The 1,048,439-nt window shown below is 39.2% G+C and overlaps 6 protein-coding genes, 3 long non-coding RNA genes, 1 other non-coding gene and 3 pseudogenes across 12 annotated transcripts; 7 read left to right on the forward strand and 6 right to left on the reverse strand.

Annotated features, from left to right (window-relative positions):
- Positions 1-8,687: 8,687 nt before the first annotated feature.
- LOC100936490 (pre-mRNA-splicing regulator WTAP-like) lies at positions 8,688-10,371 on the reverse strand (annotated as a pseudogene).
- Positions 9,396-93,508, forward strand: LOC134761522 (uncharacterized). The gene is made up of 3 exons (XR_010140222.1): positions 9,396-9,531; positions 28,207-28,334; positions 92,474-93,508. It is a non-coding gene; the product is annotated as an uncharacterized LOC134761522 (long non-coding RNA).
- On the forward strand, positions 66,091-66,166 carry LOC112134064 (small nucleolar RNA SNORD66). The gene has a single exon (XR_002915647.1). It is a non-coding gene; the product is annotated as a small nucleolar RNA SNORD66 (small nucleolar RNA).
- Positions 93,509-139,664: 46,156 nt separating the features above from the next.
- LOC112133869 (small ribosomal subunit protein uS8-like) lies at positions 139,665-140,055 on the reverse strand (annotated as a pseudogene).
- Positions 140,056-224,562: 84,507 nt separating this feature from the next.
- PKHD1 (PKHD1 ciliary IPT domain containing fibrocystin/polyductin) lies at positions 224,563-709,734 on the reverse strand. 2 transcript variants are annotated; one of them, XM_024248417.3, is made up of 67 exons: positions 709,555-709,734; positions 706,953-707,088; positions 705,254-705,331; positions 704,468-704,618; positions 701,975-702,083; positions 696,812-696,869; positions 694,005-694,083; positions 692,655-692,729; positions 691,524-691,588; positions 690,937-690,976; positions 689,989-690,059; positions 686,494-686,595; positions 685,501-685,596; positions 683,101-683,242; positions 680,499-680,613; positions 678,896-679,174; positions 675,631-675,720; positions 675,439-675,529; positions 674,329-674,471; positions 672,779-672,906; positions 671,818-671,993; positions 668,902-669,040; positions 667,219-667,346; positions 664,736-664,920; positions 663,699-663,821; positions 662,359-662,464; positions 661,549-661,824; positions 654,245-654,375; positions 651,680-651,815; positions 646,741-646,936; positions 646,414-646,481; positions 643,160-644,767; positions 642,054-642,197; positions 636,653-636,872; positions 629,579-629,729; positions 576,866-577,022; positions 551,498-551,710; positions 528,601-528,811; positions 528,029-528,186; positions 525,517-525,708; positions 522,453-522,578; positions 520,217-520,273; positions 519,842-519,972; positions 503,356-503,468; positions 502,085-502,190; positions 499,322-499,456; positions 492,773-492,908; positions 490,124-490,370; positions 478,161-478,338; positions 470,052-470,247; positions 458,663-458,728; positions 453,099-453,227; positions 406,993-407,130; positions 391,682-391,795; positions 388,590-388,677; positions 371,345-371,499; positions 369,761-369,913; positions 364,361-365,239; positions 363,297-363,465; positions 360,963-361,120; positions 270,118-271,135; positions 258,521-258,656; positions 257,465-257,552; positions 248,247-248,354; positions 241,918-242,076; positions 236,217-236,336; positions 224,563-228,798 (listed from the first exon to the last, which is right to left on the reverse strand). In XM_024248417.3, exons 2-67 carry the CDS (start codon positions 707,002-707,004, stop codon positions 228,359-228,361), a joined length of 12,225 nt encoding a protein of 4,074 aa, XP_024104185.3. In that variant the 5' UTR covers positions 707,005-707,088; positions 709,555-709,734; the 3' UTR covers positions 224,563-228,358. The 2 variants fall into 2 exon arrangements, with proteins under 2 accessions (XP_024104185.3, XP_009240227.4); XM_009241952.4 differs by lacking the exons at positions 224,563-228,798; positions 236,217-236,336; positions 241,918-242,076; ... (2 more) ...; positions 258,521-258,656; positions 270,118-271,135 and adding an exon at positions 337,126-338,303.
- On the forward strand, positions 231,086-231,793 carry LOC103890909 (uncharacterized). Its single transcript, XR_655193.1, has 2 exons — positions 231,086-231,142; positions 231,563-231,793. It is a non-coding gene; the product is annotated as an uncharacterized LOC103890909 (long non-coding RNA).
- LOC129059955 (uncharacterized) lies at positions 275,966-290,845 on the forward strand. Its single transcript, XR_008526206.2, has 5 exons — positions 275,966-276,094; positions 276,764-276,820; positions 286,540-286,672; positions 286,787-286,919; positions 287,959-290,845. It is a non-coding gene; the product is annotated as an uncharacterized LOC129059955 (long non-coding RNA).
- A 56,093-nt stretch (positions 709,735-765,827) lies between the features above and the next one.
- Positions 765,828-770,452, reverse strand: LOC112133808 (uncharacterized). The gene is made up of 4 exons (XM_024248618.2): positions 770,307-770,452; positions 766,794-766,893; positions 766,157-766,363; positions 765,828-765,934 (listed from the first exon to the last, which is right to left on the reverse strand). The coding sequence occupies exons 1-4, from the start codon at positions 770,379-770,381 to the stop codon at positions 765,828-765,830; spliced, it is 489 nt and encodes a 162-aa protein (XP_024104386.2). The 5' UTR covers positions 770,382-770,452.
- Positions 770,453-815,546: 45,094 nt separating this feature from the next.
- On the forward strand, positions 815,547-819,820 carry IL17A (interleukin 17A). The gene is made up of 3 exons (XM_002816996.5): positions 815,547-815,627; positions 816,772-816,974; positions 818,225-819,820. The coding sequence occupies exons 1-3, from the start codon at positions 815,601-815,603 to the stop codon at positions 818,460-818,462; spliced, it is 468 nt and encodes a 155-aa protein (XP_002817042.3). The 5' UTR covers positions 815,547-815,600; the 3' UTR covers positions 818,463-819,820.
- A 43,880-nt stretch (positions 819,821-863,700) lies between these two features.
- Positions 863,701-871,488, reverse strand: IL17F (interleukin 17F). Its single transcript, XM_002816997.4, has 3 exons — positions 871,385-871,488; positions 865,738-865,958; positions 863,701-864,188 (listed from the first exon to the last, which is right to left on the reverse strand). The coding sequence occupies exons 1-3, from the start codon at positions 871,415-871,417 to the stop codon at positions 863,951-863,953; spliced, it is 492 nt and encodes a 163-aa protein (XP_002817043.2). The 5' UTR covers positions 871,418-871,488; the 3' UTR covers positions 863,701-863,950.
- A 2,004-nt stretch (positions 871,489-873,492) lies between these two features.
- LOC100446945 (mitochondrial carnitine/acylcarnitine carrier protein-like) lies at positions 873,493-874,328 on the forward strand (annotated as a pseudogene).
- Positions 874,329-890,958: 16,630 nt separating this feature from the next.
- On the reverse strand, positions 890,959-911,725 carry MCM3 (minichromosome maintenance complex component 3). Of its 2 annotated transcripts, NM_001132656.1 has the most exon segments (17): positions 890,959-891,733; positions 893,039-893,108; positions 893,576-893,661; positions 894,823-894,926; positions 896,040-896,180; positions 899,271-899,421; positions 900,212-900,338; positions 900,724-900,898; positions 903,241-903,449; positions 904,039-904,170; positions 904,497-904,650; positions 905,704-905,812; positions 906,322-906,560; positions 909,003-909,133; positions 909,612-909,820; positions 910,251-910,363; positions 911,547-911,725. In NM_001132656.1, coding segments are annotated over 17 exon segments (2,427 nt in total). In that variant the 5' UTR covers positions 911,625-911,725; the 3' UTR covers positions 890,959-891,534.
- An 81,427-nt stretch (positions 911,726-993,152) lies between these two features.
- Positions 993,153-1,038,474, forward strand: PAQR8 (progestin and adipoQ receptor family member 8). The gene is made up of 2 exons (XM_024248881.3): positions 993,153-993,317; positions 1,033,877-1,038,474. The coding sequence occupies exon 2, from the start codon at positions 1,033,929-1,033,931 to the stop codon at positions 1,034,991-1,034,993; it is 1,065 nt and encodes a 354-aa protein (XP_024104649.1). The 5' UTR covers positions 993,153-993,317; positions 1,033,877-1,033,928; the 3' UTR covers positions 1,034,994-1,038,474.
- Positions 1,038,475-1,048,439: the final 9,965 nt, after the last annotated feature.

Here is a 1,048,439-nt window from a genome sequence, read left to right on the forward strand (position 1 = left end):
ATTATTAGTAGTATTAGTAGTAGTGTTAGTATTTTAATATAGATAGCTTTGCTAACAGACTATTTTTCTCATTCCTTTCCTAGACTATTATTTTATTTGTCTCTTTCTTATTTTATTTATTCAATTTTCTTCAAATTGCACCATTTGTTACCTGGCCTGAGGGAGCACTGGCTATTAAAACTGCACTAATAATTTTAATTGACTTAAAATTATGTAAGAACAGCACAGCAACCAAGAAGTATGGGGCCTCCAAATAGGTGCAACAGCAGAGAGAATGTGTTGAACAAAGCAAGGTGGCTTTAGGTTCTGAACCCCCAAATTCAGCAGGACGTTACTGAAGAGGAGATGGTCTCATCGGGAAGCCCGTATGGGCCACATTGCAATGCAGTTATGCTTCTATTTTAGTACACATTATAGTGGAAAAATTAAGTTTCCAGAATGAATCATTGGGGCAAGAGTGCCATGAGGTGCAATTATTTACTGTATAAAAGTTGTCTCTGTTGAATATACCCTAAGAATATTTAAAATTTGATTTAAAAGCTATTTAAACTATTTATACGTAATTGTTTCAGACTGTACCTTCAGTACAGCATAAAATGCATCTATACATGTCTATACCTCTGACTAACCCTGTTCTAACATCAAATCTAACAAGAACTTTAAAACAGAAAAAAGAAAGTAAAGGTGGTGGAAGTACCTACTGTATGTCAGAAAGGTAATTTATATGTGGGCATTTGAAAAGTAGTGAAAAGACAATTACCTTTCAAATGATATTGGGTGGCTGTTGTAGTCTCAATTTTTCTCTTCTTAAAGTGGGAGAACACTGATACCTGATCCAGCAACCTTTGTAAGTGGAAAGAGATGATGCATGAAACAGCATTTTGACTGTCACAGTGCATGACATATTTATGAGGAATTACATGGCCATGCTTTATGGAAGGTATATGTGTTCTAGTGTCAGCTCCCAGAAAGTGGAGCCTAGTGGAGTAATTGCACCACACAGGCAATCTTAGCCATAACATGATGGCAGCCATTTACTCTCTCTTAAGATCAAGCTGGAGAAAAGTATAGTTATATAACATATTGGAAATCTTACGGATTATTAAATACAACTTGTATATTTTACAATGGAAGAGCTGAGAGTCAGAGAATAGTAAGTACTGGCCCAATGTCACCATCTAATTGCAGGCTGTGGCAATAATAGAACTCATATCTCTCAATGGTTCACCATATGGTTTTCTCTGCAATATCATTCTCACTACTTAGAAGTAGTGTGACATCTTCATTTCCTAGCACTACTCCTCATTTCCATTTTAGTCAGGACATATTACCTAACTGATTTTGGAGGGAGTTGTACATTCATGTGCAGTGCCACACAAATGGCATACAAATTATTTCATCTGAAATACAGGCTCAATTGCATATTATGCTAATAAATAACATATATCTCATCAAAAGCTATCATGTAGTAACATCAGTAGATAACTGATGTTATAGAAATGCAATACCTTCCCAGTAGATAACTGATGTTATAGAAGTGCAATAGAATTTAGGATTTAGTTCTGCCTTTGTAACTATTTCCTACTCTTAGCCATAGTGGAAAAGACCCACAGTCTCCTTCCAAAGACCTTGTAGTACTTAGAGCATACCTCTATTAGATCATACATTATCTCCAGCTGTCAGGATGGCAGCTGACAGCTATCAATTACTGTATCTCTAACAGTAAGCACAGTACCCGAGTACCTAATAAATGCTAAATTAAACTTTGATGAATGAAAGAGGAAAATGAGTGAATGGACAAATTTAGAAGTGATAGCCTGTTGGGCTGGGGTTGAGGCAAGATACAAGTCTTGGGAAGGTTATGATAAATCAGACAAAGTTCTTATTTCAGCAGGATCTTTTTCATTAGACTCCTCCCCATCTGGACCCTTCTTGAGTCTTGAGTACTGAGCTCTTGATTGGAACCTTGATAACAACTGGCTACTGCTATGTGACTTTAGAAATCTCTGCTTCTGTAGTATCCATCTTATTATCTTAAAAATAAAGTGCCTGAATCTGATCTGAATGTGAGTTGCTTGTTAGTCTAGGTTAAGGCTGGCGGATTAGTCACACATGACAAAATGATGAAATGGGCTGGGGAGACACAGATATGATGAATACAAGCATTGAGAAAAGTCTTACTGGAGGATGGGTACAAGAGATTTTATCATACTATTCTCCATACTTTCGGTATGTGTGAAATTGTCCATATAGAACATATAAATAAGTTTTGTTTTGTTTATGAGCAACTAGGCCTATGAGTAGAAGTTAGAGCTAGAGCAGCAAAATATTTTGAATTTGGGAATTGGGTCTGTGCTAAAGCAGCACCAAGAAGAATGTCCCATGGAGATATACTGGTGTCTGGAGGTGCCACTGACATTCTTTTCTGTTGACTCCTGTGCCTTTCAACGCAGTCTTCATTGGTGTTGGGAAGCTCGGGCTTGTTAGGGTAGATCCTGCTCTTTCACTCCAGTACTTTTGTCACCCTCCATCCCCTGTAACTTTAATAACCATGGACATTGACAGTGATAGAACCTTGGGTCAGGTTGGGGGCTCAAGTTGGGAGGCTTGGTTACTTCCGAGTTGGATGAGGATTTTTGCTTATTTCAGCAGGATCATTTTCATTAGACTCCTCCCCACTAGGGCCCTTCTAGGGTCTTGAGAACTAAGCTCTTGATTGGAATCTTGATAACAACTGGCTACTACTATGTGACTTTAGAAAGCTGACCCAGCCTCTGTGGTCTCCATCTCATGATTTTCAAAATAAAGTATCTGAATCTGATTGGATATTTCAAAGGTATGCCTCTACTCATCAACATTTTACTATTCTTTGTTGCTGAGCACAGATTTGGTCTGAACATTGTTCTCAATGTAGTATGACAACTGGCAATATCTGGCATCTCTATCAAATAATTTCTGAGTTCCTTTTAAATGAGCATGTTAAAATACTAAATGCCCACGTTCTGGTTTCTTGTATATTTTAGGTTGACCTCTGGTCACAAATTCAGGTGACTGAAATTAGATGATCTTCTCCATATAACTTTAGATCTTAGCTGATTATATTTTTGTTTACTACATTCAAAAATGAATTCATACCATGTAATCTCTCAAAGTTATCTATCCATTTATGTATATATTAAATAAATATGGAGTCCTCACCTTGCATCCTCTCATTTCCTGGGTAAATAAAAAGCTGAATTAGATGACCTTGTCCTCTGGGAGCTTTCAATCAAGTAGGAAAAATAAGGAAAGACATATGAATACTTAAAAAATGAAGCAAGCAAGATGTGATAAATGACAAAATTGAAACATAGATGAAGTGTTTGGGAGTTTGGGAAATAAGAAAATATTTCTCACTGGTGTAAATGTATACAAAATTTAAACATGAAAAATCTATTAGAAGCCCTTTTTGTCCATCTGATGCAAGAACTGGCTTCCACAAATGATGACCAAGAGCCTATCATTATCTAAAAGGAGTGATTTGATAGTCTATACCAAACCTGGATATGTTCTACTGACTTTTCTGTTGTTTTTCATAAACTCAAAGAGACAAAACTGCTCAGATATATTTTGCAAGGTTACTTGCTACAGCTTGAATTTTATAGGAGCTGGCATTAGATTACAGAGTAAGCCATACAGCTGAGGAGCAGTTAAATGTGGTACAGCTGAGGAGCAGTTAAATGTGGTACATCTGTCTTGGCTTCTAATAGACATGCACTGATGAAAGTGGTGGGCATTTGAAGGAGGAGTATCTGTACCCTTTCTGAAAGTGAAAGGATTAGTGCAAGATTTAGTCTGTAGTCTATAGTACACATTAAAACTTATTCCACTGTAGTATTTAAAAACTTGACACTAGTTCCATCTTTTCAATGAAGAAATATACGTGCAAAGAACTGAAGTGTATTTCTTAAGTAGCCACTTTCACTTCATAGAAAATCTTGGACCAGAAAGCACAATTCCTTGTTTTCCAAGCTACCACAAAATCATAATTTCTACTATTAATTAGGTCTGTTTTTCTTTCCATTGACTTAAATCATCCATCATCCCCCACCATCAACTGATCCAAATTTTGCAGACTGCAGAAAAACTTATCGTACAATTGTTCATCAATCTATATTGTGAAATAGCTGATAAACCTTGAAAGTGTTGCAAGCTTTGTAGGACAGCTAAGTCTGTCACTTTTTATTTGTGCTGTCTTTCCCACCTGGAAAACTTTGATTATTGGGCATTTCAAAGGGGCCACACACCAGGACAGTTAAAGAGGGTTAAATGACTGTGCTTAACTGAAGATTGTTTAGGTGCAATTCTAAATGCTCACTGTATGAAATGAACAAAATAAGGCTTAATTAGCTTGCTGGGAGACTGCTTTTATTTTCAGTCTTTTTCTTAAAAAAAAAAAAAGAGCCCACATTAGCAATGTTTTGGAAAGTATTTCATTTATATATTTAATCTCTTGCAATGTGGTATCAATATGTTCCCTTTAAAGTAAAAAAAAATATTGCCAATAACTTAGTTTCATGTATTGAGATAGCTATCACATCCAATTTCTATATACCTGTGAAAGATACCCTCCAAACTACACACAAATGATATAATTTCATAAATGTAGATGCACCTAAGTAGACATGAAAAGGAGGGAAATTTACAGTTATAAAAATACATAGCTAGAAATCCTCATTTATCAGAGATAACATTGAATTCTATAGAATACCCCGGTGCCTGCTTTCTGCACCTGCACCCAGTAGACTGAGCATGAAAATGCAAATGAACAGAAGGAGGAGTACAGAATATGACAAAAAAGCAGTGTAGAAAATGCTTGATTTCATGCCTGCCTTCTAAATAACTCTGAAGTTTTAATTTATTTTCTTAACATATTGAACAATGGTGACATTTCTAACAAAGCACATATAATTGGACCAGAGTAAAAATAAATTAGTGTGTATAAAAGGAAGATGAAGCCAACGTTTTCTTGGTTTCTTGACATTACCTACCACTGTCCAATTCCCTGTTGTTTTCCTCCTTTCCTTTGTTTCAATTTAATTCTATCCAGTTCCAGAAGTACTTATGGAGTATATGCTGTGTGCCAAGCACTAGACTTGGTACAAGAACTCTAGAAACAAATAAGATGATGCCCATGTTGCCAAAGAACTCAAAGGTGGAGGAGAGGAGCTGCACTTGCCTCACTGTACCATAGTTTACAACAAAAAAGTGAATCCAAAAAGGATTCGAAAATGGAAAGTGAAGATGGCTGTTAGGGTAAGTCTTTTCAAATGAATAGATAAATGAAACAAGTGTTCAGGGATAAAAGGTACTGAGCTGGAGGAATAAAGGAGGAAACAGCATTCCAGAAAGATATAGAGAGAGAATCCAGGTTTCCAAAAGAAATGTAAGTAGTCTAGTGAGATTATAATGTGATTTTAAGGTAACAAACACCAAATTATGAGCAGGGAAAAAAAAATATGGGATCCAGAAAATAAATAGGAAAAAATAATTTTGAAAGGTGTTGGGTAATCATAGGTAGAAGTGAATGCTGAATGAATTACACATAAGGCTCACATAATTTTTAAAGGATATTTAGGACATTTCTAATGATAACCAACTGAAAATAAAGCTCAGGCACAGTCATCAATTCAATGATATGGACTGGGTATCACTATGTACCAATACTGTTCCTGGTCCTGCAAGAATGGAAGTGAGCAAGATGAGTCGGATGCCTGCTCCAGTGGGGCTTATGGGCTGATAAGGGGAACTGACACTAAAACTAAACAGAAAGATGAACAAGGGAGTCTCAGATCATGAAGACATGAAGACAAGTAAGTGGCACAAGGCGAGTGATCACTGAAGAGGGTGCTTAAGGGATGCCGTTTCTGAAGAGACTTTTTGCACAGAAACTTGGATAAAGTGCAGAAATTAGATGTTGGAAGATCTGGGAGCAGAGTTTTCCAAAAGGAGATAGCATAATTGACAACACAATGAGCTTGGATTGTTGCAAGCAAAGCGAGAAAGGTAGCCTGACTAGAGCAAAGTAAGCAAGGGAAAGAGCGGGAGGACAAGAAGTCAGAGAAGTTGGAATGGAGCAAATCATAAAGGGCTTTGCAGGCCATGGTAAGAAATTTGAACTTTATTCTCAGTATAATGGAAATATTGATTAGTTTTCATTGGAGGGTCAATATGATCTTATTTGAATGCTCCCTTTGCTTTGTTCCAATATTTGTGGTCACATCATATGCATAGAATACACATCCATCATGAAGGATCTACAGATTGTTTCATGTGTTCAAGACAGAAACAATGCCTCTATGTGACTCTCCAAAGATTACTACTATCAATTCCTTTCCTTTCTATGTACACATGTTGCTCCTAATGTCAAGGGATAGAGCCCCATTTCCCTTTATTTGAATCTAAGCTGGATTTAGTGACTTGCTTGACCGATATAATGTGGCAGAAATGATGGTCTGATTTTCAGAGGCTAGGTCATTAGAATTTCTTACATTTTTCACTGGATCTCTTTGGAAGCTCCTTTTTGGAACTCTCCCCCTAAAATCCCAGCTAACTCACAATATAAAACCTAAGCTACATGGAGGGGTCATGTGTAGGGCACCTCAGTGGAAAGCTCCAGCTGAGCTCCCCGCTGACAGCCAGCATCAGCTGCCAGCCATGGCTGGACTGGATAAACATCAAGTCCAGTCAAGACTTGAGATGACTGTAGTCCCAGCCAACATCTGACTACAATTTTACAAAAGTCCCCAAGCAAGAACTTCTCAGGTGAGCCCATCAATTTATGAAATATGGGAGATGTTAACAAATAATTGTTTTAAATTTGGGGTGGTTTATAATGCAGTAGTAGCTGATCAGAATGGTCTCTTTTTTTAAAATAATTTAATTACAAGTAATTGTTTTTGAATAATTTTTTAAAATTACAAACAAAAAAATCAACCCATTCCTAAAATCAATTAACCCACAAACATAATAGAAAGCACTTTGAAAGATATACCTCTAAACACTCTAAAATGTGTACATTCTCACATAAATGAAATATTTTAACTGAACTGGACAGGTTATTTCTGGGAATCTTTCTTCCTCAAAATTAAAACAGAAAAACAGTAAAGCAAAGACACACAAACACACACGCGCGTGTGCGCAACCCAAAGCAAAACCCATTCCACTGCTGGAAATATTCCAGACAGGGGATTGCCTGAGCCATTATGTGTTTCAAATTAGTGATGTATTTATAGTACCTGATATACTCTGGCTTACAGCCAATTTTATGGAAAAAAAAAATCCATTTATAAGTGATTCAAATAAATCATGATTCCTTAATATAACGCAAATACATTATGTAACCATTAAAAATGCAGTTGTCTAGATACACTAAAAAATGGAAAAATGCCAAAGAGACCAAGTAAAAAAAAACAAGGTGCAATTCATCTGTGTTTATGGTGTTATCACATTTGTTTAAAACAATATACATAAAATGACCGTATATGCATAGAAATTATCTTCATGATACCCAAGAAAAAGTAATAGCAGTTACTGCTCCTGGAGAACAGAATGAGGATGTCAAGGTCACATCCAGGGGTGACACTCACTTTTCATCTCCCCCTTTCTCAACAGTATTTCAATTTTATACACAAGCATGTATTATCTTATTAAAAGAGAAAATTTTAACAATGACAAGAAAAAAACCATAGAACTCATGAGTGTTACCTAAGTGGCAAAGAAAGATGCCTGCTAAATTTGAGTACATGTTAATAATACATTTTATGGATTACTTTTCTACTAAAATCTACTAAAAAGATACTTAGGCCATTTCTACTCTGAACTTAAATGGCATAAAATATTTACAAAAGCCTTAATGCAAGCACATAAGCTAATTTCAAACAGATCTGGTTACTTACCCTCCAAACCTCACAAATAGTGAGAATTTTAGATGCAGATTTCTTGCTGAAAAGTCACACAAACCACTTCTTCAACCCACCCTCTGCCCCACAGTCAGTTCCCTAAAGCACAAACATATGATACTTACAATTGATTTGAATGATTAAGAGGGAACTTAAGTCACCCTTGTTAAAACTGCACTTCAACGTTGGGACAAACTGGAACATTTATCTTCCGTTCATCTTAGACTCCATTATCACCAAGTGAAAATTTGAATTGGTGACTTACAGAATGATCTGACAGAAAAAATTCACCTCCAGGATTGGATGGAAGCATGAAGAAAATAATGCCTCATTTATCTAAATGATTAAATGAATTTGCTAGAAATGATCAGTATACTTTTTTCAATTCATAAAATGTCTTACATAGGCCAGCCCACTGTTCCAACACATTATCTTCTGGCAGGCACCCTGTGAAGCTGTCCCACATTACTTTCTACTGCAATACCCAGGGACAAAGTGTCATAAAAGTAACAAGTGTCAAGTCTCCTTGTCTTTTATGTAGGTCTTTTAAAATTGAGGCACAGCGCCTTTTCCTTCACTTTGAAGAGCACAGCAACAGTATTTCCAAAATGAAATTGCTCTCCACAGGCCCTCCCAGCCCCAAATTAAAATGTTAAAGAGTACAACAAAATCACCATAATATTCTTTGAACTTAAAAAAAACAACAACTATTTCAAGGCACATTTAATTTAATATCAAAGCGCAATACAAAAGGCCCAAATACAATGAAGGAACACATTCCTCCATTAACACCAATGACAATGCTCTTTTAAACATGTGCCTGTTGAATGGAATGGGGATTTTATAAAATTCACTAAAAAAAATAATGCAGTGAGTCTCATCACAGCTAATATCCTTATACAATCTAGTTGTGAAATTAATGTTTATAATGCTTCAAATAGTTTCAACCTGAAGTTTGATACCACACCTTCATGTCTGCACAGTCCTCAGTAAGATTATCTACAGTTTTTGCAACCATTCAAAGAACAAACCATTGAATAAAACCACATTGATTAAGGCTCAAGCAAGTAATACAGAGCCCCAAACTAAATGGTTAAATATATGTGCTACTTATACGGACATCTATTATTTGATTCTCTCATGACTATTAAAAGTTGGTTCTCAGCAAATAAACCCTTTAAAGGCAAAATTCACCTCATTTGAGTTCTGACCCAGAAGTTCAACAACAATCATGAAGTCCACAGTCTTATTGGCAAAACTGATACACAGTGTCTCTAAGTCACTATGCTCAAGGTTAAGAATGATGCATATTTCATTTTTACATTTTACTGGAATTCTACATGTTCACTTCATGATTTAAAATCTCTAGGTTTTCATTCCTTCAAACTGTCTGAAGACACAGTGTGCCACAGACTTAAGACTTCTGTTTCTCCCTCTATTTTCTTCAAACAGAAACATTTCTCAAGTGTCTACATGTTCTAGAAGGGGAATTTTTCGGAGGTGGCCACTTCTTCGGAATAGTCCGACGCCATCAGGCCTCTGAAGCAAGGGGAAGGGGAAAAGAAAAAAGCTGAAACACAAAGTTCATCTGGTAAGTTTTACATTAACCATTACAAGCTGGACAGTGTAAGAATGTGGCTTTTTTTTTTTTTTTTTTTTTTTTTTTTTTTTTTTTTTTGGCTCAAAAGTCTGAGTCTTGGTGTGGAAACGAGTACTTGGCTGTCCCACCACAGCTTTCTCGTAGTGGGACTGTCAGGGAAGTCTTAACTGGGGAGTATGATTTGTTTACCTATCAGGTGTAAACTTCCAGGCACTCAGTTCATTTTAGGCTTGTTCCAGTTTGTCTTTAGTCTGTTGCAGTTCACCTTTCATTTTTAGGAAAAACAAGTTGATCGCTGGGTCTACCATTGTTGATCTCAGTTGGGCAATGCTCGGCTGCTGGACTTGCTTGAGGTACTGGATTTGAGTAGTACACTCTTGCATCTCTTGTTCCTTGGTTGCTAGTCGCATTACAAGGATGTTTTCCCTGTGTGCAGACTCCTGCTGTTGTTGCTTTAGTTTTTCTTCAGACTCTCTTAGGCCAGTTACATCATTAGAGTTTAAGATCTGTGTACTTGCCCTCCAAAGCTTGTACATATGCTTCATATTGTTTCCATCTTAGAATTAACTCATCTCTTGCCATAACTTTGAAGTCTGTTTCACTCAGTCGAACCTTCTTGGGAAGAGGTTCTTCGTTGGTCATCTTGAATCAGAAGAGTCGCCTTTCAGGCATGGCCGCAGTCACTCGCCCGCCGCCGGGCCCGCCAGGAGAGGAAAGGTGAAGGGAGGGAGGCCGCCGGCCCAGCCCGATCGGGGCCTCGAGGTGCAATGGAGCAGCTGCTCCCCGGTAACACTCCCCGTCCTTTCCCGGGAGCCTGGCGCGAGCTCCGCGGGAGCCGGAGCTCAGCAAGCCCAGAATGGTCTCTTTTGCTAAGAGTTCACAATCTATTCCAACCATTCTCCCGATGCCAAATTTGGCACTCCAGACATCACTTATCCCTCACTCTCTGTTTTCTCTTTCTCCTTGGTTTTTACTAAATTTCAGAGGTTTTCTTGTGAACTAGAAGCAGGTTGTTTCTTCACATACTCTTGGCTTAAATTCAGGAATAAGTCCGCCATCTAGTTCCAGATGTCCCAGAGCTGAGCTCAATGATCTCTCATAAGAGCCATGAAGAACACCTGATCATGAATTCTCTTCCACAGGGCATTCTGCTAATGCCTCCCCACCTCTTTCTTCTTGCAGTTTCAGGCATCTTCATTTAAGTATTTTATTGTTATTGTTAATCAACCAAATGATGTTCATCTTTATCGGCAGGCAGTTGGTGACTGCATTTTTAGGTCACCGTGATTCTGCAAATGTGTATATTTTATCCAGATTAGATAATCGTGACTGTAAAACACAGGACAGTCCATGGATTAATTGATCATCACAGAGTGAGATCTCTTCTTTTTAACATACCAAGGCAACCAAAGTCTGATTATGTCATTTGCCATCACATATTAGATTGGCAATAGTTTATAATTAGTATCTGTATATTACTTACTGCTTAAGTAACTGGTAACAAAAACTGTGTTCTTTAACCTTATTCTGAATCAACAAGTCAGTGAGCTTTAGATAAGGATGGCTATAAATGTAGCTCTTTCCACATCCATAAGCATGGATAAAGACAGGATTATGTAGAACAGAGAAAAATAAAACCCCTGACCTCACACAACATTAAGATCTTTTTAGGAAAAAAAAAAAAAGGAAAAAGTAGAGCAGATATCCTGTGGAACCTTCATGTCCTTCCATTCTTGGAGGTAAAAGGCTGAAGCCAATCTCAAACCACAGGAAACATTTTGACTTGGAGTTACACTGACTGAGTTTAAGTCAACAATTAGCGCCAGTCGTCTGTTGGCTCAGCAACCCATATGGAAATCAGTCATAATAAATTATTTTCTATGGTCTTTCTAATCTTACACAAAGTAATTCTTTATTGCCTTACTAGGTTTATTAAAAAAGGATTTTGATGGCTCTAAATAGCTATCAATTAACTTTCTATTTCCTGTTATAAAATGTGAACATTACAATAGTCTTGAGTCACCCATGAACCCAAGGGAAAAAATCACTTTCGTCATCTGACCTCCTTTACATGGGGCATAAATGTGGCCTTTATATATTGCTAATCATAACCACAATAGGACTAATCATGTTCTGATACCAAGTTAACTTGAGGAATTAGAAGAGTTCTTTCTAAGTCTTTAAAAATCTGAATGCAACCCAGAAGTTACCCAGAGGAAGTCTTTTTTGGAGGGCTTGGTTTTGGCAGAACCGAGTCTGAGGAAGGGGCTTTCTGTGATTGGTGGCACTCTGGTGTTGCTTCATATGTTGCTCTTAAAAAATATTGAAGTTTCTGTTGAATTATTTTTCCTAATGATGAAAAACAGCTGAAATTAATGAATGTTGTGAATTTAAATAACATCACACCATTAGTCATAAATATCTCAATAGTAAACAAGCATATTACCATTAACATTTGAAATGATCAACAGAGCTGCTCAAGCTACATTTTTTACTGGGCATATTTATCAGTTCAAGGTTGGCTCATATTATTGTGCCCTGTCAATTCATATTATTTGGCTGCAAGATACACCAACATATTTTGTTTTGAAAAACTGCTAGTTTTTCTAAAGTGATCTATTTGGGAAGGAGGTGGCCAGAGGGAGGACTGAGGAAATATAGTTAACCTAATTACAATATTGTGTTGTTTTTCCTTTTAGTAATTTGTACAGGATGTCTTGAAATGTCTTTCTGTAAAGAAAATGTAGGCTTTTCCTTTATCAGTCAAAGTAAATGAAAATGCTAATTGATTTTAAATGAAATTATTTAGGTTAACTTTAATTTTTTGATGTTTGAAGGCAAAGTATCCCTATTCACATATAAATGGTGCAAGTCTGACATATGTAAGACTATTTGGTCAGATCACCTAAGTTTTATGAAGAAGGCTGTGTGGTGGGAGCCCTCAAAGGAAAGGCAGGGACTAATGTTTCCCCCACGGCATGCTGCTCTGCCTTGCTGTATGGGAGTCCCAGCCTGCAATTCCTTTCCTCCATTTGATGCCTTAGGGAAGAGCATCCTATTTTCTGTCAGCATCTGCTCAGGAGTAACCTCCTTTATAAGACCTTCCCTAATTTTAATATTTTGAGGTTTTCTACCACTCAGCTTCCAGAGTCTCAGTAGCATCTCTAGTTGTGCTCATCTGATATTATGTACATATCTTTCCCCTATCCCCTTCTTCTGACTAAAAAATAAGGAAATATAATAAAAGTCTATGGCCCCCTTAGGGCAGAGATTATATCTTATTCCTGTTTCCCTCTTTATATCCCATGGATTTAGTACTGGCAGCTATAGATACTTCACAATGAAAAGGCTGTTCCTAAATGGAAGTCATTTTGTAGAAGTGTGATCTTCTTTCAAACACGGTTACTGTGCTGGGAAATACTGAAATTTCTTACCATTTAAACCAGTTACTTGTATGATTCTCTTATCTGTCACGGTTAACCTTGGTTCATAATGTTGAAAGGTTTAAATGCCCTATGAAAGGTGATATGGTTTGGCTGTGTCCCCACGAAAATCTCATCTTGAATTGTAGTTCTCATAATCCCCACGTCATGGGGGGGATCCAGTTGGAGGTAATTGAATCATGGGGGTGGTTACCTCCATGCTGTTCTCATGATAGTGAGTGAGTTCTCAAGAGATCTGATGGTTTTATAAGCGGCTTTTCCCCTTTTGCACTTCTCCATTCTGTCACCATGTGAAGAAGGACGTTTGCGTCCCCTTCCACCATGATTATAAGTTTCCTGAGGCCTCTAAAATCACGCTGAACTGTGAGTCAATTAAACCTCTTTCCTTTATAAATTACTCAGTCTCGGGTATGTCTTTATTAGCAGCATGAGAACAGAATAATATGAAAGGGATGAGGCATAAAAGTATAAGAATCATCCCTCCCTAAAGTTGAGGGAGTAGAATTTTTCCAAATAGATAATACTTCTTAGTTTGTTGATCATTGATGTACATAAACTGTGCATGCTTATTTAAAATAAGGGATGATGTAGATAGGTTGTTTTTTAACGTTAATGTGTTGTAGATTGGCTGAAATACTTATTAAAAATGCAGATTCTCATTCATCAGGGCTTAGTGGGGCTCAGCCATGTGCATGTTAAACAAGGATTCCATGTAAGTCTGATACTGGTGCCAGCCAACTGTACTTTGAAGACACACTACTGTGGATGAGAAGCTTATGTGCTTAGGAACTAGTTTTCACATATGTTATTATGTACTTCTGTATGACTTTTTTTTTTCTCTCATCCACTTAGAATACAACATCACCAGGACAAAGACCTGATCTTTTACTTTCTTCTCAACTCCATTGCACTGAATTCAGCACTCTGCCCTTATGGTACCCTCGGGGCAGGCATGGACGGAAGATCCTTTCAGTTCTTAGTTTATATGAGACTGGGAGAAAGGGTGAAATCTGAGGTGGGTAACAGAACACAGAGGGCTTCACTTTTCTCAGGTGTCATGTAAATATTTCTGGTTTTTAGTACCTGCACATACTAACAGGGCAGAGGAAAGACAGTACTTGTGAGTCAACACACATTTATGCCCATCTTCATAAAATGCCACTGCCTCAGACAGCATCAGGGCTGTTGATCCAATATCAATCTACTGGCACCCATCTATCACTGCCATGCTTAAAGGCTGTCATTCCTGGAGTCAGGCCTTACCTGACTCCAGGGATGAGCCTGAACTCTGATCCTCACTGATAGGCTCCTTGTGAGAGGCTCCTGCCTTTCTTTCCAGCCTCAACTATTTTACCTGCCCCAGATGCACTGCTGTCCAGCCATATGTGACTTCTTGGAGGTTCCCTAATATTGTAATGAGCTCTTTTGCAGTGTCCATGTACATGCCACCTTCTACCTCGAAGGACTTTATAACTTTGAGTTCCCTGTTAATGCCTACTCAGTCTTTAATGCTCAATTCCATTATCACCTCCAATGGGAAGCCTAAAGTGACAAAGCCAACTGTTCTGATGTGTTTAATTTCTCTCTTTTCAAATGCTCATCAGGCTATCATAAAAAGCTAACACTAACTAACCTCAAATATATTAGCTCATTTAATTGTTTTAACAATCCTATGAGGCATTTTTCCATTTTACAGATGAGTGAACTGATGCATTTAGAGGTGAGGTAACTTGCCCAAGTCTACACACAAGTAGTAACTAAAAGAGTTAGGATTCCAACTGATGTAGCCTCTCTCTTGCCCCAAGTTCTAAACATTTACACCACAACTAAATAGTCTTTTACTTGTGTGCCTTCTCTACTAGGTGAAGTATTCTTTAAATACAGGAGCCATGTCTTCTGTTTCCCAGGATTCCAATTTCCTAGAAAACTGCCTAGTCCACAGTAGATATTCAATTATGTGTGACTCGATAAGTCCTTTAACAAAATCACGTGACTTTCATCTTGGCCAGAATTGCAAGGGCAGTGGAAGCCACACACAAAAAAAGGCCTACTCGAATTATCCAACCGGAGCCCATTAAGACCACCTAGTTACAGCCTATGAGGACTTTGGAGAGACTTTCCATTTCTACATTGAAGCAAGAAATTAGTAAAATGCAATAAAACACAACAGTAACTTACTTGAAGTTGGCTTCTATAGCAGAGATGTCAGCTAGGAATGACTTGTTCTTTTGGACTCATAACTATTTCTGGATTTCTTTGTGACAAGGGACATTAGTTTCACCTCGTGTGATGTGAGGTAGTGATGGGCCTAATGATCAAAGTGCCAAAGATGCTTTGTGCTCAGAGGCCTCTGACTATCATTCCTTCCCGTCAATGTTCCCAGATAGCACAGCCCAGTGCAATTTCAGAACAATTCGGTCTTCCGAGCTTTTAGCTTTGACCTTTTAGCACATGCCTGAACTTGAAGATGGCTGTTAGTTGTTCCAAGTAACTGAGCAACTTCATTCCTAACCAAGCACATACTCCATGCTTTTGGGTCAGATAGACCTGAGTTTAAATTACAGTTTTACCATTTACCATGTTTGAGTTTAGACAATATGTAGGGGTTCTTTAAGCCTTAGTTTTCGTGTCTCTAAAATAGAATAAACAAAAATATTCACCTTATAGGGTCACTATGAGGATTAAATGACACAATTTGTATCAAGCATTTCTGTGCAAGGTCACATGTCTTATAAGGCTGGGTCCAGGAAGCAAGTTCAGTTCTTTTGATCCCAGAGCCTGAACTCACAGGCCTTAGTCCCAGAACACATGTTCAACTTGCTTACATGGATAAATGTAGGCTATCCTCATTGCTTTTCATGGTAAACCACTTTTTTATCCTGCTCCAACGGACTCTGCCTTCTGGCACCACCACACCACAGCAATGTCTCTCTAGGTGGTGAATGATGATAGTTGACTATGCTGACAGTTCATATGTCATCAGCTATTCTATTAATTTGCAGTGTTTAAACTGTTTGAGTTTCTGTCTTGTTTGCCTGATGTGCTGAGTGGTTTGGGTTGGCAAGATGACAATTCTCCACAAATTCATTTAGATTTAGCTCTCAAGCTGATGGTGCATTCTTTCATCACTTGGGGCTTTCACTTGGGGTGACTTTCATTCAGTTAGCCAAAAGAAAAGAGCATGGAAAAGTGTCAGGGTGAGGGTTCTATGGACATGACACCATAGTGGCACATAGCACTTCTACTCATGTTCCATTGTTAGAACATATACAGTGTGAACATATAATTGTGAGGCCAGGTAGGGGAGGAGAATGTTGACTTTCTTGAACACCTAAAACTCTTTGCAATATTTATATGAAAAAATAAAAATTATTATTAACTTTAATTTTTCTAATATCAGTTCTCAGTGTACCTTTACAGCCCCTTTGGAACTACCTCTGCACTTTCCCACCATGTTGTTTTTATCAGACTGTTTATTCTATTTTAAATGATTCAAATCACTTTCTTTCATCTAAAACCCTTTAAAGGAAAAGCACAGTGCCAACTCTTTCACTGTTTTCTTTCATGCTTTCTCTCAGAAGGTGGAGGACAAAGGTGAACAGCTAACTTTTTCTACCTTAGGTCACCTAAGATCAAATTATAGCAAGTTAGGGTAGGAAGAGGCCCTAATAATGCTTAGCTCAAAGTTTTGTTTGTTTGTTTGTTTTATGTTTTTGTTGTTGTTGTTGTCACTTTGCATGGAAGAAGAAGGTAAGACCCAGAGAGATAAAGGAGTTGCCCAGGGCTGAACCACAACTGGAGACCAAGTCCATTGGATTCCATTTTTAGTCTCTTCCTGACACCTCATGTTGTCCCCTCTTGCTGTAGGGCCAGCCCTATATGGGCAATTTTACTCATTAATGTTTCCAGAATTTCTCTAATTAACCTAAAGTGTGTATTAAAGCAATAAACTTTTGGAGTTTGTAAAAGATACTGCCAGTAAAATCTTCCTTGTGTAAACTGACTGATTAAAATATATTTTTTTCCTATTTCTGCTTCATAATTCCATACATTTTGAAAATCACTTAGTTTTTCCTGGTGATTTCTCAATTTCAGTGAGAATGAATATATATATATATATATAATCTTAATTCTTGGCAATTGCGTTTAGTGATAATTGTTTTTGTGCATTAGTCATAATCACTTTTTAAGCAGCAAAGCCTATTACTGTTACAGAGTGAGTTTCAGATGCCCTGCAGATTTGAGTAATTTGGGGTAATGCAGCTGTGTGTGGTAAAAAGATTTTACAATGCCTATAAAATGTTGCCTCATGACATGTTCAGCAGTGAATCTGTGGCACCATATAGCAATTTCAGTGCTTTTCATTAAATACCAGATACCATTTACATTGTGCAGTTTTTAAACAAGAGCCATCCTCTGAGATTAGGAGAATCTGCAAGTTGCAAGGCATTTGGGAGTCCTGAATACATGGAAGGGTCTTACAGATATTTTTCTAGAAACAAACGCAAAAACAACAAACAAAACCAAAAACATTCCACATGAGAGAATTGTATTTTGTCTACATTGTCCTCAGCTGCATTGAAGGGTATTAGCACTTCTTTTTCCTTTTCTCATCTCCCCAAAGACGATCAGAAGATCTGACTTGCAGCAAGTAGTTTGCCTGAAAATACAGTTTCCCATGAAAACAGAACAAGAAGAGAATGGGCAAACCACAGTGGATTGTATATTATTTCCTTTAAGTGTTTGGAATCACCTATCTTGGCTTCAACTACCTTTGTCGTTACTGGAAGTTAACAGATATAATTATTAAGTCAATTATTTATTCATTCAAATAATTTACACATATTTATTTAGTCACAATATGTGCCAGGCAAATGGTACAAGCCCAGGATAGACAATGACTATAAAAAATAAGATCAATTTTTAAAAAATTTTTTCTGTCCTCAGAAAAGATCAAAGAGTTGTAGCTATAAATCAGAAGCTCTGGCTTCTAACCTAAAGTCAAGACTCAACTGACCATTTTTACTTGGATGTTCTAACATTGACTTAAACTCAGTCCATTCAAATCAAAGTTCATTATTTTTGCTGAAACCATCTTTTATCTTTGACTAAAGAAAATTATTATATTCTATAACAGAAAAGCACCATATAAGTGTTTGCTTTTTATTAGTGTTATTAATACTAGCACTAGTACATTAATATTTAATACTAGCATGTTAATAATTATCTAAGACGCACAGAAAATAATATTTTTGTTTTTTTAAAGTATTTTCCTCCTTTCCTTTCTTTTTAATGATTTATTCATTTCAATAGGTTTTTGGAGGAACAGGTGGTGTTTGATTATATGAGTAAGTTCTTTAGTGGTGATTTCTGAGATTTTGGTGCACCCATCACCCAAGCAGTGTACACTGTACCCAATGTGTAGTCTTTTATCTCTCGTCCCCCTTCCACCCTTTACCCTGAGTCCCCAAAGTTCATTGTATCATTCTTATGCCTTCACATCCTCATTGTTTAGCTCCCACTTATGGGGGAGAACATACGATGTTTGGTTTTCCATTCGTGAGTTACTTCACTTAGAATAGTGGTTTCCAATTCCATCCAGGATGCTGCAAATGCCATTATTTTGTTCCTTTTTATGGCTGAGTAGTATTCCATAGTGTGTATATACATTTTCTCTATCCACTTGGTTGATGGACATTTGGGCTGATTCCATATTTTTGCAATTGCGAATTGTGCTGCTATAAACATGCGTGTACAAGTATCTTTTTTGTATAGTGACTTATTTTCCTCTGGGAAGAAACCCAGGAGTGGGATTGCTAGATCAAATGGTAGATCTACTTTTAGTCCTTTAAGGTATCTCCACACTGTTTTCCACAGTGGTTGTACTAGTTTACATTCCCAACAACAGTGTAGAAGTGTCAAAAAAATAACAGATGTTGATGTGGATATGGTGAAAAGAAGACAAGATTTTGAATTCATCAGTTTTCCAATTCCCAAGTTCTGTCAAATAGTGTGGCCTAAGCACATCCTTTCTGGTAGAGTGTATTCACCTCTCGATGTCTGCTGCCTCCAGTCTGCCTCCTTTACTAATCCATTCATTATTCTTTACCATGTAGTCTTTTTCCAAGCTTTGTGATATCATCATAACTAGGTCACAGACTCTTAGATTTCAGTTCATGCATCTTCAGCCTCTTCTCTTAGCTGTGATGAAGACTAATGTAAGTTAGGAACTGAAAAATGAGTTCAAGTTCAGGCCCTGATTCTAACCAACTGTGTAACCCAGTGAAAGTGGAACAGCTTTTGAACCTCAGAATACTCTTCTGTAAAATAAGGAGAATAATTCACAACTCAAGAAGTTGTACTGAGAATTAAAAAGAAAAGAGTATATTTAAAAGTCATTTATGAATGTAGACCTCACACAAATGTAAAGCTTAGTATTATGCCCCATAGTTTCTAGCTCAGCACAATAAACATTAGTAGATTAATTGATTGGTTGATTTTAAGGGAATCTCCCAAATATACTAAGGCCCTGGAAGCTTACAAGCAAATATTTGCTTTTATATTGAAGGATAAACCTTTGAAACTGGTCTTATGGCTCTCTGACCAATTTATTCTCTGAACAAAAATAATGGCGTACGTTCTTTCTTAATCCTGATGCAGATACCTCTGTGTGTTTTCTAGAGTTTTGCATTGTATGTCATACTTATAATACTGGGATTTTGTCTTGAAGCTCAGTTAGGTTTCCGCATATTTTAGAAAGGGAATTGAACTTTATTACTTTTTTGATCGATTTAACTAAAATTTATTGAAGATACGTGTAGGATATGCACATATATATTATCTGTGCCATGTAGCGATAAATTCTAGAAATACACAGACAATTTGAATGTATAAATTCTATCCTCCAGGAGCATCCAGTCTGGTAAGGGAGTTATATATGACCTCCTTGGACTCCAGAGACCTGCTCATATTATTTGCTGCGTTTCCATGTGCATATCACTTTACCTCTCTGAATCTAAATTTCCTTAATTATTAAATGTGATTACTTCATGGAACTATATTGAAAATTAAGTATGCTAGTATATATCTGACAGACACACAGAGAGATAATAAATGCTCAATTATTTTCCTTCCTTCATAATTTCATGTAAGTTAGGCCTTAACTAAACAAATAGGTGAATATTCCAGTTTGGAGAAAGAGTCTGACCAGCAGTCACAGACACCATCCTAACCAAGAAAGTTTTATGCTCTGTTCATCAGGCCCCCAGTAATATTAATATAATGCTTAGTAGTTTATTGACTGAATAGCATGTGGCAGGAGCTTTATATGCATTATCTTAAGTCTTTATGACAACTCCAACATGTAGAAAGTATCCGTATTTTCTCAGGTGACAAATTAGGATTGAGGCATAGGTACGAAGGGAGGGGGCTGTGGAAACAGACTGCTTTAACGGAATCCCAGAGTGACCTCTACTTGCTATGGGACTGACCTTGGGTAAGTTTTGAATTTTCAAAACTCGAACATAGCCACTTCAGTAGAATGACAGAAACTTACCTAAAAGGGATGCTGAGATTAATATGGCAGATGGGAGGCAAGACTGTCTGGCAGCTTCTACTCAGTCAGATAGAGTAGCATGTGGAGACTCACACCTTGAACTTTTGCTCCAAGAACTACCACAGAAACATACCAGGAAAGCCGAAAGAATCCACAGATCCTTTGAAGGAACTGGATCACCACTGCAGGCTCCCTGAGATGCCAAAAACTGTGAGTCTGCTTGGTTTCTCAATGGGGAGGCTCGTGGTCTGGGGCAAGTTCTCAGCCCTGGTCACCAGCTGCCTGGAAATATACTTGATGTTGTTTGTTAGGGGAGCACAGTGGTAGTGAGACTGGCCTTTAGGACTGTGAGCTGCGTGGGAGCAGAGTGAGGCCCACGACTGCCGGCTTTTGCTGGAGACCTGTATGATACAGCAGAGGCAGTCATAATACCCCTAGGAATATAACTCCATTGGACTGGGAACCACACTCCTATGCCCCATAGCAGCCACAGCAAGCCCTGCCCAAAAAGAGGCTGAGCTCAGACACGGCTATCCCTGCCCCCACCTGGTGGTCTCTCTCTACCCACCCTGGTAGTCAAAGACAAAGGTCTTAATCTTTTGGGAACTCCATGGCCCTGCCCACCACCTGACAAACCTCAATACTTAACCAGGTGTCCCTAGAGTGACAAAGATTATGCGCCACTTAAAAGACACAGAAAGGCAAAATGAATAAAAAATTCACCAACCAAGTTTCTGCTGTCTTCAAGAGACTTACCTAACACATAAGAATTCATATAAACTTAAAGTAAAAGGGTGGAAAGAGATATTCCATGCAAATAGACACCAAAAGCAAGCAGGATTAACTGTTCTTATATCAGACAAAACAAACTTTAAAGCAACAGCAGTTAAGAAAGACAGAGAGGGACATTATATCATAATAAAAAAGACCAGTCCAGCAGGAAAATATAATATCACAATTCTAAATATATACGCACCCAACACTGGAGCTCTTAAATTTATAAAAAAATTACTACTAGACCTAGGAAATGAGACAGATGGCAACACAATAATAGTGGGGGACTTTAATACTCCACTGACAGTACTAGACAGGTCATCAAGACACAAAGTTAACAAAGAAACAATGGACTTAAACTGTAGCCTACAACAAATGGACTTAATAGATATTTACAGAATATTCTACCCAACAACTGCAGAATATACATTCTATTATCAGCACATGGAACATTCTCCAAGATAGACCATATAATAGGCCTCAAAACAAATCTCAGTAAATTTAAGAAAATCAAAATTATATCAAATACTCTCTCAGAACACAGTAAAATAGAATTATAAATCAACTCCAGAAGGAACCTTCAAAATCATGCAAATACATAGAAATTAAATAACTTGCTCCTGAATGGTTGTTGGGTCAACAATGAAATCAAGATAGAAATTTAAACATTCTTTAAACGAAATGATAATAGTGACACAACCTATCAAAACCTCTGGGATACAGCAAAAGCAGTGCTAAGAGGAAAGTTCATAGACTTAAATGCCTTCATCAAAAAGTCTGAAAGAGCACAAATGAACAATCTAAGGTCACACCTCACAGAACTGGAGAAACAAGAACAAACCAAACTTAAACCCAGCAGAAGAAACAAATGACAAAGATCAGAGAACTAAATGAAATTGAAACAAAAAAAACAAAAGATAAATGAAACAAAAAGGTGGTTCTTTGTAAAGATAAATAAAATTGATAGAACATTAGCAAGATTAACCAAGAAAAGAAGAGAAAAGATGCAAATAAGCTCAATTAGAAATGAAACAGGAGATATTATATGAACACCTTTATGTGTAGAAGCTAAAAAACCTAGAGGAGATGAATAAATTCCTGGAAATATACAACCCTCCTAAATTAAACCAGGAAGATATAGAAACTCGGAACAGACCAATAACAAACAACGAGATTGAAATGGTAATTTAAAAATTGCCAATAACAACAAAAAAGTCCAGGACCAGAAAGATTCACAGCTGAATTCTATCAGACATTCAATGAATTGGTACTAATCCTATTGACACTATTTCAAAAGAAAGAAAAAGGGGGAATCCTCCCTACATTATTCTTTGACGCCATTATCACTCTAATACCAAAACTAGGGAAGGACATAACAAAAAGAGAAAACTACAGACCAATCTCCCTGATGAACATAGATGCAAAAATCTTGAACAAAATACTAGGGAATTGAATCCAACAGCATATCAAGAAGATAATCCACCGTGATCAAGTGGGTGTCATACCAAGGATGTGGGGATGGTTTAAGACACATTTACATTAACAGATATTTACAGAACATTCTACCCAACAACTGCAGAATATACATTTTCTTCATCAGCGCATGGAACATTCTCCAAGATAGACCATATGATAGGCCACAAAACAAATATCAGTAAATTAAGAAAATCAAAATTATATCAAATACTCTCTCGGACCACAGTAAAATAGAATTAGAAATCAACTCCAAAACGAAGTCAACTTATAAGTCAATAAATGCGATACACCACATAAACAGAATTAAAATCAAAAATCATATGATCATCTCAATAGATGCAGAAAAAGCATTTGACGAAATCCAGCATCGCTTTGTGATTAAAACCCTAGGCAAAATCAGCACACAAGGGACATACGTTAAGGTAATAACAGCTATCTATGACATACACACAGCCAACATTATTAAACAGACAAGGATGCACATGTTCACTACTTCTATTCATCATAGTACTGAGAGTTCTAGTCAGAGCAATCAGACAAGGGGAAGAAAGAAATAAAGGACATCCAAACCAGTAAAGATAAAATCAAACTGTCGCTTTTTGCTGATGCTATGATCGTACACCTAGAAAAACCCAAAGACTCACCCAAAAAAGCTCCTAGAACTGATAAATGAGTTCAGCAACGTTTTGGGATACAAAATTAATGTACACAAATCCGTAGCTCTGGTATACTCCAACAGTGACCAAGCTGAGAATCAATTCAAGAACTCAACCCCTTTCACAATAGCTGAAAAAAAAAAAAAAACACTTAGGAATACACCTAATCAAGGATGTGAAAGACCTCTACAAGGAAAACTGTAAAACACTGTTGAGATAAATTATAGACAACAAAATAGAAACATATCTCATGCTTATGGATAGGTAGGATCAATATTGTGAAAATGACCATGCTGCCAAAAGCAATCTACAAATTCTGTGCAATTCTTACCAAACTACCACTATCATTCTTCACAGACTAAGAAAAAACAATCCTAAAATTCATATGGACTAAAAAAGAGCCCTCATAGTCAAAGCACGTCTAAGCAAAAAGAACAAATCTGGAGGCATCACATTACCTGACTTCAAACTAAACTATAAGGCCATAGTTACCAAAACAGAATGGTACTGGCATAACAAAAGGCACATAGACCAATGGAAAAGAATAGAGAACCCAGAAATAAAGCCAAATACTTACAGTCAACTGATCTTTGAGAAAGCAAACAAAAACATAAGGTGAGGAAAGGACACCTTATTTAACAAAAGATGCTGGGATAATTGGCAAGCCACATGTAGAAGAATGAAATTGGATCCTCATCTCTCACCTTATTAAAAAATCAACTCAAGATGGTTCAAGGACTTAAATCTAAGACCCGAAACCATAAAGATCTAGAAGATAACAGCAGAAAAACCCTTGTAGATGTTGACTTAGGCAAAGACTTTATGACCAAGAACCCAAAAGCAAATGCAACAAAACAAAGATAAATAGATGAGACCTAATTAAACTAAAAAGCTTCTGCACAGCAAAAAAACAAGCAGGAGAGTAAACAGACAACCCAGAGTGTGGGAGAAAATCTTCACAATCTATATGTCTGACAAAGGACTAATATCCAGAATCTACAAGGAACTCAAACAAATCAGGAAGAAAAAAACAAACAATCCTCTCAAAAAGTGGGCTAAAGACATGAATAGACAATTCTCAAAACAAGATATACAAATGGCCAAAGACATATGGAAAAATGCTAAACATCACTAATTATCAGGGACATATAAATCAAAACCACAATGCAACACCACCTCACTCCTGCAAGAATGGCCATAATCAAAATATCAAAAAATAATAGATATAATCAAAATATCAAAAAATAATAGCATGGATGTGGTGAAAAGGGAACACTTTTTCACTGCTGATGGGAATGTAAACTAGTACAACCACTACGGAAAACAGTGTGAAGATTCCTTAAAGAACTAAAAGTAGACCTACAGTTTGGCCCAGAAATAACACTACTAGGCATCTACCCAGAGGGAAAGAAGGTGCTATATAAAAAAGATACTTGCACGCACCTTTAGAGCAGTACAATTTGCAATTGCAAAAATATGAAATCAGCCCAAATGCCCATCATTCAACTAGTGGATAAAGAAAATGTGCTGTATATACCACGGAATACTACTCAGCCATAAAAAGAAATGAAATAATGACATTTGTAGCAACCTGGATGGAACTGGAGACTATTATTCTAAGTGAAGTAACTCAGGAATGAAAAACCAAACACTATATGTTCTCAGTCATGTGTGGGAGCTAAGCTCTGAGGACACAAAGGCATAAGAATGATACATTGGACTTTTGGGACTTGGGGGAAAGGGTGAGGGATGGTGAGGAATAAAAGGCTGCACGTTGGGTAGAGTATACATTGCTTGGGTGATGAGTGCACCAAAATCTCAGAAATCACCACTAAAGAACTTATTTATGTAACCAAACACCACCTGTTCCACCAAAACCAAAATAGGAAACAAAATAATTTTAAAAATTGTTTTAAAGGGGATGATGATGATGATGATGATGAAAATGATGATGATGGAGAAGGAGGAGGTGTTTGCTGCAGTAACTAGTTAGAGAAGGGCTTTTTGACAAGTGGTTGCCCTGAGATTCTCATAACACATGGGAAAGCATATAGGTGACCCATATATATTTGGCTCACTCCAAAGCTCAACTTGGTCCACAGGTACACAAAGTTATACTTTGGCCACTGCAGATCAGCTAATTTTTTTCCTCTTGAAGCTAAGGCAATAAACTATATTTTTTCTTATTGTTAATGTTGAGCACTCCTCTTTATTGAGTAGTTCAAGCATCACCTATCTGGCTGACATTAAAACCTAAATTCATGCATTTTTTTTAAGTTCTGAGTGTTTGTAAAAAGAATTTCCCAACCAAAGTATTTACATTTATTGCAAGTAATTTTTATTTAATATTTTTAAGAAGTGGGCCAATCTGGTAATATAGTGATTTAGTTTTACAGATAATTAAAAGAGAAAAGCCTCCTTCTGCCTAAATGATCTGTGGAAACCAATAAAAGTCACTTTGGGGCCTGGATAATTATCTCAACCCTTTTAACTCTGCTGTTCTGGGCTCATAGTAGATGCTCAATGGAAACTTGTTGATTGATCTGCCTTTGACTATGAAGACTTGACCCAATAATTCTGAAGGCCAAATGCCCTGGGCACTCAGGAAAAATGTTTGTTTACTGCTGCTCATGTTAGAGTCATAAAACCCCATAGAGAGTAAAAATTTCTATAGTCATTAGAAAAATAAAATAAGGTAACACAAAATGATGGGAAAATACATGATAGTTTCTTTAGTAACAATTTATGTTGTCCTACAAGTCAATGAATCAAAAGTTATCTCTTACATCTTAACCCAAACCAAAGGTAATATTATCATTCTCTGATTGGTAAATTTAAGTTTTAACAATTTTTTCTCCATTGAAAAGATAGAAAGCAGTGAGTGTTCATATTTTTGTCTGTATGCTAGATTCAGCAACATTGAAATTCAGGATGATTCTTTATGCTTTGGTTTTTAAAGATGTAAAGAAAAGGTGATATCTATCTTGAATTAAATTAAAGGATACGTGTAAGGATCTGTACTCTCTCTGCAGAGGTCTAGTGGTGCATGAAGTGATTCCCTTGGAGCATTCATTTTGGACACTGGACTTCAACTCACTCCTAAGATAGTATAAATGGATATGAAGACTTATATTCAGTTTCTGAAAAAAGTTTAATAGAAATAATCATATCTTGTTTTTAGTGCAATTTTAAGGTATCATTTACATAAAATAAAGTGCACAGATTTTAAGTGCTCAACTTGATGAGTATTGACATTTAATATATAGCATTTCCATTAGCCTAGAAAGTTCTTTATGCCCCTTTCCAGTCAATTCTTAACCATTTGGAGGCAACCATATTTTAGTTTCTATTACCACAGGTTATTTTGCCTGTTCTTCAACTTCATGTAAATAGAATTGTACAGCATTAATACCTTACTTCTGGCCATAAAATTACAAAGCACTTTTAATTTTATTATTTCATTAGTTTTTTTTTTAATTTCCAATTTTTATTTTAAGTTCAGGGGTACATGTGCAGTATGTGCAGGTTTGTTACACAGGTAAACATGTGCCATGGTAGTTTGCTGCACATTTCATCCCATTAACCAGGCATTAAGCCCAGTATCCATCAGCTATTCTTCCTGACTCTCCCCCTCTTCCTCCCACCCCTGCCCTCTGACAGGGCCCAGTGTGTGTTGTTTTCCCCCATGTGTTCATGTTTTCTCATCATTTAGCTCCAACTTGTGAGTGAGAACATGTATTTGGTTTTCTGTTCCTGCATTAGTTTGCTAAGGATAATGGCCTCCAGCTCCATCCATGTCCCTGCAAAGGACATGATCTCATTCCTTTTTATGACTGAATAGTATTTCATGGTGTATATGTACCACATTTTCTTTATCTAGTCTATCACTGATGGGCATTTAGATTGACTCCACGTATTTGCTATTGTGAATAATGCTGCAGTGAACACATGCACACATGTGTCTTTATAATAGAAATATTTATATTCCTTTGTGTCTATACCCAGAGCAAAAATCCTCAACAAAATACTGGCAAACTAAATCAAGCAGCACATCAAAAAACTTATCCACCATGATCAAGTAGGCTTCATCCCCGAGATGCAAGCCTGGTTCAACATACGCAAATCAATAAATGTGATTCATCACATACACAGAACTAAAGACCACATGATTATCTCAATAGATGCAGAAAAGGCCTTTGATAAAATTCATCATCTCTTTATTTAAAAACTCTCAATAGACTATATATTAAAGGAACATACCTCAAGATAATAAGAGCCATATATGACTAACCCACAGCCAATAGCATACTGAATGGGCAAAAGCTGAAAGCATTCCCCTTGAAAACCGGAACAAGACAAGGTGGCCCTCTCTCACCACCCCTATTCAACATAGTATTGGAAGTTCTGGCCAGGGCAATTAGGCAACAGAAAGAAATGGTATTCCAATAGCAAGAGAGGAAATCAAACTATCTTCTTTGCAGATAGCATGATCCTGTATCTACAAAACCCCATTGTCTCAGTCCAAAAGCTTCTTAAGTTGATAAGCAATTTCATCAAAGTCTCAGGATACAAAATCAATGTGCAAAAATTGATAGCATTCCTATACATTATTAGATTCTTATGTCAACAGATAGTGCTAAAGGTACCAAGATACTAATTTTTACAGATGGAGCCGCTGAAACTCATTGAGTTTTCATGACTTGCTTAAAGTCATAGTAGAAGACTTCAGAGGCAGAATCAAACTTGGGTGTTCTGATTCCAGGTTCAGCACTCCTGTTGAATTCTACTGGATGCTGGAAAGGTATTTGGACTCATTATCATAACAGAACAGTGATAACAATACATGAGTCTGAATCTCAACTTTGCTCTTCTTTATGGATGTGATTTTTGGTAAGTTATTTTGTTCATTTCAGATTCAGTTACTTCCTCTATAAAATGAGAATAGTGATATTCTCATTCCTGGACCTGACACATTCTTGTTTGTACTCTAAGTCTTTCATTTCTTCATGATTTCTGCTAAAGACCCTGTTAAGACTCTAGTCAGCAGGCAGTTATAAAATAAATATTGAGGCGATTACACACTTGGTTTAAGTCTTTTGATCATGTGTTGTTTCCATTTTTCTCTCTCAACAAAATCAGGAGCTCCATGAAAACTGAGTCCATTTCTTGCTCACTTCCATTTATCAAGTGACTAGGAAAATATCTGGCCCAGAAGTGATGGTCATTATAAGTTCACTGAACCTGTAACAAGTAATGAGATATAAGGGCAGGCAAAGCTCTTTTGTCTCTACCTACCTACCTGAGTGGTTCTTGCCAGATGGAAGTTGCACATCTATGGCTCTTGTAAATATGATGATGCCATCCTGGGAAAAATTTGTGGGTTCTAATAAGAAGGCATAAAAAATTAGATGAGATAATTTTCATGGTCATGTTAAAAGTGTTAAATTATACTAACCTACAAATAATCAAATTTGTAAGTTGCATAAAATGCAAATCAGTTTAGGGGCAGAGAGTCAACCTACCTCTTAGAGATGGATGTCTGTAGGGCCAATGGAAGGACCACTTTGCCTACTGCTACACTTCCTCAGGTGGCCTCCTACTAATTCCCCAGCTCTGCTTTTTGCCAGCTACCTATTGTTAACTGCAGTGCTGTGGTGGTATTAAGGGAAACAATAATGTCTGTTAATGCTGTCAACACCTTGGCAATATCTGCCTTTCTTCAATTACTTTTGTTTACAAATTACTCCTAATTTTGTTCTTAAAAGCTAGTTAAGAACAAATGCTGCTAGGATTGATGGGAAGCTAACTGCATGATTAAGTAATTACGTTTTTAAAGCTTGCCTTACACTAGGACTAATGATATGTCACCGAGTAGCAGAAACCCCAGATAATGAATGAGAAATGTTTATATGTACTTAGTTGCTTTTAAATCTCCCTTCACGCTAGAGCTGGTGCTATGCATGGGGTACTGGGATGAAGAAAAGCAGTGACAGCTCAGCCTCCCCAGCCATTATGTGGAACTGCAAACTCCCATGAAGGCCTCTTTTCTGCTCCAGCCGATGCTTTATTTTTTGTAGGGTTGATTGTTCAGTTGGTCCACTGATGAAAATGCTACATCGTTTTGTTGAATAAAGAGCTGAATGAATTTAAATAGTAGGCGATTGTCCTTTCACTGCAGGGACCAGATTTAGAGTTGATCTTTTGCGTATATAGAATAGGATTAGAGTCAGGGCTGAAGGGTTCCTGTCACCCCTCCTCCACCTGTGGACTCTTGTGTGCTTATTAGGGGAGGTGGATGTTGGAGGAGAAAGACACAAGGGATGGGAGAATGAGGAAAGGAGGTCCTTCATACTGACATCCGAAGATTCTTAGATCATTCTTAGGGGTGCACGACCTCTAAACAGTAGAGAGAGGCATCAGCTCTTTTTGGGGGCTGCAATCCTGGAGGTGGAGTTAGAACTCATTACCCTCTACTCATTGTGAGGGTAATATTTCCTCAACTATGAAATAAGTTTTCCAATTGCACAGCAGTTTTATTTTTCTAGGTAAAGAAAGTGGGAACATAATTTTTTATGTGTATATGTATAAAATTACTATGTTTAAATATGTTTCATATATAATTTTATGTATAATTTTATATGCATATGCATTTACATATAATTTATATTCATATTTTATTGAATATCTATTTATATATGTATATATAGCAATACCTGCATATGAAAAGCATAGCACAATAAATATAAGTTCCTATATGTGTAAATTTATTATAATGAATGTTTATATATTTATATTACACATAAACTCATCAGTATATGATATGTGTAAATGCATACTATACCCACATAGACACATATTTACATATTGCATATCTATAAACACATTCTCAAAAGATATATACTTTAGCAATAATGTTAGAAAATGCATGAGCTAATGGGTGTGCTCTAATGTGATGTTTTCATCTATTGGCTTATACAGAATGTGGAGAGTAAAACAATTCTGGGTTTAAAAGTAGGTTCACATTGGCCAGTTGCTTATCTTACTTAAACTCTAGCAGATTTTCTTCCCATAAAATTTGGATTATAAATATCAATCACATGAAGTTGCTGTGAGGAGTAAGTGGGATTTATATGGAATTTATCCAACAGTTCTGCACGTAGTAGGCACTCAATAAATAATTTTCTTGCCTAAGAACTGTAATTTTACTCAAAAGTTGAGTAATAGTGACCCCTGAGAGAAGCAACAGACAATACAATTTTCTCTACTTGTGAAATTCAAACTAGTTATCTCTTACTGCTGAATAATAATGGCTGTAATAAACTGAGGAGATTTCCGTTTAAATAAGTGGATGATTTTAGCTGACTCTGGAAATGTAAATGTACCCTAATTAATGAATGCCTTAATCGTTCTTCCTGTTTCTTCTTTATAGACACATTGTTTCCTGCCTAGGGGTGAATACATTTGGTGTACATACGTTCAGATATGAATATACATATGCATATACATTTTCAATGTACTAGCTTTAATGGAGAAGAACAAAGGATATTCATTAATTGGAGCTACAAAAATCTCTTCAAGGACTTCCATTTGCATCAGAATAAAGTCTATCTTTCTTAGTCTGGCATTCAAGGCCTTCTGAATCTGACTTCAACTATGTTTCACCAGATATTTCATCTTCCCTGAGCAACTAGCTCTCTCTCTTTTGAATTTCCAGCAGACTTATTCTTTGTATCAATCATTTGACATTTATGGCTCTATTTAAAAGCCTCTTGATTCCTCAATTCCCAGAACAAAGAAACTAGGTTTTGAATTTAACTGATGAACACTTTCTATTACTTAAAAATATATAATTTTTTAGCATATAATATTACAGGTTTAAGTTAGAAAAATTTTAATATATAACACACTAGGAAAAAATTACCTTTGATCCTGTTACAAAAAGATAAAACTTCTAACATCATAAAAAGATATTAGTTGAGTTTCTTAGAAGATTTTTTCATGTTTTAAAAAAAATAACCATATCGGATTATTTATACACATATTCCGTGTCCATTTTTGAAAATTTAGAATTCTGTTAGGCATATATATTTTATATTATGCATTTTCAGTAATATTTTATAGGTGTTTTCACAATTTTATGAAACATTATTTGGAAACATTTTTAATAACATGTTAATAATGCTCCTATGAAAGAGTACTACAGTTAATTTATCACATCCATTTATTGTTGGTAATGTATGTTATTGTACTCTTATTCCTCTAATCAATACTGATGAAAGAAATTGCTTTTATTCCCAAATCTTCATTTCATGTCTGGTTCTACTCTCAGAATATATATTCTTTAAGTTGCATCATTGTCATCAAAAAATATAAATTTTTAAACACGTATGACTAAATCATTTTCCAAAACAATTCTATTCACTTACACCCTTCGCCAAACGATATTGAGTATCTCTCTCACTGCCTCTCAAAATATCGCATGGCCTTACTTTTTAAAAACACTTTTGGCACATAACTCAGTACAAATGTTCATATCTATGTTTACTACAAATACAAAATATTTTCAAATTGTAAACTTTTCCATTCTGGAAAAGAAATCTGAGATCAATCTTATTTCTTTAAAATTAGCTTTTTTTCCCCCTTATCTGGTACTTGACTTTTAAGAAATTTATTCCAGAAAATTGAAAGTTTGCATAAAATATATCTAGATATTGGTCTCTTTTACTTCTTGTTGCTTTTCTTGAACATGTTCAGTGATTTCACTGTGCAGATTATAATTCTGGGGAGGTTAATATATCCACTGATGTTTCAAAAAATAGCCTGCAGTCCTTTTGCTAGAGAGGCAGGTTGTTCTTCCTGCCTCTACCCATCTAATTCAGGATGAACATTCCAGGATGCTGGATATGAGTATTCACTGCTTGTCACTCCTGGCCACTGCATATTTGATGTCATCGTCTCTCAGAGGGACACCACAACAGAGGTCCTGATGGAATTGAAAACAGGGAACTTATGGAGGGAGTAGACACATCTGAGCACCTGAATCACTGGGGTCAAACCTAGAGTAAATAATTCATGATACAGCCCAATTTTTTGATATAAGAGAATTTGGGGATGGAGGCATTACAGAGGGGAGTGACTGAATTTGTTTAGTCCCTCTCTCTTTTTTTTTTTTAAACAATTTTTTACTAGTTTTTCTTAGTTGCTTTGTTTTGTGGGTTTTGACACGAGTTGGTGACTAAGATTTCCTGATTCATCCACCCATGCTATCCTACAGCTGAGGGCAATTCTTCCATGAAATTGACAAAGTTTTCAACTAACAGACCTTAGTTTTCAGGTCTGTTGAAACATTGCATGTTTTTCTGTTCTCCTGACTAGATGAAAATTAATCAAGCACATATTTCTAATTGCACATCATGCTCTGGGTGTATTTTAGAGACACTTACATGACTGGCAAATAACATCTCAATGACAGTTATAATTCTCAACCCTAGTCATTGGTCCTCACAACCAAGAAATGATATGACCGTTCTTCCTAGGACAAACAGGCTTTTTCAAAATTTGCTTTTTTCTTTTTTTAATTAAAAAATATAACCAGAAATTATAACTCGTTGAGTTGTTATTTAATGGATTGGTAAAAAATAATTTTTGAGTTATAATTTTTCTCTCAATTTCTAACACATTAATACCTAATTTTACCTTCATGTCCTAGTAGCAATTACTACCAGGCAAGTTACTTAATGTGGCAAGTTACTTAAGGCAACAGTTACAGTGATATAATTTGAAGTTTCTTAACCCAACCATACCTTGTGTACATAAATTTTCTCTCCTATCTTGTTGGGCTGCATAGAAAGAAAATGTAAAGATTAGTTTTCATATTCGTATCCTAATATGTTCACAGCTACTCAAGGGTAGATATCTACATTGTGGAATTCCATGGGTCATCTTCAAACAATGAAAACTCTTATCAATCCATCTATAATCTTTCATCATCTAGCAAGGTATTAATCTACCATCTATCATGTCTGTCTCACCAACCTATCTGTATTTATAACCTTTTCTCTGCATTATTTTTAGTCTACATTAGAGACAATGTTTCAAATGTAAATAACCCTAAGAACAGATACAAGTTGACAAAGTTAGGCTCAGAAAATGATATCTCTTGGATCCTTTTGAGGATACAGGTTTTGATGTGCGGATGGGAAACAGAGGAGTAGGAGAGCAGAGGATCAGCTCACTTTGGTTTCTGTCATAATCTCCATGCACCCTCCCCGACACATTCCCATGCCTGAGTTAGAATGCAAAAGAGTGTGGAAATTACTGCCTCGGCTAAAATGAAAATAAGGAAGTACCTACCTTTTCTACCACCTGTGGGTCTGCATCGCTGCCACATAAAAAGGGCAGCACATTTGTATTACTGAATAAATGGTTTTGGTGCACTTTTCCTCTCAATCCTTTAAGACTCAAAGTTCAGTTAGGGCTAGGGTCAAGCTATTAATAATACTTGTTTGTCTGGGGTTAACAATGAGCATTAACTTCTAGTTCACAGAAGTGAGGAGGGTAAGGAAGGGGATGAAACATGTCCCCAGAACCAAGTGACTTGCTGGGTTGGGTGAGCCAAGCTAATTCTTTTAACTTTGCTTAGATTCATGTGCCAACAAAGTTTAAAAATATAGTAATGAGGTAATAAAATAAGAAGAGGCTTGAGCTCCTTGGGCAATAGAGGTTCATTACATTATTATGATTGGAGAATTACGCCCATTAAATATGAAATAAAATAAAATATGAAAATCTATGAAGAAGAAAAGAAAATTATGCCCATTTTCCAGGACATTTATTTTTCATTTTTAATCATCTGACACATTGGTTCTCAACCATTGCTGCATATCGTGATCACTTGGAGGAGCTCGGAAGGCATGCCAATGCCTGAGTCTCATCCCAGGGCAATGAAATCAGAGCCCCCTGGGGCCATGTCATCAATGCTTAGGTGATTCTAATGTGAAGTCAGGGATCAGAAGCACTGTTCTAATGGCACATGAAGCCAGTTTTTGTGTGGCACAGATTAACTTGGGGTGGCAATGGCTGGAGATGGAGTGGTTTTCCTACTACATGATTAACTCTGCTAGCTGTCTCTGGCTCTTAGTACAAAGGACATCTTTAAACTGAAGTCAAGTAAAGTTAATGCCAGTCACCTGTCATTTCTCTGTCCATTATAAGTGACATATCTGCACCCGGTGTTTCAATCCCAAACATGTCACTGTTTTCATGTCATCGTTCCATTCCATGTTGCAGAGATCACTCTTGTCAGTTCCCATTCATCTGGAAGGGTCAGGCCCACACTTACAACCTGAGGTCCTGCTTGTGCTTCTGACAAGGTCTGTCATATAGCTGCTGTCACCAGGCCCAGTGCACATTGGCTTCAGTCAGCTGCCACTTCAAACCACAGTTGGTTGATTGTTAGGAGTTTGACTTACCAACTACACCATCTGACACTAGAACTGAAAGTCAATGGCAAAGGAAATTACTTGAGTGACACTATTGGATTTTTGGCTATGTCTCTCTGAGGTGATGTAAAAGTCTTAGTTCTTCCAAATCCCCTCCAAGGCATAAAGTATACAAACATAAGGGCTGATAGGGAATCTTTAAGGCAGTCTGCAGAAATGTTCAGAAAACTTAGCTGTTTATTCTCCCAGGTTGGTAGTAAAACTAGAAGTTAGGAATGAGTCCAAGGGTTGGAAGTGAAGTTGTGTCTAGAGGCAGGTACACTGGCATCCTGTTCTCCATTTTTTTCCCTTCATCAAGGGCAGAGGAGTGGAAGGTGAGGAAGAAGGTAAGCAATGGACCATTCATTGTTTTTCTACTTAATAATTTATATTTTCACAATGCCTATGGGTAGTGATATGGAATGGAAATTAGGAATATAGTATTGATATACATAGGTAAGAAGAGTATGATTTAATGCCTTGAAGTGTTTGTGGGTAATCTCATCTTACATGAAATTACTTGGGGAATATTGGGCCTCACTTTAAGAAGGAGGTCCAGTGCTATCTTTCAGAGCACATCACCCTAAGTCATCCATCCCAGAAGCTTGGAGAAGGGTGCCAGCAGTGATTCACTGGATTGTCCCCTACTAAGTTCATCCTTTACATCAAACCCAACAGTTTAGCAATATTCTGTTATCAATGAAATGAGTATTGATACCTGCCAATGTTTACAGAAAGCAGAGAGCCACATTGGGAGGAACTATAACAGTTTATAATATATAAGATATTACAAAATAAACATTTTCAATTGACTTTTTCATTTCAATATTGTCAAAGCTGCTGATTCAACAGACAAATCCCAGAAAGCACGTTAAGAATGCCTAATATATAGTAATGCTCCTGCGAGAGGATTTTGAGTTTATGTGGATTATCTATTCACCCATCTAATTCTTGGCAAAGTTATTAGAAAAGAAAACCATAAATGTAATGTATTAATAAATCAAAATGTATTTGGAATGGAAAGTTGAAAACATAATATTTTTTATTAATTTTCATTTTTGATAGTTTCTCTAAAATGACCATGAAAGTCAATAAAAACTTGTGATCTTATATATAACATATTCTCTTCATTTATTTTTTCAGAAAAAAACACACCCTGAGTGTGATGTTCTCTATAAGAATTTATTCCCTATCACAAAGAGGTTAACCTAAGTGAGGCCTGGATTCAAAGAGCAGGTACACAACAAACACTAATTAGTTGCTAAAGAAGAAATTCAGTTTTCAAAGGCTGGATTGATGTATTATTATTTAGCTTAATGATTACTTACATTGAAATTCCCATTTCCCTAACCCTCACTTCTTTTTCAGCGAGGCCACCCCTTGGGAGGGCACAGAGAATCTGCACATTCCCATGCAAAGTGCACACAAAGATTTACTTAAATTGCTACTCTTATTGTGACACATGCACAAATTCCATTTCCTTTTTCTTTAGTATAGCCAAATTAATAAAAACTGGAAATTTAGAGGTTTATTATTTAAACTTTATAAACACCAATGCCCAACATATGTAGAGTGTGAATGTCTAGCACAACAGGGTTTCTCAGCATAGAGAGAGCTGACACCTGCTGGCAGTTCTTCATGTTCTCTTGGTGATCACAACCCCCTCAGCTGTCACACAATGTTCAGAGACAATTAAACAAGTGTCTAGGCCGGGCGTGGTGGCTCATACCTGTAATCCCAACACTTTGGGAGGCCAAGGCAGGCAGATCACCTGAGGTCAGGACTTCCAGACCAGCCTGGCCAACATGGCGTAACCCTGTCTCTACTAAAAATACAAAAAATAGCTGGGTGTGGTGGTGTGCACCTGTAATCCCAGCTGCTAGGGAGGCCAAGGAATGAGAATCCCTTGAATCTGGGAGGTGGAGATTGCAGTGAGCCAAGATCATGCCACTGCACTCCAGCCTGGGTGACAGGGTGAGACTCTGTCTCAAATAATAATAATAATAAATAAAAATAAAACAAATAAGTGTCTAACCAAAGGCCAAGGAGCGCCATAAGTAAATACTTGAGTCTTGTCCACTATGCATATATGCCAGCCTATCTAGGGGAGAAGAGGGAGCTTGACTGAATCCAGAGTACAGTTGGGTAGTAGATAAATTAGGAGAAAAATATTAACTCTTTTGCAGTGTCTAGCAAGTAGGGCTAGACTCAGTAGCAGAGCCAGAGAGTGGGGGCATAGAAGAGATTCAGAATATGGGGAGAGACTACTTCTGACCCTCCCATATCCAGCCCCTTTGCTAGGAAATATGCACCCTGCTAAGGAGAAGACTGTATTGAACAGTCTTCTGATTTGATAGAGGCCCTAGAACTTCTACCATTGTTCTCCCTTCTGAAAGAGCTAGGTGCTATAAAAGGGTATTGTTTTCCTTTTGGCCAAAGAAAAGGTGAGCTTTGGAGACCTGGAGGCACACTAAAGATGACAAGAAACTCCCTATAGTGACAGCCAGCAGAGAGGGTGAGAAAGAACAAATGAGAGAAAGGAACAATGCTGCTGGCAAGCAGATTATGCAGCATTGGAGTTCTAGTTTGGGCCAACCCCATTGTGTGAGCAGGAAAAGTGGGCATTTAAGCCTCAGAAATCCATAGCAAGATGGCCTACACAAAGGCCTGAAATTGAACTGCAGTGGAGCTCTAATGATATTTGAAACAGCTTTTCTTTCCCATTTCTCTCCCTTTAATAGCCTAGAGATAGAGGACAAATGATGTTGGGCAAAACGGCTAAGATTTTACTATGTGGTTAATGGATATGTTGATCAGTACACCTGTGGGCAAACCCTGAAAGTGACCTTCTCTTGGAATTTAGAGGGTGAGGTTTAGGGAACACTTTTCTTAGATTGTTGGCATGGGAAACTTCTACAGGCCTAACAATAACACTTTTTATGTTTGTTTAGCAGCTTATTTTTCAGTGTCTCTAAAATATATGTAAAAATTCTTTGACTAAATAATATGCAAGAATTATATCTCCAGATTAGACTTTCTAAACTATGAACTGTTGGTACCCTGCTTTATTGGTCACTGTGTTCTCAGTCACAGGCATGACACCATGCACATGCGTACTCAATAAACGTTTGTCGAAAGAATGAATAAATTAATAGAATGGATGCATCTACCATCTTGTATGTAAAATTAAGATCTCTAGAGCTAATGAATGAAAATATACAATACTTAGCAAATGTATATGATATTATGCACTGTTTGCAGCACAGATTAAGGAGTGCATTTGATTAATTTCAAAATTACACACTTGCTTATGAATGGCTTTTCCAGTAATTATAAAGAATTTGTCTTAAATGCTTTATTGATAAGCTGTTTCTACTCAGCCAGAGCTAATGCATGTTAATATACGCAGGCTGTGTATGTTACCCGGAATTGTCAGTGGCTCATTAGGAATGTGCAAATGATGTAAAACCAGGAATCCTTCAGTCACCTTTGTCGAGATTCAAACTCAAGTACAATATGTTTGAAAACTATTTCTACCCTTCAGGCATATTGGTACAGAAATAAAAGCATTTAGTCTCTATTTCCAGTTTCATTTTAATATTCTCAATAGTGAAAATTGCTTACAACACAGGCTCTCAACTAGGAGGAGCCTGTGCATATACTAAATATCAGCAGATAAAAGATGACATTTTTATAGGAACCTAGAATGAGAGATGAAGCAGATTTGCAGTTGTTGGCTGTACCATCTTCTAGGTGTTCATTTTGCCTATGTTCTCAGTCATATATTCATTTGAGAAATGTAGAAAGAAGCCAAATGGTTTAAAGCTGTGTTGTCCAATATGGTAGCCACTAACCACACGTGATTATTGAGTACTTAAAATGTGGTTAATCTGAACTAATATATGCTCTAGGCATAAAGTGTATGCTGGATTTTGAAGAGTTTGAAAAGCAAAAAGTATGCAAAAAATGTGCTAAAATGATATTTTGGTTTAGATAAAATATATTATTAAAAGTAAGTTTACATTTTTTAACTTTTAAAATTATTTTTAATTGACTAATGTAAAATCGTATGTATTTAAGGTATACAATATGATGTTTTGAAACATGTATACTTTGTTGAATTGTTTAATCAAGATAATTAACATATCTATCACCTCACATATTTATTTTTATTATAAAAATATAAAGTCTACTCCATTAATAATTTTCAAGTATACAGTATATTATTATTTACTAGAGTAACCATGCTGTAAAATAGATCTGTGGCAGTTTTTCCTCATGTCTAACTGAAACTTTGTACACTTTCACAAATATCTTCCCATTCTCTGCCTCTCCTTCCCCACTCCCAGCCCCAGTTAACAACTATTCTATTCTTTGCATTTTGAGTTAAACTTTTTTAGATTCTCTATGTAAATGAAATCAGGTATTATTTGTCTTTCAGTTACTGGCTTATTTTTCTAAGCATAATGTTCTTCAGATTTGTCCAGTTTTTCACAAGCGACAGAATTTCCTTCTTTTTAAAAGCTGAATAGTATTCTATTATAGATACGTGCCACATATTATTTATCCATTCATCTGTTGACAGACACAAGTTGATGCCATATCTTGAATATTGTAAATAATGCTGCAGTGAACATGAAAGTTCAAATATCTCTTTGACATACTGATCTCCTTTGCTTTGGATAAATACCTAGAAGTGGAATTGCTGGATCCTATAGTAGTTTATTTTTAATTTTTTAAAGAAATTTCATGCTGTTTTCCACAATGGCTAAATTAATTTTTATTCCCACCAACAGTGTACAAGGGTTCCCTTTTGTCCACATCTTTACCAAAACTAATCTTTTGACTTTTTGATAAAGCCATTTTTATAGATATGAGGATATACCTCATTGTGGTTTCAATTTGCATTTCCTTGAGGATTAGTAATGTTGAGCACGTTTTTATGAACTTGTTTGCCTGTATGTCTTATCTTGAGAAGTGTCTGTTCAGGTCCTTTGCCCATTTTTAAATTGGGTTATTGGTTTTCTTGCTCTTGAGTTGAGCTCTATATATATTGTGCATCTTAGCCCTTTATCAGATTTATGGTTGCAAATATTTTCTCCCATTCTGTAGGTTGTGTCTTTATTCTGTTGATTGTTTCCTTGGCAGTGCAAATGTATTTTAGGTTGATGTACTCCCATTTGTCCAGTTTTGCTTTTGTTGTCTGTGCTTTTGGCATCACAGCCAAAAAATCTTTGCCCAGACCAATGTCAGGAAGCTTTTTTTCCCTATATTTTCTTTGAGTAGTTTAGCTGTTTCAGGTCTATAATCCATTTTGAGTTGATTTTCGTATATCATGGGAGATAAGGGTCCATTTAATTTTTCCACATGTGAATATCCAGTTTTTCCAAAATCATTTATTGAAGAGACTATCCTTTCTCATTGTGTGATCTTGGTAACTCTGTCAAAGATCAGTTGATCATAAATGTGTGGATTTATTTCTGGGCTACCTTTTCTGTTCCATTGGTCTATTTGTCTATTTTTATAAGAGTACAATGCTGTTTTCATTATTATAGCTTCATAGTAGATTGTGAGATCAAGCCATGTGATGCCTCCAGCTTTGCTCTTTTGTTCCAAGATTGCTTTGGTTACTCATTGTATTTTGTGGTTCTGTATAAATTTCGGGATTGTTTTTTCTGTTTCTCTGAAAAATGCCATTGGAATTTTGATCAGGATTGCATTGAATCTGTAGATTGCTTTAGATAGTATACACACTCATGAATATTGCATGAATTGCAATATTCTTCCAATTCATGAACAGTGAATATGTTCCATTTATTTGTGATTTCAATTTCTTTCATCAATATTTTATAGTTTTTAATATAAAAATCTTTCACCTCCTTGATAAAATTTGTTCCAAAGTATTTTAATTTTTTATGTTATTATAAGTGGAATTGTTTTCTTGATTTGTTTTCTGGGTAGTTTATTGTTTAGGGTATAGATATGCTTGATAGTGACTTTTGTATGTTAATGTAGTATCTTGCAACTTTACTAAACTAAATTGGTTTATTAGTTCTAGTTATTTTGTGTGTGTGTGTGTGTGTGTGTGTGTGTGTGGAGTCTTTAGGGTTTGTATTACACATAAAGATCACATATCTGCCAACAGATAATTTAACTTTTTCCTTACCAATTTGGATGTCTTTTATTTCTTTTTCTTGCCTAACTGCTCTGGTTAGGAATTTCAGTACTGTGTCGAATAGAAGTCCGTGAGAGTGGGCGTTCCTTATTGTTCCTGATCTTAGAGGGAAAGTCTTCAACTTTTTACCATTGAGTATGCTATTAGCTGTGGCCTTGTCATGTATGGCCTTCATTGTGTTGAGGGATGTTCCTGGTATACCTAATTTGTTGAGAGTTTTTAATCATAAGATGTTCAATTTTGTCAAATGCTTTTTCTGCACCTAGTGATAAGATCATATGGTTTTTGTCCATATTTTGAAAAATCCTTGTATTCCAGCAATAGATCCCACTGGATCATGGTGAATGGGCATTTTAAGGTGCTATTAAATTCATTTCTATAGTATTTTGTTAAGGATTTTTCACCTATGTTTATCAAGGATATGGGTCTGTAATTTTCCTTTCTTGTCGTGTAGTCTGGGTTTGGTATCTGGGTAACGCTGGCTTCATAAAATAAGTTTGAAAGTATTCCCGCTTCTTCAGTTTTTTAGACAAGTTTGAGAAAAATTGATACTAATTTTTCTTAATGTTTAGAAGAATTCAGCAGTAAAGCCATCAGGTCCTGGGCTTTTGTTTAATGGGAGACTTTTTATTACTGATCCAATCTCCTTGTTATGGTCTGTTCAGATTTTCTATTTCTTCATGATTCAGTCTTGATAGGTTTTATGTTTCTAGGAATTTATCCATTTCTTTTAGCTTATTCGATATGGTGGCAAATAAGTGTTCAGAGTAGAGTCTTATAATCCTTCATATTTCTTTTTCTTTTTTTTTTTTTTTTTGTTTTTGGAGATGGAGTCTCACTCTGTTGTCCAGGCTGGAGTGCAATGGTACAATCTTGGCTCATTGCAACCTCCGCCTACCGGGTTCAAGTAATTCTCCTGCCTCAGCCTTCCAAGTAGCTGGAATTACAGACATGCACCACCATGCCCGGCTAATTTTTTTGTATTTTAAGTAGAGACAAGGTTTCACCATGTTGGCCATGCTGGTCTCAAACTCCTGACCTCAGGTGATGCACCGCTTCTGCCTCCCAAAGTTCTGAGATTACAGACGTGGTCCACCATGTCCCTGGCCTCTATATTTCTGTGATATCATTTATAATGCTCCCTTTTTCAATTCTACTAATTTGAGCCTTCTCTCTTGTGCTCTGATCTTTATTATTTTCTTCCTTCTACTAACTTTGGGCTTAATTTATTCTTCTTTTTCTACTTCCTTGAGGTGTAATGTTATGTTGTTTTCTCAAAATCTTTCTTCTTTTTTGATATAGATGTTTATCACTATAAACTTCCCTCTTAGAATTGCTTTTGCTGTAGTACTCCATAAGTTTGAATATGCTGCATCTCCCTTTTTTTTGTTTAAAAATATTTTTAAATTTCCCTTTTGATTTCTTCTTTGACTCTCTGATTTTTCAGGAGCATGTCGTTTGAATTCCACATGTTTGTGATTTTTCTAAAACTCCTCCTGTTATTTATCGATTTGTAGTTTCATGTCATTCTGGTTGGAAAATATACTTGGTATGATTTCAATCTTTTTAAATTTGTTTACCTTTTTTATTGTCTAATATATGATCTATCTTGGAAAATGTTCCATATGCGCTTAAGAAGATGTGTATTCTGCTGCTGTTGGATGGAATGTTCTGCATATGTCTGTTAGGTCCATTTGGTCTAAAGTGTAGTTCAAATCTAATGTTTCTTTATGGATTTTATGTCTGAATAATCTATCCATTGTCAGTAGTGGAGTAATAAAGTCTGCTACTACTGTCATATTGCCCTGTATCTCTCCCTTCAGATCTATTAATATTTGCTTTCTCTATTTAGGTGCTATAATCTTGGGTGCCTATATACTTACAATTGTTATATCTTATTGATGAATTGACCCCCTTTATCATTATATAATGACTTTCTTTGCCTAAAGGAGAGTTTTTGACTTTCTATTGTATCTGATATAAATATGACCGCCCCTGTTCTCTTTCAATTCCATTTGCATGGAATATCCTTTTCCACCTCTTCACTTCAGTTTTTGTGTGATTAAGGCTGAAGTGAGTCTTTTGTAGGCAGCATATTGCTGGGTCTTGTTTTTTTGTTCACTTATTCTATATCTTTTAATTAGAGAAGTTACTCCATTTACATTTAACATGATTATTTATAGGAAATGACTTGCTATTGATATTTCATTAATTATTTGCTGACTATTTTGTAGTTGCCTTGTTCCTTTCTTCCAATTCTGCTGTCTTCCTGTTTGATTTGTTGAATGTTTGTAGTGGTATGCTTGGATTCCTTTCTTTTTATCTTTTGTGTATTGACTAGAGGGTTTTTTGTGTGAGTGTGATTGTCATGGGACTTATGTAAAATGTCTTATAATATTCTAATTTAAGCTGATTACAAGTCAACTTCAACTACTAGCAAGACTATACTTTTATTCCATACACACACATTTTATGCTATTGATGCCACGCTTTACATCTTTTTGTACTGTGCAGACATTAAAAACTTACTTTAGTTATTTTTAAATATTTTTGTTTTTTAACTTTTATACTAGAGTTAAATTAATTTACACACTACCATTACAGTATAGAGCATTCTGAATTTGACTATATATTTACCTTTGCTAGTGAATTTTATACTTTCATGTGTTTTCATGTTGTTACTTAGCATTATTTTGTTTTAACTTGGAAAACTTCCCTTAGCATTTCTTGTAAGGTAAGAAGGCAGGTCTCATGATGATAAACTCCTTTAGCTTTTGTCTTGCAATGTCTTTATCTCTCCTTCATGTTGGAAGAATAGCTTTTATGGGTATTAGGCTCTTGGTTGGCTGATTTTTTTTCTTTCAGCATTTTGATTATTTTATCTCAATCCCTCCGGGCTTGCTTATTATTAAGAAGTCCACTGAAAGCCTTATAAAAGAGGTTCCTCTATGTGTGATAGATCTCTTATCTCTTGATATTTTTAATATTCTGTTTTTGTCCTTGACTTTTGACAATTTGATTAAAATGTGTCTTGGAGCATTCTTCTTTGGATTGATCTTTCTAGAGATCCTTTGTGCTTCATGAAACTAGACGTTCAAATCCTTTCCAAGATATATGCAGTATTCAGCCAGCAGTTATTTAAATATGTTTTCTGCCTCTTTCTCCCTCACTTCTCCTTCTGGGACTTTCATAATCAAAATATTTGTATGTTTGATGTTGCTACATGGGTTCCTTACTTTTTCTTTACCCTCTTTTCAGTCTTCTTTCTTTTATTTCTCTGTTTCCCTAATTTCAAATAACCCATCTTCAAGCTTGCTAATTCTTTTTTTCTGCAGGATTGAGTCTTCTATTGAAGCTCTTTATGAAGTTTTTCCACTCCATCACTGTATTCCTGAGATTCAAAATTTCTATTTGGTTTCTATGTTTTTAATTTCTTCATTAAAATTCTAACATTTTCTTGCACTGTTTTTCTAACTTTTGCTGGGTTATTTTTGCATCTCATTGAGCTTCTTTAAGATTATTATTCTGAATTATTTATCAGGCAATTCATAGATCTCTGTTTCCTTGGGGTTGCTTACTGCAGCTCCATTGGTTATTTTTGCTAGTGCTATGTTTGCTTGATTATTTGTTATCTGTGTAGTCTTATATTGATCTGTACAATAGAAGGAACACATACCTCCTCCAGTCTTTATAGACTGGTTCTGGCAGGTCTTCTGCTATAATAGTTCTCTGGTTGATGGGATTGCCTCTGGTTGATGGGATCATGGTTGAGTGGGGTTGCAGCCAGGTCACATGGCTGTTTCTAGGTCCACAGTGGGGCCCAAGAAGTTGGTGGATCTTTTATCTAGTGTTTCTAGTGAGCGTGGAACCTGTCTGTCCCTGGGTGGACTAGATTGGTCCATTGAACTGGCACTAAGATAAGGATCTACAGACAGTGAATGTATTATAAGGTATGTGGACAGATGTGGCTTTCTCAAGTTCCCTGGGAAGGCACCTGCCAGACCACTCATTTGGGTTCACACATAGAAAAGTACTGTTCCAGCCTATGGCTTAGAGGGGCTGGAGCCAAGTCACAGGGCTGCTTCAAGGCTCACAAACAAGGATGCGGTCTTCAGATCTATCTCTGGGGTTATGGGTGTGTGTGTGTGTGTGTGTGTGTGTGTGCGTGTTTTCTTGAGCTCCTGGGTGGGCAGACCCATTCTCAGTCTGCAGTTAAGAGGGGATGTAATTGATTTATAGTGCCATTTTAAGATCCACATTGAAACTGAGGTCATCAGGTCAGTCTACAGGGACACTGACATACATGCTTCCCTCTGGGTCCCAGGACAGGCAGAACTGCTCTCAGATTACAACTGAGAGGGGTTGGGGCCAATGGCTGTTGCAGGAATTTCTAAGGGACCAAGCTTGGCAAGCCTGTCCCAGGGACCCAGATGAGCATGTCCTGGAAGGTGCCTGACTGGGTAGAACTACTGCCTGATCATAGCCAAGATGGGCTGGAGCCAAGATTTAAGGCCATTTCAGGAACTGATTTTGGCATGCCTGCCCCAGGACTCAGGAGGATGTATCAACCTCTGCATCCTTGTATGAGTAGGACTGATCTTAAACCACAGCTAAAGGATGCTAGAGCCCAGTTAGAGGATAGTTTTGGGTTGACAGCTGGGACCAGTATCAGCAGACCTGTGTTTTTGTTGTTGTTGTTGTTGTTGTTGTTGTTGTTTTAGATGGAGTCTCTCTCTGTTGCCCAGGCTGGAGTGCAGTGGTGCAATCTCGGCTCACTGCAAGCTCTGCCTCCCGGGTTCACGCCATTCTCTTGCCTCAGCCTCCTGAGTAGCTGGGACTACAGGCGCCCGCCACCATGCCCGGCTAATTTTTTGTATTTTTAGTAGAGACGGAGTTTCACCGTGTTAGCCAGGATGGTCTCAATCTCCTGACCTCGTGATCCGTCAGCCTCGGCCTCCCAAAATGCTGGGATTATAGGAGTGAGCCACCACGCCCAGCCCAGACCTGTGTTCTAAAGCACTAGTGTGTGTTACTCCTCCTGGGCCGCTTGGTGGATGGTTTTGGTAGCAGAATCAATGCTGAACAGGGCTAAAGAAAGTCTTTAAGGGGCTGGGACTGTTTCCAGGTTTGGAGCCTGAACCAGTAGTCAACGAGCCTGCCACCTGGGTGAGGGTTTTGCTCTCTCTTAGCTGCTACTGCAGAAAATTCTATTCTCTTGGCATCGTTGGCCTGCATTCAGGTGTCTGGTGCTCATCTTTCATTTGAGCCAGTAATTAAATAATATCATCTTTTAGCATCCAGCTCTTTGTTGAGGGGCTCAAGAGAGGAACCTGTAACAAAGGTACTGAAACCTTGAGTGCACAGTTCTTGGCTTCTACTTCTAAGTCAATCTTCACAAAGTCAGGAGTCACATTAACCAGATAATCACACAATATAAAAATGTGAACTCAAAGTGTTAACTGCCATGAAAGAAAATATAATCAGGCATCAGATCTGGTCTGAAGATAAACTGTAAGGGATGAATGTGAATAAACCAGGTACATGAGAATTGGGGTTGGAAAAAAGTGGGGACAGTTAAAAAACATCCTAGAGAAAGGAAATTACATATCCAGAGGCTTGAGTTGAGATGGAGCATGACAACATCAAATAATGAAGGCCACTGTGACTGGAGTACAGAGGACAACAGCAGAAGGACACCTGAAGGTGGTGGGCCAGACTGGTAAGGATCTTCCAGGACCTGAATATTTATAGTATCATCTTCAGACCACCAGCATTGGCATCAACAGGGAACTTGTCATAAATGTAGAATCTCAGGCCCTAGCCTGACCCACCAAGTCAAAATCTGCATTTTAGAAATATCTCCAGCTGATTTGTGTACACATTAAAATTTGATAGGCATTGATCTAAAGTTGATTAAAGATTTTTAGTTGTAATACTTAGAGTAATAGAAAGTCGTTGCAGGGTTTTTGCAGGTTGGTGAAATAATCAAATATATATATTTTAAAAAGATTATCCTGGTGAAGTGTGGAAGAACAGAGTAAAGTGGGTAGACAGAGTAGAACTACAGAGAACAGGTAGGAAACTGTATAGTGAGGCAAGAGACAAAAGTAGAATGGACGAGGGTAGAGTCGTTCTACATAGAAAGAGTGGAATGGAGAGATATTTAGATGGTAAAATCTCTAAACTTCCATAGTGCTAAATTGATCTGATGAGTGAGAGAGTTGCCCAGGGTAAATGTCAGACTTCCAAGTTTCACATTTTGATGAATGGGGACATTCTTTACCAAGTTAGAAAAGACTGGAGCAGCACCAGGTGTGAGGCTTTTTGGAAAACATAATAGTTCATCTTTGAATGCAATGAGTTTGATGTGCTTTTGAGACACCCAAGTGGAAATGGGAAGAAGAAGAGAGAGAAAGGCAGAGAATTGTCTAGATACACACACACACACACACGCACACACACACACACACACACGTAATCAGAAATCAGTTCTGAGTTGGCAATATAAATTTGACTTTTGGGAGTATGAAAGAGATTATCCAGGGAGAGATGGCCTAGAATACGAGTCTTGGTTCTGGCTCCACTGTGAACTGAGCAAGTGAACTTCTAAATGTTTACTAATCTAAAAAAATAAATAAATAAAAAAATAATAATAATAAATGTCTTACATTGCTACAATCATAGAAAAATCAATGTATATGAAAATTCTTTTGAAAACAGGAAGCGTATTAAATTGTGCTGATATTGATACTTTATCCAGCTACACAATGAAAAGATATAAAATTAAATCACTTATTACAGAGTCTCAGTTTCTCACTTGTTAAAAAGGGAGTTATAGGAGATTAGCTCTGAGATCTCTTGCAGCTCAGTGTAGGTCTAAGTCTGAAATATTTTCTCAATTTTGCAAAAGTACTATTCTTTCCATCAACCTTGGTTCTATGGTATATGGATTAGGCTTATGATCCTCTTGCAGAGATGTTCAATATCATATGTTTTCCCTTCTCTAATAGCAGTACACATTCATAAAATGAAATGACGATACTGAATGTGTTATTTTAAAGCAAATTATCAAACCTTTATTTAGTGTTTGCTTCATGCTAAGTACTGTGAAAGGCAAAAGAAAAGGAAAGCATATGATTTAGAGAAATAAAGCATTAGTGTGTAAAATAATGCTAGCAGAATAAAATAACAATAAATACAATAATTATAGAAATACAGAGATGTCTTGCAGAAAAATATGATATATTGTCCTGGTATTGGGAGTAGAGATTTTTAGCATGGTATAAATGCTAGGAGGAGGGAAGTCATAAAAAGGAGGCACCATGGTCAACTGGAACAGTTCATTAAACAAAAATAATATTTTCACACAATAATAAGATCTGAGGAGGGTATCCCTGGTGAAGAGAATGGTGTGTCTGCAAAGGCTCAGAAATGAGGATCTATAATACATGTCAGTAGGATGTAAGAACAGAAATCTAATTAGGAAAGAAGATCCATGTAGGGAAATAGTCAAAAATCAGGCTGAAAATAAATATTGCATAGAGAATATGGTGAGGCATTAATATTTGGGCAAGCCAGTTTGAACTGAGAGATATAAGGTGTTTTGGAGAACAACAACAACGAAAAACCCCAATGTCTAAACTATAAAATTCAAACAAAAAATGTAAAAAGTGTAGCCTTTAAAAATTTTGATCCAAGCTATTTTTTTTTTGTATTTACAGGACCTGCATTCACTTTTTTCTCTTGGATAAACATAGCAGATAATATTCTTCATGTATATTAAATTAAGAATGTGAGGATATTGCTACACTCAAAATCCCAATGACTATTTAAATGGGAGAACAACATATATAGGATCCAGATGCCCTCCAGTTGTTTGTATTAACTCTTTCCCACAATCAGCAGGTATAAGAGGATAGAAACATAACGGAATATGGTTCTGTAGGCTGCTCTTATAGAGAGACCGCCCTAGAAAACAAGACAAAGATTTCCTTTTAAAGGAGAAATCTCTTGATGTGAAAGAGTATCCTGATCTCCGACATGGATCTCATATTTCTGAAGCACGATGTGCCATTTTCTTTTCATGATGCCAGGGAAGATAAGATATCCTCTTTCCATTCAAATGAATACAAATTGGCAGAAACCATTTCTGATTAGTGTTCTATTTCTCCATATCTACCCCACCATCCTCTATCAACACCTGCCTCCACAATTATACAAGCCTATGACTTTAAAGAAACCTATACTGAAGTTACGTTTATTCACCTTTCCCAAAGCAAACTATAATTGGAAAGTAAAGTAACTGTTCTTCAAAAACAAAACAAAAAAAATTGCGTATGACTATATGAAAATTTGTTTCCAATGATTCATAATGTTTGCAGCCTATGAAATTCTGTTAGTGCTTAGACTAAAATTCTTCTAAGGAATTTTTCTCCTGACTGTTTTCTCGCAGTTACATATAACCTTCTTTCCTCTAGCATGTGAGTAAAGTTTCAGTATCCATTTTACAACTCACACTGGCAATCCTAATGACCCATTCAATTCAACAAATATGTATCAATAAACCAACTCTACAACATGGTTCTGGAAGCAAGAGAAAACCCCAAAAGTACCATTTTCCTCTAGAGATTTGCTGTCTAGTTGGAAACGCAAGACATTGATGCCCAGACTGTTAATTGATGGTAACGGTATATCTACCTGATGCCTTCCTAGGCCAGAGAGAGGACCGTAAGCCACATAGTCTGTAGAAGATGAATGGCAGGGTGAGCTGGGTGCGGAAGGCTTCATGGAAGAGCAGTACCTCAAAGAGTACAGAGTAGAATCTGAATAGACCAAGAAGAGCAAAGATAGTGATCAAGGTGAGAGTCAGGGGATGGCAATTTAGCAACGGCTAATAGACCAAGTCCTGGTATTAAGGTATTAAGTTTCCTTTATCCGAACTTTTCCACTCACCTGAAAGAAAAATCTCCTCTTCTGCTGTTTTGTTAAAGCTCACCACACTGCTTCCTTTAAGGTAAATTATCTTTCCAGTCACAGCAAGGTCCACCTAGGATGGCAATGAGAACACAATGCCTCTCTTCAGGGAAAGAACAGATAACTAAAAGAGACTAAAGTCAAAAGAGGAGGTTTTTACCTTGACTCTCCTTGATCTGCCTCCACATACTCACCACCAACATACACCTCCTCCAGGGAACAGCAATGAGTCCTAAAGTTTCCTGGACTTTACAGAGTCTTTTGGGTTTCACCAGGTGTTCGATCTCTAATTTGTATGTGACTCTATCACTTAAAATAAAAAGAGAGAGAAAACACAAGTCAAAATGAAAATTATTAGTTTTTTAAAAATCTTGTTGTTTGGCTTAATGCCAAAAAATGCTTTTCTCCTGCTATGCTATTGCTTATTTTCCTTTTCTCTCTTTTACAATAAGTGCCTATTGTAAATTACAAAGCACACGCAAGCATACACATGCACACACACACACACATACACACACCAAAATTTGGATTCTGCCCTTTCTAATTACAAATCACCACCTGTGGTAAAATTATTGAAAAACAGATGAGCTTTTCATTCCAGCAATAGCCTTAAAACAAGCAGCAGTTCCAACTGCCAGTGTGATGTATAGACACCACAGAGGGCAGATGAGGGATTAATTAGGTCTGTCCTTGCACATTGCCAGGGGAGCACTTCTGTAGAGGTGATTGAAAACTAGAAAGAGTGGCATTAGTCTTCATTGTTGGTTAAAGGCAACAAAAATAAAGATGCAATTGAGTTGACAAAGCTTCAAGGTATGTGGCTGAGTCATTTGGAGGTGTCAAAACGATCAAACTATAATTAATTAGCTAAAGTGCTATATTTAATCCCTCAACTTTAATGAAGAATTCTGCATCCAAGAACAAATAACAAAAGAGGTACCATCGGTTTCTGATATTTGTTAGATTTGGAGGGAGGGTAGTTGTTAGGGGAGAACTAAGCTTATTTTTTTCTGGGCTGTAATGATCAACACCCCCTGCTTTTAATCTTATTGTCATTTCCCTTTTTCTTATAGAAGAGTGGTGCTGTTCTCTGCATTTCTATGAGGGGAGCAATTATAGGCATACAACTCTCCCTGTCAGTGTGTGAAGTATTTTCAAGGAGGCATGGAAGACTGACTGTGGGTTCTTTGGCTTTTGACTACTTACAGATTCCTTGTAGGTTTTCTACTAAGTATTGGGTGTATTTCAGAGCTGCAGGGTTGTAGCTTGTGGCCATAAAATAATAAACAATTCATAATTATGATCAGGAAAACTTCACTGAATGCCTACTATGTGTAGAGTACTTCCCTCTCTTTAAAAGTCTTTATGCATGGGAACTATGATGATTTTATTGTATTTTTTCCTGTTTTCTGTAAAGTTTTTGCTCACATTATTATTTTTTAAATTGATTTTCTGAGCCTCAAGGGAGTAGCAAACAGGTGAGGGTTGCTCTCTTCCCATGGGGCCTAACTCAGGCACTTAGTGGTTCCTTGACGAGTCTCATGATTCAACTAGTTCTAAGTGAAGGCAGAACTGAAATGTATTAATATTTAGTATTTTAATACATTGGCTATAAATTAGCAAATTTCCTTTCTGCAATTATATAGAACTTGTGTTTCTTTGTATTAGTCATGGAGACTTGGGAAAACACCACCCTGTTATTAAAATAATAAAAAAAACAGTATTCAAAAAAGTCATTCTTTTTAGCTTTTCAATCTGCAAAATTATTAAAATATGTGAAAAATATGGGGATCCCCTCAGGTGTCAGGTAATATAGACTTCATATAAAAATAGTTTCTCCTCTCTTTTAAGGATCTATACTAAAATCTCTATTTTAGTAACTTTTTATATACAAACCACAATTAAAAAGGAAATAATTAAACCACATTGATAATTATGCCTAGGACAAGTATTATTATACCTCAAATATACTAATTAGTTAATTTAATTAAGTAGTTCACCTATTTATTCTCTACAAAGGTCTTCTTGCCTAGAGTAATAGCATAAAGTAGTATAACCAGAAATAACTAACTTATTTTCTCCCTCTCTTAACAAGCAAAATATGGAAGTTAAGCATTTTTTATCTGAAAGTTGAAAGTTTTCCCTTGGAGAAGAGCTATTGTCAAAGAAATGTAGCATCTGCCCTTACTACGAAAGAAAGAAACATTTTAGATTGAGAATGCTTCCAAAAAGAAATCGCTGGGAAGAGCAATCTTCCCATTCATTCCGCATGCTAGTCTTGCTCCAGTTCCCAAGATGTTTTAAGCATGTGACCTGTCACAAAATTGACTATGTATTTGTTTCTTTAATACTTGCACTTGGACTATTCATGTAATTTTATCTATCTTCGATATTAAGTTCCTTAGGGACTGGGATGATGTACATAAAAATGGCAATTGGAAAATGTCACAAAGCAAGCAAAAGTTATAACTAAGATGTGAATGTGGGCAGTGTTTTGTGATCATTCCACACACTATGAACTCTCTTGAGTGCCTTCCTTTGCTCATGTGACAAAGAAAAAAAAGCCCTGGGCCACAGTAACCTCAAGCATTTGTGGTGACAATGGTGGTGAAGGCTCCTTAAATGCAGAATGCAATCATCACAAACTTTAACAAAGTGAACAGGCAACAGTGGACAAACCTTCACCCGACTTGCCTTTATTTCACATCTATGATTTGCCAAAATAATGTACTAGACACTGAGCTGCTATTTAAATAAATAACAATTATATTACCATAATTAGACATCTTAATAAATAAACAAGATATCTATTGAAAGAAAGTTTTGGATTAAACATCTTGCTTTGTTTAAATCCCAAAGTACAACTTTGTCTTGTGGTTGTTGTCAAAACTATTGTTAGAGGTGAAATGTAGTTCGTGAATTTTTGATGTGTTTACAATATAATATTTGCTGCTCTTTAATTTTTGAAGGAGATGAGTCCAGCTATGACTATAACCTGTACATGGCTTAAAGTACCAAGGTTCTTCTCCTCTCTGCAAAGGCAGAACTCCAACTATCCTTTGGGGATGCCTTCATAGGCTCAACATGACTGTCTTTGCTTCAAAAAAATGAGCTTGTGCTATTCCTTATTAGTGAGCCACAGAGTGGGTATGCTAATGCTGGTGGTGTTTGAAGTATGGGAGAGGTTGGAAAAATGGGTATTTCTAGATGCTTTATAGGGAGCAAGGAAAAGGCATTGGAGAGGAACAGCTGACCAGTTAGCTGTAAATCTGAGAAATGTTTACACAAGGAGAGACTTACCCTGGGAACCAGCAGGTTGCTCTTAAGTTAATGCTAAAATAATGAACATTTTTATTTCCTTGCAAGAAGTAAGTTACTGACAAGTGAGGAGGAGAGATGGAAGCTTAGAAAGAGCTTTCAACAAATGGGTAGAAAATATTTGAATCTAGCCCATCTTTCTCATCTTCATCCTAATTTCGCTTGCTTTTTCCCAGACTGTTAGCACAGGCAAAGTGGGGGAATCTAAAGGCATACATTCCCAAATATATTATTCCTTAGTCTCTTCTGAGTTCAGTTCTTAAGAAAAATGTGACATGGTAAGGATAACTATAAATGTACTATTTCAGTGCATAGCACACAAGCAAAAAAAAAAAGTCAGTAGCATATTTTCGTAGCTGACATGTAACAGCACACACCTCTGCGGGGCTTGGGCAAGCTACCACAGTGTCCCACAAAGTTACCTGGCAATCAAGGCTCTTTACAAGACAACAGTTACATTTATATCCTTACATATGGTTCAAGACAGTGCCGGCATTTGAGGAGTGCCACGTGCCAGGCGGCTCTTGAGGCCAGTTAAACCAGTTTCACACTCGTGCGCACATCGTGTGGCTAGGCCACTTGTCATCTTTTTTCCCCCCGCCCCCCTGAGTTATGGAGGCTGTTGTGCAATAATTTTCTTTGCATATTCATAGTACTTTTCTGTTATTATCTTGACATACTCACTTATAATGCAGTTTAAGTGCCAGTCAATCTTAGGAGAACACTGAATCTATTTATTGTCCCAGAGTACTGAAAAGTACACAGCCTTGGTTGTCAGGCAGACATCCTTTATTTTTCTGATTTCCTCCTCAACGGCTATAGCTCTGTTATGCTACATCTCTGAAGTTACTACTTCCCATTGCAGTGGTTATCCTTTGTGGATGGATTTCTGCAACACCCTTTTTTTTTCCTGGAATTTTTTTGGGGGAGTAACTGCTGTATGATCCTTTTTAAAAAAATCAACAACTGGATTGTATGTCATTGTGTGTTCCATCTGGAAGACAACAAAGATCAATAGACACAGATCCTCAAAAACTGTCAAATAAAAACAAACACCATTCCTCCAGTTCCTGTTTCCAAATCCCAAGATAGTGCTAACTGCCAATAGACATACCTATAGCCCTACACAGGACTTGAAGAGACCAGGAGGCAAGCAAGGGCTGCAGGTAACTTGAAAGTGGAGTAAAGAACACAAACTGCAGCTTCTTTATTCTCTGGAAAAATGCCAATTATATATCTTCCATGGCTGTTATTTTTCCAGATGGCTTGGGGAGGGGATTGGAGCCTCTAGATCACCAGTTCTTTACTGGTGCAATTTTGCCACCCCAGGGGACATTTGACAAAGTCCAGTGACATTTTGGTTGTCACAACTGGGAGTGTGATATTAGCATTTGGTGTGTAGAGACCAGAGATGCTGCTAAACATCCTGAAATGCACAGAAAAGACCCCCCAACAAATATTATTCATCCTAAAATGTCAACAGTGCCAAGTTAAAAAACTCTGGCCGAGCGCGGTGGCTCAGGCCTGTAATCCCAGCACTTTGGGAGGCCGAGGCAGGCGGATCACGAGGTCAGTAGATCCAGACCACGGTGAAACCCCGTCTCTACCAAAAATACAAAAAGTTAGCCGGGCGTGGTGGCGAGCGCCTGTAGTCCCAGCTACTCGGGAGGCTGAGGCAGGAGAATGGCGTGAACCCGGGAGGCGGAGCTTGCAGTGAGCCGAGATCGCGCCACTGCACTCCAGCCTGGGCGACAGAGCGAGACTCCGTCTCAAAAGAAAAAAAAAAAAAAGAAACTCTGCTCTAGAAATATAGGTATGAAAATAATTTAGTAAGTCACTAGAAAGTTTCATTTATCTTTCATGGGATTTTCTCTTTTACCCATGAATTGTCAATTGATGAGCCATTGCAGTTAGCAGTTTAGGTTAATATAGTGGCAGAAAAGGCGAGAAGAGGAGATAGAGCTAGATAAACTGAGACTGAGTCCAGAAATGAACTGAACATGAATTGCAAAGCCATCTCCAATCACCCAAAGTTTCCCCTACGTTCCCCAGTAATTTCTCATTGAAAATGAAAAAAATCAAGTTTTGGAAATATATTAAATCTCTTTCTTTGTTTTAACTAAAGGCCTGCCCAAGCATGTTTGCATATTCAAAGTACTTTTTTTTTTGCAATGTCAGTCTGCAGACCTTCAAATTAAGGAGGATGTACATCCTCATTTTATTCAGAAGAAGTATGGTTGTGACAATAAACAGCTCACACTGATTAAATGAAGCTGAAAAAAGATAAGTTCACATTTCAGAATCTCTTGAGCGATTGAATAAGCAATAAGCAATCTTATTATGGTTCCTGGGGATAGAGGTGAAAGAGGTAATTGCTTAAGAAAGGTTTACCATTTATTGCATGTGTACTGTGTTCCAGGCACTGTACTAGGTTCTTTATTTATCTTCTTTAATGTATACTAACTTTGAGGTAGATATTATTTCCTCCTATTATGGGTGAGGAACCTGGAGTTCAGGAAGGGGAAGTTCCCTGCAGAAAGGCACACAGCTGGGAGTAGCAGAGTTAAAACTTCTGATCTGGTCCTGATTACCCTCAAGCCTGTGTATGTGTCTCATGTCAGAGAACTCAAATATACTGGGGGTATGGAGAGTGGTAATGCTTGTCCAATCAGGGGAGTGAAAAGCTATTTGGATACTAGAAATTAGAGCTCTTAGTCTGAGAATTAGACTCATGGAGCCTTAGAGATTGTTTTGCCCTAAACCCTTTATATTACTGATGAGGAAATAAGGTCCAGAGATGAGGTGTGATGGGTATTATTCTCCACCCCCAGATCCTTTGTCTTTCTATTTGTACCACTGATTATTGCACCATCTATTAGTGCCTGGAAGCATGTAAACAAGTCAATGCCAAGAAAGCGTTTTTCCCTGTCCACCACCGGAGCAGGAAAAATCAGCCAGCTCCTTTTGCTAATATTCCTGATTTGCATTTCAGGGAAGTGGAGTATTTTCTCTGGAATTCCCTTGCTCTCTGCTGAGACAAAGCCCCAGTTTATTTTACCTTTAGGCCACAGTACAAAGCAGCCAGTTTAGTATTAGGAGCACACACTTTGCAGACTTAAAAAAAAAAATTCTTTCCTTTCAACTTGGCTGGTTAAAACTCACTAAGTGTTAAATCATAATACCAATGGGTTAGGATTAATTGTGATGTTTATTTTGGTACATCTGCCTCGGGATCTGATGTGTGTTTTCACAAATCTAACAAATAATTTTGCCTAGAATACCAGACACTGTTCAGCCCCCATTAGCCACGGGTGGATTTGAACCAGTGACCTCAAGGTGAGAGGCCACACATCACATTACCGATGCCCCAGGCCACAGGGTTCACTTGCTGGCTGTTTCTTTAATGTAATTGCCAACAGCAAGATCAGCAGTGGGAATTCTCCCCATTACGTGGATCCTAAGGTCTTAGAAATTCAGCAGTTGAGACTCTTCTTTTTGCCTTGGATTTTGGACCTATTAACTAACAACATTGCTGGAGAAACTGCAGAGGGATAAAAGATGGTGTGTTTTCAGCATTGTTCTCCTAGAAAAGAAGCAGGATATCAGGTTATAAACATCTGATTTCCTGTCAGCCTGGTTGATGGCTCAAGTCACCAATGCCCATGTTAAAGGAAATATTCGAGAGCATTAATGATTTGCTGGTACCAACAGATGTGATGAACAGTTTAAAAATACTGCCCCTCGATGGGAGAAAATGTATTTCTATTAAGGGACCAGAATTGTGCTACGCTTGTTGGAATTTTTGCTTGTGCACAGGAATTTAGCTCGAGGTCTATGTCTGTCACTAAAATTGACAACTGCCTATGGCTCTGCACAATTGAAACGCAGATCTTAAATTTCACATCATTATCCAAATAAAATATATCTGCCAAGGGGGACTGGTATTACACAGTTAGAGACCTGTGATACCAGTTGTCTGATTAACATATTGAGAGGAATATAAAAATTTCTTAGCTGCTTTCCAGAGGGAGGCTGGCTGGGGAGCTCCTGTTAAATGGACTAATTGATCAGACTCCCTGTGCTAAGTACAGAGATGCCCAGTAACGTGTCTGGTCTGTGGAGGCAGGGTTTTCCTGTCACACATAATATCAGTAACAACAACAACAACAAAAAGGAATGGGGGCCAATTCAACATTTCCTTAATCCCATCTTCTAAATGGGAAAGATGAGAAACCACTAGCCCTTGATTACCTGGTCCAGAGTGATAGCTCTTGGGCCTCAGATTTACTCAGCAGTACTCAGAAGGAAGGCACACACCCAAACTTTCTCTTCTCAAAGCCTTATAATAAGAGCCAACACTCGGATAACTGTGACTTTGGAGTATTTATAAAAATATCAAAGCCATGTAATACTAAAAATTTCATGTTTGTTCCTATGAGGAAACAAATGCATATGAGATAAATTCTAGGTGACCCCAAATTATTGTGTCCCTAATTTACTGTTTTTAAAAATGAGGGGGCAGTGGTTTACTCTAAGAGATACATTAGCAGTCATTACTACATGGTAGGTCACGTGTTTTCTGGCTTAAGGCTCAATTCCAAACTCAGATGGGCAGGTGCATGTAACTCAGAAATTTAGATCACAAGAAGTTAGAGAATCACAGATACATTTGGTTTTTCCAAGCTGAAAGTAACTTTAATAATCAGTATTGTACAACTTTTTGTTTTCCCAGATGAGAAAACTGGGGGCCAGGAGTTGAAATGACTTATCACCTAATGAGCTAATGATATTTATAATTGCTTTAAGATCTAAAGATTAGCAAATAATTGTTATAATTATTCCCATGGCATCACAAGGATTCATTCTGCCTTAGTGTAGCCTTGGAGAGGGTTTCTAGAACTATCATCTTGTGATAATTTTCATCAGCCTATAATCTCTTCCTACACTTACAGGTATATTTGCGGTTTTCATTCAAAATCATCCAATGTCATTCTTTCAATTCTACTTAAATTCCTATCCCATTCCCATCCATCTACTTTTTTACATCAGTGTAATATGGTTTGAATCTTGATATTTCACATTGTGGGGTGTTCAGACATGCCTTAAAAATGTGAGCTGCAAACTCAAATCTGGCTTTTTAAAGTTACTGTGAGACCTGAGGTAACTCACTGAATCTCCCTCTCCCTCTCCTTCTTATTGACAGAGAGAAGAATTTCTCATTTACTTCTCCAAGTTGTTCAGAGGTACCAACACTCCTTCTGTATTAGCTACTATAACTCTAAATAAAAAGATTTAAAAGGATAAAAAATATTTTTGGATCAATCCATCCATTCTGAGTCTCAATTTCCTAATAGGAAAAAAAATGAAAATATCAAGACCCTTGTCTCAGATTAATTTTGAAGATTAAATGAGAAATGTATAAAACAAAAGTACCTAGCATACTAACTGGCACCTAGGAATACTTTAATTTCCTTTCTGCCTTAGCAATCACTTCTACTTTCTCTGGATTTATATATAATTCATTATCAATACTTTTACAGGTGACTTTTTCATACTCTATCTTGTCTTGCAGTTAGGGATTAGTCCCTTAAAATTCTAACCAGTCCGCACATTTTGGGGTGACCTAGAATTTATCTCATATGCATTTGTTTCCTCATAGGAAGAAGCACAATGCCTTACTCTATACATGTTCAAAATAGTCTTACTTTACTTACTGGTAAATGGGAAGATATTCAGGCTACTAGTCCTTCTAGGTAGTAATGTTACAGATGAAGAATTAACTAAATGGTTCTACTTCAGATTATATAAACTACAACACTGTGGAGACTTTCCTTTTGTATTAGTACCAAAAACTGATGAGACATTTTCCTCCATGCTATGCCCTGTAGACCACGGGTAGATAGGGTTGACAAATTATGGCCCAAGGATGTGTAGCCATCTTTTTTTTATAAATAAAGTTTTACTGAAACACAGTTACATTCATTTATTTATGTATTGTCTATGGTATCTTCTGCACTACAATGGCAGAGTTGAGTAGTTCAGATAGAGACCATATGACCTGCAAAGCCTATAAGTTTTATTATTTGGCCCTTTACTGAAAAACTTTGCTGACTCTGGTATAAACTCACACTATAGTATATACTATACTATACTATACTATACTATACTATACTATACTATACTATACTATACTATTCTTTACTATACTATACTATAGTATACTCAGTGAGCTTTCAGAGTAAACAAAAGCTGTGCTTGTGTACAAAATTTGTTTTATTGGCCCAATTTAACAATCTTCTTTCACATAGCAGGAATCAGGACATGGCTCCTGGAATCCAAGACTGTCTTGTGAAATCCTGACAAGGAAAGCAATTAGAACTTTCAATTCTATCTGGTTTCACCACATGCATATAGACATGGCAGTATCATAAAATTTTAAACTAGTTGATGTAAGGCTATAATACTATATATATATATGTAAGGCTATACTATATATGTAAGGCTATAATACTATAATATATATATAGTAGTAGTATTATATATATATAAAATACTATACTATACTATACCATACTATACTATACTATACTATACTATACTATACTATACTATATTGAGTTCCTTGCTGCCAAAGAAGAAAAAAATAAAACTAAAGTGAAGAAGTCATGCTTTAGCTTTTTAATCTCTTGTGGCCCATTCAAATTAATTAAGATTAATGTTTATCAATTTGTCCTCTGAAAGTGGCTATAAAAATAATATCAATATATACAGGCATATATTACAATTTATTATTCAACATTCCAGTTTTTTTAACAAAAAACAAGCATAACATAATTCCTTGTAATCCACAGTTCACCCTAAGTATGTATTTACATCTGTGTAGCCTTACATCAACTAGTTTACAATTTTATGATACTGCCACGTCTATATGCATGTGGTGAAACCAGATAGAATTGAAAGTTCTAATTGCTTTCCTTGCAGGATTTCACAAGACAATCTTGGATTCCAGGAGCCATGTCCTGATTTCTGCTATTCACAAGGCTATGTGAAAGAAGATTGTTAAATTGGTCCAATAAAACAAATTTTGTACACAAGCACAGCTTTTGTTTACTCTGAAAGCTCACTGAGTGTCATTTTTGTTTTTGCTATCACCTTGGGGATTGTGTATCTCCCTAGAGAAATGTTGCGTGAGTAGGGGCTATAAAGAGTTAAGAGAAAACAGAAAGTTAGAAATGAGAGGGAACTCCAGTCCCTGGGGCTTCCTATTTACTTTACTTTTAAAAAAATTCCCCTAGTCTTTACTGAGATTCATCAGTACTTTTTGAAATCATAAAGTGTGTTACCCTGTTCAGGACCCAGAGAATTTTATAGTACATACAACTTCCCTGTGGGTCTTAAATTTAGTCTGATCAGTATTCATCATTCCTGTGAAGAACAAACAAAAACATAGTCCCACTGGGAAGACAGAATATCAAGCATGAATTAGACTCCTTTTGTTCTTTTACTCTTTCCTTCCCTTGAATCCATAACCCAGCTCTGTCAAAGTCAAATAACTGGCAAGTAACGTGAAACAATAAAGCATCAGCCATGTGAAACTTCTCTAGGAAAAGAAAAGTAGTGGGATTCAGAACCATGTCAAATTACTTTCAGAGACCCTTGAAAGGTATTTTTTAAAGGCATATCATTGGGATGTAAAAGAAAGATAGAGCAAGAATGAACATAAAAACAAGAAAACAGATTAGGAATCTTAAATAGTTATAGATTTACCAACTGAATATGAATTTCGGCAACAGTGCCCTGCAACCATGTACATTTTCTTTTAAGAATAAGAGAGGGAGAGAAAGGAGAGAAACAAAGAGAGAGAGAGTGAGAAAGAGAGAGACGTTACTGACCAATGTACAAAGACTTTGGCAACACAATACTTTGCCCTGCCAACAAATTAATTGAAAGTTAGAAGGATGAGAGTCCAAAAAGTCTAATTTTCTTTTTGTGATTATGTTTTATCAAGTCATTTGCTTTCACCCAGAATTGGAGACTGAGACAGCTTGCATCTTCCTCTATCCCTCTTCACTCCTTCACCACCCATCACCAGTTAGGTGAGGAATTAAGTTGAACAAGATTGAATTCAAGGATTTAGAGAATGCAACAATCCTATAGCTATTTTAAGAACTCATTTTAATGGCAACAAAAGCCAAAATTGACAAATGGGATCTAATTAAACTCAAGAGCTTCTGCACAGCAAAAGAAACTACCATCAGAATGAACAGGCAACCTACAAAATGGGAGAAAATTTTCGCAACCTACTCATCTGACAAAGGGCTAATATCCAGAATCTACAATGAACTCCAACAAATTTACAAGAAAAAAACAAACAACCCCATCGAAAAGTGGGCGAAGGACATGAACAGACACTTCTCAAAAGAAGACATTTATGCAGCCAAAAAACATATGAAAAAATGCTCACCATCACTGGCCATCAGAGAAATGCAAATCAAAACCACAATGAGATACCATCTCACACCAGTTAGAATGGCAATCATTAAAAAGTCAGGAAACAACAGGTGCTGGAGAGGATGTGGAGAAATAGGAACACTTTTACACTGTTGGTGGGACTGTAAACTAGTTCAACCATTGTGGAAGTCAGTGTGGCGATTCCTCAGGGATCTAGAACTAGAAATTCCATTCGACCCAGCCATCCCATTACTGGGTATATACCCAAAGGACTATAAATCATGCTGCTATAAAGACACATGCACACGTATGTTTACTGCGGTATTATTCACAATAGCAAAGGCTTGGAACCAACCCAAATGTCCAACAATGATAGACTGGATTAAGAAAATGTGGCACATATACACCATGGAATACTATGCAGCCATAAAAAATGATGAGTTCACGTCATTTGTAGGGACATGGATGAAATTGGAAATCATCATTCTCAGTAAACTATCGCAAGAACAAAAAACCAAACACCGCATATTCTCACTCATAGGTGGGAATTGAACAATGAGAACACATGGACACAGGAAGGGGAACATCACACTTCGGGGACTGTTGTGGGGTGGGGGGAGGGGGGAGGGATAGCATTGGGAGATATACCTAATGCTAGATGACGAGTTGGTGGGTGCAGCGCACCAGCATGGCACATGTATACATATGTAACTTACCTGCACATTGCGCACATGTACCATAAAACCTAAAGTATAATAATAATAATAATAATAATAATAAAAGAAAAAAAAAAAAAGAACTCATTTTAGTCCATCAATTTTCCTTCAAAATTCTTAGGTAACTATTTGATTTTCTAAGACATCTTGGGGAAATTTCTTATCCTTCCTTAATTGACTAATTTATAATGCTAATGAGCTATATGGGTTCACAAATTTAGTTTTCATGTTTACATTCTTCCATGGCAGATTTGTATGTCTCCTTCCTCTCCTAGCTGATTGGGAACCAGAGCCCCTGTGAAAAATACCTCTAGCATTTTTAAGGGAGAAGAAAGATGGATTTTGCTGGGATCTTGGTATTCCTTACAGCACAGATTAAACATCCCAAAGTGCTCCAGAAACACAGCATGCTGTAGGTTGAAAGAAAACTTTGACACCATATAATTCAACTTATTAACTCAGTTTCTGTCATAGCTTTGTTCACACACTGTAGGAAGTAAAGTTAACTTCCACCAACATCAAGTACCTTGGCATGGCTTAGCGTGATGGAAAGTGGAACCAGTTATAGGCTCAGATGATCTGAGATCAAATCCTAACTCTGCCACTTGCAGAGCTGTAGGATGGTGGGCATCATTTGAATTTCCAGAACCTCAATTTCCTAATCTAACAAAGATAATAACAATCTCTTTTGTCTCTACCACATAAGGTTATCACGTTAATAATATGAAGAAATGAATGTAAAGGCACTTTGTAAACTGTATGTGAGGTACCACATGAAATCAAGGGATTATTCTATTCCATCTTATAAAGGAGCATGATGTATTAAACAAGGAAGTGGGGACAATGAGTCATGGCTACAAGTGATGCCATGACTTTCATATAGGATACCATCTCTAAATGTAGGCAACTTTCTTCTTCAGATAGAAAATACATTTTTTGTGCTATTTACTTGGAGATGGGTATGTGTGTGGGGGGTGAGGAGAGGATCAGAAGTGTTCTAAAATTAAGCTCCTTAAAGCCTTTTCTGATAATTCCAAACTTAATGTATCAAAAAATTTTGTGTTTTATTTTGTACCCATCTCTGAAATTATTAGATTCTTATCAATCTTACCTTAGAAGAATGTATCTCATGCCTGACTTACTTGAAATTAAGTGTAGAATGTGTATTCTGCAATAGCTCTACAGTGTATAAAATTACAATATCTCCCACATAGAAGAAGGATTATGAATACAGTAAGTGATGCAGTCATATAAAACTAAGCTGAATTAGGAGGTTATGCCACTCTTTCTCACAAAACTTTTCTTTAGAAAAAAATTCTGGAAATTGCAATTGACTTTATATGTAACCCATCAACACATAAAAATTAGGAAGGCTGGAGATAAAAGAAGAACATTGAAGAGCTGGGATGAATGGAGACATAAAATATAGAGTAGTCCTTTGGTATCTGTGGGGGATTGGCTCCACAACATCCACAGATACCAAAATTAGCAGATGCTCAATTCCGACAGTATTCACATATAACGTCTGCACATCTCCCCATGTACTTTAAATCATCTCTAAATTGCTTATAATACCTAATACAATGTAAATGCTATGTAAATTGTTGTTATACTGATTTTATTTGAATATTTTTATTGTATTTTTTTAATCCTCTTTTTCAACTTTTTTGAATCTACAGTTGGTTGAATCTATGGATAGAAACCCCGTGGATAGGTAGAGCTGGCTGTATATTCCTTGAGACACATTGCTCAAATATGTGAGAAATATAGCTTTTGTGATAAAAAAAAAAAAAAAAAGATTGCGCTTCTAAGTCCCCTATTTATCCTCAAATGGATGCTAGATAAGAGACCCACCTACTCTCTTTGTTTCACAGGCCTGATCTGGGCTATGAACATTTAAATGAAATAATAACTTTCCAGGGCTCTAAATAGGTCTGGCTTGATGATAAAGCTACATCAGATTTTGAACTTTGAGGCAATTATGCAATTGCTCCCCTAATTGCAACAGGAAGCTCAGCTTCCCAGGGCAAATCTGGGAAAAATAGGTAGAATTTTTGGTGATATGATAAAACCACCAAAAAACTCCAAACCAGCTAGAAAATGATGTAACATAATTTGTGGTTTTATTTGTTCTGGAAATTTTGTAAATTTTTAGTTAGTACAGATCACAAGAACAAAGAAAACAAATACCTCAGGACACCTAAACTAACAGATACTTCAACTGTAACATCTTCTAATGAGAGAACCATTGCCACAGCCACATAATCTGGGTCCCTATATTATCTTGAGCCTGAGACCGCCTATCTAATTACACTCTACTCTCCCACTCTTCCACTTGTTTTTATGACACAATTTACAAGTCCATAAATTTAGTGGAAAGAATGCCTATCTATAGTGAATGTGAGTACAGAGTATTCCTTTAGTGAGTTTCAGGTCAGGTGCTCACAAAATTAAAATTACATGGATTCTCTGTGTAATCTCCAGTCAAGTAGCAGAATGACAGTAACCTGATTAGAATGTTCAGGTTTGTCCCAGCTGAGGCTGATTTTGAATCTGAACCCTCGCTATATGTAACATTAAGCCCCTGAAATTTAAAAATGAGTTCAAATATTTTTAAGCAGGTGGAAATTGACAAAGGAACTCAGAAGCCTTCAAGTAATGTTTAGGGAAGAACCCTGCTTGCTGTTGCATTTCTTCATTGTATGACACTGGCTTTAAGATTTATTATAGTAATATAATATACAATGAGATCTAATCTCCAGCAAAATCCAGCATACACAATAATAAGCATAGGAGCTAAATCAAGGAATGGTCACAGCTATTTTTCTGGAAAGAACACCTTAAAAAAAAAGAATGCCATTGTGATGTCGTTTCAATCATGCAGTGTCAGGAAGCAACAAGTACAATAATAAGCTTATTGCCATATACTGAGATCCCATGCATGCTCTTTTATGAGGACTTCTCATTCATTGAGTTGCATTACCCTGAGAAATAAGGATTTCTATTCCCATTTTAAGAATGAGGAAACAAAACATATTAGTGAAGTTAAATAACATGCTCAAGTTCGTCCAGCTTGTGGATTGCTAAATTGGGGTCAAAATAAGGAACAAAGGGATCAAATGTACAGTGACACTTCAATGAGAATCAGCTTTGTTGAGAATAAATTTAAAATTATTTCATGTCTTAATTACATTCATTTCATTTATTTATTTATTTTTACCATTCATTCTCTTATTCATCCAACAGATGCCCTGAGTGCCAACTGTGCCTTTCACTTGCACTTGACTGAAAACACCCAGAAGACAGAAAGGCACAGTTTTTGCCCCCAAGAACTTAGAGTTTGGTGGGGAATCAAGCATAGGAACTATTGGTAATAAACAGAGGAACACTGCTTATCCTCTGAAATCATAAGTCAAATTCTTCCATATACCAAGAAAATAAGAAAAATGGGGATACTATTAGAGCATATAAAGAACATTTCTCCTTACTCTCTTCAGGCTGTGGCTTGATCATTAAGAGCTTGAAGGATCATGGTCCTCTAATGACTTCATGTTAGTGCCACCTGTCTGGGCCACTGAGAACCCATGATGGAACTGAGAATCTGAGGAAGGGAGAAAAAAAAGATTAAAAAAAAAAAAAGGATCATGGACAGGGGCAAAATAATGATGAACTGGAGAGGGAATTTCTTTATATTTCCTGGCAAAGGTGAGCTCTGAAACTGATATCGTAGACAGATCTTAGACCCCAGCTCCCAGTGGGAGTAAATTATCTTCCCATAAAACTCATCCATATGATAACTCTCTATTGATATTATCAGAGAGGAGTGTCTTCTATTAACAAAGATGCATACTCTTAACCATACCAAAAATACTTCAGGCTAATCAAAGGTAGACATTATGGAGGAAACAAGTCATTTTTCATGTCGTTGATAAAGAACTCTCAAGTATTCTTTTTTAAGAACACTTTGATAGTTGCCTTGGTGGTGGGCTTGGATCTGCATAGCATCAAGCCCTTCATTCATTGTCATTCCCTATATGGATGAGGGGAACTATTTTAGAGAGGCTGGCATTTCCAAGGGTACCTGGTTAACTTTAAGGTCTGTAAGAGTAGGACCAGGCTGTTTTTTGTTATCACTCTATTATCAAAATTTGTCACAGTCCCAGACCCATGACAGAAACAACATGTACATTGGTTAATGAAGAAGTAATTTAACCAAATGCAATGATTCTTTCCCAATTTGTGCTATTAAAAACAACAAATTAATATTCCGTTCTATTTTAATGATAGAAATATTTTTAGGCAGGTGAGAATCTGATAATGTTTATGGTTGAAAAAAATGTCATTAATAAATCAATTGGTTCTGAAATCAATTCCCCCTGAAATACTTCTATTGCTATACATAATGTAAATATTTATTATAATCCAATATGAAATAAACTCCTTCTTAAAATTTTGCCATTTCTTTGAAGAATTGGAACTAGACTTATTTTGAGAATAATTAAAAGCAAGGTTTCACCTTGGTTTATGTCAAATCATTACACCAGAAAATAGCTAAAAACATTGTCCTTTATAGAATCATGCTACAGTATTATTATTTATTTTGATTAGAAGGATTTGTTATTAGAAGCAATATTTTCTCTCATACCAATTACATGCAACCACTAGCTTTTGAAAGACAAAGTAAGTTGCCGCCAGAATGACCCACAATTTCCTATTTTCCTTTTTGTCTCAGGTCATGTTAAAAAACGTATTCAGCCTTGTATGGCTACTTTTGCTATTTTCTAGTGTTACTGTTCATATGTCCTTTCTCTAGTTTGGGCTGCTATAGTCCTTTGAAGGCTTGTTTTTGTTTTTTTGTTTGTTGTTGTTTTCTATCAACTTCAGATTGAACTGGCTTCCTTCTTTCAGATGGCATTCACCATGTCAACGATAACAATCAACAAAAGACACCCATACACCCAAAGCTTGCGCCTTACTCACCAAAACCTAATAATTTACTTATACTACCCGCCAATATTCTTAAAAATACACAACATACTCATCTCTATAAGCTCACAGCAGCATTTTCACTAAAGGATGAAATTCTGGAACATTTAATTATCTTGAAAGCAAATGGTAATTAAACACTTTTCCTAACACTGGGAAGCTGGGGTGGTGAAGGAAAGAAAGCTAGGGATTGGAATCCATTATGTGGCTGAGGCTTCTGTCTGGTCGATTTAAGCAGATTGGAGCCGAGGCAGTCGCACATAACCGCCTCAGGTAAGGGAGCGCAGTGTTCCTGTGGGGTTATCAAACCGGCCAGGCCTTGAAGGCAGAGCAAAGCCCTTCCAGTGGGAAGTTCTTCCTAAGTGCTTGCATGGCATCCGCGGGATTATCCCACCCCACTCACACATCATCTGGCTTTAAACTTTAGGCCCTCTGGCAAAGAAGAGACGAAACATCTATTCGTCCCCTCCTCCCGCTTATCCCTCCGTTCTGCCTTTCCCATCCTGTTTCCTAGCAGCCGCTGGCTGAGGCCTGCCCTTCTCTGCCAAGCACCAGGCTGGATTAGCTGCAAGCCAATAGCTGGGGGTCAGGATTAAGAGGCCAGCGTGCACTTTAATACAAGCTGCCTATAATTAATGGCATTATTAATAGCTTGACTGAAAAATTCATTAAAAAATCCATTAAAAATAAATACCCTTTTACAAAAGGCATTGCCTTGGGTAAGAAAAACAGAAAAAAAGATAAAGGAAAATTGATTGGTGGCTTTCAGCTCACAGAAAGACAGACCATAGTTCAAACTGATTAAAATTGAACATTTTAGATTAAGCACCCTTGCCAAAATATTCTCTGTAGTTACCCAATATGAAAATATTATGACATGTCACATATTTATATTTTTATGTATCAAGGGTTGGGATATAAGACACACATGTAGCTGTTTGAAGTAACTTTCTTCAAGTGAATACTCTTGACCCTCAGTAATAGCAGAATGTCCCGTGAAATGCTGGTTAACTGATTAACTCAGAGCCTCAAATGCAAAAGATCTGTTGAGAGGTGGAATATTCCCCATAAATTTATGACTTGGTCCAATTGTTTATCTACTTGAATATTTTCTGCATAAGTGCTAGCATTGGTCCTTTTTCTTTTTTTTTTTTTTTTTTGCATTCATACCACAGTTGTTCTCCGTATATCAGGCTCTGTAACTTGGAATCGATCTTATCGAGTTTTGCCTCAGCCCAAATAAACAGTGTAGAAGGTGACTGGAATGTCTGTGGTTCGGATGTTTGCTAGGAGAAAAGTGGTGATGGAAGGGGAAAGTCCTGTTGGGTACACAGACTCCCCTGCCCCGCTTCCCCTCTTCTCCCCATAAAGGTTTGTTTGTGTTGATACTAAATCTGATCTTTTGGGTCAACTTTTCTCTGAGTCTAATCTGCTCATTGGTGTGAGATGAACATTGTCTTCCAGAGGTACAGGCGACCATGCCCTCTGAAAAAAAGACCCCATTCATGAGAGTATTTGCTTGAAGAGAGCTTTTATTCACTTCACCTGTTATGTTGTGCCTATAGAGCACAAAGCCAAGTGGAGATTAGGCAATTATCTGGTTAATAGGATCAACATAGACAAGAAGTTCATTCAATAGGCATTTCTGACTGCACACCATGCACAGCACAGCCCTGGATGGGTTGAGAGGCACAGGGTGAAGAGAGAACATGCTGCTGCTTAGTTCCTAACACAATAAAGGAAATGAGACATAAACACAGTGAACAACTGACATGCAATTTACAAGCAAGGGAAGAATCATATGGGATTCTATGTACTAAAATGGGGAATATAGCAAGTTAAAAATTATAAGACGTGGTTAAGCTGGAGTATGTTTCTTGGAAAGGGAAATCAGTCTCTATATGTTCAGAACTCTCCAGTTCACCCCCTTTTAAACCTGGTAATTTCAGACAGTGGATGCATGCTCTTTTAAAATGAATTAAATTTCCTTTGTTGCCACTACACTAAGTTCTCACAATTTATACTTAAGATGGTATTTAATTCCTGGAAATACTGAGAAACTTTTTTAAAAAAAATCTGGGATTCACAGGGCACCCACGGATATTATATTAACACTCTGGCATTGTTTCAGCTCTCACTTTTCCCTCCTTGATACTTGCAGAAAGTTACTAGTGCAGTGTGGTAGGTATTAACTGAGCAATGAACTTCCCAGTAGAAAGATACTGATATTAAAATGCCTGTGCTCTGTGATTTCCACTTTTGTTTCTAATAAAATATGGCCCTAATTAGCAAAGTGTTGACTAACTTCCCAAGTAGGTTGTGTTAGTTTGTTCAACATTTTCCATTCTCTTTCATTCTCTTCCTATAATTTAGACTGATGATAGATTTTCCCTAAAGTACAACATTTGCAATTTTGTGAGGTTCTGAAAATTAAAAATAGGTGCTCTGGGGTGAGATCCTCTTGCCTACTACTCCTGGGCATGAAATTCTCAACTTACAGCTTTTACTTCTATGTTAATGTGGAAACCTACACTATTAGTTAAAATTTTTAAAATTACGTTGGTTGGCTGTTTTATCCATGTGTAACAAACACATTTAACTAATATGTTTCTGAAATATCTACTAATGGAATCAAATAGTTGTGTTGACACACTTTAGATAGAGGCTGCATGTAGGCAATAGAAACAGAAAGGTAAGAGGGGAGAGGAGAAAGCTCTGCAGGGCGGAGGCAGGATGTTGGATGAAAGGTACTTGAGGAGATGATATCACTGTTCAGCCTCGTCATTTAGCACCTGGCATGTCCTCCGTTAGGTAAATTAGGGGTAATAGAACACATTGATTTTGGAAAGGAAGATCTTGACAGTTAGGAAAACAAGATCAAGCAAAGGCTGATAAGGCTATTAGTTCTATATTTTATTCAAATACTGTAATCCCACCTGTCTGAGTAGGCTAGGAAATTTACCAAACTTCAAGCACTTGGTGACCAACTTCCATCAAAGAGGGATCAAATAATTACAGACATGGGATGGAAGGAATGTACCCAGGATGTGGTGAAAAATTAGCAAGCATTAGGAAATGAAAGAGGAAATTTTATTAATACAGTCATCCACCTTTTTCATCACTACCAAGGTCAAAAAAAACCTGGCATACATTATGTAAACAGATCTCAGTTCAGATGCTGGATCGTTCACTCATTCATTCAAGAAATCATTATTGAACAGCTACTAAATACTGAAGTTATCCCAAGAACTGGAGACAAAACACATAACAAAGCAAAGAATCTTGTCCTCATGAAGTTTGTATTCTAATGAAGGATATGAGTAGTAAAGCAGAAATATAAGTAAATATGTATTATGTTAGAAAAGGTGATCACTGGGATGAATGTGTTAGGGAAGTATGTTAGCAAGAGTCAGAAGAGGCCTTCTCACCGAGAAGATGACATTTCAGGAAAGACCTGAAGCAAATGAGGGAATGAGCTAGGTGGGCATCTGTAGGAAAGGCATTCCAGGTAGAGCAGACAGCAATATATTCCTTGAGGGTGTAGTATAAGGTGGAAGATAGTGATAATGCTTTTCCCAAAGTTAGACACATAAAGTCATAAATATTCAAAACGGTAAGCTGCTTCTGATGACAAAGTAGAAGCCAATGATGAGGGCATGTTGTAGATCCAACCAAGTACTGAGAATCATTGTTTTGACTCTTGTGCAAATAGGGTTTGCTATCATCTCTATTAGTCCATTTTCATGCTGCTGATAAAGACATACCAGAGACTGGGTAATTTTTTTTTAAAAGAGGTTTAATGGACTCACATTTCCACATGGCTGGGGAGGCCTCACAATCATGGCAGAAGGTGAAAGGCACTTCTTACATGGCAGCAGGCAAGAGAGAATGAATCAAGCAAAAGAGTAAACCCCTTACAAAATCATCAGATCTTGTGAGACTTATTCACTACCACAAGAACAGTATGGGGGAAACTGCCCCCATGACTCAATTATCTTCCAAAAGGTCCCTCCGACAACACATGGGAATTATGGGAGCTACAATTCAAGATGAGATTTGGGTAGGCAACAGTCATGTCACATTCCAAAAAAATATTGTTTTCTGAATTTAGCAAGATGAATGGAATAGGATTTGGGATTGCTAATTCTAAAGCCTACTCAGTTTCACTAAAAGTAGTTGCCAAAAATGTTTCATGCACTCAGTGCTAGTTTAAATTAAATTCTTTCTCAATGTCTTTTGGATCATTTTTACCACTATGACTTTTCCTTCAGAAAGAATCTGTTCTCCCAGAATATAGTGCTAGATAGCAACCACTGTGCCCTATGTCAGTAATTCATATATCTATATGATTATTCAACAAGTATGCATTGAGAGTCTACTAGGTAACAGTCACTCTTCATAAACCTAAATACACAAGATAAACGATACCTGGTCCTTGTCCTCAAAGAGTCACTACAGTTCAATTTAGGGCACAAACAAGTAATTTGTCATGTGTGGTACAGGGTAGTAAAATATGAAACCCAGGTAAGCTCAGAGCACCATAGGAACATATAGATGAGAATCTCTACCCAGTCTGCAGACAGGTAATTTTATCAAGAGAATATTCCTAAACTAATCCTTAAAAGATGAAGAGGATCTAGCCAGTTTAAGAAGTGGGGAAGGACGTTTCTTACAGAAGAAGGAGCAGGTAAAAATTCAAAAAAGTGAGAGATCAATTAATGAACAATGATTAAAAATGATTGGAAAGGAATTTATGGACAGTGGGACTGGACAGGTAGGCAGAGGACAGTGCAGAAAGGGCCTGGCTGTGTTATCTTGAAAGGAAGATATTATTTATAAATTCACCAGTTCAGTGATATGGTTGGCTCTACATCCTAGAACGACTGCTCTGAGATGCAGTATTAAAAGTGGGAGTGCTACTACAGAGATGTGGGAACAGGTTAATGGCTCATTTAATTTAGGAAAGAAATTATATGGGTTTGAAGTAAGGTCCTATGAATGACAGTAGTAGTAAAAATAACAAGTGAAGTAAAAATTATGAAGATTATGACTATAAGAGATATTTAACAGATAGAATGTTAGGATGTTTTTGAGAGAAAGGGAGGAGTCAAGATTGAACATAGATTCCTGTATTAGCCAAACTGAAAAAAATCACCAAAACAGAGAAGAATCAGGTTTGAGGGAACTAAAAACGTTGACTTTGAACAGCTTGACATTGAGGGATCTGTATGATGTCCTCATGAAAATGGCCAGTGGGTAGTATGTAGATATGTTGATCTGGCAAGCAAGATGTAAGTAAAGCTGACATTTCTGAAGTCTCATTAAACCTTGATCATATCTCAGCTTATGACTGACATCCTATATTTAAAATTGCTTGTTTGATGCCTGTACTCCTAAAGAGTAAGCTTCCTGAGGGTGATGACATATTTCCACCTTAGTGTTGCTCTTACAGGGATCCTCAGCCTGTTTTCCACCACCAGCTAATGACAGGTAATAACTCTCCCATGTAACATACTCGAATGGGAGAACATAGGGCAATAAATCTTTTCTTCTAAGTATATTGGAATGCAAATAAGTGAGAATGCTTTCTTTTGCAGGTTTTTTTTTTTTAATTCTTCATGGCAAAATAGTTTTGGGAATTCTTTGTAAAAAAAATGTTTTTATATTCGCTATAAATGTGTTACTAAATGGTTGTGTATAATCCAGGTATTTGCATGTAAAATATTTTCTTTCTCTGGTATCATATGCTTCACCAAAAAATCAGGCTCTCATATATAATAAAAATTGCTAAAAAGGAAAAAAAAAAAAAAAAAAAAAAAATGTTTAAGCCCTGCTACATGTAAGCAGGGACTTTGCCATCCTGACCACTGTTTTCACAGTGGTTAGAACAGTGCTTAGCATAAAGGGACTGCTCCACAGATATTTAATGACTATCTTAAGAAATACTGCAGTGTACTTGGAGACCATGGTTGATAGACACTGCCCCATGACTTATTAGAGTGCGTAGTCAGTAAAAACCTTCCATTTCTTCACAAAATGAATGAATGAGTGTTTTCTATAGGCAAGATATACGAACTTATGTGGTTATTGAGTCACTAAATCTGAATGTTGTGTTAAAATAAGGCCTCTGCTTACCTGTCTAGTCCCATCATCCACAAATTCCTTTCCAATCATTTTTAATCATTTGTTCATTAATTGATCTCTCACATTTTTTAATTTTTACCTGCTCCTTTTTCTGCAATAAATGTCCTTCCCCACTTCTTAAGCTGGCTAGATCCTCTTTATCCTTTAAGGATCAGTTTAGAAATATTTTAACACAAAATTCTGTATGAGAACATCATACAGATCCCTCAATGTCAAGCTGTTCAAAGTCAAATGAGTGTTTGTTATAGGCAAGATATAGGATCTTATGTGGTTAGTGAGTCACTAAATCTGAATTTTGTGTTAAAATAAGGGAATCTGGAGGATGACCTCTCTAATTTGATATGGAATTATTGAAATCTAAAGTGGCTGTTTGCATTACACCATTCTGTTAGAATGCTCTGATTCTCAGATAGTTCATTATATATTTTTCCATATTTATCATCTCCTTAAAGGTTAGAGCTAGGGAGAGAGGCTATTGCCTACCTTGTACCATGTTAGGGGTCTTGGTTAAAACTCTCTCCCTAACAGTATTCTTCTATGTTAACTCATGGAGTTCACAGTAACAGTTTCAATCTTTTCTCATATGTTTAAATATTATATATGTAATTCATATTCACCACACACAGCTGTTATTATGTGTTCCTTAGCATAAATTAATAGCTAATATTTAAATGAAGGTTTTGGGATATGGAATGGGGAGAAAAGATGAAAGGGAGAGAGAAAGAATGTAGAAACAGAATCTGAGAGAAGTGCCATTGAAAACAGGAAAAGTGCAGTATGGGGGAGTGAAAAGACTGAACTCTGAAACCTGACATTTCCCCTGCAGTAGAATAAAGGTGAATGATACTTTGGTATCCCCAAGTAATTAAACTGACTCTTCAAACACTAGACAACCCTCTGCCTATGACTTTGTTTTTTCCATTTTAACTCTTTAAGATAGTCCAAGCAAATATATCATCACTTCTCTAGGGACTTCTGCTGAAAATTTCAGAATGTCTCTCTGTACACAGAGTCCTGGGCCCTTTCTAATACCTCAGCTCAAGGAGTCCAGGCTGTGGAAAAAGGTAGGGTAAGGCTTTACCTAAAGCTGGGAGTGGTTTTCCCTCTGGGATGAGTCACCTCCAGGATAAAATTCCTAAGGGGTTGTTTACAACAAGTCAGTGAACAAGTTTTTCCTTTCACTGACTTCCATCACCTTAGGCCAGAGTTTCACGTCAAGTCTGTGTATCAGCAGCATAATCACATGCACATAGGTAATGCTGAGTGCCAAGCAGGCTTAGGGTAATCAAACCTGCACTGGGAATTCAAAGAGCTAATATAAAAGAGGTAATTCCTGGCACTCTCAAAGGTCTTGGATTTAACAGGGATATGATCCAATAGAGAAAAGGAAACAAATTAACAATAAAGTGGCAGCATATGGTGAATACAAAATGAGCAAAGCAAACATTATGACAGTAAAAGGTGGTGAGTGGAGATGAGTCTTGGTAGTTTTGGTTCCAGAACTCTTTTTTTTTTTTTTTTAATGGGTGCATTTAAATGTATATACCATTCTGAGAGCTGGAAAATTGTTGAATATTCCACAGGGGAACACTTTTTTTCCCCATCCAAATCAAAATTTATGTCAAGAAACTCTCATATGCCTCCATCAGTTTAGAATTTGGTCATATAAAATTTTGCTTAAAATCAGTGGGCCGAAAACTAGCATGTAGAACCATCTGTATACAGAATTCTGTTATAACAGGATGTGACAGGCAATCATACGGAGGTGGGAGAGCCTGGCCAGTGGACTTAAGGGTTAATGAACCATATTTCGATTTGAAGCTTGGAATACAGAAGGATTAATGACACTTTTAGTAGTCCAAGTAACCTGATTTTTCCAGCCATTGCGAAGGCATGTATATTAGATAGCTTTGTAAATGAAAATGATGCATTTCATATGTAAAGAAAGTGAGCTTCTTATTTATAATTGGGAGGATCAGGACATGTATTTATTGGGGACTCCCAGAAAGAAGATGAACAAAAGACATGCCCAGTGACTTGGCGAGAGCTCTAAAGAAAGCAAGAACGAGTGCTGTCTCAATTTAAACATGCTGAGACAAGAGGAGGAGGCCAAGAATGTTGACTTTCAAGTGAAACCAAGCCAGAAAGCTTCAGAAATATAAATAAAATAAACACTGCCTTGAAGGAACTTGATATGGATGAAAGCAAATGTTTTCTAATTATTACAAAATGGTCATGAAGTTGCTTTTTAGAGAATGTAGAGGAATACCTTATCTTGAGGTAAAAGCTTTCCAGCTGGTAGTCATAAGGAGATGGTCTTAAGACATGGGATATCAAGAGAGGCTCACAGAATGGGCATTTTTGTTGCACTTAGTTTAGGCAGCACATACCGTTCAGCTGTCCGCCTTCCTCTCTGTAATCGACTCCACTCCGCTCTGCACTTGCCAGAGAGACATGTCAATTTTGACAGCAGGTGCCCTGCTCTGTATGCAAAAGATATCCATGAGTATTAACTAAGTTTGCAAGAGGAATTAGGATCTGTAATAAATGCTTTAGCAAAGAGGCTTTTGGGAATAAAAATGTGTCTTCAGGCAAAATTCTCATAAACTAGACATCATCTTTGATTTACAGTTTATAGTATTTTCGTCACTGTATCCAATATCCCCAGCTTGAGGGCTCCTGCTCCATGTGGCATGATTGACTGCCAAGGTGGGAGGATAGTTCTGTGCACTGAAGTTAAGTCAATTGAATTAGAAAGTGAGGAAAACATAAAACAAGCAAAGCTGTAGCACTTTTGTGGTCTTTTTACTTTTTTTTTTTTTTGGCTTTTTTGTAGTTAAAAAAAACTGTTTATGTATTACTCCATTTACCATGCAGGAAACCTTTTCAAAAATTTGACAGCTGTTGTAGAGAAAAGCATTCTCCAGAATCTCTTTTGATAATAGGCACAAGATGAAGACCACAACCACAACCAACTAGGATACTTGGTACTACGGGATATCAGAGATTCCTTTACCTAGAGCTGTCAAACTTGGAAAGGAGGCCCCTTCAATGCAGATGGAAGATGAATCTTTCAGTTCCCCGAACTCTCCTTCAGATTTTAAGGGTAAACAAATAAGGGGAGAAAATGAGATATAATTAAACAAACTTGATTTAGCATCAATTTTGCTCGAGGTCCTGTGCTAGGCACATTGGCACATCATGTAAACCAGGTAATTTAATGGCATAAGGTATAAAAATGGCTCAATATCTTATAAATCTACAAGAGGGATTATAATCATTAGTTAACAAATATATAAAAGGATAAGAAAGAAATGAGTAGTTTACATAAAATTTTACCTTTTTTGAGCCATGTTTATTTTCAACATATAAGACTATCAGAATGATTACCTTAAAGGTAGCAGAATATTATTCTACAGAATTATATAAATGTATATAGAAATAGTTGGAAAACATATTTAAAGCTATCACTTTGGCAAATAAGTGCACGGGTATGCATGAGTTGTAAGTTCCTTTTTGCTCATTTATTCAAAGAGACAAAGACGGTTAAAAGCATCTCTGAGCATATTTTACACTGAGAATTCTAATGTTAGTGCTATTAAACAATTTAAAAGCTAATATCCAGTTTATGAGTAGGTTTCAGAATAATAATCTCCTTTTCCCTCTTTTCCGTACCTCAAAAGTTACTTATATTTGGCTGGAAGCCATGGAAAAATACATGGTTATTGCCAAGATGTCCTTGTATATCTATGTTATAAGCAATACTGGAAAAAAAGAGAGGGAAAGGTAGAAAATGTGCTGAAAACAGTAGTATTCTGAAAAATTAAAGGTTCTTCAAAGAAATCAATAAATAGTAGGAGGAGATAATCAGGCAATACTTGGGAACTTTGAGAAGTATAATCCAATAGCGTGAGTTAATGCAGATGGTCAGAATACAATGGTTCCATAAGGGAATTGCTTAAGCTAGCCCTTCCCAACACACTAAAGACTGAAAAATTTTTATGGTGGCTATGCACCGAGTTTGGAAAAGGCTTATGTGTCTTTAGTATGTATACTGGTTCCAGATCATCAGCTCTGTTTCTGGCTTTGAGTTTTTTCATCTGAAAGAAATGTTCATGAATTCCTGGGAAAATGTCTGCTCTCAGGAAATCTGGGTTTTCCGTGAAGTAGATATACCAATACCATGACCAAAACTTAATCTCTGTGTCTTCAGAGGACACTGAATAAGGCTATTTTTAACCTTTTTTTAAAATGGCACTTGAAATGATCAAATCTGAGACACTCAGTATTCACATTCAACAATTACTAATTTGACAACTTCATTTGGTTTTACTTCTCTTAACTACATTATATCTTTTGTCTCAATGGGTCACAAGTATCCTCTATTTTAATGAAAAGCTTGATGTTATCAAGAAAAAACAACAACATATTCTGAAGCAAATCTGAGCAAATTAAATGTCATTCAACACAAAATTTAACACCACAGTTTCACAAAAATGTATAAAACTAAAATTAATGAAACTAAGCAATAAAATCTGGGTAGAGGAAAAAAGACAAAATAACTTTACTTTTCACTTTCCATTTTCACATCCTACAATAATGACCCAAATGGATGCTATTGAGATTTTTCCCATTGATCCATTTTGGTATGAGACTGTGCAGAGGATATGCAAGAAATAAGAGATGTCAGATAAAGAAGATAAAGCCTAGTAAGGTGGGTGAGTTTCAGAGTGGGCCGTTGGGCTTTAGTGTTTAGACTTAGAGAGTACACGAACCTTTCGGAACAAATGCACATATTCATCTATTAGCCTAAGGGAAATAGTCTCTAAGCAACTTATTTTCATATCATTTTCTAAAGCTATTGTTCTTATGGCGGGTGGTGGGGTGGTAAAAATAACAGCAAGAAAGCCTTGCTAGATCATATGGATGCTTCATACTCCTCTGCCCTTATCTATGTGGTCTTCCTATCAGCAGAAACTATGGGGAATCATCCCTTACTGCAGCACACACTGAGACTAAAAAACATGATCGTGTGCTCACGGAGACTGGTTTCTCTGTTTCTTCCTGTAAGTTTCATGATACAACCAGGAGAGTAAAGGTATAGCATAATGAGGGTTATAAATTATAATATAAAGAGGATATATATAAATTTGAAAAATCTGCAAGGGTTTTGCTTTTATATCTGGAGTTATATTTGGGTTAACCCTGATCCCTTTCTTTTTTTTTAAACTTTTATTTTAGGTTCAGGGGTACATGTACAAGTTTGTTGTATAGGTAAATTGTGTGTTTACCTATACATGTGGGTTTGTTGTACAGATCATTTTGATCCCTTTCCATTTTTTTTTCTCCTTCCCACCAATGACTCCTGAATAACCTCCATGATTTAGCAAATAAAAAAAAATTCATACTTTGAAGATGATTGTTTACTCCTTCTTCCACAACAACAACAAACACACACACACACACCATCAATCTCATGTCTTTTCAAGAATATTTGCAAAGTTATGGAACTTCCTTCTCTTACAGTCCAAGTTGATCCCTAAAATAAAGACGGACAGAGTCAAGGATACAATTCTAGACTTTCCGAGCTGGCTTTTGGCCTACTGTGCAGCAGCTGACTCTGCGAACTCTGCATCAGTAAGGGAGGCGCTCTCCCTATTTGTATTGTGTGGGTGTGTTAATCTACCACCCATGTCAAATTGCCTCAGCACTAAGTGTGTTTGAAAGGTTCAGCTTGTGAGGTGGCTGAGGATTTGGGGGAAGGGTAGAAAAAGCTTGGCTTTTCTTATCTCATTCAAATTGGTTTGTCCATCTCTGCTACCATGTGTCTCACAAAAATCAAGATGGGTGATCTCCTGGGGGACTTTTAGTACATTCCCCTCTGTCAGTTGAGGATTATATCCTACAATCTGTCCCCTAGCACTTTATACACACCCATTTAAAATAACTCCAGTAACAGGATCTTTAATTGACTCAGGGGATGGTGGGGGGTGTCCCAGTATGATTGTCGTTTTGGTTCAAAGGAGAAGAATGAAGTTGATTCTGTGCCTTGTGTCCGAGTAACAATATGTGAAAAGATTCATTTAGTTCTTAATCCTTATGGAGGATCTGAAAGGAGCTGATCGTTTAACAGCCACACAGTGTTCTGCTTTCGAGCTGTTTTTCTTATTTATGTCTTGGTTGTTAAAGCTTTAACTGTTCCCTTTATTGTCCAGTAAAGGGAGAAAAAAAAAGAAAGAAAGAAAGAAAAAGAAAGACAAATTGGTATTAGCAATTCACAAAGCAAGGACACAACACTTAAAAATGAAATCTACTAAAGTCTTGAAGGAGGTAAAAGTTTGGTTTGGAATATTTCGTGAGTCGTTAGAGAACAGAGCCTCCGGCATGATAACTGCTTTCTTGTGGGGAAATGTGTGGGGAACAATGTAACTAGGCAAAGGAAAGCATCTACTTTGAGTAAACTGATGCAAATGAAAAGAGCATCTGACTTTACCCCAACTGGATCTGGTCCAGCCATACTGCCTTGCATAGACACAAATGAGTTTTGGACAGGTACGAGATTGCGTTGGTCTAGGTATTTATAGCAAAAATAGTGGACAGCTTGGCATTTCCATAATTAAAGATTGGGGGGTGGGGAGACACAGATAAGGGTTTTCTCTCAATTTACATGTTCCACCACATCTTCAGCAGTGAATTAAACTGAGAATATTTTATTACAAAATTGGAGGAGCAGGAGGTAAAGGGATTAGGCAGGCTAGTAACTGTAAGAAACAAAATGATTGGCAGGGTGCAATGGCTCACGTCTATAATCCCAGCACTTTGGGAGGCTGAGGCAGGCAGATCACCTGAGGTCAGGAGTTCGAGACAAGCCTGGCCGACATGGTGAAACCCTGTCTCTACTAAAAATACAAAAGTTAGCTGGACGTGGTGATGTGTGCCTGTAATCCCAGCTACTTGGGAGGCTGAAGCAGGAGAATCCCCTGAACCTGAGATGCAGAGCTTGCAGTGAGCTGAGATCGCACCACTGCACTCCTGCCTGGGTGATAGAGGGAGACTTCATCTCAAAAGAAAAAAAAAAAAAGATTATTATGTCTCTACAAACAATACTTGCATATCTCCATCTGTCCTTGCCAGGTCATGTTGTTGTTTATATCATTTGGTAAACTAGAGAGAACAAGCTAAACAAAGTTCCCCAAAGTTTCATGGATGGTTAAATGTAGGGGCTGAATAAAAGTATGCTAATAGATAGGTTTCCTAATTTCCTCTGGAGTGGTGAGTGGTTTACCTACTCATATTAATGTGACCTCAAATTTTAGTGCAATGTGAAACTCACATTGAGAAACCCAGTTTGGCTGAGATATGGATTTTTCTTGCCATGTTGGATCATGATTCCAGATATGTGCATATGAAAACATCCTGATGCAGAGCAGTCCAGGAAAGTAAATATATGAAACAAAGCAAACAGAAGGGGTATATTTTGTTAAAATAACACAAGGTCCAATAAGACAAGGGTCATAGTCCAAAGCACATACACATGAGCAACACCAGAATCACTAAAAGAACAAGAAATAACATCTAGTATCTACTTAAATCCTGATCTGGAATTTTTTCTCTTTTTTTCCCCATCTTTTCCTTTTTTATATTTTTGCAAGAATCAAAGGATTTGGATTTAGTATTGAAAGATGAAATTTCAAAGGAAATTGGCCATCTAGGAAGAAAATATTTACATATGAATATGGCCCTTAAGACTAAATGAAATGACTTGAAAATAAATCATCAGGTGAAGAAATTCTAAGTTATTATTGAAGTAATTTCTGGAGAGACAGTTTAGAAAGGAGCCCATGCTGAGCTGTAACCCACCATAGGAGTCTCCAGCTTTACTGCATAACTAAATATTTAGCCAAAAACAAAAACAGAGAACTACAAGCTCTTCATAGCCTTTAGTGAACAACTAAATGGCCACTTCATTCTTTCCCACAGTAAGATTTGGTAATTTAACCAATACTACAAAAATCAACAGTGTATCTTTCTCTAGTAGTAAGGGCTATTATCATAGAGTATAATGTAGAGAGAAAGTAATTCATATATGGTATCTTGCCTATCTTATCTCATGAGTCACCTCAGTTACTGTTCCAGGGTCCAAGGCCAGCCAGGCAAGAGTGTAGTAAGAGGACAGCTTTTATTCTGGGGTGCCTAAAGGAGACTCTTTGTAGTAAAGCATCTTCTTCAATGTGTTGGGTACCCCAAGCTTATGGCCCCTCTCTGGGATAATTTTTTTTATTATACTTTAAGTTCTAGGGTACATGTGCACAATGAGCAGGTTTGTTACATATGTATACATGTGGCGTGTTGGTTTGCTGCACCCATTATCTCATCATTTACATTAGGTATTTCTCCTAATGCTATCCCTCCCCCATCCCCCCACCCCACGACAAGCCCTGGTGTGTGATGTCCCCCGCCCTGTGTCCAAGTGTTCTCATTGTTCAATTGCTACCTATAAGTGAGAACATGCGGTGTTTGGTTTTCTGTCTTTGCGGTAGTTTGCTCAGAATGAGGGTTTCCAGCTTCATCCATGTCACTACAAAGGACATGAACTCATCATTTTTTATGGCTGCATAGTATTCCATGGTGTATATGTGCCACATTTTCTTAATCCAGTCTATCATTCCATGGTGTATATGTGCCACATTTTCTTAATCCAGTCTATCATTGAAGGACATTTGGGTTGGTTCCAAGTCTTTGCTATTGTGAATAGTGCTGCAATAAAAATACGTGTGCCTGTGTCTTTATAGTAGGATGATTTATAATCCTTGGGGTATATACCCAGTAATGGCATGGCTGGGTCAAATGGTATTTCTAGTTCTAGATCCTTGAGGAATCGCCACACTGTCTTCCACAATGGTTGAACTAGTTTACACTCCCACCAACAGGGTAAAAGAGTTCCTATTTCTCCACATCCTCTCCAGCACCTGTTGTTTCCTGACTTTTTAATGATCGCCATTCTAACTGGTGTGAGATGGTATCTCATTGTGGTTTGATTTGCATTGCTCTGATGACAAGTGATGATGAGCATTTTTTCATGTGTCTTTTGGCTGCATAAATGTCTTCTTTTGAGAAGTGTCTGTTCATGTTCTTTGCCCACTTTTTGATGGGGTTGTTTGATTTTTTTCTTGTAAATTTGTTTAAATTCTTTGTAGATTCTGGATATTAGCCCTTTGTCAGATGAGTGGATTGCAAAATTTTCTCCCATTCTGTAGGTTGCCTGTTCACTCTGATGGCAGTTTCTTTTGCTGTGCAGAAGCTTTTTAGTTTAATTAGATGCCATTTGTCAATTTTGGCTTTTGTTGCCATTGCTTTTGGTGTTTTAGTCATGAAGTCTTTGCCCATGCCTATGTCCTGAATGGTATTGCCTAGGTTTTCTTCTAGGGTTTTCATGGTTTTGGGTCTATCATTTAAGTCTTTAATCCATCTTGAATTAATTTTTGTATAAGGTGGAAAGAAGGGATCCAGTTTCAGCTTCCTACATATGGCTAGCCAGTTTTCCCAGCATCATGTATTAAATGGGAATCCTTTCCCCATTTCTTTTGTCAGGTTTGTCAAAGATCAGATGGTTGTAGGTGTGTGGTGTTATTTCTGAGGGCTCTGTTCTGTTCCATTGGTCTATATCTCTGTTTTTGTACCAGTACCATGCTGTTTTGGTTACTGTAGCCTTGTAGTGTAGTTTGAAGTCAGGTAGTGTGATGCCTCCGGCTTTGTTCTTTTTGCTTAGGATTGTCTTGGCAATGCAGGCTCTTTTTTGGTTCCATATCAGCTTTAAAGTAGTTTTTCCCAATTCTGTGAAGAAAGTCATTGGTAGCTTGATGGGAATGGCATTGAATCTACAAATTACCTTGGGCAGTATGGCCATTTTCACAATATTGATTCTTCCTAACCATGAGCATGGAATGTTCTTCCATTTGTTTGTGTCCTGTTTTCTTTTGTTGAGCAGTGGTTTGAAGTTCTCCTTGAAGAGGTCCTTCACATCCCTTGTAAGTTGGATTCCTAGGTATTTTATTCTCTTTGTAGTAATTGTGAATGGGAGTTCACTCATGATTTGTCTCTCTATTTGTCTGTTATTGGTGTATAAGAATGTTTGTGATTTTTGCACATTGATTTTGTATCCTGAGACTTTGCTGAAGTTGCTTATCAGCTTAAGGAGATTTGGGGCTGAGACGATGGGGTTTTCTAAATATACAATCATGTCATCTGCAAACAGGGACAATTTGGCTTCCTCCTTTTCTAACTGAATACTCTTTATTTCTTTCTCTTGCCTGATTGCCCTGGCCAGCACTTCCAACACTATGTTGAATAGGAGTGGAGAGAGAGGGCATCCCTGTCTTGTGCCAGTTTTCAAAGGGAATGCTTCCAGTTTTTGCCCATTCAGTATGATACTGGCTGTGGGTTTATCATAGATAGCTCTTATTATTTTGAGATACATTCCATCAATACCCAGTTTATTGAGAGTTTTTAGCATGAAGCGCTGTTGAATTTTTTCGAAGGCCTTTTCTGCATCTGTTGAGATAATCATGTGGTTTTTGTCTTTGGTTCTGTTTATGTGATGGATTACGTGTATTAATTTGCATATGTTGAACCAGCCTTGCATCCCAGGGATGAAACCAACTTGATCTTGGTGGATAAGCTTTTTGATGTGCTGCTGGATTCGGTTTGCCAGTATTTTAGTGTGGATTTTTGCATCAATGTTTATCAGGGATATTGGTCTAAAATTCTCTTTTTTTGTGTGTCTCTGCCAGGCTTTGTTATCAGAATGATGCTGGCCTCATAAAATGAGTTAGGGAGGACTCCCTCTTTTTCTATTGATTGGAATAGTTTCAGAAGGAATGGTACCAGCTCTTCTTTGTACCTCTGGTAGAATTCGGCTGTAAATCTGTCTGTTCCTGTACTTTTTTGGTTGGTAGGCTATTAGTTATTGCCTCAATTTCAGAGCCTGTTATTGGTCTATTCAGTGATTCAACTTCTTCCTGTTTTAGTCTTGGGAGGGTGTGTGTGTCCAGAAATTTATCCATTTCTTCTAGATTTTCTAGTTTATTTGCGTAGAGGTGTTTATAGTATTCTCTGATGGTAGTTTGTATTTCTGTAGGGTCGGTGGTGATATCCCCTTTATCACTTTTTATTGTATCTATTTGATTCTTCTCTCTTTTCTTCTTTGTTAGTCTTGCTAGGATTCTAGCAATTTTGTTGATCTTTTCAAAAAACGAACTCCTGGGTTCATTTATTTTTTGAAGGGTTTTTTCTGTCTCTCTCTCTCTCCTTCAGTTCTGCTCTGATCTTAGTGATTTTGTTCCTTTTGCTAGCTTTTGAATGTGTTTGCTCTTGCTTCTCTACGTCTTTTAATTTGTGATGTTAGGGTGTCAATTTTAGATGTTTCCTGCTTTCTCTTGTGGGCATTTAGTGCTATAAATTTTCCTCTACACACTGTTTTAAATATATCCCAGAGATTCTGGTACATTGTGTCTTTGTTCTCACTGGTTTCAAAGAACATCTTTATTTCTGCCTTCATTTTGTTATTTACCCAGTAGTCATTCAAGAGCAGTTGTTTAGTTCACATGTAGTTATGTGGTTTTGAGTGAGTTTCTTAATCCTGAGTTCTAGTTTGATGGCACTGTGGTCTGACAGACAGTTTGTTGTGATTTCTGTTCTTTTACATTTGCTGAGGAGTGCTTTACTGCCAACTATGTGGTCAATTTTGGAATAAGTGCGACGTGGTGCTGAGAAGAAGGTATATTCTGTTGATTTGTTGTGGAGAGTTCTTTAGATGTCTGTTAGGTCTGATTGGTGGAGAGCTGAATTCAAGTCCTGGATATCCTTTTGTCTCATTGATCTGTCTAATATTGACAGTGGCGTGTTAAAGTCTCCCATTATTATTGTGTGGGAGTCTAAGTCTCTTTGTAGCCCTCTCAGGACTTGCTTTATGAATCTGAGTCCTCCTGTATTGGATGCATATACATTTAGGATAGTTAGCTCTTCTTGTTTAATTGATCCCTTTACCATTATGTAATGGCCTTCTTTGTCTCTTTTGTTGGTTTGAAGTCTGTTCTTTGTTGTTTTGAAGTCTGTTTTATCAGAGACTAGGATTGCAGCCCCTGCTTTTTTTTGCTTCCCCTTTGCTTGGTAGACCTTCCTCCATCTCTTTATTTTGAGCCTATGTGTGTCTCTGCACGTGAGATGGGTCTCCTGAATACAGCACACTGATAGGTCTTGACCCTTTATCCAATTTGCCAGTCTGTGTCTTTAAATTGGGGCATTTAGCCTATTTATATTTAAGGTTAATATTGTTATGTGTGAATTTGAGTCTGTCATTATGATGTTAGCTGGTTATTTTGCCCGTAGTTGATGCAGTTTCTTCCTAGAATTGATGGTCTTCACAATTTGGCATGTTTTTGCAGTGGCTGATACCAGTTGTTCCTTTCCATGTTTAGTGTTTCCTTCAGGAGCTCCTGTAAGGCAGGCCTGGTGGTGACAAAATCTCTCAGCATTTGCTTGTCTGTAAAGGATTTTATTTCTCCTTTACTTATGAAGCTTAGTTTGGCTGGATATGAAATTCTGGGTTGAAAATTCTTTTCTTTAAGAATATTGAATATTGGCTCCCATTCTCTTCTGGCTTATAGGATTTCTGTTGAGAGATCCACTGTTAGTCTCATGGGCTTCCCATTGTGGGTAACGTGACCTTTCTCTCTGGCTGCCCTTAGCATTTTTTCCTTTGTTTCAGCCTTGTTGAATCTGACAGTTATGTGTCTTGGGGTTGCTTTTCTCGAAGAGTATCTTTGTGGTGTTCTCTGTATTTCCTGGATTTGAATGTTGGCCTGCCTTGCTAGGTTGGGGGAAGTTCCCCTGGATAATATCCTGAAGAGTGTTTTCCAACTTGGTTCCATTCTCATTGTCACTTTCAGGTACACCAATCAAATGTAGATTTGGTCTTTTCACATAGTCTCATATTTCTTGGAGGCCTTGTTCATTTCTTTTTACTCTTTTTTCTCTAAACTTCTCTTCTTGCTTCATTTCATTAATCTGATCTTCAATCACTGATACTCTTTCTTCTGCTTGATGGAATCAGCTACTGAAGCTTGTGCATGTGTCACGTAGTTCTCGTGCCGTGGTTTTCTGCTCCATCAGGTCATTTAAGGTCTTCTCTGCATTGGTTACTCTAATTAGCCATTCATCTAATCTTTTTACAAGGTTTTTAGGTTCCTTGCAATGGGTTCAAACATCCTCCTTTAGCTCGGAGAAGTTTGTTATTACCGACTTTCTGAAGCCTACTTCTGTCAACTCATCAAAGTCATTCTCTGTCCTGCTTTGTTCCATTGCTGGTGGGAAGCTGCAATCCTTTGGAGGAGAAGGGGCACTCTGGTTTTTAGAATTTTTAGCTTTTCTGCTCTGGTTTCTCCCCATCTTTGTGGTTTTATCTAACTCTGGTCTTTGATGATGGTGACCTACAGATGGGGTTTTGGTGTGGATGTCTTTTTTGTTGATGTTGATGCTTTTCCTATCTGTTTGTTAGTTTTCCTTCTAACATTTAGGTCCCTCACCTGCAGGTCTGTTGGAGTTTGCTGGAGGTTCACTCCAGACCCTGTTTGCCTGGGTATCACCAGCGGAGGCTGCAGAACAACAAATATTGCAGAACAGTAAATATTGCTGCCTGATGCTTCCTCTGTAAGCTTTGTCTCAGAGGGGCACCCAGTTGTATGAGGTGTCAGTTGGTCCCTACTGGGAGGTGTCTCCAAGTTGTGCTACACGGGGGTCAGGGACCCACTTGAGGAGGCAGTCTGTCCATTCTCAGAGCTCAAACACCATGCTGGGAGAACCACTGCTCTCTTCAGAGCTCTCAGACAGGGACGTTTAAGTCTGCAGAAGTTTCTGCTGCCTTTTGTGCAGTTATGCCCTGCCCCCAGAGGTGGAGTCTACAGAGGCAGGTGGGCCTAGTTGAGCTGCAGTGGGCGCCAGCAAGTTCGGGCTTCTTGGCCACTTTGTTTACCTACTCAAGCGTCAGAAACGGTGGACTCCCCTCCCCCAGCCAAGCTTGCCACCTCACAGTTGGATCTCGGATTAGCAGTGAGCAAGGCTCCCTGGGCGTCGGACCTGCTGGGCCAGGCACAGGATATAATCTCCTGGTGTGCCATTTGCTAAAACCGTTGGAAAAGCACAGTGTTTAGGTGGCAGTGTCCCGATTTAGCCTATTTTCCCAGTACAGTCTGTCACGGCTCCCCTTGGCTAGGAAAGGGAAATCCCCTGACCCCTTGTGCTTCCCAGATGAGGTGATGCCCCACCGTGCTTCGGCTTGCCCTCTGTGGGCTGTACCCACTTTCTGACCATTCCCAGTGAGATGAACCAGGTACCTCAGTTGGAAATGCAGAAATTACCCATCTTCTGTGTCAATCACTTTGGGAGCTGCAGACTGGAGCTGTTCCTATTCAGCCATCTTGGAACTGACCTCGATAATTCTTTAAGATGAAAATACTCCTGAGAATCATTGCTCTTCTTTCTCTAGCACTGTATGAAAGCTTTTTTATCTTTTTTTCCAAGTTAGAAAAAATTAGGATGAAATAACTGGTCTTGTAGAGATTCATTCTAAAATTAGTAGAGCTCAAGAGACAAAGGAGAGGAGTAGGGACAAGAAAGGTCTAACAATATAGAGTGCAAAATTTCCTCCACTTCACTATCTTTGCCTTAGAGTTCTGGCCAGGTCTTTTGGTTGTCAACAAAAATTTGGGTAGTGTCTTCCCAAAGGACAGTTCTGATATTTAATTTACCCAAAAATACTTTCATATGTGTAACCCATTTTTGATGGGCAGTGAATAAAAGATTTCCTTCATGGCAACCCTTCAACTGTCCAGATCACTTTGACAAGCAGGCCAAAGTCACCTTTGTTTTTCCTTTTAGAAATGCCATAAATGAATTCTTAAACATATGCAAATGAGTTATTTAAAACAATATCCTTCAGCATTCATTTCCCTGTGCATGCTGACAGTGCTCCACCCAAATATGCTCTATACACACTATGTGATACAATTTCCAGCAACTCTGAGCTTTATAGACATTTAGAATTGAATTTTTAAACGATGCATTTGTTTTTCTTCAAACTAGAATAACATTGACTTTGGCTCAGTTTGATCTTACTCTCAAATCTTAAGTCCCTAACCATGTACCTTTCCAGAGCCATCACCAGTTTCTAAAAATGTCTTTCATGTTAATGAAATGATAAAATAGATTTTTTAATTTCCCTAAAACTAAAGCTCTATCTCCTTATAACTTTACATGGCCCCTTTTATCATGCATTGCACATAGTAGGTTTTAAATATATTTGTTGATTTGTGGATTTAATATCAGTAGATAGCATAATAACAACAATAATAATATTATAGTATTTAGGTAGAAAGTCTTCTTCGTGGCTCTGACTAAAGCAATCTCATTATTCTTTGGGTTAGTTAATGCCTTCTAGTGAAACCAATGAAGAGAGGTAAGCCAAGCATTAGCAGGAAAATGATTAATTAGTTTTCATTACCTTTTGAAGATGCAAAGGGATGTATCAACATAATTCCACAACTAATAGAAACTTGCAAGCAAGGAAGCTTCAAGATGCCAAAGGAGTGAGGCATTGAATATTCAACACAAGCAGTCACAGCCAAAATATCTTCCATAGCTGTACAACTTCATATTCCCATTAACCATACAACCCATTTTAGACCTTGACCCAATGCTGCCCTGTTTTCTTTTGATTCTGTAGTTCTGACCTGGCGGTCACAGAAGAACGTTTTTCCACTGCCAACCTGAGACACTGCGCTAGTAGATACGATGTAATAACAACCAGTTTGGTCATTTAAGTAAAGGCGTGAAGAAAATTGGCTGCTTTTTTATAAATTATAAAAGCAAAACTAATTGGCTGACTCAGCAAACAAGAGCAGTTCATGTTGCCATAGTGTCAAAAAGGATCAAAGTGGGGATTGGAAAAGTTCTCAATGTTTATTTGCTCATTTTGTTAAGTTCTGTAAATAATAATTCCCTTTATTGTAGGGATGAACAGGATCACAGAAGTCCTTGGCTCTCCTCAATAGGCATTCTGAAGAGTCAAAAGCTGCTGAGCTAGTCACTTTCCCTCTTCCAGGTCTGTCATTAGTGCCAGTCATGGAAGTCAGCTCGGATTTTGGGTCAGAATTTGACTTTTAGTACAACATAATTGTTTCTTGCCAGGAGTGTCATTTATTTTAGTCTTAATCAAGCTTCATAAATAAACTTTCTTTTAAGTCTTGCTTGAACAAATAAACCTTTAGATTCTTTGAAAACTATGATAGATTGCATGGTTGGAGTGTGGGCTCTTCCTGAGAAAGATAATTAAAAGCTTGCTTTTTTTTCCCCCATGTATATCAAAGCACAAATCTAGATGTGGCTTCCTATCAATCAATATATAAATTGTTAAGACTTGAACCATATTTTATGCGTGTTAGTATTGAATAACAAAACAAAAACCTGGGATCTAATTAAACTAAAGAGCTTCTGCACAGCAAAAGAAACTACCATCAGAATGAACAGGCAACCTACAAAATGGGAGAAAATTTTCACAACCTACTCATCTGACAAAGGGCTAATATCCAGAATCTACAATGAACTCAAACAAATTTACAAGAAAAAAACAAACAACCTCATCAAAAAGTGGGTGAAGGACATGAACAGACACTTCTCAAAAGAAGACATTTATGCAGCCAAAAGACACAGGAAAAAACGTTCACCATCACTGGCCATCAGAGAAATGCAAATCAAAACCACAATGAGATACCATCTCACACCAGTTAGAATGGCAATCATTAAAAAGTCAGGAAACAACAGGTGCTGGAGAGGATGTGGAGAAATAGGAACACTTTTACACTGTTGGTGGGACCGTAAACTAGTTCAACCCTTGTGGAAGTCAGTGTTGTGATTCCTCAGGGATCTAGAACTAGAAATACCATTTGACCCAACCATCCCATTACTGGGTATATACACAAAGGACTATAAATCATGCTGCTATAAAGACACATGCACACGTATGTTGATTGTGGCACTATTCACAATAGCAAAGACTTGGAACCAACCCAAATGTCCAACAATGATAGACTGGATTAAGAAAATGTGGCACATATACACCATGGAATACTATGCAGCTATAAAAAATGATGAGTTCATGTCCTTTGTAGGGACATGGATGAAACTGGAAATCATCATTCTCAGTAAACTATCGCAAGAACAAAAAACCAAACACCGCATGTTCTCACTCATAGGTGGGAATTGAACAGTGAGAACACACGGATACAGGAAGGGGAATATCACACTCTGGGGACTGTTGTGGGGTGGGGGGAGGGGGAGGGATAGCTTTAGGAGATATACCTAATGCTAAATGACGAGTTAATGGGTGTAGCACACCAGCATGGCACATGTATACATATGTAACTAACCTGCACATTGTGCACATGTACCCTGAAACTTAAAGTATAATAATAATAAAATAAAATTTAAAAAAAAACACACAATAAAAAACAAAACCAAAAAATCAATAGTCATTGTTTATATTTGAGTATTATAGAGAGAAAAATAGGAGGAAACCAGATTTTATTTATCAAACATTTTAATCCTTATAATAACCTTGCAACATGTGTACTATTATTCCCATTTTCAGATATAAAATGTTAAACAATTTTTCCAAGAATTCAAACTAGTTATTTCTGGCCCCAAAGTCTAGTTTTTATTTAGTGGTTTTTGTTTTATTACCATAGAAGCATGGTAGAAGAGATTTATCCTGGTCCTACCTACCCCCTGACCCGACAGGGATGTGGCAATCAGATATTTATGTTTTCCTATATTCATCTTGAACCATTAATGGTGGGCAATAAAGACCCCCAGAGACATCCATTTCTAATCCCTGGAACCTGTGAATATGTTAGTTAATGTTGTTATGGTGAATTAGTTTGCTGACAGAATTAAGGTTGCTCATCAGCTGACTTTAAAAGAGATATTAAATATTTGTCTGGATTACCTGATTGGGTTTGCTGTAATCACAAGGTTTTTTTTTTTTTGAGTAGAAGAGAGAGATATGACTATAGACGAATGTTTAGAGAGATGCAATGTGGCTGGCTGTGAAGACATAGGAAGTGGGCAATGAGCCAAGAAATGTGGGTGGCCTTTAGAAGCTGAAAAAGGCAAGGAAATGAATTTTCTCTAAGAGCTCCAGAAAAGGAGTGTACCCTGCCAGCATCTTGATTTTAGCTCAGTGAGACCCATTTTGGATTTCTGATCTCCAGAATTGTAAGATAATGAATTTGCACTTTTTAAACCACTAAGTTTGTGATAATTTTTTACAGCAGCCATGGAAAATTAATACCGCTAGTATATACTATGTACCCCCTTCTTCATTCATCTCTGCTGGCTTTGTACTTAACCCACAGCTTCATCTTCTAATCTGGCTTGCTACTAACCTCAGACCCTGGGCCTTGAAGTTGGTAGAACATTGAAGACCATCTGTTTTAAATGACTCCAATGAACAACACTGAGGACCCTAACCTAGTAATCCTAGCTCCAATGTTGGACAAGTGAACACTAATAGTAGGACTCATTAGCATGTAATGCTATGTCATTCTAATGAACGTATTGTGAGTCAAATGAAATAAAAGTTATATGCTTTTAATATATCATAGTCTTAAGACTGGAAAGGATTTTTTTAGACTATCTGATGTAACAGTGTCATTTCAAATTCTTATCTTTCAGATGCGGAAACCAAGAAACTGAGAATCAAGAGGTTAAATGACTTGAGAAAGATTTCACCTCTAGTTAGAGGCAGAGACAAATCTAGAATTTTTCCTGATTCTGAGTGCAATGCACTTTCCTGACCTTCACTCAACCTGAGTTTGATTCTTACAGAGGAAGTCTTAGAAGACCTGCTGGGACAAATGTTTGTTTCCCACAGAATTCTGCGGCTAGCTTTATTTCCTTAATCCTGAAATTCCAGCTCAGTACTTATTTTCCAAACCTGTCACCATTAACTTGATTTTCTTCCTTTCCTTTTCCTTGCTCCCCATCATATATAAACTCTGATTTATATCTGACCAGGAAACACACTCAAAATATATTTCTCAAGTGTTTACCCAATGGTGCCCCAGGCAATACCAATAATGAAGAGCTAAACAATCACATATTATTGTCTGTGAATATTTACTTTGTGACAGAGTCCTAATCCTCTCCCAAATGGTTAGCAAATTCACTGAAATTATTTACTGGAAGAATTCTAATTTTTCAAATAATTCTTCTTTATCTAAGTCCCACAATTATCTTCTCTTATCCAGCTTCCCCCAAGCCCCACTTCAGACCTTACTTACTGAATTTTTTCTAGTTCTTTAACCTCTCTGTAGTACTTCATCCCTTAATGCTTTTGTTCTTACTGATTATTTTCTCCTAAAATATATCCATCATCCTATTTGTTTATACATTTATTATAGAATGCCTTTTCTAAACACTTGTGTTAGGAATAAGGCTAGGTGCTGGTGTGGTCATCAGCAAAGTACACAGTCCATGAACTCATAGCAGGTAGGATATAAATGAAATGGCAATTATAAAAGCACATGAAATAAGTACAACAATTAGATAAGTGTAGATACGTTGTTGGGAGAAACACCTAAGACAGCCTTTGTGGAGGGAATCTGTTTGCGTGTGAAATCATGGCTTGTCCATCATTGTATTGGCTGGGAATGATGAGCACATGATATGTAATACATACTCAATAAATGTTGGTAGAACTAATGAGAATGATCTGTGGTGAAATGACTCCTGAGACAGTGACTATGTTCTGTTTACTTCCAGGTCACTTTGCATCATAAACATTTAATGTCTCTCTAGATAGAATTAATCAGAGTGGTAGAAACTATTAACACCTGGATATTTCAGTTTTATAAACTAAAAGTTTTGACTTATTTTACCCATTGAATGATCTTTATTGCCTACTCAGACTGAGTAAATTCAAGCACCTGAAGGATAAATGAAACTTTATCCTTTAGATATAACAGGTTTGAATCCTGGCTCTGCCATTTATGAGTATTGACTTTAGGTTCATTAATTAAGCTCTCTAAGCCCTAGCTTTTAAACGGGCATAATCAGGATACGTTGAAAGAATTAAAAGTAATAACATGCAAAGGAACTGAAACAGTGACTACTACACAGTAAACACTCAATAAATGTTAATCCTCTTTGCATCCTCCTCTAAATCTTTGATAATATATATTTAGCATAATATTTTGGAATATCTGAAAGTAAATGAAATTATGCACAAGTAATTGAATTTCTATTCATATTTTTGCATAGTAGTTACTATCCGGATACTAGGCTGAAAAGAATAAAAAATTTGAACTCTTTAAGTAAATGCCCTTTTCTGTATTTTATATACATCCAGTTGGCTATTGAAACAACATGGGAGAAAGGCAGGCAGAAGCAAGATCCGCCATCCACTTACCTTATTTTTTCTCTACATGAAATAAATGATTTATATTGTGTTTCTGGATTTTTAAAGTTACCTTTTCTTTTTTTCCCAGAGTCTCGCTCTGTTGCCCAGGCTGGAGTGCAGTGGTGTGATCTTGGCTCACTGCAACTTCCACCTCCCGGGTTCAAGCAATTCTCCTGCCTCAGCTTCCCGAGTAGCTGGGACTACAGGTGCTTGCCACCACACCCAGCTAATTTTTGTATTTTTAGTAGAGACAGGGTTTCACCGTGTTAGCCAGGATGGTCTCGATCTCCTGACCTTGTGATCCGCCCTCCTCAGCCTCCCAAAGTACTGGGATTAGAGACGTGAGCCACTGTGCCCAGCATTACATCTATTTTTAAACAACATGTTTGTATCATTTGGAAATTCAATTACTTGCAAACTGGATGGTCTAGGAATATGTCATAGAGACCTCTGGGTCATCTCCTTTTCTTCCTGAGCCCACAGGGAGTCTACATTTCCAGGCCTCTCTTGCATCCAGGTGTGGTCCCACATGATTGGTTTCTAGTTAATGGAACGTAAGTGCATGTGACATATGCCACTTTCTAAGCCGACCCGTAAAATTATCCCACATATGATTCTTCATATCTTTACACTCTCAAGCTAATTGGAAAGCATGCACTCCCTAGTTTCCTTGGAGAAATGGCAGAAACACAGGATGGAAAGCACCTGAGTCCCTGAATCCCTGTTTGGAGAGCTACTGAAACAGGAATATCCTTTTGGATTATTTGTATTGTCGAGTGAGAAATAACTTCTATTATGCTAAGCCACTTAGATTTGGAAGTGCTTCTTTTGCAGTATCCAGCATTATTCCTTTCCAATACATGACTTAAAAGATCAAGATAGAGACTTTAGTTCTAGACCTCTCTTTACTAGCAATTGGTTTCATTTTAAATAATGGTTTCCCTTTCCAAGGTTTTAGATAGACTGTTTAAGAAGAGATGGAAGAGATGTTACTTCTTAGTTTTCTTTACATTCTCAACTCACAATATAATACCTAGAAAATAATAGTGGCTCAATAAAAATTTGATAAATAAAACAATTTCATTCAATAAGCCATTGTTTTTATACTGAGAAGAATCTGTCTGAAATGTTGTTTATGTGCATAAACTTTCCAGTCAAACTTCCTGGGTTCAAATCTTGGCTCAAACACTTAATGACTGACTGTGACCAAGTTAATTAACCTCTCTGTGTCTTAGTTCTCTTATTTGTAAAATGTGGATAAAAATGGAAACCTACTTTGAAGTTATCCCCACTATTATTATGGGGGTTAAGGAGCTAGTAGATTTCAAACCCTTAGAGCAGGGCATGGCCATAGTAAAGATTTCAGTAATATCAACCTGTATATAGTATTTCTTTGTGACAGATGATGTTCTAGTACCATTATTCTATCACAGGCCAAGCATATGTTCTTCATAGAGCCCACACCTGTATTTTGTGGTGATTTATTGGAATCCTATATGAGAGTGTGCTTTACTGAGAATGATTATGCTGGGTTTCTGAAATCAAGGTTTAGATGTAAGAATATTTGGTGGGAAAATTATGAATAACAGGGAGCTTCAAACTTCTAAAAATAAGTTTTTAAATGGTGAAAGCTAACAAGAAGCTGCAAAAATGTCTTTGCCTGAAATAATTGCCCTGGGATGGTGAGAGAGTCATGTTAATTCTCGAAAGCTAAGCTCAAATGTTACCTCTTCCGCAAAGCCTTAGCTGAGGGCTCCATGAAGCAATTATGAGTTCCTTCTCAGTGCATTTTAAATTGTTCACCTTTTTCTACCTTGAATTGTAGATATATATATATATGTTTTTGTTTTCTCTCACACTAAATATAAGCTTCTAGTGCCTAAGTCCACATCATTGTACTCATTTTTGCATCCAAAACATGAAGAACAATGGAAAATGGAACAAACTGGACAATTCTACTGTCCTTTAATTTTTAGGCTTTCCTGAAGTAACATCAGGGAAAAATGGCACCCAGTATCTGGTGGAAGAGGCAAATCTCTAAGAAAAAATTCTGTCTTTAAGAAAATTATTGAAGGTGATTTGATTTTAAAATAGAACATGGGAGTATTTTCATAGCCCTCTAAAGGTTGAAAAAAAGGCAAAACCAAAGAAAAAGCTGAATAGCCATTGCTTTAGGGACTCTGGGAGTAGCACTTGCTGGCTCAAAGCCCTGGGAAGCAACTTAAAGTCATCCCTTTCTAACTCTGCATCACACTTCCACACTTTACACATAAGCCAACTCTCAACTTCCAGACCAATGCCAGAGATCAATGATTCATATAAATGCAGCCAGCAGATAATTGGCCAGTTGGGTCAGAATCACCAGCCTTGTTTCAGTGATAGAAACACCTGCCTGAGATAGGAGATCTGATTCTCTTTAGCAGATTCTCGCCTGTCTAGCTCGGATGGGTTACATCAATACTGACCATGGAGCTGTGTCACAAAATCCAAATCTGGAAGTCGAAATCTGAGCTCTGTCCTTGACCTAGCAGAGGGACTGGCACACATTGAAGAGGCAAATGTCACTGACTGGCTCTGGACAAGCCATCTAAGTTATCTGGGCCTCAGTTCTCTACAATGAGAAATGAAGGAGTTGGACCACATTTGTTTTCAGCAGGTTGGCGTTTGAGGGTGACAGAATGAAAGTGTACGCCCTTTCATAATATCATAATATGAAAGACAAGAGGTAAGGTGTTATTACTTCCTCACTGGCTACCTTCTCCAATACAAGCATGCACACACACACATAGACACGCTTGCAACCACCTACGCATACACTTGCTCTGGTATTATTCATACAGGGAAACTAAAAACAGTTTACTGAATTTTCCTCTAGTGGCCTAACTGCATACTGCATCTCCCTAGGTGCTTGGTGATGCAGGCAGTGACCAGCTAACTTTGAATCAGTGACCCCCAAAAGTTGATACTACTGAACAGGTTATCACGGCTGTAAATATCACCTGAGTAGAAATCTTGGTATAGCCCAGAGATTTCTAAGGCCTGTGAATGCATACTTGGTAAAGCAATAATTTTGAGAAAAAAAAAATCCAGGTAATTAGAATATTTCGCTGTGCTCTTATAATTTATTATATTGACATTTGAGCCATGAACTCTTCGGATCAACCTTTTTCCTTGGGTTGAAAAACATCCAGAGAGGCCCTACCTAGCTCTAGAATTTGAATCCAAGTGTTTTTTTTTTTTTTTTTCACAGGCAAGCTGGCAAAACCAGAACACTTATGTATCTGCCAGCTAGAAAAACTGGCTATTCTTATTGGTAATTTATTGAGTAGAGAAAGCTGATTAAAAAGCAAAGAAAAAAGCCTTCATCTCACACACATATGCATACATAAATGCAACTGCCTCCCTGCCTCGCTTTGCAGCCCAACTGTGCAGGCCCCTGGACACATTAGCATTGAACAGGACAAATGGCCTATTTTCAATCAGCTGGAGTCAGCTGCCTCCCACGTGCCACTGCCTCTCTGGCTTCTCATTGTTTTTCAGGCCTCCAGCAGCAGGAGGTAGGGGACATGTGGAGCCACTCTCACCCTCTGGCCTTGAATCCAGTCCTTTTCATCACATCATAGACAGATACTTTCCAAGAACTTGAATGGGGATCCACAGCCTCTCCTCTGGCTGTGCATTAATCTGCTCGTTCAAACATTCCTCTGCCTTTTTGCTGGCCTGGCCAACTGCCCAAAATGATAATACTTAGAGTGGGACGACTTCTTGTGAACAATAAGTACAGTTCAGGAAGGCAGGGCCATCTAATAGCATCTGAGCCTAAAATAGAGCTGAGCTCCCTAAACGCCCATCTGGATCTGGAGTATGTGAATTGCCATAAAATATTAACTCTGGAAAGTGTGGGCATATAACCATTGGGAGGCTACCATGAGTAAAGCTCTGCTAGGTGCCTGGTGATGGATGATAAAGAGGAGGCATTTTATTGTTCATCCTTGTCTTTAAGGAGCTGCCTTTAAAGAGCTATCTCAGTCAGTCTTTGCCTTTAAGAAGCTGCCTTTCTAGTTGGGAAGATAAAACATAACCACATGAAGAGGAAGTAAATTATGAATGTAACAGTGTCAGAGAGAAGGTGAATTTCCAAGCTGGAAGGCTCATGAAAATCTTGAATGAGGAAGTGGGATTTGATTTGGGCCTTAAAAGATTGGCAAGATTTGCACAGAGAGATTGGAAGGAGGGATAATGATTTCAATAACAAGGCAGGGAAGTATGAAAGCATAGTGTGTGGTGCACTGGACAGGAACTACCCTGGGGTGACTAGGGCAGAGAATTGGTGACATGAATGATTGGTGGCAAATCTGGGAAGCTGAGCAGAGGAGGTATTCAAAAGACCTTTATTTTCTTCTATGACTGTTGTTGAATAGAGTCATTTGCCAGCTCTCTGCTATTTTTAAGATAACATACAAAAAAAAAAGATAACATAGGAATACCTCTAGTGCCTCGTGGTAATGTGGTGTGGGTGACTGAGAAGCTGTTTGTAAAGCACTTAGAAACAGGCAGCCCATTCAAAACAAAAAAGATATAGCCATATTATTTCAAACCGAGCCTTCTCTGTTCAATGAAGCAGCTTCTCACCTAAGCTTCTCCCTGGGTGTTCACCAGGCAGTTTAGGAAGCAGTGTGAAATCTCTGCTGGGCCCTAGGCTATCATTTAGCACTCAAGCAGTGACTTCTGGATGGTCCCGTAGCATCCTGCCAGGATCTCCTTCTCCAGTTCTCTGCAAGGTGTTCATTTGACCCCCAGGGAAGAGGCTGAGTCAACAGTTATCATGAAGCATGCACAACGTGTGAGCTGCTGAACAGAGCACAACTCAACCTTATTCGATTTATTGGAATCAAGAGTAACTGTGATTAGGGACACATTGCTGGAAATCAGGCTATCTCTGCACGCACTTCCTCTGGCACAGGGAATGCCTTCTGAAGTGGATGGAGTCCACGCACCACATACTCACTGTCATGACTTCAAGAGCCAAATGTGGATCTCAATTTGGACTCCTCCTTGTGCCACATCACCATTGTGAAGCCTCATACCACCTAGTGAAGCCCACTTGGTGGTGAGAAAAGCAAAGCAGATGTTATGTATTGAGATGCATGTATATACATACTATATCCACCTTGCTAGCTTTTATCTTTTAAAAAGAAATACATCTTAAAATGTGTTTTATGAGGTCACCTCTTCAATATTATTGTCCCATTCTATCCCAAGAACCATCACAGTTTCATGGTGTTAATGGGAATAAAATTTCACTTGTTAGTGCACCTGGGGAACAATTTTCATTCCTATTTTAAGAACATAGGTGTACTGTTTTAAAAAGCTTTCCTGTAAGTCTATGTGTCAGTGTATGTAAGAAGAGTAACAGTCTCTCTTTTTAAACTTTCAGATCCAGGAAATATAAGTTTACAGGGGGAGTTCTCTGTAGGAACAACTGAAAGAATAAATAGAGAGCTGCAGAGAGCATTTCAAATGAAGGCATCAGGCAACTTTCAGATGATGATCCCAACTTCCTTGACCAATGGTCCAAGAATGGCAGGTACAGAACCCTCTGTCCTTCCAAGCGGAAGAACCACTTCATCTTCCCTGCTTCCTGGATTCCAGACCACAGGGCTCATCCCAGGTGCCCCAAGAAATTCAGTGGCCTGATGATGAGAAACCTTAATCCAGCACTCACTGATTTTAGGATGAGTAAATCTCGGTTTAGGATGCTGGGGAGAGGATGAAAGATGAGGCTAGTGAAAATTATGTTATACAAACTTTGAAATGACGTCTTTCCTTAACTGCCTCCCTTCTCACATCTGGGCTAACAAAAACTATACAGTCCTAGAAATTCATAGATAGAACAGTTATTTAGGGAACTTTACTGACCTTCTTTCTTCTCCCATCCCCCTTCTTCACCAACCCACAAGACTAGAGAGAGAAGTATTCCTTTTGCTCATTTTTTTCAGACAGAAAGAAGGCCTCATTATTGATACCATTGATGGTTTAGAGGTGAGAATTACCACAAATAATACACAAGATTAAGAGGTTAGATTTGCATTCATCGTCAATCTCAGTTTCCACTGTCAAATCCCTATGCTTTTCCTCCACAAGGTTTTGCCACATCTTTTTAGACTCTTCTAAAAAGATATAGCACCACCTGGCCTGACACTCGAGCTTCTGCAATTGGGCTGCAGTTAGATTGAAGGCATCTTTTCTGTGGTTACCTTATGTGGCTTTTTGAAGAAAAACTTGTGGAGGTCACTATTAGTTGCCCAGAATTTCCAAATAGGCTTAAACTGTTCTGAAGTATTTTGAAATATCATGACTTCTTCTTGGGCAGCGCTTTTGAAATGACAGTGGCAACCCATCAAAGGGTCCTGATAAGAAATGGAAAAAAAAAAGGCAGAAGAAAAAAAATAAAGTACAGAAAAAATGTCAGAGTGTATTATATGTAAAGAGGGTGGGTGTTGTCTTTTAAAATTTGTTTTAATTATATGGACTTGAAAAGACACACATATGTGAGGACATGTGTGTATGTGAATACTGGGTCATTCTATAAAGATCTACTTAATAAAGAAAGTCTCACTCAAAAATTTTTGAAGACACTGCTGTAGGGTGAACAAAATGTTCCCAGCCCCCAGCTCCGTGACATACTCTTGTTGGGCCTCAGGGTACAATTTTGTACCCTACATTTATTCAACAAATGGTACCCCAATGACTGAACTATTTAATCACATGTATTTTATCCACCCTGACCCATGCCAAAATCAAGTATTCTCACTTCTACTCAGATTCCAAAAATGGGAACAAAACAATCCACATTGAATAAGTTGCCTTGATATCCCTTGTGATTAAAGTATTTGCATCAGGCTGGAGCATTGCCTAAGCACCCGCTCTGGGCTAAGCATCTTCATATGTGCCAGGTCACTTCATTTCATTTCAGGGGTTGCAGCATGAGCCTGCCCGCATATGCTATAAGCTGCCCAGACACTCTTGGAGAGGTAGCAGGGTAACCCACCAGACATTTATTTGCATAAGGGGCTGAGAAAATCTCTGGGAAAGAACACAACTCGAGTAAAAAGGGAGTTTGTCAAGACAAACTTGACTGAGGAACAAAGTTTTAGTTATCTGAGTACAACCTTATTGTCCTTAAGCCTTGCCTTTTGGCCAAAATGTCAACTGAGTCATGCTTAAATCCTGTGAAGCCAGAGTAGTGTGGGAGAACGAAGGAAAAATAACGACTAAGAGTTAGTTTAACTAAAATTCTGTACAAAGTGGCAGTACCCCTGGACTCCTTTAAGCAAAGTAGGTCATTGATAGTATAAGAAGAGTTTTCCCCACTTCCCCTTGTGTACTCGTGTGACTGTGACCAGATTTCCTGTCCTTCAACAGCAATGCCAAAGTAGGACTCTGTGGAGCCCAGCAGAAGACAACACTGCCTAGTGGACAAGGCAGTACCTAAGCAAGGCAGTACCTCAACAACCCCCTGGCATTAGCTGGGGGTGATCACTGATTGAACATTCCAGCACATGTGAAACACTCTGTGGAAATTCCCATGTTTTCTTTAAAGCTAGGACTTTGGAGTAATTTGGTGTTCTATATAGAATGATGAGAGAACTAGCCAAAGCAATATTGGCTACTCATAATTTTTATAGAGATATTTGCCCTACTCTCTTAGGCTGCTACAACAAAATACTGTATTCTGGGTGGGTTCTAAACAACAGAAATTTCTTTCTCACAGTTCTGGAGGCTGTTAAGTTCAAGATCAAGGCTCAGGCAAATTCTGTATTTGGTGAGGGCTTGCTTTCTATATTAGTTCATAGTTAGCACCTTCTTGCTGTGTTCTCACATGGTGGAAGAATTGACGGGTCTCTCTAGGGCCTCTTTTAGAAGGGTATATAATCCCATTCACGAGGCCTCTGTCTCCACGAACTAATCACCTTTCTCATAACATCACCTTGGGCATGAGGATTTCAACATATGAATTTTGAGGGGACACAAACATTCAGACCCTAGCAGTATTAAATGTCAAAAAAAATACCATAAATCAAATGTTTCCTTTAAGTATCCTTTGGAGAATTCAACCTGTGAAACTTTAGCTACTTCTTTTTCTAAGTTATTAATAAGGACTACACGGCATGTACAAGGAGATGCTCTACATAATCGGAAGCTGGATACAGACACACAGATCAGAGAATCTGGGTCACAAAGGAGAAAATGCTTCAGGCTTCCTGGACATGCACTAAGGTAGATACACTGCTTCAGGCAAGCTCTGATAAGAAGTTACTAAGGAAAGAAATAAGAATTGATCATTTCCAGATTCATTAGTTTACAACTGATTCCAAAGTTGTGGAGAGGTATCAGAGCATTTGAAAATTAAAATAACCAAATAATAGTTTTTAAACTTGCTGCAAGCTATTTCAGCAATGTAAGATATCAAAATGCATTATCTAGTTTGCTTGCTGGAGTGTTTTCTGTTTATCTACAAATGAGATGATATCTTAATATTAGATAATATTTTTAGTCTTTTTTTCTAGTTTTACTTTTGCATAATTTCTTAATTTTAAGTGAGGACTACTTTAATCTCATGGGGGGGCACAAATGCTATTTTTTGTTTTTTTTTACATCTTTTTCTATTTTATGATCTTACACTCTGAAATTATCAGTTTGGCAGTTTGAAGAAGTGGTACTTTGATATTAAGCTCATTCTCTGGTGTTACACTATGGTTTTTGATACATTCTTTTTTCACATGTAGACCAGCAGCTATCAAATAGAGATGTACATCAAAATAAGTATGGTTTTCAAAATTGTCAGGAAAGACAATGGCATTCAATAAACTTGAGAATGGCTCTTTAGGTTTATTACATATACGATTAATGCATCCAAGAATGTAGGTGGGTAAGCATTTGAAATATCAAGTCCACCTCTGTTCCACACCATTTATTGAAGAGCCTACCATATACAAGGTACTATGTTGACTGTAATACAGGCAAAGCTGTGTCAGTATAGGTGAGTTCTTAGGAACATGTGGTCAGCAGAGACTAAGTAAAATATACCAACCACTATTAAAAGAAAAAGTATAAGAGATGATGCAAAAAATTTACAAGGGCTTGATGGGGGAAGAGTATTGGTGGTAGAGAGGTGTTTGTGAGTGAGTGTGTGTGTGTGTGTGTGTGTAAAATTTATATCCTATTCAAGGAATCAAGGAAGACCAAGGATGATGGGTAATTTAAAATAGGGCACAAGAGTGGGTAAGAGTTAATAAGCAGAAGTATACAGAAGTATACTTCTTTCTGAGGGAAGAGCATCAGCAGATACATGAGAAAACTAAGTTTAGGGGGTCAAGCAGTAACATGGGTAGGTGGACTGGAGTGTGCAGGAGATGTTGAGGAATAGGATGCAGTCAGTATAGTTTGGAATCATATGGGGAAAAGACCTGAACTAGCATAGAGATGCTACACTTGGGTTGATAGGCGTGTCTTCGATGATCATTTGATGGAAATTTTTAGGATGAACTGATGGAAGTCAGGGACAGTATGGTATTGGAGTGGTTCAGGGGACAGAGCCTAAACTAAAACAGTGGAAGTAAAAATACAGAAGAGGTTAGAATTGGAGAAAGGGAGGCAGAATCTTAAGTATATGAAAACTTAAGTAAAAAAGAAAATCAAAATTTTAAAATGACTTACCTCAAGGTAGATTAGAGCATGGTGTTGCCACTACCAGAAACATGAGTTTTAGGGGGAGAAACTGAGGTAAGGGGTGAACCAAGAGTGAGCCCAGTTTAAACACATAGTGTGGGAAGTTGGCAGTTTTGCCAAAACATTTAGATGGAGACGTTCAATAAGATGCAATGGCCAGGCCTAATACCACCCCCTATTTCCCCTAGAGGGTCAGTTCTGAATTGGGACATAAAGGATTTTGAGAGCTCCTGATCCAAACTCTGAGACTCAGCATCAAATAAGTATTACTCCAAATCCATTGTTGCTGCCCTTGGGAACATGGTTCTAGTAACACAGTCTTAGCAATATGCTAAATACTAAGCTACTAACTTTTGCATCTATTATGCTTTCTTTTATTCTGTTTTTATCTGAGTGTCCAGTCTTGTGCATATTTTTCTCTAGCATTGAGGTCTCTCAAAATCCCTCCAGGTGGCTGGGATCCTTAAGGACTAGATTCCCAGAGATCAACTGTCATATGATTTCACATCATCATGCTCTACCCAGCTGTCGAGACAGCCTGGTTATTTCTCGTTAGATTTTCCTTTCCCTCAAGACACATACACACATACACATACATGAACACACACACACACACGGACATGCACACACACACCACCACCACCGCCACGACCAAGATACACACAAGTTCCTACTACTGATTTAGTATCTATTGACAGATGTTTGGACACAAGACCATGGTATACGTTTTGGGCTGAATTTCCTCTCAGCATCTGCAATAGTTTTCTTTAGAAAAAAATTGGCACAAATTGCATGCCCCACCTTTTTGTTTGCTTCATCCCATGTGATTGACTGTGTCATGTAGGGTTATGATATTCTGGTTTAAGGTGTCATAGATACACATGTAGATATGAGAACAAAAGTCATGGGAATGCATGAAGTGTCCGAAGAAGTGGTACAGAGAAAGAAAAGACTAAGAGAGGATGTTGTGGAATGTCCATCTTTGACAGGTGGGGAAAAGAAGAGGAACAAATGGAACAGGCTCAGAGCATAGGTCAAAGAACAAGGATAGTGCAGAGTTACAAAAAGTAAAAGAAGATTTCAACAGAAGAGGCTGTGACCAAAACAATTAAATGCTTCAAAAAGCTTCAACTAGAGAAAAATAAAGGAAACAGTGGTTTTGTGTTTTACGTTTTTGTTTTTGTTGAATTTCATCTCCCTTTTATGCATGAGGAAATATGCATAGGACTTAAATAATTTTTAAAACTTGCTTAGGTTCATTTTGCCAGTCATTTAAACATGAATTTACCTATAGTGTCTTGTACCTTTAAGTAACATTGAGAATAAGCTGAGGTTAACCAGTAAAAACTGCAGAGGATGAAATACTTTTTAATAGCTTCATGGATAAAGCAGAGAAAGTAATTAGGGAATTTACACAGGATTGAGAAACAGCACAAATCCAGAGATTGAAAAATCTAGTGGTGGAATTGGTTTAAACGGCTGATCCTGGGTTGCAAAATGAACAACTAGAAAAGGTGTGATGACAACATTAAGTGAATGTGTCCTGTGGTTGAAATTTTCCATGAAGGGTGAAGAACAAGCTTAGTAGGAGAGAGAGAGTGGAAGAGGTTTATTCAGAAAACAATTTCAGAGTTTAAGATCACAGAAGTGGAGCAGATGCAGAGTGATGGTGTGTGACACGTAGATATTCAGGCAGGCAACTGCTGAAACAGTAGGGGTGAGGTTACTGAGTTGAGGGAACTGAAGTCTGGACAACAGAAGTGATGTAATGGAAATCTTCAGGAGCCATTTAGAGATGTAGGTTAGCCATTACTCTCTTATCAATTAGCTAGGAAGTCTCTTATTTTGCTTGAAAGCAGCCATTAGGGTAGTTTTTGAAGCAAATTGCACACATATTTCTCCTTTCTCTGGTTAGATCATGTACCTATGACTGGATTGTGAGAATGAGGAAAACTATTAGCACCCATATATATATTGTTCTTCACCACTAAATTCTGAGTGACGTATTACACCATATTAGCTCACATGATTATCTTATATTTTCCAGGAATATATAGAGTAATTCAGGCACAGAGACAGAGAAGCTGCCTCTATCTTTGTTTCTGAACCTACCATTAGGGCAAAGTTCTTAAAATTATATACTAACGCACAGAAGAAAATATTGAGCACTTAGTCTACTAACTGCTGAGCTCACTACTTGACATGGTATGATAGACAGTTTCTAAAATGGCTTCCAGCGATCTTCACCTCCTAATATTAATGTCCATGTTTCATTCTTTCCCCTTTGAGAGTGGGATAGACCTAGTGACCTACTCTAACAAATACAAATGTGACAAAAGTGTGGAATGGCATTTCTGAGGTTAGGTTACAAAAGACTGTGACATCTGTATTAGTTGCCCACTCTCGGTCTTGATTCTCACTTGCTCACTCAGATAAACTGAGCTTCCATGTTGTAAATAGCCCTATGGAGAAGCCCACGTAGCAAGGAACTGAGGGTGGCTTCTGATCAACAGCCCTGAGTAGTGGAGGCACCCAGTCCAACAAATCTCCTAGCCATGTGAGTGAACTTAGAAGTAGATCCTTCTTCAGTCGAGTCTTAAGACAGCCATTGCCCCAGCCCACAGCTCAATTGCAGTGCTCAGGAGATTCTGAGTGAGGGAACACAGCTAAAACATACGTGGATACCTGACCTACAGAAACTGTTTTTAAATCACTAATTTTGGAGGTGGAGGTAATTCGTTATATAGCAGGAGATAATGAATACACATGGAGTATTTTAGTTTATGTTCCCAATAACCCTGTGTGGTAAGGGTCATTATATCTACTTTAGTGAAGAAACAAAGTAGTAGACCTGGAATATTAACCCAAAAGTGGAACTTTCCTCTTTAACACAGGACTGCACAACATAATGAAAAATAGGTAGATGGCTTATAAAATGAACATTTGTAGCAATTTTATTCTGATTTTATGTTATTGTTATTATGTAGCCAGTTATGACGCCAGTGCCCCAACAGGATTGAAGTAATTCATCTTAAGACAAACTCATAGTGCCAAATTTTATGGTCCTCAAAAGTCTTCATCTTCATTAAACCTATTTTGGGGCCTAAACTGCTATTTCTTTTAAAAGACCAGAGGATATGGTAATCTTTCATTTCAAAAGGTGGTGGAAAATATGTCACCTGATCGTTGAATGACCTCTGGTGGATGAATCTAATTGATGACAAATGCAGCTCACTGTAAAATGTTTTCTAAAGTCTTGTCCTATAGTGAAAATTTTTAACCTCAAAAACACCTAAAATCTTGGCTCTTTTTTCTGGTAACTCTTGAGACTCTTCTCTATGGCCTAATTTCAGAAATACCCAAGAAAAAGAGATCTGAATTATCTGTGTGTGCAGCCAAGGTTAAATGTTCTAGAATCCACTTTTTCTTCTAACCACTGTACTGAAGTATTTTCCAAAAAGCTATTTACATAGAAAATTGTGGTTGTTATATTTACAGAAAGGATTTTTATTTAAGAAACATAAGAAAATAAACCTCTATTTGCTATGAACAGCAGTTCCTTGGATGCTGGTGTCTGATGACCATCACACTAAGGTTTCCTCTGTAGATGATAAATGTTGATACCAACATGGAGGGCATATGCAAATGCATATGTGTATATGTGTGGTTGTGGTGTGTGAGTGTGGGTGTGTATGAATGTGTGCGTATTAACACTTATGTGCCTGTGCTCACCATATTTGCTATTTTTGTAATCTCCAGTCTTGACAAATCAGTTTCCCTATCACCCTCTCTTATTCTTTACAGCTCCTCCCATATCACCCATAAAATTATTTTAAAAATTAATGCTGTAAGGGATCTTAGATAGACTATTTTCTCTCAAATGCCATTTTACAAAAAATAAATGAGGCTCAGAAAGAATAGACTAGGGTAGAGGACCAGAAATATCCATTGTGATTCATTAAGCCAGGCACTGTTCTGAGAGCTTAATTTGAATGAACTTATGTACTCTTCAAGACAATACACAAATCAATAAATGTGACTCACCACCTAAACAGAACTAAGAACAAAATCCATATGATCTTCTCAATAGATCCAAGAAAAGCATTCAAGAAAATCCAACATTCCTTTATGATAGAAACCCTTAACAAATGGGGCAAAGAAGGAACATACCTCAAAATAATAAGAGCCATATATGACAAACCCACAGCCAACATCATACTGAACAGAGAAAAGTTGAAATCATTTCCCCCAAGAACTGGAACAAGACAAAGATTTCCACATTACTAGTCCCATTCAACATGCTCGTGATACTAGTGGAAGCTCTAGCCAGTGCAATCAGATAAGAGAAATACATAAAAAGAATCCAAATTAGGGGATTCTGTTTGCTGATGACATGAATGTATACCTAGAAAACCTCAAATACTCCTCCAGAGGGCTCCTAGATTAGATAGACAACTTCAGTAACGTCTTAGGATACAAAAGTAACATACAAAAATCAGTAGCATTTGTATACACCAATAACATTCAAGCTGAGAACCAAATGAATAACTCACTCCCATTTACAATAGCCACATACAAAAAAAAATACCTAGGAATACATTTAACCAAGGATGTGACAAATTTCTACAAGGAGAACTACACAACAAAACACTGATGAAAGAAATCATAGACAACACAAACAAATGGAAAAAGATTCATTTGTTAGTATCCTTAAAATCAACATCTACATATTGAACACAATTTCTATCAAATTACCAATGTCATTTTTCACAGAATTGGAAAAGACGATCCTAAAGTTCATATGGAACCAAGAAAAAGCTGAAATAGCCAAAGCATCCTTAAGTAAAAAGAACAAATACGGAGGCATTACATTGCCACCCTTCAAATTATACTACAAAGCTGCAGTAATTAAAACAGCATAGTACTGGTACAAAAATAGACACGTAAATCAGTAAAATAGAATACAGAACTCAGAAATAAAGCCGTATATCTATGCCAACTGATATTTGATAAAGTCAACAACAAAAAAATGGGGAAATGACACCATATTAAATAACTGGTACAGAAAAAATTGGCTAGCCAAATGCAGAAAAATAAAACTGGACCCCTATCTCTCACTATATACAGAAATTAACCACAATAAATTAAAGATCTAAACATAAGATGAAAAACTATGAAAATCATAGAAGAAAATCTAAAATAAACTCTTCTGGACATTGGCCTAGGCAAAGAATTTATAACAAAGACCCTAAAAGGAAATGCAACAACAGCAACAACAACAACAAAAAACAGGAAAGACAAATGTGATTTAATTAAACTAAAAATATTCTGCATAAAAGAAATAGCCAACAGAATGAACAATCAACCTATGGAATTGGAGGAAATATTTGCAGATTATCCCTCTGACAAAGGACTAATATCCAGAATCTGTAAGGAACTCACACAACTCATCAAGAAAGAGACAAACAACCCCATTAAAAACTGGGCAAAGGACATGAACAGACATTTCTCAAAAGAAGATATACATGGAGATGAGAAGCTTCTTTAAAAAATGCTGAACATCACTAATCATCAAAGAAATGCAAATTAAAACCACACTGAGATCATCTCACACCAGTCACAATGGCTATTACTAAGAAGTCAAAAAACAACAGATGTTGGCATGGATGTGGAGAAAAGGGAACGCTTATACACTGTTGGTGGGAATGTAAATGAGTTTAACCCCTATGGAAAACAGTATGGAGATACCTCAAAGAACTAAAAATAGAATTACCATTTGGCCCAGCCATCCCACTATTGAGTATCTACCCAAAGGAAAAGAAATCATTATATAAAAACACACCTGTACTTGTATGTTCATTGCAGCACTATTTTTTTTTTTTTCTGAGACAGGGTCTTGCTCTGTCACCCAGGCTGGAGTGCAGTGGCACAGTCTCGGCTCACTGCAAGTTCTGCCTCCAGGGCTCAGGTGATCCTCCCACCTCAGCCTCCTGAGTAGCTGGGACCACACGTGAACCACCATGCCCAGCTAATTTTTGTATTTTTTGTAGAGATAGGGTTTCACCATGTTGCCCAAGCTGGTCTTAAACTCCTGAACACAAACAATCCACTTGCCTTGGCCTTCCAAAGTGTTGGGATTATAGGCCTAAGCTACTGCTACCAGCCTGCAGCAATATTCACAATAGAAAAGTCATGGAACCAACCTAAGTGCCAAACAACAGTTAATTGGATAAAGAAATGGGGTATATATACACCATGGAATACTATGCAGTCATAAAACATTATGTCTTTTGCAGCAACATGGAAGGCCATTATCCTAACCAAATGAACTCAGAAGCAGAAAATCAAGTATCACGTGTTTTAACTTATAAGTGGGAGCTAAACAATAGGTACACACGGACATACAGTTGGGGATAACAGACTCTAGGGACTTCAAAGGCAGGGAGGGAGGAAGAGGGATGAGGGATGGAAAATTACTCATGGAGTACAATATTCAACATTCGGGTGATGGGTACCCCAAAAGCCCAACCCCCACCATTATGCAATATACCCATGTAACAAACAAACACATGTACCCCTTTAATCTAAAATAAAAATAATAATTATGAAAAGAAAACTGAAGTTAGCCACATGTTCATACATATACATTGTATTACATAAAAATTTAAACCCACCACTAAAATAGTTTGGTCTGAAGAAGAAAAAAAGGACAGTATTATCAGGAGGCACTATTAGTATCTTCATTAGTTTACTAATGAAACTAATAATATTGCCTTTTTTTTCTCCAATAACATGGAAGAAACCTTCCTTAAATATGAGGAAACTAAGGAACAAAAGTATTAATTAGTTTGTAAAAAGTCACGCATGGTCTGAGAGATGAAGCCAGGATGGAAGGTTAGCGTCTGAATACATGATTTCTAATCTCATGTGTATAACCTCTCCATTCAGAAACTATGCTGATAAAACCATGCTAAAATGGTTTGGGTTTTTTGTTTTGTTTTGTTTTGCTTTGCTTTTTTTGTTTTGGTTTGGTTTTTTGTTTGTTTTTTACTATATCAACTTCCTTTATGTAAATTCAGACAGGTCTGTAATCTTTAGTCCCAGGTATTGATTGTGTTTATTGAATCTTGAGGAGGATTCTGGAATATTGGCCACCTACTTCTTTTCTAACTCAACAAGTTCATTTGATGGGTTCACAACTGTATATTACAGATAAGAGCTTTTGTAGAATACCAACTAAAATGTCAATCTTAATACTTAACTGCATTCCATGTAGTATAAACATAGCTTATGTGTTTTCACCAAAGATGTATACGTGCTTTACCTGTGATATATAAAGCACAACCTGCAAAATCTAAAATTGTACCGTAAATGCCTTTGTAGAGTAAGAAACACAATCATATACAGTTTAACACTCCATTTTAAATTTCCATTTATCACTTTCAAAAGTCTGAGAACAATAGACATCATTTGGGGAAAAAACGATTATTTCATTATGATGAAAGGAAACGTGATTCTAGTAACATACACTATATATGCACGTATCATTAATTCCTTTATTTGTGTTCCCCAAACTAACCTTTCTTCACAGGTTCCGGAGTTATCCATATCTAGGCTAAGATGTCATAAAGATAAACATTTGTTATTAGATCTCATAACAGTTTATATACTGGTATCTCACTACAAAACTTGCTATGTCAGAGAATTAAATATGAGACAATTAGATTTTTCCTGAAAGCTGTCTAAGGAAGGAGATGCAAAAAGAAAGTGTATATTACTTGAGAGGCCAGAGGGACATATCATATCACTACACCACTTTTAGGTAAGGATCTATGCAAGGACGCTATGAGTAACTCCTGTTAATCACATTACTACTACTACAATTAATCTTAATTCTTTGATCAGAGGTGTAAGATCAGAACTCAACAGTTTGTGAGTTAATAATGTGTGAGTAGAGAAAAGAGGTCATCCAGTAAGTTAGGAGTTGACACGTGTTTTCTCTAATGGGCCAGATACTAAATATTTTAATATTTGCAGGCCATCACATCTCTGTTGCAATAACTCAGCTCTGCTACTATAGCACAAAAACAGTCATAGACAATATGTTAATAATGGGTGTGGTCATTTTCCCATAAAACTTTATTTGCAAAAATAGGTGGTAGGCCATCTTAGGCTAGTTTGCTGACCTTGGGTTAAGGTTCACTATTAATTTCATTTTAACATGCATTTAGTAAGTTCGTAAATTATGTAACACATGTATGGAATATAAGGAAAAATGTAGTTGTAGACAACTACACCCCACTCAATAATTTAATCATTTGTGGTGGGCTGTAAGCTGTGATACTTTGGGAGGATAATTAGGCAAAAAGCAATTGTAAGATCATATACAAAACAAAATAGTTTAGCTTATTTATGTATTTCTTAGAGCGTCAGAAGACCTTAGATCTAAAAAATGGTTGGCAACCTGAAGAGAGTTAATCCTCCATTTAGCTATTTATTAGATATTGGGGAATGCTTATGTGTCAGGCACTTTAGAAGAGTGAGGGAGATATGAATTAAACCTCATGGCATTGCAGAATACAGATGTACCAATGCCACAACACGATGTGACAAATTCTAAAGATACTATGTGCCCCCGCTTTCTTATAGACTTACTCTTCCCATTTTGCAGAAGAGAATGAGGTTCAGCGACATTTCCAGTGTCACCTATTTAAGGAAGTTATTCTAGATTATTCAAGTGTAAGGCAGTTTTCTTTTCTTTTTTTTTTTTTTTTTTTTTTTTTTTTTGAGACAGAGTCTCGCTCTGTCGCCCAGGCTGGAGCGCAGTGGCGCGATGTCGGCTCACTGCAAGCTCCACCTCCCAGGTTCACGCCATTCTCCTGCCTCAGTCTCCCGAGTAGTTGGGACTACAGGCGCCCGCCATCACGCCCGCTAATTTTGTGTGTGTGTGTTTTTAGTAGAGACGGGGTTTCATCGTGTTAGCCAGGATTATCTCGATGTCCTGACCTCGTGATCCGCCCACCTCGGCCTCCCAAAGTGCTGGGATTACAGGCATGAGCCACTGCGCCCGGCCGTGTAAGGCAGTTTTCTTACTGCCCCATACTACCTCTTTCCAGAATTATCTTCCTAACTCAGCTCTGACCTGCTCCAATCTGTGCTATCATTCAGATCTGCAAAATGAGAATAATGATATTTAATATCTTTCTACTTGCATTTTGAAATTGAAAGCTGTTTGTTCTGGAAATGCTTACCCCTTTACTATTCATGGTTTTTGTTTTTATTATTGTTGTTATTTTTATTGTGAAATTATTTACATACTGTTGGGGACAATAATCTCTAGCCTTTGTCTTCAGGATCAAGCCTTCAGACCTGTTTATTCACTTCTAATCCCACATAAAGACATAAGGCGATGCCAGTATCAACAATGCTCTCTGACTTTGCCGGAAAAAAGAGTAACCGGAACTCCCTAATGCATTTTCCTTCATATATATTTGATTTAGACACTTACTTTAATTTTTAAGCCTGTGGTTTAGGTAAAATTTATCAGCACATTTTTTGTACTTTATTCATTTTAATGTCATTGAGTGATACTTTAGTGTTGTAAGAGAAAAAGAAATAACTTGGAGTTAGGTACAAAAAATGTGCCCTATAAATAACAATCAGCTTATTCTGTGGGTTGTAAGGCTAAATCTCCTCCCCACTTCCTCCTCCTGGAATCTGAGAAATGGCCAGTTTGTAAGCCACCTGTTGGCCTTCACGGCTACCACATTAGCTAAAAGACAGTCCAGCTCATTTTACCTACCTATTGAAAAGGCAGTATTTATTTTTTAGTTGGAGAGGTAGGAAAGGATGGTGGGAAGTTCTAAAACCTCTCTTTCAACCTCTGACCTACAATCTACAGAAAGAAAAAGAAGCCCCCAGCCTACCATAAACAGTCAGGAAACCCAGAAGCTCTGATTTCCGGCTGTGAAACTCACTCCCATAAAGGCCTTGGAGCAAGACCTTACCTCTGCCAGAAGTCCCAAGGCCATTTCAGTCCCAAGACCCTCAAAGAAACAGAAAAAGATGAGAGGAGACGGTATCCATTCATTCACTATTAACAGTTTTCTCTCATTGCCTGTTTTGGAAATTTGATGTTCTCTTTCTCGGGCCATGGAAGCTGGACGTTCTTTTGGTCTGTAGTCTTATTCTAAGTGTAGGAGAGTTAATGAATACTGGGATGCCCTTTGAAGAGTGTGGATGCAGAAAATACTAAAGTAATTCAAAGTGCAGCCCACATTGATTGCAAAGCCTTAAGCTGACCACAGTCTCTTGTAGTGTGGCACATGTGATAAAAACGTAAAAAATGAAGGCAATATGTAAAAACTTATCCTCATGTTTGTTTAATGAAAATGTTAGATTAAAACTGAATGACTAGAAAACAGAAGCATTTAGGGCAGTTTTCACTTTTTGCTATTCTCAGCATATATCATTTGTTGTAACAAAGGGCAAAATCGAATGGAATCATATAGTGATTTAATCTCAGTCTTTAAGAAGGAAGGGGGACTACAGTAGAAAGAGATTTTGTTTTGTTTTGTTTTCTTGTTTCAGTTTCTGAAACTCCTGTAATTATGTGCAATTACCTATTATGTCGGAAATTGGTTCTCAAAGATGTAGAACCTACTTTGTGTTCTTTAAAAAAAAAAAACTGTACAAAATATGCAATTTAAAAGGAAACAGTTTCAGTGTGGAGAAAAATGAGGCTACATCTGTAGGATTTTGTTATGCTTTTAGTACCAAATCACAAAACCCATTAAATTATTTATCCTACAGGCAGGCGTTGTACTGCAAACGTTGAATACAATTGCAGATTCTAGGAAAAGAAACGTGTGCATTTTAATTGCCGCTGATTTAAACAACCTCTAATTTCATTAAGTCTTATTTTTTTCTTCAAAAAATACAAGAGTTTATTTTTAGTCCTAGGATGAAAATGACACTAATATTTTTTCTTTCCTTTAAAGAAGCAGGCTATTGAGGATCAAGCCATACAGAAGCACATGTCCACATATACATGCAAGAAAGCTGCATACACATGCATAACACGTTCTCCCATATATACAATCTGCGATATGCCCCCAAAGGATTCACGGTGCACCTACCATATTCTTTCCTCCTCATACATGCATATAGATTGGCTTACTATATTTCACTTCCATCATTTCTCCCGATACTATGTTACAAATGAAGATATCCTCCAGGAGTCCTGCTTACAAAGCAGACTATTGTTCCCAGGCAAAGAAGACATATAAATTTATCAAGGGTTGGGTAGCATGGGAGTGAGGGGAAAGCTCTCTCATGTCATACTTTTGGGTTCATTTGAAAAATCTTCGCTTTGCCATCCTCTGTAATTAAAACTCTTCTGTCTTAAGATTTATCGGTGCAGTAGTGAACGCATTTTCAAAATGTTTCTTTACAGCAGCTATTGGAAATCTCTAACTCTGCCTCAGGCAGGATGCTGCGGCTGCTGTACTTTTTGGGGTCTATTCTCCCCATGATAAATGAGCTTAACTTCAAAGATAAGTTACAACAACTCTCAGAGGGGAAACCCTTATTACTGTTAATATACGTTACTCTCTATCGTTGCATTTCAAATACTGTTGCATGGAAAAGGAACCATACAAAATTGCTTAAGTCTTGCTTTGTCAATAGAGTTAGGGTATGCATATGTAGACTTTAATTGAAATATAGGATAATTATTTCTCCCAAGCTATAGTTACTTGTGCTGTGTGTGTAGCAAAACCAGTAAATTGGATAATATACAATCCAGTGTTGCCTCCTATACATACAAGCAACACTTGTAGTAATGGCGATAACAGTATTATTTACTATCTTATTCAATAAATATCATGCAACTTGATAAAACTCAGAGATTTCTTAAAGTGAGATTTCACTCAAATGATACACGATCTCTAAAACAATATATGTGATTTTAGTGTGATTTTGACTATTTCAGATTTAATAGTATATTTTTTCTTTCCAGAGCCCACCTTATCTCCAGAAATGTTGTGCTCTAGCCATTTCCCTAAAAGTATGCTTTCTGAAGTTGTTTAAAGATGAAAATGTAAGAGAAATATTGACCCATCATTCCACTGTGTTCCTGCCCAGAGATTGAATTTGTTCTCCTGGCTGATGAATTTTTACTCCCCTTTCTAGTTTGTTAGCAGAGCAACATATAGATGGATGGGTGTGTGCAGATTGAAGCCTGGTCCTTTATCCTTTGAAAGGGTTAAAGTGAAAAGGGGGCTTTTTGAAACTGGGGAGTCAGTAGGGTGGGGGTATGAGGGAAGGAAAAAGGAGAAAGAAAAGGTTAGTGTTTTCTGTCCATTAAAGGGAGTATTCTGTTCTGAAACCAAATTGGTCATGCATTCCAGAAGCGTTTCCTGGTAGAGCGGAGTCTGACCAGAGCACCTGCCTTGCTATTGTACTGGGTCTGGGCTGCTGTCCTCCAGCCCTTTCCTTTATATGAGGCAGAATCTGTCACTTATTACAGACAGATTGCTCATGGGCCCAGAATGGCTGTGCGCCACTGAAGGGATGGGGGAAAATATTGTGACCGCGTGAATCACTGCCCAAGCCATCATGTACACACAGCTTTATTTTTCTTCTCTAAGTACTTAAAAAATAATGTCGTGAAACCCTAATGACATCATGTTGAAGTCTACCAAAAGATTAAACCATCTGAACCCAGGGTACAGATAGGTTAATATTCCAAGCTGAAGAGTAAGAAAATACAAAGAAAGGATGGACACTGGGTGCTCAGAGTTTCAGGAGCACAGAGGAAAAGAGAGTGTCAGTGGCCAGCATGCCGCAGGTGGAATCTATTAGCTCCGTAACACCGGAGGTAAATAATCGGACTTGCTCTGTGGATCCTGGAAGGAATTCCCGGTGTCCCAGCTGTGTTTTTTTGTACCCCACAGAGTACCTCCCTGGATTTATGCCCTGGACAACCTCAGCACTGAGGAGGGACACCTTATCCAGAAATGATGTCATAGTTCTGCTACTGCATGCTTCAACTAGTTATTTTTTAAAGCATGTTGCTTAACAGGCACAAACATTGTGAACATTTTTTTTTAAGTTGCATACTTTAAGGGATTAGTCGGTTTCTCTTTCATCTAGTCATTTTGTTTTCTTCTTCATTCAAGAAGTGAGTAATGAACAGAAGATTAAAAACAACCAAGTTTTTTTTGTATTGAATTCTTTTTAATGGGTGTACATCGAAGGAAACTTGTTGTGATAAAATCCAGTTGTGGAAGATTCACATTGCCCTGTGGCTATCTGTTCAGATTAATGAAAGGTGGCCTTTGTAACCAAATCTGCCAACCCTAGGGTCACTCTCTCTGGCCCTCTAGAACTATTAGACAGCAAGCCAGAGCTTAAATATGCTGGTCTTTGGTATCTTTCCTGACATTTCTGGACAGATGTTAATTATAAGAAAAATGATAGTGGAAATGTAGATAGTATAGAAAATATCTATTAAATATCTATTAAAATTAAATATTTTTTACTTTTTATTTTTTAGTTAAGAGATTTGGTTAGGAAGAGCGCATGGCAAAGACTTACACAGAGCACCCCTACCCCCTTGTGGCACAATGGCACTTGTAAAATGGAAATTTCATCATCTTTTTTAGAGCTGTTGAGACTTTTGAACTCAGAAACACCTGAATTAAACCCCTTGAAGCACTGTCCTGTTGAAGATCAAAACATAGAAAGGTAGACAATTTCTCAGCTCTAGAGAGAAGAAAAAAGATCTGAGGTATTTTTCTCTTGAAATATTTTAGTTTCTATTTTTATTGTAGATTACAGTTCATTAAAATATATGTCACCTATTTAATCATCAGGCAGCCTGGCTAAAGATAAGGCCCCATTATTTATTTAGCTATTCTTAAATATTTATGTTATCCTAATCAAAATAAATAAAAACTTCATCATTTATAAAAAGTTATTACAACTAATTTGATGCTCTCAATCACTCTAGGGAATAGTCTGTGGCTATTCTCATTTTGAAAATGAGAACATCGGAGCTCAGAAACGTTAAGGGTCTTGCCTAAGTTGGCAACATGGTTAACAGAAGCATCCCAGGGGAACACAGCTGGTCAAGGGGGAAGCAAGACCTGAACCCCGGTTTTCAAAAACTAAGGCTAGGACTTTGTTTTATACCACCCATGCCTGTATAGAATTAACTGCACAATTCTGCACATTAATCTCTCATACATGGTCCTCCACACTGGCCTCATCTCCAATGTCTTCATTCACTTCTCTGCCTAAACTCCTGTTCATCTTTGAAAACTCAGATAAAATGTTGTTTCCTCAATGAAGCCTTTTGTGATTTCCATAAGCAATGATTCATTTTTCCCTTCTATATTTCCTCTGCCCTCTGTTCATTCACCTATTTTGGCAGTTACCATGTTGCACTGGCATGATCATTTTATTCATTTATATCTCCCTCTAGACTGAGTTTTGTCAGGGAGAAATCTTGTCTTATTCATGCCTATATCCCAACATTTACTATGGACCTGGCAATGCCAGCTATTGGGAGATGTTTGGGGATCCATATGTGTAAGTTGGGGCTCCATGTGATAAGCTGAGTTACCCTCACTAAGCCTCTTGTCAGTAATGCTGACATCTGGCAACTCTAAAAGGGCCTTTCTGTGGAAAAGCTCCAAGAAGGATTCTTAGACCCTTCCTGGTTCTCCTTGTTTTTCTATCTTCTCTGTAGCAGACACCTATTACACAGGATGCCGTTGGCTTCTAGTCATTCATCCACACATTCATTCATTCACACATTCATTCATTCATTCATTCACACACTTATTCATTCATACATAAATTCATTAAACAGATATTGATTACTTGCTCCAGGGTAGGCACAATGCTAGGTCCTAGGAATATAGATGTTTAAAAGATAAAAGAAAGAGACAGCTTTTGATTCCAAGAAACTCAAAGGAAGATGGGAAAGATGGCAAGCGAATAAACATAATGATTGGGGTAAGCTGGGTCCTATGACTGTTCATGATTTTCTATGAAAGGTAATTCTAAGAGACAGGATGTAGGTGGAGGGATAAGCCTACAAAGTTTCCAGGAGGGGGTCATATCTGAATAGTACTTTCACTCATGAGTAGGCATCAACTAGAGAGAATAAGAGTGGAGCAAGGGGAGATATGGAAATAGTACTGTAATAGGAAAAATTACAGTGTGAAAAGGGTCTAGAGATGCTGAGAGACCACAGCACATTCAAGGTATTGCAAGAAGTTCCATATGGCAGTTATTGGATTAAGGAGGAAGATAGTGAGTGATGATTCTGGTGAAGGCAGCAGGAAATCCACCATAAAGTACATGATAAGTCACACAAAACTATTATCCTCAAAATATGAAAGCAATAAGGAGGAAAGTTCGCTTTGATAGAAGTATGAGGAATGTCAGAAAGGGCTAGACTTGGGGAAGAAGCTGTGGGAAAAGAACAACAGTGAATGTGAGGAAACAATTGGGATATTACACCAACTTGGGTAACGATCCAGGTAATAATTGATCATGAAAGAAATGAGAGCAAGGGTGCTCTGAAACATATTTATAAGATTTAATTCTATATAGGGGACTGAGAGGAAGAGCCTGAAAAAAATGCTGGCAGAAGAAATAGATTTAGAAGTAGAAGAGAGAAATTAGTAGAGAACTGAGCACTCAAAATAAGCATGCAAACCAAACTTTCAAGACATATGAAAAATCAAGCACTAAAAACAAAATTAAAATCAGATTAATTCATTTAATAGCGAATTCTCACAAAGACTATAAATATGTCTGTCTAAGATTTTTAAAGGGATAAATTAAAGTATAACACCCATTTAAAAATAATAAAATGAACCAGAAATAGATAAAAGTAAAATTAAAACAGATATAAAAAAGGACCAGTTGGAAAACTTACAAATAAAAAATAAAATTCAATAGATAAAAATATACTCTGGATTAGAATCATTGAAGAAGGCATAAATGTATTGAATTATTAACCCAGAACCCAGCATCAAGGGATAAAGAGATAAAAATATGAGAAAGTAGATTAATGTTTACTGAGGAAAGACTGAATGGATCCACAAGTATGTAATAAGACTTCCCATAGAAGAAAATGCAAGGAATGGCAGAGAAGTATTAAGTATCACAAAATTTTCCAAAATTAGAGAAAAATCAAAAGTGTATGCCAAATCACCAAGTAGTAAAAATAACAATAAAGCTGCATCTAGAAACTTCATAGTGAAAGCATAGTCCATCAAAAACAAGCAAAAACACTCAAAAGCCATCAGGAGGAAAGATAAATTAACAGGAAAAAAATAGATTAACTGTACACTTCCTATAAGCAACAATAAATGCCAAAGCCAATGGAACACCACCTTCAAAGCACTAAGGGAAACTAATTGCCAACCAAGTATTCTATATCCAGGTATATTTCCACGTAAGCTCAAGGACAAAATAAAACATTTAAAAACATACAGAACCAGAAGAGTTTACACAAAACTCACTAAACTCCATTAGATGATGTTTTTAAGCAAGAAGAATAGTGAATTCTGGAGGAAGGAAAAAGGTAATAACAATAACAGCTAATAATTAGAGTATTTACTTTCTGCTGGGCACAGTTCTAAGTGACTACATCATTAGGTCCTTTGGTCCCAATAACAACCCAATAAAATAGAGACCACTGTGAGGTTCATTTTACAACTGAGAAGATGTATATCATGAGAAAGACAAAGAACTTCCTCACAGCTGAAAACTGGTAGGTCTGAGGACTAAACCTCAGCAGACTGACTCTAGGACACACATGTTTTATCACTACACATTCTACCCCAATAGAAAAAACAAAGACGAACAAAGAACTTGATGAAACATTGCTAATGTAATTATTAGGTGTAAAAATAACTATTTTTTATTATTTATAAAACTGTTAATAGAAGTCCTCCAATAAAAGGCATAGAAGTGAAGGCTGATTCAGAACAGTTCTTGCTATACAGAGCAGTAGTTAGATACAGAGAGAAAAATTGACTTCAATATTTATATGCCGAGGGGTTGAGTTCTATGAGGGGGAATGGTAGAAGTGGAGGGGAGAATGTGGATAAACAAGGTTTCAGTGGCAGCAAAACAACCCCAGACCCAAGGCCTGGGAAGCCTTCTTATTAATAGATAATACCTCCACCCTCTGATTTCTTACACTCTTTAGAATCTTAATCACACACATTAGCAGGTAATTATAGACTGAAATTCTTTTGTTTGTATTCCATACATATTATCATCCTGTTGCCCCCAAGTAAAATGAGCTCCTTGAGATAAAAAAATTGCATTTTTTAGCTCCTTTATCCCCTTCAAGTGTCTAGCACAGTTCAGAAAATTTAAAAAGTAAATTATTATAATTGAATGATTGATCCATTATGAGGTTGTAATCCATTTGATAGGAATTATTAATACATGATTATCTATATGTTAGGTATCTCAAATAAGGAAGCAATATTTTTAAGTTATTTGTATTTTCATAGACTTTATATATTTTTCAAGAAGCTTAAATCATTTAATTACTTAAATAGTAGAAACCTTGGAAACACTGTTGTTGGGCTCATGTCACTATTCTTAACTCTTTGGGAGTAAAGTATCTACTTCCACTGATAAATGTCTCTATGAGCTATAAAAATATATAGTAGAAATTGTTTAAGAAGTAACATGTCTCGTTCTTGCACATTCTCTCACATCTGAACAGCTTCCACTAACCTGATATGAACCTAAATTTGAAGATCCCAGAAACGAGCCTGTGTAGAAAATCCCCCCTTTAAAAAGAGGATAGGCATTTCTCTCAGTTGAATCTCTTAGAAAATATTTTGAGAATTGTTCTAAGCTAATAGGCTCTTATTTCTCACTCTACATTCCACCAGATATATAAGCTGTCTTCAAACATTTAGTCAGTCCTACAATATTACTGTTGAGTTTGAGGTCAAGATAATCTTCTCTCGATGACTTAGTCCAAATCTCAAGGTTCCTCTCTCCTTTACTAACTTTAGCAAGATTACCTCTAGAGGGGATCTAATCATAAGGTCTCTAAGTTCTCTTTGGGACCTGCTGGGCATAGTGATCCCAAAGGGTCGGTCTGTCTTTCTTTCTTTCTTTCTTTCTTTCTTTCTTTCTTTCTTTCTTTCTTTCTTTCTTTCTTTCTTTCTTTCCTTCCTTCCTTCCTTCCTTCCTTCCTTCTTTCTTTCTTTCTTTCTTTCCTTCCTTCCTTCCTGCTTTCTTTCTTTCCTTCTTACTTTCTTTCTTTCTTTCTTTCTCTTTTCTTCTTCTCTGATGTCTTGGACCTGCTTGGGGTTGCTCAGCTTGCAGGAGCCCTGCGGACCATCTCTGGCTCCGTTGCCTATGGCAAGAAAACTGTTTCCTTAACTTTCTCCAAACCTCTCTGTGGGATATCCAATCTAACACACCAGGGGAGCTCAGGCAGGGGTTAGCGGCTAAAAGGACCATTGATCTTCTTCAGAACTAAAAAGTTTCTATAAACAATCCATACGCCCTCCAAGAATACCCTGCAGCTTCTGCTGGCACTTCTTGAGAAGTGCTATGGCTAGTGAAATGCCCCACAGGACCCACTAGCATTTCCAGATACCCACTGGTGAAGCACCCCCAAGGGACTCTCAGGCTCTGGGAAACAATCATCTTCACCCCTCTAGAATGTCCACAGACTTTACTAGCACCTTCTAAAAGTGCCCTGTGGGCTTTTCTGTCTTTTCATTTTTCCAGAATCGCACTGTGCTTAATCGACTACCCTGCCCACTGCATCAATTTGTCAGGAGCTCAGCTGAGCTGAAGAGAGCTGAGCTGCCAGGTGTTTGAGTAGCTGATTAAAACAAAAAGCCAAAATGGAATTAACAGGGAAGCCTTTAATCACCTTCTGCAAAAGTATGAAAAAGAGGCTAAACAAGAGGAAATGTCCACTCTGTTTTATTCTATTTTCTCCCCCACAGAATGGTACCAGTCAAAGGTGAGGTGAATCAGCAGAGCCAAGGAAGTTCCAAATAAAAAGATCCTGCAGTTTTATGAACCTGGGTCAGGGTGGGTGGAAGGCAGAGATGACAAAAGCGAAAAGACTAGGAGTGGGAAAGTATAGAGCACTGCATTGAAGTGGAGAAAAGTAGCCTCAAACCTGCCCCCACAATCCCATAAGGAGGTCTTGGCAGAGAGGCCTGAGAAAGGCCTTGGCCAAAAGCCCCATTAAAGGCCTCTGAATGAAGGCACCTGAGCTAGGAATGCAGCTATGCCCAAGAGCATGGCTAGTCAGGAGGACCTGAGTCCTTGACTGTAGCTGCCCTCGGAGGCTGCAGCCCACCAAGCCTGACGTGAGGATAGCAGCTTTCTCTCTGAGCCCTGTCAGGTAAAGCCTTTATTATTACCAACAGTTGGGCCTGAAAATTCCTTCAGAGGTTTGTGGTCAGAAGCCAGACTCCCCATCTAGCACACTTTCCTCTCCATGTGAACCTGGTGAATTTATAATCACCATCATCTTCCTCTCTCTCTAACCCCTATCCCAGCAAGTGGCCAGTACTGAGCCAATTAGGGTACTTTATTTTCCATTCTCATCCTTCAGCCTGGTCTGAAAGATGGAAATGGAGTCAAAGTTTAGCAAATGGGAGTGTTTGCTAAGGATGTTAAAAATTAGTATTGATGAGAGTAGTACTTAGCTCTTCCTTCTAGGTCATGAGGTCCTGGTGTTGCCAGAGCCATCTGCCATCTTCCCTGCCAGTGCAGAAAGCCTGCCTAAGAACAAAGCCCACACGGTGAGAAGGCAAGCTGACTGACAGAGGGAGAGCTAAAGCTCAGGTTGAACGGCCCCTGAACTTTTCAGTTATACCAACCATAATCTCCTTTCATCTTGTTTAGGGAGAGGGGGGTGAGTGTCTGTCACTTAAAGCTAACTATCCTGACTCATACTTTTCTATTTCAGTAGTCATTTCAACTATCAACATCCCCTTCACACTTCTACCCCAACCTCACACCTAAATATCACTAACACACCAGCCTCCCGATTCATTCCAAACACTAGACCTGTGTTCAACTATTCAAAGACTCACTGTAACTCTGCCTCCAACGAGTTCAGGCTAAGCCATTTATCTACTTATTATGTTAAATATCAGCTTCAAAACCTAGAGGAATATAGACTTAATTATGCTTTTGGAGTGGGAAGACTTTGGGTGGAGTGGTAGAAGCTTTTCCTAGTGTGCCTAAAATCACAAGAGAAAGGAGACTAGGATCTGTCATTTTATTTTTAGAAAACATCTGCCTATTGGTTATTTTGATTTTCATAAAAGCCCTTTGAAGTAGACAGGTTTTAATATGTGATTCAAAAGAGAATTATTGCATAAAATTAGGCATTTATAAGGTGAGTGTACAGACACCCAACAAAGTGACAAAGTTGACTTGCATTTTATTTCATTAAGTCACAGAACTATGACATACTAGCACAGATTAAACCATGAAGATGTGAGGATTGTAGGAAATTATGAGCTTACAATCACTACGTTCCTTTTGAATGAAAAGCTACTTGCAGATTCAAGTTTTCCACTAATCAATTTTGCTGAATTGTTCAGGTACAATAATTTTCTAAACCAATCTAATATTTCTTACATAATTTTTAAGCAAATGTTTAGCTGATTTTTTATCTCTTTAGGGAAATGCTTTCAAATTAGGAATACCTTTATTAAATCTATAATGTATGGTTAACTGTAGAAAAAAATAAAAAATATTACACATGTGCTATTAATAAAGTTGATAGTCACTATCTGAGATTGTGGGCTGTATATTTTTCTCATGTAAATAATAAAATCCCATTTTACCAACAAGGGGAGTCCCAGGGACATTCACAATAATCCTTGTATGTTAGGACATTGACTTGAGCTAAAGAGCCCACTTTTTCAAGCGATAGTTGAGGATACCAAATAGTTTGACTGGCCCATCTCTTTCTCCTGCTTTCTGACCCAGCTGTTCAGTAAAAACTGTTTCCATCTGGCATGAGACAATCTGAGAGTTCTTCATAAGGATGCTGCTATTCCCTGGAGCCACTTCCCCTAGGTCCAATAAAGGGGAGCCTCCCCTTGAAGCTCTGGGGTTTTAACTATGCTAACTCCATGTTCTAAATGCCTACAGAAAATCTTTTCTGACAAGTGTAATTAAAAACAAAGAGTTTAGAAACTACGTGAAATTTGTGATTGTAGAACTACTAACATTATCTCATGTACGGTTAAGTAATATTTATTGAATATATTATTTATCAAATTTATTTTGAGTCCTGAATGATTTTTTCTCTAACATCGATTACTATTCTTTGGAACTAGTGGAAAGTGGAAAAAACCATGCTCAGATAAATGGAGTAATAGATGTTTTCTATGAGCCACCTGCCCCGATGCTTCATCCTATTTAATTCTCACAGCAAACTATGAGGTTGATACTTTCATTATGTAAATTTTACAGCTGAAGAAACTGAGTCATAGGGAGTTTTAATATTGTGCAAAGCCACACAGCTTAGTTGTGCTTGGACATGCTTGGCTGCAGACCCAGAAGTCCAACTCTATGGATCACATTCTTAATTACTATACCATATGGCTTCTATTTAATATTTCCTGACTGCTGATTGTGCATTGTATACTCACCATGATGACCATATGTAATTGCTTGAATGTAAATCACTTTACAGTTTTGGAAATTTGTACAGAGCTTCTGCAGAGCCTGACTGCCAGGCCATTGCTAACTTACAGTGTGACTTTAAATATCATTTGGTCACCAGGGTCTCAGTATCATGTTCTGTAAAATGGCCACAGAAAGAAGCAGTGTCTCACAGGGAGGATAATGACAGTGAATTAGGTTATTTGGCCTCATAAGCTTCTCTCTAGGAATACACCAGATGCTTGTGGAAGCTGAATGGTTCTTTCAATCAGTTAAAACAACTGGGGGCATTATGGCTCCTATGCCCTAAATGTTCAACTTGTGGGCCAGAAGCCCCAAAACCTGCCCATTTCAGGTAGCACTTAAAGATCCCTTCCCTCCTGGCTTCCCATGGTTTATGTAGTGAGATACCAATTCCTCAGCAAGAAAGCTCACTCTTAATAAGTTTTTTTTTCTTTTTCTGATAACTTCTTAAAAGTTAAAATGGTCTAACAGAAAATCAAGTTCATGTTATGATCTGCTGGATTTACTGTGTCTTTAACTCATAGTTTTTAATACTGCAACACATTTTATACTTTACTCATCCACTCATTCATAAAATATGTGCTGAGAATATACCATGTGCATGGAACTGTGATAGTTAATGTGAGATACTAAAACCACTGATTTGTTGGAATTTGTTAGAGAGAGAAAGCATAATTTCTTCTTTTGCAGAAGTTATTAGATATCCAGTGTATATCTTATTTTTAAAGGGAGGGAAGGGTACTTACAGTTATCAAAAAACTACCATGAGCCATGATGGTAGGTCCTTTATATACATATGATCCTCACTTCAATCTTTTGAAATTCATATTATTTTTCCATTTTCATGTATTATGTACAAATAAAACGAAAGCTCAAGAAATTAAGATGGCAGTTCCACGTTCACACAGCTAGGGAGGTGAGCAGCCTGGCTCCAAAAGCCCATTTTCCTTTCACTAACCTAGTCTCTTCTTCATTACAGTATATCAGAGGATAGATAATAATAATTGTTGGGAAGAGCCAATGAGGAAGTAATGACTTTGAACCCTAATCCACAAAACCTGTGATTGTTAGAGATAACCTATAGGAAAATACAGAATGCATGTATTAGAATGGAGCATTGTATCTGAATTATCTTCCCAGTCCAAATTCAAAGGAAGGTGTTGGGGATTGCCTGAAAGATAGATAATCATATTAGAGAGGAATGGAAAGCGATGAGATGAGAAAATTGTGATTAAGTTTAGGAAAACAGTTGGATGTTTAGACTTAGGAAGACTTGGGGGTTTATCCACAGAACATTATCGAACATAGCACATACTCTCTAGAACATTCCAGCCAGGAACAAAGATGAAGCCATAGTAATTTTATCTCTTTAGTGATCATATGCATTTGATACAAGGGAAAAACAGCTCCACTGTTTCTGGAAGGTGCATTGAGATATCTTACCCTTATTATCAGAAGCCCTCTTTAAGGACTTTCAGTCTCCATTGATTCCAAGGGATCCACCCTCCCTGAAGCCTCATCAAGTTGCCTCCCGTCAACTCCTTGTGCATTCCCTCATAGCCAGGCTGCTTTCTGAGACTCTTTCTCAGGCAGAGTCTCGAGAATAACTTGCAACTCAACCCAGCAATAGGGGAGTGAGTCTGGCCTTTGATTCCTGAAGCCACAGTGTCCAGGGGCTGAGAGACTTCTAAGAAATGTATCCAGCTATGCCCAAGATTGTACCCTGAACTTCTTTAGTTTGTCTTTGACAAACAATTACTCGTGTTTTGGGGGACCCTAAGGGTCATGTTGAACACCAATATCAAAGCGGATTTCAGAACCCTGAAAGCCAACAGTAACTAGGCATGTGGTGTTTGTCTCTATAATGGTAGACATTAACTCCTCAAAGACAGGGCCCATGTCTTCTCTGTCTTTGTCTGCCCATGACCCAGCACCTGATCACAATATGTGCCCAATTAATGTTGAGCAGAAATTAAGTGCAAGAGTGTTTCCCAAGACACTTTCTCTGAAGCCTGCCTTGTTGTCAGTAGTCAACACTGTACACCTCTACTTACAATAATATTCCTCTTGTTGATTTTCCTAGTCATGAGTAGGATCTTCTTTTCATCATTTGGTAGCTGACTTTCCAAAGGCCCACTCTAGTAAGGGTAGCATTTGGAACTCAGAGTATGCTCTGGGAACATTTCACTCATGGCACCATGAGGGGCTAATGCAATTCAGAATGAGAAAGAGAAGGGGAGCTGTATGTGTATGCAGAGTCCATATTCCCAAAATTCTTCATCCCAAGGCCAGCCAAGTCAGGTGAAGACAAAAGTGGAGAGGGGACATGATATATTACACATAATGGTTTTGTCAAAGCTCTAAGAGAAAAGACTGTCTAATAGAGAAACCAACAGTCAGTAACTCTGGGGAAAGACTTATTAGACTCCTGGACAAAATACCTTCCATAGGATAACATTTCAACTCTTCCTTTTCTGTAAACAATAATTGGTTATAACAGAAAACTACAAGTTCTGACATCTGAACTTAGGGCTTGACTCACTGGGGCAGGTCAGCTGCAATTGTCTACAGATTATACAAGGTGGCCACAAATAGCCCCACAAGTTATGCCTGGGACAACTATGGAAGGTGCCATTTTATTCTAATGTTTGCTATTGTTTCTCTGAGATACCAGATTCTTTTCAGAGCCCTAGGAAAGTGGGAATCCCCAATATTACATGAGTTAAAATTCTAACTGAGATCTCTGTTTTTAAACTAGCCTGGTTAATATTTGGCAGGTGGCAGTGTTTGGATGCTGCCTTCTGAGAGTGAGTTTCCAAGAGCACCCCAGGCATACTCTACAGAAGTATTTGTGCTAAATTCACAATCGCTTTTTTTTTTTGTTTAGAGTCCAGTGTAGTTTACATCTGTTTGCCCCATGAGTCCACTCATAAAACAAGAATAGAATTAACAGTTTGTGAGGATTCTTAGGGACTTTATATGTTTGTGAAAATGAAACTAATTCAGCCTAACTCCAATATAAGTGCTGCTGCATGCCGCGCACAGCACCATGCAACTCAGTGGGTTCTGCTAACTGTTGTTGACTGACTGATAAACAAGTTCCAGATTCCTAATTGGCCACAGCCTCCCTGGCTGCTCTGATGATATATTGCTTTGGGTGGAAGATTCAGCCTGTATCACTCAGAAATAAGCAAAATTAAACTAAACTAAAACAATTGTTTTGCATAGAAAAGATAACATCTAATGTTTGAACCCCCACCAATACCTAACCCCCTCTTCTTTCTGGGTAACCCTGAGTCTGAGGCCCTTAGAAGGTGCAACTAGACCTCTTGAGGACATGTGAATAGTGTGAACCCAGAGGAAGTACTCAGGAGCCACCTGTGGAGTCAGGGGAGGACAAATTCAGTTCAGTACAAAGGCAAGCACTCCAGCTCAATAAACACTTATCCAGCAACTTTGTGGCTAACTGTACAATGGAAATGTGAAGACAAAAAGCACTCTTCCTGTTCAGAACCTCCCAGTCCAATGGGGTAATAGATAAATAATTATAGTACTATGTGATAAGTGCTATTTGAGAGGTTACATAAAGGGAAATGCCTTGGAGAGTCACCAAATACCTGGAGGAGTTTGGCATCAGGGAACGTTTCCTGAACTGAGATTTGAAGAAGGAATAGAAAGGATTCTGTTGAAGATGGTGGGTGGGGCCAAGTCGAGGGGGATGTAGGGGTGAGCCCACGGGAAGGCCAGAAGGGTGAGAATGGCTCCACACTGGCTAGCTTATATATGCATGGCACCATGCAGGTTGCAAAGGGCCTTCACTGAAGTATTTTATTTGACTTTCTCGCAAACTGGTGTGGCTGTGTAGTGGACAGGATGCTCTCTGGGTCAGCTGTAGCCACTTCCTTTTTGAACAGAGATGAAACTGGTTGACTCTCTCTGTCTTCACCTACTCAGACTCTCTGTAGTATTTAGAATGGCCTGTCACTACTCTTCCTGAAACTCTCTTCTCTCTTGGACACTGCGGCACCCCTCTTTCCAGGTTTCCTCCCTCTTTCAGATTTGCCATCTTGTCTCCCTTGTGGGCTACTCAAGCTTTATGCCTCTCTAGGGGTTAGTGTCCCTACAGATCTGTTCAGAACTTTTTCTTTATCTGCGACTTGTCCCTAGGTGGTCTCATCCAGAGCTACATTTTTTAATAGACTTTATTTTATAGAACATGGATTATATCTTTTAGTATTATCTTCTGATTGATGAATTCTGAGTCTGCTTCCAGCCTGACCACTTCCAGAATTCCATGCTGTATATCTTGCTGCGGATTACACATCTCTACTTAGACCTCAAGCCTCACATGCCAAAACAGAATTATTTATTGCCTTCCACTCTTCAATTTGTGCCTCCCATAGTCTCCCCCATTTCAATAAATAGCACTACTGATCACTTAGTTGCTTACATAAAAAACTAGGAGCCACCCTCAATTTCTATCTTTCCTTCATATTCTACTTCCAAGCCAAAAACAATTGCAGTTGGCTAACTTTCACAGTAAATCCTCATTTTAATTATTGTTTACCCTTTCACTTTTTTTTTTCTTTTTTTTTTTTTTTTTTTTTGAGATGGAGTCTTGCTCTGTTGCCCAAGCTGGAGTTCAGTGGTGTGATCTCGGCTCACTGCAACCTCGCCTCCCATTACCCCCTCAACTTCTAAAACCCTAGTTGAAGACCCATCATTTCTTATTTGAACCACTGCTATCTCTTCCTAACACGTTTTCATTCTTGATCCTTCAAGTCTTTTCTCATGTTTTATTCATTTTTACAAAGCAAAGTCAAATAAAATTTTCCTTTCTTAAACTACTCAATGGCTTCACATTGCAGTGAAAATAAAACCTAAGTTCTTTTTCACAGCCTGCAAGCCCCTTCGCATGCCATCCCCTTCTCTGCCTCATCCCATTCACCTTCCTTTCAATATTCTTAATATCCCAGAGCCTCTGATATTTCTTCTCTTCTTTAGTCATAGCAAGTCAGGGCCTCACATTCAACTGTTCCCTCTGCTTAGAATGCCGTTTAAGAACCAGCAATTCTGTCTCCCTCCTTCATGTTTCAGCTCAAATGCTTCCCTCTCAGAGTGCCATTCTCTGAAAATTTGAGGTGCAGGGGTCACAATCACCCCACTCTCCTCTTTATGTATGACTCTTTTTTACTTTCTTCATATATCTTCATATATTGTATTGCTATCTGAAATTATCTTGGTGATTTATTTGTCTACTGACTATTGTCTCTTCCCAACTGACTGGAAGGTAGGGACTTTGCTGGGCTCACCTCTGGATCCCTAATGCCTAGAGTAGAGCATGACACATAGCAAGGGCCCAATACATATTTGCAGGTGACCATATGAATGTCTGAACCAAGAGCAGTTAGCTGTGAGGGACTCCAAGTGAGAGCTCTGCCCAGCCAAGATTGTTGTCATTAGATTGTGAAAGGCTAGATGCATCACATCAGCTCTCTCAAGCATTGTGAACTAGAGACACAGAGTGAGGCAGTCAGTAGCAGCAGGGGCAATAGAAGCAGAGACAGAAGTGATGAGTCACAACACCGCTGGCCTGTGACTGGAGATGAACGGCAATGGATTGCTGAGGAGATAGCAAAATAACCAGATTGCCAAAATGCTGCAGAGCCCGGTGTCTCATTTGATTTGCTGGGAAGCCTCACTCTGCAGCTTCTGAGACTGTTTTCCATTCTTCCTTACTTCCTCATTAACCTACTTAGCCTGAGTATGCCTCTCTGTTCCTCCCACTTTACGAGAGTCTAACTAACATAAATATTTTTTTAATATATTCACTTTAGCCAAAAATATTCAGGGACAAGAGGAACTAAGTAACTTACCCAAGATTACAGAGCTGGTCATTGCTGAGTCCAAGCTTAAACTTTTCCACTATTGTAATCATCTGATGGGTTCATCTTGCCTGTGGCCCAGAAAAGCCAGTTTAATGAGACAGCATTATGGCAATAGAGAAAAACTTTAATAAACATAGAACTGGCCAAATGGGAGACCAGAGTTTTATTATTACTCAAATCAGCCTCCCCAAAATTTTAAAGGGTAGGATTTTTTAAGGATAGTTTGCCAGGTAGGGGGCTAGTGAATGGGGAATACTAGTCAGTCAGATTGAAGATGAAATCAGAAGGAGTGGAAGCTGTCCTCTTTTGCTGAGTCAGTTCCTGGGTAGAGGTCACAAAACCGGATGAGCCAGTTTACTGATCTGAGTGGCACCAGCTGGTCCATCCAAATGCAGGATCTGAAAAACTCCTTGAAAACCGATCTTAGGTTTTATAATAGTAATGTTTTCTATAGAAGCAATTGGGGAGGTTAGGAATCTTATGGCCTCTGGCTGCATGACTCCTGAGCCATAATTTCTAATCTTGTGGCTGATTCATTAGTTTTACAAAGGAAATCTGGTCCCCAAGCAATGAGGAGATTTGTTTTGAGGAAGGGGCTGTTATCATCTTTGTTTCAAAGTTACACTATAAACTAAATTCCTCTGATAGTTAGCTTGGCCTATTCCCAGGAATGAGCAAGGGCAGGTTGGAGGTTAGAAGCAAAATGGAGTCAGTTAGGTTAGATCTCTTTCACTGTTGTAAGTTTTGAAAAACACAATTTCACTATGTTGGTCACCTAATTTTATCTTCACAACTGACCTAGGAAGTAGGAAAGAATTGGACTACCTTGAGATAAAATCTCTATCCCTCAGAGAATGCACCTAGAGGCTGGATCACTAGTTATAGAGAATGCCACAGTGGAGGTCCAAGATTTAGATTCATGGAAACTGGGATAAATTGGCCTTTTATACAAATTTAAACCGTGAGACTCTATGATGTAATATTAGAGGATAGGGAAAGCATGGTGGGTTTTCTTCTACATCTCACAGTGGGTTTTCTGCTTCTCCACAGTGCTTGGGGACTCACATTAATTTGGTGATCTTGGTATGGTAATTTCTCTTCCAGAACTTAGGATACCAAACATTCTCCTCATTAAACTTCTGCTGGTATCTCAGATCCAAAGGTTTCTTTGCCATTTGGATTTTCTGCTGCCGCTCTCCTGGTCATTGAAGCTATGAATTTCGGGGCCACGATGCCATTAGTAACAAAGATAAATCACCAAGATAAATCACAGTGCCTGGGACATGCCTACCTTACTGATAATGGAATAGTCCACTGGTAAGGATACAGCAGCTACAGTACTGTTAGCATCACTCCTTGTGAATAAATTCTGTGTTTTCATGGTGCAGTGACCTAGCACCAAAAGAACGTGATTTGTCTTCACATATGCCACCACCAGCCTGGAGTTTAACCCACTACTTTAAAAGTTAAAGTGTTGTTATACTCACCTTTCTCAGAAAGAATAAACCATGCGTAAACCAATCTAGTGCTAACATTGTTCAAATATTCCCCATAGTGGAATAAAATATCCCTTCCATACTAAACTATATTCTTTAAAAGTCAAAAGAGTTGTTCCCAAGTAGTTTCTTCAATTAATCATTGAGAGTCATAGGCAAAATATCTGGGAATCTCAATGCCCTATTTCACAGTCCCCACCACTGACTGTGAAGGATCATATTCCAGGGGTACTTCTGCCTTCTGCTATCTAGGAGGATCAATGATCTGTAGAGACTGGCATCCCACCAGATATGGCAAGGTGTCTGGAGAGTTGCCCTTTGCAAATCTTTAAATATATAGGCCTATATTACCGGCATCTTTTCACAAAGTTCACATGCTAACCTGTGGAGGGCCCAGCAAGAGCCCATCACCAGGTAGGAGAAATCAGAGTGATAGGCCTGGCTATTCTGTATTTCTCCTGAGACCTAAACAAGAACAAATTCACTAACCAGGCTGTAGCTGAAATTACAGATCAGCTTCCTCTTTGAGGTCGGGTACCTCACAGAGCTATGTAAGAACTTCTTAACCTAAGTTAGAATATTCACAAAATGATTTTGAAGCCAGAGCACCTAAAGCTGATAGAAACCAGTCCAGCCCTCAAAGAAACCAGGCAACAGAACAATATAAACATAATTTTTAAAAGCTGTCACATGGGCCTTGGTGCACTAAAATCGTATTTCAAGATGATAATACTGTTCGATGCACTAGATTCTGTGTATTGGTAAGCATATTTACTGATCTAGATGGAAAGTTTTGGGTGGCATTTGGCCTGAGGGGACAATGAAAGGGGCTTAGAATATCTGTCCTCCTGGGATTCTTTCCAGACTGTACATTATTAGTTCATTGACATATATTGATTTAGTGCCACCAAGTCATCAGCCAAAAAAGGAGCCAAATGTGCTGTCCTCCCACCCTAACATGAACAGGAACACTAATATTCCTGCCCCCACCCCTCAGCATGTTTAAAAAAAAATGTTTCCCAGATAAGCACAGAGTGGAGACCTTGAATGCTGTGCAGTAGTCATTCAGTGAAAAATCAAATTAACACTAATTATATTCTGGCTTGCTGTGGTGCAGACAGTGTGACTTCACAAGGGGAAATGGCATTTGTGGCACTAGGTGGCATCATTCTGACACATTTACAGACCATTAGCCAGAGCTAATATCATTTCAAAGGGCTGGTGTCAGGACGGGTAGGGCACCCTGGGAGCACTTCGCTCAGCCCTGTGTGATCTGTGAGTGAAACTCCAGGCTCCCAAAGGAGGAGGGCTTGGGCAGGGGTTGGGCATCTACCACCTCCCTAAATGTAGGTCACTTGGAGCAGGTTGTGTCCTCAGGCATCTAAGAAACTTTGGGAAACTTTTGTTTTTTTGACAGGAAAAAGAATCTAATCAGGAAATGCCCTTGCCTCACTCATTCACAGAAAGATCTAAGTTTTTCCTCAGGATCTGTGACTAGTGGTCTCATGGTCCAGACATTTCTGAGGTAAAAGTGGGAGTCGGTTTCTATAATTGGGGTTTCAAAATGAGACTTTTGAGCCTCAGCAAGCCTCTAGCAGAGGGAAGTGGGCAAGATGACCCAGTGAACTGAGATGTTAGACTGGTGGGAAATTCAGGGAACAGTCATGGAATTCAGAGCACTAAGGCAGGAGGATCTCTCTAGAAGTTATCTAGCCTCTTGCCACTCTAAGTGTGATCTATGCACAAGTAGAAGGGTCACAGTTGGGTGGGTGAAAGGAGTACTTTCGGGAATGCAAACTCTCAGGCCCGCCCCAGCTTTTCTGAATCAGAATCTAGATTTTCATACAATCCCCACGTAATTCCTGAGCACATTAACACTTAAAAAGCACTGGTCTAGTCTATACCCCTAACTGCAAGAATGCTTTTCAAGAGAAGACAATTATCTTCTTTTTTCCCCGTCCCTTCTTCTTCCTCCCTTTTTTTTTTTTTTAAAGAAATTTACACTCCCTACTCTCAAAGCTCTTTTTTTGGATTCTGGACCAAACGTCCACCAAATTTTTCTCACATTCCCTTTCACTTGTACTCCCTTTCACCTCCTTTTTTTTCTCTGTATGTACCTCCCTTCTTCCATACTTCCAGCACGTAGATTCTGCTCTTGTGGCCATCTGGATCCTGCCAAGAGAAGGCCTATTTTGAAGTTAAAGCAGTTAAAGTGGAAAAAGCACTCGACTTTGAGCACAAAAACCAAACTCAAGCCTCAATTCTGCAGAGTCCTGAACATAAGTCTTTTCATTTTCCTGCTAACACCCATTTTCCTGAATACAGATATGAAATGTAATAGTGTATGTAAAATAACTTTATGAGCTATAAAACATTAAAGATATGTCTAAGATCTTGTTCCCCATGGGGCTGTTTCTGAACACATGCTATTCATAAAGGGGTCAGTACTGTGTAAATTTTAAGAACATGGGCTCAGAGCAGATTGCTGGGGTTCAGATCCCACTTAGCCATTTTCTGGCGATCGTGTTTGACTCAACTTCCCCATTTGTAATAGGACCCACCTGTTACCATGATAGGGCTGTCATAAGGACTAAAACTTTATGCATATGCCATACCCAAACATTCCTTGTCCTATAATGTGAACTGTGATTACTTCTTGTCCATAAATGTCTGTAATATCCATAAATTTCAACTATGACTAATTACTACAAAGTGCAGGTAACTTTACATCTGAGAACTGTATGTACATTATCTCTAAGCAAAACACAGAGACATGGAATAAATGAACAGGGAACACACTCAGGGGGCATTTGAGGGTGAGGATAAGAGGGAAAGAGAGAGATCCAGAGATACAAAGACATAGAATTTATGTCAGGCTAAGCAGCAAGCAGAGCTAGAAAGACAAAGGGGTAGACTTTATATTATTCAAGAAACATAAGCTTTTGTGGGGGGGTTATCTCTGCAAGAAAATCACTATTTGTCACAGAAAAGAGCCAAAGTGGACTAAAGTCCTAAGACAGGTGCTTGATCTCCTGCCCAGATGTAACTGTCATTATTGCACATGAAGGCTATTTCTACATATTAGATGAATAAGTCATTGCACCATGCCCTTAAATAAACCAGCTCATATTAATAAGAACATGATTTTTTGCAACACAATAAAAGTTTGAAGATGCCCTGAAATGCATTTATTTACCCTTGGTCTCCAGAAAGATCTCTATATGCCTGCATAGGTCATTATTCTTCTCTTTATGGAAGTTTTTAGTTACCAAGACAGAGCCCTGACCTTAATCGTTCCTCTGCTGGCCACATAGAAGACCATGAGCACTCTGTGAAATATAGCTATTCCCCTTTTCTGAAGCCCTGGAAATCCCCATTCCAGCCATTGCTCCAGGCCCATCTCCCATTCAGCCATTGATTAATGTCTCACATCCCTGTTTAGCCATGGTCGTCTTTGGTAGTCGTCTTTGGTAGGATCTTCTTCTGTCTAGTCATCTAGTCTTTTTTTGGGGAAGTGTTTGATGTTTGCCTGAATCATAACTTCTCAGATAGCTGACTCTGTCTCTGAAGCCTAGTACAGCTCCAGGACTTCTGCTTTTTGGAGTTTAGGTCACCTCTTCCAAGTTCCTTGTGCACTTGCCTGTACTCCTGCCATCAGATTAAAAATTGTGGTCTTGAAAGATGGTCTCTTGTACAGTATCAGGTAGGATCCTGCTACTTCACAAATGCGCCAAGATTAATAGAACAGGATCAATAGGAAAGTGAAAATGATGATGACAATCAAAGTTAATCTTAAGGAGAACTATCAACCAAATGAATTTTAAACTTTGTTCTTCTCTCCTTTACAGAACCTTCTTCTCTTCCAAGGTTCTCTTGCTTTCTCTCAATGTTCTCATTCTGTTTTATGTTGAGCACAAAACCTCACCATGCCACTCAACTCACCATTGGTCTGTCTCAGCATCCAGAAATTCCACTGTTATGTATCCATTTCTTAACATAAGTACCTCTCAAAGGAGTCTCAGGAATGAAGTTATTAGTAAACAACTGAGGGAGGTTAGGAAAAAAGGGTCCAACACCTTCAAGTGCTTAAGATTTGATTGGATGAAACAAAATTCTACAATGTGATGAAGTGCCTATTAGAACAAATTCCATCTAGTAGTGAGAGAATAAATGGGCTAGCTAGTCACTACTGGATCCTTAGGAGGCTGCATTTTGCAATCAATGAGGCAAAATGAGAAGAAATTCCAAGAATGCTCCATCCTGTGTTGGTTATTCTGAGATGTTAATTGAACCAGCAAGATCATTTTCAAAGTTCTCTAAAATAATTATACATATGAAACTTCATAGATTGGTGTTGGAAGCCATTAAATGTTTCTCGAATCCAAAAGATTCTACAGTTCCATTGAGAATTCAGTTACCAGTCTTGCCCACTGATAGCAGGATGCTGGGTCGAGTGATATTAAAAAATACATGCTTTGATAAAGAGTAATTTAGTAACATTTGCAGACACTTTCCTGTGGGAAAAAGGTGATTCTTTGGTTTTAAAATAATCTCCAATAGCTATTGATTACAAGCACATTCACACACACATTTCAAAGTATCAATGTGTTTTTTATTTCATTCAGGGGTGTACCCTCACTGTCTCTCTGCTATTCACTTCTCTGTCTCTGTCTCTTGAATTATTTAATGTTTTTTCCCAGTTAATCTAAATTAGAGTTGGTTCTTTTTTAAAGGGGGATGGGAGGAAACTAAAAATAGTCACTGAAGCCAGGATATATTACACCAACTGCTTTTGCCTCTGGTGGTTACTGGAGTTTCCTTTGTTGTCTTGTTTGATTGTTTCATTTATATGGCAGGTTAGACAGCAACAGACTTCTGTTATTGCCTTTTCTCAGTGGTGGATTTTTTAGGCTCAGATCCCCCTAAGGCAGCCACTCCCCATCCGCAGCTGGTGACAAGAGGTGCTGTTGCTCTCAGTACTTACACCTACCGGAGAAAGATCAACAGAGATGCTATTAAGTGACATAGAGTGTCTCCATTTTTAACTGTTTAGGCCTTTGTTGAGAGACACAGGGAAGGAGAAAAAATTGAGAGAAAGAGACTTAGAAAGGTTGAGAGAGAGAGAACATTGAACAAGTTTCATCTTCCAGATTCTTTATGAACTACTTTTGCAGATGTGATACTGCACTTTTCTTTATTCCTGCCTTCCCACCACCAGCTTCCACCCTCTCCTTTAAAAATGCTCTGTTTTTTCCTATTTTTCAGTAGTCAGAAATAATTTCTTAAATCAAATGGTAATAGAAGTACGTTAAAGTGGAGAAGACAATTTTTAGGGAACAGGGTTTTCACAATAGACTGAGAGTATAAGGATCAGTAATTCAGCACTTGGGGCTATTTTTTAAAGTTCTCCCAGGAAACTTTAGGTCATTAGTTACTTTCTAACTTTCCATTACTCTTTCAGCTAATGTGGCCACAGAGCATCATCCTTGGCATAAAACTGGGAATGGGGAGATTTATGGAGGAAAAGGAAGTGCAACTTTGTGAAATTAAACAGATTAGATGGCTCTGGTAATACTTAAGGCAATAAATTAGCACTGCGAATTGAGAAGAGATCCTAAAGAATCTTGGTCATTAGGAGAGGGTTTCTGCCCTCTTATCTTGTCTCCTTCAGGCATCTCAGCTGCCTTTTTATTTCCTTTTAGTTCATAGAGCAGAAAGCCAGGGGAAGGACCCTCCAGGTATTCACTGTTAAATTATTTGGTCTGTTTATTTTTCATTAAGGGCATAAAACACCAGGTAAGGAAATGTAAGGTTAAGGACATCATCTAATCTTCAGAGGAACTTTAAGACCAAGACCTCCTTGAGCACTTTCTATGTGCATACACTGAGGTCTATGCTACCACATGCCAAAAGAAAAATAAAGAATTTTATGAATGTGTTTTTTAAAAGGAAGGTGACCCTAGAGCCAGGTACCTGAATTTAAAACCATAACTGAGAAGACCTACTAAAGGAGATTACAACAGAAAAATTGGAGACTTTCTCTTATAATAATAATGCAAGACTCCAGGTGCCTAAGAGCCCACATTAATTCCTAAATAAGATCAAAAAGGCTGGGGTAGTGAGAGATGGCCTGCTTGTGGTGACCTTATAACTGGGAATTGAAAAATGAGTAGGATTTAGATAATTACTATAGATACCAGGCATTTTAAAATTTTCCCCTCCTTTCATAACCACACTTAGGAGTTAACGTTGGCTTTATCTTTCAGAAAATGCCCTAAGTTCTAGCTTTTTCCTCATTTGAATAAACCAGATGAACTTCAATAAATACATTGAACTTATCCTATGAGCAAAAATAGTGAATACATGATGATGTCATAACATAGAACATTAGCAGGAAAAAGGCCTTCGACATTCTGTGACTTCAGTCTCATTTCTCAATTAGTCTGTAATGGATGTTGTAGTATTTTAAAACTGTGAAACACGTTTACGGAAACATACAGTCTTGAGAAAAATATAACCATGAGTAATTTATAAACCACTGCATTGATTTTGCATGGTATGGAATAGGGGCTTTTTTTCCCCATGAGGCATTGTATTTGTAAATATGTATTACATCTCTAGAAAAAGAATCCCAGGATTTTCCCTCCTGTGTTTTTGACTCGCTTCTTCATGGTCCATGATGCTAGCTGCAGTTGTCAGTACAATGAAACCAAACTGGTGGGATGGAAGCAGATTATTCTGCCATTTTTCTAGATTTTTAAGTTGGACATCAAATCTGGGGCTGATCACTCCACACTTGTGTAGCCTGCCTGTGAGGTTCACAACAATTTTCTCAGCTCTGTTATCATCAATGATTTCAAATTCGCCAGTGTTATCATGCTTCGTCATCACAGTTAGAAACCAGATGATGACTTTGGAGCATGGCCCAATAAGAACCTAGCGTTTGCCTCTCTTTTCAGCATTGTTGGTGCTCTGGAGAGCAACAGCCAGGATGTCCATGCACACCATTGTGGCAGTGCAGAAAGATGACGGAAAGAGAATACAGGGACATTTAAAAAATAAAATCTATTTTATTCTAAGACAAAACAGGATTCAAAATTATATAATGAAGTACTTCTAATATGATAATAATATTGATTGCATACAGAAGTAAATTTTTACTTTTTCCCATTTAACAAACATATACAGCTTAACTTACTATTTTAATTATGTAAGAAAAAGCATTATTTACACACAAATAAATTTTTAATGTGTTGAATTTGAGAGGTATTATTTGTATTAAAATATGGATTGAGAATTAACTATGTTTTGCAGCATCAGAATCTTAAAAATACTATAGTCACGTATTATTTGGAATTATTGAACTTCGCACTAATTATTATTTTTTAAACTTTCATTCTGCTTCTAAGGACAAGATTAGAGAAATCTGGGGGCTGCTATTTACATTATGTCTCTACAAATAATGCATTTGGGCACGGGCAGTCTTTATTTGCAACAAATGAACAGCCAAATTGGCCATAATCATTGCTATATTTCCCATATTCATTTGGAAGGACTGAAGACACAGCAATCTATTTTAAGAACCCTGATCACAGGAGTGCACCAGACAGGTTCTGAGGCACCTTTGTAGAGCGCCAGCACAGTGTGATCCTTAGGAGAGGGACCCTGGAGCCAGGTACCTTAATTTAAACCCAACTTCCCTGTTTCCTTGCCTTCCTACCACTCAAATTTCTAGTTCTGTGACCTTTCTGCGCCTCAGGTTCCTCATCTGTAAAATGGGGATAACAACAGTGTCCATCCCATAAAATTGTTAGGGGGATTGAATGAAATAGTATTTTAAGGCAATTAGAACAGCACCTAGCACATAACACCTTCTATAGCTTTATTAAATAATCATTTATATTCTCCTTACTAACTCCAATTAAAATTAAAACATCAGTGCTTTTATGTCCATTACTTGTATAAATGATGCCCTGATTTCCAAGGGTAAAATGATTCTAAAATGTGTAATGATTACAATTACAATGTTTTCATTTTTGTTTTTTCTGCTAGATGTCCAAACCCTGAGTGGCTGAATCACATGCATGATTATAGAATCTATCAGCCAGCATGCAAATTCTGTCCTTATTTACATATGTTCAGATTCCTTCTACTTCAAGGGAAACTATTTAGATAATTATTTTTTAGTTAAAATTAAAACTGACATCATTACCACCTTATAAAACAGAACCTTTCTGGAACATCTTTACAAATTCCATAATTTGGAAAAGTGACCAACAGCATCTCTAGGTTTGAAGGCAGCTCATAGAATTTTGGAAAGCCTGATATGATTTTGGCTCAATATAGAGAAACATTTTCCATTCCTTGTGAGTCTATATACTCTGAGGCTTCCCTATACAGGTGTACAGGCTAGATACTGCACATCTCTAGGGCTCCTCATGTTTTCTAAGTGAATGCTGCCACCAGAATTGTGCAACTGAGCAGCCTGAACACAGCAGTCCCCAAAGGATCCCCTAGGCCATTAGGACCCACCTTGTCCTTCTGTCACATGCCAATCCTCCTTCCAATACTTGGAGATAGCGATCATATTATTCCAAGTCTTCTCTTTTCCAAGTTAAACATCATAACTTTCATCAGTCCTGCTTCATATGGCATGTTTCCCAAATCCTAAATTTGTTCATTCAACAAACATTTACTGCGTCCCTACACTGTGTCAGGTGGTGATACCCAGATGAATAAAGCACCACCTCTGCCCTCAAAGTCCGTACAGTCCATGCCCTAGCCTGGTGATATCCCCTTTATTTGCCTAGGATAAAACAACATGTTTGGTTGATGAAGTCAGAATTGCATCTACTTTTCTCGATTGCCACAGCATACTGCCAAGCTTTCTCAGTGCCAAAACTCACATAGCCTATGCTTAGCCATATCTTTCCGTGCCTAGGCTTTTGCAGTTTGGTTTGCAAAGCTTTACAATTTTTCCTGCTGCATTTTATTTTCAACAATTTAGACTACCAAGCCCCAGCTATCAACAATTTTTATACATTTAATATGTTTGCTTTTATTCCAAATGATATGGCATGTAGTTATCAAATAAAAATGTTGAGCAAGAGAGAGTCTACGATGGAGCCCTGCCATATTTACTCACATACAATCAGTGGTCCTCAAATCTGTCCACAAGGCTCTCACAAGGAGCTTTTTCAAATGTTTCCCCAAAGTCTCACTTCTATGTCAATTACATTTCCCTAATTATTGGTCTAAGGATCCTCTCAAAGGAAAAACGGAAGATGGAAGGAATTGCTTGTTTTTGATGACCCCTATGTTGGTTCTTAATGGTTGCTACTACATTCTCCAGGGATTGTTAAACCAGCCTTTCACTTAAAAAAAATCTGATTATTTTTGGGTGGAGGGAAGAGTACTAGAATTAAGAGCCTTGGTAACGTGTTTGGAACATCTCCTTTATTCCTCTTAGAAATCAGCCTGACAACTCCAAATTCTCAGGTTTTCTGTCGTCTCTCTTGCTTTCTCAAGATTTCTCCAAGATCAAGGATTACAGTTCAGCCATTTCAATTGCAAATCCCTTCTGCAGAAATAAAGGTCAGGGTAGAACTCTCTAAAGCTGACAGGAAACATCCCTTGCCTCAGACAAGATCATCCTAATTAATAATAATCACAATAATATTGTGCTCTGCATTTTATCCAGGGACACCTGAACAGCAGAATGCTTTATGAACATTATTTAATTAAGTCTTATGACAGTCCCGTGAGGGGAACTGGGAAACTGAGAGATTGGCTTAATCTCTGCCTAGGTAAGGAGACCTGTCAGAAGGAGCAGGGCAAACATGTAGGAAGAGACAGGCTGGGAGGTTAAGCAGAGAATGGGGATTGATAGCAGATGTGCATTTAAACCTTTCTAACCAGCTATGCACCTGGAGGAAATACCTACATCTGAATCCTTCTGAGGTGCTCCTGTGGAGTTTCATGTATGTCACTCCAAAATAATAGCAATATTCTATGTAATTCAGTGATTTTAAATTCACTAAAGCAAATGCTTGTTAAACAATGTTTGCATTTTCTCTCTCTTTACTCTCCTCCCTCCCTCTCTGTGGCCACCTCTCTGGGGCTGAAATTTGTCAGCCACAAGACTGACTGAAGTACAAGCAAGTAAAGCAAATGACCACATTCATTGTCCATGACAAACCCAAACCATATTCCATCACATCCCTGTGGTCTGGAACCTCAAGATCTGGCCTGGAGAAAGCTATTTCAGTGTCATCAAGGGCCATTCCATTCTTGCCCCAGAAGGACATGTGACACCTGGTATACTGCATGGACACAGGCTGGTCTGCCTTAGAAAACCAGATTATTTAAAGGACTCCCCTAAACATCTAAGATAAAACCAGAATAAACAGTCCAACCTTTTTGTGAAACTTCCTTGAGAAACAAAGTGTGTGTAATATTGGATAATGACAAAAAATAATAATTTGTATCTTATTATAGTTGACTTAAATATAACATATGGAGACTATTTTTTTCCATCATGGGGACTTTTGAAATACAACTATTACCTTCCTGAGAAGTACTTGGTAAACTAAATTGTCTAACTTAGCATACAACCACAAAATCAAGGTGTGTTGAATTGAATTAAAATAAGTTTGATGAAGTGTTCTTTCCCAACTTAGTTTTCTTCCCTGGCACTTTACCACCTCCTAGCACTCACACTTTTGAGAAGTCTCGTAACTTGTTTCCCTGGTTGTGGTTCTCTTCTCCTGTATTCACACCTCACACTTACACCTCTGTGGACACAATGATGTACAAGAGGAGAGCAGAGAGAGGAATAACTGGTTATTGAGATAAGCATCAACAAATGATCATTCAGATTACTGCATAATCTGTGTCAGACATAAGCCTGGGATGTCATCACCTGCACTTTGTGGGAAATTGCCATAATTCTCATTTTCACATTTTCACCATGGAAGGAAGTCAGTACAGCAGGCATCACTGGGCTCAGCACATTTAAAACATCTCACGCCTATTTTTCTGTTATGAATTCCTCATATACATATTCAAACATGGAGAGAAAAAATACATATACATTTAAATATATATTTTCAGACATATATATACATATGCATATATATACACACATGCATATATCTATACATACACACACACACACACCATACATATTCTCACCTCATCCATCCACTAGCAACACAGATTGCTTCAGAGATGAGGAAATGAAGTGCTATTTTTGGAGAAAAGACTGATCTTTCATACAGATTGTCCAGAAAATGACCCAGCCTGCCACCCATTCAGACCTCAAGGCATCCAAGTGCTGCTTTGTTCCAATGCTTACATCTATTCAAAGTTCATACTCCAAGATTAAATAAGCCTCCCTGAGCCAAAAGAAAAGGCTTCACTGGCATTGCTGCCGATGCCATTCTCCCTGTGTCTGCCGTACAGGAAAGAATGAACCTAGGCTTTTCAAAACGGGCTGCCCAATTATATTTTTAAAAAGATGTTTTGCTGACATCTAGAGGCATTTGGGTAATAACACTTATTAATAATGATTCTTCCCACTAATAGGGCGTCTTGCGTCGCGTGATCCCTCAGCTCTTTACACACATTAATTAATTACGCATCACAGCACCCCTGTGAGGTAGAGTAGGTAAGCATTATTATGTGCAAAGGATTTATTGATTTTTCAAAGCAATATATAGCTGAGGCACAGAGGGGAAAACCATAGGAGCATGAATTAAGGAAGGAAAAAAAAAGACATACAACGAATGTAAAAGAAAACAAATAGAAGTAAAAATTACCCCCACTGTGCTCTTTAGAAAGGAATGATTACTTCACAAGTTCTGAGGGCCTGAACATTAATTTGGTTGTTAGCAACTTATGCAAAGGCACATAGGAAATCGGAGGGAGAGAGTCATCGATAAAATTTCCAAGTCTTCCTTTGCAATCCTATTGACAGTGCTCCCAGCTCCCTGCATCCTAGGAAATCTCAGTAGTCACTGAGGAGCTGTGACATCAGGATGGCCCTTAAATTTATGATGGAGGCATATTACATGTTTATGGCAGAGGTGGGGATGGGGATGAGATGCGGGTGGAGTGTGTAGTAAAGGAGGGGGAGAACTACAGCCAAGTTTCTATGCAAAAATATGTTTGGAGGCTGTGGAATTTAACGTATGTCACTGAGTACAGCAATATAAACTGACTATCATTTTGAATTCTTCTAGTCTTGTTTTATGGTAGTGGCTCAGCTGCTCTTTTTTAAAGTAGTAACTATGCTAAGTTCTTATTTTAGGCATAGTTCTTATTTATTTTCATGGAACTAACACTTCTGGGGCTTACTATTTATTTCTAAACTGAAAGGTAATATTCTACTTAAAAAGAAGAGTGTCATAAAATCACTAGCTTGCAGACACCAAGACATGATTAAAAACTCAAGAAACGCATTATATTCTTTCTATAAGTTATTGTAATGCTGAGTTTTTATGAGGATAACAATAAGTTGCCTTTCAAACAACTTATTTTGCTCAAAACTTTTGTATTCATTGGGTTTGAAAAAATGTGACAAGAAAGTAAAGTGAACATAGATGGGCATACATGGCTCCCAGAGATTTGGAAGTGGCTTATCTTCTAAAGTTGGCACCAAAAAAATAAAATTACAACTTTGTCCTCAACTTCCCATTCACTATTACTCCTCCTGCACATTTTCAGGCCCATCAAAATATAAGTTTATCACCATAAACACTTACACCTTCATTGTGTCTTCATTGAAAATTAAACGTGCAACTGAGGCTCAAAATTAGAGAAAAAGCTGTGCTGATAAAATTGGAGCCAGTTATGAGAGCCAACCCCTGGGGTGTTTTTCTGGGTAGGGTCCCTTCTCCTACACTCTACTAATGATGCTTCTGTTTGTGTGTTTCACTTCATACCACCATACTGACAGAAAGTCTGCTGATCTAGATTTATTTGTGTAAAAGCTATTCTTTTTTTCTCTATTTCATATATGTCCGTTCTATTAGTCATTCACTCCTCAAAACAAAGGACTTGGATCAATTTTCCCCCAAACTTGTAGCTTGGACCAGATGTCCTGAGACAGAGAAAATTTTGTTTGAGATAGAGGTAAGTCATTTTGAATCATGGGTCACTCTTGGGAGAGGCAAGGACCCAGTGTTACATAACACTAGGCTTAAGGCCTTTGGGGCTAGGAAGGAGGGCTACTGATTAGATGGAAAAAGATGTGCACAGAAAGTGATGGAGAAGGTACCAGATCCAACAATCAATTTTGAAATGTTGCCTGGGTGTGTCTCAGGGACTCTGAAGCAGAGAAGAAACTCCTCCCTCTTTCTCTTCCTCCTTCTTTTCCTCCTGCTCTCGCTTCTGCCCTTGGCTTGTCCTGCTGAACCCAGACACCACATCTTTGCCACAACTCAACTATGCTTTGGATTGAGGATTCTTCAGGATCTCACCCAGGAACCCAAGCACTGTTAATAATCTTGTTTCTCAGGGAAAATGTTTTAAAGTTCCAAATCATGGTATAAAAAGACAATTTTGAAAACTGCCCACTTCAAAAATTGGAGACTGCTTCATCCTCAAACAGGTAGTGGCAAAACAGCCAAGGAATCATATACCAATCCATATGGCAGTAGGTTTCTTTTTGTCTCAGTACCTTGGCTCAGTTCATGAGTGTTGCAATTTATACATTCTATAATTTAAGACACTTTACCTTCAGGTTTCCTATGTACTCTTTTACTACAAACAGATATGCCACCACTTACCTAAGATGACAACAGTATATACCAGGTGAATGTTAACAAATATGTATTTCACGCTTTATAGTTATGTGCCTCCTGGGTGAAGAGCAAGCTGGAGAGTTAAAACATTGTCATGCACTAGTAATATATTCCCATTTGCAAAGAAGCTAGTGGTAGGAAAGAACATGTGTGGGTTCTAAACATTAAGAGATTTGCAAAAAGACTTTTACTTTTAGGACTTTCAGCCTTGGAGGGTCATTTTCAGTTCTGTGTTATTTTATGAAAGTTTATTTAATAAAACATTTGGATTTAGTGGGATCTAAATAGAGGTTTAAAAAGACTTTTTGCTGCTTGGCTTCATCTGCAGTTCAAGGGTTACATAGGGAAAGAGGAGACACAGTGTGGCGATGTGTTGTTGATTCCACATGTGCATCAGTGTTGAATGCAGACATCAGCAAGATTTCTTTCTCATCACTGCTGCCTCTTGCTAAATGTGGGACCCCCACTTTGTTTTTGTGATCACAGCTACACCCAGTTGGTTCACTTACCTGTCCCTGAGTAAGTACTAGTCTCTGGTTCAAACGATTAGGAGACCTTCTTAATTTAAGTGTCTCTCCTTTACCCAAAACCCTTTAATTATTTCACATCTCAACAGAGAAAAGCCAAAGTCCTCATCGTGGTTGCCATGGTCCTACCTGGTCTGTCCCTCTCACCCTCTGACCTCAGCTCCTACACTCTCCATCATTCACTTGAGAAGCACTCCTCCAGTGCCTTTGCACTTGCTGTGACTTCTCTCCTCTGATTCCCTGAATAGCTACAGGGCTCACCCCCTCAGTTACTTCAGGTCTTGACCTAAGTGTCACCTTCTCTGGGAGGTCTTCCCTTGCCTTCATCTAATTGTCCAATATTCCTTTTCATTCCCAAAGCCAGCATGCTTTCTATCACCCAGACTTGCTTTATTTTTCTTCTTGACACTCTTACAAACCTAATAGTGTTTATATTTTACCCCATTATCTTGATTGATCATTGGTATCCCCCAAAGTAGAATAAAAGTTTATAAGGTCAGGAACTGTTGCATTGTTCACTGCTGTATCTCCAGGATCTAGAACAGCATCTAGCGCTTAGTAGGTGCTTAATAAATATGTGTTGAATGAATCTTGGGGAAAGGCCTGGGGATCAAATGTAGAAATTGTTCATAGAGATCTGATGCATTAATGAGGGAGCACTGGGCAGTAAGTTTAAGCATAGGGAGAAATTAACTTTCTTTAAAGTGGCCAGTTGAACAAATTGAAATCACAGATGAAATTATGCCATTAAGCCTTTAACGAAACTGCCACCAGTTCATTTAAGGCCGCCCAGATGATTTCAAAAGCAATGTGGCAGAGTGTGTCTATTTCAGAGTGATAAATGTATGTTCAACTGCTAATGTTTCTTTCAGAAATCTTGTGTAGCTTCAGCAAAGCTAATTTATAAACCTTAACTACTGTAGCTAATTTAACTCACTAATTTTAGACATTGTGTTGAATTAAAATCTGCATTTTATTGTGCATCATTTTGTCTACCGCTAACATTAATATGCATTTTGTAATGTGGAACTACTAATGTTTTAAATATATGTTAAGGCTTTTGGAAGCATTTGTGTTAACTAGATTTTTTTTCTTTCATGCATTTTAGTGGATGTCCTGTCTGATCACACGTCATTAGACAAAGTTTTACATGCTTAAGGCCTGCATGTAGATACTAGACTAGACTACTTAAGTCTAGTATCCTTCTTGACTTTGAAAGTACCTTCCACTTCTGAAAGTCAGGAAGGATACTAGACTGAAGGCCTAAAAAGAATTCAGTAAACTCTTTCTTTCATTTCTCTCCCCTCATTGGGATGGCAAAAAAAAAAAAAAAAAATGTGGTTTGGGGAAGTATGCTGGTATAGTCAATTGACATCTACACGTGACCCTCAGACTAATGAGAAGAGAGCACTAAAGGGGCTGTGTTACCAAATACAAATTTTTAAAAGGTGTCATTGGCAAACTTAGCTGTCTGTAAGCATTTTTGAAGAGTTGGCTATGTTTTATAATTCTTATTTCTAAGACAATTTAAATTTTTTTACTACCTATAACCCTATCTATGTTGAGAACATGCTTTACATTTTTCTTCTGTGTTCAATGTATATTCATTCTTTCTCCCTTGCAAGCTTCTCAAATTCAGGTCAGAAATTTGTCTATATTTCTCAGTGTTTTACATATGTATATATTTTTATGTATTTTGTAGATTTGTTGGAATTATATATACAAAATATTGGGATTTTATATACACATATAATCCATATATATATATATAATCCCAATAAATCTATATGATATATTTATATATATACACATTATATAGAGAGACACAGATATACTCACATCACTACAAGACTACTATATCCCCACAGCAGACTGCTATGTTTCAAGCTGTTTCAACAACTCTTAAACTACCTACTTCTTCATGGAAGGGCAATATCTTTTCACAATTTATTTCCCCCAGCTGTGAGACTGCATGTATGCATTTGATGCTTATTAGTAATAAGGACTTGTACTGTATTATCCATAGTCACAAAAGACTCTTAGACTAAGTTTTGGAAAAGAGTAGCTCTGTTATTTGCAGGGAACCATAGTTCTCCATTTTTAAAACACAAGAAGGACAAAGAGTAACATTCCTCCCTCCACTTCTCTTAAGCATACGTAACATTTCCTTTGAGTTAATATCCATAAAGAATCTTGGAGGGACTGCTCCAAGTTTTAGTAAAGTAATGACGCCATAAAGGAAAAAATAATAATAAATAAAAGATATGGTTCACAATAGACTTTGCTGGAAGACAGGAGTATTGCAAAGAGCATGAATTTTGGTCAGATAAGCGTGGACTTAAATCTTACATCTGCTATTGACAAACTGTGTCACCTTTGCAAAGTTAACACTTAAGACCACTTTTTGAACTAAGTTCTAGCATACCTATTTTATAGATGAAGAAAAAAATACTCAGGGTTTACAAAAGAAAAATATATAAATAAAGTGTGTAACACACAGTAGAAGCTTGATAAATGTTAAGTCTCTCAAAATAACAACAAAAACAAAAATGTTACCCATACTTATGAAACCTTAGCCATGTTCCCACACTGTGTAGAGTGCTTTATCTGTGTTATCTCACTTAATCGTTACAATAATCCTGTGATTTAAACGTTAACTCCTTTTTGCAAGGGGGGAAACTAAGGCTTAGAAAGCTAACACTCACTCCTAACCACTATGCTTTTCCCTGGGAAAGACCACAGTAGCTGAGCATTTGCCAAGGGCTTCATTGCAGCGCCAACTTTGGGATTCAGTTTTCTTGATTCATTAATCCCAGTACAAACCTAAATCCTTAAATTCCCTTTCCACTTCAAAGGGCAATTGTGTATTGAGTCATCTTTTTAGATATTTCAAAATAAGCCCACTTTTCCTAAGCTTTCAAAATTAAGTGAGGCACATTTTGTTTTGGAGAATCTGAATCATTGGTATTTGCCTTCATTTGTAAGTTCACTTTCCACAGCCAAGGACATTTTTTCCTGAATTTTGTCTTTCCTCAAATGGCAAAGAAATAAGATCTTTGGCCTTATAGAAGTGACCCATTTAGGTACCTTCCTATGCTACCTATGTAAGACTGTCTAGAAGACCCCCATGTCCTCTCAGGAAGCATCCTCAGTGCCCCTTTCCAGATAAAATCCTGTCTCAATGCTTTGTAGCAATTCTGATATTCAAATATCCTCAATCATAATGTTGTAAATAGGGTTGGAACAAATGACAAATGCTGCTGGAGGAATTCATGATCTCTTCCTGGTCAGGACTGGGCATTGAGAAGTAGACATTAACAGATCATGCAGACTTATGAATTGGAAGCCCTACAATTTTGTGAGGATGGAAACAGCCCCACATGCCTCCAAGCTCAGCACAAAGTCAGGGTAATACCACTGATGTTTACCAGTGGAAGACTGAAGAAATTGAAATAAACAGCATTGTAAGTGACTAAGGAACAGTGGTGAGCATGGAAAGAGGAGAGGGACAAATTCTATCTTAGTTACCCATGAAAAGCTTGTTTCTACAAGGTATCACATGAGAATTAATATGTTTCTCTTTGGAACAAAAGGGACCTAGCAAGAATGGTTACGATTTTTACAGCAGCTAACAAATGTTTAGTACGTTATAGTTGACTAATATTTTTCAAATTAATTATCACTTTAGCAACTTGCAAATGCCCTGTGAGATAGCAGGAATCACGAGAGCAGGAATCATCTCCACTTTACAGATGAGAATGAAAGCTCAAAGTTAAGGGAATCCATGAGAAGGTTGGTGCTACTGGCAGGCATTATGCAAACATCATCTCCAACCATCATACTTTTGCAAGCTCAGATTCATGGTGGTGTCTGCTTTCTTGAGGAGGAGGCAGAGAAGTTAAGTGAACTGACTGGAAACGAAGTTGATGAGTGGCAGATGTGGAATCTTAGCACTACTCTGTCTGGCTCCAAGGCTATTGCATAGTGACAATGCCTTCCCTAGGCCTTTCCTTTCCCTCTCTCTGGTCTACTTAGCTTCTGTGGCTCATATGCCAACCCCAAGCAGGCCTCTGTAAGGCTCATACATGGAAACAGGTAATGTAAAGTACTTAGATGCACATCAAGTTGGGGTCCTCTTAGGTTGGTGCAAAAGTAATTGCGGCTTTTGCCATTAAAGTATGGCAAAATTACTCACCAGGAGTGGCTACCGATTCTTTGTGTCTGCACTTGCTTTTTTTATTTTTGCAAAAGTTAATTGTGGTTTTTGCCATACTTTAATGGCATAATTGCGGTTTTTGCCATACTTTAATGGCATACTTGAATGCCATACTTTAATGGCAAAAACTGCAATTACTTTTGCAAAAATAAAAAAAAAAGTGCAGACACAAAGAATCAGCAGCCACTCCTGGTGAGCAATTTTTCATGGAGAACAATAAAGTGGAATCTGTCTGAAACACGTAATAAATGTCCATAAAATTCAAAGGCATAGTACAAAATGATACACTTCTCTTATAAAACACGTCAGCAAGATCAAGAAGGCACATATGTCAGAAGAGCTGTGGACTCCTAGCCTCAGATGACCAATACACTATTTTGTGCTTGTGATTTCCTCTTACCCTCATGTAAAATGTAAGCCTTTTGTCAAATCCAAACAAGTGTTTATTGAGAGTCTACTGTGTATAAGGTATATGGAAATTAAGGTGTGAGCATTAGGAAAACCTGCCATGTCTTTCAGCTTCCCTTATATCTCATCAATGATCTCAAGTCACTTGAGAACATGTTTTGTTTCCCTTTTTAAAGCTTTCTAATGTTTTAGTGAAGAAACTTGATAAAAATCCACACAAGCTTGTCAAGACACTTCTCCCATAAAATGCAATAGTGTTGATATTTATCTATCTACCTCTGTATCTATGTATCTGCCTATATATTAGATATATTCAATATATTATACATTAAATATTACATATATGTTTTACATGTATGATACAAAATAGATTTAATATTTGTATATTAAATGTTTTAATATATTTTATGTGTATAGACACAAATATATATGTTGTATGTATATGTATATATTCACACATATACATACACGCATATGTATGTATAATTAAAACTTACTAAAGATGATAAGGGCCCCACAAAAGTCATTGCTTAGTAGAGACCTAGTCAAATACTCTTACAAGCCAAGAAGTTTAACCTTGTTGTACTTAAAGAGGGAGAAATACACATATACAAGTAATTCTTCAGTATCTTTTTTTATCCCACTATGTGCTCTGCCTTACACAACTCTCCCTTTTCTTTCTCCTGTTCTTCCTCTCCCATGTCTCCTTCCTTTCCTTCTTTTTGCCTTTATTAGGGAGTCTTTGTCCCCTAGCCAGAAGCAAGCCTCCAGGCGATACCCCATGTTCTAATAAAGCAGCCCTTTTGTCAATGGTGATAATGATTACCTCTTTTGCAGCTGCCCCTGGTGTTGCATTTTTGTAACACAATTTGGCCTCTTTGGCTCTGGTTAGTCCTATTTAACGTACTGCAGGGGTTCCCTTTTTGATCTCTAATTGATATAATTGACTGGGAATAATCAGGAAGGCTTTATAGATGTTTATTGATAGCTAATTTTCCTTCATCCATTGTTTAATTCAATAAGAGCATAACCTAATTTATTGTCACTCCAGTAGAGATCCATTACCCTTTTGATAAATGCTTCTGGGGCCAACTTGTCAGTAACTGATTTCAAAGAGCTGTTAAGCCCACAGAGTCCATCATTAGTTAATGGCAGTTTAGAAAGCTAATGATGTTATAAATTACAATCAATAAGAACATGGAAATTACAGTTGTTGAGCAAGATAATACTATATTATTAAACCAACACTAAGTCCTACCTTTGCTTACTATACTTTTGGAGGATTTCTAAATCCATTTAATAATATCCACGATTAACCAATAAACCCATGGATCAGGAAGCAAATTGTGGGAAAGAAGATACTCATACTTAAAAGAACATTTCAGAAGGATAGAGGAATTACATTACATTCTTTGATAATAAAAGGAATCTGGGGGACCAACACACCACCACAAACATGTACAGAGATCTCCATCATCTCATGTCTTGAATCTGATCCTATTGAAGGAACCTATCCTCAGATATACCACAACTTAGGGGTATCATACTTTGTAAGTCTTTACTTCCCAAGAATATATAAAACCTAGATGCATAGGTTCTCTGTGGCTGCCAGTTTCTGCCCTTTCTTCTTATAACTTATAATTATAATAGACAGATAGATGCATATAAAATTTCTTATACTTAGTGTTGGGCTAAGAAAGCAAAAATGGACAAAATTAGGACAAAGTTATTGGTTCCCAAAGATAAGATCAATATCTGATATAGGGGACTACATAAACAACTTAACAAACATTATTGCTCATGATGGGAAACATATTCCTTGTTTTATCCACTCTCCCTAGAAATGTAAGCTCTGTGAGGGCACCTATTTTTGTCTGTCTTTTCACTTAGAGTACTTAACACATAACAGATGCTCAGTAGTTTTTGACCATCTTTGTTAAATGGTTTATCCTGGAATTGTATGTATTTAAAGCAACTTCTACACAATCTCTGATTTTACAGGACTATACAATTCAATTTTTCATCTATTTATTCAATATTTATTGAACAATTGCTATACAGTCAATGAGAATATAATGGTGAGAAAGCCTAAAAGAGTGCCTGCTCTAATGAAGAATACAGTCTAATTGGAAAGACAAATATCAAGGAAATAATCAAGTAAATAAAATATAATGACAAACTGTATGGTAAGAACTGTGAAAGAAAAGTACAAGGTTCTATGAGTATACAGTATGATGTGAGTCACAAGGATGACCCCAGGGATTAAACAAATCTGAATTTATCATAAACCCTGAAAAGCAAGACTATTTTTTGTCTTTTAATACAGCATTTAGCTTAAGGTTTTAAACATAGTAGCTTATTAATAGATTTTTATTAAATAGAGTTATTTTAAAACTGATCATCCATATATTTTTATTCATTAATAAATGTCAATTCATTAGAATATTCTATTACCTGTCTAGTAATTATAGATAAACAGTACTTACTCTGACTTTTTTCCAAAAAAAAAAAAAACAAAAGATGCACCCTTCTCTTCATTTTATGACTTTGCATGGTGTAAAATTAAGTTCAAATCAAGGCATATGGAAATTAATTATTTCCTGTTCATGTTAGTTTATTTCCTTAACATACCAATTTAGTTAATGCTATGGAGAAGAGGCAACTCTATTCAATGATCATGTGTGAAGTGTGTGTAATGTGTCATGCCTACCATTTCTATGCCTTTGATTTTCACTGAACCACGGCATCAAAGAAACTTTTTAAACACGTTTTTGCTGTACAAAGCATGAACATACTACTGTGCATACTTCGCATTTCCCTCAGGACTTAAAATTGGGCCACATTTCACAGAACCTCCATTTGGGGGCAGAAGGAGGAGTATTGAGAGGAGCAGCACGTTTCCCCTGAAAGATTTGTCTCTCCTTTGTCTCAAGTTCTCTTCTCATCGTCTCCACTCCCTCATTGGTAGCATTGAAATCATGTTCATAGAAACCATTGGTAATCTTGCCAAAATGGATCATGATGTTGAGTTGAGGATAAACAGTAGAACGGATAAGATCTTTAAAAAATAAATGTGTAGGCATGGACCATTAACAATAAGCAAGGGACGCACCATGCAAGTCCCACAGAGGGAGCAAATCCGAGGAGACTATGCATCTGTCTTCTGTGAGCCATTGGCTGCTCTTCCACTGTGCACTCTTTGCTACTTTGAAAACACAGCAGACAGGCTAGCGCGTCGAAGGAGCTACTTGCAGATTGATTTCCTTGCTTCGATAGCTACTTGACATTGCAAAGTTTGGCTCCATTCTGTTTTCAAATTGAAAATTTATACAGAAATGAGAAAAACCACCACACCCAGCAATGAATTAATAATAGCTGCCAACTAGCTGCAAAAACCATTATATTTATAATGCTTCCCGATGCTGTTCGCATTGCCTGCGAAAGGGAATTTGTCCTTAAGCTGCTTATTTTCAAACTACATGTGAAGACAACAAATTGTTTGGCATGTTTATCCAATAAGGCATAGCAAGGAAACTAAAGAATCAGATGGGAGGGAGTGAAAAGAAATAGAAATTTAACAGCTAGACAGCCTGAAATAAAGCAGGCAAGATTAGGAGACACATGTACAATTCTCCACGGTCCCTAAAGTCTCTAGCGAAAAGGTAGAAATGAACTAATTTATTAGTAAAATCACATCAGGGGCAGTAATTTCATGTTAGTGAATTTACATGTAATAACATTAGGCTCCCAACCTCCATTTCACCAGTGTGGCCCTCTCCGATGATGAATGAGGCGCCTAAAGAAAGATGATAGTTTGATTGTTTTCACAGCAAACAGATCAGCATTTTAATTTCTTGCCTCTGTGTTTATTGCTTATTTGGCCCCTTGCTCGGCTTGTAAAAACTTGGCTAAATGGAAATGAATAAATGTAATTACTGCGGGTGACAGTGGTAATCTGTGTGGGTTTTTCATATTGGCTTTGCCAGCGTTAATCTAATCACCGGAGAATACGTGTCACCGCACAAATGCACTGACAGAAAGCAGAGTTTTCAGTCAGTGCCAAATATACACAGGCTGGGAAGCACAGACACAGACGGCAACTTCTGCACCAACAGCTTGTCTCTCCTCTGCTACAGGAGCAGAAGCCACCAGAGTATCCTGGAAGGTGAATGTGTGTGTATGAAATGGTTCATAGTTTGGGGGAACCCAAAGAAGGCTCGCAGATGACCCCGAATCCAACAGAAATGGCAACGAATGGGCCGGGCATGGTGGCTCACGCCTGTAATCCCAGCACTTTAGGAGGCCGAGGCCGGCAGATCACCTGTGGTCGGGAGTTCGAGACCAGCCGACCAACATAGAGAAATCCCGTCTCTACTAAAAATACAAAATTAGCCGGGCGTGGTGGCGCATGCCTATAATCCCAGCAACTAGGGAGGCTGAGGCAGGAGAATCGCTTGAACCCAGGAGGCGGAGGTTGCAGTGAGCTGAGATAGCCGCCACTGCACTCCAGCCCAGGTGACAAGAGCGAAACTCTATCTCGAAAAGAAAAGAAAAGAAAAAAGAAAACAAAAGAAAAGAAAAGGCAACCAATGTTTTCCCCAGTGCAGGAATGAGGTGTCCCAGGGCATAGGAAAGTGGAGACTGAAATTTTCCATTTCTCCCCAATAGAAAATGGCTGGGAGGACTGGTTAATGAGTGACTTCACCTTTCAGGGTTTGGTTTGCCATCTATAAGACAGGGATGGGACAAATCAGATTGTTTGATGTTTGCATTGCAGAAGTAGCAGCAGGGGGTGAACCAGGAAATCAGTGCAGGGTAGGAAGGATGAAATGAGATAATGTATGTTAAAGTGTCTTGCAAACTACAAAGCAAAGCTAAATGGAGCAGAAGAGAGTCCTCCAAAATAGAGTTTATTATATTTAAGATTTATTTTAACAAAGCAGCAGGGAAGCAAAGGATTATTCAATAAATGGCAATTGAATGACTGGTTAGTATTTTAGAAAGAAAAATAAATCAAGACCTGTAACTTAGAATATTGATCAAAAGGAATTCCAGATGGATAAAATCATTAAATATGAAAATAAAATGTTAGGAAAACCAGATGAGGAATTTAATATGCACTAGATTTGGGGGATTTGAGAGAGGGCTCCCTACACTGAAAAATAGTAAAAAAAAAAAAAAAAAAGAAAGAAAAGAAAAGAAAAAAAGTTATGAAAAAAGAATAAACAAGCTTGATGACATTAAGTTAGAAGCTTCTGCAGTCAAAATAAGGTAGCCCAAATGGGAAAGCAAATAGTATTTTCAGCAAATAAGGAAAAGGCCAATAACTATATTAAATAAAATGCTCACAAATACTTATTTTTTAAAATGACCCCATTAATAACTGATAGAAATAAAACAGATGAATAAGTGTCCAAAGAGAAATACCACTAGTAAATTCATGAAAAATGTTCAAACTTGATAAGAATCAAAGAAAAGCAAATTTGAACAAATTAGCAAAAATAGATAATGCCTAATATTTTCAAAGCTGTGGACAGACTAGACATTTCTAAACTTCTAATTGCAATTGAAGGTCAGTGTAAACTTTTTGGAAACCAATAGACATAAAAGTTGTCTAGTTTTGACCTAGTAATTCTACTTCTGGAAATATAATTTAAAGACTATTTTAAAAGAATGAAAGGATTGTATTTCTAAAAGTATATGTAGTAGTGAAATATTAGGAATAAACTGCAAGGCCGAGCGTGGTGGCTCACACCTGTAATCCCAGCACTTTAGGAGGCTAAGCTGGGTGGATCACCTGAGGTCAGAGTTCAAGACCAGCCTGGCCAACATGGTGAAACTCCGCCTCTACTACAAATACAGAAATTAGCCAGGCATGGTAGCACACGCCTGTAATCCCAGCTACTCGGGAGGCTGAGGCAGGAGAATCCCTTGAACCGGGAGGCAGAGGTTGCAGTGAGCTGAGATCTCGCCACTGTACTCCAGTCTGGGTGACAGAGTGAAACTTTGTCTCAAAAAAAAAAAAAAAAAAGAATGAAAAAGAAAAAAAAGCTGCAGGTATTGCTCAACATTTAAGTAATTAAGCAAATACTCTTCCTGCATAAATAAGATTTGTAAATAAAAATTATAAAGACTAACAATGTGGAAAGTATTTGGTAGGCTACTAAGCAAGAAAAAATTGTGCTTTCCTGGAAGCCTTCATTGGGTTTTTAAATCTCATGTGCCAGTATTGGGTCACATGTTTATCTCTAACACCATCATGAGGAAGAACAATGGGATAACTATGATGGACTTTGAACAATCATTTTGGGGAAAAAATAATGGGTGATACTGAAAAGCATAAAGGAATGAGGACCATCAAATGATGTTCTTAGCGAGAGAATAAGCACTAGACATGTGAGAGTAGGGAGAGATGGATGTTGTATATAAGACAATAAATAGAAATTATGTGTATTTAGAAAATTAGGGAATTAGAGGAATGATTGGTTACTTAAGTAAGATATAAAAAATCTTTCTCTCCAATCCCTAAGGAACAGAAAGGGAAGGAGGAAGGAAAGAAGAAAGACAGGAAGGAAGGAAGGAAAGGGGAAGGAAGGAAAACAAAAACAAAAACATGAGATGAAGAAAGGAAGGAGTGAGAACAAAGAAAGATAAAACATTACTTCCATAGATTATCAATCTTAGAAAAGGGGGTATCTAACCCCCCTCTATATAAAACAAAGACTTTTATCATCATGTTTTCAACTTAAAGATAGTATCAGGAATATAAGGCCTCAGACAATCTGCTGGGAAGGCAGCTGAAAGGCTTAGAACTTTCTTGTGAAGCTTAAAAAGCAAGAAAGAAAAAACAAACAACAACAATAAAAAAAGTGAGGCACTCTCCAAAGAAGGCAATACAAGATCCAATCTGATCCAAAGTACAGTAGGTAGACCTCTACTCTTTTAAGGTGCAGTGTGCAAACTAAGCCATGATAAGACACAAAAAACTGGGAAGGTGTAGCAGTCAACCAGAAGTCTCAACAAAGAGCACCTTTCCTCAAGAGAGTTGAACTTAAAAGGAAAAAAAAAAAAAAAAAAAGCTCAGGGAAGATCAATTCACAGCAGCCAACCTCTCTAACGATGGAACATCAGAGACGCGGGTAGACGTTGTTTGGAAAATGCCTCTTGTTGGCAGTTCATTTGCAAGGGAGATGATAATATACATTTTTATATTCCTCCACTAGCCCACATTTCTGGAGTGCTTTGTGATGAGTTTTAGGTAGGAAAGCAACAGATGTGTTGTAATCACTGGAAGAAAGAGTCTAGGTCTGGGAACAGGCATACTTCCCCGTTGACTCCACTGAGGCTGTGCAGCCATTTTTCCTGGAAGAGAGTTGATAGTTACTTTTATTGAGTATCTACACAAATTCCTTTCAGAACAAGGAAATATATCCATTAAATCTTCCAGAAATTGGATTTCCTGGTTCTTTAAGTCAATGACGTGAATTATCACTTTGTCTGGGCATCACAGAGATGGTTTCCCTCCATTGATACCCAGGAAGCTGTGACCAGGGGATCCTAGGGAGAGAATTCAGTTCACCCACCTGCCGCCCAACTTTACTTACAGTGATGATAGGAAATAAAGTGGTTTCACTGCCGCCAGTCTTGAATGTAAAAATTAAAGTACAAACTCAGTGCTCTCACTTGACAAAAAAATAAAGATGGGAGAAGTTTCTTTTATGTTTCAGGAAATTATTACATTTTGGTGAAACGCTTAGAGGTATAATATGAGCTGGATAATTTTCACAGCATTTGATGTACTGAATGTTGTGGGGCTTTTCCATGACACATAATCAGTATTAAGCCAACATTTATAAAATAAAAAATGAAACCAAGTTTCTCACCAGGAAAATTGGTTTCCATTCAACAAGATATCCTACGGCATCCTTATAATTTTTAGGTTTCAGTTCTCAGTAGTCCCTTTTACCACAAGGGATGACAGTTACAAAATAAAGAATTCTTGGTGTCCCCTCAAGGGAAGTGTACCAAAATATTAGGAGAGTATCTGACCCCAAGTAAATTAATATTTAATGATAACCATTGGTTTGCTACTTCTTCTTGCCTTTTTTTGATTATAAAAAACAACAAACATTGCTGTTGTATTTTATTTTTCTCTTCTAAGTAACTTTATAGGTGAATCCTCTTCCTAATATTGTATTTAGTATAATAAAATTGATTTTAACATGTCTGAGAACAACATAAATTAATGTTATTGATATTATATACATTTAAGGCATTGTATGAACCAAATAGGGTAAGATACAATCCCTGCCCTTTAATAGCATATAACTGAACAAGGGAACTAAAACATATACACTTATAAAACTAACAAATATATATATATATATATATATATATATATATAAAATGAAGGACTGAATGCTAATGGAGTAACAATAGGACTAAAAACAGTGATCAAAAAGGGTTAAGGACCACAGTATTTTCAGCATAAAACTAGGAGGTAGGTGCAACAATCATATATATATATATATATATATATATATATATATATGATTATATTGATGCTTGTCAAAAGCTAGTCTTCTACCTGCAATTCATATCAAATACATTTAGTAGCCTTGTTAAAATGCATGTGCCTAGGTCCCCTCTCAGACTGATTAAATAAAACATTCAGGAGAATGGGGCCTAGGAAGTTGGATTTTAGAGCCACTCCAAAGCTTGGAAAATTTTGCATGATATAAACCTACCAGAAAATATTAAGGACTAGAAGTTCTCTAAGGAATTAGTGGCAGGAGATTACCGCTCGTTGAGGCAATCAGGAAAGGTGACTGAATATGTGAGATTTGAACTTGGTTTTTGAATAACAATCCATATTTTGGCAGTGGTAAGAACACATTACAAAATTTCAGAAAGTAAAACATTAAAAATATGTCGATGAGAAAAGAAAGCCAATGACTTTTGCTAACATTGAGAAGTTCTTGTAGAAGAAACTAGAAAGATCATTTTAAAAGATTCTTGAATGCTAGCCACCATCCCTGGAATCTCTCTAATTTTCAAAACATTAGGTAGGTAAATATTTATTTATAAGTAATACAATTACACTAATAAAGTATGGCTTGTTTTAAGATTGCAAATGTTTCTGAGTTGCTGGGATACAGATGGCCTTAACAGAGCACCCACAATCCTAAAAAAAAAAAAAAAAAAAAGTAATGTTGAAATCTCTCTAAATCGCCTTTCCTAAGTACTGTGCCAGCCCCAAAGAAACCAGGAGTTTTGTGAGAATTACAAAAATAAATGTTCCTGCTCCCACGGTGGCCAGTAGATACTCTGCTTTCTATTTGTAATTCAAAGAAGCTGATGTGTGTTCTGAGTCCTCCCTCAAATGCATTTATTCTCTTTCATGAGAGGGGAAAGGGAGCACTGCAAGTCTATTCTTTGTTTCTTCTCTTTCAAATTGACACATAGTAATTGTACATATTTGTGGGGCACATGTGATATTTTCACGCATTTATACAATGTGTGATGACCATATCAGGATAATTAGAAAATCCATCACCTCAAACATTTATCGTTTCTTTGTGTCCTGCAAGTCTATTCTGATCCTGAAAGTCAAAACTCCCATCCCACTGGTTGCTGAGTAAGGGAAACAAGCTGAAAATTTAACTGTTGGAAAATCTAGCACAGTGTATCTACTTCCTACTTTGTATTTGTATTAATAGGTGAGTTCCTACCACTGCCTTTTTCTGTGAAGGTGAAACCTGATGTGAGCCACATCTCCATTCCTTCTAGTGCCCTGCTGGTGGCAGCAGGAGAGCGAGTACAGGTAATTCACAATTAGGTGTTGGACAGAACAAGGCTGTCAGATCCAGGTAAAAGCACACCATGCTGTTTGAAAGATCTGGTCCCTGGTTGGGAATGCCTCACTGTTTCTTTGAAGACTTCCTCCTCAAGGTGAAAGCCAAGATCTAAGTAAATAAAAGAGGAAAGAAAAAAGAAGGAGACTGCAAGAAACCAAAAGAACAGAACAGAATGCAATATTTGAATCTCGAGAATGCTGTAAGTTCTAAATTAATAGGACCATAATTAAAAATAGATCTTGCATAGTAAAGTTCTAGTAAGATCAAGGATCCAAGAGAAAAAAATTTATATGGGGGTTTAACTTACACTTTTGAGAATGTTTTTATGCAACTTTTTTCTTATATCCACAGGAAGCATAAAAGCCTAGAAGAACTCAAAGGGACATGGTACAAAACAAGAGACCAAAAATTGAAGTTTAAAGAAAGTGGTAAAATAAGTAAAGAATAAATATGGTTAGGAACTGAAGAGTACCAAAGAAAATGGAGTTGGTAAGAATGAGAATGTGGTGGAAAGGAGTAGGGTGGCAGAGGAGTCAAGAGATTTTAGTTAATGGCAAAACACACCTGAAGAAAATTTAAAAACCCACAAATAGAGAAGCAGCTTTTGAGATTTTCCTCTCTCTCCTATGATGATTATGCCATTTTTGCTGCACCAGAATGGGTGAACATCATCATAGCAAGCTCTTCTCCTTCTGCAGCTCCCAGGGTACATCCAGTTTCACCTCCTGCTAATCTTTGTTCTGCTTCCTTTTAGGACTTGAGATATATTTTGCAAAACTTCTGAACATAATTGTCATTCACAATACCAGAATTGCTGGGAGAAACTACTTTTCCAGGAAAAGTTCTGCATAGTTGTTGTTTTTCAGACATATCAGCTCTAGAGAGTGTTCACCATCATACTTTTTATTGAAACATGTTGCCCATACATAGGAGGCATGTTCAGAATAATCCTGTGCCTAGATTTTGTCCTATACTTCTTTCTGCTATTTTGTTCATGTACATATTCAAAGTAAACTCGAGTCTGCCTTTCCACTTAAGAGAGACTGCCTTTCTCAACACAATGGGATAAAAACCAAACAAAAACCTCTTGAGCTTGCTCCCAATTTCTCTCTGTGACAGAGTTAAATGAGAGATGCTGAGGTGATAGTAATCACTATATCCTGCATCATTATTATAATGATACTGGATCATTATTATATTATGCCTATATTATTATGCAAGTCAATTAAACTGATTATTAGAAGTAACTAATTGTTTTTAAGTCTTACTGTGAGCCAGGCACTATTCTAGGAGTTTTTCATGTATTAGTACATTTAGTTAAAATAAAACTAGGAGGTAGGGGTGATAATGAGCTTTGTTTTACAGATGCAAAAACTGATTCATAAAGAAATTAAGAAGTTTTCCCAAGATTACTTAGCTAGGAAGAGGTGGAGCAATAATTCTAACCCAAGTTTTACAGCCCTGAATCCTAATAACTTTTTTACTTTTACAAAATAAGTGGGATATATATATATGTACATATATATGTGTGTGTGTGTGTATATACATATATACACACACACACTTACACAACCAAAACACATAAGCAACACACACATAGAACTTTGATTTACGTACAATGAGCATCCTTCGTTCAGCCAAGTAAAAAGGTTATAGACAACAAATCCAATACACATCACCATGAGAGATTTAATAATAGTCTGGAAGGACTGAATGCTAATGGAGTAACAATAGGACTAAAAACAGTCACCAAAAAGGGTTAAGGACCACAGTATTTTCAGCAGCTTTGGTCTGAATGGGTGCCCTGAGTGTTTATCATGTAAGTAAACACTGGAAAGAAGAAAACACTCAAGAAACTTCATGAATATGGGGGAAGGAAGTCCACTGATACAGGAGGTATGAGTTGACAGGGGACCTCCCTACCTGAAATGCCTAGGGCAGCTTCATTGGAAAGGCTGGTAATGGGTTTCTAGGACACTAGAGCTGAGACTGAAGTATCTTTTGAGGTCTTCTGTTCAGTAGAGCCAATCACTTCTTGCCCATCTCTATGGCCCATCTATTTGTTACTTTGCATTCATGTATCAGAGGGTGACAAAATTGACTCTGAGGATAAACTCTTGTATTGGTATTCTGTGTCCATTGGCAATTGTCTCAAGTCTTCCTCCCTAAGGTTTCAATTACAAAAGATAGTGTTAACTTTTCAAAGGCTACAATTTAACATCTGCTCCCACCAGGTTTATTTCATCTGGCCTGGGAGAAATAACGTAAGTAACACTTCCCCTCTCCCCTGCTCTGCCTGATGAAATGGGATATGAAACACAGAATGGTGGCAAGGAGGAAAACATATTGAAGTTCCTTTACCTTTGCTGGATTAAGTATTCAGAGATCAAAGAGAGTATTAACAGAGCCTTAATTAGGTGATAGAGAAAAGAATATTGATGCACTTTTCTTTTCTTTGACGGGTTACAGAATATGGGTTATGTGTCATTATGTAACTATCATCAGTCCCCTCCTTTACAACTGGACTAAAAAGGCTGCATGGATAAGACTTGAAACAAGAAGTAAAAATAGTAACTAGAAATAATAATAGATGCAAGTAAATACGGTGTAAAAAGGCAATAACTATAGGATCTTTCATTAATCCTTACTCCCGTTTCTAATAAACTTAATGGGAAGTTGTAATATGTATCCTTTAGAAATACACAGCAGCAGCCCCATGGATGTGAGACAGAGGTGCATAGGAGGGAATCTTGCTGATTTTGCTGTCTAGACTAGGGCTTACATTGATTAGTTTTTATAAAAATAATGAAAGAAGACCTGGCCAATAAAAACAGAATTAACTAAAGGAAGGCTTTGGGACCCAAATGCAAGTTAAATGCCTGCAACTCCAGGAAGATAATTCGTTATTGGTTATTTGATTTTTGTAGTTGTTGTTGTCTGTGCATAAGTAACAGAAGATAGTTGGCCACATCCTGTGACTTTAAACTATCAAAGCTTTCCCCCAAATATTGTTTCTCAAACTGTACTTGTTGAGACAACAAACAGGTTCCTAGGATGTTTCCCTTAGCTAGAGAGATGAAAAGTGAAAGTGGAAATGGTAAATTAAGACAGAACACCTGGCATTTTTAAGAAAAATTACTAATAGAATCTTTTTAAAAAGTATCTCTTGAGGAAGTAAAATTTTAGGTTAAGGAAGAGCTTAACATTTCAAAGAAATACCATGTTCTTTCTCGATCTGGACTCATTCCCTATAATAAAATGCCAAACCAGAAAAGTCACAATTTCTTGTGAAATTCAAGTACACTCCTTCTTAAGAAGAGGCTTTAATTGTTATTAGATGAGACATAGCAAACAAATTGTTACCTAGTTTATAACAAAGCTATAAACATGACCCCAACGAGTCAATTAACCATAGTTGTTTAAATATATCAATACTAGTTCCTATATATCACTGCATATAAGACATTTATATGAGAATTGTGTTCCAAGTAGGGATGTCGCCCCCACAAAATGAAAAGAAAGTTTTCTGTGCAGGGTCGCACTGGTGAAACATATTCTGGATAACATAAAAGTTAGAGTACCTATTATTTGAAGCATGTTCAGCCTAAGAAATACCACCTGTGTAATATGACAGAACACATTGACTCAACATTATTTTAAGGTAGATAATAAATAAAATTATAACAAGGCAAGAGCTGATTATTTTCAGTATAATCAAGAGATTACACAATATCCATTGATTTTCCATATATACAAAATTTAAAATGTTGCATCATAATTACATTTCCCTAGATCAGTAACAGTTGGAAAATTTAAATTGAATCACTTATAACAGTATTCTAAAAATAACATGTCTAGGAATAAGTCTATGAAATATATGTAAGACTTATATGGAGAATATTATAAATTTTATTGTAAAACATTTTTGAGATCTAAATAAATGGATACACATACTCTGTTTGTAAAGTCTCAGTATCATAAGGTCAAATTTTCCCAAATTGATATATAAATTTATTGCAATTTCAGTCAAAATTCCAGAGTTCTTAAAACTGAGAATTGACTCAATGCTTCTAAAATTTAAAGGGAAAAGAAAAGCATTAAGAATAACTAAATACTTCTGAAAAAGAACAAAAGAAACAAATGTGTGGCATGAGGGGTGTATACCATACACTAAAAATGAGAGATAACAAATGAGAAAGCTACGCATAGGCCCATAACAAAGGAATGAAGAGACCAGGAGTTGGTTCACAAAACAGGTTGATGCATATATGCGATCTTGTCATATGACAAAGCTGCTATAACACATCAGTGGGTAAAGGATACACAACTTAACACAAGGTGTAGGGGAGGAAAAAACAATTATTCTTATTGGAAAAGAATAAAATTCCTGGAATTTTCACAAAAATCAATTTCAAATTTAAATCAATTTAAAGACTAAAATGTAAAAGACAAGACTTAAAAGTGTTTTCAAAATTACATAAGAAATACTTTTAAGAACTAGGATAGTAAAGGGGTTCATAAACAAGCTACTTTTAAAAAAAGATTGATAAATTATTTCATTAAATTTGAGATCTACAATTTAACAAAAGATTCCATGAAGAGACTGAAAAGACAATAAAATACTTGAAATATGCAGAACAAAAGGATTAGTATCCAGACTACATAAAGAATTCCTTCATATCAGTAAGAGAAAAATGCATAATAGCCAAGAACACGCGTTTCACCAAAAAGAAAACACAATTGAACAATAAACATGTGAAAAGATATTCAATTTCATTAGTTACAAAGGAAGTATGAATTAAAATCAAAGTAAAATATATTTTAAATTAGAAAACAAATAAAAACATGTCAATGCCTTAAAAAGGATTGTCAATGTAGAATGAGTAAATTGCTTGTGGTACATTTATTCACAAATGTTATTTCAATAAAGATGAATGCCTATTCATAAAATGAATAATTAGTGAAAATGAATAAAGTCAACTACACATTTCTACACGGAAAAATCACAAAAATATAATTTCCATGAGAAAAATGCAACTCACACAAAAATGTAGTCTGTATAATGTTGATATAAAGACCAAAAACAGGCAGAACTGAGGAGCCAAGATGGCCGAATAGGAACAGCTCCAGTCTGCAGCTCCCAGCGTGAGCGACGCGGAAGACGGGTGATTTCTGCATTTCCATCTGAGGTACCCTGTTCATCTCACTAGGGAGTGCCAGACAGTGGGCGCAGGTCAGTGGGCGAGTGCACCGTGCGCCAGCCAAAGCAGGGGCGAGGCATTCCCTCACTCAGGAAGTGCAAGGGGTCAGGGAGTTCCCTTTCCAGGGGTGACAGACGGCACCTGGAAAATCGGGCCACTCCCACTCAAATACTGTGCTTTTCCGATGGGCTTAGGAAACGGTGCCCCAGGAGATTATAGCCCGCACCTGGCTCAGAGGGTCCTACGCCCATGGAGTCTCGCTGATTGCTAGCACAGCAGTCTGAGATCATACAGCAAGTCCGCAGCGAGTCTGGGGGAGGGGCGCCCGCCATTGCCCAGGCTCGCTTAGGTAAACAAAGCAGCCTGGAAGCTTGAACTGGGTGGAGCCCACCACAGCTCAAGGAGGCCTGCCTGCCTCTGTAGGCTCCACCTCTGGGGGCAGGGCACAGGCAAACAAAAAGACAGCAGTAACCTCTGCAGACTTAAATGTCCCTCTCTGACAGCTTTGAGGAGAGCAGTGGTTCTCCCAGCACGCAGCTGGAGATCTGAGAACGGGCAGACTGCCTCCTCAAGTGGGTCCCTGATACCTGACCCCCGAGCAGCCTAACTGGGAGGCACCCCCCAGCAGGGGCAGACTGACACCTCACATGGCCGGCCAGGTACTCCAACAGACCTGCAGCTGAGGGTCCTGTCTGTTAGAAGGAAAACTAACAGAAAGGACATCCACACCAAAAACCCATCTGCACATCACCATCATCAAAGACCAAAAGTAGATAAAACCACAAAGATGGGGAAAAAACAGAGCAGAAAAACTGGAAACTCTAAAAAGCAGCGTACCTCTCCTCCTCCAAAGGAACGCAGTTCCTCACCAGAAACGGAACAAAGCTGGACGGAGAATGACTTTGACGAGCTGAGAGAAGAAGGCTTCAGATGATCAAATTACTCCGAGCTACGGGAGGATATTCAAACCAAAGGCAAAGAAGTTGAAAACTTTGAAAAAAATTTAGAAGAATGTATAACTAGAATAACCAATACAGAGAAGTGCTTAAAGGAGCTGATGGAGCCGAAAACCAAGGCTCGAGAACTACGTGAAGAATGCAGAAGCCTCAGGAGCCGATGCGATCAAATGGAAGAAAGGGTATCAGCCCTGGAAGATGAAATGAATGAAATGAAGCGAGAAGGGAAGTTTAGAGAAAAAAGAATAAAAAGAAACGAGCAAAGCCTCCAAGAAATATGGGACTATGTGAAAAGACCAAATCTACGTCTGATTGGTGTACCTGAAAGTGACGGGGAGAATGGAACCAAGTTGGAAAACACTCTGCAGGATATTATCAAGGAGAACTTCCTCAATCTAGCAAGACAGGCCAACATTCAGATTCAGGAAATACAGACAACGCCACAAAGATACTCCTCAAGAAGAGCAACTCCAAGACACATAATTGTCAGATTCACCAAAGTTGAAATGAAGGAAAAAATGTTAAGGGCAGCCAGAGAGAAAGGTCGGGTTACCATCAAACGGAAGCCCATTAGACTAACAGCAGATCTCTCGGCAGAAACCCTACAAGCCGGAAGAGCGTGGGGGCCAATATTCAACATTCTTAAAGAAAAGAATTTTCAACCCAGAATTTCATATCCAGCCAAACTAAGCTTCATAAGTGAAGGAGAAATAAAATACTTTACAGACAAGCAAATGCTGAGAGATTTTGTCACCACCCGGCCTGCCCTAAAAGAGCTCCTGAAGGAAGCGCTAAACATGGAAAGGCACAACTGGTACCAGCCACTGCAAAATCATGCCAAAATGTAAAGACCGTCGAGACTAGGAAGAGACTGCATCAACTAACGAGCAAAATAACCAGCTAACATCATAATGACAGGATCAAATTCACACATAACAATATTAACTTTAAATGTAAATGGACTAAATGCTCCGATTAAAAGACACAGACTGGCAAATTGGATAAGGAGTCAAGACCCATCAGTGTGCTGTATTCAGGAAACCCATCTCATGTGCAGAGACACACATAGGCTCAAAATAAAAGGATGGAGGAAGATCTACCAAGCAAATGGAAAACAAAAAAAGGCAGGGGTTGCAATCCTAGTCTCTGATAAAACAGACTTTAAACCAACAAAGATCAAAAGAGACAAAGAAGGTCATTACATAATGGTAAAGGGATTAATTCAACAAGAAGAGCTAACTATCCTAAATATATATGCACCCAATACAGGAGCACCCAGATTCATAAAGCAAGTACTGAGTGACCTACAAAGAGACTTAGACTCCCACACATTAATAATGGGAGACTTTAACACCCCACTGTCAACATTAGACAGATCAACGAAACAGAAAGTTAACAAGGATACCCAGGAATTGAACTCAGCTCTGCACCAAGCGGACCTAATAGACATCTACAGAACTCTCCACCCCAAATCAACAGAATATACATTTTTTTCAGCACCACACCACACCTATTCCAAAATTGACCACATACTTGGAAGTAAAGCTCTCATCAATAAATGTAAAAGAACAGAAATTATAACAAACTATCTCTCAGATCACAGTGCAATCAAGCTAGAACTCAGGATTAAGAATCTCACTCAAAACTGCTCAACTACATGGAAACTGAACAACCTGCTCCTGAATGACTACTGGGTACATAATGAAATGAAGGCAGAAATAAAGATGTTCTTTGAAACCAATGAGAACCAAGACATAACATACCAGAATCTCTGGGATGCATTCAAAGCAGTGTGTAGAGGGAAATTTATAGCACTAAATGCCCACAAGAGAAAGCAGGAAAGATCCAAAATTGACACCCTAACATCACAATTAAAAGAACTAGAAAAGCAAGAGCAAACACATTCAAAAGCTAGCAGAAGGCAAGAAATAACTAAAATCAGAGCAGAACTGAAGGAAATAGAGACACAAAAAACCCTTCAAAAAATTAATGAATCCAGGAGCTGGTTTTTTGAAAGGATCAACAAAATTGATAGACTGCTAGCAAGATTAATAAAGAAAAAAAGAAGAATCAAATAGATGCAATAAAAAATGATAAAGGGAATATCACCACCGATCCCACAGAAATACAAACTACCATCAGAGAATACTACAAACACCTCTACGCAAATAAACTAGAAAATCTAGAAGAAATGGATAAATTCCTCAACACATACACCCTCCCAAGACTAAACCAGGAAGAAGTTGAATCTCTGAATAGACCAATAACAGGATCTGAAATTGTGGCAATAATCAATAGCTTACCAACCAAAAAAGGTCCAGGACCAGACGGGTTCACAGCCGAATTCTACCAGAGGTACAAGGAGGAACTGGTACCATTCCTTCTGAAACTATTCCAATCAATAGAAAAAGAGGGAATCCTCCCTAACTCATTTTATGAGGCCAGCATCATCCTGATACCAAAGCCGGGCAGAGACACAACAAAAAAAGAGAATTTTAGACCAATATCCTTGATGAACATTGATGCAAAAATCCTCAATAAAATACTGGCAGACAGAATCCAGCAGCACATCAAAAAGCTTATCCACCATGATCAAGTGGGCTTCATCCCTGGGATGCAAGGCTGGTTCAATATACACAAATCAATAAATGTAATCCAGCATATAAACAGAACCAAAGACAAAAACCACATGATTATCTCAATAGATGCAGAAAAGGCCTTTGACAAAATTCAACAACACTTCTTGCTAAAAACTCTCAATAAATTAGGTATTGATGGGACGTATCTCAAAATAATAAGAGCTATCTATGACAAACCCACAGCCAATATCATACTGAATGGGCAAAAACTGGAAGCATTCCCTTTGAAAACTGGCAAAAGACAGGGATGCCCTCTCTCACCACTTCTATTCAACATAGTGTTGGAAGTTCTGGCCAGGGCAATTAGGCAGGAGAAGGAAATAAAGGGTATTCAATTAGGAAAAGAGGAAGTCAAATTGTCCCTGTTTGCAGATGACATGATTATATATCTAGAAAACCCCATTGTCTCAGCCCAAAATCTCCTTAAGCTGATAAGCAACTTCAGCAAAGTCTCAGGATACAAAATCAATGTACAAAAATCACAAGCATTCTTATACATCAATAACAGACAAACAGAGAGCCAAATCATGAGTGAACTGCCATTCACAATTGCTTCAAAGAGAATAAAATACCTAGGAATCCAACTTACAAGGGATGTGAAGGACCTCTTCAAGGAGAACTACAAACCACTGCTCAAGGAAATGAAAGAGGATACAAACAAATGGAAGAACATTCCATGCTCATGGGTAGGAAGAATCACTATCATGAAAATGGCCATCCTTCCCAAGGTAATTTACAGATTCAATGCCATCCCCATCAAGCTACCGATGACTTTCTTCACAGAATTGGAAAAACCTGCTTTAAAGTTCATATGGAACCAAAAAAGAGCCCACATTGCCAAGTCAATCCTAAGCCAAAAGAACAAAGCTGGAGGCATCACACTACCTGACTTCAAACTATACTACAAGGCTACAGTAACCAAAACAGCATGGTACTGGTACCAAAACAGAGATATAGATCAATGGAACAGAACAGAGCCATCAGAAATAATACCACATATCTACAACTATCTGATCTTTGACAAACCTGAGAAAAGCAAGAAATGGGGAAAGGATTCCCTATTTAATAAATGGTGCTGGGAAAACTGGCTAGCCATATGTAGTAAGCTGAAACTGGATCCCTTCCTTACATCTTATACAAAAATCAATTCAAGATGGATTAAAGACTTAAATGTTAGACCTAAAACCATAAAAACCCTAGAAGAAAACCTAGGCATTACCATTCAGGACATAGGCATGGGCAAGGACTTCATGTCTAAAACACCAAAAGCAATGGCAACAAAAGCCAAAATTGACAAATGGGATCTAATTAAACTAAAGAGCTTCTGCACAGCAAAAGAAACTACCATCAGAGTGAACAGGCAACCTACAAAATGGGAGAAAATTTTCACAACCTACTCATCTGACAAAGGGCTAATATCCAGAATCTACAATGAACTCAAACAAATTTACAAGAAAAAAACAAACAACCCCATCAAAAAGTGGATGAAGGATATCAACAGACACTTCTCAAAAGAAGACATTTATGCAGCCAAAAAACACATGAAAAAATGCTCACCATCACTGGCCATCAGAGAAATGCAAATCAAAACAACAATGAGATACCATCTCACACCAGTTAGAATGGCAATCATTAAAAAGTCAGGAAACAACAGGTGCTGGAGAGGATGTGGAGAAATAGGAACACTTTTACACTGTTGGTGGGACTGTAAACTAGTTCAACCATTGTGGAAGTCAGTGTGGCGATTCCTCAGGGATCTAGAACTAGAAATTCCATTTGACCCAGCCATCCCATTACTGGGTATATACCCAAAGGACTATAAATCATGCTGCTATAAAGACACATGCACACGTATGTTTATTGCGGCATTATTCACAATAGCAAAGACTTGGAACCAACCCAAATGTCCAACAATGATAGACTGGATTAAGAAAATGTGGCACATATACACCATGGAATACTATGTAGCCATAAAAAATGATGAGTTCACGTCCTTTGTAGGGACATGGATGAAATTGGAAATCATCATTCTCAGTAAACTATCGCAAGAACAAAAACCCAAACACCACATATTCTCACTCATAGGTGGGAATTGAACAATGAGAACACATGGACACAGGAAGGGGAACATCACACTTCGGGGACTCTTGTGGGGTGGGGGGAGGGGGAGGGATAGCATTGGGAGATATACCTAATGCTAGATGACGAGTTAGTGGGTGCAGCACACCAGCATGGCACATGTATACATATGTAACTTACCTGCACATTGCGCACATGTACCATAAAACCTAAAGTATAATAATGATAATAATATAAAAAAAAAGAAAATAATTATACACTAAAAAAAAAAAAAGAAGTAAAAGGAATGATATAAGATGCCTGATTATTAAAGAAGAGCTTCTTTATGTATGTTTAAATGGATGATGGTGGAAATTAAATTATGATGATTTTTTTTTCACTGAATATGTTTTGGAGTGATGCAACATTTGTAATACTCCAGGAGTTATGTTCTGTGCAACTATTTAAGCTTATAATGAAAAATTTTAGTGTCAACTTTAAAAAAAAAAAATCTTATTCAAACTAAAATAAAATATCAGTTCAAACTAAAAACCAAGCTACTTTATATATATGTGGTTTAGTTTTAGATTAACAATAAACTATTATTGCCCATGATCAAAATAAAAAAACTACAATCTATTCAATCAAAACAATCTTTAGCTTGACCTAAGATAAAATGCCTGAGTCTGGAATTCAATCCTGCCATATTTGTTGTAAGATTTGGGCAATAACTTGAACTCCTAATAAATTGTTTTATTATGGCAAAAAACAAACAAACAAACAAAAAAAAAAAAAACAGGCAGAACTAAACAATATATTATCAGAGAATACATGCAATTATAGTAAAAATACAACTTAAAGCCATGTAAAAGATTAGCATGAGTCAGGATTGTCATTACCAGCAGAAGGCAAAGAATCATGGGTGATTAGGGAGGACAATGCAGTTGTGGTGGGACACACAAGGTGACAGATGACTATTATTCCTTAAGCTGAGCTGCGGATGTATATGTCTACATTATTATTTCTTAAGTGATATATAAAAGTTATTGATAACTTATGTATAATATATTTTACACTTTTAAAAATTGTTCACATATAGTGAAATTTCAAATTGAGTCTAAGATACATCCATTACTGGGGCTAAGGTAAATTTGTGGATTTCTGGTAAACTGATTTATAGGGAACACCAGGGAATTCCTTTGGAAATAATGTAGTCTTGAAGCAAAGTGGTTGGGTATGTCACCTTTATTACTGAGAAAAATTAGAAAATACAGAAAGTATGTCCTTAATTTTACATAGGGTTGGAGCTCCTGTTAGAGTAGGGGGTTAACAGCCAGGAAATTTTAGGATATCCACATGTTTATCCTATAGTCCTTATCTAAGAACCCTTTAAATTAGGCATAATTTTCTCCATTTGGGAATGGGCTTTTCATGGGTTCCACAAGAAGATGGGCTCAATGATGCCATTTATTCTATGGTGAACAGATCTGAAGTCTGAATTCTAATCCAGGGCTTCAAGTACAGCCCATATTCTTTCCCCTTCCCTGGAATTTCTGACCTTCTTTACTGTTGACATTTAGGGCTGGATATTTCTTTGTTAGATCTTTCCTGTGCACTGTAGGATGTTTAGCTGCCTCTCTGGCTTCTATCTAATAGATACCAGTAGCACACCATACCCCTATCCCCAAGTTGTGACAGCTAAAATATCCCCAGACACTGCCAGATGTCCCTGCATGGCAAAAGTCCCTTTTGGAAACCATTGGCCTACACCATAATGACAAATGAGACCATGATTTTAAATATGTATGCTTATGCCCTTATGCATTCATATAAAAGTGAGATTCTGAAAGCAGCTTGTCTTACTTAGCTCTCCAACTCTGAAATCCACACCAAAATTACCTGTAGCAGGTGCTTATTAATGTTCAGAATCTAAGTAAAGATTCCCAGAAACATATCTAGATAGAGAGAGGTATGGTTATATACATGGAAGGAAAGAAAATACAAGATTGCATCATTTTTAGGTGCTGAGGTAGAGAGTCCTTTTATTTGCTTTCTTTTAATTTCCACCTCAAAAATTTCAAGTCAATAAATTCAATCAGCTGAAATAACTCCAGACAATATGAAGGCAAATCTAAAGAAATAAAAATGGTGACTGATACATAAATTTAATAGCTCAATCATTTTCATACCAATCTGGAGGCTTTCCCATATATATATATATATATATCCCCATTAATTGGTTGAAGGTTTCTTATAATTTGTTAAATTGAAAATTGGAAAATGTGCTTTCATTATGTTACAGGGGTATTTGGAAATTGAAAATTTATCTGTATATCTGTAAATTTAAAAAATGAGTCTTTAATTTATTAAAAAATATTAGGGCCTATTTAATACCTGAAACTATACTGGGTAGAAACGTGATGAAGAAATTTTTAAGATGAATTTCAGTGCTGCTTATGAAATACTAATCTATCATGAGTAGGAAAAATGGCATTATATGGCTGATTTTGTTATGGAAAAATGATGCCTTCTTGAGGAATTACAATAACGTACATGTGTTTTGAAGTCTAGAGGAAAAGAGACTTTGAAATCTCTTCATGATCTCCTTACACACTGTTCTTAATTAAAACTTCAGCATTGTCATTAAAAACAGAGAAAATATTATTAATACTCTTTCATCTACATCCCAGACCAATTTTCATCCCATCAAAAGGAGCAGAAAACTGAGAGAGATATCAAGCATAGTGACAATACTTTTATGTCAGTGACTTCTCTTCATCTGACATATCTTCAATATGCTTTATTGGCATTTCCACTTTATTAGTATATACACACATGGATACACACACATATAGAGTTTTCTGCAGGATTCAGAAACATAAGCTCAGTGCCTTATCTGAGGTCTTAAAGATAATCATAGTAATTAATTACCTTTATTTCGAGCATAAAATTGAGATAATGTAGCCATCTCATTCATGAATGTGCGACTGTGTGGATTAATGTGTTTGTTAAGACAGAGGTGCTATTTGTTTAACAAATTGGTGGGATTTTTTAAATATAACCTTATTATTACAAGCAGAATACATGTCTTCCCCTTTAAAAATTTTAGCACTTGTAACATAAGATAGGTTCTCTATTTTTCCAGTCTTCTAAAGATTGAAGACCTAGCTTAATTGTCAAAACTTATTTTGAATTGATAAGTGCACATTAATTGAGAAAACAATCTTGAAAACTAAAGTTTTATTAATGAAGTAGTGATTTAACTGAATTTACATTTTATTTATCACGACATCAATAATATTTAAAACTAATGTGAAACATATTATTTAGCTAATAGAAAATGCTTGGCAAGCAAAAGAGCTTCTCAAACACTCTGCAGTTGCTCAGATATCGTAAATATAAAATGGAAAATATTGAAAGAAACAGAGGAGATGCAAGAATAAAGAATATTTTTTCCCAGGATCTTGGGAAAGACAAAGCCAACTAGAAACAAAACCTGCAGGGTCCTTAGAAACTTTCAGACATCAATTTCCTTGTGTATAATCTGGGGACAATAATTCTCTTCAGCAAAACAAATGTTTGATAAAGCAGATATTAAATAGCTATAAAGTAACAGATTTTAAAACTGAAAAAAGAGTCATTGAGTGATATAGGAAGTCTTATTCTTCTGAATTATTTTAGCCTGTGTCACTCATTTGACAGAAATTTGTATAAAGTGCAGTGGTTTTTAGAAGTGCAAGACTTTTCTCTCCAAATCAGATTAAAAATTTCTGGAAGACTTTTCAGTATCCTCACACAGCCTTCTCCTGCAGAATCCTCCTAGCACATACTATTTGTAATTTAGATGTCAGCCAGAGGGTTTTTTGTTTTGTTTTGTTGGTTTGTTTGTTTTTTGCCCTTTGAGATCCAGGTAAATTTGGCTCAAACTTTATTCTTTTGCCTTATAGAAGCCATAAAACCTCATAAAGGGTTCTGTGACTTATTAGGGATCTTAATTATTTTTGTTTGATTGTTTGTTTGGTTTGGTTTCTGTGCGTGCACGTATATGAGTGCATGTGTACTTGCTGTTCTGCACTACCGCCACTTGGTTTTTACATTAAAATTCAGCGCTGGTCTTTCTGTGCCTTAACACAATGTCCTCCAGGTTTATCTATGTTGTTATAGATGATAAGATTTCCTTCCAAAGGCCGCATGGTATTCCATTATGTATATATACCACATTTTCTTTACCTATTCATTCACTAATGGACATTTAGACTGCTTTCATATCGTGGCTATTGTGAATCATACCACAATAAACAGGAATGAAGATATCTCTTCAACATACTGATTTCACTTCCTTTGGATATTTACCCAGTAGTGGGATTGCTGGATTATGTAGGAGCCCTACTTTTAGTTTTTAGAGGAATTTCCACACTGTTTTCCAAAATGGCTGTACTAATTTACATTCCCACCAACAGTGTACGAGAGTTCCTTTTTCTCCACATCCTCTCCAACACTTACGTTTCATTCTACATATATGCGGAATTTTAAAAAGTCAAACTCTTAAAATGAGAATGTAGAATACTGGTTACCAGAGACTGGGTGTGCCGGGGATGGGAGTGGCAGGGAGGGACAGATAAAAGGGAGATGTTGGTCAGAGGATAGAAAGTTTCAGTTAGATAAAAGGAATAATTTTAGTGATCTACTGCACAGTAGCTGATCATAGTTAATAATAATGTAATAATGTATTTCATATCTCAAAATTGCTAAAAGAGTAGATTTTAAATGTTCTCACCACACAAAAAAATGATAAGTGGGTAAGGTGGATGTGTTAGCTTGATTAACCTTTATATAATATACACATACATCAAAGCATCACATTGTACTTCATTAATATATACAATCATTAGTTGTCAATTCAGAATTAAATAATAAAATAATTTATTCATACAACATACTAATAAACATAACAGGCTTTTGCAAGAGGTATGAGTATAGAAAAAAATAGAGTAGGGGTCATATTACACACAAAAAATAACTATAAATTACCAAAACAATGATGATGGCATCATTGTTCTTATACTGTCCTTTGGCCACCTTACTATTTGGGAATTATTGCAGGACTTGCAGCCCCTATCTTCCAGCTTTTTTCAATTTGTTAATTATTCTCTTCCTCCCTTTTTCTCTGCTTTTATAGAGGACCCGATTGATTGCCTACCCAATATTCATTTCCCTTTTTCTCCTACTAACAGTCTCATTTGGATTAGGTATCTTCCCTTCCTTAAGGAAAGCAGACCACACCCAGCACGGAGGTTGCCCTGATCACAGTTGTAAGTGCACAGTGAGTCATACGGCCTCGGATGACCCAATCAAGCTAGAAGGAAAGATGCTTGAAGGAGGACTGTTCCTTCTCTTACTTGTCCAAGACAAGACCCAGCCATCACCCGCAGCTGGCTTGCCACCATGAACAAGCCACAGATGCAAGTAGCAGGGTGAAAAGATGTAAAGAACCTGGATTCTTCATGATGCGAGCCTCTGCCTTCACCGTCACTGGCAGCCATACTACCTCTGCATTTCTGAGAACACAATGTTTTACTATTTAATTTGTTAAATGTTTTGCTATTTAAACCTATCTGAATCAGGTTCTTGTTACTAAGAAGTAGAAGTATCCTAATTAACTATAGTTCTCTTTTCTTCTTCTCAGGAACAAAACATTGTTATTTATTTCTTTTATTTTAAGCTCATATAGAACACGTTAGTCCTTTAGAGACTAGTGACCCTTCCTTGTTGTTTAATCTCCTGTGAATTTCCCCAAGCTTGGAGTCCCACACTCTGCCCTAAGTAGATTATCAAAATAGGTTTCTAAACAAAGACAGTTCCCATTATAAGAAAAATGCTGGCAAGAGCTCTTAAGAAAATTACGATTTCCTCATTACATATCCTTTAACTATTATTTCTTCTCAGCTCTGCTACAGTGCTGAGTCAGTTCTTGTCTTCCTGTCCAGGTGAAATTACCACCACCCCACAGCCTGCCACATTATTCTGCTACAAGATAGAAGAGGTGCTCTACTTGCTCCAGCTGTGAAGGAGGAAATTTTCTTAAAATGCCCCAGTCTCCCATTCGCTGGTCTTACCACTGGCAGCTGCAGAGCATGGATATCCAGTAACTACACTGAATGCAGCTAGAGGGAGTTATCTGCTGTATTAGACACTGTGCTTTGCTGCCCAGATCTCCTTTCTGAATTGAAGGGCCTGTTTCTTACCTGTAGAAAATACTACTCACATTCCATCCTCTGTTTTCTGCACTTTCCAGGAATTGCCTTCTGCTGAAGAGAGCTGCCTGACTCAAAGTTAGGATGCAGCCTGGATCAATGATGGGCTAATGCAGAACAAAGGACCAGTCTCTCCTTATCTAAATTTGACCAACTCTGCAGGGCCACCTGAGCTTCAGAGCGCCCATACATTTTCCAAGACTGAATGATTATGCCTGTATTATACTTTGACTTTTCCTCTGCTGCCTGTGTTGTTTTCCCTTCTTTTATAGGTGTTTATCATACACCCAGGCACTTCCTAATAACCCTCCTGTATACAAATCTCCATCAGAGTTATTTTCTTTCTCTGATGGGGGAAGCTGATGGTAACAGTTGGTACCAGGAGTCTGAGAAAGCAGATGCTAACATGAGATTCTGAAGCTGCCTCACCTGTCACTCAACAAGCATCAAGTGACTCATCACTGGTGGAAGGTGGAGAATGAATAAACTGGCAAAAGGCAGCAGGGCTATTGTTAAAGCTTTCACCTGCGGGGAATTGTGATGGCATGCTGGTAGAAGGAAATGCACTTGTGGGTGTAATGCATCAGGTGTTTGAGAAATATAGAGAAAATAGTAATTAGGGGAACAATGAACTTGAATATGTTTTACTGTGGATATTTGATTCCTTAGAAAACAAATAATGGAAAGCTGAGAGTGATTAATTGGAAATTAAAAGCTAAATGTGAAAGCCAGAAGACCCCCTTGGCAACATATAAAGAGATATCCATCTCTTACAGGTGAAAGATGGAATGAGCTGAGGACCAGACAAGGGTTTAATCATAAGAATAGCAGAACTCCAGAGAACCTGAGCATGTCTGCTATGCCAAGGTCAGACACTTGATTAGGAAGAAGTGGAATACTGAGATAATTGATAGGGACATCTGGCATGATGTGCTTGAAAATTACAAATCCCCAAGTCCCCTAAACCAGAATTTCTCAACCTCTGCACTATTGCTACTTGAAGCTGGATAGTTCTTTGTTGTTGGGGGCTGTCCTGTGCATTGTAGAATGACTATTCAGCAGCATCCCTGGTCTCTACTAGATGCCAGCAGTAGGTAGCCCATCTGCTCCATTTATGAAGATCAAAAGTGTAAGTGTCTGCAGACATTGTCAAATACGCCCTTGGGACCAAAACTGCCCCAATTGGGAATCAGTGCCCTAAAAACCCTCTGTATTGGTGAGATTGGCCTAATCCTCCCTGTTAGAATCTAGTACTCCACTCTTACTTGAAGATAGCACAGAGAACTATATCTTTTGAAACAAAAAGGGCCCCACTTGTGATGTAATCTCATGGCTTATAAGCCAATGATTAAGTTTAAGTTACATTCTAACCCAGCTGGGGCAATATTGGGCCTGCTGAGGGAATTAAAGAATCATACTGTAAAGAAACTTTAGTACTTAGCAATCAACTTCAGCAGGACCTTGGAGAGTTCATATGAGACTGGACCCTAAGAACACCGGATTGAAGCTGGCAGAACATGAAGTTGGGAAAGGGGGAGTTTTTCAATATGAGAACATTCTCCCATGACATAGGACTCAACATTCTGGCAAGGACCCTGGGAAATGGTGCCAACACATTCCTAGGATGGCTTGTAAAAGCTTGGGGAAGACTAAAGCTGTGGTAAACACATAGTGAAGCATAAATGCCATAATTTCCATGGCTGATGGTCGAAGAATGAATTAAAAGGCATAGAAAAGTAAGCATGCTAGAGTACATATACTATGCAAGGCCAAGTAACTCATTAGATGACTATTACCACAAAGAAGGGTCTGGGAGATCCTTCAATTACAAAATGTTAGAGAATTTGCTGATGAGAGGGGCACCAAGATTACTGCGAGGCTTACAGTAGGAGATGAGATATGTCAAGTTAGAAGTGGGCTCAGTATAACAATGGGGATGATTGGCCCATAAATGATAGAGGCTACATGGTAACACAGTTATCACAATCAGACTTAGATTGCCTTGACGTCATACAGCACATCACACTGGTCCACTCATTAGTGACATCATGCTTATTGGACTATCTGAGCAGGAAGTGTCATATGAAGCACTACATATGTACTCTAGAGAGTAGGGGATAAAGCCTGAGGATTCGGAAGCCCATCATATCAGCAAAATGTTTAGGGATGCAGTGGTCTGGAACACACAGACACATCTTATCTAAAATGAAGCACAAATTATTGTATTTCACATCTCTCACCATGAAAACTAAGCGGAATGCCTGGCAGGGTTTTGGAGGCAGCATGCTCCCTACCTGGGAATCCTTCTCCGCTTCTCAGCGTATATACTGGGGACACAGTTTGAGTGGGTTTAGTGGGACACTGAGCAAAAATCGCTGTTGCATGGATCACATGACCCAGCAGTCCCTATAATCTTAGAAACACATATGGTGGGAAAGGTGACATGTAAAGTTTATAACAAGCCTTAATGGAATCACAATATAGGTCTCTAGGATTCCACAACAAGATAATGCAATCTACATTAGAAAATTATACACCTATCAAAAATTAGCTCCTGGTGTGCTGCTGGGCCCTGATTAAGGAAGAGCACATGACTTAAGCAATACCAAGTGACCATGCATCCAGAATTGCCCACTATGTGCCAGAGTCCATCAGAACCAAAAAGTCATATAGTTGCTTAGGACCAGTGGCAATCTACACTAATGTGAATGGTACATCTAGGATCAAATATCTAGTAGAACCAAAGGGCACAGGTGAGCCACACAGGGAGACAGCCCTGACTCTCCTATTATCTATCACCATTACATCATACCTTTCCCCTCAGCTCACTCCCGAATGGGGCGTGTTCCAGTATGACAAGCCAACAGGAGAGAAAAAGCCAATATTGGCTCATGGATGGTTTGGCTTGGTTTATGGGTACCAAATGAAAATGGACTGCATTGTACTATAGCCACCCATATCATGGCCTTAACTGAAGGTGGTGGAGAGAAATCCTTCTGATGGATGGTGCATCTAGCCATCTACTTTGTGTGGACCCTAAGGAAGCAGAGACCCTGTCTGCCTCCTTCGTCTCTGAATTCCTGAGTACATAGAAGGTAACAGGCAGAAAAGAGGTACTCCACAAACATTTGTCAAATGAATGAGTCAATTCAACAAATATTCTTTATTTTTTGTTTGTTTTTGTTTTTCTTTGTTTGTTTGGTTGGTTTTTGAGATAGAGTCTTGTTCTGTTGCCCAGGCTGGAATACAGTGGTATGATCTCAGCCCACTGCAACCTCCCCCTCCCAGGTTCCATCGATTGTCCTTCTCAGCCTCCCGAGTACCTGGGATTACAGGCACATGCCACCACGCCAGGCTAATTTTTGTATTTTTAGTAGAGACAGAGTTTCACCATGTTGGCCAGGCTGGTCTTGAACTCCTGACCTCAAGTGATCCATCCACCTTGGTCTCCCAAAGTGTTGGAATTACAGGCTCAACAAATATTCTTTAAGCACATACTCTAACCAAGGTACGTAATAAATATTTGACGGCTTACTGATTAAGACTCTCGGTGATTTTATACCTGGAACAACAGGTTGCCAAGACAGAAACTAGAAAATGTGCAGAATCCGTTAAACAACAAAAAAAGTAACGGGTAGATCTTAGTCTTTTCCTAGAGAGACAGTTCATGAATGAATAACTGAAATTGGGGAAGAATCACAATTAAGATATCCAGAGACAGAAACAGGGAAAAGGAGACACTATTTTCCACTTACATTTCCATAATTCTAAAAGTTAAAAACTGTTTTATTTATTTTGAGCCAGATGGACATATTGGCCTCCTACTTATTTCAGAAAGAAAATTATTATTTTTAGTCATTATTCCATTACAACTTCTTGTATGACCCAAGCAATTATAGATGTGCGCTGAAATCAATTGTTTAGTTCGATGAATATACAGAAAAGGTAATGAAACATGTGGCTTAAATCAGGTAATAGTCTGTGTAATGGTAAAATCTAAATCAGTTAGATTGGTTTATTTGTGGTAATTGTGTACAATAGTTCATACACTGCCAATAGATTATAAAATGGATAAGTGTACAAACATAGGTGCAGTAGATTATAAAATGTATAAGTGTACACACATAGGTGCAGTCCTGGCCCTTACAAAACTTCTGTTTAAAATTTGACATGTAGAAATGAGACTATAATCTAGAAATTGCACTCCTTAGAAATTACCCAAATGAGTTAAAAATGTATGTCCACACAAAAACCTGCACACAAATATTTATAGCAGCTTTATTCATGATTTCCCAAACTTCAAAGAAATCAAGATATCCTTCAGTAGGTAAGTGCTTAAATAAACCATGGTACATCCAGTCCATGGAGTACTATTCAACCCTAAATAGAAAAAAGCTATCAGGACATGAAGGAAACTTAAATCCATATTACTAAGTGAAAGAGGCCAGTCTGTAAAGTCTGCATACAATATAATTCCAACTATTTGACATTCTGGAAAAGGCAAAACTGTGGAGACAGTACAAAAGATCAGTATTTGTCAGAGTTTGTGAGGAGAGAGAGATAAATTGGTGGAACACAGGATTTTTAGGGCAATGAAACTACTCTGTATCGTGCTATAATGGTAGATGCATGTCATTATAAATTTGTCCAAAACTATAGAATATACAATTTTAAGAGTGAACCTTAACATAAACTATGGACTTTGAGTGTTTATTATGTGTCAATGTAAGTTCATCAGTTGTAACAAATTAAAGCAATGGCAAAAAAAACGCAATTACTTTTGCACCAACCTAATACCACTCTGGTGCAGGAAGTTGATAGTGGAGGAGGCTGTGCATGTGTGAGTGCAGGTAGTATATGGGAAATCTATGTACTTTCTGCACAATTTTGTTATGAACCTAAAACTGCTCTAAAAGAACGTTAAAAAACTATTAAAAAAAAAAACTTCACTGGTAGACCAATCTTTCTTTCTTATCTGCTTATAGGACCATTTTCTTAATAAGACCTTTTCTTCTCCCAAATAGTATAAAGCAACTTGATCTAGAGTAAGCAAGAAAAAAAAGGTGATTTTCTATAGGGACACTCATGGTTTATGAGCACAATGGTAGCCAGGCTTGATAAGGGACTGGAGCAGAAAACAAGAAAACAGAAAACTTAGTGGAAGCAGGCAGGCACTCTCCTATTCCCCTTCCCTTTAGATTACCCGATGCCAAGTCTATTTTTCTAACTAGTATCCACCCTACACTGGTGGTTTCTCATACAATGTCTATTCTCAGTATACTCTCCTTTTCTTCATTACTAAGAGAACTTCAATTTTGTTCAGAGAGATATGTTTAGCTTAAAGTTTTAGTTGCCCAGATACCTTTGAAACTAAATATTGACACAGTGACATTGTCTAGGCCAATGAGATGTAAGCAGTAGAAGTTGTAGGTGGTTACTTCAGGAAGCTGTTAATGGAGGCGTAGCCTTTCTCCCTGTCTGCCCAGAATATAGGTACCATGCTGGGAGACGAGTTCAGTATTTTGTAACCATGAGGTTGAGAGCTACATGGCAAGACTAGTGGAACAGAAAACTAAAAGTGGTGTTCGTGTTTTATCAGCCCAGGACTATTCATCTCTGCATTTCTTATCATATGGAAACATTTTAAAAAGTAAGCCACAGTAGTTGGGTTTCTGTTTCATGCAGCCTGTCCAATTCTTAACTAATACGACATCCACTCGATCTGTCTTTCTTGGCAGATGGACACTCTCTGTGCTGTAGTCACTAGAGAAAGACAGCTGCTCACATATTTTCAATTTATATTACCTCAGTTTATGCTAACAGTACAGATTATACTAGAATTTCTTAGATCCAAGATGAACTTTACTAGAGGAAGAATCTGATTAACCCAGCTAATCAATTATGTGCAGGGTCAGGATAACTTACACAAATATGGCTGACGGGTCCATATTGGAAGGATTTTAGGGAAAATTGTTCATGATGAATGAAGAACAAAGAAGGCAGCCCGATGATATGAACCACTCTTACTTTATTAAAACACAACTAATTCAGCCACAGAATCTGACTCTCCCAATCACTTTTACTGTACATACGCAGATGTGACTCTGCCCAATGGTTTAAGTTCTTCACAGCTGGAAACACTCCTGAATGAAAAGAATTCTTTAGGAAAACAATTTGAAATTAAATATGTGCATAGGAAGGTCCTTGGTGTGGCACCCAATTTTCAGAATTTCTGTGTGCAAGTGTTTTATTTATTTATTTACTTATTTGCTTATGTAAATTTCATCTTTTATTTTAGATACAAGTGGTGCATATGTAGGTTTGTCACATGGGTATATTGTGTGATGCTGAGGTTTGAAGAATGGATTCTGACACCCAGGTGGTAAGCATAGTAGCCAATAGGTAGTTTCTCAACCCGCACTCCTCTCCCCTACCAGTACTCTGAAGTGTCTATTGTACCCGTATTTATGTTTATATGTGACCAATGTTTAGCTCTCAGTTATAAGCGAGAATATATGGTATGTGGTTTTCTATTCCTGCATTAATTCACTGAGGGTAATGGCCTCCATCTGCCTCCATGTTGCTGTAAAAAAACATAAGTTCATTTTTTATGGCTGTATAGTATTCCATGGTGTATATGCACCACATTTTCTTTATCCAGTCCGCCACTAATTGGCACCTACACTGATTCCATGTCTTTGCTATTGTGAATAGTGCTGTGATGAACACACTGGTGCATGTGTCTTTTTGGTAGAATAATCTATTTTCCTACGGGTATATACCCAGGAATGGGATTGCTTGGTTGAATGGTAGTTCTAAGTTCTCTGAGAAATCTCTAAACTGCTCTCCACAGTGGCTGAATTAATTTACATTTCCACTAACAGTATATAAGCTTTCCCTTTTTTTGCAGCTTCACCAACATTTGTTGTTTTTTGACTTTGTAATAATAGCCATTCTGACTGGTGTGAGATGGTATCTCATTGTAGTTTTTATTTGCATTTCTCTTATGATTGGTGATGATGAGCATTTTTCATATGTTTGTTGGCCACTTGTATGCCTTCTTTCGAGAAGCGTCTGTTCATTTCTTTTGTCCACTTTTTAATGGGTTTGTTTTTTGCTTGTTGATTTGTTTAAGTTCCTTATAAATTCTGGATATTAGACATTTGCCAGGTGCATAGGTCAAGAATATTTTCTCGCATTTGATAGATTTTTTGTTTACTCTTATATTTTCTTTTGCTGTGCTGAAGATTTTTTGTTTAATTAGGTCCCATTTGTCAATTTTTGTTTTCATTGCAATTGCTTTAATATATACACAAGTGGAAGGGGAATTCAGCTAGGATACTGCCTATTCTGCATACTCTTCAGATATGTTCCACCCTGTGCAAGGATTTGAAAATATAGTGACAGGAAACTTAGTACCTTAGTACCTGCGCTTCGAGACTTAACAATTGACCTAGGGGGAAAGCTGTGAACATAAGTAATTCATAATGCAAGTTTCCAGTTTTTCTGCTGCAAATATGTAATTTACATTATAATTGTTATTAGATCAGAGGAAGAAGAAAAGATGGCCCCTTGTCATTAAAAAATATTTGGAAAATGACAAAATGAGTTCTTCCTCAAGGTTAAGCAAATACTACAATTAGACAAAGAAAACACAAAGCTACATGTTGTCCATTCAACTGCAGAGTGAGTGTCTGAACATTTACAGATGTAAAAAGAAGTAACCCCCTAAAATCTTTACAACACAGAGGGAAATGAGGTCTGGTACTCTGCAAGTATTTGATGTCACTATAATATGTAAGCATATACCTGACAATCTAAACTTGCTACCTGTCAATGAATATGTTAAACGAAATAATGCTACATGTCAGTTTCTCCTCATATTGGAGTCTCTTGGATTCACTCTGTGAGATATATTTTTATCACTGGTGTTTACAGAAACATAGTGGCAGTTAATCTGTACCTTATTTCCATAAATTTTAAAGACATCCTTTTTTTTTTGTAGAATCCAAAGACAATGAGCCTGCTAGATTCTTTTAAAATAAAAATTTTGATAGAAATACTGTAGCAATCATTGCTTAAAATTTAATAGCCCTCACAGTATTGTATCCCCTTGCTACTCAGTCATACTTTAGTCACACATTCAGTAAATATTTGTTGAGTGCTAGCAAACAGCAGACGCAGTGCTGGACACTAAGGAGGCAGTAGCAAATACTATACAAACAGGGGGTCCTGGCTTTATGGAGTTAAAAGATTAATGGGGAAGACTAGCATTAACTAAATACTTATAAATGTGAAAATGTGTGAGAGAATGCACACAGACTATGATAAATGGACCTACTGCTATTCATGAGAGAGAAATGTTACTAAACATCTACACTCTTTCTCCATAATCTAAATTTGAAGTACTGAGTTATCAACCTTTGAACACTATCTCAGACCAGGATAAGACCAGAAAATGCTAAATTCCAAAATCAATTTCATTTTGTGGAATGGTTGGATGTTTGCCAACATCACACCAAAAATAAATAAATAAGCAACGGGACCCATCTATATGCAGCTGTATTGAAAATTGTATTCCATATGTGACAACATATTATTAAAACAGCAAAATCTTAGCTTCCATCTGCCTTTTGAGTTGCACAGCATCACTCTTTTCCCTGTAATGTTAGACTTTATTGCATTTGTCAGCAGCATATTCCATTTTAATATTTGATAAATAGATATGGAAGGAATTGTTTCAAGCTACAATCCTGTACTGTTTCAGCTGTTCACGTTCTTTCTGAAGCAAACTCTCTATTCTCAAACTAATATCTCCCTAAAAAGAAAAATCAATTTAAAATAACTGTGAAAATATGTTTATTTTTCTACCCTCAGGATTAAAAAGCTGAGAAATGATTAATAATAATTTATCTAGAAAGATAATGCAGGCATTTTAGGGAGGTAGTGATTTTGCATCTTTAATTTTCATCAGTTCTAACATTTTATCATTAAAACTGCATGACTATATGTATATATATAGAGAGAGAGAGATAAAAGAAAACGAAAGAGGTGGTAATACCTCATATCTCTTAGGCGGTATTTTCTATGTTTCAGATTTCTACATTGTCTGACCCCATTTCAGTCAATTTTCCATAGCCTGCCTGTCTCATATCCGCTGAGGGAACACACTAGTGCTGTGTTTATGCTAATTTTATGCTCTCTGAGTTGTGTCTGTTATTCAAAGCAGTTGAAGCAGTTATTGCCAGTAATCTTATTTCTGTGGGAGCCCCAGGGCAGATGAGGCCTCAAAATCAGGCCTGCAGACCGAGGCAAAGCCATCACAGCCTGCTGGTAAATGGCAGTTCTTTCCCTCCGAATCTGATATCAGTTACTTCGCAAACACAGTAATAAAATGAAACAAATCAGATTTTCAAGTAAATAAACCAGACTTCAGTGGGAAGCAACAATGGTCAGGGCAACAGGAGTTTAATAAGTGATACATAGGGGGAAATACAAAAGCACCATGGCTTGCTCCTCTACTCTCTGTATTTCAAAGCGAAGCCTCCCCAACCTCCCAGCTCTGAAAAAGGAAGTTGTTTTAACCCAACAGCAAAAAAGAGGGGGAGACGTCAAGTAAAACAAGCAGCAAAGTAGATGTTAACTTTCTCTTATCTAAGATCAAGCAACAATACTGAAAATTCTATTACTCGCCTTTGAAGAGCATCTAGGGATGTAATATAAAACAAAAGATTCACGAAGACAAATTGACTCATCCATTCTTCTTATGACAAAAAAATAATGCCCACTTAGAAATCTCAAGCAAATGGATACAAAGCTAACCAGTTTCGTTTCCTGATGTAGAGACATTTTTCCTACTATAACATGGGGTAACAGGGGGATTTTGATGCAGCAAAAGCAGTGACCAAGTTCTCTTTGCCAAATCAGAGAATCATGGACTTATGGGATCATTCATTTCTGGCAAGTGCCCCTTGTTTTCCAATGTGTTCTTAATCCCAATTATTCTAAGCTGCTCTGCACTCCATCCCCCTCCACTCTATCATTCATTGGTTGGAACCAATTTTAATGTCTGACCAAAAATAAACAGTAAAATGAGAAGTGTCTAAATCTCAGTTAGCAGCATGACAGAGTTTTTCTAGCAACCAATGGCGAATATCTTTCATAAATTTGGATCCACTGCTATGTTGATAAACTTATATTTGTTCTCTTTAATCTGTAGCACCTTGCCCCAGTCCTTCCCAGCAGCAGGACTCATTCATTCAACAGAATGCTCATTCATTCAGCATACTTTACTATCTATTTTATGCCAGGCACTGTAGTCAGAGCAGGAAATATAGACTCAGATTCCAGCAGGGACAGAATTACATAGTATTAGAACCATATTTATTCATCCAACTGCTATGAGTAAGAGGGGTAGAAGACACTGTAGAGACACAGAGACCCACTGATGGTTAGAGATAGGCTTTTTGAGAAAGTGACTTCTGAGTTGAATTTTGTAAAAAAGAATAGAAATTTACAAGTCAGGAAAGCATTTACTAGGTAGAGGACTGAGAGAGTGCATTTGTAGAGTATTAAGAAGATCAGTATGAATGGGACAGCATTTGAAGAAGTGGCGAGGAAAAAGTCTAGGAACTCAGAGTCATAAAAGATTTCATATGTTCCCACTAGTAGTGCACTCAAGGGTTTTACATAGGGCACTAATGTGTTCAGAATCTGATTTTATAAAGACCATTTTTTCAATCAGTGTGGAAGATAGAAAATAGAGGCTTTTGCTAGAAATAGAGAGGCTAGTGGTGAAGAAAAAGGGAAGGATATGACTTACAGTAGAATCTGAGGAAAGAGGCAAAAGAGATGAGATATTTACGGTGAAGATGTCTACCTCAACATGGCACATTGAGCACATAATTTTATCTCTGCTTATTCCAGAAAAAAACAGTAAGATGACAGTAAAGGAAGAGGATAATTAAGGCCCCCACATAAATAAAAAGAACAGAAAAGGAGAATACAACGATGAAAAGTATCAAGAAAATGTTTAAATGGAAAGCAGATGCATGTATGTAAATGAATTAACAAAGAAAAGAAAGTTAAAATCTAACTTCTCTGGGGAAGCCACCTAATTCAATGTCTATTGCAGAACCCCAGAAAGATCTAGGAGTTGGAGGCATCAGTATCTCTGAAAGGTTAAGTGTAATACTTAGTTGAAAATAAAGAGGATAGGTTGTTAGTTTGTAAGGAAGTATTTAGAACCTTAGACCCATTTCCCAATCTCAACAGAAGAAAGAAAGTTTATTCCTCCACTGAGGTTAAATTACAAAAGTTTGGATTTAGGCGTACAAGTGGGTAAAATTAAAAGCTGTATCCCAGATGCTGAGAATTTCTTAGTATTCTTTCCCTGTTCAGCTTTCAGAACAATAGCAGATATGCTTACAAATCCCAGGCAAAGATCAGTAGTACTTTTTTAGAGAAACAGACCCCATTCAAAAGAGAAAACTGACAGACACTAATATAGTAGGACCTCTAATGTAATAGTCAAATCCTAGACCAATCAACGTACAGTAAGCCACACTAAACTCACCCATGCACACAGGGCTTCCAATCACCTTTTTCATGCCTTACTCAAAATCTAAATATACAGCCAGAGATTACCAGCATTTTAAGACAGATCTCCAACATATCAAAACAAACCAAAAATAAACAAATGGAACATGAAAAAAGAGAATCAAACCAAAACGTGTGTAATATGCATGTGTGTCTGCATGTTTGTCTCTGTATGTGTGTGTGTGTGTGCATGTGTGTGTGTGTATCTTAGTATCCTAGAAGAACTAAGAGAAGAAGATACTGCTTTCATAAAACAAGGACAGGATAAGTAAGAAACATTTCTTTTTCTTTTCTTTTCTTTTTTATTCTTTTTTCTTTTTCTTTTTCTTTTTTTTTTTTTTTTTGAGGCAGAGTCCTGCTCTGTCACCCAGGCTGGAGTGCAGTGGCGCGATCTTGGCTCACTGCAACCCCCCCACCACCCAGGTTCAAGCAATTCTCCCTGCCTCAGCCTCTCGAGCAGCTGGGACTACAGACACCTGCCACCATGCCTGGCCAATTTTTGTATTTTTATAGAGAAGGGGTTTCCCCATGTTGGCCAGGCTGATCTCAAACTCCTGACCTCAGGTGATCTTCCTGCCTTGGCCTCCCAAAGTGCTGAGATTACAGGTGTGAGCCACAATGCCTAGCCAGTAAGGAACATTCTAAGAATACAAAAGTGTTCTCATAACTAAAAATATATTTTAAAAAAAGTAAAACAAAAAATAGAAAAGTTTAATGGTAGAATGAAAGAATTATCGCAAAAGGCAAAGAAAGAAAACAAAGATATGGGCTTTAAAAAAGAAAAGCCAATAAAATTAGAGAATTTATATTGAATATTCAATATCTAACAAATGGAACTACCAGTAAGAGAGGACAGTGAAAACAGAGGGAAAGAAATCACAAAAGAAATAATTCAAGAAAATTTGTAAAACCTGAAATTCAAGAGTGTCATGGTTTAAAGAGTCTATTGAGTCTCCAGCATAATAAATGAAAAAAAAGTGCACTAATAAATATCAGAGTAACATTAATGAAGTGATTTTTAAAACCTTCTGAAAAGAAACAAGTGAGAATCGGAATAGCATCAGTTTCTAAACTTTAACAATGAAAGTTAGAAGGCAAGAGTTAAACAACTTTAAAACCCTGAGTGACCGGGCACTGAGGCTCACGCCTGTAATCCCAGCATTTTGGGAGGCCAAGGCAGGTGGATCACCTGAAGTCAGGAGTTTGCAACCAGCCTGACTAACATGGTGAAACCTCGTCTCTACTGAAAACACAAAAATAAGCTGGGTGTGGTGGTGAGCGCCTGCAATCCTAGCTACCTGGGAGGCTGAGGCATGAGAATTGCTTGAACCCAGGAGGCAGGAATTGCAGTGAGCCAAGATCGTGCCACTGCACTCCAGCCTGGGCGACAGAGTGAGACTGTCTAAAAAAAGAAAGTTCTGAGTAAACATGATTTCCAATACACTCTATACCCACTAAAATTATACACTAAGTGTGAGTGTAAAATAAATATATTTTCTGATATGTGAACTCTTAGAAAACTGACTTTCCCATACACTCTCAGAAAGTGATGAGAAAATATGCAAAACAAAGAATTGAACCAAGAAAGTAGAAGAGGTGGGATCCAAGAAACAGAGGTCAAACACAGGAAAGAAGAGGATATCATCATTCCAAGATAATAATGTAGACACATTCTGAGAACCATAGCGTGCAGGTCTATAAAATAACTAATTCAAACTGGAAGAAGACAAAGAGTGTTACAAAGTATGATTCCAAAATAATGTGGAAGTAAAATATATCTCAATGTTTGACAATAGTAAAGGTATTTTATAGTTTTATTGGAGAGTTTCGGGCTGGGTAGTGATCAAAAGATAAAAAACTGAGCAAATAAAGACAACTGTTAACTTTTAGATAAGTAATAGTAATACAACAAATATTTACTAGAAATTAGAATAATAAAGATGTCAGAGTGTTGGTATGACGAAAGGAAGTAATATAATAATAGCTAACACTTAAGTTCCATTCAAGTGCTTATTATGTGCCAAGCACTCTGTTACATACTTCATTTGAATTACTTTATTTAATCCTCACAGTAATTCTATAAAATGAGTACTGCTACTACTGTCCTCATTTTACAGGTAAGACAAGTAAGGTAAAACGCTTTCTCTGAATCACAATGCTAGTGTACATAAAAGCTGAGATTTAAATCTGACAATGTCCAGGGTAAAAGATTTTGCTCCTGACCACATAATTGTAGTCCTTCCCATCCCCTTTCACTGCCTACCCATTTCTGCAGATGAGATGAGAACTGGACCCTATTTCCAATATCTTCATATCCCACATATTTGATAACACGCTTGTTCTTAGGCTGCCCAGAGTCTCTGGTTTCCATGCTCCCCACCTATCACGTGGCTCTCTTGAATATTGGATTTGTGTCTGAATTGGACTCCAGTGGATTAAGCACCTTGAACTACTCTAATGAGCAGAGTTAGTACAGTTCATATTTCTCCTTACATCTAAAGAGGAAGGTAGATTGATCTATTAGATATTTGTTTTCTTCATTTCCTTTCATTCTCTTACATATATTTACAGTTACAGAATAGATTTTTTCACTGCATAATTTAGTATAAATACATAAGTCAACTCATTTGGTTATTTGTATTTTTCTCCATGAACAGCTTTATGACAATGGACAAGAAGATTTGAAAGTAAAACTTGAACAAATACATAGGAAAGTTTAGGCCGAGTATAGTGGCTCGTGCCTGTAATCCCAGCACTTTGGGAAGCTGAGGTGTGCCTATTGCTTGAGCCCAGGAATACAAAACCAGCCTAGGCAAAATAGCAAAACCCTACCTCTACAAATATATACGTGTGTGATATACGTGTGTGTGTGTGTGTGTGTGTGCATGCATGCTCAGTTTTGGAAAATTTAGGGATCCTTCTAGGGTGACTAACTGTCCTAATTTGCTCAAAACTGTTGAGTTTCCTGGGATGCAGGACTTCCTGTGTTAAAATTTGGAGAGTTCCAGTAAAACAAAATGATTGGTCACTTTTGTCAGAATCTTGATTTTAGTATTTAAGGTTTGTAGCCACTAAGCTCTGAAGTGCCCTCTTTTTCTGTGGGTCTGTAAGGTTGAGCTCCTACATCTTGTCAAGAGTGAAATATTCAGGGAGATTTGGAAGAAGCAGAGATGTGTAGAGGAAGGGATTTTGCTTTGAAATTTTTTAGATGGTGCTTAGAAAAACTAAAATTGTGGAGAAAACTCCTCATGTACTAGAGAAGAAAGCCCAGAGTCTAGCCTAGAGTAGTGTTAGGAAACAGAAAGTAGCCCCTGGGTGTCGAGACAACCAAAACCCTAGAGAATCCTTGAGAATAAAGAGTATTTGCTGGTGTTGAGCTGGATTCATGATCAATGCAAAATTATATGAAGTTAATCAGACTGATGTAGAGGACTGCTCAAATCAAATTGCCTTTACTAACTAGGATATGGCATAGACAGACCAGATAAAATAAGATAAATTCTGCAATGATGATGCCATCAGAGACTATTCAAAGATGAACAATGTGCATTCCAAAGTATTAGGAGGGTTGTTTGGAAAAATTTACAAGACATTTGATACTTTTTTTTTGCAAAAATTTTTATCCTTGTCACCATAAAACAAAATCTATATGTGAAGGATTTTGAATCATACTACTAAATAATTTTATCAAAATTTGCAATCAAACATAAGTCATTCATTCATTGTTTAAACTATCACAATTATATTTTGTGATCTATAAGATAGAATATCTTCATAAAGTAATAACTGCATTGTTAATTTAGTCCCAAATCAAGTTTACTTCTGTACTTCTGTTTCAGATCCTTAGTAATATTAGTCATTTAAACCTAACAGGGTCTTAAAAATAGACATCAGCTAGACTTGAAGACATATGGTGCTAAATACTCAAATCTAGCTCCCACCACCCAAGCAAAGCTAAATGATAAACATAGTTTTTTACTGAATGCTCAGTAATGCTCATTACTGCCAAATATGTTACTTTCATTACCTTAGTGAGTGGTAGACCACAAAGTAACAAAAAAAGTATGAGTTATTTGTTTGAAGGTTAGTACTATTGAATTAGTTCTCATAAAGGAGTTTATGTGTGAATGGTAAACTTTGAATAAAAGTTGTTGCCCATCAATAAGTCCTCATTTTTGAAGTAGAAGTAACAGAACTGAACTCTGAAAATAATCACAGGCTTGTGTGCTAATGTTATAAGACATTTTAAAATAGCTTATACATTAAATGCTGCTTTTAAAGGCAATTCACTTCATTGCCTTTTAAAATTTATTTTTTAAATTATTATAAAGTTAATATTTTTGAGCAATTCTATGACTTTTAAGACATCTATGTATCTGTGTAACCACCCATCGCAATCAGGATACAAAATGGTTCCATCATCCCAAAAACCTCCCTCTTGTTCTACCTTTATAGTCATATCTCCCACTACCTCCAACCTCTGGCAATTATTGATCTGTTCTCTATCACTATTGTTCTGCCTTTTGAGAATGTTATGTATGAAATCATATAGTATCATAGCTTTTAAGACTGGCTTCTCTTATTTAGTGTAATGCCTTTGAGATCCTTCCACACTGCATGCATTAATAGTTGGTTCCTTTTTATTCCTGAGTAATGTTTTGTTCTTTAGATGTACCACAGTTTGTTTGTTCATCCATTAAAGGACATTTAACTTTTTCCAGTTTGGAGCAATTATGAGTAGAGCTGCTATTAACATTCATGAACAGATTTTTGGGTATACATAAGCTTTCATATTTTGGGGATAAATACCCAGGAGAGAAATCACTGAATTGTATGGTAAATGTGCATTTAATTTAATAAGACACTACCTGTGTTTGTCCATTCTCATACTGCTATAAGGAACTACCTGAGATTGGGTAATTTATGAAGAAAAAAGGTTCAGTTGCCTCACAGTTCCGCAGGCTTAACAGGAAGCTGACTGGGAGGCCTCAGGTAACTTACAATCATTGTGGAAGGTGAAGGGAAAGCAAGCATGTCTTGCCATAGCAGAGTAAGAGAAAGAGAGAGAGTGCAAGGGGGGACGTGCCACACACTTTTAAACAGCCAGATCTCGTGAGAACTCACTCACTATCATGAGAACAGCATGATGGAAGTCCACCCCTATGATCCAATCACCTCCCACCAGCCCTCCTCTGACACATGGGGATTACAATTCAAGATGAGATTTGGGGGCGGACACAAAGCCAAACCATTCTATTCTCTTCCACCCCTGGCCCTCTCCAAATCTCACGTCATTTTCATATTTTAAAAGCAATCTTGCCTTCTCAACAGTCTCCCAAAGTCTTAACTCATTCCAACATTAACTCAAAAGTCCAAATCCAAAGTCCAAACACATCTTGAACACTTTGCTCCCTACAAATTTCTTCCACCAGATACCCTAAATCATCTCTCTCAAGTTCAAAGTTTCACAGATCTCTAGGGCAAGGGCAAAATGCCACCAGTCTCTTTGCTAATGCACAGCATGAGTGAACTTTACTCCAGTTCCCACTAAGTTTCTCATCTCCTTCTGAGATCACTTCAGCCTGGACTTCATTGTCCATATTCACTATCAACATTTTGGTCAAAACCGTTCACTCTAGGAAGTTGCAAACTTTCCCACATCTTTCTGTCTTCTGAGTCCTCCAAACTATTCTGTCTTCTGCACATTACCCAGTTCCAAAGTTGCTTCCACATTGTCAGGTATCTTTAAAGCAGTGCCCCACTCCTGATACCAAATTTCTGTATTAGTTTGTTCTCATACTGCAATAAGAGCTACCTGAGACTGGGTAATTTATGAAGAAAGGAGGTTTAATTGACTCACAGTTCCACAGGCTTAACAGGAAGCATGACTGGGGAGCCTCAGAAAACTTACAATTGTGGCAGAAAGCAACGGGGAAGTAAGTGCTTCTTACCATGCGGAGCAGGAGGTAGACAGAGAGCAAGGGAGGAGGTGCCACACACTTTTAAACCTTCAGATCTCATGAGAACTCACTATCATGAGAACAGCATGGGGGAAATCCGTCCCCCATGATTCAGTCACCTCCCACCAGGCCTATTCTCTGACATACAGGGATTCCAATTTGAGATGAGATTTGGGTGAGGACACAGAACAAAACCATATCACTGCCAAACCATTTTTATAATGGAGGAACCATTTTTTAATTCCTCCAGGAATGTATGAGGTTTTCATTTCCTCCACATATTTACTGGCACTTGGTATTATGCAAGCATTTTTTATTTTAGCCATCCAAAGAAATGAATAGTTGTTTCTCATAGTGATTTTAATTTGTATTTTCCTAATAGTCAATGATGCTAAACATCTTTTATGTGCTTTTTTACTACTACCTCTTTGTCCTTTTTATTGAAGTTCAATCAAACTCTTTGCCCATTTTAAAATTAGAGGGTTTTATTTTGCTTTAATATTATGGAGTTTTGAGAGTTCTCTATTACACGCTGAATACAAGAAAGTCTGTTCAATATATATGACTTGAAAATATCTTTTCTCAAGCTGCAGTTTGTCTTTTGATTCCGTTAATAGAGTCTTTCACAGAGCAAATGTGTAAACTTTTGATCAAGTCCAATTTATAAATATATTCTTTTATGAATTATGCTTTTGGTGTCATAGCTAAGCAATTTTCCTCTAATCGAGGTCATGAAGATTTTTTCAAGTTTTCTTCTAAAAGCATTATACACAGTTTTACATTTCACATTTGGCTCTGTGGTCCATTTGGTGTTACATTTTTTAAGTGGCATGAATTTCATGTCAAAGTTTGCCTTATCTTAACTTATAGATGCCAGATTATGTCAACATTATTTTTTGAAAACTCCGCATTTTTTCTTTTTAATTTATTTTTATTGTATATATTTAAGGTGTACAACACAATGTTTTGAAATACATACACATAGTGAAATGGTTACTACAGTCAAGCAAATTAATATATCCATTTTATCACACAGTCACTTTTTTGTGGGTGTTTGGTAAAAAGCACCAGAAATTTACTCTCTTGGCAAATTTCCAGTACAAAATACAATATTATTAACTATAGTTGCCATGTTGTACATTAGATCTCTAGATTTATTCATTTCATATAACTATAACTTTATACCCTTTGACCAATATCTCCCACATGTCTCCTCTCTCCATTGGTAACTACCATTCGATTCCCTATTTCTATGTGTTCAACTTTTATGGATTCCACATATAAAGGAGATCATGCAGTGTATTTTTTGTTTGTTTCTTTTTTGTTGTTGGTTTTTTTTTTTTATCTCTGGCTTGCCTCAACATAATGTCTTCTAGGTTTATCTATATTGTCACAAATGGCAGAATCTCCTCTTTTTTAGGGCTGAATAATATTCTGTTGTATGTATATCACAATTTCTTTATCCATTCATCCATTGACAGACACATAAATTGTCTATGTATCTTGGCTATTGTGAATTATGCTTCAATGATCATGGGAATGCAGATATCTCTGTGAGGTACTGGTTTCATTTCCTTTGGATATGTAACCAGAAAAAAGATTGCTAAATTATATGGTAGGTTTATTTTTATTTTTTCAAGAGAACTCCATACTATTTTCCATAAGGATTTTATAAATTTACGTTCCCAAGAACAGTGTACAAAGGTTTTATTTTCTACACTCTTACTAAAATTTATCTTATTTCTCTTTGATAATAATCATCCTCACAGGGATGAGATGATATCTCATTGTGGTTTTATCTTGCATTTCCTTGATGATTACTAATGTTGAGTACTTTCTTATATACTTGTTGGCACCCCTTTATAAACCTTTTGGTAATTTTTATGTCTTCTTTGCCAATATGTCTATCAGATTTTATTTTTTTATTTTTAATTCAGTTTATTTGTGGGTTTTTTTTTCTTTTTTTTTTTTTTTTTTTTGGTATTGAGCTATGTGAGTTCCTTATATATTTTGGATATGAGGCCCTTGTCAAATATATAGACTGTGAATATTTTCTCCCAATACATAAGCTGCCTTTTCATTTTGTGGAATGTTTCCTTTGCTGTGCAAAAGCTTTTTAGGTTGAGGTAGTCCCATTTGTTTATGCTTACTATTGTGGCCTGAGCTTTTGGTGCAGTATCCAAAAAATCATTACCAAAGCCAATGCCAGGGTTCTTTCCCTTGTGTTTTCTTTTAGCAGTTTTACAGTTTCAGATCTTGCATTTAAGTCTTTAATCCATTTCGAGTTGATTTTTGTGCATTTTATAAGATAAGGGTTCAATTTCATTCTTTTTCTTGTGGATGTTCAGTTTTTCCAACACCATATATTGAAGAGACTATCCTTTTCCCATTGTTTATTCTTGGTGTCCTTGTTGAAGATTAGTTAACTGTATATGTCTGGCTGACTTATGGTCTTTCTATTATATTCCATTTGTCTATTTACCTGCTCTCTCTCTCTCACTCTCTCTCTCTTTCTCACTCGCTCTCTCTTTCTCACTCTCTCTCTCTTTGTATATATATAGATATAGATATTTGCTCTATTATATATATCTATATAATATATATTCTATTATATGTATGTATATAATATATATATTCTATTATATTCCATTGGTCTATTTATACTAGTATCATATTGTTTTATTATTGCCGTGTAATACAATTTGAAAGCAGGAAATGTGATGTCTCCAACTTTGCTTTTCTTTCTCAAGACTGCTTTGGCTATTTGGGGTCTGGGGTCTTTTGTTGTTCCATATAATTTTAAAAATTCTTTACTATTTCTGTGAAAAATGCCATTGGAATTTCGATGGAGAAGGTGTTGAATCTATATATGACTTAGTTGAATGAACATTTTTATAATAATTATCTTCTACTCCATAAATATGGCATATCTATTTATTTATGTCTTTTTCAATTTATTTAATTAATGTTTTATAATTTTCAGCACACAGATTTTTCACCTCCTTGGTTAAATTTATTCTAAAGTATTGTATTCTTTTCACACTAATGTAAATGGGATTGTTTTCTTGACTTCCTTTCTGTATAGATTATAACTGATGTAAGTAAATACAACTGATATTTTTTACTTTTTATTTATTTATTTATTTATTTTGAGATGGAGTCTCGCTCTGTCACCCAGGCTGGAGTGCAGTGCCACGATCTCGGCTCACTGCAACCTCCACATCCCGAGTTCAAACAATTATCCTGCCTTAGCCTCCCAAGTTGCTGGGACTACAGGCGCGTGCCACCATACCTGGCTAATTTTTGTATTTTTAGTAGAGACACTGTTTCACCATATTGGACAGGCTGATCTCAAACTCCCAACCTTAGGTGATCCACCTGCCTCTGTCTCCCAAAGCGCTTGGATTATAGGTGTGAGCCACGTGCCCGTCCTACAACTGATATTTTTAGGTTGATTTTCGAATACTGAAACTTTATTGAATGTCTTCATTAGTTCTAACAGTTATTTTTTGGAGGCTTTAGGGTTTTCTACATATGAGATTATGTCATCTGCAAACAGAGACAATTTAATTTCTTCCTTTCCAATTTAGATTATTGTTATTTCTTTTTCTTGTCTGTTTGATCTTGCTAGTACTTCTTTACTATGCTGAGTAGAAGTAGTGAGAGTGGGCAGCCTTACCTTGGACCAGATCTTAGAGGAAATGATTGTAGTCTTTCCCCATTGAGTACAATGTTAGCTGTGGGCTTTTCATAACCGGCCTTTATTGTGCTGCAGACATTTACTTCTATACATATTTGACTGAAAGTTTTTATCACGAATGGACGTTGAACTTTATCAAATGCTTTTTCTGCATATATTAAGACAATCATGTGGTTTTTATCATTCATTCTATTAATATGTTGTGCCACATTGATTGATTTGTGTATGTTAAACTACCCTTGCATCCCAGAGATAAATCTCACCTGGTCACGTCGTACAGCCTTTTGATGTGTGACTGAATTCGGTTTGCTATTATTCTATTGAGGATTTTTACATCTATGTTCACCAGAGATATTGACCTGTAGTTTGTTTTTTTGTTTTTTTCCCCCATGATATATTTGTCTGGCTCTAGTATGAGAGTGATGTTGGTCTCATATAATAAGTTGGAAGTATTACCTCTACTTCAATTTTTTTGGAAAAGTTTAAGAAGTATTGGTATTACTTATTCTTTGAATGTTTGGTAGAATTCAGTCATAAAGCCATCCGGTCCTGAGCTTTTCTCTTTTTCTCTTTTCTTTCTTTTTTTCTTTTTCTTTTTAGAGATGGAGTCTAACTCTATTGCCCAGGCTGATGTGCAGTGGCAAGATCATGGCTTACTGCAGCCTCAAACTCTTGGGCTGAAGAGATCCTCGTGCCTTGGCTTCTCAAAGTGCTGGGATTACACATGTGAGCCACTGCACCTGGCTTTCTAGGAGGCTTTTTATTGCAATTTTAGTCTACTTATTTATTATTAGTCTATGTGAACTTTCTATTTCTTCTTGATTCAGTCTTAGTAGATTGTATGTTTTTAGAAATTTATTTATTTTTTCTAGGTTATCCAATTTGTAGGCATATAAAAATTCAAATAGTCTTATCATCCTGAAAAAGGAGATTGTCTCCTGTTTCATTTCTGATTTTATTTATTAGTGTCCCCCCTTTTTTATTTATTTGAGTCTTCTCTCTTTTTTTCCTTAAATCTAGGTAAGAGTTTGTCAATTTTGAGTATTTTTCAAAGAAATTTTTAAATTTTTTTTTATAGTTTTAAAATTCTCTATTAGATATATTTTTGCTCTGTATCTTATTACCTTATTCCTATGCTATTACTTCAGGCTTAATATCTTTTTATACTTCTTTAAGGTATAAAGTTAGGATGTTAACTTGAGATCTTCTTTTATAATGTTGACATTTATCATTATAAACTTCCTCTTAGTACTGTCTTTGCTGCATTCCATAAGTTTTAGTACATTGTGTTTTCATTTCGTCTCAATATATTTTTAAATTTTTCTTTTGCTTTTCTTTTTGACCCAGTGATGGTTCAATAGTGTGTTATTTTGTTTCCATATATTCGTAAATTTTCTCATTTTCTTAACTATTATTGGTTTCTAGTTCTATTCCATTGTGACAGGAAAAGTTACTTGGTATGATTTGGATCTTTCTAAATTTGTTAATATTTGTTTTGTGACCTAACATGTAATTCTATACTCGAGAATGTTCTGTGTGCACTTGAGAAAAATGTATAGTAGTCTGCGATTGAAGAGAAAGTTCTATACATGCTTGTTAGGTCCATTTGATTTATAGCATTATTCAAGTCTACTGTTACTTTATTGATTTTCTATGTAGATGTTCTATTCATTATTGTAAGTGGGGTATTAAAGTCTCATGCAATCACTGTATTACTGTCAGTGTCATCTTTCAGATCTGTCAATATTTATTTTGTATACTTAGATGCTCTGATGTTGGGTGCCTGTATATTTATAATCATTATATCTTAGTCTTGAATTGACCCTTTTATTATTATTCAATGATGATCTTTGTCTCTAGAGGCAGTTTTTGACTCAAGGTTTCCTTTATCTGATATAAACATAGCCACTCTTGCTTTCGTTTGGTTGCCACTGCATACAGTACATTTTTTCATCCCTTCACTTTTAGCTTATGTGTCCTTGGCTCTGAAGTGCTGGATGTAGTTGGATCTCAGTTTACTTATTTATCTATTCAGTACCTCTGTATCTTTTTATTGGAGAGTTCAGTCCATTTACATTTTATGTAATTATTGATAGAGAAGGATTTACTATTGGCATTTTGTCAACTGCTTTGTGTTTATCTTGTGATTCCTATGTCCCTTTATTCTCCCTTGCTGTCTTATTTTGTGTTTAATTGTTTGTTTTGTTTGTCTGTTTGGATGGGTTTTGATTCCTTTCTTTTTTTCTTTTGTGTAATTTTGATAGGTGTTTTCTTTGTGGTTACTAAGGGGCTTACATAAAATTTCTTATAACAATCTGTTTTAAACTGACTGTTTTACACAACTTTATCCACATACAAGAACTCTGCATGTTTACCTCTCTTCCACTCACATTATATGCTTTAGATGTCTAAATTTACATTTATTTATCTTATGTATCCATTAGCATAATCTAAATTATAGTTTTAAAAATAATATTGTCTTTTCCCTTTTATAGTAGAATTAAAAGCCATTTATCCACCACCTTTATATTAATGGAGTATTTTTTGTCTATATATTTGCCTTTACAGGCAATTTCATACTTTCTTATGCCCTCTTTTTGCTGTTTAGCATCCTTTTGTTTCACTTTAAAGAGTTTCTGTTAGTTACATTTCTTGTAAGACAAGTCTAGCAGTGATAAATTCGTTCAATTTGTGTTTGTCTGAGAACGTCTTTTTCTTCCCTTCATTTTAAAGAACAGTTTTGGCAGTTATAATATTCTTGGTTTATAGTGTTGTGTTTGTTTTTGCTTCAGCACTTTAAATATATAATCTCACTCCTTTCAGGTCTGCAAGGTTTCTGCTGAAAAATCCACTGATAGATGAGTTCCCTTCTATGTAACAAGTCTCTTTTTTATTGTTGCTTTCAAAATTCTCCTTTTGTCTCTAATTTTTAAAAATTTGATTATAATATATCTTCATGTAAGTCTGTTTAGATTCATCTTATTTTATGTTTTTTGGGCTGCCTAGATCTGGATGTTTTTTTCTCCCTGGTTTGGGAAGTTTTTAGCCATTATTTTTTGAGTACTTTCTTTTCCTTTCACTATTTTATTTCCTTTTGGGACTCTCATTATGTGTGTATTTGCCTGCTTGATGGTGTTCCATAAGTTACTTAAGCTATCTTTACTTTGTTCATTTTTCTTTTTGCTCCTCTGATTAGATTATTTCCAGTGACCTGTCATTGAGTTTGCTGATTCTTTCATTTGCTTTAGTCTGCTGCTGAATTCCTCTATTAAATTTTCAGTTCTGTTATTGTATTTTTCAACTCTATGATACCTATATGGTACCTTTTTATATTTTCTGTCTCCTTGTTAAAATTCTCACTTTGTATATGCATTGCTCTCCTGACCTTGGTAAGTATCTCTGTGATTATTGTTGTGAATTTTCTGTTAGGCAACACATGTTGACCAATTATGTTCAGTTCAGTAGAAACAGTCTCTGGAGATTTATTTTGGTGTTCTGTTTGAAACATGTTTCTCTTTTTTTTTTTTATTTCTGCATTTTCCTTGACTATCTGTGTTGGTTTCTGCACATTAAACAACCACATCTCTGTATCTTGACAGAATAGCCTTATGTAAGAGATAACCTTCCCCAATCAGCCCAGCCAGAGGTTACAAGTGCCTCTCCAACCTTTGTGTTTGTCCAAACTGCAATCTGTGTTCTTACTGGGCCCCCAGAAGATTAGGTTCTACCAAGTCCCATCAGTGCCCCAAGGCAGCTGAGATAGAAGCCAGTCCCTCAGGAAGCAGCTGCAGAAGTTGAGGTGTTAGAAGTATGACCTGGTTTCCTTTCTCCTTAGGGCAAAGTGGGGAACTGGTGTTTATCTCCCAATCACTCCACACTAAGTCAGGTAGACGATCTGTGGCAAACACTTATATTCATGTTCAGACCATACACTTTCAGCCCACTGCTTTGCTCTTTGTTGCCAGGCATCTAGTGAATGTCAGGTTCTTAACTCTCAAAGACAAGAAGGTTAGCTTGAGATTTGATTCTACCTCTAGGGTAAGCCAGGGAGAGAAGCGACAAGAAGTGCCTACGTGCCCATTCAGGCTTCCAGAGTACTAATAATTGCTTGCCCTTTCAGTTCCCAAATGTAGGCTAATTAAAAGCCTGACTCATGGTCAGAAGCTAGGAAAGTTAAGGCATTAGTGGGCAGTCAAACCTCTTCTAGCGAGAAACTGAGAGCTCGATGTTTTTGCCTGCTTCCTCTGCACTGAACTAGGGGAAATAGCCACTGATACCATTCCTGTGCCCATTTAAAGCCACTTTCGCTCTTTATGTTCCTGAAGACTCAAAAATGCTGAGCCCTGTTAACTCCTAAGTGATTTAACAGCCAATCTTTTTTATGTGAGCTGTAAAAGTTGGAGTGTTTGTTGTGTGGATAAACTGTCCAAAAAGTGGCTGGAAATTAAATTTACTTTTATTATTGGAGCAAGCCATGGGGGGAGGAGACACAGGAAACACCCAAACACCTGTTCAGGCTCTTGGAGCTCTCACTAATTCTCTACTCCATCAACTCCCAAATGCAAGCTACTTAAAAGTCCAATCCTTAAATAGCAACTGAAAATGTGTGCAGTCAAACCTCTTCCAAGGAGGAACTGGGGGCTCAAACTTACTGCCTATTCATCTGTGCTGAGCCCTGGGATAATGCAGACTGACTATTTGTTCTTTTTAGTCTTGGGGGACTGACAAATGCCAAGCCCCATTTACTCTCAGAGCTAGGTGGGAGCTTCAGAGTCCCTCCAGTGGGAGCTGTAGAAGTTGGGGTGATACATGTGTGTCTCAAGCCCTTCATTCCTTAGGCAGGAGCTGGAAATGAAGGGTTCCCTACAGATTGTAACACACGGTGACTGGGGTGGTATTTGTGGCTGAAGTGTGTCTCAAGGGGGGTTGGTTTGTTTTCTGTTTTGTTTTTCTACCTGTTTCAATGTGGATTATTTTTCATTTGTAGTATGGAGTCTCTCAACTAGCACCTAATTTCTCTCAGAGGGAATTATTCCATGTGTAGCCATTTAATTGTTGCATCTGTGGGAGGAGAAAAGTCAGGCTCCTCTTATTCTGCTACCTTGCTAACATTAAAAACCATTATTTCTTAATTGATTTTCTTTTGTATGTTTTCAAGGACAAATGGCTATATTCTGTAGATTTCTTTCTGGACTCTCTAATTTATTCCATTGATTTATATAGCATTACTTTTCACAATGCACACTGTCCTGACTATTGTAGCTTTATAGTACAGTAGGGTGATTTCTTCAACTTTATTCTTTTTAAAAATTGTTCTAGCTATTCTGTTTATTTTGCTCTTCCATAAACATTTAAAAATCATCTTGCCTATACCAATGCAAAATCCTTCTGAGAATTTTGACTGATATTGTGATAAATCTATGGATTAATTTGTGGAGAATTGACACTTTATTATAATGAGTGTTTCAAACCAAGAACATCCTATCTACCTCCATTGATTTATGTCTTTTTTATTACTTTCATCAGCATTATGTAGGTTTTAGCATAAAGCTTTTGTACATGCAATGTTAAAATTATACCTAAATATTTATTTTTATGGAATCTATTATATATAACATTGTTTTTATTCAATTTTGCTTTCAGACTGTGCATTGCTGGTATATAGAAATATAATATTCTTGTGTGCTAACCTTGTATCCAACAACCTCTAGGAATTTTGTAAAGCTACCATGGGTTTTATTACACAGGAAATCATGTTCCTGTATGTAGGAACAATTTGCTTATTCCTTTCTTTCCAAGTTGTATTTTTTTTTCTTGCCTTATACAATGGCTCAGATTCCAATATTATTTTGAGTAGAAGTTTTAAGAGTGGAGATGTTTGCCTTGTTCCCGCTATTCACAGGTAAATCACTTAGTCTTTCACCAATAAATATGTTTCCTATAGTTTTTTTGTAGATATCCTTTATCAAGTTGAGAAAGTTTCCTTTTATTTCTAGTTTAATACAAGCTTTATATAATAGATGAATGTTGTATGTTACAAAACGCTTTTTCTGCATCAGTTAATATAATCATATATTTTATACTGTTAATATGGTGAGTATGTTGATCTGCTATACACCAACAGTGACCAAGCTGAGACACAAATCAAGAGCTCGACCCCTTCATAACAGCTGCAAAATAATAAAATACTTAGAAATATACCTAACCAAGGAGGTGAAAGACCTCTACATGGAAAACTACAAAAGACAGCTGAAAGAAATCATAGAAAACACAAACAAATGGAAACACATACCATGCTCATGATTGGGTGGAATCAATGTTATGAAAATGACCATACTGCCAAAATTCCCAAGAAAATACTACCATCATCCTTCACAGAGCTATAAAAAAAAATCCTAAAATTTACATGGAACCAAAAAAGGGCCTGCATAGCCAAAGCAAGACTAAACAAAAAGAACAAATCCAGAGATATCACATTACCCAACTTCAAACTAAACTAAAAGGTCATAGTCACCAAAAATAGCATGGTACTGGTATAAAAATAGGCACATAAACCAATGGAACGGAATGGAGAACCCAGAAATAAAGCCAAATACATATAGCCAACTGATCTATGACAAAACAAACAAAAACATAAAGTAGGGAAAGGACACCCTATTCAGAAAATTGTACTGGGATAGTTGGCAAGCCACATGTAGAAGAATGAAACTGGATCCTCACCTCTCACTGTATTAGTCCATTTTCACACTGCTGATAAAGACATACCCGAGACTGGGGAGAAAAAGAGCTTTAATGGACTTACAGTTCCACATGGCTGGGGAGGGCTCACAATCATGGCAGAAGGCAAGGAGAAGCTAGTCACATCTTACATGGGTGGCAGCAGGCAAAGAGAGAGAGGTTGTGCAGGTAAACTCCCATTTTCAAAACTATCAGATCTCATGAAACGTATTCACTATCACAGGAACAGCATGGGAAAGACTCGACCCCATGATTCAATTATCTCCCACAGAGTCCCTCCCACAACACATGGGAATTATGGGAGCTACAAGATGAGATTTGGATGGGGGCACAGAGCCAAACCATATCACTCACTGAGAGGTGACAACGTGCTAGTAGCCCTCGCTCGCTCTTGGAGCTGCCTTGGCCTGGGCGTCTGCTCTGGCTGGGCTCAAAGAGCCCTTCAGCCGGCCACTGCACTGTGGGGGCCCCTGTCTGGGGCTGGCTGAGGCCGGAGCCAGCTCCCTCTGCTTGTGGGGAGGTGTGGAGGGGGAGGCACGGGTAGGAGCCAGGGCTGCACATGGGGCTTACGGGCTGGCGCGGGTTCTGGGTGGGCACCGGCTTGGCAGGCCCTGCACTCAGTGCTGCCTTCTGGCTCCTGTTGGGCTTGATCAGGGTACGAGCTCCCTCTAGGCTGCTGGAGTGCCCGGGCTAGGTGCCACAAAGTCTGGCGGCCAGTGCCATTGAGAGGTGAAGCTGGCTGGGCTTCTGGGTCAGGTGGGGATCTGGAGAAATTTTCTGTCTAGCTAAAGGTTTGTAAACGCACCAATCAGCACTCTGTGTCTAGCCAAAGGTTTGTAAATGCACCAATCAGCACAGTGTCTATCTAAAGGTTTGTAAACGCATCAATCAGCTCTCTGTAAAATGGACCAATCAGCGCTCTGTGTCTAGCTAAAGGTTTGTAAATGCACCAATCAGCACTCTGTCAAAACAGAACAATCCGCTCTCTGTAAAACAGACCAATCAGCTCTCTGTAAAATGACCAATCAGTAGGATGTGGGTAGGGCCAGGTAAGGGAATAAAATCAGGCCACCCGAGCCACTCAGGTCCCCTTCCGAAATGCTGTGGAAGGTTTTTTCTTTTGTTCTTCACAATAAATCTTGCTGCGGCTCACTCTTTGCGTATGGACCACCTTTATGAACTGTAACACTCAACGCGAAGGTCTGCAGCTTCACTCCTGAAGCCAGCAAGACCACGAACCCACCAGTAGGGACCAACAACTCCGGCCGCCACCTTTATGAACTGTTAACACTCACCGCAAAGGTCTGCAGCTTCACTCCTGAAGCCAGACAAACCACGAACCCACCAGGAGGGACGAACAACTCCGGGCGCACCACCTTTATGAACTGTTAATACTCACCGCGAAGGTCTGCAGCTTCACTCCTGAGGCCAGCGAGACCAAGAACCCACCGAAAGGAACGAACAACTCCAGACGCACTGCCTTTAAGAGCCTAACACTCACCACGAAGGTCTGCAGCTTCCCTCCTGAAGTCAGCGAGACCAAGAACCCACCACAACGAAAAAACTCCGACACATCTGAACATCTGAAGGAACAAACTCTGGACACACCATCTTTAAGAACTGTAACACTCACCGCGAGGGTTCGCGGCTTCATTCTTGAAGTCAGTGAGACCAAGAATCCACCAATTCCGGACACATCACCTTATACAAAAGTTACTCAAGATGGATCAAAGACTTAAATCTGAGACCTGAAACTATAAAAATTCTAGACTTATCGTCAGAAAAACTCTTCTAGACATTGGCTTAGGCAAAGACTTCATGACCAAGAACCCAAAAGCAAATACAACGAAAACAAAGATAAATAGATGAGACTTAGTTAAACTAAAAAGCTTCTGCACAGCAAAAGAAATAATCATCAGAATTAACAGACAACCCACAGAGTGGGAGAAAATCTTGACAATCTATACATCCAATAAAGGACTAATATCCAGAATTTACAAAGAGCTCAAACAAATCAGCAAGAAAAAAAACAAGAAATCCCATCAAAAAGTGGGCTAAGAGCATGAATAAAGAATTCTCAAACAAAGATATACAAATGGCCAACAGACATAAGAAAAAATGCAAAACAAAACCACAATGCAATACCACCTCACTCCTGCAAGAACGGCCATAATCAAAAATCAAAAAATAATTGATGTTGACGTGGATGTGGTGGAAAGGAACATTTCACACTGCTGGTGGGAATGTAAAGTGGTACAACCACTATGGATAACAGTGTGGGGATTCCTTAAAGGACTAAAAGTAGAACTATCATTTGATCCAGCAATCCCATAACTGGATATCTACCCAAAGGAAAAAAGTTATTATATGAAAAGGATACTTGGACACACATGTTTGTAGCAGCACAATTTGCAGTTGCAAAAATATAGAACCAGCCCAAATACCCATCAATCAACAAGTAAATAAAGAAATTGTGGTATATATACACCATGGAACGCTACTCACCCATAAAAAGAAATGAAATAATGGCATTCGCAGCAACCTGAATGAAATTGGAAACCATTATTCTAAGTGAAGTAACTCAGGAATGGAAAACCAAACATACGTTCTCGCTTATAGGTGGAGCTAAGGAATGAGGATGCAAAGGCGTAAGAACGATTCAATGAACTTTGGGGACTCTGGGGAAAGGATGCAAAAGTAAGTGAGGAATAAAAGAACATACATTGGGTGCAATGTACATTGCTTGGGGTATGGGTGCCCAAAAATCTCAAAAATTACTCCTAAATAATTTATTCATGGAACCAAACACCACCTGTTCCCCCAAAACTTATTGAAATAAATAAATAAATGTAAATAAATAAATAAATAAATAATGAAGGGAAAAAAGAAGTTATGCCAACTTACTCAAGGTTGCAGAGTAGGTAAGTGGTGAAGATTCAAACCCCAAAAGCTGACGGTAGAGCCCCCTCATCTAACCACAAAAGCTGACTTGACCCAACTACATAAAGCTAAGCATATGTGTAAAGGGCAAATTTATGGAAATGAGGAGGGAGATAATTAGCTTTATGTCCAAAATCCATATAAAATTTGGGAGCAGTCTAGTGATTTTTGAAAGCCACCAATAGGCTGTGTGAGTGGGTAAGTAAAAAGGCTTGATAAGGAATTTTTACATTGTCTCTTTGCTTCTTTGTGGAATTTGATAATTTAATCTATTTAGATTTTATTCCTTCTCTCTAAAACGAGGACATTAAATGGAAAGAAATTCTTAAGTTCCCTGCAATTGTATAAGTCCACTAGTCTTATGTGTGACTCTATGAAGGCAAATCAAGACAATGATAATCTCAAAACTTCCAATGAAAGGAAAACAGTATGCTTAGATAAAATAGAAAACATATGCGGCTACATAAATGGACAGTATGTATGTATTATATTGTAGAGCGAGGAGGTTGGTAGTTTCAAGCAAGAGTAAAATATTTTTTAGTTGAGACATGATCTTGTCCCAAATGGATATCGTTTTGGTAATATATTTGGATAATAAAATTCATGAAATTTTCCTCCAGAATAAATTTTGGATCACGTGGGAGTTGAGCACACAAATCAAAAAGATGAGAATGAGAGTTTAAGAGGCCCCAGGTTCTACAGCTTCAAGCAGGCTACAAGAACACCCCTGGCCTGACTTTCTACAGTGGAACAAAATGGATCATCATTACACCATCCACTTCAGAGGAGCTAGTCTTGAAAATGATTTGAGTTCTCTTTGTATCTGGAGGTTCATGACCTTAAAGCCAAGAGATCTAAGTTTATTCAAAACTCAGAGCTAGCTCTAATATGTCTTACGATGTCAGGCAAATCACTTTGCATTTCTGAGCTTCAATAGTCTCAAGAGCAAAAAAGGAATAACAATGCTGACAGTAATTATAGCTATAAAATACCTCACATTGTATAGTATAAGACTGATAACAGGCACTTTATCTGTTAAGTGGGTTTGATTTCATAGTGGATCAGTTCAGGTATTGTGATTTACAAAGCTTTAAAAATCATTTTATGATGACTTCTCTTTATAGAGTATAAAACGATGCTATACTTTTAAATAATGTACTTTCTTAAGACTATATAACATTCTAACAAGAAAGTGTAAACATTCTGATGCCCCACTGGAAAGGCAACAAAGTGAATATTAAGTGACGTAGTCATCTTAATTTTGTTTTTAAGAGGTATGACCTTTAGTTGACTCTATTAGCTTGCTTATCTGAGACACGGAAAACTATTTTTTACTGTATTTTCCTCACTACAAGCTATGATTGTTATTATTTTTACAATTTCTAATGCCATGCCTTTTTAAGAAAACTATATACATGTCAGTTTTCCTTTAACTTGTATGTTATTTCAAGAAACAAGTTTCTCAGTGTTTATATAAGCATTTTGAAGGAGTAACAAGGAAAAAAACTTCATGGGGCAATCTAATTATCACCAACAGCTGTAACCTGTTGCATTCAATGCTGAAACTACAAGTATGCTGCTTTAACCAAATGTTCAAGCATTTTAAAAGCTTCTTTTATCTTCTGACTTAAAAGGAGATTTGAGTAAAATGCCTACATAAGATACAAATGTTTTTCTACCACATAGAAAAAATATTAACCTGTCTTCAGTTAGCCTTGACACTTAAGAACTATGAGACCTCTTACCTCTTAAAAAATAAATTTCCTTTCCTAGAGATAGAGATGTCAAGAATTTAATACAATGTGATGTTGTTTTCTCTGCTCCATTACATATTGCTTTAAAGAGGTATCATTGCAGTTTGTCTTATTGATTGGAATAAATTGGTATGGTGTTTCATGAGAAAACGATCTCATTTTAACCAAACATAATTATTTTAAAAATTCAGATTTGGGCTGATTATTTGTTTTATTTGAAAATCAGAATTTAAAATACCAAGTTGTCCCAATTTACTTAGATGGTTTGGTTTTATATAAAACTTGCATTACATTTCTTATAACAATTATTTTCTGAAGCAATTTCTCTAACGAAGGGGAAATTAAGTTCTGTTTCATCTCCAGTTGAAATAGGTTGTATCTTTCCCTCTTCAGTACGTCCTCTTAAACTTACTTTATAGTATATGAGAGGCAAATAATCAAAGCTTCTTACAAAAAAATCTTGTACATTGTCAATGATGCTACACTCTCTTTAATAAAGGAGTTTTCTTCATTCATACAATGGGAAAGGGGTGAAGTGGAGAGAGATTAGGAAATTAGCTATAAAGAAAGGTATAAGAGACAGAAATGATTAGAACTTCCACAGATTATTCTCTAATAGGCAAGGCAAACATGTGAAAACCATAAGAAATCTTTCTTTAACTAAATTAATGGTAATTTCTTTTTCTAGTAGTCATTGGGTGGGGGTACCTTAATTATTTGTGTTATGAAATTTGATAATTTATATTGTTCCTTTCTGGTTCTCTGCAACTTTGCCAAGGGTGTGGAATGATAGTGTTTTGTTTAGTGACTTTTTCTTTTCCCTTCTTCCTTCCTTAAAATAAAGTTTATTGCCTTTCCTAAACAAAATAAAGCAGAGAAACATATATTATTGAATTTACTTTTTAAAAAAGAAACCCCAAATGTGTGTGTTCAAACATTTCTCCCCTCACATAGAGACTTGGGAAGAATTTAGTGCTAAATAAATGCTGCCTCAAACCAGGCAAGATAAAACATAAATCATTGCATTAAAACCTCTAACAAGTCTATCTGCTTTTTGAAATGACTGGGAGATGAAAGCGAGGAGTCTCATTTAAGAAGGCCCAGCGGATCAGTTCTGCATTTATATAGCTGTTATCAAAAGCAATTCATTTGGAGATCAAATAGACTGACAGATAGGACAAGCAGGGGATCACCACTGCCTTCAGGCAGCCCAAAGCTAGGATGGCTTCCCAGCACCTCACTAATATTGGGTCTAGTCAATGCTCGTGTTTATTACCACTTCCATCCTCTGTCGGCTGCACACTAACACATACTTCTGTCCCTTCCTAGCCAGACAACTGTCGGGAAAGCAGTAATAAGAATAATGTTTACCCAACTCGATTGGGTGGAAAAATTCCTTCATTGTACTTCAATGAGCAGACCACGTTCATCCAAACTTTGGACAAGCAGGACAATGATGTAGGGCAGTAAAAGCAGGAAATAAGAGAAACTTGCCAAGGGGCACGGGTGTCATGACCTCATCAAGATTGGTAGGTTCCCCAAGTCTTTTCCAGGTTGCAGATTGAGCTGAATGCCCTGCAGCTGATTTGCCCACAGTAGGTGGAAGGAAAGCATACCAGTTTGAAGTGAATTTGCACAGGTGAGCATTTCCAGGGTTAGCATTGAGGATGTTTATTTATCAGTGAAAAGTGTGGAGTTTCCAGTTCTCATTTAAAAATAACATACTGAATTTTGTTTTCTCATTAAAAGACAGCATGTTAAATTGTCGAAATTCTGAGTAATATAAAAACAAAGAAGAAAATAAAAAATAAAAATCAAATATTTCAGAGATAACTCCTGCTAATTACTATACATATCAATATAAATATGAACATAAATACACACACAAATTTAGATAAGATCACACTGTATGGATTCTATATGTTTCACTTAACATTAAAAAGTAAGTTTTCATGAAATTATTATTTGAAAGCAGAATTTTTAGTCAATCAAAATCTTTTAGTTATATGGATGTAGCAATCTTAATTACTTCTCTTTTGTCAATAATGCTTTTGTTGTTGTTGTTGCTTTGTCATGTGAGTGTCTAAACTTGTTTGACACTTAAAACACACACAATTTGGCATAGAATATTCTGGAAAAATAAACATAAACTGGCTAACGCCAGCAAAAAGTGAAACCCAGTATTATTTTCCTTCCATAGGACTTAAGGTAGCAATCAATCAACGAATATTTACTGAGCACTTACTCTCTTCTCATTGCCTAGGTGAATCATACATATTTAGAAATATTTATTTACAAATATGTTAAAAGCACAATTCTTGCCTTAAGTCTGAGTCAGGAAAACAATGTTTTCTTATACTCACTCATTTAACATTCACATCCACTCTGTTACTACATCACTGTATTAGAAATTAAGTAGAGAACCCAGTGATATGGGGGACATGGTCCTTGCTGTCAATATGTTTATAATCTACTTGAGGAAACTGCCATATTCTGTAAAGTGTTAACAGCTACTCATCACCTTGTATAATTGCAAAGGCAGCATAGACAATCTCAAGCAAGGGAAAGCTCACCTGGGCATGAGAGACCAGAGGTAGACCTGGTCCCAGGCTCAGAGCATATGTAGGACATGAATAGTGGAAGGACAAGAGGGAAAATTGTAACTTATGAAGGGAAAAACAAATGTTCCTTCTTATATTTTTAAGACAGGACATACCACATTTGCCTTGAGAACCAACAGGCCAGGGACTTTTACCTTTGTGTCTGTGGTTCTATCACTTAAATCCCTGTTCTATCACTTAAATTCTCAGCAGGACTGAAAGGAGACTTTGGAGAAGAGCTGACAGAAGAGATTTATTCTAGGATCTCTCCATTCTCACCACACCATGGACCAGGTATATGACAGTAGTGGAATACTATAATAGAGGACTCCATTCTTAATTCCTATATTATATGCTCAACTGCATTCATGGGTAGGGTTTGTCATTAATATAGATTTCCTTTCCAATCTTACCCATAGACATAAATTGCCAGAGAAGATATTATTTCTGGTAGGTTGAAAAATGGCCACTCCTAATATATCCTCATCCAAACCCTTGGAACCTGTGAATATCACCTCACATAGTAAAGGCAACTTGCAGATGTGATTAAGTAAGGGTTGTTGGAACAGGGATATTATCCAGGATCATCCAAGTGGACTCTAAATGTATTCACAGGGGTATTTATAAGAGAGAAAAAGATTCAGGAAAACAGTAGGAGACGTGAAATAAGAAGTTGGAGTGAAGTAGATGTTGGAATAATGACTTTGAAGATAGAGGAAGGAGTCACAAGACAATGAACACAGGCAGCCACTAGAAGCTGAAAAGGGAAAGGAACTGGCCTTGACTCCACCTTTATTTTAGACCAGTGAAACTGATTTTAGACTTCTGACCTCGAACATTTTAAGATAATAAATTTGTATTGTTTTAATCCATGAAGTTTGTGGCAACAGCAGCAATAGGACACTAGTGCATTATTTGAGGTACCTCTATAAAATAACCTCCATCTTTAGATATAAATCCTTTTGGGCTATGGATTGAGAAATACGTTAAAATGAAAATACTCCTAAAAGGTATGATATATTTAACATTACAACATTGGTGTGGATTATTCTGTAAAACTATCCATAAATTCTAGAAGAAATAGGTCACTGGATAGGTAAGTTTGAAGGGAAGGAGAGAGAAAGGGTAGGCCCAGTGCTTGAGATATATCTGGAATGAGCTGGTCAGAGCTCATGAGATTTGGTCAGTAAGGTTAGAAGAATAAGATAGGCCAAAGGTAAAAGAAACCCAAAATGCACACGTTAATAATAATTCTATAATTTTGCCTTGAGATAGCCTTGCTTTTCTTTTTTTTTTTTTGAGACGGAGTTTCGCTCTTGTTGCCCAGGCTGGAGGGCAATGGTGTGATCTTGGCTCACTGCAACCTCCACCTCCCAGGTTCAAACTATTTTCCTGCCTCAGCCTCCCAAGTAGCTGGGATTATAGGCACCCGCCACCACACTCAGTTAATTTTGTATTTTTAGTAGAGACAGGGTTTCTCCATGTTGGTCAGGCTGGTCTTGAACCTCAAGTGATCTGCCCACCTCAGCCTCCCAAAGTGCTGGGACTACAGACATGAGCCACCGTGCCCAGCAGCCTTGCTTTTATACTCTTTACGCATAGAATTTTTACACGTTCTCAAGCCAAGTACTCTAGTTTTAATTAATACATAAAAATACTAAGAAGAAAGAATAATTATGTAAATGAATGCAGCCACTATGGAGAACCGCATTGAGGTTCCTCAAAAAAACACAAATAGAACTCCATATGAGCCAGCAATCCCACTACTGCAAAAAGGAAAGGAAATCAGGAAGAGACATCTGGACCTCCATATTTATTGCAGCACAATTCACAATAGCCAAGTTATGGAATCAATCGAGGTGCCTAACAATAGATGAATGGATAAACAAATGTGGCGTATATACCATGGAATACTATTCAGCCAAAAAAAGAAGGAAATCATGTCATTTGTGGCAACATAAGTGGAACTGGAGGACATTATGTTAAGTGAAATAAGCCAGGAACAGAAATCTGAACACTGCAGGTTCTCACTCATATTTGGAAGCTTAAAAAAATGTTGATCTCATAAAAGTAGAAGAGAGGATAATAGAGTCTTGGAAGGGGGAAGAAAGGGATAGAGAAAGATTTGTCAAAGGATATAAAATTATAGCCAGATAGGAGGAATAAGTTCCAGTGTTCTCAGCACTGTAGAAGGAGTACAGCTAACAATAATATATAGTTTCAAATAGCTAGAAGTAGGACGGTGAATCTTCCCAACACAAAGAATTGAGAAATCTCTGAGACGATGGTAATTGCTAATTAACCTGATCTATTCACTATACATTGTACATATCCGAACCTCACTATATACTCCATAAATATATACAATTGTTATGTGTCAATTTAAAAAAAGAAAAACAAAAACCATGAATGTATATTGAGCTCTAAATAATAAAATGTGTGCTGAAATGTTTAGAAGTGACCTGTACCAGTGTCTGTAATTTACTTTAAAATGGATAAAACAATAAGCTGGACTGATAAATGGATAGAGGGATGGGTGAATGGATAGGTGTGAAATAAAGCTAATACAGAAAAATGTTAAAAAAAGAAAAATATATCTAGTTGAGCAATCAAGGATTATGGATTCCAAATACAATCATTCAAGTTAAAATGTCTACATTATAACCATATAAACTCTCTCCTTGTACAGAATCATGACTTTATTTCTAAATTCCAAACATGATGCTTTCTATCTCAGGGACGACTTCTGCTAGGTGAGAAATGATATAGCTCTTTTGGAAAGTGAATGCACTGTTTGGTCCAACACTTGTTTTACATTTTTGGATCTTAATTGTAGACATGCATCTAAACTGGGTTATGTCTTTTAACCAGACATTTGTTTATGAAATATCAGTCATGTTCTTTCAGCACATCCCTAAGTATCTGAAAAGCAAAACTCAGGTTCTTATATACTGACTACTTACAACCACATCATGAAGAATGTTTTTGTTTTTGTTTTTTGGTGACATAGCAAATATATTTATAAGAAGAGTCTTACCTAATCACATGGGAACTACATTTGATATTTGCTAGTTTATAAAAGGAACAAAGAATAGAACAGTAGTTACAAAGCAATTTTAATTATTTTTTAAAAGTAGACTATGCAGGTATAGAAGTCTGATGCTAGAAGAGAAAGAAAAAAAACACTTATTTTCTTATGCAGTGAAACATAATTCTAAAGCCAGTATTCAAAGCTCTTTAGAACTTGATTAAAAAAAAAAACTTAACCACAAGTCAAGAAAAAGGGAGAATAAGAATACCATTTCTGAAATAACAATAGTAATGTTTGAGTCCTTCCTCCCATCCCATTGGAGGTCTGAATTGTGTCTGCCAAGTTTGGAAAAATCAAGGAGAGTCCTTTCAGACACAGCTAAAACTTCATTTAACTTAAGACCATTTTATAAAAATATATAGTCTGTGATATTAATAATGTATTAATATATAAGGAATTACTATTTTAGTGTGACTCACCCTCATTTACATGGGATTTTTGGAGCTTTTTAGTTTACCAAGGAAAGTCCCATGTCCTCAGAAAACCCCCAGTCTCAGGCAAATCAAGACAAGTAGTCCAAATATAAATATATTTCTCCTGATAACATATCATTTCAAAAATGATTTTACCCACTTAAAATGAGCAAATTAAAAAATAGACTAGATAAATTATCTCCTTGTTAAACAAAGGCAGTATTTATGATTTTTATTTAAATGAGGTAGAATATAGATAGAGTATATATTTTAAGTCATAGTGGTATTGTAAATGTCAATCTAATTATTGGCTAAAATTTTAATTTATTTTTGTTGCAATGTGAAATTAAAATGTACTTTTTTCTTTTTAAGTTAATCATATTTTTAAAGCTCCAAATTAGGATTTTCTCTATGCACAGACACCACTTATCAAAACCCCAGACAAGTCAGCAATTGTGCATATATTCACACCCAGAATAAAGCATTTATATTTCTAATGCTATTTCAAGGCCATGTATCAGATTTAAGATCTTTATTATCTCTGAGACAGGACAGCATGCAGACAAATGTCCTAATGGTCTAAGCTTTCAAAGAATGTTGGCATTTATTCTATGGATCTGCATCTCTGCACAGCGACCAGACAGGACTGAGCATGACACAGCTAAATACAATTCCATCTTCCCAGTCCCTTCTCTTTCCCCTTTGCCCCCAATTCCTCCTTCTTCTCTTTTCTGCTCCCTCATTCGAATGTTCATTTTGAAGATATGCTTTTCACCGGGATTAAAACAGGGTTTGCGTTTAAAATTTTCATTTACCAAACAGAAAAATATTTTACTAGAAGGGAATGGTATTAAGGGGAAATGATTTTCCGTGTGCCCCGAGGCCTACCATAGACAGAATTTGATTTGCTATGTTCGGCTAGAATCTGGATTGATACGCAGAGATGAGAGGGGGTGTTTAATAAAATTTACATTTCATTTTCTCACTTGACACCAGTCTCCTGTCACTCATGGAACTGATGGGAATGCTGCAAATAACTTTTGTCAGAATCTAGTTGGGGAAACAGACTGAGAAATGAGAAGACAGAAAGGGGGAAAGGGAAGAGAGAACCGTCTAGCTTGTTTTTGTCTTGTGGCTTCAGTGATGGAAATAGACCCACTGAATCTGGGGGACATGACAGTTGGTCACCTCCACACTGGAAGGACCAGATGCACCAGTGAAAAACCCAGGGAAGGCACCTAGGAGTGGACATGATCCAGCTATGCACAAGGGCAGTCGTGCTTGGAGGGGAATCTATGGATTGAAGGAGGGGTTTAAGCTTATGGACGACTAGAAGTTGTTTGTGTCAGCTGAAAAAGAGATCAGAAGACATACAAGCAAAGGCAAGAGGAGAGGATTAAACTCTTCTTTTTTCAGTGAAACCATAGTGTCTGTAATTTTACACTTCATTCTAAACCAGAAATGTCTGTTTTCCACTTCTGTGTCACAAATTACCACAAACATAGTGACTTAAAACAACACCCATTTATTAGATCTTGGTCCTGTAGGTCAGAAGACTGGGCAGGCTCACCTGGATTTTGTTCTTAGGGTCTCATAAGGCTGTTATCTAGATGTTAGCTGGTCTGGGCTTTTATTGGGAGTCTCAGGAAGAATCAGCTTCCATGCTTATAAAGGTGGTTGGCATAATTCATTTCCCAGTGGAGATAGGACTATAGTTCCCTTTCCACACTGGCTGTCTTCTGTGGGCCACTCTTAGTTCTGAGAGGCCACCTGCATCTCTTGCCAAGTGGCCTGCTCCGTCTTCAAAGGAGCAAGGACACATGAAATCATTCCTAAGTTTGACATACCTCTGACTTCCTCTTCTGCCATCAGCCAGTAAACAAAAACTCTCTTCTTTTAAGACATTCCTGAGATGAGGTAAGGTCCACCAAAATAATTTTCCCACCTTAAGGTCAACTAATTAGTAAGCCTAATTTCATCTACAGTATCCCTTTGCTGTTTAGTCATGGGTGGGACATCAGGTGGCTGAGACCATGGGATCACCTTAAAATTCTGCGTATCACATTGTCCTTCCTATGTGTGATCCATGAGTGCCAGCCCAGGGGAGGTAGAAGAGCATGTTGCTGTAGCTAGCATAGCTGGTGACTTCTGAGAAGCCCGAGATCCAGAAGGCTAGAAAGCGAGGCGTTTAATGCGGTTCCCCTAACGGTGGAATCTGTGAACCAAAAAGGGATGTGTGGTCACTATGAGTTCCAGATAGAATCCCATTTGGGGCCTGTTTTTTTTTGTTGAACCTTAGAAATAATAAGGATTATTTGTCAAAGGGAACTAAGATATTATTAAGCAAGGAAGGGCCTACAGAATCAGAAGATATTTGAGTTACATATTTATAAATGTCTTAACCCGTGTCTTTCATAAGAACAAAATGAGACTCAAAAGTTAAAATTACTTTCTATTGACAAGAAAGTTAGTTATAATTACTTTCTATTGATGCCAACAATGGTGTGACATGTTTCTACATTCTAATTCAAAGTGTTTTTTCCTTCACTTGACTTGGTATAATAAACAAAGGAGGAATCTAACAACAACAACAACAAAAAAAACAGCCCTTTGGGAGGCCGAGGTGGGCAGATCATGAAGTCAAGAGATTGAGACCATCCTGATCAACACGATGAAACCCTGTGTGTACTAAAAATATGAAAATTATCTGGGCGTGTTGGCATGCACCTGTAGTCCCAGCTACTTGGGAGGCTGAGGCAGGAGAATCACTTAAACACGGGAGGTGGAGGTTGCAGTGATCCGAGATCAGACCACTGCACTCCAGCCTGGCAACAGAGCAAGACTTGGTCAAAAAAAAAAAAAAAAAAAAAAAGCCTCTGCAAGGTCCAGAGGGCTCAGGGCTGTTTGGGCAGGCAGTTCAGCCTTGAGCATGCAATGGATGGTCTAAAAGGAGTGGGCATGGTGTGTAAGTGGGCACATCCACTTGACTTCATGGATTCCCTCTGTGTGTGAGAAATGTAGCTAGGGGTGGGGTGATATCAAAGTGGAGCCCTCTAGAGCACAGAATTTAGGACAGAAACTTCTATTCACTAGGTCTAAAGGTACAGTATCAGCTGCGGTGTCATATATGTCTGATGCAAGTTTCATTCAGCATATCAAGAAAAGAGGAAATTTAGAGACCATTTACTCCGTGATCTCCCAGTGTATAAATTGGACTAGGGAAGAAGCATTTAATCATGCCTTAAAAATATCAACAGAGTAGGATGCTGAAATATTCATAATACTTGCACTTCTTTCCAAGTAAGTAGAATTCTTTCCTAATACCTAATCTCTTCAGTTACAGTGGATATTCTTCCGTCTGGCCCAATCTGAATTGAAACCATGCCTACCATCTTTTTAATATAATTTCACATGTTTAAAATGGTTATTAATTATTCATTCAGCCGTTTATTTCCTGTACTCTATAGCAATTCATCACTGATGAATCCATGATCTGGGAATCAGTAACTCCTCTAGTCACACTTATATATTTCCTCCTATCTGAAAGGTTCTCTTCTCTATCTACTTATACCTTACCTATTATTTTAAGTCATATTTAAGTTTTCCTTCCCTATGAATACTTCTTTTCTTATTACAAATATTATTTCCCTCTTTTTGCAATTATTATTGCCTAGTATACAAGAAGGATGGGCAATAGAATTACTTGGAGAGAACTGAATCTGTAGAAAGAATTGCCCAAATGTTTAAATAAAATAACATAAAAAAGATAGTATGATTTTCTAATTATTCCTACACAGAAACAACTCACACTGGTTTCTGACACCTTTTCTAAAACACTAAAGTTAGAAAATACTCGAATGATGTTTTCAGAATTTTACAGAGTAAAGATTCCATGTATGAAGCCATTTTTATGACAAAGGGGCTAAGGAATAATATATCCCATGTAACTCACTTGAAAAAAATTACTAGAAGATGTACTTCAACATATTAAGATATAACTGTGATTAATGGGTCATAAATTGGTAAGCCATGATAATAAAAGATTATCTAGTAACACAAGAGTAAATTCAATATAAAGATACATCCAAATAGTTGTCATACATTTGGTTATAAAACAAAACACAAACACTAAAATCATTTTTAAAAGAAAAAATACAAATATTAAAAGAATAACTTGAAATGGCTGTTAATATAATTTGTGGTTGATATTACCAATCTCACTATCCAATAAAAAAAATTGGACAGGTGAGACTGCATTGAGGCAGGAGTGTAAAATTATATTAAATTTAATGCATTAAAAAAATAAGATACCATTTCAAGCTTGCAAACCTTTAAAATATACACTTTCAAGAATATAGGGGAAAGCATATGCAATATTGATGATATGAAAAAATGTCTTAGTCATTTTGGGCCACTGTAACAATCTACCATAGACTGAGTGGCTTAAATAACAGACATTTATTTCTCACAGCTCTCGAGGCCGGAAAGCCCAAGATCGAGGTGCCAGCAGATTTGTGTCCTGGTGAGGGCCCTCTTCCTTATTCACAAACAGCCAGCTTCTCACTGTGTCCTCATATAGCAAAGAGAGAAAGAAAGAGAGAGATGAAGGAGACAGATGATGCATTGAAGTAGTTGGTAGAGTGAATGAAAACCAAGGAAGTAATAAAATGTGTGAACGAAAGTCTTTCAAACAAATTTGCTGGAGTGGAGGTAGAAAAATTGTAAAGAGATTCGAAGAAGCCTATTGAATCAAGGAATGTTTTCTTTTTCTTTCTTCCTTTCTTTCTTTTTTTTTTTTTTTTTTAATAGTGGGAGCTTTTTAACCATGTTGGATACTCACAGGAGTAAACCAATAGATTGGGAGAGATTAATGATCCTGGAAGGAGAGGATAATCGAAGCAGTGACATCCTTGAAAATACAAGAAAAATATATGGGTGGGAGAAACTCTTGATATTTGGTATTATCAGACTTATAGCCCAAATTTATAGCACTTCTAGAGTTCTCCAAACTACAGATAAGCACCTAGGATTACTTATTCATGCAACAATTTTTTAAAAATTTGGAGAATCTTATTTCTCAGGCCACATTCATTGTTTGCAAATTAAAGCCCACAACCTCTTGACTTCAGCTTCTATTACAGGAGTCTGAATCTCTGGAACCTCCCTGATAAGTATACTGTGACAGCTGCTACCAAGAGTCAGACCTTTGTGTTCAGGGTTATACACACATGAATTGTTTAACGACAGGGATACACTCTGAGAAGTACATCATTAGGTGATTTCATCATTGTGCAAACATCATAGAGCATACTTAAACAAACCTAAACGGTGTAGCCTACTGTACACTGAGGCTACATGATATAGCCTATTGCTCCTAGTCTACAAACCTGTACAGCATGTTACTGAACCAAATACTATAGTCAATTGTAACACAATGGTATGTATTCATATATCTAAACATATCTAATCATAGAAAATATACAGGAAAAATATGGTATAATCTTATGTGACCACCATTGTATTGTGGTCCATTGTTGACCAAAATGTTATGCAGCACTGAATATCAATATCACATAGTATAGGCTTAGAATAAGCTCATGGAGCTGAACTGGAAGAAATACACAAGGTGGCGCTAACATGGGGGAGGGAGGCATGCTATTCGGTGGGCACGTCTCAGTGCTGTGGGTATTATGTTGACTTGGGGTACACATCTGCTTCCACAGGGTCTCCTCCATAAGAGTGTGATGAGAAGGAGACTGTTTTATATCCGGATTTTAGCAGTGATACTGAGGCCATAACCATACATGATTTATCCTTATAGGCCCTTCACCCAAATGGAACCCTTGGTGGCATGCCTTGTATAATAACCCAGGGACACTGTGGTAGTAAAGCAGATCCAGTAACAATCTAACCACTATTGTCCATAGCACCTTCTCTTCCTCACCTATAGACTTCCCTTACTTTTCCTTTCATTCCTCCCTGGCCTCTTTTCTCAGTCCGTTCATCTTCCACTCAGACTCTTTTTCTTCTCCTTTGCATCTATTTTAGTTTTTCAAGGACTAACAGCATTTTCTATAAGCATTTCTGCAAGGACTAAGAGCATTTTCTGTAAGCATGTCCTACCCCTGGCTGAGATCTAAAGAGACTGCCAATCTCTGGTCAATCATAACTTGGAGAAGATATTTTTAAATTTATTTTAATAGTAAATGTATTTATAAAAGTATTGAAATACAAAAGGATATAAGATTCGAAGTGCAAATCAACCCATAATTTCTACTCCATTCCCCAGAGGTACCTATTACTTACAAAATTATCTTGACTATCTTTTCATAATTGTTCTATGTATAAGCAAACTATAGTAAAAGCATACTATACAGATGGTTTTGCTATTTGCTTTTTTTTTTTAATTAACAGCATAACTTGAATAATTTTCTACATGAGTCATTCTACTAAATGACATACCATTAACTTGAGGAAATGTTAAAAGAAAAAAATATAGTCCAAACAATTTTTGTAATTTGCCTTGGACCCTAACAAAGTTATGGCAACTGACTTTTTTATTTATAAAATGGAGAGAAGAGTGGGTATTTCCTTCGCCCTGTTATAGCTACTAATTTTGAAATAAAATGTAAAGTGATAATAAATAAGATTATCTTGAGACTGATAAGAGATAATGTATGGACAATTAATTATTTGAATCCCTTAAAATCTAGAAAGTCTTAAAAATGCATTAAATAAATTTTCTAAATTGTTCCGAGCAAAGAAATCACAAAATAAAAAAAAAACAAATGCTAGAAGAATATTTGTAAACATTCAAATCTCTGTATTCTGCCACTTAATCCACATTTAAGTTTGCAGAAATGTTTTATTTCTTTTTAAAAATTACCTTGTAGAAATGTGACTTTTCTCTCAAATATATCTGTAATTAGTCAAAGTGCTATAGTGTACGTTGAAATCAACAGTTCTATACTCAATAGTATTTAATTCCTTGTGCTTATAGTTTTTTCAAAATTGACATAGACTATAAGTTCTGAGAGCAAAATATGGAATGCATGAATTTGAAATGACAGAATTAATTAAAATTCTTTACTGTTATTGACACGTACAATTTTATAGAAGCTTGGTTGAATAATATTTGCATACGATTTACATTTGATTTCCTCATACTCATTTTTGCATATAGTTTGCATGCATTTCAATGTATAGTAATTTCATATATTTGGAAATTACTATACATTTCATATAGTTGGAAGGGAGTCATTCAACTAAATTGTTGAAAGGGGTGGGCCCTGAGAGAGCTCAACTGTTCTTGGTCCTTGGTGGCCTCACTGGGCAGTAACAAGGGCAAGTCTATTGAAGGGCAAGTCCACCTTGATCAGATAAGCTGAGTCTCTCACTCTGGAAGAGACTTGAAGTTCTGTTGGTCAGGTACTTTCCCTGAACACAGTCCCTGCCCCCCAAAAATGTCCCCCTCCCCAAACAAAAAGCATGGAGAGATGGTCAAAACAACTCTAGCTCCATATATACTTCTTTCTCAATTTTGACATCTATAAATATTTATAGACGTTCTTTATTTGACAAATAAAAATTGTATATATTTGTCATGTACAACTTGATAGTTTGAAATATGTATACATTGTGGAATGGATCAGTTGAACTAATTAACATAGGTATCACCTCACATACTAGCATTTTTTGTGGTGAGAACACTTAAAATGTACTTTCAAACACTTTTGAACTCTCTAGAATTTTAGCTTGTCCAATCTCTTGAGAGAAATGAGTCTATCAATACAGAAAATCACCAATGGGAGGCAAGAAGAGATTCTTTGAACTAACACAGGAATAAAGCACATCTCAATATTTATTTAGATAAAGGGTGTAGATTGTCACTGCTGGGAAATATTTGCTGGGTTACCCATGTTAACGATCTGCATAAATTTAGAGTTGGCCTACAATGGTGCTCAAATTGGCTCATCTCCAGACATGAATGAATATAGAGCTGCTCTCTTTGCTTTCGGTGTTTCCCCAATTCTCTCATTTTTTTTTTTTTTTTTTTTTTTTAGGAGAAAGAGGAGTAACTTAACTATGGGTTGAGGGATTTTAGCTGGATGCCAAAATTCCATGCCACATGCTAGAGCCTGGCAAGTTACTGAAGATGTTTATAGCTGCTATTTAGGCCCAAAGAGTCAATTCTGGCCTCAGGGATCACAGGCTTTTCTGGGATGGAATTAGTAAGATAATTATGGTTATTCCTACACAGAGGGATAGGATAAAACATGCCTCCCAGAAAGATTCGTCTTGTGACACATAGAGGATAAATTAGAAGATAATAAAAATTGGGAGAAGGGTAAAGAAGGGGCAGAAATAACAGAGCTGGCAGCTAACTCTTTGCGAAGGGTGAAATAGAATGAAGAGTCATGACTGACTTCTAGATTTCTGGTCTGAGTGCAGTGATGTCATTCATTGAGTTGGAAAAAAACACAAGGAGAAGTAGGTTTTTGGGCTGTGTTAACTTCATAGTAGCTATAGGATAACCTACTGGATATTCTCACTGGCAGCTAAATGCATGGTGTAGAGCTCAGGAAAAATACCTGTGGAAAAAAACTTAAAAAGTGGTGAAAGAATCCGCGGAAATGAAAGAAAGAATGTGCAGGTAAACTGAGGCAGGGCAAGGACTAAGACTGCTACCATTTTATAAACCTCAAAAGCCTTCACTTCTGAAATGTTTTTTTCCAAAAAGCTTACAGCTCTTTGAGGATCCAATGAGTGTACTAAAGTAGAGATTGCAAAGGCAAATGACTTCAAGACCGAGAATCTACAAAAAAAGATAAATAACTGGTTATAACAGGGACTAATTAAACTAGGGAAGGCATGTTCTGCCTAAGTCATTCGAGTTATTTTCTTTGTTCTTTGTTTTTAATTCTGTTGGTGCCCAAGCAAAATACATCATCTACGAAGAGGACTTACTCAGCAGGCAGCCAGCTTGTGCCTCCAGAGTAAATGTCTATAAACCAACTTTTTGCAAATCATTCCCTGAACACAGATAGCCTGGATTGAAATCTCTTGGGGAGCACTGACCTTAACATCTACTTATATTTTCTTCCAAATCCAACACAGTGACCACAGAGAAGGCTAACTACCTCCTTTTAGGGACAGCCTGAAGATCTGCAATACTCACCAGATGCCTAAAGCAGAGGTTAAAACATTTCTGCCAATTCATAGTAGGGTGAGACACACCTCCCCCTTGATGCCCTGCAGACATAACAGCTTTCTGCCAGTACTTCTCATAGAACAAATTCAGGGCATCATTATTCAGGATTCAGCAATGAAAGAGTGTGTTTCCTTTCTCTGTTCCAACTCAACCACACAACAACCCCTTAACGTTGTAGAGATTGGAAAATCCTGGTTTTCAGGATTTTCAGGAAAATCTGAGAGCAATCTCTTTTTGGAAGCTCTCCACATTCCTGCGATCTTTTCTTTACATGCTTGGAGCATAAGGCCTTCTGGATCCAGAGCCAAGGACACAGTCAGGCTGTTTAAAGTATTCTTCAGTTTGAAAAGAAATGGGCCCCGTACAAATGTGTGAATTTGGTGAAATTGCCTTTAACAACCTTACCAAATGTATCAATACCAGGTGAGCCTTTGTTCTGATCTCCATTTAAACCCCCTGCACAGCCTAGAGCAGTTGCACATGACAATATCTCCTCTCCTTCGTATCACAGCTTTATGCACCATCTTCTCCAAAAAGCAGCTTTTTGATAAAGGACTTGGCCACTTGGCTTTCTCTGATCTCCCAATGTAGTTCTTTTCCAGTTGTAAATGTGACCCAGCTACTAACAGAAAGAATCACTGAAAAATACAGCAGTGGTCATACAAAATTTCCTTTCCCAAATTTGGCATTTTTACATCTTTTTCCTTAACTAAACTCTCAGCAAAGCCCATGAGAATATCAATTTTCATGTGTAAATCCTCATGAAGTGCAAATTTGATATGCTCACACTACTGTAGGCTCTCAATAATGATTGAATTTAAACCATGAAATAAAATCCACTTGTAAAAAGCCAGGAAGTTGCCTTGTGGTTGGAAGGTAAGCTCTGACAGATCAGGGAGCAGGGTGTTGAACTGTCCCTTCAAATGTTACTACAGGATAAAGAAATGCTTTTCTGTAACAGTGTGGAATTAAACTGTAACTGACCAGACCTTTTCATGATCCCTTCTATAAGACAAGCTCAAAGCACTGTGGGTGGTCAATCCAGAGAATGCTTAATAATAACCCCTGCTGGTATAAGTCAGTATTACACCATTACCAAGTTGTTGAAATCAGGCTTAAGTTAAAAACTGGTAAATAATTAACAAGTGCCATCATTTGCCTAGCATTGAACTAGGATCGTGATAGCTGCAAAATATGCATCAGACATTTTTCAGTCTGTAAGCATTTATATGACTGTTTTCCATTTTAAAGTTGAAAAAGGGATTCAGAGTCCACATTCTCTCTTCTTAGTTGTCCCAGCAGGACAGTCCTCACTTCCCCTGCTTATTATCCAGAAATATTTGGAACAGTCTGCCTTTCAGGCCAAATGCCCGCAACTTCCCTGATTACAGTTGCTCCTGAATAGTTTCTGGGTGTACTGAATGAAGGCAGAATGCCTCAGTGGCCCCGCAGGAGGCTTTCTTCTCTTGGGAAAGCCCCAAGCTGCCACTTTGCTTACTCAGCCGACTTTGCCCCGGCAACTGCTGCCTCTCTTGTCTGAAGTCTGGGCATAGCAGCAGCAGCTGATCTTGGCCTGCCAGCTGGTATCTGAGCAACTGCTCTTGGCCCTCCTTCCAGTTCCCAGTCTCTTGCAGGTACATCTGCTGAGCAGGAGCACCTGGAGCACAGATGTGCCCATGGGATGTGATGCCGGTAGTACCAGGAGCAGGGACAGCAGCCTCTTCCTCTCGGACAATGTGGCGGCTAACTTTCCTTCTGGACACTCCATTCATCAACTGGTGGGGGGACTGGTTCACCTTGCCCAGCATGACCCTCATTCTCATATCTGGGGAGAAAAGAAATAGAAGAAATGGATTTAGTTTTCAACCAGTTAATTACACATTTTGCATAGTTAGCATTTCTGATAAGATATTATCAAATCAAAGATTGAATTTCATCAGCTCTTTGATTTCCAAATATCTTTTATCAGACACTCTAAATATGTAATAAAAAATTGGTAATACTTCTTCCTCAAAAAACACTTACATGATGTTGATAATTGAATGAGGATTTTTCATTGTAAGCGCTAGGCTTCAATGCAAAAGCCAGACCATGGTCAGGCCTTACCAGGGGCCAACTCACACCTGTGTTAAGAGATATGAACTATAAAAACCAGTCCTATCTAATACTTAGGCTTTTATGCCAAGTTCACAATTTAAATATCTTTGGTTTTATAAAAACATGAATATAAATATTTGTAGAAATAATCACGTAAACATCTATGTATATGAGTGTGTACATGTATGGTTGCATAACAGTAGAAGGAGAGATGGCACATTACGCTCAAGTCACAAAATTAGGCCCAAGTTCCCCTTCTCCTGCTATCTGGCTTCATGACTTTCATCCTTTCAGCCTCTCTGGGCTTTAGTTGCATAATTTTAATTTATTCTCAGGTGCCACTTCAAAATTTACTAAAATATATTTATTTTAGCAATGTTGTTTTAATTGATTTCCTCTTTGATGTTTTCTTTGTCTTTTATTTTTCTGTTAAACAGACCTAAACATCAACTCAGAAGAGTACAATATACATAAACAGATGATCTAGGCACCATATAATACTGTGTAAAGATAAAGACTGCAATGGAAAGTTAAGAATGTTCAGTGGGATACATGCATGGGAGTACACCAGGCATGCAAAGGTCACTATTCATATGCCTTACAGTGAGAAAAAGGTTGAACTTGTCCTAAACCCTGGCGGGGTAGGTGGTAATACTGTCATCTACTTTTACTACATTTACTGTCCCTGCTTTTCTCACGTCTCACCACCAAATACATTAACCACGCATTTGTATGTATTGAAGATGCTTAACTTATTAAGCTTTTTGTTATTTTTTTCCTGAGTTCACTGAGAGCTGTCTTGGTTTGTGTTAGGAGATAGTAATCCTGTCTGATTCATACTATAAGAGACAGTATCGGGATAAAGAATACCAATTTCCCACTTCAATTTAATCTGGAAAATGAAGTAAGGATGAGAGAAAGTAATAAGATTATATACATATATATATAAATCTATGTATATAATGCTTTAGATTTAGAGCAGTAAAATAAGATAATCATGTTGTTCCTATTATTTCCATGACACATCTATTAATATTATGATAAGCCCATGTTATTCATATTTTCTGTCTCCTGTTCCACAGTCCACTTGTCCAGCATGTATCTTCTACAGCCATCAAACTATGGGATGATTCTCTTGCTTAGAGCTATAAGAACTTTCAGGTTACCCTAGTTTTCCTATGAGACCTGCAGCTCCTTCCAGAAGTGTTTCTTCACAGCTCAAACTACATTGATTTATGCCTCAATACTTGTCTGGAGTTTCTCATTTGACCTGCACAGTTGCTTCTATTATTGGTCACCTTTCCTTATGTGACAGTCTCATCTTCCTCTTAGGAATCTGAGTTCCTTCAAGGAAGAAATGTTTGTGTGCCGTCAGCCTTGCTCCCTCATTATGCCCAGTCCTCTGCCAAGCACTGAGCTGGGCATCGTCTCCATAATTACTGCTCCCACCAGGTGGAAAAGACATAGTTTATCAGGATCAGCAAATAACCAAAGAACAAGAATAATAAATTATCAGGTAGAAGCAAACTTTAAAAAGACAAAAAAGGCTTTGAATTTTAATCCCTTGGTAAAACCAATAGTGCTTCATATAAGAGGAATCAAACACTGCAAGTCGCCTATTTTCAATCCATTGAAGATACTGTTATCTTGTTTTTGAGAGACCTTCATTGGAAATCTTTTCCCCCTTGTTCTTTAAGTCCGCATCTATTCATGAAAGACTAACACAAGCATAGCTTTCCTTTGCAGACCCCAAAACATTTAAAAATCTCCCATGAATTATTTACATGGCAGCTCCAATCAGCAACATACCTGACAGACTCCCCAGCCGAAATGAAAGTTCACTGTGTAAAGGTGCCCAGAGAGGCTGGCCGCCTCCTACTGTGAGGTTATAGACAGAACTAAGTCAGCACACATTATGTGTCAGCGCCAACATCAGAAGGAATCAAATCCTTTGATCTCGGACCTCCACAGGAAGCTTAGATCTCAGACAAATTAGATAAAAAATGAATTTATAGCAGATACGTGTCCTAAGGCATTCAGCTGAATGTTTGGGTTTTAGGGAAGGAAGGATAGTGAGTATCAAAACATATGAATTGGCATGCCTCCTTTCCACCTCTGCCTTGTTGATGAGTCCCCATTAAAATGAAAAGATGGGATTTTAAACTGTTCCTCCATGCCTCTTAGAATCCCAATGGTGGATTTGATCAAGTTTTAGGGAAAACAGGATACAATATGGGGAACCTATATCTCTTCTCTATGGAAAGGAAGACTCACTGGTTTTGGGTTCTTTCGGGTCCACCCGCAGTCAGCTACAGCTTTTCCAGCTATCCTTAGCCTCTTCCGACTTCCAAAACTTTCTTGCACTGTGCCTGTGACTTTTAAAATTTGTGTGGGTACTAGTCACTGGCTTCTTTTGCAATAAGAATATTAACAATGAATCTCCCCTCTCTCTCTCTACCTCCCCCTACCCTGTTCATATTTTTTGAGCCTAGTTCCATGTGCAAAATTCAGTGTTGGATGATCTGGATTCAGTACAGAAAGCCAAATATAATTGCCTGGACCTTTGAGCCTAAACAGGATCTGAAGCAGAGGGATGAACAACAGATCAACCAACAACAAGAATCAACCATCTTGGTTTCTCATTTGTCAATAATGGGCAATAGTCCTGCCCACATATCAGGGAATGTATATGCCATAATTAAATACTAATGCTTCTGTCTTCTCTAGAGAATTTGTTCCTTTATGTGAAAAAAAATTATTTCTTTTTAATAAGCAATGCATGACAAATGAGGAGGCATAAAAATTAGAGAAAAATAAAAAGGAAAATGTCTGTAGTTGCACATTATATCATAAGTGATCTGCATTTTATTGTTTTTGTGATACTCTAGAAATGGATGTGTTTTAGTAAACCTAATTTAACTCATTAATCCATCTGGAATTTCCTTTGTAACATTTTATAAAATGTGAATCTAGACTGATAAATGTTCTAAATAATCAAATTTGCTAAACCTTTTATAAACTGTTTTCCTTTATATTTACTTTTATTTTCTCGTTTATTATATATTTCATTTCTGTATCTATTAACTATATATGATATCTATATATACCTAATTGGGTCTATTTCCACTAATGTGCCCATATATTCTTGTAACAGAATCACATTATCTTAAGAATAGTGACATAAATATTATTTCCCTGATAGGGCTACCCATTTCCACTATCATAAAATCTATTTATTTTAGAAAATTGGCTCTGTATCATTAGCCTATATTTTCTGATGAACTTTGGAATCCATCTTATGCTATTCAACATTGCAAAGAATGATTGGAATTGCATTAATCTCATTTATTTGAGAAAAACTGAGGCATTTGCGATAATAGTCAATCTAATTAGAAACATACTATAATTCCCTATGTATTCAAGTCTTCTCTTTATACTATTTAATAAATTACAGTTTATTTTTATATAGTTCAACATAACACTGGTTAAGACTTTTTTCAGGGCAGTATATCCTTTGGTCTCTATTGCACATTTCTTTATTTTTTTTCTAAATATATACCATTGACCTATACAATTTTTTGGACTGACATTATATTTGAGTGAGTTATTCAAAATATTTATAAATCATGGTAGTTAATGGTTGAATCTTTTAAGTTATTCTTAAAAAAGTATATCATCTGCAAACAACTTCCATCATTGTCCTCTTAATTTGTTGTATTTTTATTTATCTATTTTTTTTTTTTTTTTTTTGAGATGGAGTCTCGCTCTGTCACCCAGGCTGGAATGCAGTGGCATGATCTTGGCTCACTGCACCCTCCACCTCCTGGGTTCAAGCAATTCTCCAGTCTCAGCCTCCCAAGTAGCTGTGACTACAGGCATGTGCCACCACACCCAGCTAATTTTTTTTGTATTTTTAGTAGAGACGGGGTTTCACCACATTGGCTAGGCTGGTATCAAACTCCTGACTTCAGGTGATCTGCCCACTTCGGCCTCCCAAAGTGCTGGGATTACAGGTGTGAGCCACCACACCTGGCCAATTTGTTTTATATATGCTGTGTTTCTTAGGATTCCAAAATATATGTTATAAAATTATGGTAAGAATAACTTATGTGTTTTCCTCATTTGAATATGAATTCCTCTAATATTCCATTGTTAATTATGATATTGGATCTTGATTGAAAATAGAATTGGAACTCTTCATTCTTTTTTAATTTTTTTTTAAGAGACTAGGGTTTTATTATGTTGCCCAGGTTGGAGTGCAGTGGATATTTTCATAGCTCACTGCAGCCTCAAACTCTTAGGCTCATGCAATCCTTCCACCTCAGCCTCCTGAATAGTTGGAAATACAAGTGCATACCACCATACCAGGCTCTTCATCTTATTCAGTGGGCATGCTGTTATTCCTGATTATTTTTTAAAGTTGTCTTGTGGGACAACTACTATATTTTATCCATGTTTTAAAATAGAAAATGTTCATTTTTTATTATATGACATGGACACGTTATTTATTAATAATTTCCAAACATAGTTTTGCTTTCCTGAGAACTTGAGACAATTTCTAGTTCTCAGCTCCTTTGCTTCCAGATGAAGCTATCTCTGTCCTTCCCTATCCCTGTCATTCTTATGAAGCTAAAGCAGCCAGCAGAAAACTGTTAGGACCCCAAAAAAATGTACATTCATCATCCTTTTGTATAGTTGGTGAACCTGGATAAAATTTCTATTAATACATTTCTTTTAGAAGGAGGCGGGGCGGGTCTTTTTTTTCCCAGCAGTTGTAGTAACTACTGGAATCCAAGAGACCCTTGGATGTGAACACATATATAGCACACATAGTATGCCTGAAATTGTTCTGTGCTCTTTACTGACAGTAATTCACTTATTCTGTATAATAACCATAACTATGGCCAGTATCACTAGGGCCATGTTACTGATGAGGACACTGAAACACACAGAGAAGTTAGTTCTCTTACTTGAGGCCACGAAGTCTGTCAACAGGGAGTCAGATTTAAACCCAGTCTGTTGGACTTCTGGGTTCTATGCTCTTAACTGTCACACTATCCTGATTCTCCAACTGACAATGAGAATTCATTAAATCTTATGAGTAGAAGAGTGACATGAGCAGACATGGATTTTAAAAGAGGGCTTAGATGGCTCTTGATATCAAAAACCCTGGCAACAGTAAAATAGGAGGGATGTATACTTTATTCTCTTCTTCCCCCATCACAACTTTCTAGCACCCGACTGTACCATGCAATTTTTGGTAAAAGCTGTAATGTGGTAAATTTATAATCTGAATCTAGTAGTCATGCTCAGTTCCAACAGTTCAATAATCCTAAGTGCTTAGTGAAGGCAAAGTGCTGGAGAGAGAGACAGCCAGTCACTTTATCAGCAAATGTTAAAAGTTTAAAAACACAGAGGGAAAAGGGAAACTAAAGTGCCATGGCAATAATGGAATAAAACAAAATTTATGTAAAGCTACCAATAATTAGGTGTTTCATAGCTGGTAATAATTTCCAAAGAAAAGCAGGAGATGCCTCATTATTTGTCTTCAAAACGATACTCTTCAGATTTGTACAAAGCTTAGAAGATAAGGAAACAAATCTGCTGTGATCCCCAGAGGAGGATTCAGATAACACATCTTTCTATTTTTAACTTGTATGTCCTAATAAAATGGCCTCTTTGATGCTCCCCTCTCTTCAATCTAAACTCTTCCACAGAGCCCTGTCCCTGTCTCATTCCTAATAATTTATTAATAAGCCACCACATAAAAAATGTTCCTTAATAAAACAGTTAGGCACTGTGGACTGCATAATGTAGTTAATTTAAGCGGGCCACTGAAGTTCACATAGATGGCCATATGAGATTAAGAGAGAGATTAGTACTACTCCTGCCATTCTCTGCAGATGGCAGCTGAATATGAAGAGCTATTCAGATGGCAGTGTTCAAACACCTGTCCTGAGTTTACATGCAATAATATGGTCAAGAGCCTTCTAAAAACCAAAATTAGAATAATCTTAGATGGAATCTTGAATAATTCCCATCCCCTTCTCTCTTTCTCTATTTTTTTCAATAGCACTCCCATCCACACCCCCATACCCTCTACCACCTTCTGGTGCAGGTCCAGGAACTGGAGTATGGCTAACTAATACGATGGGAAAATTGAAAAAAACAAACAAACCTTTATTTCCTTCATGGAAAAATATATAAACAATCAAACAAACTGATACACACTCATGCTTATGCGTGCGTGCACACACACACACACACACACACATAAACACACACGAAAGATCTCACTCAGCTACTTAGAGTCAGAATAACATTGGACTGCTATTTTTTGCTTAAACACACATTCAGAACCACTAAGATTGGTAAGCCTTTTCAAGCAGAAAATGTGATAATTGACTCTTTTGGAGTACATGTTTTAAAATGTTTCAGGCCCATGGAAATTATATGAATTTTTTCATGTATCATACCCATACTTGGCAAAGCCATCTTGTGCTCTGCCCAGTCTTCCTATTTGCAGCATTCTTAGTAGGACAAGGGCAAAGCATTCATCCCGGCAAATGCTTATCTTTTCTCTGTTTGTCACTAATTCTAATGGCAATTTAACAATATAACAAGTAATATCAGCTGGCATAACACACCATGGAGGCAAATACTACATTTTGCTAAAAGTACAACTAAACAACAAAGCACAGCTTAACAAAGCTGACTCATTTGTCGACGGTTCTGTACTCAATCTAATTTGCATAGTCGGTATTTGGCAACTGTACTCTTCTTTCCCAAGTTCAATAATGTTGCCAAATTGGCAGCTTTGCAATAGCTAAAGGAAAGATTATATGCCTATACTCTGGTTTCCCCTTTCCTCTGTGTAACGAACTCAAATGTTAAACCAGTAATCTTCTACTAAAAACAATATATAAATATCAATTCAAATAATTGGTGAATAGCTGAGTGAACCAGCCAGACCTGTGTATTTTTGTGCTGGGGTATAATTTCTTTGAAGGAAAGTAACAAAGACTAAGAAGGGGCTATAAACCAAATTGCTCAGACCATACACAATGCTCCCAAATTGCTCAGGGAGGCTCAGACCATACACAATGGGTCTCTTCTGTGGGGATCATCTCCACCCTCCAAGCTTACCTTCTCCCACCACAGTGTCTTCTTTTTTGGGCCCTTGTGATTCTCGGCATTTGGATGAGATGTGGATATGATTATTTTGATTATTAGTCTGGGATTCAGGAATCTCTTCAGGTTTTGTTTCTGTATTAATGGAGAAGAAGAAGGAATTTTTTGTTCAGATAAAAAGAACATTTTTATTTGTAAGTGGGACCATCAGCATTTAGGTGTTTCCCTTGTATGTACCCTTGTCCCAAAATTATCACATACATGCAATAGAAAGCATATAACATGTTCAGAGTTCAAGAAATAATGGCATAAAATCCTATATACTGACCACCAACTTTATGGTATAAAACTATACTGTCTGATACAAATAGCAGACACATGTGGCTACTGATCACTTAAAATGTTACTAGTTAAATTGAGATGTATTGTAAGTATAATGTACACACTCAATTTTGAAAAAAAGTGTAAACTACCTAATGTTTTTATATTCATTACATGTTGAAATAATATTCTTGATATATTATGTTAAATGGCTACTAGAGGATTACATATGTGCCTTGCATATGTGGCTCATGTTATACTTCTGTTGGACAGAACTGATTAGCTAGTGACAGAATATTACTAATACTTTTTTTAACCTTTAATTTTGAAATGAGTTTTGATTCACAGGCAGTTGTCAAGAAATATACAGGGAGGATTCAAGCATCTTCACCCAGCCTTCTCCATTGTCAACAACCTGTGTAACTACAGTATGATATCAATACCAAAGAATTGAGACCGGTACAAGCCACCAAATGCAAGATGAGGAGGGCTTTTAATAGAAGATTGTATATCTTCAGTCTATCCTTGGCTGAAGAGATACTTCATCTTCTATTCATTTATTTAATAAATTCATTCATTTAAAATATATTTACATTCCTCATGTCAGGCACTGTTTAAGACTCTGGGAATACTACGGTGAGTAAAAAAGATCTGATCCCTGCCCTCACTGAGCTTTTATTCTAGTTTGGATGGCAGAGGACAAACAAATAAATTTGTAATATGGCAAAGTAATGCCATAACATGGCATGAAAAGGAGATAGTTATGGGTGGGAAGTAGACCTTTTTTTTTCTTTTTCAACTTTTATTTTAGGTTCAGGGGGTACATGTACAGCTTTGTTACAGGTAAATTGCATGTCACTGAGGTTTGGTGTACAAATGATCACCCAAGTAGTGAACACAGTACCAAATAGGCAGTTTTTCAACCCTTACCCCCCTCCCACCTTCCCCACTCAAGTAGGTCCTAGTCTCTATTGTTCCTCTCTTTGTGTCCATGTGAACCCAGTGTTTAGCTCCCATTTATAAGTGACAACATGCAGTATTTGGTTTTCTGTTCCTGCATTAATTCACTTAGTTTAGCGGCCTCCAGCTGCATCAATGTTGCTGCAAAGGATGTGATTTCATTCTTTTTATGGCTGCATTCTATTCCATGGTATATATGTATCACATCTTCTTTATCCAGTGAGCTGTTGATGGGCATCTAGGTTGATTCCATGTCTTTGCTATTGTGAATAGTGCTGCAATAAACATTCAAATGCATGTGTCCTTTTGGTAGACTGATTTATATTCTTTTGGGTATATACCCAGTAATGGGATTACTGAGTTGAAAACTTCTGTTTTAAGTTCTTTGAGAAACCTCCAAACTGTTTTGCATAGTGGCTGAACTAATTTACATTCCCACCAACAGTGTATCAGCATTCCCTTTTCTCCACAACCTCGCCAACATCTGTTACTGTTTTAACTTTTTAATAATTGCCATTCTGACTGGTATGAGATGGTATCTTAACGTATACTAGATTTCAAACTATACTACAAAGGTACAGTAACCAAAACAGAATGCTACTGGCAAAATAATAGACACATAGACCAATGGAACAGGTGAGAGAACTCAATAATGAAGCTGCACACATACAACCATCTCATCTTCAACAAAGCCAACAATAACAAGCAATTGGGAAAGGACTCCTTTTCAATAAATGGTGCTGGGATAGCTGGACAGCCATATGCAGAAGAATGAAATTTGACCTTTTCCTTTCACTATATGCAAAATTCAACTTAAGTTAGATGAAAGATTAAATGTAAGACCCAAAACCATAAAAACTCTAGAAAAAAACCTAAGAAATACCATTCTGGACATAGGCCTTGGCAAAGTTTTCATGACGAAGTCTCCAAAAGCAAATGCAACAAAAACATAAATAAAAAAAGCAGGACCCAATTAAACTAAAGAGCTTCTTCACAGCAAAAGAAACTATCAACAGAGTAAACAAACAACCTACAGAATGAGAGAAAACATTCACAAACTACGCATCTGACAAAGGTCTAATATCCAGAATCTATAAGAACTTAAATCAAAAATCGAAAAAGCAAACAATCTCATTTAAAAAAAAAAATGGGCAAAGGACATGAACAGACACTTCTCAAAAGAAGACATACATGTGGCCAAAAGTATATGAAAAGAAATATTCATCATCACTAATCATTAGAGAAATGCTAGTAAAAACCACAAGGTATACATTTTTTGGATAGGCATGATCAGGAAGGATATACCCTGAAATAAAATCACAGTAAAACAAAACAAAACAAAAAACCAACAAGAAGAGAAAAAACAAAAGCCAATTGTACTTAAGATAAAGCAGTAAAGAAAATTAAATTTTATTTAAAATTCGTATGTGATTTTCCCAAGAAAAAGCAATTTTGCAATTGAATTTTGAGCTGAACTAGCTATTTTTTCATGGAACACCATTTTTACTTGAAAGAGCTTGAAATAATGATTGAGAAATTATGGTTATTCATACTTGTATGTTTGGCAGATTTTATTTTTTCTCAAATGAATGAAGTGAGCTTGTAAAACAGAAACAACTTACAGTGTTTGTTCCTAGTGATAAAATTCAAGCTTTCATGGGAAACTTGGAATTTGGGAAAACTCGTATCAACTACATGAGCTTCACAGGTTTCTAATTCTTAATGATTCATGTTATTAACAAATGTGATCTTTTTGAATAGTAGAATGAAATATGTCAACGTTGAGAAGATCTTCACGACTCCATGAAACAATATTTTCAAAATGATCAAAGCATAATGCATGGATAAAAGCTCCATTCAAAGTATGTGATGAGACTGGTGGATTTTCATGTAACAAAGTACAAAAAGGACATTGAGATGGCACTTTAAGTAACTACTTCTTGTCAAGTCTGGGTGCAATAGGAAAGAAGAATGTCCACTATTATCTGTAAAGGCTATTAAAATGCTCATCCCTTTTCTACAATGTATCTAACTGAGGCTGGTTTTCTTCATATACTTCAGCAAAAACAATACATTGCAATAGGTCGAATGCAGAAGCTGCCAAGAGATTCCAGCTGCCTATTAAGGAAGATATTAAAGAGGTTTGTAAGAATGCCACACTCTTTTCACTATATATTTTTTGAAAATACAACTTTTTAATTTAAAATGTTATGTTTACATGCAATGCATGTATTATTTTAAAATAAGTTAATGAATAAATTTAAAATTTTCTGTTTAAACTTCTAATTTGGAAATACTAATGGATATAGAACCCACATAGACAAAAGTTGTTTAGATTCTCAACAATTATTGAAAGCATAACAAGGTCCTTAGACCCAAATTGAAAATGACAGACACAGAGAGCATACAGCTTAACCAGAGAATCTTTTTTTATGAGTAAGTTGTGGAACAATATATTTTTCTGATTCTGAAGAAATGAATGTTAATTTTAGAAACTTAATAAATACAAAATACAGAAGGTATAAGGAAGAAAATACAAATCACTTATACAGATCTGACTACTGTAAAACTTTCATAAAGTTCCTTGCAATTTCTTTACATCTTTTTTGTTTGTTTAACATAGTTAGGAGTCTGTGCCCAGTCAAGAAAATATGGGGATATCGTACAACGTAATGTGTCCACAGATATTGAAAGGTTGAAAGAGCAAAAGGAAGACACTGAAGTAATAGATATATTTGTAAACGCAGGAAGAAGTCACGTCTAGAGCTGGGGGATCAAAAGTGGAGTTAGCAGAGCTTAGGATTTAAAAAAACCTTCTCTAGAGCTTAGGATTAAAAGTGAGGTTAGACCTTACGGAGAGACCCCTGCATGGCTACTAGGTTTAGATACAAAATGGAAGATGAGAATCAAATCACCTACTTCACGGGATTACATAAGATAAAAATTAATGAAAATTCTACTTACAAGCAGACAGCCCTACACACACCGAATGTAAATAGAACTTTAAGAAGGAAAAACAAAAAGCTGCAAATCACAGCAACATAAGGAAGAACGAGGTCAAGATCCCCTTCTTCTTCAGAAAGACAAGGAGCTGCCTTGTAGTTAGTCCAGTCCTGATCAACAGGATGAAGAGAGAAACAGGGATACCAGGCTGTAGCTCAGTTCAAATACAGAAAATGTATCCAGTGGAGCCTCCTTTCCTAAGCATCTCTCAGAGCTCCAAACCCAGTGAATGTTGTAGTAGTGGGACTATGCTACTTCCTCTCACCTTTATTTTGACTTTATCTCTTTGCCTTTCTTTATTTCTCCTCTTTTAAACTTCACTCTTGCTTTTACTTTGGTTTTGTAGGGCCTCCCAGTAACACAAGTATTTCTTTCACTCATTGGATGGTCTAGGGTTGGGGGAATGGGTGGAATAAGGAATTTGCCAATGCCTGATCTGCTCACCTATCTACTCCACTCTAAGATAGAAAGAAGCTTCATTTACAAAGCCTCTTTCCCTCAGTGACTAAAAGTCTCCAGCTTTAAAAAATTAAAAAATAGCATCCACTTCTGGGAAATATTTAGGAACCTACTTAATTCCTATGCTAAAAAACAAACAAACAAACAAACAGACCACTAAGCCCTCTCCCCTTTTAAAGGAGAAGAGGAGAGGATGACATTTCCGCTGATTCTTTTTTTTTTTTTTTTTTTTTTGAGACAGAATTTCACTGCTGTCACCCAGGCCGGAGTGCAATGGCGCAACCTCGGCTCACTGCAACCTCCACCACCTCCTAGATTCAAGCAATTCTCCTGCCTCAGCCTCCCGAGTAGCTGGGATTACAGGCACCTGCCACCATGCCCAGATAATTTTTATATTTTTAGTAGAGACAGGGTTTCACCATGTTGGCCAGGCTGGTCTCGAAATCCTAACCTCATGTGATCCACCCGCCTCGGCCTCCCAAAGTGCTGGTTTCCCCTGATTCTTTAACTCATTTTTTGAAGGCTCAGCTGGAAATGGAATATAGTGTTTCAGAGAATGCAATCTAGAGCCAAACTACCTGGCTTCTTCATGATTTTGAGACCTTGGGCAGGTGACTTACTCTTTTTGTCCCTCTTTCTCTACATACATAATACAGGCACAATATTTTTCACCCACCTCATTGGGTTGTTGTGCGGATTAAATAAATTTGTTTATCTGAAGTGCTCAGAATGTGTTCCATAGTGAGTATTTAGTAAACATAAGTTTTTATTATTATTGCTATTATTACTTAAGATTAGGCAATCCTTGTCTCTAATGTATTAATTGAACAATTTGGCTTTGTGTAAGTTTATATTTTAGAGGAGCTCACAAAAATTTGTCTTCGGGGAAAGAAAAAGAATCATTAACATGTTATGTATGATGACTTTTTTTTTCAGAAATTTTCATTCCAAAATAAAAAAAAAAACTACATACTTCTACTTTTGCTTCTTTTAAGCCAACAGCACACCAGACAGCTCAGAGCCAGCCATGAGGCCACAGAGGACAGGGAAGCAGCCAGGATGATGGTCGATTTCTCCTTCCTAGTCACAGGCAAGACAGCAAATGGCTTGGATCGAGCTGTAAAATTGACTCCTATGGCGGGGAAAAGAAGACATTTCAATGATATGTTAATAAGATGCTAATATAATTAAAATATGGTAAAAATAAATATATTCATAGTAGTATCTGGGACATAGTACGTGTTCAATATATATTCATTAAATTTAATAAATAAATAAATTATAAATCCAAGATTTATATTTCTAGAGAATCACAAGATTCCAACAATAACACATAATAGTTATTTCCAATTCTGTCAATTATTGACTGAGAATTCTTCCAATTCTCTCTTTTAATTTTCATACCTACCTTCCATACCAATGCAAAATTTCAGCTTCTTTCACTCATGTTTCACTAATTAGAATAAAAATATTCTCAGCTCCAGAATGTATGAAATTACTTGCTCTGATGTATGTATCTACTCAATACGGGCCATATAACACATCAAAACAGGGTCATAGGGACTCCTGCTGCAGCACCATATTGTCTTAGAGAGTTACGTTATCTGGAAAACTAGGACTAGAACAATGGCAGATAGAACCGCTGGCCATGAATGATGGGGCAAGATGGCATCCTCCTGTTGAGACAGTTCAACTCTGTAAGAATTCATCGGAAACTCCTCCCATTTTTGGAGACAGAAAAATTTCTTACCCCATTATTATTTATGAAATGAGGCATAAAATAATCTAAAAAAGAAAGTTACCTATCTGCATAAAAACCCATACATAAATGTTTTTAGCAGCTCTGTACATTGCAAAACCCAGGAACAATCCAAATGTCCTTTAGCAGGGGAATGGATAAACAAACTATGGTTTATCTAGACAATGGAAAACTACTCAACCAAAAAAGAAAGAAAGGAAAGAAAAAGGAAAAGAAACAAACACAGTTGATAACCTGTAACAACTAGAATGAGCACAAAAGGCATTATGCTGAGTAAGGGAAGCCCATCTCTGAATGGTACATACTTGTAGGATTCCATTTATATAACATTGTAGAAAAGACAAAACTATAGAGTTAAAGAACAGATCAGTGGTTGCCAAGGATGAATGCTGGAGAAGGGCTACATGTATGTGAGAACAGATTTTTGGGGTGTTGAAATGGCCCTTATCCTGACTGTGGGGATGGTTAGATGGATCTATACATGTATTTGAAGTAATAAAACCACATATAAAAATGTCAATTTTATAGTACATTCATTTTAAAAATAAATTGTTTGAAAACTTGCCTTTAATTTGGGGGGTGATGAATATATTCATTATTCTAATAATGAGGATGCTTTCATGGGAGTAGGCATTCATCAAAATGTATCAAATGGTATGCTTTAAATATGTTTATCATGTGTCAATCATATCTCAATACAAACAGGTTTATTTAAAAAAAAAAAAAAAAAACCTTGTTTATGAACAGTTACAGCCAGCATTTTTAAAGCAGCTCATTCAAAACAAACAAGCAAACTTCAAACTTCTGCTTTCATCCACATAACTAAGGCAAAAAGAGTTTTTATTTTATGTACTCAAGGAAACACCATGTTTTTCTTTGCTGTGCTTTCACTGGGCTGAACCTGACAATTTTACTGGCAGTCACGGTCAGATCTTCAATCTCTTGACTTCCGGCTGACTTGGTCCCAAAGCTACTATAACAAAATCTCCTCTGTATACATCATGTATCTGAGCCATATTTGGCTTGTTTGTTATCAATTAATTGCTTTTTATGGGCATCTGAATAAGCTCAATCAGGCCCAGAGATGGGGGAATAGATTTTACTTGGGATTTACAGAAGTAAAAACTAAATTCTTTATACTTTTATCCATTTTTCAATGATTGCTCAGTAATTGTTTACTGGGTCAAGTTGATAAGTTACCAGTTCCCATTCTTAAGATATTTACAAGCTAGTAAATGAAATAAGATACACATAACAAACATTTGTTAAACAAATTAGGATGTGACACATGCCACTAGAATAATGCAAATCAATTGCTTTGGATGTTTATTTTTCATTGATATGATTAGGGAAAGCATCCTGGAGGAGGAAGTATCTGAGGGGACTTTGAAGGCTGTGCAAATACATGAACAAAGACAGACAGGAGAAAATAGCTATTGATACTTGGGAGACTTATGCAGGAAAATACTGGAACTTAATGCTAGAAGAATTTGAGACAAATCTGGATGGGCATTAAATATCAGGCAAAAGGCCCTTGAGAACATTCTGAAGGCATGAAGTATCACAGAAGAAAAGATTCTTTTTTATTTTTATTTTGTTAATAGAGACAGGGTCTAGCTCTATCACCCAAACTTGAGTACAATGAGTGGCACAATTATAGCTCACTGTAGCCCTGAACACCTGGGCTCATATGATCCTCCTGCTTCAGCCTGCCAGGTGGTTGGGACTACAACCATGTGCCACCATGCCTGGCTAATTTTTTGTTAATTTATTGTAGAGATGGGGTATTGCTATGTTGTCCAGGCTAGTCTTGAACTCCTGGTCTCAAGTGATCCTTCAGCCTCAGCCTCCCAGAGTGCCAGAATTACAGGCATGAGCCACCCCGCCCAGCCTAGGGGGAGAGTCTAAACTGAAAAGTGACATGAGCCACATAAAATATAGTCAGTCAGTTTTTGTATAGAACACAAAAATGACAGAGAAGCTAAAGTCAGGGTGACCAGGCGAAATTAAATCCAAGGGTGGAGACCACTGGCTCTCAATTATTTTAGCAGCAGAAGATTTTTTAAAACTGCAGTCTTAAAAATAATCTCAATATATTCACTTATTCATAAACAAATATTTATTTGTGGCTATGATGCACCAGGCTTTTCTACACCCTTGGGATATAATGTCAAACTAAGCAGAATCTTTGTCCCTTTGGAACTTTGGTCTCAATGGAGGACCCAGCACACAGACAGTAGACAAACAAATAAATACGTAGATACTATAAAGCCAGGGAGTGATAAGTGCATAAAGAAAACTAAGTGAGTTTATAATACAGAATGGCTGGAGGTGTGGGGAGGATTGGGGATGGTATAGACTGAGTGATCCAAAAGAGGCCTCTTTGAGGAGGAGATATTTGAGAAGAAATCTGAATGAGCTGAGTGAGCCACGTGACTTTCTGAAGGGAGAATATTCCAACCAAGGAATTGGCAACCACAGGTAGAGTTTCTCTGGCTAAGTGTACGTGTGGTGAAGGTTGGGGGGTGTGTGGATTTGTGGGTGATACCTGGTTACATTAATCTCTTCTCAGCAGCAACCCCTGAGGGCCTCCCAAGAACCCCATGGCACCAAGAAATGGTCATAAAAGCCACAGCCTGCCTACCCATGGTAATGATAGTGAATGTGGAAAGGCTGGCTACGAAGTCAATACTACAAACTTACAGAAACCCTTATCTCTTGACAGTGTCTCAGGAAGTTTAGAAGTGATAAATGAGCTGGATTTGATAATATGTCAGACTTAAGAGGATTCCATAAATACTTGGGCAGATCTATTTTCTGTATTTCTGAAATAGGAAAAATAATTTGTTTTTCTCTCTAAGATATTGGAGAGATGAGGGAAAATAGTGGAAATGATTGCAAATTCTCTGCTTGATTCATGAATGAATGAAACAACAGACCAGGCACAGTGACTCATGCCTGTAATGCCAGCATGAGCCCAGGGGTTTAAGACCAGCCTGGGCAGCATAGTAAGATCCCATCTCTACCAAAAAATAAAATAAAATAAACTAACTGGGTGTGGTGGCACACACATCTGTAGTCCCAGTTACTTTGGAGGCTGAGGTAGGAGGATTGCTTGAGCCTGGGAGGTCGAGACTTCAGTGAGCCATGATTCAACCACTGCACTCCAGCCTGGGTGTTGGGTGACAGATTGAGACCCTCTCTAAAAATAACAACAACAACAACAAACACACACACACACACAACAACAACAACAGAACCAACAATAACATAAAACAATGCTTATCAGACCTATTATTTTGAAGCCTATTAGAAATAAGAAATTTCATTGATTGGTGAAAATGTGTGAATATATGCTGCTTTCCCAAACATTCTAGCACTTGAAATGGATATACTTGGAAACAAGGAGTTATTCTCTGGACGTGTACCATTACTCAGCGCGTCTGGACGTGTACCATTACTCAGCGTGATGTCAACAAGGGGTCAAAGAAGCGCAGATCTGTAATATTTTTCCTTTCTTTTTATCCTCCATCTATTCTCTCCAAATTTAAACTTTTATAAATCTTATTCTGAAAGAGTCTCACCTAATAGACTTGATCTTGAAAATTATGAAGAATAATTTAGTGAAAAACACTAAGGGAAAACTTTCCAGATGATTCTTCAGTTAGTTCTTTTTACAGGCTGTAAGTAGAAACTACAATAAAGCAGTAGTATACTAAGTGTGAACACCAAGGCCAGTTCAAAATCACAGGAGTTACCAAGAAGTTTCTGTCTACAATACATTTCGCATTTTGTTTTACAACCTATTCCTTAAAATAAACTTGATAACGTATTTGGTTAGTCTTAATTAATTACTGAGGTAATTAAAGGACAAAGGCCTTTTAAATGTCACACAAATCTGGAACAAAATATGCATTCCTGCCTGTCTTACCCTTTAAAACATATCCATTCAAAAACTCAAGCTTACGGCACAGTCCCTGGGAATTGGGAATCCTACAGTCAAGGACACTGCACGTTTGATATTAACCTGTACTTATATTAGGACACTTTGACACATAAAGTGTGTGTAAATTGCTCTTTTAACAAGTATTTAAGCAATCATCCTCTGAAGTATAAATGTGACTCTCATGAAAACATATAATGAGCACTTGTCAACAGGTTATTTATCTCATTAAGGAAAAAACCAGGAAGAACACAAAACTGGTTTAAATAGCATTTAAGAGATAATGATCACATAGCCAGGGAGCAATAATATTATCTGATCTCAGAAGATAGTCTTTTTGTTAAAAAAAAAAAAAAATCCAGGCTGGGCATGGTGACTGATGCCTGTAATCCCAGCACTTAGGGAGGCCAAGGCAGGCAAATCACGAGGTCACGAATTCGAGACCAGCCTGGCCAACATGGTGAAACCTCATTTCTACTAAAAACACAAAAATTAGCCAGGCGTGGTGGCGCATGCCTGTAATCCCAGCGACTCAGGAGGCTGAGGCAGAAGAATTGCTTGAACCTGGGAGGTGAAGGTTGCAGTGAGCCAAGACTGTGCCACTGCACTCCAGCCTGGGTGACAGAGTGAGATTCCATCTCAAAAAAAAAAAAAAAAAAAAAAAAAAATCCAAAACTTGGAATTAAAGGAAAAATGATTACGATTACAGATCTTATCAGTGTCATACCGGAACATTTTCAAAAGGCCCGTTGAAAGTTTATTAAGTTCTCTCAAACATACATTTGTTTCACTTACTATTTATTATTTATTTATTAGGACCCAGACATGTTTATTTGTAGAAGATTGACATGCTGAAACAATTTTTATACAGTTAAGGATGCAAATGATATCTGTAAACATTGGACTATCAAAATTTTGCTTTTATTGCCCTGTGTCCATTGCAAACTTATTTCAACATTTCTTCCCTGGCTATATGATCACTGTCTCCCAAATGCTATTTTAATTAGTTTTCTTATCTTCTGATTTCCTCATTAGTGAGTTAAATAACATGTTGACAAATGATCATTATATATTTTAATGAGAGTCACATTTAATATGCTGGAGGGCATTTTTTTACATGTTTTGTCAAAAAGAACTGGATCAAATATGCAATTTACACACCCCTTATTCTGAAGTGCCAGGACGTTGATGGGTACTGTCCCCATTTGGCAGGGGGTTAAGGAGGACAGGACCCAAAGTTAGAATTTCAACATCCCATGACTCTCTTTCTTATAAATTAACATTCTCCTATTAATATCTAACCAAATGTCATGTAAGCAAGTAAAGGAAAAAAACAAGTAGAACACTGAAAGTAAACTTCAATGTTGAGAAGGAAATGTACATTTGGTTTCTTGCTCACCAGGAGTAACCTGAGGTTTCCATTTCTACATGTGCTCTTTCTTCTCAAGCTTAATGATACAGTCAAGTGAATTTATTTTCTAAACTACGAAGACTTCTTATTCATGATAGTAGCTATTTCCATTGTAAGGGAGAAAGGATTATCTTCTCAAAAAAAAAAAAAACAAAAAACAGAGAATAAAAGCACACTGTATAAAATTACCTGGAGGAGAAGTGACAGTAAAAATAAAGTGCCAGTTTGACCCAGAGATCAAGACTGCCAAGTTGTAGAAGCTAACATAACCATCTTGAGTTTCTGCCTGGGTGCACCCTACAAAAAAGCACAAAACAAAAATTAGCTGTTTATTATCTAATCTCGAACAAAGTCTTCATGTCTTCTGTGAAGGCAGACATTTGGACAATAAAGGACAATTTTTTAAACTCAAAGAGGTTACCTAATCCATCAGGTTCTTCTTAGTCAAGACTTAGAACCAAATGATCCAAGACAGAATAATAACAGTTAACATATATTGAAAGCTCCACTATGCCAGACACTGTTCTTTATATACACGATTGCCTACAAACTACACAACAACCCTATAAAATACGCTATTATCTATATTCTAGCAATTAGGAAATAGGATCATGAAAGACTAAATTATGTGGTACTGGGGTTACAGCCCAAATCTACCTGATTTCAAAGTTTGCATTCTTAACCACTACAATATATTGGCTATATTATTATTAAATGTATAATATATAAAGAAAGAAATTCTATTATCTTTCTAGGTGGTCAGTTTCTACAGTCTGTCTTTCTTCTATTCAAGTTATCTATAGTTTATGTGGTACCAGAGTTAGGCCAAGAGATCAGGACCATGGCAATCTATCAAATAATGACTGATAAAGCTACTCTGATTTAGCAGCTTGAATTGCCTGAGCCTTGGCTTCCCTAACTAAAATTAAAAAAAAAAAAAAAGGAAAAAAAAAACCTTGCATCTTCTAACAGTAGATCATCCACTTATAAAGTGAAAAAAGGCAGCTTAACTCAGTATCACATTCACAATACCATTAATCATCTTTTGACTCCACCATCTCTAAATTATTTTCCTAATTAACAGCTGCTAGACTTTACTCTGGAAATGTCAATATGATTGGCATGGTGGACAAAGGGTTATGAAAGTGGTCTGAAAGTTTACAAGTTGGTTTGAGATCTCTAAGGCTGAAACATGTCATAAAGATATAATATGCTTAGTGTTACATTTTTCATTTCAATTGCTTAATCTTTTTGTGAAAACATTGTCTTTCTTCATCAATTTTGCAGAGCTAACTAAAACTTCTTTTTTGAGAAAGATCTTTTGCTTCATCTCTTCTGAGTTCCAAAATAAATAAAATGCCCAGTAAAATGAAAATAAATAAGCCAAGACTCAAATAAATGATAGGCGCCCAAGATAAATGTAGTTTGTACTCTTTAAAACCTATATGCATCAAAATTATGGTCAATAAACTGTTGCAAACAATGAACTGCAGAGTACAGATGTTCAACATGAAATCATTTGCTGCAGTTTTTCCTTTGACAAACGTCCTTATTGTTCCCATCTTTGGAAGAATACAAAGCAGCATTTAATCGAAATGTGTCCGTAGAGCACAGTGAGTTGGCCTCATAGAACAGCCGCCAAATTGCCTAATGGAAAGTGCTTTAGTTCTGAATGGGTTTGCTTTTGCGTTAAATACCAGCTTGCCTTAGAGATCTCTACAAAGATTCCCATATATATCTATGATATTCTCAGATTTGAAGCATATGTGCCCAAAAGCTGAGGCAGTTGCTGCCAAGTACAGCACATTACTCCAGGGTTCATCATATCTTCAGAATAGCTATGATGACATATACAAATGCAATTGACAGGCTCCCTGATCAAGCTGGTAAAAACAGTATACTGGCTGGGGGACTTGGGATGGGGTGGGGTGCTGGGCTTGAGCAACTTTGGAATTGATTACACAACTACCAGGGAATGATACCTGAATGGGTTTCTGCAGGATAGATACTTTCTAAAATACCTTTGCAGCCCAAATTATCCCCACAGCTATCCCATTCACTCCTAGGTATGCATACTATCAAACTGTTATATCGTTAATGTTGAGATGTTATCTTTAAAAGTATTAAGGACTTTTTTGTGCAACTATGATCCATAAATGCCAAAGGATATTGAAGACCTGTAAATAATTGTCCTTGAGTATATAAATTCACTTTTTATGATAATACGTTGTAACTGCCTTTTCACCGAGAAGGGTCTACTAAAGAAAACAGAATATGAAGTTAAATTGCAGAACAAAAGATTTAGAGGAGATATATAGATATGGTTTTGTTGTTGTTATTTTGTTTTTCTCCAGGAAATACTTATAGTAAGTTAGATAATCCATCCCAAATGCTTTTGGTGCATTCTTTCTGAAGTGAAAAAGTAGTATTTCACGATGGCTTCAAGAGAAACTTTCAATCATATAAAATAGGGTATTTTGGTGACATGGGTGTGCTAAAAACAGAAAATTACATGTGATTTCTTCCCTACTTCATGACTCACTCACATAAAAAATGTGTGTATATAAGACACACTCAAACTAGTCCTCACACATTCCCATTGGATCTCTTAAAAAAAGATAATAGTGACAATACTGATCCAAATGAGCTAGTTGGCTTCAGTGTGGCTTGGTGTCCATAGAATAAAAGAGTAAATGGTATCTCATCTCACACCAGTTAGAATGGCAATCATTAAAAAGCCAGGAAACAACAGATGCTAGAGAGGATGTGGAGAAATAGTAATGCTTTTACACTGTTGGTGGGAGTGTAAATTAGTTCAACCATTGTGGAAGACAGTGTGGTGATTCCTCAAGGATCTAGAACCAGAAATACCATCTGACGCCACAATCCCATTACTATGTATATATCCAAAGGATTATAAATCATGCTACTATAAAGACACATGTACACGTATGTTTATTGCAGCACATTCACAATAGAAAGGACTTGGAATCAACACAAATGCCCATCAACGATAGACTGGATAAAGAAAATGTGGCACTTATACACTATGGAATACTATGCAGCCATAAAAAGAATTAATGTCCTTTGCAGAGACATGGATGAAGCTGGAAACCATCATTTTCAGCAAACTAGCACAGGAACAGAAAACCAAACAGCATGTTCTCACATGGGAGAAGTGGGAGTTCAACAATGAGAACATATGGGCACAGGGAGGGGAACATCACACACCAGGGCCTGTCAGGGAGTGGGGAGCAAGGGGAGGGATAGCATTAAGAGAAATACCTAATGTAGATGACGGGCTGATGGGTGCAGCAAACCACCATGGCACATACACACCTGTGTAACAAACCTGCATGTTCTGCACATGTATCCCAAAACTTAAAGTATAATAAAAAATAAATAAATGATAGATAGATAGATTAGATAGATAGATAGATAGATAGATAGATAGATAAAGAGTAAATGCCTCATTCACTTTGCATGGCCACAACATGATTCTAAGCTGGTCGGGCATGACATCCTTAAGGTTATTGAAAGAAAAATAATGAAATATGAGGTGCAATAAGTGTCAGGACAAAGTAAAATATAAAGTCTCAGTAAGGTATGATATAGGAGAAGGTATGGAGAATAGGTAAGGCATGCAGCATGAGTAAGGTACTAGGTATAAATAATGTGCAAAGTGTGGCAAGGTACAGAATACGAGTAAGTAAGATATGGACTATGGGTTAGAAATGAAGTGTGAGTAAGGGTCTGGAGAATGTGTAAAGTATGTGTACTCAGTAAGGTACAGATGATGGGTAAGGTATGGAGTGTGAATAAGGCAGGAGTATGTGTAAGTTATAGAATATGGGTAAGGCATAGCATATGAGTAAGGTACTGGGCATGGTAATATATGAAGTATGGCAAGGTATGGGATATAAGTAAGGGATGGGCCAGGCACGGTGGCTCACGTCTGTAATCCCAACACTTTGGGAGGCCAATACGGGCGGACCACCTGAGGTCAGGAGTTTGAGACCAGCTTGGCCAACATGGCAAAACCCCGTCTCTACTAAAAATAGAAAAATTAGCCAGGCATGGTGGTGGGCACCTGTAATCTCAGCTACTGAGTAGGCTAAGACAGGAGAATCGCTTGAACCCGGGAGGCGGAGGTTGCAGTGAGCTGAGATCACACCACTGCACTCCAGCCTGGGTAATAGAGCCAGACTCTCCCTCAAAATAAAAGTAAGGTATGGACTATACATAGGGTATGGAGTATAAGTAGGGTCCTAGGTATGGATAAGCATATTGAGGAGCAATGTAAGGAGCAATGTAAGGCATGAGTGTGGGTATGGTTTGGAGTATGGGTAAGGAATAGAATATGGGTAACGTATGGAGTAGACAATGGGGAGGTGAGTTCCAGTAGTCATGTGAGAGTATCTGTTGTAAATATTACTAGAACATGAAAAAAAGCTAAAAATTAATATTTTTATGCTGCTGTATTATTTTAAGATCAGAAGGTGAGTGACTGTTACGTATCCTAAGCACTTTCTATACCAAAACACCAACAGTAGCAAAATGGCACTGAAAAATGAACAGAATGACAGCATTGAAACAGGCAGTTCAAAATGCAATTCTGAATGTTTCATCTTCACAGTGGGCAACGTTGGATAAATTCACTTAATTTTCTTACTTTCTTAATGACATGCCTTGTGTCTACAAATTTGTACAAGGACCATTCCAGTCTGTCCTCATTCCTTGGGATTTTAAACCCAAGAAGTTTCTAACTGAACTGCCCACATAAAAAAAAAAAAAAAAAAAAAAATGACCAGGAGCAAGAATATGAGTTAGCCACACAGGTGTTAACTTCAACAAAGTGAACAAAAGATAGATTGTGTAAGTGGAAGGGAAAGTCTGGAGAGTCTATGGGGAGATTCTGACAAAATATGCAACATTACCTGGGCCTTTAAATTTGGATTGTATAAAGAGAACGTGGAGAGGGTACTGAGGAGAGCAAGACCTCGAAGTTTGGTAGAAAATTATTTTTGTGGAGGCTGAAAACATTTAGAGTCTTGTTTTGTTTTGCTTTTTGTTTGTTTCAATTATTTTACTTTATGTTAAATTCCGGGATATATGTACAGAACATGCAGGTTTGTTACATAGGTAAACGTGTGCCGTGGTGGTTTGCTGCACCTATCAACTCATCACCTAGGTATTAAGCCCCACATGCATTAGCTATTCATCCTGATGCTCTCCTTCCCCCTACCCCTCCCCACAATCCCTGTGTTGTTCCCTGTGTCCATGTGTTCTCACTGGAAAACATTTGGCATCTTAATAAGTAAGTAGATAGGGTAAAAAAATTACAGGTCAAAATAGTAAAAAGTCAAACTGAAAAGAGAGTGGGAAAATTCATTGTTCCAATAAAACAATAAGATGAAGCAAGCTTTAAAAAGTAAGCGTTTTGGAGCTGTGAAGCTTTAATCAGGAGATGTCAATCGCCTCCTTAAGAGAATTTTTAGAAGGGGATAATTTCATTTTCTGGAATCGATGAGGTGTAGCTTTGCCAGAAACAAAAGGTATAAGCTAAATTAAATGGTTACATTAAAAAAAAAACTGAGATCTGAGATTAATTCATTGAAAACAACATCAAATGATTATTCATTAACTTGGAGACTTTATTACAACAATTTTATATGTTTCTTAAGAGACAAATAACAAAAAATTAAGGAACAATGTCATCAGAAAAGGTAGGCAATGTGTACCATATGATAGGAACGGTTTTAGGCCAATAATAAATGCAATTAGAAGACGAGGCACATCTATGATTGACTTATGCCTATCCATTTGAACATTCTGTATATTTTATGGGAAACATCTGAATGAGCTTAGACTCATAGCCAGAGTAGAGCAAGAAATAACTGTAAAATCATGGCCTATTCTTGGAACTCAGTGATTTTGCAGGTAGGCTGATGTTTGAGCTGGCACATGAGTCATTTCCAAGCCTGAAAAAAACATTTTGGACAACACAAAACCAACAGAAATGCCTTACCTGATTCATGAGGTGCACAGGAAAGTGGATAAGATGACTTTGTTTTGTTTTGCTTTGTTTTGTTTTGAGATGGAGTCTCACTCTGTCACCAGGCTGGAATGCAGTGGGCGATCTTGTCTCACTGCAACTTCCACCACCCGGGTTCAAGCAATTATCCTGCCTCAGCCTCCTGAGTAGCTGGGACTACAGGCATATACCATCATACCCAGCTAATTTTCATATTTTTAGTACAGACAGGGTTTCACCATGTTGGCCAAGATGGTCTTGATCTCTTGACCTTGTGATCTGCCCACCTTAGCCTCTCAAAGTGCTGGGATTACACGCGTGAGCCACCGAGCCTGGCCAATAAACTGAATTTTTAAAGAGTGGTAAACACATCCTCAAATTTGCATAAGAATGGGGATATTTGGCCAATTATAAAAAGATACATACACACCATATCAATTTATAATTTTCAGTGATTTATTGGTATGAAACTTCCTTTCAATATGTTACTGGCAAATCTCAAAGGATGCTTCATTATCATTACGATACTAACTGCATTAAAAGCCAGTGCTTGAAATCACACTTCTAGAAAGAAGGATTTGCAAAAGTTAACAAGATTTCCTACTTATTCCCCTATAATAATATGCAAATATCATGATAATAATAGATAATTGTGCTTAAAACAACCGTTATTTTTTTAAAAAATTTTTACCAGTATTGATATATATCTCTTTGTATAGTATGCGTATTTTGAAAACATTATTTTCTTTTTTCTTTTTTTCTTGAGACAGTCTTGCTCTGTCACCCAGGCTAGAGGGCAGTGGCACCATCTTGGCTCACCGCAACCTCTGCCTCCCAGGTTCAAGTGATACTCGTGCCTCAGCTTCCCAAGTAGCTGGGATTACAGGCGCGTGCCCACCATGCCCGGCTAATTTTTGTATTTTTAGTAGAGACGGGGTTTCACCATGTTGGCCAGGCTGGTCTCAAATGACTGACCTCAAGTGATACAGCCGCCTTAGCCTCCCAAAGTGCTGGATTACAGGCACGAGCCACCGTTCCCAGCCTGAAAACACTATTTTCAAATCACATTTGAAATCACAAAGAATTTATAAATTATTTCTCATCTAAAATAGCAACACAATATTTAGTGCAGAGATTTGCTTGAGTCCTAGCTCTTGGTCAGAATTATTCAACAATTCTGAATTCAAGGAGTCAAGATAAACCCATTGTCTCTATTCTTTTATTGGGACCCTGTAAGGATTTTTGAAAACTGTCTGACATAGAAGTTGTGGGGAAGGGAGTGAATGCTTTCCTTTCTGAGGATATTTTGCATCTACCTCAAAAATCATTTTTAATCCATTTGAATTCTTGGGACACTTTTTAAATTTTCTCATTGAAACTAGTGGGAGTGATTAAAGAAATTTAACAGATTCACTTTTTCAGACTATTATAATCTCCAGCTCCCTATCCAAATATATGAGATGATTTTTAAATGTTCCACTGAACCCTTCTATTCTAGGTTATATCAGGTTGACATAAAATGAATTTCTCTTCACCTCAAGGTGAAGCCCAGAATTGGACTGTGATATTGTGCATGATTGGGACTCCCTCCGATGAGAAGGAAATACACAATCCTACCCATAAGCAGAGGAAGAATTTCAAGGTGCTGTGGTAATTGTGAGGCCCCTTGTGCAGAGAAGAAACCCCTATGCATGAAGAGTTTGAGGCTGTCAGGCAAGATCTGTGTGTTGGGAGACTAACTGCACACAATAGGGAGAAGGCTCCGGGTAGGAAGCATGATTAATAACTTATGGGTTATGTTGGAGGGAGGCAGGTAAGAAGAAAAAAACTCTTGTGACACCCAGAACACAAACTATATTAATTGTAAAACACAACCTCTTGCTCTTACTGCCTTAAAACTGAAATCAAAAGGGCCTGCGTCTTAATTTGGCCCAGCAGCCAGGTTGTACTTACCTTTTCGTGTTTCTCATCATAAAAGCTCTTGCTTTTTGCTCCCAATCCAGTCTTCCCCATTTCAGTAAATAACACCAATATCCACCCAATATAACAAGATCAAAACCTAAAAGTTGTCCTTAAGTCCTTGCTTTCTTTACTCCCAGTAGATTCTGCTGATTCAACTTCCAAAAGACATTCTGAATCAATCCAGTTGTGATCTCCACCATCTCCTGCCTGGCCTTTTGCAATCACTTTCCAACTGGCTCAGGAGGTTCACTCTTGCCATTCTCCAATCCACCCTCCACAGAGCAGAGTGGTCCTCTAAACATGTGAGTCAGACCTTGGAACTGGCCTGCTTAAAGCCCTCCAATGGCTCTGCATCTCACTGAGAATGCAGCCCAAACTCCCCACCATGGTCCCCAAAGTCCTCTGTTGACTGTCTGGCTCCAGCACCTCTCTCACTTTTCCTCTTCCCTTGATCTCCCTTAGTCATGAGGCTCCTTTGCCTTAATTCTGTTTCTCAAACATATTCTCCTTAACATATTTTCTGTGGATAACATATTGTACCGTTTTACAACATAAAAACACAATGATTGAACTATTTCATAATAAATTAATATGTGCCTCTTTGAGTAGGTTGTATTTCAATGGTTTTGTGTGTGAGAGGGTTAAACAGGAATTTAGAACTCAGAAACTATTTTTCCCATAAAAATCATGTTATACCTGCTTGCTTCTCTCTAGATCAGGCTCTAAAATGCACATTCTTGGGTCCTTCCGCAGAATATGTTGCCAAACTATCTTGGGCCTAGTAGAAATCTGCATTTTAAATAGATTTTCGTATAAACAAGCTTCAAGGAAAGTAAGTGGAGCTGGCAGTGGTGCTGGGATAGAACAGGAAGGCAAAAGAGGGTAGACGAAGATAAAAAGGAGAAAAACTAGCTGAGGGCTGCTGTGGGTCAGGTGCTTTTGCCTTTATCATCACATTTATTCTTCATACCACTGAGAGCAAGTCTTTCTATTTGCCCATAGAAATCATATTGTACTTGGTAAATTGCTCCCTGGCCCAGTCCATGATACTATACCAAACAAGGGTATGTCATTGGGGCACTGAGTGGACTGTAGAAAACCTAGGATTTGACACTCACCCAAAGATGCCATGCACTTTTCCTTACACTACCTTAAGGATATGGACATGTTGAAAATGTTGCTTTATTGTGAAAGGGAAGGGAGAGAAAAAGTGGGACTTTAGGTTTGCTGCCAGCCTTATCTTCTTTTTCACAGACACTGACACTGTAGATTAGGGATGAAGGAGTTTCCCTCCAAATTACTGAAGAAATTCTGTATTACCAGTTTTGCTATGAATTCCTAATGGGTGCAAACATTTTCTGTGCAGGTAAAGTGGTAACAGATATCTGAAATTTACAGATACTTTACCTACCTTTTAGCACTGAGTCTGATGCTCCTTCCAGGGAAGCTGAAATTGTCCATGGCTCTGAAGGAGGTCCCAGGGACTCCACTCTTCGATTCTAGAAATGGGAATAGGAGGAGGGAGGAAGAAAAAGTTGGATTCAGAAGAGAATTTTGTGAAGTTAGAAAAGATGGTTCAGATATATGCTTTTATAAAGCACAAATTCAGTAGAAATAAAGGAAAGAAAGTAATAAATAAATGTTGTTTTTCTCATGTTAAGAATACATCAGAATTAACTTATTGTAAGAAGAGTGAGGAAATTATTGGAAGACAAGTTGGGGCAGGACAGTGAGGAGAGGAAAGGAAAACTATGTTTATAGAAAAGAATGGTACTATGTGCTGAAGGTTCGTAAGAAAGGAAAAGTAAAGAGAAGAAAACAGGAGAGAGCTGGGTGAGTGCCTGACCACATCAAAGTTGACAGGTTTCCAAGTGTGGACCTCAGTGCCACAGATTTCTCTCTGCAAACATGCCAGGGGGTGCATTTATAAACAGGAGAAAGCCAGTTCAACAATCATGGTCACTATGAATTTTGTAAAATACTGAAAAGATAAAATAGAATCAGGACACAAAGCCTGAAATTAGAATTAAGCACAGAAACTTCTTGTTTTACTTAATCACATATAAGAGAGATTATTTTAAAAAACATAAAACTGTAATGTATCTATAATGTCATAAGTTCCTTCATTAGCATGTGAAAAACTTCTTCATATATAGATCTACTTCTTTATGAAGGCTAGATTTCAGAGAAGATGTGACAGACCTACTTCAAGAATTTGGTTGGGGAGGAAAAGTATCAGAATTTTATTTTTACCCTTCATCAAGTTCTGAATGTTCAGAGAAAATAGAAGGAAGGCAGGCTGTGAAGTGGAAGGAAAATGTGAAAGTAATGAGAAGCTCTAAGTGCAACAAATTGCACACAGTGGGCACTCTGTAAATGTGTATCAATGATGACACACTCTAAAAGACAGGCTGAATGCTACATGCTACTTAGCTCTAAAGACAGATTGTTACCTGTGAAAAGTTACCTGCCCATCCAAAAATACCAACTGTGGCTGCACTGGAAGCTCATTTCCCACTTCTCCATCTGAAGGCTGGACTAGGATGGAAAGTGCATAGGGCCGAATATATATCAAGTTCCCAGTTTTAAAACTGCTTGTATTTCTGGCAGATATAAAAACAAACAAAATACATCCTTAGGATTACACATATCCCTATGGAAGCAATTTTCCACAATCCATTATTACCAGTGAAAATATTTGCATTTTCCTGTGTTTCTAGAAAATAATACATTGTGTAGTGAACACGGCTTTATAGCAAAGGTTAATTATGTATGTATTTGATATGTTTTCTTAGCTATAATAAAAATGGACTGGGGGTAGGGAAAATCACAAATTATGAGTGTATATTTTTATCATCATTTATTAAAATCAGCCAAAAAATAAAAGCCTCAGTGAAAATTAGCCTCTGACTAATATAGATAATAATAATAAAAGCCTCAGACTAAAGTGAGAGGACATGGACACGTCCAATAGTAAGCTATTAAATCAGCTTTCCAAATAATGCCCTGATTTGTGGGTGTGTTCCAATTCTGTGATATAAATACTACCACCATAGCTAATTCTGAGATGACAAGATAATATCACTGAGCAGAGCTGGGAAGAGATGCCCACAGCAAACTCCAGTACACCACTGTTTTACACAGAATAGCTCATTTAGTCGTCACAACAAGCCATATTTATATTTTCCGAGTGTGCTTGTACTAAATGGATTCAATAACTATTAATAGCATTAATGAATTAATGTACTTCAGTTGCATGAAGCATCTGAGGAGAATAGTACTTAGAATTGACATTTACTGAGCACGTACTCTATACCAAGTTCCATGATAAAGTGTTCATGTATAAATTCATTGCATCTTTAAAATGACACTATGTGATAGGTACTCTTACTTATATATGAAGAAATTGAGGTCCAAAAAGGCTTAAATAACTTGCCAAAGGTCCTACAAATAGTAAGTGTTGACCAAGATCTACAGTGGTTAACCAATGACCTATATTGCTTCTTAGTTCCTTCGAACATATTAAGTGCTGACATGACTTAGCAACAAAACGAAACACACAGAAAATAGTCATATAATTCATGACAGTGTAAAACATATTTCACTCAGAGTTTTGGTATTTTTGATGACAGAGCCTGCTTCATTAAAATAAAATTATACACCTATTGTCCCATTAAGCCTATTGTGTATTACGTATCATAGGCATGCAACAGATGTTTGGCAACTAAATGGAGACATCTGGACATCACATATCATATATGGGACCCTGACATAGAGCATCCCTTGGTGAGTTATCCTCAATAGCCTAGGCCAGATCTCATGAGGCATTTATTTATTTATTTATTTTTAAAGTAGCCTACTTCGCTTTCTCCCATTAAATGTTTGTAAGTCAACTATTCTATTTCCTAACTACCTCCCCTTCCCCACGTGAGAAGGAAAGGATAAAGTATTTATTTAACATGGAGGCTGCATGTCAGGAAAAAGTGAAGATTTGTTCTGAAAGAGGAAATAGTGGAAGAGCAAATACAATGGATCACTAAATATGAAGTTTCCATAGGAAGCAATTTTCTTCTCCCCTGGGAATCCTAGGAAATGCGGGCAGAGTGCAAATATGTGGTCCTAAGAAGCTCTTTAGTCATCTACCAGCTAAGACTCTGGCTTTTTGGCTGGAATCACTCCCTGGGAATTCAGCACACACTAGCCCCATGATCATTTCTTAGTTTGTTTAGCCTGAGTGGCTAGGGCTCTTTTCCTTTTTTAAAGGGAACAATTTAAACCAGATTTTTTAAATCCATGCTATTAATTCTATCCTTCTGTGGGTTCCAGGTTATTAGAAAATGCTAATGTTGTTATCAGATCCTATTTCTCCCCTAACCTTTTCCTTAAATTCTTTCTGATAGGGGCTAGGATGCAGGCAAGCAGTCTGGGTTAAAGAGACTGAAAGACCCCATCAAAGATTCTCACATAAGTACATTGACGTCTTGAGACGAAGGGAGGGAAACCAACTGCCTGAACACCCGCTAAAAGGCCCATTCCTGACACACTTTAAAGTTTATTGTGAGCAAACATGTCTTGTTAAATGTAAATAGCATCTCACTGGAGGTCACAGACTTGCTGCTGCAGCATATCCCAAGGTAATACCACTTTAAGCTCCACATAAACTCTTAAGCAGTTTCTATCCTAAAACCTGACTGTAGGTGGTACAGTTTTTTACGATATGTTATAATAGTGCAATAAATCTGTTAGCTTAAAATCGAATCTCCGTGGCCTTTTAGAGAAATCATCATTAAATGCAGGGTCCTGTTAATGATGCCATCGAAGTGAAATTGTTTAATCTGCTAAGGGGGTGAAAGGTCACCAAATGAATTTTTTATAATACATCAACTTGACACGCAATAGGGAAAACTGTAATAGATAAAAGCAAAGGAAAAGGGCACTGTCTTCTTCTGATAGGTCAATAGCAGCCAAGAGAGTCACTCATCCACTTTCCTTTCATGATGGGGCTCCTTCTGCATTTAATATGGACACCCAATTAATACCTCAGCATCACAGACAACCTCATTTTAGGTGACTTATAGCAATTTCTCCCCCTTCCCTGAAATGAAAGTGATCACAATACATCATAGCATTGTGCGAATTAACGTTAATTGATTCAAGTTACCAAGCAATGATGGGCCACTTATATAATCTAGGCGTTATTGGGTGCTAGAAGGGATGGAGGGAAGATTAGATTCCAGTGTCCGTTGCTGTGACGACGGGAGTCACCTGATGCCTTGTTAGACAGTTGTAAGGTTCTATTGCTGGCCCCAGTGGGGTCGTCAGTAAACTGGAGTGATGTCCAAACATCATTACATGCTGCTCCAATATTAAAGCAAAGGGATTAGCAACTTATTGCAAGCAACCTGGATTTGTCATTGTGCTGTCGTTATCCAATTTCCAACTGCTAATGTGACTATAGCCTGCAGGCAGAAGGACCTACAGCCAAACTTTAAAAAATGGGGGAGAAAAGTTCCCTCCATTCATCCCAGTTTTTACCATTATTTAATAGCTTCCAATACCCAGTTAGGTATGTGAAAGATTTTTTTTCCTGCAATGCTTAAATGCAGGCTAAAGGAGAAAAGTCAAGAAAATACAGAAATTTCCCAATTAAGAGATCACTCCTATTCCTGTCATTATTCTTGCTTTTCGATTTCACCAGATATGAAATGTTTACCCTGTAGAAGACGGAATTATTTCTATTTGCATGGAAAACTCAGAAAGCAAGTAAGTTTTATTAGTGAAAACTTGCTCTCAACAAGACCTGCTGTGGTGGGGTGAGGTGAAGTTGGGGTGGAAATCAGAGATACTCTCTCTTCAACCTTCTTCTCAAAGCTACTAAGCCGAGTTCCTATAAAAAGCCTCATGTTTTGATTGAATGCTTCATGATGTCCTGAGCATTTTTTATCTCTCTTGTTTTAAATAGGCTAGATAAGGCCAAATATTCTATATGTGCCACAAGGGGACTTGAAATATAAAATGATTTTGGACAATTTTGTACCCTGAAAGAAAAAAGTAAATTCTTTAGTCAATTCTAAAGAATTCTAAAATATATATATTATGTTAATATATATAGGGAAAATACAAATATAATATCAACATATTTCTATATAGTTAACAAATATATGTTAACCCTTCTACTATGTACAAACATTGTTCAAGGCACTGTGAGATATGCAAAGATATAGAACACTGTGATCTCTTCCCCTCAAGAATAACCTTCTATATACTCTGCATGACAAGAATGACTTTTCTGGTTATCCTTCTGAGTTGATAGGTACAATTTTCTTACCTTTCATGGTCCTGATGCTCCCTGTTAAGCCTATCTAGGCTTCCTTAGCAAATAGCCAATTCCTAAGAGGGAAGAAATGTCTTATGATCTGATGGTTTTTTTCTGGCACTGTGGTCTAGTAGTTCCAAGCCTGGCATGTTGTAAGCACCCAGTACATGTTGCTACAGTAACACTTGCCATATCAGTACCCATTATGCATCCCCTCTGTTCTTAGGTCACTAACTGCCTCTGAAAAACTACCACTCATCTTTGCCTTCAACTTCACATTCTGGGGCACTCCTCAAGCACTGTGCTTACTTCTATTCTGTGATACTTCTGATTAAACTCTTGTGATTCCATGGAATTATTCATTTAAAAATGAGATTCCAGTAACCTTAGGTATAACTTGCAGTGGATCAGAAGTATATAAAGACACAGAATAAACACGGTACATCTTCCAACAATTCAGGGAACAAATACACCTCTTAGGAGTTGACTAGCTGTTAAGTAAGCCTAGATGGGTTTAACACAGCATAAGGACAATGAAAGATAAGTAAAATCAATTAGAAGCAAAAATCAGGGGACAAAAACCTAAGTATTTTAATTGGTAAATCATTTAAAACAATATTTTATAATAAATCTAGCATGAGTATTTTATCTAGGAGAATGAAAACTCTGCATTTTTAAAGACCATACACAAAATAATCAAATTTTCCTGTTTAGCCTGGGGAGCTGTAGCAGTCATAAATCTGTCCAGTAAAACAGAAATCACTCAAGGTCTTTCTAATGGAAGAGATTTAATTCAAGATATTGGTTACACAGGAGTTTTAGAATAGTAGAAAAGTAAAACAGGCTACATTTCACTGTATGTGATATATTGAATGATAATTTATTGTGATTTACAATGTGCTTAGGCACACTAGAGAATATAATCATAAGTTGAAACCTTGACCACCTAATAAATTTTATAAAGATTAAAATTTTATACTCATGTTAATGTTACGAAAAACTGGATTAATGGCAAAGCAGCTTCATAGATAATGATTTATTTGTAATAGATACGGAATGAGATTTAGTATAACATCTTCTCATTAAATAGTTCAATAAATGTTGTTTTCCACATCCATTAATTTTCAACTCTCTAGATTCTTATGGGGACCATATGATATTTTGAACATAATAGCTGTTCGGTTAACACTGGGAAATAAAAAACATTGACATGTAAGCTTTCAAGAGTCAATTATATTTACCTATGAGTTCACCATGTGTACAAATAATTCTTAAATTAATTGATTTTAAGTTAGTGTCATCTGATTTTGGAATTAGAACTTTTCTGGATGTGGATATGTCAACAGCAACAATAGATCACAATTAGCATCCTTTTCACAGAAAAATAGCAGAAAAAATACGAACTGCAGGACAAGAATTAAAGATTTAGTGGTCTGGCACCATTCAGTATAAAAAAAATAGTACCCAAGGGCATCACAGCAAAAACAGGATTGTGAAGTAAATGATAGATTTAATGATGACCATGAATTGTCATAACAAATGTGAACAGTCTACATTATTTCCCACTTAATAAGCCTGAGTATTATGCAATCTTTGTCTTTTTTTTAACATTTAAGAGTTGAAGACTTTTAAAAATGCTTGTTATTAACGGAACAATTTTTAATTGTACGGAAAACTGGCTTATGTAGAACATCTCACTTTCCCACAAAGCCACACATATGAAATAAGATTACAATAATTTTGCCATCGAACCAATTAAACAAAGTAGTGCATTTGTACTGTAGTGAAAAGAAGAAATGATGTAAAAACACTCTTTAATGGCAAAGTTGTGGGTTTTGTCATGGGGAAGAAAAGAGACAAGCTGGTAATATAGGAATCTCTTCTAGGATGAACATTCCGCCGGTCTGGAAAAGAACATACTTCCTTGCTGATAGAAAGATTCTACTCTTTCATGCTCCAAACAGCTGTCTTCTAGAAAGCAGGTGCACAGGCAAGACAGGGATACCCTCTCTCACCACTCCTATTCAACATAGTGTTGGAAGTGCTGGCCAGGGCAATTAGGCAGGAGAAGAAAATAAAGGGTAGTCAATTAGGAAAAAAGGAAGTCAAATTGTCCCTGTTTGCAGATGACATGATTGTATATCTAGAAAACCCCATTGTCTCAGCCCAAAATCTCCTTAAGCTGATAAGCAACTTCAGCAAAGTCTCAGGATACAAAATCAATGTACAAAAATCACAAGCATTCTTACACACCAACAACAGACCAACAGAGAGCCAAATCATGAGTGAACTCTCATTCACAATTGCTTCAAAGAGAATAAAATACCTAGGAATCCAACTTACAAGGGACGTGAAGGACCTCTTCAAGGAGAATTACAAACCACTGCTCAATGAAATAAAAGAGGATACAAACAAATGGAAGAACATTCCATGCTCATGGGTAGGAAGAATCAATATCGTGAAAATGGCCATACTGCCCAAGGTAATTTATAGATTCAATGCCATCCCCATCAAGCTACCAATGACTTTCTTCACAGAATTGGAAAAAACTACTTCAAAGTTCATACGGAACCAAAAAATAGCCCGCATCGCCAAGTCAATCCTAAGCCAAAAGAACAAAGCTGGAGGCATCACGCTACCTGACTTCAAACTATACTACAAGGCTACAGTAACTAAAACAGCATGGTACTGGTATCAAAACAGAGATATAGATCAATGGAACAGAACAGAGCCCTCAGAAATAACGCCGCATATCTACAACCATCTGATCTTTGACAAACCTGAGAAAAACAAGCAATGGGGAAAGGATTCCCTATTTAATCAATGGTGCTGGGAAAACTGGCTAGCCATATGGAGAAAGCTGAAACTGGATCCCTTCCTTACATCTTATACAAAAATTAATTCAAGATGGATTAAAGACTTAAACATTAGACCTAGAACCATAAAAACCCTAAAAGAAAACCTAGGTATTACCATTCAGGACATAGGCATCGGCAAGGACTTCATGTCTAAAACACCAAAAGCAATGGCAACAAAAGCCAAAATTGACAAATGGGATCTAATTAAACTAAAGAGCTTCTGCACAGCAAAAGAAACTACCATCAGAGTGAACAGGCAACCTACAAAATGGGAGAATATTTTTGCAACCTATTCATCCGAGAAAGGGCTAACATCCAGAATCTACAATGAACTCAAACAAATTTACAAGAAAAAAATAAACAACCCCATCAAAAAGTGGGCGAAGGACATGAACAGACACTTCTCAAAAGAAGACATTTATGCAGCCAAAAGACACATGAAAAAATGCTCACCATCACTGGCCATCAGAGAAATGCAAATCAAAACCACAGTGAGATACCATCTCACACCAGTTAGAATGGCAATCATTAAAAAGTCAGGAAATAACAGGTGCTGGAGAGGATGTGGAGAAAAAGGAACGCTTTTACACTGTTGGTGGGACTGTAAACTAGTTCAACCATTGTGGAAGTCAGTGTGGCGATTCCTCAGGGATCTAGAACTAGAAATACCATTTGACCCAGCCATCCCATTACTGGGTATATACCCAAAGGACTATAAATCATGCTGCTATAAAGACACATGCACACATAGGTTGATTGCGGCACTATTCACAATAGCAAAGACTTGGAACCAACCCAAATGTCCAACAATGATAGACTGGATTAAGAAAATGTGGCTCATATACACCATGGAATACTATGCAGCCATAAAATGGATGAGTTCATGTCCTTTGTAGGGACATGGATGAAATTGGAAATCATCATTCTCAGTAAACTACTGCAAGGACAAAAAACCAAACACCGCATGTTCTCACTCATAGGTGGGAACTGAACAATGAGAACACATGGACACAGGAAGGGGAACATCACACTCTGGGGACTGTTGTGGGGTAGGGGGAGAGGGGAGGGATAGCATTAGGAGATATACCTAATGCTAAATGATGAGTTAATGGGTGCAGCACACCAGCATGACACATGTATACATATGCAACTAACCCTCACATTGTGCACATGTACCCCAAAACTTAAAGTACAATAATAATAAAATTTAAAAACAAAGAATGGGGGTGGTAACCTCCAGACACACATACACAAAAAAAAAAAAAAAAAAAAAAATAGAAAGCAGGTGCCCAGGATACATAAAGAGGAGAAGATGCAGAAAAGAAAATGTTAAAGGTGACTGAATGCCAAAAGACTTGTATAATTTATTGGCTTTCCTGGTTTTCTTCTCTATTCCAAAGCAACCTCATAGGGTGCTCCTTAAGCAGAATAGGGGGACTTAAAAAGCTACTAATATGATAAGTATATACACATTGCACACACCCAGACACACACTCCCACAGTGTCATGCTCACACTCATGGTAACTGTTTTCATAGCCCAAAATTCATGGCAATGTCACAAACAAAGAGCTTTATGTGATATGGCATATTACTTTCTGTGGCTGTATAACAAATTACCACAGTCAGTGGCTTACAGTAACACAAATGTGTTATCTCCAGGGAGTGGGCCAGGAGTCCAGACAGGCTTGGCTGGGTTTACTGAAGAGTTCACTTCCAAACAGATTGTTGGAAGAATGCATTTCCTATGACTACAGAACTGAGGTCCCTGCAAAACCACAATGAGATACTATCTCATGCCAGTCAGAAAGGCAATTATTAAAAAGTCAGGAAACAACAGATGCTGGTGAGCCTGTGGAGAAATAGGAACGCTTTTACACTGTTGGTGGGAGTGTAAATTAGTTCAACCATTGTGGAAGACAGTGTGGCAATTCCTCAAGAATCTAGAACAAGAAATACCATTTGACTCAGCAATCCCACTACTGGGGATATACCCAAAGGATTATAAATCATTCTACTATAAAGACACACGCACACATACGTTTATTGCAGCACTATTCACAATAGCAAAGACTTGGAACCAACCCAAATGCCCATCAATGATAGACTGGATAAAGAAAATGTGGCACATATATACCATGGAATACTATGCAGTCATAAAAAAGAATCAGTTCATGTCCTTTGCAGGGACATGGACAAAGCTGGAAACCATCATTCTCAGCAAACTAACACAGGAACAGAAAACCAAACACCGCATGTTCTCACTCATAAGTGGGAGTTGAATAATGACAATACATGGCCACAGTGAGGGGAACATCACACACCTGGGCCTGTTGAGGGGTGGGGAGCAAGGGAAGGGAGAGCATTGAGACAAATACCTAACGCATGTGGGGCTGAAAACGTAGATGGTGGGTTGATAGGTGCAGCAAACCACCATGCCACATGCAAGAAGACAACAAATGACAACAGAGGTCAACAAAGTTTTGGAAGTTGGAAAACATGGTGATGGAAACTTAGCTAAGCAGAGGATGCTTGAATCCAGATGCCTCTAGAGGAGAAGAAAGACCAGAAGAGGCGAGTTCACTGTGTATTATTTACTTTAAAAGTAGATGGCTACTCCGTTTCTTCCCACAAAACAGAGTTGGTAGCTTGTAGCTTTTCTTTCTTTTTTTTTTTTTTTTTTTGAGACAGTATCTGACTCTGTCACCCACGCTGGTGTGTAGTGGCACAATCTCAGCTCATTGCAACCTCCCTCTCCCAGGCTAAAACAATCCTCCCACCTCAGCCTTCCAAGTAGCTGGGACTACAGGCATGCACCATCACATCCCGCTAATTGTTGTGTTTTTGTACAGATGGGGTTTCACCATGTTGCCCAGGCCGGTCTCAAACTCCTGGGCTCAAGCTATCCACCTACCTCCACCTCCCAAAGTGCTGAGATTACAGGTGTGAGCCATCACACCTGGCCCAAAGTTGGTAGCTTTTGAAAGTAGCTAGTACTCTCTTAGAAAAATGTGTCCAATATGGCCTGAATTTGTTGAAATGCATTAAATTAACAAGAGCAAACCACTGGAGAACATCCTTGGTACTTTTCCATGAAAGAACTGCATTCTTAGACTCATTTCTGCTGGCTTAAGGTCAGTTCATTGGCTCGTCAATAGCTCTCCAGTGAGTTCAATGGAAGACCCAACTGACTGTGATCAACGCTGAAAGAAACAAGGCTGGCTCTGGAGACTGTGTCAGGCTTTAGGGTTTTGTTTTGTTTTGGTTTGGTTTTTTACCATACTATGCAACACTGAGAAACATGAGAAACCTTGCTAATTCTCATTGAATGCCATAGGATATGGCATTTCTCATTCGGGAGAGATTTGTTCAGATATACTTAAGAAGCAGCCCTTCCTTATCTTCAGAAGATTTACTCTTTGCCTTATGTCTAGAAAGTGTCTTTTAAAATACTAAAGAAAAAGAGAGAGCTAGGGGGATAGAACACATTCCAACACAAAATCAATGCTATATTATACACTTTCAACTGTTTCTTATTAGATCAGAAATAACTGAGTCAAAAGTAAAAAAACATGATGGCTATGACAAATGCTGAGTGATAAATAAAAGTGATCTTTTCTCTGAAGCTGTTTCACTTCCTCATGATAGAATGGCATGCCCCACATATATGTGTGTATATACCTAAACTTGTGCTGGATCCACTCTCTGCTGGTTTTCCTCTGATGTACCTCTATTGCTTCTACTCATTGACTTTTCTCTGTTTCTAGTTAAACGCAAAATATTAACTGAGTCTTCTTTTATATATAATATAAAATCAGTCATTTTGGAATTATGACCTATTAGAAAGCTCAGAACTGTAAAATCTAAATAAAATTAAGCAATAAACTGACTTTCTCGCTAGACAAAAATTATTCATGTATGTATACTTATACTTACAAGAACTCAGTGGGATCTAAATAAAATTGGGCTAAAGAAAAGATATTTAAATGTAAGCTAAGATGCATCAGCATCATTTCTTTAAGCATTCTAATTCTCATACCACCATACATAATATTATAATGTACTAACATAGTGAAGGGTTGGTAGTTGACAAAAATATCCAAAACTGAATAAATTTTGAATAATAATAAGCTATGAGTACCTTTTAATTTTAAGTTAACAATTCCCAAAAGCCTTAAATCAACCAGATCCATAAAAATTTGCTTGCATTTTTTCTCATCTTCTCTATACATCAATGTATAGCAGGAAAGAGGAATATCTATCTCTATTATAAACACAAAAATACTAGCTAAACTTTCACTTGGATATGTTGCTCTGTGTACAAAAAGACAATCAATGTATTAGCTGAATATTTCTCCAAGTGTGAGGACGTGGTTTTCTTTTTAGTTTTGCTTTTTACTTAAGTTCTACCGAATTCCACATCCATTGGAGATGGTTGTATAGAAGTAATCACTACCCATTAAATACTAATAGCTTATTAGCACTATCACAAATAAAATGATACAGTAGTAGCAACAGAATAACATCTATTTCACTTTACCAACCTTAGAACCTAGCCCATTGCTTAAATTCATTAAGTAAATAAACAAACGATCAAATGAACTAAAGTTGCTTCAAAAAAAATCTCTTCCTACATGCTTTTCACCTTAGGAATCAAAATATAATATTTTCTACCACCTTGGAAATAGAATAATCATGAAAAACATGAATTTAATACAGAATCTAAAAACTAAGAATTTAAGTCTTTAAATGACTCTTTGAATTTTTATTCTTATCTTAAAAAAGCAGACGAGTTATATGATTCAGTGTAAGTAGATTGACATTTGCAACATATGTCAATATGGACCTAAAAAATCAGCCCTCATTTGGATGTGAATATAATTGGTACTTACCCATAGCCAATGACTCCCTTTGACTGAGTAACTAGTAAGGCCCCAATAGTCATATTCAGAACATTCTCTAGTACCCCAGTCTGTTGAGCAGTGATGGCTTGATGAGCCAAATTCTGTAATTTGTTACTTGATAAGGATGAAATCGTTCCAGTGCTCCTTACTGTTGGCGAATCACCAATTTCAATGACAATCACTTTTGAGATAGTTTCCACAGTCGTTGGGGGTGAAGCCCTATATGAGTTCATTTCCATCATGAGAGGCCTACGTTGACCAACTCTTCTATAATGACTAGTGCAAGTCACAGTAGGGCAATTGCGCTTTCTTTTTGCTCTATTGTCAGCAATGGCCTTTAAGGTCTCTTCATGGCCAGGCATCTCATGAATAAACCTGATTTGGTTTCGGCCAATCTGTAAGAAGTTAGTTAGTCTTTCGAGTATTACTATTTCCCAGCCTTTTTCTAAGACTGAAACCATCACAGTGAGGGCCAAGTGAATGGAAACACCTGAGCGTATTTCAATGGGCTCCTCTCCTTGTAGGACAACATACAAGAGGTTATCCATGATGTTGAAATAGTTGGCACCAATAGATTCATTCAGCAATAAGGAAGCCGACTGAACCAGAGTGGGTGGAATAAAACTTTCCCCTAAGAAAACGTGGGGGCTCTGGAGCTCATGGTAGAATACAGCCAAGAGAAGCTTGGAGGTACTTTTGTTCCCCAATAGAAAAAAGCGCAAAACTTGAGGAGTTTGATCCATGAAGCAGACCTTGCTAATTTGCCTGGTGGGTAAGATAGAATAGAAAGTAGACACCGACCCAGAAGTAGAACAGGGAATATTGGCATTCACACTGCTAAAGACATCAACAAAACCACTAGTCACAGATACAACTGGATATAACTTCTGGATTGCCCAAATGGCATCAGTGCTATCAAGAATTAGGACCACTTGGTCAGTCTGTTTGCAGATGAATCCTTGCATCAGAAATCGGTATGTACATTTCTGTTCTTCTCTAAATGTACCTACAAAAGAAAAGAAGCAAAACAAGCGATATATGAATTACAATCTGTCAATGATTATTTGTAATCCATCAGTCTTGCTATCATCTATAACTGGATAAAATATTTATTAAACATCTAATTGTGCCAGATACTGAGAGTGTAAGGAAGATTGGGGCAAAATATTTTTAAAAAATTAAATAATAGTTCTTTAATACATTTTAAAAGTATATGTTACATAATATGTTATTTAAAGTTAATAATGGAGATAATAACTGAGAAAAGGAGTTGAAGAAGTAAAAGAATCAAGACAATGAAATAATCATTAAGGGCCCTTGAGAGAAAAACAAGATAAACTGTTTTTTACTACTCTCACACACTCCATATAACACAAAATACCTCACCTCTGGTCACCAAAATGTGTAGGCATTTCTCCACACCAACAACCAGTTCTCCAGTGGATACAAACTGGGTGTCACATAATTTAACCGAATTCTGATACTAAACAAAGTTAGTGCAGACTCCACAAGGTAAGGGCTCAGTCTTACAAGCATGCCCCTATTTCAGATGCCAATTGCAAGTCCTAGGCTGTGACCTGTGCTTCTGAACAACTGGCTATAAATCAGGGCTCTCACGGCTCCATCCTTGAATTCAATTAACTTGCTAGAGAGGCTTACAAAACTCAGGGAAACATTTACTTATGTTTTTTTCATTTATTATAAAGGATATTACAAAAGATGCAGATGAACAGTCAGATGGAAGAGACGCATAGGACAAGGCATGTGAGAAGGGGCATGGAGCTTCCATGCCCTCTGCATGTGCCACCCTCAAGACACTTCCATGTGTTCAGTCACCTGAAAGCTCTCCCAATCCTGTCCTTTCAGGCTTTCATGGAGGCTCCATTATGTAGGTGTGATTGACTAAGTTATTGGTTGTTGGTGATCGACTCAACCTTCAGACCCTCTCCCTTCCCCTGAGATGGGGATGGTGAGGAGATGAGGCTTGATGTTCCAACCCTCTAGTCGCATGGTTGGTTCCCCTGGCAATCAGCCCCCATCCTGAGGCTATCCAGTAGTTGAGGCATCAGCTCATTAGAAAAAAAAGACATTCCTATCATCCAGGAAATTCCAAGGGATTTAAGAACTGTGTATCCGATGTTTCTATCACTTAGGGAATTACAAATGTCTTAGGGTTTCTGTGTCAGCAACCAGAGTCAAAGATCAAATATTCGAACAAAAGAGTCTCCTAGCACTGCTGATTTTAGTAGCTCTGCCTCAGGAACCAGAAATATAGATATAGATATAGATATATAGATACAGATACAGATTTAGATAGATATAGAAAGAATCTCACAATATCATAGCTCCATAATAGAAATAGGGTACAAGAGAAGGGGTAGTAACATCCAAGCGAATGGGAGAAAAGGCAGATGGAGGGGAATGGTGGAACAGAGAAATTATGAAGGCATATTAAAATTGAAGAGGTGTGTCTGACCAGATTGTGAAAGAGTTTGGATGTCAAACTATATAATTTTCTCATACTCTATTTTTCCCTAAACATAAAAAGTAAAGAAATACAAGAAGAGGGAAAGAAGAAAGTAGTAACTTGGGAAGTTGTTGATATTAAAGAGTTCAAGTTGAGGATGGTGAGGGTTAATAAAACATTTAAAGGAACAGCGTTATTCATTATTCCCACCATTCTTAATACCTCCTATATGAACCTAGCATAGTTCTTGTTTTGAATCCACAGGGATATTTTATCTTTCAATAAAGAATTTCTTTGATTTAAAATTTATATTCACAAAATCATTCTGTACTGTCTTCTAGATTTTTAAAATTTGCCTTAGTGTAAGTTCATAAAAGTAGCCTAAGAAATGGAACAAAAAATCAAATTATTTTAAATGTAAGAAATACTAGATTTGCATATAATATAGTCTTTCCTATATTCTTCCATCCATATGATAGAATTATAAATCTGTGCTAAACCTGTCCATGGTGTTAATAAATTTAACTACCAAAATGTTGGTTCAGAAGTAGGGCACATGGTTTACTTTTTATTCAACAATAACAGCAAAAACAGGGATGATTAAAAGTAACAAGGAAAATTATAAAATATTTAAAACAATAATAATTATACTTTTACTATATTAAAATTTGGGGAATGAAGTTAAAACAGTACTTTTATGGGAAAATTTATAGTGTTAAATGCTCATATAAGCAAAGAAGAATTATCTAAAAGCAATGTCCTATGGTACTTCTCATCTAAGAGATATAATGTCTTAAAGTGACCTCTAGAGATGTACGGTTCTGTCAGAATTATAAATAAATAACTAAACTAAAACAATCACTTCCTTTGTTGATGATTCTCAATCATTCTCTGCTACCATCTAACTGTATGTAATTTGATAAATCACATGACATTAGTAGGCATCAGTGTTCTTAAGGGTTATCCTTCAGGCCAGGGACAATATCTTATCTCTAAATCACCACAAGGGTCAACATTCTACCTCAAGCACAGTAGATGCTTTTAATATATATTAGCTGATTGATATGTAATGTTCTTTTCAAAATTCCTATTCTTCAAATCACTTTATGTGTTCTTGTCAGGTGTCTAATTATAAGACTCTTACTCTACAGTACAAATATATTTTAAGTCAACTCAGCATAACAATAATTGAGTATATCACAAAAATTTATTGTATAATCCTCTAAATTGATTCTTAATATATGTTAGGCAATATTGTAATACATCTATTTCACATGTATCCATACGATTGAAATTATGGCTGACTATACTTTCATAAATTTTCTTCTGCTATTGTATCACATAGTTGATTTGTCTACAACAGGTTCTGTTGTAATAAAGCATTTTGGGAACAATTCATTTATTCATTAAGTAAATACACATGGGGGAAAATAAGTTTTTCTTTCATACCTCCATTCCTTATGACAGGTAACTTCCAAAGCCAAAATAATAAAAAATGGCCTTTTAAAATGTAATTTACATTTTTTGGGAGTAATAAGGTACAGAAGTTATACTAGTAGGATGTATACCTTCAAAGAGGCCCATTATTACTTATTTATTTATTTTTACATATTCCACCCAGAAGCCAATCTGTCATAAAGGCTGGTCACCCAAGCCACTTCTGCCCCAAGGATCCAAAGTTCCCCGTTCCACTATTCAGTGATGACACTGGATGAAAAAGAATATGACAAACTACCTAGGTAGAAGGCAGGAGCTTGAGAGGGTGAGAAGGAGACAGAAGGAGAGAAGGGTTTGAATTGTGCAGGGTTGGAGCCCGAGAGGGCACAATCTCTGCTGAAAGTGTGTGATGCAGAGCCCTTGCACACCCTGGAGAGTTTAGCTCAGGCCCAGTCCATGAGGAAACTCAGAAACAAGATGATAGAGAATGAAAAGTCACAAATCTTTATGACCCATTGGAATTTTGTATGAATTTAATTACAAACACTAGATTGTGGTAAGGAATTGAATAAACATTTATTTGGATTCCTTGTGCATGCAGTAAGATTTTGTTACTATGGCTCCTCCCTCTAGTTGCCATATTGTTATTATTAAGCACTGTGCTAAAACTAGAGATCAAATGCCAGGCTTCTCAACTATGTGTTAGTTATTTGCTTGTTTAAACTTAGCCAATTACCTTCCTGATTGCAAAGGAACTAGTGCAGTGCCAATTACATGCATTATTTTTATTCCTATTTTCTCCTATTTTTATGTTTTAAACCTTGCTATGAATACCTTGCTATGAATACCTTGCTATGAATACCTTGCTATGAATACCTTGCTATGAAAGGACCACATGGATTTTGATTTCTCATATCTGGTTGGAGATTTACCCCTATGACCTTCACAAAGTTAATAATTAGTATCTTCTTATTTAAATAAACAGTTTCATCAAACATTAGTTATTATAAAATATTCTCCTCATTCTTTCCTTTCTACACTCCCCAAAAATGAAAAATATACTCATTTTGATTCAAGATAAGAATAAAGAATATTTAAATTACTTCTTTGGTTCAGATCTTCTTGACAAAACATACAACAAACAAGATATCTTTTCTCCAGAATATACTCTTTACAATTTTTTCTACCCTAGGAAAAATACTGTACAAAAAAATCTGTAATAAATAACAAATTAGTTTTATTTTTAGGCTATATAGTCTTGTGACAGATATACTTTTTCTAGCCCAATGTTTCTTAGAAGTCAGAGCTGAGGTTTCTTTGTTAGTAATATGAGAATGATGATTGGGATGTGACTGCCCAAACTCTTTATAGAGATAAAGCTATATAGAAGTAGCTTTACCCACTGAGAGGAAAAATGATTTGTATATCAGATATATTATTGTGGATAAGTAGAAAATTTTCCTTTTATAAAGAAAGTTAAAACAGACCCCAAAAAAACCCACAAATTAAATAATCCCACCAAACAATTAGTCATCTCTGATAGTACAAGCCTATTTCAGCAAGAATTTTTACCTTAGAGTTTTGACAATAAGGATTCTGTACAAATGAAATGCCTTACATGAGCTGAAAAGTAGGTTCTTTTACCTTTAATGTTATTGGAATAAACCAGTCTAACACTTAACAATGAAATTGTGAGAAGCAGCTAATGCATAGATGTAATGATTCAGAGTCTCTTAAAATGTACATTTCAAAAAGGTAGATTGTTGTGTTTAGATGCAAGCTGAGGTGCTGTAGATAAGACAGAACTCATAAAAAGTGAGAGACTAATGTTGGAGGGAGTGGATGACTGAACAGTAAGCTCTCTGAGAGGCTAAGGAAGAACAGGGTCCATAGCCTTCTTAAAAGATGGGATTGGATAGGTTGAAAGACTTCATCTCCCGTGAAGCAGGAAGGAGGGCAGAGAGTGTAAGTGCAGGTGGAGGTGGGTGGGAGATTGAAGGCACTCCATCTGCTGAGAGGTGTGGGGCAAGCACAGTTATCAACAGGAAGTCAAGTATGACGGTGAGTATTGGGGGCTAAGATGAGGTGCAGGAAAGATGGGTCAAATGTTTGTGGACTGAGAAGATGGTATAAAACAGTCATTGTGAAAGAGGTGCAAACTCAGCCTTTCTGTTAATTTAGTGCTTATACAATGTGAGGGAATCATTCTATAAAAGTAGGTACAAAGTTATGAATTCAAAATTTGGAGTGGGAATGAATTATTTAAAATGAGAAAAAAAATCACAACAAAATTATGTTTTAAAAACCTCGTAAGTACCACAAACATGATAAAATCTAGGGAAAGGTAATACGTATACTACTCAGCTTACCTCTGTATCATCCTTCCTATATTTTATTGTAACTGTTGTATTGCTTCTTCATATAACAACAATGTTGTAATATTTTTTATAGAGAAGATAGAAAGATAATTTAGTTTTTTCTATAGCTTGGATGATTGACGTTTGTTTTCCATAATTTCATTGGTAGTTTAGAAGAATTTCTTTCAGCTTCGCAACTCATTGTTGGTATGTGTAAATGTTTAGAATTTTTGTCAAATGTGGGAAGTCTCTTAGAAAGGTTTTCTCATGTATGAGCTATAATACTTGAATAAATGTTCACAGAGTAGCTTTTATTGGACTTTTACCCCAATCCTACATCTCTTATACTTTTCACTTTCTCCTCATGTTTTAGGATATGTTCATAACACAGTGTAACCTAGGGTCTGGCTTCTGTGTGTTGCAACACTGGGTAAGTCGATATAGATGTCTAGTAATAATTTTATATAGAAGTGATTAGGAAGACATAGATGTCTAGTAATAATTTTATATAGAAGTGATTAGGAACCACACCCTACTAAGCCCAAATCAAATGCATGTCCAACTCAATTTCCCCTTAGCTAGATTTCAAAAACGCTGTAGCTAGTCCACTGTCACTCAACCCCACACCACTTATGATGAAGGAACATTTAGAGTGGAAAGAGAGAATTATTCTAATTCTGGTTAAAATATCTTAATTTTGAAAATTTTACAAAAGCATAGATCTATGCAAACACAAAGCTGAAATGTGTTTTGGAGCCTTGGAAGGGGCCCATGTAAGTGAAGAGCCTGAAATCTAGTCTTTATCATCTTCACAGAAAATTTAGTCTGCCTGTGTTGTGGAGAATGTATGAGTACATGCTTTGGCTATATCCAGTAAGATGGAATGGACAAACAGAATGGCTGAGTTTATTCAAGGTTGGGTTCATGCTTGGCTATGCCAAGGACAAAGAGTCATAGGTATTAAAGGTATATACAAAGAACTGATGATAAGAAAGCATAGCTCATTTCAGCTGCATAAGAAGGGAAATGAAGGGAAGGCACTCATGCATATTAGAAAAATGCACATGGCAATGAGTTTAATGCCCCAGGGAAGGGGCTCTTGAACAATTTGAGTTGGAAAGACCTGAATTATTCCTTGAAAGTATGGTACTTAAATTCATGATTTTGAAGTTCAGTCATCATGACAATTTCAATGTTATCACTGTGTCAGTGAGTAGTAAGGTACAGTGGGGGTAAGGTACAGATGGGGTAGTTTGTCAGTATCTTATTCATTTTCCTAGGTCACCTTTAATCAACCTTCATATTTTAATTTTGGCGTGAGGCAAAAATAAAGCACACGTAAGCAGGGTTCCAGAGCCACTAAATGGGTGTAGTTCTTAATTATGGCAGAGAATACACATTAACTACTTAAGAGGCTGACAGACCTCAGAGCTCAATCCCCAGCCGCTACTGGCAGGCGCCTGCAGTGACAGTTCAGCATCACTTCTATAGAGCGTTCCGTTTTTCCTTCCTCTGGATTTGTTTTCTTCCTGCTTCTGTCACTTGGGGAAGGTTTAGTTTTGAGTAATGATTATCTTTCTCCCTTGTTTTTGTCTTTTCTTTTCTCCCACTTCTCCAAATGGCCTATCTGCCAGTCACAATTTTTGTGGTCTGCAATTCTGATCACTTTTAAATGAAACCCATGCTGGCTTTGGTAATCATAATGTCATTTACAATTTACCACTAAACACGTTTATTCAGTTAGTAGCACACTGGAGAAAGAGAACTCCATATGAACTCACCGTGAAAGGCCTAATCTGATTATTTCCTCATGAAAATCCAGGCAGGGGTGCTTGTAAGAGGGGCTGAGAGAAGAAGGAAAAAAGCGAGATCTGGCCACAGCTGACTTTCATAATCAATGTGAATAGATAAGTGACACAGCCTGTCAGGGGCAGCCGCCCAGCCACCCCAGGGCATTCCTTTCCAAAAGGCTAGGGTGGACAGGGCTTAATAAATGCTGAGTGACCAGTGAGTATTGGCTTGGCATGTGCTATTGCATTCACGATGGACAAGAACATGATAAAGTCCAGAAGCTCTTAAGTGGGGAAAATTAGATTAAGCAGGTTGTATTTGTGTGTGCATGTGTGCCTATGAGTACTTGCTTTGCGTATACTTTAACTTCCTAAAATACCCTGGTCATTCAGTATGCTCTGTCCACCTTTCCCTAGACAGGAAGCTACAGACTTAGAAACCAAGGCAGTGAGTGAAATCTGTCTGGTGGCAGAGGAGGAGGAAGGAGGCGGGTGTGTATGTATGTGAGTGCGTGTGTAGATTCAGGTTGCTTCCAGGGTTCTAACATATATTAACTTTGTGTCAATATTTGTCCTTCCTGTCGTGAAATGAGGATTTTCCACCTCATTTCACGTTTGAAAAGAAAATATGCCAAAGGGGTCATCTTTGCTAGGGGAAAAAAAAAATAAAAAGAAAAGATAAAAAAAGACTTCTATTCTTTATTTAGAAAAATGGATCTGAAGGAAAGAAAAAAAATTTAAATAAATGTTCTGACTCAAAGGCACATAGTATCCTTCCATATTTCTGTTTTCAACAAAAAAGAAAAATTTGTATATTTAAAATTGAATGAAATACATCAACATTAATGATTTTTTCCTCGAGGTTAACACCACCATTTCCTTCAATAATTTTTTTAGCCATTTTGTAATATATTTCACAACTCATGGTAAAGTGTAGGAGATTTGACAAAAACAAAATATATACTCATTCTCTTATTTTCAAGAAATGAAATCATTTACAATTCTTTTCTGTCAAACAACATTTATACCTCATTTTATTTCTAATTTAACAAATATAAATGGTCCCAGATCAAATAAAGTGAGGACAGGTGGAATTTATCCCCATTTATATATGTTGTCACAGGCCCTCAGGCTATGAGGAGTGAAAGTCCAAAATCTCAAAGCTGTGCTCCTCAATACACAAAAGAAGTAACTGTGATCTTCCAAAGAATTATTAAAGATAATATGTTTTGGTCATAATAGAAATAATAGAGAAAAACAGTCTGCTTTTTTAGAATGGGCAATTCTGAGCAAAAAATCATTTGTTTAAACTTCAAAAAATGGGTGTACGTTATATTTATAAGGTGAAGGCATATTGAGAGTGATGTTCTTAAGCAGAATAGATTCAGTATAGGTGATAGGAAACACATCCTTGCTAATCTGGAGTCTAGAATTAGAGTTAGTTAAAGTCTATCGAGGGACCATAATATGGTAGTTCTAATTATTATGAAAAAGATATATATACTTGCACATATACACACTGATAGGAATTATTATAACCAAACTAAGCACAATTATAATAGTTATTATTACAAGTAATATGAGAAACTTAAAGTTCATTAGATTGAAGAAGTACAACATGTATTCACTCACTGCTTAGGTCCTAGAGCTTCAAAATTAATTCATTTTCAGATTGGCTTTCACAGTTTGTTAGACAGTGGCACTTCAGAGTACAATCACCTCTGGCACCATTTTCAATGAGGAGGACAGCACTGTAACAGCTAGTTACTGGTGTAGTGAAGTGGCTTTCAATGCTTGGGAGCCACAAAACGCCCAAGAGTGAAGACAGTTTGAAAGGACTGAAGATACTGCCTAAGAACAGGAAGCTGCTGTATGAGGAATATATGCATCTGCAGGTGTAAAATGGGCTGGTAGACTTCAGAAACCAAAGATCATAGGATCTGTCACAATTTTATGAGCAATCTCACCAAAGTTTTGTAGTTGGGCCTATTTTCCATAAGGACGCACTTCCAAATTAATACAAGAAAAATGGAAAACTACATAAAACCAGCTATTGCATGAAGCAAAAAATGTCTGTAAGACTTTCTGTTAAAGGCCTTTCTGTCTCTACAATCAGTTCTTTCAGGGAATATCTCAAAATATTTGTTCTCTTTTAATAAAAGTGTTGCATTGATAAAAAAGATCAAGAGATGAAGGTTAAGTGATGGCATGACAATAAATATGAGAGAGAAGGTCAGATCTATACCCAATAGACCCTTCTTCTGATTCAACCATTTTTCCTTTTTACTTTTTTAAATTAAAGAAACTCCTTATTTTTGTTAGTAGAAATCTGTTCAAACAAATTCAATAGACTATTTCATAATTCTTTTACTATGGTAAAATGTCATTATCTATACACTGCTTGAAAAAGTGGTTTAGAAAGTGTTTTTGTATTTTCGTTATTTTGTTGTAATATGATTTCACCTGAAAACATCAAAGAATATGGTCCCAATTATGATTTTATTATTTGAATATTACATTGAAAACAGCCCAGGCAAATCCAAACTCAGGAAGTACAGCTTAGCGAGTGGGAGATCAGATTTTAAAGTCAGAGAGATTTGCATTGCAAGCTGGCTCTGCCACTTTCTAGCTGCAAAACACAGACAAGTTACTTATCCTCTCTCTGACTCATTTTCTTCATTGTCAAAGGGATTGGAAATGGTACTTAATTCATAAGCTGATGGAGACAGCTAAGTTAGATGATGTATGCACAGAGTGAGAGAAAAACACATGTTAATAAATACAAGCTGTTAAATTCTTATAATTTTAAAAAGAGAATTTTTAAAGCTACCTTCCACTCTCCTTTTGCCTTTTATGACACTATCCTTATCGCAAACTGGTGTTGGTCTAGTATTCTGGAAAACCACCTGAAGTGTTGCAAACATTTATAATAAACACTGTTGAAAGAGACAAGTTACAGGTGAAGAAAATGCTAGAAGGTAGAAATGACAATCTATGTTTTCAAGAAAATATCAGCAAGAAAGAAATGCACATACATAAGTACATATACATCTGTGTGTGCCTGTGCACATGTGTCCATGAATAGAGTGCCTATATTTTCCACCAATCAAGAAAAAAACCCAACCTGAAAATCTAAGATTATTTTCCTGGTCATCTATTCTTAACTTTCTCTTCATTTCTTTTATAATATAATATTCGCCATCATCACCCTACACCTTCTCTCTACCTTCTTACTTTTTAATATTAATTTTATTTATTTATTTAGCTAGCTAGCAAACCTTGCCTGCCAGCTTTAAACAAACTGATATTCATGGGTTAAACACAGGAGCAGCCAACAGCATTCTTTGCAGATACAATTTCTGCCAAACTCTTTCCCCAGAATGATAAACTTATCACCTCTCCAGCCCTCAGTTTGAAGCTGCAGCAGTAATTTCTGCTGGGTGCCAAAACTAAAATGAATGTGACTGTGCCATGCCCTGCTCTGAGCTGTGGCTATAATGAGATTTGAATGGGAAGCCCCGGACACAATAAATCTGCGCCATATGTGACCATTTCCTGCGTCAGTTCCTTTCTCATAACCAGTGGAGACTTTTTTTCCCTCTCATGACCCCACACCATGACTCTGAAATCTTTCATGGCTGCTTATGGGCCTCAGGCTTTTTGCAGCAGTTGTATAAATAAATGAATTTGACAGCAAACATCATAACAGTTAGCAGTAATGTGTGTTCGGCACAAGTGCCTATACTACTCACTGGAGAAATGGCACAGGAAACAGCTTGTTTTGTTACCTAAACAAAAGTAGTTTCGTTTGACAAGTGGTGAAAGAATTAGTCAAATAAACTTGAAATCCACTAGGACTTATTTTTTTTTCCAACTCTCCCTGCCAGGGGAATGTTCCCAGCTCCTGAGTGCCCATGACTCACAGAAGGTAAATTTCTCCCTTTTTATTCTGAGATAAAGATCTGCACTGGGAATACAAAACCTTCGACTGATATTTTATATTAATCTTTTCAAGGCAAGAGTGTCATGTATGGGAACTCAGGTAGTCAAGAATTTCCAAGGAAGCCTGTGGTAGAAATGCCAAGCAGGATGTTTCGGGAGGAAAGGAAAGGTGGTAATAATGAACCAACTCACTGATTCCCATTGAAAGCAAACTGAAGCTTACAAGTGCTTCTTTTCTTTTCACACTGCCTTTATTCAGGAACAAAAAATCTCTACACAAGTTGCTGAAGGAAAGGAAATTAGCATTTTCTCTGTATCTCATTTCTCCACTCTTCCTCTGGCATCTTAATGCCAATCCTGTTGTCTCTGCTGTGAAGGATGTTATACTACAGTGATTATTCTCAGGACTCTGGTGCAAACTGCCTAGGTTCAAATCCTGGCTCTGTTTCTTACTCTCTGTGTAACTCTAGGCAAATAACTTGGCCTCATTGCATCTCAGTTTTCTCCTTTGCAAAGCAGCAATAATAACGCTATGGTATCAAGCTCCTAAGGTGTCTGTGCCAATTAAATGTATTTTAAAAGGCTCAGAACAGTATCTGAAACATAATATTATTATTATTATTATTATTATTCTGCCAAACAGAGAGATTTGGAAAATAGTCTCTCTAGCAGTACTAGAAATTTTTTTCCATGATGGCTTGATATTGGCAGCTAATCTCAGAAACGAAATTTAAAACTTTTTGGGGAAAATCATAATTGGAGCTTCATGTAAACCATTACAATTAATTTCAAGGTACAGTACAACACTACTTGAAATAAAAATATCACCTGGACCCTGAAATTTTTTCTTATATGAAGGTTATTTTCACACTTTCAAAGGTGGTTATACTTTATCATAAGTGGCCAAGTAACTATTGTCCCTAGAATCTTCTCATATTGCACAGAAGTATCACTGATTAGGAGAGCAAAACTCAAGAGTTATCACAAACTAATAAATCTTAGTCCAGGTATATGTTCTATTTTGGTTTTGGTTTTGGTTTTAATTTAATTATTAAAATGTGTTCATTGCAGTATTTTGCTTGTGTGACAATTACAAGAAAGTGCCATAAAATTTTAGAAGGTATAGACAGTAATCAACATGAACAATAATTTCCTATTACAGAGAGCCTGCTACCTACACTATAGATTCCCAGTGTCTTTATTTTAACTAAATAAAAAATCCACTTGAATATACATTTCTCCATATTTAAACTTCCAGACTATAGTGAAAAGTCACAAATATAAACGAATTAAACTATTGTAAAGACAAATGAATGGTAAACGTTTTGCTCTGAGAGCAATGCCAATAAAACTTGAAAGGGTGTTAAGTGAGGGTAAAAAAAACCACATGCCTTTATAAGACAATGAAGAATCAGTAGGGGGACAGAGTAAATATACAGTTAAAAAATGGGTTGGTTGTGAATTGGGGTTAGGGATTGACAGAAAACCAAATACATACGTGGCATCCTTCTATTGTAAAGCAAGTTTAAGTACAATTCCATTTCTAGTAAAATCAATGGAAAACCCCATTTTGTCACTGCTGCCCATGTATAGACTGCATTGCTACATCTAGGAAACCTCCCAGAAATTGATCTATGAGAAAATGACTTTTTCCCCAAGGCAATTTCACTGCTGTGGAATGTCATCTGATAAAATGGCTCCATTGCTACTTCCAAATCCTTTCCCGAGATCAGCTTCTAGGATGTATTTCCTAACTCACCTTAGGATTTCCAAAGGTGAAGATTTAATGCTGTGAATAACTCCAGCTCTTCAGACGAGACATTGCCACCAACAGCTGAATAAACACAGGCCTTAGCAATGTCATGTTTGGTTGACCAACCACTGCTATTGCCCCTTAACTAGCAAGTAAATACTGCCACCTTGTAAAGTCTGTTTTTCTGAGTTAAAGAGAACACTGAAGGGAACAGATGAACTTTAAAAGACCAGTAGCCTTAATCAAGCATTGTAGATCTGTGAAAATAACTGCTCAGCTATTTCTTCATTGTTTTCCTTGTATGTGTATGAATACATATAAGCCCAGCCTTGCGCTTCCCCATTATCTTATTGGTATCTTAATGACTAGTTAATAGGATCATTAACTAGTCATTAACCATTGAGCAGAGGTAACTAGTGTCCCTTTTGGGCCATACTATTTAATTGAAAGAGGTGGTGAACTACAAGCCACTGGCTAAATCAGGCCCACTGGCTATTGTTATAAATAAAATTTTATTGGAACACAGCCATACGCATTTGTTTATGTATTGCCTATGGCTACTTTGCACTACAACAGCAGGGTTGAGAAATTGTGACAGAAATTGTATGGCCTACAAAGTTAAAAATATTTGCCACCTGGCCCTTTACAGAACATGTTTGCCAGTCTCTGTTCTAAGAGTTCTGAGTTTGTCTCTTGAGACAGTGACCAGAAAAGTATAAGACGGAAGTTGATCTTTCAGCTTGAGTTCCTGCCAACCAGAGATGGACAAGAAGTACAAACGAGAAATAAGCTTTTGTTGTTTTAAGATGTTGAGATAGATACAGCATCAGGGTAGACTAGATTAGGATGTCAGTACCCTGATGGATGCAGCATCTATAATATTCTTAGATGTATCTTTTCCTCAGAACATATATATACTATCTCCTGCTTCGGGGAAGAGGATAAAGAACATAAGAGAACTCTTCTTTTGTCCCCAGGAGACCTAGGATGAAAACAGAAACATAACACAATTTTCTCTCTAAACACAAGTTTTCTTTACATAATTTTTCATACTATTCACTTTTTCTAATACCTGAGCATCAGTATTCTCTGTTAAAGCTCTCTGCAAAACTAGTTCTACGAATCTCTTCAGATTTGCCTTCTTTTCCAGTGTGATATAAAGATGAAATTTACTTGACATACTGCACACGGAAGATTACTGAAGTAATTAGGTAAAAATATTTTCATAAGCCCAGAGTTGGGATGTTCTAGTCTCTGAGAATGAGTTATTTTATTTGGGCTTTGCTTTAATATGGGTGAAGAATGCACACAGCTGGCTCTGCTTGCTCATTTTGCTATGTCCAGTTCTTCTCCTTTGGAGGAAAAAGAAACAGGGCAAGTTGAGTGAACAGCTTGCCTCTGCTTTTGCTTTTTTGGAGGCAGAAAGTGATGGAGACCAAAATGAGAGTGTAATGTTCCTTGTATCAGCTATAGAAGAGAAAGCCTATGGGAGTCTTACCAATAGAAGCTCTGTGACCTGAAGAATAGAAACACTAGATTGAAGTGTCAATTGCAGTTGATTTTCTTCCTAATCCTGGTGACTTTGAAAACAGACAGGCTACCATGCACCTCAGTTTCCTTATTATGCATACAAAGCAATATACCTGGATACTTATCTAATACAGGGAGAATACATAGAAGTTATTTGTACTAATGTCTGGGAGACATGGAAGGGGAAAATATATTGAAAAAGGAGGCTTTTACCCAAACAATCAGCTAACTAGCAGTAATAAATAGGATCCAGAAGAAAGAGTGAATAAGAAACATGGTGAGATCAATCAGATACCATTTAGTCAGTTGAACAAATCAACTATGAAGATTTTTTACAAACAAATTTGCTAGAGTTCTTACAAATAAGATTCTGGGTTGGAGGATTTCAGATAGATTACTTCTAAGTTATCCTTTAAGTTCAGCGACTCCTCCTGAAAACTGGTGTATCATAATTCAGCAAGGTGAGCAAATTTTAAAGACAATTCGGGATCCAATTTTGAGTCAGAAAACATAATTAGATTACGGAGATACACAATGGACACTAAACACTGGGAGACAGAATGGCTTACTTATACCAAAGGCGTTATTCAAACTTTGAGGCAAAGTAGTGGCTGGAACTATAAGAACAAGTACCAAAAAATATATTTACAGATGCCAATCAGACAACAAACACAATATATAGGCTCAGGAGGTGAAAGTATTCCTGATTAAGCAAAATTTTACCTTATTTTCAACCATATATAAGGTTAAAGAACTATAAGCAGCTGTGTACTATGGTCTGCATATAGAAATACTTCAGGATCATCTCTTCAATTTGGATGATGTATGGCATAGACTCAGGAAATCATAGTAATCCTAGGTTTTATTCCATCACATCAGATTTTGGTAAATTCCGGGGGCAGTGTGAGTAATACAGAGGAAAAAAAGAAAAGAATGTAATTTTCTAGCTCTTCCACTGTATAGTTGTGATATTGTAATCATTGATTTTATACTATTTATTGACCATTTGCCATTATCCTGATAATGAATTCAACTTTGAGATTATAATGGTTAAAAATTAAATGAGAGACAGTGCTTGCCTTCATGGAGCTTACTCAGCCATGTTTTCAGAAACAAATTTTCCCTCTCTTTTAGAGACAATGAGCTCATGAGCAACTTGAGTACAGATATCAGCCTTATTCACCTTTGCATATGTCCTTCCGCTCCCATATACTCAACCAGTGCCCGATTCACAAACCAAGAGAGAAGAAATATCAACATTTCCTGAGTATGTACCATGTTCCAGCTATTCTGAAAGTCTTTCAACCAACAGTTCTTATTTTATTTAATTATCACAGCAAACTGAGAGGTGTGTTTTTATTGCTTCCATTTTCCAAATAAGAAAGTTGAACTTGTAGCTGTACTTGAAGGACTGTGAGATAACAGAACTAAATGTTAGAAGCAGCCTGGTTCCCTGAGTCACCATCAGGAGGGCAGCTGCCAGGAGAGTCACCCAAACTTCTTCAGGCTGAGATGTGAGTAAAACAAAGTTTTTCTATTCTTAAACAACTGAGATTTGGAGATTATTTGTTAATTGGAGTAACTCTGTCTTGTACAATATCCATGTTTTATGTAAGTAAATTTTAAAAGTAAGTACGCACAGAGAGGCAATGAACAAATAATGCTGAGGTCCCAGTTAGCTTAGAAGCAAAAGGAAGAGAAAAATACAAGCAATCTGACATTGTGACCTACACTACAGCTACCATTTAAAGAGGCTCCAAGGGGATCTACAGGACATTGTTGTCTTCATTCTGTGTTCTTGGAAGTTCACTAAGAAATGACTGTGGATAAGCTTTGCCCTGCTAGATATTCCCCCACTTGATGGCCAGCTTAAAACTGATTTAGAAGCTTTTAGAGACTGCTAGGGATTCACGGCTTTACTAAGGTCTGAAAAGCAAGCACTTAAGCAGCATACTGCATGCCAAGAAACAAAATCAGAAGCTACAAGCAGCTGGTTTGACCTTTGAGAAAAGTTTGGCAAAAGGGCAAGAGCATATTTATAACTCCTATGGGACAGTTCATGTGCTTTCCATTGGACTTGCTCTGTGTCAAAGGCCAATTTCCATCCATTATGATTCACTAAGTTAGTTTTATGAATATTACGTTTAGAGAAAATCACACACTGGGTCAAAAGCAAAATTAGAGCATTTCCATCATTGGGGAGTTTATCATTTCACCAACTATAAAATTCTTTTTGCTTGAATTTAAGGCTGGTTTTCTCTGAAATACACGATTTTCCTGATGAAACTAGCCACTGATCTTTCAAGAATAGTTTTCTGGGTCAATAGAAGCTGCCTCCTGGGAAAATATTACACCCCATTACGCATCTGGCCAATTCTTTGAGGCCATTCAAACTGTTAGGAGTAAGAGTGGGAGAATTCCTTCCTGTCCTCTGAGACGATCATTTTGTACCCCAAAACTTCAACCTCATTATTCTTATCTTAGGGCTAATTACAATGTTATTATTGGTCATAAAATTAACCAGATTTTCCTCTCTTTTCTTTTCCTCTTCAGCATTTGACTCCCTGACCTTCTTCAACAGAAAAGTCTATGGGCTGATTATATGCTAAGAATAGAAGTATTTCCTCTTACTTGCTTTAAATTTTCCCACTGTTAATTTCGTTGAGAGCATACTTGTTCTCATATTATAAAACAGCATTAAAAAAATTTTTTTAAAGAATTTTTTACTACTTCTATAAAATCTGAAAATTTTTGCTCTTGTAACCCAGTGCTTCTGAGATTGGTCCCTTTTTTTATCTCACCATCCAGAGGTCCTAGCCTACATTTACATTGGCCTATAGGTACATGATTCAACTTATAACCTAAGGCCCCTTGCCAGTTTCTCCCTTGCACTTCACTTTACTATTTCCCGAAGCAACTTCTTTGTTTTAGTTGAGGAGGGTTGCTACCTTCCTGTGGCAGTGGTTGCCAAAGTATTGTTTTAAGAACCATTACCAGGCCATGTAAGGACTTGGTAGAAAAAATGGTTTTATAGGTTAGCAGTCTGCTGGTGTAAGGGATGGAAGATATGGTGAAGCCTTGGCAAAACTCACTGTCAGGAAAACACAGCTATACCTCCTATGCAAACGCTTTGCTCAACAGCGCTTACGCACAACTTAGCTGCTGTCTAACCCAGAACTCCATCCAAATTCCATTCCACTCATCCATGTCTGACACTTCTTAAGTTTCTATAAAGATTTTTCTAGCACTCTCTGCTGATCACTGGCTGACAAAATTCATTGTATAATTCACTCTAAAATTGACAGCGTTGTCCTAGATGGATGGCATGTTTGGATGACAGCAGCTAAATCTTACCTAGAGATTCAAGGTGAGAAGCTTTTTGAACCCCTAATTTATGTTCACCTTGTAAAGAAGGATGATCATCCTTCTGTTTATATTAAAATGATTAGACTTGGTAATCTTTAAAACCACAACAAAAGCTGGACTGCTTTCTAAAGAACCAGAATGCTTTACCTCTGACCTTGTCTTCTGCTAACTCCCCTCCTGGTCATTCTGCTCAGGCCACTCTGACTTCCTTGCTAATCCTCACACAGTGCAGGCACTCTCCCCACCTGGGGCCTCTGCCAAGGCAGATCGCTCTACTTTTCTCCCAGGTGTTCCTGTGGCTCAATCCCACGCCCTCTTCTCTGTCTCCTTCTCAGTGAGGGCTACTTTGGTCAGCCTATGTACAAGCATTCTTATTGCCTCCTATGATGCTCTACACTTTTTCTTTTGTCTATAGCACTTATAACTTTATAATCTACTAGAGAATTTACTTATTTATTATGTATATTACTTAGTCTCTCCTCTAAGTAAGGTAAGAAAGTAAGCTCTATGAGAGCAGAGTTATTTGTCTAGTTTTAACACTTTACAACTAGCCAGAAAAGTACCAGGCACATAGTAGACTCAGTAATATGTGTTAAATTGAATAAACTTAATGCATCCATTCGTTTTCAATAATTAACTCTAGAATTTTCCTGATTCACTCAGATTGAAATTGAACATTCAAGTTGAAACTATGATCTACTCACTTGTATGTTTGAAATCTACAAGGACAACTTTCTAACAATATTTTGCAAGGACTGTATATTTCATATGTCTTTCAGAGGCCAGATATGCAGTTACATTTTCTCAGGTACTCCACTTTGTCTTGGTTTTCAGAAAAGTTGATGTTCTTGCCCTTCTGAAATCATGGCACCAAAAACGGGGATGTAAGTTCTTTCATTGTCAAGAGTGAATGAGAAGGAAAGGGGAAAAGAGGAGCAGGGAAGAAATGGATAATACTATTTCTAGTATCCTTCCTTCCAGAGAAGAATGAATTAAACATGAGGCAAGAAGGTCACCAAGTTAGTTAGGCATATGAATTAAATCAGATTGTCTGAAGAAAGTACTCTATGAAGATAGGGCACAGAGAAAGAATACAACAAAAATCAGATGATAAAAAATGAAAAAATAGTTGCATTTGTATGGCACATTTTAATATGTTAAGTACTAATAATAACTCTTGCCATTATGTGTTAATAATAGATCCTTTTCTGTATCAGCTATATTGTATACATTATGTATAAGTGTTGACAACATGAAAGATAATTCCTGTATTTCTATTCTACAGATGACTAAACCTAAGCTCATGGTGTTAAATATCCATAGACACCCATCTATTCAGTGGCCAGCAGGGCCTGAAGCCATATGATAGCCACCATTCCACACATTTTGCCACCATGTCACCTGTTATCATTTGCCCTTCACAACAACTTTAAAAGGCAGAAATAAGAGGTGGCATTTCCATTTGCCTGATGAAAAAACTGAGTTTCTTAAAATGTAGTACTTGCCCAAAGACAAAGTGAATTAATTAAATAATGGTCTCTTGACATCTGTGTCTAATGTTCTTGTCATAACATGATGCTCTTGGTGTTGGTAATAAAACTAATGTTTCTCAAATAGAGGATGAATTCGTGAGTTAGTAAATCAGTTCAGTTTTGACACTGCAATCTCCAAAGAGATCCTAAAATTATTTTCATATTTTCATACCACGTGGATTAATACTCAGTAACAGATTGCATTCTACAAATAGTATTGCCTTGAGATCCATCCACTTGAATTAACCAAAAAAATACTACTAATTAACTAGACTTAAGAAATGGCTGGTACTAGGCAATGTGACTTTTTTATGTCATATGTCACCTGGATTACATTTTCACTCTGATGTACATGTCATTGATGGCAGTAGTCTGCTAGAATTTGACACCATGAATTTATCTGATGAAGTGCACAGAAAGAGATCAGTTTATTAATTCGTAAGCACAATCTAGAGCCATTTTATAATATAGTATTTCCCCCTTCACAGAATGATTCAGTACTTGACTGATTTAAGTATAAAATGCCTTGGTTTGTTAAACACAACCCCATATTGGGGAGAAGAGGACTTGGGTTCTACTAGCAGTTGTCCCAAAATTTGCTATTCTTAAACAAGTTGTCTTCCCTCTCAGGATTTCAAAGTCACCATCAAAAACTTAGAAACATCTCAAGTTAACAACCTAATGTCACAACTAAAACTACTAGAGAACCAAGAGCAAACAAATCTCAAAGCTAGCAGAAGACAAGAAATAACCAAGATCAGAGCTGAACTGAAAGAGATAGAAACACACACACAAAAAAAAATTCAAAAAATCAACACATCCAGGAGCTATTCTTTTTTTAATAAAAATCAATAATATAGATAGACCACTAGCTAAACTAACAAGGAAGAAAGAGAAGATTCAAATAAACACAATCAGAAACAACAAGGGGGATATCACCACAGACCCCACAGATATACAAACAACCATCAGAGAATATTATAAACACCTCCAGTGTTTTCTAGTTTATGCATACAAACTAGAAAATCTAGAAGAAATGGATAAATTCCTGGACACATACACCCTCCCAAGACTAAACCAGGAGGAAATTGAATCCCTGAACAGATCAATAACTACCTTGAAATTGAGTCAGTAATAAATAGCCTACTAACCAAAAAAAGCCCAGGACCAGTCAAATTCACAGCCGAATTCACCAGATGTACAAAGAAAAGCTAGCACAATTTCTACTGAAACAATTCCAAAAACTTGAGAAGGGACTCCGCAGTAACACATTCTATAAGGCCAGCATCATTCTGATACCAAAACCTGGCAGAGATACACAAAAAAGAAAACTTCAGGCCAATATCCCTGATGAACATCGATGCAAAAATCCTCAATAAAATACAGGTAAACCAAAACCAGCAGCACATCAAAAAGCTTACCCATCAAGATCAAGTAGGCTTCATCCTCAGGATGCAAGATTGGTTCAACATATGCAGATTAATAAATTTGATTCATCACATAAACAGAACCAAAGAGAAAAACCACATGATTATCTCAATCGATGCAGAAAAGGCTTTCAATAAAATTCAACATCCATTCATGTTAAAAGCTCTCAATAAACTAATTATTGAAGGAACATACCTCAAAATAATAAAAGTCATATATGATAAACTCACAGCAAACATCATACTGAATGAGCAAAAGCTGGAAGCATTCCCCTTGAAAACTGGCACAAGACAAGGATGTCCTCTCTCACCACTCCTATTCAAAATCGTACTGGAAGTTCTAGCCAGGGCAATTAGGCAAGAGAAAGAAATAAAGAGCATCCAAATAGGAAGAGAAGAAAGCAAACTATCTTGTTTGTAGAGGACATGATCCTATGTCTTGAAAACCCCATAGTCTCAGCCCAAAAGCTTCTTAAGCTGATAAACAACTTCAGCAAAGTCTTGGGATACAAAATCAATGTGCAAAAATCACTAGCATTCCTATACACCAACAATAGAGAAGCTGAAAGCCAAATCACAAATGAACTCCCATTCATAATTGCCACAAAAATAATAAAATACCTAGGAATACAGCTAATTATGGAGGTGAAAGATTTTTTATCAAAAACTAAAACAACTGCTCAAAGAAATCAGAGATGACCAAACAAATGGAAAAACATTCCACGCTTATGGAAGAAAGAATCAATATTGTTAATATGGCCATACTGCCCAAAGCAATTTATAGATTTAATGCTATTCCTATAAACTAACATTGAAATTCTTCACAGAACTAGGGAAAACTAGGCCAGGCACGGTGGCTCACGCCTGTAATCCCAACACTTTGGGAGGCAGAGGCGGGCGGATCACGGGGTCATGAGCTCGAGACCAGCTTGGTCAATATGATGAAACCCCGTCTCTACTAAAAATACAAAAATTAGCCAGGCATGGTGGCATGCACCTGTAGACCCAGCTACTTGGGAGGCTGAGGCAGAAGAATCACTTGAACTCAGGAGGCGGAAGTTGCAGTGAGCCGAGATCGTACCACTGCACTCCAGCCTGGGTGACAGAGTGAGACTCCATCTCGAAAAAAAAAAAAAAAAAAAAGAACTAGGGAAAACTATTTTTAAATATACTAAATGTACATGGAACCAAAAAAGAGATCGAATAGCCAAGACAATCCTAAGCAAAAAGAATAAAGCTGGAGGCATCATGCTATCCAACTTCAAACTATACTACAGGCCTATAGTAATCAAAACAGCATAGTACTGGTACGAGAACAAGATACATAGACCAATGAAACAGAAGAGAGAACCCAGAAATAAGACCACACACCTACAACTATCTGATATTTGACAAACCTGACAAAAACAAACAATGCAGAAGGGATTCCCTATTCAATAAATGGTTCTGGGAGAACTGGCTAGCGATAGGCAGAAGATTGAAACTGGACCCCTTCCTTCACCATATACAAAAATTAACTCAAGATGGACTAAAGACTTTAACGTGAAACCCACAACTGTAAAAACCCTAGAAGAAAACCTAGGCAATACCATTCAGGACATAGGCATGAGCAAAGATTTCATGACAAAGACACCAAAAGCAATTGCAACAAAAGCAAAAATTGACAAATGGGGTATAATTAAATAAATAGCTTCTGCACAGAAACAGAAAATACCAACAGAGTAAACAGTCAACCTATAGAATGGGAGAAAGTTTTTGCAAACTATACTTCTGACAAAGGTCTAATATCCAGCATCTATAAGAAACTTACATTTACAAGAAAAAAAAATCCCATTAAAAAGTGGACAAAGGACATGAACAGACACTTTTCAAAAGAAGACATACATGCAGCCAACAACCATATGAAAAAAAGATCACCATCACTGATCATTAGAGAAATGCAAATCAAAACCACAATGAGATACCATCTAACACCAGTCAGAATGGCTATTATTAAAAAGTCAAAAAATAACAGAAGCTGGCAAAGTTGTGGAGAAAAAGGAATGGTTATATATTGTTGGGGGGAGTGTAAATTAATCCAGCCATTGTGGAAGACAGTGTGGTGATTCCTCAAAGACCTAAAGACAGAAATACCATTTGACCCAGCAATCTCATTACTGGGTATATACCCAAAGGAATATAAATCATTCTATTATAGAGACACATGCATGAATATATTTGTTGCAGCACTATTCACAGTAGCAAAGACATAGAATCAACCTAAATGCCCATTAATTATAGCTTGGTTAAAGAAAATGTGGTACATATATACCATGGAATACTATGTAGCCACAAAAAAGAATGAGATCATGTGCTTTGCAGGGACATTGATGAAGCAGAAGGCCATTATCCTTAGCAGACTAACATGAGAAAAGGAAACCAAATACTGCATGTTCTCACTTATAAGTGGAAGCTAAATGAGGGGAACACACGGACACGTAGAGGGGAACAACAGGCATTGGGGCCTTTTGATGGGTAGAGGGTGGAAGAATTAAGAGGATCAGGAAAAATAACTAATGAGTACTAGGCTTAATACCTGGGTGACAAAATAATCTGTACAACGAACCCCCATGACATAAGTTTACCTGTGTAACAAACCTGCACTTGTACCCTTGAGCTTAAAAGTTTTAAAAAAGTGGGATTAGATTAAGTAAATTATCATTGATGTGCCTTTCAGCATTCACCACCAAAAGTATTTTATCACCTAGAGATCACCAAGCTACTACCCAATCTAATGGCAAACGCTGCCTCTTTTCATTTCTTAAGAAACCTCCATCTCCAACATACTAAACAAGGAAACTTGTCTCTCCAACCAAACCTCCTTCTTCTTCACATTCACTCTAGTCTTCGGTTGTTCAGCCCTCTCTGGGCTTCCTCCCATTTCATACCTAACAGCGACTTCTTTCTTCATCATTCACTTAATGCTCAAATAGGTATTCTCACTCCTCCCAATCTCTCAACCTTCATTCTTCTCCCATGTTCACATTGAAAATCCCCAGTTCTTGGCAAAGCTATGTATCCACTGCCATCACTTTTGCTTCTGGAAAGTTTAAGAATTCTGTAGAAAATCACATAATTCACACATACACACACACACACACACACCACTGAGTTCTGTGTCATTTGGTGCTATCACAAATGCTTTATTTCCAACCTTAATTGAGCCTTCAGTACTAATCAACTCATCTTCCATTCATCTCTAGTTAAAATTCTTTTCTGTTCAGTTTGACTTCTTGCTATTCTTCTACCTCCATGACTTAGTCACTGACTTCTCAAACAAATCTCGGGACTCTTTTACCAAAAACTTTTAAAAATATTCACTCTTCCTTACCTCCCTCCGACATGGTTATTCTTCCTTTTCCGTAGGTATAGTTTCTACACAAGTGACCTTGTCCCAGTCCACTCCTCCTTGAACATCAAAAGTTAGTCTCGTCCATATTTTTCCCATTTCTTAGATGTTCAAAATTCTTCCCATCAACTGACAGATGCATAAGTTTTCTATATAATAAACATCACCTATCTTTTTTCCACTTACTGTCAAAATCTTTGAAAAGCTAAGTTTTCTTATGATTTTGTTTTATATTAGTATTTATTGTTTAATTTTTCTCATGTTTTTGATAAATCTCAATCCACTGAAATCTAGATTTTGCCCCAATCACTCTGTCAACACTATTCTCAGTAATGTTATTAGAGGCCTTTATTTGCTGATTTAATCATTTTTACTTAATTATAACATTTTTTGCTGTTCTTGAAACGTTCTTTGGCTTTAACTCCTAGGGCATCATTATCTCCTTATTTCTCTCTTATCTTTTTTTCTCCTCAACTGTGGTATTTATTGTTGTTTTTTGCTCTTTTGGTGGCTTTCCTTCACCTGATAATTTATGAAGTGGTATTCTTCAAGGTTCAGTTATTTGTCAACACATATGCCCCCTGCACAAGTGCACATTCATACACACACATAGAAAGGGAGAGAGAGAGAGAGATTCATGTACTAATAGGCCCCAAAATCATCATCTGTCCTGAGTAACAGAACTGTATTCTCAGCCACTTTTCTCTATGAAGGCATTTCACACATGGCTCAAACATAACACTTTTCCATTGGCCCTCCATGCCTCCGTGTGAACCATATACTTACCATCTACTACTTAACAATGATTTGACTTAAGAGACCCAGAAAATAAATGGCTTATGCATTCCTTATTATACATGCATGTTTATACAAAAAGATTTCTTTAGAACAACTTCTAACATTTACCTAGAACTGACCATGTGCCTGGGACCTTGTGAAGTGGTTTACAAAGATTGTAGCAAATCTAAACATTACAATAAACCTAAATAGTCCATGTTATTTTTATCTCTATCAAGATGTAGAGATAGACAAAAGAGAAGTTCGGAAATTTGCTGAACAAATAAGTGATGGAGACAGAAAATCCATCCAGCCCAGCTGGTTCAGCGGATGAGATTGCCTCCAGAAGACAATATGGGCAGCTTCATTAAAAACATGGGATGGCAGTGGTATAGCCATTACCTCCTTTGCTCATTGAAAACAATAACAACAACAATAATAATACCAGATGACATGTACTGAGTTCTTACAATGAGACAACCACTGTTTTAAGTGCTTTATAAGCATTAATTCATTTAATCTCCACAATAAAAAGGTATTACTATTATTCCCATTTTACAGATGAGGGAAATGAGGCATATAGAGCTTAAGCATCTTTTTCACTTTTTTTATTATTATTATACTTTAAGTTTTAGGGTACATGTGCACAATGTGCAGGTTAGTTACATATGTATACATGTGCCATGCTGGTGTGCTGCACCCATTAACTCGCCATTTAGCATTAGGTATATCTCCTAAAGCTATCCCTCCCCCCTCCCCCCACCCCACAACAGTCCCCAGAGTGTGATGTTCCCCTTCCTGTGTACATGTGTTCTCATTGTTCAATTCCCATCTATGAGTGAGAACATGCAGTGTTTGGTTTTTTGTCCTTGCGATAGTTTACTGAGAATGATGATTTCCAATTTCATCCATGTCCCTACAAAGGACATGAACTCATCCTTTTTTATGGCTGCATAGTATTCCATGGTGTATATGTGCCACATTTTCTTAATCCACTCTATCATTGTTGGACATTTGGCTTTGTTCCAAGTCTTTGCTATTGTGAATAGTGCCACAATAAACATACGTGTGCATGTGTCTTTATAGCAGCATGATTTATAGTCCTTTGGGTATATACCCAGTAATGGGATGGCTGGGTCAAATGGAATTTCTAGTTCTAGATCCCTGAGGAATCGCCACACTGACTTTCACAAGGGTTGAACTAGTTTACAGTCCCACCAACAGTGTAAAAGTGTTCCTATTTCTCCACATCCTCTCCAGCACCTGTTGTTTCCTCACTTTTTAATGATTGCCATTCTAACTGGTGTGAGATGGTATCTCATTGTGGTTTTGATTTGCATTTCTCTGATGGCCAGTGATGATGAGCATTTTTTCATGTGTCTTTTGGCTGCATAAATGTCTTCTTTTGAGAAGTGTCTGTTCATATCCTTCACTCACTTTTTGATGGGGTTGTTTGTTTTTTTTCTTGAAAATTTGTTTGAGTTCATTTTAGATTCTGGATATTAGAGTTTTGTCAGATGAGCAGGTTGCGAAAATTTTCTCCCATTTTGTAGGTTGCCTGTTCACTCTGATGGTAGTTTCTTTTAAGTAGCTTGCAGAAAGTCAACCCAGGCAATCTGATTCAAACCCCCTGTCCTTGACCTCTACATTATATTATTTTACTATATAAACAATTAGTTAAGTTTCTTAAAGTAGCATTGAGTGCTGAGTCCTAGGTACCCCATTCCCCCCTCTCTCACCACCTCACCACCACCACCATGCCACGTGGCTTCATCTTAATAATTAATATTCTTGCTGTTATGATGCTTTTTTTAAACAATTTTCTCCCTCCTACCTGCTTTCGGCTTGTTAGTTGTTAACAATGCCTGCAAATGTTTTCTTTCTCAGTTCCAAAAAAATTCTACTACATTCTGGTCTCATCCTGGATAATCTAATTTTACTGATCTTTTTCACAAGCCACACCCCCACCACACCAGCAAAAAATGAACCACTTAAAACCACTACCACTCTTCCATATGGATTTCTTTTTTCAATTAATTCATTAAATTTATTTATTTATTTATTTATTTATTTATTTACTTATTTTGAGATGGAGTCTTGCTCTGTTGCCTAGGCTGGAATGCAGTGGCGTGATCTCGGCTCACTGCAACCTCTCCCTCCCTGGTTCAAGCAATTCTCCTGCCTTAGCCTCCCAAGTAGCTCAGATTACAGGTGCCTGCCACCACACCCAGCCTTTTTTTTGTTTTGGTTGAGACCAGGTTTTACCATGTTGGCCAGGCTGGTTTTGAACTCCTGACGTCAAGCAATCCATCTGCCTCAGCCTCCCAAAGTGCTAGAATTACAGGCATGAGCCACTGCGCCCAGCCTTCCATATAGATTTGTAAGTCGTGAGTAACCACAAAATTTTACTGTTTAAATCAAGAGTTAGTGCTATTACAATTATGCTGGGACAGTGTGTATAAACAGACTGTGCTGAGTAAACTGAGTGGTACAGTCACATCACTTCTGACCCACAGAAGACAACACAGCTGCACTGCCACATTGTCACTGCAGAGATTTCCTTGCTAACAGATTTCCCACTGACAATGATATTATGGTTTCTTCCAATGGCACTGACTACAAAAAAATTGGAAATTCTGCTGGGATCTATGAATAACAACAAGCACAAAGAAAACAATCTTGCCAAAATTTTAAAACAAAAAATGAGGAATAAAGGAATAAGATTTAAGGTTTTAAGTCTATTATAACCAATGGCAAGTAGACAAAGCTGAATAAAAATGGACTTAAAAGTATTTAATAATATTTCTTTAAATCAGCAGGATTTAAAGAACAGAGACCTTACTTCTTAAAGTCTTTTCAATAAAATCCACAGTATAATCTCATTGAAAACACTCATCTTGTTAAATAAACATTATCTAATGAACAAAGGATTTTCTCAAAATCTTTTCATATCTTGTTATTCTCAAGTATAAATTGAAGCTTTTAACTTGTCTTTATAATGCAACCTCAATCTCAACCCTCTAACCCTTCTCCATAGCACTTAATACTGTTATTTCTGAAACATAAATACCGCTTTGCCAGAGAAGAAGAAGAAGAAAAATGAAGAGGAGTAGGAGGAGAAGAGGAAGAAGAGGAGGAAGAAGAAGAGGAAGGAGAGGAGGAAGAAGAAGAAATCTTTAAGTCCATAGTTTATTAAATTGGTAGGAATCAGGACATAATTTGTATCTATGTAACATATTCCTAGGATTCATTTCTATAGCTATTCAGCTTGAAGCAGTGTTGTGTTTACCTGACTCTCAAAAACTGATACTCCTGACACTCTGAGAAAGTTATTTTATAGGTTGTGAAAATGATGACTGATGGCTGCCTTATATCCTTGGTTTAAAATAGTAACAACATGGATATATGTGAATATCTCTGAAAAATATATTAACAATAAATTTCTAGGTTTTGTAGAGGCTAAAAGGTGGAAAAAATTCTTTATGTAACAGTGGATTCTAAATGAAATTTTTAATTCCTTTTCTTCCGCCCTTTACTATCTTGTATCTGTTGTACATTTGAATACGAAGAGCAGAAGAAAAATGGCACAAGCCCAGAGTGAAATTTTGAGGTAAGAAAAGTTTGCCTTGATGGTCCTTTTGCTTCTTGAAAAATAACCTGTTCCACAATGGGGGTCCAAAAACTATATCTATTTTTTCAGAAGAAAGAATCTGTCATCTTTATTTGAATTGTAATAAAAACTTGTTCTAAGAAGCTAGCACTCAGTTTGCATCTACAAGTACGAACATTTAAAAAATCTCTAGTTGTGGACTGAAAGGAATTAAAGCACCAAGTTTCAAGCAGTGCTGTGGTTTTTAGAAAAGTCTCTTCTCAGTGTTTGCAAACCTGTAGCACTTGGAAGGCTACTCTGCAGCCAGTTCTGCTTTAAAGATTTGGACCTGCACATTGTGCACATGTACCCTAAAACTTAGAGTATAATAATAATAAAAAAAAATTTGGAAGTGATGGGCAGACACAAAGCCAGCAGAGAATGGTAGCTGATCTTTAATCGTAGATACATCAATGATCACTGGAAAGAAGAAAATGGGGCTGAAGCTTCCAGAAGGTTAGTTCTCAGAAGCAGCAGAGCAAGGTTCACGAGAGCCATCATGAATATCACCCAACTAAGCAAAAATCTGTCCAAATGTCTAGAAAGTGGCTATCTTAAGTCCCAAACCAAGGACTGAGAAACTCAACCCCTTCTGTGCACCCTCCCCTGATCCATTATGTAATCATCTCCTGCTCCAGAACTCTTACCCTACTGTTTTCTATCTCATTATAAAGAGTTTATTTTCAGAATTCAGAAAGAGACAAAGCAAATGGATATCTTGCTCTAAAATCCATGAAGTTTATTTAATAGGATCAACAGCTAAGGAGGGGATGAGCAAGCCAGGTTAGAGGTGGAGCACAGGGGACTATGGCCCTGGAGAACTGTGTGTGGGACTAGAGCCCCAGCTGATGGGATATGAGGTCCAGAAACTACGTGTGTCATTGATAGTGGGAGATGGAAAAAAAAAAACCCAAACTGATGACCAATCCTTGAAAATTAACTGCAAAAGAGAAGAGAGGAAAACAGTATTTAGTCTCACAGGTTTAAAAGGATACTCATAATTGGGCCTGGTGTGGTGGCTCACGCCTGCAATCCCGGCACTTTGGGAGGTTGAGGTGAGCAGATCACTTGAGGGCAAGAGTTTGAAACCAGCCTGGTCAGCATGGTGAAACCCCATCTCTACTAAAAATAGAAAAATTACCCAGGCATGGTGACACGCACCTGTTGTCCCAGCTACTCAGGAGGCTGAGGCAGGAGAGTCACTGAGGCAGAGGTTGCAGTGACGTGAGATCGTACCACTGCACTCCAGCCTGGGCAACAGAGTGAGACTCCATCTCAAATAAATAAATAAATATAAAGGATATTAGTAATTGTTCTCTTAATGAGCTGCTTTGGACGTGTGCCTAACCAAACACGCTGTGAGGTAATTGTAGCGCATGTCATGAAATTTGTGTTAGATTAGCATTTATTTGCAATTACTTTGATTACAATAATTGCAACCAAATCTGATTTGAGAGGTCTCTTGTGAAAATTCCATCAACACATATTCTGCACCTACCGTGTTCAAAGCATTATGCTCAATGCTGAAAACACATTCTCCTCACTTCAGAATGGGGGTTCTCAACCTTGGCACTTTTGAGATATTGAACTGGAAAATTGTAGGAGGCTGTTCTGTACATCATAGGATATTTAGCAGCCTCCCTGGCCTCCATCCACTAAACGCCCATAAGTACACCCCCGTGTCCCCAGTTGTGGCAACTGAAAATATCTGCAGACATTGCCAAATGTGCCTGAAGGGCAAAATCATCCTGGTTGAGAAGTCAGTGCTATAGAGAGGTTCTTCACATACCCTGTTCTTAGGTTTCCTACTGCTCTTGTAGCATGGCTGTCTCCTTATCATTTTAACACCTCAGCCAGAACTCTGACTATAAACAACAACAGCAAACATTCTTATTGAGTAGGATGCCCAAATTTCAACTCCCGGGCATTTGCAATATGGTTTGTCTCCTACCTGGCATTTACTTTTTTTAAATCCTCATTAAGAAGTTGTAAACACTAAATACGTTGCTGTTGGCACTAAAACAATGCTTATACATTCAACAAATACCTAGGAGATAGGAAGTAAGGAAAGGATCACATTATATTAGCCAATTAAATCATCCCTTTCTTAAGGAATCAAGTCATCTGTTAGAAAGTAAATGGTACAAAGTAACTGTGTTAAGAGTTATCAATTATCAATTATTTAGAAATAATTCACTCAGAGACCACTAAACAGCTCTGAACAGCCATATTACAAACAGGAAGAGGCTGATTTGCTTTTCTTATAAAATGTTGAGGTTCTAGAGGTATAAAACCCCTTAGACTAGACAGAATAATTGTGTTCCCATTCGTACAGACTCATTGCAGAGTAGAAAATCAAATCCTTGGGAATTAGATGAAGTATATCATAGCATCCTTAATTATTTGGGATCTAACCAGAATCATTAAAATGGTAAAAACAAAATTATATTTTAAAAGTACAAAAGAACTTAGTTATGATTATCATCAGCATGGGTTTCTCATCTACACTTCAACAATGAGATTAACACTACATGAAACAGTGGTCTAATGCTTTACAAGAAAGAGTTAAACGTCCCTCAAAAGCATCAGATAATTACCTAAGCCAGAAGCAAGATGTTAGACTAGGCAGACTAATGATCTGATCTAGGATGGTAATTCCCATGGTTCCTAAGGAGCACAAGCATCAATCATTTAATAAATACGTGGTTTCCAGTGGACTCCAGAGTGGGTGAAAAAAAATCTCAGCAGTAAGAAAATTGTCCGAATTTTCCTGGTGTATCAATATGTATGTCCCTTAAAGCAAGTCTATTTCTAACATAACACATTTCTAATCTTTCTTTCATATGCTATTATATTAATTAATGCAAGAATCAGTGCCAGAGGGGGAAGTCCACATAACTGGACAATAAAGTGATGGGTTTTAACAAGATCTCACAACTCTGCGTTTTGAATAATTATAGGCAAATATCCTTTTTGATCATAACTACTTTATTTCTTTTTAAAAAATTATACTGTAGCTGACTTTTCTACCTTTCCACCTCTCAGATAACTATATCATGGCTTTCAAAACCCATGGTCTCCAGTTATGAAACACCTAAGAAGATTCCACTTGACTCTAAGTAAGCCTCAGTTGGTTAAACAATTATCCAAATCTGAGAGATTTTTAATTTCATTTTTAAATTCTCATATGGTAATTTTTTTTCTTTTGGTGTAAAGTTCTATGAAGTTCAACAAATGTATATAGATTCATATAACTACCACCACAATCAGGACAAAAAACAATTCTCTCATCTCTCAAAAGTCCCTTGGGATACCCCTTACAGTAATACCCTCACCACACCCATATCTCTGGCCACCACTGATCTTTTTACTGTCTCTATAGTTTTTGCTTTTCCAGAACACTACACAGTTGCAGTCATACAGGATGTAGCCTTTCATACCGGCTTCTCTCACTCTGCATGTCTGAGAATCATCCAAGTTGTTGCATGTATCAATAGTTTGTCCCTTTTTACTTCTCGACACTGGTCCACAGTGTACTTATTCACACTCTTGATGAAGGATATCTGGGTTGTTTCCAGTTTTTGACTGTCACAAATGAAGCTACTATGAATGTTCATTCTTCTAAAAATTTTTGTTGAATATAACTTTTTATTTCTCTAAGGTAAACAACCTGGACCAGGGTTGCCAGGGTGTGTGTTAAGTATATATATAACTTTATAAGTAACTGCCAAACTGTTTTCCATAGTGTATGTATACTTTTGCACTCCTACCAGTAAAATTCTCTAAAATTGGGTTATATAATGTGACAGAGGAAGCTGTAATGGTCATAAATGATTTGTTTATTTCTTTTTGTATCTGTGCTAACTATAAAATGTGCTCCATGCTTTTTGGGCTATTACAAAGACCAGAATCACACTCATTAATTCAACAAATAGTTGGCGAGAACTATTATGCTGGGAATAGGATTAAATAGAACAAATTTGGCCTCTGGAATACATATATGGAGAGTGTGTGTGTGTGTGTGTGTGTGTGTAAAAACAGTAATAATAAATTACCTGAGTAATATTTCATTCTAAGGATGTGTATAGAGTATATTAGCTAAAGATATTTTAGGAGAACTTGGCCTTGTTTTGATCAATTCCAGGTACATCTCATAGGAAGCATAAACAAAAAATATTAACTATACTATAATTCTGATTTGATAACAAATAATGAAATTACCAAGTGTTCCTGAGAAATTGGTACAAATTAGAAACTAACTAAAATATAATGCAAATTTTAATAACTGAACAAGAAACTTTGATTCCAAGATCTAGAAAAAGCAAATTTATAAGGCAGACAGAATGAGAACTATGAAAGGTACTTTAAAATATCAAAATTCTTTTGATAAATGGAGAGAGTATTTGAATGTCATCAATGGCTAACACTCAATTCCCCTCTCTGGCTGCACAACCTCACCAAACTCAATCTCCTCCCCACCTTCTTTCTCTGAAAGTTCACCGTCTTGTCCAGATTCCCAGTATTCCATCTCCTTATTAAGGCTCATTCTAGGATTTTCATTCTCTAATTCCTCTGGATTGATGGGTCACTGCCTCGAGATCATACCTGCAGCTTCCAAACGGAAGACAATAGCCCCTGCAAGGATTGAATCTCTCCCCAGCTCAGAATACTAGTTTACTGCACCCCAGCCCTTCATTTGGGTCATCCAGAAGAGGAATCTGAGATTAATATCTAACTTGTGATTCACCAAGGAAGGGAAAATCAGCCAAAACCATTCTATCTGTGTGCACTTAACATTGCTTTCTTTGGTAAAATGCAGCCCATTACCTGAAAAGCCTCTGAAATTTGCAGAGAATTAAAAAACCTCATGCTTATATAAAAGGCTGAGTCATTTTCTAAGAGTTAGGCAAGCAACTCAAAGAGTTCAACTGCTAACAAGATTCTTCAGAAATGAAGCCGCCTGAACATAATCAGTTCACCCTAATTGATTGCATACAGTTTTATTACATAACTGATGGTTCTAAACCCCAGCCAATTAGTTTGTCAAACAAAGATTAAATTCTTGACTGGTTTATTCAAGTTAAATTTAGGCAGGATTCACAATAGAACCCACCTTATCCTGGCAGCTGAAAATGTACTCTTTAACAACTAAAATTATTATAGGACTTTCCTATAACTAAAAACAGAAAAAGAGAAAAGTTTCATTAAGATACAAATTTTGAATAACTAAAACATTAAATCTGGGTTGTATTTTATCTAATGCAATTTCCTTTGCCATATAGTTTCCTAATTTTGAGATCTTTTTAAAAAAATTTTGATATCACTGGTAATGCCATATTTGAAATTATTAAACTAGAATTAAGCAAAAAATTAGCCTATTTGGCCTGACATTGATTCCAAAGAATCTCTTAGGCTGCTTTAGCCATTATTGCCAGTCAATCATTCACAGATGTCACCAACTTCTAATGTTTGCTAAAGAGTTAAGTCTGTCCAAAGATTCTGACATTTATTTCTGAGCATATTCCTCATAGTAGAGCCAAGTCATTTAAAATAATCCTCATTATAAATGCTCGTTTACATTGCATTTTTAGTATGCCATTAATTAAATTCTAGTATGATAAAGCAAAATCTTTTCCTAAAACTGGGCAGCTAGAGAAATAAATCAATTAACCAGTTTTCATTAAGCACCTGTTATTCATTGAGCCCTATGCAAAGTAAAACAAGATACAAAAGAAGGATTAGAAATAGATATAGATGAGACACAGAATTCATGATTTCAATGTCCAGGCTAGTGTTAAATATTGCATTGGAAAAATTTTCAGAAACTAATTTTTTCTCCAACTTTATACAAGTTTATATTAGTATTTTATAGTGCAGTCAGCAAAATTTCCCTAAGAGACCAAAAAGTAAGAATTTCAGGCTTTGTGGCCAAGAGGAAAAATCAAGGACATTATGTACACACTTATTATAAAAGAGAAAATTAATTTCCACATTTTTATTGATAAAATTCAAAAATTATATCAGATTAATCATATCTCAAACAATAAAATTTGTGGAAGTAATTACTATGTTTTATTTTATAAGACCTCAATACAGAATAGAGAAGTCATTATACAAGAAAACTACTTGCAAACGCATGTTTATAGCAGCACAATTCACAATTGCAAAAATATGGAACTGGCCCAAATGCCCATCAATTGAATGGATAAAAATATATATATATATATGTCATGGAATACTATTCAACCATACAAAGGAATAAATTAATGGCATTTGCAGTAACCTGGATGGAATTGGAGACTATTATTTTAAGTGAAGTAACTCAGGAATGGAAAGCCAAACATTGTATGATCTCACTCATAAGTGGGAGCTAAGCTATGAGGATGCAAAGGCGTAAGAATTAAACAATGTACTTTGGCGACTCAGGGGAAAAGATAGGAGGCAGGTGAAAGATAAAAGACTACAAACTGGGTTCAGTGTACACTGCTCGGGTGATGGGTGCACCAAAATCTCACAAATCACCTCTAAAGGACTTACTCATGTAACCAAATACCAACCGTTCCTCCAAATAATGAAACTACCAAGTGTTTCTGAGAAATTGGTACAAATTAGAAACTAATTAAAATATAATACAAATTTTAATAACTGAACAAGAAACTTTGATTCCAAGATCTAGAAAAAGCAAATTTAGAATGCAGACAGAATGAGAACTATGAAAGGTACTTTAAAATATCAAAATTCTTTTGATAAATGGAGAGAGTATTTGAATGTCATCAAATAAGAAATTAAATAATAAACTAATAAATGCACTGTTAAAAGAGAAAGAAAAAGGAATAGATAATTCAAATGTACCAAATTTTTTCTGGAATTCAGAATTATCAGAAATCAATTTTTTTTTTTGCTTGCGGTTACCTTAATTAAATAGGTGTCAAATTTTCCTATAGTTTGTTCTAGATAACAAGGAAACAAAGATAAATGGCACCCTGCCCTCAAAGCACTAAAATGTAAGAGGAAAAGACAAATAGACAAAGCACAATGATGGCATGTAATGTGTGCTGCAATAAATGTCTGTATACAGAGTGCTCGATAAACATTTATAGAAAGTGCTACATAAACGAAGATGAAGGACTTATGAAAATATTGTTGAAGGTTTATCTAAAAAGGTACATTTCTCCCCTTGTGGTCTTAGTAATAAAAACACTGGGCCTTCAGAGTGTCTGATTGAGGATCCTTTTGTTGCTTCTGAATGATGGTTCTGATCTGTTTTCATTATATATTAATAGTTTTATAGTGGTGGGTGTTCCAGTAATTTGCTTGAATCAGAAGGGACTGTGAGTATACAGTCAAGAAGTACTTTATTTCTATGTTTTTACTAAGTCTATCACAGTGCATTTTCCTTTCTCCTGGCAATATGATTCTGGTTATTTGAGGGCTCTAGTTAATGGAGAACTTCCCCCTAGCAGTCTCAAGCACTAAAATGAGGATTGACAACAAACAAACAAGCAAAATCCAGATTATTCAATATAATTCCAAGCCGGAAGAAGGAGGGGAATAACTATAATTTTATTATCTTTTTTAAAACCAGTGTGCCATACAGTAGGCAATGAACTACCAAAGCCACATACTTATTATCTAAATTCAGAAGGAAACCAAAGTCTCAAGTCTCCTCTCTCCCAAGAAGGTCTGTTGTGAACTACGACCTAAAATGTAGCAACATGCCTGATTGATGACATATTAAAGAATCTTGCAACCTTTTCTCTTCAAATATCAACTAGATGATGACTTCAGCATCTCCCTGTACTACACCAAAAGGATGCAGATGGTCCACATTTTGTGTTTTAATTCCTGGAAAGCTCATCTGGAAATAAACATAAATACAAGTCAAGATGCCCTACTGTTTTGGAGGGAACACAGACCATTCACATTTCTGCTCCAGTGATCCTCATTTGAAGGGTACCTAGTTTATTTCCAGAAGTCTGTTTCTACCTCAGAGTCACATCAGCCATGCCAATACTGACAGGAGGCACTAATGAGATCAGAATAGCTACATCTTCTACCTTTCTTTATCCTCCCTCTGACAATTTTAGTCAATCAACACCTGTAGAAAGGGAGTTTACTCTGCAATCTCTTCTGGCATGCAATCTATTTTCTAGATTGGTAAATAAAGCATAGACACCCATCAAACTAAAGACAGAACCAGAATAACATATTGCCCAGAGGTACAGAGGCCTCAAGCAACAAGCAGTGTTTATCATACTGCAAAGGAGAGTGGTGCCTGAAAAGGAGACCAGAGTCTTGTGATGGAGATCAGATTACAAAGCACATCAAATGTTATACCAATGAACTGAGATTTTCTTCTATAAGATAAAGGGAAGCCAGTACAAGTTTTAACAGACACTTACATAATCAGATTAACATTTTAGAAAAGAGCACTTCTTTCTGTAGACTGTGGAATTATAGACATTTAGACTAGTAAAAGAAGAACAGTATTTACTGCTATAGCTCAGGTAAAAGCTCACACCAAAGCAGTAGCAAGAAAACTAAGAAGAAAGGATGGATTTAGCAGCTATTAAGAAGAAGAACTTTGCAAGTCTTTGTGACTCTGTGAAGGATGGAACTGAGGGAGGTGCAGTCAAGGGTGACTACTAATTTGGGAGACTGGGTGGAGAGTGGACTGTTGAAAATAAGGCATTCTAAAACAGGCGGAACAGAGATGTTGGCTAGGTATAATAGTTGGATATTCAGATCTGGGGGTAGTGGATAAAGGGTAAGACTAGGTTAGAGATGGGGATTTGGGATCTTCATCACAGACCTGATAGTTGAAGGCCTGGGCTTTGATAAGATCAGGAGGAGAAAAATTAAGAGGAAAAGGAGAAGGCAGTTAAAGACAAACTTTAGAGAATACTAACATTGGAGGTACAGGTAGAAGAGGATTCAGAGGGAGAATATGAAGAGGAGACAATGTCTGAGGTAGTGGTGGCTCCCAAACTCCTATTTCGAAAGGACTGAGATCAGCAATGAGGTCAGAAGAGGGCTTGAAGATTTGTTTGCATAGTACAATATTTAATCAAATAATTGAGAAAACTCAGTAGTCCATATCAAAGAATGAGGGCTGTTGTGGACATTATGTTCCCAACCCAGCTCCACCTTTCAGTTACTACAGTACTGAGAAGTAGAAGAACCAGGAGAGTGCATTGCCTTGAAAAATCAAAGGAGGATGGGATTTTAAGAACCAGGGAGTGGACTTGGTGTCAAATTCCCCAGAGATCATAAAGTAAGGACAAAATACCAGTCAATTTAGCAATGACTAATGTTTGCCAGTGCAATTTCAGTTGATGAGGGGAAAAGCCCATGGCAGTGAGGAGAGGGTGAGTAAGAGTCGATGTGGGCAGACCTCTTTAAGAAATTTGACTATGAAGCGATGAAGAAGCATATGACGGTAGCTCCAGGGAGATTCTGGGTCAAAGAGCCTCAAAAACAGTTTGACTGCACAAGTAGAGACCCTGTATTAGAGCTACTCCTCAGAACTCCATGATACACCTGCAATGCCAGCAGCACAGATTGATGACTGTTCTTCTCTGGAAAATGTCTCTCCCATAGGGCCCCATTTCCATCTAAAAGTCCACTAAGAAAGATTCATTTAGTTGGACCTTAAAGGCTTCTTACTGGCAGCAATTTTCTATTAAAGTGCAAATATCCAGTAACAACTGGAAATGAGGCTAGGATAGATGCTTGAAGTAGAAAGGGGAAATGATAAAGCAAAAGCCAAAAAATAAAAATTAAAAAAAATCTTTGCCTGCTTCATGGTCATGGGCAGAGAAGAGCAATTGTGATTAATCACAGGTGCTGGTTAGCTGAAGTTATTCTTTATGTCTTATATACAGACAGGCATCATACACAGAGTATCAATTTTTAGAATAAAAATTCAATTTAATAAACAATACTAATTTGGATCAAAATTAAGTCTATTAGGTGATACAGATAGCATTTACAGATATTAAATGCCCCAGGGTAAAACTTATGGAGATAATTTGTAATTTTCCCTAAATGTATAACCATAGAAGTAAAGGAAGGACTTGGGAAAATCAAAGCCTGATAATGATTACTAGGTGACTTTCCTCTCTCGAAATTTTTTTCACAATTGAAACAGCTCATTGATACCATTGCCTGTTATGTCTGCTGCTGTCTCCATCCCAATTTCTTTCTTCTGATCATTGGTCCACAGGAACAGTGTTGTTGGCTTATATATTGAATGCAGTCATTCACAATTTATGTATCTGCAATCTACACATGGCCCTTTATGCATGTAAGAAACTGAAAATAATGCTTCCAACCTATCTAAGAGATACTGCAGCCCAAGTAGGCCCTTCCTTTCTGCTTCAAATTGAACATCCTTTCCCCACCCTGTCAAGGATAACTTTATATATATATATATCATCTCTAATCCTCCCATGGTAAAAAAAAAAAAAATGGGTAACATGACTAATGAAAGAGGGAGGTGAAAGAGGAAAAGGAGGAGCAGCAGAAGGAGAAGGAGCAAGTGGAAGAGGGGTCAGTAAATGCCAAAACCATTTTCTATCCATTGAATCACTGATACTCCACTTCCATCCCTAAACTCTATCCCATTTTGTCATCTGTCCATTCATGCCTTTTCCCTACAGTCCCATCCCAAGCCAAATTCTTGTAATGAAATGCCTAGAAAAGTGTGAATCTGATTCTCCTCTGAAATATTTTGAATTTTACTTTAATTCTTTGGAAAGCCGATGAAGTACCATTAGCTTTTATATGTGAGGTTGCCTTTCTCTAAAGTTGAGCTCAGACCCTGGCTCTGAGGATCTGAGATGTGGCAGTGTTGCTATAAGTTGAACTCTCAAAATTATTGCAAAGGATTTGAGGATTCATATGCTAGCCAAGCATTGTGTAAACTGGAAAAATATTAATTTGATGCATAGATTTCTACCCTTTTTCTTTCAAATTTGATTATCTGTGTGGCGATTACTAAAACATGTTCACTTAAAAGAATTGCTGAATACATAAGAATTGCTTTATATAAATGTATATATTTATAATAATCAATAAATAAGAAATCATTTTTACTATGACAGCCTGATAAGTTTGTTGACATTAAGTATGCTGGGGAGTGATTTCCAAATTAAAAATGTGACACTGTCCCAAGAAAGAATGTTGAACTAAAAATGGTATCTGAAAATAAATCCATCAGCATCTTCACTCATACTTTCTGCTTTCTTTTGCCTCATTTGATGTTCCTATTCCTGTAAAAGGCCCTCTAGCCTACAGGGTGACTTTTTGCAACTGAGAACGAGGCACCTCCAGTATGATGCATCCCATACCAGGTGAACAGAGTACAGGCTGGCCTTATTGGCAAACTCAATTTCTTCCACCTGTGCTCTGAAACCCACATCCTCCCAATTTATCAAGTAATCTTGCTCCCGTACTTTTACTCTAAGTCTATTGACTTATCCTCATGAGCATTAAAACATGTCTAAGACCTCCTGGATCTTAACAGATCCTTTCCCCAACTCCAGCTACCACCCTGTCCTTTTTCCTCCAACCTTTCATACTCTCTAGACTTCTTGGTAAAATGTTTTACTCTCACCATCCCTACGTACTCCCACTTACCCCCAACCCATTCCTGTCTGACTTCCAGCCATGCCACTTCTCTGAAACTGCTTATATCAAGATTATCAATAAAGTCTGTATTATCACATCCAATAATTTCTTCTCAGGACTCATTTTTTCCCTAGTTGAAGGATTTGATACTGTGTCATCCCACCCACCTTGGAATGCTTTTATTCTGTGAATTTGGTGACTCTAAAATTACCCTGTATTCCTCCTATATGTCTTCTCTACTCCTTCTCAATATGCTTTGTGAGATCGTCCTTGTCTAGTCATTCCTTCAACACTGGGGGTTCTTATTCTGCAAACATAATTTTATTCTGTCCCTGAGCCTTGGTTCCATCTATAGGGTGATCCTCAAATCTTTGACCTGTCATGTAAACTTCAGAACTGCATATTTAATTCCTTACAGGGCATCACCACTTGGATGACTAGCATATACCTCATATTCAGTATGTCTAAAACTGAATTCTTCAAATCTGCTTCTCCTGCAGGATTCTCCCAGTACATGGCACCACCAGCCACTCAGTTGTTTAAGGAGCAACCTAAAAGTCATCCCTCCCTCCTCTCTTTTCCTCATCTTCTACCTCTAATCAATCAAGAAGTCCAGCTAATTTCACTTCACAAATCTCACTGGAATCCGTGTATTTCTCATGTCATCATCCTCATCATTTGCTGCCTCATTATCTCCTATGTCATTATTCTGTACTGAACTTGCTGCTTTCTCTCTTGCCCCTATCCAGTCTATTCTCTGCAACACAGTCAGAATACTCTTTTAAACATGCAGGTCTGATCATGATATTTCCTCATTTAAAATCCTTTATGAATGTGTCACTGCCCTTAGAATCAAGTCCTAACTCCTTAACATGGGTTATTATATATTCTGGGAACTGAGATTTCATGTTCCAATATCATCTTGGTGCATTCTCCAGCCAGGTTGGACTTCTTTTCATTTGTTAAAAATACAACACAGTGTCTAATCTATGGGCTTTTGCACAGATTCTCCCTCCATCTCATGTACTTTTTCCAGCAACTCTTTCTATACAATGATAACTTGTCTTTCAAATCTCAACTTCCATATCACTTACTCCAAGAAGCTTTCCCTTCTCTCCTAAATCAAATATTGACAAACTACAGCCCATAGGGCCAATTTGCCCATGGCCTGTTATGAAACAGCCCTCAGGTTAAGGATGGTTTTAAACTTCTAAAAGGATATTAAAAGAAAAAGAAGAAAGAGAAAAAGAACAGGAGGAGAAAGGGAAGAAAGAGCAGGAGAAGGAGAAATGAAGACCATTTATGGCCCTTCTAGCCTAAAACAGCTGCCTTTGAAAACTAAAATATTTACTATCTGACCCTTTACAGAAAAGTTTGCTAACTCCTGCCTTAGATCATAAGCATAGGTCCCCCTACTACGTGCTCCCTTGATGCCCTGAACTTTCCTGGTTATCACATTTGTGCTTTGTATTACAATCAGTTTTTTAATGTCTCATTTTCACACTAGACTATGAGCTCTTCAAAGTCAGGCACCATGTTCACCTTTATCACACTACATTCCAAGTATGTTGTACCTGGTAGAGTCTCAGTAAACACTTGTTGAATGAATCAAAATGAAAATGAAAACAAATGACAGCTTCCATATTGCTGGTGTCCACAAAAAAGCCATGGAAACACTTCCAGGGGTGTATGACTAGGACAACCACACATCCCCATGTTTTTCACGGCAGTGATGATTTATTCTTGTTGTCCCAGCAAAATTATTAACTGTTTTCCCTTTCCCTCTCAAGAGTATCTCACTTTGGAGGAAGTTAGGATACTCAGAAAAAGTTCTTAAGTCCAACCCCTGGGAAGACTTTCTAGAGACCATTGTTGCAGAAATGATAGTGACCTTTGTATCAAAAGACAGCACTCTTTCTATGGGAAAAAGAATCATTGTAATACATAATGTTCAGAATCCAGAAAAAATATGAGTAAAATCTGTTTATGGAATATTATGATTGAAATAAACTTTTGTTCACTGACCTAAAGGTTTTCCTATGATTTTTAACATAGTCATTGTGTGAAATATGTTGCAAATAACCAACTTTTATAAATCAGTCCATCTTGAGTTTGGAACAGTCAATATAATTACATTTAATGAATAAATACACAGTAAGTAAGTTTTTTTGTGTGTACCTGACATCTATGCTTTGGTCACTTTTTTTTTTTTTCTTTTTACATAACTGGCAAAACAGATGTTCTAGCTAGTCAATGTGCAGGACTGATTTAAAAAGAATTGGCTGGGCACGGTGGCTCATGCCTGTAATCCCAGCACTTTGGGAGGCTGAGGAGGGCGGATCACCTGAAGTCAGGAGATCAAGACCATCCTGGCCAACATGGTGAAACCACATCTCTACCAAAAATACAAAAAATTAGCCGGGCATGGTGGCGGATGTCTGTAATCCCAGCTACTCGGGAGGCTGAGGCGGGAGAATTGCTTGACCCTGGGAGGCAGAGGTTGCCATGAACCAAGATGGCACCACTGCACTCCAGCCTGAGCGACAGAGCAAGACTCCATCTCAAAAAAAAAAATATTTTCAGATATAGAATTGAATTAAAGTTAAGTTTGAGAATCTTCTGGCTCAACATTCCTATTTTATGGATATAAATGTGGATGAAAAGAGAGGCAAATATTCCTGCAGTGGATAAGTCTCCTTTGAAATCATCAATAGTCCTGGTTGAACATTTTTCCATAAATGTAAATAAAATTAAACATAATATCATATTTATATTACATTCCTTTTTTTTATTTTACAATGTGTTTATTTGATCAAAGTCCACATATTGTGATTGAGTGCTATGTCTTTTATTTATTATTGTTGTTATACTTTAAGTTTTAGGGTACATGAGCACAATGTGCAGATTAGTTACATACGTATACATGTGCCATGCTGGTGTGCTGCACCCATTCACTTGTCATTTAGCATTAGGTATAACTCTTAAAGCTATCCCTCCCTCCTCCCCCCACCCCACAACAATCCCCAGAGTGTGATGTTCCCCTTCCTGTGTCCATGTGTTCTCATTGTTCAATTCCCACCTATGAGTGAGAACATGCGGTGTTTGGTTTTTTGTTCTTGTGATAGTTTACCGAGAATGATGATTTCCAATTTCATCCATGTCCCTACAAAGGACATGAACTCATCCTTTTTTATGGCTGCATAGTATTCCATGGTGTATATGTGCCACATTTTCTTAATCCACTCTATCATTGTTGGACATTTGGCTTTGTTCCAAGTCTTTGCTATTGTGAATAGTGCCACAATAAACATACGTGTGCATGTGTCTTTATAGCAGCATGATTTATAGTCCTTTGGGTATATACCCAGTAATGGGATGGCTGGGTCAAATGGAATTTCTAGTTCTAGATCCCTGAGGAATCACCACACTGACTTCCACAATGGTTGAACTAGTTTACAGTCCCACCAACAGTGTAAAAGTGTTCCTATTTCTCCACATCCTCTCCAGCACCTGTTATTTCCTCACTTTTTAATGGATTGCCATTCTAACTGGTGTGAGATGGTATCTCATTGTGGTTTTGATTTGCATTTCTCTGATGGCCAGTGATGGTGAGCATTTTTTCATGTGTTTTTTGGCTGCATAAATGTCTTCTTTTGAGAAGTGTCTGTTGATATCCTTCACCCACTTTTTGATGGGGTTGTTTGTTTTTTTCTTGTAAATTTGTTTGAGTTCATTGTAGATTCTGGATATTAGCCCTTTGTCAGATGAGTAGGTTGTGAAAATTTTCTCCCATTTTGTAGGTTGCCTGTTCACTCTGATGGTAGTTTCTTTTGCTGTGTAGAAGCTCTTTAGTTTAATTAGATCCCATTTGTCAGTTTTGGCTTTTGTTGCCATTGCTTTTGGTGTTTTAAACATGAAGTCCTTGCCCATGCCTATGTCCTGAATGGTAATGCCTAGGTTTTCTTCTAGGGTTTTTATGGTTTTAGGTCTAACATTTAAGTCTTTAATCCATCTTGAATTAATTTTTGTATAAGGTGTAAGGAAGGGATCCAGTTTCAGCTTTCTCCATATGGCTAGCCAGTTTTCCCAGCACCATTGATTAAATAGGGAATCCTTTCCCCATTGCTTGTTTTTCTCAGGTTTGTCAAAGATCAGATAGTTGTAGATATGCGGCGTTCCTTTTTTTAATGACTTTGAAATCACTTTGGAATCTTCACGTCTCAGGTTCACCTAACAGAAATCTATATTGTACTTATTTATACATGAATCTTACCTATCCAATGGAAGATATGAGTTCTACATCTTTTAATTTCCTTTTCACTTCTCTAAATAGTGTTTTGCCACCACTATTCTGAGACCCAGGCCAAACTCATTAAATATATATATATATACATTACTAATAATAATTATATTATTTGAATATATGTTGAATATATACCCAATATTCAATACAAAATTTGAATACTTATTGAATATATGCAACATATTAGGCAGTAATCTTGTGTAATGTTTTTACTCATCACAAAAACCAAATGAGGTAAGCACCATCTATTTATAAAAATGAGAAGACTGAGGCTAGGAGCAGATAACTTGCCTAGAGACACACAGCTAGTATGTGCAACAGATGAGACCTCAATTCAGATCTTTCTGAGTTGACTATGAACAACTATCATAACTATTTCCTTAGGAGGCTGTATTAGGTACCTCTTGTGTGCTACTTCAAATCTTCTTGGTCTCATCTTTTACTTCAGCCACTGATAAGGCTCCCAGTTCCATGCAGGAGGAAGCTAACAGTGTCCTGCCTTCTGCCTCAGGCCTCTTTGATGCTACTGCATGAGATGAACCACTTGGCATTCATATGTGTGCAACCAAGAAGTGTTGATGTTGGGGATACTTTAACCAATCGGAGACATGAACCTGTCCCTTCCCCTTTTTCCCATGGGCAGTGGTGGGATATATTTCATAAGGATCCTGAGAAAGCCTCACAAGATCAGCATTTCCTGTAGGCATCCTGAGTTGCCTTCCCTCCTTCTTTGTTTCACTAATGCAGTCCCCCACTCCTGTTCCCTGGAACTATCACCCAAATAAATAACCTATACGCAAGCCTTTGTCCCAGGCTCTGTTTTCAGTGGCATTCAGGATAAGAAGAAGCCATTTCTCTCACCAGCTGAAATCATCTTGTCTCTATCCCTGAGCTTTATGGAACTAATATGCAACAGCTAATATATTTTATCTGAAGAGGAAATCCCCTGTCTCCGATGGACCTGACTTCTTCATTTCCTGTGAATAGCAGAGCTATCTGCATCTGTAGGGTCTCAGGACCATGTTGAGAATATTTGTCTACCTCTGCTGGAAGCCCTTCTGATTAGTCAGGCTCCTTGAGTTGGAAACATAAGGATTTATAATGAAAAAGAGTCACACAGTAAAAACAGAAAGAATGAAAAGAAAACAAACCAATAAAGAACCTATCCTATCATAACATTTGAGGTTCTGGTATTTGCTGGCTTTGGAGGGAGTTCAAAATAAATGAAAGAAATGTGTATTTTATTAAATGCTAATATTTAGAAGATGTGAGGGAAAAAAGAAAGATAAATGCTTCCAATCATATTTGCAAATATGAGGCATCTCCTACCCCTTTCACAATGGTTAGGTATTTTCCTTGCATTTGAGCAACCTACATGGTTTTGGAAGTAATGCCTGGAACTAGCCAAAAATATTGTACTAGGAGTAGCATGTGAATCTAACCAACAGAGATTGCACCACATTATGCTCTCAGCCTAGATCACAATAAAATAATAAGCTTTCTCTAGTTGAGTTGTAGCTGCCACCTGACTTCCTCCACAGAAACGGCCTATTGCTTCTGACTCCACATAGACCAGTCTATAATAAACTCTATCCTTTCCTTGCAACATCTGCTGTCGTTAACATGATCTCTGTTTGTCTTGAAGTATAAATAGGCCCCAAATTTCGAAAGTTCAGAACACACTGAACCGTAACCGCATAGCTTCTTCCTTTTCTTCTTGGTAAGAGCCTTATCCCTCTCTTGGGTTTTGGAATTCATTTTAAAAACAACAATGAAATAAAGTGGAGAGGAAGAAGATTTGGAGGGTCAGAAGTACTCAAGGGGGTCAGAAATGAAGACTTCCCTTTGTTTTTGTTTTTAGTATTTTTGTAATAATACAGGTTGACCATGAATTTAAACCATTTCTTGTATACCCTTCTATCCACACTAAAGTGAGGAGTTCATCATCAAGATAAGTCAAAAGAAGGAACTAATTTTAATATTGATTATTTTTATTCAGTACTCAAAGTGGTTTACAAGGTTCAGATATACCATTTTTTTTAATCTTGCTTGAACAAAACATTTGTAATTAATGCACTTTTTTCAAAAAGAGAAAACAGGTGATTCTTATCTTTCCTCTGATGTAGGGTATTGATAAAGGGCAAAGCACTGAAGCCTGACAGCGCTGTATTACCAGCCTAGCCCTGCGATCAAGCAAATTGACTTCACATCTCTGAAATTCAACTTACTCCTCTAAAACGTGGATGAAATCAGTAATATTTTCATAGTACTGTTAAAGTAGTAGATGCAACAATGCATGTGAAATGTTTGATATGTGTTTAATAAATAATAGATAATGACTTTCCAAAGGCATAATTGGATCTTCCAATGTGACTGGCAAAGCTTTATGATCCAGTTACCTAACTCAATCAGATATAGACAGAAATCAGTTTCATATGTATCTCCAACTGAGAGGTTAAAACAGATAAAATGATTAGAAGAGTGTCTAGTACGTTGTAAACACTTGATAAATGTTAGCTATTCATCACTATCATTATTAATATATCATTAATAATGTATAATTATTCATATTATTGTAATCAGTTTACTGAATGACCTGGGCTCAGCAGGTGCAAGAGAGGAAATTTAGTCTTTCTAATCAATTCGTATTTAACTCATACTGTCAAATGATTTTTCTTAGATCCTGGATAAAACTCTAAGCAGATGACATAACTTTTTTGAATACTTTCAAATATGAAAAATTCCAGTGCAATCTAATGCAATCTCAAATCCTTTTGAAAATTTCTTCCTTCCCTCAGCCCGAGCCTGCCTCAGGCTGGAAAATCTGTGATGAGGGAAAAAAGTTTGGTTGGCTTTGGATCATTTTCCTTGACTCCTACTCCTCCACTCACTATGAAGCCTCTGGTTCTCCAGGGTTGAGCATAGGGCCTGGAGTTGAGAGAGAGAGAAGGGCAATGTAAGACAGAAAAGATCTGCCATGAGTAAGAACATTGATAATCTGGCTTTGATTTTTGCAGATTTATATCTAGCTTTGATTTTTTGTGAGTTTTGCAGATATCTGAAACTGACTCCTTTTGGAGTCAGGCCCTTCTTTCCGCAGGTTCTGCAGAGATTTACACTTAAGATATGCAGTTGCTTGCCTGGCATGGACAATACCTGTTCCTTCTGGCTATTTAAGATTTCTCTGGTAGACTCTAGTGTCCAAGTTCAACCCTGCACTTGAGGTCACCTCACTCCTCTTGTATGGGTCTCTGTTAAAATGAGCCATGATACACTCCCCTACCGGACACATATCTGGTCTACAGTTGGCCAGGTATCTTTGCTCAGAAAGCTGAGCAAAGTGGAACCCTCTTTAGCACAAGTTGCTCCAACTAGTCTCTCACCTGTAGACTCTTCTTCTTCAGGAATTGTATCAGACAATTCCTGTCTATCTGTAAACTCCTTAGTGGTGCTTTAAAGAAAAATTCATTGGTGTGAGATATGAGGGCAAGCACTATGCTCTTCCTCATCAGAGAAGAGATGAAGAATTCATAACACATTGAGAAAAAAAAATTGGCCAGGAACAGTGGCTCACACCTGTAATCCCAGCACTTTGGGAGGCCAAGGTGGACGAATCACGAGATCAGGAGTTCGAGACCAGCCTGGCCAATATAGTGAAACCCCGTATCTATGAAAAATACAAAAATTAGCCAGGTGTGGTGGCACACGCCAGTAGTTCCACCTACTCAGGAGGCTGAGGCAGGAGAGTTGCTTGAACCCAGGAGGCGAAGGTTGCAGTGAGCTGAGATTGTGCCATTGCACTCCAGCCTGGGTGACAGAGTGAGACTCCATCTCAAAAAAAAAAAAATTGTCTACAGATGATTCTCATAACAGTCCTCTTCTACCTTCCAATGAACACTCAACTTTCTTATATACCACGGAAATGCATGACGGGCCAGATGAGCAGAAGCCACACTAAGTTTTAACCACTTCCTTTGCAAGATCATTATAAGTGGTCTTAGTTTACACTGTCCAACACAGTAGCCACTTACCATATATGGCTATGTAAATTTAAATTTTAATAAAAATAAAATAAATGATTCAGTTCCTCGATCTCATTGGTCCTATTTCACATGCTCAATACCTACCTGTGGCTAGCAGGCTACCATATTGGATAGAACCAATATAGAACATTCCATCACTGTAAAAAGATATATAGGCAGAGCCAGAACTCTGGAACCTCACTTCAGAAGGTGAATGTTTTGTTATCTATTTTTTTGTTCTCAGATCTTGAGCCCTCTGTTGAAGTTACAATACAAAAGGAAAAAAATCACATTTACCAATCTGTTACACAGTAAGTAAAGTTTTAGCATCTGAGTTCTGGCTAGGAATATGTCTGAACACATGAATACAAGACCACTTTCACAATTATTTCCAATATTTTATTGGAATTTGTGAAAATTCCAATAAAATATTGGAAATAATTAATTAGAATTATTAAGATTGAGCCTGGAGTCTAAAAAAAGTCCACTCCGGCACAGTAACCATCTCCATCCTTCCTAACCCCATGATGGAACACAGAAGAGCCCCTGCCAAAGCTAGTCTCCTTTATACTTATGGTCTTTCCTAGTTTAGGAATTGTCTCTCTTTTTTTTTTCTAAAAGCAACTTCCAAAAGTAGGCAGAACAGTTATTATCATGCCCATTTTTCCAATGAGGAAATGGACTCAGGGAGCATAAATGAACTTGCCCAAGTTTACAGAGCCAGTAACTGGGAAAGTCAGGTATTCCCAACTCGCCTCCTTCATTATGCTTCTTGCTGAAAAGCAGGAAAAATTCAAAATATAAATTCCTTCTAACATGCAGAGAAAGCAGGAATTCAAAATTGAACCACTGTCAAAGGCCACCGCAATTTTGATTTATCACTCATGTATATTCTTCCAGATACCTAGTATGCCTAGAATTAAAATTAAAGGCTATTTTATTAGCAAGATATTGAGAACAACCTGGTCTGATGAAGACCATGAAACACACACTAGAGCCTTTCCATGTCTCTTAACAAAATTGGGAACTGGGTTTTGGTCTTTTTGAGAACATTTCTGCTTTGCCTTTTTGTATCTTCATGTCATTTACTGAACAAAATTAACAGAGTCAGTGCCAACCACTTTGGAGGACATGGGAAGAAATGTAGCACCTACTAGAAAGAGACATTTAAACACAGATTAGGGTGATGAATGTCACTGACACTGATACTCATCTACACAGAGGAGCTGTTTGTTCATGTTTTGTAACCAGGCTTAACAAAGAAGAAAAGAAGAAATGCATAGGAATGAGAAACAGCAAATTCAAGACAGGTATATCTGAGAAAGGGCAGGGAAGGAAATTCAAATGGAGTCCAGAAGTCCAGAGTCCAGAAGTCCAAACTGTCTTCAGAATTTGGGAAAGTTTTACTTCTAGAGATGGATACTGGCTATGTGGGTGTTCATTATACTATTAAAAAGTGGAATTCTTCAAAATCAATTTAAAAAAATTTTGTACCCAGTAGTCATTCAGGAGCAGGTTGTTCAGTTTCCAATAGTTGAGCGGTTTTGAGTGAGTTTCTTCATCCTGAGTTCTAGTTTGATTGCACTGTGGTCTGAGAGACAGTTTGTTATAATTTCTGATCTTTTACATTTGCTGAGGAGAGCTTTACTTCCAACTATGTGGTCAATTTTGGAATAGGTGTGGTGTGGTGCTGAAAAAAATGTATATTCTGTTGATTTGGGGTGGAGAGTTCTGTAGATGTCTATTAGGTCTGCTTGGTGCAGAGCTGAGTTCAATTCCTGGGTATCCTTGTTGACTTTCTGTCTCATTGATCTGTCTAATGTTGACAGTGGGGTGTTAAAGTCTCCCATTGTTATTGTGTGGGAGTCTAAGTCTCTCTGTAGGTCACTCAGGACTTGCTTTATGAATCTGGGTGCTCCTGTATCGGGTGCATACATATTTAGGATAGTTAGCTCTTCTTGTTGAATTGATTCCTTTATCATTATGTAATGGCCTTCTTTGTCTCTTTTGATTTTTGTTGGTTTAAAGTCTGTTTCATCAGAGACTAGGATTGCAACTCCTGCCTTTTTTTGTTTTCCATTTGCTTGGTAGATCTTCCTCCATCCTTTTATTTTGAGCCTATGTGTGTCTCTGCACCTGAGATGGGTTTCCTGAATACAGCACACTGATGGGTCTTGACTCTTTATCCAATTTGCCTGCGTCTTTTAATTGGAGCATTTAGTCCATTTACATTTAAAGTTAATATTGTTACGTGTGAATTTGATCCTGTCATTATGATGTTAGCTGGTTATTTTGCTCGTTAGTTGATGCAGTTTCTTCCTAGTCTCGATGGTCTTTACATTTTGGCATGATTTTGCAGCGGCTGGTACCGGTTGTTCCTTTCCATGTTTACTGCTTCCTTCAGGAGCTCTTTTAGGGCAGGCCTGGTGGTGCAAAATCTCTCAGCATTTGCTTATCTATAAAGTATTTTATTTCTCCTTCACTTACGAAGCTTAGTTTGGCTGGATATGAAATTCTGGGTTGAAAATTCTTTTCTTTAAGAATGTTGAATATTGGCCCCCACTCTCTTCTGGCTTGTAGAGTTTCTGCTGAGATATCCGCTGTTAGTCTGATGGGCTCCCCTTTGTGGGTAACCCGACCTTTCTCTTTCGATGCCCTTAACATTTTTTCCTTCATTTCAACTTTGGTGAATCTGACAATAATGTGTCTTGGAGTTGCTCTTCTCGAGGAGTATCTTTGTGGTGTTCTCTGTATTTCCTGAATCTGAGTGGTGGCCTGCCTTGCTAGATTGGGGAAGTTCTCCTGGATAATATCCTGCAGAGTGTTTTCCAACTTGATTCCATTCTCCCCGTCACTTTCAGGTACACCAATCAGATAGATTTGGTCTTTTCACATAGTCCCAAATTTCTTGGAGGCTTTCTTCATTTCTTTTTATTCTTTTTTCTCTACACTTCCCTTCTCGCTTCATTTCATTCATACGTAACGAAATGAAGGCAGAAATAAAGATGTTCTTTGGAACCAACAAGAACAAAGACACAACATACCAGAATCTCTGGGACACATTCAAAGCAGTGTGTAGAGGGAAACTGATAGCACTAAATGCCCACAAGAGAAAGCAGGAAAGATCCAAAATTGAAACCCTAACATCACAATTAAAAGAACTAGAAAAGCAAGAGCAAACACATTCAAAAGCTAGCTGAAGGCAAGAAATAACTAAAATCAGAGCAGAACTGAAGGAAATAGAGACACAAAAAAAACCCTTCAAAAATTAACGAATCCAGGGCTGGTTTTTTGAAAGGATCAACAAAATTGATAGACCACTAGCAAGACTAATAAAGAAAAAAAGACAGAAGAATCAAATAGATGCAATAAAAAATGATAAAGGGGATATCACCAACGATCCCACAGAAATACAAACTACCATCAGAGAATACCACAAACACCTCTACGCAAATAAACTAGAAAATCTAGAAGAAATGGATAAATTCCTCGACACATACACCCTCCCAAGACTAAACCAGGAAGAAGTTGAATCTCTGAATACACCAATAACAGGATCTGAAATTGTGGCAATAATCAATAGCTTACCAACCAAAAAGAGTCCAGGACCAGATTGATTCATAGCCGAATTCTACCAGAGGTACAAGGAGGAACTGGTACCATACCTTCTGAAACTATTCCAATCAATAGAAAAAGAGGGAATCCTCCCTAACTCATTTTATGAGGCCAGCATCATCCTGATACCAAAGCCAGGCAGAGACACAACCAAAAAAGAGAATTTTAGACCAATATCCTTGATGAACATTGATGCAAAAATCCTCAATAAAATACTGGCAAACTGAATCCAGCAGCACATCAAAAAGCTTATCCACCATGATCAGCTGGGCTTCATCCCTGGGATGCAAGGCTGGTTCAATATATGCAAATCAATAAATGTAATCCAGCATATAAACAGAACCAGAGATAAAAACCACATCATTATCTCAATAGATGCAGAAAAGGCCTTTGACAAAATTCAACAACACTTCATGCTAAAAACTCTCAATAAATTAGGTATTGATGGGACATATCTCAAAATAATAAGAGCTATCTATGACAAACCCACAGCCAATATCATACTGAATGGGCAAAAACTGGAAGCATTCCCTTTGAAAACTGGCACAAGACAGGGATGCCCTCTCTCACCACTCCTATTCAACATAGTGTTGGAAGTTCTGGCCAGGGCAATCAGGCAGCAGAAGGAAATAAAGGGTATTCAGTTAGGAAAAGAGGAAGTCAAATTGTCCCTGTTTGCAGATGACATGATTGTATATCTAGAAAACCCCATTGTCTCAGCTCAAAGTCTCCTTAAGCTGATAAGCAACTTCAGCAAAGTCTCAGGATACAAAATCAATGTACAAAAATCACAAGCATTCTTACACAGACCAACAGAGAGCCAAATCATGAGTGAACTCCCATTCACAATTGCTTCAAAGAGAATAAAATACTTAGGAATCCAACTTACAAGGGACGTGAAGGACCTCTTCAAGGAGAATTACAAACCACTGCTCAGTGAAATAAAAGAGGATACAAACAAATGGAAGAACATTCCATGCTCATGGGTAGGAAGAATCAATATCATGAAAATGGCCATACTGCCCAAGGTAATTTATAGATTCAATGCCATCCCCATCAAGCTACCAATGACTTTCTTCACAGAATTGAAAAAACCTACTTTAAAGTTCATATGGAACCAAAAAAGAGCCCGCATCGCCAAGTCAATCCTAAGCCAAAAGAACAAAGCTGGAGGCATCACGCTACCTGACTTCAAACTATACTACAAGGCTACAGTAACCAAAACAGCATGGTACTGGTATCAAAACAGAGATATAGATCAATGGAACAGAACAGAGCCCTCAGAAATAACGCCACATATCTACAACTATCTGATCTTTGACAAACCTGAGAAAAACAAGCAATGGGGAAAGGATTCCCTATTTAATCAATGGTGCTGGGAAAACTGGCTAGCCATATGGAGAAAGCTGAAACTGGATCCCTTCCTTACACCTTATACAAAAATTGATTCAAGATGGATTAAAGACTTAAATGTTAGACCTAAAACCATAAAAACCCTAGCAGAAAACCTAGGCATTACCATTCAGGACATAGGCATGGGCAAGGACTTCATGTCTAAAACACCAAAAGCAATGGCAACAAAAGCCAAAATTGACAAACGGGATCTAATTAAACTAAAGAGCTTCTGCACAGCAAAAGAAACTACCATCAGAGTGAACAGGCAACCTACAAAATGGGAGAAAATTTTCACAACCTACTCATCTGACAAAGGGCTAATATCCAGAATCTACAATGAACTCAAACAAATTTACAAGAAAAAAACAAACAACCCCATCAAAAAGTGGGTGAAGGATATCAACAGACACTTCTCAAAAGAAGACATTTATGCAGCCAAAAAACACATGAAAAAATGCTCACCATCACTGGCCATCAGAGAAATGCAAATCAAAACCACAATGAGATACCATCTCACACCAGTTAGAATGGCAATCCATTAAAAAGTGAGGAAATAACAGGTGCTGGAGAGGATGTGGAGAAATAGGAACACTTTTACACTGTTGGTGGGACTGTAAACTAGTTCAACCATTGTGGAAGTCAGTGTGGCGATTCCTCAGGGATCTAGAACTAGAAATACCATTTGACCCAGCCATCCCATTACTGGATATATATCCAAAGGACTATAAATCATGCTGCTATAAAGACATATGCACACGTATGTTTATTGTGGCACTATTCACAATAGCAAAGACTTGGAACCAACCTAAATGTCCAACGATGATAGATTGGATTAAGAAAATATGGCACATATACACCATGGAATACTATGCAGCCATAAAAAAGGATGAGTTCATGTCCTTTGTAGGGACATGGATGAAATTGGAAATCATCATTCTCAGTAAACTATTGCAAGGACAAAAAACCAAACACCGCATGTTCTCACTCATAGATGGGAATTGAACAATGAGAACACATGGACACAGGAAGGGGAACATCACACTCTGGGGATTGTTGTGGGGTTTGGGGAGGGGGGAGGGATAGCATTAGGAGATATACCTAATGCTAAATGACGAGTTAATGGGTGCAGCACACCAGCATGGCACATGTATACATATGTAACTAACCTGCACATTGTGCACATGTACCCTAAAAGTTAAAGTATAATAATAAAAAAAAAGAAAAAAAAAAACATTACATTGTTTACCTTAAAAAAAAAATAAAATAAAAAAATAAAAAGTTTTTAAAAAGTTACTAAAGGCACATTTGCTAAAACAGATTATTTCTACAGTTCTTTTGGTCTCATTTGTTGAAAGAAAATTGTACTTGTAATGTTGGAAGTATTTTTGTATAATAAGGCCAACAGAAGACCAAAAGCTAGAATGTTCTGTGAATAAGGCTGGCTTTGCCTAGATGTGCTAATAAAAGAGAGATGTGAGATCAAAATAATATTCATTTAGCTTAACCCCAGCCTTCATATGAGTCATTAGCACACTCTTGATCTAGGCGGAGGAGCTAAGGGGAGATAAATCAGTTATCTGAAAGTATTACAAAAGCATCATCAACTTTAAAAAGCTTTCAAAATTGTAAATACACAAATGTAATACAATGGTTTATGTTCATTAATAGGCAGAGGCACAAAGAAGGGGTGCCCATTCTCACTTCAGTGTCACAAAAGGCTTCATAGAGTCCCTCCCTTAGTGGGCCTTAAGTGCTGATTAGAGTCCCACGTGTTGTGTAGCCACTGCTTGGCTGCCCCACATGTCTTTGCTCCCCTTCCTTCTGGTTATGGATCCTGACCTCTGGCCACAAGAGTAGATCTATAACTGAGTTCCAGCCAGTCATATTCCCTTATTCCATTGGACTCAGGGATTGGTCCTGAAGTGGGTGTAAAAGCCAAAGAGAAATTATCAGTATTTCCCTGGGCCTGATATATAGACATCAGGAGAAAAAAATTCTTTGCCACCTGAGATGACTAAACTGGGGTTACTGAGGCAGTACCATCACCCCCCTCCAACCACATGTAGGAAAAACCCTTTGGCAGCAGAAGGAAATAAGGCCAAGAGTCATAAGGAGCAGAGGCAAGCAGAAAAGAGAAAGAGAGAGGGCCAATAGCATTGAATCCTTGACACTAATCCTGGTAGTCCAAGGCCATGGTTCTTCTAGCTCCTTCTTCAACTGTGTTAGGTATTGCAGTATCCTTCCCAGAGGCAGAAGCCAAATACTTATGTGTTGCTTAAGGTTCTTAGAGTCGTGACTCTCTTCCTTGTCCTGATTAATACAGTCACTAACTACATTACGACATTCCAGTCAACAATGGACTCCAATGGCTCACACCTGTAATCCCAATATTTTGGGAGGCCGAGGCAGGCGGATCACTTGAGGTCAAGAGCTCGAGAACAGCCTGGCCAACATGGCAAAACCCCATCTTTACTAAAAATACAAAAATTAGCTGGGCATGGTGGCGTGTGCCTGTAATCCCAGCTACTCAGGAGGCTGAGGGAGAAGGATTTCTTGAACCCAGGAGGCAGAGGTTGCAGTGAGCTGAGATCGCACCACTGCATTCCAGTCTGGGGGACGAGAGCAAAACTCTGCCTCAAAAAAAAAAAAAAATGGACTGCATATATGACGATGGTCCCAAAAGATTAAAATACTGTAATTTTATAATACTATATTTACTGTGTTCTATGTTTAGATAAACAAATATCATTGTGTTATAGTTGCCTAGAGTATTCAGTACAGTAATATGCTGTGGTACAGGTTTGTAACCCAGGAGCAATAGCTATGCCATATAGCCCAGGTTTGGAGCAAGCTGCACCATCTAGGTTTGCCTAAGTACACTGTATGATGTTAACACAATGACTAAATAATCTAATGACACACTCCTCAGAACATATCACCATTGTTAAGCAATATATGACTGTATTTTGAGTAAGCAATCCCTCAATAGGCAGGGCAAGGAAGGAGACTGGGAAGAGTGGAAGGGACACAGGCATGAAGGTATGAAACAGTGTTAGAGAAGAAGGTAGCCTGAGTTCAAAAAGATGGGTCTCTTAAAAAATAAAGCCAGCGACGTAGGCAAAGGCCAAGCCAAGAAGACTTTGTTTTGCCTTGACCCTCATCACAAGTATCTGCCACGTGAGCCTCATTTCCAAAAGGCCTTTCTCTCAACAAAGTATTCCAGCATAGACACCTTTGGCTAAGGAAGCCTTGCTAAATGGTTTTATTCTAATGGTTGACAACTTTTGCTTCATCTCAGATCACTGACATTTTCATAATGGTCTGGTCAAGACAAAACAATTTTTTAATATACGTAATGGATCAATCTTTTCTGTTGGAACTTAAGGACTGAGGGCAGGTGAGCTGATTAGACATTGCAGGGGAAAAAGCACTTCCCTAATCCCTTCAAATCATGCCCTGTGGACCACGGTTTACTAGGCCTACAAGCCAGTCTCACTTTCTCTCTCTGACTGCTCTTTCACCATGTGCAATTTGCCACATTATCCCAATGAGCGGTGGCGTTCTCCTGTGTCCTAGAAACCATAAGCACACTTATTCTATCATGATTATTTCTCCTGGGAAAAGAAAATGTGGAAAATGTGTCTTACGTTTCAACTAAATCACAAAATATTGTCACAGCCTATAAATGTGAGTTAAGTCACTGTTGCTTAGGAGGTATAATTTCTAAAGGGTACATAGAAATATTTAGAACTCCTTTTCATTGTATCTACTTCAAGTTTAAGCAATCAGGATATTACTGATAAGATCTGAAGCTGAGCACAGAGAGATTATACCGCTATACTATGTCACATTCATTAAATAACTTGTACTATTTGTTATCTGATCTATAGATAAATAGAGATGGTCTCAATGAAAGTGATTTATGATATTTCCAGTTTCTTTCACATAAAATGGAACAACTATAAATGGAGATATAATCAAATAAAAAAGCATGGAAATGACATTTAAATTTGATAATGCAATTTGATGTGATCATATGTGCAAGTATACTGCATCAAGACAAAGGGAAATACAAGAGCAATCATCATGCGTTCAGAGTTTATTTCACATTTATGTTGTAAGAAATTATCATTTAAGTACCTATAATATGGCACAGGGGTGATACATTTTTGTACTTAAACTGTTTTGATATTTCATGACTTTATTTAATTCAGAATATAGTCCACACAGGCTTGGGAACAACATCCTAGCTGGCACTTGAGGTCACCTCACTCCTCTCGTATGGGTCTCTGTTAAAATGAGCCATGATACACTCCCCTAACAGACACATATCTGGCCTACAGTTGGCCAGGTGTCTTTGCTCAGAAAGCTGAGCAAAGTGGAACCCTCTTTAGCACAAATTGCTTCAACTAGTCTCTCACCTGTAGACTCTTTTTCTTCAGGAATTGTATCAGACAATTCTTGTCTATCTGTAAACTCCTTAGTGGTGCTTTAAACTCTTTAGTGGTGCTTTAAAGAAAAATTCATTGGTGTGAGATATGAGGGCAAGCACTATGCTCTTCCTCATCAGAGAAGAGGTGAAGAATTCATAACACATTGAGAAAAAAAATGGCCAGGAACAGTGGCTCACGCCTGTAATCCCAGCACTTTGGGAGCTGGCTAGGATGTCCGGATACTAATATATTAACATGACAGCTTCATGAAAATATACAAGAAACAGCCAATTTAAGTGCATATATAATATAAATCTATTTAGTTTGAATATCAACTATTAAAACTTCTAAAACGAAAGAAGGGTGGATCGGAGGAGCCAAGATGGCCGAATAGGAACAGCTCCGGTCTACAGCTCCCAGCGCGAGCGACGCAGAAGACGGGTGATTTCTGCATTTCCATCTGAGGTACCGTGTTCATCTCACTAGGGAGTGCCAGACAGTGGGCGCAGGTCAGTGGGTGAGCGCACCGTGCGCCAGCCGAAGCAGGGGCGAGGCATTGCCTCACTCGGGAAGCGCAAGGGGTCAGGGAGTTCCCCTTCCAGAGGTGACAGACGGCACCTGGAAAATCAGGCCACTCCCACCCGAATACTGTGCTTTTCCGACGGGCTTAGGAAACGGTGCCCCAGGAGAGTATAGCCCGCACCTGGCTCAGAGGGTCCTACGCCCACGGAGTCTCGCTGATTGCTAGCACAGCAGTCTGAGATCAAGCAGCAAGTCGGCAGCGAGGCTGGGGGAGGGGCGCCCGCCATTGCCCAGGCTCGCTTAGGTAAACAAAGCAGCCTGGAAGCTTGAACTGGGTGGAGCCCACCACAGCTCAAGGAGGCCTGCCTGCCTCTGTAGGCTCCACCTCTGGGGGCAGGGCACTGACAAACAAAAAGACAGCAGTAACCTCTGCAGACTTAAATGTCCCTGTCTGACAGCTGTGAGGAGAGCAGTGGTTCTCCCAGCACGCAGCTGGAGATCTGAGAACGGGCTGACTGCCTCCTCAAGTGGGTCCCTGACCCCTGACCCCCGAGCAGCCTAACTGGGAGGCACCCCCCAGCAGGGGCAGACTGACACCTCACACGGCCGGCCAGGTACTCCAACAGACCTGCAGCTGAGGGTTCTGTCTGTTAGAAGGAAAACTAACAGAAAGGACATCCACACCAAAAACCCATCTGTACATCACCATCATCAAAGACCAAAAGTAGATAAAACCACAAAGATGGGGAAAAAACAGAGCAGAAAAACTGGAAACTCTAAAAACCAGAGTACCTCTCCTCCTCCAAAGGAACGCAGTTCCTCACCAGCAACGGAACAAAGCTGGACGGAGAATGACTTTGACGAGCTGAGAGAAGAAGGCTTCAGACGATCAAATTACTCCGAGCTACGGGAGGATATTCAATCCAAAGGCAAAGAAGTTGAAAACTTTGAAAAAAATTTAGAAGAATGTATAACTAGAATAACCAATACAGAGAAGTGCTTAAAGGAGCTGATGGAGCTGAAAACCAAGGCTCGAGAACTACGTGAAGAATGCAGAAGCCTCAGGAGCCGATGCGATCAAATGGAAGAAAGGGTATCAGCCCTGGAAGATGAAATGAATGAAATGAAGCGAGAAGGGAAGTTTAGAGAAAAAAGAATAAAAAGAAATGAGCAAAGCCTCCAAGAAATGTGGGACTATGTGAAAAGACCAAATCTACGTCTGATTGGTGTACCTGAAAGTGATGGGGAGAATGGAAACAAGTTGGAAAACACTCTGCAGGATATTATCCAGGAGAACTTCCCCAATCTAGCAAGGCAGGCCAACATTCAGATTCAGGAAATACAGAGAACGCCACAAAGATACTCTTCGAGAAGAGCAACTCCAAGACACATAATTGTCAGATTCACCAAAGTTGAAATGAAGGAAAAAATGTTAAGGGCAGCCAGAGAGAAAGGACGGGTTACCATCAAAGGGAAGCCCATCAGACTAACAGCGGATCTCTCGGCAGAAACCCTACAAGCCAGAAGAGAGTGGGGGCCAATATTCAACATTCTTAAAGAAAAGAATTTTCAACCCAGAATTTCATATCCTGCCAAACTAAGCTTCATAAGTGAAGGAGAAATAAAATACTTTACAGACAAGCAAATGCTGAGAGATTTTGTCACCACCAGGCCTGCCCTAAAAGAGCTCTTGAAGGAAGCGCTAAACATGGAAAGGCACAACCGGTACCAGCCACTGCAAAATCATACCGAAATGTAAAGACCATTGAGACTAGGAAGAGACTGCATCAACTAACGAGCAAAACATCGAGCTAACATCATAATGACAGGATCAAATTCACACATAACAATATTAACTTTAAATGTAAATGGACTAAATGGTCCAATTAAAAGACACAGACTGGCAAATTGGATAAAGAGTCAAGACCCATCAGTGTGCTGTATTCAGGAAACCCATCTCACGTGCAGAGACACACATAGGCTCAAAATAAAAGGATGGAGGAAGATCTACCAAGCAAATGGAAAACAAAAAAAGGCAGGGGTTGCAATCCTAGTCTCTGATAAAACAGACTTTAAACCAACAAAGATCAAAAGAGACAAAGAAGGCCATTACATAATGGTAAAGGGATTAATTCAACAAGAAGAGCTAACTATCCTAAATATATATGCACCCAATACAGGAGCACCCAGATTCATAAAGCAAGTCCTGAGTGACCTACAAAGAGACTTAGACTCCCACACATTAATAATGGGAGACTTTAACACCCCACTGTCAACATTAGACAGATCAACGAGACAGAAAGTCAACAAGGATACCCAGGAATTGAACTCAGCTCTGCACCAAGCAGACCTAATAGACATCTACAGAACTCTCCACCCCAAATCAACAGAATATACATTTTTTTCAGCACCACACCACACCTATTCCAAAATTGACCATATCCTTGGAAGTAAAGCTCTCCTCAATAAATGTAAAAGAACAGAAATTGTAACAAACTGTCTCTCAGATCACAGTGCAATCAAGCTAGAACTCAGGATTAAGAATCTCACTCAAAACCGCTCAACTACGTGGAAACTGAACAACCTGCTCCTGAATGACTACTGGGTACATAACGAAATGAAGGCAGAAATAAAGATGTTCTTTGAAACCAACGAGAACCAAGACACAACATACCAGAATCTCTGGGATGCATTCAAAGCAGTGTGTAGAGGGAAATTTATAGCACTAAATGCCCACAAGAGAAAGCAGGAAAGATCCAAAATTGACACCCTAACATCACAATTAAAAGAACTAGAAAAGCAAGAGCAAACACATTCAAAAGCTAGCAGAAGGCAAGAAATAACTAAAATCAGAGCAGAACTGAAGGAAATAGAGACACAAAAAACCCTTCAAAAAATAAATGAATCCAGGAGCTGGTTTTTTGAAAGGATCAACAAAATTGATAGACCGCTAGCAAGATTAATAAAGAAAAAAAGAGAGAAGAATCAAATAGATGCAATAAAAAATGATAAAGGGGATATCACCACCGATCCCACAGAAATACAAACTACCATCAGAGAATATTACAAACACCTCTATGCAAATAAACTAGAAAATCTAGAAGAAATGGATAAATTCCTCAACACATACACCCTCCCAAGACTAAACCAAGAAGAAGTTCAATCTCTGAATAGACCAATAACAGGAGCTGAAATTATGGCAATAATCAATAGCTTACCAACCAAAAAAAGTCCAGGACCAGATGGGTTCACAGCCGAATTCTACCAGAGGTACAAGGAGGAGCTGGTACCATTCCTTCTGAAACTATTCCAATCAATAGAAAAAGAGGGAATCCTCCCTAACTCATTTTATGAGGCCAGCATCATCCTGATACCAAAGCCTGGCAGAGACACAACAAAAAAAGAGAATTTTAGACCAATATCCTTGATGAACATTGATGCAAAAATCCTCAATAAAATACTGGCAAACAGAATCCAGCAGCACATCAAAAAGCTTATCCACCATGATCAAGTGGGCTTCATCCCTGGGATGCAAGGCTGGTTCAATATACGCAAATCAATAAATGTAATCCAGCATATAAACAGAACCAAAGACAAAAACCACATGATTATCTCAATAGATGCAGAAAAGGCCTTTGACAAAATTCAACAACCCTTCATGCTAAAAACTCTCAATAAATTAGGAATTGATGGGACGTATCTCAAAATAATAAGAGCTATTTATGACAAACCCACAGCCAATATCATACTGAATGGGCAAAAACTGAAAGCATTCCCTTTGAAAACTGGCACAAGACAGGGATGCCCTCTCTCGCCACTTCTATTCAACATAGTGTTGGAAGTTCTGGCCAGGGCAATTAGGCAGGAGAAGGAAATCAAGGGTATTCAATTAGGAAAAGAGGAAGTCAAATTGTCCCTGTTTGCAGATGACATGATAGTATATCTAGAAAACCCCATTGTCTCAGCCCAAAATCTCCTTAAGCTGATAAGCAACTTCAGCAAAGTCTCAGGATACAAAATCAATGTGCAAAAATCACAAGCATTCTTATACATCAATAACAGACAAACAGAGAGCCAAATCATGAGTGAACTCCCATTCACAATTGCTTCAAAGAGAATAAAATACCTAGGAATCCAACTTACAAGGGATGTGAAAGACCTCTTCAAGGAGAACTACAAACCACTGCTCAAGGAAATAAAAGAGGATACAAACAAATGGAAGAACATTCCATGCTCATGGGTAGGAAGAATCAATATCATGAAAATGGCCATCCTTCCCAAGGTAATTTACAGATTCAATGCCATCCCCATCAAGCTACCAATGACTTTCTTCACAGAATTGGAAAAAACTACTTTAAAGTTCATATGGAACCAAAAAAGAGCCCGCATCGCCAAGTCAATCCTAAGCCAAAAGAACAAAGCTGGAGGCATCACGCTACCTGACTTCAAACTATACTACAAGGCTACAGTAACCAAAACAGCATGGTACTGGTACCAAAACAGAGATATAGATCAATGGAACAGAACAGAGCCGTCAGAAATAATGCCACATATCTACAACCATCTGATCTTTGACAAACCTGACAAAAACAAGAAATGGGGAAAGGATTCCCTATTTAACAAATGGTGCTGGGAAAACTGGCTAGCCATATGTAGAAAGCTGAAACTGGATCCCTTCCTTACACCTTATACAAAAATCAATTCAAGATGGATTAAAGACTTAAATGTTAGACCTAAAACCATAAAAACCCTAGAAGAAAACCTAGGCAATACCATTCAGGACATAGGCATGGGCAAGGACTTCATGTCTAAAACACCAAAAGCAATGGCAACAAAAGCCAAAATTGACAAATGGGATCTAATTAAACTAAAGAGCTTCTGCACAGCAAAGGAAACTACCATCAGAGTGAACAGGCAACCTACAAAATGGGAGAAAATTTTCGCAACCTACTCATCTGACAAAGGGCTAATATCCAGAATCTACAATGAACTCCAACAAATTTACAAGAAAAAAACAAACAACCCCATCAAAAAGTGGGCGAAGGACATGAACAGACACTTCTCAAAAGAAGACATTTATGCAGCCAAAAGACACATGAAAAAATGCTCACCATCACTGGCCATCAGAGAAATGCAAATCAAAACCACAATGAGATACCATCTCACACCAGTTAGAATGGCAATCATTAAAAAGTCAGGAAACAACAGGTGCTGGAGAGGATGTGGAGAAATAGGAACACTTTTACACTGTTGGTGGGACTGTAAACTAGTTCAACCCTTGTGGAAGTCAGTGTGGCGAGTCCTCAGGGATCTAGAACTAGAAATTCCATTCGACCCAGCCATCCCATTACTGGGTATATACCCAAAGGACTATAAATCATGCTGCTATAAAGACACATGCACACGTATGTTTATTGCCGCATTATTCACAATAGCAAAGACTTGGAACCAACCCAAATGTCCAACAATGATAGACTGGATTAAGAAAATGTGGCACATCTACACCATGGAATACTATGCAGCCATAAGAAATGATGAGTTCATGTCCTTTGTAGGGACATGGATGAAATTGGAAATCATCATTCTCAGTAAACTATCGCAAGAACAAAAAACCAAACACCGCATATTCTCACTCATAGGTGGGAATTGAACAATGAGAACACATGGACACAGGAAGGGGAACATCACACTTCAGGGACTGTTGTGGGTTGGGGGGAGGGGGGAGGGATAACATTGGGAGATATACCTAATGCTAGATGACGAGTTGGTGGGTGCAGTGCACCAGCATGGCACATGTATACATATGTAACTTACTGCACATTGGGCACATGTACCATAAAACCTAAAGTATAATAATAATAATAATAATAATAATTACAATAAAAGAAAAAAATAAATAAATAAATAAAATAAAAAAAAAAAAAAATAAAAAAAAAAAAAAAAAAAAAAAAAAAAAAACTTCTAAAACAAGTAGTGTAGTATAATAAAGAGTGTGCCAAATTAAGAGTTAGATCATGTTTTAGACAATTTTTTTTTTCTTGAGACAGGGTCTCACTCTGTTGCCCAGGCTAGAGTGCAGTGGCACGATCATGGCTCACTGCAGCCTTGACCTCCTGGGCTCCAGCAATCCTCTCACCTCAGGTAGGCAATCTTTCTTATGGTCAAAAAGGAAATCAGTACAGGGTTTCTCACTCTTGACTATTGACGTTTTGTACTGGATGATTACCGGTTGAAAGGTGCTATACTGTGCATTGTAGGATGTTTTACAGCCTCCCTGGTCTCTACCCACTACATGCCAGTAGCACCCCTCCAGTTGGGACAAACAAAAATGTCATCAAATATTGCCAAACTTCCCCTGGCAGCAAAATTAATCATTGACACCCTCTCCCCACATTGAGAAACACTGACTTGGAGAGGTTTTATGAGACCCCAAATGTGTTACTATTTTTATAAGTTGTAAATTATCTTACAAATACGCTATCTCTTTACACAATAACTAATTTTCCAAGCTATAATTGGACAAATTATATTATATATTGTACAATAAATGGCATTGCTTTCTAATAGCAAAAACTTTATTATGCTGTTGGCAAAATTTATAAACAAAGCAAGGCCTGGCAGCTCTTCAAAAACAGGATCATTCTTTATTCACATTTTTTTAGCCCCAGCACCTAATACATTTCCTGACATATATGGCATGTCTCCATAAATCTTTTGTGAATGAAAAAGAAAGTCTTAAAAGAGATTTTATTATGCATATTTTAAAGAATGCTTTAACTTTAATAGGTACCAATGAATTACACATAGTTGGCATTCTAACCACTAAAAAAGCTTTCAGATGTGTGTGCATGGAGGCAGGGTAAGGGAGGCACATTGCAAAATGGCAAAAATATCCTTAATCAATTCTATTATCCATTATACTTTTCTATCTTGTGTGAAATATTTTCAAAATTTCAGAAAATTAACAAAATCTTCACTGCCACCAGAGTAATCAACATCACCACCATGGATCACTGAGATAGAACTGCTAATTCATCTCTCTCTTACCCACTCTTGCAAACCTTCCAGAGTTTTAAAAATGAGAAGTAAATTACATCAGTCTCCTCTGCAAAGAAAAAAGGAAAATCTCGTTTTCTTCAAATGTCCCACAGGGCTCCTCAGGAACCAACTCTCACCCACATATCCAGCCTCATCTCAGGCTGCTCTTTTGCACGGCACCCTTGTTCAGTCCCTACAGCCTGCTTTCCTCCAGTGCCCAGGCTCTTTCTTATTTGGGGTTTCCACACAAACTGCTCACTCGGCTGTGAGTGGAAGTGGAAAGCGTTTCCCTCCATACTTTTTCTGGCCAACCCTTACTCAATTTTGGTTTCAGTTTAAATGCACTTCCAAGAGCCACCTGCCTTGACAACTCACATTGCCCCCACCACCACTATTCTAAATTTTGATGCACTTATAGCACTCCTATTTTTCTTCATTATATAGCATTTATCATATTTAGGATATTATTCATATATATCTATTTACCTATTTATAATTATACATTTGTGTGTGTATGTATATGTGTGTGTGTATGTGTGTGTGTGTGTGCATATATACATACATATATATACAATTTATCTTTTTGTTGACTCTCCCTAATAAGAAATGAGGGCAGAGATTATGTCATTTTGTACATACAGCATTTATTACAATACTTGGCATACAGTAAATGCCCGATAAATATCTGTTGAAGAAATGAGTTAATAAATGAGTAAATGTACACACTGACTTTATGAAGGAAAAGATCTGGCAGCAAAGGTAGCAATTTTAGGATAGAAAGGAAATGATAACATGGGTAAGGGAAGTATTTGAGGGTCAGTAAGGCTCTGGGGGAACCAATTCCTCAAATCACATTGTATCTGTACCTATTTCCTCCATCAGTGCACAAGAATGGCACACTATTCCAATAATGGAACACTGGGCACATGGGAGTTATGTATATCCTACTGCTCAAGATCATGGCCAAGGTCTGATTTTGCAATTCAAAAAATTGCAACCTCCGGCATAAATGGGTTATCTTTACCACACCAATATTATTGGTAATAAACTTACATTTATGTTCTTTCTTCTTTACCAATATTATTAACAATAACCCACTACTATTGGTATATTAGTATTAGTATATTATTGATAATATACCGATATTATTATATTAATATACAAATAATATTATATTAATAATAATATACCAATAATAATAATATATCAATATAATTGGTAAAGAAGAGAGAAATAAAATAAGGCTTCTCTACCATATTATTTCACCTATCACTTTATTCCAGACAATTTATGTCTAGCTGCAATTTATCTCCAAAGCTCTAATTCCAAAGATTTCAACCACCAACTTAATATCTGAATGGCTCCTCTCCCATATAGTGGATACCCCAAACTCACTAAAGGTAAGGCTTAAGCAACCATCCTCTTTTTTCCTATTCTCCCATATCTGCTATTGGAACTTCCATTCCCAAAGATATTCTGACTACGGACAATGGTGTCCCTGTTGACACCCTCTCCACAGTCCCCAAAGTCAGGAGTAAGCAAACTCTATTTCCTCTCTTTTGTATTTCTTTGATCTGTACCATCCTCTCCATTCTGGCTGCCATCAATCTCCTCCCAGTTTTCAGTCAATTTCTTCTCAATTTGAACAATTGAAACAGTGTCTTAACAAGTCTTTCCATTTGGTCCATGCTCCAACCCATTCTTCACCCTGCTTCCTGCTGCCTCATTAATCTTTCTAAAGTTCAGCTTCCTACAGGCTCCTCCTCTATTCTGAAATCTTCAAAGCCTGCTCAGTGGTTACTGAAGTAAATAGAAGTACTTTAGTCAGACATTGAAGGCTCTCCAAAAATATGTCTCCACCCTTCTTTTCTTCTCGGCATGCTTTCCACACTGCATCCAAATGAAAATACCCCACACCTTGTAATATCTGAGCTCTTTATTCATGCCTGCCCTCAGTGTGAAGGGTCCTTTTCTCCTTCTGCCAAAATCCCACTAACTTGGAACTCTCAGAGTACAGTGTATGCATTTCTAGGTGCTTATCTTACATTGCTTTATATTACAGTTGGTTACTTGGATTTTCCCTCTTACTGAATTGTTATTTCTTTGAGGTTCAAGGTTGCGTCTCACTTATGTCTAAACTCCCCAGAAAGCTTATATACATGAAAGTCTGCACATTAAGGAAAAGCACATTAAGGAAAGTCTGCACATTAAGGAAAAGGGCCCTGAATTCAGATAGACTTGAATGCAAAGCCTGGCTTTATCACTTGATATAAAAAAGCAAAGTCCCTAAACTCTGTGAGCATTGGTTTCATCATATTTAGAATTAATTAACCAGAGGCTTATTTTCCAAGTCATTGTAAAGATCTGATCCATAAAGCATATAACACAATGCAGGCATGTAGGAGGCACCCAGTAAATGGGAGCTATTGGAATAGTAGTAACTATTACCACATTGTAAAATATAGTCAATATATATTGGTTAAATTAAACTAAAATTAACATAATAAATCTTTCCTGCCCTCCAGGAGGATATAATCTAATTGAGGAAAGCCACATGCTAATGTAATTAACCATTCCAAGTAAAATGTAACATGAATGAATGGAATCAGCTGTAAGTTCCAAGGTTATGTGAAGAGAAAGACTGACTTCCTCCCAAGGTGGAGAAGACATCCCCTGAAAAATACACAGGACCTCTGCAAAGTCTCCTGCAACAGGGAACCACCACAGAAATAGGCCTGCTCTGAACAATAAAGGGTCATTCTCATTTGTTTTCATTTTTGTTTTCAAATTAGGCATGTTTTAAATGAGTCATTAATCATGTACTTACTTCACTAATTACTCATTTCTTTTGTAGCTAATTTTTTATTGAAAGGCATCCTAAAACAGGGAGAAAAGATATTGTCTTGAAAAAGAGAATAAAAGTCTGCTCAGAACCACATCTCAGTTTTTTCTCTAAGACCAAGTGTCAGAATCTGATGTGATAGTCTATATGATCTTAAAGGAGTCCTTTTGCTCTTGGGACCTCTGTGATGTCAGCTCCAAAATGGAAAATACAGGAAACAGCTTGGAAAGACTGCGGTGATGAGCCCCATTTTCAACAGATTCCAAATGCACACATATGGTCAGTCTAAATAGCTTTCTCCTTGACACAAACAGAGAAAACCTTTGTTAGTGCTCAACCTCCTGCACTATTCATTCCCCAACATGTGTGATCCTGTTTGGAGTGGGGAATGTAGGGAATCTGGCCTTTCTAATTACCTGGGTACTGTCACATAGATCAATGTCAGAGTATATACCATAAAACTATTGACTATTGAAGAACAATTCATGGTAAGTAAAGTAATTTTAAGAAAGCTGGGAAAACGAATTGTTGAAAATTTCAAAGTGTGATAACATAACTAACTCCAAAACAGGAAGTGAAAACAAGATTAAAATAAAAATTGATGGTGAAACGTTATTTTGGACCAGTTATGTGTGGGTGACCAAGAGTGATTTAAGATATTTTCTTTCCTCTTTCTCCATCTCTCTCAAAAGGAGAAAGGAGAAAGAAAACATCTTAAATCACCAGGTCTGGGCTTTCCAGATATAATTCCAGAGAGAGAGAAAGAGAGAGAGAGAGTTTGGGGACATAGAATGGTACCCCAAAGTATGGTATGATGCTTTGGCATACTGAGCACTTTTGAATTAAAATAAACTGAAAAGCCTTAGAAACTGCCTCAGATCCAGGGACTTTCTAAGCTTCTCTTATTTCTACCACCTCCCCAACAAGTGTAGAAAGGTATTCTCTCTGGTATCTGAGTGAAGAAAACTTCTTCCAAAAGAAATGCAATTGTCTTAAGATCCCCTTTCTAAGAATCTTATCAACTAATCAGGAAAAATTAACCACCAGAGAAGAGACTAAAAATTGTCATATGCCCACAAAAACTTTTCACCTATTCTTCTGAGGGCAGCTGCAAAAGATTACCTGAGAGACGGTATCTACATAATAAGACAACCTATGTTCACAGTGTGCTTTCTCCCCTCACCTTCTCATAACTTGTCCAAAGACTATTGTTTGTCCTTAGGTCCCATTCAGTGTTCAAAGGGAATAATTTGCAAACAATTATCTAGTCTTTGAGACCATTTACTCCCCCTAGAAATCATTTACTACTCCTCTAAACTGCCTACAGCCCCTCATACCACTCTCTCCTATAAAGAAGGTATTTCAGCCATAATCATCTGGCCCTTCTTTGAATCTGATATTCTCTATGGCTCCCACACTTACACACATTAATAAATTTGCATGCCATTTGTCCTGTTGATCTATTTATTGTCAGCTCACCTCAGTAGACTGGAGCCTTCAGAGGAGGAAGAAAAAAATCTCTGCACTCTACTATTTATATCTATCTATCTATCCATCTATCTAATCTATCTATATCTTGAAATCTTGGTATCACTGTGTATGTTAGTCTGAATAATGACCCTAAGATGGCCATGTCCTAAACATCAGTATCTATGAATGTTATCTTATATGGAAAAGGGGACTTTGCAGACATAATTAAGTTAAGGATCTTGAGTGAGGAATGTATCATGGATTATCTAGTTGGTAAATGTAATCACAAGTGTCCTTATAAGAAGGAGGCCTGGGGATATTTGACTACAGTAAACGAGAAGGCAATACAACCACAGAGACAGAAATTAAAGTGATACAGTGACCATGCTAACAGCAAGGGGTGAACTAGATAGCAAAAAATTTTAATCATGCAGTGAAGGAAGTTAGGACAACCCCTAGCTGTGAGATTGTAGGAAGAAAAGGGTCAAAGAGAGGAACTACTACAAATGCACCTTTATGCCATGTGGCTCGGATCTTCTTGGATGGAGCCTTTAGTAATAAAAAAGTTAAAGTAGGTCCAGAAATAAGGAGAAGCTGTTCAAAATGAGTCAGGCTGCTGGAAAACAGAGGGGGTTTCCTGTGATCCCTGTGTGTCCCTGCAGTGGGAAGGACCCTCGCCCCAGGCTAGTGAAGGTGCCTAGCTGTGTGACATGATTGGCATCCCCAATGTGGGACCATGTAAAACCTACGTATCTGGAATAGGCATCTGGATCTTTTTTAAACAGGGCTAAACAATTGCTCCTTGTTTTGAAAACCTTTTCTGTTGCTGTTGGTATTTTCATGTCCAAGACAAACAGAGAGTCATGTGGATGCTCAGCAATTGAAACCTTGCCCCTGTTTTGGAAGAGATGTGTTTCAGCCTGTCCTTCAAAGGGATGTCTCACCATGCAATCTATTATGTTCATATTTTATTTGGAAAAATGGAGAGAAAGAGAAGAGGAAATGCAAAGAAGAAGGAAAGGAAACAGAAGTATGGGAGCAAGAAAGTCCAAGAAAGAAAGAGACCATCGGGTGCTTGTGCAAGACTCTCTTTCATATGGAATTAATGGTGGTTTAATGGGGTATGAAAGGATGTTTTACTGGAAACAATGAGGAACAATTGTCTAGCTCACGTTTCATTTCACAGGTCATTATTGCATTAAGAATTAAATCGACCAAGTCCGGTAAATAACAGTCTGTGTATTGCCGAGAGCTTCAAACCAACAATTTTAGCCATCACAAACTAATATCTCTGTCATTTTAACCCTTGCAGGGTTGTGCTAGGGGGCTAAACAATTACAGTCTTCACCCAGTTCTAGAAGGTGAGCATAATTCATTGCCCTTCTAGTCCCTTCTTTTGCAAAATCCAGGAGGCCATATTTTAGCATTGTTGTTTTGTTGATGAGCCAGCCTTAGCCAAATGCAGCTCTGGTGGCCTTGAAAAACAACCCCCATTTTAGTGAGTGCTGCAGGCATCTTTAAACACACTGCTTCCTCTGCAAAATTAATTGCTGCAAAATGCAGTGCTCCCTCATCTAAGCTTTTGCAAGCTCAAACTCAGCTATTTGGGTAGGTCATAGATGTGTCTGAGAGATCCAGGGAAAATGAGCTGCTTTTCTTTATTATAGAAGTTCACGTTCATGTCACCAAACATCATCAGGCACTGGACATACAGGAGTTTCTACTGCTTAAATTCTGGTTCCATTAACTCAGGGGCAATTGGTGGATGAGGCTAATCCTGGCCGTATTTTGAAGCAATTGTGTAGTAAATAAACACATCAAAGAGAGTTTATTGTAAACAATCATACTTAAAATACATATGGTAAAATAAAGTGGATATTAAAATAAAATTTTCTTGCTTCAACTTGTGACAAAATGAGACAAAAGCCAGGTTAAGATTTATAATATTATATAATCATGTCAAAGACAAACCAGGCTATACTGGCCCCGCAGGAACTGGCCTCAATTGCCTCTTTCCTGCCATCCTATCCAGCCTTTTACATCTCTTGATATACCCCACATGAACTGACCTCTGCTCCCTCTAAGTTCCCATTACCGCTTCATCCCCCTCCAGCTTCCTGGGCCAGCCCCATATGAACTGTCAACATTTCCTCATAATTTTTCAATCAAAAACTGATGTTTATCCTAAAGAGTGGATATGGAATTCTCCACACTTCCACAGTACCTCTAAAACATGGTAAGTAAGGTCTAATTTCTTTCTTGAAAGAGAAAAAATCTTGCAGAGATGGCATCAGTATTCCAATGTCTTACTTTTATTATTTCAGCTAACACTAAGGTCTTACAGATAACTACGGTGTGCTGAATAACAGCCTCCCTAGGATGCTTATGCCCTAATCCTGATTATGTGAATATGGCAAAGGACTTTGAAGATATTATTAAGTGTATAGATCTTAAAGTAGGAAGACTATCCTGGACTATAAAACTTAGAAGCAGAGAACTTTCTCCTCTGGCTAGAATTAGAGAGTTTTAGTAAAGGAGAAGGTGGGAGAGATTCAAAGCATGAGAGGCACACAATTAGCTATTGCTGATTTTGAAGATGAAGACAGCCACAAGTCAGGGAATGCAGGCAGCCCTAGAAGTTGAGCATGAAGCCTGGCCTACAGTGAACAAGGACACAGCAACCATAACTGAGCAGCTTAGCAGCTGAGCCTCAAACTGCATTTTAAACTTTTTTTTTCTTATTTTCCTTTTCCTCTTTTCCCTTCCAGTCTCAAGATACAACTCTGAGACAAACTGCATATGTTACTGATGGCAGGTATCCGAGTTACCAGCAGTAAATCTGTGTGGGTCCGCAGCAATCTCAATTTCTGCCTCCTCAGATGAAAGAATTTGACAGAGGGGTATAAGGCAGAAAAAGAGACCGAGACAAGTTTCAGAGCAGGTGAGGAAGTATATTTTAAAAGCCTTTGGAACAGGAGAGAAAGCAAAGTACACTTGACAGAGATCCAAGTGGGTGACTTGAAGAACAAGTGCGGTGTTTAACTGTTAACTGTGATATTAGGACTTTATAGGGTGGCCCCCTTCTGGAGTCTTTAAACCCCTTCTCATGATTCTTCCCTTAGGGTGGTCTGCCCACATATGCAGTGCCCTCCTTACCCTTGGGAGGTGAGCATGCACAGTGTGTTTGGGAAATTGTATGCATGCCCATCTGAGGCTTTCTTCCCTTTGCTGCTGGTGTGCCCCTGGAAAGTCAAACTGCCATTTTTGTCTCTTAATGCATATGCCCAGGAAGTTGCTTCTCCTTGGCATCTCCATTCAATTAGCACTTTAGTGCAACAGGTGTGGCCCATCAGGAAATGGCCTCTTCCTGGCACCATCTGCCAATTTGTCACTTTTAGAGAGGCAATGTGATAACTGCCAAACCATCACTCAACATTCCTAGTGGGTAGAGGAGAGCCCTCTCCTGCCCTACTCTATGCCTGTCTAACAACCTATAACACATCTATGTAACCTCTCATATTAAAATACAGCCTCAGTATGTGCTGTGAATCTCAATTCCTTTTCCTTTCCCATACGATACTCCCATGCCTTATGCACATTTATTTACCTAAATGCTTGTTAAGCACATAACATGCTTTCTTATCTGGTCATATATTTCCTTATATACTTTAGGAGTCAGATCCTGATAGTGACAAGGCACCTCCGGAATTCTCTCTCCAACAAAAGATTGCTTAAAGATGGAACCCACTCCCAGATGATGAGTGACTACAAAATTGACTGAAAGTAATTTATAACCTGGCAGGGTCTACAATGGCAGCATCCCCTTTGCCAAATGGGACAACTGTTCAAGAGGGGCCACTGGAGCAAGTCACGCTACCTCGCACCACTCAGCCCCCACACTTCTTCTGCATTCCAAATCCTTACTTTAAAAACTTCTGTGGAATTGAAGAGGGGAACTGAAGAGTGGAATTGCTTTCTACTCTTCCCCCGCTAGCATGGATAATAAACAAATTTTGCTTCTTTTATCACAACTTATTATTTTGACTTCTTTTCATAAGCAGTGAGCAGCCGGAATCTTGCCAGTTACACGACCACAGGCCTACATGGAACTACATGGAACTACATGGAACTGAATCTGGCCAAGAACCTGAGTGAGACTGAAGGTGAAATCATCTCCAGAAACTCCAGAAAGAAACACAATCCTGCCATTACTTGAATTTTGGCCATCAGAGATCTGAAGCAGAGAAACCAGCCAAGTTCACCAGACTTCTGACTACAAAACTGTGAGATAATACTTAGGTGTTGTTTGAAGCCACTACGTTGTTAATAATTTGTTATAGCAGCAACAGAAAACTTGTACAAAAACCAGGATGTCATGCTCAAATGTTCATCATCATTCCAACCAGGATCATGATAAGTGGTGGCAGTGGTGGCCATGGAATGGAATAGTCAAATTATTTAGTGCTTATCCTATGACAGGCCTGGGGCCAAGTTTTTTATATGCATTTTGTCTACAAAGTTACAAAGCTCTAAGATTTCCTTTGTCTGTAAGGTGTTCAAACAGAAAGACAGTATACAGCCTACAGATATGGATAGGCTGGTTTCCACATGGGCAGTGCCCAAGAAAAGTTGCATATTACCAATATAACCCAAAAGGGAAGAGATTATTATTCATAGCCATATTTAAAAATGGCTTCAACTCCCTTCCTTCATGGCAATGACTTTCAAGAACTTACATTCAGTTTTTATTAATATTTCTCCTGTGAGGAAGCTAATCAAATTGAAATTGAGTCATACTGGAAGTCCTTAATCCTGTAGTAGAAAGATTGGCTTCTAGGTCTAGAAAAATTTCTTTTCTTTGGTGTTCTTTTCCTTGACACGCTTTACATAATAACCAACTCATTTTTCAAGATTCTAGTTTTCCATATAAATGAGTTATACTATCATTATTCTTACTATAAAAACTAAGTTATATATACATGTTTTTTTAATGGCAACCTTTTAGTTTTTCCCTCTGAGTAGTAGTGCTGAAGATCAAGATAGCAGAGGGGTAAGAGGCATGATATCTTTTCTTTTTCATTTTCTGTTTTATTGTTTTATTTATTCATTCAAGAAAAATCTCTAGGATAATGTCTTAAAAGTGAAGTTGCTAAGTCAGAAGTACAGGGCTTTAGGTGGTAGCCAGATGACAAAAAGCTAAGAAAAGTGATATTTGAGAGCGAAGTTTGAGAACTCTTTCTCCACATTTTCCCCAACACTGCAAATTATCACACTTTTTAATTATTGCAAATATGACTGGGAAAATAATTAATAATAATTATAGTAGCAGTAGTCATTATTGCCTCAGTAGTGGTGGACATCTTTATTAGGTTTATCTTTTTAATCCTTATAATAATCATTTGAGTACATAATATTAATATCTCCAGGTCCTAAATTTAAAAACTGAGAAATAAAGGAGATGAGCAACTTGCTTACAGTTGCACATCTGGTTAGTGGACACAATCCAAGCAGTTGGACTCAGTGCAAGAACTCTTAACCTGTGCTTTGACTGTGAGAAAACTTTGGCTTTTTGTATGTTTATTGATATTTGTTTCATTTCTCTGTAAAATGTTTCTTGGAATTCTTTGCATATTTTTTCAGTTGGTTTGTTCCTTTTTGTTCTTAAATATCAGTAAGTTGTTTTTACATTGATGAAATTAGCCCTTTGCTAGATGAGTTCCAAATTTATTTCTAGTTTTTTAGTTTTGCTTCTAATATTCTTTAAGAAGTTTTAATTCTTTTATATTCAAATTTTTAAATCTACCCATGTATTTTCTAGATTTTGATTCATGCAAAGAAGTATCCGTGTAACTCTAAATAACCTCATCAATATTTTCTAGTAATTCTATGGGGTTTTCCATCTTTAATCCATTTAAAATTTATTTTTGTAAAGAAAAAGATAAAAATTTCTGAATTGTTTTTTCTCCCTGTGTAATGAGTCAAATGGCTCAACATTTCTATTTGAATAATTTCTATTTTCCCATAATTTAAAATACTATTTTTGTTATAAACTAAATTGTCAAATGCATCTGAATCTATTTCTGACTTTAAGAAGTTTATTCCATCAACATATTTATTTCTAGAATATTTTTAATGAATGCTTCCAATTGTCAGAAACTAAGATTAGCTTTTACATCTCATGAAAATGTAAATACACAAAGAAAAAACTGTAAACCAGACAAATGAATTTTTCAGACCCATAATATTGAGATGAGAATTTGCTTAGTACTTATTTATGAGGTGGTTTGGTATCTATTGGCAAGGCACAAGCATTTTATTTATTGGAGGGACTGCTCAAGTATTCCCTTCCATTAAAATGTGCATATATGCATACACATGAAAATATAAAAATAATGAAACTGAAAATAGACAAACATTCATCCATTCGTCTTAGGCATAAAATAAGCTTAAGTTTGAGCTTATACCTTCTAAATTTTTGAGAGGTTGAAGGGAGGGAAGAGGGTCTCACTCTGTCACCCAGGCTGGAGGGCAGTGGCACAATCATGGCTCACTTCAGCCTTGACCTCTCAGGCTCAGGTGATCCTCTTACCTCAGCCTCCCAAGTAGCTGGTACTATAGGTGTGCACCACCACACCTGGCTAATACTTTTTGTTAAATTTTTCAATACTATTGTACTGAAAGGATTAAAGCAGCAATGCAGGGTTACTCCATTATTAAAATTTGAAGACTAGGAACACAGCTTACTAGTCAATGAAGTCCTTGAAATAATATGGGAAAAAAGAGAAAAAAGAAATAAACTAAAATAAAAAGAAATAGAAAATACAGAGCCAGTTTATTATTATGGCAGAAAATCAAGTAATTTCATTTAGAGATAGGTATTCAAAAATAGCTCCTCTTGTGGAACACTGATATTACTGCTTTTCAAACATACAATAAAACAGAGAAATGTGAATAGATTTCTCATAAAGGATTGTTAACTTGAGTAGTAAAATTCTCAGTCTCAGAAAATCTTGATGCTTTGGTTGGAGGCTTGAGTATTTAAATAATACCTCCTGCAAATGGCAGGTAATCCACGTCTAGACAAGCTTTGTTTTTTAATTGACTGAATTATATGCCCAGAATCAATTAGGTGCTCTCTAGATTGGTTTCTAATTCTGTGATTCATTTCTAATCCTAGGAACCCAGGCTACATCTGATGACCATTGACTTATAAAAATGTAATTTACCAGGGATAAATAGAGTCTAGTACATGTCTTAAAAAATCAATTCTCTTTAATGTGTATCCCTCAGAACAAAGGAAGAAAAATATCCATATGATGAATGCAGCTACATGTAGCTATTTAGTCTTTGAAATGTGACTAGTGCAACCAAGGAGCTAAGCTTTAAATTATGTATAATTTTAATTAATTATAATTTAAAATGTAAAACTGATAACAATTATTGGAAAATGTTTAGGTATATTTTAAACAATGTTTATATGTGATTCTACTTTTTCAATTGCAAAGTTTATAAAATATAGGCAAAGATCAAATACTTTTGATAAAAACACTTTTTTTTAATGTTTTTACTCTTTTATTATTATTATTATTATACTTTAAGTTTTAGGGTACATGTGCACAATGTGCAGGTTAGTTACGTATGTATACATGTGCCATGCTGGTGTGCTGCACCCATTAACTCGCCATTTAGCATTAGGTATATCTCCTAATGTTATCCCTCCCCCCTCCTCCCACCCCACAACACTTTATAAATTGACATGTAACAGTAAAAAGCACAACAGATTTTAAACACATAGTATAAGAAACAGAATGCAAAATATCTCAACTTTTACATTAATTACATATTAAAATGATGATTTTTAAATATATTGAGCAAAATTAAATGTATTACTGAATTTAACTTCATCTGTTTCTTTTTACTGCTTTTAGCCTGGATGCTAAGATATTAAGTCACACTTGTGCATTATATTTCTATTGAACAATACTGTTCTGGATGGGTAATGCTCAGTTCTTATTTCTAGATTTAGAAAAAATCATTGAAAACTAAAGATCACCAAAAATATGCCAGTCCTTCATAAAAATATCAAAAATTTGTGGATCAAAAAACTCTATCAACAGAGTGAAAAGGAAACCTGAAGTATGGGGGGAAATATTTGCAAATCATATGTCTAGTAAGGGATTAATATCCACAACATATAGAGAACTCCTAAGATTCAACAACAACAAAAAAACCCAAACAGCCCAATTCAAAAATTATTATGGGACTTGAATAGACCTTTCTCCAAAAAAAGATATTCAAATTAACAATGACTCCATGAAAAGATGTTCAACACTACTAATCATTTGGGAAATGCAAATCAAAATTACAATGACATATCACCTCACACCCATTAAAATAGTTACTATCAAAGTAGAAAATTTCAAGTGTCAACAAGGATGTGGAGAAACCATTGTGTACTGTTGGTGGGAATGTAAAATGGTACAGTTATTGTGGGAAACAATATTATGGTTCCACAAAAGGTTAAAAATAGAACTACCATATGACCTTGCTATTTCACTTCTGGATCTACACCCAATAGAATTGAAAGTAGAGTCTCTAAGAGATATTTGTATACCATATTCATAGTAGCATTATTTACAATAGCTAAGACATGAAAGCATTCCAGGTGTCCATGGGTGGATGAATGGATAAGCAAAATGTGGTAAGTTCATGCAATGGAATGAAATTCCATAATATGCTACAACATGGATGAACCCTGAGAACATTACGCTAAAAGAAATAAGTCAGTCCCAAAAGGTATTGTATGATTCTGCTTATATGAGGTACTTAAGGGTAGTCAAAATCATAGTGGAATGTTGGTTTTCAGGAACATGGGGTAGGGAAGAATGGGAAGTTACTGTTTAATGACATTAGAGTTTCAGTTTTAAGAGTTGAAAAGACTTATGGAGAAGTATGGTAGTGATGGTTGCACAATACTATGAATGTATTTAATACCACTGAACTGTACACTTAAAAATGGTTAAGATGGGCCGGACACAGTGACTCACACCTGTAATCTCAGCATTTTGGGAGAACGAGGTAGGCGGATCACAAGGTCAGGAGACCTAGATCATCCTGGCTAACACAATGAAACCCTGTCTCTACTAAAAATACAAAAAATTAGCCGGGCATGGTGGTGGGCACCTGTAGTCCCAGCTACTGAGGCTGAGGCAGGAGAATGGTGTGAACCCAGGAGGCAGAGCTTGCAGTGAGCTGAGATCACACCACTGCACTCCAGCCTGGGTGACAGAGGGAGACTCCCTCTCAAAAAAAAAAAAAAAAATGGTTAAATGGTAAATTTTATATTATATGTATTTTACCACAATAAAAACATAAGCCAGTCTAAAAAGTGAAGAACTAAAAAAATGTCATATGTTGGCTGATAGAAGGAATTTAGAATTCCTATGCTTGAAAAAGTCTTATTTGGCTTATTATAAAATCATCGTCTTACTGTCTTTTAATATGTAAAAGGCTGTAATACAGAAAGACTTATATGAAACATGGAAATACTTATACTCTGTCATGCCAAAAGGCAAACTAGGTCACTGGGTAGAAGTCATAGAAGGAAGAGCCTAACAATAACAGTTATTCAAAATACAATATAGGCAGCCTTAAAAGGGTGTGAACTCCCACTTCCTGGGAAAATGAAAGGTAAAGGGCACGTATGCATGTGAAGTGAAGCTGACTGATCTTCAAGGGACCATCCAAATCAAAGGCACTACAATCTTGTCATTTCTTTCCAGCTAGCATGTATTCCTGTAGACTAGTAGATTAACATGAGGCAATATTTCCCAAAATGTGTTCTGAAGTACACTAATTCCAAGGGACCCTAATGTGTAGTATGAACAGGTATTCTCTAGTCAAAAATCTTGGGAAATACCGGGTAACACAAAATTAAACAGTGTTTTTAAAAATTTAATTGCAGAACTTATCAGAATCTTTAGTATTTTAATACACATGGTGGTCTCCAAAATAGGAATAGTCAGCGTTTTCAAAATTTATTTGGCCATGTACTACATTTTTTACAATCTCCTGAAATTAGAAAATGGGGGAATATTCTTTGAAAATGCTAAAACAAATTATGCATTAATTAAATCTATTAAATTTACTTTGTGGAAGAGTTGACTGGCAAACTAAACTTAAATTCTTGACTTTCTTATTCACATTGTTCCCTCATTCAGCAAACATTAACAAAGCATATACTATGTTCCACAAATTGTACTAGAAATTCAAAGACGTTTACCTTGAAGTCACTCACAGTCTGGTAAGAAAGCAGACTTGTAAAACGATGACGGTAGCCCGCGAGAGGGGCTGTAATGGAGCTGAACAACAGGTGGAGAGTCACAAAGGTCCTCCATATTCCTGAGTTCTGCATCAGTGGATCTGACCAACTGCAGATCAAAAATATGTGGAGGAAAAAAAAAAAAAACTCTACAAAGTTCCAAACAGAAGTTTCACTTGATTTTGATTTTGCCACATGACGAGTACTATGTTGAATCCACACAAACGAAGTGATGCGTTAGCCATCTTATTAGGTATTATAAGTAATCTACACATGATTTAAAGTGTATGGGAGAATGAATGTAGATTAGATGCAAATACTACACCTTTTTAATATAAGACCTGAGCATCTGTGGATTTTGGTATCTGTAGGGGTCCTGGAACCAATGCCACATGGATATTTAGGAATAGCCGTATATATATTATGTATGAAGAAGAGGAACTAAATGAGTTTTTTTGTGGTTGTTATAACATCGCCCTTCAAAAATGTTAAAGTAGTCGACAGTTACTTGTTAAACTCTAAAAATCTATTTGCTACCAAGTAAAGTAAAAATATGTGAATGATCCAGTTAAATATATCTCTGTATAGAGTCCTACCAGATGATTCAGACCACACAATGATAATTATCCAGAAGTGGTTATGAACTCTGGCTTTGGAGTCAGACAAATATAGATTTAAATCTTGGTTCTGCACATTCTAACTGTGGGACTGTGAAAAATTAGTTAACTTCTCCAAACCTCTATTTTCCCAAATGCTGAAGGGGGATAACGATCCCTTCATGTTAAGGTTGTTGTAAGGATAAATGAGAGTATTTATAAACTACTTAGCATAATGCCTGGCACATGGAATGCACTAGATAATGGCAATTATTATTATTGCTAGTTTGTTTGGATAATTGCTAGAGTAATTGTACAATCTCAGTTTTCTTTGTTCTGTGTGGACAGAGCTTTGTATGCGATGAAAGCTGATAGATCTAAAACAGTTAACACTGAAGAATATAAAGAAAGAAGGAAGAAAACTTGGATAGAGGGTACTGGGTAGTATAGCATAGTCTTAAAAACACAGTTCGGGGCTGGGCGCAGTGACTCATGTGCATAATTGCAGCACTTTGGGAGGCCAAGGTAGGAGGATCGCTTGAGCCCAGGAGTTCAAGACCAGCCTGGACAATATAGTGAGACCTCATCTCCACTAAAAATTTTTTTTTAAAAAACTAGCCAGGTGTGGTGACATGTGCCTGTAGTCACATCTACTCAGAAGGCTGAGGTGGGAGGATCACTTGAGCCCGGGAGTTGGAGGTTGTAGTGAGCTATGATTGTACCACTGCACTCTGGCCTGGGTGACAGAGTGAGACCTTGTTTCTAAAAATAAAAAATAAAAATAAAAACACAGTTCAATCTGAACCTTGTTAATTAGCTTTATGACTTGGACAATTTACCTAATGTCTACATCAGTTCCCACACCTATAAAATGGAGGCAACAGGACTATCTCTTAGAGTAGATCCCGTTGATAGCATTAAATAAGGTAACTCATTGAAAGGTCACAGCACAGAGCCAGAAATATGGTGGACACTCAGCAAGTGTTAGATGCTGTTATTAATGGAAGATTTGAGGAGCAAGACAATCACAATAATAACATGTCTAGATTGAGGAAAGCAAAAGGAAATTGTCCCCATAGATCACATGCCTGTTCATCTCATCCTTTATAGATCACACATGAAAATCATTCCAACTCACAGCATGGACTACTTCAAAATGTAATCAAATATTGTTATGCCATTCACTGCCTGGAGACCAGGCAAGTCATGAGGGAATGAGAAAATAAGGTGAAGGAAAAGTACTCTTTGGGTCTGAACGATGTACCACTAGAAGCCGTATCCCCCTCTGCTTGGGATTAAAATCCCTTGCAGCCACGTACCCTAAAGAGTCTAATATTTTCTGAGACTCTGCTGTGCCTTTATATTTTAATACCCTGACATCTGGAATCCTAAAAGTCTCATGTTTAACCATAAATATCTGCTGAGATTAAAGAGCTATATACCAAGCTTCAATCTTTGGGGACTATAATTGCTTGGGAAAAGAGAATGGTATTTTCCCCTCTAGCTAGAAGAAAAAGACCTCTGCAAGCACAGATATTGGCAGACAAATTTTCTAACAACCGTTTCCTCTCTCCATTCTGTCCTCTCATTTTCTCCCTCCCTCTCCAATCTCCCATTTTATAATATCATCTTGCTGTCATTCTCAGGACAAATGGGAAAAAAGAGAAGCCTAGAAAGCTTAAAGAAAAGGCACATTTCAAGGTCTAGCAACAAAAAGTTGAGAAACTGCAAGCCACTCTCTGTTAAGCAGCTGAGCAGACGTCGCCACAATACCTGAGCTTTCCCCATTATTCAGTTAGAAACCACTTCATCACTCAATGGGCTGACAGTCAAATGCCAGCTTTATTTTCTTTTTTTTATCAACCTAATCTTTTATTTTTGATTTGAGCCCAGTCACTTTTAAGGTCTCCACAGTGGTTTATAACTTTCTTTCTTGAGAAGTGTCCAAGAAGTAACGCAATTGAAAAATGTTCCCTACTGTCTCATGGTAAAGAATGGGAAACTCACCTGCCCTGAAGGTGTATGTGGTCAGAAATCTTGGTCAGACCACAGTACTTTGCTGGAAATAATGTCAAGGAAAGTGTGGGAAAAGCTTATCGTGAGTTTATATTTTTAATATAACTATTCAATGTGGCATTTAAAACATAAACTTAGTATCAAACCCATTTTTACCCACTGATATATTATGAAAGTGACATTTTGAGGTCAGTTACCTCACTTCTAGGAAAAATGATCTATTTAAAAAGAGGTTTAATGTGTTGTTTTTATTCAAATACTTAGTTAAGATTGTAAATATTCCTGAATCTTTTTAGCTAATGTTCTTTTCCCTTGTGGAAATATATTCAGTGTGTTCATAAGCAAGAATGTTTATATCTGTTGGTATTTGGCACAGAGAGCTAATTCTTGATTCTTCATGAAAATTTGAAACTATCCACTTATTAAATTAAAAATATTGTCTTCTCAATATCTTGTTTATTTACTTCAAAAGGAACATATAACTCTATAGTGATGATTCTCAAGCCTAACACAGCGGAATCACTTATTGTTTGTGTATGTGTGTGTGTGTGTTTAACTCCAAAGTCTGGACTTTACACACATCTATTGATTCAAAATCTCCCTACATGCCAATGAATGTTTAATGTCCTAGATGATCCTAATGATAAGCCAGTTTTAGTAGCTAGTGTCCTGACCACATTATGAAAAAATATTGGCAGGAGAATGAGGGGGGTTGTTTTATTTTAAAATTTTCAGCCTACTGAAGAGTAATAATTTAAAAAAATACAAATTATCAGACAAATTAGATATACAAACTATAAGCCCCACGTTTACTTATTAGACTCAACAGACATAAAATTACTCTGCCAAATTGCTGTGTTTCTAAGTGGTAAATTTCTGTGAATACCTCACTGTAGACAGGTAGCCAATAGTTTGTGGGCCAGCACGCGCGGAGCAGCTACCTCCAAGCCCCACCTGCTCCCCTTCCACCTGCACAGCTTCCTGGCTGCACTGCCCGCCTCCAGACAGCTAGCGCACTCCAACACAGCTAGCACAATCTTTTCAGGGAGTGAGGAAAATCCTACTGCCACCTTTCTTAAAATCTCCCAAAATATATAGAAATAGAAAATAAAACTGTGGTTAACAGAGACAGGGGTTTGGGTGTGAGAGGAAATGACGGGATGTTGGTCAAAGGACACAGAGTTGCAGATATGTAAGGATATGTAAGGCGAATAAGTCCAGAGGTGTAATTCACAACGTAAGGACTCTAGGTTAATAATATTGTGTTTAGTCAAGATTTTTGCTAATATTATGAATTATAGGTGCTCTTGCCACAAAAAGTAGAGGTTGTTAACCATGTGAGATGATGGATATGTTCATTTGCTTCAGTATAGTAGTCATTTTACTATGTGTAAGAGTATCAAAACATCATACTGTACATCTGAAATGTACACTAAATAAATAAATAAATTGAAATAAAATCCAAACCTTTTACTCTGGCCAAGAAAGAGGCTGGCTCCTGTCTATCTGCAACTGCTTCTTCTCTCAAAAACTGCACATAGTGGTCTCCTTTCCACCCACCTCTCACACACGCTGAGGCCCTTTCAGGTCTCAGAGTCCCTGCCCTGGCTGCTCCCTCTGCCTGGAAGTCTCCTCCCTCTGCTCAGGGCAGGCACTCCTCGCTCCTCATTCAGGTCTCATTTGAAATGCAACTATTTCAAATAGCAATTCGCCTGCACACAAGACACACACACACACAGACAACTCAAACTACCTTTCTAGCCCAAAACAGTATTGTATTTTTTCCATCCTTCTCATCTCTCCTGGAATGTGTGTGCGTGTGTGTGTATGTGTGTGTGTATGTATTTTATATATATATTTTTTTATTTATATATATATGTATTTTATATATATTTTATATGTATTTCATGTATATATTTTATATATTTTTTTATATATATATAAAATACATACACACACATATATAAAATATACTCATGTTATATACATACACATACACATATATATGTGTGCACGTGTATGTATATGTATTATATATATAATATATATAATTGTTTTAGAGACAGGTCTCACTCTGTCAACCAGGCTGGAGTGCAGTGTTGTCATCTTGGCTCACTGTAACCCCCGCCTCCCGGGTTCAAGCGATTTTCATCCCTCAGCCTCCTGAGTAGCTGGGATCACAGGCATGTGCCATCACACCTGGCTAATTTTTCTATTTTTAGTAGAGACAGATTTTCATCACATTGGCCATGCTGGTCTCCAACTCCAAACTTTGGGTGATCTGCCTGCCTCAGCCTCCCAAAGTGCTGGGATTATAGGCATGAACCACCGATCCCAGAATATTTTTTATTTGGAATTTTGTTTATGTACCTCTGGAATTTTTATTTGTTTATGTACCTAACCCTACTGGAACATAAGCTTGACGCAGCAGAAATGTTGCTTTGTTCATTCCTATAGCTTCCATGCTTAGAGAGGCTCTGGTAGACAGAAAGTAGGCAAAATACACTTGCCAAATGAATGAAAATGCCAATTTCAGCGTGTAGCATATAAAAGGTGCTCATGCAATGCTAGTTTTCATTTTACCTCCCTTCCGCTTTTTTTGTCATGGCTGAGAAATTGTTAAATGCTGTTGAAACTAAAGTTCTGATTTCTTTCTGCTGCCTCCCGACACTGCTGGTGCCCCACATGTGTGAACCGGGTTGTGAGGTGATGCCATCCATCTGTAGTCTGGGACAGACAGAAACTTGAGTTTGGAGCCAGAATGGAAAGCTCTGGTATCTGCCTAATTCTACCTGAATAGGACATTAATTTCAATGCTTCGTTCTTCTAAATGATTTCGAATGTTCAGATCATCAGATGCCTCCATAATCAAAAGAAATCCTTTCGAGAATAAAATGTAAATGGTTCTCAGAAGATCACCTGCTTGGCATGAGCTGTCTTGCTCTCTACTGTTATACATTTTTGCAAGTTGGCTGCACATGCAAACTTACAGATAAGTATAAAACAAAATTAGCAGCTCTCGTCTCCCCTGGCTACACACCCTGCATTACACAGATAGCAAAACCCACTGGCAGAGTGTTCCTCAGAGCTGATTCACACGGATGGTTTTTGCTCCTAATGCCAGAATATATGACAATATGCTGGAACCTGTGGATATCTGTCTGGGTGAGTAGTTTTTGTGTGAACTTATATGTGCAAATAAAATCTGTTATTTTCCAAATTAAAAGTAAACCTCAAAGGCAATGGACTCCAAATGACTTGGAGAGATATGTTTTAAAAAATATGGAAAGGATATAAGGGTCTGTTAAACTCAATGACATTTGGAATAAATATAAAATTCCAGTGGTCTCCATCTTCACCTTAGCTGCATTGCTTTCTCTGGTTTACTGAAGATGATCATAGATTCTTGTCTTGAAGTGAAAAAATACAAAATGGTCATTAACTATCCTAAGATTAAATCTGTGCTTTTTTCATCCAACAGACTGTGGACAGTAACTGGAAAGTAGCTAAGAGAAAATGGTTTAAAAATGAAAAGAAATTTGCATTAAGGAAGAACGGATTTACTCATACTTTGGAAGTCAAAGAAAAATACTGCAATCCTGTCAGCACCCGGAAGGCACCATTTACTATGTGCTGCCTCTTTCATTGCAAAAGGACACAGATTGCATTTTTAGTGCAGTAAACAGCAGATTCCACTGTGGGAATCCTTGCAGTTGGTACCTATAGCAACCTCATTTAAAATGTTATAAAGCTCTAAAACATCAGAAGTATAGGCAATCAGTCATATATGCCTCCATACAGATATTCAGCCACTCACACACATACATGCTTGTCCACACACTGATAAGTAAATCATGTGTAATATGATATTACTCATGGAGTTTTACCATTGAATCTTGTTTGACAGCCATGGTAAAGAGCTGAGAAAAAGCAAATATTCTACCGTTGCAACCAGCAGCAAGAACATATTTGTGCCTAAATAGCGTATTACACCACCTGGTAAGCAACCACCTAAAAAGAACATTCTTATGATTTAAACATGGAGAATTTGACTGACATTTTAGAGTTTCTATTTGTAAGGGATGCTTTTGATGCCACACCCATGTATTTTTGGCACTCACTTTCATACACCAAAGGCTGCTACCACAAAACCTATGACTTCCTTCTGAAAAAGCTTTTTTTTCTTTTGATAACTTGGTATCAATGTTTTTCTCTCTCTTTTTTTTTCCTTCTGAGAGTTTTTGGTGGCCTCAAGGAAGAGCACAGTTAGCCTATGTTCAGAGAAAGCCAAAGGGCTGGAGAGTTAATGTCCCCAAAGCATCCCCCAAAGTCCTGACGGAAAAGAAAGGTAAGCTCCAAGACAGGGGAGCCAGGATTTGAAATATTAACACATGAGCTTCCCTGTGGCTTGGCTGGGATAATTTGGGGTGCTGTTGCCATGGTCTCCTGCAGTTCCCTATCAGACTTGAGCGCCAGGTTCCACAGTGGTAACCAGTTTGATAACACTTCCCTTATTGGCCTTATTTCTTTTCCTAGGATATTTCTTCACTTTCCTACTGGTGTTTTATGGGATCCCCCCCCCCATTAAACTACTTGGATTCTAAGCCTTGTATCAGGGTCTGCTTCTGGGACAACCCAAACTAAGACACTGTCTTCAGTCTTTATTCCCTTCTGTTAGGATAAAATATAATTTTCATCAAATACTCTGGAACATACATCCCTTATGGATTCCAAAGAAATGGGATCCTCACCAAAAGCTCAAGTCCAGAAAAGTTCCACAATTAGGCATGTGCTTATTTTAACATATCAGAATGCTTCCCCCATAGCATAAATACCTGTAATGGTGGAGTAATTCTTAAAACCAATAGAAAACTTACTATAGAACGCCATTTGAATAGATCTAGGGGTAAATAGGAGGGTAGCCCTTTATCTTTTTTTCTTTTGCTACTGTCTTTTTAGTGCTACTCACATATTTTCTCAGTATAAATGTGTCCCTGAATTTCATTCTTCTGTGCAAAAAAAAATGTATTTGCTGGTTCTATTCAACAAATGCAACCAACACATTAAAATGAACACTTATTCAGCATTTCCATGCACTTGGCACTGACTTTAAAACCAATACTGTAGGCCTTACAGCTTTTCAATGTATTCCAGAGATAAGCCTTCAACATATGGAAAAACATAAAATAAATGTTAAAAAGTATAAATATTCAAGCATGAAATTTTATGGTAATTAAAAGAATTATATGTAGAAACAGCTCCAAATGTCAAATACTGTACTGTAGCAGTAGTTCAGGTGAAAACAAGTAAAAAGATACCTAGAACTATCTGCATTTTAGGCTTTCATATTACAGATAAATTCTTAAACCAGTGACCTGAAGGCCCCAGTTCATTCTGCATGCTCTTGGATGATGTGAAACAGCAAACTATTCTGGCTGGTTACTTATAATCCGTTCATTTGATCAGTCAAGCAAAATTTATTGAGTATCCTCCCAAATACACATCAGTGAGCAAAAAAAAAAAAAAAAAAAAAAAATTCCTGCCCTCATGAAGTTTGTGTTCTAAAAAGGATAAACAGTACATTAACACAAGCAATTACATTTATAATATAATGTTAAGTACCACGACTCTAACGAACAATAAAGCAAGCATAGTAGAGCTACAGAAAAATGATCTCATGATTATTTTAGATAGGGTGGTCAAGGATGGCTTCTCTGAGGGTACCTTATTTGAACAGCAGGAACTAGCTCCCAAAGAAGTGAGAATAAAATATTCCAGGAAGGGGAAAAAGCCAGCACAAAGGCCCTGATGTAGGGATATGCTTACCATGTTAAACAAAAAATAAGAGACCAGGATAAGTAAGTAAAAGGCATGTCACAAGAGAGGAGGTGAGAGAGTGTGCAGGAACCAGGGGCTACAAGACTTACGGGCTTGTAGCTGGGACTTCATTCTGAATGGGTGGGAAGCTGAAAATATCCCTCTGGCGACTGTGTGAAGAATAGACTAGAGACTACAAAAGTAGAAGAAAGAAGACCAGCAAGGAGGCTATTCCCTCATCTAGTGAGAGACAATGGTGGCTAGTAGTAAAGGGAATGGTGAAAGTAGTAGTAGTGGAGGAAATGAGAAGTTTGAGTATTTGGGTTAGGAGAAAGAAAAATAAAAGATGACTCCCAGGTTTTTTACTTAAATAGCCCCATGAATGGTGGCACCAATTACTGAGGTAGGGACAGCTAGGCAAGAAGCAGGTTGTAGATGGGGGAAGAGATCAAGAATCTTTTTGAGGCATATTGAGTCTGAGATGTCTACTATCTTTCCAAGTAAAGTCAGTTGGCTATACTAGACCAAATTTCAGGGTCAAGTCTAGGCTGAGGATATAAATTGGAAGTCATCAGCATTTGATGGTATTTCAGTCTTGGTCCTGGGGAGCAAAATTAGAGAAAGAAGGAAAAAGGTCTCAGGACATAGTCCTGTGACAGTCACACATTCAAAAATTAAAAAGGACAAGGGAGACCAGAAAAGAAATCTAAAAAGAATCAACTAATGAGATAGGGAGAAAACAGAAAAACTTCTTTACGTTTGACCGCAGCAGGTTCCAGCTGAACACAAATGGGAATTCAGAGTCAGCTTGTTAGTGGAAATAAAAAGACAACGATCTCTCCAGGGGTCCAGCCATAAAAATTGATATAAAAGGGGGCTTTGTTTGCATAAGCAAGAAGAGGAAGAAGTTTGGATCACAGGCTTGTTTGGGGGAGAGTTGGAGAATGGAGAAAACGGAGACAAAACGCATGACATCTACCCTACCATTGAGAGAGCGCTTTAAGTCCTGACAGAAAAGAAAGGTAAGCTTAAAGAAAAAGGAGCTGGTTCCATGGCAGACCAGTATGAAACACTGAGCCTGACGGCTGCTTCAGGCCCAAGTGCCCAAGCTGGGCGAGGATTGTCCTCCCAGCTGTGCACTAAGTTGGGCATTGAGAATCTGCACTTTTGACATGGACACAGGCAATCTCATAGAGGGCACAGTAGTAAAGTTGTGAGATCACATAATGACTCAGCATTCCTTTAATACAGGTGAATTGGCAGCAGATTAGCACAGACTCCAACTCTAGAATTTAGGTCTTCACCAGTACATTTCATTCTCAATGAGCACAGCAAAACCAGCTCCTTCACAAGCACCGTTGCCTCTACCACAGGCACTGCATTCAGATATAGCTTACCTGCGTTGAAGAAGGATGCAGTCCATTCTGCCTCTGTTTTAGGAAATACAGAAACTGGTGGAGGCAGACCCAGGGCTCTCCCATCCAGATCCTTGAAGAGATATTTTCTTGGACTTACACAGTCTAATTCAGGACAGACTACTTTTCCTAAATCTTTCCTGTGAAGACAGTCAAAAAGCAACTCTTTCATTTCATGATAAGCAGCAAGAAGAAAATATACATTGGTAGTGCTAATGTTGTATAAAATAAATTCAACAGATTTTTATTATTGATAATGTGTTACATAGATATAAAATAAAACTCTTTATGAAATAATTTATTTCCCAATTATATGGTCAAGAAGAAAGACATTCTTACTAACCAAATATTTTGGATATCTTACTATGTAATCTTTATATAGATTGCTGATTTTTTAAGAAGCAAGATACAACAAAATGTTCCTCTCATAACAACTGAACATAATATAATTATTTTTAGGAATTTCAGGGGTTTGCAGCATTTCAGAATTATTATTATAAATGTCAATTTTATTTATGCTATATACAAAGAAAAATAGATATTCTCATTCAACAAATATCTATTGAAAACCTACAAATGACAGGCTGGGTAACATGACGGTAATAAAGACAAACGTGGCATCTGCACTTTCAGAATTTAGAGTCAAGTGGGCTATATAAACAATTAATAGATAATTATAATGTTGACTTACAGAGAACTTATTTTATTTCCCCTAATCTAATGCTTTGAAATACCATTAGTAATAATATTAAATATTTATTGTATACCAACAATGTATTGAGTATTATCGGCACAAAGATTCAGTTGTTAATATCACATGATTTGAATGATGGTTCTTTCAAATTTCATGTTGAAAGTTAATCTTTAATGGAACAGTATTTAGAAGTGTGGCCTTTGGGAAGTGATAAAGCTGTGAGGACTCAACTCTCATGAATAAGACAGTACCCTTATAAAAGGGCTTGAGGATGAAGAGAGTACTCTCTTGCCCTTCCATTTCTTCTCCTATATGAGAACACAGCATTTCTCCCCTCTGGAGGATGCACAAACAAGGCACCATCTTGGAAGGAGGGAGAAACCTTCACCAGATACCAATTATGCCAGTGTTTGATCTCGGACTCCCCAGCCTCCAGAACTATAAGAAATAAATTTATGTCCAGGTGCAGTGGTTCAGCCTGCAATCCCAAAACTTTGGGAGGCTGAGGCGGGAGGATCACTTGAGCCCAGGAGGTCAAGGCTGCAGTTAGCCATTGTGCCGTTGCACTTCAACCTGGGTGACAGAGTGAGACCCCATCTCCAAAAATAAAATAAATAAATTTCTGTTCTTCATAAATTATCCAGTCTGTGGTACTTTGTTATAGCAGCACAAACAGACTAAGACATGTAGCTTTACAGCTATATCAACCCGGGGTAAGACATGAACATAAGGAAAATCGGATAGTAAATTTTAAAAAGTGACAAAATAACACAAATTGCCTACCTAATCATCTTTAGGTACCTAATCATGATTCAGGGACAGGCATCAAAAAGAGATTCGTGTTAAGCCAAACACATGAATGTTCTAATTAGGGTGGCTTCTTTAGTTTTTTTTGTTGTTGTTTTGTTTTTTCTTCCAATAAAGGAGCTTGCCCCAGTGTTGTGGGAAAGAAAAAGTAATTCATTCTTCCTGTTTCTAACTTTCTACTCTCTTTCATGGCATAAAAAAATCCTATCTAATTTTCACATATTTGAATGAAACTCTTAGATCATATGCCAGAAAACAGTATTTACACCTGGTCTGAAATACCAATATCTGCTAGACCTCATAGTTCAGTTCAGAGATTCCTGTCAGCAGACACAATCTCCTTCTATCTACTAGTTCCTGCACAAAAGGCTCCCAAGGTCTCCTTCTGAAGACCACTGACACTTTACTCCAATGAAGAATGAAGAATTAGAGTCAATTTATTACCAGCAAGTTTGAAAACATCCCAAAGAAGTCTCTCTAATTGAGACAAAACAATAAAACAATATCAATAAAACTTGCACTTCATTACTTCTGCCTCTTTCATTAGCTAAAGAAAATCACATGGCTGAGTCCAGATTCAAGGGGGAGGGAAATAGCCCCTGCCTCTTTAGTGAGAGATATGTTAAAAATCATATATCACAAGGCATGAATATAGGAGGGGTAAACAATCGGTCATTAAGTTAATGTCCCTTACCATTCTAAGATTCATTTCTATTTCTTTGATGATTTTATTCCTTTTAAAAAACATGTTTAGGGTTTGAAGAATTGCCAAGTACTTCATAAATATGGCTTATTATAAATACTAGAAATTATACCTGGGTTGTAATGAAGGAAAGTAGAACTTGTTTTTATCTTTTATCTTTAGCATCCTGGTCCTCTCTGCTGTTATTGGGTGCATAATTCCACTGTTCTCTGCATTTGGTAGAATGCAGACATCCAGGTCATTGTTATAGCAACTCTTCACAAAACTAGAAAAGGTAACATCTGAAATTTTAAAAATATATATCATAACATTATATCATATAAACCACCAGCCATAAACATCGAATATACAACTAAATATTGTTATAATAATGTATACCCTAAGTTAGCTAAAGCTATCCAGGATAGCCTTAGGAGTTTACATACATCTTGATATAAAATATCTGTAGTTCTTCAATACATGGACATTGCGTGCGACAGAGAAGAGTATTTCAATACATTAAAGCTTTAAGAGCAATAAGGCTTTTCATTTGAGGCTTAATCAAAATCCATTCATTTTACAGAAAGACAAACCCACTGCCAGATAAACTAAGTAACAGGGGAGAGAGTACAATGGTACAAGAGATGTAATAGAAGATGAACTGCACCAGTCATGTCACAACTTTGATTTTAACCCTCACTGCTCAACCATCTACTAAGCAACTTCGGATGAGACACAACTTCTACATTTCAGTTTCCTCACTTGTATAATAGGAAAAATAACACCTAACCAAGACAGTTCTTATGTAATCAAGTTAAATAACTGCTGTGTTAGCCGGGAGTGGTGGCTTATGCCTGTAATCCCAACACTTTGGGAGGCTGAGATGGGATGACTGCTTGAGGCCAGGAGTTTGAGACCAGCCTGGTCAAGATAGCAAGATCCCATCTCATTATATTCAAATTTTAAAAATTTTTATTAAAAAATAATAGTTGTTGTAGAAAGCTCTTCAATATGTATAAAGCAGTGACTTTTGTAAGAAATTATAAACTACCATTGTGGCTATCAATACTCAGCAGGTTGGACAGCAAGCACTAGACCACAACGTACCTTTTTGTTGATAAAGTTTCAGAATGCTATTAAAAATTTTATTCATGGATGTATGAAATGGCACTGCCTAGATAAAATAAAACATCTTACCTTGAAGTTTCATGATTCCTGAAATTGAACGGTCATTCCTCACTTTGTGCCATGGCTCCTGAGGCCACTGATTTGGTTCTGAGGTGAATACAGGCCACAGAATACCAACTCGACCTCCCCTTGGATTGGAAGGAGCTCTATCTGTTGATGTCAAGTTGGCTGAGTGAGGCTTCACTTTGTCCTGAATGCAATCAAAAGAAGAGCTGGTGGCCACAATGACAGAATTCCTAAGCACAATCTGCACTTTTTTGATGGAATTTTGTGGAGCAGAAAATACATACACTACTGCCAAAAGACCAATAGTATTGTCTACCAGGGTAATGTTCTCTATCTCCACGCTGTTCTCTACATGTAACATGGCACCATAGTCAAAGTTCTTGAAAGCCAAGAAGCCAGAGATTCTGGTACAGTTGTCAAGTCCACTTTCCTTATAGAGATGAAGGCCATGAAGATTTGAATGCGCCACATTGTCAGACCAAAGCAGTTCACAAGAGGAGCACTTGTGGCCTCGGATGTGAAAGCCAAGTCTCTCTGATCCTGCCACAACGTTGCCATGGAGGTTGATGTCCTTTACCTGGTTCACTTTGATTCCTGCCACCCAAATGGTGGACCACGCTGGCTGTGTCATCAGAACCACAAGGTTATTAGTGACAGTATAGGCCTGACCCTCTAAATCTATGCCATGGCCAGTTGTGCCAAACACAATATTGTCATTTAAAAGTACCCCATGACTGGCAGCTGCATGAATGCCCCCGCCACAGCTCTGGTGCAGAGTAGATGATATGATCCAGGATCCTGCTGATACATTACTGAATTCAACAGATGAGTACAATGGTGACCCAAAGTTCTGAATTTCCACATTAAGAAGTTGAAGGACACCTATAAACAAATGCATGTCATCAGGTACTTTCCTCTTCCCCACAAAAGGCTGAAGAATGGCCCATTTTAGGGCATTAAGATATGAAGATTTTTAATGAAAATGTAAGTTTATTCTCAACACCAACATTATATTTCACACCATAGATTCTCAACTAAAAATGTAGGAATCATTACAAGTATCACATTAATGCCTGAATTGCATGTGCAGTCTGAAGAGTCTGGTGATAGGACAGGGAAAAATGAGAGGAGAAATAGGAAAGAGGCAAACTTTGGGGATGGGCATGGCTAAGTTTAACGATTCTGTGTATTTGTTGGGGGCCGGGTCAAAGAACTGGGTAAGAATAGATTCTGGGTTTCTGGCCCTTCACCTCAAAGTCAAGTCTCCCTCTCAGTGTCTCAGTGACACCACGTGAAAGGCCACAGCCATTCCCATGAAGACACTGTACAAATGCATATTAAGCATTTCTGAAGGAGAGTATGAGTGCAAAATTTCCTTCTGCTCAGTTGATGTCCAGAAGCATGATATTCAATACATGCTTCTGATTAAAACATGGTAGGAGCAATAACATGCTTTTAAAATCACTTTAAAGATTCTGTAAAACCTTTTCAATATTTTTATCCTGACTACACTTTATTCACTGTTTCATTTTTATAATAAGATTTTCTATATCTTTTATGTGAGGAGAAAATAGTGAATTATTTACTCTCATTTGTAGTTTTATTTGTACTGTTTTAAATAGATATTATTAAAACACACTATAAAATACAGCCAGTAGGTTGATTTAAAAATACAATGATTCAGCATACATACTCTTGGTAAAATTAATAATAACATGATTCTAGATGAATTAATATGAAATAATAATGAGGTGAATTAAAAACTTTAACTCTCATAGAACACTCATTATTTGCAGACACTGTTCTAATTCTTATTCATTTATTTATTCATACTCCTAATTTTCAAAAAAATCCTATGAGGTAGATAGAATTATTATCCCCATTTTACAGATAAGGAAACTGAGGCAGAGAAGAGTGAACTAACAAGCTAGGACTTAAACTTAGGCATATGGATGGGAAGCCGCACTATCAACCCCATGCAGGCATCCTGGAAAGACAGGAAGACTTGGTGGTACAAAGGTAGCATCTCTGCATTATGATTCAGATAACTGCCCTATAGCTATGAGCCCATAATTAGTTGTGTGTCCTTTGCTAGGTAGGTCACAACTTTGGCTCCTTTTATTTCATTTTTAAGGTACTGACTAAAGTAAACTACAAAGTTATTTATCTCATTAAAAATAAAGGAAGCAATACATTTGAAGTTTCTGTTTCACTGTTTTAATAATAGTATTAATAGTATTTAAGGTTCAAAGACAGTAGAGCCTAAACCCCTCATTTCTCCACTACCTTTTCAGAAATGAGAAACTAGAACCCTTGCAAATCGGCTGCCATGAAGAAGCGAGTCCTTTTGAGAAAGACAGGCTAAGTAGAGGACCTATACGTCTACTTGGGGCCAGGCAACAGGATTCCGACGTATCTAAATTTCTCAATGGGTGCTATTGAGGAGGCATTTGTAGATGGTGTGGACATATTCACAGAACAATAAAACATCCAAAAGCTATTTCTTGGGCAATATCCCTCACCAATAATACACAGCTGAAAGGGCTGGCAAACCTGCTTTGTAGAACTTTGGCACAAAGAACACCAAATGCAAGCATAAGTCCATACATAAATAGCTTATTTTTAGCATTTAATGTGATTTTAGGATCTCTGTCAAGGCAACATGTCAGTATTATTGTTATTTCCTAGGTTTCTTATAAAAGATATTACAGTGGAGATAAATAAAGAGATGGGTAGGGCACAGAATGAGGGAGGGGCATGCAGCTCCCATACGCTCCCTGGACATGCCACCTTAGTCTAGGAAGCTCCACAAGTTCAGCTATCCAGAAGCTCTCAGGATTATTTTAATTAACAGGTTTTTTCATGTCTTATACGTCCATGGATTTGATTCATAGTTTTAAACCGTACAAGGTCTTTTTACTTCTGTGCACGTTAACCAATGACTGAAAATTAATCAATTAGTAAAGACTTAAAATGTCTTGAGCATTAAATAAAGAATTATGCAATTTTTTTTGAGACAGAGTTTCACTCTGTCACCCAGGCTGGAATGCAGTGGCATGATCTCAGCTCCCTGCAACCTCCATCTCCAGGGTGCAAGTGATCCTACCACCTCAGCCTCCCAAGTAGCTGGGACTACAGGTGCACGCCACCATGCTTGGCTAATTTTTATATTTTTAGTAGAGACAGGGTTTCACCATGTTGGCCAAGCTGGTATCGAACTCCTGACCTCAAGTGATCTGCCCACTTCAGCCTCCCAAAGTGCTAGGATTATAGGCATGAGCCACCGTGCCCAGCCTGAATGAAGCAATTATTTTATTCACAACTATTTTCCTATTTTTCCTTTTGAAAATCACTACTGAAAAATATTCCAGCAAGTTAAGTACAACTTGCTGGGTATTATTCAGGAAGAGAAGAATGATGGAGCCCTCCAATATAAAAGTAGGACTTAAAATTTGTCTTAGCCTGCTTTTCTGGTCTATAACAAATCAGTACCCATATCTGGCATCCCTGACCTACACCTGCAGATCCCTTCTTATTCAGGCGCTGGACTATGTTATAGAAAAATGTAAGCATTCTTAATGCAGGGTATAAACCTGAATTGAATTCTGGAACAGAAAAAACTGATAAAATTTGAAGAAAGTCTTGAGTTTAGTTCATGGTCATGTACCAATGTTAATGTCTTTGTTTTGACAAATATACTAGTATTATATCAGCTATTAATGGAAGAAAATTGAGTGAAAGGTATACAGGATCTCTCTATACTACCTTTGCAGCTTTTCTATAAATCCAAAATTATTAGAAAATTAAAAGTTTAATTAACAAGAACCAGGCTTGAATCTACCACTTACTAGTTGAATGACTTTCCTTACTCTTCATTAATATTTTTCATTCATATTTATTAAGTACCTAATGTACAGCAGTTACCACACTAGGAAAACAGATGAAAGACCTATTTCTCACCTCAAGGAGTTTATAAGCTAATGAAGGAGCTACATAAATAAATAGGCAATTGTACTATAGACTCTATTTCCTGTAATAGGAATATAAAATTCTCCTATGAGGATTTTAGGATTAAATAAGATAAAATTTTCACTGTGTGAAAACCAGCACAGTTTCTGGTCCATAAGAAGCACAAAATAGAGTTTCTGTTTCCCTTCCCCAGGGGATGATTTAAGGATCAGCACTGTTAGAAGTTTAGGATCAGGTCAGTCTTGCTGCTGGTTCTGCTCTGGCTTGGTGCTCAGCTGTAAGAACTGGCCTTCTGTCCTGTTCCTGTGACCATGCTCCAGCTTGGCCTGTGGTTTCAGTTAACTGGGGCCTCATCTTACTCTCTCCTTCCTGATTCCCCATCTTCCTCAACCTTCGAATGGTCTATTCTTAAAAGATTTGAACCAGCCTTTGTCTCCATCATCTAGAGCAGGGTTCTCAACCTCAACACTATTGACATTTGGAGGCAGATACTCCTTTCTTGTGGGTGGCCGTCCTGTGCATGCTAGATGTTTGGTACTACCCATACATGCCAGAAGCTCCCTCAAGTTGTGACAAGTAAAAATGTCTCCAGATATTGCCAAATATCACCTGGGGTAGCGGGCAGAAATCACCACTGATAAGGGCTTATGGAGACAGAGCTTGTTCTATTAACTAGAAATCTTAAATGTTTGATTTAAGGTCCAAACACTGCCCTTTACAAAACTGGTAAAATAGTTGTGCCAACAAACAGTGTCCCATACTGAATATATTTGGGAAGTGTTTAGATCCTTTATTCTCGGCCTTCCCCAGGCCTTTATATATTCATGTACACAACGATTTTCTAAGTTGGAGCTACAGTGACAACCAAACTATTTGATCAGGAAAGAACTTTGGAATACTGTATAAGGAACACAAGTTTAAGAAATGAGGTCCTAATCAAATAATTTTGCAGCATTCCAAAAGGGCTAAAACTTGAAAGAAACAAGAAAGATTGAACTGATCCTTAAAGCAGTCTAGAATATGGAAATCATTTTTATTTAAATTTATGCTATTAATTTATAGCATGAACTGATGCCTGCCATCAGATATAGCATGCTACTGGGAAAGAGTAATAGAAATTCAGGAAAGAGATAAAATTGAAGTGGTCATTAAATCATCTATAATTTCAAAGCAGAGGAAATTTCACATCTGCTGAAGATGTTTTCTTTGAGGTAAAATGTGCATATGTGCTGATCGCTAGTATATTATTTTAACATCACACTGATAATTAAGCACAGATTAGGACTGAAAATTCATAGCTTCTCCAAGCACAAAGGAACTATCTCATTTGAACATTTTGTTTTATAAATGAAAATTCTCACAGTTGGGATTTCTGGGTGTCCCAGATGAACAGGCTCCAACTGGTAATGCCTAGTTACTTAAAATTTCATTTACCTGAAAATTCTTCTCCGCTGGACTTCCTGAAGGACCCCACAAACAGTCTCCCCCTACATGATACGTCAGGCTGAATTTGTATATTTCGGGTCAACAGTCCAACCTCAGCAGCCAAACGAATGTGTCGGCCATCCTCCGTGACATGTACACTTCCTGGGGCAATAGGAGTTGGGGAAAAAAAAAACTTTAAAAACCTATTTCAAAAATCACTAGCTGGGGACCCAGCAAACCTGAGAAATGAAAACATCCTTTCCCCTCGGAAGTTCTACCAACATTAAGGTCTGCTTTTCCTCGGGCATTCTCCACAAAGGTCAGCTGAGAAATAAAATAACCCATTCACTTGTCTCTCTTTGGGATCAGAGTCAGAGTGTTTGAGCAAGAATTCATTTCTTCTTAATAACTGTGGGTACTGGGACAGGTCACTGGTTCAGGGAAGTCAGGGCAGATCTGTCCAATTAGTGGGGTCCCCAACCTCCTGCCTTAAATCGGTCAGCGTGAGACTTCAATGTTGGGTTGTACATTGTCCGTGGACCTCTTTCATGAGAGTGAGGAGTCCCAGATCAACTGAGGCAGTGACAGAGCAAAAGCAGCTGTGTGTAAAAGGAAAGCGAGAAGCAGCACCAGGCAGCAGCAGCGCCCTCTCATGGTGGATCTTCCACTCATCACGGCCTGAACAGCTTCCATAGCAGTGGGAACTAAACATCTTGCTAGTTTGTTTCACTGTCTACCATTTGCATTTCACCTTGCATTTTACTGAAATCATTGCTGAAGATTTCTTTTCTCTTTGCCACTTATCAAAAAAGAAATCCTCCTGGGAACATTGATTTAGACAGAGCTTTAGACATTCCTGGTGAAACCGTGGATTTGCCTCTCACGTATCAGAGACAAAAAGACATTCTCCATCCCCTTTATTTCCACAGTTTATTACTGATTAGCTATATCTCCTGGATTAGATTTATTTATTAGACTGAATCAGGAAGGTTATTGTGATTTATTACTTATGTGTAGTACATTCTAACTGTGTATTGTGTATAAAAATATTTGGTACCTTTTTTATTTTAAAAAAGGTCTGGGCTTTTTTCTTTCATTTTTTGCAGTAATAGTAATAGTAGTAGTTAATACATAAAATGTACTTCATGTCAGGAAGGACACATTTCTAAGTATGGAAAATGAAATCATTATTTACAGTAACTACAATATTCTAAGGGATTATAATTCAATGTGTCAGGAAACAAACTGGAAACTCAGTGCCCATGAGTTTCATTCTGACTTAGCCAGAAAACCACCCAGTGACCTTGAACAAGACTCAACCCTTCTGCTCTTAGACTTGCCATTATAAATAAAGAGCAAAATGTGTGTGCATGTGTATGTGTGTATGTGTATAACATCCAAGTATTCTTTAAAAATAAAGCAACAAAATTAATGAAGGAATAGAGATAAGACCATGTAGCATGAGTCTAGGGCAACAGGAAGGCATTGTTCTTCCCCTCTGAATGGCAATCAGATCTAAGGTCCCCAGCTAGGTTACCAAACATGGTCTTCCTGGCTCATTCACTTACCTTAACCAACAAACCAAAGCCTTACCAATGTGCCGGTGTTTGAGCTGTTCATAGATCCTCACATGGTGGCCCTTGACTTCTTTCACAGTGAGGACCTCTGCTTCATGAGGCTCATAAGAAGAGGAGCTAAGGACGATTTTGTCATGGGGGCGCCAATCCACTGCATCTTCTACTATAATTCTGTAACAGCATAAAAATGGCATTGGATATACTAACAGTGCAGCACAAATCATCTATTAACTCCAGAGCAAGAAAAGGAAATCCACTGCGACCAACATATCCCACCAGAGAAACTGAAATAGAAATAAGACATGACAGTGGAAAAAGGCTTTTGCAAAGTTTAATTTAGCTAATGGAGTCAGTTTTCTGGCTTGAAAATGTATATGTTACAGAGACAGTGAAGATATTCCATGACCCCTGAAATACAACAAAGGAATAAGGAACAATAAAAGTTCCAGAGGTTAGTACACATGTCTACATCAGCAACCTTCCTTCTGGATTAGGGAACAGATTCAATAATAACAGCATTTCAGAAGAGAACTTTTCTCTAATTTTCTAAAGAAATATAATGCCATTTTTCGACAACTTTGAACATTTTGGACAACTTTTCATCATGTGTTACAAATCCTACCTTCATGATGAGACAGATGCAAGTGTGAATCGTAGAGGTGTCACTTACTAGCTGTGTGACCTTGAGAAGTCACTTCACTCCTCAGCTTCATATCCTCATCTGAAAAGTGCTATATTTGTTCTTTCTGTCTTCTCTTTCATCACATTATGAAACAATGAGGATTGTGTTCATTTTTGGTGTTTTTCAAGACACGCATTGAATACAGTTTCTGTTCAGTCTTTCAATGCCACCTAGCATTCCCTCTGAATATGACTGTTTTATTTTCTTCATAGTCATTACCAACTTCAACACCATGAATTTAATTGCCTGCTTCATTAGCTAATGCCCAAAGTTTAGCAAGCTTTGATAAAGAGTCTCCTCTATAGTGAATGTTCATTCAGACAACAGTGTCCATGTGCAGGGCATTCAATCATGCAACCTTTATTGACTGAGCAAATCTTATGCACCAGACAATATAGTAGATGCTAGAGACATACGATAAATAAGACGTATGTTATTTGTATTAAAATACATAACTTAAATTCTGCCTAGCACATATATTTAAAGAGTCTACTGTATGGGTGTGTATTACACAGTATTCCGTGTAATACTATGGGAGTACATATTAATAATACAGATGTTTAATATATAGTATTAAGCCCCCAAAAGGAAACATAAATTAAACCTAATCATTTGTAAGCCAATGGCATGAGTCTAATAAATGAAATATTATAATTAATTCATATCTACGTACCTAAGGTTGGAGAAAGAGTTATAGAGAAGACAAAAAACTACTATCAATTGATGCAACTTTAATGAAGGAATTTAGAGTCTTAGCTCTGTTCCCTGATTTGCTATGACTTCCTAGAAAACTCCCAGTTACAGAATATTCAAGCAACACAAGCTTTGAAAGGTAAGGAAACTAAGTTCCAAATAGATTTAAATAACTAAATGTAAGACTAGATAAATATATGGAGCCAGTGATTGAATTAGGACAAAGGAAGACTACCGATGAAGTCCAGCATTTTTTCCACTAAATAATCTCATTTTGCCTGTCTCATTTTTAGTTCTTCAGGTGCTAAATGGTATTAGAAAAAGAGTATTCCCACATTTCATGATCTATGAAATTACAAGAAGTCTATGATCCATACAATGGAATACTGTATAGCCATTTTGAAAGTATCTTGTTGAAAAGCACTGAATTACAAGAAATTTTGTTCATGATGTATTGATTTCAAAAAGCGGGACATAAAATAATATGCTCCATTTTTTAATAAAAATAATACATGCACAGAAAATAGGAAAGATGCATGTTAAAATGTTAGCCTACCTATGGATGGTAGGATTATTAGTGATTTTCACTTAAATCTCAATTTTCTAACTTATCAGGTAGTATATTGTAGTTAGGGGAAAAAAAAGTCAATCTGCTGTATAATTGAAATTAATCCTTTACTTCATAGTTAGTATTTCTCAGTAGTCCCCAAGCTTTTTGGCACCAGGGACCAGTTTTGTGAAGACAATTTTTCCACAAGGGAGATGGATTCGGGATGAAACTGTTCTACCTCAGATCAAGCATTAGATTCTCATAAGGAGCACGCAACCTAGATCCCTCACATACACAGTTCACAATAGGGTTTGCATTTTTATGAGAATCTAATGACCCCTGATCAGGCAGGAGGTGGAGCCCAGGCAGTAACGCTCCCTTGCCCACCACTCACTTCCTGCTGTGCGTCCTGGTTCCCGATAGGCTAAGGACCTGTACTGGTCTGTGGCCCTTCCTGCTGTGCGTCCTGGTTCCCGATAGGCTAAGGACCTGTACTGGTCTGTGGCCCTGGGGGTTGGGGACCCCTGACCTAGATAATCTTATTATTATTATGTATATTGTTGAATAAAGCTCTTCAAATAATAGGTCACTATAATATTCTGAAAAGCTTCATGTGAAAGTGAGATTAAAATTCATCCACATGAGATTTTTTAGGGCAGTATTCTGTGTAATACTATGGGAGTACATACACATGATCACACATTTGTAAAAATCCATAGAATTGTTTAACATTGAACACTAATGCAAATTTGAAACTCATAAAGCCTCATTTTCTAACTTCCTTATATAAGCCATCTGCTCCAGCCAGATGAATCCGTTCACTGTCCCCTACTTTGCTCTTCAGGTCTCTCATTCTTGAAAATTGACACAAGTCACTGTGGTCACTATGCCTTCAAGAAGTCTTCAATGGGAGTCTCTTTCCACTGAATGCCCAAAGCCTCCCCACTTTCTGTACCACCATCAATTTGACATAACACATGCTGTTTATTGCCTTGTGACTGATTTTGTACTCTTGTCTTCTGTGATCATTCAACTTTTATATTGTTCATTGATATTTAATAAAAATAAGACTATATAAGGCCAGGTAGAGTGCCTCTTGCCTTATAATTCCAGTACTTTGGGAGGCTGAGGCAGGAAGATCACTTGAACCCAGGAGTTCGAGACCAGCCTGGGCAACTAGAGTGATCCCATCTCTACAAAAGTGAAAAGAAAAAAAAAATTAGCCTAGCATGATGTCACGCACCTGTGGTCCCAGCTACTTGGGAGGCTGAGGTGGGAGGATGGCTTCGGCCCCTGAGGTTGAAATTGGAGTGAGCTATGATCATGCCACTGTACTCCAGCAGCCTAGGCAACAGAATGAGACCCTGCCTAAAAAGAAAGAGAGAGAGAGAGAAAGGAAGAAGGAAGGAAAGAAGGAAGGAAGGAAGGAAGGAAGGAAGGAAGGAAGGAAGAGAAAACAAAGCAAACCAAAAAAAACCCACTATCTAAACCCCATAGCACCTAACAATGTTCTAGGAATTATTAAAATTATTAGTTCAAACTTTACATTAAAAACATGAATGAACTTAGTCTGACCTTTTCTGTTTTGGCTTCCCAAACCTTATGAGTTCATTAAAATGTATCTTTCCTCTACACTCCTGAAGTCTTTCAGGTTCTATACATCATGAGAACCATACACAGATGTCAAAGGAGCATTGCCCCTTCCACTTCTATGTCCATACAGCAACAGTGGTAACTTCAGAGGAAATTGGGGTCTCAGTATCAATAGCCTAGTTGGTTCTGCTAGTCGAATGTCAGTTTTCCTTAAATTCCAACATCCACTTTTCCTAGTTCCAGTCTTCAAACATTATGGTTACCCTTCAATCATATGAAGAAATCTTAGCTTAATGACTGGCTCAAAATCCCAGCTGTATTCTATGCCTCTGATTAGTATGACTCCTAGAGCTTCAGGGAAGAGGGGAGACTTGCTTGTTGTTATGAGCAAAACATACCTCAAATAATAAATAAGCAAAAAATTAAAAGACTTTTTTTCAACATAATTGTACCTAAATGGAAACCATATGAGAAGAGAGAAGAAATTATGAATAATCACTGTGAAAGTCTTTTTAAAGATAACTCTAAGAAAATATAAACAAAATATCAGTACAGTTTCTTTATTTTGGCATAACTTTTGACCTAGTTCAGAGAAAAATAATATTTACTAGTCAAAAATATAATACTTTATTTACAGAGAATTTTAAAATGCTTCAAAATTTGATTTAAAAGTTTTTACAAAAATGTGTAAGACATTCACGTGTAAACACCTACGACTTAAATGAATTTGTTAACACTTGTAAGATCTTAATGATAATAACTGCATTTGACCACAGGCTCAGAGTGTACAGATCACAAAACATGCCCCGTCTCACCTGCACCCCCAGGAATAGGGATGGCCACAGATTTCTGAACTCTACTAACATTTAGTCTTTTTCATTTTGTAACTTCAGTTTAAAATTTTTCTATCAGTGCCATTAAAATGTAATGAGGATTCTCAGACTGTATTAGTCTAAGCTTGATAGTGAAGAAATCGAATTCTATAATGATGCTGGTAAAGATGGTGAGTGACAACAATTATAGCTATAGTCAATAGCAATTATTTGTCTACCTGACTTCCTCTCTGCTTCATTCCAGGAAATCCCTCACACCTCATCTGAGAACTGCTCCCATCCACTATACTGAAATCTGTGAGAGCTGCAGGTTAAAGTCCCACAAACCCTTCAACAAAGGCTGGGCATAGGATCCAACCTGCATTCATTCACCAAAATCCTTCCCCTGGAATTTTGAATGAAACTGAGGGGAATTAGTAGTAACCTCCTCACTGGTGGTAAAACTAGGAAAAGCCAAACAGATCTGAGTTCACTTGCACCATACAGAATGAAGAAAACTATTCTCCAGTAGAAAAAAAAAAAGAGGTTGAAATAAAGAAGTAAAAAAGTAGAGGAGGAGAGGAAGGGCTTGATACAGTCTTCAAAATGGCTTAAGAAGGGTTACTTTTACTTGTACTTTCCACTTAAAGAGTCCCGATTGCCACAATAGCTACCCTGTCTTAAGGCTTACACTGTGCCAGAAACTGGGCTTAACACTTTATATGCATTAACTTCCTCAATCCTTATAACTATTCTATTAGCTATGTATTGTTACTCACGTAATTAAAGAAAATAAAACTGAGGCTCAGAGAGAGTAATTTACTCAAAGTTACACCTTTAGCTAACTACCTAACTAGAATTAGTCTGCCTGCCCTCAAAGTTCAAACTCCTTTTCATTGCAGAATATATTTCCAACATACCTTCCAAACATATGCCTTTCACCAGCATCATAATAGTAGTGAATTTGGGAATAGGACCCAGTAGTTTATTGGACCTCTAACATATGAAAAAAAATCATCATCTTTTAGAGGTTACATATGTGATCCTGAACTCTTGCCAATGAATGCATAAGGCCACCAACTCTATATTCTAACACTTGAACTAAGTTGTTATAATAATAGTTTGAGGAATGAGCAAAATAAATTATAGTAGTATTTGAAATTAAATTCAAGATTCTCTCATTTGTTAGATAATATGCCATTGAATCAAGAAGCTCAATAAGTTCTGATTTCTAGAAAATACACATCAAGTCAATGTAGCATTTATTGGAGCCCTTCTTTATGTTCTGCTGTGCACTAGACACTAATATACCAAATCAACAATAACAAAAATATATCTCTCCCCTATAGAAGCCACTTGGAGGAACAGGACACACAAATGTTAAACATCTTAGTGCTATGTTTTTCTTAAAATTACAAATCATAAAATCATATCTTACGTTCAGATGATGTGAAAATTTGTAGAGCCGGGGATACCTAAAGTCCTGTGTCTGATGTAATGGAATCTTTAAGGATAAGTAGGAAGTTACAGAGTCAAGGTGGAGATGCAAGAATACTGCATCTGATACTCTTATTTCATTTATTAGGTACTTAAGGAGCCAGTACAAAAGTTATTGTAGAGAGCCATGGCTGAAGTGCTGAAATGAGAATGTAGCAGATGGGAAAGAAAAAAGAAATATTCCAAATAAAATATATACAAAGAACACATCATTAATTTAACATAGGAGATAAAGGAATAGATATAATCAATTATGACATTCAATTTAAAGGTTTAGGGCCTGGAGAAAAGGATGAGGTAACAAATGACTTGATTTCTTCTTCAGTTCACAGTTTCTTCCTTGTAAATAACAGACTATGTTAATAAATCACTTCAGACACCTCATACCTGTCAAAATTACCAAAACGGTGAAAGATAACAAAGGTTAGTGAGGATGGAAAGAGAAGAGAACCCTTGCATACTGTTAGTAGAAATGTAAATTAGTACAACCATTATAGAAAACAGTTTGGAGAGTCCTCAATAATTAAAAATAGAATATGATCCAGCAATCCATCTTCTAGATATATATTCCAAGGATATGAAATCAGTATGTCTGAGATATTTGCACTCCCGTGTTCACAGCAACACTATTTGCAAGAGCCAAAATATAGAGTCAATCTAGGTACCCATCAACAAATGAATGGATAAAGAAAATGCAGTATACACATACACTCTGGAATACTATTCAGCCTTTAAAAAGAAGAAAATCTGGTCATTAGCATCAACATAGATGAACCTGGAAGACATTATGTTAAGTGAAATGATCCAGGCCCAAGAAGACAAATACCACATGATCTCACTTGCATGCAGAATCGAAAAGAGTGGAACTCATTGACCAGAGAGTAGAATGCAGGTTACCAGAGGCTGCTGGTTTGGCTGGTGGTGGGGGGAAGCAAAGGTTGAAGAAATGTTGATAAAAGAATACAAAATCTCAAATAGGAAGACTAAGTTCAAGAGATCTATTGTGCAACATAGTGACTACAGATATTAATATATTGTATTCTTTAAAAATGCTGAGTGTGGATGTGAAGTATCCTTACCACAAAAAAGATAACTATATGAGATAATACATATGTTAATTACATAGATTTAGCCAATCCACAATGCAATACATGTATCAAAACATCATGTTGCACACCATAAATACATAAAATTTTTACTTGTCAGTTAAAAAATAAAACGAAATAAGTCAATCACTTGAGAAAGAAAGGATAACAGGACAAAGAGACTGGATGTCTTATATATTTTCTTGAAAATTTAATGAGATAAGAAATAAGAAAAAATAAGAATTTGGGGGAAGTTTCCTCATAATCTAGCTCTTCTCCGTTTTCCCCTTCTCAGTAAATGGCAGAACTCCTTACCTAGTTGCTTACGTCAAAAATTTTAGAGTGATCTTTGACTCTTCTCTCTTTTCCTCAATATTCAGTCCATCAGGAGTCATGTCACTTCTGTCTTCAACATATATTTAGCCACATCTTTACTCCTCCATCACTGCCATCCTAATCTAAGTCATCACCATGTGTTACCCAAAAAATTGCCATAGCAATGTCTTAACAGTTAGTGTCTCTATTTCCACTCTTATCTCTTCCTCATCACCACCACCAATAGTCAATTCTCCACACATCATAAATCAGATTAAAGTGTAAGTCAGGCTCTGTCCATGCCTTGTTTAAAATCTTCCAATGGCCAAGATAAAACCTAACCTTTATCATAAGATTGGTTGACAAAGTAACCATTTAATTTCAAAGATCACATGGCTACCCTTCAAAGACTCACAGTAAAAGATATGCATAACACTTGTAACGGGTAAAAGCAATTTTTTGTGTCTAAATCTAACTTGTCTTGATTTATTTACAATCCAAATAAAACCTCAACAGTTTTGTTCATCAGTCTTCACAAGTCAACTCAAGCAAGCAACAACAGAGAGTAATTTAGAGATAAATTGATAAAACACAGAACAAAAGAAAGTAATTTTTCTTCAAAATATCTTGCTAAGCTTACTTTGATTGATTGTGTAAGATACAAGCTTATAAAGTTAACATGAAACTTTTCCTCTGAAGTTTTCACACTACCATTATTCATATATATATATATTCAGGCATCAAATTCTGTTGGTGAAAATTCATGAAACAGTTCATCTGAAATATGCTTATATCACAATATATTAGAAAGACTTATTGAATTGACTTTTAAGATTGTAGAGCCATGTTTAAAAAGATGGCCTAAATAAGGTCTGTAGCTCAGTTAATACCGTACCAATATCAACTTGCCAGATTTGCTAATGTTCTATAGTTAGGTAATATGCTATCATCAGGGAACACTGAACGAAGGGTATATGTAAACTACTATTTTTGCAACTTATTTTGAGTCTGAAGTTATTTTTAACATTTTTAAAAAGGTTTTAAAAAGAAAGAATTCCATAAAATGAATATACTACATTAATTGCACATCATTTGTATAAACTCATTCAATTATTCCTCCTCAGGACTGATATTAAGAAATTTTGTTTTTAATATTTGTAATATGTAGAACACATGCAATGGAATCAGACAAATCAGGGTAAAAAATCCAGCCTCAGGAATTTCTAGCTTTATGAACTTGGAACATTTACTTAACTTCTCCAGCCTCAGTTTTCATATCCATAAAATGCAGATAATAATACCTAACTTGTAGCATTGAAAGATTTAAATGAGATAATGTATGTAAAATGCTTAGTAGAGGCCTGACATATAACAAGCTTACATGATAAGAACCAAATAAATGGTAGCTAGTTAATGACTATGGATGGTTTTAATTAATAAAATTGAGTTCCTTTCAAAATAGCCTGTAGCTCAGACTCTGAATGAGGTTTTTAACACATTCTTATAAGAAAAATCCATTCATATGGTTCCTGACAAATTCCAGCTTGCTAACCTTTTAATTATAATTAAAGTTTCTTATTGATCCTTGTTAGAAATGCTTACTTCACAAATCCTTTTGAATATCAGAAAAGCACTTTAAATTCAACATGACCTAATCTGAATTCACAATCTTTTCTCTAAACTTAGTCCTCCTCAAGTGAATGACACCACTATCCAGCTACACAAACCAGAAACCAAGAATGCACTTCATATTCAATGTGTCTTATAGAGTTTATCTCCTGCCTCTAAATCTGCCCACTTCATTGCTCCTGCAGCCCCTGACTACAATTACACTGTCTCTTGCTGGGTGTCTCTGGATCTACTTTCGACATCTCCTGCTGTCTACATTCTGCCTGCAATATTTTAGATGTACAAGTATGATAATAAGTGCTACCTCCTATCCATACTACCCCCTTAAAAACCTACAACAGCTTTACAATGCTCTTAGGGTAAAAACTAAAATTCTTGATATTGCCAATGTATGTGGCCTGACACTTAATCAACTCCTTGGAACCCTGTCATGATCAGCCCCTACTCTCCACATCAACCATCATGGTATTCTTTCAGACCCTCATGTTCTCCATTCTCCCTCCCACCACAGAATCACCTCTCCACCCCCTGCTTCTCAATCACCTGTGTTGACTCCTCAATATCTAAACGTCAGAATGCCCCCAATCTCAATCCCATGCTCCAAATCTCTCTTCTACCCATGTCTTCTTCAATAATGACATCACCTACTTCCAAGATGGCTGCTTCCAAGCCCTAAATTATGCATCTGATTTTCTTCTTGGCATCTACTCTTGGTGTCTCCAACTTCGCATGCCCCTGCTGCCTTCCATCCTGACAAACCTATTCCCCTCTCAGTCTTCCCATCTCAGTGCATGCTTCCACCATTCATCAGTGTGCTCCATCAAAACACCCGCAGCACTCTTTCCTTGCCTCCACATGCAGTCATCAGCAGGACCAGTTGTTCTCTCCATCTCCACTGCCTCTTCCAGAGTCCCAAATACATGATTTCTGGCCTCAACTGGCCTCCTAACTGATATCCCAGCTCTACTCTTATCTCCACAATCCATCGTCTACACAGCCAGAGAAGTTTTTTAAACAAAAATCAGATTCCGCCATCCTGCTGCATAAAACCCTTCAGTGATTTCCCCTTTGACCTCTCATACCTGAACAAGGTCCTGTATGACTTTGCACTTGCCATATCAGACAATGCTGCCCTCTGCTCACTCTGCCCTAGCTATAGTGACCTTCTTCCTGTTTCCCCCCTACCCCCCAGCCTAGGCCAGCTGGTTCCCTCCCATCCTTCAGGTATCAGCTCAAATTTCTCTTCCTCAAAGAGACTTTCCCTGTCCATTCAATCTAAAATGGTACCCTTCACATTTTCTGCCCCAGCTATTTTTGATCATACCACCATATTGACTTCCTTACCAGCATATTTTATAATCTCAACCACTTCATTTATATTTCTGTATTTGTTTGAGTATGGTCTTTCTCTCAACTAAGATCTGAGCTCCCAGAAGGCAGCAATCTCTTCTAATTTGCAATCTCTTCTATATGTCTAGTGCTTACAGTCTGACCTGGCACATAGTGAATATTCCTCAGATATTTGCTTAATAACTGAATGCTGTTTGCTCTGGCTAGAACACCGTTTCCACATATAACCCACTTTGCTTAATGAATGTCCATGCTTCTTTCAGATCCCACCTCTGAAATTATGCTTCAGGGAAGCCTTCTCCAACTTCCCATAAATGCCTCAAGTTGACATATTGGTGTTTTCAGAATCCTATATAACCCGCCCCTTCACAGAATCTATCATATATGTAATTTTACATTTACTATTTAATTAACGTTTGAGTTTTTACTTCATATTATATCTCCAGATCATAGCTCAATGTTTGACAAACATAAGCATTTGTGAAAATCATGTCAAATAAATAATTTTAAATAACTATGAACATAATACCTACTCTACAAAGAAATTCTGTACAGAGAAAAGCACACCAAAGCATACCTATCAAGATATAAGATAGCTACCTATCATTTCACCAGCAGGGATCCCTGCTGTGCTGTATGTCCTTCCAGGCATTTCCCTATTATGTATATGCATATATATTTTTATTTCTTTATCTACAAAACTAGGCTAGTATGTAATATTAATTCCCATGTGAATGTGAACCTCTGCTCTATTTTGTCAACTTGGAATTCACTATTTTCCATCTTTGCCAAATTAAAATTTAAAAATAGTATTCCATTACTGTTTTAATTAATATTCAATTCTAGTAAAGAAGACCATTTTTTCTATACGTTTATTAGCAAGATGTATTTTTTTTGTGGCTTACATATTCAAACCCTTTCACAAATATGTTTCTGGTGTATTCATATTTTTATTTTCATTCTTGACATAGAAAAATATTAGTCCTTCATCTGTACTATTGTATGCTGCAAATATTTTCCTTTTTCAATTTTATTATTATTATACTTTAAGTTTTAGGGTACATGTGCACAGGGAGGGATAGCATTAAGAGATATACCTAATGCTAAATGACGAGTTAATGGGTGCAAACATTTTCTAGTTGATCATTTGTCATCACATTTTGTAACTGACATGCAGAAATATTGACCTTGTTATATTGTCAAATCTATTATTTATTGCTATGGCTATTGTTTTGCTTGTTATGATCAGAGCAGTCTTTACTAGTTTAAATTACATGTTTACTTAAATTTTCTTCAAATAATTTTATGGTTTTAATTTTTTTACATTTTGCCTTCTAATCCACATATAATTTAGAGTAAAACATAAAGTGGGAATCTAATTTTATATTTTTCCAAAGGATTTACTAATTATTCCAGCCTGTCTTCAACTAAATTCAAATGCTAATTTATTCAAATTCTAAAAATAATGCATGACTGTGTTTATTTCTTGGTATTCTTTTTAGTTTTGGTGCCAACAACAGATTACTCATATTAGAGGCATACATTTAAAAAAATAACTGCTAATGTTTGGCTATTTTCTTTTTTTTTGGCCTTTTATTATATTTAGTTATATTTGATTTATCATATTTTGGTGTCCCTCAATATGTTCCTCTTATTCTTTTTATTTTATTTTATTACACTTTAAGTTTTAGGGTACATGTGCACAACATGCAGGTTTGTTACATATGTATACATGTGCCATGTTGGTGTGCTGCACCCATTAACTCGTCATTTAGCATTAGGTATATCTCCTAATGCTATCTCTCCCCTCTCTCCCGAACCCACAACAGTCCCCAGTGTGTGCTGTTCCCCTTCCCGTGTCCATGTGTTCTCATTGTTCAGTTCCCACCTACGAGTGAGAACATGCGGTGTTCGGTTTTTTGTCCTTGCAATAGTTTGCTGAGAATGATGGTTTCCAGTTTCATCCATGTCCCTACAAAGGACATGAACTCATCATTTTTATGGCTGCATAGTATTCCATGGTGTATATATGCCACATTTTCTTAATCCAGACTATCGTTGTTGGACATTTAGGTTGGTTCCAAGTCTTTGCTATTGTGAATAGTGCCACAATAAAAATACGTGTGCATGTGTCTTTATAGCAGCATGATTTATAAACCTTTGGTTATATACCCAGTAATTGGATGGCTGGGTCAAATGGTATTTCTAGTTCTAGATCCCTGAGGAATCACCACACTGACTTCCACAATGGTTGAACTAGTTTACAGTCCCACCAACAGTGTGAAAGTGTTCCTATTTCTCCACATCCTCTCCAGCACCTGTTGTTTCCTCACTTTTTAATGATCGCCATTCTAACTGGTGTGAGATGGTATCTCATTGTGGTTTTGATTTGCGTTTCTCTGATGGCCAGTGATGGTGAGCATTTTTTCATGTGTCTTTTGGCTGCATAAATGTCTTCTTTTGAGAAGTGTCTGTTGATATCCTTCACCCACTTTTTGATGGGGTTGTTTGTTTTTTTCTTGTAAATTTGTTTGAGTTCATTGTAGATTCTGGATATTAGCCCTTTTTCAGATGAGTAATGTTTGGCTATTTTCAAGTGTTTATTGTTCCAAAGAATTTAATGAGTCCGATTCTGATGCATATATTAGACCTGTGATTCAAGTTGTATTTGATTTGACACCTTTAAAATAGTGAACCATCAAATTTTTGTTATGCATCACCATTTATTCTAAACTCTTTTTATGCCATTGAATAGTGTTTTATAGTTTTGTTTTTATAGGTTCTGTAATTTTTCCTAAATTTACTTCTAGATATTTGCAGTTGAAATTTTAAATAAGCTTGTACATTATAATTTAAAAGTTTACTACTTGTATATTAAAAAGATGTTGATGTGCATTTATTGAAGGCAACTGAGAGTTTTTCAGAGAATTCTCTAGTTTTATAGGATGAACTATACATTTTATAAACCACATAAAAAGATAGTTTGGATTATTTTCAATAATTGGATCTAATGTATTTTTCTTGCCTGAATATATTGGCTAAAACTTTAATAATAATATTTAATGATTGTTGTAACAAACAATAATATTTAACGTCAGTTTTTCTCCTAAAATACAAAACTGTTTGAGAGGAATCCTTTAGTGTTTATTTTGTATTATTATTTAAACCAGTTCTTCTCAACTAATGGTTATACCATCCAAATAAATAGCATTAATTTAAAAGAAGTATCCTTGTAGTCTTCATTTACTGTTTATTCCAAGAATGTTTGCTGAATTTTATTAAACGTATTTCCTTTTTTTGCCAAATTGGTCATGTTCTTAATCTTCACATCTGGTATTAAGGTAAATTATATGAATGGATTATTTCATTTCAAATTATCTTTGTTCACTTGAATGAAACACATTCAAACATAGCTTGCTTTGTTTGTTGCTTTTTTATTTATGATTTTTACATTCTATTTGGATGTTTTCTCAGTTTTCTTTTTTGAGTTATTTTTAGTAGCTATAAACAAGTGTAAAGATTATTTTATGCCTGTTCCCTTAAATTAACTGAGAACAGATTATATAACATAGGAATTATTTGATATTCAACTGATTGGAAGAACATGGTATAAATTTATGTGAGCCAAATGTATTTTTGGAGATAAATCTTTGATAAATTTATATATTTCACTATTCCTTGTTCTTTATGTTTTATTCTTCTCTAGCCAATTATGATAATTCTAAATTACCATTAAAAATTCCTTTTTATAAAGTATTTTTCTCAAAAATGTTAAAGTTGCACTACATAGATTAATATTTTTTACATCATAACTCTAACCTATTCTGTACTTATATTTGAACTGTCATTTCTCATTTTATATATTGGGGTTTTCTTGGTATGATTAAAGTTATTAGAGATTAAACCACTACCTCTTTTTAAAAATTTAATCTTACTAATTTTCTACTTTCTATTTCACCAATTTCTGCCTTTTTCTTGCATTGATTGAGTTCATTAGACTTATGGGTTATTTTGTTTCTAATTTCTCATATTGACAGTTATTCTTCTTTGTTTAGAAGAATTCTTTGTTTAGAATAACTGTCAACATGAAAACTGTCAATAAGAAAAGTTTGTTTGCTTATTCAATCATGAAAGCATTTAATGTGATGACATGTTTTATAATATCTCGTACGCTATACTCTCATTATTGTTATTTCCCAGCTATTCTGTTGGTAAAGTTTTGATATTTTCTTGGATATAAAAGTTATTTAGAAAATAATTTATTATACTTTTTTCTTGTAAGAAATTAAGACTGTTGGTTTATACTTTATTTTAATCTCCATGTTTATTATATTGTGATCACATATTATTATTAAAATTTATTAAGGTTGTAATTATGGATATATATTTTTTAGGGTAAAGAGTAGTTTGATATATAAATTAAATTGCTTTTATTATATTATTCATGTTCTTCATGTTTTCTTTACCTTTTTTAACCTAATTAAAAGATTTGGAACTGAAAGAGATAAACACATGTCTTAGATTGTGATTTTTGTTTCTGTCAATTTCACCTTACGTTTCCTAGAGATTTGCTTTATATTTCTATATTGTATTATCTGCTGTAAAACTTTTCTGACTGTTAGTGTCTCGCTATGATTGAAGGCTTTACTAATGTAAAGTATAATTATTTAACCAATTTGAAACATTTATTTTGATTTTTACCTGTTTTGTTAATAATTTTGAGGCTCCTTTATTTTGTTTCAGATGTCAATGATTTATTCTTATCCAATATTTAACTTTAAATTTCTCCTAGTTGGTTTTAAGTTTTCCTCTGGTAAAAAAGTTATAATTACATTTTGACTTTTAACCCAATTTTTGTATATAGCATTATTTTTAACAAATATTTTGTTTTTGTAATTGGCAAATTTATACTTACTTTCTTATTTCTGTTTTTTTTAAATATACCTTTTTTGTTGCTTTTATTCTTTCACCATTTCATTTTCTTCTTTTTTTTTTTCTATTTTACTATTTATTTTATGGTTTCTTTCATTTTTTTCCCCACTGGTGATTTGGAAAGTATATATACCATTCAAAATTCTAATAAAACAAATTAACTCATATTTACCTCCTATGGCTATAGTTCCAGATTTTTATCTGATAATTTTGAATGGTGAAGATTCGTTTATGTGTCATATTTGCTAAGCTATTATACACAGTTACTCAATCAAACACTAATCTAGATGTTACTGTGAAGGTATTTTGTCAATGTGGTTAACACAGTTGAGTTTAAGGAGATTAGGCCACCCAATAATGTGGGTGGGCCTCATCGATCAGCTGGAAGACCTTAAAAGCAAAACTGAGATTTCTCTGGGGAAGAAGAAATTCTGCCTTAAGACTGCAAACCAGTTCTTCTGTACTTTACAACGTGCTGGCCTGCTTACAGATTTCAAACTCTCCAGCTCCCATAATTGTGTAAATCTATTCCTTGAAATACATCTCTTTATATATAAATGTATGTATATCAATATTTACTATAGCTATTGTATAATTTATATACATAGGTAGGATACAAACATACACACACACACACATGCACATAACCTACTGATTATGTATTTTTTGTATAAAGAGAACTCTAACTAATACATTAACTTTTCAAATGTTATGTCATTTCTTTTACAAGAACAATTATTCGAATTTGTTTTAGGTCGGGCATAGTGGCTCATGCCTGTAATCCCAGGCCTTTCGGAGGCCAAGACGTATGGATCACCTGAGGTCAGGAGTTCAATACCAGCCTGACTGACATGGTGAAACATCTCTACTAAAAATACAAAAATTAGCTGGGCTTGGTGGTGTGTGCCTGTAATCCCAGCTACTTGGGAGACTGAGGCAGGAAAATCACTTGAACCCAAGAGGTAAAGATTGCAATGAGCCAAGACTGTGCCATTGCAATCCATCCTGGCCAATAGACTGAGACCGTGTCAAAAAAAAAAAAAAAAAAAGGAATTTGTTTTGTTTTAATAACCATAGTTACACTATAATATTTAAATTATTTCAGTGCTTCTTAGTTATTTATATTATTCTCAAATTTTATTTCCGTTCCCAATTTTTAAATTTAGTTTAATCTCTTTATTTGAACACTGAATTTTCTTCCATTTTCCACATGAGCGTCTTAGCAGTGTGTCCAATTCTTTGGTCACAATATTTTTTTCCTTAAACATTTATAGATGTGGCATCACGATCTTCCCACATGTGATGGTGTAGAGGTGAATGCTAAGGCTAGAAAGCTTGATGTTCCTTTCCTTTACCTTTTGTTCACTCTATTTTTCTTATACTATGAAGATAATGTAATAAAGCAATCACCATCCTTGATATTAATCTTTTCTAATAAAATGTAACTATTCCCATATTTTCTATGTGTATTTCAGTTATAGTTTTTATTATTCTTTCTGTTGTAGTTATTCTGAGTTCTTACTAAAAAGACATATGACCCATAGATAGCTTTTAATTTTCTGATCTCTATTTCTAGTACTTTATCTTTTGTTATTTTTATTTCGTAGTCTTATCCTCTGTGTTCAGATAGGTCTCCATCAGTTTGTTCTTCATTTTACCTATTCAGTTTGAGGAAGCAATGATTCTGTTCTTCACTGCCTCCAATGCATTATTAAATTTCACAATATACTTCATATGTTTCATCTCCCTCTTATTTTATTTCTGTCTATATCTTAATGAGGTACCTTTTCAGCTTAGACATAGTATTCTTACCTCATACTTCATCTCTTATCTCATGGAATTCATATATTTTAAGATTTTATGGACAGCAATAATTACATATTATCTAAAATTTTCTCCTGAAATAAACTATGTTCCTCTACTACCTTTTGCATGTTTTGTTCTCCTTCTGTTATGTTATAGAGATATTTTTTAAATTCCCTATAATCGCTTATTTTTCTACTTGCTCATCCTTTAATTATAATGTTTAACCTAAAAATCAGTTTCATATTGTAACAAAATCTCAAGCAGAAGCAACCTAAACAACCACCAAGAAAAAGCTCTAAGTTACTCTCATTCCTTACCTCTCATTTCCTGAGGCAATATCAGCTCCAAGATGTGTCCAGGAGTTCTTAGGGTAAGCACTGCAAAGCTGAACTTTCCCATAAACCCCTGAAAATAAAAGGAGTAACAGTTGGACAGAAAAATCCTTCAGAGGAATGAAAGCCAGGTAAGTAAAAGTCATTCCAGAGGCTGTTGTGCAAAACATGTGATATAGAATCTCTATATGAAGGTTCCATATTATCAAAAGCATTATTTAAATGCTCTATTTTACAATACTAAGATATATCTCACATGGCTATGAAACTTATTCTCTCAAATGCTATAGAAGAAAGAATGCTACACCACATCACAATAATCTAAAAGGTGGGAAAATAGACCACTCTAATGACTAAAGTTGAAGAGGTACTCCTTTCCACTTTTATGTGACTCCAAACCATTTGCAATTCTTTTGGAAGTTAACCAGTTTTGATATTTTTTGTTATACACTAGGTTCTCCAAAAGCATGGTTAATTCTATTTCCTTAGGATAGAGTTTTGGAGCTATTAGCTTTATGTTTAGTGGCTGGACTTAATATTTTGTCTTATAAATATCAAGGGAGAGATTTCTAAGTCCTTTGTTTCAAAATGCAATTTATTTCAGACTAGCAAATTAAAGTCTTAGCAGAAATGTGCTTGATACAGCCCAGTTTTATTTTTTCATGTCTTTCTTCCTATATATTTTATTGCCATTTTCAATCATAATTCCTCATATTCTAGTGGTTTAAAGTGTTTTGACCACGAACCTCACCAGTAAAAGAAAAAACATGTGATTGTGTACTCTAAGCACATATATATTTATTTTATTTAGATAACTCAGATATTTATATTTAGATAAAAAATATACACATACATGAATATACTAATATATATTGGAATAGAAGTTCTAATATTTTATTCCTGCACCCAAATGTATTGTCTGCATATCCCTGGATTGATGCACTGTATTTTATTGCAAGTCACTAATCTAAAAATTTAAAAATTTTACAATTTTCTTCAGAAAACATAGAAATAAAAGAAGCAGGAAACCACTAAGGTACAAATCATATGCCTTTGGTGTTCATCTGATAAGGACCAAAAAAAAATCCCAGTTAATTAGAACTTAACCAACTGTTTATATCAACATCCACATTTTTTCCATATATCAACTATGAAAATGTCAGAAGATAAGAAAACTAAATCAGGATAAATGGATATAAAAAGAACCCCATTTTCAGGACGTGTCCTGAAACCAATCTTTCATAATAGCATTTATATATTTCATAAGACATCATCATCTAAAACCAAATCCATCTTTTTTCACTATGGGCTAAGTAAGCTAGGCTGAGAAGGATCCTGAAGTAATTTAAAGAGATTTCCAACCAAAGCATTTATAACAAAAAGCAGTTCATGTCCATAAATTTGAATTATCCAGAAAATTCAATTGACCAGAAAAGCAGATTTCTTGGTCATTTCCAATCATCAAAGGTTTACTGTAAAATGACACCATTTCTTAGTTGTTTCAAGAAGATTACAAATGATTTAATACGATTAAAATTTGTCATCTACTTATGATACTACAAAAATTTGAGCATGCAGTAAAAGAAATACTTCATTCTTTATTTCAATTTAGTATCAAAGAAAATTTCAAAGACACTAGTTTGACCGTACAGCCAGGATCGGGGATCAGAGCAGGTATCTGTGGATAGTCCTAACAGAAAGTTTGTTCCAGTGTTATCATGTTACAGAAAAGAGTGGATACCACAGGCAAAAGGAGATCAAACATTCTTATAATAATCCATCTAGTTTGTCAACTTGGAAAAATTAAAACATTCTTGAACCTCTTGTTATTAGAAAGATAAAATAAATAGCATGCATGGAAAAAGTCTTTGGAAACTATAAAGTGCTATCAAAGTATTATATGACAATAGTTATATATTATGGAACTAAGTTAAGAAACTTCATACTATCTTAACATTATTGTCTCCACTCTATTGAGTACTGAGATCCAGAGAGGGAGCCATTGACTGCTAATGAATATTAAATTTATATCTCATAGTGTTCAGAAACCTCAGAAATGATGGTCCTTGCTCTTTTTCCACAAGGAAAAATGGCTTACTTGAAAACCTCCAACATAGCAATGCATCTAAGGGAAAATCCAAGAAAATTAACAACCAATTTTCTTTAAAAATGTTCATATTTTTTCTTTTAGCTAATTTTTTCTCACTTATATAATAGTTGAAATAAGTTCACTATATTTTATTATTCTTTTAGATATTGTATTGTCACATAGCTTAAATATAACATATTCTTTTAGCTATTGTATTGTCATACAGCTTAAATATAATAACATATTTTTAAATATAATAACATATTTAAGCTGTGTGACAATACAATATCTAAAAGAGTAATAAAGTATAGTGAACTTATTTTAACTATTATATAAATGAGGGAAAAATAACTAAAAAAATGAACATTCTTGAAGAAAATTGCTTCATGCCAAGAGTTATCCCTCCTTACTTATAAAATTAATAATGCCCATATAGAAAAAGTGAGAAAATACTTTAAATCTGATGAACATTCTCCTATCCCTCAAAACTGAGTTAGTTGGGGATACATACATATGGTTATACAAGGCCAGTCCCCGTTTCTGTACTTTTACATACACCAATTTAAAATAGGATTTGGTATTGTGGCAATAGCAAATAAAGAAATTGTCAACAGTGAACGTTTCTTATTAATTTATAGATCTATCAGTTGTATAAATGTATCAATAATTAAGTAGTATTTATAGTTGATAATATTGACTCAGTTGAAACTTTAGTGTCTGACTAATCTGGATCTTAATCCAAATGCTGACACTATAAAGCTGTGTGGTTTTCTGCATGTCATTCATCATCTCTGAGTCTTAGTTTTGACATCTCTAAAATGGACACTGCTCACAAGAGAGCTGGTAAGTGAAATAATAAATATAAATTGCCTAAAAGGGTGTTTGGAATTTAACATATGTTCTATGAATAGTATTTCTCTATCAAACACAAGCACACAATACACACACATGCATTTTATTTTTAATAAAAACTATATTATACTCTTACCAATTGTTCCTGGGTCAATATGAATTCCATTCATACGGTCACAAAAGACTCCCTCTGAGGCTCTAAGGAGAATCAGAAGCTTTTGTTCCTTTTCTAAGGGATTTTCTAAAGTACCTGTTTACAAAGAAAAGTATATCATTCAAATCAATTTGAAATTAAAAGAAAGAGAGGGAGAAATTGTGGTATAATTTCAATAATGCAATGTAGATACTGTGAAGTAGACTATATGGAGGAGTCAATGGTTATGCAGATGAAATAAGAGTAGGAAAAAAAAGATTCAGTAAACTTCTTTGAAGGAGGCTCATGTATTATTCACCAGATATTCACTCTTCTTTCTTTATTAGGGCAGTGTAAACTTTCCTGACCTACTAATATTTATCCTGGTCGTATGACTTGCTTTGGCCACTGAAATTTGTGTGAAAGTGGTAGGAATATTAGTTTTCAGTTGATGCTTTAAGGGACTTGGCAAGTTGTTTTGTTTTGTTTTATTTCACTTTTTACCAGATCTCTTTCAATGTTGTTCTCTACCATGAACAGAGAATTCCTTAAATAGCCTGTGGTATCTGAATGAAGAGATATACAGAGCAAACCTGAATAGAACACACACGCTGGAGCCAAGTTCAACCAAGTCTAACACAAATATTTCTTGATGTAAACCACTGAGATTTGGGGATTATTTGTTACACACCATTATTACGGCAAAATCTGCCTGATACACTGTCTATGGCTAGATAACCTTCAAATCTCTTTATATGCATTTTAGCATTTACTCCTCAAAACAAACCTGAGAAGTCAGTATAATTATTACCCCAGTTTTAAATATTTGCACACAAAGAGGCTTACAGGTTAAGGGACTTGTCTAAATTGATCCAACTATTAAGTAACAGAATCTATTTGAACAAAGATCTGTTTATGCTAAGTGTTTATTTAACAAATAAGAGGTTATTTTCTAAAACTAAATTCTTTTAGCAGCATAAAGACTCATAAAGACATAAGGCTATGATACTCAGACAGCAGTTGGAATTGTTTCTGACCTAATTTTATTGATGTTAACAGTGGAGTTTGGTATGAAAATTCATACTTCTATGGTATGAGAATTGTTCAGGGAATTTGTCAAATTAGTGTTAGTGAGTATGGATCTAAGGAAGGTTAGTTTCAATGGAAAATATGTCTTAGAGTACAAAAATATTAAAGTTATTAAAGTCAGTTGCTCGAGAAATAACTGGTGGGAAGGTAATCCCAAAATTATATTCCAAATCAGACAGGTTAATAAAAACCACCGGCTATCAAATGCGACTTCCCAGTTTATACATTCCCGAAAAGATAACCAAAAATGACATTGCTAAATGCAATGTGAAATAACTAGTAAACTTACAATTGCCTGGTTTTCATCTTGGTTGCTGGTCTTTTGAGCAACATAAAATCATCCCCCCTAGCTGACACTTCCTATATACCTGGATAGCCAAAAGGCACAAGGTAAGTCTAAAGCTTGCTATGTACCTATTTTTATAGTTCAGCCTTCACAGCCATTACTCTAGTACTCTGCTGAAAGCAAGCAAGATTCAGACAGGTAAGTAAATCTGCCTAGAGGCATATAGTAGGTCAATGGGTGAGTAAGCCTACGTATTTCCAATCATATGCAAAGGTGTGTTGCTCCTCTGTGTAGGTAACGCCACTCCTCAGCTGAGAGCCTGATGCATCATCTTAGTGAAAATAAAGATGTGCTAGAGCAGAAAGAAGGGAAGCAGGGGAGGATGAAAATGTTTAGTAAATGTGTATGGCATAGCTGTTATCTTGCCATTACAAGTCTGTCCAGTAAGCTGTTTTCCAACTGTGATTTCATTTATTTCACGGAGGGTAGTTTAGAGTCTTTGGGAAAAAAAAAAAAAAAAATAGCCTAGCACTAAAGAGATACCAGAGAGAAAAAAGTAGGATAGTTTTTGCCCTAGAGAAATATATGCGGAATCCCACAAAAAGAGTTCGGCGTTCCTCTAAAATTAGAGATTAAATCAATTATGCAACCCAACACTGCAGCACATGTGGAGCTTTCGCAGAAAGTCTGGGCAAAATTAGTTAGCCTGCCGTGATCTTTTGCTATCTGCCGATGGCCAGAATTTGGCTTCCTTTTTGTAACTGAGAGAAAACGAAAGATGAAGAATAGGGACTAAGTAGAAAGAAGGCAAAGGTGACCTAAGAGAAGGAAGTACATGCTATTGTAACATTAAAATGAAATGCTTCTTGAATGTGTAAAAGCTGATAAATGGAAAGCTTTAAAGGCTGAGATCCTCATTTTCTTCTCAAATCTAGCAATCAAAGAAAGGTGAGGTGCTCTCTCCAGCATGGACTTTGCCCCTAAATGAGGGTAGCCACCTCTGAGACAGAAGATGCTCAGGATATGCAGCTCACCCTTGGTTTACCTTTGTAAAGCTTCTCTAAACTATAGTAAGAGGCATATTAAACCTGGGCAAATTTATGTATTCATAACGGGAGGGAAAATAATTGTCACTGTGCTGCAAAGACATTCCAGATATTTTCACATGCACAATTTAATTCTCACAATTTTATGATGAATACAGTTGAGGTTCTGATGAGGAAACTGAGGCAAAGAGAGGTTAAGTAGCTTGTCAGGAATCACACAGCTGTTAAATGGTGAAGTTGGGCCTTAGACTTAATAAGTACCATCCTAGGACATGTGGGTATGGAGGAATAGAAAAGAAGTAAAGGGAAGCAGACATTACTTAGTATGATGGTGGGCAGTGAAGGGGAAACAATGTGTTCCAGATACTAAAATCACCTGGAGAGATGGAAGAAAATGAGTTCTGGCATATGAAAGATAATCATTATAATTATTTGGGGAATATGGTACAAATGGGTTCCAGGAACTTCAAAAGGTAAGAATAAGAAAAAAAGACATTTCATTATTGTATTAACTAAAGCTCTTTGATGGAATCAAGTATAATCCTAGTTTGCACTTAAGCCCACTCTATCAACATGACTCACCAGACCTTGTACCAAGCCAACCCATAAGAAATTATTTACCCTTCCTTCAACTCACTCTCCTCTGTGCTCATGAGATTTCCCAGCGTTTATGTTTTACCCTCATCTTAACTAACTCTGATTCATCCCTCAAAACTTGGCTCCACCGTAATTTATTCCTAAAAGCCTTCTATGATCTTGAATTAGATGCCCCCTTTTGTGTGTAAAATCTTCTGTACCCCTTGCTAAAGTAATTCTACTTCAAGAAACTTGTCCTAAAGAACTAGTAGGGGACAAGGACAAAGAATAATGCTCAAAGTTCTCCACTGCAGTGTTCTTTATTTATAATTGGCAACATTTAAAAACACCTTGAAATAGCAAACAATTAGAAATATTTTTGCCCATTTTAAACTCCTTCCTTTCTTCCCAGACTTTCTGACATACTTAATAGCTGAAACGTACAAGTCCCCAAGCAACCATATACTCCCTTGACTCTGCCCCCCTCTGCCTTCATTCCTGTTTTTGTCACGGCCAACTCTTACATACTTTCAAACCCAGTTCAGATGCCACCTCTTCTGGAAATGCCCTTGTCAACTAAGTCTGGGTTAAGTGACCTTCTAAGGGCTATCACAGAATGCCATGTTTTGCCACAATACTTCTAAAACTATACTGTAAGGGCCATTTACCTGATTGCCTCCTTCTCTCAGTGAGCACAAGAAGAAACTATGTACTGCCAGCAGAGTTTATTTGAAGATATTTTATTCCATAAATGTTTAACTTGGTAATTTTTACCAACCCTCCTGGAGAAAACAATTGGAATAAAGAGAAATACCCCATAGTAATAAAAGATTAATTTCACCAGTAAATTACAACTTTTAAGCATTCATGTACCTACCATTAGCTTAAAAATATATACTGCAAAAATCAACAGAACTACAAGGACAAATGGATATACCTATAATACTTGTAGTAAAGCCAACACAACTGTTGCTAAAAAAAATACAATAATGATACAGCAGTTTTGAATAATGCAATTTGCATATTTGACATAACAGGCATAGATGGAAAACTAGACCCACAAAGAATGCACATTCTTTTAAAGCTTGCACAAGACATTTTAAAAAATTGATCATATGATGATGATAAAGCAGTTTAACAAATTTTAAAAAATTGGAATTATACAGCATTTGTTTTCTGACCATAGTTCCATCAAAATTTACAATTCATAATAAAAAAAATTTCAAAAGTGAGCTATATTAAAGATCTTTCCAATTATCAAAGAATACCATTAAGAAAGTAAAAAAGCAGCCAGACGTGGTGGCTCATGCCTGTAATCCCAGCACTTTGGGAGGCCAAGGCAGGCGGATCACAAAGTCAAGAGATCTAGACCATTCTGGCCAACATGGTGAAACCTTGTCTCTACTAAAAACACAAAAATTAGCTGGGCATGGTGCCACACACCTGTAGTACCAGCTACTCAAGAGGCTGAGGCAGGAGAATAGCTTGAATCCCAGTCGCGGAGGTTGCAGTGAGCTGAGATCGCGCCACACTGCACTCCAGCCTGGTGACAGAGCGAGACTCCATCTCAAAGAAAAAAAAGAAAAAAGAAAGTAAAAAAGCAAGCCACAGAATGGGAAAAGACATTTGTACTACATATAACCAACACAAGATACATTCCAAAATATATAAATGACTTTGATAAATCAATATAAAACAGGTACATTCGTCATTAAAAAAGTGTAAGAGAACAGCTATTTCACAAAACAAGATACTCTCAAATAAATAATAAATACATTCTACTATGCTCAATCATATCATAAAAAAGAAATAAAAATTAAAACAAGAATGAGATCTCACTACATATCCAGTAGACTGGATTTATAATGTTTAATTAAGCATATATTTTTCATTTTATAAAATTTGTTGTATATGTGTGTCATTTTCCACAATTAATAAAAATATATTAAATGACTATGTTCCAAGAATACTCTTCAATGAGTTTTGTTGATCAAAAGAGGAGAAACTGGCCAAAATTTTAGTCACATCTTCTGAATATACTATTTTCCAGGTGCTATTCACTGAATCCAAAGCAACAAATTGTATTTTTATATAATTTGTATTTTTATCTGAGTTAATCTTAAAACTCTATAAATATCATGACTGCACATGAAAGATAAAGAAATTATCCCCAAAATAAATTTTGTACATTTTTCCCTTGTCCTCAGAAGTGGGTTAAATGGTGATGACTTTGGAAGTTGAGCTTCCACCCAAAGCACAACTATTTTTCTCATGCCCTGCAATAGCGATTTTTCTCCAGACCAGAGCCTCTAGAACCTTCTTACTATCATATAAACCCAACCTGGTAAATAGCACTGAACCAAGTAAATTGCAGCACATATTTTTTTCTGAATTAGCTTTTAATTCCCAGTGTATATTTGACTCGCTTATTCCTAAAACATTCCTCCCCAGTAGAATCGATTCCATCTGAAAATAAATGTAGGGTAGAATGGGGCTTGCAGTCCAGTAAGATAAAAATTGGTTATAAAAATCAGTAGGCATTATCAAATTATAATGTCCAACCCCTCATACAGTGATTTTATTCAGGCTAACAAATTTTTATTTTTAATGAGGCCTCTCAATTTATCAATTAATGGAATATTAAAATAAACATGAAAATATGTTATTCATTCACTACTTGCAAAATGTACAAAAATTCTTAAAACTTCCTCCATAAGGTCGAGCAAATTACCTCATTTCTTTAAGACTTAGTTTCCTCAATGATAAAAAGGCACAATAATAGCATCCATTTTTTGTGAGGTTAAATGATTTAGTCCATGCTAATAGTACATGGCACAGTGTCTGTATATGATACATGTTTTTAAAAAATGTTGGCTCTTAGCAATATTAATAATAGTAGTAAAAAAACAGTAATAGTAACCATGGAGGTATCACACTTATTTAAAATTAACCTTTAAATTTGAAAACTTAAAAAAATAAGGCAAGCTCTTCCTAGCAAGTAATGTCTAATTCCTAAAGTACTAGCTAGACACTAGACATTTCAAAGCAAAAATATTAAGTGACTACTTATTTCAATGTCCAGCCCAAGGAACTTCAGAAAACACAAAGTTTACCTTAAACTGAAACATTCCTGTAAGTTTTCTGACTAAAAAAAAAAATCGTTCATTCATTCATTTATTCACTAGTTTTCCTAAAATTATTTTGTTTGTATGCAAAATTAAATAGTTTATAGTAAGTTTATTATATGATTATTTTAATAACTAAATAAATCCCTAAGAAATATTATATTACTGTTATATGGATTCATGAATCAAAAGTACAGTTTAAGAAAGACTGATTTAAAAATTATTAAAATAGGAAAGATGATTACTGCAAATGCCTTTAGTAGAGACTAACTGATGTCCCAATAGGACAGAAGAATCTTTATTTGTATTAGTGTTTGGCTTAAAAAATATACTAAAACTACACACACACATATAGATTTAAGGATAATGTGATGTTGTGAGAGAACTAATATCCATCAGAAAATAAACAGATCTTTCTATTCTTAATATCATTTTGAAATAAGTGTTATTTAACTGTTGGCTGCCAGCTTTATTAGGGACTCTCCAAGCACAGAAATGAGTTTTAGTGTTTCCTGTACCTCTAGGGGGCAAAGCTTTTACACTTTTGCTCCTATGGTTAAATAAGTAACAGCTTCAAAAGTCACATCCCTTTTATGTCACCTTTTTATTTTATCAAACAACTGTTAATTTGATTAGGGAACTGTGCATCTAAATAAACTGAACAAACCATCTATTTTGCAAGTATCTATGTACACTTATACACATTGCATATGTGGGTATTTGTGTCATTTTCTAATCATAGTTAAATTTGAAGGAGGACATACTTTTTTAACTTTATATATTTTTTTAAATGAACATCACATACAAGATTCTTTCTGGCTGCTCAATGGGTCTGACTACTGGGTATTGTGGCTTTAAGCTGAAGGATATTTTTTAATCTACGCTTTTCTCAGGTTTGTCTCCTTCTTATTACTTAATCATCCAATGAGCCTTACAGAACTGTCAGTTTGAAAGGCAATAAACTGTGTATGGATTTTTCTTCTTCTTTAGGATTGAGAAAGTCCCAATCATGGAAACAACGAAAGAAACTTCCATACACCTAGTACTTCATTTCCTGACAATCAAAGGCATGTGCTAATGATGACCTTAGGCTCCTGGCTACAAATGTGAGACAGAGCTGACAAATACCCATCACTGACCCTGAAAAACAATATGTGACAAGTTTTAGGATAAAAGCCCGAGTGCCTAGGATAATTACTGAGCAACTAGACAGTGCATCATGTGACCTGGTTGTGACAGGCCAAAGAAACAATGAACTGCTGTGCCCCCAGGGATACCAATAGTTGGGGCATATCTTGTTGACTAGGGATCGAGGAGGGTTCTATTAAACTTTAAATATCCATTAGGATATGTGTTTCAAAAATGTATTTTTACAATACAAATAAATTTTATAAAATTATATAAATTTATTATTTTATATTATTTAAATAATATATTTATTTTATATTATTTTAATAATTAATACAAATGTATTATTATTGGTAACTCCTATCTGAAGTCCTCCTAAAAATATTAAAAGAAGATTTTTCATTTGCAGTTTTAAAAGTACAAGATTAAAACAGTCTTTATTGAGTTGAATGTTTGGGTCAATAACAAGTTAACAGCACTGATATCTAGAACAACAAGGAACATATTTGTTAAAGCATGAGAACAATGTCTCACATAAGAGGAGACATTGATGAAAGGGATGGGCTCAGACAGCTATTCATGGGCAAAGCTTTTATATGTTTAAAAAAACATTTAAATCAAACAACAAACAAATGTTTATTGAACAAGCTTTGAGTTGGGGACATCTTTAAGTCAGTTTTCCTGTTCTAACAGATTGTAAAAATGAAAATACCTTGAATCCTACAACACACCAACTTTTTCAATTTGTTTTTGTAACTCCTTTTTTCCTTTCACATAGGGGATAAATACATTGTAGTCATTTAAACATTAACACCATAATTTCTTCCTCACAGATGTAGACATTTAAGTGTAAAGAGATTGAATGTTTTCCAAGAAAAAGGCAGTGAGCTGAAAGACAAACCTAAATATGCCCATTCATTTATGTATACATTATTAGTCATAACAGCATATTATCAGAATTCTACAATGCAGTAGGTACTAGGGTTATAAAATGTTCTGATTAAGTCTATCATATAATGGAGATAGGACACTAATTAAACATGCTATTCATATCATTACCGAATGCAGTAATGGCAACATGAATGAGTAGCACGGACCAGAAGGAAAGGTACACTGAAATCTACTGCATGGAGACAGGAGAGCATCATATGAGGTTGGTGCAAAAGTAATTGTGGTTTTTGCCATTAAATAGTCCTGTTTTTTGTCAGCTCTGAGACCTTGAAACAAATCAATTATCTCTCTGGATTTCAGTTTCCTTACCAATAAAACGAGACAGACGTTTCAAACAATCACAGAGATTTGCAACATCACAGTTATGAATCTTCTATTGGGGAATTTTCCAGAAATTGTACAATGAGTTACTAAACTAAAATCACAATTCATGTCTCTGGAATTTCCATATTTATGAAGCTAATTTCTGTCTTGTTAAAGCAATACTCAAGAGACTATCAATAAGTAGCAATTCTCAGCATAATTTGGACTCATTTAGAAAGCAACACTGTATATCTCAAAATCTAGCCCATGAAACTCATGATGTTCACTATAAACTCACTACTATTCACTATTCTTTAGCTACAGGGGCTGCCTTTCTGCCTCACGACTACCACACAAAGCACATTTCTCCCTCGGGACCTTTGCACTAGCTCTCCCTCAGCCTGAAATGCTCTTGTTCAAATCTTCGCAGGTCTAGCTTTTTCTTGTCTCTATAGTCTGATGTCACATTGACTTGTTAGAAAGGTCTTTACTAACTATCTAATATATGGTTGCCAGCATCCAACCTGGACCTCTCATTAATTACTTTTCCTATTTAATTTCTTTCGGAGAATGTACTACCATCTAAACTTATCTTCCTCATTTATTTTACTATTTAATTGTCTGTTTCCCCCAATAAAATAATGCAAGCAGGAATTGTTCACTATTGAATGTCTTGTTCACTGTGGAATATTCAAATGCCAGAAAGAATGCCTAGCACTGAGTTGGCATTCAACGAAAGAGGGAGGTGGGAGGAGGTAAAGGAGGAAGGGACAAATCTACAAAGGAAACTTTGGAAAATCACCATATCAGAGGAATTATTTTCTCTTTAGTATCGGTTTATTCATTTCATTTCACCATCCAAAAGAAAATCAGTTATTCATGAAAGCAATCCTATAAAGGTTTGATGCCATGACTCAATATGAACAACTATTCATTTTCAACCATGAAATTCAATATGTTCAATGACACCTCAGGCTATATACTAAAACCAAAAAATGAAGTTGTTAAAGAATAGATAAATGGTATTGAGCTTATGAAAAGTTATTGCTCCTGAAGCAGTAAGTGTTGAATTTTTATTTGTTTTACATGAAAAGTAATAATTTGTGGCAAAACTGTATCAGCCATTATAAAAAACAAAAAGCTGGAATAAGATGGTCAATTTTCTTTTCTATTTTCTTTGCCATTTCCACTGTATCTCATATTACTGACCACTTCCTCTTGTAAATTGCCTCTTTTGTTTCAAGATATTATTTTCGTGTCATTTCATTTTCTTTCCACCTATATAACTGTTTCTTTTTCATTCTTATTCCTGAACTCAGCTACCCCTACCACCCTTCAAAGACTTGCGCTCCTCAAAATTTCTATCCACAAAATCTGTTTGGCCAATTTTATCGCACCTTTAATTTCACATTTGAGCTGATGATCCTCAAATATGTACATTTAGCGCAGACCTCTCTCATTAGTTTCTTTATTCATAAATCTACTTGCCCTCTAGATATTATCACTTACATCTTTCATTGAAATCTAACTTTGAAATTCATGAGTCTGGGTACTTAACAAACCACTGTATAAAGTTTACTGTATACTCAACATTGTTCAAGCATTTTAATAAACATTAACTCATTTACTTTTTTAAAAACTCTATTAAATACGTACTATTATTATTTCTACTTTGGAGATAAGAGTACTGAGACACAGCTAGTTCATATAACTTGCCGAGGGCCATTCAACTAATGAGTGATGGAAAGGGCACTCATTCCCGGCATCCCCATTGGCCCAGATCTCCCAACCCGAAACCTTGGATGTATCCCAAATAACTCTTCCTTGCCTCAGATCAAAATTCTCACTAGGTTCTAGCGATTTTTAGCTCCTCAATGCTTCTCTAATTAATTATTTACTCTTTAACTCCCGTACCTTACTTCACTCCATTACAATTTCTTTCCTGAAACATCTCAGTAGGCTTCTCACTTTTCACTGTGTCCCTTTTAAGTGCATTCTCCACACTTCCAGCACTAATTTTTCTAAGAATAAATATAATCATGTCACTTCGTTGCTTAAAACTATCCAGTGACTACCCACTGCCTTCATAGGAAAATCCAAACTCCTTGGCATAGTATATCAGGTCAAGGTGCTTCATTTACTACCACCATTTCATACAAAGCCTACAATCCAGACATACCCATCCCCTACAGTTTCCTAAAAGTATAATGCTCATCTAAAATATGTACCTGTTCACATCTCTTCCTTTATCTTTAAGCTCCCTCTAGGTTGGAAGACATGATACTTCCAATCATGTTTTTACTCATTTGTCACACTATTTTATTGAGACACCTCTTGGAAGTTCAGGTTCATGATTTCTGTTTCTATATGCCCAGTATCCCCCATGGTACTTGGTACATGGCAGACACTGAGTAAACCCATGATAAATGAAAGAATGGACACACATGTTAAATTCTTTAAGCTTATCTTAAGTGTTTTATCAGACTAATGAGACAAGCACTGAACGAAGAATGAAATTGAGTTTGGCATTTGTGATGCAGCTATGGCCCTCTAAGCAAAGCTTTGATCTTGAGCTTCCTTTCTAATTCTAGCATTCTATGATTCAACTCTATTAAAAGTCCATTGATACCTTTGCCAGCACCAGTTGCCTTATAAGCAGGACCACCAGCTGGGCATGGTGGCTCATGCCTATAATCCCAGCACTTTGGGAGGCCAAGGCGGGCGGATCATGAGGTCAGGAGTTCAAGACGAGCCTGGCCAACATGGTGAAACCCTGTTTCTAATAAAAATACAAAAATTAGCCAGGCATGGTGGTGAGCAGCTGTAATCCCAGCTACTTGGGAGGCTGAGGCAGGAGAATTACTTAAAACTGGAAGGCAGAGGTTGCAATCAGCTGAGATGGCACCACTGCACTCCAGCCTGGGCAATAAGAGCAAAACTCCATCTCAAGAAAAAAAAAAAAAAAGCAGGATCACCAAAAAATATAATTCCACAATGTTGGGACTTGGATCAAATGGCATCAGATAGCAGGCATACTCTGGCAGCACTCTGTGCCAATGTCCAAATCTATTAAGTTTGTTTACTAACTAGTCTTATTATCTGTTTCATGTTGGGATTTCTTTAGGGTGTGGTAAAATTGGACAGATGGGTTGAAAATCTTCCTTCAGGCATAATACACATAGGATTGGGCAGATGGGTTCCAATAACCAACCTTTAGGCCTGGAACACATGGATGAAGCAAAGAGAAAAAGAATACACCACTATCCAGTGATGGGTAGAAAATAGAATTGGGAATGGAGAAATTTTTAAATGAGACCTGAAATATATAAAGTAAAACTGGAAAGTGGCACAGTGTCACTTACCTTCAAAGGTACAATTTTTTTAGGCAGCAAGCTATATATTATAGTAATGAGTGACCCTAGAAATCTAAATATAACTTACCAAAAAAAGAGATCAATCTTAGCAATAGAAGATATCAACTGGAAATAAGTTTTGTAGTAACAAGAACAGGGCTCAATTGTATTTAATATCTCTCAATTAATTGGGTGAGGATTTTACAGAATATTAAACAAACGGGCAAATGGTAGTAATCTGTGAGGAAAAGACCAGACTTCAAGAGAATATCTGCAGTGTAGAAAGATGAACTGAAATAATTAAATGAAGAGATAGGTAAAAAGTATTGCCCTTAGATTCCCTCAAAACCCAAGGGAAAGCAAAATCAGCCCAATACAACTGTACAATGTAGGGATATGTATTTGTGGCAGCACAAATATAAAGAGCAGGAATTAGAGCTGACAGTGTAGTTGGCAGGAGTAATGGCATGACTTGGCTGGAAAAAGAAGTCAGTTTAATATTTGACTGTATTAACAGAAGAATCATATCTGTTCTGATAGCTGGAGGCTGACTGTGCTGGAGAGCTTCTGTTGACACCTCCATTTCCAAACTCTGTGCTTCTCCACCCTTCCCAGTGCCCCAGGATGTGGCTGACCTATGTGTACTGCATCAGGGAGTTCTCCTTTACTCTGACTTCCAGTCGGATGTGGCCAAATGGTAGCACAAGCAGAAGACCGCAGGGAAACAAAAGAATGAGGTAAGAGTGTTTATTTCTATAGTTCCTTCCATGTACTGGTTGAATCCCAGCCATACAAAGGCCATGCCTCTGGGATGGTCTGACAACCATCTCTAAACCTCCCTCTTTATCTCTGGGTTCCTGTAACATTCTTTTCTCAATCCTTTATGGCAAGAGGTAGTAAGGATAACTGGCTTTATTAGCCCTAGGGTATACCTCATCCCATTTGGATCTTTTAAATCATTCCTTTATTTAAATCCCTTCAAACTGTCTAATGCATATGACATATATTTTCTGTGGGCACCCTGGCTGATAAACATTTATTGAACACCTACTACATACCAAGCACTTCCTATGAGTTGTTATGTTTAATATCCCTCTGAAGAAGGGTCTACTGTTATCCCACATATGTTGCAGATGAAGAAATGAAGGTGCCCAGAGGTTGACTTGCTTAAGGTCAAACAGCCAACAGGTGGCCAAGGTGGATGTGGTCCCCCCACCATCTGACTTAGAGCCCATTCTGTTAACTGCTATACTCATCTCACTCTGTTCAGAATAGTCAGATCCCACCCGGGAATAGTTCTTTCTCCCTGGCTTTCAGAGGAATTAAACAAAACAAAGTTGTGTTTAGAGGCAATGCCAGCAAGAAAGAGGGAATCTCATAACTATGGGAAATGGGGTGTACAAATTTGTAAAATTTTTCTGAAAAGCAATTTGGCAGCATGTATTAAAAATCTTAAAAAATGTTCTTATCCTTAGGCCCATTAATTTCATGTTTAAAAGCCCATCCTAAGGAAATGAAGACATGAATAATGATTTCATTATTGAATGTTCATTGCAGAGTGAGTTACAAGGACAAAAGTCTGAAATAACTTAGATGCTTAACAATAGAAACATGGCTAAATTATTATATATACATGTATATCTATATATTCCCATATATTATATAATGTTGAAATTATTGAAGTTGGGCCTTTGAAATATAATGAGCTGTGGAAATTCTTACATTGTTTATATAGGATCAAAAAAATCAAAGTATGTACCCTACATTTTGAAATACATGTGTGCATGTGTGTGTATGTGTAAGAAAAAAATGACTTTGAGATAAAACACCAAAATATTAATTGTGGTTATATTTGCACTTGGAAATATTTGCACTTGGAAACTTTGAGTGATCACTTCATTTCCATCACATAATTCTCTTTGTTTTTCTGTATTTGCAGTTTTGTACCATAGACTAAAAAGAAGTAGTTAAAACAGCAATAACTATGAACCATGGTTATAAACTGTATGACCTAAAACAGAAAAGACTCAAGAAGATGTGAATGAAGGGCTATAGAATTAAAAGGAGTAAGATACTTGTCCTGAATGGCTCAAGGGGAAGAGCCTGAACCTATAGAAATTGGAGGAAGATAGATTTTAGCTTAATAGAACAAGAAGAATTCTAATAGGATTTTAAACAATGGGAACAGTTTGCCTTGAAAGGTTTTGATTTTTTTGTCACTGGAAGTATTCAAGAAAAGGATTGACCATATTTTTTCAGAAATCTTTTTACAGTAACTTAACCTTTGTTCAGGTAATTAGACCTAGAATTTTCTCCCAACAGAGATTCTACAACTTTCATGCTACCTAACAAGGATATCTAAATATTTCCTTACCACCAGAGATATATTTCTTTGGAATACGATATGATTTTTTTCTGGGCATTCTCTTCCAATCTTCTTCATAGGGCAAAGTAAAACGCCTTACTAAAGTTCTAAAGTAGTTCCTTTGGAGACAGGGTACATGTCTTTTCAGCATTTATACCTATTACTTACAACAGTTCTAAGTATATAGTCTACCCATAACATTTCAGGTCTTTTTATTTAAGTAAGCCAAATCTGGTTAATACACTACCCTAGATCCATTCCACTCTGCCTGTCCTGTGGCCTCAACAACATGATCCACTTCCCAGCAAGAGGAGCCTCATCTCCTAGCACCTACTGATTCTCTGGTCCTTCCACTAGCTACCCAGGGAGCCACAAAAATAACAACGTCAGAGGAGTTAATGGCGTGGAATGGGCCAGGTGAGATGCTTGCCTTCTCCTCACTACCTCCCCCATATTGTCCCAAGATATGGTGGTTCTAATAAGGCTTCTCTCAAGATATGCCATATAACCAAGCAAACCAAGCATGCTTCTTTGAGAAGCTGTGGCTACCTTGTATTTGCTTTCCCTCCCTTCCCTCCTCACTTTTCTTTTCCCTTCACTCTCACGTCTTTGGGATTATTTGTCCCAGTAAAGTGCTAGCACATAGCTTTGCTTTCAAGTCTATTTTCCCAGGAAATTATGTTAAGACAACAATTGAAATTTTATTGTGAGTTAGTTGATCAGATGTTATCAAATCCATCCTATGATATCTTCTGAAAGAGTGAGTTAAAGGCATATTCTGATACAAAGAAAACCTAAAGGAAGAATTGATCTGTAGCCTGGAGGAGGTAAAAAAATCACCCCGGAATGAGCAGCAGCAGGCGGACCAGAAACAGCCTGATAGTACATGGGCATGAAAGAATGACCAGTACAAGCCACCTCTGACCACGTGTAAAGCTTGCCGAAGAGTAACTTTACTAGTGCACTCACTACTACCTCAACCCTCCCTAAACTCTGTTAAGCAACCTGCTTGATGATACCATCTGTTTCCCAGAGCCCCTTCTCACAGAGAATAATTCCCAACATGCTCGCAATCCTTGTGCCTTTACTCACCAACTTTCAGCTCCCCGCCTGCAATGACCATGCATGCCACACTCAGAACATTGCTTCTGTCCACAGGGAAGTCTAAGGTCCCCATCACATACAGCCCTTTGAAGAATGGAAGGTCTGTATCCACAAGGACAGTTCTGTCTGTGGAAGAAAAAGAAATTGCTCAGATGTGTCACAAAAACAAGAATTACGTGTTTATTCTGGGGTTCTCCCAGCAGTTTGGGAGCTGTGTACAGTGTTATCTAAACCAGGACAGGTATAGCAACTGGAAGAACAAATAGTCTGCCAAAAGCTAGGACTTACTGAACAGGAAAATAAGTTCTGATTGATAAATGCTGCCATTGCTTGACACACCACGTTCATGGACAAAATGCACTGCTTATGCACCAAATAGCTGCCCCAAGTCTACTGCAGTGGAAACACACAGATCAAATGAGCTCCCTACCCTTTGTCCTGTCTCTTCACCTTTGGCTCTAATTTCAGGGATGTACAGAACAGGATGTACAGAACATTGGCCTCTGAAGGCAGACTATTTGGATGTGAATACCAATTCTGCTACTTACTAGCTGTCTAGGCAGATAACTTGATCTCTCTGTGCCTCGGTTATCTCATCTGTGGAATGGGAATAATACTAAAAACAACTGTTTTGTTCACAGGACTTTTTGTGAGGGTTAACTCATTTAAATGAGTTAATAGATTGAAAATGGTTATACAATATTAGTAAGCTATCTCTAATTCCCTAAGTCCCATTGTGTAAGGTAAAGTACATGGTGCATGCTTAATAAACGCTTGATGTTATTATTTTTACTGTTGTCCCTTAGCTTCCCATGCTTATAGCACTTACTGGACAATTTAAAATCATTGTATTTTATTTCCCCTTTCATAAAAGCAGTCTTCATATAACTTCAGAAGAAATAATCATAGCTTTTGCCTGAGATTTACTATAGAGTAATATATAAACACAACACTTTCATTTAAAACAATAAGTATTTCATGTATGCCAAAGCATTAAGTGTTACTTTCTGAAATTTAGCAGTAATTCAACACTAATTAATGACATCAAATAAAGATTTTTGCTTAAATTTCTAGTACCATAATCACCAACACATGTAAAGATTTATAAGGAATTTTTTTGTTAGTATAATCTCATCTCTCATTCTAGGAAACAATGCGCTTGCTCTTCTTAAGGACATGCCCAAGCAAATTAACTTGTCATGAGTTGTCTTTCCTAGCCCCTCCCTGCTTCCTGCATTATAAGAATGGCCATGCCCTCCTGTGGCAGAGACTATAGGGTTGTAAATCAACCATTTCTCTTGTTTTCCTAAGTTCACAGTTAGACTACAGTTTCCACCTCCTTTGCAGGTTGATGAAGCCATGTGACTGAGTTGTAGCCAATAAAATGTGGGAAGAATTAAAGTATGACATCTCTAGGCCTGGTCCATAAATTCTGTATGCCTTTTCCCTCCCCTTTTCTCTCAGTTAGACATAGAGCAGTGGTTCTCAAAGTATGGTCCTATCCCATGGGGATGCAAAGCAAGCATTAGTTCTGCTAGCAAGCTATTCTCTCTCCTCACTGGCTCCACCACTCTCCCTAGGGAAACAACCTCTCTCTTTTACACTTCAGTGACACCCTGTACATACATCTATCAGAGTACTGAGACACACTATCCAAATTATATACATACACTATTGTACATGAGGAAGTAACTGTCACTGGGCTGGTCCTCAGTGTGATTATGACATCCTCTCCCACTCTGACTTCCTTAAGTGAAGAGATCATTCTTTTTCTTTTTAAATCCCTAGTGTTTTTGCAATACTGAAGATAAAGACACTAAATAAATGTCGTCCAGATCTGTTGAGTTTAATCCCCTACATACCTTAAATTCAAGAGCTCATTGATGACTGGTACAAAATGAATGATCAAGCTAAACGGACAAAAATAAATATATATCTTAATCTCATCTCTAGCACTTTTCAAAATATTCAAATAAGAGTGAAGTACCTAGAGAATGTTCTAGGTTTAGCATACATTTTATGGGTTCATGACTTTAAGAATTATTTGAAGCAAAATCTGTAAAAACAAGAGGGTTTTGCCTCTAATTTATTTACTTATTTATTTTATTTTCCTCTTTTATTTTAAATTCAGGGATACATGAGCAGGATATGCAGGTTTGTTAACACAGGTAAACTTGTGCCATGGTGGCCTGCTGCACAGATCATCCCATCACTAAGGTATTAAACTCAGCATCAATTGGCTATTCTTCCTGATCCTCTTCCTCCTCCCACCCCCTGCCCTCTGACAGGCCCCAGTGTGTGTTGTTCCCTGCCTTGTGTCCATGTGTTCTCATCACTTAGCTCCCACTTACAAGCAAGAACATGTGGTATTTCGTTTTCTGTTCCTGTGTTAGGTTGCTAAGGATAATGGCCTCCAGCTCCATCCATATCCCTGCAAAGGACATTATCTCATTCCTTTTTATGGCTGCATAGTATTCCATTGCATCTATGTACCACATTTTCTGTATCCAGTCTATCACTGATGGACATTTAAGTTGATTCCATGTCTTTGCTATTGTGAATAGTGCTGCAATGAACATATGTGTGCATGTGTCTTTAAAACAGAATGGTTTCTATTCCTTTGGTTATATACCCAGTAATGGGATTGCTAGGTCGAATGGTATTTCTGCCTCTAGGTCTTTGAGGAATCGCCACACTGTCTTCCACAATGATTGAACTAATTTACACTCTTACCAATAGTGTAAAAGCATTCCTTTTGCTCCACAACCTTACCAGCATCTGTTGCTTTTCGACTTTTTTTTTTTTTTTTTTTTTTTTGAGACAGAGTCTCGCTCCGTCGCGCAGGCTGGAGTGCAGTGGCACGATCTCGGCTCACTGCAAGCTCTGCCTCCTGGGTTCACGCCATTCTCCTGCCTCCAGCCTCCCAAGTAGCTGGGACTACAGGCGTCCGCCACCGTGCCTTTTTTGACTTTTTAATAATAGCCATTCTGACTGGTATGAGATGATACCTCATTATGGTTTTGATTTGCATTTCTCTAATGATCAGTGATGTTAAGCTTTTTTTCATATGTCTGTTGGCTGCATGTATGTCTTCTTTTGAGAGGTATCTGTTCGTGTTCTTTGCCCACTTTTTAATGGGGTTGTTTTTTTCCTGTAAATTTAAGATCCTTATAGATGCTGGATATTAGACGTTTGTCAGATGCATAGATTGCAAAATTTTTCTCTCATTCTGTAGCTGGATTACCCTAATGATAGTTTCTTTTGCTGTGCAGAAGCTTTTTAGTTTAATTATATCCCATTTGTCAATTTTTGCTTTTGTTGCAACAGCTTTTGGCATCTTCATCACGAAATCTTCACCTGTGCCTATGTCCTGAATGGTATTGCCTAGGTTTTCTTCCAGGGTTTTTATGGTTGTGGGCTTTACATTTAAGTCTTTATTCCATCTTGAGTTGATTTTTGTATATGGCTTAAGGAAGGGGTCTAGTTTCAGTTTTTTGGCATATGGCTAGCCAATTCTCCCAGCATCATTTATTAAACAGAAAATTCTTTCCCCACTGCTTGTTTTTTGAGGTTTGTCAAAGATGAGATGGTTGTAGTCGTGCAGTCTTATTTATGCCTTCTCTTTCTGTTCCATTGGTCTATGTGTCTGTTCTTGTACCAGTACCATGCTGTTTGGTTATGCTGTTTGGTTACTGTAGCCCTGCAGTATAAAGTTGGGTCACATGATGCCTTTAGCTTTTCTCTTTTTGCTTAGGATTGCCTTGGCTATTCGGGCTCTTGTTTGGTTTTATATGAATTTTGAAATAGTTTTTACTAATTCTGTGAAGAATCTTAATGATAGTTTAAGGGGAATAGCAATGAATCTATAAATTGCTTTAGATAGTATGGCCATTTTCATGATATTGATTCTTCCTATCCATGAGCATGGAATATTTTTCCATTTGTTTGTGTCATCTCTGATTTCTTTGAGCAGTGGTTTGTAGTTCTCCTTGAGGAGGTCTTTCACTTCCCTTGTTAGCTGTATTCACAGGTATTTTATTCTTCTTGTGGCAATTGTGAATGGGAGTTCATTTGCGAGTTGGCTCTTGGCTTGTCTATTGTTAGTGTATAGAAATGCTAGAGATTTTTGCACATTGATTTTGTATCCTGAGACTTTGCTGAAGTTGCTTATCAGCTTAAGAAGCTTTTGGGCTGAAACAATAGGGTTTTCAAGCTGTAGGATCATGTCGTCTGCAAACAAAGATAGTTTGACTTCCTCTCCTCCTATTTAAATATGCTTTATTTCCATCTCTTGCCTAATTGCCCTGGCCAGAACTTCCAATACTATGTTGAATGGGAGTGGTGACAAAGGGCATCCTTGTCTTGTGACAGTTTTCAAGAGGAGTGCTTCTGGCTTTTGCCCATTCAATAGAATATTGGCTATGAGTTTGTCATATATGGCTTTTATTATTTTGAGGTATATTTCTTCAATACTTAATTTATTGAGAGTTTTTAATTTGCATGTATGTTGAATTTATCAAAGGGCTTTTCTGCATCTATTGAGATAATCATGTGGTTTTGGTCTTTAGTTCTGTTTGTGTAGTGAATCACATTTACTGATTTGCATATATTAAACCAATCTTGCATTCCAGGGACGAAGCCTACTTGATCATGCTGGATAAGCTTTTTGATGTGCTGCTGGATTCAGTTTGCCAGTATTTTGTTGAGAATTTTTGCATTTGTATTCATCAATAATATTGGCCCGAATTTTTCTTTTTGTCAGGTTTTGGTGTCAGGATGATGCTGACCTCATAAAATGAGATAGGGAGGAGTCCTTCCTTTTTAATTCTTGGAATAGTTTCAGTAGGAATAGTACCAGCTCTTCCTTGTAACTCGTAGAATTCAGCTGTGAATCCACCTGGTCCTGGGCTTTCTTTGGTTGGTAGGCTATTTATTACTGCCCCATTTTCAGAACTCATTATTAATCTATTCAGGGATTCAATTTCTTCCTGGTTCAGTCTTGGGAGGGTGCATGTGTCCAGGAATTTATCCATTTCTCCTAAATTTTCTACTTTATGTGCAAGAGGTGTTTATAATATTCCCTGAGGGTTGTTTGTGTTTCTCTGGGGTCAGTGGTAATATCCCCCTTTTTGTTTCTGATTGTGTTTATTTCAATCTTCCTTCTTTTCTTCTTTATTAATCTAGCTAGCAGTCTATTTAGTTAGTTGTTTGTTTGTTTGTTTTTCAAAAAAATTCTAGATTTGTTGATTTTTTGAAGGCTTTCCATGTCTCTATGTCCTTCAGTTCAGCTCAGACCTTGGTTATTTCTTGTCTTCTGCTAGCTTTGAGGTTTGTTTGCTCTAGCTTCTCTAGTTCTTTTAGTTGTAATGTTAGATTGTTAACTTGAGATCTTTCTAGCTTTTAGATGTGGGCATTTAGTGCTATAAATTTCTGTCTTAATGCTGCTTTAGCTGTGTCCCAGATATTCTGGTATGGTTTATCTTTGTTCTCATGAGTTTCAAATAACTCTTTGATTTCTGCCTTAATTTCATTATTTACTCAAGAGTCATTTAGGAGGAGAAGGTTATTCATTTCCATGGTGTTGTGTGGTTTTGAATAGATTTCTTTTTTTTTGGGGGGGGGGACAGAGTCTCATCACTCTGTCGCCCAGGCTGGAGTGCAGGGGTGCGATATCAGCTCACTGCAGCCTCCTGGATTCAAATAGATTCCCTTGCCTCAGACTCCTGAGTAGCTGGGATTACAGGTGTCTTCCACCATACCTGGATAACATTTGTATTTTTAGTAAAGACAGGGTTTCACCATGTTGCCCAGGATGATCTTGAACTCCTGACCTCAGGCAATCCACCCACCTCAGCCTCCCAAAGTGCTGGGATGACAGCTGTGAGTCACTGTGCCTGGCCTTGAATAGATTTATTAATCTTAAGTTCTAATTTGATTGTTCTGTGGTATGAGAGACTGTTATTATTTCAGTTCTTCTGCATTTGCTGAGAGTGATTTACTTCCAATTATATGATCAATCTTTAAGTGCTGTGTGGTGATAAGAAGAATGTATATTCCTTTGTTTTTGGGTGGAGTGGTCTGTAGATACCTATCAGGCCCACTTTATCCAGAGTTGAGTTCTGGTCCTGAATATTTGTGTTAATTTTCTGTCTAAATTATCTGTCTAATATTGTCAGTGGGGTGTTAAAGTCTCACACTATTATTGTGTGGGAGTCTAAGTCTCTTAGAAGGTCTCTAAGAACTTGCTTTATGAATCTGGGTGCTACAGCATTGGGTGCATATATATTTAGGATAGTTAGCTCTTCCTGTTGAATTGAACCCTTTACCATTACGTAATGCCCTTCTCTGTCTTATTTGATTTTTGTTGGTTTAAAGTCCATTTTGTCAGAAACTAGGACTGTAACCCCTGCTTTTTTTCTGTTTTCCATTTGCTTGGTAAATTTTTCTTCATTCCTTTATTTTTAACCTATGTGTGTCTTTGCATGTGAGATAGGACTCTTGAAGACAGCACACTGGTGGGTCTTGGTTCTTTATCCAGCTTTAAAAGACTCTGTGTCTTTTAATTGGGGCATTTAGCCCATTTATATTTAATGTTAGTATTGATATTGTGTGTATTTGATCCTGTCATCATGATGCTAGCTAGTTATTTTGCAGACCTGTTTATGTGGTTGCTCCATAGTGTCACTGGTCTGTGTATTTCAGTGTGTTTTTGTACTGACTGGTAACAGCTTTTTGTTTTCATATTTAGGGCTTCCTTCAGTTCTTGTAAGGCAGATCTGGTGGTACCAAATTCCCTCAGCATTTGCTTATCTGAAATGGATCTTATTTCACTTTAAATTATGAAGCTTAGTTTGTCCAGATAAGAAATTCTAGGTTGGGGGCCAGGTGCAGTGGCTCATGCCTGTAATTTCAGCACTTTGGGAGGCCAAGGCAAGTGGATCACTTGAGGCTAGAAGTTCAAGACCAGCCTGGCCAACATGGCAAAACCCCATCTCTACTAAAAATACAAAAATTAGCCAGGCATGGTGTTGCATACCCGCAGTCCTGGCTATTTGGGAGGCTGAGGCACAAGAATTGCTTGAACCCAGGAGACAGAGTTGCAGTGAACCAAGATCACACCACTGTACTCCAGCCTGAGTGACAGAGCAAGACTCCATCTCAAAAAAAAATAAGACAGAAAGAAAAAGAAATTCTGTGTTGGAATGTCTTTTCTTTAAGAATGTTGAATATTTACCCCCAATCTCTTTTGGTTTACAGTGTTTCCATTAAGAGGTCTGCTGTTTGTCTGATGGGCTTCCTTTTGTAGGTCACCTGGCCTTTCTCTGGCTGCCTTTAACATTTTTGCCTTCATTTTGACCTTGGAGAATTTGATGATTATGTGTCTAGGGAATGATCTTCTCATGGAGTATCTTACTGGGGTTCTCTGCATTTCCTGAATTTGAATGTTGGCTTGCATAGCTAGATTGGGGAAGTTTTCCTGGATGATATCCTAAAATATGTTTTCCAAATTGGTTTCATTCTCCCTGTCTCAAAGCAAGAGTTTTATACAAATTGGATTATATCTGTTCCAACCTACAGCACACTCAACCAATATTCAGCTATTAAACTTGATTGTACAAAACAATAAAATTGGTTAACTAATGCTTTCTCTCATCCACAGAGTACTCACACATACACATAAAAGTATGATAGTAGGTGCTTTTAGACGTATTTCTCAGCTAAAATATGACAAGTACATGAACTTTAAATTATACCCCTTTTAGAAGAAATTTTCCCTTTTAATTGCCCTACCAACCCCAAATGTAACAACAAATTTCCCATGAATCACAGACAGACTATTATAACCACTTGAAAACAGGAACACAGCTGATGTTCTCACTTTTATTTTCTCAGGACCTAGAAGAATAATATTTAACCCATAATAGATGGTAAAAAATAACACCACACACACACACACACATAAGCACACGTGCGTGCACACACATAAATTCCAATAGTTATCGAAGGAAAAGTATAGAATGAAGACAATAATAGAAACATTAGTCTTATTTCTCCTGGTGCCACACTTTTCACTTTGAAATTCCCTGGATTCATCTCTCCATTTTTTTTTCTTTCTTTCTTTCCTTTCCCATAATGTGACAAATCTTGATGGGTGGTAGGAATTTAAACATGAGTGAGTCATGTTTCCCACCATCAGATGAAGACAGGTATATATACAAATAAATAATGTGATATACTTGAAATGATGACATACTTTTTAATTACATGGAGGTTGACTCTGTTTTTATTCCCAGCTGCTTCAAACTGGAGTCTATCAATGTGTCTATTATAAGAAAATTTTGCTAAAATAAAATAAGCACATGCCATATAGAGATTTTTATAAAGGCATTCTCCTTGTATCACAATAATAAAGATTTCAGCTAGTTATATGAGCAAAAGAATTCACCCTAATGTACCCTCCAGAGCAGATCATCTGCAGGTCTAAACTGACCAATCCTCAGCTACAATGACACTTGCAGAGGATTTCTCTCTTTTCCAGGAGTGGAAAGCTGGCATCTATGTGCCACATTCTCTAGAATTAACATCCTTTCCATAAAATTACTCAAGATATTTCAGAGCAATCACTCAGAAATAGTTATTTATACAACTTACTTAATAATATAAGTGATGGACCACCTCTAATTTAAGTGTGTTCCAGTGCTTTCCACCGTGTCCTGCCTTGGCTACAGATATTCCACCCTATTCTGTCAGTGACCAATCTATCCTACTTGAGAGAATGAGCACTGGCATATGGAGGGAACCATCTGGAATTTCTGTTGCTCAATGGGTGGCTGATGGGGGAGCTGATCTGGAAAGAGGCTCCAAAAAGAATTAATGAGTTCCAGATGTAATTAAAGACTGCTTTTCCCCCCAAAGGGGCTCAGGACTAGCCATGGGGTGGTGCTTCTTGGTTCCGAATTACACCCTTTAACCACTTGTTCATCTGTCAAGCACTAAACACCACCATCTTTATCCTAGTGTGTTTTGCCAAGCAGTGTTTTGGCTTTTTGGTCTTTTTTTCCTGAAAGTGTTCTACTTTTACAATTAGAACACTAAAGCTTTAAAAATAATATCTGGAAAGTTAACAATAAGGAGAAACCCCTGAATTTTTCCCTGCACCAAATGCAACAACAACAACAACAAAAAAGACTCAGTGTTTTATTAGAAATGCATTAACTAGCCTCAAGACCAGAAAACCTGAGCCAGACTGAAAGACAGATGTCTCTGAAAGAGGGCTGGGGCTTCTTTTGTATCAAGAACAATTTGACTACCACAGTTACAAAGCATTCCATATAAGTTCAACACTAGATTTAAACTCACTTTTTTTCCCAGCAAAGTAGGGAATCAAGGTCACTATTGTGTAGCATTCCAAGGGTCTGACACTTGTCTAAATCCTGTAGAAATGAGATCAAGGGCAAAGGGCACAGATCCTGGGAATAATGATGGGGTCACATGAACAGGCATAATTTAGGGCAGGCAGACCCACTGCTTGTATGGTATGCACTGTATCAGGCCCCATAACTTAGGTGGTAAGACAGTTTCCACTACAACCCTGCTATTGTCAGGAAAGCAGCCTATACTGACTTTGGACACAGCTCAGACTTCTGAGGGAGAGCAATGGCATGCCAGGCAGAGCAGGACATACAAGGACTATTTGTGGGCTTGTTATTTTCCTGTACCTTCCATAATTAATGGTTTTTTTCCTACATTCAGCCTTGGCCCCTATATTTTCTATTAAATATGTGAGCCAAAGGAAAAGTAAATTTTAAAGCCATTTGAATCACTATTAAATGATCTAATCTTTCTTTGTAGAAAGAAAATATTTTTAGCTCCAAAGTGACTACTTTAAATATACATTTTACACAATGATTGGTGATATTTTCTTTCTTTTGTGGTCTTGTTTAACTCTGGAGGCATCTAACAATTTATCTAAATAGTCTGTCATAACTTATAAAGATGAATGATACATCCAAGAAAAGTATTCCTAAAATAGAATGGAAACTCTTATACATAAATAGTTCACAGAGATGAAAGATGAACACGATTGAAAATTAGTGTCAAGTAGACTAATTTACTGAGATGATGGTATTCAGTTCTCTAGAGTTCATTCTTTTGTAGAAAAAGCTGAACAGAGACGTGCTAGAAGATAAGGATGCAGTCTTTCTATAACTAAACTCTTTTCAAAGAGTTGCTAGCTTTATAGTCTGCCTTTTTCATCAAATCCACACAGGTGGTTTCTTTGTTCTACTCTGCCTATCATTTTTTTTCAAACAGGTCTTAAAAATAGGCAGAAGAGGTAGTTTCAAAGTGCCCAGAGGCACACGATTCAAGACTAAAAGCCAGTTTCCTGACTCCTTGAAGAAAAACCATCTGCTGGCCTGATTTTGTGTGTGTGTGTGTGTGTGTGTGTGTGTGTGTGTGTGTGTGTGTGTGTGTGTGTGTGTGTGTGTGTGTGTGTGCATGAGAGAGAGACAGGATGGAAGGGGAGGAGAGAAAAATAGCTCTTCTCACTCTCACCTCATGAGAAGAGTCCCATTTAAACTTTGGACAATAAATCCCCATCCCACTCCCCACATTCTTTCTGTGTCTTTTTCAATCACACACAGACATGCATAATTCCCACAGTAGAATAAACATTTTAAATTATGATATTTTAATTGATCAATAAAATGTTTAACACACAATGTTTATTTCTTCCTCTAGTCTATACCATCTGTTCTTCAGAAATATTTTGAATCTATTTAATAGGAAGGTTTTTAAGTAAAATTACCAACTGTATCAGATCAGTCCTCTGCATCCCAAATTCTGAAAGGAAAATACCAGAAGGTGCTGCCGTTTTCATAAAAATAGAAAAGAATCTGTGCCTTCTCTCATCCCAGGCTTTATTATTATTGTTTTAAATCTAGAGACGGTGCTATGCTACTGTTCTCTTCATTAGACTTCAAAGAAATCAGAGTGGTCGACATGGCATTGCTATTTAAACCAAGGTCTATAGTTGTCACCTTGCTCAGATGGCTCAAGGCAAAAACAACAACAACAATCAAACAAACAAAAAACCTAGACCTTGCAATCCCCAGAAGACCTAAAAAGGAACAATATGCATTTTGATAAATTTTAGGTCTGATGTTAAACTACAGTTTGGCTTTATCCACATAATTCTATTACCTCTATATGTTGTTAATGAATTCTAACTAACATGAGGTTTGGGGATAAAATCCCTCTCCAATCCTGTAGCGAATAATGCTTAATATGTGAAAAGGCATAAACTGGCAACTCTCGGGTGATCCAATTATTAAATTTTTACATGTTACAGTTGGTGTTAAAGCCAAACTAGGCACCAAACTTATTTTCCTATGTGGATTTTTGTTTTGATTTGTTTCCTTAAGAATAACAATATGATCAACTTTTAGTAAATAAATATATTTTGTACTTTTACCCTGAATAGAAAAATATGAATATCTATGAAATAAGTGATTCACTCCTGAATGGTGCTGTTTAGGCAAAGGTCCAGATATCAAATATTGTATCAAATAAGTTTATTTCTCCCCATCAGGTCTTTTTTGAAAATATATCTTCTCTTTTTGTCTCTGCTTGACACTAGACAGGGCAATATATCCAAAAAACTATGAGATTCTTTAATTTTCCTCAATGTTATTGACTTTTTTTCTTAAGTTCTCAATTGTTTCTTCTGCAGGAAAAGAAACCCAAAAGATTATTAAAATTTTAAAAATAAGATGCTTGTATCCTATTTGTTTGTTAAATATACATATATTATATCAATTATAATTGATGTTTAAGAGAGAGTTTAAAATGTAGTATCTGAGTAACAAATATTTAGTAAATAATCTCTACTTTCTATTTTAATATGTTGTACCAAAATTTATATTTTCTGAGCAAACCAATCTATGTGTTGTGCTCCTAAATTAATAAAGTGCTTATATTTTATAAAGTACAAAATAACTTCTGTAGAAGTTGTCATTGTTCTCAATATTTTTATATTTTCCATATTTTTTGGAAAGCCCCAAAAAATTAAGTCCCTTAAAAGTCTTCTTGTAAATTCCAGTAAATTACATGTATTCAAAGCAAGGAGTTCTTGCTTGGGGTTTCCAAAATATGTTGTTTTCCACTTGAATTCAAATATTGTCCCAGAGATCATGAAGGTTCCTAGAATGTTTATTCACAATTCTAAGTATTCTAACAATAATATCTGGATTCTACAACCTCTATCAAAAGTCCCAATACTCTAAAATATCTTTGCATGGTAAACAGACTGAAATCCTTGTCCTTAGAGTTAATTCCTCTTTTTAATCCAAGGTGACTAGAAGACCCCAGGAGAAAAATGATATATAAAGAAAAGGTATTATCACTGACCAATACATTTGTTCATTCATCCATTCATTCACTTAGCAAATACTACCAAGTGCTTTGTCAGACACTGTGATATATGCCAAAGAAACAAACATAAATAAAACAAGGCTCCTCCTTCACATAGAGAAGAAATTTTTTTTTTTTTTTTTTTTTTTTTTTGAGACAGAGTTTCACTCTTGTCACCCAGGCTGGAGTGCAATGGCGCGATCTTGGCTCACTGTAATCTCCGCCACCTGGGTTCAAGCAATTCTCTTGCCTCAGCTTCCCTAGTAGCTGGGATTACAGGTGCCCACCACCACGCCTGGCTAAATTTTGGTATTATTAGTAGAGACGGGGTTTCACCATGTTGGCCAGGCTGGTCTCAAACTCCTGACCTCAGGTGATCCGCCCACCTCAGCCTCCCAAAGTGCTGGGATTACAGGTGTGAGCCACCAGGTAATTAAATTGATGGGATGAGTTTTGGAAGAATAAAGAAGTATATCTGAAGTCCTTTTAGTATTTGCTTCTGATACCCACCAAAATGATCATGGCAAAGCCCAGGCAACATTTCAAAGTAAAAAAGACTATGTCTGTTTCTTCTTTCTTTCGAGTGCCCATCCATCTCTGAGAAACTACTGACCTCATTTGCTCATAACTACCAAATGGCCAGAATCCCACTGATGCCCACCCACCAACAGCCCACACATATGAAGGGTCTCAGTAGTTCTATAGTTCCAGTAATTTCTCAGCTATGTCCCAATTCCCTCCAGGCTCAACTCACTTATACATGACTAAGTAGAGAAATACTACTTCATGGGGGTAACAGGAGAAATTAAGCGAAATGCCACATAAAAAATTATTACAGTGCCTGGCACATAAAAGGCATTCAATTATCAGCTATTGTTTTCATATGCCCAACATGTAGCTTGGAGTACTTGCTCTATACCTGTCACTTCACTATTGTGTGAACCAAAGAAATACAATTCCTGGCCTCATGAAATCTAAAATTTTGTGGAGGAAATAAGACATTAATACACAATTGCAAAATTTACTTCATAAGCACAAACTCTGCAAATTGGTAAAAAGAAAAATACATAATACTGTGAGAGTAACCGCGAGGGATCAAGGGTAAAACAGCTGAGACCTAAAGAGTGAGCAGCAGTTAACTAGGTGTAGAGTTGCTCCAGAGAAAGGAGGCAGGACAGATGAAAAGTCAGAAGCGGGAAAGAGCTCCATACCTCCAAAAGACTGAAAGATGAGAAATGCAAATCAAAATCACAATGAGACACCATCTCACACCAGTCAGAATGGCTATTATTAAAAAGTCAAAAAATAATAGATGCTGGTGAGGCTGTGAAGAAAAGGAATGCTTATACACTGTTAGTGGGAATCCAAATTAGTTCAGCCACTGTGGAAAAAAAGTTTGGTGATTTCTCAAAGAACTAAAAATAGAACTACCATTGAAACCAGCAATCACATTACTGGGTATATATCCAAAGGAAAATAAATCATTCTACCAAAAGACACATGCACTTGTAGGTTTATCACAGCACTGCTCTCAGTAGCAAAGACATGGAATCAACCTACCTGCCCATCAATGGTGGATTGGATAAAGAAACTGTGGTACATATACGCCATGGAACACTACACAGCCATAAAAAATAATAAAATCATGTTCTTTGCAGCGACATGGGTGCTGCTGGAGGCCATTATCTTAAACAAATTAACACAGGAACAGAAAACTAAATACTACATGTTCTCACTTATAAGTGGAGGTAAGCATTGGGTACACATGGACATAGAGATGAAAACAACAGACACTGGAGACTGCTAGAGAGGGAAAGAAGGGACGAAGGCAAGGGCTGAAAAGCTATCTGTTGGGTGCTATGCTCACTACCTGAGTGAAAGGATTCACTCATATCCCAAACCTCAGCGTTATGTAATACTTACATGTAACCAACCTGCACATATACCATCTGAATCTAAATGAAAAGTTGAAATTATATTTTTTAAAAAAGACTGAAAAGCAACAGGAATGCCCACATTGCTGAATCTGGAGGAGAGAGGTAAGAGGCAGGGCTAGAAAGGTGGGCAAGAGAGCAGATCAGGAAGGCTAAGTAAAAACCATGAGATTTTTGTCTTAATAATGAAAGTAAGCACTAAGGGGAAATTAAAGAGGGAAATTACACAGCCAACTCATATTTTTAAGAGTGCTCTGGCTGCAGCGGGGGCGAATGGAGTAGATGAGGGTAAGCATAGCAGGAGAAGAATAATTAAGAGGCATTCTATGGCTGCATGGTATTCCATGGTGTATATGTGCCACATTTTCTTAATCCAGTCTATCATTGTTGGACATTTGGCTTGGTTCCAAGTCTTTACTATTGTGAATAGTGCCACAATAAACATATGTGTGCATGTGTCTTTATAGAAGCATGATTTATAATCTTTTGGGCATATACCCAGTAATGGGATTGCTGGGTCAAATGGTATTTCTAGTTCTAGATCCCTGAGGAATCACCACACTGACGGGAGGGGGGAGGGATAGGATTAGGAGATATACCTAATGTTAAATGACGAGTTAATGGGTGCAGCATACCAACATGGCACATGTATACATATGCAACTAACCTGCACGTTGTGCACATGTACCCTAAAACTTAAAGTATAATAAAAAAAAAAAGAGGCATTCTAGTGGTTCACCCAAGAGGCCATAATGCATATATCAGGGTGGTGAGAGAGGAGATTAAAAAACACACATCTGAGTAACATTCAAGAAGCAGAATAGCCAGGATTGGACAAAGCGTTAAGAACAACCCTGAGCAATTGGGAGTGGAAGATGGTGCCAGGTACTGGAATGGGAAAGCTGGAAGAAGAGTAAGTTGGCCACTGGCAATGGCAGGCTTGGCAGGGAGAGAGCAGGAATAGAGGATTCTCTCTGAGTTATTTTAGTTTAAGATAACTGTACATCATCCCAGTGCAGATTTCAAGTGGACAATTAGACATATAGGTCTGATCCTTGGGAAAAGAAAAAACGTTTTTATGAGTTCAAGCACCATCAATAGCTTCACAACCAGAAAATGTATGTTCTCCAAAAATCACCAAGACAGAATGAGAAGAATCATTATCTAAAAATAGATGAGGGTTTTTTTTAAATTCAAGGGAGTTTTTAAAATCATATGGAGCACTCAAAAAATGTGTTTGGTAATAGGAGATGTCATATAGAGAGGGAAAGACTGCAGACAAGAAAGAGAAAGGAAGGAGACAAGTATGGACTGAGATATCTGAAAAGGAATAACAGCATTAAGATGCAGAGAACATCAGGTGGGATTATCTTTGGGAGAAGGTAAAACATTTTGTTACAACAGGAGGAAAGAAAGAGAAGAAAGGGGTGCTGCAATTTATATATACTTGTCTCCTTTAAAGAGGAGCCTGAGGATACCTAAAATACCCTGCAAAAGACTATGAACTTGGGACACACTTTCAGTTCACCTCTAAATCATATCATGTAAACATTAGACTCCATCTGCTAATAACCAATAGAGATCAGGAATGATCTCTACTATAAAACTCTGTGTGTAAAAATATATCTATCTAGCCAGGCATGGTGACTCATGCCTGTAATCCAAGCACTTTGGGAAGCCGAGGCAGGTTGATCACCTGAGGTCAGGAGTTCGAGACTAGTCTGGCAAACATGGTGAAACCCCATCTCTACTTCTGTACTAAAAAAATGAAAAATATTAGCCAGGCATGGTGGCACATGCCTGTAATCCCAGCTACTTGGGAGGCTGAGGCAGAATTACTTGAACCCGGGAGGCAGAGGTTGCAGTGAGCCAAAATCATGCCACTACACTCCAGCCTGAGCAACAGAGCGAGAGTCTGTCTCAAAAAATATATATATACATATATGTGTGTGTGTGTATATATATGTATGTGTGTATATATATGTGTGTGTATATATATGTGTATGTGTGTGTATATATATATCCATCTATATGAGCATTTGGCTTAATGTCTACTTAAAAAACTTTATTACCTTAACACCATCTGAACAGGATTCTTTTAAAAGTAACTAATGAGAATTAATAGGTAAGAATGAGTGACTGCTGTATAAATACATAAAATAGTTAATGAAATTAATGCACGTGCATCTAGACATCCATATATCAAGCTAAGCATGTATTGTACATATGGGGTCTTTGTAGCCATCCATTCATTCCCAAATAGAGACTAGTTCCATATTACAACATGGATGAAACTTGAGAACATTATGCAGGGTGAGAAACTTCACTGTATGATTCCTTTTACATGAAATGTCTAGAGTAGGAAAATCTGTAGAGATGGAAAGTAGATTAATGGTTGCCTGTGGCTGGGAAAGATTGCGGACTAGGGAGTTATAGCCTAAGGGGTATGGGGTTTCTTTGGGGGGTAATAAAATGTTCCAAAATTAATTACAGTAATTGCATGTCTCTGTAAAAACCAGGAATTGTACACTTTAAATGGACGAATTTTATGGTATGTGAATTATATCTCAATAAATCTCTTAAAAATTAAAGTACTTTTTGTACTAATATGGTAGAATGATATCTTTCTGTACTAATATGGAATAATTACATGGAATAATTATAGCTTTTAAAGCAAGGCACACATAGTGTACAATTTCTAATATTTATACAAAGGGAGTGAATAAAAATAAATGTAATGTGTGTTTTTTTTAATTTTTGCATATGCAGCATAAAATATCTTTGGAAAGATACCAAAGGAAGGAACCAGTAACACTGCCATCTTCAGGAAATGAAACTGGCTGGCTGGAAGACATGGGTGAAGGGAAAATTTTCAATGAGCAATCTTTTTCTCTTTGAATTTTGAACAAAGTAAATACACTACTTTAAAAGCTTTTTAAAAATTGAAATTAAAATTAAAAGTAGAGACTAGTCATAATTTTATTTGAAATACAAATTAAAAAAGAATCTCTCACACACACATACACATTTGCATGTGTGTGTGTGTATGTGTGTGTGTCTTTTAGTCTTTGTCAGACATGTAATTTTTTTCTGCTGACAGGAATATAAGAAATATGAGAAAGAGAATAAGCTGTGCAGACTTCTTATTTGACCTGGCTTTGACTTCCTGTTTCTAATGTCCCTTAATTTACATTTTGATATGTAATGTTCCCTTCTCATTTTATCTTCATATTTGCAATTTTTACATTTGGATATTTATGGAATGCTTCACACTGTTGAATGTCTGTGGATCTAGGCAAAATTTGACTCTGCCATTGGAATTGGAGTTCAGTATGATGTTTCAATTTACTCTGACTTCAGTTTTTGCTTCCTAAGTTAATATTAAGACAAGATCAAACTCCATTATCTTGCATAGATTACTCTCTAGAAAGTTTTCCCTATTGTCACTTTGCTGGTCCATAATCACTGGAGACAACTTCCTGAAATATGGATTTATGGGAAGGCAAACAAAGAATTATAAACACAAAGAAAATCAGAAAACTATGAAAGAGATATACTGAATAATCAATAATCAATTCAATATCCCAAAAACTAATACTCAAAGATACAAAATAAAGCAAATGGAAAATTTAGCTTAAGCATATTCCCAAACACACTTTAGAAACACAGAATATTTCAGAAGCATACAAAAATAGTTTCTTGTATTTTTTTTCTTTTTATTATTATTATTACTATTATTATTATTATTATTATATTTTAGGCTCTATGGTACATGTGCGCAACGTGCAGGTAAGTTACATATGTATACATGTGCCATGCTGGTGCGCTGCACCCACTAACTCATCATCTAGCATTAGGTATATCTCCCAGTGCTATCCCTCCCCCCTCCCCCCACCCCACAACAGTCCCCGAAGTGTGATGTTCCCCTTCCCGTGTCCATGTGTTCTCATTGTTCAATTCCCACCTATGAGTGAGAATATGCGGTGTTTGGTTTTTTGTTCTTGCGATAGTTTACTGAGAATGATGATTTCCAATTTCATCCATGTCCCTACAAAGGACATGAACTCATCATTTTTTATGGCTGCATAGTATTCCATGGTGTATATGTGCCATATTTTCTTAATCCAGTCTATCATTGTTGGACATGTGGGTTGGTTCCAAGTCATTGCTATTGTGAATAATGCTGCAATAAACATACGTGTGCATGTGTCTTTATAGCAACATGATTTATAGTCCTTTGGGTATATACCCAGTAATGGGATGGCTAGGTCAAATGGAATTTCTAGTTCTAGATCCCTGAGGAATCGCCACACTGACTTTCACAATGGTTGAACTAGTTTATAGTCCCACCAACAGTGTAAAAGTGTTCCTATTTCTCCACATCCTCTCCAGCACCTGTTGTTTCCTGACTTTTTAATGATTGCCATTCTAACTGGTGTGAGATGGTATCTCATTGTGGTTTTGATTTGCATTTCTCTGATGGCCAGTGATGGTGAGCATTTTTTCATGTGTTTTTTGGCTGCATAAATGTCTTCTTTTGAGAAGTGTCTGTTCATGTCCTTCGCCCACTTTTTGATGGGGTTGTTTTTTTCTTGTAAATTTGTTGGAGTTCATTGTAGATTCTGGATATTAGCCCTTTGTCAGATGAGTAGGTTGCGAAAATTTTCTCCCATTTTGTAGGTTGCCTGTTCACTCTGATGGTAGTTTCCTTTGCTGTGCAGAAGCTCTTTAGTTTAATTAGATCCCATTTGTCAATTTTGGCTTTTGTTACCATTGCTTTTGGTGTTTTAGACATGAAGTCCTTGCCCATGCCTATGTCCTGAATAGTATTGCCTAGGTTTTCTTCTAGGATTTTTATGGTTTTAGGTCTAACATTTAAGTCTTTAATCCATCTTGAATTGATTTTTGTATAAGGTGTAAGGAAGGGATCCAGTTTCAGCTTTCTCCATATGGCTAGCCAGTTTTCCCAGCACCATTTATTAAATAGGGAATCCTTTCCCCATTGCTTGTTTTTCTCAGGTTTGTCAAAGATCAGATAGTTGTAGATATGTGGCATTATTTCTGACGGCTCTGTTCTGTTCCATTGATCTATATCTCTGTTTTGGTACCAGTACCATGCTGTTTTGGTTACTGTAGCCTTGTAGTACAGTTTGAAGTCAGGTAGCGTGATGCCTCCAGCTTGTTCTTTTGGCTTAGGATTGACTTGGCGATGCGGGCTCTTTTTTGGTTCCATATGAACTTTAAAGCACTTTTTTCCAATTCTGTGAAGAAAGTCATTGGTAACTTGATGGAGATGGCATTGAATCTGTAAATTACCTTGGGAAGGATGGCCATTTTCATGATATTGATTCTTCCTACCCATGAGCATGGAATGTTCTTCCATTTGTTTGTATCCTCTTTTATTTCCTTGAGCAGTGGTTTGTAGTTCTCCTTGAAGAGGTCCTTCACATCCCTTGTAAGTTGGATTCCTAGGTATTTTATTCTCTTTGAAGCAATTGTGAATGGGAGTTCACTCATGATTTGGCTCTCTGTTTGTCTGTTATTGATGTATAAGAATGCTTGTGATTTTTGTACATTGATTTTGTATCCTGAGACTTTGCTGAAGTTGCTTATCAGCTTAAGGAGATTTTGGGCTGAGACAATGGGGTTTTCTAGATATACTATCATGTCATCTGCAAACAGGGACAATTTGACTTCCTCTTTTCCTAATTGAATACCCTTGATTTCCTTCTCTTGCCTAATTGCCCTGGCCAGAACTTCCAACACTATGTTGAATAGAAGTGGTGAGAGAGGGCATCCCTGTCTTGTGCCAGTTTTCAAAGGGAATGCTTCCAGTTTTTGCCCATTCAGTATGATATTGGCTGTGGGTTTGTCATAGATAGCTCTTATTATTTTGAGATACGTCCCATCAATACCTAATTTATTGAGAGTTTTTAGCATGAAGGGTTGTTGAATTTTGTCAAAGGCCTTTTCTGCATCTATTGAGATAATCATGTGGTTTTTGTCTTTGGTTCTGTTTATATGCTGGATTACATTTATTGATTTGCGTATATTGAACCAGCCTTGCATCCCAGGGATGAAGCCCACTTGATCATGGTGGATAAGCTTTTTGATGTGCTGCTGGATTCTGTTTGCCAGTATTTTATTGAGGATTTTTGCATCAATGTTCATCAAGGATATTGGTCTAAAATTCTCTTTTTTTGTTGTGTCTCTGCCCGGCTTTGGTATCAGGATGATGCTGGCCTCATAAAATGAGTTAGGGAGGATTCCCTCTTTTTCTATTGATTGGAATAGTTTCAGAAGGAATGGTACCAGCTCCTCCTTGTACCTCTGGTAGAATTTGGCTGTGAACCCATCTGGTCCTGGACTTTTTTGGTTGGTAAGCTATTGATTATTGCCACAATTTCAGCTCCTGTTATTGGTCTATTCAGAGATTCAACTTCTTCCTGGTTTAGTCTTGGGAAGGTGTATGTGTTGAGGAATTTATCCATTTCTTCTAGATTTTCTAGTTTATTTGCGTACAGGTGTTTGTAATATTCTCTGATGGTAGTTCGTATTTCTGTGGGATTGGTGGTGATATCCCCTTTATCATTTTTTATTGCATCTATTTGATTCTTCTCTCTTTTTTTCTTTATTAATCTTGCTAGCGGTCTATCAATTTTGTTGATCCTTTCAAAAAACCAGCTCCTGGATTCATTTATTTTTTGAAGGGTTTTTTGTGTCTCTATTTCCTTCAGTTCTGCTCTGATTTTAGTTATTTCTTGCCTTCTGCTAGCTTTTGAATGTGTTTGCTCTTGCTTTTCTAGTTCTTTTAATTGTGATGTTAGGGTGTCAATTTTGGATCTTTCCAGCTTTCTCTTGTGGGCATTTAGTGCTATAAATTTCCCTCTACACACTGCTTTGAATGCATCCCAGAGATTCTGGTATGTTGTGTCTTGGTTCTCGTTGGTTTCAAAGAACATCTTTATTTCTGCCTTCATTTCGTTATGTACCCAGTAGTCATTCAGGAGCAGGTTGTTCAGTTTCCACGTAGTTGAGCGGTTTTGAGTGAGATTCTTAATCCTGAGTTCTAGCTTGATTGCACTGTGATCTGAGAGATAGTTTGTTATAATTTCTGTTCTTTTACATTTATTGAGGAGAGCTTTACTTCCAAGTATATGGTCAATTTTGGAATAGGTGTGGTGTGGTGCTGAAAAAAATGTATATTCTGTTGATTTGGGGTGGAGAGTTCTGTAGATGTCTATTAGGTCCGCTTGGTGCAGAGCTGAGTTCAATTCCTGGGTATCCTTGTTGACTTTCTGTCTCATTGATCTGTCTAATGTTGACAGTGGGGTGTTAAAGTCTCCCATTATTAATGTATGGGAGTCTAAGTCTCTTTGTAGGTCACTCAGGACTTGCTTTATGAATCTGGGTGCTCCTGTATTGGGTGCATATATATTTAGGATAGTTAGCTCTTCTTGTTGAATTAATCCCTTTACCATTATGTAATGGCCTTCTTTGTCTCTTTTGATCTTTGTTGGTTTAAAGTCTGTTTTATCAGAGACTAGGATTGCAACCCCTGCCTTTTTGTGTTTTCCATTTGCTTGGTAGATCTTCCTCCATCCTTTTATTTTGAGCCTATGTGTGTCTCTGCACATGAGATGGGTTTCCTGAATACAGCACACTGATGGGTCTTGAGTCTTTATCCAATTTGCCAGTCTGTGTCTTTTAATTGGAGCATTTAGTCCATTTACATTTAAAGTTAATATTGTTATGTGTGCATCTGATCCTGTCATTATGATGTTAGCTGGTTATTTTGCTCGTTAGTTGATGCAGTCTCTTCCTAGTCTCGATGGTCTTTACATTTCGGTATGATTTTGCAGTGGCTGGTACCCGTTGTGCCTTTCCATGTTTAGCGCTTCCTTCAGGAGCTCTTTTAGGGCAGGCCTGGTGGTGACAAAATCTCTCAGCATTTGCTTGTCTGTAAAGTATTTTATTTCTCCTTCACTTATGAAGCTTAGTTTGGCTGGATATGAAATTCTGGGTTGAAAATTCTTTTCTTTAAGAATGTTGAATATTGGCCCCCACTCTCTTCTGGCTTGTAGGGTTTCTGCCGAGAGATCCGCTGTTAATCTGATGGGCTTCCCTTTGATGGTAACCCGACCTTTCTCTCTGGCTGCCCTTAACATTTTTTCCTTCATTTCAACTTTGGTGAATCTGACAATTATGTGTCTTGGAGTTGCTCTTCTCGAGGAGTATCTTTGTGGCGTTCTCTGTATTTCCTGAATCTGAATGTTGGCATGCCTTGCTAGATTGGGGAAGTTCTCCTGGATAATATCCTGCAGAGTGTTTTCCAACTTGGTTCCATTCTCCCTGTCACTTTCAGGTACACCAATCAGACGTAGATTTGGTCTTTTCACATAGTCCCACATTTCTTGGAGGCTTTGCTCGTTTCTTTTTATTCTTTTTTCTCTAAACTTCCCTCCTTGCTTCATTTCATTCATTTCATCTTCCAGGGCTGATACCCTTTCTTCCATTTGATCGCATCGGTTCCTGAGGCTTCTGCATTCTTCACGTAGTTCTCGAGCCTTGGTTTTCAGCTCCATCAGCTCCTTTAAGCACTTCTCTGTATTGGTTATTCTAGTTATACATTCTTCTAAATTTTTTTCAAAGTTTTCAACTTCTTTGCCTTTGGTTTGAATATCCTCCTGTAGCTTGGAGTAATGTGATCGTCTGAAGCCTTCTTCTCTCAGCTCGTCAAAGTCATTCTCCGTCCAGCTTTGTTCCGTTGCTGGTGAGGAACTGCGTTCCTTTGGAGGAGGAGAGGTACTCTGCTTTTTAGAGTTTCCAGTTTTTCTGCTCTGTTTTTTCCCCATCTTTGTGGTTTTATCTACTTTTGGTCTTTGATGATGGTGATGTACAGATGGGTTTTTGGTGTGGATGTCCTTTCTGTTAGTTTTCCTTCTAACAGACAGGACCCTCAGCTGCAGGTCTGTTGGAGTACCTGGCCGGCCATGTGAGGTGTCAGTCTGCCCCTGCTGGGGGGTGCCTCCCAGTTAGGCTGCTCGGGGGTCAGGGGTCAGGGACCCACTTGAGGAGGCAGTCAGCCCGTTCTCAGATCTCCAGTTGTGTGCTGGGAGAACCACTGCTCTCCTCAAAGCTGTCAGACAGAGACATTTAAGTCTGCAGAGGTTACTGCTGTCTTTTTGTTTGTCTGTGCCCTGCCCCCAGAGGTGGAGCCTACAAGAGGCAGGCAGGCCTCCTTGAGCTGTGGTGGGCTCCACCCAGTTCAAGCTTCCTGGCTGCTTTGTTTACCTAAGGGAGCCTGGGCAATGGCGGGCGCCCCTCCCCCAGCCTCGCTGCTGACTTGCTGTTTGATCTCAGACTGCTGTGCTAGCAATCAGCGAGACTCTGTGGGTGTAGGACCCTCTGAGCCAGGTGCGGGCTATACTCTCCTGGGGCACCGTTTCCTAAGCCCGTCGGAAAAGCACAGTATTCGGGTGGGAGTGGCCCAATTTTCCAGGTGCCGTCTGTCACCCCTGGAAAGGGAACTCCCTGACCCCTTGCGCTTCCCCAGTGAGGCAATGCCTGGCCCCTGCTTCAGCTGGCGCATGGTGCACTCACCCACTGACCTGCGCCCACTGTCTGGCACTCCCTAGTGAGATGAACACGGTACCTCAGATGGAAATGCAGAAATCACCCGTCTTCTGCGTCGCTCGCGCTGGGAGCTATAGACTGGAGCTGTTCCTATTCGGCCATCTTGGCTCCTCCCAGTTTCTTGTATTTCATTTTGATTCCTTTATATTTAATATAAGACTCTAGTTCATCTGGCATGGCATGACTTGGGAACACAATAGAATTTTTTTTAGCATGTGGGAAGACAACTATTCCAACATAATTTACTGAAATGTAGTATTTTCCCACTGTTTTGAAATGCCATCTTAATTACTAAGTACATTCTCTTATATCCATGGGTCTGTTTCTGGACTCTATTTTGTCTCATTCACTTTCCTCTCCTGCCTCTTCCTATGACAATATTATACCAGCTTTATCTAGACCAACCCTCCCCAAAATAATGTTTTTAAAATCCTTGCCAGTTGTATATTTGCTTTTCCTAAAAATATTAGAATCAGCTTCTCGCATTCTAATTTTTTTAAGTCTAAATGCAATTTTAACTAGGCTTACTTGAATTTATGAATCCATGTGGGGGAGAATCTTTTCATCATTGTGTCTTCCTGTATTTGTATGGCATTCCACCTATTTAGCAAGGTTTTCAGGGGGTTTTTCTTCACATGACATATGAATTTTTTGTTTATATCTAGGTATTTTACCTTTTTCCATCAAAAGGGGAATCTTTTGTCTATTGCATTTTCTAATTGGTGATTGCTATTATACAGGTGATTGCTATTGTTCCTTGCATGCTACTATTGTTGCCAGCCATTTTACTTAAATATCTTGTATTTTTTTCTAGAAAAGAAAAAAGTAGGCTTACCAGTAATTGTTTTCCTGCTTCTTTCAAGTGGCTGTGCTTTCTATCCTATTTTTTTCATGTACTATTGCATTGCTTGGTATCTCCAGTAATAGAAATAAGAGTAGGCATTCATGTTTTATTCTTGACACTAACAGGAATGAAATTAACCTTTCACACTTAATTATAATATTTCCTATGGACTTCTTGTAAACACCTTATATCCAGTTAAGAGAAATTCCCCTATTTCCATAATAATAAATTGTTGTTGAGTATTAACAGATAGAAATTTATCAAATGCTTTTAAAAAAATTGATTTGGGGTCTTGGAAAACACCCCACAAAATTCACTTGATACTACCATGTAAACACTTTTTCTTCTAATGGGAAGCAGATGAGTTTAACATACTGTAATTATTAACTCTTGCCCTTAACCAAGGGATACAACTACTCTATGCCACATTCAAGAGGAAGACAGCATATTTTCTACACCAAAAGAAAACAACAACAAAAAACATGAAATGCCTTCAAAAATCTTGTTTTAAATGTCTGCTTAGATTTCAGATTTCTTTACTTTAGATGCTTCTATAAAATAACAGAGAAATTTCACCCTCAGTATCCCAAGTTTTCCAAGACTTGTGATTGGGAACCATAATAAGCCTATTAATTTCTGTTTTGGTTCATCTTCTCCTTCTTCAACCCACTGATACCATCCTTCACTCTGCCCCACTGCCCTAGAAATAGTTTTCTCTGCTCACTCACCCTTAGCCGCCTAAAATATGTGACACTTCCCCATGGCCCTGATGTGCCCTGGAACCTTGGACAGTCTGAATATTTAAGAAGCCCTTACTCAGATAAAGAGACAGAGTAGTATAGGCAGAGGCTAGCACTGCACGTGACAAGGGGAAGAAAGACAATAAAACTTATTTAGTCATTCTTGGCTCTTTATATATGGAATATCGTGCCTCATTATTATAAAAAGAAAGTACAATCTTGGGGAAAGAGAGAGACTTCTAATTATGTCTTACTGAATTATGTTAGATTATTTTTCCTGATGTTCTAGAACTATCCTTGCATTCCTGGGATTAAACCCTATTTAACTATAATTTGTGATTCTTTGGAAGCACAGGTACATTGGATTTGGTAAGACTTCTCCTCAATATCAATGAGATTAGCCTTTAATTTTCTTCTTTGTGCGACCTTTATCTAATTATATAATCAATCCTATAGCCTTAAGAATGAATTAGGAAGATTTTTATTTTTCTCCAGGTTCTGAAAGAGTTTATAATATGGTGATTATGTGTTCCTTGAAGGTATGTTTTGCATTTTTAAAGAAGTAACCTGGGTGATCTCAGCTGTAGGTAGGCTAGGAATTCACTTTAAGATCAACTGACCTGAAAAAATTCTCCCACTTGTACAATGAGGCATAAATATTTTTGTTGTTGTATTGTTTATAAAAGTGAAAAAATTGGGGTGAAAATTTATGTTCATCAGTAAGATGTTAATTCAATAAATTATACCACATTCCTACTCTAGGTAACTACACTGTCATTTAAAAGGATGCAGGAGATTTGTCATTACTGATATGATAATATTTTGAATATAGACTTAACTTTTTTGAAAGTCACATATGAATACTTAGAACATATGTTTTTCATTGCTGAGTTAACGAACATCTTAGCATGGCATATAAGAGTTCTAGAGTCAAACTATTGGGTCCAAATATTGTCCCTCTACCAATCGGTTTTATGATCTGTATTTCTCAGCTTCCCGGCTACCTGATAAAGAGAGATGGTAATAGTGCTTCACAGGGTGTTGTGAGGATTCCAAAGTGAATTCATCCAAAATGCTAAGGATAGAAACTGATATGTAGTAAAATACTCAATTAATTAATATTTTTAAAGTTATTCGTTATATAAATAAATACACATATTTAAAAAAATGCAATCCCAAATGAGAATAGCAGTTATCCAGGGGAGGGCAAAAAGAAAGGGCTAAATGGTTCTTGATATTTTGCTTTGTATATTTTTACATTATTTTGAACAGAAAAAAATTATGTATTATGTTTAAAATTTTTTAAAGAACAAAGTTACAGAAGCCTAATACTAATTGTAAAGATGTCAGATAGTCATATAGAATTAGATGTCTAAGACAAGAAAGGTATTGAACCTTCATTCAGGTACAAAGCAACATGGAGGCCAGCATGGAGAGAGCAGCAGAAATGAGACACACCTGGATTTACATCCCGCTCAGTCCCTTTCTAGCTGTGGGACCCAGGAAATATTACTTATCCTCTAAGCTAGGGTTTTTCAAAAACCTAGCTAGTAGGTCCACAGACACCCTATTACAGTTTCAGTACCATTTGCAGACTTGGTTCAAAATATAGATCACTAGCAATTTAGAAACATTTCCATTGATTTTTATGCATGCTAAAGTTTAAGAAACAAAATAAAGTTAAGAAACCAAAATAAAATACAATAAAAATTCTAAGCCTCCCAACCAACTGAATGGATCCTCCTCTCAGCCAAGGGGATTCCAAAGAAACCTGAAAAACTAGCTCAGGCCATGATGGGAAGGCGTGGTCATCAGACATACCTCATTATACATTCCTGCCTTTGGAATTTAGGTACAACTGACCAGCATTAACATTAAAACAGAGATATTAAAACTGACAGACTATTTTGGAGCAATAAGTTACTGAATTCCAACCTGACTCTAGTAGAGCATCACATGACAGATAGCAGGTCCTAAAAGTATCAAAGTATTTTACCCCAAAATATATTTGTCTGTCATATTTTGAAATGGCTATGCAAAGCTGTCTCTTATGGGGGAAATTTACATTCTTTAGAGAATCGCATTCCATCTCCAGGTCTTTTTTAGATCCTGAAGAGATTAGCTGAGAGTCTAGCACCTTTTAAATGTCTGAATAGGAAATGTTTGCCATCTATTACCTCTAAGGATAGTCACCTAAAGACTTCATCTTCATAATAAGAACCTTGGTATCCACAACCCCTTAACCCAGACACTCCTTTCTATTGATTCCAGGTTTTTAGATAACTTAACTCTTTCAACCAATTGCCAATCAGAAAATCTTTGAATCCACCTATGACCTGTAAGCCTGCTTCCCACTTCAAGTTGTCCCACCTTTCCAGAGCAAACCAATGTATACCTGACATGCATTCATTGATGTCTCATGTCTCCCTAAAACATAAAAAAACAAGCTATAACCCAACCACCTTGAGCACAAGTTCTCAGGACCTCCTGAGGCTGTGTCACAGGACATGGTCCTCATATTCAGCTCAAAATAAAACTCTTCAAATATTTTGCAGGGTTTAACATTTTTATCAACAGAACTACTCTCAATCTTGATTTCTTAGTGTGTCAAACATGGTGCCAATGTCACACCATATTTACAAAGCTTTAGTGAGGTAAAAGAAATATTTAATACTGTGCCTGGAACATTAAAAAACTGAACTCATGTTATTATAATAATGGGTACATTGTTGCTAGTACTACCACTGTTATCACCATACTCTATAATAACTGTTCCTATTTTTAAATGAAGGATCTGATATTTCCTCAACATGCCATAGCCTTCTATGGCCTTATATTTATATAACTTATTACTTTTTCTGGCTCAAAAAATAAATGTGAATATCTCTATTATTTCCTACATTATTTTTTTACTGGTAATATTTTATGGCCTTCTGATTTTAACTTCTGACCACTATTATTCAAGTAACCTGGGATCTTGAAAAAATAAGTGCAGTGCTTGGAACTAAAATTCTGGTATGGTCCTTATTAACGCAATATGATTTGGGCTTGACTGTGATGGGAGATTGTAGAAATAGGATAGGAAAAGAAAAGATATCGGAATAGTAGAGCTTATAACAATTGTGGTTAAAGTTTTCCTCTCTGGGTGAGGCTTGTACTAAGCATGGGGTGGCAAAAACTATGTTATTAATAAAATACTATATTTTCTAAGAACAAACCAGCCTTTCCCTTCTCTTTGTTACCTGAAAAACCTAGGCATAAAGCTACATGAATCTTTGGTCCTGATTCTCCATTTCCTTTGGGGGGAAAAAAAAGTCCACATTTCTCACACAGCTTTGGGGGAAAGACTCATAACCATACTTAATGTATAAAAGCTGTGATTTCCATGCAAACTGCTGCTTTCCCAGAAAAACGTAAAAGCCCCCTTTAGCAATTTAAAAATCCTTTAACCATTTCCTTCCTGTTCCACTTGAACGAGGGGCCAGCTTGCTCTGCCTTAAAGCCTTCCCTCAGTGGCTTTCAGTTGAATAAGTTAATTTTAGAAGTGTTAGAAACATTTTTAATTCATTCAGACTTGTAAGATATCATTAAATATCAGGTACATACACTAGGAGCCAAGAAGAGTTACTCTACAATTCTCTCAGTCACAAATAATTTCCTTACCATACTGGGATTTAGGCCTAGCACTGCAAACAGCAAAACTTGGGCTTCCTCACAGTAGCCAATGTCATAGCTCTAAGCCTGCACCAATGTTTACTCATTTACACTCTTTCTTTTATAGTTTCATCAAAAAAGAAAACAAACAAAAACAGGTGCATCCACACTATACAAATGAGAAAAGGTAACCTCTGAAACCATTTCACAGCAAACAGAAGATCCACAAGCTGCTCACTAGCTAAAACCACAGGAGGTGTGTCAGGCACCTTGATGCTGAGCCACAGGAGGCCTGCAGGCTGGGAAAGCAGTAAATCCCCAGAGAGCTCTAAACTCCTGATTGGCAAGCCACACCAGGCCCATCAGCTCCTCAGGTGCTGAGCCACAGGAGGCCCGTCAACTGCTCAGGTGGAAGGTGCGGGAGGAGGGAGGAGGCAAGCTGTGTGAAGGAGCTTGAATGAAAGGCCACCAGCTCACCAAGGGAGATAGGAAATGAGAGGTGCCTACTGGGAATACTAGAGTTCAGAGAACTTCATCAAGAAAAGGAACGAACCCACCCCCTCCTTGCATAGTGCATCTTCTTACCTGCAGGGAAGCACATCTCACAGAGAGTACATTTCTGGCCCAGGGATTCTAAATAAATAAATGCTAATGTAGAATGATTCCCAGATTGAGTTCTGCAGCAGACCACCAGGTCTTCCAGAGAAAATCAGCACCTCCTTGTCAGTTGCTAAGATTCTTAGGGAATGGCCACCCTCCATCCATCCTTTGTTTGCCAAGATTCTCAGTATGACAGTGACACAGTGACATCTCCCCCTTTAGTTTCCAAAAGTCCTGGAAATACTTTAGTAGGGACTGACTAGTCAGTGACTGCATCTCACTCTTTCATTTATTTACTCTGGCGTTTGTTGTGGCTATAAGCCAAATCCTCTGCTTTGCATTAGAGATATAAAAAGTCAAATAAGACATAACCTCTGTTCTCAAGGTGACATAAAAGTAAGTAATATTTACAGAATAAGAGTATATGACAGAAATATATCCAAGTTGTTGTAGGAACCCAGCGGAAGGAGAATCAAATCAAATGAGGATTCAGGGACACTTTCTAGAAGAGGTGCCACCAAGTTGAGTGTTAAAGGACAAAAAGAAATAAGCTGAAAGAGAGGTTTAGGGTGGGGAGGGAGAGAAAGGAAAAGAAAGAAGTGGAAAAAGTTACAGGTAGTAAGAAGAGCAAGGAAAAATAACTGCAAAACAAATAGTCGATTCCATCCAAGAAGAGTGAGTAGATAAGTGGAACTGGACAACAATGCACGCAGGAGAACAGCAGATGATGAGGCCAGATCACAAAGGGCTCTGCAGTCCAAACAAATACGTTTGAAATCAACCCTGAAAGCTTCAGGAAGTCCCCAAGTATCGTGCAACATCGATATCCAAGACCAAGGCTTCAGGAAAATTAAAGCCTGCTGATCTTGAAAATTGGGTTTCTCAGGTTTCTGTAAAGGTTAACCTATTTCCAACAAAATAAGAAAAAAATAAGATTATTTCAAATTCATAGTCTAGCCTTAGCTCTGGTTCCTGAAGTAAAATTTCTCACTTCATATTTTGCCACTTGGTTTTTAAATCTTTTGTAAAACCATATACATATATGATCATGTATAGCAGACATAGCACATATTTTACTAACATGTCTTTAAAAAAGGATGCTTGCCATAGTAAATAAACACTAATATGATATTAAAACTCAAGTAAATGCCAAATATTCCTTTTCTGGAAGGGTAAAATTTTAACCATATATTCCCAATATGATTTACTTTCTCATAAATGCATTAATAAATTGCTAATTACATACATGTACTGCAATACTAATGTAATAAATATTATCTACATAATACAACATACAAAAAGAAAATTTTCAAAGAATAGAATAAAAATAAGGAAAAATAAAGGTTTTGATGTTTTCTATTTGTTCTTCAGTAAGTCATCATTCAAACCTATGTTGGAAGCCCCCTACTTACTTAGACAGCTAAGACAGATCTACACCCCCTTGCTTCTGTGCTCTGTGCAATTGCATGTAGATGTCAGTACACCTTTCATTAAACCAAATCAACTTTGTAGCCAATAAGAAGCTGAGGCAGTAGAGCTGGATGGGAGAATACACCTGTTAAATCAAGTTTAGCCTGAAGCTGCCTGCTTACATATTTTAAGTCTGGCTTAAAGGCTTCTCTGTACGTAGTGAATTGTAACCTATGTTCTGCAGCAGACCACCAGGTCTTCCAGAGGAAATCAGCACCTCCTTGTCAGTTGCTAAGGTTCTTAGGGAATGGCCACCCTCCATCCATCCTTTGTTTGCCAGGATTCTCAGTATGACAGTAACACAGTGACATCTCCCCCTTTAGTTTCCAAAAGTCCTGGAAATACTTTAGTAGGGGCTGACTAGTCAGTGACTGCATCTCACTCTTTCATTTATTTACTCTAGCACTTGTTGTGGCTATAAGCCAAATCCTCTGCTTTGCATTAGAGATATAAAAAGTCAAATAAGACACAACCCTCTGTTCTCAAGGTGACATAAAAGTCATTACATCACAAAAATATGTAAACAGACTGTAACCTACTCTTGTGCCAATCACAGAGTTTCAGCCAGTCAAAGGTGACCAACTGATCAAACTGTGTGCAAATAAGGCAAATGCTAAGCTGTAACCAATCTGGCCATCTCTGTACCTCATTCCTATTTTCTGTATATCACTTTCCTTTTTTTGTCCATAAATCCTCTGCCACATGGCTGCACGAGCGCCTCTTTGAGCCTACTGTGGCTCAGGAGGCTGCCCAATTTGCAAATGGTTCTTTGCTCAATTAAACTCTGTTAAATTTAATTTGTCTAAGGCTTTTCTTTGAAAATACCCTTCCCTCCACTCCCTGGGGTCAATGTGAGGGTGAAGGAAAACACAAATTATGAACCAAGCTCTTGATCCTCTTTGTAGTACATGAAAAGCAACCTTGGGTGAAGGCAGGGATAGATACAGGACATTTTATCCGAGGAGCAAGAGAGAGTCATGGGGCTTCCAGGATAGCCTTGGCCCCAGAAGTTCTTTCCCATATTACCAGAACTCTGGGATCTTAGGGACAGATTTGTTTTTTGAGGGGCTGATTTTCTCATTTTTCTCTAGGAGCATTTAGAAGTCAGCAATTTGGGAACCACTCTACATAAGGTATGTGCCTCTATTTCCTTACTACAGGTGATCTTGCTAAATGTAAACCCTATTCACAAAATGTGTGTCATCATAGGATCTTGCCCACTTCTCTTTTCCACAGGATTTAGTAAGGGAAAAAAAAATGCTATTGTGTTGGAGATTGGAATTATCAATACCTCAACCTATGGGAGGAAACTCTGCTCTAGACACCCATCCCCCTAGATTTCTCAAGAAGAAGGAGCTGCCACACACTACTTCCTGCCCTATGATATACTGAGGGAAGAGGGAAGGGGACTGGTGTGTCAGTTTCAGAGTTTTGATTCAGTACTACAGCCGTGTCCCCAGAGCAAACACCCCAAGGCATTCAGCCTCACTATGCCAACAGCAATCATTCCTGCTGATCCAACACACATTCACCGATTATGAATGAATGAGAGCAGCTGGGATTTAATCAGCATTCTATTCAATCTACCATGCCTCCATCCATTCATTCACTCACTCGCTCACTCCTCTAACAAATAAACAAAGAACTTCTACTCTTCTGGAGCTTCCCTGGACACAGGAAGCACAAAGATGAGAAGGCCCCATTGGTGCCAATAATACTCTGGAAGACAGCAGAGAAGTGCCTGCCATTTGCACTGCTGACCACAGCCCAGCCAGCCTGGGCACAGTGCAGAACATTCACCACCTCCGTGCGTGGGCTTTACAGACACCATCTCTCCACACACTAGTGCTGCCTGAAAAATGCAGTCAGATGGGTTGTCATTAAGCCTGACAAAAACCCAGCACCATCTAGGTAAGAGCAATGTTTTTTATCCAGACACTAAATTGCAATCAGGTGATATTATCATGTAAATAAACAGGCAAACAGATGGTTTCAAATGAGATCCAGGGCTTTCAGAGCATTGCCTATGTTACAAATGAAGAAAAGCAAGGACAAGCCATTAGACAGAGCGGGCCCTGGAGTGCACAGCAGCCCAACAAACAGAATCCTGGCCTGGATAATGCAGCCAAAACAAAAGGCAGCCACTTACTGCTTGCAATTGTTTGTTAATCAAATACCACTAATTTCCAAATCTGGGGAAATGCTCTGAGAAACATATATTCATACTTTTTCGGTAAAATACATTTTGCAACTGTGTCATCTGTGTATATCACCATGACCCTTACCAACACAGCTTTTGAAAGGCTCTGTTTTATTTCCTCCCACATGTTTAAATAGGAACAGTGTAATGAACTAGACAGACTCAAGGAATCCAGAGGCCTAGATTTTACTCTACTGTCTCTGTTATCTCTGAGCTCTTTCTTGGGCATGCCCTCTTGCGATCATTTCCCTCAACTGTAAAATGTGAAAACAAAAAATATGGCAGAGGCCATTAGCTGCTTCCCAATATTTATTCTATCCTCCCTTAGTAATAAGAACTCCAATTTTTAGCTGAATAGATTGTCACCTAGCCAAAAGACTACATTTCCCAGCTTCCTTTCTAGGTAGAAGTGGCCATGTGGCTAAGTTTACACCATTAAGATGTAAACAGAAGTGTCACGTGAGAAGTAAAAGAAGAATCCTTTCTCCTTTCCGCTGCCTGGAATGTGGCTGCAATGGCTGGTGCTCCAGCACATTGATGGACCATAGAGTGACTTTGGAAACAGAAAAAACACTGGAGGACAAAAATGTAGAAAGGGTCTAAGTCCCTGACACCATGGAACAGATTTTTACGTAAGAGAGATATAAACTGACATATCTATCAACCTCGTACTATAATAACAATTTTTAATAAAAATAATAATATTCAGGTTTTTTTAATTCACAGAAGACTTAATCTTCCTAATACCTAGATACCCAAACCCCTAATTCTTAATACCTGGACACCAAAACTCCCAGAATGGTTGTGAGTGTTAAATTAGGTGTGAGAACTCTTTGTACTCAAAATGTTTCCCTGAATCCTCAGCATGATAAGCTGCTCTGTGAATAAAAGTGTTATATGATCAAACATGCTGGAGAACAGCTCATACTATATCCCCCTCTGAAAGTTATACAACCCATATTGTCATATAAAAGGATTTGGAAAGACCAGAAACAAAAAAAAAGTATTTATCTGTGCTTAGTCCAAAATTTTTCAAATTTGTTTGACTTACTTTTTTTTCCATGTGATGCTTATAAGGAGCTAGTTTCGGAGGAGACACTTTGAGAAATCCTGGGTAAATTTCTTACTAGTAATAGTTAATATCTAAATTGTTGCTTTTAGCCTTCAAATATGAATTGTAATTGAATTTACTTCTATGCCAGTCCAGGTCCAGGTCCTACAGTATATGCTTTCATTACTCTCTGAATGTTTCCTATAGCACATTTGTTAGTTGTATTCATTTTTAACTACATGCAGTTACATTTCTATCTCACCAGCTAGGCAGTATGTTCCAGGTGGGTCTCAGAACTATTTTGCTCATCATTTTATCTCCAACATGAGTCAAACTGGCACATAATAAGTTATGCACCCAGTAAATAGTTGCTGAATAAAATGCATGATTTCTGAACTCTGTTTTCATATCACACATTATGCAAACAGCAGTGATGGAATAAATGTAAATCAATTTTGGCTTTGCGAGGGGTTTTAATTTCTTTTAGCTCTCTTGGATGGCATTTGGACCATTAGCTCCACCAGTGCCTATGTATATATTCTTAATGAACTGAACATTAGAATGTCCCTTCTAAGTATCATTATTTAGTAAACATAAGAAATCCTGAGTAACATTGACCTAAAAATAAAATAGGAGATTTTTAATTTACTTGCAGATAAAGAAAATATCAGAATTCTCACCAAGACCCATTATTGGGCTCAACTGGTATGGATATCCAAGATAGATAACTTACATAGCTGGAAGCTAAGATTGGCTCTTGGCTACAGCTTATCTCCATCTGGGGCTGCCAAGCAGTGCTACACAAATGACCTTTCCATATGATTTGGATTCCCATAGCCTAAGGGATGTGTTCCAAAAGGAAATACCCCAATGGCAAATGAGACTTCTAGGCAAAAGGATCTTCTAACGCAAGGGTTCTTGTGACCTAGCCTTCAAAATCCCAGAACATTATTCTATTAATACAGTCTGTCAGTCCATCTAGTCACAAAGGCCAGCGCAGATTCCAGGGAAGGGCAGGAAGCTCCATGTCTCTATAGAAAGAGCAGCAAGCATTCATAGGAAAGAACAAAATTTATGGTAGCCCTTTCTGGAGAATTTCTGCAATAACGACATTGAAATTATGATACCTATTAGAACCAGTGCTAGGTACTGTTACTCAACCTTCTAACAGAGGAGCATATTATTATATCACATTTTATTTTAATATTTTGATAACTATATCAATATAACTGATTTCTTTTATAATCCTACTTTATGTATCAAAAAAATTATTTACAGAACGGGTCTAGGCTTTACCAGACTGCCAAAGGGATCTAGGACATATAAAATGTTAAGAACCCTTGAGCTGCTTAATAGTGTGGTAACCTAAGGGTCAGCAATGAGCCAACTATGCCATTCCTGCCCCTGCTGGCCTGCCTGTACCTAGAAAGACCTTGTCACTTCAGCAAAGTTCTTATCTCTAAACCTCTGCACATGAGGAAACTCCAAAAGCTCCCTCAAGGGAGTATAATCAACTCAAGAAATGGCAACTGTACCTAAACCAATGATTGGGAAATCATGAATTATTTAATTTTACATTCCAAAAATATCTGCATGGAAAACAGACCATAAAGAGAAAAAAAGTAATTCAATGAGAACATGTGAAAAAAGCCCTGCTCTGCATTAAAAACTCCCATGGGCAGCTGCTCCTTGCTTGGCTTGTACTTCCCAACCCCAACCAGGGGGGTAAAATACATATGCAATCACTCAGTTTCCCTTCTTTTGTAAGAAAGGCCTTGGTAACACTCCTCAAAGAATATTAATTCCATGAGACAAAGTTCTTGGGGCAATAAAACTAGGTAAAATATGTTTATGCATTTTAATCAGGGGAAATTTTTATTAACCCTCAGCAAACTTGTTGCAGTGCAAATCATAGAATATGGGGTTGGTACAAACTGTAATGGTGATTTCTTAGTAGGGTGACCCACTCATTCTGGTTTGCCTCAGACTTTCCAGGTTTTATCACTGAAAGTCCTATGTCCCAGGAAACCCTCAGTCCTGGATAAACCAGGGTAGCAGGTCACTCTCTTTACCAATCATTTTAAAGACATTAGTTCCTGATATCAATGTCCCCAAATAAATATTAAAACCTATGGATGCCACTGTCAGTATTCCAGAACTGAAAGGAATTAACCAATTAGCTCTGATAGAGTAATGTTGACTGTTTTAAATAACATGGACTTCAATTCTTACCTCCAAATTGAACTCATTCTAAGAGTTATACATAATCTCCTAAATTTTAAAACAAAATATATTTTGTATTGTGTTGTGTTTTTGTAATACTCTACTTTTAGGAAATGACAGGGATTCAGTGATTTCATTTTTTGTTTGTTTTTGTTTTTTTGTTTTTTTTGAGACGGAGTCTCGCTCTGTCACCCAGGCTGGAGTGCTCCACCTCCTGGGTTCAAGTGATTCTCATGCCTCAGCCTCCCAAGTAGCTGGGATTACAGGCACACACCACCACACCAGGCTAACTTTTGTATTTTTAGTAGAGACAGGGTTTCACCATGTTGGCCAGGCTGGTCTCAAACTCCAGACCTCAAGTGGTCCGCCTGCCTCGGACTCCCAAAGTGCTGGGATTACAGGCATGAGCCACTCCACCTGTCTGACAGTAATTTTTTAAATGACATAACCTATTCTATTTTCCAAATCAAGCTGATTGAGCTATACCCATTAACCAGTTTGGTGGGACTGAACCTATTACCTGAGCCTATTAATTTAGAACACTTGGCAGTATTGTAACCAGAAAGTGACCAGCGACAACCTGGCTGCCACCTTAAAAGTCTGCTCATGGGCAGTAATGGCTTTTAATTTTAACAAAGATATGGGTATCCTTGAAGACACTGATACAACCCAGATGTGTGAAACTATAAAACAAGCAAGAGATGTTACATTAGATTTTGCATTTAATTAGTGGGAGCCTGCACAGAGGATATAGTTTATTCTCAAGCAATTTCCAAATTACCATCTTCCTTGTCCTCCTTGGAAAATTTACTGTTAACCACCTCCATCATCTTGGTATTGCTCCTTTCTTGCCTTGCCTTCTGCTGTCCTGGTTCTGATTTCATGACTACTCATTCTATGATATCTCTTCCTGCAACTTAAATTAGCATTGCCCTAAGATGCTGACTTCTACCCAATCCTTATATCTCTCTGCAATAGCTCTCATATGAGTCCTAACCCCCATTCAATACTCAAGGCTTCCTTAGTCAATTCTTCTGAGAATGACCAAATTGCAATCCAGATTCTCAATTGGCCTTCCTTTCAATCTTCTGGTCCACATTTCCTGTTACCATCTAAGCATCTGCACATGAACCTGAGCATATGTCTATAATGGAATTTATTATCCTCCCTGCTAAACCTACTCCTTTACATGCATCCTCTATTTCTATTGATGGTACCCCAGGCATTCACCTGTGTGCAAAAGTTCTGGTCATCTTCTCAGCTCCATTTTTCTTTATTTTTTTACAATCGATAAATTGCTAAGCCCTATCAATTCTGCTTTCCCATCAAGTTTATGATACTTATTATATTTTTCCATAGCAGCCATAATTGCATTTACTGCTACTATGTAGCTTGTAATTTGTATTGTTAAGGCCAAAGTATGCTTGAAATCCTGGGGAAAGTAATGCATAGCTTCTTTAAGAAATAGTTGTAAACTGCTGCTGAAAGTTTGTACAGGTTAAGTAAGAGAAAGAAGTTGCTATAGTAGCAAAACAAAAAAAATTACACCTATTGCAACTAAAGGAAAGCATCATAGGTGTTTTACAGGAATACCTGCTAGAATCATCTCAGGCTACAACAGAAGGTGCCCAATACGGTCACACCTCTGGGAGACTGAGGTGGAGTATTTGAAATCATAAAAGTAGTTATTCTCTAGGTGGGAGCACGTACCAAAATAAAATCCGAGTCTCTTATATACTTCATGCTTGCCAATTACCCCCACCCCATGATCTTTACATTCTGGGGACGTGTGCCCCTCCTAGAAAATTACTATGATCCATGATGCTAATGCTAATGGACCATGACAATGAGTGTGTTTCTCAGGTGAATGAAAACAAGAAAAGGTTTGTAAAAACCCTCTATTAGAGTAAAACTCGAATTAGTTCCAGCAAGTTAGCAAGCCATAAAGAGTGTCAAGGCCTACACGACTTTGGATCCCAAGAGTAGATCCTAAGTGAGTTCTAATTAGCCCAGAAACAAATGCCATGATTGATTCAAGCAGAGATGGACAAATTAAGATTAGAAAAAGAATCTCAACCTATTTCAATATATTTATATTTTTATGTTTATTTTGTCACAGGGAAAATGCACTGTTATTTTAATCGAAATTTCATTTTTATGAAGAAAAGCATATGTAGTTGGGGGAAAAATTCTTTTTAATTCCAACTCCTAGTTGTCCACCCTGGCAAAAGCACTGTGTCACAGGTCTTGGTCAGAAAGTTTAGGGGACTGCTGCTACTCATTTGGGAGCATCCATTTGAATCGCGGTCATTGCAACTAGAAGGAACTCCCTAGCCTCCAAGTGTTTTTTCGCAAAATTCAATCCTATTTTAGGAACAAAACAAATAAAGCAATAGTAGTCCCTCTAATAAATTTTAGAGGTCAACTTAAAACACTGGGTTGAAGCATGGGGACTAAAATTTCACTCAGCTTTGGTACAAAACATCATATAAGTTTGGGCAATAATCTTAACATATGTCATAGCATTTTACAATTTATAAAACACTTACATTATTATTTAGATTATTATTAGTTGGATTAGAAAGCCACTACATTTCCTACCAATTCAACAATTCTATGTGTCTATAATTTACATATATATTAATATTTATAAGTAAATCCACCTCAAAAGAAAACAAATAAATTACTGGTAATCAGTTCATCAAGGGACTCCATATAGCAAAGCACTTTATACTTAGACTGCTTTAAATTGTAAGTTTCTATAGTATATTTTTAAATGATCTGATATATGAAAAGTTTATTTACATTCATCATTTCAAAGATAAACTGCTTGGGGATGTTGGTGAGAACACCTGCTCTGTGGAGTCTGAAATCCTGGTTCTTCCTTCTAGTGGTGAGGACATGACTTTGACATCCTTAAAGCAAGGTTCACTAAGGTCTATGATTCTCTCTAAGAAATTGCCTAAAAGGAAGGAGAAATAGACAGTTTCCAAAGATCCTTTCATCTTTGACTTCAGGTTTTCTTTTTATTTATTTTTATTTGAAAATAACGTTGATTAAAGTTTTTAGGTCAAAAGTAGCTTAAAGAACAGCTTTTCCATTCACTTTCTAAACAAGGTCAAAGTAAAGTTCAACTGTTGTCTCCCTGGATCTTTAATGTCTGCCCTGAAAGAAAATGCTCAAAATATGTTTCCTTCATGTCTTTCCTCATCCCACCATATCCCTCTCTTCTAAGAAGAGGCTCTGGTCACACATGTAAAGATTTGACCACAAGTTGCAGTTCAACAACTATCGTCCATTCCCACTGCAAAGTGAGCAATTCCAAATTGGGGGCCCAATTATGTTTGGAGAGTTGACAAATAACACTTTCAGACAGAGAAGAGGTGGTGTAATTAACACTAAGCATTATAGGTAAAAATAAAATAAAATAAAGAAACTAAAACCCTTTGAATCGTCTGTCTCCTGGTGTTCTGTAATTTCTTACTCATGCAAGCCAACAGAGTCTAAATAAAGTCTGTCCAGACAGGGAAGACAGCACAAATTTAGCAGGCTCTAAAGCACTTTTTGAATTAAGTCAGGTACATCTGCTTTTAATTACATACATGCATATATACTTACACACATAAACACATACACAGAGGTAGATTAAAGACAGCTGCAAATTCTTAGCTATTCCTCCCATTGAGAGGTGGAACCTAATTCTCCTCTCCTAAATCTAGGTTGACCTCAGGACCTTGCTTGACCAAGAAGTTTATGGCCATGATATTCTGAGCTTGCCAGAGCCAGCTCAGAAGGCAGGTGGCTTCCACACAGGTCTCTTGGACCACTTACTTTTGGAACATCTTTTCTTAGGCTATTCTTTCTTGGAATCCAGCCATCATGCTGTGAGGAAGCCCAAGCAGCCCCATAACAAACCCATGAGGAGAGGAACTGAGGCCTCTTAGTTGATTATCCTAAGCTCCCAGCCAATAAACAGCATCAAGGCCCAGCCATATCAATGACCCACCTTAAAGGCATCTAAAGGCAGCCAAGGTGAGCCTTTCAATGACAACAGTCCAGCCACTATCTAACTATAATGCATGGAAGAACCCAAATTAGAACACCTCGGCCTCGCCTTTCCCCATAAAATTGTAAGCAAAATAAAATGTGTGTTTTATGCTGTTAGGTTTCTGGGTGGTTTGCCAGGTAATGATACAGTTTCAGAACACCCACTCCACTTGTCACCATTCTGATGCCACACATTACAAAAAGGACCCCAGTAGCTGAAGCCCAAATTTCTTCCCCTCCCACTTGCTAATCCAGAATAAGTGGGGAGGTGGGCTTTAGTGCTTTTATGTCCCATCCAAAAGGTACAAGACCAAAATTTGAGAACTACACAAGCTATAGAAACATCACCAGTATTTGTTTGGTTTCTAATTGGTGTTGTAGACCTACATCTCTGCTATAATTCAGTATGAAATACTGAATTACATATAATCTCAGATAAGAAAAAGGTGAATGAAGTCAATAGTTTTATAATCACAAGATTTTATAGAAGTTCCTCCCCTCAAAAATTACTTTCTGATTTATGATCATCTTGCTTCATATCACCAACCTATTATGATGTTTTGCAATTTAACAAGGAGGTGCATTACATATTGCCATCTTTGAACATCACATGACTTTGATAAGCTTCTCTGGCATTTAAGGTACTGAATACTAAAAATCAGAACAAACAGAAGAGCTATTATAAAAGAAAAACAGTACTCTTCCATTCATGTCTTCAAATAAGGACAGTTCAAAGTAATATACAAAATGTAACAGTGAATTCTACCACACACATAAACACACAAAGATGCTGGAGGCTACATGATATCATATTTGCACCCTTCAAAACAGAATCCTGAGAAAGCACTGGAGGCATCTTACACAAATCCACTCGGGTCAGTTTAGAACAAGGCATAGAGAAGAAACTAGAGGGATCTTTTGCCATTTGACCAGCTATTCTTTATGAAGGTTTGAGATTTGCACAGTAAGGCAGAACTTGTTCCTACTACTTAAGAAGTCAAGAATGCATTCAGGCCAATTTTTCCAATATTTAGAAAGCAAAGACAGTCAGATACACTTACTTGTTGAAGCAAAGTTATCATGAACTTAAACTGCGAGAGCAAATTCTTAATGATTACCTCAGCTTACTCCATATAATACCACAGAGAAGAATGTACAGCTCTTTCAAAATCCAATGTCCATAAAGATAGAATGCCTTGAAGGAAAATGGTACCATATTTAAGATAGTGATATCTTTTATTAGTACAGTAAAGTCCTATTTTTATGGAATAGGATGGGTCTGAGGTCATTCCATAAAATTGATTTCCCAGAAAATGGAAATAGGCAATTTACCCTAAGAATTTTATTGAAAAATTATGCTATTCTATTTGAATAATGATGGGAATGTTCTACACGTTTCCTTTATTAATGAATTAAAATACACAAAACACCATAAAATTATATTAGAGGTTCAAAAGTATCACTTAAATCTTTTTTACCAGTCACTTTCATTTTGTAAAATCAGCAGTTCCATTAAAATCGTATTATGTAAAAATGGGTTTTTACTGTAATAATAGTTATTACCTATTTAGCTCCCAAGGATGTTGTGAAAATTAAATAATAAGCCATTGGAAAGCAAATACAAAGCGTTGCTAATACCAGAGGCCAAGAGGGGCAGCCAGATGGAAAAATGAAGGAAAAGAGCACCTGATACATTACAAATCACAGCTTTCATCTGTAATTCCATTACCGCCAAAACTCTATGCGTTGGTCATGTGCACTGATGTTATCTCATTTCATCTTTCTTAACATGATGATATATTAATTATAGCCCTAATGTTATAAATAAGGGTCAGAAAGGTTTACAGCTTGTCCAATGTCACACCGTTGTAAATGTCAGAAGCCAAATATGAACCCCAGGTTTATCCTAGTCGATAGCTCATCCTATATCCTGAAGGATCCCCAATATACCCTTGTGTCTCATAACTGCCCCTCTAATTCTTATCTCATCTTTCAAAATTCACTTCAAATGCCTCTTCTTCCATGAAGCCACCTTTACCCCAGAGTTACTATGATTCTAAACACATTCAGTATTTATTATGGCTATTTGTTGTATTATTGTGCATGATGTGTTTTATTAACCCAGCAAAATCCCCTGGCTGTTTGAGGTCACAGTTGTATGGAACTTGACTTTGGGTTCCCAGATCATGAGCACCTGGAACTGTGCCTTGAACACAGTGTATGTTTGGTAAATATTTGCTAAACTGAACTAGAAAGTGGTGTTCATTTGAATTACAACTACATTTGCTACCAGATGCAAAGCAAATGCTTTTACTAATGGTTCATTGCATTAGAATGGTTCTAATGCAATGGTTCATTGCATTGCATACCTCTTTGGGAAGTATCTCCAGTTTTTCCAAGCATGTGTGATAAGATTAAATACCTCAAGCATTGTATCTGACATACAGGAGATACTCAACAAATAGTAGTTTTTTATTTTATTTTTGTTTTTTCAAGTTAAGGAAAGAATGAGGATGGTAAGAAAAGAACGTGGAGGGGCATGAATTCAGTATAATATATAGTCTAATTTGGAGATATCAGAGCAGGTATGGATGGTAAGTTTTTTTGAAAAAAGAAAGATACAATGAAGAGTTAGAACTCTTGATTTAAATTCTCTGATTTCCTGCCAAGCTTCTTTACTTACTGGCTGGGTAAAACTTGAGCAAGTTACCCTCTCTGCAACCCAGATTTTTCATCTGTAAAAACAGGGATAATAACAGAATCCACTTATAGAGTGGTTGTGAGAATTATATGGAAAAAAAATCCTTGTAAAATACTTAATATAGTGCATGTCACACACCAAGCACTCAAGTTATAGTTGCTACTATCACCATCATTACTATCATCATAAAAATCATTTCATAATTCTTAGGAATCTATTCAAAGGAGAAGACATTTTTTTCCACAGACTATAAAATCCTATAGTGGTATGTGTCAATGCTGTCAGACCCAAAGATTTATTTCTGCTATTGAATTATGGATGGGAGCAATGAGTTCACGCACTTCATCCAAATGATGCTTACTGAACGTCTACTTTGCGCCAGTCAGGTGGACAAATTTATTTGATTTAAAGAAGGCTAGGAATGAAAGAAACAAGGGGAGCCAGGAAAAGGTGAAGAGTTCAGAGAGAGACAAAACCACAAGCAGAAAACAAAGGTAGGTTCAATCCAGAGACCCATCAGAGGTCAAAATATCAGTCTGTCAAAAATCACAAGGGAAGAGTAAGGCCGAGCAGCTCCTGTGTAAGACCCCAATCCAAATGGCACAATGAATTCAATTGCTCATCAATCACAGATCATTTGTCGGACATAGAAGAGGGGTTATTAGACAACAGGAGAGGGACAATGAGCAAGGATTTTATTTTTTATATATTACACATCTGTTTTTCACTCACCTGTCTTTTCATGTGAAAGCCAGAAATAATGAAAAATAACTGTGTATGTTTTAAAAATCTTAACTTTTCTGATTATCACAATAACACTGAAAGGCCAACTGGAAAGTCTTTTCTACATCCAATGCCTGTGCCCGTGCCCCACCTCCTTTTCCCCACCCAGCACTGATTTGTGCTATTTAAGAGCAGCTTCATGGAGAATTCAGGCCCATCCTATGATCTTACGAGCTGACCATAGACAAAGGAATGAAGAATAGTGGAGAAAGCCAGGGATCCCGGGACCCAGGGCACACAGTGGACACAGTCAACTGCAGTGCCAAGCAAGATGGCCAAGATCACTCCTTGCTCAGCATAAAAACCCCAAAGGATACTAAAAGCTTGGCAACCTTCAAAAGCTTCTCTTGCTTCCTGCATGGGGTGGGGGAAGCAGCTTGCTTAGTGGGAAAAACCATAGCCCAGGGCGAATCCGCTGGCTAGATTCATCAAAGAGATGGCTGAAACAGAACAGATTTTTCCTTTTCATATAGGAATGACTCACGAGCTTGTTTATTCAAAAAGTTACATCCTCCATCGAAGAGAGGTGGTTTATTGGGAAGCGGGATGATAATAATAATCGACTTTTGTACTGGTCAGCCCACTCACACCTGTCCCTCGTGTCTCTGGGCACAGTCACACAAACACACCACCAATGATAAGAAGGTAGCCAGTATATCTTCTTTCATTCTTCCTTCGTTCTGCCACACAAATAAAGCAAACGATACAATGACCCTCTTTATTTTACTCGTAGTCATTTTAGAAAGGGAATGTGCGTTATGGGTTCAAGATGAGGACTGGAAGAAAGACTGCTTGGGTTCAAATTTTGACTCTGCAAATTGCAAACCATGGGACCCTGAACAAGTGACTTAATTGTCCTGGGCCTCTGCTTCTCTGTCTGTAAAAGTGGGGATAATAATATTACTTATTTCATAAGGTTATTGTGAGGATTAAATTAGTTGGTACATGGAAAACAGTTCCTGGCACATTGTTAGTTCTCAGTAAATGTTTGACATTATCATTATTATTACTTCACAGATGGTTAAATGTTCTTCCATTACGGATCTTCTTTTATTCACTATTATCTTAAGAGGTTCGAATTAAACCATAAATGTAACTAGGTCTTTGGGGAAAAATATAATTGTCCTGTGAAAAACATTTTCTTCTCGGGCTAGGGAGATATTCTGGAACTTTTGAAAACTCTCTTTTAAATAAGAAGAATTTTGTAAGTATGGCTGTGTGTTTCTGTATATCTAAGGAATCATCTTTTTTATAACATGTGTATACTGGAAGATAGGTCTAGACAAACAGATGAATAGATACACAGATAGGTATTTTTCTATTTTATTAACCTACTTCTAGGCAATTTTGAAAACTCATAGCAACCAAAGAGCTTGTCATTTTTCCTCAGTCCTGTATTTCAAAATTCCCAAAGGCAAACCATCAGAATGCATTAATAAATTGTTGTCTTCCACACCTTCTGTGTCTTTCAAACTTAAGGATACTAGAACCTGTAAATCCATTCTCTGACACATGAAGAAAATCAACCAGTTAGTGGATTATTTTAACTCCTTTCAGCATGACAATTACTTATTCCACTTTTAATGAAGATACACTAGGTTAATTTTGGGGGGATTTCACTGGTCTATGAAATTGTTCTCCTACATTAACCCCCTCCAAAAAGAGGAAGAATGAAACAACATTAAGTGCCTACTTATTTCCAAACTCTTTACTGTGTTGTACTATATAAATGAAACATAATCAGATCTGGCCAGGTTCAGCCTGTCTGTGATTCATCTCTTGGGTTGTTTTACTCACTGGGTAAAATGAGAACGTCATCCCCAGGGCCTGGAATGGTATTGTTGTATCCTCCCCAGCCTTCTTCAACACCTTGCCATGTTTCAGGGAGGGACCATTTTAAAGCTGATTCAGGTGCAGAGGTAGAAGCTAGAAAATAACAAAAAATTTTTAAAATATAATCCATTGTGATAACTTCCAAATTCTATCCTTATTTTAGGGTGCTAGTGGTATTTTCACCTCCCAAAGAAGCTGCCTATTAATATTTTATAAGTTTCTGTACAAATATTTATCGGCTAAAAAGCAAGTAATTATTCAATCCTTAGATTACCTTCACTTCTGAAAAAAATCCCACTTTTGTTATTATACATCTGTTTTGCCTTATAATAAATATGGCATGCTTATCATGAAATATTTAGAAAATGCAAATAAAGAAAGGTAATAATTGCCTATAATCTCACTACCTTGCAATAACTACCTTTTACTTCTGTTTCCTTCCAGAATTTCTCAGAATTTTTACATAATTGAGATTATATCAAATCCTGTTCTTATTTTTTACACCCAGTTCTACTTTTGCTTAGCTTAGCCTATTTTCCTATGCATTTTATAATATTATTTAAATGCCTTGTAAACATAATTTTAGTGGCTACATATTATATTTTAAAAATCCATAATTTACTTAATTCCTAATGTCTGACATTTAGACTCTTTCTATTCTCTGTTTAATTGTAAACAATGCAGTGTAAACTGTCTCTATGCAAATCTCTCAATAATCCTGATTATCTTCTTCAAATACATTCCTCAATGGAATGACTGAGTCAAAGGTTATGTTCTTCCCACAGCTCTCCCTAACATTAAAGGCGGGGTAATAATCTAAAAACTTCTCAGGGTGGTAACTTACAGACAGATCATACCTTCCAACCAGTTTCTATTGATTCTGCCTTTGATCATCAAATGGCATTTTATTTTCAACCATTCTGCTAGTATCTCATCGCATAATTGAAATGTAAATCTAATAATTCCCAATGGGGACTGTCCAACATCACATCACGCACAACATCATGCTGAACCATATCTACTTGTTCTTTCCTGGGATGTGATTACTGGTACAGAGTCAGAAGGGCAGAGAGATTGTCTCAAAAGGGTAGAATGAAAAGGCCTCCTCTTTTGAGGGGAGGGAGGGAATCATGTCCATGATTTGCTAATTTTACAACATAAATAGTGAGCACCTTCTCTATTAGAACTGCCCTTAAAAAGCAGGGATACAAAAAGAAATAACATGTCACCCTTGCCTCCAAGGAGCTGATAGTGTTATATCAGTATTAGGAGGATAAAAACTCTACACAGGCACTGAGGGGAGTTCTTTTAAATGGTACCTGATCACGAAAGGAAGCAAGATTTTGCCAGGAGAAGCTTCCCAAGGGAAGTAGTAACTCAGCTGCATTTTAAAGGCTTAGAAGTTATTCAGGTGAAGGGGAGGTTGTGATGAGTGTATGACAAGAGGGTTGCACTGCAGACAGAAGGATGAGCATGAGCCGAGGCAAAAAATGGGAAGTGAAGCGGAGGAATGATAAGAAATTTGGTGTTGCTGAACCACAGAGATAGAAGAGATAAGTGACAAGGTTGGTAAAATAAACAGAGGCCAGAGTATGAAGGATAACAAAGGTGGAGGGGCCAGAGACTTCCAGCACATTAAGATAGAAGTGGATGAATACAGTTTGTGCCATAGGGCATTCAGGGTATCTCTGTGGTCTCCAGATGGAGCTATATAGCAAGCAGTGGAAAAATATGAATTGGAAAGATGGGAAGAGCTCTGAGCCCAAAGATGAATTTGGCATCATCGGCCTAGAAGCTGTATTTGAAACTCTGAGGGTGGTTGTAATAGCTCCAGAGGATTTCAAGGTGACAAGGGAAAATACCTGATGTCAGAAACACGAGGAACACTTAAGTTATTTTTTCTACCAGACCCAGTTCCTCAGTAGTCATGGTTTAATCAGAGCCCCAGGATAACCTAAAAGTATATAGATTGTGGTCAAGCAGAAACCATAGGCAATGTAATTAGTACAAAATATATCACACACCTTGGGAATAAGGCAATGTCTTGGAATAAGGGTCACTCAGTAAGAGGCTTTATAAATATTTCATAAACTCCAATACTGTAATACCTTTCTAAGTTTTCTCCCAATGTTGCCTTCTTCCCAATATTAGACCCAAAATACTCAGTTGGGGGTAGAGTAAGGGGTATTTGTCAGGGTGACCCCTAGCTTGCCCCACAAAGTCCAGATAAAATGTCTCTGATGCCTCATTTCCAGTGATATTTCAAACAAGCAATGATTGTTCTCTAAAACCTCATGCCAAGCTTCAGGGATCTTTAGTTATTCCAATTTTATATCACGGATGATGGAAACAAATATTCTGTACTTTTTTCACCTTTACTCTTGCTTATAAGAGGGCTGACACAGTCTTTAGTTGGACAAATTAGGCCTTAAGGTAGCTATTCTAATGAAGGAATGTTATTATGCACAAACTTAATTATTCTATACCATCCTGCTTCAGATAAGAACACTAAGGGATAAGAAAACATGTTTCAGTCTCCTGTCAGAGTTATCAGATTTCTATACAACTAATACCAGGATTCTATATGACTATTATTGACAATCAAATTTGTAGAGAGAAAAAGAAGCCTATAAGAGTTAAAGAAGCAGCAGTCAGAGATCTACTGGGAGAATCAGAAGAGAGGAAGGTCTTGGAATCCTAAGTAATACAGCATCTCTAGAGAGCACAAGTGACCTTGTTAATAGTAGAGCTCTGGTAAGAGAGAGAATTAGAAGTGACTGTTAAACTTAGCAATCAAGGCATGGGTGATCCAGATGACAGTGGTCCCAGTTGAGTGGCTGAGATAGAAACCATATTACAGTGGATTGAGGAATGCACTGGAGGTAAGGAAGGAAAGATGTTGGGTCAGACCATCCAAAAAGCTCATTGAGGAATGGACAGTCTTAAGAGTTGAGAACCACAGCCTTTGATCTGTCTTCTGAATCTTTAGATAAATTAGACTAGTTTCAAAACTGGAACCCATGAATTTTGGTCTGGACCAACATTCCTGATGAGGCCTCTCCTTGTTTCCCTGTACAAATTTGTCACTCAACAAGCAACTAAGACTTTAGGTAGTCTCGAGTCTAATATATGAGCCAAATGTTGCCCTCCACACCTTCGCTCTTCATCAACCCAGGTCTTCATGGCTCTGCATGAAGAGGAGGCTAGGCTTTTGAGAAGTTTGCAGGACAGCTGTCTGCTAAAGGAAAATTCAGTATCCACAAATTTGTTTTGTGTTTAAATGGGAGGCACTGAACAGAAGAAGCCAGTAAGGAAAGAAAGGTTAACTACACAAGACAACGAGTTGTTCGCTGATGGGGGAAAGTGTGGAAGATGCAGGAAGGGATGAGTTCACTTTGAACAAGACTAGGGCTGCCGGATTCTCAGAGATCAAAGAAAGGGACAAAAATTTAGGTCTGTGGGAAAACTTAGGAAAAGAATACCCAATGATCTGGATGTTCTTATATGACCATGGACAATATGTGCACTTGGTATGGGTACATATTACATACTCATACGGGTTAACACGTAGATAGATGGTTAACTCATTCAAACATTGGATTGACCCATTCAAACAATAGAATGAATGAGTTAACACAGATAGATGTGTTAACTCATTTATTCATTCATTCTTAGTTTTGGCAAAAATGATATTGCAATAATTTTACTGTTTTACATAGAGCTACTCATTAAACAAAATACATTGCCATATTTAAATTTTGGCACTAACACAGATACTACATACATAAGAATCAGGCAATGTCTTGGAAGTATGTTATTTAAAATTTCTTCCTGATGAATGATATTGTACTAAATCTATAACTGTTTGTGTTTTGAAATGGTTTTCTGTCCCAAACTATATGAGGTAGGAAAATTGGCTAGATTGTAATATAACTCATAAGTTAATCTATGCTCAATAAGGCAATTTAAACACATTAGAGGCTGCATTGTATAGCACAAGGAACACTGGGCTGAGTTGAGACACCTGAGTTCTTATCTAGGCTCATGTGACTGACTACTGATATGACTAAGTTAAATATCTGGGCTTTACATCCCCATTTGCAAAATGAGGCAACTGGATAGGATAGCCTGTAAGGTCTCCCCCTTTGTTAAAACCCACAACTCTATGAAGTACGGGCTTTCTATTTATCAGCAGTTGTAACTGACAGTTGTAATTGAAGCATCTCCAGTTAAACTGACCCCTTCTAAAAAGCTTTGAATGCTAGACACCACGCCATCCTTCCAAAGAATCCTTAGTACAGAAATCATCATACTACGTGCTGAGTGACATGCCACCCTGACTACAGATGGTTGAACCAAGAATGGCCATTCATCGATGGTCCAGTATCCACAGAAGGGGGCCTGGCATGAGAGCTTCCCCAACAGGTATGTCCTCTACAGAATAGGCACTGACACAACAAATCAAATCTCTTCTTAGAGAATTTGAACATAGAAACTTTCAGAGAAGAGAGAACTATCCTTTTCCTTATAACAGTAATTTTTAAACAACTGTATTGATTGATTACTTAGTAGTTTGACTGACATCCCCAAGAGATCATAAGACCCCATAAAGTCAAAGTTCATTCCATCTTGCTCATCATGGTATCCCCCCACACCTTGCGTAAAAGGCATTCAATAAACAAGGCATTTTGAACCATCTAAAGGCAAAGAGAGATGAAGGACAAGGAACATCAAAAAACAAAGTGTGGTGGCAGCTCAGAAAACATTCTGAAAAAATCTTGAATCACATTCTTCATAGTCCAATAAGCATGGAGTAGTAACCTTCAGGATTATCATTTATAGTTTTAGTCCAGTCCTCTTACCTCATTTATCTATTAATTTAAATAGAGGAATTAGATCATTTTCTGATTAGCATGGGCTCTGCTCTGACATAGCACAAAAATGCCACTGAAAATTAAAAGAAATCTCTGCCTTTGAAAAGATTTATTCCTCCTGCAAATGTATAGTTAAATTGACTCAGAATAAACAAAAACAAACAATGAAATACATCAGAAGGTGCTTAGGAGACATTTAGTGTTTGAGAATTTGGCTTTTAGAGTTAGAAAGATTTCATAGAACCATCTGACTTTTGAGGAGGGTTTGTTTACCCTGATTTCCTGAAATTACCAGGAACAATTAAAGTTTAGAGATACCCTGAATTTTTCTTTCCATTTGGAGAGGGCCTAATAGCCCATCTGCAGATCTGGAGTCCTATGTGCACATATGGTCCATAATTTATGAAATGTGCTTATTTACATGTTTCAATTCTTACTTTCATTGCCCTGAAAAATAAATGCACCTTTATATCCTTTTTTGACATGCAGATACATATTTTAGTTACGGGGCAACACAATAGAGAGTTATCAGACATATAAGCTTTAGGACTGATATCTACCTGTTTATTAACAGTATGACAAGGTGGAATTTGTAGAACTACTGGAGGACATTCTGCTATACTAGACACTTCTATTTCGTGTGTTAATACTCACCTGAAATAGTTGGGGGCATACCTTCCTTCACCCGGAGAATGACTTGAACTTGGCCTTCACCTGAAACTAAATACCAAAAGCCACAACTTGCATGTGATACAAAGATCATCTTAATATTAAAGACAGTCACATGTGAGAAAAGAAGAATTTATGCTAAATTCTAGTTGCCTAAATTTTCAAAACAAAAAAAAATGAAATCCCTGTTAGTTAATCTAACAATTGATTTCCAACATTTGATTTTGATTGCTTTCATTTGATTAAATGTAATTGCAATGAGGTCTCCAAGAGAACTGGCACATACATAATTAGGAAAAACAAAAACAGAAACGAAACCTTTAGCCATATGTTCTAAGGAAGCCAATGGTGTCCAGCAGGGCATATACCTCATATCCTATATTCTCTTCATCATTTTGTAGGCTCAGCTTTTAGAATTCATGTGTTTTTCACCAATAGAGTTCAGATCATCCATGAAATGTATTTGGTTACCTTTATCCAAACAAATTGTCCTTTTAATGAAGCCTTTTCCCCATCCCCATCTTCCTCCTATCATCCAAGCCAACTGAGCACATTTAAAAGGCCTGGGGTTCATTAATTTTAAGTGTTCAATAAATTAGTGGAAATAATCAAAACGCCTGATTCTTTCTGATAATGACAATTTGATGTCAGTATAAACCAGTAGATTAAGCTGGGAACATATGCTCCTTTGCCAGGAGAGGCTGCTATAATTAAATAGTGAATGCATCTACAAGGTGCTCTCACGCCTGATTAATTAGTAATCAGGTGCACAAACTCCATTTTTCGGTCACACCTTGTCTCTTATTGGTTAATTACCTTTCTGCCTTATCGTTTGTCACATGAGCCACACCTCCCACCACGGGAGGGCCCCATGGTGCTGAAGGCTGCAGCCTTGGGGACTTGGCCAAACTCACACTCTCCACTTTTGTTTTCCTGGATCCCTAAACCCTTTCCTCCATCAGATGAAATCAACAGAGGATCATTCTTTCTAAATATAAAACATAAGCAGCCAGGCGCTGTGGCTCATGCCTATAATCCCAGCACTTTGGGAGGCTGAGGTGGGTGGATCACTTGAGGTCAGGAGTTTGAGACCAGCCTGGCCAACATGGTAAAACCCATCTCTACTAAAAACACAAAAACTAGCCATGCGTAGTGGTGCACTCCTGTAATCCCAGCTACTAGGGAAGCTGAGGCAGGAGAATTGCTTGAACCCTGCCATGTGGAGGTTGCAGTGAGCCGAGATCACGCCACTGCACTCCAGCCTGGGTGACAGAGCAAGACTCTGTCTTTAAAAATACTAAAAAATGAAAAATAAAAATAAAACATAAGCTTCAGAATATTACAAAGAAAATGATCCCCAAAGAGATCCATGATGAGACCTCTTCAATTCCTCTAATCTTATTTTGGTCATTTTCTCTTTTTAAAATTTTTCTAAGGATGTAAAGCACGAGTTTGTGTCTTTCTCCTTACACTGCCACATGATGAGACCGGGTGCAATGACAACATGCTCTTGACATGTTCTACCTTTATCATCACTTCCAAGACTTTGCTTAAATTGTTCCTTCACCCTGTTGCTTATTTCACGCATCTTTTTAACTTAATACTAATAATAAAGCCACCAGTCAAGGTGTCATTTCCTTTTTTTAAAATAAGGTCTAACTCATCCACTTCTGTTCACATTGATTTGTGCATTCTGTAAAGTTCAAAAGTACTTCTAAATCCATCCTGTGATATTCATCCCAAACTTGTTCTCAATTTAATAAATATTTATTGAGCATCAACTGATAATTTTAGATTACATCAATAATTAGCTTTGTCTTCGAATTTTTGAGAGAGAGACTTTTCTCATGCACCTTATGAGACCAGATATTGCTAGAAATGTAGATACTTCATTTTCGTGGGCCAATTTAGAAATCCTAGGTTTAATCTTGTATCTGTAGCTCTTTCCACTACACTGCACCCAATGGCTCCCGGACTGAGTGGTGACTGATTTTCTTAAACCTCTACACACGCACAAATGGTCCCTACCTCCAGGAGAACTCCCTACCAAAACAGACATTGCAAAACTAAAAAATATATTGAAAATCTATTGCTCACTTCATTAACGTTGAGTGTGTGAATGCCAGTCAGTGAAAAGAAGTAGTTTCAGGATCAGAACAGATAGAGAAAAGTTAACAAAAGCAGGAAAAATTAGAAGTCTGATTTCCTATACCACCATCTACATGACTCTGGGGGCAGTTGAGTACTAGTCAGAGGGCTATCTCTTCCCAAACACCATTTCCTGGTCATGGTCATGACAATAGTGAATGGTGGGAAGAATGTGGGTGCTGGAGCCCAACAGCCTGGATCTGAATCCTGGCTCTTCTGGTTCCTAGACATGGGCCACTGACAAGTTATTTGCCATTTCTAAACCTCATTCATTTCATCTAAAAGTGGGAATAATCATACTATCTATCTCATAGGGCTATTAGAAAGAAAAGATAGAATAGTCCATGGAACATGCTTAGAACAGTGCCTGGCACATTATGAACAATAAATGTTAACTATTATCAATACTGTCATTATGGCATGTTCATGATTCCAGGTGCCAGTCAACAAGGTTCAAGAAATATGCTTTTACTTTCTACTCTTTTTACAGCTGTATCTAATCATGACGAGCTGTAGTATTACAGAGTTGTAAGCAACTTAACCAGATCTGCTGAAGTTTGTTAAGTGTGTTGACTCTATAAAGAACTGTAAATGTGAAGTGTCATTTCCAATTTGAATAAATACAAAGAGGGATGAAAATCATTTGAGAACGAAGGTATTGACTTGGGAAGAGTTTAAAAACCTTACACAAGCTGTGATATTGTACATATGTTTTCTCAGTGCTTATGATTTCTGATTTTATATTTGTAATATGAGAATGGTTAATCTTCTGTGTTTATAAATGGAGCCCCATTGTAGTTGATCCTTCCCAGATTGTAAGAAGATCTGATGCTCAGAAAGACGAAAAAAGTGTCTTTGGGCCAATTATTGCCAACTTTTTCTCGCTAGTGCTATATGATCTAAACTTGCTATAAACATAGACATCTAGGGTGAAGAGGAAAATGTGCTAAGAAAATGGCTCCTGGTAAGAGAAAAGAGAGTTACTTAAGCAGATGTGATACGAGGTCCTACCAGGTTAATGTGTTGTGTCTGATGAATTCTGTCCTCACTTAAGGCTCTATGAAAGAGAAAAATTAATTAATTCTCTCCCTAAGCAGGTCTAATTCTCTCTTGAAATTTTAGAGGGAGAAATAAGCACCCATTTATTTAAAAATAAAAAACACATGGAATCTTAGTAGGTTATAGACTCCTTCCCTATTTCACTCTTTCATTCATATTCTCATTCTCACTTTGTCATTTTAGTTTATGCACATATTAGGACCTCTCACTCAGGCCACATTTATCTAGTGCGTCAGCCACTGACTACACAGTGAAAGAACATAAAATAGCAACTGCAATCGGTATCTGCAAATGTCATGCAGTCCCACCCTGACTCATGACTTCTCTTTCTGTCTCTGCCTGCCCTGGACCCAAGCCCCAGCTCTGTCTTCCTGAGCCGGCTGTTGGCTCTCTCTGCATTTTTACCTCTTACCTCCACATCCTCTCTGTTACCTCCTCTGTTGCCTCCACATCTTTTCCCTGTCCTGACTCACAAATCTGTACACTCCTTCTGTTCCTCCTGTCCTGCTCAGCGAACTTGACCTCATTCCCCAGAAGCTGACCTCTTTGGCTTAGCCACAGAGAAGGCTTGCTTGTCAGTTAGTCCCTGGCAGCTAAAGCTTGATTTACAGGACCACAATCCTGTCTGATTCCAGCCTCAGAGGCAGCCACGGAAGGCATCTTGGCCCTCAAAAAACGTGATCCTTTAAAGGCGTTCACAGAAATAGTACATGAAAATCCTGTGATTACCTTTGAGTCTTCTATTATCCCTGTATCATTCACTTATGAAACAGTGAATTTTGGGGGGGATAAAAGGAAAAGAACTTGATCAAGACACCAACACATATGTCTGCATTAGCCACAATCCTGAAAGTTAGCTCAATTAAATCTTCTTAATTAACTCAGAGAAGAATAACAATTGTTATTCTGACTCAGAGCAATGTTTTTCATACTTCTGTGGAGGTATTTGTGATTTCCCGGACCCTGACACAGACCTACACAGCCCAAACCTCTCAGGAGGGTCCTGGGAATAAGCACTTCAGCTGTTTACACAGGACGCAAAAAAACACAAATGTAAGGAACTAAACAAATTTTCTCATACTACACTCTTAAAATATTGTTTGTTCTCAGGAGCAGGTGTTCTTACCAAGTGAAGAGTGAGATCCAGATGGAAAAGATCCTTACTTCACAATTCGTACTTTTTATCAATTATACCAAACACTTACAGACAAAATCATATTCCCAAGATGTAAAATGCACAGTGGTTACTTTAGAGGCATAAAAAGTTTCATTTTAGTATCTATACATTGTAGCGTATTTTAGAAAAAACAACTAACCCATTAAACCCATGATTTCATGGATATTATTAAGAAAAGTTAGGTTTTAAAAATAAGGTAGTGTAGAAATTTATTTAAGAAAATATTAAGTAAATAATCAGACAAGAGATATAAGGATATGATACAATTATGAAAATGGTACTAAAATATCTAAAGTTCAGGAAGCACAGTGTTAACTAAGTATTGTTTTTTCTTATAAATTGAAAGAAGAAGAGTTGGTTTATAAGGTTAGGTACATAAGCTCAGATTTAAAAAAAGAAAAGATGGTATACTAGAAAAAGCACTGAACCTAGAGTCAGAAAAGCTATTTGAATACTGGTTGCACCACCTATGACCTGTGTGAATTAAGGCTAGCAACTCAGCATTGCAGAGCATGTATTTGATTCTAAGTTTCCTTTCCTTTCCTTTTCTTTCTCCTCCTCTCGTCTTCTCTCCTCTCCTCTCCTTTCCTCTCTCTCCTCTCCTTTCCTTTCCTTTCCATCCTTTTCTCCTTCTCTTCCTGCCTTTTCCTTTTGGAGTTGTTTCCAACCAAGAGGCAAAATCCCTTTTCACATCCCCAGCCTCTGTTCTGTTATCTATATTTTTGCCATAAAGGTTAGTGCAGTTCCCTGAAGTCAATTCTCTACACTACTAGTAAAAATCCTTGGGGATCTTTGGGAATGAGTTTTTCATAAGAATGTAAATTAATTTATTAACTAGAATGCTGTGGATTGCCTTAGAGGGGCTCAGCATGGGAATGACTGCAGAGTTGCAAAAAGATTCTGATTCCTCTCCGCCTACAAAATCTTCCCCAAGAGGTCACGGGAGCCAGCTGACACCATTCTCCTCCTTAGATCCTAAAGGAATTATTTTCCAGGATTTGCAGGGCGTCTTCTAGACCAGCTGAAGAAGAGAAGATCTATGCAAGCAGCCTGCTTGGCTCCAGGGCCCTTGTTGCATTGAGGAAAGGAAACCTGGGCAGTGGTAGACAGGATCAGGAGCCTAGGCTCCAACCCAGGAAAGCACTCCTGATTTTTTAGGCTCTCCCAAATTAACAGCATCTTTTCTGATCCATCTTTGTGATGAGACAGACCTCAGTTCTTCTAGGCAACTTGGCACACACAATAAAGTCCATCTGCCTTTCCATGCACAGCCTTCTTGCCCTTTATTCGTGGTGAGGCGGACATTTGGACACAAGTGTTGGCCAGCCTGGCTAGACATGTCCTTTTTTTCTCAGTCAGATCAGAAGGTGGTGGTGCAGTAGGAGCCTCAGCCTTACAGGCAGACCTTCTCAGCTGCCGCCTCACACAATGTCCCAGCTCGGCTGCATCTCTGCTGCAGGAGTGGGGGCTGTGTGAACTCGGGAGGGCAACTGTGAATCGCGCAGCATCTGATATGAATTTATCACCGGCTGCTGGTCGGGAGGGGGATCAAGCTAGGGGAAGGGGCTGTGAGTGTTTAATGCACCCTGCCACAACCCAACAGTTTGCCCTAAAGAGCCTTTTACCAATATAAAAGGACAGGGTCAAAAGTAAGTTGACCCCTGACAGAATGTACAATTATTAGAAGAAGGCTGTGTGCGAGCAGCTGCTGGAACCCCACTGACTCTGCATCGGGCTTCCAAGAGTCAGATTATGAATAATCAACTCAAGATTGTTTTCTCCACCCTTCTCAACCTCCCCCCACCTCCCTCCAATCTTCTCCTCCTGTTTTGGGCAAGTCCTATTCTATTTCTACAGGAAGAAGCATAGCCCTCCCTAGCAGCTGCAATAATTGTGTTCCTATTGTGATGAAGACCTCCTCCTGGCCACCCCCCTACAAGTGGCCATTGTGAGTGGAGAGTCAGTGATTATACGCTCCCTCTGATGCTTTGGGGGACCCAGCTGCCTAAGTGCTGACACAGGAGTGTGCAGAAGGCCAAGGAGGGGGCTGGTGGAGGTGCAGGCAAGAGGTGGGGGAAACCCGCGCCTGTGAGATTGGACTCTGACATACCAGACCTTTTGCATAAGTCAAGCCAAGAACAAATGAGGCATTATCAGGCCCCAGTGTTGAGAGGTCTCATCTCCCTTTGAAGTGGAGCTGAGCGTGGGGCCGAGCAGCTTTTCCTCCTTTGGACCAAGCAAACATCCTTCTTTTGATATGCTACATGCTCATTATCTCTGCCCCATTTAATGATTTTTGATTGAAGGGTGGCGGCTGGGATGCCGAGAGGATCGTTAGAGAGGCTCCATACAGCCAAGCCCATAAGAAAGGCTTTCCTTGTGCCTGGGCCTAAATTTGGAATTTCTTAACAGAGTGCGCTTGTTCTTAGAGGCAGATAAAGGCTGAGCGTGAAATTCTTAATTAAGCAATAAATAGAGAGTGGGGTGTCAGCAGATGTAGCCAGTAGCCATGGCAACAGGAATCACATGGGCAAGAGAGCTGAGACTCGATGTAGGCCTCAGGCCTGGGCCTGACTGACAGCTGAAGAATCCTACAAAGCTTGTAAACCAGATTAATTAGCTGACTAATTATTTCATAGCGTTAATGTAACTAAAAAATAAAAATAGTTCACCATGAACTGAAATATCCTTGGAAAAAAACAGCAGGGAAAGAGGCAGTGGGAAACTGGCTCTGTAAGGCAAAGACATGAGCAGTCAGGGCATCAAATCGCATGAAGGGAAAAATGGGCTTGCTGGATTTTTCTCCCAACTTTGCAAATATAAAAGAACACTTGTTCTATAGTCATACCCATTCCCAAGCATGGCATAGAAGCTACAGTTGGAATACGCAATAATAGTTCATCGTATTAATAATAGTTTATCACATCAAATATTGCTCCTGCAGCATCCTAACACAAACAATAGTGCGCACAAGGTACTTCACTTGTGGTCTGTTTCGTAAGTAGCTCCTTGGGCAAAATTCTCAGCAGCTTCTAGAAAGGCAACATGAACCAATCTCCCCAACAGATCTTTTTAAATGAGTGAGGTTATCTTATTCTGTGGCTAACAATTGCTTAAGTAGCATCACATTTCAATCACGGGAACAATATATCACATATGTCATATTATGGTGAATCCCATTTATCTCACAAAAATCTAGTAAAAGAAAATAGAGGGAGACCCTTCCAGAAAGGTTATAACATATACACTGAGCTCATGACACATGATATTGTTAATCTTCTAAAAAGAAAGAAAACTTCTAGAGAAATAGACTCTCAGGAAAACATTGGTGAAATAACATGGCACACTAACCACACTTGAATATATTTGGATGTTTTGTGTCACAATTCCAAGAGACAAGTATTTTCTTAACCTTTCTGTGTAAATAAAGCCACTGAGGCATGGAGCAATTATAACGCCATGCCCCAGGTAAAATAACCAGCCAGCCACTGATTAAAACCCTAAGCCCCAGGCGCTGGCCATGAGCTTTCCAAAAAAACTGCACTCCTTGAAGATGTTTGCTGAACAAAGGCAAAACTTGCCTTGGTAGAAAAGAAAAATGCAAGGGTCAAAACATATTGTATGTGTATGATTTCTTTCTTTGTCACTGGGAATCCTTGAGAAGGGTTCTCCCACAACCCTGCCTAGCACCCCCGCCATCCTTTCTGGTCAGTGATCCACGATTATTTAGTGGGCAGCACACTCTAGTGGAGAGAGCCACAGCCAGGAGCTAGAATGCCTGGGTTCAGGTTTTTTCCACTCTCAGCTGGGTCGAAGATGAGTCAGGTCTCTTAAATCACACATGCAGCAGCCAAACAGAGGAAATGAAGATAATTGTGATTTTTCTAAAACTTCCTATCCTGGGGGAAGTGGTAAAACAATACAAAAGATGGCCCACTTAGAAGTGGTCAACCAGTGAATGAAAATTCAGCCAGTTGTCAGTGAAGCAGCACTCTGGATGAAATGCCAGCCAACAAAAGGAGCCACACCCCCAAAAAAATCTAATATGGAATTCCGTGGCCATGATAGAGATCAAGCAGCTTCCCTACAATAAAATAAACTTCTGTATACACACATTTCCCATGTTTTTCATCCCAGGAATATGTCCACATAGACTATGTGGTCTTGACTTACACCATCTGCTTAGATTAAATGTATTTTATGTAAATTATCCCAGTCATGGTCCTATAAAGTCAAGTGGTCTGAAAAAAACAGTTAAGTGAAAGTTACAATCTAATCAGTATATAAAATGCATGGCACAGAACTGGAACTCTACTTCTTGGGCTCTTGCTCGGGTACCAACAACAGCAACTACCATTATGGCATTGGGAAATGCAGTCAGGTATACGGAAAACGTGGAAGCCTAATCACCACCTTGCTAAAGATCTTATAAACTTTACACAGATGATATCCAAAATTACAGCTAAATCTACACAACCCAGTATAGCTACATGGCGCACTGCCATGGAGGAGCAGGGTGAGCCTCAGTTCCTCCTAAGTCCTCATACCATCACTGTGACAGCCCAGAAATGAGAACAGAAGTGGCTCTAGCCAGCTGTCTACTCCATACACTCAGAGGATAAAGGAGGCACCAATGACCATAAAAGATCCTATGGGGAATCCCTTCAAGAAGCAAGGGTCTCCAAGTTTATTAAACATTCAACAAATCCTCTGTGACTTCTTATTCCTTTTCCAACTCATATTCGATGGAGGAGATACTAGGATATTCCAATACAAATAATTCTGAAAAATTAATAAAGGCTATCTACCTAATAGAAATGTTTTATACTAAGACATTCATTTACATCATACATATGCACAGATACAGATGTACATCTACATATAAGCACACATGCACATTCACACAGCTACTTACACAGATGTGCATTTATACCATATGTGTATATAAAATTGTATAACTTGCTACTAATTCAATTAATAATGCTATCATAAGAGAAGAAAATCTATAGCTGCATGATTTGATTTTTTTTCTTTGTATCATAAATGGTTTTTATTATGTTTAGCTTATTTGAGTATTCAAATTATTTTGCAGTTCATGAACAGAATATGACCTATGGACAAGACAGCCTCTTCAGAAGCAGGCTAAGTAATGGAAAGAGAGCAATTCAGATTAAAATTTTGTTCCAGAATACATATCAAGTGAATAGCCATAAAGTTAATGGTAACTATTTACTCTTATTTATGGCTGTATTCGGCTGAAGCGGTAAAACAATCTCAGGAATCTCTGTCCATCTCAAGTTTTTATAGTTTTAGGTTACATTTATGAATGGATCAAATCAGAAATAAAATTTGAATGGTATAATTCAGTGCAAATAAGATATACAACAATCCTTTTGGCAAAGACATAAAAAAAATACCAAGGGAGCACAGACTCTCCTCTCTGATGCTATTAAAATTTAACAGTTCTGGGGCTCACCTATAGGTCAGACTCACTGGACCTATGCTTAGGCACAAGTGAAAGAGGCAAAGGACGGACTCAGGACCATTGCCTCGCCCTCTAAATCCATGGCCACCTTGGGCTTGTGGCAGGGGCTAGAACTTGTTATGCTAATAAGATCCCCCGGATTTGACCAGGATCTACTAAGAGCAATTTAGAACAAAACTGTCACTCTTGAGACCTATTTAGCCAGATTCTCCTTTTTACTGTAAGAAGTGGCCTCGCAGTGAGCTGCGATTGGAACAAGCAGGTACCATGGTGCTCAGAATGACCAATGCTGACATGGTATAGAAAAGGAATATGAAACAAACTCCAGGAAATCAAAAGAAGTGGATGGTCCTGACACACTGGGATCCTGTGAAACATGCACAGTAAGAAGATAAGGAAAAACCTTTGGCCTCTGTCACTCTGCAGTCACAGTAGGATTCCTGATTCCCTCAACCTCATGTTAATCTTCACATAAAACAGACACAGCCCACCCCTAGTGCTCATATCAGCCCTCCATGCTACTCATCTTCCTGACCTCAGATTCTCATCGAAAGTTTTCCTTCTCACCTTCTACATAAACTTCCATCTTAATTCAGTCTCTCTCTGCATTGGTACTCTCTACCTTGGACTCTCTACTGTTCCTCATACCAATGGTCATAATCAGCCATCCATTTTTTTCTCTCTTTTTTTTTTTTATTTTTGAGATGGGGTCTCAATCTGTTGTCCAGGTTGAAGTGCAGTGCCATGCTCATGGCTCACTGCAGGCTCGACTTCCTGGGCTCAAGCTATCCTCCCACCTCAGCCTCCCAAGTAACTGAGACTACAGGCATGAGCCACCACACCCAGCTAATTTATTTAATTTTTTGTAGAGATTAGGTCTCACTCTGTTGTCTAGGCTGATCTCAAACTCCTGGCCTCAACTGATCCTCCCACCTTAGCCTCCCAAGTAGCTGGGACCAGAGGCACATGCCACCATGCCCAGCGTTTTTTTTGTTTGTTTTTTTTTTTTTTTTGGAGAGATGGGGTCTCACTTTGCTGCCCTGGCTGGTCTCAAACTCCTGAACTAAAGTACAGCCATCCATCTTTACATGTGCAGTTGTTCCACTACAAACAAATATGACACTGCCCTAAGATGAATTAAAGATATTATTAGTACTAACTACCAACCTCTAGTAAGCATTTTTTGTGGGCTAGGCCTTCTGCTCAAGAGTTTTACATGTTATTCTTTATTTAATTTCCTATCCTTTGAGGTAGGCCCTATGGTCAGACTTCTCTATAGAGGAGGAGGCTGAGGCTTAAAGAGGCTCTATGTATGCTAGCTGGTGAGTGTTGGAGCTGGGACTTAAACCCAGGCAATCGGACTTCAGGGCACATTCACTCAACCATAACACACAGCTGTCCCTTTCAGTTCCTCAGCACTTCACAGCGCAAATGTCTGGAATTGAAGGATGATTGGCGATTTCTGACTATGTGCTCTCAAAACATTCATCCAATTGGATACTTACCCAGATAGGTGAGTTGCCTCAGCTGGCTATTGAAGAACCAGTCACAGCCTTGGTTCTGACCTGGTGATGGAAGAAATGGAAAAGACAGACCCACTCGACTCCCACATCTTAGGAGGATGTCAGGGTAAGGTGGCAAATCTGTGTGCACCAGCAGTAGGTAATTACCAGGAGCAAAGTTGTCAAAGGTTGCTGAGTACTTGAAGTGAAAGAAAAACACAATAGTGCTCATTTAGTAAGGAACCCCATCATTCCACCTACTCCACCACACCACCCTGCCAAAACAACTACAGAGAATGCAGATGGAGTAGTTTAGAAATCGTACAGTTTAGACCCAGATTGTACTTTTCTTGTGGGAAATGGGAATACTTAAATCTACTTCACAAGAAATTCATAACTAGAGCTACAAAATCAGACTATGAAGACTGAAAGATGCCATAAGGTTCATCTCGTTTAACAATCTCAATTAACAGAGGAGAAAGCCAAGGCCCAGACATGTGAATTGACACATCTCAGGTCAAACAGCTAGAAGAGACAAGGCCAGGTCTAGAATTCCTTTCCAGCTTTTCCCACGACTTGAAGCGACAGGCAATGATAGGCATGTCATCCATTTATCACAGTAACAACTAACATTGCGGGAGCATTTACTATGCAATCAGCACTATTCAGTCCTCGAAAGGCACCCCCATCATTGTTACTCTTACTGTCCCATTTTTACAGTTGAGGAAACTGAGGCAGGCAGAGGTTCAGTAGCTTGCCCCATATCACAAAGCAGAAGAGTGCAGTGTCAGGACGTAAACCTAGGGTATCCACCTCCAGAGGCACACCCTACTGTTTTCACTGCATGAAAATTCTCCAGAATGCTCTCATAGCAATCTCAAGGCAAGAAAAGAGGCGTGCATCCTTTCTGAAAGCCATGGAGAGAAGATCAAAAGTGATTCTGTTCTGAATTCCTCATAACCATGGCAGGGCTTCTGTCTCCCTAAGATAGGCTCTCAGGACTGTTAGTAAGAATGTGTATGATAAGATAGGAAGAAATATATGTGTTGAAAGTATGAAAATAAGCTTAGGGAATTCCACTGGATTGCTGTTTAAAAATATGGAAAAATGTACCCACTTTCCTCACGGCCATTTCTTTTTTTTTTTTTTTAATTTTTTTTCTTTATTTCTTATAAAAAAAAAAATAGGATACAGGTGCAGAACGTGCAGGTTTGTTACACAGGTATACATGTGCCATGGTGGTTTGCTGCACCTATTGACCCATCCTCTAAGTTCCCTGCCCTCACCTCCTACCCCCCAACAGGCCCTGGTGAGTGTTGTTCCCTTCTCTGTGTCCATGTGTTCCCAATGTTCAATTCCCACTTATGAGTGAGAACATGTGGTGTTTGGTTTTCTGTTTCTGTGTTAGTTTGCTAAGAATGATGGCTTCTAGCTTCATCCATGTCCCTGAAAAGGACATGATCTCATTCCTTTTTATGGCTGCATAGTATTCCATGATGTGTATGTACCACATTTTCTTTATCCAGTCTATAATTGATGGGCATTTTCCATGTCTTTGCTATTGTAAATAGTGCTGCAATAAACATACATGTGCATGTGTCTTTACAGTAGAATAATTTATAATCCTTTGGGTACATACCCTGTAATGGGATTGCTGGGTCAAATGGTATTTCTGGTTCTAGGTCCTTGAGGAATTGCCATACTGTCTTCCACAATGGTTGAACTAATTTACATTCCCACCAACAGTGTAAAAGCGTTCCTATTTCTCCACAGCCTCACCAGCTTCCATTGTTTCCTGACTTTTTAATAATTGCCATTCTGACTGGCATGAGATGGTATCTCATAGTGGTTTTGATTTGCATTTCTCTGATGATCAGTGATGCTGAGCTTTTTTTCATGTTTGTTGGCCGCGTAAATGTCTTCTTTTGAGAAATGTCTGTTCATATCCTTTGCCCACTTTTTGATGGGGTTGTTTGTCTTTTTCTTGTAAATATGTTTAAGTTCCTTGTAAATTCTGGATATTAGACTTCTGTCAGATGGGTAGATTGCAGAAATGTTCTTCCATTCTGTAGGTTGCTTGTTCACTCTGATGATAGTTTCTTTTGCTGTGCAGAAGCTCTTTAATTAGATCCCGTTTGTCAATTTTTGCTTTTGTTGCAAATGCTTTTGGCATTTTCATCATGAAGTCTTTGCCCATGCCTATGTCCTGGATGGTATTGCCTAGGTTTTCTTCTAGGGTTTTTATGGTTTTGAGTTTTTCATGTAAGTCTTTAATCCATCTTGAGTTAATTTTTGTATAACGTGTAAGAAAGAGGTTCAGTTTCAGTTTTCTGCATATGGCTAGCCAGTTTTCCCAGCACCATTTACTGAATAAGAGATCCTTTCCCCATTGCTTGTTTTTGTGAGGTTTGTCAAAGATCTGATGGTTGTAGATGTGTGGTGTTATTTCTGAAGTCTCTGTTCTGCTCCATTGGTCTATATGTCTGTTTTGGTACTGGTACCATGCTGTTTTGGTTACTGTAGCCTTCCAGTATACTTTGAAGTCAGGTAGTGTGATGCCTCCAGCTTTGTTCTTTTGCTTAGGATTGTCTTGGCTATACAGGGTCTTCTTTGATTCCATGTGAAATTTAAAAGTTTTTTTCTAATTCTGTGAAGAATGTCAGTGGTAGTTTGATGGGAATAGCATTCGATCTATAAATTACTTTGGGCAGGATAGCCATTTTCACGACATTGATTCTTCCCATCCATGAGCATGGAATGTTTTTCCATTTGTTTGTGTCCTCTCTTATTTCCTTGAGCAGCGGTTTATAGTTCTTCTTGAAGAGGTCCTTCGCACTGCTTGTTAGCTGTATACGTAGGTATTTTATTCTCTTTGTAGCGATTGTGAATAGGAGTTCATTCATGATTTGGCTTGTCTATTGTTGGTGTAAAGGAATGCTTGTGATTTTTGAACGTTCATTTTGTATCCCGAGACTTTGAAGCTGAAGTTGCTTATCAGTTCAAGAAGTTTTTCTACTGAGATGATGTGGTTTTCTAAGTATAAAATCGTGTCGTCTGCAAAGAGAGACAACTTGACTTCCTCTCTTCCTATTTCAATGCTCTTTATTTCTTTCTCTTGCCTGATTACCCAACCAGAACTTCCAATACTATGTTGAATAACACTGGTGAGACAGGGCATCCTTGTCTTGTACTGGTTTTCAAAGGGAATGCTTCTAGCTTTTGCCCATTCAATATGACATTTGTTGTGGGTTGGTCATAAATAGCTCTTATTATTTTGAGATATGTTCCATCAATACCTAGCTTATTGAGAGTTTTTAACATGAAGGGATGTTGAATTTTATCAAAGGTCTTTTCTGCATCTGTTGAAAAAAAATCAAGTGGTTTTTGTCTTTGGTTCTGTTTATGTGACGGATTACGTTTATTGATTTGTGTATGTTGAACCAGCCTTGCATCCCAGGGATGAAGCCGACTTGATAATGGTGGATAAGTTTTTTGATGTGTTGCTGGATTTAGTTTGCCAGTATTTTATTGAGGATTTTCACATTGATGTTCATCAGGGATATTGGCCTGAAATTTTCTTTTTTTAATTGTGTCTCTTCCCAGTTTTGGTATCAGAATGATGCTGGCTTCATAAAATGAGTTAAGGAGGAGTCCCTCCTTTTCAATTGTTTGGAATAGTTTCAGAAGGAATGGTACCAGTTCCTCTTTGTACCTCTGGTAGAATTCAGCTGTGAATCCATCTAGTCCTGGGCTTTTTTTGGTTGTAGGCTATTAATTAGGCTATTAATTACTGCCTCAATTTCAAGGCTTGTTATTGGTCTATTCAGGGATTCAGCTTCTTCCTGGATTAGTCTTGGTAGGGTGTATGCAACCAGGAATTTATCCATTTCTCCTAGATTTTCTAGTTTATTTGCATAGACATGTTTATAGTATTCTCTGATGGTAGCTTGTATTTCTGTGGGGTCAGTGGTGATATCCCCTTTATCGTTTTTATTGTTTCTATTTGACCCTTTTCTCTTCTTCTTTGTTAATCTAGCTAGCGGTCTATCTATTTTGTTAATTTTTTCAAAAAACCAGCTCCTGGATTCGTTGATTTTTTTTGGAGGGTTTTTTGTGTCTATCTCCTTCAATTCTTCTCTGATCTTAGTTATTTCTTGTCTTCTGCTAGCTTTTGGATTAGTTTGCTCTTGACTCTCTAGCTCTTTTAATTGTGATGTTAAGGTATCGATTTGAGATCTTTCTAGCTTTCTGATGTGGGCATTTAGTGCTATAAATTTCCCTCTTAACACTACTTTAGCTGTGTCCCAGAGATTCTGATGCATTTTCTCTTTGTTCTCATTGGTTTCAAAGAACTTCTTTCTGTCTTAATTTCATTATTTACCCAGGAGTCATTCAGGAGCAGATTGTTCAATTTCCATGAAATTTTGTGGTTTTGAGTGAGTTTCTTAATCCTGAGTTATAATTTGATTATACTGTGGTCTGAGAGACTGTTTGTTACTATTTCAGTTATTTTGCATTTGCTGAGGAATGTTTTACTTCCAATTATGTGGTCGATTTTATAATAAGTGCCATGTGGCTCTGAGAAGAATGTATATTCTGTTGATTTGGGATAGAGAGTTCTGTAGACGTCTACTAGGTCCACTCGATCCAGAGCTGAGTTCAAGTCCTGAATATCCTTGTTAATTTTCTGTCTCATTGATCTAATACTGACAATGGGGTATTAAAGTCTCCCACTATTATTGTGCGGGAGTCTAAGTCTCTTTGTAGGTCTCTAAGAACTTGTTTTATGAATCTGGGTGCTCCTGTATTGGGGGCATGTATATTTAGATAGTTAGCGTTTCTTTTCTTTTTGCACTGTTCCCTTTACCATTATGTAATACCCTTCTTTGTCTTTTTTGATCATTGTTGGTTTAAAGTCTGTTTTATCAGAGACTAGGATTGCAAACCCTGTTATTTTTTTCTTTCCATTTGCTTGGTAAGTTTTCCTCCATCCCTTTATTTTGAGCCTGTGTGTGTCTTTGCACATAAGATGGGTCTCCTGAATACAGCACACTGATGGGTGCCTGACTCCTTATCCAATTTGCCAATCTGTGTCTTTTAATCATGGCATTTAGCCCATTTACATTTAAGGTTAGTATTGTTATGTGTGAATTTGATCCTGTCATCTTGATGTAATTTGGTTATTTTGCACACTTAGTCAATGCAGTTTCTTTGTAGTGTCATTGGTTTTTATATTTTGGTGTGTTTTTATAGTGGCTGGTACCAGTTTTTCCTTTCCATATTTAGTGCTTCTTTCAGGAGCTCTTGCAGGGCAGTTCTGGTGGTAACGAAATTCCTCAGGATTTGCTTATCTGGAAAAGATTTTATTTTTCTTTTGCTTATGAAACTTAGTTTAGCTGGATATGAAATTCTGGGTTGAAAATTCTTTTCTTTAAGAATGTTGAATATTGGCCCCCAATCTCCACTGGCTTATAGGGTTTCTCCTGAGAAGTCTGCTGTTAGTCTGATGGGCTTCCCTTTGTAGGTGACCTGGCCTTTATCTCTGGCTGCCTTTAACAGTTTTTCCTTCATTTTGACCTTGGACAATCTGATAATTATGTGTTGGTCTTCTCATGGAGTTGGGGTTGGTCTTCTCATGGAGTATCTTAATGGTGTTCTCTGTATTTCCTGAATTTGCATGTTGGCCTGTCTTGCTAGGTTGGGGAAGTTCTCCTGGATAATATCCTGAAGTGTGTTTTCCAGCTTTTTTCCATTCTCCCTGTCTCCTTCTGGTACTCCAATTAATCATAGGTTCAGTCTTTTTATGAAATCCCATATTTCTTGGAGACCTTGTTCATTCCTTTACATTCTTTTTTCTTGTCTGCATGTCTTATTTCAGTGAGGTGCTCTTCAAACTCTGATATCCTTTCTTTTACTTGGTCAATTCGGCTGTTGATACTTGTGTGTGCTTCACAAAATTCTTGTGCAGTGTTTTTTGGCTCCATCAGGTCGTTTATATCCCTCTCTAAACTGGATATTCTAGTTAGCAATTCCTCTAACCTTTTATCAAGGTTCTTAGCTTCTTTGCATTAGGTTAGAGCATGCTCCTTTCACGCATTATAGTTTTTTATTACCCATCTTCTGAAGCCTACTTCTCTTAATTTATCCATTTGATCCTCCATCCAGTTCTGTGCCCTTGATGGAGAAACGTTGCGATCATTTGGAGGAGAAGAGGCACTCTGGCCTTTTTGGTTTTCAGCATTTTTTCGTTGATTCTTTTTCATCCTTTTGAGCTTGTCTAGTTTTGGTCTTTGAGGCTGTTAACCCTTGGATAGGATTTTTGTGGGAGCCTTTTTGTTGTTGTTGTTGTTGTTGTTGATGCTGTTGTTGTTGCTTTCTGCTTGTTTGTTTTTCTTTCAGGTCCCTCTTCTGTAGGGCTGCTGCAGTTTGCTGGGGGTTCACTTCAGGCCCTATTCATCTGATTTGCTCCCGTGCCTGGAGATGTCACTCAAGGAGGCTGGAGTGCAGCAAAGATGGGTGTCTGTTCCTTCTGGGACCTCTGACCTCAAGGGGCACCAACCTGATGCCAGTAGGATCGCTCCTGCATAGGGTGTCTGACAACCTCTGTTGGAGGGTCTCACCCAGTTTGGTGGCACGAGGAGCAGGACCCGTTCAACAAAGCACTTTGTCCCTTGGTGGAGAGGGTGTGTTTCACTGAGGGGAAATCCACTCGTCTGGGCTGCCGGGATTCCTCAGAACTATCAGGAGGACAGGCCAAGTCTGCTGGTCCACGGAGACTGCAGCTACCCCCTCCCCCCAGGGCTCAGGCCCACGGAGATATGAATTCTGTCCCTGAGCCTCCGGCTGGAGTTATTGGAGATCCTGCGGGGAAGCCCTGCCCACTGAGGGAGGATGGGTCAGAGTTAGGCCCGAAGAGGCACTCTGGCTGCAGACAGCCACAGCTGGTATGTTGGGCTGTGGGGACAAGTCTTGGGACAAAGCCATCCAGCCTCCCTGGCTCCAACAGGGAAAAAGTGCAGCCTAGAGCTATAGAAATGGGTGCTGCCTTTCCCCCATCCACAGAGCTTAGCGTGTTAGGCAGTTGCAAGTCCCAGTGCTGGCTGCTGCCTCTCCTGAGCTCCAAACTGGGAGCTAAAATGGCTTAGACAGCAGGCAGCTGCAGCCAGTGCTGGTCGCCCCTCCCCCCCGGGAGTTTGGTAGGCTTAAGCAGATTCCAGCTGAGAGGCTGTAAGAATCTGCTTAGGGCGCTAGGCCCCGGTGGTGGTGTGGGTTCGCGAATGGGATCTTCCGACCCATGGGTTACACAATTCCGTGGAAAAAGCAATTTCCCCGGCTGGGTAGCGGCTCACTCACCGCCTCCCTTGGCTGTGGGGGACGGAGTTCCTTTTCCCCGTGTGGCTCTTAGGTGGGCCACCGCACCACACTGCTCTTCCTTCTCTCCGTGGGTCACGCCAGCCTTCTAGTCAATTTTGATAAGAGAACCTGGATACCTTGGTTGCCGATGAAGGCTTCACATGCTTATTATGTTTTTGTTTTGTTTTTTCGATGGTAACCTCCGAACGTCTCTGCTTCTAGTAGGCCATCTTGCCACATGGCCATTTCTATCTTCACTGCTGTTATTTGTCTCCCTTAACCCAATCCAGCCTGGGGACTCATACAGACTTCGATTTGCAAGTTAATCTTTGACCACAAGGTGGCAGTATGCAACGTATAAATGCTTTGGTAAGGCATTTTTCTCCGGCTACAAACACTTCTCTCTAGGGTAAATTGGCTATTAACCAATAAGTTTTAAAGAAATGCAATTCTATAAGATGTGTAGAGGTTGTTTCTCATTGTATTAATAAATTTAAATTTTCAGGCGGAACCATTCTGCATTCACAATAACACATAAATAGATACTAAAATTTTCAAGTTTAAAAAGCAACCAAATCTCATATTTAGCTTATATTCATCTGGCCAAAATACTACTGAAGTTTTCTTTATCTGCATCAGAATATGCCAAGACTTTCAATAACGAGATAACCTGCTCCTCTTTCAACCCATTATCTCAAACAAAGAAAGATAAGAACAAATGAGAATGGGGCATACCAACTAATGGATTCCTTGGGTTACCTGCAGAGATCTGTTGATCCAAAGGTTCTCAGATTGCAATGAGTAGGTCTCTTGGTCCACGAGCAGAGCCATCCAGCCATGAGGGTTAGACAATGTATCACATACATAATTGACAGTGGTTGTTTTATTTCTGCTGTCAGTCATGGTTAAATCATAATAAACTTCAGGAGTATGAGCTCTAGGGTGATTTTAAAAGGAAAAAAAAATGGGTTGCAAGATTATTTGCTCATTCTGAATCCAATACATTCCTCTTTCATCAATTGCAATCATCTTTCCTTTCTCTCCACATATGTCTTAGGCCCTCTTTAGTTATATGTCTAGGGACGTTTTAGCAGTCACTGTGTGAGTGAAAACAACCCAGTGGGAAGTTGCCATTGGATCATTTGCAAATTACAATGTCCTGGTGAACTGGAGGTGGTGACTCTCAGGTTTTTTGTTTGTTTTTTGTTTTTTGTTTTTTTCCTTGAGATGGAGTTTCGCTCTTGTTGCCCATGCTGGAGTGCAATGCGCAGTCTCGGCTTACTGCAACCTCCACCACTAATAAACGACACATTAATGATTTTGTATGAACCAAGACTATATACTACGATTTCAATAAAGAAATGTCTATGGCCAGAATTTTGCCTTGGACCAGATTTATCAACAGCAAAAAACATTATTATTGGTAATTGGATATTCACATGAGGAACAATTGACAGAGGCCTGGGACCTGACACGCCTAGGTGCTGAGACTCTCAGAAGTCCTGCTCAAAATGCTCAGCAGGAGTGGCTTCGGCATCCTTCTCTAGAATGATGAGGTAAATTGCTCCTCTCCTGCAGCCTTGTGTAATGCCTAGTACTCACTGCTATTACAGTACCTATGTGTTCTTGGCTTTGCCTTTTTAAAAGCATAGATTATAAGATCCATAAGTTAGAGGTCTTTTCCCCTTTCTTATTGGTATCCTCTGCCCTGGCACAGGGCCCAGCACACAATGGCACCCAAATCATGTTTGTTATATGAATGAAGAATGCATAGATGAGATCTTCCAAAAGCAGCCAGTGACATTTTCTAGTGTATATAAAGTGTTCTAGAAGAACTGCATTTTACCAAATGAGGAGACTGAGGCAGGGTAGAGCAAAAGCAATATGTGAGTATCACAAAGTAGAACTAGAAATTTGTGAATCAAGTTACCCAACTTATTCTATACAGCCATCCCAGAAAATGATTTTTAAGACTTCATTAAAACATAAGTAGATTTAGCCAATGATTAGACCCCTAAAAGAGAGTCAAAGTGGACCTAAAGAAATAAAGCAAAAGCCAAAAAAAAAAAAATCAATACACATTATGACTGTTCTTCCTCCTTTGGTTTAGTTTTCATGAGAATCTAACTGTGGCATTTTGCCGCAGGCAGATAATTAAATTCTCAAAGTAAGGGAAATGAGTCAAAAGAGGACATTGGGTTTTCACAGTGAGATGGGGCATGAGTATATCTAAGGCCAATTTATAAGCCCGTGGAATAATTCAAAAAGGAACTTTTTTAAGTGTTGCACACTTGGGCACTGGAACAAATGGGTATCAACTGAAATCTAGATTGGCACTCAGTAGGTGTGTAAACCTGGGCAAATTTCAGCACCTATTTAACCTTTAGATCATTTCTTTTTAAAATGGAGGCAACAACAGAATAGATCTCATATAGGTACTATGAAACATAAAGATAATCTACATAAAGCACTCACCAAGGCCAATAACATCTACTTAGGTCTCATTTAAGAACCTCAAATATGCCAGATTTACCATTCTGCACTACTTATTTGAATGCCTAGAGGTTTATTCAGGATATTTGGTCATTTAAAAACGTACCAAAAACTCTTCCATGGTACAGATCATTGACCCTGGCAATGTAGCACTTGACACATATTTCTTGCAAGATCAAATGTATTTGTTTCATCCATTAACTAATGAAATGAAAGGGATGAAAAATGCTCAGGGCATTTGGGAATGAAAGAACTACTCTTTTTTCAGATTTCCCTATGCAGCATTAACTGAACCTTTAGAAATCTTGGAGGAGGGGAAAATGTCTTCCTTTCTTTGGGTTTTAGGTACTTAGGTTTGTTGTCCACTCTTCCCCACCCACCCCTTCAGGATTTAAATTGGAACTAATGGACAATTCTCAACCTATATTCTTAGAATCACAATGAACACAAAGATCATCTGTTCTAATTTCCAATCCAGTGCAGAAATTCCCACCATATTTCATCCCTCCCCTTCTTTCAGTTATGGGGTGTTTACATCTTCGAATAGAAAACATTCCATATATGGAATTTAGTTTTAAATTGTAATCTTTAGAAAAGCTTTAGAATGTTAAATTTCCCTTCTTAGAATTTCTAGCCATTTGCCCTCAGTCATCATGACTCTCTCTTCCCCTGATGGAAACCATGAGTCTCATAATCCCAGGATATTGTCCAGGAACAATTTGGCCCAACTATATTTAGCAAATAAAAATAAGCTTTGGGTACATAAGTGTAAAAACAAATATGATAAGAAGAGGTAAGTTCAAACTAAGAAATATCAAAATTGGCTACAGTAGGTACTGTGGTCAGTAAATAAAACACACTAGAAATATCTAAATATCTAAATTTCCTCAAGTACGAGAATGATTATAAGTGTTTCAGGTTCCAAAAGTATATCCTTCCCATTTTTACTGAGATATATGGGCTTGGATTTATTTAAATAAGTCTTGTGATTTATTTAAATCACAAGACCTAAATCCAAGAGAGACTAATTGATAAATCAGAATTTTTAGTTAATGATTGACCATAAGAAATAAAAGTGCTTTTCATATAGTGGGAGTTTAACAAATATTTTCTGACTGAATAAACAAGTGTTATATGCACCACAACACTCCAGCTGGTTATGCAGTAACATTTCTCCCCAACTTGGAAGTCTACCTAGAAAACCACATGAGGGTCAAGAGATTTCCTGCAAACTTATTTTCAAAAGAAATCAGCAGTTGGGGGATCCTAAGTTATTAGAGCTTGATACAATCAACCCCATATCAGTAGGATATTTGCCAAGAGGACAAACATAGTTAGTGGTCAGAAAACCTCTCCTGGGCACATACAAGCAATGTGCACTAATAATGGTCTCTGGTCTAAGAAAATGCTATGATTTCCTTGAAAACTCATATTTCTGCAACCCTAGTCAAGTGCTGTCAATTAAACCACTTTTTAAAAATAGTTTTAACTACAAACCAAAAAAAGATCTCTGTTCAAAAGCATCCATCTGTTCACATTTAATTCCTCCTGCCTCACCTATCTTCTCATGCATACCACGTTGATCATTTAAAAAAATTACCTCGGCTGGGAGCGGTGGCTCATGCCTGTAATCCCAGCACTTTGGGACGCCAAGGCGGGTGGATCTTGAGATCAGGAGATCGAGACCATCCTGGCTAACATGGTGAAACCCTGTCTGTACTAAAAATACAAAAAATTAGGTGGGTGTGGCAGCATGCGCCTGTAGTCCCAGCTACTCGGGAGGCTGAGGCAGAAGAACGGCGTCAACCTGGGAGGCGGAGCTTGTAGTGAGCGGAGATCGCGCCACTGCACTCTAGCCTGGGTAACAGAGTGAGACTCCGTCTCAAAAAAAAAAAAAAAAAAACCTCAATATGTGATAGTATAATCAATTGGGTAGATATTTCTAGAAATATTTTTTAATTCCAGCAATGTGGTCCCAAGAATTCCCCTGGTCACCTTGACTGGACTTAATTACTCGTCAAATTTCAATTAACACCACATTTACAGACCAATTTTTAGGATGTTATTTCCCCTGACTCAGTTTCTATAGATTACAATTTCAATTATTGAAGGAAGCATTTTTCAGATAATCTCCCCAGTTTCTGAAGGCCCATACAAATGTGGTCCCTCTTCAAATAGTGTCAAACTGCTAAATGCTAGCAATAATTTGCTTCTATTTGTCTTTGGAAACATTGCACTTTCCTTTTGAGGTTCTTTTCCTTCTAGTCAGAATCCAATAATCTGATGCAAACTCCTTGGCCAACCAGAGACATACCATAGCACGCTGTGATCCTAAATTACTCTTTCTTATTTCTCCTTCATGCACTGCTCATTCTCTCAGAGCCTTGAGTCTATCAAGCTCCCCTCACCCATCTCAACCAAGGTTTATTAGGGATGCAATTTCACAGGCACTCATGTACAGCCTCAGCTTTCTGTAGTGCAATATAGGTAGAGAAGGAGGTTATCATATACACTACACTTTTATCACAGCTGGTAGTAGAGAGGGTCATATGGTAAGCATTCAGATATGCTTTCCACTCTGAAAAGCAACTCAAAAAGCAAAAGACCCATCTCCCATCAGGCAAGATGGCTTGTACTGACCATCACCAGGGGCCAAAAATTCAGTCAGATCATCTCCTGTCCTCTGAGGCCAAATGCCAGAATTAACCATGGAGGGGTCTTCTGAAAAGCACCAAAAAAACATCAAGAGTCAAAAAAACACCATGAAGAGAACTTACCAACCATAATTACTACAATTTTCACTTGCCCTAAATAGTCACCAATTTCCCCATGCCCTAAATAGCCACCAATGTCCCACTCTTTACTGTTAATGAAGCAAAGGAGCACAAAAGTATTTCTAATTTGGAGGAGCCAAGGGAGTCTGCATGGGCCATTAGCAGCAGAGAGCTTCATTACTAGGGGAAGAAGTCTCTCCCTGAACTTCTCATGGCTTTATGTGCAAGAAATCAGGAGGCAACCAGTCCATTTTAAATGTTAACCCTTACCTCTGCATCAGCAACAGCTCCTCCTGTCTATGATCAAAAAGACAAAAGGGCTATAAGCCTTACATGTTGTTTTTCTTTTCTGTGGGCTGCCTTAATGTTTGTTCTTTTTTAATTTATTTTATTTTTTATTTTATTATTATTATTATTTGAGATGGAGTTTCACTCTTGTTGCCCAGGCTGGAGTGCAGTGGCATGATCTTGGCTCACTGCAACCTCTGCCTCTCGGGTTCAAGCAATTCTCCTGCCTCAGACTCCTGAGTAGCTGGGATTACAGGCACCCACCACCACACTCAGCTGATTTTTTATATTTTTAGTACAGATGGGGTTTCACCATGTTGGCCAGGCTGGTCTCGAACTCCTGACCTCAGGTGATCCACCCGCCTCAGCTTCCCAAAGTGCTGAGATTACAGGCGTGAGCCACCATGCCTGGCCCAAACCTGTTTTTAATTCAGGGAAATGTTCCATTAGAAATATAACACTATCACTTGGTAAAACTCCCTGGTCAAAGTACCAATTTACCATACTAGTCACTTAAAGAGTTATGTGACTTAGTGCCCATGTACTGTGCAGAGCTGTTGAATCCCACAAAGGATTTGTTAGGCAATCAATAATACCAATGAGAGCAGATATTAACTCCCTGGTTTTTGTTTACCATTAGCTTACTTTTCCTGAGGGTCCATATCTGTGTATTAAAGACAAGCATTGCACTGAGCTCTAAATGCTCTTGATTTGGAACAGTTGTGAAATAAATCCTCTATAATTATCCATCTCCTAAGCCAGACACACCACAATACCTAACCTCAAATGGTGTTGCAAACATCTTCTGAGTATTTGTGCTTGTTGCTGTCACTCTCATCTTTTACTGCACAAAGGGGAAGAAAAATCAAAACTGTGAGCACAGCCAACAAATTTCTGTGGCATGGCTTTGCATGAGCATCCTTTAAAAATATACCATGCTCATAACAGTCCTTGTCACAGCACCACTATTCTATCTGCTAACCTGCCACCATTCAGTAATATTTCATTATCATTGTATCATTAAGTTTTTCCATCCACAGCCTTGTGGATTCAGAAACACTTAAATATTTCTCCTCTAAGGAAGTATCTACAGTTTTTGCAACATAGTTATCTGCTGTTATATTAGGACAATACTTTTTGCCCATTTTATCTTAATATATGAAGAAAAGCAATAGATGCCCATTATCCTACTTTAGGTGACCATATACCATTGCATCTCTACTTTTGATCTGCTGAGTCCAATTGGAATGGCTGTTTGAGAACATGAGAACACTGTCATTGAAGCTATGCAACCAGAAGGTAGATAGGTGGACAACTGCTTGTCAAGGATATTGAAAAATATTTTATCCAGCAGGTAGGAAGTTAGACTAAGAAGCTTGTCCTCCCATATTTATATGCATACCAGAGCTGTGATTGGGATGACTGACACTGGCTGTCAGAAGCCCATCATTGACCCTTCTTCCCAGCTTCATGTTCAGTGCTTTTAGGCTGGAAGCTTAAAATAAGGCACGTGAGAGTATTTTCACCATAGAATTAGGCAAATGAAATAAACCAGAGCTTTTTATTCCGGAGAGCTAGTTGTTAAACATTTACCAGCATACCACTGCAACCTTTCATTATTCATAAAACTTAATAACCATGTAATATTGTTGATGATATTCCTCAGTTTGGGGTCCATTGTGATTTTTAGATCTTTTTCTACTTTAATTCTGTAACCTTTGCTGCCAAGAAAAGATAATACATTTTTGAATTTTCTTGTCTCACAGGGTTGTTTTTTAAGGACTGAAAAGATACCATTAGTGATGCCATGCCTATTTATCCCTAGGAAGGAAAGTCAAGCGATTATTAGAGGAAAAGCTAGGCCAAAATTTCCATTTGAACTCTTCTTTACTTTTGCATTCACAGAGGCAGGGGGTGACTCGTACTTTGAACACTGACACCTTAAGAGTTGTTACATAGGTAAAAACTGAACGCAAGCACTACAGGAGAGGATACTAAGCAAGATCTAAGAATCAAGGTGATCAACAAGAACATTAACCTTTCATTTTCCAGGAGAGGTGGGAAGGAAGAAATAGAAGGTACTGGGGCACGATGAATCAAAGTCTACGCCCTGAATGACCTCAGGTTCTACAACCACCTGGGAGGTTTTGCTGGGTCAGTACAACGTCATGTGATTATTACAAATTATTCCCTATTTTTCAGGAATTGGATTAAGTTACATTACCTAATTCCCTTGCCAGGCATTTGTTTCTCAGAAACAAAAAATTCTGCAGTAACCTATTCAATTAGTATTATGCCTATGCATTGTTTTGTAAATCACAAATGTAAAATAGATATTCTTTAAAGAGTACCTACTACATGTCAAGCAATGACCCTGAGGGATAAATACCATTATACCCATTTTAGTGATGAAAGAACTGAAACAAAAAGAGGTAAAGTAACTTGTGCAAAGAAATATACCTAGGAAGTAGAGGGGATATGACTTGTACCCACAAAGGATTGTTAATTATTTCTCTATTCTTCAGTCTGAAAAATAATTTCAAACATGTACTGTATATATGTCCTGACTATTTTATGTACATCCTATAAAAACTCAGAAGGATTGGTCAGCCAACCTACAAAATCTTGCAAGCTCTTCTAGTCTCCCTCATACTCAATACAGTCAAAAATTCAAAGACAGAATCAAGGTCTGATCTGTTGATATCTCAATGAGTCTACGACAAGTGAAGAAGTTATAGATTGCTGTAAACAACAATGACAAAAATTTTCGAGAAAATAATTATAAGGGTTGAGCTTGCATCCTCTCTATCAGTTTTATGTATCTATTCCACCAGGACAAGAAAACAATTACAAATAAAGGCAAACTGATGACTGAATGTGGATAGAGTGGGGTTAGAAAGAGAAGGAATCAGCAATTAGAATAAATCCTCCAGTCAAATGATTGCCCCAGGAAAGTAAAAGCCCAGAGAAGATTATGAAAGAACATTCTTAAATACTAGATATTCCTAAGAATTTTAGAAGACTGGAGATAGCATTTTACTCCCGGGTCTTCTGAAGAAAAGCCGAATGCTGTGGACTCCTCATGAACATGCCCTAGGAGAGAAATAGACAATAACAACACGAAAGGAAGATTTGGGGGCAGTCCACTATTTTTTATTTATATTTTTTTACTCAACACCAATTTTGTTGAGTTGCTATGTGTTAAACAGAGTTTGGGGCATCAAAATACAAAGAAAATCCCTATTTGCCCTCCTTGCCATCTATGAGGAGAGATGGACAATTTAGAAAGCTATGCAGGTGCTATAAGTACTGATTAGAGCAAGTATAAAGAGCTAGCCCACAACACAGATATCAAAACCTGCGCAGTATACTCAGGGAAGCCTAGCAGAGAAAACGACCTCTATGCTGAGTTCATGGAAGCTGAACCTTATGAATGGAAGAGCACAAATAAGTTGAATGTGGCTAAGGGACAGAGTGCAGGAAAGGTAGAGCAGAGTGCCGAGAGATAATGCTGGAACCCAAAGCAGACAGCAGGACACGGAAGCTCCATGACACATTAGGAATGTCAGACTTTCCTTGGAAAGCACTGAGAATTCTTTAAAAGTTTCAAGCAAGGGAATGGATGACAAGATCAGATCTGCATTTAGAAAGCTCAGAGATTGAAATACCAAAAAATGGCAAGCTAAGCAGCTGTTGTGGTTCTACAGGTGAAAAGTAATGGTAGCCCAGACTGGAGAAGGATTTGGGGAAGGAGAGAAGTAGAAAGACTCAAGAGGGATTTGTTAAGGAGAGAAAATTGAGCTGATAGGTGATTAGTGTGGGAAATAAGGTACAAAGATGAGTCAAGGATGACTCCATGTTTCAGGTTTAGGCTAGCATTTGCCTCAGTGGGATTCTGAGCACCCAGAGAGAAACAGGTCTATAGAAAAAAATCATAAATCCCATTTTGGCAAGTTGAGTTTTAGAGCAGCCATACTAAAAAGCTCAAAATAAACAAGTTAAATTAATTTTAGTAATATATTTAGCCCAATCTATCCAAAATATTATTTCAACATGATCAATATAAACAAATTATTGAGATATTTTACATTCTTTTTTTCATATTAAGTCTTAGCTATATGGTGGGTAATTCACTCTTACGGCACATCACAATTTGGACTAGGGAGATCTAAAAAGAGCACACAAAATCCTGCTGATAATATTGTACTTGTTTCGTGTAATTATTTCTATACAGAAAAAAAAAATTGTTTACCTAAAGTTTGGGATAGATAAATCCAAGAACTATGTGGGACATTTTATAATTATGGGACCCTGGAGAAAAACTGTCACCGGCATGTATTTCTGATATAAGGCTGACTTACATTGGCAGAACTAACACTACCCCTGTCTCACCAGGAACACTGAGGTTCATTGGGGGAAGCTGGTAGAAACAGAAGCTGGGAAAGGAACGCTATCCAGAATACCTGCAGCTTCTACAGAAAGCATATTTTTAGAGCTGATGAGAGAGAAAACAATATAAGCAGCACTCTCGCAGATTAAGCATGCTGTCATTTTAACAAAACATAAACTAGACTCTGCCTTGTAGAGAGTGGCAGTTTTTTCTTCACCCAAATATTAAATAGTGTGGCCAACTTCAAATATTTAAATACTTCTGTCATCCCAACTGTTGGCTTTGAGTCATAGGAACCAATAAAGCAGGAAGTACCACAGAGGTAAGCACCGTCAGATTTAAGGCAGTGAGGGACAGGAATAGAAGGTTGCCAATGTCAAACAAATAACTTACAGTGAAAATGGACCAGAGAGGGGGCCTACCAAGGAAGAACTCACACTCCAAGAGCTTGGTTCTTAGCAGAACAGGAAGAGGATGTCTTGTTTATGCAGCTATGTAAAGCCTCACTCCCTGCCCTCTCTGGACCTCTTACTGAGGGAGGGAGTTAAGGGTTGAAAGTGAAGACAGCAGGGTGCTTATGCCGTATTAGATCTCCATCAACATGCAACCCCAAAAGATCATGACTGTGAGAGCTTTGTAAATCAACTCTTAGGGTGCTTGCCTCAGGGCAAATAGCACAACAAATTAATCCATTCTCCATGAAATGCAGCAAAGTTTGTATCTATGCTGAATTCAAATTGCTCATTAGCTCTGACATGTTCCTAATGAGGTTATAATGCTTTGGGACAAAGATCAAGCCACTGAGCACAAATAGCTAGGGATAGAATCATAGAAAGATAAAATTAGAAGGACCTTAGAGGAGTGCCTCTCAGACTTTAATACCAATCACCTGGGCATTGTAATTCAGGACACCTGGGGCCCAGTCTGAGCTTCCACATTTCTAAAAATAAATCCCTGGTGCTACTGCTGCTGCTGGTCCATGGACAACACTTTGAGCAGCAAGGCCTTAGAGATCATCTAATTCAGTTGCCTCTCCTAGAGGTGAGCGCATCAGGGCCAAGAGACTTATAACTGGAAGCATGCTGAGACTTCCAGGTGACTAATTAGGGTTAGTTGAGTATTTGTCCATAGACCTGAGAGTCAACCTGAAAATTTTAAATAGAATCTAAGGAGTAGAGTGACCAATCAGCCTAGATGACTGAGGAAGTTTCCAGAACATGGAATTTGCCTTTTTAAAACAAGAAAAAATCCAGGAAAACCAGGAAAAGTTTTTCATCCTGCTAGACCCTTTTGAATCTACTTAGAATACAGCATCAGTATTACATTTTTCTTGACCTTGTCAGTCCCCAAGTGGTGGGATCATGACCTGCTGCCAAGGCAAGCACCTTAATATCCTGTCCCAAAGATCTCAAAGAGCAAATGCTCAAACAAGTTTCAGGCACTACAGAGCCTTCTAACATCACATTGACAAGTGCCTCTCCAAGAGGCAGCCTACCAGTAGATCTCAAAGTAAAGCATGATAAAGCACTATCAAGAACACGCAGAAATAAATATTATAGAAGCATATAATGTTCTTTTTAAGTACACACATCTATTTTCCTCATTTGATAAAATGCATGTAAGAAATAAATCACTAATTTTTATAACTCTCAAAACACTCATTTAAAACATCCTTGGTAAAAACACTAAAATAATAAAAACCAGGCTGCATCCCTGAGAATGAAGAAAAAGTCATGCTCTGCACAATCAAAATGATTAGAAATAAAAATATATCCCTACATATTACTATTTTACTCACTGGAATTGGGCTCATTAACATTACGTAGGATAATGAATGTCTAGAAAGCAAAAATGAAAAATTTCCAGACTATTCAGTGCTACCAGTGCATTGCTAAGGCTTCCAAAACAGAATGCCAAAGTACTGATTCCATATGCATTCAAAATACAGAGTTAGTGCAATCCTAACCACAATGATTCTCACTCCCTGGAGTTTACTTGTTCAAGTAAGAGGCCAATGAGGTCTGACTGAATTACTTGACTTAATATTCATGGAGTTAGGACGCTTAAGACAAAGGAAGAAAATAAATGTGGCTAAATATATACAATCCATTTGGAATAAGTAAAAGACAGAACCCTAGACATTCAGCAATCATTACCTGGAAATTAAAGAGGGCAGGAGCAATCCTATTATGCATTATAAACAGCCCCGCTGCTGACTTAATGGTAGTTTGAGTAGCATAACCAAGGAGTCCTTGCTCCAATATTAATAGGAAATGTATTGTAGGAATCCAATAGTTCATGAAATTAACAAGGAAAATGACCTGGAGTGAAGCAAACTTGCAAGTAATAGGAGGCATCAGCAATTGCTTCCCTGGAGGATATTGAACACTTAAAAAGAGCTTGGGAAGAGTACATATATATAGATGAGAATGGACATTATTAGAATTTTTTAATAATACTTCTAATTTAAATATATCTCAAACTCTCTGTTGGTTGTAAGTCTTTTTAAGAAGAAGTTATTAGCCCAAAATGTCAATGAGAGGTCACAGACTATGAGATCTGGTCCAAATATATTGCAAGTTAGCTGCCATTTGAGTCAGCTTAAAACTACCATACACTCACAGTTCAGCAGCTGTCAAAATTATTCCCATTTCACTTCTTTAGAGCTAAATACTTCAAATAATCTAGAAAACAATTTCCCTTCTATAAGCCTCAACAGCCAGAATAACAGATGCATGCCCATCGGCAAGCTAAAAAGTATAGTTAATTTCACTTACAAACCAATAGACATACGATGAAAAAGAACACCTCTTCCACAGGCACTGCCATGGACAACCCGACCAAAGCTTGCATTGACCAAACAAGAAGGTGAAAGGGTTTCCATAGAAGCAAGAATGTGACTTCTGTTTTTCCCAGACAGAGACCCATCCAAGTCTTCCAAAATTGCTGCATGAGGAAATGGAAATGCCACTAAGTTTGAAGAGTTTGTAAACTTCAACTGGCTGGTCTTCACAGTAAATCCACCTATAAATTGGAAGATAGAAAGATTATTACACAATGGCACGAATAGCAACTAAATTCACTGGAGTGATGGTCTTAGGATTTAAATTGCATATTTATCTAGTTTTACAATTAACCTATTCATGCAAGAAAAAAAAGTGTTTTCTGTGGTTGTTTCACAGTGAGTGTTTACTGTCTACTAAGCTCTGGTGTGCTAGAGGTACTAAGAGGTATAACTGCAGCATTGGCCCTACCTTCATGCAGTCTGTAGTCCACATTGTAGGGCAAGGATTTTTCTATCAGGGTTGATTTTACCTTCCAAGAGACATGGCACTATTTTCAATCACTTTTGGCTGTCACAATTGGGGAGCTGGCAGTGCTACTGGCAGCTAGTAGGTAGAAACCAGAGATGCTGCTAAATATCCTACAATGCACAGGACAATCCCCACAACAAAGAATTATCTCACCCAAAATGCCAATAGTGCCAAGGGTAAGAAACTCTCATCTAGTGGGAAATAGAAGCAGAGAACATTAATTTATTAATTACTAAGCACCAAAGATGCTATGGTTTAGTCTTCCAGTCTTTCAGCTTTCATTCCTCTATGGTGAGTCTAACCCCTCCAATACCTCTTACTATAAGGTTTATTTAAACATTTACTTTCAAAAGCAAACTCAATTAATCACTTGGGCAAATAGTATTAGTAATACACTTTCTAAGTATTAGCTGTAGGGCCACACTTCTTGGCAGTCTTTCCCCAACACCACTGCCATGTGACTCATTGGTACTATCAGTCCAATTGCCTAAAAGGGAAGTATGGCAGTGGTCTTCTAATTCACACATCCATGTCATTAAAGGAAGAAAACTGAGTACACATCTCCCAGTACATATACTACCATACCATAATATATTATGTACATTATAAAATATACAAAAAAGAAAATAAAATGAAAAAGACACAAATAGAGGCTCTAATGTTTTCATTCTGCAGCCAAATAGAGTACAGGCAGTGAATTAATTCATACATGAAAGGCTACACAATTGCACCTCTTGCAACTTCTGTATTTCATTTAATACCACAAACCACCTGCAGCTCTACATTTCAGTCATACTGGACTTCTTTGTGATTTCCCAAGCACAACTTACTTCTTGGATTCTATTTTTTGTGTGTATACTGTTCCTAGAAATTCTTCCTTGCATATACCTTCTTGCAAACTTCTATTCACCTTCCTAAACCCTACTCAAGAATAACCTCTACGAGCTCTTGCCTGACCCCCTTCCTCGGCCCCTTCACTGACTTTGTTGAGTCCTCTATTACTGCGTTCATCATGCTCTCTTACAATAATGGGCTTGGACATTTATTTTAGTGCCTAGATCAAGAGTTCCTGGAGGACAGAAACAATGTGTTTTTTATATTTGTACCCCCTAGGTCCTTAAGCAGAGCCTGAAATAGATGGTATTTAAGCAAATGAAGAGAGGGGTTAGCCAATATTATTCAGTGAAAAGGGATTAGAGTTCATAGGAGTAGTGTGATTTTTTTTCACTGTCTCATGAATGATATGAAATAGTCAAGATATTAAAGAATTGAGGAATTGCGATTGCAAGCACTTGTTATGAGGCATTTTTATTTCTACTATTATTTCTACAATCCTAAACTCAGATGCCACCCAAATAAAAACAATCTTTCATGTTGCCTACTTAGGGGAAAAAAAAAAAAAGTAAAGTGGAGACTTGTTGATTATTCATTTAATTAAAAAAACAAACAATTATCTAAATTGGTGATTCAAACCACAAGAGCATATTTACTTAAATTACTTGGTTTGGCTGTTTACGATGATCAAATCAACTAGATTACTCTCTACCTCTTTCACCTTGGCCCATGAGTCCTCCAAGTTATTTCTTACCACCTCTGAGATGTGGTTAAAAAGTGAGCAAGAACTCCTATGATTCCCTTTGTGCGTACATCAAGCCCTGGACTGTTGAAAACATTAAGTACCTGAACGTCGGTTCTTTCAGGAAAGGTTGTATGCATGTTAGTTTATACCAGGTATCTACCCATCTAACTCCATTCTTTCATTTATTCAATAAACTGCCTACTAGGCATCTGGCTCTGTGCTAGCTACTAATAATTAAAACTCTGAGCAAGAAATACATGATTTCTGCCTTTATGAAGGTCAGAGTCCAGCAGAGACATAGGACCATAATGACAGAATGTGATAGGCACCGTAATAGGAGGAGGACAGGCAGCTGCAGAAGCTGCACTGGGAGAACTTCCAGGATGTCTTTTAGGAGATTTAAGCAACAGTTTCTACTGATGCAATCTTATAACTGAAAGAGATAATGATTCACAAAGTATTTGCCACTATTTATAATACTGACTTGAATATTGGCCTTATTTATCATCTGTCCTGTCTATTCAAATAATTACCTTGTCCTTGGGAACAGTCTGAACAGGTTCTAATGGCCACACAGTTGATGAGATCAAAATTAACAAAGGTTGTGTTAGACACCATCAGTTCCCATCTTTTAGGAGTTTTAATCCCAGATGACATACACAGACTTCCCTGTGATTTAAAAGAAAAAAAGATGAAAGCAAAATAAAACTGGACACATGAAATACAATTCATAATGCATGAATAAAAACAAAGATAAAAAAGCGAGCTATTGACTAAGAGAAAATATTTGCCAATCACACATATGACAAAGGACCTATATCCAGAATATAGAAAGAACTCTCAGGTTTCAACAGTAAGAAAACAGACAACGCAATTCAAAAATCAGGAAAAAAAAACCTTCAAAAGGTAACCCAGAAAAGAAAATATACAGATAGCAAATAAGCACAGGAATAAAAAAAGTTCAACATCATTATTCACCAGGGAAATGCAAATTAAGATCACACTAAAATATACTATGCACCTATTGAATGGATAAATAAAAATACAGTGACAATAGTAAGTGCTGATGAGGATGAGAAAGAATTAAAACTCTCCTATGTTTCTAGTGGAATGCAAAATGAGACAGCTACTGTGGAAAACTTTGGCAGTTTCTTATAAAGTTAAATATGCCCTTATCATATGACCTAGCAATTCAACTCCTAGGTATTTACCTTGGAGAAATGAAAACTTACATTTATATAAAAACCTGACACAAATGTTCACAACAGTTCCATTTATAATCACCAAATCTGGAAACAAGTCAAGTGCACCTCAATAAATGAATGGATAAACAAACTGTATTACATCTATCTAATGGAATACTATTTGTCGATAATAAGGAATGTAATATTGATACGTGCAACAAGTTATATGAATCCCAATGGCATTCAGGAGTGAAGGAAGCCAGTCTCAAAAGGTTACATACTATATGACTCCACTTATATGACTGTTGAAAAGGCAAAACTATAGTGACAGAGAATATATTAGTGATTGCCAGTGGTTTAAAGCAAGAGGAGGCTGTGGCCACAAAGATGGAGCAAGGAACTGGGGTGGATGCAACTGTTCTGTGTCTTGATTGTCGTGGTGGTTGTTACACAAATGTGTACATGTGTTAAAGCTCATAGAACTGTACATCAAAAAGTCAGTTTTGCTGTATATTAATTTATTTTGAAAACTTTAACAAAAAGTCTGAAAAGAAAGAAACAATAAGTGCTTTCATGATTTTCCACAAAATCTCTTTGACAAACACTATCCAATCAAGTTGCTAGTGCCTCACTGTTCCATTGTTAAAAATAGTCTTACATTTGAGGATTACCAGAATTTTTTCAATCGCTCTGAACATGAAAAATGATGAAACAATAAACAAATAGCAGAAAAGAAACCCAGTGGACACAAAGCTAGTCTAGAAATCAGAAGAACACAGAAACTATAATTAATGGCCTTGGAGAAATAAGTATATTATATCCATGAAACAAAGAGAAGCCTAAAATATTATTTTTAGAAAAAAAGGAAATAGAGTAGAAAAAAGAAATTCAATACCATAGAAAGTAGAACAAAAAGACAAAGAAATGGAAAGTGAGTAAGAACATTAAGATGAGAAAAACATTCCAGGAGGCCCAATATTTAAATAATCATAGTTTAAGGAAAAGAGGAAAATATAGGGGAAAGATTATCAAAGAAATAATTGAAGAAAACTGTACAGAAGGAAAGGATATAATTTTCCAGACTGAAAAGTCCCACTCAGTATCTAGCACAATGTTTAGAAAAAGAGCCACAGCAAAGTGCATCATATTGAAATTGCAAAATACCAGGGACAAGGACAAGTTCCTAAGAGCTTTCAGAGAGAAAAAAAATAAGTTACGTACAAAAATCCTGGAATCTGAGTATTTTTTTTTTTTTTTGAGACAGAGTCTCTCTCTGTTGCACAGTCTGCAGTGCAGTGGCATGATCTCGGCCTACTGCAACCTCCACTTCCTGAGTTGAATTGATTCTCCTACTTCAGCCTTCCGAGTAGCTGGGACTACAGGCGCACGCCACCACATCTGGCTAATTTTTGTACTTTTAGTATAGACAGGGTTTTGCCATGTTGGCCAGGCAGGTCTCGAACCCCTGACCTCAGATGATCTGCACACCTTGGCCTCCCAAACTGCTGGGATTACAGGTGTGAGCCACCGCATCTGGCCCTGAATCTGAGTATCTTAAAACTATTCAGCCTCAAGACCAGAAGGAGCTACAAGATGATGGAATATTGCCTTCAAAATTTCAATGCAAAATGAACTTCAACCTGGTATCCTATAACCAACAATCTACTAATAAACGGGTCTCCATATATAGCTCAGAACTTTTACCTTCCATCATTTCCTTTTTTTTTTTTTTTTTTCCCCAGAAAGTTACCTTACGGTATGTTCAAACAAAATGAGGAATTAAGCCAGAAAGGAAGAAGATGTACAAATCAGAAACAAGAGTTCCAATACTAGACAGACATGAAGGAAATCTCCAGGATAATGTTCAAGCGAGATTCTAAGATGGAGCTTTGAAACCCTTATTATACATTGCTGGTGTAACCATAAACTCTGGATTGTTGCTTGGCATTATCCACTAAAGCTACACAATGATTCAGCAATTTTACAACTTGGCTTATATTCAACCGAAATGCATGCACATGAAGACCAGAAGGCATATAGAATAATGCTTATAGCATTATTATTTGTAAATAACCAAACTTACAAATGATGAAAACAACCAGGTACAATAAGTTACATGCTTTATGATTCCATTTACACAAAGTTAAAAAACAGGAGAAATTAATCTATATCGATAGAAGGCTGAATAATGCTTGCCCTTTGGCTAGGGCGTGCGGAGTGGGGTTGAATGGGGGGACAAGAAGAGGCTTTAGAGGAGTTGATAATGTTCATTTATTTATTATTAGTTTTTATTTTTTAGAGACAGGATCTTGCTCTGGCAATGTTCTATTTCTTTTTCTCAGTTGTATACATATACATGGTTGGTTTGCTTTGTAAAAATCCACTGAGCTATTCCCCTGTGATTTGTGCACATTTTTCCATAAATGTTATATTTCCATGAAATATTTACCTTAAAAATAGGACAAATACTAGAGAAAGGTAACATAGAAGATGAGAGGGTAAGGAAAGAAGCTAAAGGAGTTTAATGTCCTTGCATTACTTATGTAAAGTTTAACAGTGCTGATGTAATTTAGACTTTGTTAAGACAAGCAGGCACATTAAAAACTTAAGGCCAACAGCTAAAATAATCATAACAGAATGGATAACTTTCAAATCAGTAAATATAAAAAGATACTATGCAACACAAGACAAATCAAAATAGAAAAGAAGAAAAAAACAGAAACCAAAAACGGATTGCAAATTGAAAGTGCAAAATAAGATGGTAAAATAAATGCAAATATATGGGAGACATCAGTATGTGGAAGGTAATTGAAACCACTAGAGAAAATGAGATTTCTCCCAGGGAGAGCTAGTATATTGAGAAGAAAAGGAGCCCTACAACAGAATTTAGGGAAACAAAAAGATGAAAGGTCTAAATTGAAGAAGACAAATCCACAAGTGAAAATGGGAAATCACCCCTAGAGAAATAGGAGGAAGAATGAAGCAACTCCATCAGCATCCGTCTGAATATGGTATTTTTTAAAGTAGCATCATCTGCTAAAATTAATTACAATAACAACAAAGACAGCCATCCTACAGATACTTCGATAAGTAGGGTGACTGTAATTTAAATTAAAATTAGACATTTTTTTAGTGTGAAAGGGTATGTTAATTAGACAGAATGCTGGGACAATAGGTATAAACAAACTACGCACTCAAACTAGGATATATCGTCATGCTATAGCACATGGCTTTCTTGTATATTTAAGTCATTCTTACTGAAAATTATTCTATTCATCTCAATACAAAGGTAACATTGGCTGTGAGAGTACCAACACATGTACAGGTATGCTTAAAGCAAAAAAATTCCTTCTGATGATAAAAAGTTCTTCCAGAAAGTAATGTTTATTTTAGGATGTGACTCACAGATAATTGTATGCCACCAATTATATGTGAGTGGAAAGTCTAACAATGGACAGGCCAAATTCTTTAAAAGTCTTAATTCCTGGCCAGGCGCAGTGGCTGACGCCTGTAATCCCAGCACTTTGGGAGGCCGAGGCGGGCAGATCACGAGGTCAGGAGATTGAGACCATCCTGGCTAACATGTTGAAACTCCGTCTGTACTAAAAATACAAAAAATTAGCCAGGCGTGATGGCGGGCGCCTGTGGTCCCAGCTACTCAGGAGGCTGAGGCAGAAGAATGGCGTGAACCCGGGAGGCGGAGCTTGCAGTGAGCCGAGATCGCGCCACTGCACTCCAGCCTGGGCGACAGAGCGAGACTCCGTCTCAAAAAAAAAAAAAAAAAAAAAAAAAAGAAAGTGTTAATCCCTAAAGGAATGGCAGGCACAAAAGACAGAGGCTAAAATCAGAGTCCCATAACCACAGAGGTCAGGTACCCTCTTTTTCTTTTTTTTTTTTTTTTGGAATAACTGTCACCTGGCAACATAGCGGTTCCCAAATAAATCTGAAAAATACTGTGCTAAGATTAATAGATGTTTTTTTGCTTGTTCACTTTAATGCTAGAATTTCTCAGAGCCTTTAGTATATTTTTTCAATGAATTTTATTCTGTATATTTGAGGTTTAGAACATATTACAGGGTACACATAGGTTATAGTAAAGCAAATTAACATATCTATCATCTCACATAGTTACTTTTCTGTGACAAGAGCAGCCAAAATCCACTTATTTAACAAAATTCCCTGACACAATACAATTTTATTATCTCTAATGCTTATGTTGTACATTATTACATCTCTGGATTTGTTGGAGATTTTGGGAAATAGAGGGTATGGTAAACAGCACAGCATAAATATAATTATAACCAAATAATCTTCTTTTTCCAGACACTATCTGAGGGCTAGCTTTTCATGAAAAACACTTCAGGGAACATTGGTATGAGCACTAATAAATGTCCTTTGCCAAAGCCATTTTCCTTGTGCAATTGAAGAATATTTGACCAGGAGTGGGAGGATATCAGGGTGGTCCTAGCTCCACAATACTAGGCATGAACCTTAAACTGCCATTCAGGTTTCCAAGCCTCCATTTTCCCCTAAATTCAAGAAGTTAACCAGATCATCTCTTAGGTAATAGTTGGCTCTTTAATTATGTGGTTTTATGATTTGGATAACTAACCAGCATCTAGACATCCCCTAGAACAAAACTGTTCAACATTTTACACCAGGGAACTCTTGTCCTGCACTTACTTAAGAGACTGAAAGGCCCTCAGCTGTACTATATTCCTAGTGAATTACACCTCAAGGGTGTGATTATTTTTCATCATCTCATGATAGGCACCCTTTTGTCATAATTTATATCTTAATTTTTGTCACTTTCCCATTAATTATGATGTCTATTTAACATCAATTAAGATATTGCAACATTAATTTACCAAGACAGTTACTCAGTTTGCTGGGAATTTTGTTTTTAACATCTACTCTAAGGTTATTCCTGGAAAAGTTAAGGACCTCTGATGTACGACAGCATCACAGAATCTAAATCTGGGTACCATCCTCTCTTGAAAACTACACAGTCTGAAAGGAAGAATCATCTCTCAAGGTGGTAATCCTTTTAGAGGGGAAAAAAAAAAAAACTGTCACTTATTTATCTCCTGAAAAGTATAGTTCAAAGGAGATTTTACTAAGAAAAGTTGAGAGTTAAATCCAGGAAAATGTAGCTCAGTAAGAAAATGACTTTTAAAATCTTCACATTTTTATCTATAGCTATGAAATAAATAATCTTCAATGGAAGTGTAAGAATCAAAACTTATCATTTAAATTTCAATTGAACTAAGCACTCAGGAACAAACTGAAGAGAATATTCTTCCTTGGCTCCCAAGAAATCTATGATTTCCATAACGATGTGATGACTAGTATGAATGTAGCTCTAATAAAAACAAGAACATAGGGGATCCATTATAGACCTGAAGCCTAAGAGACCAATGGCAGCCAGGAACGCCCCCTTACGAACTAGTGCTTCCCACCCGGAAGTACTCTTTGCCCCATCTGCATCCTTGTACCCTGAGAAGTCATCTAGAGTCTGATTTTTATCATGTGGCAATCCATACTTAGGCACATATTAGTGAATCACATACAAAATAATGAACTAGGCAAATTTCTATTTCATGATTTGACCTCTTTCTATGAGTAATAATTCTAAATTGCAACCAAATAAAATTCTGTAAGCTACTTATGACTTCTGTGATTTATGTGTACTCATAACACTAAAGCCCTGTGTATATATGAGTTCTATTATCAATATCACCACTATTACAAATAAAAAGGTCTTTTAACTTTTACTAATTAAATATGAGATTCACTAAAGAATGCTATTAAAATTGCATATCCTGAATCATCATGGGGCCCAGCACATGTAATTTTGTTGTGATTGACAGCCTAAAACAACCACACTAAGGCACTTACCTTGTGGGCAAAATGACCAAGTAATAAGCTGTCAGTAACTGAAGTATTTGCATCACTTTCCAAGATGTCAATTCCAAAATCTCTGCATGAATAAACTTGGAAGTTTTTCAGGCGAAGATTGCTACTTCTAAAAATCTATAAAATACAGCATGTTACAGCAAAAGTCTGAGGCTTGGTTTTTCTTGCAGACTTCCCGTAGCTTTTAAAATTATTGATTAAGTATAAAGAAGCATGCTATATTGTATAAAAGCACCTTTTGTCCATCAGTGTCAGTACAGGTATCCTAAAGTTGCTGTGAGGTCAGCACTATGAGTCTCCTTTGTTAACACCCCTTTGTACTTTTCATTTCTCCTCATGATAACCAATACATTAAAAAGATCAATGTGAATTCTCCACATATCTAAAATAAACTTGGAGTGGCCAAATCACACAAAGGTAACAGAGAAAAACATAGCATCCAAGAACTCTAGTGTTTAACATTTTCTTCAATGTATTATGTATTAACTCATATTGTCAGAAGATTGCAAATATGAAATAAGTAGCTCAGCATGACTACAGAGTCACTGTTTGTAATTTCAACATAAGCTATTTACATATATGTTTATGATAACCCAAACAGGGGTCATATAATAACAAAATTACTTGGTAGAGTTGTAAGCCTCCTACTTGCTATGGTTTAAGCCTGTCCCCCAAAAAGCATGTTTTGGAAACTTAATCCCTGATATAACAGTGTTAGCAGGTGTGTAGGTTATGAATGGATTAGTGCTGATTACAAAAACACTTGGGGCTGTGAGTTCTATCTCTTGCTCCTTCTTTGACTTCTTTGCCCTTCTGCTATAGACTGATGCAGCAAGAAGGTCCTCAGCAGATGCTGGCCTCTCAATCTTGGACTTCCAAGCCTCCAGAATCATGAGCTAATAAATTTCTGTTTATTATAATATACCCAAATTTTATTATTCTGTTATAGCAGCACAAAAGGGCTAAGACACCACTGGTCTGGGAGACAGAGTTGTGCTTATGTTTACGTCTTTGACCAATTTTTTGCTAATTTTATTTATTATTAATACATAATAACTCATTTTAAGTTAATTTTTGTAAGTAGTATAAATTAAGGTAGGATACAACTTAATTCTTTTGTGTGTGACTATCTAGTTGTACAAGCACCATTTGTTGAAAAGACTATATTTCTCACATTGAATGGTCTTGGCATCCTTTGTCAAAAATCATTTGTTTATAGATGTATGGGTTTATCTCCGGACTCTCACTTCTATTTCATTGACATATATGTCTATCTTTGTGCCCATATACCACACTGTCTTGATTATTGTTGCTTTGTAGCAAGTTTTAAAATAGGGAAGGATAAACCCTTTTACTTCAGTCTTCTTTTTTGGTATAGTTCGAGGGAAGTTTGAGTTTTAAATTTGCTGCTATTATGTTATTTAGTTTCCCCCTTATTCTTCACTATAAAAGTGCAATTCAAAGAATATTTTTATTATTTAAACTTCTTGATTGATCAAATTTGAGTGCACAAGAGTTCAAGTTGTAGTTCTGTATTTTTTTCCTTTACAGGTTTAGCATTTCTGATTGCAGAATTTCAAAAAATGGCTTTAATAGCATCTTTTAATATTTTCATTTTACTAGATTATTTATTCTAGAACAAGGCTATTCAAGAGCAGGGAGACAGAGTTTAAGCCCCTGCAGGTATAAATCACTTCTCTGCATAAGAGAGCACTCAACAAATGTTTCCACTAGATTTGTTACCCCTGTAATATTTATAGTGCTCGTGGGAAGCATTTTATAAAATTAAATGAGAACAAAATACTAAATACATTTCGGACTCCACCTGTTAGCTATCCTAATTGTACATTTTTGGGCTTTCTTCATCTACAATTATCTTTCTTTTATGGGATATATGAAACAAATGTTTTACTTTCTTATTGTGACATTATTATATGTTTGTATTCTATTTCCTGAAGCCTCTACAAACATATTTCTTCACCTATATATCTTATGCTCCAGATTTCTAGGTAGAGACAAAGTGTATGTAATTTTGTCTGTATTGCATCAAATAGTGGCCCTGAATAATTTTTATATGTTGCTGTTAGCAGTGAGCATGCAAAGCTTCCTTATAAGAAAATCACCGGGATAATGAAGAGTAAATGATTGAACATGAACCTTTTCTTTTCCTTTAAGAAAAAAATAGAAGAAAATTTAGCTTATTGACTAAAGTAAGAGTCATATCTTGAGCTAGAATGTTTGTGTTCCAATGACGAACAGTGCTTTTTCTTAAGACTGGGGCATGTATTGTTCAGGATATCGGGATATCAAATGCACAACATTTGGAGTCTAAATTCTGCACTTGGTTGTACTACTAACCAATTGTGTGATCTTTGACAAGTCCCTTCCCTTTCTTAGCCTTAATTTCTATCTCTAAGTAGGGATGGAAAGAAGGAATAGGGAACCTCTATGATCTCCCCTGATTATAAATCTTTATGATTCTGTTGTTCTCTTCTAGGGTTGCCAAAAACACCCAATGGAGAAAATGACCTAACTCTGGATTAGTGACTAGGAATTTCTTTAACAACTATTCTACAAGCACCTGTGATCCATTGGTGCTTTAAAATTGTGATAGCACAGCAATGCTCCTCTCAAGGGCAAGTCATTCCCATGTAAGTAGATATGCATAATGAATTGCTGTGAGGAAACAAGTGACAGTTTTAATTTTAAAAACAACAACAATAACAACAACAACAAAAAACTTACCTGGGCACCACCTGCACTTTCCCAAACTGTGAAGCTCTGGAACAGAGTGGTGCCAGTGACATTATCCCAAGGTGGCTGAAATTTAGGGTATACAAAGAGACCATACCTAAAAAGTGAAACAAAGAATGAAATTAAGCCAATTTTTATGTTTCTAACTTCCTACTTTTTCTTGTTGAAAAACACGAAGTAAAAGTAATGTATTAGGGAGAGTGAAAGTAGATAGAATCTGTGACCCTCCCCCTAACTGTTCTTGCTTACCCCTCAGCCCTCCCACTTTTACCCTCTGTGACCTGCTCCCAAATCACAACAAAATGCAGATTACTCCAGAGCCCAAGCCCACCAGCCTCCCAGGGGCTCTGCATATTTGGAAGTTTAATTGCTCTCTCTATTGAATTATCTCTGGCCACAAAAGGTACATTCTGTCCTTCTGCCTTTTCATGTGACTCTCTTCTCTTTACCATCAAACTGTTATGATCTAGAAAATAATGCTAACACAATTATATACAAAAGCCAAGACATGGAGGCAGCCAAGATGTCCATCAATAGGTTAATGGCTGGGGAAAATGTGGTATATACCTGCAATGGAATATTATTCAGCCTTTAAAGAGAAGGAAATCCTGCCATTTGTGACAATACAGATAAACCTCGGGGACACTGTGCTCGGTGAGGTAAGCCAGACACAGAAGGGCCATAGTACATCATATCACTTAAATGAGAAATCTAAAATATTCAAACTTATAGAAGCAGAGAGTAGAATGGTGGTTGGCAGGGGCTGGGAGGAGGGGAAAATGGAAAGTATTAGACAAAGAGTACAAAGTTTCAGCCACGCAAAATGAATAAGTCCTAGAGATATACTGTATGGCAAAATACCAAAGTATAGAATACAGCAAAATTAACAATACTATATTCTATACTTAAAAATTTGCTAAGAGGTCAGATTTTGCATCAAATGTTCTTACAGTAATAATAATAATTCAAATAAAGAGGGCTGGAGGAAAGCTTTTAGAGGTGATAGATATGTTTGTGACATAGATGGTGATGATGGTTGCAGGGGTGTATACTTATCTCCAAACTCATCAAGTTGCATACATTAAATATGGACAGCTTTTTGTATGTCAATTATACCTCAAAAAAGCAGTTTCAGAAAATGCACAGGAACATCACCCAATCTCCAACAAATGCCAAAAGTGCTCTCATTGTGAGCATTCTACAGAAAAATGTGAAATCATAAGACTTACAGCCAAAACGTAGATGAATTTCCCCAAAGTTACCTGGTACAAGAATGTGCAATGTTCTGAGTGAAGGAAAGAAGTGGAGCTTGTGATGTTTTGTTGGTCATGAGATGGAAAAAGTAGCCATAGCCAGCACCACACACTCTGTTCCCCTACAGAAATTAAGGAGAGTTAAAAAATAGTTACCCCCTGTATGATAAGGTTGCTGGAAAGAAAGACTCTCGTTTGTACTCATCGCAATTTTATATTCACTTTCTGCCAAAGTACATTAAAACTCTATTATAGACTCATTTATTCTTTTTTTTCCTTTTGGGAACAAAAATAGTGATATGGTTTGGATTTGTCCCCCTGCCCATATCTCAGGTTGAATTGTAATCCCCAGTATTGGAGGTAGGGCCTGGTGGGAGGTGATTGGATCACGGAGTCAGTTTCTCATGAATGGTTTAGCACTGTCCCCCTTGGTACTGTTCTCACCATAGTGAGTGAGTTCTCATGAGATCTGGTAGTTTAAAAGTGTACAGCACCTTGTGGCCCCCACCTTGTCTTGCCTCTGTTCCTGCCATGTAAGGTGCCTGCTCCTGCTTTGCCTTCTGCTGTGAGTAAAGGCTCCCTGAAACCTGAGACCTCCCCAGAAATTGATGCTTTCATGTTTCCTGTATAGCCTGCAGAACCGTGAGCCAATTAAACCTCTTTTCTTTATAAGTTACCCAGCCTCAGGTATTTCTTTATAGCAATGCGAGAATGAACTAATAAAAATATTGTCATTCTTCTTCCTCCAGCCAGCTCAACTAGACTGCAATTTGCCCATCTTAATAACTGGTATCTCATGTTCAAGCCTCTTTCTAAGCTCCCACAGTGAGTTTACTTATGACATCTAAAATTCTACTTTTTGCTGAATGCAAGAGTATATGGTGGCTCCCCTAGGCAAAAGTGTACCTTGAAGTCAAGCCTACACAATTGTGTTCTCTCTGGCTCTTTGAACAACTCAGTGATTTGTCTATTGGCTGAAGGCCACGTGATTGGACCAGTCATGACTTAGTTCCAAGACAAGGTGACCGAGTTCAACTACAGCTCAAATCTCTTCAAAGTGCTCTTGTCCTGAATAGACTATTAAGTCACCTTGATATTTCTTTATAGGTCTTACTATCTAAATAATTTCATGAATTTTATGTGTTCATATAAAATCTGACTTCTATCTCTTGGACCATATGAGTTTGGGGATCTAATTCTGATCAAACTGAACACAATGAGGTTATCTTTATAAATTCAAGGAAGTACCTACAATATGTTCATCCCTATGTAATATGGTCTTTTTTTTTTTTCTTTTATTATTATTATTATTATTATTATACTTTAGGTTTTATGGTACATGTGCGCAATGTGCAGGTAAGTTACATATGTATACATGTGCCATGCTGGTGCGCTGCACCCACTAACTCGTCATCTAGCATTAGGTATATCTCCCAATGCTATCCCTCACCCCTCCCCCCACCCCACAACAGTCCCCAGAGTGTGATGTTCCCCTTCCTGTGTCCATGTGTTCTCATTGTTCAATTCCCACCTATGAGTGAGAATATGCGGTGTTTGGTTTTTTGTTCTTGCGATAGTTTACTGAGAATGATGATTTCCAATTTCATCCATGTCCCTACAAAGGACGTGAACTCATCATTTTTTATGGCTGCATAGTATTCCATGGTGTATATGTGCCACATTTTCTTAATCCAGTCTATCATTGTTGGACATTTGGGTTGGTTCCAAGTCTTTGCTATTGTGAATAATGCGGCAATAAACATACGTGTGCATGTGTCTTTATAGCAGCATGATTTATAGTCCTTTGGGTATATACCCAGTAATGGGATGGCTGGGTCGAATGGAATTTCTAGTTCTAGATCCCTGAGGAATCGCCACACTGACTTCCACAAGGGTTGAACTAGTTTACAGTCCCACCAACAGTGTAAAAGTGTTCCTATTTCTCCACATCCTCTCCAGCACCTGTTGTTTCCTGACTTTTTAATGAATGCCATTCTAACTGGTGTGAGATGGTATCTCATTGTGGTTTTGATTTGCATTTCTCTGATGGCCAGTGATGGTGAGCATTTTTTCATGTGTTTTTTGGCTGCATAAATGTCTTCTTTTGAGAAGTGTCTGTTCATGTCCTTCGCCCACTTTTTGATGGGGTTGTTTGTTTTTTTCTTGTAAATTTGTTGGAGTTCATTGTAGATTCTGGATATTAGCCCTTTGTCAGATGAGTAGGTTGCGAAAATTTTCTCCCATTTTGTAGGTTGCCTGTTCACTCTGATGGTAGTTTCTTTTGCTGTGCAGAAGCTCTTGAGTTTAATTAGATCCCATTTGTCAATTTTGGCTTTTGTTGCCATCGCTTTTGGTGTTTTAGACATGAAGTCCTTGCCCATGCCTATGTCCTGAATGGTAATTCCTAGGTTTTCTTCTAGGGTTTTTATGGTTTTAGGTCTAACATTTAAGTCTTTAATCCATCTTGAATTGATTTTTGTATAAGGTGTAAGGAAGGGATCCAGTTTCAGCTTTCTACATATGGCTAGCCAGTTTTCCCAGCACCATTTATTAAATAGGGAATCCTTTCCCCCTTGCTTGTTTTTGTCAGGTTTGTCAAAGATCAGATACTTGTAGATATGTGGCATTATTTCTGATGGCTCTGTTCTGTTCCATTGATCTATATCTCTGTTTTGGTACCAGTACCATGCTGTTTTGGTTACTGTAGCCTTGTAGTATAGTTTGAAGTCAGGTAGTGTGATGCCTCCAGCTTTGTTCTTTTGGCTTAGGATTGACTTGGCGATGCGGGCTCTTTTTTGGTTCCATATGAACTTTAAAGTAGTTTTTTCCAATTCTGTGAAGAAAGTCATTGGTAGCTTGATGGGGATGGCATTGAATCTGTAAATTACCTTGGGAAGGATGGCCATTTTCATGATATTGATTCTTCCTACCCATGAGCATGGAATGTTCTTCCATTTGTTTGTATCCTCTTTTATTTCCTTGAGCAGTGGTTTGTAGTTCTCCTTGAAGAGGTCTTTCACATCCCTTGTAAGTTGGATTCCTAGGTATTTTATTCTCTTTGAAGCAATTGTGAATGGGAGTTCACTCATGATTTGGCTCTCTGTTTGTCTGTTATTGATGTATAAGAATGCTTGTGATTTTTGCACATTGATTTTGTATCCTGAGACTTTGCTGAAGTTGCTTATCAGCTTAAGGAGATTTTGGGCTGAGACAATGGGGTTTTCTAGATATACAATCATGTCATCTGCAAACAGGGACAATTTGACTTCCTCTTTTCCTAATTGAATACCCTTGATTTCCTTCTCCTGCCTAATTGCCCTGGCCAGAACTTCCAACACTATGTTGAATAGAAGTGGTGAGAGAGGGCATCCCTGTCTTGTGCCAGTTTTCAAAGGGAATGCTTCCAGTTTTTGCCCATTCAGTATGATATTGGCTGTGGGTTTGTCATAAATAGCTCTTATTATTTTGAGATACGTCCCATCAATTCCTAATTTATTGAGAGTTTTTAGCATGAAGCGTTGTTGAATTTTGTCAAAGGCCTTTTCTGCATCTATTGAGATAATCATGTGGTTTTTGTCTTTGGTTCTGTTTATGTGCTGGATTACATTTATTGATTTGCGTATATTGAACCAGCCTTGCATCCCAGGGATGAAGCCCACTTGATCATGGTGGATAAGCTTTTTGATGTGCTGCTGGATTCTGTTTGCCAGTATTTTATTGAGGATTTTTGCATCAATGTTCATCATGGATATTGGTCTAAAATTCTCTTTTTTGGTTGTGTCTCTGCCAGGCTTTGGTATCAGGATGATGCTGGCCTCATAAAATGAGTTAGGGAGGATTCCCTCTTTTTCTATTGAGTGGAATAGTTTCAGAAGGAATGGTACCAGCTCCTCCTTGTACCTCTGGTAGAATTCGGCTGTGAATCCATCTGGACCTGGACTTTTTTTGGTTGGTAAGCTATTGATTATTGCCACAATTTCAGCTCCTGTTATTGGTCTATTCAGAGATTCAACTTCTTCCTGGTTTAGTCTTGGGAGGGTGTATGTGTTGAGGAATTTATCCATTTCTTCTAGATTTTCTAGTTTATTTGCATAGAGGTGTTTGTAATATTCTCTGATGGTAGTTTGTATTTCTGTGGGATCGGTGGTGATATCCCCTTTATCATTTTTTATTGCATCTATTTGATTCTTCTCTCTTTTTTTCTTTATTAATCTTGCTAGCGGTCTATCAATTTTGTTGATCTTTTCAAAAAACCAGCTCCTGGATTCATTTATTTTTTGAAGGGTTTTTTGTGTCTCTATTTCCTTCAGTTCTGCTCTGATTTTAGTTATTTCTTGCCTTCTGCTAGCTTTTGAATGTGTTTGCTCTTTCTTTTCTAGTTCTTTTAATTGTGATGTTAGGGTGCCAATTTTGGATCTTTCCTGCTTTCTCTTGTGGGCATTTAGTGCTATAAATTTCCCTCTACACACTGCTTTGAATGCATCCCAGAGATTCTGGTATGTTGTGTCTTGGTTCTCGTTGGTTTCAAAGAACATCTTTATTTCTGCCTTCATTTCGTTATGTACCCAGTAGTCATTCAGGAGCAGGTTGTTCAGTTGCCATGTAGTTGAGTGGTTTTGAGTGAGATTCTTAATCCTGAGTTCTAGCTTGATTGCACTGTGATCTGAGAGACAGTTTGTTACAATTTCTGTTCTTTTACATTTATTGAGGAGAGCTTTACTTCCAAGTATATGGTCAATTTTGGAATAGGTGTGGTGTGGTGCTGAAAAAAATGTATATTCTGTTGATTTGGGGTGGAGAGTTCTGTAGATGTCTATTAGGTCCGCTTGGTGCAGAGCTGAGTTCAATTCCTGGGTATCCTTGTTGACTTTCTGTCTCGTTGATCTGTCTAATGTTGATAGTGGGGTGTTAAAGTCTCCCATTATTAATGTGTGGGAGTCTAAGTCTCTTTGTAGGTCACTCAGGACTTGCTTTATGAATCTGGGTGCTCCTGTATTGGGTGCATATATATTTAGGATAGTTAGCTCTTCTTGTTGAATTAATCCCTTTACCATTATGTAATGGCCTTCTTTGTCTCTTTTGATCTTTGTTGGTTTAAAGTCTGTTTTATCAGAGACTAGGATTGCAACCCCTGCCTTTTTTTGTTTTCCATTTGCTTGGTAGATCTTCCTCCATCCTTTTATTTTGAGCCTATGTGTGTCTCTGCACGTGAGATGGGTTTCCTGAATACAGCACACTGATGGGTCTTGAGTCTTTATCCAGTTTGCCAGTCTGTGTCTTTTAATTGGAGCATTTAGTCCATTTACATTTAAAGTTAATATTGTTATGTGTGAATTTGATCCTGTCATTATGATGTTAGCTGGATATTTTGCTCGTTAGTTGATGCAGTCTCTTCCTAGTCTCGATGTTCTTTACATTTCGGTATGATTTTGCAGTGGCTGGTACCGGTTGTGCCTTTCCATGTTTAGCGCTTCCTTCAGGAGCTCTTTTAGGGCAGGCCTGGTGGTGACAAAATCTCTCAGCATTTGCTTGTCTGTAAAGTATTTTATTTCTCCTTCACTTATGAAGCTTAGTTTGGCAGGATATGAAATTCTGGGTTGAAAATTCTTTTCTTTAAGAATGTTGAATATTGGCCCCCACTCTCTTCTGGCTTGTAGGGTTTCTGCCGAGAGATCCGCTGTTAGTCTGATGGGCTTCCCTTTGATGGTAACCCGACCTTTCTCTCTGGCTGCCCTTAACATTTTTTCCTTCATTTCAACTTTGGTGAATCTGACAATTATGTGTCTTGGAGTTGCTCTTCTCGAGGAGTATCTTTGTGGCGTTCTCTGTATTTCCTGAATCTGAATGTTGGCCTGCCTTGCTAGATTGGGGAAGTTCTCCTGGATAATATCCTGCAGAGTGTTTTCCAACTTGTTTCCATTCTCCCCGTCACTTTCAGGTACACCAATCAGACGTAGATTTGGTCTTTTCACATAGTCCCACATTTCTTGGAGGCTTTGCTCGTTTCTTTTTATTCTTTTTTCTCTAAACTTCCCTTCTCGCTTCATTTCATTCATTTCATCTTCCAGGGCTGATACCCTTTCTTCCATTTGATCGCATCGGCTCCTGAGGCTTCTGCATTCTTCACGTAGTTCTCAAGCCTTGGTTTTCAGCTCCATCAGCTCCTTTAAGCACTTCTCTGTATTGGTTATTCTAGTTATACATTCTTCTAAATTTTTTTCAAAGTTTTCAACTTCTTTGCCTTTGGTTTGAATATCCTCCCGTAGCTCGGAGTAATTTGATCGTCTGAAGCCTTCTTCTCTCAGCTCGTCAAAGTCATTCTCCGTCCAGCTTTGTTCCGTTACTGGTGAGGAACTGCGTTCCTTTGGAGGAGGAGAGGTACTCTGGTTTTTAGAGTTTCCAGTTTTTCTGCTCTGTTTTTTCCCCATCTTTGTGGTTTTATCTACTTTTGGTCTTTGATGATGGTGATGTACAGATGGGTTTTTGGTGTGGATGTCCTTTCTGTTAGTTTTCCTTCTAACAGACAGGACCCTCAGCTGCAGGTCTGTTGGAGTACCTGGCTGGCCATGTGAGGTGTCAGTCTGCCCCTGCTGGGGGGTGCCTCCCAGTTAGGCTGCTCGGGGGTCAGGGGTCAGGGACCCACTTGAGGAGGCAGTCAGCCCGTTCTCAGATCTCCAGCTGCGTGCTGGGAGAACCACTGCTCTCCTCACAGCTGTCAGACAGGAACATTTAAGTCTGCAGAGGTTACTGCTGTCTTTTTGTTTGTCTGTGTCCTGCCCCCAGAGGTGGAGCCTACAGAGGCAGGCAGGCCTCCTTGAGCTGTGGTGGGCTCCACCCAGTTCAAGCTTCCAGGCTGCTTTGTTTACCTAAGCGAGCCTGGGCAATGGCGGGCACCCCTCCCCCAGCCTCGCTGCCGACTTGCTGTTTGATCTCAGACTGCTGTGCTAGCAATCAGTGAGACTCCGTGGGCGTAGGACCCTCTGAGCCAGGTGCGGGCTATACTCTCCTGGGGCACCGTTTCCTAAGCCCGTCAGAAAAGCACAGTATTCGGGTGGGAGTGGCCCGATTTTCCAGGTGCCGTCTGTCACCCCTGGAAGGGGAACTCCCTGACCCCTTGAGCTTCCCGAGTGAGGCAATGCCTCGCCCCTGCTTCGGCTGGCGCACGGTGCACTCACCCACTGACCTGCGCCCACTGTCTGGCACTCCCTAGTGAGATGAACACGGTACCTCAGATGGAAATGCAGAAATCACCCGTCTTCTGCGTCGCTCGCGCTGGGAGCTGTAGACCGGAGCTGTTCCTATTCGGCCATCTTTGTAATATAGTCTTAAGACAAAGTAAAAAACTGACTTCCTAAAGGTTTAAGACTGTACACAGATTTTTTTTTTTTTTTTTTTGGACTACCCAGTGTTCACATTTTTTTGTTTCCAACATGTTCAAACCAACAGACTTAATAAAAAATTCAGACTTCAGCTTTTCTGAGCCCAAATTCCTGTGAGGTAGCCACGGGTCAGGTGAAGATAAGAAGGGCCTTCCTTCTTGGACTGTGGATCATTTTTCCACAGTCCTCACCCTTCCTGTCTCACTCATTTATGATGCCTGCCTAGTCTCTGCAGTATTTGAATTTGCAACCTCAACTACAGGCCACAAAGTAAATAACACGTTGGCTAGTCTATGAAAGTTTCTATTTCTGCTTTCCTGAATCACATCTGAGTTCTCTCAGTGTCACACTCTCACATCTTAAAGATCCCAAGCCCTCTCTTTACCATCAGGGAGAAAGAACTCTGAGAAAAATCAGGGGCCCTATCAGGCTGCTGCACTACAGTGATGCTACTAGTGGGAGGAACGAAGGGCCAATCGATCAAGCTATGAGACTACTTCCTATGTGCCCACGTGCATCTGACCTCTCTCAGCCTGAGTGGCTGTCCAAAGCCAAGATGCCCATGTCTACCTGGAGAACAGAAGTTAAGGAATAGGCTACTCAGGCGTAAGCCCTGTGCTACATGGATGAAGGGAGTCTTCAAGGCTCCAACATGATTCCATCCTGATCACCTGGGGGTTTTCCATGGCCTGGCTGGTGTGAGACAAGGAATGCCTGGAGTATCCTCCTTGGAAGTCACTCAATCCCGGGAAAACAAACTATGTGGCTTGGAGAGCTCATCCTGAATACTGGCAGCAGGGTAACAGTAAAGAGAATGGGGAGTCATGAGGACCATGACACTGTGCCACTCAACAAGACATTAAATGCCTTTCTTTAAAAAACAATACTTCAGTGCAGCCCTCTATGCAGGGCTCAGTGGGGACTATGCTGTGAGCATCCCCTTGGAACAGTTTCTTAAACTTTAGTGTGCAACCTGGTAGAGTTGTCATATTTAGCAAATAAAAACACAGAATGCTCAGTGAAATTTAAATTTCAGATAAAAAATAAAATATTTTAGTATAAGTGTGTCCCAAACACTATCTGAAATTTAAATTTGACCAGATATGCTGTATTTTATCTGGCAGGCTTTACCTGGGGGTATATTAGCCAAAGATTTTTAGATATTTTGATTTAGTAGGGGGGTGATGAGGAAGGGATGAGGGACAGTATTCTGTACTGTTGGCCATCACAAGGTGCTCTGATAGGTCTGCTGCAGGTGATATTTTGACCCCATTTTGAGAACTACTTCTCTACAGGTGATTGAAAGAGTAACGCTAAGGGTTACTAACGTTCCTAGGAGACACTCAAAGAGGAGAGAGACACTAGAAACACCAGTTCCTGGTGAAGTTTTTTGCCATGAGTTGCTTTGGGAACCCACTGCAAATGGAAGCCACTGCTGAAAACTGAAGGAGGATAGAGACCTAGAAATCAGGGGGAGAATCCATTGCTAGGTACCCAGCAAAAACACTGCCCAGCTCAGTGCAAGTTATATTTATGTTGGATTTTTTTTTCCTTAGAAGTATTTATTTTTCTAAGTAATGATGAGTAGAATAATAACACTCATAGTGAAAATCTACAGAGAAGGCACTACAGTCCAGGTACTGGATTTTAGAGTCTCATTTATTTTTACAATAGTTTTATGAGTTGTGTATTATTATTACAGTTTCATAGCAAAGAAACTGAAGCTCAGAGGTGTTGAGTAACTTTCCCAAAGTCACAGAGCAAAGAGTTGTCAGAGCCAGCTCCATCCAAGTCCAAGTCTGGAAAAGTTAGAGACTAGAGTAGAGAAATGAAGGTAGGACTCAAAGACAGGGTGCCCAATAATAGGGTGCAAGTGAAGAAACATAAACAAGAGAGTACAAAGCAAAGTCTTGTCACCCGGTCACGGACAGAACACGCATTTGCTGTGGCCTCCCCAATAGTGGAGACAATATATTGAACAACATCTTTGCAGAAGTCAATGTATCATGGACATTCATGCAAGGGAAATTCCAGAGAGAAATTAACTGTCCAAGTAAGCCAGCTCCTAGAGGTGTGCATCTATAGTCACCAGAAAAAAAAAAGTGAATTAATCCTTAAGGCACCGGTGGTAGTGTTTGATATTGCTATATATAAATATATAAGGCACCAGGGGTAGTGTTTGATTTCTCCAAATCTGGAGAGCATTTTGCAGGCCAGATTTAACTAAGGAGTTGCTCTTTTCACACCCCAAATCCAGAGAATGTAAAATCCTTCTCATTCTCACCACATGGGGAAAAAAGCATGCACAGCTTAGTGTGCACAGAGAGATACATGGGTAGGGGTGTGGGACATTTCCCAAGAGGAGGAAGAAGACATAACATTTTGAAGAGTACATTTAAGGAGGATGAGGGTTCTGGAATTTCAGCATTATGGAGATCAAGTGTTAGTAAGGCTCAGACATGTTGATGAGGACTGGCTTCTGACACAGGAATTTTGAGCAATGACAGATGAAAAGACTGAGATTATCTGCAGTTGTCATCTACTATCAGTGCAGACAGTAGGGCTATGGACTGGATGCAGACAAGGGTTAGAATTTAATGAGGAAGTTCTGACCTATCCAAGGACAGGGTCTTGCACTAGCCTTTCACACAGCTCAGGGAGTTTTACTACATTCTCAGTAAGGATGGATTGAGAGTGAGGACTCCATACCCTTTTACTTGTAGCTATTCTCCATTTCTTTATCCTTAGACTAAGTAAACTCATTTCATCCTATGGCTTCAGTCATTCTAGACTAATATTTTTATTGACTTTAATTTCCAAATGAAAGGAAAACTAGGTTTTTGGTTTTTGTTTTTGTTTTGTTTTGTTTTGTTTTGTTTTGAGATGGAGTTTCACTCTTGTTGCCCAGGCTGTGCAATGGCCCGATCTCGGCTCACCACAACCTCCACCTCCCAGATTCAAGCGATTCTCCTGCCTTAGCCTCCTGAGTAGCTGGGATTACAGGCATGCACCACCATGACTGGCTAATTTTGTATTTTTAGTAGAGATGGGGTTTCTCCATGTTGGTCAAGCTGGTCTCAAACTCCCAACCTCAGGTGATCCGCCCACCTTGGCCTCCCAAAGTGCTGGGATTATAGGCATGAGCCACCATGCCTGGCCAACTTTAGGTATTATTAAGGGTAACTCTCTGAACCTGGGTGATCCACTGGCAGTGATAATATAGCAGCACCCCAACAGGAGGAGAACTTAAAGACCCTATTCCTTCCTGAATGTACCACATGTTCCATAAGGAACACACACACACACACACACACACACACACACACACACATATTCAGCCAAGCAAAGACAGTATGGGGGAGAAAACTGAAACAGATTGCTCTTAACCCAATAACGCCCAATTCCCTGCCTTGTGTGACAGAAAGAACCAATGCCTCAACCCCGGGAGGCCTTCAGTTTTGGGGGAAGTGTGAGTCAGGGCCAGAGTTCCCCGATACTAGAAGCCTGACCAGCAGGCAGCAGCCAGGACCTGGTCAGCGAGGCCAGCACATACTGACACAATTGCCCCGGGCTGTTTATTTAACTTTAGCTTCAATTCACTGTGGGTCCCAAAGGTTCTTACCCTGGGTATTTGTAAATAGACAGCCATTTCTTCCTCATTTTTCATTCAGTTACAGGATGTTTTGTTCCTTTGTGGACTAACTGACGAAGTCTCTCCTGCACTTCATTATTTTGGAGTCTGAGCAATTCTCCAATTTCCTAAAAGCACTTAGAATTCTAATCACGTGTCTCACCTACCACAGGGTGCTCACCAAAAGTGACTTTTGGATATCACTGAATATCAAGATGAATCACTATCAAAGATGCTAACATGACTTCAAAGAATCAGGTCCATTTCTAAGACTTCAATGGTCTTAGGGTGGCCTAGTCTAGAGTGGTGGTTGTCAACCAGGGATGACTTTGTTCCCTAGGGAACATTTAACAACCTCTGGATACATTTTTTATTGTAACAACTTGGAGGATGAAGAAGAGAGAAGAGGGCTACTGGTATTCAGTGCATAGATACCAGGAATGCTGTTATACAGAGGATAGGCTCGACAACAAGGAATTACCCAGCCCAAAATGTCAATATTAACGTAGTAGAGAAACCTTGGTCTATAGTCTACACTAGAGTCACATATTAGCAAAATAACCCACACTCATTTTCCAGTATCCCATCTCCAAATTTTGATGGAAAGACAAGCCTAAATATGAAAACATGGTTAATTACAATAAGAATGCTTTAATAGTCTTTACTAAGAAACTATTCATATCGTTTGAAACCATTAGATGAGGCATCAGGCATTCCCATTAAAAAAACATTTATTAGCATTAAATAAGCTATCTCAATTTTTCTCTTGTGCTAGAAAACAGAGTATGCACTCCTGCTTCTTGGCCTCAAGAAGAATCACTGTCTATTAGTTGGCAAATACAAGTGCCCAGTGTATCTCTTCAGCCCTTGTAGATACACAAAGAAATACCACAGCTGTTGTTCTCAGTCATGATTACACAACACAAACTTTCCCCAGGGAAGTCAAACTCCACCTTCTCTAGGTGTGTCTCCCTATATCCATGAGCCTTGGGAAAGGTCAGAGGTACATAAGAACTGAGGGCCAGAGAAGGGGGTCTCTTAAACACCCACCTTGTCTGCAAGTATACAATGAGAAATGTGGACTGGAGGCTAAAAGTGATCATCTCACTTGTCCACACAGCTCTATTTCATTACCAAGGAAATGCTATTTCATTGCCAAGATTTTATGAGGAAAGAAAAGATTCTTAAATTTCAAAAATATATTCCAAGGACTGCATCCTTATTCATCACCTTTGCCAGCACAGATGCTCAGAAAGCACGTTTCCCTGAATAAATGGGTTTGTTGAATCATCTGCCCTAGTGCCATTAGCATTTATGGCACATCTGAGTGATCACATATAAACACTTTCCAAGTGCATTTATAGGTGGGCAGGAGACTGTAACTTTGGTCCTCTGTTAGCTGATAAGACTCACTTTTCTTACAAAAGAAGCACTTGAACAGTCAGATCACATTCCTTCCTGATCCTTCTTACTCTCAACTCCAATTGTGTATGCTACAAATGATTCATGAGGAAAAACCACATATTTATGCAGGCAGCTGGCAGCTTGCGGGGAAGGGTTTAAGGCAAGCAGGGAATTTTGTGTGGAAATCAATTCTTTGCGGAAGTCAATGTATTATGGACATTCAAGCAAGAGAAATTCCAGAGAGAAATTAACTGTCCAAGTAAGCCAGCTCCTTGAGGTGTACATCTATAGTCACTAGAAAAAAAGTGAGTTAACCCTTCAGGCAGCTCTTAAATATGCATTACCTATTGAGTGGGGAAAGCTTGAGAACTGAGGTTGGGCCTTTAAACACAGAATTCCTTACAAAATTGATTCACAAACCGGAACAAATTCTCCTCAAATTAAATGCATGTCTCCAAAGGGCTCTTCTTCAGAGTTTTTCCACGGACTATCCTAAACAGGGGTCTGGTCATAGGAAATTTCCAACACCTACATAAACATGGGAGACTCTGAGCTCTGGAAGTGAACAGTCCTTTGCTGTTTGAGAGCAAAGACTTCCCAACCAGAGAGAATGAGAACAGGTTCACATAGGTTATGTCTTCTGGAAAGATGCAGCCTCTTGACAGATAACAAGGAGCTCCTGTCAAAGAAGTCCTAGACTCCAGAGCTGGAGCTGCTGAGGGAAGACAGCCTGAGGGTGAAGAGCTCTAAGAAGCTACAGGTGATACACGAAAGAACCACCACCAACTTGCTTTTGGAAAGCATAGCAAATGCCTATTTAAGAAATGTACCAGGGAATGCCACAGGCCCCTGGAGACTCAAGCACATACCACTCATGGGTCATCACTGGCAAGAAGGTACAAAGCTCAGGTTTTGCTTCTCAATGAAACTGCCCTGGACTCACCTCAGCTGCAGGCTGGGCAGGGAGACAAGCAGACCACCTGTGGCTATCAAAACTAAAAAGGAATATCATATTTGAAATTTATTTGCATCATGCCGGGTTGAAGGTAAGTGAACTGCAAAGGTGACTGACTGCAAGCCCAGCTGAATTCCTTATGTTGTGGCTGAGAGTTTGGTCCCAGCTCTGCATCAGGGCAATTTGGGAATAATATAAAACCACAAACCATTGCACAGACTTAAGAATCACTTCCCCTGCCTACCTACCTGCCAGGTCAGAGATTTCAAGGTCAGACTCAGGTATGTGAGGAGAGAGAGTTTAGGCTTTCAGAGTTGGTTGCCCAAACAGGAAGATTAGGCCATCTTCTTCAAGTCTAAATAAATGCATTTGTTTAATTAATACTATCATACCAATGTCAATGTCCTGGCCTTGGTACAGCTCCATGACTATGGTTATGGTTATGTTATCATTGGAGGGAGCTAGATGAAGAGCACATAGGAATTCTCTTATTTATGCAGCTTCTCGTAAGTCTGAAATTATTTTAAAATTAAAAGTTTAAAATAACAACAAAGAAAAATCCTAATTAATCACAATTTTCTATCACATCTCTTTCTGTTCCACATATTATACACATACACACAAATACATGTACACACATACACACACACCTTGTTATTGTGGAAGCCTCCTTATTATCCCTCTGGAATAAAGGTATATTTCTAAAACATGTTCTTCAAAGTACTCTGTATATCATCCATACAGGACACAATTAACACTAACTCGGCCAAGGACGGTGGCTCACACCTGTAATCCCAATACTTTGGGAAGCCAAAGTGGGGAGATCACTTGAGACCAAGAGTTTGAGACTCACCTAGGGAACGTAGGTTTTTTTCACATATACCCAGTTATCACCTATGTCTTTAAGTAATGGCACATCACAGACAATAAAATGCAAAAAAAGACTGAATAACAGAAAGCCAATGGCACAACTGAAAAACTGGACTTGACTTTGCAAGATTTAATGCTGATAGCCCAACAGAATCTAAATGCTTCCACTGACTAAACTTATTTTTCAGTCATCAAAATGATTTTAGGACTTTGAAACTTGTTCTTTACTTTCCTTTTTCTTCCCCCATATAATTTGGTTATAGATTTATACCTTCATTTGTTATGTTAAATACATTTTTTTGAGCAACTACCATGTTTTAGACATTGTGCTAGCGTCTAAAAGCTAATGAAAATAGAGTTAGAACTTTAAGGTCACCAAGGATGAATATGTCAGGAATATACCTAATGAATCTACATTACCAGTTTAACCTAAAACTCCATTCTCAAAACATATACATTGTATTTTTTTTTTCTAATTTTGTAAAGCAGATACAAGAGTAAGAAAGTAAATGAAGGGAAATGGAAAGCATGGAGGGAGAGCAAGCAGCTAGTTGTAGACTCAATTTTTCCATTGCTGACTGGGTATTATTCTACAGGTCATTTTGCAAAGGCTCACACAACCCACAGCTTTGCAGATTACCCTCTGGTTCTCTGCACCTGCAGCCAGCTCAACCCTTCTTCTTGTCAGCCAGTGGCCAGCACTCCTGTCCAGCAGACCACATACTACCCAGTGAGACAAGGACATTCCAGCTTCACACAGCAGGGTGAGCTGGGCAACCCTGAGGGTTTACTTTCCTCTAAGCATTTGATGTAGTCAACATTATGCTACCCAGAAAAGTACACAAAAACATGGTTTCTTAAGCCCAAAAGCTTGCAGACATAGAAAGGGCACATAGGAACTCTTTTATTTATGCAGCTTCTTGTAAGTCTGAAATTATTTCAAAATTAAAAGTTTAAAATAACAACAAAAAAATCCTAATTATCATTAGGATTTTTGGCCTGTAGTGGCCAACAAGTTAAATGCAGCTCCAGCTGTCCTGGGTCTGGGGTCTGGGTTCCTACAGTCCATGTAGTTCTGCTTCCTTTGCTTACTGGCATATTAGCCACTCCCATTAGGCACCTAAAATGGTGTGTAAGTGCTGTGCTTGGAACAAACATAATAAAGAATCTAAGGAAGGTTGAAGAAATAACCACTACTTTTACTAGGGGTTATTCAGCTGAAGGTAATTAAAAACAGATGATCAGTGAGAAAGAAGCTCATCCTGTGAGTACCTTAGAAACTCAGCATAATGACATAGTGGATGCTCAGAGGAGTTCCCTGGAAGAGTGAGGCCCTTAACTCCTTTGATAGATGAGCCATGGGATAAAATAATTAGAAAAGGGGAAACGAAATGGCTTGCCACTACTCTGATGCACTTGTTCACTCAGGTCTACAGCTACATTGTCCCCTCAAAAATTAATTTCTTAAATGTTTAAACAGAAATGTGCCAAGAGAAACCAATGTTAACTTGTACTAAATAATGGGATTTTAAAAATCAAGGTCATTGAAGTGGACTTCATCCTCCTGGAATCTGACATGACCTTATACACCTCATGTCTCAGTTTTAGACAGTCTTAAAGGACAAAATATGGCCACATTAACATAGTAAGATAGTGAAGGTTTAATAAGAAATTGGTATTGGAATCAAGAGAGACAAAAATCAGCATCCAGAGTGGGTAGTTCAGGGAGATATTTTAGTTTGCATTACCTAAATGACCAGGAAATGATCAATATCTACTTTGTTTTGCTCCATTACCTATTGCTTCAAAAAAGTGTTTCCAGAAATCCTGAGAGGAATGCTTACATTTATCCTAAAGCACTTCTTTAATGCAAAATTATAATTATTTTCTTGATACTAATATGCAGCAAGTAAACATTTCATACCACACCACCACTAACGCTGCCACCTTAAAGAACTTTTGGAGCAAGCTTGTCCAACTGGCAGCCCACAGGTCTCATGCAGCCCAAGATGGCTTTGAATGTGGCCAAACACAAATTCATCAACTTTCTTAACACATTATGAGATTTGTTTTACAATTTTTTTCAGCTCATCAGCTGTCATTAGCGTTAGTGCATTTTATGTGTGACCCAATTCTTCCAATGGCAATTATTCTTCCAATGTGGCCCAGGGAAGCCAAAAGGTTGGACACCCCTGATGGAGAAAGAACTTTATGCCCTCTCGGTTCTGGTCTTCCTGGTAGAGCTGAAGATCTTACCTCTATAACATTGGTGGGACTGCGGATATAGATGCCAGATGGTGTCAACATTTCAGGATTGGAGAGTCCCTCGGCACCAGAAACCCGGATGATCACGTTGTTTCTTATTATATTTCCATGTCCTGACCAGTCTAATGTTTCAACAAACCCAGGGGATCCACAAACATAATTAAAATGTACTCAACTCAACACCCTTGATTCTACTAATACACATCAGAGTTCACATAATGCATTTCATATATATATATATTTAGAAAATATTTAGTGTGCACAATACACTTAAGAGACCTAACATTTTGCCATCAGGCTTGTCTATAAAATATATGACAATTTTAAATACACTGTAATAGATTTAAAATCAATTTACATATTTACCATCTTTCCTTCCATGAATTGCCTCCCATGAGATATATCTCATCTCCATGCATGTCCCTGAGAACAAAAGACCCCATTACTTGAGCATATTTTATGTCACTTAGGAAAACAAGAGATGCTGCAACACTACTTCTTTGGGTGTGGGTTGTTTTGATTTTGTTTTTGTGTTTTTATCTGTAAATCAGGGAAAGAGATACAGATCTTATGTACTCTTCAGTTCTAGAGTATCAGGAATCAGAAGTTCATTTTAAATAACAAGAACAGAAAAATAGATCTGTTTTACTTTTGAGGAGGAGTCTAAGTGACTATCTCCACTGTTAAGTGCCACATATCCTGTGTCAACACCCAACCCCATTCCTAGCTGTTCAAACTGGCCACCTGCTATCTGCATGCTCTCACCTTCCCTTGGAAAATCTGAAATGTCCTGTAGGAACAGGATGGACAACATCTAGGACCTTCTCACCCAAACCACTGAGGTTGGAATAGAAGAGCAAGCATGGGCCATGCTAATAGAGAAATTTGTCACTTAAGGGCTATCAATAAAGAGCAGCCCCAAAGAACCCTTCATTACAAAGTCTTTAAGTATCTGGGCTTCCTCATGCCATTTCATGGGTCTGGGTTTGCATACTTGTTATGTGTGAGATTGAGTGCTTTACCTACCACACATCAATAAACAAAAATTTTAATTCCCTCACTTGTAATACAATAGATGTCAAAAGCTTATAATTCACAACATTCAAGCACTAAAGGCTAAATTCCTCCTACAGGTTTTCTTCCTTGCGTAGTTAATATCTATTCCACATAATTGTTTTCTGCTAAGGTAATACTGTTAGGATACCTTTCTCAATTTCTCCTTGATGTTTCACCTTTTTCCTTGCACGGACAAACATAGGAACAAATAAAGTCAATCCTACATCTGTTAGTTGACTTCCCTGTGGCTGTCCTTTTCTAACCAAAAGATTTTTCTGCACCTGATCACCTCAGTTACCCTTAGTTTTTTGTCTTTTAGAGCTAGAGTATGTTTTAAAGCAAATGTATCTGATTCATATTTTCTCACTAGACAGTTTCCATCTCAGGATAGAACTTTTATAGCTTTTATCTCAACAGATTGTTCTTAAATGAAACATGTATTTTCCCACTGATGATACTATAGAATTAAATATCAAACAGTATTTAACAAATACAGTTATATTCTTACTTTCAGTGAAAACCTCTGATTTACTTTTTTATTCTGATAAAACTAGAGACCCTTTGTTCCTTAATTCATTCATTTCTTTCAACTAGTAGATCTACAGTGCACTAGTTAATATGCTAAGTGTTCAGGAGACAATGTCCTCAAGAAATCCGATGGTATAGAGACATTAATCAGATGACCAGAAATGTGGTATATAATTTTAAATCAAGAAGTACTGATTGGCGCTTAAAGAGCTTAAACAGAAGGACTTGTCTGGGAGAAAGAATCTTGCAAGAGAAGAGTAAGTGGCATGAACAGAGCCAGACAGCTTGTGCAAAGACCCTGAGGAAGGAAAAAGTGTGGTCTTTTGAAGGAACTAAAATAAAATATTTTAGTGTCACTAGAGTATGGAGGAAGAGAAAAAGAACAAGACAAGTTTACAGAAGTTAACAGAGACAAAATCATTGAAGGGATCTTTTAAGTCTGGTGAAAAGTTTGGGATTCTATTTTAAAAGCAATAAGAATCTCAAAGGAGAGAAGTGACATGATGCAATCTGAGATTTTTAAGGATAATTCTGAGTTTTGCAAGGGGAATGAACTTTAGGAAACAGAAGTAGATACAGTTGATCAGTTGAAGATTCTGAAACATGGGCTTCTTCAGCAAGCCACAGGAGCTTGAATTCTATTAAGAAGAGAATTCCAGATTTTTAAATCCTTGGCCAACATCCATCCAAGTTTGACAGTCTGTAAGACTATACAAAAACATATGTATGTGACTTAGAATTATTGTGAAAATTACTGGTAGTAAACTTTAAAACTTCCCATTATACACTTATTAACCTGAACTAACCTTTAAAAGATCAGTATCCTATAAGTAAAGTTTAGTAAGCCAATCAGTGATGACTACATTTAAATTTAGAATGTTTTACTGTAGCCCATTTCTAGTGATCATTAAGGCCAATTATTTTTATAAATTAGGAATTAGAAATTTGGGGAGAATTCATTGTGAAAAACTGTGTCCTACTCAAGAATGCAGAAACTAAACAAGCTTGTTTTACTTACCAACTAGCAGTGCATGACCTAAAATATTGTAGAATACATTACTGTCCACCTTCAGGCCCAAGGTCCCGCACATGCTGAGGCCTCTACTGAAGGAGTTCCTCACTGTGCAGCCCTGTATGAAAGACTCTGAATAGGAAAGAGTAAAGTAAAAATTAGATATGGCTGCTGAGATTCTGTTGACCATATTTAGAGCAAGCTACACTGTAGCTAAAGACATTCTCCCACACAATAATGAAACTCAGGAGATAAGAAGTTAGAAGCAGCAATCAAATTAAGAGAATGGGTAACTCAAACCAATGGGCCTCAATAATAAAAAGGGTGAAATTCAACAATCAAGTGTTAGAAAAAAAAAACAATCTGAGAAAGACAAAGTATGTCTAAACAATAAAAGAACTCATGGCTGTCAAGATTTCCAACTGGCTATCATCTTTAGTATCAGCTTTCATCACAATACAGCAGATGAGAAGTTAAGGATAACGTGAAGAGCACTGCTTATGGGCCAGCCTTGATCTTTGAAACCCGGAGCTGTGAATTAATATTTATAATTTATCAGGCAATAATATTCTTGGCCCAAAATAGACAGAGACTCATTCCTAACTGTAAGCAAGGTCAAAGGTTGGCCTGAGGATCATGACTGTCACATTTGAACTGGATAGGTTTATAAAACTAAAGAGGAAGCTATCCTCTACTATGCTAAAAAATTGACAATTAGGAAAATCATTACACTGGTTCCACAGGCATATTCTATGATCCCCAGATCTGCTTATGAGGCCTAGATGAGTCAATGAATACACAATTCTGAGTATTAACTATATGTTTCAGGAATTGTGCATTGCATTGTGCTGGAAACATAAAGAAGAATGAAACTAAGTAACCTCTGAATTCATGTATTTGCATTCTGATGGAGGAAACTGACATTAAAATAATACAAATCCATTATTTGAATAATTAAACTATAAATCCTAAGAAGGGAGCTTTGTATTATTACTAGGTAGTGAGAAAGATACAGATGCCAAGTGTTGGGATATTAGAAAAGTTACTTTAGTTTACAGAATAATTTGACTTTTAAAATTGGGACTATCCAAAAAATTCTCAACTTTAACATCACTATCGACACTGGATCTCCACATTCCCCTCAATCTCAGCTCTCCTACTACTAGATGTCCTCACATTGCTCATCAAGGATCCACCCCAATAAATTAACCCATCCATATCTACTTCTAGAAAACACTGCCCATGGTGCACAGAATCTTCACCATATCACCCAAACAGAATAGGCCTGACCATGTGAAAAACCAGTAAGTACTTATGTGTTTGTGCAGCTCTTATGGGCGGAATACTGGGATTGGTCAACCTTTAAAAAGTACTGTGCAACATTTACCTATGTAACAAACCTGCACATCCTGCACATGTATCCTAGAACTTAAAATTAAATTAAATTTTTTAAAAAGTACTGTTCAAAGATCCCAATGCTTTCTAACTCTGGTAGCTGGGAGTAATTAGCTGCATAGGACATGAGGGGTTTCTGGGTGTTAAACAATAAAAGATTCCTTGATGAGCATTCCACAAGTTTCTAGCCTCTGCATTTTAACAGGGCTTTAAAGGTAATAAATGTGTTAATGCAGTATTTTCAAACTTTTATTTTTTAAGCACTGAACTCTTTTTCAAATAAAACCTAAAATATAAAATATCTATAAAAATAGATGAATGTGCAGCTACTCTGATTGAAACGGAGGTGGGAGAGATAGGTTAGGTAAAATATGATCAAGGAAAGGCTTTGATTATGCTCAATTGATAACTTATTTGTGACAGCTACCCTCTTTTTTACTGAATTGGCCACATGTCAAATATCCTGCAGTACTATACACAGCTGACCAAAGAACCAGAGAGAAGGAAATAAAGATACTAATCAATCCAAAGCACTAGGGGAGAGGCCATATGAGGAGCCATCCTCTGAAATGACTCAAATAAATTTAAAAAGATTGGAAAAATGAGAATAAATAGACTTCCTTAGCATGCAGATAATTGAAAATGAAGGAAAATGTTGTTTCTGGCAGTTCAGAATCCTGCCCTCAATGACCTCAAGGATTACTCTGCAATTACCTGTTAGAATCCTAGCATCTCTCAAGAGCCACCTGAACCACAAAGTATGCCCTGATGTCCTTTGTCAGGCATCAACCTCTGAACCCCTGGGGCACAGCCTCTTTAAAGAAGGCAAAGCTTGAATGTGTGGGTGTTGAAAGTGCTGATGAATGGGGAGGATCACTCAGAAATGGAGCCTCTGTCCTCCTGACTTGGCATCTGCACCCCCATTCTGTGATTCTCTGCATATCAGCTTTTGGTAATGAGTTGTTCCCTGGATGTTCCTACATTCAACTTTGATTTTAGAACTTTTATCAGTGCATTGGGTCATATTCTCTTTTTCTGATTCTGATCTTGTTTTTCACCTAGTTGTTCTCACCTGAATTTGATGTTTCCTGCTCCCTTCTTATATCTTCATGTCTGGCCAAGATCTGCACATGTAACTGCTCCTCATTCCCAGAAAAAGCACCTGGGTTTCAGCCCATTCCCCCTCATTTCCCCAGGTAAAAGATTCCTCTGATTTAGGACAACTTTACATAGAAGTGCCTGGACTCCCACAGTGTTGATAATGTAATGCCAATTCACCTGTGGTCACAAAGCTAGTAAGTGGTAGAGACAGAATTCAAAACACAGGATTGTGTGGTTCACTCTCGTGTGCTGTATTATAGTGATACTTCTCAAAGTGGACTCCCTGGACTGCTTGTTCCAGAATCAAAAGGTTTGTATATTTAAAATACACATTTCTAAGCCTACCTTAGACCAGAATTTGTTGGGGTAAGGTCTGTAACTCTGAATTTTAATAAGCTCCACAAGTGATTTGTTTAGGCATACTAAAGTTTGGGAACCATAGACCTAGAATATAACAATTATCCATCTCTAAATCCCTCAAATCCTACATATCATCTATCATTCCCCCATGCATGTAGTGCCTTAAACATGGGAGAAAGAAACATGAGAAGGTCCTAGATTCGGACCCCCTTACCTCTCATAGCTCCCACCAGAGTGAGTGAGCTCAGATGCTTATGGAAGGCTTGCCCCAAGACTCGAAACTGCACTCCCTTCAACTGGACCTGGCTGGGCTCTTCTGGGAAGGACTGAACGATCACTCTGGCTCCCATATCCCTGGATCCCAGGATCTTCTCACTCATGGAATACAAACAGTGCTGCAGATTACCTGAAATGCAAAATAAAGTCCAGAGAACCTAAAGCATGTAGAACATGCTTCCAGACAAATCTCCCAGTTTGAAAGGTACTGTCAGTACCAAGGAAAAACCATTACTGTTTATTTCATTTAATAATCTTATTTCCCCTTTTCTTTGATTCTCCTCTGTAGATTATTAATTAAAAGATCTGATAAACAGGACATGATGTTGCCTTCATTCTATTTTTTCAAGAAACTCCCAAATCAATCACCTTAATTACTGTCACAAAGAGTCAGACTATAACCCACAAATCCAACCTAAATAGATGCTTATTTCAATCTAAAAGATCCTCTGGAGGAAATGTGCAATAAAATGACCTTCTTGTGGTTGATAATTGTAGGAAAGACATGTTAGCACTGAATATAATAACAGCACTTTTTAATCGTAAGCTGTCCAGTGAGGTTTCCCCATTACTGTGCTGTTTTATGGTTTGGGGACTTAGCAATAACGCTACCACAGAAATGTCAAAGGACTCCAGAGAAGCAACTGAGCAGCTCCTGCACCAACACCTACTTCCCCAGCTGTGCCACTAATGAGGACAGCAGCAACCTGAGCCTAACACACACAACTACAAATGCCAGTGAGGACAGCAACCACCTGAACTAACACACACAACTATGAATGCCAGGGAGGGCAGCAAACCACCTGGACCTAACACACACAACTACCATTGCTACCAAAATATTGTGACCTCAAGATCCAGGGCACCTTCTGTTGATACATGGCATTTGGTGGTACAAACTAATCTGGAGAATAAATCATCTCTCCAATGGATAATAAAGATTTTTCATGTTAATGATCCAAAGAAGCACCAATAATATAAAACACTGTATCATATCACAGTAAATTTCAGAATCCAGTCATTTGCTAATACCCAGAGAAGAGGTGAATGAAGAGATATTTATATTTGTATGCCTTATCACAATTTGATTATTTTGCCAGTGATCCATAAGATTTTCAAATGGACAGGCCTTGTGTTATTAAATTCAGCTACCTTGCTCCACACTCCAGCCCCACACAGAAAAGGAATGACTTACTTTGAGAATATTGTAGTTATATTTAAGATTTGTGATGAAATCAAGGATTTTTTCCATTTGGGGCTAACAGATTTATAATGGCTTAAACCTAGAAGCATGGTCTCACTTGCAGCATGATCAAATGCAACATTTGGCAAAATATGATCTCAGAATCCCAAGAAAGTTTGAATAGAATGTAGATCCCAATTCTGCAGAATTGATAAAGTTGGGCAGTTGATGGAAGTGAACCCACTGTTAACCAAACATTCTTTTTAGAATGACACATTTGTGAGTAGATGATTTGTAGGGAGGGAGGTGAGGCCAAACTGCCTCTCTACTTCTAACAACTCCCCACACCCAACCACATGGCAACATTTTACTCACATGCACCTATATTTAGACACAACTCAAATCTTTAACTCCAGCTCCCTTTGACCTTTTTTCCAGGCTCCACACATTACCAGACATCTCTACACAGTCGCTGGCCTGGCATCTCAGTTACGACATATACAAAATTAAACTCACGATTGCCACTCTCCCACCCCAAAACCTGCTCCCCTTCCCATCCCAGCAAATAGCCTCATCATCCATCCAGAGCTCATGCCTGGAAGTCATCCTTGACACCCACACCATCCTGGACCAAAGTTGACAAATGATGTCTTCACAACATGTGAAAGCCTCATAATCTACAGCCTGGGAAACCAAAACATGACCTACTAAACTAACCATCCCTGAAATAGATGCTTAATAGGCACATCAATGTGATTCAGTGCCTGCTATTCTACTAGAAGATAAATTGAATTTTTCCACCACTTACCTAAAGTATGTGGTAGTTCACTCAGAAAACAAATCCCAAAAAGGGGATGGGGGAGCCCTACGAGTCTAATCAGTAAGAATGTGCTGCCTGAGCCCAGAACTCTGGCATATGGCTTTCCTGAGAATCTTAGAAGTGGCCTGGAATTTTAACATTGAACCCAGAAATGTAATTCAACTCTTCAGATTTAGTTCTTTAATAGAAATATTTTCCCCAGAGAAATAATATTTTATTTCTTTTGTCTTTTGTTTATCTTTTTCACAAGGCTATTGGGCAGTGGGGCAGGGAGGAGGATGAAATGACAATCAAGAGCATTCTGAAAACTACAGAAAAGTATGGGCATCCAAAGGTTAAGGGCTTATTCTATTTTAAAAGAGGTCAACGACAGCAATGCCATCTATCATCAGACAGTAAGAATATTCTTTTTTGCTCATTGGACTTTCCAACAAAACACTCTTCTACCTTCTGGAGCATTGGCCTCCTGGCATGAAACAAGCAGCTTCTCCCTCTCATTAGTGAGATTTCCTTGTATGGTAATACTCCTGCTGAGCAGAGCCACAGTGGCCTTTAAAATATGCTGCTCTCCAGCCACCCAATTCTCTGTAAAGTTGTGAGAATATCTGGGGGAAAAAAAGAGGATGATAGAACTGAGGACATCACTCCAAATCTTACTAAGAATAATAAGCCACTAGATTAACATAATTCTTCCTTTGGGGATTTATTCATGTTTCTTTAGAAACTCAATACCAAATAGTGAACTATAGACACAAGTACATGAAAATTAGAAACTATGCTGATCATTGCCCTAATCATTTGTGGAAGACAGAAGTTCTAGAGACTCACAAGACAAACTAACTTACAAAGTCTAAATCTTCAAAACATTTCATGCTTTTTAATTTTCTTGTTAAAATGTCTACCATTATTTAAGCAGAAGAAATATATCATTGAAAGACCCCAATACAAATGTCCAGACCCCAACACAGTTAAGATCTCATCTTCTTCCATGTCAACTTAGCCAAGCTGACACTCAGTACCTCAAAGGTGACTTAAGATAGAGGTCTGTATCCTGCACAGTTTCCACAGTGACAATCTCTTCCATCGGTTTGGCACCTTCAACACCTGTTCCACTGATGATGACAACTTCATCCCCAGGGTGCCAGTCCACAGCATCTTCTAAAGCCAACACTGTGTCTTGGGCATGGGCAGTTGCTCGAAGACTGGTGACAATTACTTCTGGTAGTGAACCTAAAGCAGCCCGAGGAAAAGTTGTCCAGATAATTTAATCATTAATCAAAACATGATTAATTTAATCATTAATAAACGTGATGTTATTTAGCCAAAGAATCCCATAAAATATGACCTGGAAAAGCAAGCTTCAGGATAGGTAAGCACCAATTTTTTTATATTAGTTTTGTTTTATTTTGTTTGACATTAGTTTTCTTTTTATCTGTAAAAAGAAGTCAATAAAAGGAAGCCAGAATAGAGAATAGTAATGTGTAAAAAGCACAAGAATTGTGGTCAGATTACACTTATATTTGAATCATGGTCTTGTCATATTCTAACCCTGTTCTTTAGGGTAATAAACTTGATAAGTGGGCTTCAGTTTCCTCAGTTAAAAACAGAAGTAGCAGGGTCTTCCATCATAGGATTTTGGAAAGATTCAATGAAATAATACCTATGAAACATCTAGCTTGGATCTTACCACATAATAGACCCCAAGTATGTGTTAGTCCTTTCTCTTCCTTTTCTGTGTCACACTGTTTGAGGATGAAATTTTACCACCTCTTTTTTATTCCAAGTAAAAACAAGTGGTTATTAGACTTTCTGACATAGACCGCCATAACTACTTTCCAATATGAAGACTTCACAAATAACAAAAATAGAGGGGAAACCAAAAATTATCTCTTAGAGTTGTCATAAGTCTTGGTGTATTAAATGATCCCTTCAAACTCTAAAAACTAGACCTATCTAACATAGGACTGCTAAATGCAATTGAAGAAGGGGAACTTGTGGTTCAAGATAACTTCGTTTGTAGTACACTCCAGCCTACCCACCTGACCATCCCCATACCAGCATGCTAATATCTAATTATCAAAGATTCAAGAAAGTCATCTGTCTCACAGTTTATTCTAGTCTTTTCCAGCAAGGGTCAAGGCACAGATCTTTTCAAGGCATTATCTGAATACTTCAGAAAACACATGGCTTACTCCCTACTCCTTCCTCTTTCTGTAGTACATTTCCTTCCTCTTTTGCAATGGATGATAATTTACCTTTAGCCCACAGCAAGTTACTGTCCTCCCTTGTTGTACTAAAGTAAAGTAATAATACTTGAATCTCTAACTACAGAGGTGGCTGACAATAAATCATTTTCAAATTATTTTAAACTTTCCTCTTTATTTATTTGTCTCTCTGTGCATAAGCACTTGTACCAATAATGTTCTAGGTTCAGAAAGGTCTCTGGGTTAATATTGTAATTTCTGAAGTTTACTTGGGCAATAATTTTGTCTTAAAAAAATGTACAGAGTTCAAAATTTCTAATTATAGGGCAGGTGAAAATTAAGACATAAATCATCCCAAAAGAAAATAATTTTAATTTTATTTCTTGTTTGTATATCTTAACCCTTGGAAACAATAAAATGAAATAAAATTTATTTATATGTATATGCATATATATGTGAATTTTTATAACCCGTTCTTGAATGTCTACATAGAAAAATCTCTACCAAGCATAGAAAAATGTTTATCCAAGACAAAATGCCGTCAGACTCTGTGATCAATATTCACAATTCTCAATTAACATGCAACAAACACCTGCTATGTGACTGTCAACATGCAAGCTACACATGGCAGAACCAAGAGTAGAGACCACAAAGGTCTAGCTCAACTAATTACTCCTATAAATAATGGTCAACTCTGAATGGATGAAAAAATTCACAGATAATCTTTGAAGTACATTTTTAAACTATTAACAAAAAAGTTACATCTTTTTAAATATTGACAGAGCCTCTAGAAAGCAGTAAAACTATCTTACAACTTATGCACTCTCATTGCAAAAATAACATCTCTATGTGTATGGTTAAAACATCAAGCCTGGATGTTTAATGAGTGTTGGCCTCATATTTCTAGCTACACAGTAGATATTGACATTTAGATGAGCTACTACCATCTTAAAATTATCGTAATAATTATCTAAGCTAGACCCTCTTGCAAACAGCTTTTATTCCTTTAACTATTCCTCCTTATGTTCTTTTTTTAAACAAATTTTGTGCTAAGTTATTTTAATTACATCTCTTCTTTGTCCATTAACCTGCAGTATTTTCCTGCAATACTCAGTAACAAAGTCTCAAATTTCCTGCTTGACTTTACTTTCCATAATGTGACCCTACTTTATGGTCTCTGATTTCTTAATAAATTCTGTTCCAAGAAGCCCAGTCTCTTTACTTCTTCTCATTTAACAGGATCATCCTGCCTCTAATCTTTTGTCAATTTTGTCCTTTCCACTGGTGTCCTTGCTTCTTTCTCTTCATCTATCCTTTTAAAGCACAACTCAAGCCCGATCTTTTCAATGAATTTCAGAACATACTTCATCTTCACTTCCTCCTACAGACCTCGTAGTGATCAGTAACATCGTTCCTTCAGCAAAATCTGTGTGTACATCTGGGATTTAGGAATTCCCAAGCATGTCTGGGTAGCTTGTGGGCCATTTATTTGAGCTGCTTTGTGTGGGGGAGGAAGTTTGCACAAAGAAATAGATGGGAGAAAAGAAGATGACAGAGAAGATATGGGGTCAATCTCAGATATAGGCTCTCTCTCTTGACCACAAGGACCTATGACTGAACCTGAGGGAATAATTTGGAGGAACCCTCCAGGTGGCTTTGTCACCTGATGCTGCTCCACCTGAGATTCTCTCACCAACTCACTCTGCTGCATTCTTTAGAACTTAATCCTGAGAGAAGCCTCCAAGACTTGCTGAGTAGGCAAACCCTGTATATAATCTGTCATATCACCATGGCTGTCTCCTTTCTCACACTTAACACAACTGCAATTTGGCCTCTATTTCTGTACTTAGAATTTGTCTCCCCCACTAAACACAACAGCAAAAACCATACCTATGTTTGTTCACTGTCACAACATCAATGCCTTTCACAGTGTCTAGCATAAAATAAGTGTTCCATAAATACATCCTGAATGCACAAAATCACAAATGAGACAGAGAAACAAGCACCCCAATGTCTTGGTGTCCAGTTGATCAGGTGGGACTCTGAGCGGCATGCAGAGACAGTTGCCACATTTCATCACGGGACACAGTACACTCATACACCTTGGGGTTTTAAATGAAAGCCCACACCCTCAAATCCATGTGTTCAGTACTCTCATGGCAGGTACCAGCAGTAGATGCAGGGATGAGGCAGCCCCTACTACCTTCCTAAATGGAGAACAATGACCAAGAAGCCAAAGTAGGAGGAAAAGAACATGAAAGATGCCTCATGGTGACTAAGGCAGACAGATGAACTCACAGAAAACACATTGTGAGAACACCTAGAACAAGCAAGCAGAAATGCTAAAAAGGGGAGAAGGTTTTGTGAGAGTTGGGGGCCGCAGACAGTAAAATTTTTATCACTATTGAAATATCCACAGGCTGAGCAGGCTCAGGGAAGCCTGGGGAGACTTCAATTATATAAACAATAGTCAGTTCCATGTATCTCAGCACTAAATCATCCTGAAATTACTAAAGTGCATGTGTCTTTTCTCTCCACCTTACAGGGGGCACCATGACTGCTGTGCCACTGCCTCATGTCTCCTTTATATATGGCACAATTCCTAACACAGCACTGGACACCTAATTAACATTCAATTCATAGTGGTTTAAATGAGCTATTTTAAGTATTGCCTTCTGGGCAATCACTTGTAAACTCCCATCAGATATATACCCAAGTGAGTATATAATATTCAATATGCAAAAAGCAGAAAAAAATACAAACATTTATTGAAAACTTAGAATAACTGCAACCTATGCAAAGCAGTTTCATTGTCAAGTAAGAAATCTTTGGTTTTTTATTTTTGTTATTTATTTTAACAGATTGTACAGATAGGAAACTATGATTCTTAAAGGACAAGATTATATGGTAATAGATATCAGCACAAAGTTCTGAAACTAGTTCTTCTGAATCTAAGACCAAAGAACTAGACAAGTAAATGGAATTTGTAGCCTCTGGAAATAGCTGTAAATTAACTGTACCCAATTAGCTTTGATGTTCAAAAAATTATACTCATTACTTCATAAATGTTATTTAAATGTCATACAAGGTGGACCAACTGACTTCTCTGATGAAGAAGGCATTGCACACATTTTACATCTGAGTCATTTCTGTTCATAGAACTATTGAAACCCAGGTTGGGTAGCTCCCTTCCTTTCTGTACCACAAATCAAAAAACACATAAAACTACAGTACAAAAAGCTCAATAATTTATGAATATGCTAAATGAAAAAGGACTATGCTTTTAACTTGTAATTTAATACTATGTTTAATCACTTTGGGCTTTCGATGTTGACCTGTTAACCAACAAACTACTCATTTACTCCCACTAATGACTTCTACTCATAATTGTATTTCCTACAAATTATTGTTCAAGCATTTCAATGTCATTCATCCATAATTACACAGTCTCAGAGAACCATTCTTACTAAATGGGAATGGAGAAAAAGAAAATAATCTTTGTGGGTTAACACACTAAAATCACTAATTGTCCTCTGTTTGTTTATTTTGTAGGACTTAAATCTTTATTCTAAGAATAACTGCCAAGGCCTTTCAAAATCATTTAGGGTAGGGGAGGGAGAGAGGGAGAGAGGGAGAGAGGGAGAGAGGGAGAGGGAGAGAGGGAGAGGGAGAGAGGGAGAGGGAGAGGAGGGAGAGGGAGAGGGAGAGAGGGAGAGAAGGAAAGGGAGAGGAGGGAGAGGGAGAGGGGGAGAGGGAGAGGGAGAGAGGGAGAGGGAGAGAGGGAGAGGGAGAGGGAGAGAGGGAGAGGGAGAAAGGAGAAAGAAAAGGATAATTTATTAAAATAATGTTTGCATCAGAATAGAAATAAAGGAACTCATAAAAAAAACTAGAAATATTGTCCTCAAATATATACAAATTGTTTCCCCCTTATTTCTGGATGCAACATCACCATTATCCATAGCAAAACATTGAATGCTTTCTTGTATGTGGATGAACATTTGTCAAGCACTAGGAAGACAAACACAAAGAACAGAGTCCCTTTCCTCCAGGGCCCATGATCAGTACAAGAAATAGATAGACAAAAATCAGAAGTGCACTGTGCAAGGTGCAGAAAATCAGAAGTGCACTATGCAAGGTGCAGAGTGACACTCAGGGGTGTACAGACAGGGAGCACTGCAATCACACCAAGGGAGTCGTCCTTTCCAGGAATGCTTCCCAGAAGAGGTGATACCTGAGCTGGGTCTTGAAGAACAAGCCAAAGTGGGCCAGATGACAAAATGGGAAGCATACCCTAGGCAACAACAATGATGTATACGATGGTGGGGGACATTCGAATAACCGCTACATATGTGGCATGGCCAGAGTACAGGTATACAGAAGGTATAGGCACCTAGTGACTGTCCCTTCATTCTGAAGAGGTGAGCAGGACCCATCCAAAAATGACTCACAGGCTCTCCCATTGCACTTAGAATTTATCCTAAAAATTATTTGGAAATGACTAAATGAATATTTGGGATGAAATCTAAGAAATCATACTGTTGTGAAACTGTTTTAAGCCCATAGTACACATATCAAACTAAGAGAAGAAAATCCTTAGTGAGAAAATGGACTTACTGTATGTTGGGGAAAATGAGTCAAATCCTAAGACAAACAAGAGCCAGCCAGTAGGGAAACAGAGAGCCTGATGTGTTACTCTAGGAACTAGATATCAGACCTTTGGAGCAAATGAAGAGGACTGGGCAAAATAATGCAGGACTTTGTTGACCTGTTTTAAAGACCTCAAGTTGTATTTGAAATAGTTATAAAAACAAATATAAATATATATATATAAAAAATTTATTTTTATATATTTATTTTTAAGTTCTGGGATACATGCACAGAACGTCCAGGTTTGTTACATAGGTATACACGTGCCATGGTGGTTTGCTGCACCCATCAACCCATCATCTACATTAGGTATTTCTCCTCGTGTTCTCCTTCCCCTTGCTCCCCACCCACTAACAGGCCCTGGTGTGTGATGTTGCCCTCCCTGTGTCCATGTGTTCTCATTGTTCAACTCCTGCTTATGAGTGAGAACATGTGTTTGGTTTTCTGTTCTTGTCTTAGTTTGCTGAGAATGATGGTTTCCAGCTTCATCCATGTCCCTGCAAAGGACATGAACTCATCCTTTTTTATGGCTGCATAGTATTCCACAGTACAGATGTGCCACATTTTCTTTATCCAGTCTATCATTGATGGGCATTTGGGTTGGTTCCAAGTCTTTGCTATTGTGAACAGTGATTCAATAAACATACGTGTGCATGTGTCTTTATGGTAGAATGATTTATAATCCTTTGGGTATATACCCAGTAATGGGATTGCTGGGTCAAATGGTATTTCTGGTTCCTGATCCTTGAGGAATCACCACACTGTCTTCCAGTGTAAAAGTGTTACTATTTCTACACATCCTCTCCAGCATCTGTTATTTCCTGACTTTTTAATGATCACCATTCTCCTGGTGTGAGATGGTATATTGACCAGTAATGATGAGCTTTTATTCATATGTTTGTTGATCACATAAATATCTTCCTTTGAGATGTGTCTATTCATATCCTTCACCCACTTTTTGATGGGGTTGTTTTTTCTTGTAAATTTGTTTAAGTTCTTTATAGATTCTGGAAATTAGCCCTTTGTCAGATGGATAGATTGCAAAAATTTTCTCCCATTCTGTAGGTTGCCTGTTCACTCTAACGATAGTTTCTTTTGCTATGCAGAAGCTCTTTAGTTTAATTAGATCCCATTTGTCAATTTTGGCTTTTGTTGCCATTGCTTTTGATGTTTTAGTCATGAAGTCCTTACCCATGCCTATGTCCTGAATGGTATTGCCTAGGTTTTTTTCTAGGGTTTTTATGGTTTTAGGTCTAACATTTGAGACTTTAATCCAACTTGAATTAATTTTTGTATAAGGTGTAAGGAAAGGATCCAATTTCAGCTTTCTACATATGGCTAGCCAGTTTTCCCAGCACCATTTATTAAAGAGGGAATCCTTTCCCCATTGCTTGTTTCTGTCAGGTTTGTCAAAGATCAGATGGTTGCAGATGTGTGGTATTACTTCTGAGGGCTCTGTTCTGTTCCATTGGTCTATATGCCTGTTTTGGTACCAGTACCATGCTGTTTTGGTTACTGTAGCCTTGTAATATAGTTTGAAGTCAGGTAGCATGATGCCTCCAGCTTTGTTCTTTCGGCTTAGGATTGTCTTGGCAATGTGGGCTCTTTTTTGGTTCCATGTGAACTTTAAAGTAGTTTTTTTCCAATTCTGTGAAGAAAGTCATTGGTAGCTTGATGGGGATGGCATTGAATCTATAAATTACCTTGGGCAGTATGGCCATTTTCACGATATTCATTCTTCGTATCCATGAGCATGGAATGTTCTTCCATTTGTTTGTGTCCTCTTTTATTTCCTTGAGCAGTGGTTTGTAGTTCTCCTTAAAGAGGTCCTTCACATCCCTTGTAAGTTGGATTCCTAGGTATTTTATTCTCTTTGAAGCAATTGTGAATGGGAGTTCACTCATGATTTGATTCTCTGTTTGTCTCTTATTGGTGTATAAGAATGCTTGTGATTTTGCACACTGATTTTGTATCCTGAGACTTTGCTGAAGTTGCTTATCAGCTTAAGGAGATTCTGGGCTGAGAGGATTGGGTTTTCTAGATATACAATCATGTCATCTGCAAACAGGGACAATTTGACTTCCTCTTTTCCTAATTGAATACCCTTTATTTCCTTCTCCTGCCTGATTGCCCTGGCCAGAACTTCCAACACTATGTTGAATAGGAGTGGTGAGAGAAGGCATTCCTGTCTTTTGCCAGTTTTCAAAGGGAATGCTTCTGGTTTCTGCCCATTCAGTATGATATTGGCTGCGGGTTTGTCATAGATAGCTCTTATTATTTTGAGATACATCCCATCAATACCTAGTTTATTCAGAGTTTTTAGCATGAAGGGCTGTTGAATTTTTTCGAAGGCCTTTTCTGCATCTATTGAGATAATCATGTGCTTTTTGTCTTTGGTTCTGTTTATATGCTGGATTACATTTATTGATTTGCATATGTTAAACCAGCCTTGCATCCCAGGGATGAAGCCCACTTGATAATGGTGGATAAGCTTTTTGATGTGCTGCTGGATTCGGTTTGCCAGTATTTTATTGAGGATTTTTGCATTGATGTTCATCAGGGATATTGGTCTAAAATTCTCTTTTTTGGTTGTGTCTCTGCCAGGCTTTGGTATCAGGATGATGCTGGCCTCATAAAATGAGTTAGGGAGGATTCCCTCTTTTTCTATTGATTGGAATAGTTTCAGAAGGAATGGTACCAGCTCCTCTTTGTACCTCTGGTAGAATTTGGCTGTGAATCCATCTGGTCCTGGACTTCTTTTGCTTGGTAGGCTATTAATTATTGCCTCGATTTCAGAGCCTGTTATTGGTCTATTCAGGGATTCAACTTCTTCCTGGTTTAGTCTTGGGAGGGTGTATGTGTCCAGGAATTTATCCATTTCTTCTATATTTTCTAGTTTATTTGCATAGGGGTATTTATAGTATTCTCTGATGGCTGTTTATATTTCTGTGGGATCGGTGGTGGTATCCCCTTTATCATTTTTTATTGTGTCTATTTGATTCTTCTCTCTTTTCTTCTTTATTAGTCTTGCTAGTCTATCAATTTTGTTAGTCTTTTCAAAAAACCAGCTCCTGGATTCATTGATTTTTTGAAGGGTTTTTGTGTCTCTATCTCCTTCAGTTCTGCTCTGATCTTAGTTATTTCTTGCCTTCTGCTAGCTTTTGAATGTGTTTGCTCTTGCTTCTCTAGTTCTTTTAATTGTGATGTTAGGGTATTGATTTTAGGTCTTTCCTGCTTTCTCTTGTGGGCATTTAGTGTGATAAATTATAATTTAGTGCTATAAAGATCCGTTCTTAGTCTGATGGGCTTCCCTTTATGGGTAACCAGACCTTTCTCTCTGGCTGCCCTTAACATTTTTTCCTTCATTTCAACTTTGGTGAATCTGACAATTATGTGTCTTGGGGTTGCTCTTCTCAAGGAGTATCTTTGTGGCATTCTCTGTATTTCCTGAATTTGAATGTTGGCCTGCCTTGCTAGGTTGGGGAAATTCTCCTGGATAATATCCTGAAGAGTGTTTTCCAACTTGGTTCCCTTCTCCCCGTCACTTTCAGGTACACCAATCAGACGTAGATTTGGTCTTTTCACATAGTCCCATATTTCTTGGAGGCTTTGTTCGTTTCTTTTAACTCTTTTTTCTCTAAACTTCTCTTCTTGCTTCATATCATTCATTTGATCTTCAATCACTGATACCCTCTCTTCCACTTGATCGAATCAGCTACTGAAGCTTGTGCATGCATCACGTAGTTCTCATGCCATGGTTTTCAGCTCCATCAGGTCATCTAAGATCTTCTCTATGCTGTTTATTATAGTTAACCATTCATCTAATCTTTTTTCAAGGTTTTTAGCTTCTTCGTGAGGGGTTCGAACATCCTCCTTTAGCCTGGAGAAGTTTGTTATTACCGATCTTCTGAAGCCTCCTTCTGTCAACTCGTCAAAGTCATTCTCCATCCAGCTTTGTTCTATTGCTGGCAAGGAGCTGCGATCCTTTGGAGAAGAAGAGGAGCTCTGATTTTTAGAATTTTCAGCTTTTCTGCTCTGGTTTCTCCCCATCTTTGTGGTTTTATCTACCTTTGGTCTTTGATGATGGTGACCTACAGATGGGGTTTTGGTGTGGATGTCCTTTTTGTTGATGTTGATGCTGTTCCTTTTTGTTTGTTAGTTTTCCTTCTATCAGTCAGGACCCTCAGCTGCAGGTCTATTGGAGTTTGCTGGAGGTCCACTCTAGACCCTGTTTGCCTAGGCATCACCAGCAGAGGCTGAAGAACAGCAAATATTGCAGAACAGCAAATGTTGCTGCCTGATCCTTCTTCTGGAAGATTCATCTCAGAGGGGCACCCAGCTGTATGAAGTGTCAGCCAGCCCCTATTGGGAGGTGTCTCCCAGTTAGGCTACTGAGGCTCAGGGACCCACTGGAGTCTGTCCATTCTCAGATTTCAAACTCTGTGCTGGGAGAACCACTATTCTCTTCAAAGCTGTCAGACAGGGACATTTAAGTCTGCAGAAGTTTCTGCTGCCTTTTATTCAGCTATGCCCTGCCCCCAGAGGTGCAGTCTACAGAGGCAGGCAGGCCTAGTTGAGCTGCGGTGGGCTCCACTCAGTTCGAGTTTCCTGGCCACTTTGTTTACCTACTCAAGCCTCAGCAATGGCGGATGCCCCTCCCCCAGCCTCGCTGCCTCCTTGCAGTTCGATCTTGGACTGCTGTGCTAGCAGTGAGCAAGGCTCCATGGGCATGGGACCCTCTGAGCCAGGCACGGGATATAATCTCCTGGTGTGCCATTTTCTAAGACCACTGGAAAAGTGCAGCATTAGGGTGGGAGTGTCCCAATTTTCCAGGTACCGTCTGTCATGGCTTCCCTTGGCTAGAAAAGGGAATTCCACAACCCCTTGCACTTCCCTGGTGAGGTGATGCCCCGCCCTGCTTCGGCTCACACTCCATAGGCTGCACCCACTGTCCAACAAGTCCCATTGAGATGAAGCCAGTACCTCAGTTGGAAATGCAGAAATTACCCATCTTCTGTGTCACCCACACTAGGAGCTGTAGACTGGAGTTGTTGCTATTCAGCCATCTTGGAACCCAACCCCGTTTTGCCAAATTTTTAAGATAACATTCATGGGTTCCAAGGATTAGGACATGGATATACATGGGTGTCATTTTTTAGCCTATGGTTGAATAAACAGTGCTGTGAAAATTGGCTATTCATTTGAAAAAAACATAGATAACTGACAAACTATATCAGAATAAATTCTAGATTGATTAAAATAAGGGTCTGATAACTTTTTCTGTAAAAAGAACAGGGAGATAATAAAGAGTTTGGGGTTTGCAGACCATGTGGTCTCTGGCATAATGACTGAACTTTGCCATTATAGTGCAAAGCAGCCATAGATAATACCTACACAAATGGGTGTGGCTGTGCCTCAATAAAATTTTGTGTATAAAAGCAAGGAATGGACCAGATTTGGTCCATGGCTCATAGTTTGCTGACCCTAGTTAAAGACAGACACAAATGTGAAAAAAAAGAAAAAATAAAAAAATAAATAAAACTACCAAAAAACAAATAGGTAAATTTTTATATAGTCTTTGTACAGAAAAGAGTTGATAAACATAAAAGCAAAGGCAGAAACCATAAGAGAAAATATTTGTAGATTTGCCATCACAAAGATTGGAAAACCCCATAGAAGTACTAAAAGATAAATAACAAGGTGTAAAAGAAACCGGTTCTTTGTACCTCTATCAAGAATTTTACAAAGAGAGCTATAAGCCAGAAAGCCCCAATTGGGATCTCAAAATAAGCTGAAAAAGTTAAAATTGAGGAGACTGTTTCAGAAAGAGGTATATTCTGCCTTTCTGCCACAAGTAAATACCAGCTATGTGTACACAAAATAGAAGCGAGCCCATGTGCATCTTAAGTCCATGAAGAAAATGGAATGAGTTTTAGTTACATCCCCTTCCAGGCCCCAGTTTCATCATCTCTAAAATGAAAGTAACAATCCCAGTCTTTCATGCTTCACAGGGTGGTTGTGAGAGTTAAATGAGAGTAAAGAATGGGAAGCAGCTTTGAAAATTATAAAGTGCCAGGATCTAGGTAAAATCCAATTTGGACAAATACTAAATATAATACACAATTCAATGATACTCTTTTTCCATGACCAGGCTGAAAGCAATGCTATTAATAGTATTGCTTTGATGATACATATGGAAGAATTCTCTTTGAAGGAAAAATCACAAGCTTCTGCCTATGTAGCTTTCCACTTACTTAACAAAGTTGAGTTTCTTGTGGTACTCAAAAAGGTAAAAAATGAAAATCTAGACCACATTAACCATTTAGTAACCTAAAAGAAGATTACTACTGAAGCATGAGGGTGGCCAAGGGGGAGAGTTGAAAAACAGGACAGAAGGTGTTAGCAGGAACCTAAATAGCGCCTAATAGCCATGCTAGAAATTTCGGACTTTACCTTAGAAACAATGGAAAGCCACTGAAGAGTTTTGAGCAGCAGCACAACATAAACAGATTTGTATTTTTAAAAGATCAACTTGGCTCCAGGGCAAAGAATGAATTGGAAAGAACAAAACTGGCAACTAGAAAATAAGTTTAAAAGCTTACACAATAATCCAGGCATAAGTTGAAGGTACCATAAACTAAGGTGACAGTAATGGAGATAGAGAGAAGGATACGGGCTCACAAGTTATCCAAGAATTAAAATCAACAAGACTTAGTGATGGACATGATAAGAGGAATGATAAAGGAGGTATCAAGAATGACAACCAGGATTCTAGCTGAGAGATTAATGGAAAACAGTAAACACCATCCCATCCTTAGACTAATAATGGGACAACTTCACCAAATCAAAAGTGTAAACAAATAATAACAATGATAATAACTGACATTTATTGAGTACTTGCTCAACACCTGCCATTGTGATAAGTACATTGCATGTTTTATTTCATTTAAACCACATAACAAATATCATGAGAAATGTCTTAAAATAATGTCCATTTTATAGATGTGGGAACTGAAACACTGAGTTTTTTCAAGGTCCACTAGCCAGTTCATGGTAGAGATGGGATTTGGACCACGCAGTCCACTTCAAGAGCCCAGGCTCCTCACACTTACTCAGAGGAAGATGAGTGAGTGAGTACTCTATGATGGAGCAAAGTCAAGCTCATCTAGATAAGATGCAGAATGCCAGCAAAGATCCTCACAACCTAGCAGGAAAATGGAAACTATAGAAATTTTGAAAGGAAGAGATGAACTTTGGAGCTAGTTACTTTCCCTTGAGAAGCTTTGTGTCAAGATGAGAGGCTTGAAATCCTTGTGTGTCTAAAATATGATACAGAGTCAGTTATGAGGTTTGCTTTGGTGACTGTGATGGTTAATTTTGTGCATCAACTTGACTGGGCTATGGGGTACCCAGAACTTTAGCTAAATGTAAATTGTTCTTTGTGTGTGTGTGCGTGTGTGTGTGTGTGTGTGTGTGTGTGTAGGTATTTCTAATGTGATTAACATTTGAATCAGTAGACTAAGTAAAGAAGATTGCCTTCCTTAATGTAGATGAAAGGCATTCTCTTTCATCTGGAGCCACAGGACTGCCATTTCTGCCTCCATGAGGGCAGAGTTTGACTGAAAATGAAGCCAACTGAGGGGAAAGCAGAACCAAGAGTCTCAGAGAAACAAAATCTTAATGACTTCATTGGAGCACCTGGACTCAGCTGTGCCTCAAGTTTTTTCTTTTTGCCTCAAGTTTTTTCTTTTCAGTTATATAAGGCAATAAGTGCTCTTATTTTTTGTTTGAATTGGGTTTTCTGTCACTTGAAACCAAAAAAAGACCTGACTAATGCTGACACTTTTAAGTATATATAGAAACTTGAAGTACCTTACAATGTGTTTCTAAGTGGGGTTCCTGCTGTACTTGGATTATTGAATAGCTAGAACTCATTTCTAATTAGCAGTATACATTTACATGCAAACACCTAAAATTAAAAGACCTTAAAAACAGCATGTTCACTTAAATGTGTTTAAACAAGTTCCCTAAAGTGTGGTTTATACTATTAATTTAAGGAACCTTTCTTAAAGATTGTTCCAAGGTTACTCTTGTCCAGATCAATGAGATTTTAGCAGACACATATCTGTCACTATAAATAGAATGGTTATACAGTGTTTAGACTTTTTTGAAGTATTATTAGGCAGAACAGAAAAAAAAATACCTTATTTTTTTGTTGGTGGTGTTGGCTATATTTTAGAGGACACAGAGCCAAGGGTCAATCTTCATCTGCTCAAAAGAGAGGACCACTCATCAGTCACTGGCTGTCCTACCACGCTAGGGTTTCAAGTACGCCAGGACCATGCTCGCTGATGTTAACTCAACTGTGTAATTATGATCGGCCACAACACGCCAGCTGACCAGAACCCCAACACTGAATTAAAGCTCATTTAAATTTAAGAGTAGAAAAAGCAATAAATATGTTTTTAATTTTCCTCATCCTCCTTTCTCCATTCTTCCCCTCTATTTAATCTTCCTTCCTTCCCAGTCCTAAATAAAAACCAACAAAACAAAGCCAAATAACAACCGCAAAATGACAGTGGCTCTCCCCTTCAACCCCACATCCCTCTAGGGCACCCTTTTTAACATACATAGCAGGTTGTTGGGTGGGACTTCTGCTCCTCTAGAACCTACCAGGAGGACACATGCATGGGATCAGGAGATGATAAGCACCTCACATTATAGGGAAGCCACAGACAGGGAGAAAACATCTTCTTGGGGCTTACTAAAGAAAGCTAATCTAACTCTGCCACTTTTGCCATTCCTGGAGCAGAGTCCACTCCATAGTTTATGAATGACCAAAAACAAGGCGATTCAAAGAAATCCTGAGAGATGGGGATGAGCCATCAGCCTGGGTGAGCTAACCCTGGCCTTTCCTCCCCTTCCTGTAGAGCGAGGTGTGAAACTACTTCTCTCTTATTAAGCAAAGAAAGAGGGCTGCATAAGTATCAATCATAGAGTGACCTGTAAGAAGGGGAGACTGGCTTCTTTTCCCAGGTGGAATGTCTGCATATGCAGCCTATTTGCTCAGCTGCTCATGCTTATCTAAGCAGGGGAAACAATTAGAGAAAGAGCAGAGCAGAGAAAGAGGTGATAAGTGGAACATCTTTCATGTGGATTTGTAACTTTCCTCTGGATAGCTGAATTGTAGGGAAAATAGCTTGGTTTGAACCAACTTTCTAGTACTCCACCAAGACCAACCCCCAAGGTGGATGCCAAGGAATTGAAAACCCAGGTGGGGCTTCCACATTGAGAAACTGTGCAGTGGAAAGGCCTCCTACAAGACTCCAGTGATTTCATGCAGGCATCTTAGGAGGGAGACTCAACAGTCAGCAATTATTATTCAGAGAGAGAGCAACACCCAATAGAGGATATAGGTGCACAGTTAAGTATTAAGCTTGTTAAACCTCTCACCTTACCTCTTCCACCTGCCCCAATAGTCAGAACATGCAATAAGAAGGATTAGAGGAAGAGTGAGGGAGCAGACCCTACTATCCCAAGTGCCTCATGTTGAAGCTTTGTGGGTGAGGAAGGTAACATTAAATGAACAGGAGACTGAGCTTTTAAACTAGATTAATCAGGACTGGCATTTTCAAGATCTGAAATCAACTGGAAAGCTGTTGGTAAACAAGGTGTTGTTAAAGGACAAGAAAAAAGATCCATCAGAATACAGACGAAGGTAGTGACTAAAGAAAAATAAAATCTATTCTGAGTCAGACTTCTGTCTGGAAGGTTTGCATCTACCAAACATCCCTAAAAATGTGTCTCTTGCATTTGCTCAGCCCTGTGGCAAATTTACACACCACATCAGCTCAAGTTTCCCATGAAATCACAGGTAATATTTTGTGGTGATAAATGCAAGGGGAAAGCAGAGAACCTCTTCAGCAGAGAACCTCTTCAACATTGAGGAAATCCACAGTTCATGGGAAGAAAGAAGAAAATCCATAGCATATACTAGAAAATGAGATTTCCTAAGACCTTGGGATAAAGCTTTTAAAATTGGGAGCAACATTGAGATTTAAAATTTGGGGTTCAATCACAGCAAAAGTTTTCAATAATATATATAAATATAAAATATATATTATATAATCTAATATCTATTAGATTATATAATATATAATAAATATTATATTATATAATGTATATTATATATTATTATATTATATAATGTATATATTATTATATTATATAATGTATATATTATTATATTATATAATGTATATATTATTATGTTATATATAATGTATATTATATATTATTATGTTATATATAATGTATATTATATATTATTATGTTATATATAATGTATTTATTATGTTATATATAATGTATATATTATATTATATATAATGTATATATTATATTATATATAATGTATATATTATATTATATATAATGTATATATTATATTATATATAATGTATATATTATATTATATATAATGTATATATTATATTATATATAATGTGTATATATTATATTATATATAATGTATATATATTATATTATATATAATGTATATATATTATATTATATATAATGTATATATATTATATTATATATAATGTATATATATTATATTATATATAATGTATATTATATATTATTATATTATATATAATGTATATTATATATAATGTATATTATATTTATTATAATATATATAATGTATATTATATTTATTATAATATATATAATGTATATTATATTTATTATAATATATAATGTATATTACATATATTATAATATATAATTATATATATTATTATAATTATATATAATTATATATATAATTATATATATTACATATTATTATAATTATATATATTATATATAATATATATATTATATTATATATTATATATTATATATATTATATTATATATTATATATTATATATTATATATTATATATTATATATTATTTATATTATATATTATATATTACATTATATATATGTATATATATAATATACATATTATATATATCTTCTGTTTGATGGGATCCTTACTAGTAATTTAATGAGGATTTTTGTTTGCCTGATCTCACACACTTGTTTTATTCAGCCTAAATGCAGCCTAAATAACTGACATTAACTTTACATATTGAGTTTATACAACAGTATCGTACTATATTTGAATATTTTTGTCTATGAGTTTCAGTCACCTTGAGATTTCAGGCTGAACCAAAGTCAAAGCCTAAGGTTTTAGCTCAGAAGCCACCTATGGTTTTGTCTTCCCTGCATCCCTCCTTTCTGGATCTGGTTGCCATCCCCCCTTTTGGTGAACAGCTTCTCAAAATATACATGCACAAAAACACCCAAACATACACATGCATGCACAGTCATACACACACACACACACACACACACACACACACATCCCACACCACCCTGGCCTCCCTGGTCAAGGCAGAGCTGCATCTCTTCACGTGGCCTTGCATTCCTGGCCTTGACGGTTGGTAAAGAAGTGAAAAGGTGGCTTGAGCTTGGACAGTCACAGTGCACTTTCCCCCTGGGCACCATGTATAGTCCTTAGTCTGTTAGGTAACTCTAGCAGGACTTTGAGAGGCCTCCCCTGGTTATTTTTTTGAAAAGAATACAGAGTTCCTTTCTTTGGTAGAAGAAAATCAAAGTCCACATGAAATCAGGAAGTCCCAATAACCATAGAGAAGAAGGCAATAACGAGTAGGAGAGAGTGAAGTCAATACATGCAGAGACAGCCAGGGTAAGGGACTGAGGGGTGAGTCCTGTGGACATTTGGACCCCTGAAGACAGTCACGTCTAAGGCCGTTGTCTTTCTCTCCATCCTGCATTTTGATTACAAGAATTCATAAATCCTTGGTTCTAAGTTTGTTTCCAGTGGGCTTCTGTCCCCTAAAACCAAACAATTTCAGAGTAACAAAGCTACATATAAAAATGCCATGTCATAGCTCTGGTTTATATCTAGCTCAAGGGAATGAGAGACAGAAGAAAAGGGGGGAGTCTTGGTCTAGAAGAAATAGGTAAGGAAAGGGACAAGAGGAGACAGCATTGGAGACTATTAATCAGGTGACGAGAGAGTGGAGATTTAAAAATATATTGTTGGATAAGTGGAACTGTTATGACATGAAAATGGGCTCTAGTAAGTTTCACCCTACATCAAAGAACAGACTTTACAAAAAATGTCCCAGAGCTAAATCAGCCTTGGGGAAACAGGAATCATGCAGAAAGGCCCTGGACACCTCAAAAGGATCCATATGCCACAGCTATAAGAATGACCTAGTAGAGTTTTTTAATCACAGTTTTAACAGTGGAACTCTTTCTTCTAACAAACTGTTACTTAGAACACAAATATATAACCGATAAAAGCAATAAATCAATTACTTGAGCAACTTAAACCTTTATTACTTGACCTCCAATATTCATTGTTTAGGGAACCCCTAAATCCCCTCCAGGAAACATTTGGATTTTGTGGAGCATAATGTGAAAACCACTGACCGGAAACACACTCCCACACACGTGCCTGTTCCACGCACTTTATACCATGCTTAAAGACAGCCTGATACTCTAGCAACTATGAAAATAGTGCACATCACACAGTACTCATAGAAACCATGGAATTTACACGTAGATACTTGGTACTTTTAGAAGGAAAACAAACCATATCTAAGCTTGTTTATTTAGACCACTGCTTCTATTTATTCCTACCAAATTCTTATGTTCCTTGCAATTGCACTTGTGCTTTCTTCAATCATGCCCCCCATACTGCTTTTTCTCAGGAATTTCCATGTATATTTAATGCCTATATCTTGTAATTTCTTGAAAAGGACAAAGACAGAAGTCCAGCCAAGGCCATGAGACTGTTTTTCTCCTAAGAAACTGTCAGCCAAATTTCTCAGGGAGGAACTGGAAATGAAGTGAGAGACATTGATAAATTTCCCTGCTGAACAATCAATAAAAACTCCACCATTCTGCTCAGATTCCCACTGTGGAAGCAAGAGCCGTAATTACATTGTCAAAAATTTAAGTTGCCCAGGCTGACAGCAACCCACTTGAAAAGTGACAAGTGATTGGCACTCAGTTTGGAGTTGTGAACCTGGATTGGCAGACAGAGTGATGAAGGCAAAAGGCAAGAGTGAAATTTCCTTATTGACTACAGCTATCCAAATCCCAGACTGCCACTCAGGAGGAATCCTGAGACCCTTTAGTCATATTAACGCATCAAAGTGAGCAGCTGACAGAAGTTACTAAACAATCTGAACTCCACCAGCAATTCAGAACCTGTCCTCATCTACTCCCAAACAAACAGAAACAGAAACAGAAAAGATGGTGCTGTGTGTGGGTGTCTATGTGCAGGTGTGTGTATATGTGAGTGTATAAGGGTATGGGACTTTTCCTACATTCAAAGAAATACATGAAGCATGCTTTCAACTCCATCTTGCCTTGTGACAGCTGAACACCAAAGCCTGTTTGCTTAGCGATTTTAATCTAAGATAAAAATCAGCTGGAGCAGAAGGGTTTCAAAGCGCAATAATGAAGAATGAGATGGAGGGAGAACGTGGGAAAGTGATCGGACTGATATGCAGACCATTTGTGTGATTCTACATGACCTGAGCTGGAGTTAAATTAGAATCCATTCAGCATTGCTGCCGAATATTAGGAACCAAATGTCTGCCAAAGGCCTCATTCGCTGGGCAGTGCCCTGCTTCAGACTATACTGGGACCCATGCAAATAGTTTCTAAGAAGCCTTTTGTAACCACACCCGGGAATGGTGGTTATCCACAGCTGGGAAGCAGCTGCACCAAGAGAGATTAAAATCTAAAGGTGTTGACTGGGTGGTGGGAAGAGAACAGAAGATGCCTGGGAATGTTGTTACCGCATGATCTCCAAGGTTAAAACCCTTCTGTTACTCTGATGAAAAGAGATAGACAAGAAAATTAATATGTGTTTTGTGTGCCCAACACTCTGGAACACTTCATGAGCAATAAGTTTATGAAGTGGGAACTGTGATTTTCTGATTTTTTAGAGATCTGTTGAATGTCATAGCTGATCTGTGGCAGAACTGGGCCCATTTCTGATTCCAATTCGATTAACCACTAGAACCAGTGTTTCTCTGAGTGTAGTCAATGGGCCACCTGAGTCACATCACGTACATTTCCAGGCCCAGAAATCTAGATTTACAAAAACCTCCCCAAAAGGTTCTTCTGTGCACCAAAGTTGGTGAATCTCCTCATTATGTTATCCTGGGAAACTGAGTGAATGCTGGGTCATTAGGGACTTCCTGGCAAAGCAGTGAATCAAGTTGCTCACTATTTTGCATACTTGACAGTGAAAGAAAATTAGCTTTTTCCTAAAGCCCCAGTGTCACCAGACCAACCTCTGACCCTGGCAAAAGGCCAGTGAAATTATGTAATGACTTTAGCCATGATATACCACCATGCTGGAGGGGAAATCTGTCTGAGACCTCAGGTGGTGAGGGAGAAGTGACAGGAGAGAATTGATGAGCTGCACGTGGGGCTGCGATTCTCTGACAGATACATCAGGAAAGGAATCCCTGTCACCCAAATGGCTGAGCTCTTTTCTCCATAATATTTCTTTCAAATGCATGAGATGCTGCAGCATCACATCAGAGAGGAAATGGCTTGATCTTTGCCCGTGTTCAATGGGAAAGCTCTGTGATTCAGGTGAGATCCTAGTCAATTCTCTGTCCTAAATGCTTTGGGGAATGATTAACCAGTTTTGAAAACGGCCTAATCTGGGAATATAGGAAAAGGGGGAGAGAGAGAGAGAGAAAGGAGAAGGAGAATAAAGGAGAGGGAGGGAGGAGATGAAGGGAGGAAAAGGGGGAGAGAGAGGAGGGAGAAGGAGAATAAAGAAGAAAGAGGGAGAAGAGGAAGGGAGGAAGCATGGAGAGAGAGGAGGGAGAAGGAGAGGGAGAGAAGAGAAAGAGGAAGGAGGAGATGGAAATGAGGAAAGCAGAGGGAGAGGAGGTCTCATTCTCAATATCCAGTAACATCAGATGGCTGGAGTAGCAACATTTTTTCTGAACTTTCAGAATTTTCAAAACATATTAGAAGCATCTACTTTGCTTGAATTGCCCCATTGACTGTAAGCAATGGGACTAGGGATTTTCTTGACATTTGCTTAACCACAAAGGCTTACATGCACAACGTACATTTAAAATACAGGCACAAAAGGTATATTTATGAGTTCTTTCTTTGATTCTTCACAATAGAGCATGAGAATTAGATGAGCTTGGAATGAAAGAGGCAGAATAAAATAATTAGAGTTTTCATTTTTCCTCATTTGAATTCCTATTTTCAGGAAGAGCTGTGCTATCTGCATCATACAGGATAGTGGCTCTGAAATCTGAGGATTCCTCCTAAGCCTGGGGTCCTCTGGATGATCTATGGGCTGGCTGAACCACAAATATACACCAACTTATTCCCCAGATGCATTTTTTTACTGGTAAAAAGCAGCATATTGGGCTGGTGGCTTAAGAGGCCATTGAGCTAGTGCAAACATTTGAAAACCATGGCTGACGTGGGAATAGATCCTGGGCTACAAAATCAATGTAGTTGCTTGCTGATGAAGATAGGAGGTAAAAGGGTCCCCTTGGAAGTTGATCATGGAATCAACATAGCAAGCATTTTGAATTTTTATCCAGTGAGTTATGGGGCATTTTTAACCTCACAAAATTTGATCCCCAGTGTCTAGCACACTGGGTAGCCCACAGTCAACACTTAAATGCTTGAGGAAAAGATCTTGCTTCCTTTCATAGTAAGCCAAAAGAGACACAAGCGTGCTTTTTGATAGACAATGATTGGGGCCTGTGGTCGGTATGAGACAGTCTGGACAGAGAAAAATGGCAGATTCCTCAGCACAGCTCCATGCCCTCATCTAGAGCAATTATCCTATGACAAGTGGATTATTTTGTGATGCCAATATAGAAATATCAATGTGTAAATGACATTACGTTTTCTGGAGATTGAGTCACTATCTGGAGCCCACATTTTTGATCTGCCTTTGGCTCATGCTATGCAACCAAAAGCATATAAATACCCACAGAAATATGCTTACTCATTATTTTATACTGATATTTTACAGTTGATACTAAGGATTATCCTGGCATACCTGGTAATTTCCTGACTCTCAAGAGGGAAAAAAAATGTCCATTTTGCAAAGTGGAATTAGATGATCAGAAAGCAAATAAAGTTGGAGTGGAAACACACTGTAGCCTAATCTATTTTCTCCTAGGAATCCTTAAACACCCCACCTATCTGTAAGAGGATTCTAAGTAGAACTGTAATTAAACCCTGCTCATGGGGTAGGGGGTTTGGGGAGACAGGAAGAGGTTCAACAACTAAATGAGGTTGTCTGCATTTGATTTGGGATACCAGGCTACTGCATGTTGAGAGACATCAGTACATGCTAAGTAATTGTATCAGTCAGTTTTCACTAGGCTATGCTGCAATTACAAATGCAAATTTCAGTGGCTTATGACAAAGGCTTATTTCTCACTCACATACACGAGAGCAGTAGGTCAGCTGCAGCACTGCCCCATGTCATCTTCGTTCAGGTTCTAAGCAGAAGGAACTGCCCCTATCTGGGACAGGCTATTCTCAAGTGGCGGGAAGAAAACGAAATGGCTAAAGCATCGTAACAGGTCTTAAAACCTTCACTTGGCCGAGCAGTCCCCCATTTCTGCTCACATTCCACTGACCAAAGCGAGTATGAGGCTAAGTCTCCTCTTGCAAAGGGGCCGGGAAGTATGGTCCACCCACAAGGAGGCACTGAAAGTCACCTAACAGTAGGTGGAAGTATACACAATCCTCTTACAGAAAGGGGAGCAAACAATAGGGAACGGTAGTGTACTCTGCCACAGGAATCATAACAGTTTTACTTGTTATTTAAGGAAATAATGCCATGCTCTAACTGACCTGGTTGGCTCAGCAACTATAGTCAAGGACTTTTAAACAGTTTTATCAGTTTCCACTGCTAGACACAGCTCTACTTCATTTCCTCTGATCAATTGCCTCACTCACCGTGCAGAGAAAGAGTTCCATTCCTCACAGCCAGGAACTTGACTCCATAGGGAAAGAAGGGAGTTGAGTAGGAACTCCCGTAGAGTGTGATCTGAGCTCTGCCTTGGAAGGGCTTGTCTTCAGATCCAATCCGGAGCTCTCCACCGTCAGAAACAAGGATGGCGTGTGCCCTGAGCTCGATGGGTCCTGGGGCCATGAAAATCAGCTTGCCCCCTAATGGACAAAGGGAAAATTGTCAGTCCCTGGGAGGATAAGGCTTACCGTTTTGTCAGTTTCAATGCCTGATGAAATCCCCTTCATTTAAATACTTCTGCTGGAATGCAGACTTATTTTATCATGCTCTCTCTTGTAGAAACACAGTAGGATAGACCAGACATTCAGGAGTGAAAGCATTATTATTTAGCCAGTTTAGGTTAGCTATTACTATTCTCTGCTGCTTTATTTATTACATTTTCATGACAATAATCTAAATGTCCAGCAATTTAGGAATGGTTAAATAATGTATGAGAAGACCACTAACTTTACCATTTAACAATAGATAAAATTAAGAAAAAAAACCTGGGACATATACAAGAAATAGGGCTAGAAGAAGATGTGCCAAAATTGTAAGAATTATAGTAAAAGGAAATGTAACTAGGGCTAACACTGTGGCATTTGTAGCATTTTAGCTGACCAGCATCCATTATACTTTCTTTTGTTAACAGACCCTAATTTCCTTGAGGTATTGTTCTGCCCCATTGACTAGAGCTGAGTGGAACTGTCAAGCAAGACATCTTATCCTACCATGGCCAGAGTCACGTACTCGGGCTTTAAGAGAAATATGGAGCAAAAGGGAAAAGAGGTAGGAAATGTTTAGATCTCAGTTCCAGTGGTGGCATTCTAAGGAGCCTGGGAAGAACACCTGCTTCTGAGAGGCCCACCTGCCCATCTCCCTACCTGCCCCACTGCCTGCCACTTGCATCAAATGCTTTGATTCCTATGTATTTCTGTCCCTGATTTTTCAGACTGTTTTCCACTAATTAGTAGGTTACCCAATACCTTCCCAATACATTCCATTTTTAAAAGAAAAGTTGGGTTCTCTTATTGGCAACCAGATAACCTTAACTGATACATATATCATTTTGCTCTGATGTCCAAATTTTCAGTAACACAAGAATATTAGTTTGTAATATAATTCTTTTGCATTGTGAGATTAAATAATTTAAAAATTAAAAAGATATTTTCATTTTTATAATATCTTTCTTTAAAAGGCTTTAGAATGTTTACATTTTACATAGAATTTTCTCAATAATGTCAAAATAATTAAAGCATCCCATATGAATAAACACTTTAACCTCAATAAGCTATTTAGTCCATCTTTCTCCTGCAAGTGGTTTACAAAAACACCAGACTAGACCCTTCCATCCTGTAACAAAGTAGTCAGAGTTGTATCTTTATATCAGACACACCAGAGGTCCTCTTTTCTAAATCCAACAATGGTTTCCCATTTCACTCAGAATAGAAGTCAAAGTCCTTACATTGGGCTACAAAAGGTCCCTCATGATTTGCTACCCAACCTCCAATACCTCTCTAATATCATTTTCCAAAGCTCACCTGTTCACACATATGCTCCAAATATATTGGCCTGCCTGTTAGTTCTCAAACAGGCCTCAGGGCATAAGTTCTTCCCTCTGGAAGCTTCTTCTGATAGTCCCATGAATATCATGAATAAGAATTATCAGAAATATCGGAAATATCTAGAATGTTATTGGAATTATCGGAATGTTCTGATAGTCCCATGGCTCACTCTCCCTTGTTACTATTCAAATGTTAACTTCTCACCAAGGCCTTCCCTCTCCAGTCTATATAAAATAGCACACCCTAGCCCCTTGCCTAAATGTCTTTTTCTTTGTAATACTTGATACCAGGCATATTATATATTTACAGGTTTATTTTCTGCCCTCTCCCTACCAGAATACATGCTTCCTGAGGGGAATTATCTGTTTTGTTCACTTCTAAATTATTGGTGTCTAGAAAAGTGGCTGGTAGGTAGTTGGCACTCAATACACAACTAATAGTTGAGTGAATGAATGAATGGACATATCTTTTTTGGAGATTCTGATTTAAGTGCCTCTATTTCCTTATATACAAACACACACACACTCTCCCATTTTCTCAGAAAGGATGTTGTTCTTACACTTAATCTATAAGCCCACATAGTGTCTCAATGAGCAAAGGGGGGCAAAGGATGTAGAGAGAGCAAAGTATCAGAAATGCCTCAAAAGGCAGATTCTACTATAATAAGAAGAGTCTTGGTGAGAGGTAGTGGAGGGCAAAGACTCTTCATCTGCTAATGCAGTCATAAATCCAGAGTGCCAAGTTATTGAGTTGAGTTTTTGTTGCTTTCCAGAAATCACAGCTGGAAGTAGTTAAACATGCACTGGAGAAATGAGAGGAAGACAGGAAAAAGGCAAAAATGACTTTAGTCATTATCATGTAAACCAAAAATAAAATTTTAAGTCCCCCAAACCAACTGAATTGACTCCTCCTCTTAGGCAAGGGCATTCCAAAGTTAAACTGTAAAACTAGTTCAGGCCATGACGGAGAGTGTCAGAGATGCCTCATTATACCCTCCTCCCTTTGAAATTCAGACATAAGTAACCAGCATTAACATTAAAACAGAGACATTAAGACTGACAAAATAGACTCTGTAGCAGTAAGACACCAAATTCCAACCTGACTCCAGTATAGCACCACATGACAGCCGGCCCTGAAAGAAACTGAAGTATTTTACCCCAAAATATATTAAACGGCCCTGCAAAGCTGTCTCTTGTGGGGAAAATCTACATTCTGTAGAAAATTCCCTTCCTTTTCTGGATCTTTACCCTGAGCCAGGAGAGTGCTAACTTTCTGGAGTCTGGAACCTTTTTAGATCTGCTAAGAAACATCTACAGTCTATTCTCTCTGAAGCCTGCTACCTGGAGGCTTCATCTGCATAATAAGAACCTTGGACTCCACAACCACTTATCTTAACCCAGACACTCCCTTCTGTTGATTCCAGGTCTTTAGATAAGTTAATAAGTTAACTCTTTCAACCAACTGCCAATCAGAAAATCTTTGAATCCATCTACGACCTGGAAGCCCCCACTCCTACTTGTCTAACCTTTCCAGACCAAACCAATGTACATCTTATATGTATTGATTGATGTCTTACCTCTCCCTAAAACATATAAAACCAAGCTGTAGCCTGACCATCTTGGGCACATGTACTTACGACCTCTTAAGACTGTGCCCCAGGCCATGGTCACTGAAATTTGGCTCAGAATTAATCTCTTCAAATATTTTACAGAGTTTGACTCTTTTCATTGAATTGTTTACCTCCATCTTAGTGCAGAGACAGTGATCAATAAATGTTTGACTCAATAGTCAAACATGGAGGCCACTTCTTCCCTAACTTCTCTTCAGCTTTCCTCAGCTCCTTTCCTCAAGCCTCTTTTCTTCAATTCTAAAGCCCAAGCCATATGCCATCAGTAATAGTCACGGAATGTATACTTGGACCAGACCCCTTCAAGGGCCTTTTCTTTCAGTCACAATTTAGAACAACACACCCCGTGTAGGTATCCAGTTTCTCCATCTGTAAAATGGGCACGGTAAGAATTTCACCCTCAGAAGATTAAGGTGAGATTTATTGAAATAATTCTTATAGATCCCTGGTCTGGAATCTGACACCTATTCAACCCTTAATGCAATGGTCTCTGTGGCTATCATCACACTCACCATCTTCGCTTCCTCCATTATTGCTATGAAACCATCCTTGCAAAGATTCTGACAGTGAGAAAAATCTAACATGGCTTACTCCATCTTGCTCCTAGCCTCACAGGCTGGCTGGCTTCGCTCATTCCTAGGTGTAAGCCAAGCTAACTATGGGAGGAATTTAGTTTATAGTCTAACCTTAAACAAGGATGATAATAGCCCTTCCCAAAATTAAACTACCTTTGTAAAACTAATGAAAGGCCACAAGGCTAGGATTATAAGAGATGCCAAAATTCTGCTAAGATGCTTAGCATATTTAAATGATTACTAGCCATTGTTCAATAGGTCACAAGATTTGCAACTCTTCCAAATACTCCAATAGATAACATCACTATTTTAGAAACTGTCAGGCCTCTGAGCCCAAGCTAAGCCATCATATCCCCTGTGACCTGCACATATACATCCAGATGGCCTGAAGTAACTGAAGAATCACAAAAGAAGTGATATTTAAATGGCCTGTTCCTGTCTTAACTAATGACATTCTACCACAAAAGAAGTGAAAATGGCTGGTCCTTGCCTAACTGATGACGTTACCTTGTGAAATTCCTTCTCCTGGCTCATCCTGGCTCAAAAAGCTCCCCCACTGAGCACACTGTGACCCCCACTCCTGCCTGCCAGAGCACAACCCCCCTTTTTCCTTTACCTATCCAAATCTTATAAGATGGCCCCACCCTTATCTCCCTTCACTGACTCTCTTTTTGGACTCAGCCCACCTGCACCCAGGTGAAATAAACAGCCTTGTTGCTCACACAAAACCTGTTTGGTGGTCTTTTCACATGGACGCAAGTGAAATTTTGGTGCCATGACTCGGATCAGGGGACCTCCCTTGGGAGATCAATCCCCTGTCCTCCTGCTCTTTGTTCCGTGAGAAAGATCCACCTATGACCTCTGGTCCTCAGACCAAGAAACATCTCACCAATTTTAAATCCAGTAAGCAGCCTCTTTTTACTCTCTTCTCCAACCTCTCTCACTATCCCTCAGCCTCTTTCTCCTTTCAATCTTGGTGCCACACTTCAATCTCTCCCTTCTCTTAATTTCAGTTCCTTTCCTTTTCTGGTAGAGACAAAGGAGATGCATTTTATCCGTGGACCCAAAACTCCGGGGCCAGTCATGGACTCGGGAAGACAGTCTTCCCTTGGTGTTTAATCATGCGGGGACGCCTGCCTGATTATTCACCCACATTTCAGAGGTGTCTGACCACGTGGGGATGCCTGCCTTGGTCCTTCACCCTTAGCAGCAAGTACTGCTTTTCTGGGGAGCAAGGACCCCCCGACCCCTTCTCTCCATGTCTCTACCCCTTCTCCACTTTTCTGGGGGGCAAGAATGCCCAGACCCCTTCTCTCCGTGTCTCTACCCCTTCTCCGCTTTTCTAGGGGGCAAGAACCCCCCGACCCCTTCTCTCCGTGTCTCTACTCTCTCTTTTCTCTAGGCTTGCCTCCTTCACTATGGGCAGCCTTCCACCCTCCATTCCTCCTTCTCCCTTATCCTGTGTTCTCAAGAACTTAAAACCTCTTCAACTCACAACTGACCTAAACCTAAACGCCTTATTTTCTTCTACAATGCCACTTGACCCCATTACAAACTTGACAGTGGTTCCAAATAGCCAGAAAACAGCATTTTCGATTTTTCCACCCTACAAGATCTAGATAATTCTTATCATAAAATAGACAAACCGTCTGAGGTGCCTGACGTCCAGACATTCTTTTACACATTGTTCACTCCCTAGTCTCTGTTCCCAATGTGACTCGTCCCAAATCCTCCTTCTTTCCCTCCCTCCTGTTCTCTCAGTCCCAACCCCAAGCATCGCTGAGTCTTTCTAATCTTCCTTTTCTACAGACCCATCTGACTTCTCCCCTCCTCCCCAGGTCCCAGTTCTTCCTCAGCCTCTGCTCCCCAACCCTATAATCCTTTTATCACCTCCCTCATCACACCGGGCCAGCTTACAGTTTCATTCCACGACTAGCCCTCCCCCACCTGCGCAGCAATTTCCTCTTAAAAAGGTGGCTGGAGCTAAAGGCATAGTCAAGGTTAACGCTCCTTTTTCTTTATCCGACCTCTCCCAAAATCAGTTAGCATTTAGGCTCTTTTTTATCAAATATGAAAAACCCAGCCCAGTTCATGGTTCGTTCAGCAGCAACCCTGAGATGTTTTACAGCCCTAGACCCTAAAAGGTCAAAAGGCTGTCTTATTCTCAATATACATTTTATTACCCAATCCGCTCCTGGCATTAAATAAAACTCCAAAAATTAAATTCCGGCCCTCAAACCCCACAACAGGACTTAATTAACCTTGCCTTCAAGGTGTACTATAATAGAGTAGAGGCAGCCAAGTAGCAATGTATTTCTGAGTTGCAATTCCTTGCCTCCACTGTGAGACAAACCCCAGCCATATCTCCAGCACACAAGAACTCCAAACGCCTGAACCGCAGCTGCCAGGTGTTCCTCCAGAACCTCCTCTCCCAGGAGCTTACTACAAGTGCTGGAAATCTGGCCACTGGGCCAAGGAATGCCCACAGCCCGGGATTCCTCCTAAGCCATGCCCCATCTGTGTGGGACCCCACTGAAAATCTGACTGTTCAACTCACCTGGAAGCCACTTCCAGAGCCCCTGGAACTCTGGCCCAAGGCTCTCTGACTGACTCCTTCCCAGATCTTGGCTAAGCAACTGAAGACTAATACTGCCCGATCGCCTTGGAAGCCTACAGGACCATCACAGATGCTCTGGGTAACTCTCACAGTGGAAGGTAAGTCCGTACCCTTCTTAATCAATACAGAGGCTACCCACTCCACATTACCTTCTTTTCAAGGGCCTGTTTCCCTTGCCTCCATAACTGTTGTGGGTATTGATGGCCAAGCTTCTAAACCTCTTAAAACTCCCCAACTCTGGCGCCAACTTAGACAACGTTCTTTTATGCACTCCTTTTTAGTTATCCCCACCTGCCCAGTTCCCTTATTAGGCCGAGACATTTTAACTAAATTATCTGCTTCCCTCACTGTTCCTAGACAACAGCCACACCTCACTGCTGCCCTTTTCCCCAGTTCAAAGCCTCCTTCACATCCTCCTCTTGTATCCCCCCCACCTTAACCCACAAGTATAAGACACCTCTACTCCCTCCTTGGCGACTGATCATGCACCCCTTACCATCCCATTAAAACCTAATCACCCTTACCCCACTCAATGCCAATATCCCATCCCACAGCACGCTTTAAAAGGATTAAAGCCTGTTATCACTCGCCTGTTAACAGCATGGTCTTTTAAAGCCTATAAACTCTCTTTACAATTCCCCCATTTTACCTGTCCTAAACCAGACAAAGCTTACCGGTTAGTTCAGGATCTGTGCCTTATCAACCAAATTGTTTTGCCTATCCACCCCGTGGCGCCAAACCCATATACTCTCCTATCCTTACTACCTCCCTCCACAACCCATTATTCTGTTCTGGATCTCAAACATGCTTTCTTTACTATTCCTTTGCACCCTTCATCCCAGCCTCTCTTTGCTTTCACTTGGACTGACCCTGACACCCATCAGGCTCAGCAGATTACCTGGGCTGTACTGCTGCAAGGCTTCACAGACAGCCCCCATTACTTCAGTCAAGCCCAAATTTCTTCCTCATCTGTTACCTATCACGGCGTAATTCTCATAAAAACACACGTGCTTTCCCTGCCGATCGTGTCCCACTGATCTCTCAAACCCCAACACCTTCTACAAAACAACTCCTTTCCTTCCTAGGCATGGTTGGATACTTTTGACTTTAGATACCTAGTTTTGCCATCCTAACAAAGCCATTACATAAGTTCACAAAAGGAAACCTAGCTGACCCCATAGATCCTAAATCCTTTCCCCACTCCTCTTTCCAATCCTTGAAGACAGCTTTAGAGACTGCCCCAACCCTAGCTCTCCCTGACTCATCTCAACCCTTTATATTACCCACAGCCGAAGTGCAGGGCTGTGCAGTCAGAATTCTTACACAAGAACCAGGACCGTGCCCTGTAGCCTTTTTATCCAAACAACTTGACCTTACTGTTTTGCCTGGCCCTCAAGTCTGTGTGTGGTGGCCGCTGCTGCCCTAATACTTTTAGAGGCCCTTAAAACCATAAACTATGCTCAACTCACTCTCTATAGTTCTCATAACTTCCAAAATCTATTTCCTTCCTCACACCTGACACATATACTTTCTGTTCCCTGGCTCCTTCAGCTGTACTCACTCTCTGTTGAGTCTCCCACAATTACCACTATTCCTGGCCCGGATTTCAATCCGGTCTCCCACATTATTCCTGATACCACACCTGACCCCCATGACTGTATCTCTCTGATCCACCTGACACTCACCCCATTTCCCCGTATTTCCTTCTTTCCTGTTCCTCATCCTGATCACACTTGGTTTATTGATGGCAGTTCCACCAAGCCTAATCGCCACACACCAGCAAAGGCAGGCTATGCTATAGTACAAGCCACTAGCCTGCCTCTTAGAACCTCTCATTTACTTTCCATCGTGGAAATCCATCCTCAAGGAAATAACTTCTCAGTGTTCCATCTGCTATTCTACTACTCCTCAGGGATTATTCAGGCCCCCCTCCCCTCCCTACACATCAAGCTGGGGGATTTGCCCCTGCCCAGGACTGGCAAATTGGCTTTACTCAACATGCCCCAAGTCAGGAAACTAAAATACCTCTTGGTCTAGGTAGACACTTTCACTGGATAGGTAGAGGCCTTTCCCACAGGGTCTAAGAAGGCCACCACGGTCATTTCTTCCCTTCTGTCAGACATAATTCCTCGGTTTGGCCTTCCCACCTCTATACAGTCCAATAACGGACCAGCCTTTATTAGTCAAATCACCCAAGCAGTTTCTCAGGCTCTTAGTATTCAGTGAACTAATAGTCTTTTAAAAACACACCTCACCAAGCTCAGCCACCAACTTAAAAAGGACTGGACAATACTTTTACCACTTGTCCTTCTCAGAATTCAGGCCTGTCCTCGGAATGCTACAAGGTACAGCCCATCTGAGTTCCTGTATAGACGCTCCTTTTTATTAGGCCCCAGTCTCATTCCAGACACCAGACCAACTTGGACTGCATCCCTCCCGCCAAAAAAAAAAAAAAACTCATCATTCCTACTATTTTCTGTCTAGTCATACTCATATTCACTGTTCTCAACTACTCATAAATGCCCTGCTCTTGTTTACACTACCGGTTTACACTGTTTCTCCAAGCCATCACAGCTGATATCTCCTGGTGCTATCCCCAAATCACCACTCTTAACTCCCTCTTAAAGTAAATAAATAATCTTTGCTGGCAGGGCTATGCTGAACCTCCTTAAGCACTCTCTAGTTAGATGTCCTGGATCCTCCCAATTCTTAATCCTTCAATACCTGCTTTTCTCCTTGTCTTATTCCATTCTTTTTTCAATTCATACAAAACCATATCCAGGCCATCACCAATCATTCTATATGACAAATGTTTCTTCTAACAACCCCACAATATCACCCCTTACCACAAAATCTTCCTTCAGCTTAATCTCTCCCACTGTAGGTTTCCATGCCGCCACTAATCCCGCTCGAAGCAGCACTGAGAAACATCGCCCATTATCTCTCCGTACCACCCCCAAAAATTTTCACCATCCCAACACTTCAACACTGTTATGTTTTATTTTTCTTATTAATATAAGAAGACAGGAATGTCAGGCCTCTGAGCCCAAGCTAAGCCAACATATCCCCTGTGACCTGCACGTAGACATCCAGATGGCCTGAAGTAACTGAAGAATCACAAAATAAGTGATATTTAAATGGCCTGTTCCTGCCTTAACTGATGACATTCCACCACAAAAGAAGTGAAGTGGCCAGTCCTTGCCTAACTGACGACATTACCTTGTGAAATTCCTTCTCCTGGCTCATCCTGGCTCAAAAAGCTCCCCCACTGAGCACCTTGTGACCCCCACTCCTGCCCACCAGAGAACAACCCCCCTTTTTCCTTTACCTACCCAAATCTTATAAAACGGCCCCACCCCTATCTCCCTTCACTGACTCTCTTTTCGGACTCAGCCCGCCTGCACCCAGGTGAAATAAACAGCCTTGTTGCTCACACAAAGCCTGTTTGGTGGTCTCTTCACATGGATGCAAGTGAAAAAAACTAAGATTGGTCTTTTGAGATTTTTTTTTTTAGGCTTTTGTATTTCTGACCACCAGCTGACTTCACTCAGATTCATGACCCAAGACTCAATCAGTGCTGTGGCCCTTACCTAAAGACAGACTCAGTACACAAGGACTGTTTTCCATACCCCTATGATTTCATCCCCAACAAATCAATATTCCCCATACCCTAGTCCCCTGCCCAACAAACTATCCTTGAAAACCCCTAACCTCTGAGCCTCCAGGGAGATTGATTTGGGTAATAACCCCATCCCCCAAATGGTGTGGATGGCCTTGCATCAGTTACATGCTTTCTTTACTGCAATGCCATGGTCTTGACGAATTGATTTTGTCTGTGCAACTGGCAGGAAGAACCCACCGGGTGATTAGATCTACAACCTGCTCAATTTCTACAAGTGCCCTACCACTTGAGCACTGCTAGACCATCTGCATCCAACATCTCTCTGTTACTGGTCCTTTTGAAATATTTTGTCATATATAATATTTCATACTCTAAGGTAAAGCAGCAAGGTCAGTCTACAGGCTCCAGGCCAGAGCAGTACCACACTGCTTACCAGACTTCCAAAGGATTCCCTAACAATTTTGACTTTTTTCCTTTCATTGTCATTACATAGAAATGCAGTAATAATCACGAATACCAGTGTGAGCAACAAGGAACAAACATGACCTGTGCTACAGGTCAAATTTTATGTTAACTAAAATTTTTCCCTCACAGCCACATGTCATTAACATCCTAAATAATTATATTCAACTGGTAGAACATGGATTTGTATGACAGGACTGCCACATTGTAAATAGTCAGGAAATCCAAACTGGCCTTGATGAGCAAGTGGTAAAGGCAGGGAACAAAATCAAGGTTCCTGTCCTGAGTCTGCTATTGACCTCTGAATGAGCCTCAGTAAGTCCCATACAATTGCTGGGCCTCAGATTACTCAGGTCCCAAATCTCTCCTACTCAGTGCCTATCAATGGTCTATGGTTTCGTCCACAAAGTGGAAGGTAGAATTATGGGTTCCTTTCAACTCTAGAACACTTGACGTCTACATCTTTACGAATGCAGTCAGATGTGCATGGGACACTAATGGAGGCACAAGGCTCATGTTTTCCTGAAACTGCCTGTGCTGCAGTAATCAATGAATTTTCTCTTGAGCAAGATATGAGATGCACAGTCAGGAATTCACGTAAGACTACAGGGAAAACAAGAAAGCTAACATTTATTCAGCACCTACCATGTACCCAAATCTGTAGATATATTGTCTGAAATGACCTTCAAAACCAGTCTGTGAGATCAAGATCACATTCTTTATTTCACAGAGCAGAATGTGGCTAAGAGGCATTCATACCTATTCCAGCCCAGAATAGACAGAACCAAGCTAGAACCCAGGACTACCCAACCAAAAGGCTCAGATCCTATCCATTTCCACAAACCTTCCCCAGTAGCTCTCAATTCACTAGGGTTGTTCTCATAGTTAAATTTAAGGAAAAACATGTGTGAACCTAAGAAAGTTTGCCTATGGCTTGTTTATACATGATTTATTTTAATTTTGTTAATGAAGATATACCTTGTCTTATTCCAAAAAGGATTTGAAACAGATTACAAGGATTAGTGGGTAAATATATAAACATGGGCTTTGTCCCTTTTACCATGAAGCAAAATGTTAAATACACTGAAACAATTTGGTAGAAATTTTGAAACATCATTTACTGACAAGAACTAATAATGATGCTAATGAAGGGAGAAAAACTCATCCCAAAGAAAATGAATTATCTGTGTTGTCAGGAGTGTTATAAACAGGACTAATTAACTAATATGAACATCATTAACTCCTGCTAAAAAGCATCCCCACCCCACTTTATTAGTGGCAAATATAAGAAAATCTAGGTACATTTAGAAGAAAGTTTGATGAGGAATTCAGCTATTTTTGCCTGAAATAATTAGATAAACAAATGAAACCTTCTTTATGTGAAAGAAGATAAAGTTTATACTTAATCTATCTCTGTGCCAAGGCACCAAGATTTTCATTCTCACACTTTATTAGTTTAAAATAAATATACAGTGGGCTGCTTTAAAGGATAGTTACTTGAGTATGGGAGGGCTGTGGGAGGACTTTATTCTATACTTTATACAGCTTGACCCCATTTCTAAATGCTGAAATAAAGAGCAGGGCTGAAATCAGCCTTTGGCTGTGACCCTTAAATTGCTTGTTATGACTTTCATGAAAGCTGACTATGTCCCACAAGTAACCTTGGGTAATTTTATAAAAATCAATCAACCATCATTATTGTTACTTCCCTCTAAAATAAATAAATGAACACAACTTTTTGTATGTAATCACCTCTTTCCATTAAACATCTCTTTTGTTTCTTTTAAAGGGAAGTAAAAGAGACTTTTAGCAGCTAGCTAATGTTTGCAAAGTACATCAAAATCTGCTTTTGGCTAACCCAACAATTAGTCATCCTCTATAATAACCACAAAATAATTTGTTGTTTTTTTTTTAAGAAAACAAATACACAATTCTATTTTCCCCCTTACAGAAAAAATTAAAGTATAAATATTATGCCATACAATACTAGTCTTCAAAAGAGTGGCTATACCTACTATCTTCAACTCTTTTTCATGACTGTCTTTTGAACCCTCCCTGGTTAGGCCTTTACCTGACCAACCTGCAAAACTGCTCCTGTCAAGGCCACAGATGGCAACCACATTGGTGAATCTAAGGCTCAATGCTCAGTCCTTACCCTTCCCGAGTGACCAGCAGCATTTGACACACTTGGTCACTTCTTTCCTAAAACTCTCTCTCCTCACTTGCCCAGCCTCTTTGTTTTTCTTTCTTTCATTTTCTCATCTCTATTTAAAAAATCCAATGTTTCTATACTTCTATCAAATTTTCATCATGTGCTATATTCTATACATTGTATTGAATCGCTAAAGAAAACCTCACAAAATGCAAAAGTGCCAGTAACTCATAAAAGAACAGAAGAATAAACTCTTGATTTAGAACCTTTGTCTTTCGTTCACCTGGTATCTAATTTCATGTCTTCATTTTTAGCAAATCCTAAGAAAGCTCCCTATTGACTCAATGACAGTGAGCACATGGGACTTTTCTAATTAAGTAGGTTGGGTACAAACCCAGCTGGTTTTCCTCTTACTTCTTAGGCATCCCCTTCTCAGCCTCTTCTGCCTGATTCCTCCTGATCATCCCAACCACTGACACTTGGTGGGTCCCAAGCCTCAGCCCTCTAAACACATTTCTTATCCGTCTCTGTAGACCATGCCAGTTGTCCCATCTTGTCTTAAGGTTTTAAACACCATCGCACACTAATTGTCAATGACTCCCAAATTTATATCTCCAAGCTTGTGCCCTCAGCTCAAGATTCACATACCCAACTGCCTACTCAACATCTCTACTTGGGTGTCTCATAGTTTCTCAACTATGAGTATCCATGAACTCCTTTCCTTGTCTTGCCCCACAGATCTTCCCTCAGTCCTTCCCATTCCATGAATGGTAACTTCATCCTTGCAATTGCTAAGTCTGAAAACCATAGAGTTAACTTTCACTGTCTCTCACTCCATAATCAATACTTCAGGAAATTGTATGCATTCCACCTTCAAAACGTCCCCTATAACCCAACCACTTACTACCTCCACATCTACTTCTGGGGTCAAAGTCACTCTCACCTCACTCATAGATTATTGTAACAGCATCTTAACTCAGTTCTCTGTTTCTGCCCTTATCCTCTACCTCAGGGTTAATTCTCAAAACAACTCTCAGAGTTGTCATTCCTTCTTTTCATGTGAACCGTATCATGTTACCTCTCTGCCAAAATTCTTCGATGGCTCCCATCATATTTAGAGTCAAAGCCTATCAAACCCTACAGCGTTGGTTCTCTCTGGCCCCATCTGCCTCTGCTCTCCCCCTTGTTCCAATACTCCTTTTTGCTCCCTTGCCTCACAACCTTTGCTCTCGCTGTGTGCCAATATCCCCAACTACCACCTCCAATGTGTATTCCCTATTCACCTCTCCTGCTGCAGTTGTCTCCATGGTACTAAGCAAATTTAACAAAAACTATAATTTGCTTATTTTGTTTATTGACTGTTTTCCTTCTAGAATTAAACACCGTGAGAGCAAGATTTTGGCCAGTTTTGTTCACAGCCATAGTCCCTGTGCTTGGAACATGGGGAATGTGTTAAGTGATCACTCAATACTTGTCGAATAACGAGGAGTTGAAATTATCAAAGTAAATGAGGTCTCCCAGGGAGGACATGTAGAGTAAGAACAGAAGAAAGATAAGGTGGGTAAAGGTAGGGAAACAACTGTCAGCCATAAACATTTAAAGGCTAGAATAAGAAAAGGAAGTAGCAAGATTCTTGAGAGCGGATCAAAGAATTAGGTGAGTTAGAAGGATCATAAGGTTGTAGAGACATAGGCTCAAGGAAGAGCCTTAAGAACTGTTAAAGAGGTAGATGAGTGTGTCAAACCCTTAATGCCATTTTTAGGAAGATCAAGAGAGAAAGGGTGCACAGCCAGCGTGTACAGAGTTAGGATGTGAATGTCAGGTGATAAAATAAACCCAGGTAGAGTGATTCTATTTTTAAACGAGGACAAATGAGAGGTAAATGGAGGCAAGACCAGGGAGGGATCTGAGAACCCCAATTCATTAGATTAATCTGTATCACCAAGCTAGATAATTCATTTACTCAAAGCTTGAACTGTCTAAATTTTTAGATGTAAACTAATTTACTTGCCTACATTGATTAACCCCCAATTCACCATTTTTTCTTAAAAAGTTTAGCAGCCTATATATTCTTACCTTTCAATTATTAAATAGTCAAATGGATAGTCGAGGAAGCCTGTGGAATTCCCTTTCCCTGGAGAAAAGGAATCATCCATTCAAGATGGACAGATCCTGCTCTGCCTAGGTAAGGAGAGCTGGCTGAGTGATCTGGGCAGAGTTGGAGTATATCCCTGTACCTTATTGCACTGTGCTGTTCTGGGAGCAGGAGCCGGGAGAAGGTGAGGAAGAGGAGGAAAGAGGAGCGTTTAGAGAAGGCACCCACAGCCCAAAGAAACCTGCATTGTGACACGGATGCACACAGCTTCCTTTGTTGGCCAGATCCGGATTAGACTTGTGCCTGATCCACTGGAGCAGAGCCTGGGAAGCCTTCGAGGTGGGCTTGTCCCCGGCCAGAGAGGCGGAAAATCAATTTGGCTGGCAAACGAGAGCCCCCAAGAGCTTAGTCCACGCTCCATAATCCTATCCACTAGCAGCTCAGGAAATAGATGCGTGAGCCCTCACATATTCATGGGGGATGTGAGGCATAAATCAGGCTTTAAGGATTGGGGGCAAAGGGAATGGACTCTCTGGCTGGCTACTAATTAATCAAGCACAGAATACCTAAACCTAGCAACCTGGGATGGAGCCACACACACACAGAAGCAGAGGCTGCTGCTGCTGCTGTTTTTCCCATTTTTCAAAATTTCAATTAAAATAGATATCAGAAGAAATTTTCCCCTTTAGCTGATACTGCTTATGCATCCCCCTGTTCTTCCTTTAATTAAAAAACATGCTTATTGCAATACTTGCCAGAATCACTTTAACGGTATTTTAATTGTAATGTCTCTGCCTGATTAAAAAAAGAAAATATGAACTAGAAAGTGTTTGCAAAAATGTTCACGGGATGCAGGAAAAGAATCAGACACCTCCCCAGAATGGATGCCACATACTAATTCCTTAATTAGCCTGGTACTGCAGTCAAATGGGCAATATACAGAAAAAAAAAATGTATATATATATATATATATATATATATATATGAAATAAAATCACTGACTCAGAGCCGCAAACAATAGCATTTAGGAGAAACCGTTTTCATCAACTCAGATTTCCCTGGCAGGGTAGGGACCTGTGCATCCAACTAAAAATGCAATGCTCAAGATAAACCCATTCAATGTGGCCAGCCAAGTTTCCACTGTTCTTTGCTAAAGGTCTCACAGCCTTTGGGAAATGAGTAGTTGGGCCAGGCTAATTGGCTTCTAGTCCTCACAATTCTATAGGGTTTCTTTTATTGTTTTAGGCTAGTAGTTCTCAAACTTGAACCTGCGTCAGAATCACTTGGATGTCTTAAAACACAGACTACTGGGCCTTATTCCCAGAGTAGGTTTACTGTAGAGCTCCCAAATTTACAGTTTGTATAAGTTACCAGGTGATGCCTGTGCTGCTGACTGGGTGCTACACTTTGAGAATCACTACTATCAGTAAATTAAGTGATTGTTCTAGGTGTCCATAGGCTGGTGATGTTTGACATCATCTGAAACAGGCTGAGAAAATACAAGCCTGGAATTATAGAATCATTCCCTTAGTCACTCAACCAACATTTACCATTAGTTTCCAGCTCCTCTGCTAGGTACCGAAATAAAAATGTAAAATAGAGTCTCCAGTTCCTGAAGGTCACAGTGAACTTGAATTGCTCCTCCGGGTGAATGGAAATGTATTGGTTTTAGTGAATTGTCCCACTTTAGAGATGACTATAAGAGAATATAAAGACTATGACTCAGCTCTTTACTTTTTCTATAAAATATGAAACTCATTAAGGTAACCTTATAACTGTATTAACTCTGTACTAATTACAGAGTGTAAACATATCTGTAGAAGACAAACTATACAGAAATATTTAAAGGAACTCAAACACTAAGATATAAGTAAATGCCTTTGTTATTATAGCTACTGTTATCAATTACTACCTAACTAAACTTTGATTTCCTTTCTACATCCAGAAAACCATGACTTATTTTATCAACAAAGCTTCTAGCATTTAAGTGCTCAAGGCCTTCAGCTGTTCCACGGCTTTCTGAAAAGTCACTTAAAATCTCAAGAAGAAAGCTATTTCTAAGGAGAAATAGAAAAGACAAAAAAAAATCGTCTTTTTCCCAAGGTCTGTACCAAGCATGTAAAAATCCCCCTAGCTACTAAGTTCATTCAGATAATCTTCCTCTTTCTCTTTATCAAAGTTCAATTAGCACTGACCCAATCTCATTTTTGACCAGCCTGCAATTTGATACACTTCTCTAAGCAACCTTTTTTTTTAAAAGGTTCCAAATATAATTATTCTCTGAATATTATAAAAATGATTTGGCTACAGCATAATAGTATTGGAAATAAAAGCTAATAATACTTTTCTTATAGTATTTATTAATTTAAAAAATGAGAATACACTACTTCCTACCTATACCTGACCCCAGGAATATTGTATAGAAACTATAATAATGAAATGCTCAGTCTCCAGCATATTTTTATCTACACAAGAATCCCAAATACAAAAGTACTCCAGATTTCTAGCTCCACTTCCAGTCCAGGATGAATAGGATATAGGGATCATTAATGAACAAATGAGATGGAGAGGTAAAGACAGACCAAGTACTGCATGATCCTGTAAGCCATATTAAGTTTGGACTTGAACTTACAGGCTAATGGAAAGCCAATGAAAGGTTTTAAGTAAGGAAGCTTGAAACATTTATCTTTCATTACTGAAAATATTATAGCTTCTCTGCTAGGAAGGGACTGGTCCCTTTCAGTAGCATTTTTCATATTACAATATCCAAGTTGTCAAGACATAAAACTGTAAATTGTTTAATATCTATCTATCTGTCTGTCTGCCCATCTATGGAAAGCATGTCCTTTCTCATAGCAATGGCTTATCTTTCATTTAAGGCTAATCAAGTGTGTCTGGGACTGTTCTCTGGAGGTAAATAATGTAAGTCACTGTCTGATTGAAAAAATAAGGGGTCTCAGAGCCAAGTGTCCCCCACATTAAAAAGCCTTTGTCTCTGATCTCCTGATACACAAATAGTAAATAAAATTGGTCACTGTCTGGACTAATCCACTAACATTTGAGGGTACCAGGAAGGACTCTGATTATAGAGAAATTCTCAACAAACATGAATCTGACTCTTCAGGTCTGAAAGTCATTTATTAGCTTATTCATTCAGCAATTATTTGAGTACCTGTTTCATACCTGGAGATAAAATGGTGCTGGCAATACAAAGGTGAGCAAAAACAGATCTGGCTCCTCCTTTCTTCAGCTTACAGCCTAGACCTTTATAAGCCTCCAAAAAGGTAGAGGGAAGAAAAAATACACCTTGATATTCTATTTGTAAAGAATTAATATAAAAATGATTCAAGTTTTTAACCAATTAAAAATTCTATCTGTAATACACTTAGCTTTGAATATCAGCAAAGTCCCCCTCCCATAAAATAAGTAACACCTACTTGTCACCAAGAAAAGCCCAGCACATGAAGACACCCAAGAGTTAAGAGTGAACTTCAAAAAACCTCGGGCTAGTTCTGATGCTAACTTCTTCATCAGGCTTCCCTTCTGGATAATGGCACAGACCAGCCCCTTAGGGTACCATGCCTGCCAAATATAGGAAGAAAATTTACTCATTCCTATACTGCTCTTCCTCCACAGAGTTGCACACACACAAACAACATTAACATCCAGTAGAGGTTTATACAAGACATTTTCTCCCTACACAGGGAAGGGAATCACCATTATTTCCATTTTGGTGCATTGATTTGAGGATCAGAGCCTTACCCAAAACCATAAAAGAGTCTGTGACTGACTCAAATTTGAAGTCAGGCTCCAGTTTGCTGACCAAACTGGAATGAATCAACCTTGTTGTGTTGTCTGCACATAAGCATCCTATCTTCTGGCTTGAAGGGTAGCTATGTTTTGACTACAAAAGAGGGCAATTCAGTCCATCTTCTTTTACAGCCAACTTGCAGATAAACTATTTTGAATTTACTAATTTGCAACAATGTTTCCAGCCCACAAAACCCTCTCCTGTTGACCAAGATAGTCTACAGTTAGAGAAAAAAATAAATTATTGTTGAATATCATATTTTTATCAAAATTACTGCCTTCCTTCAGATTTTTTTTATCCTAACTGGTAGCTATGAAGTCTTGAAACTATAGGCACAGGGTAAAATGCCAAGTGACTCACACAGGCCTGATGCACAAAGAGATCACAAGCAACATCTCAGGAAAGCTCTGCATTGTAGCATTTCTAGATAACTGCATTGGAAAGCATTATCTGAAGCATGCATCTACTGAATATGAGGCTGGCTTAGTGCTAACTAGAAGCAACCAAGTACACAATCCCTGGGATTAAAAAAAAAAAAAAAAGGCTGTGCTAGGTTCATTATTTAATACCTCACTCTGAAATCCTCAAATGCTTGTCAAGGATGAAGGAATTCTACAATGGACCTGACAGTGAGTCAGAAGAAGATGCTTCACCTCAATAAACCAAGAATATGCATTTCCATGCCATAGAAACCCCAGATGTAACGGACTTAAAATGATCTGAATGTTCTCAAAACTGTGGACTAAAAAACAGTTGAGAGAAAATGAGATCATGTTCCAAGCTACACCAGAAAAACATGTTTCTGTGAAGTCAAAGTAACAAGGAGAATGCAGGCAAGCAAATGGATCCACTTCTCCATTCGTCCCTCCCTCGCAATAGAAGGAAAAACACTTCAATATGCATTCTGAAGATAACAGAAGAAAAAGCAATCCAAGGTCTTTATTACCCAGCTAATTCTCTCAGTAATCCAGTTTGCTTTGTATATAGAAGCAGCCACTATCTGTAAATAAAATTGTAACTTAAGCCTGATACTCAGCCATATCTCCTGTTTTCTCTGACAGTCCAAAAGTAACAAAAACTAGCATTAATTGAGTTCTTACTCTGGACCAGGCTGTGTGCTAATGGCTTTAAAAATATTCCCTCATTTAATACTCAAAACATCCATACGAGACAGGCAATACATTGTGATATTGCCATGCAACAATGATAAATGCTAGCTCTCATTGTTACTATTATTGTCATTATAACCAGGCGTCACCTTAGTGAGGAAAAACCTGAGACTTAGAGAAGGTCTGCAACTTGCCCAAGGTCACAGAGCTGGGAAGTAGTGGAGCCCAGATTCAGGCTCAGTTCTTTGTGGCTAGAAATACTTCCAAGCATTTAACTGCTTTAGTATACGCCAGTAGACCAAAAAATAGAAAATTACATTAAAGGAAACCAGTGCACTATTAAGCAGCAACAGAGACTGGAAACAAGTTTCTGCTCAGACACAAGCACTGGCATTGTGAGTAGTAAGAAACTACAAACTGTCTTCCTTTTTTATTGTGTATATTTAAGGCAAACAACAGGATGTTTTCATGTGTGTATGTGTGTGGATAAATATGTATTATATATAATGAAGTAATTACTACAATCCAACAAATTAGCATATCAATCACTTCACAAAGTTACCTTCTTTCGTGTTGTGTGTGTGATAAGAGTACCTAAACCTAACAGCCCAACACCAAGGAGAGAGTTCATTCTCCCCTAATTAACCCTTTCATTAATCATTATCATTACACTACTTCACATCAAGCTGCTTGATGACCAGATCAGAAAGAGATTCATTGCTTCATTCAGGAAATATGAATGTTTCCCCAACTACAGACCACAACCCAAGATCCTTGCCTGGGATGCAGAATGCTCTGACAAGAGGGTAACGTTCCTTCTTTGTGATTATGGCTCATCCATAATTACTTGGAATAAAAATAATAAATTTTAATTCAGCAATGCCTATGGCCGTTGGGCATCTTAACATAAAAGAATGAAAATATAATTAACTAAATCAAGGCAATATGCCTATTTCCATCCCAGCTCATTAGTATTAATTGATTGGGTTAATTCTCTTTTGTGTTTAATGGTACCCCTAAAAAATATTTTTTTTAAAAAAAAGGGAGGGAGGGCAGGAAGGAGGGAAGAAGTAGAGATAGGAAGTAGACAAAAGTTCTGGATCTTTTCCTAATTAAAATGAAATAATAAATGCAGCTGAAGCTCTTATCACGGTCACAAAAGAATCTGCTATTTTTTTAAGTTTGGGAGTCTGTACATATAGCATCATAAATAATGACACAAAACATTGGGGCCACTTCTCAATTGCCCCCCAAAAATTTATGACCTTCCCTTCTACTATGTAAGTCATATGTGTAAGAAAAAAATGTCAATTCTATTTTATAGATGAAAATATGAGTAAGGCACAGAGAGTTCAAGACTCTTGAGGGTCCATAAACTGTTGGTTTTCCTGGCGTACGAGCTTAGTTTTCTACATAACAGGATGTTGGTTTCCATGAATGGAAAAATAATATAAAGGATGTAATACCTTCATAAAGTAGTTCCAAATGTAGTTCTTAGGTGATCTAGTTTCACTGTTACTTAGCAGTAATCCTTTCAAAATATATCTACTTCATATAGAATGTATTCTTTGTAATATAGAAATGGCTGAGAAAGTACTTCCACTATAATACTTCATATTTTGTTGGTTAAAATCTTTTGAAGAAATTATTTTTTGGCTTGAAATTTCTCAGGCTTTATCTAAGCCTGCAGATGGTATCAGAAAAAGTAAAGAAAATTTCACCCAGCTGTTTTTCTATTTTTATGACACTGTGAATGTATATGAAAAAGATAGTCAGTAACTGATATTTGGAGAGTGAGTTACTGTTGTTGTTGTTGATGATGATTATGATTATTCAATCTTATATTTGAAGAGCTCTTTATTATCTTTCAAGTACTTTCACACATTACTTGTGTGATATACATTAAAAGAGGTTTACAGCTATGTTACATTGACCAGATATTTGAAAGTTGTAGTTCTTCACCAGTGAAGACTTCAGTCAAATGCCTTTTAGAAACATAAATATAACTTACCAACAGATTTTATATTCCTAACAATTCATCATAATATGCATATATATATAGACAGGTGTGTGTATGTACATATTGTGCATGTGTATATATGTATATGTGAATATGTAAGTGTATATGTGTGTACTTATACATACATACGTGTGTGTGTGTGTAATCAGTGAGAACAACTAAGGAGAGTGAAAGTAAATTAGTTGGGAAAAGTGGTATTTAAGAGAACAAGGGTTTAAAATATATACTTCTTAAATTTCACCCAGGACCACTTACTTGTCCATTCTTTCTACAATAAACATATAATTTTTGAGCCTTTGTCATGCATCAGGCACTGTTCTAGACCCTGAAGAGACAAGAGTAAATAAATTGATGAAATCCTTTGTCTTTTTTGAGCTTATTCTAGTAGAGGAGACAGACTATAAACAAGCAAGTAAATTGATAATATACCATGTGATGATAAGTACTATGAAGAAAAGTAAAGCAACATCAAAGGATAAAGAGTCCTGGGGGGTGGCTGTAATTTTAGAAATGATGGCCAGCAAGTCCTCCCACATTAGTTGATATTTTCTCAAAGAGCAAATGAAATAGGTGAGCCAGCCACATGAATGTGGAAGAAGAGCATTCCAGGCCACAGACATTATGGGCAAAGGTCCTGAGGCAGGTATATTCATAGAAGAGCTAGAGCAGAGTGAATGAGGAAGACAAGGTCAACAAGGGGATCAGAGGTTAAATAACGGTAAGGACCAGTGATTTGATTCCCAGTGACTTGAGATTCCACTGGAGGTTTTGAGGAGAAATTTGACTTAAATTTTAAAAGGAAATGGACTATAAACTGCTGGGGGTTTACTTTATCATATAGCATAAAAGCCAAATATCAATTACTTAAACCCATGAAGCCTTATTTTCCTATCACAAAAAGTTATTTCAGAGGTGGGTGGTTGAATGCCTTATCATGGCAACTCCAGAGTCATCAGGGTCCTGGGTTTCTCCTATTCTTCCGCTTTTCCATTCTAACTAACAAGTAGCATCATGGTCCAAAATAGTGGCTGAAAATGTTGCTATCACATTTACATACCAGCAAGTAGGAAAGAGAAAGAAGGAAGGGAAAATAGGGTGTACTTCCTACGGGGTCATCTCTACTTTTGGAAATTTCTCAGATGTTCTGCAGGGTACTTCTTCTATCTCATGGTAAGCCCTTAGCCACATGGCTATGTCTAGCTACAAAAGTGTTCAGGAAACAGAGCATTTCAGCTGAGTACATTGTTGCCACCAATGAAATTAGGGTTTTACTACTAATGAAAACAAGGAATCTGAAACATGGGAACAAAATAAGAGGCAATTTAAGATGGTCTAGGCCAAAAATGTGGTGGTTAAGACTAGGTTAGTACCAATGAAGTGTTGCTATATGGGACGCATGTTGAAGATCCAGCCGACAGGGTTCACTGATGGGGTGGTCATAGGAGGCGAAAGAAAGAAAGAAGTCATGGATGCCTCCATGGTTTTTGGTCTGAGCCACTGGATGTATACAATTCCAGTAAGTGAGATGGAGAATTTCCTCAAACTTTAATTTGTGTATATGTTAATATCTATGTGATTGCAATATGTCTCAGACACAAATGATCTGCCCTTCACCTCCTCTCCGCTCTCCAACTCTAATCTTACATAATTGACACCAAGATTACCCAGTATACATTCGGCCTCACTGCCAGCATCACTTATTTTAGAACCAGAAGTTTTAGTCTTTTATATTTACTTTCTAATTATTTTTCTTTGGTAATATTACATATTACTGCCAGTAAGTATTATTCTTCATTTTTTTCTTGTATTTCACACAGGAATCCTAGGCCACTCAATAAGCATTCACAAATTATCTCGAACAAAATTTGATCTGTGTCCTTGCCCTGTTCTCATTCTTTCTAGAAGTTATGACCTATATCTCTACGATAAAAACCTCAGCGTTTCACTCTAGGCAGCTCTGTCTTTTGCCAACAACTCCTGTATCTTATTCATGCAGAAACTGGAATCTACTACTTAGCCTTACATCCTACCTACTCCTCCTCCTCAAGAGAAAGAGGAGATCCTTCAGATGACTTACTCTCCCTGTCCACAGGATGAAGGTTTGCCCTTCCAAACCTAACTCACTTATCTAAATATGAGAGTGAAATATTACCTAAACCAGAAATACTAAGAAAAACCACTATTGGAGGTTGGGGCAAGTATTGGGATTGCTCAGATATTTAAATCCTTAAGAGTGGGTACTTATCCTGCCTTTCTCCTACACTTTTCTCTCCTTCTGATGCCTCCTCTCTATTTTCAGCCTCTGGTCCTGTCAGCACTATTCATGGTTTACCTGGAAGTAACAGTACATCCAGAGATTTAGTAATCCAAGACTTTCAGCTGGGAAACTTCTCCCAAATGGTAGTAGCAATATAAGGCCAAGACCTTTGAATGCCTGAAGGGGAGCCCATCCTCCTGCGGAATTTGATTCATATGGAGAAAGCCCTGGTTAAAGGCCTGCCAAGAGTATCTTTTCTCTGAAATGAGGCTTTAGGTCTGTAATTTTCCTTTGTCATTGCTGGCCCTTAGGTAGTTGATGACTGTCTATAGTGGCATTCCCATATCCACTAGCTACACACAAACACACACACATACAAACACACACACACAAAGACACGGCAAGAGCCCAAGCTGACAGACCATTTTATCCCCTAAAGGGCACTAATTAACTGATTTGACTGAAAACTTCTTCTTGCTATAGAAGAGAAAAAAAACAGCTTCCAGAATAATGACAAAATGCCTAAATCTTGATTCAGTCTAAAAGAGACAGGTATTAAAATTCCATTAGTTTATCCCCTTTAAAATATCTTATTTTTCCCCTCATGTAGCTATATTCTTATTTTAATAAGAATGAATGTTTGTGTGTTAAATATATTTATAGTAAAGAACAGTGTTTTAGTGCAGAGTTTCATAGATATCCATAACTAATCATATCTCCCAAGTAATTTTCATTTGCCAATGAACAGAGGCACTTTGATAACTATTCCTTATTTTCAGCCACTAAAGTAGGCCATGATTTTTATTCTCATTTAGCAGATAAGGAAAGAAATGCACAAAGAGGTGAAATAACTGACTTAGCCATTTGAAGATGTGGTAGTAGAGTTGAAATTCGAAATCTCAGCCTCTTCCAACTTCATAAACCCTAGAGCTATATAGCCGGTTTTGCAATAAGAAAGCCTATTTATATGACTTTCCATGGGACCAAGAAGGCAAAACCACAACAGGGTAAAAGCAGGAAGACATTGCTTTCTTGGCAGGGTATTTCAAAGGCAGCAACGTTAACCAATTTCAGGGCATTTTGCTATATTGTGGGGGCTGTCCTGGATGAGCATGACTAAAAAGTGCTTGAATAAAGAAGCATATTCTTTGAGAACACTGTTAACCTTCTTGTTTTTGAAAAATTAAAATAATCAAGCTCTGTGCTTATTATGAGTCCAAAGAAAGGCCTTTCACTTTGAACCCTCTGACCACTTCTTCCTTTACATAGTAAAATTTCAGTTTGGTCTGAGGATAAATTGTCAACTAAGTTCTGGAACTTATCCAAAAAGTTTCCCTCCTCCATCCCCCCTACAAGTGATATAATTATATAGAATAATATCACCAGCCTACAAACTCCACAGACCTTTAATGTGCAGTAAGTTGAGGATGCTTGTGTTAGTGTCCAGCAGAAGCAATTGGCCATTCTCCACTGTGACGTTGTCGCCATCTTGTGGCAGCCTTTCAGGAAACCAGCTGTGAGTCCTGGACCATCTCCAGCAGAACTGTAAAGAAAAGTTGCCCTGGAAAACAGAGAGCTGGGTTGGTGGGTTGGTTGGTTGGTTGGCTGGTCCGTTGCTTCGTTGGTTGGTTCGCTGGTTTGTTGGTTTGTTGTTTCATTCATTGTTTTTGGGCGGGATAGTATAAGTATTGAATCAAAACAGAAACTTCTCAAAGAAAGTAAAATTAATTTAAATACTTTAAATGTCTCCATAAAATTGGTTACCTCTCTCTTTTTCATACAACTAACCTAAGCAGAAAAAAATATGAGAGGCAAAATTATATTTGCAGTTCTTCTGTGCCCAGCCCCTGGAATTCTCCAATAACATGCTGGTAATGTTTTCTTACCTTTTTTTTTCCCTCTAGCACAGGCTCCATTCTACCTAACAGATGAGGTTGGTTCCATTTATTTTTACAGACATGTATTGAATCTTGGACAAAAAGTCATAAATAGCCTGGAATAGGGAGAATTAAAATGTTCTGCTTGATGGGTGGCATTTTGCTTTATGTAATTGGTATCATTTTTCACTGGCTCTACTGCCAAGAGTCCCTGTTTTATAGGAACATTCCTCTTCCCAAGTGCTCAGATCTATCCTCCCACTTGGCCTTTTTTGATATTATTGTTGCCTTTCCCCCTGTGCCTGGTGCATCAGGGCTGAACAAAGCCCATGCAGGCATAGGCAGAATGCCGACTGACTTCAGATGACAAGTAAATAGCCTGGAACATTTGAGTGAGGGGTAGGGAGCTGTACTGGCAGAAGAAGCCAGAAAAGGAAGCACTCCCTCTCCACCCCAGCCTTCAGTCCCTCTCTCAGAACTTTTGGCTTTCCTGTTAATTGTCACTCTGATGTCACACGTTTTTTAAAACAGGGACATAAAAATCACAGAACGCAATATTCAGCTCATGCAAGAGGCTGGGAACATGTCTAAATGCCTTGTGAAGTTGTGGAAGTATAATTATGATAAACATAGCAAAATCACAATAGAGAAGGTGATTCCTTCAAGGTAATACATATGACATGTGTAAGCCACTCTCTCCAGTCTTCTTCCCATTCAGATTCCAACAAATGTGAAGCCCGAGTTCCTATAAAAATAAACCACCTAGAAGGTCCTCTCGTGATGTGTTAGAGGCAAATGGGAGAAGATCATTAGAAGGGAAGGCATGTTTGTAATATCGACAGACAACTACACCTACACCTACACAGAGGATAGTGCTCTATAGTATTTCTGAGACAGAAAATGGAAAATTGTGTTGCCAGAAGAGCCATTACATTTTCCAGAAGAGGATACAAACCCCAAGGTCAACAGTGCTGAGTTGCAGACCCAACACAATCACTGAGAAGGCTTTGCAATTTATTCGTTTTCTACATCTGCAAAGAAATAAAACTCTATGACTCATCACGATTTAAGAGATGGAAAGAAATAAGGCACAGTGATAACCAGTTCCAGTATCACAGAAAAAAGAATAGGTGATACAGGAGCATCATTGTGAACTGCAGGAACCATGCCCCCATGGTGACTATCTGTAGGCTACAAACGTAGGAGAGAATTTTAACTCTAGATGATTTCACTATAGGACTAGCTTTAGGTTGGTAAAATAATAAGCAGTACTTCTTATAAGGCTACATATATTATACATTCTTATAACCTTTTAATTTACTCCCATAGAATATGGAAAGAGGAAAGGGAGGCAAATCAAAGGAAAATGGAATGAAAGAAGGTGGGAAAAACAGAGATGGTAAAGTAAACTGCAGAACCAGGTGAACCAGGTTATCTGTAGTGCCAGCTGAGAGTCCATGATAAAAGGACATTTGAAAAATCTTGGATTTCCAGAAGGCCAGAGATGGAAAGGACTCTAGCAAAATCTTATCCCATAATTTTACAGATGCTATTTTAGGCAGTGTTCCTTAGAGCTTAATAAAACGTAGATTTCTCTAGTGTCATCATATACCTATGAAATCAAAAGCTCAAGAAGTGGGACCAAGAGATCTACAATTTTAATGATCCCCTCAGATGACACTTCTGCATCAAAATTTAAGGATCAATTCAGGGCAAAGTCTGGAGGGGAAGGAGATATATCCTTAAAAGGAACCAAGAAGTTTTCTCCAAACCAACATCCAAAGCTTAGGGTCTTTGGCCAGGATCACCCAAAGACTAGCAAGCTAGGAAGGATGATGTGTTGATGAACTACAAGAAATATGAAGAATTCAGCAGCATAACGATTTCTGAGACATTAACCTGGTGGTCAGATCCATAACCCAGCCACAGAACTATGAAGAAAACCAGGGCTCATTACACACACAGTAAAATGATCTGGAACAACTAGACATTAGATATATAAATGGGTCAAAGGTAGACTATTTCATGGTGTTATCCATTAATTAATTTGAGAACATTTTTAAATTTTTATGATTAGCACAGATATCTGTTATCTAGCTCTCAATAAGTTTTAGAGACTTTCTTGCTCTGAAGCACTTGCTTATGCCATTTGCTGCCTTCCATGTGCTATAACCTCTTGGCCTAGCCTGTCAGCCTTCAAAGATTGCTATACTTGGTCCCAACCCAGTAGGTGGAAAGGTCAAATACTGTTATCTCTACTTTCCAGTGGAGAAAGCAAAGGCTCAAAGTAATGATGTGTCAAAGTTCATAGTGATGGAGGCAAACTGGAGTCACAAAAAGGAAGCTCCCATCTGAAGTTTTTCCTTTACCATGGCCTCTCCTGGGATGCTCTTTCCCAAAAGATCTGCATGGCTCACTCCCTTACTTAATTCATGCCTCTGCTCAAGTATCACCCTTTTACCTGTATTATTATTTTTAAAAAGTACCCCCAATCATTCCTTCATTCCTTCTCCCCTAATAATGCTTCATTCTGGTATTAAATAATACAATTCCTTGCATATTTGGTTATCACTTACTAAGCTTACTCAAATGAAGCAGGGACTTGGTTTGGGTCATTGCTATATTCCCACCTCCCTGAAAGATGTCTAGCACATAGTAGTTGCTCAATAAATGTTTTCAAATAATTTATTAAATGAATCTTATACCTGCTGATGCCATACATGCTTTTACAGATATCACACACGAACACACACACATCTCTTCCTAATGCAGTAGGTGAAGATACAGGTGCTAAGACCTTAAAAATGCTATATCCCCTAGGTCTTCTGAAACATTTACATCCCTTTTCGTGTTTTCAAGCTCCATTTAAACATAAACCAAATGATGAATAGTGCTACTTAATTGGAACCTGAGACTCAGATTCGATCTCATAAAATCTTCCACCAATTTTTTCTTTTGCCTTAAGTTTCTCTAGTCAACGCGGCCAATGTCAAATGAATACAGATGTTTAAGCATTCAGTTTCAAGAGACCTAAGCTTCTTTGTGCCCTGAATTCCCCTTAGCATAACAAAGATATCTTGAGATGTATAAATGTTTATTGATGTACTCATGCTTTTACACAAAATAATGACTAAATACTAAAAAATCTAAAAATTAGTGCAGCATCCACTGCTTACCAGCTACCTGGGGAAATAGAAGAGCAGCATATCTCTATGATTGCAAGTTATCAGTGTAATCCATGAATACATGCAAGTTGCCATAAGAATTTTAGCTCTCCTACATTTTCAGTTAACAGAGCTGGTGGTATCATTCCCTCCCAGGGAAATGCTCCATGAAACAGTGAGGATGGCTCACCTTCCAACATCTTCATCCTCCAATCTGTGTCACTTTGATCCAATCAAGAAAAAAAAAATGCCAACAGCATTGATTAAAGATTTTGTGAATATATTTGAGAATGTCTCTGTTGATACCAACATATTTTTGGTGAATGCCATGTTCCGTGTCAATAACCCAGCTTACTTTCACCTAATATAAGCTCTTTTCTCTATAGTTCCCATGATGCTCAGCCTTTAGCTTTAGTGTTCTTCCTGGAGATAAACACATCACTCATTCTTATTCTGCAGATGAAGAAAATCAATTCCTCATAGGCATATGGGGGCAGGTGTGAAAATAGAGATACAAGAATTGTCCAGAACATGACCTCATCTTTGTATCTAGCCCCAAATAAACCCCAAAAACAGCAAGAAAAAACTTTCCTGCCTCAGCTAAGAAGCTTATGCAATTTGTTTTCTTCTTACAGCATGTCAGCACTTCTCTGAACTTCAGGGAATGTGCAGTGTCTGCAAATCTTACATGTCACCTTAAATGTACTTGCAACACCACCAGAGTTATCTTGAAAGAAGTCATTGATCAGCAAGTTGGAACACCCGGCAAAGCAAAGACCTATTTGTGAGTGTATGCATTGAGCTGGGGTGGCAGAGGAGGGAATCTTCTAATCACAGCGTATGGGAATCTCTCTAATCACAGTGTCTCCTGGCTGACAAGAACAAGAAATAACTGTTCTGACACCTCACCAAAATGTCGTCCTCCTCAGCATCCAAATCCTGGAAATAGGAAAAGACAAGTCCCTGTAACCGTTTTCTCCACTCCGTATCCTTTTTTATTTTCTCCAAAGCACTCATCTCTACCTAATACAATGTATACTGGTTTATAATCAGTCAACCCCTAATAGAATATAAGCTTCACAAGAGTGTCTTGGTTTTCTGCTGTATCCCTAGAACCTACAACAATGCCTGGCATCTATTGGCTACCCCAAAAATATGTTTGAATGAATAAATGGTCAACTCTTATTTGGACTTATGATGCCATAATGAAAAACCTTTAATAACTGAAATAGTATGATATGAAGCTATAATTTAATTTTATTCAGTTCTTTACATTGAAATGTTTTCATTTTTACGAAACCAACTTTATTTACTTTTTTTGTGACATTCTTCATTATGTTATAGATAAAACATCCTCTTTCATCCTGACATAAATATCACTTATATGTCCTTCTTGATTGGTGGGTTTTATATTTGCATGTTACTCCTCAACTAACTTACAATTTATGTTGATAGGAAGTTTTATACTTTTTTCTTGTTTTTATTCCTTGCTTTTTTTCCCCCAAATAGCTAACTGATTGTCTTCATACCGTTCATTAAATAACATTTATTCTCCCAATTAATACTCTTGGCTATTTTAACAGTTGAATTATAATGTTCAATGACATTAAACCTATTGGCCAATTAAAATCCCAAATCCTTTTGTATGAGCTAACATAAAGGCGTTTCTCCCAAATAAATGTGACCTCATCCTTGTTCTTAAGGTACTTATATTATCATTTAGAAAAAATACAAATAGCCAGATAATTAAAGTGTGATTGATTCAATAATTAAAGGCATAACCAAGATGCTATGGGAGTTCAGAGGATTAGATGGCTGACCACAGTGGAGATGGCCTTGCAGGGGAAATCAAGTGCATTAAACATCGTTTTCTCTTTTTAATCTGGACACAACAGATGACACAGGCTGAGATTATTTCAGCTGATTATAAAACAAAAGATAGTGTAGAAAAGTCAACTATCTACAAATCCAGGATTATGAATAGAGCCCCTAACCTATAATCTAATAACTCTTTAGGGAACAAAAAGGAAATTGAATTAGTTTGGTATAATTTATTCTTACTGACCTCATGCAGGCTCTAAGTGATCACTTTCTTTTCTCAGTGGTTATAAACCCCTCATGATTACAAGATAACATGAGAATGTCCTTCCACACTGCAGTGTGTAGCACACTGACTACTCAAAGAAATGTCAACAGTACTTTTTGTCAGAGATTCCTGTCCAGTTCAAATTGACCCTTTCTCATCATTAGAAAACCAGGCGATTCATTGTCTTATCTCTTGGTTCTACACACTTCCTATCCTCTGCGATTTCTCAAAGATTGCTGACACTACCTCAGTGCTTCATATATCTAAGTTATTAGCACTCTTAAGCTTCAGAGGATTTTCAAAGTCTGCAGACAGGACAAATTTACAGTCTTCTTTTATCGTTTCCTCTATTTGAATCTTCAAATCTCCTCTAACAGCATCTCTTCTGAATTTTAAGTCCAAAGACCTTTCCACTTGTGGGAGAAAAAAATGATAATGATAGCTACTGATTACTGAATGTTTCTAATGTCCCAAGCACAATGCTATACATTTTACTTACAGTATCACTAATCTTTATGTAAACCCTGAATATCTGAGACAGGTCTCAGTTAATTTAGAAAGTTTATTTTGCCAAGGTTGAGGATGCATGCCCATGACACAGCCTCAGCAGGTCCTGATGACATGTGTCCAAGGTGGTTGGGACACAGCTTGGTTTTATACATTTTAGGGAGACATGAGACATCAATCAATATATGTAAGATGTACCTTGGTTCCATCTGGGACAACTTGAAGCAGGGAGGGGGACTTCCAGGTCACAGGTAGATGAGAGAGAAACGATTAAATTCTTTTAAGTTTCTGATTAGCTTTTACAAAGGAGGCAATCAGATCTGCATTTACCTCTGTGAGCAGAGGGATAACTTTGACTAGAACGGAAGGCAGGTTTGCCCTAAGCAGTTCCCAGCTTGACTTTTCCCCTGAGCTTAGTGATTTGGGAGGCCCCAAGATTTATTTTCCTTTCATACTCACAACTAAAAAATGTAGTTATTACTCTTTCCACTTAAAGTTTAATTAATAATAATGGCCAACACTTACTGGGTGCACTTAACAGGTATTATCTCATTTTGTTACAGACTCTTTTCAGACTACTTTCCAGGAACTACAGAGTAGATGGATCCCTGCCTTCAACAAATGTTTATTGAGCACCCACTACACACCAGGCACAAAACAAATTCCTGACCTCATAGAGCTTATATTTTAGGGAGATAACAGGTTAAATATATAAAACTAATAGTGTCCTCTGAAGTAAAAAAGAAACAGGGTAAAGTGGATCAGAAGTGCCAGGGTGGGAAGAGCTATTTGATATGGAGTGATCAGGGACTGCCCTCATTGGATTGGATTGGGAAAGGAGTGGAGAAGTAGAGTGTGAGCCAGAGGCTATCAAAGGAGGACCTTGAAAAAAGGGTGTGCTTGGAGCACTGCAGCTGCAGCCAGAAGGATCAGGCGGCTGGCCCTGGAGGAAGGAACGCTGTACGGCCAGATGGCCTTTCTAGTGATGCAATGAGAAACACTGCACAAAGACCTGGGTAGACATCAAGTTCTTCATATGTCATAGAAAAAAAAAAATCAAGTAAAACACTCAGTAACATATAATGAGGTCAGCAAACTACAGTCCACAACCCACAATTTGGTATTGGCACATGGCATGACAATTCATTCACATATTGTTTGTGGCTGCTTTCAGTTTGTGACAGAGGCAACATGGCCCACAAAGCCTAAAATATTTACTATCTGGCTCTTTATAGGAAAAGTTTGGGGACCCTGGTAAATTCTGTTTCATACTATACTATCAGTATAGTACCTATAATATGCTCAGTATAGTGTATCTATAGTACATCAGTATTAAAACATGTGCAAAATGGAACTTTCTGTAATTGAAAATAGGTAATTATAATACAGCTACCTGAGAGTTGAGGGACTGCAAGCAAAAACATCTTAGTAAAGGATATACATTAAAGTACTGGAAACTGATTCAATTCTTCCCATTTTTCAGTACACAATAAGCCAGATCTCAGAAAGCCACAGAAAGGCAAGTGGAAGTGTGGGAAGTTGTGTGTGCGTGTGTGTGTGTGTGTGTGTATGCCACTCACGCACTCACATGCATGCACATGAATACACACACACACACACAGAGCCAGATCAGAAGATTGACAGATACATGCTAGCCTTTTTCACAGAGCTGACACACTGCCATTTAACCAGCAAGCATGGAGCACGTGTTTGTGTTCCTAGTCACTATTAAGAGACAAGGTTAACATTTTAAGTGATGGACTACAACATGTTATTTCCCCATGCAATGGACCCATGACTGCACTGCCTTTGAAAACACTTAATTTCAGTGATTGAATACACAGGAGCGTACTTTCCCTGCTATGAACGTTTGACAGCTCCGCAGTTTCATACACCAGGAAACCTTTTTTTCCCTCGTTTGCTTTTTTTCCTCTCTTTACACCTGAAGGGAAGCAAAATGAATATGTGGTGGCAGAGGAAAAAGGAAGAAGCCCAGAGAACGAAAACCAGCTTATAAGCTTCAGTGTATTTTAAAATAAAAGTATTCACTGCCATCTGCTCTAATTACTTCTAATGTTTGGGCTACCATCTTCATACAATAGAAATAATGATCTCCTTAAGGGCAAAAAAAAAATTTTTTATGGAAACAAACAAAAGTTGATTACATTTAGCTCCCAGGCTAAAGAAGCATCAAGCTACTTTGTAGTGAACAATCAATTAGGAGAATGGGTAGGCCTCCGATTAACACTAACAAATTAGGTCCTTTTGGTGGTTCCTTCCCTTTTCTTCCTTTCCTGCCTCTTTAGAGGAGCTGTGCTCACAGCTCACAGAGGGCAAAGAGCTGACTAGGCATATTTCTGGATCTAGGGTTATTCCACACAAATTCCTTACATTTTGATCAGAACCAGATAAGGCCAAGTCTTCTCCCCGTCTTCTTGTTGACATCAGACATGTCCCAGCTTTAATACTGAATATCGGGCTGGGTATTCTACCAAGACTTCGGATTACTTCATGGAGTGAACTGCTTAGGGGCCACCCCAGACTTGAACTCCTCTAAGGAAGCTAAAGCCCACTTAGCCTCAGTAAAGCCTCCAGTAACAGAAATGATCCAGGCCAGGTCCACTCCTTAGACTTAAGTGAAATACATGGAGCCCAGAAAGACACGGAACAGACTTCTACAATGCCAGCAGGAGAAACGTTGCGTTCACAAAGGCTGAGTCTAGTGACCTTCTCAAATCCTCAAATTCAAACATACTACTTGTATGAAGCAGAATTCTGAGATGCCCTAGGATTCTGACCCCCTGGTGTACACACCCTGTGTAGTCCTCTCCCCTTCAGCAGAAGCAGAGCCTGTGAATATGATGGGCTATCACTCCCATGATTAGGTTATGTTATATGGTAATGATGATAGAATTATGCAGTTATAATTAAAGTGAGAGATCAGCTGATTTTGAGTTATTCAAAAGGGAGATGGCCTCTACCTAATCAGGTGAGTCCTTAAGAGAGAGATTCTCCCACTGGCATTGAAGGAGCAACCTGCCATGTGGCTTGGAGGAGACCACGTGGCTAGAACCCAAGAACAGCCTTTAATTGCTGAAAGTGGTCACAGCCAACAGCCAGCAAGAAAATGAGGACCTAAATCCTATATTCACAAGGAATTGACTTTCACTGACAACCTGAATGAACTTGGAGGAAGACTTTGAATTCCAGATGAGAACATAGCCATGTTGACACTTTGATTTCAGCCTTGAGAGACCTTGAGCAGAGAACCCATCTACTCTGTGCCCAGATTTTTTTTTAATTTTTAAATAGATTTAGAGGGTACAAGTGCAGTTTTGTTACATGGATAGATTGCACAGTGGTAAAGTCCGGGCTTTTAGTGTAACCAACACCTGAAGAGTGTACATTGTGCCCATTAAGTAATTTCTTGTCCCACCTTCTTCCCACCCTCCCACCCTTCTAAGCCTCCAGTGTCTATTATTCCACTATATCCACGTGTACACATTATTTAGCTCCCACTTATAAGTGAGAACATATGGAATTTGTCTTTCTGAGTTACTTCACTTAAGATAATGGTTCCATTCAGGTTACTGCAAAAGCCATGATTCACTTTTTTTTATTGCTGTAGAATTCCAATGTATGTGTGTATATATATGCGTACACACACACACACACACACACACATATATATAAAAATACATACACACCACATTTTCTTTATCCAATCATTTGTCAATGGAAACTTAGGTTGATTCCATACCTTTGCTATTGTGAACAGGGCTGAGATAATCACCTGAATGAAGGTATCTTTTTGATATAATAATTTCTTTTCTTTTGGGTGGATACCCAGTAATGGGATTGCTAGATCAAATGGTACTTCTATTTTTAGTTCTTTGAGAAATCATCATACTGTTTTCCATAATGGTTCTACTAATTTATATTCCCACCAACAGTGTATAAATGCTCCCCTTTCTCAGCATCCTTACCAATATCTGTTGTAGTCTGACTTTTTAATAAGAGCCATTCTGACTGGTATAAGACAGTATCCCACTGTGGTTTTAATTTTCATTTCTCTGATGATTACTAATGTTGAGCATTTTTTCACATGCTTATCTGCCATTTCTGTGTCTTCCTCTAAAAATGTCCGCTCGTGTCCTTTGCCTACTTTTTAATAGGGTTATTCTGGTGTTTTGTTTGTTTGTTTGTTCGTTTTTATTGAGTTGTTTGAGCTCCTTGCAGATACTGGATATTAGTCCTTTGTTGTATCTGTAGTTTGCAAATATTTTCTACTGTTCTGCAGGTTGTCTGTTCATTATGTTGATTACTTATTTTGCTGTGCAGAAGGTTTTTAGTTTTACTAGGTCCCATTTGTCTATTTTTGGTTTTGTTGCATTTGTTTTTGAGGTCTTGGTCATAAATATCTAGGCCTAGGCCAATATCCAAAAAAGTTTTTCCTAGGTTTTCTTCTAGGATTTTTATACTTTCGGGTATTACATTTAAGTCTTCAATCCATCTTGAGTTAATTTTTGTATAAGGTTAAAGATAGAGGTCCAGTTTCATGCACCTGCATATGGCAGTCCAATTTCCCCAGCACCACTTAATGAGTAGGGTGACTTTTCCCCACTGTATGTTTTTGTTGGCTTTGTCAAAGATTAGTTGGTTGTAGACATGTGACTTTATTTCTGGGTTGTCTATTATATTCCATTGATCTATGTGTCTATTTTAATACCAGTACCATGCTGTTTTGGTGACCATAGCCTTGTAGTATAATTCAAAGTCAGGTATTATGATACCTCCAGCTTTGTTCTTTTTGCTTAGGATTGCTTTGGCTAGTTGGGCAGTTTTTTGGTCCCATATGAATTTTAGGATGGTTCTTCTAACTCTGCAAAAAATGATGTTGATATTTTGATAGGAATTCCATAGAATCCATAGATTGCTTTCAATCCATAAGCATGAGATGTTTTTCCATTTGTTTGTGTCATCCACAATTTCTTTCATCAATGTTTTGTAGTTTTCCTTGTAGAGATCTTTCACCTCCTTGGTTAAATATATTAGTAAGTATTTTATTTGGTTTTGCCTGTGCCCAGACTTCTGATCTACGGGACCATAGATAATAAATCGGCATTGTTTTAGGCCACTAAGATGGTGGTGCAGCAACAGAAAATTAATATGCCACCATAAGGACCTTCTTGAGAGAACAGTTTTGACAGAGAACATGTTTAGATTTTTCCCTCTTTATTAAAGTTACTGCCCAAAAGCATAAATAACAGCAAGAAAGGCGGGATGCCAGTGCTAGGCAGAAGGACAGGTCATTCTCTCACTGCATAAACTCTCCTCACACAGGACATGCAACATGGAATTTTTCAATTTATGATACCAAAAAATGTAAAGTAAGACCTGATGCAGACCTTTCTTTTGCTCAGGAAGAATTATGACTACCAAAGATACACAGTAAATACCACAAGGACTTCTATGTAGTCACCAATACTCACTATCTAGGCTGAAGAAATGAAAACTTTCTGATCCTGAACACAGCCAGGATATGTGTGCCTAGGGGGATAATGAAGTTTTTTGTTTGTTTTTTGGGTTTTTTTGTTTTGTTTTGTTTTTTTGTTTTGTTTTGTTTTTTCAGACAGGGTTTTACTCTGCACCCAGGCTGGAATGAAGTGGTGCAGTCTCAAATCACTGCAGACTCGACCTCTTGGGCTCAAGCAATCCTCCCACCCCAGCCTCCTGAGTAGCTGGGACTAAGGCACGCACCACCACACCCAGCTAATTTTTGTATATTTCTGTAGAGACAAGGTTTTGCCATGTTTCCCTGGCTGGTCCCAAGCTCCTGAGCTCAAGCAATCCATCCAGCTCGGCCTCCCAAAGTGCTGGGATTACAGGTGTGAGCCAACCACACCCAGGCCAACATGAAGAATTTTTAAAGGCCCGTATTCTGGCTCTATGTCTGAGAATGATATTTGACTATAATTGATATTAAAAACACTACTCTTCCACTAGCATTGCTTCCTGAGAAAAGAGGATTTTCTTTTTTTATTTCTCACTTTAAAAAAAGAAAGATAAGGCAACGTATTTCAGGGAAAAACCAAGCTCAGGAAAAAGAGAAACTCATTCTGTACCTAATATCTTCACTAGCCTTGACTAAATAACTTTTTCCTAGTTCTTTAAGCTTCAGGTTTGAGGTACTTTTTAGAAAGAAAAAGAAATTCATTTGTTTATCCTCAAAGCAGCATCATGTGTTCTTAAGCTTTCTGCATGTATTGCCTGGTATTTGATAATGTGCAAGGTTATTTTTGTTAATGCTAATACCACAAAATTATCAATTGTACCTGAAGAATGAGGAAACCCAGAAAGATGTTTCAGAGGTGGGGATGAAATCTCAATAACCTAGAATTTGAGAAACTTGCCTGTGCCATCTGATGCAGATGCTTTCCTTGTACATGCAGATTTTGTAGAATAAAACCATCACCCGCATCTTTGTGAACATTTACTGGGTGCTCACTCTGAGCCAGGAACTGTGGGACCTAGCCTTGTCTGCATGAAGGCATAATTGAATTTCTAAGCTCTTAGAGCCCAGTTTCAAATGCATTGTTCCCTTTAGCCCAAACACATCCGTCACACATTGTCCCTTTTCTGCCAAACCCTGTTTATTGGTTCCAAATGCAATGAATCATTTACTGACTTGAGCAACATTAGAGGTAAACACCAAGGTTAAAACATAGAGATAATTGAATAACACACCAACTACCAGTAACAGCAGTCCAGGCAAAAGAGGAAATAGATCCAGAGATTTCAGAAAGGGCAATCTGATAGGAACCCTCCATGTCAGGATCAAAACCGCATGTCACTTTGACATGATAGAAAAAACATCTGCATTTTATTTTTTTCAAAATTGTATGTGCCAGTTATTAATATGGGAAGAAGCAGAAAGCAAGCAGGTGGTAACATAACTTAAATACCCCAATGATTAAAAATAAAACATCCAAAAATCAACGATCATGTATTTAGTATACCAAAACAGTGGTGTAAAGCTGGGTTTTTTAAAAAATATGTGTCTAATTTATTGCTTTCACTGTTGATGAAGAAGATAAATAAAATATATGCATTTCTTTTGCAGTACACTTTTCTTTGGAGAAAACTCCAGAAAGCAAACATTGTCCAAAGCCCTTCCAAAAAATCATAAAGCTCAATATAACTTCCACATAGCAAAATTTACTTTAATCATTTACTTTACAGTCACCTGGAATTCATTGTATACAATTCACATAATGTCTAAACTTGGGCATATAACATATACACATACATTTATTCCAAATTTCCTTTTTATGTGTCCTCAAAGGCAGAAAACTCAGAATCTTTGGTGAATACTAAGCAATCCACAGGCATAGTTTTTTCCCAGGAAGCCCCTCATAGTTTGGAAATCCAAAAGCCACAAAGACCCTCATGAAACAAGACTTCAAGCGCAATAGTTAACTACCTTGGGATTCAAGGCTGAATTTACTCAATAAACCATACTAAAGGTTTATCAAAGGCCACAACACCTCTCAGAAACATGTGCAAAATACATTTTCCAGAATTCTCCCAACTTTGGGGAATGATACCCTTGCCAAAAATGAATTTTTCAACTTGCTGAGTATTAACTATTTATGTGGCTCTGTTTTGCTTTAAGAAAATAAAGATTTCTTTTTTCCCCGTTTTCCCAACTAGAAGAAATATAGCTCCAAAGAAGCCTCTGTGTTATAGTTCAGGGTTAATGAAAGCTTAGTTATTGGTTCCAATATCTCATTTTATAAATGTGAAACTCAGTGACTAATACAAGATTACCCAACGAATTGAATAGGGGTAGGTCAGGACAAACACCAAATCGAAGTGATTTTTGGTCTTTTAAAATTTTCTTGATAGAGCAATCACTATTCATCCCAGTACGGGTGAATCACATCACAGACCCCATGAAAAAGGGGGCAAGCAAGAAGCACAGCTTTCTATTATTCTACCATTTCCCACTCATTGATAACCTTCTGATAGCCCCCCTCCAGAAGAAGTTTCCCTTACCTGGGATGTACCTAAAGTGGTGTTTGTTTGTTTGTTTGTTTTAGAAAATTGAGAAAGCAAGAAAAAAACACACTTTTTTAATCAATCACCATGAACCAGAAAGAATTAACTTACCTTCTTACTCCCTTCTTAGCCTCTCTGCAAGTCTTTAAGCTTCTCATCTGGGCAAACCAAAGCAAACTTAAACCATGCTTAGTTTAAAGAATTATTTTAAACTTTTTGAACAGTTTGAGAATATTTAATGACAATGTAATAGGCAAAGACTGTTGAAAGCTTGTCCTGTTCCCCAAGTAACCAAGATGATAAGAAGACACCCAAAGTATGTTTAGAAGATAGGAGGTCAATGTAGAAAATAAATGAAGCTTAGCCTGGATGGAGTTGGAGACCATTATTCTAAGTGAAGTAACTCAGGAATGGAAAACCAAACATTGTATGTTCTCACTCATACGTGGGAGCTAAGCTATGAGGACTCAAAGGCATAAGAATGACACAATGGACTTTGAGGACTTGGGGAAAAGGGTGGGAGGGGGTGAGGGATAAAAGACTATACACATTGGGTACAGTGCACACTGTTTGAGTGATTGGTGCACCAAAATCTCAGAAATCACCACTAAAGAATTTATTCATGTAACCAAACACCACCTGTTTCCCAAAAATCTATTGAAATAAAAAAGTAAAATAAAAGAAAGAAAAAGAGATTAGGACACAGATACAGAAGAAAGACCATGTGAAGATACAAAGAGAGGCAGTCATTGGCAAGCCAAGGAGAGAGGTTCAGAAGAAACCAACCTTACCAACACCTTGATGTTAGATTTCTAGCCTCCAGAATTGTGAGAAAATAAATTTTTATTGTTTAAACAACAGAAAACTAAAGAAATAAAATTTTAAAATAAAACATAAAAAATAAAATTAATGAAGCTTCATTACATTTTGCATATTAACCAAGAAAATTGAATTTTAAAGATAGAACTTAGGCTAATTTATAATTCACATAAAAGACGTTTCTTTGTTTTTACTTAGGAGAAATATTAATGATATTGTATTTGACAATGATTTCTTGGATATGACACCAAAAGCAGTACAAAAATAAATAAATAAATAAATAAATTGGACTTCATCAAAATTAAAATCTTTCGTGTATCAAAGGAAATCATCAATAGAGGGAAAAGGCAACCCAGGGAACTGGAGAAAATATTTGCAAATTATACAACTGATAAGAGATTAATATCCAGAATATACAAAGAACTTCCATAGCTCAACAACAACCATAACAACAAAACCTGATTTTTAAAATGGGCAAAGGACTTGAATGGACATTTCTTCAAAGAAGATATATGGATGGCCAATAAGCACATGAAGATGTTCAACATCACTAATTATGAGGAAAGCGTACCTCAAAACCACAAGATAATACTTTGCATCCATTAGGACAGCTATCAGCCATAAAAAAAAAAAAAAAAAAAAAAAAAAAGGAAAGAGAAAGCAAAGTGCCGTGTTGCCTGTAGTCCCAGCTACTCAGGAGGCTGGGGCAGGAGGATTGCTTGAATCTAGGAGTTCTGAGCTGTAGTACTGCGCTATGCACTAAGCATGTCTGCACTAAGTTCAGCATCTATATGGGACCTCTCCGGAGCAGGAGACCACCCCATTGCCTAAGGAGGGATGAATCGACCCAGGTTGGAAAGAGCCGGTCACAACTCCTGCGCTGATGACGAGAGTAGCTGGAGCCTGCCTGTGAATAGCCACGCACTCCAGCTGGGACAACATAATGAGACACTTTCTCTAAATGAAAAAAAAAAAAAAAAACAGACAACTGTTGGCAAGACTGTTGAGAAATTAGAAATTAGAACTCTTGTGAATTGCTGGTAGAAATGTAAAATGGTGCAATCACAGTGGAAAACAGTAGGACAATTCCTCAAAAAATTACATAGATTATAATTCAGCAATTCTGAGTATATGCCCAAAAGAATTGAAAGCAGGGTCTCAAAGAGATATGTGCACAGCTATGTTCATAGCAGCATTATTTACAATAGCCAAAAGGTGGAAGCAACTCATGTGCATTGACAGAGGAGTGGACAAACAAAATGTGATATATACATTCAATGAAATTTTATTCAGCCTTAAAAAGAAAGGAAATTCTGACACATGACACAGCATGGATAAATCTTAAGGACAATATTATGCTAAAAGAAATAAACCAAACACAAAAGAACAGATATTGTATAATTCCACTTGTATAAAGTGCATATTAGTCAAATACATAGGAACAGAAATTAGAGTGGTAGTTGCCAGGTGCTGGGGGAAGGAGGAATAGGGAGTCATTGTTTAACAGATTCCAGTTTGGGAAGACGAAAACATCCTGGAGATGGATGTTCATGACGGTTATGCAACAATCTAGATGTACTAAATGTACACTTAAAATTAGTTAAAATGGTAAATTTTATGTTGTGCATATTTTATCACAATTTTGAAAACTGAAAGGCCAGGCACGGTGGCTCACGCCTGTAATCCTAGCACTTTGGGAAGCCAAGGCGGGTGGATCACAAGGTCAAGGGATCGAGACCATCCTGGACAACATGGTGAAATCCCGTTTCTACTAAAAATACAAAAATTAGCTGAGTGTGGTGGTGCATGCCTGTAGTCCCAGCTACTTGGGAGACTGACGCAGGGGAATCACTTGAACCCGGGAGGCGGAGGTTGCAGTGAGCCGAGATTGCACCACTGCACTCCAGCCTGGGTGATAGAGTGAGACTCCATTAAAAAAAAAAAAAAAAAAAAAAAAACCTGAAAAAAGATGTTTCTCCATATTTAATAAAATCAATATTCTTGGATTCTGTAATTCTACAGATCAAACCCTCAGATTAAAAAATTAAACTTACTTTGTTTGTTCAGTGCTTCTCTGTAAAGCCTATTTGGAATTGGGGAATTTTAGAACATCTAACACCCTCTTTTTTCAGATGAGAACACTGAAGCCCAGAGAGGTAAAGTGTCTTTCTCAAGGCCCTAAACCCAGGTGAAAGAACGAGAAAACAGAAAAGAAGGCAACCCTCAGTATATATGCTTCCCTCATTGCTCTGTGAAGTGTGGGTCTGCACACCTTGTTTCTGTGTGTGTGCATGTGTGTATTCACAAGCCCTGTTTACCTGTCCACCCTACTCCCCTACTCCCAACCTGAAAACTTACAGAAATCACCTGTAGTCTTCAGATACACTCTGCTATTTCATGTCCCATGCCTTCATTTACAGAGCTTGCCTCCATTAGCTTCATCGAGAACAGCCTTTCACCCCTGTTCTACCAGACAAACTCATTCTTTCAAAGCCAGGTCATTCCTCTTTCTTCCAGAAGCTTTCGATAGTGTCCCCTCACCCCAAAGCAGAGCTACCCCCATCCTTCTTACTGCTTCCACCAGGCTTTGCACATACTGCTGTAGTCCTTACCCCACACTGCCTTACGAAGTTTAGTATATTGTAGTATTTTCTATTTCCACTCTCTAAGCCAGCTCCACTACCTAAGCCAGATGAGTGGAGCTGCAAGAGAACCTATGGGAGAGCTTAATGGAAAAGGCACTGGTATTTGATTCCCACCTGGAAAGTCTAAAGACAAGAGACTGGCTGGAGCTGCCCTTGCCCAGTGGCAGAGGGAAGAGGGGGCACTGGTTTGGGGGCAAGCTACATGTCACCTCTGGAGAGACAGGCAAATGTAGATCCCACCAAAGGGAACAAGCTGATATGACTTAAAGACATCTTTCCCAAGAGGCAGACTGGATTGGTGAGGGAGAAGCAAAGCTCCTCACCACCATCCTCCCTGCAAAAAAATGGGCCAGCCATTCAGAGAGAGTTGCAGACCTAAGATCCCAGCAGGAGGATCTCTAATGAAGCCACAGAAAATCCCCTAAGAGAGAGCTGCACCTGCCACACATGATGTCTCCTTTGGCCCTACTCATCTCTCCTCTCAGGCCAACTCCTAGAGGAAGGAAGGAAGGAGATGGAGAGAAGAGAGAAAGAGCCATTCCCCACCCCACCCCACACCAAGTTTTCCAAGCCATCTAGGGGTGAAGGAGCCTCTTAAAATTAGATAAATTTGGGGGTTTCAAAATTATATTGGACTGAATTGGAGTTAAGAATTATTAGAGCCCATCAAGATTAATGTGTTCAAAACACGTCGTAAGATAAGGACTTCAAAGTAGTCTTTGAAGACTACCTCAGCCAGGGGCATTTCAGTGTTCAGGGGCTGTCAAAGCCAAGGAACTTGCAGGGGATGGACTAGAGGTGAGGAACAGAAAATGCCCAATGTCACTAGGCTTTCAACAAACACGGGCTGTGAGGGAAGAAGAGACTCAGTCACATGCTAAAAGGGGCCATAAAGTCAACAGAGGGTTAGGGGAAGTTTGGGGTTCTTTATTTAAGGTTAAACAGTTTATGCACTGAGAGAAATGCAGAAAACAGATGAGGCCGTTTTGACATCAGGTGCTACCGAGAAGGAGAGGAGGTAATCTAGAATACGAGTAGGGATCAGCCCCCTTCTCTGCTCATCTCACAAACACTGTAAGTCCCAGGCATACATCCTCTTTTTCCTCATCTGCACATTCTTCCTGGATCCTGTCACCTCCTGTGGCTTCTATTATCACCTACCTCATAACAACTTTCAAATCTGTATCTCAAACTCTGAACTGAAAGGTTTGAACTGAAGGAGAAAGTGTCTCAACTCTCTCCTAAACTCTAAATGGATGGATATCTCCATTTGTACGTTACCTGGAGCACTCAGCCATAATATGTGTATAATGACATTCATTATTTTCCCCTTCCCACAAACTTATTTACTTAGCCATCAATATCAAGTTTACAGAGTTACCAAACACCAAAAATGTAATCATCTGACTTGTCCCATCCTTAATCCCCAGCGTCCAATAGGTAACCAAGTTGTATCCATGACCTCATAAATGCATCTTCATTCATTTTTTTCTTCTCTATGGATGCAGTTACATAGAGAAGAAAAGACCATACAGAACATACAGAGTGTGTCTGAAGACTACAGGTGATTTCTGTACATCCTCATGTAGGCCTTAGTTTAAGAGCTGCTCATCTCTCACCAGGATCTTCTTGACTGTAGGCTCCAGAGAGCATGTCTGTTTATGCATCTAGGGTTTATTGCAGCACTTGGTACACAGTAGGTTTTTAATAAATATTTATTAAATGAATGAATAAATGTTAAATGGATGACCATTGATTGATTGCAACAGCCATTCTGATCTGCTTCCAATCTCCCCACATCCTTTCATTCTCCTCTGCATTGCTAATATTCTCTTCCTAGGAAAATTAACCTCACTCATTCATTCTCTCTCTGTCTTTCTCCCTCTCTTTCTCCTCCTCCTCTCCCCCTGACACATAGTCACCCACACATACAGTCACCCACACATACAGTCACCCACCTGACCTGCCTCCCACACACTTAGAATACACAGAGGGTAGAGCTTAAAAAAGAGCTGACTCCAGTGCCTAGAGAACAAAGTCCAAATTCAAATAAGTATCTAATCCTCTACACTACAAGTGGTCTCCAGCCTCATCCCTCGCTTCTCCTCATAATTCTGCTGGATCATGTGCCATCCTCAAGCTATACCAAAAGCCACAGTGTCCCCTAACATACGATGACTTGTATGCACGTGTTTTTTCTCTCCTGAGTAGTCCAGTTGTTTTCCAAGGCCTGTCTCCATTTAAAATCTCCCCAGAATGATCTTCTTGGACCCTGGAGAAGCTATCTTCTCTCAGTGCTGCCCTGCGCTCAGGGCCCACTGCTTTTGTGCTCCATATTTACATCAATGTTTCACCTTGCTAGAGTGTGAGTTTTAAGGACAAGGACTATATGGTAGTCACATGTGTATTACAAGTCACTAGCACCTCTCCTGGTACATAATGGGCACTTGCCAAATTAATTAGACCAAATTCATGAATTAGACCCATTTATTACCCGTATGTAACAAGCAACCAACAAATGGGGGATGTCAGTGACACCAAAATGCTTTCTCTTGCCTGAAAGTTTATAATTTCTTTGCACTCTGTTAAAACTATTTCGTGGTTTTTTTTCAAATATTATAGAAAATATTCATCAAGGTATAACTCAAACTCCTGGCACCATGTCTGCCAGCAGAATGTCAGTAGACCTGCTTCAATAAATTGATAGCACTTATTTATAATTTGCAGCCCCCATTTGCATGCAAATAATGTGCTAGAGTTCATAAAATTGATTTTTCTCTTAAGTTAAATATTCTACCTACAATGTTGTTCATGTATCAATTAATGAAGTTTTACTATATTCAACCCATAAACATTTATTGAGCCAGGTACTGTGCTAGACCCTGAGGACAAAATGACAAATAACATAATTCCCTGCTCTCAAGAAGCTCACTGTTGAAAAGAAACCAACACACAAGCCAAGCATTACAATGAGACAGGCTTGTTTCTTTTCTTACAAGGGCAAAATCTGGATGTTTACAAGAGAAGGTAGAGAAAATGAAAGCTAAAAGTTAGCAGTTGTAGGAATACTTATCAGACTATGATCTTACTTGCAGAAATATCTCATTACTTGGCTTTTAAAAGAAATCATGCAAACTTTTGATACTCTGAACAGTACAGACTACTCAACATGATCCCTATTATAATCCTTTATCTGTGAGCCAAATATCACTGCAATCTATGAACAATAACTGAGTACAGTCCACTTGAAGAAAGTAACCAGATTCCTTTAAATATCAAGATGGTAGAATGTTTACAATTAACAGCCTTTAGTAGCATAGCAATATTTGTCCAAATCAGTCAGCTTCTTAAAATGTCTAAATAAACTGTTGGAGGAAAAAATTAAAAGTTAAGTTCCTATATTTTGGTCAAAAATGGGAAAAAGCTACAGCGTTTATAACCTATTTGGAACCCATGCCTGCCTCTAAAAAGGAATCATTATAAACCCTCACAAGAAACCTCTGACACAAGATCCCCTGATAAACACTCAACCTGCATGCTCTTCCCACTACGCTCTACCTCTGCTCCGATTTGAGTCTTGCAAAAACCTCTGTGCAAACCAAGCTCAAATTCTTCAAAGGCACTGTGGTACAGAGCCCTTTTAGAGAGGCTCCAAAGTATCCACATCTTAACCACATCGGACGCCTTTGCCCAGCCTCCCTGAGGCTCCCACAACACATTCTGAAATCTCAGACATTGCTTACGCAGAGCCCAGGAAGCCTTTGCAAGACAAAGGAAGGAAACACAGTTAAGTGTACCATTAACAAAACCCAAAATCAACAGGAAGGCCAAGTCATTGTCAAATTTGTAATTGGTAGTTCCATTATTAATTAATTTGTCAGAGAATTTAACACAGCAGGCCAATCCACAGTCATAACTGCAGAAGTAAATTGAGACTAGGTTAAACAAAATTTTTTAAAATTTAATTTTCTACGTATCTACAGAGGTGAGAACTGCCTAGACTACAAAAAATAAGGGGGCTTGCTTGTATTGATATTTTCATTTGAAACATCGTTATTGTGTAAACGGAATCTCCTTTTACATTTGTATTCAGAGACAAGACTGGAAACAGCATCTGAGCACATAATCATATCACAGTGTGTTTCTCTCTCAAAAGCCGAACCTTCTGCCTTAACACTTTCACAGACTCCTCCAAGCCTGCTTCAAACAGACAAAACACTCCTCCTAAAACTCAAAGAAACATCGCAACACCTTTGTAATAGGCCTATTTCCCAAGGGGGGGCAGATAAAAGGACAAAGCAAATTAAGGGAAATGCAGAATATAAACTTGAAACCTACTGTCAATAAAACCCAAAACAAACTCGAAGCGGAGGTGAAGAAAGCAGGGCGAGGAAAAGCAATGTTAAATGGTCATCTTTCTTCTCATTTTATTTGAGGAAGTTAAGTTTGCACAGCTCCTTACAAGCTGTCTTTGGCTAAAATCACTATTAATGAGCTTTGACGTTTGAAATTTAACTGAGCACAAGCTAACAGCTTCCAGCACTGCACCACCCATGAAGGCAACTGGAAATATTTTGCTAGGGCCTAACGGTGTGTTTATTGAAAAGGCACAGCTTTCAAGAGAAAGTGTTTATAGCAACCACTTTACCTGCTATCCCTGCTCTGTGATGTCTGTTTGGTTTTAGGGTTTGGGGGTCCTCTTTAACTCTTTCTAGTCACACTGTTCTAATTGTTTTCAAGTCTAGCAGGAGAATGTTAATGAAGTTCTTTGCTCGACAGCAACCTGGATTATAAGGACAGATTTGAAAACTCTGAGTTATGACAAAGGGGCAGGCCACAAGGCAAAAAGAAACAAGCCCATAGAGAGGCTTCAGCTCTAGCATTTGCTCATTAGAAAGACAAGATAAAAACACGTATTCTTTATGGGTAATGCCATTAAAATTATCCTTTCCCAAAAGAGAACACAGTGACTAGATCAATAAACCTGAAAGATTGCATGGATTCTTCTTAGCTAAAATCCTGGTTCATTGAATGAAAGTGAATTCATTATTAACCAAGTAGTTTCCCCAAGAGAAAGGCCTGGAAGGAAGCTATTCACTTTACTCCTCAACAAAGAAGGCTTTAGGCATTCTGACTTGTTTAAGAAGCAAAATGAAAAAGAGGGATTGAGTCTGAAAGAAAAGCATACTCACACATACCCTGCTCTTGCACAAAATTTACATGTTGTCAGTTTCTACCTCTATAATTTATTAAAACAAACAGGGAGCATTATTTTGAATCTCATGCCACAGTCCTAAGAACAATGGTCTGTGTTCAGTGATCCTGTACAGATTCTTGACCTTGAACACGCCTGGATGCCAATATCAGTATGAAATTCAGAACTGCTCCCCTTTCCCTGAAGCCAGTGTTACGCTGGAGAATGTAGGAGTATCCTTTGCCTGAGGCATTCCTGGACCAAGTAAAAGTAAAAGCAGAAATTATAACCTAATCTGGAATGCCTCTAAGGAATGGAGAGGAAATCTCAGTTACAAAGAAAAGGAAGTTCAGAATCTGCGAACTAGAAATAACATACAATTTCAAGGTTTTTATTCACCAAATTAAGGCTGGGTTACCCCTACAATACCAAGGAGAAAATGCCCAAGGATGGTGCTAAATCAATGAAGACAATTCAGAGGTTACAACTAGAGAATGAGGAGAATAAGGAGAAAGCAAGAAAGTTGGATTCTTTGTCCAAAGATATTTTTGTCATTACTAGATATTTTTCCATAGAAAAAACAAAAATTATTAGATTATCAATTATTTTAAAATTAAAATGAAATCTTCATATGTTCCTTTCTTAATGGAAATGTATAAACTGGTACAACTATATTATTTTGCAATATGCATGATCTGTGAAAAAAAATTAGAAAAAAAACTACATGCAATTGAAGGCTATCTCTGAGTTTCATATACTTTCTCAAAATATGTGGAAAGATAAATGTGGAAGATGTCTGTTGCAGTATTGTTTGTAGAAATCAACTTCTTGAAATATTTATTGCAAAACAATTAACACATGTTTATTGAATCTTTATTTTGGCCTATTTTGTATGAAAAATCCAATAGTGAATAAACAATAGTTTCTGGGTTTATGGAACATTGTTTAAGAAATATATAACAATCAAAAAATTAAGAGGAATGAATGTTATAAAAAAGAAAGCAGGCCGAGCGCGGTGGCTCATGCCTGTAGTCCCAGCACTTTAGAAGGCTGAGGCGGGCGGATCACTTGAGGCCAGGAGTTTGAGACCCACCTGGCCAACGTGGCAAAACCCTGTCTCTACTAAAAATGCAAAAATTAGCCAGGCATGGTGGCAGGTGCCGGTAATCCCAGCTACTCGGGAGGCTGAGGCAGGAGAATCACTTGAACCCAGGAGGTGGAGGTTGCAGTGAGCCGAGATCATGGCACTGCACTCCAGCCTGGGCAACAGAGTGAGACTCCATCTCAAAATAATAATAATAATAAAGCATATGCTACCCTAAATGATAAGACACAGGGATATCTTTTAAAATAGAAAGGTTTCTTTTTTACTGATACATAATAATTATACATATTTAAGGGATACATGTGATATTTTGATATTATATTCTCACATGCTATATGAGTTCTAGAAGTTATACAATGGAAAATAATTTTTAAAATAATTTATGTAACCATTTGTGAATAAGAATATATTTGTGATAGTTATTAATTCACAAGTGGTACCAGTCATATTAACAATTTATTTATAATCAGCATATTTCCAGTTAGCAAAGTGAGAATGTAAGGTAAAAACGTAATGGGACTAATAGGAATAATTTTGCTATGGGGATCTGTGTAGTTATAATGATTTCAAGTTAAAAAAACAGAAATGTAAGTAATATATAGCATTTGTCTCTAATATTATAGAAATGCCATATTCAGACCTGTCGTGGAGAGGGACATAGCTGATCTCTCACAATCTCAGTCATGAATATGACTAATGAGAAATGAAGGGGAGAGGTGGGGAATATATCACAATGTCCACACACCAAACCTCATGTACTTCTTCGAGAGGTGTCTTTCAAGACTGCACTCAGAATCGTATATATCTATTAAAATTTTGTTATCTTGTCAGTTGGTGAAGAAAACAGAAGGATCAATTAGAAGGAAGTAGGGGTTGCTGACAGCATCCAGATGTGAGACTTGCAGTCTGACAGCAAAGGAAGGGACAAAATACATCAATACAGTCATGGGCCATTTAGCAATTTCAATAGCACCACCTGGGATAGAGTTATTATTTTTTTAAAAAGTGAAACAACTGAAGTTTGTGCTGATGATCCACAGGTATCAACAAAATATTTGACACTACCACCTATGTTCAAGTAAAAGGACAGAAAAGCCTTCGCAATGTTTTAGAAGATAATATCAAAAATAAACATGGCTTGGTATTTTGATGGAAATGTTTCAGTTGCCTAGCAAATTAACTCCTGTGGTATTTCTCATTCCCCAAGCAAAATAGAAAAGTGAGATGTTAGGAAACTTTAAAACTGGAAAAATATATGACACCACCGGGAGTTTTGTCCAGAAATGAAATTTGGAAATGGCCTTCATCCAACAAATAGTGTGGCAGCATTTGCCAAACCCCAGGCACAGCAGTAGGTGCTCAGAATACCTCTGGCACATACATAATCTAGCAGGAAACAAGTATAATAGCCGATACTAGGTAGAGCATATAAATAGCATGGCTTTAAAGAAGGCGTGGGTACAGACGTGTAGAAATGCTAGGTGTGGTTGATTAATGCCGATTGTGACTACTATTAGGTACACAGGATATGAGGACATCAAGATAGAACACCAACCAGCAAGGCTGAGAGAGCCCTCCAGGGTTGAGGGCACAGCAGAGTCTCAGAGTACAGTTGTTTTCTCACTCACTTCAATACCCCCATTTTGGTAGCACATTAAATAAATTGATCTGGATTTGGAAAATAGCAAACTGAAAACCAGAACAACAATTAAAATATTCAAAGCTGAAGGTATGAGGCTGGGAGAAATGATAATAATAACAAGAATAATAATGATAAACACTGAATGAGCATTTATTAGATGTTGGACACTGCATAAAAACCTTTACTTCTATACCCTGTTTGAACTTCACAATGACCTCCCAAGAGTCTACCTTATTAGCCCTATTTACAGATGAGAAAACTGAGAAATGCAGAGGGAAAGTAACATGACCAAAAACAAAACGCTGGAAAGTGGTGGAACCAAGGCTTTGAGAATCTGTTTTCAGACTTTAGCAGCCCATGCCCTTAAGCAATATTAAAAACTTGTCTCAAAAATAATAAAAGTTTCATAAATCTGAAATGATGAGGAAAATATAGCCTCAGAAACAGAAAGGTTAAATCAGACTGAATCTCCAGTCAAAAGGTGAGCCCAATCAGTTTTCTCCTCTCAAGGGAAGAAGTTCTTTTTCTAAGACCTTTTTTTTTTTTTTTCTGAAACTGAAACTGTGAACTTTTGGTATTCTCTGATTCTCCAGAAGACCCTCAAGTTCCTAAGCCCTAGCAATTGTTTTATTTTACTAGTTGAATAAAATGGGCTCTGGAGGCAGTAACACAAATTCAAATCCTAACTCTACCACATAGTCTCTGTGTGACCTTTGGTAGTACCTAATTTCCCTGAAGCTCAATCTCTTATCTTAAAATGGAGATTTTTTGAGGGCTCTTAATGAGTTAATTAGTATACATAAAGGCTAACTCAGTGCCTGACATATAACAGGTGTTTGGTAAGTATCATTGTTCACTTCTTGCCTCTCTCAACTTTTCCTTAAACTAAAACAAGGAAAAGATAGATTTCTTAAGATCTACTTGTTGCATCACCATTTATGGAAAAACAAAGAGAAATGAAAACAAAATCAATTTTCTTTGGTGATGAAAACGCCCTATGTCTTCAATTTGATTCTGGGCTTCACAGTATATACATATATTAATAAGCTATACACTTAAGGTCTGTACATTTCATTATAGGTAATTTATGCCTCAATATATAAGACAAATTCTTGACGAAAAAATTTTTTATTTTAAATATAATATCTCAAACACAGTAATTAATTCTATTGGCAAGCCAAATTATCCAGCATATATTTTACGTTGCCAATTAGAAACTGTTAAAAGTACAAAAAACACATGCTACATATTTTTCATCTAGCTCTAATATTTCATTCCCCCACCTTGCTCCCACTTTAAACAATCCTAAGGAAATTTCCAAGAGCCACTGTTTTATTGCTGTACTCTGCAAGTAGCACATTCCAGTTTTCTATGCAAGCATTTTGGCCATATTACAGCCAACTACCACCACCATATGCCACTGGAGTCCACACTGATAAAAGATCTAAGAGTTGAATGGCACTTTCATGCTTAGAGAGGGCTTTACAGCTGTAGATCCATTTAAAACTCAAAAACCTTGCAGGAAGATATGGTTAAGCACTATCACCATCATTGAGGGGAAATGATGGCTCTGAGAAATGAAGTCAAGGACCCAGGACCTTGGTGTTGTTGGGGACAAGGACTTCCAGCATCAAGACTCACAGCTTTTCCATTACTCTTATACCTTTGACAGAGGAAGAGATGACAAGACAAGTCCTCCAACCTGTGCCAACTAACGATGACCCTGCACAGCACTAGCTAGAGAAAATCAACATAAGGCCAGGGGCTCACATTGTTAAAGTCTGTGGCTTTAGAAAAGGATGAAATCTGCCTAAAAAATATTTCTCTACTCTTCCCAGAGTTGCTTTTGGGAGCAATATTTTTATATCCAATATGATCCTTCTCAAAGGAGAGTATTCATGCTGCGAATCCACTCCAGTCTCCAGGGCCTTTGCCCTGGTACCGACATTTTACCTTCTACAAAAACTTCATGAGACAAAGGAAAAAAAACAAAAACTACATTTTTCCAGGTCAAATAAAAAGAAAAAACGTATCCTAATTAAAGCCACACTCTTTTAGACAAAAACACTATTTCAGTTCTCCCTTCTTTGCTTTTTCTGCTGCAAAACATGTTTCAAGGCTAAAAAGGAGCCAATTAAAGTTTCTATTATCATGAAATACAATTCTGTTGGTGCAGTGATACTGAGCAAAAGCAATTTTATTCCTGCCTTTCCAAAAATATCTATAGGTACATGTGAAAACAACTATGCATGCAGGCACACCTGCAGGGGTGTCTCTATGTGCACATGTATGTGTGTAGAAAGGAAGACCAGAGAGTTATCACAGAATTGAACCTGCACAATTCACCACAAATAAATTAATAATGGCATATTATGAAGATATATTTTCCCATTATCTAGAGGAACTTTGTTTTGCCTGTTTTTTTTATTATTTTTCACTTGAGTCATCATTATCCTACAGAGAGGAAGGCTAACTAAGGCCTTTGATTTCACCACTTCTAGAGATTTAAACAAAAGACTTAACAATCCCAATTAGACCATTAAAATACCTCAAGAGAAAAACAAAGAATATACAGCTATATCTGCTGAACTCCCAGTAATAACTCAAGGTCTATCTTAATTTGTTTAAGCCAGAGGAAATGAAGGGAGAGGGGGAGGGAGGAAACAAGGGAGAAAAGGAAGGAAGGAAGGAGGGAAGGAAGGAAGGAAGAAGGAAGGAAGGAAGGAAGGAAGGAAGGAAGGAAGGAAGGAAGGATGAAGGAAGGAAGGAAGGAAGGGAGAGAGACAGCAATTTCACTATTCCACCCATGCACCTAGCAGCTGCTTTTATTGTTATTTATTTATTTCCTCCCCTTTGAGCTAGATCCTTTTTTTCTCATTTAGTCCAACAGAGATTGTCCTCCTGGTGTGACCTTTTATTCTTCCCTTTTCCTTCACCCCTCCGGGCTATTGCCCTCATGCCAGTAACTAGATAACATACTCTATCAAAGATTTTTTTAAAAAATCATTGGGAAGGCACTAGGGCTGATAGTGGCATCAATCGTAGCCTGACACGAGCTGGGGTCAACAATTTATCTCTTTACATAGCCTGTGGTTACTGCAGTGGCCATCTTGACTTGCTACATCTTAACAACCTTGTGCAGATGTTGCCTCTCCCAACACTGATAATATCTGCTCCCCCAGTCCTTTTGCTTTCCTTGTTTGGCATATTTCTTTGTTTTATTCTGGTGGACATCTTTTCATAATAAATCAGGGCAAGAATAAGTGAAGCCCCTCCCATGTTTCAGAGCCCTTCCATATTTCAGGGCAAGGGAAATAATTATAGACTATACAAAGAATCTTGCTCTTTGTACCAATATTTTCAAACTAAAATCAAAATACTTTTGTTCCTTAGTAAATAGTCATATCCTTGAAGTTAAAGTGAACTCATGTAGCATTGCCCTTATTTCACTGGATATGAGATTTTATCAAAAGTTTTTTATGAACTCATTTATTTTCCATTCTATCCCACTCTTTTCCCATCTCTCTCTCTCTCTCCACCCCCAACATACCATTCACTAGCTTTTTTTTTTTTTTTTTGTAACTTATTCAGCAGGCAGCATCATGATTAAGAGAAAGTTTAAAGTTAGGCAGACTACATTTCAAACTCATAGCTCCAACATTATTAGCCATGGGGCCTAGGGCAAGTCTCCTAACATTTTGAAGCATTCGTTTCCTTATCTGCAAAATGGAGCTAATGCTATCTACTCAGAGTGCTATGAAAATAAGGTAGAAAAAATACTTAAATGCCATGTGTCTGTCACATATAAATGTCCAATGTATTTGAGTTGCCACTTACTGTCTTAAAGTTAATGAAGAGTTAGTTGCTCAGACAATGGAATTTGGTGCCAAGCATGGACAACCCTATATACAAAACTCATCTTTACTGCCACTTTTTCTACCACTGTAACTTCACTTATTTGGGTCTCCAAGAAATCTGTTTAAAAATGGAAATACACTTGGGAAGTTTTAGACCTTATAAACATAAATTTTAAATAAGACTGGAATGGAAGATAGAAACAAAAGAAAGAGAAAATAAAAGAGACTCAAAGGAAAACTTGGTTTATGTGTATTGTGTTCTAATTTTTAATACAAACCCTAGATGCCTCATGCCTTCTAGAAACTCAAAGAAATATAAAATATAGCCACCCTTTTTACACTAAACTATGAGAGATACCCAAGTTAAAACTCACCTTCACCCTTAAAATTCCCATTAGCAGATTCTTCTTTTCAAAGGATAACCTACCTAACATAGTCCTCACTTAAAAAAATAAAAGTAAATAAGTTGATAGCTGTTGAAGGTAGACAATGGGTACACAGGGCTCATTATGCTATTCTCTCTATTGTCACATATTTAAAATTGATTATTTTAAAAGTTAAATAAAATAGGTCCCAATAAATACATTGCCTTAAATATGCTAATTGTGATGTATTTCCAGTTGTGCCAAAGCCCAGTAAAGAATAGGGTCAATATCCCCTGATGCTGAAAGGGATTGTTTCTTAAGACTTCACAGAGAAATCTTAAATTGTACTTTAATGATGGACCTTATGGATAAATATATAGTCATAGAAATAAATATATCACTCCAAGCATTGCCAATGTTAATCTTATGACCATTCCAGATTTATTCACTCAACATACAGACAGTATTTTTAAATTATTTCATCATATTCCTATACTTCTATACCCAATGCCTGTAGATACTGAAATCAGGAGTTACTATCTCTAAACTCTCCAGCTTGAAGATTATGGGGCAAGAGTGCCAAAGAGCACAGGCTCTGGAATCATTATGTCTCAATTTGAGTCCCTGCTCTGCCACTTTCCAGCTGTGGGTCCTGAGACAAGCTTCTAAGCATTTCTGAATTGTTATCAACCTGTAAAATGGAGATGATAATAGTCATCACTTTAAAGTTTCATTCTGAGGATTAAATGGGCAGTTCAAGTAAAGGGTTTCACACAGTTCCTGACAAGAAGTAAGCATTCAATTAATGTTACCCCTTCCCATTATTATTATTAGTAGTAGTAGTTCTTTACAATAAAATACAGAAATATGCTTCTCTAGGTGGCATCATAGCAAGTATTGAATACCCTAATATGTTTTTCTTTCCATTTTTCTCTATCTTCCCAAAACAGCGATTACATACTTGGTTGTTTCATTTTAATGTTTGAAAAGTATCAATTTATCCAAGTGAAGCTATGAATTCTGTGAGCAGAAGAGATGAGGCAAAGAAATCAAGAATCACTCCCTGATTCAGTGGTGCCTGGATTTGAAAGGGTGCAATATGAAGATGAGTTTAAATGCTGGCATGGCTCTCCCAATTTCCACACAATTTCCTTGTGGAGAAGCCACCAGTACAGGGAAATTTTAGAACAATTTTACCAAGAGAAAAGAACCCAGACCCCTGCTTTCTTAGTCTCCCCTCAGGCGTGGGCACTGAAGGCTTCAATGAGAGGCTGGAAGACTCTAACTGTGGCCCAAATTTCATGCCACATGGCAGAGCGAGGCTTTTTTCCAGGAGCAGTGCATTGTTAACTTATCAGACACATTAATAAATTCCTATCTCAAATGTGCAGAAAACTCACACAAAAAGAAAAGCAAGCTTGTCCTCTTTCTGCCCCGTTCCAGCTCTGGGTTAAGAAGGTACAACCTTCAGTATTGCTGGTACAAGGGTCCTGGTTCAAACCTTCAGTCCCTGCCCCCATTAAAATGTAAAACTAGATTCAACCCATCATGGAGTGGCACCAGAGGATTGCAATTTCATCCAGCATGATTTTTATTAGCCTTGCAATTTCTTAATGGGCTCCCCTGAGGGCTGGCTGGTAGAATCCTGCACTACCAGTCCAGATTTGCTACAGGCAGCTTAATAAACATGGTATCTTCCCCGTGACAATTGTCATAACATCTGACCAGGGTGCAGAAGGCAGAGCTAAAGGTTAACAAAACCACTGCTCAGGTGGCAGGGAGGTGAGTGGGGAGAATGTTGGAAATTGTAATCTGAAGGCAAAGGCTTCCTGCTGGGTTGGTGATTCTTCCAGCCTGGCCAGAGCTCCCAGGAGCCGAGCAGGCAGCTTGCTGCCTTCTATAATCAGCATCTTTTACACATCTCATCGGTGTCACCATTCTTGACGTCTCATTATGCACCAGAGGTGGAAGTGGACAGGTACCGAACACTTGAACTTTTACTTTTCTTATCATTTCCATGGAGCACCATGAAGCTGGGAGTTAATTAAGTCCTGTGGGACAGGCAATCAGTGTCTTTTTTGCTAAGTTAAATTACATTATACACAGATGCAAAAAAGAGGAGAAAAAAATAATCCCTCAGCTGTTTCCTAGTTAATAGAGTAAGTTAGAAATATGATGATGCCAAACTGGAAGCTGAAGTTGATAGCTCCTTAGCATACGAGGTGTCTAATGAAGTCATATGACAAATCCACCAGGGATCTCCTTCCTTAAAGGATCTCAAAGCACTTTTACAAACACTTTTAAAGAACTTCCTGACTCAACTCTGACAGAAAGTTAATTGGGGGATGATAGTCAATCCGACAGTTTAGGGAAGAAATTGTACTCAGCCAGACTGGAGAAGAAAACTTCCTTGGATGTATAAGATGTCAGACTGAAAAGAAACCTTCAGAGGTAAGACAGAATCAGAGAGTGTCAAAGTGGAAAGGGAGCTAAAAATGACCTAGCCCAAAATTTCCCAAAGTGTTCCACAGAGAGCCAATAGGTGTTGTATGGAAGAAAAAAAAGTAAGATTCTTATGACCAAATAAGCTTAGGAAAGACTGGTTTCAACAGAGTAAAACTGCCTTCCTTCCTGCAGGACTCTCCAAGCTTTTAATGCCTGACTGGACATCGATAGAATCGAGTCTGCAGCATTCCCCAAACTTACTTGACTACAGAACACTTTTTTTCTTCTTTTTTTTTTTTTCCTTTTTTTTTTGAGACAGAGTCTCGCTCTTTTGCCCAGGCTGGAGTGCAGTGGCACTATCTCGGCTCACTGCAAGCTCCGCCTCCCGGGTTCACGCCATTCTCCTGCCTCAGCCTCCCGGATAGCTGGGACTACAGGCGTCCGCCACCATGCCCGGCTAATTTTTTGTATTTTTAATAGAGACGGGGTTTCACCGTGTTAGCCAGGATGGTCTCGATCTCCTGACCTCATGATCCGCCCGCCTTGGCCTCCCCAAGTGCTGGGGTTACAGGCATGAGCCACCGCACCCAGCCCAGAACACTTTTTTTTCTAATGAGACATGTTTCTTTACTAATTGCTTACAGAATTCACATTGGAACATGCTGATTTTGTCCAGTTACAGATGGGGAAACTAAGAGGTTCTTTGGTTTTGTTTTTTTGGGTTTGTTGTTGTTGTTGTTTGTTTTTTGCCTTGAGACAGAGTATTACTGTTGCCCAGGCTGGAATGCAGTGCAGTGGCGTAATCATGACTCACTGCAGTCTCCATCTCCTAGGGAGAGGCGATCCTCCCACCTCAGACTCCCGAGTAGCTAGGACCACAGGCACACACCACTATGCCCAGCTAATTTTTTGCATTATTTGTAGAAATGAGGTCTCCCTATGTTTCCCAGGCTGGTCTCAGACTCCTGGGCACAAGTGATCCAACTGCCTCAGCTTCCCAAAGTACTGGAATTACAGGCGTGAGCCACCTTGCCCAGCCATGAGGTTTTCCCCAGACGTGCCTCCAAGCACACAGGTAGGTAACACCCAAGCCTTGAATTAGGACTTAGATCACCCAATCTCAGACCACTACATCATACCGCCACCCTCTGTAACTTACCAGGAATCTAAAACACCCTACAAGAATCAGGTATGCTCTCTGGTCACCCTGCGTTTCTTTGTATTACTTTCAGAATACTTATCCTTCATCCTCTTTCACCTGCAGTCTTAAGACACCTCATTTCCTTATGTTCTCACCCCCCGTGGAAGCACTGCCCATCATGTAATGGCATCTGAGCTCCAAGAGAACAGCAGCTACATGTTTCAGAACTCACCTTACCTGCCATCAGGCCACAGCTCAGCAAGACTAGAGTTCTGACTCTGATATGGGATCTAAGGGGCCCTTTATGAGACACAGTGGTGGCAATAAAATTTATAAAGCCTCTAACAGTTTTATTTTCCTCCTGAACTAAATCTACACTCCTTAGTTTGGCACTCAAGATTGTACATGACATTTTCCAACCTTTGTTTCTAGTTACTGCCTTCCTGGTTACTTTCTTTCAAACTTTACACTCCAGCCAAATAAAATCACTTAAACATAAACCATGTTTTCCCATCTCTGGGACTCTGTAAGACTAGTCTCTTAGCTAGTAGACCTTTGTTCCTTATCTTCCCTTATCCACATCCTGGTCATCCTTTTAGGCCCTAATAAAATGCCACACTCTCCAGGGAGTTTCCAGGTAATTTTTCCACCCAGAAGATTTCTTTGGCTCACTGATTTTCCATAACAAAATACACATATCTTTATTATCACATGATTATATTTTGCTTATAGCACAGTCAGTGGGTTTTTATATCTCCCCTATTAAATAGTACATTCTACAAGGTAGGAGTCGTATTTTATTTCTCTGTAGACTTAAAGCAACCTTTTCAAAGTCCAAAGGGATGGACTAGTTCTAACATTCTAGATATTGAATGCATAATTTTATCTAGGCCCTTCATAACTTCATAGTTTTTGGTTGTCTCTCAAAACAATCATCTGAAAATCCCTGGGAGGGACTCAGACAATGCCTAGGACCCTCTGAGTGATCGTAAATCATGTTTCAGAAGGATTAAAGAATGGTAATTTTTTTTTTTTTTTTTTGAAATGGAGTCTCGCTCCGTCGCCCAGACTGGAGTGCAGTGGTGCAATCCTGGCTCACTGCAAGCTCCACCTCCTGGGTTCACGCCATTCTCCTGCCTCAGCCTCCCAAGTAGCTGGGACTACAGGCGACTGCCACGACACCTGGCTTTTTTTTTTTTTTTCAGTAGAGATGGGGTTTCACTGCATTGGCCAGGATAGTCTCGATCTCCTGACCTCATGATCCTCCCACCTCGGCCTCCCAAAGTGCTGGGATTACAGGTGTGAGCCACCACTCCCAGTCAGGAAGTTTAATTAATGTTTGTATAGTATTTGGGAAGATGAATTATGAGAAACCGACACTATAACAGACTATTTCTTTCTCTGGATTGCTCTTTTCTTTATTATTAGAGGAGGGTTCTCTTGCATAGAACTGAGTGATCAGCCATCCCCGTTGGGAGCTGGTACATCATAAAAACAGCTGCTGTCATTTTGAAACAGGAAGACGCACATCACAAAAGAAACACCTAACTGACTGAAGTCCTGCGGGCCACTGAAGATATGTGTGTTTCATGTAGTCATTATGCTTTCTCATTTGGTTGTTTGTTTGTTAAAAGCAGACATTCCTACTGAATTCTAAGGGAGACTTACCAAACTGTTTCCTTTTCATTTACCTGACTTATACAGAAAAGGTGACTTGTTTTCACCCCCTCAAAATCTCATGCAACAGCAAGGCCTTAAGTTAACAAAAGGAGAAGTGAGGAGCATCAGAGGAAGTGGCCTTAGTGTAGCTATAAAGAGAAAAGCAAGGTCACTGGGGTCAAGTGTTTGCTGACTACCCAATGTCCATTCTCCAGCTTTCCACTTATCAACAGCTTCAAGACTTACCTTCCAGGCATCACTGCTACCATATTTTTACCCAGGTATTTGGGATGGGATTAGCTCTATTCTATAAGTGCACAGTGATCACTTGTTGGCCAAAACCAATCAACAAAGCCCATTACCCTGAGCAGAGGGAAGTTTGCCCAATTAACTTAAGTTGGATCAATGAGTCATGAAGACATATTTGTTGGGGGGTTCTGGGGAAGAAACTTCCTTCTTCTGAACTGTGCTCATGAAAGACCCTTTCATTCCCATGTGATAGGAATAGGAAAGCAAGTAGGACTAGAAGCAACTGACAACCATATTGTGGCCACAGAGAAAGCAACCTTAGGTTGAATCTGACACTCTGCAAGGCAGGGAAGAGACGTGGAAAGAGCCATCTCATTAGTGAGCCCTGAGCTGCTGGATCAAGCCATTCCTATGACTCCTTAGTTTTCCTGTGCTGTGAGCCAGTATAACATCTTTATCATTGGTTCTGTGAGCCAATATAGTCTCTTTATCGAATGATTTGAGTCATTTTTCCCTTGTGATTTAAGTCTTCATAACAAATTTTTTTAAGTAAAATTTAAAGAGAAAAAAATGAGAGAGCGTAAGTTTGGAAGCTATCTATAAACAGATTATAGAGAGCTATGGAAATGGATGTAAAATATATTCTTTATTTGAGGAAAGTTTCTTGATGCATAATGTTCCAGTGTGTTTCTTAGAAGGAAATAAATAGAGACTTAGCACAGGCAGAAATGCCAAGAATAGTCATGTCTCCCCAGAAACTTCCACTGTTTGCAACAACATTGCAAAGAAAGTGATTAATTTCTCACTACTAGAAAATCCCACAGAGGATCTTCAGGGCATCATGACTGCAGATGAGGGTGGAAACACATCACCGATGACATGGGAGGAGAGTGGGAGTCCAGAGGATGGAAAGAGGCTGAATGATATCAAATGTCCAGCCACCTTTCCTCACTAAGTCCTGTCAGTCGTTTCTGCCTAATAGTTCCATCTCATAGCTTAACTTGTCATATTTGCCATCAAGAATGTAAACCCGGTTCTGATTCCCTGCAGACTCACAGAAAAACTAATTAAAGACACCATGTGGAATAGAGTGGGTCTGCCACAAGGCTGCAGAGCCACTTGTTAAAAATGGTGTCATCAGTTAAGTCTGGCTGGATTGCATGTGGCAATAAATAATCCCAAGTTTTCAGCGGAGCAATACAACAAAAGCTTATGTCTTGTTCACACAACATCCTCTACAGATGTTGGCAAATCTCTTGGACAGAACAACTGTCCCCCATACGTTGAGGACGTATGTTCAGCCCACACTCTGGGCTATTTAGTCAACACAGAAAAAAAAAAAAAAAAGCGGGGGGGCTAGAGATTTGAGCTCCAGAAATTCAGTGCTTCTACCCACATTCTACACAAGTCCTATGGCCCTATCAAACTTCAAAAGGCTGGGGAAGGGAAGTGCTTCCTTGATCTCAAAATAAAGAACTGGATATTGGAGATCACTGTCGCAGAGGGAATAACTGCAAAGCTGCTGTAAATTCTCTTAGGTAAAGGAGAAAAGGAGTCTAAAAAATCAACTAAGTATCCATTAATTTGAGGAGGTTACTAGCACTTAACTGGAAGTAAGGAAACTCTTCAAAATATTCCAAGTTATTCTGCATCTCCCATCAAAGGGAGAACCTGAGAAAACTAGTTTAGTGATTATCATATTCTAGAAAGGAGCTAGAGGTTTCTTTGTAAAACCTATAGAATCAAGGCACGCCTTTCCTGTTGTTTATTTGTTTTATTGTTTATTTTGTTTGTTTGTTTTTTTCCTTTTTTTAACGTATATACTCCTCAGGGCAGTTTATTCCCTCATTAAATGGCTATTTTTCTCTTTTCTCCTCTAGAAAAAACACATTTCCTTTCTTCTGGTGTAGCTGAAATGATCCATTGGTGTATATTTTATGGACAATATCTTCTATCTGCACTCTTCTGCTGATTTACATTTATGTTGGCTCCATGGAGAGATACAACGAGAAAGGGACTTTGTGGCATTGTTGGGGCATCCACAACCCTGCCACTAGCCTACCACCAGCTAACTTCAGCCAAGGACAGCCAGGGGACTAGAAGAGGTCTTGCCTAACCCTACTACCAGCAAAGCAATTCAAGAAGACAGTAACTAAAATAAGCTCTTAGAGGAGTTGTGCCTACACACCCTTATTTGACCTGCCCGAGGAGATTAGCTCAAAGCTGGAATGCACCAGTGGAAAAAGAACAGAAAGTGGAAAAAGCCTATGCCTGAAACTACCATTTTATAGAGTTAATGCAAGTTAACATCCACTCATACATACAGTAATACCATAAAGGTCATTTCTATCTCCAAGTAACAGCCTTTATCTAAAACCAGTTCAATATTCTTCATTCCTCCCAATGGTCCTGCCTCTCCCTTCTGGTTCCCCTTCTCTTCTCCTCTAACTCCCTGAGACACAGGAGGTTTTTTTTGTTTTGTTTTGCTTTGTTTTCTGAGCTGACTTTCAATTTGATGAAGTCAGTTTCCATCACACTTTTAATATCTGAATAACCCATTCATCTTTACCCAAATTTCTTCACCTTCCAGGCTCCAGCTGCTCTGCAACTATCTGGTCAAGGTTCCCTACATTTCCTAATAAAGATGTGCATGTTAGGAGCAGTTACTGTGGCTCTTTAAAAGCAGACTTCAGTGCTGTGGGAATAAAAGCAAGGTCTTTGGAGGGGAAGATTTATTGCTGAATCAACGAGATTTGAAAAGAGGACAACACTGAGGAGAAAACCCAAGTTCTCCAAATTGACTGAATTGCCTTTTGTATCTCAAGGCTGAGATGATTATTTGTTTTTGCAAATAGAAATGCTATGTATATTAGACTCAAAACTGATAACATCTTAGAGCTTTCAGCAAAATAAAAAATGTTTAATATGTCTAGTATAGAACCACATATCCAAACACTGATGAAACTCATATTACTCCTTACTCAACACAAATACACAATACATACCACAACCACCACCACTACCACACCACACTACATATACCACTGAAACCCATTCAACTACTATCTGAGACCCTTCATACCTGGGAAAGGAACCTACTCATAGTTGAGTGCCCTTAATTCTTCATCAGACTTCAGGGAGATGGTGGTTTACTACTATGCATTCAAGAAATGGACCTGTGGAAAAGCAAGCTTTTCTCGCACATGAAGAATTAAATATACTGATAAAATAACATATTCACATATCACAGTTTTCACATTCTGTTACTAAGGACTTCCATAAAATCTTTCCATGTTGCAGGTCGAGAAATAGAGACTTGAGATTACAAAACTGAGTTATCCAATGTCACCCAATGAGTCAGCAAGCAAACTAATTTGAACACTTCTGGTTCTTCAATTACCAAGACTCACCTCCCCCGTAGAATCCAAAGAATCCCCATGTGAGGCCATTGTACCATCTATAGCAATTTCATAGCAAGCAGGCCTCTCTGCAGGATAGCTAAAGTTTCATATTTGGAAAGGCTCAGAAAAAAAATGTAAGCATTATTCTCCTATAGTCAAAAACAAAATAATCCCATGACATATGGTTTCACTAAGAAAATTCCACACAGTATTTATTTAGAAAAAAATAATTTCAATTTATGAAGTTGTACTTTAGAAGGAAATAAATAATCACGTCATGTTCCAATGGGACTACCTTCTGCCTGTCATTAATAGGGACATTTTCACAGGGCTAATAAAGCTCACGGTTTTCCACTGAGCACAGAAACTGTTATTTTAAGATAAAAGTTAAGAGTAGTGTAGCTGAGATAATTCAAACTCCTATATGGTGATGTAATAATTACTCACTGATATTATAATAAATTAAACACATTATAAAGAAAAATAAGGACTTTGGGGAGCCAAAATATGACAAACGCTCATCAAAACCACAGCCTCATTTACTGATAACATACCTTGATATGAGAGGAGCAGGCTAATATCATAAACTCATTTGATACAAAGAGTCCCTGAGAAACAAGAGAGGCACAATTAACTTGTTCAGATGAGTTTAAGCTGTATTCAGGCTAATTTCCTGAATTCCCTCTTTTTTTCCAATTAGATATATTTTTATTTATGTGTTTGCAGAGTGTACAGTTTCAAACACACCAGCGGACTGTACCTAAATCATTTTTATAATATCATATTTAACGGGAAATTCAAAGTTGAATTATTTTAACATTGAATACAGAAACCCATTCATATGATTCTAAATACTTTTTGGCATGAAATATAACTGTGTCATTGCTGAATAGTTAAAGGTAACAGTTTATTTCATATTATTAGATATAGCAGACCTGCCATTCCATTTCTATAAAATAAAAATGCATTGTAATGCTTACATTGATTAATAATAATAACAACACATTAATAGCAGTAACAACATATTACCTAAAATCATTGGTAATAATGTCCTAGGGCAAGAAGATTGTACAAACTTAAGAACTAGATTTTCTTTCAAATCTTTCATCATACTCTTGAGAGAAAGACAGGGGAAAAGGCAGGAATTCCTTCTTTTTTTTTTTTTTTTTTGAGATGGAGTCTCGCTTTGTCACCCAGGCTGGAGTGCAGTGGCACAATCTCAGCTCACTGCAAGCTCCGCCTCCCGGGTTCAAGCCATTCTCCTGCCTCAGCCTCCTGGGTAGCTGGGACTACAGGTGCCCACCACCACGCCCAGCTAATTTTTTTTGTATTTTTAGCAGAGACGGGGTTTCACTGTGTTAGCCAGGATGGTCTTGATATCCTGACCTCGTGATCCGCCCACCTTGGCCTCCCAAAGTGCTGGGATTACAGGTGTGAGCCACCACGCCGGGCCTCCTTCTTTTTTAAAAAAAGAAAAAAACAGCAAGAAACAGAGGTATACAAAGTCTTAAGTTCAAATAATTGACAAAGCCTCTTTCACACAGCAAGTTCTGATTATGACAACACCACCATAAACAATTATATAAATTGTGACACCTTAACTTGGCATAATAATTTACAGAGTACTCACAGACTGATTATCTTTCATAATTGCATAGTCTCATTATGTATTTAACCAAAAATGATAATCCCTGGCACGTTTCGAGGGCTTTCTATGAATGAGACACTGCGTTAAGTGCACTACATGCATTATTTAATTCTTACAACCCTACAAGGTAGGAATTAACAGACTCAGTGAAGTTAAGAAAATTTGCCCACAGTTATATAACAAGTAAGTAGAAGGATCAGCCTCAAATCCAGTTTTATTTTAGAGTCCAAGCTCACAACTACTATATCATAATGCCTTTGTTGAACTTTTAGGTTTCTCCTACTATTATGCGTTTATAGGTACTGTTTTCCTCCCTCCAAAAGCTGGAAGTCAGCTAGTACCAATCAATTGAAAGGTTAAGTGAGTTGTTAAATAGTTGTAGTCAGACAGGGACATTGCTAGAATTAGAAGAGAGGCCCCAGGAGTCCTGTTCACTGTGCATCCTATTCTGACTAATTATCCTAAGAAGTCAAAGCCCTTTCCGATGTGAAACTGTCTGCCTTTCCAGCTTCTCCTCCCCCTGAAGTAGGTAATTCTCATACATTTGGAGCCTCATTTCACAGAGAAAATACAGGCACAACGGACTCAGTAAGTTTCCTCCAGGACAGCCAGGTCAGGGGTCAATGGTTGAGTTTCTATACCCCTTTTCCCTAATCTAATAACTAACTCAACCTTGCTTTCTGCAGCACCTCTCTCTGCAGGCACACAACCCTGAAGATGCACACTAAGTGGGTCTAAAAGTTAAAAAAGAAAGAAGGGAGAGAAGGAGAAGGCGAGGAGGGAAGGGGAGGGAAAACAAAAGGGACAAAATTGTTTTTTGATTTCTGTAATAGGAGAAACAAAATTAATTAGGGAATAAAAAGTATTTTCAAATTAGCCTCTAAATAGCTATGTATATTATAAAGAAAATATAAAATTTGTCACATAGCTGGATTGCATAAATTTCCTAGAAGAATCTCCTTAAACAAAAAGTGGGGATAAAAATAAGCAGTGTGGTTTGCCTTTTAAACAGTAATCCAGTACAGACATATATGCCTTCATCCATCCACTCATCAAAGAGGAATCCAATATGAAGCTCACTCTCAGAGAGTGTAATGTCTATTTGGGAGTTTAAATATTTAAATAAATACATGTAATTTAAATGTAAAAGAGATAAATTTCTTAAAACAAATATAATTAAGAACTATGGAATTTCCCAAGAGAAAAAAAATTCTTCAACTTTAAGAAAAGGAGAATCTTCCTAAGGGAGATATGCATTGAAGAGTCTAAATGAATTTTAAAATATAAATATTTTGGAAAAAAATATGATGACTTAAACATTACGGTTGTCTGAGAGCTATTTTGTAGTCCCTAGAAAAACAGACGAGATGAGAAACCTGTGGAGTCTTGGTCTTGTCAAATCAAGTAACACACTTAAAGACCACAGCTTTAATCAAAGTACCTTTAACTTAAGAAAATGATCTTAAGTTAAAGTACCTTTCTTAAGTTAAAGTACCTTTAACTTAAGAAAATTAGTACTAATGATAGTGAGCTGTGAACATGAGGAAGGTGCTACTCAACCACAATATTTATCTGCATCTCCCCTTTCCCTTCCTACTTGTGATCTATACCAGTTGCCTGCATTTCCTTGATACTCATATACTCCTTAACCCCCCAAAATCTGGTTTTTCTCCCCACCAATATTGTCCTGTGGCCTCAAATGTCACTAAGGACCTCTTTATTGCAGTACGTTTTGATAACTCTCAACACACATTCCTTCAAACTCTTCCTTCGCCTGGATTCTATGACACTACCACAAGAATTTTCAAACACACTGTTATCATGAGAACCTTTCTTTCATAAAAGATCTTGCCTAGAACTTCAACTGATTACCATAGCTTTATAGTAAGATTTAAAATCAGACAGTGTAAGTCCTCCAATTTTGTTCCTTTTCAAGATAGTTTTGGCTATTTTAGATTATTGCATTTCCATAATTTTTTAATCAGACTGGAAATTTCTACCAAAAAAACCTATTGAGATGTTCTATTGAAATTGGATTGACTTAAATGTTAATTTGGAATAATTGACATATTAACATTATTGAGAACTCCAATAATGGTTCTCTTTATGTTTCTTCTGCTTTGGATTCATTAAGCTTCTTAGATCAGTGAATTTGCAGTTTTCACCAAATGTAGAAAATCTTCGCCATTATTTATTTATTTAGATTTATTTTATTTTCTATCTCTTCTACCTCTCTTTTCCTTCTGCTACTCCAATGACACAAATATTAGACTACTTTATATTGACTCAGAGATTACTATCTATCCATTTTTTCCCTTTTCTTTCTGTTCTTCAGTTTGGATAGCTTTGATTGTTTCGTCTACAAGTTCACTGATCTTGTCTTCTGCAAGGTCCAATCTAATATTATCTAGTGAAATTTTCAGTACAGATATTATTTCTTTCAAGTCTATAATTTTTATTAATTTTTGAAATAGTTTTCATTTTCCTGCTGGAATTTCCTATAACTTCTCTTGTTGCATCTTTGTTTTCCTTTAAAACCTTTAATATGCTTATAACAGCTGTTTTAAAGTCCCTATCTAGTAAGTTTCAACATCTCTATCATCCATAGATCTGTTTCAGTTGATTGCATATTTCGCTTTTTTGCTCAGGTTCTTGATTGTATGCTGGACATTGTGGATGCCATGTTCTTGAAGGTGCAGATTTTTTATCTTCCTTCCTTTAAAGGGTGTTGAGCTTTGTTCTAGCAGGCAATTAATTTACTGAAATAACAGTTTAATTTTGTTAAGCCCTGTTTTCAGGATCCATTCAGTGGGTCTAGAGTAGCTTTACTCCAGAGCTAGAATATTTTATTCCTAAAGTGTGGCCTTTCTGAGGTCTCAACTCAATGCCCTGGTGTTGAGTGGGGTTTCTCCACTCTAATCAGTCAGCATTTGAAATCTTCTAGTACTGAGCTGTTCCAAAGTACTCCCAGTACCTTAGAGGCTATGTTCACTTCAAGCCTCCCAGTAGCTATAGTCTGCTAGACCTCACAGAAATATACTCACTACATGATTGGTTAACTATTTGGCAAAAGACTCAAGGGACCCCTGCAGACATCTAGAGTTCCTTTTCTGCACAGCTCCCTCCTCTCTGGTATCCTTCCCTGCAAATTCCACCAATATTAGCAGCCCTAAACTCTAATCTCTGATTGGAAACTGAGAGCACAGAGAGATGGAACCCAAAAATAGTTTTTTGGGTTTCCCTGAACTCAATCTCAGACAGAAAGCCACATTCCTTGTGTGTTTCCATTCGCTCAAGGATCACAGCCTTGTGCTGTATATTATCCAATGCCTGAAATGTATTTTGACTAGTTTTTATCTTTATATGGTGGTACTGACAGAAGGACAAGGCTGAGACTCACTGCCCTCTCATGGCCAAAACCAGAAGTCTTTCCATTTATGTTTAATAGCAATGCAATAAAATCTAAGTAGGTAATCAGTGTAAGTGGGACTTCATGAGGCTTCCAAATGCCGGAAGCTATGGGCCTTTACTTTGGTTTCATCTCTCCAGAGAAGTATCATGTAGTCCTCTTCCTGTGAGGAGTAAAATTTGGTTTGTCAGGATTCTGGAGTTCAGCAGAAGAAAGAATTTAGTGGGGAATGGATGGGCTGACTTCTCTTTAAAGAGAAAGCAGACATTTAATTCATCCTCCAGATTTCAGCTGCATTTCCCATCCCTACTCTCTCCCGTGCCTAATCAAGAACTTCATTAATTCCTCACTTTATTTTGCCCAGAAATTATGCATCTGCTTCCTGGAATGTGAGGTAGAAACAGATTTCTGACTTGGTCAGTGAGGAATAGTATCCTGGGGATACAGCTACTTTATATAGACATTAAACCACCCCTCATTTTAGCATCCTGCCTCATGCTCATTTTCTGGTACCTAAACTTCTCTAAATCCAAAGTTTTATGGAGTACTATGGGGCAAGTTGTCTTCTTTTTATCTAAAGTTCCCTTTTCAGGCAATTAATTTTGACTTTCCTTCACTCTGTTAAGTCATTTGCCATTCTCCCATTTATGTTTCATCTTCATATAATGAGGTTTGTGTTACAAATGACTTTTCATTTTATCAAAGAAGGAGATTATGCCTCTGTTTCTTGATCTTTCATTATACCTACTTGAAACAGGAGGCTCCTGTTTCTGTCTGGTTAAGGATCTATTCTTAACAACTATATTAAGCTTCACAACGACATTATCAACAATGTTTACTTTGCTGTTGCTGTTTTCCAAGTACTTTATTCATCCCTTTCTTGAATCCCATATCATCTTTTTTCTTGGATTCATTTACAGTTCACCAGAGTGCATTACTTTTTAGAGAGTGCACAAAGGAGAGAAACTTCCTAAATATTGTATAGCTTATATTTCTTTATTTAGTTCTTATTCCAAATAGTATTTTACTGGGTATAGAATTCTAGGTTCAAAATCATTTCCCAGAGAACTTTAGTAGCATTATTTCAGACTTTCTTTTCCACTGACAAGGCAGATTAGATGTTCAGAGAAACCTCTTCAACTCACCACAGCTGAAATTTCTGGGTAAGATATCTGGATGAGCAAAATAAAAGTAGAGGAATTTTTTTTTTTTTTTTTGGAGGCAGAAATGAAGAGAAGCTTCTTTCTTCTTCCTTTATTCCTTTCTCCTAGTCTGTCATGGAGGTCCAGGTTTCTCTTTGATTAACATCAGCCCTAACATCCACAATGGACTGAATCAATCTCCTGTCCCCAGATATTCCCTCTTTGTTTTATAAGCCATTCTTAACACTTCCTCTTGAGAGCCACAGATCCAAGCATATACACAGGGACAGAGAAAAAGAAATGGAAAGAGATATGGAAGGGAAATGTCTACATAGCAGTTCTTATTAATTTCCCTGATGTCTGTCCCCTCCTACTTGTGGAATTTCTCCCAGAGCTCCACTGAAAAGTGTAGCTATATTCTAATTTCCTCTAAACTTGCTTTGGGTTGCGTTTATTCTACTGTGGGTTCTCTATCCATCTAACTCAAACTGCTATTTGTGCTTCAGAAATCCCTCAAAACCTCTTATTGTTTTGGGGCACCCTATTGTGTTTTCCAGCACTCTTTAGGATTTTCTTCTTCGTTTTCTAATACCTTTTCTCTTGTTTCACTGAATCACAGTGTGTGATACCTAGTAGGTATAATCAATGTCTTCTGAAGGAAAAGAAAATGTTACATGTGCTAAACTAAAATGATAACCATGTTGTATTTTTATAAATCCATTTATGCATTCAATAATTTTAATTGAAACCTATAAAAACTTTACTGTATTATGCTATGTACTAGGCCTAGTTCTAAGTCTTGGGAAAATAGCAGTGACAAAAGAAAGCCCCTCTTTTCAAGGAGCTCATGTTATAGTGTGCTACTATATTTTTTAAACATACAAGTTGAAAAACAATATAAATAACACAATAACATCTTTGTGTACAAATGGGTCCATGTACATGTATGTGTACATGTGTATTTCCTTTCAGATGAAACTTTCAGGAGCTAATATTGAAGAAGTGGCATATGGGAAGACTTTTTAAACTTTCTGTATTTGTATTTCTGCATGTACTTCTGTTTGTTAGTATAGTTGGTTCAGGTTCTTGGGACATACCAGGGAACACAGTGGGCAAATCTTTCTGCCTTCTTGGAGATCATACTCTAGCAAGAAAAGTCAGACACCAAACAACAAACATAATAAATTAGTATCTTAAGTAGTATGTTAGCAGGTGATAAGAACTCTGTTAAAGCATGATATACGGGGTCAGTGGCAAAGGGTTGCCATTTTCAATAGGGCGGCAAGACTTCATAGAAGAAGTAACATTTCAGCAAAAAGTTCAAGTGGGAGACTGTACTTGAAAAAGAAGGGGGGAAAGAATTCTAAGCAGAGGAAACAGCAAATGCAAAGGCTTCAGTGTAGGAGCATGCCTGGTGTGTTGCAGGAATAGCAAGAAGCCAAAGTGCCCAGAACAGAGCAGGTGAAGGTGAGAGAAGTGAGAGATGAAGCTGGAGAGAGCATTGGGGTGGGAGGTGAGGGGTGCAGGGAATGGCCCTTGAGGTCAGTATAAGGACTGGATTCTTATACAGTTACTGTGAGAGAGTCTGGGAGCCCCTCTTTGAGGAGAAGAGGGAAATTAGCTGACATATTTTGAAAGGATCATTATGGCTCTATTATTAAATATAATAGACCAAACAGAGGCAGGGGTAGAAGCAGAGAGGAGGGCTGAGAGGCCTTGCAATAAACAGTAAGAGATGATGCCGATGATGACAGTAGCAGTAGAATTGCTGCAAGGTGGTCAAATGAAAGACAGAGCCAACAGAATTTCCTAATGAATCTGATGTGAGTTTTGGAAGGTCAAGGAGGCCTCCATGTCCTGAGCAGTAAAAGGACAGAGCTGCCACCAACTCAGTTCAGGACTATGGGGGAGGAAGTAGTGGAGATAAGTTGTTCAATTTAGAACCTGCTAAACTCGAGGTGTTGTTTTGATATCAAAGTGACAATAGCAGTAGACAGTGAGGTACAGGAATCTAACATTCAGAAGAGGTCGGGCACGGTGGCTCACGTCTATAATCCCAGCGCTTTGGTAGGCCAAGGTGAGAGGATTGCTTGAGGCCAGGAATTCAAGATCAACCTGTGGAACATAGCAAGACCCTCGCCTCCACAAAAAAATTTAAAATTAGTTGGGTGTGGTGACACACACCTGTGGTCCCAGTTACTGCAGAGGACGAGGCAGGGGAATTATTTGAGCCCAGGATTTCGAGGCTGCAGTGAGCCATGATCATGCCATTGCACTCGAGCCTGGGTGACAAGAGCAAGATCCTGTCTCAAAAAAATAAGTAAATACAATAAAAAACAAAGTTCAGGAGAGAATTCTGGATCAGCGATTCCAACCTGGAAGTCATGAGCACAGATATATAGCATTGAAATTTTTAAAAAGGTCTTTTTGAAAAGCCAGCACACAATTTTTCTTACCTACCACATTTAGTCTCCCACAAATTTGAACGCTTTGTCCAACACAAGTTATCAAGTATTGACTATTGAGTGTGTTGCCTCTCCATTCCCTCTGCCATTTCCCTGCCCCAGATATCTCTCACCTAGCTGAGATGCTTCTACCTCTCGTCGGTTTACCAATCAGTTCATCCATACCTCACTGCCAGATTAATGTGACTATAGCTCACCTTTGATCAAGCACTGACTCCTTGGGGATTACTTGTCACCTGCTGAATCAAAGGACCAAATGCTTAACTCTAGATCACAATCCAATCCCAGCCCACCTTTCCAAACCTACAACTCACCATTCCCCTTCACACACACCATGCTCCTTGCTATTCCTGTGGGTTCTAGCCTTGCTGCCTTGTGCATGCTGGTTCCCCCGCCAGAAATGCCTTTCCTCTGCATGCTGAATACCTAAACCCTGTCCTTCAAAGCATAGCACAAATGCCACTGGCGTTAATAGAGCTTAGTTGGCTGCCCCACCTGAAGATGACCTTTCCCACCTCAGAGCCCTTACTCTGTGAGAGGGGAAGAGCATGGCACACACGACACTTCCCAGAGTGAAGGCAGCAGGACAGATGCCAGCCCCAAGAGAAATTCTGGGAATAAAGAGTTCCACAGGCAAAGTTTAGGTAACAGTCCACACCACAGTACTCCCTAGAAATCCACATTACATATTCATGTATTGAAGGATCGCAAAAGTCCTTTGGTAGAAAAACCTACGTAACTTTTTTTTTAATTTGTTTTGGTTTAAACTTTTATTGCCAACCTTGAAAAGGAACATATTAACCAGTTATCTTGTGATAAGAGGACAACTTGCCGTTTTTCTTAGAATCTAGTAGGCAGTCCTGTGGCCCTAAAGCATGTGGGAGTGGCTTTTTGCTCGCTTGGCTGTACCCCTCAATGGGAGGAAGCAATGGAAAGAAACGTTTAGCTTACAAACACATCAGGACCTCAAATTAAGTTGTTGAGCCACTTTGATATTCTTTAACAAAGTAAGTACTGATCTTATCAGTCTTCCCACACTGCCTCATGCCCTCCCACCTAGGTCACTAAAAAATTATATATATATATATTTTAGACGAAGTTTTGCTCTTGTCACCCAGGCTGGAGTGCAATGGTGCAATCTTAGCTTACTGCAACCTCCACCTCCTGGGTTCAAGCAATTCTCCTGCCTCAGCCTCCCAAGCTGCTGGGATTACAGGCACCACCACGCCCGGCTAATTTTTTGGTTTGCTTTTTGTTGTTGTTGTTGTTGTTTGTTTGTTTTTGGTTTTTTTGTTTTTGTTTTTTGTTTTTGTTTTTTTTTTGAGACGGAGTCTTGCTGTGTCACCCAGGCTGGAGCACATTGGCAAAATCCTGGCTTGCTGCAACATCCGCCTCCAGGGTTCAAGCGATTCCCCTGTCTCAGCCTCCCAAGTAGCTGGGACTACAGGTACCTGCCACCATGCTCGGCTCATTTTTGTATTTTTAGTAGAGATGGGGTTTCACCATGTTGGCCAGGCTGGTCTCGAACTCCTGACCTCAGGTGATCTACCCACCTTGGCCTCCCAAAGTGCTGGGATTACAGGCATGAGCCACCGCACCGGCCAAAAAATATATATTTTTTATTTTTTATTTCCATAGGTTTTGGGGGAACAGATGGCATTTGGTTACATGAGTAAGTTCTTTAGTGGTGATTTGTGAGATTTTGGTGCATCCATCACCAGAGCAGTATACACTAAACCCAATTTGTAGTCTTTTATCCCTCACCCACCTCCCACCCTTTCCCCTGAGTCCCCAAAGTCCATTGTATCATTCTTATGCCTTTGCATCTTCATAGCTTAGCTCCCCCTTATGAGTAAGGACATACGATATTTGGTTTTCCATTCCTGAGTTACTTCACTTAGAATAATCGTCTCCAGTTCCATCCAGGTTGCTACAAATGCCATTAATTTGTTCCTTTTTATAGCTGAGTAGTATTCCATTGTATATACACACCACAATTTCTTTATCAACTCGTTTCCTGATGGGCATTTGGGCTGGTTTCATGTTTTTACAATTGCGAATTCTGCTGCTATAAACATGCGTGTGCAAGTATCTTTTTCGTCTAATAACTTCTTTTTCTCTGGATAGATACCCAGTAATGGGATTGCTGGATCAAATGGTAGTCTACTTTTAGTTCTTTAAGGAATCCCCACACTGTTATCCATAGTGGTTGTACTAGTTTACATTCCCACCAGCAGTGTAGAAATGTTTCCTTTTCTAGTGTTCCAAGGTTTTCACACAAGGAATTCTTGAATTTGGAACGGGGACCTGGATTGTAGTCCTGATTAAGCACTTGTTGGTGCTGGTCTTCCCCACGCCCAGATAACCATGCATCATAATACTGGTGGCATGTTTTTCCTAGGCCAAGGTAGGGAAATTGTACATCCCAACATGGGTAGGGTAACCATGCGTCACATATGTATGACAAGTTGTTCTGTTCCCAAGCCCAGGTAGGGTAATCACACACCCCAACAAGGGTGACACACTATCCCAGCATAATCATTCATTGTGAACCTTGCACTCTCACAAGCTTCCTGATTTGGGTGATAAATTATATAGTCACTTAGTTATAAGCCCTCCACATATAGACTTCATTATATCCAGTTCCTAAATCAAATCAAACCACCCTAACGAGAGCAGAACCTAGAATTAACAATTTTCCCATTACACAGAACGTTGTTTTTCTGGACTCCAGGCCACTGTGCGCCAGCCATCGTTATTTCCTAACTTCCACCATATTGATCCAGTCGATGTGACAGGACGTGTGCCTGAGACTCTTGTTCTATTCTTTAGGGTCCCATTGGAGCTAAATGCAGCCATAAGTTCAGATTGAGTTTGCCATAAATCCCTGCCATTGTTCCCCCATGTACTTCTGGCTACTTGATAGGGCCCTGCTCCCAATAGACCGTTCAAAACTATGACATTATCACTAACACTTGAGTGTAACACATCACATCTGAAACCTACAATGATGGTACCCATCTCCTCTTTACCCCCTCAGGACTGGAGTCCCCTACACACTGGCACTAGACACATTCCTAGTTCCTGAAGATTAAATGGCTTACTTCCCCCACAATGACTATAACCACATGGGTTATGAGGCCAGATAACCACCTGTGTGACCTTTATCAACCACCCCTCATTATGAATCTCAGTTAACTCATCTCTGAAATGAGCTGGCTGGTCTGTATGGCATCCAACATTCTACCCAGCTGTGATGAATTGACTCTATGTACCCTTTTTTGAAACTTAACTACTTCCACATAAGGTCTCACTTCCCAAATATCTCTTAAAAGTGGGGTCTCTTTCCATATATTTTTTAAATCTCCTTCAGAACAAGGTAGAAAACCTTGAACATGGTTGGAACTCAAATGTATGTCACATAAGGATTTTTAAATGAGTGAGGCATTTAAACCTAAAAAAAATCAAAATTAGACTTTGAGATGATGGGAAATTAAATAAATCTAAGAAGTGAAATGATCTGGTCAAAGCAGCAAGCACTATAGAAAAATAAATTCATATCATTTTCTAGCACTATGACTAGTGAACTAGCACTGCCAATAATGGCTAACACTGGACATTTACCATGTGTGAGATGCAGCTTTCAGTGACTCACACCAACCCTATGAAGTGGGAACTATTACTGTCCCTACTTTACAGATGAGAAAACTGAAGTACAGAGGGGTTAAAGAACCTGCCTAAAGTCCCCCAGGAAGCAAGTGATGTATTCAAACCCGGGCAGTCTAGCTCCAAAGTCCATGCATTTAAACACTAGGTCAGCCTGCCTCTCCCTCTCTTTCACAAGCATTTGCTCATCTAAGCATCCCAACAACACCAGGTTATTACGCACCCAGCAGCAACTGAGGCCCAGAGAGGCTTAAAGATCACCCAGTGTCCCACAGCCGTCTCAGCACACTACAATACACTTTTGAAATGTCACTGACAGCTGACTGCTGAGAAACAGGCACAGAATAAAGTGGAAGTGCCATTGGGGGTCAGCGGCTCTGGAGAGAATTAAAATTGGCAGTAAATTGAAAGGAAGAGGTGTTTGTTGGGGACACGATGAAGCGAGAAGTGACAGCCCTGGGCTATCACCTGAAGGGAAGGCCAAGGCGAGGGAGAAGCCTGCAGAGTCCACAGAGTGAATGGTGAGGACCCAGAAGCATGGCAAGGTAGGCACAGAACAGTTTAGGAAGGACAGAAAAAAAATGTTGTTTGCCATCGCATACATTTTCAGCACCAGTATGAAAGTTATAGAAAAACACACATTTTGAAGCCAGGAAGCTGACTTTTGGATTAGGACAGTTTGACTGAAGCAGCATTCACAAGAGAATCTGGTATGGCGAGTGCCACATAATAGGCACTCAATAAATGTTTGTTCCAAATAAAAGAGACAAAAAGAGAAAAATCTGAGAACTGCTTTCATAAAGAGAAAGGCACCTAAGGGAGTAGGTGCTCAATAAATATTATTTTTTATCTTTGTGCCGTGAGAAGCCTGGGGAGCTGTACAAGATTATCTGATCCATTTCCAAAGAGCCCTGAGCCTCTGATTGCAATTCTCGCAAATTCCCGGGGAAGGCTGTGGAATTCCTCTCTGGAGACTTACAAACATGCTTTTAGAAGAGCCACTTGGAAGGAGTGGTTTAGACAATTTCAAAATGGATGAAATGAGGCAGAGAGGCTAGACCGAATGACCCTGAGGTCCTTTTCGTTTCTGATGTCCACGTAATCCCCTCAGAAGCTAAAGTTTCCACTCTGCTCCCCCATGGCACAGAGATGAACCGAATGGACCTGCAGACATTGCTGTCCCACCAAGCTGAGGATGGCTGAGTGATTTGGAAGCCTTCTAGTAGGACCTGGTTAAATCGTAGGCCATTTATTTTGTGAAGAAATAAACCACAGAGAGCCCCTTTCAAACATGCATGCAGAAATCAGGACAAAATGCCAAGGAGATTATCTGTTCAGAATTTGCTTTGAAAGAGCCTGGGCAACACTCATTTATTTTTGAGAAAATATATGATTAACCAGAGTTAACTATGAATTCAGATATTGTGCATTAGACCAGCTTCTCAAAGTTTGAGCGCATTTAATATTATATATTGCTGCCATTTGGACTAAATTGTTTTTTTAATGTACACAATATTACAAATTTAATTTGAGCTGTTTGAATCAGTCTGTAAAAAAGATTTGATTATACCTGAGTGTTCTGGCCCCAGCGTTTCCGTATCTCAGTAATCTTGACGGTAATTGGCTGATTGGGCGTCTCACACTCCATCTCTGCCTCAGTTTCCATGGTAATGTTACAGGAGCTATTATAGATGAGAACTTCATCTCTTTCCACTTTAGGGCTGAAACGAGAGGGGAGGTTAAATGGGGTGTCATCAATCTTAATGAAATGCAATTATTTTTACTCTTATTAATCATTGCAAGCCATTAGCTTGTGGCAACTACAGGCCACCATTTGTCAAATTTTGCAAATTTCTGTAATTTTGTTTCCATTCTTTTATTGTTTATTTGTTTTTCCTTTTATCTGCACACCCTGCAATGAAAATGCACATGGTAAATATCTTTCACTGAGGCCTTTCTCTTTTTTGAATCTATTAAAAACATTAGCAAAAGCTACTCCTAGCCCAGCTTAACAAGAAATGCAGGGACAATACTTCCAGTTCCAAAAAGGGTAAAAAATGTTGGGGAGAGTTTTTGTTTTTATTTTTTTTCTTTTCCCCTTCCCTCTTCCTGCTCTTACTCATACTTAGTGTTGGGGGAGTAATTGCCTGAATCCCCCTAGGGCAGATGGAGAAATTGGAAAACCCACACAACTGGCTAACTGGTCCCTAATTCCAACTGTGAAAAAATGAGCTCATTTAGGCTTGCAATTCCCTCTCCCCAGCTGATGGCAATGAGGCTCTGTTGCTAGCAGTGGAACATTAACTTAGTAAATTAATTAAACTTACTTAACAGCCCAGACTAAGGAGATTCGATATATGTGCCAGTTATACTACCAGCCACTTGCTTTAAAAGTCCTCTTGCTTTAAGGGGAGAAGCCAGACTGGATTTAAAATAAAAAACAGCAGTGTAGCATTACAGAAAGTCTAAAAATATGCCATCTAGAGAAGGTGAGGACATGGATAGTGAAGGGTGTCGTCCTCAACAGGTGTGATATTTATTCAAGAATCATCCGGCTGTAGGCATTTTTGCAACTAACTCAAAAATTATCATAAATAATAATGCATGATGTTTCATATTTGTCAACAATTTCATATGTATGATCTCATTTCAGCCTATAAATTAGGAAGAGGTGTAAAAAGTGTAACCCAAAGAGATCAAGAGATTCTCAGAAAGTCAAACACAGAACTACGGTAGCTCTGAGGTCAAAACCAGATGGTCCTGTTCCCCAGAGCAGTGCTCTCAAGTTTTGAAATGCTGATTGAACATCAGCCAGGAAGATGGCAGATCCCATGGGAAAACCAGGAAGGGCGGACAGAAGGGCAAAAAGGTCACCACTTGAGAAACTGTACACCACGTCAAACCCTACCATCTTCTTTCAAATCAATGTTAAAATGTTTTCTTCCACAATTTGCTAGAAATAATGAGCAGGATAACTAGTACTTCTCACCACTTAATCTTCTCTTCTTCATGCTGAAATGTTCTCCACTCTGTATCTACCTAAGACATGACTTCCAAACCCACAGTCCTCTAGACCTAATAATGTAGATTGTCAATATGTTAACATCATGCCACCCATATCTGAAGGCAGATTGGGCTGACCACTGGGACTCTGGTCCACCTTTATCTGAGCCTCCTTCTCACGGTACCTGACACTGTGCTCATTTTGAAGGCCACCGTGCTTATACTTAGATAGTGGTCAATTCAAAGTCTCAGAGCTGCAGCTTTCTGAGGAGTTCACCATGCTGTGTTTGTTCAAATGATTTTCTGAGGAGCACTGGCATGTAAAGCTTAGGCTCAGAAGCAGATCAGCTGGATCTGAATCCCAGGGCAGATGGTTACCATCTACATGACATTGAAGACATTACTTCACTAAGCTTTGGTTTCCACATTTATAAAATGGAGTTGCCAATAATCAAGTACCTATTTTGTGGAGGTGTTGAAGAAACTGAACAAAATGAAGCATATAAATCGATTAGCATGGAACCTGGCACACAATACGAATCCAATAAAGGCAGCTCACGTTATAGCTATTGGAGGTAGTAGTTTTAGTAGCATTATTGTTAAAAATGTAAATGTGGAAATTTACATTTATTATTGTTACATTTCTCTCACTGGTTTAGACCCATTGCTCAAATTTGTTTTGAATATGTAGCCTGCGATCTAGCTGTAAATCCATTTGCTGATCCTTCGTCCACAGGACAGACAAAGTCACAGGATGAATCCATCCTTTGCTCCTGGAGCATCAGTCATATTCCAAGATTCAGAAAGGAAAAGCAAAGTAATTTAACTTTTAAATTAAAATGTAATGTAACATTTAGATCAATACAGAAACGTGATGGAATCAAATGCAAAATTCACGCAGACTTTTAAAACACCTCACTTCAGAGCAACTTGAGGCTTGCGTCAGGCCACTTTGGGCTTTGCACTTAGAATCTTTTTTTGTTACTGGGGGTGGAGAAGTGGTTGGAATAGTTTGTGAAGGTCTCCCTCTATGTTCATATCATAAGTCACTTATAAACCTATCAGAAAGGAAATGAAGTTGGTTTCCCACACCATCACATTCTTCGTAAATCGGTTTCCAGATGGCTACTTTCATTTCTGAAGGCTCACAAACTATCTGATGAATAGTTCATTCTAGAATTTTGTCAGGGATAACACCAAGCTTAGTTGTCTAAATTTCCAGAATTCCTCCTCCTTTTTTTAGGTTCATAGAATATCTGCCCATCACCTCTGTTATGTGACCCCTTCTCATGGTTCATTGCCAGCAATAAGTCCTCAATCATAAGAGTGAGTTTTTTGTACCCAGTTTATGAATGATCTGAGACTACAGACTTGAACTCAAGGAAAGTAGTGACCAACTTCCTTTTACAGCCTTTCTTGGCCTTGGGCTTCCACTTGCCTCATAAACCTTCTTATGCCCTTTCCTGACTCTTCGCTGGCAGAGGTACAAGTAAAATGGGCTGAGTCACTCTGCCCTCTGTTTGCCTGTTAGAAACACACTGTTTTCACTAAGCATGTTATTCTTGCTCTGAAGAGAATTAAACCCCTTTCTGATAGCTTGGACTTTTTGTTTACCAGCTTTAGCTTACACTTCTTTCCATATTTGTAACTACCTTGCTAGAAATTTTTTTCATTAAAAAGCCATCACCAAAATTAGCTGAGACACCAGGATATCCAAAATAGGTTAACATTTACAAAATTTCAAAGCTTCTAAATAGCTAACTACTCTTCCATGGTTTCTTCCACAATGATCCTATGAATTAAGAAGCACAGTTGGCCATATTTAAATATAAATATAAGCATATATATATGCAACATAAGCATATAGAGAGAGAGAGACAGAGAGATCAATATATATACAGATATAGATACAGATATACATGCATACACACTGCACACACACACAGATATTTATTTTGGGGGATGTGGTTAAAAATGCTGGGTAAAAATGGTGGCAAAGATTGTTCTAGAACCTAAGACTCCTGACTCCCAAACTATTGTTCTTTAGTTGATCTGATTAGATCCTAAAGTAAGCAAGTAACCTTGGCTGTGCTCCTTAGGATAGGGAGGGAAAACACTTTGCAGGTGTTTTCTCTCCCTCACTTCCCCTGAAATTGCTTCCTGTGGCTCTGAAACCTCACTGAACCCACAAAGCTCAGCCAGGGCTCTCACACTGAGGCTGCCAGCACAGCATTGCACTAAGCACACTGCGTCAGAAGCCTTGAGTTCCAGTCTCAACACTGCCATGGCTTGACTGTATGACTTTGGGAAGTTACTTAATCTTCACTTAGAAGAGAATCCAAACTCTTTACTTTGGCCTTCAATGCCTCACATATCTCTCCAAGCTCATCTGGGGCCACTTTTGCTCCTTCTCAGTCTACTCCCACCCTCCTAGCCTCTGAACAGTCATAAAACTCGACAGTTCTTTTGCATTTGCTGCTGCCACTGCCTGACCCTCCATAAAGACACCTGCTTCTCTTCCTAACATAAAAGACTTCTTCAGAGAAGCCTCCTCTGAGTACACACTCTAAAGTAGCCCCCCTTTATTTTTCTATCACTTTATAGCACTTATCACAACACCTGATCATCCTGTTTATTATCTGACTTTCTTCTCTACCCTTAAGGGGCAGGGACTTTCATGACATCCACGATTGAGCCATCAGTACCTGTCACAACACCTAGAACAGAGTAGGGATGTGATCAATACTGGATAGATGGATGGATCATTGATGGATGGATGGATGGAGAGATGGATGGATGGATGAATATACTGGATAAACAGATGGATCATGGATGGATGGATGAATGGATGGATGGATGGATAGATGAATATACTGGATAAATGGATGGATCATGGATGGATGAATGGATGGATGGATGGATGGATGGATGGATGGATGGATGGATGGATGGATGAATATACCGGATAAATGGATGGATGGATGGATGGATGGATGGATGGATGAATATACTGGATAGATGGATGGATCATGGATGGATGGGTGGATGGATGGATGGATGGACGGATGGAAGGATGGATGGATGAACGAATAGACAGGGTATAATTTTTTCCACAGATGCGCTTCTGCCTTTGTCAAATGACATCAAACCCCGTAGTTGTTGTGGATGGCAGGGAGATACACCATTGTGTTCCCTGGAAAAACACATAAAAACTCAATGAAGAAAATAAATATGATCAGTACTCCAGCCACCTAGAGATAGGCACCATCAGCATTCGTGGATACATCTTTCCAGCCTTTTCTCTAGTAACCTATGTGTGTACAAACATATACACTATGTACAACAGTAGGATCAAATTGATATACTCTTTTGAGACCTGTGATTTCCACTTCTCAATATATTATAAATATTTCCCTGTCTGGTTAAATATTCTACATCCTAATTTTTAAAGGTTACTTAGTATCATATCATTTGGATACATTCTTTATTACTAAAACTTGTTTCATTGCAAATTTTTTTTGATACCTGAAACTTCAAAGAACACGATTGTTATAAATATTACACATTTCTATGTACTTTCTTAAAATCCTAGAAGAGAAATTGCTGGGTCACAGAGTATAAAGAATTTAAGGTTATTCGTGAATCGGCAAATTGTCCTCTGACGATTGCACTACCTTACCTTCCCACTGGCAACAAAGACCGCTGCCAGTTTGCCCCACTCTCATCCCCACTAAACTTTGTTTGTTTAAATCATAGGGCACTTATTGTAATTCTTACTCAAGAAAACATACCCACTTTTGGCCAGGCGCGGTGGCTCACATGCCTGTAATCCCAGCACTTTGGGAGGCTGAGGTGGGCGGATCATGAGGTCAGGAGATCAAGACCATCCTGGCTAACACAGTGAAATCCCATCTCTACTAAAAATACAAAAAAATAGCTGGCGTGATGGTGGGCACCTGTAGTCCAGCTACTCGGGAAGCTGAGGCAGGAGAATGGCTTGAACCCGGGAGGCAGAGCTTGCAGTGAACCGAGATCTTGCCACTGCACTCCAGCCTGGGTGACAGAGCAAGACTTAGTCTCAAAAAAAAAAAAGAAAAAAGAAAACATACCCAATTTTGCCTACTGCAATAGCCAGAACATTGAGCAGCACTATTGAAATGATATTCATAGGTAAAGCTATACTGTCAATGGGGTCTGAGGCTCAGTTGCTTCAGCCATCCCATACAATGAAGAGGAAGAACATGGAAGAACTCCAAAGAAGAGTTTTGGGGATTCAGATGAAGTCCCTGAATTCAATGGAGCCAGGAACTACTGACATGTACTTCCTGGTGTTCAGCATCAGTAAGTTCTGAAATCCAGTCTCATCTGAGTACAATACCCAGCGCTCCATTTCCTGTGTGAGCTAAACAGAGTTCTTCTTGCCCTTTTAGAAAGCAACCAGCCAAGGAGGTTCCTCTTTTCCTCCAGCTAAACCTAAACCTCTGGTGCCAAATTCACACTAAAACACAAACTGTCTCAGGACATCACAAAGTCAGACTGCCATGAAAAGAGCTGGTTATCTCTTTCACTGTGGGGAAGTGGTCTTGTTTAGTTTCATATTTTATAAGAAAAGAGGCGGGGCACCGTGGCTCATGCCTATAATCCCAGCACTTTGGGAGACCAAGGCGGGTGGATTGCTTGAGCTCAGAAGTTTGAGACCAGCTTGGCCAACATGATGAAACCCTGTCTTTACTAAAAGTACAAAAATTAGCTGGGCGTGGTGGTATATACCTGCAATCCCAGCTACTGGAGAGGCTGAGGCATGAGAGTACCTTGAACCTGGGAGGCAGAGGTTGTGCCATTGCACTCCAGCCTTGGCGACAGAACAAGACTCTGTCTCAAAAAAAAAAAAAAAAAAAAGAAAAAGAGGCCTTCATTAGATAATCAAAGGTAGCCACTCTATCTACTAAGACAAGGAAGTTTACATGACAATGTTCAGTCATGAGACACCGCCCTGTATAGGAAAGGAGCTACTTGCTGAAATGAAAGCAATCCAGAATTACTAACATGGTCACACTTCTTTTTTATTTGTTTAGAAAAGGGGGGTTAACTTGGAAAGTTGTGGTGTTTATTTGTCAGGCTCTTTTTTAAGTTAAAAAAATGCTTATACGCTTATGGCTTCTAAATCCTAGATCTACAGTAATTCTGCCTATGCAACCCCCCTTCTTTTGAATAAACATTGTACAATCTGCTGGATTTCTCTATGACTTTTTTTCATACTTGTGAATCTGTTTGGAAAGAAAAGAAAAAGGAAAGCGGGGAAAAAGCCTTCTGTTTTTCATAACGTCTAATCTTTTTCCCCATTGGCATTCACCAGATGTTGCTTCGGATCGGAAGATAAATATTAAAATCTAAGCAAGAACAAAGCGAGCTGTTTACTGGGCAGATTTTTCAGATGTTCTCTTGAACAGTTGAAAAAGACAGGAGATGCTTTGATATGCAGGCTGGCTGGAATCCACAATGGAATGGGCCCTCCAAGAGAGTCGTTGCCTCTACCACGGCTGCCAGGCCACATCCACCCAGCCTACGCTCTCTGATGGCTCCATCGGTCCATTGGCCAAGCATTTGTGGGGAAGTTCGGGGAGAGAGAAGGTAAGGTTACCTGATAAAGAGGCCCGAGAACGATGGAGACATTGACTCTGCCCAATGATCTGGCACAAAGAGGCATTGGGAACTCTCCTCGCAAATGTAGAGGTAAGGCCACGATTCAAGCAGTTGCTCCGTCCCCACGGCAACTGTCAAATCACACTGCACATAGGTGTGTCTGGCAGCCTCACAGCTGTCCTCCTCATGCTTCAGGCCACACAGGAAAGCCAAGGACACTGCAGGAAACAGTCACCGTTAGGAAAGAACCACGGAGAAAACCGAAGGCCTCTAGTCGGTTTCACAAATGAAGTTCCTGTGTCCTCCTTTGACCAATAGGAATATGAAGTTAGCAGTTTACTTTTTTTAAAATGTATTGTATATGTGTAATGTACACAGAAAAATACAAGTATCATTTTTGTAAAATATGAATAATCATCATAAAAAAAACTCAGGTGAATTTCCCAGCCAACATAAGATATAAAACACTTGTAATACACTTAAATCTGTGTGTTTCTCCCCAAGTTTGTCCCTTTCCTCCTCATTCTCAGAAATAACCACTTGGCATTTTTTAAATAGTTTTATCACAAACATTTGTATTCCTAAACAACAGGTTGAGTTTTACTTGTTTTTGAACTTTATAAAATATGATACATGGTTAAACATTCTTGGGTCTGATTTTTTTGTTCCATATTATATTTTCAAGATTTATCCACATTACTATATATAATTATTGTTAATATATTTTCACTGCTGTTCAATATTGTATTGCATGAAACTACCACAATATATTTATCTATTCTCTTATCAATGAACTTTTTGGTATTTCCCAGTTTTTGCTACTAAAAATATGTACAAAATTTCATCTAGGGTGCATGCCTATCAAGAAAATTTCTTATTCAAAGAGTAGGTACAAGTTCAGCTTTACAAGACAGTGCCATATTGTTTTCCAAAGTAGTTGTGCCATTTTGTATTCCTACCAGCCATATTTGTAAGTTCCCATTACTCCATATAATTACAAGCACTTGAAATTATCAGACTCTTAATTTTTGCCAGTCAGGTGTGTAAAATGGCATTTCATTGTGGTCTTAATCTGCATTTCAATCATTACTTTTAGGTTGACCAATTATTATTATTATTATTTTTTTTTTTTTGAGACAGAGTTTCACTATGTTGCCCAGGCTTGTGGCACAATTTCACCTCACTGCAACTTCCGTCTCCCGGGTTCAAGCAATTCCCCTGCCTCAGCCTCCTGAGTAGCTGGGACTACAGGTGCACACCACCCTACCCTGGATGATTTTTTGTATTTTAGCAGAGACAGGGTTTCACCATGTTGCCCAGGCTGATCTTGAACTCCTGAGCTCAGGCAATCCACCTGCCTCAGCCTCACAAAGTGCTAGGATTACAGGCGTGAGTCACCGTGCCTGGCCAAGTTGACCAACTTTTTATGTTTGGTAACAACTCATGTTTTCTCTTCTGTGGAATTCCTGTTTCTCTCATTTGCCCATTCTTCTTGGGTTGTTTGTCTTATTGACTTGGATAAGTTTATGAATTTCTTGATTTTCACACAATTATAAACATTAGCGTATTGTAGAGATAAAAAGCAAGTATTTGAAGCACTCTGACTCTCAGGCCATTTTTTTCTGAGTCATGACACACATATAAAAAGCATCATGAGGCAGACTGGGAATGATCTTTAACTACAAGTTGAACAAAGCTCCACAAGAGATGGTTTAGGAGCAGCTCTGTCTGAAAACCTTAATAAAGAGGGAAAAAGAAAAAAAATCTCTGTAGCCTGCTTCCTCTGCAGCAAGCCTGACCATGTGGGTAATGCAACAAAGGTTATCAAGGGCCGTGGGCTTAGACCTGTGCTTCCCCACCTCATTACAGTGCTGCGGCAAGGGTTACATGAGATAAGTACATGGGAGAGGGTTTGTAGTTATGCAATCATGCCCAAATAGTACTATTGTTGCTGTTATATTCTAAAGCACCTGGCACCTAGGAGTTTGGCTGTGAATGTGTTTTGAATGAATTAGAGCAATAAAAATGACTGACAGTAGGACTCTTGTATGAACAGACAAAACATAAGAACTTTCTGGTTAGTAAGCCCTAAGGCAAATAAAAACAAGCTCCACACCTATAAAATAATGAATTCATTAAAGGTGATTAAGTAGATGCAAATTGACAAGCAGGATTATGAAAATCACTCAGGGCTGGGGATCAAAATCTATGGGTTTTACTCAAAGTTCTGCCACTAAATAGCTGTGTGACCTTAATCACTTTAGCTTTCCATGCCTTATGGAAAAGTTAAAGTTTCCATGAAAATGTCATGTGGTATAATTCAAGGTATAAATGCAAGAAAGCCAAAGATCAAAGATTTTGCTCATTTTAAACAAACACAAAGTATTAGTTTCACCTAACAGGATGTTTTGGCAACCCATTACAAGAAAAAGTAAATTTCTCCTATGGTTAGAAGTACAGTTTGTGGGGATGGTAAAAATGGGTGACCCCCAAAATAGCAAAAGCACATTTGTAGAGCCCCCTGCTTTAACTCCCCCTGCCCCACACATGTAAAGAAAACATATTAGTCCTGTGGCACAGGCATAAACAAAACAATAATTAGGAATGTTTGAGTTCAGGGTCATTATCTGTAACCTGGAATGTGAAACATCACTCTATTGTACAAAGTCAAACTGAAGAAAAAAACTCAAAGCACAGGTCAGAATTCAAAGCGACCTTGGTAAATGAGAGAAGTTAACAGAAATAAACAAAAGAACAAATGAAAAGAGTAAGATAGTAAACTACAAAAGAAAAAAAGAAATCATATAAATATGAGGAAAGTCCAGCTGTGCACAGCCATGGTAGAAACGCATGCGTGCACACACACACCCCGTGGGATAATAGTAGGTAACAGAGAACTTATTAACCAGCAAGACTGCAGTATAATCGTACAAACAAATATGGGATCAGACGATACACAGGCATCTTACGATGCTACCCAATTTGGCCAGAACTTGCTTGTATAGAACAGCTTCCTTGTTTGGGGCTTCAAATTAGGAAAGAATGTGGGATTTCAGAGAGGGCTGAAAAGTGAGATACTAAAATGTTTACTTGGAAAGTTTCTGATTCAGTAGGGCCCAAGAATTCACATTTCTAACAAGCTCCCAGGTGAGGCCCTTTGCAGCTACTGCTCTGGGAACCACACTTCCAGAACCGCCGCCATAGAGGAACTGAGATTACTCCACTTTCCAAAGAACCATCCGCTGATTAAGGTTGAAAAAATTAGAGTAGGGGAGCATCCATTAGGCAGAGGATGGATTTCTCAGAGAAGAGCAACTGTGAAACACTTATAAGGGTTGCTGCTGGGAAATCCTCCCCTGAAAAATCTTTAAAAATACAAGTGCTTCTTAGCTAACTTGGTTGTACTCAATCCTGTCTGAAAATGGAGAAATTAGTAGTAGTTTCTAGTAATGTCTAAGACATATCCCCTTTGACAATTTGATGTCCATTATAGACCTACTTCCTTGGGGAAAAAAAAATACACAATCATATACTCAAAATGCTTCTTCCAGTTTCAGCGGGTTAACAGAATCCCCAAATCCCATCTTGGATCTTAAGTAAGAAACCTCTGGAGTTGGCTCTCACAATTTCCTCTCAATCTTTAGACATTGTGATTGAAAGTCTTTTAAAAGACTTTTTTATGAAAGGAAAATTAGTTAAATTATGCATTCCTCTAGAGTAAAGGTGTGCCTTGCACAATCAATGAGTGTTTGGTGACACCTAGTGGCCATATAAATAGTTACAGTTTCCAACTAATTTTCCTCTTTAAAAAATCAAGGAATGTTGAGTTCTTTTCTAAATCTTTCTAAACAGAATAATTATTTTATTATTCTTCCCCTAGAAGTTACAAAACTTAAAATATCACAACCTACCTGACCCTGAAACATCATTGATTTTTATCTTATACTAGTTGAAATTAAGTGTTTTGAAATAATAACATGGGGCTTTTAAAAGTATATTAATTTGAGCAGTGTATATGTGAAAGCTTTTTTAAAAAATGTAGCAGTATTAGTTAAAAATTAGAGCCTATAAATGTGCAGTCTTAGCTTTCTGTTTACGCTGTCTCCCAATCTCTCATTTATTCCTCATCAAGCACTAATTTTGCACATACCCTCTGCAACACTGTTCCAAGCAGAGGAGGTAGAGCAGTGAATCAGACAATGTTTTGAACTTCAATCTTCTATTGTATCTTAAATTTCCCATTGTGGAATCTATCTCTCTTCCATAATGTGCTCATATACATGATGATAATAGGAAACTCAATTTCTAGCATTTTAAACAAAATTTTTTTTCTCCTCCTCTTCTTCTTCCTCTTCCCTCTTCCCCCTCCTCCCTCCCCTCCTTCTCCTCTTTGTATAAGACAACACAGCACAAATTTCCATCACAGTAGCATTATCCATCATTAAATTCTCATCCAAGCTCAGATGATGTGGTGCTTTTATCATTTTGTAAATCTTTAGCCCACATTCAAGTTGCAGACAAATAAATTAGGAATAAAACTTACAACACTACACAGAAAGGAGGTATGTAAACGGTTAAGTGCATATGTACGAGATTTAGGATTAGGCAAATAAGGTAATCACCTGGCTAAATGTGAGCTATCTCAGATGCAGTAAGGTCCTGTAGTAATAACAGTAATTTCTTCCTTTTGACTTTTTTTCCTGAAGTTCAGTGGGGTAATACCATGTGTTGTGAATCCCCAAGCTTTGCAACTTCCCCTCTCATTTCTTTCCCCACAAAGACATGGCTTCTCTTACCACAATTTATATGATCGCTACGCAGCTTAAAGTAGTGAGCAATTGTGTTTTACTGAATAAGAAATAAGTAATTATGTGAATATTGCAGAAAAAGAAGACAACATGAGTGTTGGCTCTTTTGCCTATAATAAGAAACCGAAAACTGAACACACAAAGCTAATTTTCAAGTGATATCCAGCTTGACAATCTCCATCCCTTTACTGATACCTCCAATAAGCAGATGTCTTCAGCAACCTCACCTCAGAACAAAGCCAAGAGCTTGTTTCCTCCATGACTCCTATAGCTGTCATTGAAACTAATATTCAGAATTCAGAATTACTTCCTCCGTCATCCTAAGACTGCAGTTAAGAACACAGGTGGTAAGTGTTTCAATATTCATCTAACATTGACATATTAATATGACAAAAGTTATGATGAATCATTGTAACAGGTGGCCTCAGATTCTAACTATCATTTTAGATGAGGAGTACAGAAATTCTTTTCCTAGGCACACATAGAGAAATTAGTAGTCAGTACAGCTTTAATCACAAAAATAAAATTAACCAAAGAATATCATTTCCATATATATGCTTTAAAATATATGTGTGTGGCATCTTTACTCACCATCCAGGGGCAGAACCAAGCAGCTGAAGGCAGACACTGTAGCATTAGCCAGGACTCGGCAGGGAGCACCACACACAGCAGCTGAGACATTCCCTGGAGAAAATCCCGCTCCAAACACATGCACCAGCCTTCCACCCAGGCAGCCTTTAAAGACAAAGGTACAAGTTCATGATCATACAGGCAAATCTCCCTTCTTCACTCAACTCAAAATTCAAACCTTTGCTTCCTCACTACCCATCCTTCTTTTCACATCCTCAGAATCCACACAACTGGCTTGAGGTGCCTGCTGGCCTCAGTTTCCTCTCCACTTAGGCTCTGGCCTTGTCTGACTCCAATCACATTCAATACCCTGTTGTGTTAAAGAGGTTTTTTTTTAAAATGTAACAATTTTTATATAGAAAATTAATGCTTATTTATAGTTTTTAAACTTTTTATTCAAAGAGCCATAAAATGAAAATAAAAATTCCCCCAACCACCTGACTCCCTCCCCGGAGGTATCCAGGTATAGAGTTTCTTATGGCTCCTTCCAGAATTTTTAAGCATCTATGTTTCTGATTCAAAGGATTATTCTATCCATATTATTCTAGGAAAGGCTAGGCAATTTTTGGTATATCTAAACGGAGAAAACAGTTCAACCGATTTAATTGTTCTGTGCATTTGGCTTATTACTGTTGAAAGATGAGTCCGCCTGTGAAATATTATAAAATGATAAAAAACTAATCATACTTAATAAATTTTAAACAATGCAAATTGGCAGATAGGGTCTAAAACTAGGTGAAGTCATTTATGTTCTTAAATGATCAAATTATGAGCTCTTACAAATGGTGTTATTTAATTTAAAATACAAATTCAGTTAATGCATCAAATTAAAATACAATCAAACATTTAGAGAATATGCACGGTTTCCTTGATAAAAATTTTAAAAATCTTCATAAACAGAGCATAACAAAGACAAGCCTCAGGAAAGAACTGGGATTATAAGAAGCCAGTGGGCTTCTCTTTCCTTCCATCAGGCAGATCGCGTTAATTTTCTACTTTCCAGAAGTGAAAGGAGCTACCAATTCATTTACATAAAGAAAGTGTGCTGTCTTATTTGCTTGACTTACCGAAGTTCTCCGTCACTGCTGTAATAATAACTCTTGAGGTAAACACCAGGGCAGATGAGGCCCACCCTCTGATGCAGTCATAGCCTCTGACATGGTACTCCCCGGCCGGAAGGGAAGGGACCACGCACTGAAGAACTGTGTGGTTACCAGAGACACCCATGCAGGGTGACATTCCTATAAAAATGTCAATGTTTGCAGCTCCTGAGATCTGGGCCACTGCAAAGGTTAAGATGTCATCGCTCTGAGAAATAGAGATCAATTCTGGGGTAAAGGCATTGTTGTAACCAATGACTCCTATGTGACGCCAGAGTCCATCTACCTCTATTTCCAGGGCAACAGAGCCATTCCCTGTGGGAACAATGCACCGGATGAGCTCAGCACCGATGTTCACTGTCAGGCAGGCCTGCTGGTCAATATAGACTGACGTGGTGTTCTGTCCTCTCAGGCCTGTGCCCTCTATGGTCAAGAGGCTTCCACCATGCATGCTGAAATTCTTAGGAAAATAATGAAACACTTGGGGCATAATGTAGAAGTGTCTGGAAACATTACCAGAACAAGCATACCCATTTCTTGTATAAAAAACTGACAGGTAGTGGGGTCCTGGGGCCAAGTCTCTTGTCTGGCACACAAGGTGGCTTGCATTAAAAAAAGTTACATTGCAAGGAAGTTGATCATCCACAAACACCATCGGCTCATCAGCTGTGGTGGCTAACCTCTGACCCCTAATCAGCACTGTGGTCAGAGACCCACTGGTGTTTGTGGACAAGGCATCCATGACAGGACTTGCCTCTTCCCGTATGAAGAGAGCGCAATTCCCCTGACACTCACTGGTTAGCCCATTGACCAGGACTGTGACGTTCAGGGAGAAGGAAGCTCCAGGCAAGGGGTCACCCTCCAGGCTAACCTGGCAGAGAATGGTGTGGTCTCCCAAACTCAAAATCACACAAGTAAAAGGACCCGAGAGGTCAACCCGAACTGACCTCCTTCTAGAGTTAAGAAGCAACCCCCTCACAGTAAGTATGGTCCCACCACATGCCGAGCCCTGCGATGGGAAGATGGCCATTATCCGAGGCATCACTGCAAATTGCTGGGGCACCACAGACATATTAGCAAATCCCATCTGCTTCTGACATACTTGGAGAGGATAGATGCCGGCCTCCAGACTGTGAAGAGGGACGGAGCATCCAGACAGGCTCGCGTTGCCCTGGAAGGACTGTGTCTCAACATCACAGTTCAGGTTCCCCAGAAGGATGACTGAATTGGAGAGGTTACTTCCTCCCACATGCAGGCTCAGGCTGCTATTTGTGATTTCTCCTTGCATGGCTGTGACTACTGGTGTTGCTGCCGCTTCATACATGAAGGTGAAGCCTTTCCCCACCAAGCTTGGTGAAGGACCATGGGCGAAGGACCTGTTGCCAGCCCAGACCTCCACGGCAGCTGGAACAGTGGGAGTGTCCGCATGGGGTATCTGGGGGGCCGGCAGGGTTTCACACCAGATGCTCACCTCCGTTAAGTTCACAATGTCACAGGACCGATTGCCCACAAGTACCCAAACCAAAGCTGGGTCCCTGCTGAAGCCTATTCCTGAGATGCTGAGGATGGTCCCTCCTAAAGTATGAATATGGAAAACAAAATATTACAGCTGATATTCTGAACTAAGAACTCATAGCACCTGTGGAAGTCCTAGGTCAATTAAGTGGAAGGTAGGGCATGTGTTAGTGAAACCTCAATTATTTTTTCTCACCCCCACCAAAGCTAAATTTGTGATTATTTAGACAGGAGTCAGATGTGGTAAATTCACATAACAGTAAAATAATATAAATTGTTATATAGGAAGGATGTCTTCAACACAAACTTTTCAAGTACCTTTGTATATCCTAGAAGCCACCACTTTGATCAACTTAGACACTAATGAAAAATCAAATTTCTTAGTCTTCTTATCATGTTATATTATTAGAAATATTATCCTGTATGCTATATATAGACTATTTGTACATTGTCCTGTATACATTCAACTTATATGCTAATGAAAAATCAAATTCATTGAAGTATTCTGTCATTTATATTGTTCTATATAATATTCCAATATTCCATATATTATACATTCTAATATATTCTATTTATTGTACCATATATTGTATATTCCATATACATGAGAGACATTAAAAGTCATTGAATCGTGCTGGTGAATTTGCTGCTACCTTCATAGAATCTTTGCCTTACTCTCCAGTAGAGAGGCCACCAAAGATCAAACCCCATCTTCAGGACAGGATTGGAGCAACATGACCCACAGCATAACCAAACTGTACAACGTGGCTTTTAAGAGGATTTTACTATACCCAAAAAGGATAATGTGCTATCTTACACATGATCACAACTATTATTGACATGCCACTAGATCACTTTCCATTCCTTCTGAAAATAGTTTTAGAGATTGGTCTATTTGTCTTGTTCTTCCATCTCCCATATCAGCATGTGTGTTTCTATTTCTGAGTCTTTCATCTGTCTCTCTCATGCAAAGTGAAGACCCACAGATTCAATCCTCCCCTCCTTGCATGCACAGCATCTAAATGGCGAATGCAGGACATGCTGCCCTTGTTTTTCTCATATCCACTCTAGAGTATCACCCATCAGATGTTTCATCCTCTTTTCATTAGAAAAGCAGGCACATCTCGGCCGGGCATGGTGGCTCATGCCTGTAATCCCAGCACTTTGGGAGGCCGAGGTGGGCAGATCACCTGAGGTCAGGAGTTCGAGACCAGCCTAGCCAACATGGTGAAACCCCATCTCTACTAAAAATACAAAAATTAGCCGGGCATGATGGTGGGTGCCTATAATCTCAGCTACTTAGGAGGCTGAGGCTGGATAATTACTTGAACCCGGGAGGCGGACATTGCAGTGAGCCGAGTCGGCACCATTGCACTCCAGACTGGGCAACAAGAGTGAAACTCCGTCTCAAAAAAAAAAAAAAAGAAGAAGGAGGAGGAGGAGAAGAAGAAGAAAAAGAAAAAAAAGAAAAAAGAAAAGTAGGCACATCTCCTTGTCATAAAAATTCCTTAATTTCCTGAGCAAATGAATCACCAAGTTTTAACACCCTTTTAAAAACACCCCTCAGTGCCTGGAGCCTGAGGAAAGTTTCTCTCCTGTTTCCCCTCTCTCTGACCTCAATGGCAAATTAATCCAGAAACAAAATCTGAATATCCAGCAAATAGAATTGCTGGATAATTGATAACAGTCACATAAGAGCCACTCACCCAGCAAGGACCCACAGCAAGGCTCGATGCTGAAAACTTCTGTGAGGTACTGGATGTGGAGATCAACCCTACAGAAGACAGGGAGATGTTTAGGAAATAACTGACAGAGAGAGATAAGAAAGAGTAAGCCAGAAGAGCCATATGTATTTTGAGGAGAAGAGCAAACTGTCTGTAAAGTCTCTAAGATTTGTTCCAGTGTTCTGATGTTCACGTCTTAAACCTCTAACTTCGAAGGGAAAAAGAAAATACCTAACTCAAAACTAGAATTACCTAGCTGAATGCTAGACCATCAAACAAATCCCAAATTAATGCAAGTGGCCACCTCACCCTTGTGAGCGAATGCTGACCCCATTGATAGAGACGGAAATTCTGTGGAGGCCAGCTGGCAGTGGGGGCAGTGCCACCTCCAGGCCCCAAGCCGACTGTGTGTGAACCGGAGCCAAGGCATCCTGGACGTGGACTTCCACATCCATATCCGTATAGTTCACCAGCCTCGCCACTCCAATGACCAGGGTCTCACCGCCTGTGTTGAGAAGAATCCAATAGCCTCTGAGATGTGGGGTTTGTGGGCTCAACCATCTATTCAATTCTAAAACTGTCTTTTTGGATTAAATTCACAGTCACCCCTATGCATAATACTCTAAGAGTTTCGATACCAACCTAAATTTTTCAAGAAACTTCTAACAACTTTGTTTTTTTTTTTTTTTTTTTTTTTTGAGACAGGTCTCATTCTGTCACCCAGGAGTGCTGTGGTGCTATCTTGTCTCACTGCAGCCTCAACCTCCAGGGCTCAAGCAATCCTCCCACCTCAGCCTCCCAAGCAGCTGGGATTATAGGCATGTGCCACCACACCCAGCTAATTTTTGTATTTTTTTCAGAGACAGGGTTTTGACATGTTGCCCAAGCTGGTCTCAACCTCTTGGGCTCAACCAATCTGCCTGCCTTGGCCTCCCACAGGTCTGGGATTACAGGGGTAAGCCACCTTGCCTGGCCTAATAACTCTTTTAACAGAGATATGGTCTGTAACCTCAATGGTATAAAAAGAAAAATTGGCAGGACAATTGTATTCAAGAGACACTAACTTATTTCCACGCAAACGCAAATCAAGAAGTTTGCAGAGCTAATGGTCTTTATAACCAGAAAAGAGCACCACATATTGGTTGCTTAACCTCCACTTTTCTACTGGCAGAAGTCTGAAGCTATATTTGAGTGTGCACTGAACCTTACAGTAATGCTGTATGTGAGTTTAGTAGCTCATAACTGACAGAGTACTTTCACGTATGTTATCCCACTTGGTCCACACACTATCCTGATGATTTATATGGGGCAACTAATATGACTGGCATTTTGCATTTGAGGAAACTAAGCTCAGCAGCCACAGCCTCATAGCTATTAATAATTACTAAAAAAAAAAAAAAAAAAAAAAAAAAAAAAAAAAAAAAAGGTCAAGACCTGAGCCCAGTCTTCTGTCTTGCATTTCAATGCCTTTTTAGTTTAATTAGCAACTCTATTAAAATGTGTACACTATGAACACTTTCATGAAATTTCTTTTAACTCAAATATTTATTGAGTACCATGAGGAAGATGCTGCAAGGGGCACAAAATAAGTTAAACACAGACCCTGCCCTCAAAGAAGCCTCAACGGTAGCAAAATAGGTGACAAAATTGCTTCAGTGAAAGACATACTATAAGAGAGGTGAAAATTAAGCACTGGGATTGCTCAAATCAGAGCAACATTATGAATATCAGGAAAGATGGAATGGGCAAGATGAGAATTGAATTGGAGCTTGAAAGATAAATCCAAAAAGAAAGTCATAGAGAAGAGGGGGCTTATCATTTACTTCTAGAAATTTTACGGTTTTTATCCAAAGCCTTTCATAGCAATTTCTCACTTAATCACCCAGTGGCTTGGAGAGAAAAAAGAGAATTGGGTGACGTTCTGGAAGGCACAGGTAGGGTTCTGTTTTGGGGATAGGCCAAGTTGATGGTGGTCCTAGGGCCAAAGACCAAGAAAGCCAAGCCAGAGGGATGTCTGCTTAACTCAGTGGACGGCAGTGACCGCCAAAGACTTTTAAGCAAGGAAAAGACATGATTAAAACTGTTCTTCCAGTCTTTAAGATAAATTGAAAAGATAGGGGAGGAGAAATCCAATCTGCAGACAATTGTAGTCTTAATCAAGTGGACCAAATCAAGTGGGCAACAGCAGGAGTGGAAATAAATGTCCTTACCTTTCCTGTGTCCCAGTGTGGCCACTGAGACATGGCTTGGGCTAAAGCATCTCTAGCTCCTTTAGCCTGTAACATTTGAGGACTACTGCAGAGCTGGTATCTATGGGATGCCATGGCCAATTAGATGAGGAGGAGAAAGAGGTTGCTTGAAAGAGAAAAGTCAAAGAAGAGGGATGTGGTGTGGTGGGAAGACACCTGCATTCAAATCCTTGATCTGCCATTTTACTACATTTGAAGTAAAATCCTTGATCTACCATTTTACTACCTCTCTGACTTTGGGTGATTTACTTACGGCTCCCAAAGCCTCGGATTTTTCATCAATAACATGGTTAATAAAGCCCATCCCATGTGGTTTGTTAGATATCCTGGGAAAGTATCTGGCATGATATAGCACACAAAAAGGCCTTAATTAACTTCATTTTCTTCCTCGCTCCCCATTCTCTTGACTGCATGTCTTCCCAATCTCTACTGGGAAGTCTGAAGCTTCAGTGTAGTGAGTTCAAGGGATTTCAGTGCTGATCAAAGAAAAGGACATGACTACGAGGCAGCAGTAGCAAAAAACAAGCATTATTTGGGTGGTATTTTGACAGATTCACAGAGGAGGAGGAAGTCTCCCAGCATGAGACCTTCCAGAGGCAACAGTATAGGGACACCATCCAGAAAGGGAAGAAGGCAAGGGAACTGGGAGGGGGTGGGAAGATGAGAGATGGGGGTTCTGTGTCCAGATGATGTCACTCAGCAGCCTGGTGAGTAGCCTCTGGGACAGAGAGCTCCAAAGGCATCAGCGGCTTAGGGTATTTTATAGCCCCAGGGTTTTCTTACCTATAGCTGACTGATGGGTGCAGTTTCATGGGGCATGCAAAGCAAGAGGACTTTAAATGGCTAAAAATATGCTTATTTTGGCTACACTGAAAACAAGTGGATGTGTAAAAGTTTGAATTTAGCATTAGTGGGCTTTTGAGCTAATGGATCCTGGGGTGCTATGAAGAAGTAAAAAAAAAATAGGACCAATAGGCAGGGCCTTTCTTTGGCTTGTTTATAAAGCATTCAATATCTGGCAGAATGATGGCATTCACTTCAACAAAGATTTATTGGTGCTTACTCTGTGTCAATTCCTGGACCAGGTACTTTTATCTGCTTTATCTCCTATTTTCATGATTACCTTTAAAGAATTATTCCCACCTATCAAACGAAGGAACTGAAGATAAAAGAAGTTAAATATCTTACCCAAGGAGTATGGTAAGTTCAATTAAGTTTGGCCTAAGGCTGTCTCTGTACCTTGAGTCTCTACATAAAGAACTGCAACCCAACTTTGTGATAAACTGAAAGCCTCAACTACCTAAGCCTCAGTTAATCACAGGCTGCCAACTGATCAGACCATGCTCCAATAAGGCAAACAGGGAGCTGTTTCTGGCCTCACTTCCATTTTCTGTCTATAAATGCTGCCTGCCCATGTGGCATAGTGCAGCTCTCTGAACCTTTTCTGGTTCTATAAGTTACTATGATTCTTCGTTCAAACAAACTCTGTTAAATTTAATTTCTTGAAAGTTATTCTTTTTAACAAGTGGTTGAGCTGGGATTCATGCAGATTCCATTTTTCCTGACTGCGGAAACCAACACTAATGGTCCTGCACATCAAATTCACCAGCACTCCCCATCCTTGGTCCCTCTTATGCTTTTATTTTCATTTCATCTCAGCCTCACAGTCATCATCAACATCATCTCTTGGATGGAGATGTGCCACACTCCAACTTAAAAGAGGCATTCCCAAAAGGCTACCACACTTTGTGGATTTTATAACATGTTCCTTTTTATTCTGCTTGTAGAAAGACTTAAATGCAAGTACAAATTCTGAAAAGAATGCATTGAATTGTATGTGTCAACAACATAACTTTTGGAGCTCTTGGTCAATTGTCAAGCTAATCCTAGATGCCTCCTTGGCACTGATATAATGTATTTATTCTTTTCATTACAGGTAAGAAATTTTATTAAAAGCCAAAATCACTGAAATCTGAATATAACATGGAGCTCCCCCTCCCTTTTCTACCTCACTGGGAAGAATCTATACCACTAAGGAATTTTACACACTTCAGTCGCCTGAGGCAGCAAATTCTTCTTCTGCACTATCTGAGCTGAATAATATTGGAAGCTAAAGGACACTTCTCTTTATTTATGTACTCTTGAGCTATGGAAAATGAAAGTAGTACCAGAAAAATTGAGTTCAGGCTTTTTCTTTGGGAAATATGATGGTCTTTTTACAATAAACCCTTAGATATGGCTACCACAAACCCTGTTATCTGGCATTCAGTTCACCAGAAAGGGAAGTTACCTGCTACTCTTCCAAATCTATATGGAATTACATGATAATAAATTATTATAATTCTACCTTGCCATATCCTCTGAATCATCAAAGAAAAATTCTTTCACGTAGTTGGTGCTAATGAATCCATTATTTTTATACATAGAATGTCTCAAGAAACAAGAATTCTAAGTTAATCAGAACATCCTATTCTCTAATCATATTAAATAACTGCTACAATAGAACCTGCTGTCAAAAAGCAGTATTTTACAGTTACCTACAAGTAGATAAGTACTTGGTATATACAAATAGATGACCTGTGTTCAAATCTTAGATAAATTACTTATTCTCTCCATTCCTTAATTTCCTGATCTGTAAATTGAAGCTAATAATCCTATAAATTTGGGGCAAGGATTAAATTACATCTATTATATGTTTATGCTATCATTATTGACACTTACTAAATGCTCAAGAAATATATTTTGAATTGTAACTTTTGAATTCCCACATCCTTTTCATGATAGAAATGGTCCCATCTGTACAATGGTTCCATTTTACAGATGGAAAAGCAGATATCAGGAGATTGATTTGATGATGGCTAAGATGTAAAAAGCAATCTCCTAGCTTTCAAGAAAAAACTTAAATCCAAAATACAATAAATTTCAGAGGACACTGATTGCCCTTTTTATAGGATCAATGCTCTAAGAAGAAAAAGATCTTGCAGTATCACATATTTTACCTGCTATATTGCTTGTGTTTCTGCTCAGAGTCACAATAACTGGATTTAAGGAAGAGACATATGTAAATGCTCTGGGAAGAACTGCAAAATGGTCCCCTCTGATCACAGTCACATTCACAATGTGTCCATCTTTCCCCTGAAAAATCAATTTTAAAAATTAAACCTCAGTTTTATTTTAAAGTAGGACTGACTAAGGGAAGATAACTCCATATAGAATTAGTTTTAAAAGTTAATTTTAAGAAAGTTGTTTTTAAAGGGTATATTTGCTACTTCCAAGTCTCTCTCTTCTCTACAATCCTACATACTCTCCCCATCCTGCCCCCACCCCCACAACCCAGAGTGATAAGTGCTTGGACTGGTAGGCAAATGCAGTGTTAGATGCATAACGACATGCTCTAAGGGGTAAATAAGAATTATTTGCAATTAACACACCAAATGTTTCTGCAAAAATATGGCAATTTCAAATAAATGTCTATACCTAGCTAAACTATCCATCAAGTATGAGAGTACTTTCAGACATGTGAGAACTCAGAAAATTTCTCTATGACACACTCTTTCATAGGATGTACTTATGGTTATTATCTCATAAAATAAATAATAATTTAAATATATATATATATGTCTGAAACCCAAGAAACAGTGACTACCCAAGAAAGCAATCAAAGTAAGTACTAGGATAAAATCTGTAGAATAAACCTAGAAAATAAGCAGGCTAGATTGAAACAGGAGAACAGAGATAGCTTCAAGGAAAATGAATGACTGATATGATGGAACCTTTTTTTAAAAGATGTTGGGTTTAACTTATAAGAAAGACATGTTAGCCAGGCACAGTGGCTCACACCTGTAATCCCAGCATTTTGGGAGGCCGAGGCGGGTGGATCACCTGAGATCGGGAGTTCGAGACCAACATGATCAACATGCGGAAACCCCATCTCTACTAAAATACAAAAAATTAGCTGGGCTTGGTGGTGCATGCCTGTAATCCAAGCTACTCAGGAAGCTGAGGCAGGAGAATCACTTGAACCTGGGAGGTGGAGGTTGAAGTGAGCCGTGATTGCACCACTCCAGCCTGGGCAACAAAAGCAAAACTCTGTCTCAAACAAACAAACAAACAAACAAACAAAAGACATGTTTAGAAAATAAAATAGGAACTCTAGGGGAAAAAAAAAAGAACTATAAAAGAAAAAAATATACTACCTGGTTCTGCCAGCATCATCTAAATAGTTAGAATAATATAAACAGGTTTTATTAATTTAAAATAAAAATGGTATTGTAACTATATTTGAAAGAATTAAAAGTTGTTTCAGGAGGGGGGCTTGAAGAAGGGAGGGGAGGGGCAGGAGAACATAATTTACTATTTTCCTTGTAACCTATGCATCTATCACTTGGATCAAAAGTAAAATTTACTTTTTATTAATGTTTATGTTCTCTGGTAAAAGAAATTAAGAGGTACATGTCTTACCCATTAAAATGGCAAATATATATTACAATAATAAAGTGATAACCCAGTACTGGCCAAAGTGCCAAAAATCAGACACTTGCACAATGATGGTGGGAGTATAATTTGAAAGGGAATTTCAGACAACTGGATACTACATATCAAAAGCTTTAGAATTTATATTAATTTATCCTGAGAAAAGAAATGTACCCCCAAAACATAGTTATTAGGATGATTAAAGCCCTGTTGTTTACAATAAGAAAAATTTAGAAATTATCTAAGTGTCTGGTAATAAGGAATAGTTAAACAAATTAGAGTACAACCACATATTGGAATTGAATGTAGTTTACATATAAAAGCTAGCTTTTCATAATATTTAAGGAACTAGATGAGATTAAAATGTAGGACTAGTGATCAAAGAATATTTTGAAACTTATCTCCCAGGGGATCTTTATTTTGGGGCCAAGGGTGTGCTAGGAATGTTGATGCTGCTTAAGTCAACTCTGAATAGAAAGTTCAGCGGCAGCTGTGCGTGTGACTCTCCCCAACAGTACCAGGGAAGGGCCCAGACTCAAATCCCCTAATAGGCCATGATATAGCACTAATTGAAAGGAAAGGAAGAGGTCAGGGACTTGTTTTTAAGGGGAAAAGGAAGCAATGGAGAATAACTAAGAAGATATTTCTTAGAAATCACACATTCTAGAAGTTTCTAAGTTCTACAATTCATACCCATACAGAAAACAAAATTGCTGATGAAAACTAAGTTATTTATTGTTTGCTTAATAGAGAAGGGAGACTTCAAAATATATAAGCCTTGCAAGCCAACACCCAGAATGTGCACTAGCTGAATTTATTTGTTATGTGTCACTAATACTTACTGACAGTACAGACCAGAACTGCCTGGTTGTCTTCTTTTTAACAAATTAATTGATGTTAATTACAAGCTCCATTGGTGGGGTCAGTTTCCCACTTCATAGCAAAACAGACAATATAACTACTACAAGCATATTATCATAATGAAAAGTTTACATCAGTTCATTTAGTTCTAAGAAGTGATTCACTGAAAATGTTATATTAATAGTGGTCACTCACCCAGAGAGAAAGAGATATGAAAGGAATCCACTTACCCTGGGTGGAACTTTGCACTGAATTCTGCTTGAATTGCTTGTAGTGACATTGATGGCACAAGAGTAAGATCCAAATAATATCAGGCTAACACCTTCCAAACTAGAGCCTCGGATGGTGGCCCAGAGCCCTCCTGTAACAAAAACAGCATATTGAAATGGGATCACCAACCATACAGGCAGACAAAAATTAATTACGCACAAGATGGATAAAATGAAATAAAAATATGAAACTCCTTAGTCAAAACAAAGGCAATGCTCAAACTGCAGGAAAAAAACTGGAGTTAAATATATAAACTATCATATAGAAAGGGAGAAATAGTGACAGGAGGGCAGAGAGAGGTAGCACTGCATCCTGAAGAACTTTAAGAGTAAAACCTAGGGACACAATCGTGCCACAAGTCAGAACAAGTAGTCTCTGAAAACTCTTTCTGGCCTAGATTTTGAATATCATTCCTGCAATCCTATAAAACATATTATTTTCCTAAGAAACCAAGTGCAACAGAGCATCATGGTGGAAGGAACAGTGGCTGAGAGTCAGGGTCAGGGCCACAGATTGCTCAGCTACTTTAAGCAGGTCATTGTATTATGGTCCCTGAGCTGAAGGGTCAACATTTTCCTCATCTTTAAATAATAATGTTAGCCCTTCCAGCTTTGTGATTTGACACTACACATACTAGGTTCAGGTCACTGTGAAAATATAGAAATGAGTGGCATCACTGCCCACCGCCATCAGAATTTCTCTACTGATCACTAAAGAGCAACCACAGAAACCCCCATTTCTTTCCTGCAGATGTTAGCAAGAAGAGAGTTGGCTCCAGTTCTGCTATCATGGCACACGTTTCCATGTGGAGGAGCAGCCTTTGATCTAGATGATGTATAATGATGATTCTGGTCTGCCATCTCCCAGATACAAGAGAGGCAGTGAGGCCACCAAACAGCCTTACCCGCCTTGAGGGTGGGGGGGATGCAGAAGCAAGACTACTTTCAGGCATGTTGGGGACAGAAAGGGGAATCTACAAAATCTGATGAAAACCTTTGAGGACAGTGTGACTTGGTGGACTAATACCCTGAAGTTAAGTGCATAACTAACAGCAATATGTAATCGTGATATAAAATATACAATATCTGGAAACAAACTTCAAAACACAAATTAAGAAGATGAAAAAATTGAAAAAAAATTTGAAATACTGTCGAAGAACTTAATGGATGGATTAAAACTTACGTAAGAAAACTAAAATAAATGGATCGAAAGAGTGAACGCCATAAAGGTGACATATCTTAATAAATTAAAGCATAAATGCAATTTCAATAGACATATAAACAGAATTTGTACTTAAATTAGACAAGCTGATTCTTAAGTTTAATGAAAACTAAACAAGAATAGCCAGAAAACAAAATTTCAAAAAGAAGTGTAAAGAGGTCTTCTGCCAATCTTATACGGTAACTATGGTATCAACTATGTGGTAAAATAAAATATAGTCCAGAAGAAATGCAGATTTCTTCTTTTATGAGGCTATAGGGTAGGATATAAGTGACATTTCACATAAGTGCAAAATAAATTATTTATTCAGTAAATAAAATGAGTAAATATCACTGAAAAAAAACTAAATCTGAATTTCTACCTTACATGCTTCGCCAAAATAAATTCCAATTTATCAAATATTTAAATATTAAAAAGAAAGTTTTTTGACTAGAAGGAAACATGGCAGAATTTTTATTTTCATATAATTTCAGAGCTGCAAAATCTATCCTAAGTATTTTACAAATCCTGAAGCCATAAAAGGAAGATATCTTTTATTACGTGAAAATTAAAAATATTTATGAATTTCCAAAATAAAAAACAAGGAGACAAATGACAATAAAGGGCAAATATCCTTAATACATAAAATGCTCTTTAAAATCAGTAAGAAAGAACAGTAACCCTATTAGAAAAAATGGGCTAAGGAGATAAACAGACACTTCACTGAAAAGGAAACACAATGCCCCTAAACACATGAAAAGATATTCAATTTCTCTCTCAATAAAATAAATGCAAATTAAAACTACAATGAAATATTCTTTTTCTCCTGTAAAATAGGTAAGTGTCAAAAGGGTTGGGAACTCACCGTGTTAGATAAATGAGTGGTACCATATGAGTGGTAAATAAACACTCATATGCATTGCTGCATAGGCAATAAATTATGCAACCTCTAAAGAGAATCTTTTGATATTTATCAAAATTTTTAATGCAAATAACCTCTTGACCCAGCAATTCAACTTCTAGGAAATTATGCTACTAATATTTTTGCACATGTACAAAATGGGACAACTCCATATATAAAATAATAAAGTTGGACCCTGTTTAGGGCTGAATTATGTCTCCCGCATCCCCACCAAAATTTATCTTATTACCCTAGCTCCCAATAACTCCAAATGTGATCTTATTCAGAAGTGGGATCTTAGCAGATGTAATTAAACTAAGATGAGGTCACACTAAAAAAAGACAAGCCCCTAATCCAATATGACTGGTATCTTTATAAAAAGGGGCATTTGGGCCGGGTGCAGTGGCTCACACCTGTAATCCTAGCACTTTGGGAGGCCGAGGCAGGCAGATCACAAGGTCAGGAGTTCGAGACCAGCCTGGCCAGCATAGTGAAACCCCATCTCTACTAAAATTACAAAAAATTAGTTGGGCATGGTGGCGTACACCTGTAGTCCCAGCTACTCAGGAGGCTGAGGCAGGAGAATTGCTTGAATCTGGCAGGCAAAAGTTGCAGTGAGCTGAGATCGCACCACTGCACTCCAGCCTGGGCAACAGAATGAGACTCAGTCTCAAAAAAAAAAAAAAAAAGTTGGCAGTGGGGTGCAAGGGGGAAATCTGGACACAAGCAAGACACAGGGAGAATACCATGTGAAGGTGAAGGCAGAGATTGGGGCGGTGTTCTATCAGCCAAGGAACATCAAAGATTGCCTATAAGACACCAGAACTTAAGAGAGAGACATGGAACAGAGTCTTCCTCAAAGTTTGGTTCAGAAGGAACCAACACTCCTGACACCTTCATCTTAGACTTCTGGCCCCCAGAATTATGAGACAATAAATTTTTGTTGTTTAAAACACTCAGTTTGTGGTACCTGATTGCAGCAGCCCTAACAAACTAATACAGACCCTTACCTCATACCATGTACAAAAATTAACTCAAAATGAATCAGGTACCTACATATAAGAGCCAAAACTATAAAACCCTCAGAGGAAAACATGGGCATAAATGTTTGTAACATTGGATTAGGCAATAGTTTCTTAGATATGACACTAAAAGCACAAGCAATAACAATAAATATAAACTGGACTTCAACAAAATTAAAAATTTGTGTGCTTCAAATAACACTATTTAAAAAAAAGTGAAAAGGCAACTCATACAATGGGAGAAAATGTTTGCAAATTATTTACTTGATAAGTGATTAGTACCCAAAATACTTTAAGAACTTACACCTCAACAATAAAATGACAAATAACTCAATTTAAAAATTGGCAAGATTTGAATAAGCATTTCTACAAAGATGTATAAATGGCCAATAGTCACATGAAAAGATATTCAACATCTTTAGTCATTAGGAAAATCAAAACCACAATGAGGTATCATCTCATGCTCATTAAGATGGCTACTGTGAAAAATAGTAATAATAATAACAAGCACTGTTGAGGGTGTGGAGATATTGTGATATGGTTTGGCTCTGCGTCCTCACCCAAATATCATATCAAATTGTAATTCCCAGTGTTGGGGAAGGGTCCTGGTGGGAGATGATTGCATCATGGGGGCAGATTTCCCCCTTGCTGTTCTTGTGATAGTGAGTGAATTCTCAGAAAACCTGGCTGTTTAAAAGTGCATCGTGTACCTCCCTTTGCTCTCTCTCTCCTGTCACTATGTGAAGACGTGCTTGCTTCCCCTTCACCTTCTGCCATGATTGTAAGTTTCCTGAGGCCTCTCCAGTCAAGCCTCCTGTACAGCCTGCTGAACTGTGAGTCAATTACACCTCTTTTCTTTATAAACTTTCCAGTCTCAGGTAGTTCTTTATAGCAGTGTAAGAATGTACTAATACACATTGGAACCCTCTTATATTGCTAGTAGGAATGTAAAATTATGCAGCCATTTTGGAAACAGTTTGGCAATTCTTCAAGAAGTTAAACATGGAGTTATTCCATTTTTAGGTATATATCCAAAAGAACTGAAAGCATATATTCCTGCAAATCATTGTACACAAATATTCATAGCAGCCTTATTCATAATAATCAAAAAATGGAAACAATCCAAGTGCACATGATGAGATGAATGGAAAACAAAATATAGTATACCCATACCATATAATATTGTTTAGTCATAAAATTGAATAAAGTACTGATATATGTTACAACATACATGAACCTTAAAAATATCATGCCAAGTAGAGAAGCCAGATGTAAAAGGTCACATGTTGCATTATTTTATTTATATTAAATGTCTAAAATAGGCAAATTCACTTAGACAGAAAATAGATCTGTGGGGTTACCAGGGATTGGGAAGAGGGAGAAACAGTGAGTTACTACTAATGTATACAGGTTCCTTTCCAAGATGATGAAAATGTTGTTGAATCAGGTGGTGATGAGGTATACAACTTTGTGAATATACTGAAGACTGCTAAGTTTATACTTTTTAAAAATGAGTTTTATGATATGGGAATTATATCTAAATTTTTTAAGTTAAAAAAGAGATCCTTGTGGTAAAGAAAAGAATAAAATATCCTACCTATTTCTAAGGTATACTACTCTAGGCCAAGCCAACATTATCTCTCCCCTGGATGTCTGTCATATCCTCCTAACCGGTCTTCCTGGTTCCATCTTTGCCTCCCTACTGTGAGTTCTCACACAGCAGCCTAAGTCAGATCATGTCACTTCGCTTGAAATCCTCCAATGGCCACCATCTCACTCAGAATAAAAGCTGAGTGAGCTGAGGGCCATTCATATCCCCCAAGGCCATATAACTTGCTTTGGGTCATCTTCTACTACTCTCCCCTCACTCAATCTACTCCAGCCATGGCAACCTCCATGGCATTCTGGAACAAGCCAGTCTCACTTCAACTCAAGACTTTTTGTTCCTTGATGTTCCTTGATGTTCCTTCTGACTTGAACTGTCTTCCCTAAGATTTCCCCAGAATTCATTCCTTCACTTCACCCATATCTCCCTTCTCTAAGGCCACTCATGTCATTCCTCCAATGCCAATGACCCTCCCATCACAACCATCTACTCCATCCCTCTTCATCCCCTTCCATTCTTGATTTTTATCCTATACACTTACTATCACTGCCCCAAGAACAGAGCATTTGTTTTTATTTACTGTATCCCCAGAATTAATAATGCCTGGTAATAAAAGCTAAATAAATTGTCATTATGATTATTGTTGATAGTAACAATTAAAGGTTGAAGAGGTGATGACATCTTGCCATTCTCATTTGAAAGTTGAGACTATGGCCACACAAGGGTCCGTACCTTAAAGAAGACAATGCTATCTTAGCGCAAAAATGAATGAAGAAAGTATGTAAAGCAAAGCCAAGATTTTCCTCAAAAAAATCCTTTCAAGGGTTTTGCTTCTGCAAATGGGTAGGTGGTGATTTATCACATTATTGTATCCATTCATTACATAAGCAAATATTCTGTAAATTTCTTGCTGACAGGCCCCAGCCTGGTTCTCTTTAAATCCCCTACAGCATCATTTCTCAAACTGTACTCTTCATAGAGATCGCCTGAGGACATGTTAAAATGCAGATTAATTCAGAAGGTCTGGGGTGGAGCCTGAGACTCTGCATCTCTAACAAGCTATTGGGTATTACAGATGCTGCTCATCCAGGACCACACTTTAAGGACCAAGGTCTTCAGCACCTCACACAGGGCTATATGGGATGGCCCAATAAGTGCTGAGTGAGTGAGTACTGATTAACTCATAGGTGGCGGGGCAAAGGAGGAATTAATAGAAAAAGTTTAAATCCAGTAATAAGGAAATCAGCAGCTAGAGCCTCTCTCTCTCCCTCTTCCTTTCCCCACAGTCTTAATAAAAGATAATTCCTACCCACTTGGCATATCACTTCTCAGAGTTTTCCATCTTTTGCTAAAATAATGTACAATCCTCCTAGAAATCCCTTCACTAAACAGCATGTTCTGATAGGGTAACCAACTCACTCCAATTTTCCTAGGACCAAGTTTTAGCACTAAGAGTTCTGCATTCCAGTTTTAAAACTGAGTTTTGTGTCCTGGGAACCCCCTCAGTCCCAAGCAAACTGGGAAAGTTGGCCACCCTACCTGTGCAAAGCACTTTGTCTAGGGGAAACAAAGATGACTGAGTCACCTGTTTGCCTTAAGGTGGAGGGAGCTAAAGAAGGTATGTGTGGCCTGAACAGCAAAGGTAACTTTGAAAGAAGATCAAAGCCCCTTATAAATCTATAGAGAAAACTACACTATGCCCTACACTCAAACCAATAATTACTGGGTTAATACAGAATGTGATCGTTCACTCTGAGCTCCATATATCATCTGACTTTCCTTAAATCATGGAGAAATAAATGCAAGTTATGCTTGCTTTGTTTTATGTGCAGAAACAAGGTGGGGTGGGCCTCATAATTCACTCTTCTAGGCAAAATAGGGTCAGAAAAAAATCTGTTCTTTTGAACAATGAGTTTGTGGCCAAACCACACTGCTTTTAAATATGTTCTAAGCTGCAGTCCTCTGGACTCCAGAATAAACCATGACAAAAATCCAAAGTATTAAAGAAAAGGGTTTTATGCTCTAATGTTTATTCGTTAACAAACATAACCATCAGTATTCCTGAGATTCTTGCAATCTGGCTGGGTTGTTTTTAACTGGCTGTGTCCCTCAGAAAGCAGAAAGTCATGGAGAAATATTTGATTTTCCAGAGAACTAACCCAATTCATAAGGCTATGTTGACAAGACCCACCACCCTCTGTATTGCCCACTATTCAAATGGCAATCGGTTTTGCATGCTAGCCAAGTATCCCAGTATGCATCAGTTCACAAACTTATGAAATATCAAACATGTATGAAAGTTATGTAGGACCCAATTATGCCTGATACCACCAGCCAAACTCTAATCCTTTATGTGTCAAGTGAGTTCATTTAAGGGCTCAAATGTTTGTTGCTCATTTAAATATTTATGTCAGTAAACAAAAGACAGTGAGTCACAGTGAATATGGAATTCATTACACAGAAGGACTAGATTCCTATCGGCAAGAACACTAGCTTCAGAGGGTCAGACATACTGTGAGACCCTCCCCAGATTACCAATATCCGCAGCTCTGGAAGGCTCCACCATATCCAGTCTAGGTTCCACATTTAGGAAGAGGTCTTCTCCAGTGGCACTGATGGCAAGACCAGAGGGTCTCACCAACATCAAGATCCGATGCATTCCAACAGGTAGCAAATCTGTCTGACAGACTACATTGGTCTGGTTTGAGAAAATAACTTTGCAATTCGTTTTGTTCACTGTAACCTGCAAGAACTGGGAGTCACCAGAGAAACCAGTTCCGGTAATGTATATCATTAGGTTGATGTCGCCATCTTAAAGGAGGAAAGAAATTTTAAAAAATAAATAAATAAATAAATAAATAAATAAATAAAAATAAAAATAAAAAATAAAATAATCTCTCAGTGATATTACTTCATTTGAGAGACCTCTCACTATCATCAAATGTTCCTTCTCTGCCCCCATCCCCTCCCAAAATTCAAGGAACTGAATGCTGAATTAAATATTGGCCATGTGTATTTGTTATTGTAGTATACAGCCCCATCTTAAATTTTCTCTAACTAGTGAGAAGTGATCACTGCTCAATTTTTTAAAAGAACATAATATTTCAAAATAAAGGACAAAGACAATAAAACATTTTTAGTCATCAAAAGTCCACCTCTCCCCATTTCAAATCATGACCATATCCCTTAGATGGACCAAAAGATATACTTTCTGCTGCGTTACTCAACCTCCGCCTAGTGAACTAATGTATCTTCTACCCACCCGTCACCAGCTACATGGCCTCTAACAAAATCACTGCAAGTCTCAGGCTTATGCCCATCTCAGAGCCAAGTCACAAATCATACCAATGGAGTACCACACAGAATGGACACAGGGAGTTGACCCTTGGAGGTACTGGAAAGAGCAGGAACCTGGGCAATGAGCTGGTACATCATTCACTCGCACAACCACCTGAAATGAGGCAAAATTTCTTTTCCATTTTATGCATTTCATATCTACCAGGGTATTCATAAAATATTTGTGAAGTGCTCCCAAGCTGAAACGTGTTCATGATTCGCTAATTCTTATTCCTTTTTTCTATTTTCCCAGTAATTAATCTTAAATTGCAATGAATGACTCAAAACACATGAAGCTTTCTTAAAATGATGGTGGACATGCTGAAACTCATTTCTGTAATTAAACATGATAAATATTGAGTAAATTTATCTCTGTCATATAGAAGTAAATTTCATAAATTTAAACTGCATAAGGACTTCTTATCACTCTGTATTTCCAACCAGGTACCTACTTTATGTGACAACCCCTTTATTTGCTAGTAAAGACCAACAAATTTGGTGCATTCCTTCCACCACTCTGTGAATACATAACTAAAGACTAGAGTGTATTTGGACACTTTATTTGCGGTCTCTTTTGTCACAGAATGGTAGATTCCTAAAGAGAGACTATATATCTTTCCCTTTCACTGAAACTAATGTTAATCTAATAGAACTCAAAAACTACTTGGAAATGAGAAAGGTAAAAAAGATGTGACCCCACTGATTCTCTATGTATAAAAAATGCATTAATAGCATACAAATCATATTTATGACAGTGTTTCCTTATTAAGGGAAGAGGTATTGGAATGGCATGGACAATAAAGAACACTTCAATTTTATCTGTACTGTTTCATTTTTTCCATAATGACAAAAAATATAAATATATCAAAATGTTGACAATGTCAATTTTCAGTTTGGGTACCCAGGTGTTGATAATATTATTCTTTATTGCTTTTGTATTTTAAAACTTTATCAAATTGAAAGCAGGTGACCTATAACAGAAATATGGGAAGATAGAAAAAAATAAAAGGACATTTTAAAGACAAAAAGAATGACTTAGCTCATTTACTTTTTGATACCACCAGGTAGAAGCATAAATCATATTTAGCTATAGAGACTCTCAATTTTTTGCACCATAACAATAGTATCAATAATTATAATAGAATATTGTGGTTACAAGGCATTTATATTTTCAGGGAACTGTACATACCCTGTGGGGGTAGAAAAAGGACAGCCATAAGTACCCCTGTTTTACACATCGGCAAAATGACCCTTAAGAGCTAAATCAATGGGTCCATGTTACAAATCAGTGAGGAGTGAGTTAGACTTGAAACTGGAGCTTGCACTTAGGGTGGCCCATTCAGTCTCACCTGACTATGCTGGTTGGCAGTAGCCAACATGTCTCCAAATATGGGTCCAAGAAAAACTCCACCATCATATACCACACGCATGGCTGCAGCAGGATTCACTCCAGTAAGGTTTCCATCAGAGACCTGAGATGGTTACATTTCTGGTAAATTCTGTCATGGAACCAAAATCTAATCTTGTCTAATCAAATAATAAAGAGTCTTTTCACATTGTGTTTCAGATAATCAGACAGCTAGAAAGTGAAAGCAGAGTGACATAGAATTGAAATATAGAAATGTAACAGTAAATAATGGCTAAGGAGAGTCCCAGTAGATTAGAGAAATATTCATTTGCAAGTGGATCGCCAAAAAAGGTACAATAAATCAATCTTCTCTCTAAGTCTTGAGACACTTTGCTTCTCCATGCTTTTCCCTTTTATATGTTTGCAATCCAAAATATTAAAATAAAGTGGAAAGAAACAGTGCCATGAGATAAGAGCAAGGTCTCCCATTCTTCCTCCATCTCCTTTCTAGAATTTCGATTGAAAACCAGATAACCCACAACACCATACAACTAGGAAAAATTTTCATCTTGGGCTTCATTTTATAATAACCAAATGCTAGATGATCATTAGATTATTTTTTAAAACCCTAAATATGCAAGAGCATCTGGTTTTGTCATTACCCAAAGACAGCAAATTCTTTTCTAAACTTCCTTCTGCTATGCCATCTGCTTCCACGATCATCTAAGTCAATCACATCTGCTTAAATTATCCAATAACAGATGTAGAATTATTGCATGGTGGACACTGACCAACAACTTCACTACCTACACTGAGTTAAGAAGGGAGATGTTGGGTTTAAATTGCTTTTTCAGGGATATGAGATATAAAATATGTGTTGAAAACTTCCAGAAAGAAAGTTCATAGAATCCCTTTACTCGAATATTCCAACAAAATTAATAATTCGTGACAGTTTCCATTCATATAATTCTGATTTTTTTTTTGCAGAATTTCTCCAGGGCAGCAAATCCATACCACTAGAAGGGATACTATACATACCCTGATAAAATTGGGCAAATCCCCAATCTGAGTGGACCAGGACAAGGTCCACACATGTTCGTAGCAAGTGTATAGATCCTCCTTCACAGTGAAGTCACTGGCATTGAGGTACCTGGATGTGAAGTCATTGGCATTATTCTGTAAGAGCTGCTGAAGGTGATGAGCAGAAATTTGTACAGGGACATCTGTGAGAGAAGGTTTTGATACAGAAAACACAGACACCAATTAATCCACCTTACAGAGTTTCATCCTCAAGGATAACACGATACATACCAGGATGCCTGTCAAATTTTCAGGAGACCCTTCTGTCAAAATAGAACTTCAGTAGAATCCCCAGCCCTAATTAAACCATTTTTTCCTAAGGTAAAGACAAGTAGATGCCCACTTTTTATATTACACTATCTTTCACTCATACCATATCACATAGCAATCAGAGAGCACAGCCATGTCAGATAAAACCACCTCAACTGTCAACTCAAAATGTAAACTCCACACACCCTTGTAATGCCTGAAAGCCTAATTAAATATTAGATCTTCCCCAGAAAAATTTAGCTGGCCCTGTGAACAGAGAAAAGTTGGCCACTTTTCACAGGGAGTGAGGGAGGCGTACAGCAGCTGACACCCATAAAAACTTGGCCAGCCCAGCTGAGGAATGTTGGCATTTAACTTCAGTTTCTCCATTAGAATTTTCTTTAAGCCCAACCACCTGCTTCCCCATTCCATCTCCCCACAGAGGAATAACAGCTCTCTGTGTTTGAACCCTGCTTTGTGCTCTACCAGAAGTTCCCATTTCATTAGCTGCTCCCAGCAGCCCTGTGAGGTGGGTCATTGGGTATCCTAATGCCTACTTTAGGGATGAAGAAAATGAAACCCAACCATACGCAGAAGTTTGCCAATGCCGAAAGACAGGTTTACATGAAAACCCAGGTTGCCTTCTACCTACCCAAAAGCATTTCTCTTGAATTCCACACTGCCCTAAAGGGTTAATAAAATATCACTGCATTTCTAAATTGTGAACGAAATTGTTATGCTTTTACAAAACATGTTTCTACATTTATACAGAGTTTCAGATCCATCATCATTCAAAAGGCCAGGCCAAGGCTGACTTTCCCAGTTGTTTTGCAGGTGGTGATCTGAGGATCATCAGTGATAGAAATCAGTAGCAGGAAGTCTCTACAGATGAGCTGTCGTCCATGAGAAGTAAAATCAAATATAAATAGCACAGTAACGGGCCTCATAAAGGCAGGGCACGATTGATGTTTATTCCCCCATTTACCAGAATCAACACCTAGGGATCTTCGACTTCTCCTGAGTCACCCTATTATAATAAAAACATCACTCTGTTCCTCCCACCCAAGAAGGTCCTGTGCAGGCCTAGGGACTTTCTGCTTGGGAGGGCAAAAGACTTTTGGACCATGTTCCAACTTTTATACAGCCCCTCTCAAGTTCTACTGAGCCTTGCTTCTGATTCCCCATGTTTCTACCAAATAAGTAACGTATCATTATCACTTCTAATCCTTCTTCTTTGTGCATTGTATGTATTCTTGAAGATTTACAAACACTACTCTAATTGCATCTGAAAGTTCTTTCTACATTTGTTGGGACCACTAAAATCCTCCACAGTATATGGTGTCACCATTAAGTCTAACTCTGACGGACCACGGCAACCATGTATCTTGGTCTATAAAACTCTAGAAAGAAGACGACTGACCCAGGAATCAAATACCTGGGTTCACAACTGGACCCTGTCATCAGCTATTTGTATGACCTTTTGGCAAGCCTCAGTGCAGGTGGCTGAATGGTGAACCCCCTAAAAGATGGCCTAATGGTCTAATCCCCAGAAAATATGAATGTTAACTTATAAAGCAAAATAATAAACGGCATATGGCAAAAGATGTGGCTAAGGGTCTTGAGAGGAAAAATCTGTCCGAGATTATCCCAGGTGGACCCTAAATACAATTATATAATAGGTACCCTTATAAGAGAGAGTCAGAGAAAATTTTGAGACAGAAGAGGAAGAAGCAACGTGACCACAGAGGAGGTGGTTGGCGTGATATGGCCACAGCCAAGACATGCTAGCCATGACCAGAAGCCAGAAGAGGTAGGAGCAAATACTTCACAGGAGTGTGGCCCTGCCGACAACTTGATTTTGGACTTCTGGCCCCAGAGCTGGGAGAGAATCATTTTTTGCTGTTTGAAGCCACCAAGTTTGTGGTTAACTTCTTACAACAGTCCCAGGAAGCTGATCCACTCAGTTTCCACATCTATACATCTTCCACATCTACAAAATGTAAAGGTTGGGTAGCATTAACAATAAGTCCCTTTCCAAATCTTTCATTTTAAGAATGTCACTTTCAGACACTGGAAAATAAACAAAATAGCTTTAATATTATCACCTGTCTGACAACCTCCCAGGACGTTGTTCCCTTGGGAATGTGAATGAGAATATGTGAGACTTGTTGCACCCCCAATCGCCCCTTTACCAGAAATCACTGTATTAGGAAGCTGGATGCGAAAGTGTCCTCCTAGAGGTGGACTTGTCCACTGTCGTCTCTGTGTTGTCACCAGGACCAGTCCAGATCCCTCTTCTGTTCCTTCAGTGGGCACAGAGCTGTGGCACATCAGAAACAAAGCATTAACGTCTGGGTTGGGGTGTGCACCTAGGAGGACCTTGTCTGAAGGGTGTCCTGTCTTGCTTAAGCTGTAGCCTTCCAGAAAGAGCTAAGGGACCTGAGGAAACTCAGAAAGGGAGTTTTCAGGACCACTTGACGTGAGAATCATTTTAGAGTAACTTAATTCGCCTCTATCATTTCAGAGTGAAAAATGTTGGCATTTAGAGCCCACCGATATGGTGGGCTTCCTCTTTGCCACTGAAGATGTCTCAACCCTTCATTTTCAGTTGATGGTTTTATTGCTTTTCCTGCCCAGAGGACCATGGAACAAACATTTAGTCAAGGAAAGTAAAGCACGGGTTCAAACTTTCTGCACCTGCCTTTAATACGCCATTGCAGCATGCTGTAAGTACAAGAACTCATTTTGGAACATAGTAGAAAAAGATGACAGAAAGAAACCTATACAGTTACGCATCACTTGACAGTGAGGATACATTTTAAGAAATGCATCCTTAGACAGTCTCATCATTGTGCAACCATCATACAGTTTACTTACACAAACCTAGATGGTACAGCCTACCACACACCTAGGCTATATAGTATAGCCTGTTGCTCCTAGGCTACAAGCCTGCTGCTGCACTGAATACTGTAGGCAATTGTAACACAATGCTACGTATTTGTGTATCCAAACATATCTAAACAGAGAAAAGGTACGGTAAAAATATGGTAGTATAATCTTATAGGACCACCATCATATATTTGGTCCATCACTCACAGATACATTGTTATGTGGCGCATGACTATGTATTTAGATATATATGTGTATACATATACAGTGTGACTATATATATATATATATACACACACACATATCCCTACACACCCGTATACATATACATACATCAAAGGCAGAGCACTCAATTCTTCCCATTCTACTGGGGTTTAGGTGAAAAATTAAAAGAACAAATTAGAATATACATGTGTTCCAGAAGCTTAGAAGAAGTCTGATCCTTAGTTACTGCTTTGTAAACTGTGGCTAGAAATGGTTATTATGAAGCAATGCTTATGGGGCTCTAGTGCCATCTGTTGGTGAGTTCTTAGAAATAGCTAGTTTTCTTCTCTAGACATTTCACTTCAAAGGATTTCAACAAGATTAATACATGAGGAATGCAATGAAAGGAACAACAACAAAACAAAACAGTGGTGATGTGAACCTCTGAACAGCACAAAATGCCACTATTTTTAAACTAACTGACTTGGAATTAGTTCTCAAAACATAGTCCCCAGACCAGCAGAACCAGCATCACCAAGGAACTTATTAAAAATGCAAATTGTCAGGTTTTTCCCCAAACCTACTGAATTAGAAACTCTGACAGTAGGCCCAGTAATTTTAACACTACTTCCAGGTGAATCTGGTGCTGCATTCTCAAGATTGAGAACATTGCTTTAAGCAACGAGACAGGTAGCTTTTCCTGAAAAAAGTCTCACCTGTGTCCCCCAAGGCCAACAAGCATTCTTAGAAGAAGGGACAGGTGTACAAAAGCCACTCCTTACCGTGCAGTGATGAGCGGGAGCTCCGTGCCACACCCCGCCAGCCAGGAGGTGACACTGTAGACTGGAGGGGATCCCACCACAGAGACTGATTCCACCAGATTCCCCCCTGGGCGAGCCGTTCCAGAATCAGCTTGAGAAACTAGAGACCAGTGATCTAATTACTATCAAGTGACTCAAGATGGGAGACTTGCTGTGTGGAAAATTCCAATTGGAAATGTGAGTTACTCAGATCTCAGCACACACCTAAAGCATAGATTCCTACTTATCTGCTGCCATAAAGAACACATGGAGAGGAGGCAGGAGGATAAGCCATTCAGTTTAGTACAAAAAGGAAAGTGCAAGGTCCTGATTTATGGAGATGAAGATTGATTCCATAGAAAAGTTCAATAACCCCGCAGCCAGTAAAATGTCACTCCCTATGCTCTTGGAGGCACTCCTACACAGTTAAGCTATTGCAGTGTAGCCTGCCACCCTTTCCTCCTTTCCTTCCCACAGCCCCTGGCAACTCTGGGGATGTTTAGCTGATCCTCTTAGGAGCACTAAACTCAGAGGCACACACAGGGGCACTTGGGTGTTTATCCACAGTGTGGAGCCAGCACGTGTGCAGAAAGAGTGCAAGCTTTAAGAGAGACCACTGGTCAAATCCTGATTTTTTTCACTTCTATTGGATTCCATCTCAGCTAATCCACACACACTCCATAAGACTCAGTTTTCTTATGTGTAAAGTGGGGATTATGACATGCATGATTGATAGCAATCAACCTGACAAGGAGAGTTTAGTAAGATTTAAGATTTAAAATGATCAGCACAATATCAATATCCTTTTAGCTTCTTCCCCAAGATTGGTTACAATGGAGACTTTAAAGAGTTTAAGGGCAACACCTTTGTCTAATTCATCTTCTCATGCTTGATGCTTAGCACATGCTAGGCATAGAGTAGGTGGTCATTAAATGATTACTTGCTCAGCTGGGTAGATCAGTTCGCGGGTCAGTGATCACTAGATTCCGATCTCCACAGCCCCGCTGTGTGAATTGGGGCAAAATACTCAACTCCTTTTAGCCTTGGTTTCCCCATCCATAGGTGGGGATAATAGGACCAACTCATGGGCTTCTGAGAACTAAATGAGAAATAAATGGAAGCTACCACTATCCAGTGGTAGTGGGAGATACAAAGAAGTTTCATAGAGGACATTAGTCGGGGTAATATCATCAAATATAAAATTGAGATCAGATAAATGATATACAATTAATTATGAATATTGAGCCCAATTGTGTAGTTTATGTTGCCATTAAATAATTCTGAAAACAAAGCCATTGCCAGCAGGGTTAATGTGATAAAGTGGGAGGCAGACCATTTCATGTATGCTACCCCCATCTTCCCTCTTGTCTCCGCCCTCTCCCTTCCTGCTCCCACCTCACCTCACCCCTGGATGATTCCAGATACACAGAGAATTTGGTGGCAAAGAGGTGAGGGCAGTAAGAAAAAGTTCTGAATCTTTGGCTTCAAGTGTTTGGAGAGGCAGAATGGCATTAAAGGGAGAGAAAAGAAAACTGAACAGCACCTATTATCCAGTCCTGAGTTTTCCAACTAGTGGACTCCAGTGTATGAAATATTGATTCCCTCAGCCTTCTGGAAATTGAGGCAGCACTTGAGGTCACCAAAGACCCCCAGCCAGTTGTCTTGGGCACCAAAAAATTCAGGCAGTCACCCAGCACATCGTTTGAGTAGTGTCATTTTCTAAGTGTGCCAGAGCACAAACAGGTTTGGAACAATAAGCAATGACCCAGATGTCCCCAAAACACTTAAACTATGGAAACAGAGGAGAGATGGGATTTTGATGAGAATCGAAGATGATGTAATTTCAAGGCTGATAAAGAGTCCTCTTGCCACCCAGCCCCAAGTTCCCCTGCCTTCAGTACTGCAATGTTTAGGCAAAAGACTGAAAAGTTGTACATTTTCTAAATCAAAATGTAAATGAAGGTATCATCTTTTTCTTCTTGGAGAGGGAAATAAACTATAAAAACTAGGCTAGCTGAGCCCCAAAGCCACAAGGGATTTGACAGAGGAGGAAACATGAGCAAAAGTTGGAAGCCTGAAGACACTGAGGGCAAACTGCACCATTCTGCCTTGGCTGTGGGCGCACATCACACACGGACACCTCAGCAGGGCCCCGGAGGAGGACTTTGTCCCTAAGACTAGCGGGCAAGAGCCAGGTGAGACCACTGTGCCCAAGAGTGGTCAAGGGAGACTTTGGGAAGGAAAAGCCAGGCCTGATCTCTAAATAATGAGTAGGAAGAGTCTGGAGAGACAGAAAGGACAAGGGCCTTCTCTCTGAAGAAGATGATTACCTTCTAACTCTCACTGCAACTGTCTTGAAGGTTGTAAATCAGACTCTTGGCCCATTTACAGAGACAGACACTGCTGTGTTCCTTCCAGCACCTGGTATGACATATTAACTCATGGAAAGGTGGAGAAATCCTGCTAGTCTAATGATAATAATAATAATAACAATAATTGCTTATATTTATTAGGCACCTTCTATGGACAAGACCAGTAAGGAGTGCTTTACATTAAACTTTAGTTAATCTTCACAGTAATCTAATGAAGTAGGATCCTTATTATACCCATTTTACAGATGAAGAAACCAAGACTTCCCAGCAAGAAAGTGGGAAAACTGGAGTAAGAGTACAGACACCAGAAGCAAGAGAAAATAGTGGGGAAAATAGGAAAGAAAAGGGACTAGAGAGACATAATACCAAAGGCACATAATCCCAGCCCCATCTGTTTTCTAGAGCCAAGGCAGGCAAAAAGGAGGATCACCTGTTCTCTCCTCATTAAAAAAAAAGTAACCCCTAGCAGGAAAGTTTGAGGTAGGCATTTGACAGGCTTGTGAAGGAGAGAGAATTTGATGATTACCTGTTACATTTGTGTCTGCAATAATAATTTCATCCACATAGAACAGGCCCGTCTCCTGGGCCAGAGGGAGAAGGTCGATCTGATGAACCAGCACTGGGGAGTTTGCCGGAGGGGGCTGGAGATCCCCGGAGCAACGCACACAAGTCTCCCAGAGGTCAGTGCAATGGAACTGCCAGCTGAAAAACAGCATGGAGCAGAACTGGGCTCTCAGGGAGCACTTGCAGTCGTCTCTGGTTAGAGCCCTTGTTCCCAAACTGGGGTGCCTGTGAGCTATGCAGCCAGGAGAAAGACCCCATGAACCCCTGCACCCAAGCAGTACTGGGTGCCATGGGTACAAACATCCCACCCAAGATGGGATCTGCTCAGCCTTGGATATAACGCTAGCAGTCACCTTTTAAGTCAATCATTCACCCATGACATGCAATGTCAGCAGCATTTTCAAATTACAGTTTAACTGTGTGTCTTAAGCAAATTATAATGTTAGGCTGTAACCACAGAGAAGATTGATACTTCTGGACATTACCAGTTTCATTTAGGTTTAAGACCATTTACAAGACCCATGAGAATTATGTGGAAAACACTGAATCAAGGGATCAAGACAGCTGAATTTTATTCCAGGGTCACTAGCTGAATGAATTTTGATGAATCACAAATTCTTGGGGCCCCAAATTTCCTCTTTCTGTCATGTCAAAGAATGTTCTCTAAGGTTTCCCCCAACTATGTTGTTCTACGATTCTATTCCTATGAGAAATGTCAGACTCCCCCTAGGGAGTAGTATATTCTTAACAACTAACTGCTCTGGCGTCAAATTTTTTGTTAAATAAAATATATTCAAATCCCCAAATTAGTATACGAGGCCCAAATATAAGACCATTGGTGCCTCAGGTGGGTCACTGTCCTGAAGAGAGCAAATCCTCCCGGCTGACTGAATTCCCACCGTGCCTCCCCACCGATTAGCTACCTCTCGGGGCTGGTCCTCGTGAGACTCCAGTCACAGGTGGTATTCTTTACCATGTTTTGAAAGCCGATTGTGAAGGACACAGTCATCTTCAGGATCTTGTTCATGTGGCCTTTGTATGCAAGACACAGCTATGGACACCAAATAAGTCCTTCAGTTTTATTAGTGCAAGAAGCAGTCATTCAAACAATATGTAGTGAGGAGCCCACATCCCTGGAACCCTGCCACAGGCTCTGAGAGAGTCAGCACAGTTCCTGCCCTTCCAGAGCTTACCAGTGTAGCCAGAGAGACAAATAACTTAAATTGTTATTTCCCTACCTAAATAAAGCTGAGGAAAAATACAATAAATACTTTTTCTGAGACCAAAAAAAAAGTCATTAAACAGAGTTTTTAAATGCTTAGCACTGTACTTGGCAGTGAGGATTTTAGAGTATCTCACTTAAGAAAACCCCTGTTCTAACCCAATTACCCGTGCAACCTCAAGCAAGTAACTCAACCTCTCTGAGCCTCAGTTCCTAAACTCTAACTCCCCAGCATCCTTGGTTTCTAACTCAGTTAGAGGCAAAGCTGTTGCCACAAGAAGACTTTAGAGCAGGAGTTTTCAGCCTCAGCACTATCAATATTTTAGGGGCTGGACAATTCTTTGTCATAGGGGCTGTTCTGTGCATTATAGGATGTTCAGCAGCTTCCCTTGCCTCCACCCACCAGATGCCAATAGCACTTCCCCAGTTGCGACAACGAAAACTGTCTCCATACATTGCCATCTCTTCCCTGGGGGGCAAAATCACCTCCATTGGGCGCCCCTGCAGAAGAGATGAGGCTGAAGAAGGGAGGAGCTCAACCCTGAACCATTTAGCCCCAGCTCCCACAGCAGCCCAACTAGGAAAAGACTAGAAACCACTGCCATGAGCTCCACCACTCCAGCAAAACTCACTCTGGTTCCCAAAGGGCAAATCAGCTGCACTTCTTTTACAAGGGTGGGGGAGCTATCGAAGCAAAGGATGTTAGAGATGTTTGCGAAATGCATCAGACAATTCAATCCATCAATAATGACAACAACTAGAGTAACAATAATTAGCCTTCATTGGATCCTAACTGTGCAGGCACTTTACTAGATTATCTCATTTAATCTATACCACAGTCCTGAGAGATAGACCACATTACTGTCCATTTTACAGATAAGTAAATGAAGGCATACTGTACTTAAGACAGACATGGAAGGCACATTGGGTGAGGAATCAGGATTTAAAACCAGATAGTCCAATGACACAGTCTGTACTCTTAGACATCAAAGAAAATATTGTAGCAAATAAAAACTTTCACAAGTCTCACAGCTAATACAAAGGCATTTCCAGGTAACAACACACAGGTGGGGGCCAGTGGTGTCCATTCATACCTGAAACAGCAGTCGAGAGACCTAAAACCTCAGCCTGAAACACCTTGGGCAGATCACAGCAATCACTCCTTTGTGCTTCTGAGTTTTCAGTCTCAAATCCAGAGAGCAATACCAATACCTACCCACCTGACCCGGAAGCACAAAGACTGCTACTCACGTGTGTATACTGATCTAGCCGATAGCCCTTCTGGGCAGCCGGGGGAGTTAGGACAAGGTGTCGAGGCTGACAGAGGCTGAACCTGCCACAGAAGGGCTCCGTCCCACTGGTGAGGTCCCCATCAGAGTTGGAAACTTCTGGGCCTGGATGCAGTTAGATAAAATAGAAACGTAGGCATAGATGTTAAACAAGACAGAGCTTCTCGACATGTGTGCATGAGGATTTTAGAGTATCTCACTTAAGAAAACGCCTGTTCTAACCCAATTACCCATGCAACCTTGAGAAAGTAACTCAACCTCTCTGAGCCTCAGTTCCTCAACTCTAACTCCCCAGCATCCTTGGTTTCTAACTCAGGGACTAAGTTGTTGGCACAAGAAGACTTTAGAGCAGGAGTTTTCAACCTCAGCACTATTAATATTTTAGGGGCTGGATAATTCTTTGTTGTAGGGGCTGTCCTGTTCACCATGATATGGGCCCCTCAGCCCTGGGAGAGATGGCCACAGCATGAGTGGTCAGCACCCCTGGCTTGAAGGCTCCACCTATAAGAAACTCATTCTGTGTTCCCTGGAGCCTTGAAAATCCTTTAGCATTTTCTCTGTGTAGCAGGATACGAAAAACTATTGAGAAGCAAAAAGACAAGGAATATCAAGATGGAAGAGGTGTTCAAAAATAACAAGAATTTAGTTCACCTTAGTAGTAGTTTTAAAAACAGACCCTCACATTTCAAGAATTTCTTAAGACTACTTTCGTAAGTAGTAATTCCTTTAGATGTAATTTGAAGAAGATTAGTATGGTTTTGGCTATGTTTGCATGTTTCTCATCTATGTCTTTGACCTTTTCCCACCATGTGGCATGGGGAGTATAGGAGGGTGCTGCACTCTACCTAACAGCCCTGGAGGAATGCCTTTCCTTTCTATTGACACCCACCGAGCATCACCCTCCCAAGCACCGTGCAGTGCCAGTCCCTCAGCCACTCAGTGTCCAAATCCAGGTTTCATATTTTTTTTACTCTGTTATCACCTTGGAGAGGAAATGGGGATTGTTCTCGTTTTACAGAAAGAAAGAAGAACATGATGAAAAAGACAATCAGAATGAAGCCAGGGACAGCACCTTGTTCAAATCCAAGCCGCAGAAGGATGTTAGCCCAAAGGGGTTCCAGTTTGCATTTTACTGCAAGTAACTCCTCAATGTTTGTTTGAATCTATTGCAAAGGAAAAAAATGCCAGGAATTTATATCAAGAGCATAAAGACCACCCCCAGTTCTCCCACCCCCATCCCTCATTTTTTGAAGAAGTCTCCCACCAGATGGGCTGTGGCATTTGCAGGGATTGGCTGACTAGAGACATTGTCCCAAGTAAGAAAGAAGTTTCCTCTGCCTGACACATTCAGCACCTAAAAAAGTCAAGAGAGACAAGACTAAATGATGGTGCTAATTAAGCAGAGAGACAATCTAAGAACATAGGACATTCCTCCTCAGCTTGCTATTTCCTTTTTATTATAATTTTAACTTTTCAATGCTTTAAAATTCAGAAATCTCTGAGGAACACAGCGTCATTGCCTAATGAGAACTTTTGTTGGAATAACAGAGATGTCAGTCTCCCTATTTATCTGTGACCCTTGATTGAGGGTATGAGATGTAACAGTTGCCATTGAATGCTGCACTTCCAGCCCCTCTCACCAATTGCTTTCTTTTTTTTATTTTATTTTATTTTATTTTTTATTATTATTTTTATTATTATTATTATTATTATTATTATTATTATACTTTAGGCTCTATGGTACATGTGCGCAACGTGCAGGTAAGTTACATATGTATACATGTGCCATGCTGGTGCGCTGCACCCACCAACTCGTCATCTAGCATTAGGTATATCTCCCAATGCTATCCCTCCCCCCTCCCCCCACCCCACAACAGTCCCCAAAGTGTGATGTTCCCCTTCCTGTGTCCATATGTTCTCATTGTTCAATTCCCACCTATGAGTGAGAATATGCGGTGTTTGGTTTTTTGTTCTTGCGATAGTTTACTGAGAATGATGATTTCCAATTTCATCCATGTCCCTACAAAGGACGTGAACTCATCATTTTTTATGGCTGCATAGTATTCCATGGTGTATATGTGCCACATTTTCTTAATCCAGTCTATCATTGTTGGACATTTGGGTTGGTTCCAAGTCTTTGCTATTGTGAATAATGCCGCAATAAACATACGTGTGCATGTGTCTTTATAGCAGCATGATTTATAGTCCTTTGGGTATATACCCAGTAATGAGATGGCTGGGTCAAATGGAATTTCTAGTTCTAGATCCCTGAGGAATCGCCACACTGACTTCCACAAGGGTTGAACTAGTTTACAGTCCCACCAACAGTGTAAAAGTGTTCCTATTTCTCCACATCCTCTCCAGCACCTGTTGTTTCCTGACTTTTTAATGATTGCCATTCTAACTGGTGTGAGATGGTATCTCATTGTGGTTTTGATTTGCATTTCTCTGATGGCCAGTGATGGTGAGCATTTTTTCATGTGTTTTTTGGCTGCATAAATGTCTTCTTTTGAGAAGTGTCTGTTCATGTCCTTTGCCCACTTTTTGATGGGGTTGTTTGTTTTTTTCTTGTAAATTTGTTGGAGTTCATTGTAGATTCTGGATATTAGCCCTTTGTCAGATGAGTAGGTTGCGAAAATGTTCTCCCATTTTGTAGGTTGCCTGTTCACTCTGATGGTAGTTTCCTTTGCTGTGCAGAAGCTCTTTAGTTTAATTAGATCCCATTTGTCAATTTTGGCTTTTGTTGCCATTGCTTTTGGAGTTTTAGACATGAAGTCCTTGCCCATGCCTATGTCCTGAATGGTATTGCCTAGGTTTTCTTCTAGGGTTTTTATGGTTTTAGGTCTAACATTTAAGTCTTTAATCCATCTTGAATTAATTTTTGTATAAGGTGTAAGGAAGGGATCCAGTTTCAGCTTTCTACATATGGCTAGCCAGTTTTCCCAGCACCATTTATTAAATAGGGAATCCTTTCCCCATTTCTTGTTTTTGTCAGGTTTGTCAAAGATCAGATAGTTGTAGATATGTGGCGTTATTTCTGAGGGCTCTGTTCTGTTCCATTGATCTATATCTCTGTTTTGGTACCAGTACCATGCTGTTTTGGTTACTGTAGCCTTGTAGTATAGTTTGAAGTCAGGTAGCGTGATGCCTCCAGCTTTGTTCTTTTGGCTTAGGATTGACTTGGCGATGCGGGCTCTTTTTTGGTTCAATATGAACTTTAAAGTAGTTTTTTCCAATTCTGTGAAGAAAGTCATTGGTAGCTTGATGGGGATGGCATTGAATCTGTAAATTACCTTGGGAAGGATGGCCATTTTCATGATATTGATTCTTCCTACCCATGAGCATGGAATGTTCTTCCATTTGTTTGTATCCTCTTTTATTTCCTTGAGCAGTGGTTTGTAGTTCTCCTTGAAGAGGTCCTTCACATCCCTTGTAAGTTGGATTCCTAGGTATTTTATTCTCTTTGAAGCAATTCACCAATTGCTTTCTCCCAAGGGTAGCTCGGCAGGCAGAAGCAGCTCCATGGCATGCACCCTCTCTTGGAGGCTTATGCAGTCTCTGCTTTGCTTCCAACACATCAACACATTCCCTGTAGGGCACATTATACTTTTGCTACTGAGTAAGTTCTATGCAGCCTTTTTTTTTTTTTTTAGATGGAGTCTCACTCTGTCACCAGGCTGGAATGCTGTGGCATGATGTCGGCTCACTGCAACCTCCGACTCCCTGGTTCAAGCAATTCTCCTGCCTCAGCCTCCCAATTAGCTGTGATTACAGGCACATGCCACCATGCCCAGCTAATTTTTGTATTTTTAGTAGAGACGGGGTTTCATCATGTTGGCCAGGATGGTCTCGATCACTTGACCTTGTGATCAGCCCGCCTTGGCCTCCCAAAGTGCTGGGATTACATGCGTGAGCCACCATACCCGGCCAGCTTTTAATCTCTTAAATCACTTGTTACTTTCTACTTTGTTCTATGGTTATTTGTGCACATGTTTTACTATTAGACTATAAGCTTTAGAGGGCAGAGTTCATATTGATTTGTCTTTGTACACCAAAAAGTGAACAACAAAAACTATAATACATAAAAACTCTTCAATGAAAATATGGGGCCCAGCTGAGAGACCCAAAGGACATGACCTTTTCAAAGTAGACTTAGAAAACACAGCCTATAGGGAAATAGGACCTCAATCAGTCAAAAATTATGGAATTTAATGTGTATATGCTCACATGCATGCATGCACACATGTCAGGCGTGTGTTTAGAGGACCTTGTCTCTTTTCTGGGAAATAAGTTTCTGAAAGAAGACTTACTTGGAACTTAAATTCCTAAAACTAACTCAATGAGTAAGATAATCTCAGGAATAAGACATCACATTTTTGTAAACATCTTCACAATGCTGTTAAAGAGATATCCTATTTCTTTGACAGCAATGACCCCTCAGGTCGCCAGGCTCCCAGTCAGTGCTCCTGCTACATGGGACTTTATTCCTTCCAGAATTCAGCTCCGTGGGACTGGGAAGAGACACAGACCTGTACTTCTGGAAGCCTCTGGGCTTGGACTCGGATCTGGTGCTTCTCCCGTAGGTAAGTGGTGACCACATCAGGATTCAGCCAGGTGTTGTGAATCTGGACACCAATCCTCATCCCCCTGCTTGGGGCTATCCCATGATGCTCTGCTTCCAGGTAGTACTTGGCTCCACCCAACAGCTCCAACTTGGGAGTCTTCTGCTGCCAGGTCCCTTCATCCCTATTCTGCTCCCAGGAGTCAAACCAGTCAGCAGTGCCAACACTGATGGAGGCCACTTTCACCTATGCCCAAATAAGCATATCATGATCAATACTACGAAGCTTCCAGGCATCTCTTTCTCAAACACTAAGTGTCTGAACTGCTACTATCAAGAGAGTTTTGAACTGGTCTGCCTTTTAACATATTAACCCAGTTACCTCGGCCCTGTGGTTATTTATGCTTCTCCAGCTCTCTATCTATCTATCTATCTATCTATCTATCTATCTATCTCTTTCAATCGAGTAGTACTCAAATGAGAATAGATGGGCCATGTTCAGAGAAGAAACAACCAACCTAAACCCTAGGATTACATGACACTATGGAGAAGGTAGTATTAAGCCCTTCAGAGACCTGGAATGACTTGATCACATCATAATCTATGACATTTCTCCAATAAACTAGCAAATCAATTTCAGACAAACATAGTAATAATTTGAAGAAAATATTGTGATTCTTTGTCAATAGCATAAGTGCATTTTGGCTGCTGTTAAAGGCATCTCTTCTTATCCTTCAATGTTGATGAGGAATTCCTACATATAGCTGCCTACATCTCCACCCAAAATTAGTAGAAAAGGCACAAATTTTTGGAGTCAGGTAAATTTGGGGTTGAATCCTGAATGTGCCTTTTGCTATCCAAGTGGATTGGGAACACAATCTTTCTTTTTTTCTTTTTCTTTTCTTTTTTTTTTTTTTTTTTTTTTTTGAGACAAGTTCTCACTCTGTTGCCCAGACTGGAGTGCAGTGGCAGCCACGACTGCCCAAGGCTCAGATGATCCTCCTGCCTCAGCCCCTCAAGTAGCTGGGACTACAGGCATGCGCCACCATGCCTGGCTAATTTTTGTATTTTTAATAGAGACAGGGTTTTATCATGTTGCCCAGGCTGGTCTCAAACTCCTGGGCTCAAGTGATCTGCCTACCTCAGCCTCCCAAAGCACTAGGATTACAGGCATGAGCCACCACACCTGGCCCACACAATCTTTCTAAGCCTCAATTTCTTCATGTGGAAAAGATACATACATATATCTTTATGTATATATGTGTATATACACACAAATACATACATAATATATATGCATATATACATACATACATACATTTTGCAGAGATGCAGTGAAAACTAGAGACAAGGTCTATAAAAGATGTAGCATAATATTTGGCTTACAGTAAATGCTCAATAAATAGTAGGTTCACATTCAAACAAGTTCTTTTTCAACAATTAAAGTTCCTGATCATCCAATGGCATGTTAAACTATCTGTAAAACATGAGAGCCTTAACTTTGATTCTTTCTTTCTTCATGGGTATAGGACTGGCAACAGAGAAAAGGAAAATGAGAAGACAGTGAATACCTTAGTCCTTGGTTCCTCTGACCAACTGAAATGCAAGGAAGCTTGGCTGTCTGCCTGAATCCAGAAAGTGTAATTATTTGTCTCTGGAGCCACAAAGAACCCACTAAGCCGTGCTCTGTAAAGCGGAAGAATATAGAGTCAAGCAAGAGTAACCAAGGCCTGAATCACTGAACCAACAAATGACTGCCCTTGTACTTTGTCTTCTTTTATGGTAATGAAGAAGAACAACCTGATTCTTATGCCACACAATTGTCCAGAATATTCTAGAAAGAGATATAGCACCTGACTAGTCTCAGTAGCCCAATACATCGCTACACTGGACACAAATCTCCTTGCTGTTGTGTCATGTTTGGGAAAGTTGTAGCCACAGCGCACAGCTATACGGAGGCTTAGCTGATAAAATCACCTAACACAGCTATTGCAGGCCCTGGATCATGGTAGAAGCTCAATCTATAGTAAATACTATTCTTATTATTAGAAATAAAGACAGATTGCTTATCAGAATTTGCTCTGAGCTTACCAGCTACCTCAACAACTGCAGACAGCATTTTTCTAATTAAAAATATTATGATCCACAGATAAGCGTCAATTCAAAATGTCAACAATTTCAAATTAAAACCCATCAAATGCAACTTTGAAGAAGATTACAGGCAATTTCATAAAACATTTTTTAAAAGATAATATTTTTAGTATTTAAATTCCAGCAACCTAATATTATAGGCAGATATAGTTAAAGAACTGATTAGACTGTGTAAATAAATACCAAGAATATTTTCTGATAATGCTATTTTCTTAAATCTTCAGATGATCAATATAAAGATGTTTTTAAATTTTGCTTTAATGTACATACATTATCTCTATTTTTGAGATAATTTTATACCTAAAAATAGCTTCAAAAATAACTATTTTAAAGGTCCACAATATAATTACATTAACTTACCATTAAATAAATATTTTAATTTTTTAATTTAAAATTTTTAGATTTTAAAGAGATTAATGAGAGAAGGAATGGAAAATTAGTCACTACCTGGCTTGTGGTTCCTCAAAATGGCAGTTAAAGGGACATACCTTGCAAGACCTACTATAGAAGTCAAAATGTTCTTTTGCCTTTTGGGGTAGGCTGACTCATTCCTCAACATTCCCAAATACACCAAATGTAGCTGAAAGATTTTCCTTTGAACATTACTAAATGGTCATTAACAACTATGATAAAGATGAATTATTAGGTGCTACAATGGACCACAAATTAATTGCCACATTTTTGTTTATTTGTTTCTTTGTTTAAAGACAGAGTCTCACTCTGTTGCCCAGGCTGGAGTGCAGTGGTGTGATCATGGCTCACTGTAGCCCCTAACTCCTGAGCTCAAACAATTCTCCACTTCAGCCTCTCAAGTAGCTACAGGTGCACACCACCACACCTGGCTAATTTTTTAGTTTTTACTTTTTAGAGACAGGGCCTAGTCCCAAACTCCTAGACTCAGGCAATCCTCCTGCCTCAGCCTCCCAGGTAGATGGGATTACAGGCTCAAGCCATAGCATCCAGCCTTAACTGCCACTTTAAAACCATAAACTCATGGTTAAGTACCTAGTAAGTAAGGCTTCAGGAGACATTTTCCTGCTCAAAGATTACCAACCCTACCTGGCTCATTAAATGACTAAAAATTCTCTAAGCTTTTCATTACACAATTGAGTTGAAATCTATTAGATTGGCGCAAAAGTAATTGCAGTTTTTGCCATTACTTTCAATGGTAAAAACCACAATTACTTTTGCACCAACCTAATAAAATGGTAAAATATTTGGAGGAGGTCACAAACTGTCTGAAATTCACACTCATGAGTCACAGCCATCCTCTCTAAGAAGGATTTCAAAGGGAAAAGAGATCTGTCATTCAGTAAAGGATCCAGGATCCATCCTTCAACATATACACTGAGAACACACTAAGGAAACAGTGTGTCTAAGCAATTTTCAAGCTTTTACATTTTTAAGTTTACTTTAGAATACTAGAAATTTTGGCTACATCCTTGAAGGGACTAAAAAGACTAAAGGAATTACACACCATTAAACAGGAAAATTAGAATCATGATGCCATCACTACTACTGAAAACAATGTCTCACAGAACCCGCAAGAGCTTCCCCTGCTATACAAGGGCCATCGGGTTGACCTTCAGCACTGGAAGGTTGTTCCTACAGTATGCTGCCTAGACTTTGCTCCCTCATGTACCCAAAGGGCAAATTCTTGGGTCTTTCTTTGGCATCAACCAGATGTTAGTTTTACCTCTTAACCATGTACCTAAAGCATGTTTTACTCTGCTGTCTTTCAAGTCTCCTGGCCTGCTCAGCTCAACGTTCTAGTTGATAATCATCTCCAAAACAGATTGTAAACTAAGTTGTGGAAAATATAAATTTTACATATTGATCAAAATTTGTCCCTGCACTAGCATGACCAACACTGATTGAGAATACTGTCAAACTCTGTTGTTGTTGAATTGGCTAGTGTTATAAATTCCTGGAAATCTCGATACCTTCCTTATTTGTCTCCTAGCCTCACCTAGGTTAGTAAAGGTGCTTTTGATGTGGGCTCCCACTTTTCCTACAACATACCTGAAAGGTTGTCCTTCCTGTGACCAAAACCCAAATGGAGAACTGGCATTAGGGACAATCTGCCACCTGTACCCTGGGGTGGCTTCAGTCAGTTCCAATCCCTCAACAGCATCTCCAACTTCAAAAAGAAGCCCTCGATTGCCTGTAAGACATGTAGATCGCATAAACATTACAGGGCACACCTTCCCAAATTGGGGAACTACTTTATTTCAAATTACAAGGTGAAAGATGACCCAGGTGCTACCTGTAAAGGTGAGTCAACCTAGAGCCAGATAGAGTAGTTATATGAAAGGTTCTGTAGTCAATATGAAATACAAATGTTCTGGAAAGTAATAAACATTCCATGGGTTAGGAGTTAGCCTTTTTAGCAAGAGCGCCTAGAGAAGAGAATCAAGTCCTGGAGAAAATGTGAATGAGCAAACAGAAGCTGAGGCTGAGTAAAAGGAGGACAATGTGACTGTGTGCTGGTGACGTGGCTTGGCTTTGTGCTTCCCAAAGCCGGAAGTGGGCTTCCGTATCTTTTAAGGCCCAGTTCTGCTCTGAAATTCAATTCTCTAAAGTCTTTTTTTTCCCATAACATTGGCAATTTGTGGACCTGCACACAGAGCCAAATATGTGGCATGCTGCTATTATGTGACATTTTAAATGATATTGTATTAATTTATATTTTGTATTAAGCAAACCCCGAGGCCAAAGGCACAGGTACAATCAATATTGAATGCTAACTTGGGCTGAGGGTAAAACTCTGGAATCACAGCTAGACGTGTAGCTTTGAGCAAATTCCTTGATGTCCTTGTGTCTTCATTTTCTCATGCATCCAAATGGGACCAATAATAAAATAGCAATAATACACTAGGACCAAGGGGAAATACATGCTCAAAGAGCCTGGAATACAGTAAGTGCTCAATAAAGGTAATTATGGTAATTATTATTTTAAACTAATACTGTTCTTCCTCAACAACTCCTAAAAGGGAGAGGTGGATAAGGAATAAACAGAAAAGTAAGAGCATATTTTGAAAATATTACTTTAAACCAGGGTTTCTCCACTCCAGCACTATTGATATTTTAGGCTGGGTAGCTGTTGTGAGGGGGTGTCCTACGCATTGCAGAATGTCTAGCAGCCTTCCCGGCCTCTGCCCACTAGATGTCAGTATCATCACTATCACCACCACTTCCGGTCTAACAGCCAAACATGTTTCTACACATTGCTACGTGTCCCCCGAGGAGCAACATTGCCCCTAGTTGAGAACAATTGGTTTCCGTAGTAATTCGCCCAGCTTCTGTGGAAGAAACTTCAAAAGCCCTTCATAAAGGACATCACTAACTGTCAAACCAGCTGCATTCAGGAAATTATCCTACCACTACCCAAGTAGCTAACGCAGGAAATACTCAAAAAGGGAGCAGACTCTCTATTTCCTGACAGGAAACACACATTATCTCGATTACTTGTTTCAGCAGTTTTGTTTCCTTGGATGGAAGCTTTCCCTGAGTAAAAACTGCAAATCTGGGAGCTGGAGAATTCTCAAGCCAAAACTTTGCATGCATTTTCACACCTGAATGCCCTTTCTTTAGAAAGGTTTCTTCCCCTGCTGGGCAACTTTCCTTGTAGGTGCTGTGCCTCTAGAGTTGACTCTCACTGCCTGTAGTTTAACCATTAAGTCAGCCCCTTGGGCACAGATGTGCAGCCTGTGGTTCTTGGCTGGGTAACATACCAACTGCCCTTCATCCCTGACTACACTTGAGCCTTCAGTTCTAATGCTCAGCAGAAAAGTGCTCCAGTGTTGTGCTCTTAATTTGCTGCTGTAGGGTGGATGCTTTAAACAGAGAAGGACAGCTGGAAGCTCCCTTGCCTCCTCCATTTCTGCCCACTTCAGGCATAACCTGGTGGCAACATCACAATATATCCCTGTTTCTCAAAGCAGCAGACAGATGTCCACAAGGGAGAAAAATTCATATTTAAATGCATCGCATTGTGCCCTACTCTCCGGCCTTGTCTAATGCTGTTGTTTTGAGCATAGCAGAGCACACTCTAATGCTCCTGTCTTCTCAGCCAGTGGACGTGCAACTGACCCATTGAATGAAGGCGGGCAGTTTGGGGGTTTCCTCCAGTAGCTATAACAATATCTTGAGGGAAGTTCTGCTTTCTAGACCATGGTCTCTTCTGGACTCCACTGGCCATACAGCTGGCTGGGGCTAGAAGTGCAATGTCACTAAGCACCTGAATAAAGCTAAGAGCCTTCCTGAAAGGAGAGCCTTGACAATGGTATCGTGGACCCAGGGCTCACTGAGTAAGCCAGTCAAATAGATAAGAAAGAATTCAAACACTTTTATTTCTACTCACCAGCCCATCATGATTAAAGATATTCAGAGTTTATTGAACAGCCCTGGTGGCTTCCTTACCTGGCTGAGGGGTGGTGAGCCTCACATCTTTTCCTGGAGCCCGAGTGGTGCACTCAATCTTCCTGGGAGACACGTGTCTAATATCACATGGAATGCCTAAAAGGAATTAAAGAAATTTATGTGTGTGTGTGTGTGTGTGTGTGTAGGTATACATATACATGTATAAGTGTGTGGGTATATGTATAATTATATATATATATAGACAGAGAGAGAGAGAGAAAAAGAGAGAGGCAGTGGGGAGATGTGCTGGCAAGACCAGACTGAAGTAGACAGGCTCCTATTCTAAGGCAAAGGGCTGAGTGTGGATGGAATAGCAAAAGTTGTCACCCCAATTGAAGGAGCAAAGAGAGAGTGCAGAGCAGCAGAGCATAGGGCAGCCTGGCGTATTCAGAAGGAAAGCCATGCAATGGAGTGTTCTTCATTGGGGACATACTGAACCACTTAGCTGAGCATGGGAGATAAGTGTGACATGACAGTGTGAGTACACCCTTGGTGTCACCAACTACAGAAGCATCCCACCTACTACAGGACCTGGCAAAACAAAAGGCTCTAGACAGGTCCACAAAAGGGTTTGACAAGGTTGGGGTGTGGGAGATTTCCAGAATAATCTGCATAGCAAATGCCCACCCACTCCTGCTTGTCTATATCAAGATAGCTAACAAGGGGGAGTGAAGAGGGCGGCTGTTTTTAGTAGAAGTAAACCTTTGTCAAGAAGGAGCTGTATTTCTTTCTTTCTCTTCACTCACAAGATAGGAGCACCTGAGGGAATTGCCTATGCATTGTGAGTGTGTCTGCAGGACATTCTGTTCCTGTGACCCATGTACTGTAGGACCGAAATCCCACCTGGTCTCAACCAAACACATGACTTATCAAACATGATAAGTCAAAAGGGGCAAAGCTTGCTTCCTCCTGCATCCCTCATGCCATACAGACACATAATCTCCTAGAGCATCTAAAACTATGAACTATTTTCAGCCATTTCAACATAGTTACCTGCAATGGTAACCTGGGCAGAACTGTCAAAAAAGTCTCCTGTAATTGTGATGTCTGTTCTTCCTCCAAGGCTCCCAGTTTCTGGAAACACAGATAATATTTCTGCAAGAGTTAAAAAAAAAAAAAAGTAAGCTTCCAAATATAGACCAGAATATGACCTAGATAATAATATAATAATAGGAGATATTAATAATTTCTTACTTTAACTTTCTAAGTCCAGCAACAGTTGAATTTTTTTCTAGTAATAACTGTTTAAAAATGCACATAATAAGAAAAAGACCAGAAGTATATATTATCGAGGATCAATATTTGAAAGGAAGGGGAAATGTGGAGTCGTTCATGGTATCAGCAAAAGCCCCTAGGTACCATGACATTTTCTCAGAAAATCTGTCTCCTGACCTCAAGGACAGTATTGACAAGTCAGGGAACAGTAAGTTACAACACAAGGAGGAATCAACTTTGGGTACACTGGGAAAGGCTTCAGTTCACCCATATGAATCTGTAATTTGCTCTAAGCAGAAGAATGAATTTCGCTGTCTTTAGGACCCTCCCACTCTTCCCCACACTGAATGCTCCTTTCCCCACATGCACCTCACACCTCATACCCAGTTCTTCCATGCTGCTCCTGATTGTTTAAAATCGCCTACAGTGGCTCAGGCCTGTAATCCCAGAACTTTGGGAGGCCGAAGCAAGTGGCAGGTGGATCACTTGAGGTCAGGAGTTTGAGACCAACCTGACCAATATGGTGAAACCCTGTCTCTATTAAAAATACAAAAATTAGCCGGGTTCCGTGGTGTGCACCTGTAATCCCAGCTGCTTGGGAGGCTGAGACAGGAGAATTGCTTGAACCCAGGAGGCGGAGGTTGCACTGAGCCGAGATGGTGCCACTGCACTCCAGCCTGAGTGACAGAGCAAGACCCTGTCTCAAGAAAAAATAAAATAAAAAATTTAAAAAAAGAAATTACCTACAGTAATATGACACATAGTCCCAAGAATTTAGCTTTATCTCATTCTTTCCTCTCCTATGATCAAGCTTTGACATTTCTAAGATTCATTCCCTCCAGAGAAAAGAGGAGTTGCATTTTGTGTAAACTGAAGGTACAAAAGCTAATGATGAATGGTTACCCCTGAAGAATAGACATTTTAGGAGGTTATTTTATAATGCTTTTTGCCCATGAGACAAAGCAAAGGAGACATATGGAGGCAAAGTTTGATCCCTTACACTCAGATGCCAAAATTCACCACTAAACCATAATAACCCCCTGCTTTTAACCCACTATTTTATAATTTCTTTTTTTTTTACACTAGCACTGGAATTTTGTATCAGCTTTACATAGAGATTAACACATTCTTTTGTTATGCATTCAAAATTACACAGATCAAAAACAAAACAATTTATGAAGTTCTTAAACTTTTAACATAGTTGTAGATATTTGATAATTTTTTTCAACATTCACAGAGCACCTGTTATATGGTACTAGGGATATAAAGATGAATACAAAACAGTTCCTGTCCTTGAGAAGATCAGCATGGTAAGGCAGGTATGCAAAACTATCATTTAATACCTTGGGACGGAGAAATTAGAGAGTATATGAAAGAACAGAGAAGTTTGGGAGTAGGATGGGAGTATTGAGGTGCAGAAGAAAATGTTTAGAGATGACACTAATCTGAGTCTTAAAGGATGAATTACAAGTGGCCTAGCAAAGAGGAGAAGGAGAGGGCATTTAAAGCAAAAGATAGCCTGAGTGTGGACAGAAGAAATTACACAGTGCATGTTAAGTGTGGCTGGAGTATGAGAGACAGAGAGAGCTGGAGAAACAGACAAGGAGGATGTCAGAAGTTTGGCCCATTTCCAATAGGGGATAGCAAGCCATAAGAGGATGGTGAATAGGAGGGAACCATGCATCAGATATATGCTTGATGTAGAGAAAGCAGGGGAGGGGCTTGAAGGGGCAGAGGGCAAGTCGGGGCCTCTAGAAACCACTGCAGCATGTAACACAAGAGGTGATGGGGTCCAGAAATGGACAGTTGCTGTACAGATACATCATAAATAAGAGATAAAACTGGCAGAAATTGGTGATTGAATGGATATGGAAAGGAGGAGGAAAGAGAAATTTTGGATGAATTCCAAGATTCTTGCTCCTCTACCTCTTTAGACGACTTTTGGAATAAGAAGGATAAGCACCACTTTCTCAATTTTAGAGATGCTTAATTAAGGCTCAAAAAGCTTAAAAGGCTTAACCACACTCAACTAGTGATTGAATGTCAGCCCCTGAGGAGCTCAGCCCAGGACTCTTCATGGCTGTCTACACCCTCTCTTCCTACAGCCTGCTCTGCTGTGAAGAAGTTCTGGCCTGTGAGTCCTGATCCCAAGAAGACATTGGCCCTGGAAATGTAAAAGAGCTGTGTCATCAGAGATACCTGTCAGCCTATCAATCATTCTAGGGTTTGATAGCGATGGACAGGCTCACAAAAACCTTGGAGTGGAGTGGCAAGAAGAGTGTGCTTCCCACCATATATTGACTATGGACATAAGATTTGGAATTAGAACTACACATTCTAGCACTAAGACCTTTGGCTTTGGACAAGATACTTTGTTTATCCGAGTCTGTTTCCTTATCTTAAAATGGGGCTAATGTTAATCCATCTCACAGTTAAGTGAAATAAATATTGAGATTGTACGTAAGACACTTAACAAGGTCTGACATTCTTCCTGTAGCAGCTATCGTTATCACCATCACCTTGGGCGCTTCTTCAAACTTACCCCAAACAGACTAGTAATACTGTTTAAAGAAAGGAAAAATCAGGGTCAAAATGCAGCTGTTGCAGGATTAGGCTATCTAGAGAGTAAATGACATTTTCTCCATGACCTGTGAATTATCTTGCACTTTTGACAAAGGTAGATTTTGATTGCTTCTGGAATCTGAACCTACCCCACAGACATTTCTTCAGTGACTGTGTGACGGTATTCCATTCTGGAATCTAAGTATTCTTTAGTAGCCAGCTTTCTACTACCAAATCGAGTTCACAGTTCCAAGAAAGCTTCCAATTTTCACATTCATTTTTTTAGTATGAGGGTTTACTCATCAGATGGCAAGAGAACAGCTTAATATCAATATTAGTCATAAATTATTGAATGAATGCTCAGAGATGGATGTTAAAGTAACTGGAAAGATGTACTTTAAGACTTTTTAAGTGCCACCTTTTTTCTTTTACTTTCAGAAGACAGAATAAGGCAAGACTCTCCTTTCTTTTATTCAGTTTATATCCATAGAATTTGTATAGAAGTTGATTATCAAGTCTCTTTTAATATATTAACTAAACTTGACATGGATACAAGCAATTTAATCTCAACCAAAAACACCAGGCTGTCTATGATTGTAGGGACAGCTTTGGGTGTTAATGGTCATCAAGAAATGGCCAAAAGATAGGGAAGGAGGGGCCAACACTGAGTGAGGCACAAGGGAAGGGGTACTTGGTGAAGGGGAATAGTACCTGAGTGTGTCTGGTATAGGAAAAGGTCCTGTTTAGCACTGATCAGCCATGCCTTCTTGTGGACCATTGACCTTCAAAAAAGACAAAGTTCTGTTTTGAATGAAAATATCAACTGGGATTGCATTTTTTTTAGTCGGCTGCCTGAAAGGAAGATTGGGAACTAACCTCTACTGATCTTTAGAACAGTTGAAATAGCAGTTCCCTTGGATGACTAAAGAACAATACCAACAGGACAAAGTTGTTTTCTGATATATAAAATTATCATATGGGAATAATGCCTGCTTCATAGGGTGTCCCAAATGTTCAATGAAATGATGAGTGTGAAAGGGCCTAGTCCTTAGTTGGCCTATAGTCAATACTCAATAGACATTAATTTTATTTCTTCCAAAATGAGAAAGAGAGAAAATCTCCATACTTTGGGCTGTATAGCTATAATTGTCACTGTCATTACAATGCAATTATTATCAGTTAGACCCTACGCTTTTAACAGAAACACCTGTCAAATTATGTAGGGGCAAAATATAAGGTAAGGATTCAGAATTCCAGAATGCTAATTTATCACTTCAAGTGTGATAAAATATGGACCCCTTCCATTTTCAAGAAGGCACTTCCTAGATGATACAATGTATTTCATGAAACCATGTTCCTTATAAGATACTTGTGACAGTTTTCAACCTACAGTACTTTGAAATTACTTAAGATTTAATTCCCAAAATTCTGCACCACCACCATATTGAAACACACATTGCCTACAAATTAGTGAAGAGGACACAATTTTATTCACCCAAGTAAAAAAGTCAAGGAGGTACACGTGGTCTCATTATATTATTCTGTTTGCATATGTTTAAAATTTTCCATCATAAAACGATAAAGAAAGTAAGCAAGATGAGAGAGATAGATAATATAAAATGAAGACAAATTTGCCTATTTCTATACCCAGTTACTTACTTTCCTTTGTTAAATACTGAGAAGCTAACATTCTGGGAGCCTGTAACACAAAGAAACACACATTAACTCAGGAATCTGCACAAATCTTCTGGGCCAGGCCATTGCTTTCATAAGCCCAAAGACTCCAATATCATCAAATTACCACCCAAACCTGTAATTTCTTTAGTGGTTCCCCCCCGCAAAAAAACAAAAAACAAACAAACAAAAAAACACCTCATAAGTTTAGCATCATTAGCAATGTGGACTTCTAGCAATAAAAGGGCAAATGTAGTATTGCATAGCAGGGAAGAGCCCAGGCTTGGAGTTAGATGGAGCATCATTTAAATATTGATTTACTGGTAACTAACTTCAATTTTTCTCACCTGCAAAGCCAAAATAATCTCACCAACTTCACAGGTGTATGTGAGCATTAAATTAGTTTCTATATGAGCTGTTTCATATAGTAGTGTTTTCCAGGGAATTCTTAACAAATAGTAATTATTGTTATTATTATTACCCTCATGAGAGCCAATCTTGCAATTGCTTTTGTCTGGATACAGAGAAAAAAATGGATAAGACTTTAAAATTATGTTACTTCTCTAACAGACCGATGTAATCGCCTTCCACACGGCACTGCAGAGTCCCAAGACCATGGTCCTCCTGAATAGGATAACTAAGGAAAAGACAAACTGAGGTAAGAATGACCAGACAACTCACTACCAGAAGATCTGACTCTTTAACCAGGAAAGTAGAAAGCAAAAGAAAACCAAATTTGCTAGAGAAAATGGTAGATACAGGGGGTATAATGAGTTCATTAGGGCAAATACTAGTTAGTATTACCCTATATATATACTAGTTAGTAATACCCTAAGCATTTGCCCTAGTGCTAACTAGTATTACCCTAAGCATTTGGTCCTTTCTTTTCAAATGTATCATATGACAAGTATAACTTGTCATATGACAAGTATAACAAAACCTTTATTTTTAAAAAATCTGTTATCAAGTATGAAACCCATAAAGGACAATTCTGAGCAAACAAAATGCAGACACAAGGAAGACTACACACAAGTGTAGATTTGGCTCTACTATACACCAGTCTGAAAAAGTGAAACCATAGAGTGTCATCCTTGTAATGACCTCAAAGGAGGGGCAACACTCCCTGTACAGAGTGAAGTAAAAATCCAGCAAAACATTGGGTATTTAAACTGGAGAGTGTAGAAACTTATTTCTAAATTTTTTAGTTATTTTTACCTTTGGCTAGTCACTGAAGTATAGTGGTTAAGATCATGAACTCTGGGGGCTGATTAGTTAGACAGGGTTCAAATCCCAGGTGTGCCACTTGCTCTCTGTGAGACCTTGTGCAAATTACTTAACTTTTCTGTGTCTCAAATTCCTCATCTATAATGTGAGACTAATAACCATACATACTTCCAAGATTATTGGGTGACTTCAATGTAAAGCATTCGAGCAGAGCTTGGCCTATAGTAAGCCCCTAACAAGTATTAACTATGTGTTTTCAAGGAAGGTTTTGGCATCCACTTCAATATGCACTTTGAATCAATCCCTGTGTCTTTTTCAGTAGTCTAAAGATAAGGTAGTAAATAGCTATGTGTGATTTATATTAAAAAAAAAGATATATGGGGAGTGGGGAGAGAAAGACAGAGAGAGAATGTGCGTGTGTTGTATCCATGTGGACGAACTTACAAGCATATGCATTGGCAAGATAATAAGACACTCACCATCTTCCCGTCTGCCTATTTATAAGAGAGCAAGGAGTAACCCATTTGTCTCCTTGAGCTTCCAAGATCACTGGGCTGGATTTTAAAAAAATGAAAACAAAAGACAAGAGATAATTGTGCAATACTCCCAATAAACATTCCTCACAAAACTCAGAGGAAACATGGCTATGAACACTCTCCTCTGGATTTTTCTGCACTATTGCCGGTGGCTGAGGGCGGATGTCAAGTCAAATTCTCAGCAGAGAGTAGGGATGCACTCATGGCTCATGCTTTCACACTAAACAGAAAATATTTCTCCCTTCCCAGAAAACCTTCATCATCTCCACACTGGCTATATTGGTTCTACACAGAGATAATATTGCATTTATGCCTTTATTCCCCCTTTCAAAGGCTGTATCCCAGACCAAGGCAGAGATGGGACCACCTAGCAAAATATGGCACATTCCCAAGGAGGTAGTAGGAGTTTCTACCCCCCACCAGAAGAGTAGTTTTCTCGTAAGGTAAGTTGACCCTTGCTTAATGCCAGAAATGTCAATCCTGAGAGTAATCAGATCATGTTCTCTTCAACAAGGGCAAAATCAGACAGATGGAGTAGAACAGAAGAGGATGCCCCCAACCCACCCAGAGTGAAGGAAAAATTAGACACCATGTATAGAATCTATGCAGCTGAGCATATAGTAAGATTATTTTCCTTCTACCTTATAAATGCTCAGTACAATTGCTTCATTTGTTGAAAGACTACAGTTGCTTAGAGCTTCCTACAGCCTCTACAATTTCAACACTTTTTGTCTTGTTCTCCTCTCTTTCTAGTGTAGATGATTTAATAGTAACACTTTCCACCACGTCTCCAGTGAAGAAAGCCATGCTGACATCCTAATCATTCCCAGAAAACATTAAAAGCTCTATGGCTTTTAATACCTGTGTCCATGTTTTCCTCTGATCCCACTAATACAATTTTTAAAGCACAAATGGATAACAACCAAATAAGAAAGTTATAATGGGCTTTTGGGTTTACACATCATTTTATAAAGAATCTATTTCAGGCTGAGAAACAAAGGAAGGAAGGGTGAGAATTCAAAAAGAAAATCCACAGATGCAATTACAGTTCATTTCACACTGAGCCCAGAGTGACTAGTTGTCAGTAAATAAATGGACCAACTTAATCGACCAGTTGCAATTACATTAACAAAGTTTGCTGAAGCCCAGCTCATGAGGGACCATAAACTGCAAAGAGGAAAATAGCAATTCTGTGCCAACTGCTTACAATTTATTGCCATCAGGGAAGCTGGTCCCAGGAAGCCATGCAGCATGTATGTAACTAGTTAAACACAAAAACAAACACACACTTACCTATCAATGTACTCAGCATCAAAATCAAAAGTTTCCAATCTTCCAGTGATAATCCAGCCATATACATGTATTAGTTTTCCTGTTTGAAGAAGAACTTTTTTAATGTAATGGACTTAGCTCAAACTCAATGTATAATAAAAAACTGTTTCTTTTTGGTTACATATACTCAATATGGCAAAGCAGGTCATGACCCAGAAAATTAATACTTTTAATAAATTGTACAACGGTAAGGTCAAGGGTATGATTTAGTGATCAATATTACACAATATAAAAGCTAAAATAAGCAATTGTTTCAATCACAGACTTAATCTTCTATGCATGGAGCATAGAAGGAATAAAGGGTCTTCTTCACAGTCCCAGAAAGTGTGAACATTTCAGAAAGGAGGGGCTCATCTCCACACACTGCCCTGTTCCATTCTCTTGGCTCTGTGGAGACCATCCACCCAACATGAGATTTAAGAACAATGTGCCTTGGGTGCTCCAGGCTTCATGAGACTTTCCCCTCGGCATTTGCTAAAATGAACATGTGATATGAAGAGGCTCATATCACACAATCTGATGGATCTTCAGGGATCCCAAGTATGTGCCTTCCAAATAATTAGAATACTTAACTGTGTATACTTAAACCATCACAGACAATGTTTAGAGATAAAAGAATGTTGGTTAGTGAGATAAACCTCAAGGAATAGAAGACAAAAGCATACTGAGGGACTCATGAGGTCATGAAATCCAGAAGACTGAGCCTCTTTATAGACACTGAATGCCACCAAAGAATGTGACAAAAAAGATGTTCCCTTCCTACTGCACTTGTGTGTTATTAGTAAGACGTGACTTTCATCTGCAGTCATTGGATGACTCTCACCAAAACAAGAGAAACCTTTCGGAAGGTATTACAGCCACAATTTTATAGGTGCATGGGTAGAATGACCTAATGACAGGCAAAGGTCACAGAGTTGGCAGAAATTCGGAGTCTCAAGTTTCCTGTTACTGCTAAAAAAATCTGGCAGAATAATTCTAATTTTAATAGGGCTAAATGATCGATTCCCTAGCCTTGGTGAGTATGACTTATAGCTTTGACAGGCACAATTTTAAAACTAACCAAGATTGTAGAAATTAGGAATTTCTGTGGGTTTTTGTTTTGTTTCTAAACGAAGATGGCCAGCAGAGGCTGACAAATGGCCACACCAGAGCACGGTGCTGGGGGATTCCATGTCGTAGTGAAGGATTGCTAACCACGTATAGAAACCCAACGGCTCAGAAAGCATCGTCTCTCTTGTCCCTACCACCTCCCCCATCTCCCTGGCTGCTACACTGGGCAGGCTTCCCAAATGAAATGAGAGTATTCATCTGAAAAGTGATTACAAAGATGCAGTCATATGGATCCTGCCCAGGGGGGACCACTCCAACCAGGCCAGCCACCAATCCTTTCCCCAGAAGGTGGAAGAGACACCGAGCAGAACTCCAGCTTGGTGGGAGAAACGAGCTTGGCAGATCTGGGTGCCAGCTGACATTCCATTTCACACCTCTAATGGCCGTCTGCTTCCTCATCCCTCACCCTAACAAGGCTTCTGCCATCTACACAGGAGTTTCTAACATCAGAGCAGCAGGGACCCACATGTCTGCGTGTGATTTTCACAGACCACATCCCTCTTTCATAAAATATCAGGTCCCAATGATTCAGACAAATGGAAAGGGGCAGATCTGTGAAAAACCCACATGAGTAAGAGCATGCCAAATTCATATTCTCTGAAATATAATTTAAATTCACTCATACATAATCTGTGTCTATACACACAAACACAGAAAATATAAAACGCTTTTCAATAACTTAGATCTTCATTTTGACATGCTTGAGGAGTTGAGCCAATCAAAACAACAAGATCTGTCTATGCATTTAGACACAACTATAATAAAAATTTAGCAACTTTTTAGCACACTCTTACTATTTTGGAAACCCTAACAAATGGAAAACCTTAAATAAAGGTAGGAATTTGGCAGGAATCAGACAGCAAATTATATATAATCCTAGTTGTGTTTACTACTTAGTTTTAATGCAGATTTAGCAATTCCTGAATCCACTTCTCAGTTGCAATCCCTTCTTTTATGTAAATCCCCCAGCTTTATATAATCTTCTTTTCTATCCTCCTGGCTTTTATATATTTGTGTGCTCTCTAACTTTATAAACAAAACCCCTAGATGAAGACTAGAGTTAATGACCTTCCAAGTGGCATCCAATGCTACTCAAAACATGACAGAATGGTGGATATATGGGCCACTCTGGATTCTGCTGTCTGGTTCAAATCTCAGCTGTGGTATTCATTATCTATATGACTTTCGGCAAATTTCTTAACCTTTTGCTACCTCATTTCTTCATCTGCAAAATGGGAATTAAAATAGCTCTTCTATTATCAGGTTTTGGCGAGGATCTAGTAAGATATCTGAAGAGCTTAGACTGGAGCCTGGCACACAGTTTAATAAAGGTTTATTATTATGGGAATGATTATAAAGTTAAAAGCAAGGATGACTCCTCTTTCCTCCAGTCTCCAACATCAACTCATTTGATTTTGCTGTCCTCTTTTTCTTTTCATGTTTGGATTCCTTTTGTTATCAGTGAAGTAATAGAGCAAAAGTGCCCAGAGGTAAAACCAAAGCACGTTAAAAATGAACCAGAGGTTGACTCTTATTTTCAAAACAGCATCAAAGAAGAAGCTAAATTTTCCCACTCATAAAAACCACTCACCTAGGTTTGCAACAAGCTTTGGCAAAGAGATTCACAATTATTCCTATTTTAATAGAAGATTTCTTACCTGGAACACCACTTGGTGGATAAACATGGTGAATGATGGGTGTCTGCGCCTTGGAAAACTGTTTAGAAAACAGTACCACAAGTGAGCATGTCATTAAAATATTCACAAACACAGGAGGCACAAGCCTTTCCTCAGACAGCATTACTTGAAGGTAATAAATGGTTACATTTACTCATGTCACCCTCACATCTATCTAGTTCTTTTTATCCTTGTAATATTTCTATGAAACAGAAATGATGGATATTATCATATTTCTCCTATAGATGAGGTAGAGGTAATTTGATTAAGGTCACATAGCCCTCTATTCTGTACCATATTGTCCAAACCTTGACAAGCCTGTTTCTACCTGCCCACTTTCCATTCCCAAGAACACATTTTACTAGAAGGAAAGGTAGACAGGTCTTTGTGCAGAATGTCAGTCTTTTCATTCCATTGTTGTAATTTGATGTTTTGGGGCCTTGAAGATTTTGATTTTTCTAGAAAGGAATGCACTTATTTAATTGAATCAAAACTTCAAATCATTATCAGCCAGCACCTTGGTAGGTATCAGTAAGTTACAAAAAATGAGAACCTGGATAGGCACACAACTGAGGTGCTTACTAGGGAAATTGAAGATACCTGCTGTGAGGGAAATGATTCAAAAGATTCAAGAAATGGGAAGCAACATTGTTCTTCAAGGAGGAGGAAAGCAGCCTCAATGGGAGCAGTGAGAACCTGAGAAAGCCTGGCGGTAGCACTCCAAATCATCTTACAATGCCGCCTGTCCCCAAAGCACACCCTCTGTTAACCATAAGCTCCATAAAGGCAGGGACAATGCTTGACTGAGTCGCTGCTGTGTCTCTGTGCATAGACTGGTATGCAGACGACATTCGAATTTTTTTTTTTTTTTTTTTTTATTATTATTATACTTTAGGTTTTATGGTACATGTGCGCAATGTGCAGGTAAGTTACATATGTATACATGTGCCATGCTGGTGCGCTGCACCCACCAACTCGTCATCTAGCATTAGGTATATCTCCCAATGCTATCCCTCCCCCCCTCCCCCCACCCCACAACAGTCCCCGAAGTGTGATGTTCCCCTTCCTGTGTCCATGTAATCTCATTGTTCAATTCCCACCTATGAGTGAGAATATGCGGTGTTTGGTTTTTTGTTCTTGCGATAGTTTACTGAGAATGATGATTTCCAATTTCATCCATGTCCCTACAAAGGACATGAACTCATCATTTTTTATGGCTGCATAGTATTCCATGGTGTATATGTGCCACATTTTCTTAATCCAGTCTATCATTGTTGGACATTTGGGTTGGTTCCAAGTCTTTGCTATTGTGAATAATGCGGCAATAAACATACGTGTGCATGTGTCTTTATAGCAGCATGATTTATAGTCCTTTGGGTATATACCCAGTAATGGGATGGCTGGGTCGAATGGAATTTCTAGTTCTAGATCCCTGAGGAATCGCCACACTGACTTCCACAAGGGTTGAACTAGTTTACAGTCCCACCAACAGTGTAAAAGTGTTCCTATTTCTCCACATCCTCTCCAGCACCTGTTGTTTCCTGACTTTTTAATGATTGCCATCCTAACTGGTGTGAGATGGTATCTCACTGTGGTTTTGATTTGCATTTCTCTGATGGCCAGTGATGGTGAGCATTTTTTCATGTGTTTTTTGGCTGCATAAATGTCTTCTTTTGAGAAGTGTCTGTTGGTATCCTTCACCCACTTTTTGATGGGGTTGTTTGTTTTTTTCTTGTAAATTTGTTGGAGTTCATTGTAGATTCTGGATATTAGCCCTTTGCCAGGTGAGTAGGTTGCAAAAATTTTCTCCCATTTTGTAGGTTGCCTGTTCACTCTGATGGTAGTTTCCTTTGCTGTGCAGAAGCTCTTTAGTTTAATTAGATCCCATTTGTCAATTTTGGCTTTTGTTGCCATTGCTTTTGGTGTTTTAGACATGAAGTCCTTGCCCATGCCTATGTCCTGAATGGTAATGCCTAGGTTTTCTTCTAGGGTTTTTATGGTTTTAGGTCTAACATTTAAGTCTTTAATCCATCTTGAATTGATTTTTGTATAAGATGTAAGGAAGGGATCCAGTTTCAGCTTTCTACATATGGCTAGCCAGTTTTCCCAGCGCCATTTATTAAATAGGGAATCCTTTCCCCATTTCTTGTTTTTGTCAGGTTTGTCAAAGGTCAGATACTTGTAGATATGTGGCATTATTTCTGACGGCTCTGTTCTGTTCCATTGATCTATATCTCTGTTTTGGTACCAGTACCATGCTGTTTTGGTTACTGTAGCCTTGTAGTATAGTTTGAAGTCAGGTAGTGTGATGCCTCCAGCTTTGTTCTTTTGGCTTAGGATTGACTTGGCGATGCGGGCTCTTTCGAATTTTTGTGAATGAAAAGAGTCGCCCAATCTGGAATGACTGATATACTGCCTGGAAGGAGAGGTGAGAATGAAGCAATCCCAGGAACTCCATCTCACCTGTAGGCATTTGTGTTAGGGCACATCTAAGATTAGTGCATTACTCCATCAGGAAATCACAGCAGGGCCAGTGTGAAGAAACGGGAAAGCTTAAGGATGAACTCGCCAGACCAAGGCTTGACCTGTGAACCAATTACTTACCTAGGAAGAGACCTAGTCTCCCCCTCCCTCCCCTCCCCCAATCCCTTCTAGATGCCTAGACTACCACCATTCCACACAACCTACAGTGCTTCCCATTTGCAAAACAAATTACAGCAGCAAATTGTTTTGTTTGGTCTGCTTCCAGCACCTCAGGAGTCTACCTTCCCAGAGAGAACATCACCAAAGAATAACTCGGTTGTTAATCAACAGCCTTAATCGGACATTGAGAATCAACAGACATTTCAACAAAGCTGATGGTGGCTTGCCAGGAGTAGGTTTTAAGTATTGATCCATATGCTGTACAGTCTGCCATGAAGGCTAGTTTCCTCACTGTCTAAATGAAAGGGTTAGAAAATAGTTCACAGAAAATATGTGGTGTCAGGGGGTCAAAATAACAATGTTGTTACTTCACGGCTTGGGAACTGGCTCTGATCTCACCAAAAGATAAAGATTAATACAGTTACACACACACCTGCCAAACATTCAGTCCCCACTGCACCCTCCCAGCCAACCACGGCCCCTAGGCCTTCATATCAACATTGTTTCAACTGGACTATATCATAGGAGCCTAGTGAAGTACAGTAGTGGTTATTGACCTATTTCACAGATGTTTAGAACCTGAGGCAGCTGGAACAACTGAGTCCAAACCAAATAAGGAAGCATACCTATTTCAACCTGAAATCTAAGAGCCACCACTCAGTCTGTAATCCTTCTACCAGACTTCCATGGGAAACAGAGCAACTCCTTTATTACTCCCTCCCAGCTCCTGAGATTGTGGTGGGGCAGGCTTGGGGTTAAACCTCAAAAAGGGCTTCACTTGTGATTCTCTCTGAGCTGACACAACATAACATGGTACGTTTCTAAGAGAAAACAGGCCCCTGGTCACCCACCAGGCTAGAGACATGACAAAGTGAAAAATTAATGAGCTTCCAAATCAAGCTTCCCACATGCTGATCCTCGGGCCCCAGTGTGGTCAGTAGAAGCAAGAGAGGGGAGAGGAAATGCAGCAGATTAGGATGAGAAAGCTGCAGCCACCAGCTGTGTGATCAACCTTCTGTGAGTTATTCAAACTTGTCAGCGCCCACAGCAGGCTCTTTGCAGTGGACTGGCAAGATGGGATTAATTTTTAATACTCATGGTTCCCCAGTCCCAGTCCCAAAACAAAGAGACACGCCGTGTTTTATTTAGCTTGGAATGCCTCTCATTAACTGCATCCCCTGGTGATTTTTCATCAACTTGCCAAGATAGTTGAACCACTGACGGACTTGTTTTCTTTCATGTGCAATTTTATGAAACGTTTCCCTTATTTCCCCCTCTCGCTCCTAACCAATCTTTTAATAAGCAGGAAAACTACCATCTGGGGTGAAAAGGATCATGGTGATTAAGAAGCATGCTTAGACTTCTCTCTTCTGTTATGTTCCCTGAGACAGGATAGAGGTGGTGGTGCGGCTCTTAGTAAAAAAGAATGATACAATGTTTTTTCTTTCTGCTGCATATGTGCAAAAGCAAAATTCCAGAAAACAAGATTCTCTTGGATTAAGAAACAAGTTATTAAACCTGAAAGAACAGCAAATTCCAAATTTCAAAACCAAATAGCCTATATGAAACACGGATCGTAGGAGAGACGAATTTACAAGGTGAAGCCTTATTCTGAAAGAGCATTCATTAGTGACTGCATTGTATGTTTTGAAACAGCTCTTAAAAAGAGGTACCCCATGTGAAGGGCAACCACATCGACAGGAGTACTGCCAAATCTCTGCCTTTCATAAACCATCTAGGACCTACCTTTTCAGAGATTGTTTAAAACTAATCTGAAATGAACAACAGACTGAACCAAATATAAATGAACTCCCAGTATAGGTATCAAGGCTGTAAAATAAGTCAGGCATGGCTTCCTAAACACTCTCTCCCTCTCTACTTCCTTTCTGATCTCCCTGAGCATGAAGGAGAATTCCAGCAGTAAATGCCCTTTTGGTTCAGTGTTGGAAGGACTTAGCAGAAATATACCAGGAAGCAGGGAGAGAGGTAGAAATTGGGTCTCCTCACCAAGGAACGTGGGCCAGCCTTGAGTCTCTTCAACATGCTGAGACTCAGCATGATCTGAGCTGTAAAATGAAACACTGATCCACAAAGGTAATCTTGGTGGCCCCTCTATGGGCTTCTATTTAGATGAGAATTTAGAGTCAGATGCAAGTTGAAGTCTTGGTTCTGCCATTTACTGCCTGATGACATGGGCAAATTATTTAATCACCCTGAGCCTCAGATCGTTTATTTGTAAAAACAGGACAGTAAATAGCTACCCCATAAAATTGTGAGCATTGAATTAAATGATGTACATAAAGCATTTAGCTAAAGGCTGACATACAAACGTTCAAAATTCATCTTTCATTAGTATAATCTAAGAAACTCTGTCATTACCATCCACCATTTTCTTTTAACCCAGTCAAGCAGACACTCTGGCTCATTTACAATTTGCCTTTCAATAACACAAGCACACCCTCAGACTATGTAAACATACCTTCCTCCAGCCTTAGAACCCACCTTGAAAGTACAGCTGTCTCGTGGTCCTGGATTTGGGCTGCTTACCAACTGTCCCCTGAAGTATGCTTCCAGGAAGTACAGACCCTCATGTGCTTCAGACAGCACAGATCTGAGGACAGAAAGTGGAAATCCTTATGAATCAAAAACCATGAATTCCCAAAGCTAGCAGCCCACTTGCCACTTCAAATTTCCTCCCTGCACTTGTAAAACAGAGCTAACCAAGGATTCCTATCAGTCACCTTTCACCTCTTTGATCCACTCATAATTATTAGACTTTAAGAACTGGGTCCTTCAGCAAAAAAAAGTTATGATTTTTTTGTGTTGAAACTCCCTGAAGTGTTTTTAATATGTCATGTTTCTCAAAATCATAGGTTCATCAGACTTTAAGAATTAGAAGAGACTTTGATAATCTATTCCCCATTTCCATGTTTCAAAAAATGTCAGAAAAACTAAGAGATTTATGTGTATGAGCTTCAAAGGTTAAGGGCAAAGTGGGGCTTGAATTTAGGCTCTTTCTGATAATTGTCCAAGCAGCCCATAAACACTTCATGTAGCCATCAAAACAGAGTCTTGGATCTTCTCTCCTCTTTATACAAGTATTGCAGTGGCTTCATTGCCACCTGATGCTGACATCCATGTTGATTTTTGTAAGAGGAAGAATATGACGAATAAGAAAGAAGCCATATTTAAGACATGCCTCCTCTCCAAACCTTCCCAACAAAATCTTTAGTATGACCTTAAATATTTAGATCTGAATTGTCCATTGTGTTAGCCACTAGTCTTATGTGCTTATCAAGCACTTGATATGTGGGTAGTCCCAATTAAGATATGCCATGCTTATAACATGCACACTAAATTTTGAAGACTTTGTATGCAAAAAAGATATAAAGTATCTCATTATTAATTTATATAGATTACATATTGGAATAATATTTTGGATATGTTGAGTTAAATAAAATACATTATTAAATTAATTTCACTTGTTTCTTTTGACTTTTTCAAGTGGCTAAATAGAAAATTTTAAATTACATCTGTGTTCACATTATATTTTGATTGTGAAGTGCTGCTTTTGATGCTGCAATGGCTGTTTTAGAGAAAACAATTATGTACATGTTTTTATGATAATGATGAATAAGACAGTATTTTGTTAATGATAAACTGTACATTTTTCACACTTAATTGAATCTGATATTTGTCTTCCAATCAATTAGTATATTTAATAGGATCATATTTCTTTTCTTTAAAAAGATGACATAAAATCAATGGTGCATCCAAAAATCATTAGTGTGTTGGGATAAAGGAGATAGGACATGTAAATCTCCAGAGCTTTGACTTATTTCATGGCAAGTCTTTGCAGAATGTCTATGCCCAAATGTGCCATAAAACCTAAGGGAAATATATAACCCAGTTTTAAAACCAATAGTAGTGGTATAAAAATGTTAAATTCAACAGACATTTATTGAACATCTTCTACTCATAACGTATTGTGCAATGCATCATGAGGACTACAATGGTGAGATTAAACACATCCCCTGCCCTCAAAGCACTTAATTCTATAAGGATGAGTCTGACAAGTGGGTAACTGACATATAAGTGTTATGAGAAACTCAAAGTTGAGGCACAGGGTCACTAAGGCTACATGTGCTGTACCTTTGTGTAAATTACAAAAAAAAAATCCCTTCAGGAGTGATGAATTGCACAAAAAAGTGTGGGTGCACACACATACACTCTGTGGATGAATTACTACAAGTTGTTCCTTCTCCTTTCAAAAAAGGGAAAGATAACTTAGTTGAATGTTCAGGGAAGAGGTGGCATTTGTGGTATGGTTGGTGATTTCCATAGCCAAACACGGAAGAGGGGGAGACTTTCTCAAAGAGAGAACAGAAAAGAAAAGGAAATAACAGTGTTTTTTTTCTCTTAACCAATCATCTACTTGCATGCACTTTATTTACTCATGCCTAAGACATGAGTAAATAAAAATGAACATGAACTAGTCTAAATTTCACAGGGCAACAAGAAGTTGAGTAGAAAACCAGATTCCCTGGAATCTTATAAAAGTATTTTCTAAATAGAGGTAATGTCAAACTCAGCAAACAGAGCCTAAAGCAAATTTCCTTTCTAACCAGTTTGGGGTTTATGTGCAATCATTGCAATTATGCCTATTCCAAAAGATGAGTATTTGCAATGGCAAAATGGCACCATGTATTAAAATCTTAATAGCCATAGAACTCCTTGCAAAAAAAAACAAATGGAAACACAATCCAGCCCCTCCTTACAAATATCTCAAAGTTCTTCCCCATACTCTCATCCTCCCTTAAGCTCTAGATCCCAGATAGGGACCTTTTAGAAAGCATATTCACGTGAAACTTTTTTTAACAACTATGGCTGGCAATTGAATCACAGCAAAAATTGCTCTAATATGTCACCAAAAGATACTGAGATAAGCAAAAATCCCTCATCCTGTCTGGTCTTCCTATTCCCAGACAGGTATACCTGGTCCGGCACGTCACCACAGGCAAATCCAAGAAAACAGGAAAGACATCACAGGGGATACTCCGCAGTGCGGGCACCACCATGTTCACGTTCACCAGGTGTATCTCCAATTGAGAGCCATTGTTGGGGTAAAGAACACCCAACTCCAAACCTAACGCAAGGGAAAGAAATCTCAGGCTGCATAGAATTGTCATCGACACAGGACAGTGTGAAACTGTGCTAAGATCCTGGGGGTAATGTAAGACATTAAATTTGACCAAGGATTAAATTAATACTCCTCATTTCCTCATAGCTGCTCTATAAAGGAGTTTTCTCATTTATGATTTTATGAAAGAGTTTTCTCTCTTCAGGTTCACCTAAATCCAGAAAAGAATTTTTCAGCCCTCAGATTTACTCTTTACTCTGCTGGGGATAGATATGCTAAGAAATGGTGCAGAAGCTCCCAAGTAGAGGACTGTCTTTAAGGAAGATAGCCAAGATTCTGGGAGATGCATTGCTGAGCACTATGCTACACACTTCCATATCATCTCATGTAGAAATCCCAGAGTCCCATCCCACAGCCTGGAATGGGAAAGTGGACACAGAGTTGTCATGGTATGTTGTGCTTTGCTTCTGTGACATTAGCAAGCCAGTATCTAGAAAGACAGAAGTTGGTCAGTCTGTTCATCTCCCTTCAGGCCCACTTTTACACCTGTCCTTAGACAAGGAAGAAAACCAAAGACTCATAGTCTTTAGGATTGTGGGTCAATACATAAGAAATGTGCACTTGGTAAAACCCCAACCTACCATCAAAAATGACTGTGATCCACGTTCCCCCTGCAAGGCTACCTTCCTCAGGTTCAATATGTAAACTCAGATGAGGTACTGTAAGTAAGTGAAAAAAAACATTGGTTTTGAAGGTCACATTCAAACCACTACCTTCCCCAATATTTTAAGCAATATTTAACCTGCATCAGAATCACCAGAAAGGCTTGATTAAGCACAGTTGGTTGCGTCACATCCCCAGAGTTTCTGGTTCCGTAGGTCTGGGGCAGGCCCAAGAATCTACATTTCTAACCAGGTGCTGCTGGTGTGGGAAACACATCATCAGAAGCCCCATTTTAAGGAAAATTTTGACCAATTCTTCTCATCTTAGACATTCAAAAACCCTGCAATCATCAGGACAATTCTGAATTTCTACTTCCTTTGGAAAGAGCCTCAAGGACATATCTGGATCCTAATCAAACCCATACTATCTCTCTCTGCTCTCTTTCCTACTCTTTAATCAGGTGGCCATATTTCCCTGTAAAGATCATCAGTTATTTCCAGTTCTGGAGAGAAAAAAGGACTTCCATTAGGTTGGTGCAAAAGCAATTGTTGTTTTGCATTCCTTTTAATGGCAAAACAGCGATTACTTTTGCACCAACCTAATAGAAGCTGTTCGTATTTCAATTCTCCTGCTTAATATACTGCTTAATATACTAGTTTCCCCTCGTGATCAGAATGACTTCCCAAATGAATACAAAATTCCCTAGATTTTTGCCTTGCCTGCTTAGAGAGGGGGTGAAGCATGGATCATTGCTGGAATTTCCTTTTGTTTAAAAAAAAAAAGCAATATAGAATTTATTTACTAGGCTAGATTGGATTCTCCTGTATAGATCACCAGCTAAGCATGGGCCTTAATCAATCCCTCCATCTTTGAAGATGTTCCTGGACATGCCTTGATGAAGGAAGGGCCAAGTTAAGGAAGCCAGCAAAAATCATTCAGCTGCTCAGTGAGGTAATAAACAAGGAAAGTGTTACCGACAGAATTATTTATAGTTTCTCTAGCAGGAACTGTGTCTAGCCCAGGACTTCCATGTACAGTTATTCTCATGATGCACTTCACATCTGAGGGTGGTGGGGAACCATATCACATTAGCACAACCATTTATGGCAGCCCCAGCCAGACTAGACCATCTTCCAAAGATGATTAGATACTTCTATCTAAAGAAGCCCCAAAACAAATGCCATAAAAAGATACAGAGGATAACCAAACTCACAGAGAAAATTGAACAGATGATTTGAGATAATACAAGCAGTCTAATGATTATGACAAGTTAATCTATTTGGGAAGGTCGGACAGCAAAATCTAAAAAGAATTACATCACATAGCCCAAAAGGAATTATAAAAGAAAGGTTATAAGTTATTATTAAAAGCTCTGCACTATACCAATAATCTTCACTGACCATTAAAAATTGAAGTATATAGTCATAACATTTCAGTATATAACCTCAGCTGTTAAACAGAAAAAAAAAATTATTCAACAGATAATTTAAATCCAAAAGCAAATACCTTAACACCTCCTCTGAAAACAGTATGTTTAACTCAATTTTTTGATTGGCAAGTTAAACACGCATATATTTATGGTATACAACCAAAATATTACTTTAAGTTCCAATAATAGTTCTCAAGGTAACCTATTGTGTTCTTACCTATAACTCCTTCAAAACACATTCTACTGACCTGCCAAAAGTAGTACTTCAATACTCATCAGAGAGATCAGCCAGGCAGTCATCTTGTCCACTTAAATCAATACTCTTAAGATTGCTCAGACATTAAAAGCATTTTCAGTTTTGATTGGAGCAGCATAGATTTTGTGCTTTATAAAAAAAAAAAGTAAAAAAAATATCATTTTGTTTACATACTATTATTTCACTGTACTGAAACCTGGGAAATTAAGGAGATGAGATAAACATGGCCTTAGTGTCTTCAAATGGACCCACCATTTTTCCAAGCTCAGGAGAAAAGGATCATCTGAGAACCTTGCATAAAATCATCCCCACTCTGCCCTCCTTGTCCCACCAACTTATTTTAAGCTGGATAAATAATAATAACCTCTTTCATTAACTCGTTATTGAACAGAAGCTGAGTTTTAAAAAGAATTCTAGAAATTAAAATTCTAGTTCGTGATAGGGTGAAGTCTGTTTTGCTTTGCCCTGTGCTGGCGTTCCAGCTTTCCCTCCTGCTGCTCTCCGGTTTGAACCCTGCACCGCAGCCACACGCCGTTCTCACCGTCACTCACACAAGCCTTCCACACATCAGACTCTGCCTTGGCCCCTGCTGGTCCCTTCCTGGATCCCCTCAATTCTCTCCGTGGCCTCAGGAGATCCTGGCGCACCTTCGTGGTGCTGCTCAGAAGCCCCTCCTCCGCTGATTCTTTCCTCCGCCATTCCAGTGCTCACCACCTTCCCCCTGAACCTCTAGCTTCCGTGCTGTAGAGCCTAGACTAGATAATGTGGCACACAGAGTCCTCTTCTTCCAGACGGCATGTTTCTTGAAGAGACCCAGGAACCAGTCTTCTATTTCCACAGACTTCCTAGTGTGAAAGTGTGAAGGTCCCACACAGGGCTCAGTACATTGGAGTGGATGAAGACATATTTAAATACCCTAAATCTGGGTTTACCTAATCTGAGATGAACAGCTTTCACTCTCATGTGGGACAGCAGAGTCCATGGAAGCCTGGCGGAAAACTCAACGCCTTCGCACCCTGACGCCTGCTCTAGGGAAAGTGCTGAGCTGCTCTCCAACACCTCATGGCAGAGGGCATCAACAAAATCCTCTTAAAAATAGTGCCTCTGAAATTTTCTGAAAGTTTGAAAATTACAGAAGTAAACACCCACACGTACTACTAAATACACGTTTAATATATATATATTTAATTATGTTTATGTTTATTACATATAAATATATAAATATATTTAATATATATACACATACCTACATACACACACACACACTTTGTGTGTGTATGTGTGTGTGTGTGGCAGGGTCTCATTCTGTCATTTGGGCTGGAGTGCAGTGGCATGATGTCAGTTCACTGCAACCTCCATCTCTCAGGTTCAAGTGATTCTTATGCCTCAGCCTCCCGAGTAGCTGGGATTACAGGTGTGCGCCACCACACCCGGCTAATTTTTGTATTTTTTGTAGAGACAGGTTTTCACCATGATAGCCAGGCTGGTCTTGAACGCCTGGCCTCAAGTGATCTCCCTGCCTCAGCCTCCCAAAGTGCTGGAATTACAGGCATGAGGCACCACACCTGGCCATTTAATTTATATTTTTAAGAAAACACTGAGATTAGCAGAAGCAGTTACATCATTTCTGAAAATATAAAAGCTACAATATACTCCCCCCCTCAAAAAAAAAAATCTGCAAAAACCTTGCAATAAACTCACCTTACGGGCATGTTCTGATTGAGACAGCTGGAAATCTATAATCATTTCTATTTAATTCAACACTGCAAACATTTATTTTATGCCCACTACATGCTAAGCACTATACTAAAAGTTGGCAAAACAAACAAATAATCTATGTACCTGCCCCCGAGTCATTACCAGATAGGGTAAGTGTGGAGGCTACTTGGATTTAAGAAAGGAATTCTAGTATTTTCAAGTGGATTCAGCAAGTGTTCCTTTTCGTTGCAAAATTCCCAAACTTTTACGTCTACTTGAAATAGAATTCAACTTATAAATATACAACTTTCAGAATACATCTACCACATAGGGAAAAGTACCCAAGCGTATTTTCTGCTTAGTCCAAAAGCACGAGATCTGACTTGCTTGTTACACAGACAAAATATACTCAGCACAGGAGAGTCTATTTTCAATCTGGCTACGTGATTTTAACATTTCTTCTTAATGCCTACTCCCAAGCTCAGAACAATAGAAATAAACATTCGCACATTGGTTTTCTTAAAACCCTACATTTGGAACTGCATCTTTTTCATGTCAATTACAAATGTAATTTTTTATTAGTCTATCCACTAATTCTTCCTAAAAATAGACTCTTTTTATTTCTCATAACTAAAATTTTTCAACCACACAGGAGAGCTGTGTGCATTTATTTAGTCACATTTTTGTTCTCCTCCTCTCTCTCGCCTCTCTCTGCTCTCACTCCCTCTTCCCTTCTTCCTCCCTTCCCTCTCAGCTTCTCCTTTGGGACATCGAGGGACAAAGCTGCAAGGCACTACTATAGATCTCCCATTTCTTCCTTTTGTTCACCAGAACGTTAACAAGAGATACAACACCTAGAAAACAGAGAGCAGAGACTTTTCTGGATCAAACAGTACCTTTTTTTTCTGTTTCTGTCTCCTTGTGACTCAAGGGAGAAATGATCCTTTCTTTCTAAGTGATCTTATTTCTCTCTGTCAAGAATCCGTGGCCACGTTATCTGGTTAGAGCTCATCCTGCAGCCACCACGCAGGTAACTCACTCACGTTGGACTATAACTCACCTAACTCGTTTCTGTCCCAGCCAATATGTACCAGAGTAAAAGTTCAGACCTGACCATGGGCAAGTTTAATGATTAACATAAGCCACTCAGGCTTTTTCCTCAGGGCTCGTTAGTAATGACCAAAGGAAAAGTGTCTTACATTTTTCTCCACTTACTGCATGTGCCCCAGATAAGAATTTTAAGTAAAAGTCCACCCAGTGAGACAAACAGGCATTCAACATTGAAAGAATTTGCCAGTAAATCAGTGATTGAACAGAGAGTTCAAGAGAAAGGACCACTAGAGGGCTGATCCCCATTCATGAACAGTCTCTCACTCTTCATCCCGAAGAGTGACTCGTAAATACCAGGTTATGGGCTGTTATTCATATACCCACTGTAGAGGTATGGGTCTAAAGAAGTACAGAAGGGAAGTGACTTGGTCAAAGTCTTGCTGAGAAAGTGTTGATTGATTCTCTTCATTTTTCTACTCCTCATCCTCCCTCTTGACCTTGCTTTTTTAACCAAGAGGAAGTCCTTAACGTGTGCTCATCACCCTCCAGTCGTACCCAGACCATGGGCCTCAGTCATCGGTTGAACTGGTGGGCCTAGGAAGGTCAACAACACCTTCTTACTTGGTCCGTGTCTGACTTCTCTGTTCCTGTCCCACTGCCCATTCTGAGTCACATCCCCCGATTCCTGATCATGTTTGTCTACGTCTGGCGATACCTGACCAGAAGACATCCTCATCTTCTATCCTCTCCCTTTCCTTTGAGGGAGAAGTCATTTTGGTAAAATTTGATAGCCCTGAGTCTCCACCTTCAAAGACCAGCAGTAGACCTGGAGAAGCATCTCCAGCAAAACCAGATTAAAGCCATGGAAATACGACCACAACTCTGATGACAGTAGTAAAACTATCCTCTAGAAAGTGTGGAAGTTTACATCAACTCTGCTGTATATCACAGTTTGGCCACCTGTGACAAGCTAAAAAATTTTTGTAGCCCTGAAGCTAGTGGTGTAGAGAGAGGGTGCTTGGCCAGATTGGGGCAGGTAGGGGGTCAGTCACCCCACCACCCTACCACCTGCCTGCCTGCTGAACCTCTCTCAGTTTCCACTCTGGATCTCTTCCATGCAGGTCAACAAGCATCATTTGAACCACATTTGTGTGCCTGGCATGTGGGTAATGGGAAGGAGGGGGCAGACTAGTTTGGGGGTGATAGTCAAAGGAGATTTCAACATTATTAGTAAATTTATTTTTATAAAAATAATATGACACTTAGATAATTCAAAGTTATATTTTTAAAGAGTATGACCAAGTTTCTGCCTTCAAACTGCTTACCATCTGGCAGAGGAGACAGAAATATAATCAGATTATTTTATTATATTGTTGTAGAGTCTCCTGATAAGTTTCCTAAGACTTATGTTGTATTTCTTGTTATTTCAACAAGAGGTTTCCATAAATTAGCCCCACATCTATCCTTGGCTAAATAGCCTATAATAAATATTTATAAGTATTTTTGGCAGCCTAGCTATCAAGGCCTCATCCTAAAATCACCCCAATTTTCTTATGAGGAGATAGCCACCTCTCTACTGTGGACTAAAAGAATCCTAATGACACCCAGGACTTTGGTTTCTGTGCTCTGTATTCTAGGTATTTCGTGATAGACAATCAAGCTCTATTGTAAAAGAAATAAAGGACAATGAGTCATTTCTTGCCTTGAGGCCTAAAAGAAAATGTTGTCGAACTCTAGAGAAAGTGGCTATACCACATGAAGCTTTGGGGAGCCTCCAGTATTCCTGTCATTGGGATATGTCCATGGAATATAAGCCCCTTATACTCCAAAGCCTTTTTCACGTAGAAATTCTAAAGCCTTGAGCTCAAGTCTCTGAAAATGCTTCTCAGGAGGCAGCCTGACTGCCGTTCCTCTGCTATTCCAAGGAGGGTAGCCATGCCCACCACCGACATTGACAATACTCTACAAGAAGTAATTTCTATGAGTGCTTATGAAATTCTCAGCACAAAAATTGTTACTCAGGCCTATGATGCAAACTCAGGGAGGTCAGGATAGAGGGCTAATCTCTGACCCCTTTCTCTTGGACTCTAACACTTCTCTGAATTCCTGGAAAACCGTGGGGGCCCATGAGAATGCACCTTGCAGATCTCCAATTACAAGAAGCATAAATGATCAAGGGCCTAGTTTCTTTGCCGTAAAATTCATCACTGCATTTGGACCAAGGCCACGCTTCTATAGGCTGCTCCCAGCCAAGGACTGAGTGTGGCAAGGATAGTAAGACAGGTCCATCCAGAGGAGACACAGGACTCCTCCAACAGCGACTTTGCCTTAAAGCCTGCCTGATGACCTTGCTGAACCTATCATCTAGAGTATGTGGCAACCTAGGATGCTTCCACCCCTCTCTCTTTCACTGTGGTCAGACTGGCAGCTTGCCCAGTGTTCTCCAGTTCCAACCCCATCTTTTCTCACAGGCACCACCTTAATAAAATCCTTGCACATTTCATCCTGTTTTAGCATCTGCTTCTCAGAGGACCCAGACTAACACAGGAATCCTGTGGTAGGAGAACACTATTGATAGGCACTTTGGACTTTGCATTAGTGGCCCCAGGAATGGTGTCAATTGTGAAGAGTCTTTAGAAGGGTTCACAGGCTATGGATATGAAACAAAGGAAGCCAGAATAGAAGAGGAAGGACAAAATGAGCATCATCTAAGAAACTCTGAAATTAGCATGCTGGATACCTTTCATTTAACCCTCCAGACCTACTCTCTACCCTTCTCCACCCTACTGTGTGCCCTTGGAAGGTGACCTGTGTGGGCTGCACCAATGCACTTCCTTGCCCATTGGTATCTGGTTGGTTTCACAAATGGAGGCCACAACCAGGAGCCCAGAGGAAGGGGCAGAGAGACAAGATGTGATAAGAGTATTTTCCTCCACTTCCATCCCTACTAGATCTCAGCTTCTGACAGAGGGGCCTTTCCATATAGCACCCTCACTCTCATTCTCTCACTCTCTCTGCAGGTTCTAGTGCCCCTCCTCTCTTTATTTCTTCAGACCTAAGGGTGGTAACAGGTCCTACTGTTCCTAGCTTGCATACACTGCACCATCCCTTCTTGCTCTTCCTGAACCTTGGCCACACCTCTTAGAAATAATTTCTTTATTAATTTTTCAGTCTACACATGCCATCTTTCTAGGTCCTAGTGAGATCCTAACTAGAATAGATAAGCTCTAAGAGATAGCTAAGTTCACACATGGGCCAATGTAGAGTTCAAAGCCATCAAAATGTGGGTGCAACTATAAATATGCCCCCATGTGTATGCATAGGCTGATGACGCCAGCCAACACTGAAGTTATACACATCATTCGCAAACAGGATGGTATGGTTCTTAAGGAAAAAAAATTATTTGTATCCCTTCATATCCCAAAACATTTTGCCCTGTACCTTATATAGAGTAGATACACAGTAACATGGATAGGAATGTCTTAGGAACCAATTTGAGGAAAAGCACTCTGGAGTGGATGAAGGCAACAAAAGTCAAATATAGGTTTTAAGTGGAAACAAAGAATGTTCAATGCATTTTTGCTCTTTTATCTTTCTCTTCATCAAACTTGTTTTATTATGTTCTCTTCAACTTATAGGCATTTCTGACAGAAGGCGGGTGGGTCATCCAGAGAGCAGAATACCAGGATGGCCCCTTTATCTAGGTGAGAGCTTCACTGGGCAGGAGGGGCCCTGAATTTCCTATTCTTCTGCAGGCTCATCCCATGGTGCTGTGGCCCAGCTATACCCTCATATTCTCTGCAGCATCAGAATCCTCACCAGGAAATTCCCCTTTTACCTGTCTGGGATTGACCCAACTCTTCCTCCTTCCTTTTTCTCAAATTTTCTCTGTCTCCTTTCTTAATGGAGACACAAAACTCAGGAAATTACATTCCCTGTGGTTTAATATCATATTTCTGATTAAATTGAGATCCTAAGATAATGAGTACATAGACTCAAATTTGTAGGGAAAATGCATTGGTTCCACCAGAAGGTCTAAGCTATGTGCAAAATATTTACTTTAGACAAGGTTTATTATTTAAGTTTCTTTAGACAAGTTTTCTTTCCCACTAAGTAAAACTACTCAAAAGTAATTTATCATTATTGCCTCTGTCCTAAGTCCTTTTTGCTCATTATCTTATTTTGAGAACAATGATTCCTCTTATCCAGAAGCCAAACAGTGGTGACCTCCATCCTGAAAAGTCCTGAAAACCTGATGAAAAGTCCTGAAAATCAAGGCCACTGGGCAGCACAGGTGCAAATAGCTCACAAAGCCCTAGTGGGTGGCATTGAAATACAGGGAGTTCCTCACTGGGACAAGTAGAGCAACTGGCTACTCTAATATGCCGTGGTCTGGGGTGCCAGGGCCATACACTGCAACCATCCTGAGGGCATCATTGGATTACAACACTCAGAAAACTGCAAAATTAAGGCCAGGTGCAGTGGCTTACACCTGTAATCCCAGCACTTTGGGAGGCTGAGGCAGGTGGATTGCTTGAGCTCAGGCATTCGAGACCAGCCTAGCCAACATGGCAAAACCCTGTATCTACTAAAAATACAAAAAATTAGCCAGGCATGGTGCTGTGCACGTATAATCCCAGCAACTCAGGAACTGAGGCGGGAGAATCACTTGAACCCGGGAGAGGGAGGCTGCAGTGAGCCGAGATTGCACCACTGCACTCCAGCCTGGGAGACAGAGTGAGACCCTGTCTCAAAAAAATAATAATAAAATAAAATAAAAAGAAAGCTATGAAATCAAGTTCACATTTAACTATAAGGTGACCAGCTGTCCCAGTCTGCCTGAGCCTGGGAGCTTTCCCAAGACCCAGAACTTTTAGTGCTAAAAGAGGGAAAGTCTCAGATGGTTAATCACCCTGCATCTGAGAAAGCAGGGAAATAAGTTCAATACACTTTAGACAGATCTTATTCCAGAAAAATTAAATATTTTCTAAAACACTTGGCACTCGAAGCTGGTAGACTTCAGTTGCTCACAAAATTCATTGAAGTGGAGTAACTTAATCTCTGCCATGTCAGATAAAATAGATGTTGCAATATCCAATGTTTTCCAAACCACAGAAACATTTTCTTTGAAATCGTTGCCTCTGTGAGAGATGTGGGCAAAACAACATATGTCAGTTTCTGAATTGCAGTACAACTCCTTCTCCCAGGGTTCAGCAGAATTTAAAATAAATCATACCAGCAGGGAGCAGCAGCACAAAAGCAATTAATTTTTTTCTAGTTTGATACCATCTTACTATCTGAGGTCCAGGAGCCCCACTGAGATTTCTGAAGTGCATCTCACACTTAGTTTTAAAATTATGAGTGACATTGAAGTCATACATTTCTGCAGCTCAGTGGAATGCTTGCTTTAGGAGCAGAATTTTATGATCCTGTCACATTTTTTTTATCTTAAAGAAGACTGTTTAAAAAATGGAAGAAACATTTGCCCCTTCTCTGGCAAATGTTGCACAGCTGACAAAACAGCATCGAGTCCAATACCTGATATGAGGGACATACAAACAATGAAATCCAGTGGACTCCAAAAATCTGGAGGTAAGACTGCCTTCACACCTAAATGATGAAAACAACAAGTAATGCATCAAATTGCTTAGTAAGACTTAAAGCTGTCCCTATAGTGTAGAAAACCATTAAATAGACTATTTGTGAAGATGAGGAGTATAGTGGTTTTAATTAAATGGTCACAAATTATTTGTCAATTATCTCATTGAAAGGTGGGATCTGTATCTCCCTCCTCCTGAACCTGGATGGACTCGAGACTCACTGAAAGCCAACAGAGGCCAGATGCAGTGGCTCACGCCTGTAATCCCAACACTTTGGGAGGCTGAGGCAGCCAGATTGCTTGAGCCAGGAGTTTGAGACCAGCCTGGGCAACATAATGAAACCCCTTATCTACCAAAAATACAATTAGCTGCACCTGGTGGTGCACACCTGTAGTCCCAGCTACTAAGGAGGCTGAGGAGGGAGGATCCCATGAGCCTGGGAGATGGAGGTTGCAGTGAGCTAAGATTGTTCCATTGCACTCCAGCCTGGGCAACAGAGTGAGACCCTGCCTTAAAAAAAAAAAAAAATTAATAGAAAGCAGCAGCCCCACATTTGGCTACTGAGACTGAAACCTAAGGACAAAAAAAGTGTCATATACTCACCACCACTGCCAAACTGCATCAAGCGCCTCCTCAGACTGAATTAAACATGGCTGAATAGGCTCCAGCAGTAGGGGGAGCACCCATATTGTTCATAGGCTAGCACATAATAGGTACTCAGCAAACATCTTTTGAATGAGTAAGTGAATGAATAGGACCAGTGTACACTCAAGACAGACATTTAATACTAATAATTAGTAATTATTAGCCTTTATTGAGCTCTCTGTTAACTGTTTTACTACTTCATTTATTCCTTACAACTGCCCTATTAGGTAGGCTCTACCTTTATCCTCATTTTACACAAAGGGAAAATGAGGCACAGAGAAGTTATGAAAAGTGTCCAAGGTCACCCCACTCGCTAGTGAGGGGTAGACCTGATGATTATGCTCCAGTTGCCACCCATTTGTGGAGAACGTGGCATTAGGTATGTAAGCTGGATGCCGTTAAACATTCAAATCCTGTCACCAGCCCCGACTTTTGATTCCATGCTGCCAAACAAGACTCTGATTACAGTCTGGCTCTCAGATGTATGTGTAAAGGGAAAGGATCCCCAGATCACAAACTAATGAACATTGGAGAATAACACTGTAGACTCTTAGAATTTGATGAGGAACTCATCTAAGCAATAGATATCCTTGTTCTGCTGGTGAATCAGTTTTCTGAAGGGGGCTTCATCACAGACTTGGGTAGTTTGCCCAAGAGATGACTGCCACCTGCAAGGACTTGTGTGACTGCCAGTCAGCTTTCCCCAGGTGGTAAATGCAGCTTCACCATATGCTGTATAAGCCTTTTAATGTTGGTATATAATAATTGGTACACTACAGGTGCCAATAATGGTAGATGGATGGACAGATGAATAGATGATAAAGATACAAATCATGAGCAAGATTAGAGCAACACATCTGCTGTATTCATTACGTATGAGACATTATGCTCGAGATATTCACATCCTATAATAATATAGTTGGGTTTTTCTTGCAGTGGGGGTGTTTGTTTTGCTTTCTCGGTTTGACTTTTTTTACACAGTAGCTGATGTAATCCTTATCCCAGCCCTGTGTGTTGTCATAGTATTTCACGGATGGAAAAACAGTGGCACCCAGAAAATATCAGACAACTCTTCTAAAGTCACAGCTAACTAGCGTGGAGTTAGCTTGTCTAACTAAAGAGTAGGTTGATATCTATGGATAAAACACAAAGTTTGTTTTAAAGAGGTGCAATTTGATCCAGTCCTCCTTTGGTGCCCTCCAAACCTAAGACTGAGGCTCCTGGCCCCCTCGGCTGAAGCTTCCCAGAATCTGCCCTCCTCAGTCTTCCAAACCTGTTCTCTTCATCTATCTGCCCCTGGTGGCAGATTTGCCCATTCAGAGCTGGTTTCCCTCAGCCCAGTTTTCCACTCCTGAGTAAACTGCCTTTCCACTGCTCCTGTAGCCCTGGGGCAGCATCTTGCACTCCCTTCTGAGCTTCACTCCCCGTGTCTCTCAATCAGCCCCACCCACTCCTGGCCAGGACTGCAGAAAAATAGTTATGATTGGCTGTTTATTTTGTTATTTCCTGTAAAGATGAGTAGCATCACCTTAAGAAATAATTGAAATAATTGCATCCCCAAAATAAGCCAAACCAAATGAGTTCAGTGTGGGGTAGGGAGCAGAGCCTGGACAGATTCAGAAGTGGCAAGACTGATCATTATAGAATAATCTCTGACCTTCTCAGGTTTCAAAGGCAAACAAACAAATAAACCTTAATCGGATAAGACACTAACTAGATTATTTTAAGTTAAAACAAGTGGAACATAAGAGAAACTGCAGTCCACACCTGGTAGTATGATTCAGATCTAAAATTAGAACCAGAGCTCCCACTCCCAGTATCTGAGTTTTTAGACAGTACTTCAGAAATAGACAATTTCTCCATATTAATCTGAAATGTAAACCTCAGCACAAAACCACCACTCTTCATTCATTAACTCATCAACAAAAACTCAGTGGGTATCTGAGAATGCATGAACATGTGGCTCTGAGAAGCACTAGGAGAATGAGAGAAATACTGACAGGCAGGTGGGATGGACCAACTTATGAAGAGTGTTTCTGACCATGCCATGGAAGGCATTATTTTATCCTATTGGCTTTGGAAAGCTGTCAGTGTTTTTAGGTCATCAACTGATATAAACAGTCACAAAAGGATGACTCTGGGGACTATGTGGATTGGTGGAGGGGAAAACAGAGGCAGAAAATGGCAGCGCTTTGGGAATGGTCCAAGGAAAATGGACTGATATAATGATAATGATTTGATAGATATGCATGAATAAAGTAATGATGATTCCCTCAATTCCAGCAGTAGCCAGAGGCATGGAGGAGAGCAAGTTTCTAGAATTCTGAAAGGAATTTCTAGCACAGATCAAGAGAAGTTGCCCCATGGTGTAATGTAACAGAAAGAGACACTGAAGATGAGTGAGGTTTCTAGTTTGGGCAGCAGGATAAATGGCAGTGTGATGATTAAGATCATGTGGCAGCAGCTGTGGATGCCCAGGTCAGATCCCTTTACCAGGCTGGTGTCCCCACCCCCTGGCTGCTATGAGTGTGGGTTCCCTTGCAGCCACACCCTCCTCCCGAGAATTACCCTCAGCCCTGGGAGCCACCTTGCCCAGGAATGCCTAGAAGGATTACATCCTTCCCCCAGAGCAGCACAAAGGCATGGACTGACTGCTGCGGAGGGCAAAAGGACAGCCTCCTTGCCTCAAAGAGGAACAACTCTGTGGTGCATTCACTCTCTGGAGCTCCCAGGGGGATCAGGCTCAGGCTATACTTGAGCTAAACCATATCTTGCTTGGCTTCCTCCCCTGCTCAGTCTCTTTACAAATTATCTCCTGAGGCTACTTCCTTAATAAACACCTTGACCAACAATGCCTGTCACAGGCTCTGATCTACGGAACCTAGCCTAATAGAGACAGCAAGACAACTAAGAAGAGCAGATGGTTTAGAAGCAAGATGATAACTTTAGTTTGAAATGCTTCCAGAGAAACTAGTATTTTAAAAAGTGTTAGGGACAGGGAACAGAATCTGAAATCAAGAATCAGAAAAACATGGCCTCAAATCTACAATTAGTCTTGTAGTCTTGGACAAGTTACTTAACCACGAATGGGTCACAGGTGTACTGAGGTCTTGCCATCTTCAGCACCACTGCTAGGTGGCACCTTGGGCAGTTGGAGATCAAGGCCAGTTACCTGCCTTGAGTGTCTCTCTCAGTTAACCTCAGGGTGAAGTTTAAATATGACCATCATTCATGTGTGCCTAGAAGTGAGAAATGAGAAGCATTGATTAACCTCTCTGTAACCCCAGTTCCCCATCTATGAAGTAGAAACTCTTATGCCCCAAATCCAGGATGTGGTCATGAGGATGAGATGAGATAGCCTAGCATAGTAGAGTCAAGGATAAGACAAAAGTAAACCCCAATCAATGGAGTTATCATTAGTGCTACCTCCCAGGGAGATACCCAGGAGGCATCACTGTGCAGGCAAAGTCTGAACTGATGTGGGCTACTGGGCTTTCATCCAAATGCTCATTTCTTTTTCCTTCCTTCTTGTTAAAGGGAAGCAAAAAAGAGACTACTGAGTGTGACAGAGCTTTGATTATTCTCCCTGGGGCCTTCATGTATTTTTTACACTAAGTTGGAGGTGGGAGGATTGAGGAGAGGTTGAGGAAGAAGAATGAAACCAGGATTCCTCTCTAACACCATCCTACACTTTCAGTGTTCTTGTAAGTGAGCTGTGCCCTTCATCTTGGGGCTTTGATGGCACTAGGCATGCCTTATTTATAGACAACAACTGGTACAGAACTTCAAAGGGGGCACATATCCAAGCCAGAGATGTGGAGGGAACACTCTGAAGTGCTAAGTTCTCAAATTTAGAATGGAAAAAACGCTCCACAACAACTTCTGAGACCTGGCTCTGAACCATGCCAAGAATGCCCAATTGTCCCCCAGTGTAGTAGACAGCCAAAGCTCTTTATGTCCATCCCAGAAGTCTAGCTTTCGGCCAAGGCAGGCAATCCAAGTGGGCTTTATTTGCCTTTCTGCCACCATCTGACAAACTGTCATGTTTACCAAATTAGCCCATGTCCATTAGAGACAATTACTCCCAGAAAATGAACAATTACTTTTCATCTTAAAATCTTTAAAAATAAATAAAAGCCAGTGTAGAGGACTGAATAATGGCTCTCCCAAATATGTTTATGTCCTAATCCCCGGAATCTGTGAATAGGTTACCTTACATGGTAAAAGCGGCCTTGCTGATGTGATAAAGTTGGGACAGGGAGATAATCCTAGGTTATCCGGTGGGCCCCATGTAATCGCAGGGTCCTCAGAAGAGGAGGGCAGGAGGATTTGAGTCAGTCATAGAAACTGTGATGATAGAAGCAAGAGGTTGATATGAATGGGAAAGGGGCCACAAGAATGCAGGTGCCTCTAGAAGCTACAAAAAAAAAAAAGACAAGAAAACAGATTTGCACCTCAGAGTCTTGAGAAGAAACAAGTCCTGCCAATACCTTGACACTAGCCCAGTAAGACTGATTTTGGTCTTCCATCCTCCAGAACCGTAACGGAATAAATCAACTTTGTTCTAATCCACTAAGTTCCTGGTACTTCGTTACAGCCACTACAGGAGTCCACCACATCCAAGAAAGATTGTCATTTGGTACCATTAGAAGTGCATATGTTCCTTTTAGAAGACATGGGTGCAATTATCCATAAAACATAGTGGGTTACTTAGCTCCTGCATTATCCTTGTAATATTTCACCCTCTCTCTCCTCCTACCCTCTCCAAATGACCAAAAATATCCAAGGAGCAGGTTCTTAACCGAGGTTCGAGTAAAATGTCCTCCCACAAAAGGCAAAAAAAAATCTTTTTAGTTTGGGGGATATAAACTTGTATGTACTTGTGTAGATGAAAGAAACTGAAAGGACACACACATCAAAATGGGGTTAGTTAATCATTCACTAATACGATGATGAGTTTTTAATTTCTTCATTTTCATATTCTCTCATTTTAAGATAAATGTATATATTCTGTGTCATAAGGGATTTTAAGTGACATCATGTACAATAACAGTATTATCTTTTGTGATTTAAAATATTTTATTTTGCAGACACTGCCACAGTCACTTCCCAAGTTTAGTATAATTGCATAGAAAACTCAGGATCTGACTGGACCCACTGGTAGACAATATTGAGCCCTTGAAGACGAACACAGAACCAGATTGCCATAAGTAAATACTAAGTAGGAAAAGATGATCGCCAAAAATATTTTCCCACCAAATCAACTTCACAGAGAGCATTAGAGCAAGTTCTTTCATTTGAGGTAGTCTTCAAAAGTATATTCTGTGCAACTCAGTAATTTAGAAGGGCAGTCCACAAAAAAATAAGTCTGTGGTCACATAAGTTTAGAAAATGATAAAAGTTATACTCTTCCCTAAAGATTTGCAGAGTGTACTGACTTATTAAAACCTCTGAGAAATACTGCATAATGGAATCCTATTTAAGTTTGTTCAAGTATTTCCCAAATACTTATTTCATCACAGAGCCATTGTTTTACTCGGATCTAGTGTTTTTAATATTCTTTAAGAAATTCTGATTTACAGACTTGGATGCAAAAAGCCCCAATATGTTTTCTGGGAGAAGCAATATATTCTACAAACACCAAATGGGATTTCGGAAATTGATTTTTCTGTAGACTGGTCGAGTTCGACCATTTCCAGAAGAACTAGCTACCTGGTCCATGCTGTTTATTCTTTTAATGCCAGCACACCCCTTATTCACGAAAGAACTTATGAGCTAGGAGCAAAGAGATTTTATCTCTAAAGTTCTGGCATGTAGAACCAATGAAAGACCTTAGAGACATCCTGGGAACTACGCAATAGCATCGTTGCTTCTCATGGAAATTTGAGCTGGGGAAACCCCTGGTATTTAAGCCTTTCTACAGAAAGGCTGATAGAATAAAAGTGTGCAGAATCCAGTGTTTCTCTTCAGATGGTCCTTCTCAGCTATGTGGAGGAAACTGAGGCACCTTAGCAAAGTCATCATCACCGGGTAGCCCCTGAGAAAGAATCATTCCAGGAGATAGTGGGGCATCAGAATGAAGGGGGTTAGGTCTGGAAGAGCAACAGGGTGTAGCTGCATAGATTAACACCAGCAGGGGCCGGGAGGGAAAAGGAATCTGAAGGGAGTCGCAAAGCAAAACATGGTCAAAGGTGTTTAAAAGCAGAGACATCCCACTGATCCATGGTCTTGCTGATCTCGTGGGCTGGAAGGCTTGACATTTGCATCAAGGGATATTAGAATTATCAATCTATTGATTATAAATGTCAATATTATCATATCAATCACCTCATCTAACTCCCTCATTTTAATGATGAGGAAACTGAGGCCCAGAGGCAGAAAATGGCTTGCCCAAGATTCCACAGCTGGCTAGGAGCAGAGGCAGACCCAGCACCTAGCTCAATGGCTTGCCCATTGTACATGAACTGCCTCAAATGGGCCTCTTTCCCTATCAGAGGCACTGAATGAATGGAAACCCTAAGGCATGTTGTATGTGATTTTTCTTGTGGCCTTAGCATTGGCTCCTTTTACAAATCTGGCCTCAGTTTACACCATGCTTTTAGAATAAGCTGTTTTCTCCATTTGTCTATCTCGGGGCAAAGAGAGTTAATTCTAGTAATTTACATATAAAGACAGGGAGCAGAATATGACGAATACCCAGCCAAACCTCAAAGGATGGGGTCCAGATAGGCTGGCCCCCTTTAATAAATATAAAGCTCAGAAACAGATCATTCTCTGAGTTTCACCCTCATTACACCAGAATTTCCCCAGCAGCATGCCTATGCAGGTGAAATATGGATAAAATGAGTTCCAAGTGCTGACTTACATAACTCAAGACATGTAACATAACACTTGAAGGGAATGGGAGGAAATGGAGAGGAGCTGTCCCACCGGGTTGTTTTGCCTTGATGGTAATGCACGAGGGAGTGAGGGAGGAAGAGTTGTGGTGTGGGATATGTATACCATTCCCCCCAGGTTTGCCTTTTTGTGTGCTGGGTTGTTTAGCACCAGCTGGCTATCTTCTTAAATCCCAGTCCATTCCTTGTTCACTAAATCAATGCACCATCACTCCCCACCCCCAGGTATGGGATCCGAGAAAGTCACCTGATTTGGGTGGAGTGCTGTTACAAAGAGGCTGGGCCAGGCTCAGGAGACATACCAAGCCTCTGGCAGGAATTGAAGGTTACTGAACTAAATTAGAAATGAGACCAGGTTTGCCTTCTGTCCTTTCACCTCCAGGAAGCCAGCTTCTCCCTCTTCCTCCACCCCCTTGTCCCATATTTGCTCTGGAAAAGTCTTCCAGCTGGAGCTGTTTTCCCAGGGTCTTTCAAAAGATTTACAGATATGCACCATTAGCTGAGAACACTTTCTAGTAAATGACCTCCTTTTGCTCTATCCCACTGTCAACGGGCCCCTCTTGGGGCTAAGATTCTCCTCCACTCTGTACACATAGTGAAGGGAAAGCCACTGTGGAGAGGTAGAAAGAGCCTGGTTTGACTGCTGCAATCCCTCAATCTCTGTCTTTCACATTCTTCCTTAGTCAGATGAAGGAGGTAATTGATCTGCTTCTTCTGGAGATTAGATGAGAGAACAATTATAAATATATTTTGTAGACACAAAGTGCCCTCAAATGCAAGACATTAGTGTTATTTGAAAATTTTACTAAGAGGATGTATTTCTACATAACGGGTGTGATTCAAAAAATAGAGATGAATGGTACTGAGAATGAAGGTAATGAAATGAATGAAGATAATGAATGACACTAACAATATGTTTCAGAGCCAAATGAGGATAAGAAAGAACATAAATACAATAATATTATTATGTGCTCAATTAATTTAAATAAATTACTGAATTTAAATTAGATTTCATAATACTATACTTCAAATTGGATGGGAAACTAAATTGAAATGAAATAGAAAAGTTTAAAAGGAAAGGTAAGATTAAATGAAACAAATAATTTTTAGAAGTGTGGGTTGCTATGATGCTCATCATTCACTTCCATGCACAGTTGAAGGGAACACAGGAAGTTTCTCGTCCACTCTGCCCACCGCTCTCCAGAAGGCCCTTCCCAGCCCAGGGCCCTGTGACTCATCACCCCCCTTTGGAGCCTTCTGATCCCCAGCACGCACTTCACAGCCATCCTCAAGGCTTTTCAAGGGCAATACGAGATTCCTGAAACGTGATCCCCAGCTCACTGTCCTGGGGACAGTTGTTCACAGTGGAAAAAAATCTCCCTGTGGTATTCAGCCTGGTTGGCAGTCTCTGCTGAGGAAGGGGGAAAATTTGCAAGGGATTTGGTGGCACATTGCTAGCTTGCCCCACCTGCTCCCTCGCCTCCTGAAGGGCAGCAGCTGCCTGTCCTCAGAGCATGCCATCTCTTGCCCAAGAATTAAAAGATCTGACTGTACTCCCAGGTGCTTTGGAGTCAAAAGCTGCCTGGAGAAGCCACGTAGAAGACCCCAGCACAAGCAAGATATTCATTCTAACAGCTGCTCCTAAGAAACCTGAGCAGAAGTAGAGTGAATCATGTCAAGTTGCTGAACCCAACCAAATTTGAATTTAATATAAAATTTAACAGGACAACCAATTGAACCAGTTTAAAAAGAGAAATCAGAAATGTAAAGAGGAGGAAAAGGGACTCATATTTTTCACTTATACCCTTTCACACTGAACATTTCCAGTAAATATGTAATGAATTTTTTAAAGTATTTTAAATAGAAAAAGGAAAAAAGCCAAAAATAAATGCATGATTTTCTACAACTGACTTAGGATAAAACAAAGATACTAAATATTCACAGAACTATATCAAAATCTTCTTTCCATTTAGGACACTTCCATTAGTCCTGCACTCCTTCATTCTTGAGCCATCTATTCTCTTGTTCCCTCATAACAATGAATAACAGGGGTCTGATCATAGGCACACACAAAAGCCCCAAAGGGAGAAAAGTGCTCCAATCCGCAGCAGGACTGGGTGACTGTCACCGTCCCTCACTCCTTCTTTATAGCCAGTTGGTAGATGGGTCAGGCTCTCGGGTGATGCAGAAGGAAGACCTGAAAAAAGAACTGAGTCTAACGACAGGGTTGCAATTGTGTCCACAGTAATCCTGATGGGAGGGTGACAGATAGGACTCAGTGGAAGGAAGAGGTTGACCTTTGAAGGTTCCAACTGAAGACTGAGTACTATAATATGACACTCAATATAGCAAATGAATCTCCCTAGAGAGAAATAGCCATGTTGGAACTGTAAAAATATTCAGTGACTTTTGGTCTCACAGGTGCAATCTGATACCAGTTTTTGTTTATCATTCACTTCCATGGCTTCACATACTATCTGTATGCCGATGACTCAAATCTTCTGAGCTCCTGACCTGAATATCCAACTGCCAACACAGTATTTCTACTCGGCTATCTCTTAGACAGCCAAAACTCAGCAAGTCCAAAGACTTTGAGCCCTTGATCTTCTGCCTGAAATCTCTTCCTCCTCCAGTGTTTTCTGTCTCCAGGAATAGAACAACTGTTCACATAGGTATTTGTACTAGAAACTTGAGATTTGTTATTAACACAGCATAGCTTCCCACTTCTTATCAATCACCATGTCTTACAGATTCAGCCTCTTAACTGTTTCAAATAAACCCTCTTCCCCATCCCCACTGCCACACCCCTAGTTAGGTTATTACTCTTTCTCCCCTGAACTTCTGCAAGATCCCCCTAACTTTTTTTTGTTTCTATAATTCTTTTATATAGACTTTTTTTTATTATACTTTAAGTTCTAGGGTACATGTGCACAACGTGCAGGTTTGTTACGTATGTATACATGTGCCATGTTGGTGTGCTGTACCCATTAACTCGTCATTTACATTAGGTATATCTCCTAATTCTATCCCTCCCCCCTCCCCCCACCCCACAACAGGCCCCAGTGTGTGATGTTCCCCTTCTTGTGTCCAAGTGTTCTCATTGTTCAATTCCCACCTATGAGTGAGAACATGCGATGTTTGGTTTTTAGTCCTTGCGATAGTTTGCTGAGAATGATGGTTTCTAGCTTCATCCATGTCCCTACAAAGGACACAAACTCATCGTTTTTTATGGCTGCATGGTATTCCATGGTGTATATGTGCTACGTTTTCTTAATCCAGTCTATCATTGTTGGACATTTGGGTTGGTTCCAAGTCTTTGCTATTGTGAGTAGTGCCACAATAAACATATGTGTGCATGTGTCTTTATAGCAGCATGATTTATATTATTTTGGGTATATACCCGGTAATGGGATGGCTGGGTCAAATGATATTTCTAGTTCTAGATCCCTGAGGAATTGTCATACTGACTTCCACAATGGTTGAACTAGTTTACAGTCCCACCAACAGTGTAAAAGTGTTCCTATTTCTCCACATCCTCTCCAGCACCTGTTGTTTCCTCACTTTTTAATGATCGCCATTCTAACTGGTGTGAGATGATATCTCATTGTGGTTTTTATTTGCGTTTCTCTGATGGCCAGTGATGATGAGCATTTTTTCATGCGTCTGTTGGCTGCATAAATGTCTTCTTTTGAGAAGTGTCTGTTCATATCCTTCGCCTACTTTTTGATGGGGTTGTTTTTTTCTTGTAAATTTGTTTGAATTCATTGTAGATTCTGGATATTAGCCCTTTGTCAGATGAGTAGGTTGCAAAAATTTCCTCCCATTCTGTAGGTTGCGTCTTCACTCTGATGGTAGTTTCTTTTGTTGTGCAGAAGCTCTTGAGTTTAATTAGATCCCATTTGTCAATTTTGGCTTTTGTTGCCATTGGTTTTGGTGTCTTAGACATGAAGTCCTTGCCCATGCCTATGTCCTGAATGGTATTGCCTAGGTTTTCTTCTAGGGTTTTTATGGTTTTAGGTCTAACATTTAAGTCTTTAATCCATCTTAAATTAATTTTCGTATAAGGTGTAAGGAAGGAAGATCCCCCTAACTTGTCACTCAATGTCTACACTCATTCTACCAATCCAAGTCACCAAAGCCATCATTTTTCAATGGAAAACTAATTGGCACTTTTCTCCTCAAAATTGTTCAATGGCTTTCCAATAAAGTCTAGAATTTGTAATGGAGCTGCCTGCCAGAATCTACCTAATTTTTTTTTTTTTTTTTTTTTTTTTTTGAGACGGGGTCTGGCTCTGTTACCCAGGCTGGAGTGTGATGATGCAATCTTGGATCACTGCAACCTCTACCTCCTGGGCTCAAACCATCCTCCCACCTCAGCCTCCTAAGTAGCTGGAACCACAGGTGCATGCCGCCACACCCAGCTAATTTTTTTTATTTTTGGCAAAGACAGGGTTTCACTATGTTGCCCAGGCTGATCTCAAACTCCTGGACTTAACTGGATCCGCCACCTCAGCCTCCTAAAGGGCTAGGATTACAGTCATGAGCTGCTGCACCTGGCCTGGAATCTGTCTAATTTTTCATTCACTCAGTAAATGTTTACTGAGAACTACCATGTACAGGGAGTGCACAGTCACTGAAATTCTGCAGTGAATAGAACTGACAAGAAGTCCTGCCCTCAGGAAGCTTACAGTTTAGTGGGAGAGAGAGATAGTAAACAAGAATAGTAAGTAAAATAAATAACAGGTTAGACTGTATGAAGTGCCAAGGAGAAAAATATAGAAAAGAAGAGAGGAGATCTCATGACAGGAACTAGAATTTATGATAAGGAAGTAAAGAAAGCCAAGAAAGAATGAAATAGCAAGCCCATAGATGTCTTGGGTGAGCGAGTTACTACCAGCAAACAGAGAGCAAGTGCAAAGACCCTGAGAAAGGAACGTGTTTGGCATGTTCAACATTTAGTGAGTAGGCCAGGGTGACCAGAGTAAGAAAGAAAGGAAACGAGCTCAGGGACAGTGGCTGGTATAGTACAGGAGATGTTTCATACAGGACCTTTTAAGTCATCAAAAGTACAGGCCTTTACTCAGCATAAGATGGGAAGAAGTGAAGGGTCGTGAGCAAGGGAGTGACTTATGATTACCCACCGTGCATTCTGGGGATTTGTCGCAGGCACTGGGGATTGAGTATTAAATGAGATAGTCAAGGTCTGTGTTCCCACCCAGGTCTCATCCTACTGGGGGAAGACAGACAATATGCAGTAAATAAAAAGTGAACAAGATAATCGCAGATCTTGAGAAACACTATCAATAAAAGAGTAAAATCTATAATGATGAGATGGGGGTAACAAGGTTGCCCAGCATTTTCAGACGTTCAGGGAAAGCCATTTCAAGGCAGTGTTTGCTGAGACTGAAATGTAAAGAAGGAAGTAGCCTTGTGAAGATCTGGGGGCAGAGATTCCACACAAAAGAACAAGTGCAGAGGGAGTAGAGTGGGCATGGGCAGGAGTATCTAAGGAATGGAAGGGAGGCCTGTGTGGCTGGAGAAGAGTTTGTGGATGCTGGCAGGGGCTGACATGAGAGAAGCCAGCAGGGTGTATGCAGTTTATGGAGGAGGTCATGGCAAAGCTTTTTTCACATTTTATTTTATTTTATTATTTATTTATTTTTATTTTTTATTTTTTATTTTTTGAGACAGAGTTTTGCTCTGTCACCCAGGCTGGAGTGCAGTGGCACTATCTCAGCTCACTGCAAGCTCCGCCTCCCGGGTTCTTGCCATTCTCCTGCCTCAGCCTCCCAAGTAGCTGTCATATTTTATTTTAAATAAAACGGAACGCTAGCCAGACACAGTGGCTCACATCTGTAATCCCAGCACTTTGGGTGGCCGAGGTGGGAGAGATTCTAACTAGGAAGCTTTAGACCAGGAGTTTGAGACCAGCCTGGGCCAAAAAAGTAAGACCCTCATCTCTACAGAAAAAAAAATTTTAATTAGCCAGGCATGATGGTGGCCTGTGGACCCAGCTACATGGAAGGCTGAGGCAGGATGATCACTTGGGCCCAGGAGGTTGAGAGTGCAGTGAGCCATGTTCGTACCACTACACTCCAGCCTGGGTAACAGAGTGAAACTGTCTCAAAAAAAAAAAATGCAAAAATTAATTCAAGATGGATTAAAGATTTAAATGTTAGACCTAAAACCATAAAAACCCTAGAAGGAAACCTAGGCAATACCATTCAGGACATAGGCATGGGCAAGGACTTCATGTCTAAAACACCAAAAGCAATGGCAACAAAAGCCAAAATTAACAAATGGGATCTAATTAAACTCAAGAGCTTCTGCACAGCAAAAGAAACTAACATCAGAGTGAACAGGCAAACTACAGAATGGAAGAAAATTTTTGCAACCTACTCATCTGACAAAGGGCTAATATCCAGAATCTACAATGAACTCAAACAAATTTACAAGAAAAAAACAAACAACCCCATCAAAAAGTGGGTGAAGGATACCAACAGACACTTCTCAAAAGAAGACATTTATGCAGCCAAAAAACACATGAAAAAATGCTCATCATCACTGGCCATCAGAGAAATGCAAATCAAAACCACAATGAGATACCATCTCACACCAGTTAGAATGGCAATCATTAAAAAGTCAGGAAACAACAGGTGCTGGAGAGGATGTGGAGAAACAGGAACACTTTTACACTGTTGGTGGGACTGTAAACTAGTTCAACCATTGTGGAAGTCAGTGTGGCGATTCCTTAGGGATGTAGAACTAGAAATACCATTTGACCCAGCCATCCCATTACCGGGTATATACTCCAAGGATTATAAATCATGCTGCTATAAAGACACATGCACATGTATGTTTATAGCGGCACTATTCACAATAGCAAAGACTTGGAACCAACCTAAATGTCCAACAATGATAGACTGGATTTAGAAAATGTGGCACATATACACCATGGAATACTATGCAGCCATAAAAAATGATGAGTTCATGTCCTTTATAGGGACATGGATGAAACTGGAAACCATCATTCTCAGCAAACTATCACAAGGACAAAAAACCAAACACCGCATGTTCTCACTCATAGGTGGGAATCGAACAATGAGAACACATGGACACAGGAAGGGGAACATCACACACTGGAGACTGTTGTGGGGTGGGGGGAGGGGGGAGGGATAGCATTAGGATATATACCTAATGCTAAATGGCGAGTTAATGGGTGCAGCACACCAACATGGCACATGTGTACATATGTAACAAACCTGCACGTTGTGCACATGTACCCTAAAACTTAAAGTATAATAATAATAAAATTTTAAAAAAGAAAATAAATAAAATGGTACCCATTAGAAAACTTTATAATAAAAAATCTGATTTGTGTAATCAAATTACTTATAATAAAACATATAAATAATCACATTATTTATAATAAAATAATCTGGTTTTAAAATATTATAGCTAATTTGGTACATTAATTAAAGGGAAGTAAAATCTGGCAAAAAATGCCAATGGCATGGAATAAGGTGGTGACAGATGGGAGGAGATAGATATGCACGCTATTTTGGAGGACTTGATCAAAGACTGGGTATACAGTGTGAAGAAAAAGAGCAATCAAAGATGCCACCACCATGAATATGGAGCCTGAGCTATTGAGTGTCATTTTCTGAGATACGGAAGAACATAAAGTAGGGGTGAGAATACAAAGTAATGATTTAGCCACATTAAATTAGAGATACTTCTTAGACTCCCAAATGGAGAATTCAGGTGGGAAATTGGATATATGAGGAGAAAGATTGAGGATAAATAACTCTGGAGTCATCTGCATGTGGATACTATGTGAAGCTTTGGGGCTGTGTAGAATCACCTAAGGAGAGATTCTAACTAGAAAGGTGTGAGAAGTCACCAGGGCACTCTAACATTTACAGGCCAAGCAAAGGGCCAAGAAAAAGTAACTGAGAAGATGCAGCAAGTGAGTTGAATGCTGCGGCTGAAATGCCAATACGGGACCAGAAAAACAATGGTTGAGCCTGGCAATCTGAGAGTCATTGGTGACCTTGCAAGAGTAATTTCACTGCAGGGAGGAACAGAAGCCCATCTGTTAAGAGGTGCAAATAAGATGAAAGCATGGATACAGAGACGATGAACAACTTTTTCGAGAAGTTTTACTACGACAGACTTTTGTGGTGCTGGGGGTTGTTTTTAGTGATGATCTTGAAGCATGCTTGTATGACAATGGAAAAGTTCCAGGAGAGAGAGGAAATGATTCTCAGTAAGGGGTGTAATCCTACTGCACTGTTCAGACTTTGTCCTAATTAATTCCAAGTTCCCAAAGGTGCATTCCAGTTGATGTTTCTAACCTTCCAGAACCATAGATTGTGCCTCCAGCTGTGGCCAGTCATTGGGGAAAAGATTGTCCTTAGTCATCAGGAGGCTGGATGATACAGCGTGAATGAATCAACTCAAATCCATTTACACAGCTGGGAAACAACTCCAAATGCAGGCCATAAAAAGAGTGCATCAGCAATGGCACCAAAGTTACATGCAGCTGATTGTCGTTGACTGACATACAGAACAAGCCTGCTTTTAAATTTGGGGATGTTCTCAATACCCAGCAAGGATAGACAGCACCTCAGGACAGAGAATGTCTCTAAATCATTCCAATATCCACAGCACCTAGTATAATAATGGGCACAGGAGCTTTGCAATAAAAGTTTGTTGGATGAATGATAGGAAAGAAGGAAGGAAGAAGGAAGGAAGAAGGAAGGAAGGAAGGAAGGAAGGAAGGCGGGCGGGAGGGAAGGAAGGAAGGGAGAGAGGAAAAGGAGGAAGGGTAGGGGAGGGTGAAGGGAGGATGATGGGAGGGAAGGAGGGAATTTTGTAAGATGTAAGATTACTGTCCAGATGCATAAGTCTAGAGATCTAAAATATAACATGAAGATGGCAGTTAATAAAATTGTATTATGGACTTTCGTTAAATTAATAAGTTTTACAAAAAAGGTAACTATGTGAGATGATAATATGTTAATCTACTTCACTATTGTAATCTTACTATCTATATGTATTCTATAATAGTATGTTGTAAACCTCAAATACACACAATAAAATTTATTTCAAAAAAAGATTACTGCCCCTATCATGGCTCTAATGACCCATGAGAGTTTCTGTTTGCCTTTTTTACTTAACACTCTTCACCAACACCAAGTAAACTAAAGCACCTGTTAAAATTTGAATTTGTTAGTAAGCCACTTCTCAATACACATGCACACTACCCACACAAAAGCACACAATTTATGTATGGTATATTACCCTCTCTTGGAGATAGGCAAAGGACCCCACTTGATCAGCCAAGTTTTTAACTTGCGATTAATCAGTAAGGGTAAAAAAAAAAAAGAAGCATAGACAAATTCACCAGGATCCCTTTCCCGCACCTGTAAAAAGACATTTATGATGCCATAAAGATCAAAATGATAAGAGGCCCGGGAAGACCCAGAGGAGGGCTGCCTTGTTATTTACTTTGCAAAGCAGAGGCTTATTTCAGTGCTTCTGTGGGAATGGGAGTCAGCCTCGTGGTAGAACCACCCATCAGTGCAGTAAAGCATGCCTGCCTCACCCTGATTAAGGGAATCCAAAGGAAAATATGGCCATGCATTTTTGTCTTCAAGAAAGAACCTGGATCCCTACACTTATGAGCTCTGAGCTGGATGAAGAAACCAAAGGGAAATCTATATCAACTATAGCTGCTCCCATTTCACTTCCTCCCCTTTGACAGCCACTGGGTCTGCTTCTACAAGCAATTTATGGTTTATGCAGCTGCTTTGACAACAGGTTTGGGGCTTCTTTGGTTTCAGCCAACAGCTCAGCTCCATGCAGCCCTCCTATATCTGCCAGGGCTTAGGAGGTGTGCTACCAGCCACCCCCATCACAGGGGCAGCAGATGTTCTGAGTGAGGGGAGGGGGAAAGTGAATGTGTCTTTCCCCCTCCACCCTTACCATCCAAACAGCGTAGAGTGTTAACTCTGACTTTCTACAGGTAAGGTCAGAAATAAGCTGGGAAGATGGACGTATACCACTCAGTAGCATGGCACAGTGTTCTCCACACATTTGTTTATTCAGTGACACAAATATATGGGAGGGGAAGAGAGGACCAGCCAACTTCCTTGCCTTATAAAGTAAAGCAAAGCTGTCACTGATGATGTTCAAAATTTCATCTTCAACCAAGTTCTCTCCCACCTCATGATTCAAACCATTTATCATGTATCCTACTAGATATCATCACAACATGCTTAAACTGAATTCATAATCTACCTTCATAACATTTCTGCCAAATGGACATCTTCCTAAACTTGTTCCTCCCCTCCAAGCCCCCTACAATAGCCAAGTCTATGAAGTCCTCATCTTATCTCTCAAACTCAGTTACCTCTCACCTTCCCCACAGCCATTACCCTCACTCTAGCACCCGATACCTTTTGCCTGAATTACCATTGCTGTCTCCTAACTGGCCTCACTTCCTCAAATCTTGGAAATCTCTGCATCTAACAGTATGTGACAACACACCCTAAGGTGACCCCACTGCACCATGCACTTGTATAACACCCTCCCCTTGAGTACGTGTGGGACCTGTGACTTGTTTTAGCTTAAATAGAATATGGCAAAGATGGTGGGCTGTCACTCCCTTGATTACGTTGCATTATGTAACAATCCATCTTAGCCAAAAGAAGTGAGAGATTCTCCTTCTGACTTTGAGAAAGCAAACAGCTATCTTGGGAACTGCCTATGGTGAGGGCCATGTGGAACAGAGCTGTGAGCAGCCTGTAGGAAATGAAGGGGGCTGACAGCCGACAGCCACTAAGAAGTCAGGACTCCCATCTATACAGCTGCAGGGAAATTAATTCTTTAAAAAAAAAAAAAACACTCATTGAACTTGAACTTGGAAGCAGATTTTTCCCCTAGTCAAGTCTCAAGTCTCAAGTCTCAAGTCTCTGGATGAGAATGCAGACCAGGAGACCCTTGATTGAAACCCTGTGAGACTGCGCAGAGGGCCCAGTTACATTGTGTTTGATCAGTCAGGTAAAAAACTGAGATGATCATTGTGTGTTGTTTTATGCCAGTTTGTGATATGTGTGTTGTTTTATGCCAGTAAGTTTGTGATAAATTGTTACTTAGCAATGACAACCAATAAAAGCACTAATACTTTATTCATGTTTAAACTCATGAAAAAGCAGTTTGATTATTTACTTCTTCAAACCCCTACTCCCTTGACTCCCATGTCCACTCCATTCTTTCTAAATCAGTGAGTGTTCCTTCTGCAGTGCACATCCCTTATACCCTGGCACTTCCCAGGGCTCCACTGTTGACCACTTCCCCACTAGCTCTTTGTAGTCTCCTTAGTCAGTGTCATCTACTCCCTCTGCCTCTGCACTGATAAGTCTCCAATTCAGACCTATCTCCTGAACTGCACAGGGGACAGATCCAGCTAGAGGACTCACAGGCCCCCAAAATTCAACCTGTCCAAAAGTAAAGCTATCATCCTTTCTGTTAAACTTGTTCTTACTCCTCTTCTCTCCTTATTTTATGGCCAGAACCTAGACTCACCCTAGACCCTTTCTCCCCTTCACACTGATGCCTTGTCAACCACCAAGACTCAATTGTTTGCCTTCTATTTCTCTATGTCTACTGCATCCCATTCTCTCCATACGTATCACCTTTGCCCTGAGTCAGGTCTTCATCCTCTCTCATGGTGTATATCACAAGGATCTCATAATAGGTCAGTCTACTTCAAGTCTTGCCACCCTAAAATTCACCCCCTGCATAACTGCCAGGGGGGCTATACAAAACATAATCTGACCACAATTCAAACTATTCAGTATAGCATCATGTCAAAGATATGCAAGATCCTCCACAACCTGGCCTTTGCCCATCTCCCCAATCTGAACTTCCATCACTTTACAAAGCCAACTTTAATAGCTTTACTGAAATATAACTAGCATATAATAAGCTATACTTATTTAAAATGTATCATTTGATAAGTTTGGGCATATGTATACATCCATGAAACTATCACCACTGTCAAGATAGTGAAAATATCTGTCATTCCCAAAGGCTTACTCATGCCCCTTTGCAATATCTCCCTCCCACCTTCCCCAACTCATCTTCCCAAGCAACCACCCATCTGCTGCCTGTCACTATACATTTATTTGCATGCTCTAGTTTTAAAATAAATAATTTATCTAGTATTTCTTATTTATGTCTGGATTATTTCACTCTGCATAGCTATTTTGATATGCATCCATATTGTTGCATGTATCAGTTAATAGTTAATTCCTTTTGTTACTTAGTAGTCTATCATGTGTCTATGTCATAATATGCTTATCCATTCACCTGTAGATAGATAATTGGTGGTTTCCAGCTTTTTGGTTTTTACAAATAAATGCACTGTGAATATTTGTGTATGCAAGTCTTTGTATGAATATATGCTTTCTTTTGTGGGGGTAAACGACCAGAAGTAGGATGGCTGGATCATATAGTAAGTATATGTTTAACTTTTTAAGAAACTACCAAACTGTTTTCCAAAGTGGTTGTACCAATTTACATTCCTACCAGCAGTATATGAGAGTTCTAGTTCCTCCACATGCTCACCAACACTTGGTATGATCACTTCTTTTTCTTTTAATTATTCTAGTGGTATCCCATTATGGCTTTAATTCTCATATCCTTAACAACTAATAAGTTTAACATGTTTTCATGTGCTTATTTGCCATCTATATATTTTCCTTGGTAAAGTGTCTGTTCAAATCTTTTGGTCACTTTTTTTGTCGGGGTAGACATTGTTTACTATTTATTATTGAATTTTGAGAGTCCTTTATATATTCTGGATTGAAGTTCTTTATGAGATATAAAATTCTGCAACTATTTCTCCCTAGTCTGTCTTTTTTTAAGCTCTCAACAAAAGATTTTAATTTTGATGAAGCCTAATTTGTCTTTTTTTTTGTGGATTAAGCTTAAGAAAATTTAGACATGAAGTCCTTGCCCATGCCTATGTCCTGAATGGTAATGCCTAGGTTTTCTTCTAGGGTTTTTATGGTTTCAGGTCTAACATTTAAGTCTTTAATCCATCTTGAATTGATTTTTGTATAAGGTGTAAGGAAGGGATACAGTTTCAGCTTTCTACATATGGCTAGCCAGTTTTCCCAGCACCATTTATTAAATAGGGAATCCTTTCCCCATTTCTTGTTTTTGTCAGGTTTGTCAAAGATCAGATACTTGTAGATATGTGGCATTATTTCTGACGGCTCTGTTCTGTTCCATTGATCTATATCTCTGTTTTGGTACCAGTACCATGCTGTTTTGGTTACTGTAGCCTTGTAGTATAGTTTGAAGTCAGGTAGTGTGATGCCTCCAGCTTTGTTCTTTTGGCTTAGGATTGACTTGGCGATGCGGGCTCTTTTTTGGTTCCATATGAACTTTAAAGTAGTTTTTTCCAATTCTGTGAAGAAAGTCATTGGTAGCTTGATGGGGATGGCATTGAATCTGTAAATTACCTTGGGAAGGATGGCCATTTTCATGATATTGATTCTTCCTACCCATGAGCATGGAATGTTCTTCCATTTGTTTGTATCCTCTTTTATTTCCTTGAGCAGTGGTGTGTAGTTCTCCTTGAAGAGGTCTTTCACATCCCTTGTAAGTTGGATTCCTAGGTATTTTATTCTCTTTGAAGCAATTGTGAATGGGAGTTCACTCATGATTTGGCTCTCTGTCTGTCTGTTATTGATGTATAAGAATGCTTGTGATTTTTGCACATTGATTTTGTATCCTGAGACTTTGCTGAAGTTGCTTATCAGCTTAAGGAGATTTTGGGCTGAGACAGTGGGGTTTTCTAGATATACTATCATGTCATCTGCAAACAGGGACAATTTGACTTCCTCTTTTCCTAATTGAATACCCTTGATTTCCTTCTCCTGCCTAATTGCCCTGGCCAGAACTTCCAACACTATGTTGAATAGAAGTGGTGAGAGAGGGCATCCCTGTCTTGTGCCTGTTTTCAAAGGGAATGCTTGCAGTTTTTGCCCATTCAGTATGATATTGGCTGTGGGTTTGTCATAAATAGCTCTTATTATTTTGAGATACGTCCCATCAATTCCTAATTTATTGAGAGTTTTTAGCATGAAGGGTTGTTGAATTTTGTCAAAGGCCTTTTCTGCATCTATTGAGATAATCATGTGGTTTTTGTCTTTGGTTCTGTTTATATGCTGGATTACATTTATTGATTTGCGTATATTGAACCAGCCTTGCATCCCAGGGATGAAGCCCACTTGATCATGGTGGATAAGCTTTTTGATGTGCTGCTGGATTCTGTTTGCCAGTATTTTATTGAGGATTTTTGCATCAATGTTCATCAAGGATATTGGTCTAAAATTCTCTTTTTTGGTTGTGTCTCTGCCAGGCTTTGGTATCAGGATGATGCTGGCCTCATAAAATGAGTTAGGGAGGATTCCATCTTTTTCTATTGATTGGAATAGTTTCAGAAGGAATGGTACCAGCTCATCCTTGTACCTCTGGTAGAATTCGGCTGTGAACCCATCTGGTCCTGGACTTTTTTTGGTTGGTAAGCTATTGATTATTGCCACAATTTCAGCTCCTGTTATTGGTCTATTCAGAGATTCAACTTCTTCCTGGTTTAGTCTTGGGAGGGTGTATGTGTTGAGGAATTTATCCATTTCTTCTAGATTTTCTTGTTTATTTGCATAGAGGTGTTTGTAATATTCTCTGATGGTAGTTTGTATTTCTGTGGGATCGGTGGTGATATCCCCTTTATCATTTTTTATTGCATCTATTTGATTCTTCTCTCTTTTTTTCTTTATTAATCTTGCTAGCGGTCTATCAATTTTGTTGATCCTTTCAAAAAACCAGCTCCTGGATTCATTGATTTTTTGAAGGGTTTTTTGTGTCTCTATTTCCTTCAGTTCTGCTCTGATTTTAGTTATTTCTTGCCTTCTGCTAGCTTTTGAATGTGTTTGCTCTTGCTTTTCTAGTTCTTTTAATTGTGATGTTAGGGTGTCAATTTTGGATCTTTCCTGCTTTCTCTTGTGGGCATTTAGTGCTATAAATTTCCCTCTACACACTGCTTTGAATGCATCCCAGAGATTCTGGTATGTTGTGTCTTGGTTCTCGTTGGTTTCAAAGAACATCTTTATTTCTGCCTTCATTTCGTTATGTACCCAGTAGTCATTCAGGAGCAGGTTGTTCAGTTTCCACGTAGTTGAGCGGTTTTGAGTGAGATTCTTAATCCTGAGTTCTAGCTTGATTGCACTGTGATCTGAGAGACAGTTTGTTACAATTTCTGTTCTTTTACATTTATTGAGGAGAGCTTTACTTCCAAGTATGTGGTCAAACACCAAAAGCAATGGCAACAAAAGCCAAAATTGACAAATGGGATCTAATTAAACTCAAGAGCTTCTGCACAGCAAAAGAAACTACCATCAGAGTGAACAGGCAACCTACAAAATGGGAGAAAATTTTCGCAACCTACTCATCTGACAAAGGGCTAATATCCAGAATCTACAATGAACTCAAACAAATTTACAAGAAAAAAACAAACAACCCCATCAAAAAGTGGGCGAAGGACATGAACAGACACTTCTCAAAAGAAGACATTTATGCAGCCAAAAAACACATGAAAAAATGCTCACCATCACTGGCCATCAGAGAAATGCAAATCAAAACCACAATGAGATACCATCTCACACCAGTTAGAATGGCAATCATTAAAAAGTCAGGAAACAACAGGTGCTGGAGAGGATGTGGAGAAATAGGAACACTTTTACACTGTTGGTGGGATTGTAAACTAGTTCAACCCTTGTGGAAGTCAGTGTGGCGATTCCTCAGGGATCTAGAACTAGAAATTCCATTCGACCCAGCCATCCCATTACTGGGTATATACCCAAAGGACTATAAATCATGCTGCTATAAAGACACATGCACACGTATGTTTGTTGCCGCATTATTCACAATAGCAAAGACTTGGAACCAACCCAAATGTCCAACAATGATAGACTGGATTAAGAAAATGTGGCACATATACACCATGGAATACTATGCAGCCATAAGAAAGGATGAGTTCATGTCCTTTGTAGGGACATGGATGAAATTGGAAATCATCATTCTCAGTAAACTATCGCAAGAACAAAAAACCAAACACTGCATATTCTCACTCATAGGTGGGAATTGAACAATGAGAACACATGGACACAGGAAGGGGAACATCACACTTCGGGGACTGTTGTGGGGTGGGGGGAGGGGGGAGGGATAGCATTGAGAGATATACCTAATGCTAGATGACGAGTTGGTGGGTGCAGCGCACTAGCATGGCACATGTATACATATGTAACTTACCTGCACATTGCGCACATGTACCATAAAACCTAAAGTATAATAATAATAATAATAATAATAAAAAAAGATAAAAAAAAAGAAAAAAATAAAAATAAAAATAAAAATAAAACCAAAAAAAAAAAAAAAAAAAAAAAAGAAAATTTAGGCTTGACCCATAAAATGTATTAGGCTTAAGAAATCTTTGTATAACCCTAGGCCACAGAGATTTCTTTCTATGTCTATTTCTAGACATTTTATAGTTTTAGGTATTGCATTTAGGACTATGATTAATTTTAAGTTGATTTTATTGATTAGACCATGAATCAAAGTTTTTGTTTTTGTTTTTGAGATGGAGTCTCGCTCTGTCACCAGGCTGGAGTGCAGTGGCGTGATCTCGGCTCACTGCAACCTCCACCTCCCGGGTTCAAGCAATTCTCCTGCCTCAGCCTCCTGAGTAGCTGGGACTACAGGCACATACTACCATGCCCAGCTAATTGTTTTTTACTTTTAGTAGAGACAGGGATTCACCATGTTAGCCAGGATGATCTCAATCTTTTGACCTTGTAATCTGCCTGCCTCGGCCTCCCAAAGTGCTGGGATTACAGACATGAGCCACTGTGCCCAGCCAAAGTTGTTGTTTTTGTTTTTTGTTTTTTGTTTTTTTAGCATGTGCATATCCAATTGTTCCAGCAACACTTGTTGAAAGATTCTTCTTTCTCTACTAAATTTCTTTTCGATCTTTGTTAAAAATTAGTTGTTCATATACATGTGAGATTATTTCTGCACCTCTATTCTGTTCCATTGTCTATGTTAATGCCAATACCAGGCTGTGTTAATTATTGTGGCTTTATAATAAGTCTTAAAATTAGATAGTATTAGACTTCCAAATTTATTCTATTTTAAAGTTGTTATGATTTTGTCCTTGTGAATTTTGGAATCAACTTGTCGTTTTCTACTGGGAATACCCATTTGCAGCGATTCTGTTTGAAATTGCATTGAATCTGTAGATCAACTGATATCTTAACATCACTGAGTCTTCCAACTCATGAACAAGGTATATTTCTCCATTATTTCATCTCCTTTAGTTTTTCTCAAAAGTGTTTTATAATTTTTTTTTTTTTTTGAGATAGAGTCTCACTCTGTTGCCCAGGATGGAGTGCAGTGGTGTAATCTCGGCTCACTACAACCTCCACCTCCCAGGTTCAAGTAATTCTCATGCCTCAGACTCCCAAGTAGCTAGGACTACAGGCATACGCCACCACACCCAGCTAATTTTTGTATATTTAGTAGAGACAGTGTCTCATCATGTTGGCCAAGCTGGTCTTGAACTCCCAACATCAGGTGATCCACCCATCTTGGCCTCCCAAAGTGCTGGGATTATAGGCGTGAGCCACTGAATCAGGCCGTGTCTTACAATTTTCAGTGAAATACAGCCACCTTGGTCTCCTCGGAACCTTAGCTTTGTGACCTTAATTCAGGAAGTCTACTTCTACTTGGTTTCCCTCCCTGTACCATAACCTGGAATCTATCTCAACGCAGCAATATGGGGATATCTTAGAGGTCATTCTAAAGGACCACTGTCCATTCCCTGATGTCCAGTTTCTTTAAAACTGTGTTTTACATTATTTCTCTGAGTTTTTTGGTTATTCCAGGCAGGAAGCTAAGCCTGCCTGTTACTCCTCTTAGCAGAAGCAATAGTCTCTGTAAGCTGATTGTCTTTCTCCCCAGCATGCCGTTCTGCTTCCTTCTCCCATGCTTTGCTCATGTTTTTTCTTCTATATCGAGTGCCTTTTCCCCCTTTTAACCTGGGTAACTCTTGCTTATCTCTCAAAACAAAACTCAAATCAAACATTAACTTCTCTAAGAACATCTCCCCTGTATCCCAAGGCTAAGTGATGCTCCCCCTCCTCTTTATCCCCATATTATTCCATGGATGTATCTGCTACTCTCATCTTTACCACTTTAATTTTCAAATTACCTGTTTATATAACCATCTATACACTTGATTAGAAGCCCTCAAAGAGAAGGGTCAAGGCTTATGTTTTTTCTAACTTTCTTTTTTTGGGGGGTTGGGGGGAACAGAGTAAGAGATTCTGTCACTCAGGCTGGAGTGCAGTGGCACAATGGTCACTCACTCTAGCCTCAAAGTCCTGGGTTCACGTGATCCTCCCATCTCAGCCTCCCAAGTAGCTGGGAACACAGGCACACACCACCATGCCAGGATAGTTTTGTTTTTTGTATTTTTGTTTTGGTAGAGACACAGTCTCGCCATGCTGCCCAGGCTGGTCTTGAACTCCTGGGCTCAAGCAATCCTCCTTGTCTCAGCCTCCCAAAGTGCTGAGATTACAGGCGTGAGCCATCATGCCAAGCATTCTTTCTAACCTTAATGTATTGTGAAGGCTTTGGCACATAGTATGCACTCCGTAAATATTAGTTGACCCACATCTTTGAAATACAAATTATGGACAATCATTAAGAGATGCCTTTCTTCCCTTATAGACTATAAATGCCAGGAAGGCAGGGATGGTGTCTCCTGAAAACAGCAGTCAATTCCACTAATTAAATTCCACTATTGCCCAGCGTAAGCTGAGTAAGCTGCTTCTAGAAGCCGAATTGCTGGTTTAAATAGTATTTTAAACATAAATAACTAATGGCAAATTATTCTCCAGAAAGCTATCAATAATGTATAAGAGTTCTCATTTCTACTCATCCTCAGCAACACTAAATATTATGCCTGTTTTTTCAGTGTTGCCAACCTAATGTGAGAAAATCTTTCTAAAAATTACAATTTAGTACTTATTTGTGAGGTTGAGGAGATTTTAAATGAATCTAATGTTTATTAGATACTAAGTTTTAAACTGTGGATTTCTATTTATCACTGTCCTGCTTATCCTCTGTTTGCTCCCAACCCCACCACATCCATTATTTACTCTCCTATGCTCTGTTCTATATCATGGGGGCTGACTTGTAAGAACTGCACCACTCAGGCTCAGACCCAGGAAGCAAGTCCCCTCATCCAGAACTCTAGCTCTCTCCAAGCTCCAATAAGCAACTCCTTCCCCTGATGCCTACAGATCTAGACATGGTAATGGTTTCTGGATTTTGCTAGTATTTTTGTTGTTTATTCTCACAACCTGGCCACAACTCTAAAGACTGTTCCTTTGTTAAACTCATCACTGAAATTCTTTGAGTAAGCCGTTGTTTCCTGCTGGGAAAGACAGACAAGAGACACAGACTTGGGGGAGGCATGAGGATAGAGCAATGCAATCGGACTGGAGTTTAGAAACTCAAGCCACATCTCTAAGTCATGATAAAGTTGAAACATGACCCAGAAGATACAATAACTTTTGCCTGTTTTGATATTGTAATTTCATTTTATATGTAATGATTTGTAGGAGCTCTTTATATATTGTAGATATATTTCTCTTTGCTAATATATACATTGCAAATATTTTCTCCCAATTTGTAGTTTGGTTTTTGAGGTAGTCTTTGTATTTTTTTTTCCTTTTTTTTCCCCCCTTGGTTCAACTTAACAGTTGCAACACTAAATCTGAAGGGGGTGGTGGGCAGGGAACACACTCTGGCTTACTCCCAGATTTTATTAGAAACTTATTTATATATCATTCTTAATTCATTTCCTGGAGTCAGGTTAGGTCTTTCCTGGAGTTAATACAACCTGGATTACATCAGGCTAATTTAGCATCCAAGTGCTCCCAGCCTTCTACTTAGAGATTCCTGTGGAAGAATTCAGATTGCCATAGGCCTCATAGCTGTCTAAGCTTCCTCTCTCTTCAGTTGTCCAATGGCATAAGTAGGAAAGATCTAACTTCTCTAATATACTAAGCTCCAAGAAGACGGGGATCTTGTTTCTATGTCACCACTGCATCCCCGGCTTCTAGCAACAGTGCCTAGCATGGAATCAGTGTGTAATAAATGTTGAATGAATGAGTGAATGAATGAATGAATGAATGACAGAGGAGAAGGAATAGCATTTCCTCTCTACCTTCCTGCTCCTCAATTCTGTATCACCATGACACAACCTCGCTGATGTTGGGCCAGTTATTATCCCTTATGAAATGCAGTTTTGTTGCTTCTTCTATCCCATTAGATAACCATAAATAGCATCTATGCTTCCTAAGAACTTTTATAAAGTCAATGAAAAGTGTGAGCCCAGAGGTGAGCAGTCAGATTTCACATGCAGATAATGTATTTGCCCTGTAGCAAAAATCTTGACAGACTATAAAGTTGTGTTTTTGTTTCCTTTTCTTCATCTTAGAACTGTAAAGGTAGCTCCCCTTTGGAGGGGATATATGTATGGATCAGGACAGCTATCCTAAGACTAGAAGAAGGAATGCTATCATTTGGATAAAAGAGTAGAATCAACATTTCGTTCATTTTTTTTGTGAGAAGGCTAAGATGAGGGGCAAGAGAGACATACTGGGGGGAGTTATGGAGATTGGGCATTGGAATTGCACTGGAGACTGGATACCTGGACCATATCCCTGAGTCATGATAAAGTTGAACCATGGCCCAGAAGATGCAAAAGCAGTGCATCCGGAAAGCAACCACTGTGTGAATCACCCAGGTGTCCGGAAGCTGGGCAAGTCTTAGCAGGCTGTTCCTGATGTGAGTAGAGCCTTTCATTCTACAAATACTCTTCTAATTACTTAGGATACATCAGTGAACAAAATATCAAATTTATATTTTAGCCATCATCTTTTCCGTGCAGTGAAACCTTACCTATTCACTCTCCAGATATTGCCTGTATGGAAGCATGACCTACAAGTAAAAGTTCTCTAATAGATATTCATTTGTCCACTAATGCCCCAGACACTTATAATCCCTGAGGCCAAAAATCACCTCTAGAGCCCTAGCAGAGTGGAGAAGCAAGGATGCCTATGTGGGGTCTGCTAGGACACTCCCCACAGGAAAGAAGGGATGTGGGTCCCCCTGGGACATGTTCTTTCATTCTTATCAAACAAATCAAAATAAAATACAGCTTATTCAATACAGTCTTCCATCACCTCTTATTCTCAAGAGCAGAGGCTGAATGTCAAATATTTACTTAGTTCTTTCTCTTGTTGCCAACATAAACCACATTTAATCAAAATTCCAAAATATTCTTCCAGGGTGGTTAGGAGAGGTTAATGATTGATTGCCTGTCACAAAAGAGCTGACAGGATGATCCTTCTCAGAAGCTGCTTGAACTGAGTCCTCCACTGAATATTTAGCTGTTCTGTGGACCCAACTCATGGCCAACCTTGTAGCTGTTTTGTGTTCAAAAAGTCCAAGATCCATACTGGCATCTAGGATCCACTGACCTTCTTAGTGCTACATGCTTGCCCTAAAATTCTAGGGTCTTCCTCAGAACTTTATTTTTCCTGACATAAACGCTAATAATATTTTCCCTGAGAAGCTGAACTGCCATCTCAGCAGGGATTATTTGAGATAATACATCTAGTGTTCTCTGACCAACAGAAATTCAGGAGGGGGGTTTCAGCATGAAAGGCTCTTGTGTTGAGGGGGGAGGGGTGGGAAATTCCTACTGTTCAACAGATTTTTGTTGTAAACATTAACTAGGTGACCTGCCAGCCTTGGGTTTGGAGGGCAGGGTGAAGCTGGGGAAACAGGTGGGAGGGAGTGCCACTTTCTGTCCCAGGAGGGAGGCCAGGCACCAGGCAGCCTGCATTCACCATTCTCCTGACGTCATGTGAGGACCACCCTCCCATTTCTCCTTCAAATGATTTTCAGGAAGACTGGTGATCTGTATTGATGTGTCCATCAGAGGGTTTAGACAGAAAATTCACTCTTGCTTTGGGAAAAAAAAGGAGAGAAAGGCTCGCTTCACCCAGAATTATTGCAAATGAGTAATTCCCAGCCCTAGCCTTTTCTGAAAGTGGGAAGGCACTGGGGATGGTAACTCAAGAGGCAACTAGTAGGGAAAAAGGAAGGGGTTTCACCAGTTGCTGCTCACCAAGAACTAAGGGTTTTTTATGTAACCTGAGTTTCCACTGGCCCCTGTCCCCCACATACATTGGAATGTAGTGGCAGATGGGGTGTCGTCATCAACCGGAATGTCACAGGAACTTGCTCTTTTCTACATGTTCGGCAGAACCTTAGCTTCCTACAATTCCGCCCAACATGTTAAAATTTCTGACTCTCCTCTGAGAGGTTTTACATGCTCACAAGTAAGTGCATCAGCTACCAATGGCCTCTGCTAGATGCTACTGGCAGTTCCTTGGGAACCGAAGATTGAAAAATGGATGCCACACTACTTTTTGTGCAATATAGTTAAACACCCCCTCTGACTCAATCATTCTACAAATTTAATTTATATACATTTTACATACACCAAATATTGATATAATAAGACTCACACGTAAGCCAGGCAAGGTGGCATGCACCCATAGTCCCAGCGACTTGGGATCCCTTGAGCCCAGGAGTTGCAATCCAGCCTAAGCAATATAGCAAGACTCTGTCTCAAAAAATAAAAAATAAAAATAAAGAGCAAGAGAGCAATGTGGCCCGTTTATTCTTGTATGATAATCTCCTCCTAGATGGAATTAGTGATATGTGAAACTATTGCTCCATTACAAAAGGAAAAAGCATAATTCAAAATGGTGGAATTCAACCTGGTACTCTGAAGAAAGTTGATTTTTCATTGTGGTTGAAAAATGTAAAAGGCAGTCACTTGGCTGTCTCTCCAGTTTGCCTGCTTTTGTACCCTTAGGCATTTTCCAATGGAGTAAGCTTATTTCACCATTTTATATGCAAGTATATTTAAATCTATAGAATCCATGACTGTCAAATATCATAGCCCCTGAGGATGACAAACACCTTCTTCACTCAGCTCCATGCCATAATAATGTAAAATCCTTAACTTGAAAGAAGTCAGCCCAGAGTGCCACAAAAACAGTCGCTTTTTTCCTCAGCTCTTCTCTGCTCTCACTCCAACCTCAAGCAAACATTTTTCAGCTGGTTAGGCTAGACATCTGAAAACTGGAGTAAACAGAGACCTTCTAACAGGTACAAGGACACAGACAGTTCTAGGGGAACCGCTTCCCAAATCCTTGGCTCCCACATATACTCTCTGCTGAAATTCATTTCTCACTACTTCAACCAGGTTGTCCATTTCTATTTCTCCTCTCACAGCCTTACTTTTTCCACTGTACAGAAAGAAATATACACCTTTAATTTCTCCTGATTCTTCCTGTGGTGCATTTTCCCAAGGTGTAATAAAAATTCTGGGGTGCCAAAAATGGGCAATTTGAAATGTTGGTGTCTGTAAAACCTGCTTCAATCAAGACAATGCAGCTACAATAGAGCTGCCTGTCTTTTCCTTCTTTGATGTATTTCTGTTACTACAAAGTCTGGCATTAGAAATGGGAATTTGAGCCAATATTAGGATGTTCTAAATTTAGATATGTAGAAGAATAGGGTGGCAGGAGTGATGACAATTTTAAATTAATGACTTTATCTCTTTAATTCCATATTATTAGAATAGACTTGGCTCCAGAGAGAAGTCGCATAAGATTAGATATAAACAATTCTATAGATCTCGCAGTATCTTTTATTTTCAAACATCTAGATTTGAAAAATAAAACTATTAAATTTTTGTTAATGAAAACTGAGGAGATTGGCAAAAATGTAAATAATTTTAATGTTTTCATGTAGTTATCAAAGTTGACTTTGGAAAATCTATTACAAATTAGCAACATTCATTGCAAAAAATGGAAAGTATTGTATGATTGTAGAAAAAGTTATAATTCATTATGCACTGTTGATAGCTACAATTATGCTAGACGCCAAGAGCAGCACTCATTAACTCAGTGATTCATTAATTCACTCATCCACCAACTGTTGTTGGATGAATTCATTCATCCAACAATTAATTCATTCATTAATTCATTAATCCAAGGGCATCACTCATTAACTCAGTGATTCATTAATTCATTCATCCAACAAATATAAGTAACTACTAAATTCCAAGCACTCTTCAGGGTAATCAGGATACATTAGTAACAAAATAGACATTTCTGCCCTCACGATGTTTATAAACTAGCAGGTAAAAGCATAGAGAAGTATTAGCTATCTATTATGGATATCAAATTGCCCCAAAACTTAATGGCTTAAAAGCACATACTTTTTTTGTACACAGTTTCTGTGGGTCAGAAATCCAGGCACAACTTGACAAGATCCTCTGCTTCGCAGTCTTTCACAAGATTGCAATTGGAGTGTCAGCCCAGGATTTGTGGTCTCATCTGAAAGCTCCAGTATGGAAGGATCCACTACTAATTTCATTCAGTGATTGTTGACACCGAGTCACAAGTTCCTTGTGGGTTGTTGGACTGAGAGCCTATGATTATCAGGCTTCTGGCCAGAGGGCCTCTCAGGTCCTTGAGACATGAGCTTCTCCCACATGGCAACTTGCTTCATCAAAGAGTGCAAGTTGAGAAGGCAACAGACAGAATCTGCTAGCAAAATAGAAGTCAAAGTCTCATGTAACCTAATCATGGAAGTGACATCCCTCAACTTTGTCATATTCTGTTAGTTTGAAATGAGTTACTCAAAGAGAAAGGATTACACAAGGCTGTGAATACCTGAAGGTGAACTGGGGGCCATCATAGAGGCTGCTTACCGCAGACGGTAAAGGGGAATTAGGAGTGTAAGCCAAGGAATATGGGTAGAAATTTTTAACATTAATAGCATTCCCAGAGTAGATCTTATTAAAAAGACAACTGAACAAAAACTTAAAGGAGGTAAAGTTGTCAGCCATAAGAATATTTGTGGAAAACATTTCAGGCAGAGGAAATAGTGACTGTGAAAACCTCAGAGTGGAAATACCTTTGGCATGCAGAAGAAACATCAAGGAGGCCAGTCAATGTTGTGAGGCGAGTGGGCAAAGGGGAAGAGTAATAGGGCATGAGCTCAGGGAATGGGGTGGGGAATTACATGGCCCATTGTAAAGACAATGCTTTTATTCTGAGTAAAAAGGGCATGCTGCAGGACACCCTGCAGAGAATGGGCATCATCTGACTTATGCTTTTAAATGATTGCTTCGGCTGATCTGTTGAAAATAAACTGTAAGAGGGACAGGCAGAAGCAAGGCTCTGCCTTCTTATGAGTTAGGAGGCTATTGCAGTAATTCAGACAGAAGAAGACAGTGCCTCAGGGTAAGGTAGGTATGGTGGAGGTGGTAGGGAATGATCAGATTCTGGATATATTTTGAAAGGGAGCCTACAGGATTATGTGATCAATTGGGTTTGAGGTGAAGATGAAGACAGGAGTCAGGGATGACTGACCTGAACAACAGGAAGGATGAAGTTGCCATCAACAGAGATTGGGAAGGCTGAAGATGAAATTATTTTAGAATTAAAGATTAGGAGTTCAGTTCTAGAGATGCTGAGTTTGAGAAATCTGTTGAAAATGATGGGGGAGATACCCAGCAGGTAGGTGAACATGACATTCAGGAATTCGGGAAACAGCATTTCTGTAATTAAAGGGATTCTCTAATCAGATACCTTGGTACCTCATTGAAAAGACAGTTGGCAGATTGTCGCAAAAATTGCAGTAGACAAAACATCTCCCTTACCTATTAATGAATCCAGGGATATTTTTAATCTCTCTCAATTAATAATCTATATCCACTATTACAGCAAAGGAAATAGCATTACTGTTTAAAAAAAAACTATAGCATGCAAAGACTTTTCTAGTCTTGCATTGGAGAAATTATTTTCAAATTTTCCTACTTTTATTTATGTTGATTTGGGCTTTCTTTGGAAAGAGTGAATAAGAACATCTATCATCTGGGGAGCTGCTTCAATGCCCAGGCATGGGAGAGGCTTCATTTTTCAGATCCATTCTTTTCATCTTAATGAAATGCTACTTTATTCATGAATAAACTTGAGTTGCCAAAAGGTTGAGTCTGAATTTGCCCAGAACATTAGATATTGCCTTTAAGATGGCAAAATGGTATAAAGCTAAGAGGACTGAATTCCATGTTTTTGAGGAGATACGTGAGGAAACTCATACCCATTCATTGTTTTCTTCAGAAATAAAATGGATGTCCCAAAAAGACATCTAACACATTTATTTGGATTGAAAAAGATAAAGGCAGACAAGTGACATCGAATAAGTTTATTTTGGCTGATTGTCTGACCAGTAGGGATCAGCTTTGCCAATCAGACATTCCCAAATATCGAATGAACTAAGTCTGTGGCTCCAAGTTTAGATGAATTTACTTTTAAAGAACATGACAATATTTTAAAGTGATTTTCAAAAATATCATATTGACAAAGGTATATCAAAGCTAACAAATTTAAATTTTGCCAACACTTTGATTTTATTATAGTAAACAGGGCATCTCCATGTGAAAGAGTAACTGGTACAATTAGCCATCATTCAGTGAGTTGGGGTAATGACTTCTTGGCATTCTTCCCAGAAATTAAAAATATAAATAAGTCAGGGTCTGTGAAGGATCTGGGATTTTTTTCTGCTTGCAAGCTAATAAGCTAGTCTGCTACAATTTCATGGATAGGACATGGAACTCCTGGCTCAGAGACTACAACCTCTGTTATTCTCAATACAGCAAGAAGCATGAGCATGATGTTGGCTCATGTCAGTTTCCCATGTTCCCCATGTTGGTTTCCCATGTCCCCCATGTCTAAATGGATACTGTGTACACTGTGGGTTTGTATCATACTGAGCTTGGGAGATTCACCACTTTCATAGCAAGCAGAGGCAACTCTGGTGTATGTGTCTGTTTGTTTGTTTGTTTGTTTGTTTGTTTTTGGTGTGGTGAGAGATGTAAACTCATCTCAATGTTGCTCGTTACTCTGAGAAATGTCCCTGGTAAAAAGCAATAAGAGCCTTGCATTCTTGGCATACTCAACAAGAATGTGCAGGAACACTCAGGGCCCATGGCAGAATGCCTCTCCCAAGAAAATACTCTCATGATTGGGTAACAAATTTCTCTACAAGTTGCATCATTTCCATTTCTTAACCTTGAACAAAACTGAAGGAGAACCTCATCAAGTTGTCAGTGATGGACCATTAATAATAATCTTCATAATAGAATACTACATGGTTTCTGGCAGAAAACTCAGATATAGTTAAGAGAATTTTGTGAAATTGCCATAATAAAATTCCTTCCATTCCCACCTTCCTATTTATGTGAGAGCAAACGCTCTCAGTGCTCACATCTGTAAATGGAAAAAAAGAATAGAGTCAATGCCAAACCTTCACGCAATTAGTAATATCCATTCTGGATATATGAACTCATGGAAAGATTAAAAGCCCTATCAATTTTTAAGATATATTTCCAATAAATGTTAATTTTAATATTTAGTAATTATTATTTGTAACATATTTATGCTATTTTGAGTAACCATGTACTAGTAATAATGATAATGATAATTCAGTCCAAAGGAAAAATGTTAATACTTAGCTCTATAGTTGCTAGAAATTAAAACTATTTTATTGATTGATTGATTGATTGAGATAGGGTCTCCCTCTGTCACCAGGCTGGAGTGCAGTGGCATGATCGCAGCTCACTTAACCTCTGCCTCCAAGGTTCAAGTGATCCTCTCATCTCAGCCTGCTGAGTAGCTGAGACCACAAGTGCACACCACCATGCCCAGCTAATTTTTGTAAAATTGGGTTTCGCCATGTTGCCCAGGCTTACTTTTATTTTTAATTACAAAGTTTAATTTTGAAGTTTAATTTCAAGTTTGTATATACATTTATCTGTTGAAGTGAAGTCTCTAATAGAGTAATAAATAACATACTTGCAAATATAATGCACTACATTAGGATAAAATTTGTCATGGGAAATAAAATGGGATAACACAGGTTCCAGAAGGAAAAGGAATGCTGCAAATTTCCAACTGTTTAAAAGAGCTTGCATTTATCTTTCTTTAATGAAACAGCGTGGGTGTCAAATTGCTATGGATTAGATTTCATTGCATATACTTGGAAGAATGAAAGAACATTTGAACTGAAATGTCAATATTTACAAGACACCAGAAATTAAGTCCCTTACATAATTATAATTTTAAAATTCAGATAAAAATTTTCAAATGTGTTAGAGGATATGTCATTTTTAAAAATTATTTTAAGTAGTATACAAACAGGACATAGGCTATATTTTTAAAAATAATAATCTGAAGGCAGTAGAATATGAGAGACAGGGAAAACCACCCCTATTCTTGAAGCTTAGCATACATTGGGGGCAAAGAGAAGCTTTGTAAAGATTAAATGAAAAAAGTGTATGAAAACACCCAGCTTGGAGCTGTCTCATACCAGGGATCTGATGCAACATAGTTTCCCTTATATTGAACTAAAATCCCTTTGTTGCATTGAAATCGCATGTTCTTCTCTTATATACAGAGGAAACAATCACACGACTGGTAATCAACCTTCACTAATATCTCTTCATAACCTAAAGAGAGTTAAATCACCTTTCCAGTTTCTCTTAAATAAGTTTTAAATGTTAATATTTTTAAAAGAAGAAGAAAGAAAGGACAAGGGAAAGGAGAAAAGAAGAAAGGGAGAGAGGAAAGGAGGGAGCTTTTAAACACTACAGCACTGCTTTCCAAAACCAAGCAACTGAGATAACTTTTGTGTTGATTTAAGCACACATTTAGCCAAATGAATTTTCCATTGTCCCCACCTGTTTCCCAAATAGTTTCAACTGTTTTGCCTTTGACCTGCTTTGGCCCAATCCTATATGAAGTCTGTGCTCTCGGAATATCCACTTCTGGACTCCTCCACTGCAGGGTTGCCCTTAGTAGCAGCTGGGAAAACCTCCTGGGGAACAGCTGATGTCCAAGGCCCCAAAGCTCTGCCATCACCCAGGGTGATTATCAGTTTTCTGCAATAATGGGCTTTGGGGGACACATTTCAATAAAATAACACTTCACATTTGTGTAGCATTCTACTGCTGATGGATAACTTTCACAATTATTATCTCATTTGTTCTCACTTGGTCATGAGAAAAACCTGGCAGACTCTGTAACATCGTAGCTTATTCCAAGACTGACAATGGGGAGAAAAATCACTTTAACTCTCAAGACCCCATTTCCTTACTACATAATGAGAAGCCCAGACTAGATGTCCCCTTGAAATGTATAATTGTGGGCAAATGCCTCATACTCCATCTACTGTTGAATCCACCTTCATGAAACCCAAACTGATCTCTGTGCCTTCATCACACTGCTTACTGTTTACCCACTCAAAGGACAACTAAAACAATCAACACACAAACCAAAGAAGTTACTTCACTTAAATCCTCCAAACAAGCTAGTAAGAGAGGTGGCTGGGTTATTATTACCTGTGGATTTTAGAAGAGGACATTAAGGTGAGAATCAATGACTTCGGCAATTACATAGTAGCAAAATCCTGCCTTCTAGTTCAAGGAAACTAAATCATCTTGGAAACAAAAAAAGTTAACAGAAGATTATTGCTGACACTATCTTCATGGATATCCAGCTCCACAACACTGACAACTGTCAACCATTTGGTTAGAGGCAGGATAATCAACTAGGGCACATGATACTTTAGTTTATCTCTGCTCTACACAAGCCAGTTCGTGGAGCCATACATGTCTCTACATCAAACTTGACATTCTGAGCACATTTTCAAATTGCTAATTCCTTAAAAGCAGAGATGGTGTCTAAATTGAAGCCTTCACCTCCAAGGGGCTCTGCCCTGTGTGTGCCCTGCAAACACTTGTTGATTTGTTTCTCCTGTATTGGGGTGGGTCTCTCCTTGACAACTGGGGGCCACATTTAGCCAAGCAGCTGCCCACTGGCATCTAAAGCCTGCGATATGTAGTTCTGGCAGCATCTGAAAGGATTTATTATTACCATCCCATGATTTCACTATTATTACTATCCCCCTTATGAAAGTCAGTGGCTGAGCCCACTATAAAGCATTAAAACAGTTTTTAACATGGAACAGTCTGTTTTCTGCATTCCCCCGCGCTCCCACAGTTATGGAGTTTTTTCACCTAGTTTCTGCTCACTATTGTAGGGCTCTAAGAGATGCGCCTCCAGCCACGAATAAGGCAACCTGAGTATTCCCTTTACTATTATCACCCTGTCCCAGTGGTGGCCTTGGGGAAGAGAAGGCTCTTCAAGAGGCTCATGACCAAACAGGAGGCAATCATGATGCCTGTGTGTGATACAAAGCACACTTACCAAGGAGTCAGGAGATGCGGGTTTTGTGACAGGGGCAAGACTCATTGCTAAACTGGGCCTTGGTTCCCTAACACACTAAGTAAGTAACTAAGTAAGATTTTCCTGAAGAATACTTTTTGCTCAGGACCAGCTCTAATTTAACCTTTTTCCTCGCTTCTGGAGATTTCCACAGGAAAGATCATCTCACTGGGAAAGATCTCAGGAAGAGTCCCCACTCCTCACGTTCACTTCTAATACTTCACTCATCAAGTTGCATCATTTTAAAACCAACCCGATTTACATAAGAATTTAGAGAAAACAAAAGTAGTTCTTTATCAGGAAGTCAAAATTTCTGACCTAAAAGGTGCTGAGGTAAAAAAAGATTTAATTAGGAATCCTAAGGCTTGAATTTGATCCCATGTTTTTCAATAAATGATCTCATCTTTTTCCATGTGGCCCTCAGCAAGTCTGCTGATTTTTCATCTTCCAAATTTCACTATCAATACCTTTGGCTTACCTAACCAAAATAGTGCATGAGACTCATAAGGATTTGTGACTTGAAAACCTAAAGTATAATCCTATATATAGATGAATTATTAAATTAACATCAGTTCCCTCTTTTGACCCTAGAAAAATCTCAGAAGAACTAAAGGCTTGACACAGTATTCAGAAGATGTTTAGTAATGTGGCCGTTGGGTTTGTATTTTGTACTCTCTTGGAGAGTTTTAGTGTTTTAGTGAACCTTTTGATCCAATTTGACTTTAGCAACCACTCATTGGGAGGCCACTGTGTCCTTATATTGTGCTGCAAACAAGAGAAGAAATCAAAATAAGTATAAACTTGACCTCCAGAAGTTTACAGTGCTGTGAATTCTAGACTTACATAAAAAGAAATTGTAAAAAAAAAATTAAACAAGAAAAAGACATGTTAAAGTGTATCTAGACCCATAAAAAATGCATAATCCAGCCAAGGTGGAATCAAGCTTTCAGTAAGTGGAAAAAGTGATGTTGAGTAGACTTTAGGGCCAACTGTGTGAGGGAGACAGAACCGGTGATAGACTGTGAATGAGTGGGGCTAGCAGTTTTCTACATTTATAACAGTAGACCTTCAGTAACAAATGCCAGAAAAAAATAATAATAAAAAGACTTAATATTCTAAGGATTGGAGAGAAATGTCTGTTTCTCTCTGAATATTCAATAGCAACAAATTTCAGACCATGATTATTCAGATAATAATTATCAAACTATCCAAATTCATATGCATTTATAGAAACCATATCAAAACAGAATAGCACTACTCTTTTTAAATATAGCTATCTGTAACTGTGTGGTCTAAAGGAACTCTTTAAAACATTGCCATCTCCTACCATGAGTATAGTTTCCCAGAAGGGCTCTTTGTGCCCGAGGCCTTCCCCAGGCTGACCCCTTCACAAAGCATTGGATCCAGCCACAGGTTAATTAGTATTTCCTGAACACACTCTGCACATTCCTGTCTCTATGTCTTTGCTCAAGCTGTTCCCACATCTGAGAGAGCCCTTCCCTCCCTCTCCATGTATATAAGCTGTCCCTATCATTCAGGACCTAGCTGAAACTCGTCTCCTCCATGAAGCGTTTACTACCTGGCCCACCACTTGTTAATCTCTGCTTCTGAAAACCAATAGTGCTTATTTGCCATTCTATCAGTCTGTAATTATTATATTTTATATATGTGTATATGTCTGTGCGTGTATTTCCCCCAGATTCAAGTCCTATACCCAAAAAAGCCTGTAAGTCTCTCAAGAGCAGGGAACATAAACAACTTATTTCTAGTGCTTAATATGGTGCACTGTGACTTGACAGGCAGTCACTAGACACATGTTATCGAGCATCCAGTCAAGCCCCATACCACCCATGTTTCCCATAACTCCACTATAACTACATCCCACTTGAAAAATGGCCCAAATAACTTATTAACAAGCTTAAAGAGCTGTATCTGAGGTCATACATACTGATACAACCTAAAAGAAACCCAGTATCAAGAGATAGGGATTCATTCATTTGAAAAAATTAATGTTCTTACTCTTTAAAATAACACATGCATCATTTCAGTATATTCCATCAACAGAGGCATTAATATAGATTTGCCTATCTGAAAAAGGATTTAGCAGAGATCCTTTCTCCTTGCAATGGGACAGCTGAAGAGGTGTAATTTAACAGCTTTCAGAGGCCCGTCACTGGGGTGATTGAGGTGGACAGAAGGCATGGACAGGACCAAGTCCCTTAAAAGACACAAACAGGTGGGAGAGTGTGCTGGGGGTGGGCAGAGGACTGGAGAGTACAAAAGGAGGAGGCTCCCCTTCGGAGAGCAGAGATAAGAGGAGGCAGGGAGTGAAACTGCCCGAGGAACAGAGAGGAGAGGGGAGGAGAGGAGAGGAGAGGAGAGGAGAGGAGAGGAGAGATCAGATCTGTAGCTAGGTCACATCTGGACAGGACCCAAGTCCAAGGTAAAGTGAGAACAAGTGACGGAACTAAAGAATGAAGGAGAAATGGGTGGACAGGGCACAAATTGGGGAACAACAGCGAGGAATGACAGCCTATTCAGTGAGGATAGGAAATGCACATAAAGGACAGATGAAGATGATTTCTCTGTGTGTGATTAAAAGGATAGCAATTACAAAGATAAGAGTGAAAGGAGAGGGAGGAAAGGGGAAAAGGGAATAAGTAAGAAGACGAAATAAGCAATGAGTGTCTAAGTACCGATCTGAATACTTAGAAAATCACCAGGCTGTTAGGCTGAGCCAAAAGAAGAGCCACAGCCGTACCCAAGAGGGGACCATCGGAAAGACAGAAGCAGGCAATTTAAGTAGCTAGCTACTGGGGTAAAATGAAAAAAAAGAAAAAATAGAAGATGGAAAAGGTGAGAAGCAAAAGAGGGAAAACCCAAAGGAGACACTGGCCCAGAAACCTTTTTAACTTTCTGTAAGAATCTTCAAGGCCCCAAACTAGGCCAAGATTCTGACTGACATTTCTGAGCTCACCAGCTGCCGTTTCCTTGAGAGAATTCTGACAGGAAGGCATAGAAATGCGAGCCAACACTGCCAGCTCTGGAAAATAAATAAATAAGTAAATAACTACCCACATCCTAAACACCTCAGTGGGGGCCGAAGCCTGCTGGGGAAGAAAGCCCAGCGAGGAGGAGGGACCCGCCTGAAACTTTTCCCCAGGTATGTGCTGAGCTTTCCCCGCGCGCTGCTTTCTCCTCTAATCGTCCTCTGGCCGTTCCTGCCTTGCCCATCTGTCTTTCTTTCTTTGTGAATTTTTGGGAAGCCCTGCAGGTGATCTGCTTCTGTCATCTGAAGCCAGCAAGGCAGCGTCTGTAGAAGCAGGTGAAGCTCCAAGTTCTGCATCTCAGACAGGCAGGGGAGGACAGCTGGAGTCCAGATCTGACAGGCAGAGCCAGGCATGGGGAAATAAATAGGAGAAAAGCCCCCAACCCCCAGGCTGAGTGCATGGGAATGACTTGTCCACCAGTACTGACAGTGGACTTGCTTCTGGGTGCTGGAGCTTGAAGCAAAGGCAGAGGGGGAGAATGGTGGGCCTGGAAGACAGAGGGACAATGAGGGGAGAGATTTCAAAGTAATCCCAGAAAGAGCTGGTCAGTTACTTAAAGAAGAGCTACCGGTGTTAGGAGAGATGGATGAGAACCTGACGGCATGTGGCCTTGGACTTGTGGCTTGCCCTTTGAATGCCTTGGCAAAGTATTTTGAATATCTATTAAATTTTGCTCTCAAGCAACTCAAAGGAATTTATTTTTAATATTTAATTTATCTCAAATATTCAATTGCTGCATGAGGATGGGTTTTTGGATGACCCATAGATGTCCCCACTAAGACAATTTAACTATTCCACTAAGAAATTAAGTCCCTGAGCAATGTATTTATTTGGAAAACTAGGACAAGAACCCCATACTCCTGACTTGGTCCCTGGACCTTGAGCAATTCTTAATCCTCACTCAATTTAATAGGTGCAGGTACAAATTTTTTTTTAAAAGTAAGAGCTTTGGGAGCTGTAATAAAAAGCTTCATCATTATTCTGTATTATTACATTGTATTATATTATCTTTATGATCCCTCTGCAAACGTGATATAAAGTCAAGTGAGTCAGTGGACTCTCTGCTGGGCTATCTTCTCAAGAAAAATACTCATCTCATTTTATACACATTCTTCACCAAAACACACAGAAAACTTATTGGTAAAATTTGGAAACCAATGAAATCATTGCTGGTGGCAAGCAACTGCTCAAGCCAAAAGCACTAAGTGACTTCCAGCAGTGTTTCCCTCTCTTTTGAGTGCTGACTGCCTGTCCGCACCCTCATCAGTGAAAGCACCTACAACCATGCCCTTGGAAAGGGCTCACACCTTCCTAACTTCTGTGTGGTTTCTATTCCTCTCCCTCATCTCTTTGCTTTTAGGAAGCTCAGAATATAAGGGCCAATTTTTTGCCCTCAAACGATGGAGTATCAGAAACATTGACCCAGAGCAGTGGTTCTCAGAGTGTGGGCCCCAGACCAGTAGCATCAGCATCACCTGGGAACGTGCTAGAAATGAACATTCTCAGTTCCTACCCCGGCTTCCTGAATCAGAAACTCTGGGGGTGAGACCCAGCAACCTGTGTTTCAGCAAGCCATTCACGTGATTCTGATGCACTAAATCAAAAGGTTAAGAGTTTTTAAGGACCTCTTCCCAGAAACCTCAGTATTCAGATCTCCTTACATGCTGATCATCTACAGAGCTAGAATTTGTAAAAGAGACCCATCCACAAAAAAACAACCTCTCAATTCCTTGTTCCCTCCACCTGTAAAATAGAAATATTTCTAATATACTTGTTACAATGCTTAAAAAAGGACCTGCACACTGTGCTCTGTAAGGGTGGTGGTAGCGGTGGTGGCTTTATCCGCTTGACCCTTACTGTGCAAAAGGCCTTTGGCAGATGGCTGAGAAATCAAACATGAAGCAGTTAGAGTGCTGGCCCTCTAGGAGAAGAGATGTAGATGCATTACAGGTACACGAGGAATTAGACTGCAAGATAACATGTGATTTATGCCCAATTACAGACATAGGAACTAAGAAGAGAAAGAGAATTGAGAGATAATTTTGGGAAGAAAGTGGTTTTTGAACTAAGCCTTAAAGAAAGGAATTTTAACTAGTGAAGATGGGCAAAGGAAAAGGAATATTCCTGGTGGAAACTGAGCCTAGGGAATATTGGGAAGGTTAGATATTAGTGGTCAACTCTAGCATTCCTGTCACTAAGATGTTGACTACTCATATTGTACAGAGGGATCACCCTGTTTCTGGATCTAACCATTTATCACCATGTTTGCAGAAATTCATCTTTTAATCCAAACTAAGTAATTTTCTTTGGACTGCTGTGAACTGAGTCCTTTCCAGGATTAATGATTTTATTACTATAGAATCCATATCCCTCTTTCTTGTTTATTTTTAGATCAATGTTTTTCAAAGTCTTCTGGCCACTTGTAACAGAATAAAATGGTGGGGGTGGGGAGGATGATGATGTGCAAAAATGCAGGTTCCTGGGCCCTGACCCAGATCACTTATGTCAGTGTCTGTCAGATCAAGTCAGAAGAATCTGCATAGAAACGTGGGATTCTAATGTTTCTTCAAGCATGAAAGCAACTGTCCTAGAGCTGTTATTTCCTAAATTTGCTGAGCATAGAAGTCACCTAGGAGTGATTGCTTTAAAAGTGGATCCCCAGCTATTAGCTTGGAGATTCTGATCCCGTGGCTCTGGAGTGGAGTGCTCCCCTACCAGGGAGCGGGGATATTAATAAGTGCCTCAGAGACACCAAGAATCAGGCAAGGTTTGGAATTACAGCATATTAGAACAAATGCGTGCTTTGGGTTAGAGAGTAACATCAAGTCATAAGTCTACCATTTACTTGCTGAATGATTTTGGCAAGTTTCTTAGCCACTCTGTCTCCAAATTACTTAGCCTGCTTGCGACAGTTTCATCAAATGCCTTTCACAAGATTGTTGTAAGCATGAATCCTCTAAACAAACGGCTTAGTATAATATTGGTTCCCTCTCCTCCCCTTACCCTACCCTCCCCTGAAGTTCCAGCTCCAATTCTCCTGGATGAGAAGCAGGGCAAGGACAACAGTGATGGTGAAATGCCACTGATACTCACCTCTTCTGGGGAAGGTGGCAGAATGCCAGCAGGAAGAGAAGGTGGGCTCTTGGAGCTGGCATTGCTCTTGGCTGCCCCTGGGAAGTTAAATGGGACTCCTGCCTGTGATCAAATCAACATTCAGAACTAGCCAGTTCTCTAAAAATAGCAAGACATTCTGGCTGAGCCCCAGAAAAAAGAAGGTCTTATCCCGACTTACTACCCCATGCTTGCCTTAAAAAGAGGGACGTCTACTTTATTTCCGACCTCCTCAGCCAGATGATGGTAAGCCCCAAATAATCTGGCTTTTACTTAGTGAGCAGCAGAATCACTTCTGCTTCACGGACAGCCACCAAGAACACCAGGAAGAGATACCAGTGTTTAAGGTCACAAGTCCTCAGACTTTGAAGTGGGTGCATCAGTGCAGGCCACGCCTTCTGCAGACACTAGTAGGGCTCTAATTCCCATAAAAGCATTCAATTCTGATTACATTTTAGCAAGCTAGTATCAGTTGTTTAAAACTTCCAAGCTTTACCAGGGGCAGAGAAGGAATAGGGAGAGCTAAAATACCTATGTTAGAAATTCAGAGTCACCTACAGATGATTTTTCTGCAGAGAATCCTGGTTTTCTACCCTCACCCAGCAAAGGGCAGACAAACTAAGATCAGATCTATCACCAGAGGGAAAATCCCCTGTGGTCAGTAAGGGGACAGTCTGAGCATCTCATCACATATATCCTTTCATAAAACTCCTAAAAATGAGGCTGGCATCCCAGACATTCGGAACCTGTAATGATTCTTGTCAGAAATGATACTGATTAATACCTTTTTTTAACAAATCTACTAAAATTGTAGAAGGAATATTTTGATAATATTTATGCTTTCTCAAGTATCTTTGAATAACCCCTTACATAAAAACAATTGCCATGTTAATGAAACCCTTTAAAGTAGATCAAATATAAGGATTTCTATGTAGTAAGTAGATTCACTAATTAATTTATCAATTACACATTAATTAATAATATAATACATATAATTATTAAGATCAATATTATGTTGATTGTATATTATTAACAGATAATGTTAATAATAGTAATAGAGATTATTTATTAAACTTCAAATATTATGCTCACGGCACACTACATAAATCTAATTCTTCCCATTGAGGAAGCACTGTTAGTCTCACTTTACAGATGAGGAAGCTGAGGCTGAAAGAGGTTAAATAGCTTGCTCAAGTCACAGATGTCCAAGCCATGCTGTTTCTCCCTCATCCCTCAGAGCCAATAACCTTGAAGATCACAACATTTGTCTTACTCAGACTTCTCTCAGTCTCAACCTGTCCTTGATTTTACCCAAATCCAATAGGCTTTCTAAGGACCATTAATGAGAAATAAGCATTCTTCTATCTCTTTAATGTGTTGAGTCATTTATGTTCAAATACTATCCTGCTCAGCAAAAGAAAGTGAAAAAGAACTGTGATTGCTGTTTATGCTTTTGAGGCTACTTTTTTACTGTTACTTAAGTCTGGAATGCTTTTAAATGGTACTTGCTTCTCAGGACAAGGGAAAGGACATGTTAGTAATTTAAGGGTTTTGAACAGTTGTCTGATCATGAGGCAGGGCTGGGGTGTGGAATAAATCTTGTTTTCAATAACCTGTTGAGCGACATTTTATATTGCCATTGGCCCATTCTCCTAAGCAACTCAAGATATTCACATGTGTTATCTCATTAATCTTCAACCCATTCTTTGGTGGGCAGCTGGAGTCACACAACTGCTATTTACAGATAAGTAGCATGGGATTTGGTATAGGAATGAGAACAGAAAGCTGGTAATTTGGCCAATATCTCAATTGGCCAAGTGACACACCACATCTCCTAATTCTTTCCATTAACAGTGCCTACTAAAGTCAAAAGATTTTGGTAGATAGGAAACTAGATAAATAATCTAGAAGAAAACTCATATCCAATTGTCATATAGATGCCCTTTGCCCTATGCAAAGCACAGAGAAACGTGTCTTTATGTTCTCCATCCCAGATTTTTTTACCTACTATTTTTGTCTTGTCTGAAATATGTTGGTTTTGTCGTAGTTGTTTCTCCAGTCTACCTTTCTCTCCATTTTCTAACCTGTTCTATGACTTTTCTTTCTTGTATCTTAAGCTAGATGTCCAGGAAAATGGGAAGAAGGTTTAAACAAGGTTTTCATCATAGATATTCCCATTTCAAACTCTCTCTCGACTTTCAAAATTCTCTATTCATTCTAAAGTGATAAGAATTTAGTTACCTGGACTCATGAATTGTCAAGTAATTGGTTATTAACAATTTGTTTTTCTCCTGCAGATTTTTCAGTGAACTTTTAAGTAATCTTTTCACCCTACAAGGTTGGGCTTGGCAAAGACAAAACAATACACACCCAAATGATGGGGACAGTCTAATGGGATAGTTTACACTCTCTTGGCTATCTGAAATCTTTTCCCTGGAAATCTTTTTCTTTTGTATTCCTACATAAATGTATGAAGCTCAGCCTGGCTCATGAATAGCAAGTCTCTTAAAGCTGGCTCTTTCTAGTTCTTTGAACATAAAACTCAACGGTTCCTCTCATCGGTGCAAACCCTCACTCCTCACAACTCAAATGCCAAACACTTTGGAGGATCTCCATCTGACAGATGTAACTAGTTAAAATGGACATTTATTCAGCTCTTAAGTTCCGTGGTTCTATGAAAGAAATGAGACATTTTTATTTTCTTAGAGGCACAGCCACATCTCCTTCCTCCTTTGACCAAGCTGCCTCCCTGCCATCAGCCCCTGATAGTGTGTTTTTGGTTGCCCACTGCCCCCAAACTTAGAGAAGGAAGGGTAGCCCCAAACTCTCACTTCTATGAAGCTCATTCTTGACTATGGGAGAAAACAGTGTTTTCAGAGCAGAAGCTTACATAGCCATTGGATGGAATTGGATGAGCCATTGGACGATTCCCAAGGTCAGCCCGAAAGATTTTGACTGGGATGCCAGAGACATTTTCCTATCTTCCTCAGAAACAGTATGGTTTCTAAGCCACCTCCATCAACAACACCCCAAGCGCAGAGTTACAGAAAGGATAAAGGTACACCAAGTCAAAAACCTATAGTGTTTCCCTTTCTTCCTTCTCAACATTTTTTTTTTACCTTCTAAGCCTCTCTCCATGGGTTCATCCAAAACTGTGCCTCCAATCTGATTAGCTTTTTTAAAAGAATTACCATTTACAAATATGATAATTAATACATTTCTACAATCCCCATTTTCCTCATCTGTAAAATCAGGTAAAATCGCTACATGTCGTAGAGTAGGTAGGATTCAAGGAGCTCCCATACGCAAAACACTGTAATGATTCTGTTATAGAAAGCATACTTATAAAAAGTTACCTCTTATTTTTTATTACTGTGATTAAATGTTTTTAACCACCCCAGCCAGTGCTGTGAGCCTCAAACCTTTTTTGGGGGCCAACTCTTCCTTTGGCATATGTTTCCCCATTTTCTGGCAGAGAATCAGATACCACAAAGTTCAAAACCCCATCTCCCTCCAGCCAGGGTGGCCATTCAGACCCTGAGTGGCTCAACAGCTGCCAATGTCCCTCATCCTTCTGAGGCTCAGGCCTCACAGACTGTCGGGCAGGTGATGGGCTAGGGGGAGCAGAAGCCCGACAAAAGGATCCTTCCCACAGTGAACAATGTGTGCTTGGAATGCTGCATGGGCAGCTGCTGCCCATCAACAAGCACCCAAGACAGATAGACATACAGTAGGAAGTACAGGAGGGTTGGTGTGTTTCTAAGCATGAGTGGCTCTCTGCGTGAATGTGGAAAATTTCTCTGTTGGATTCTCTCTTCTTTTTAATTTTCCCTTCACTGGATCCCAAACATTAAAAAAGAATCACATCAAAATGCACAAAAACAGCAGCAGTGAATTACTTAGTAGTAATAACAAAGGACTGGATAGACTGTAGCTGCATGAGAATAAGCCAGGGAAATGTGGTGCTGTTTACCTGTGAACAAACAGTAGGAAGGATTTGGTCCCAAGCAGCACTGCCATTCCTCACAACAGATTTATTTCAGGATGATTTGGTCGGGGGGGATTTAGGATGAGTTGAGATCCCAGTGATCCTTCTCGCTAAGCGTTTCCTGCCTGGGCAAGGAGGAAAGATGCTACAAGTGGCCCACGTCTGAGATGCGGGCTGCTTCTGGATGACACTGCTTCCCGAGGCCACATGCTTCTTTATATCCCCATATGGATTACTTTGCTATGGAATGTAAGGAAGTGTGTGGTTTCGGCAAGTGCCTCCTCGCTGGCCCCAGGGTACCACCCAGAGCACAGGCTCGGTGACCTTCTTCCTCATCAGGGCTTTCTGCCAGCAAATGTCTCCCTCACCAAGGAAGCAAGAGCCTCTGAATCCCATCTGGGCTCCCCCTGAACACCTCTATCTCCCCTTCTTGAGGCGTCCTCGCTCAGCCCAAGGTTTCAGGCACACTGACTGCTGTCCCACAGTCCCCACTGTGGCCAGCCTCCTAGACCTGGCTCCTCTGGCCAGCCTGGTGAGGAAAGGCCTTTCCCCCAAAGGTTTTTCACAGAATCAGCCCTCACCCTCCTAGCTCCTTCCTCTGGTCATATTGCTCCTGAAATGAGAGATTTCTATGAACCAAACTGAATCATAATCTCTTTCAAGCCATGTGTATTGCATGTGTTTCTCAGGGCTTGCATTGTACTGAGGCAGGTGCTGTGAGTGAGGTTCAGGAAACCATAATAAGTAGTTCATCCTGGGTCACAGTCCCCTGACTCTGCTCTGCTGTCCTTTCCACTTCGCACCAGAACCCTGTCACAAATGGACTCTGCAAGGCTGTTTGAGGAAACAACTTGAGATGCTAAAATAGCGATTAACTCAACTAACAGGCAAGTTCCTTTCTCCTCTGTTTCCTAAACCCCTGTGTTCCCAGCTCTGACTCCAAAGGGCTTGAACCCACACCAAGAAAGTGCTGAATCTACAGAGGGAAGCCTTGAGCAGGAGGGGAGGCTGCAGTCACCCAAGGCTCATGCCATCACCCCACGAAGAGTTTCAGAACAAGGGAGGAAGATGAAGGGGCCTCCTTCCCTCACTTAAACCCCCATTCCAGGATGGCTCCTGCATCCCACAGCTCTGACTCCTTGTTTTTAGGGTGAGTGCATGTAAGAAATTACAGCTGGGACCACACTACATTTATACCTTGAGTTCTTAAACAAAACCACAAAAGAAAACCGGAGAAGATTTGACCGAAGTGTGCCAAGATGCACAAGACAGGACTGTCAAATGAAACTGAGCAGCAGCAGAACAAGGACATGGGAGAGCAGAAAAGGGAGGGAAGAAGGGAGGATGCACCATGTTTGCACAGGAGATGGCAGAGGAGTGCAGAGCAGCTGGCGATGAGGGGCCCCCTGCCCAAGGAGGCGACAGCACCCAGAGCACTGGGCCAAGGCTCCCCTCTGCCCCAACTGGGCTCAGTAACACCTGTGACATAAGCCTCCCACCTCTTCCAGAAACCAGACAGTTATCTAATGGCCTTTAGGGGCATAAAACCTGTACTTTTTGGGGGGTGGAAGGAACTTGGAAGAACATGGTAAATTACTAGCGATGGGACAGCTACAGAACTGAGCACAGAGACTTCTCACTTTAGATTAGTGGTCCTTCAATTGGAGATGATGTCATTCCCCAGGGGCATTTGGCAATGTCTAGAGACATTCTCAATTGTCACAACTTGGGAGTTCCTGGCATCTAGGGGTTGGGGACCAGGGATGCTGCTGAACATCCTACGATGCACAGAACAGCCACTCCCCACCCTCCAACACGCAGCAAAGAAATATCCAGCCCAAAATATCAACATGCTAAGGTTGAGAAACCTGGTTTTTTTGATAGTGGTGCTTCGAAAAAATGAAGTCTCTGACATCAGCATATTATGGCACATTATATTTTGCAATGAAAATTACTGTCCTTCATTCTAAAAACTTTGGTCTTCATGTCTGTAAAATAGGCAGATAGCTCAAGATTGTGCTTCTTTCCAATGATGTTTTCCCTTTCCTAAATCATACCTGTTCTAATGATACACTTCCTTTTCCTACCCTGGAGATTAATTTCATGTCCTCTGCTCAGAAACTGGGGGTATGTTGTATGGGTGGCTGTGCTGCTGGGGGTGGGGCAGGACGTGAGTAAAGAAGAGAAGAGAGAGATGGTGGAGGAAAGTGTCCAGAATTGAAGAAACTGCACAAAAAGAGGTTTGTTATTCTGGCTGGCAAGCTGGACACATGTGCTTTTCAGTCCTGATTTCAGACCATCGGGCTGCCCTCTGCCCCCACAACTGCCTGCTCCCTTGCTCCCCAGGAGGAGCTAGAGAAGGAGCAGAGGTTAGCCAGAGGAAGAGCTGGCAGGCAGCAGCTTCAAGACAGCTATGTCACTGGCAGGGGGAGGGAGAAGGTAAGATGCCAGGACTACAGGGCCAGGAGGATGCACTCCAAGGAGGAGAGGACAAGCCAAGACAGAAGCTTCAACGTAACCCTGCACAGACCACTCTAGAACCAAGCCACGTTCTGTGGTGCCCTGCTTTCTCACCACCACCATCATTGTAGGCTTTCACCTTGTTGCCATTTCTACAGTGCCTTATTGAGTGCTTTGATGTCTGGGATATCTTATTTATTCCATACAGAGCACCCAAGCTGGAGTCCATCTTGCAGAAGTTGGCTTGGCTGGTTAAACTCATTCTGTGTTTCCTGATCAGCAGTTTCAACAACTTCAATGATGAAATGCAAACACTTGCAGCTGAGGAAGGGAAACATGTAAAGGACAGGCCGGAGTTGAGAGTGAAATTCTTGGCCTCCAAAACAGTCAGGATTGTCTCTAGGACTTTCCCACACCCCTGACACTGTCCATGGTTCCCACTAGGGACACAGTGCACCTTTCCTTCCTTGTCATTAAGCCTCGCGACAAGCAGGCAGAGTAGATACAACCTTCTCCTGCTGTGCAGATGTAGAAACTCAGGTTAAAAGATGTTCTGTAACTTCCTAGAAGCAAAAGAGCCAGGAAAGCACTGGTAGGATTTGAACCTAGATAAGTGTGACTCCAAGGTCACATGCATTCCACTTAGTTTTACTTGTCTTCATCAGGAAGAGAAAATAAAAGGGCTGCAATGCCTAGCCCCAAGGGAGAAGGACAATTTTCTAGCATCATTCAAACTATCCTTTCTGCCTACCTCTTTTCCCACCTGCTCCCATACATTGTGAAGACTGGCAGGCCACCTTTCTGGGGAGTTTCTTCTTCTTAGTCAGCTCTCTCCCACAGCTCATACCTCCCTAGAAACAGAGAGAAACCAGTGGGTACTCCTATTAGTTCAGTGGTTCTCAAACTTGAGCTGCATCGGAATCACCCAAGGGGCAGGTTATAGCACTAATTTCTGGGTCCTACTTCCAGATGTTTTGGGCTGGTAAGTGTTGTCATTCTTTTACAAGGCCAACATACAAATCCAGAGTTCTCCTTTAAAATCTGCAGGAATCAAAGATTTCTCCACCTCCTTTCAGAAACAGTTTAGTCAATGCTACCCCCTTGTTAAACCAAACAACCTCAATGTCTATGGCTGGGAGAATAAATAAATTATAGCATATTCACACAGTAGAAAACCGTAAAGCAATGAAAATTAATAAACTGCTGCTACCACATCAATATGGATGAATCTTGCAAATATCATTTTAAATGAAAATATCAAGTCACAAAACAGTACCTATGATATGATGCCATTATATACTAAAATATGCATATATATTGTTTAGAAATAGATGCATAAATGGTAAAAACTATAAAGAAAAATATTAAAATCATAAGAAAAAATAAATTCAGTGTGATTGTTACCTCCGGGGGGAAACATAAAGAAATAAATTGGAAAAAGCATTCAGTACAAAGAAAGCAATAGTACAAAACAGTAAAAAATAGTTCTTTTTAAAAGGTAGATCATTGGGCCAGGCATGATGGCTCACAGCTAAAATCCCAGCACTTTGAGAGGCCGAGATGGGTGGATCACCTGAGGTCAGGGGTTTGAGACCAGCCTGGCCAACATGGCAAAACCCCATTTCTACTCAAAATGCAAAAATAGCGGGGCGTGGTGGCAGGTGTCTGTAATTCCAGCTACTTAGGAGGCTGAGGCAGGAGAATCACTTGAAACAGGAGGCAGAGGTTGCAGTGAGCTGAGGTAGCGCCACTGCACTCCAGCCTGGGTGACAGAGCGAGACTCCATCTCAAAAAAGTAACAACAAAAAAAAGTAGATCGTTGTTCCTGGGTATTGGTTTTACCATTATGCACCATCACTTACATATTATAAATATTCTTTTATAAATATATCATATTTGAATTAAAAACATAATTTAAAGAAATTAAAATGTCAAGTATTCAAAGAATATATGCCAAAATGTTACATTTCTTTTGGAAAATGGGAAGAGGAAGCATTATGGCATACTGTCATTTTCCATATTCTATAATTCTGTATCATATTTGATCTTCATGATGTTTCTATTTGAAAAAACATTAAAGATTAAAGAAAAAATAAATTGAAGTCATGCAATGCGAAATACAAATTATGTATGATTTGTATGTACAAATTGTATGAGATGTATGTACAAATCATGTGAGAGGACATTCTGGACAAGGCAAGCTCCTGGCATTTGATAGATGCTAATGCTGCTTCTTTTTGCATTACAGGCTTAGACAACTGATGCTTGAGACACACCAAGGTACCTGCACACTAGAGGCTGCAGTCACCTCAGAAGAAAGATGCCCCCTGCTCTGGCTGGTCAAACGGAACCAAGTCCGTCTTCCTGAGAGGTTTGGTCCCCTTCAACCAGCTACAGCAGGGCTGGCAATGCCAAGTACTTGGAGAAACAGAAGAGATTCAACTGCGACTGAAACTACCTACTAAAACTTTCCTTGAGAAAACAATTCTGTTTTTTCCACCATACTCTTATGCTCCCAGGAAGGAAGAGAAGAGGAGTCCTGGAGTCAAAAGTGAGCAAGATTTTAATGCTCAACACACACCATTCTGTGCCTTTGCACTCGCAGCTACAGCCACTCACATGCTTTTGACAGACACACAGTCAAGAAAGAGTTTGAGGATGGAGTTTGTGCCAACCCTAAGCCAGCCAGGGGAAGAGCATGAGACATAGAAGACAGGGCTCCTGCTCACTAGGGGCTAACAGTCTAAGGAAAGAAATTAGACATGTATATATGGCGTGATCCAATTGAATTGCAAGTTATAGCATGGCTAGTTCCAAGGCATAATTCTTCTTACCTATCCCACCAAATATGCCTAGCACATTATGTATCATCAAGTCTCTATTGATCTATTCAGCCCAAGATATCTATTCACTAAGCAATCGTTTATCAGTTCCCTGATCTGTAGAATGGGGATAATAGTACCTGTCACACCAGGCACAGTGGCTTATGCCTAAAATCTCAGCATTTGGGGTGGCTAAGACAGGGGATCACTTGAGGCCAGGAGTTCCAGATCAGCCTGGTCAACATAGCAAGATGCTGTTTCTACCAAAAAATTTTTTTTTGTTTTAATTACCTGGATGTGGTAGTGCACACCTATAGTCCTAGCTACTTGGGAGGCTGAGGCAGGAAGATCACTTAAGTCCAGGAGATGGAGGCTGCAATGAGCTAAGTTCTCATAATTGCTACCTTTTACTAAGGGAGAATTCTGACCTGTCCTTCCAATTTATCTTTTAAGATTTGTATCTTTTATGGTGTGTGTCTGGAACTTAGAAAGTAATAAGTAAACATTTGGGTTTTAAATTCTATAGACATGTGTGTTCACATGCTATATTCTGACACAAATGGGGTAGTATAAGTGCCTAGAGCCCACCACAGTGACCTCAGAGGAGAACACAGAGCTTATTTGCACAAATCTTTGCATTCAGGAAGACCTGGGGTTGAATGCTGCCCCTCTAATTTATTAGCTGTGATATATCCTCTCTGCAGCTCAGTTAACATTGCACAAGTCTTAGTTCACTCATCTGTAAAATGGGGACAATGATACCAGCCTCAGTTACCGTAAGGTTTAAAACAGTGTTAATAAAGAGCCAAATATAAGCCCTTAAGAAATGGTAGCTGTTGTTTTACTGTTGTAAATGGTGACAGCACGAGAACAATGCTGTGTCCACAGGCACTTGTATGTGGAAGGAAAGAGCCAAATTAAAAAAAAAAAAAAAACAGGAGAAGAACTCAAAAAATACATAAAGGCTCACTGTAGGGTTTTTGTTGTTGTTGTTGTTGTTGTTTTGTTTTTGTTTTTGTTTATTTTTTGAGACAGGGTCTCACTCTGTTGCCCAGATAGGAGTGCAGTGGCATGATTTCGGCTCACTGCAACCTCTGCCTCCCAGGCTCAAGCGATTCTCCTGCCTCAGCCTCCCAAGTAGCTGGGATTACAGGCACGCACCACTACCACCCGACTAAGTTTTATATTTTTAGTAGAGACAGGGTTTCACCATGTTGGCCAGGCTGGTCTTGAACTCCTGACCTCAAGTGATCCACCCACCTTGGTCTCCCAAAGTGCTGGGATTATAAGTGTGAGCCACCATGCCCGGCCTATAGGGTATTTTTATATTCCAACTATTAATTCTACTAGCATGTAGCATACATGCATTCACCCTAGTACATATGACTAGTATATAATATGCTTTACTTTTTAAAAATGCTTTATACATGAGACGATCTTACCATCTTCAATATCCTGTCTGGAAAGCCTTCATTTGTGAGTGCTGTTGAGATCACATGTCCTCCCAAGTAGGACATGGAGTGTGAAAGCCATGGAGTGGGTGTTCCAAAGGGCAGCACAGAATGGAGTTTAGCTGTAGGTGCTGGGGACACACTAACTGGGCTCAACTCCCAGCTCCCCACTCTCCAGCTGTGCCACTTGAGCAAGTTGCTTGACCTCTCCGGGCCTGGGTTTCCTCATCTGTAGAGTAGGAATATTGATAATAATATCTACTTCATAGAGTTTTATAAGAATAAAATGAGAATACATGTAAAGGCCTGAAACCAGTATTGGGTACATAATACATTCTTAAGAGTCTTTATTTTTGACAATGTACCTGAAATGTTCCTGAAATTAAGTTGGTGTTCAATAAAAACTTGTTCATTGGAAGATCAGCTTCTTTGTTTATTTTAAGCACAAACTATGGGATCATGTAATTTTTGGTTCAGCTATTTCTACTTATCTCTTTCAATGCAGCACACTGGTTCAAAGCAGTAGTAAGGTGTGGGGGGTAGGATGGCAACAAGCTTCTCTCTGCTTCCCAGGTCTGTGATGAAATGGAACTTCCCTGCGAACTAGGTGTATGCCTCTGGGAGTAGAAGCAGGGTGATCTTGAAGCGCAGTCACAGAGCTGTCACCCGGAAGTCACCTGGCAGAACAGAAGACAAACATGATGTGGCCAAATACCAGCTGTCCTTAACAGGAGGGATCTTTTCCATCTGGAAGGGCAGAGGTCATGTAGGTAAAGATTAGATAAACAATGCCAGGTATAAATAAAAGGAGTGTAAAGAAAGAGTCACTTTCATATTTGGGATTTTATGGCTAAAATGCCTGATAAAACTGGACAAGACATATAAGGCTAAGACTAAATAATGTCTTCTCTCTGTTAGAAAGAAGCCAGCCAGGCCAGGCATGAGGGTTCATGTCTATAAATCCCAGCACTTTGGGAGGCCAAGGCTGGCGGATCACTTGAGCTCAGGAGTTCAAGACCAGCCTGAGCAAAACCCCATCTCTACAAAAAATACCAAAAATTAGCCGGGCACAGGGATGGGGACGCCGAGATGGGAGGATCGCTTGAGCCCAGGAGTTTGATTGAGGCTGCAGTGAGCTGCGATGGCACAACTGCACTCCAGCCTGGATGACAGAGTGAGACCCTGTCTCAAAAACAAAAGAAAAAACAAAGAAGGAAGGAAGACGGAGGGAGGGAAGAAGTGAGAGAGGGAGGGAAGGAAGGAAGGAAGGAGGGAAGGAAGGAAGGAAGTTAAGAAGGGAGGGAGGGAGAGAAAGAAGGTAAAGGAAAGGAAGGAAGGAGAGAGAAAGGAATAAAGAAAAAAAAGGAGAGGAGGGGAGAGGAGGTGAGCAATCTAGCACACTTCTGGCAAGGGTTGGAGAACACGAGTGAACACTGTGATCCAACTTTCTACCCATCCGCTTGCCCTCAAGGGTCTTTGCAGAACACATCTTTGAGGGCCACAGGATGGAAGGAGTTCTAGTCATAGCCTGCCTCCAAAGTCAAATATCGTACTGTCCCCCCTTATTCACTCCTGGAGAATTCAACTTCCATTCACACTTCTGTTTGATTTTCCTTAAACCAGGAGGGGAGCAAATGTATTCCTGCTCCCACTCACCACCATAAAAAGACAGACCCTTTAAGAAAACATGTTTTCTGGTAAGTTTGAATGACCTTGATATCCATGTTCAAAGGTCTCACAAGCCCAAACTCTCCATTTCAGTAAGAAATCAAGAGGAATCAGAGAATGGGGACTGCTGCCCACGGGCTGCGGTTGCTCATCCTGCCACAGCCCCTCTTCAGGGCAGAAATCTAGGTTAGGCCACCCAGTGGGGCGTGTGGTTTTGTGATAGCTGCTGTGTCCCTTTATGTGTGTTCCTGTATCATCATCAGTCCTGTGCCAGTAAGTGGCGGCCCGTGACGTCACACCAGTCAAACATGACGACTCTTGGTCACCCTCAGAATGGACCCCACCCCCACATCTGGTGAGTGTTATGAGGAAGAAAATGATAGCACAGGCATGCTGAAGGAGCTCTTCCCCAGAAGGAGTTGACGGAAAATAGTGTGGGGCTATCTAACTGGCAGGAATCCAGACAAACAAGAAAATCCCATTAGTGCAGTCCATCAAAGAATTTCTGATGGTAATTCCCGGGGCTGGCAAGGCTGCTAGACAACAGGCAGCTCATACATAGCTGGGAGTGAATATAGGTCTATACTCTTCAAAGCATCATTTATCAATACATATGCATCAAGGAGGCTATTATCTTCTCTGCCCAGAATCTTCTCTTTCTCTGTTAACAGCTCAGTCTCCCTCCCTTGGCTATTCCCTTTTTCTTTTTTTTTGTTTTTGAGATGGAGTCTTGCTCTGTTTCCAGGCTGGAGTGCAGTGGTGCAATCTCAGTTCACTGCAACCTCTGCCTCCCGGGTTCAAGTGATTCTCCTGCCTCAGCCTCCCAAGTAGCTAGGACTACAGGCACCCACCACCATGCCCAGCTAATTTTTGTATTTTTAGTAGAGACGGGGTTTCACTATGTTGGCCAGGATCGTCTCAATCTCTTGACCTCATGATCCACCCACCTCACCCTCCCAAAGTCCGGGGATTACAGGCATGAGCCACCGCGCCCAGCCCCCTTGGCTATTCTTAAAATTACCTCTCCCTCCCTCCATTCACCATGTTTCCCCGAGAACCTTTACAACCATGCACCTTTCTCTAACTTAAGCCATTCTAGTGAGCCCTTTCGTGGGAGTTTGGATTATTGGTCTATAAAAATTAAAGCTGTATTTCCTTGGAAAGTTAAAATAGAAAGATGTGAAGCTTCAAAACTATTCCTAGTATTTCTCAATAGTGCTCAGTAAGAGATAATGAACCAATTACATAAAAAGAAACCAAAGAGAGAATAGATACAGAGCCCCGGAGGTATTTCAGTCCTGGACGTGGTTGTTCCCAAGGCCCAGTTCCTATATTCTGTATTCCTTTTTACCTAAGGCACTAAACACTGAAATTACATCATTTGCACACAAAAGTGCCCTAACTCATATAGCATCAAGTATATACCCTTTGACACTCTGGAGACATATTGTTAACTCACAAAGGGAAACTAACACAATCCATTTCTGTTTTTAAGGAAAATACATGTACGTATATGTTAAGAAAAATATGGAAGAATCTAAACCAAAGGTCCAACAGTAAATATTTCTAAACAATGGATTTTTGGAGGAAGGCGTCTCTGAATTTTCTAAATTTTTCCCAACTAGCATCTATTACTTGTAACAAAAATTAAGCCAGAGATTTTTTTTTATGTTTTTTTATTTTTCCCAAAGCTAAACATGTACAAGGTTTAAATTTTTAAAGCCTATAATGTAAAATAGTAATCCCCTGCCCCACCCCCAATTTCCAACTCTCAGTGCTATCCAAATTTAAAACAATGAAAATATGTAAGGATAGAACACAGGTCACTATGGGAGATGAAGTTTGGCAGCCTGCTGTGAATCAGATCTCACCATCCTTGCTGTACATCTGGCCATTCCTTCACCTGATGGCACTTTCAAAAACAAGGCTGAGTTTTACCCTAACTCACCATTCACTAAATCACCATTCAGTGTCCCCCTAAATCCCTACAGACAGGGAGAGTTGGGGGAAGGGTCGGTGGCGTCACCTTAGACACTATGTCATCCAAGACCCCTTGTGGTCCCTGCTCTGACCATCCTCTATGCCAAGGAAACATGTTCCATGCACATTCTTGACAGAATTCTGGTCCGAACACGTTCCTTTACGCCCCACATAAATCCCCCCTACTGCGGTGTAAACCCATTTCCTCTTGAATTTTCCTCTAGGGAAACTAAGAATAGCTGCATTTTCATCCACCCCAAACTAATTTTCAGTCCTTTCTTCATAGAAGGCCAATAAGTGGGTCTCAGGTACTTAGAGTTTTCAACTGAAATATCAGGAATTATTGTTCTCTTAATAGAAAAAAGTATTATAAATAGGAATTACACTTATGAAACCACACTTCCAAGATACAGAAGCCAATGTACTCACATCCAAATTTCCTGACATTCCACACCTTGACTCACCGGACCACACCTAGGTATTAGGTTGGTGCAAAAGTAATTGCGTTGCTGCAGTTACAATTACTTTTGCACCAACCTAATAGTCTCTTCACAAAAAAATTAAATTATTTCATGGATAGAAACAGAACCAATATATATGAATATATAAGTACATATTCACATATTTGTGTATACACACACACACACACACACAGAGAGAGAGAGAGAGAGAGAAACAGAAACAGATTTATTGCAGGGAATTGGCTCATGTGACTATGGACGCTGACAAGTCCCAAAATCTGCAGGAAGCTGAAGACCCAGGAGATCCAATGATGTAATTCCAGCCCAACGTTAGTCAAGCAGGACGAATTTTCTCTTACTCAGGAGAGCGTCAACATTTTTTACCTGTTTGGGCCTTAAGCTTACTGGATGAGGCCCACACGCATTATGAGGGCAATCCGCATTACTCAGTTCACCAATTTAAACATTCATCTCGTCTCTCTCAGAAACACCCAGATTAACACTTGACCAAACATCGGTATACTCTGTAGCCAGTCACGTTAACACATTAATCATCACAACAGGCTTTTCTTCCAGTTAGTCCAAAAGACAGAATTGTTTCTGTTTTCTTGTAACTCCAAGAGGGGGAAAAAGTCTATGTGAGAGAATAAAAAACTTCATGTATCTTTAATGTTGCTATTTAAAATTTCTTTACCACTCTTTGCTCCTATTAGCCCGAGTATCTAAAATTTTATTGTGGCCATTTTGACACAGCTGTTCTGACCCCAGTGATTTGGACATTTATACCCATCTCATGTCTTTTTAAAAACAAACCACTAACTTTTCAACTTTTCCTTATTATCAAGTTACATACATGGCCACATTACCTCTCTCTGAGCCTCAATGCACTGCAGATCTCACTCCATCCCCAGACTTCCTCCAATCTCAAATTTTTACCTGCCTCTCTTGGTTGCGGAGGAGGCATGCAGTGAAGGTAGTGTCGGCAGATTACCTGAGCTTGCTTTTTATTAAAAAAGGTAAAGACCCATGCCTCCTTTTTCAGTTCTCGTTGATATAGACCAGTAGCAACATTACAATGGCTTTTAAAAATATCCCTTCAGTCATCACACACAAAACCGCAGGTACTCAGGAAGTGCCTAAAGGAACAGGTTTCAGTGGTGGTTGACAGCCCTTAGAGGGCGATCAAATTCCGACCAGTGGCATCCTCTAAGTAGTGTGCACGTTTCCTGCCTTTGTGGGCTTTGTGGTGAAGGGCCATTGGTCAAAGAGATTCCACCCAGTGGCCTAAGTTCACAACAATGCCCTTGTAACTGCTTGACCCTGCTTGCCTCAGCTGTTTCGCATATGTGAAAGCCCTCATGGCCTCTGTCTCCTCTTCCCACTTCCCCCAGCCCCCATCATTCCACATCGTCTTCCAGAACCAGCAACTGTGGGCACCTTGGAGAAATGGAAAAATGCCACCCCAATAAAACAACCACCTGTTGACCAGCTTTTCCTGGGCTTCAACCTCCCTAACCAAGGGCACTCAGTAAAACGTGTTGGCCAGAGTGACCCACTGTTCTGCTTGACTTACCCAAACTGGAATGTCCCACAGCAGCAAGGGGCACTCACAAGAATAAAGCACTTTCATTTACAATGAAGAAAAGCTCTCTTCCCTGCCTGTGGCAGTGGACGGCACTCACCCTGCCTGCAAACACACACACACACACACACACACACACACACACACACGCGTGTAGGGTAAAGAAAGAAAATCCAGAGAAGGAAAGAGAAAAGGAGTTCTTTTAAAACTAAGCTTCTTATATTACAGACATTCCTCTGGCTCCCGGCATTTCCAAGTGGCAAATGGCACTTCTCGGCACTCTCTACTGAAGCTCATAAATGTGTTTTATTCATCACCACACATACATGTGCAAGGAGTGGGTGTGCTGGGGCATGAGGGTATGAGAGGGGTTGCAAAAGAGTGGAGAAAGAAGGATGGAGGAGAGTATGGTGGAAAAAGAAAGGTTTTATTAAAAATACCGAAAGCAAATACTGCATTCCTGAACTGCATATTTTCCAAAAAACTAGCTGCATGTTGGCAAGTAGCATCTTTTTATTTAATCAACAGAATGCTTTTCAATGAAGAAAAAGGACTCCAAAAGAGTCCCAAGGGGAATTGGCTTGAACAATTATCAAGAAGCAAACATTTAGAAAACAAAACCCAATGGAGAGTGTAAACACTAAAAAAATTCTCTGTGTGTTACTAGTTTCAGGTATGTCTCTTTGTTATCTTATTTTCCTCTCTCACTTCTCTTTGTCCCTCCCTGCCTCCATCTCACTGGGTCTCCCTGGGAGGCCCTGCCTTCATTGTGTACATCATAATGAGTCACAATATCATCAGACTGGGCCGAATCTCTGAGCATCACCCCCCAGGAGGGAGCCTTGGTTCCCTCAGTCCCAGGGACCCCACCTAGCCCAGTCCTTCAATCATTTGCAAGAACGTCACTGAGTCCTTCCAGCCAGAGCTGCCAAGCTTCAAACTGCTCAAATAGTGGAGGAACTGAGCCAACAAACTTCCCTCTGCATCAGCTTTAGGTGGGAGTAGGGGGAGGTAAATAAAACCAGACTAGGAAAAAGCCGAGAGCATCCGGGAGAGCTGACATGACCATGAGCTGGAGCCTGTGTAGAGCACCCTATTTCCACGGAACTCACCCAGCATGTATTGGTCATCATTTATGCCACTCCTACTTCCCCCAAAGAACACAGACTGTAGACACTTGGTATTACAGTTTTGACTCTTCATCAGTGACTACAAAAGCCCATGACACAGTCATTTATAATTTAACTGAAACAGAAATCTGTGCTCCCTCTGGGGTTGTTGTGTAGAAGTGAGTCATTTAGGAAGTGAGTGAGTCCCAGCAGGCTGCCCCGCATCTGCCTCTCAGCTTTAAGGGTTCTCATTTCATTCATAATCTCATTTAAACCTGATAACAACCTAGCAGATGGCTGTCTTTATCTCCATGTTGAAGATGATGAGCTGGCAAAATCAAATGCTACAATCAGGTACGTGAGATTTAGATAGTCTCAGTGATTTTAGAGCTCTTAACAACAGAGAGTCAGAGTATGATCTGAAGTAGGTACATGAGAGAAGAACCCAGAACTTGGGAAAGCATGGTCACTGCTGTCAGGCATTAAACCTAGCCATGAGCTTCCTGGCAGCCAAGGCAAGGAGGAAATACAAAAACATTCAACCAACTAAGTAGCTTAGCATTTCAGTCTTTATGTTATTGCTTACTGAATCATCTATATTTGGTTGTTAGATAAAGACACACTGAAAGACACTTCTTCAAAGAGTCAGGGCCCATCAGAGTTTGAGCTTTTGTCTCATGGGTCAGTTCCCTCACTGGAATCCAAGTGACAAATCTCACCATTCACCTCATACTAACATATCAGTGCTACTAAAACATGTGTTGTCATCAGTGAAATTATTTACTTCAAAGGTTTATCAAAAAGGACTACTTCTTAGGGTTGTTTTTATTTTTTAAAAAATTACAAAATGGTGCTAAATGTACCCCAAAAAAATGCCTCAATGGATGGCCAAGAAAAGAAACAAGACAATTCATTACTAGCCAGCAGGCCAAATGATCATAAAAATTTCCAAGGACCATATTCTTCTTATTAATATGTTTTTCTTATAAATGTATCTGTGGTAAATATAATAATAAAACAAGAATATTCGATGAACATAAATGGTAATCTAAAACCACCAAGAACCCTCTACAGGTGAAAGCTACCAAAACAAAGTTAATACTCACTTTAAAGATTGTCCAGAAAATAGAAAAAGAGAAAATGCTACCCAATCCATTTTATGAGACTAGTGTAATCTTCATTCTGAAACCATTTACAAACTATACAAACAAGAAGATTTTTCTCTCATTTTTAGTTTTGAATATGAATGTGATCATCCTGGGTAAAATACTTGCTAATCAAATCCAAAGAGTAATAGAACAGTAATAATATATCATGATCAAGAAGACTTCCATATGACTGACTGGAGCCGCAGTGATGGCAGCCACCCATCCCTGTCCCCGAATCCAGTCTTCTTAGGCAGTCTCCAGCCTGCTGCATTGGCTGACAGGAATTCCAGCTATTTTTAGCCTCTGTGGACAGCTCCATAGGGAGAATGAACTATTCGTCAATGTCAACCATATTTTACTGAAGATTTTCAAGAAGATTGGCCAGTCTACAGCTCCCAGCGTGAGCGACACAGAAGATGGGTGATTTCTGCATTTCCATTTGAGGTACTGGGTTCATCTCACTAGGGAGTGCCAGACAGTGGGAGCAGGACAGTGGGGACAGCACACCATGCGCCAGCCGAAGCAGGGCGAGGCATTGCCTCACGCAGGAATCGCAAGGGGTCAGGGAGTTCCCTTTCCTGGTCAAGGAAAGGGGTGACAGACGGCACCTGGAAAATCGGGCCACTCCCACCCCAATACTGCGCTTTTCTGATGGGCTTAGGAAACGGCGCACCAGGAGATTATATCCTGCACCTGGCTCGGAGGGTCCTACGCCCACGGAGTCTCACTGGTTGCTAGCACAGCAGTCTGAGATCAAACTGCAAGGCAGCAGCGAGGCTGGGGGAGGGGCGCCCGCCATTGCCCAGGCTCACTTAGGTAAACAAAGCAGCCAGGAAGCTCGAACTGGGTGGAGCCCACCACAGCTCAAGGAGGACTGCCTGCCTCTTTAGGCTCCACCTCTGGGGGCAGGGCACAGACAAACAAAAAGACAGCAGTAACCTCTGCAGACTTAAATGTCCCTGTCTGACAGCTTTGAGGAGAGCAGTGGTTCTCCCAGCAGGCAGCTTGAGATCTGAGAATGGGCAGACTGCCTCCCCAAGTGGGTCCCTGACCCCTGACCCCCGAGCAGCCTAACTGGGAGGCACCCCCCAGCAGGGGCAGACTGACACCTCACACAGCCGGGTACTCTTCTGAGACAAAACTTCCAGAGGAAAGATCAGACAGCAGCATTTGCAGATCATGAAAATCCGTGGTTCTGCAGACACCCCTGCTGATACTCAGGCAAACACGGTCTGGAGTGGACCTCTAGCAAACTCCAACAGACCTGCAGCTGAGGGTCTTGTCTGTTAGAAGGAAAACTAACAAACAGAAAGGACATCCACACCAAAAACCCATCTGTACAACACCATCATCAAAGACCAAAAGTAGATAAAACCACAAAGATGGGGAAAAAACAGAGCAGAAAATCTGGAAACTCTAAAAAGCAGAGCACCTCTCCTCCTCCAAAGGAATGCAGTTCCTCACCAGCAATGGAACAAAGCTGGATGGAGAATGACATTGATGAGTTGAGAGAAGAAGGCTTCAGACGATCAAACTACTCTGAGCTACCGGAGGAAATTCAAACCAAAGGCAAAGAAGTTGAAAACTTTGAAAAAACTTTAGACAAATGTATAACTAGAATAACCAATACAGAGAAGTGCTTAAAGGAGCTGATGGAGCTGAAAGCCAAGGCTCGAGAACTACATGAAGAATGCAGAAGCCTCAGGAGCCGATGTGACCAACTGGAAGAAAGGGTATCAGTGATGGAAGATGAAATGAATGAAATGAAGTGAGAAGGAAAGTTTAGAGAAAAAAGAATAAAAAGAAGTGAACAAAGCCTCCAAGAAATGTGGGACTATGTGAAAAGACCAAATCTACGTCTGATTGGTGTACCTGAAAGTGACGGGGAGAATGGAACCAAGTTGGAAAACACTCTGCAGGATATTATCCAGGAAAACTTCCCCAATCTAGCAAGGCAGGCCAACACTCAGATTCAGGAAATACAGAGAACACCACAAAGATACTCCTCGAGAAGAGCAACTCCAAGACACATAATTGTCAGATTCACCAAAGTTGAAATGAAGGAAAAAATATTAAGGGCAGCCAGAGAGAAAGGTCGGGTTACCCACAAAGGGAAGCCCATCAGACTAACAGCAGATCTCTCAGCAGAACCTCTACAAGCCAGAAAAGAGTGGGGGCCAATAATTAACATTCTTAAAGAAAAGAATTTTCAACCCAGAATTTCATATCCAGCCAAACTAAGCTTCATAAGTGAAGGAGAAATAAAATACTTTACAGACAAGCAAATACTGAGAGATTTTGTCATCACCAGGCCTGCCCTAAAAGAGCTCCTGAAGGAAGCACTAAACATGGAAAGGCACAACCGGTACCAGCCACTGCAAAATCATGCCAAAATGTAAAGACCATTGAGACTAGGAAGAGACTGCATCAACTAATGAGCAAAATAACCAGCTAACATCATAATGACAGGATCAAATTCACATATAACAATATTAACTTTAAATGTAAATGGACTAAATGCTCCAATTAAAAGACACAGACTGGCAAATTGGATAAAGAGTCAAGACCCATCAGTGTGCTGTATTCAGGAAATCCATCTCACGTGCAGAGACACACATAGGCTCAAAATAAAAGGATGGAGGAAGATCTACCAAGCAAATGGAAAACAAAAAAAGGCAGGGGTTGCAATCCTAGTCTCTGATAAAACAGCCTTTAAACCAACAAAGATCAAAAGAGACAAAGAAGGCCATTACATAATGGTAAAGGGATTAATTCAACAAGAAGAGCTAACTATCCTAAACATATATGCACCCAATACAAGAGCACCCAGATTCCTAAAGCAAGTCCTGACTGACCTACAAAGAGACTTAGACTCCTACACAATAATAATGGGAGAATTTAACACCCCACTGTCAACATTAGACAGATCAACGAGACAGAAAGTTAACAAGGATATCCAGGAATTAAACTCAGCTCTGCACCAAGTGGACCTAATAGACATCTACAGAACTCTCCACCCCAAATCAACAGAATATACATTTTTTTCAGCACCACACCACACCTACTCCAAAATTCACCACATAGTTGGAAGTAAAGCTCTCCCCAGCAAATGTAAAACAACAGAAATTATAGCAAACTGTCTCTCAGACCACAGTGCAATCAAACTAGAACTCAGGATTAAGAAACTCACTCAAAACTGCTCAACTACATGTAAACTGAACAACCTGCTCCTGAATGACTACTGGGTACATAACGAAATGAAGGCAGAAATAAAGATGTTCTTTGAAACCAACGAGAACAAAGACACAATGTACCAGAATCTCTGGGACACATTCAAAGCAGTGTGTAGAGGGAAATTTATAGCACTAAATGCCCACAAGAGAAAGCAGGAAAGATCCAAAATTGACACCCTAACATCACAATTAAAAGAGCTAGAAAAGCAAGAGCAAACACATTCAAAAACTAGCAGAAGGCAAGAAATAACTAAAATCAGAGCAGAACTGAAGGAAATAGAGACACAAAAAACCCTTCAAAAAATTAATGAATCCAGGAGCTGGTTTTTTGAAAGGATCAACAAAATTGATAGACTGCTAGCAAGACTAATAAAGAAGAAAACAGAGAAGAATCAAATAGATGCAATAAAAAATGATAAAGGGGATATCACCACTGATCTCACAGAAATACAAACTACCATCAGAGAATACTACAAACACCTCTAGGCAAATAAACTAGAAAATCTAGAGGAAATGGATAAATTCCTGGACACATACACTCTCCAAAGACTAAACCAGGAAGAAGTTGAATCACTGAATAGACCAATAACAGGATCTGAAATTGTGGCAATAATCAATAGCTTACCAACCAAAAAGAGTCCAGGACCAGATGGATTCACAGCCGAATTCTACCAGAGGTACAAGGAGGAACTGGTACCATTCCTTCTGAAACTATTCCAATCAATAGAAAAAGAGGGAATCCTCTCTAACTCATCTTATGAGGCCAGCATCATCCTGATACCAAAGCCTGGCAGAGACACAACAAAAAAAGAGAATTTTAGACCAATATCCTTGATGAACATTGATGCAAAAATCCTCAATAAAATACTGGCAAACTGAATCCAGCAGCACATCAAAAAGCTTATCCACCATGATCAAGTGGGCTTCATCCCTGGGATGCAAGGCTGGTTCAATATACGCAAATCAATAAATGCAATCCAGCATATAAACAGAACCAAAGACAAAAACCACATGATTATCTCAATAGATGCAGAAAAGGCCTTTGACAAAATTCAACAACACTTCATGCTAAAAACTCTCAATAAATTAGGTATTGATGGGACGTATCTCAAAATCATAAGAGTTACCTATGACAAACCCACAGCCAATATCATACTGAATGGGAAAAAACTGGAAGCCTTCCCTTGAAAACTGGCACAAGACAGGGATGCCCTCTCTCACCACTCCTATTCAACATAGTGTTGGAAGTTCTGGCCAGGGCAATTAGGCAAGAGAAGGAAATAAAGGGTATTCAATTAGGAAAAGAGGAAGTCAAATTGTCCCTGTTTGCAGATGACATGATTGTATATCTAGAAAACCCCATTGTCTCAGCCTAAAATCTCCTTAAGCTGATAAGCAACTTCAGCAAAGTCTCAGGATACAAAATCAATGTACAAAAATCACAAGCATTCTTATACATCAAAAACAGACAAACAGAGAGCCAAATCATGAGTGAACTTCCATTCACAATTGCTTCAAAGAGAATAAAATACTTAGGAATCCAACTTACAAGGGATGTGAAGGACCTCTTCAAGGAGAACTACAAACCACTGCTCAATGAAATAAAAGAGGATACAAACAAATGGAAGAACATTCCATGCTCATGGGTAGGAAGAATCAATATCGTGAAAATGGCCATACTGCCCAAGGTAATTTATAGATTCAATGCCATCCCCATCAAGCTACCAATGACTTTCTTCACAGAATTGGAAAAAACTACCTTAAAGTTCATATGGAACCAAAAAAGAGCCCGCATCGCCAAGTCAATCCTAAGCCAAAAGAACAAAGCTGGAGGCATCACGCTACCTGACTTCAAACTATACTACAAGGCTACAGTAACCAAAACAGCATGGTACTGGTACCAAAACAGAGATATAGATCAATGGAACAGAACAGAGCCCTCAGAAATAATGCCACATATCTACAACTATCTGATCTTTGACAAACCTGAGAAAAACAAGCAATGGGCAAAGGATTCCCTATTTAATCAATGGTGCTGGGAAAACTGGCTAGCCATATGTAGAAAGCTGAAACTGGATCCCTTCCTTACACCTTATACAAAAATTAATTCAAGATGGATTAAAGACTTTAAACGTTAGACCTAAAACCATAAAAACCCTAGAAGAAAACCTAGGCATTACCATTCAGGACATAGGCATGGGCAAGGACTTCATGTCTAAAACACCAAAAGCAATGGCAACAAAAGCCAAAATTGACAAATGAGATGTAATCAAACTAAAGAGCTTCTGCACAGCAAAAGAAACTACCATCAGAGTGAACAGGCAACCTACAAATTGGGAGAAAATTTTCGCAACCTACTCATCTGACAAAGGGCTAATATCCAGAATCTACAATGAACTCCAACAAATTTACAAGAAAAAAAAAACAACTCCATCAAAAAGTGGGTGAAGGATATGAACAGACACTTCTCAAAAGAAGACATTTATGCAGCCAAAAGACACATGAAAAAATGCTCATCATCACTGGCCATCAGAGAAATGCAAATCAAAACCACAATGAGACACCATCTCACACCAGTTAGAATGGCAATCATTAAAAAGTCAGGAAACAACAGGTGCTGGAGAGGATGTGGAGAAATAGGAACACTTTTACACTGTTGGTGGGACTGTAAACTAGTTCAACCCTTGTGGAAGTCAGTATGGCGATTCCTCAGGGGTCTAGAACTAGAAATACCATTTGACCCAGCCATCCCATTACTGGGTATACACCCAAAGGACTATAAATCATGCTGTTATAAAGACACATGCACACGCATGTTTATTGCGGCACTATTCACAATAGCAAAGACTTGGAACCAACCCAAATGTCCAACAATGATAGAGTGGATTAAGGAAATGTGGCTCATATACACCATGGAATATTATGCAGCCATAAAAAATGATGAGTTCATGTCCTTTGTAGGGACATGGATGAAATTGGAAATCATCATTCTCAGTAAACTATCAAAGGACAAAAAACCAAACACCGCATGTTCTCACTCATAGGTGGGAATTGAACAATGAGAACACATGGACACAGGAAGGGGAACATCACACACTGGGGCCTGTTGTGGGGTGGGGGAAGGGGGGAGGAACAGCATTAGGAGATACACCTAATGCTAAATGGCAAGTTAATGGGTGCAGCACACCAGCATGGCACATGTATACATATGTAACTAACCTGCACATTGTGCACATGTACCCTAAAACTTAAAGTATAATAATAATAATAAATAAATAAATAAAAATAAAAGAAGATTGGTAATAAGGAAAAGGTCTCTGCAATGATAACATAACAGTCGCATATTCTAAGTAAGTAATAAAGATGACTATGATTACAGTAATAGAAAATGGTGGGAAGAGAAAATTGCAATACCCAAGAAAGAAGTAGATTCTTGTCTGTGCCTCCTCAAAAATTTTACACAATTTTAACAGATAACCAGTTATTATATATTTATCTTTTTTACCACTGTGCTAGGCATTTTGGGAGACATGGAGACAAAATCTCTTCTCAAATGGCTTATGTGTAGAAGTGAAATTATTGGTGTTAAGGATATATATTTGTTTAGGTTACAATTGTTAACTAACTCTACATCTACAGCATTGCAGTATCATTTTCAAGGTAGAGTGCCCTGCATGGCTCCATGTGTCAATCACTGTCGCCATCATATGTCATTTGGAGATATCCTATCTATTAGGACATTAGTATAGATTGGAGAGTACAATGATAGTTACCAGGAGTTGGGGTGGTTGGCTGGGGGGCAAGGGAGAGATGATGGTCAAAGGATATAAAATTTCAGCTAGGAAAAACGGTTTAATTCAAGAGATCTATTGTACAACATGGTGACCATAGCTAACAATAAATTATATTCTTGAAAATAAAAAAAAAGAAGACTTCCTCCCTCAAGAAATATGGTAGTTCATTTTTAAAATCTGTTAATGTAATCTACCACACTAATTGATTAAAAGAGCAAAATCATTTGACTATTTCAATAGGTGCAGAAATGGCATCTGATAAATTTCATCAACTATTTATAACTTTTAAAACAACTCTTAACAAACTAAGTTGATATTTCAAGTTGGTAAAAGTTATACACCAGAAATTAGCAGCAAACAACACTTCATAGAGAAACTTCTATACATTTTCTTTAAGATCAGGAATAAGGTAAATAATCCCCTCCCAACACATGCACCCACCCACTACTATTTCAAACATGGAATTAGAAGTCTCAAACAACATTGGGTAGGGGAGAAAAGGAGAAAAGACGTTTAAACATTGGAAAGGAAGACATAAAACTATCATTGTTTGCAGATGGTATGATTATCCCACAAATAAATACCAACAGAATCAACAGATAATCTATTAGAAAACAAAAAATAATTAAAAAGAGAATTCAGCAGAGTGGATGGATACAAGATTGGGCATTCAAAAAAAAAAGCAATAGCATTTCTTTAACATCAGCAATAACCAACTGCAAAATATGTTTTGAAAATTAGATACCATTTGGAGTTGTACCAAAACTATGCAGTGTTTTAATTGAGACATTCTCTTTAAAGAAAACTTGTAAACCCAATAAGGGACACAGAGAATGATCTGAATACATGGAGAGGCATTCTTTGGACTGGATGGTTGATATCATATAGCAGACAATTCTTCCCATTATCCTATACATTTAATGTAATCCCAAATGAAATTATATTTGGGTTACTTTTTTTAACAGACCAATTACATTTAGTCAGAAATTAATGAAAGAATAAATTTCAACAGCTGGTTAAGTCAACCTATAAAACAAGATAGGTATCTTGCCCTAATAGATATTAAAACCTACAATGAAACCATAGTTTAGTGCAGTATTAATATAAAACAGAACAATAATGAAAAATATTAGAAAGATTAGGGACAGTTCTGTATACATAGAAAAACTTAAGAGTTTTTAATAGTCCCATAAATCAATGCATGGAAAAACGCAGTATTATGAAGATGGTGTAGAAAAAATTGGCTCATTTTATGGAAAGCAATGAAACCAGATTTCCATCTAATATCATGTACAAAGGTAAACTCCAGGTGGAGTAGAGTTAAATGTGAAAAGTAAAGCTTTAAAGTTAATAGAAGAAAATGTAAAAGGACACCCTTGATGTCTAGTGGAGAAACACTTTTTAAAATCTCCAACCATGAAACAAAAGTATGGATGAGTTTTATTATATCAAAATTATGAATTTCCGTTCAATAAGGAACACCCATGCAAACACCAACAAATAGACTATTGATTCAGAGATCTTTTCAAAGTATAAAACAGGTACTGTAAGTCTAAACAACTAATATTTATAACATACAAGTAAATCCCACCATTCAGCAATAAAATGAAGAAATCCAAAAAGCTAACATGCCTAAAAAGAGATGTTCAAAGTTAGTTATAATCAGAGAAATACTGATGAAAACAACAGTGAGATATAACTTGACTAGTAGATTTGCATAACATCTAGAGCTGGCTATAAGAACCATCACGTACTTCTGGAGGGAAGAAAGACCAAAGAGAGCTCTGACACATCTCCCTAGAGTAGATATGACCTGACTTTGTGACTCAGAATTTCCACTCCCATGTATATAGCTTAAATAAGTGCCTATCAAGTCCGTAAGTGGCATGTACAAGGATATTTATTTGTAGTAAAAGCAGAGGGGGAGTTGGCAGCAACCTGAAATCCATCCCTGAAAGAAGGGCTGGCTGAAATGCACAGCATACACACCATGGGGTCAGAAACAATGGTCAAGGTGTTCATGGAGAAACTTGGATGGCCCTTATAACAATATCATTTGGGTAAGTTTAAAAAAATACATGTGCACAAAACAATATGCGTTTTGCAAAAAGGCATACAAGCAAAAGCATACATATTAAGCTCATTTTAATTCTTGCCTGGGATGAGGTGGCTGAAGAGGAGAAGAGGATATGGGAATGAGATGAAAGAGTGAGAGGGAGAAGGAAAGAAAAAGAGGCCTTGACCCAACCAATATTAATGTTTAAGAAATTGAGAATTAGTAGCTCAACCCTGTGATACAAAGGAGGGTAAAATAATATATTCATGAAGAACTTGAATGTACTCTTAAAAATGAAGTTTTCATATATGGTAGTCTTTTGTCTATGGGTGCCCATTACCACCCATGTGCCCTCGTTGGCATCCACATCTCTCTATCCTTCAATATCCAACTGCAGCAGCAGGCACTAGGCAAGAGGAAAGTTAACATCCCTTAAAATGCTGTTATGAAACCATAATGAAAATAGGTCACCAAAGCTGAATAGTTACAAATAAATAAATGTGGTGTATTGATCAATTACAAATTAGCTTTTGGGAAATTGATTTTGGAAATCTAACACAGAGTCGTCAAGAAACCTAGGTTCTGATTCTCTCTGTCTGACTTATACTTTGAAACAATGTAATTTTCCTAGCCTCAATTTCTATGTTTATAAAATGGGGGAAAACAGTAAATGAAAAATAATTAGCTTTATAAGCAAATAAATATTCATCAGGCTCAAAAGCCAAAGAATGGAATTAAATAGTTTCCATAAAGAATGTTTCCTCACTCAAGGACAGTAATATTCCTTCAATAGTTACAGGACATCTACTATGCACTATGTACTGTGGTAGGAATGGGTACAAATTTCAACATTTGAGATAAAACCTACTACCCAGGACCAAAACCTTCAAAGACTATATGCCCAGTAATTATCAAAAGTATGGCATAAGTGAAGTAATATAAAATTAAATGTAAATATATCTATAATTATTAATGCATTTTGATAGGCAAAAAAATGGCTGGGAACATTAAGACTAATACTGAATCATTTGTTTTGCTTCTATTGAATTAACTGCTTCTATTGAATTAACCACCACTCTATCCTGCCCACTAAAATAAAAGCTTTAAAAGATCATAAAGCAAAGGTTTTGCCTTTAAATGTGCATCCTATTTCAAATATAAAACAAATAGCCTTCAGAGATGGTTTGGCTCTGTGTCCCCACACAAATCTCATCTCAAATTGTAATTCCCATGTATTGAGGGAAGGACCTGGTGAGAGGTGATTGGATCATGGGGGCTCTTTCTCTCATGCTGTTCTCATGATAGTGAGTGAGTTCTCATTAGATATGATTATTTAAAAGTGTGGCACTTGCCCCCTCACTCTCTCTCTCTCCTGCCACCATGTAAGATGTGCCTTGCTTCCCTTTCACCTTCCACCATGATTGTCAGTTTCCTGAGGCCTCACCAGCCATGTGGAGCTGTGAGACAATTAAAACTCTTTTCCTTATACATTACCCAGTCTCAGATAGTTCTTTATAGCAGTATGAAACAGACTGATACAGAAAAGTGTTACTGGGAGAAGTGGGGCATTTCTATAAAGATACTTGAAAATGTGGAAGCGACTTTGGAACTGGGTAATGGGCAGAAGTTGGAACAGTTTGGAGGGGTCAGAAGAAGGTAGGCAGATGAGGGAAAGTCTGGAACTTCCTGGAGACTTGTTGAATGGTTGTGAGCAAAATGCTGATAGTGATATTGACAATGAAGTTCAAGCTGAGGTGGTTTCAGATGGAGATGAGAAACTTATTGGGAACTGGAGTAAAGGTCGCTCTTGCTATGCTTTAGCAAAGAGGCTGGTGGCATTTTGCCCCTGCCCTAGAGATCTGTGAAACTTTGAACTGAGAGAGATGATTTAGGATATGTGGTGGAAGAAATTTCTAAACAACAATGCATTCAAGTGGTAACCTGGCTGTTTCTGAAAGTATATAGTCATGTGCATTCACAAAGAGATAATCTGAAATTGCAACTTATGTTTAAAAGGGAAGCAGGGTATAAAAGTGGAAAATTTGCAGCCTGACCATGTGGTAGAAAAGAAAAACCCGTTTTCTGGGGAGAAATTCCAGCTGACAGCAGACATTTGCTAAGTAATGAGGAGCCAAATGTTAGTAGTCAAGATAATGGGGAAAATGTCTCCAGGGCATTTCAGAGATCCTCACTGCAGCCCCTCCCATCACAGGCCCAGAGACCTAGGAGGAAAAATGGTTTTGTGGGCCAGGCCCAGGGCCCTGCTGCCCTGTGCAGCCTTGGGACATGGCATCCTGAATCCCAGCTGCTCCAGCCTTAGCCATGGCTAAAAGGAGCAAAAGTAAAGCTTGGGCAGCAACTCCCAAGCCTTGGTGGCTTCCATGTGGTGTTGGGCCTGCAGGTACACAGAAGCCAAGAGTTGAGGTTTGGGAACCTCCACCTAGGTTTCAGAGGATGTATGGAAATGCCTGGATGTCCAGGCAGAAGTCTGCTGCAGGGGTAAAGCCCTCAAGGAGAGCCTCTATAGGGCAATGAAGAGGGGAAATGTGGAATTGGATCCCCCACACAGAGTCCCCACTGGGGCACTGCCTAGTGGAGCTGTGAGAAGAGGGTAACTGTCCTCTAGATGCCAGAATGGTAGATACACTGACAGCTTGCACCATGCACCTGGAAAAGCTGCAGACACCCAATGCCAGCCTGTGAAAGTAGCCACAGGGACTGTACCCTGCAGAGCCATAGGGGTGAAACTGCCCAAGGCCTTGGGAGCCCACCCCTTGGATCAGTGTGAACTGGATGTGAGACATGGAGTCAAAGGAGATTATTTTGGAGCTTTAAGATTTAATGACTGCACTGATGGCTTTTGGACTTGCATGGGGCCTGTAGCCCCTTTGTTTTGGCCAATTTTTCCCATTTGGTATGGGAGCATTTAACCAATGCCTGTACCCCCATTTTATAACACCTTGGAAATAACTAACTTGCTTTTGATTTTACAGACTCATAGGTGGAAGGGACTTCCCTTGTCTCAAATGAGACTTTGGACTTGGACTTTTGGGTTAATGCTGGAATTAGTTAAGATTTTGGGTAACTATTGGGAAGGCAAGATTGATTTTGAAATGTGAGAAAGACATGAGATTTGAGAGGGGCTGGGGCAGAATGATATGGTTTAGCTCTGTGTCCCCACCCAAATCTGATCTCGAATTGTAATCTCTGCATGTTGAGGGAGGGATCTGGTGGGAGGTGATTGGATTATGGGGGCAGTTTCCCCTGTGCTGTTCTTGTGATAGTGAGTTCTCACGAGATCTGATGGTTTAAAAGTGTAGCACTTCCCCCTTCACTCTCCTTTTCTCTCCTGCTGCCTTACTTCCCCCTTACCCTTCTACTGTGACTCTGAGTTTCCTGAGGTCTCCCCAACCTTGAGGAACTGTGAGTCAATTACACCTCTTTTCTTTATAAATTACTCAGTCTCAGGTAGTTCTTCATAGCAGTGTGAAAATGGACTAATACACTTTCCTTTTAGGTACTTTCCATAGACAAAGGTCTTCGCAATATTTTAAGCAAATTATAAATGCATATTATGAATATGCCATAGAAACAACTGTATTTCAAACTGTAAGGCTGGAGGCATTTAAATAAAATGGAGTTTCTACTGCTTCTCTCCTGAATATCAGTGGAACACTGTCCTAGTGACTCTCCCCACCTACTGTTGCTTAAGCATATTCTCTCCACCAAGTGTTTCTGACAGTCCCTCAAAGAGTTTGGCCCTACTGTTTCTGGATTCTCTTTTAGCCATTACAATGTTTGTAGAACCAAAACCTTAGTTAGAAGACTGTCATGCAAAAGAAGTGAAGGAGGTGGTATTGATAGGATTCTCAACCCCACCAGCCAAACACCTACTTCCTTCTCATCCCTGTCACATGTAGGTTGAACCTCTAGCTCATCATAAGGCCAGGCTTGAAGAACAATGATCCTGTCCAATCCCATGATTTTATATCAGAGAAAATGGGACCCAGAGAAGGGGAATATGACCAAGGCCAGACTAATGTAAGTCTCTTTTGAAACAAGAAAGTATTATTAACTAAGTAGCATTAGAGCTAAAACTCAAAACCAAATCTCCTACTTCTAGTTTATTCTCCTTGTTGGCCATCTTAGCTTAGTTGTTCATTGTAAAGCAGTGGTTAAGAGCACAGGCACAGGAATCAGATCTCTTGGAGTTACAATTCTGACTCTACCGTTTATCAGTGGTGTGATCTGTGCAAGTTACTCAACTTGTCAATGCCTCAATGGTATAAAAGGAAGATAATAATGATATCCACGTCATAGAAGTTTCATAAATACTAAATAAGATAATCCATGTGAAGCACTTAAAACAGATCCTGGTCTTTAGTACAGTTTCAATAAATATTGGTTATTGTTATTATTACCTGAAGAAAGATGACCTAAGGCATTATTTTATTATAAATCCTAGTTCTGTCAAGAACCTTAATAATATGAATCTTAATTTGATCATATGCTAGAGGCAAACACAGTCGGAATCCATTTTGCCAAATATCAAGAGAACGTTACTGTTCAATGTAGAAGATTTCTGCCATTCCTCAAATTTGCCACCAGATGACAGCAGTTGATAATAGGAAAGACAGCTCAGGTATGACTTGACTAATGCTTCCTCCTTTAAAATAAAAGCATCCTTTACAACCTTTGTAAAGCCCTGTTAAAGAGTCAATTTCCTTTCCTCACTGTAACTCTGTAGGGGAGAAAAAGTAATATTTTTTTCTCACTCCCACAAGGGTCATGGCTGACAGCCCTATAACAAAAGACACATTAAAAAAAGAAATGTATAACAAATTTAACAAAGTTTTACATGAGTCTTAAGAAATGAAGATCCAAAGACCCAGGGAAAATTGTGGATGTTTATGTTAAGTCTGATGAAAGAACTGGATGGTTGTGGAGAAGTATGATTGGACAAAAAGGAGTATGATGTAATGGTAATAAACAGGGGGAGCTCAACAAGGCCTGTTTGTTCATATTCTTTTCTGTGTCTCTGTAGGACATTCATTCCCTGCAGACACAGGGCAGGACACCTGTCACATAAGGACCAACTAATAAACAGATCTTTAATTCTATCAAACAGCACCCAAGAACCAGTGTTCTCTCTCTGAAGTCCCCAGGTCTGAGAATGATCCAGGGATGGCATCACCATTGCATCACATAATTCATGTTGTAATTCATGTGTTGGCATATGTTGTCTTTTCTACTATCTTATGAATGATTTTTATGTTACTGTATGTTGAAATGATAGCATTTTAGATACATTTGGTTAAATAAGATATATTGTTAAAATTAATTTCACCTGTTTCTTTTCACCTTTTTAAAAATTTGAAATAATGTATATGTCTCTCATTATATCTCTATTACACAGTGCTGTTCTAAAAGAACTACATTCAGAGAGTCACCTTATCAGGAAAGAGCCTGAAACAGAGGATTTGGCCCCTCACATACACGCCTTGGTGCTATGCCTTTGTGCTTTGAATATGTAAGTTGCTTGAGCTTGAACTAGAGCAAGACACAAAAATTGGCTCAACATTTCTTAGCTCAAAGGTGAAATCCATGTGTAGCAGATAAAAGATAACTGGCTAGAGAGTAAGATAGCAGGAAGCTCATCCGGTCATAAACTAACCTTAGCCTTGACCAAGTTGTTAAATTTCCTCACACCTGCTTCCTCGCCCAGGGTGAGCTAAGATACTTCCTAAGATGCATTGATATTGTAAGTTTCATGATTAAACCAAGCTACCAGGGTCCATTCTCTTCCAGGTTATTGAAAAGTCAGTCCATGCTTACAGATTCAGCAAGATAACATCAAGGCTTTGCCCTTTGTGACAAGGAGGAAGAGGGTGGACAGACTGTGGGAGGACCAGCACAGGGCCTTCACTCTCTGGGAAAGACAAGTTCTGCACACTCATTCATCATCTACAGCCGATCCACTTGGTTGTTTACACACCCCCTCCCCACCCACATCCCATTATCTGACCAAGCACAGATATGGACCTGGCCCCCAGCCAACACCCACTGAAAAGATGACACTAATCTCAAGAGCACTTATTCATCCACTGAGCAAATAGTGTGCATACACTTTTCACAAGGCACAAGATCAATGCTAGGAAGAGCATGGGAGCAAGTCTGAAATATTGCCTACCTTTAGGGAGCCTAAATTCCAGCAGGAGAAGAGACATGTAAGAAAGGGCTGGACAGATAATTACTTAGTGTGATACAAAATAGGAAGAAGAAACACTGAGTGTGAAGAGAGCTTAGAATAGGGTCACCCATGCTGTCTGGACAGTGTTTCTGACATGCATGGTAAGCCAATGTAGTTGAGTAGTGAAGAAATTGGATTCCACGTGCAGATGGTTGGGTTCAAAGTCCAAATGTGCAGCCCACTAGTGATGAGATTTTGGCCATACTGTTTTAGGCACTCTACTCTTTATTCTTCTCACCTGAAATATGAGGATGATACTAACAGTATCTACCTCCAAGGTAGTTAGAAAAAGTTAGTGGGTCAGTACAGAACACCAATGGGTCAGTTAGAAAATGCCTGGCAAGTAGTAACACTACTTCCCAAAGGTTTGTTAATTATCACTGGAGATTCCAATGGAGTTTGGAGATTCTCAGATATCCATTCGTAGTTGAGCCCCTTTTAGAGACTTTCTTTAGTCACAGTTAATAGAAGATTCTACTGGGGACCTGAGCCAGTCTCCCAAGTACAGGGTCCCCCCCTTACAAATGTTAGCCGCCCTCCAGATAGTCCCAGGTGTCAGCATAGAAACAATTCCCTCCATAAGTTTCCAGACCCAGAAAAATCGCTGATAATTCACAGAAGAGGAATAACCAAGAGCTAATAAACAAGAAAAATTGCCCAACTAACCAGCCTCCAAAGAAATGCAAATTAAACAGCTAAACACAATTCGTTGTGTATCGATTAATGAGATTTTTGCCTTTATCGATGTCAATGTTGTTTTTGTCTCATTTCAATTGGCTTTTATAATTCTATTTTTATTTTTTATATTTTAGAGACAAAGTCTTGCTCTGTCATCCAGGCTGGAGTGCAGCGGTGTGATCAAAACTCACCCCTGGGTTCAAAGGATTCTTCCGCCTCAGCCCCCTGAGTAGCTAGTAGTCTAGCAGTGGTGCACACCACCACACCCAGCTAAATTTTTTATTTTTTTGTAGAAATGGGGGTCTCTCTATGTTGCCCAGCCTGGTCTTGAACTTCTGACCTCAAGCAAACCTCCCAGCTCAGCTTCCCAAAGCACTGGGATTATAGGCATAAGCCACTGTGCCCAGCTTCGTTTAGATTGATTTTAATAATAACAATGCCAGGAAGGGTTCAATGAAACAGATAGTTATCATTCCTTTCATTCAATAATTAAATAATATGTATACTAGAAACTGTACTGTCTTTCTCAGCTAGTAGGAGTATAAATTAGAAACCAGGTGTTCCCGCATATTCTCACTCATAGGTGGGAATTGAACAATGAGAACACATGGACACAGGAAGGGGAACATCACACTTCGGGGACTGTTGTGGGTTGGGGGGAGGGGGGAGGGATAGCACTGGGAGATATACCTAATGCTAGATGACGAGTTGGTGGGTGCAGCGCACCAGCATGGCACATGTATACATATGTAACTTACCTGCACATTGGGCACATGTACCATAAAACCTAAAGTATAATAATAATAATAATAAAAGAAAAAAAAAAAAGAAAATAAGAAATGAAAAAAAAAAAAAAAAAAGAAACCAGGTGTTCAGAAAGCAATATGACAATATGTAACACAGCTCCCAAAAATGTTCATACCCTATACATTTCACTTTTAGGGATTTTTGTTTGTTTGTTTGTTTGTTGTTTTGAGACAGAAATCTCACTGTTGCCCAGGCTGGAGTGCAGTGGCGTGATCTTGGGTCACTGCAACCTCCACCTCCCGGGTTCAAGCAATTCTCCTGCCTCAGCCTCCCGAGTAGCTGGGACTACAGGCGCCCGCCACCACGCCTGGCTAATTTTCGTATTTTTAGTAGAGACGAGGTTTCACCATATTGGCCAGACTAGGGTCCTAAGAAAATAATCCAAAGTGGAGACAAAGATTTATGCACAGAGATATTTATTACAGTATCATAGTAGAATACTAGAAATAGTCTAATTATTCAATAATATGAAAATGTTAAACAAGTTATGGTGCAGACACACAAAGGTATTTTAGGTATCCATTAAAGATTTTTACAAAGATTTTTAACAATATGTGGAAATATATATCCCATAATTTTAAATTTTAAAAATGTCAGGAATAAAATTGCATATCCAGACTATCTCAGCCACTTAAGACAATTAGACATAAAAAGAGGGAAATACACCAGAAAATTAACAGCATTTATCTTGAGGTGATAAGTTATAGGTGGATTTTACTATTATATGAATATTTTTCTACAGGTTCCACTTTTTCAAAATGTGCATAGAAGCGTTGCTTGCTTTCATGTTACTCCGAGCCAATGGCAATAAGCATGGGCATGTGACTGCAGATGTCCAGGACTGCAACTGGAGCTGAATTTGGAAGAGTGGCTTCAGATCCTGGGGTCTCTAGTCAAGGCTACAAGCCCAGGATTTAAGAATAGCAAAGACTGTTCTCTGAACACACGATGAAGGAGGAAGATTTCTCTCCTTTGCCCTTTTGATGCTCTGTTCTGCACCCTTTTGTCATTCTACCTTTTCCGCAGTGCTTTCTCTCCTCAATTTCTAGGTGCTCGTAGAGTCACAAGAAAGACTTATCAAGTAACCCGCACCACCATGTGCACAATTTCACATCACTCTAATTTTTCTTTCTTTCTTTCCTTTTTTTTTTTAGACACCGTCTCTCTCGGTTGCCCAGGCCAGAGTGCAGTGACACTATCTCAGCTAACTGCAACCTTTGTCTTCCAGGCTCAAGTGATCCTCCCACCTCAGCCTCCGGAGTAGTTGAGACTACAGATGCACACCACCGTGTCCAGCTAATTTGGGGAGCTTTTTTTGTTTTTTGTTTTTTCTTTGTAGAGACAGGGTCTCACCATGTTGCCCAGGCTGTACTTTCATATTAATAAAAAGACAGTTTCAGGAAATGGCAAAGCTTGTCTGTAGGCAAAGAAATGTACCTTGGACAATGTCCTTTCTAGCACTGTAGGACCTCCTGGTGAGAAAAATATGACAATCTGACTATGTTTTGAAGATACTGTGGACCTAGCCCCGCCTAAGTGCAAATACAGCCTGGACTTTGGCAGCTGAAGTTTTAAACCTTCTATTTCAGAACAGAGAACCCAGAAATAAAGCTGCACACCTACAGCCATCTGATCTTCAACAAAGTTGACAAAAATAAGAATGGGAAAAGGACTTCCTATTCAATAAGTGGTGGTGGTGTAACTGGCTAGCCATATGTAGAATAATAATACTGAACCCCTATCTTTCACCATATACAAAAATTAACTCAAGATGGATTAAAGATTTAAATTTAAGACCTTAAACTATAAGAATCCTAGAAGAAAACCTAGGAAATACCATTCTAAACATCAACCTTGGGAAATAACTTATGACTAAGTCCTCAAAAGTGTTGAAACAAAAACAAGGATTAATAAGTGGGAGCTAATCAAACAGAAGGGTTTCTGCACAGCAAAAAGAAAACTATCAACAGAGGAAAGAGACAACTTAGAACAGGAGAAAGTATTGTAAACTATGCATCTGACAAAGTTCCAATATCCAGATTCTGTAAGAAACTTAAATCAATAAGCAAAAAGCAAATAACCCCATTAAGAGGTGGGCAAAAGACATGAACAGACATTTCTCAAAATAAAACATACAAATGGCCAATAAACATATGAAAAAAAATCTCAGCATCGCTAATCATCAGAGAAATGCAAATCAAAACCACAATGAGATACCACCTTACAACAGTCAGAATGGCTATTCTTAATATTAAAAAGTCAAAAACAACAGATGCTGGCAAGGCTTCAGAGAAAAGAAAATGCTTATACATTGTTGGTGGTAATGTAAATTAGTTCAGCCACTGTGGAAAACAGTTTGGAGATTTTTCAAACAACTTAAAGCAGAACTACCATTCAACCCAGCAATCCCATTACTAGGTATATACCCAAAAGAAAATAAATCATTCTACCAAAAAGGTACATGTACTCATATGTTTATTGCAGCACTATGCACAATAGCAAAGACATAGAATCAACCAAGATGCCCATCAACAGTGGATTGGATAAAGAAAATGTGGTACATATACACTATGGAATACTACACAGCCATGAAAAAGAACAAAATTATGTCATTTGCAGCAACATGGATGCAGCTGGAGGCCATCATCCTAAGTGAATTAACACAGGAATAAAAAATCAAATACTGCATTTTCTCACTTATAAGTGGGAGCTAAACATTGAACACACATGGACATAAAGATGGGAACAATAGACACTGAAGACTACTAGAGGGAGGAGGAAGGGAGTGGAGCAAGGGTGGAAAAACTAACTATTGGGTCCTATACTCAGTACTTGGTTGAAAAGATCAGTCACACCCCAAACCTCAGCATCACACAATACAGCCAGGTAACAAACCAGCAGGTGTATCCCCTGAATCTAAAATAAAAGTTGAAATTATTAAAAACAAAAGCAAAACCTTCTGTTCCCTTTCCCTGTGGGCACCAAAAAGTTTTCCCTCCCCTGCATCATCTTAATCAGTCTCTAGTCTCTAGTCCCAGAGACCCTTGGATGGGTCTCACCTCACCCAAATATGGAGTGAATCTCATTAAAGAAAAACGAACTGCATCAGTTTTCCTCAAACCCCACCTCACTTCAGTCTCTGTTACAGCATGCATTAGTTCATTTTCATGCTGCTGATAAAGACATACCTGAAACTGGGAACAAAAAGAGGTTTAATTGGATTTACAGTTCCACATGGCTGGGGAAGCCTCAGAATCATGGTGGGAGGTGAAAGGCACTTCTTACATGGTGGCAGCAAGAAAAAAATGAGGAAGAAGCAAAAGCATAAATCCCTGATAAACCCATCAGACCTTGTGAGACTTATTTACTATCACAAGATCAGCCCCCATGATTCCATTACGTCCCCGTTGGTCCCTCCTATAACACATGGGAATTCTGGGAGATACAATTCAAGCTGAGATTTGGGTGAGGACACAGCCAAACCATATCATTTCACCCCTGGCCACTCCAAATCTCACGTCCTCACCTTTCAAAACCAATCATGCCTTCCCAACAGTCCCCCAGTCTTAACTCATTTCAGCATTAACCCAAAGTCCACAGTCCAAAGTCTCATCTGAGACAAGGCAAGTCCCTTCTGCCTATGAGCCTGTAAAATCAAAAGCAAGCTAGTTACTTCCTAGATACAATGGTGTTACAGGTATTGGGTAAATACAGCCATTCCGAATGGGAGAAATTGGCCAAAGCAAAGGGGTTACAGGGCCCATGCAAGTCCAAAATCCAGTGGTGCAGTCAAATTTTAAAGCTCCAAAATGATCTCCTTTGACTCCAGGTCTCACATCCAAGTCACACTGATGCAAAAGGTAGGTTCCCATAGTCTTGGGCAGCTCCACCCCTGTGGCTTTGCAGGGTACAGCCTCCCTCCTTGCTGCTTTCACTGGCTAATGTTGAGTAACTGTGGCTTTTCCAAGTGCAAGGTGCAAGCTGCCAGTGGGTCTACCACTCTGGGGTCTGGAGGACGGTGGCCCTCTTCTCACAGCTGCACTAGGCAGTGCCCCAGTAGAGACTCTGCATGAGGGCTCCAACCCCATGTTTCCCTTCTGCACTGCCCCAGCAGAGGTTCTCCATGAGGGCCCCATCCCTGCAGCAAATTTTTGCCTGGGCATCCAGGCATTTCCATACATTTTCTGATATCTAGGCGGAGGTTCCCAAACCTCTGTTCTTGACTTCTGTGCACCCACAGGCTCAACATCATGTGGAAGCTTCAAGTCTTGGGGCTTCTACCCTTTGAAGTACCTTGGCCCCTTTCAACCTAGGCTAGAGCAGCTGGGACACAGGTCACCAAGCCCCTAGGCTGCACACAGCACGGGGACCCTGGGCCCCGCCAATGAAACCACTTTTTTCTCCTGGGTTCCAAGCCTGTGATGGGAGAGGCTTCCATGAAGGTCTCTGACATGGCCTGGAGACATTTTCCCTGTGGTCTTAGGGATTAACTTTAGGCTACTTGCTACTTATGCAAATTTATGCAGCTGCCTTGAATTTCTCCTAAAAAAAAATGGGTATTTCTTTTCTACTGCATTGTCAGGCTGCAAATTTTCTGAACTTTTATGCTCTGTTTTCCTTTTAAAACAGAATGCTCTAAACAGCACCCAAGTCACCTCTTGAATGCTTTGCTGCTGAGAAATTTCTTCCACCAGATACTCTAAATCGTCTCTCTCAAGTTCAAAGTTCCACAAATCTCTAGGGCAGGGGCAAAATGCCAACAGTCTCTTTGCTAAAACATAACAAGAGTCACTTTTACTCCAGTTCCCAACAAGTTCCTCACCTCCATCTGAGACCACCTCAGCCTGGACCTTGTTGTTCATATCACCGTCAGCATTTTTGTCAAAGCCATTCAACAAGTCTCTAGGAGGTTCCAAACTTTCCCACATTTTTCTGTCTTCTTCTGAGCTCTCCAAACTGTTTCAACTTCTGCCTGTTACCCAGTTCCAGAGTTGCTTCCGCATTTTCGGGTATCTTTTCGGCAACACCCCACTCTACTACTGGTACCAATTTACTGTATTAGTTCATTTTCGTGTTGCTGATAAAGACATACTCAAATCTGGGAACAAAAAGAGGTTTAATTGGCCTTACAGTTCCACACGGCTGGGGAGGCCTCAGAGTCATGGTAGAAGGAAAAATGCACTTCTTACATGGCGGCGGCAAGAGAAAAATGAGGAAGAGGCAGATGCAGAAACCCCTGATAAACCCATCAGATCTCATGAGACTTACTCACTGTCACAAGAATAACATGGGAAAAACAGGCCCCCATGATTCAATTACCTCCTCCTGGGTCCCTCCCACAACACATGGGAATTCTGGGAGATACAATTCAAGTTGAGATTTGAGTGGGACACAGCCAAACCATATCACAGCATCAGATCTAAGATCCACTTACCTAATCAAGCAGGTGCACAACAAACTCTTCACTCATCTGCAGCTACATGAGATTAACAATGCTGGAGTGTGGCTTTCTAAGGGGGTTCCCACAGTCTCAGGAGATAGTTTTTATTATGGAAGCATGTACTATTTCTAATGACCAGGAATGTGCCATGTAAACCACAGCCTATGGGGCCTGTTAGCCTGTGGCTCAGATACCTGAAAGGTATCCAAGGGCATCTGGGGCCTCTTAAAGTGTCGCATGCAAGAAAGAGGATTATTTCCTCCTCAGTTGTGCCAAGATGCTGGTATTCTGCAAACTCCTACATCAGAGACATCTGAAGAACAAAGGTCACAATTATATCCATTTTCAAAAGATCCTTAAAATTTTGAAAAAAAATTTGTATTTTCTGACCATTTTTCCTTTCCATTTGTATTAATTCACCTTAAAGAAATAGCTTTTTATGAAAGATAAAAAATTATAAAATATTTATTACCCTAACAGTGCAGATTTCATTTCAGTTACAATTTCATTCCTTCTTATATTTCCAATATTTAGCTTTGATACATTTTTGGGCTGTCTTTTTAATTGCCATGTTGTTTGAGGTAACAAATCAAAGTCATTATATTTTTATTCAATATATCTTTCATTACATGCTATTTTACTTATACTTCTAAGACCACGTTTCTATGCCATCTGCTAAATTTTCATCAATTTTTTTTCTTCTAGGGATTGTATTGTCAGATTATTAACTTCAATCAGAAAATCTTTTTGTAGGGAAAATACAACCCTTTTACTTCTCTCATCTTGTCGATTTCTCATCAGTAAGGTATGATCTCTTTTCATTTGCATAGTTTCTGTTAGTAAACTTGAAACTTTATTTTCTTAGAAAATAGGTCATAAGGGCCAGGCACAGTGGCTCACCCATGCAACCCTAGCACTTTGGGAGGCCAAGGCGGGCGGATCACTTGAAGACAGGAGTTTGAGACCAGCCTGGCCAACACAGTGAAACCCTGTCTCTACTAAAAATATATATATATACATATAAATTAGTCGGGCATGGTGGCGCATGCCTGTAGTCCCAGCTCCTAGGGAGGCTGAGGCATGAGAATCATTTGAACCCAGGAGGTGGAGGTTGCAGTGAGCCAAGATCGTGCCACTGCACTCCAGCCTTGGTGACAGAGCTAGACTCTGTCAAAAAGAAAGAAAGAAAGAAGAAAGAAAGAGAGAGAGAAGGAAAGAAAAAAAGAAAGAAAGAAAGAAAGAAAGAAAGAAAGAAAGAAAGAAAGAAAGAAAGAAAGAAAGAAGGAAAGAAAGAAAGAAAGAGAAAGAAAGAAAGGAAGGAAAAGAAAGAAGAAAAGGAAATAGGTCATAAAATAATCTTAACTATTAAGAATCCATCTATTTTTACTAACATCCAATGATCAGTAAGCTGCAACCCAGCAGTTTAAATTATAGTATTAACCTATTTTGTTAACTCAGCAACATTAGATCATTCTGCCAGTTGATATAAACTATGGATTCTTCTTCCCTTAATAATCTTAATAATATCTCTTAATAAAGAAACTACATACAATGAACTTCCTCCTCTTGCACTTATTTGTACTTGATTGCCTGAAACCTATTAGACATTCTCCTTTTATACCTCATAGTTGTAATACGGATCTAATTTACCATGAATTCTACTTAGTTAAATTTGAATTCATTTATTTCTGAAGTGTCTTTTTATTAAAAAGCTCTACTTTTATTATATTTAGCATATGGAATTTAAGATACATTGTTTTAGCTACTTTGCTTTTAAATATATCTTTCTGCCCTTAAATATGATCAATCTCAATTCTCAGTATCCAGCATTTTTAACTGACTGCAGTGAATTGATCACATCCTCATCAATTAGCAATTAATTGACTAAAGATGAAGAACCATGGTTTAGGAAGTTCGTATAGTTTATTTTAAACAGCTTAGATTGTAGAAGAGCCATGATTGCAACCCATGTATCTGACTCCAAACACCCTAAAAAGGCTTAGAATATTACTGGAAAAGATAAACACTCTCACAAAGAGAGAGAGACAGAAACAAATGTTAAAACCCCTTTTTTTAAACAAGTGGTACATGCAATATGTGTCCTCAACTGGAGTGTATGGTAGGGGGTTATTCAATGAAATCTGCTCAACCTCATCCCTAGCTAAGAGGACAGCTCCAGGAGGAAAGAGTGAAAGATTAGTCAAAGGTCAGCAGAGATAGCCCCATGGATTTGAATGTGATTACAAGACAGGTAGGTAGGCTATGGATATTGGGTGTGGGAGTGCTGTAAGTGAAAGACCCTTCTGGCAAACATCAATCAGAGCTGCAGAAAGGGAGTTCTCACTACCAGCTGCGCCATCTTGCTTTCCATCATTCAGCTAAGACAGACCCTATCACCCTCCCCCCATACCCTACCACTTTCCTAAGTTGCCTCTTCTTCAGAGTCACATCTTCAAAACATCTTTATCAAGTTGAAAGGAAAAATCACAACAAATAAATATGAAAGCAAAAAAACTGAACATACAAGATGGCAGATATGAAACTTAGATAGCTAAACTCTAGTCACAAATTTCTTAACCAAGAAAATATTCTAAAGACATACAGGTCCCTGCACGTCTTTTCATCTACAAGGATACCCCTGCCTGAAATTATTTTAGGGCGGCCTTGTTAAAAAGGAGATTAGTCTTTTCCAGAATTCAGTTTTTAGTCTCTCAAGGATGCCCCACATTCCCTTCCCCCCAACTAGTCAGTTGCATCCTACCCCCAAAGTCAGTGCTCTGAATCAGCCAAATCTGTGGTTTCCCTGATCTCTGGCCTCTTTTGGTGAGAAAAGTCCTTTTCCAATCTGGGCCTAAGAAGTCTTGGGGGACTCTGACCCTCTAGGGGTTCTCGGATCATCTTGTGTGTGTTCTTCTGACCTGTGATAGTGCTTGGCTTAGCATTTAGTGAGACGGCTTCTTCACCTTGAATTTCCCCAAGCGCAGCATCTAAGCAAAGACTCCATCACTATGGTATAGCATGAGATGGCAAGTTTCATGTTGGTCTGGCTCAGTCCCAACTTCCCACACTCTTTTGGCCAAATCCCTAATTAAAGCTGTTTGCCAAATGTCCTATGTCTTTTAATGAGAGCTGTGGATTCACCCCCTGAAAACAAATGCACACACACATGAATCTTTGCATGTGATTTTAGGAGGTTCACAGGTATTTGGAATCTCATTCATGGATTTTCTAGAGGTCTATGGACTCTACATTAAGAACCCCTGTCTCATAACCTCCCATCTTTCCCATTTTCTGGTCTAAGGAAACCATACAGTACCTAGCTTGTGTGTAAGCACAGATGTCTCATAGCTGCAAATTTCATGACATCAATCTATCCTCTCTCTATCCTCTCAACTCTGCTCTCCTACAATGGACTAATAACAAAAGTTGAAGCCTTTATCATTGCAGTTTTCAAATCATGTAGCCATACAACTGTCAAAAAGAGAGGGACTGTCTACTCTCTGAAGAAATAATTTACAGGAGAAAAGACATGGAGAAACAATGGGATCACTTTGAAAGACGGAAAACTAGCTGAGCAGAAGCAGAGCTGGAGATATAAAGGACGAGGCTGGGCAAGAAGGGCAGCCCCACATGCGGAGGCCTTGATGTAAAACTGAAAAGTCCAAGCTATCCTACAATGATTTTACTTAGGAAAACCTTTGAGGAGAGCAATGGCTTAGAAAGATGGATGTGGTTTTGAGGAGCAAGATGGACAGCAAGGACGAGGGTCTAGAAACCGGAAAGTCCATAGCAGGATGTGGTGACTAAGGTAAAAGCATGAGGGAGTGGGGGTCTGAACAAGGATAGAAAGAACTTCTCCAACTACATGGCAGAACTATAGAGAATCAATAGGACTCCGCAGCAAATTGAAATTGGTGACAAGACTCAGAGGGAGGTAGAAGGGGAAGAGGAAAAGATAATGAAAAAGTTTGAGCCTAGTTGATTTTGAAGATACTGCTTAAGGAGAAAACAAAACAAATTAATTGGGTTTGCAACTGGAATTAGTTCAGTTAGAAATTAAGATAAATTTCCACTGCAATTGTAGCATCTCTTTCACTGAATTGTTTAGATAAAGCATAGATCCTTAGCAAGTTTCTAACACCTAGCAAATTGACTGGATACGCTCTCAGAACAATTTCTGTTTTTCATTCTGTAAGTCCATGAGTCTAAAGCCATATAGACATGGTGACCAATGCTGCAGATGAAAAGTGAAAAATCAGCCCATCTGGATATTATGGTACATAACTAAGTTATATTTGTCAACTAGTAGGCAAGGCATTCCAATGAGCTGGATTTTTCTTTCTTCAGATGTCTTGTTATTTCACGAATCCACCCCATGTGAAGCAATCTCCTACTTACAGTGACAGCCTGGGCAGGTAGAACTTATTTCCTATATATTCTGCAATGCATTAAATTTTGGGCTTCATCAGAACTCATTATTGTAGATGATGCTTAAAAATAATAATACAGGCCGGGCCTGGTGGCTCACACCTGTAATCCCAGCACTTTGGGAGGCTGAGGCAGGTGGATCACCTGAGGTCAGGAGTTCGAGACCAGCCTGGCCAACATAGTGAAACCCCATCTCTACTAAAAGTATAAAAAATTAGCCAGGCTTGGTGGCAGACCCCTGTAATCCCAGCTACTCGGGAGGCTGAGACAGGAAAATCGCTTGAACCCGGGAGGCGGAGGTTGCAGTGAGCCGAGATCGCACCACTGCACTCCAGCCTGGGCAACAAGAGCAAAACCCCACCTCAAAAAATAAAATTAAATAAAATTAAATAAAATAATAATAATACATAATATTTATGATTCTCTCCAAAGAGCATTATACACAGTATCTACTCTAATCCTTATAGTAACTTTATGATGTAAGTGCTATTATTATTATTGCCATTTTAAAGATGAGGGGTTTGAGGCTTAGAGAACATTAAGTACCAAGGTCATGTAGCTACTAGGCAACAGAGTAAATCCAGGTGTGTTTAACTCCAAAGCTTTTCTATTAGTTTGTGAACAGTTTGAGTGTGTCTAAGCCAGTGGTCCTTGTAAAACTCTATATTCCCTGCTGCTTTTTTTAAAAGTAATTCTTCAATAAATGTTTATTAGATGGATAGATAGGATGGTTGAATGGATAGATAAATGGATGGGTGGGGATGTTTGATGAATTAGGACAACCAATGGACAATACATATCTGCTAAGAACCAGGATCCCAAACAAAAGCATTTGTAGAGCCTTCCTCTTTGTGTACCAGGTACTCAGCTGAAGTGCCTCTTATAGCAACAAGCATAAAGGCAGGAGATAAGTGTGTTTCTCACCTGTGTCAAGTGGTCTGTCAACCACTTCCCTGATGGCTATTAACTCATCATCTCCAGCAGATGTTTTGTTTAGCCCAGATAGGGCCCTGGCTCCCCATCTCTCACTTTCAAGTGTTAACCTCACTACATGTGGTTGCAATGCTCTATACAGTATATCTTACAAAAAAAAAAATCTAAAAACCACATAGGATCCACATAGACGTGTATAAAGCACATAATTATTTTTGAAGGTGACAGACAAAATGTCTACATCCAACATTTCCAGACAGGGAGAGCATCTTTAAAAGACAATAAATAGACATGTACTATACATCTATCATTTATGTTTTGCACAATACTAAGAACTACAACTTAATAAATTTAAGTGGAGATGGACCAAAAAATTTATAGATACAGATATACACACAAAAGTACACGTATGGATTATATAACACACATATACATGCACCTTATATATAAGCTATATATGTATGTATAAATAATTGAAATGTAATGCACCAAATAAAATAGAAGCAATTACAACACTCAGACTGATAAGAAATAATAGAGCTCAGAGCTGGAGGCATTCTTTGCCAAGACTCAATGGTACGAAGGAAAGAAACTATACCATCTACATACATTTTTCCTCTGTTGTGGAGAAAATTAACTTAGAGTGCACACCTTTTAGAATGTCTGCCCAGCCCACACCCCTCTTCTTTGAGAACAGGCCCCCCAGCATACCTGTGTGTACTACACAATCCTGTCCAACCATTGCTGATTAGACACATGACTCAAGTCAATCAGACTCTCCTGAAAATGTGGCTTGCAACTGAGAAATGCCTATCAAAGGGGACCTGAGAATGTGTGAACTTGGGAGAGCCAGAAGCATAAAGACATAGATGGTAGGAATCTGCAGAGAGGGAGGAATGATACAGTTCAGGAAAGAAGGATTTTGAGAGATTAAGAAAGTAGTTGCCTTGACACCTGTTAGTTTTTAGCTCTTGTTCCAGCACTTTCCTGAATCCCTGCTTTAATTCCTGCCTTTGTGTCTTTGAGGCATCTTTATATCCTTATAATTGATTTCTCATTTGTGCTTAAACTAGCTCTATTGACTTTCTATTACAGGCAAAGAAGGGAACTATATAATCTTCAAGATTCTTTAGCAAAACATAGGCTATAATATAAAAACCTTATATATCCTGTAGTATAACATATATTTGAGCACAAATCTGTCTAGTATGATTTTTATCACTGTATTAATAGTAAATAATTTAGAATGAATTTAAAATACATTAATAGATGAAATAAATTATGGTACATAAACACAATTGAATTCTAGTCAAACATTTTTAAATGATATGTACATCAGAGAGTTTTCAAAATTAGTTATTTTTTCCCTATTATCTTCTTATGCTTGGCATCAGGTTCATGAAGCAACTTAATACTGGTCAAATACTTAAAATGCTGACTACTGCAAAGTTTTTCAACAAAAACTGAATGCATAGCTAAATGCATTATGACTATAATGTCCTAGTTATTCAGAACAAAATGAAGACCAATCTGCTCACAGCCATCACATAAGATTACTCTGTGATTCTCATATGTAAATTATGCTTCCTTCAACCCCCTTTTTAAGAAAAAAAAGGAAAAGAAGGAAAAGTTTAATGATCTTCTAATCCAGCCAGGAAACTAAGCACAAATCCTGTTACCTCGATCTTCAGTAAAACATAGACATATATGCACCTCTCTTTTCACCTCCCTTATTTTTTTATGGAAATCTCTACTTCAATGGGATTACAAAATAAATAAATGTTGGGATTCTCATAGTCTAGACACAGGAATAGCCTAATCTAGTGCTAGACAGAGAGGGGTTGTCACTAAAGCAAAGATAATGGACAAGGGTAAATGAAAGAAGTGATACCACCAAATGGATAAACCAAAGATAATTTGATAATTTCTGAGACTTCAAAATATCAGAAAGTGAGATGCAAAATAATTTTTTAATTGGCTTTCAGTGTCAGTGTTTTTAGTGTGCCATAGTGGAAAAACCCATAGACCTGAAAGTCAGCAATATCTGTGACCAAACAGGACCACCACCTGCCTACTGGATGACTTCAGGCCAATCACTGAAACCTACCAAACCTTAGTTTTCTTCCCTGTATATTTGGACAATAGTATCCTAAGGAATTGTTGTAGAGATTAAATGAAATAAGAAAATGAATAATTTTTTTTAAGTCTTGCTCTTTGATGCCATACTGATTGCCATATAATGACATAAATACTATACGGTAATAGTATTTATGTCATTGACCTTTGGTGCCTACCATATGGCAAACCACTTTTTTGCATAGTCATTAGCCTTTGTCTTGTAAATATTTTCGTTGATATCTTTTTTTAGGACTATCGCCTCTGTAATAGCATTACTTAGAAGGTTTAACAAGCTTCACAGATCTCTGTCAATTTATCTTAAGCATTAAAATAGAAATTTGGGAGCAATCAAAATATTTAACAGTAGGCAACCAGTTAAACGGCCTATTTCTCATCTCTTTTTCAGGATGTTAGGTAATCAATCTGTTTCAAACACACACATACACATACACAAGCTTTAAAAAAAGGGTGAAGTGTTTAGAACATATTGTAAGACGAGAAAAAAGTTTACAAAACAGCATTATAATGTGGCCCAATTTTGTAAAAAAAAAATATGTTTAGTAGAACAATACACTTAAAATGATCCCAATTTTGTAAGATAACAGAAGGTGTACCTTGAAATCTTATTTCTAGCAACTAGGATTATGGATTAATTATGCTTTTTTTCTTTTGCATATGTGCATATGTGTGCAAATAGCTAGGTAGAAAAAAAGATAGGAGTTCTAAAATACACACAGAATGGCAGTTCTTGGTTAAATTTAATATAATCTGTGGTAAACCTTGAAATTCCTTAATTGCTGATGCAGTAATATATAAATCAGGAAGACAACTTCATAATTTGTAGCAAGGACTATTCCTTTCCAGTAACTAGAAAGCCTGCGTCTGCTATCCAGGGCCCTGGTTTCCAGGTTTCCTACCTGAGAAGCCTAATTCATTATAAGCAAATAGCCTGGTAAACTCAAAATATGAATAAAGGGACTATACTACCCTGGATGTCAGTTCTTAAAAGCGGAGCTTTGTCTGTTTGCCCTGCTCTATCCTGAGTCCAGCACAGTGCCTGGCACATAATAGGGGTTCAAGAAACATTTGTTTAATGAATGTCTATTTCATCTAGGACATGTGGAAGCCTGAAGATATCTCCCTACTTCCTCACAGAGTAGATATTCAAATGAGCAGATAACTAGTGTCCCTCAGACCCAATGTCTCCCTTTCCTCAAAAAGTTTCCTCTGACAGATTCTCACACACACACATTCCTGTTAATATTAACATTGAATCAATATTCATTGAGCATTTAATACATGCCAGGCCACATGTATTATTTCATTTACTACCTATAAAGCATGTTCTATTGTTATTTTCATGTTGTAGGTACGGAAACTGAAATGTAGATGGTGTAATTTTCCCAAGGGCACACAGCTATTAAGGTGGAACTGGGATGTGATCATGGGAATGTCTGAAGCAAAAAAATTGTCCTTAGCCAATATACTATATAGGACCATCTATAAGCCTCAGACAAAGATTTTATCTTAAAATGTAATGATAGGAAAAAAAATCTACCTCAGGAATTAGCTAGCTTTTTCCTTCTGAAAATGAGACTTATGTAATTGAGCATTTCTCCTTTTTCCTCTGGCTGCCAGGAAGCTCGGAGACAAATGTAAATATGTTGGCCCTTACAGACAATAACTTTGGATTTTCTTTTCCTAGATCTTGACTTTTGTCTCTGTTTCCACGTCCTCTGAGCTTGATTTATATTTCTACTTCTACTTTACTTTGCTGAATTTTTGCTATAATTACCTTAAATTCTCTGGAGGATTTCAGAATAAAAGAATCATTCATTTGGGATAGAGAAATACATCATTATGTGTTGATTTTTTCGTATTTCCAATTCACGAAGCTACCACCTCGCCATAGCAACCTCTACATTGCCTTAAAAAAAAAAAATTAGCAATTTGTTCCAGGTTCATATACTGTATCTTCCTTTTAAATATATTCTGTGGTTGTCTCTAAATCATATTAACTTCAAAATTGCTGAAAAGAAAATAAAGCTGATAACTTGATAGCCCAACCACAATGTGTGGTTTGGTTTTCTTGTTTAATTTTAGACCCTACTTTTCAGTGACATCCGTTCAGACTTGAAACTTCAGTCACTTGCTGACCTTAATTCTTAGAGTATCAGATGAAGTCAGCATTACCAAAGGGAAGTCCACCATAAAACAAATTTGCATGTGCCTGCTAACGTATAGGTGTATAATTCTACATGTATTGTTTGAAAAAAAATGGAAAGTTTTCTGACCCACTTTAAATTAGTATTTCAGTAAAAGACTAATGATAAACTCACCTAAAGAAGAGGCTTGGTTTCCATGAGGTTAGTGGTTATTACTCAAAGGAGAAATTGACATGCTCATATTATCTGCTTGATTGTGGATTTTAATGTAGGGATTGGGGAAACACTTGATGGTTTGCAGTTGTTTTAAGATGATGTGATATGACACATTTTCTTTCTTGCATGGCTTGGTCTCTAACACAGCTTTCAGTCATTATCTCAGTGCTTTGAGACTAGCAAAGAGGATGTGTTAAAGGCAAGCCCCATTTACTCAGGCAATAAAGGCACTACACGTTATTGGGAAGTCACCAGACACAGAATGCCTTTCTATCAAACACTTCATATGAATAATGGCTGTTCAATGTTCTTTTGACCATACAGATTGGATTTGTTTTTCACAGATGTCCAAACAGTTTTGTGATCTGGTTCCATCAGATAAAAACAGCCTGGTGTGCACTAGGTAGAGGAAACATCAAAAACCAATAGTAGAAAAAAGAAAATTAGTCACTCAGAGGAGCTGCACAGATGGTCTTCATCCGGTAAAAACGCCTACCAAGAGTTAGAATGACCAATGGTGAGGAAACAGGACCCAAATGTTGAAAAAGGATTCTGCCTGCCATCTCTGAGCACTCACCATTAACAATGACTCTATAAAAATGTCCTCATTGTTAATCATGCCTTTAATTCATCAAGTCATATAAAAAAAGAATTTTCTCCAGCAGGGAATCCAGCACAGGATGAAGCCTGTGCTCACCCCCAAAGTGTTCTCATCCATCAGCTCACTGTTCAGGACCGCCCTCAGGAGCACAGCCATGTGAATACAAACAAGCATTATGCTGGAGAGGAACAATGACGCTATCAGGCTGATACCAAGATTGATACTTCCTGTTTAAGAAACAATGTTAATTATATATGTATTAAGTTCTGGTTTTTGCAAGACAACATCGGTAACCTCAGAGATGAACTTCTAGTATGTAATAGTATTGATATCTTCAAATTCAGGGTAGATGATCTAGAGCTTGATAAACCGGGTCTAAATCTGAGTCTCAATTAAATCCTGACTTTATCAACTCCCCAAGGCCTTCCAGATGGCTCTGTATTGGAAATCTTCTCCTCTCTAAACATCATGTATTCCTTTTAAGTGTCTGTTTGACATTACTCCTTGTGTGCTGGCCCATTTGCAAAGTATCAGCCCCTACATTTAAAATCCAAGAGAATTCTCTCCAGCGACTCATTTATTCTCTCTATATTAAGTGAAGATTAAGAGAGTAGTCTTGCCTGGTAATGTGCACAGCATTAATCAAAATGGCTCCAATCTTTTTGAACAGCCACCGTCTTTTATTAACTTTAAGCAGAAACAATGGCATGATGCCTCCTCCTATACTGAGACCTTTGTTACTTTTTATAAAATGGCTATAGAATATAAATTTAAAATATATTAATCTCTCAATGGTAAACTTACTACCTAAGCAAAAATTAAAATTTATTTATTTTATCTTTTAGCAACCTTAATTTTCCACCACACTGAGACAAAAGACTCAAAAATACTCTCTCCAGGACACAAAAGGAAGAATTTTTCTTTCCATCCCTTACATTATTCTCTGTTGCAAGTAGAAAGAAATACTGTTTAATGGCCTAATAATTTCAAGGAACCTTGAAAATCATTTCTCTAAATCAAGAAGGACAGAAACATTTTACCACTATCATCCCTTCAAATGCACGTTTGTCTCCTGGAAATCTTTCCCTTTCTTCAGTTGCATACTTGCCCCCACCCATTGAAGCTCTGAACTCACAACATGCAGTTCCCCATTGCTTATGGTGATCTGTTTCAAGCCCTCAGAGAAGCAAGATTGATAAACCTGGAAGACAATCACTAACAAAATAATCATCCCTAATTTACTACTCCCATTTGTTCTTTACTATATTCATTCTCCAGAAAATCACAGATGATTAAAAGATTACTTGGTGCAAAACTCATTTTATAAGACAGGAAACTAAGCCTCAAAGAGGTGATGTACCCAAGGGTATGGGTAGTTAGTGGCAGATTCACAATGAAAACAAAGGTGTCCTCTCATTCAGTGTTCTAGGCACTCTAATGCCCAGTCCAGCGTGCACTCCACCTCAGCAGTCTCGGATTGAAACCTGAGCCAGCTGCCTCTGCAGACAAATGCAGAGGAAGAACCCTCTCCACTGTGAACACACTCTTACACTTCCAGCTGCTCCTCCAGGAGCCACAGGCTTCCAGCTCAGGCAAACGTCTGGGAAATCAGCCATACTCAAGGCTGGACACACCCAGCTCCAACCACCATGTCAAAATGATCATTTTTACACTCCTGTAAAAACCCATTTTGTTTCCCCATTTTATTTTAAAGTATTTCAAAGCATAGCACACAGGCTGAATTACATAGGCACAGGAGGCAAGACTAGGGAAAACAGCTAGGGTCAGCTTCTCCCCCTGCAACTTCAATCAAAATAGTTCACAGTAAGCACATTCTCCCCTCCTTCTTCCTTGCCAGAAAGCAACAACAAGGAATCCTCCACTCCAGGGTGATCCAGAATAGGCTATAGCCTCATCACACTACGTTCAAAAGGATCAGAATGCAGAGCCAAGGCACTAGACAACTCAGTAGGGTTATTGAGATGCAGGTAGGTTCTAAGAAGAATATAGAAAATTCTCAACTTCTCAAATAACATTACTCATACTGTCAATCAAAATGTTGAACAGCTACTATTTACTAGACACTATGCTAAGTGCTACAAAGACCAATAAGACTACTTGTCTTCAGGTAGCTTGTAGTCTAGCAAGAAATGAGCTACAAAGAAAACAAGAAAGTCGGTATGTAAATGAATGGCATGCAATACACTAGAAATATGCATGAACAGCCCTGTATCAGAGAAGAAAAAGCAACACAAAAGCAGTCTGTGAAGACCCATGTTGTATAAAGGGCCACATTAGGCACCACAGGAGTCACAAAGATGAAGAACATACTAGCCTTGAAGGCTGACAGTAAAATCTAAACATGGAAATAAACACATGTCTTACCCATAGCTTTTAAAGCCAAATAAAACACATTACAAAATGAAAGAAAAGTTACTAGAGAGGTAGGTGTAAGCTACATGTGATGGATGGAACTATTCATTTCAACTGAGGTAATCAGGCCAGACCTGGAAGATACATTTAAACAGGATTTTGAAGGACAAGTAGCATTTTGATAACCTGAGGATGGGGAAGGGCATTTCAGAAACAATACCTTAATAAAGCGTGGGTAAGCTTTGAAAGAAGTCCTGGAGAAAAATCAGGACCCCATCAGCCCAGGTCCTGGAGCATGGTGGGGAGTAAGGCTAAAAAGGAAGTTGTACGAACTCAAATATTAATTCAAATGCTAAGAGGCTTACACTTCATTCTGTATGCAAGCTAATGGCAGAAGAAAAGGCACAATTAGAGCCATGCTTTGAGAATCATTATTGAAAGCATGTCAAAGATGGTCTGAGGGAAGCAATTGGGAAAAGCAAGCATAGCTCATCCAAGTGGGTGAGAGTCTGAGTTAGAGGAAGCTTGGAAATAGATGATGTGAGAGATGCTGCAGCTTCTGGGATTGCTGCCTGGTCGTGTGTAGAGGAGGGGCAGTAGGGCTCATTCTGAATCTTGTCTTGAAAAGTACATAAATAGTGATGCCAAAACCAGGACTAGGGAAGTCACTTGAAGCTGTATCCTACCTCCTCCTCCATCTGTATCTGCTTTACCTATCAAGGATATCTACCATTACCACTAAAATTCAAGTGCTTCTGGCCTCCCTCATTCATCAGCCAGGGTTTATCTGGCCAGGAAACAGAAGCCCCTTCAGGCATTTGCAACAGAGGGAGTTTGAGTCAGAGAACTGGTCACCCTGGTAGTTGAGATTGCCATAAGCAAGAAGCTGTTACCATTCCAAGGCTGCAGGGACAAAGGGAGTGAGCAGTCCTCTGGGAGACTGAGGAAGGAAGCTCCTGGCTTCTCCCCACTTTCCACTTCCCACTTTTTACTCATCTGTCCTCCAATTCCCTTTTGGCTGAGCCTAGCTGAAACCCAGCTGACAGGAGAGTTTGAGCAAGCAGCCTCCAGGGTCAGCCCTCTGAGTTACAGGTAGAGCAGGACAGGGAGGAATGGATCTCAAGACAAACAGGTTCAGGATCCGGCAAACTAATTTTACACTCCAGCCATTGAGTTGGAACTACTGGCCAGCCTTCCCCGAGTTAGCATGTAGAATATGGGATACCAGCTGAGTGCCTGAGAGGTATCATTCACCTCAGTGGGGGTAGGGGTAGAGAAGGGTGACATATAGCCAGCCACATCTATATCCACTGGCCCTTCCTTATCCTAGTCCTCTGTATTCCTGAGAAGGAACTATTCTCAAGGACCTGAGTCCGAGTTCATCTTACTTAGAGTACAGAGAAAAGAACAGCTAACTCCTTCTCTCTTTCCTTGTTATCCCCCATCATGTCTCCTCTCCTTTCTAGTTCTCATCACTCTCTACTCCCCCCACCCTCCTTTTCTCCATCTTCATCACCTTTGTCCAGTCTCCATCCCCATTTTCAATTCCTTCCTCAAAACACCAAGTTGCTTGGTAGCATGCAGGGTTAGAACATGCCTTTAACAGAAAATCTCGTGTCTCTTGAACCTAGTTATTTATTCCTTGAGCAGAGCAGATATTCAACAAAAGAATTGCTGAATTCAATTAAATGGGATATATCTTATTATTAAATAATTTATTCATTTTTTGTTTACTTATATGATGGGAACTTGAGTAGTTTCCAGAATTGTCTCCACAACACCTGGCCAAGGAATCTGTGAGGAAAAGAAAGATCAAATGGAAAATCAAGGTACATGACACCAGAAGACCTACATGTTATGTCAAACTTTTTCTTCCTCATAAACCATTAAAATAGAGCATAACTCTTCTGGCAGCTGTGCATATGTTCATAAATACATGATATCGATCCATAGCATAGCAGCTCTGCTCAGCTTCTAACAAGTAAGAATGAAAAGAGGACATGGTCTTTAGGAACATGAATTTCTGCCCTTCCCATTTTCCTTCAGAAGAAGAGATTCTTCTATGACCTCATTGGGGGCGGAAATTTTAACCAAAATGGTGTCACCCCTGAACCCACTGCGACACGCCACGTAAGTGACCACAGAAGGAGAAAAGCCCTATAAAAAGAGCAATGATAGCGCTACATTTTGCCCATCTCATAGCAGGCACAAACTCATCCACCCCAGTTGATTGGAAGAAACAACGATGACTCCTGGGAAGACCTCATTGGTGGTGAGTCCTGCACTAACGTGCGATGCTCTTGTTGATTTGGACCAAATAGTATTTCTGGACCGTGGGCATGAAATGCTGGGTTCTGACTATGGAGATCCAGGAATACTGTATATGTAGGATAGGAAATGAAAGCTTTGGTAGATATTTAAGTCATTGTGCAGCATTTTCAAGAACTGATATACAGCAGTTTGAAAGATAAGATTAAAACTGAAAGATAGCTATATTGGGGCTAAACCACACAAGAAGTGTCACATGATGCTGTGCAGTAAGAAAGAAAATTTATTGAAAGTCTGTTTTTCTGAGTACAAAGGATTTAATATAATTCTCCCACGGCATTTTTCTTTAAAATGGGTCACTATCGTTGAGATTTTGAAAGCCGTAGCAGCAACAACCTTTGTTTCCATTATCTCGTACCATATTCTCAGCACATCGAAACTATGTATTCTAACTAAATATAGGTATAACTGTGTTTTAGAATAAGTAGGGTTTATATTTTTTAAATATTTAACTTCAAGTATCTTTTTTGAAATCTGATTTTATTACAGAATCAATACATGTTAAATTTAGAACAACTGGAAAATATACCTAAGAAAACATGAAGGAGATCGAGTTTTTAGTTGGATGCCTGCCAGTAGCACCAACAGCACTTCTAGCATGAATATTGATACCACATAGATTTTCTATAGCTCTTTCTTCCAACGTGAATGTTTGACTTCACAATGAGTTTCACAGAATATGGGACTGAGAACAATGGTGCAGGAGGATATTTCTACCTAGAAAATCAAGGTCATTATTCCTTCCCAGACCTGACAATGATGCATGTGCTGATAGGCTAATGACATGCCATGACTTGACATTTTTACTAAAATTATTGCCAACCAGTGGATAACATGTCTTTCCTAAGTCAAAAGGAGAATGTTGAAACTAGTTTTTTTAAAAAAATTTTAAAGCCATGGTGTTAACATTATGTTGGTCATCTATGTAGATTTTTCTCTAGCTGATCTGAAAAATGTAGTATAGATTGTCCTGGAACATTGTGTGTTCTCTATGATTAGCAATGCATCATCATCACAATTAATTTGTCAAAAAGAACCACATAGTAATCTAATCTCCAACCTCTCTCTCCTTTCCCATTCAATTCTAGTCACTGCTACTGCTGCTGAGCCTGGAGGCCATAGTGAAGGCAGGAATAGCAATCCCACGAAATCCAGGATGCCCAAATTCTGAGGACAAGAACTTCCCCCGGACTGTGATGGTCAACCTGAACATCCATAACCGGAATACCAATACCAATCCCAAAAGGTCCTCAGATTACTACAACCGATCCACCTCTCCTTGGAATCTCCAGTACGTAAAGCTTCCAGATAAAAATACTATATTCTTCTTCCCTCTTATGCATCAGACTGCCAGTTAAATCTCCCTGAGGGTGATTTTATTCATTTAGAATTACCAGTCAAACCTGGAAGGACCACTGTGAAGAGCAATCCTCAAACTTTCTACAGATTTCTTTAACAAAGCACAGGACAGCCTCCAATAATCCCTATCCTATTAGATCTAATTGTCACTGACACCAATGATCAACCCAAATTAATTATAATCATTATTCTAATATTTATGAGACCCCCAAGTCTATTCTTTATTTATTCAAAGAATAGACATTTATCAAAGGGGATTAATACTTTTATTATCTTAACCAGAGCTGCCATTGAGAAGATTTATTGCAAATAATTACTAATTAGGGTTTTTCACTTTTTTTCTTTTGCTTATTTTTGTTTTTGAATCCCAGTGGAATAAGTATCACTGGGGTATTTCTACCCCTTTGTGGGTTAGATAGTCTTGATCTACTTCCTAACATACCTATGCTTGCTGTGTCCTTAGTATACCCAGTATTTAGACCCCATCAAGGGTTAAATACCAAATGTATTTTGATCATTTGACTTTATACAAATAAGTCTCTGTTCTATGGAGCCTACAGATTGGTCTGATTGTAGGATTTCTTCTCTTCTTCCCATTACTAGGAAGAGTCAAAATAAATCAATTCAAAAATGCAAGCAAATCATTCACTGAGCTAAAAGAGAGAGAGAAGAGAAGGTTATAGAGACACTTAACCTTTTGCTTCCAGCCCTTTATCTCAGCTCTGGGCTCTGTCCCACGAATGTGATCTCAGATAAAATTTTGATGTATTCCCTCTTCAAAGACAGACTTCGTCAAGTCAGATAAACAGCTATCTTCTTCTAGATGGTTCCAAGTCTACTCTTCCTTTGGTCTTCTTCTGTCTGTCAAATATACCCTAAAAAAGCTATCATTTGTGTCAAACTTAAATTTTTTCTGTGGCCTCAGTCTATCTTATTTTATTCATTCTTCAAATAAATTGGAGAAAAACTGATCACTGTCTTCTTTTCTATAACAATTCATGTGCTTGAAAAAAAAATCCAATTTGTCCCCAAAGTTCTTCTTCAAACTAACATCATTTAAAGAATTTGCAATGCCTATAATTTGTCATCTTGTGAACTTGCCTCTCTTCATGTATTCCTGTTTTATTTCTTTCCCACTTTACCAGGAATTCACTTTCCTCTTGATTTTTCTCCCCTCTGCAGCCGCAATGAGGACCCTGAGAGATATCCCTCTGTGATCTGGGAGGCAAAGTGCCGCCACTTGGGCTGCGTCAACGCTGATGGAAACGTGGACTACCACATGAACTCTGTCCCCATCCAGCAAGAGATCCTGGTCCTGCGCAGGGAACCTCCGCACTGCCCCAACTCCTTCCGGCTGGAGAAGATACTGGTGTCCGTAGGCTGCACCTGTGTCACCCCGATTGTCCACCATGTGGCCTAAGAGCTCTGGGGAGCCCACACTCCCCAAAGCAGTTAGACTTTCTGGAGAGCCGGCCCAGCCCCTCAGGAACCCTCATCCTTCAAAGACAGCCTCATTTCGGACTAAACTCATTAGAGTTCTTAAGGCAGTTCATCCAATTAAAGCTTCAGAGGTAACACTTGGCCAAGAGATGAGATCTGAATTACCTTTCCCTCTTTCCAAGAAGGAAGGTTTGACTGAGTACCAATTTGCTTCTTGTTTACTTTTTTAAGGGCTTTAAGTTATTTATGTATTTAATATGCCCTGAGATAACTTTGGGGTATAAGATTCCATTTTAATGAATTACCTACTTTATTTTGTATGTCTTTTTAAAGAAGACAAGATTCTGGGCTTGGGAATTTTATTATTTAAAAGGTAAAACCTGTATTTATTTGAGCTATTTAAGGACCTATTTATGTTTAAGTATTTAGAAAAAGGTGAAAAAGCACGATTATCAGTTCTGCCTAGGTAAATGTGAGATAGAATTAAATGGCAGTGCAAAATTTCTGTCTTTACAACATACAGATATAGACGGATATAGTATTTCCTCCTCTTTGTCTTTTAAAAGTTATAACGTGGCTGAAAAGAAAAACTAAACTTACTTTCATATGTATTAATTTAAATTTTGTAATTTGTTGAGGTTTTACAAGATATACAGCAAGTCTAACTCTCTGTTCCATTAAACTCTTATAATAAAATCCTTCTGTAATAATAAAGTTTCAAAAGAAAATGTTTATTTGTTCTCATTAAATGTATTTTAGCAAACTCAGCTCTTCCCTATTGGGAAGAGTTATGCAAATTCTCCTATAAGCAAAACAAAGCATACCTTTGAGTAACAATGACCTGGAAATACCCAAAAATTCCAAGTTCTCGATTTCACAGGCCTTCAAGACTGATGACCGACTAAGGTTTTCATACTATTAGCCAATGCTGTAGACAGAAGCATTTTGACAGGAATAGAGCAAATAAAATAATGGCCCTGAGGAATGCCATGTCATTATTAAAGATCATATGGGGAAAATGAAACCCTCCCCAAAATACAAGAAGTTCTGGGAGGAGACATTGTCTTCAGACTACAATGTCCAGTTTCTCCCCTAGACTCAGGCTTCCTTTGGAGATTAAGGCCTCTCAGAGATCAACAGACCAACATTTTTCTCTTCCTCAAGCAACACTCCTAGGGCCTGGCTTCTGTCTGATCAAGGCACCCCACAACCCAGAAAGGAGCTGATGGGGCAGAACAAACTTTAAGTATGAGAAAAGTTCAGCCCAAGTAAAATAAAAACTCAATCACATTCAATTCCAGAGTAGTTTCAAGTTTCACATCATAACCATTTTCGCCCCCATGGCCCAGCGTGCTGTCTTGCCCTACTTCTGAAGGCCTCTAGAAATTCTCAGGCCACTCTGCAGGTTCCCTGCTTCTTGAAAGACCTTCCTCTTCACTCCATCCTGCTCCATCCAGCGTGCTCCAGCCCACCCAGAGGACCATGACTTTTCTAGGCCTCTTTCCCTATTCCAAATCCAGTGGTTGGCCTCTCCAGCCACCTCCTCTCAGTCATTTTGTGCTCACATCTTGATTCCTGTGACCGTCCCTGTCACCATTTTCCTACAGGAAATCCCCAGGCAGCTTCCAGAGACAGTTCCTCACAGCCTTTACGCTTTCAAGCTTCTCACTAAAAACCTGCTGCTCATTTTCAAGCTTTCCCTGAACGGTGATGATGAAAAGAAAAAATTGTTTTTGTTTTGTTGGGAGAGGGGGTTGTAAAAGGATGTATATGTCTATATGTGTGTGTGTGTGTCTGTGTGTGTGTGTGTGTGTGTGTGGTCCTGAACCATTATTTCCCACTAGATTTGGGATGGGGGGTATGGGGATGGGAAGAGGCAGTTGCTTTCCATGTACTCCTCCCCTGATACACTTTGTTTTTATTCTCTCTTCATTTTCCCCAGTTAGCACTACCATGTACCTAGTCATCCAAGCTAGAAATCTGTGTGGCTTCCCTGAATCTTTTTCCTTCTTCGTCTCCCTCATTCCTAACATCCACATATCACCAAATACTGTATTCTCACTTCCAAAAGTTCTCCAAGGAACCCCCACCTCCCCACCAATACCATACTACCCAGGTCCAGGACTGCATCTATTCTCATTTCTCTCCCCCATGATTGCTACAACCTTCCACCTGTTCTTGCTGCCATTGTTCCCTTCTCTCAATCCATCCTCCGACCTGTACCTATGACACAAATTCAAATATAACAGAAAGCGCCCCCCAGGAATTTGGCCTTGCTCCCTCTCCTGTTCTATCCCAGGGTGCTTCCTCCTTGACGTTTTACTCTCGAGTCATGGTGAAGTTGTTGCAGAGACCACCATGCTATTCTTGGCCTTGATGCCTATGCTATGTGGTCCCTACTGTGTGAATGCCCTTGCCACCTTCTCCCTGCTGTCCCTCCAGTCACACGCTGCCCTCCCCACTCTCCCCCACCTCTATGGCTCTACTCACATATTAAAACTTTCTTTAGGTCTCATCTTCTCTAAGGAGACTCCTGGACCCATCATTGCCTGTTATCCTAGATGAGGTCCCTCTCTTTCTTACGGGCTCCAAAAGCACTGTGCAGATCCTTTATCACTGACCTTACGTACTATATCAGCTTTACCTATTTAGCCAGTTTGTGGTTCCTCTAGAGCAGAAACATCAGCACCTGACATGGCAGGTAGTAGACAGTCAATACTCAGCTGAACTTTGAACCAATAGTCCACAGACACCTCAAAATCAACAGAGACAAAACTAAGCTCGCTAGCTTTACTGCCATACTGGCTCCTCCTACTGCTTTTTTATCTACTGGAACGGCATCATCTACTCATCTGAGCAAGAAACCTAGCTTTCTCTCCATCCCTCATTCCCCTCATCCAATCAATGACCAACTCTTCATCAATGTCTCACATGTCCTCCCCTTCCTTGCTACCTCCAAGTTTGCTATTATAGTTGCATTATATTATGACACTAACTGGCCTCTCTGCCTTGCTTCTTATATTTAATAATTCGGTATCTCTCAAACTTGTAGGGGAGTCTAGTCAGAGTAGGTAATTAATAGCTTCTGCAACAGACAAAGTCCAGATAAACAAAGGTTTGTTTCTTGTGCATGTTACAATCCAACAGGATCATTAGGGAGCTTTGCTCTACTTGGCCACTGAGAGACCCAGGCTGGCACAGAGGTTCTGACCTCCACAACACCATCTAGCACTGCAATGTCTAACACAGTAGCCACGAGGCATTTGTAGCTATTGAGCGCTTGGAATGTGGCTAGTTCCAGTTGAGTTGTCTTATAAGTGTAAAATGCATACTAGATTTCAAATACTTAAGTTTTTTTAATGTAAAATATCTTTTGTTACTTTTTATATTGATAAATGTTAAAATGTATTTGGTTAAACATATTAAATTTATTAAAAATTCACCTATTTCTTTTTACTTTTTTAAATGTACTTACAATAAATATATAATTAAAATGTGGCTAGCATTGTATTTCTGTTGGACATATAACCAATGAAAGAAAAGAGAAAGCTAAAAACTACACGTTCAGTGTTTAAGGTCCAGTCTTATTGACCAGGACTCAGTCACACAGACTCAAATTAAAACCAGTGGAGACTGGGAAATGAAATATTTCTATGGGTCCATGAAAAAGAAAATGAAATGAGATTTGGTGGACACATAGCATCACTTCTGCCATCACACGTATGATGAATGAAGGCTCGTGCATGACATATTCCCACAGTCACATAATTCTAAACAGCTGAGCTGTTACATGGCCACTTCCTGGTGGAAGAAGGTCTAGGGTGCAAGTAACAGTGACATTATTGTAAAAATAACCTTGAATCTACACTAATTTTTTTAAAAGAACATTTACAAACTTTGGCAATTAACACACTGTAAAACAATCCACATGGGACATGCCTCACAACTAACTGCTGCACACCTGTGTTTTGAAATTACGCAGCAATTGTCACTCTTTCATCTCTCCCCATGTTTCAAGAGGTCCTCTCTAAAATGTAAATCTGATCACATTAATCCCCTAATTACTCCCAGTACCTCCCCCATACCTATAAGACAAAGTACTGCCAATTCTCTTGCATGACATAGAAGGTACTCTATGACCTGGCCCAGTCCATCTCTCACAGTATTCCAACCCACCATCCTCCCTCCCTGTTACCAGTATCAATGTCATGCCTAACTGGTTCTCACAATCTGGGACTTTGCTTATGCTTCCTGCTTACCTGGAATAGCCTTAGTCTTCCCATTTCTCATCACCATTAAACTGATGAAAATATCAACACATTTTTAAAAATCAGATTAAGCAAAAAGACATCTCTGGAGATGGAATTTGAGGAACTATTCTTAACATGTTCCCCAGTTGATTTTGATGCACCCTCTCCAGCAGCCATCCATTGACCAGCCTCTGGGAACCACTGATGGAGAAGCAGCTAGAGATGCTATCTCGGAATACAGATGAAGATTAACAAAGAAATACATTGATAATAAATATGAATTGGGGCTGGGCACGGTGGCTCACACCTATAATCCCAACTCTTTGGGAGGCCAGGATGGGAGGATCACATGAGGCCAGGAGTTCAAGACCAGCCTGGCCAACATGGTGTAACACCATCTCTACTAAAAATACAGAAATTATTTGGGCGTGGCCGTGCACATCTGTAACTCCAGGTACTCAGGAGGCTGAGGCACAAAAATCTCTTGAACCTGGGAGGCGGAGGTTGCAATGAGCTGAGATCGCGCCACTGCACTCTAGCCTGGGTGACAGAGCAAGACTCCATCTAAAAATATATATATTATATATACTATTTTTTATATATAATATATGTTACATATTATACAATATATTTTATAAAATATAATATATTATATATTTTATAAATATATATTATACATTTTATATATTATATATTTTATATAATATATAACATACTTTATATAATATGTAATATGTAATACATATTATATATTTTATATAATATATATTTTTAAATAATATATTTATATGATATATTTTTATATATTACATATATAATTATATGTTTTATATTATATATTATTTAAATTATATATATAAATTGATCTTAGATAACAAAGATAGGGAACAGAGATAAAATTATGTGAAAAAAAGAAATTTCAAATAAGAAACCTGAACAAATTAAGGAGACAATAAGGAAAGTTTTAATGGGAAAAAAAAATTCCTGGGTTGGAATTTAAGTGCATCTGAAAACTAGGTTTAGACAAATTAATTTTAAAAGGCTATAACCAAAACACATTCAACAATTTTTTTAATTTTAAAAATAAAGAACATAAAAGACTCATATCCAGAAGGAATATATAAAATATCTCATCAGGAACCAAAATTATATTGACATAAGACTTTTTTACATAACACTGAGAGGTAATAAAGTAAAATTTTCAAAGCACTAAAAGGGAGAAAGTAAAGGTCAGGCAGCATCTGCTCAGGCAAGTCTTCCTTGACAACCCAATGAATGATAAATTTGTAATATTTTGTTGAGTTGCATACTTATGGATTGTGCATTTTTCTGTAGGTTTGTAATAGCTTAAATTCTGCTTACGTTTGACTGCTAGTTTCAGGTGTCAACTTGACTGGATTAAGGGATATCCAAAGAGCTGATGATATGGTTTTGCTCTGTGTCCTTACCCAAATCTCATCTCAAATTGTAAGCCCCATGTGTCGAGGGAGGGACCTGGTGAGGGGTGATTGGATCATGGGGGTGATTTTCCCCATGCTGTTCTCATGATAGTGAGTTCTCAAGAGATCTGATGGTTTAAAAGTGTCTGGCAGTTTCCCCTTCACTCTCTTTCTCTCCTGCCGCCATGTGAGATGTGGCTTGCTTCTCCTTAGCCTTCCACCATGATTGTAAGTTTCCTGAGGCCTCCCCAGTCATGCAGAACTGTGAGTCAATTCAATATCTTTCCTATAAAAACCACCCAGTTTCACATAGTTCTTTATAGCAGCATGAGAAAAGACTAATACAGCTGGTAAAGCATTACGTCTGAGTATGTCTGTGAATGTGTTTCCAGAAGACAGTGGCATTTAAATCACTGGTCTGAGTAAGAAAGATCCACCATCATCCAATGTGGATAGGGACCATCCAATCGGCTGAGGGTGCAGATAAAACAAAAAAGCAAAAGAGAGGCAAATTTGCTCTCTTTCTCTCTCTCTCACTCTCTCTCTCTGCCTCCCTCTCTCCGTCTCTTCTGGAGCAGGGATACCCATCTTCTCCTGCCCTTGGACATCAGAACCCCATGTCCTCTGGCCTTCAGACTCCAAGGTTTGTGCCAGTGAACTCTGAGGTCTCAGCCTCACACTGAGAGTTATACCATTGGCTTTCATGGTTCTCAGGCCTTGGGACTTGGACTGAGCCATGCTTCAGGATTCTCTGGATCTTCAGCATCTCTGAGAGCTTATTGTGGAACTTCTTAGCCTCCATAATTGTGTGAGCCAGTTCCCCACCTCTGACTGAGAGATGAATCAAAGCTGAGAATTTAAGATGAATCAGTCATGGGCCCTCTGTGAGCACTGAAACTGGGTCTACATTGAAATATATCTAAATAATGGTTATAAATTTTTTTACATGAATCTTAAAGTCAAATAAATTCTTTGCTAAAAAAGAATATCTAAATTATAGGTTAAATGATATTATTTAACCTATGCAATAATATTATATAACTTATACTTTAGATATTACCATCATTTAAGCCCATACTCTAGATAATAACCATCATCTAAGTCCATAATCCAAGACTCAGCAAAATAAGCAAAAAAAAAATAAGGGTGGAAAGGAGTGACAGGGTAGAAAAACACAAAATTCCTCTGCCTCAGTGGAGTAAAATCAAGTTATTGCTCTATTCTTGGCTTTGATAAGTAGACAATTTAAAAGTGACCTAATGTGATAAATAAGGCTAAAAATCTGAAGGTAACCATCAGTATATATATATAACAAAATTGGAATTCCTATAAACCTCAACACAGTATATAAAGAAACCAAATAATTCTCAAAAACCAAAACAAAAAAAAATCTGAAAAAAAGCACAGAAAACATAAACAAGAGACAATAAGAGTAAATATTTGTAATTCACCTCTTAAAGAACAGAGTCCAGCTGGGCGCAGTGGCTCATGCCTGTAATCCCAACACTTTGGGAGGCCAAGGTGGGCGGATCACCGGGCCAGGAGATAGAGACCATCCTGGCTAACATGGTGAAACCCCACCTCTACTAAAAATACAAAAAAATAGCCAGAGGTGGTGGTGGGCGCCTGTAGTCCCAGCTACTTGGGAGGCTGAGGCAGGAGAATGGTGTGAACCCAGGAGGCAGCGCTTGCAGTGAGCCGAGATCGCACCACCACACTCTAGCCTGGGCAACAGAGTGAGTGAGACTCCATCCCAAAAAAAAAAAAAAAAAAAAAAAAACAGAGTCCGAAATTTAAGTACTTTTTTTTTTTTTTTTTGAGATCAAGTCTCGCTCTGTCACCCAGGCTGGATTGCAGTGGTGTGATCTTGACTCGCTCCAACCTCTGCCTCCTGTTTCAAGTGATTCTCCTGCCTCAGCCTCTTAAGTAGCTGGAATTACAGGCATGCACCACCACGCCTGGCTAATCTTTTTTTTTTTTTTTTTGAGGTACAGTCTCACACCGTCACAGGGGCTGGTGTGCATGGCACAATCTCGGCTCACTGCAATCTCTGCCTTCCGGGTTCAAGCGATTCTCCTGCCTCAGCCTCCCGAGTAGCTGGGATTACAGGCGCTGGTCACCACGCCTCAGCTTCCCGAATAGCTGGGACTACAGGCACTCGCCACTACGCCCAGCTAATTTTTTGTATTTTTAGTAGAGACGGGGTTTCACTATGTTGGCCAGGCTGGTCTTGAACTCCTGACCTCGTGATCTGCCCGCCTCGGCCTCCCAAAGTGCTGGGATTACAAGCTTGAGCAACCGTGCTCAGCTAATTTTTGTACTTTTAGTAGAGACGGGGTTTCAGCATGTTGGTCAGGCTGGTCTCGAACTCCTGACCCTGTGATCCGCCCACCTCAGCCTCCCAGAGTGGTATCCTAAAAATACTGTGGTATTTTTAGATTTTTAAAAAATTAAGTGCTTAGGCCGGGCACAGTGGCTCATGCCTATAATCCCAGTACTAAGAAATATCCCAATTTCTTAACTCCACAGTATTTTTAGATTTTTAAAAATTAAGAAATATCCCAATTTCTTAACTCCACACTATCCTTAAAATAACATAGAAAGTTTAAAAATAAAGGGGTAGACAAAGAAATATATCAAGCAAATGCATACTAGCAGAAATCAAGATAACGTCAATATCAGAAAACATAAATTTAGAATCATTAAATGGGACAGAAACATTACATCATTTTGGTAAGATTTAGATTAGTAATGAAAAAAAGTTGATAAAATTTATGCACACGATAACTTTTAAATGTTTAAGTCAAAATATAGCAAAAAAATATTTTAATACAGGGACATTATTATTGTTTAACATTGTGTGGAAGTCCTGCCCAGCAATGAAACAAACAGTGGAGAGGAAGACACAAAATTATGATTATTTGCAGAGAATATCATTACATACCTAGAGAAAAAAAATGAGTAAATCAAGACGAAAACCATTAGGGAATGCTCAGAAACTGGCTAGCTACAAAATAAATATTTTTAAATCATTTGCCTGTATAGTGGTAATAACAAGTCTAAAAACATAATGAAGAAATTATCATCCATTATGGAAAAACAAAAGCCTGAAATACCTGGAAATAGCCTTATTAAAATATGAGAGAGTTGTATATAGAGAGAACTATGAAATAATGAATTACTTTAAATAACTTGAACAGTCAGAAATACAATGTTCACAGAAGGCAAGATTACATGCACAAGAAAGAAAACAATAATTTTCTCTTTTTTTTCTTTTTTAGAGACAAGTTCTTGCTATGTTGCCAAGGCTGGAGTGCAGTAGCTATTCACTTCACAATCACAGCTCATTACAGCCTAGACCTTCTAGTGTCAAGCAATCCTCCTGCCTCAGCCTCCTGAGTAGCTGGGACTACAGGCACACCCCACCATGCCAAGCTTCTAATTTGTTTCTATGTCTAATGCAATACCAAACAAATTCTTATTGGTAAGGCTTTATGTGGTAATGTAGCAAATTTCTAAAACTCTTCTGAGAAGATTTAAATCATCAGAGACCTGTCCTCAGGGAGTGAAACAGTTTAAAGTTGGCATTTTTAAAAAATAATGAGATGTGAGAATAGAAAACTCAATGAAAGAATTAAATAACTCAGAATATATCATGGGTATATATGAAGAATCTAAAATATAGTAAAAGTAAACTGTCATTACAAAATGGTATAATGGGGAATTATTTAGTGAATAGATTTGGGTTTCTTTATTGGTTAACTACATGGAAGAGAAATAAAATCAAAGTATAGCTGTCCATTACATCATGCATCCAAAAGAACTTCAGCTACATTACAGAAGTGAGAGAAAAATCCCAAACTGGCAGAGGGGAAGCTGAGAACCAGCCCATTTCATGCCACCAATTCTCCAAAGGCTAAGGCCCTAGCAGCACCAGGTCCTGCAGAGCAGGAGCTGGGAATACAGCAGGAAGAGGGAGATTTAGAGGGCCAATGTGAAAGTTGTTTGAGCAACAACTCAATCCCCAACTTTTCTTCCCAGCACTCCACTGCTAGGCAAATGCTCCTCCCAATTCTACAGAAAATTGGCAGTTTATCTCTGAAGAGCGTAAAACAGAGGGCCTTTGGATTGGGGTCTACCAGCATGGGTAAGGGTGTGGGACCACCAAAAACAGAAGGATCAAGTGGTCATATAGATTCTGAATGCCAAGGATGATCCCACCCTCAGGCCCCTTTACTCTTCAGTTTCCAGAACTCTAACAAGACCTTTTCCTTCTGGCAAGAGGTTGAAGAATCTGATCATCCCTAAAGGAAGGAAAAGCCTAAATATATTTAGAGGGGGCTTCCCACAAATGGCCCACCCAGATCACCCCATAGTGAAGGTCAGAATCCCCAAATTTCCCCACACACACTGAGCTTCCAATCAGCTTTTATTTTAATCTTGAGCAGACCCCTGAGAAAATCGAACATGAAGACAGATACGAAAATAAACAAACAGAAAAGGGCATTAGGAGGCCAGGTGCAGTGGCTCATGCCTATAATCCCAGTACTTTGGGAGGCTGAGGAGGTGGACCACCTGAGGTCAGGAGTTCAAGACCAGCCTGGCCAACATGGTGAGACCCCATCTCCACTAAAAATACAAAAATTAGCCGGGCGTGGTGGTGTGCTCCTGTAATCCCAGCTACTCGGGAGGCTGAGGCAAGAGAATTGCTTGAACCTGGGAGGCAGAGGTGTAGTGAGCCAAGATTGTGCCACTGCACTCCAGCCTGGCCAACAAAGTGAGACACTGTCTCAAAAAAGAAAAAAGAAAAGAAGAGAAAAGGAAAGGAAAGGTATCAGGGGAACCAGCCCCCAATATTTCAACGTAGCTTCTTTTCTATTTTCCCTATGTGTCGGCCGGTCTGAGAAATAAAGAGAAAGAGTACAAAAGAGAGAAATTTTACAGCTGGGCCTCCAGGGGTGACATCACCTATTGGTAAGTTCCGTAATGCCCCTTGAGCTGCAAAACCAGCAAGTTTTTATTAGGGATTTCAAAAGGGGAGAGGGGTACAAACAGGGAGTAAGTCACAAAGATCACATGCTTGAAAGGGCGATAAAAGATCACAAGGGCAGAGAAGCAGAGCAAGATCACAAGTCCAGGGCAAAATCAGAATTACTGATGAGGTTCCATGTCCCACTGGGCACGCATTGTCATTGATAAACATCTTAACAGGAAACAGGGTTTGAGAGCAGACAACCGTTCTGACTAGAATTCACCAGGCTGGAATTTCCTAATCCTAGCAAGCCTGAGGGCACTGCAGGAGACCAGGGCATATTTCATCCCTTATCTTCAACCTCATAAGACACACTCCCAGAGTGGCCATTTATAGACCTCCCCCTGGGAATGCATTCCTTTCCCAGGGTTATTCTTTGCTGGGAAAAGAATTCAGTGATATTTCTCCTATTCACTTTCTGCAAGAAGAGAAATATGACTCTATTCTGCCCAGCCCCACAGGCAGTCAGACCTTATGGTTATCTCCCTTGTTCCCTGAAAATCGCTGTTATCCTGTTCTTTTTTAGGATGCCCAGATTTCATATTGTGCAAACCCACGTTTTACAAACAATTTGTACAGATAACGCAGTCATCACAGGGTCCTGAGGCAACATACATCCTCAGCTTACGAAGATGACAGGATTAAGAGATTAAAGTAAAGACAAGCATAGGAAATTATAAAAGTATTAATTTGGGGAACTAATAAATGTCCACAAAATCTTCACAATTTATGTTCTTCTGCCGCGGCTTCAGCCATTCCCTCCATTCGGGGTCCCTGACTTCCCACAACATCCTGAATTCCCACAACAGAAAGGAAAGGAGGGGAGGGGAGGGGAAGGAGGAAAGGGGAGGGGAGAGGGGAGGGAAAAGGAAAGGAGAAGGGGAAGGGGAAGAGGAAGGGGAAGAGAAAAGGAAAGGGAAGGGCATTAGGAGGAAATAGAAAATATGCAAGAAAAAAAGCCCTCAAAAGTATAATTAACATCCTCAGATAGAGAAGATCCTTGAAATCAAAATAGGATACTACTTTAAAAAGGGAAATATCAAAAATAAAAAAAGATTATCTTGGAAATTAAAAATGTCATACCTGAAATGAAACAGTCAATAGAATCCTGGAAGAGAAAGTTCAAAACATATTCCAAAAAGCAGAGCAGAAAGATTAAAATATGGGATAAAAGATCAGGGGTCCTATCCAGGAAGAACTACTGTATATCAAAACAGAAAGTGAGTAATGGAGTAAAACAGTGAGTAGTGGAGGAGAGGAAATCAGTAACTAAACACATGAAAGAAAATCCCCAGAACTGAAGAATATGAGTTGCCAGAGAAAGACTCATCAACTGTCTAAATGAAGCACTCACACCAAGCCACATCTTAGTGAAATTTCAGAATACTGAAGGCAAACAGAAAATTCTACAGGCTTCTTGGGAGAAAAACAGAGCAGGTACAAAGGGCCAGGAATCAGAATACCTTCAGAATTCTCAACAGTGACCCTAGAACCTAGAACAGAGTGGAAAAATGTACTCAAAATTCCAGAGGAAAATTATTTCCAACATAAAACTCCAAACATGATGAAACTATATGACTAAGGAAGAAAAAAGACATTTTCAGATAAGCAAGATCTCAAATAATTTGCCTCCCATGCAACCTTTCTCACGAAACAACTTGAGGATGTACTCCATCAAAACAAGATAGTAAACCAAGACATAGGAAGATATGATGTACAGGAAACAGAGTCAACACAGGAAAGAGAATAAGGAATTTCCCTCCAGGATGGCAAAGGAGATCCCAGGGCGATAGCTGCACCAGGAGTTGAAAGTACCCAGTCTAGATTGGAGCTGTGTGATTCAAGAGACAGACATGTTAAAGGACGTTTGAGCAATACCCCTGAAGCCATGGAATGGTTTTGTGAATCTGAGGACAGAATGGCCAGGTAAGCCTATCCAAGGTTCTTACCTGTCCTTAGTTTCCCTTGGTTATAAGCTGATGAATTTCCTCTTATCTTCTCCTTGCCCCACTGCCTGGATTAAAGGCACTCATTTCCCCTTCAGCCACCAAAATGTCTGTGTAGACTTACCTTTGAAAACAGGAGATTAGCTAAGGTAGGTTCAGAAACGGAAAATGCAGAGCACCCTGCTCACTTTGACCCCATTTCGGGTGGAAATTAAGAACCTGCATTTTCGGTTAAGGTAGGCTAAAGAGCTGAAGGACAGACCCAGACAGAGGTTTCTTACTCACATAATAGTTCAAGTGAGGTGTTCCTAGTGGGCATGTCTCCTCCATGTGGGGATTCCAGAACTCAGTCTCCTTTTCATCTCACAGATGTAGGGGAGCTGGGAAAGGAGGTCCCTGGAAGAGCACATGCATCCCAAATACAACTTTACACTGGATTCTGGGTGAAGCCGGCCAGGTCTTCTTCACTGGCCCTGCCCCACAGCCCTCAGGGTTCCCCCAAGTCTTCCTCATTATCTCCCCAGAAAGTGCTCTTGTAAAATCTCAGAAAAGCTGAAGCCAGACTATGAGCAAGATAAAGGAAGCAGCTCGGCTCCTGGGAGCCTCCTCTAACAGTGGGAAAACTGTTGCCGTCTCCTAACCAGCTGGGTTTGTGCTTGCCCATTTGGTTCTTCAAAACTAAGCAACATATCATTTAAGGATGCAAACACAGGTGTGACACAGCTATAAAGAAAAGCAAGGAAAAGTTGGACACAAAAGTCAGGATAGTGGTTCCTCCTAGAGGAAAAATAGGGAGAAAAAAGGGGCACCAGGGCTTCAAGGTTCTGGCAAGGTTTCACTTCCTAACCCGCATGCTGTGCTGTCTGGTGTTTGGGTTTGTTGTTTTTCTCATTATTAAATCCCTTGTATATTTCAGTCATTTTTCGCATATATGAAATACTTAAAAATTAGAAGTTTTTAAAGCTAGGGAAGAAACCACAGAGAAAAAGAACAATAGATTTAGCTACACAAAACTGTAAATCGTCTGTATGTTAAACAGGAAGGCTAACAACAAATTGAAAAAATATTTGCCACAAGTGATTAATATCCAGGGTATGAACTATGAACCTGAATGCTAAACACAATCCCATCTCGCAGCCTTTGTTTTTTCTCCTTGCTGTTCCCTCTGCCGGGTACACTCTTCCACTGACAGCCTGATGAACAACTCCCTCCCTTCATTTGTGCAAATGTCACCTTCTCAGGGAGCTACCTCTGACTGGCCACCCTGGCACTCCCTTTCCAAATCCCCAAATTTATTTTTCTCTGTGACATTCATGTCCTTCTCATATCTATTTAATTTATTTATTCTGTTTTTGTCTATCTCTCTCCACCAGAATGAAAGCTCCATGCGGGCAGAAATTTTTGTCTGCTTTGTTCAATGCTGTGTCCCTAGTGCCCAGAACAGTATCTGGCACATGGTAGGTGCTCAATGAATATTTGTTGAATGAATAAACGAATATGAAAAGTCCATGATACTTGATAACACAAGCATTAAGAACACCTGCTAAAAGAACAAAAGATACAAATAAACGGTTTACGTAACATAAGGCATCAAAATATCTTAGAAGCACATGGATAAATATTATCACTAATAAACAATTTCACATGTAACAATCTTTTTTTTTTAGCTTCAATGTAACAATCTTTTGTCTATCAAATTAGTAAAACTTGTTTTTTAACTATAGTAAACGGCATTGGCAAGAATATGCCAAACTGAGCAATTACTCACTGCTAATAAGTATAAATGAGTGCAACATTCTGAAAAGCAATTTTATAACTTAATTCAAGAGCCTTAAAAGTGTTCATGCTTTCTGGCCCAGTGATTACACTTCTAGAAAGTTATCATAACAAAATAATTTAAAACAGACAGAGAGACAAAACTGTGAATAAAACTTCCATAGCATTTGAAATGACATTGAAAAAAACAGAAAACAAATATGTAAAATTCCAACAAGAGGAATGGACAATTTTTACTTTTTCTTTATAATTTCTTATTTTATATGATCATCTATTTCTTTTAAAATGGGGAGTGCTGTTCGTGATCCAAAAATTGGCAGCTTTAAAAATTATTGCTGGTGTGGTGGCTCACACCTGTAATCCCAGCACTTTGGGAGGCCAAGGTGGGTGGATCACCTGAGGGCAAGGGTTTGAGACCAGCCTGGCCAACACAGTGAAACTCCATCTCTACTAAAAATCCAAAAAATTAGCCAGGCATGGTTGACGGGCACCTGTAACTCCAGCTACTGGGGAGGCTGAGTCAGGAGAATTATTTGAACTCGGGAGGTGGAGGTTGCAGTGAGCCAAAATCCTGCCATTACACTCTAGCCTGGACAATAAAAGCATAACTCCATCTGAAATAAATAAATAAATAATAATTGTTTTTGGTTATTTCAATAAGTTATTTTCAGTTATTTTCTTTTTTTTCTTTTTCTTTTTTTTTTTTTTTTGAGACAGAGTCTTACTCTGGTGCCCAGGCTGGAGTGCAGTGGTACCATCTCGGCTCACTGCAAGCTCCACCTCCCAGGTTCATGGCATTCTCCTGCCTCAGCCTCCCGAGTAACTGGGACTACAGGCACCTGCCACCACACCCGGCTAATTTTTTGTATTTTTTAGTAGAGATGGGGTTTCACCGTGTTAGCCAGGATGGTCTCGATCTCCTGACCTCGTGATCCACCCACCTCGGCCTCCCAAAATGCTGGGATTACAGGTGTAAGCCACCGCTCCCGGCCAAGTTATTTTCATTCTTAAATAAGTTATTTTCATTTTCATTCCAATGAATGGAAAAAATGAGATTATTTAAAAATGGCTCCAAGGCAGAATCAACATTTGAAACCTAAAACCTCAGTCCAAATAACAAAGAGAAAACAAAAACAGGCCACCACGTCTATAGGCTATTGCATCCCCTGGTGGCAGCATACTCAAATAGAGAAACAGTAAAGTGAAAACCTAGTCAAACTGGAAGAAAACTATAAAATCTAGCAAATACTTTAAAAACAAAGCTTCATCTTCAGATATCAGGAAAAAGATCTCATACACACAAAGCAATGCTAAAACATATACTTTCATCTTTTTATGTTGTCAACATCAGCGCGCTAGGATTAAAGACCTGGAGCCACATATACTGTGTTCTATGTCACTATTAAGTAACCATTCGTGTTGAAAGATTCAACAAGTCTACTTTGAGACATAAATTTTCCAAATGAATTATTGATCAATTGAAATCACGACTGTCCCATCTCCATCATTTCCTGAGCCTTGAGGTGTCTCAAGTGACGAATAAATCCAACAGGATCAAAAAAAAGTTATGGTGGCATGGCAGAGGTGGGGACAAAGGAGGAAATTGGGTTCAGAAGATTTTAAATATCAAAATATCATGAATTGAAATGCTCAGATAGTAATAGTAATTTTCTACCTCTCAAATTGGGAAAGATTTTAAAATATCATTACTTACACCCACTCTAATCAAGCTTTCACCCTGTCATTACCTCAAAAGAGCTCCCACTATCATCACTAATGACTATCATATTGCCAAATTCTATGGTCATTTCTCAGTCCTCACCTTACTCTTCTCTCAGCAATGTTTGAAACCCATGAGCTCACCTTCCTTCTTTCTCTTATTTCCCCAGCTCTTATTCTATGGCTGACCTTTCTGCCAGCAAGTTTTCCTTGTGTTTGAAAGCACTATAATTGAAGCATAAAAGACAAATGGAAAGATGAAATACAGAAGCCCCACACTTACAAGCCCTTCCATATGCCAGGCATGTTCCTTAGGTTATCATATTTAGCCCTCATGGCCTCCCTCCCTTTGTCTTCAACATCAAGAAATGCATACAATGTTCTCACATATTTGTGGGACCTAAAAATTAAAACAATGGAACTTATGGACATAAAGAGTAAAATGTTTACCAGAGGCTGGGAAGGGAAGTAGAGTGGGATGGGGGGAGGTGGCGATGGTTAGTGGGTACTGAAAATCCAAAAAAGAGCAAATAAGACCTACTATTTGATAGCATAACAGACAACGGACAATAATAACTTAATTGTACATTTTCAAATAACTATAAGAGTATAATTCAAGTGTTTATAACGCAAAGGATAAATGCTTGAAGTGTTGGATACCCCATTCTCCATAATGTGATTATTATACATTGCATGCCTGTATCAAAACATCTCATATACCCCATAAATATATGTACCTACTATGTATCCACAAAAGTTAAAAATAAAATTTTAATAAAATTTTTTAATAAATAGATTTTGAAACAAAAAAATGGAAAAAAGAAATGCATACCTTTGATGGATTCCTGAGTTATGGACCTCACCAACTTTCCTCTCCGCCTTCTTCTTCAGGCTGCATGGTTGAAAGGCCATGTCTGCAGGCTTCTTCCAGGCTACCAGCGAGAAAGCCTGAACTAATTTCCTGGAGGGAAAACAAAGGCCCCACCTTGAACAAATCCCAAGACCAAGGGAAATCCTTGCTTCCGGCATTTCTACAGCCGCCCCACCTCCAAGTGTGGCTCATACCCCCACCTGTGAACCCAGTGCACCTGGCTGAATTTCACGGTGGGAGGATGACCTTTTTCCCTGAGTATCAATGTTTTGGGCTCTGAAAGATTCTCAAAATGTCCACCAAGAAGCCCTGTCTTATAGACCTACTGCAGTCCTGCCCTGGATAAACTTGTGAATGAGATGAAATCTGGCTTCTTTTGGCCCATTCAGTGATCCTTTTCCCCAGCATTTTGTCAACTGGCTGTTGACTGCAGTTTACCTCGCTAACTGAGACCATATTTCCAAAGGGAAAATACATTAAGACATGAGGGATCTATGGAGCTTGGGTACAGTGGCTTATGCTTGTAATCCAGCACTTTGGGAGGCCAAGGCAGGAGGATCGCTTGAGGCCAGAAGTTTGAGACCAGCCTAGGCAATATAGGGAGACCCCATCGCTACCAAAAAAAAAAAAATTAGTTAGCACACAACTGTAGTCCCAGCTACTCTGGAGGCTGAGGAAGGAGTATAGCTTGAGGCCAGAAGTTTGAGACCAGCCTAGGCAACATAGGGAGACCCCATCTCTACAAAAAATAAAAAATTAGCTGGCACACAACTGTAGTCCCAGCTACTCTGGAGACTGAGGCAGGAGTATAGCTTGAGCCCAGGAGTTTGAGACTACAGTGAGCTATGATCACATCACTGCACTCCAGCTGGGTGACAGAGTGACCCTGTCTCATAAAAAAAATAAAAGGGGTCTGTGGGCTACACTGGGAGAGGAGAACTTGAGATGAAGATGTATAAACTTCAAAGTTTGAAACTTTCAGGATAGATTCAGTGATGGAAAGAATATTTAAAATTCAATTATAAGACAAACAGAGGCTCTTCCTTCATTCCAAAAGCATCCCTTTATTTTCTTCTGCTCATCAAATCTAGCTTTCTATTCTCTCTGTATCTTTTCCTCAGCTGCCTTGCAGGAGAGTTTCTGATCATACTATGACATGAATGGTGTACATTAAATGTATCATCACTGTTCACACATTTTCATTTCCAGAGTGAAATGAAAGAATTACTGAGAAATATTAGAATTACTCTCATGGTGGGACATGCATCAGAAGCAGGTGAATTAGAAAAGCAAAGAAGCCTTTTCTAAATCACTAAAAACTTGAGGCAGCCGAGCATATGGTGAGTACATAAACTCATTTTCGAGTGTTTCAGAGCTGATCAAAATCTGGTGTTAGCTTTAGTAATTTTGTGACTTTAGGCAAATTATATGATGTCTCTGCACCTCTATTTTACATCATAAAAATAAAGATAGCAGTAGGGAAAAAAAGTAAGTTTATTTTGAGAATTAATTGAGGTAACATGATAGTGCCAGGGTGTACAAAATGCTCAATAAATGTGCCTTGTTACTGTGTTTTTTTATTGTATCAGCTAGGTAACTGGCTATACTATGCATAAAGTGACCACTAGGGAATTGTGACTTGCCACTAGTGTGGTGGTGAAGTATGAACAGGGAGAAGGTGACCCATCTGAGAGAGAGCTAAGATGACATCTGCTGCCTCACGTTTGAATTTGCTGCCGGGGTAGGTTTCCTCTTCTGGGTAAAGGGTAAAGGCCCCTCTACCCTTCTGCATGGATTTGCATCCCATTTGGAGGTCTGCCTGCACCATAGTTGCTGCCTTCTAGTTGGCCCTAATCAAACACCAGCACAAGGAACTGAAAAATTCAATGTAATAATGGTTTTTGCTGATTTGATGAGTTTTCTCATTATTTCAAGTATTCATTGGGTGCTAAATCTGTGCATGTTTTATATTAGCCGCTTATGGCAGTAAAAAAGAAACAAGGCCATCTCTCTAGGGTAGATAATACCTACCATTCCTTCTCCTCCTCTTCTTTCCCTTCTTCCCCCTTCTCTCCTCCTTCTTTTTCTCTTTCTCCTCCTTATTCCAGCTTGCTTGTTTGAGATAAAAGTTCACCAAAAAAGACAAAAGATACAACTTCTCCAGAAGTAGGGGTGCATAAATAGGTCCATTTTACAGCTTTCCAAAGCCTTGGGCACTCTTTTGAAGGCCCATGCACATTCAACCCAATCATAAAAATGCATTCACATCCAACAATTAGCATTACTCATAAATAATTATTTGAATTGAAAAAAATTGCAGTTGACTAACATGATATTTCATTCTGTAAAAGCATGTAGTTTAACTTCATTTTGATAATTGTTGGCTTACTTTGGCATTTTGAATCCAATTAGTTTCTTTTTCCAATCCTCAAGCATGTTTTGGGATCTGAAAAGCTTATAAACCCTGAACACTGTGCCCTAGGGCTTTAAGGACAAAACAGTTCTGGCTAAAGTTGGGTTAAATCCTAGCTCTGTTATTTAACCCTGTGAGTTTGAATAAATTACTTAAGCTCTCTCAGCCTCAATCACCCAATCCATCAATGAACCCATTCAGACACACTTAGCAAATGCCAAGGCCATTGCTTTTGAAACCACCTTTGCAAAAATTATAACTGAGGAAATTATGACAGTGAAAGAGATCAGACCTAACCAACTCCATCTTGCTTCTAACCTTTAAGCTGTCCTTGTTCATTCCTGGGCATAGGCTGGACTAACCTTGGGAAGGAATTTAGTTTATGGTTTGACTCTGAAACAAAATTGATAATAGCCCTTTCCCAAAAAAGACCCCCTTCTTGCGTTGGGACCAGTCTGCCTTTCTAGGACTAACAAATTAGCTACCAGACTAGAAATTATGGTTTAAGGGTCATGCAGCCTCTGGCTTCAAGAGTCTGAACCTCCCCCAGATTGCTCCTGGGGATAACATCACTATTGTAAAACCTAAGATTAGTGCTTGAGATATTTTGCAGACCCTCACTGGATGGATCAGCTGACACCACCCAGACCAGTAATCTGGCTCAAATAGTTATGTGTTCCCACCCAGGAACAGAGGACAGCAAGAAAACCTCACTTCAACCCCTTATGATTCCATCTCCAACCTGACCAATCAGCACTCCCCATTTCCCAAGCCCCTACCCGCTACACGCCAAATTATCTTTAAAAACTCCGATCCCCAGCATGCTGGGGGAGACTGATTTGAATAATAATAAAACTCCAGTCTCCAGCACAGCTGGTTCTATGTGAATTACTCCTTCCGCATTACAATTCCCCTGTCTTGATAAATTGGCTCTGTCTAGGCAGTGGGTAAGGTGAACCCATGGGGCAGTTACACTTTCCATAGAGAAACAGCTCAACAAATATTTCTTTTTATTTTCTTATTCAGAGTCTACAATGTAGAGTTCCCAACCAAGTTACTCAGAGCTAAATAGATTGAGGTTGAAGTTCCACGGCTTAATCACTAAAGATCTCAAGAGGACTGTGTGGAAGAAAAATTCTACAGGAATGACAGATTTTCTGAGAAATTCCTACTCTCACTCTTCAAGCCTCAGGCTTTGCATTCTGTGACAATAACAGCCCAACATTATTGGAGAGCAATACATCCTCAAACATTAATGGAGAGCAGCCATCCTTGAGATCCCAGCCTCAGGCATTTTACTTTCTTGTGTCTTTGTAGGGGGTTCTATGAGGAAACAGGAAGTGATAAGAGAAGCTTACAGGTGGACTCAGGCAGCAAGGACTGAAACCAAATGCAGGCATCTAAGAACACCAGTGGTGGTGGAGGGCGTGCAAAGAGGCAGACAGCACTTGGCTGCACCAACTGAACCAGCTTTTCTTGGTTGTTCAAAGCAAACACAAATGACAAAATGCAGTTTACTTTTTTCTCAGATGTTACAACTGTCATCGGCAGAGCCATGGATCAAATGCAATATGGATCAATCACTTTATTTTTTTAACTATGTTGAGCATTTATTTTGGGTAGACCACCATAGTAGGGGCTATGGATGAATGATGTGATTCCTGTCCTCAGAGAGACTACAGAGGGGAAAGCGGGAGTAGGGATGGATGATAAGTGCGAAGAAAGGATTGTGGTCTCACAGCAGGTATATGTAGGCTAAATTAGTGAGACAGATTATAAGTGTCAAGGACGTTCAGAAGAAAGGCATTTCACTGTTGGATGGAATGGTCAGAAAGAGCTTCATCCAGAAAAGGGAATTTGAGCTGTGCCTGGGAAACATTTCAGAGTAGCTGAAGAGAGAAGTTAGAAAAAGAATTGAAGGCTTAGGAAAAACAGAAAAAGAGAGAGTACACAGGGACATGATATGTGATTTTTCTGTTTCTTTAACTACAAAGGCATGTTTAAAATCCAGGTTCAGCAGTTCAGAGCCTGTCTCAAAAAGACCAAGTCAGAAAGTAGAGTATTAAGCACCCATAAGAGATGCCTAGAAACTTCAGTGGTGGTGGTTTATCCTCACATGTCCCCACGTCCTCAGACACCAACTCTCACCAGGTGAGGGCAGAGCTGACAAGGCTGGTTCTCAAAGCATGAAGCTCATTCTTGGTGATTAAGAGAAATCAATACATGTCTGTGGTTAAAAGCAAGCAGGCTTAAAAGGCTCAAGATCAAAGGTGACCTATACTTCACATGCCTCATGCCGGAACACCAACATAGGTTACTCTCATGAGTTCCTGAAAGGAGTAACAATGCACAGTGGTTTGCACGCACCCAGATGTGTGCCAAATATGGATAATAGTGGTGGTGATGATAATGATTGTTATGATAATGAAGATTCAATCATAAACATTTACTGAAGACACCTGTGACATTGGTCCTGTGTCAATTATTGGGAAGACAAAGGTAGGAAGGCTGACTCGTTCACTTTTGCCTGCCCAGTGCCTTCCCGGAGGAGTAGGTCTCGGCTTCCTGGATAATTATGGAATCACAATCTTGGAAGAGTTTAAATGGTCTTCCAGTCCATTTCTTTAACAAAAGATACCAGATACAAGAAAGTAATACTATGCACATGCAAAAATATTATCAAACCTACTTTTTAAGCACTTTAAATATAGAAATAATACAATCCAGTGTGATTCATTACCTCCCCCCCGCCAAAGAAAACAAAAAGTCCTTCTTAATATCCAGCTGAAATATTTCTGTCTTAAATTTGGATCATGTAGCTTTACACAAAAAATTTTTACAACTATTAGTTTGGGGAAGATGCAATGGGATATCAAAGAAGCCATAATAACCTTACTTTTTAATCAAGAAAAAAATGAACACACATCATGAATTCAGGAATAAAGCAGCATTGGTCATAATGGCATCATGTAAGGATGTAACACTATGTTCCAATTGTATTCAGTGAATTTCATATTGCAAAGTGGCACTACCATTTTGGGAAAGTCTGTGACAATGTGAATTAAGTAGTAACTACAGAGACACCTTTGTAGGGAAGAGTTCTGAAGCAAGAAACTTGAGTAGGGATGAGGGGATGGGAGCCCATGAACAAATGGAGAAGTCATCCTTAGCTGGGAGTAAAGTCAGGTCATCCAGAGTTAGAGGAGAATAAATGGGCCCAGAAATGTGGTTAGATGTATGGCACTTCTAGATGTTCTCTTCTGGGTTGCTTTTATTTTCTGCATGAAATAAGAGGCAAGGCCATCTACTGAGTGTAAAGATGGTGGAAGTTTGAGGAGTATATTAATATTGGAGATTTGAGGAGTATATTAATCAAGTACATCTGGAAATGAGAGGCAATAAATAGATAACTGGCATAAAGAGATAAGAGAAAATATAAAATAGGTAGGAGAGTGGGAGAGCAAATGGATGTTTGGGTAACATTACGGACCCAGTTGAAGTTAGTGGTCACACATTTAAAGTGAGACCAGTCAGTGTGGTTGCATGTTTTTCTCCAGTTACATTCAGCAGTGCAGCTTTAAGCACTGAATAAGTGAAGACTGGAATCTAACTGGAGTTGGGATTTTACCAGCTGACTATGGACCAAGTGAAAGCAGTAAAGGACTGAAAGCATGTGCAAAAAGAGTGCTTGAAAGAGGTAAAGAGCTGAAAATGTGCAAAAAGAGTGTTTGTAATGATTGGCCATGGGATGTATGCTGGGTTAGAAGGGAAATAAGAACGTGAGGACAAAGGACAGTAAATTGATTATAGGGTTTAATAAAGATGTGTTTAAAAGATTGTAGGAGTTGAGGTACTTGACTCTGATATCTAGTCACCAATAACTGTTTATGTTTCCATTCTACTTGCACCTCATTAGTTTAATCTTCTCTAATCAATGTGTCTGACTCCAAACCAGGCTGGAGAATGATGAATTTTATAATGTGTGGAATAACCAGTGTGGGGTGTGGGGTAAGGTGGGAATAAGGTAAGATCAGTTAAGGTTTAGTGAGGAAGCAGTCAAGAGGAAGTATCCATGGTAGAATAAAACACTTAACTAGAAGCTTATATTCCCCCTTTAATACTACCCTCCATATAATAAGTAGTTGCTGAACATGTTTGATGAATGAAATTGGATGGATGAATCCAGTTGAGAAGATATGATTTTCCTGAGGGAGAGAGTAATGACTATGGCAGTGGCAGTGAAAATGACTAGAAGAGATGGATTTGAGAAATATTAAGGATAAAATCAACAGGACTTGATGGAGTGGTTGGGAAGAAGCAAGCAGGAGTGCAAAGAGGCAAGGATGGCTCCTAGATTCTGACTTGGCTAATGGGGGTGGATGGCAATGTCTTTCAATAAGATAAGGAGTGGAAGAAAGAAGAATAATAGGTTTGGGGCCAATGAGAGTAGTGGATTAGCTTTGAGCATGTTGTAAGATATCTGTGGGACACCCAAATGGAGATGTCCAGTGGAAAAATGGAGAAATGAGCCTGGAACTCAGCAGAGGTCTGAGGATCTTAAGGTAGCAATGTCCGTTAGGCAAAAGCAGGTGGGATCCAAAGCATGGCATGGACCTGTTAGCAAGTACCACAAACCATGAGTTCCTTGGTGTCACCTTAAGGGAAATTACAGAGTGAAAGGATCTGACAGCCAAAGATTGAACCTTGCACAACTCTTGTATCTGAGGATCAAAAAGAAGAGAAGAGCCCACGAAAGAAAGAGCAACCAAAGATGTACACAAATAAAAATTGGAGAGAAAAGTGAACAGAATAGAGAACTTCAAGAAGGAAGTGGTCACCTGAATGAAATGTCAAGAAATGTCAAATAAGTTTTGACCTGAAAGGCATCTGTTAGCTATGGTGAACCAAGGCATTGAGCTCTACAAGAAGAAGGTAGAAGCCTTCTTTGGAGTGGTAGAGACCAAAATCAGATTAGAATAGATTGAGGAGTTAACAGAAAAGTAGGAAGTGGGAGACACAAGAAAAGGCTCTTTTTCGAGTAGCTTGGCTAAGAAAAGGAAGGAGATAGAGTAATGGCCATGGGAACCTATGAGTTATTCATAGTTATTTTTAATTTTGTTGTTTTGAAAACTGAAAATTATTGAGCATGTTGATAAACAGGGAGGAAATGATCAAAGTTTGAAGATGTAGGAGAAAGTCCAGGACAGTGAGAGTCTTTGGGCAAAGGCATATGGGGATCAAAAGCACAGAAAGATGTCCACTTCTTACCCTGTTGGAAGGCACAAAGGATGGTTTAGAGGGAGGTATGTTTATGTCTGCCTCACTTATTGAAAAATACAACTGTACTTATGCCCTCCACTTTCTCACTAACTATTTCTATGCATTCTGACTTCTTTTTTTTTTTTTTTTTTTTTTTTTTTTTTGAGATGGAGTCTCACTCTGTTGCCTGGCTAGAGTGCAATGGCATGATCTCCACTCGCTGCAATCTCTGCCTCCCGGGTTCAAGAGATTCTCCTGCCTCAGCATCCCGAGTAACTGGGACTACAGGTGCATGCCACCACGCCCAGCTAATTTTTGTATTTTTAGTGGAGAAGGGGTTTCACCATGTTGGCTAGGATGGTCTCGATCTCCTGACCTCAAGTGATCCACCCACCTTGGCCTCCCAAAGTGCTGGGATTACAGGCGTGAGCCACCATGCCCGGCCTGCATTCTGGCTTCTAACTCTACTATTTCACTGAAACTGAACTTCCCAAAGTGTCAAATAACCTCCCAATTTCAAATTCAGTGCCATCTTCCCAGCTCTTCTAAACCTTTGTGCAGCATTTACCCAATTGAACACTCTCTCTTTCCTAAAACTCTGTCTTACCTTAGTTTCTGTGATACTGTGACACTCTCTCTCACCTCCCTATTAATTTATTCGGTCTCTGCATTGGTTTCACTTCTTTGTCTCGAACCTTAAATGTAGGTGAGCTCCCAAGATCTGTGGTTTCAGCTCTTATCTTTATAAACATAGCATTCAAATTTACTTTCAGTCTCTCTGATGTGGCTTCTGCTGTCCAGGACTTTGTGGTTCAGATCTCTGACTCAAGACATTTGTTAAAAATGGGGTAGATCAATCAGAATCACTGGGCATTGTGAACAGCACCAAATCAGTAGGAGAATGGGAGTTATCAGTGATGACTGAACAAAGTTTCTGATATTTGACTATGATCAAGTGACTGTGGCATGAATATGAAAGGCAGTAAAACCCAGTGTCACCTGGGGTGGGTTCAGAACAAAGGTGAATGCCAATCCACTAGGAGATAAGAAAATGTCAAATGGTGGGCTCAGCACTAAGGAAAGATAAAACTGGAACCAGATTACTCATAAGGGACACGTGCACAATACTGTATGTTCTGTGAAGAGAGGCTCGTCAGTACAAGATCAAGACAAGGTGACAGAAAAAAACAGGTAGAAAATCAGTTTTTCTGATAAAGGCATCATCAAAGATGGACTTGCAATGGGGATTGGCCACTCGTACCTACAAGCCCCAAGCAGTCACGCCTAAACTAAAGGACAGATCTCTTTGGTGTAATGAATGTTTAGATCGCTTTATTGTAACACACAAATTAAAAGTACGTTGAGATACCTTTACACATCCACTAGATTGGCCAAAATTTAAAAACTGACAATACCAAGTTTTGGCAAGGATATGAGAGGAACTAGAACCCTCATACATTTCTGGCAGAAATGCAAAGTGACACAGTCTGTTAAAGTTTATGGGAGGTCATTGTTTTAGACTAGGCTCCTGCAGTAGGCCCCAACAGACCAGTCCAAACCAGAATGGAGTCACATGTGCTAAGTTGCACATAATTAAGCCGAACTTTGAAATGGGCCAGTTTTTCTTAAAAAAAAAAAAAAAAAGAAAGAAAAAAGGAGATTCCAATCAACCAGAGTCAACAAAATAAGAAAGTCCCCTCTGTTTTAACCCTAGCAGGAAAATAACTTTGAAATGACCAATCCACTTTTTGTTCTCTGTTTCTATTCTCTTCAGCCCTTTTCTACCTATAAAGCTAATCCCCTCTGCTCAGCTCACCATAGTACTCACTCTATTTCATAGAATGAGATGTTCCTCAATCTAGAATCACAAATAAAAGCCAATAAAATTTTTTAAATTACATGTGTTGTAATTTTGTCTTTTGACAAGTCACTTTGGAAAATAATTTGGCAATTAAATGTACCCTTACCATAAGCCCCAGCGATCCTACTTATAGGTATTTATCCAAGAAAAAATAAACGTAAGTTAACACAAGACCTATATGTAAAATGTTAGCCATAACAGCCAAAATTTGTAAATGATCTGCTGTAGCTTGAATATGTTCCCCAAATTTAATCTGTTGAAAACTTAATTGCCAAATTCATATGTTGATTGGAGGCATCAAATCCTCCAAGTCTTTAAGAGGTAGCCTTAAAGAGGTAACTAGCATTAGATAAGATCGTCAGGATGGGGACCCCCTGATGGTACTGGTGGCTTTATAAGAAGAGGACGAGAGACCTGAGTTGACAAGCCTGCTCTTGGCCTCTCGTCAGGTTTCCTCCTCCTTGTTATGATGCAGCAAAAAGGCCCTCACCAGATGCAGCCCCTCAACCCAGGACTTCCTAGCCTCCAGAAATTCAAGAAATACATTTCTTTTCTTTACAAATTACCTGGTCTGTGATATTCTGCTGTAGCAACAGAAAGCAGACTAAGACAAGAAAATGTATACCAAGAGTGGAGTCGTTGCTATAACAATACCTGGAAAATGTAGACTTGGCTTTAGAACTAGGTATTGGACAAAGGCTGGAAGAATTTGGAGGAGCAGGCTAGAAAAAGCCTCAGTGGCCAAGAACAGAGCATTAAGGGCAATTCTGTAGGGGCTCAGAGGACAAGAAGATGAGGGGAAGTCTGGAACTTCTTAGAGATTACTTAGGTGATCATGACTAGAATTCTGATAGAAATATAAACAGTAAAGACTCTTCTGATGATGTCTGAGATGAAAATGAGCAACAAGATATTGGAAACCAAAGTAAAGGCCATTCTTATTATAAACTGGAAAAGAATTTGGTTGGATTGTGTCCATGCCCAAGGGATTTTTGGAATACAGAACCTAAGAGCAATGAATTAGGATACCTAGTGGAAGAAATATCTAACCAGCAAAGCATTCATGCTGCTGCATGACTACTTTTACAGCTCACATTAAGCTACAAGAGGGGAAAATAATTTAAAGATGGAATTTATCCTCAAAAGGGAAGCAAGGCAGAAAGGTTGGAAAACTCTTACCCCGACCCTGTAAAGAGTTTAAAAAAAAAAAAAAAAAAAGCAGTTCAGGAGATGGAATCAAGGATATGACCCAGAGATCATTTTCTAAGGAGATTAGCACAGATAGAAGGAATCACCAAGACAATGGAAGAAAGGCCCTGAAGATATTTCAGAGATCTTCAAGGCTTCCCCTTCCATCAAAAGCCCAGGAGCCTAGGAAGGCAGAATGGTTTCAAGGGACAGGCCCAGGGCACCCTACATGGGCTTACTGCCCAGAGCCCCCTTTGGTCTTTGCTCCAGGCATTACAGTGCAGGAATCCACAGCCTCCTTAGCCATGTCTCAAGCAGGCCCAAGTACAGCTTCTGCCATAGCTCTGAAGGGCACAAGTGATAAGCCTTAGTGGCATGAACATGGTGCTAATTCTGCACACACCCAGAATGCAAGAGCTATGGAGGTATGGCAGCCTCTACCTGTATTTCAAAGAGTTTACACACAGCCTGGGGTCCCAGGCAGAAACCTGCCACAGGGATGAGGCTGCCACAAAGAGACCCCTCTAGGATAATGCCTAGTGAAGCCATGGGTGTGGGACTGCCACTGAGACCCCAGAAATGTAGGACCACCAGTGTGCAGTAACAGTCTGGGAGAGTTGCAGCTATGAGACTCCAGCATGAAAAGGCTGAAGTGTGAGCTGAGCCCAAGAAAGCTAAGGGAAGAGGACTTCTTGAGGTTTTTGGGGTTCATTCCCAACCCCAGTGTGTCCAGGAGGCAACACATAGAGTATAACATTATTCTACAGTCTTGAGATTTAATGTCTGCCCTTTTGGGGTTTCAGACTTGCTTGGGGCCCATTACCCCTTTTTTCCTGCCTGTCTCTACCTTTTGGAATGGAAATATTTACTCATGCCTCTTCCACCATTATATTTCAGAAGTAGATAATGTGTTTGATTTCACAGGCTCACATCTGGAAGGAGTTTGCCTTGAATTTGAGATGACTTTGGACTTTGGGTTTGGACTTTTGACTTGGTGCTGGAACAAGTTATGAAATTTGGAACTATAGGGATAAAGTGAATGTACTTTGCATGTGAGAAGGACATAAGTTTTGGAGACTAGGTGTGAAATGCACATTGTACCCTATAAATACGTATAATTATGTGTTAATTTTTTTAAACTGAAATATTATACTGCCATAAAAATATGCTTCCAATATGGTTTTCATAACTGAGAAATGTTTGAATTGTCTAGTAAAAGTTGTTTTAAAAAATGAAGAAGAAGAAGAGAAACTTGAGCTGGTATACACACTCTCGTCCTCTCCCCATGGGATGCCCCCACCATGTTATGATGTGACAAAGCCCTCACTAGATACAACCTCTCAACCTTAGACTTCCCAGCCTCTAGAACTGAAAGAAATAGATTTATTTTCTTCATAAATTACCCAGTCTGTGATGTTCTGTGATGGCGACAGAAAACAGACTAAGACAACCCAAATGCCATTAACTAGTGTATGAATAAATCAATTTTAGTATATCCATACAATGGGGTATATTCAACAATGAAAAAGAACAAACCGCTGGCACACAATGACATGAATGAATCTTAAAAGCATTATACTAAAGTGAAAGAGCTAATTACTAGAGAATACAATCTCAGACTACCTGCTGCCCAAATTTTAGCAAAAGCTCTGTTGTAAAAAAAAAATTGTATTTATATTTGAACCATACATTCAGTCTGCCATTTCGCTTATCAGTGACGAGCATACAATTTTGCCCAAGCACAAGTTCCAAAAAAGAAAAAGAAAAATATTTGTAGGCTACCATTTATTTTATAAATTGTATATTTTCTTTCTATCAGAAAGTTTAATATCTGCAACTGGCCTTAAGCATTCATTTAACATTTCTTTAACTGAGGATTTCAGATTATTTGCCAAAGTTTCTTAAATGACACACGGAGTACATAGTATAGTATCTGGTTTCAACATTTTGCCCTTGAATAGATGTTGTTGTTGGGTAAATTATTCACATGTCTTCACTGTCCCACATAACTTAGACTTTATCTCTGTATCACATCCAGTTGCTTCCCACAAGCCCCTGCCTCTCTCGCCTCAGTCCACCTTCTCTCTCAGCAAGCTCTGTGGTTAACCAAACTGTCTATAGCCCTCCTGATCAACTGATGGTTCACCATAGTGATGCTCACCACAATAATCTTATAACCCTGTTCTCAGTTCCAGACAGAAAAAAGGAAAAAAGGGTGCATTTGCTTTCTTCATTGCAGCCAAGTAGAAATCCTCATCTTGAATAATAATATGGGTGAATAATATGGGTGAACAATCAGAGAGAAAACCACTCCAAAGCCATTCTCTTTGGTGACTCTTCTCCTTCCTTCTAAGACTCTTTGTCTACCCTCAGCATCAGCCTGAAGATGAGGGCTAAAGAAAAATTAAACAGGACAAACTTTTCTCCACTTCTGGAAAAAGCGAAATATTCCACAGTCATTCATAACTCGATCTGGAATACTCCTGAATTGTTACCGTAGTTGCAATTTTTCTAAATCTCTTCAAACATTGCTAGATCAACAAGTCTAAATAAGTTCTAAACAAAATAAGAAAGAATAATTGGAAAAGGGAAAGAAGGAAGAAGGGACAGAGGGAGGGAGGGAGGGACAGAGGAAGGGAGGGAGGGAGATCCTACAAGGAAACTGTTGTTCCACATACATGACATTTCTAAGTGTTCATTTTGGATTACTCCTTAAATGCCTTGAAACGGGCTTTGAGTATTTTACAACTAAGAGAACTAAGGTAAGACAGGAGTCCATACATGTGCTAAGTACTCAGATGTGACTTAAAGAATCGATTATCTTAATCACTCATGTTTATGTAAGCAGCACATATTAGAAAATGGGTCCCAGTGCTTTGGGAGGCTGAGGCAGGAGAATTGCTTGAGGGCCAGGGGTTCAAGACCAACGTGAACAACAAAGCAAGATCCCCCCACCGTATCTAAAAAATATTTGTTTAAAAAATTAGCCAGGTGTGGTGACACACTTCTGTAACCCCAACTACTTGGGAGGCTTAAGTGGCGGAATCACTTGAGCTCAGGAGTTCAAAGTTACAGTGAGCTATGTTGCACCAATGCACTCCATCCTGGGTGACTAAATGAGACCCTATCTCAAAAAAAAAGAAAGAAAAAGAAAATTAAATTGATCCATCTTAAGAATAATCATTACTCAGCTACACTATTCTTCCACTTTCTCATCTCTATTCAGATCAGTTTCAATTAAAGGACAAATTTTAGAGACATGTATTGTGTCTCAGCTTACAGAGTGATTTTTAATGGACAAATGCATGTGATTGTATATTGTTTTTATTGCATGTAAACATAGCATGTCTAAACAATGTAAACATAAGACAGACAAATTATAAGGTTGAGGTAAATCCTGTTAAGGAGATATGTATTAAATTCATCAATATCTCTCAGCAGCTCACAAAAAGTCTATGATTCCTGGGTGCTCTGTTGCTTGAGTATGTTTAGGAACATCTGCCCCAATAATCCCTATGTCTACTCTGCCAATTTTTTTCATTCCCTTCCAGACCTTAAGGCCCACCCACACCACCCCCACATCATTCTCTTCTTGCTCCCCAGAGCACCTTTCTGAGCTGAAGGCCTCCAACATGCATCTTTTCCTCAGTTATAACCCTTCTTTCTGCCTCACAGGCGCTCATCCCCATGTCTGCCCTTTCACCCTCTGCCACCTCCTCCTTGAAACCATGCGTGATTCCCTTTTGCCTTGGCATCTTTCATCTCATTTTCTTCTTGGTGTCTTTCATCTCCTCTTCTCTGTGGGACCCTACTGCTGTAAAAGAGATTTGTCCATCTAAGATGCCTAGAAGTTAAACTCCCCAAGAACTCTTTATCCAGCACAAATGTGTACAACAATGTTTTGAGAAAAGTGACTCGAGGAATAATGCTCCTTGTCTTTGTTTAGCAACCTCTCCCACAACATCAAGCAGCAGCACACTTCAAGATGTGAGGACCAAGGGTGACCTGTCTGCCCCAATTCTTTTAGGCTATGCTGCTGTGAAAGGGTGTGCAGGCTAAGTCTTCTCAGGCCTCAAGAGACTCTTGAGAGCTACATCCTCAGTGCTCACATTGCCATGGTCACCTCATTGTGCAGATGAGGACAGCTGGGTCCTTTACCAAAACCAAAGAAAATACTTGTTTCCTTCAATGGCTGAGTCTCAGTGTTTTGTCGTAGAGCATCATTCCCAATCCTTATGGTAACTGCTACAGCCACGACTGCATCTCTCACAGCCAGATGTGATGAACAAGCAGTCAGAACCTGTCACTTCTACTTCCTCACCTCTCCTTGCCTCCTAAGCCTTTGTATTTGGCTTCTATGACAATAAAGCAATCAAACTTGATCTCTGCAAGATCATCTTCTAATCATTTTTTGAAAAACATCTCCACTCTTGGTTTCCCCAACATTTCACTCTTCTGGTCATTTACTTCCATCTTGGTCTCCTCTGAGACCCCTTTTTCCTTCCCCCAAGAAAATATCCCCCAAGGAGTTGTCTTCAAATCAGCTTTAGCAAAATGACACATATTGGCCCAAGTGACTGGGAAGGGGAAGGGGCTACAGGATCTAAGGCCCAGGAACTAGAACTGAACTCTCCAACTACCAGGACTCTCACCGTCTACATCCATCTCTCATCTCTGCTTGCCTCTGCCTCTGAGTGTTAGCCCCATCCCCTCCTACTGCAAAGAAACTTTGCTTATATTATGGGGAATGTGCCCAGGTGCAGCTCAGCTGTGAACTCCCAATGAAAAGAGAGCACTTTCTTCTCCTTTGTTGGCTGAGGCTCTAGGTAGTTCCAGCGTCTTGATGCTGTCACAGAAACTGGTGGCCTTAGTACAGAGTTCCTCCAATAAAAATGGTTTCTGTATGCTGACATATCTCTGAGAAAATCCTAGGAAAGCTGAATAGGTGACAAAACCTTGCAAGGTGCCCACTAGACACTGGAAGCAGCAATAACTCCTGATGGATGGGAGGGCTCAGCCCTTGCTAAATAATTTATCCTTCACACTCCCATGAGAATCTTATAAATAATTTATCCTTCACACTCCCATGAGAATCTTATCCCAGGCTTTCCAGAACAGTCGTTTTCCAAACTGGCATTGCCTGTACACTTGGAAACTTGCAGAAAAACCAGAGGAATGAGTGAGAGAATAAATAATAAAAGAATCATAACTTATGAAGATTTCCTTGTAGATACCAGTGATTGTTTGGGGGAGGTTCTTGCCCAAGAGAAGCCACAGGTAAAGTTGTGAAGTTGAGAAAGATGTTACTTGGTGTCCTACCCTCTTCTTTCTGTCTCTCTTTTCCTCATCCTCCAGACATCCAGTGACTCCATGGTACCTTTCATCATCAAAATCAAGGACTACACATCCGAGGTCTCTCTAATTTTTTTCCTAGAAGAAAATTCCCTTTTATGGTGAAATAATCTCAGTTGGCAGTAAGAAAAAAGAACCTCATAAAACTAATTCACATTAAGGTGTGCATACCTAATATACAATCTTTCCCTGGTTTGTGTTTCTGAATCACAGGTTATATAGACTGAGTCACCAACTATCCCAAGGACTCCACAATTTCTATTTTGGGACTTTACCTTCAGCTTCTTCCTATGAAACTGGATCAATATATCCAATTACCCATAGGCATCATATTTGACATCTAAACTCATTGTCTTCTCTACCTGGAAAATGCTTGTCTTTAAATAGCGTCATTTTGGTTTCGAGCCAAGGCCCCCACCCATTGGCACCATCAGACCCTGGAAAGTTTTCCCAAACTCCTCTGTCTCCTTAGCCTCTGCCCACCCCCAACCCCAATCAGAGATGAACAGTTACCAAATCCTACTGATTCGATATTTCCCTATCCTCCAGCCCCACTGACATTTCAGGACTTCATTATTTCTTGCTTGAGTTTTATCAATAACATTCAACCATAGCATCTCCACACAACACCAACCTGATCAAATCTGATCCAATCTCACCCTGTTACCAGAGGGAGCTCCCTAAAACGCAAAATTGATCATTTCACTCCCTTGCCTAAAACCTTGAAATAGCTCTCCATTATTTGGAGAAGAAAATCCGAATTTGTTAAAGGCCTTAAGTCCCTTCATATTTTGGTCCCCATTTATCTCTTTGGTCACATGTTCTTCTGCCCCTCTGCCCCAGAAACTGTACTTCATGTTTCTGGTTTGCCAACCATTCATATTTTCTGAGCATGGGATGCCATTCTGTGCCACCATGCCCATGCCCATGCACACACTGTGCTTTCCAACCAAAAACCCCTCTGCCTCCCAGTCTTCCTAGTAAACTTCTATTCATCCTTTATTTAATGTAATTATTTATTTACTTACTTATTTATTTATTTTGAAACAGAGTCTCGCTCTGTCACCCAGGCTGGAGGGCAGTGGCACGATCTCAGCTCACTGCAATCTTCGCCTCCCAGTTTCAAGTGATTCTCATGCCTCGGCCTCCTGAGTAGCTGGGATCACAGGTGCCAGCCACCACACTCAGCTAATTTTTGTATTTTTAGTAGAGATAGTGTTTCACCATGTTGGCCAGGCTGGTCTCAAATTCCCAGCCTCAAGTGATCCACCCGCCTTGGCCTCCCAAAGTGCTAGGATTACAGGTGTGAGGCACCACGCCCAGCCCAATCATCCTTTAGTTGGAACACCAATGTCATCTTCTTTGGCAACCCATATAGGACCAACCCTCTATTGAAAAACAACTTAGTGTCACTTTCTTTCATCTTGACTCTGTACTTCATATCTATTTATATTGTTATATTTGTCACACTGTGTTGGAATTATTTTTGTAGACATGTAAAAAAAAAGAAATTTCTATTTAAAACCACAACCAACTTAATTGCTTTTGCCCTCAGGGAGTGACGTTATTTTTCCCCTGAGTAGAAATGTTTGCAAAATACTTGGAAAGGCAGTATTTGGTGCAAGGGATAAGGTCTCCAGGACCTGCATTAGCAGACAACAGAGAAACAAAAAGCTAAACCAAATGCAAATGGAAGGTGGTAAGCAGGAAGGGGGACAAGGTGAGAGCTGAGGAAAGATGGAGTCAGGGGCAGAACTACCAGGAAACAGGCAAGGAGCCCATGGAGAAGTGTTAGCCTCTGACAATTCCTCAATGCCAGCGGTGGCTGAAGAATGTTTAAGAACAGGAATACCTGCTATTAAATGTGGAGTTAATTGCACCACAGTGCTGCTGAGTAGATCCTTCTGTCACTCTACATCTCTGGTGACATCTACCAGAGTAGATCCCTCTGTCACTCTACATCTCTGGTGACATCTACCACACACGCAAATGCCCAGTGTGCTTTTCCCACAAGACAAAGCATCTAGGTCAGCTCAGAGCAGTGCCATTTGCAGGAGGTGGGCCGTGAGTGCAGACGATCAACACTGCAGCACCTTAGGAAGCCAGCGCACTAAAGGAAGGCTAAGATTCCCTAAGGAATCCCCACAGGTATGGAGGGAGGGCCCACTGGGTGGTTTGAACCAATTATTGACTAAATTTCAATAGACATGATGACCCCAGCTGACAGGGGTTGAATTTGCTAACTTTTTTTCTGTCTCCCTTCTCAACCATGGGCATCATAACAGAAAGAATGGTGCCATATTGATGTTTGACTCCCCAGTGGGGAACATGGTGCTGCATGTTTAAAAGGAAGGTTTTCAGAGGATATCTAGAAAATGGAATCTACCTTATCAGGTTAATGTGTCAACCTTCTAGAAGTGCATATTTTTCAAAAAGCCCTCAAAAGTGATGTCTTAAAGAGAGTATTTCAGCAGTGCACAAAAATGTATTTTGGAGACAGAGTCTCCTCTCAGTGCCTCATAAATTACATCATGTAGAAAAATAGTCTGTTTTGCTAAGCTTGAGTTGCAGCCATAGCTGACATTCCTGGAGCCATACAGGGATAGGAACAAAGAGCAGAGGCACTGGAAGTGGAGGAGGCAAGTTTTCCTAAAGACATGAAACAGCACACCCACAAAGACAAATTGTTACCTGCTCAACTCTACTGCCCTTTCATGTATCAAATTCAAGAAGTTTGGTGAAGACAACGGATTTCAAATAATCTTTATATTAAATATGATTGTCATGCAATGTTAACTTTTATGCATTTAACCTTGAACCACTACGAGTAAAATGAGGGTCATTTTGGAGGCTAGAAATGTAGGTCAGACATCTCAGTTTAAGTTTGTGGAAGAAGCACTCCACCAACACTGACTTCCTTCTCTTGGGGTTACTGTAAGAAGTTGTCTGTTTGGGTCAGATGGTGAGAAGCCAACTTTGGGCCCCATAGTGCTCTTCGTTGTCTCCCACACAGGGCATGCAGCAGTCAAACCGAAACAGCATCCTTGCTGCTTGCTTGCTTTCAGACTCCACCACATGGGTGAGTCAGAGACATTTCCCACCCTGCATCTTCTGCTGTCATCAAACACATTGTTTAGCTGGGCTGGCCACTGGAGAAAGCAAATTGTCTGTAATAGACTAATTGAATTGAATTGGGGCCTAGACACAATGAACCTGAATTATGGCTTTGCAGAAGGAGACATTGACATAGAGATTACAAATGGGTAGATCATACCTAATAATTGCTAGAGTGAATGCTCTTCCAGCCTGGAAATAGAATGCTTAGGCTAATCAAATATCCAACTTGATGAAGAGTTACCCATGCAAGAAAGATTTTTCAAAGAAGAAGAAAGCACTCAGATACACGTAAGCATACTATTAGTTTTCTATCGCTACTTTAACAAATTACCACAAAGTTTTTGGCTTAAAACAGCACACATTTCTCTTACAGTTCACTGGGCCAAAATCAAAGTGTCAGCCAGAATTTTCATCCTCTGGAGGCTCTAGGAGAGAATCATGGTTTGCCTTTTCCAGCTTCCAAAGCTGCAGTCTTTGCATTCCTTGGCTTGTGGTCCCTTCCTCCATCTTCAAAGCCACCTCTGTAGCACCCTGTTTCCATCCTCACATTGCCTTATGTCTCTGCAGTCAAATCTCCCCTGCCTCCCTCTCATGCAGAGTCTAGTGATTACATTCAGGGCCCACCCGCATAATTCAGAATAATCTCCCCATCTCAAAATCCTTGATTAATTACATCTGCAAAGTCTCTCTGGCCATATAAGGGAATATTCGCAGGTTCCAAAGACTAGGACATAAATATCTTTGGTGAATGTTATTCAGCCTAGCATATCATGCAGGAAAGAATTTTTTTTTTTTTTTTTTTTTTTGAGATGGAGTCTCGCTTTGTCGCCCAGGCTGGAGGGCAGTGGCACGATGATCTCAGCTCACTGCAAGCTCTGCCTCCTAGGTTCACGCCATTCTCCTGCCTCAGCCTCCCAAGTAGCTGGGACTACAGGCGCCTGCCACCACGCCTGGCTAACTTTTTGTATTTTTAGTAGAGACGGGGTTTCACCGTGTTAGCCAGGATGGTCTCGATCTCCTGACCTCATGATCCGCCCACCTCATCCTCCCAAAGTGCTGGGATTACAGGCTTGAGCCACCATGCCCAGACAAAAAATTTTCAAATAAGAAGGTCAGATACACATGGGGCTGTAACACAACAGAACATTCTCTTGATTATGTAGAGTACAGTATCTAAGGTTGTTATTATGAACATCAATTCATCACCATATTCTAACATAAGTTTATCACCATATTCTATTCATATTCTATTCTAACACAGCAATGCTTGTTAATACAGAGTGCTGATAAATAACTGAAACCAGAGGTTCAGCTCTATTTTACTTCAGAATAAATTATGAAGTGTGGGCTTGTTTTTCATTCAGTATCTTGGGGAAAATAGTAGAATCTGAAAATCTGCATTTCCAGGAGACAAGCATTTTTCTGCCTTGCATAAAATATGTCTTGAAGCTCTTTATTTTTTTCTGAAAAATGCATGTATGTGGGCCCTTTAATTATGCAGATGTAAACAGACACTTGAAAAGCCATGGTTCCCAGGGACTAAATTGCTCTTTGTAAAAGGTGATGTAAAAGGTCATATATACTGTAGGCAGAGTTGCATTTCTTCAGACTATGCCCTTTGTAGAAAATAATTGTTAACTAATGTTAACAATTGTTAATAAAATAATTGTTAACTAGTGTTAACAATTGTTAATAAAATAATTGTTAATAAATAATTCTAACTAATAATATATACTGGGCTGTTGTGTACTGTTGCTGGGTATTATATAGAGGTGTGTATTTTCATGCTTTTCATTTTAGTTGTTGAGATAGCCAAAATTGCAGCAAAGATATAAAGGCACAACCTTGAACTCCTGCTGGATGATAAAACAAAAAATAGAATTGGGTTAGATATAATCCAGCTTCCTTAGACACAAATATCAACCTAAGTGAACATTTAGAAAATGTAGGCCAGGTGTGGTGGCTCATGCCTGTAATCCCAACAATTTGGGAGGCCAAGCTAGGAAGAATGTACGAGGCCAGGAGTTCAAGACCAGCCTAAGCCAAATAGTGAGATTTCGTCTCTACGAAAATAAATAATCAACCTACTGTGGTGGTGCACACCTGTAGTCCTATCTACTCAGGCTGAAGCAGGAAGATTGCTAGAGCCCAGGAGCTCAAGGCTGCTGTGAGCTGTGATTGGGCCACTGCATTCCAGCCTGGGCACTAGGGCAAGACTTTGTCTCTAAAACAAAAAGAAAGAAAAGAAAATGTAATAATATTGGGCTATGGCAGTCTAAAATAATTGTTCTTGGAACCTGATGTGATTACTAGTGCCATGTAATAAATCATCCCAAAAGTATATTATGTAAAACAAAAGCCATTTTATTTTGATCACAAAAATTCAGGAAGAGTTCAGCTGGGCAATTCTCTTCAGATCTCATGAGCAGGCAAGCATCATAGGCATGTAGGCTGTGTAGTAGTAGCACAGGGCCCTGCACTTAAAAGGGCCCCACAGTTGTTTTAATGCTCTGCGTGACAGTCTTAATTTTTTTAACAATAGGCCCCACACTTTGAGTTTTGCACTGGAATCCACAGATGATGTAGCTTGGCCTACTCATGATGTTGCATTCAGATATTGGCTGGAGTTTCATCGATTGAAGTCTCAGCTAGGCTGGATGTCCAAGATGGACTCTTCACATGGCTGGCAGTGGATACTGGCTGTTGGCTGGGAGCTCCTGTGAGACTGCCAACCAGAGCACCTACAAGTGGCCATTCCTGGAGGGAAAAGGTAGTTGGACTTCTTGCATGGCAGTTGGCTCCCCAAGAGTGAACATTTGCAGAGAATAAGGTGGAAGCTGCATAGACTTTTATGACCTAGGCTTGGAAATCATGGAGCCTGACAGAGGTTACCAGGCTTTTATCTGCAGGTGGCTGAGTGGCTGAATTGATGTCTAAAACCAGACAGTTGGTCAAAGTGGTGAACAATTTCAGGAAAAGTTTAGAGGAAATGAGGATGTTACTTAAAGCTTCCCAGAAAACCCTGGGGACAAGGGCTTGGCAAAGGACCGGACTTCCTATAGGCAAGCAAGATGAGGGCCATTATAATTTGAGATATTGATGGAAGCTGGCCAACCCAAGGATCTATTGGTTAGCTTTCTAATGAGCTTTCCACAAAGCTTAAAATGTCATAGTTGTATGACTAAGCAAATATTGTAGCTTGCTCTCCCTGACCATTCACAGAAAAAGTGATCCTCAGAAAAGATGCCATGGTTTAGAGCCTCTCACAAAGGGAAGTGATTTGTGGCGGATCTCCCACAAAAGGCAATGGAGCTTGGTAATGAAATGCAGAAGTCTATCACCATATCACTATTATAACCTTAAGAAAGATACTATCTCAATCTGTGCCGCAATTTTCTCATATGTACAATGGGCCTATTTAATATTTCCTACCTCACAGAGTTATGATGATGATTAATTAAGTGCATGCATGTGAAGTTAGAAGTGTGTTTTCTATTGTAACCAGTGAGCAAGTGTTAGCTTTTATCACAAAGCATTCTAGTACTAATGAGAATCATGGAGAATCCCCTGGTACTCATCTACTGTACAGTAGGAGTAATTATATCATTGCTTCACCCAGCAAAACTCATTTCCATATGGCAAGAACCACAATTCATTCCAATTCTTAAACCGAAATCATAGTTCTTAATAGATCTCACAAAGCTCAGCAACATAGATCCGAACAGAAAGATCTGTTTTCTTTTATATTTAATTCTATTTTTTCTGTACTTTCAAATACAGTAGCCAGAAGTTTGGCATCCCATATGTAGACACACTCAATATCAAAAGGCAGAAGCAAACCTTGCTTTCTTAATGGATCCCACTTGGGGTTTGAGGTGACCGCAGAAGACAAACAGGCTTTTGACAAGTGGTCTGTGGGAAGTCTGAGTGTTTTTTCCCTTAGAGGTTGAGAAGCCCAGGAACGTGAGATCAGCAGATGCCTGGGACCCTGGGGAACTCTTGCCTGATGGATTAGTATCTTAAGAATACTAAGCACTTTTCCATGAGCATGGTGTCCTTTACAAGGGGGACAGTCACACTTAGATCCCACTCCAACATTCAGCCTACACGCCCCATCCAAGCAGTGCCTCCCAGAGCTTATTTCTGTCAAAGCCATGAGAATGTGGTTGTGGGAAATGGTTACAGGGCTTCTGGTGTTGTCACCACTATAAACAAAGTCTGGTCCTCACCTCAGGCCATACAAAGGGCTGCGGTGTGTCACCTATAGATAGCATGTAACAAAACCACAGAGGTAAGCCAGTGGAATCAGAAGGCTCTGAATATGTTCACAGCCACAACCCCAGAACAACTCATAAACTCATTTTTGTCTAATGCATTGATTTCTTTGGCTTTGAAAACAAGAATTTAAAGGCAGAAACATTCATTCACAGGCTCTGCATAACCACTAAGACTAAAACAGCTCGTTGGAACTGGGAACTGCTCTAAAAGCTTTACGTGTATTGTTTCTCTTAATCCACTTTACAATCCTATGAGACAGACATTATCACCTCGCTTTATAGTTGAGGAAACTAAGACTCAGAGAAATTAACTAATTTGCCCCAAGGTAGGCTATAGATATGAAAACACACACACACACGTACAGAATTTTGATATTCAAGGCAACTATCCATATGCAAAGACATAAACTCTTTTGTTTGTATTACATAGTTTGTAATTTTAAAAAGTAATTAAAACAGTTACAAGCATTATTTAACTTTTTAAAGTTAATAGTTATTCTTTTATTTTTGGAGCTAAAGGTCCAAAAATAAAAGAATAACTAAATAAATTCTGGTTCATCAACTTGAAAGAATTACACAGCTACTAAAAATCATTGTGAATACTTTATGGAAACATTGGAAATACATAGAGTATAATGTGAAGTTAAAAATTACCAAATACAAATTGCATGTATCTTACAGTTACAGTGTTGTAAAATATATATCTGTGAGGCAAATGAGAAGAGAAAGAAAAATATTAACGTGATCTATTATTGTGGTAGAATAATAGATGAATTCTTTCTTAATAATACACTAAACAATACACCTACCATGCCAGTAACTATTCCAAGTACCTTATAGATTATTATTCTATTCTCTCAATAACTTTATGAAGTAGGCACTATTATCATCTCTATTTTACATTTGAGGAAAAAGAGACACAGAGAGGCTAGGTAACATGACCCAAATCATTAGCAACTAGTACAGCTAGTAAGGTCCAGAACTGATATTTTAACCCGGCATCTGGCTCCAATGTCCACACACTAAGTCATTAATGCCGTGCTCTCTGATATTGCCATGACATCTGTACCATTTAAGAGAAGAAATCAACATTTTTCCGGCAAGAACATCTTGATGCTCAAATCGTGATCATTTTTTATCTTAGTTTTGAAATATATTCTTCTTCACTACTGAACAAAATTCTCAAAATCAGTAGCCACTGAACTGGCAGGGAGCCAGATATAGGTCACAATTTTTAAAGCACACAGTTATCTAGCTGAACATGTATCACTCCTAAAACTAATTGAGCTAAAAATATTTTTCTTCCAATTTATACCAGTGCGTGGGATACGATAGACATTTGGGTCCGGGGGAATTTTTTAATGAATTGAATCTATAGCTTTCTTAACTTTTCACAGATGGAAAATTGATTTATACACAGGATCTATATACTACTATATACCTGCACTATATATACTATACTATATGAATATACGTATAGAAATTAAATAAAGCAAATTTGAAAACCATGAGGAACAATATCACTGTGGTTTTTTTTTCTTTTATGAATGTCTAATCTGTCAGCAAACTGTGGTATTTAGACATAAAAGTGGGTTCTGAGTTTCTTTGGGCCAAGCAAAATGGGAAACCTAAGTCCTCCTGTGCCTCTTGAAATAATGACTACCAGTTACCAAGCCTACTATTACCTGGTTACTGTATTAAGTAATTTACCTTTTTTTAATTTCGATTGCTTTACACAGAGCTCTTTAAAATAGATATTATATTGCATTTAACGTATGAAGAAGCTGAATCTCAGAAGAACAAAATTGACTAAATTCATACAAGCAGAAAATGGTAGAACCAGGATTCAAAGCCAAAAGCTGTCTACATATTAAATGCATATTTTCTATCTCTCCTTTTATGGAAGGGAGTCGGGGAAGAAAAACCAACTTTCTATTTTTCTCACTGCAACTTACAAGTAAAATTTCTCACACAGAGCTTTATATATATAGGTGACTTTTATCCAAATTTGGGGAGGTAGGGAACGGGAAAGGAAGAGAGAAACAGAGACAGAGAAAGAATATGTTGGTTTTTTTCCCCTTAGCCAAGCATTCATCAAAAAGAACTGGATGTTGAAAGAAAAGACTATATGCTTTCAAGTTTCCATGTGGAAAGAAAGGTTTCTCTCTCCACACATTATGAAGCAACGTTGTATTTGAACACCTAAACTGCTCAACTTCAGCCACTTCTCCTACAGGAAAAACAAAGGTGCTCCCAGAAAGCTGAGCGCAGAGCAGAAGAACACAGCCTACACACTCTGCCTCAGCAGTGGCTTCCAGTCACCAAATAAAACAAATTACCCATAAAGCAGTCATTTCTTTCCTTTCAACGTATACTGAGGAATCTGGGAACAACTGGACACAGTTCGCCACCTTGTGATCAGGAGAAGACATGCAGTTTCCTGAAGGACAGCCAACCCTCAGTGCAGAAGCCACAAAGGGAAGCTTTGTGACTCAGGGCCCCAGGCTCCAGAGCACCACATACAATGTATCTGGAGATGTGCGGTGCGGGGTTATTTCTGCACTCTCTCCCAGCGCCAGCCTGAGGCCACATAGAGAAATGACTGAAATCGGTCTTTATTGCACACACTACAGCATTGCTGCAAAACCCTTATCAAAGTCATGAACTTGGAGTCAATGAACCTGTTTCTGCTATTAACTACCAAGTGACCTTGAGCAAGTCGCCTAATTCCTGTGGGCCACGTTTGCAAATGAGAAAGGTTGACCAGGTGATCTATAGGGGCTCATCTAGCTCTAAAAATGTGAGTGTACTGTCAGAGTGAAATTGCTTTCTCTCTGATCTTCTCACTGGCCTTCAGATTTCTGATCTCTTTTGCGCTCTATCACCAAAGTTATCTTGTGAAATATAGCTATACTCCTGTCGTTCCTGTAACAGAGCTTACAAAACCATCCATGAGTGGCCCATTTGCCCACTGTTCTTTGTCTACTACCAAGTGAATTCATTCATTTATTCATTAAAGAAATATTTGTTATGTGTTCCCCACCGTGTCCCCACGTCCACACTATCCCGAGCACATAGAACTACTTTCAGTCCCCCAGCATACCAGGTTTTTTTGTATCTCTTGCCTTTGCTCATGCTGTTACATTTGCTTGGAATGCCTTTCCCACATCTTCCTCCAAACCAACTCATATTCATCTCAGTGTAAAAGTTATCTTGTTTCTGAAACTTTCCAGGAATTTCCTATATTTTCCTAACATTTCATACCTTGATTACAGTATTTGGCACACTGCCTTGAAAGTACATGTGTACATGTGTAATGAAATATGAAATAATGTCTTTTTTTTTGAGGCAAAGTCTTACTATCACTGAGGCTGGAGTGCAATGATGAGATCATAGCTCACTGCAGCCTCCAACTTCTAGCTCAAGCAATCCTCCCATCTCAGTCTCTTAAGTAGCTAGGACTACAGGTATGCGCCACCATGCCTGGCTAATTGTGTGTGTGTGTGTGTGTGTGTGTGTGTGTGTGTGTAGAGAGAGAGAGAGAGAGATGGGGTCTCTCTGTGTTGATTATACTGGTCTTGAACTCCTGGTCTCAAGCAATCCTCCCTCCTTGGCCTCCCAAAGTGTTGGGATTACAGGCATTAGCCACCCCACTGGGCTGAGATAATATCTTGATACACTCAGTGGTGCATTTCTTTTCCCCCTGAAATTTCCTTTATACTTCCCCCACTACTCAGACAGAGGGCTTTTTACATGCACTACCCCTAGGGTACAGCTATTACTGCCCAAATGAACAGAAAACTTTCTTCCACAGATGTGAGCATCACAATGAACTTGTGAAATTCACAGCAAAACTGTGAAGCTGATAGCTATGAGAGGAAGGTATTTTACATGTTAAGAACCTGAACATTTTAAGTACAAAAGTCAATATTTATATCCTAAGCACAAGATTCTGGAGCAAAGAGATAGAGAAAGAGTTAGCCTCCCCAACCACTCCAATTCCACACCCACCAACAGACTAAACAGTTCAAAATGGGAGCCAGGCTCCTGCTGACTGCCCAGCCTCAAGCCAAGTCCTAGGTGGGAGTGAGAACTTAGAGCCCACTTTCTCTCTGGTACCTGGGAGGCAGCAGCATTGCAGATGTGCTCTGAGTTAGTGGCATGGTGGAAGTAAAGGAGAAAATGTGGTGTGCAACAGAAGCTCCAGAAGACCTCTGAGTTTCCTCAGAGTGGCATGGAGATCAGAATCTGGAAGCTTGTGTGCCCCTAAGATGTGAAAGAGATGGACAAAAGACAAACAGTGACCCCTAAAGGGCCCAGAAGTCAGAGGAGGAAACAAAGTGGCCACCATGGCCGTTATGACCAGGGGCTCTTTGGATGGCCTCTATCAACACGTGGCCCTTCCATATGCATTTCTTACTTTTCTTTGTGTCTCCACTGGCTAGCACAGTGGCCAAGAAGTACTTGCTTTGTAAAATAATGTAGTTGGGATAATGAAGCAGGAAAGTGTCACTAGGGAACCTGAGTTCTGTTTGCCCCATTTTCCTTAACTTTCTATGTAACCAACCTCCAAGCACCATTAATAACAAAACAACTCTAACACTGGTGCTCTGATGAGGAAATATGAAAAACAAACGATAGGCATATAGAATTCCAAAATGTGTAGGGCTACACTGTCTGTGAGTACAAGCTGGGATTGCAAACAAACACCTGAAGTATTTTTAAATTATTAATACTTTATTATATTAGCACTGAATATATTAATTTTTCTCCTAACATTTTAGATATCAAATATAAAGTGTAGTACATACACACATACATTGTGAATATTTTCTGTTTCTATCCATGCAGGTCTTATTAAGAGTCCTGTGAAGTGGAGGGAATTGGGGGTCAGACAAGACTTGTTGCAGAGCACTGGGTAAGGAGTGGCATTTCTACAGCTTCTTCAGCTGAGTGGATATGCACCTCTTACTGCACATGGTGGATGACAGGGGTGACACAGGTGCAGCCAACAGTCACCAGCACCTTCTCCAACTGGAAAGAAACAGAGCAGCCTTGGTGCTTCCTCCGGACGACCAGGGTCTCTTGCTGGATGGGAACGGAATTCATGGAGATGTCTTCCTTTCCTTGAGCATTGATGCAGCCCAAGTTCCTACACTGGGCCTGTACAACTTCTGAGGGGTACCGGTTGGGGTCCCAAGTGACACTGCAGGAGGAGCAAGCCAAAGCACAATGGTGAGGCATGGGGGAGAAAGACAGCGAATGAGAGCCCCACAGCACTTGGTGTTCACCTGCAGGGAGGCAGTTCTGCAGGGCTGTGGCACAGGGTCTGGAGCCACACAGCCTGGAAGCATACACCAGCCTCTGGCAGTGGCTTACCTTTCTAAGTCTCAGTTTCCTTAACTATAAGATGGGGATTTTCATATTCCATTTTCTCATGTGACTGTTGAGAATACTCAGTGATACAAGTACATATAAAATACCCCACTGTACAAATGTTAGCATTCAATTAACATTAGATCTTTCATTGGCATTACTATTATTTCTTTATTCTCTGCCTGGAGATTGAACGTCACTAGTCAGTCTTCTGTCACTAGTTGGTCTACAGAGCCTGCTGCTTGGAAAGGAAAGCCACAGTCTCAGATGTCTGTGAATCTCAGACCTTCTCTCCATTTCTCCTTTAATAGGCCCCTCTGCCTGGAGGCATAAAGACCGCAACATTTATCCTGCCAGCTTGACATTGTACATACTCCACTTGTAGTGTGACAGGACTCCCACCAGGTTACTTGAGGGTGTGTGTCCACTATCTGAACCCTGAAGGATGGGCAGTGAGCCAAGGCCACCATGCACAGCCGAGGAGCAGGCCACTGAGAACCCAAACATCTCAGAGAGTATCTGAGGACCTACCAAGGAAAACAGTCCCATTGGACACACACAGTAGGCAAAGAGCCAGAAAATTCACTAAAGAGCAGCTTAGAGATGGGAGGCAGAGCGGATCTCTAGATCTGTCCTGCTGTGGCCCTAGGGCGCCCCATATGTAAGTCTTAATAAACTCATCCACTCGCTAAGCTGGACTTGTCCAAGTCATTCTTTGGTCTCTCCACATCTTCCCAGTTCGAGGCAGGGGGCACTACAGTCCCAAGGTTTTCTCATAACACACTCACATGAGAAGCTATGTGACAACCCCAGAAGCACTTCAATTGTCCCTGGAATCTACTTTTATATTTACATTTGGAGAGTATGAGGGAGTGCTTGGTGTTCCAAGAACCTGTATCTTAATGCCAAATTACAAGACTGTACCCTGAAGCTCTCCACCTAACATCCCATTTCCCAGACTGGCCTTTCTCCTCCACTTATTCCCACTCCTTAAAGGATAATGTCTAATCTGAGTGAATCTCCTTAAACTGACTTTTCTGTTTCCCGTTTATCCTCATGAGGAGATAATTATGCAATCTGCTTTAAAGAACCCTCTCTTCCAACACAGGAAAATTTGTGAATTCTATCCTAGAACTACATGAAGCAGAAAAAAGCACAAAGTCTATGAGAATGTGGAAGCAAAATATTAGGACCGTCAACCACAAAGGTGAACCTATTTCAAAACAAGAAAGATATGAGCTCCCAGATAGTGAAATTTTCATTGTTAAAAGGATTTTCCCTTTTATTTTTTCTATGTATTCTACATTTTCTACTTTATGATTAGAATGAATTAACATATTTTTCCAAAGAATGTGAAGATCAGTCTCGTTTGCACTTACGTGTAATTCCAGGGGGAGGTGGAGCGGCTCTCGATGTTACGTGACATGGAAACACGCTGGTTTTCGTTGATGATGCCAATGTCAAGCTTCATACTACCTCCTGGCACAGGCGGGCAACTCTCAGGCTTTTGGAAAAAAGTGTGTCCTACTTTGGGGGTTTTCCGAGCTGCTGCCTCACTCAGAAAGGCAAGCCCCAATATTGACAGCAGAAAGTACTTGACCTGGAAAATAGAAGACGCTGCAATCAGTTAGAGACTCGCCTCACCTACTAGCAAGAGATGCATGGTCTGGCGGAATTCAGCATTCCTGTCCTTTTATGGGATCAGGGCTTCTCATTGCACCTCAGTTCCTCACCTGGAAATAGGAACACTCACACCTAAAGGTATCAAGGTGCCAAACTGAGAACTAAACTCATTAGCCTAGCTAGTAACTGAAGCTCTCCATAGACTAAAAGCTCCCAAACAGTGAGACAGAAAGATACTAGGGTCTGAGATTGAGTTAAAATCCCATCTGGCTTCCTTGCTGAGCCTCCAGTTTCTCTTCCTTCCAGCTGGATAATAATGCTCACTTTATGAGACTACTAATGAGAGTAAATAGAATGTTCTATATAAAACACCTATAAATCTGTATAAGAAAAATAGAGGCTTAATAAACGATAGCTCTTGTTTTTATTTCCAACTTGATATCCCATGAATCTCCCACAAAATCCTTCTTCGGAGCCATCCCTCTACCTAGAATACACTGCCTAGAATACTCTGTCTGTCAAAATCCTACCCTTCCATTAAGGCCCAGCTCAGATGTGATCTCCTCTAAGAACAGTCCCTAAAATGGTTCAATCAGAAGTATGTTTATTATCCTTAAATTATAAAACGTTGGTCATCTAGCACTCAAGAGGCATTTTTTAATTGTCTGGAAATGTAGTATTTGTGTTCCTGTCAGATCTACACCCATTAGATTGTAAGTTCCTGCATATTACACATGTTCCATAAACACTTTTGGAATGAATGAAAGAGTGAGTGAGTGAATGAGTGAACAAAATGATACAGCTAAATTGAACTATATAGTGAAGCTCACTGCATTAAGAAAAACATTATGCAAAACCAACAATAGCAAAGTTCCAATTATCCATGCTAATTGAAAGAAACCGGGGCACTAATGATGCACGACAACAGAGAATATGGAAACTATTTCTCTTTAGCTCTGGAGCATTTTTTTTATACTTACGTTGAAATGCCAGTTTATCTGGTGTTATAGGAATGCGCAAAGAATGAAAGTGCACTGAAGACCTAATGAAAAGAAAAGCTAAAAATCTTGCCAGATTCCCTTTGTCACAACCATGCTTTGCTCACCCACCATTGCCACTGACCCTTACTGGGGATGAGCAAGGCCCATCACCAACTCTCAACATAATACAGAAGAAGAGCTGAAGGCTGAGTGTGGTGGCTCACGCCTGTAATCCCAGCATTTTGGGAGGCTGAGGTGGGCGGATCACCTGAAGTTGGGAGTTCAGGATCAGCCTAGCCAACATGGTGAAACCTCATCTCTACTAAAAATATAAAAATTAGCCAGGCGTGGTGGTGCACGCCTGTAATCCCAGCTACTCGGGAGGCTGAGGCAGGAGAATCCTTTGAACCCGGGAGGTAGAAGTTGCAGTGAGCCGAAATCACACCACTGCACTCCAGCTGGGGCGACAGTGCGAGACTCCTTCTTGGAAAAAAAAAAAAAAAGAAGAGCTGAAGATAAGTTGCTTTTATTCTCTAGGTTTAGCATTGTTCAGGCTCACACCTTCCATGAGTTAAGGTAGGGAAGGTGATTAGACTTGTTGGTTTCAAAGGCCCTCCTTTTCATATTTTGCAGATACTAGAGACAAAAAACAATAAGAGTAAACAAAAAGGTCATAGTGTCCATTTGCCATACTGAGGAAGCTGATACTAAAAGAAGCTGAAAGCAAGGTTGACCCAGAAAAGTCAGAATGAGGCTGATTTGCCTTTAGATAATCAGCAATCATCAACTTTCATCCCCCACAATCGTTCGTTCATTCAACAACTAGTTCTTGACTTTATAGTGTGGTAGCTCAGGGCATGGGCGTCAGAGTCAGAAGTCCAGGGTCTGTAACTCAATTCCAGGACTCTTAGAAGCTATGATTCTGTTTCCTCAAAAAAAAAAAAAAAAGTGAAGATTAAATGAGATGATCCATATAAATCATGAAGAACACTGGCAGCATATTTGATAAGTATCCAATACTGGCGACTCTTGCTAACTCTATATTGTGCTACACAGTGGACTAAATAGATGTGGAATTTACACTCATATACCTTCTGTCTTGACAAATTGCTATGGCGTTTGTTTGTTTGTTTGTTTGTTTGTTTTGATGGAGTCTCACTCTGTCGCCCAGGCTGGAGTACAGTGGCACAATCTCGGCTTACTGCAATCTCCGCCTCCCAGGTTCAAGTGATCCTCCTGCCTCAGCCTTCTGAGTAGCTGGGATTACATACATGCGCCACCACACCTGCTAATTTTTTGTATTTTTAGTAGAGACAGGCTTTCATCATGTGGTCAGGCTGGTCTTGAACTCCTGACCTCAAGTGATCTGCCCACCTCAGCCTCCCAAAATGCTGGGATTACAGGCCTGAGCTACTGCGCCTGGCCTGCTATGACTTTTTTTTTTTTTAAAGATGCCATCTTATATTAGAGGGCCTTAGGTAACTTCCCAAGCCTACCAATCACATCTTTAGGGTTCTTAAGTAAATTCCTCCTTTGTGTTTTCTCTTTCCTCCTCTGTGTCATACTCACTGAATCACTGTTAATCTTCATTATGAAAACTTTTAAATACATACATTGGAGTTATATGATTTAGCAATAATTACCATGCTTCTAACAAGTCATTATTACATTTGCTTAAATATTCTTAGAGTATATTAGAAAATTCTTTTACATCTCTTTAAACACTGGATTTTCACAACTACCTGGTGAGGTAATCAGAGCTAGTATTGATTATCCCAATTAGACAGATGAAAGAGTTCTGTCCCAGAGGGAATAAATAACTTGATTGGGTTCACCAGCCTATGAGTACCAGTCTGGGGACTCAAACCTAGGTGTCAGTAGTCAGTGCTATTGTCATTGAAGGTCATTTTTATTATTACCAACATTAATCTTAGTTTTGTCTCATTAGAAGAGCCAAGTATTTTAAGTAATGTGACAGCTGTACTAGATGTGCTTAAGTGTTGTAGGTCACATAGCTTGTTATCAGGAAATCAGATGATGTCTGCAAATTACTCCAATTTGCTCCACAAAGCTTTGATCTGAAACTGTAGATTTTAGTGGTTATGTAATACAGAGCAGGGGCTCTGAACCAGGCTGTTGCTGGTTCTTAAGAATGATTTAAACAGCACCTCTCAGAGAAATCCAGAGCATGACTTGAACTCTTATATGCCACCTGTAAAGCAGATGATAGATATCGCTCTCGATCTGTAGAATAGGGGACAGAGGCAAGGGAAAGCACCAGGTGAAGGTGAGGTGTAACAGGACACCAACCTTCTCAGCCTAGCTTTGCACCTCACTCTAATGTGAACCCACCTGAGCAACCTGAACATCCATCCTCTATACTCACCAGCAATGTGTGAACACATGTAAGCATGCACCTGGCCAACCTCTAGGTCCATGAGAATTTGCCTCAACTACTTATTGAGGATGTCCTATCTGCCTGCACCTCTCAACTTCTAATCCTATTCCAATGCTGCTTGAACTGTTATGTTTCTTGCTGACAACCCAACAGATTTATTTAAGGAAACTAGAAATAGAAATAGCTATGGAGCACAAAAAAGCTACCCAACAGAATTGCTTGGATGCAATGGCTTTAAATTCAGAAATCTTGCCTCTGAACCATTCAAAGGGAAGCATACTGTATGTGGAGACAGAAAGCTTAGATTGGTGTGCCAGTTCTTGTGCTTACAGTATCCAGCAATGTTAAATAAATAGCCTAATTGAGCTTTTGTTCATCTATATAAAGTGGAAAGCATTCACATCTACTTCAGTGGATTGATCAGAATTTCCAGAATAATAATAACAATATTAATATGAACAGTTAACACTTACTGAATGCTTTCTCTATCATTATCAGTCGTTGTTTATTAGAATGGCCAAATTAACTGAAAATTAAGCATACACAAATCTGCCAGTACAGACTCATTTATTCTCAAAGATATTAATTAATCCTCCCAATAAATTCCATGAGAAAGATGCCATTGTTATCCACACCATACTGTTGAGGAAATGGAGGAACAGAGAAGATAAATAACTTACCCAAAATCCTACATTTAGCAAGCAGTGGAGACAGGTCTGCCTGACATCAAAGCCTATGCCCCTAAATATGGCACTTTGCTGAGCTACATGTAATCTTTAAAATAACACATAAATATAAAATAAAACATACCATTGCTATATGCCATGAACCTTTTATGATATTCAAGCTCTTTTAAGTTGTACAGCTTGTAAAAGGAGAAAAAAAGGAAATTATCTAAGCCAATAATATGATGCAGGATTTCCTAACCCCTGTTTTCATGTACCTCTATAGTAAATTCTTCCCAGGCCTTATCTGACTAATGCCAGGCAAGATTCCGGACCTGCTGGGGCTAGATTTTCATTGCATTAACATCTCTCTTTCCTCCAAGAAGAATGAGATGGTGCAAAATAAATAAATAGCAATCAGAGACATGGGAAATCTCCCTTCTCTAGGAGCTGTCCAAAGTCAACACTGGGTGATTTCCTTTCTTCCATCCAGGGCAGTCCTGTAGTCTCAGGGGAATCATTAAACCTCTTGAGGCCCGTTTCCTTGGTTAAAATGTATATGTACGTAATCACTAAAGGGCTGGCCAAGCTCCCACCATGAGATAAGAATTTCAGGCCAACCTGACTCTATAATGGATGGCCACAGGAGAGAACATGCTAGTTGTCTGTGATGCCAAGGACTGTACACACTAACACCACCTGGGCAAAAGCCATTGGGTGAGGAGCTGCATTTTTTTTTCTTTGAGACAGAGTCTCGCTATGTCACCCAGGCTGGAGTGCAGTGGCGTGATCTTGGCTCATTGCAACCTCCGCCTCCCAGGTTCAAGCCATTCTCCTGCCTCAGCCTCCCAAGTAGCTGGGATTACAGGCAACTGCTCCACGCCCAGCTAATTTTTGTATTTTTAGTAGAGACCATGCTGCATGTTGGCCAGGCTGGTCTCGAACCCCTGACCTCAAGTGATCCACCCACCTCAGCCTCCCAAAGTGCTGGGATTACAGGCATGAGCCACCAGGCTCAACCTAATTTTTTTATTTTTAGTAGAGACCGGGTTTTGCTATGTTGGCCAGGCTGGTCTCGAACTCCTGAGCTCATGTGATCCGCCTGCCTTGGCCTCCTAAAGTGCTGGGATTACAGGCATGAGCCACCATGCCTGGCCAGGAACTGCATTTTTATGCCATTATAACTTTTCTAGTTATTTTTTTCTTTTTCTCCACCAGACAGGAGTCAAAATTAAAGTCATCTCTGTTTTTTAAAGAAGTAATTCCAAAAAGACCCCAATCAAACCTAATTCCTTAGGATTCTGTTTTCTGAAATCCTAGGCATGACTGTCCTTAAACCAGAATGATTGCTGCTACTCACCATGGCTGGGCCATGCAGGGTCCTCACTGTCATGTTGCGCTGGTGGCTTGCTTTGTGCAGGAAGCTCTTTCTGTGAATGTATCTTCCTGTGTATGCCTGTGTTCTATCAATGAGAGTACCTGTTAGTTTTATAGCAATCATTGCCCCTGTTTCGATTGACCTGCTTACTGTCTTTAAGTTGTGGTTGACCCAGAGTTACTGACGAATGCAGGGTTTTTTTTTTTATTCCATTTCCCGAAGGGGAACAAAAGGGGGACCCTAAAGAAAGGGATGACAGGAAAAGGACCAAATTTTTCTTTCCTTCTACCCTACTTCCACCCCCATTGCCCACAAATCAGAGCAAAATTTTTAATTTACTACGGAGATGAACCAAGTTAGAAATTGTTGTCAAATCTTTTTTGTTCTTCCACAAATTGCCAACACCCTTGTCACAGACCGTATGTTCTACTTTCTAGTCATGCAATATGAATCGTGATTTAAATGGGAGAAAACTCATCCTTAGAGGAGCCTTGGTACTAAACTATCTTTACCTCCATTTTATGAATGGGAAAACAAAACTAAAGAAAAGAATGACATCTGAAAAATTCAGAAATGATATACCCTCTTAGTTTTTTTATCTCCCTGAACTAATTATTTTTTGACCCCATGTTTAGACTCCTACTGGTGCTTAATAAATAATCATTATTCATTCTGTTGAAAAAACAAACTGTTTTCCTCTGCTGTTACACCACAACCAGCAACACAAGAGATTTCCATGACCATATATGTGGGGATTTATCTCCATCAACCAGCAAGCAATCAATACGGCATCCAATGCCAGCTAGGCATCTTCTAATCCAATTCAATTCTGACACTATCTCCAGGTAGGTAGAGTCAGATCCCACAGGCTGAGGGCTCAGTCCCACAAAACTGCTCCCACTTTAAGCAACAATCACAGGTCCAAGCCTCTGGGACTTCTGACCGACTGGCCTCAAGTTCAGGTTCCCACAAACCCCTTGAGTTTGATTAGGCTTGATTAATTTGTTAGAACAGCTCACAAAACTTAGGGAACACTAATTTATATTTACCAGTATATTCTAAAGGATATTTTTAAGGATAGAAGTCAATAGCCAGATGAAAAGATACATAGGGCAAGGTTTGAAAGGGTCACAAGCACAGAAGTGTTCCTTCCCATGGAGCTGGGGTGCACCACCCTCCCAGCACAGGAATGAGTTACTGTTTACCTTTCTTAGAACTTCCACAAGTTCAGCAGTCCAAAGGCTCTTTGTATCCCATCCTCTTGGGCCTTTTATGGAGTCTTCATTGGGCAACATGATTACAATATGGAAAACTGTAAACAAATGTGATTGGATAAAAAGGGTATAACCTGATATTAATAGGTTGAATGAGGAAACTCAGCCAGGCCTGTCTGTTCAGATTCTTCTTAGCCTCTCTGAGCAGCCTTCCGTCCTCCTGGGTAGAGGGGAGGACCCTTCCTGAATTGAGGGTCTTACAGCCTATGATTAGAACAAGGTAAATCAAAGAATTTCCTTATGACCAGCTCCAAGACAAAAGGTGTGGGGGTGACGTTAGATGACAGGATATTTTCCGTTTCTATGGTCTTGGGGAGAAAAGGTGGGCAGGAGAAGTTCAGAGAGGGAGATTCTTTTTTCTGAGGCCTATTTCTTAAGCCTAAAGTGCCCCAACATTACAATAAAAGACTGTCTTTTTCACCTTTATTGCTCTGAAGCTGTCTGAAGCTGCTTCAGGAACCAAAGACAAGAAAGCTAAATACCCTAACAAAAGATATGCTTATTATTTTTATCACTTAGGATATAATGAGGGCTGTGGGAGTTATGAACCAGGAGCCATGGACAAATATACATATATATAAAATCACATTTATACAACACTTAAATGCCCATTACCTTGGCTATCTCTAAGAATGATTTTTTTTAACCAAAATTAATTAGCAAGTAGAAGCCTTTAAATGCAAGATTGGCAGCCCTGGCGCTGCAGCTGGGGCAGCAGAGCCAGGACGGCCCAGGAACTGACAGACTTGAGGGATAGGCGGACTGACCATAGCCGACCAGCCAAAGCCCATCAGCCCGCTCAAGAACCTGCTGGCCAGCGGCTTTGGTGGCATGTGCCTGGTGTTCATGGGGCACCCTCTGGACACTGTCAAGGTCCGACTGCAGACACAGCCACCGAGTTTGCCTAGACAGCCTCCCATGTACTCTGGGACCTTTGACTCTCTCCCAAAGACTCTTAGAAGGGGCATCACAGGGCTATATCAGGGAACGGCTGCCCCTATCATCGGTGTCACCCCCATGTTTGCTGTGTGCTGTGTTTTCTATGACAGAAACACCTAGAGGATGTTCTCAGCTATCCCCAGCTGCTTGCAGCTGGGATGTTATCTGGTACATTCACCACAGGCATCATGACACCTGGAGAACCCATCAAGTGCTTGTTACACTTTCAGCCTTCTTCAGGGGAAACCAAGTACACTGGAACCTTGGACTGTGCAAAGAATTTGTACCAGGAGTTTCAGATCCAAGGCATCTACAAAGGGACCGTGCTTACCCTTATGTGAGATGTTCCAGCTAGCGAAACGTATTTCACGACATATGAATGGCTAAAAAATATCTTCACTCTGGAAGGAAAGAGGGTCCATGAGCTCAGTGTGCCTTGAATCCTGGTGGCTGGGTGCATTGCAGGGATCTTCAACTGGGCTATGGCAGTCCCCCAAGATGTGCTCAAGTCTCCCTTCCAGACTGCACCTCCTGGGAAATATCCTAATGGTTTTGGAGATGTGCTGAGGGAGCTGATCTGGGATGAAGGAATCACATCCTTGTCTAAAGGGTCTGATGCAGTGATGACCCAAGCCCTCCCAGCCAATGCGGCCTGTTTCCTTGGCCTTGAAGTTGCCATGAAGTTTCTTAATTGGGCCACCCCCGACTTGTGAGGCAGAAGGCTGCTCAAGACTTCTGGATGCTGGAACTGTCACTGAGAAGGTAGAGTAGTGGGCAGAACTAAGCAGACTTGGAGAGTGAAGGGAGGAGACAGTGGGATCAGAGCTCTGCACATGGACTTGGTGAGACTATTGCCTTAATGACATCCTTTACCTTGTATAACTTGGTGTGTCATTTCACAACTTGAATTCATTCTTGTCAATGTAAGGGACCTTAAGGGGATTTGGAAATCTAGTAGTTTCTAGACCAGATACTACCTGTGGCAAGAATACTGCCTACCAGTTGATGGTTGGCCCTACCATACCCAAAGTGTTTCTCATTAAAGAGGTAATCTCAGCTTCTCGCTGGAGGCACTTTGGATGTTTTCAACCAGCTGACCAGGGGCTGAGATCGTCTTCAATCCCTAGCCAGGAACACCCACTTGATTTCCAGGGTATCACCTAATCCTGGGCTACACATGGGGATTTGGACTTGAGCCCCTCTTCTGTGTCCAAGTGGACTGGGCATATATGCCCAGGAAGAGATAACCTATTAGCTATTGGATTTTGCCTTTTTTTTTTTTTTTACACAAGTAATCAAAAGTAAAACTAGAGTAGAGTAGCCTAATTTCCCAAGAATAGGTGAAAAACTTTCCTTTCTACACAGTGAGGACAGTCCCAGCCTGCTGGGATAAGTGAGAAAACCCAGGGTGAAGGAAGGCTCTTTCTGCACACTCTTTTCTCATGAAAGCGCCATATTTTAACAAGAAACAATAAATGTTGTTTCTAATTTTTGAAGGAAAAAAAGAAGGCTTTAAATGCTCTGACATGAAATTTAAATGACCTGCAAAAAGTTAATTTGTCTCAGTTCAGTTCAGGTTGTCAAACATTTGTTAAACACATTCTATATGTCAGGCATTGTGCCCTAGAGATACACAGACATTCCCCAAAAAACAGTAACTTATCTTTTTTTACATCCATTAAGATCGGGTTAAATTACACATCATCTTTTCACAAGGCAGGACACGTTCTAGCAAGGCAAAGTTATTTTCCTCTAGCGTAACATGTTCGAACAACTCTTTGCCATTTTCTTCACATGAAGAAAATGAAGAGAAAGTTGTTCTTAGGTTCATTGGAAGGCCCTCCAAGACTGATCAAAATTCTGTGATCACAGGCCTTCCATCCACCCTGCTCCCCTCCATGCCTGTGCAGTCCTCTGCACCTCTCTCTGGAACAACCAGAAGTGTAACTTCTACAAAAAGATTTCCTCAAATCACCCTTTCAGGCATTGTTCCCTTCCTCAACCTCTTGTGCCAATACTTGTGTATCTTGCCCTCACATACATGTTTTAGGATAGTTCCCTGGGGTCTTCATATATTTGGGTAACTTTACCCCTCTTCCCAATAATCTCTACCAGCCTCCTTCTCCAAATATACATCCTCAAATACACAATCTAGATTAAACAGTGTATTCTATGCAAAGACAGACTCAAGTCCCCTGGCCAACCCCTTCTAGCCAGACTGAACCCCCTAAGCCCATCTTATGGAGAATTTTCAAGGCCTCCCCAGGAGTGACCTTCCATGTGCACAGTGAAGCTAGCTCCATGAAATCAAGAGCCATGTTTTCATCTTTGCTTGTATCACTCATGCTCCCAAAGCAACATGTGCAATAGACCTTTAAATGTGTACTAAATGGAGTGGATTGAGTCACTCATTTTCTTCAGTGATCTCTTTTCCATTCAGAGCTGCACCTCAATGCATAGAAGAATATACCAGCTCTCTTGAAAGAAAGAACGAATAAATCAGTTGGAACCAAGAGTATCTAATTCAAAACAAGAGGATTTGCTAGATTGCAGGGGAGAACAAAATGGTTCTTTATGTAAGCAGGAGGAAACACTGACTTTGGTCACAGTTTTTCCCCTTGGGGTAAAAACAACTGTCTTATCAGGATGCCAAACTGGTAACTGGCTATCACTGAGTTCAAACTAAATCAACAGATCCAGATTCTTATCTCATCTAACATTCATTGAGCACTTCCTATAATGTAAATCATGTGCTAATACCAGGGACACAATGAACATATGATGGGCACACGGCTGACTATGGTGGAACCCTTCACTGACTGGCTCTATACCACTCATGATCTAAGCTGTCACCAGCTTTAAGAGTTTCAATAGTGCATTGGAGCCATTATTCAACACACTGACAGTGAGATGACTACAGTCAACTCCAAGAGCCCACAAAAAGAGATACCAAAAGACTCTGTTGTCTTAGCAATGAGTTACACACAGCCTCAAATGTGGTAAAATATTATAGTTCTTCAAAAATCCAAATCAGCAAGACGTTTTCATGCCCTCATATGTGCTTGGAGCCATGATACATTTTGTTGGGGCTACTAGCACAGGCAATAGACTATATTATTACAGTCTCTACCTTAATGAGCTTAAAATAGTCATGGAAAAAAGTGAACATGCACATATAAACCAGTAAGATAATAACATGAGATTGCTGGGAATAATGATAAAATAAATGTACACATTTAGTTTAACAAATCCAACTTTTAAAAGGTTTTATTCTCATTTTAAAAAGGGGTATCTAGCCAAGTGTGGTGGCTCACGCCTGTAATCCCAACACTTTGGGAGGCCAAGGAGGGCAGATCACTTGAGGCCAGGAGTTTGAGACCAGCCTGGGCAACATGGCAAAACCCACTACAAAAAATACAAAACTTAGCTGGGTGTAGTGATGCACACCTGTAGTCCCAGCTAATTGGGAGGCTGGGGCCAGAGGATCACTTGAGCCCAGCTACTCGGGAGGTTGAGGCTGCAGTGAGCAGAGATTGTGCCACTGCATTCCAGCCTGGGTTACAGAGTGAGACCCTCTCTCAAAAAGAAAAAAGAAAAAAAGTGCATCTAATCAAGATATACTACTGCAACATGACAGTATATCTGCAGTTACAGAAATTTATGCTTTGAAGTAAAGTGCTATCATAACAGAAAGCATGAAACAGTGGTCAGGTAGCATGCCATAATGGCAATAAAATTATAAGCTGGATAGATGATAATCCACACTCTACAATGGCAAAACATTTAGTTAAACCATTGCCTGCAATAACTTGAGAGGCAGATCTTGTACCTAATAAACTTGAAGCTCTAGAGAAAGAGATTAGAAAACAGAATGTTAGTTGCATGTGTTTGGATACTGTTGTCTGCATCTGGCAAAGTAACACATGAAAGAGATGAGCTCAGGAAAGAGTTGGCAGGTTGATAAATAAAAATGAAAGGAAATGAAGACAGTTCAGAAATTCAGAACCCTAATTACCCAGGCATGGCGGTGGGCATCTGTAATCCCAGCTACTGTGGAGGCTGAAGCAGGAGAATCACTTGAGCCTGGAGGCAAAGGTGAGCCGAGATTACGGCACTGCATTCCAGCCTGGGCAACAGAGCAATTGACTCTGTCTCAAAAAAAAAAAAAAAAGAAAAGAAATTAAGAAATTCAGAGCCATGTAAGGTTGCAATAGAAGACTGAAAAAGCCTTTGAAAGAGAAATGCACAATAAAACCTTTCAACCAAGTAAATTACCGAAGGGCAAGAATTAGAATGAAGCATCTGGAAAAAAATGTTTAACTGGATAAAAGGACTCAATTAAAAGTGTAAAAGTATAGTTCTAGTAATCTGCCATCAAATCAAGACAGAGTTATAGAAATGAAGAAACAAAGAAATAGAAACGTTCTAGGAATTATGCCTCAAAAAGAATTGACTCAGATTAGAAGTTCACTAAGTTTTTGAGAGAGCTCTAGAAATTAATCAGGAACCAATCCTCAGTCTCCCAACCATCAAAGAACAAGAACTAAAGCTCTAAGAAAGGTATATTCACCAACACCATGTCAGATGTGACCAAAGAGATTACAGGGAGAAAAAATAAAATTTTTAAACCTTCCAAGAAGTGGAGCCAGGGACCACAGAGTAAAAAGGAAGTGAGCCTCTCCCAAAAAGCAGAAAACTACAGACCCCACAAACTCTACATCATTCTTGGGGTTTTTTTTTTTTCCTTTTAATGCAAAAGATTTCCAGTTTCAGCCTTTTTTGAACCTACTAATTCAATGTTTCCTATTTGTTTGAGTCAAATATTCAAAACCATTATGCACTTTCTAGAATCTCCACAAAATCACAATTCATAGAAACTAACCCTTCTTTTTCAATGTAATGATTAGGTATGAGTGCGGTGGCTCACGCCTGTAATCCCAGCACTTTGGAAAGCCGAGGAGGGTAGATAGCTTGACCTCAGGAGTTGGAGACCAGCCTGGGCAACATGGTGAGACTTCGTCTCTACAAAAAAAATACAAAAATTAGCCAGGCATGGTGGTACACACTTGTAGTCCCAGCTACTCAGGAGGTTGAGATGAGGGGATCACTTTAGCTAGGAGGTCAAGGCTCCAGTGAGCTGTGATCGTGCCACTGCACTCCAGCCTGGACAACGGATCGAGATCTTATCTCAAAAAAAAAAAAAAAAAAAGAAAAGAAATGATTATTTGTCAGATGAAAACGCTGTGCTAGGGTCTTCATATGCCAATATTTGTGAGAATAGAAATTACTTGGGGTATAGGTAAACAAAACATAAAAAACACAGAAGTCTTCCTTTCCCTTCTGTCTCTGTAGTTGTCTCTCATTCATTCTCTCTCTCTTTCTCAAAGCATGCAATTTCTGATCTTCTGACGAAAAAAAAAAGCCGGGAGAGACAGCAGTGAGAGAAGGGGATCAGAGACAAAAGCTGAGAAAAGAAAAGTAAGGAGAAAAAAGACTTCGGAAAGGAGTTTCCCCAGAGGGCTGTGTGAGGATCCCGGACGGAATACAGTTTAAGTGGCTGGACAAAGTTCCAGATCGCATGAGGGACCTCTCAATTGTGAATCTATTCTGTGGACCTGTGAATGCTTTTGCATTCAAGTTTTATATACTTGTTAGCAGAAACATCATTTATTAAACACTCTGTACCAGTCTCTGTGCTGGGTAACAGGAAGAAAAAAGTGCTACCAAAAAAAAAAAATTGCCATAACAGTTTTCTCCTTCCAAGAGAGCTGCGAATTTTATATCAGACCAGATGGCACTTCTGTCTTGAAGAGAACTTACCTTTTTGGAAGTGCAAAGACAGAGCTTATTCCAGGGCAAAGACAGGGAAATTGCTACACATAAAAAATAATATGGTCAGGCACAGTGGCTCATGCCTATAATCCCAGCACTTTGGGAGGCTGAGGCGGGAGGATCACTTGAGACCAGCAGTTCAAGACCAGCCTGGGCAACACAGAGAGGCCTCCATCTCTACACAAAATAAAAAAAATGCTGGGCATGGTGGTGTGCACCTGTAGTCCCAGCTACTTGAGGGGCTGAGGTGGGAGAATTGCTTGAGCCTAGGCAGTCAGGGCTTCAGTGAGCCATGATCCTACCACTGCTCTCCAGCCTGGGTGACAGAGCAAGATCTTGTCTTCAAAATAATTATAATAATAGGAATTTTAGTTAACCCTAGAGAGAAGAGAAATGAGGAGAGCTGCCAGCCAGAAACTCCTAGTATCTGAGATGACCAGGGAACTAAGAGTCATGAGCCTTATATTCAAATTGTTTCAATGTGTATGTTGTGCTTTAATTATTTAATTAATTCTTTAGTTCTCTTCCATTATTTCCATGTCTAAGGTAAACCTCTTTATATACAGAACAGGTTTATGACGTCTACATGGAGCATATATATATATAGAGAGAGAGAGAGAGAGAGAGGCCAACAGCCTCAGAAGGAGAAGCAGCACGTATGGATAGAGCAAGATTTAGAATGAGAAATTTGGCTCTTTCTTACCCCTCAATCCTGCAATCTAGGAGAATCTTACTGCTCAAAATTTGGTCCTGGGAACAGCAGCATCTAGCTTGTTCGCACCTGGGGGCTTGTTAAAATTGGAGACTCTCCAGCCCCCATCCCAAACCTACTCAATCAGGCTGCATTTTCACAAGATGCCTAAATGATTCATATCACATGAAAGCCTGGGATGCACCTCGTTAGGGAACATTAGGGAAGGTGCTGAACTTCCCATAAAATTGCAGTGAGGTTCACGGAACACATTACGTTTTCTGAAACAGAAATTGAGACTCAAGTATCCTTGAAAGGCTATTGAGATTTGAAAAAAAAAAAAAGACATCTTAAATCTCAGAGCTTCACTCCCTCATAGCTAAGAACCATACCTATCTTCCTACTTTGGAAGGTTCTTTGGCAAGCGTGGGGATGAAGAGAATAATGGGAAACTGAGGCTGTTCTTTGTCAACGTTCCGCGGCAGCCTCCGTGGGCGTGGTCTGTCCTTGCAACCGCGGGCGGGCAGCAACTCCCCAGGGTTCCGTGCAGACTTCACTTACTCAGCAAGCAAGCTGATTTCCTGCGTTGAGGTGGATGGAATTAATCAACATGCTGCCAGAATGCAATGCCTGGGGAAAGCCCAGCTGAGCATCTGTCAAACGCTGTCACATTTTCCTGGCTTCCTCCCACCAAAATTTCTCCTCAGTTCGATGAACCTGGGATCAGCAACTTTTGTTCCTGTCCTTTCCCCGAGTCGTCATACTGACAACCAACAGAGTTTTGGGATGGTGGGTGGGGATGACAAGCCTGGGCCCGGAAAGATGACCTTTCACTCCATTTTTGCCCAGGATTAAATTTCCAAGCCTTTAGGCATTGGCCCAAATCTCATGCCTGCCCCCCAACCTCATTTATTAAAGCAAATTCCTTTCCCAAACCCTCACATGCGACACACTCAATTTTCTGCTTTTGCTCCACAAAATAGTTTGAATTTCTGAGTCTTCACCCTCTCCAGGCTAGTGTCTTGTTCCTGGAATGACCATTTCAGTTCTGCTCACCTGGGTTCTATCCAACCTCAATCTCCACGTCCTCAAACCCAAAACCCACTCATGTCTTTCCTTCTTCCAAACTCTCATTATACTTTCATGACACTTCATTTAGCAATTAACTAGAGACAATGAGAGACAACTTTTTAACTGTCTACTTGAACGGCTATTTGCATGTGCTTTGGCTATTTGTATGTGCTTTGGCTTTTTACATTTTAAAGTGTTTATTCCTAATCTGCTCTCTGGATCTTAAACTTGTTGAAGGAGACAACTGTGACTTCTTTCTGCCTTTTGCCCTTCCCACCATTCTCACACACCTAGCAAATTATTCTACCCATAGCTGTAGATATTTATTCACTTGATTTAATTTGATGTTAATACTAGCTTATTTCTTCTTCTACCTAATTTCTTGCTACCTTTAATTTCTAATATATCAGTACTCATAAAGTTGTCAACAAAATGATTAAAGTCGGAATGTTCTAGAGAAGAGAAAAGTTACACCACATATTTTCAAAACTTTAGAAATTTTTCACAAGGGAAAGAGATTGGACTGTCTCTAGAACACCAAAGCTTGATGAACATCTGGTAGTGATGTTCCAGAGTGGAGTTATGCATGGAGGGGCTGTTTGGATTGGACCACCTCCAAGGTCCCTTCCAAATTTGTGATCTTATGGAAATTCAACAAAAAATGGCATTTCATTTAAAGATACAATTTCAGTCTTGGAAGTAGGGGTGTGTGTGTCTGTGTATGTGTGTGTGCGTGCACGCGTATGGATGCACACATGTATATGGGGTGCGGTAATATATCTTCTACCCTTTTCATTTTTTTCCTCCTTCTGTGGAAAACAATCACATGACTCCAAATGCTAAAAATTCCAAGTGTCATAACTGTACGTTTCCCATGAAGATCCGGATTGAGAAGAGAATAAGAGGCAGCAGAGACCCAGTGAGAGCACTGAAACAACCACACTTCTGAGAAATGTGTTACTTTCACTCCTGCACGGAATTGACTCAGAATGACGATTCTCAGGTTCTCCTAATTTCAGTTGAAATGCCGTGGAAGGACACAATGAAATGGGTTTCCTGTGAGAGACAGTTCTTCATCTGTGCAGAGGTAAGGGCTTGAAGGATGTATGAAGGGCAAAGGAGAAAAAAAATGAACACGGGGAGGTACCTGGGAAGGAAAAGTGGAACCTGCCTGCTCTTCCTGTGTCTGCCCTCCGGGCTCCAGAGCAGAAGGCAGGAGCTCCTAAGTTAGCAGGGCTCATTCCACTGCTCTCTCTAATGCTTCTGGCCCTGAGAAGCACTGGGGGCAGGGTAGTGTCAAAGGAAGGTGGATGAGAAAGGACACCAAGGAAAAAATAAAGACTGAAAAAGTTCTTGGCTACGCAGAGCCCAGCACTTGTTTAAGCTGCAGAGAAGGCTTCTTGTAGATTGCACATTTATGTCGATTATACAGATTTTGCATTAAACAACTCAGGAGAATACCACTAGCAACTTTGTTATCCTGTGATATCTCTGATACCTTACAGGTCATCCCTAGACCTGGAAACCCATTAGTTTAGCCATTAAGTCAGGCAAGACATCTCCTTATCTTTGATATCTGCAGCTATCATAGAATTCAGGAGCCACACAGGTCTTTAGAAACAATCTGGTGCAACCCGCTCAGCTGATGATGGGGGTTGAATAGCTTTCCTACAGATAGCCAGTGGTGGAGAAGCTTGGCCTGGACCCAGGCCTCTTGACTCCCTCTAGACTCTGTCTACAAATAAAGGGATCCCTCTCTCCAGCTCTTTCAGGGCCATTTTTCCCTGGTCTAACACTATCAGCTCTTTAACAATGTGCTGACAAAGGAGGGAAATGATTATAATAGGAATAGCCCTGAGCTCTGCCTCCTGTCAGATCAGTGGGGCATTAGACTCTCATAGGAGAGGGAATCCTATTGTGAACTGCACATGTGAGGGATCTAGGTTGTGCGCTCCTTATGAGAATCTAATGCCTGATGATCTGAGGTGGAATAGTTTCACCCCAAAACCATCTGCTCTCCAGCCCCACATTCACCCTCGGACTGGGAAAAACTGTCTTCCATGAAACCAGTCCCTGGTACCAAAAAAGTTGGGGCGTTGTCAGAGGACCAAACTTATAAAGCAAGCAGCACCTTCTAAGTGATACCTAGGACTTGGGGTCAAGATACTTGAGCAATTCCGTTCTCTAAAAATGAGAAATGAAATTAGTCTTTGGACTTTTTATTCTGAACCCTTTTTAGCCTTTACACATTATCTTTTATACATTTATCTTTGTATGAGGAAGATTTTTTTTTTTTTTTTTTGAGATGGAGTTTCACTCTTGTTGCCCAGGCTGGAGTGCAATGGCACAATCTCAGCTCACCGCAACCTCTGCCTCCCTGGTTCAAGCGATGCTCCTGACTCAGCCCCCAAAGTAGCTGGGATTACAGGCATGTGCCACCACACCCAACTAATTTGTTTTGTATTTAGTAGAGATGGGGTTTCACCATGTTGGTCTGGCTGGTCTCAAATGCCTGACCTCAGGTGATCCACCCACCTCGGCCTCCCAAAGCACTGGGATTATAGGCATGAGCCACCACACCCAGCCTGTATTAGGAAGATTAATGGAAAAAGATCAGACCAGGTGATTTCAATAATAGTGGGTTTTTTTTGTTTTTGTTTTTGTTTTTTTTTTTTGGGACAAAATCTCGCTCTGTTGCCCAGGCTGGAGTGCAGTGGCATGATCTCAGCTCACTGCAACCTCTGCCTCCTGAGTTCAGGCAATCCTCCAGCCTCAGCCTCCCAAGAAGCGGGGACTACAGGCACGTGCCACCACACTGGCTAATTTTTTGTATTTTTAGTAGAGACGGGGTTCACCATGCTGCCCAGGCTGGTCACAAACTCCTGAGCTCAGGCAATCCACCCACCCCAGCCTTTCAAAGTGCTGGGATTACAGGCATGAGCCAGTGTGCCCAGCCAATGATAGTTCTTAAGATGCAATATTCCACCAACTTTTCACCTCAGGTTCTCAAAGCTTATACAGTGGTAAAAGTTGCCTTTTCTGCACTTTCTCTGTTAATAATAGGAAGAATTTTTAAACCACTTCCATAACTCTGAATTGCAGATATTACTGAAAGTATTATGTCATGAGAAGTCTATGTGTGAGATCTTAAAAATAAACTTGAAATCTCAACCAGACTAAATGTGGCAATTTTTAAAAGGTAGGGATGGGATTGAGGATTATACCCAGTGTCAGCAAAGACGTAGGACAATAAAAGCATCTTCATACATACATGTGGGATATATATAAATCAGCAAGTTAGTGAGGCATACCTAAAACTTTAATAATGTTCCTATTTTTGGTCCAGCAATTATACTTCTAGGAAATTGTCCTAAGTAAAATAAGCATGTGCACCAAAATTTGGCAACATGGTTTTTCATCACAGCATAATTTGTAATCTGAAAAACTGATAACAAATATCCAACGACAGGTATCTGAAAAAACATACCAGATAAGTTTTCTGTGGGTGACTAGATCATAAGTATCTTTTATTTATTTCTTATGGTTATTTATAGTGTTTCACCAATGAAACACTTGTAACAGGAAAAAAAATATATATGAGTTGTTCTTCGTTTAAGAATGTTAACAGGCTCCAGCAGGGCAGTTTCCTGGTAACTAGAGTGACTACACTAGCACAAGCTTTGTGAGACAATATGAAATAGCAAACACCAGTCACGCCAAATAGGCTCCTTTGCTCTCAGGGCAAATCCCTGAGATGGGTCAGACAGCATCACCAGCTATGGATGGTCTTCCACTTCATCTCTGAATGCCAGTACCCATACACCTCGTCACACTAGAATTCTGTCATCCCATCCACGAGATTCACTCATAGATGTAGCTCTGACCACCTCCAGCTCCCCAGAGCACTCCCAGCCCTTTGAAAGGAGCACACAGTATGCTGGTTAGAACACAGTAGTTGGCTGGGCGCAGTGGCTCACGCCTGTAATTCCAACACTTTGGGAGGCCAAGGTGGGTGGATCACCTGAGGTTGGGAGTTCACGACCAGCCTGACCAACAGAGAAACCTTGTCTCTATTAAAAATACAAAATTAGCCAGGCGTGGTGGCGCATGCCTGTAATTCCAGCCAGTCAGGAGGCTGAGGCAGGAGAATCACTTGAACCCGGAAGGCAGAGGTTGTGGCAAGCAGAGATCGTGCCATTGCACTCCAGCCTGGGCAACAAGAGCAAAACTCTGTCTCAAAAAAAAACCATAGTTAAGAATCAAGAGTGCCAGTAGGATCGCCACATTCTAGCTCTGAGACCCTGGGCAAATTATCTAATCTTTCTAGGCCTATTTCCTTCTCTATAAAATTGAGATAATAAAATCCATGTCACAGGGTAGATTTAATTATTATAATTTATATGGTGCCTAGTATATAGCAGCAGGGCCATCGCTTCTCATCTGCCCCAGTCACGAGTACATAAAGTTGTGCCTGGGAGCCAGTTTGGTTGGGAGTTTAGAACCTATATACATCATCCCTATGTTAAACTCTCATTTTCTTGGCTTTTTATTCTCCATTAGGGTTAAACATGACCTGTGAACATTTGCCTTTCTCCTGCAATCAGATTTTCAAACATCTGACTTTAAATTCAGTTTCAAAAACACTTTTTGTCCCTAAATTCCTAAACCAGTTTGTTAATCTCAAGTGCCTAATCTGAAACTTGCTTATACAACTGGATATACTATGAAGTGTCACTCTTAAAACTGGTTTTAAGATTCACCAAAAATGAGTTATAGCAGTTATATTAGGGTAGTAAGGTAATTTTTGTTCTCTAGCTTCCTGAATATTCCATGTTATATTCATAGTAATATTTTCTTTAAATAGGCCAGGTGCAGTGACTCATGCCTGTAATGCCAGCACTTTGGGAGGCTGAGATTGGAGGATTGTTTGAGGCCAGGAATTCCAGACCAGCCCGGGCAACATAGAGACCCCATCTCTACAAAAGATTTAAAAATTAGGCAGGCATGGTAGTCCCAGCTGTCTGGGAGGCTGAGGTGGAAAGACTGCTTAAGCCCAGGAGTTTGAGGCTGCAGTGAGCCGTGTTTGCACCATTGCACTCCAGCCTGGACAACAGAGCAAGACTGTCTCAAAGAGAAAAAAAAATAACCACACACTTTTGTTTTCGGAGGTTTTTATCAGGTTTTATTGTGGTTCCTATTCAAGACTACATGCACTGAAATTACTAGAAAAGCAGCACACATACGCAAGATTACAGGAGCTGACCTTTCTATTGCAAGGTTAAATAGTGGTACTTCAAGCTAGGAAGGTTTAGCTTGCTACAAAATGTACCTGCTGGGAGAGCTATTATCAGAATGGCAAATCTCAGCAGAGGCTAATATCCCCCTACAGGCTGTGGGAAAATACTTAGAACTTAATAGTAAAAATATTCACGAAAAGACTGAAGAGAATGAGCTAGGATTACACGCTGGTTAATAATGGACCAGCCAGAATCCAAGACACATCACTAAGGCGCCAGACCTGAAAAAGAAAGTAAACCAGGTTTGCTTTTCAGGAATTTAAAATGGAGTTAAAATTAATTTTGTTGTAAAGTGTTTCTAGGATGGCCAGGTGCGGCGGCTCATGCCTGTAATACCAGCACTTTGGGAGGCCAAGGCAAGCGGATCACCTGAGGTCAGGAGCTCGGGACCAGCCTGGCCAACATGGTAAAACCCCCATCTCTACTAAAAATACAAAAAGTAGCCAGACATGGTGGCAAGCACCTGTAATCCCAGTTACTTGGGAGGCTGAGGCAGGAGAATCAGTTGAACCCAAGAGCCAAGATCACGCCACTACACTCCAGCCTGGGCAACAAAGTGAGACTCTGTGTCAAAAAAAAAAGTGTTTCTAGAAATTCAATAAACTCTCTTGAAATAATTGGCAACATCCTGGGACACTACCTACAAAATAAGGAAGCATAGAAATCACCGTCCCTAAAAAGCATATTTAACATGGTGACCAACAACCCATTCTGACCTGCCTCTCCAAGCAGTCCAACCCAGGTTTTATCAAGTGGTGCCAGTGCTAACGTCTTGTGGGTGGAACTGGCACTGAATGTAAAGAAAATCATGGCCAGGCATGGTGGCTCATGCCTATAATCCCAACACTTTGGGAGGCTGAGGTGGGAAGCTCACTTGAGCTCAGGAGTTCAAGACCAGCCTGGGCAACATCAACACCATCCTTACAAAAAATGTAAAAATTAGCCGGGCAGAGTGATGTGCACCTGTGGTCCCAGCCACTCAGGAGGCTCAAGAGGGAAGATCACTTGAGCCCAGGAGGTGGAGGCTGCAGTGAGCCATGTTTGCACCACTGCACTCCAGCTTGGGCTACAGAGCAAGACTCTATCTCAATTTCAAAAAGAAAGAAAGAAAAGAAAATCACATGCATTACCAGAAGAGACCTCAGAAATCACGTAGTTCAACCACCTCCTTTTCCAGATGTAGAAACCATGCACTTTCCTCTAAGTGGCCAGCCTAGCTTGGCATGTTAACTCTGGTACCTAGTGTCAGAAAAGGAACTCAGATACACATGCCTTTGCTTACCAGTGCAGAGCTCATGTCACCCTGCCAACCTTTTGGCTCTCAGGTGAGATTTCCTATGCAACCACAGTTTAACGCTCCACCCTCCCCACTTCCCTACATGTACAGCAGACGTGGCATTACCTGGCTCTTGAGGAGCGGGGGAAGGAAAGGATGGCAAGGAAGGGAAAGAGCTTGCACAGAGCTCATTAGGGCTGAGCACCTGAGGCAGCCAGCACACAGGTGACTCTTATGCTTGCCATATTCTACTGACCAAACCCTCCAGGCAGAGCTCACTTCACAAGCTCAGAATCATTAGGACAACTGGTGTAGTCTGAAACCTCCTCAAGAGACATGAGAAAGAGAGGGCTGGCAGATTCACTGGATTCCGTGAACGTTTCTCCTCTTTATCCCCCTTGATGTTTTCCTACCATCCGGCCCTGTTGTGAGGTAACACTGTCCTCAGGAGAAAGCTGAAAAATGCATTGCCGAGCTAGCGCCGAGAGGGTCCTCTGGGGGAAGTGCTTGCCTCAGAGCCACACTGACCGGAATGTGGGAACCATCAGAGTGGAAAGGCAGAGAAGGGATGAGTTCAGGAATGCAGCCAGGGTGAAATCATTGTAAATGGTTTTGATTAAAGGATCATGTTTCATAAACATTTGTCAAAATGAATCACTTTGTTTTAATGGGCCCTCGAACTTGCAGTAATCAAACCACTGCCATGAAGTAGTAAGACGCCAGGCAGGAACCTGCCATCTGCTTTCCCAATTATGTCTCACAAGCATCCTACAAGGCAGGAATCATCCCCATTTTACAGCTGAAATAAAGAGTAGCATAAAACTTACCTGAAGTTATTTGGTAAATGGCGGAGAAGAGATTCAATCTCAGCAATCCTTACCAAATTGTCCTTTTTGAAAACCACCCTTTCATTTTGCCACTTCATTTATCCAGGGGAGTTAAGGAATAAGGTGCCATTTTTCAAGATACAACAACTTACTTAAGCTCCCCAAATTATTTTAACTACAGTGTTTCAGACCACAAACTTAAATGTAAACAGACTTCTCTTTTGGAATGAGGCACGTAGATAATTTAGTGGTTTTCTCTGGTGAATCTGGGTCAGAATCTCTGCAGGGTGGCAACAGTGATACCCTTGGGGGTGACTGGCCTTGAGACATGTCAGTCCACCTGAGCAGCCTCTTTCAGGTCCCCACAGTAGGTCCTGCAGTGGATCACCTGTCAACAAGCAAGAACCTATCCTGGAAAAGCTTACCAGTTCTTTTCTGTTCTTGTAAGCTGGGAACTACACACACGTTTCTTAAAACTCAATGTAAAGGTTGAATCATGCTATTTTAATATAATTAATATCTATTGTGGCTGCTATATAGTCTTCTACCTACTATTCTTTTGACTAGCTTGAAGAGTGATGAAATGGTCAGCAAAATAAACCTGATATTACAGCTATTATCACAATGGTAGGTGCACATATCCCCCAACTCTGTGCCTCAGTTTCCTCAGAGGTGAAGGACAGACTAAGAGTCCTATTGACAGAATGTTTGCCTTTCTAGAACAAATCACTTGAGGAGATCCCTGAGAACTCCTAGAACTGTTCTTCATAGCTGTACCCCATCAGTAGCACCTGACATCCTCATGGTCCTCCCTGGATTCCTATATCTCTGTGTGTGCCCTCATTTGGTATACAATCATACTTAATTTTTTTTTTTAATAAAGACAGGGTCTCGCCATGTTGCCTAGGCTGGCCTTAAACTCCTGGACTCAAGCAATCTGCCTGCCTCGGCCTCCCAAAGTGCTGAGATTACAGGCATGAGCCACCGTGCCCAGCTGTATACTTTATATTTTGAAATTTTCACCAACATATTGACATATCCCCAGCCTAGAGGCCTCAGAGCAGAAAGCACCACTTTTGCACCCACTGCTGTACCTAGCACAACTTCTGACTTATTGCCAATGCTCAACAAATGGCAAATTCCTCCTTCTGGTACCACTGCTCTCTTTTGAAACTGTGCTCTCTAGACCACTCCCAATAGGACTTGGATCTCGCATCAGTGAGGGGGAAAAAAAAAAAATCCCAGATAAAACAGAATTCCCAAAAAATTTTGTACTACTCCCTTTAAGAAAAAAATCCCTTTGTCCTAATGAACCAAAGAATATCTCCTGCTTTGTGGTAAAGGATCACCCCTCAGCAAAAACGGAGAAGAAAGTACCTCAGCAATCTTACAGCCAAGAACTGGCACAACTTCAGAGCCACATCTGCCACCAGAAAGCAGCTTCCGGTCCATGTGACCGAGGCCCCCCATAAAGTCACATGATTCTTTTTAAGTAACTTGAAAAATTCTTCAGAAGCTATTCAAACCATATAACGGTAGGACAGAAGTCCCGCCCTGGCCCCATCACAAGCTTCTGTGCAAACAGGCTAACCAACCCCAAAGAGTGGACACCCAGGTAGTTTCAAAAGCACCCTGTAGGCTAGGCACAGTGGCTCACGCCTATAATCTCACAGTTTAGGAGGCCGAGATGGGAGAATCACTTGAGTCCAGGAGTTCAAGGCCAGCCTGGGCAACAGAGAGACCTCATCTCTACTAAAAATTAAAAATAAAAACTTAGCTGGGCATGATGGCACGTGTCTGTGGTCTCAGCTATTTGGGAGGCTGAGGCAGGGGGATCACTTGAGCCCAGGAGGTCGAGGCTGTCGTGAGCTGTGACTGTACCACTGCACTCTAGTCTGGGCACAAAGCGAGACCCTGTCTCAAAAAAAAAAAAAAAAAAAAAAAAAGATCCTGTAACAAGATCTCATTATGGGCAAGAACTCCCAGGATTTTGAGGTATCTGACATATCAGGTATTCTATCTTTATGAAGGGTAAGTTTAGATTCAGGCAAAAAGCACCAGGCAGAGGGGCAATTCTTCTCCTGAACTTTTACTCACTGGCCTCCCGGGGCCATTTAGCTATTTTAAACTGGCAGGGTTTGGTCTATACTATCAATTTTGACTGATAAATGGTGGTGCTGCTGAGGAAGAAAACTGCCTCTAGAGAAAACATGACCCCCAGAGATCACAGCAGGCTGCTGCCACCTTGTGGTAGTTTGCTGCAAATGCGGGAGCAGCAAACCCTGCACGATTGCTCTCAAGGAAAACAATTCAATGTTATGTATAAAAAACACACTATGACTATTAAGACCATGTGTACAAAATGGCTAAGTTTATTCAACATCTCGGATATTCATCTGGATACTGGGTTTTTTTTGTGGTACAATACATATTCACCTTAACTGGTGCTACTGCAAAGAAAGCTTTCTTGACCTGCATGATGTGCCTCAGAGCTTCTCTCCACCAGTTGGAACCACCCAAAGCCTACTCTAGACCAAAGTGCTCTGGAGGAAAAAAAAAGAAAAAAAAAGAAGCAGCAAACAGAAAACAGCTGTGCCCCCAAAAGTACTCAGAAGTCATATGTTATTTACAGTTGGGTTTGTGTGGGATGGGAAGTAGGGCGGATGAGCCAGTGCTTTTGCAATGAAGATGCAATAGTCATTGTCCTCTCCCACTGTCTCCTCTTTCCTCACCCCATGGCAGCTTTCATGACCCATTCCCAAAGGGTCCACCGAGTCCTGAACTCAGCTTCATCACCAACATTCCTCGCCTTCAGTTCAATTCAACACTGTTATGGGAGTAGAGGCAAAGACTTGGGTCAGGGAGAGGGTGGGAAACACAGAACAAACTCTCTCGGCACAACCCAAGTTCAGAGACGAGGCCTCCTCAGATGAGGAAGATGATGCCCTCAGACACCATGACCTGATTGTCATCCTGCATCTTGCTCAGAGCAGCCTGGATCTCAACTGAAGAGAAGGGCTCTTCACTGTCCCGGTTGATGGATTCTGTGAGGCGATTCATGCCGATTGACTGCGCATGAGCTTCCCGGAACACATCCAAGAGGGCCACCTTGAATGCCTTCAACCTGCCCCAGACAGGAGAAAGGGGGAAGAGGAGTAAACAAACCCAAATGCTCTCAGGAAAGAGCTATACTAGGAAAATCCACAGTATTAATACAGTAGAGGCATCCCCTCGATATTCTTTCTCACACACACATCTGCCTCTCATGGCAGCATTACCCTTGAGGAGCCCCCTTTAAAGCTAAACTATTGTACTAGCGTATGGGAAATTGGCATTCCCATTCACTGTAAAATAGTAACCCGGTCAGTGTCAATGGGGGACAATTTAGCAGCACTTACTAAAGCCTTAAAAGCGTATATCCTTTGGCCCAGGGAGCCCATTTCTAGGAGCTCACCTTATAGCTATACTTGCATGAGTGCACACTGATAAATTTAATACTGTTTTACTGTAAACAAGGAACAACCCAAATGTCTATCATCAGAGAATTTCGTTAAATTTTTACCCATCCATACCATGGAAACCCTGCAGTCATTAAAAAGAATGAGATCAAACAAGCACAGTGGCTTATGCCTGTAATCCCAGCCCTTTGGGAGGCCCAGGTAGAAGGACTGCTTGAGGCCAGGAGTCCAAGACCAGCCTGGGCAACATGGTGAGATCCCATCTCTACAAAAAGTAAAAAGTAAAGAGTGTAAAAAAGTAAAAAATAAACACTGCACTCCGGTCTCCAAAAAAAAAAAAAAAAAAAAAGTGAGATCTATACGAGCTGATTCAAGAAGCATTTTAAGATACATTTGAATGGTTGTCCTTGAGGGATAGAGTTACAATTGATTTTAATTTTTTTTCTAAATACTTTTCAATGTTTTTCAAATTTTTTTCAGTAAATACATTGTGTTATGTGTTTAAAGTATAAAAAGAAAAAACGTAAAACTTGGCTATGGAGTTTCTTTGGTGTCCAGTAAACAAAATTCATAGATAAAAATGTTCCCTAAAACCTTGGTGGTAAAAATTCCTCATTTCAAAAACAAATGGCTAAAATGTCTCTATCCCACCAAGAAGAATCTGAGGTTACAGTAAGATACTAAGTTTTATCCTTATTATAAAACTCTTCTCTCTCAGAAAGAGAGAATTATTAATTTAAACAACTGAAGATTCTGGGTAAAGGACATCCAGAAGTTCTTCATGCTTTTCTCATAACTTTTCAATAAGTTTGAAATTAAATGAGAATATAAAATGTTAAAAGCCGCGGGCCTCTAGTTTTGAGTTCTATTGATGACCAGCAGTTTGTTTCCCATCCTCTCCAAGGGAACAAAGTCCCTTCCTCAGTGATACACAGAATTCTTGAAGGGGCAGGAGCAACATCCGTACTCACCTGGATTCACTCAACTCCACTTTCTGGGATTCCTTGGTCTCCTGTGAGTCTGCCGTCTTTGGAGTGTGTACTTCAGAGAGTTGATGGTTGTAGAGATGGGGAAGAAGGGCAAGGTGAAGCCATTTCCACAAACACTAGAGAAATCATCTCCACTCCCAATCCCTCACTCAGCCTGCTGAACACTCCTATTTCCTAGGGTTCTTATGGGGCCAGGCAGAACAATTAGGATAAAGGGAAATCTTCACTGGATGGTGAAGGAATTTAGTCAGGCAGGAGACCCTCAACATATATATTATCTGAAATGCTTACACCAGGTGAAACAGCACAGCACAGTTCATCAAGGAGGTGTACACAATATAGCAAAGCTTTTTCCAAAGTTTCCCCTGAAGCTCTCTTGGGACAAACCTCTTGGACACAGGCCCCAAGCAGGGAGCCAAACAAACAAGAGTCCACAAGAAAATAAAGTGCACAGAGCAACTGAAAAAGTCCAAGAGTCACAAGAACAACCTCTTTCATCAGTAAGTGGCGCTCACTCACCTTGAGGCATTTCCTCCTCTGTGTCACTGAAGTCATAGGGGTCGTATGAATCCCCATCTTTGGCATCTGACTGGCGAGTCTTCCTTCTAAAATACCCACAGCAGTTAAGAGAGAGAAAGAGTTTGGAGACAGAAAGGCAAGGGAGCCCCATCTTGTGCCTCTAACTACAGAGAAAAGGAAACAGAACCACTAAGTCAAAGTGAAGCACTAGGCTTAGGCCTTTGCAAACTGCTGCTTGTTCTAAACGAGACCAAGTTCCCAGACTAGAACACAAACAGGCGCTGCTTCCCAATGCTCTTTTCCACATCACTCACCCTTATAAATTCAACCATAAGCATGAAGGTTTTTCCCTTAGAGTTTTGAAGTATATATTCAAAACCCTCAGGGGTTGGGTTGCTGTTCCTACTATTTAGCATTTCTTCAGTAGAGGGGTCAAAAGCACACAAGAAAGACTCGCTCTCCTTCTCTCTTTTACCCAGGTTTTTTTTTTTTTTTTTTGAGATGGACAGAGTGTCGCTCTGTCACCCAGGCTGGAGTGCAGTGGTGTGATCTCCGCTCACTGCAAGCTCTGCCTCCTGGGTTCACGCCATTCTCCTGCCTCAGCCTCCCAAGTAGCTGGGACTACAGGCGCCTGCCACCACGCCAGGCTAATTTTTTGTGATTTTAGTAGAGACAGGGTTTCACTGTCAGCCAGGATGGTCTTGATCTCCTGACCTCATGATCCGCCTGCCTCGGCCTCCCAAAGTGCTGGGATTACAGGCATGAGCCACCGCGCCCAGCCTACCCAGGTTATCTTCATCCTCAAACCCTGCAGGTCTAGGAACACCCTCCATGAACCACCTGACATCAATAAGTAGCACTGGTTCCACCTTCTACCCTCTACTCCTCTCCCCAGTCCCACTGGAACTTACCACTTTTTTTTTTTTGAGATGGGATCTCTCTCTGTCGCCCAGGCTGGAGTGCAGTGGCACGATCCTGGTTCACTGCAACCTCTGCCTCCCAGGCTCAAGCAATCCTCCAACCCCAGCCTACCGAGCAGCTGGGACCACAGGTGTCCGCCACCACGCCCGGCTAATTTTTCTATTTTTTGTAGAGACAGAGTTTTGCCATATTTCCCAGGCTGGTCTCAAATTCCTGGACTCAAGTGACCCACCCGCCTCGGCCTCCCAAATTGCTGGGATTACAGGCGTGCACCACCAACTTTTTGGCCACCAACTTTTTAATCTCATTTGCTTGCCCCACCTTACCTCTTCCTCTTCTGCTCCTGGTCCTCTTGGCTTTTCTCCTCTTCATCTTCTGTCTCTGATTCATCCTCACTTCGCTTCTTACGTTTCTTCTCCTTCTCCAGAACCTAAGACCAAGGCAAGCGTGGCTGGGCTAGAGGGGTCACTGATGCAGGGGAACTGCATCAAGAACTCCCAGTCCCTTCTGCATCATAAGCAGGAATGACTTGCATGTTTCCAATGATTTACCTAGCTCCTCTTGTCCCTAAGTCCCAGGACCAGGGGCTGAAGTAGAGACTGCTACCCATCTTTTTAAAATGCTGGGAAGTACGTTAAATGCTATTCATATAGTAAGTACTCAATTAAATGTTTACTGAATAAAGAAACGAATGTCTAGCCCATAATGGTTAAGTGGAAAACAATCCATTTCCTTATAAATCAGGTGTCTAATTGAAATCCAAGACAACCGTTAACCTAGCAAAAAGCGAGGAAGAGTTTATCAGACTCACAACTCAACCTTTAACCTAGCAAAAAGCGAGGAAGAATTTATCAGACTTACAACTCAACCCTTAACCTAGCAGAAAGTGAGGAAGAGTTTATCTGACTCAAAACTCAATCCTTAACCTAGCGAAAAGCAAGGAAGAGTTTATCAGACTCACAACTCAACCCCAAAAGGCTAAAATTCACCAGACTGGGGCGGGAGTGGGCAACTAGGAAAAGGGAGTCTAGGCTTTGAGGCTTGATATCTAAAATGACAGAGATGCAACGTCACAAACAGAAATACGGAAACAGGATGAGTGGCAAGTTTGAGAGTTCAACTTTAAAAATGAGCTTCTGAGATGCCAATGGGACATTTGAAGAGACCAAGAGGAAAGGTACAGCGGGACAAGGAAGATTACCAAGGTAGCTCTTTTGAAAACACCTACTTTTTTTTTAAGATGCAAAGGAAGTAGGGGTAGACAGAAGCAGCTAACTGAAAGTACAGCACATCAACTAAACCAGAATCTCTAGGAGCCCTGGAATCAGCATTTTAAAGCTTTCCATCTCATTCTCCGGTACAGTCAGGGTTGAGAATCACTGAGTGTTTCAGAGGAAAGAGTGAGGCAGACTGATCACTGGAAGACAAATACTGCTTTCTGTTGACAATCCAAATGTAGCTGTCAGCCACGGAAGGCTGGGAAGTCCATGCATCTGTAATATATTCAGGAGAGCCTCTCATGCCCAGGCATCTGAATCCTCACCTTCTTAAAGTAAGCATACTGGACCAACTCCACAGCTTCCTCTGCATCCTGTAGGTCCACAGTCTTGCTCATGCGGGCCTTCGCATGGGCTGTGGCCAGTCGAATCAGAGTTTCCAGTGTTCGGGCTGTAACTGGAGATGTCTAGGGAAGAAAAGGGAGGATTGCTTATCCCAAGTCTTTTAGGCATGCCCATCAATCCTACTGCACAGAAAGGGAAATGACACGACCAGAAAAGCCCCAGGAGGCCCCAAGCAGAGAATTCAGAGCTGTGTTCTCTATAGATACCATATAAAAATGAGAAAGATGATAGCAATGATCAAGGAAATATACATAAGAGTGTTGCAGGAAGGAGGAGCAAGTTTACAGGGAAGAAAATTAGGCATCTAACAACTGGAAAGATAAAAGGCTACAGCGTAGAAAAGAGTAGGGAGAAAAATCATCAGTGATTGCAGGCCTGCAATGCAGCAGGAAGTTTGCCTTTATATACATTCTGTCATTTCACCCTCTTAATAACTTGGAGAAGTTTTATACATGAAGGAAATGGGACTCAAAGACCTTCAAGGAGATTTCCCAAAGTCACACTAAAGGAGGGACAGGAAAGAAGTAATCTGAGGACAAATATGTAACTTGAGTAAACTCAGTCTGGAGAAGGAGAACTCTGACACATTCCTAACAAATGTTTCTCACAGGGGCCGGTGAATACCAAACTGGGGTGCTTTTATCTTTTAAAATGTTATTGTCTGAATGGTCTTGACCTAATCAATCAGAATGAATTGGAAATGAATGAATCAGAAATCTCAGTGTTTAGGACTACATATGTGTACAAGTTTCAGGTGATTCTGATGTGTCCAATCCTCTCATTTTATGGATAAGGAAGCTGACCTGACAGGTGAAAGGATCTGTCCACAGTCCAAAAGCTAGCGGCAGAGCTGGGATCAGACATGAAACTACTTCCAGGCCGGACATGGTGGCTCACATCTGTAATCCTAGCACTTTGGGAGGCCAAGGCAGGCGGATCACAAGGTCAGGAGTTTGAGACCAGCCTGACCAACATGGTGAAACCCCATCTCTATTAAAAATACAAAAAAAAATTAGCCTGGTGTGGTGGCGCATGCCTGTAATCCCAGCTACTCAGGAGGCTGAGGCAGGAGAATTGCTTGAACACGGGAGGCAGAGGTTGCAGTGAGCCAAGATCACGCCACTACACTCCAGCCTGGGCGACAGAGTGAGACTCCATCTCAAAAACAAAAAGGAAACTACTTCCTTCTGTCACACCTCCCAGGTGTCCCATTATATGACCCATCACTGATGTATCCTGGTCACTTCTTGTTTCAAGTTTCCTAAATTACTATGTATATCCACAATGACATTCAAAAATAAATACATTCACATTTAAATTCATTCATCAAATATTGTAATAATTTAGAAAGCTACTGGATTTTGGAAGTCATACACTCCATGACAAGTTCTAATTCTTGAACCACCTAAAAAGCTGGTGAAATCCTGGCCTGCACTAGCAGACCTAGAGAATCCAAATTCTCTTGGAATTCACTTACAGACCCCACACACTAAGACAACTAAAATAGTGTATGACGCTCAGTTCTAGGTTCAATGAGAGGGCCTGGGACACACCAGAAGTCCGCATGTGGAAAGGAACAGTTAAAAAGAAAGTAAGCTGTTTAATGAGGAAGACAAGTGACACACAACCTCCAGAAAACAAGACTAACACCCACAGGTAAAAGTTGTGGGGAAATAGGTTTAAGCTTAATAAATACTCTAAAATTTCAAAACAGTAATGTTCTGAGCATGCTGTCACTGGGGGTATTAAAAAAGTCCGTCCGGGCGCTATGGCTCATGCCTATAATCCCAGCACTTTGGGAGGCCGAGGTGGGCGGATCACACGGTCAGGAGATCGAGACCAGCCTGGCCAACACAGTGAAACCCTGTCTCTACTAAAAATACAAAATTAGCCGGGCATGGTAGCACACACCTGTAGTCCCACCTACCTGGGAGGCTGAGGCAGGAGAATAGCTGGAACCCAGGAGGCGGAGGTTGCAGTGAGCCGAGACCATGCCACTGCACTCCAGCCTGGGCAACAGAGCAAGACTCCATCTCAAAAAAAAGTCCCAGCAGGGATTTGAGAAGACAGAGTGGGTGAGGCTGCAGTAGATGATCTGGGATCATGTCTAATCCAAGAATCTATGTCTATGTAACATAATAAGAGTTCTGGACTTGGGTCTTTCTGCTGTAAAATCCTATGTGAACTACACTGCCTCTAAAAGATTCAGACAAATTTGGGCCAGGTGTGGTGGCTCACGCCTGTAATCCCAGCACTTTGGGAGGCCAAGCCGGGCGGATCACCTGAGGTAGGAAGTTCCAGAGCAGCCTGACCAACATGGAGAAACCTGGTCTCTATTAAAAACACAAAATTAGCCAGTCGTAGTGGCACATGCCTGTAATCCCAGCTATTTGGGAGGCTGAGGCAGGAAAATCGCTTGAACTGGGGAGGTGGAGATTGCAGTGAGCTGAGATCGCGCCATTGCACTCCAGCCTAGCCAACAAGAGTGAAACTCCATCTCACCAAAACAAAACAAAACAAAACAAAAAAGACTTAAACAAATTCATGGACACCTATATTAGGTTATCAGAAATTGCTTTGAATAACCATCATGGTTGCCTGTTAGTCATTTTTTCAAAGTCCAGTCCAAATATCATACTCTCTGGGAATCCTTCCTTGACATTCATACCCCTTCAGGGAAGTCTAAAAGAAAATTAACAGTTTTCGTCTATACTCAAACAGCCTTTCACACTCATTCCTTTGTAAGTACCACACTGGGGTAAATTTTTATAAATATGCACGGATGTCTTTCTATCTACCTTTGTGCTTCCCCCTCCTGGATCTGAGCTCTTTGAAAACAGTGTTTATTAATTTTACATTGCTTGTAAGAGGAGAGACTAGGTCACTTCCCAGAAGTCACTCCTATATTTGCTGAATGAATCACAGCTTCTGGAGGCCAATGTCATTTTAACTAATGAGAGACATGTTATCTCTGGGGTCCTTATGTCATTTTCCTTTATAAAAGGAAATGATTAAAATTGTACAACAAGAAGCCCTTCAGACCAGGAAAAAAGTCACTAAGTTAAAATGCTTTCAAAGCTCCCAGATAGCAGGGACTACTGCCCAGCCATATACCTAAGGGACCCCAGGCCCAGGCTCCCCCAGGCACTCACCCTGGCGGTGTCTGAGCTCATGCTATCCTGGCTGCGCAGGCATGAATACTCTTCTGCAATGTAGGTGGCCGACTCCTGTGTCAGGACAGGCTTGATGATTTTGGCCACATGGATGTACTTCTTCATGAATGCTGCACTCACCATCTTCTCCCTGGAGCCACACACAGTGAATTGCATCTCCCTGCCACACCTTACCACCTGCCTGGATTAGTGGCTTTGCCTCTCAGAAAAGCCAGGGTCAAAATAGACAAAGCCTAGAACCCATTACCATAACTCCCATTTATATGGAACATGTACAAGATTCTTTCACATATTTTTATTTAATTATTACAGGTATTATTTGTAAGTTAGGTAGTTTAGGTAGAAAGTTTAGGTATTATTTGCTCTATTTTGTAGGTGGGAAAACTACAGCTCAGAGAAGCTAAAATAGACTAAAAGTTTTCTGACTCCAAATTCTACATTCTTAAACCAACAGCTTTGAAGATTATGCTATGCTTCTTACTGCATCATGGCCAAAAATAGAGGTGTAAGATCCCACATTTCATGCTTTGAGCACCTGATCACACGTCTCCTTCACCCAAGTCTACCTACAAAGTCTCAAATGTTATGCTATCTGCTGACCCTTCATCACAAATGGCTACATGACACTTGCCATCTTTCATGTATAAGGCACACCCACCATCAGTTAGGCATATCATCAAAACTCTATTTTAAGAAAAGACCTGAACCTGGGCTGAATCACCCAAACATTTACAAGGCAACTGGCCAGGATAAAGAATATATTGTGGACCCAGAAAAGAAGAAAATTAGTCCACATGGTTATGACTCCAGGCATGGCTTTGATCTGGGTACATAATACCTTAGCTAAGCTTAGATATACACATGCTCTAATATAACACAAATTTCAGGTTCCCTTGAGGAAGAGTTATGAGAATGCTCACTTTTTCTTCTTGGTCCCATGTAGAAGGTTGTCATGCTTCTCATAAATCTGGGTGTCCTGCTGATCTTCCTGGCTAAAGTTGGGATCATCTGTGGCCAGGATATCCACAGCACTACCCAAGGGCATAGCTGGTATACCCAAGTTAGGAGAAAGGAGAGTCATAAAGAGTTTAACCCAGGGGAAATTGCTTCTTCTATAGCACAAGAAGGGGAGACACCAAGATTCATAAAGAAAGGGCCCAAAAAGAATCAGACACATGGAACCCACAAATAAAGATGGTGGAACTACCTGGCCCACAGAAGATGCTTAGTTATTCCCAGACCCAGAAATGGACAAAAGACACACCTTAGGATAATCTCCAGTAAGCAAGAAGGGGAGGTGGCTAAACAGTTGAGGGCTCTTCAACATCAACCCAGACACTGAAACACCTACCACCACCTGGGTTGGGCCTGAAAAACTACCATCTGTTTAGCGCCTTTCCATTAGTTACTCTTACTATTCTCATGGCCTCACCATCGCCATCCTGCTCCCCGGGTGCTCTGTAACGGTGCATCCGAAGGACATGGTCTGAGATCTCCCGATCCTGCTCAGGATCCATCTGATCCAGCATGATGAAGAGCAAGTCAAATCGAGACAGCAGTGAGTCCTGTAGTCCAATGTTCTCCATTGGAGTCTTATACTGGTCATACTGGGGAATGCGAGGACAACAGAAGTGGACATGACATCAATAGGAAGAAAGAACAAGGCTGTTGCAGTTCTGGGAGTGGGAATGGAAGGCTTGATCTCAAAGAGCAAAACAGACAAAAAGCAGTGAAAAAGTGAAGTATTTTAAAGCCATTAAAAAATGTGAATCATCTCTTCTACCTGCAACCCTTCTTTAACTGAGCTTCCTAGGAAGCTCCACTTCCTACTACAGGAACCTCTAACAGGCTGAGTGTAGGTCTCAAAACCAGGCCCCTGCTTCCCAAACCTTATTCTGCTCTTCTCATTCCCAAGGCAGGACCTGACTCTGAAAGATGATCCCTTTCCCCTACCTGTCATAAAGACAGGGCAAGTTCATCAGGCTACAAGCACTTAAAACTTTTTGGAGTCCGTTACTCAGAAGATACGAGTAAAACCTCAACTAAAATGGTCAATGATCTATAAATCATAACGTCTTAGAAACTGGCCAGGCACATCCACTCACACCTGTAATCCCAGCACTTTGGGAGTCTGAGGCAGGTGGATTGCTTGAGCCCAAGAGTTCAAGACCAGCCTGGGCAACATGCAAAACCCTGTCCCTATAAAAATTAAAAAAGAAAAAAAAAATTGCCAGGCATGGTGGTGCGCATCTGTAGTCCAAGCTACTCAAGAGGCTGAGGTGGGAGGATCACCTGAGCCCAGGGAGGTCGAGGCTGCAGTGAGCCAGGATCACTCCACTGTACTCCAGCTTGGGTGGCAGGGTAAGACTATGTCTGAGAAAAAAAAAAAGAATCAAGGGAGTTTTTCCTTGGGATTCAAAAACCCCAATACTCTCCTTTCAATTCTGGGCCTACTGGACTGATACCTACCCATCCACATACACTTCACAGTCAGAGAACATAACAACCTTTAGGTAATAATGATTTTGACCATGTTCACGTTTCAGGTCCTGCCATTTTTCTTGTATTTCCCAATCACTCTTGAGAATGACATAAACATACATTATCATTTATTTTATTTTACTTTTAAAGATGAGGTCTCACTATATCGCCCAGGTTGGTCTCAAACTCCTGGGCTCAAGTGATCCTCCCACCTCAGCCTCCCAAAGTGCTAGAATTACAGGCATGAGATGCTGCACCCAGCCCTATCATTTATTTTAAAAGCTATGGTTTTCAACCTTGGCTACACATCAAAACCAAACCTGTGGAGCCTCTCTAAACCATAGCTACCAAGAGCTCCAACTCAAGAGATTTCAATTCAGAAACTCTGAGCTGGGGACCACGCAACTGTATGTATAAAAACACCATCGCATCGCAACAAGGTGTTCCCATACACTGTGGGATTGATTATAAACTGCCAGGACACAGCATGAGCTCTGGGCTCAAATCCTGGCTCTGCGATTTTCAAGTTTGTGGCTCTTGAGCAAGTTACATAATCTTTTGTACCTCCATTTTCTCATCTGTAAAGTAAAGATAACTACACATTGTGAGGTAGTTACTGATAGGATAAAAGGAGTTGGTAAATACAAAGCATTTATGAGCATTCATTAATAGAAGTATTAATATGGTACAATCTTTAAAGAGGGTAATTTTGCAATCTCTACCAAAAGCAAAACGCACATAACTCTTAATCCAGTAATTTCCTTGCCAGGTATTTATACTACAGATATATTCCCAAATCTATCCACACATATAAAGGGATGGCCACTACAGCTTCATTCAAAATAGAGAGGAAAAAAAGGAAACCACTAAATACCCATCAGATGGAGACTAGTTAAATACATCCCTACGATGGAATATTAGAAATGTTTTTTTAAAAGGAAAAACTCAACAAACCCCAGGCACAGACAAATATAAAAAATTATATCTAGCACATCACAGTCATGATAAAAACAAAGAGATAATTCTTAACAAGTAAATAGTGTATTTGCTGGTACATGCTTAAATTTTTGTTGCCTGAAACACTTCAAAGCTGTTACTTCTTGGCAAAGTGACAGTAGAGAGAAGCAAGTCTTTTCGTTTTCATTCTATATCCCTGTTCTGTTTAGAAATTCTCCCGCCACATGCAGTGTAGTCCTTTTATTTAATGGACTGTTAAATATGTTAAATGGACTGTTTAACTGTACTGTTAAAAAGTTACTTTTTAAATAAGGAACTTTCCAGGGGATTCTGCTGTGCAGGAATGGGTGAGGAACACTGCTCTAAACAAAGGACAATAACAAGAAAATGGCCTTACTTTTAGTCTTTGGCCTATTATTCCCCTGGGTCACCTAGAATACACTTCTCAGCCCACTCAGTCAGCAAAACCAAATGAAGGTGAGGACAATGGTTGGGGCCTGATTCCACTTACCCTGCCGTAGACGGGGTTGGCAGCTGCCAAAACACTGCAGCGGGCATTCAGCCGAGCATGGATGCCAGCCTTGGCAATGGTCACTCGACCCTGCTCCATCACTTCATGGATGGCTGTGCGATCCATGTCAGACATTTTGTCAAATTCATCAATGCAAACCACGCCTCGGTCAGCCAGGACCATGGCCCCTGCTTCCAGACGGCGCTCTCCTGGGAAGTGAGAAGGTAAAAATACGTGCTACAGTCTAGGTTATAGGGGCCAGAAGGGAAGGATTTCATCTCCTTCCTAGGAATCTCTCACTTTGCATGTGAGAATGCAGCAATGGTGTGTTGGCTCCGAGACACTTAGAGGAAACCCTGGTGGGTCACCTTTTCAGCTCCAATCTAAATATTAATAGTATCTCTTTGTCCCACTTTGACCCCTAAGTAACTAGCTTCTCACAAATTTCCTTTATAGATTCTCTCTTCGGACTCATCCTCAAGTAATATCCCAACTAGACCTCTGCCTTCTCTTCACTGGTCTCCAAATCCCTTCCTCTAGTTCATAAAATAGTACAATCTTCATTTTTATTTCCTTTCTAATGTGCTAAGACTTAATCTTTTAAATCGAAAACATTCCTGTAACTAGATGAACACCAAAGACTTAAATAATTCACCCACCATTGCTGAATACTCAGTCCTCTATAATCTGGCCCCAACTAACCTATCAACTGTATCTTCAGAACACAAGCCAGGGCACACAAAGAATCTATGCTCAGTCTCTCTGCTGGGCCTTTGCCAAGGACCCTTACACCCTTACCTGTTTCCTGGTCTGTGGTGACAGCAGCCGTCAGACCCACTCCAGAGGAGCCCCGGCCAGTGGTGGGGATAGCTCGGGGTGCAGTGCAAAGCACGTACCGCAGAAGCTGAGACTTGGCAACGGATGGGTCTCCTGTAGGGTGGGGGCAGTGATGACTCTCTAGGAAACTCCCCAGCACCCCCAGCAAGTTCTGCCTTTCTAGCACAGCTCTTGACACAACAGTCATACAGTAAGTGGATTTTAATATTTTTTCCTTCGCTTTTCCCTTCACCACTCACGGAAGAATATTTTATATACTATAAATCAGGAATTCCAGACATGATTAAAAAAAAGATTCATTTTAGCCTTTTGTCCTTTGATAGGACTGAAATACTGCTAAGTACAGAATATACAATATTATAGGTCTCCACAACCACTCAATAAGAACAACAGTGTAAAGCAAATCCCCAACATCATACCTATTAGAAGAATATTGATGTCCCCACGGATATGGCTGCCATTTTCTAGGTCTCGTTCCACCCCTCCCAAGAGCAAGCAGAGGATTGCTTTCTTGACATAGTCATGCCCATGGATACTAGGGGCCAATGACCTGGCCAGCTGGTCAAAGATATCCTACAGGAGAAATAACCAATGGCAAGCCTAGTGAGATTCAATGGGACTTTGTTGAGCTCCACTTTATATACTTTAGCCTATAGAAAATACTTGAAGAGGGCCAGGAGCAGTGGCTCACGCCTGCAATCCTAGCACTTTGGGAGGCCGAGGCGGGCAGATCACAAGGTCAGGAGTTCGAGATCAGCCTGGCCAACATGGTGAAACCCTATCTCTACTAAAAATACAAAAAATTAGCCAGGCGTGGTGGTGTGCACCTGTAATCCCAGCTACTTGGGAGGCTGAGGCAGGAGAATCGCTTAAATCCAAGAGGCGGAGGTTGCAGTGAGCAGAGATCGCACCATTGCACTCCAGCCTGGGTGACAGAGCAAGATTCCATCTCAAAAAAAAATACTTGAAGAAACATACAAACAGGTACATTGTTCCTAACTGCAAAAACTTCTTTTCTAAGACAAATCACACTATCAGGCCATTATCAGAGTAGGCACAGAAGCAGCCTGGATTCCAAAACTTGTTTAGAGGTTTAATCTTAAAGGGAAAAAAGTATCCCCAGGTTCAAAACATTTTAGATTTAATAAGAACATGTACTGTGCTTGAACAGTAACCTTTATCATCACACATTCATATACGTAGCTCAATTCTAAATGTGGATATACATCCTCTCTTAAAAAGAAAAAAATAAGAAAAACAAGTTGGAGAACTAAAACAAAGAAAAAATGTTTAAGTAGTAATGCATCACTAATGTCTTCAGTAATAAATAGACTTATTGGTACACTGATAAGTTAACACCTATCCTAATATTTGTACTAGGCTCATTTAGCAGCCCAGCAGGTAGCAGGTATTAAAATTCTGTTTAATAACAACAGAATTATTAAAGAACAAACAGCAAAAACACCCTTCACTTGTTGATGGAGACCAAAATAGAAAAAGCTAACACCAAACACTTTAGAGAAAGAAACCTCAACCCTTCCTTATCTAGTACAAAAATAGCCATGCACCAAAACACAACTCTTAGAAATCCATTCCCACCCTCAAATTTCTAAAGGATGCCCAGACCTTGGATCGGGTTTTACTGAACTTCTTGATCTTGGCTATATCCTCAGCAGAGAAAGAGGGCTGAGCATCCTTGCTCATCTGCTTAACATTACAGGCAATCAGGACAGTCCTGGGACAAAGAGAATAAAGAGGAAACCCGTTATATTCAATTCCTAGTATCAGTAGCTAGTACCCCTAGCAGGAGTAAGCCTTTTTAGGCTACCAAACTAGACCAGCCGATAAGAGTTGGGGGGGAGGGGGCAAGTAGCTGTTGTGAATTAAACAACTGGTTCTGTCTGTGATCCAAATATGCTGATCATGCCCCACCTCTGGAATTCACCCACAGAACTTCAGACAGAACTGTGTATGGGGACGAAGCATAATTAAATGAGAAACTCCCAGGAAAGCGATGAGGCTGTAATCACTGTCACCAATAACTCTCATTTTTGGTATATGATGGTAAGTATCACCAGCTTTATCTGATAGAAAAGAGGTATTGAAGGTATCCTGTCTCCCAGGCAGGTAGAGTGCTCCACCTATCAGATATAACTCTCTGAAATATGGCAAACTGAAGAAAGGATATTACCAGAAATGGAAGCTGTCAACAGCATTCCACACACTTTAAGGCAGACCCTTTACCTGAAGGTCCCAGAGGTGTAGCCTCCCTTCTTTCCAGGAAGGCAACGGTAGGTTCCCACCACCTGAACCCGGTCACCAGGCTTCGCTTTATCCACCAAGTCATCATCCAGAATGACATCCACAGAGCGGGGGAGCTGGCCGGCTGGGGCCTTCTCTGGCATCTCCTGGATGGTGATGGTCTGGTGATCCTTGTAGACAGAAAGGCCATATTCCGTCTCAAGGGGATTGTTCTCCTCATCCTAGAAAAAGGCACACAGAGGGACAGAGTGATCTCCGTCCTGTCTTAAAAATGCCACACTCACCTGTCATGGCAAATAAGATGACTTCATAAAATTTTATTATTCAAGAACAAAAAAAGCCAAGTACCTTCTCTAGCTTTTTGTGTTCCCGTCTGTTTTAGTAACAGCCATCGAATGGAAGGGGCAACCCATAGTCTGAATGGACTATGGTTATATTAACATCTAAATTAAGATTCTTACTTCTCCTCTAAAGCTGAATATATGCTTACATTCTGAAGCAGTTTTTCCACTCCTAGGTAATACCCAACAGAAACATTCACCCAAAGCCATGCATTGTAATGCTCATAGCAGCATTATGCCTAATGGTCAAAAATTTTAAAGTATAAAAATGCCATCAATAATGTAATGGTTAAATAAACACAGTATATTCACATAAATGAATACTATACAGCAATAAAAATGTATGAAACACACCTATACACAACATGGATAAATCTCATAAACACAATGTTGAGCATAAGAAGCCCAAAAGTATTTAAATAAAATAGAAAAACAGCAGAAAGTAATCCATACTGTTAGACATCAGGATAGTGGTTACCCCTAGGTAACATGGGCCCTCAAGAGGGACTTCTGAGTGCTAATATTTCCTCATTTGGAGCTGGTTACACAGGTGTACTCAGCTTGTAAAAATTCATCAAGCTATACACTTATGTGAGCTTTCCTGTATGTATATTAAAGTTTTACTTCCTTCACATTTGAATTTTCTAGAAACACAGTTGTCACTTATTGAGTGTTTGCTATGTGCCAGGCACTGTGCTATTACTTCACAAAATTATCTCATGTAATTATCACAACAACTTTGTAAAGAAGGTATTTTCACACGTCATGGACAAGGAAACCAGGAGACTAGGAGAGATTAAGTAAGTTCCCCCAGGTCACACAATTAAGTAGCAGAGTCTTGACTTGATACAGGTGTTAACTCTAAAGCCCACGCTCTTAGGCATCATCATAGACAACCTCCAGAAGATCTGGCCCAATGTATTTCACTTTTCAAGTAAAGAATCTTGGCCACAGTAATCAACAGAAGAGTACTTCCCAAGTACTTCCTGAAGAGGAAATTCTAAAAAAGTGGAGACCTTAAGGTCCGAAGAAGACAACAGAATGACTTAGAAAATACAACTGGCATGAACTAAAGAGACACAGGTCCTAGTCCTTAAGGCCGTCACTAACTGGGACCATAAGCAAATTGTTTAACTTCTCTGATCTCAGCATTTCATCTGGAGGTAGACTAAATGATGCTAAAGTATGTTTAAGTTATAATTCTAAGATACTCATTCTTGTTTTTATGTTTCATTTCTCCACCACTGTGAAGACTAATGACCAGGACTGGGTCTTATTTATATCCTTGTCCTCCATAGCGCCTAATAGTGCTTTGAATACAGTAGTTCTCAATTAAAATTTGATGAAGTGAGGAGAGGAATTCTTTGATAGAATCAGTTCAGACATCAAGTAATCAATATTAATGATCTTTTGTCTCCAGAGGAAAGCCTTGTATTGTCCTCAATCCTGATCTGAACACCAAGAAGAAAGCATTTTCCTATGTCAACCTGCTCCCAAACCCACAACGAAATATTTGTAAAGATTACATAACAGTCTAGCATTATTTTTCTACTTTTTAAAAAGCAGATTATAAAATTATAACGTTGTTAAAACATCTATGTAGATGACTTCTTCTTTTGACTATTCCTTAATTTTCTAAAATGAACAAGTGTTTTCTTAAAAAAAAAAAATAAGAGTTGTGGCTGGGCATGGTGGTTCATGTCTGTAATCTCAATACTTTGGAAGATGGAAACAGGAGGATCACTTGAGGCCAGGACTTCAAGTCCAGCCTGGGCAACATTGCAAGACCCTGTCTCTAGAAAAAAGTGAAAAAAAATTAGCGGACCTGGTGGTGCATGCCTATAATCCCAGGTACTCAGGAGGCTAAGGTGAGAAGATTCCTTGAGTTCAGGAGTTTCAGGCTGCAGTGTTCTATAATGGCACCACTGCACTCCAGCCTGAGAGAGACAGATCCTGTCTCTAAAAAAAAAAAATAAGAATTGTGAAGCCAGGTGGCGTAGCACATGCCTGCAATCCCAACTACTTGGGAGGATCACTTGAGCCCAGGAGTTTGCAAATTTAGTGCACCATGATTGCACCTGCGAATAGTCACTGCACTCCAACTTCGGCAACATAGGAGAACCTCATCTTTAAAAATAAATAAATAAGAATTGTGGGATTTTCATATTAAACTCTGGCCTGCAATCAATCTTTCCTTTGGATTAATCCTTATTTTTCACCCTTTACAGAAAAAAGACTTCAGATATTACACAATTCCTTGTCTTAAAACAGGTATCTTTGATTCCAACCTCCAAGACAGCTCAATTGATTTATCCCCCTTACCTTGGTGGGATAGACAGAGCTGGAAGGAAAGGCCACCAGGGTGGTGAGATCAGAATAACGTCGCTCTATGGTCTTCTTAGTAGCAGGACAGTAGTGGACACTGCGGACAACTTTGGGACGAACTAGAGAACCTAGGAATGGAAAATGTGCATATATAAACTCACCCAACTAGACGATGATACAGGTGGAACCCAAACCTATGCAAGCCTATGATGACTCCAAATTCTGTGTTTTTTTGACTAGGTTACGATATTTCAAAATTACCTTTTATTCGTTTTTTTATTTATATATAGACCACCACCATATCCGTGTAAAATTTTAAGTACCACCGATTTCAACTAATAAATAGGTGGAGTTAGGGGTTGGAATGAGAGATTGCCAGGAACCAAGACTCCTCCAGCTCTCAGCAGAATTCATCATTCTACTAACACATGTGATTACTCAAGGTCCCCCAATCATTGTACACCCTGAGCCCCTCCAAGTTTTACCACATAATTCCAATGCTCCACCTCTTTGAAGTCACAAGCTACCCAGATCTACTTTGCCTCTCCTGCTTTCCCCATCTCCCTGTCTATTCATTTCCTTAGTGGCCCCCTTTAACCCACTTACATTTAGTGACAATGCCCTCCACACAGACCACACAGCTGAGGAAGCAGGAGGTAAGAGTCCGTGGGGAGACGTGCTTGGAGCCAAAGCTGCCTTCCAGTCCTACGTAGAACTCCTCATACTGCTTGGCATAGGTAGCATCAATGGAGGCCACAAAATCCTTTAAGGCCCGCTGGAAGGCAACCAGCTCCTCAAAGGCATTGTTCAGAAGCCTGTACATAAGCAAGAGAAAGAAAAATTAGACAGGGCAGAACTCAAAAAAATGGATCCTCAAAACAGCAGACATTCTTAGATCATTAAAAACAATGAGAAAATCCAGCTTCTGCTTTCTCCTATAAGTCTCAGTAAAACACCATCCTATAAGACTCAGTAAAATACCAGCACTAAGGACCAACTTTAATTCAACTTATCAAAGCTATAAAAATCACATTCAGCTGAACATTGGAAGGAGGAGCATTTGGGAGGAAAATGCCAACCATCCGCTTTTTGGGGGAAAAAAAAAAAAAAAGGTGCAGGTGAGCTATGAGGGCTTCTAGATCAATCCTGTTTCATACAAGTCCTCTCCTGAGAGGCTGTTCCAATCTGGCCAAGAGGGAAGAGAGCCATTCTCACTGACAGCCAGTATATCCCCTTGCCACTCACCGGTTAGCCCTCTTCTCGTTTTTCCTGCGCAGGTCATTCACATTGACAATCAGCCGGTATTGGTTGTCACTGATCAGCTCCCGAACTTTGCTCTGATAAATTCCCTGGTCTTCCTGCAAAACAGCCACCACATATCACCATAGCCACAAATTTAAAAACAATGTTTCTAAACAGAAGTAGTTCTCACAGCCAGATAGCTAAGTCAATCTCTGCAGCAGAGCTGAATCCCCAGTATGTATGTGCTCATCAATTTCTCCCTTTCATTCACTATCTTTAGATTCGAAATAACACCCTAAGAGGGAACTGTAAGAATTATAATGACTTCCTCAAGGTCCATGCTGTTATTCCCATCATCATGGACAACTTTTCTGCATGCTGTAATTTCTGTCTTTAGTGGAGAATTAAAATGAGCTCATGAGAAGTCTAAATGGACAGTAAGTGCAAACTTTGTTAAAACGTTAAGTTAAACCTAGCAATGTGAATGTTAAAGGTAACAACGTGAGTAGATGGATATGTTGTTTCACTGTAGTAATCATTTCACCATGTATATCAAAAGATGTGCACTTCAAATATATACAGTAAAAATGTAAATTAAACAGACTCTTAAAGTCACATTAAAATGGCTTTTAAGAATTATGTTAAAAGTAATATTTTTCCCAATAATCTCTGTAATACGGAAAGGGTTCTCATACCCCGACCTAAAGGAATAGAGAATCTCAGCTATTTGGTCACATCATCAACCCTTCAAGATGGTTTTTCAACATTCTATGGCTTTAAGTCTTGGGTTGAACATAAAATCCCCTTGGCCTGCACACAAACCACTTTTTATCTGCATCTTAGTTGGTATTGAAAAAGAATGCAGCCGAATTAGGGAGTCTTTTCCTCCTGATAAAAAGTCAGTCCCTAAAATCTGAGCACTCTGCAACGCGGCTGGTCACTCTAGCCCTAGGGTAGCCCCTGCCCCACAGTCTCCCCAAATCAAGAGAGAGCAGTGAAATGCAAAAGGCCGAGGTGGGCTTTGCCAATCTGCTTGCACTTAATGGGAACCTGTCGCCTTTCGCGCGCCTGGACCACGGCTTGTACTTAGGAGAAACCTGGCTTCCTAAGAGTTCACTTATCGAACACAAACTAGCGAGTCCGGCGTTGAGAAGTTACAAGATTGGGGCGGGAGGCTCGGGCCCGGCTGGCTCCGCTGCGGCACACGGTCTGGAGGTCTGGCGGGCCTCTGGCTTCCCGGCCGGGCCGCGTCCGCAGGGGCTCCGAGCGCTAGAGCCCGCGCGCCGGCGCCTCCCTCACCTCGTCGTCCAGGAAGTCCAGGTAATCTCTCTGAGCTTCCCGCAGCTCCACATCGTCCAGCACCACGGTACCCGCCATGCCCGCTGCCAAAGAACTACCTCCACCAAATTAGCGCGGAGGTTCCCAAGATGACTCCACCCCGGCGCGAAAACTTCCGAACTTTTCCCGCCACCAAAGGTTACCTCGAGGAAGAGGCGGGGACCTTGAGAGCGTATAAGCATTATGATTGGCTGAGTTGTCTGAGGCCGAAATAGCGACTGTCCAATCAAAAGCTTCTTCTTCTTCGGGGTTTTCCGCTGCGCGCCCCACGGTGGCGGGAAATGTACCATCCGGGATTCTCTGTTCCTCCCCTCCCTCCACCTCCCTCACTGACGAGCAAACTGACCAATAGGACTGAGAGGAGGCTCACAGAGGCTGGTCATTGGGCAGCTGGAGGGGACAGGCTGGCGAGAGGGAAAGCGCTGCGTTCTGGGAGTTGTAGTGTTCTCCCTCGTTTCCGGATGTTTTGCAGGGTTTTTCAAGCTGCAGAACTTTTGACCCGATGCAACGACCAAATTCAGGCCGGCAGTAGGACTTTCCTTGAAAGTAGACTAAACGTCAGAGGATGATGCTTTATAAAGCAGGGAAATGAAAACATAAAAGCAAATCATTTTTAAGATATATCCAAATCAGAACTGCCCTCAAGTGGCATCCTAGTGTAAAAGTGGATTTTGAGAATCTATAGGATAGAATATAGAACTATAGTATCTTAGGGAAAGATTAGTTAAAAACCCATTTGCTATCTGATACCGTTGCCTGACGAACTCCATAAAGACATCGCCGCAGAGAAGGATGAAGTGAAAAAAAAAAATCTGTGTTTACCCTGCCCCCTAGAGACTTCATCGTGTGTTATACAAATTCTGGAAACAGTTACTACTCCATCTTACTTAATAACGGGTAAATTAAAGGTGGTAAATTAACGGCTTTCTGGTCTTATAAAAAGATCACAGGATCCTTTTAAGTAACTTAGCTTACTGAACGATCAACACAAGAGGAGAAAAAGTGTTTCATGTCGCTTTGATTAAATATCAATCAGCAACTAAGAGCAAATCTGAAACTATAAATGATTAAAAGATCATTGCACGTCCAAATTTGTATGTTTGTTTTCAGTCCGTCGTGGTTAGCTTTTTGTTATATTTCTAGTTTTATTTTGAGATATAATATATATACAGTAAAATGCACAAATCTTAAGTGTACAGCTCAGTGAATTTTTACCTGTGCTTACACCCATGTAACCACTTTGCACAATAAAGAGCAAGCCCATTGCCCCAGCATGTGTTTTTAATTTTACTGAACAAGAAGCTGAAATACTAGATTGCCCAACATCAGACATTTGATAACTCTTTATCTGAAATTTCAGCCAACTATTAGCTTATGTTTTAAAGTCTTCAGGACTCACTATGTACTGATAAATATTCTAAGAATAATCTGCCTAAACAAAATATATATGCCATCTATTTGTGTGGGTATATGTATTTCTAGTTATTATTCAGTTTATAGTTACTATATGTTTTGTGCCATCCTAGTGGGCAGATAAATCAATCCTTAGCCAAAGCAAAAAGGCTGTCATTTGACTGCTTGCTTTTGTGTTTATTAACGGGCAAAAAAAAAAAAAAAGAAAGAAAGAAAATTCTAGAATAAAGATACTGTTTGCAGTTATATAGCAAGAGGTAATTACTGATTTACTTAAGACTTTTTACTCATAACTCTTATTTTATGAATTTATTGGACCGAGTACTGAGATATCCTCTGCTCTGGAAACAATTTGAAATTAACACTAAAAGAACCAGGAAGCTTAGTTCAAACTAGCAAAGAAGTCGAGTCATTTGTAGTAGAAAGTCCAAAAGAGTGGAAATCTGAAAACCATATCTTTGATTCTCACACTTTTTTCTTGGCTTGTTTCCTTATGTACAGTATAAAATGAAGAAACTGAATTAGAATATCTCTGATAATCTGTCTTACTCTAACATTCCATGAGCTAATGGCAAATTTGGAAACTGTGTAAAGACAATTCTATTTAATGAATTAATCATGCCATGGTCTTTGATAAAGACTTGATTTGTCCCAATATAATCATCTTCAGCTGTGAAGGACACACCGCTATTTAATTGGTGTTTCTCCCTTCTTTCATTAGGGCATGAAATCTTTAAGCAGAGAAAATGTGTTTCCTTTGTTATCCCACCTGCAAACTGCCCAAAATCAATCAGGTTGTTGCTACAGAAAAATTAGGGGCATTTGTACATATTTCATAAAAAGTCCAGCTGAGCTTAGCCCATGGTCCTCCTCTATCCTGATTCAAAATTAAAAAGCACATATAAGCTAATAAAGTAGTGTATCTACAGTTTCCATACTTGGGTCACATTCCTGCTTTCCTCCATTTCAATTTTCTTTCCACCCTAGACTTTAATGGACTCAAGCCCATCTCCAAGGCTGCCTAAACGCTAGGGGGCTCCCTGGAGAGCAGAGTATACATGAAGAGAATGGAAAGAAAACAAGATTGCAAAGAGATTGCAAAATAGATGTAATACTGCCATTTTTCTATGTCCTCAGGGTCCAAAAAATACCCAAAGACACAGTACAAATCCACAATAAATATTATTACATGGAATTATATATACCTTTGTTCAAACTAATGAACATTATATGTTGCAAAACATTTCAAATAATACCCTGTAATTAATAACTTGTTTAGGCACTCAGGAAAGTGCCATAATTCATTAGTAGTCTTTGACATTTACTCAAAGGCCACCAAAGCTTGGAGGTGAGCAAATCTATGCCTCCAGGTGTCACAGCAGCTCAAGGAATCATCTGCAGGTGCAGGCTTGCCCTAACCTCACAGTTCTGCCGTGTGATGTCAGAATCTTCAGATGCTATAGCATCTAGAGTTTCAAGCACCAAGACAGGCAGATGTGGTTACTCTTTCTGGCTGCTCTGTATATTACCTGTGCGACTAGGCAACTTACTTAACCACTCTGTGCCTCAGTTTCTTCACCTTTCAAATTAGGTTAGTAGTATCTAACTCAAATAAAGGTTTAAGTATCCAGTGAAGTCATAACAGATGTAAACTACTGAAAAAAGCTTCTGGTATGTAGTAAGCATTAAATAAATGTTAACCATTGGTAGTAGTGGTGAATGGTAGTTGGAGAGGAGTCAAGGGATAGGAGAAGGGGAGGAAGCACTGTAGTGCATTCTGAAACAATTCAGACAACCAAATTCAAGCCCCCTTCCCACTTCCACCAAAAAACTTACAATACAACCAACCCAGACACTTCCTTGAGTGGGGACCTTTTTCTGCTGGAAGTCCAATTGGCTAAAAAAAATAACATAGGCAGGGTATTGTTTGGCTCGGATTCTGACAGTGTTGGAAGCCATCAGATGTGTTTACTCCATGCTCAAGGAACATTATGGAATACCAAATGGACTCCTTTAGAAGACTCTTTTAAAAGAGTCTGGTCAGCCAGCACAGTGGCTCACACCAGTAATCCTAGCAATTTGGGAGGCCGAGGCAGGTGGATCACCTGAGGTCAGGAGTTCGAGACCAGCCTGGCTAACATAGTGAAACCCCGTCTCTACCAAAAATACAAAAAAATTAGCTGGGCATGGTGGCTGGCACTTATAATCCCAGCTACTTGGAAGACAGAGGCAGGATAATCGCTTGAACCCGGGAGGCGGAGGTTGCAATAAGCCAAGATCACGCCATTGCACTCCAGCCTGGGTGACAAAAGTGAAACTCTGTCTCAAAAAATAAATAAATAAATAAATAAATAAATAAATAAATAAAAGAGTCTGATCATCTTTCTTGTCTCCCTTTTGCACTCTTTTGTTGCTTCCTGGAGTCCTTCCGGTTAGATATGCTAAAAAGAGCCGGAAAATCCAGGAGCCAGACAGAGAACATCAGTGATCCTGATTTTCCCATTAAATATAACAACACAGTTGGCTTGCCAACAATTAGTGATTCATTGGTATTTGCCAAGGTTAATTTCAATAATCTGATTTCTTAGTCCATAAGAAGTCATCTCCATTCTTTTTTTTTTTTTTCTTTCTGAGCGATAGGTTCACTATGCTGCCCAGAGTGGTCTTAAACTCCTGGCCTCAAATGATCCTACCACCTTGGCATGAGCCACCATGCCCAGCCCCCATTCTTTTTTTTTTTTTTTTTTTTGACGAAGTCTCGCTCTGTCACCCAGACTGGAGTGCAGTGGTGCCATCTCGGCTCACTGCCACCTCTACCTCTCAGGTTCAAGCAATTCTCCTGCCTCAGCCTTCTGAGTAGCTGGGATTACAGGCAGGCGCCACTATGCCTGGCTAATTTTTGTATTTTTAGTAGAGACGGGGTTTCACCATGTTGGTCAGGCTTGAACTCCTGACCTCATGATCCACCCACCTCGGCCTCTCAAAGTGCTGGAATTACAGGTGTGAGCCACTGCACCTGGCTGAGCCCCCATTCTTAATTGTACAAGTCTTTACTGATGCTCTGAAGAGCTTTGCTTCAATGCTTAGAGCCACAGATTTGCAGAAGGAAATGACTAAAAACAAATTGAGTGAATATGAATATAGCATATGAAATGCTCTAATAATAACTCCATTCTGTAAATCTGTCTAGATTTGTTGTAAGCATGCATTTTTAAAGATACAGTCCCTTAATGTAATAAAATGATGTACATTGGCATGGTAGGGGAAAAAAGAAATAAATGTTTTTAAAAATGATGAAGAGCTTTAGCTATACCAAACAATCAAATATTAGTAAAGCATCTGTAATCTGTATACCTAATTCTGTCCTGGAACAAAGACTTTTAGATCAGTACTGTTCGATAGAAATATAATGCAAGACACATACATAATTCTAAATTTTATAGTAGCCACATTTTAAAAAGTAAAAAAGAAACAGTTGAAATTAATTTAGTAATATATTTAACCTAACATATCCAAAATATTACCATTTCAACATGTAATCAATATTTAAAAGTGTTGAGAATTTTTTCTTTTTTCTTTCTTTTTTTTTTTTTTTTTTGACAGGATCTTGCTCTATCACGCAGGTTGGAGTGCAGTTTCTCAATCACAGCTCACTGCAGCCTCAACATCCCAGGCTCAAGCAATGCCTCAGGCTCCGAAGTAGCTGGGACCACAGGCATGTGCCACCATGCCCAGCTAATTCAATTTTTTGTAGAGTTGGGGGGTCTCGCTATGTTGCTCAGGCTGGTCTAGAACTCCTGGCCTCAAGCAATTCCCCCACTTAGGCCTCCCAAAGTGCTGGGATTACTTTTACTTTTTTTTTCCTTTTTGTTGTCTTAAAAATCCCATGTGTACTACCCCCATCTCAATTCAGACTAGCCATATTTCAAGTGTTTCATCACTACATGTGGATACTGACTGCTACATTAGACAGAAAACTTTAGAGTATAAAAATCTCTCTTGAAATAGTTTATGATTTAGCTTGAAATAATAGTAACCATTCATTGAGCAAGTACTATGTGCCAGACACTTTGCTAAGCACTTTATAAACCATAAAATCTCATTTAATTTTTACCTCACCTTGTGAAGTGGTCATTTTTAATCCTCATTTTACAAGTGAGAATACTAAAGTTTAAAAGATCTCAGAATTCTGTACTAGCAAGAGGCAGGGGTAGGATTTGAACCCAGATCTTTATTACTATATCAAATAGCATTTAAGAACAAATGAGGGCTGGGCACGGTGGCTACGCCTATAATCCCAACACTTTGAGAGGCCAAGGCAGGTGGATCACCTGAGGTCAAGAGTTCAAGACCAGCCTGGCTAACACAGCAAAACCTCATCTCTACAAAAAATTAGCCAGGCATGGTAGTCCCAGCTACTCCGGAGGCTGACACAGGAAAATTGCTTGAACCTGAGAGGCAGAAGTTGCAGTGAGCCAAGATCGCACTACTGCACTCCAAACTGGGCAACAGAGTGAGACTGTCTCGAAAAACAAAAAAACAAATGAATAGGTTAAGGTTCAAATGTAGAATCTAATCCTTTACACTCAGTAGAATTTACTTCAATATTAAGTGAACAGGTATTTCTTATTTTAAAATATTTTAATTGAGTTAAAAATACATGATATAGGCATAGTATAAAGCATCATATTTATTAAAAATAACATATAAATTTTCATTGATTGAGGGAAGGCTAATGAGAGGAGGGAGTATTTGATTTGAGGATCAAAAGTGGGCAATATTGCCTCTAGAGAGATGTGGCAGCAAGGACATCTTAAGTAAAGGCAGACATGGCCAAGCCTTTAGGAGATACTAATGTGACTAGAATGAAGGGTCCACAGGAAAGGTGAGTACAGGGTACGACTGAAAGCAGCTGGGTACATTAGGCCTGAGTCTAGAGGTCACAGCCAACAGAATAAGTACACTGCCTGATTTAGTAGGAAAAAGGGAGCTATTGATGGCTTTTGAGCAAAGGAGAGACTATCAAAGTTGTGCTTTAGGAACATTAATCTGGCCAGAGCATGTGTAGAATTAATTATTTCAATCAAATAAAAGGAAATGAGGCTGGGGCCAGGCTCACTGGCTCATGCCTGTAATTCCAGCACTTTGGGAGGCCGAGGTGGGCGGATCACCTGAGGTCAGGAGTTTGAGACCAACCTGGCCAACATGGTGAAACCCTGTCTCTACTAAAAATACCAAAAATTAGCCGGGTATAGTGGCGCACGCCTGGAATGCTAGCTACTCAGTAGGCTGAGACAGGAGAATCGCTTGAATCCAGAAGGCGGAGGTTGCAGTGAGCCAAGATTGAGCCATTGCATTCCAGCCTGGGCAACAAGAGTGAAACTCTGTCTCAAAAAAAAAACAAACAAAACAAAATAAAGCAAACAACAACAACGAAAAAGAAACGAGGCCAGGAAAAGATGTTCAAAAAGGGATCAGAAAGGAAACGATGAGGGCAAGACATTTCAGAGGGAAAACTGACAGACAGAAAAGTTATTTGGATAGAAGCAGGAATGAGGGTAAAGGAGGGTGACATGGTTTGGCTGTGTCCCCACCCCCGAATCAAATCTTGAATTGTAACTCCCATAATTCCCACGTGTTGTGGGAGGGACCTGGTGGGAGATAACTGAATTATGGGGGCAGTTTCCCCCATACTGTTCTGGTGGTAGTGAATAAGTCTCACGAAATCTGATGGCTTTATAAGAGATTTCAGCTTTTGCTTGGTTCTCATTTATCCCTTGTCTGCTACCATGTAAGATGTGCCTTTCACCTTCCACCATGATTGTGAGGCCTCCCAGCCACGTGGACCTGTGAAGCCTTTACACTTCTTTTTCTTTGTAAATTACCCAGTCTTGGGTATGTCTTTATCAGCAGTATGAAAACAGGCTAATACAGAGGGATAAAAATTATACGTAGGTAGCGTAAATTAGACACAGTGCCTCAAGGGCTTACAGAAAGCATACAAATGTTAAAGATCTTTATTTAGATCTTTAGTTAGAATGAACAGTTGTTTTATAGTTAACGCAAAGGAAAAGAAATTTTCCGAGACAGTCAAGTCTCCCAAAACGTCGGTAGTCAAAAGAAGAATTCAACCTTGACATTTAGTTTCAAAACTTTGTCTGGCGCCCGACGCGGTGGCTCACACCTGTAATCCCAGCACTTTGGGAGGCCGAGGCGGGCGGATCACGAGGTCAGGAGATCGAGACCATCCTGGCTAACACGGTGAAATTCCGTCTCCACTAAAAAATACAAAAAACAATGAGCCGGGCATGGTGGCAGGCGCCTGTAGTCCCAGCTACTCGGGAGGCTGAGGCAGGAGAATGGCGTGAACCTGGGAGGCGGAGCTTGCAGTGAGCCGAGATCGCGCCACTGCACTCCAGCCTGGGAGACAGAGTGAGACTCCGTCTCAAAAAACAAAAACAAGACAAAACAAAACAAAAAACTTTGTCTGGTTAACACGGTGAAACCCCGTCTCTACTAAGAAATACAAAAACTTAGCCGGGTGTGGTGGCGGGTGCCTGTAGTCCCAGCTACTTGGGAGGCTGAGGTAGGAGAATGGCGTGAACCCGGGAGGTGGAGCTTGCAGTGAGCCGAGATGGCACCCCTGCACTCCAGCCTGGGCAACAGAGCGAGACTCCATCTCAAAAAACAAAAAACTTTGTCTGGGACAGTATAGAAAAGGAAGGGAAGTTATATTTTGTTGAATTTTAAAACAAAGTACCATATACAAATTATGTCTCAATAAGGGAAAGTATACATAAAGTATGCCTTAATCAAGTTTATTCTAAAAACCTAGCAAAAGAAATAAATAAAATTATAAAAGCCTTATGACTGCATCTGGTTAGAAAGGGGGCTGGAGAGCCAATGCTCCTTGAAATGAGCTGAATATTTCTTTTAATTGGTTCTATGTTATTTTCCTGAGAAACTATATCTCCTATCCACAGCATTCACACCATCAGTGTGATAGGCTGATAGAAGCCAGGGCTTGGGACAACTGAATCTCATTGTATCCTTTACTCACCGAACATTTGACAACACAGGAGCAAAACCTGAAAGATGCTTGTGAGGCACTGTGAGATACAAGCTGCAGAAATGGTTGTATTGATCAATCACTTGCCCTTCAGAGAAATATAATAAAATCACCTCTCCTATCCCTCACCTCAAGTCATACCCACAGTTCCCTTCCAGCGTCTTACTACGTTCTTCCAGGTCAATTTCAGGAATCTTTAGATAAAAAGAAACACAGTCCTTTGTTACTGTTCTTCCAGCCCTCCTGTATTCTGCTGGTTTTAGAGAGTGTAGAAAAGCTGTTGGAACTCTAATTTTATGTTTTATGTACTATAAGGATCAAAACAAAAATATCTGAGAAGCTTAGAGATCTAATGTTCACCTCTTTTTCCCAGCCTTTCACTGGATTCTTTGATGAGCCTCCAAAAAATATCTCTGATCTGAAACCAAACCCAGATGGAAATTTTTCCTGGCCTCTGTCCATCTGGTCAGCCACCTGTTTCTCTCTATGTTAATACAGGAAGGGGATATGAGAAAACTGAAGGTGTTGGCTCAGAGCCTGTAGAGGTCTGGGGAAGGTGGCTTTTAAAATAATCATTCTTTATTCACTGGCATGCTTCAGTACCACCTTCATTACTTGGAAATGCAAAGTACTCCGACAATATTTATTAAAAAAATAAATGAATGTCGGAGTACATACTAAAATTTCAGAGCTGGAAGTCACCTTACAGGCCATTTAGTCTAAAGCTCCATTTCATAGTTTAGATAACTGAGGTCCAGAAAAATCGATTACACTCTAAAATTAACATATTTAAAATGAAATGTTTTTAAAAAGTAGAGAAATACTCAGGACAGAACAAGACCCTCAAAGAAAAGTAGATTTGAACAAATCATACTTTTAGGATTCAAAAATACATTATTGAAAGACTAAATTAATGGACTGGTTGAAAGCAGAGCATACCTATTTGAAAAGAGATAAACTAGGAGATTGAGCTGAGGAAATTGCTCATGAGATGGCAGAGTGGGAGAAATGGAGATATAATATGAAAAATAATTTAATATTCTTTGCTGAGGATTTATATTTTATATCCCTATAAATGCAAAAAACAACGGTAAGCAAATAAATTGATAAACACAAAGGTAAATCTAAGAAAGTCTTGACTCTAAAAATCAATACTAATAATAATGACTAGAAGGCCAGGTGCAGTGGCTCATGCCTATAATCCCAGCACTTTCGGAGGCCGAGGCGGGTGGATCACGAGGTCAGGAGATCGAGACCATCCTGGCTAACAAGGTGAAACCCCGTCTCTATTAAAAATAACAAAAAAAAATTAGCCGGTCGTGGTGGCAGGCGCCTGTAGTCCCAGCTACTCGGAAGGCTGAGGCAGGAGAATGGCGTGAACCCAGCAGGCGGAGTTTGCAGTGAGCCCAGATCACCCCGCTGCACTCCAGCCTGGGCGACAGAGTGAGACTCTATCTCAAAAATAAATAAGTAAGTAAATAAATAAATGAATAATGACTAGGCGGAGAGTTAAAAACTAGATGTAAATAACTAGGATTGTCCTGCAGTACTTTTTTTTTTTCAATGATGGAAAAGTTCTGTATCTGCTCTGTCCAATCTGGTAGCCATTAGCCACATGTAACTATTGTACATTTGAAATGTGGCTATGCAACTAAGGAAAATAATTTTTAATTTTATCTAACACTGATTAATTTAAATTTAAATAGCCACATATGGCTAGTAGCTATTGTATTAGCACAGCTTTAGACAATAACAATATGGCATGTGACTAGAGCTGATCAAAGTTAAAAATCTAAGGTCTTTGTATTATTTGGGAGGAGAATGCAGATTTTGAAGGCAGTTGTTTGTGTTAAAAATGTAAGGATAAAGGCTAGAAAAATAAAAATAGAACGTATCATTTCTAAAGTAATAGAGGAAAAGGAAACAAAGAAAACACTATAAATAAACAGAAGATAGTAAGAGAGGTGGAAAAAATAAATCAAAGAAAAGCATGGTAAGTAGAAAGCACAAGAAATACGATGGAAATAAATAAGCAATGAACTAGTTTATTTTTTGGTAGAATACAGAAGTTTAATGGAGCTACCATATGAGAACACTGGGTGAAAATATCAGGTAACAAAAGATATACACAGTATTAGGCCTTTTTATATAAAGTTTCAAAACATACAAACTTACTATTTATTTTGCTAACACAAAAATATAGCAAAATATAACAGTATTCCTGGGATGAATGACACAAACCCACTCATAGAAGAGGGATAAAAGAAGGGCAGGTCTTTGGTTGAGTATAAATATTTTATTTAAAAAAAAATTTGAAGCAAAATGTTAACATATACAAAACCTGGGTAGTGAGTGTGAGTTTCAAACTAGTTTCTGCTTGAAACTGATAGTAGTTTCAAGCGATTATCTTTTATAAATAAAAATTAAAATTCAAAAGGAACACATTAGGCCAAACCATCCAAATACTTTCCTCTTTTCTTTGTGTTGGGTTATTTCTATCTGACTGGTTTAGATCTTAGGAATTAAACTTGGTTTCTTGTTGATTAGGAAAGTTCTGTCCACAAAATAATAATCTAACATTATTATTAATACCCTCCCCACAGCAGAGGACTAAGGAGCTGGATATCCCATTTCCACAAGGAAGTTCTGTTTCCTTAGAATAGGGTGATGTGGTTTAGATGTTTGTCCCCTCCAAATCTCCTATTGAAATGTAATCCCCAGGCCGGGTGCAGTGCTCATGCCTGTAATCCTAGCACTTTGAAGGGCCAAGGCAAGTGGATCACTTGAGATCAGGAGCTCGAGACCAGCCTGGGCAACATGGTGAAACCCTGTCTCTACTAAAAATACAAAAATTAGCCAGGCGTGGTGGCACGTGCCTGTAATCCCAGCTACTCGGGAGGCTGAGGCAGGAGAATCACTTGAACACGGGAGGCAGAGGTTGCGGTGAGCCAAGAATGTACCACTGCACTCCAGCCTGGATGACAGAGCAAGATTCCATCTCAAAAAAAAAAAAGAAAGAAAGAAAAGAAAAGAAAAAAGAAATGTAATCCCCAGTGTTGGAGGTTGGAGGTGGGGCCTGGTAGGAGGTGTTTGGATCAAGAGGGCAGATCCTTCACCAAATGGCTTAGCACCATACTTCTGGTGATAAGTGAGTTCTTGCTGTGATCTGGTTGTTTAAAGTGTGTGGCACCTCCTATCTCTCTCTCTTGCTCCCACTCTCATCATGTGATGTGCCTGCTCCCCCTTTACCTTCTGCCATGATTGTAAGCTTCCTGAGGCTCTCACCAGAAGCCAAGTGGATATTTGTGCCATGCTTGTACAACCTGCAAAAGCATGAGCAAATTAAACCTCTTTTCTTTATAAATTACCCAGTCTCAGGTACTCCTTGATAGCAACTCAAAAATGGACTAATACACGAGGTTAGCAAAACCTTGCCACACCCCCAGTGGATATCTGAAATGGCAGATAGTACAAATCCTATATATACTACATTTCTTGCTATACATATGATAATGTTTAATTTAGAGATTAGGTTCAGTAAGCGATTAAAAACAATAACCAATAATAAAATAGAAAATTTTGTTATACCAGCATCACTACTCTTACATTTTGGGCCAGCATTAAATTTAATAAGGGTTGCTGTAGGGAAGTGTGGGGATCTTTGGTTCTTGTCTTCTTGACAAAAAGAATTCAGCCAAGAGACCAATTAGTGAAGCAAGCAAAAATGGTTTATTATGGAAATAAAAGTACACTGTAAGAGAGGAGTGGGCTGACCTGGCTGGGAACAGCCCTGAGAGTTCTGCAATGCAGTTTTTATTATGTTGGACTTTTTGTTTAAATTCTGGCCTCTGTCTCAACCCTTTGTCTTTGTCTAGTTTCCTGGCTTCTGTCTTAAGTCTCTGCCTTTGTCCCCATCTAGTTTCCCAACCAGGCTTGTGGGACCCTCCCTTACTGTTGGTTAATGTGCGTGATTGGAGCCCAGTGATCCATATGAATCCTACCTAATGGCAGTATGTCTCATAACCACCACCCCAGGAAGGTCAAATCTGTATTTATCGCTCCTGTGCATCTCTTAGGAATTCCCCTTTTGCCCTTTTTCCCCTCCTATTAGCATGTAGCTAGCTACATTCTGACAGTTTAATCGCAAAACGAACGATTACTGGGCTTTTTTTTTTTTTTTTTGACAGAGTCTCTCTCTATTGTGCCCAGGCTGGAGTGCAGTGGCACAATCTCGGCTCACTGCAACCTCTGCCTCCTGGGTTCAAGCGATTCTCCCGAGTAGCTGGGATTATAGGTGCCTGCCACCATGCCAGTCTAATTTTTTTTTTTTTTTTTTTTTTTGAGACGGAGTCTTGGCTGTGTCACCAGGATGGAGTGCGATCTCGGCTCACTGCAAACTCCACCTCCTGGGTTCAAGCGATTCTCCTGCCTCACCCTCCCGAGTAGCTGGGACAACAGGCACACACCACCATGCCCAGCTAATTTTTGTATTTTTAGTAGAGACAGGGTTTCACCATGTTGGCCAGGATGGTCTCGATCTCTTGCCCTTGTGATCCACCCGCCTCGGCCTCCCAAAGTGCTGAGATTACAGGCGTGAGCCACTGTGCCTGGCATAATTTTTTGTATTTTTAGTAGAGACGGAGTTTCACCATGTTGGTCAGGCTAGTCTTGAACTCCCAACCTCAAGTGATCCACCCGCCTCAGCCTCCCAAAGTGCTGGGATTACAGGCGATTACTGGGCATCTTAAGGGGCATTTCAGGGTATTCCTTTCTGCATACCTTGAGGAAGTAACATTTCTCAGTGTCCCCTCCTTGAGGGGACATTCCTTTCGGTATTTCCCCTCCTCTCTGCTCATATTTAGCATGCATGTTTCAGGCAGTCTCTGAGGTGCTAGATTTTCCAGCGCTTCCTCCTCCAGGGGCTCCCTCTCTTTCTCACGTCCAACTATCTGCCTGTTCTGACAGGATTACTTGAACACACACACTGCGATACCTCAACAGTTGATGTGATCACCAAGACCCTGTTAAGTGACTAATGGGAGGGTAGATACACTGGGCAAAGGGATGATTCACCTCCCAGGCAGAACAGAGGAAACAGCAAGAAACTTCATCATGCTGCTCAGAATGAAGGACAATTTATTATGAATTATTTCTAGACTTTTCCGTTGAATATGCTCAGGCCATAGTTGACTATATCTGAAACCAAGAAAAGCAACACTGCAGATGAGTGGGGACACTTGTATTCAACTCTGTTCTATTAATGGAATTAGTGAGTACCCTTAGGTGCCATTTTATGGCAGTAGAGGAGGAAGAAAGAAGAGACAGAAGAAAAGGATAAGGATAGAAAGGAGAGAAGGGGAAAGAAGGAGAAAGGGTTGTGGTAGAGGGCTCCCAATTGCCTTTGCTCACACAGAAGCCGCCAGCACCATATCCCTATAAAAGACAGTGGTATGGAACAACCTAGTCTTCTTGCTTTGACATTTTTCACTGGGCGCTTCTTTCATCATATTGCAATTAGTGTTTACATGCCTGTTTACTCCAGTGAACCATGTCTTGTTCTGCTTCTTACCCTGAGCGCTTAGCCTAGTGCCTGACACAGAGTAGGCCTTAATAATGTCTGTTGAATTAACACTGAATACACAGCTTCAGATCTTAATTGATTTCTTGCCCTCTTGTTTCCATTCATACAGCTTCCTTTTGTTTCATGAGCCCTCCCAGCCTTTCTCTTTTGCTTCATTGAATTCATGGTCCCCCTTTTAGGCCCTCAAAATTGGAAACTTTTATGCTTTTTCTTTTTTTCCTTTTTTTTTTTTTTTTTTTTGAGACTGAGTTTCATTCTTGTTGCCCAGGCTGGAGTGCAATGGCACCATCTTGGCTCATTGCAAACTCCGCCTCCTGAGTTCAAGTGATTCTCCTGCCTCAGCCTCCCGAGTAGCTGGAATTACAGGCATGCACCACCACACCCGGCTAATTTTGTATTTTTAGTAGAGACAGGGTTTCTCCATGTTGGTCAGGCTGCTTGCGAACTCCCGACCTCAGGTGATCCCCAAGCCTCGGCCTCCCAAACTGTTGGGATTACAGGCGTGAGCCACCGCATCCGGCACTTTTACGCTTTTTCCATTTTTGGCTCTAAGTTGGGACACTTAAACTAGTTCTAGGTGGCCCACAGAGTGCCTTCTTAGGAAGACAAAGGAAACAGGCTGGAGACAGTGCCTGGGAACAGGAACTTTCTGGGGCCCCAGAAGTATCAGTATCACCAATTCCTGAGCCTGACTTTTTTTACTTTGTGAGGGGTTTGACAGGGAGCTATGGTTGAGACGATAGAGGAGAGGAATGTGGCAGTTCCTGATACCAAGTTTTCATATCCTTCCCACCCCTTTGTCCCAGGCTGAAGCATGGAGCCCCACAAGCATTCCCTCACATCCAGCCCTGGCTTGCCAGAGCCAGCCCTGGTCTTTGTGGTAACAAACCTCTCTCTCTTTCCCTCTCTCCTTTTTTTTTTTTTTTTTTTTGAGACGGAGTTTTGTTCTCGTTGCCCAGGCTGGAGTGTAATGGTGCAAACTCGGCTCACTGCAACCTCCACCTCCCAGGTTCAAGTGATTCTCCTCCCTCAGCCTCCCAAGTGGCTGGGATTACAGGCATATGCCACCACGCCTGGCTAATTTTATATTTTTAAGTAGAGACCAGGTTTCACCATCTTGGTTAGGCTGGTCTCAAACTCCTGACCTCAGATGATCCACCTGCCTTGGCCTCCCAAAGTGCTGGGATTACAGGTGTGAGTCACCACGCCCAGCCACAATCCTCTCTTTTCAAAAGAAATCAGCTGTGCTTACAGCTGTGGGTGGGGTGGTGCTGTCTTACTAGAGCAAGAAGTCTAGCCTGACAAGATATTTCTGTCAACTGCACTGTGCAAACCAACCTGTTCTGTTAAGTTGTAGCTCAAGGGATTTTCTCACGAAGACATTGGGTGCAATGTCTCCTAGAGGCCAGCTGGCCCACCTTGGGCCCATTTCCTCGTTGGCCAACCAGCATACAAGACCTGCTCACCGGGCAGCAGTGAGCTGGTTGACAGCCATATTGAGGTGGAGGCAAGTAAGGAGGAAAGCTGAATGTCAGTGAGATATTGGCACAGTCTTTGTACACTACAGTGAGGCAGATACGTGTGGGCAGAGCCACCTGTGGCTTACTTAGAGGAAGCCTGCTATTTGCTTCAAGAGAGGACAAAACCAACAGATCCATACTTATCTCTCCCTGTCAGCAGATTTGGGTGGCTGTGGCTGGCCAAGGACACAGCCATGAGATAGACTCATGAGACAGCCAGTCTCACTGGGCTCTGGACAGGACTTGGGTCTCTGGATGGTTCAGCCTGGGTGAATGACAGCTAGGAGAACAACTCTCTGGTTCCATTCCTCCCTGCCTTAGGCTCTAGCTTGAGCAAAGTGGTGGCAGAGCACAGGGGTCTAGGACATTAGCAAGTTCAACTATCTTGGAGCCTTCACAGAAGCATCTGTTGTTCTAGGAGCATCCCTGATGAGCTCCAGCAGTTAAAGGAGGATGAAAACAATAGCCTCAGCAAATTCTGCAGCAGTTGGGGGCATCCTTGGGAGTCTTTTTTCAATAACATTGTCCCTCACTATTGCATGACCAGCCAAACTTCCCGACCCACAGCCTCCAAACTGCCCCAATAGGAAGGCTATGCAGCAGGAAGGAGTTGTGAACTGTGAACTTTCACATAGCACAAAAGACTTGCCCAAACACTGTGCTAAGAGACTTGACCAGACTTCAGCCTGGCTTCTGCCTATACTAGACTGTGTCCCTGTCTTAGTCTGTTTGTGCTGATAAGACAAAATATCTGAAACCAGGTCATTTATAAAAGAACAGAAATTTATTTCCACATAGTTCTGGGGGCTGAGAAGTCCAAGATCAAGGCATTAGCAGGTTCAGTGTCTGGTGAGGGCCTCTGTCTTTGCTTCCAAGATGGGGCCTAGAATGCTGTATCCTCACATGGCAGAAGAGCAGAACAGTGAAAGGGGGCTAGTTACCTCCAGCCACTAATAAGGTCACTAATCACATTTTATAAGGTCACTAATCACATTTATGAGAGCTCCACCATCATGACTTAATCACCCCCTGAAGGCCCCACTTGTTAGTGCTATCACATTGGTGATTAAGTTGCAACATGTGAATTTGGGGAGACATTCAGACCACAGCAGTCCCTAAAGGTGGCCCCACCCCTGTGCTAAGTCTTTGCTCAGAAAAACACAATGCTGCTAAGCTGCAAAATGTACTGTGTCCCAACCTACTTTGCCAAACAGTTTTCAGTAATTTTCCACTTACCCCTTCTGTAATTTTCCATTTTTCCCAGACTTTCTTTGTCCTCTCTTTTTTTTACTTCCCCATACTCCCTTTTAATTACCTCTATGATCTCCCTTTAAATATCCCATTTACCATTGTCTTAGTTGGAGGTGAGCTCAGTTTATACTAAAGTCTCTCTTCAATACTGCAGTGGTTCGAATAAAATATCTTTCTTTAAAAAGTGACTGATGCTGCTTCTCTTTAACAAGACCAATCTGGAATTTCCACCAATGGCCTCAGCCCTCATGCTCCCAGGCCAAGAAATAGTGGGACCATCCCGGGCACAACAGTGGGATCTATATGGGGTCTGCTGAGCCCCAGCAGAGATATGACACAGGCTCACTATCATGGAGAAGCCAACCATCAAGAGGCCCCTGAAGATAGCTGACCACAATACTGCCCTCCTGACCTAATCACCTCCCCAAAAGCCCCACCTCTTAATATCATCGCCTTGGGAGTTAGGTTTCAACACATGAATTTTGAGAGGACCCACACATTCAGATCATAGCACCATTAAACAACAACTTTGCCCCCTGCCCCTAACCCCTGGTAATCACCATTCTACTTTCTATACATACATATGAATTTGATTACTTTAGATACCTCATATTATTGGAATCATGCAGTATTTCTCCTTTTGCAATTTGTTTATTTCACTTAGCATAATGTCCTCAAGGTTCATCCATGTTATAGCATGTGACAGGATTTCCTTCATAATAGACAGGCCACATAATATTCCATCGTATGTATATACCACATCTTGTTTATCCATTCATCCATCAGTGAACATTTGGGTTGTTTCCACCTCTTGGCTATTGTGAATAATGCCACTGTGAACATTCTGTATCTCTTGACATTCTGTTTTCAGTTCTTTTTGATATATACCCAGAAGTGGATTGCTGATCATTCTATTTTTAATTTTTTGAGGACCCACCATACTGTTTTCCAAAGATGATGGACATTTTTATTATTGGTGAATACCCTGGACTTAATATAATGCCTGGGCATAAAGGAGACCTTCAAACACTTTTTGAACACATAAATAATACAGAAAAGACTAAGGGTAATAAAAACACAGACTTAGACCTCTCCACTGTGACCTTTTTTAGCTAAGGCCTAGCCATAATCATTAAAAGCCCTGATCCAGAGGCCTATCTATTCCATGCTTCAAAGCTGAGACAGAATGAAACACAAGAGCCAAGTGCAGTGGCACATGCCTGTAAATTCCAGCACTTTAGGAGGCTGAGACAAAAGGAACACTTGAGGCCCGGAGTTTGAGACCAGCATGGGCAACATAGCGAGATGCCCCGTCTCTACAAAAAAAAAAAAAAAAAAAAAACTTAGCCATGGGTAGTGGCACGTGCCAGTGATCCCAGCTACAGCTACTTGGGAGGCTGAGGCAGGAGAGTCACTTGAGCCCAGGAATTCAAGTTTACAGCGAGCTATGATCGCACCACTGCACCCCAGCCTGGGCAACAAAGCAAGAACTTGTCTTAAAAAAAAAAAAGAAACACAATCATTTAAGGATCTTTTAATTAAAATCCTACGTTTCTTTTCCTTTTGTTCACTTTGTTATCTATCCATTTCCTTTATTAAATTTTTAAATTTCTTCTAACAGAAAAAGTATTGATGCCAGTTCCAGTAGTTACTTTCCTGGCCTTTGGGGCAAGACAGTTCAATATATGTGCCTCCAGAAGCCCCAGCACACATTAGGAAGCCATCTTTGGTCCAGAACTTCTCTATCTGTGCTATCTTTCAGCACCTCCTCAAAGTCAGGCTGGTTTTCCAGGCGATAGCACAGATGGCATCCACAACCTCATAGAAGGCATGCTCAGCAATAGATCTGTCTACCCCAAGGAACTTAGCAGCAAGCCACAGAGGCACCAGGGAGGCCAGCAATGCAACCCAGTGGCTACTTTCTGAGACACAGACAGAGGCAGTTTTATGTGGATGGTTTTCCTTTGAAGATGTGTGGCCAGCTTTTCAAAGATAAAGTAAAATGTCTCCTAAGACATCAGGAAGGTTTGCCTCCAACTGTCAGGGATGTCTGCCCACTCAGAGGTCCTGCTGAAGATAGGACAATGTGGAGAGAGCTCTGGTCCTGTGGGCTCTAAGAGATCAGGCATCTGGCTCTATGAACAGAGAATAGATGACCTGCTTTTGTTCTCCAATATTGATTCAGTTTGACCTGCATGGTCTGGGCCAGGGAAGCCACCCGCTCAGCCTCTTCACTCTCAGCCACAAGCACAGCAGCAATGGCTTTCCTTTGCAGGACAGCTTGTGCAAGATGTTGCAGTCCCCCCTGAGCTTGATGCTGAAAGCATGCTTTGAGGGTGGTGGGGGTCTTTGAGCTGAGTTGGGTACAGTGATGTGTGAGTGTGTGTGACTTTCCTAATAAAAGTCAATGAAATTTTCCCCCAGGTAACTGTGGAAGCTCAGGGTTGAGATAGTTGATGAATATCAGGCCTTCCATTATGAAGTGACTGTGGGTATGAATGAAATATCTGTGTAACCACACATCAGTATATTCCATCCATGTTCTTACAGAATCAGTCAGCAATACAAGAGCCAAAGTAAAACAGCTCAGAGAAAATAAGACTCATTCTTAGTGTGGATATCAGTTTGCATTCTTTTCCTCACACAGACTTCCTCTCCTTAATGACCCCTTCTAAAGGACTTTTTATTTTTCCTGGCCTTCTTGTAGCAGGATGAGTCGCAGACAGAACTCCTCAGACACAGAGTTAAAGAAGGAAGGAATTTATTCGGCCGGGAGCATTGGCAAGACTCCTGTCTCAAGAGCCGAGCTCCCCAAGTGAGCAATTCCTGTCCCTTTTAAGGGCTCACAACTCTAAAGGGGTCCACGTGAGAGGGTTCTGATTGATTGAGCAAGCAGGGGGTATGTGACTGGGGGCTGCATGCACCGGTAATCAGAACAAGACAGAACAGGACAGGGATTTTTACAATGCTCTTCCATACAATGTCTGGAATCTAAAGATAACATAACCAGTTAGGTCAGGGGTCCATCTTTAACTACCAGGGCCAGGGCGCGGCGCCGGGCTGTCTGCCTGTGGATTTCATTTCTGCCTTTTAGTTTTTACTTCTTCTTTCTTTGGAGGCAGAAACTGGGCATAAGACAATATGAGGGGTGGTCTCCTCCCATATTCTGACTCTCTTCTCCAAGCAAACACATTGGCAAAATTCTACAGGAAGTCCCTCCCACACACTAAAATCAAGGAGTGCCCTGAAAAACCAAAATAAGGGCCGGGCACCAGTGGCTCATGCCTGTAATTCCAGCACTTTGGGAGGCCGAGGCGGGCGCATCACCTGAGGTCAGAAGTTGGAGACCAGCCTGATCAACATGAAGAAACCCTGTCTCTACTAAAAATACAAAAAAAAAAAAAATAGCCAGACATGGTGGCGCATGCCCATAATCCCAGCTACTAGGGAGGGCTGAGGCAGGAGAATCCCTTGAACCCGGGAGGCGGAGGTTGCAGTGAGCCAAGATTGCATCATTGCACTCCAGTCTGGGCAACAGAGTGAGGCTCCGTCTCAAAAATAAAAAATTTAAAAAAAAAAATTGGCAAAATTCTACAGGAAGTCCCTCCCACACACTACATTCAAAGAGTGCCCTGACAAACCAAACTGCTTCACCAGTTTTACTTGCCCTGATCATCTAGTGTCCCCCACAAGCAGGCACATGAAGATGGTTAGTTTTTTGTTTTGTTTTAAGACAAAAAGGCAAGACCTTTTTCAATCTCGGGTTTCTGCCTTTTAGTTAAACAATTCACTCTATATTTCAATCTTTTATGAGGAAGGACCTGCTTGACAGGAGTGAAAAAAAAATCAATTATTCCTTAAAGTTTTCAGAAAGAAAAACCACATGGAAGAATAGACTTCAACATTAGCATTGGATATTTCTAGATCTCAGAGCTCTCACATTGCCAAGTCACTTGGAATGTCTAATCAGCTGCCTGATGGAGGAACCGAGACTGCAAAGCATTCTTGACACACCACTGCAATGCTTTCTCTTTCATACTACAGTGCTTTCCTGCTGTTTCTTACTTAATGAAAATCTACTTCCATAATATCATGATGTGTTTTTTGAGCTGCTCCTTCTCTAAGAGCTGGTGTCCATCCTAGGCGGGCCTAGGAGTCAGAAGATGCATGCATATTCTAGCTCCAAAGGGTGTGTGACCTTAGGAAAGTTACCTTCCCTTTCTGTGTCTCAAGTGCTCTCCTTATAAAACAAGCATGTTGGACTCACCTAATCCTAACTAAGGCCTTTAGTTGCTGTAACATCTTAAAGTTAATTCAAAAGACCAGATCTCACAGGATGTCTGCTAAGATGGCTATAACTTGTCATCTTAGAGGTTATTTCTAAGGTAGTAAAATAAATACAATGTGGTAAATATTATGAACTCAACAATGCATTCCACAAATATTTATTGAGCCCTTTTAATGTGCTAGGAATTATGGTAGGCACAGGAGATGAAGTGAGACAGTCATTATAAATAATAAATCTCATGTTGGTTATCGGATCAGCAGCTTGGAGAAAGGATCAGTACTTTGTCATTTCTTTCTAGGTAGCTGTTTGTAACTGGAAAGTCTGTGCTTGTTGTTGATGGCAAATTCTTGACATGGGCAGGACTGCATATTCTGGCACTTAGGACTTTAATGATTTCCGAGAACCTTTTCATGTAGTAATTAAACATATTTCCTAAAATTCTATCTATGTGGGAGTCACTAACACCACCTTGATACTTACTGTAGTCTCATTGTAATAGTATGCTTCCTGTCTACCTGTCTGAAAAATTACTCTATTACTGGACTTTTTGGCATCTTCCACTTGAAAATGACAACTTAGCCAACAGCCAGTGATCAAGAGGAAATGAGAGTTTCCGTTCTCCTTTCTTTGCCTTATGATTTCTTTTGATGTAAGACATCTTCATGATCCGACTTTAGCAATACCGCCTCCTCATCAGGCTCACAACTCTGTGCTACATGAATTCCTTTGCTTCCTCCTTAGTTATTAACTCAAGTTACCATCTTAGATGGCAGGCCTTTTCATAAAGCCACTTAAAGTCCCTCCAAGCAGTGCTAGACTGCTCTCACTGGACCCCACCAGGAGAGGTGGTGGTAGAGGGGAGCCTCAGGCTGATACGTCCTCACCCCATTTTCTACCTAGGAGCAAGGCCTGCTGCTGCTTTCTATCTGTTCATTGGCTGAGACCTTTCCATCTGTTAATTGGTTGGAGAAAAGAGGAAGAAAAACAAGGGATCTTGGCCCCTGCCCTCCTCTCACATCGCCACCCCCCACCCCCAACACCTTAAAAAAAAAATAATAAAGTACATGAAGACAGTTTGAGAGCTTTAGGTTTCCCACTGAGGTTTGGAGCTTCTCTCACGGGAACCGGTCCCCAGGCTGCCTTCACGAATTGCTCTCATCTCCATTCTCCCACAGGTTTGTTCTCCACCCGCACCCCCCACCTCGCCCCCTATCTTATTCCCTGAAATTTCTATAGGAAAAAGTGTGTTCCCGGCAGGGCGCGGTGGCTCATGCCTGTAATCCCAACACTTTGGGAGGCCGAGGCAGGCGGATCACCTGAGGTCGGGAGTTCGAGACCAGCCTGACCAACATGGAGAAACCCTGTCTCTACTAAAAATACAAAAAATTAGCCAGGTGTGGTGGCGCGTGCCTGTAATCCCAGCTACTTGGGAGGCTGAGGCAGAAGAATCGCTTGAACCCGGGAGGCAGAGGTTGAGGTGAACCGAGATGGCCATGGCACTCCAGCCTAGGCAACAAGAGCGAAACTCCATCTTAAAAAAAAAGTGTGTTCTTAAACTGGAAAACCTTGGTATGTCAAGGCCTGCACTTCATGGGTCCGGGCCCAGATGAATGGAGGACTGACCTCAAATGCCTCGCTCACCTGGGAGAAGCGTTTCCGTTCGCGGAACCTGAACTTCAGTTTCGGGGACGAGGAGGTGGCCGTCCCCCGTCCCGCCCCCAACCCGACGAGGGCGTTGTCAGCCAGGGGGCCTGACAGGTGTTCACCCCCATCCCACGGACATCCTGCATCCCTGGCCGCTTGGCGCCCCACGGACCGATGGACAGACAGCACTGCAGCCACAGAGCGTCGCAGAGCAGCCATCGCACTGGCCCCGGGCCTCCGCTCACCTCCCTCCCTCTCCCGGCCTCCCCACTCTCACTCCTTCAGCTACCTTCCCCTAGCTTCCTCCAAGCCTCCTTCACTTTTTTAAGTAACTTCCTCCTCCTCCCCGCTTCTCTCCCTGCCCCTCCCCTCCCCCTCTTTCTATGATTTCCAGCTTAGAAAAGTTTCCAAAACGGTCCAAGGAACTCCCATCTGCCCTTTTCCCAGATTCACCAATTGTTTCCTTTCTCTCCATATTCAGACACTTTTAATAACTTCAGGGATGGTCCCTGTCTCACTCCCCGGGACACCTGAAGGATCTCTCCGCATCATCCGTTGTTGAGGGGCCTGCACTTCCAGAGACAGAAAGTTGACTTTAGAGTTAAAGAACGGTAAACTGTATTTACAGCTCTTGGGAACTTTTTAAAAAGAAGAAGAAAGTAAAAAGAATAGTCAACTGCAAATGTCCCCCAGAGGAGGTAACACATGACTGCAGGGTATCATTTTTGGACCTTAGATACCTGGGCTACCTTGTTGCTATTAACACCTAAAATGAATGAGTTTAGCAAACTTATTTCAAGCTGACTCTTAGCTGAAAGCATATCCTTGCAGCAAAGAAGTTGATCTGCAGGGATAGGTCAGGGGAAAGGAAGAGACCAGAGAAAGAAAGAAAAAAGTATCCAGTCTAAAAAACAAAAATAAAACAACAGCAAACCCTTAAAACCACATGTTCTGGCTTTCCACTTCCTCTCTTTGTAGTAAAGATTTCCCTGAGTGAATACAAAACAAAATTCACAGACCTGATAGTCTTTGGTGTGGGAAGTTGGCTGCTAGAAGACTTTGACTGGTAGAGAAATAAATGCTTAAATCCGACCTGCAACAATATTGTCCTGGCTATGTCAGCAGGCTTCTTGACCTGTTGCTTCTACAACCAGCTGTGTGGCCTCCAGAGTCCCTTCCATCTCTGTAAGGGAGGATGTGGACTGGAAGAGTATTGGCACCTGCAACACTGAATACTCACAGGGCAAGCTCATGGCTTGTGGACTCAATTCTGCCAGGGTAACTGTTTTGTTGTAATTTTTAAAATTAGTTGCTAACATTAAATTTTAGGAGATTGCTTATAAAAATCTGGATTTCTGGCCAGGTGCGGTGGCTCACGCAGGTAATCCCAGCACTTTGGGAGGCCGAGGCGGGTGGAAAACGAGCTCAGGAGTTTGAGACCAGCCTGGCCAAGATGGTGAAATCTTGTCTCTGCTAAAAATACAAAAATCAGCCAGGCGCGGTGGCGGGCGCCTGTAATCCCAGCTACTCAGGAGGCTGAGGCAGGAGAATCACTTGAACCCGGGAGGCAGAGGTTACAGTGAGTCAAGATCGCGCCACTGCACTCTAGCCTGGGCGACAGAGCAAGACTCCGTCTCAAAAAAAAAATCTGGATTTCCAGCCTTTTGAAAAAATATGCTTTTTGTCAACACTGGGCCGATATTTCCCACATATCAGCAAAAGACAGTTATTAGACACATAGACACAGTCCTTACCAAGCCAGATTCACACGTTGCTACCTGCCAGATCCCTCTAGGCATTTGGGGGTTAGGGGTTCTGCTCCTCCTCAGCTCTAACTCCGTGCAAGTAAACAAATTCATATGATTTTTTTAAAAAATGATAATAAATTCTATGGAAGAAATAAAGCAGGGAACTGAGGCAGAGGCAGCACTCTAGGATAGGTAGGATAGGTGATCAGGGAAGGCTTCCCTGTGGAGGTGACTTTTTTTTTTTTTTAGGCAGGGTCTTGCTCTGTCACCCAGGCTGGAGTGTGGTGGTACAGTCATAGCTCACTGTAGCCTTGAACTCCTGGGTTCAAGCAATCCTCCCACCTGAACCTCCCAAGTAGCTAGGACTACAGGTGCATGCCATTGCACATGGCTAATTTTATATTTTTTTGTAGAGATGGGGTCTTGATCTGTTTGTTGCCTAGGCTGGTCTCAAACTTCTGGCCTTAAGCAATCCCCTACCACCACCTCCCAAAGTGTTGGGATTACAGGTGTGAGCCACCGTGTCCAGCCTGGAGGTGACCTTTAAGCTGAGATCTGAATAGTGAGATGGACCTAGACTAAGTATACCTGGAGAAGAGTGCTCTATGCAGGAGGAACAGCAAGTGCCTTAATACTGATGACTCTTTGTACCATTAGGGATGAGTATCTGAACACCTTCTAAGAGTTAGGTGGTATACTGTTTTTTGTTTTTTAGTTTTTTTGAGACGGAGTTTTGCTCTTGTTGCTCAGGCTGGAGTGCAGTGGCATGGTCTCAGCTCATTGTAACCTACAGCTCCTGGGTTCAAGCGATTCTCCTGCCTCAGCTTCCCGAGTAGCTGGGACTACAAGCGCGTGCCACCATGCCCAACAAATTTTTTGTATTTTTAGTAGAGATGGGGTTGCACCATGTTAGTGAGGATGGTCTTGATCTCCTGACCTCATGATCCACCTCAGCCTCCCAAAGTGCTGGGATTACAGGCATGAGCCACCACGTCCAGCCTACTGTTTTTATATCTAAGTAGCATGGTCCATGATGGTCAAGGCCATTTATAATGGGGTTATACATCTTACCTAACTGACCCAATGACTATGTCTGTAATGTAGCAATCCTTTCCTTTAATAGAGCCGAGACCCTCTCCCCAATATCCAACATTCGTCCCTGCCTCTGATTTTCTTTTTGCTCTTCTCTCACCTAAAATACTATTTCTCTCTTTTGTCCTTCAAGGTTTAAAGTTCTATCTCCCCCATTAAGAAAGATTCTTTAGTTGGAGCTGTTTAGTACCTTGACTGCAATAGTGGATAGGTAATACTACATAAGTGATAAAATTGTATAAAACTTAATATATATACACACACATGAATACAAGTAAAACTGGGGAAATTGGAACAACATCAATGAGTGTGTCAACACCAATATCCTGATGGTACTATTATACTACAGTTTTACAAAATGTAACCACTGGGGACACTAAGCTAAGTGTACAGGGGAGCTCGCTGTATTATTTCTTTTTTTTTTTTTTTTGAGACGAAGTCTTGCTCTGTCGCCAGGCTAGAGTGCAATGGCACAATGATCTCGACTCACTGTAATTTCTGCCTCCCGGGTTCAAGCGCTTCTCCTGCCTCAGCCTCCTGGGTAGCCGGGATTACAGGTGCATGCCGCCACACTCAGCTAATTTTTCTATATTTAGTGGAGACAGGGTTTCACCATGTTGGCCAGGATGGTCTCGATCTCCTGACCTTGTAATCTGCCCACCTCGGCCTCCCAAAGTTCTGGGATTACAGGCATGAGCCACTGTGTCTGGCCTCTGTACTATTTCTTATAAGCATGTGTAAATCTATAATTATATCAAATTTTTAAAATGAATAACCAAAAAATTATATTTCTCATGGAAACAGTCTTATTTTTTATTAATTTTTTTACAAAATAGATTTTTCAACTGGTTCATGAAAATGAGCAAAATGTATTGTCTAAATAAAGCTATACCAATTTTTTACCTTATGAGAAATGGAAGTTAAGTTCATCTGGAATAATCTCTTCTCAGTGAAAACTTGCTGATGCCTAGCAATGACTTCCCTTTTTTTATGTTTATAGGATGCCCTTCAAGAACTTTGCCCAGGACTCTGGCATCTATGGTTTGCAGAATCAACCTTCTTCTCCTTTTCACAAAATGGAACAGTGTGTACCCAGCCAGTCTTCTGGCGTCTCTCCCCGGCCCCACAGTCCCTGAAAAGCTGCCAACAGTCTTCTCATATATAAATTCTGTTGGTACCCCAGCCGGAATTTGTCCAAGCTTAGAGACATAAGCTCATTGAAAGCTAGGCATTCTCGTATAATACCCCACTTATTTTGTGCCTCAATGTCTTCCTACTGATATTTGTATGAAGAACACTCAACTTTAGAAAAGTTGGAACAGGGAAGCTGGTGTTTAGAGGTGGAAGCCATTAAGTTCCGGGTGCAAATCCAGATTCTTTCATTCTCCAAAGATCTGATCTTGGGCTAGGTTATCCAATTCTTTGAACTTCAATTTGCTAACTGTAAGATGGGAATAATAATCACTATTATTCTTACTATTAGGTTTCAGGTTGTAGTGAAGATTGAATAAGATAATATTTGTAAAAATGCAGAGCACGAATGGATAGTAACAACAAAGCAGATGAGATGAACAGATCTGCTTCCTCATAGATATGGGGATTAATGGGATTTCAGAGTTGGAGAGCACTAGAGAAGTCACCCAGTCCTACCTCCTGCTCAGTGAGAGCGGTACTCATGAGCCAGCACATTTTAGCATGAACCAGCTTCTCCCTGTCACCTATCACCATCACATTCGCTCCTCAACAACATGCCTGTACCTTCCATCCCCCATCAAAACCTTTAGAAGGACTTTTCTCTGTGCCAGTACTTTAAACCCTTTATCTCATTAATCCTTAAAGCAACCCTGTGATACATTTTTAATGTTCTTTTTACAGCTATGGAAACTGAGGCTCAGAGATATTAAGTAACTTATCTAAGGCTACACAGTTAATAAACAGGATTCAGCCCAGGTCTGTCTGTAACCAATGCTCCTACTCTTTTCTGCAATATTACGTTGCCTTTAAAAAAAAAAAAAGTTCTTTTTCTAAAACAGCTCATTCTTGGCTTTATCCATTTTGACAGCTGTCCTGAAAGTCCCTCTTTTAGGTGTCCCTCTTTTAGGTGTATCCTTCTGCTATGCACTAAATAGTGTCCACGGAAAATTCATATGTTGAAGTGAACTTTAATCCCCAATGTGATGGTCTATGGAGATGGGGCCTTTGGGAGGTACTTAGGATTAGATGAGGTCTGACAGCAGGACTGTCACACTGAAGTCAGTGCCCTCATAAGAAGAGGCACCAGAGAGCTCACTCTGCCATAGCCCCAGCACACAAACAGGAGGTCATGTGAGTAAACAGTAATGGCAGCCTCCTACGAGCCAAAAGAAGAGGCCTCAGGATGAGACCTGCCTTGCCAGCACCTTGATCTTGGACTTCCCAGCCTACTGAACTGTAAGAAATAAATTTCTGTGCCTTAAGCCATCGAAAAGTCTATGGCATTTTGTTATGACAGCCTGAGCAGACTAAGCCACCTTCATTGCATCTATATTCTCTTTTCTCAATGTGGCATTTTTCAAATCTGAGCTGACTAATGAGTTTGCATTTCAGCTTGACGGGTCTCTCCAGCTCTCAATTTCCTGCCTTCCCCATTGTTCATGGTATCCTCAGTGTTCAGTTCTTGACAGTTCTCTTATTCTCTGGAGACATCCTCCTGTTTAGCGTCTCAGGCCATGTAATCAGATCTGTGATTTTTCCCTGAATGGTTTGACATTTGCCTTCATAACATCTGACAGTGTCCATTCTTGTGTACTCCAAACTTTGAAAAGATACAGGTCTGCTCAGTTCTGGGGCATAGTGAAAAAAAGAAAGAAGGCATGGATACTTTTACCTAGGCTTCTAGTCCTTCAAGTTGACCCCATTAGTTTCTGCTTGGAGAAACTTTGGGGTCCAAGTTATGCCCAGACTACAGTGTCCCCTTACTTCCTCTGCTTCCTAGGAGCTGCAGTTCTTGGCCAGGCAAATCAACGGGTTAACAGATATGACGCGTAAGCTTTCCTGCCCTTACTGATACCTCCTTTCCCTGAATTACTCTAGCATTTGTAGTTTATTCCTTCCAGTTTAGCCCTTGATTGCTGGGCCTTGTATCCATTAGGCAAAGTGCTCAGGACCTACAGTTCTTCTTCTATTTTTAATTGGCTCTTATTGGCAAATCTGGAATCAGGCAACATCTCATTCTACAAAATACGATGAGTGTTCCTGAACCTACAGTTCTTTCTAGGGTCCACAAAAATGTCTGAGACTTTCAGGGATGAGGGGAGAACGACATTAATAAAAAAGTTTGCAAAATCAAAATTAATATATGTATCTTTAAATGTCCATAAATTTAACATGATGAAAATTAATTAACTGCAACTCATTTCTACTCTAATTATGTGGTGATATACATGGTGTTTGATGTAAAATGTGGGTTCAATATATTTTGTACTATGTTGGGGTAGTAGAGCCTCTGAGATTAGAAATGCCTGGGACCTACTGGAGTCTTAAAACTGCTCTGCTTGACTGTTTTACTCTATACTTTGTTCTAATTTCTTACATCATTCTTGATGATGTAGTAGCATCATGCTACTAAATAGGTAGTCAAATCCTTTAACATATTGCTATACCATGTGTTAAGTACTGTGTTCAGTACTTAGGGTGGGAGTGAGGGGTGATTCACAAAAGATAAAATGGGGGCCCTGGGCTTAAGGAGTTCAAGGTCTAGTTGGTAAGAAGGGGCTTCATCTTTCCCCACTTTTCTTTGCCTCCCCTCGCTTCTTTCAGTTCCTCAAATTCACTGAGTTTCTTCCTTCCTACCCCAGGACCTTTGCAGATGCCGTTCCTTGGAATACTTTTCCTGCTACCATTTGCTCAACTTCCTAACTCCTATCCATTCTTCATTTTAAATGTCACTCCCACTGGGCACGGTGGCTCATGCCTGTAATCCCAGCACTTTGGGAGGCCGAGGCGGGCGGATCACAAGGTCAAGAGTTCGAGACGAACCTGGCCAATATGGTGAAACCCCCATCTCTACTAAAAATACAAAAAAAAAAAATTAGCCAGGCCTGGTGGCGGGTGCCTGTAGTCCCAGCTACGTGGGAGTCTAAGGCAGGAGAATCGCTTGAACCTGGGAGGTGGAGGTTGCAGTGAGCCAAAATCTTGCCACTGCACTCCAGTCTGGGTGACAGAGCAACGTTCTGTCTCAAAAATAAAATAAAATAAAATAAAAATAAATGCCACTCCCATAGAGACTTTCCCTGACCACACCCTGCCTTCACCCGCTAACCCATCTAATTTAGGTTCTATCTGCTATTCTTTCATAGCTTCCAAATGTTTTTGGTTTTGCCTTTGTAGCCCTTAGCATTTGGAATTACTTTACACTTGCTTATTTATTTACAGTTTATCCTGCCTCACTTAAGGGTAGAAAGAGGGTAGAGAAAAGGTTGGTTTTGTTCACTGCTGTCTATCAAGTGCTGATCACATCGTCTGGCAGACAGTAAGTGTTCATTAAGCATTTGTTTAATAAATAAAAAAGGAAGGGCACACACTCTTAAAGCAGTTAAATAGCAATGTGAAAATGCCTAGAATGAAAAGGAAATCAGAAGCAAGATATGGATATATAACGGAGGGGTTGGGAGAGTTTCAATGAAGAGGAAGGATGGCTGGGACCTGGATAGATGGAAAGGAGGAGGCTGGGCATGCTGAGTTGGGGGCAACAGCGTGAGGAAGAGCCTGGATTGCTGGTGTGGGAACAGTTGAAACACTGGCCTGGCTGCCTGATTCACTTTCCCAGGTGGTAGAAGACCACATCAGACAAGCAGGTTCAGGCCATATTGTGGAGGGCCTTGAAAGCTGTCCTAATAGAAATGGGAAGCCATTGACAATAGTGATGAGACATCATAAAAGCAGTGGGAGATTAACTGCAGAGTGGATGGTGAACTGGACAGAGAACAGAGACAGTGTTCAGGGAGATCAACTAGCAGATCCTTGCAGTTACTCATAGTTGAGATTATTTATTCATTCATTCATTTATTTATTTGAGACAGAGTCTCACTGTCATAAAGAATGGAATGCAGTGGCACGACCTCAGTTTATTGCAACCTCCCTCTCCCAAGTTCAAGCGATTCTCGTGCCTCAGGCTCCCGAGTAGCTGGGATTACAGGTGTGTGCCACCAGCCCAGTGAATTTTTGTATTTTTAGTACAGACAGAGTTTCGCCATGTTGGCCAGGATGGTCTTGAACTCCTGGATTCAAGTGATCTGCCCGCCTCGGCCTCCCAAAGTGCTGGGATTACAGGCATGAGCCACCGTGCCGGACCCTATAGTTGAGAGTCTAAGGGCTCTTTGAAAGCAGGGATCCTATTTTTTGTATTATTTTATATCCATCACTATCCCATATTGAATTCTATGTACTCTATGGTTTGAATCATAAGTGACATAGACAAGAAAACAAAATCTGATATTAATTCACCAAATAATACTTAGTTGGAAAAATGTGAAAACAGAAGCATAAATTTACTTGAAACTTCAGAACAATCTGAACCATGGGTTTATTTTGTTTTATATTTTATCATCAAGTATTTGAGATAATTAAAGCATGAGTTTACATTTTTTCTTTCTAAATAAAAAAAGAAACAATTATTCAATCTTCATTGCATAGATGGATAATAGGGACACAGACGGAGAAAATCAGGACTATGTTGTGTGTTTGTTGCCCTAATATTGCTGCCATTTTTCTCCCACTGCCCAATACAGCATCGTCTGCCCACTAAGCACAAATCTCTAATTATGGAGGCTGTGACTGCCACTGGGTTGACTATTGGCCTCTGTGACCGGGTGTCTCCATATATTTCCTCATCTTATCTAGTTATTTTCAAGTTTCTCTTTGAAATACAGACCTTATCAAGTGAGAAAAATGCTTACTCCATGTAAAATATAAAGCTGATACTAAAACAACATTGAATTAAAGGAGAATGTGAAATATAAATATCTATGCATTTGTTAAAAATGATAATGTTGTTTGTATTTTTTGCTGTGGAGGAAACCCATGTGGCAAAGACCCTCATGTCCATTCTTTCTTTGGTTCATATAGTAGAACCCCCATGATGAGCTGGTCCTGCCATTTCTTGCAGCTGGATGTGGACATGTGTCTAAGTCCTTTGTAGGTCTATAGTAACATGCTTAAATACGAATATCTTATATTTCATCTCATCATTCTTCCTAGAAGCTCAAAATGTTTTGTTTTCAAAAATAACACTTTTCATTAAGCAAAATTTCAATATTCATAATGTTCAAGGTATTATAATATTTCTATCACCAAGATACTTTACAGCTGTTTTAAAAACCAACCACTTTCCAGCCGGGCGTGGTGGCTCATGCCTGTAATCCCAGCACTTTGGGAGGCCAAGGTAGGTGGATCACGAGGTCAGGAGATCAAGAGCAGCCAGACCAACGTGGTGAAACCCCGTCTCTACTAAAAACACAACAAATTAGCTGGGCGTGGTGGCGGGCACCTGTAGTCCCAGCTACTCGGGAGGCTGAGGCAGGAGAATGGCGTGAACCTGGGAGGCGGACCTTGTAGTGAGCTGAGATCGCGCCACTGCACTCCAGCCTGGACGACAGAGCAAGACTCTGTCTCAAAAAAAAAAAGAAACACTTTCCAACACACTCAAGAACTTTTTTTTACTTATTTTAATACCTGTGTATGTCTTTGAAAGAAAATGGAATAATGAAGAAAAAAGCAAGTGGTATAATTGCATTTTTAAATGTGAAATAATTTTCTTGGGAATTATTTGCACAAAAAATATTTAGACTACTCATTTAACATTTTAATGCCCAGTTTTATAATATATAATTAATAATCCCAACATGTCACATGGAAAAACTGATGCACAGAAAGTGTATGTCAATCAGGGCTCTCTGCAGTAAGCAACGGAAGCCAACTCCAGCTAATTTAGCACAAAAAAGATTTATTTTAAAAGTATTGGGGGCCAGGCACAGTAGTTCACACCTGTAATCCCAGCATTTTGGGAGGCCAAGGCGGGCAGCTTGCTTGTGACCAGGAATTAGAAATCACCCTCGCCAACATGGTGAAACCCCGTCTCTACTAAAAATACAAAAATTAGCTGGGCGTGGCGGTGCGTGCCTGTGCCTATAATCCCAGCTACTCAGGAGGCTGAGGCAGGAGAATCACTTGAACCCAGGAGACGAAGGTTGCAGTGAGCTAAAATCATGCTACTGCACTCCAGCCAGGGTGACAGAGTGAGTGAGACTCTGTCTCAAATAGATAAATAAATAAATAAATAAATAAATAAATAAAGTATTGGGAAAATCATAGAATTTTCCAGGGTGTGAACACCATGACTTAGAGGCCACATTGCAAAACTGACATTCCTGAGGAAGTTTAAGTTCTGTAGTCTTAAAGTGGAAATATCTAGTGGAAACTAAACATCCTGGTTGAGCGAAGGCACAATTTGGTGACTTTGGCATGCCCATGAGGGCTGAAGGCATTCTTGATTATAAAATCAGGAAATCATGGCCTAAGGCTTAAGCTTAGTTTACATGACAGATGATGACCAATATTTCTAATTTAATTCAAGTGCAAATACATCCACCGTCTCACCAATCTTACAAAATTGAAACCACAGGACATTTTAAATAATGCATATATCTTATCTGTTGTATTACAAATACAGATTAACATACCCAATATTAAATAGCCACCTAATTTATTTGTGCATATTCAAGCCTCAAAAAGTTGCCTCCTTCAACCCCACCCCAAACTCTCACAGTCTTTGAAGCCACTATTCAGAATTTAAAAGGAGTTAAAATGGATTATTGGCGACAGTTCAGGCACAGGGCAAGAAGCCAGTCCTGGCATTCTGACTGAGAAGGTTGCAATACCAAATGGCTTGTTAATTCTTCCTCTGACCAGAGCAGAAAGTACTTTTCTCTACAGATGCTTGTTATGAGTCATCCAGATGCCTTAACTCTGGCCGATTTCAAGGTTAGAGAGACAGAGTGAGAAATAAAACGTCTTTCAACACCTGCACCTCGATTTTGGCCATGCCCTTTGGGACTAGCATTTCAGGACGATGTCCACAAGGAATGTAGACTTCACCTGGAAGTGTAGTCTGATAGTTATTTGCTGCTTGTGAAAGAGGAAATGCCCCACTGATGTTCTTTTATTGCACAATCTCACTACTTTCAAGACAAGAAGAAAGGATTGATAATAATAAAAATTTCTAGCATTTATTGTGCATACACTATGTGCCTGGGATTGTGCCAAGCACTTAGATACTTTATATACTTTCCTCCCTGCAATAATTTCTGTGCAGAAGATACTGCTATGTCTCCATTTTACAAATGAGGAAACTGAAGCTCTGAAGGTTATACAGCTTCTTCAAGGACAAACACACAAATAGTGAGAGGTAGCCTGGGACTGGAATCCAGTTTGTATAATGCCAAAGCTGGTGTTCTGAGCCACCATGCCACACCTCACATCTTTCCTGTAGGATGCTCTAGCTTTCTTTCCTTCTTTGCCCATTTTCTAATCAGGACTGCAGACTTTCAATATTCTCCACTCCTTACCTGTCAGTCCATGGCAAGACCACTCTTGCCTGTCAGTCCATGGCAAGACCCCAGGACTTTAATTATTAGTATGCTCTTACTAGACTCTCAAAGAATCAGCCACAGGATGATGAAATTATCATGCTAAACACTCTCTCTCTCTCTTTTTTTTTTTTTTTTTTTTGAGACAGAGTCTCACTGTGTTGCCCAGGCTGGAGTGCAGTGGCGCAATCTCGGCTCAATGCAATCTCCACCTCCTGGGTTCAAGTGATACTCATGCCTCAGCCTCCCGAGTAGCTGGGATTACAGGCGTGTGCCACCACACCCAGCTAATTTTTGTATTTTTAGTAGAGGCGGGGTTTCACCATGTTGGCCAGGCTGGTCTCGAACTCCTGACCTCAGGTGATCTGCCTGCCTCGGCCTCCCAAAGTGCTGGGATTACAACTGTGAGACACCGTGCCTGGCCTAAGCTAAGCACTCTCTTAGAGGTTGCTGTGCAACCTCCTGCTCCATCTGCTCTGAGTTTGTACCTCATAAATGGAGTGTAGCCTTAGTAGATCTGTCTGGTGTGGCTTTACCTCTGGTTGCTCGGGACTTGAGCCATTTCTTCCAGCCAACTCCGTGGCCTCCAGGAAGAAGACCAATAAAGAATAGAAACTTAACTCCAAAATATATTTGGAACTTACTTCTTGGCTTATCTGACAGAAGGAGCCCCACAGAGTTCCCTCTGACTCAGCTTGGGTTTATGCTTTCCCTCTGGGCCCTAAGTCCCTGAATGCTCTGCTTCTATCCCTAGGCCTGGCAGAGGAAGGGTCTTTCTTCTCAAGCCCAGGAGATTCCCCTCCTGGGCTCAGGCCATTCTGCACTAACTCTGCCCTTTCTAATGTCTCCTTCCGGAGCGGGAGAGTCTCCAACACTCCAGGTTCCCTGAAAGGCCTACCCTCTCTCCTTTTTCTGCATCCACCAGTCCTTCTTAAGGCTGTATTCTCTAATCATTGATAGTTTTTTAGTTGATTCTCTTACAGTTGTCAAATAGCAGTTATATCACTTGCAGTTACTAAAATTTTTGCCTCTTCTTTTCCAATTTTTAAGCCTCTAATTTTAAAATTTTGCTTAAATTGAGTACAAGATACTTTACAACACCAAAAATCTAAAACATGTAATTTACAACAAGAGAATAAAATCTTTTTTTTTTTTTTTTTTTTGAGACGGAGTCTTGCTCTGTCTCCAGCCAGGCTGGAGTACAGTGGCACAATCTCGGCTCACTGCAATCTCCGCCTCCCGGGGTCAAGGGATTCCCTCGGCTCAGCCCCCCAAGTAGCTGAGACTACAGGCATGCACCATCATGCCTGGCTAATTTTTTTTGTATTTTAGTAGAGACAGGGTTTCACCATGTTGGCCAGGATGGTCTTGATCTCCTGACCTCATGATCCGCCTGCCTTGGCCTCCCAAAGTGCTGGGATTACAGGCATGAGTCACCGCACCCGGCCAAGAAAGCCATTTTTACAGCAGAGGTTACTACATTGTTTTATAGTTATAATTATATGCTGTAGTTATAATCTTTCAAGTGGCTGTCTCGATTATTAAATTATGATCTTCCTGGATGGCAGGAACTGTTATTCACCTTCATGTCCCCAGCACTTAGCTTTGTAATCTTGACAAATGGTTTTTTGAAAAATTAAAGAAAAACCAATAATGCCACTGTAAATAGGTTAAAATAACTATCATTTATACGGTGTCTGCTAATGTCATCTGGTATTAATGTCAACAAGCCTTATTTCTCAAATTTTTTGAGACCATGGAACATAATATGGTTTTTAGGTCACAACACATTCTCACTTCAGCCTAGATCTCAGTTCTGCCAACAAAGTATCTGCTTTAGATACCCAACAACTTTTCTCTATCACCAAACACCGTCTGCCCAAGACCACATGAGCTGTGCTGGGCAGCTCCAGTGCGCTGGACAACACAGAGAGTTGAAGACTCCAACCTTCAGCTAGAGGGCAGAAGTAATGTGGATTTTTCTTTTTTGCTTTCTTTTTTTTTTTTTTTTTTTTTGAGATGGAGTCTCGCTTTGTCACCCAGGCTGGAGTGCAGTGGTGGCATCTCGGCTCACTGCAAGTTCCGCCTCCCGGGTTCATGCCATTCTCCTGCCTCAGCCTCCCGAGTAGCTGGGACTACAGGTGTCCGCCACCACGCCCAGCTAATTTTTTGTATTTTTAGTAGAGATGGGGTTTCACCATGTTAGCCAGGATGGTCTTGATCTCCTGACCTCGTGATCTGCCCGCCTCGGCCTCCCAAAGTGCTGGGATTACAGGTGTGAGCCACCGCGCCCAGCCAGCAATGTGGATTTTTCTGAGTACAGCTTGACACAGCATTTTGCAGGGCATGAAAGGGGACTGAAATCATTTTGACCATATATCCTTTCCTCCCTGCAAGAATTTCTGTGCAGAAGACACTGCTATGTCTCCATTTTACAAATGAGGAAACTGAAGCTCTGAAGGTTATGCAGCTTCTTCAAGGACAAACACATAAATAGCGAGAGGTAGACTGGGACTGGAATCCAGTTTGTATGATGCGAAAGCTGGTGTTCTGAGCCACCATGCCAGAACACAGATGGGGCTGGGAGCAGTGGCTCATGTCTGTAATCCCAGAACTGTGTGAGGCCGAGGCAGGTGGATCACCTGAGGTCAGGAGTTCAAGACCAGCCTAGCCAACATGGTGAAACCCTGTCTCTACTAAAAATACAAAAATCAGCCGAGTGTGGTAGCAGGCACCTGTAATCCTAGCTACTTGAGAGGCTGAGGCAGGAGAATTGCTTGAACCCGGTAGGTGGAGGGTGGAGATTGCAGTGAGCTGAGACTGCACCACTGTACTCCAGTCTGGGCAATGGAATGAGACTCCATCACAAAAAAAAAAAAAAAAAAAAAAAAAAAACCACACAGATGGTAACTGACCTCAGCCACAACTTGAGGCTACTTCCACTGACTCCAAGTCTCCAAGTCAAGTGTGCTTTCCATTAGGAATTCTTTTTTCTGAGCAGATCTCAACTGTTGGTTTAAAATATTCAGTAAACCATGCCATAAGCATACGTACTGTAATCTCAGCCCTGTTTTTCCATTTATAGAACAAATGCAGAGTAGATTTTGCATAATTCTTAAGGGCCTTTGGATTTTCAAAATGGTAAATGAGTGCTGGGCTTCAACTTCAAGTCACTGGCTGTATTATCTCCTAATAAGAGAGTTAGCCTGTCCTTTGAAGTTTGAAGCCAGGCACTGACTTCTCTCTAGCTATTAAAATCCTGGATGTCATCTTCATCCAACAGAAGACTGTTTTATCTACACTGAAAATCTCTTGTTTAGAGTAGCCACCATCATCAATGATCTTAGCTAGATCTTCTGGATAATTTGCTGCAGCTTCTAAATATATTAGCACTTGCTACTTCACCTTGCACTTTGAAGTTACGGAGATGGCTTTTTTTTCCTTAAACCTGATGCATCAACCTCTGCTAGCTTAAAATTTTTCTCCTGAAGCTTCCTCACCTCTCTCAGTTTTCACAGAATTAAAAAGAGTTAGGGTCTTCCTCTGGATGAGGCTTTGGCTTGAAGAAATGTTGTAGTTGGTTTGATCTTCTATCCAGACCACTCAAACTTTTTCCATACCAGCAATAAGGCTATTTCACTTTCTTATTATTTATGTGTTCACCAGAGTAGAACTTTTCATTTCCTTCAACAACTTTTCCTTTGCATTCCCAGCTTGGCTGTTTAGTGCAAAAGGTCCAGCTTTCTGCCCACCTCAGCTATAAATATGTCTTACTCACTAAACTTAATCATTTCTAGCTTTTGCTGTAAAGTGGGAGACATGCAAATCTTCCTTTCACTTGAACACTTAGAGGCCATTGTAGGGTTATTAATTGGTCTAATTGCAATATTGTTGTGTCTCAGAGAATAGGAAGGCTTAATCAGAGGAAGAGAGATGCGGAACAGCCAGTCATTAGAGCAGTCAGAACATATACAGCATTTACCAATTAAATTTACCGTCTTGTATGAACATGGCTCATGGCACCCCAAAATGACTGCAATAGTAACATCAAAGATTGCTGATCATAGATCACCACAAAAGATATAATGATAATGAAAAAGTTTGAAAAATTGCAAGAATTACCAAAATGTGACACAGACATGAAGTGAGTACATGCTGTTGGAAAAATGGAGCTGATAGACTTGCCGGACACAGGGTTGCCACAAACACTCAATTTGTAAAAACACAGTATCTGCTAAGTGCAATAAAACAAGATATACTTGTATTCACAATCTCCGTCTTCTATCCATGATAGAGTCCCCTCACCCTGTGGCTTTCCTGACTGGTATGACCCAGACACTTGTCCCTCAGGGGACTAAGCTCCTGATCACCTTGCCCTCCTCAGGCTCTGGCTGCTGCAAGGGAGTACCAAGTAGATCACCTGGGGTCAGAAATATTCTTTCCTTTCCCCATTTTATAACAACAGGGCTACCTCCTCCAGAAGATTAAAACTAGTTACCTCTTCATACCTGCTGATTTCTTGGCAGGAAGGACCTAAAGTAACACGGCAACAGACGATGCTTCAAATAGAATGGGACTCTCACTGTATACTCTGGTGGAACATCCTCTTCCCGGGAGTGGAGATCTCTAAACTCACAGGGCCCAGACTTGCAGGGACAGGATGCAAACATTCTCCAAGTGGGTCCCTGGCGGTGTGGGTAAGCAGGGCCACTCCTGCTCCTACCGCTTGGTTCTCAAAACCGTGTGTTCTACCTATTTAGGACACCACACCATATGATGATGTTGCTTTAGGATATACACTGTAAGGGTCGGGCCTGGTGGCTCACGCCTGTAATCCCAGCACTTTGAGAGGCTGAGGCAGGTGGATCACTTGAGGTCGGGAGTTTGAGACCAGCCTGGCCAACATGGCAAAACCCCGTCTCTACTGAAAATACAAAAAATAGCTGGGCGTGATGGCGGGCACATACAATCCCAGCTACTTGGGAGGCTGAGACAAGAGAATCACTTGAACTCTGGGGGCGGAGGGTGCAGTGAGCAGAGATCATGCCACTTCACTCCAGCCTGGGTGAAAAAGTGAAACTCCGTCTCAAAAAAAAAAAGGATATACATTGTAAAGTATCACCTTCAAGCTGGCCTCTGATTTGCACCTCTACAAGCCATTCCACTGCTCTATGTGGTGCAGTGTTGTTAGCGATGGAAGAGATCTGAGTTACCATGAATTACTGGCAGTGAATCCATACGGTCCACAGCAACTTAAGTCTGTGCCTCTTCAGAAGAAAGAATTTGACTGAGGGGCATAAAGCAGAAAAAAATACCCAGGCAAGTTTCAGAGCAGGAGTGGAAGTTTATGTAAAAGTCTTTGGAACAGGAAAGAATGGAAAATTCTCTTGAAAGAGATTCAGCCGGACACCTGAATGTCCAAGAAAGAAAAGGGTGCAAAAGAAGACAGAAAAAAGGGGGTCTTTAACCTTGAACCCAGGACTTACAGGCTCACCTCTTTCCCATAACTCTTCCCTTAGGGTGGGCTTTCCTCGTGTGTGGTACTTTCCTTACCCTTTGGAATTGAGCAGGCACCGTGTGTGTAGGGAGTTATATGCATGCCCATCTGAGGCTTTCTTCCCTTTTCCAGTGGAGTGTACCTGGAAGATCGTACGTCAACATTTTTGTCTCTTAAAACACATGCCGAGGAAGTTGCTTCTCCCTAGGGCCTGCATTCAATTAACATTTTGATGTTAAGAGGTGTGGACCTTCAGGAATTGGCCTCTCCCTGGTGCTTCCAAATTATCATTTTTAGAGAGGCAATGGGATAATTGCTGAGCCATCACTCGACATTTCTAGTGGGTGCGGGGAGAGCACTCTCCTGCCCCGCTCATGCCTATCTACCTGTAACAGTATGGATAGAGCCATTGAGTCCCATGCCCATGTACTCACTGTCACATCTTATGGGTTGTAAAGTGTGTCCTTTATTCCAGTTTGATCTTTTGTAGAATCTCCTCCCAGTGGATCAAACACTCTGTAAGCCTTGGACAGTGGTGCTGTCTGGGGCCTTGTAAACAGGAAAGACAGAGGCAAAGCTATAATATTTGTTGATTCCAGTCAAGATGAATTGTCCCTCTTATCAGAGCTTTCTTTATTGCTTTGGTAAATGAAATGTCCTCTGGACCCCACCATGGAAAATAGTCATCTGGTGGGTTTTCCAGCCTTACATAACAAATCCACTCAAACATGCCCCTTTCTATGAGATATTTGATTCCTTTTTCCACTGTTTGCAACAGATGTTCTGATATTTACTTCTTATAACATGGGCATCACTTTCTCCTAATATGTAAAGAGCCATCCCAGCAGTGTACTGGGGTCCATGCCAGGATATTAAATCCTATATCCCAGAAAAATGGTCCCATATCAATCAACTCTCCCTCAGCCCCTTCCTCTTGATCTTATAACCTCAGAATCTAAACCCATAATCATCTTATTAACAGTGGAGGGTCTTGACTACTAGTTGTCCAGGTCCTTGGTGTGTTTTTTGTTTGTTTTTTTGAGACCTTCTTGCTCTATCACCCAGGCTGGAGTGCAATGGCACAATCTTGGCTCACTGCAACCTCCACCTTCCGAGTTCAAGCGATTCTCCTGCCTCAGCCTTCTGAGTAGCTGGGATTACAGGTGCCCGCCACCACCCCCAGCTAATGTTTGTAACTTTAGTAGAGATGGGGTTTCACCATGTTGGTCAAGCTGGTCTCAAACTCCTGACCTCAGGTGATCCTCCCGCCTTGACCCCCTCAAAGTGCTGGGATTACAGGTGTGAGCCACTGTGCCTGGCCCCTGACAGCTGGAATTTATTAAAGCAAGAAAACACTCCGCAGGGTGGGAGTGGGCTCAAGCAAGCAGCTCAAGGGCCCAGTTACAAAGTTTTCTGGGCTTTAAGTACCCCATTTGAAGTTCTTGTCGGATACCCCTTACCTGGATGAAGGATTGGGTCTGTGGCTAATTAAAGGCTGAGGTGGGCCAGGCACGGTGGCTCACGCCTGTAATCCCAGCACTTTGGGAGGCTGAGGCGGACGGAACACGAGGTCAGGAGTTCGAGACCAGCCTGGCCGACATGGTAAAACCCCGTCTCTACTAAAAATACAAAAATTAGCCGGGCATGGTGGTGTGCTCCTGTAGTCCCAGCTATTCAGGAGGCTGAGGCAGAAGAATCACTTGAACCCAGGAGGCGGAGGTTGCAGTGAGCCAAGATCGCACCCCTGTACTCCAGCCTGGGAGACAGAGTGAGACTCTGCCTCAAAAAACAAAACAAAAAGAAAGAAAGGCTGAGGTGAATTGGGGCCCTATGAAGATAAAAGGGACAGCCCGTGCTGGGCCTGCAGCTAATCCAAGGCACTGTCCCTTTCCATCTGGTATGTGGTGGAAGGGGGAGGGTTGCAGGGAGAGTAGCCTTTGATCCTTTGTTACTCGGAGTGGGGTTATGGAGTTTTTCCCATTTGGTTTAGCCTTAGGAAGTTTGTGTTAATTGGCTTTAGGTTGCCTGCCTTCAGTCCCAGTTGTTTTCCTTTTGATCCAGCTTTGGGAAGTCAGCATGAATTGGCCTTAGATTTCCTGCTCTCAGACCTTGGTATTTTCTCTTTTAGGAAGTCAGCACAAATTGGCCTTAAGTTCCCTGTCTCTAGGCCCTATTCTCCTGCCTCAATCTCTTTCAGCTCTGCTGGTGCAGACTGACCAGGTCCTGCAGCTCCTATAGTCCTTTTCCTCCTTTAGCTGCTGAGAATTTAACCTTTTTTTTTGGAAGCTTGCTACTTTTGTGCTTCAGTGCCTAGCCTGATCTTCAACCTTGTCTGTTCTCCAGCTATAGGAGATGAGAGTCTCCTTGTACTGACAAGAAAGCCCTCTGACTTTTATGTTTAGCTGATTTAATTGCTGGGTTAATCACCCTCAGCCTTTTCTTGTCTTTCTCCAGAACATCCTTTGCCCTCAGCAACAGTCATCTGATCCTACTGTCCTTATAATTATGAATTTCCTCACGCCTCTCAAATACTGGTTCCATTGCCCCAGCCAGTGCATTCCCTTCCAAAGGCATGCCCTTCCAGAAAGTGTTAGCAATCATTCTGCTACTGTGTGCAAGGCTTTATCCATGCTCTACCAACCACCCGTGATGGGTCTGTCAACCAGAAAGTATCTGAGGCATGGCTCCATCAATTTAGAAGTTTATTTTGCCAAGGTTAAGGACATGCCCAGAAGAAAGGAACACAGAATGCCTTTCTCTAAAGATGAATTTGAGGTCTTCAATACTCAAAGAGGGAAAGTGGGCTGGAGGGGAAAGAAGGAGGGTATGGTAATCCACATGTTGCAAGGGAAAAGGAGTAGGTAGGGGGATAGTCAATGATGTATTCATATTGTGCTCAGTAAATTGGCACTTTATATAAGGTGAACATAGAGTGGAGGTATTTAGCCTTTTATTTAAATATCTCCTGTGGCGATATTTAGCCTTGTATTTGTAGTTATTTGCTTAGGAACAAAAGGAAAGGCAGTTTCTTCCATGACTCAGCTTTCAGCTTAATGTTTTTTTCTTTTGGCGTAGTGAATTGGGTCCCTAGATTTTCTTTTCGTTCTTTCCAGCCAGTTGGTGGATGACCAGCTTCAGTGCCTGCTTTCTTGCACCACATGGGTCTCTGGAAATGGGATGACCCTGAAGAGTTGTCCTCATGTTGGGGACATTGACTAGTCATTGAATGGAGCCTGCCCTGGGAGGGGGAACGAACCTTAGATAAAGTTGCTATCTTCATAGGAGGATAACTGCAAGAAAAAGGGCTTAGTGGCCGGGCACAGTGGCTCACGCCTGTAATCCCAGCACTTTGGGAGGCTGAAGCAGGCAGATCATGAGGTCAGGAGTTCAAGACCAGCCTGGCCAACATAGTGAAACCCCATTTCTACTAAAAAAAAAAAAATACAAAAATTAGCCGGGCTGTAGCAGGACAAGCCACGGACAAAACCCCTCAGACACCGAGTTAAAGAAGGAAGGGCTTTATTAGGCTGGGAGCTTCGGCAAGACTCACGTCTCCAACAACCGAGCTCCCCAAGTGAGCAATTCCTGTCCCTTTTAAGGGCTCACAACTCTAAGGGGATCCACGTGAGAGGGTTGTGATCGATTGAGCAAGCAGGGGGTACCTGACGGGGGGCTGCATGTTCTGGTAATTAGAACGGAATAGAACAGGACAAGGAATTTCAGTGCTTTTCTATACAATGTCTGTAATCTATAGATAACATAACCGATTAGGTCAGGGGTCTATCTTTAACTACCAGGCCCAGGGTGCGGCACCGGGCTGTCGGCCTGTGGATTTCATTTCTGCCTTTTAGTTTTTACTTCTTCTTTCTTGGGAGGCAGAAATTGGGCATAAGACAATATGAGGGGTGGTCTCCTCCCTTAGGCATGGTGGCACACGGCTATAATCTCAGCTACTCAGGAGGCTGAGGCAGAAGAATCACTTGAACCCAGGAGGCAGAGGGTGCCGTGGGCTGAAATCACATCACTGCACTCCAGCCTGGGCAAAATAGCAAGACTCTGTCAAAAAAAAAAAAACAAAAACAAAAAACCCACCAATTGTTCAGGAAAAAAATGGTAACACCTTTTGTGTTCCTTTGTTCAGAGACTTAGTAGCTTGTTCTGGGGAAGTTTCCCCACTTGATGACCCAGACCTCCCACAAAACAAATAAAAATCTGGGAGTGGCTTGGTTAATGAAACTACTGATAAGGGGTCAATTGGCCTCTTACCTTCCTCGTAAGCTACCCAACCCAGACCAAAAATAGGCTAGTGTGGGTGTGGACTCCAGGCTGTCCCATAGCAGAACAGGCAGGGAAGCTTGTGTAACCCCAACAAATAAATCAAGGCCTGTGTGCTTCTGCTTTGAGGCCTGTTGCCATGTGGAACCCACACCAATCAGACACACGAATCTGCCTCCCAAGACCTTGAAAGATAATTTATGTCTTTATGAAGGCTGGTGAAAAGGAAGTTTTATCCAGGCTGTCCCACAGCAGAACAGGCAGGGAAGCTTGTGTAACCCCAACAAATAAATCAAGGCCTGTGTGCATCTGCTTTGAGGCCTGTTGCCATGTGGAACCCACACTAATCAGACACACGAATCTACCTCCCAAGACCTTGAAAGATAATTTATGTCTTTAGGAAGCCTGGTGAAAAGGAAGTTTTATCACATTTAATAAAAAAAAAATACTTTAAAAAGTCCTACTTGGACAGCTCATTTCTGAGTTCCCTCCATCCAAGCTGCTGCTCTCTACATCTGTCTTATCTACTGCTGGCAAACCCTAAAAGCCCCTTACATCTACCTTCTGAATGTATTCCTTTCCTTTACAAGTATATATGCAGAAAATTTTTGTAAGTTAAATTTGTCTTTCTCTGCACTTTTCAAATCTCCTTCCCTTATAGTAAACATCACACAAAGGGCAAACACAGACTCCTTAATAGAGTGGAGTGTGGGGGGAGGGTAAAGTTTGATCCTGTCACACTTGGACTGGTAAATATATTTTTAATGCTGTATTTGACTGTGGCACACTTCACCAGGTGAGAACCCAATAATAAATTAAAATGTTTGAATTGTCCCTTCTTTGCAGCTGCCGTCTCATTCTTTGATCACCCACCCCATTCTCAGTCTCCTCATTGTCTATTAAAGTGTTTCCATGGTGCTTTGTCTGCAATAGACCTGGCTGCCTTCCACTCTTTCTTTCTTTTCTTTTTTCTTTTCTCTTTTTTTTTTTTGAGACAGAGTTTCGCTCTGTTGCCCAGGCTAGAGTCCAATGGCGCTATCTCGGCTCACTGCAACCTCTGCCTCCCGGGTTCAAGTGATTCTTCTGCCTCAGCCTCCCAAGTAGCTGGGAATACAGGCATGTGCCACCACGCCTGGCTAATTTTGTATTTTTAGTAGAGATGGGGTTTCTCTGTGTTGGTCAGGCTGGTCTTGAATTCCTGACCTCAGGTGATCCACCCACCTCGGCCTCCCATAGTGCTGGCATTACAGGCATGAGCCATCGCACCAGGCCCCACTCCTCCTTTCAAAGAAGCCTTGTTGACCTGCCCTATAAAGGAGAACACATGAATGTGAGGTGCAGGCTTATGCAAACACATAAATATAATTTTGCATATCATTTCAGGGAGTTCATGGACCACTGGATAAGCTCCAGTTAAAGACTACTTATTTAGTCTTCTTGCCTAACAAGCTCTCAGTTCCTGAAATTCTGATGCCAAGATTTTATTTATTTTTATTTTTTGAGACAGAATCTCGCTCTGTCTCCCAGGCTGGAGTGCAATGGCGTGATCTAAGCTCACTGCAACCTCTGCCTCCCAGGTTCAAGAGATCCTCCCGCCTCAGCCTCCCAAATAGCTGGGATTACAAGCATGCACCACCACTCCTGGCTAATTTTTGTATTTTTTAGTAGAGACAGGATTTCACCATGTTGGCCAGGCTGGTCTCAAACTCCTGACCTCAGTGATCCGCCCACTTTGGCCTCCCAAAGTGCCAGGATTACAGGCCTGAGCGACTGTACCTGATCTTTGAGGCCAAAATTTTAGCTAACCTAATACACACTTAGATGCCTGCAATAGGATGCAAAATCATTTTTTTTTTCTGTATTGGCAAGTGAATAGTCTTTATAAATTGCATAAAGCATATGTAGCTTGTGTACTAGAGAAGCCAACATTCAATCATTTGTTCAATCATTTGTTCATTTGCTGATTACTCATTCATTTTACAAATATTTGTTTAGGCACTACTATTTTGGAGTCATACATTTATGTAAAATCAACCTCCAACTTTAAAAATCAGACCAGTTAATGGGAAGAACCAATATGTAAATAGACAGTTAACGATAGTGTGCTATGGCTGAAGGTGCTGAGGGAGCCTTGGAGAAAGCTAAGGGTGAGGGGAGGAGGGTGGCGTGGAGAAGGCACCTAATTCAGCCTGGGAGTTGGGTATGGCCTGAGAGTGATTGCAGGCAGAGCTTCTGGGAGAAAGTGACACATAAACTGTATCTTGGGGGAATTCTTAGAGTTCTCAGAAGGCAAGAGTGGGAGAAAGATAATCTCTCTAGATGGAGTAGTACTTTCAAAGAGCCAGAGTCAGAAAAGAGCACGGTGCATTGGAAAGCTTGTCATTGGTTTGCTTCGGCTAGAATGGTGTGGATATGGAGACTTGGCAGGAGCTGGAGCAAGGGCCACTTCACACAGGGTGTGAAATGCTAGTTGGAGGAACTTACTCTTTATCTCAATGGAGTGTGGAGCCTCTGAAAGCTATTTAGCAAGGCATGATGTAATCAGATTTGCATGCAGAATGGCAAGGTACAGTGGTAATCACACCCATACATGGGGATTGTTTCTATATACATTGTATTTAAAATTGGAAAATTATAAAGAATTAAAATTTTGAATGACTTCCTTTTCATAAATTAAAATAGGTACCAGGCTATGCCTTTAATAACAGCACTCTCAGCTACCTGTTTTTTGCTTTTTTTTTTTGAGACGGAGTTTCACCCTTGTTGCCCAGGCTGGAGTGCAATGGTGCGATCTCAGCTCACCACAACCTCTGCCTCCCGGATTCAAGAGATTCTCCTGCCTCAGCCTCCTGAGTAGCTGGGATTACAGGCATGTGCCACCATGCCCGGCTAATTTTTTGTATTTTTAGTAGAGGCAAAGTTTCTCCATGTTGGTCAGGCTGATCTCAAACTCCCCACCTCAGGTGATCCACCTGCCTCGGCCTCCTAAAATGCTGGGATTACAGGCATGAGCCACCATGCCAGGCCTGCTACTTGCTTTTAAATAGTATTTTGAATGGTGTTAATGCCAGAGCTGAGGAAATAGCACATATAACTCACATTCCAGCTTGTCTTTGTCCTAGCTCTTAGAGAAGAACGCTATATAACCTCTAATACCAATGGAGATTTAAGTATTGTAGTGCTTCTTTATAACTTTATATTTATTTCCAATTCTCTTTATTTTTTCCAATAATTACATTTTTAGTTTAAAGAAGAGAAAAAGTAGAAAGGAAGAAAACATTCATAGGACAGGTATATCATTAAATTAATATTTTACTTACTCACCTGTTTATAAAATGTTTTTATGAATATAATACCCCTTCCCTGAGTAGTCTGTGGTCTATGCTTTACTTTCCAGCTAAATTTTAGGAAACTGCATCAGAATTTAAGTCAAGGGAGTGAGTAATGCATGTGAATATTATCTGTTATTGGTATATTGCAACAGGAAAAAAAATAAAACCTAACTGACCGAGTGACTCAATATCTATTTCAATCTCCTTTGAGTATGCCTTCCCATACTGCAGAATTGGAAAGCCAAAAACTACATTTTCCAAATTCCCCAGGTAGGGTTTCTAAGGATGTGACTTAGGTTGTGACAATTAGACACACTGACATAAGACTCCAATTTCAGAGTTGAATGAGTTGTTGGGGGACAAGGCGGACAGGGCAGGAAGCATCTATTCTGCTTGTGTGGAGCACAGCAACTCTAGGTTGTGAGTTTGCTAGCTCAGCTGACACTCCCTAACTGTGGCAGAAGCAGCAACTCCCCTGGCAACTCAGTTCTGAGTGTGACTTTGTTCCTAGTAATTCAGCCTCAAATCCACTTCTTCAGCTCTCCCACTGATTCTGTAAGCCAATTAATACCTTGCAATAATCCTTTTGGCTTAAACTAGCTAGGGCAGGCTATGCTTTCTGCACCTGAACCATGACCAATGTAGTCAGCGAAACCTGAGCCTTTGAGAAAAAGCTGAGAAGAAGCCAGAAAAGTAGCAGTAAAACCAGGACAGGCTGCTACCCTAAAATCAAAGCAGAAGAGAGTTTCAATAAGCAATGAAACACTGCAGAGAGGCCAAGACAGACACAAATATGAAGTAAAAACAATTCAGCCAGGAGGTCACAGATGATGTGGAGAGGAGCCATTTCATGGAGTGGCAGGGGAGGAAGCCATATTGCAGGTGGTTGAGGAGAGTCTTCCATTTTATTTGGACTTAATTTTTTTGAGACAGGTCTCTCTCTGTCGCCCAGGCTGGAGTGCAGTGGCGTGATCGCGGCTCACTGCAACCTCCACCTCCCGGGTTCAAGCAATTCTGTGCCTCAGCCTCCTGAGTAGCTGGGATTACAGGTGCATGCCACCACGCCCGGCTAATTTTTGTATTTTTAGTAGAGATGGTGTTTCACCATGTTGGCCAGGCTGGTCTTGATCTCCTGACCTCGTGATCCACCCGTCTTGGCCTCCCAAAGTGCTGGGATTACAGCAGTGAGCCACCACGCCCCGCCTGGACTCAATTTATGAAGTAAGAGTCAGATGCTGACTATATGATGTGAGAGGTACAGGAAGGTTTTTACATTTCCTATTACTGTGCCTAGAAGCCTACATGGTGGCCCAATCAGGAGGTAGGAATTTTTCTTCTGTCATCATCCATTAAAGGGGCTCTAGCCCCAACTCTGCCACTGGGAGTTCTGTGAAATAGTTCTCTGAACTTCCATTTTAAAGGAGAAAAAGTTATTTAGAAAATGGGCATATGGCTAGGTGCAGCTGCTCACACCTGCAATTCCGGCACTTTGGGAGGCCAAGGTAGGGGAATTGCTTGAGCCCAGGAGTTTGAGACCAGCCTGGGCAACATAGCAAGACGCCGTCTCTAAAAAAAACAAAAACAAAAATTAGCTGGGTATGGTGGTGTATACCTGTAGTCCCCACTACTCAGAAGGCTGAGGTGGGAGGATTGCTTGAGCTAAAGAGGTCGAGGCTGCAGTGAGCTAGGATTGAGCCACTGCACTCCAACCAGGGCAATGGAGTGAGACCCTGTTTCAAAAAAAAAAAAAAAAAGAAAGAAAGAAAGAAAGAAAGAAAAGACAAAGAAAACAGGCATACTACTACCTGTCCTGCCTTCTGCACAGGCAGAATGGTGAAAGAGATAAGAGCACAGGATTTGGACTTGGTCAGACCCAGGCCTTAATTCTGATTTTGCCCCTAGTTAGCTGTGTGACCTTGGCCAAGTTATGTATACCTAGCTTTCTCCTCTGGAAATTAGGGATAAGAGTATCAGCTTCACAGTGATTATGATGATTAGTTGAGGTATGTAAGGCATTCAGCACAGCGACTGGCAGGTAGCAAGCTCTCAGAAGATGACAGTTAATTTCATAAGTGGTCCAAAATACCTTTTGGGAGATAATGCTCACTAGTGTTTTATTCACAGGGTTGCTGGCCAAATGAGAAAATGCACAGGAAAGCAAAATGTAACAGGCCTATCAGGATGAAAACACACTGTGAGAAAGGTCACACCTCAAACCACAAATTTTCTGGGTTCCTTGACAACTAGATTGTGCTACAGAGTTGGTAGGGTAGGGAGGAAGAGGAGAAGCTGAACTTCAACTGCTGCAGTTTTTCCTGGGGCTGGCCCTTGTTAGAATAATAGACACTCTGCCATAGACAGGCAGTTGATTCATGTATACTTGTTGGATAAAAAAGAAAACCATGTGGCTGGTGGAGCTGAGAAAGTGGAAAGTATAAAGGGAGCAGAAGATACATTGCTTGAAATCAGGCAAAAGTTCCATATATCAAAAGCCTCATTCTGGCTGACTTCATCACCAAACTCCCCTCCCAGAGGCCTCTGCCTGGGCTTTTGCAGAAAACATGTACAAACTCTATGCAAAGAAAGAATCCAAAATAGCTTATTTAGAAATAAACCACCCGCTTGTACAAACAGGAAGATCTGAAATCCCTGGAGTTGGGCAAGTGAGTTCCTTGCTTCCCTGCCTAGCCCAGCCTCCTCCTGAACCCCCACTACCACAAAGGGGTGGAATTACACTCCTTTCTCTCCAGCCTCTTTGCTTTGCTTTTTCCTTTTATTTTTAGTTGTCATGTAATAATTGTACAAATTGATGGGATATGGAGTGCTATTTCTTTTTTTTTTTTTTTTTTTTTTTGAGATGGAGTCTCACTCTTTCACCCAGGCTGGAGTGCAGTGGTGCCATCTCAGCTCACTGCAACCTCCGCTTCCCAGGTTCAAGCGATTCTCCTGCCTCAGCCTCCTGAGTAGCTGGGACTACAGGCACACATCACCATGCCCAGCTAATTTTTTGCATTTTTAGTAGAGACCGGGTTTCACAATGTTAGCCAGGATGGTCTCAATCTCCTGACCTTGTGATCAGCCTGCCTCAGCCTCCCAAAGTGCTGGGATTACAGGCGTGAGCCACCGCCCCCGGCTGGAGTACTATTTTAATACATGCATACAATGAGTAATGATCAAATCAGGGTAATTAGCATATCATCACTTCAAACACTTACCATTTCTTTGTGTTGTGAACATTCAAAATCATCTTGTAGCTTTTTGAGAATATACAATAAATTATAGTTAACCACATTTGCAAAGCACCAGAACTCTCACCCCCCTCCCCTCCCTCACCCACCCTTCCTAGCCTCTGATACTCACAATTCTACTCTCTACTTCCATGGGCTCAAAAAATTTATTTTATCTCCCACATGAGTGAGATCATGCGGCATTTGTCTTTCGATGCTTGGTGTATTTCACTTAACATAATGTCCTCCAGGCTCATCTATGCCATGAATGACAGGATTTTCTTCTTTTTTATTCCAACCCCTTTTCTTTGTTCCTTCTCATGGGAACACATCAATAAAGGCACCTGCTGGTGGCCAAAGGGGGCCCCCTGATGCCACCACCCCATTCCCTACCCCACCCTTTATCCCATCCTTTATTCCTGTCAGAGACTAAACAGAGACAGGGGAATGAGTTTTCACTGTGGATTACTTAATTTTTTCAGGTCACAGTGTTCTAATCAGCAATCATCCATCTTTCTGTTACCTCATTCTGTGAGGCAAAGAATTTAAAGCCTGCTTGAATTCAAGGTCAGGCTGCCTTCTGCAGCTGGAGGCATCCCCAGCAGGCCAAGGCTTCACTCTCTCAGCTGGTGTCAGGGACCCTTAGGGAGTGGACAGAAGAGCATGTGGACAGAGGCAGTGTGACCAGCCTTGCCACCTGTTTCACAGGTGGCACTGCTGGCTGAGTCAGTCTGCTAAGAAGGACAGCTCTGGAACTGGTCAGAGAAGGCTTAGTAAATCTCTTCTGATTGCTAACCTCTGAGACCTCACAGCCTATAATTTCTCAAGACAGACCTGTTATTACAAACAGTCAACCTAGTAATCACTGCCCAAGCCCAGGTGTCCTGAAGAAGTAGGGTGGAAGTTTGCATTGAAAAAGGAAAATGATAAGGAGGTATTTGCCCAGCAAAGATATTCTGTAGAACAGATAACATGGGCACATTGTACTGCCTTCCTCCATCTTCCCACAGCACCTACCAAAGTCCTGGCAAGCCATCAAATTAGGCTTATAGGTAGCTGCCCTTTCTGAAGGCTACATTCAAATTTTTCTAAAAGATAATTTGATTTCATTCAATTCAACCCAGTGAGTTTATACATTTATTTTAGCATCTATTCTATGCTTGGCACTGTGAGGATGAGGCATGAATTAAAATATCAGGTCTGCGTATACTCGACAGAGTTGTAGAAATGAGAACCTTTACTTTTTCACAGTGAAGACCGAGGAAGCTGAAAAGAATGCTTTTGGTTTTCTTCCCTGTACCCCAGACTCTCCCAAGGCCATACTTTTCTCTCTCTCTCTCACTCTAGGGGAAGAAAAATTGAAAATTTTATCTAAGACTTTTTCCTAGAATTTGAACCGCACAGGGAACATTGCTTCATCATCAACATTTTCTTTCATTTTCAACCTCTTTCCACCTGCCCTAAAAACATGTTTGAATCTAACCCACCCCTACTGTTCTTTCTCTACCTTCATTTTTTCCTGGGATACAGTTTTTCATCTTTTGCTCATACAATTAATTATTCATTCATTAATTTAACAAATACTTAGTGATGAACAGTATGAGTAAGGCCCTTTCCTAGGCTGGAGACAAAAATGAATAAAGCCTTGTTCCTTTAATGAAGCAGTCCCTAACCTTTTTTGACACCAGGAACTGTGTGGCCTAAGTGAGTTACATATTCCCTCTGAGACTCAGTTTACCCTAAGATTCTGTTAACTGGGAATAACTATGTATTTGAGAGCTATTGTGAGGGTTAAATGATACATCGTGTGAAAAGCTCCTGTCACATGGTCAGTGCTAAACAAAGATTAGTCACCTTTCCTTGCATGACACTATACATTCTTAGCTCTTTGCCCATTTCTCAGACTGCTTAACCTAGAATTTCTTTGCTGGATCTGTGTCATCCCTATCCCCCTGAATTGTAGGCATTACTTAATAGAAATTTGTTTTTGAGGGTTACCCAGGATCCCCTCACCAAAATTCCAGGGAAAGTTCAGGACTGTAGTTTGGAGACCCCGCCCCTTCCCACTTCCAGCACCATCCCTCACCCCCAGCCTGAGTGGTCTTGGGACAGCTGAAATGGGGGTGACATGTGACCTAGGCTTGGCCAATCAGAGTCTTGCATTCTCCTGAAAGAACAACGATTGGTTCAATGATGGGCACGAGACTCCTCTAGACTTCTTTGCTTATATGAGCCGCGAATTCCTCTTTTTGCTTAAGCTCTTTGGATTGGGCTTTCTGACACTTAGAAGCAAAGGAGTTTGAACTGAGAGAGAAATAAGTTAACACTCACTCCTCATTCATTTAACAAATGCTTACTAAGCATCTTCCATTTACTAAAGACTGTGCTAAGAAAGTGGCTAGACACCATCCCTATCTTCAAGAAGCTTATAATTTCATAAGAGAAAAGTAAGTAGGTAATGACAATACAGTGCTATTGGAACTACAGAAAGGGGCTGTACCATACGCTCTTAAAGCCCATAGAGGGGACAATCTAAGTTGGTGTCATGGAAGGCTTTCCAGAGTATATAATCTACATGGAGACCCAAAAGATACATGGCCAGGCAATGATAAGGGGAGGGGCGAAGAGTGTTTCATGCAGTGAGAAATAGTAAGCAAAGGCTTAGAGAAAATAGCACAAGGCATTTTTGGAGACCTGTAAGAAGTGTAATAGTGTTCTAGGGAGAAGGTCAATCAAGAATCTAGAGAGGTAAGCAAGAGCTAAACCATGAAAGACTTTGTAAGCTTAAGGAGTTTCAGTGGCAATTTGAAAGGCTTTGAGCAGGCACGTAGGAGGAAATGGTCACCTATTGCTGCATACACAAATGTGTCATCCATTCCCATAGCTGTAAATCTCCTCTACTTCTAGGTAGATTAGGTCCCAATCTATGTCTCAGGCCTTGTCTTAAGCTCCAGGTAGGCAACTCCATGCGGATTTCCTATGAGAACTTCAGATAAATCTCCATCTTTCTCCTTTCTCTTCTTGTTCTGTTTAAGTCCTCAAATTCAATAATAGCATTGTCCTCTTTCCAGTCACTGACTGGCTTTGAGGCCCTGAGTCATCTTTATTTCCTCCCTTCCCTACACCATACTCAATGGCTGCCAAGTCACGGCAATTATATATTCAGAATGTCTCTTCCATTTTTATGTGAACTGAAGGAATTATATTTTTAATTTCCCAGAAAGCTTTTTCATCTTTCTTCTTCTGGTAACTGAGCTGGGTATATGACCCAGGCTTGGCTACTCATAGTGTATGCGGCAGATAGATGCTACGGTGACCCCCACAGGATCCCCAATTCCTGGCGTTCATGCCTTCATGTGACCCTCTCTCCTTAAGTGTGGGTAGAAACTATAACTTCTTTTTATGCAATAGACTATGGCAAAGGTGAGACGATGTCATGTTCATAATTACATTACATTGTATGAGATTCATCTTGCTAGGAGACTTGCTCTGGAGACTTTAATTGCTGTTCTGATGAAATTCGTAGCCATGTGGGGAAAGCCCACCTGACAAGGAACTGTGGGCAGCTTCTAGGAGGTGAAAACAGCCTCAAGCCAATAGCCAGCAAGAATCCACAGACCTCAGTTCTACAGCTACAAGGAAATAAATTCTGTCAACAACCTCAGTGAGCTTAGAATAAGATCTTTTGCAATTGAGCCTCCATGTAAAAACCCAGCATTGGCCAACCCCTTGATTTCAGCCTTGCAGAAAATCCAGGTAAGCTGTGCCAGGAGCCGTACTCCTGACTTATGGAAACTGTGAGATAAGAAATGCATCTTGGGTAGAAAAATTACCTATTGGTTACAATGTGCATTATTCAGGTGATGGGTACACTAAAAGCCCAGACTTCACCACTATTCAATATATGCATATAGGAAACCTGCACTTGTGCCCCCAAATATAGAAAAATACAGATAATAAAAAATAAAAAAGAAACGCATCTTGTTTTAAGTCACTAAGTTAGTGATAAATTTTTATGCAGCAATAGGAAACAAATACAATGTCCTATTCTCATTGCCTGGAAGATATGTTAGTTGCATACATACTGACCATTTTACTCTATGTTCTTTCTGTTAAATACTAATTATGTTTTAGATATTGGGAACCCATGTGCTTTGAGGGCACCTCTCCAACTCTAGGGGGTATAGGATTAATTGGTCCAAGCCAGCCATATTTTATCCAATTTGCCTCACCAACGACAGGATATGCCAACATGTGTATCCTATTCCATAAAATTTACGAGGATATTTCCTGGGACACTTTCCTCACCCTTAATATGGATGCAAGTCAAGGACTTGCTTCTTCCTGCCCTAGACTTTGATATGATTCTGGGATATGCAGGAGCCATCTTGCCCTTGAAGGGAAAGTTAAGAGAACAGCAGAGAAGCCTACCAGGGACCCTGAAGTTATTGAGTCTATATATACATATATATAGATATATAATATTTTTTTTATAGACAGAGTCTTGCTGTGTCGCCAGGCTGGAGTGCAGTGGTGGAATCTTGGCTTGCTGTAACCTCTGCCTCCTGGGTTCAAGCGATTCTCCTGCCTCAGCCTGACGAGTAGCTGGGATTATAGGCACGCACCACCACACCTGGCTAATTTTTGTATTTTTAGTAAAGATGGGGTTTGACCATGTTGGCCAGGATGGTCTTGATCTCTTTTTTAGTTTTTTTTTTTTTTTTTTTTGAGTTGGAGTCTCCCTCTGTACCCAGGCTGGAGTGCAGTGGCGCGATCTTGGCTCACTGCAGGCTCTACCTCCTGGGTTCATGCCATTCTCCTGCCTCAGTGTCCTGAGTATGTGGGACTACAGGCACCCGCCACCACACCCGGTTAATTTTTTGTATTTTTAGTAGAGACGGGGTTTCACCATGTTAACCATGATGGTTTCCATCTCCTGACTTTGTGATCTGCCCACCTCGGCCTCCCAAAGTGCTGGGATTGCAGGCATGAGCCACTGCGCCTAGCCTGAGTCACTATATTAACCTCATAACTTCTTGTAAGTAAAATATTATATCATCCTCATTATTTAAGCCATTTTTAAATGGGTATCAGTAGCTCCCAGCCAAAAGCACTCTAACTGAAACCTTGTAAAAGAATCAGAGCAAGGAATGGGCATGTCACCAAAGCAGGGCCTCTCAGAGCTGATTGATATCTGGATTCTGGACAAAGTTCTTTAGGCTTGCTAAGTTGGAGAAGGAAGTGAATCTCAGACTAATGGGCACTGTCTTTATTACCACATTCACAGGGCCTCTGTGCAGAAATTAATGAGGCCAAACTCATGGAGACAGGGAGGGACACAGCAGTAATAAGTTGCCATGCTGTCACTGAAGCTTCGGTGTCCTGAAGCTCATTTTGTTTGGTTCTTTTAAATTACCTCACATTCTTTCCAGTTATGTCAACTAATAAATGCATTCTTTTGCTTACCTGAGGTTGCGCTCTATTTCTATCAGTTGCACTGAAAGTAACCCAAGAATACACTTTCTTTTCTGCCCCTCTAGAGCCTGCAGCCCACTGACATAATTTGCTGCCCACTAGTTTGTCTCTCTCACCCTTTAGTCCATTGTTTCTGTGTATATGGTTAGCCATTTCCCTCCTGAAAAGCCCCCAGGGCTCCTCATGGAAGGCAGCTTGAAACCAGAATTCCACAGACTGACATTCACAATCTAGCCCCAGCCTACCTTTTCAACATTTTCTATTACAGTGTTTCTTAAAGGTTTCACTTTTGACTATCACTCACAATAGGAAATATTGTATATACAAGCATTTTAAACTTTTATTTTATTTTATTTGTGATGGAGTCTCGCTCTGTCGCCCAGGCTGGAGTGCAGTGGCACGATGCATTTTAAACTTTTATATTCAATTGTTACAAAAATATTAAGAGCTCCTACCTTACCTTGAGATGCATGATAGTAATAAGGTTTTCTTTCTGTCTTTAATTTTATTTATTTATTTATTTATTTTGAGAAGAGTCTCGCTCTTTCGCCCAGGCTGGAGTGCAGTGATCTCGGCTCACTGCAACCTCCACCTTCTGGGTTCAAGCGATTCTCCTGCCTCAGCCTTCCGAGTAGCTGAGATTACAGGTGTGCACCACCATGCCCAGCTAATTTTTGTATTTTTAGTAGAGAAAGGGTTTCACTGTGTTGGCAAGGCTGGTCTTCAACTCCTGACCTTAGGTGATCCACCTGCCTCGGCCTCCCAAAGTGCTGGGATTACCGCACCTGGCCTATTTCTGTCTTTAATTTTAAGAATCAGTTGTTTAGTGACATATTGAATATTTTAAGAAAAGTCTTTTTTTGTCGTTTACATATACGAATAGGAAATGAAGTAAGTAGCATTTTCAATATAAATCAAAGTGTTTATACATTCAAAGTTTCCCCCAAGAAGAGCTCATTTTTTAAAATTTAACTCAAGGGAAGCCAGTAGAAAATGTTCTGTCAAGTTACCTAAAATATAGCAGATCTTTAGTCACTTGAAATAGAATTAAGTGAGTAAAAAGGAAGTTTGCATTAGTGTTGATATAACAAGTTTCAGTTGAAAGGAGTTGGCTTGCTGCACATTGATATTCTCAGCACTCCCAATCTCTGTTATGAACATATTCCTCTATCTTTCAGTAACATCTTGTATCCTTTTCTCATAGACCTTGCCAACCTCCAGCCACCATGTTGTGTTTCATATATTTTTTAACTTTTTATTTTGAGATACTTGTAGACTCACAATTGTGAGAAATGTTACAGAGAAATCTCCCATACCCTTCACCAGTTTCCCTCAATGTAACATCTTGCGTAACTATAGTACAATATTACAACCAGGAAGTTGATGTTGATACAATACACTCATCTTGTTCAAATTTCACCAATCTTACATGCACCCAGTTGTGTGTGTGTGTATGCACATTTAGTTCTATATAGTTTATCACAGGTGTAGAATTGTATGACCACCACCACAGTCAGATATGGAAAAGTTTCATCCTGGGGATTACTCATGCTGCACTTTTAAAACCACAGCCACATCCTGCTCTTCCTCCTCCTCTAACCTTTGGCATCTACTAATCTAGGGGTCCCCAAACTCCGGCCACTTTCTGATACCAAGCTGCACAGCAGGAGGTGAGTGGCAGGTGAGCAAGCATTGCTGCCTGAGCTTCGCCTCCTGTCAGATCAGCTACTGCATATGATTCTCATAGGAGTGGAACCCTATTGTGAACTGCACATGCTAGGGATCTAGGCTGCATGGTCCTCCTGAGAACCTAATGCCTGATGATCTGAGGTGGAACAGTTTCATCTCGAAACCATACCCCTACTCCCCATCCATGGAAAAATTGTCTCCCATGAAACCGGTCTCTGGTGTAAAAAAGTTTGGGGACCATTGGACTAATCTGTTCTCCATTTTTATAATTTTGCTATTTCAATGATATTGTGAAAATGGACCATTTAGTAAGTAACCTTTTAATATTGTCTTTTTTGTTGTTGTTGTTGCTTAGCGTGATTCCCTTGAGATCCATTCAAGTTGTTTCCTGTATCAATGATTCATTCTTTTTTATTGCTGAGTAGTACTCCATGACATGGATGTAACACAGTTTAACTGTTTCCCAGTTGAAGGACATTTGGGTTGTTTCCACTTTGGTGCTGTGTCCGGAATTGGTGGGTTCTTGGTCTCACTGACTTCAAGAATGAAGCCGCGGACCCTCGCGGTGAGTGTTACACCTCTTAAGGTGGCACATCTGCAGTTCGTTCCTTCTGATGTTCGGATGTGTTCGGAGTTTCTTCCTTCTGGTGGGTTCGTAGTCTCGCTGGCTCAGGAGTGAAGCTGCAGACATTTGCGGTGAGTGTTACAGCTCTGAAGGCAGTGCGTCTGGAGTTATTCGTTCCTCCTGGTGGGCTCGTGGTCTGGCTGGGCTCAGGAGTGAAGCTGCAGATCTTTGCGGTGAGTGTTACAGCTCATAAAAGCAGCATGGACCTAAAGAGTAAGCAGTAGCAAGATTTATTGCAAAGAGTGAAAGAACAAAGCTTCCACAGTGTGGAAGGGGACCCTAACGGGTTGCCACTTCTGGCTCAGGCAGCCTGCTTTTATTCTCTTATCTGGCCCCACCCACATCCTGCTGATTGGTAGAGCCGAGTGGCCTGTTTTGACAGGGCGCTGATTGGTGCGTTTACAATCCTTGAGCTAGATACAAAGGTTCTCTAAATCGTCATCAGATTAGTTAGATACAGAGCTTCGACACAGGTTGTCCAAGGCCCCACCAGAGCAGCTAGATACAGAGTGTCGAGTGGTGCATTCACAAACCCTGAGCTAAACACAGGGTGCTGACTGGTGTGTTTACAAACCTTGAGCTAGATACAGAGTGCTGACTGGTGTGTTTACAATCCCTGAGCTAGACATAAAGGTTCTCCAAGGCCCCACCAGAGCAGCTAGATACAGAGTGTCCAGTGGTGCACTCACAAACCTTGAGCTAAACACAGGGTACTGATTGGTGTGTTTACAAACCTTGAGCTAGATATAGAGTGCCGATTGGTGCACTCACAATCCCTGAGCTAGACATAAAGGTTCTCCAAGGCCCCACCAGAGCAGCTAGATACAGAGTGTCGATTGGTGCACTCACAAACCTTGAGCTAAATACGGAGTGCCGATTGGTGCGTTTACAATCCCTGGGCTAGATATAAAGACTCTCCACGTCCTCACCAGACTCAGGAGCCCAGCTGGCTTCACCTAGTGGATCCCGCACCAGGGCTGCAGGTGGAGCTGCCTGCCAGTCCCCCGCCTTGGGCTCGCACTCCTCAGCCCTTGGGTGGTCGATGGGACTGGGCACGGTGGAGCAGGGGGCGGCGCTCGTCGGGGAGGCTCGGGCTGCACAGGAACCCACGGAGGTGGGGGAAGGCTCAGGCATGGTGGGCTGCAGTCCCGAGGCCTGCCCCGCGGGAAGGCAGCTAAGGCCCGGCGAGAAATCGAGCGCAGCGCTGGTGGGCTGGCACTGCTGGGGGACCAAGTATACCTTCCGCAGCCGCTGGCCCGGGTGCTAAGTCCCTCATTGCCCGGCGCCGGCAGGGCCCGCCGGGCCCGCCGGCTGCTCCAAGTGCGGGGCTGCTGAGCTCACGCCCACCTGGAACTCCAGCTGGCCCGCCAGCCCCGCCCGCAACCCCGGTTCCTGCTCCCACCTCTCCCTCCACACCTCCCTGCAAGTTGAGGGAGTGGGCTCCAGCCTTGGCCAGCCCAGAAAGGGGCTTCCACAGTGCAGTGGTGGGCTGAAGGGCTCCTCAAGTGCCGCCAAAATGGTAGCCCAGGCAGAGGAGGCACCGAGAGCGAGCGAGGGCTGTGAGGACTGCCAGCACGCTGTCACCTCTCAGTGCTATTATAAATAAAGCTATTAAAAATTCATGTAGATAACAAAACTAAACAAATGCTGGTTACAGCCCACCAAATTGATTTTATGGCCAATGAATGGGCATGACCTGCATTTTTGTTGTTGTTTTTTGAGACAAAGTCTCACTCTGTCACCCTGGCTGGAGTGCAGTGGGACAATCTCAGCTCACTGCAACCTCCACCTCCCAGGTTCAAGCAATTCTCATGCCTCAGTCTCCCAAGTAGCTGGGATTACAGGTGCCTGCCACCACACCCATCTAATTTTTGTATTTTTAGTAGAGATGGGGTTTTGCCATGTTGGCCAGGCTGGTCTCAAACTCCTGACCTCAGGCGATCTGCCTGCCTCGGCCTTCCAAAGTGCTGGGATTATAGGCATGAGTCACCACACCTGGCCTATGACTCGCAATTTTTAAAAAATGTTTTCAGTTACTTGGCCTTAGTAACCTTGTTCTCAAGCCACACTAGAGGTCTTGCTTTCCTCATACATGGCCCTTAGGCTCCCTGTTTCTGTACTCCTGTTCAGGCTGTGCTTTGTGCCAAAAATTCTCTCCCTGAAGCATCTTTGGCTATTGAAGTCTCACTTATTAATATAAGTTAGGAATGCTTTTGACTACAAACCACAGAAAAAGTTGACAAAAATATTTGATATCATTTGGATATTTGTCCCTGCCCAAATCTCATGTTGAGTTTTAATCCCCAATGCTGGAGGTGGGGCCTGGTGGGAGGTGTTTTGATTATGGGGGTGGATCCTTCATGGCTTGGTGCTCTCTTTGTGACAGTGAGTTCTCGTGAGATTTGGTTTTTTAAAGGTGTGTGGTACCTTCCCCCCACCACTCTCTCTCTTGCTCTGTCCTGTGACCTGCTTGCTCCCCCTTTGCCTTTCTGCCATGATTGTGAGCTTCCTGAGGCCTCCATGGAAGCCAAGCAGATGCTAGCACCATGCTTCCAGTAAAGCCTGCAAAACCATGAGCCAATCAAACCTCTTTTCTTTATAAATTACCTAGTCTCAAGTATTTCTTTCTTTTCTTCTTTTTGAGACAGAGGCTCGCTCTGTTCCCCAGGCTGGAGTGCAGTGGTGCAATCTCAGCTCACTGTAACCTCCGCTTTCTGAGTTCAAGCAATTCTCCTGCCTTAGCCTCCCGAGTAACTGGGATTACAGGTGCCCGCCACCACACCCGGCTAATTTTTTAATTTTTAGTAGAGACAGGGTTTCGTCATGTTAGCCAGGCTGGTCTTGAACTCCTGACCTCAGGTGATCCGCCCACCTCGGCCTCCCAAAGTGCTGGGATTACAGACGTGAGCCACTGTGCCCGGCTGTATTTCTTTATAGCATTGCAAGAACAACCTAATACAGGAAAGAAAGAAAAGAAGAAAGAAAGGAAAGACAGAAGAAAGGAAGAAAAGAAGAAAGGAAGAAAGAAAGAGGAAGGAAGGAAGGAAGGAGAAAGAGGGAGGGATGGTGGGAAAAGAAGAGATTTTTCTTTTGCCATAACAAGTATTGCCTAGAGCAAGGGTCGACAACCTTTTCTATATCCAGAGAGTAAATATTTTATACTTTGCAGACTAAGCGGCAAAATTGAAGATGTTGTGTAGGCACTTATATAACAGAAAATAAAATCCTCCCTGTCCTATTTGCTTGAGGTGGGCATGCTTTGCATCCAGTTGCCTTCTGCTGCAGACAGTCTTGGAAGAAACAGCTTATCAGTCCAAGGAGGGGCCTGGCCAGCCAGGTGTGTAATAAATATTGCCAACCCCCCATGATTAGTTTCACTCTCCACCCCGGTAACATCCAGTGCCCTGTGCACCCTTCTCTACTCCTGGCAAGCCCAGCCACATCAATTTGGGCAGCTAACCAGAGACAAGGTGGCTTGCAGGGTCACCAACTCCTGGAGTGAGATTCCAGCACTCAGTGCCCAACAGCTGTCAACAATGGAGTCCCCAATATGTTGGTGGCAACCAGCTGGGCCCTTAGGCACTGCAGTGCATACCTGCCTACTGGCCTGGGGGCAAGTGCTGGAAGCAGAAGGGAAAGTAGGGGCAGAGGATGCCTTGGCTTAGTCTCTTGGCTCCCAGTGCTAGCCTGCTCAGGTGCACCCTGAGGCATATAAACAGATTTGCCATGGGGGCTGCAGTTTGCCAATCCTTGTTTACAGCAAGTAATTGCTAGTTATTGTTTGGGTAGCTTGAAGATATCAGGACTAACATCTCTGTGATTCTGTGATTCTCTTGGTCTTTCCCTCATGGTCTCAAGATAACTGCTTCAAATCCAACCTTAACATTTGCATTCAATTCAGGAGGGAGGATAAAATAGAAGGGACCATAGACTGTTTCCTTTACTAACAGATGTTTTTCCAGAGCCATGACCAGCAGATTCTCTTTATGTCGCATGGGCCAGAACTCGGTCCATGGCTTAATTCTCAATGTCTCTCAGAATGGTGATCTGCATGCCACGGCAGCATTGGGCTTCTGTGTTCCTCATTTAGCAGATAAAGCAGAAAAAAAGTTTATCTCTTTACTAATGATTCCTGTCAGTCCTGGTGGTCCAGTTCAAATGGTCCAGTTTGAGTTACATTCCCATCCCTGTGGCCAAGGGGATAAGAAACAGTGCTTGGCCAGCCTGGGTCTATTCCTTCCCCATAAGCCAGGGGATGTGATTGTCAGTGCTGTGGTGTGAGGGAGGGTGTGTTTCTAAAGGAAAATGTGCCAGGCAGAAACAAATATGTACTCCAGAAGGCAGTCAATATGGTTTTGCCAAATTAAATTGAAGTATGATAATGAAGTAGTTATACGCAAGATTTTAATGGATTCTTAAATACTGCTATCCTGGCAGCATTCTGGGCTGTATACAAAATAATTGATAGTATTTGCCTTCAGGAAGTATACAGCCAGCTGGGCAAGGTGGCTCACACCTGTAATCCCAGCACTTTGGGTGGCTGAGGTGGGTGGATCACGAGGTCAGGAGATCGAGACCATCTTGGCTAACACAGTGAAACGCCATCTCTACTAAAAATACAAAAAACAAATTAGCCGGGCATGGTGGCACGCACCTGTAGTCCCAGTTACTTAGGAGGCTGAGGCAGGAGAATCACTTGAATCAAGGAAGCAGAGCTTGCAGTGAACTGAGATTGCACCACTGCACTCCAGCCTGGGCGACAGGGTGAGACTCCACCTCAAAAAAAAAAAAAAAGTACACAGCCTGGAATAAACAATGGTTATTTAGCTAGAAATAATTATTTTGGTGACAAATGAAAAATATATGGCCGGGCACAGTGGTTCATGCCTGTAATCCCAGCACTTTGGGAGGCCAAGGCAGGTGGATTGCTTGAGCTCAGGAGTTTGAGACCAGCCTGGGAAATGTGGCAAAACCCCATCTCTACAAAAAAACAAAAACAAAAAACAAAAATTAGTTGGGTGTGGTGGCATGTGCCTGTAGTCCCAGCTATTCAGGAGGCTGAGGTGGGATAGCACGAGCCCAGGAAGTTGAGGGTGCCATGAGCCATGATTGCGCCAGTGCACTCCAGCCTGGGCAACAAAGCAAGACCCTGTCTTAAAAAAGAAAAAGAAAAATATATAGCATAGACAAAGCCATGAGATTCTGAAAAACAGGAACTCAGAAGTCAAAAGTATATTTTGCATAAACAAACTGAAACAGAGAAGATTTAAATGATGTATCTATAGGTGCACTGAAAGTCGTGATTCAGGTTGGGTCAAAATACAGAGCTCTTACCTGGGAAGGATCAATTAAACTTCCTGAGTTCATCCAGTTTGGAGTTTTTCGAATAGGCCTTTAGATGAGAGGTACTCTATCCTGGCAGACATAGGGAGTACCTACAGACCGTGATCATGTTTCACCTTGGCATGCTCAAAGCATCTGGCTAGACATTAGACATTTTCTGTGCCGGGCAAGACACATGCTATCTGCAGCCTGTTTGGGACTCGGCCATGAAAGAACCATTTCACAACCAGTGATACAATACATCCTTGATGACTCAAGACATTCTAGGTTTCTTCTTTTTCCTTTGCCAAGTTTAGACTAGGACAGAGGATGGGGTAAGTGGCAGTGGAAACCATAAGACAAAGAGTAGATAGTTGCTGGGTATGTCACATTAAGGCGGGGTTATTAAGTAGAGATGGTCAGAGGACTTGGTAATAACAAAACAAACAGCAGAAAATCCTCCTAATGTGTCCTATCCAGTTCAATGTTGTCTTTATTTAACAATTACCAAATTAAACCACTATGCCACAGCATGTAGAAATTCTCACTTGTCAGCCACAGTCAAAATCTCCTAAAAATTCAACAAGATTTGATTCAAAAAAATCACACACACTCCCTAAAATGCGGTTATACCCTCCTTACTAGAGACAATAATCAGGGTAAATAGCACAAACACCAATTCATATTTGCCATTAAATAATGCAAGAATCTTCCAGATTTCCATGATGCTGGGGATATGAGACTAAGAAGGAGGGAGTATTGAAGGGAGAGGCCCCTAGAGTGAATATAAGAAGCCCTTCAGTCTTCACTCAGACACATCTGTGTGCTATCAGACCAGGTTCTTTAGCTTTCTGGATCTCAGTTTCCTCGTCTGTCAAATGACAAAGTGACTTCTAACATCTCTTCCGACTCTATTTTTAAAAATCTTTATGCCTATATTAAAAGCATTCTGAATGCTTTTAACTCTTTTGGTTATTGGCAACAGAAACTCGAGCTAGCTAAAGATCAAAAGAGATGTTTATTAGAAGCTCTAGTTTGCAAGGAATGGGACATTAGTAAATTTTCTTTGGCTCAAACAAGATCTAATTCTGTTCTTCCATCTCATTGTGCTGGGAGGAGCATGTAAGGTAGGGTGTGTGCAGGTGCAGGGGTCAAGGGTTGAGAAGGGATGCTATTCAAAGTATTTTTTTTTTATTTATGAAGTATTTATTGATCATTCTTGGGTGTTTCTCGGAGAGGGGGATATGGCAGGGTCATAGGATAATAGTGGAGAGAAGGTCAGGAGATAAACACATGAACAAAGGTCTCTGGTTTTCCTAGGCAGAGGTCCCTGCGGCCTTCCGCAGTGTTTGTGTCCCTGGGTACTTGAGATTAGGGAGTGGTGATGACTCTTAAAGAGCATGCTGCCTTCAAGCATCTGTTTAACAAAGCACATCTTGCACCGCCCTTAATCCATTTAACCCTGAGTTGACACAGCACATGTTTCAGAGAGCACGGGGCTGGGGGAAAGGCCATAGATCAACAGCATCCCAAGGCAGAAGAATTTCTCCTAGTCAGAACAAAATGGAGTCTCCTATGCCCACCTCTTTCTACACAGACACAGCAACAATCTGATCTCTCCTTCCTTTCCCCACACTTCCCCCCCTTCTTTTCAACAAAACCGCCATCGTCATCATGGCCCGCTCCCGATGGTCGCTGTCTCTTCGGAGCTGTTGGGTACACCTCCCAGACAGGGCGGCCGGGCAGAGGCGCTCCTCACCTCCCAGATGGGGCGGCTGGGCAGAGGAGCTCCTCACTTCCCAGAGGGGGCGGCCGGGCAGAGGCGCTCCTCACTTCCCAGAGGGGGCGGCCGGGCAGAGGCACTCCTCACTTCCCAGAGGGGGTGGCCGGGCAGAGGCGCTCCTCACTTCCCAGAGGGGGCGGCCGGGCAGAGACGCTCCTCACTTCCTCCCGGACGGGGTGGCAGCCAGGCAGAGGTGCTCCTCACCTCCCAGATGGGGCGGCCGGGCAGAGGCGCTCCTCACTTCCTCCCAGATGGGGTGGTGGCCAGGCAGAGGCGCTCCTCACCTCCCAGACGGGGCAGCCAGGCAGAGGTGCTCCTCATCTCCCAGACGGGGCAGCCGGGCATAGGTGCTCCTCACTTCCTCCCAGAAGGGGTGGCGGCCAGGCAGAGGCACTCCTCACCTCCCAGACGGGGCGGCCGGGCAGAGGCGCTCCTCACTTCCCAGACGTTGGACGACTGGGCAGAGGCGCTCCTCAATTCCCAGACGGGGCAGCCGGGCAGAGGCGCTCCTCACATCCCAGACGATGGGCGGCCGGGCAGAGACGTTCCTCACTTCCTATACAGGATGGCAGCCGGAGAGGGGCGCTCCTCACTTCCCAGATGGGGCGGCCGGGCAGAGGGGCTCCTCACATCCCAGACGATGGGCAGCCAGGCAGAGACGCTCCTCACTTCCTAGACGGGGTGGCGGCGGGGCAGAGGCTGTAATCTTAGCACTTTAAGAGGCCAAGGCAGGAGGCTGGTAGGTGGAGGTTGTAGCGAGCCAAGATCACGCCACTGCACTCCAGCCTGAGCACCATTGAGCATTGAGTGAGCGAGACTCCGTCTGCAATCCCAGCACCTCGGGAGGCCGAGGCAGGCAGATCACTTGAGGCCAGGAGCTGGAGACCAGCCCAGTCAACACGGCGAAACCCCGTCTCCACCAAAAATACAAAAACCATTCAGGCGTGGCGGCGCTCCTGCAATCCCAGGCACTCGGCAGGCCGAGGCAGGAGAGTCACAGGAGCCTGAGGCAGGGAGGTTGCAGCGAGCCCAGATCACGGCAGTACAGTCCAGCTTCGGCAACAGAGGGAAAGCAAAAAAAGAAGGAGATATTTCATGTGTCTGTTGGCTGCATAAATGTCTTCCTCATCATCACTGGCCATCAGAGAAATGCAAATCAAAACCACAATGAGATACCATCTCACACCAGTTACAATGGCAATCATTAAAAAGTCAGGAAACAACAGGTGCTGGAGAGGATATGGAGAAATAGGAACACTTTTACACTGTTGGTGGGACTGTAAACTAGTTCAACCATTGTGGAAGTCAGTGTGGTGATTCCTCAGGGATCTTGAACTAGAAATACCATTTGACCCACCCATCCCATTACTGGGTATATACCCAAAGGATTATAAATCATGCTGCTATAAAGACACACGCACACATATGTTTATTGCGGCACTATTCACAATAGCAAAGACTTGGAACCAACCCAAATGTCCAACAATGATAGAGTGGATTAAGAAAATGTGGCACATATACACCACGGAATACTATGCAGCCATTAAAAATGATGGGTTCATGTCCTCTTTAGGGACATGCATGAAGCTGGAAACCATAATTCTCAGCAAACTATCACAAGGACAAAAACCCAAACACTGCATGTTCTCACTCATAGGTGGGAATTGAACAATGAGAACATATGGACGCAGGAAGGGGAACATCACACACCCGGGCCTGTTGTGGGATGGGGGGAGGGGGAAGGGATTGCATTAGGAGATATACCTAATGTTAAATGATGAGTTGATGGGTGCAGCACACCAACATGGCACATGTATACGTATGTAACTAAGCTGCACATTGTGCACATGTACCCTAAAACTTAAAGTATAATTTAAAAAAAGAAAAAAGAAAAAAAAAAAAAGAAGGAGAGAGAGACCGAAGAAAGGAGGGAGAGGGAGAGGGGGAGGGGGAGGGGGAGGGGGAGGGAGAGGGAGAGGGAGAGGGAGAGGGAGAGGGAGACTATTCAAAGTATTTAACAACTGCTATAACTACAAAGATGCATACCAGGGGAACATTAGTCTGGGTGAAAGGGTTTGGGAGTTGGTGAAATGGTCAGAGGAGGCAGTGAAGGAGAATGGATAAAACAAATAGCTCTTCTCCTTTCTGGTTCTTTGCCTCCAATAAACAAGAATATGGGTACCTCAATACATTAGCTCAACACATAAAGATACATGGGCATGTAATGGAAGTCAAGGGCAGAGATACAGCCAGCTTGCCAGAATGAATGGAAGCAGGGCTTGAATGTCCCTAAGACTTTAGATTCATCTCTTGTAGCTGCTCTTCTCTTTAGAACTAGTTCACTCTCTTATCTCTGTCATCTGCTGAGACAAGTTTCACTTGGTTTTCCAGTTAGCATGCTGCCAACATCGCCTGAGTTTACTTTTTGTTGTTGTTGTTCAAAATATCACATAGCAAGGATGAACCTAATCCAAATTCCTCTTGAAGGGGATCTAATTGGCAAAGCTTGGGTCAGGTACACTTACTTGGACAGTCTAACTGTGACAAGGCTGGAATCCTATTGATATTACTATGTGGATGGTGGCATAGGAGGGATATTGACAGTTTTAACAATCGGTATGGTGTGAGCAGAACCATTGAGAATGGACACAAGCCATTAACAATCCACTGGTTCCAGAGCCAGACCAGGGCATTCTAGCTAAATATCAGCCTGGGATGAGGAAAAAAGAGGACCAATTTTCAGAAAATGGAGAATAATTGTTGTGAATTGAGCAGTAATCCAAGAGTATAGGAAAGAATCCAAGAGTACATTAGAGAGTATAAGAAAGAAACAGTCAACTCTTTTAAAAAATGAAGTAATAATGTTCCTGGAAACTTTTTAGCAATTAGAGGGATTAAGTGCCATTTTGGTTTTTATTTGATTATAGGTAAGAGTTCCATACAATAGTGTGCTATGCAAATAATAAAGGAAAAATACAGCATAAGATAACTCTTACACTCTGCCCCCAGTTTTCACACTGATTTGAGAAGTCAGACACAGTGAACATTTACAGAACTAAGCATTTAATTGTATAGCCTACATAGCGAGTGTCCTAGGAGTCAGAAAAAAGTTTCCTGTGGCTAGTCAGGGACGCCTTCAGGGAGCAGCTGAGGTTGCTTTCTACAGCTCCTTTCAGCATAAAGATTTTCCAAATTCTATGGATTAATAAAGAGACAATCCTCCATTTGGATTTTGAAGGATGTACTCTAAAGGTCTGGGAGAGTCTTCTAAGTCAAGGATGGGAATGCAAAAACTTTTGCTAAAAGTTAAACACCAGTCTTCTGAATAAAGTACGGATGCATCCTACAAAACGGATGAAGCTTGAAAACGTTATGCTAAGTGGAAACAGACACAAAAGCCACATATTATATGATTCCATTTGTATGAAATATCCATAATAGGCAAACTCACAGACACAGAAACATAGTGGTTCCCAGGAGCTAGGGGGAACAGGGAATGCAGAGTGACTGCTAATGGATGTGGGGTTTCTTTTGAGGATGACAAAAACATTCTGGAATTAGATAATGATGACCATTGTACAACCTTCTAATTATACCAAAACCCACTTGATTAGACGCTTAAAAAATGGTGAATTTTGGCTGGGCATGGTGGCTCATGCCTGTAATCCCAGTACTTTAGGAGGCCAAGGTGGGAGGATCACTTGACACAGGAGTTTAAGACCAGCCTGGTTAACACAGCAAGACTTCATCTCTGTGAACAAATTAGCTGGGTGTGGTAGTGTGCACCTCTAGTTCTAGGTACTCATGAGGCTAAGATGGGAGGATCCCTTGAGCCCCAGATGTCAAAGCTGCAGTGAGCTATGATTGTGCCACTGTACTCCAGCCTGGGCGACAAAGTGAGACTCTGTCTCTAAAAAGAAAAAAGACAGGTGAATTTTATGGTATGTGAATTATAACTCCATAGAAACCAACATGGGAAACCCCGTCTCTACTGAAAATACAAAATTAGCCGGGTGTGGTGGCACATGCCTGTAATCACAGCTACTCGGGAGGCTGAGGTGGTAGAATCGCTTGAACCCGAGAGGCAGAGGTTGCAGTGAGCCAAGATCGTGCCATTGCACTCCAACCTGGGCAACAAGAGTGAAATTCTGTTTCCAAAAAAAAAAATAATAATAGCTGGGCATGGTGGCTGAGACAGGAGAATCGCTTGTACCTAGGAGGCAGAGGTTGCAGTGAGCCAAGATCATGCCATTGCACTCCAGCCTGGGCAACAAGAGCAAAACTCCATCTCAAAAAAAAAGAAATAACTTCTTTGGGCTGGGCGCAGTGGCTCACACCTGTAATCCCAGTACTTTGGGAGGCTGAGGTAGGTGGATCACAAGGTCAGAAGATCGAGACCATATTGGCTAACACGGTGAAACCCCATCTTTACTAAAACTACAAAAAATTAGCCTGGCGTGGCTGCACACGCCTGTAGTCCTACCTACTCGGGAGGCTGAGGCAGGAGAATCGTTTGAACCTGGGAGGCAGAGGTTACAGTGAGCCGAGATCGCGCCACTGCACTCCAGCCTGGGCGACAGAGTGAGACTCTGTCTCAAAAAAAAAAAAAGAAATAACTTCTTTGTCATTTGTCCTCTTTTCTTACCCTCTATACCTGTACTTGTCCTACGCTATGCTATGAATGTCCACTAACAACCTCCTCATCTATCATACCAGACCAAAACTCGCCCCAGTCTTCAGTTGCAGCTGAGTGTTTTCCCTGGTGACCCCATAGATACCTCAAATAAAACACGACCAAAATGAAACTGCAATTTTTGAATCAAATCTCCTTTTCCTCCTCTACTTCCTCTGTTAGTTGGTAATTTCCCTAACCACCAGTCACTTAGTCCTTCTATGTGCAGGTAATTCTTCATCTCATTTATTCATTTGTTTGTTTATACATTTAGCTAACTTTTTAAAAGACTTGTATCTACCAGGCAGTGTGCTTTGTCCTGGGAGCATAGCCATGAACAAGATTCACATGGTTTTGGCTGTCATGGAGAAGGCGTTAATAAGAAATTCCAACATAGTGAGATGAAAAACTACAACATGGAAAATACGGAAATCTATGTGAATGCACAGCATAGGATCCAGCTTCCTACCTATAATTAGCCACCAAATGCTACTGACTTTGCCTTTAATTATGAATACCTCTTGGATCTGGTGTTTGCTCTTCAGCCGCAGTAACCTTGCCTTCCTTCAAGCTCTTAGCATCTCGCACCTACAACTGCTTTCTAACGAGTGTCCTTGTCCCAGTTTCTCATGCCTGGAGCCTTGCTAAGTCTCAGATCCTCCTCCCACACTGCTGCCAGAAAGGTTTTTCAAAAACAAAATATCTCTTCATGTGAATTCCCTGCTTATAATTTTTTATCTCCAATAGCAAGCAACCCAGCACCTGAGGGCTATAACTTGCTCCCATCAGAGCAGAGGTCCACATCAATAGAGCTTGAGGACATCAAGGGGGTTTATCCTTCTTCCCCAGCTCTGGTGGAAAATCAATGTGTAGTTCAAGTTCCTTCTCAGGATATGCAAAGTCCTTCAAAATGTGAGCCCTGCTTACTTCTCCAGTCTCATATCTTGCGATGGTTCCTCCCATTTGGTAGGATAGATTTTCTTTCTCTTTAACCTTCCCCAGCCTCCATGGTTTGCACATCACCAAGCTGAGAATGCTCTCTAAGGCAGAGAAGTTGACAGATTTTCTTTTAATATCATAAGTTATCAGGTGGCTAAACTAGACCACATGAAAGGCCTGATGATCTTTTTCAGATATTTGAGCCTAAGGCCAGTTCATGGGCTCTATCCCCGCACCTACTTGATTTGAATCTCCTGACCCAGTCCAGTAGTGGCAGTGGATGAAATTGAGTGACTTAAAATGTACCTAAGACTGAACATAAGAAGAGGCCAGGAGCAGTGGTTCACACTTGTAATTCCAGCACTTTAGGAGGCTGAGGTGAGAGGGTTGTTTGAGGCCAGGAGTTTGAACCCAGACTGGGCAACATATGGTGACCTCATTTGTACAAAAAGTTAACCAGATATGCTGGTATGTGCCTGTAGTCCTAGCTACTCGGGAGGCTGAGGCAGGAGGACTGCTTGAGCCCAGGAGTTCAAGGCTGTAGTGAGCTGTGATTGTGCCACTGCACCCCAGCCTGGGCAACAGAAAGAGATCCTATCTCTAAACAAAACAAAAAAAAGAGAGAGAGAGAGAGAAGAGAAGGGAAGGAAGGGGAAAGGGAATGGCAAGAGGAGGAAGAGGAAGAAAGAAGAAGAAGGAGGAGGAGGAGAAGGAGGAGGAGGACAACGACACACTGGGCAGAGCTGGGAGTGGAGGGAATGAAAACATTTAAATGGGCCAAAGAAATGGGGAAGGAGAGAGGAAGCAGAGAGCCCAGAGGGGAGATGACTCTCCTGTCCTTGCTTACACAAGGTGCTGACCACACAGCCACTGCGAAAGTTGATACTAAATCTTGGTGCTAGTTGGAGGAACTGGTAGGTTGAGTGAAACAGGAAGGGGAGCTGCTCCTAAATATCTATTCCCCTGAGGATTTTATATGAGTCAGAGCATGCCATGGGAACTCAAAGTAAAGGACTGTGTTTACTTTCTTTTATACTCCATGTGTGTGATGAAGTGACTAACAGTCAAACTATTTGGTCACGGACTGTATATCTCTCTCTTCCATGCTGAGGGGTATAAGTGGGTGTTGCACCCATGATTTTTTTCCTGTAAGTGTCATACTGCTGTGTGCCTCTGTGCTTTTGCACCTGCTATTCCTCAGCCCTGAATGCTTTCCTCCCCTGTTGTCTGCTTATTAGTCTCAGCCTTCATGACTCACCCTAAGCTTTTGCTGACCCTCCCAACACTAAAAAGCTTGGTAACTAGAGAGCTAGGTGCGCCTCTTCTGTTTTTTTCATAGTGTGTAGTGTACCTTTCTTGTAGCCCTTGTAACACTGCATTGTCATCATTTCTTTAAATATGTCTTCACCACTAGATCAGAGAGTGAAGGTTGCACCATGTTCATTTCTTTGTCCTGAGATCTTAGCAAAGTGCTTTTAGCACCTAGGTGGCTTTCAATAAATATATTCTGAATGGATGAAATAATTAATAATAGAATATTGCGTACTGAGCAATAGCCATGTGTCCCCTTTGTCCCCAGACTAAATTTTATTTAGTGTCTTCATGGCATTGTAATAAGGTACTTCCCTTCTGACCTAAACGATTTGCTGACCCCTTGTCAGAAATGTGGAGGGATCAGGGCTAATTGGATTTGTCCAAAGAGAAAGAGAGAGAGATTTAAAGCAGTCAGGCCTCATCCTGCTGCAGTGTTTGCTGGACTCAATCTCAATAGAATTGCATCCGCTGGCACAATTCTTTTCCAGTCCTGATTTAATAGAGGGGACAAGAGATGTCAAATGCACCATTAAAGAGAAGCATAGGTGGAAGGGAGACTGCTCAGATCTAACGCTGCTAGTCAAAGGACCAGATGTACCCATTAGTGGCTGTTAAAATGAGGCTCATTGCCTATTACATTTAGTGTCCCCTCCAAGAATCTCAGGTTCCTGGAAGTCTGAGCACGCCAAGACTGACCTCCCTGCCACCCACGCCTGCTGTACCACAGATGATGAACTGACTCTGACAGTTTTTGGTTGCCTGTAGCAGGTTACCTCTTTTAACATCTAATTTAAAAGAGAATAAATATTTGTTGTTGTTATGAGCTCAGAAGCACAGGGTGTTCACAAAGCACCCCACATATCACCATCACAATTGCTTTAATTAACTTTACTGTATTTTTGTTGTATAATAATCTATAACTAATTATAGCCCATTAGAATTGTATGTACATACTGAGCAATTAGCGACAGCCATTTACATATGTATTTATTTTATAAAGAATATTTGGAAAATATTGGAAATTATTTTTTAAATGTTCTCCTGGAAATGTCATTATAAATGTACAGCTTCTTTCTCTTTTCTTTATTTTTTTCTTTTTTTGCAGTGCAAAATAGGAAAAATAAAAAAATAAAAAAAAAGAAAAGATCACTTGGCTGGGCATGGTGGCTCACACCTGTAATCCCAGCACTATGGGAGGCCAAGGCAGGCAGATCACCCGAGGTCAGGAGTTCAAGAACAGCCTGGCTAACATGGTGAAACCCTGTTTCTACTAAAAATACAAAAGTTAGCTGGGCATGGTGGCACACTCTTGTAATTCTAGCTGCTTAGGAGGCTGAGGCAGGAGAATCACTTGAACCCAAGAGGCGGAGACTGCAGTGAGCCGAGATCGTGCCACTGCACTCCAGCCTGTGCGACAGTGAGACTCTGTCTCAAAGAAAAAAAAAATTGGATCACATTGCACTATAACCTGCTCTGTTTTACTAAATCACAGAACCACAGACTGCATATTTCTCTGTACCATACAGTCTATGTGATTTTTGAAGACTGCACAGTATTTCACATCATGCATAGACCCTAGTTAATTTAGTCAGTCCTCAGTCATCATACCTTATTGCAGGGAATACTTACTTTGTAAGCCTCCTGCTGGAACTTCCCCTTGACATTGCCAGGATTTGAAGGCTCTGGTCAAAACCCCCAGGCTGTCAGATGATTTTTGGAGGCTACCAGGAATGTTCAGGGAGAAAGACACAATAAAGCTGGCTTTCACACTCAGAGTAGCTTCCAGGGTTCTTCCTGGATGTCCTCAGGGCTGGAGGATCCCAGGCTAGTGGGAAGGATAATCAGAGAATTTTAATTTAATTGAGAGGGAGAACAAAGGAGAATTTTACTTTAGTTTGAACTATTCAGGATACTTCTTCAGTATGTCAAATTCTTGCAACTCAGTTTACTTCAGTTTTTTGTTTGCTTTTTAAGACAGTCTTACTCTGTCGCTCAGGCTGGAGTACAGTGGCGCAGTCTCGGCTGGCTGCAACATCTGCCTCCTGGGTTCAAGTGATTCTCCTGCCTCAGCCTCCTGAGGAGCTGGAATTACAGGCATGCCCCACCACGCCAGGCTAATTTTTTGTATTTTTAGTAGAGACGGGGTTTCACCATGTTGGTCAGGCTGGTCTTGAACTCCTGACCTTGTGCTCCACCCGCCTCGGCCTCCCAAAGTGCTGGGATTACAGGCATGAGCCACCACGCCTGGCCAGTTTACTTCAGTTTAATTCAATTTGACAATTTAAAAAATTGAGCGGTCCATTACTGTAGCACTGCTTGCTGGGACCAGAATTAACCCCTGCTCATTCTTTTCCCTTCTCTCTCCCTTCCTCTCAGATTGGAAGACATGCTTCTCCTTAACTGCTTCTTCTTGTCCTCCTTGTTTCCACCCCTGGGGCATGTTTTCTTCTTCTGGTACATTTGTAGGTAATTCTAGCCTTCCCTAAGGGTTCTATAGTAAATGATGATGGACTCCTGGACTAAGTGGATTCTCAATGTGCCAAGAATTTACATTATTTGGTTCATACATTTAACAAATATATTTTGAACACATACTATTTGCTATGTCATATGGGTAGGACAATGATTATCATGCATACAAACCTCTCTCCATAGGAGCTTACAGTCTAGTGGAGGAGCCAAAGAAGTAAAAAGAGATTTGCAAAATGAAAGTATCACAAGAGAGGTCAACTCAAGATGCTATTTCCCATCAGACCAGAAGTCACCCTTGACTAAAACCACAACTTTAAACTTGGCCCAACATCCAGTGCCTTGTCCCCAGGGGTGCAAATATGGACTGGAAAGGACCCCAATTTATCTGCCCTGCCCTGAGGTCTGGGCTGGGATATAGCCCAGGTCTCATCTATCCTGAGGAGCCTTCCAAATGGACACATGGGCAGCCAGTTCTGGCCCCCTGACTTACTCCTCTGTAGTGAAAACAGACTCAGTAAACACAAGCTGAATTAAACTGACCAATTGTTGCATTGATTTTTTTTTTCTTTTTAGATCATTAAAACCCTGAAACCAAGGCAGAGTCAAGCATGAATAATGCAATTGCTACTCATCTTGTCCAAGATTGCCGTTTTCACCATTTTAAATCCTATTTAAAGAAAGAGAGAGCTAAGTATCCCTGAGAAAGGCTTCAACTAAAGAGCTATGGACAGGGACACTCTGTCACTTCCTGGGATTTTGACCCCCAGCTGTCCAACAGAGGAGGGTCTGTGCCTTTGCTCATTAGCCTAACTTAGATGACAGGTGAGAGACTGAAATGAGCTATAGGGAGTTGTCCACTTCCAGGCTGCTATCAGTATACCAGCTGGGGTGTGGCAAAGTCCAGAGGTTCAAGCCTCAGTTTTTCATCCTGGGTGAGTTCACATGGCTTTCCTTTTCTAGTCCTAAGCCTGAGAAATTTCTCTCCAAAATCTTCTTTTAGAACACAGTCCAGATTGAATTGAAGTTGGGCAGAGTAAAAAATGCTTACTTCTGGTTGGGCACAGTGGCTCACACCTGTAATCCCAGCACTATGAGAGGCTGAGGTGGGTGGATCATTTGAGGTCAGGAGTTCAAGACCAGCCTGGCCAACACGGTGAAACCCCATCTCTACTAAAAATACAAAAATTAGCTGGGTGTGGTGACGGGCGTCTGTAATCCCAGCTGCTTGGGAGGCCAAAGGAGGAGAATTGTTTGAGCCTAGGAGGCAGAGGTTGTAGTGAGCTGAGATCGCACCACTGCACATCAGCCTGGTGACAGAGTGAGACCCTGTCTCAAAAAAATAAAAAAAAAAAAGAAAAGAAAAGAAAAAAAAATGTTAACTTCTCGAAACTTTTGATATCAGTCTGAAGTTCAATCTTTCTGATTTTCCCAGTGCTCAGGAATTGCCTACCTCCCTCTCTCCCCCAGGATAAAATGACTGAGAATCAGGAGCAAAGTGGATAGAAAAAACAAAATTGTCAGACCCTTTAAAGAGGAGGGAAACCAAGTCCACTTACCCTAAGGCTTTTTAGTTGCAAATTTCTGCTGGAGAATAAGGAAAGGCCTTGTGTTTTGATATCTATACTTTTATTTGCTGTTAAATTACCATGATCCAATTACACACTGTATTTCCTAAATCTGGGTTTTGTTTAGGAACAGGTGTTAAAACAAACACTTACACACATCAAATGTTGTTGAACTGTAGGAATTCATATTACTTTATTAATACTATTCAGCCATACAAAATGAAATCCTTTGCACCAACAGGGATGGAACTGGAGGTCATTATGTTAAGTAAAATAAACCAGGCACAGAGAGACAAATACCATATGATCTCATTCATGTGTGGGAACTTAAAAAGTTGATTTCATGGAGGTACGGAGTAGAATGATGGTTATCAGGGTCTGGAAAGGGAGGGGGAAGTGAAGAGAGGTTGGTTAATAAGTACAAACATACAGTTAGGTAGAAGGAGTGAGTTCCAGTGTTCAATAGTACAGAAGGGTGACTATAATGAACAACAATATATTATATATTTCAAAACAGCTGGAAGAGAATATTTGAAGTGTTCCCAACACCAATAAGTGATAATGGTGGCTCACGCCTATAATCCCAGCATTGTGGGAGGCCACAGCAGGAGGATCGCTTGAGCCTGGGAGTTTGAGACCAGCCTGGGCAACATCGTGAAACCCGGTCTCTACAAAAAAATACAAAAAATTAGTCAGGCATGGTGGTGTGCACCTGTAGTCCCAGCTACTTGAGAGGCTGAGGTGGGGGGATCACCTGAGCCCAGAAGGTTGAGGCTGCAGTGAGCTATGATCGTGCCACTGCACTCCAGCCTGGGGGACAGAGTGAGACCCTGTCTCAAAAAAATAAAAATAAAAAGTACATTGAAATAAAAAAATTAATTTAAAAATGTTTTTAAAAAGATAGATGTTTGAGGTGATGGGTACCCTAAATACCCTGATTTGATCATTACATATTGTATGCATATGTCAAAATTTACATGTACCTCATAAATACGTACCATTATTAGTATCAATTAAAATTTTTAAAATAAATAAATTAGATAAGACTTTTAAAATAATGCTCAGTCCTTTTATCATTTATTCTTATAGCTTGCCATCTGAAACTCTTCAACTAGGAACTAGTTACATTAGAGAATGAGAGATCAGATATAAGGCCTCAAAACCTCACATGTGCCCAGGGCTTACTGAGGGCCCAGGAGCAATTTCTACATCTTCTCTTTTTTGTCTACATGGGTTAATTTATTTGCTCCCTGAATTGTTATTATTATAAGTAAACAAAAAGGAAAAAATGACATGGGCAATTCCTAATGAAAATCAAATTAGCTTTAGTGAGCCCCTACCATTCCACCATTAAATGGATAAAATAGACAGACAGTACAAGAAAATCATGATTTTTATTTTTAATCTGACTCAACCACAGTTCTTTAGCATCCTGTATGTGAAATTAGTATCATGGTTACTTCTCCCAGTTGGCCATTTGGCAGGGGATCTAAATAGAAAAACTAAGTATGGATGGCTATCTGATCATGGAATGTCAAGGAATGATGGATTTGACTTTACGGTAAAAAAATACAGACATTCAAGTTTCCCCAAATTCTTCCTATGTAGTCCACTGGGATAGTATATCTTTGCTGCAAGTAGAAAGTATTGAAACAAAGATCCCATAAACAACCACCTAAGCTGGGCACAGTGGCTCACACCTGTAATCCCAGCACTCTGGGAGGCTGAAGAGGGCGGATCACCTGAGGTCAGGAGTTCGAGACCAGCCTGCCCAACATGGCGAAACCCCGTCTCTACTAAAAATACAAAAAAATAGCAGGGTGTGGTGGTGGGCGCCTGTAATCCCAGCTACTCAGGAGGCTGAGGCAGGGAGAATTGCTTGAACCCGGGAGGCGGAGGTTGTAGTGAGCCGAGATTGCGCCATCACACTCCAACCTGGGCAACAAGAGTGAAACTCCGTCTCAAAAAAAAACCCACTTAAATGAAGTCATTGTCTTTTCACCCATTTAATCAGGCCTTCATTATATGATATGTGGGTACAATTATTTTTGTGTTAGAGATAAGGATTCTGAAGTATAGAAAAGTTAAGTTACTGGCCAGGCATGGTGCCTCATGCCTGTAATCCCAGCACTTTGGGACCAACATGGCAAAACCGCATCTCTACTAAAAATACAAAAAATTAGCCGGGTGTGGCGGTGTGTGCCTGTAATTCCAGACACTTGAGAGGCTGAGGCACGAGAATCACTTAAACCCGAGAGGCCAAGGTTGCAGCGAGCCGAGATCATGCCACTGCACTCCAGCCTGGGCGACAGAGTGAGACTGTCTCCAAAAAAGAAAAAAAAAAAAAAGAAGGAAGAAGAAAAGTTAAGTTACCTACTGAACGCTCTTACTCCCAAGGCCACACTTTTAACCACTATGCAAAGTGCCTCTCCTTTTCTCTGCCAAGATAGTGAAGAAATTAATAGTCCTCAGTCCTTTCATAAGATGTAAAAAGAAAACAAAAATAGTAGAGCTTTTAAATAACTCTTCACTGTAGCAGTTTTCACAAATAGGTCTACTTTTAGTATAAACCAGTATGTATACCAGAATGTTCCAGGCAAGTGGTTTTAACTATTTCACACTTCCATTTCTCCATGTTACAATAAGACTACCAGTTTTTACCCCTTTCCTACTTCATTTAAGTGTATGAAGTTGAGTAATATGATGTCATCAAACATACTTTGAGCTTCTTGGAAAAGTGATACTATGTAAACACAAAGTGGAGGGTTTATAAAAACAGTGTCAGTGTGGTATGTATCCAACGTAAAATAGATCAAATTATTTTATTAGAGATTTGGACAAAAATAGCTCTTTAATCTTATCTATTTTTTTCATCATTTTGCATATTACCTGTGTCTGTGGCTTTCAAGGGCAACCTGAAAGGGAACTAGGTCTGATACGTGTTGATTGGATTCGCAGTTTAGCATTCTCCTTATTGAGGAAATACGGCAGTATCCAAGATCTTGGCTGTTTTCAGGTTTTGGAAAAATCTCAGGTCAAAATTTTGTTGCCAGATGGGATTATTACATAGAGGAAAGTTGGCTGTGAATTTCCATATACCAAAGGCCATCCTAACTGTCTTTTATGAAGGACCCAACAGGCTTTTATTATAATTCAAAAATAGCCAGGTCACCCTAGGACTTTTTTCAGTGTTACCAAAACATCACTTTTACGCCCAAACGGAAGTAGGCCATTACCTCACGGTAGAAAATAAAAGAAGCTAGCGTGAGACCAGGGTAGTTTTTTTAAAAGGCATGAAGGATGAGAACAACCATTCTTATCTAGTGGCTCTGGACAGCGTCACTTGCAAACAGAACTGCCTCATGCACAGATAACGATGCCTGACACCCATTACACTTTACATGCACGTTCACATCTGCCTTTTGGATAAAGGGCAAGAAGAAAGGAACATTTACCATTGAGAAAGAATTAGAAGACTTGTTAGTCTCCTTTTAAGGCTTCTTCACATTCCACATGGACTAACTCTTAGGGAGAAAAACACTGCAAAAATAATCAGCAATGCATTTCGGAGGCTCATCAGCTCCCGGCTGACAGCTCACGTTAGTTGGATGAAGGCTGTGGATAGGCTTTTAGATGTGCTAACCTGTAATTTTGTTTCTAGAGTGGCCCAAAGTGGAAGGAGTTTTCACTCCCTCTCAATAAGCCCTCTTGTACAGTTGTGACCTCTGGCCTATCATAGGTTTTTGAGGATAAAGGAGAGCCCAGGTTTTTGAGGATAAGGGAGAGTTCCCTGACATCTTTGGGGTGAAGAAGAGATGGAGGGAGCAAAGCTGCCAAAGACCTCCTGTGACATTTCCACTAGTATCCACCTATAAGTAAGTGCTGGACTGTGATTCCCTGGGGAGAGCAGTGGCTCTAAAGACAGGCCCCTGGGCTCTTTCCTGGCTCTGACTCAGCTTCAAACCTGACATGCAACTGCTCAGAGTCTAAATGTCTTCATTTATGGAACTGAAATAATCCTGCTAAGATCACTTTCTTTGCTTCATGATGTTTGCCTGAGAATAAGTAGCTGGGACTACAGGCGTGTGCCACCACGCCCATCTAATTTTTGTATTTTTTGCAGAGACAGGGTCTCACCTTGTTGCCCAGGCTGGTATCGAACTCCTGGGCTTAAGCAATCTGCCCACTTTGGCTTCCCAAAGTGTGGGATTACAGGTGTGAACCATCACACTCGGCTAAATGTTTTGAAAAATAGAAACAGTGTACAAATGTGAGATGTTGTGCGACATGTCACTGAAACACGGTGGTATAAGAGAAGTTTTGGGAACCAGCAGACCAGAATTAGGCCTGAGAAAATCTTACAGTAAGCAGACCAGAATTAGGCCGTCTGAGAAAATCTTACAGTAAGCAGGCCATCTTCCCAGGCCTTCTCTTTTCTCCAGATAATGAAGAAGGCTTTTTAAAAGCAAAGCCAACTTGATTTCTTAATTGATCATCCAACTTCTTAACTGTCTTTTTCTCATGGTAAAATACCGAGAACATTGTGGGTGAGGAGCAAGTCGGGAGGTGGACCCCACGCCCGCACCCTGCCTCCAATAGATTGTATGTGTGGGTCGCTATTGCTGGGACCTACGAGGGCTGTGGATTGAGGACACAGGGTAGAAGTGGGATCTTCTGCAGGGCAGTGTCAGATGTGTCTGTGTGATGCAGTCATGGGAGAGGCGCGAGTCTTGGGCGGGTGTATCTTAGGGGTGTGGAAGTGTCTGCAAGGGCCTCCGTGGTATGTCATCACATTATTTATATCATGGGCATGACCCTGAACGTTCACCCGAGAGTGGTGAGAGAAAGGCCAGGATTTAAATCAGTCTTGACAGCGCAGATGAAGTTTGTTATTGTTTTCCGCCCTTCCCGAGGGACTTTGGAAATGGCCCCCTGGGAGGTGAATTCTTGGAAAGAATACGAGGGCGGTTAGGCGTCTCTGTCTCAAACTCTCCGGTTTTTTTTGCAGCTACCAGGGACTGCGAGGGTCTGCGTCCTGGGTGGAAGGAAGCGGCGTCAGTCAACTTCCTCGCAGCGGCGGCAGCGGCGCGGGCTGCAGCGGAGCGCGCGGGTCTGCGCATCCCGCCCCTGGGTCGGGAAGGGGCGGAGCCGGGCGTCACCCGCCCCCGGCGGTCTCCTCCTCCCGGCCGCTCCCCCGAGCCGAGCCCGCCGCGGTCACAGCCGCCCGCGGGAAGCTCGTGGCCGGGACCCTGAGGCGGGAGCGCGGGCTGGGCCGGGCTGGGCTACGCGCACGGGCTCGGCCGCCGCCCCTGCCGGTGAGTCCCGCCGCGGGAGGCGCGGAACGGGTCGAGTTGGGTATCGGGACCGCGAGGTCGGGGAGCCCCGGGGCCCGAGCTTGGGAGGCGAGGACGTTAGGATCGCGGCGTTGGGGAGTCCTCGCACCCCGAGCTCAGAGGGGAGGTCCAGAGCCGCAGCGTTGGGAACCTGAGGCCAGGGGCCGGAGTTTAGGGCCCCGATGTTGAGTCTCCGAATCCAAGCCCGGAAGGGGGGACAACGGGTTGGGATGCTGGGGAGCCCTGGAGCTCTGAACGGCTGTAATGGGGTGGCCAAGACTACGATGCTGGGGAGTCATGGAGCCCGAGCCTGGAGAGCTGGCGGGGGTGTGGGGACCGCGATGTTGGGAAGGCTGAGCCCGGAGGGCGGGAGATTCAGGGCAGAACGAGGGGCTCCCTGTCCGCATTTTTGGGGCGCCCTCCGCAGGGCGGAGGGGAACGGAACCCGGGAGGGGAGTGCGGAGGAGAGGAAGCCCGGGGCGGTAGGGAGAGCCCGAGGAAGGGCAGCCCGAGGTAGGGGAGCCCCGGAAAGAGTAGGGTGGGTCTAGGCATGTGCTTTCGCCCGGGAAAGATGGAGGGGGCTTCTCTGAAAGGGTGGGCGCGAGGAGCCGAGTTGTGATGAGAACCGCAGGCAGCTGGCTAATGGGCGGATGCTGGGGCTTGGCTGGATGGGAACGCCGCGGTGGGGTGTCGGAGGTGGCTAGTGGGGCTGGAACGTTGGGAACGTCTGTCTAGGCTATGGGAACGCAGCGCCCTCGGTGGAACAGGGTCGTATACAACTCGGGAGGGAATCTAGTCTAGGGAGCAAGACCGGGCATCCCCAGACGGGGGCGGGTGGGGACCTCGCACTCAGCGCGCTTGGGGAATATTCGGAGCCAGGGTTTGGGGGGCTGCTGCACCTCGCCGACCCGGTGCGGGGACCTGGAGGTAGCCGGGGCCCGCAGCTTCCTGTGCAGCTGTGGGTGCTCCAGGCACTGGCAGACTAGCGGGAAGTCCAGGGGCCTTGGCAGGCTCATTGTCTTGACTCTTGACCTAAGTTGCATTCCGTATTTCTTAGCTGGGTTAGAAATGATTTTGTCCAGGAACCCGATGAGAAGAGCCTGGGCTAAAAAAATTAGTTATGGAGTGAGATTTCAAATGTACAGGTAATACCTACCTGTGTGTGTGCGCCTTAGGGATAACTCATATAATACACTGTATGTGTGACTTTTAGACCCACGTGTACTACTTGTTCCAGTACTCTGAGAAGCTGTTTCTGGGTAAAAACGAGGAAAATTCACAACCTGTACATACACCAAACAATGTCCACAAACGCACTGCATTCCAGTCGAGTTAAACATGAGAGTATTGTACAGTTTGGGAGTATTTGCTTGTCAGTGAAGACTCCTATTACTGAAGTTAATAGGAGTTGCCTGCATGGAAGGTAGACTGCCCTTGACTGCCCTGTTAAGGTCATCCACAGCGTGTACCCAGCCCTGAGCTGCTGCACCCTTGACCAGGTCAACTGGAACGGGGCCAGACTGCTTAGGACCTCAGTGGATGAGTATCCAAGTGTGTATCTAAAAACAAAGGACCAAGGTATGGCTTTGGTTTTGTTTTTGTTTTTTATTTCTATTCTTTGTCCTTGGGTGCATGTCCTTCAATTATTAGTTAAATGTTGACTATCTTACATTAACCCATCTTGTATTTTAATTATGTATGGTAATTATTTCAGTTATTTGGCGTAACAACCAATTCTGGAAGACCCAGAGTAGAGGAATCTTATTAAGTGGATATATCCATTGAAAGATATGTTTTTTTTTTTTTTTTGCGGGTGTGTGTGTGCACCAGATTTCCTTCTGGTGCATATAGGTCCATCTTCTGACACACACTGAGATTTGAGCTTCATTGGATAAACAAGGATTATTTTGGCAACTAGCATTTGTTGGGTCTGTTTTTCAATTCATGAAAAGGAAATCTTTAATAATTATGCAAGTTAACAGGATAGAAAGCGATTTATTCATTTTACAAGAACCATTTCAGGACAAGCATGTTTCCATTAAGGGTGTGTGTATACCTTATTGAGTGGTCAGGACCTTGCATCAAAATCTGCACTATCATTCCTGCAGCAGTGTACTTATTCACTTGGACGTAACACTTGCTGATGCTTCCAATTCTTTATCCAAATGTTAAAATAAATATGCCAGTATTTATACATTCAAATCAGTATTTCTCCCCTTCAAAAGCCTGCTCTTGGCAAGCTGTGTACTAATTCTAGTGATGCTGTCACTACTGAGAATAATTTTGGAGCTCCTGCTTTGGAGTTGCCTTCCGAGTTTGCAACACATTTCCTGATTGCCTCAGTGATGGCAAACCTTCCTCAGCTGGGAAACAGCCAGGCACTGTGCGGGGCCAACTTGATCTTCCAAGGTGGGGAATGGAGGTTGTCAATAAGAAGTATGCTTGTTAAAGTAATGAAAATTCTCTTGAAGGACCGGCAGTTCTAAAAGGGGCATTTAGTAATGGCATGGAGTATGTATTTAGGATTGGAAGGAATTACAGTTGGTCCCTGAACAACACTGGGGTTAGGGGCTCCCATCATCTCCACAGTGGAAATTTTGAATACAACATTTAACTCCTCAAAAACTTAACTACTTTGAAGCACAACCTTCATTCTGGTGTTTATGCTCTGTTATGTATGTAAAGTAATTGGTCCTGTCACTTTATTGTTATGGCATATTGGGCTAGAAAAAGTAAGCCTTTCTTTGCCCCTCCTGATACTTGTTACTAGGCAGTCTCTGTCATTGTGGATTTTTACAGAAAGCAAAACAAAAATACAAAAGACTTGTTGTCTCACCAAAAAAAAAAAGGTACCCAGAAAGCCATTTGCCCCAGCTGTAGGTAATGCCTGGTGCTTGGTTTTTGATGTGAAAGGATCCACAGAAGTAAAGGGAAGAGAATGATTTCTGAAAATTCATTTCAACTTTGGGATTTCATGGCACACAGTAAAAAATGTACTGAACATATCTCTTTTTAAAATCCGCATTTTTTTTCAGGTTGTGTAGCATAAAGCTTCATACAGCCACAGCTTGGATCTTGATCTAGCTGTGGTTTGGGGCAAGTTGTTTCATCTCTTTTGGCCTCAGTTTTCTTAAAATGAAGATATTAATGAGTATGTACCTCATGGGGCTGTGATGAAGATGAAATAACATTGATGCATGTAGAACACTTGAGTTCAGTGCCCAACACATCATGAGTGCTCAACAGAGTCTACTTGTTAGGAATATTATTTATTGATAGTCTTATGTTAAAATTCCTTTGAAGCCATGTGGAAATTTATCATTTCCCAGGTAATGATATTCCCTTCAGTTAGGTTTTGCAACTAACTACAAATAGAACATTTTGGTTTTTGCCCTCCTGGTCTTTTAAGAGTTTTTAAAGAGTAACCTGAAAAGCAACCACAATTAGTTATTTTTTATTTATTCAGAAACGAGGAAATACAGACTCCAAATAAGTGGAGTCAGTGCTCCCAGTTACTTTCTTTTGAATTCAGATTTTTTTTTTTTAAATGAGCATTTCTGTTATGATTGTATATTAGGTATAACCGTTTGGTGTGGTAAGGCAAATCTGAAAGAAAAAAGTTTAAAAGCCTCTCCTCTAATTTTTTTCCCTTCATCCAATGAAAATATTACTCTAACGAAACAGCTACAGTTCTCTTGGCACGTATTGAAAGAGACGATTCTGGTAAACATTCCCTTCATTCCAAATGTGAGTTTTGCTCTGCTGTGTTTTTTAAACAATAGGGAAGAATAGCCTGGCACTGAAATCTCAGCTCTTCTGTAAATGTCAACACTAGTTTTTTTTCAAGTTTATAAATTTTATTTAATATATATATGTACGTATATTAGAAAGATGGGAAAGTTTCATCTTAATTTTAATCAGATGATTAGGGGCTGCTATGAAATAGTTAATGTTTCATGAAATGTTGACCATTTAGTGAGAATTCTCTCTTCTAGGCAAGCAAGTGCTGGAGATGGAGAGGCTTGAGACACAGGCTCTGCCCTTCAGAAGTTCATTCACATCATGTGCTCTCTTACAATGATGCAGGAACAAAAGTTTCTTCTCCTAATGGCCTGTGGAGCTAAGAATTAATATGCATTTTACTACATGATCTTTTCTTTCAATTTCTCAAAGAAGGGTAAATAGGTGAATCTCTCAATAGTGTTCATATTTTTGAGGTGGATTAACTCTTTCAAAATTAGATCCCAATATGCACTCAGAGGCCATAAAAGGAGAAAATAGCTATAATTAGTGAATTACAAAGTATATCTGCAGGATAGGGTGGTATTATTGCTATACCAAACTTTCCTGGAATGTTGTGTTTGGTTCTTGCTCTGTCTTCTGAGTAGCGGTTTATGTACTTATAAAGGACGAGGAAACAATATACATTGTGGCTTAGACTGGAGCCGTAATTCTTTTTTTTTTTTGAGATGAAGTCTCACTCTGTCACTCAGGCTGGAGTGCAATGGCGCGATCTCGGCTCACTGCAACCTCCATCTCCTGGGTTCAAGCAATTCTCCTGCCTCAGCCTCCTGAGTAGCTGGGATTGCAGGCACGTGCCACCACACCCAGCTAATTTTTGTATTTTTGTAATTTTGTAATTCTTGACCACCATGTTGGTCAGGCTGGTCTTGAACTCCTGACCTCATGATCTGCCCGTCTTGGCCTCCCAAAGTGCTAGGATTACAGGCGTGAGCCACTGTGCCCATCCTGGAGCTGTGATTCTTAATGGGGAGAAGGGGGTGGTGAATTTGCTCCTCTTTCCCCCAGAGGATGAAATTTGGTGATGTCTGGAGACATTTTTGATCGTCATACCTGGAGGGGGAGGGATGTTACTGGCATCTAATGAGTGGATTCCAGAGATGCTGCTAACCATCCTATAATGCACAGGACAGCCCCGCACAACAAATTATCTGGTTCAAAACATCAGTAGTGCTGAGAAGCCCTTGGCTAGAGCATGGGATTTGGAGTAAAAATAAACCTGCATTAGCACCCTGACACCACCATTTCTTAACTGTGCCACCTTGGGTGTGTTACTTAATCTGAGTATCCATCTAATGCATATCTGAAGAGATGTGAATTAGAGTGTTTATGAAATGCTTAGCACACAGAAGGATCGCAATAAGTGTCAACTCTTAGTATCATGACTGGTAGATCTAGGTCAAAATCCAAAGACTGTGCTTTAAACAGACACAGCTTTTGTTTCTTAACCTATTATGTACAGAAATAATTCAGGTTTCCTGTTTTCATTTGTGTGCCCAAGGATAGGGCAGGGGCACAGATGTAGGGTCTCCAGCATCCCTGGTACCTTCTGCATTTTAGCCTAGGTTCTGCCAGACAGCTAAGTGTACTCTGCAGATCAACCAAGCAAACAGGACAGTCCCCTAGACTTGTGTAGAGGAAAGATGAGGATGGAGGAGCTTTCTGTTCCACGTGGGCTACACTTGGAAGGGGGAGATAGCTAGGCCAGGAAGCGCCTTCTGATTGAACTTATCTCCCAGGCTTCTGAAGGCTCTTCTCAGACCCTTGTCTAGACATGACCAGAGAGTTTCGTTTGCTGTGTGAGCAGGTGAGGTGGTCTGGCCATTTCCCTTCTCTTTGCTTTTCTTTAGCCGGGTATGGTGGTTCATGCCTGTAATCCCAGCACTTTGGGAAGCTGAGATGGGAAGATCGCTTGAGCCCCAGGAGTTCAAGACCAGCCTGGGCAACATGGCAAGACCCCATCCCTACAAAAAATACAAAAATTAGCCAGGTGTGGTGGCACGTACCTGTAGTCTCAACTACTTGGGACGTGCACACACACACACACACACACACACGCACACACACACGAGCCACATGAGTGAGTAATCAACTCAGTAACAAGCAGATCTTCAGCAAACAGGGGCAAGTGTAGCAAATTCTGGGCACAGAGAATGTTTAGCAGATAAGGATGTAAATAAGTAACAGTGTTTTCTTAGCTGTGATCTAGAAACTATTGGTACTGTGGTTCTCAGTCCTGGCTATAGGATAGAATCACCTGGGGCTGTCTAAGGATATTGATGCCCTGGCCCCACCCCAGACCATTGTTTGTGAGTCAAGGTGAGTAGCACCTGGGTATCAAATTTTTTTAATTCTTGGGTGTGAGTTGAGGGTCAAGGACCACTGCCTTGTGAAATGCATGACTTGCATTTAAAAAAAGAAAAAAGAAGAAAAGGGAATCAAAAATATCTAAGTAACGTGTTATTAAACTTTTGTTTAGTCTTGGGTGTATGCTGGCTTCTAATTGGTTGTGGTCAAAGTTTGAAAAACATTGTTTTAGAACCTTAGAGGTGTTTAATTAATATTGATAAATTTACCTCATTCACTATTTCTATGTGCACATCTGCTGGACAGTTTTAAAAGTGGTTTTATATATCTTCTCAAATATGACTTTTGCTACCATCCCATAAGGCATAAAGAGCAAATATACTGACTGATTTTTTTTTTTTTTTAAACAGATGAAGAGTGATATGGCTTAGCTCTGTGTCCCCCACCCAAATCTCACCTTGAATTGTAATAATCCCCACGTGTCAAAGGCGGGACCAGGTGGAAATAATTGAATCATGGGGGCGGTTTTCCCCCTGCTGTTCTCGTGATAGTGAGTGGATTCTCTCCAGATCTGATGGTTTTTTAAGGGGCTTCTCTCATTGCTTGGCACTCATTCTCTCTCCTGAGAGAAAGATTTTTCTTTTCTCAATGTCTTGGAGGGTATAGGCTTCCAAACCATCTAGATGGCAAATAAACTGTTCATATTTTCCTATGTGAAGAATATTCAATACCATATCAGAGCAATATTTGTTGAATGAGCAAATAATAATTATGATGAATGTTAATATACAATGGAGGTAGGTGACTTCAAAATTTCAAGACAAGTACACCTAGGGAAGACCCAAGGCTGGTTCACCTCTCTTTCCAGGGTGACCTGGTTCCTGACTTTAATCAACCCTCAGTTCCTAGGGCTGTAAGAATTTGAGAAAGGGTTATTGATTTAAGAGCTTTTTGTTGATTTTGAGACACAGCTAACAGTAGAGGTGGTGACATTTATCCTTTTTGGGTCCAAGATTAAAAGGCGCAAAGAAGAAGAAAAAAATCTCTATTCTCAAAGAATAGAGAATTGGGTACTTTCCAACAATATTGTGAAGCTCTGTATTTGCCCTGTCCTTAACACCTGCTCTTTTGACTCCAAGAGAATACCAGAAGGTTCAAAATAAATCCGTAGTCAGGAAACTGGAGGTGAGCTACCAAACCAGGCGAAGGTGGAAATAAAATATACATACTCTGTTGAATAATGTCTATGGATCATAATTTTGGGAGAAATGACGTTTTGTTGGTGAAACCTATAAAGAGAATTTGGTAAATCTGTATAAAATATGGAAGAGCAGACAGTATATAGTCAGTGATGGAGTTTAATGGCTCTCAAATTAGAAAATTTATATTTTCCATGGTGAATTCATTCCAGAAATCCCATCTTAGCTTTTTGATTCCTGCACTTAAGCAAGATAAAGGCATTACTATTATTCCCTTGAGTTGTCAGAGACCCTGAGCACTTTAGAAAGTGGAATTAGTTTCATGGGCTAATACTCAATTGCCTGCAGTGCTAAAATGTTACCCAGATACGTTCAAGAATGTCATTAAAACCAGGTGGCATTTCAAGAAAGTAGAAACTGATTCCTCAAATCTTGGTTTGATGAAGAGGTTCGTGTTAATTCATGAAGTGCTAAAGGTATTTCTTGGATTGCATGGCTTTTTTTTTTTTCCTCTTTAAAACATACTGAATAATGACTTGTTTATGACTTATATCTCTGGAACTATTGCCACCTTCTGAGAAGCTGCTGGTCTGAGGGTCTCAGACAATGTCTTTGTCTCATCTGGGATGTAAATATCTTAGATTTTTGTAGCTCTCAAGAATCAGTCTAACTCGGACACTTGGGAGGGAGAGGGAGAAAAAGGCAATAGATGGTGTTGGGGCATAAATGAAATAAGGCCGGAGCCGCAGAGGTGGGGTTCAAATAGGAAATTTGTCAGTTCATTTATAGGGATATTTTTGGCCACTTAATAAGTACCCAACACTGCTAGATTCCTTGAGAGATGTAAGAGAAGTGTAAAGCACGTCTTTTTGTGCTTAAGGAGCCTAATACATTTGGAGTGTCTGCTTTTTTTTTTCTATGAAGGAGAAAACTTTAGAATGTTTATAATTGTGTGTAGGACTCTGAGGCACTGGTAGTAGGTGCAGTACCCCTCAGTGTAAGACAGGGTAAAGTCAATGGGAGCTCTTATAGTTTGAGTGTAATTCAGGGGAAACAACCTGAGTGAGATCTTGAAAGAAGAATAATATCCAAAGAGGGGGACATTTATGATGGGAAACATAGCTTCTGCAATGGCACAGAGGCAAAAATCAGAATAGTATATGGTATGTAAGGCCCTGAGGAAATCACTTTATTTGGCTTCATTTTTCTTCATATCACTTAGCACCACTTCATATGTATGTGTGTGTGTGTGTGTTTACTCCCTATCTTCTGCATTGGATTGCAGTGGTCAGCTACATAAGGAATACATAGAGCAGGACCTCAGATCTAGATTCCCTTTCGCAATTGGGTGTTTGCAGAAAGGAAAAAAATTAAATCATTCATTGAAAAATATTTTTCAAGGGTTTACTTTACTACATGCTTGGTTGGCAGAGTTCTAGGTACAGGAGATACAGAGATGAACAAGGTCCCTGCCTTCATGCAACATATATTCTCTTGGGGGAGACAGACAATAAACAAGTAAATCAGGAAATGTATGATTTTAGGTAGTGAAAAATGCTATGAAGAAAAATAAATCAGGATAAGGGGAAAGAGAGTGCCAGTTTTAGGTAAGGGTAAGGTAAGGGTAAAATTTTAGATTAGCTCGCTCTTAGCTTCCCTAGAGAAGCCAAAGACCACCGAAGTCTTTGCTAATGGAGTTCCAGCTTTATTATATGCTCATCTTGTCCATTGACCCTCTCAACAGTATATATACAGTGGACATTCAGCAAGTATTTCATAATAGTAATAACAATGGTCTTGCTAGACTTGAATTGGAGCACTTTTTTTCTCCTTTTTACTTTCTATAAAATGTTTTTAAGTTTAAAATATATTGTCACAAGACATTTACAGAAGAAGCATGAATTGCATAGGAAAGGACACATAGGTACTGTTGACAATAACACAGTGATCCATACATCCATCTCTGTGGAAAAGAAGATTGAACACAGCTGCACCAAAATTTTGTCACATGAAAAAGAAAGAAAATATTAAACTCTTTATAGTTATGTGGCTGTGATACATCTCATGGCCTGGAGAACCACTGGGTCTAAATATTAAGCAAATTCCAAAGGAGGTAATAATATATCCATGCATACGTAAACGCATACAAAGACATAAAATAGCTACCATGTATTGAGCAATCACTGTGTGCCAGGCATTGTGCAATGTACTTTACTTGCATTACCTTTGGTCCCTGCAACAACCTTAGGAGGGAGATATCCCAGTACAAATGAGGAAACAGAGATGAAGTGGCTAGTGCAAGGCTCTTAAAGTTAGTGTCAGAGCAAAGATGGCAGATTCCTTGTTTGTGTGGGGGCATGGAATCAAGTTTGGAAATGCTGGTTTAATTAAGGGATTCCTTGGAGTGCATATCTAGCTTGGCATTACTCCAGGGTGGAGTTCCCTGTCTGTCCAGCTCAGCACTCTATCTAAGAAATCCTAGAAGCTGGGAATTTCTGGGGCTGGCTCTGAATTGATGTAAGTGGTTCCCTGAATCCATTGGAGGCATGGAGTGCATTGAACATTTTTTCACTATTTTGTATGCCTGTGAAACCACATAAACATGTCTGTCAAGCAGCTGCACGAGCCATTAAAACTTGGAAGTGTTTAGCTTTTGGCTGGGAATGACAGTAGCTCAGTTTGGAGCTACCACCAGCTCAACTAAAGCTGACTCAGAACTCTGTGATTCTGTTTATCTGTAAACGATCTAGGTAATGAATATTGGAAGGATGTGAGATTTAGTAAACTTCCAAAGCATAGAGAACCAATAATAATCAACTTATTATTGTTACTGATAGTGAAAAGGTTGGGCAGTAGTGGATGATCTAGAGTGACAGTGAAGTTCTCCATGTGTTGGAGTTCTCCCTCATGTTGGCCCCAGAACCCACCCATGTTTCTAGAGAGGCAGGCTGGTCTCTTGGCGCCTCTATGACCTGGAAACAATGCCCTCAAAACCTCTGATCTACAACAGATTACATTTAATGAGCACATGTGTGCTAAGAGTTTTACGTGTATTTCTCTCTCTCTTTCTTTCTCTCTCTCTCTTAAACTTTCTATTATTGAAATTTCAAACAGGCAGAGGTAGACAATATGGTATAATAAATCCCCATGTGCCCATCAACCAATGTCAGTAATTATTAACTCATGGCCAACTCCATATATATTTATATATATATATATTATATATATATATATATATATAAAATATATATATATCTTCAGATTATTTTGAAGCAAATCCCAGACATCATATTATTTGTGAACATTCTAAAATGTGTTTCCAAAAGATAAGGACCCTTTTATTATAATTCTTTAAACTTCACAATAACACCGTTAGATATCACTATATCCCTGTTTGACAGATGAAGGCTCTGAGACACAAGGAGTTTAAATTACTTGCCCCTGGTCACCCAACTTGTAACTGACAGTCAGGATTCAAATCCAAGTTGACTAACTCCAAAGCCCATCTTGTTTACCACCATGCTACATGGTTGCTACCAGACCCCACTGTTGTAGCTAATCCTTGCATTACAGAATTGGATCCTGGGATTAACAAACTCCCGCGGACATGACTGTTGATTTCTACAAATTCAACCATTTTCCCATTGCTGCAAATTGGGTTCATTTAGGTGCACAAGGACAGAATAGCTGTGAAAGTCCTGTCTGAAAGAAAGAAAGGACCAGCCTGAAATATTAATGGATTCTATTAGGGCAGCAAAACTGATAAAGCAGTCAAACCCTTCTTGTGATAGTGTTTTAAATCTTGGAGAAATCCACAATGAAAAGGACTTAATAGAAAAGATGACTGTCAATGGGCCATAGCTGCCAAGGGAACTAAAAGGTTTCTTTTAAATGAATTCTCCTTTGGTTTCCTCTTGGCGGAAGGAATCAGCCATCCCACTGAGTCTTTTCAGTTTGTTTCTAGCACAGCTAATTGTGTTTATTTGTCTCCGGAATCACATGCCTCTCTCCTCTCCCTTGCCTTTTCTTAGGGTCTCTTGCCTGCTGTGTACTGCTTTTACTGCCAGAAATGTTCTCCTCACCTGGGAGCCAGTTGGCTGCCAACACTGAATAGGTACTGGGAGGCTGATTCTGCCTCTCCAGAGATCTGACCTGGCCTGGGTGTCCAAGATTGCCTTAGGGTAGAGGGAGAGATTGGATAAGCTGGCTACAAAAGGATCTGTTTTTTTTGTTTTTTTGGTTTTTTTTTTTGCCTCAGATGTGTCCACTTGTTCCATAACAGCATTAAGAACAGAGCAGACAGCAAGTAAATAAATAATTTGATTAATTGATCAAGATAGCTTTGCTAGTTGATATGGTTTAGATCTGTGTCTCCACCCAAATCTCATGTTCAGTTGTAATCCCCAGTGTTGGAGGTGGGGCCTGGTGACTACATCATGGGGGCAGTTTCTCATGGCTTCACATCATCCCCATTGAAGTTGTCATCCTGATGGTTCTCATGGGATCTGGTTGTCTAAAAGTATATGGCACCTCCCCACTCCCTCTCTTACTCCTGTTCCAGCATTGTGAAGTACTTGCTCTCCCTTTGCCTTCTGCCATTATTGTAACCTTCCGGAGGCCTCCCCAGAAGGTGGGCAGATGCCAGCATCATGCTTTCTGTACAGCCTGCAGAACCGTGGCCAATTAAAGCTCTTTGCTTTGTAAATTACCCAGTGTCCAGTATTTCTTTATAGTAGTGCGAGAATGGGCTAATACACTAGTCAAGTTCAAGAAATTGGTTCTCCATTTTTCCTTTCAAAACATCACATTGACTTTCCTGCTTAATAGTTTCCTTTGTCATTGGGATCACTGCACTGATATTTACTTGATTCTTTCCTCCTTTCCTCCTCCTTCCCTCCCTCTTTTCGTTTCGTTTCGTTTCTTTCATTTCTTCTTTCGACAGGGTCTTACTCTGTTGCCCAGGCTGTAGTACAGTGGTATAATCATAGCTCACTGTGACCTTGAGCACCTGGGCTCAAGTGATCCTCTTGCCTCAGCCTTGTTATTAGGTAGGATTACAGTCACATACCACCATGCCCAGCTAATTTTTTGTAGGGTCTTGCTATGTTGGTGCCCAGGTTGGTCTTGAACTCCTGGGCTCAAGCGATTCTCGTGCCTTGGCCTCATAAAGTGCTGGGATTATAGGTATGAGCCTGTAGGTATTTGCATGATTCTTAAACCTCTGTTTCCTTTTCTTCCCCCTTACCTGTCCTGTCCCATCACAGAAGCCATATAACTACTGGAGAACTTGCTAGCTCTTTTTTAGCCATCTTACTCATGGAGTTCTAGAAGATGGTAGTTGTCAGGATGCAATTGAAGAAAAGCCTACAAATTCCACCTTTGGCTCTCTATGGGACATGCCAAGGAGGACCTCATTATTATTAGAGATAATAATTATATTAATATAATATCTCTATTAGAGATAATGAGGGAAATACATTTTCAGGGAAAATATATTTTATTTAAAGATATGTTATTGCAAATATTTTGAAATAGTTTTTTATTATTGATATGATCACTACTTTTTAAAAACGTTTAGTGGGAAAAACAGTAGATGACAAGTCACTTAGTTGTCTATAGTAGAGTCAGCTCGGGTGGCAAATATATGGCTCTGTGCCACTGTTCCCTCCTGAGCCCCACCTCCCTCAAGAGCTTGTGGCAGACATTGTAAATCCATAACACCTTGCCCTCTAAACTCCAGTCCAGGCCTGGAATGCTGCTCAACACATGATTTCAGGAAGCAATTACCAAGCAATAGAGGTTGGCATGACAAGTGAAATCCATTTGCCATCTCCTAAATAAGTAGTCTATAAAGCCCTTCCTGCACTAAAATTCAGTGAGCTTTTTAGCCTGTGGTCATATTAGGTCCCTAACAGCTAGGGAGCAGATCTCCTCATTCATTGACATTACCACATAGATACCAAACCCTCTCTGGAAAACAGATGAGAAAGGAAAATTTGTTTTGATTAATTTTTTTTTTTTTAAAGATGCAGGGTCTCACTCTGTCACCTAGGTTGGAGTGCAATGGTGTGATCATAGCTTACTACAGCCTCCCCTCCTGGGCTCAAGTGATCCTCCCTCCTCAGCCTCCCAAGTACTTGGGACTACAGGTGCATGGCACCACTCCTGGCTAATTTTTATTTATTTATTTATGTATTCTTTTATAGAGACAGGGTCTGTGTTGCCCAAGCTGGTCTTGAGCTCCTGGGCTCAAGTGATCCTACTGCCTTGGCCTTCCAAAGCACTAGGATTACAGGTATGAGCCACCATGCCTGGCTGGGATGCTTTAAACACTGATGATTCATGGAAGATTTGGAAGTTGCAACTCTCCCTTTGCAACTTATAGTAGATCCTTCAGTGGTTTGTCAGTAAGACTAAATCACATCATTCTTAAGGAAGAAAAATGTTAATGCAGTGCTGAAGGGAAAGAAAAGGAATTGAAACCCAGAGGCTGTCCTGCAGGAGTTCCTACTCTGGTATAGCAGTTGTATTAAACTGAATCTAGATTATGTGTAGTTTAATGAGATGGGAAAGCAAAAAACTTAGTGCCTGGTTATAACTAACTTGCTATCATGTAGTAATTCTCTTTACTTTTGAAGAAATTTGGAGAGTATTAAGATAATGCCTATGAAGCATCAAGACTTCCTTGACGAGGTTTTAAGTGTTCATGACCATATTTTAGACAATGTATTGGACAACAGTAGTGGCTTAGGCCAGTCCGTAGTCACCAAAATCATTGCGAGCTGGTAGGCTATGCAGGCAGAAGCTGTGTGGGCTGCTCCAGGCCTGCTTGTCTCTAAGAGGCTTGACAGAGGATGCCAGGCTGCTTTCTGGGTGGTTAAGATCAGACTGTGTATGCACTGGTGTGGTTTTCTCTTGTTTTAATCAACAGTACATTCTTTTGCAAGGAAAAGACAAACTGAGGCTCATTTTGGAATGCTCTGATTTCAGAGCAAGGACAGGCAGAGATACTTTTCCATTTTGGAAGTCTCAACTGAATATTGGGTATGGGGTGAGGAAAAGCAGGAAGGAAGACCCATATAGGTTAGACAAAATATTAGATTAGCCAAGTATTTTTAAAGTATTTTCTAAAAATTAGATAAGATTTAGCACTTACCCCCACCCCATTAATTGTATACTTTTATCTAGTGATGCGTATGTAAAAATCATACTTAAGCTGAAATCACTTCTGGATTACTGTTCTTTATTTTCTGCATCTTTTTGGATGTCATATAAAAAGAGGCCCCCCAAATCATCATTTGCTTGTTATTTGGGAATGCGAAAGTAATTGAATTCTCTGGAGGGATGAGTGGTGGGTGAGGCTGACATAGCAAGTTGGGAATGAATGCAACTTTTCAGTAGATACTATAATCCTTTGTCAAAGGGAGTGCTGGGGTGATGGAAATGAAACTACAAGTGCTGACCTTGAATTTCTGGTAACATTGAGTGCTTGTCTCTTCCCAGCCCATGTGATCTATGGACTTGCCCAAATAGCTTCTTGCTGGTACTGTATCCTCTGTTTTCTAAAGGCACCTTAGGGACTTCAAAATGCACACTTTTGCTTTAAAATGCATCATATTTTAATGTTAACTCAATGGCAAACTTATACAATATTGGCTGTTAGACACTGAATAAGCTTAAAATGCAAAAGTGACACTTTCTCGACCTGCATTCATCTTACTGCTTGTAATTGCATTCATTTTTTTCAACCTTAATTCAGAAATCTTAAGTAGTTGGCCTTTGTTATTCTTTTCAGTTTACGGCATTGCTGGTACCAGAAGGATTGTGGTTTATTTTAAGTATGTGATTCATTTAATCTGATGGGACTCAGGCTTGGGCTGTCTGCTTTCCAGCCCACTTTGCCTCCAAGATCAATGCAACCTCAAAGAAGGAAAGTTTTAAGTTTTTTAATGGTGTTTATGATTGATGTACCTTGTTGATATTAATAACTGTATCTGCTACATTATAGCTTTGATTAATCACAGTCTTCAAGTAAACTGACTTGCTGACATATTCCACTTCAGAGAAAAAAATATTAAAATACAGGAAAATCAAATGCTATTAGGACTTTTGTTTAAGAGCAATTTCCCAGGGAGAACATCCTTGGGAATTGTTTAAGAAGCAACTTCCCAAAAGCCTAGGAAGTTTTGTTTAAGAGCAAAACTTAAAGGAGAAACTTAGTTTTGGTTAAGAGCAAAACTTAAAGGGGAAACTTAACAAAACTTAGTTTTGGTTAAGAGCAAGACTTAAAGGGGAAACCAAAACTTCCTAGGCTTACCATAGACACAGTCCTATCTTCTTCACATTGGTATCTCCATTAGCCAAACTGCATATGGAAAGAGATAAAGGACCTGGACAAAATTATGTTCACTTACACATTTAGGAAAGTGGACTAATACATTGGTAGAATGATTTCCAATAAACGAGGTTGAAACAGAAAGCATTTCCTGAATAGCATAAAAGTTTAGGGCGTGGGCTCTGGAGCCAGACTACCTGGCACAGATTCTGGCTCCACCACTTCCTGTCTGGATTTTGGGCAAGGGACTTCACCTGTTTCCTCATCTGTACAATAGCTAAAAATAGTAGATTCCATTTCATAGAGTTGAGAGGAATAAATGTTTTATTTATTTAAGTCACATGCAATGACCTTAGAACCATGTGTAGTAGAGAGTAAGTGCTCAATATATGTAAGTCATTTTAGTAATTATCACTGGCAACTGGATAAAGAACAGTAACAGTGAAGAAGAAATGCTGTATCTCTGGTTTCTGGCTTGAGCACCTGGGTGCAGCCATTTACTGAGATAGGAACAAGAAGCACAGGACAGAAGTAGGGTTAGTGGAAGAAGCTTGATTCTTTTTTGGTGGTGTTCATTTGAGGTATCTTTGTTACAGCTAAGCAGAGCTATCAAGTGGGCATCAAATATACCCCATTCCAGATATTACAAAATTTTGTGGAATATTATTCAACCTTAAAAAGGAAGAAAATTGGCCAGGCATGGTGGCTCAGGCCTGTAATCCCAGCACTTTGGGAGGCCGAGGTGGGTGTCGAGGTCAGGAGTTCAAGACCAGCCTGACCAACATGATGAAACCCCGTCTCTACTAAAAATACAAAAATTAGCTGGGCATGGTGGTGCATGCCTGAAATCCCAGCTACTGGGGAGGCTGAGGCAGGAGAATCACTTGAACCTGGGAGGTGGAGGTTGCAGTGAGCTGAGATTGGGCCTCTGCACTCCAGCCTGGGCGACAGAGCAAGACTCTGTCTAAAAAAAAAAGGGAAGAAAATTGACCAGGCATGGTGGCTTAAACCTGTAATCCCAGCACTTTGGGAGGCTGAGGTGGGTGGATCACCTGAGGTCAGGAGTTCGAGACCAGCCTAACTGATACGGTAAAACCCCCTCTCTACTAAAAATACAAAAATTAGCCAGGCATGGTGGTGGGTGCCTGTAGTCCCAGCTACTCGGGAAGCTGAGACAGGAGAATTGCTTGCACGCGGGAGGCAGAGATTGCAGTGAGCCAAGATCGTGCCACTGCACTCCAGCCTGAGTGACAAAGCAAGACTCTTTATCAAAAAAAAAAAAAAAGGAAATTCTGGCACATGCTATGACATGGATGACCCTTGGGGATATTATGCTAAGCAAAATAAGCCAGTCACAAAAGGAAAGCACTGTATGATTCCACTTATATAACAGACCTAGTGTAGTGTTCTCTGAATTCATAGAGACAGAAAGTAGAATGGTGGTTGCCAGGGGATTGGGAAGAGGGAGCAGTGGGGAGTTGTTTAATGGGTACAGAGTTTCAGTTTTGCAAGATGAAAAGAGTTCTGGAGATCGGTTGCACAACACTGTGAATTGATTTAACACTACTGAACTGTACACTTAAAATGGTAAGATGGTAAATTTTATGGTATGTGTATTTTGCTTTATTTTTACTTTTATTTTTTGAGACAGAGTCTCGCTTTGTTGCCCAGGCTGGAGTGCAGTGGCGCTATCTCGACTCACTGCAACCTCCGCCTCCTGGGTTCAAGCGATTCTCCTGCCTCAGCCTCCCGGGTAGCTGGGATTACAGGTGCGCAGTGCCGCGATCTCGGCTCACTGCAAGCTCCGCCTCCCGGGTTCACGCCGTTCTCCTGCCTCAGCCTCCGAAGTAGCTGGGACTATAGGCGCCCGCCACCGCACCCGGCTAATTTTTTTGTATTTTTAGTACAGATGGGGTTTCACCGTGTTAGCCAGGATGGTCTCCATCTGCTGACCTCGTGATCCGCCCGTCTCGGCCTCCCAAAGTGCTGGGATTACAGGCGTGAGCCACCGCGCCTGGCCGCTATTTTGTATTTTTAAGAGACGGGGTTTCACCATGTTGGCCAGGCTGGTCTTGAACTCCTGACCTCATGAGATCCACCTGCCTTAGCCTCCCAAAGTGCTGGGATTACAGGCGTGAGCCACCCGACCTGGCCTGGATTTTTTTTAAAGTATGAGCAAGAAAATAACATGTTAAGTCACAAGGTGATAAGTAGTACTATGGAAAACAAAAAGTAGAGCAGAATTAGGTGTTGTGGAATGCCAGGGAGAGTAGAAATGCGATATTAAATCAATAGGGTGGTAGGGAAGCCTCCTTGAAGAGGTGAGATTTGAGCAAAGACTGGAAGGAGTTGTTTGTCTCTTGGCTACTATTAAAATCTGTGTCTAAATCTGCTAGGGTCCACCCGTGGTATGGCAATGCTCGGTCAATAATCAAGCTGTATATATCTTTTAAAGTACATATTGGTGGGCAGCTGTGGACGTGGATATTTCAGCTCATTTGGAAAAACAATCCAGGCAGTCAGGTAGCACTTCACAGATTATAATCAGATGTCATCTGAGACTTGAGGTTATGTTACAGTAAGGACAAATGGTTATTCTTATATGTGGCCTTTTCTAAAATCAACCTATAACCTAGAAACAAACACCAAGGGTTTGATTTCTTTAGTTATTCCAAAATTTGCATGTTGTTGTTTGTCCTGAGAAGTTGTGGTGCCTTGGGAGCTGAGAAAACGTACATTTTTCAATATGAGTTTTAAACGCCTTCATTAAGACTAGGATTTTCCAGGCTTCAACTGACCTTCCTGTCAACTTAAAGAGGGCGGCTTAAAAATCCTTATTTCATGTATTCTTTATTTGATGGATCATATGGAATGGAATGGTGAGCTGCTTATAAAAATCCTGTGACCTGGACATGTTTTATTACAAATTTATGAGGCTGGTATAAACAGGTATCAACTTGCTATCATTTAAGCCAATACTTTATACTCACGAACAAACTGAAAGAGGTTTGCATCCTTGGATACTTGAACTGATTTTTTCACATATAATTTCTTAACCTCATTTTTCTAGGTCTAATGAAAAGAATTATACTGAGCATAAATCTCTACTTTGGAACAGGAAAAAATCTCCCCCACCCTCCTCCTCCCACTGAACTTTGTGGGGAAATTAATATCTATGGATGGACAGGCACCTTTGCTTTTCCCCAATCCTGTCTTCTGGTCAAGAATTCAAAGCTACACACTAGCAGCCACTCAGAACACACATGGCTGTTTGTAACTCTCTTGCCAGGCCACATTTATAGAATAATTGCTAAGGTGACAGGAACTAGGTGGGGGAAGAGGAAATGGATTCTCTCTCTAAGTCCTTTCTACACTAATGGCAACAAGCATTGGTGGATTTAAAAAGCACAGCAATGGCTGGGTGCGGTGGCTCAGGCCTGTAGGCCCTATACTTTGGGAGGCCAAGGTGGGTGGAATGATTGAGCCCAGGAGTTCAAGATCAGCCTGGTCAACATGGTGAAACCCCAGCTCTACAAAAAGTACAAAAATTACTCAGGTGTGGTGGTAAGTGCCTGTAGTCTCAACTACTCAGGAGGCTGAGGTGGGAGAATAATAGCTTGAGCCCAGAGGTTGAGGCTGCAGTGAGCTATGATTGTGCCACTGCACTCCAGCCTGGGTGAGATCTTATCGCAAAAGAAAAGAAAAAAAGCACAGCACCAATCTCAGAAATTGCCCCCTACTCCAATTTTTGTTAACATTCTTATCCACCCAATGTTTGATTTCTTTTAGTTCTGAACACAATTCTTATAAAATTGCTGGCATAAATGTAATATTTTGGGTGATTTAACAAGAAAGGAGGAGAAATATTTTCCTTTATGCATACACAGCTCTCTATGGGCATTTAGCCTCAGCTGGTTGTTGAGCTCAGGGTATACCCTAAACATTTAGTTTCTCCCACATACATTAGAGAGCCCCATGAAAATACATAAATAATAACACATGAGAATGTAGCAGCCATTAGGTGTATATTATTGTCATAAGATATATATCATTAGATAATGATAGCAGTACCTGGTAGCAAAAGGAGAGTTTAGTGGATTCAACAGATGTTTGTTGAGGGGCCACTCTGGTAAACATCTGTGCTAGGGTCTAAGCAGGGAGGTACCATACGACACAATACTTGCCCATAAGAAACTTATGGCCTACTTGGGAATACTCAGATAACTACAGGACAACGTTGTATATGGTAGTATCATTTAAGTGATACAAACTGGAGGATGCAGGAGAATGGATGGAAGAAGATATTGCTTTGACCAGGTGAGTTGGAAGGCATGGAAGAATTGGCATGTGAGAGGTGCCTTCAGAGACAGATAAGGTTTTCTGACAGGAAGCTATTCCAGGTAAAGGGAACAACCTGGGCAAAAGTCTATAAAGGAATCCCCTTCTAGTCATATACATATCCAGGAAGACATGGGCAAGACTAGACTGCAGCCTAGTGTGTCAGAGCAAATCACTGGAAACAACCTCCAAGTCCGTCCACAGGAGGATGAACTAAAGAATTGTGGTATATTCACGCAGTGGAAGTAGTCAGCAAAGAAAATGAGTCAACTAGAGAATAGCAACTAATGTGGAAAAACACAAATATAGATTAAATGAAAGAAGAATGTTAGGTACAAAATTTGTATCAAGGTTAAAAATATCCAAAAAAATCTTATTTATAAATTTCATGTGGTTTTATTATATCATTATATGTAGATATAACTATAATTTCATAATGTTTTCATGTGAAAACAGTGGGAATGAAAACCACCCACAATGCATAGAGACTGCCAGTGGGGAGGGTGCGAAGGGAATGGGTAGACATAGGAAGCTACGTTTCTGTTGAATCCATTTTTTTTTAAAGACAGGGCCTCACTCTGTCACCAGGCTAGAATATGGTGTCACTGTCATGGCTCACTGCAGCCTCAATCTCCCAGGAGCAAGCAGTCCTCCCCCTTAGCTGGGGCCACAGGCACATACTATCGTGCTCAGCTAATTTTCTAAAAGTTTTTTTGTAGAAACAGGATCTCCCTATGTTGCCCAGGCTGGTCTCAAACTCCTGGGTTCAAGTGATCAGCCTCCCAAAGTGTTGGGATTATTGGTGTGAGCCACTATGCCCAGGTAATTGTATCTGCTGTAGAGAGAAGAGGACAAACAGATAGATACACTAATATATTTATATACACATACAAACACATATACTATGTACATATCTATTTTAAGATCTAAAGTAAATATCATGTTAACATGTGATAAATGTTACATTATTCTCTACACTCCTCTATGTACTTGAAATATTTCATAATATAAAAATGAAGGAGAAAGTCACAGTTCAGGTTTAGGAATAGCAAATGGTATAGAACAGTGATTCTCAAACTTTAACATGACCCTTGGCAAGAAATACATTTTATTTTAGAAACCAGGAATTCCATGACAGTACTTATCCTTAATATACTGGATGTACTGTAACATGTTATATTTGCTCTTTTATTCTGCATGATATCAAGCAGTGGTTGATGCTTACGGATGCAGATAAAGGCTAGGTCCTGGAAGGTTTTGACGGTCAGGCTCAGGAATGTAAGCTTTAGTTGGCAAAGAGGAAAGGCCCACTGGTGGCTTTGGGGCATGTTATGTGAGCTAAACTTTAGCTAAATCAAAAAAGATGGAACTGAGGCCAGAGATTGGATGATCCAAAATCAGTCAGGAGGTTATCACCATTAGTGTAACTGGAACAGGATATGGGTCTGCAGAGGAAGTGAAAAAAAGGGACAGGTTTTGCATTTGCTGTGATTAAAAATAATACAGATAATGTGGATTTGATGACTGGTGTTTCAGGGAAGCAGGAGGGAAATGAGACAAATTTCACTCTTGATTTCAAGGCTTGATGCCTGGGAGATTGGTTACATCAATAACAACTATACATATCAGGAGAAATTTGGTTTTAAACACAATGTTTAAGATGCTGATGGGGACATCTACACATATGTAGTGAAGTCATGGCTGAGGTTAAAAGGAATGCATAATGGTTTCACAAGGTATTATGGCTTTCTATAGCAGTACACAGTACCTGGTGAGGGAAAAAATGAAAGGTGTAATCAAGGTGGGGCCAGGCAGGCAGACCTAGCAAAGATGTGGCGGGTGGAGGGTGAGGAGTGCCGGTTAGGGCAGAGTGAAATGGCTAGCACTGGGTTGGGTTTGTATTGGGATGGCAGTGAGTCCAAATGCAATGGGTGCACTGAGAGAAGAAGGGTTGGGAGACTAGAGGTTATGAGACACCCAAAAAGTATCTTTAGCAGGTGTGATGAAATATTACAGGTGGAAGTTAGGAGTGTTGTAATCAAGGAGGAAGAATTTCAAACCTGAAATCTTGGAGCTAAAATAATTCTGTTAGAAAAAAAATACTATTCTGAAATTCATATGGAAACAAAGAGCCTAAATAGTGAAAGCAATCCTAAGCAAAAGGAACAAAGCCAGAGGCATTACATTACCCAACTTCAAAATACTACAAGGCTATAGTAACCAAAAGGCTACAGTAGCATGGTACTGGTACAAAAAAAGACACACAGACCAATGGAATAGAGAACCCAGAAATAAAGCTGCACACCTACAATCAACTGATCTTTGATAAAGTTGACAAAAATAAACAATGGGGAAAGGATACCCTGTTCAATAAATGGTGCTGGGAAAACTGGCCAACCATATGCAGAAGAATGAAACTGGTCTCCTACCTATCACCATATACAAAAATTAACTCACAATGGATTAAAGACTTAAATGTATGATATGGTTTGGCTGTGTCCCCACCCAAATCTCATCTTGAATTGTAGCTCCTATAATGCCTACGTGTTGTGGGAGGGACCCAGTGGGAGATAATTGGATCATGGGGGCAGTGTCCCCCATGCTGTTCTCATGGTAGTGAGTAAGTCTCACAAGATCTCATGGTTTTATTAGGAGAAACCCCTTTCACTTGGTTCTCATTCTCTCTCTACTGGCTGCCGTATAAGACATCCCTTTGCTCTTCCATCGTCTTCTGCCATGATTGTGAGGCCTCTCCAGCCATGTGGAACTGTGAGTCAGTTAAACCTCTTTATAAATTACCTAGTCTCAGGTATGTCTTTGTCAGCAGCATGAAAATAGACTAATACGATGTAATACCTCAAACTATAAACATCCTTCAAGAAAATCTAGGAAGTACCCTTCTCGACATAGGCCTTGGGGAAGATTTATAACTAAGTCCTCAAAAGCATCTGCAACAAAAACAAAAAATTGACAAGTGAGACCTAGTTAAACTAAAGAGCTTCTGCAAAGCAAAAGGAAAACTATTGGCCATGCACCATGGCGTATGTCTGGAATTCTAGCACTTTGGGGGCCAAGGTGGGTAGACTGCCTGAGCCCAGGAGTTTGAGACCAGCCTGGGCAACATGGTGAAACCCCCTCTCTACAAAAAAATACAAAAAATTAGCTGGGCATGTGGTGTGCGCTGGTAGTCCCAGCTACTTGAGAGGCTGAAGTGGGAGAATCACCTGAGCCCAGAAAGGTTGAGGCTACAGTGAGCCATGATCACACCACTGCACTCCAGTCTAGGTGACAGAGTGAGACCCTGTCTCAAAACAAAAAAGAAACTTTCAACAGAGGAAACAGACAACCTACAGAATGGGAGAAAATATTCACACATTATGCACAGGTCTAATATCCAGCATCTATAAGGAACTTTAAATCACCAAGCAAAAAACAACTCAATTAAAAAGTGGGCAAAGGAAACGAGCAGACACTTCTCAAAAGAAGACAGACAAGTGGCCAAAAACGTGAAAAAATGCTCAACATCACTAATCATTAAAGAAATGCAAATCAAAACTGCAATCAGATACCATCTCACACCAGTCAGAATGGCTATTATTTAAAGTAAAAAAATAACAGGTGTTGGTGAGGCTGCAGAGGAAAGGGAACGTTTATACAGTGTTGGTGGGAATGTAAATTAATTTCAGCCACTGTAGAAAGCAGTTTGGACGTTTCTTAGAGAACCAAACACAATACCATTTGACCTAGCAACCACATTACTGGGTATGTACTCAAAGGAAAACAAATTGTTCTACCAAAAAGACACACGTACTCATATGTTCATCACAGCACTATTCAAAAATAGCAAAGATCAACCTAGGAATCAACCTCAGTGCCCATCAGCAGTGAATTGGATAAAGAAATTGTGGTATGTACACATAATGGAATACTATGGAGCTATAAAACAGAATTTGCAGCAACATTATCTTAAGTGAATTAATGCAGAAACAGAAAACCAAATACCACATGTTTTTACTTATAAGTAAGAGCTAAACATTGGGTATACATGGACATAGAGAAGGGAAAAATAGACATGGGATTACAAGGGAGAAGGAGGGACCGGGGCAAGGTTGAAAAACTACCTGTTGGGTACTGTGCTCACTACCTGGATGATGGACTCAGTCGTACCACAAACTTCAGCATCATGCAATATACTCTTGTAACAAACCTGCATATATACCTCCTAAATAGAAAATAAAAGTTGAAAATTTTTTAAAATGAAGTAATTCTGAGTGATAAATAATCACAACCTTTGTAGATACTACAGGTTAGGTAAGTAGGTAATTGTAATATCATGGAGATGAAAGCTGTAGTTGTGTGATAGTTTACAATTACTGATCTGAACTGAGTAGATTGACTTTTCTTTTCTTTCTTTTTTTTTTTTTTTTTGAGACGGAGTCTCACTCTGTCACCCAGGCTGCAGTGCAGTGGCATGATCTTGGCTCACTTCTCTGCTACTGATTATGAATTACTACTTCTAATTACAGAAAAGGCCACACTGGGAAGTGGAGCAGGGTGTTCAGGGGTGCCCTTAGGAAAGAGCCCTGATGGGATGTCTTGAGAGAGGAGGCTCTGGATAGTGTGCTCCTGGGTCCCTACAGTGAGCCAGGATTCCTAGTCCATCAGCAGCTCAGAGATGGACAAGCACTATCTTCTTATCTAATACTTCCTTTTCATTCACAGCTGATAGACGTTCTTTCACAAAGACACAGTCAGTTGGCTGGACTCTTGGGGGACAGGGGTCAGAATTATTGGGGTCTGCCCATACATTATTGCTGATTTGGTTTAGGGCTTTGAATAGGTCACTTAAATTCACTGTACCTCAGTTATTCTCACAATCAAGTAACACAAGCTAAAATCTTTGAAAAAATATTTTGAATAACTTCCTTATGCAACCCAATGAATTTCACAATTTAATATAAAGGAAGACACATGTATAGCCAGTTATAGCATAATGCTAAGAGGATGCTGTAAACTGAAGTGTCTCCCCAAATTAATATGTTGAAATCCTAACCCCTAATGTAAGGATATTAGGAGGTGGGGCTGTTAGGAGGTGATCACCTAGATCAGGGATCCCCCAACCTCCAGTACCCGTCTGTGGCCTGTTAGGAATTGAGCTGCACAGCAGGAGGTGATCAGTGGGCGAGTAAGCAAAGCTTCATAGTATTTACAGCCGCTCTGCTTTGCTGGCTTTACTGCCTGAGTTCCTCCTGTCAGATCAGCAGCAGCATTAGATTTTCATAGGAGTGCCAACCCTATTGTGAACTGCACATGCAAAGGATCTAGGTTGTACTCTCTTTATGAAAATCTAATGCCTGATGATCTGTTACTGTCTGCCATCACCCCAGATGGGACCGTCTAGTTGCAGTAAAACAAGCTGAGGGCTCCCACTGATTCTACATTATGGTGAGTTGTATAATTATTTCCTTATATATTATAATGTAAAAATAATAGAAATAGGCTGGATCCAGTAGCTCATGCCTGTAATCCCAGCACTTTGGGAAGCCAAGGTGGGCGGGTCACTTGAGGTCAGGAGTTTGAGACCAGCCTGGCCAACATGGCAAAACCCCATCTCTACTAAAAATATAAAAATCAGCCAGGCGTGGTGGTGCATGCCGGTAATCCCAGCTACTTGGGTGGCTGAGGCACAAGAATGGCTTGAGCCTGGAAGGTGGAGGTTGCAGTGAGCTGAGTTGGCATCACTGCATTCTAGCCTGGGCAACAGAGCAAGACCCTGTGTCAGGAAAAAAAAAAAAAAAAAAAAGGCAATAAATGTAATGGGCTAGAATCTTCATGAAACCATACTCCTCAACCCCCAGCCCCCGTACGTGGAAAAATTGTCTTCCATGAAATGGGTCCCTGGTGCTGAAAAGTTTGGGGACCACTGACCTAGATGAATGCCTAGATGAATGGTAATACTGCCTTTATAAAAGAAACTCAGGAGAGCTCCCTTGCCTCTTCTGCTATGTGAGGACATAGCAAGAAGACAGTCATGTTTGAACCAGAAGTGGGCCCTCACTGGACACCAAATCTGCTGGTGCCTTGATCTTGGACTTTTGCAGCCTCTAGAAACTGAAAAATAGATTTCTGTTGTTTATAAGCCACCTAGTCTATGATATTTCCTTACAGCACCCTGAATGGACAAAGAGGGCTTAATAAGACATGATGAGTTCTACTTCAGGCTGTCGCTAAGCTTCACAGGGGAGGGGTTATATCTGAGCCTGAATTTGAGAGAGAAGTGGGTTTTGCCAGGCACAGCAGGCTACAATAACATTGGCGATGTCAAGTGTGTGGCTTGTTCAGGCAATCAGGACAGTCTGTTCTGCCTTTTTGTATGCAACAAGAATAAAAATGAGTTCTAACAGTGCTCCAGTGTTATTTTACATTATGTTTCTCTGCCTGGCCCCTCCTTTTCCTAAATCTTTGCTTAGGCATTCTTGGTCATAAAAATGACAAGTGGTTGGAGATGATAGACCAAAAACAAGCTGATGGTTAGAAATTCAGCCAGTAATTTAAATAGTGGTGCGGATACCTAGCAAGTGGATGAACCACACAAAATAAATAAGATCCAACTCAAATGGTGTTTTCTTTTGAAAACCCACATTTTCGTAATCTTAGATCTCACTGGTTTTTACCTTTAGAAGCAGGCAAAGGATAGTCATTTCACTTTGTTTTTGAACAATGATCTATTGACACATTCTGGGGGCATCTTTCCTCTGACTGTTTGCTGATAGAAATAAAGCATAGGTAAGCCAGTGTTCCTGTCTCCAGAGGCTTGCAATTCAATAAGCAGAAGAGAGAAGGCTCTCTACACACACAGTAGTGAAGTAATGGGCAAGCCCGATGTTCTACTTACCAAAATATGTGGAATAGATAGATAAGTGTTGGGGGTGGGGGAGGAATCAAGACAGCCTGGAGAAGGCTTTGTGGTGATTTGGAATTGAACTAAGGCCTTGGGGATATCTAAGGAGAAATGGAGAATAAAGTGACTTGCTTGACTCTTTATAGCAAATAAAAATGCTGGGTCTTAGAACCACCAGGAGAGTGTACTGTTGTCACTGCAGAAGAGTTAATGTTTAATTGCTGGGGAACACAGCTTTCTTTATATGGTGCTCCAAACCCTAGCTCGATTTGTTATCTGATTTTCTGCTATGGAAAGGGCATTTCCAAGATTGATTTTCTGCCAGTGGAAATAAGCAGCTCTCTTCACGTTCACCCGAGCTGGCCCAGGTCCCAGCTGGTTTGCAGATCAGTGATGAAGCTTCCTGCCGGTGAGAAGCTAGATCTAGTTGAGAGGTTGCCTGACTGAAGCCAAACCACCCCTAACGAAGCCGATAGTTACACTCATGTAGAAAGTCCAGGGAGACACCTGTCCCTAGGCTTTAATTAGTGGGAGTTTCAGACAGCAAAGTTTACCTTTACTCAAACAAGAAGCCTCAGAAGAACATGATCCTCACACCTGAACTGTTGATTGCCTGGAGACTGCTCAGTGTGTTCTCCCAGTAAATTGTTCCCAGCTCCTCTGACTTCTCCCACTCGATAGATTAAACACAGATACTATTTATTCCATGTGGCAGGTGCACTCTGTGTCTGTAATGATGCATTTTGAAACCAGTACTTTCTCAAGTGAGATTAGCTGAGATGTGGAAAGTATAGGAAGTGACAGAACAGATAGAAATTCTAGCTAGAGGGTTCTAGTTAGACAAAGAGAAAAAGGCACTCAGAGGAAATATGCTCTGCTCATCTTTCCCAGGGCACAGCAACAAATTAAGGCTGTCTTTTCTTTCTTCTCTTAGGAATATTATAGGGCACCACAGAGGAAAAGATTCATAAGTGGAGAGGTCACCGAGCCCAGAAGGACACATCTTGCTGCCACATCTGTGGCAAGAAGGTGTACCTTACTTTTTTTTTTTTATAGGCACGGTTCAGCCATACCACAAACCCACATGGTCAGGAAGTGACTCACTTATTAATGCCGTTTGAGTTTGTGTGCTGTGGGGAAAGTCTTTTGACAATATTGTATATACTGGCTTTTCCAATCTAAGAGAACATCTTTGCTGCAATAACAGTAGATGTTACATATTTTTTTCCCTTTAAACCCCCCATGACCAATAGCTTACCCTATGGCAAGTATAGTTAGGTTACTCGTAATAATTAATTTGGTATGCTAACTAGTTGAACTCACAGAAAAATGCAAGTATGCATGTATTCTTTTATAATGCTGGGGTGTTTCTTGGGGAGGGTCTTAATATTTTACCAACTTAGGTTTTACCAATTTTTGCATATTTATGTCAAATATTCCTATTTGCAGAGTAGTACTAATTTTTGCTTTCCAATTACAAAAGTAGTAAATGTTTGTTGTTAAAAAGTACTATAATGATAGTATTTCCAGAAGAAAAGTAAAATTCCCCACAATCCCTTCATGGTAATAGCTGTATTGTTTTGATTATATGCACTTCCATACTTCATCTGTACCATGTTTGTATGATTACAAAAATAGGGCTGGGTGGAACACATACTTTAAATTTGTTTTTTCCTTTACATGTCTTTGACTCGTTTATTCATTCAAGAAATCTTTTTTGAGAATGTACAGTGTGCTAGTCCGTCACTTTTCTAAGTGCAGTGGAGGCTACAGTGAAAAACCAATGGAGCACACATATCATGTGTATCTTTTTATAACAATAAATGTAAATATGCTAGTTATTTTAATAAGTGCATAGTATTCTATTGTATAGATTTATCTTAATTTACACAATCAAATACTCCATTTTTGGATGTTGAGATTCTGTTTGTTAGGTTTTGTTAAATATAGGGGGGAAATATGCACTGACCATTGGTGAATCTGAATCGATGTTCAAATGATCTCTGCTAATAACAGGATTGCACTGGTAGTGCCATTCTTTCAAATATGACTTTACAAATAGTGATATGGTCCTTGGAAGATGTAGCTATAAAGATCAGTGTGAGCCCAGAGTTCTCTCACTTAATGACTATGGAGACACTGAGGCATGTGAGACTGTTTCCAACTCCACCTCTGGCTCCAAGGCTACTTAAAGCACAGTTCCAGTCCTTATAAATGGACACCAAGTTGTCATTTTGGCTGCTGTTCCTTTGCAGCCATTTATAGTTACGCAGTGATGTGTGAAGCTGGGCTTCTGTGAATTCTGGAAGCATTTCTTTTGCCTTTGATAGGAATTGCTGCTCATTTGTCCTCTATCCAACAAACAGCAGGTCACTTTCCTACCATCTGTGTGAGTCCCACACACAGTTACATGAAGTGATGTCACAGGATCTGTTTGTTGGTGATTTCAGCATGCTGCTTGACGTTCAGTACAAAGCAAAACATAGCCCAGATGAATTACGGAATTTTACAGTATTAGAGCTTATATAGCTTGTCCATCTTATGGACAAGGGCACCAAGGCATAGAGAGGTTGAGTAATTTGCTTAAAAATCACCTAGAGCACTTTGGGAGGCCTAGGCGGGCAGATTGCCTGAGCTCAGGAGTTCAAGACCAGCCTGGGCAACACGGTGAAACCCCGTCTCTACTAAAGTACAAAAACAATTAGCTGGGTGTGGCAGTGTGTGCGCCCTTAGTCCCAACTACTCGGGAGGCTGAGGCGGGAGAATTGCTTGAACCCAGGAGGCAGAGGTTATAATGAGGCAAGATCACGCCACTGCATTCCAGCCTGGGTGACAGAGCGAGACTCCATCTCAAAAAAAAAAAAAAAAAAAAAGTGTCACATAGTGATAGAACTAGAACTAAACATTGGGACTTCTAATTTCTTGCCCAGTGTTCTTTGCAAGGAATCAGCTATTCCAAGTTTGTGGTAGATTCACATAGCATCCTTGTAATAGGTCAGGAAACACTATTGCTTTGGAGTGCTTCTATTTGTCATCCAGATAAAATGTCTTCAGTACCAAACAATGCCAGTTTCCCAAATATGGAGCTTTTCTTCAATTCCCCACTTTGTTAATTTGGGAAAGGCTTTTTAGGTAGCTTGCTATATGCATAGCAGATTTAGTGATCTCATTGTCATTGTGCTTTCCACCAGTAGGCTGATAAATGACCTCAGGTTTATGATTGGAATGTCTCACTACACCAGTTCTGTAAAGCTAGCCACAACAAACCATGTGTCTCTTTAATATGAAAGAGGCCTATCAGATTTATGATCATATTTATCTGGGCTAATAGACCTATTTGGATTATTTGATAGATTCCACTCAGATTTTGTGGAAGTCACATTTTATTCTCTTAGGGAGTATTGGAATCTGATTTACAAGTAAACTCAGTGTCAAAGATCTGAGAAACTTTGCAGTATTGATTGTTTTTGTAAGGCCAACTGCAAGTTATCTTTGTTAATGAAGCAAAGCAGTATTGCAGCAGCATATTTGAAGCTGTATATCAGAAAATATTGGGGTTTAGTCATAGAGGGCATTTTTTGAGGCATAGTGGTTAAGAACGCAGACTTCAGAGTCAACTGCTTAGTTACCTCCTGGATCTATCACATACTGTGCAGCCTTGGACAAGTTATGTAATCTCTCTGTGACTCTGTTTCCTTATCTGTGAAATGGGAATGATAATAGTACTGGTGTCAGGTATTGTTGGGAAGTTTAAATAAGTTAATATTTTCAAAGCACCCAAAACACTGTCTGGTATGTGCTAAACATCATATAAGTGTTTGATACTATTATTCTGACACTTTCTCTCTCTTTTTTTTTTTTTTTGAGACGGCGTCTTGCTCTGTTGTCCAGGCTGGAGTGCAGTGGCATAACCATGGCTCACTGTAGCCTCAACCTCCTGGGCTCAAGTGATCTTCCCACCTCAGCATCCTGAGTAACTGGGACTACAGGTGTACGCCACCACGCCTGGCTAACTTTTAAATTTGTTTTAGAGATAGAGCCTTGCTGTGTTGCCAAGGCTGGTCTTGAACTCCTGGGCTCAAGCTATCCTCCCTGTTCAGCTTCCCAAAGTGCTGGGATTACAGGTGTGAGCCACTGTACCTGGTCGATTTGTATACTTTCATTCCATTCATTCATTCATTCGTTCATTCAGTGATTTCTTGGAATATTGATGTGATAGGCACAGTGCTAATGATAAAAATATTCTTAGCCCTCAAAGGATCTCGCAGTTAAGTGGTCAGAGAGACATATAATGCAAACCATGTAGGCATACAGTAAGGAAAGTCCTATAATGAAGGACTATAAGTGCAGTGGCAGTTAGGTGAAGGAGCACCTGAGGGGAAGGCTTCACAGGGGCCATTTGAGATGGGACATGAAGCATGAGTAGGAGTTGGCCAGTGGACATCAGTGGTGTGGGCATTCCAGGCATGCATAGCACAAAGTCCTGAGAGGATAGCAGAATAACTGGAACACAAAGTGGCAGAGTGGAGATGCTTTGGGGACAGTTAAAGAGACACACAGGTAGGGACCAGGAAGGCCTCCTGTATCCTAGAGGTTCCTGAGAGATAATAAGGACTCAAATTCAGACAGGGGCCAATGAGAGGGAACCCAGCAGATGGAGGAGATGGCCAGGAGCAGTGAGTGCAGTGGGCATACTTGTTAGACACGGTTACACCTGTTTCTCAGGTGATAGGAGACGTGCCCAGGTGCTGCTCTGCTTATCAATACAGTTCCTCTCTGAAAGTTAAATGGTCTCTTATGGGTGCTTGACGTATTTTTACTGTGTTTTCAGGGGATAACAACTATCACCAAAAACGTGTCATTTCATTGTTTTATTGAAAGTTACTGAAAAGGAAATGCATTTTAGGTAGTTTCCATCAGTCAGAACTACGAAAACAAAACCAAACCTTAAGAATACAGATGATCCCCAACTTAGGATGGTGTGAAAGTGATACACATTCAATAGAAACCATACTTTGCATTTGGGGTTTTGATTTTTTCCAAGGCTAGTAATACGTGGTGAAATACTCTAGCAATTCTGGGCAGCAGCAGTAACCTGCAGCTCCCAGTCAGCCATGTGATCTCAAAACAACCAATACCCTACAGTGTCTTCTGTTGCCAGATGACCTTCCCCACCTGTAGGCTAATGTGTGTGTGTTCTGAGCACATTTAAGGTAGGGTAGGCTAAGAGTGGTTAGGTTCAGTAGATTAGGTGCATTAAATGCATTTTCAACTTAAGACGTTTTCAACTTAACAATGGGTTTGCTGGGCTATAACTCATCATATGTTGACAAACATCTGTATTTAGCTTAGTTATGTGATTTACTTTTAAAAAGAACACCTAAATGCACAATTTTTGGCTAAAATGTCAAATTTTTAACCATGAACTTTGGATTTTTACCCCATTTTTCTCTTTCCATTAAAAAAAAATAATTTGAAAGGCACTTTTAGGATAAATCTTTAAGATTAGATCCTGGCCGGGCACAGTGACTGACGCCTGTAATCCCAACACTTTGGGAGGCCGAGGTGGGTGGATCACCTGAGGTCAGGAGTTTGAGACCAGCCTGACTAATATGGTAAAACCCTGTCTCTACTAAAAATTCAAAAAATTAGCTGGGCATAGTGGCATGCACCTGTAGTTTAGTCCCAGCTACTTGGGAGGCTGAGACAGGAGAATTGCTTGAACCCGGGAGGCGGAGGTTGCAGTGAGCCAAGATCACGCTATTGCACTCCAGCCTGGGTGACACAGCGAGACTTCGTCTCAAAAAAAAAAAAAAGATTAGATCCCTATATAATGCAACGCATTATTCAACATTTTTTAACACTTTCTTATAAACATTAAGTGAATTCATGGTACATATACTCAGTAAATAGAACTTTTAATTCCAACTCCATTATAATCTGACTCTAATTAAAAATCCTTAAAGGAGATAGGGGAGTTCAAATATCCCACTGCTCTAGATGTGTCCAAATGAATGTCCTCCATGGGCACTTCAAACTCAACATTTTCAAACATGTCTTTCAGCCCAGACTTGACCCAGGGAGACAGTATTATGACGATTCCCAGAAGTGTTACAAAACAAATAATATTCCTTTTTGATTTTAAAAAATTGCATTAAAATCAATTATAAGGTAGAAAATACGTGTGGATAGATTTATTTTTACTAAGTTATATCCTTCAGTGGGCTCTTTATTTGAAATATTACTAGGACTTTATGTGCCTGTTTTGCCTCTTGAAAGTACTATTCCATTACTGACCATTTTGTTATTATTCATTCTGTTTTCTTCCTAAAAAGTGGATAGACAGGAAATCACCTCCTCCCACCCACCCTTTTTTATGAGGACAATGACACTGAGTAAATTGATTGTCTTAGGCATAGCCACACACCTGAGTAGAGCAAATACTAATAGCCAGACTTCCTGACTCCCAAACCATTACTTCTTTTTTCCTTCACCTTTGCAGAAGAGAAGGAAATTGGTGCCATGAGCCTGGGCCTAAAGAACTGTTCATTCAGTAAATAATTATAAGGTGTCTTCTATATGCCAGATATTATTTTCAACATGGGGACTTCTGCACCTAACAGTCCCTGCCTTTAAAGGAGCTGGTGGCTAATGGGAAAGTAAGTGGAGTAAATAAACAAACCCAGCTCCATGAACGAAGCAAACCGGGAGAGGCAAGGCCAGAGTCTAATGAAGGCTGGAGAGAGCCCTAAGCCAGTCTGGGAGTTAAGAAAAGCTTTCTAGTGGAGCCAACTTCTAGGTAAGAGTGTTGAAAATGAGCCAGAGTTGCTGGGCTTGAGGGTACTGAGTTTGCATGCATGGGAGATAGAGTGTCAAGAACTCCCAGTATTAAGAGTATTAAGATCTGGGCCAACAAAGTGGCCTTAGAGGTATGGGCTCTGGGAGAGGAGGCTGGAATAAGAAGGAAAACAGAGAAAGGATCTGTTTGAATAATTAGGGCTTAGAATTTGTATTGTAAACAAACAATGGTGAGCTGTTGAAGAATTTTGAGGGAATGATAATCAGATTTCCATTTTTAAACTGTTGCCCTGAAGTGATTAGGAGAATGAAGTGAGGGTTGGGGATGTGAGTTAGGAGAGCCATTATTGATGACGAAAGGTCAGTTATGAGACTGCTATTGTCATCATTAACATAAGTTAATTTTGAAGGCCTAAATTAAGGGAGAGCAGTAGAAATGGAAAGGGCAAATGGATTCCAGAAATGTTGAGATAAAATCAGCAAACCTCAATTCTGATTAGATGTAGGGGAGGAGTCAAGTCTGGGTTGAAGGAAATGTCTGGAGATGAGTTTGAAGTGCCCATGGGGGACATTCTTTTGGACACATCTAGAGCAGTTGGATATTTGAATTCAAACCTCAGGAAAGATCTGGTTGGAGGCAAATTTGGAAATCAGCGGATACAGGTGCTGGCCGAAGCTAAGGGCCTGGGAGAAGTACCTGTCTGATAGGCACTGTGGATGGTGAAAAGGGGGCAGATACCACAATTGACAGGGATGGTGGGAGAAGAAAGCCAAGGCGGGGCCAGAGAGGGTAGTGTCATTGTCACTTAAGCCAAGAGAGGAGGCATTGGTTAGCATTGGGAATCCTTGCAGAGCTCAGGGGAGATAAGCATTGAAACAGGGTAATAGTTTCAGGGGAGAGAAATGACTCCCATTTCCTCTGTAACATCAAACCTAAACTTTCACTAATTCCACTGCACCTAGCCCACTCCCTTCCTCATTACTCCCCAGTAGCCCCTTTGCTCACAGACCTACCAGGAAGTCATACCATTCCTATGCTCTTATTTTGCCTCTTTGCTAGAATGCCCCAATTCTCACTTGTCTGAGCTCTATCCAGCCTTCTAGGGCTAACACAAGCCCACTTTCCCCCAACGCTGCCCCAGCATACTCAGAGTGTGTTCTCTTCTATAGATCTATTTGTATTTCTCTCTAGTTTACACTTGTTTATGTGTGTCATCTGGTGGTGTTGGCTGTTGATTCATGAAGTTTGACTCTTCTAAGCTTCTTGAGGTAACGGGTCTTATTGTATTCTTCCTCTGCGGCCTTTGTAGCCTGGAATAGTGTTGAATAGATAATCCTTGCTCTGAAAAAGATTTCTGGTTGATCAAAATTACAAGACTTGAGATTATCCAGTTAATAAAAATTCTTGAGGAAGATTTAAATTTCAGCTGTCCAGGAGTTGGAGTGAACCCTGTGCAAAGGAGATTGTTCTAAGGTAGAATCTTGGTCGGCTGATAGTCACATCAGGTTAGGTAGGAGGGCGTGGGAACAGAGGCCAGAAGTGAGGGAGGGGCTCTTACTCAGTGCAGCCACCTGGGAAGGCTGGGAGGCTTCAACATCATGATGACAATACGTGGTTTCCTCCAAAATGGGCTCAAACTTTACAGCTGGTCCTTTGAATCATGGAAGCATTGCCCATACCTGCTTGGTGAGGCCAAAGAGGGAGGGGGGCAGACCCCACTTGACAGTGGTTTCTGAAGTTAATGATGATAAAAGAATTATATCTCATGGTACCATTTTTGTAGCTGTGTTAGCTGCTCTCAAAGGGAGAATTTCATGGCAGGAGAAGAGGTGGTTGCTAAGGAAATGACAGAGAGGGGGAAAAAAAGAAAACAACCCAAACCCTCTTTCTGACCACAAGTTTAGAATTTTTCTTTTCTTTCTTTCTTTTTTTTTTTTTTTTTGAGGCAGAGTTTCGCTCTTGTTGCCCAGGCTGGAGTGCAATGGCGTGATCTTGGCTCACTGCAACCTCCACCTGTCGGGTTCAAGTGATTCTCCTGCCTCAGCCTTCTGAGTAGTTGGGATTACAGGAGCCTGCTAACACACCCAGCTAATTTTTTGTATTTTTAGTAGAGACGGGGTTTCACTATATTGGCCAGGCTAGTCTCGAACTCCTGACCTCAGGTGATCTGCCCACCTCAGCCTCCCAAAGTGCTGGGATTACAGGTGTGAGCCACCACGCCCGACCTTAGAATTCTTCATGACCTTGCACTACCAAAGGGAAATGTAAGTCCTTTGTTGTTGTTGTTTTTGAGATGAAGTCTCGCTTTGTCACCCAGGCTGGAGTGCAGTGGCACGATCTCGGCTCACTACAACCTCCTCCTCCTGGGTTCAAGTGATTATCCTGCCTCAGCCTCCCTAGTAGCTAGGATTACAGGCACTGGCCACCATGCCCAGCTAATTTTTGTATTTTTAGTAGAGATGGTGTTTCAACATGTTGGTCAGGGTGGTCCCGAACTCCTGACCTCAAGCAGTCCACCCACCTCAGCCTCCCAAAGTGCTGGGATTACAGGCATGAGCCACTGCCCCTGGCTGGGAAATTTAAGCCCTTTTTACCCTCAGAGGACAGATCTTTGCAACCCTCTCATTCCTGAGAGAGGTAAGGAATCATATTCTGAGTTAGAGGCCATGGTGGTTGTATCCCTGGACTCTCAGGTTCCTTTGTGGATATTGGGTTACACACTCCAGGGGGTGGAGTTATTAAGAAGACCCTGAGATCTCTGTGGCTGCATTTTAAAGATCTCATTTGTAAGGGAAATGATGATTCTGCCAATTTCTTTCCCCTTGTGCACCTTTTCTTTTGAAGTTAAAGTTAATATCCTTTTGGACTTGTACCTCTCTGCTTCTTAGTTCTATAAATCTCTTTCTAGTTTATTTTCTGTAAGAGTGAAGTAGAAATAATTTCCAGAAAATAACTTGTCAACATAAAGTCATGAGGGAGGCTGGTGATACGAGAACTAGAAGGAACTGTCAGAGCTCTGCAGTCATGGTCTTCTGCAAACCAATAATAAGGCAGTATCATGTTCCGTCCTTTCTCCCTCAGAACAGACAGATGCCAGTTAGTTCCCAGGTCTGAATTGTGCTCTCTTCCAATCGCTAAACTACTAAAACCCAAAGTTTTAGTCTTTAGAAATTCAGTTGAGTTGTCAGTTTATAAGAACCTGTGATGTGATGGATATGCTATTTTAAGGATATGAAGATTAGTAGGAATTGTGTGGTTATATATTATTTAACTCTGGATGCAGGAATCGTCTGATTGGTTTGGGTTCCCAAAGATGAGAGAAATAGCCTTGATTTTAGACAGCATGCAGACAGAGATACTGGGAGCATCTTTGAGGATTCCTTCTTCTATAGCTTTATAAACCCAGTGACTCACCTTGATTTCTCCCAGCCATAAAATCAGACTGGTAATTTCATCTGGTTTGCTCTTTACTTCACAAGAGGTAGAAGACTATATCTAAAGAATAGAGCACTTTAATTCCCCAGAACTCCAACAAGCCCAGCACCCCCAGATTATATGTTGCTAACAGCAACAGGACAACTTGAGAAGTTATCCCACATCCCAGGCCCATTCCTGTAGTTCGTCCACCAAGGTCAGCTGGAGAAACTTCCATCCAGAACTGAACTCTCAGGCACTCGGATCCCTCTGCTGGCTGATAGCAGAAGCACCGCTTAGCTTTTTCTTTTCTTTTTGTTTTCAAATGAATTCAGGTATTCTAATTAGCATTTTCTTTCTCTCTCCCACACTCCCTCTTTCTGTGTTTCTCTTTCTGGCTGACTGTAATCCTTAATACACTTCTCTTGGTGTCTTTAATTCCTACATTGAGCTTGAGTTCATAGCCCATTCCTGGTAGACCACTGTCTGATGGGTGCTAGCTAAATGAATGCCTCAATACAGGGTTACAGGGGCTGCCATAGAAATAAGTTCAAGGTATGGAGGGGACATTAGGCCCCGAACTCATGAATGATTCCTGCATCTCATATCAGTGATGGTCATACTAATGGCAAGTAGTTACGCAGACTTGGAACCAAGCACTTTGTTAAACACTTTACAGGCATTATGTCATATTTTCAGCCCTGTAAGGCAGCTTCTCTGTCATTTACTCCACAGATAACAAAGCTCAGGCTGGATTCATGCAGCTTGTTGATGGTGGGGCTCAGGATGTGAGCTCAGGTCTCTCTGGCACCAACGTCATAACTGCAAACTACAATAACCTCAGATACTCCAGGCTTTCCAAGCCCATATCTTGGCAGAAGTTCTTTGACCTTGCTCTCTGCCTAGAAGTCTCTTCCGCCTTTATCTTTTCTCAGGAATTCTGATTTTTCCTTCAAGATTCAGTTCAGGGTCACTTCAAGAGGGCTATACCCCCATCCTTTCCCTGTTTTGGTTTTTTGCTGAGACCCCCGTGAACCAGTGTTTGTCTCTAATGGAGCACTTATTGCACATTTTTGTGTTGATTCCCCTACATGTCTGTCTCCCCAGTAAACTTTGATCTCTTTGAAGGCAGGAAGTGTATCTTACCAGTCTTTGTATCCCTAGTACCTAGTACCTAGCACAGAGCCCAGCTCATAGCAATAAAAATGACAGCAATACTTCACATTTACTACGCACTTACCTTGGGCTGGGCAGAGTGCTAAGCACTTCATTTTTTAGACCCTCTCATGTAACTATCACACAACCCATATAATATATAGAATTATGAAGAAACTGAGGCTGAGAGAATTCTATAACTTGCCCAAGGTCACCCCAGTAAGTGGCAAAACTGGAGCTTGACTCCAGGTCTCCCTGAACTTCTTTACATTTTATTAATTTTCATGCCCTACACTTTTTTACCTGATTAGGTATTTTTTCTCTTTCAATATTGATTGAGACGTATGAGTAGGAATTACATTTTCTTTGCTAAAATTAGTAAGCACCTTGAACAGTACTTGCTCCAGTACTTGCTGTATGCGCTTGCTGTATGTGCTCCATTTAGATAAATCAGATATTAAATTTTTCTGAAGAAAAAAGCTTGGGAAACATAATTACATAAGGTAACTAGAAATAATCAAAATCTGTTTCTTTACCTAGCAACTTCAGATGAAATTTTGCAGCATAAAAAAATTTATGAAATATTTTATGAAATAATTGCTGTATTCGTCTGTCACCGAGAAATACAAGTGTAAGTTAAGCCTTTCTGAAGCCTGAAATTCACCGAGTACAGTTTTAATTACCCAAGAGAAGCAAATCTAAAACTACTTGCTTTTCAGAGCGTAATTTTAAAAAAATGAACAACAGTCTTTGCAATTAGATTTTATGTTAAATTTAGGTCACATGTTAATTTTAACTGTTAGGATATCCTAGAATGTGCATTGTTCTTTACCAACCTAACTGATGAGTCAATTTGCCTGTCTTAAATATAAGGCTTAGTCAGTTGCTCACCTCATATTTTCAAAGTACCAGTGAAATTAGTGGTTAGTTTAAGATTAGGTAGGTGCTAAAGAAATACAGTCTATCATTAGCTATATCAATATTTGTAATTCTTATACTTCAATATGATATTTCATGCTATTAAAGCCTGTTTGATTATTACATTTTAATATCGAGAAAAGCCCATATCCTTTAAAGGTTACCTTACTTATAGATATAATTAAATCTTGATAATCATTAAGTCATTGATATCACTAAATTATGTTAAGGTAGCTAACATTTCCATTTTACAAGATGTAACTTTGCCTCACACTGAGTGTAGTAAACATAGAATACTGGGACAGGCTAGGCATGGTGGCTTAACGCCTGTAATTCCAGCACTTTTGGAGGCTGAGGCGGGAAGATCATTTGAGGTTAGAAGTTCGAGACCAGCCTGGCCAACATGGTGAAACCCCATCTCTACTAAAAATACAAAAATTAGCTGGGCGTGGTGGTGCACGCCTGTAATACCAGCTACTTGGGAGGCTGAGGCAGGAGAATTGCTTGAACCCGGGAGACGGAAGTTGCAGTGAACCAAGACTGCGCCATTGCATTCCAGCTGGGCAACAGAGCAAGACCCTGTTTCAAAAAAAAAGCTTTGGGAGGCCGAGGTGGGCGGATCACCTGAGGTCGGGCATTCCAGACCAGCCTGACCAACATGAAGAAACCCCATCTCTACTAAAAATACAAAATTAGCCAGGCATGGTGGCACATGCCTGTAATCCCAGCTACTTGGGAGGCTGAGGCAGGAGAATTGCTTGAACCTGGGAGGTGGAGGCTGTGGTGAGCAGAGATGGCGCCATTGCATTCCAGCCTGGGCAACAAGAGTGAAACTCTGTCTCAAAAAAAAAAAAGAAAGAAAGAAAAAAAAGAATATTGGGACAGTAAGGGATCTTGGTCCAACTCCATTATTCTACAGATGAATTAAAGGAGGCTCAAAGAAGCTGTCTGCAGCTCCTGGCTTCCTCTACTGTACCAGAAAGCCACGTTCCATTAAAATAACCACAGATCCTAGCCGGCCTGGTGGCTCACCCCTGTAATCCCAACACCTGGGGAGGCTGAGGAGGGAGGAGCGCTTGAGCCTAGAAGTTTGGGCCCAGCCTGCTGTACATAGCGACACCCCTGTCTCTACAACAACAGCAGCAACAAAAATTATCCGGGCGAGTTGGTGTGCACCTATGGTCCTAGCTACTCTGGAGGATCACTTGAGCCCAGGAATTAGAGGTTGCAATGAGCTGTGATCGTGCCACTGCACTCTAGCCTGAGCGACAGAATAAGACCCCATCTCAAAAGAAAATAGCCATAGTTCCTTGTCCGTCTTAGCTGCATTCGTGTCTCACTGCGGCTTTGTCAATTTTCCTTTCTTTTCTGCAGGTTGCATCCCCTGTCCTGAGGGCGCGGCACGGAGTGCAGGCGGGCCGTGGTCATGACGACCGCCATCTTGGAGCGCCTGAGCACCCTGTCGGTCAGCGGGCAGCAGCTGCGCCGCCTGCCCAAGATCCTGGAGGATGGGCTTCCCAAGATGCCTTGCACTGTCCCGGAAACCGATGTGCCCCAGCTCTTCCGGGAGCCTTACATCCGCACCGGCTACCGCCCCACGGGGCACGAGTGGCGCTACTACTTCTTCAGCCTCTTTCAGAAACACAACGAGGTAGTCAACGTCTGGACCCATTTACTGGCAGCCCTGGCCGTCCTCTTGCGATTCTGGGCCTTTGCCGAGGCTGAGGCCTTGCCATGGGCGTCTACCCACTCCCTGCCTCTGCTCCTCTTCATCCTGTCGTCAATCACTTACCTCACCTGCAGCCTTCTGGCCCACCTGCTGCAGTCCAAGTCAGAGCTCTCCCACTACACCTTCTACTTTGTGGACTATGTTGGCGTGAGTGTTTACCAATATGGCAGTGCTTTGGCTCATTTCTTCTACAGCTCTGACCAGGCCTGGTATGAGCGGTTCTGGCTTTTCTTCTTGCCAGCAGCTGCCTTCTGTGGCTGGTTATCTTGTGCTGGCTGTTGCTATGCCAAATATCGTTACCGGAGGCCTTATCCAGTCATGAGGAAGATCTGTCAAGTGGTGCCAGCAGGGCTGGCTTTTATCCTAGACATCAGCCCTGTGGCACACCGTGTGGCGCTCTGTCACCTGGCTGGCTGCCAGGAGCAAGCAGCCTGGTACCACACCCTCCAGATCCTCTTCTTCCTGGTTAGCGCTTATTTCTTCTCCTGCCCGGTGCCTGAGAAGTACTTCCCGGGTTCCTGTGACATCGTGGGCCATGGGCATCAGATCTTCCATGCCTTTCTGTCCATCTGCACGCTCTCCCAGCTGGAGGCCATCCTCCTGGACTACCAGGGGCGGCAGGAGATCTTCCTGCAGCGCCATGGACCCCTGTCTGTCCACATGGCCTGCCTCTCCTTCTTCTTCCTGGCTGCCTGCAGTGCTGCCACCGCAGCCCTTCTGAGGCACAAAGTCAAGGCCAGACTGACCAAGAAAGATTCCTGAGGCTGGCAAGTGGGGCAACGTGTGGAGGAAGCCCCTCATAATTTGGAGAAAACTTGATACAATAGAAGCTGACTTTTAAGGGATTGGCTTTTAAATTAATACATATATCCAAGGATATGTTATAGCTGCAGTGTTTGAAAGCCAAAGGATTTAAGAGTTTTGTTGTTAATAAAAGGAATACTCCTTTTCCTTTTGGATCATAGCTTAACAAGGCACAGGAAGGGAAGGGATCTTGACTAAGATTCATGAGACATTGAATTAAGGAGAATCATCTTCATGCCTGAAAATTTAGCAAAATTCTGACTACGGCCTCCAGGGGCAATTCCTAAAAGCTGAATGGATAATAAAATTGGACTGGAAAGTAAGTAGGTGGCTGGTCCTCACCCTGTTGGAATGGCTATCCTACTATGCTGTTCTTTGGTAATGGAATAAATTGACCCAAGGACCCAATTTCATTTGGATTTCAAATTGTCCAGAGTGGAAAAGCCTTCAAGATGACATAATGAATTACTCAGTTCATCTGATTTCTGGTCCCTCCTTTCTCGACAACTATAATACTAACGCTTTTCTCAGGATAACTGTCTACCTGGCAGTTTTCTCTGAAGTGCTGTTCACTCCCATCCCTACCTTGCATGGTAATATAAAGGACTAGGAAGCAGTCATACTTCCAGGAAATGCTTGGATTCATGTGGACATTCAGGAAGCTTATTCTCATATAATACTAATCTAAACAGTACTAGAAATTACAGTGCCGAGAGCCATCAGGAGGCCCAGCCAATAAGCATAGATACTAATATGGTATCATGGGACCCGTCTATTTTTTATCGGTGGACTATAGGATTACTTGAGAGTTATCAGGGCTGCCTAACAGACCAGGAGATCTGGGGGTTGCAACAGGGAATCTCCATATTTGACCAGCATGTTTTAAAAGCTCTTGGTAGGATTAGTTGGTTCTAAGGATCCCTCTAGGGACCTCGTTATTTCAAGAGGAACCCAAAGTCCAGCCTCCTACATAGATGCTGCCCCACAAAGGACCCACATAACTAACCCAGTTCAGGGTTCTCAGGCAGGCAGTTCTGCCTCAGCTTAGAGCAGAACCCTTAAAATACTCAAGTACTGGGATAGGCAAGCATGTGTGTTTACTGTGGATTGGTCCCTGAAGGCTCCTTTGGGTGAGAACATGTGAACCAGGCACCCTGGTTTGTTTGGAGCATTGCTGCCCAGAAGCTTCTATGGGATAGGTGGTGCTTGGGATTGATGTTTTCTGGCCATGCAGCCCTCCCTGAGGATTGACTTCTGCACTAATCCAGTGAAGGAGGCTGTGTCAAAAGAAGGGCTCAGAAGCCCTCTTTTCAGAGGCAATGATTCCTGTCAGTATGAGGTCCCTTAGTTACTAAAAAGGGACGTGGTTTAACTCCAGTTTGATGAACCTTTTCTGAGTTTACTTTATTGTCTTCAAATCTTTTGTTTTCTTCCTTTCTGTGAGATTTGTGGGTTTTGTGCCTTATAAATGGAAACTTATGAACACTTAATATATGCCCATGTAGAATTTTCTATTCTGGGTTATTGGGATAAGAAAAAATATATATTGCTCTTCAACTAGTGAATGAAAGAAACTTCAGAAAGCTGGAATTGCTTATCAATCAAAAGACTTTCTCAATCTGTATTTGGGCCACAAACAAACATATTCAACTGAAGCTTTCCAATAATCTTTATATCAAGAAAGCATGCGTCTTGTCAGCTACATTGTTTTCTTAGGTGGATTTCTCCTGTTAATCCTCAAATATCTGAACTTCTGTGTTATCCAAGTGTCTTATACAAGCTTCTGGTGTCTAGGACAAATTTATGGCAAATAAAATTAGCAAAACTCAACTAGGTTGAACTGAACAGGAGGATGGGGGAATTGTGCAAATACGTTGTTAGTAGAAGGTCAATTTAAAATAGGGACTAGAAATTGTTTGAAGTTTTCTTTATTACGGATTCAAAGACTGTATTATTTTGAAAGTTGGAAGGAGAAGGGAGGGAAGAGAGCAGAAGGGAAGAAGGTGTAAGTCAAGCTCTTGAATATAATTGGTGGTATTGTGGGCAGAGATCTTTAGTTCAAATCCACGTATTTTTTAAAAGAGAGAACCGGAGGTAGAGCCGTGATCAGATGGGTGCACAGACCAGTGCCAATCTGAACATTGTTAATGGCCTGTAACATGATGAGCACAGGAACAGGCATTAAGATATTGCCATACAATTTTAATTTATACAAGTATTGGCCCCTGAAGTGGTTGGAAATTTTTTTTTTAAATCTCTTTTTCTGAGACAGGGTCTTACTCTGTCACCCAGGCTGGAGTGCAGTGATGCGATCACGGCTCACTGCAGCCTCGACCTCCCCAGCTCAAGCAATCCTCCCGCCTCAGCCTCCTAAGTACCTGGTACTACAGGCGCATGCCACCACACCTGGCTAATTTTTGCCTTTTTTGTAGAGACAGGGTTTTGCCATGTTGCTTAGGCTGGTCTTGAACTCCTGAACTCAAGTGATCTGCCCACCTCAGCCTCCCAAAGTGTTGGGATTACAGACATTAGCCACCACGCCTGCCCTAGAAACAGTTTTTTAATAGGAGATATTTGAGAGGCATTGAGGTAGGAGACTCTATGACATGCCCTCAGAATATCAGAATCTTCTTAGAAACTAGGAAATGCAGATGTTTTTAACTACTCAGACTTTTGAGGAATTACTCCTTTTAAAACATTTTTGTTAAAGTTAGCGTATCAGTAAGAAACAGACCTAGTTTAAAAGGAATAATCAACAATTTTATAAAGGAGATGGCTCGTTCCACCATAGCCCCTCCAACGTACCTACTGGAAATTCTGCTAGTTAACTTTATCTCTCTGTCTCTTAATTTAGACTTTCAACCTATGAAAATGTAAATACCTTTGAAAAAACTAAACTATCAGTCATTTACATCTTCTCATGAATGAAATGCAGTGTAGGGAGAGGAGATGGCAGGACACAGCAAACGGGACACATTTGCCTGCTTCTCTCTTGCCTAATTCTTTCTGATCTGTATTTACTGATGAGTAATAATACTTGTAAGACTCTAGGGGTTCATTTCCCATTTCAGCGGAAAGTACTTCACTCAATAACAATATTCTCAAGAGTCTTCTACTGGAAGCTACAAAGAAATAGGAGTTTAAGTCCATAGAATGAAGGTAGTTATTCCACCTGTGTTGCCCACCTGTTCATAAAAAGTACCTTTATGCTTGAAAATATTAGGTTCTTTGGTTACTGCACTGTAGTTTCAAATGGATCCTCCAGATGGCATTTATGTCTTACTCAGAAAGGGCACAGCCATTGTCCCCAAGGCTTCTGTCTACTAATTCTATTGGTCTTGTGTTTTGCTTGATTGCTTGGCAAAAAAAAAATGGAGCTATTTTCTATCTATATAAATCTACTTATGTGAATAACCATTAAAGTGATTTCGTATATGCATTGTTGTAGTGTCAGCAGTTTAAAGAAACAGCTACCTTGTTTCTTTGACAAGGTCTTACAAGGACTACCTTGAAGAACCCCCCTCTAAAAGGTTTTATTTATACAAACATTGTTAGGAAAAGGAGCTCAGGACACTACCTCTACCAAGAAGCAGGAAAGTATAAAAACTTTTTAAAAATCTCCATACCCTATCCCCCATACATATATCCCCCATACACACACCCTAATACCTACTTGTGAGTAGAACAAATTGCTTCCCCACAAAAAGCTATGAAGTTGATTTCTCTGAAGATTTCAATGTAATTAAATAAATCCTAGTTTCATAGATAATAGTGTAAAAGATTTCAAAATTTTTAATTCATTGGCTACAATTTTATAAATGTAAAAATTATGAATTATACTATGATTTAACTATAGCAGGTACTACAGTGTACGTGTTGTGAAATGTGGCATCTATCAACTAATTATGTAGCCTTCAAAGTTAGATTGAAAGAGCTGTGTAAAAGGTGATTCTCTAGGCAACTGCAGCTTCAGGCTATAGTACTATCACAATCACTAAGAAAACAGCATTTCTATGGCTAGAGGCTCCACTGGTCGAATTATGGTTGTCACTCTTGCCCAAACCCTTTTTTTCACCAGCAGGGGCCCTAGGCAGTTTGAAAATGCTTCTGTTGTTACTGTTACTAGTTTAACCACTCTTCAGTTACTAATTTAGCAAGAATTTATTGAGCACCTATTGGTGAAAGGTACCACATTGGCTCTGGAGACACCACGGTGTGGAAAAACACACTCTGTGGGCAGAGAGTCTACCATCTGCTAAATGAGGACCAGCATCTTTTCCTTGGGCCATGAGGGTCCCTCTCCCTGGATCGTGGTTCCAATCACAGCCTGAGGGCCAGGAGGCTGGGACCTGGTTTGCGCCAGAACTTCTTCATAAGAATTAAGCTTTCTCTCCCCTTTACCTCCAGAGATTGGAAACATCTTCCCCTGCAGCAAGGCAGTCACCTTAAAGCTGCCTCTACTTCCCGTTACTCCTGCTACTTCTCCAAACCTTCTCACTACCCTCTAGTTGTTTTAACTTAGTCCTGGGGATCTTTGACCCATCCAGACACAGAGAGAAGCCCTAAATTTCCACAAGCAGTAGAGACTTCCCAGGTACATAAAGTCCCATCCTTCAAGGAAGAGGATGTGTGGTTCCAACCTGAGTACAGGTTCCTAACTTGGTAAGTTGAAAACAGCATGCTGCACTCTGGCTACCTCCTTAAAACAATAACCATGTCCTTTGTGGAATTATTATAGAAGTAATTTAACATGGAAGGAAAATCATTGCATTAAAAAGATAATTCATTTAAATATTAACTTTGGGAGCATATCTATCTATGGTAAGGGCTTTTCTTACATAACAGGATTCTCACTGGAAGAGGTATTCACTATATTTTAAGATTCCAGGAGGCCTGGACCATATGGAAGGCTACAGAATAACGCTCAAATTTTATTGTGCATTATGATTTCTAAAACATTTCCACATCAATATGAGCTTCTAAACTGTATGAGGTAAGTAAGGCCAAACAGGTCTCCATTGAACTAGGAAACACTAGAAAGGTCAAGTGACTGGTTTGAAGCCACACAACTAGTTATAATGTTTAAACTCATTTTTCCTTCAGATAAATTCACGGTCCAGCTAATCAGAAACATCAGCACCAAATACTTGCAGAGCTTTTTACAGCAAATGAAGCACTTTTATGCATTATGTACACTTTGACATAATCTTTTAACTTTTGATCCTAATATCTCATGCATAGCCAGGGTTGCATCATTTCTTTTTTGAGTTAAAGTGACTTCACTCCACCCACATCCTTGGATGCAGAATAAACCATTCACTGCATCACAGAGGCTTCTCAGAACCCTAAAGTTCATTGTCCATGGGCCCTTGGGGACTGGATTATAAAGTCAAGTCCTACTCTCCAGTTTCCTGAGAATATGTTTGGATCCTCGGATGAGAAAGTCCTGCCAAATCTCAAATCCTCCCTTTTATCTTTTGATGGGATTGTCAGTTCTTTAAACAATCACCTTTCCCTGGGATTTTGACAAGAGATATGAACTTGAACATGGGATTTTAAAAATGTTTCTCTGCCATATGAAAGAGTTTTGCAGACTTACTAGAAAGCACAAAAAAGTCTTTGATTATTTCTTAAAGCAATATATGCTTATTAAAGAAACTAGAAAAGTAGGAAGAAAAGATAATCCTTAGATCCATCAGTAAAATAAAATCCCTGTTAGAGAAAAATAAGGCTTATGTCAAAATATTGTCAATGATAAAAGGTGTAGCAGTGTCATGTAAAGATTCCTGAAAAAACAGATGTTGTAAACTAGAAATTTTAAGCAGCTTAGTATTTTATTCTCTAAGTTACAAAATCAACCATCTGGCTCAGTTTACAGGAGTACTGAGAATGACATTACACTCCCTTCTGACATTATATTATGTAGGTAATTTGATGTTGTTGTGGCTGATACTGGCTTATTAATCCAAGCCAATGATACATTATCTCTCATGTTGAAAGAATTGCATGGAATGTTTCTCCTGAATCAAGCTCTCAGAGAGGACTGTGCTAGAAATACCTTCACTGGAGGTAAGGACTGGCCTGTTGAACCTGTGAGTATGTGGATTCATTGCCAGTCCTTCCACGGTGACCACTACTAGGTACCAGGCTCTGTTCTAGGCACTTGGGATACAGGAATGAATAAAACACACAAATTCCTGCCCTTATGGAGAAAAAATGAACCAAATCAATAAATTATATATTAGAAGGTGATGGTGCCAAGGAGAAACAGAGAGCAAGGAAGAGAGAGAGACTGGAGGAGTGGGTAAGTGTGCCATTTTAAACAGGATCAGGGAAGAATACCAAGAAAGGTGATGGAGCCAGCTCTGTTTATCACCCAGGGAAAGGGAAGAAGTGCAAGGGCTCTGAGCCCAGGGCATGCCAGGAATGGCCAGGAGGCCAGTGTGAACAGAGAAGGAGAATACAGCAGAAGATGAGGACAGGTTGTATAGGTCTTGTGAAGAATTGCTTTTACTGTGACTTTGGGAATGGGGTATGTGAGGAAGAATTCTGTCCAAGGAAATTCAGGGTAGCTGTCTATTGACATGGATTAATTACTACTTGCACATTACTTTGCCTTTAGAAAATAGAGCAAATTCTGTTTCCTGCAATATGCACAAAACCAGATTGACATCAAGTTATTCCATGTGTAGGCCGGGCCAAGCAAACTCTGTGTTCCTCTGGCCACACTCTTATGCTTGCAGAATTCTTCCCAGATTCCTCCCAGAGCATTTTTAAAGTGCCCAGAATGTTGACCTCTGCTTCCGACATAGGCTTTGAATATTTTCTCATTCTTTGGACACTAGTTTGTACTCTGGATAATCCTCTGGGCAGAAATGGAATGACATGTCTAGGGCAGAGCCTATAAATTGGGGATAATAACAGTTTACATTATCTAGTACTCACCACTTGCCAAGAACTGAGCTGAGCTGTTTTCCTAGATTCTTTCATTTAACCCTCATAGTAGCCCTGTGAGGTAGGCACTAATACTGCCTCCATTTTGCAAATGAGGAAACTGAGACATAAACTAAATTTGCCCACAACTACCTGGCTCTTAAGTAATGGAATCTCACAGACACTCAGGCCTTTGAATCCATTGTCTATATTCTTAGCCACCAAAATTAAGAGAGTGTAGAAGATTCTTTTGTCTAACTTCTCACATTGTCACTTGTGTGAACCATAAAAAGTTTAAAATTAAGAGGGAAGTGTAATGTAGATTTCCATCTCCCCACCCCTGATAAATGAAGTAAACCTAAGGATGCAGTTCTCATTTTATTTCTGGACACTTTAGCCAAGCAAAAGTCCTTATACTGTTATTGTCGAATGGTACCAAGGCTGAGATTCCTAAGTGTATTTTATGCTAGAATACAACATGGCGCTACTCACATTACAATCTCAGAAGCCCTCTGTAATGACCTGAAGGATCTGAAGGACAGAAACTCACTTTAGGAACCACTGACTTCAAATTATTTTCGCATGCTTCTCTAATGTTTATAAAATGACTCTAGTGAATACTTTCTCATCTTTAGGACCTTTTAATATATCTTATTCCTCATTAAAATAAATTTGAGCATGATTCCAGGCTAAACCAATTTCTTAAAGACAACAATGGCAACATGCAAAATATCTCCATCTAATGTTTTTTCTTTTCTAAACAAGAACAAATTATCTTGGAATCTGACTAATTTTACTCCAGGAAAAATACCTTTGCACACAGTACCCGGCACAAAGTTTGTGTTCCGAAAGTGCTAGTGGTAATCACACAGTCATTATTTCTTTTTCTTTTTCTTTTTTTTTTTTTTTGAGATGGAGTTTTGCTCTTGTTGCCCAGAGTGGAGTCCAGTGGTGCAATTTCAGCTCACCACAACCTCTACCTCCCAGGTTCAGCGATTCTCCTGCCTCAGCCTCCCTAGTAGCTGGGATTTCAGGCATGTGCCACCACACCCAGCTAATTTTGTATTTTTAGTAGAGACCAGGTTTCTCCATGTTGGTCAGGCTGGTCTTGAACTCCCACCCTTAGGTGATTCGCCCCCCTCAGCCTCTCAAAGTACCGGGATTACAGGCGTGAGCCACCATACCTGGCCCACAGTCATTATTTCTATCACTTCACTCTGAGCAGGGTGTTGTGAGTTCTGCACAAATTCATCCACACTCTCCAAGGGCTCCCAGACGTCTCTCACCAGAACAGGAGCTCTATGTCTTTGGGAGGGATTTTTCTCCACCCACAACAGAATAAGATGTAGTTCATCTTCCCTGGGAAATGTGGGATTTCTTGCTTTCCTCCACATTCCTTCCCTGACATTCAGTCTGCATGATCACAGACTCTCTCAGGCATCAGGAAGAACCTTCCATTGGTACACACACACACCACCCAGACATTCTGGCAGCACTGCCCTTTCTCACTATGGTCCCCAAGTGTTCTCAGACTACAGAAGAAACCCTACTGGTCTACCTACTCATTTTTTCTACCTCTTGATTCCCATCTATTATGTGTTTGTGTCCCTTAGATATATTGAAGTCCTAAACCCTGCTACCTCAATTAGGGACCTTATTTGGAGACAGGGTAGTTGTACGTGCTAACATATATGAACTCATTTAATGCTCACAACAACTTGTGAATTGGGAATAACAATTATTATTCCTGTTTATGGCTATTAAAAGGTTAAGAAACTTCTGCAGGGTCACAGAGCTGGTAAGTGGTAGGATTTGTACCTCTGCAGTCTGACTCTGCAGTCCATAATATTTTATTTTTTTATTATGAAAAAACTTGAACTTATACAAAAGTAGATAGAATTGTATGATGAATTCTCAAGTAATCACATACACAATTATCAAATCATGGGGAATCTAGTTTCATCTATATCCCTACTCACTTGCTTCTGTCCATATTATTTTGGACATTATATAATTATATAATATATACTATCTTATATATTATATATTATATAACATCTATAATTTTATAGATGTTATATAATTTTTTCTACAATACATGCTTTTTATGTATCCTTAAAAGATGAAGACTCTTTACACAAGAATACAATATCATTATCATGTCTAAAAAACTGAAGAACAATTCCTTACCGTCAAATATCCTGTGTTTGAATTCTCAATGGTCTCACAAATGTCATAATTGTTTCAGAGTATTTAGTTTAAATCAGGATCCCAATAGGACCCACACATTGCAATTGGTTGACTTTTTACTTAAATCTCTTTTTGATTTATAGGTTTCCTTTCTACCTCAGTCTTTTTACTCCTTTCCAATTCAGTTGTTGGCCAAACAAGCATTTGTCCTGGAGAGTTTCCTACAGTCCACACACTTTACCGCTACATCATTCTGCCTTTGGGGTACTATATTGTAGACTTTTCATTCCATAGATTTTAGAGAGGGGAAAACTCAATGAAGTGATTTCTAGACTCACTGGAGCTTTCATGAACTACATGAAATTATAAGTACATGTGCATGTGTGCATTTTAGGGAACCAAAGTCTAAAGCTTTTACGAGATTTTAAAAATGATCCCATGACCCTCAAACAATTAATGATCATTAGCTCTGGTCCTGGCTTTTCATTTTAGAGATGAAAAGCAGGAGACTTGGGTAGGTAAATTGTCCAAACTCACACAAATATTCTTAACAGGACAGGAATGTGGCTCTCAGGACCTAACCTGTTCCACTTTCTGTTTCATGCTGCATATGTGAAAGGGGACAAGGAAAGTGGTTTGAGATGCTCAGTAGAAGCTGTCAATTTCCCCATTGTTTCAAAGTTGCCATTTACCTGAATTAATGAATTCACTTCTTGTCTACATTTGGAATCTAAAACTCTAGTCAATGTTACTACCACAACATTCTCACACTTCTCTTTCTCCGTACTATTGAGAGCTTTATTATGCCAGAGATGTCTTACAAGCAGGATGCCAAGATCAGTGATCTGTCCTGAGCTAAATGAGGACTGTCTTTCCTAGATGTCAGAGGATTGAGGTGGAGTGTAAGAAATACTCAATTGGGAACCAGTCATTAATTGATAGTTCCTTGATCTCTTTTGGTCTGGAGATTTCTCATTAGTAAAATGAGCTAACTGGACTGTGTCAATTACTTTTCAAACATTTTGACTGTGATCACGATATACTCTCACTATGAATGTATATGTATGTATATATCTTGAAAAAACTTTCACTGAATTATTATTACAAACAAAATGGAATGCATCCAGATAATTTCTATTCTATTCTTTTTAAAAAATAATTCTCGTTGTGGTCACAACCTATTAAGCTGATTTCAAGAACTGCTAAAGGAAATCTGCAGCAGTTTGAAAAATACTTTCCCAGGTGACCTCTGAGTCATTCATTCATTAACTGTAGTAGGTCAGTCATTTTACAACTATTTAATGGGCATCTATGTAGTGCTAGGCACTGTGATGAGAGTTAGGAAAATGGCAATGAAAAAACGAAGATCCTCTTCTTATGACGCTTATATCCTGTGAAGTATGTTTGATCAGCTTTGACAAGGAAAGAGAATTTCAACGGAATCAGCTAAAGCTATTGAATAGGTTTGACTTTTTGGAGGAAAAAGCAGCAGAAATACAGGTTTTTCCAAACCCCAGGCAGGAGCCCACACCAAGACTAAAATAGTCTAGACCCAAACGATGTAATTTTTGTGTCAAATGAAGATCTCCTGTGGATCCTAAATCTAATTACTGGATGTTTCTCCTTTTCCCATACTTTGCAAAGATCGAAGTGGATGACTGGGCCCTCTTTTTATATAAAATATTTCAGAGGCCATGGAGTGATGGAAAGGAATGCTAAAGAGCACTCTGACTGAGGGACACTCCCTGGCCATATTCACATGCTCACCACACCCCCAAGTACCTGCAAAACCTGCCAGTATGTAATTGGTTGTTTTCTTTTCCAGAAATTTTGCTGTACCATTTTTATCCAGCAGAGGGAAGCAGAACACCAAATCACTGCAGAAATAATCCAGGACACATGCACACACACACCCCTCTGGTATTTTTTGTCCTGTGAATTTAGGTATTATAGAATGAGAATGTCTCAGTTTTGAAAACAAATTCTGGGTAAAGCCAGCTCTGGGCAAAATGCTGAAAGAGGAGAGGTTTATTTTAGCTGACTGCTTATGGCCTGTCCCATCAGGATTGCCTGGAAAACATTACCCAGCCCACAAGGCCCTCTTTCAGGCTTGGCTCCTGGCAGTCTGACCTTTCAATTTTTTTCCATTCCCCAAGTTTTGGAACACCTGCTAAAATCATGCAATATTTCTGTGGTCTTCTGAGTCAGGCTTTATGCAATGGCCTTTCAATCACGGCATTTCCTACTTTAGCTGCCAGGAATGGTCAGTTTCCTGCCCTCTTTTATATATTCCACTAAGTGGGAAATGGTGGGTACAAACTGAAGTGCAATGCATGCTAAGTGGTCATGTAGACTGGAGTGCAGTGGCATGATCTCTGTTCACTGCAACCTCTGCCTCCCCGGCTCAAGCGATTCTCCTGCCTCAGCCTCCTGAGTAGCTGGGACTACAGGCATGTGCCACCACGTCCAGCTAATTTTTGTATTTTTAGTAGAGACGAGGTTTCACCAGGCTGGTCTCAAAATCCTGACCTCAAGTGATTTGCCCACCTCGGCCTCCCAAAGTGCTGGGGTTACAGGCATGAGCCACTGCACCCGACTGGGATACAAACTCTTAATCATAGCAGACCTTCTGAGGATCCAGGTACCTTTCTGAAGCCCTGCCTTTCCTCCCGCCCCACTTCTTTACAGATTTGTCCCTGTGCCTTTTAACACTGAGGCAGTACGTCTGACTTCCCCTCCTCAGAGATGATAGCATTTTTAGGAGGCCACAGACCAACAGAAGTTGTCTTCATGCATTTCTGGGGTCCGAAAGTAGTTAAAACACACCCCTTAGCCATTTAACTGGTGTGCTTTTCTGGAGAGAAAGGCGTGAGCAGAGGGCACTCCTCAAATAGAAACAGATGCGATAATGGACAATAGGCTTAGGCATGACTCAGCCTTTCCAGCTCCACACGCTCCTTCCCTACCCAACCCAGGAATATAGATCCAAGTGCAACCATGCACTTAGTCAAGAAGGGCTCTTCAAAGTGTGTCCTAATGCCATGAAATTTAATTTTAATAAGAGAGTGGGTAGGGAGGGATCATGGAACTTCTAACTGTTTAAAGGTTATCATGAAGAGTCAGCAAAAATTACAGTAACCAGTGATTCTGGGTAATCAGCGTCAATGAGGTGGAGAGAAGTGGGAGAGGTGCCTTATCTTTGAAAGGTTAAACTTGCCATCTTTTTTGTTTTTTCTTTTTTTGAAACAGAGTTTTGCTCTTTTGCCCAGGCTGGAGTGCAATGGCGCGATCTCGGCTCACTGCAACCTCTGCCTCCCGGGGTCAAGCGATTCTCGTGCCTCCGCCTCCCAAGTAGCTGGGATTACAGGCATGTGCCCCCACGCCCAGCTAATTTTGTATTTTTAGTAGAGGTGGGGTTTCACTATGTTGTCCAGGCTGGTCTCAAACCTCTGACCTCAGGTGATCCACCTGCCTCGGCCTCCCAAAATGCTGAGATTACAGGCGTGAGCCACCGCACACAGCAAACTTGCCATCTTGACATATTCCTCCAGTGACTGGCATCCATCCTTGGTTGGCGTGTAAGGTATAATACAATGGACAGGTACTTTAAAAGTTTTCAGTAACTTCTACAATGCTAATCAATGTTTTAGGAATATGATTACATTTCTTTTTAAAAAGATAATTTAAGGAAGTTTTGTAAAAAGCACCAAAGGCAAAAAAACTTCATTGAAGTTTTTAAAAAATGTATTAAACTGCTGCATTAAGGTAATGTACTTGCAGAAAAAGAAAAAAAGGTTTAAAAAAAGGACAAGAACAGGAAACAGACGTAGTAAGGGGAGAAGAGTTAGAAAAGAAACTCTCTGGGCAGGGTATGGTAAGCAGGCATCAATAACTGCCTCAGGTGCCATTTAATGCATTCATGTCCTGGGCCTCCTGAGCGTCACACAAATTAGTGGAACCCAACAGGGGGATTTGCTTTGACAAGCAGCAATAAAAGTAAAGCTGCTGTCTGTATTGGCAGTAAACTACCTGTGACACTGAGATATACCTTCTGTGTCTGGCTTATTACTCTATCATCTTCCTAAACTGGCTTGTCACAAACGCCTGTTACAAAAATCAGATTCCTGGCCTCCACGTCAGACCTAATGAATCCAAATCTCTCGGCACCTGGGGTTTGATTACTTTTTATTTTTAAGCTCCTCAGCAATGATGGATAGCTTTCTTCCCCGCCCCCCCAAAAATGTTTCAGGAATAGGATTACGTTTCTTTTAAGAAAAAACA

Source organism: Pongo abelii, chromosome 5 (genome assembly GCF_028885655.2).
Source record: "Pongo abelii isolate AG06213 chromosome 5, NHGRI_mPonAbe1-v2.0_pri, whole genome shotgun sequence".
NCBI classification, from domain to species: Eukaryota; Metazoa; Chordata; class Mammalia; order Primates; family Hominidae; genus Pongo; species Pongo abelii.

Coding starts and splice junctions, on each gene's coding strand:
- LOC112133808 (XM_024248618.2), bottom strand. CDS start 770,381: ATGTCCTACTTGGGAGGACATGTGATCTCAACAGCACTCACAAATGAA. Junction 766,894..770,306: donor CAGACAGGATATTGAAGATG/GTAAGATCGTCT, acceptor CTCTGTTTCTAG/GGAGGTATGAGCTGTGGGAG. Junction 766,364..766,793: donor GGGAGCAGGTGGGAAAAGAG/GTAGGCAGAAAG, acceptor TCCCTTCCTCAG/CTGCAAGTGTTTGCATTTCA.
- IL17F (XM_002816997.4), bottom strand. CDS start 871,417: ATGACAGTGAGGACCCTGCATGGCCCAGCCATG. Junction 865,959..871,384: donor CCCTGCATGGCCCAGCCATG/GTGAGTAGCAGC, acceptor TCTATTTTCCAG/GTCAAGTACTTTCTGCTGTC. Junction 864,189..865,737: donor ACCTCCCCCTGGAATTACAC/GTAAGTGCAAAC, acceptor CTCCTCCTGCAG/TGTCACTTGGGACCCCAACC.
- PAQR8 (XM_024248881.3), top strand. CDS start 1,033,929: ATGACGACCGCCATCTTGGAGCGCCTGAGCACCCTGTCGGTCAGCGGG.
- IL17A (XM_002816996.5), top strand. CDS start 815,601: ATGACTCCTGGGAAGACCTCATTGGTG. Junction 815,628..816,771: donor CTGGGAAGACCTCATTGGTG/GTGAGTCCTGCA, acceptor ATTCAATTCTAG/TCACTGCTACTGCTGCTGAG. Junction 816,975..818,224: donor ACCTCTCCTTGGAATCTCCA/GTACGTAAAGCT, acceptor TCCCCTCTGCAG/CCGCAATGAGGACCCTGAGA.
- PKHD1 (XM_024248417.3), bottom strand. CDS start 707,004: ATGACTGCCTGGCTGATCTCTCTGATGAGTATTGAAGTACTACTTTTG. Junction 686,596..689,988: donor CCTATACCAGACACACTCAG/GTACTATTCCCC, acceptor TAACTCTTGCAG/AAATATTATCTGTGTTTCCA. Junction 371,500..388,589: donor ATTGCCTCAGGAAATGAGAG/GTAAGGAATGAG, acceptor ATGCTGTTACAG/AATTATAGTAGAAGATGCAG.
- MCM3 (XM_024247901.3), bottom strand. CDS start 911,599: ATGTGGAGCTGCGGGAAGCTCAGAGAGATTACCTGGACTTCCTGGACG. Junction 906,561..909,002: donor GCTCTGTCTATCCCACCAAG/GTAAGGGGGATA, acceptor GCCTTTTTCTAG/GATGAGGAGAACAATCCCCT. Junction 904,651..905,703: donor TCAGTAAAACCCGATCCAAG/GTCTGGGCATCC, acceptor TTTCTCCTGTAG/GATATCTTTGACCAGCTGGC.